This window comes from Neodiprion pinetum, chromosome 6, assembly GCF_021155775.2.
Source record: "Neodiprion pinetum isolate iyNeoPine1 chromosome 6, iyNeoPine1.2, whole genome shotgun sequence".
NCBI lineage: Eukaryota > Metazoa > Arthropoda > Insecta > Hymenoptera > Diprionidae > Neodiprion > Neodiprion pinetum.
Window position 1 is genome coordinate 1,140,627 of NC_060237.1, and position 879,637 is coordinate 2,020,263.

The following is an 879,637-nucleotide window of genomic DNA, read 5'->3' on the forward strand; positions in this document are numbered from 1 at the left end:
TCCCGATACGCTGCGATCAACGCATCAAAAGTTACAGCCAAAAAACGAGAACCTGTTTTTAAGACATTTTTCAGCAGGTGCTTTTTCGTTCGTAACTTCTCTCCTGTTGATCCCACGCTCCTTTCGCTGCGTTTTCTGAGTTCCTGGGGGTCCAGTTAGTCAGAAAAGGGTCATTTGAATCGAATCTGAGACCAAAAATTTTTCGGCCAAAAAATGAAGAAAAAGTAAGGCTAACCCCTTTGCATTTTTGTCGAAAATTTTCGCGATTTTGAAAAGTGCTGGAATAAATTCTTTCTGGCACTATTCCGACGTAATTTTGCGAGAGAAATCGATTGGGCGCAGTCCCGATACGCTGCAATCAACGCATCAAAAGTTACAGCCAAAAAACGAGAACCTGTTTTTAGGACATTTTTCAGCAGGTGCTTTTTCGTTCGTAACTTCTCTCCTGTTGATCCCACGCTCCTTTCGCTGCGTTTTCTGAGTTCCTGGGGGTCCAGTTAGTCAGAAAAGGGTCATTTGAATCGAATCTGAGACCAAAAATTTTTCGGCGAAAAAATGAAGAAAAAGTAAGGCTAACCCCTTTGCATTTTCGTCGAAAATTTTCGCGATTTTGAAAAGTGCTGGAATAAATTCTTTCTGGCACTATTCCGACGTAATTTTGCGAGAGAAATCGATTGGGCGCAGTCCCGATACGCTGCGATCAACGCATCAAAAGTTACGGCCAAAAAACGAGAACCTGTTTTTAAGACATTTTTCAGCAGGTGCTTTTTTGTTCGTAACTTCTCTCCTGTTGATCCCACGCTCCTTTCGCTGCGTTTTCTGAGTTCCTGGGGGTCCAGTTAGTCAGGAAAGGGTCGTTTAAATCGAATCTGAGACCAAAAATTTTTCGGCCCAAAAATTAAGAAAAAGTAAGGCTAACCCCTTTGCATTTTTGTCGAAAATTTTCGCGATTTTGAAAAGTGCTGGAATAAATTCTTTCTGGCACTATTCCGACGTAATTTTGCGAGAGAAATCGATTGGGCGCAGTCCCGATACGCTGCGATCAACGCATCAAAAGTTACAGCCAAAAAACGAGAACCTGTTTTTAAGACATTTTTCAGCAGGTGCTTTTTCGTTCGTAACTTCTCTCCTGTTGATCCCACGCTCCTTTCGCTGCGTTTTCTGAGTTCCTGGGGGTCCAGTTAGTCAGGAAAGGGTCATTTGAATCGAATCTGAGACCAAAAATTTTTCGGCCAAAAAATGAAGAAAAAGTAAGGCTAACCCCTTTGCATTTTTGTCGAAAATTTTCGCGATTTTGAAAAGTGCTGGAATAAATTCTTTCTGGCACTATTCCGACGTAATTTTGCGAGAGAAATCGATTGGGCGCAGTCCCGATACGCTGCGATCAACGCATCAAAAGTTACAGCCAAAAAACGAGAACCTGTTTTTAAGACATTTTTCAGCAGGTGCTTTTTCGTTCGTAACTTCTCTCCTGTTGATCCCACGCTCCTTTCGCTGCGTTTTCTGAGTTCCTGGGGGTCCAGTTAGTCAGGAAAGGGTCATTTAAATCGAATCTGAGACCAAAAATTTTTCGGCCAAAAAATGAAGAAAAAGTAAGGCTAACCCCTTTGCATTTTTGTCGAGAATTTTCGCGATTTTGAAAAGTGCTGGAATAAATTCTTTCTGGCACTATTCCGACGTAATTTTGCGAGAGAAATCGATTGGGCGCAGTCCCGATACGCTGCGATCAACGCATCAAAAGTTACAGCCAAAAAACGAGAACCTGTTTTTAAGACATTTTTCAGCAGGTGCTTTTTGGGTCGTAACTTCTCTCCTGTTGATCCCACGCTCCTTTCGCTGCGTTTTCTGAGTTCCTGGGGGTCCAGTTAGTCAGGAAAGGGTCATTTAAATCGAATCTGAGACCAAAAATTTTTCGGCCAAAAAATGAAGAAAAAGTAAGGCTAACCCCTTTGCATTTTTGTCGAAAATTTTCGCGATTTTGAAAAGTGCTGGAATAAATTCTTTCTGGCACTATTCCGACGTAATTTTGCGAGAGAAATCGATTGGGCGCAGTCCCGATACGCTGCAATCAACGCATCAAAAGTTACAGCCAAAAAACGAGAACCTGTTTTTGAGACATTTTTCAGCAGGTGCTTTTTGGTTCGTAACTTCTCTCCTGTTGATCCCACGCTCCTTTCGCTGCGTTGTCTGAGTTCCTGGGGGTCCAGTTAGTCAGGAAAGGGTCATTTAAATCGAATCTGAGACCAAAAATTTTTCGGCCAAAAAATGAAGAAAAAGTAAGGCTAACCCCTTTGCATTTTTGTCGAAAATTTTCGCGATTTTGAAAAGTGCTGGAATGAATTCTTTCTGGCACTATTCCGACGTAATTTTGCGAGAGAAATCGATTGGGCGCAGTCCCGATACGCTGCGATCAACGCATCAAAAGTTACAGCCAAAAAACGAGAACCTGTTTTTAAGACATTTTTCAGCAGGTGCTTTTCGTTCGTAACTTCTCTCCTGTTGATCCCACGCTCCTTTCGCTGCGTTTTCTGAAATCCTGAGGGTCCAGTTAGTCAGGAAAGGGTCGTTTGAATCGAATCTGAGACCACAAATTTTTCGGCCAAAAAATTAAGAAAAAATAAGGCTAACCCCTTTGCATTTTTGTCGAAAATTTTCGCGATTTTGAAAAGTGCTGGAATGAATTCTTTCTGGCACTATTCCGACGTAATTTTGCGAGAGAAATCGATTGGGCGCAGTCCCGATACGCTGCAATCAACGCATCAAAAGTTACAGCCAAAAAACGAGAACCTGTTTTTGAGACATTTTTCAGCAGGTGCTTTTTGGTTCGTAACTTCTCTCCTGTTGATCCCACGCTCCTTTCGCTGCGTTTTCTGAGTTCCTGGGGGTCCAGTTAGTCAGGAAAGGGTCATTTAAATCGAATCTGAGACCAAAAATTTTTCGGCCAAAAAATGAAGAAAAAGTAAGGCTAACCCCTTTGCATTTTTGTCGAAAATTTTCGCGATTTTGAAAAGTGCTGGAATAAATTCTTTCTGGCACTATTCCGACGTAATTTTGCGAGAGAAATCGATTGGGCGCAGTCCCGATACGCTGCGATCAACGCATCAAAAGTTACAGCCAAAAAACGAGAACCTGTTTTTAAGACATTTTTCAGCAGGTGCTTTTTCGTTCGTAACTTCTCTCCTGTTGATCCCACGCTCCTTTCGCTGCGTTTTCTGAGTTCCTGGGGGTCCAGTTAGTCAGGAAAGGGTCATTTGAATCGAATCTGAGACCAAAAATTTTTCGGCCAAAAAATGAAGAAAAAGTAAGGCTAACCCCTTTGCATTTTTGTCGAAAATTTTCGCGATTTTGAAAAGTGCTGGAATAAATTCTTTCTGGCACTATTCCGACGTAATTTTGCGAGAGAAATCGATTGGGCGCAGTCCCGATACGCTGCGATCAACGCATCAAAAGTTACAGCCAAAAAACGAGAACCTGTTTTTAAGACATTTTTCAGCAGGTGCTTTTTCGTTCGTAACTTCTCTCCTGTTGATCCCACGCTCCTTTCGCTGCGTTTTCTGAGTTCCTGGGGGTCCAGTTAGTCAGGAAAGGGTCATTTAAATCGAATCTGAGACCAAAAATTTTTCGGCCAAAAAATGAAGAAAAAGTAAGGCTAACCCCTTTGCATTTTTGTCGAGAATTTTCGCGATTTTGAAAAGTGCTGGAATAAATTCTTTCTGGCACTATTCCGACGTAATTTTGCGAGAGAAATCGATTGGGCGCAGTCCCGATACGCTGCGATCAACGCATCAAAAGTTACAGCCAAAAAACGAGAACCTGTTTTTAAGACATTTTTCAGCAGGTGCTTTTCGTTCGTAACTTCTCTCCTGTTGATCCCACGCTCCTTTCGCTGCGTTTTCTGAAATCCTGAGGGTCCAGTTAGTCAGGAAAGGGTCGTTTGAATCGAATCTGAGACCACAAATTTTTCGGCCAAAAAATTAAGAAAAAATAAGGCTAACCCCTTTGCATTTTTGTCGAAAATTTTCGCGATTTTGAAAAGTGCTGGAATAAATTCTTTCTGGCACTATTCCGACGTAATTTTGCGAGAGAAATCGATTGGGCGCAGTCCCGATACGCTGCAATCAACGCATCAAAAGTTACAGCCAAAAAACGAGAACCTGTTTTTAAGACATTTTTCAGCAGGTGCTTTTTGGTTCGTAACTTCTCTCCTGTTGATCCCACGCTCCTTTCGCTGCGTTTTCTGAGTTCCTGGGGGTCCAGTTAGTCAGGAAAGGGTCATTTAAATCGAATCTGAGACCAAAAATTTTTCGGCCAAAAAATGAAGAAAAAGTAAGGCTAACCCCTTTGCATTTTTGTCGAAAATTTTCGCGATTTTGAAAAGTGCTGGAATAAATTCTTTCTGGCACTATTCCGACGTAATTTTGCGAGAGAAATCGATTGGGCGCAGTCCCGATACGCTGCGATCAACGCATCAAAAGTTACAGCCAAAAAACGAGAACCTGTTTTTAAGACATTTTTCAGCAGGTGCTTTTTGGGTCGTAACTTCTCTCCTGTTGATCCCACGCTCCTTTCGCTGCGTTTTCTGAGTTCCTGGGGGTCCAGTTAGTCAGGAAAGGGTCATTTAAATCGAATCTGAGACCAAAAATTTTTCGGCCAAAAAATGAAGAAAAAGTAAGGCTAACCCCTTTGCATTTTTGTCGAAAATTTTCGCGATTTTGAAAAGTGCTGGAATAAATTCTTTCTGGCACTATTCCGACGTAATTTTGCGAGAGAAATCGATTGGGCGCAGTCCCGATACGCTGCAATCAACGCATCAAAAGTTACAGCCAAAAAACGGGAACCTGTTTTTAGGACATTTTTCAGCAGGTGCTTTTTGGTTCGTAACTTCTCTCCTGTTGATCCCACGCTCCTTTCGCTGCGTTGTCTGAGTTCCTGGGGGTCCAGTTAGTCAGGAAAGGGTCATTTAAATCGAATCTGAGACCAAAAATTTTTCGGCCAAAAAATGAAGAAAAAGTAAGGCTAACCCCTTTGCATTTTTGTCGAAAATTTTCGCGATTTTGAAAAGTGCTGGAATGAATTCTTTCCGGCACTATTCCGACGTAATTTTGCGAGAGAAATCGATTGGGCGCAGTCCCGATACGCTGCGATCAACGCATCAAAAGTTACAGCCAAAAAACGAGAACCTGTTTTTAAGACATTTTTCAGCAGGTGCTTTTCGTTCGTAACTTCTCTCCTGTTGATCCCACGCTCCTTTCGCTGCGTTTTCTGAAATCCTGAGGGTCCAGTTAGTCAGGAAAGGGTCGTTTGAATCGAATCTGAGACCACAAATTTTTCGGCCAAAAAATTAAGAAAAAATAAGGCTAACCCCTTTGCATTTTTGTCGAAAATTTTCGCGATTTTGAAAAGTGCTGGAATAAATTCTTTCTGGCACTATTCCGACGTAATTTTGCGAGAGAAATCGATTGGGCGCAGTCCCGATACGCTGCAATCAACGCATCAAAAGTTACAGCCAAAAAACGAGAACCTGTTTTTAAGACATTTTTCAGCAGGTGCTTTTTGGTTCGTAACTTCTCTCCTGTTGATCCCACGCTCCTTTCGCTGCGTTTTCTGAGTTCCTGGGGGTCCAGTTAGTCAGGAAAGGGTCATTTAAATCGAATCTGAGACCAAAAATTTTTCGGCCTAAAAATGAAGAAAAAGTAAGGCTAACCCCTTTGCATTTTTGTCGAAAATTTTCGCGATTTTGAAAAGTGCTGGAATAAATTCTTTCTGGCACTATTCCGACGTAATTTTGCGAGAGAAATCGATTGGGCGCAGTCCCGATACGCTGCGATCAACGCATCAAAAGTTACAGCCAAAAAACGAGAACCTGTTTTTAAGACATTTTTCAGCAGGTGCTTTTTCGTTCGTAACTTCTCTCCTGTTGATCCCACGCTCCTTTCGCTGCGTTTTCTGAGTTCCTGGGGGTCCAGTTAGTCAGGAAAGGGTCATTTGAATCGAATCTGAGACCAAAAATTTTTCGGCCAAAAAATGAAGAAAAAGTAAGGCTAACCCCTTTGCATTTTTGTCGAAAATTTTCGCGATTTTGAAAAGTGCTGGAATAAATTCTTTCTGGCACTATTCCGACGTAATTTTGCGAGAGAAATCGATTGGGCGCAGTCACGATACGCTGCGATCAACGCATCAAAAGTTACAGCCAAAAAACGAGAACCTGTTTTTAAGACATTTTTCAGCAGGTGCTTTTTCGTTCGTAACTTCTCTCCTGTTGATCCCACGCTCCTTTCGCTGCGTTTTCTGAGTTCCTGGGGGTCCAGTTAGTCAGGAAAGGGTCATTTAAATCGAATCTGAGACCAAAAATTTTTCGGCCAAAAAATGAAGAAAAAGTAAGGCTAACCCCTTTGCATTTTTGTCGAGAATTTTCGCGATTTTGAAAAGTGCTGGAATAAATTCTTTCTGGCACTATTCCGACGTAATTTTGCGAGAGAAATCGATTGGGCGCAGTCCCGATACGCTGCGATCAACGCATCAAAAGTTACAGCCAAAAAACGAGAACCTGTTTTTAAGACATTTTTCAGCAGGTGCTTTTCGTTCGTAACTTCTCTCCTGTTGATCCCACGCTCCTTTCGCTGCGTTTTCTGAAATCCTGAGGGTACAGTTAGTCAGGAAAGGGTCGTTTGAATCGAATCTGAGACCACAAATTTTTCGGCCAAAAAATTAAGAAAAAATAAGGCTAACCCCTTTGCATTTTTGTCGAAAATTTTCGCGATTTTGAAAAGTGCTGGAATAAATTCTTTCTGGCACTATTCCGACGTAATTTTGCGAGAGAAATCGATTGGGCGCAGTCCCGATACGCTGCGATCAACGCATCAAAAGTTACAGCCAAAAAACGAGAACCTGTTTTTAAGACATTTTTCAGCAGGTGCTTTTTCGTTCGTAACTTCTCTCCTGTTGATCCCACGCTCCTTTCGCTGCGTTTTCTGAGTTCCTGGGGGTCCAGTTAGTCAGGAAAGGGTCATTTAAATCGAATCTGAGACCAAAAATTTTTCGGCCAAAAAATGAAGAAAAAGTAAGGCTAACCCCTTTGCATTTTTGTCGAAAATTTTCGCGATTTTGAAAAGTGCTGGAATAAATTCTTTCTGGCACTATTCCGACGTAATTTTGCGAGAGAAATCGATTGGGCGCAGTCCCGATACGCTGCGATCAACGCATCAAAAGTTACAGCCAAAAAACGAGAACCTGTTTTTAAGACATTTTTCAGCAGGTGCTTTTCGTTCGTAACTTCTCTCCTGTTGATCCCACGCTCCTTTCGCTGCGTTTTCTGAAATCCTGAGGGTCCAGTTAGTCAGGAAAGGGTCGTTTGAATCGAATCTGAGACCACAAATTTTTCGGCCAAAAAATTAAGAAAAAATAAGGCTAACCCCTTTGCATTTTTGTCGAAAATTTTCGCGATTTTGAAGAGTGCTGGAATAAATTCTTTCTGGCACTATTCCGACGTAATTTTGCGAGAGAAATCGATTGGGCGCAGTCCCGATACGCTGCAATCAACGCATCAAAAGTTACAGCCAAAAAACGAGAACCTGTTTTTAAGACATTTTTCAGCAGGTGCTTTTTGGTTCGTAACTTCTCTCCTGTTGATCCCACGCTCCTTTCGCTGCGTTTTCTGAGTTCCTGGGGGTCCAGTTAGTCAGGAAAGGGTCATTTAAATCGAATCTGAGACCAAAAATTTTTCAGCCAAAAAATGAAGAAAAAGTAAGGCTAACCCCTTTGCATTTTTGTCGAAAATTTTCGCGATTTTGAAAAGTGCTGGAATAAATTCTTTCTGGCACTATTCCGACGTAATTTTGCGAGAGAAATCGATTGGGCGCAGTCCCGATACGCTGCGATCAACGCATCAAAAGTTACAGCCAAAAAACGAGAACCTGTTTTTAAGACATTTTTCAGCAGGTGCTTTTTCGTTCGTAACTTCTCTCCTGTTGATCCCACGCTCCTTTCGCTGCGTTTTCTGAGTTCCTGGGGGTCCAGTTAGTCAGGAAAGGGTCATTTAAATCGAATCTGAGACCAAAAATTTCTCGGCCAAAAAATGAAGAAAAAGTAAGGCTAACCCCTTTGCATTTTTGTCGAAAATTTTCGCGATTTTGAAAAGTGCTGGAATAAATTCTTTCTGGCACTATTCCGACGTAATTTTGCGAGAGAAATCGATTGGGCGCAGTCCCGATACGCTGCAATCAACGCATCAAAAGTTACAGCCAAAAAACGGGAACCTGTTTTTAGGACATTTTTCAGCAGGTGCTTTTTCGTTCGTAACTTCTCTCCTGTTGATCCCACGCTCCTTTCGCTGCGTTTTCTGAGTTCCTGGGGGTCCAGTTAGTCAGAAAAGGGTCATTTGAATCGAATCTAAGACCAAAAATTTTTCGGCGAAAAAATGAAGAAAAAGTAAGGCTAACCCCTTTGCATTTTCGTCAAAAATTTTCGCGATTTTGACAAGTGCTGGAATAAATTCTTTCTGGCACTATTCCGACGTAATTTTGCGAGAGAAATCGATTGGGCGCAGTCCCGATACGCTGCGATCAACGCATCAAAAGTTACAGCCAAAAAACGAGAACCTGTTTTTAAGACATTTTTCAGCAGGTGCTTTTTTGTTCGTAACTTCTCTCCTGTTGATCCCACGCTCCTTTCGCTGCGTTTTCTGAGTTCCTGGGGGTCCAGTTAGTCAGGAAAGGGTCGTTTAAATCGAATCTGGGACCAAAAATTTTTCGGCCCAAAAATTAAGAAAAAGTAAGGCTAACCCCTTTGCATTTTTGTCGAAAATTTTCGCGATTTTGAAAAGTGCTGGAATAAATTCTTTCTGGCACTATTCCGACGTAATTTTGCGAGAGAAATCGATTGGGCGCAGTCCCGATACGCTGCAATCAACGCATCAAAAGTTACAGCCAAAAAAAGAGAACCTGTTTTTAAGACATTTTTCAGCAGGTGCTTTTTGGTTCGTAACTTCTCTCCTGTTGATCCCACGCTCCTTTCGCTGCGTTGTCTGAGTTCCTGGGGGTCCAGTTAGTCAGGAAAGTGTCATTTAAATCGAATCTGAGACCAAAAATTTTTCAGCCAAAAAATGAAGAAAAAGTAAGGCTAACCCCTTTGCATTTTTGTCGAAAATTTTCGCGATTTTGAAAAGTGCTGGAATAAATTCTTTCTGGCACTATTCCGACGTAATTTTGCGAGAGAAATCGATTGGGCGCAGTCCCGATACGCTGCGATCAACGCATCAAAAGTTACAGCCAAAAAACGAGAACCTGTTTTTAAGACATTTTTCAGCAGGTGCTTTTTCGTTCGTAACTTCTCTCCTGTTGATCCCACGCTCCTTTCGCTGCGTTTTCTGAGTTCCTGGGGGTCCAGTTAGTCAGGAAAGGGTCATTTAAATCGAATCTGAGACCAAAAATTTCTCGGCCAAAAAATGAAGAAAAAGTAAGGCTAACCCCTTTGCATTTTTGTCGAAAATTTTCGCGATTTTGAAAAGTGCTGGAATAAATTCTTTCTGGCACTATTCCGACGTAATTTTGCGAGAGAAATCGATTGGGCGCAGTCCCGATACGCTGCAATCAACGCATCAAAAGTTACAGCCAAAAAACGGGAACCTGTTTTTAGGACATTTTTCAGCAGGTGCTTTTTCGTTCGTAACTTCTCTCCTGTTGATCCCACGCTCCTTTCGCTGCGTTTTCTGAGTTCCTGGGGGTCCAGTTAGTCAGAAAAGGGTCATTTGAATCGAATCTAAGACCAAAAATTTTTCGGCGAAAAAATTAAGAAAAAGTAAGGCTAACCCCTTTGCATTTTTGTCGAAAATTTTCGCGATTTTGAAAAGTGCTGGAATAAATTCTTTCTGGCACTATTCCGACGTAATTTTGCGAGAGAAATCGATTGGGCGCAGTCCCGATACGCTGCAATCAACGCATCAAAAGTTACAGCCAAAAAAAGAGAACCTGTTTTTAAGACATTTTTCAGCAGGTGCTTTTTGGTTCGTAACTTCTCTCCTGTTGATCCCACGCTCCTTTCGCTGCGTTGTCTGAGTTCCTGGGGGTCCAGTTAGTCAGGAAAGTGTCATTTAAATCGAATCTGAGACCAAAAATTTTTCGGCCAAAAAATGAAGAAAAAGTAAGGCTAACCCCTTTGCATTTTTGTCGAAAATTTTCGCGATTTTGAAAAGTGCTGAAATAAATTCTTTCTGGCACTATTCCGACGTAATTTTGCGAGAGAAATCGATTGGGCGCAGTCCCGATACGCTGCGATCAACGCATCAAAAGTTACAGCCAAAAAACGAGAACCTGTTTTTAAGACATTTTTCAGCAGGTGCTTTTTCGTTCGTAACTTCTCTCCTGTTGATCCCACGCTCCTTTCGCTGCGTTTTCTGAGTTCCTAGGGGTCCAGTTAGTCAGGAAAGGGTCATTTAAATCGAATCTGAGACCAAAAATTTTTCGGCCAAAAAATGAAGAAAAAGTAAGGCTAACCCCTTCGCATTTTTGTCGAAAATTTTCGCGATTTTGAAAAGTGCTGGAATAAATTCTTCCTGGCACTATTCCGACGTAATTATGCGAGAGAAATCGATTGGGTGCAGTCCCGATACGCTGCGATCAACGCATCAAAAGTTACAGCCAAAAAACAAGAACCTGTTTTTAAGACATTTTTCAGCAGGTGCTTTTTCGTTCGTAACTTCTCTCCTGTTGATCCCACGCTCCTTTCGCTGCGTTTTCTGAGTTCCTGGGGGTCCAGTTAGTCAGGAAAGGGTCATTTAAATCGAATCTGAGACCAAAAATTTTTCGGCCAAAAAATGAAGAAAAAGTAAGGCTAACCCCTTTGCATTTTTGAAACTCACAAGAATGGAAAAGCTTATCTTGTAGTATTTTTTCCGACAAATCCTGACATTCTCCGAAAAACGCTGGAAAAAATTTGACCTCTATTTTAGAGTCAATATGCGAGAGAAAATGATAGTTTAATCACCCAGAGCACAGGATCGCACTATATTGCAGAAAATGACAGTCTTATGGAATCTTTGCAACTGTCGATTTTACAAAGCTGTGTTTGTCTTTCTGGAATTTCCATGGGTTAAAAATCACAGCCAGAAATCTCGTACAATTTTTTCCACACATGATTCTAGCAAGTTCCAAGTGTTTTTTTTCCGAGGTCACCAAGGCGCTAGTATTATTGGTTCAAGGAATAAATTTCACAAATTCAAAATATATCTCCTTCTCAGAATCGCAAATATTTTGTCACATCAATTAGTGTCCGACGATTCTCGAAGTCAATTTACTGTTGTTGTATGATAGTATTTTCGTTGTACGTAATTGATCACATCTTTAAGCTGATGATGCAATCAAATATACATGTATCTTGAGATGCTATTATTATGTAATGAAGGGGAAATGAAAGTAACCTCTTCGACATATGTATATTTTCGTAATCATTTATTGATTTTACAAGATACATTCTTGTCACATTTTTAAGAAGGTTCTTTACCAGCAAGGAAAATCTTCATAATCAATATTGTCCAACTCATAACCTTTCTTTTCAAAATCATGTACATTTCCATGGTGTATCTTTTCATAATAAAGCAGAACAGTATAAATTTCATTACCGACGCACTTGAATAATCACTTCCCACATATCTTATGCACCTCGCAATCCTTCCGAGGGCTGGATGCACTCTGTTTCTTGGACTCGTCACATCAGAACGCATTCGTCCCGAAACATCTGTAACATAAATTATCGGTTGAAATTACGTATTCAGGTATTTATCACAATTCATCGCAATTGTGTTTGTTCAGGTATGACGCAAGGGTTGCTGGAAAGGTGAATTTGATTTTAGGACACCAGCCGTGGTTCACAAATCCTAATTTTTTCGATGAACCGGATGTGCTCGGTACCACACCGGAATAAGCTGAACGCAAATAATGCAGGCAGGCGGAGATAGGCTCCATGCACACCCACAATGATACACGCGACGTGCCTCTGCGCGCGAGGTGTTCGACTAGATTAATTCTGTGGACTGGTGGATTGCTGCTTGGTCAGCGCGTACCGGCAAGGATAGGCGCTCCGTTTTTACTCAAACATAAAAATACGTATCTGTTATAAATCGCAAACCCAACACTCGAACTATAAAATTTGCCTAAAATGTACAAATCTGAAGGTGCAGAGCACCGCCATTGATCCAGCTAAGTTTTACTGACACCGTACAATATTCTGTGACTTGCAAAGTAATTCGAGTTTTCAGTGCAGCATTGGTCAAAATAATTCGTAAATTACCTGGCCAGTAACGGGATGATACGGTGTGCTATGCTTTGTACTGAGAAATCATAGTGCGTAAAGATCCTCAGTTATATCGTACAATTCAAGCCCACTAATTAAGTAATCTGTGATTCGGGGATCTTGGCCAACAACCGTGGTGCCTAGTGCTAACAGGCTCGACTAATCTCACCTTCGAGCTGCTAAAGAAATGGGACGCGTAAACCTTTGATTACACACAATTTAGACAGGAAACTATCGAAACATTACAACCAGTTACACGCACTCAAAGAATTGCCCAACAGTGTAGACACTCACCGACAATACCTGACGCACACCCTGCAACACCTCAGTTCCGAGACTCAACAGGTACGACCAAATTCCAGAGTGTTACACCATTCGAAGCACGTATAAATTCAAATTCCCCCTTCGTTCGATCACGTTGGCCAGTCCTTCAAACAGAAAATAACAAAAACGGTAGGTAAACCCCAATAATCACCGAAGGTGCGCCATGGGAAGTGAAACTAAGCCAGCCCTTTCACCCGCGGCCTGCACTGGGCCATTGGACCGCGCATTATTCGTCATCGACGGCCCATCGAGTGTATGCGTACCACGCCTGCCGGCACTCGGCCGCACGTGTGTATAACCTGTGTACGAGCGTAATTACCGAGTCCCTTGATCGCAGCCCGTGCCGCAAACCTGGATGAACGCCGATCCCCTCCGAGCCCCACTACTTCCTTCCTGTATCCGGTATGTCGCGCTCCAGGGATCGCGCACCCGCGGACTCCCCGGCCCGACTTGCCTCGGTTTCAGTTCAACACCGGCGTTTCCTACGTACTCAAGTTCGCAGTGGTCGTGGTGCTCGTACACGAGTACGAAACCAGTGGGTTTTAGCCGATTTCTGTCGTTTTGGGGGCCATTTCGCAACGATCAAGCACACATTTGAAGGTCTATTATCGACTTAAGAAGAAGGTACACGGGACACGGTTAACCGGCAATTATGGCTTCCAATCACCTGGTACTTCATCGCTTTGTTACTGTTTGGATTTACAGCGTACAATTGTATGCAGATTTGTGGAAATGAAAACACCGAGCGTAATGGGTACCATGGATGAGGACTTGCTTCAGCAGTTGGCCACGCGGTAAAAATAACGATCGAATCATGACCATTGCCAGGATTTGATTGAAAACCTGACGCTAAGCCAAAATGACGGGTAAAGGCTTGACTGCTTCCAAAGCGTTCTTGTGCTGCTCTAACATCGTATTTCTGGTGAGTTGTACCAGTTAAAATTAAAGCGCATCCGAAACCATAGTTCATATACTGACCCTGCACCATTTTCCTGAGGGTGCCTTATCAGTTAAAAATCTATAATGGGTCTGCAGTGTATTCCGAGCTGGCCAATTTTTATCCGAGACGTGAAATGTTAACGATCCTTTCACCGTGATTAAAAATACCTTCCGAAGGGTTGGTCAGCTTTTAAAAGCACGAACACGAAGTTGCGATGAGCAGCATTCACATGCCTTATACGAATGCGTGTGCTCTGATGCGTATACCATGGGAGGTATTTACTACATACGAGTATCGTACACAGACCGGAGTTAACGGCAAAACTCTCTGGTCTGGTGATGAAAATCACCGCTGATTGCAATTCAGACTCAGAGGTATTCGAGCATTGATAATAAAAAAAAGTTTGCTACGCCCGCAGGGAAGATATATTCCGGGATTTTAGTGGCGAGTTAAAGGATCGTACCTCTAGTGTGGCTGGTGGCGGAGATAATTTATTATTAGTAACGGTATGAGAACATCTGTTGAAACGAAGCCGCCGCGCACGTACACCTATATATGCGTAATACGTTTGTATATATCTAGACCTCTTTGTATACAGCAATACCAGTTGCTTTGCTATGTACGCCAGTCCGATCCTCCCGGACACACACCATACCGGCACCAAGCTATCTGCGGTACAGGATTAAAGCTACATCGAATGAATGCAACTCGTCCGATGTAGACACCGAATGAAAATGTATGCAGGTACATGTTATCTGTCGCATGTAGAACCCGAGAGGCTAGCCGGCCACTAGAAATGTACATAAAATACGACGAGAATGAAAAATAAGTAATACTCTCAACATTCATGCAAGTGCCGGTATACGGTACGTGCATTCTGTAATTATCCAGGGACTGCTTTGTCGACCGTTTCACCTGTGCCGTTCCTACTTTCTTTTATCGACTCAATACGCACCAGGCAACAAATGTGCCGTTTTGCGTTGTCACAGGGACCCCGTCGATCCGGAGTAAAAAAAAATTCACTTACCCATCCAATTTCAGATCTCAGGATTCATCCTGATCTCTCTAGGGACACTTCTCCTGGCTGACAACGAGCGAATCCTGCTGTCGCGTCTATTGGGCCCAGGCGATGCAACCCCTGAACAGCCTCTGTTTTACTATTTGGCGTTCGCTATTGTGGCATTGGGATTCCTGATGGCTGCTACCGGACTTCTTGGTTGCTGGGCCTCGTGTCTCTATAACCGTTGCGTAACCGTAACCGTGAGTTTATTTGGAGTTGTTACAATAATAATTATGGATACATTCCTCCGGTTATTACTAGCTTTGCACGGAGCATGGTTCCTCCCACTGGATCCGAAATCGTATATTTTCACGCTTGATTCCGAGTTGTATAGTGAATTACAACTGGTTACTGGGTTAGGTAGAGAAAACTAGAATATTACAAAGGCTCCCATGTATACATATATAAGTATATTGTTTATAGTTACTTTGAAAATGTAACGAAAAAACTCATGCGGTTATACTTGGGTGCCCGGACATTCATATCTGTAAACCGTATCGCGAAATGTGCTGATTAGCGTTTCGAAGTAGGTACACACAGTAACCACAAAACGGTAATTTCATCACGCAAGATTGGGAATTTTAATTGGTTTGCGGTTACTCATTTGACACAAAAAATAATTAATCAACTATTGATCTACACAACTGCTTGACTTGTAAATATTTTTCTCCGCAGTACGTAGCCCTGATAATTATTCTACTCCTCGGAGAATGCACTGTTTGCGTATTGGCTGTGTTTTGGCCTCATCTACTCGGTGTAGACGTCAGGACCGCACGTCTCGTTCGGGCTCTACAACGCAGCTACGCGGTGGCTGGGCGAGATCAATTCACCGCTGCTCTTGATCTGGCTCAAACCGCGGTTAGTATGTGAAAGACATCCACCTCTAGAGTCTGGGAGGTGTTCACGTCCGTTAGGAATGTATATATGTGGAATATACGATAACGAGAGGTTTGCTCTATTCCTGCAGTTCTCCTGCTGCGGTATAAACGGAAGCAGTAATTACGGGACATCTTGGTGGCGCCTCCAAGAAATTGGTCGTCGTGATCTGGTTGTCCCGCTGACTTGTTGCATGCTGAACAACACGCTCCAGTCCGAGGCGTTCCTGAACCCAGAACCGACGAATTTAACTTTGTGCGAAACCCTGAATCCCGCCGAGCATCAGAAAGCTCGACACACTCAGGTATGAGCACATTGCGACACCGGGATTTTCGACATCGAACAAGCAAATATTGATATCCTGTGACAGCGTCCCGACGTCTACTGATAAATATGCAGAAGCTTTTCGGCGCGCCGAAGTATAGATTGCACTTCGCTGTTCAAGCAGTGACGCGGTTACAATAACGTGATGCAATTAGTAGAGTAGATAACGAGAATGCAGGCGTCGGAAATATCAATAATACACTCTGAGCGGGTGAAAGCCAAGCTTTAACTGTGTTACACTGAATATCGATTTCTCTGTAAAGTTTGACAAAGGAGAATGACAGGGTGGTAGCTTTCTTCATCTTTGTTTGAAAATCTTTTTCTCATGTGATTCAGGGATGTATAGGACCGTTGGAAAAATGGACTCAGGATCAGGCGCTCATTTTGCTTGGAGTAGGACTGGCGGTTGTTCTAGTTGAACTCTGCGCGTTACTCAGCACCTTTTTCGCCTGCTCTAAGCTCCGGAAGGGCGATAAGCCACGACCCTCAACCTTCACGTCGACGCGTACTCTTGGAACATTCAACGAAGCAGATCACGACTACGGTGAGATATTGAGGTTGCGTCACTCGACGTTGAGTCTAGTGGAATTCTGTACTACGTTCGTTTTCTCTCCAGGGATAGAGAACAGAATGCACATGGCAGGGACGACCTTCGGTGCCAAGTCATGAAGGCGGCTGGGGGACAGCGAGATCGAGGGGGCAACAAGGACGGAAGGGGTGCAGACGGAGCCGAGAGAGTTGGAACCGTGGACAAAAAATCGGCTGAGCATTATTGAGAATTGGCAAAATCCCACGAACGGGTCTAATTACGCGATAAAGGGTGATCAACTCTACGAGGAACGCGCCATCGACGTAAGGGTGGTGAACGCACCTCCGGATCTCATTCAGAGAAGAGATCCTGCGGGGAAGCAGGAAGAAAACAATCGCGGAACTATGATAAAAATCAGGAAACCTCAAGGAGGTGGCACAGTCAGAAATATTCCTATCAAGGACTACCAGGCGTCCATAGCAGCGAACTTTGGCACCTTGAGAAAATCGGTCCTACCCCAACAGCAGTTCGAATCCTTAGTTACCGAGTCGGAGAAGGAGCCTAGACTATCGAGTAAGACGAAAGAACGAGTCAATCTTCTTCCTCGTATCTCAAAAGGCAATCTTAAGATTGCCAAACGGTCTGATGATGGCTTTAGTCTGACGATGAGTCCGGATTTGTCCCTTTTTCGTTCAACGGTAGCGGGCGAATACCGGAACAACGACTTGCCCAACAAGGATCACCGACGTCGTGCGTCTGTCGGTCAAAATCTCCGCGACAGAAGAGGCCATCTTGAAAGAGACTCCGTGGATCTGCAACGGGGTCACGTGGTCCAAAAGATTTCCGTATACGAGGGAAACAGTCGGGACCCGATCCGGCGTTCCGTCGATACCGGAAGAAAACGTCAGCTCGGAGTGCCGCTCGTTGGTATGCACAACGCCTGTGGACTGCCGGTAATCGCACCGTGGCCCACTCAGCTTAACGTTGACCCTGTGCAACCCTCGAGGAGAATCCCGGTCACCATCCGTCCCTCGCAAAAAGCACCCCTCGCTGTCCCCGCCGGCAGGAGCCGGACCCATCCGAAGAGAAGAGCGCCGCAGCATCCGAGCGAAGAACTGGCGCCTCGCGAACCCAGGAAGTTTGTTTCGAGATCGCGGCAGGCTTTCATTGGCAGAAATACCGCCGTTGCGGACATCGGAAGAACATCGACGAAACAAGGCAAGGGCCAGCGGCGTCCTTCCTTCAAGGTTAACCGGACGGACGCGTTTTCTACGAGACTGTCCCGCGACTCCTCCCTGAAGCGATCGCCCCGGACCACTGTCAGATCTCGTAAGGGTGAAGTTAAGATGAGGTCGCCTCTGTTAGGGACTTTCAGGAGGAGGTCCTTGAGGGGAGGAAGTGCCAAGAGGAAGACGCTCTACGCTAAGGACGATGGCGACGAGGCTGCCAAAGTGTTGTCCACTCTTTGCTTGAACCCGTTGGCTCGAGGCAAAGAAGCTATGAACATGATTTGGTGACTTGGCTTCTGTGATGTGGTTGCGAGTTGATTGTAATAGTTGACCCTCGGTTACGAATAACGGAAGATTATGAACTGTTGACCTTACGATTATTATTATAACTTATTCCTAGTGAATAGATTTATTCTAAGTAAAACTCGCTCTGTGGAAAATGCATAAATTTTAAGAAAACTGTTTATTTCTAGGTATGAGTAGAAATAAGTCATAGGTTCACAACGTGCTATCATAACCACTAAATTGTAATTTTGTATCGTACGATCATTGTATTTACTAATTGAATATCTTCAAATAAATATGATTTTGCTTGAATCAATCTTGTTTCTCTTATCTACCTTTTAATATTCCATTTGAAATTGGCGATAAATTAAAAAATTTTGTGAGTAATTATGATCGTAATTCGAACGAAATTCAAACCAGAGACCCTGACCGACCGGTGCTGCCACCACGATACTCTCCGGGTAATAAGAAAACTGTCGAAACTGATCTAGGCTGTAACGTCACCAGCCTGAATTACCATTGCTAGGTCGACCTTCTTCCACACCATTTTCGGGGTTTCGAAGTTGAGAATGCCGCCGAGAAAATTGCAAACTCCAGTACAATAGCTTATTTGAACCCGATGAAGAAAATGCAATTTTCGTGCAACATCGTTATCTATGAATATCGCAAATATAGTGCTCGCGATGAGAGAGTGAAGGAATTTTCCTTAAAAAAAAATAGGGGACTTATTGCAGAGTCCAAGTGAAATTCAAGGTTTATTTATTTATTTTTTTTTTGTTTCGTGGGAGCTCTGATTGAGCATTCAAAACGGAAAAACTCTAAATATATTCTTTACCTTTTTCACATATGTATATTCCTTTTCTCTCTCACTCACTCTGAGTAGAAGCATTCTCGACTGACGGTTTAGGCAGGCATCGGGTCCTGCATGAGGGGCTGTCGGGGGCAGTCGATACATTCTTATTTCCATACAAAGCCTTTCAATTTCCCCCCGTGTGCCTTTGATATTTTGCAGGACGAGGGTCCTTCCCATGCGGCGCAAGTCCTCCCGAGAGTTTCAATGTCTTTCTATACGCGGGCGTGCGAGAAATTATGTAAACTTTCACAATCTGCCAGGGACCGGTACGGGATGGGACGGGACTCTAGAGGAGTTTGAGTATCCGCTACCTGTACTGTCAGAATTGTATCGAATCATTTCCACCTACGGACAGATCAAAAGGAGACGCTGCAGTCCTGGAACCCGGCCAGGATAAACCCCTGGGAAAAAGGGATCGAATTTCTCCAAGTTATTTTATGTTAAGCGAATTAAATTACGAAATATAGTCACTGCCTAAGATCCTTAGCTGCGACGATGCCTTGCCTTTCTTGAACTCTGTTCATACATCTGCAAAACAGAAACTGCAAATCTGTAACCTCAGACAACCCAGTCATTTGACGCTAAACACGTTTCAGACCTGGGAACAAGACAATGGAAATTAAAGAGTAGAACAAAACGCTATGAGGCTGCAGTGTAAAGGACGCACAATTGTGTAAGGAGAGGATTCTGTTAAATGGGTAGGAAAATGTTGTCTTGAACCTTTTTCGAGACTACGACGGTGACGCGAAAGAATATCGAACGTGTATAGTGGCCGAGGACCTTGGCTAAAGGATACAAAAAATTACACGCGATGTGTTACATGTGCCACACGATTGTTCGACCAGAAACTAAGCGCGGCAAAGTAACTTCACATAGACTCAAAGAACATCCAAGTATAGAGACACGCGCGTGCTTCTGAAAACATGTGAGAATTAGCGACTGTATACTAAAAGTTTCATTGGCAAAAGAGATCGTGATTGCCAGAAATAAAAAATCCAGAGAGTGCCAATGTGGTCCGGAGAGTAATAGTCCATTCTCGCGACAACTCACTACGTTACCAATGCTAGTCCAAAGAAACATCTTTGTCCGTTCGTCGGCCGAGATCAAAAAGGATTGCTCGTTTCCACGGAACGAATTAACTAACGCGTAACCAAGGCAGCCTTTTCAGTCCTCAACACCGATTATAACAAAGAGTCGGCAGTGCCTAGGGTTGTTGCATTACTGAAAACTGCAACACTTTTGCTCTATATTTTAAAGTAGCTGGCACGATTCAATTCTTTTAGTGCAAAAAACGTTTAACGAAAAAATTGCCAAGGCGACGCACAGGTGAACATGGAAGCCTAAATATTTGGAGGCACAATAAGCTAAGGTAGTACTTAACATTGATCATCTCGAGATCATGCACAATGCCAAGAAACAGATGTCACATCGTGAATGAGGGATGCATATTCGCAGTCCTCGAAAACGCCGTAGGAGATCTACTGTACGAAGGGAGTAACATTGTGCGGTGGAGAAAGTCGGGCTCAAGTCAGTTCGCTTCTCTATGTGGTGGAGATAAATGTGACAGTGTCCAGTCCCTAGGCGAAGGCATGGCATAGGGTCCAGGAGACAGTTTTCTACGAGTCATAAATTTTCACCGATTCTCTCACATCGGAGCTCGTCAATACGTTTTCACGGGTATCCACCGCGTTAAAGAACACGACAAAGCCACCGGCCTGGACCATGAATTATCTACGTGCACAGGATGAAGTGACCCTTTTACAACTTCGGACTGTAATTATCGATCTTCACGGTCGCGCCCGGCTCCGATTATATTCACGACGAAGACATCAGCTTAGAACCGGAAAAAATTTTGAAGGGTGAACACGGACGCATACGGCCGTAAAACGAAGATTGAACGACATCGGCAAAACCATTTTGCGAATAAGAGTTCGAGATTATGAGATTTGAGTCAGTCCTTCGATCCAGCATCGACCTTTTTAGATAAATCTACGCATGTATGAGGTGACGCGAGAATTTGGTTATTTTTCAACTCCAAGCGTCAACTCCTGGGTTCTGGAAAACTGAACCAGCGCAGCACGCTAAGTTCGCTTAGAAATCAGAGATCATTAGTATACTAGGCAGGAGATCAATGGTTGGCTTAGACCCGAAAGCATCGATTCTCGTAACTGCCTGGTTGACCCAATCTTAGGATCCCGCCGAGGGGGGCCAAAGGGACAAAATTCTTTGCAGATTCTGCTACGCCTTGAACATAAATCTAACACTCAAGAGTCAGATGGACTGCCTTTGAAACCCCCGTTCATATCCGACGGAGAATGGCGCATTTTTTAACCACCGGGAATACAATTAGGTAGGTCGAATATTGACGTCGGTTTCACAAGTATCGCTGATGTGATGTAACGAAATCTTGCAACTCTTACGAAGGGGTTTTAAGTACCCCTTCAAAAGTTCGCCAATTAAATACAAATTTTATTTATATTCTAGTCTTACCCGCCCGCCTTATGGCGCCGAGCCTGCAGGCGGCGGTAAAAAATGTCTGGCCAATTCATTGATAGTTCGCCAAGGGTCCTTGGGGATAGGTAGACGTTGCCTTAAAACTCTACCCTATAATTACGGCGGGGGAAGTCTTTCCGCGTTTCACATTTATAACGGTCTAGTTTATTGGCACGCGGTGTTTTTTCGTCTTCTTCTTCTTCTTCCCTTTCTTTCTTTACGATTATCGATTCCGCTCTCCTTTTGATCGCAAATTTACTTGTAGTTATAGCTTTTAAGCCATCAAATTTGCGACTTCTTTCAATGAGATTTAACAAAATGAAAGGAAAAACCATTATTAAACCTTTATTTCCTTTGCATTGGTACATAAATATTTTTACCTGTTATCGATGTAGATACTTTTTAACACGTTCAAAATATTTATTCCATCACAGTTCGGATTTGTAACGGTATCATAGTCTTGGACAGCAGATTGATCTCTGTTAACAGATTTACAAGCAAGGCACGTCGTGGCAAATAATAGCGGGACATGAAGAAAATGTAAAGAAAAAAAAAAAAAAAAAACACCCGAGTATTTTAAAAGTCGTACTATTATTTTTTTATAGTCCTTTCCTTAGAATCGTTCAAAATACGCCGACCCGTTGTCGGTGCACGTGCCGCGGGTGTACCGCAGGAATCATCATTTTATGACGCGGTGGTATTTTTTAGCCCGCAGCTATAGCCATGGCTTACAATATTTTGACAAGATATGAAAAGGCTTAGGAAGACAAACCAATCGTTCCGTTTATTGTACTCTTCGAGTGGATTGTATATTTTCCTTGCCGTCCTCCGCTATTTACCTTCTCTCTTTCCTTACGCCGGCGAGTCGTCCGACGAACCATTCGGTGTCTTTCAAGACCCGGATTGCAAATTTTGCACATTGATATTCGACTTAATTTTTGTGCATTTCAGAGTTTGATCTTGTTGCATAAAATTTTTCCAACCCACCTGTATGTAGTAACTTGTTCTGTGATCGATCGTACTCAATATCGAGCTACTTTTACTCTCTATATTCACCGAAAAAGTATATTGCAAAAGCGCAGTTCAAAGATCGAAGACGTGTAGCTGCCAGCCTTTCGTCTTACCTGCAGCATCTAGACGGCATACAAGCGAAGAGCAAGGAGTAAGTGAAGACTCGAAATATCCTTCCAGTTTGAGGATGGATCCTCGCGTATTGTGAAGAGTCAGTCGGCATGTAAGCTCGGTGTAAATACGGGACATTTGCAAATATCCGTTTTTCAATCCCGTTGATGTCACCGCCAATGGATTACAGTAATTTCATTTGTACCATCACTACGATTTGACCAAAAGTTTGGAGTAGTGGGTAGGTTCCCTCCGGTTGGAAGTACCGAATGAAAAAGCAACAAAAATTAAATCAGCTCGCTTCGTTGGGCACGAGTCCCAACTTTGGAATCATAATGCCTGTGTTTGGACACTAACTTGAAGAATTTTTCACTTTCAAGGAGAAAGGCAAAGGCTTAAAACGTTTTTCTCCTCCTTTTTGGCAGGGGATAAATAATCATTGATACATCTCTTTTCTTCTCGGTATTCCAAAGATCTGTGCTTTGGGAAAGCACTCGTGCGAATGGTGATTTTTCATTGGTTTGCTTTAAATGGATTTTAAGCACGATCGGTCATAATGCTAGCCGTTGAGTTACGACAGATAATTTTCCGTGCAGTTTCATTATACGTAGGTATAACAAAGGCTTCTGCAGCGTTGACGCGTCCTGAACGTAACAAAAAAGCAGCGTAGTTTTGATTATTATTTCCAATCTTGAAAGCGAATCAGTTGCCTTGTGGGTGAATTTTGGGGATAAAAGTTTGGATGAGAAGGTCACCCAGGGTTTTGTCTTCTTTCTAGAGAAAGTGTATTTAATTACTATTCTAGCAGCGAGTCCGACAGTCGGTAGCAGTTTCAAACAATCCGTGAGATATCCTTTTACGACCTCTAAATAATTTTTTTTCGCCACCGAAACTTTCTAGTCGTTTACTATGGACGTTAGGTCGGTCGTAAAAATCTTGAAATCACCGCATAGCGTAGGATGATTCTTGAGAACATTTTTTCCCTACCATCACCGCCATTTTTCGACTTTTACAAACCCGGCGAAGCGCCGCTTTATACACCCACGTCACGAGCACCGATAGTCGTATCTGCGTCGTTAAAAAAGAGGTGGTGAAAGGCTGACGAAATAATTTTCAAAATAATCGTTCGACGACGCGATGCGACGCATCGGCTGAGGTTAGGAAAGAAAACTGGCAATACGAGTCCCGTTTTTCAACCTCAAAGATCTCATCGTCGTCGGCCTCGTCGCAGCTTCTATATTTTTAATTTTCCTTCCCTTCGGGCCCGACCAAAAAATGGAAAGTGGCGACCTTTTCGCCGAAGGCAACAAAAAGAATGAAAGAAAGACCAAGGAGTCCTCGGAAAGGAAACGCCTTTTGTATAAGTCGAGTTGGAAACTAGCTTAAACTAGAGCAGGTCTCGCTTTATTCTTCCCGAACAACGAATGTTCCGTAAGTATCCTCAGCAGGGAAATTTCCTCGTGAAATTAAACATTTTTCAGGACTTTTCGTGCCTACAAAGGTCCAATTCCATAAACACGAAATATATGCTTGAATATTTGTATCGTCTGACTAATTTGTTCTCTCCTCACTGTATAATTCTATTTTAATTCCGCTGTTTCGTTCTTCGTGTTCGTATTAATTACTTTGCCTATTTTTGCACGGATAGCCTTTAAACGAACACGTTCATTCCACAGCTTGGATATTCAGTTCGATATCGCAAGAATCGGCTTCTCGCTCAGCCACAACTCATCCGTACATCAGCCCTAGTCAATTTTTGCCACACGCAGCCGAGTCATAGCCGACATTCATCGCGTCCGGAGTCGAGCTGTGTGTATCGCGCGCGCCATATGCCGGCGATGACTCAGGATCTCCGGTAATTTGCGAAACCACCTCTCGTAATGATCCGGCAGGCCCCATTTTAGGGCCTAAACTCGTCTAGGCTTGCTTGAGGGCCGCAGCGAGGGCCGGACGCTCCGCAGTCTCGTCGAAGCATCAATCTTGTTGAAAATAATAGGAACTCATTGTCAGTTGTTCACGCGGCAAGGTGAGATAAAAGATGGACCGCGGGGGGCGAGTCTTGGCACGTTTTACGATTACGTTGGAAGATTTTGCGAGGCGTGGTGATTGTCGGCGGTCGGAAGAATTAAGACGCGGCTTCGCGATTCTGCCCGGTAACGTCAGTTCGAAAGGAAATCTTTTGCCGACACCTTGCCCAATTTCCACGGACCGCGGTCATCGCGAAATCGCTCTGCGGAAACACCGCCGCGACACGTAAAGTTTTCACGCCGTCGTCGCGTCGCAGCTGTGCTGGTCGGATTTATTCAGTTTTTGTTATATTCTTACGAACGGTTATTTTCCCATGGGAAATATTGCACATCTCGCATTGTTAACGCGTAATATCTGCAGCCGCTTGCTGGCTGGTGCCGCAACGATACATAATTAGGCGGCATGTTCCAACAAATGTAGGGGGTCGAAGAGCCGAAGGTCCACTAATGGTCAAGCGAGACAACGGCCTTCGCGAACAACATCTGTGACTTTTGAAACCGGTGTACCGTTTGCAAGCTTTTTCACACATTTCTCTCTTAAGCTGTTTCTTTTTCTTTTCCTTCGTTCGGGAGTATCGAACGACGAAAAAACACGACGTTGGTATGTGTATCGACACGATTGCGTAACAAGATTTGAAATCGTGTGAAGCTATTGAAAGTGTGATGGAAAAAACGTCAACAATGAATATATTGACGATTCTAGTTTTACGCAACGAGAATGCGAGACGGATATGGAAAAAAAAAAAATATTGGAAGGCTGTCAGGCGCAATCAATTCCGAATCGCGTGTGTATGAATTTTTTTTTCAGGTACATAAGAAATTTTGTAAATTCCTGCATCGAAATACATAACGGGGGAGAAAAACTAGGTACCGTTCCGATTGAAATTGGTCTTTGCGTTCTCGTTCTCATTGTGGTTTCGATGCGGTAACGCAATACGTTCGCCCTGGTGTCGAGTTACTGCTAAGCGAATTGTAGGGTTACGTAATATAGAGCTCGGGATTTTTTGCACGTGTCAATCACTCTCGGTATAAGAATTTTTCAGCATGTTTACGACCGAAGTGAAAATTTTCATCTATACCGCAGCTGACTACGTGGTGATAAAAAAAAAAACAAAAAAAAAAAAACTCACGCGGCACAAAATGTTCCATTCCTACATCCAGTTTCCGTAATACATGTCGGAATGCGTTATGCATAGTCTACGACTCAAACTGCGTTACAGCGCTTCAGCAACAGATGTTTTGCGCGGTTGGGATCCTTCAGAAGAATCATTACCGGAGATCTTGAAACTTGCGTAAACGGGTACGCAAGGAACGCTGGACGATCTCTGCCGGCCTGCCGAAAGATTTTCGCAAGAAATCGAACACGCATAGGTACCGATACACAAAGGGCGGTCAATTTTCGAAATCCTTTTGTGTCTTAGGTTCTGTCCGAAGTGAAGCTGCGCAGACCCGTTTCGTCTTACTTCTAGAATCACCAAAGTTTTTTCTTCTTCTTATTTCTTTTTTTTTCCCCTCCCTTGAATGGACTTGCAGAAACTCGAGACCTGTGACGTAACAATGCTATGAACTGCTCCTTTGCCGGGGGAGGAAGAAAATCCTTCCTCCACCCACAATGGGCGCTGGCTCTTATCTCGTCCTACGATCATCCCGATCTCGCTGCAAGACTCTCTTCTGGTTACGTCAAAGCTCGCGCAGACTGGGACGAAAATTTGAATGCCAATGAATCTCGATCGGTCGGTTTTCATCTCGGAATGCGCAGTGGAAGGTGTAGGATGAAAGAAGGGTCGGTGGAGAGGGCGACGACGCGTCCGAGATCACGTTTTCCTCGTGAAAACTGGGAATAATAGTTGTGCACACAAGCGCGGCGTGGTTATACGCGTTGTGTAAATAACGAAACGTTCGGGAGGGCGGAAAATTAAATGTCCTTTTTCCCCGACAAACACTCGACCCGGTCGAAGGAACGAGAGCTACGGCTTTATATGCCCATACTTTTAATCAAACGACGACAACCTTTCTGACCATTGATTAAGAGCCGGACGACCGGAAGCAGTAATTCCGCAGTTTTACGGCTTGTCGGAACACACCGACTACGCAACGAGCGCCCTCCAGATACCTACTCTGGTATTGTCGGCCACCGCACCCCCGCATCGCGCCACTTCCTCGGCTGTTGCGTGCTCGGCGTAATTATCAATGAGTCCAGTTCGCCGGCCGACAACAACAACGAGGAAGATGCGACCCTCCCCTATGTGCTGTCAGAGTACACGCCTTCCGCGGTGACTCACGGAGACGGGGTGGAAGGATGAGACCTCGCGGTGTTTCCTCACCAAGGCCTTCTTCTTCTTTTCGGCTCTTCTTTGTCGGGTTCTTTGGACTCGCGGATCGAAAAGGAGCGCCTAGGCGCCGGATGGTAATCCCATTTTCCACTCCAGTATGGCGGCGACCAAGCTGCGGGACCACCGCAAATTACACCGTTCTTACTACTCCGGTTTTATGGAAGCGTTGCGGTGGGCGGCTAAGCCCAGCTGGTATTAAGCTCGAGACGATGAAGACGATGATCTTCATCGCGTACTGGAGCGTACGCCACGAGGACAGTATGAGAGGAAAGCCCCCAGTGGCGACAAACCTTTCTTGCAAATCCCTGTTTTCGACAAACACTCAGTTTTTCATACAGCCGCACAGGCCCTCCGCATTGTTCTTCCATTATTAGCGACCACCCAGGCGTATATTTCTTACACCTAATCCTATAATCTTCGGGGTATGGATCCTTAGTTGTTTGCTGCGAACATCGCTGGGTATAAGAAGCTGCTCGGGTGGCAGGTACCTGTTTCCGCAAAACCGATCCGGTCTTTACCCTTCAGTTCTCGCAAACCACACAGAGGTGTTCCGCCTGCGATGAGAATAACAATTGTCAAAATGGGAATACATACACGGAATATCGAGATAAGGGGAGAAATCCGATCGCGAATTCCGACGTGAAGGAATATGCGTAGGTTCGGCCGAGTGCAGGTGCGCCCAAGTCCTCCTGCGGCTGTGACAATTCGAGTTATGGGATCGCCCAACTCACCCGGGAACGTCGGACCTCGGACTTCCTGGGGGAGCCCGGCGGCGGAGTCGATGACGAGGACGTGAAGCGAGTCGCGGACGTCGGGATCTTTCCGACATTCCGGCCGATCGCCTTCCTGCGCTACTTATTGGCTTTGAGCCCGAAATTCCTTGAATATTTTGCCCAAATTACAAAACGGACGGAAGGAAAAAGGGCGCAAAAAAGGAAGGGCCGTGTGTCTCGGATCACGGTCAACGACAAGCTTGGCGAAAAACTTGAGTTAGATAGAAAATTGTGCCAGGAAAAAGATGCTAGCTATTGACATAATGCACCGACCGTTACTTGAATTAACGCATGAAACTAACATCTCGCTAGATATTGCGACGGTATCGAGATTGAACCATAAAGTCCAGGATAATGGCGATGCTCGACGCCCGACGTCTCTGTTATACCCGATCGAATAGAGCCGCCAAGTATTATGCTTTGTGGCCTAGGCACATTCTCCTACACCCAGGCACTGATGTAACACGACCAGGTCTCACTGCTGGAAAAACTAGAAATTTGTCACCACGTTCTGACCTGGGTCGGACGTCCGGTGCTCGACGCTAGGTCGCCCCGTGGGCGTGGGCCCAAAAAAAATGCACCGGTCAACGTGGGAGGGTGGGCCCCACACTCTGCCTCAGGATCAAACACTGGTTTATTGGTCCCACATGCGGAATAGGGAAAGATGTGGTTGAAGCCAAACTCGAGTCTCGGACGATTAGGCGTGAAACGATTTACGAGAGATTTAAAAGAACTGAATAATCTCGGGGTAATTCTAAACTCGGCGTGAATTGTCGATGACGTATTTACTTTGTGAAGAACGTAGCTGCGATAGTGATTCCGGATGCGAGTTATTCACGTTAGTGGGAAACTCAATTGAATCCCCGTTTTCGTCAATTTTTCATGAGACAGAGCCGCGCTCATTCCTGCCCTCGTAATTCCTCCCTTCAATAAACATCGGCGTAGACCGGGTCTTATCTTAATGGCGGTGGAATGGAAAAATATCGCGTGAGAATGGACGTTGGAGGCTTTGGACTGCCCCGAAAGCCATGCTCGCATGGGTTCCCAAATGAGCATGAGATTTGCGTGAGAACTTTGCAAGGAGATTACACCCGTAGGTTGCAATACCGTGGCAGCATTGCAGCGGCGTTTTATGGTAGGCCATAGAGATACCGGAGGTCATTCGAGGCTTTGATAATTAACGTCGCACGCCCTTATTGCGGGGTCCGCTGCACGCGCCAAACTCACTGAGTGAAAATCGTACCGCAAGTCGTTTGCAAAGGTTGGTTCAACCCGGGCCTCCGAGTGACACGTGCACGGTATCCGTGATCCTCCGAGGAGGAGAAAGTTCACCGCACCATGATCCGTGTCAATTAGTAATAATTATTTCCCACTTCCTTTTCGGAAGAAAACCTCCTCGGCTGCGTTCTTCTCCGTCGGCTGAGCCTCGCGTTATACTCTTTGCGATCCTTATGCCGTTGAAATTTCACTTCAAGTTTCACCCTCGACTCGAGGAGAAGCCGCCCGCCGCACCATCGTCTTCCCCGCGCCGAGAGTTGACCTCTTGATCTCTCGCCTCAGAAGAGGTAAGAAAAAATTTCCCTCTTCTCCTACTCGCGAGATCTCGGGAGCGACAAAGTGTCGCGGTGAAATACAGGCGGCGGCTGCCTGCCTGCCTGCCTGCCTGCCTGCTTGCTTGCTTGCCTGCACCCGCCGACATCATTGTCTCCCTCGGCACTCACGCAGCATCAATCCACCACCACCCTGCAGGGCGAGTTGCCACTGGCGAAGGAGAAAAGCGCCCTTCTCGCCGACTGGATCCCCGCCCTTCCAAAAACCGCACTTTACATATTTTTAACCGTGTTTTTTCTCATCTGCATATTTGCTTAGCTAGCTTGTGCGCCTTCTTCGGGGCAACGTGGAAAATGCTCCCGTAGGGTAGCTATATTTTTGGCGGCAAAAACACGGGATTCTTCACCCGGCTTACGGGAGCACGCGGCAAAAAGAGACAACTCTCTAACAAATTTGTGCACCCACTTATACTATCGACCGCGAGATTTTGTCGCGAGAAAGTGACCAAAGCCCCGCACTCGTCGACCAATTTCTCTGGCGCTAAATCCGGGCGTGGTGCGGTAGCACCATCTGTGTAAAAATGGCGCCGACGTCCATTACGCGGGGATAATAACTGACGTCACGTTTTCCCGATCCGATCAGGCGTCATGGGGAGGAGCGGGGAAATCCGGGGACCGGTAGGAAGGCGGTGGGCCGGGACCTTGACCAGGGGTTAGAGCGCAGCTGGTGAACCCTTGACCTCTCGGCGCGTTGCATTTCGCATAATGTGGGATTTCGTGGGTAGGAACCGGTGCAGAGATCCGAGCCTTTTGCTCAGGGGTTGAGAAGAAAGGTGTAGCTGGTTTACTCCGCAACGCGTTTTCAAAGTTAGTGTGTCAGTGGCGCTGGCTGACCAACCGGATGCATGCCCGAGGCCCTGAAATATACCCGAAAGCGATTAGGGAAGGCTTTGGAAATGGGGCATACGCATAGAGCATCGGGGAGTTCCGGAATCAGGGAAAACCTGGCCAGATGTACTTTTCAACGCTTCGTCCATTCCGGGTCCGTAACCTCTGACCTTCGTGTGATTTTTTTTCCCAGCTCGGTCAGACTCGACGAATGCGAGCGGCAGATGATCGCGAGAGAATTCAACAGTCGTGTGACGCGTGTATTATTACGGATTGGCGATACTCGGGACGTACGGGTAACGCGCAGGTGCCCACCCTTCCTCTGTTGCATAGGGCTGATCGTGAGATTGCTAATTGTGAGGAACGGCCTCGTCACGGCGGTTGAATAAGCATTTCGATGAGTTTTAATATCGAGATTCGTATTTTATTTCGATTTTTATTTGTCACCAGACATTCCCCGGCTCAGAGTCAGGTAACTCCGGTCGCCCCCTAATTTAACGGAATCTCGAATCGCGCGCGTATACATTAAAAAACTTTCATCCAGAAAAAGTAATTAAAAGTCTTCATTAAGATAACGTGGTATAAATTAAAAATAAATTAAAAGCGTTTTTTTCTTTCCACCTATTCCCCCAACATTGCTCGTTTTCCTCTCTTCGTTGCTTTTTTTCTTTGCTTTTCGCAAAAAGGCCTCCTCGAGGCCAACTGAAATAAAATGTTTTATCAACGAGACACCGGCTGACTGGGGGGTGGTAGGGGGGATAAGTTTAATAGTAATTTAATGAAAAAACAACAGGAATAATTACAGCTCCCTCGATGAAAGCAAACAGAGCCGCATCTCCCGCTCTGTTTCGCCCTCTCTCTCTCTCTCTCTCTCTCTGTCCCTCTCTCAATTTATTCTCTGTCTTGAAACTCACTCGACAAAAATCCCCGACGAAAATCTCTCTCATCGTAAGCCAGCTCTCTTCCCATAATCTTCCCTCCATCATATCCTGCGCCCGACCCACATTGTACATTCACATAATACATGCAACCTTATAACAACACCCAGTACCTACGATACGTCTCTGCCTCCTCGACTTTATACCTTCTTCAATTTTACCCATCTTTTCCTACTTTGCCGCCTCTCCCCCATACCTTTTCTCTAGATCATAAGTACTCGAGCGTGTAGAACACAGTGACGGAAACAAACGAGCATCTGGCACTGTGTGATATCAGGAGTACGCCACAGACAACCGGCATTCTCACTCTTCGCGCTCGTTTCAATGTTCAAACCGCAACTGAACTATTCTTGCTCTTACATTATTTGACACCCAACAGCTCACAATGCACGATAAGATGTGGAAATGATTGGACGACTGTCAAAGACGGTCATGTTCATTTTAATTCATCTTCAATCCGAACACGTCGTAAACAGCTTTTCTCTTTAATCATAACTTTTTGATCAGAAATGCCCGAAATAGGATTTCTTTGGTTCATGCCTCGGAATCCATTTCTCGAGCATCTCAATCAACCTGGTTTGATTTATTCGCGACAACGGGCACGACTCCACGTCTCTATAATAACCCGAAAACGTGTGTACAATACGTGCTCATACAGGGCGTTTCCGTATTAAAGTATAGTTCGGCCAACATAAAAGATCTATCGCTTTCCAATTACTCGACTCTAGGTAAAAGGATCAGCGGGACTTCATCGTGGCACAATGGCCGATGGCGTGTAAGTAACTTACTACACGGGCAGAAGCCCGAACCCTTCCAACACCGCGCATCGCACCGTGCCGTGCACACGTTGGATATATAGACGCAGAGTTTCGGTTCGGGATCATAGATGCCCACCTATATGCGACCAGAGGGGGATCGCCGGGCCCTAATAGATTACACAACGTATTAATTTATCGCCTGGTGGCCCAGGTAGGCACGGGGTCCTATAAACCGTAGAAAAAAAAGGTAAGAGGAGTAAAAAAAACCCGAATGCGCACGCGCCCAGGTATAACGGTGGAGTGAGAACACGAATGGCGCTAAGCATGGGGCAATAAGAAGTTCGGATGATTTCTGCTGATTGGCAAGCGACGATTTCTTCCATTATCACTCATCGCGCGCTGTTAACGAATGTCGTTAGTGCAGATAAATACGTCAAGGTGTAGCTCGCATACCTATTGCACAGTTATTTATAAGTCGGAGCAGAACGTCGTAAAGGCGGCGATCCAATTAGGGAATAATTCCTCTTCTCCGAGTCGCTGCTCTGGATTTTCACGCCTGGTCGTCGTCTTGGCTCGCCAACGACTCGCCTATTGCTAGGTATTTCTTCTTTCTCCTCGCCGAACGAACCCCCGAATCCGTAGTAAAGAGCCGAGTTTTTCATACGCTCGGTGTCCGGTTAGTCAGAGGTGTCCTGCTCAGGCTAACTCCGAGTTTCGTAACTCGCGATGCGAGGCTTGGACGGAGGGTTTCAGAGTCCTCGGCGCTGTCACATCGGGATACCATAAACGGAGCGCACAACTGGGTCAACGGCTTCGCTCATTCGATTTGGGAAACTGAAACCCTCCGAGAGGAACACAAAGCGTGTAACGCGGGTTACAGTGAAACGTAGTACACTCAATTCGTGTCTCGCGTTGCTGTACTAATCCGAAAATTTTCATCCAAACACGTCCCGCGCTTCCCGACCTCTCGCCCTTCTCCACTTGCACGGCTTCCAGCGAGCGGACAGTGCTGTCGCGAGTTTCGTTTTTTTTTTTTTCTTTGCCACGTGACGAAGGAGGAACCGGTAATGAGTGGTAATGAGAAAAGACGAGGATCACGGTGAACACGGAAAATTAGCGGGGAACGCGAGTGAGGGAGGAAAAACGAAGATTGAACGGCTCTCCTCGCTTGGTTTCTGATAACGTTGGGCGCGTCAGGATCTGAAATGAAGAAAGAAAGAAATAAGTTGAAAAGAGACGAACAAGAAAACGAAATACCAGAAACGGGGGAGAGAAACACCGCTCGACGTACGGAGGGGGCGGAAAAAAGAGGGGGAAAAAAAAAGAGGAAAATACGAAAACAGGAAAACACAGGTGAAAACAAAATGCGGACTGAGAGAGCGAGTGATCGATTCCCGTTTTGCCCGGGGATCGACTCCATTCTGGGAAGTAATGCACTCCGGAGATACGAAGTTCCTCATCCTCATCCTCTTCTCCCCCCTCACACCCTCCTCGCCCTCCTCCGCCACCGTTCCCCGATCCCTACCCTTTACCCAGGGCTTCCCGTGCCACGCGACCCGCCCGCGCCCTTTCCAGAGAAGTTTATCAAAGAAAGTTTGCGGTCCCGTCTTTGAACTTTCGTCGAATCCTGCTACTGGTCGGGGAACGAAGCCTTTTCGGTAGTTACGAACGGCCGGCCGCCGTTGATTTCAAGGTTGGTGAAAATTTCTTCGATGACCACAAACTGCTATAAGGTGATCGAGTCTTTTCGCGTTTCGTTTTCATCTTCCCCGGGAAAAATTTCATCGCACGGGTTTCGTTCGTCTGCAGGGTGAATAATGGGCGGCTTATTTCGACAGAACTTAATAAAACATACCGCGATGCAGGGAGTTCCGAATCCTTAAATCGATACAACTACGCTCTTTGTGATAATACAATCATCGTGTTAGACGGGAAATAGGAGTGTTAGTCAGTGAACAAGCGAATAAACAACCAACGAAACACGGAAGTGAGGCCACAGAGTCCGTCTCCAGGGCAACCGGACCCTCCGAAAATTCTCCTCGAGTCTCCTCGAGGCGCGTCCGGAATTCCTGGAACCCCGTGAAACTCTGGATGGATGCCTCCTCTGGTTCAAGGAACAAACTTTGACGCAAGAAAACAACGTTTAATACCCAGAGGCTAGGGCGTTGTCCGTATATACTTATACGAAAAAACAAAAACCAGAGTCTACAGCTGCGTTCAGGGATGTAGGGAAATTACATATTTCGCCGTAGTGATCCTCGAATCCTTTCAGAAATTAGGAGAAAAAAGAGAGATAACAGTATACTAGGCACAGTTCCGGAAACACAGTTTCTTCCAAATCTTCAATACTTCAAGTTGTGAAAAACTGTGCCAAGTCACAGTAAACTGTCACTGCGCGTATTGGACAAATATCGTTGGATGACAGAACGAGAAATACAGAGCGAGAAAAAAGAGAAAATGATTATGACGATGATGATGCGTCACGAATGAGAATAACGGACACCTACGCGACCGATTTCATTCAACGCTGAATGCAGAGTCAATTCAAAGCAGTAGGGACCGTTTTTCAATAGTATCAAAATTAATGGAGAAAAAGATATTTCTCCTCCTTCGATTATTCTTGGGAGAATTTGTAGACATTTTGGCGACGTAATGCTTCCGCAATTTTTGAAATCCAAAGGTTCCCTCCGTTTCTGTTCGACGTGGCTAACAATGCCCGATCGTCACGTGGACATTGAAAGTAGTTCTACGTAGGAAGAGAGAACCCATTATAAGAATTTCTACTTCTTGGAACGAAAAACTTCAGTGCCGGCAGCGCATCAGAAAATTTTTCAATCGTTTAAGAAATAATAGCTAAATGAAGTTCTATCAGCGATTATATTAATTTTGCTTCCTTTTTTCCGCGTGAATTTTGATTGAACCGTAACAAGGGTTCGATTAATCCTTAGTGGGCGAAATTGATGCTTTTTCGATGGGTAGGTAATGGCGGATTTTTTTTTCTTTTCACCATTCTATCTAGGGAAACGAGCTGCGGAGACAACACTTCGAAGCTCTGAAACGCCGGGTAGGTTTATCATTGAAAACAATTGTTTCCCGTTGACGGAACTGTTTTTCAATGGTTTCTTATCTCATCTCAAGTCTTTTCTAAAGTGAGTTCTCAGCGGGAAGACCGAGTTGAGAGGGGATCGGGTCGGCGCGGGAAAAACCAAAACAAAAACAGGTCCGAAGCTGGAAGAAAACAACAAAATGATGGACGCGATCGCATCGATCAATAGCAGCGGAGGCGGGATATTTTCCCACCGAGATTTTTGGATTCAAACATTCGGCGATACTGCAGCTCGCCGGCAAACAAGGCGACTCATCCATCAACCAACTCCAAATGAGAGTTTGGCCTCGGTTTGGTAGGTACTAGAACAATTTATTGATCAGGACAGCTCGCTCGCTCGCTCAGTCCCTAGCCAATGAGCTTTCACTCTTGGTCAGTTGCAGCAACCCCATTCTCCGCGTCAACCGAGGGGGTTGGAGAGGGTTGCTGCAGCCCCACGCCGGGATCAGGGAAGCTTATCTCATTTTCTGAAATTATGGTGGAACGAACGCTCGAGGGGTGGCCTAGCCGGCGTTGCCATACCCCGTGACGTGTGCCATGCCGGGGCGAGGACAACCATTGCATTCCCACTCGATTGACCGAACGCCTTTCCTCCATCCTCCAGCCTCGATCGTTTCTTCCAAAAAAACGAACGCTCACTGAGTGCCGACAGCAGGAATTCCGTTAATCTGCTACTTTGATAAGAATAATTCTCTCGCTCTCTCTTACTTCAGTCGAGGTCTCCGAGGGATCTTTCGACCCTTATACCCTTTCTGTCCGCGAGTAGAGGCAAGCCGAAACATGGGATATTAGATCGAATGCGTATAGACGCAGGATATAATGGAGTATCGGTTCTATCTCTGTCGCAGTCTCGTTTGTCTTGAGTCGCGCAATTTTTCTACTTGTATTTCTCCTTCGTCTCCTTCGAGTTAATCTTTTTTCGCCTTCTCCGTAGAATCGTTGCGTGTGTGTGTGTGTGTCTGTGTGTGTGTGCGTGTGTTTTTTTCTCTTTGTTATGTTTGTTCACTTTTCTTCTCTATGGCGTTCTTTCTTACTCCGCGGAGAGAAAGCTGAGTCTTATCTTTGGGTCATTGTTCCCGATTCTTCGCGATTCTTTCCAGCGCAAATTTTCCTTTGTCACATTGTCACCTGCCATTGTGCCCGGATCGCTCGAGCTGGAACTCGTATGTATAACGCGGACGACACCGGTCTCATATTATGTACTCGTACCGAAAGCAGGCACCGTCGTGTTGAATTAATCGGCAGTACATTTTGCCGGGATAATTGCCCTTCGCAGACTGGCAATTAAGAATCGCCGAATCAGCCCGCCTCGCCGCCTCGGGCTCATGCTCATTGGAAGGGCCTAATTCGCTCGCCCTGTCTGTATGACTAAGGATTTCCTATTCTCTTCATTTGAATCGGCCTCTCTTATTCCCGAGACATGTAAACCGGTATGGGTGCAGACATTAGCGCCCACCGTTTTATAATACGCGCAACGGTGAATTCCGCCTTTTTTAAATTATATTAATTATCCCCGCCTTATCTGAGGCCTACCAGTCTGCTGACTCCTTAGAAAATGATCGAGTTTAGTCAAAAGGGTCGTCATCCACGTCGTCAGCTAAATTTATCACCGTCCGCTGCTGCTGTTGCCGCTGCTGCAGGGAATGAGAAGGAGTCGAGAATAAGTATTATAATAAGGAGTTTATAGCTGTCCTTTTGAGTCCTTTGCCGACGCCGGATTTGATAAGACTTTGAAAATTTCTTGATGAGATGAAAAACGAACGCGGTGCCTCCGTCTTTCGTGATCCTCGTATATAATGCAATCGCTGTCTGTTATTATACGTTCATCGGTTTTCCCAAAATTCAATTTTTTTTTTTCACCTCAAAAACTATAAATGCCCAAGCGCTGATGTATTATGTAACACGCGTCTCTGAAATCGGATATTAATTAAATTTTGAAATCCGTCGAGCTTCTGGTGAGTGGTGGCCGCCGCCCGAAGAGTGTACAAAGTGGAATATTATATGTTGTAGGGCGAGGAGAAAGTAAAATGGCGGCTGGGCGTAAACTTAGTTAGCCATAATATTTTTTTCGTCGGCAGCACTTGCGTATCATCCGAAAGTATGCTTTTAGGGTATAAACCATGAGCGTACCCGGAATTAATTATTCAGGGGCACAAAACGCCTTTTCAGCGATGCAAACGAACCTTCCCTCCTGGCCCTCCTCGCCCTCCTCGCCCTTCCCCAACCCATCACCTCCACGACTTTCCACCCCGTATTCCCCGCAGCCGCGCAGTTTCCGCGGCTCGTCATCCGCGCCGTCTCAACCTAACCTCACCTCAGTTCGCCTCACCTAAGGGCCTCCGATATAATTACGGAGGCCGCATCAAGTATTCATGCTTTCATTACTTGCCAGGCCAAGCGCCAAGATGAGAGATGCGCGGTCTGATTAGCTTAAGACTTTGTTCGGTGACGATGCAGCCTTCTGATACGTCTGAAAATGGTGTTACCTTCTTTTTCGTCTTTTGTTTTCTTTTTTCCTCCTTTCTCCCTCTGTGCGCTGATGTATACCTTTTCCCTTTAATCCGTCGCCAAACTGGTTATCAAGTTAGGAAAACGGGAAGCAAAAAACGGCGAATTGAATGAAAACTAAGTAACGAGCATTTCAGGACCAAGATTAACGCTGCGAAGGTTAATGGCGCCCCGAAGGCAATTAGCTCTCCGCAGCGCGGCCATTGCTGTTTCACATACACATATACACACGTCGTATAGTCATACATTTAGCCGACCCTGAGGAGGATGGAAGGGTTGCGAGGCAGAAGCTGGGAGGGTTGGAGATTGGATATGGAAGGGTTGCGAAATCAGTGGCGGTTCGTGATTGGTCGAGGACTGGCCCGAGGGAGTAGTAGCACCGGGATATCCCAAGGGGTGAAAAGGGTTAACCCAAACAGATCGAACCTGGCGGCCATTTGCAAGGGTGTTACGAGAGTGATGAACACGCGACAGGCTGAGCGCAAGGGTTGTTACCTACTTTTTATCACCATTCTTATTTTCTCCATCGATTTTCCCTGATCCAAACGCGCGTGAGGAACGTTCACGGGACACAATGGAAGTGCTCAAAGTCGTTCACCGAAGCGTGCGGCGTGGCATCTGGCTGTTTTTTAGTGCGAAAAGCGCGTGCGCGGAAAAAAAAACTCCAGGGGAAGTGAAAAAAATTTTGGCTAAGTCGATTTAAATTTTCTATACCCGGAAGATTTGCACCCTGCATTTTATACCCTGTAACATTGGTGCTAGTTTTTTTCTCCTACCGACACACGCGCCGAACCACTGTCGCGGTCATTCTCACCTCATGGCGTGTCACTTCTGCAGGATTACTTTTTCGAATTTTTTCTTCGCCGCACTTCTTGGACCGAAACTCGCTGCTGCGGCTTTTATAAAAACTAGGAAAAGGTCAGCTGTATCGTAAAGGTGCGCAACTTATCTTGATCGACAGACAAACTATCGATGTACACCTTGTACCAGCATCATTGTTGAGCCGACATAGGTTAATAGTGATAGTCTTCGTGATATGATTCTGGCCCGAAAGGATGCCTCCTTATCATCGGTTCAATTTTTGCTCTTGTCTCTGTCACGTTTAACATGAAACGGTGAAGAAATTGTACGTAAAAGGTAATGCAGATAACCTAATAAAGGGGTCTAGTGAAAAAATTGAGCAGACTGCCGTGGGGGATCATTTGTTCGGATTATAATGCTCATAAATAATCCCATCGACGTCTTAAGTAAAGAACACCGCCGGATTCTTTTAGTCCCATGGGAATGAGCAACGTCCCGTCCAGGAGCTTCAAATAACACGGATAATACTCATTGATAAAATAAAAAGAAAACAATAAACCCGGAAAAGAGCACAAGATATCACCAAGAATCTTTCGCCGACACTTGCCCGTGAATACCAGAAGTTTGCTGAATGTGAATGAGGAAGAGGACATAGAGGATACGAAGCCTGTTGCTGGTTTCGCGTGATTATCCCGAGTGTGGGATTCTCGTCGACCGTTGGGTGAAAAAAGAAAAAAAAAGAAGTATCGTAGCACGGTGAAAGCAAAAGCCAAAAAGAGAGAAGCACGGAGAGAAGGGAAAATCGTGTTTACGATGAACAGTTCCGATCCTCGCCGCGTCGGCAGTTTGTCACACGTGGCTTCCTCCGGTAAAGTATGTGGTGAGATAGAGAGAGGAAGGAAGATCCGTCGCGGCAAGCTCTCCGTCCTCTCCATCCTCTTCCTCCTCTTCTTTCCCTCCTCTCCTGGATAAGTATATTTATAGTACATCCTCGCGCGAGAACTGCTCTATCAGGGAGGCGTAACAGGTAGACAAAGACGCGTCGATTGAACCCCGGTTCTTTCCTTGAACTTCCCGCAAGCTGGCTAGGGACGCGATGCCACGCCGACGCTTATAAATCCCGGGTTTGATCGCGGGGTTCGCCGGATAAGGAGAGTGAAATTAAAACGTCAGCTATGCCGGCAGCACGAGTCCTGGCATTACGGGGTCCTTGTTACCGCTGCAGCGCGCACGGTGATCCTAAAATTGGTGAACGACGCGAGGTTCATCCTTCGGGCGTTTACATCCATCATGGAAAATTGAGCCGTTATTTGCTCAGGAATCAACGGTACTCCGTACTCGGCCTCGTGCCCACCGAACGTGTAATTACGTTAAAGACCCTGGCATGAACGGAGGATGATAAATGATAGCCGAAAATGATCGAGACGCATGGCGGAACCGGCCTGCAACCGAAAGTGATACACCTGCTTACCGCGTTGAATCTCGTCCCGATACGGTAACTTTGTCCTTATTGCCAATCGATGGATCATGGAGAAGATATTTTCTCATCGTTACAACACCCCAGATTTGGTAAATATTATACAAATCTGACCAGTCAATCACGGATTACAACGTGTTGGTACAGTGATTTCATTTTCTCATATCCAGATGTGCGCGATGATGGACTGATGAACGAAACGGAAAGAGATAGAGAGTAAATGGTGGCCGGGTTTCATCTTGGTGAGAATAGAAGGACTTCTATCCATCGGGACTTTGTCATTATCCATCACTCTCTCTTGGCATATTTTTATTACTTGCGGTGTTTCCGGGGAGTCTATACCTGCGCCTACTACTACCCTTATACGTACATCTCGTCAACAAGACTTGCGTGCGTATGGCTCGCGTGCATGCGCACGTCCATACCATTAAACGAAATGAGAACGAAGTGTAAGTAAGTAAGTATAAAGTTCGCGCGGAGAACGTGCGGCGAGGAAACAGTGAGAAAATAGCAGCCCACGTTGAGACAGACTCCGATTCGCTTCTAACCGCACGTTCCGATTCACACATGGGAACGCATCTGTCTTCCCCCCCCCCCCCCTTCCAGCCCTCTCCCCCTCCTTGTCCCAAGACCCGTGTGTATTTTCTCGCCATAGTCTCCATCTTCGATCATCCGTCGTATTTACTTCAGCCAAATGCGTACGCTCTCCGCCTCCTCTTCTTCCCGATCCTTTTTCCTCTCCTTCGTCTTCTACTCTCGACCCTGCAAACGGGTAGCGGAGAAGTGGCTGAACCAGTGACGCGGCTATCGTTAAGTCGAATAAACAGAATCATAATCAGCCTCAGATTCTGAGAGTAAACCGCACGGCTCTAAGATGCAGGAGTGTGAAATGAAATTTGAAAACGACGAGTCTAGCATTCATCAACATCGCTTCCAACGGTGAAGCCTACGCTCGTCGCTCAATAGCGCGGAAAGACCCGTTCGACGTTCGTATACCTCCGCAGTCGATCGGGGTGGAGTTTGGGCCAGTAAGTTACCCCAGCGCTATTTTCCCGAGGTCCCACAATGAAACCTCTCTGCATAACGCGGCGGAGTAACGAAAATCCGGCGATTGGAAGGCATATGTGTGACCGGTGCCTGCCCTCCCGAAAAAATCGAAAATCCGGAAACCGGTAGCGCTTTGCTAACGGGTGGCCCCTTCTTCTTCACCCCTCTTCGTGCAAAGCGCGGGGAATGAACGAATACGAATTTCAAATATCCGAGAGAACAATTCAAGCGGTTGAAACACGAATTTCACTGCGTATGGATATCTCAAACTGGATTGAATATTTTCACGCGACGTTGTGAAAAGAAAAATCAGGCTGACCGATCGCTAATTCCCGAGGCGTACGAGGCCGTTTAAAAAGTAATACTTCAACGGTTGAAAGGGTTTGAACAGAACTGAATAGAGTGGGCGGCGAGGACCGAAGGGTTCCAACTCGTTCACTATTGACACGTAATTCAGGCAGGACCAATAAATCGCCGAGATTTAGAGGTATACGTGTGTGCGTATGTGTACACGTATAGAGACGTGGGGAAAATTCAGCAAACGGAATCCTTTCAGAGAGGTTAAATTCCGCTACACGAGACCCATCGGACCCTGCCGGACTCGAGTCCGACCGGATGCGCGAAAAAGCCTCCGGAAGAGGAGTGGCGGGCGAGCATTGTGACCATGAGGCTTCAACAAAATCCCTAATCGCTTACATGGTCCGAGGTGGTGGCACTGATCGGTCATTTTTTGGAATGCCGATTCAAGTTGTGGAGTTATTGAATCCATGTTATTCGTTTTATTCATTTTATCGATACGAACACAACGGAGGATAAATTGGCAATTTCGATATGTTTATTAAATTGCTCAGAGCCAATCACGAAAGATTTTCTTCACCCAAATAGATGCCTAGTTGGGTACAATTCTTGAAAAACAAAACAAAGGATACGATCAATGGTGTAAATTAAAAACGGTATAAGACAAAGTCGGTAGAATAGCGCTATACAAAGAAATGTATACGTACAAGATAACCATAGCAGCGAAACAATACCGAATAGTGAGTGCAAATATCATTATTGGTCTTAACAATACGGACAATAATAGACTTAGCGTTAGAGGTTTACAGCCTCTAGTGATTATCGACGTTGGATTTTAAATGTAAGGGGAAAGAATTTTGTTGATTCATAATTTATGAGACGGCTTTAGCTAATTCTTATCTTGTATTCACCTGTTACAATGACTTACCCCTTTCGGGCCAATAATATTATTTTACAACCACTCATTCAATGAAGATTATCGATATTAAATGGATTAGAAGTATAATTTGACTTATAATAGGCTTATCCGGCTGTACAGCCGTCTGGTCAAGCCCTGCCGTAGAGACAATGCAGGGTTTTCCCGTGGGGTTACCCGGAATTATGAAGAGGAAATATGTGACCAGTAATTGATATATGGTCATTTCCCAAGTTAAGGGATCATTCGATCAGCTTCAAAGTATTGCGCGTGTAATCCAAAAGGGTTAACAAAAGTGAACGAATGATTTATGTCCCATTTTGGAATAGGTACCGAATTCCGCGGCATGGTATCACCCGATATCTTGCATACTTTAATATGATCGAAGAACGAAATAGGGGTGAGTGCAAATCGGTTAGCGAGGTAGGAAAAGGGCGAAGAGAGTTTCTTGGTGCTGCAGGACGACGCGGGGAAACGGTTTGCATAATTTTTTTTTTCATTTCCCTCCCTTCCCCGTTCCATTCGACAGTTTTTTCTTTTTTTTTCTTTTTTTCGCTCTTTCCCTCTCTCTCTCTCTCTGTCTACCTCCTTCTACTCGGGACTAAGAAATATTCGAAATCGCAACACTCTTGCCCAACCTGCGAACGCACCCTTGTCCCACAAAGGCTCAGCCGGTGAAATTGAAAGGCTTTGTATGGAAATAAGAATGCCCCCTGCAACCACCCGGCGACCCACGCGCAGGGCTACCAACACTCGGACGGAAATAAATTTCGGATACTCACTTCAAAAGAAGGGAACCGGGGAAGTAGGTGAGTGAAGTGAGGACGGAAAGCGTAGGCGCGGCGAGGCGAGGCGAGGGCGAGCAGAGGTAAAGTAAAGTACGAGAAATGGAAAGGAACGGAGAGGAGAAAGAGAATCGGGAGAGCCGAGACGGAAAGAGAGGGCGAGAGAGAAAAAACCACCGTGCAATACTTTGAGCAGAGTGAGAGAAACGAGCGTGGGGACATTGCCAAGATATTTTTTCGTGCGGAAGTGAGGAAATAATATGCGTCGTTTTCTGCATATACGCGTCATACACCCAAGTCTTACGTACGCGTGTAATACTTACAATACCGAAATAAAAGACACGCTCGGATTTCCTTGTCGTTGAACTAATTGTAAAAGACTTTAAGTTAGGTCGAATACAGCAGTAAAGTACTACGTTAATCCTCGATGCATTATTTATCCCCGAGTCGATTCCAGTCGAAGGAAGGACTGATCACCTCGTTTTTCGAATTGGAACGTTTTCTTTTTTCGAGGTAACCGAATCACCCCGATGCGATGACTCGAACTGGGATCGTCCTTCCGGCTGCAGCCGTTTTGATTCCCGTGGCGAACGGAACGACGCGATGAGAGGAGGCTATTTCTTTCCATTTGTACGATATAATTTCGTTAACCTTTTACGGAAAAGATACAAGCGCTCGGCAGCAACCCTTTCGTTTCCATGGCTACGGGAAACCCCGTTCGACGACCCTTTTCGCCGTCCAACTAATTCCCCATGGCAGTTATAGCCTGCGACAACGTCGCGAGGATGATGTAAGGGAAATCGTTTCGCAGGGCGAAAGAGTTTCGCGAAGAATCCTTCGACGATGCGTTATTGCGGAGAGGATGAAGGAGTAAGAGGAGTAGGAGGAGGAGGAGGAGGAAAGCGCGAAGGAAAATTGCATTGGGAGCGGGTTTATTACAGTGGCTACAACCTCCTTCATTCGGGATCCAGCGAGCGAAAAGGAGAGAAAGAGAGAGAGAGAAACGGCTGTAGGGGGGTGAGAAATAGCGGGTGAACCGAATGAGAGAGTAAATAAAGATGGCTTCTAAAGTTAAAACAACCCGAAACACATTTTGCATCGGGCGCGGAAGTTTAATAAAAGGTGGCATTACTTTTGGCCCTTCCGTTTTCAACCGACCTCCTCCTTCTCCTCGAGCCCTGCACCCTCGCGCTTTTCCCCCGCACGGCAGTAAACCATCTCGCAGGGAACGTGGCCTGGTTGCTAATTTACCTTGGTCGCGGCAAAGACACAAGCGGCTCGCTAAGATTTCCAGGAACGATCTTTGGCTTTGTTGCCACGCGGATATTGCACCGATGAAATTTCGCCGTGATTGATCCCTCCCGTTTACGCCTTTACGCCATCCCGGAAGCTGCGGGCCTCGAATCATCTGTCTAATCGAGCCGCAGATATCTATCTAGCTGCAGTGCGGGAAAGGTATATCGGGGCCTCGGAATCGCCCGACGCTTTTCAACCCTCGTAACTGGACACCGAACGCATAAATTGGCGTCGAACTCTTTTCTTTGTGAAAAATAGGGAGTAAGAAAAACAGCTAGTAGCAATAAGGGAAAGAGCCGGAAGAGGCTCGTTTGTTCGTTAAATTCTCACGGATCAGGTGAATGTCGCCTGTACCTCGGGGATCGACTAGCCTGCGAGAATATAATAGACCCACCGTTGTTAGAGTATCGAAAATATTAAGATAAATAATTTTCATCTGATACACAGGACGACAAAGGATCGCTGTCACAACACCGGGGGAGAAACCCTTTCAAGGATCACTACGCCGGGTCAATACGTACTCGAGGGATTTCGAAATACATTTAAGTGGATCTACCGGCGATGTTTTCCTCCGATAAGAGGCGTTTAGGAGCAACGCGGTGTTCGCAGATTTGGACGATTATAAACGCCTCGCTCGCTGGCTTCAAAAGGGTTTCTCCTCCACCTCGAGGGGGTTGATACTCCTAAAAGGGACCATTTTTTTTTCACTCTCTCTCTCTCTCCTCCTTCCTTCTCATTCTTTGAACAACTTACAGGCCGTCTCGAGGGAGCTTTCTAATGACGCACTTTAACACGCTGGGCGAAGAAGATGGGCTTTTGAACCAAAATAATTATGGAAAGGTCCAGAGCACCGTCGCCTAACTTCTATTCAGATGCGATCAAAGTGTTCCCATATACAACCTTTAAAATTTCAATGACATTCAAGCGTGCAATAATTTGTTTCATCCCGACCAGAAGTGACTAGAAAAATCCCCAGCGAGTGGTCGAAGTTTAACCGGAACTGGGGAAGAGAGGCGAGAGCATGAGTCGTATGCTAGGAGATCGGGTACACTTGTTGCTCCATGTTCAGGGGGACTATCCGCGAGCGTAGGTGTAGGTTGAACGTCTTTTCACACGTGTTCCTTGTCCTTGCCTTATCCGTTCACCGCGCGGGGATGACAACGTGGGTGAATTTCCGCGCGCATATTGTCTGAGCATTCGAGGAGGGCGACTTAAAGTTTATCTCGACGGTTAGAACGAGGTTGTGAAATGAGTAAGAGGAAGGGGGTTGGGGGGCTAAGGAGATAACGAGTCGTGATTTTCCCTTGAAAAATTAGCGTCTTTCAAATTTGCGACGAGCGAAGATGCAAAGAAAGAAAGATGAAGTGAAAAAAGAGAGAAAAAAAAAGAAGAAAAAACGGTAGAGAGGGAAGAAAATTAGGGAAATGCTCGGCTCTTTGCAGATGTAATTGTTGTTTGCTCTCGCAACCCTCAAGAGTCTGCAATTTTATCAGCGCGCTGCGATTCAATTCTTATATACATAGAGCATAACATTCCTTTCTTAAACATTGCGCAGTGTAAATTCGAGTGAAATTCACGGCGTTCCGACGATGTGATAATAATTATAATGATTTGTGCGAAAGTCGAAGTATTTTTGTGTAACATTTTTCTCTCGGCAGAGATGAGCGCGCATAATCTCATGCCGAAAATATTGCCTCGGCGCGACTAGCCGAGTCGCCAGAGGCCAAGTGTCAGGATTTTGGACCACCGTGTTGGATAGATACACTCTTAACGACATCCGCGATTCTCTTCCACCTTCCGCTTGGCTACTTCGGAGGCCTCTTCTCTCTCTCTCTTTCTTTCCTTCTCCTCTCCTGCAACGTCACCGCTAATCCACCACTTACTTTAATGTAATCGTTTCTCCAGACGTCGACCTGTCTCACGGGGCGGTGTAGCGGTTCTTTCGCAGACTTTGTCTCGAATTCACTCTCCGTGCACACACCCACACACACGCGCGAGAATACACTTATGTATACCTTCTCTTACATGGCTTCGTACATTCTGAAGGATTTTTCAACCCTTGATCCCCGACAGACAGTCAGTCAGTCAGTCAGTCAGTTGTTCTAAGATCAAATAAAAGTGGTCCACTTTATCCGCCGTTTCAATGTTATCGGTATATGCGTACGTATACGTATATACATATGTATATACACCAAAGAGAAAATGCTTGACAAGATCAAAGACGTCGCTTTGGTCGTTTTTTTTTCTTACTCCCGTTTTCGCAAATGTCCCGTGCAATTTACTTTTTTTTTCTCTTCGATACAACCATTATCTTGTTTTGATATATGTACCAAATTCCCTGATCGTCAGAATAGGTGAAAAGGTCATTTGCAGAGTTGAAAGTAGAAAAAAAAAAATTCCATCTATACTTTTCTCAGAAAATGTGAATATTTTGAACGATTAAATATGCAAGGTTACTATTGAAAACGAGGCAAAACCTCGTTGATTGAGAAATAAGAAACCGAAATATTCGAAGTAAGGAAGATACTGAAATGCGTTTCTCCGAAGAGAAGAAAGTAGAATAAAAAGTGAAGAATAAGAATAATAATAATAAGAAGAAGAAGAACTAGAAGACGAAGTAAAGAAAGAAGGATGAAAAAAATACAGAGCGACACAAAAGCCAATTAAAATCCTGTGGAAGTCGTTGGTATTCAAAGGCGAATGGTATAAAAAATAGAGGCACCCCTCGGAATAGTCGCGGGAAAGTCTCCTCGGCGGTCTGAGTTTCAGATGGTGGGAAGGAGGGCTGGATGGAGGAAGGGAGGGAGGAAAGGAGGGAGGCCCTTAAATACGCCGAGGTCCGGGCCCGGGTCTGGGATGATGAATATAAAGGTACCGCGAACAGTTAGGGTGAATTCAACCCTCTCCCGCGCGAGCACTCCACGAGGAGCCAAGGAGCCCTCAGATCAATACTTTTTACGCCAGATTCGCGAGAGCTGGCTCTGCACCCCCGTCTCCTTGCGCTCTCCCCTCGCCGTCCTTCAACCCTGCGGAGTCGGTCTCGCTCCGCTCCGCTGTTACACTTCTCTCTTCGTGAATACTCACACACACACACACACACAGGCACGCAATCGCAAATACAGTAAGGGTGCAGGTACACTGTGTGTGTGTCTGTGTGTGTGTGCGCGCGCGCGCGCGAATAAGTATGCGGACGTTGAAGCAACGTCAGTGCCTCGCTGTAATCAGGAATATCATTAAACTCACGGCTTCTTCGCGCGAGTCCGCACGAGCGTCGCCTCCTTCGGCCCTCTTCTCCTCGCCACCCTCGCCGCTTCGCCACCCCGAAAGCTTCCCCGCTCCGCTTTCTCCTTACCGCGTTTCGCCATCCAAGATATTCTCGCTCTTTTTCTTGATTCTTTTCTTTTCGTTTTGTTTTTTTCTACTCTCTTTCTTTTTATCCTTCGTCTTCGTCTACTTCTTCGTCTCCTTCTTCTTCTTAATTTTTTTCTTCTTGTAAAACCACCCGGCCAGCCTCCTTCACTCGTCGAAAGAAGGAGTGAAGGGCGAGATGACGGGGGTAAAGAGGAGGTGGGAGGACCTCGTTACTTTACAGATACTGTGCATAAAATAAAAATACGAAAGAAATTTTAACGATTCTCGTATACCAGGCGTTTCTTTCCATTCCGAACCACCGGGGCGAAACGGCATCGCTAAGGTCGATAGCTTTTGATCGTCGCAAGAATTATATGTATATATGTATAGGTATCCGTGTAATATCAATCGCTCAACCAACCAGCGTGCGGATTATCAGGGAGGCAGCCATACCTGCCAGAGAATTTAAATGCAATACGATATTTACTTTGGAAAATTCATAGCGCAGGTTTTGACGATTTTGACTTCCTTGAGGCGGCGGGACACTAAACGTAACCTGTAATAAATCCCCCAACGGAATATCTTCGTCTTATCTGGCCTTAGGCAAAACTAGAGCATAGTTCTTCTGCGTCCCAAATTGCCCTCGCCCCCCCGCCCCCTCCCCCCACTTTTTCCATCGCCCTTCCCCCCTTTCCTACTTGGGAGATTTACAACGCTGCGTAAGAAATTTGTGTAGTGTGTACGTATGCGCGGGTGTATATGTATAGTGCCGTATACAAGTTTGTACGAAATTGCACGATCTACCACGGCAAAAACCCATAGCTCCAGTGTTTGTTCGACTGATAAATCAGGCTGTAAATTATACAATGTTGGGCAAAACTGGAGCAGTTTCGGTTCATCCGTGTATAACAAAACCAGGTATCTACAGCGTGTCATTCTCGGTTCGTCGTTTGAACCCGATGGGTTTATGGAGGGTTTCTGCGAGACCTTCGAGAACCCTGACTGTACGCGTATAGAGACGGCATTTCCAACCCTGACTTTCTCCCTCCAGACGCAAGACCATTCGCTCTTAACGTTTGTCTCAGCACGCGCCTGTGGCGCGAAAAAAAAAACCAGGATTCTTGTTAGACCAAAAACAGAGCGACTCTGGGTATGTTTGCTATTCATTTTGAACGCCGCATCGTTGTTGTTCATCATTTTTAGTTACAAAGCAAACATCCGTACATTTTTCGCCTGGAAGATTTTTATGGAAAAAAAGTATAGCCGGGAAAAAAAAATATACGGTCCTGGTATTTTGCTGACCTTCACTTTGCGCGCATGAATATAATATCTGCACGGCAAAATTTCGAGCAAGATCAAGGGTTCTTTTTTGCTCGACCATTTTTTCCTAATTCCCTTTTATCATTATTCCATGCCAAGGCGAATAGGAGAGCGGGCGAACGGCTGTCGGAGTTTCGACCGGAGCGCAGGTAGAGTAGTCGGCGAGGGGGGTGAAGCCACCCCCGTGCATTGAAAACACACCTTCGGAATTCTGCAATATGTTATTGTTCAGGTTGAGCGAGCATCTTCGAGTAGCTCGAAGCCTGCACATGCAGCAGCTCTCCCTTTTGGCATTGTCAAGGACCCATGCGATATTAGCAATCCCGAGTAAAAATTGGCGGGATATCCCATGCTCGTTGTATTGTACCTATGTATAAGAGAGATCGACGTCGACGATCGGCCCTCGACGCATCTGCCGTTGAAATACCTGCTGCATAATCACAAAGTTTCGCATTATACGTATCAAATACCGGAAAGATTTTTCCGTTCGACCGCTTCGGACGATCGCATACGTGTACGTAGTATGTAAGGAACGGAATCGCGACGCCTCAAGTTTCTTATCGCTGTAAATATCCGCGATTGCCCGTTAACAACAAGATTTTACACTCGTCGGTTGTCCGGCTTAACTGGAAAAAGGAAGAGAGAGCGCGAATGGCGGCTCTTCGCGCCTCGAGATGTCGCGTAAACCGCGTTTCCTCATTCGGTGGAAAATATACATACAATATGCAACATACATATATCCGAGAACCGCAGGGCGCGGGTGGATATTGAATAAGGAATCTTATAGCCGATTGCTTCTGCAGCGGGTTGGGGCAGCGGGGCGGCGGGGAGAGTCCAGCGGGGTTGTGTATTATGTCCGCTCGAGTCGCCCTCCATTCCAACAAATGGATTCTGAAAGATGCGGAAACCCAGAAAAAGGTTTCGGCCGGGCGGAGAGGAAGAACAGCAAAAGGAGAAAAAGTGAAAAAATGAGGGTGGCACAGGTAGGCGGATGCCCCCCCCGCCACACACATAACATAATACAAAGCGCACATACAGGCGAATAAAACAAGTTGCGCGTGATTCGGGGGAGAAATAGCGAAGCCGAAATATACGAGTTGACGCTTCTGCAAAAATCGTTTCTTTTTTTCCTCGGGAGATGAGATTCGGCCTGTTTTCCTGTTTCGCCTGTTTTCGCCTATGTTCGGCACGAATACCAATTAACCGAGTCTTCGGCAGTGACTTCGACGGATTCCTTGGACGGGGCAAAACGTTCAGGTAGCTCAAAGACCTGAAGCCAATCTGAGGATTAACGAGAAGCCAGCCACTCCATCCGGACCAGCGAACGGACGGATCTTTGCTCCGCCACAAAGTAATCACTCTTCGGTCCATCATTACTTTATCCCTTCTGGTTTTCTCCCATCGTTCCATTGTCTTCCATTTCCCGGAGATTTTGGCACGGTGGGATTCCGCCGACGTTTTTCCCTTTGTCGTTATTTTCTTCCCATAGTAGCCGAACAAAGTGCGGCGCTCTGTTCCAGCGTTTCGTAAACAACCGGCATTCCCGCGCATTCATTTTGCAATAACATGCGTGAAATTTCCCTTTCCTCCCTTTTTCTCCCGACCTCGGTAAGGGTTGCCTTTTACACTCATCAGTAAATCCCATTGTTCGTGCTAAGTTGTAAACGCAGTTGATTTTACCGCTTCCCCGAGCCATTTCGAAAACTCCTACTGCAACCCTTCCAATTTATAGATTACGATCGTCAATTTGTAAGAAGTAAATTTAGCCTAAAAAGGATTCAAAACTCGATCTGCCACGTTCTACTCATACACGAAAATTGATTCACTTTTCGCTTTTCTATGCTCACAAATTTCAACTCAGCATATATTATATACAAAAGGACGCAGGGTTGTTTTTCTTGCCAATAAATCTCGATCGGTTTGATCTGGGCTTAGATCGGTCACGAGGAGGCGGCCAATGACGGCGTGAATAAACGTCAAGGGGAAGATTTTTCACGGGATCTCAAAGAATCTAAGATTAAAAGTACCTACCAAAATCAAACCAACAACGACCGACCGGAGGTCACACAATGCTCGACGTAAGTTTGAGATTTCACGGATGAGATCGAGCAGAAGAAGCGAGAAGAAGGAAAGGAAAAAAAACGTCGGCACACGCACGTCTTATGTTTATTTCTAGCTGTCAGAAACGTCGCTCTGCACCCTCGCGCGCGGCACACACATGAAAATTGTTGCACCGTGCGGTGGGTGACAAAGACAAATTTTTCGCCGTACAGCTGCAACTGTGACCATTATCGATGGTTCGGATGTTTCAACTTCAAAAACGGGGAAAATAAAAATGACAATGATTTTTAAAGAAATCGAAAAAGCGGGATCTTGAGTTTTCATCGATCGATACGATTAATGGTATTAAACACCGGCGAGGTTGGGAAAAAGGGGAAAGTAAATTCACCGGAAGACTGGATGAGGAAAAGACTATGACGTGTTTCCCCGTTTTTATCGCACACCCCCATCCCTCCTTACCCCCCTCTCCCCTGCCCCACCTTTGGTTAACGATGCGTTTTACGGGGATGTAAAAGCTCCTTTACATGGACACGGACACTGCAACAGTGATCTCGAGGTTCTCATCTCCTCTCTCTCCTCTCGCGGCATGGCGAGGTCGCCCGGGCAACGTGTACAACGCGGGAGTAAAGCTCCGAGAGTTTCGAGCTGGGAGTTGGAAGCTGGGAGGAACCGGAGGAGTAGGTATAATGATCTCGGCAAGATTTACAACGAGCATTCTTCCCACTCCTCGGTCCTTGCGTGAAAACAGCACAGACGCCGCTGACTATTATTCAACTTTCTAATCCTCAATTTACAGCATTTATAATTTCCCTCCCCTTTCGTCGAATCGGAGTTTTTTTCAAGAAAGAATTAGGAGAAAAAAAAAAAAGCGAATGAAAATGGAACTGAATCATCGAGCGCGATCACCGAGCAAACAAATACGAGGTAAATAAGTCGGAGAAGTTGCAGGTGAGTTTGTCCCGGCAGGATTGGCGACAATGCGGCGGTCCTTCGATCCTTTGCAAGGGCGTACAATATATAAAGGGATGTGCCGGGTGTTGCGTCAAGCCGTTCCAGGAAGGCAGAAAACTCGTAATATATCAAGTGCAGTTTTTCCCGCTGTAGGATAATGGCCGGGTAGGAAAGAGGATCGGTGCCTTGGGGGTGGCTGACGGACAATGAGGATCTTTGACGCGCATCAATATCCCCATTCCGGATACCACATATTTTCACCGATACAAACGACACTCCTCGGAGACCCTGCGCGCCGTTCCTCACATTCGAGCCGATACCTGATGCAACGGCCGATACCCGTCGCTTGACTCAACCGATTTTTATTCAACGTCTCAAAGGCAAACGTTATACCGGGGCTCGAACCTCCCCGCATTCGTTCACGGGTCTCTGAAATGCGAAGCGAGAACCACGAGCTTGATAAATTTTGTTGTTCCCGAAATTGAAACGAAAGAAGTAAATCCGCGGTGCGCTGAGAAAGTTTTTCCAGCAAACGATTTCCGAAATTTAGTATCTTACGTACTAGGGCTTGCTTGTCGCATGCGCAGTGACGTCATTGGTCTGAATTCGGCCGAAAGTTTGCGCGTTTAGATTAGGTTTCACGAAGCCGAGTCTGTGCCACAGGACCTTTTGATTGCCCTTGGTCTACTTCTTTTGAACTATTTTATTACGTTCGTGTGCTTCTCAAATCAAACTATCCTTCGCAGTTGTTGGTAAAAATAGCGTGTGTCACAAGTGCGAATGGGCGATTTGTCTAGGCTTGTGTTGCAAACTTCACTCTCGTCCGAAATCTGCCTCTTTCCGCACTTGTAACACAACACACCTACTACCGTTTCCCCGAGAAGTGCACCGGTGCAGGGGCGAAAAACGAGTCGTTTACGAAACGGCAAGAATCCAATCCGAAGGATCTCGGGATTTGGGTCGTAAAAGTGTTACGGTTATAGCTGTCAGGATCATTATAATTGAAGATTAATCGGCAAAGAGGTGTCGCATAGCGAGGCAAGGCAGAGTAGGGCAGCATTGGGATCGCTAAAGTAAAAAATATTGAATGGGATCTCGTTGGCAGGTTGGGCAGGTCCCAGAACTTGCTTTATTCTCCCATTGTGGCGGGACAATTACTCACAGATTAGAGCGAGAATTTGCGAGGAGAACGCAAAGGGGACAATCTGGCTCACTTGATCTTTACATTTACGACGGTGCCTCTATCCTACGCTCCGCCGTTCCATTCACCCAGTTCGTGAAATATTACCTACCAGCCTTAACGCGAAAATCGTAAGCTGACGCCCCAGAGGCTTCAGGTCTTCGCAGGGATGAGGCGGAGCCGCGACCAGATTTCCAGAGATCTTCCAGCTTCCCCCCGGACCTGCACATTCTCGACAACTTTTATTCACCCTGCGCCGAGATTATTGCTTCAAGATTGGCAAAGTAGCCAAAACAGGGCATTAATGGCTTCGCTCGAAAATGTTTGCGGGTCATCGAATGGCGGGTGTTCTTGTAGACGTCATTTTTGTCGAGAGTCTCAGGTAGTCAGCAAAATTGATTTTCACTTGTTGTAGTAACTTTTCTACTTCCGCCGTATCGGCCAATCTCTACTTCCGAATATTAGAAAGGAGAAAAAACACTATACATCCGTCGAGTAGTTCGATGTTATCGCCGACCGCGATTAGAGAGATGAGCAACCGCGTGCTCGCAATTGTCGTACAAGGTCCGAACGCCTGTCTCGGAAAGCAGGTCTCTTATGCATTTCTGTCGCACACCTAGATCGGATGGATTCCGATAGGGTGAGGATAAGAAGGGACACGGCTTAATGCAGGAAAAGCGAGGAAGGAAAGTAGTTTCCGTAAATGGTAAAGACCGTTTCAGGTCAAACGGCAATTTTGCTAGTTTGGCGCGGGGCACGCTAGACGGTAACTAGTCACGCTTCCGTGAGCAGCGTGATTTGACGTTTTGAACCTTGAAGAGCCGAAGGTATATAATCTTGCATATTTACCCGGCTTTCGAAGAGGGTAAGCAGAACTATTCCTTACCAAGTCTAGCCAGGGCTTGCTAATTTTAGGCTTACTAATTAAGCAAAAACCCGAAGGAAGATCGCATTTCCCTGATTCCTTCGCCGATCCAATCCACCGAGGTGGATACCTGAACCGTGACTCGGATACGTTGACCGCATGCCTTGTACATCTGAGGATATTGAAACCCAGAAGAACGACGTTATCTGCGAGGAGCGCGTCTCTACCTACACGGTGCGCACGATCGAATGGTCGGAAATGAGGGGTACCTGCATTGGAAAATATAGGGACGGGAGAAAAGTTACGCTGCTCTTCGAGTTTGAAAAATTTTTTGGACAGACGTGTGTTTTTTCTGTGGTAAAAATATTTGGATGCGAGAGGGTGAGAAGAAGAGATGAGAAAATAAAACGGAGAAACTAGGGCGAGGGTTGCAAATCGTCTCCCTGTCGAGAGACAAGAGTCTCCCGGTGAACCGGATGCTGTTGGTCACATACACACGCTGCGCAGTTGTGCTACTTGAAATACGAGACCGGTCTAATTTCTCGGCGGGCACGGCGAAGATGTACGAAAACGCAGGGCGGGAAAGTGTAGGATGAAAAAGAGAAGAAGAAGAAGAAGAAGAAAAAGCAGAAAAAACACTGCGGACATGGTGAGTTAAGAACGTCGAGGATCCAGGCTTGACCAAAAGGGCAGGAAATAGAGGCAAGCCTCGTTTACCATTCATAGAATGATGAAAACCACACTTGATGACCGGCTGCGTTCGCGTATCCCGTTCCTCCGTGCTACCGAATAAGAGGGATGTCTGAAATGAAAAACACTTGTGGCAGAGCAATACAGCCGTTGCGTAATAGAAAATCCCCCAAGAATTCCATGGTGTGGAATTTTGATTAAAGGTGCGTTACCCGCTGGATAAAAAGGTGTCGAGTTTGGTTTGGTGCCTTAGCTTTATCGCCGACTTGCCTCCTCCCACTTTTAACTTCCTGCACGAATAAATCCATTTAAATCCCCTCACGTTACAGACGAAAACTTTGTCCCCCTTTTCCGCGCTCGGTCGGCTCGATCTGCACCGTGACCGAGATTTTAAAATCGGATATATCCCGCACATTTTCCGAAAATTTTCGCTAACCAAAAGTCAACCCACCTCCTAACGAAATTAGCAAATCCCGACCGAAGGCATCAGGTCGAATCAGACGCTCCCTTTTCGGCTCTGCAGTGTCCGATCGTGACTCTAGAAATTTCGCATGCTTTCCTTGAAATCCATTTACGCGCACTCTGATCGGCGAAAACTTTTTTCCTGAGAGGTACGATAAGAGGAATAGGAGGAGGAATTTCGCGTATGAAATTCAATATCGGAGATGCGAGGTGCACCCTGGATGTAAGGGGAGGAGGAAGGGAGATCGCGTCGCGACACGCGGCTACGGGTGGATAACAATGGACAAGAGACACCGTCACGATGGGAGAGTGAAGGGAAAAATAATGGTTTATCCTCGACGGCGAAGTGGCGATTCTCCTCCGGGTGGCCGACGCCGCTCACTCGCTATTGTGGTACACATATCACGATTCTTCTCCTCGCACAAAAACAAGCCTTTACCCTGACCACCGTCCATTATGATCTCGAATGACACCATTAGACGTGCTTCAGAGAATCGTCCCTCCCTCATCGCCTTCTCCTTTTTCCTCCTTCACCCTCTCCTCCTCCTGTTTAGCGGAAAGAAGACTTCTCCCCGGCGGTCGTTGCAGGGCAAGCCGAAAATTTTATTTATGTTTCTATTTTATTTTATTACTTTTTTTCTTTTCTGCTCATTGCTCCGTATCTCATAAATTTGTTTCGCAATCGCGTTGCAGGTAACCTCTCATATTTGCCTTCGTTTCATTATTATACCTACAAGTTCGCCGCCCTCTGAGCGATCGGACGATAAATAGAGACCGCGGGATCGGCGACGGTGATGGATAATCGAACGAGCCTGCTCCGTTCGAACGTTGACATCGATGGATCAATAGGCACCCCGGATACGGCGGTATAACTAGTATTTGGTTTCCAGTGTCACCGCGTCGCCACGTCAATCGGCCAGATTCCATTCCGGCGACGTAATTGCTGGTGGCATCGACAGATGGTATTCAAACAAGAACACACATTGCATCTCGACGTACGGTAGGTAGGTAGGTAGGTATACGTATAATGCGCGTTGGGAGACAGAGAGAAAGACAAAGCGAAATAGGAACGGATAAGGGTTGTAAGTCGATTAAAATTAGAGGGAAGCCGATTCTATCGCCGCTGCCTATACAAGCCATGCCGCGCTACTTGAGCAGATCGAGTTTATGGCTCAAATCGATCCGATCGTTGCGAACTGACGCGACACCCTCGTTTGGGTAGTTTGAAAATCCGTGGGCGTTTCCTCTCCGTTTTTGCTTGCTTGCGAAGAAGAAGCATCAAAGTTTCGAGGACCGTCGGACATTCGGCAGCGCTTATCAAACAATCCATTGACAAAGTCGAAGATTCACGTACAGTAAGACGCGTATGACGGTTTTGCCGTCACGGAACAGCAATGAAAACGGATTTTCCCCACGTTTTTTTGATCCCGAGAACCGGGTCCTAAAAAAATAGAATCTCTCAAGGAGCGGCGAGGACTATGGGGCACGTTTCAAAGGTTTGACCGTGGCAGCCAGGCATCGGACACGAGCGGTTGCGCAAGTGTGGGTAAGCAAGTAGGTTCCGTCTGTCCGTCCTATCCGTCGGTGGCCGGTACCGTGGCAGATGTTGCGATGCTGGCCGAAAAACCACCGAGGTGATCCCTCGGCGCTCTACGACCGATGCGCCAGGAACACTCTCCGCTATATTTCACGTCCACGCGTCTGTCCGGTCCTCCGTATGTTCGCGGCAGTCGGTGGCAGTCGGCCCTCCCCGAATGAATTTTCGTCAGACCGTATAGACATAGTTGCACAACAGCCCTAAAACGTATACCTTTTTGAGTATTCCCCAGACTTTGCCGGACCGGCGTTGTGCTGTGAAACCGTGAAAGCTGGATTGAGCTTTCGACAATTCGTATCACTTCATATCAACCGGTACCATGAGCCATTGTTTTTTCAATTACACATACTGCACGTGGACGCATGCGTAGTCAAGGGTTACAGCGACAGGTTTCGTCCTTACCGATCGGAACGGATACCACCCCGCGTTCAGGAGAAAAAGAATAGATAAAGAAAATTGTGCGACGTGCAACGCGAGTATGTTGATATACGAAGAATCTTTTGTTCGCGAATGTAACGAAAGAAAGAAATATGTAGAGACAAGAATTGGGAGAAATAACTGCAGAGAAGAAGGGAAAAAGGGAAAAGAATCATTGCTTTTCTCACAACGTGTGCGCGAAAAACGGAGGAAGGTGAGGTGAAACGGCAAGACAAACTCCGCTTATTACCGGGATGAAAAGTGCTCAGGGACAACAGAACGGCTGAATGGTTCTCGTTATTGGTGCGGTAGTCGCCTTTGCGCACACGCGTAACAGCGTCACGTTCTTCTCTCTCTCTTTCTCTCTCTTTCTTTCGAAGTCCGGCAGCCAGTTGGGCCAGTGGCAAGGTTCGCTAAGTTAGGATAGGTTGAGTAAGGGTTGCGAGCCATTCTCTCGTCCAGTCGTCCGGCTGTCCGGTTGTCTGATGTCGCATGTTCCTTCGACCGTTGACCAATAAATCAGCCTTGCGTAGGTCAGGGCCGCGTCCCGTATCCTCCAGACTGTGTCCTGCATCCTGTTCCACAAACCTCGCGGGTCGTCTGACCGTCTGACGCAAATTACAATATGCATTTTTAGACGAGCGCAGCCAGTAATTAATTCATTATTACGCGGCGTTACGGAGACCCCTCGATTTTTTCCACACTTTCTTCTTCTTCTTCTTTTTCTTCGTTTTCTTATTTTTCCTCGTTTGCTTTTTCACTCGGCCGAGGGAGGGAAGCGATTCATCAATTTTGAGAAACACACGCGGCTAGCCACAAGTAAGGCTGATATACACGCGTAAGTTACGTGAGGAAACCTTGCGGGAAGCTGGAGTATCCTCCGAAGCTGGTCCTCTCTCACACGTGGTCTGAACATGCCAAATCCCACTGGAATTCATCACCCGTATCCGCAATTTACGGAAGGGACAACAAACAGCCGATACGTCAATTATGAGTTATGGATATGGGCATAATAACGGCACACCGCATATGCGGCCGGATTCCGTGCGAGGAACTCAATCTGGCGAACGTTCGCGTGCTTTTCAATCGTCAGGACTGGCGATAGACAAAGAAACGGAACGAAACTCGGCGAAACACTGGAGAAAAAATTAAACTAATCACGACGAATACGTAAACCTACGTCGTGTTGCGAAAGTAATATTGTTCCAGCCGTTTTGCGACACCGCACCAACTTTGTTCCGGAAGCAACCGAAGTGCATGGGTCGTGATTATTAGCAAATCCCATTAGCGCTACAAACTGTTGGAGTGGATTCGTACGGCGATGTAAATTAAACCTTAGGTCGAGTAGGTGCTTGAGAATATTTTTCCCCGGGTCATAGCAGGATCCGGACGACCGGTGAATTGGGCGTAAAATTCAAGAAGCAGTCCATATGTCAAACGGCGCGCGTATTTCCTGTTTTCAAATTCCGAAGCAGACGCGGGCGGAGTCGGCGCTTCTGATCTGCGGCAGCCGAGGGTCCGTGGACGGTGGAATGTCAAAACTTGCGTCATTTGCTGGTCCAGCTAAGGATCACTCTAGCCGGAACACGGGTGAAAAAAAAAAAAGTGGGAAATAATCGATCAGAGAAATTTGGACCATTGGTGGTAAAATGGGTAGGTAGACATTTATTTTCGATAATCAGACTGAGTGCGGGTCTAGTGGGATGAAATTCCGCGTCGTGCGCGTAAAGTAGCGGTTGCGCCAAACTGCCAATGATAAAATGAAGCCTCTGGATTCATCGCGGACGCCCGTTAAGACGTGGCAGGTACCCACATACACGAGTGCCTGTATTCCCCTACGCACATCTCCAAATTCCCTCGACGTATACCTATATACACAACGTGCGATGAAAGGGGCTATAAAATTACTAACGAACGGGTTTACACCGATTTTACGATCCCCGTCCGCCGCAGGGTCGTCCGGCTCTATGGAGGTGAGTTTTTACGTTCTAGGATAGACTTCGCCCACGGGTTCGTCTCAATCCGGCAAACCGCAAAGCGGACGAGCCATTGATTGGCGGAACATCATATTTTTTCCACTAAAATGTATCGTACGATAACCATACCTTCCAAATATGAATCAATTACACATGTAAGTACACCACTTGAGAGAATCGGTGTGTATACGCTGGAGATCAGTGAAAAATTAGTGAAAAGTTTGAGTCGAAGATAATTGTGAATTTTCACCGATTCAAAATTAAAGAGCACATTGAATTATATACCCGCGATGAAAAAGTACGTGCGCTTGTGATCATAACTTTATCGTATGCAGAATACAATGCGAAGATTTTCGCCTATACTTGTTACCTCTCACCTTTTCCTCATACCTACTTCGTTTTTTGGGATGCCGCAGCCTCTCGGGATTCGAGCCGAATAACGTATTATGTGCGATACGCGAGTCGTATATGAACGGCATCAAATATTTCAGAAAATTTTACACCGCAGTTCTGAAACCAGGTCTTGACCCTTCGTTACGGGCGTGTTATAAAGTATTTATGCCTATATAACCATTGATCGTGATACGTATCATTACCAGGGATCATTCGAACGTTCGATTTTGAAAACCGTCCGACAGCGAACAAGGGGTGTAAAAATAAATTCTGAAAATTTATCACCTCGTATAAATATTCACAATTCATATTTATTCCCCGTCCCCTCGCTCCGTGCGGCGGGACAACTGAACAAAAATTTCTCAACTCACTCCGTGCATCTTATTCCAATTTTATACAACGTTAAATCCTGTCTCTGCCTGAGTGTGCGTGCGTGCTGCAGAAATATGGTACACGTAATATTCGACATGACGTCGCTTTACGTTCCGAGACTTTGAGACGTGTACCTGGGCACGGAAAATTGTAACGTCGAAGCGGCACAACATGGGCAACGAATTTCAGTATATAATACGTAAATTAGGGTGGGATCGTCGTATGCGGCATTACGCCATTGTGGGTACGGGATCCTCTCTTGCTTTACGGGGTTTTATATAACGGCTTATGAGGGAGTTTCACTGTCGACAACTCTATTGTCATCCGTAAGAAAGGCTTACCTTACAAGGAGGTTCTATAACCGGTCATTTTTTTTTGAATAGAAGAAAACGAACGTACCTGCGGTACACGCGTGTAATAAATGATCAGTCGAGTTAAAATTTCAAGGGTCTAACATCTCGAGTTCCACTCGATTTACTACGCTAGTAAATGATTAGCCTAATAAGAATGCCGATTGCGTATTTTAAATTCGATAGAATTTGAGATCTGAATCTATCTGAATAATAGATTGAAGCTGCTACGACCCACAATTAGCGAAAAAGGTATACCCCACGTATATAATCGACACTGGCGGCTAGGTGTTCGTTCGCAATGCATTGCACAGCTGCATTGAACCGAGGCGGCCACGGTTGAAGCGTAAAAATATTTTCCTAGCTTTGGAGGGGTGAATCTCGCGGTTTTGAAAAGTTTTCATTCGAAATAGAGAAAAGAAAGAGCGTCCGTATTTCTGCTTGGCAGGATGACAACGTTGGTCCGTGATTTCGTCCAGTGTGCGTCCTGACCGACGCCTACGCCCGGTAGGCGGATTATGGGATGGTATGGGGTTTGCGGGGTAGGCGAGGGTGTAACAGAAGGAGAAAATCCTGATCGCATTTCACGAGCTGCCACCTTTGAATGTCGAGCCGGGGTTCCATTAGCGCTGCCTACGGAGCATCATCAAAGAATGTTTTGGCCAACATTATCGTCGCAAGCCAAAACAGAGTTTTTCTACCGTTTTCTCAACCACACCCAGATCAAAGGGGTCGCACCACAGGCAGAGAGAGAGAAAGAGAAGCGGCCCCGCTGCCCAATGCGATTACGTCATAAAGGATCGACCCGACTCACTTGCGAACGGAAATTCTTACAGCGAGCTATACATACATACATATTATGGAGACGGACAGGCGCGCCTTTGCGAAATAAGTATAACAGAAAACGACGGAAGCCGAGAAAGCGAACATGAAAGAGTCTGCGTAGATTCGTGTCTTTTTTAGTTCCATACATTTTTGGGACCGAGTATCGGACAATGGTGAGCGTTTGCGTGTTATGAAAGTGGACCGGACAGCGCTTCGCGAGATTATTCATCAGCGATGGGTATCGACGAAAGTTGAAACAATTCCAGGATCGGTGCAGTTTAGGAAATCCGAACGCTTGGCCGAATGGCGGGACTTCGAAGAAGGTTACTCCCGGAGGCTGGACGCCGTCTGCCTGCAGCGACCCTTATTTCCTTCGGTCATGGATCTGGTGCGCGGTAGTTTTTCACCGTGGCACGGAATCAGCTGCAACCCATAAATTTCTCAGCCCTTTCAGACCGGACCACACTGACCATAGATTGCGCTGAAATATTAGAGCCCTGGTGTCAACCAAACTCTTTACAGAATAGTCCTTCCCTCCCCGTTACATCACGCCGGCCAAAACGGCTCCCGAAGCCTTCTGAAAGACCAGAGAAGTTTCTCGTCTTCAATACCGAGTTACGGATACCGACTGACGCGAGACTTTCCCGCTTTGGCAAAACCAGATCGATGGATTGATAAACCGTCAAAAACGGGAGAGGATGATTTCTCTTTATGCAAAAATTTGAATCGAAAATCGTGGAGAAGAAAAAAAAGGGACTGTGTTTTACTTCTGCTATTATTTCCGCTGGAGAGAGACACGCACGTGTAACGTTTACCAAAAATATGCATAAAGGTATATACACAGCGCTTTGCATCCGGCGAACTGATAATATTGATTCTGAGAAAGAGGACAAACAAAAATTTTTCTGAGAGCATGGTGCCGGCTAGCCATTCTGAAGCGAGAGATCTTGGGGAGAGGGGGGCTTCACGCATTCCAAGCTTATCTGGTAAACAGAATTGTTTGCATGGATAAGTTGGGATCGAAATGGGAGCGGAGGGAGTACGCGTACTTCTGACGATATTTGAAGGAATTTCACCTACCTCACGGTTCTCTTAATCCTATCATAAACCAGTTATTCTTGCAGCCTCGGGCCCCGATACAAGGTGTCGCGTCGATCACCCTCGTATCTCGTGACGTAGCTGCCTCTCCGAACCACCGACGCGAACCTCGTCAAGAACTTCAGGTGCAGGTGAGTAAAGTTTTCGTATCGAAATCCGGATTGGCAACAGGTTAGTCACGCGTTGTGTGTTATCTACAAGGTGGAATTTGGAACGATGGCGTATCTTGACGCGTGAAGAAAATGGAAAGAAGAAAAAATTATCAGCGACTGCCGTCATCCGGAAATGGGTTCGCGGTGTAGAGATTAGTGGAAATGTGAATCGGCCTAAACGTAACGATCGACGGAAGAGGCGACTGGCCGTTTCAAGGTGAAAGTGCCTTTTTTTTCAAGGGTAAAGGTCGCGATGCCTATCTCGGAACGTAAAAGGAATTCATCGGTTCCGAGTTATGCGTTCAAGAGAGCAGGTAATAGTCGTTTACACTTACACACACGCTACCGGGATTAGCTTGCTGGGACGATTGTCTACGAAAAATGTCTAAAAAAGAGAAAACAAAAAATTTTCAGAGAACGAAGAAGGGTCTGTGCAATATTACTAGATTGGTAAAAAAGATAACTCGACCCTCCGATTACGACAGAGAATATGGTATAATATTCACTCTTCCCCATCACGCTACAGGGCTTATTATTTGCAACAAAATTGCACAAGCGCTCAAGTTTTTGCTAAAGTAAAGAAAAAACAATTTTCAAATACACCGGAAGAATTTCACAAGGTGGTGATGCAAGATCAATAGTCACGACTTCGTGCCGCGGTCAGTCTAGATTCGGAGTTTCCGCGTTACATCGCGAAAGCTGGTGAGGAAAAATAGGAGGGTAAGAAACGCTACTTAGGCCTCGTATCACACGATCGAACGAACCCAAGCGCTCCAAGGGAGTCGGTCGATTCCCTGCGGAGGTTGTTCGGAGGAGCAAAGGATTGACGGGTGTGCAAAGGAGGCTGAGAGTTCAGCAGACCGTGGCGGGATTCGCCCCAAGGATTCAAGGCTCCGTTCCGCGCTAAATGATCGGCGAATGTATTACTTCGACACTTGGCAAGTCCGTTGCAGGATAAGCCTTTTGATTTTTGAAAATAAAGAGAAGGAGAGAGAGAGAGAGAGAGAGCCACGTGGATGTGGTTCGCGTCTCAACTAAGGTACGGAGCTGTTCCTGTCATAAATATTCCGTATAACAGTGGAAATGATGTTTCGGTTGATAAAAGCGACAAATTCATTCCGGGTATGGTTCACCCTGACAAATTTCAACCCTAATAAATCTTGCCGCCCTTGAATTACGTCTACGACTCGTCCGATATCTGGTCGTCGAAATTTAATTGGTTTCCAGTAATTAAACGAACCATGGAGTTATGCGGTGTGTGTATAATATATGTATACACGTTTCTTTTTTTCCTCTAGCAGCTGCCGCTTGTGGGATCGCGTCCATTGTTTTAGCTTCGTTGATGCGCACACAGGGACGCCTTGCCATATCCAACGGGGATGGTTTTCCCGTCACTGTGATCAGCCGCAGCTAATTAGAGAAGAATAGTATCCTCGGGTAGGCGAAGGCGGCGCCTGTCGTGTAAAGATAAACAAACCGGTGTGCGCGTTCAACTCAGCTGAGGCGTGACATTTATTACACACATTTTCCAAGTCATCCTGACGCGAAGATAACAAAAATGTCCCCAGTTTTATCGTCAGGAGGAAATTTTCACGTACCTATCCACTTTACATCCTACTCCGAAGTCGAAAAAGAAGCGGAAAAGAACAGGCTTGCCCAAAAGCCGACTGCTAGCTCCGGGCTACAGAAGCGGAATAAAAGTGTCCACCGGGCGATGATTATCCAAGCGAGACAATATTATTCGGATCGAGAACATGCCGCCGAGATCGGTCTAATGCGGGGTTACGCCGTTAAACGTTCCGATCGGTGCCTAAGATTAGAATATAATATACATACAGGATAGTTGTACAGTTTTCTGGGAAACGGTGCGTGAGGAACAGGTCGATTCAACGAATAATCCCTTTCAACAAACGACTCCACGCCGCCTCCCGGCCAATCGGTCCACGCGGCTCTCCCGCGGGAAGAAGAAGCGACTGACAAAGTCAGCTCGACTCACGTGGCACCGGGAACCGGGGGAGAGGATCGGGGCTGTTTTAGGTAGACCGAGGGTGACCGGCAGGTGAGGGTGAACCAGCTGCCGCCTTCCTCTCTATAAACCCTCGTAATTACCTCCCGATATCCTCAGATCCCGGTCGACGGTCGCGGTCGGATCCACGCCGTCTTCGCCCCGCGTACGACGAGATCCCCGAAAGACGCTGCGGCGCGTGCCACGCGCCGCTCCTTGAACCGTCCCGGAATTGTTCGAGGACGATGAAATTTTCGTCGTGAAATCGAGACCAGTTTCCGTCATTCGATCGCTTCGAAGTTCTCTTCTGTTTTCCTTATACTTTTTTTTCAATTTTTTAACTTTTTTCGAATTCTGAAACTGTGAGTCAATACACGGCCATATCCGAACAACCCTTTGGTACCCCGTGGCGTGTTGATATTCTCCCAACGACGAGGGAATAGCACGCCTATGGTGCAACGAAGCCGTTCTCTTCTTCTGCGTGTTTTTCTTCTTATTCTTATTTTCTTGTTTTTTTTTTTTTTTTGATCGAGACGTAATTTGATAAATTATATAGACCAGGGCAGGAACGATATAGCTGACCGTTAGGTTAATTAATCGATTATGAGGAATGGCCCGAGAAGGGTTACGGGCTACGGTTCTTCTTCTACTTTTTCTCCTTTTTCGCCTTATACGCGCGAGGAAGGTTGCCCCACCTTTTCTTCGTTCCATAGCCGGGTTCACAATTTACCTCAATTAACCGGCCAGCTAGATACGGTATTATTTATTCCCCCAGGGCAACGCGATGGGCGCGGATCAGCGTGAAAAATCCCGATACGAGGATTCAAGTGGGCGTTGAAATATCGGGAGCATATACGAGCCGAAAATTGTCGTCGAGGAGTTGCGATGTGCCCATTGTAGAGGTATACGTGCGTGCGGTGTTTATTTTCCCAGAATGGGAAGTAAGGGCTCGGAAAAAGTTGTCTGGGAACCCCGTGCAAGGATGCGGGACAGGAGAGTAAATCTCGATGGTTCACCGTGAATTTCGTAGGCGCGGCTGCGGGACGTTTTGACCGCACGCAGGGCGACCGGGGTTTAAATTGTAACTCAATACCGGAGCGCCGGACTCTGCAGCTGAGCTATTAAAAAGTTGCGTAAATTGACGTCCGATCGTTGATTCGATAAAACCGCGTCCGGAACGTTCGACATCTCCATATTTATAAACAAAAGCGCTATTAGCCTTAACGTCGACGTGGGCAGCGGATCGATTAAATCGGCCTTCCGGGACGTCCGGGGCACGCCGGGATATTTAGGCACACACTCGCCGACGCACCTGCCCGAGCTTCGAACCATAATGTGTTTAATATGCGCAAGGAAGGCGCGGCGAGATAGCGACGGCGACCCGAGCGGACAATTAAAATAGCCACCCTTTGCCATACGAGCCGGCATCTCCACTTCGGGGCCCGCCAAGGGATGGAGAATAATTAAGTCTTTCGAAGAAGATTAAGTGCCGATTGCCGCCGATGCCGCCCTTTTCCACCTGTCGATTTATCCAAATCATTCGAAAATCCACATAATATTCACTTTCTTCGTGCCACATAATCTCACCGTGCAGTTTATTTCTGTCGTCGTCGTTGCCGAGTACAATTTGATGGAATCTCAAGAATTGTCCTAATATCACCGTCCCTAATTGTATCCGTTTCGCGTTTGCCGTCAAAAATCAGATTGTGTGAATACAGGGAAAAACTTCAATATTCATCGTTGTCAACGATTTTAACAGTGAAAACATTAAACCAGCGTTCCATGTTCGTGCGGAAAAGTGCACTGATAATTTTCCCTGCCTTTTCCCGATAGTGGAACTCGCACGACATATTTGACGCTTTGAGATTCCGCGACACATTTCCCTCCGACCACTTTAGATATTTGTTAACGTATTTTCCTGGGAGTGATTACCCGTGCCTGAATCACCGCTAAAACAATTTGGAAAAAAAGTGTTTTCCGTTCCCCGTAACTTTCTCATTTCGATTCTGTTCTTTCTGGTAAAGCCTAACTGACCGGTAAGTCCGACTTCCTGAATTTTTATCAGCGTAGAAATACCATTCGAAGAGTCGTAAACATAACGCAATTAGGCAAAGTGCCCATTTAAATCACGGAAGACAAGAACAGAGCCACGCGGTGAGTAAGTATGACTAACGCGTCGGGCCGCATTTCGTTTTACCCGGACGTACACGTGTATGAGCTATCTGGTACTTGCACACACCCGTTTCAGAGTTTACGAGGTACAGGCATCCGGACTTTCTGAGTACACGCGTTAGGACAGGGAAGGAGGGATCTAAGCGCGGATGGAAAACAAGGGAAGGGGAATTTCAACCGACGGGAAAAAAACACACATGTCTCGTTCACGTCGACGAGAACCCCGCGGAGTCATCAAGGGTGGTGATAAGGCTGCCCCCCCCCCTCCCCCCGTCGTATCTCGGGCCTAGGCTCGAGTCGAGAGAGAAAATGTCTGCCTACTTACGCCCCGAGTACACCGAAGACGCGCGGACAACTTTCCGAAGTGGGTGCTCATTTTTTTCCCTTTTCAAAGATAGAGTGGAACATTGTTGGGAGACAGAAGGGTAACGTGAAAACAATGTCGTTAAATACGAAACCGATTGTCTCGACGGCCGCAACACACTGCCTTGGACCAAAGTCAAAGCTTTTTTCACTTCGTGATCGCGGCCGTTCAAGGATCTGGTTTTAACGAGAAGAACGCGGAAAAAAATTTTTCTACAATAATTATTTCACATCCTTGCGCAAGGAGCCGGCAATCACGCCGTGAGAGTGAAGTTAACGAGCAGCGTCTCAAGATCCCTGTCGTTAACCGCAACAGGAATCGTCCTCTCTTTCGCTCCTGGATCCGAGGTGAGGATATTTCCTATATAGCCACGATCCTAAACGGTCTCCTCTTCATCGTATCAACGCCGTTCCGGTTTTCAGATATTAAAAACCGGTGATTATTACTTATAAGGATCAGGCGTAGCGTGTGCGCCGGCCGAGCAGCAGACAGTAATCGTCGATTGATCTATCCTCTAACTCTTTACCACCTGAAAACGATGTTCCTGTCAGTTTTATTAAGCAGAGCAGCCCGTTAGCCTTCATGCGCTGCAGGTAGAGGCATACCATTTCCGAACGCGCTATACATATACATACATATACATACGTGCCCCGCATGCTTACAGGTGCGGCTGCCGTTCACAGAGAAAGTGGGATAAGCTTAATTATACATTTTAGTAGGGTAAGAAAAAACTAGAAGGGTTACTTTTTCTCACCGATCGCACCGCGGAGAGACGGGAGCCAGGCTTATTAATTGCTTGTAAGTTAAGTGGCTGCGGTCAGTCCTCGTCATCTTTACTTTCACTTTCGAAGGGCCAGCGCGATATATACATCAACAAGCCTCTCCTCGACGCGCTTGATTCTTTCATTGTCGAACTGTATCTTTGAAGAATTCGCAAAAAGTCGCATCGAGATCTTCGAGCATTGTATTACGAAAAATAATTATCTTGTATCCCGAATTTGAAAGTCCAACGCCAACTTGTCGGTGATATCCCATCAGGCACCGTTCAAACACTCCTCGCCTGACTCACACCTTCGTTTTTCCTATAAGTTGGCACGTGCGCGGGATAGTTGGTTGTCGAAGGTCGCGGAAAATTCGCCCCATCTTCTACCTCATCCTCGTTCTCATCCACTTCCAACCCCCAACAATTTCCCGCCCCTGACGTCACACGCGCGTAACACACGGTCTCGCGCAGAAGGCACCCCGTCCTCAACTCCCACCAGCAACAAGCCAGCCAGCCAGCCTCCACTTCCGTCAACAAACTATAGATATGCAGTATTCTACGCGTATCACTTCAGAGAACCCGTCGTACGTTCCAATTTCACCTAGAGTTGCAACGCATGGCATGGCTTGAGGAGTTGAAAAACACTTAAAAAAAAAAAAATGTTTTCATAGAAAAATTAGCAATTTTTATGTAGGGAAAAGAATTCTTTTCAAATATCAGCTGCGGAGAAGTAATCACATAAACAGATTAAGATCGGTGAGATTGTTTCTGATGAATATGGTAAAAGGACAGTTTCGGATCACCGTTGGCGGTGAGCGACGCTGAAGTATTAATCACGCCCTCTGAGCTCGTAATAATTATCATACGGTCTCGGATACGGAGTGCCAGAGTGTGACCGTGCCGTAGATGCGTACCTATATGCGAGCGTGATGGATGATCCTTGAAAAGCAGGGACGATCAAGACACGAGCAGAAGATGGAAGTGGCCGAGCCGAGGAGCGCGCAAGGTGGCCAGTGCCCCGATAATAACCTGATGAACGGTAAACCACGCCGTGGCACACGCGTTCAAAATTACAGAGCCACTGGATGGATGCATGCGCCGAATAAAGGACGCGTCATCCTGAACTGCAGCGGCGGGAGGAGGACCGCCTTTGCTTCTACCTTGGGTCTGGGCCTCGTGCCCGTAATGAAGAGTTATTGAGAACCGTTCGAAATTTCTATAAGGGCGGCACGCCGGAAAAAATAGAGGAGAGGAAGGGTGGGATAGGGTAGGATAGCGGGAAGACATATGCCGCGGCACATGCCTGACAAGGAAATTGCAAACTCCTTTCTAATGGAATACCTACACGCACGCACACAACGGACACCGGGAGGTCAGGACCGCCTGTCCTATCAATAAAGAACACGGAGGTATCAATTTGTGGCTCAGAAACGGCAGGTGGATTCCGGTCTAGATCGTCTCCCTCTTTACGTGGTTCTAGTCCGAAACACGACTAGGCGACAGACCTCTGGAGTTATTCTTCGACTTCTCCAAGACGGCAATCACACCCGACAGAATCTTATCAACGTTTTTCGACTCGGAATTAGTGAACGAGAACTTAGTTATGAAAATCAAGAAGACTTTTGAAGTGATGAAATTCTGAAATATCAACCCACTGCATCTTGCCAAGAAACTCTTCTAACACGCAAGTAAAAAAGAAAAAAAAAAGAAAAAAAAAAAACGTAAGAGAACCAGACCTTGGCCCAAGAGTTTGTGGAGAGGAGTGATTTTTTCCTCCTCATTGGATTTCCATGTTACAGGGTCGAGGAGAGGACTAATTTTCGAACTTTGAGGTTGTGCAGCGGTTTCTGACTGGTTTTCGCTCGCCTTGGCTCGTTCCATTCGACCCGTTTCACGTCGACCGAATAATTAGCAGACCACCATCCCTCACAAGGCTTTATCTCTCGTATCTTCCGGCCAATAACCGAGTCTCCGAACCCTTTTCTGCCCCTCGTCGTGCCGACGTCTGAGTGCCATCGTCAACAAATATCTCAAAGTTCTGAAATGGCTGAAGTGTGCGGAGATTAGGGCTCACTTGGTCTAGCCGGATGATCGTCTCTTACTGAGGGTTTTGCAGGCCATAACAGTGACGATCATCCCTATCGCTGCAGGCGAGTTGCACGAAAAACGAGCAATCACAAACGCGGAGTGAGAATCGAGGTCGTTGCGCGAAATCAATCATCGCTGAGACTCGGTTTCTTCAATGACCGCTACTCGAGTTCCTACTTGCACTGTAACCCGATCCTTATATATCCGGTTGTAAGGGATTTGCAGCAGGGTCCTTGAGGCAAGGAGCCAAAAATTTTAAAAACCATTCTCGGCGCCCCCGCATCAGGACAGAAGTGGAGAGCCGGACGTCCGCCCGGAAGGTAGGTCCCGTAGTTTACACGGGTGAGGATAAAATCTACAATCCGGTTACATTAGGTTGCGTAAGGCCCCAAACACTTGCGGCAGGGAGGTTATTTGTTTAGGTAAAACGGCTGGCCGCCCTTGTACCTTGGCTCGTTCCTTCGACGTATAGAATTGATTTTTGTCGCGCCATTTTTTGGTTCTGTTATCTCCACCCATCGATCTGGCCCGCGATACGCCAACCATTCGTTTATCAGCGAAAACCGTCCGGTAGATGGCTTACGATGACGTCATTATTACGATATTCGACCGCGACGGACAGCTGCTGTCGCACGCGCGGTTATCTCTCAAATAAATATTCTAAAACTGGTCGTAAATTCGACGAAGAGAGAATTATTATACTTACTTTTAGTTTTATTTCTGGTTCCGTGTGCCGAATTTGGACGCCATATGCGATAATAACGAGCCCCGAACGACTCCCTTTCGTGTTCAATAATCTCGGGGGAGGATTTTGTGGGCATCCCTTTCCTGAGAAAACCGGCGTTTGCACACGTTCAGGAACACCAAATGACCGGATAGACGGATCGGCCGGTGCAGGACGGATGGACGAGGGTGGAAACAGGTCCAGGTCCAGATCCTCTGCCACATGACACCGCGTGTGAAACTGCGGCATATGAAATGCTTCATGCTTTTCCGACGTTCACCGACCACGGCCAGCTTCCGAGCGATTCGAACTATTTTCTTTCAATTTTTTTCCCTCCTCGTTCGAGCCTTTCGGGAAAACACTTCTCACGCAACGCATGGGATCAACTCGTAACATCCACAGACGTAATAAGATACTTCCGAAGTTGTTGTACATAATTATATAGAAGAGCCGGACAACAATATGAACCAAATTGTTTGACATCGTTGCGTGAAAATCTCAGCATCTTGACCCGGCACTTTCACAGCGAACGTAGGAGCTCGAAAGTTTCAGAGCGTGAATCGCGACGTTGAATAAATTCCGCCGACACGCATTAAAGTAGTTCTCCGCTTGTACGGAGTGTTGGTGAAATTTTTTTTCCGTCTCACTCGGCTCGAACGGTTGTATAAGCGCACCTTGATACATCTTCACACATATGCATAATGTAGGTACGATTTAGAGATTTAGAGGGTGCTACGGGGCGGGCGTAATCGGCGCTAACAATCGCTCCATTATTCAAAGACGAATGGAAGATGGGGAGTGCAGACGAAGAAAGAAGAGAAGAGGAAGAGAGAAGAAAAAGAAGAAGAAGAGCCAGTCAGACTTGTTGTCCTTGTCCGCCGCTCTGCTTTGGCATCTTTGAAACATTGATGCGAGATCTGAAGATAAATCCACCTGCCTCTGCATTCTGCATGAGATTCCTACTTCTGCTGGGGATACTGAGAAGTATCATGCCTGGCCCTTCTGTCTCTTAGCGCAATTCCTCCAGCAAACTAGTTCTCAACCCAGCGCGTCATTCCGCATTTCGTTCATTAGAATCGCCCGAGGTTCCGGGGGTGAAAGGCGAGAGCAAGTACGAACGAATCGGATCGACACGTTGGTACCGCTGTGTAATATTTATCCCTGTATCCGGGCGGTGTTTCAATTGTCCGGTTACGGGAAGGGAAAAAAATCACTTTCGTCGGAAGGTAATCCAGTTCCGTTTTCGAGAGCGATGGAACGAAATGGAAAACGAAGGGAGAGCCCCTGCAATCCAATCCCGCGATAACACCTGTCACACAATATATAAATATGCAAGAATTCGGACCACGCGTATTATTGTAAAACCATTTTCGTATCCCTCTGCGAGGTCCTGCCGCTTTCTCCTCCATCGCTCTTCCCGAAAACCCCCTCAAGATCCCGTCAACCACATCCGACATCCACCCTCGCGGAAACATATCGAAAAATATTGAATCCATCCCGCAGGGCATCCACTCGTGTTCTCCTTTCGTCCTCTGAACCTTTTCTGTCCCGGATTCAGACCGAGAATCGCGTTGTGCGATTTAAATGTTTGATCTGCCCCTTTCTGTAACACGTTATACACGTACGAGTATCTACATTCTACATGTATATACAATGTTGCGCCGACTTTATCTGTCACATTTTGCTCCACCGTGAACGCGCGGTCCCGGTGACGTTATACTTGATTCGAAAGGGCGGAGCGGACCTTTTCTTTTTCAAAAAGGCACCTGCGAAACCCGCGTATTCAAATCGTTGCTCGTACATCCGAGGATGCAACAGGGGAATTCCCACAGAACGATGCGAAGTGCAACTAGCTCAGGTCCGCACAGCACCGCGCGTCTGAAGGAAACGCGTATCAAAAATTGCGTTTTGTGTTTCTCCCGCAACTCCCACGGTCGATCCTATTCAAATCACCTAAACAAATTCTTCGATACATGCGGTAAAGGAGAGAAATCTCCCAACGTCAAAAGCAGCCGGACAAAAGGGTCCGTTGCACGTCGTTCCGAAATTGCAAAATCTCTCACGGTCAATATTCAAAAATTTTGTCCTCGTAAACATCAAATAATCAATTTGATCTTTTTCTCCCTTCCTCGTCACATTCTGAAATTGCGTTTTCTGAAAGGATTTTCCCAAAGGTTCCCAGGCATTCAGGTATACGTATAGATATACGTACGTGTATTATAAACGCGCTGTATATAATATTTGAATAAGGGTTTACATAAGGGGGTCGAAAGGGAAGCTGCGGGTTCTTCGGCGTCCAGGATCCAACTTTATTGTGTAAGAAATTCCGTGACTTTCTACCTGTCCCAAAGGCTGTTGGGGGCTGAAGGGTTGCACCGGCTAAATCGAACGGGAAACGTTCGCGATACTTTTCAGGGCGCTGCGTAGCGGCTGCACAGGTATTTTACCCAAACTAAAAACCGTCCACGTCTTTTTTGATACCCCTTATTTTCACCGTACGAGTCCCGCAGGTAAACCGCGAACCCTTTGCAAATTTCAATTGCTGTGCTCTCGGCGGCAGGTACAACGTGTGAAATTATCTCTGAAACAGAGGTGCTTCTCTCCTCGAGAGAGGGGAGAAAAAAAAAGAAGATATAAAAGGTATGAGGTAAAAAACTTGGACAATTATCGAAACCTTCGTAAGTTCCTTGTCCGCCGTGAATGCTAAGCTGTCTAATTCATCCCGGCCAAAACGCGGCCAGATAATTTTTCATCTTTGGCAAATCCCGGAAAAAGAACAGAGCGGACCATAACAGGTAGAAATAGGGGTGAGAGACCGAGTCCTGACCGGGGATAAAACTGCTTCCCACGGTCCGCCTGCGGGGTCCAGGGTTGCAAAACATCCAGTGGCCGTAAGTGATCGGTGATGCCATGGTTGCGTTTGGTAACGTTGGCCACCGGTTTCCAGGGATCGATTATATTATTTTCGGGTAAAATTTCAAGGCGCCCATCCGGTCAGCGACCTGTTGAAAACATTTCCCTTTTCTCCTCTTCCACTTCTCTCCTTTTCAAAAATATAATCTGTGGAGCGTTTCAATTGCAGGGAGTAAAGGTTGCAGAAGTGGAAAAAGATCGGGTGAGACAGGTGAATAATATTCGGAAAAATTTCAACGCATCCAGCGCGCCCGATGTTCGAAGAATGAAAATCATTTCTTGCAAGCGCAGCGTCGAGGAATCGCCGCGGAAAAAAAAATAACGAAATCGAACTATCGAAGTTCCAGGGAAACTGAGGAATGAGGCTGCAGGTTATTAAGCTTATAATGGAACAGACGCGAAATTTGACGCTGAAAAGAGCCGAAAAAAGAAAAGAATGAGGAACTGGATAATAACAGGAAAGAAATAAAGGAAAGAAAAATGATTAAATCTGAGAATGAAAGAAATTTGAAATGAATATTCGAGGAAAAGATCATTTGCGAAAGCAATGTATAAAAACGTTTTAAAGTTTCATCTCAATATTTCCCAGAATTTCGTATCCGCTTTTTGTTTTTTGTGATTCTTCTTCTTCTTGTTTTTTTTTTTGGTTCCTATTTTGTTTTTTTGCTTTTCGAGTCCAGCGCGGGATCCGGTTACCATTCGGTAGCCCCAGCCTATTTTCCGTTCTGCTCTACCCTCTTCTTTTTTCTTCCCTTCCCTCCCCCCTCCGCCCCCGCCCGCTCTTCTATACCGACATAATACCTTGGGAAAAAATGGCCTGGCGGTAATTTAATTTTGCACTACGCTTCCGCCCTCGCTTTTTGCGCTCTTAGGGAAGAAACCATTGGGACTCATTCCAGCCCTTGAGATAGACAAAAATACCGTATTTATGAATTTTTCCACCTTCCCGTGTTCTCCAAATTTTCGAACCACGATTCTCGTGTCCTGATCTATCAAAAAAAAGTAGAAAATAAAATCAAAACAAAAATAATAAAAAAAAAAAAAAAAAGAACGCAACACAACAATTATCTCGAAAAAATCAACACCCTCGGCATCTGTCGTCGGCACGCCTCATGCCTAGAAATTTCACTTCGGTTCGCATCAGGCCGTCATCGAATGTGACACTATCCTCGCCGGGATCTGGAGGATCCGCCAATAGCTGGAGACCGAGGACCGCAGCTTCCCACGGAGGACAGGTAAGAACGGGAGGTCCGCGGGGTTAAACTGACCCCGGGATATAGTGTTTCACAATTAACAAACGTGGGTAAGCGCGGAGCCGAAGGAAACCCCGGCCTTTGTCGAGACCTCGCCGGTTGACCGCGGGGTGGGGGTGGTGCGGGTGGCGCAGGGTGCATTGCATAAACGAGAGAAATCTGAAAAAGCTTTTTTCTCAACCACCCCTGTTTTTCTCCTTCCGGGTAGCCGGCGGCGAAGTAGACCGATGGGGTAAAAAACCGATCCTCCCGGCGTAAGGGATTCGAGTCTTCGCTCGGCCGTAAACGACCCCCGCCCCACCCCTCGAAAATTTGCACGAGAAATGTACAAAAATTACGCCGAGGCTGCAGTGTTCAAGGCTCAACAACCGGAATCACGGCTAAGCCTCGTCCCGACACTAAGACGCGTCAAAGGAATCCCTATCCTTCGTCTATTGGAGCATGATTGGTAAAGGTCGGCGGCAGCCTGGCCCCTCACGGCCGTTTGAAAAACACAGGGGAATCATCGTGGTGTCATCATCCTGACCCTGTGCAGCTAGACGAGGAAAATCTAATCTCGGCCGGCAGATTTGAGCCGTTTCGTAAGCTGCACCGATTCTCATTACGCTCCGTAAACGACCCAGCAACGAAGCCTTTAATCCAACGAATTATCCCGGGCAGAAAACACCCGGACATATCGGCACGAACAGCATAATATAAGAGCATTAAACTAACCCAGTTTGGCGAGATTTGTAAACTGAGATATTATTTTTGTCCTTAAAGCCCGTCGGCTTCGACTGTACTGAAGATTTCTGCGCAAAGGGTTCGTTTTTGCAAGCTTGGAAGAAAGGCCCGAAGTTACCAGTGAATCTGTGTAAATTCGAGCTGTTTCAAGTTTTTCTTCCTTTTTTTTTTTCTTTCATCAAGTAACAATTTGATGCGTTGGAAATATTAAACGATACACGGTTCACAATGTTTACGGAAATACTAAGAAAAAAGTTTTCCAATTGACACATCAATTTTTGAATGACCAAATTTCTTGTATTCTCCTGATTTTTTTTTTTTTTTTTTTGTTACCATTTTGAGAATACCAAGCGGAAACAAAAAGAAAAAACCATACAGATTTCAACGAATGTTTTTATGAAATGCTTTGATGATGAATTGAAAATTGAAGCTCTCAACCCGGAGGTGAAATCGTTTTCGGTTTTAAAAGCACCCTCGTTAAAACTGTAGAAGAAAATTCGAGGACGAGTTATGCGGTGAATTTTGAACGGTCGGAAACCCGTAGTCAGCCGCAATGATCAGAGATCTTTACCGCACACCGTGCTTGCCGGGTTTTCAGCATAGTCCCAAAATCTTCCTGTTCAATTCTACCCCGTTCGAGTTGCCGAGGATCGCAAAGCGACTAGTCGAGAGGCGAGTTTGCCGGCTACCTGACGAAGCTCAGGGACGTAAGCGCAACAATAGTCTAATCAAATTACCCGCCCGTTCCGGTTTATTAGTTGGAATTGTAAAACAGCACTGGTCGTCTTCGAAGCTCGTCCCATTTCTTTTTTTTTTACGTTCTAATTAAATTATATTACTTTACGAGGTTCAATTCGCACTCGGCTGCCTCGAGCCGGCTCGACCAATGCCGAGGCGTAACTGTCATCCTGTGAAACTATTCTAATGGACTTAGTCACGTCCGTTAATTGGATTCGCCAGAATTCTGCTATCTAAAATACGGCCGCCGCTGTTCGTGTAAATCAAGACTCGGCTGGTTTTTGGCAGTGCGAAAGAAGTGACAGGCGATCGTAAAGTAGCGACCAACCTTACGGCCGACAATTGGAACTAAACTCGAAAAAAATACCGACGATTCCGTAATACGGTGGGATTAATTTTCGTCAAAGAAATCGTTTTTTCCCCGACGAAAAAGAGTAATTCCCCACCTCGGTAATACGTCAATATGAAACGTCAAAACATTTTAGCATTCCATTAGGCGGGTTCCAGGGATGAACGGGATACTCGAAAGAGAAATATTTCTCGAGTAACGATTGCCGTTTAGCGATCCCTTTGACAGATAGCCCTTTTCCGAAGATTCCTTTTTTGGGCGCCCAGATAATCCTTTGACGTTTTCCAAGTCATGTCGCTCGGCTTTGTTCACCCTACAGCGGCTTGCCCTCTATAGAATCCACAGCGCTGGCTGCATGAAGCGGCCTGTTCTTTCACGAAAAATTCAAACGGATCGTAGATTATTTATATTTATTTTCATTCTCGCGTGAAACGTGAGGTATATTTTTAAAGCCAATACTCGTAGCAGTTGCCGTGTTCCAAGTCTGTGTACAGACCGTGCACCGAGCGGTGAATTGGTGCAACACAGATAACATACAAACTGGGTCGGGAAATTACCAGGTCGATAATTTTATGAGGGTGAAGCTCCTCACACTTTATGAATTTTCCTCCGAAAACAAGCCAAGTTTTATTTTATTTCTTTATAGTCCGTAAAGGTAGCGAGGTAGCGGGAAGTTTAACCCAGTCGTTAAATAACGAGCGCGCTTCGATGAAGGAATAGGTGCCGATACTAATGCAGTGCGCCGATTTTGAGGAAAAGAGTTGCCCGTTTTTCAGGGTGCCACTAGGTCAAGGCTTAGTTTGCTTACACTCATTAATTTACTAACGACCCACTCAGGACAGATGAACAACTATGCGACCACCGCGTACGGGGATACCTACCGAACGGAGGCTTGAGGATTAAGTTCCGAGATCCCCAAAATGTGGGTCAACCTATTTTGCACATTTTCGGGAGGGGGGGGGGGGGGGAGTTGGAATTTGAAGCAACGTCTGTAACGTTGGTCTCGAAAGCGTTGGAATACTGCCTGCGCATACCTGCACGGAGATTTGGAACAGACACCACGGCTGTGTACCATCCGCAATTTGGTTATGTACGGACATGCGGAGGTCAAATTTTTGGAAACGTCAATGACGATGATGACGTTGTATTCATATTTCACTCACACCGGCACTGCAGAACCGGTCGGTAAATATCGGCTGCGTTTTAGTGAGACCAATAAAAAAAAATACCTTCAGTCCGGTACGTTAGGTATAATAGAACTGCAGTGGATTAGGGTAAAAACCGCTCCATTTTTAGTTTTCACAGGAGTTGACTTTTCGCCCCCCTCGTATAAAACATGCCGCATATCCTTCACTTCTCCCATTTATGACGGGTGCATTTTCGTTTCCTGGAACCTTTTGGGACAGTCCGGAATAGGGAAATCAAATGAATGTATCCGCCGGTCAGTCGAGCTCGAACCCTCGCCTCGTTTTCAAATCGCATTAATAAGACATTGAAAATTGACGAGAAATTAGTTCATAAAAAGTCGCAAGCGATTTCGATCATTCGGCGTTGCCGGAGCGGAATTTCGTCCGAAAAAATTTCACCCCTGAAAGCAAATAGAAAAATATTTTCAACCAGGTATTGAAAAACATTGGAAAGCGCTCGACGCGAAGGTGCGAAAAACGCGTGACGAATAGGAGAGAGAAGAGAGAGAGTAGAGGAGAGCCTGTGCGAACGCAAAACAGCTTAAGGTGTTTGCAGATCCTCGAGTAAAATCTTGTGCTTAACGCCAGGCGGTGGCAGCAAGCATTCCCATTTTTCCCTCCCTCTTCGCCCGTGGCAAACCGTCTTAGGCAAAGGCCAGCGAATCTCTCCGCGTACCCGCCGGGAGAGTGACGAGAATAAATATACAAATATTATCCCGCTTTGTCGCAATATTATCATTTCTTGGGCACACGCACAGGGGTAGGAAAAAAATGGGGAGGGGGGATTTTCGGACCCAAAGTTTTCCTCCGGAGCCGGCGAGAAGACAGGGTTGGGGCCTCGAAACGACCTTCCAAACAGATAACGCCCGGCTCTGAGTGGTTTATCCGTTCGTCCTGTTTGCGGTAAGGATCACGCCCGAAGATATCCCCCGCATGCCCTTGGAAAAATATCCCGCTTACAGAGGATCATAAACGGAACGTGTTGCGATGTTTCGGGGCGATTCCGCGGAGCCTCCCTGGGCGTGCAGCCGGGCTTCTGATGTATGCGAAAGGAAAGCGTTTTATGCAAAATGCGAATTCACGGATTGAGAGAAATGAAAATATACCGAGTCTCACCCCGACGCCCCGTGTGCAGACTGGATCTTCGCGGCTCAGCCATGCCTACTACTCCCCTTTTCCCCACATTCGCCAATCTACCACGTTCTCGAGATTTTTAACCTCAACATACGTACGAGGTGCGGGCTGGTCGACGGAATCGAGAATACCAGCGTTCGTCGAAGAACTAGAAAGAATTCGATCCTCAACGAATGTTCGTGCGAATAAAGAAAAATTATACTCATATCCATACAATCCTGATTCGATAACGAAAGCTTCTAATCAATATCCCAAAAGATGAAATTTATACCACGAAACAATTCGGAATTCCGTGAGCTTTCGTGATTCCTAAAAAACAGAAACGGGATTGTCGACTCGGCGACGGTTGAATCTCCGAGGACCTCCGCAGGAGGTGGGAAATGATCTCGACAGCGCAGTGGAAGGTCATCCTTTGTGAAACTGCTCCAGAAAAGTTAAACCGTACAACAATTGAGTAAACGTTTGTCGCAACGGGTCCGCGTTACGGCCACCCGGCGTTTGGTATTCCGTAAATTTTTCCCTAAATCGCGTGAAAATCTGGAGCAGTACCGTTCCTCGGTTCTTTCTTTCCTCCGGCCATCCTGAAGCGCAGTGATTTGTGACGTCCTCGACGCGAGAAGGTTACGGCAACGTGTGGAGCATATTTGCATCCCGACTTACAGCGCTGCCTCGTCCCCATTTACCATGTCCTCAAGGTCCGTGCCCGCGACCCGAGGATCGAGATGACAGATTAGATTGTTTCGAAGATCAGTTTAGGAATAGAGCGAAGACCGTCCGTGCGTCCCAGCCACGAGGGAAGCAAAGAGAAACATGAGAATGAAAATAAAAATAAAAACAAGGTGGGGATAAAATGGAGAACAAGACAAGAGAACACGCGGAGAGGAGAGTCGAGGAGTTTCAATTTGCCACGGAGAAGAAGAAGAGCCTCCGCGGTACCGGAAACAATTTTCCATATTGCCCCCCACCGCGGCGCCGCCCGAAAACCCCCTGAATATCAGACACCGCTCGAACTCATTCGCACAACGAACTGCGAGTATGAGGAGCCAAAAAAAATAAGTAAATGAAGGAACGCTCGCGGATCGCGCATAATATGGGTGCATAAATACGGCACAAAGCCGCGAGGACGCCGGCATTGTTGCGTCGGTGTCACTGGCGGCGTTATTTTCTTATACATATATATATTCGTCAAAAAAACATCGGTCCGCTTCTCTCTCTCTCTCTCTCTCTCTCTCTCTCAGCTCTCTTCTCTCGTTTCACCCCTCGGAGTGAGTCCTCGCGTTTATATCTGCGTAAGATCCAAAGGTAAACTCTGCGGAAGGTGCATGCGCGGCGCGGAGGTGGGAGAGGTGTGGACATATTAAAAGGTTTCTTTACGAGGCCGTTCAGGGCCTGTCACTGTGGCTGTGCCGATAGGGCACACGGACGAGACACACGCCTTTGACGGTGGAGTGTTTTGCGACGCTGTAATCATAAACCGCGTGGCCGTTACAGGCGAAAAAGCCCAGTCCGCGTTATTTCACATATCCCCTCATCCCACGCACTCCTTCGTCTCCTTGTTTCTCGCGGCCCTCTTCCGCCCTTCCACCCCTGATCGTAAACCATTTTTCGATACACGAAGTGCCTCTCAAAGGGAAAACGCTGTCACGTCTCTCCCCCCCTCTCTTGGTTTATTGTACACCGTGCCTACGCTGTGTACGATGTTTTTTTTCCCACTATTATCGCGTTTCGTTAAAAGAAAACACAAATTATTGGCAACTTATTAATCTCTGAAAATTTCTTGCGTATCCCGCGGTATCGGTGTGTGTTTAAGATATTATAGAAATTCACCTAACATTCGTTCACGACTGCCGAGTCATTTTTCAATTTTTAACGTGCTATCGCACCGATAACGATTTTTTGACTGTATCAAATATAGCAGAAGACGTGATAATTCTTCCGATATCGATAAAAACGTTCAACTCGACAGAAGACTGGTTGGAACAAAAAATTTTCAAACGAGAAAGAAGGTGACGAATGAGAGCGAGTCTCTGAGCAAAGGTGTAAAAAAAGTGGGTGAAATTTTCGACGACGAGTACAGAAAGGCATCCGTCTTGCATAAATATCGGGGAAAGGAAACCGTCCAGGTTTTTGCAAACAGTTCTTAGGTTATGCCTTTTATACAACCCGCCATATTTTTAACTGCTCGCCAGTCCCGCGGTGTTAAAAGTTGACCGTTTTGCAGAGCGAGCGAGCAAAAGAGGGCAACGCAGCAAAGATGTGTAAGGCTGCAATGGCCTCGAGGTGGTGACTGTGATGGTGGTGGCGGTAAAGGAGATCGCAGGGCGCTATTTACGGTCTGAATTATATATTTTCCGAGAACGGTTTCGCCGGGCTCGTTCCCCGAGAAATTTGCATGCTCTCTCTCGAAGGCCCTTCGTCGACACTAACAGGGACACCCGAGACTTGCAAAAATGCTAAAATACGGTTTATGACTTTATGCCACACTATTTTAGCGATATCTGGAACAATGAGACCGACGTCCTCGGGCCAACCTAACTGTAGCAGCAACCGTCCGAGTCGTGACAATGCCTCGGAGAAAATGCAAGAATCCGGAGTGGACTCAGCCTCGAGCGAGAGTCTTGACTTTCGAAGTTCAAACACAATGGACTCGTTGCCGGCGAAGATCAAGCATCGAAATATCGCGGTTATAATTATTACCACCACGAGAACAATCGCCGGGCGTTGTGCGCGATGACGTCTCACTCGATCCGAAATAACAATTTCGGCGACACGTCGAAGCCCGTCGGCGAAAGCCGGACGAAATTGCATGAGTTAAATCCGGAGGCCAAACAGCGAGTGCACGATTCGGCAAAGATATAATTCCCATCGCTCGAGGAGGAGCTTCGAGTCGTCTCGTTTCGTCTCGTCTCGTCAAATAATATTTGTCTAGCTGTTAGAGCGCGGTTCTTTTGTCGCCCTAAACTCTTCTCCACCCCCTCAAATATCACGGTTATGACCGAACCGGGTGACATGATTGTCATGTTTTGTCAACTCCTTTGTGCCCCACAAAAGGGTGCTCCGCAGGATTCAGCAAGGACTCGGCCAGGCCAGTCACGGACGGAGCATCAGCGCACAACAAACGGTGTCCGCATTTGTGGTCCGGAGGTGCCTGAGCCGAGAGAAGTTTTAACCGGATGTTTGATCTTTGCCCAAAGATTCGATGCGTCAGAAACTGCGAACATCCAATAAAGTTGAGGCACAGCGTTTTCGTGCTGCACCGTTATCCGGATTTTCCGACGATTCATCCGACCGGACGGAAGGTGCACAACGATTTCCCTGGCCGAAAATTTCGCGATTGCAACGGAGGGCCGAGAGTTGCAGTCGGTGATTAAACCAATTTTACAGACCGTTTAATCGCACGGTCAACTTGCCGCGAACAAAGAGCGCGCAGAGTACCAAAATTGCACGGGGGCCGAAAGACGCGACTTATACCAAAGTGCAGCAAATCGAGAGAAGGAAAAATTGACAGCGGTTAATCGAAGGTGCAAGCCTTTGTGGAAAAAAAGAGGAAATATTCAAGTCCTTTATAATTCGACGAACGTGATCGAACAGAAGAGAAAATTTTTCAAAAGAGACGGAAATAAGGAGCGATGATTTGCAGTCCCGATTTCGTCCGCGGCCACGCATCGCCCACGTCATTTGCCATTGGGTACCAAAGAATCATGCGAATCATCGTTACTTCCCTGTATCATACCAGGCAAAGGCTAGGATATTATATTCACCGCAATTTGGCAATTATATGCGACGACGCGACGTGTCGTGAGACCGAGTTGGCTGCAGGCTGTGACCGTGATAAATGCGCCGCGGTGGCGGTCGAGAATTTATTACCGCACCCCTGCCTGCGCCGAGCGTAATCCGCTGGCCCAACGGGCGATACGCAGCGTTATGCATTTGTGGTATCGGAGAGCCAATCGCTTCCCTGGACCGCCAATAAAAATAAGAAAAATCGAGGCGCACCGCCATCTTTTACGACCGCATATGCAGCCCGGCGATCATTTATTTTCCCGTATGGGGTAAAAGACCCGTGACGAACCGACGCAAATGTTGTAACGCCCTGACAACGGAGTCCATTTTCGAATTACGCGGTCGCACATTTTGCAAAGAGTTTCTAGTCCTTGCGATTTTCATACTCTAGGTTCCGGCACTGCGCGCCGCAGCAATCCCGTGCAACTTATTACAAGTCTGAACAACGAACACGTGATATTTCCCGTCCCCCGTTTCACGTCCTGAAGGATGTAATCGAGGCAGGGCCCCCCCCCCCCGTTGCCGAGAACAGCTCGCAGTCCTCGCGCCTGTCTTCGCGCGTGCCGAACACGAGCGCTAACTTTTTTCAACGTGTTCTGTTCCACACCGATTCTCAGAAATCCCACCACCCTCCTTAAGGCCGCGGAGTCTTCATCCCCTCAACCTCACCACGCGCTACCCTGTTAGTATCGCCTTTATCGCCTGCTTTTTTTTTCATCCTCCTCTTTCCTCTACAGCCGGCAAACTCGAGATTGTACAAACCGCCCGACAGGTTTTCGGCGGCCCAGCCTGCGTCCCAGGTAACCGATTTCAGCCCTTGAAGATAAGAAATATACCCGATGCAGCTGATCATGCACGTGTCGCTTTTAGGGGAACCGTTTGCGGGACGGTAATATCTACGTAATCACGTTATAAAATTCTTACGATCTACCCTCGCTACAACGATTATAATTTTACTCACTGATTTTATTCAACAAATCAGCGGTGTTCGGTATTGTGAAGCAGAGGAATTGAAACTAAAATTATTTCTTACCTTGTCACGTACCGTGTGGTTGCAGCTCGCAGTTACCTCCCAATTGGATATCCATAACATCGTTTTGCACTGTAACAGATCGCACACACTGATTATATATCACTTGGCACCCGACATTGGAAACACTGCAATGATAACTTGATTGAAACGATCTAAAGGTAAACATCGGATCGGACGCGAGTTTGAGGCCACGCGTAGGTACGGTAACAACTTTATCATCATTTCGACACCGTTGCAAAGTTAACTTGAAACGAATATACGTATCTACTACCACTTACAACCCCCTGCTGTACTCTACTCTTACTACCTTGTATTGCAAACGTAATTGCGATTAATAAAGAATTATTATTATTATTATTATTATTATTATTATTATTATTATTATTATTATTATTATTATTATTATTATCATCAAGCATCGATTTCGAAAAATTTTAGCCACGCTTTCAACGCCGTTATTAGTTATCCACTCCATTCACACACCTTCACCGTGAACTCCTTGTCGCTACGATAGCTCGACGTGCACTGAAAGGGTTTACCGATTCGTCCGGTCTATTTCAATGGATTGTAAACGTACGCGCTGTGTACAAACGGCCGAAGTATACACGACGCGCTAGAGGACGAACAACAACATCTGAAACAAGTGAGTATCTACTGTAAGATGGTTTTATTTCGGGTAGGTACTGAATTTCAGATCACCTCGCGTATTTGTGTGTAGCTACTTTTGATATTGAAATTTTAACTCAGGTCAGATGAAATGAATATTCTGTTCAAAATTGAAATTAAACTGAAAAAAATTTCTGCGTGACTTTTGAGTAGTATAGAAAAAAATGCATATCCGTAAAAATGGTTTAAAAAATTTGTTGATCTTATTATGCGAGTTTAAGAGAAAACAACGCGCCAATTTAAGATGGGATTAATTTGCTTGAGTATGTTTACGCCTCGCTGTAGAGTGTAGATACATCCTCGAGACAAATGTAGAATACTTCCTAAAGCATCCGGGCGATCCTGCCGAAGATCCTAAATCGATGGGTGTAGCGAGATCGGGGCTATGCGGAGAATCCCGTAAGCCTAACCCATAAACACGCGCGTGGCGCGTTCCTCGCGGCCTCTGGACGAAAAGTTTGGGGGCTTGGAGGCGGGATTCGGGTTTAATACACGGGGCGCATTCGGCGCTGGGCGATTACGGTGTCGGCCGATTTAGGCTCTCGTTCCTTATGAATGAGTAACCCAACACCGGTTCCGGGTAGCTCTGCTTATGCCAGTAGAAGACAATAACACCCGCACCCGTTATGCCTGCGTGCGCGTGACACACGCACCGCGTAACGGAGAAGAGTGTACAAAGAGAAGGAGGGAGGAAAGTGGCGCCGTTCGCTGCAGGGGCAGATGCTTCGGGATACGGCGAGCGTTTGGAAAAAGAATAGTGAAAATAAAAGGGAAAATGGATAAAAGAGGAAAAAGAGACCGCGCGTGCCCGACGGCAAACAACTAAAAATACACCCCCGCCCCAGAAGGACCGCGGCTCACACGCCACGCCCGCTATAAAGTCCGCAAGCCAGTCGGTCTTTCCCGTAGGATACACTTAGGATCACGTCATACCTACGTGTATAACTCTACACCGCAAGGGATGCAGACGCACCCGTCGCGCCGCCCCCTCGATCTCATCACCGTCACTCGGACCCCTTGTAAATGAGCGACCGCTAATTTACGTAATTAGTGCCTACCTGGCCGGGTTATACGTACAACGCATGCGTAGGTATACCTGTTTGCTCGGCAGCTGTTGATTAGGAAAAACCTCCGAGCATGCCTGGCAGCGGTAGAACACCCTTAGAAAACGAAAGTGAAAATCAAAACGTATAGGAGGTGATTTTGTGCGCATGTGTGCGACTGTTCGGGTGTTTTAAGGAAACGGTCTTGCAGGACTTATCTGGTTTCTTTACTTTTTTTCTCTTTGAAATCTAGGTGCCACGGTGGTTTTTCAGCGGCACGTTTGTCGCCTTTAATTAAAACTAATTACTCGTCGCGTCCCACCGCGTTGCTAGTCGGAGGGCGGAATTCGCCCTCTATTATAAGACACGAGGCTACACGGTCCTCCGCATCTACGTGACACATTGTTCATCCCCCCCGGTGCAGCAAGCAGAAGATCCACGTGGCATCAATCCTCGGCAGAAGCTCGCGCGCCAAGAACAGTTTACATATTTTTAACCGCTTTTTTTGTCATCGGTTTTGTTCCCCGTTTCAGGCAGGAGGATTTCCATATACGCTTATAGAGCAGCTTCGCCCCGTCTGTTGGCGTCGCGCGATTCCCCCAAAAAGTGGATATTTTCGTCGGCAAAAAACTGAGATTCGTTACAGAGAGAGGATAGAGTAGCTGACTGCAGCCGAGCCGTGTGCATGCAGGGGTCGCCGATGGCGCGCGCCGCTCTCGTGCAGCTAGATGGAAAACCGCGCGACGCGTAGCGCAGAATAACCTCGAAGCACACACGCGTCAAGGACCCGGGGAGGATGCGCGGGGAGAGAGGCGTACGAGTGTGAAAAAAACTAAATGAAAAAAGACGAACCCCGAACAAACGCATCTGCGTATGTACCTATAATACGCGTGCTTTTCGAAGTTAGGAAAGGAACGTGAAGGAAAAAACTGTCGTCGTTCGATCGAAGAGTCAAAAATCCGTTCGCCGCGTTTCGATGATTGCCGAGAAGAGGGTAAAAAGATGTAACAAGAAGAAGAATGAAAAAAGGAAATATACGTGATTCACGCCGACACGCTGCAATCTCAAGACGGTAATCCACTGCACTCACGTACATTCGGTGAGAAGTAGATGTGCGCGTCTTTCAGCCGGGATCGGGAATGCCGAAAATAATCCAGTGATCCCACTAAAATACCCTAGACACACGTCGTTAACAGGGCGGTCCGCACTTGATCCGCGGGCCCCATTGTCGTAAGGCGTCGCCCGCGATTATTCCGATAGCCAATCAACCATCCGAATACTCGGTTAGAGGGAGTTTATGCCCCATAAAATGGGAATCGCTGCAGCCGGACCCGTTTAATCTGCCCTTGCCGCCCTGATATCGCCTCGTCGGCGTTCGCCGGCTGCGCGAACCTCCTTCGAAACCGTTGATTATTCATTCGAATCGAACTCCCTTTGGGGAAAATTAAGCGGGGAATTCGCCAGAGTCGCGGGGTCGGAGTTTGAGACGCTTCGGAGGCTCAACTCCCAGCAGCGTCTCGTTACATCATTGCTTTCATATTTTTCAGTACGACGGAAGAGAAGTCTTCAATTTTTGAAACCATATTTGTAACTCTGAAAAATTTTTGACGAATAGTTGAAATTTTGTATGATTAAAAATCCACGTTTGTTTTATGAGATTCTCTTAGTGGTCAATAGTGCAAGCAATCGTAAGTTTCACGCTTTCACCTCAACCCAAAGAATTTATAGTTGGATACGATACGATAACAATTATTATTTCTCGGGGTGTCAAAATCGACACACCAGGGGAAGAATTCCGAATTGATGTACGATTCCGCGAAAGATGTGTGACATTGCAAATTAGAAGACCAGTTTCCAAGATGCGTCCAAATTTCGCGTCACATACCGCGTAGGTTCGGAATGGCCGTCGTCCGATCTTCGAAGGTGGACAAAGGGATCGAATCGGCCATTGATTGCGTACAATGAGTGACGTCGGGGGGGCCCTAGGGTGTAATAATGGGACCAGTGGTGACCCTGGGCGAGCCGGTCACCGCCCTGCGTTCCAAAGGGTCGCAAGGGCGCCTCTCGGACGGGAGGAAAAGAGAGAAGGGCGTTTGTCCGATTGCACAACGACGTGCAACCGTCCAGCGGCAGCTGGCCAACCCTTGACCTCCGCAGGACACACGAGGCTGAATTTCGGGGGGAGTTTCATTGCTCGGCAAAGCTCCGCATGCCCCGAATGGACAAAAGGTGTTGTCGGAGGTCCGTTACGCGCGGAAACGACGAGTGACCGACCCGCCGAATCTCCTCGCCCCGTTTCCTGTACATCGACGAAGGGAAGGAGAGAGGATCGATCAAGATCTCGTTCCTCGAGATATAATATTTACCCCATTGTCAGTTAGGATCGGGCCAAATCTGGTAGAATCCATCGTGATCTGACCATCCGAGAAATCTTATACGCCGCGTGATCGTTTTTTTTTTTTTTTTTTTTCCATACGTATACGAGAGTTGTTTGCTTCTTGGGATGCATGCATTGTGTGTATGTTTTGTAAAAAGTTGAGGAACGAAAGAGAGAGAAAAAAAAAACGAATCCTTAAATCCGCTTAGAAGAATGTGCCGCAGCTGATTTCCGTTAGGTACTGTAGTCGTTACTCTGCGAAGGAACACCGTCATCTTGATCTTGATTAATCACGCCTTGTCTGTCTGAAGTAAATCTCAAATTCATAGGAATCATTCTATTTGTTCATTCGAGAAAACCGCTCTTCTTTAATTCACCGGCGAATCGACACCGACGTGTAGCAGAAAATGAGCTTGAAACCACGCAGGAAACGAAAACGCACTGCAAAAAACGTTGGAATATTTTGAAAAGCGACGCCGTCTACTCCTGTATTCAAAACAGGCGCGTGCAGTTCCTGTCCGGGACGGTGATGGAAGATTCATTAGGCAATAGGTTCGCACCTTTTGAAAGATCCTCGTACCTCCAACGACGGTATGCGCGGCAGGACGCGTGAGCGGGAGGCAAAAAGTTGGAGAATTTATGTCCCGGCGTTGGAGATCAGGCAGTTTAGATTTTTGGACGGCAGGAAGTTGGCTTACGAGTCTCGGAGGCGCATTCTCGTCGCAAAATATATCGGCCCTGCAGGTCCGCCGACGGTGTGCGGCGTTCGCGATCACGGCTCTTACGGCCCTCTCGGATATCCATCGATCCTCCCGCCCCCGCATCTCGTTTGCGCCCCTGCCGCCCCCGGAGGAAACAGGAAGAGGACGAAAATGCGGAGGGAATATTAAATTGACAAAGTTCCCCTCCCTCCCCACCCGGCAATTAGGAATTCAAATTCTTTGTAAATAAGTAAAGATTTCACGAGGACACGACAACGAGTCGAACTTCAACTTTACCGCCGCAGCTCGGTACGCTTCGGTAATTGCCGGAGTGTTAAAATTGAATAAACGAGGTCCTTGATTATTTTAACACTGGCATCAACTCGAACCGAACTCGAACGGATCCTCGAGGCTGTTAATTGGTATCTACTCCCGTGCTTATTTCGTATAATCGGACACCCTCTGCGCAGGCGTCGTAAATTAGAAACTCGAGGGCGAAACGGGAAACAAAAAGAAGTAGAAGAGGGGAAAAAAATGTTAAACCGGTTGATGCCGAGAATATTTCCTTGCCGAGGGAAACCCTTTCCTTCTTATAAACGGAGCGTAAGCACGTCACGTGAAGAGAGAGAGAGAGAGAAAGAGAGAGAAAGAAGTTGTAGAAAAACTTCCGAAAGACGCGTGAAAGCAGAACAAAACGATAAACAAATAAAAATGATTAATCGCGGGTCGGAAAAAAGGACCTTTTTCACGTGGCACGCAGCTGGCGCCATTTTGTAATTGACACCGCCATATTTCTTCCCTCTTTACGGGCGCAACCCTATAGCCATATACCCCTTTGATTCACCCTTTACTCACCGCCGAAAGAGGGTTAATTCCTGCTCGCTCCTGTCACAACAAACCCATTCGCGCGTCAATCCCCGCGAGCAAACTTTCATTGGCCCGTGTGTCTCGAGAATGCTTGAACCGATTTGACGAAGGGTTTAGAACAACGATAACAGGAGCTAATTGGACCTCGAGGGGACGCGACAATAAAATTTCACCCCTGTTTATTCCAAGGAGTGTTGTCGGTTCACCGCGGGTGTAAGATTGGCACAGTTTTGAAATGAAAATATTTACCCTGCAACTCCGGTGCGCGGAGCGAAGATGGGGTTGAAATTGGTTGAGAAAAGGAACGCTCGTTGCATAGATACGTATGAATAACGAGTAGAGTCGGCGGGCAATCAGCGTTCCTCGAGCGTCCGGGTGAAGAAAAAAATATTTACACAAAGGGGGATGATGGAATCGGCGGTGAATGCGATGTACAAATTTGACCGGCGTGCCGGCGCGCGTGTTCTTTGATAGTCGGGGGTAACGAATTCGAACCATCGACCGAGAGATCGAGATATTAACACCCGAGTGACCGTCAAGAAAGCTCGGAAAAGGTGCTCGCAGGTTCATCAAGGTGCGCAGCCCGGTGCCTCGCTTCTCGAAACTCACACATGCGTGCTCAAGAGTCCTTCGAAGGATACTTACGGTTACTGTCGGATGCTCGACTAATTCCAAAATATTAATACCCACCCCGACGGCGCGCGCCACGCCGCCTCGTGTCATCCGGATAAGCAGTGAGAAAAAGAAAAGTAGACGTATACAAGGTGGAGGAGAAAAAATCGAGCAGAGAAATAAAGGGTGCTGCGGTGCGAGTGGGAAGGCCTCTACGCGTACCGGCGTATAACGGAAAACTGGGACCGCTGGATGAAATCAAGACTGAACGTTGGGGAAAAAAAGAAGGCGAGGATAAGATCTCGGATCGTCTTACCACCCCTCGGATCAACCTCGGAACACCCTTCCATTAGGATTAAAGAAAACCGCCACGTGGCCCTGATCAAAATATCATCCTCCGGCTTTCGAACCTGCTCGATTTCTTCAGGATTATCAACTTCTGTCCCGACTAATAGCCTCTGCCGCTTATTTTTAGATAATAAATTTACATTTCACCTTGCACGACGGAAAGGTAAAAATTTTCAATGGACTTGCACGCATGAATTAATTGCTGCTCAGGTTTCACCTTGCGCTTGTGCATTCGTTTTGACCTGGTTATATACGTCCGAGTTTCTCTTAACCAAAAAATTTTGGAATTCAAATAATCCGAGCGTAAGAATATCCCGTTTTCCAACAACTCAATTCCAACGACCGGAGGGTAGAGGGTAGGTGCAGCTATGCACATAATGCAACCCTATCCCTGGCTCTCGGGCCTTGATGACACACGTATCCAGGGTTTGCCCACCCCTTTGTGCTTAGCGCGCGAGGTGAACCTGCAAACGGATCTCGCAGGTACGCCACGCGACCTGCCGCAAGAGAGGGTTTCTCCCGTTGCCTCACCCCGGGTGAAAGAATGCGCAGGGAAACATCTCATCTCGGGCTGTTTCAGGGCGTAATCTATTACGCGACGTATTAATTCATCTCCTATATAGGAGCGATCCAGGTAGCGACTGCGGTTATTTCGGATGAACAAAAAAGAGAGGGGAAGAACGAGGCGAGGAGAGGTGTGAGGAGGACGGAAAGACACAGGAGCACGCCACGCACGCGCTCAGGTAGAATCGGGAAGGGTTCGAAGAGCTGGTAATAAAGGGGGGAAAAAACTAAGGTTAAAAAAAAATGGAGAGAAGAATAAAATAATAAATAGAGAGGATCGTGCCGACGAGAGAACTAAAAGGCTGTGTAACCTGTTATTTCTGTTACCCCGTATCAGATGCTCGAACCTTTCGATTCCATGTATTTATCCATGTAAGTGCCTGCGAGACACGCGGTCGATGTGCAAAGAAAAAAAAAATAAAAGAAAATAAAAAACGAATATCAATTCAACTCGTTTCTCTGCATGCGTTGCGGAAACGTGAGGAAATTTATCGTCGAGGGTTGTACACGTAAGTCAAATAAGGTAGAATATCTGCCAAGTAATAATTTTTGAATCAGGTGTTTGGTCTGTTGAAAAGAAACCAGGAATCATTTTGTGCAAATTGTAGTTACACTGGAAAAAAGCACTCTGAATTTGTTTGAAATAAAAATATTTGTTTGGAATATGAATTGACTCAATAATTTACTTGCCACTTTTTTTCACTTTACTACTTTTCTCCAAGTAAAAAAGTGGGAAAAATTTAATACAACTTTGTTCCAACCAAATTATTAAACCTACATTTTCATTTCAAACGAGTTGTTTTTCCGATTGGTTTGTATCGTATGTATAATAATACCAATAATTTTCACGCCCTTCGACACGTTTTTCATTACTCAGCCGCCTGCTGTTTCACCGGTTCTCGGAATCGGAAAATGAGCAATTATACGTACGATACGTTGTTCAGCGCATCATGGGATAAATCATGCAAATACCATGCGTACAACACTTCAATGCCGACCTGAGGACGAGCGGTGTAATTGAGGGTCTCGAGGTACGAAGGGAGTATTTCCTAAGGTTCGTAAGCACCCTGGATGTAAAAAGGTCGGTCGCGCACCGTACAACAGACCGCAACGGTAATGCATCGAATTATCATTTAATGGGTATAAAATGAGAGGACCGACCCTCCATTCACCCCTTTAACACCGACATTTGGTGGCGGTGGATGGTATGGTTGATGCGGAAAAGGGTGTCACGGGGTGGAAAAACTCCCACGAACTACGCTCGTCGCAGGTCAGGTTCACCTGTGAAAAGGGTCGCGCGGAGCAACCCTTCTGTTGCGTTAACCCTGTCCCGCACCTGTCACCGATGCACTATTTACCCGGGTGCATGTGCACGCACGTGAGATACATATGTACACGTGTATATGTACACAGAGACCTTGGGTGAACCTTGCGGGACTCCTGCGCATGGCCGCACACCGCAGGAGATAGAAAGAGAGGGTTGAACCGGGCCCGAATTCTATCTATTTGCCGAACCCTTTTTGTGGGCCCCGCACCACGGACCCAGGTATAATATGCGTCGGACCGATACCTGGCAAACAACCCTTTCATAGCCCACATTGTGTCACTAAACGCCGTCCCCCTCCTACCGCTTTCGACAAAAAAAGATATAATCGTAACGGAGGTGATGGAAAAAAGAGGAAAGTAAAGGGCCGAGAAACAGGTTGCGGGCAAAACCCTTTCGGCTAGTTTTTTCATCCCTTTTTTTGGTACAGTTAAACCGCGCCGACCGCCGAACGCAATTACCCGCGAAATTCCAACAGCTGAAAGGGTGCCGAGAGGATAGAATATAGATGCCGTTAATTCCGTTGATCTCGGATTAATTGATCGAGAGGAAAGAAATGGAGTAACCGTGAATCGATCGGTGATTTTCTAAAACGTTGCCGGTGTGGTACCTTGACGTCGAAGTTCGTTGTGCCGCGTCGTGGGGGGTGAGGGATTAATGGGGTTGACGTGAAATAAGCTAGACAACAGACGTTTGAAATTCGGTAAAAGCGAGCATATAATGAGGGTGTTACCGCACCGGGTTGATTTCTTTGACGATGAAGCGGAAGTAGGTGGCGCCCCTTGCGTCGGGGATGAAAGGCGGCCGTATCGGGTCCGCAACTCCGAGTCGTTCAAGGTGGATCGCGTTGGCTTTGGAATTAGCCAAGTCGACGATTACCACGGGGTAATAAGAGGCCGCTCGCTTCTCGCCTTTGGGTCTCTCGGTCAAACTGTAGAAAGGACGAAGGAAGGAAGAAACGAACGAAGCCCCGAGTCTGTCGAGCGGCTGCCGCCTGCGGAGCCGGGAGTTTCAGCCCCTGGGATCGAGAGAGAGAGAGAGAGAGAGAGAGAGAGAGAGAGAGAGAGAGAGAGAGAGAGAGAGAGAGAGAGAGAGAGAGAAGAGAGAGGAAACTGAGGGGAGAAGCGGTGCGCCGAAAGAAACGGTTCTCGGAACGCATTTTTCAAGAATCCGACTGCAATCACGGTGGTCCCGAAATTGATCCGGCAACAAGCCTTTATTCCGCACCAATGACTTGATTGAAAACAAACCCGGGTAGCGGGGGTTGTTGGCTCAGGAATCGAGGTTGATTCGACCACGGAAGTGGCTGATCAATGAGTAAGGTGATCGAGTGCCAATTGACGAGCGCCCCGAGAGCGAGGCCGGGCCGGAACAAGGAGGGTCGAAGCACCGAGGCTTGATATTTCGCCTCGCAATTACCGCGACATTTTCGAAATCATCCCCGGGGCCTCGAGACTTGGCATTTTCGCCGCGCGGATAATTAGCGCCAAAGGTTGCACGCGGACTTGCCGCATCGACGATACCTCTACATTCGAGGGAGCGGAAGGAACGCGTGTGGGTGCATCGTCTGTATTAATACGGGAGAATCAAGCCGCAGAGCGCAAGTTGCGGGCACCGCGATAACATTTCGAGCGGTTGGGAGCCGTGGGCCAACGTTTTCTGCCCCGTCACGGGTCGCCGAGATCAAACCTTAGAAGCGTAGAAAAGCTCTTCCCCCGTTACACCAACTCTCGGCTTAATCTTGTTTCCGAAGCTTTCCAAGTCCGAAGTCCTACGGAATCCTGCGACCTGCCTTTGCCTGCATGGTTTGGAGCGGTCGCCATTTTGCGTCACACAGTCGTACCCGGATTGATTCCGAGACCCCGATAATAAGGCGACGCCGATTCTAACGCTGCTCGCGGATAATTTTTCCGCGTCCAACCTCAGGAGAGAGACGAAAGCTTCTAGCCAACGGAGAATGACTGGTCGGTACGGTTTCGGTTTAACACACTACCGTTCGGCGATAATTAATCTTACGTTTCTCGGAATAGCGATAGCCGCTAGAACGCTGGCGTAAAATTAGCCAACACCACGATGGACCGACCGGGGTGAAAGGATGGAGTGACGTGGCAAGAACAGTGCAGCAAAAGAAGATCAGAAGTATCGCGGCTGGACGCCGGTTTCACGCATAATTTTCCCGTCCCTCCTTTGTTAAAACCAAGTTGTTTCTTTTTGTTTTCCTTTTGTGTTTTTGTTTTTTTCTTTCTTTTTTCTTCTCCTCAACTACGCGCGGAGTCATTCGACCGCGACCTGAAACACCGGCTCGATTTGCCTGCAGCGAGTTTCGGCTGCGAGGATAGGAGGCGAGAGGTGTCGTATCTACGGATCCGGAAGTCCCAGATCCCAGTGCAAGCCCGTCGCGAGGAAGAAATATAAAAACGAAAGTTCGCGGAGCTATCAAGCGACGGGTCAAACCGCGGGGGTGGAGGAGGGAATCCGGGGAATAATGCACCGCTGAGATACGGTCTTGATCCAGTGAGGAAGGGAATTCGGAAAGAGGGAGCATCACCTTATACATATATACCCTATCCGGCGACAAACTTTTATCACGGAAAAGTTTGTCCCTCTCGCTTTTTTCCTACTTTCTTTCTTTCTTTCTTTCTTTCTTTCTTTATTCCCTCTGTTTTTGGTCCCACGTTCTATCTTTGAACTTTCTCTCGGCCAGCTCTCCACGTGGGGCGAGAGATCAGATGCGAGGGACCGCGGGGAGAGCCGAGAGTTTCGGTATAAACATATCAAATATTCCATGAATTTCGAGGTGCGTCAAATTCCGAGTAGGTAATTCTTCTCCCTTCCGAGTCACTTGCGGACCTGTTCCACACCTTGTTTCCGGGGAAAAACGTATCTTCGTCCCTTCAAAATATACACCCCGCCTCTTCCCCACACCTCACGCCGCAACGCCTACGTTTTCGTCAAAATACCACGCGATGACGAAAGAGGTCCGATTGATCAACTCTCTCAGCTCGGCTCAAACCTCTCACGTTATATACCTTCGAGATTTCGCGTCACCGAATTCGCTGAAAGTTCATCCGCGAATTGAGGCTCCCTCAAGCGTAGGTGTCGCGATATTTTCTCACCGCGAACTCTCACCCTGCACCCGGCATTACGATACATAGTTCACCTCTTGGTTCAATCCTCGAAATGTCGACAGTCTTTGATCGTTATCAATATATTACATCGTCAGAAGGAAACCCAATTCAGAATCGAATTCATACGTATCGGCGTACGACTAAGTACTCTTTCTAACCGGAGCAGTCGCTTGCTTGGCGTGAGATTTCTAACTAAGCCGTTAAAAATTCCGTCTCTATCAACTACGCCTGCTAAGCTTACTCTCGGTACGCGATATCCGAAAACGTCACGCGGACGCCATGAGAACCGAGGACCAACGAGCACGCCACCATAATTTCCGAAAATGAGAAAAAGCCCCTCGCGTTGTATCTCGGCCGGTCCCCCGCGCATTCGACTCGACTAACCCCTCGGACACGGAACCCCCGGAGCCTCGCGCATCCCCTTCGCGTGGGTGAGAGTCACCCCCGAGTCTACGAGGACCGAGGAACGAGCTAACCCTGCACGGTTCAACCCCGTCGCCGGTCACATGTTGTATATGTATATACATATTATATGTATAGGTGCGTGTATCGCGCGGTGTGTGCGAACTGCAACTGACCAATAAGTCCACGCCATTCTTGAACCCCTCTCGTTGTTCCGGGGATCGATAAATATACGCGTCGTATACCGCAGTTATAAGCGAGCAGCTTGGACAGTCGATCTGCAGTTCTCGCCATATTGTCTTCCCGCCTCATTTTCCGTGATTCGCGAAACGCGAGGGATAAAGGGAACCGAAATTAGGAGGCATTTTTTAATTATCGCCGGTATCGCGAATTCTTTCCGTCTTTGGGCAAAGCGATGGCCCGTTCTCGGCGAGAGCTGTAGGGTCGAGTAGCGAGCCTTTTGCCTCCTCGACCTTATATTATATATATGTATATGTATACGTATAGGTACAATACGCGAGGCGGAGGCGGATGGGTGGGCAGTTTGGCGTACCTGCCGTACCAAAGAAAGAGAAAAAGTTTTTAATTTAAATTTCTCGCGTTCCTCCGCAGCTCTGCCGGGGAGCGGAGAAGGAAGGGGAAGAGAAAGAGAGAGAGAGAGAGAGAGTCAGGTGGGACGGAGCGGGGCGGGGGTGCGAGTGGCGTCATAGGTCGAGTTGGTGCGCCCGAAGATAAACCGCCTCCAGGTAATTAATATCGAGGCCGTAAAAGGAAATAATGGCTACCGAGCATAAAAAAGAAAAGCACTTCGGAAAAGGGAACTCGGCTGGAAGCCCAAAGGCTGAAGAGAGAATAAAAAGGAGGAGAATGAGTAAAGAACACCGAGCCAAAAAGGAGGAAGGTAAGAAAAAAATGTGAAAAAAAGATGGTAGGTAGGGAAAAAAGAAAATCGGAGCAGAGTCGGAGGGTAGGAGGAGGAGGAAAAATCTCTCCTTAATCAAAGGGCAACTCGCGGCTCGAATCGGGGATTTTAAACAGGCGACCTCCGCGCCAATTATCTTCCCAAGATATATTGACCCCCCCCCCCCCCCCTCCTCCCCAACCTTCCGCCCCCGCATCCGCCCCTCGACGCGTCCGCAACACCGCCAAGCACCTCCGCGCTCCGATTAATCCCAAGATGTCCGCTCCTTGCGCCTTGTCTTATAGCTAGCCGAGGACAATGCCGGGCGAGATTTTCGTTACAAAGGGAGCTCGTGACAAAGGGTGCCAACAAAGGGCAGATAACGGCCCGTACAAAAACAGTGGAGGAAAGGAACCGGCAAAGGTCTTCCTCTTCCGTAGTCCTGCACCCTCCCTGCATCCCCCCTCTATGACTATACGGCGGGATGTCTTAGCCTGCAGGACGTTACCGACTCGCTTATATTCCTATTCCGCGGATCAAGAATAATCCGCAGGCGTTCATTTTTCATCCAACGTAGATCGTTGATCTTCCCCTATTTCGTAGATTTCGACTGTCGTCGCTATCGTTGCGTCAACGATTCAATTCCAACGAGTCTTCACGATGCGAATGTAATACGATACATGGTGTGTAGTGTTGTAGGCACGTCGTATTCTTTTTTGTAACATTCGATACCTATACGAAAATCCTTTCACTTTGAAAACACATCTATTCCTTCAAATTTACAATGAACAGAGTGAATATTATTCCAAATGAAATGATTGGCGAAACAGGCGGTATTGGAAGAAATAAGCTCGAATACATTCGGCATTTTTCGAAAAGGAAAAAAAGATGAGGAAGAAAAATAAGCACCGATGCATGGTTATATTACAAATAATGGAAATGAAATTAAAAACAATTAATGACAATGAGAAAGAAATGTTATCCTCGAGGTATAATCTGCAAGTATAATTCAATAAAGATGATTTGCATTCGTAATGTCAGCTGCGAAAACCGCGACGCGACGCGACGTGCGATACCGGCACAGCAAGCCCAACGATATCGATTCGGTTAATCAAGCGTCGCTCCACACTTTCGTTCCTTCTTTCCCTCTCCCTCTCTCCCTCTCTCTCTCTCTCTCTCTCTCGCTCCCTTTGAGCTTTCCTCGTCTCTCCGCTCTCTCCAATTTCTCCTCGCCGCTCTCGCTCTCGCAAATGCCGGAGTAAGGCTGCAGGCGGCGTAATGAAAACATGAATACTTGATGCTGGCCCCCGTAATTATATCTTCGCCCTGGGGTTAGACGGGGCGAGTTTTCGGTGGGAGTAGAACGAACGGAGCGCCGCCGCGCCGGCAAGGCTGGGAGATTGGCGGGGGTTGGGTGGGATCCGAGCCCGACCTAAGAAGCAAAGGGGGATGGCGGGGGGTGCCATTTCTCTCCCTAAATAATTAATTCCGGCAGCGCCGCCGGCTTAAGCGCGAAAGAAGACGGGCGAGTCTTCGAGGCGAATCCCGGGGGTCGCGAGGGTGAAAAACGGGGCGGCTATCAGGGCGACGATGACGCAGCGACGACCTCTAGTTGCGACCGAGGTGGAACGGCTAGTGCACGCACACCCATAGAAATTGCCCGAGAATCGAGTGGGGTAGGGTATCGCTCTCCGCCAGAGCCTCTGGATGCCGAAACGATCTGGTCGATGCGGTTGACGGCCGATTGATCGGATCGTCGATCGTGAATTTTTGACGAGCAAAGGAGGGCTTGAAGGGTTGATCGGAAGTTGCGACTTCGGGAGGAGAGCAACGAGTCTTCCGTCCTTGTGCCTGTGCGGGAGTTGCCGGAAAACTGTGTTTGCCAAGTTTCGTCGCCGTCGTAGGCATGATAAGAATGAGAGGGGGAGGGGAATCGGGCGTGTGTATGATGTGTATAGGTGCAGCAGCTAGGCGTACGGAAGAACGAGGCGCCGAGAATGGAGAGTGGAGAATTAATGGTCGGGGCATTAGGGTGTAATTTTATGGGGATTATTTTAAAGGCCTTCTTGAATCCAGTGGCTCCGCTGCGATTATTTAGACGTCATTAATCATGACCGCCGTATTAAACTTTGCCCGGTAAGACTTGCAACTTTTAAACTACCGTTTAGCCGTTCGAATGAGAAATAATAGAAGAAAAAACATTAAAAAAAAAAAAAAAAAATGTAAAACACATTCCAGAAAAAATTCGAGGAAAAAAATCACAGGCGATTTAATCGCTGTGAAAATTTGCTCGCTCGACGCGATCATCCCGAAGTAGCACCGCATCGTTAATTTCTAATCTACGATGTAGCCGCCATCTTGCCTCAGACGCAACCCTTTGCACGCAACACAGACGCAGGATCAAAGCGTTGCGAAGAGACAGCGCAGCTTTCAAAGGGTTGATGAATAGTCGGCGGGAAAGGGTGACAATGGGCACGCCCCCGTCGCCTAATGACCAATCACGGGCCGAGGGCCTGCCTCGAATTCCTAATTACGTAACGAAAGAGTTTCGGTGACAGGTGGGCGAGCACCGAGCGCCGGGCGCCGGGCGGTTAAATCGGGCGGGGAACTCGCGACGCGGGGGGACGAAAGGGTTAAGTAAATCAGTATGCAGGGCCCTCGGCTTTCATTGGCCCTGCGCGCATACGCGGTGCGGCGCCGACGAGATTAGAACGAAACGGTGAAGGGTTAGGAGCGGGAAGCGAGGGAGGGGAACGGGGGAGAGAAAGGCGAGCGAGCGCCATCTTGCATAATTCAACCCTTTTATCTTCTCCTCTTTGCCCTTGAATCCATTAGCTCTTTTGCATATTGCGATCGTCGGACGAGTAACGGAGTTTTAAATTCACGGAGAGGAGACTCGAAAAGTAGGTAGGTACGCAAAAAGCGAGGAGGAGGAGAGAAATGAAAAAATAACCCCTGCACGTCAACGACTATCGAACCTAATAAAGGACCCTTAAAATCACGGGGATTCCGAATGAGAATGAAAATGAAAAAAAAAAATGTATATCAAAGCCAGCACGAGCGTTGCATAAACACGATTAAGTTTAGTCGATGAAGCGTGCGCAGCCTGCATCTGCTCTTAAGAGTATAGGAGAAAAAAAAGGAACGTAAATAAAAAAAGAAATTTCGAGTTTTGTACACATACGTATACGCACCGCATACCCGTACATCTTTTATGCGTACCTCGACCTATCGGCCGATATAAATTCGGCTCTAGGTTTTTCGAATTCATCGTGGAGGATAGGGAGGAATCGTGCACGCGTGGTCCCACACGGACAAGAAAAAAAATTCTTTTTATAGAAACGACCCTGCGCCGGACCTCGGACCGCGTGTTCTCGAAACCATTTTCACTTTTGTATAAAATTATATACATGTACACGTATACGTATACCTATGTGTTATAACTGCATTTACAACGCGCGTATAACGTATAATACGGACGAAACGTGGCGGAGGATCTATTTTCGAGAAGGATAGATCGAAAGACGGAGAGAAAGAGAGAAGGAGAGGGAAAAAAGACGCGGGATGGTGCAAAGGTGGTATAGGGGAAAAACCACGCGGCTCTTTAAGTCCTCGTACCTAAGAGCGATATAATAGAATAGAGCCGGAAATAAATCAGGGTTGACAGTTTGAATCGTCGACATGTGTCGCGGCGGCGGAGGATTTTCACGAAGGAGCGCGTTAATTTGATAATAATCTGTTAATCTGCGGGCGGGATCTTTGCTTTATTGCGTAAATTTATTCCGATCTTAATAGCCGATGCGGGGACACGCGGCCGAGGAATTATAACGCAACGAAACGCGGCGCTTCGGGTAATATAACGTCTGCATCACGCGCACACGTGTTGCTGAGGCGCGTGGGTGATTCGGCCACAAAGCGAACCATTCTTGCCAGCCACCTGCCGAGGTGCGAACCGCGTCGCAAACATTCAACGTTTCTATCAAGGCTGGAACCTGGGCCGCATCGAGAACTCGGGAAATTTCTGTTTGATCTGCAGGGAACGGTAGCGAACGCGGCCGTACTTTGCCGGTTCAAACTCACGATAAAAATTAATAAAAGAAACGGGCGCAAAGCTGTGTTTGCGTCACCTGCACGAAACATTGTTTCCCTTGCCAAATTAAACCGACCTGCACCTGGATCCAGGCGCTTTTTCATTCCTCGAATTTGTGAGATAAGAAGTTTTACAGCCATCGGAATTGAACTCGCGATGCTCGACTAGTTGTATACCAAATTCACACGCCTGTTCAACGGACCAAGTTCTTTTTTTTTTTTTTTAACTCTTTCCAATCTTCGACCGGTTATCCTAAAGCGATGGATATTTACTTGAAAATCGAGGGAACGCGATCCTCCAGAGAAAACCGTACAAGACTTCGGTGTCGAAATTTAATTTTCTCTTCGTTGCTTCTGAAATGGCGGCTTTTCTGTTCACCGATTATCAAGCTATTCCGAAAATGAAACGGTTGCGAACCGTGGGTGCAGATGGAAGAGAAACACGTTTTTAAGCACTCGTGAAAGTGTTTCTCTAATTTCCTCTTGCCGACTGTGCGTATGAGATAAGGAAGGGTAAGAAGTGGGCTAATTTTTGTCGTTCAAGAGCCACCGACAAGTACCATACGCGCTTCGAGACGATCCCGCTGCTTCTGGAGTGGCGGCGGTATTCCGGCCTTTGAAGAATTTTAGCGAGGGCCAAAAAATCTGGCTGCTGCGGTTCCAGGCGCGCCGGGCTGACCTTACGGAAGATTCAACGCGACACTTCGCAGACGCTTCGGGTTACGAAATCACGGCGGCACGTCGACTCGAGGGCGGGAACGACGAAGAGTCAAAGAACTTACGAAGGAAGCCGCTTCGCGGCTTTCGAACCTCGGAAAGTTTCCTCGCGTGCAAAAGCGCCAGTTCCGCGTTTGCGGCGATTCTCCGCAAGCTTTGCAGCAGAATCAGCGCCAGCTACGTAATTTCCAGGGTGCGGTAAAACGGACGCGAGGTTCACCGCGCGATCGCTGAAGGAACGACAGATAAAAAATAAACAAGGAGGAAATCGTCGAGTAAGAAAACAGGAAGGTGTAGAGGGGGAGGGTGGAGGAAGAGGAAGGAGCAAAAGAGCAGCCTGTTGCTGGCGCGGCAAGTGTGCTCGTGTGTGCTCGCGTGCCACCGAGAAGGAGGGCCAGATGAGGGACGGAAAGAGGAGAGATGTAAGCCCGGGAGGGAAGGAGGAGCGTCTAAAGCCCGTTGGCGCTCAGCCGTCTGTTATCGATGCCCCGTGTAGCCTGCGGAGCGAGCTGTGGTTCAACCTGAAATCCATGCCTATACCTACGCGAATCGTGTCTGGAGTTGGGAAGCTGAAGAGAATTAGAGGATGATCTACAAGTCAGGGAAAAGCGCGAATTCATCGATTATTTATTTTTTTTTTCATTCCGTCAACGACCAAATGCCAATTTTTCAGAAAAATCATGAGTTCCAAGTTTTTACTCAATGTCAAGTCGATTGTTCGCCTACAGTTTCGACCGGTGTGATTTTCAAATTTTCAAAAATACCTGTCTTATATTTCGCAAGAATACATGTGTAATACAGAAAAAAAATTCTATATGAAATAAATTATATGGCAAAGTTTTTGTAAAAATGTGGAAAAGAAAAAATTGCGCTCTCTTACGCGTAACTAATGAGAGGAAGAAAAAAATCGTCATCGAGATTTTGTCTCCCTTAAATATCGGCTTCTTTCCGCAGAATTAGAATCTCCGGAAGTTAAATCGCGCCGACTTGTCAACTAATCGCAGAACTTTGCAAAAAACAAGGAATACCTAGTAGGTTATTACGTATCACGTACCATACATTATACCTGAGTATTTTCGTTAACAATACGTGCAGTCGTATTTATTATATTCGTTGATATCGCTGATTTTTGCCAATTGTTTCAAACAGGAAAAACGATTTTGCACGTCGTTCGGAGAATCGATAAAATCATTGAAATCCCAGGCATCCCAAATTTTTTTTCTCCGTACGACGATTGATCAAACAGCTTGTGTAATACACACCGCGGTGATCCCGATAGATTTTTGCAAATCCAGAGACATTTCTCGGAAGGGCTCCATAAGCACAACAACGAGGTATACAAGGTGGAGGTAATTCTCTCGTCGACGAATGTCGTAGGTGGAGCGAGGTTCGTTCCTCCAAAGTGATTCGAGGGCTCGACGTAGGTGGGCGAGCAATTGAAGATCGTTCGCGCGTACGCTGGGAGTTATTTCTTCATCCCTGATGGTCGAAACGGCGCTGCCGATCCATTGTGGTTGCCACTTGGCTTTCCTCTCGAAGTTTACGCGGTTGGACACACCTGAAGAGTTTCGCCCGAGTCCCGGCATGAGCGATATACACCCGCCCGAACGTTGGCGACTTTCATCGTTCGCCAGAACGAACCCGGAGATGACACGGCGCAGCTGTACAATTGGAAAATAATCCTCAGCCAGGGTTCATTTAACTCGGCAAATACACAACTCTTTAACATTGTCAACGGCTAAACGACTTTCAACTCTAACGGACACTGACAAATGGGCCGTCTCTTGGCCGTCGATTATCTGGCTGCAAATACCTGCAGCCCGTTCCTCCGCCCGAGCTTATTCATGCCGATCGGCGTGACAATAACACTCGGTGGTCCGAAAGTGCAGGAGATGGAACTCGGGCTGACTTTGTGAATTAGCTGCTTACCCGTATCATGTTTCGTACGGGATTGCAAGAGGCGTGCATCGGAGACGAAGAAGTAACGGGCGGTCGAAGATCGTGGGCGGGGTTCAAGTTCCAGATTTAAAAAGTTTACGAAGCGCCAAATTTACAATTTTTCGGTGGCGAAACTTACAGTGAACAAATCAAACTTTGAGGAAACATCAAAGTTTCGAATTGGCCGAAACCCGACCCTCAAAGTTCCGAAAGTGCAAGATTCCGGAAGGACAAAATGCCGAAAGGGCAAAACTCCGACGGGTCAAAGTTCCGAAAATGCCAAAATAAGAAAATTTAAATATCCTAAACATCGAAGTTCCGGATGATCGAAGATGTTCGGTTCCGTGAATTTCTGGCTTGACCTTTCTTTGTTTTGGATTTTCCATATTTTTACGTTCGAAATCCTGGTCATTCCGATATTCGGTTTTTCTAATTTTCCATTTTACACCCACTCGTTGAGTAAACTACACTGTGCGAGTATATTTTAATTGTCAGAATTTTACTCTATCGAGACTCGAATGTTCGGAATCTTGCATTTCGGAACTTTGAGCTGTCGTCGACTTTCCGACCATTCGGAACGTGGTTGATTCGTAAAAGTTTGATATCTTCGCTTCAAGTTCCGCCACCAAATTAAATTCGGAACAAAGTCTTCACGCCGCAGCCCGCTGCTCTGCACGTTCGTACGTGACGATCGATAAGAAACTGGTATTTCGAGGACAGCGCGACTAGTATTTTCTCCGCGATACGGAGTCTTGAGTGAAAACAACATTTCGGAACGTGAAAAGCAAAGCCGTGTAGACGCAACGTAAAATAACGGATAACGCAGAGCGTAAGCCCGAAATCACATCGGCGCAACGATTAACTTCCAGTAAACGATAATCGTCCGCGCGTTAACTTAAGCGACGATCCATCCAGTTCTCTCGGATTTCGAAGTATTCGATTCGAAGCTGAGAAACCTGCGGTAGCTGCGTTCGCGATCAAGGCTATATACCGAAACCCGGTTGAGAAAAGTCATCGCCTGCTCGCGATAACCATGGAATTTGAGGAAAGAGAAACGCGCACACACATGCACAGACTCGTACCTCGTACCTTTTATTTTCAAAGCTGCAATTGTCGCGTCTCGATCACGTGATCGAAAAATTGGATTTTAACGCGACCGTAGTGCCTGCTTCCAAATATAGCGCGATGCGCGCAGACCTTTGGTATCCAGACTTCAAGAATCGCCCGATCATCATCAGCCCACTGCTCGTTAATAAACGAGATTTTAATGCGACGGCTCGTTTGCGACGCTGTAGTTATATTATCGTAAATGAACGGCGACGAACGCTGCAATCGGTACCCGAAACTCATCCGCTGTACACACGTGTAACATGATCGTGAATTTTCCAACTCGGTTGTATTTTCGTGCACGCAGCTTGTATAATACAAGTAAGTAGGTACTCGCAGAAACTAGAAATACTCGCTGGTCCGTCGCAAGGAAAGACGTCAGCCGCGCTCCTCTTCGGGGCCAGAAGAGGAAGATGCCGCAGTGATCGAGCCTCCGGCACGACATCGATCACCCCCGGGATTAAGACGTCGGTAAACCGCGCGCATTGCGCATCGCGAGTCACGGGTCAGGAATTAAAACCGCCCAGCTCGTCCGGCGATGAACGCGAGACGGTCGCAACGTGTTATTATTAATGCCATTAGGGCCGGGCTCGACTCGGCCGAGGCGAGGCAAGACTGGGCAAGGTGCACCTGTCTATGCTAATGCGGAAATAAATCGAACCGCGCGCGTACGCCGATCAAGGATCGTCCCGTCCGTTTCGGCGCGTATAATTGCCGGCGCGGAGTGCAGTCCATTTGGTAATCGGTTATGCCCAGCTCTCGGACCGATTTATTGCGTAATGCTAGTCAATTAGAAAAGGGTTGGCCGCGAGGGGTGTACGCCGCTCTAATTTAATTAGACCTACGGATGATACGGGTGCGCGTCATGCGTATACTCTTAATTCGGGACCGATCGGCCCTAAGTATTATAATTTTGGTAAACATAGGTATGTTTAACGGGGATGTTTAGGCGCCTCGTATCGCCACGGAAATCTTCCCGCCCTTCGTCATTCGCTCTTTCTCTATTTCTATTTCTATTTCTATTTCTTGTTGCACGATCTCTTTCATCGTTTTCCACACGCGCGACTGTATTCGGGCCGCAGGTCGGTTCAAAATCAAATCTCTTCCTAGCTGGCCCTGCGATCGTTGACAAGTAACGGTTTATCCGTTGTACGATGGGAAAGTAAGGAGAAATTCCGCACCTCGGTTACGGTGCAGTCAATTTTATTCGATTAGCCTGTCGACGTCCTCCCCTCCTTGTCATCGAGTCGTCACTTACGGAAGAGTGACCATCGTTGAGAGAGCGATGGATGGTTGTAGCTCCACGTTTGGTCAATACGGCGTCGATTCTTTCGGGGAAACTGATTTTCTCACCATTTTCACACCCTTATACGTTGCCTTATAACTATAGGTTTATATAAGACGGACAGCGACGGATTGACGGGCGAGAATTATGAGCTGATCTGAACGAAGAATGGGTCGAAGAATTGACCACATGATAGAAAATAGAGAGCGGAAAGAAAAATAGTAAAAAAATATTTCACCCAGTTTTACGATGAAAATATTTCTACAGGGCAATATTTTTTGCCTCGCGCCTCATTGCGTTTCGGGGTTCATCGTTTCTTCTTGACTTCTGGTACATGCAGTCAAGAAAATCATACCGGGAAGTAAATTTTCAACCGTGCAAAAAAAAATTACATTTCCGTTACAGAAGCTTTTCTCGTTATAGATTTTAGCCGCTATTGACGAACAGCGACGCGCTGGACAATGGTGAATAATTTCTACTCGCGGGTTTATTGTCGAAGATCAGCGAGGCGCGATCAGGTGGGAAATATATAAAAGTAGAAAAAAAATATGGCTTCGGGCAAAGTTGCAGCTCGGTTGAATTGAAAATTCATCTTGGTTTCGAGGGCTTGATGAATGTACCGATATGTACTATGTATCAGCAAGAGAGAGAGAGAGAGAGACAAGAAGAGAGACAAATTACGCGATTCAGGCGGCATTAATCAGGAACAAAAAGCTCCTCACGGATGCAGAAAAAAAAACAATTTTATATTCGTCCGCCATTCATTGTCTGCCTCCGAAAAGATACGGTATAATCGTTTGAACGGTGTCTTTAAACTCGGCCAACATTCCTCTCAGATGTTTATGTATGCATATACGTAACACGATACATAGTTGCGCACCGTTCATGATTCTCCTCTCATTCTTCAAGTACACAATACCAAGTCCAGCCGGCTGGCGTCATTGCGGCAAGTCGAACATGAATCGGCGATTCCTAAGAATTGTTATCAGACGAAGATGACGGGACCTGTAGAATCGAACGATACGATTGCGGAAAGAAAATTAAACCAATGCGATGTGAACGTGCGGAGGTCGAATACATATACGTACATGCACGTGATGTACGTGCAGGGAGAGGGTGAATCTAGTCGCAGTTTTCGCTGGAACAACGAACTGCACGAGTGCGTTACAGCGAGCGAGGCGGAAGCCGCCATCGCAAAATACGAAGGGCGAAGGGCTGCGAGGCTGGAAATTAGTTTTGTGCAGCGAGAGGAAAGCGAGAATCAACCCCTGCTGCAGTAGCTGGTCAAATCACCCCTGCAACGCGGCGGCCACGGGGGGGTGGCCGATCTCTCTGCGCCCGGCTTACGCATTGCAGGGCTGCACGTGTAAATACGCGTCTGCAGGGTCTCGAATTACTCACCACCCTTCCGCCCTCCCTCCTGCATCGTCCTTCCCCTTCCCGCCCGCCGGAGGCCGGCACCCTTCCCTTCCCTTACCTTCCCTTACCTTCCCTTTCCCCCTTCGACGGATTCGCTTCGATTCGTTTTACCCGAAAATCCAAAAACGAGAGGGGTCCGAATCGTTGCGTCGACGCAGGCGGAAAGACGAGAGCCGCTCGTGGGGCGACGGATTGTTCGAGGGCTTCGTCCTACGCACTGCCTAAAACTTGAGTAGGTATACGAGGTTTGATATGCGATTGATAAATTCTGGGGATCGGGTTCCAGTCACGTTGGAATTGATTTCGTAAATGCGAAATTTTTCAATTTTCCACCGAACAGAAAATCAGTAACGCGAATTGACCGAGGTTCGTCTTTCTGAAAGCTGTTTCAATTCTGTACCAATTTCAAATTTTTTTCTCAAAGATCGTTACATCTTTAAATCGAACGATCAATTCTTTTCGAAAAGTTGAATCGATTATTTATAATTCCAACTATTCGTTTCAAATGTCCGAAAGGAGTGGTGTTCATAAAAAAATTCTCGCAAAGTGTAAAATTATTCAGTTTGAAACGTGAATATAATTGCGAAATTGGTGCTGTTTTTAAAAAATGGTTGCATTTCGGGAAAAAATCTATCTCTGTATAAAATATTTTTTACCCATTTCCGAACACTATTCACCTCTACGATCGTTAAGGAGCTTTGAAGAATCGCTCGTTTCGAATTTTCGATACAGTTGAAACGATTCGGTCATTCAATATACATATAATATATATATATATATATATTTGTTATTCCGTACTTGAGTAATGCGGGAAAGAATAATTTGGTCATGCGTTTTCTTTTTCCAATGAAGAAAAATCGAAGCAGACCAAACGAGTTGAAAAAATTTGCTGTGTATGACGTCACCCGTTCTGAAGTATACATATTATATCTATACGTGTACGTCGTTTTTGATCAGACTTAAAAAATACGAACTAATTACATTAAAATATTCTATAACTAAAATTAATTTAAACGCGCACGAGAAGCAGAAACTTTATTCCGCGTTCATTGAAACCTTCGTATTTCGACAAAAATCCGAGATGTTTCATTTTACCGAAAAATATATATTTACCTCGGTACCGGCAAGCAAATATGTACATTTCTATATTCCACACAATCCATTCTCTCTCTTTCCGCGGCGTTCAAAAACTGCGATAAGCGGCCGCCCGTGAAACCTATGGGTTTTATATTGGTAGAAGCGATGGGTAACAAGCGCCTAACAGAGCTGTCAAAGCCTCGATAAATTCAATAGCGGGCCAAAAAGCACCCCAAATTTCCTGCCCCGCGCACGGCTCTCGCTGCTGCGGAATCGCCACCCCGTCACCTCGCGTCTGATCGGGAAATCGAACGTTCCTCTGATTTAGGCAACAAAAACGTATCCCTGCTTCTGACGTCCGTCCACAGCCCCTCCTTTGCGCTTCGCGCATGCATTAAAAGGAAAACTGACCGGTCACTCAGGATCACCGCCCAAGCTAGTCGTTCGGAGGTCTTGCGATTTTTCCCCATTTCTTACCTTGCCTCAAAATGTGTATTTTTTTTTTACTTTCTCTCCTTCAGTTTTTCCGGTAGCATTATTTCAGCTCGTTCAAATCCAACGTATCCGCTGCGTATACGGTTCGTTATAGATGTACAAAGTCGAAGGACAAAAAACAGTAGAGTATAATAAGCCAGAAACTGAGCGATCAAAATCTTCAGCAGGAAGGAAAACTCAAAGTCCAAAGAGATTAGAGGGTGATCGATATGTGAACGAACGCTATAATGGGTTTCAGGTTCGATTATATCGTTACGTACCTACGGTTGAGAAGAAATAGAAAAAATAGAAGAAAGAAAACTACAGTGAAAAAGAAACTTCGTTTGTGAGGAAAAACCCGAAAACCAACTGACCGCCATTCGCTGTATTCGTACTGCAGTACAATTCCCATACTTGTACACGAGAAATCGGCTTGTTGTGTCCGCAGAGGTTAAGCGACGCGTATTTCTGGTCACATACGTATAAGGTACAATGCGAACCGGCAACATATTGGCTAAGCGGATCAAACCCCCGGATCATCAGCCCTCCTTGTACATTATTTATATATCTCACTTTCTCGGTTCGATCTCTATTCGTTTTCTTTTTTTTTTTTTTTTTTTTCTTCGTCTTCTCGTATTCTTCTACTCGTATATGGTTCTAATTTTTTCCACTTCTCCTCACGACCAGCCCTCACCGACGCGTATATAAACCGTGCCGAGAGGCGCACGCGTCGCGTTGAGAAAATCCCTACTCGATAGAATCGGGATGATCGGGGAGAGCAGAGGGGGGCTGAGGTATTAGAAAAAAAATCTAGCGGGGAAGAAAAAAATCGGTTGACCATAAAGTGCGTCTGCACCTGGTCAAGCGATCTTCGGCATGCATCGGCAACGGTTTCATCCCCCCTGGAACATCCTTGAGGTTCCTCCTCGCAAAAGAACCCGACTTAACGGTCAACCGTGCGCCGCGGTTATCCCATTGAAGATAATAAATAGACCGTCCGAAGAAACGGGAATTGCAGTGTGCAGAAATGATGATAATCGATGTTTGAAACGGGCGTGATTCGAGCGACGATGCGTGAATCGAAAAAGATTTTACGTATAACACGGCGTACAGCTTGCGCGATTCATGCGGAGAATTATCGTACGACGTAAGGAGGCTGCGATTAACGCAGGGATCGGGTACACGTGGATCGTGATCGATCCCTATCTCGAAGCCGACCGACGTACCGGAAGACGCCCGAGGTATACGAGGAAGAAGTACACACGTGTAATCCAGGGTCGATTATGTAGTGCCGAGAAAGAATGAGCCGCTGCTTAGCGTCCAAACGGCGATGCGTCACTGTCCCATTAAGTCGTCGGTGTTTATACGTGGAGATTATTCACACCGTAAATATTGTTTTCCGAATAGCTTGCTGGATCAGACCGTGACGATCACGAGTCGTACTAGTTTCGCGGGGCAAAAACCGCCGGTGTAACAAGACCCAAATCACAGCCTCGAGGATTGTTCACCCGGGTGCAACAGCGTGCGGAGGTCAAAAACGAAGGGTTGGGCCCGAGTCGTTTCCCGAGTCGTCCGCGCTCTTAACTCTTATCGAAAGAACCAATTTCGGCCAATTGCGACGACGAGGTTCGCGGAATCGAGTCCGGTCGGCAAACGGCCGTATAATTCCGCCTTATACCTACATGAAAAATATTCTAACAAGACCAAAACGGCGTCTCGGCTCTTCCTTTCTTCCTAGACGCCCAGATGGAACGGCGAGGCCTGTCTATTCGCACGCCATATGCTCGCCGATCCAGGATCGAGTCTGCTACCTTTAAAAACGACCCGAATAGAAGTCGCGGGGCGCAAGATTTTATCCGTACTTCTTATTTTCGATTTCGGTTTATAGCCATGAGCGATGGCGCGTCGATGACGGGTGATTAGAGTCCTCGTCGTCATCGTGGCGTCGCGACGCGTCGACTCGAATGGGATCAAGTCAGCCTCCTCCGTCTCTTCGTTCCCGACGCCTGACCGGGACGGTCACGAAGTCCGAACTATCGCAGAGTGGCAAACAGACAAACAAACTCATTATCAAGTAGCCTGCGGACGACTCCGAGCCTCGGCTCGCAGACAAATATTCTTCGAATTGCCTCGACTATCTCTATAGACAAGAGCCAAACAGAACGGAAAATGAAATAAACCGACCCCTTCTCCTCCGCCTCGAATTGCGTCGCGAACGTAATTAAACACCGTGCTTGACTAATCGCTTACCGTTTCTGGAGCGACCACTTAACGCATTCGGTATTCGACACACTCGCCGCACGGTTTTTACGATCCTCTTTTCATTCCGGAGAATTATTTTGGGAGAAGAGGAAAAAAAAATTCCAGCGACACTTTTTATACCTCAAATGTAACTTCCTCGGCAGCGGGAACCGACGAAACGAGACATTTTTTTCAACCGCAGACGCGTACCTTTCGAATCACAATCTAATCTGTTCGCCGAGTTTGCTGTAAGTTAAAAGGTCTGCAAAAATTGGGGCACAAATGGACGAAAGAAATATAGCTGATCTCCTCGATGCTTCCCGGGAGATTATTGCAGCGATTTCCTGATCCTGTTTGCGTGATTAAATTGGTTTGCATACCGTGCGACGAGTGGCGGTTGGGTTTTTTGGTCTGCAAGAAGACCGTTGGGAGACATTTTGGAGAAAGACCGTCCACTCGAGATTGAGATATCGGCGACTGATCGCCGCATTGATTCGTTTCGTTGCTTATAGGCCAAAAAAAGGCGGCCGATGCGCAATGTATCGAAATCGACCGTTGGTCAAATTCGTTAGATCAGATTTTGAGATGAGATATGAGAGAGAGAGAGAGTGTGCGCAGCGCCGAGGCAGGCTCAAATCGTTTGTCGTAGAAACCGAGACGATACAAGTATATCCCGTGGGAATTTCACGGCTATCGAGACGCCTCGCGTTATTATATTCGTCGCATTTTTCGACTTCCATTTTTATCCATGGCGCCGTTTTACTTTAAGCAGACAGACTTTGTCGATCTGGTTAATCGGTACTCGATAACAACGCGAAGCAAACGAACGTAAGTAACGTCGAGAAAACGCGATACCGCGCAGTTTTCTCTTTTCCAAAGGCATCGATACCGTGCAGCAGAGCCACGTGGCTTAAGGCCCGACGTCCTCGTTGATCCCTTCGTAAACGTCGCTACGTGTTCCCGAGTTTCTTTCCAAAAATATCACCACCCGTAAAAAGGAGTAAACAACCGGGCAACAATAATCTCGATAATCCCGAGGGCCTTGGCAAAAGTGGCGCGCGCCTTGCGCCGAGAGTCTGACGATCCCTCGCTTTAGCTTTCGTTTCTTCACGCCGTTTCTAGCCGTATCGTTCGTTAAATACCCTCCTCGAAGAAAGCGAAGACGAAAGACATATTTCAACTGTTTCGCAGAAAAGCTGATCACTCGCTTCTCTCTGAAGTTGTCGAGCACGCGTGACGCGTTTAACGAGCTTGGTTACCGATTGCATTAATTGTTTTTCCGTTATTATTATTTACCAACGGTACAATATAACCTGAAGAAACTTTCTGCAGGCAATACGCGTCGGATCGACTCGGGGAGATTGATTGCACGCATCCGATCAACGTGAGTATACGTACACAATACACATATTGACCGATTGATGTTGAAGCGCAAGTTTGGAAAATCGGAGATGAGTCGAATAGACGTAATCGACGATATATAGGCGCTGATGTTTGAGTTTAGAGGTTGTATCAACTGCGGAATTTTTGAGTCGGCGAGCCAATGTGCGGCATATTATTCCTCTTTCGAGTACATGAACAGGCGCCTGACTTTAATTAAATATTTACCCCAAGTTTAAAGATCCACGACATAAACTAAACTTTGCACCTCGCGGCACTAAACTGATCGTGCCGATACCACAAAGACCGATCGTGGACATTGTATTATTTGTGCGGGGACCGGAGTGTCTAAAGGAATGCGAAAAAAAGGAATAATATGAGAGATGGAATTAAGCGGGAGAATGTAAGGATTAAATAGTAATACATACTAGCGATAAAATGATGTTTCATCCCTCTTCTTCAACCGGTTTGTATCAAAATAAAAACAAAGAAAAAAAGAGACAAAGAAAAGCACGAAAATTTCTCATCTCCGATGACAGGTTTACGACTCGTGTGCGTTCAACGATTAGGTCATTAAACACCGGTCAGACCTACTAATCGCCGTGCTCAAATAGACGATTACCGACTATCGGCTCGATGGTTAAGCTGGGTAGAAATCCGTGAACAATGGAATTCACGACGATGATAAGCGACGATAAACAGGCATTTACGTCCTTGTTGTATGCATGTGGATGTGATTGTGAACTCTCGGACGAATTTGTGTATGAACGCGTGATTAGAAATCCGGAATACTCGTGAAAATATACTATAATTTATAATAATCGAAAGCGGTAAAGCCCCGCTGGCAAATAATTTGGTCGGAGATTGTTTGTACTATCCAACGAGCCCCAACTTTGAAGAGAACCAATTCATAAGGGCTTGAAATTTTTATTTGGGTCAATTTGTCGGGTAAATTTTTGTGTAGTTATATCGTGATTCTTGAAGTTTTACTCGCGTTTGAAAATTGTTCCGGCAACACAAACATTGAGCGTATGGTGCAGTAAACGAAGAAAGTCAGGTTAGTGTGTTTTCGTTTATTACACCACGCACCCGGAAATATTTTATGTGCCACAGTTAAAACTCGGTACACTTTACAACAGCCAGTACGGCAGAACATTGTTACGAGAAAGCGGAACCGTCATCCCTGAGGCTCGTCCGGTGTCCTGGCGTACTTTGCTCCAGATCTGTACAAAGGGTAATAAACGACGGCCTCAATTGCACCCCCCGTCGTAGAGAATCTTCCTGCGCAATTGCAGGTATACCCAAATATAAGGAGCGAGCTTTCGAATCGTCCAAGATCTCGCCATTGGGGATGTCGCACTGCGACGGCATGTGGTAAAGAGCATCGCATTCGCGGGCCGAAATCGCCACCTCTGCGTCGCATTATGTGTAAATACCCGGGGCTAATGGCCGGACGAAAGGGTTAAGAGCCCGGGGGGCCTCGGGCACAAAAGAGCAGGTAGCAGACATAATAATGTAAGTCTAAATACTACAAAGAGAATGGAAAAGTGTTTTCGAGCCACGCTAACGCGCCCGTCCGGTGGTCATTGTAAATTCGTAATTACCATCGTTAAGTACTGCAGCTTATCCCCCGCTGTGCAGTTACTTCGTGCCGTCCCGCATTTCTTGAACTTACAGGTACGCCTGGGCTTTCCGCTGCCCGGTTGTCGTAAATGAAATTCAGAAATTGCGTAACGATTGTTCGTCGTTTCTTTCGCCCTACGACGTTGTCTTGTCCGATCCTCGAAAAAGGTTGTTATCGGGGTGACGTTTCATGGAACGGTCCTTCGGTGCGTTTTCAAATCCGACGGTCCTCTGTAGTAGAGCATATATGCTACTGTAAAGGCTTTTTTGCCCCATTCGCGGTGACGGGTTTATAGGGCCTGAAGCGGGGATATTATATCGCAATTTACAGAGGGCGGAACGTTTTACCTGAACAGTGTTCAAAATATTTTGTCAAGATTGTTTGTGGAAAGTCTTTCATCCCCACTAAGCCCACTTTCCGTTTCTCGTTCCCGGTTTTCACTTATTTATTTCTGTTTTTCACGTTTCTCCGATTTTCTCTTAGTTGGATTTTTTTATATTTTTTCGTTGTCTTGGTTGTTTTCTTCTGGCATTTTCTTTCTCTTAAATTTTCACGCTTTTTGAATACTTTTCTCCCCCCTCCCCCTTCCTCTCCCTCTCTCACTCTCACTCACTTCATCTCTCTCTCTCTCTCTTTCTCTCTCGGCGCGGCGTTATTTGCTTCGTTATATTTTTCACTTTAAACTCTCGTTCCATCCGCTGCCAAACTCAACTCGGTCCAAGGCTCGCTGTCCCTCGTACTTTTCTCAGCCTTGACCCCCTCTCTTCTGCACCTCATTCGCAAGTCTTTCTTTATTAGATTTTCAACGTAATTAAAGACATTTTCATTTACGAACGGTTAATTGACAATTTCTCCGCTCGTTAACGGGACCGAAGAGCGAAGGAAATAAGATCCTGTTCCAAAGAGGGTGAAATGAAAAACAAAATAATAAAGAGAGAAGAAAATGAAGAAGAAAAAAAAAAAAAAAAACACGAGCAAAGAATAAAGAAAAAATAAGATCCCTGCGTGACTGTGAGGCCAAGTGGAATCGACGTTTGCAATTACTCGCTTTATGAGCAAGCGAATTCTGAAAAGCGTTGCGAAAATTAAGCCAAATATTGTAAACGAAAGACCGTTGAAAATTAACGCAACATCTTCACCAATATTTGTCTGGATACTACCGTTATACATTACATGTATAACATGACCGACATACCGCAGGCTTTATCTTTTCCTCGAAGCTATTTGCAAAAAGTTACTTTCGGGGGTAAAAAGAGGTATGTGTAGTGGAAAAAAAAAAAAAATTGTCGTAGTCTCTTCTAATTCAATTGAAAGTAGCCGTATAACGTAAGGGAGTTTGCAAAGCGTAGGCACGAGCTCAACAAGTAAACATCGTGCTGGGAGAGGAGGAAAAAAGGCCGAGAGGAGGCAAAACAGCATAATAAGGAGAATAGGAGTAAAAGATTGAATGAAAGAAAGAAAAAATGAAGTGTTTCGCATTAGAGGACGTATCGTCAAACAAGCGAAATCGAATGGAACTATTGTCGATGTCTAATACTCTCGGTACTTGAGATTTCGGTTTACGATTCACTTTAGAATTGGGTTTTTATTCTGTTTGCGGTGGCGACAGCCGACCGACGGGGTGCGTGTCGTTCTACTCCGCACACACACGCACGTCTTTCCTCCCTCTCTCTCTCTCTCTCTCTCTCCTGGTTTTTTCCGCCTTTTTTTGTTCTCTATATCCAAGTTTCGTGAGTTTTTTGACGTTGGGCACGAGTAGCGCACGCCCGCGGGCAGGTGAGCGACCAGAGGGAGAGAAAAAGCGAGAGAGAAGGAGAGGAAGGGAGGGAGGGAGAGAGAGAGAGGCTGTTTTACCCCAAAACCTGGTTGCAGGGACGACGAAGGGGTGGCGAAATAGCAGGGGAAGGGCGAAACAGGAGCAACGGCGAACAGCTAGCCGCCGCCTCCTTGTAAACGGAACAGTGGGAGTTCTGTTCCAGGCGCATTGTGCTGCTCGTATCACGTTTATTCGAAATAGCTTACGGAGTGAATTTTTTCGCGAATAATATACGGAGATGCCTTAGGTACTCACCAACGAAATCTGCGTCCGCGATCGGCAGAATTAGCTGGGCATCCTGCAGCTCGCAGAGGCGAAGCGTTCTGTTTAAACAAAAAGAGGATAATGTCTGTTTAATGCGACAGCCGATGCGATCGAGTTAAATGCATGCACGGGTTAAGAATAGATCGCGAGGCCAAGTTTTTCTTTTGAATTCAAATTGCCTGCCTTGACAATCGCGCTTCAGCTCATCGGCATGCATTGAATTCGTACAAAGTGCAAAATTATCCATATGTATCGGGTAGGTCGCGATTTCGGAATGAACATGTAACGCTCCTTATCACAATTTACAATGTACACCGGATGTGTTTATCTATTCAATGCCTCGTTACCTTACCTCGCTTGTGTTTAACCTCTCTCCTCGCTTCAAATATACAGAGTTCGAACATCGAACCTTATGTCAAATCAAGGATATCGAATAATCACATATTGTAATCACAGCGCACGCCGCGATAATCGACTTGGGGTGAGAATTTTTTTTTTTTTTTTTCTCTCATTCAAATTTCGTCGCCGGTTCGTTGCTTTCGGTACAACACCCTTGCCTCGTCTTCAAATTCACGGAAGCTTTGCGAAGATAACGGAAAGAAAACGCACACACACGCAAAACTATATTATTCAGGTTATTTTAATTTATTATAATTTTAATCGAAATTTTCGGCTCCCCGAAAATCTGTTAATAATTTTAAAAAAACTTTTCCAAAATCCGTGCAGTAGGTACAAGATAGGAAAACAATTTGCATTGGTTGGATATAAAATTTAAGGCAGATACGCGACACGTAGGGAAATAAACTCGCTGTCCACGGTTCACCGATTTCGTTTCCATATTTCATGAGGTTTCACAAACGTCGATTCCTAGCTCCCGTACTTTTTCACGAGCCTCAGCGGTCGACGCGTGCATGGATCTCGGCTGAGCGTGATGAAAAATGAATATAACAATGCATGAAAGTTTGAGAAAAGTGCACCTCGATCGCACGTGAGGTTGCAGGTTCGACGCACTCCGCGGCTTCGCCTACAACCGCGGACGATGAATGTGCGATCCATTGTGTCGTGCGTTGTTGCGGAGTGATAGACCGCGGCACGTGGAAGAAGCGAGTTGGTTTTTACGGAGGGCGGGTATCGGGAAATAATGAGGGTAATTGCTACTAGAGAATGCAGTAGCCGTACAACGTACAGAGTTCAGCCTCCCCGGCTCGGAAATCATGCATGCATGCGGTAATAGCGGACGGTGGAGCTTCTTCTTATTCCACAGGTGCGGAGTCCCGAGTACGAAGGCGGAGAGCTCGCCGGTTTTCCGAGCCCGAAGCGATTCTCCTTCTGCACCGGGTTCGAAAAATCTGTCGCTTTATTTCAATTTCAGAACATTACGAGAACCACGGGCTCGTGTCAAAGGCAATTACGTAATTAATTTTACGGGCCTAATTTGAAGCGCTCAAGAGTTTCGAACAACACACGCGTGTCCGTCCCGCGCTTCGCCATTATACGTACCTGCCTGCCTGCGTACCTCGCCTCAGAGTTTATCTCATATACTTACGCGCACACGAGCAAGCGGCTGATCGGTGTTGGACTGGCTAAGTACATCGCCGTCGGAAATAAGCGCGTATTATGTACTCCGGGAACGACATCGTCATTAGCTCGCGGGTATGCGTTTATTAAATCCAAAGTGAAATTTTCAACGCACGGTCCGAATCCGAGTTTTCGGCCTCAACCGATTCCCGCGGCGTCGTTTGAATAATAATTCTATTTTTCATAAGTACTCTAATCACGCTCTACACGCACCGTTTATACGACGTGGCACGTCGTTACCGCAGCGTTATAATTTCATAACCGTCGTTATAATTTCATAATAAAACCCTCTCGGGTTGATCAATTTTTTATTGGGAATATACCCGTAGACGTGAATACGACGAAATAAGAGAACACCGTCGGCCGTAAGTACCCAGTCTATGCGTCTGTGCGAATCGTAATTATTTTACACAGTGTAGAATTGTCGGTATAATCTACGAAGCAACCTGCTGTCAACAATCACGATCCATCGCGTTATCTCAAACGTTGCATATTTCAGCAACAAATGCACGCGAATCGTCCTACATTGTGCCTACAATATTGCAACATTCCTACAAGTATTTAGGTTACGCTTTTGTAATGACAGAGGTAGGCAAATAAAATCCGAATGACACTTTTTTCTTATATTACGCACAAGAGCTTCGGAATCCTTCCAGCGATTACGGGGGTAAAAAACGTCCCTGCGTGATTTTGAGATATCATAAATCACTCTGCGATAAATTCCCTACAAATTTAACACGGTTCATTTATCCGATCAACCGTACAAAGGTACAAATTGCGAGTCCTAGAAATGTTCTCTCCTTGTTTCAAGAACCGCGGATCCGATCGATCCTAAACGGATTCGCATCGCGTCCTGCGGGTCCAGTAAAAACCTCATAAGTCGATCCTTCTTCTAAAAGAGCCTGGTTACTCGTCGAAGCGACCGCCGCGAAAGAAACGCGCGCATCGTGAAACGCGGCGGAAGAATCGGAAGAATCAGAAGCGTCGGCAACAGCAGCAGCAGCAGCGCCCTTCGTGCGGGGATGTTGTTTGCCCATGAGGGATGAATTCGTCGGAGGGGTGGAAAACCGGAGGAGGAAGAGGAGGATGCGCGGAAAACAGAGAAGGGCGGCGAAGGACGAAGGGCAGCGGAGGGGGAGGCCGTCGGTGGAGGTGGTGGGGGTCGCGCCGAGGGTTGGGGTGGGGGCTGTTTGACTACAGCGAGCGCGAGGCGACTGTCAGTTAGTATTGGGTTAGGTCAGCCCGAGGGAACATCGTCGTCCGTAGAGTAGTTGTTGTTCGTGACTCGACTTCTCGAGACGCATTCGTGTACACGATGAAAATATTTGGGGAAAATCGGACAAGGGAATAAAAAAATTTTCCGAGTATATCAATAACAATAACGGATATCGATAAAGGCGAAACAAAATTCAAATTAATTTATAACCATGTAAACTAAACTAAAAAAAAAGAAAAAATAAACGAAGTACGGACGTTCAATATTTACGGATAAATAAAATGTGCTAAACCAATCTAATACTGAAACAAAAAAATACACACATGTTTTTTTTTTTTTTGTCATGTTAACGATAATATACTATACGCGAGGAACACGAGAAGCAAAAGAGGAAATTCGACGAATTTCAATTGGGCGATTTTGATGAGAAGAGCGACCGAAGATGGTCGGGAATTTTAAAGATTGATAAAAATAAATACATAAATAAAAGAGACGAATCGTCGGACCTGATGCAACGTTACCAAAACTGACCAGTCACACTACCTCAGACATACATTAACCATTTGTTGTAGACTGATTATTAATTATTGATACTTTGACGGTAATTAGTTCGTTTCACTTAAAAAAGTTATCGCGAGCACGTTGAAACCCGATGAGGAATAATGTAACAACGAAGTACGGTGGGAGCGTTACGTGTACAGAGTGCAACAACAACGAGAACCGATAACTGTTTCAATTTAACGAGAAAAACGTCGGTGTAACAAGCCCGAGTACACACGTACATTATATCACGACACATTGTGCATAGGACAATGTACAAACTATATCCGCAACTCGACAGTTCCTTGAAAACGCTGATTATTTGAGACTTACGTGTTTTCGTTTCCTACGTACGATAAATAATATATTATATAAATATTTATAAATATAGAATATATATATATATATATATACAGATACCAGACACACCCCCACACACACACACACACGCCCACATACACGTAATACCTCGTTGGATGATAAACCGTGTAAAGGAAGAACAAGAAGGAATAAGCGAAAATAAAACCAGGGACCGGTGAAGTGCAACAAATCGTATTATTATTCTGTGTGATACCCGAGGCTCGCACTTGGGCTACTCGAGTGGATGGAGTGGAAAAGTGAGAAGGAGACAACACGTCGTCACGTCGCGTAGAATGGCATTATCTTATCTTCAGGAGGCACAGATCAACGCAGGTAGGAGCAAGGACTCTTGGAAATTATCTATCCATTTCCCGCGATTCCTCCCGCTGTTTCAGAATACTTCGCATGGATTCCTCTGTTTTCCCCGCCCCCAAGATTCCCATTTTCCTTCCCTCCCCTACCGCTTTTTTTCCTGCGGTTGCCGTCGGCCAAACTCACGATCCGTTGCGAATTGCCGGCGCACGAATTTCCGGGTATCTTTTTTTCTTACACGGGGTTAGGAGGAAATTTTTCACGATCCTTACTCCCGAGCGATACACGTTGCTAATTATTTTTCATCGAGCCAAGCGATCGTATCAACGTTTGAAAACTGCCTGCGCAATTAAAAAGAAGAGAGATTTCGATATTTGTGTGCAGAAGTAACGATCCACGCGGGGCTGCGGAATCAATTGATGAAATTAAGCGGAAAGAACCGTCGTCGGGAGATCGAGACGTTATAAAATCACCAAGAATGAAATCGGTACAGGTGTTTGATTATAACAGCTTACATAATGTGATAAATTGTTCTACATCTTGCTGAATTCTGCGTCAATTCTACAAGTAAAAGATCAAAAAGAAAGAAAGAAAAGTATCCATCCTTCCCGGAATCAAGGGTGAGGTATAATTAAAAGATGGCAGGTTTCGTTGTTGCAGGTAAAAAAGGCAAAGGAAATGGAACAAAATTCTGAAAGAAATACTTGAGTCCTGGAAAGAAAGAGTGATAGAGGAGAGAGAGAGAGAGAGAGAGAGAGAGGGAGAGGAAAACGAAGCATGGAAAGGTAAAAAAAAAAAAATTGCACAAGACCAATTAGGGAAAGGATGCACTGCAGGACGCGAGACAGAGGGTTTAACCGTGGGGTAAAATCCGTACTTATACATCCAGACGTGGGAGGGAAAATGTGAGGGTGAACGAGAGGGCGGGTCGAAACTCGTGTTGCCGGGAAACGCCGTTTGTAAGCTTCAGGAGTCGCGCGTTCTCGCGGGCAAAAGCACCCAGCGAGGTGGGTGGGAGGGGTCTTCGCCCTCTCCCCCTCCTCATCCCCCCATCGCCCTATCGCTCTCCGCTCTTCACCCTTATTGATTCAACGAGCCTCATTACGCGGCCCTAAGCACCACATTAATTAACGCTCGCCAGGGCAAACATGGCTGCCCGCCTAATTCACGATCCAAACAGTCGCACGCTTTGCAAGCGGTGTCGAAGTGTCTTTTTGCGCGCGATTTGAAAATTGATGCCTCGCGTCAATCGATCGATCAATCGATGAATCGTCAACCGCATTCCTGCTTCGCCGGCTACCTACGAGGATACATTTCATCGGTTTCTCTTCGTTCTTTCCGTCCTGCCTCTTCTTTCTTCCGACGGCATATTGTGGATCTGTCTCGCGAATCGAGATGAAATATCCTCGGTGCCGCGTAGCGATCGGGGTTGGTTAGAGGTTCCAAGGCGCGACGTCACCCCCGGCGAATTTCCACCCTCAAGACACCGAACGATATCGGGCGAAACGTTCGCCGAACGAGAGACGACGCCGACGAAGAGGCGAATAATTACTCGTATACGTATCACCGGAAAATATCTGCGGCTTTTTCGAGAATCGTGTTTCTGAGATAACGAAGGGTGACTGCTTCCTCGGGACTGATCTAATTCCGCATGCCTTACTCAACATTTGACGAGTATAAATAAACCATCCGTCTCTATCTGAAATATTCGCGGGCAGGATAGTGGGAATTGGCCGCACGTACGTGCGCGAGTAGCCGAGTCGGTGGCCTCGAATAGAGGCGGCGCGTCGCGACGCGCTGGTGTGAATAGTTGCGTCGGATGAATGAACGTAGGGCGCACACACGCGACTGGGTGAATGGGAGTTCTACTACTCCTCCCGTACTCTCGCGGTTCCCTCCCCCACCTCCATCTCCTCCTCCTCCTCCTCCTCCTCCTCCTCTTGCTCCTCAGCCCTGTGCAGACCACGTGTGAGTGACGTGTGTGTTGTGACGCGGCGCGCCGCGACGCCGTTCCCTCTCCCTCCCCTCCGTGCGTCGAGACGCGGCAACAAGGTTCGACCTCCTCCCGCGTCGTCCTCTCCGACGCTTTGCGATGTATCGGGATGATCGTGCAACACGCGCCTTTCTGACCTCCGCTACTTTTTCTTACTCCTTTCCAGGACTCCTGACCGGCCAGCACCTCGACATGAAACAGGACTCGGATAAGCAGCCGATGTCTCCGCCGTTAAACAACAACAACACAAACAACAACAACAACAACACGACATCCTCGATGTTCCCGGGGATGGGAGCGGCGGCGGCGGCGGCCAGTCTTTCCATGCTTACGCCGCAGCAGCTTTTGGCCGCGAGTCAAACCGCGGCTCTTATGGCCGCCGGCATTCCGGTTTCGCTGCACGCGACCCTGGCCGCGAGTCCCTCTCTCTATCGTCACCACCAGACGCTTTTCGGTGGCTGGGCACCTCCCGCGGCTTCCTCGCCTCCCTCGCCCCTCCACCACCCCCAGGGGCCCGTTTCGCCGGCCCTAAGCGCCAAGTCCGCGGCCCGCCGGACGGCCAACAACAACAACAACAACGTCGTCAGCAGCAGCGCGGACCGCGTAACGAAGAAAGGCCAGCCGGCGAAGAGGCGGGCCGCCAGAAGCAAGCCGGAGGCGGCCGCTCTTTCCGTCGACGGCTCGGCGCCTCTCAGTCCTCCGACGTCGATAAGTCCCGAGGCCAGCAAGGACACCAGGGACAAGGTCTTCACCTGCGGCGTATGCTCGAGGTCCTTCGGCTACAAGCACGTCCTGCAGAACCACGAGCGAACTCACACGGGGGAGAAACCATTCGAGTGTCTCGAGTGCCATAAGAGGTGAGTTACGCTTCGTTTCGTTGCCTCGGTTTCGAGTTCGATAATCGAAAACGACCACTCGTCGCACACTCGGCGATGCACTCGGGCTTTGACGGTAGGCGCAACAACGAGCGACAGTTTATTATACTCGTTCTCCGTGATAACGATCGACCGTCTCGGTTTCTCTGACCAGCTCGTTCCTTACCTGTTACAGATTCACGAGGGACCACCACCTCAAGACCCACATGCGTCTGCACACGGGTGAAAAACCGTACCACTGCAGCCACTGCGACCGTCAATTCGTTCAGGTCGCGAACCTGCGTCGGCACCTCCGAGTGCACACGGGAGAGCGTCCGTACGCCTGCGAGCTCTGCGCCTCCAAGTTCAGCGACTCGAATCAGCTGAAGGCCCATCTCCTTGTTCACAAGGGTGAGAAGCCGTTCCTCTGCGAGCACTGCCAGATGAGATTCAGACGGAGGCATCACCTCATGCACCACAAGTGCGTAAGCGGCGTTGTAAGGTCCCAGCCTCCGTCGCTCGCCAGCGACGACCTCGACGAGGAGATCGACATCGACATAGACGTTGAGATCGAGGAACCGGAAGCTACGCCGCAGCGGAAATCGGCCGCGACTCCGGCCCGCCGGCCCGCCCTCCACCACCAACAACTACCGACCCCGGTGGTGGACACGTCGGTTCCGATGCCGTTGAACCTCTCGGGGGTACAGATTGGGATACCGGAGCAGACGGAGCCGGAGGATCTCTCGATGTCGACGGGCCTCCACCGGCCCCATTCCCACTCTCACAGCAGCGGTGACTCGCCCCTGAGTCGGAGCCCCAGCAGCGACACTCCCCACGACGACGACGAGGAGGAACTAGACGTCTCCGAGGCGAGTCCCAGCACCCTGTTCCTTCGTCAGAACCGGCAGTTCAGAGATCACCATCACCTCCCCGGTTCTATGGCTAGTTCCGGTGCCGGCGTCGGAAAAGGTTCCTAGTGCCGATCCAATTACTAAACGACCAAACGGGGGTACGTAGTTTCACCTACGTCGCTACGCGATTCGCTTATTATACCGTTACGGGGTCATTCGAATATCACACGTCGAGCTCTAAGGCGGTGACGCTTCGCGTTCTTTTTTTGTTTATTTATTTATTTTTCTTTCTTTTTATCCATATTTATTTGTTTTTTGATCGTACAGTCAAATTGTCCGTCGTATTATTAACAGATTTTGAATCGTATTATATAAGGAGGTGCGAGAACGAAGTAGACCGCGTCGCTTCGAGAGGGGAAGTAAAATAACTGCGGGACGATGTGTTATGCGGGGGAGGGGGGCTTAAATGGCGGACAACGGCGTCACGTAATGTTTGGATGGCCCCTGTAAAACAATTGTGTCAAAATTCGCCTCTGCGATCTACGAACGCTGTGCACTTTCTTTTACACTTTCAACGATTAAAGTTGTACACTTTATAACATTAAAAGTAAAAAAAAAAAAAAAATTCCCCTCGGTTATGTTTTGTTTAAATCATTTCATTGTTTCACTTGTAATATGCGTATCATATTAACGAGTTTACCGCGTTGATTGAATTTCCATTTCTTTTCTATCTCTCTTTCTTTCTCACTCTCTAACTCTATTTACTTTCATTTTCTTATCCTTTGATGCGTTTTTTATCTTTCCTTGCCGTCGATCCTAAGTCTACGACTTAATACCATAAACTACAATGCGCAATACCTGAAATATTATGTATCGAATACAAATAGCCACACACTCCTTACACCGGTTCACAGTCACTATAATAATAATAATAATAACTGTTAAGAGGTTTCATATTATATCTATTTTTATTATCACCCTATTATCATCATCATCATTATTATTATTATTATTATTATTATTATTATTATTATTATTATTATTATTATTATTATCGTCATAATTATTATTATTATTACTATCAACAACATTATTACCGATACTATACTGGTACCACCATCTCGCGAGTAACTGACAAAAACTATACAAGTGTAACGCTATACATATTCTATATGTTAGCCGATTTAATAATGTGTATGAATTATATACGTAATTTCGTATAACTGAACTACCAATCCCTAATTCAGGGACAGACGTTCCGTATATATTAGAATATTACGAGTATATATATATGTACACATTATACATACGTAGTAGAGGCGCGTAACTCGCGTGCAAAGTATGTGACTTTATTCTGAACGGCTATATATTATTGGAGTACGTGTAGTTAGTTGGCCAGAGCCTGATGTACATAGGTATGTATATACGAGACGCGTGTATATTTATATATATATAAACATATATAAATATATATATATATACATATGTACACATACACACCCACACCCACGTAGTTGTTGTATAGCTAGTTGGCTGAGTGTTTGATCTCGTTTCGATGTTAAATATGTGCGTGTCTGCTTGTGTGCGTGGGAAGAGAGAAATGAGCGAATTCAGAGAGAGAGGAAGAGAGAGAGAGAGAGAGTGAGTGAGAGAGATAGTGATAGCGCGGAAAACGGTTGGAGAATGTCTAACGGGATAGTATAATAATGAGGGAAGTGGAATGACGATAGGTATGGGAAAAAAATATTTAGAAGGGGGAGACCGAGATGAATAAGTATATAGGAAAGAAGGAATGAATGTTCTGGTATACAAGTTCCTCTGACAGTAAAAGTAGCGAGGGACGAAGGACGGCTGATCGACGTTCCTCCGTTCTTATCGAACAAGAAACAAAACAAAGAAATGATTCAAAATTAACTTGAACAAAAAATCCAAAAAAATCCAAAAAAAAAAAATTAAATCAAAAATTTCGACAAAACGAAAAAAAAAACAAAAAAAACGACAAAACAATCGAAACGATCCTCGTCGGCGTTTTAGCGATTTATGATATTATAATATATATATGTATATATATACATATGGTAGTTGCCACAATTTGGGATTTGTATTGACTGATAAGAATTTTTTTTGTCTGTGTCGTCCGACTGTCGCTGCTTTGTGTTACACTATATCATTACTACTATTGTCATTATTATTATTATTATATTATATATAAATGTATAGTATTAATATCTTTATTTATAATTATTTTATTTTATATTATTATTATTATTATTATTATTATTTGCCTGGCTAGCGTGCCGTGTTGTTATATGTACGATTCCTAACATTGTATGTGTATAAAAGAATAACGTGAATAGAAAAACAAGAACCTGTTGAAATACATGTACATATATTTGAAATCGACCATTATTATTTTATTTTTTTACTACACATCGCACTGTTCGTCATGTACATATATGCATACGCGTATAATATTTTATTCGATGTAAGAAAATTCAGTCCGAAATCAGATTTTGACACGTGATTTTCGATCGTTTGTTTCTCTCGGTTCTACGTGGCGAAATGGAAACTCATTCGTATTTTGATTCTCGTTCATCTACGCGTCGATTCCGCACCGTTTTGCATATATAAATATATACAATGCGAAAATCTCGTCGAATTATCGAGTCCCCGGGCGTTTGAAAATGCAAACGAACGTTCGTTCGGTTTCTACTGCGAGGCTATATCCCACCGACCATACGGATCATTTCGATTCAAGGTCAAACGCGGGTCATTGTGTTGCGCAAACAGGTAGATTTCTAACGTTTCTTACACCGTACGCGTCTCGCCCCCACCGGTTTTAGAACTACCGACTCGACCGTCGGTTGCACTCCGGTGATTTATGCATACCGAGGCACCCGGGACATGCAAATTTCCGTCAAAGCCAAACTGCCAACTACGAGGTCACGCCGCGCCGCTCTCATTTTTCCCGTCGTTCCTGTTGATCCTCGGCAGATCCTTCGCCCGGGCGCCGCACAAAGGACGTTTCGGTTAGTGCGAGTATCGCGTTTGGAATGCTCAGGAGCAGTACCCGTTTGCCCACCTCAGCCATAATGTTCTTTCATTTTCGAGCTCCCGCGTATCGCGATGCGCCGCAGGTAGAAAAAGTATACTTTCCCGCGAAACGCCGAATCCGGGGATTCAAATTCGCACTCCGCAACATTCAGAGGGAAAAAATCTCCCCCGCCTCGATGCACCTTTTCAACCACCCTCGAGGACCTTCGCGTTATATACCCCTGAAACGAAACACAATAACGCGTGTGTCTCGCTCGCGCCTGCGCCCAAAAACTCGTACCTATTTCGACTCGGTTCATCGGTCGCGATCAAGATCCTCATCCCTTTACGCCAGGATAATCCTTGCTCGAGTCGCAGCGATTGTAAAAAAATTTCTTCTCCTTTCTTTCCTCTTTTTCATCTCTTTCCGCTCCGCACACTCGATTCGCAGCTCTCCGGTAGACGAAGAACCGAAGGCACTCGCCGCACCTCGGCTGATCTCATTTTCCGCAAACCGTTTCTGTATTCCGAAACTTTCACTCCATGCATGCTGCGCCGGAAAACCTCGCAGCATCTCCGCAGGGCGCCAAGATTTCACTCATTTTTCACGACTCTGACGTCGGCAGAGAAACGGAAAGCTGCCGCCTCTCGTCTCGGGTCTTTCGTATTCCCCGTTTTCTCAGCTTCGGTTCTCGTCCAGCCTCGACGGCTCTCGCACATGTTGCGGTGTTTGAAAAAAATTTCTATTTCCCTCCGACCGGGCGACTCGACTTTCCGAATGAAATGAGAGATCGGCAAACGCGTTTCAAAACTTTTGGGAACCGATACATTTTTCAATCGAATAAATCGTCAAAACGTCAACCGCGTCAAAATTTCGTTTACTTTTTCTTTTCGTATCGCACACAACGCACGTACAGATACATCGCACAGGCACACGCAAGTTAGCCGGTAATTAATTTGCCAGCGAGGCGAGATGGGTCGACAGCAGTCACAGGCCTGCACGGAAAAAAAATTTAACGTACATGGATTATTCATCTGTTGTTCGGTGAATATATGGACAGGTTTTTTTTCAAATAAAATCTCCGTTAATTGTGGTACATCTACCTAAAGATATTGAAACTCTTATTATCGGTTTTCTAACTCTTGTTTTCTCGGATTTGTAGATCTTGACGCGTTTGCTTTAACTCGAAAAAAGCTACAAAGAAATTGCTGTCCACGTATTCGTCACAGATGTAAAATCTAACATATTTTTTGTTCGGTGTGACCATGGGGATGAGAAGCATCGCGACCCCGTGCGATCGTAATATTTCTAGGGTTGTAGCCCGGCACCCTGCGGGTATTAATTCGAACTGCGGACCCTTCACGGTCGTATGAAATGAATTTATCACGTGATAGGCCTATGCAGGGTATACCTTGCATTATATAACCCGACGTTGCGTATAATATGCATAACAATTATTTCGAGTAACAGGAGTATAATAGCGACGGCGGCATCGCTTTTTCGGTACATGTAACAACTAACGAATTACTTGTTAGTCCAAAGTTTTCTCAGGAATTGGGTGAAACCGGTTTTTCGTCATCTGTTTGTTTCTTTCTTTGTATTTGTTGTTTTGTTCGTTTCGTTGGTGTTTCTTTTTTGTTTCTCTTTTTTTCTTCGTTTTTTTTTTTTTTTTATTTTTTTTATTTTTCTCGTTACGTACCGAAAACGAAACGGTTGCACATGGTGATTGTGTGTTTGGATTCGATTTTGTGTGGTACATGTGGTGTAGGTTGAATTGCAAATTACAGTGATAAGTTTCCCATGTTATACTATAGCTATATAACATAAGTATAATGGTATAATAGCGTATGCGCGCAGAATAGAGTATCGACTAAACTGGTAGGGGAAATAGCAAGAGGCCAAGAAATTGATAGAGAAAAAAGGGGGAAACAATGCCAAACAATAGTATTACCAAAAATCGCATTGTTATACGTAGGTATAATAATAATAATATGTTAGTTGAACGACTAGTCTAGACTCTATTCTATACGTCGAATGTTATATTTATTTCTCACCTTATTATTAATATTATTATTATTATCATCGTCATCATTATTACATATAAGTCATTATGCAGGTATACACGTAATTATTGAAGCTGCGTTGTGAAAAAGACTTGAATGTTTTACGGACTCGGTTTTATATTCGCACGGTATAACGTAACGACTGATTTTAAAATTTGCCTCAACGAGAGATACACTTATGATTATATTATAACTGACTACCTATACACGCGTTACATTACGTTACATTATGTATGCGCGTAAGAAGCTTGAGAAGAAGAAGAAGAAGAAGAAACAAGCAAAGAATCGCAAATTTCCTATAACGCAAAGTTGATTTCCTCGAGTCACGCGATAACTGATGTACGTATAACTACTGAAACTATAATATTATACCTATAACGTAACTGATAAACAATGATTCCTATTTTTTAATACGCAGTTATTATTATCACAACTTGTCGTACCGTATCGTCGGATTCGTTATTCGTACAGTTTTCACGGACGGGTTACAAGACATTAAACCGCATGTATCATATTATTGTATAATCAAGTTCAAAGTTGAAATGAAAAAAGAAAACGAGAAGAATGAATAGCCAAATGATGTTAATATTATTACTTTTATTATTATTATTATTATTATTACTATTACTACTACTACTATTATTATTATCGGTATTGTTTTTATTGCTGTTGGCTTCTGATCTTAAATACCATGTGTATATATATAATATATATATATATATATGTATTTGTGTCAAATAGCTGGTAGGTCGATAATTATAAGTAGATTATTATTATTATTATCATTATAATTACCATGCTGGGATAAAAATACTGCATCGCTGAAATTTCAAAATTTTTGTCATAATCTGTCATTTAGAAATCATACGAACCGCCGTATGTTTTGATTAGGTGCAACGAAAGAAATACAAAAAAAAAACGAAGAAACAAACGACAGCGATGAAATTCTTGATGGTTAAATTAGATTCTTGTATAGGTCTGATTAAATTTAGATTAAATCATGCATTCGGGAACTAGGTCCCGCAACGATCTCGGTGACGCATATACTTCATTGCATAATCTACGTATGGTATATATAAAGTGGTATATAACTAGGCGTTAGGGTAAATAGTCTTAGCAATTTTGTACAGATATCTCGAGATATATCCTGTATAGAGTATTATATCTATATGTACGTACAGTAATGTCAATTAATAGGTTCCCAGTGGCTCAGTTTTTTTTTTTTTTAATACATCTAGAAAAAAACTGAAACGAGTTTCTTTACTAAGTAAATTTCATGTGCCAATGACTCGCGACCCAAATGACAGGACAGAGAAACGATGCGTTTGATCATAGAAACGTAAAATTTTCATTGAAAATAAGCTTGTTTCAGTTTTGATTCCACAAAAATAGCGAGCCAGTGAAAACCCATTGCTGTACATTATTGTACATAATCGTTCGTATGTATAAATGTTATAGATGATTAATCGCCCGAATTTGAACACGTACGAAACGCTGACTATTTTACACGGAAAACCGATAAGTTAAACGCGTTGTGTGTACAATGCATACGATGTCGTAGCCTCATTAATCATCGAACAATATGTTAACTATTGATTTCAATAACGCAATCCTCAGTTCCTAAATCGAAGGTGAAGAATTGATAGTTTTCTCAGCTGGACTTGGCAATTTTTTCATTTATTGCCAGTAAAACTAAAAGGGCAACGATCAGTCGACGCTACAGTTGTTGAATATCGATTCATACTAATTGTCATTTGATATTTTGAACTGTCATTTTTTCGCATCGGAATTTAGTAGAGTCAGTCATTATTTCTCGGTCGTCTTCCCAATAAATGAAGAAACAATAACTAAATGCAAATGAATAATTAACGCTTCTCGAATCTGTTCAAATTCTCGCAAGCAACGAGACACGGTACAAAATCAGACCTTATGATAAATAACAAACTAAATTAACGATAATATGTTTCTATAAAATAATAATGAATAATAATATCTGCAACCTACTACTACTACTACTACTACTACTACTACTACTACTACTACTACTACTACTACTACTAATACTACAAATCCTATGATACATATACATATACTTTATAGCAAAAGTTACCACCGGTCAAAATATTTCCTCTCACCGTTGTTGAAAAGAGAAGTGAAAAACAAACGTCATGATCGAGTTTTAAAAGGTTGCAACAGAGAAATCAAAATCACAGGCATTGAGAGCGATTTATTGGACTCGCGTGGTTACTGACGGTGTATACTACTAATGAACATGACGCTACCTCACATGAAAAAAAAAAAACACACCTAAGATATCTCAACCACAAGACTGATTTTAATTAGTATTCCTATAGGTGATAGAATGCAAAGTAATAATAAATAATAGAAATAAATGAAACTATAGTATAAAAATTTTATTCATATAATAATAAAAATAATAGTAATAATAATAATCATAATCGTAACAAATAATAATAACAATAATAGCGAAGTAAAGAAGGGGAAAGAGAAAGAAAAATTGAAGAAAAAATTTGACCGGAAAAAAATGAAAACAGAATAATTAAATAAATATATATACATATACGATAGAGACCATTTTATATAAGTAATATTTAATAATCGTTGTGTAACAAACTTTAAACTCTGAGATAAGGAAGCCGTATATATGTATATATATAATAAATAGATATATGTAATGGTAAATATGCATTAATATATTATTACGACGGTGTAAAATCATATACCTATACTATATATTATTATTATTATTATTATTATTATATACGAAAAACGAGGTAAAACTTATTACTGTAACATACGTTTTGCAATGCATACATATATGTATATGTATATATAATATTATGTTACATATACATGTACACATACACACACATATATATATATATATATATTATGCTCCCAGTCTTTGCAACTTCGTGTAAAACATTAACAGTTATTGAATGTTTCATCGATTCATATATAATTGACCTGTCAAACTATTTTTATTATTAAAATTAACTGTTTAATCGTTGATATGTCGTTCAATGCATGTACAAATCCCTTTCATCCCATAAATACTTGGCCTCCTTACCCGGTGCAGAATTATCGCTGTGTACGATATGCAAAAGGTGCGGATACGCACGCCATGTATTGAAAATCGAGAGAATGTAGACGAAACGGGACGGTTTGAGCGTCGAGGTAAGAGCAAAAAAAAAATGTCAAACTTTGCGCAGCTCGTGAAAAGTTCGGAAAAATTCCCCCGAACAAAGGTGGCACAAATTTTCACCGATCATCCCACGTTGCGTCTTGTTCCCCGAAACGCAACTCGCAACTCCATGCAACAGCAGCAACAGCAGCGGCAGCATCGGCGTCAGAGAACTACACACTCGAACGAACGGACAGACGAATTTTCGTCGAGCAGCCACCCCCCATATCCCCCCCTGCGACCTGCATTCAGCTGCCCCCATTGAATAGAATTTTTCCAAAATCTAGGATTCCACACATCCGTAAGAGCCGGTTGAATCACGGGGGGCAGGGGAGGAGAGAGGGAGAAAGAGCGCGGAGGGAGATCTGGCACAGTGACACATTATCCCGTAATGTGGGGGCTTCGCGGCAGATGCAAGGAGTCAGGAACGGGACTTTGTCGAGGAAGAGGTGAAGTGGAATTCGGAAATTTTTCCCGAATCCTAGCTCGCCTCTCACCTCCAATTTCAGCAGAGTTTCCAAACTGTGGCTGCGACTCCTTAATCATCGATAGGTATTGCCGTGCTGAAAAAAGGGGGCTAGAGCCGTTTTCTTCGGATTTTTATCCCGACCTTTCGGCTGTGTGCCAACATGTCGAGAAACTTCTTCAAGCTCGAGAAGATAAAGAATCGCTTCGGAGGTAAGGCGAAGGGAGGAGGGCTTGGGCTCTATCTCTCTATCTCTTTCTCTCGCTCACCTTGGCGAAGCGGTCGAACGGTTTTTCGGGGGTTGTGGTGGAATCTTGCAAACTGGGTACAAACCAGCCTCTCCAAATCTCTCGGATCCTGTGCGTCACGAGTGTTTTCCTACCTGGACCACCGTTACCAGCGAGAAGATGAAAAGGAGAAGAAAGAAAAAAAAAAAAAAAAAAACAAAACTTCCAGGGAGGAATCTCGAAGTCCCCGTTTGCGCAACGATGAGAAAACACTTTCCAGATATAGGTGGTGCACCTACCTCCCCCTTCGCACGGTCAGACGTCCGAGCGGTACGTTCATCGATGCTCGATGGATCGATCCAAGATCGTAAATCCGCGGTGAAAACTTCACAACTATTTACGACTCTGACCAAAACCACATCAATTTCTCGATAACAATTTGTGACAACAGCAATCTGCGACATCGGAGCTCGACTTTTACTCGAAACTTCTCAAACAACGTCGAAGCGAGTTGTATAATTTCTGGTTTCCGGACTACTGATCCAAACTCCAAACACCCTCGAATGTCAACCCATGCACTGTGGCGCGGGATGGGTACAACGGATTCTGCAGGGCGAGGGGCCGGAGTGGTTCTCCGAACGGGCCCAGATTTCACGTAATTCTGGGTCTCGGGGTAAATAGTATCACATTTCTTGGCTGCATTCTGCCGCGCGATGCGTGCAGGAGCTGCAGTGCTGCAGTGCTGCACCGATGCATTGTCGTGGGTAAGGAAGGGGCACCCAGGGAGAAGCGGGGCCCGGCACGCGCTGCATCGCTATAAAGAAGTTTTTTTACCCGAAAGATAAAAAACACGGAGGAACCGAGGGGGCCGGGAAGACGCGTGGCGCGCACACGACGCCATTCATCCCGAATATACCCACCTCTTTTTATTGTGCCGGCTACACACACGCTTTTCTCCATCCTCGAAGCGTTCTTCCGAGACAAATTCCAAACCCCAAGGATACAGGGATCAAAATAAATATCAAGAAATATCACCCGGAGGTTTGTCCTTCGGAAATTAGTGGTTCATCTAAACAACGAGCGGTATAATTCCTCGCAAAATGATCATTCGATTAGAGTATAAAATTCTCTTTGGATTTGAAGTTGCAATAATCTTTGAACTAGCCAATTTTTTAGTTGGAAGTTTTGCGATGTTTATTATCCATACCGGGACAAGTGCATCAAACTGAAATGAAATAATTTTCTCTTCACGTATTACGACCTGCATGATACCATCGCAATTTTTTTCCGTTTTCTAACCAATTTTCTTGTTTTTACAAATACTATACACAGCAGAGACGAGAATCGTTTCTACGAAATCGCGGTATACAATTTCGGAAACCCAAGAGTTCTAAATTCCAAACGTTTTTTATTCTCGGTTAAGATCTGATTAATCTCAACCCCGTGGTAAATATTTGTTTTCTTGGTGGTTGAGCGTCGGGCTCTGGTACAGGAATCGAGTTACAGATGCAGTTGCGTTTGGTTTAGAAAAGACGCCGTAACGCGCGCGCCTTTGTTTTTCTACGTCTGTTGAGTGCCCCAAAACAGCCCTAAAACAGCCCTAAGACCGCCCATATTTAAATGAGTTTCCCGTTTTACGGAAGCGGCCAATTTCCAACAGATGGCGAAAGAGAGGAAAAATTTTTTTAACCCCACCCCCGCCCTAATTCCGGTTTCTATATGCTGTACCGCTATTCTATCCGCTACAAAAGTAAGTATGTATATAATACACACCTAGAAGAAAAAAAAACAAACCTATCCACTACGATGTTTACAAACTTGCGACATTTTCAGGGTTGACTTAAAATTTTCGAGTGAACCGTAATTATTTGCTAATTGCAAGTCGAGCGATCTACTTATTCGCTGTATTTTTCACTACACTGGTTGTAATCATCGAATTCAAAATGCGAAATTACGGGTAAGGAAAGGGTCAGGTATGAACTCGGAAAATAAAAGCATGCACACACGGACACGAGTACTTGAGAAAATTCCGTTAATGAAATTCACTGTAATATAATACATTTGTAGATACTAAAATTTATTTTTATTTTCGCTCTCCTACGCCGGCGTCTTTTTCCCCGTATTATTCTCGGACAAAAAGGCTATAAAACCGACAGAATAGAGGAGCCGAGCCTAATTATACAGCACACGCCAAATAAATGGGCCCGCTTCCCCGAACGACCGCCGCGCCAACTCTGTTATACGGGACCGCGGCGAACCATATGGCGAATCCTTACGGAACTTTCGGGGGCCGTAAGGACGCGCGTGCGGGTCCTAAGAACCGGCATCCTGCCCCCGCGAAATGTGCGAGAGCGCAGTTGAATCGCCGACTGATTTCAACCGCGAATTCGTAAGCCGAATATTGTAAAAAGCTCGTCGCCGGGTCACTTGTCCGATTTACATCGTAGGTATACCAAGCCTTGAAACGAACCCTTGTGGTAGGTATATGTATGCAAAGGTGCAGCGTGTCTAATGAAAGGTGAAGAGAAATGCTGCGGACATAAGTTACACGCGGGGGATTATGGAAGAAGCCTGTAAGGTAGGCGGCAGGCAGGGCTGTTTTTCACCTGCTTTTCTCTCAACCTTTTATGATTATAAGCTGTATTTATCTACCGACATCTCACGGGGTGCAGGGTCTTAATGCGCGGAAGAGGTCCTGCATGCGCGTCCTGCAGCCCGAAGGGACAGGTGCCCAGGGCTAGTTAGTCCCGAGCGGGAAAAACTCGTCCTTCCGAATCCTTACCCCCGAGAGGTCCGAGGGAGCCGCGGCTCGAGAGAAGTAGGAGGACGCCTCGGAGCCGAGCATTAAATTGATTTACTCCCGAGATGTGTAATTATCAACGAGATGAATGATTCACCTGGGCACGCGCGCTCCTAGGAGTATCAGGTATGCAGACGCGTATCCTTGTTCGTTGTCTTCGGTTCCTGCGATTACCGCCCAACACGCCTTCGGTACCGTTAATGAGATCAACTTCAAGAATGACTTATTAATCCTCGATCGCCTCGTGGGTACATCTTCCAACTTCGATCTCGTTATTATATCTTAACGAGCTACTTCTTTAACCAAAAACCCCCGACCCTCGTGCAGGGCGAACTCTCGAGAGCTTGAGGAATTCTCGAGACCTCTCGGGACGTCCAGAGTGAAACTGAGCTACGTGTTACAGATTTATTTCAACCAATCAACGGTGGGTGAGAGTACCTATTAAATTTGGCCAATCTTCAATTCGACTCCGAGTAGGCACCGCAATAACATTTTCATCCGATCGCAAAATACTCGGCCCGATAATTTGGAACGTGATTAAAAATTCCGGGGATCCGACTCACTAGACACGTACGAAATGTGGGGTTAAAGTGACAAGTGCGAGAACATCCGACCTGATAAAACGTTTAACAACCCTGTAGTAGAAAGTAGAGTAAAGTTGGAACGAGGAAGGAGCAATATCGTAAAATTTTGGCGTTCATAGACGGCATTGGAGAAGCTTGGAAGTCGGGTTCGAGCGAGGTGTGGGGGGTATTTTACACGGTCTACCCCGCGCGTCGGTCTACGCATACCTACAATAGAGTGAAAAAAGCGCGATACCGAGAGGAAAGAAAAGTGTATGAAAAGTGTGGCGTAGAAGAGCGACTGCCGGAGCGTCGCGGAAAGTCAGCTCCGGCGTAAAAGTAAGCCCCGCCGACTATAAAACCCCGGCAGAGAAACGGGGAACACGGAAACTGAACGGCGGGAGCGTCGCGTCGCCGCGGTGAAGACGGGGGAGGCGACCCCAGATCAGTGCCAAGGGGTTGGTAGGACTTTCTGGTTGGTATATAGGTGACTCCGCTACCCGATCTAAAGGGGTTATTCACCCCGCGTAACACCGACTGCCTCCGACACGACTGAGAGGCTGCGAAGCTGCGAAGCGTCAACGGATTTTTCGTAGAACTGCCGGGAAAGAATTCGAAGAAAAAAATTAATCTGGAATCGGAAAGGATCGCGGGAAGAACCTAGAATCCATACAAGGTCCGAGCGAATCTTCATGTGTTGAAACTTTCCGTCGAAGCACCGGGATTCTGATGGGGGGGGGGGGGGGGGGGGGGGGGATATGATAAAAATTAAACAAATTCCAGCGCACGATCGTGGTAAAAGGGTGTTATTAGACCGGGGATATCGGGCCGAGATGCTGTGGAGATGAGAAGAAATGGAGGAAAGTCGAGAGACGCTGGCGGAGGGTTGAAAAGGAAAACGGGAGGAGGGGGGTGGAAAAAAAAAATTCCCCGAAAGCGTATTCCGGAACAAAGCGCGTGGCCTGGCTTTTGAAATATGCATCAACTTACAGTTTTTAGGAGATGCTCTCCTTCTTCCGCTGTATTCCATCCTCCCCTATTCCCGTCGTCTTACTCACCCAATGTACAACGCGCGGAAGAAGCTGACTGGGGTTCATATTTCCTGATTTGGGGTGAATTTAACCCCTACGCTGCTGCACCGGTATTCATCTCTTACAGAGTCTCGGTATCCAGTTCGTTACGCTGTACAAGATTTCGAGAGTTCGGTTATCATGCCGGAAATAAGTAATGGAAATTAGAGAAGTCTGAATTTGAAGCGTGACAAATTTGACGGACCACAGGAGCATCGTGAATCTTTCGATCTTCTCTATCTTTACCTGGCTACAACAATTTTCAAACTCATGCGTGAATTAATTTATAAGGCTATATGTACGTTATAATTCAGGTATTATACCTGATGTATATGTTCTACAAGAGCGCAGGATGCCAGATTGTCATCTTGATCATAGTTTACGAAGGAGGCAGGCGCAGGGACGTATAATATTTCTATCATCTACTCGCGGAGGATTAGTTTTTTTCGATTCTGTGGGTAGGTATATGTATAATGTTTTAAAGATTAGTCAATTAAAATTAAGTTCTAGCCGTTGGTTTTAAAAAGGCTGCGGCCAATGAATCACGTAACCTGCGATACGAGTTATACTTTCGATTGTTCGATCGCGTGAGGGATCGTTGAACAGAAAATATAACGCTGAAAATAAACTTCGATCTGTCAAAAATTTTTAACTAATTGAAGAAAGTTGGATTTTATTTAAATTGGAAACACTACGAGCGATAATCCTGACGAGTCAACTCTTTCACTAATACGGATTGATGGTAATTGTGAAATTGTTGCAAACATCAAAGGGCCGAATCGAATATCCAAAGGCCTGATAATACAGTCTTATCTGGAAAGATGATATTGCTGAAAAAAAAAAAAAAAAAAAATACTGGACAACCGGTGAAGAAAAATATAACGTTCTTCTCCTGGGACGTAAGGGAAAAAGAGTTGGCAAGATGCAACGCAAGGCAGTCGTCGATTCCGGGGGGTCAACGGACAGAGGGACCGACGGACGGACGAAAGGACGTACGGACAGGGTAGAGAGTTGCTATAGAAACACTAATTCCGTCTCACTCGCTCGCGCTGGCTCAGTCGACGGCCCTTGCCATGCACCGTCGTCGGGGGAGAGAAAAAATAGCGAGGGTAAAAAACGTGGGGGTGACTCAAATAAAAAAACGGATCAATATTAACTCTTTTTTCACAGGGGTGGAAGTAGAAGTGGAAGTGGATGGCCCGGCCGAGTGAGGGGATGAGGGAGGCCTCGGGGCGAGGTTCGTATTCGGCTCCCGCGGACGAATACTGAATTAGCCGGCCGTCTTCCAGTCTTTTTCTTCTTTTAATTTGTTTTTTTTTTTCTTTTTTACCTCCCTTTTTATTTTTTTGTGTTTTTGTTTTTGTTTACTCAATTTACAAACCGGTAAAAAGGCGTTTGTTCGAATTTTACTCGTTACTTTTTAACGATTACCTAACGTTATCGTAATTGGTGTTACTTATTCTTGAGAAAGAGGAGGAAAAATTAAAAATAAAAAAAAAAAAACACCCACCTCCAACTTCAAAACCGAACTAAATCTTTCCAAGTGAAAAACTATAAATCGCACATAAACCTCGACGGTCTAGGAGCTTCAACTTGAGCATGGATTATAATAAGTGAATATTGACATTGAGCAAAAAAACGCGACTTTCGTACGCATTGGTTTTTCATTCTTCAACGAATTACGATCAATTACAGAGATTTTCTTTTTTTCTAAGCATGACATGACTGAATGACAATATATACACATGTAAGTGCATATCTTCGATTTAACGTAAAATTTTTTACGAACCCATATATGTATAGTGCACTGGAAAACAGTTTTTCGGTATTTAGTCGAACGTGAAGGTATTTACGGTGATAAATTATACACCGACGATGCGGCTGGAGTATATAATAAAGGTATATAAATCTATAATAACGGAGAAGCAAAAAAATATAAAATAAATAGTGAAAGAAAAAACAGCGAAAAAAACAACAAGGACGTACGGGTTCCGCAGCGCGGGCACCGCGCGCTCCACTAATTATATGTTTAACCGAAAGTGACAGGCGACAGGATGCGCGGCGCAGAACACAGACACCGGGTGCACGATAGACGGAACCCGCCATAACTGACCACCGAGTGCACCGGGTAATAAATTAATTTGATCATCTCGCGATAACGAGTGCAGCCCGCGTCATATACGCGTTTTAGGTGCTGCATCGACGCCGAAACGGGGTGCAGCCTTGTGGGGTGAGTGAAAACCGAAACGAAAGTACCTACGTTATATGTGAGTAAAAATGTAATCCGGAAGGGAAGGGGAAAGAACGGGCACTGCAAGAGTTCGGCATTTCATCCCTTGTGAGAACGAGCTTACTTTCTTCTTCTTTTCGGCAACAGAAATGCAAGATCGGCTCCGTTAGACGTACCGAAATCGTACCAATCCCATTGACCGAAGTGGGAGTTGAAGAGAATCTGACCAATTTTTAATACAACGCAGGCAGTGTCGGTTACCGCGATGTTGGTGGTGGTAGACCAAGGCTTGGAGTAGTCGGCACGGTTCTCATTGGTATTCCACCCCTCGTCATCGCGGTGTGTAATCGTGATGGGTGGTAGTGTCTTTGTGTGCGAGTAGTACACGATAAAGTGCAGTCTCTCTGTAGGGTATACGTTTCGCGTGCATGTATGTAACTGGGAATGCGGAGTTGTGCACCCCGCACACCTGCGTTACCGTAATATACCGTACTGTAGTCTTGTTTAGAATAGTCACGTGGCCTGCAGGATGTTTTGACGGACACGTTAATGACGCAGCGGTCGAACAGTTACGTCTTGGCGGAGCAAAGCGTCGTCTGCAAGGATCCCCGTCGTCCCCCTGCCTCTTGGTATTGTAGTTATTATTATTCTTTTATCGTGTAGCGCACACTTGTACAATGTTTGAAAAGAGGCTGAACAAGATGAAGATGAAGAAGAAGAAGACGCGCGGGGAGAAGATGACGAAGAAGTAAAACCGAGAAATATATAAGAGTTGAAGTGGGAAACTCGTTGAACCGAGCAGCCCCTGCGGGTAAAAACAATCGGGAGTATCGATTTGATTTGACAGGCCCGCATGTGATAATGGAACAAAGCTCTCGGCCGTTGTAACGCTCCGCGTGACGTTTGGAGAATTTTTTGGCTGCATCGAGGTGGTCGAGGTACAGGAGGAGAGAAGATGGAGGGAAATTCTGTTTTTTTACAAAATATGAAACGTCTGCAGGCTGCGGAGAACGAGATACTTGATCCCCGTGATACGTAAGGATGGTGATAAGGTGAAAAGATGAGGATGCGACGTTTCAAGCTGACTCGCCGCAGCGTATCATCCGCGTTAAGCTTTCACGACTTTGGAAAAGAGTAAAAATCCACGTATATATATGTATATATACATACAACGTTCGTACCTCTACCCCTTTTTATTTGATTTTTTTTTAACTTCAGCTTCTTCTTCTCGCCCTTTTTTTGTTCTTCTTACGGGTAGGTACCAACGTATCAATCAATACCGCGGAGATATCCCCATAAAAAACGAATGAACAGCACCCCCTATAAAAATTTCCCCTTTTCCCCCTATCTCCTTCCCCCACGCCCACCTTTCCTACCCTCGGGAGATAGATCAAAAATCCGACCATGAATTTACTGCATATTGGCTTGTTTCAGTCCGATCCGCGGACAACGTCAGACGTTCAAGTTCACCCCCCGTAACGTAGGGTGTGCGGTATAATTTCCTAGTTTTCGTAAGGATTTCGGGCTAGTCGGGACACCACGACGCGCATTCGCCAACCCCGAGTTTACTAGCTAGCCGGAGGTGTACAAGCCGTGCGGGCGCTTGTCACGGTAGCCATGGAAATATACCGCATTGTTTGGATCATAGACAACGAACAGTTGTGAACCTGCAGTGGACGGAAGGGTTAAATCGATATGCAGAGAGACGCTAGGAATATCTCCGATTACGATAGAAATCCAGACAATCGTCGAGCCGATCCCTGGAAATACTTCGATTCCGCATTATCTGCGCGCTGCACAATTCGCCCTGTTATCATGTCAAACGAATTTCCGAGTGGAGAGGGGACGGTGAAATTGCGACGCTCGGTGTAACGGGACAAAAGAAAAAATCGGTCGAACTCGACCGAAATTTGTAGAGAGCCACCCTTTTTTCTCATTCACACACACACACACACATATATGTATATATATATTTTTTTTTCTTTCGGGTGTGGGGCGGGGGGCACGACAGGGGGGACAGGGACAAATTCAATCTATATCTTCGGTACGAGAATATGTTGTATTCCCGCCCATATACACAAGCCCTTGAATTAAGCCGCGGCGGCGGCGGAGGTCCTACCCTTGACGAAAAAATCAATGATATCGATTCTATCGGACGCCCGGTGAATGGCTGGCTCATAGAGCATGAATAGAGAATTTCGACAAAGTTCAAGGCCGCCAATGCGTTCCCGTTTCCTCTATTTTGTCTGGTCTGGTCCGGAGATCGAATTTTCTAATTCCATGTACGAAAACGAATCTTTACATAATTCTGGTAACGAAAAAATATTTTGTTCTAATTCTTACACCACTGGCAATGAGTACTTTTTTCTACAGTCTACTTTCGTTCTTTACGCATGGTAGCTGTAACGTACGACAAGAGAGGATATTTGTTTACTTATATGTGTATAGACGAGGTATCGATCGAAGCCCCTTCGCCTATGAAATCCTAGTTGACACCTTCTCGTTATAGCTAGTAAAAACTTGAGAGGTTTCGTTTGTTCCGCCGGTGTGCAGGCACCGAGTGTCCCTGTATCGTTGACATTCGGTTCGTAGGTAAAACGATCGGAGTTGGTACCCGGAACTGGGGAACCGAGCGTTTAGAGTCTGTTATAAACGGTCAGAATAGGGTCCCGGCTTCCAGGGGTTTATATAATAGATATTTTATCGGATATTATACCATTCCGTCTAATTTACATCTATAATAGTGGCCGACAGAGCCGGAGCCCCTGCACGTCTCTTATACGTCTGTCTGACTCGCAATCGCGGGAACTTGTACAACACGGCCTGGAATCACGATTTACATATATACATCGAGAAACAATAATCGACGTGGTTCACGATTTCACTACCCCTTCTTCCATCATTATTCTTTCTTTCTTCCTCCCTTCACCCTCTCTTGTCTATCTGACTTTCTAGCAGTAAGGATTTTAACCTCTTATGCGCGGTAAAACGATGAACGATATTTCGACCGTTGAAAAAAAAAAATAAAAATAAATAAATCAAATAAATAAAAATATGCTGAATTTTGTTTACCGGAATTTTCGTTCCTTTCAAAAGTTTGATTACCGATCAAATCGAACCTGCAGACCAAGCCTCAGTCTGACTGGGTTTCGCAGATTCGAAATTAGGCAAAGCCCAGCGAAGCGAGGTGGGATTGGATTAATTCTGGAAGTCTGCAGAGGAGTCGGCCGATCATTATTCTCGCGTAATTAATCGGATGCAAACAGGCTTAAGCGAATGAAGCTAATGTGAATCACTCTCGAGGGCAAAAGTGGCGAGCAGATGTACTTGATTCGATGGGTTTACGCCGGGGCTTAATCATTTGCAAATTAATTCTTGGGCAGCCGTGGATCGGCGGCAGCACGCCGCGTCGTCGTGACTTTGCGAATATTTTCGCATTTCATACCCTCGCGCAGCCATTGTGCATCCATACGTATTTAATAATACATCCAAGGAGTCCGTAAGACGCGGGGCTGCGAGCTTAATTGCTCGGCAATTACGTCACGCCTCGTCGTCATTATCGTTTCGGCCTGCACGGGAAATAAATCGGAAAAAGAAGAAAAAAACCTTGCGAAATTAGAAAAAGGCGAATCAATCAGGCAGCAATTAAGATCCCAATCGTGCACTCCGCGGGCGAGTGACGTTTCGTGCAAGGAGGATGACCGCTGGGCTGTATGCAAAATAGGATAAGCGTTTTTGTTAAACAAACTTTCGAGGGTGGTTCACGCCCCTACAGCGCGTCGATGGTTGGCGATCAGAGCCTTGCGACGCGGCGTCGTGCGAGTCGTCGCGGCGCCGTGAACCAGGCATATCATTACCCTCCACCTCCACCTCCGCCTCCACCCCCGAGTTCCCCCACCCGACGTGGGCCCCCTCTCCGCGAGCCTCAACCCTCCGCGAGCTTCGATTCGCGTCGCGGCAAGGAGGGGGGCAATATGGCCGCCAGACTGGATACATTACGCTGCGTTGCTTAATTACGCAAGGTACTTTGCCGTGCCCGCGGTGAGCCGATGGAGGGGGCGCAGCCCTCTTAAAACGTTACCCCGTAACGCGCGCACAGAAATACACCGACAGGCGCACTGTAGGTGAAGTATAGGGAGAGATAAGATGTAGGCGGTCGGAGAATGACGAGGGGTGGATGTTGGTGTAAGTCTCAAGGAAGAACCGAGAAGGGGTGGAAGAAAAGGGAGGACGAAGGCGGAGGAGGAGGGCGGGAGGAGATCGGAGAAACGAGGCCGAGAGGGGGGGAGCCGCTAAATTAATTTGCCAGGGCTAAACAATGCGAAGGCAAAAGAAGTTTCGACGGGAACCCGCGGAGCTGCAGTGAACCAAAGGCAGAAAGTAGCGACCGGAAGGGCGAAAAAAGAATCGAACGAAATAAAAAGAGACGGGAAAAAAAACGTTTACACTTTTTCGTCGATTGCGCCCCCTCTTCGTGCAACCCCCTAAAATCGAGAACTCGCCCAAATTCATTCCTTTTCTTTCTCTTCTTCTTCTTCTTCTTTTCCCTTCAAGCTTCTGCCCCTATCTCTTACCTCTCCCGCCTACCTCTTACCTGTGTATTCAAAACGTGATCTGGAAAATGGATGTACACATATCCAGTGTGTCGCTTTACGTAGATTATCAAAGTTATCCTACCTACATGCAAAGAATTCTTAAGAAAAGGAAAACAATAATCAAGCGATAGAAGTCAAAACGTCGGTAATTCACACCACTGCATTCGTCAGCATACAACATCTAGTGTTAATAATCCGCGAGAAATACAGCAATCTATAGAGAAACAAAAAATTGGGCGGACAGAAAAAAAGATTTGAAAAAAAAAAAAAAACAGACGGAGCATAAATTTCAAACGGAGAAAAAAAAATGAACGACTTAAAAAATTACGGACTTAATGTATTCGAATACTTTTTACGACCTTATACCCCGACAATGCCGCGAGGGTAGCGGACGTCTGGGTGCCAGGATGTGCCTCGGGTATGAGGCGATTAATCAACCCTTTAACTAGCCCGCGACTCCACCCCGGGTAGACTGCAGGGTGGTTTATACCATCCCCGAGGTTACGCCGAGGTTATCCAACGTGTACGTCGCAAACTATGCAGCAGTGGGTATATAATGTATAGAATCAGGAGTGGAGCGAGCTTTTCGGGGCTTTTGGGCCGGGCGCAGGCGCGCGGAGCGCTAATCAGTATACGTATATAAGGTTCGTTACGCGGGCGTGGAAAGAGCTGGAAGAGAGGTAAAATGCCGAGAGAAATCCATAGCTCATAAACTATTTAAGCGAATGTCGCCCGTTCGGCCCCACGCAACTTCCGGGCAACAGCTCGACGACGAGTGGCGAAGCGAAGCGAGAGGGTGGTGGAGGGGGGGGGGGGGGGGGGAGGAATTAAAAATTGAAACGACAATTTCTCCCTAAGCGTGTCCCCGGCGGCGGGCGAAGAGCGAGAGAGAGAGAGAAAGAGAGAGAAAAAGATAAAGACAGACAAACGGAGTGCCTGGTTCACAGTGTAAGAAACGCTGGGTGTAGTGAAAGGGAGTTTTCCAACGGCGGCGACGGCGGTTTTCGCTCGAGAAAGCAAAACGGGACGGAAGCATATACGTATAGGTATAACTATAGATATGTATACGAGACCGGAGAATTAAGGAGAAGAAGCATCGCCGAGGCGAGACGGCGAAGGGAGTAGAAAGAAAATTAGGGAACGAACGGGTAGGACAAGTGCGCAAGAACGTGGAGGGAGGGCGAGCTGAGAATAAGAAGGAACGAAAGAGGGTGGAGGGAAAAAAGGGAAAATCGCGAGAGCGCGGCCTCGGGGAGGGAAAGAGGAAAGGGTGGGGAAGGGCAGGGAAGGGAAGAGGGAGGTAACCGCATGAATAATAAAGACTGCCGCGCGCGGAGCAATATAAGAAGAATAAGGAGGAGAAATAAGGTTCCATTAGCTGCGCTGCGCGATGGCTTACAGTCCTATAAGCAAAGTATAAGGAGCAAGGTGTATCCCGATTACTCAAAAGCACTTCCGTCCCGCCCTCTACCTCCGTGCGCAACCCTTGAAAGAAACCCTAAAAGAAAAGACACGTTCTTCATGCACGGACGTGCGGTTCCGCGTCCGCAAAGGTCGCGAACGAATTCTTCTCGTCCCCGGCCACCGATCGAAGGACGTACACGTCGCCCGTGGTTCATCTCCCACGTGTCCCTCTTCCCGACCGGCGTCGCAGCTTCTCCTCGGTCCGAGTGCAGGGCGAATCGAGTTACGGTGAGTTTCGGGTAAGCGAGTCCGTTTGAGACCAAGTCCCGATGTCCGAGTGCCAGGAAGCGGGCGGAGGGTGGCGGCTCTTCCGCTAGACACCCAGCGAAAATTGGACCTTCGGTTCCCATTTAGAACCATCGTATGCACGGTGCAGGATCGCTTCGGCAGGCCTTGGCGCGGAAGTTTTTCTTCTCCGCTCTTGCAGGTGTCACGCGTGAGGCGAAATTTTCTTTTTTTCTTCTCTCTCTATTCGAGGAAACGCGGAATTTCGCAGGGAGGAAGAAAAACGCCGCCTCAACGTTCGCAGCCACCGAGCCGGACTAGCATTCGAAATGAGGTCGTCGAACCCCCCGGGCGAAACAGGCACCAAGATACAAGGCGAAAGAGAGAAAGGATTCATCCCTTTGCGCGGCCCAGGACCTGGAACGGAGGGGTTGAAAAAAATGGGCTGGGCGCCCGCTCGGGGTGAGTCACTACTGCCGGCTACGGGGGTGCCGCATGTGTGGGGTGCCGAGTTTTTATCTACAGGGATTTGCACCGAACCCAGTCAGTCCGCTGCGCCAGGGTGCAGCTCCGGTTCTTCTTCCCTTTTTATTTCTCTTCCTAGCACTCTTAGCAACCCTGCGGGCAGACTCGGCAATCCCAAAGAGAAAAGGAGGCGAAAAAAATTATTCATGAGACGCCACCGCGACCGCTTTACTGCAGATCGCTTTGTACAAGAGCAAAGTTCATTTACTTCGATCCCGAGTCGTTCGACAAGCGCGCGTTATACACGCGGCTTGAAATTTCACATTAAAAGTCATCTTCGATATTCCGTCCCGGGATTCTGCTCGGCGTAGAAAAAAAAAACCATTACCGACGGGTGCCGGATCAAATTTGGAAAAATTTCTCAACGTCGGACTGGGAGGAGAAAACATGTTACGCATCCTTGCGACCCGATTACCCGAAGAAAATTTATTCGAGATGAATAACGAGGATGCATGCGGTGCGATTCAACATTTTGTAATCAGAGACAGGCGATGCTCCGCGTCTCGCCTTTTCCTCATCGTCGGTCCCTGCTACGCTGCAGGGTACTGAGCGGGCGGTTTCTCCCCCTCCCCCGGAATAAAAAAAGAACAGAAAGTAAGAGAGAGAGAAGGAAGGGAAGCGAGACGGCCGAGGGGGGAATAAAAAATCCACCCCTGTCCCTCGGACCCGGAACGCGAGGCAGCAGCGCCTCGCAAGTAATTTCGCTTAAAAACGTAATTAGTGTGCGTCGACGATGGGGTTGAGAAAAAAATCGTTAGGGGTAGCAAAGTTTTTTCATACCGTGGGGTGCGCCGTGCTCGGCAAGGGCGCCCGGGGTGCTCGAGGTGGGGCGAATACACCCTCGCTCTTCGTTCACTCGGGTATCTTTTTTCTGATCAAATCTTGGGGGGTGCCGCTGCTGTGCACGGCGGACCTCAGGAGTTGAAAAAGTATTGCACCCCCAGCGAGCATTAGGGGTGGACTGCACCCGAAGCGTCTTCCTATTTACAATCACGCGTAAGTGCATCTCCGTAACACCGTATTCCGCACGATTGGGTTCTTCGAAACATTGACAAAAATTACTTTCAACTTTCATCGTTTACATTACACGTATTACAAATAATAAACGATGCTTGCTTCGAATTATTGTATAAGATTTTCGCTAAGATAGAGAAAAATATACCTAACTGCAGTGACCGCGTTTCGCAAATTCTTTTCTTATGTTACCTACCTACACAGCTGTTATATGTAGGTATGTACAGTCGTGGGTGGGTGACTTGAGTTCGCAATCAATTCGAAGCACAAGCGACGTTTTCAAATGAGCCTGAATAAAACCTCGAGATGAAAAAAGCAGCTAATTATTTGCACACCGAAGAATACAATTAGGCGGACGCATATATTTATGCAGAGTATCGCGCTGTATCGATCAGCAAGAACTCGGGTATAATCTTCAGCTCTCGAGTGCGGTATCCGAGAGCTGGCTTATTGGGACGAACCGCCGGAGTGTTTCCGATAAGCATCGCCGATTTTCTGATCAGCCAGAAGTACAGAGAAATTCTTAGAAAACCATACAATTATTCTGGTCAGCGCGACACTGCAAGCTACAAATTGACTCAAAGAGCGACGCTTTCTTGAGTCTTGACTCGTATCTCTGAGAATGAATTGAAAAAAATAAATACACTGGAACGGAAATCAAGGACCGCTAATTCTGTAAGGATATTCGACATTGAATAGCCGTAGTAAGGGTGATAATAACAATAATAATAATAATATTAATAATAATAATACGTGCAGTTCGTCAAGGGGCTGGCGAGTTAACGCGTCAACGAAGTGTCAATGTTGACCCCGCAATTAAGGAGCTTAGAGGTTAGACTGTCGGGCGTTGATCGGCTCAAAGGAACCGAATACATTATCGACGTATAAGAGCCGCGGTCCTCCCTCCTTCTTCAAATTTCATTTTTTATTCTTCCTCCTTCTTATCCTCCACCTTGAGGATCAAGGCGAGGTTTCGACGCCCCGTGCACTAACTAGCACCGGGCGTCTCTCCACTTTCTTTGAATTAAACATCGAGGTACCCCCTCGAGTAGCCGGTTTTCCCATCCCTCGACCTGTACACCCCCATGAAACTCGGCTCTTTCCTCCTTTTTCACATACTTCTTACTCTTCACCCCCGCGAATCTCGTTCGATGATAGATCATCCTCGCCTATAGTTCACTTCCGTTTGGCTGTAAATTTTTAATCCACCCTACGGCCATCCCCGTCCCCGAGAGTACCTACTGACCCCTACTGGCCTGTGATTGTTGCATCCGTGACAGGACGCAGCCTTTCTTTCGCGCGAGCGTTAGCGTCGAGTTTTCACCTCGTCCCGGGGTGAACGCTGGTCGTTAACGCTATCTTGGCACGCCGTTTCATAATGTATAAACGGAAAAACAAGGAAGCGAAATTCGCGGGACGCGGCTCTGGTGAATATTTAAATTATTGCCACGTCGCGGCAGCCTCAGGTGCACCTAACTTCCGAGTGTTTACGTACGAGCTCTCCGCTATACGGCACTTTGCTTTTACCGGAATTTATTATTTCACCACGTCGCGTCGTTGCACAGCTCGAGCTCTGCTGAAAGAGCTCGGAGGCGAAGGGCCGGCTGGCCAGCCCTCCTCGATTCGCCGTGGGCAAAAATACGGAGGAAAAACTAAGAACGCACATATCCGCAATACACTCGTCTGCAGAATTCGCGTCCATTTTGCCAGCCGAGACCGATGCATCGCGCATCGAGCCGAAATGTTAACGGAATTAACAGCACCGCGCATGCGACGGGAGAAGAGAAAGGGTTGAGCCGCCCTGTGAGAATCGAGGAAGGGTGGCCTCTCGAAGCTAGGCTTCTTTCCCCGGGCGAGAGAAGAGATACCTATATATAATACGGTAAATTAGCAAGCACCCACCCTGCAGCGTTACTTTGGCAACATGGAAGACATCGAGGTTCCCGGGTCGCGGGGAGAGAAGGGGGAAGAGGGAAGAGAGCTGGCAGGAAGCTCTGACGGTCCGGAGATTGAAAAAATTTCTTGGCCAACAATTAATTACGTTCCGCTACCATGGAAAAGAGAAGAAGGAGAGAGAGAGAAAGCGAGAGAAGGAAAAGATGATGAGACCTCGCTGTCACTGGCAAGATGACAACTCGCTTTTCGGGGCAAGATTACAACAACAAAGTTAGTCAATTTCCTTATAAGTACAAAACCACACAACATTTGATTAATTAATCATTCGTCTGCAAAGCATTGAGCGGAATGGTACTTGAGGAAATGCCCTGGTCGATTTCGACGTCGTCGTATGTATCGCCAGTTGTCGAAGTTTGCGTATCTCGAACGTGAAAAAGGGCTTAACAGACCCATTTTATACGCAATTCGGAACAAAAACACTTCGATACATTTAAATTTAATGCAGAAACGATGAAATGCCATGGATTCGACGAAATTGCAATAGTAAATTCGTAAAATTCATGCCGTTTCTTCATTTTTTCGTCAAATGATAATACATTGAAGTATCGCATTTTCCTTCAGAATTGTGTATAAAATTGGGCTGTCAGGTTTTTTTTCGTGTTTGAGACACGTGAACTCCGATATTCGTAGATATGCACGACAACGTCGAAATCAACTAGGGCACCCCGTTAATCGGATTGATATACGCACATTTATACCAGTAAACCTACATAGCGGTAAGTCAGTGTCGTTTGATTATATGCAGCATACAAACTAATCTGAAATTGAGATTTGATAAGCTTTAAAACGGATGAGCAAAAAGCTGAAAAATAAATTTGACAAGATGCGAAAAATATTCCGTAATCGTTGAGCGTATCCGATTTTTTGCTCATTCCGTGGAGGGAAGGAAAAAAATTGCTGTAACGATAACGAGATTTTTAATTACCAATCTCTGATTAAACTCTCTCGCCCAAGCAAGCAAGTAAGCAAGCCAAGGCTTGAATTTTCGCAGTCCGTAAAAGAGGGGGTCCCGACTGTATTTGACGTCGGGGACAGAATCGGCGGGAGGAGGGGAGGGATCAATTACCGTTCCCGGATCAGAAACCGTCGCGTGTCTGAAAGGAAAGAAATAATCGCTCCGAAGGTCTTAAATAGCGAGGGATACGGATGTTGAAGGTTCGGCGTTGCATGGCTGGCGGGTTTTCAAATTTACGAGGGTCGTTCCCGCGCGGGTATTCCGCAACGGCAGATTTTATATCCCCATACCCGAATCTATATCCTCGATTGCGCAACCCTTTCATCCCCCGCGCCCCAAGGCATGGCAGGTAGTATACGTAGTCGGAGACGGGGAGAAGAATACAGGCGATATATCAAGCGCACGGAAATAGGGCGAAATCGTGCCCGCGAAACGTACGCATGGCAAAGACGAAGCCTGTGCGCTGCGCGCACATTTCCAGGGTGAAAACGGGGTGGCTGGGCGTCGATTTGTAACCGCGAATCTGGCTTATTTTTCATCCGCCCTTTCTCGCCCGTTCCGCCGGATGAAAAAAAAGAGAGTAAAAAAAAGGGTAATCGCGAAAGAAAAAAAAAACACCAACGCGAAGGTGCGCGCGTGTGTGTGTTTTGTTTCCCGCGGATATAAAAACAAGCCTTGGCGAAAGGGTTGTATGAGAGCGACGAAAAAAAAAGGCGGAAAAAAGGAAGGGAAACGGGGGAGAAGAAAAAAGTGTCACGGGTGTACCGCCACCGCCTCGGAAACAAAAGATAAACGCAGCTGGTTAAACACGGAAGGGTTGCGGATTAGCATAAACGAGCCGATTACACGCGTAAGAAGTTTAGGTTTATCGTTAGCTCCGATGTTTGGGGGCCTCACCGTATAATGTAAAGGTGTACGATTATGTGCCTACGCTACACCTTTGTTCCGCCGCGGAAATACACGTAGGATACCTAAATATTGCGCGGGGATGCAGAGCCATGATACGCCGTTGCGTTATACTTACACGTATACCTGGCGCGTTATTTTGTCGCGTGGCCTTCGGCCCTTTCTGATTGGCCCGTCTGTCTCTACGCAGCGGGAAAACACACGCTGGTAGATAAAAGGCTTCGACTTCAAGGGGGAGGGAGGGAAGGAGGTAGAAGAGGAAGAGAGAGCGAGAGAAAGAGAGAGGGACGGAGGAAGGCACGCGCCTCTAACGGATTTGGAAGAGTCCGCGTATAACACACGTGTATAATACATTAGGGGGAGGTTCTCGCCTTTTACATGTGAGGAAAAAAATCCCTTCCTTCCTTCCTTCCTTCCTTCCTTCAGTCCTTGCTCGAAAAACTTGACGCGCCCGTTACCTCAAATCGTATCGCGTATTTTTATACCACTAATACCCAATATCAATATTTACTCTATTTTCATCTGCACCTCTTTTTTTTAAACCCGTTTCTTCTCGCCATTTCAGCCCTCGTATAAAGTTTCCGGGATCTATTCGTAATCGTGTTTTTACAGGTATCTTTCGCTTCAGAACCGTGTCGAAAAATTCAACGATAAGTCGTGACGTTAGCACGTGCTAATTAGGTAAGTGTTATTTTGAATTATATTTACTTCGTCGATTTTCAACCGTGTGAACGGTCCGCTGTTTCGACATCGTGCAAGCAGAGCGATACTTGTGCTCAGAAAAATTAAATTTTTTCTCCTCGTCTCATTAAAATTTCTCGTCACATTAGATCCTCTCGTAAAATTTTATTTTTGCCAAACTTGTACAGACAAAGATTCCGGAATTCAATAATTTTCCAAAATCTCACGAGTCTCTTTGTTCGAATTCACCCCTTTATCTTCAGATACCTCGCCCTCCAAATTTGTACACAAAGATCAAGCTGCAAGGTAGAATAATTGCGGAGACTGCACAATTGATCGTCTGCAGCGATGAGTAAAACCGGGTAAAATATAATGATCTGTCCGAGCTGCCGCGGGGTCGGTCTCTCTTTCGCCGGCAGCGCACCCATAAATCAAGAGGCGACGAAAAAAGGGGGAAAATAGAGGAATAGAAGAGGAAAGGGGGAGAATAAAAGAGAAAAGGAGGGAAAAAAAGGTCAGCGCACAATACACAGCGGTAAGCGCGCTAAAGCAGTTAGTGGCAAACCAAAAAGTACGGATAGAGTTATAAAAGTGGGCACGGTGTCGGCCAAGCGCCCGGCCCCCCCTCCTCGAAGGCCGGAGAGATGCGCCCCCAAATACTGAACGCGAACAATGATAAATTATTTATTTGGCTCTTCTTGTTCCGCTCGATGCTCGAAGGTTTCACTTGAGGGGGGAGGGGTTACAGCTTGAGCGATTTAAAATCGTACCTATTTTTAGGAGTTTTTTTTTTTATTTTTAAGTGAAAATACTTGGAGCAATTTGAGTTTGAGGGCTTTATTATTCATATTTTGACGAACACGTTAAAATATTTTCTTTGAAACTAATAACAAAATGGCGGCATGGCGTGTATAAGTAGCGAACGATCGCGTTTCCAATCCGGTGGCGAAGATTTTTCGGTCAAATTTTATCCGATCTACTTGAAATTTAGACGCAATCTTTAAAACTTGTTTATCGATTCGAACTCGTGGCTAGATTTTTGAATTTCAATCACAAAATTTGATCAACAATTTCTTGGTCGAAAAATGAAATTATATATATTTGAACTATACTGAAATATATTTGAAGTTTTTTTTTTTTACATTTGGGTTATGAGCTCGAACCCGAGAAGGTGTTTTTAACTCGAAAAAATTTCTCTATCTGTTACAGATTGGACAGTGATGTCGGGAGATGCGCCACCGCAAAAGCTCTCGATATCGGAGTCGTCCACTACTTGTGTGCACCGTGCCGCAATTTTTTTATTAATTTCAATGAAGAAATTCCAAAATGTTCTTGAAACTATGTATAATAAATCCTTCAAAATCGAATTTCTCTCTGTGTTTTTATTTAAGCAAAAAATAAAAACTGCTAAAAATAGGCATGATTTTATATCGTCCAAGCTGTAGACCTCTCCCCTTAAGTACGGAGTTTGCATCCAGCTTGCACGAAACAAGATTCTTGTCGATCGAGTCACGTATTGTCAGAGTTTTCGTATTTCGTACCTACGGTACAAGTTCCAACGATTTGCTAATTTTTTTAAAAGCCTACAAGAAGTGGAAAATAATTACTAACCATTTTGTTACAATTTTATTTCCAATGACCCTCTGGGTGTAAGAATAAAACGAATTCCGCAGCCAACGGAAAACCGATCGGCGGCTGCGGTCGAACGAGATCGTGGTAAAAAGTTTTTTTCCTCGACTTCAGTTTCCATAGAAAATGTGGGTAAGCCACATACCTACCAACACTTGAAATTCACTGCTCGTTGGTTGATTTCCTAAAATTATATACCCGCTACCACTGTTCATATTCAAATGTTAACGGTTTCGAATCTCGGTTTCACCGCACATGCGGCATTTATTCGTATATACAAAGTAAATTCCGTGTGACTATATAGTTACGTATACGTGAAACGTGCGGGGAGTTTTTTTGCATTTCGAAAAAATCAAAAAATTGCTTGTTACGCGACGGGGTGAGAGGTGAAAATGGAATCAAGAGAGTAAAAGCGAGCGAAGAAAGAGAAAAGAGCAAAAGAAAAAAATTGGAAAAAAAAGAAAGGCGTACGAAAAAAATGTCCGGGCGTTGGCAAAAAACGCTCTTGGCATCGGTAACACGAGTTGTGACCGAGGAGAGAAACGCTCGTTAAATTACAACAGCTACTGACTGCAGCCGCGACTCTCGGTGCTCCGCAGCGCCAAAGCTAAACCACCGCTGCCCCCCACACACGAATGGATGCTGGGACTATGGGGTGGCAGCCGGTGCAGCAGAGGGTGCAGGCGCCTCATATATGCATGCCTCCTCGCGCTCCGCGTCCTCGAGTCGCATTGAAACGTCAATCAAATTCTTGCCTTTCGACAGTTCGCGTCAACCGAGGCGCGAACCGCTCGCTCGGAGGCGCGATGAAAAAAATCTTCTCGTACAAAATCTGTTTGCTTTTTCAAACGTTCGACTTCATATTCGAGTGCATCGGAGCTTTTTCCCTTCTCTCTTATTTCCACTCGCCATTGAGCCAACCGTCATACATTGTTAACTTCTCGCTGGAACTCGAATACGCGATATTCGTGGACCCGGAAATATCCCGCCTGAATTTCCGCCGCTGCAGCGGAACGATGCGGTTTCGCATGGAAACCGGCGACCTTCCTCCCAACCGATCCTTCGATCCCAACGTACATTTCTGCGAATATTGTTCAAAGTTTACGTCAATGTCGGTATAATAATTAGGTACTGCAAAGAACACATGCGCGGGTCGAGTCAAAGTGAAAAAAATAAAACAACCGAGTGCTAATTCCGAGTAAGGGAAAAAATTCCTTTGACTCGAGTAAAAAGCGCGAGACGTTCTGCGTAAGGTGGTTCCTTGAAATTCTCCTCCTTGAGATGTCTTTTCTCTCCCTGTGGCAGAGATCAAGGCACAGGGTCAGGCCTCCGAGGACTCGGGGTGCTCTTGCAGGAATTACGTCACCTGTCATCAGGGTAACTTCATTTGCGGCTACACCGCGGGTTTTTTCACGAGAGGACTTTTTCCTCTCCTTCGCGGTTTCCCTTTGGAAAGAAAATTTTACCGGAAATGATGGCCGCGCGTCGAGTGGCTGCTGCAACCTCTCCTCGTTCTCAAAGGTGAGTTCGACGAATTCGCGAGTTTTTCTTTTTCTTTTTTTCAACGAAGAATAGAACGGACGCGTAAAGTTGGAGGAAAGGGACTGTCTAGGATGCGGCAACACGTGGCCAAGCACGCGAGGATCCTGGAAGGAGAATTTCGAAGCGAAGGATAAGCGAGCGGAGAAAATACGACAAAAAAACTGTGCAGATCGAACGTTCCTCGGATTCCTTTGGACACAGAGAGAAGCTTGATTCGCGCTTTTGAATATATTACGCAACTCTAGCTCTCTTCTCTCCTCTCCGCTCTTCTCCTCGACTCGCCAGGACTCAGCAGCTCCTATCTCCTCCGTTCACCCCGAGGACTACAAAAGGAATCACAATTCTTCCGCGCGCTCAAAGACTTTTTAATTAAATTCTAAATTGAAGAACGCCAGTCGCCCCGGTGATATTTTACCACCCGTTCAATTATCGTCATCCCCTCGCCCTCCATCCTCCCTCCTCCTCCTCCTCCTTCTCCTCCTTCTCCTCTTCATCCTCCTCGTCCGCCACCCCGGTCCTCAACCCCCGACAACGATGAGATACAATTGTTAATTGGGAGCCATTTATCTCCCGATCTGTATCTGGAGCGATGCTTCTTTTACCCCGAGAGGCTAACGAGGACCGCATTATACGTGACTGGTACCTACACGTCAAACACGCCCACCTGGTGGCACTTGTTTCACCCGTCTCGCAGGAGGAGAACAGGAGGCGAAGGAGGACTTGGTATAACGTGTACATGCATACCTACAGGTATCACTCGTGTGTTGGTGCCCACTTTGTGCGTGGGATAAGATAACCGCGCTGCCTCGAGTAAGTCGATTTGTCACGACTCGCCAGACTGCGGCGCTTGCGCGGCTCGAAGGAGGCCAATTTTTCTTTTAATTAGATCGGACTCGATTTCAGTGCACATCAACGAGATAACGAGAGTCTGATCTCCCCCCCCCCCCCCCCGTCAAAAAAACCAGCCCTCGCTTCGGGGCCAAGTGAGCTTCGTCCTCGTCGATTCGATTGTTTGTTCGTTCTAATTAGGTGTAATTAGCGATTGCGATTCCGCGGCAAACGACGCGGTATATTCGAGAATGAGAATCGCGTGTCTCGCACGTGGCTGCAGATTTAAAGTATTGTGCGCATGTGTCGCATGCATCGCCGTAATAGGCCCCCAGTTTTATTTCACTTCATTCGGCGTCATTCAGGGATATTCGGGGTTCGCACAAGCAATTCCTTCGCGGCCCCGACCCTCAACCGATTCTTTCGTGGTTTGAGCAACTTGTTGTTTTTTTCGTTTCACTCTTTTTTCCGTCATCCCCCCCCCCCCCCCCCATCACCCTTCCCCCACCATTTTATTATTATACGCAGACAGGACAACAATGCCGGCTATTGAGTGTGGATGAGCAGAAGGGGGGAAAGAGGCGCGAACCGGGACGGCTATACGTAACAGTCGACGACCCCCCTGCAGGCCTTCCTATCGCTTCCATTGATCTGCAGTATTTCCCGTTTTTCGGGGCAATACGTAACGAAAATACTACCCAAACAACCAGAAACTTTACAGGGCAACGATGCGGTGGATAGTAATATTTTAAAAACCGGAGACACCGTGCATCGATTTAGAGTATTTTAGAGTAATTCCGGGTGAGATGGCCAGACGTAAGAGATGGTCCACAGTAGAGTTACTCGTGTACTTTGCTGTATTGGACTATAATGTGGTGGTCCACCTCTTACCTACGATCTGCATCTCACCCGGAATTACCCTACGTCAAATTTTTCGTTCAGTTACGCTCGGACGTATGCTCGAGTTTCCAAAATTTTGCACATTCGCAAGGATTCGCATATTCCCTGCGGAATTATTAATTCAACGGGCAGCCGCAGGAGCTTCACCCCACGGACGGCTGCTGTGACGGAACTGACCGGAAACGTGTGAGATAGATTCGCGATAAAAGAATGCGGAGACCCGCATGCGGTGGGAAGTGGAGCGAATATTTGTTTCGTGCTGTGGATATACAATGCGGGAATGTTTCGCACCCCACGTTTCTCAAGCGGCGTCCATTAACCGCTTCGAACGCTGGTGTAGATTCCTGTATTCCGATTATTCGAGACGGTTTACAATTTGAGCATATTATCGCGAGCGGACGAGCAGAGTAGAGTTTCATTCAAAAAGTTACTGTATGGACTCTTTGTGCGCGGGTGACGTTTCCTCCGTTGATGGTTAGGCGATCGTGAAGGGAACTGATATCTACACCCTGTCCAATCCGGTCCTTGGCTTCGTCGCTATAAGTCACTTTTACGTTTATAAAGCCGTCAGTTTCGACCCGTCGTTCAAACTACCGTGAAAAACCAGGCGCCGGCTATTGTTGTCGTTTTCATACTGATAATAGAGAGTTTCGCACGATCAGATTTATGCCCGGATTATTACGCACCGAAGAACTTGCACGCTGATCGATCAAATTAGTTTCAAATAAACGACACAGACTTGTGGAAAAAATTTCATCGATTAATTTTCACAGCGATATCAATAAAGATTGTTCAACGTCGACATATTTAATCAATGTGCAACAGGGAGGCCGTCAATTTTTCACCTGATCTCCTCTTTCGGGATGATACAGATGGGTGATTCATAAATTTCAACGATCGAATCATCACGCCTAGGGTCAATTAATTTTTGCTCGGGTAAAACAATGAAACAATTTGAATCTTTCAGTAGCGCGCCTTAGTTTATGCAATTCGTTGGTCCAACTTTACTGCATCGGATGTTTGCAAAATGGCATCGACAGTGGATGTTGACTAAAAATGTACTAAACCAACGAGGTTCGTAATGTCACATCATTGGTCAGAGTCACCGTGACAGGCACCGTAAATTTTATACGCTGGATAATCATTGCATGTCACCACAGGTGTAATAATTAGTGGTAGTGGTGGTTTGAGTGGTATCTGAAAATATAGCGCCTGATTGCCGGCAATTTGATAACATGCCAACTTACCGCCGCGTGTTAGATTTAGCCTGTCTCTTGAGTATAAAACTACGTACTATATTAAATTTTTCTAAAATATATAAGCTGCACCGTTTGTCAACCGTTATAAATTAATTCAGTCGTAGTCTACCGATAGCCACACTTTCGAGGAAATCGCAGGCGGTAAAGATCATGGAAATAAAACTTAAGCTAAACTCCATGTCATCAATCTAACGTAGATAAGGTTCATATCCAGACGTTCCTTATCACTGAATTCTGTATATTTGTATGGTACGAATTTGTGAGAGGGTACTTACCATTGGTAAGATAGGCAGGAGCAGAACACGATCGATTCAGCACTGTAGGTAAGTTGGGTCCTTGCTTGGTTGCTTGGAACGGGGACTCGGGGTTCCTGCCAGTCGATGCAACCGCTTCTACTGTGGATGAATACAGATAATGGTTCACAAGGATTCCGAAAAACGGCGCTACAAAATTAGTATGGCAGTGGCGCCCCTTGGGAGCAGTTTTACAATGTACTTCAAGCGGGAAGGAACATGGGTACAGATGCCGAAATGAACCCGAGTATCGTGACAAGGTGCGTAGTCTCGACGGTTCGGCCGCTAAAATGGCACCTTGCCATGATAAAGTGCTTTACATTATCGACTGAGCTTGCAACGCTGGCCCGCTGGAATACAGTTCATTACCCGACCTGTATTTACCGTCCACATACGTCCAAAAATTCGTTTCAAAAACCTATGTCGCGCCAGCGAACGGTACTAAATGGACCGACTGAGATGTTACTTATTTTGAAATTTATAAAAGCCTACGCAAAGCTGATAATTATCAATGCGGCTTTCAGCGCACTTCTACATAATACAATGCCGAACAACAATATCCAAAAGCCTTTTTGTTCTATGCGAGAATAATGCTGGCAAATTTATTCCTGCAATAGGTGGTAATTCAATTTCAGGAATACAGTACCTCGCATTATTGATGCATAAGAAAAAGTTTATTTTGGATATTTGTACATATTCGAAATTGCGAATAGAATTGCGCTGTTTGCGGCATATTGACGTCGGTGACGCGTAAGCTTTGATAGCAAAATAAAAAGGATGGCTTAATGGCTCACAGTTCTACGGGACGCGGTAGCATTCTTGGTATCAACGTGGCGCTTTGCCGACAATTGTAAGGGGCACAGTTCAGTGGGTCAAGGTTCAATGGGACACGTAAATAAAGGACTGGGGACATTTCGGCCTGACCGAGATATAGGGCACAAATATTACGATGTAGTGGAGTAAGATGTCACCACGAATAAGGATAACTGATAACGGAGTAAAAAGGCTTGCCACCCCTCGGCCCTCCCCCCCTCCACCACCGCCGTCAACAGGCAGAATGTATAAACTTTTACCCTTCACGCTACAAACTTGGTAAACACAAGTTTTTCGAATATTTTACCGTTATTGCCGATTCTAATTACACCGATTGAGATTGACCAGTTGTTGTTTCCGTGATACAAGATGATAAAAATGTACCTAAATTTCACAGGTATTTACGAAATGACTGTTTAAAATGTCAACATTTATTTTTCAATAATGAGGCACAGTTTCGGTGTTCTAAGCACATTGCACATTTTTAAAACAATCTTTTTGAAATGTGCATTACAATAAGAACAACTTCAACTTGTAACTTTAGCGATCGAATTGGGCGTTTAGAAAATATAGTCAGTTAAAAATATTTTTCGCAGCGGAAATCGTCGAAGTTTGCTTCTGAGTTTACCGAAACCAGATATAGAAACGAGTTCAACCCTGTTTGCGACCATTGCCAATTTTGTCACACCGTGAGCACAAATAGAGAGATAAAAACGATGAAGAGAGCTACCATTTTTAGTGATTTCTTGCACGCAAAGAGAAGTAAAAGTTGAAGTAAGGAAAAAGTCTAAAAATAATAAATTATGAACGCTCAACTAACTTGTGAGAAAAGAGAAATTCAGAACGCCTGCATGATAATTTGAAAGTCGTTAACATAGGCTAAAACATCAGTGACAAAAGGTTTGGGATAATTGTGAAAAAATTTTCAAACCAAACGGCAAGAAACTTATTGACTGAACCGTATTAACCAAAGTTCCGGTTCACAGCCAATTATACGACTACGGGAATCCGAACGAGCAGAACAGATAATAATCACTTCGTCAATTAGTGTCAAATTTAAATACTTTTTTATTTACCTGGTTCACGGAATTTACCTGTTGTTAATTCCGTGAATAAAGCTCAACCGTTGCAATCAGAATTGACAATAAATGTCAAATATTAACAAAACTTGTGCTTGCCGTGTTCGTAGGCTCACGGGTAAATATTTTGCATTCTGCCTGATTACGGCAGGGGGGAGGGAGGGAGAAAGAATCGCTCTCCCTCCCTTCCTTATTTTGTTACCAATAATTTTTATTCACGGTAACTTCTTACCTTACTGCGTCTCAATTTGTGTATTCCATATTTTCTTCTTCGAAATATCTCCGATCGTTTATCTGTGTTTTCTATGGAATCGTGTACTTTGGCATACCGTAGGCCAGATAAGATGCTCTCTACAAAATAAGACTACCAGCGGCATCTTCGATTGAACGCGAATGTTGCCTCCTTCAGGTTCCTTTCTGTCGTAAAAACAGGTCTGTAATCGATAGCATGATTGATAATCAATTGATCAAGTCGTGAGAAGTACTAACAAATCCTCTTCCACAATAAAACTTCCCGATTTCGAGTCGCCTGATTGCTCTGTCTTTTGTTTTCTCGGGTCAGGTCGAAACAAATTTGTGTGAAAGTCGCCACGCATCCTGGTGGATACGGGAAATTACGGGAAGTCAGAAATTCACATATCGCTTCGCATTTTACGTATTGTTATGTATGTATTTCGATTAACTCACTGCATCGGTTTCTTTCTCACGTTGTTGACGATGCAAAAAAACAAAATACATCGATGCGATCCGGGTTGTGGCGCCATAGGTGAGAGTATTAAGAACCCTAGCGTAAGAAAATGCCTTACCTTAAAATCTTGCGAGTAAATCTGTTCATTCGAATTCGCAGATGTGAAACGAATCCTATTCGCCAACTAAGGGGGCGGTTACTCCCGAATCATTCTCAGTTTCATTCGGTTAAAGGTCGCAACCGCTTTTCCAAAACATCCTCGCCATCCACGCTCGCCACGACAGCTTTCTTCCCGAGCGTCGACGAGGCAGTTAGTCGGCAGCCTGAATTCAAGATGGCGCGAGGGTCACGTGTCCCACCGAGAAAGGCACTGGCGCGGCAGTTCGGCGTTTCGGATCCAGGCGTCGCTGTTTGCGATGTTGTAATTACGGTTTGCCGTTTCAACGATATATGCTCCCGTACCCACGCGCAGTTGTGGTAATGGCCCCGCGCGTTATACAGGGGTAAAACGAGACGGCCGTTTGGGGGAATTGAATGTGTTGTCATCGCGGGGTCGCGCGCGTCGTGATTAACGTAAACTGACCGTGCGGTAGAATCTGTGACCCGACGAAGAGTGGATAGTGACAGTTGAAAAGTGAGGTTAGGGTTAGACTTACGGGACGAGGACGAGGAGAAGGAAGATACGGTGTGAAGTGTTATCATTGTGCGTACGAGAACCTCGGTGTTACTCATCCCCCCTCTCTGTCGATAAAGCAAAACAAACAACATGTGACAAACGCCGCGCGTTCGAAACAACATGTAACTCTCACCACCGTTCAAAGTGCAACGATCACGGGAAAGAAGTAAATGCGAACGGGGTTCACGATCGAAACCTTCGTCAGTCGTCGTTCGGCGTTTAGCCCGAATCGCAGAAGTCCGCTCCTCTTCTGTCTTGACGTTTTATCGAGTACAACATTGGGCCCTCCTTCTCTCCCGCAAACAGAGAGAGAGAGAGAGAGAGAGAGCGAGAGAGAGAGAGAGAGAACGAGAGAAAATAGAGGGAGGCGGCGGATAAACCCGGCGTGTCCGTCTCTCCTGCGGTTGGCTTCAGGCTGCAGCTACGGCAGTTGTGCGTCCCTCGGACTCTCTAGCAGCGGTACACCGGTTCGTCTCTCTCCCCCCTCCCCTCTCTCTCTCGCTCTTCACGTCGCTTACCCCCGTCCGTTGGATGTCGCACTCCGCCCCCCCCCCCTCGTGCCGAACGACCTACGACCGTCTCTTTCTAGTCGGCTGAAACACGCCGCGCTCACTCTCAACTACCTGTTGTGACGTCGAGCCGCGCGTTATTCGACGTCGCCTTCTGCCGCTGCGAACGACGATCGGCTGGTAGGAGAGCACTCGAGGAGACGTACGTATAACTACGAGTAAGTAGGCGAGACTACTCGCGATCGGTGCACGCGATACCCGTCGTGCGTCGAACAAGTCGAGGATCGGGAAAGGTGGCGCGGTTCGCCGGGACGGATTGTTTACAGTTATTCTTGTTGACGTTGTTTTACACCCTTCGGCGCGAGAGGCGAGAAAGGGCTGCCGCTGATATTCGTACGTAGTGCACACACACGCGCGGCGAACAAAGAAAGTGCAATAGTTGGGTAAGAGTGCGCGGAGTTGACAGTAGTGACAATTAGGTGGAAGTACAACACGTCGAATCCCTACAATGTTTACGGTCGTAACGAAGACGCCGCCGAATGTCATCGGGTTCTTGTTTACATCACGTGGAAGAGGACCGCTACCACCGCTATAGGGCATTGCCGTCGTCGCCGTTCGCAGTGTGTTTCTTCACCCTCCTCGTCACGGAGTTGAACCTGCGCCTGCGCCTGCGCGAGCGCGGCACGCGTGATTCTCGATACGATAAGAAGCGGCAGCGAAGCGACAAAAGCGAGAGGAGAGCGTATAGCGCTCGCCGAGTGATAATAACGTAAAATTCCTTGTTGCAAGGAGGCGGGGGCGAAGGGGAGGTGACGAAAAATAGGAACAATCGCGCGTCGTACGCCGATGTACGAGGTTGCGGAGGAGGGAGAAGCGAGTGACAATCTGCGAGTCAAGTCCAACGGGGGCACCCTCTCGAGGAAGAGAGAAGAAAAAGAAGAGGAAGAGGAAGAGGCAGAGGCAGAGGTAGACGTAGACGCAGACGTGGAAACAGTCGTCGTAGAAGTAGAGGTAGAAGTAAAAGTCGGAGCGGCGGCTGTCCGCCCGTGGAAGGACGGCTCGCGGTGCAAGGGGAGGATGCGAGGGGGGATTATCGCGGTGGCGGAGGAGACACCCCGTCGCGGCGCCAGGGCGACGAGAAGCAGAGGCTCTCATTGAGCTGGCGTACCCTGCGCTGGACTTAGGGGGCTGTATGGAGGCAGGGGGGCTCCTGCCCCGGCAGCCCCCGCAAGGCCCCCCCTCAGGGCCAGCCTCGGCCTGCGTGGGCGCGTCTCAGCAGAGCGTGCAGCACCAGAATAACAACAACAACAATAACAACAACCTCAACAACAACAACAACAACAACGGCATCATCGTGCAGCCGGGTGGCTTGAACGCGAACCAATTGATCGCCCAGAATCAGATACAACAATTACAAATGGGACAGGCGCCGGGGATGGAGGATGCCTTAACCCCAAAGAGGCAGGCCGTATTCGACAGGCTAAGGAGGAGGATCGAAAGCTACAGGAGGCGGCAGACCGACTGCATACCCAGGTTCGATCAGAGCTTCAACGGACTCGTTGAACAAAATAGCCAGGACACTCAGGTGCTCAAGCAACGATTTCTCGAGAGCAAGGCCAAACGGCAGGCCAAGAAGACCGACAAGAAGCAAAACGACCCCGTCGGACTCGCCAGCGTTCACGTGGTGAGTTTACCTCTGTTATTCCCGTTTGTTTCTTTATTATCCGAAACCTTTCCCTGTACGTATTGTGATAAAAGCCCTTCTCTCTCTCTCCCTCCCTCCCTCTCTCTCTTTCCAAGTACCTAAAACGGTCATAAACATTCCGGCTGTCCCGTTTCTTACAAGTCAAACGTATTGTCTCGAATTCCCTAATCCTCTTCGAGGTGATACCGTTGTAAGGAAGAAAAGAAAGAGAGAAAGAGAGAGAGATAGAGGGATAGAGAGTTAGTTGAGCCGCACGTACGGAAAGTCGTTAGTACAACAACGGTATGTAACGGGCGAGCGACGGTGAGGACGAGGAGGACGACGGTGACTACGGGCGTCTTGCTTGCCCGACCCAACCAACCAGCCAGTGCAGTAATCCGAGCTTAGACCGGAGCAACCCGACATTCCAATTCGATTCCCGCGTTTAACTCTCTCCATGATTCATGCATCTATGTGCATACATACGCACGCGTCTTTGGTGTACGTTTATACCCTAGACGACGACGACGACGACTCCGCGAGAGAGATGCGATCTCGCCGTTTCTGTTCGCCGCCGGCTCCCCCTCCGGCCGTCCAGTTATCGCGTCTAATTATATTATTATATGCACGCAGCCCGAAGCCTTCGCTCGGCTCGACCATCCATTCGATCCAGCTTGTGTGGGTGTGCGTGTCCGTCCGTCCGTCCGTACATGGTGCATGACTGTAATGCACCTGTACGGACGATCTTGGACACGGATTCATGCATGCTCACGCATCCCGGACAGGTTATGCTGTAGTAGGCAGGCAGGCTGCGGCGGCAAACTTGCAGAGAGCAAAGAGGAAATCCGGAAAAGCTGGAATTCCGAACAGTTGCAATGCCCTGCGGCCACTGGTGGACGTTCCCTGAATTTTAATTACTCAGTAGATATCCGGAATCGACTTTAAGCAGTTTTCTCGTTATTGACGGGGGCCATGAAGCTGCGTCCCGAGTAACGCTTCCGTAACGCGGTTGATATCTTTTTTCGTCGTCCCTCTTTTCGGAGTACCAGACACGACGGTTTTACGCATTTTGCGTATCGAAGGCTTAACGTTGGTAAAAAACACACCAGATTAAAGCTAGTAACGTTAATGTAACGGAATATCGAAACTAATATCATTGTTTTGAAAGTTGAGAATGACTTTAGAGGAGTTTAAGTTCTTAAAATCCAAATACACTTTGATTGTTAAAAGTAGATTACTCAATTTCAGACGATCCTACATTTGCGAAACAATGATTTTTCCCAAAAACGAATCGTTACATTAACGTTACGAACTTCACTCTCTTAAACGCTCGAGGGTATTCACCCCAACCCCTCGTGGCGATTCGGCTTCGACCTGCACAGTGTGTTTGGGTCATCTGGTGTGTACGCACTACTATTAATAATACTCTTCGGGCAATCGATATGATCACGCCTGGTCCTCAAGTGCCAAATATAGTTTTCCTCGGGCCGAGGTGGGTACGTATGCGCCTACGTGTACCGCAGGGTGAGGCACTGAACGTTAGGAATTTATCTTGTTTATTGTGGGTAGACTTTGACCATGAAAAGTCTCGTCTACCTGCACGTTCAAATCCCTAACAATTTTACAACGAGCAATTAAAACGTGATTCACCACAATTTTCTAGGGGGTCGGAGGTCTTCTTCTTCTTCACATCCAAAATATGCTCGTATTTTGCAAAACCAATTCCTCGAAAGTCATTATTATAAAATTATATGAAATAATGATTTTTCCGTTACTAACGTTTTAATTTATGAATCAACGTTGCTAACTTCATCCTCACGATCTGTCTAACTTCTACCCGCAGCAGTGCAGCAGCCAGCAGGCAACAGGTCGCGTCAAAATTCAGTTGGCTTTTGCAAATTCGTTTCGGGCGTTTGTGAATTTCTAATCTCAAATGCGATACGTCCAGGCACCCATGTACAAACGTACCTGTATATCACGCATTTCAACACGTTAACAGGTATTTACGGATGTACCGCCTTTGGCAACCTCGACGACGAACGCAACCATCCGCCATTAGTCGACGAAATTTGTTCGCGTGGTTGTGGGTATATAAAATAGAGAAGGAGTGAACATGCTCGCCTGACGCCGCCGTCGTCGCCTTAGCGTCGTTCAACCGTGGAACAATCGCTCCGCAGCGAAAGGTGAAAGTTCGCATTAGCCGTTCTCGGGAATTTTGGTTTACCGTGAACATAATCAAGGTACAGGACCAAATTCTGCAAGGTATGAGACCGATTTTCGTACCGGTGCGTGAATCAAATCGAAAGAGATATTGCACAACACGTAGATATATAATAATAGATATCGAAACGCAGGTCGGGAAATCGCCGATCGATCATCTCGATGTCTTTTATTATACAAAATCGAATCGGCCGCTTAGTTCGAAATCAACTTACAGCGCTGCTGCACTGAACTAGGAGATGTATATAGATATGTATTAGGGTATAACACAAACAACCGGCACATGCTTGATTACGCCAAACTTTCACTACTCCGATCCACCGGTCGACCAAAATATGATCGGTAATTAGCTGCAAGCAGTGTATAAGTTTCGTCCACATGCTATACTGTTTTAATTGCTTTGCTCCCACGTGTACGTATCATACTAGTGTTAAAATTGAACGAGGCTGAAGTTAGTAACGTCAACGTAACGAAACATAGGGGGGGAAAATTACTATTTTCCATTTTTATAGTGACTTTGAAGTAGCCAAGTTTGCCAAATATGTACATATATTTTCCCTTATTGTAATTTACTGCATCTCAGACATTCCTGAAACTGGTAAATAACGATTTTATCCGAAACAACTTCAGCTTCATAAAATTGACATTTTAAATTTCGTTATCACTTATACGTATAATCACGTGAGTTTTGTGCTGTCAAACGATGTGTAAAATTGATTTACAGATTGAACAATGTCGGGTAAATTTTTATTAAAATGAAAAACCTGTACAGCGCTACATATTCTTTTTCGCCAAAAATTATATCGCGAATCCGCATTTTTACTCGAACTTTGTGTTTTCGTTATTAGGAAAAATTCATTCACCTCCTATACGTAGGTGGATGGCGAAAATACGAGGGAGGCTTTCGATGTAGTCTAGAAATGAGAACGAGTCGTGGTCGTGGGCGTTGCATTGCGTCACTTATACCAACATTATAAATCCGTGGGCTGAAACTTGAAATAACGCTTTTCTACCCCCACGAAAGTGGCGCAGCCACTGTATTATACGGTGTAATTTTGTATCAATTGTTTTTCACCGAATAATCGTTGAGCTGTAATTCAAAAATTCATTCAGTTCCGAGCGGTGAGCCACGGCTCTAAGGGTTCGTGAAATGAGCTTTATGCAAGCTCTGCGAACCTCCGCCGGAATAAGCTGATCGTAAAAAATTCCCCGTACAGCCATGTGAGTCGAAACAACGAATCAATACTGTCCACTGTTCTCCTGATTCAAATGCGGCTGGATGCATTGGTGGTGAAAAGTTCTTAACCGTGTAATCATTCTACTCGCACCCCCTACGATTTATGTTACATTTATATCACCGCGCTTGATTTTATATTTCTTTCTCGTCGAGACGGGTAAAGAAATAATTGAAAAGTGTGTTTCGTTTTTCGGGCCGTAACCCGTGGGTCATGCTGCACGATAACGCCGCGCAGATTGATCGTTTGTTATACAGTATATTATACCCCGACGAAATGTGGCAGGAATATGAAAAAATAGTGATTCGTAAAAAGATTTAACAAAGAATGAAAAAAAAAGCAGATTCAGGACTTGGGTTTTCATGGATATTGTATAACAACAATTTCATCTTTTTTCTATGAGATTTGTACAAAAGTTATTGAAAATTATTGTGAAATGAACCACTTCTTTTATGTATATATGTGTGTGCGTATATAATTTTTTCTGAATCTGGTTGATCGGGGCTTTTGCAAAGAATTTGAATTTCATTCGAGACGAAAATTGAAGGAGACTAATTGTGTGTGCTCTGTAATATAACTGCATGTTTTACCGGACTCAATGCGACGCCTCCTCCTGTTATGACAAGGACAACACTTTGGGTCGATCCTCCTCTTTCTCTGATCGTTTGAAAGAAACCGTTAGCCTTACCCTGGAACTACTGATATCCGTATAACGGGCAGAGAGTCGCACGGTCCAAATCTTGAACTTCGAACAGTAGCGGCGTGCAGCAACGGCAACTAGGCAGCTAGATATACACGATATAACTATGATTTGAACTACGACGTGACGCGTGGTTTCCATTCCTACGTTGACAATGAGATCGAAGAAATTGATAACCGATGTTTACGGCTGTTATACCTTGTGTCTTCGTAAATGCGTGAAAAACATTATATCCAGATGTACACGGAGAGAAAAATCTGAGAAAAATTACCCTGCTGTTATTATAATCGTGATGTAAAAGACACCTGACGCAGTTTTTACCGTGCTGCATCAGAAAAATGCGTCGTCACATTTTAAATTTTGTGCTGCCGAAATACGTAGTTTCTAAGCATTGTAGCATTTTTTTTCATAAAAACTCATAATTTTTGTAACACGCATCAATAAAAACTGCATTCGGTCTCCTTTACATCACGATTAGTAACAGCAGGGTAATTTTTCTCAGATTTTTCTCCCCGTGTAGAACCCACCGTGGCATCTTGATTTAAATCAGATTTACGACAGCAGTAATCGTGAAGTTATATTTACACGCGTTCTAAAATGTACAGAACACGATATTCGGACGTATTACCGCGGTAATATTCATTATCAGTGAAGGAATGCGTCACGTTTTCATGCGCATAGTCCGTATTTTGAACTGCTGCACGGTGTTCGTGCAACTGCCAAAGTGCAACAATTCTAGGCGAGTTGGTATTACGTACAATCGTACTTGATACTCATTCGTAATACGTGACGTAGTCTGCACGATGGGGTGAGCTAGTTTTCGGGTGTTTTAGGGTGAGTAATTTGTTATCCGATGTCGAACGCGTGCAGCGTGAATGCGAGACTTTTCAGACGAGAATTACGACGAACTCGTCCTCTCGCTGGACGGATGGTGTGAACGTAGCTTAACAGGCCGCGACGGCGATAAGAGAGGAGGAGGAGGAGGAGGAGGAGGAGAAATGAGAAGAGGAGTAGGCATAAGCAGCCTCAATCGGTCGGTCGACGCGTGGGTCATTCAGAGTCCAACCGGAGCGCGTAAAAAGGACGGATGCGCTCTCCGAGTTGCGGGTGCGTGTGGGAAACCGAACGAGATGAAGGGGGAGGACGGTGAATAAGAAGGCGATGTTGGCGAGGGAAGGGGGGGGGGGGGGGGGGGGGGGGGACAATGCTGCAGCGTTGCCACGCGAGTCGCGCGCGACTCGTCAATTGCAAATGCGAACGAGAACCAACGTACCGGTGTAACGTGCTATATGGGGTCCAGTTATATGCTGCCTGCCCACCATGTCGGTACGAGGCACATGTTGCACGTGTGACTTACACCTGGCGCTTGCCATTATTCGCCTTATTCGCCTCTCTTCATCCCTTTATACGAATCACAGGGTATTTATACTGCATGGTCAGGGAATTCTGGAATGTCTGGAAATGTCATGGGATAATGAAATTTTTGAATATTCAGGGAAATATTTTCAGGGGTTTTTGCGGAAAGTCAGGGAATTTTTTACTATATTTTTTTTTCATTTTTTTTCTACCATCTCCGAAACTTTTAATATTTCTAAATATGACCTTACAAACGATTGTGCGCTTCGGTTTGATGAATTTGCTGTAAACAATTTATCCGAATTGGGCATGGAAAAATTGAAAGATTGTTGTATAGAAAACCTGAAGAAGTAAGGGAACTTCGTGATGGAGTTTTACTGGCCGCCCTCGAATCAGGTTCCTCTTTTCTTTCTTTCATCTTATCGATAATAAACGTTATTAATACGCGACGTCAAGTATATATATATATATATATATATATATATATATATATATATATATATATATGTGTGTATTATATATATAAAGTTATAACTACAATCTATGGGAGAAAAGAAAGTCTTGCAGGGTTCGATCGGTTTGATCAATAATATGCGTACTATACCGAATCGTGTCAATCCAGATTCGAAAGGTCGGTCTATGACCAATTTAAATTAGAACGATACCACTCTATTCGTGCAGATGTAAAAAGTTCTATCGATTATATTGAGCAGAAATCTGTTCGAACAAACCGATGCGGCAGTTCGATATTCAGCCGAAATGTAACGCAAACTTACCGCGGCAAGATTGACTGCTGATTTATTTTTTTGATGATCCATCTTTCTCGACAAGTTGAGAGCTTTTTTTTAACACGATCTCGATTTACCGTTTCTACTACGGTGATTCGGTACCCTCCAAATCGGTGGATCACCGGCCATGCTGAGCTACGTACGTGGTGATGATTCACGCTGCCGCACTGCTGTGGCAAAATTAACGTAGGCAAAGAGAAATGGAAAGCAAAGGTGTAGCGTACACGCGTTGTACATCGTAAGAAAGGCGAGGTCTCTTGCTTCATTCGCTGAGCGAAAGTCATGGGAACTTTTGGTCACAGCTTCCTTTGGGAAAGAGTGCAGCGGCTCCTCCTCCTCCTTCTGCCTACCGATGAACCAGATTCGAGAATTCTTTGTCTCGTGACTTCCGATCTCGGGATCGTCGATCACGTCGTCAAAGCCCGAACGATTCAAGCCGACCCGGCTTCGGGATATCCCGGTGACTTGTTCCGGTGCTCGATGTTGACCCGTGATAATTGGGAGGAAAACAATTTCTCGGTTTTTGACCGTTACAATACGTCGAGTTGAAGAATGATTCTTTCATTACGGAGAGATGGAGGTAACGCTAGAAGCTAGGTAAATATTGTTAAATATTTTTGAAATGGAAAAATTTCAAGCGTTCAAAGTGTTTCGCAAAGTTTCGATTCTCGGACTTCGTTATCTTGTTCGAATGAACATTGGAACGTTTGGCTGCTAATTCTGACTGCCAGCTTCAGCCTCGTTCCGGAGAGTAAATTTAACGGCGGTTTGGTTATAAAATATTCGAGAAGTGAAGTGTGGAGTGTGGAACGGAGAATGATATCCAAAGATCGAGATCGAGATCGGTATCGGTATCTGGAGTTAGAGATAGAGGAGAGAGAGAGTGCTTTCACTCGACTGGAGAAACAACAACCTCCGTGGAAGGTGAAAACTGAGAGGACGAGGGGACACGTCGAGGACGACTGCGCGTCACCGGCAAAAACGAGCCTCGGTTTGTGCAGCAGAGGCCACAACGCGTCTACGTCGGGAGAATATCGTTCGTTGGCTGACCGTATCCGCAGCTCGGGAGAGAAAAGAGCCCGACTATGGACGGGCGGACAGACGACTCGAGCAACGCCTCCAGCATCCGAGAGCCCGAAGCACCTCTTCGTCTCGTTTCTTACCGAATAGGTCTGTTCACCTTGTGCCGGACGGGCGAGGCGAGGCGAGGGAGAGGAAGAAGAAGAAGAAGACGAAGGAGGAGATTGACGAGTGGGACGAGGATGAGGAGGATAGAGGGGAGGTCGGCACGTATATTCCACGTGTGTACAGGATATATTTGCATCGCAGGCGACGGCGAACGGATAGACAGACGTCACCTCGCGCGTATCAGTGCGAAACACTGCGAATGGATGGATGGATGGATGGATCGATCAGGGATTCTCAACCTCGGGTGATCAGAATCCCCGGTGCCGCAATCGACAAGACATATGCTCACGCTCTCTCGTCATGTGGACGCTGGACAAATACGCTAACCATCCCAGAGAAAGAATCATCTCAAGGTCACGCAAAAACCAGCCGCCGGCGATATCGCACCGCCAAAAGCGAGCGGACAGTCTGACGATGATAGAGTAGGTACGTTGCGGGCCGTAACGCAAAGCGAGAAAAAGAATTGGGAATATCACGTTCAACGCTCTGGGTTCTAATCTCGCCAATTTGCACGGCGCTGTAGGTACACCGCGTTGTAACGAATAATATGTTTGAATCGATGAAAGGGGAAAGTGGACTGCGGGATCGACTCATTTCAGCCTTTTGTTAGATTTCAGATCGGACCAGACGTTCTCTTTTCGTTCCCGCCCATCACGTTGCGAAAACGTAAACCTACCTAGAAGATTTTTGAACGATTGACGATTGTTGTTCAGCTTGAACGTCGGCTTAAGAAGCAACAAAGTTTTCGTTCGCAAGAGTTCCGTTGAGTTTTACAGTTTCACAATCAGAACGACCACGCGTCGTTTCTATCGTTCATCTCAAAACTGCATGTGATATAGCCGTTTAACCTCTTTTCCATGAATTCATTCATCCCCTCGGAATCACAGTCCTGGCATAACAAATTACACCCTTACAAGACGGTAAACCAAATGAGCGAAACGGCCTCATGCGTACGCATAATGATACCGAGCTCGCCGAGTTTCACGCTCGATTCCGAATAATTATCATACCGTATGCAGCTTAAGCGTCAGCGGACGAGAATGCGAGACGATTTCTTCCCCGCGCTTCGTCGCGGCGCGGCGACGGGGACGCGGTGTCGTAAAAACATGCATACTAGTAACGAATCGACAAAGGCATCCGATGCAGTCGCCACCGCGCGAAACGGCCGTCGAGAGTCCAAAGTCTCGCCGCTTGATCTGCTTCTGCAGAGGCCTGAAAGTGTCGAGATGCAGGTTTGAAAGCCGTTAAGTAATTGTCGTCGTCGTCGTCGTTGTTCTCGGGTGGCCACTAACCACCGACCACTCACCAACAGCGATGAATTTCCCAGTCCGCAGTCGTTGATCCGCTTTTTGCGGACCCCGTTCCGTTCCCCAAATTCCCCGCACGTCTCGATGCGGGCGCGTGCCGCCGTTACTGACGTCACTGTCTCGACACACACCGGCTGCCAGTGATTCGCCATCATCCTTAAACCGTTTCCTTACTTCCGCAGTAAGTGAGCCAGGATGGAAATCCACCCGAGGACTGTTACGTACCATATTCGATTCTTTACGCCGCTCCGGTCGACTCGCGTTTTCGACTCGCCGCGACGGGGGGAATCGAATCCGCATCTTGTCGCTGAATCGCAAACAATGTGCCAAAGGTCCGAGCTAATGATCCGGCTTTTTGGATCACCGCAGCAGGTCCCTACCTGCCGAAGTCTTGGTCCTCGTCGTCCTGGCTCTCGTCCTCGTCCCGCTTCTCTCTGTTTCCACCCGTGAACCAGAGAACGAATTCTTTTCTTTGCAATCCCTTTTCCACCGAGCCGCGGCACCGCTGCTGCTGACCACCCAGACGGTATTCCAGCCTCCTCCTCCCCCCCCCTTCTCTCCTCCTCGTCCTCCTCCTCCCCAAGGCTCAAAACTCTAAAACTCCGGACGTTCCAGACGCGAGCCGAACCGCTGTCCCTCTCTTTTTCTCTCACTGCCGGCGCTCGCTCTCTCCCGAAATGGACAATACTTCACTCATGTGAATACAACGACTCCCTATACCACTATAATACGCAACACGTTACACTTCTCGGTCGAGAAATCTTTCGGAGACTTAATTTCGTCTCTCGCGTGGAGATTCAGAGCTCGGTCGTAAATATCCCAACTGGATTAGGCATACGCGGAAGAAGCAGAAGGGACTCACTGTTGTTCCGTACTCGCGGCATCTCGTTGCTGTTCCCGGTGCATCATCGCGGTCTAAGGATATTCAGGATCTCGGTGAAAAGACTTGATCCACTCAATACCACCACGCCGAGAAAGAACGGATCTCGGCCGGTCTCTCTCGCCTCCATCATCTTCGGATCCAATTTCCTCCCTGGTTCTTTTTGTTGTTCGTCGTCGTCCTCCTCGGTTTTCCTCCTGCTTACACGCTCCGCGGCTACGGAGACTAGTCGGCTGGCTTACAATCAGTATCCTCATTGTCCAGGATGACACCTGTCAACCTGGCGGCGGAGAAACTCTCCAAGATTTACCGTGCTACGTTTTGATGGATGCACGCGATGCAACTGCGCCAATGCCGAGTCAAACTCATAACCGACTACTAATACACTGTCCTCCTTTCGAACTAACCAAACCCAACGAATCTAAATCGCCGCTCGGGCACCGGGTGAGACTCGAATCTGCAGGTCCCGACGTCTTCCGAGAAGCCAGTTTTGCTCGTGTTACATACCCGTGTCGTTGCATAGGTATTCATTCTTTCTCAGGTCGATAATAGCCGGTTGTCCGAGCACAACCTGCATCATTCCGGTTGCTGGAAAGCATCCGACTTGTCTCGTTCGTTCAGCGAGATCAGTCCGGCACCTTCTCTCCTCTTTAAAATATTAGCAGGCCTTTTTCGCGACGCGAACGGCCCCCGGAAGAGAAATAAAAGAAATGGGGAAAAAACTCGAGTTTCGACACCTAGATGCGGCGGCGAACGGAATCTGGGACAAAGCTTTCCTCGTCGGGGGTTTTCCCGGTAGGTTAGACTCCGAATGCCACAGCGATAAGACTCTCTCTCTCTCTCTTTCTCTTTCTCTGCAACAGACGCGGGCGTTCGTTCGGTATTCGAGATAGATAAGACTTCGTCGTCTCTTGTAGCCTGCGCTCAACTGGATTGCTTGCTTATTCCTACAGAATTGTTTCATGCGTTACACTTGACGGAAAAGTTATTGTCTGCTGTGCAATAATATTTTATCATTTGGAAAAAATGCGTTTGCTGCTTGCGCTTTTACACTCCGCGTTACATCCGAGTCGATGCATTAACCTCACCTCTGCGTCGATGGAAATGACACGAAAAGATGAAGTTTTCTTTTTACGTGTTTCGATATTTTCGTTCTGACAATTTGTGGCAACTCAGCTTCTATGGAATACTTGTAGGAATTGAAAAGCATAGTTTTACTCTTCTTGTGTAATGATAAGCGTGTGGCCAATTCGAGTTCAGAGTTATGAATAGAAAATTCATTCTGAATAAAATCGGAACGTACAATCTCGACGACGCGGTTCTTCGTGCTGCAGGTAGAGAGGAGGTATGATGTGTGGTACTGTGTGTGTGTGTGTGTGTGTGTGTGTGTGTTTCTGAATCGTTGCTGTGTCTCGATTGCAAGAGAAAGTCTCGCTGCCTCTTACGTTACTTTATAAACCGTTGAAAGAATACGCCCACGCTGTCTTACGTGTACATCGGATATCTATACCTGCGGTAATAAAGAAGAAGGCAAATTCGGGGGAGGAAACGAATTCAGGAACAGAAACTGAGGAGATCGGCTGCTTGAACAGATCTAAGGCAAGTGTACCAGTTACTGACCCTGTACCAATTATTGACCACTTTTGCTCGTATCTGTTTCATCCTTGGTTCTAAAATTACCAAAAAATAAATTTGTAGTGTCTAACCTTCTAGCAATTGGTTTTAGTTATCGGGAAATTCACAATTTGTGCCGTCAATTTGTAATTTTAGAAAATACAAGGGTCAGTAATTGGGTCTAAACGTGTCAATAACTAGTACACTTATCTTATCTACCAGTATACAAATCTTGAAATATTGACTATTGTTTTCTTCTTCAAGTCGAATTCCTTGCACGTACGATAAGCCGATAGCCTAAATTCGAAACAAAGAAGAGAAACTAAAGGAAAATTCGCGCGTCTATCTTCACGAAAGTAGTGTCCTTCTTCGAGAAGAGTGCTTTATTATAGACTCTAATACATGTATAGAACGATTTGAACCGAATGCCTAGAGACTCGTACCTAAAATAGTCACAATGAGACGTGGGTTTTCAGTCTGGGACTATATCTACCTGGTGATAGGTTGGAATGCGAGAAAAATGTCTCCGTCGGTTGTCGACCAGTTATTTGAGCGTGAAAGTGGCTCCAGTGTGTTGTTCTGATTCATTCTTTTATCTCTCCTGTTGCAACTGCTCACGAAGCGTTGTCACAATGTCGTTAGTTTCGTGGATTTGATTTTTTTTTCTACCAATATTTCTAATTTGCTCTTTGAGCCTGGTTAGAAGATCGTTTTAATACTTCTGGGTTGTAGCGTCAGACTAGTATGTGGTATGCAATCAAAAAGTGACTGAGTTACGCCGAATGAGAGATGGATGACAAAGTTGATTTCTTCTCAACGTGATTCGAATTGATGTTTCAATCACTCTGTGAAGATGGGGTTCGGCGTTCGAACAACTTTACTCGTCGTTCGCTCTACGCACTCGAATGACTCGATGCCCGTGTACAAGATGGGTAATACAAGGCGTTAAACTATGTATTTGAAAAATTGTCCATGGATATGGCTATAATATCTCCCGTATCCGTGTACATTGCACCGCTGAATTATTACTCGGAATTTTTATCATTCTTCGCCACCTCTCATTTTCTCCTTGATTAGTCATTCGTCTAGATGCGAGATTCAAATCTTGGGCGATTGAATAATCGAGACAAATTGGTTATTTATTCGGTTCTTGACGATGTTACATGGCACACCGACGAACATCGTTTAACGGCTTGACAAATGCCCGTCATAAATGTAAATTATCACGTTCAATCCATACACGCATTCTTCTTGCGTTATATACCTTCGACAAATACCTCATTCATCTCCGTTTCCATTCCTATCGCGCCTATCCTCCCTTATATGATACGTAAACGTATATTATAACGCGCAGAAATTTATCAACCGTGACTTAAACCAGCAGACAATAAAAAAAAAAAGAGAGAGAGAAACTGATTTAGGAAACATCGGAATTCGACAGAGATTATTCAAAGCTACGTTTGCTTTCTTACGTTCTTCGCCTCGCAGAAGATCGGTTATTGCAAAATTCATGTCAATTCAAAACGTCAAGGGGGATGGAAAGTGTTCGGTTTAAAAATTTGGACATCACGCACCGCCGCTTCGTCATAGATCCTTCCTCTACGACACAGTGACTACGGGCAAAAAACGAGACACCGATTTCAGAGTCTAGACCGGAGAACCTGCACACGTTTTCCTTGAAACTCATTCGTCAGCCGAGCGCACGTGTCGGTGGCGTTTACTAGATGCATAAACTTCATGCAAGGCGCGAAGAAGCGCTGCAGAAATGCCTCGAGTCTGCAGTCGATTTCGCTCACTCTCCGTACGCGTTGATTATACGTATGACACGGCAGTCAGTCGGCATGCCTACACGCGTGCAGATACGTGTGAGCACCTATACAACCGATGTTGTATTACCGGGAGGCAGCCGCCAAGAGATGGATGCACGCGTTCGTTGATCGGCGCTGCGTTGTTGCCGCATCCTCGCCTTTTGGCCATTCTCCTCCTCCTCCTCCTCCTCCTCCTCTCATCATCATCATCATCATGATCATCCTCATCCTCTTTCTTCTTCTCCTTCGTCTCTTGCAAGTTGCTCCCATCAACTATAACGTCCAGCTGACAGTGAGAATAGAGGATCGCACCCAAAGTGTCTCTCAACCTCGCACTTTTTGCCTCATTATACTTGTCAAACATAATATTTGGTAAACTTCAATTTTTGGGAATACGGATCGAATATTTCGCCTCTCAATGATCCAATTCCGATATTATTCAACATCCGACAATTGCCCGCGTATCGGGAATAATTGTCGAATTTATTTTATTACCTTGCTATAAAAAATTTTTATTTACGTTTTACCGATTTTTCTGCTTATCTCAAGCAGGCGGATTTCTGTCACTCGATAATGTTGTTCGAGTCGAGCAGCTTTACGCGCCGGGATCCAGATGACAAACCGCGATACTTGGAGCCCAGCCCTAATCCGTCGACCTAATTGTTTGCTTTAACCAAACGGCTTCCGGTCACCAACTAGGATGACGAATATTATATACGTGTGTGTGCATCGGTTCGTTGATTCTCCTGCGACAACCGAAGAGTCGAGATGCGTATGTGCATCGTATGCATACGTATACGACGAGAAATTATTATGTCAGTATTACGCATTGCGTACGTACACACGTATGTATGTGTATAATACGCAGCGTTATGCACGAATAACGTAGAAGTGGCAAATTTAAATTTAAACAAGTGTGAGTAGCGCGAATCCCGTCGAGTTTCTCGGTACAGTAAACCTATGACATCACCGACGGGGGGGTCCTTCGGGAAAGGAAGTTTATTTGATAACGTTTGGGTGTATAATAACGATCGGAGGGAGAAAGAGCGATAGAGGGACAGACGGGATTGCCTCTCTTACCTACGCATTCCCATCGTACGATCTTTGGATGAATATATTTGACAGGTTCAAGATCAACGATCACTCCGTTTATTTCGAATTTTTTGAGACGAGTGATGACGGCTCCTGGCTCGTTCTCGTTTTTATTTTCAGATTCGTTTTATCGATCCTGTACAATTAACTCATCGAATATCAAGATTTTTAATACAGCAAATTTTGTATATATAAGATATCTTGCCGACAGAACAAGAATTAAGATCAAGAAGAAGAAGGCGAGAGTTGAAAGCTTAATTATACTCACAGAGTTGCGGTAAAAATAATGAAAGGCACTTGTATAAGAGAGACTGCACGACTCTAGTCCGAAATTGAGATATTCGCGAAGAAATCTTGCAAAAGGAAAAACTAACGACGAATGATCGATCGAACGATTTGTATTGTTGTTTCTTCGAGTCCCTCTATTCTTTGCCTCCTCGGGGGACTGCTTTGTAATATTGGATTCCCTCAATCCGTGATATGTAGTTATAATCGTCCGATTCGAAGGGTTCAGATTACGAGAAAGCGGTTGTCCTGTGGTGAAATGAAAATGCCGAAAACAGTATGAACGAATGAATGAATGAAGTATTTTATATGAAAGAGAGAGAGATGGACCGATAAACTGACAACTGAGTTGTCCCATTTCTGGACGGTCTGTCCGTTGTACGAATTCAGGCATCTATTGCACAGACAATATGTCGCTGGCTGGGCTACGTATACTTATTATATACCTGACTAGTACTGTTATACCGGTGACCAAGGGTTCGTTTTACGTGACCTGCAGTGACACTCAACCGCGTGATCGAAATTTATGGATTGTTAGAAAGAGTGAAATCACCGATTTTTCCCCCCTTTGTAATGATCTAGTAGTCATCATAGATAAAAAAACTCACAAGAGCTCGCATATGGTGTAAAATGGATGGGGATGCCGGGTCAGAGAACATTATTGTAAAAACAGTCCTGTTTCAGATTTTAAACTGAAAACACGTATCGCTATTGAAAGAATTCTTCCTATCTTTTAATTTTGCCTGCCTTGGCCACTTTTTTATCTCTCAGCAAACCCATATTTAATTTTCGCAACACCCAAAAGTATTACAGTATGCTGAAATTTTTATTCGTGAACTGTACGTAGATACATACATATATATACATATGTTTAACTTATCGTAGATGAAATTTGAGGAGACAATCGTCGATGACGAATTGCTGCAGAGCTTTATCAATGCAGGACTGGTCGGTTTCAACGAGAGGCTCGATAAAAAAATCGTTGCGCAACGTTATTATACGACTTCGGAACCCATTGCCGTTTTCACTTGACTAATAAGAAAAAAAAGAAGGAAAATCCAGAGGGGGTAAAAGGGAGAGAAAGCTTGAAAAGGGAAAACTGTCAATTACAGAAACACGCTCTTGGGTATAGTATACGCATAAAAGTTGAGCGGAAAGTATATAATACGTATTGTCTTACGTGTGTAAGATTGGCCAATGATTCGTTAGCCGCGTATTGAAAGGTATTGTTAAACGCCCAGTCCTAGCTCATGCACATTCCTATTGTCATCATGCGTTATACAGGCATTATATATTCACTCTGCGAAGACTTGAGTAAACTCGTGGTTTTTCCAATAGAATTTTACTAAAGTAATCGTTGGTTTTACGCATTACGGTGCGACGACAGCTTCGTTATCGACAATACAGCGCGGTTGAAAAATGAGTAAAGTAATTTGCAAGGGAGAAAAAAAAAAAATAAATAAACAAATAAATCGCTCGCGAAACTTCTTCTTGTACAATATAATTATACCGTTGCAGCAGGTCATATTATCCGTACGTCATTGAAAAAATCACTAAATAATTCATCGTATACGTATATGCTCGGTAATAAGTGTTCATTTATATGTAAATACATCGGCACGATATTATACCCATCAACACAGTGTCCAATTAATGTAACTATTGTCATGTGTGCGTCTGCCTTAAGCATACAAGGCACGCAAATTATTGCCAAATCGCACCTGGGTGCCGATCGTCATTGACGTCAATGGAGTTTAGAAATGGGAAGGAGAAACAAGAACTGTAAAAAAACACCCAAAAAATTAAACAAAAACTAGCGAATCCGTATACATATATATATATACACGCCCGAATGAATTCAATTAAGTTTACAATTAAATATATTCGTTAGCAATAGATGAATAAATAAATACATACGGTACTTGATTCATTTCGAACTGTGCTGCGCCCGCTGATGCAGTATAATAATGTACTTCGAACCATTTCGAAGTTTGAAATACGTACATATATAGCATATATGGGGCATTCCAGGTCAAATTTGCCACCTATATACCTCTTCGATTTTGATAATTTTTTAGTATGACGTTGCAACCGAGCTGAAGGGGTCTCGGAATTTTTTTCAAATTTTATTACCCACCAGCGAAATTTATGGAAAATCGAAAAACTAATTACGAAATCGCCATTTTTAAAAATCTGAAAAGATCCACACTCGTTTTATGGTTTAAAATATAATTTTTAAGTACGATACGATAATGGGACCTCAATATTAAAAGTGTGAATTTTGAAAAACAAAAAATATCCGAACAACACTCCAAGACCCTTTTGACACTTTTCGGGTGCAAGATCATACTAAAAAATTATTAAAATCGAAGGGGGTGAGGTACATGGGTTGCAAGTTTGACGTGAAATGCCCCATATATATAAATAAATATACGTATATTTATGTACGTATGCACGCGCATTGTACGTGAATCTACTCTTTCGTGGCGGTTGAAACCAGGTGCTTGCCTACATACCTACGTAAATGTCAGTATGTATATATATATATATATACATACGCACGCACGCACGTACATATATGCGTGTATATATGTATAATGTTTGTACGCGTAGGGTCAGGTCGTCCCAGGTCGGCTCAGGTCGGTATTTATTGATTCGACGGTAGCCGAGGCAGGCAGGCAGGCAGGCAGGCAGGCACTCTCCGGCGTGGTTATAGTCGGTGCGTTGTAATCCTAGAACAGAGAGTGCTCCGAGACGCCACAGCGTACATTAAGGGTCGGGGGTTATGGAGTTACGGGGCGCACACCCCGAAACCCGCCGCCATTGATCCACGTGACGGTCGGCGTCGCGACGCCCCTGACGAACCGGCGCCATGCGAATCGGGCATTCTTTAGATCGGCGAAATTCGGTGCGGGGGGTGAAAGCCGGGAAGTCAAAGGATAAAAGCTTCTTTAGTGAAAAAGATACATTCTTAAAACAATTTTTTTTTCATCAACTCCGCTCCGTGATCGTAGAATTTAATAACGTTGCTACTTTTCTATTTTACAATCTTTCCACATTATTTACAAACTAGGGCTGTGCGTTTAATAAATTAATCGTAGACTTTGATCCCTCGATGTTCGTTCGATCGATCGATCAATCGGCCCGTTTCCCCGATCTGTCGCATACCACCTTTCCAGTCTTTCCAACTTCAAGTTTAACAAAGGATTTCGCGCTTGGTTTTTTGGAACCGGTAGCTCTATCGGCGATGCTGCATCCTTTCCTTTCTTCGGGTTGCAGCAGTTATCCTCGGATGCCAAATCTCAGTAATTATACGAGTATGGCTATATTCGAACCCCCTAAACATCGTCGCGCGGACCCTTTCACAGCCATGAATCACCGCCGGAACTGAACCTGTAATTTCGATTTACACGAGGAGAGAATTGGAATGAAAAATGACCGAGAAAAAAACACGTGTAGATGTATATAGTAACGCAGCGTGCATCAAGTTGGGAGAAAAAATTATCCGACTAGAAGACGAAGAAATATGTTCTCATGAATATATGACCGTACGACTTATTGCTTACAGGTTGAAATATTAATACTTGTTCATATCGACCGATTTTTCAAGGCTTGGCTGTTATTGCCGTTTCATATCCTATATATTCTCAGTTACAACATAGAGAGGCCTTGGATAAGGAATCATATTACGATTCACTAACCTATTGTAATCTCCCACTTGCCAGACTAGCTGTGATTATGACTCGTTGTCGGGGCGAAAACAAAATTCCTTATTCCCGGCAATCGCTTATTTTGAATTCATCCAAAAACTTGCAGGATCTTAGTCTGTGATCATTCGGCGATGATAAGCAGCGTGGCCACACGTCTGGAGAAGCTGGAAATGTTAGGGGATTTTTTATTTGATCGTGGAGAAAACCGAAAATATCAGTTTTCTATCACGGGAATTAGAAATCATTTTTTGAGGTATCAAGTTTACTTTTTCTCGTCGAGAAAACCAATTGGCTTAAACTGATGTTTTTTCTTTCTTACGCATCATATTTTCCTTCAATTCAAATTGAATTTTAACCGAATACAGAGTTACCAAGTTGAGCTATTTAGGTTTTAGGTCCCGGCAAACCTGGAAACGTCATGGAATTTATTCACCCAAAAAATTGTAGCCAACCTGATAAGCCTGCGTTGTTTCATATCGTTCGTGTAAAAAGTAATTCATTAACACCTGTTCTCTAATTGATTAGGCAGACCGATGAAAAATACACGTAATGAGCTGCTACTCGCGTTGATTGAACAAATCGATGAACGATTGTAAATCGTGTAATCGAATGTAACGTGAAAAAATCTCATCAGGGGCATTATATAGGCCTATTTATGTGCATTGCATACGTATAGGTTTAATATGTTTGATCTTCGCGGAGAAAACCGGCTACCGGTATTACAGAGCTACAGAGGATCGATAGGCCGATGATATATTATATGTTACAAGAGACGGTAAATAACCAATTTTGAATTATGGTATCAAACCGCGCCCGCGGTGTTTTGCTTTTTTATTATTCGTGATATCTTTCAATACCTGCACGCAACTTACGACGATGGAGTTAGTAACGTTTAGAAAAAATATCATAATATTATTATTATTTCGCGATTTTGGAATTAATAAAAATAAAAAATCGTTCATTCGCACCTTTAGAACTGTCTGAAATCAAGTAAACTCCGATAGACGAAACATTGTCATATTTTGAAGAGCCAATTTTTTTGAAAATCATTCTAAAATTGCACAACAATAATTTTTTTCCTCATGTTCTCGTTACGACGTTAACATACAACTTCAGTCTCGTCGTACGTAGCGAACAAAAAAAAATGTACGATTTCATCGCATCCTGTAATCCTGAAGCTGTCGATTCCTATATCTATTTATATTCGTACCTACGGGCGATACCAAAGTATTTGTCGATACTACATCCTATTAACAGGTCTGCTATCATGGTGTTTCCGATAGGCTCTAGCCCCCCCCCCCCCCCCCCCTACATCTTTACCTCATCGTCATTGTGCCAGCGTGTGCGTAATACACACTTGCGTACGAGTATGCAAATTGAAAGAAAAAATCATTCACTATCTTTCGAGTGCAAACATATTCCAAATAACCTAACCTGATCTAAGATAATATCACCTTTTATTATACGTAACAGATAGATACGTAGGCAGGTATGCACGCATGATTTAGATAACAATCTGATGTATATATGCATACATATTATACATATATCGGCGTGCTAATAATACACTAAAAGTTTCCCGCAAGGAGTTATAAAAATATTCAGCGTATCATTCGTCGCGCAATCACTTTCGTCTCGTATCAAACGGTGACGAAAAAAATCTATTTCTAGAAATTATTGTTTACTTTACGCTTGACGAAAGAGGAAATTTTCATAGGAAGTATTCGTTTCGATCTTGCGTTGTAATAATGTAACAAAATTCAATAGGCATGAGAACACGAAAAAAAAGGAAAAAAAAAAGAAACAACATCTCGCTACTTGAAAGTTTCTCGTAATGTACTCTCAATTTTTCAATGGTAACTTTTTTTTAAAGTATGTCTTCTTTGTCCATTTTTTTTTTTTTTTTTTTAACCAGTCACGTTGCCCTCAACATCACAGAATTTTTCTTCCAACGCGAATGATTCACAAAGGTGGCAATAAGGCTTAGCCGGGGCAGAGATGGGGGTACACCGTGGTGTTCCGTATACCTACAGTATCAACCTATTATGGGCACCTAAACGCTGAAAAGAGAGGATGGATCGGGGGTTACGAGAGCGAGTCAATTATCGTGATTGGAAAGTGCCGGCATTGCACGGTAGTCAATGCCTGAGCTGGTGCCGGCGAATAAAAAGAGGGATAAATTGATCTAGCTATACGATTTATTTAAATTGCCTTTCTTCGATGTGTTGGCGTAGCGCATCTCGTCATTCGTCTTCTTCCTCGTAGCCTCTTTCTTTATAAACGAACCTTCTCGTCGTAAAATCGGAAAAGAAATATAAAGAGAGAGAGAGAGAGAGAGAGAGAGAGAGAGACGCAGATAATTACGTCATTATCTTTCATCATTGCGTTGTAATTTACACTCTCAATGAAGATAATCGATCATTATTTCAAGGTTTTCGACTTTAAATTATACTTTACGATGGAATCATTTACTTGAATTCCAAACGATCAAAATTGAGCGTTTATACTGGTGTTGTGAATCCGCATTTTATAATCATTTTGATCGCTAGAAACATTTTAAACATTTCAATTTTTGTGTGATCGACTTGGTGATTTATTATTTTTTGTTTTGCTGTTTCAGGTAAGTTCTCAATCTTTGAATCAGCTGTCTGCTCAGTTCCAACCTCGAGTGAGTATGAAACTCCTGTATATATATCTCACATTGGACAATTGTAAAGAGGAAAAAAATTGTGTGCGGCGATGAAAAATCTCGCGAATTTTCATGTTTCGGACATTGATTCGACGTGATTATTTTTCACGGCAAACCGTTCAAACGGTTGCTGCAGCAATATAATAACGACGACGTCGAATAGACGGAGCGTCACTGTTGGCATGAAAGGGCAGCTGCATGGGGAAAGAAAAAGATCCGAAGGGCTGGATGGATGAGCGAGAGCTCGTTGGCCCCCGATCAGCCTACGATCTCGGAGACGCGACGTACCGTCTTTCGAATCCTTCTCGAATCTTGCTCCCCGGGGATGTATCCCGTCATCCTCTGGGGCTCGGACTTCCGTAGCTATCGTAAGGTAAGCGTACCGGTTACTGACACCTTTACATCGAATTATTGATCCTTTTACTTGTCAAAATTATAAATTTACGACACAGAAATTTATTTTTTGGTAATTTGAGAACTGAGGATCGAACAGATACAACCGAACAAGGTCAATAATTGGGACAGGGTCAGTAACTGGTACACTTACTGCTCCTCCTTCTCTGGGTCTAGTGTAGAAACAATCGTCTATTGGCGACATCGGCTTGACTCCCGCCATTTTTTTCTTCACACAGAAACCCAGAGACGTTAGAGACGAGATCATTTTTTGTACAAATTTTTATCGAACCGATTACTTATCGGCAAGCCGGAGGGTAATTTGCGCACGAATTTGAATTGCGAAAAATTCAAATCTAAACACGTAGACTCGAAGCAGGTATGCGCGTAGGTTCCGACTTGCGAGTACACTGACGGAACGAAACTGTTTGCGTACCTTGATATTATATATAAATTGAAGAAGAAGAGTGCAGCAGCGCGATATCAGGCTATTATACAAGCCCAGTTTGAGTTGGCTCGTTACACCATGCATGGTGTTTTACGGTTCGTTGACCCTCTTCGCGGTCTAGCCATGTGCCCACTTGACGCTTCCTGCACCTCCGAGAAGCAAATAGGAGAAGAGAGGGAATAAAAAACGGATGATCCTGGAATCAGATGAACCTCTTTTATTGTAAATCGATCTCTTTCTGGTCCGACAGAGGAGACGATGCTCGTTGGTTGCATCCGGTCGTAGGGAAGGAGACGCGCGAAAGTTGGGTGCGTGGATCGGACTTCGACAGAGAAAAGGAGAAAGAGAGCGAGAGCTGCGGATAACCGTAGTGGGGATGATGAACAAACAGTTTCGAAGAGAGAGAAAGAGAGAGGAGAGATAAAGACGTTGAAGAGGAGGACAATTCGAGTCCCCATGCAGGGATAACCTTGCACGCGCCGTAGAGCCGCTGCAGCGCTGACTAGAAAGTGACTAGATCTACAAATTGCGTAATTCCTGTCTGTAACTCTATACCCGCTTGCTTGGCTCTGCAGCCTTACTTTACAGGTACTGTTTCTGTACGTGTGCTCGAGCTGCAGCTTGTAGATCTGCGCCGTTGTTAGGTTTAGATACATATATATCATATCCATGAATTTCTATTCCCGCACCCACCCTTACACTCGTCGTTCGTATCGTGCCTTTCTTTCGCAACTGATCTTTCCCTGCATCGACAGACGGTCTGCAAAACGATATTTTATCACCGTGTATGAAAAGTTTTTCTGAATATTTTATGAATCCTGAGGTAAAAATTGCGGTATATATACGAGGAGAAAAATGCGGTTCGCTCTTTGAACGTTACTGTATAAAGTTTTATTAGAAAATATGTACATAGGTATTTAAAATAGATGTAGTGCAAATTTTTCGCTATATTTACGGTAAAATTTGTACCCTTCTTTTATATAAAAATCACGTAACTCGAAGTCGAAGCAAATTATCTTAGAATGTTATATAAGTATAAAAGAACTGGGAGAATCGTCGTTAAACTTTTCTTTCACCGTGAATAATCTATCTTTGCACGATAGCCGATCTCCAGGTACAAATTACAAGAGAAACGTTAACGTTTTGAAACGATATCAAATTCGCGATTTAATGATGTTTCGGTATTAAAAAAGACGAGTAAAATTGCCGCGTATGTCTCTTCTCTGGTAATAAACGTGTAAAATGGATATTTACAACGCTTTGTGTGCGGCCGCCGCAGTACCCTTTATATACTATTTTCCGCGCAACTATACTCGGCGTACTTGCCACGCCCGCCCTCTTTTTCTCTTTCTCTCTCTCTCTCTCTCTCTCTTTCTCTCTGAAGTCGGATGGAGTCCGTGAATCTATGGCGTTCGTTAAACACAGGTACCTACACACGAACGCACATACACACACATACACACACACACACATCCATATACAGATGAGAGAAGGTGATATACGGTGTGGGAATCGGATTACATCGTTGCAATTTACAATTACATAGATCCTCGCTCAGCGCGCCTCGATTCGTTCCTTTCGCGAACGACTTGCGAAGGTGCAAATTAAGCAGCATATCGGAGTATTTTTTTTACTTTGCTTTTTTATTATTCTTACACTTCTTTCTTGTTTCGTTCCAAGCGAGAATTAAGGGCCGAGGAAATAAATACAAAGTGCCACAAATTATACAGTCCTGGATCACGCTTTGAAAATTTACGTCTTATTATTATTCTATACGCGTGATACGCAACTACGCACGGTTACATATTCACATATTATGTATCATTTTGCGATCATCGTGTAGATCCTTTTTTTTTTTTGCTCTTCATAGCGTTGCGCACAGAATCAATGGTCGAATATTATGTGTTTCTGCGCATGTAGGACCAAATTTCCTAATTAACCCCTGACAGGCAATGAGGGTAAATTATCCCCCTTCTCAAAAAAATCTTGTACTCTTAATCCTACGTTCGTTTTTATTTGCTTAGTCGAACTCGATTACTTTCATAATACAAACATTTTATGCGGAATTGTTTCAACTTTTAATTTAAACAAAAAAATATCGCTACCTTTATTAGAAGCTGAGATTTTTGATATTAATTTCCACTGGGTATTTCCACGAGGTGGGTCAAGTTCGGCGTTTTGTTAAAATAAAGACAAATAACAATAACAACAATACTCAAGCGCGGTCGTCGAAAATAATTATACATTGTGCTCCGAATGTACGTGCATACGTTTATACGTATACTTGACATAGTATACAATACCAATAGGTATATACAGGTACTAATACCAATAGGTATATACAGGTACTAATTCCACACTTATTGTTAGGAGAGATGCGCGCAACGTTAGCCGCCTCTAGAAACCTGATTTGCAATGTATGTATAGAATGTTACAGGTGTGCGTGTCCAGCGTTGCACCGTAAATCTTAATCCTATATCCATAAGCGATTATGAAATTCCTTCTTGTAGGCAATTCTTTCACATCTCTATACACACGTAATGTATTCGCAATATCCATAATGTTATAGACGAAAAACGCAAAATTTTTCATCGCTTGTATTCCGATCCGTGCAATTGAGGGGAAACGTCTTTCGAACCTCGCGCCGGGGGATCTTCGACTCTGCGACGGGGCCGATAGGCGGTATGCCAAATGTACGAATACCTTGAATGGCTAAAAATATACCGTCGGTTGTAACGGCGTGTGCGCGCGAGTGTGCGAGTGCCGAGCCACGCCGCGTTAATTAGTGAATGGAACCGGCGAAGACAACTGGCCGGCAAGGCCGTCCCTCGACATCGACGTCGACATCACAGCTTTATTATCCGTACCTAGAAGAACCTATCCATCGGCATCGTCGCGGTCGCTCTCCGTTAATCGCTCGTAACTCTCGCGTCTGATGCGTTGCATCGCTGATGATGACGGGGATGACGACGACGACGACGATGCTGCTGCTGTTGCCGGTGTGGAAGGAACCCCCGTTTGATACGCCAGCTCGACAACTGACGCTGTAATATACCTGTAAACGTGTACGTAGCACGACTACTTGTAACACGACTACTTGTACTAATCGCACCGCAAACATCGTACACCTTTTGCCGTACATAATCGTGTTTGAAATAATATCTCGAACGTTGGATCTGTACGAGCCATTCGAATATACAGAATTCAAAATGAACGTTGTTTCGCGCCTTTTTTTCTTCTCTTGTTTTTTATTCGCGTCAAAACGACAACGTCAAGTATCGTCGAGCACACACGCAGATTCCAATTTAGATTATGCTATGTTATATTGTATCGTGTTACATTACATTACGTTACATTATACACGCATTCACGCAGAAGTACTCCATTTATAATACATCTCGTAATGCTGCTACACGCATAGTAGCTGCAGCTCCTGCATCGTTCCAAGAGAGAGCGAGCGAATGGATACGGGCTCTGGAAGCACGCGATATACTTTTGCTAATAACCGTAAACCGATAATCAGCGGAAAAATATCCCTCCATAAAACACACGCGAACCTTTTCCCCTCTTCTTTTTTCCTCACACAGTTTCCACGCACCGCGTAGCCGCGCTGCACGCACCCCTTTTCGTCAACGCTCGCCCCGATGCTCCCAAAGCAACCCCCGACTTTCTCGCTCATCGTCGGCAGGTACGGCCTTAGTCCTCCTCGGCGCCCTTCTCTTACTTTTCAACAACGCAGACGCACGCGTATCTAATCGCGATTCGAGTAACTTTTTTCCTTTCTCTTCTAATATTCAATTTTTATTTATTTTTATCATTGGACTGTACCTAACGAAACTCTCATTTTTACCGATAATAATTAGATGTGAAATTTTACTACCGCTGCCGGTTTCTTCGAAGAAGGGAAAAATGAGAAGAGATAAGATAGATGATCTACTTTTCTTCTTTATACACTCTCTGCGTATTTGGGATTGAAATCTCGAGAGCGCGGCACAGCAGCTACCTCAAATTTCTACGCCACCGTAACGTAAGGTACGACGTACGCACGAGTAGGTAGAGCGAGGTTCGTTGTATCCCGGTTTCCCGCCACTTCCGGTCCTTCCGTAGAGCCAGACCACATGGCCAATAGGAACGAAGGGGAGCGAGTTTCACCTCGAAGAGAGGCCAAGTGGGAAGGGAAAGAGAGGCTCGCGCGCTATCCGGACGTACGCTACAGGCATACACGCGCATACTGTTATATCAATGTGACGCTGCTTGTGTGTGTGTAAATATATATTATACGCAAGGCTGCAGCAGACGCGTGTCTGCATCGCGGGGTGAGTTCCGGTGTTTCGGGTCGGGTAGTGTGTTTTTCTTTTCTTCTTCTTTACTTTTTACTTTTTCCTCCTCCTCCTCCTCCCCCCCCCCCCCCCCTCTCTCTCTCTCTTATCCTCTTCGTCACCCTTTGGAGGGAGGGAGGGGGGATTTTTAAGAGGGTGATTTTTGGCCCCCTGTTTTTCTCTCTACATGCGTACGGTATACACGCCGAGGATGCGACCGCAGGGGATGAATCTACCGGCTAGACTCAATCTATGCACACTCATTCCGTCTGCGCACGATTCTGGTCGACTCACTCGCGCTTCGAGAGAGACGGAGATACACGCGGCCAGCTGTGCCCCTCGGATCCATCCTGAAGCTAGTCAAAATCTCGTCGGTAGGCACGCGACAGTGGCTCTTATTTCGAGGAACCTGAACCTTTTGCTCCCATTTTTATATTGTTTTCTTTTTTTTTTTCCTAGTTTACTCACTCTTCGATCGGCGTATATCAAGGGTTTCGAAATTGTATATTCTTATATTTTCTATAACAACGCATGTTTTCGCCTGCCTGCAGTCACGGGATTTATTGGTTATTGATAAATGGTATGACCGTTCGATATTTCGCACGGATATTAACAATTTATTGTCGGATTCTTTTTTCGATACCGCAGATCGAACACATTTGCATGCAATTTTATAATAACATATATAACTACCCATGTACCTGTAATAATGGTGCGTGTGCAACTGCACGTGAACGCTTAAAAATGCAAGGAAATACGCGGCGAAGAGTCGGATGTGTGTAATATGCGTATTGTATAGAGATATACCTACGCCATTTGCGCTCAGTAGTTCTCAACCTCGCCGTCTGACATTCGACCTCTGGTATGCCTCCGAATATTTTATTACAGTAGATAATGTTTACGAACGAATCATGAACGTTAATCATCTTTCTTCTCCCGCGCTGAATTATGCCAAGAAGTTAAACGACCAACAATAAGAGAAAGAAGAGACGCGCCGCGAGGTCATTCCTTGAATAAACCATCAATCTGATCGCGTTTGCCTATCTTTTTTCCTTACACGTCCTATTATACACGTTAAACTTTACCTTACGTTTTCTCTTTTATATATACACATATATATATATATGTATATATACGGTTGACGCATAATAATTTTGTTTGTTCACCTGAAATATATAATTCACGGTTTTGGAACTCTCATTCTTTCGCTGCTCGTTCTATTATACATGAGACTCTTCACGCAAATTGGGCAAACGATCGACCGTCCCAGTTTTTAATTTCATCGAAGACTCAACTGCATCGTTAAACGCTAGGATAAAGTAGCCAATTTTAGCGCGCGGTCATTCCGCTGTACGCGGCATGGAAACAAAGGGGTGATTTAGTCGCGTAATTGAATGCCCGAGGGTTTGAGGGGGGGTAATAACGTGTCTCCGTTGCGGGGCTGCAAGACACGAAGCTAGCGCAACGCGTACCTGCTTGAGAGGAAACTTTGTTTCCACCTTTACATCCATGTTTCTGCTGCAGGTTGTATCCCGTATTGCACTTACCCACGCCATATATTTTTCTTCTTTGAAATCTGCAGTGCGTTGCGTGACGAAAGACGGTCCCAAGTCGTCGTTGTCGTCGAGGACGTCAAGGACAGCTTTCGCTTTGCGAACCTTCAACTTGATCAAGTCAAAGACACGTTGTTTACACTGTTGGAAAAATTTAACAAAACGTAATGTCCCAGCGGGTCCGCTTTATATTTGTGTTATTTGTTACATTTCTGTTAGCGAATACGGTACAAGGACTTTGTAATTTTAATATTTAAATTTTCGTATCAATATTTAATATCTACTTTTTACTTTTTTTTTTTTTTTTTTGTTTATCGTTCACTCGGTAATACGGTAAAAAATGGTTGTATCGACCCAAAGATTTTAACGAACCTGCTGCGACATTATTCTTTTAACCGTGTAGTTTTATTCATTGCAGAATACGAACGGCAGTTTCAGATTTTCTTCATATTTACAATAGAAACGCACGATTCGATGATCAGATTTTTTCACTCCGGGTCTTACATGCGTTATATAATTTACACAATTACAGCTGTCGAGTACCTACGTACTCGTGGATTTGAGGGTCGGGTATATTTTCCTCTTTAATACTCGTGCAATTTATTTTAACTTTATAGAAATTAATACAGCGCTAAGAAATTCGTTACAATATACAGCGTATAACAGACTCGAACGAACTATGATCTTACAATCGTGAATAATCTTCGGATAATTCCAAGTCCAACAACAATGTAGAACATCAAAGTATCCCTCTAACGGAGTTGTAAGACGATGAAAACCATAAGCTGCAGTTCTCGGGTCGAAACTCGGTATCGTCACTCTTGCTACAGTGGAATAATTGTGGTTATTGTTAAATCGAATCTCGGCTGAGTCAGCACTTGGAAGCATGCGTCTAGAAAAGCACCGTGTCTTCTGGTATTATACGGGCCGGTCGGTTCCTCGTTGCAACCGTTATGCAGACAACGGGCAGCTTGGCACGCCTAGACCGCCACACCGCCGGACTCTGTCGTCAGGTTGTTGATCCTGCGGTTGGCAGCCTCCTGCGGCCCCCGCTTTTCCACCGACGGGATTATTGCAACCGGTGGATTGCCGGGATATGCGAACTCCGTCACGCGGTGGTTCTCTGCGTCTTGTGCCTTACACTCGCCCCTTGACCCCCGGGAATCCGCGAATTTCCCTTTTCTTCTTCCCTACCCGCAAGCGCTGACTGAATATTGAATGGGTTTTTCATAAAATTACATGTACAGTAAAATAAAAAAAAAATAAAAATCTCCAATTAGATTTATATTTTTAAAGATCTATCACGTTCGGAGAAGATTCGTTTCTTTATGGTCGTCGTGGAGATCTGCCGACGCGTCGTTATTCCGGTTCCGCCAAAAATGTGTAATTCGAGTAAATCGCTTCTCGTATTGTATGGTTTATAATGTAGTACAGATTCGTACATCGTGTGTAATTACGTGGTTCGACTATGTATCGAGGGCATTCTCTTTGTTACACGGAGATATAATTAGAATTCTACCCTGATTATAATGTGTGCACACCTATACAGAGACTTTTTATCACTCGATGTTATAATTAAAACCATCGGAGGGAACGAGGATACTATGCTATACACACACGGTCGACACAATGAGTTTTCAACTGATACTTATTGTGACGAGAGCTCATTGCTCTCGGATACGGCCATGTTCGAGATAAGTTTACAAAAGCTTGCGTGTGTCGCTCACTTCACAAAATACTAATTATAAGTATGTAACTATACCCTAAACTCATGTCTAGTTTCAAGTGTGATAATCAGTCGGTACAAAGTAAAAATTATTACTCCCGATGCTGTCTCGCAGTTTACGAAAAATGGATTTAAAAAAAAAAATGGTTTGCACGCTGCGAAGAAAAGAAAAATACATGCATCCATCTCGTTTATAATTTCTCGCCTCTGGAAAATATGTTACGATCATACACCTACACGTATGAAATGATTTAAGTTTCTCGAGCCGCTATAATATGCGGCGAAGGAGATTTAAACTCGGCAGAACTTTAGAAGAAGAAGAAAAGGAAGAGAAAAACTTTCCGAAGAACGCCCTTACGGCCAGTTTAATTTTTAACCGCCGGACAAACGGACGGCCATAATCGTTTCGGGTAATGATATCGGCGGTTAGCCCATTGAAAACCAGTCGATAAATACCCTCACCTTTGCGACGTAAATCTGTAACTTTGTTCCCCTGAGAGGAAACGTACCCAGACGCGCGATTTGAGTTATCTTACGACGATATTGTCCACGTTTTAACCGCTCCCGCACAGCCTGCAGCTTCTTATTACCACCGTCGTGTCCTCGTTCCTACTTACGAATCCATATCTCTCATATTCATAATACGCCTATTTACGATGTGCTTCGCTGTAATTCCTTTTTACTTAAATTACCTTCAATATTTATCCGCAGTGTCAAAAGTGCGCGAAGAAGAAGTTTATACTCGTATATTTTCGGATCCATTTTCCAGCAAAGATATACCTTGATTGATAAGTGAGATAAGTGTGCGACAGACATTCTCTGAAAAAGCTGGGGAGCTCGAAGATAGCTGACAATGGTTTTCGTCGGTTTCGTTGCTATTTCCAAGTTCATTTAATTACTCGTTCCTTCAATTTTCTCCGCGCAGACGTATATTCCAGAGTTCATTTCTACAGTCGCCGCCGACACCGTCGTCGTATCAATTTTGAGACAGGCATATTATCTTTACCTTCTAGTCGTACGTACACTTGTGGAACTTGCGGCGGATGGAATAGAAAAAAATTCCTGGGAATAACCCGAGTTCGTATATTTGTGGCGGAGATAGGCGTTGATCTTATCGCTTAAAGGATTCGTCGAAACTGTCGTAGGTACGTTTCTAGCGTGTATCGCGGAGCAAGAAAAAAAAAACTTATAAAAATATTTCGTTGAAGTATATAATGACGATCGTTAAGTAAACGAAACGCAGCATTCAGGGAATATCAATTGTAGTTACGTATGAGTAAGAAAAGAATTCGAAGGTGAATCTTGAGCGATGAAATATTGTTTCCTTCGTTTTCGTTTATGTATACGAAATCATGAATAATGCGTCATTTCTGCAATTCATTCCCATTTGTCAAAATTAATTAACGTACGTAATAATTGTTGCGAATTCCCAAGTTATTTTTGTACGATACGTAACGATATTATACATTGTACCTGAACGGAATTTCTTGGTACATCTTCGTGCTTTCCCCCAAAGTGTATTTGTTCATTATATAAACGGAACAACCCGAAGAGAACGTCGCAATTGAACCGAGTATAAAACGTTGGAACCAACCGCACACCGTAAATTGTATACCCCGTTATTCGAAAACACCAAAGACGAAAGCCAGAGAACCGGCCTGGAATCCCGACAATTCAGCTATCGCTGCATTGCGAAGAAGCGGGAAGTAAGATGACGATCGTGCAATCGCCTCAATTCCCAACTCCTCCAGGATTCAGTCATTATTTACTCCACTTATCTCATTTCGATTGATATCCTCCCTACGATTCAACTATAATTAACCAGATACGTGAGAAGAGGTCTACCGGATGATTGAATCAATTTTTTATTTAATTTTAACGGTCAATTTTTTCCACACGGTTCGTAATCGCATGTTGTTTATTGTATCGTAGCGATTCGTATAACGCTTTGGAACATTTCTCTGTACAAAAATCGAAGTGTTGATACAAGATAAGATTGTCTGGATTGGGTCGCCGTCTAATGTTTGGACAAGAGCGTCGCGACGGAGGTCGTCGAGACTCGTGGGTGTAAATCGGTGCTTACACGTATAGGCATACACGCGCGTATAGTCCGTCTCATAATCTCTCCGCTTGAGAAGCGTGCGTGATTCATTGCGTCGTTCATAGGAATCTTTCCTCGTTCCCTTTCTCTGCCCCGCGGTAAATTCCAGGACTCTCTTATACGTGTGGCTGACCTAACGATAAGTGCGTAGACGAACAGAACGGACGTATCGTAAAATCCTTGTTTTGACTTTTCAGTGCCGTGCCTGCGACGTCACGAGCGAGTTTCGTTTTCTCGATATTACGTCAAACGCGGTGAATAATCGATTTTATTGTTAGGTATGTATTTTGCCACGCAGAGAGCGCTCGTCACACGTAAGGCTAGAATTTTCCTCCCATCCGATCAGCAGTCGAAAGCGTGATATCCGGCATCGGGAATTCATTTGAATCGGACTTAGAATATATGCAAATTTTGCATTGGCACATTGTGAGTATAAAATATTCCAACTACAAGTAGCACGCGTTCGGATACACGGACGGACACATTGCGCCGAAACGATTGGTGGAAATGATTGTAAATTGTAATGATCGGCCATTTGTCGAACCGGGGATTACGTAAAACTCGGTGTTACGTCAGTCTCTGCATCGGCTGCAAGGCGTTGAACCTTCTTCGTTGCGAAGCGACTGCGTTTTTTAATTCAATTCACGAGAATCTTTGTTGAAAAGTTTTTATGTCGCGGCATCGAAGACGTTCGTTACATTCGTCGTTTAGCCAATACATCGTTTATGGACAGGTGTCTTTGTGCTTCCGGCACGGTTATGTACAAGAAACATGATACTGTTCGAAGGCTCAACACTTGGATCTTCGTCTTCTCGTAAATTAGTCATAACGTAATGCAAGACTATCAAAGTCTTCGTTCACTGCTCGGTTCATCCTCTGTTCCTTATTGCAGAGAATAAGCTGGACGAAGGTTGAAATGTTTAATCCGAAATGTCTACTATTTGGAAGCAACCTAAAGAACACTTGCGGTTCTCAGTGAGTATTTTCAACGAGTGTATTTTATTTCGAAAAACGAACGAAAGTAATGAAAAACAGAGGAAAAGAAACTTTTCCACAAATTTTTCTACCCTCGTGCGAAAAACCCGCGAAACCGTGCTCCGTCAATATTGCGAAAAACGTGTTATAATGGGAATCGAAATCCGCGACCTCGGCGAAACGGGCGACGCGCGTCTCGGTGACCGTGGCATCATCTCCATCGCTGTGCTATGCATCGCTCGAGAGCAGCGAGTAGCTTGATGCCTCGCGTGCGAGTCAACCTGTTTTGCCTCTCCCACCCCCGTTCCGTTCCTGCGAGCGTTCCCCTCCGCCCCAAAGACGACGACGTCGAAGAACCAGAATAATAGAGGAGGAACAAGAAGAAGGAGATGAAGAAGAAGAAGATGAAGCAGTCTAGAGGGAGAAAGAAGAGAGAGCACCGACTCTATGAGGAACCGCGCGGCCTCCGACCTGCACACCCTGCGCTAGGTGGAGCCTGTCTGATACTGTGCCGTCAGTGGTTCTCACCTCTTCGAAACTTGGGCGAAAAGTAGGTACGGCAAAATTCGGGCACGTTTCCAGCACTTGTCGGATCGAGGTCTTCCCGGTTTATCAGACGCTGCGTACACTCGCGTTATCTCCTTGTTGCTGGTTCGCTGGTAAGGTGTGGACCACCTCAATCTCTGTATCACGTGATTTATGCCGCAGTACCGGTGCGCGTGGATCGAGGCTCCGGCAAAGCCCCTTGACGCCAAACTCTAATTACACGGCGCCTAAATAACTAATTATCCTTAATTACAGGCTCGGATTCGCTTCGGGGTTCTCGACTCAACCATCAATTTCGAACGGCTGGGATCACCCAGTTTCATATTTTCTTTTTCCGTTTCTTTTCAATCGTCATTTCACCGCCTCACCTCTTTCTGTACTGTCAGCAAGAGAATAGCTATTTCGAAAAGAGGTCAAAGACAATGCCAGTTAAAAGGTGCCGTCGTTTTACTGGTTCATAGATTTTTCAGATTTTCATCATTTTCGTGGTTTGCTGATGCGGTGAAATTGAGACGAGGAATCAATTACGAGATTAACGTCACGCGTGAGTAAGAACTTCCCATCGCGGTGCAAACATTTTCGCAGATATGAATCTGTTAGTGACGGTTCATCGATCGATCCAAACGATTCAATTCCATCGATATTCCAGCTTCCGAATGCCAAACTTCATCTTTCATCGCGTTTAATGGCATATTTATTAATTCGCGTCGCGACATCGGGACCTTTCTCCCCAAGTTGACAACATCGTTGGGAGATTTCCGAGCTCTCATTGTCGGTAAAACCGAACGAAGCAAGGGAAAGTTGAGCACCGCTCCGGGTGTGACCGTGAAGGAAGAAGGAAGGCACGAAAGCAAGACAGCGTTATGGAGCAGTGTCCCTCTGTTCACTCCCACTTGGTCGACGGTGTGGACACTCGCTCTTATACTCAAACGGTTGAGAGTACGCGCGCAACGGCAACGGCAACGGCAGCGTCGCGGCGCCGCAACCGCAGCGCCGGTGCGTCGCTCGGAAGTGTTCCAGACCCTGCGGATAGTCGCGCTAGTGGACAAGCTGGCGGGGCTGCGTGCTACGACCAGCTCGAGGTACGTAAACAGGAGCCGATCGAGAGAGGCTAGAGAGGATAGAGAGAGGACTGGAGGAGGAAAGAGGTCTCAGGTCGCTCCCGGGTTCGCCGAGAGATGACACCACCGCACCGCACCCACGCCGACGCTGCGCCGTGCTGCAGGTCTCTTTCCCTCTCTCCTTCTCGCTCTCACACTCCAGTCATCGACGACTCGGGAGTCAGCTCGCACAAAACGGTTTTCGGTTCGATCGAAGCAGTGCCCTCGGGTGAGGAAACCCTGAAATTTCTCCGTTGACAACCGTACGATATGGGTTACTGAAATTGGGGAGCACGATGAGAACCGGCATTTCTGAAACGGTTTGAACGGGTAATCAATCCGGTCTTGATAACGGGGATCACCGGATGAACGGCGAAGTCGACGACGACTAATTTCTATGCTAATGCGAGCTAGTCGACGCTGTTGTAATGTACCTCGTGTACGTACCGTAAGATTTTCATCGAGTCTTGACTGACGGGCGCTGTCAAACAAAGGCTAAAACTGTTCTCTTCTCGTGCCATGCGGACCGATCGACGAGCGGCGAACGTGGAAGGACCTCCAGTCTGGTCCCCAGCTGTGGAATGGTATAAACAAGCAATTAGCGGGGTGCTGGGGTGTCGTCGGCGATAATGCGCGGAGCGCTTTCCTATAATTCCATATCGCCCGCGGGGGCGAGACGGCGATACGCCTCAACCCTCCCATCCACCGTCATCCGTCCTCTGAGGGTGGGCGAAACTGGATTCCAAGAGGGATGAGGTGGCATTGTTCGGTGACTCGAGCAGGAGCTGAACGCGAACATTGGAGGGTGGCCGACGGTTATGGCAGCAGTGACGTGACGTTTATTCAGCGCGCTGCACACCCGACACCCTCGCACGCTGTCGCGTTATTAACAAACAACGTTAAGTGGCTGATATCGATGTTCATCCGAGAGAAAACATAGCTCGCTTCGACAACACGTAGCATTCCAGCGCGGCCCCGAAACACACCTCTTCGACCCTCGAGTGTTTGGAGACAAACATCCTTCTCCTCTCTACTTATAGATCACAGACGGACCTGCGGGATGTTACAATCCCATGTTGCGACTTGTTCTCGGCTGTCTCATAATCTTCTTCTAGCTTGTTGCGAACTCTTCGTTATTGCTGATTTGGAAATTATCCATTTTCTCTCTTGACTCTGGTAATACCAACCATTCCACTATTACTGCACACAAAAATCTGTCCACAAACAGAAGAACCATCAAATTGATGTTAAATATCAATATTAAGCGGTACTTTTTCGATAATCTTATTAGTGACGCAGCTGCGATGCGACTGTAAGATGTTTCGCTGGTTGGTAATACTTGCGATAGTTCTAGCTCTGCATACCGAAGTAAGTTTTCAACCAGAAGCGCGTTGTAGGTACAGCGGAGACAATTTCCATTTTTTCTATCGAGTGACCTGGATAATGCACTTGAGACTCGTTTAACCGGTTACTGAAGCAATTATTATTTATGTAAGGGGATATACGTATACATATACTCGCCGATCATTCGGATTATACACACAGACTTGTGCGAGAAGTCGCGTTAGCGTTAGGAATTGTCTGTACCAGATCGTTAACTGACTTCGCGACGCCATTGTCACATGGAGTGATCAGAAAAAGCCAAACGTTTGCCTAGTTTTGACCTTTGCATTGTCTACAGCTACGCGAATTCCGTGCTTAATGATTCACGCTCTGAAATCATTACAGCGATTCGCACTGGCTGCTCCTGCCACTATAAATATATAAATTGGAGCATCTATTATCGCCATGCTTGGTACTCCGGTGCGCAAATACGTTCAAGGATGGAGCCTGCCTCACTGCGGTATATATATGTGAACGAACGGAAGCCGCTCGGCGTTATATCGAGAGAAATATCTCTCTTTCTCTCTCCCTCTCTCCGTGCAGAATGCCTCCGTATTTCGCGGTGCATAATGCATCCTCGGGCCAAGATTTGGTCCTCGAGGGTTCGCCCTTCACCCCTTCGACGGCACTCCTCTCTGGCAGGTCCATTGCACCGCATACCAAGAACGAGCCTTGATATCGCGTGGGCGACGATCAAATATTGTCAAGTGGAGCAGCTACCGGGGAACGCGGTTCCGGCCAATAGAAGCCCGACCCGCGACTCTATGAACTATTGACACGGTTAGATCGGGCAAATATTGACCCCGTTCAAACAGGAAACTGCCTCGGTCAGGGGTCAATAAATTTCCGGTCCATTTCACCCGCGCTCCGTTCTGCGCCGCACGATGTAGGCCGTATAATTATTGCGTAATTAGCGAATTTGAGCACCGCAACGGATCGATGATCGTAAATTATTGGGAATGGCCTCCCGCTCTCTCTTTCTCTCTCTCTCTCTATACCTCCACCTCCATCCATCCCATCCCTCCGTGATGCATTGCTCAGGGCATTATGCTGCCGTTGTGCCGCACCGTACTTCGGTTTCGCCTGCCGATGCGTCACTACGCCGCGCACATGTTCTAGGTATGTTACTTTACTGATGTCCATTCGTCCTGCATATTCCGCAATGGCATTCACAGTCCAGACAACCGGAGTATCGGCCAATACGGGGCGACGCCCCTCAGGTTATTTACGAAGCAAAATTTTACATCACGGGTAAAGAGGCTACTTCAGCAAATCGGGTACGTTTCAAACCTTGGAAGTCGAAGAAAACGCAGGCTTGCTTGTAGAGATTTTTTATTAATGAAATTTTTACCACGGACACTAGTCCAGATTCAAGTATTCATCGATTCTATCGCTGTCCTCATTTCCACACGTTTGTGGACATATATTATTGGGATCACTGCATCCTCGGTCTGGAGAATTTTGTAAGTTTTCATCCCTTGGACGAAATGGTTATACGCTAATGTTCGATAAAGTTTGGATTCTTCGTTGCGTACAAATATTCATGGCCGAGAGAATGAATCACCCGATTGAAGGCATTCTGGACTTTACGTTACGCGCCGAAAGAATTACGTACTTACTTGGAGAGGAAATCGCGTTCCTGGGTTTATACACACATGTATCTTACACGCGGAACCTGGTATGTGAATCAATTTACGAAAACGAGGTTTGACGTATGAACGCGGTCCTCCTCCTAAACCAGACGTTATCACTCCATGCGAAATCGGAATGGGACGACGAAGCGGAACCTTGATTTCCAAATAATAATTACTCTCGTAATTTCCTCTGAGGTTTTCCCATCAAGGGTTAAATAACAAATCGCCCTGCAAGTTGACGCTGCTATAACCGTAGAATTGATTCCATAACGTTTTCGGAGGGTTGCCAGCCGCCACGTCGATTGCTTCCGAAACTCAATGCTATGCGACGTTTTGACGGTAAATGACGATTCTTACCTAGAATCACAGGCGAAAATCTAAACTTGCAAAAATTGGAACCCCCGAGGTTCAACAAATAACGCGGATATCCGTTATAACACACGAAGAGACGACTCGTAGTAACAGAGTCACCGTCGTCGTGTCCGCACTTCCTACTTTTGGCGTATAGTCCTGGTGTTTGTATATGCTAACGCCCTACAAGCCCTAATATCAACCTTTAGCCGGGGTTGAACGGTGATGATAGTCAATTCGAGCGACCCGATACCCTCCGGTCCCCGTCAGGTTATTGGAAACCGTGTCCCACCTTCGCTTCGTGTTTGGCCAACCCTGCGCCGTGATCCATACGGAACGCGGTCTTTCCAAAAGGTTTTACAGTGCTCGCCGAAGCGGTTTCGTTCATCCCTCGGAATTTTGCTTATAACTATTGCACGTTCCTTCGTACCTATCTATGATTTTGTTCAGTAAAGGTACAAAAGTTGTCGGATCTATGAAGCTGAAACTACCAGCCAAATGTGCTGACCTTTGTGGAAATATGAAAATCCAGTTTAGTTTTATCATCATAATTCTGTAAAAGCTTAGTAAAAGTATAAGTTGGGAATTGAATGCGTTTGAAGAAATTTTGATCTTCGGTCTTCACTACCTGCTGGGCCCATAACCTGATATAGGTTGTGGAAGTAAAATGAAAAATGTACACAGGATATTTTATGGGCCCAGCAGGTAGTGAAGACCGAAGATCAAAATTTCTTCAAACGCATTGAATTCCCAACTTATACTTTTACTAAGCTTTTAATAAACAGAATATACTAACTTTTACTACCTTTTAATAAACAGAATATATATATATATATACAACTAATATCGACGTTCAATTTATATTTCAACACTACTTTATTCGAATGAACGTTCGAACGTTTCCCTGCTGATTCAGGCTGCTTATGTCTTCAGCCTCGTGGCGGATCTTGGATGTCAGGAATTGATTTTCGGAGCTGTCAAGCCTGCCTTAACTCGTGACACTAAATCTCCCTTCAACACCACGCAGCACTTTAATTTACACTAACTTTTCCCAGTTTTTCCAACCGTTTTTTCCCTCTACTCCGCGTATCGCCTGGGCTACTTTGAATACAATGGAGGTTCCGTTTAGCAGCGACGCGATGCCCCGCAAGCCTGCAGTCACTCGCGAGTCACGACCCAGAATTCTCACGTTTCCACATGTCTATCTCACCTCTCTATAAGCGTTTCATGCATAAATAAAACAGGTACGCAAGATTTACCTTCAGGCCACGTGTCTCATGTAGTCCAACTTTTGCATCGACTTTACGCTTAATGTATCGATAAATTGATACGAACTTTAAGCTCAGTATGGTATACTTTTTATATAACGTTTGAATATTCATACGCGTGTGGTATTATAGTCGTGAATTTAAAGACGTACCCTCCGGCCCCCTTCACTCCTTTTTCTCTGTGTTGCAGGGTTACACATCATTGTGCATTGTGCGTTTCAGCCGCCGCAATAACCACACTCGCGTTATTATTTCAATACCCCATTGCTTTCTAACGTCGTCTATATGTATACATATATAATACCATGACTGCACAATCTCGCCGAGTGCGTTCACACCTCGGGCTGTATGCGCTACTTCGGTGCAGATTACATGATTACAACAATCTCTACCTCGTGCCACGCGTCGCTATAGGTATAATACCTCGATTCACTTAAATGTGGGGAGGATCGTTTCTTCTTGAAGAAGAACTGATTACAGGGTAATATGGCTGCTACTCTTCGCGGTAAAAGACACTCAATTAAAGATTGTAAAAAAAAAGTTAAAATCACGATTTGGATTATCATGCCATTATTACAACAAGTCTGCAAACGTGCAAATTTGGAAAGGAATGGTTTGTTTCGAGGTCGTCGTCGTATTTTCGGTTATTTCATGTTCCGACGCTTCATGTCTGTACAACTCGGTGCTTTTCTGCGATCTCAAAATTGTAGATGTAACACCAGGTCTTCATAAATTGCTCGGTCGACAAAGAGAGAGAGAGAAATCGTAGAGCTAGAAGAGGTGAAGTAACAGGACTGCAACAAGTGACCGACCGACCGACCGCCGCGCCCTTCCATTGTCTCTCTCTCTCTCTCTCTCTCTCTCTCTCTCTCTCTCTCTCTCTCTCTCTCTCTCTCTCTCTCTCTCTCTCTCTCTCTCTCTCTCTCTCTCTCTCTCTCTCTCTCTCTCTCTCTCTCTCTCGTGATCTTCTTCGCCATCATCGTCTTCTAGCTCGCCTACCGTCGGATGAACGCTCGTCAAAGAATGGCAGTGAAGTTATTATTATCAGTTATTATTACGAATAACCGCGACGGTTTGCCACTCCCAAACTTCCAAGGCTTGAATTTGGAAGTATAAGTTCTCTTATTCTCCGAATCGCTTCCAAACATGTCAGAATTTGGATGTCAGGCGTAAAAGTTCCCTTCCCCCCTCATCCGATTCCGAGAGGAATTTATATATCACGGTGAGATTCGGATCGATACCTTCGTCCTCTCCCCCCTTCGTTCTACTTGCGGTACCTACCAACAACTACTTTCCGCACGGTATTATAACGCCCGAACGGTCGCGTCGCGGCGTGCATGCCGGGTCGGCCTTTCCATTTCCGTAATTTTCACCAACTTCCTGTGTGGCGAACCTCGTCGAGGCGAACGGCAAACGGTGCCGATGATTGCGAGAATGCCTCTCGGGCTGTCGGATGACGAGAGGCCGGGATCAGTCGACGTCCGACTAACCTGTCCGCCACCGAGAAGCTGCACCACCCATACCCACTTAGCATGGCGCCCAGATGCAGCCACTTCCCCGTCTTGGTCCGACAATATACAATCTAGACTATGGACTCTGGACTCTGGACTCTGGAGTCTACGCACAAGGGGCATGATCGACGCTTCGGGTCAGGTCGCAGGTACAACGAGGACGGAAAGAGGGCGTGTACATCTCTCGCAGGGCTCGTAGAGCTTCTGCCTGAACGGGACATTGACTGAACTAACCGTTGCTAGCGGTGGCTTCTCCATGATTCCACGAGGCGTAACGCACGCACTCCTGCGTGCTGCGTGAGTTGTCAATTCTCATTCAACGGTCATGGCGAACGCAGGATTGTACGTACCAGTAACAGACGAAACTATCCACTCGAGAAGAGGACCGTATCACCGATCATCGGTTAGGAAATTTATTAACAACCGTAGTTACAACGTGGTTGATTTTTTAATTCTTTTTTTTTTTTTTTCTTTTCTTTGCCGAATCTTGAAGTAGCCTGTACTATATCAGGATGACGTCAGAACGTGGCGACACTTCGCGACGGTATTTGTATGTATATTTGTTTTTTATTTATTTATTTATTTTTTTTTTCGTGCAACTTATACCCGGGATCTTCCCTGTAATGGAATTCGTTCTACACGCACCGCGTCGAGCCGAGTCTGATTAAAATTTTAGTCACGTGAGGCTGGTAGCTGCTGAACGTATATTGTTCAAGGTGCGCGCGCTGTAACCAGGTAGGTAGGTATTTTATTATAATTAATCGAGTAAAGCCGAGCGAGTGGAACGTCGCATATCCTGTGGAGTGCTACGATGTAGAGGCGGAATCAAGTCCGTCCGTCTCAACGTGACGACGCTGTATTTTAATCAGTGGTGACGTATGATTAATAATTGATCGATCGTTGACGTCGAGCACGAGGCTGCGCGATACCTGTGAAATGTAGACGATAATGACGACGATGATGATGAAGATGATGTCGACGACGACGACGACGACGACCATATTGTATAGCAATACCACCGCATATTTGACTATATTCCTATCATCCTTGGGCGGTATTTCATGGATCCTTGATAATAACCTCTCACGGTTTCAGTTGTTGTTGTTGTTATTATTATACACAGGACGCGTCACGCGAAACTCAGCATTAGGAACACCGCCTTGCGATGATCGAAGGATCTCGGCAGGCAGTCTTATCCCGGCGTCATGCACTCCATGTACGCACAATGCGCTGCAGTCGCGATCCGTGGCGCTAGTGAAACCTGCATTTAAGCTAATAACAGTATTCCGTCAAAACCTGCATGCAGGGAGAATTAGCACCGGTCCGTCTCGACTTGGACAACGGTTGCGTACCTGAGTATGTACATATATATATATATACATGTATATATTCACGCCCGCGAATAAATATATATATATATAGTACAACGCCTGTGTCCGCATGCTGGAAGGGAGAGAAACAATGCGCCGTGTCAGGATTCTTCGCGTAATACAGAAAATTTCGTTATATTAACGAATGAGAGAAGGAAAATAAAAAAACCTGATCATTTATATTTTACGACGATGTGTCAGGTGTCAGTTGTCACATTATGTATACATATATTTTTCGGCTCTTTTTTTACCAATCGATTCTATTTGCTAATTTTCTTACGCTCCTCCGCAGAAATCGCGTGCCGTTCTGCGGCTTCGAGTAACTTCGAACAGTTTATATATGTATATATATATATATATGCGTGTGTGTGTGTGTATGTACATCATATTGTATACGCCTTTGCAAGGTTACGCGAGAGAACGTTATGCAACGTCAACTTTACAGTATCTGGGTCACGACATGTATCGCTGAAATATTACACACACACACACACACACACACACACACACACACACACACACACACACACATACACACATCTTTTAGACATAATACGTGACAAATTTCCTCATCCAAGTTCTAATAAAATGCCTCGATTCGAACTTTGGAACGTTTAATCGTATTGTACAATATATGGATCTAGGTAAATCGATTGAAAAAATGAATAAAAAATCGACAAATTTGTACATAAATTTGGTGAAAATTCTGCACATAGAATATGGCGAGACATGTATGTACATAGGCCGTAAAATATTCTTCTTTACCCTCTTTTCCGCTCGGCGGCGCTACGCCGCGTTTATAAATGCGAAATCGCGACGCTTAAACCCGTGACGGATTCTCTTCGGCACACGTGTCCTTATTAAACGCATACAAGCGTACATTGTTACACACACAGTTGTGGTGTGTATGTACATCACGGTTTTGCGCAAGACTTAATTTCACCAACGATGTAGAAGGAATTACGCGGTTGGTTGCTTGGTACGGGTACACTTGCATTCGCGAATCGTAAGTCAAAAAGCAAAAGAAAAGTCAGGATTGTTTCACTACGAGGAGAAGAGATCTAGGAGGAGGCGGACAGTCGTAAGTCGTGATTCGCTCGGCATATACCATAGGTGGATAAATTGAAGCCTCGTTCACCGCGAGCAGCGCGTGTCTCTGGGGTGTGACGGATCTGGTAACGGGACCTCATTCACAACTGTACAACAACGTGTATATACCCATTAAACTTGCGTAACATAGACAGAGAGTCAACACAAATTTACGTACCTACGTGTAACGCGTTGTAGAAGAAGAATTGCAGGACAATGTCGAGACCGGAAGTAACCGCGTCTACCTATCCGCAACAAGCCTGCCTGCGTGCATCCACGCATGCTCCGGTGTTTTAGGTTACACCGAGAAACTCATACGGTTTCGCAAATGCGTTCACGATGCGTAAAGTTTATTTTTACATTTTCTTTTTGTTTAATAATCGTGCGGCATAATATTGTATATGGTAAATTTTTTTAATTCTCGTTTTTTTTTCTCTTTGATATTATTATACACGAAATGTACACGTACTTGCGAAATATTTCCGCTCCAAGTCGTTGTTCAAACTTACGGAATCGGCATATGTGCAGTGTATAATATCGTCAAGCCTACAGCATATATTTATATATAAGGTATAATACCTCACCTGACGACAGTATCACGTCCTCCTCCTCCTCCTCCTTCAACTCGTGCAACAACAACCGGGTTTCTGCTGCTGCTGTTGCTGCGTATTTTGCACCATATATGTACACACACACACACACACACTATTTGTATAGCCGAGATATTGCGCGCTGTATTTTATGCGCATACTTCCGTGGGATGCGTTGGTGTAGGTATACGTGTACGGTCTGCGCATGCATAACGTAGCAACAACCGCCTCTCGCGCAATCCCGTCGACGTATATGGCAGAAAAATATATCGCCTATGGTATACTTGTACATAAATTCATATAGATGAATGTATGTTACTTATTTATACCTTCATTTATCCGTAGTATGAGACTGACGTCATATACTCAATTTTTTTCGTCGCGTCATCTCGACTCGCTGCCTTTTATTGTACCGTACGTAACTGCAGGCTGAATTATTTTCTCTCGTCGGATGAACCGCTCCACAGAGAAATGAACAATCGAATTTGTATTCGAATTCTGTTGAGCGCAAGAAAAAAAAAATAGCCGAAATCGAGCTAAACTTTGCAATGAACATAATAATATATATTGAAGGATTTTTTTAACTTCTGCGAAGAATCATATGTAATACTTGAAAATAAAAATATATAAATAAATAAAAAAACACTAAATAATAACGCTAATAACGAATACTTTGAGAAAATGTTTACGCAACTGTATTTCTTATTTTCTTATTTGACATCTTAAAGTCTGACGTGTGTGGACAGTGCAGCAGGACGACTATACGCAGAGGATTGTGCCGCAGCTGCAGCGGCGTGCGAAATAATCTGCGATATGTTACGTATGTATACATACACATACCTCGCGTGCGCAGGTGCAAACACCTGACGTTATCAGCGTCGTCGTCGCGCCACCGTAAAGGCATAACATAAAGCGTTTTATATTCGCGAACAAGACGTCGACGCATGTATGCATAGTGATTATTTTCATAATTTTCAAAGCCTTTTAATGCCACACGAGCATACGAGTCGAGCTTACGCGCGTAAGTAGCGCCTATAAAATACTCACGTAGGTATACCAGATGTATCCTGTAACGGCGTGCGCATATTTGTGCGAAGACCGATTGACGATAAGAGGGAAGCTCTTTGACCAGGGTTTTATCGCATTGCTGAAACGAGGAAGGAAACGCCTGCTGCCGCGAATTAAGAGAAACCGGAATTTAAGGGTGCCTGTTTCGTTCGGTCCGGTGGAAAAATTAGTCGGTTAAAAAAGAAATCTAGGTGACAGCAAGTTAAACGACATGAATTTATGTTACATTGCATGAATATTTAAAATTGTTTTCAATACTTGAGTTTCTTTATTCGCATTTACGGTTTTCAATTCTCTTGTACCCAACATAATACTACATTGAGAAGATATTGCTGCAAAGAAATGCAAGTTGACTAACTCGAGTTTCACCTTGTAAACCTCGTATTCTCTTTCATCCATCGTATTTTTCCCACTGTGCCGTACTCTTCGACCCTGCAGGCATCTTCGAAGAACACGAGCTTGATATCACGATTTTTTTAAATACGTTTAAACATCAGACCTAGCCGAGGATAAAAGGAGAATAGAGGTGGACTGCAGGGGAGTGAAGAAGATATCGTGCAGCTAATAGCCGCCGCCGCCCCGCGTTCGAGAAATGGCGGACGGTACTCCGAAGACTGCGGTAAGGAAAGGAACGACGAGCAGGTGAAGAGGTGCCAGGATCTCGTCGGCGCGGCGCAGGACGCGACCGACGGCAGACAGGACTGCCAGGATAATTGCGACGATCAGGAGCGCGGCGCATCGCCGAGGCACACTCGATCACTCCTCGATCCATTCGGGGCTGCCCCCTGTCCTCTCCTCTCCTCTTCACTCCTGGACGAGTCCTGCCTTCGTGGATCGACCGACTTGTCCGTATAACGTATATATCTGTGTGTAGCTAACGCGGATTCCAGAGCGATCGGACGAACCGTCGACCATCACCCGCAATTAGACGATCCCTGTAGGAGACCGTCGAGATGCCCGTTTGCCCGGGAATACCGCGTTGTTTCCCCCGCTTGATACCGGCAATTTAACTTTGCCGGGCTAATTATGTTCGCCTGTATAATTAGTCGACGAATCGACGAATCGATCGATTCCGAAAGGAGAACTATGTTGGAATTTGTTGGGTAGGTAATTGGATTTACCTTGTTTATTAAGGGTGTTTCGTTGTTAATATTTTACGTCATTCTTCTTCTTTTTTATTTTTTTCTTATTGCTTCTCTCACGTATCCGATGGCGTTACAAATTTATACCTATACGTCACGTGATGCGTGAAAAGTAACGTGTGCTCTTCCTGTACATACATCCTCTTCCCCTGCGGCAGCACAGAGTCTTCTCGTGTAAGGTACATCTACCGTAGAGTGTAATTCGCGTGACATTGATTGGGAAGCGAATTAACGTCGGCAAACTTCAACCAGGCTTGCTTTTGATGTGGGCAAAAAGATGGGACGAGTCTTTCGCGTTTTATAGCTGTCTGGAGAAAGAGCCACGGCGGATGAGTAAAGATAGGGTGAGGACGACGAGGAGAAGGGTTAGTTCCCGCGATATTAGAAATGAGATAATTAACAAATAAAATGAGTGGAAACGAAGGATGCCGCGCTAAATATTTTTCCATTACCGTGAATCAAATTATGTTTTACGTTTCTTAGTCGGCGAGCTTTTCCTTCGCTGTCGTTGCGGTCACCGGCCACTGTGCGTTACTGACGGATAAATCTTGCTCTGTATTTTGTTGTTGTATTTTAGTTACGTACGATAAAATGAAAATAAAAATAAAAAAGTGAACGAACCATGCGGGGAAAAAATACAGTGACGTGCGCATATTTATGTGCGTACTACAGCAGCCGTATATTTCATTCCTGAAAATGAACCATGAACCATGGATGCCGGTGCAGAGTGCAGCTGGTCTGATATTTTATCGTTGTAAATTGCTTTAAAATTATCGCTGAAGTGGACTGTGAATGACATAGGCTTCAAGGAAATACCTACGTTTTGGCAGACGAGCCATTTGTCTCCCAGTGATGGATGAAAATAGAGAGAAAAAAAAAAAATATATATATATAAAACGAAATTGGTTCGTATTTTTATTAGCGACGCAGCATTAAGCTCGCCAATTAACTATTTTTTACCGGCTCGATACTCTGTAGGTACACCTTTTATACATCCAATAGTTTTTCCAATGTAGTAAAACTTGATCAATTGTTTCATTCGTAAATTTTATTTTTACACAGCCGACAGAGAAGGATAGTGTGGATAAATGGTAACCGAATACACCGATAGAGGTATAAGCGACCGATTTGCACGAGGAAGAAATCGCGATGGCGTGATCTCGGGGGGCACGTATAGAAGAAGATAATCGGGCGTGCATGAGCGAACGAATGTGCAACCTATGTGGTAAATAAAATTAATGAAATTAGCTTATCTCGCGTCGTCTAGCGCCCCGGTCGTTAACCAGCCAGCCGCCTCGCTCTTGGACGAATTTGCATAATTCACCCATCTCGTTCATTCTCTCTCTCTCTCTCTCTCTCTCTCTCTCTCTCTCTCTCTCGGCGAGGATTCTAATCGACCTCAAGATCCCACGCTATCGGCTAGGGAAATCGATGCAGCCGTTCGCTCGCTTCAATCGCCAATAAGACAATTCGCCGCTGCGCCCTCCATCTCTTCCTCGATCACTTCTCGTTGTTAATCTTGCACTATAATCTGCCTGCATACCTGCACCTACCTTCGAACTTTTACCTTATACAACCAACTGCCTATTTGTACAGTCGAACGATCACTCGGTAGCTGCACCTGCAGACCAGGAATACGATATTCACAAAATGAGGAAACGGAAGATTTAGAAAAGAGAAGTTTTACGGAGGTTTAATTCTTTTCGGCAATGTATCGAAAATCGGTTGGGGAAATGTATCAAAAAATTTAAAAAAAAAAAAACAGTATTCCAGAATCAATTTATCATTGGAAATATGAACCATTCTTCGATTCTGTTTACGAATTGGATAGAAACGAAGAAGCTATACCATCTTTGAGGAAATTCATACTCGATCAAGTCGGCCTATTGTCAACACTCACCGAGTCACGACGAATCTCCAAAGGGAAGAAGAATCGAGAAAGAGTCAATTGTATGGAGTGTAGAGGAAACGACAACGGGTAGAACAATGGTCTAGAAATTTCCTGGTTGTCGGTGTCGAATTGGAAAGCCGAAAGTAGACATGATCGGCACAAGAGCGAACAGCGGCGGCCGTAATATAACGCCTCGTCGTCATTCAAGCAGCGTTTCCGCGGAAAGTAATAGCTGTGCGTGGTAGCGACAATGAGGCGGCGACCCGCTAAAAAGAGGCTTACGAAAATGCAGATCGAGGTGTGTGTGTCTGTGCCTGCATGTAACGTTGGATGGACGGTAAATGGGAACGTTAGCTGTGCAGCGATAGGAACGTTGGGAATTCGAGAGCGGAAGAGAGGAGAGGAGAGGAGAGGAGAGGAGAGGAGCCTCTCTCTTTTGCGGAGCGCACTTGCGGCTTGGGGTGAGGCAAACCCGGAAGTGTCGATGCGGAGTGACGCGAGTTCGACGCTCGGTGCCTCGGAGAAATTTCAATCTCACGTGCAGACCGCGTCTGGAAACGCGCCCAGCCTCCCTTTCATCTTATGCGTTCTCCTTTCCACCCGCGGATCTTAAATTCCTATATATTATATATATGTACGTATAACAGGGTGGCCCTTGTGTGAGATCAGAAAATCGAAAAAAGAAAAAAATTCATGACTAAGCCTGTCAGATCCGTTCCAAACGGTGGAAAAAAAAATTGCTTAATTTTTCAGATTTTTATTTCATTCTCCCAGTCTCCCTGTTTAAGCGGGAAATTTCAAATTATTCAAAAATGTCCTCACTAGCTCTATTTTGTACTGAATTTTATTTCAAGATTATTCGTAGGCAAAAAGATTCAGATTCTCGAATATACAGTGCCGACTAAATAAATACTAATGTTTCGATTAAAAATTTTTATTTTTTTTTTTCTTCAGATTATGTCCGATTGACGAGGCGAGTTTTTTTTCTCACTGAATATTTGAGAGTATCGATTTTTTTGCATACGAATAATGTTGAAATAAAATTTAGTATAAAATATAGTGTATGAGGATATTTTTGAATAATTTAAAACTTCTTGCTTAAACAGGGAAACTGGGAGAATTATATAAAAATTGGAAAAAATTGAGGGAAGTTTTTTTTCACCATTCGGAATTGATTTGACAGGCTTCATCGTGATTTTTTCTTCCTTGACCCTCTGTAAGGTCTACCCTTATGTATAACCTACCGCAAGTTTTCAGATACTCGGCAAGGCAAAGGTGGTCATTGTGGCGAGCCCACCTGCGCTGACAATGCGTCTCGAGAAAGCCGCCATACAAGCGGCACAACACAGCGGACGAAACAATTCTCCCTGATTAGAACCGCGCCACGACGTAACCGCGACGTCCGTAACTGCGGTTATTATACGACAGGTTGAACCTACATTATGTTTTAGAGAAGTCATTCCTCGCCCCCGTCATGGATCGAGGAGGACTTCTCGTGCTGCTGGTGCATTTTCACTGAGCGGTTTGTTGCTTGTCATCGGGAAGATTGGAACCAGAGAATAATTGGCAAATTTCACTTTACGATTGTCATGTAAAATTCAACAGCTTGCCACTGAAAAAGCATCGCTTGAGAAAAAGGCTCGCGAGTTTTAGCCTCACGTTTAAGATCCAAATTCAGAGAAGAAAGGATGCTGTCATAATCATTCTGAAAGTGAAAAGTTCAGTTTTCAACAGCCAGTTCAAATCGGCCTTCTTGTCGAAAGTTGTTTCTGAATTAGTTGCGAAAATGTAAATTGTTTTGGCCCGCTAACAACTCGAGAATCGACGAATCGATTCAGACAAAACTTAGTCCATCGGTTCGGCTTCATTTAACTTAGAACTGGGGAGATTTTAAGCAAGAATCCCGAGTTCTTTTCCAAAATAGCGGAAAGTTCCGGGACTGGTCCTTTTGGTAGGCCATTCGATTTTTCTCAATGTCCCAACCATCGATCGACGAGATGAAGGATATATCTGTCGAATCACAAGCGTACAGGGTGACACCGGGTTGTCCTTCAATGGCTGACGATCCGGGTTCGCAATCAAGTTGCAACCAACAATTAGCCACAGCCATTAAGGCGCTTATGACGCCGCGCCCCGGGTTCGGTTCCTCCTGCTCCAAGGCGACGTGGAGAAAGTTGAATCGCGCAATCCCCTAAGGAGCAGGTGCGCTAACGTATATATCCTACCGGCAGCACGAGTATCTGCCTATTACCTGGCGTCGACAATGGAAACTTTGTTACCCAGCTGCGGAGTGCACAGTTTATTTGACAAGGAAGTGCTGCCGCTGCGGAGAGAAGAAATACGCCGATACGATTTTTTGGTCGTCTTACCTCTGCAAGGTACAAGGTACTTTTATACCAGAGCATGGTGAAAGGCGCCCGCCTCTTAAGACGGTTATTAGAGACGGTCTATTTCTATTTTTAAACAACCATTATACAATACAGGACGCAGTGAAATTAGTTCGAGTACCCTGCATAAGAGGACATAGATATTTCAATATTATGTTACAGGTAGGTTTCCCGGTCTTGGGGGATTTTTGTCGACGTTTACGTAAGGTTGCCGTAAAAAAATAAGACGAAACCACGCGATTGAGGAATAACGCTTCTCATTCTGTTTCACTCGGCGCTGCAATTCCGCGATATCGATTCAACGCGCGAATACCGTACACACCGTTATGGACATGGATGTGTCGACGCACTGTGGCTGTGGCCTCTTCAATCTCCGGATGTGACGCTTGTGCATTAACGATTCGAACGATGCAACTCCTGATTCGGCTTGCGTCGGTTATACGCAAGTGCGAATCACAGTCGAACGATGCCGGCGATTTTTGACCCCGAATCGCGGCCTCGTGCTACCGAAAATCTAAAATTGACTCTGACGATCAGTCGTTTGGACACCGTGTGATGTATGGAAAATCGAAGACGAAAGTATTAACGTCTTTTGGAAGCGATATTTCAAGTCGGGAGTCGTTTTTGCTTGATTTTTTTGATTTTTTTTCTACAGGAAGAAAAAAGTTGAGGTATTTATTTCAGATCTGAGTCTTGTTCTTCGGATGCTGCTTGATAAAATTGTCGATTTATTTGTTAGCTGTAAAACTTTACAGACATGGACCCCGATTCGGGTGGTAATGGAGAGCGAGTTCAGCGAGTTGTTGACAAGCTCTTGTGACACGACCGTTTCCATTCTATTGTATGCTAATGCCGGTGGGTATGTTATTACAGAGAATCTCTGTAAGCGATAGCCAACCTTGCTTACAGCCTACTTACGATAATCAAAAGGACAACGAAAAAAAAATTGATGCAATAAAAACGGCTCAGAGTGCAAGCGAATAAGCTCAGAGTTTAATCGACTCGCGGTATTTGAAAAAATTTTATGATTGCGCGCAAGCCTCGTCTCAAGATTACCTTTATTCCCGGCTCGGAGTATCGGTATTACAACTTTGCCGATTACGTAACTCGTTACCTTTGACACCGGATCCGATTTTCCGCTCAGAAAGATCGTCAATGGACCGATAACTGCACGGCTTAACTGGGAAATGGTGAAAACGACAGACAACCGTACTCCTCACGCGGTTAACGCAACACGTAGCTAGTTTCAGAGCGAAGATCCAGCCGCAGTTGGAGACGGAAAATCCATCGAATCAACATATTACGAGGCTCTTACGCCCCCTGGTATAACGTCAGGGTGCCGACGTCGCGACGCCTTCGGTAAAAATCCCTCTCGCAAGTCGATCCTCGATACGTAGTAAATCGCTTTTCTTCCGATCGGCGACATTGCGGCAGCCAGCAACGGTTAAATCGGTTCATATATAGCTATACTGTATAACAGCACGTACCATCTGCAATGGAGTGAAAATTACCTCGGGATAATTTGAAAGCGTAACGGAAAAATTTATGGGCTAGTTTTTACTACTCTCATGTTCTACGACAAGAAACGTCCTCGGTCGATTTCCCCTCTTAAACGGTTTTCCTTCCTCATTATCCGAACTGGTCAAAGTTCGCTGTAAAACTGCCGGCCGGACGGCAAAAGTCGATATTATTACACCTACCTTTACGGTGTAGCCTCGAATATGATCCTACTTGGACAAGTTGACGGTGCAATTAGCCTCTCGCCAACCCCCCCGCAGTGGCGGCGGCGACTCAACTTTTCAACGACGCCCGTCGTACAAATTCAATGGTTGCCGTTCGTTCGATCAACAAGTGGCACGCTGCAGTTGCGGCATCCCGGTTCAAATGACGCTTATACGCGAAGGCGGCTTCTTCGGGCGGGGGCGTGCAACGCTCTGCACTCGTTGATGAATTAATTGCGTCACTTCCACCCCGGCGCATCCTGAACTCTTGCGTCAAACGTCCCCGCTTACGTCACGGCTCCACCACCAGAGGCTAGCGAATCCTTAATTTTCTTCTTTGACGTCACGTTCTGCGTATATACGTAGGTAACGTGGAGGGACGGAGAGTTTTAAACCATTTTAAGGGCTCCTTTTTTCTTCAATTGTTTACACTCTGGTATCGATAAATATTGTATTATACGTGCACGCCGTATGCCGTATGCCGTACTCCTCTTTATTCGTCGCGATCTTCTCTGCTGGTCAACGTAATTATTATTTCCTTCATTTTGTTTTTGTGCTGCGCTATCTTTACTCCGCGACGTTGATCGTTCGGTCAATTGTTGTTCGAAGTCACGATCGAGACTCGGGCGAACGGCTACCAATTACTAATTGACGATTATCTCTAAGGAATCTCTTCGTTATAGCTTCCGTTACATTCTCTTTAACCGCCATGCTATGCTGCAGATATTGTTACAGCTTTACTCGTTTCCGTTCACCGTAATGTACAGGTAGTTAAGAGACTCCAGGATGAAGAAATAAAAATGTAAAATTACTATCGAAATCCCTCTTAAAAATTGACCGTTCATTAAAATTCGTCTTCTTTATTTCCGTTCCAGGTAAGTCGTCATCAGAAAGTTGGCATGTTTGTTCACGATGCAGGAAAACAACGCGAAGAATGGAATTGTTCACAGGTAAGTTTAGCCGTCTCTCGTTAAGCGTCGGAATCAAATTTCCTGCTCTCTTCATTTCGAGCAGAAGACACGAAAAGCACACAAAAGCTCGGTTGGCTGGGCTTCTTCACTCCCGGAGCAGAAACTCGTAGCGAGTACCGGTATAAATTGCAGAGGTCACGTTTTAGACAAGACCGAAGACGGACATTGCCGCGGGGGGAGGGGAAACGGGAATAAATTCCCGCGACCGATCTTCCCGGGTTACCGTAGTAAATCCCGCATGCGGTATGATATTTTTCCCTACCGCGGGTTGTCCCATCCATACAGCGGCTCGTTATAAACGCGTAATTGGACAACGCCGACGACACGCACGCTGCCTCTACAGTGTACATGCCCTGCACCACCATGACTGGCCATGGCGTCGCGTCGTTTTGTTGTGTAGGCGATACGAGCACCGTGTGTGTACAACCTACCGCCTGTAGCAGCCTCTGTCCATATTCCGTACCTTATACCTACCAGTCGTGTCGTACGCGTCGAGGTTCGCGCGTTCAACTAGCTCCCGATGGTGGTAATAGGTAGGTACGTTGGCGTATTCCCCGGTAATATACAACTCCCGTGTATAACACACAACCCACGGTGGTGGACGACGCGTGATTTATTTACACCGACGGTTGAGTTGTGTCGGTGATACTGCCACAGATGCTGCTACCACGGTCTCTTTCCAACATCAGCAACAACAGCAACACTAGCAATGATCCATGCGCGGCGAAAAATTTCCGCTTTGTTCCGCGGTCTCGCTGCCGCCGTGAAATCATTCTCGACAATTGGGATAATCCGTCGTTGAAAGTTTTGGGACGATCTTGCGGAGCGCAATGAGACGGGACGTGTGTACCCTGCGGAACAATGCTCAAGACGCTTTAGTTGTCGGGAGAAACGATCGTCCCTTTTGATATCATCGCGGGGACGACGAGGTCGAGGTTTGCAATTTAGTAAAAGCTGCAAGATAACGCGTAGCCGGAGACTTAGCCGTATGGCAATCAGAGATCAAAGCAAGCAGCGTCATCTGGTCCGGGATAAGAGCGATCCATGCAGGGACCTCGAATCTTCAAGGTTTATCCTCGACTCAACGGTATTATGCCGCTGGAGCCAGCGAGGATTAGAGATTTTGCGCAAAAATTGGCAGTTTTGCAGTAATCTTACAATGGAGGGGGAGGGAGCCCGCGAGCTTTTAACGAAAAGCTTTCCTTGTACGGGTAACAACGACGAGGAGGACGAGGCGCGAAGGGTGTGATACGTTCAAGTATCGACGTGGGCACGGTTCGCATCGATTTGACGGTTCGTGGCTCCCGCGCCTTCTCTCTGTTTGTACTTTCAATTCTCTTAGTCAGCTTGCGACATCGAGTCACGCGATTCCCGACGGACGGTCACACTGCATATGGGGTTCGAGTTGGAACAAGTGTCACGTTTCCGACTGCCTGTAGGTAAATGTCTACCGGTTTTACGCAACTTTTACGTACCTACCAAACTCCCGGCCCGTCGGTGGCCTCGGTGTGGGTATAAAGAGGCCTGTTCGGTAACTGGGTGGGTCGAGACCCCGGACTAACATAATCATCCTCCAAACCGACTCCCACATCCCTCGACCCTTCTTCGACGTAGCTTTCTCTCCGCAAACTTCTACCTTCTGACAATTTATAGGCGTACAGACAAACGCGTGCAGTGCACCTTGAAAGGCGAACTTGTACGAGCGGTTGGAGGTTGATAATATAAACCAACCGTCACCTCTTGGAGAGGATGCGTTGATTCCATCTTCGGTCGTAGGTCTCGCGCTCGTCGTCATCGTTCAAACTGAACCGTACGGAATCACAAAGTTTTCATTCGATAACGTAACGATTCTTTTTACGAATCCGTGGATGATCAATGTTTCCGATAACGTGAAACAAACTGACAAAGTTCGCCAAACTGAACTCACGCTGGTCCCCTCAAATTGGATTTGCGCGTTTGAAAATGGGAAAAGGCATCGCGTCGCGAGAGCTTCTGCTTTCGATTACTCCATCACTTGCCGTTGGCAATTCCTGTTACAGGGTGCCGGAATTGGGTTATAAATTGATTTACGGAGAGGAAACAGACCGTTAGCCCTGCATAATTATAATCAGGATCAGGGTGGATGGTTCGTCGATACACACCTACCTATATACATCGTCAAACCTAGGAAGCTGCAGGGCGGAATTGGCTGACGGAATAGGCGATGTCAGGGGTGCCCTCGTCGCTCGACGAATCTTTCGTCACCCCGTTTTTCACGCGAATCCACCCTCATCCACACCCGAGGAACGAACGAACGAAGCCTCGGCATGCTCTTCAGACAACCCCGGTCGAGGGGTTCGGAGGAGGTTACTTCCGAATAGAGTATTGATTCGGTATAAAAGCTTATGTAAACCGGGACTGCAGCTTTACCCGAAATGTCCCGCGCACACGCGACACGCTACGTCTCACCCAACGTCCGACGCTTATTGTCCGTCCGTCCGCCCTTCGTTCCCCTTCATTTTCCCCGCAAGCTCGTGCCGTCACGCACGTGGCTCGGACCTCGAGAGCTTTGAAGCGACGCCGTAAGGACCGTGCAAAGACGTTCCGTGATCGCGAGGCGAAGAGAAGACGGAGGGACGCTTACCGCTCGAAATCCTGACTTTAAAAAAATATCAGAAGCGCTCCGGGTCTTTGCTTATACAATCCTTACTACCCCGGGTCGAGCACTCCGAGGCACTTTGGGGTCCAAACGCGATTACCAACTTTCCGATACTCTTTTCTGGCCAAGGGTCGTCGGGGTGGAGAAGAGGAGAGCACCGGGGGTGCGGGACGGCCGATTGGAGTGGATGGCGAGCGAATATCGCTGCCTTATGTCCGACGCACATGCCCGACCCGAGGAAAAGGTCAACGGTGAAAACACACGAATATCTCCGCTCCGTCAGCTCGACGACCCTCGGCGATGTTTCAAAGTCTAATTTTTTCCTGCACTTAATTTTCCGATTCCTTTTTTTTTCCTGCCCGTCCGGTCCAATCACGTGACACATCGATTCGCACCCTGCGTCTCGTGCAGACCGACGTAACGAACGTCGCCTCGGTGGAAAAGGGTCCTCGACTCTGCACGGCATTCTAACGTTTTGCCGCAGACCTCGCAGGCGTCGGAATACGGAAGGAATATCCCGGGTTAGAAAGAGGATATCCCAGGCTCGGTGGGGAGAAGCAGGCAATCTGTCCGCTAAGCCGCTCCTTATTACCTCGCCGCCATTGCCACCTTTGCCGGGGTCTACGCCATCCCCGAAAGCCCCGCGAAAATATCTTACCTCTGTATCTCCCAGGATATCCCTGAGAATATCCTCTTAACGCGGTTCCTACCCCGGTTCCTCGGTGTAAATATATGTATATCTATGTATGTAGATATATATGTATATGTACGTACATGCGTGTAGGTACATATATATTCAAACCCCGAGCTCCAACGCCTTAGCGATATGGTGTGGAACGCAAATGTGGATGTATAACATCTTTCTTCGTTTTCTTTTTTCTCGACGGTATGGGAGCTTTTTTTCTTGCTACACTTGGTCAACTTTTCCATTATCTTTTTTGAGCGAAAGTACGAGCGAGGAGGAGACGCAGAGGGAGAGAGAGAGAGTAAAGTGAAACATAGGAAAGAGCTGTTTCGATGTTTCAAACATATCAATATTCTTGACGGAATGAAACCGGACAAAATATGCCATTCAGTTGGGTTCGCGTTGACTCGGTAATCGGAGTATCCTTCCTGACTTCATCGTCGTTTCTTGAACGGAAAGACAGTATCATTACAGTCTTGAAAATCAGGAAAAGTTAAGGGGTCAGCCTGAAAAATTATAGACAAGTAGTACTCCTTTCAATCAGTGTACCTGCACTGGGTATTTTTTTTTTTCTTAATAAATGCAAAAGTACTCTTGAATAAAAACAAAGAGCAGGTATATTCTAAAGAGTCTTTGGCACCGTTTTCAACAATCGACACATACGCGCACGCATCATGTTCGCTGATCAGTTCTTGAGTTTCGCGTAAAAAAAAAATAAAAATTGAGTAAACGAGGACAAATGCCGAAAATCTGTAACACTGTGAGAGAAGAAAATTCGAAAAAATGGAAACGAACGAGTTAGAAAAGAAACTAACTCCGTAATGATTACGAAACGCTTTGATCGTTGTCGCAGCTAGAATGAGCTGAGCCAAAACTGCACAGTGCATCCACAACGGGCGAGGTTTAATCCGTGTTTGAGATTATAAAACGGACCCGGGACTCTGGTGAAAGATTGGGCGGGCGATAAAGCGTGCTCGACACGGCGTAAAACACGTGTTACTCTCGCCTTTCCTTGTCCGATACGGTGCAGGACCTGCAGGCAGGTTGGCTCGGCTGCAGGCGCTCGGAGATGCCGGTGCATGGAGGAGGACTCCTTATACTTCGAGGCGCAGCGCCGCTGTCCGCCTCTTTTATTAACCACTCGTTGAACACCGGATGATCCCTACTACTGCTGCTCCTCCTCGTCGTCGTCGTCGTCGTCGTCGTCGTCGTCGTCTATCTAGGTAATGCATAAGTACACCGTTCTCTTGTATCGTTATGCACATAGCTCACGTTGGGATCTCGTTGCCTCGGTATCCGCATCGCGTTGTATCGTGCACAGGGTGTGCAAAAACATCGTGCGAGGATTAACCGGCGACAATTGTAGATGCTAATTGCGGCTAGTCTCGAGGATCAGTTAAGGATGTGTCGTAGAATGCACCGGCCACTGGAGAAACACAGATTTCGAAGCTATGCGAACAGAAGTCAGGCGTCGTAAGTTTTGTAGCAAGAGAAACCTGGATAACAATTAATGGCCGAGCCGCCATGTCGTAGGTTGAAGACCAGAATCTTGTACTCTTCAGGTGGTAATTCGGTGCCTTAATGGAAATTATTGATTGCACGATTATCGATTGTTATCTGAAAACCCGGATGGGAGTGAAAATTTAGTGAGAATAGAAAACAGAAGGGGTGCAGTATCTGATTTTCAGAAATGCGAAATACGGTTCATAGAGTTTCAAAATCAGAAGGTTAAAGTATACAGGGCCGAAATATAGAATCGACTGAATTTTTGGCTTCGTATATTCTTGCTCGTTCAACATCTCGAACCCATGCAGCTGTTCTATCATTTTCGGAGTTTGAAACTCTCGCAGAAGAGCGAGTTAAGTGAAAAATTTGCGCTCCTTTAATTTTGAAAAGTTGGAAAAAGCGGCAAATTTTAATCGCTTTCAGAAGATGTGCGTTTGTGGGCAAGGATTCTTACAGTGCGTAAATACGGCACTCGCAGTGAAAGAGATCTTCGTTAGCGCGGGTTTTTTTCATTAATTTATTACGAGAATGGCGTACGAGAGACTCGTTTTTTCCCTCTAAAGATATTTTGCGAGTAGCTAAACACCTTGCAATTTACCGCCGGAGTCTTTTTTTCAATCAGAAATCGCCAGTTCAGAACCGTCGCTTCTGCAGCGAGTCGTCGATTTTGGAGATCGTCCTTCGGCCGAATTTCCATCGGATATTTCTCTTCTATTTTTCCCTCTCGCGATTTTTTGCTCAAATTTTTCGAACTTGACGGAGTCCTCGTATCAATTCTTGCCCACTTCTGCAGTCCGGAAGCTTGTCGACTCTGAAACTAGCCTCCTCGGCTTCGATGACAAATACTCGCGCGCTTCTTCGCCGCTTGGGTTGTGCTTTTTTTTCTTTATCTTCATTCTTCCCCTGTCAGCGATAAGAATGCTTGGGATTGCAGTGATTTACTTTTTTCACTTCGCGAACTACTTGCAGCCTCACAATCAGTCTTAAGATATAACTTACCAATCAGTCGCAAGGATGACTTTTGGAGGATGGAAAAAATAAAGAAATGGATTAATAAAGAAATAGCATCGGAAAAGGATTTCAAAAAGGTGACGCATCCGGTTTGAATTTTTCAAAGACTCTAACCGAAATATCTCGAAAACTGTACAAGTTAGGAAGCTGTTCTTGGTTTCATTGTATAGATAGTCAAATGGTCCCTAGCAAATATCGTGACTACTTTCGTGACATTATTTGCATCAGCTTAGAACACGGGTGAGATTTGGTTAAAGTTTTTGAAAAATTCAAACCGGATGCGGCATCCTTTAGAATTTTGCTACCAGTTCCGGTTTCACCAGGCTTCGTTTGAGGCTAGGACCTAACTTTTCGAAGGGTACGTAAGAAAAAAAAAGGTGGAAATAAAACCTCACTACGATTGTTTTCATCAGCGGGCAGGATTGAACAGTTTGAATGGTCGAGAATGAAATTGCACATCGCAGGTAGGTAAAGTTGCACGTATAAAGAATTCGGAATTATACGTCTGCCCGATAACGGAATGTTACGTTCGTGGATATTAATTCCCGTGACTTGGCATTACACATTCGCGTGTAAACGAATAATTCGTGCACGCGAAGGTGAATCCCGTCACACCGGCGATGCGCCGACGGCTTTCAGCCCAGATCGCGCATCTCGGCGCTTGCGCCGTTTTCGACGCTCGATCCTCGCCATTGAAATCCCGCCAGCCATAATATTCCGGTGGAGCGAAAGCAACGCAGGAGGGCGCGGGCTGGTCGGAGGTCGGAAATCGAGCCCCGAATCCGAAAGTCAAGAGACCGAGTGCCTGCCGTTCGATCTGCAGGCGATTCGACTTGGCGCGGCGCTCCGCCGACGCTGGAAGAAGACACCTGAGGGCGGGTGGCGGCACTCGAGTCGAGTCGCTTCCTCATCTAGGGGGAAGTCTTCCGGCCGACTATAGAGATTCGGGTGTTACGTAGTCGGCCGATCGATATCCCGGGAGGGCAAATAGTAAACAGCCGGTTGGTCAGGACGCCACTGCAGGAGGATCCGGGGAAGGGGATGACGACGCTCCGGGGGACTCGACGACGGCCACGACGGACGACGGCTGCGTCGGGAAACCCGCATGCGGATCCTCTCGAGCGCCTATTCGTTGGGTGAACCTGCGAGAGGCAGTGGAACCCCGATCCAACACCGCGGGACTTTATTTACGCCGATGATTATTGCAGAGTTGAAAAGGTAACGCGAGCGCCGCGGAAGTCGCTGGTGTTTAACTTCTCTTCCAACACACTGCAACGCCCTAAAGTATTTTAATAATTGATTAATCACGGCACGTGCTCGCGGAGAGGTTTGTTTTTCGATCGAATACTTGAAGGGGAATTGACTTTTCTGCCTGTCAACTGCGGCGATGAGATTGATCTTTGGGAAATAAGTTTGTAAGATTTGAGGAAGAGGATTAAGAACACTTGGCGGATCGATTCGTTTGTTGTTAGAGATTGAAATTTTTTACCCTTTCGATCGGGTTCACCTTCGTAACGTTTCCTGTTTGACACGATCGTTTCGGATTTGAAAATTTTTACAAATGTGAATTGGGAACAAAGTCTGGCGAGCGTCAGCGACGAAAATCCCCCGTCGAGGAGGCGGAAAAATTGGCCGTAGACTTGTGTCGCTATTCGTGATTATAGAACAAAGCGAGAGCGGATCTATACGGCGGCGTGAATGAAGAAGCGGGAGAGTCGTGTTGGTGGTCGAGAAACGAGGCCCTGGGGCGGGGGCGAGGGGCGGGGGTGGCCCTGTGAAATATATTCCCGTCATCCTCCCGGTGTAAGAGGGCATCCCCCGCCTACCCCGGTGCCGCGGTGTTCCTCGCAGAAGCGGCCACCGCGTCGATCACCGAGGTTGAAGAAGGATGGAAGAAAGAAGGGAGGAGGAGGAATCGGCAAGGGAAGAGAGGATAATCTTGGCGCATTTGCGGACGGAGAGTGTACGTCGCGCCGAGGGCTAGAAAATCAGCCGGAGGAGAAAAAGAGAGAGAGAGAGAGAGAGAGAGAGAGAGAGAGAGAGAGAGAGAGAGAGAGAGAGAGAGAGAGAGAGAGTATGGGTTTGTGTAGGTGAGGCCATAAACTCGCGCCTACACATGCGGAGGCGACTCTCGCAGCTGGGAGAGACAGAGAGAAGGACGAAAAGCGAGAAAACAGGGAAACCTGGCGGAGGAATGGTGGGGGGGGTGGAATGTCGAGCCGCGATGGGGAAGCGAGGAGAGGCTTAACAGCAAGCCCGATACCCGCGCTCGACGGAGAGGGCGGGAGAGAGAGAGAGGAGAAAGGAGAGAGGGAAAGGGGGAGAGGGAAGGAGGAGCGCGCTTGCCAGCCGACGAAGACGTTCCCACCGGGTGATCCACCGGACGGCGGGGCGACGCGCGCGACCCTGGATGCTGGAGCGGCACCATGAAATAAGTCAGGTCAAGCCGGCGGCCGCATGGCAGCATTCCCTTGCCCTCCCTCTCTCTCTCTATCTCCCTCTTCATCTTCTCCGACTTTTATCCTCTTTTATTTTTCCCGGTTGCGTTCAACTCGCGCGTTGGAAAAAAGCCCGATATCTCAAATCCCGCACCCCTCGAACACTGTACCGCTCCGCGCGCCTTACACCAGCTGTATACCATAACCCGCAGCTCGGGAACGACGTTCGGGGTTAACCACCGAAGAAGTGGTGAATTTTAAACGGAATGCGCGGGTCCTCCTACCAACTTCTTCATCTTGAACCTCGTCCTCATCCTCATCCCAATTCTATGCTTCTTCTTCTTCACTCTTTACTTTGTTCAAAGATTAAACAAAGGAACTTGAAGGGCTTCTGGAGCCGCGAAGATGTTCTCTCCCCTCGTTCGGATATCGCGCCTTTTCCTTCCGCGAGCCAGTCTCAGTATGCGGCGGTGATCTCAGCTCGGCTCTCTCGTTTTACCTCAAGAGTAAACAGAGACTCACTCCTACGCCAATGCGAGTTGCAGGATGAAGCGGAGGGAATGCGAGACGCGACGTGTCCAGCGGTTCTCATTCTCGGTCGTTGTTGCGCCTCGTAGCCGAGGGCGCGAAGAAGAAAACTCGGCGTCGCGACGCTCGTTCACCCTCGCGCGATGTTACGTGTATACAAACGCTCCGCACACGAGTGTTTCCGCCCCCAACCCCAGTTTCTCGTCCTACTCCGCTTGGCCTGCTAGTCACTTCCAGTTAATATCTGCGCCCCCGTCGCGGACTCTTACTCCTCGTTTCCTTCTTACCGCGAGCTTTTCTCTCCCTCCCCAACGCCAACCTCACCCCCGCCCCCCTCTACTCTCCCTTACCCCTCGCCCTGCCGTCCCTGCCGGTCTATATCTCGCCTATCGCCGCACCTCCGCTTAATAATACACGCCAGACGGCCTCCAACCAGGATCAGCATCGGTTCAAGCAGCCGCCGCAGCGGCAAGAAGAACCGCCATCAGCAACGGCAGAGGCAGCACCGGGATACCGTACCAGTTTATTGATCTTCTTTCTCCACCTCGACGTGTTTCAACCCGAATTTTCCACCATTTTATACTACGGCCCACCCGTTGAGCCACTCTGGAACAACGTGCGACATCCCTTCTCGATCTATACGGCTCTCTCTCTCTCTCTCTCTCTCCTCTGTCATGTGTACAAACAACCTCAATCGGACGGCCTATTAATTTTCTGCTCCCGTAGGATCGCGCGGTATTACACTGATCGTGCACCCTCGCGAACTCGCTTCGCGCTATAATGAATATAATAGGCTTCTTTTTTCGCACATTATCTGCCTGCCTTACACGACGTGCGTTGCTGCTGTTGTTCTTTTCGCATTGGAAAAGTTTCTATTCCTCAGTTTGCAAAGCTTCTCAAATTTTGGATTGTTGTACAGGGCATGACGATCACCCGAATCGATACCTTTGACTCCTATTCTCAACGTTACGTGTTTGACAAAATTTTAAAGACATCACGTGGTTGTAGGTCCCGTTGCGATAATGTACTCATATCATAGCCTGATGTATGCACTGTGATATACGGTATTGTTTCGACAGTTTATTTGTTTTTTTTTTTTCTTACGAAAAATCTTATCACCTACGATAACTAATGTATACCGAGGTTAGTTTCCTATCCGGCGTTAAATTTGCTTCTCGTTGTTATACCAAGTACTTACATATGTGCACACGCATTACGACCTATGAATATGTACAATGTATAATATTGTTTCAGGAATGTTTAAACGTTCTTTGAAACTACGATATGACATTATATTATACCGAAAGCGATTTCAACCGAAATGTACGGCTGCGATTGAAAACAGTTTTCTTCTTCCTCCTCGATTCGTCAGCATTGAGACGTCGAAAAGAATCACAAAGAAATTATCGCCTATCCATTCCGTGAACGTATAATGATATTCAAAAGCAGGAAGACCGACAACTTCACACAGTGTATAAACTTTTCAACTTACGATTATACATCGCGTAGGTCTCTTCCGCAGCATCTACAAACCTGTATAAAGGTAAAGATGAAGAAATACTCTGTGCATAAATTACTCGAATAAGGTAAATCACGCATTTATCGTGTACGCACATTCGATACTTGAGTAACCTACCGTTCATCCTAAACGTGCATCCTACATGTTTTTCGCTAACAGCGTCGTCGTTGCCCGCTTGTGCGAATAAGCCGGGAAACTAGAAGTGTACGTGGTCGAAGCTCGGCACTGCAGAGGTGAGGTCGAAGGCGGACATGGATAAGGGCAGAGGTGGCTGCCAGTGACGTAGATAGTTCGTTAAAAGCGTAGGTGCTATCCGGGATAATCCAGCTGCTCTTCTAATTAAAACCCGCACTGCACTTGCGTATTTTCCGACAGTCAACAGGCACGACAATAATTATATGCATATAAATTTTAAACTCTACCGACGTAACATTTTTCCATTTTTTCGTTGCCAGTAATCTGCACGTTTTTCATTTTACGTACCGTGTCAGCGTCTTTGCGTCGGCTTTCTTTGAAATCACGATTGTGCTCGCACCTTTTCCGAATGAAATAGGTATTTAAAAATTGACGAGGAAAGTCCAACGTCTCCTCGGCCTCCACCGTACGGCTGACCACACCGGCACCTTGACTACTCGAGATTCCTAAAGATATGTGACGTAGAGCACGGCGGCACGATACCGAGATCCCAAGATTCGTTACGTCACGTTTACGAGATATATTTCGCTCGGGTAATTAAACGTCTCGTATCTCGTTACGTCACGTGGTTCTCCGCCTAACCAAATCGGCGTCTAAACGTCGCTTGGCCGCGTTCTCACACTCATTTCCAGGCTATATTTTTCCTCTTACGTTAGCTTCTTCCATCGTCTTTCTTAATTGAGTTCAGCTCGGATTGGATGTAATTCGACCTTTCGATTTCGACCTTCACACACGCACACACACATATACGTATAACACTACTATACACGCACTTATCAGGTGGGAAAATTGTCAGCCAAATACAATGCTGATCTCTCGAGTTACTTTATCTAGTTTTGATAGTAGCTTTCAATTCGACCGACGGATCTTCTGTTTGCGCAGATGTCGCGACGCGATGTCGGTATAACGACAACTATCATGCTTTATAATAGTAGGTAAGAAAACGGTACATGCATAGAGAAAAAGGTAGCGACAACGAATGAATCTGTTTTTGTAGCCATTTAAGAAGCTAATAGGGTGGACGCGTCTTACGGAACGTTATTTTGGCGGTTTGGCTGGCACGGCTGATCGGCTTGTGCCAAGAGTAGCCTGTTAAGCTCGGTCTCGGTCGAGTAGAGCAACATATTTAACAGGCAGCGTTGTAAAAAGTAGACGCGATGTCCGTAAATAACCACCGTGGCTCTGTCATCGCCTCGGCAGCGCGCACGCACACATGTGAATCCCAAAGTTGGGCGCGTTTTAGCTTTCCGTCGGTTGCTATTGGCATGTAGTAGGTACTTGCGTGTCGTTCCGAACGAGTTTGTAACTCATTTCTCATCATTTCGACCAGATAATTATCTCCATCGGGATCGTCATTATAATAATATTATCTGCGTTCGGAAATTGGCGGAACTATGCGCAATGTATTGTAATTATATAAGGTAATTAATATAGAGGATGAATATTGTGTGAAAGTTTTATAATTATGAACGATTCGTCTTATCGTCGCATAGAAAATTCCGTGAGAATATAAATAGAGCGTAACTGAAACGATCGATGTAAAGTTAACAAACGAATTATACAATGCAATCGGTTATAGAGAAATTAATTAATTTGAAAATTTTTGAAAAAAGTTACACAGATCGCGGACATCGCTTTGCGGGGATAATAACATATCTTGTGGTATTATCGGTATAATATGTTTGCCAGTGAAGACACGCGTCGTTGGTTATTGTACCGAAGGATCAGGCACGTACGGAATGCCTGGCGGCCATTGACAGATGTCAAAATTCCATAATCTTGCGTGCGTACCGGTTTCCGTCGTGCAGCGTGTAGTTCGAAACCGGAAACCTAAAGCTCCCGCAGCACGCTGCAGCTAGGGATGGTGTTGGTGCGGGAATGGGACAGGCACACAATGCCGATGGAGGCGCGCGTCTCGATGACGAGGGGGACGTGGAGGCGTAACGGCCCTCCGCGATGCGCATGCCCGCGATAAAGTGGCAAGCGCAAATGACCGAGTGTGCGGGTTATTTTCTAACCGCGCGTAAAACTCGCTGGGCCGTCGACGCGAGGGGGCGAAGAGAGCGAGGGAGACCACGCGGATGAAGATGAAAGAAGGGGAAGGGGCGAGGGGAGGGGAGAAGGGAGGAGAGGAGAGGAGAGGAGAGGAGAGGAGAGGAGAGGAGAGGAGAGGAGAGGAGAGGAGAGGAGAGAAGAGGAGAGGAGAGGAGATTGCCGTCGCACATCAGTCGTCGGTCCAACGTAACGGGCACGGTGTCTGCAGCGTTCCGCTGCTTCTGCTGGTACTTGGGTCGTCGGCTGTGGTTGGAATGTAACGCAAAATGTTGGACGGATTCCCCAGCGTGGCCGACGGATGGCGAAGGGAGGATCAGCCGTCGGGTGTCGGGGGTGGAGGCGGCGGCGGCGGCTGGCGGCTGGCGCGCGCCTCTGGCCCTCGCTCGATGAGATCGATCAGACGGTCGTTGTGACGTACCGTGCAGACGCCGTCGACGCTGCTTGAGAACCAGCAGCACCGGCAGCGACGCTCGCTTCGTACAACGTATTAAACTGCGAGAGTGCGCAGAGGACTGGAAATATTTCAACGGCTAATAGCCGGCTGGGATAACCGTGAAATGTTCATTACCAACCCTGCCATCCTTCCTGTTATTTATCTCTTTCTATCTTTATTCCTTTTCCGTTTCGTTTTTACTTCTTCTTTCCGTTCTAAGGTTTCACGGTACCTGTTTCTCTGCAAAACTTTCACCCTGCTGCTTTGCTTCAGACACGGAGGGATCGATTTTCTTTGCTGTGTACTATTATTATACCCATTTGACGAGTGTGATCGGTACCGCCTCGCTTGATTATTCCTTCAGTTCTTTTTAATTGGATGATTCTTATACCGGCTCCACTGAAGCTTACAATTAGTCGTGGTGGATTTGAATAAATTTTTAACAGCCCGGTGTTCATTCCAGATTACACGAGTCTTCGGAATCTTAGTAGTGCTGCTTGAATATCGAAATAATTTCAATTATGTGTCACAAATGCCCCGCGAAAGGTATGAAAAACCGTACATAAGAACAAGTTTCATTGAGTCTCGAGCTTCGGATATCGATCAAGAATCGAGCGCAGACTTGTGCCGTGATTTCCATCCCCTTCGATATTTATCTCGGATCAGGATTGTTTCCCAGTGAGAACCACTGACGGATTTGTAGTCTCGTCGTGGTCGTCGGTTGTTCGATGCACCGGAGGAACAAGACCGGCAGAGAGCAGGAGCAGCGCAGCGGCGGCGGGACAGATGCGTGGCTGCAGGAGGAACAAGTCCAAGTAGAAGAAGGGTATATACTCGCGATAGAGGCCGTGAAACGGCGATGACGCAACGTCGCAGCGCAGCGTGTCGGTGGCGTCGGGCCGACCCTCGTCGACCGGATCGCGCGTTGCGCCAGCCGGTGCGCCGACCGATGATGCGATGTGCGGGCGTCGCAGGGCGCGGTTAAGACTCGGTCCGCCGCGCGCCTCTGTTTTACAGGCCGAGAGAATTCCTCGAGGTTATTACACCACCGACCGCTTTCGTCCGTTGCAATCGTGTGCGTAACAGTATCCACACACGCGACCCAGAGACGGAAAAGAACGTCCGTAGAATTCCCACTCCCCCCCCATGTGTAATAATCTGCGGCTAACTCGACCAGACTTACGATTAACTTAACTCAACTCCTATGGCATCACGGTACACACGTATAACAACGCGGTGCCGAACCGGGGCGCAGCTATGCCGAGGAGATATGGGTTCACGACGGGGTCGACAGAGAGAGGGGGAGAGTGAGAGAGAGAGGGGAACGCACGGCGCTGACCCAGAGCTACCGGACTCTGTAACGGAGACTCCGAGGAGTTGCACTCGGCCGCGTGCGGACAATCGTACGAGTCGGTCCTCTTCGTTCCTCACCTCTCCTCTCCTCTCCTCTCCTCTCCTCTGCTCTCCTCTCCTCCTTTCGCCACGCAAGAGAAACTCACACCCCCTTGCGACGCCACTTGGACATGTAACCCGTCGGAGCATCCCTCCGACGGCGATGCGAGCGCGGTAGCAAACAGCGCCGTGGCGCAGGGCGATTGCGCGCTTGTGCGCGTCGAGGAGAGGCTTTCTAGGTACGCGCGTTCGTGTCGTAAGTATAGGTAAATTTCTGTGCGTCCCGCTGCACCGCGTGTAACGTATAACGTGCGATAGCCGGGCCGACGGCGGAACGACGAAGGCGGTTCGTTTCGCTCCGCGACGACGGGCGGTGGGGGAGAAAGGCGCTCGTCGGGTGCCACCGCCGGAGAGTCGTCGAGACTCGATCAGAGCCAGTGGCTGGCGGCCCTTCGCTGCGTTTGGATCGAGGAGCTGACGGCGTTTGGCGTCTCGGTACGTCGCGAGCCACGTGCGACGCCTGACAGCTGATTTTGATACACGCCGCCTCGAGCGAGAAACCCGACCGTCGTCGTCGTCGTATCGCGCGGAACTTCGCTCCCTGCCGTGTGTACATTCGCGTGTACGTATGTGTACCATACCTTCTACCCTCCGTATGCGTGCGTAACGTGTACACGCGGTATTAACGCGCCTCGCAACAAGGGAATTATTTATTCCTTTCTCTTTTGTCGCTTAGTGTTATTTTCATTTTCGATTTTCTTGTTTGTTTCGTTTTACTTGCATCATCTCGCGCACAGACGCGCGGTGTATGATCGATTTCTCGGAGAAACATTCGTTGTCTCCTACCTCCACCGTACGATCTTGTAATTTTCATTTTCCGTTGGTGGATAATTACACGTTGATCGACGACCGCAACCGACTAACAATAAATTGATACTCGAACGGGTGGTCGTGTATGGAGAAAGCCATTTTATCTTCAGAAATATTTTTGTAACAAAGATTAGATAGCGGGTGAAGAGGCGAAGGCGCGACGATGAAATTGCCAAGGTACGAACGGAAGACGTCTGGATACCGATTGACAAAGCGTCGGAAATATCGTCGGGAGGAAAGAGTTCTTCATCAGGCGAGGACGTAGTAAACTCGACGTGAAATATGATCTTTTAAACGAAACGAAGGAAAGGTAGAGAAAGAGAGAGAAAGAGAAAAACAACAACTCGACCTCGTTGTATACGCAAGTCGAATCTTGGCGAGTCATCGTCCCGAGTACATAAACATATACAGACAAGGAAACTTGGTTTGTAAACGATGCGAGGGGGTGGATGCCCGCTTCCCGTCAACGAGGAGGAAGGGAAAATTGACTGGCGTGAATCGCGGAATGAAAAAGAGGCATCGTCATCCCCGTATCGTCAAATCCGTACATTCCATTGAATTTGTATGCAACGCGGTATTTGCACAGTTTGTCACCGTGCGAGACGAAGAAGAAGAAGAAAGAGAGGAAGAGGAGGCTGAAAGAGTGAAAAGTGAAAGGAAGAAGAAGAAGAAGAAGAAGAAGAAGAAGAAGAAGAAGAAGAAGAAGAAGAAGAAGAAGAAGCAGCAGCAGCAGCAGCAGCAGCCCCCCGCACCGGATCCACGGGGTCCCGCTATATACCGCAGGAGGGAAGATTTCTTCCGGGCACGCGCACTTCACCTGCCGCCTCGCCGTGGCACGCGCCACCCTCCCCTCCATCCGCGTTCCTTCTCCCCGCCGCCGGCGTCGATCCCTCTTCTCTCTGCCCCCCGCCCGCCCCTCTGGTCCGCCTCACCCCCGCACGCGTGCCGCTGGCCGCGAGAGCCCGCCGTTCGAGTCAATCGCTCGCGGACTTCGACAGGGCGAGCATCGCGCTGCTTGGGCGCTGTGCTGCTTGTCTCTCACGTCAGTCTGTCTGTCTGTCTGTCTGTCTGTCCGTCTCTCCGACTCACTGACTCACTGACTTACTTACCGAGTGACCGACGAAGGTTGCCCTTCGTATCGCATCGGACGGTAAGATCGTCGGAGGATCTCTCGTCGCATCGAAGGACATATCCGACGCTATATGTATATATATTTTTATATATATATATATACATATGTATATTATAGAACGATCGATGCACCACAATGTTACTGGTTGTCAACTGTAAGGCGTTATATAATATACTGAATAAACACTGCAGGGGTATAGAAATTGATTCCGAAGGAAATTGATTCGAGTTTGTTGTCGACTCTGTGTCGGAAAGAGATCGAGAGAGAGAGAGAGAGAGAGAGAAATTAAAAAGTGCAAAATACTTAGAAATACCACAACGGCACCTAGGTATTAACGGCGAAACGGCGGATCTTGATTGAGGAGTATTGTAAACAAAGGGGCACCGCATCGCAACGAGAGACGTCTAAATACGTTCTCCACCTCCTCCTCCTCCTCCTCCTCCTCCGTCGCTTCCTCCTCCTCCACTACCACCACCACCGCCACCAGCCTTCTGCACCTCCTCCACCTCGACATCGTCTTCGTCTTCTTCTTCTTCGACAGAAATAGTTGACTCGGAGGAGAACCGCGGGACTCGGCTGCTTCCTCGACGCAGATCTGACACCCTCTACGCTTACAGTAATAACAGTTATTTTACCCGCGCAGTGTTCCGATATACCTACCAGATACACCCGAATTCCTTGCGTTCTCAGTTATCCTTCTACGTTACAATCCATCACGCCGATTCGTCAATTTTCCTCTCTTCGTTTCTGGTCCCCACCTTGTCGACGATTATTGACATGAGCAACGAACAAACGTGTCGTCGACGGAGAGGACAAAGTACGGCGAAACTATCGTTCGAGAAGTTGAGGATATAAGAAGAAGAACGAAAAATAAATAAGAAAAACGAAATACAAAGTTGAATCGATATAGGAAACGAACCAGTTGTAAACGGCCAACGAGCCGATATCACCCACCTGTTGACGTTTCGAACATCGCATCATCGAGCACGGTGTATGATAATTATTCGTATATATTGTCGTATTACAAGATGTTCGAATCCGCACGCATTGAAATGCGCGATTGTAACGTCTGGCCGACGCGAAGAGAGTGAATGAAAGAAGAAGAAAAAAAGAAAGCACCGAAAGCGGAAAATTATCGAGGAACTTTTCAAGCGTATACGCATATCTAATGATGTTTAATTGAGCCAGCGATTAAACCGCATCGCCAACTGGCTGAAGGCATTCATTCCCGAGTAAACAAAAAGCAACAACAAGTTGGTGCGTAAACAAGATTCATTACAAGTGTATGTGAAACGAGAACGATACAACATATGTAATATTCATCGTAGTGACATGTACGGGAAAAGTTTTGTACGTTACACCGTATATATACATACGTAGATATCTCTTCGCGAGAGGTGATTATCGTCGACGACGTCGTGCGCCTTCTTCTTACTCTTGAACGCGAGAAAAGTACAATACGAGTAAAGAGTGAGAGTGAGAGTGAGAGTGAGAGAGAGACTGAAACTGCTCTTTGGTTATCAGTGCGTATTGCATGCGGGACTCGCCTCCTGTCCTCTCGTTATCGCTCGGTCGCATCGTTAGTTCGTCGTTGAGGGAAAAAACTTTTAAAGTTGTGAGTGCGGAGAGTGAAAAGTGGGAATCGGGGGGGCGGTGGGTGGGTCAAAAGTCACCAGAGTGCAACATCGCTGCGGTGTTCAGACTGCCTTACGTGACGTGCACACGATTATTTCGACGGACTCGAGTTGAAATAAATAAATAAACGAACAAACGAATGAAGACAAGAAAAGTAATTGGAGCAGGAATAGAACCGAGACAAAAATGCGCGTTTAAAATCCCGCGCTAATATACGAACGATACGATTATACCGATCTAGGCATTCGCAATTATTGTAGTACGTACGGTTGCGTGTACGTGTATTCATATACACGTATACGTGAGAGAGGCGAAACGGTGAAAGTGACAGCTCTGCGCGTATAATGCACACCGCGGTACGGAGAAATTGGCAACGTCGCTGAAATTATTTTCATACACCGTGCGATTCGGGTGACTTTAAACGCGGTGCGAAGTGAGTGAATGAGTGTAAGAGAGTACCAAAGTAGCAGAGACATTTCTTTTCGACATCTTTGCTTCTTCTATCCGCGTTTGACGAAAGAATTTTTTTTTTATTCGCGATTAGCGTGAAAACGAACGGTCGAAGATGAGACGAGTGAGGGAAACATGAAGGAGAAATAACACTCGCTCTCTCTGTCGCTCGTCGGCGCGTACGTTTGTTTGCATTATACGTAATACGTATCAAATACCGACAATCTACGTTACAAGTCCGCCGCTGCTGCAGCTGCATCGGAGTTCTTCGATTCGTTCGGCGCGCGGATGCGTAACACGTGCATAGAATTACATGAGAGATAGAGACGCGGAGAAACGCGCGCGAGTTTGAACCACGCCGAGCTGCGGTATACGTACGTAGAGTGAAGACAAGTGGGACGGACGATCGCGACACGTCGTCGTCGTCAAGAGTTTTGTATATCATCGGACACCGTGAAGTGAACTGCTGTGTTACTACCGGGCAGCCGGCACGCGAGGATCCCGTTTAGCTCCGCTTTGTTGCCGTCTACGAACGTCGGGAAGTCGCGTCGCGCGCGATTTTCAAAAATTTATACCACATGCGGTGAAGCGAAGAGGAGAAACGAAACGCGAAAAGCGGTCGAGGAGACGGAAAGTTGCGCACATTTTCAATGCTGTTATTGGTGCACTGTTACGGTTAGCGTTACCGTGCGAAAGTGCGGAAGTGCGAAAGTGCGGTTACATTCGCCTGAGAAATAAAGCAAAAAAACTAAGAAACGCGTAGTTTCGGGCTTTGAATGAGAGAAATAAACGTTGAGATAAAAACGGTATCGTATAATTATCGAAAAGGATCTTCCGCTAGAGAGAGAAAGATAGAAGAGTGTGTGTGTGTGTGTGTACAAGGATTCGAAGGGACAAGAAAATCAAAAGCGCGAATACTTTGGCGCGTTTTTTTGAAGGCGCGTTCGCGCGGCTAGGCATTTCTCAATATCAGAGATTTCCTGTATCGGTGACGCGGGGCCGCCTCTTCTTCCTAGCACCCTCCCTTTTCTGGCACAATGACCTTTAAATTTCGTTGAAAATAAGACAAAACGTAAACAGGACTGCGGGAGTGTGAATTGTTCATATATAATAATAACAGTAACAATAACAATAATAATATGTATGCATATCTACGTACGTGCGACGCCGATTCCGCGATATTTAAACCGCGGTGACAATTGATTTCAATCGCGCGAAATAAGTGGTGCACCGATCGGCGAGTTTGGCAAGTTTGTCAAGAAAGGAGCAGCGACGAGTGGACGGTGAGGGGGATGGTGGCCCCCCCTCAGCCAGGGCCTCCGACCCGGGCGCCCCTTCTGTGAGGAGAAAGCCTCTGTCTACCTCACCGCACGTCAAAAATTAACAACGACACGTGACCGTTTGAAGAGAGAGAGACAGAGAGAAAGATACGCCGTGACATCACCTGGAATGATGGTACGTCGGCTGATTCAACTTGTGCAAAATAAATAATCTCATTGTATAAATTTATTTATTTATTTTACTTACTCACTCACTGGGCTTAAACAATTTGCGCAAGCGCGCCACGCACTTCTGTGGAAATTCTTTCTTGTTATACCTGCGTTACGTCTGTGCAGCGGAAAGGTCTGTGTGATTTTCAAACAATTTATAAACATTGGATTCTCGTGCGGTGTGTACGAATCGAAGGAGTAGGCGGGATATCGGATTCTTTTTTTAGAATTCCGCACGCCGCCCGTTCGCCCTCCACTGCGACGAACGACGCTCACTTGGTGGAGACAAAGTTTCTTGCCGATCTTGCGGACACTTGTTATCCACTCTGACACGATACGCGGTTGATAATTCGAAATTGTTTTTATTTGGTTCTTGTTTTTTTCCTTCTTTTCCTTCTTTTTATCTAGCTATTATCGACTTTTATGTACGCAATCTACAGTTTCCATATATATTTACATTCTCCGATGATATAGACCGAACACAAACTTGACAAGCTAGGGATTTATTTATTCAGCTTTGAAGAGTTTGCTACAATTTTCACACACATCGTGAAATTTGCCTTGCGGTAGGACGCTTACCATCGCGATATACTCTATTACGCATTTGTGTCGGTAATTATACCTCCATGATTACGAATACGCGGTTATTTGCAGTCTTCGTACCGAATGATGCAGTTTCTGCAAACAAGAAAACACACGCACGCAAACATCGTCGTCCACTGTGAAATAACATTTCTTTTCACGATTGGACTGATTCCTATTCCAAGTAAAATTGAAATTGTAAGAATTATCAATCTTGAGTGTTTGTTAACGTTTCTATTTTCTTTGATATTATTTTTCATACCAAATTTCTAAACGTTTTTGCTGTCAATCGCGACTACGAATTTCGTTAAAAAATGAAGGTTAGACTTCCCGTATCTGATAAAAGTTGAAGAAAACAAAAAACTGGCAAATTTTGATAATAACAAAGCTTGCCACGAGCTTGAGAAATTTGCATGTAAAATGATCGACGATGAGCACCCCTGAGTCAATGATTTTACCGAGTGTGTAATAACGTATAAACGAGACTGCGATATTTTTGGGGCTCATGTATGTACATAGGCGTCTGATCGTATAGATAGCTTGGGCTTCAATCCCATTCTGTGACGGGCGACGACGGCAGAAGAGGGAGAGAGAGAGAGAGAGACGGAGGGAGGGATTCCGTCTCTGCCGTTAACGTTGCGGCGGATTCGCAATCCGGGCATAGAGTCAGTCGGTTATAATCGTGGTGGAAGGACTGACGAGGAGAGACGGGTGGGGTGTAATAATACGGGAAAACGCGAGGCTTTCACTCGCGTTACCACCGTCGCGTTGCTCCGTCGTCGTCGTCGACGCCCGTAACACCGTAACGCGTTATAAGTACAACACGCGAGTGGAGATAGAGAGATAGAGTCCCGAAACGACGAAATTATTTATACCATTTGATTATACCGGGCGTTATTCCACCCCGAGTGCCGACGGAAGTATACGAATATCGACGAACGTTCGCAAAATTGGAAACTTAGCAAAAAGCTTGAAAAATTTCGAAGGAAGAAAAAAATATTAACATCTCTGAATTGTATTTTAAATATCGGCAAGTCGCGTGAAATCCACGTATATATATATTATGTAACGTATATATCAGGGTAGTTTTTTTTTTCGCAACTTTTTTTTTCCTTAAGGCGCTACTCGAAATATTTGTAATAAATGCTGGAAAAAAACTGTCGTAAAACGTGGAGGAGGTAGGAAAATATTTAGAGGTCCCTACCAATTATTGTTATATTCTTTTTATTTTTATTTTTATTTTATGCTTACACCTTCCGGACTTATTATTAGTTTATTTTTTTCGTATTGCAGTAAAATTAATCGGTCACCAATCAACAGCAAATCGCGCCCAACAATTTCGCAGTTGGCCTTTCTCGTCTTTTATCCGAAAGATTAATCGTCTCGAAGAAATTTGGATAACAGTTTTTCTTACTGGAAATAAGAGTATCGCGTTACCTTAACGTCCATATTTTGTTTTTGGTAGCGATTTTTATGAACAATGATTAATTGGACCACGATATGGAAATAATAAACTGATATGAACAAGTTCGTAAGGTGTACACATAAAAATGAATAATAATCGTTAAAATAATTGGTTACGACCTCTAAATATTTTCTTACTTCCGGCAGGTTTTACGACAATTTCTTTTCCAGTACTTGTGACAAATTTTTCGAGTAGCACCTTGAAAAAGAAACGAGTTAAAAAATAAAACACCCTAGCATTTGCACACGGATAGCTTTCACGATGCAGCCTTTAGCGCAATTGAAATTTCTGTCTGGTCTCTTTCTTCCGTTGCCGTTGCCGCCCGCCTCCTGTCCCGGGTTTATTATCCCGAGGGAAGTAAACCTTTTCTCCTCTATCTCGGCTTCTCGCCTCTCGCCTCTCGCCTTTCTCTCCCTCATCCCACCCTTCGATCCTCCCTTCATCCCTCTTCGTCGCGCCATCGACCAGCACGCTGATGGTAGTAAAGTAAGTAGAAAAGTAACGGACGGTCGATCGCGTCTTACCCTATCTACCTCTTTTCTGATATCCACTCCGCTTCGTCCATGCATTCGTATAACCTGACCCAACCCAACATGGTCCATCCTTGATCCTGCATTCAGCCGAGGACGTTATCGTCGTGACGGAAAATAACAGTTTGCCCTGATTAAACGGATACACGCATATCGATTTCTTTGTAATGCGATCGAAAGCGAGAATCGAAAAAATTAATCCAAATCCGCGCGTCGATTCCCACAGAGCGGCGATAAATGAACGTAAAATGAACGTTCGAAATGAACAGAGGATATTGGGAACTTGAAAGAACGCGTCCCCTGCACCTGCCGCTTTTACGATTGATCCCTCTTACCCTCCCTTCATCCCCCTCGTGCAGGCTCGCCTCGGGGAAGGCAGCGGGATGCGATCCGCGCGCGAATTCAACGAGCCGGACGAAATTTCGCGGTGCGCAAATATCCTGGAAATACGATATTGCGAAGGAATTGCGAGGAAAGGGTGTATTTTACAGATTATATAATCACACCGTATTCGTGAATAATGTTTGTAACGTTTCTTTAGATTACACGGAGAGAATAAAAGAGCAGGAATTCATCAGTTTTTTTTTTTCTTTTTTTCATTTATATGCCAAAATATAATTCGTATAATGCAGAATTTACTCTAGAACCAGTAAAAATCACTGTGTGCAAAGTAAACCCTCCTATTATATTTATAGTGAAAATTTATAATTGACATGGGTATATTTTACTGAAAATTTTGACGCGTCCCTCTTCACCCGCAGTTTTGAGTAAATTCTGCTTATTTTCTTCCCACCGTTTGCGATCCTGGAAGTGAAATTTTATTACACACGCATTATATTCTTAGTAGAGAAAATAAAGTTTTTTCCGTAGGTAAGAGAAATAATAATACATCACTCGATAAGAATCGATGGTGTCGAAGATAGAACGATTAACAAACCGCGAAAGACGCGCGGTGATGTAATAATCGTCGTAAAATGTCCGCACGTTTACACGCGGTCTCCGGAAATACTTAATCTGTGCCACTCTACCTTATTTTTTATCCGGGGAAAGTAATAGTCACGAATAAGCTTAGGACCACTATTTTTCTTCTTCATCTTCTTCTTCTTCTCGCGATTATTTTATCCAACCGCGTATCTTCCGCTCGACGATGTTGGCTGATTGGTGTGTAGTAGTATTTTCCCGCCAGCCGGAAACTCCTCCGCAACTCTATACGGACGGTCGCGTTTTCTTCTTCGGTACTCGGGCATAAAAGCGAGGTCGGAATCCCACGTGGCGACGTAAAACCGGGACCTTATACGACGGTGGTTTCGGCGTGAGGAGTCGTAAAAACGTATTATCGGTCCCTCCCTCTCTTCCTCCCTTCTCTTAAGCCTCGAAACGCTGCGACGTTGCGGAGGATCGCCTTCTCCAGATTCTTCCTCCGCAGACGAGGAGAAGGAGGAGGAGGAGAAGAGAGGCAAAGCGACCCTGGCGGTTGCGGAACACCCGGTTAAGGGCTCTGATGTCCGCCTGCCTTTTTCGCAGGATCTCTCCGCAGCGGCGGCGCCTCCGTTTCCCGGGGAGTTGACTGCGGGAGCGGAAAGGGGTGCGAAACCTCTTCTTCCCCGTCGCGTGCAGATCGATAGGAAGGTCACGGAGGTGCGTCGTGCCGCTGGTTAGAGCTTAGTCCCTCCCCCTCTTCCTTCATCCCTACCGCCGCCTCCCTCCTCCTCCTCCTCCTCCTCCTGTTGACTCCCTTCGCTCTCCACCCGGAAGGCTGATCGAGGTTTCGCTTCCAGTTTATCACCGACACCGATACGCTTTACGCCAATGAACGAGGCTCGGCGGCCCGCTGGGCTCGGGTTAACGGCTCTTGTTCGCCACTACTCCAAATACCCTTTAATCTTCTGACCCTGCAGCTCAAAGATATTCTCGACGTTATAGACGTATACATACGTATACATATATATATATATTATATATTTGGCAATTTTATATCACGCATATTCATCATACTTTAATTAGGGAGGTTTGCGGAAATTCCGGAAAGAACATCTTTTATAAACATTTTTGTTCTCTTTCTTTTTAAAAAACACAAGATGGAATCCGTGGCGTTGTAGCTACGATAAATGTACGGAAGATACTGCAACGCCGGTGAAGTTTTTGCGACATTCAATCGTAACTGCAATATATTTGTATACATTATGTAAGAATTGTTTTTCAAAATTGAGAATATTTTACGCATTTTTTTCCGTAGATTTATGAATTCATAAGAATTTTTATGCTTCGGATGTAAAACCGCTTATGAAAAAAACAAAGAATGTGTTTTGAAAAATATCACTTCCGCGGGACGATGTTCCGAGGATTCTGGAACACCCCGTTCATAAACCGCAGAAGCATATAGCTGCCGCCGCCGCCGCCGCCGAGGGCGGTGAAGTTGGAGGAATCCACTTGATTTCCACGATTAAGCGAAGAGCCGCGTCGAGGGCCGGTTGTCGAGTTGTTGTCCTGCAGGATGCGGAGGGACACCCACCGGCTTTCCGAGGATCCTTTGCCTCGCCCGTCGCTTTAGTATCGCAGGTTTTTGTTTGGTCCTGGCGGGGCGGGTGTTTTAAAACTTTCTTACCCCGACGTCGTGCCGTCAACAGCCCTTGTCCGGGGTGAAGAGCCGTCGGCTTTTCTTCCCCTTTGCTGATGTCGGGTATCAGGCGACGGGCAAACGATGCTGAGGCAGAAATCGAGTTGGGAGGCTAATTAGAATTGATTATTGAACAAACCCGAGGAACCCTCCGACTATTACGAAACACCTCTTGCCTGCGCGGATGTGTGCGTGCACTTATCGCGTGCTCCCCTGTCACGTATGTATCGATCTTTCGAGCTTTCGAGGAATTCCTGTCAGGTATACCTAATACGTATCAACGAAGGAGGAGGACCCTCTCCTGCAAGCTCGCGCGTGTGTCTATCCATCTATCCGCTAGGTTATCTGCGCGTAACGAGCGAGTGCCTTGTAGGTATGCATCAGCTGCCGCGCGCCGCGGCGTTGCGCTGCACCACCAACGTAACTGTGTCATAAGTGAAATAATGATGAAATTTCAAGTGGGTCGTCGTGTAATTCGCCTTTATGTTTTCTCACGGTATATATGTGTGCGTATGTGCCGCGTGTGTGTAAGAGAGGCTAAGAATATCTGCGAGAAGAACGTTGAATGAGAAAATTGGATATTTACTGTAGCACTGTTCGTTTCTTTGTTCCGTGGTATCGCAATTTCAAAGCGATTCGTCGTGAGGGGTAACTCGATTATAATGAAAATCGATCGAACTTTTTCAAAAAATCGAAAATAAAAGATAAATATATGTACGAAAGAAGTTGAGAGACTCTCTGAAATCGTGAAAACTCGACGAGGTTCAAAATAACGACGGAATTTTATACGAAACACTTTTTAACAAATTCCTCGCTAAAATTTCCATTCCCTTCCTCTTTTAAGGTACGCGCAATGTTCTACGCGTCTCGACCACCTCGGGAATAATAATTATCCCAGGGTTTTTGATTGCAGTACAAAGTTATACGCTGCAACACATCAACGCAACTCGATTTATACGTACGCGATCGAAACGGAGTACAGCGGTGGCGGCAACAGATATTCGTTGTTGCGTAATCCGGCACGACTGCTCGTGTAAACATCGAAACAAGGTCTTTCGATAGCGCCGAGTTACACGCCCGGCCACGCGAGAAACTGACGGCCGACTCCGCGAGTCTCTCCTCTCCTCTCCTCTCTCCTTCGTTGTTAGCTCCGTTGTTGCTGAAAATCATGCTGCACGTCTTTCGAACCAAGTCTCACGGATTATGCAATTGGCATTACAAGTACCAATGGCGTCGGATAGACGATCGGTGATCCATCCTCGCGCTGCAGTTGGATTGCGATCGGACAGATATGTCGAAAAATCGCAGTACGAACGGGATGTAATACGAAAAAGTGAGAAAAAGTACGAGCGAGAAAATAAACAAGTAAACGAGCTAATCGACCGACTCTATCATCCGTTTTCCCCTTAGCGACAAACCTCAACATGTTATCGAGTTGCAGCGCTGGACCGTATAATGCGACGACGGAAACTTTGAAGGACGCGGTGCAAATCGATATATGTACATACCTTTTATATCTATCGGGCACGAGGCGGTTGCTTTACTTACCTCGATAGGTTCGAATGCTCGGTTTTGTCTGCCCGCGCGGGATGGAAAATGGCAAATTTTTTGTCGAAACAAGGTTATTAAATATATATAATTATTCAGTATATTAATAAGTATGCAGCTCGCAGACGTGTAGAAATCGTCATCCCTTCGTTGGAATCGATGATTTTTCACAATCCTTAACATTTTTATCGTCTGTTATCATTTTCTCTTCATTTTTTTTTCGCCATTGTTCCTATAAGACATGTAAGTTCGCCTTGTGATACCGTCTCCTCTCCACGATTAAGACGCCTAGTGAATGCATGCAATTCTCATGCTCACATATCATTACAAGTCTATAACTTTCACTCTTCTCTTTCTTTTTGTTTTTTGTTTTTTTTTATTGCAACAATTTTCACATTCCATAACACAGTCCGCCCTCTCAATAGTGCGGAATAATTTTCCGAGAAAAGCAAACTATCGGCAGAGCGCACTGTACGTATATCATTTTCACAATAATCTTTCGTTCGGTGTTTGCCGTGAGAAAGATGATTGTAAAAATCGGTTTAACGAACTCCGAGCGACATTACGAATCGCGGGTGAGTCGAGCTTCGGGAAACGAACAAACGGCGCGGCGATAGGAATTTCCCTGGCCCAGTTTTACTCTCTATCTGTACAACGGACGAAGCTTACACCGAGTTTCCGGTTCGTTCGTTACTCATATATTTGCACGTCACTATCTTGGATTAACATAATTTTCCCTATTCAACGAGAACAAACTCTTTTCAACCGAGAAAAAAGAATTTCTCTAAAAAACCCGTGTACAAAATTTAACGCGTATTTCCTTCCTCGATTTCCGCCGTTTCTTCTTCGCGTACAACAGTTACACAATTCACGCCTATGCGACGCAAGATACGAATGTAAAAAGCACACGCGTGTACACGCAGCACGGAATCAGGCGCAAACTGCAAATCTTCTCGCTGACAACGAGACAGACGATCAAGCGCTCGATCATTACGCAAATGTTAGTTTCGACAGGTAAAGTCGCACAAGCAACACGCAAGGCGAAGACGTTACTTGTAACATTTATTTACAACGGAATTACCGACGAACAACGAAGAAAACTAATACGAGGATGCGACAAACCGGCGTACATACATATATGTATACACACACGATGGCGTTGGGCTGTGACAGGGATTCGTTGCACTCATCAGAGACCTTCGAAGAGTCGTGAGTTAGGTTCGGTTTCGCCGTGTAGCGGTTCGCCTTAGCAGTTCCCTGCGTCTCGTTTCCTGAGACAATGGAGTCGGCTCGAGTAACCGGGCACCTACTCCTCGTTCCTCGCCCTTCGTCCTTCGCGATCCGTTTTCCCTCGCCCTCGGTTGCAGGTTCAACAATCCGCGTTGCGTCGTTGACTTTGCGCCGTTGCGACAGAGGCGCGAAGGCCCGTCGATGCGATGCCGTTACAGCAGGCTAAACACGGAGCCTGGATATATTACAAAGAGAACGATCGACGTGGAATTTTTGGATTTATTTGCGGCCAGGAATAAGAACGCTAACGTCAGGTTCGTGGCGTCCGTTCGAAGACAATGATAATGCGAGATACTCCGGAATTTGACTTCTGTTTAGAATCGAAATACCGATATAGAGTCTCACTCAGTTTGTCACCGACGGTCTTGAATAATTCTGCATGTGAATGCGTGAGAATGCCAGCCTGTATATTTATAACTTGCTGATTATCGTTCTAATTGTCTGCCATCCTTGCTTCTTCCCAACTTATACACGAGGTATAAAAGCTTGAATTTTACCGATTCATCGCAAGTAATGTGTAGAAAATTTCTAAGAACAGGTATAACAGAACCTCGAATCGACACAGTCCTCGACGTATTGACTTTTTAAACCAACTTCCAACTGTTGCGAAAATTGATGATTCAAAGAAATCATTCAAGATCGCAATGATTCGCAGTGAATCGATTAGAACACTGGGGAAGAACTCCATCGCCAGGAATCGTTGGAATTTCGAGGGCATATCATCGGTGATAATTACCGATCTTTTTTTTTTACCTTACGACGCAAGGAAGGAATTTCCGCATATCACGGCATACGCCATGCAACGTACTGTGTATATACGTACATAAGAAGCGGACGAAACAGTAACTGCTTCTTAAGATCGATTTAAAACGCGAATCTGTGGGATGCAGCGGTTCAATTATAATGGTTAACGATGAAACGCTCCGTGGATTCAGCTATACGTCCAACACAACACGCACACACGCGTGTCTATGATGCACGCAATTCACTCGTTGCTAACTAATCATGGTCCGCAGATATATTCACTCGCAACACTCGGTGCTGCAGGTGTCGAATCGTGCGTCAGGCGTGTACGGCGATGAATTAATGACAAACTGCATGAAATCGTCTCGTATCAACTCGCCGGTTCATTCGATACCTCGCGAGTTTATTACACCTATACATACTAATATACACGCGCCGATTCAAATTGACCGTAGCTTATATTTTATTCTACCTTCACTCTCGTCTTTGTTTTCCTTCGTCGTCGATCGCATGAGTATAAAAGTCTACTTATTGCGAGAGAAGCACTTATAATGAGGAATGAGGAAAAAAAAAAAAAACATATCCAAGAGTACAATTTGAAATAATGAATATTTCTCTCGAGCTGCTCGAATCGATTATTATATCTTACCTTGATCTAAGATGCAATTAACAAAAATCAGATTAATTTACAGGTGTGTTTGATTTTCTTGTTTCAGGTACGTACGTGCGCCGATGTGGGTTCCTACTTGACGAACGGCCGTCTGGGTAACGTACGTTAAGATCAATCAGACTATAATTATTAATTAACATTTACAAGCGTCACGGGCTCTAGAAGGCAAAGCAAATCTTTTTCACATTCCCTACTGTTTCGCTTTCCTTATTTCCTAAATATAATATCTACACTGAATTCCGCAAGACGATCTGATCTGTTGTATGTATATCAAAAATCGCGATAAAGTGCACTCTCCCAATAGGGCTGCAACAGTACAAGTCGCAAACTCTCTCATAATAGTTGTTTGCATCGGTTAGACTTCAATTTTATTTTATTTTAATCTGGAAAAATACTTGTGTGTCAATATATATGTATACTTACATAATTATTCATGTAACGTTTTACACGAAAGATTGTGCGTTCAGATGTGAATAAGTTTGCTTACGTGGTAATAGAAATGACAGAAACGTTGTATTTGCTGCAGTGCGGCTCTATTGAGAGAGCGCATCGTACCTTGTAACGGCGAATCCTCGTTCATGATTGAAAGAGCAGAAAAAAAAAAAAACAAACCGATACGAAATTTTTAGAATCGCGTCATCGTCCGATAGTTTTCGCCTCACGTGGCTCCCACGGATCTATGAAGGAAAGATTATACACGACGTGCGAGGAAAAGATTTGCCTCTTTCCATACACACCGACCCCTGTGCGAGGCGCGTATCGCTTGGCAGGAAATCGTATTTCTGAACACTGGTTAAATATATAATCCCGACGTTTCTCTTTAAAACATTATCTCTTCCGATGATTTTTCATCACGCATCTGAAATAACCACCACCCCATCCCATTATCCAATTGCGAAACATTCTCGGTTGTAAAGTAAACTCTTCCTGCAGCTCGCTCTGGTAGACGTAGATGTATTGTATACGTAGATGCATAAATGGCGGGTTCAGAGCCGAGAGAATTGCGCATCCAATTTGGAAGAAAATTTTTTTCAAGTTGGCGATACGTGGATCGTACAAGTTCGGATTTCTTTGACATTTTTTCAATTATCTTACGGCAGATCAGGACACCTGCCTAGCTTGTATCGATCGATCGATCGATCGATTTATCGCTCCCTTTCAACAAGACCCATTTACCATTGGCTTGACTCTGCCGGAGATTAATCGAGATTTATAACAAAGCTGTATGAATAATAAATTCGGAAATAACCGCGGTGCCAAAACCGTGGGACAAAGTTTACCTTGACTTTGTTAACCGGCGTTGTTTTCATTGTAGTAACACTTTATACAAACTTCTTTCCTTCCTGCAGTATTTAAACCGATCCACGTGAAAATATCGAGAATGATGAAAAGTGAACAACATTAAAGAAAAAATGTACGCGACACAAAGACACACCTATAAAGTATTGCTAGGAAAAATTGGAACGCTCGAAAATCTCGTATGTCAAAGGTTACATGTATGTATATTATACGGGCTAACCAAGAAAAAAAAAAAATTACGGCGAGAGGCGGGAGGAACAATGAGCGTGTTTTAGTCCTTGCGCGTGAGGCGAAAATCGACGACGTATATAACAAGAGCTGCGAGAGTCAAAAGGTGGGCTCGGTTTGCGCTCGTGGATCAGACGCATACGATTAACCTCGGACTCCTCACTCGCCGAGGAGGAGATACGCCGGTCGCGTCATCGACGACGACGTCGAGTTGCCCCAACCTTGTTTCGAGCTGTTTGCCCCCCTCCCCCGCCCCCCAAATGAGCTTCTCGAAAAAAGAAAAGAAAAGAAAAAATAAATAAATAAATAAATGAATAAAATAACTCCCACCATTCGCGGTGATTTTCGGTTGTTGCCGTTTTATTTTTAACTTTTTTTTTTTTTATTTTTCTCAAATTTTTATTTATCGTCACAGACGCGATGCAGCGACCCTGCGATAATTATTCCTTCTTCGCAGCTTGCAACGCCTATATTATTATATTCCACTCTCGACTTCGCGCATGGATTATCTCCCAACTATGTGTGTACCTACCGCTTCTCGCCTAGAATCTTCTTCCCGCTAGTTGAAAGTTTCTCGGTCGATAGTTGTACGCCAGAGTCTAACAGCGTCGAGGTAATTAATTCTCAGAACAAACAGGGTCTAGAATCCGGGCTTGCGATGGTATAGCTATGATATGTCCCCGTAGCTTCTGACTGATGAAAATTCTTCGTTCTCGTGTCACCCGTTGTTATTTTCCTATCACTGCAAATAACGAATTGTTTAAAATTCTAGTCAAGATCCGTTGTGCGTGTACGCGAGGTTAGGTATATTGTATTATTCACCAAGGATTGTAAGGGTAAATACGTTCGTATAATATCATGTATTTTTATATAATATATAAAAAAAAAAAAATAAAAAAATACTTGCGGTAATTTTTGGGGTAAAAATAATTCTTCGTTCTATTCGCCATGATTTTATTTGTTGAAATATATATGTTTGGAAAGAAAAATTTTTCCCTTCCCACGATTGTCTAAGCGGTGATATCAGAGCATGCGAATAGGCATGGTCGACGCTTGACCAATTCGAAAGATGCGAATTTATTTCGCGGAATTGTATAATATCCCGCGAAGGGGAAAAATTGGTTTCTTCGAAGTGTTTAGTGCACGCTGGCATATACGTGTAACACCGTAGTACAACGTAGGCGTGTGGGTGGGCCTATCCATCGCGTTATCAGGCGCGGCTATCATCGCCTACGTCTTCCAGCAGCCTACTATGTTTCAATTTTATCTCCCGCGGATGGTCCAGCTCGCTTTAGGATTGTTCAGGTCGGGTCGGACCATTTTTCTCCTAAATTTAGGTCGACGCGAAACCTCGCCGAGCCCTCGTTTATCCCGAGAGGAATTATGCCTACTCCTCCTCGACGCGGGTCCCTGCAGATAACGATGATCGTCCTCGAATAAAAAAAAGGAGCGAGGGGGGGGGGGGGGGAGCCATCTCGCGTTAAAATCTCCCGCTTATTGCACGTATTAAGAGTGTGCCGAAAAACGGTATTGATTTATTCTCCGACCATGCTGTTGTTGTGGAAAAACCGAGCGACCCCCATGTCGGTCGGTCGGGATAGGAACAGCGGCAAAATGTACAAACTTCTCAGCCACCGCCGCGGGTAGTTATCTGATTTCAAACTAAATTAGCTTTCAGCCGGCCTCCGCCATCGTCTGTAACTCGAACCGCCTTGAGCCGTTGACGTTATACGTATCCTTCGGAGCTTGACTATTAAATCCGAGTCAAGAGTCAGGAGTCAAGAGGCGCCAGGCACCGAAACCGTGAAACGCTTCTACAAACAAGGATCTCTTACGCTCCTGTATAACACAATACCATTGGATAATTCGTTATCCTGTATTTAATACTGCAGTATGTGCAAAGCATCTCCAGCGGACAGCGTCAGCATTAAAATGCACTCACAATTTTTTTTTTTACCATTGCGCTCCTGAAAAATTACCTGCAGATAATATGCGCAGAGAAGTACGATGTACGCTAAAAAGAAGATGCATTACCTGTATCTTCCTTGGGCAGGAAGTTGTGACATGCATACGTAACATCCGGTGGCCCAACTTCCGGTTCACTTTGGGCAGTTCGACCTCGTTGAGGATCCGATCGGCTTATCGCCACCTCGGGAAGAAAAATGTCGCCGAGAGGTACACGTGTACCTAGATGTTTGTCGAACGACAATAAAAAAAAAAAATGCAACATTCCTTGCCGAAATAATCTGTGGATCCTGTTTCTTTTACGCCACGCTCAGCCACTCTCCTCTCTAACGCGGTGGTTTTTTTTACTACACCTTGGCTGCGACCTGGCCGGGAGTGCGGGCAACTCGGAGGCAATATTGACGCGCGGCGCCGTGGAAGCCCGCCGTTATCAGCCGCCCCCGACACCCCTTTATCCACCCCCTCGCTCCTGGCCATCCGCGACCTCCCGACAAACCCGAGGACGAAACTACCCCGCGAAATTGCCTTCCCGCAGTGCCGAGCCGGCCGGCCCCGAGACCGCTTTTCTCTTTCTCTTTCTCTTTCTCTTCCTCTTTCTTTTTCTCTTCCTCGTCGTCTTTACCCGCGTTCTTCTCGTTCACTCCGCCCTGTCACAGGGAAACTCTTCACTCCTGGCTTCTGCCTTGGCCCGAACCAACCCCCTGCAGCGAAACGAAGAAAGAGGGAGAGGGCGGCAGAGACTTTTTCCGCAGGCTCCAATCCCAGTTGTAAATACAGACAGCCGGGATGAGTGAGTCTGACTCTGCGGGTATTCGACATTAGCCCCACTTTCTGGAACGATTTTATTTTACTAACCACTCTACTTTTCTATATGCTGCTTCTGCGGTAACCCGGGGCTTAATCACTCGGCAGAACGTGAAGTTCAGTGTGCACGATACTATACTTATCTCAATTCTTCGCTTCATCGAACTCTGACTCGTACTTGTTGCTGTTCGAAGTTATTTAGTTCGATTTATTTGAGACAGAGAGAGTAAGTGGGTGAGCGGTTATTTATTGTGCCCTAGGAATTTTATGGGGCATAATAGGATAGAGATACAGAGTTGGTATAAGTACTACATAACGAAATTAAGAGAAAAACTATAAATATAATAACACGTAGCATGACGGATGAAAGAAAAATTAGAAAAGTAACCGAGTAAAATACTAAAAATGTATAGAAAAAGTGAAACAAAGGAAAAAGTCACGATCAACCTCCGTATGAGAAAAAAAGGCAGAGTGAAAGAGCTTTTTTTGCATGATTTTTGAAATTCTTTTTGCCACTCTTGTGCTTGGTTGGTAAAATACTAGGCATAGTATCGAAAATTACAGTATGTTTGAAATAAAATTTCAAGGTTTTAGAAACTGAAAAAATTACCACGAAACCCGCTGTAACATATATCCGTTGGATTGTTAATGTGGAAAACTCTAAGAAATCGCCTAAGTATAAAGTGTCTAGACTAACGATGAGAAACCGCAACTAAAGAATACAGCAAGCATCGCGTGTCTAGTCTGTTCATGCGGGTATTTACATTACCTACAGTAATTGATAACGGAAAATGAACGAGCAGCAGAAGAAGTAAAAACCTCTCCCATTGTCGGTTTATAAATTTACAATTGCGTACTCCATGCGATCCACTTTCGCCGCTGACAAGCTTGTGATCCTTGTACCGACAATCATGTACACCACGTTGATCGAGTGAGGTCGGCACGGCAAAAAAAAAAAAATTATTATCATAATTGGAATAGCATTTGAATGGAAGAGAAAAAAAGAAAACATGGAAAATACGTCGCGACTTACGCCGTTTGTTTAAAACCGTAGCACTGCATATTGAGATTGTGGTTCAAAGTCTCATGACGAATTCTGTCGCATGTAGGCAGCTTCCTTCTCCTCCTCCTTCTCCTCTTCCTTTTTCAGTCGAAAGATATTTCTCGGTGATAAAGAACAGTTACGTTGACTGTTGGCCGCCCGTGTATGTATATATATATATATATATGTTTGTGCCTACCTTATACCTACCAGATTTTTCGTTATCTCCTTCTAGCTCCCTCGTCTACGTTGTTGTTCGAAGTTTAGATCCCAACGGATTGTAATCCGGTTGAAAATCACCTCGAAGCATCGCGAATCTATTAACATAGATTTACCGAGTTTTACTCGATAGTTGAACACACACACACGCTTCTCAGCCGAGCCATTGTCGCTCGTTCCACGAAAGTGACACCTTGGAACGTTTGAAAACTACCGATTATGCATAAACACTTCCTGCACGAATGGTGGAGAAAGCAAACCTCTTTCAAAACTGTCCGCGTTTGCGAGTTTCAAAATTGTAAACGAAAGAACGCGAGAGGATGTTCGGACGACGATTTAGATTAGTGACGAACCGACATCCACAGCCTTATTACTATTCTCAATATCACGACCCTCGTCTTACGTAATTCGACTTCTTTAAAATTTCGGTCATCGCGCACTTGTTGCGTAAATTTTTCCTACACCGCGACGCCGCAGGGAAGTAGCTACGCGTATTTCGCAAAATCGCAAACTCCTCGCTGCGTCTCCATCGATGCCAAGACTCCCCTCCTCTTTCTATCCCTCTCACTTTTTTTCTTCCTCCGTTTCCCTCTCTCAGGGGGACTTGTCTTAGGGCAAATAAGCCCTTCTTAACCAGGAAAAACAAAGTGACAAAGTATGATTTCAAAAAGTATTTCGCTGTATGTCGATGACGGTCGTGAAAAATTCTTATACGTTTGAAATCGCCTGGTCGGTATATGAAACTATAAAAAGAGAAGAAAAAAAAAACATTGCCCCTTTTAACAAATATGTATAATAATTGACGCGAAATTTTAAAGTGTGATCAACCGAATGCCGAATTCGTAATTCGAAATAGCCGTCTTGCCACTGTGTAATTGTAAATTGTTCGAACGAAGCTACGGTAAGAGTATTCTCTTATTCTTCAACCATTTTGAGAAAAACAGAAAGTTTTTTTTCACGTCGACATTTGTGCACAAAAATTCAACGTCGTTACAACAATGTTCATTCGCAGGACATATTCGTATGTCCAGTCCCTGAACTACCCCCCGTGTATCCTCGTAACACGACAACTCTTCCGTATTACCGTGTGAAAAAGAAAACCCCCAGGATTATTTCGACAGTATTTAGACAGCGTTGATCGTTTGTTTCAGCAGCAGAAATTCCTGAAACGGACCGCGGAGGAGTTGGAGCCACCGGGTGGGGGCAGCGGGGACGGCGGCTTTGGGGAACCCCCGTCGAAACTGCAATGCACCCAGGCACAGCATCAGCAGCAGGCCCCCGGGAGCGGGGGCGGGGGTGGCGGGGGTGGTGGGAGTGGTCCGCACCACGGTCACGGGGCGAATGCCTCGGGCCCCCAGCAACAACAGCAGCAGCAGCAGCAACAACAGCAACAGCAACAGCAGCAACAGGGTGGAAACGAGGGTCTGACCAAGTTCTCTGTGGAGATAGTTCAGCAACTGGAGTTCACAACTTCGGCGGCAAACTCCCAGCCCCAGCAGATATCCACGAACGTAACCGTAAAGGCGCTGACGAACGCCTCCGTGAAGAGCGATCACGTAAACTCGACCGCCTCGCCGAAATCGGGGCCCGATCCACCCGCGGCTGGGGGACCGCGGGTCCCGACGGGGGGCGGAATCGGTTGCGTCGACCTGGGGAACCTGGTCGAGTGCAAGCAGGAGCCGGACAACGAGTTCGTGGATCTCGAACAGTGCGCGGCGGCATTGGAAAAGGACGCGGCTGCGAACGGCGCCGGATTCCCCGGCTTCTCGGACTTTATCGGCGACGATACCGGCGACGAGATCATAACCTCGGACGCGTTCAAGGACCTCATATCGGAGATATCCGACTTTCATCCGGAGTTCATGAAGGACTTTGACTTCGAGGACAAGTGCGTCGACAACCTCGCCAGCAACGCTCTACCCAACAACGTTACCAACAACGGTCAGATAAAGGTAGAGGACGACAAGGACGCCGTTCACCAGCACAACAACAACAACAACAGTAACAACAACAACAACAACAACAACGGCACGACCCTTCCGACGAACTCGAGCCCCGGGGCCTTAGGATCGGCCCAATACTCGCCGGCCCGACTCGCCTACTCCGGTCTCGACTTCAAGTCCGAGATGAGTCCGGCCGCTCAGACCCTGAAGCAGATGGCCGAGCAGCATCAGCACAAGAATCAGCACCTCGGTCTCGGCGGTTTTAATCCCGCGGCAGCCGCGGCGAGGGGACCGGCTGCCAGGTCGCCCTACGCCGAGTTTCCTCAGTTTGCCGGGGCCTCCGATTACCTCGGTAGTCCCGGCAGCAACGGACCACCCGGAAGTCAGGCCCAGACCGCGCAGACGGCGGGGGCCTATCACAAGACGAACAGTTCGGGAAATTTCCAGGGACAATCGACTGCCGATATTTTTACCGCCCAGTCGCAATTCTCGACACTCGGTGACATCAAGCGGGCCCAAAACTCCGGCGGCAAACCGTCGATGATGGGACCCGCCGCCGGGTACAAGCAACAGTATTCGCCCTACGGTAGCCCCGGGTCTATGCCCAATCACGGCAGCCCCGGGTATCCTTTACCCCCTAGAGGATCTCAGGCCGGTGGTGGGCCCAACCAGTCCGGATCTCAAGGACCCTTCACCAGCTCAACTCCTCCAAGGCCTCCTTCGGGACCTGGCACTTCCACGCTACAGATCAACCAGGCACAGCAGCTACACATCAGCAACCCTGGACACCAGATACAGGTCAGTCACGATTTTGATGTTTGGCCGTTTCACCATTTGCCGTTCGAGGTATATTTGCCGAAGGATAAGCGTGCTGCGGAAAATTACCTTTCGCAGTCTCAACGTATAGTGAATACTGTACACGCGATACCCCTTGTGGGGAAAATGGAAAGGGAATATGTTTGCTCAAGTCCGAGCGACGGGCATTTTCTTTGGGTTTAATTCGGTAGTTTGCGCGAAGTCGATAAAACCATGGGATTTTTTTCATCCCCATTGTAACTTCTTACAAATTGTCGTCAGACGTTCGAATTTGCGTTCGGATTCGAAGAAACGAGGAACCGACGACCCGCGGCCCGAAGAAGCGGATAATTTTTATCGCGTCCAAATATGCAAGCTATGTTACGTGACGATAAAAACAAACAAAGAAACAAGCAAAGAATTCTTTTCATTAGGTACGCAGCTCTACCGCCGAGCGTTGTTATCACAATTCGCGATACGTGCATGCCTTGTACCGCAATACCAATGAAAACACAACGCGTGTACCTCGAGAGGTTCAATGCGATAATAATACTTATTGCTAGACGCGCGGCTACAGCTGCGTAAAATGCAAGGATAAATTACACGCGAAGGGATGAGAAGTAATGGTAGTCGGAAGCTTTGCGTTCTATGGTCAGCGACGCGTATCATATTCGCGTTTGCGAAGAATTTGCCGAAGTGCGTTATCGTTCGCCAATCGCCCGTATCTCTACGTCATTCGTCTATGTGCCGAACCGCCGATGTAAAATTGCCTTAACCGAGTCAGGTTCGGATAACAAGCGCAAGTCCAATCTATCACTCTCCGGTAAAATACCTTACGAAAAGGTGGATGCGTCAACGCACGTGGTTCTTGGAAAATATATACCAATGACGATATTTTTCTCAACGCTGCGACGAACTTCGATCCAGACTAACGATCCAACGAAGCATGCATTCGCGCATCCTTGCGAATGATTCGGAAGAGGCGCGTCCTGTATCAGTTTTAATTAATTGCCGGCTCGGATGAGCCAGGACATCTGCATTAATACAGACGCGTCGATGAATCGGGTATACGTTTCAACTGTGATACAAACCGGCGATCATATCTGTTGCGTCGCGACACGCGCGGTGGCGTATCTATTTTTGTACCCGATGTCTGGGGGGCGACGGGACGGAGACGTTCGGGGCGTCGCGACGCGCAACAAGTAGTTTACCCCTCTCTTTTCCTCGCTCTGCCATCCCCCCTCCCCCTCCTCTCACTCACTTTATGAATTTTCTCGTTACACAGCACACGCACCACTCTCCTCAGTTTCGACGTTCCTTCTTCGTCGTCGCAAATTTATTTCATCGTGGTACTTTATATGTATAATAATGCATGTAAAAACGACCAGCCCTGCAGCTTTGAGCTTTTACGTAACGGGTTCTAAGCCTGAACTCTAAACGTGGACCCCCCCGATCGAGGTCTTGCTTTTTTTTTCTTATCTTTCGATTCTTCTCCTCCATCCCTCTCTCTCTCTCTGTCTTTTTCTCTTTCGTCGTGCTTCTCCGTCCTCTGATTTGACATTTTTTATTTTGTTTATTTATTTTTTTTTTTACTTTCCTCAACTTCAACGCGCATCTCGTTCGGTTATCTGCGTTCGAGATGCTTCCCGTAGTCCTAACCGAGCCGCTAGACTCACGTCTGACTGTCATAAATCACGGGATGCATTTCCATTCGACTATATGCACCGTGACTGTCACGCTATCTCCTCTCCCTCTATGAGCCACTGTGACACGTCCCGCCGCTCGCACGATGCTCCGTTAATTTCTGGACAATACAATCTTGATACCAGATCCAGAAACGAATCGATGACGATCTTGATTCTACGCGACCACCGCGCGTGATGCAGGCAAGCATACGACGCGTATACCTTTATACTTGGCATCATTTTCGAGAAGATTAATCACGCTGAAATCTACCCTCGACGAAGAGCGCGTTGATTCTCTTCTCCGCCAACGATCTTTGACCTTCGCAATTGTTCTGCATGTAATTTTGAGGAGCTTGAGAATTTGTACGCGAGTAAAAGGTTGCGCGGTCGGGAAGCAGCAAGCCTCGTTGATAACGTAAAATACACGTTGAATAGCGAATCGGTAGTTTTCGACGATTTTATCCGAGCGGAAGTCGTGGAAATAACGGGCAGGGGAATCCGCGACGGACGGCATGATCGCAAAGTGGAACGGTAAGGTTGTAACGACAAGGCGTTGTCCGGGTCGAGTTGGGTGTCAGGCAGTCAGGCCTCGTAAAATCATATCGCCTCGGATGCGAATGCCCTGATTACCAGGCGAACGACTCGTGCCTCGTTGACGAGGTTATGCAAATCCGCTTCCCCGCTTTATAACGCTGCCGTTGCTGCCGCTGCTGCCTCGTCATCCACCGGATGCCCTTCACTACGAAACGGGCCCCGTCTGCATATGTATAGTATCAGAAGGTTCAAAGGGCCAACCAGCCACCAACCCACAGGTCGGCCATACGCGTGCAGCCTGTGCCCCGATCCTCGTTACAATTTACCTTCCTCTGTACGGTCAGAAGCGACGCGAGGCCGGCGCTCGCTTCCGCCCCGTGTCTCGCCTGTTTTATAAGCTAATCGTATGTCCGGTCTCGATCTCGTACTCTGTTGGTGTTTTTTTTTTTATTTTTATTTTTTTATTTTTTTATTCATTTTTTTTTGCTCTCGACTCCTCGACCCGTGATAGTCGGTGTCAAGATCCTGTAGATCGTTCGATCTCGATCGAGGTGTATCGGTCGGCTGCACGATGTTCGGGTATCTTGAAGGTTGTGCATGTACGAAACCAATTTATAGAAAACTTCGGATTCGATGTTCTCAAGTTATTGTGGATAACTCTTTGAACGCGGAGAGAAATTGGTCCGTATTTTGTACGCGACCTCTTTGCGTCTGTTCTTGCGATCAGTATTTCAAGACAGACGTGACAACTTGTAGCTCTGGGTTTGTATCGTCGGTTATCCGGACATGAAGCAGAGCAAACTCGCGTCACGGTGTGAAAGTAACGATCGAGTCATTAATTCGTATATTATGCGGAGAAGCGGACGTATGTACGTTATACGGTCGAAACCTCGCGTGTCGATTTTGGGAATAACAGAGGAAAAATACAGGCGACCTGTGAAACGATGCTCCAGGGATGCGCCGCTGCACGCGTGCGCGTTTGTACGTATACCTTTAATGTAATACGCCGAGCGGGAACGCGGAGATCACGATTAGTGTCGTCGTCGTCGGGTCTTATCTTGGACGAGGATCAATTTCGCCCGGTCACCGAATGGGAAAAGGCTGCGGTGCGGCACGCACGTGAGTTTCGAGTCGAGACCCACTAAGCGGCCATGCGTATTGGATAGGAATGGCTTGTGGATGCGCGCATGCTGCAGCAACCATAGAATCTATATAAACCCGTAGTCACCTATAACCTATGCAAAGTAACCTAATTGACTAAATATTCAAATGTCTATCCGCATGCCGGCGTTCGAGGGCATGAAAAGAAGACCGAAGGATAGAATATAATAATAACAATAGTAGTGGCGGTAGTTGTAGTAGTAATGATAATAATAATAGTAATAATAATAATTAAATTGGACGGTAAGGAGGAAAAATAGAAGAACTAATGTACAAAAACAACGAAAAGGAAAGAGATAAATGTTCAAGCATGGGTAAGTAAATTTGAATAATTCTTATCAGTCGCATCGGAGTCCATTGGACTCGGCAATTGAGGTAAATAAATCAACCGAAGATGTCCAACTAAGGTTCGGAAGAAAACAAACAAAGATAAAAAAAAATTGACAGAAAAGAAAAAGGGAGAATCATGGCCCTGAGATCTGATCGAAAAACTGTCCCCATGCCCGTCTCGAATACGATTTAGTTTTCTAATTTTCGGTTAGTAATTTCTCTGCCTAAAGAGAAAAAAAAACGAACTATATAGGCGTGGAAAAAAAAGCGAAGTCGTTTGAAAGATAGCCGTGAACGAAAACGGCGTCAAGATTGCTCATTCATATATGTATATATGTGTGTATGTACCTAACAAGACGACAATGTCACGAAATAGTTTCAAAAAACTCTTAATCGACGCTATACATATGAGGCATTCCATGCCAATTGTACCGACGTTGGTCCCACACCATTTTTCATTCTTGATCTGAAAAAATTCGCGAAAATCCGGCGTTACATACGAAAATGTTTTAGCAACCGACCACAGTAAAATGATTCTTCCTTATTTTTTTTTTTCTTTCAATTCCTTTTCTCTAAAAACCTCCATAAAGAGTAGAAGCAGTCGTCGCTGATCCACTTTGGATCCAAGCTTAAAAATTTTGACGCATAACGAGAAATTTTCAAGAATTTTTTCAAGTTTCGAAACTACGGCGTAAGACATGTCGGCTTTCCTAAAACTCACAAGTAATACAAGATTACTCGAAAAATCAGACAAATTTCAGAGTACTGTTTTGGAAGTGGGACAATCGCCTAAAATTTGTTGAATACAATCAAAAATGGTGAGGCTCCAACGTTGGTACGGTTAGCTCGGAATGCCCCGTATGCAGTCTATGAAGAAGATGAGTATCTGACGACCTATCTGACAGCACTTTTAAAAATGATTCATTAGTGAAATCACATTTTGCCAACGGGTGACGTAAATTCCCCCGAGTCTTGTCGTTGTTTGTTTATCAAAACTACACATTGCACGTTAGGTACGTACGGTTTTGCTATTGTCATAGAGTATCTCTATACATACATACATACATAGGCATGTACAGGCGTCTATTTCCTTTTTAGATGCGTATGTCATACGAGATGACGTCACATATCGATAACATCCGGTGTCTACATTTCTCGATAGGCAAAGTTAGTTTACCGAGATTGTAATTGTTAGTAAGTTGGCATAATGCTTGCAAGGTGTGAGAAGGAGGAAACAATAAAACTTTAAACTCTTATTAAATGTTTCTCGCCTGGTCGGGTTGCTGTTTTTTTTTTAATTTTTTTATTTCGTTTATATTTCTTTCAAAATCTGTTCCCGTCTTTTTCCTCCTCTAATTTTGCCGCTCGATTTAATGTATTCCTGAGTTCTTAAATTACACAGTGTAATAATATGTATATGTACTCGCACGATAAACGCGACACGTATCTTCTCCCTCTCTCACTCTGCCCATTATACCCGACGTTATTTTATTTTGCGTAACATGTGCCTGCGTTTATATCTACCGTTTAATACGTGAGCAGTTAACAAACGACTGATAAATACATGTGTTCTCTCTCTCTCTCTCTCCCTTGTCGCTTCGAAGTCAGGACCGCAGCAGAGTCTTCGGACACAATAATTATTTTCGAACAACAACCGTAGGTCATCAATTAATTTATTAATCTACCTATTATACGTGCTACATATTTCCACATATTTAAAATACGACGTGCTATACAAGTTGCGCACATCTTGGTAAAATAACTTGCCTCAAAGTTATCATCGGGCTTTCTTGTTAAACTCTCTGACCGCGCTGCAGCAGCGATGCAGTTTATGTTGCAGTTATCGCGCAGGGCAAGCGTGCCGAGTGTTTTTGCAACGATCTTTTATACACACACGCGACAAGTCGGACACCCACCCATACGCACTCGCATACGTACCTACAGGTATATACTCGTAGGGTGTGCGAAGGGTGGGCTGCGAAATACGTGCGTGTAAATCCGCAAACGAATCGTAGTGCCGTGGTATGCGTATACGTATTATGAAGCACATTCCTGATGTAGCACTGCGGAGTTGCGCCTCCCGAATGTCACAAGTATACGTATCGAACGAACGCGTAACACACATGCTCGTGAAATCAATATCCATGACACTGTTTTGTACATGTATAACCCACCTTGCAATGCCGCGCGGCTTGTCCGCCTTCTGCCGCTGCCGCCGTAGCAATGAACATTCGTACAGTCGCGATAAAAAGTATATTTCATTATAGTTGCGGAATGGTTTTTATTCCATCGTGTGGAAATTCCGTCGGGCAATTCGTGCGGCGACTTGCGCATGATTTTTATATTCAATAATAATTGGTCTATCCTCACGTCACCTTGTCAGCGAAATTTATGTCAATTTAACACTTTGAGGGGGAAATTTTTATACTGAAGAAATTTTGAAAATCGTGGGAGATGATATGGGTTTTCGGAATCGCTGGTTACGATTCTGATGTCGGAATTACGAAAGTTAAAATGGCGGAGCCGATATGGCCACTGTGTTGGGCTAAGTTTGCGGTTTTTTGAGTAATGTACAAAAAACAAAATTCATTTGTCGAAATTTGCAAAATTTTTTTTGGAGAAAACCAGCTTACGGAAAAATCTGAAAAAATATACACTATAAATTTCAGCACCTCAGCTGTCTACGTTACAAAAAAAAAAATAGATTTTCAAACATTTCTTTAAATTTAAAACAAGGAGTATTTTCACGCGAATTGTTGATAAAAAACGTACGAATAATTAAATTATTCCAATTTTGCATTAAATTTTAATGCCTCTGGCACCCCGGAGTCTAAAACGTCTTGACGGTCATATAAAAAGTGCAAAAATATAATAGGACATGAAAAAAAAAAAAAAAAACAGAGATTAACCCTCGACGAATCAATCACCACCAAAGGGTTGGAAATATTGCGAATTCTTTTAGTCCCCGTAAGGTTATTTGTCGCCAATCTGTCGTTAGCCTTAACTACAGCCGTACGATCGAGCTCAGGCCCAGACTAGACTCGGTATCGTACAACTTCAGGTTGATTGACGCCTCGGGACACGAGTCGAATACCTGGTTCTCGATTTGCCGATCAGTAATCGTTGGCTGCTAATATTAGCGCGACCGTGACACAAAGTGCACGACCATATTTTCGAACGGGAGCGCCGCGCGTGCCTTGTTCATTAACGACGACGGTGCACGAGCGCTTCGATGCGACAGGTATTTGTACTTTTCATTTCGGATTTTCAATTTCCAAAGCTCAAGCCGCCGCTGATGCTTCTGCTGCTGTTGTAAAAGCGGATAAGATTTTTACACGTATATATTTAGTCGCGTATTATACAGCGTACGCGCCTTCGTCGTCGTCGACTCGCGATACCATCTAGGAAAAAGTGCCTCCTCAATTGCGAGGCGAGCCACTTTTTTAAATTTAGAACGTGATCGAACGTCAAGGGCTCCGAGAACGCCGGCCCGGTTTTATAAGAAGGATTTTTTGACTAACCGAATTTCGCCCAACTTGGGATAACACGCTCTCTCTGCACCTTTGATTTTTCCCTCTGTTCGTCCCTCTTTCTTTCGGATTCTCGACTTTACTCCGCAAATTGCGCACTCCGGTGCTAATCACTTATACCAGGTGATGTACGTCGTGGAGGAGTGCTTCGTCTTTTCGCGTATCTTCCTCTCCTCTTTCGTACCTGCAACAGAGCAAGCTTTTAATTTACTGCAGAGTAACTCGCTCTTCGATATTCCAAATCGCTAAGGGCCTTTGAATAATTTTCAACATCCGATTCTTCGTCTCTTGAATATAATTCTTTCTTTGTAAAGAAAGATTTTACGCATAACAGGTGATTTAATTACACGCATATTATTAATACTAAATTCGAGTACAATATTTGAATATCGCAAAGATCGCAAGCTGAGGCAAGCTTTCGACAAACGGTAATCTTTTCACACTTTCTCCGTTCTGCATTCGGGGCTTGCCGGCAAGGGGGTTCGAAATCTCTTCCAACTGCGAGGTCTCGTTGTTTCAGGTACCGCGAGTATAATTCGCGCAACTCCGGGCAAATGATCGAGACCTCTTTCAAGGAACTATCCCGCCGTTGCTCTGCCTTCTGGAACTCATAACTATATAATCCAGGCCAGATAAACACCGCTCAAAAATAGTCCCGCCTTACGGCGCTCGCCGCGCGGTCCTCGCATCGTGAACACGGGTGCCAAACTCTTTGAGGCACGAAATAGACGGAGTAGCTCAACTCCCGAGGAATCGTTCTTGTTCCTCGTCTTCGTTTTACCCGAATTTCCGCCACCGTATCGCAAACCGTACGGTTGAGTTTCGACCAGCTATTAAACAGGGTTTGAGATGTGGTCGGAATTCAAGAAGACGACGCCAAGTCCGTACCGCACGAGATGATCCAAACAAGTGCCTCGCTACCTTACGACGGTTGGCAAAGCCGGGTCCCGATAAACAACTCGTTAAAGTTGAAAATAGTTTGTCCGTTGGCGAGGTTAAAGGCTCGAGAGTATTAATTCTCTTATCAACTATTTTATCCTCTCCGGGTCTCGTCGTCGGTCACGCGACGATGATCAAAATAAGATAGAACGCGTGCCTAGGGTGAGAAAAAATTTGTTGGAAATTTTCATCGAGAGAAAGCTTGGATCTCGATCGGGCTTCTTTGTCTCTCGTCTCAGAGAGGCAGGATGTGCTCATTTACGCCCGGAGTTTTGTAGAGGGAGATGACGGGCCGCCGGAGAGGAACGAAGAAAGAGGAAACCGTAGCTGCCTCGTCGCCGAGAGTCCAGCATCCGAAGCCTCAACGTTGCTCTTCGGCATGGTGAACAAATATGAATGAACCAATGACTGGGTGAACAAAAGTGGTTGGGATGCACGGATCACAGAGTTCTCCGGCCGATCGGTCCGAGGTGTGCGTATGTCCCTTGTTGCATACGGACGTATATGGGCATATACACCCAGAGATGCTCGTTCGCTGCGTAATATGGCCTACGTGCCTTCGATGGTGCCGCTGCTGCCGCCGCCTCTGGAGAGGAGAGAGAGAAAGAGAGCGGCCGGTGTCGGTGTGCCTCTGAAAGCGGTGTGTGCGTGGGCGTTGAAACGGCGTCGCGTCTATGGCGTGGTTCGTCGTTTCTCCCGACTACGACGATAACTAGGTGTTGCCGGCGTAGCGCGATGCTCCCGATGATAGCGGGCGCCTTACGCCTGGTCTTATAACCCGTCACCGGTCGGCGAACGTGGCACGATAATGAAATTGCCCACCGTGTCTCGCCCTCTTGCGAAAACAAATCTCCCCGCATCGCGCGGCGGGAGGGAAGTGACATAAAATTCCGTTGAATTCTTCGGGACGTATGCGCGATTATACTCTTATAGCTGGGATGTCGTTGCGTTCTCTCAACGGTGCGGATCATTGCTTGCGTGTATATTGCTTTAAAGCTGTTCAAGTCGGAGTTTCGGCCAAGTCGTAGGGTCAAGTGACCGAAACACTGACTGATTCAACCTGACCTAAACGAATCAAATACCCTGCCCACGGGTGTTCGGCTCGTTTGCGATTGCAAACGATCTAGAGACAAATTCGATCGAACTTCTAACGCGAGATGTTATTGGGCCAAGCCGTTCGATTAGGTCGGCGGTGTTGTCGCTTTACCGATGCTTCTTCTTGCGTTTTATTTTAGAGATAGGTAACGACGAGCTATGGGGAGGAAGATCTGCCTGCAGGTTGAACGGTGCCAAGTTAATCCGAGGATATTTTCAAGTGGGATATACGGAGAGATCGGCGTTTTGTTTTCGCGAGCATAACGCTGCAGCGCCGTTTTCCGCCACGGAAAGATCAACTCGCCGAGTTAAGGAACGGATTAAATCCTTACAAAGTTCTCACTCCTTCTCTCGGCAGACTAGAGCTAGCTATGGTTTCGTCTGGAGAAACTTTCAAACGACGTTACTCGATGATACTTCGATACTCTGATTCGAAAATTGAAAAGAAAACGACTAGTTGAAAAAACCAGAATTGTACTTTTCTTTTTCCATCTTGCCCTACGGCCGGTTGGAAGTATTTTTTTCTCTTTCGTCTCGGTTCGTTTTTTCCAACTCGCGTGCAATATCTCGACCATTTTAGCTGCATTATACTTGAAAAGTTTGTCACGGTTGAACATGGTGGCTTTTACACCGTGATATATGCGATATTACGTGTCACACACGAATAAAGAAACGTTGCCAATTTTTTACTCCCACCATCCGCGCCGTTTCTCTTCGTTTTGCGGAACCAACCGTCTCTGCTTCTACTCAAAGCGGTGAAAAATAATATTTGCAGCACCGACAAGGTAGCGGGGAACGATTCGAAGTAAGCCTCGTGGTTATGAAATCATCGTCGGATGATCGAGATGTTCCTCGTTATTATTCCGTGAATAAAAAATCCTCTTATATCTTGTTTCACTGGAATCGGAGAGGGAAAGTGATTATTTTATCTCTGATTGTTCCTGCTAAATTTACATCTACAAACGGCGCGTTTCGACGAAAACAACGCTCCGAAAATCAAACATAACAAATCAATATTCTTCGTTAATGCTTGATGATCCTGCAGACAATAACGGTTTAACGATGAATTCACTTCGATATTCAAAACGTTTTTATTCCGCCTCACCTTCCCTGCCTTTCGCCAAAGGCATGAACTGTTTTCAAATTACTATAAAAAAACAAAAAAAAAAAAAAGCGCGCGTGATGAGAATAACAAGAAAATGTGGCATACCTGGCTGTTTTCATATCATGTACTCATTCTGGTTCTATTTTTTTCATTTCATAGTTCTGAGCAATTTTTCGACTGTTAGGTTCTCACAAAAGTATCATATTATTTGCAAAACCCTTTCCCGAGCGTACTTATTATTAACGCATTAAACCATATAATAAGCGTTTCTTCCCGTTTGGGAAGACAACACATCGCTTTCCTAAGTGTCAGACGAAGAGTCAGTGGAATTTATTACACCCACGGTAACGTGTGAAACAACCCTTTCAACGTTTGCAATTTTTTCTACCGTGCTGCTGCGAGAAAGTTTCTTAAACGCGTATTTGCCTACGTTGGGTTTCAAATTCACGTGGCATACGGTAGGTACGATACATGTATAAATAAACGCACGCCTATGGCTTGGAAAATTTATATTCGCATACGCCGTCGGTGCAATAATCAACGAAATGTGCGGAGACGGACAGTAGAAACCTCTGGTGGTCGATGGCAAGCGGTGGTTATAATTTATTTACATCTTCGTTACTGTAAACAAAGCTCTCTGCGCCTGATCCCAGTCGGTCCTCCTCCCTTTCTCTCTCTCACTCCCTTTCCCTTTCCCCGTATCGCCGTCTCGTTCTCATTCTCTTTGTCGTACCTCTTGGTGTGGCCTCGGTTACCCTTGCCGCGTTCCTACCTCCTCTCGGTCTCATCCCCGGAAGTGCCATTTCCCCAGACGTACTTTGTAACCGGGAGGCAAAGCCCACCGCCAATGCCGCCGCATTGCCGGAAATTCACTGCTCACTTCCTTATGAATTTTACCTCTCGACTACAGCCGCTGCTGGTTCTGCCGTCATACTTTATACCTTTGAAAGGGTCAAATTTACACGTTTAATCACGTGCTCTGCGTTGGTGTAACTAAAGGAAGATTTTACGGAAATCTCTAAACTCCGACTACACGGTTGCGATTTCAAACGCTTAATTAATTTTTCGCAAAAATCGAAGCTTTCATTCTCCGCATTCGCATGCCGGACAGGTGGAAGAGGCTAAGGTGTGGTGGATATACCGTATGGATTTAGACACCCGTACAGCTCGAGCTTCCGCAAGGAGAGAGAGAGAGAAAAAGAGAGAAGGCCGAATAACGTTTTCAATTAAAAGACTGACATACACGTACAGCCGCATTGCAGCAATCCCCGTCGTCGCATGTGTAAACCGGCCATCCCTGCCTACAGTGTAAGTGTATAACGTAATTCTCCACACGCTGGTGTACGAGTGTGGATCGTACAGCTCTCTCCTCTTTCCCTGCACCACCACCCACTCCTTGACAACGCGAACGTCGATGTAAATACATTTTACAGATGCACGTATGTATATATGTATATCCGTAGATATAACCTATCTATCGGCATACGAGTTTGCATTATACGTGTACAGACATGTAAACTTGTGAATCAGCGCCACCGAGTCGTCGTTGCCGAGATAGTGGATTAAATTGAATCGAAAATTGTTAATGGGGGATTTGAAGAAAATTTTCCGTTACTTCTTTTCTCATTATAATTCGTATTCTTTGTGTATACCTGCGATGTCTGACATTATTCTTGGCTAGAATGTCGCCCGATATAATGTATTTGTCACCGAGAATGAGGAGATGCGGAGAGAGGGAAGATTGGAACGATAAAGTGGCTGACGCCACGTCTAATCTCGGTCCTCATTCGGACACCTCGAGGATAGCCGCGCTCGTAGTCGTCGTCTCTCGGGAGTTTTGCAGACCTCCTGGAAAATAACCGCTGAGTTTGGTACCGCGAGACATCCACATATTACACGTTGACTCGCACACGCCTAACCTTTTGTCTAAAACGAGAGAGCGGGAGAGAAAGAGAGAGAGAGAGCTGGTCTCGTACGCGGGACGAGAAGACGAGACGAAACGATGCGACACTCCCTTTATTCCGCTTCCGACTTATGTCCGGCTTCCCGGTGTGCGTTGGTAGGTAACTCGGATGGAGGGGTGGAAACAAATTACTTGGAACGCGCGTATATATCTTGTCGCGTTGGGTGGAAATTGATTTTCTAATCAACTGATTCTCTCCCTCCTTCCTTCGAGTGAGCAGAGTAGAGGGTGTAACAAACAGCCTGCTGTACATATAACTGCGGGCGAGTGGGTGATAAAAGATGAAGGACTACGAGACGGAACGGTTTTCGGTCGTTGTGGTCGTCGTAGTTTGCTGATTGATACACGAAATATCGGATAATTATTGTAATTCACCGACGAGACACAACGCGTATACATGTTTCAAGTCCGAACAGCCGCTTAAGAGGAACAGCTAAGTTTTGCGCCACTGAAAGCGTATTAGCATATCACACGCGTTTGCGATCCAGCTGCAAGAATAGCATCGGCGAGCCTCGAGCGAAAATACCAGACGACTGTGTACGGCGCGCGTGTGCGTGTGTGTGTGTGCATGAACACGGAGAGCGATAGAGAGAGGGAAAGAGAGTGAGAGAGAGAGAGAGAGAGAGAGATAGAGAGAGAGAGACCTCGCGCAGCTCGCGGCTGCGAAGATTGTGAAGGACTGTGAAATAGCAGTCGGGAGGAGGAGGAGGAGGAGGGAGAGGAGGAAGAGGAGGAGGCGGCGTGTACCGCCGACTTATGTACTATATGCGGAGGCCGCCATTCACAGCCTACCGAAATACAACCTGCACAGTGGCAACCAGACGCGTATTTTCAAGGATTTAATTAAGATTTCTTACGACCTATTTAATCCGAATAACCGCTCGGCGACAGCGGAATTAAACTTGCCCTATCTCGGCTGTGGCACACAGGTTTTTTTTCCGGAATTTCGACGTTGATTAAAAGGGAACCAGTCACCCGGTACTGGAATTGGAAATCATCACGGTGTGTCATTTCGGACTATGGGATTAGGAAAGAGTGGATTAATCAAGGAATTCGCTAGCCGATAGTTTCGTATAACCTGGACGTTTATTTGTTTATGCCTCTATTATGCACTTACCCCTTGTACCTAAATCAATTCATGGAGTATCACCACTCCCGAACAATAAACCCTCGAGACAAAAGATGTCGGAGGCGTGTTAATTACTAATCAATTATGTACGGTATAAAATTATCGAGAGTCACCGCCGATTGAACCACGCGGTTTCGCCACGTGAGCCGATCAGTCACGAGTCCCGATTCTATGAGAAAATCGTCAAACGGCTAATAGACAAATAGCAGTATGAAGTATAACGTTACGCTACCTATGCAAACAATAATTCGCATACGTCGAAACGAGATTATGGTTTTAGGATCGGCCCTGCAGTTAATAAAATATGTTAGCTACCCTACGTAAGGAGACAGGAAAACGTCAGTCAATTTCAATCCCGTTTATTCGATCTAGGTGACATTTGACAAGCATTGCGTGCCGCGTATGAAAAGTCGGTGAAGTACATGGTGTAAGGGATGAAAAACAGAAGCCGCTCTTCAGCCGGTTGGTTAATGCAGCGCGCTTCCTTCTTCTCCTCCTCCTCCTCCTCCTCCTCGCTTCCTTATACTATTATATACACGTCGCGTTTTCCCCCCATCGTGAAAACCCCTTAAGGCGGCTGAGGCCCGGGAACCCGTAACCGTTAACAGGTTCTCCCGAAAGCACCGCGACCCATCGACCACCTTGACGACGACGACGTCGACGTCGACGATGAGACGACCGGCTAAGCAACGCCACAGCGTCGAGCCGCCATCCAGTCGACGTAGCCTGCCGCGTTCACGGCTGTTCCATAAACCACCCGGTGACTTGACACTCCGGGCACGTAGTATAATTCCTTACCCCTCCTCACCCTCCTCACCCTCCTCGCTCCACCCCGACGGCTCTCGCTTTACTCGGTTCCGCAACCCGCCCCGTTAGCCCTCCATGCCTCCCCCGATAATATAACCAGCCACCGCCACCTTCGACCCTCCGCGACATCCGCGCGGAGGCAACCAACAACCTTCCTGGCCATCTCTCCTCTCGGAAGGGTGTCAGCCTAGGATGTACAGACTAAACACTCCGAGGAAGACGGGATTTGGAATTAATATTTTTGACGGTGGAGGCGCGGTTTTATCGCCGACGGGGATGTATTTTTACGCTATTCGATCCACGTACCCCGTTATACACCCCATATTTTATAACCTTCGTACAACGTACAACCCACGCTCGAGGAAATTTTCTCCCCCCTCTTTAGCCTTTAGCTTCGTATTACTGTAACCCTGTACGGTAAACTTGACGGCGTGGGATTCACCGGCGCGAAATAATTTTCAACCATAATCGGGTAACGTCATATCGTGTTGTATATTTACGGATACCTCTCCGACAAGTTATTACAACAGTGAAACATATCCGAACTTGAGAATGGCAATTGTTTCTCACTTATCTGTTTCAGTTAAGAATTCGATGCCGACTGATCGTTGAGAAAAACTTGACGCGGTTTGAAACCTTGTTCACGTGCGAATAACTAACTGTATGCGCATCGGTGAGGATTATACGAGATTCAAAGTCTCTCGCGTAGTATCCAAAGTAGATACCTCGCGAATCTCTCGCTCCATTGCAAATTTCTACGGACGAGAGAAATCGACTCTGATAAGTTTTTGCCCCCCGATTCGGGTCAGCGGTGGCCAAGGCGAGAACCGTGAATCCCGGGGCTGGGTAAATCTGCCGTCCGGGGTTGGCTTGCCGGCACCCTAGCGTACTGGCTCCTCTCACGCCGCACCGCCCCAGGGTTGGTTGGTTGGTTGGTTGGTTGGCTGGTTGGGCAGGGTAGGCGCTCTCGGTTCCCCGAGAGATCTCATCATCGCGCCACCCGACCGTCTCGCACCGCACCGCACTCTCTTCGTGGAAAAGTCAATACTAACACGAGCCACTGCGGCCGATCGGCACTTTCTTACACACTTGTTTTTTTTACCACCCTTCTTACGTCCGTCGCGATTTTTGGTACCGCCACGCACGGTACGTCGCGCGTGGTATTGGAAACTTTTGTCATCGTCAAGGATCTTTCCCGATCATTTGTAATATCTGCTTGGATGGATTTCAACTAGAAATTAAGGGACTGTTGATTTACGCAGTGATAATCGACATGTGGAGGGAAATGTAGATTCTAGAGGCAAAGAGCGGGGAGGATATAGATGTGTGGTAAATGGAAGAAACGAGAGCGGTGGGCGAGTCCATCGGGAGATCCGCGGAGTCCTTCGGACGAGAAATAAGGCCGACAGGGGTGGGAGGAAGCCCCGAGGACGTTGGGCGTCTCGACACCTCGCTAATGCAACGTGACGCTCTGAGCCACCGTTCGCCAACCGGGCGCGGACTTATGGCCACCTACCTAACCCTCGCGAAACGTGAGACTGCGATTCTGCCCGAAATATGCGAATTTTTTCGCCAACTCGATACCCCGACGAGACCCCTAATTCCAATTTGCCACGCGAGATTCTACTACCCTCGAAATTCATGGTGTTCACCCCCTCAGGGATCGGTTGAGGAGAAAAAATGGTGATAAAAAATAACGAAACGGATTTGTATTCTTCCTTTTTTTCTTTTTTATATACTCCATCTGTTACAATGAATGTACGAGGGTGAAACAAGAGAACGAGAGCTAACGCGCACATAGATTACTTTTGAAAGATCGAAAAGTCTAAGAAAATGCTCTAGATTTTTCGGTATCTTTTTTTTTTCTCCCTCACCTTTCAACGGTAAACCACGCAGCCGAAGAGGAGCGTGTAAATTTATTCCTCGCCACAACGCCAGAGATCCGTTCACTTTTCCTCGGGAATTTGCTCTTCTTTCCCTTCTTTGCAATACTTCACTCGGTATAATCGTGGGGGGCGTCCTGGCGAGGCGTGGGGAAAGCGAAAAAGCAAGCACGAGTATCGGGGAAAGAGAGAGAGAGAGAGAGTGATCGTTACCCAACGGGGGTCGAGCAGGAAGTATTTTCCCATTTTTGTTCCAGCGACAAACATCGCCCGCACTCTGCAGTATAAGCTGCAACGAAAGAGCATTTTGTACAACGGCTGCTGCCACGCGCGTCTGAAAAACAAGCATGAAATAACAGGCGAAAGAAAAATCCATTCCCACGTTTTCAAGCCTCCGCGGTAAGGCGCCCCGACAAACAACCTTACCAAAATTTCGAACAAGGAACAACAACACGGAAGGCTCTTTTATCCGAAGTTGCGAATTCATACACGGTTTCCGATAATTTCTATGAACCATCTGCGAAAGAGTAAAAGGCGAGTTTCTTTCTCTCGGCAAAAAATACAACATAACGAAACTTCGCGTTTATCGTCGTTTGGGGCTAGTTGCCGTTTCAAATTTGAACTTTCGGACGGTGTCTGGTATACGTATAAGGTAATTAGGCACACGGAGTAATTTTGGTGAGTTGCTAAATTCACGCGGAGCTGGAAGGCTGAAGACTGAAAACTGAAAACTGAAGACTGACGACTGACGGCTGAAAAGGTGGGGAACGGGATCTGGACGCGGGATCGTCAGAGCTGTCAAACTAGCTCGAAGCCGGGGTAGGAGGTCGGCAGGGAAAATAAAGCGGTTGTTTAGCGGCCGAGCTGTAAATACGCTACGTAACCCAACGCGGCTGATCAATGTCTCGGTGCTAATTAATTAACATTCCCGCTCGGCAGCTTCGCTCGTAGCGTCAGTGACTTTCGGCTACCCGCTCCCGATCGTTAGCCCTCCGGCGTCTCCTTAACTCGCCCTCGAAACGCCCTTGCAAAACCCCCGGTCCCGGGACCTTTTTTCCTCGTCTTACTCACACTCGCTCACTCACTCACACACTCACTCATCCTTCCTAGACGCACACATATGTCTACACGCGTGTCAAACTCCAGTAATGAAAGGGAGACAAAGCAGAAACAAGAACAACAACAGCAGCGACAAAAAAATGTTATATAATCGAAAAGTTGAAAAATCCATGGCTAAAAAGAAGGGGAAAAAGTAGCGGAGTATTCGACGACCCGGACGTTTGAGCGTGTCAAACGTGGCGCATGAAGCTGACAGGAACACGGCGCATTTTTATAATTCAGAGACTTCGCCGTGCAGCCGCACGTTGCTGCCTCCGGGTTGCAGCCCGGTTGTTATACACCTCCGGTTATACGCTGCGGTTGGCACCAACGAGTGTGAGTGCACCATCCGCGGCGACGGTGACGTCGAGGCTCCGCAGATTCTCCACCAATCCTCCGGGTTTAACGAGCCTCGAATATGGCCGCGGCGAGCTGTCACGCCTGCGTAAAACAAACGTGCACCAGGAAATACGCGTTTTCGTTATAGAAATGATATCCGGCAGCCGTCTCTGACAGGTTTTCACGCACGCCGGATGAAACGGATTAGATAATAACGATGGCGATGTTTTGCTGGATGCTAAGATCCTGAATTTTTGTTCAAAAGAAGCGTACTTCCTGGACATTTTTGGGAAAGGACAAGACAAGACGAGAATCACGAGGCAGCTTATCGAGGAATCTTTATAACAGGTCTTTTCGTACTTTAACGAGGATTGTGGGGTTCTTCGGATTTCATCTGAAATTTGACCGATACCCTACCTCCTTGTTTCTTCTCCTCGAAGGGGCGAAGAGAAATTGCAAGGTCTCGAATCGTGGCTCGACTCGGGAGGTATATCCGCCAACTACCGGAAGTGAACGGCCCCGGCACCCTTGGCCCAGGTTGACTCGTGTCACCCGAAAGTTTGCCGCATGGCGTGGGTGGATGAACACCACCGCATAAACAAAGACCCTCATTGACAATAATTAATGCGACAACGCTACCGCGTCCGCGACGTTTCAGCCGTTCCACCGGTATAATCGTCACCCCCTAACGCCTCCCGTTCTACGCCCGTTTCTTATCCCGTTGCCTCGTCCCACGCGTGCGACGATTCACTCGTATAAATTTGGAAAATCAAAGATCGGCGAGAAGAATTGAAAGGACATGAAAAATTAAATAACAGCACTTCGTTATCATCCGCGACACCGGGTAGCTCGAATGAAATGCGGCGGAGGTATGGATGTGCGAACCAGCGAGCTCCCCATGTGCACATCTATAACCTGCACATCCGTATCCATTACTTGTACACATATGTGAACGTCACCTATATGGATACATACCGATGGGATATAGCCGATGAGGAAGGAGAGATGGGATCCGGGGGTATAGGGTATATAGGGAATGCTAAATGCCACCATCGGAAATCGATGGCTGCACGATGGGGGTCCGCGTTCCCCGGTTGCGTTACTCTTCTGCAGGGTGAACGGCTCCAACCCCGAATGTTTCCCAAAACGAAATCCGTACTCATCGAGTCAAGTTTTAAGGATGAAATTTGGGTTTCGGTCGTCTTGAGCCAGCGGGAACGTTCGACATTTATATCCTCGTCGTAGGTACCCTTGACAGTCTTCTCGTGAGTTAACAAAATTTCTGCTGTTCTTCTATTGCGCACCGGCTATCATATCCCTCTCAGCTCGACCCGTTTTCACAAATCATATACCGCGGACGAAACTTAGTCGGCTGTAATTCTAAGCGAATATAATTAATTAATTTTAACAAGCTTTAGCTCGGCGGTAGCTGAGTAAGTTGGTATAACAGCACCAGTACCGGTGTCACGGTGCTCGCCTAAAACAGAGGTGCGTCCGTGACCTGGTGCAAACGAGGTCGACGTTACACTCGGCGAATAGACTGGTACGGTCAGAGCAAGTGCGAAGCAAAGTAGGAGAGGTGTGGAAGAAAAAAATATCGTCCACAAGACGGTCTGCCAAGGAACGTCTATTCGTCGTTGTTTTTTATTCTTTAATCGAATCACCGACGACTGCGCAAAGAAGAAAAATAAAAATGCTGAAGGTGTAAATCGACGTGAGTGAAATGATACAGAAAAAAAAAACAAATCCACAAGAGGCAATGGAAGTGAAAAATGAACGACTATCTGCAGAATAAAAACAAAGAAAATGAATAAATAACAAGTGGAAAGTTATCGACTCTCTTATCCGCAGTGCGGTACGTTCGCGACTCGTCGTCGTATACCTAAGTTGCTGGTTGAGAAAAAGTTTGATTAGCATTGCGCTCTTTTCGAGAACGTTGCGTGCTCTGTAAAATATATTTAAAAATATCGTCGGTTTTATCTTCCTTCCGTCACGCTATACGTAGACACTTTGAAACGAGACTCCCAGGATAATTACGGTCTGGCCGTATCATCGTCCCGCTGAATAGGTAGTAAATTGTTGATACATGGCTCATAGAATTACCGTACAGATGATCAACTTGCCCATTTTGCTTAGTAGTTTGTCGTCCCCGACGACTCGGTGGCGGCGGGAGCCGGGATTAAGCGTAATTTCCGTGCAAATGTATTCAGCATCGAGGCGGAACTAATAAAAGTGTAAACAGGGCGCGTATGCCCGACTTGACACCGTCCGATAGCGTGACTTGATAATCGCCGGCCCCATGCAGTTACTTACAGTTGCCAGGGGTCGGCTTCGGATTGACTTGGTGTGATGAATAAAATAAAACTCAGTGATTCCCATTGACTTTTTCACCAATGGCTGTAACTTCCATACACACGGGACATATTTACCCTCCAAGGAACGACGAAATATTCTAAATGGATTCAAACCTACAGTTTGAGACACATGTCGCTGTGCACATGTGCATAGAGACAAACGAATGTGTGTGTGTGTATGTGTGTGTGTAGAGCGCGAAGAAGAAGAGACAGAAAGGAAAAGAATGAGGAGCTGATTTCCTTTGCTGAATTACGAGACTCCTCCGCCTAGTTCAGCTACCCCCACCCCTTGAAACACTCCTTTCCTTTTTGTCCCAGTTTCTTCAATCAACAAACCAGCAATTTTCATCGTCGCTATAAATTATCATCCGTAAATCTATCGAGGCCTGAGAAAACTGTTCGTTGGTATGCGTACTGCAGGGGGCAGGTGCCCCATCGGCAATCGTCATACGGATTTGAGTAACACACATGAACACACACATACACACACACACACACGGAATTCTCTAAAACGATTCGTTGCAGCAGTTAATCGGGAAAGTTTTGGTACGATCATTTTTACCGGTCCTCTTTTCCCGTTCACGCACCGACACAGATGTGCGTATAATTATATAGACGTATTAGGTAGGCACACTTCGGTTACTAACCAGCCAGAAATACTAACCAGTTAACTATATTGATCAACAGCGGTGCAACCGCCTATCCACCCTCACCCCCGTAAACATTGACGTTGGGGTGAGTGGAATTTCGAGGGGTTTGGCGATGAGGCTGCTGGCCGAGTGCGGAGGGGTTGCCACTCTCACCCTCCTGGCTACCGGAACACGGTGGAGGCAGCTTCGCCCAACAGCTACACCAAATGTAATGGAATATAAGCGCTCGCCTCGGTGTTGGTCTAGTATATTCGGCACATGTGTGTACACAGAGGGGCGAGTAACACCCGGACCAACGCCCGGACTCGTATAATAGTCCTCGTCCTCGTCCTCGTCCTCCCTGCCCCTCTCGCCTATCCCCTAACTTCGACTCGAACGCTTTCGACCCTCTCCGCACCGTGTTGTACTTGAACTCATCACCCACTGCCTGTGTTATGGTTATAAATACATGTTGATACGCTCGCTTTATCGACGCTCTGATTACCCACGGCTTTTCGAATTCCCGTAAAACGATAATCCCCGGAAATTATCACCATATATACGTGTAAAAATAATTAATCTCTTTACTTATCGACGGGATGCTCGGAAGCGTGGATGGTGCTTGGTTGTAATTTTGTGAGAAAACAAATCAAAGGTCACACCTTGGAGTGTGGTGCTGAGTCTGACGCCGCTTTAATTCCACAGTAGTACGTAAACGGTCCGGTTTTAATTGATGGATCATTTCTTAAGCTACTGCAATTTTACACTTGGACGATGTTAATTAAATCACGACACCAGACGGAAAGGATCACACACCGTATAGAATTTTGGCATAGTGCTGGATTATTTCTTCCGATGATTCGTTCGCAAATGGGACATTCCTTAACATCGTACCTACGTGTAGTCAAAGAACTTTTAGTACAACATTCCACCCGATGTGCTTTTCCTTACTTTTCACCCTGCCAAGTCATTTATACATTTTTTCAAGCACGCCTGTACACAGTGTACAGAAAAACAGCTTAACAGCGTTCGTCAAACGAATATTTACAAGCGATGTAGCTTCGCCGTACGGCAGCTAGAGCTGTTAATCGTTGGAGCAGGCAAGCCGGGGGTACATATCAACCCTGCACTCGGCACTATATCTCGTGGCGGCGGGGTGGCGTTGTGCATTGCACGACGAAATTATCGACCGGGATGCGCATGTGCCAAGACCCCTTGAAAGCACCCTCACCTTGCCTCACCTCCCCCCCCCCCCCCCCCCCACCCTTTCTCTCTCATTCCAATCCCATCCCCGTCTCTCTTCTCTTCTCTTCTCTTTACTCGGCATGCCACGGAGCTCGTCATTCGAACGCTGCGGCTGCCGCGTTCCACGGTTTCATTTCGCGCGGAGGGCTTTTTCGCATAAATTTTATACCTTGGATAGAACGGGATGGTGGAAGTATAACCATCAACCTCTAGGAAAACGGGGACCGTGAATGCTAGAAACTCGGCTTTGACCGCTCCTTCGGATTGAAGATCCGTTTTACTCCATGTGGAATTTTCGAATGATAATTTCGATCTCGAGTATATACAATCCTTGACTCGTTGTCAGAGGTACTGTCGGATTAACTAAATCGTAACGTTGAGCACCACTGCGAGCCGGCCGATAAAGAAGCCGCGCCCGGCTAGAAGAACGCACGCCGCGATTATTACACACTCACGGAATTTCCGATCTCGAGTGTACACGATCCTCGACTCAGAGGCACTCTCGGATTAACCGCAGCCAACGCTTCTCTCGCCCCGGGGAACTTGCTAAGAACTGCACAGGTATATACACAAGAGCCGGCGTAAGGTGGGATCGATATTCGATAACTAAACGCGCAAACGGACCAAGAGTTTACCAAGGAGAGAAGAACGAATCTGAGTAAGGCTCTGATTGTCGACTTAAGTCGCGCGCCGCTTCGTCTCCTTCGCATAGCATCCGTATCCAAGTCATCCTCATGTCCGCATTAGTTCGTCCAATGCGCATGGTCGATGTCGTGTATCTAATCGTCACCCTGCACCGCACTCCAACTTCTTAATCTCTCATAATACTGAGACGGATAAGTTGTAGAAGTGAACCATAGACTGGCGCTTTGAAGAAGTTTAATTGTAGAACGCGCAGATCGTAGTCCGCGATTCTTATCCTCAGTGAATCGTTATATTCGCGATATTCGCCAACTGGAGTCGAGTCACAGACGAAACCCTGGTTTCACGCCACAGAATTCTGGAGGTCCCGAAGGAAGCGAAATATAACCGAAGGAAAATCGGTTTTCCAAATGTATATCATGCACGGAGGACGAGGACCCGCCTTGAGGCTTCTGGGTGAGGAACTTGATTTTGAGCCTCAACTCTTAACGCAGGTCTCCTTGCTCTTTTATATCCCCGCCTCGCAGCGGTTCGTCAGTTAGGCGAACTCGTTTTTGCAGGTGTATTAGAGATGAGAGATGAGAGAGAAGGAATGTCGAGGAACCGTTTGTTTCCCCGCTCACTTTGCAATCCATTTGCTCGAAAGATCGAAATATCTTTCCTGGAACAAGTTTTGACGGGACTGAGACTCTTCGACCCAATCTTCGTCTCAACTGAAATACGAACAGAAACGGGTGTATCTTTTTGACGATGCTAACAATTTTGAGTACGTTGTGCATATCGCGGAGCAAGGCGTACGACGGGAGAACCGTAGTAGCGTAAGATTGAGGACGTCGTCGAGTAGCGTCGGTGCAGCCTGCAGCATGGGTTCATGGTTGGAATATAGCGCGACGGAACCAGTAAGCTGAAAGCTTTCGCGCGAGATTACTGCTGCCGCTGCTACTGCCGCCGTCTACTCTATGCATAGGAAGGCGAGTGCAGTGCAGGGATGACATCTAATACCGCCGCTCACTTTACTAACTTTTAAACCGGCTTAGCCACTCGCAAGGTTTAATTTCCGTCCAGTGCCTACCTAGAGAACGAGAGCCACACACAGAGAGAACGAAAGAGAGGGAGAACAGTCCCGAGAATCCGTCACGAGGTCAACGGTCGCGTTCCAGACCTTTCCGCACAAAGTACTTGCTTGATTATTTTTACTGCAAGGTTCATACACGAGATCTCCAAAACCCTCGTCTGAGGCTGTAGATCCAATTAACGAAGCGCGGTCAGAACGATATGAAATTTGAAATCCGGTAAGCCGAACGGAGCCCACCTTACTCGCGGCACCGCTACCGTATTTTTGTCTCTGATCTGCCGCCTTTGTTCGCGGTGGTGAACCGCCTCTTAAGGACGGACAGAGTTAAGGCGGGAGACGACGCCGCGTGGAATCCACTCGAAGGAACGAACCGCGGACCCTCGCGGTGAGTGATCGAGGCGGAGAAGTTATACCCCGAGGGACGACGGAGGAAGAAGGTATCGAAAGGCATCGAAAGGCATGAGGAGGCATGAGGAGGTAGCCCGAACCGCACGCAACGGCCCCAGAGCACGAACCGCGGAGTCGCGATCGCCGCCGGGTTGGCGGACACTTGCTCCCGGTCGTCGGGCGTTCCTCTGGATCTGCACCGACCGCCGTGCCGCGGGGGTGGGGGGCAGGTCAGCGTCCGGAGAGGCTCCCCGCTCGACGATGCCCTGCTGCAGTATTCCGAGGCCCTGCAGAAACGCTGCACCGATACCTACGCGCCTCGCGTTTCAACTTTACCGCCGACGATGACGCGCGTCCGGAACAAGGCCGCGAATCTCTCCTTCCATCGCCCTCTTTCTCACCCTCTATCTATCTGCCCGGGACGACGTAGCTTTTCAAAGAACGTCTTTATGCCTATTTACTAATCGTAACCTAACCTAGCTGTATGTATAATAAAAATCTCGGCTGGACGTATTGATTGGCATATTTGTTACTTATGTCCGTTCTTATATATATGCTTCATGCTATGCGTGCTATGGTTTGACTCTGCACCGCTCGACGGGTGGATCGAGTAGCTTGTTTCTGTGGTTCGAGGACTCAACGATCACGCAGTTTCATCAATATGCTGACGGTATTGCTGTCGAAGAATTTATTGTTGTTATCAATATTATTATTATTTAACAATTTAACTTGCTATCTGTCTTTTAACTTCATTATTATTATCTGTCTATACTTGTATGCATCTTTTTTTCTTTTTCACTTTTATTTATGATAGATACATTTGGATCTATTTATTTATCTTTATTTATTCTCTTACGAATTTCTGTTATTGCACGCTATGAACGCGTGAATGCATTTTTACTGTTTTGCTGCTTGCGTACTGCGCATGGTAAATGCCGTTTTCTGTCTCTCTCTCTCTCTTTCTCTCTCTCTCTTTCTCTCTCTCTGTCGCTCTCTTTCTAGCGCGCGCGCGGAGAGCGATTATTACTGAGAAGATTTCACCAAAATTCAATTATCCCCTCGTGCTTTACGCCCTGTGCATCAACAGAATTACCAATATCTTTTAAGAGCCTGAAACACTTGGAGAGTGCGGAAATCATTGTGGTATAGTCGGGTCATAATCACCGTTGAGATGGTCAGCTTAAACTTGTGGATTCCACTGGAGTTGGCTAACTTGTTCCGTGGCCAATTACCACGTTCGCATTCTTCGGAGTCTATAAGAGAACGAGAGAGAGCATCAGTTGTACCGTTCCATTCGAGAGAATGTAATTTAAACTTCGATTGTCGAAGGATCTTTCTTCAAAATATTACACAAGCCGGTAGGGCCCGGTAATTATTCAACGACGAATCCATTCAGCGAGATTCCCTTTTCGTTCCTTCTTTGGTTAGGATATCTGCTCGCTTGAATTTTTCAACGTCGAATTAACAGCTGGTACCATCGACCCAGCACTGTGTCTTACGACTGCTTTCAACAAGGATGTTTGCGAAATAAGCAAATTCGTGAATTAGCATTTGCGCTCGATTATTCGAGAATTAAGAATACAAAAGTGATTCTCAAACTGTCCGGTGTCTGCAGTTTCCAATAACCATAGTAATCTTCTCTCCTGTTTTTCTTCTCTTTGACTTCGCTTGTCGCATTCGGCCGCTGTAGTCACTCTTAGCGTTCGTCATTAAGCAGATTGCACGATCAATGACCGGGTCCGCTGGCGATCTTTGGTATGATTTCGGAATCGGGCTAAGCAGATGGGACCCACTGCCGACCTCTGTTCACTCAAAGGCGGATCGTTCCGGAATAATATACACGTTTGATTCGGACTAATTGTCGTCTCCGTGCTGGTATCAGCCGGCGTAAAGTAGACGGCTGTGCTATCGCGATATGGAATTTGCGATGGTCTGCACTGGCTTTCATTCAACGCGGCCATCAAGTGAGGCCAGAATTTGCGCAAGTCTTTCCGGTATGTCAGAACGGTTAATCGAAATGTTGACAGTGAACCGCGTGAGTCTTGCACCACGTCGTGCGCACTTTGTCATTATACGATACATAGTATACTCATCGGGCGCATGATTTTATTATTCAAGGATAAAATTACAATCGCTTTCAGACTTAAAATTGTTTACGTCAACTGTTTTTGCAGTTTGATCTCCGGCTGCACTTCGGTCGACACAACAAGCCAGCAAGCCTAAAGCGATCGAGCATCTCTGCCGCCGCGATTTGGTGTATAGTCCTACGTAGCGGTGACCGTTTTGTCGCTATGCGTCGTCGCTCGTTTGCTTGCTTCAAACTGACACGCACGTACTACGAATTCGGCCTGCAGCCAGCCATGCGGTACCGGAACATGCATAGGTATATGTGTAACACTCGATAAACCAGACTTCTGCGCAGCAGTCTGATCCCAGCGAGTCCAAGGCTGGACAAAAATTAACTACATTGAGGACGACCCGCGATCTTTCCTCGACGTCATATCTATCCTCCGAATTATCGCGTCCGTGAAGCGATACGGGATCAGCGATATTAACGTACTCAATTTTTTGCAATCGGTGCGATTCCGTCACGGCGTCGAACGATCGAGTAAAGAATCGTGATCCGCTCTCACATTCCGTCTGAAAAGACAGCGGGGTAACTCGAGAACATCGCCGACACAAAGACGGGGTCGGACATCTAGCCTTGTCAGGATTATTAGAAATTATAAGAATGATGTCAGGACGACGTCATTGCCTCCATATAAGTCGGGTCTGTTCGCCACCTGAGCTCTGGAGCGTGTCAAATATGTGGAACAGTTGCTATTGCCATGGGTGATGACTTTGCTTCTCGACCGTTGCCCATCATTGGAGGCTTACCTCATCCCTGGGCGCAGCAACGTTTCTAGACGGGCGACGCCCGAGCCTTCAATCCCGATCCACTTATCCTTATTGTCTGCCAAAGACGCATGATCGCAATTGTAATGACTCGGCACCCGATCGCGTAACGCTTGGATCGAAAACGAAGGATATCGTATGTCGATATTCGATCGGGGTAATAATGTCTTTGTACCAAGGTACTTTTCTCATTCTCCTTGAACTAACGTGATCCTTTCGACTTTTCAGGTTTCCGCAGGCCAACACATGCAGCTCACCGGCGACCTGAAACCCGGTGTGTCCGTAGCGGCACAGCAGGGAATGTACTTCAACCAACAACAGGCCCAGAATCAATCCGGACCCGCCGGTTCCCAAAGCGATACCTACTGCTCGGTATCTCAGTCGCAGACCATCAATTTCACCCAGCAAAGTCTCAGGCAAAGGGCTGCCGCTACCGGGGGAGTTTCACAACCTGGAGGTGCCGCTGGGGCGAGAGGTCATCCTCAGCAGGTACCACCCGGTCAGGTTGATCATCAACACGCGAAACTCCTTCAACAGCAGCAAATGCTGCGCGCACAGCAGGTGAGTCGGATTCATCGAAGTTCGACAATGTTTTTTTTCGAGTCTTTGTTGTCGTTGTTCTGGATACCGATTTGAATCACGTGAAGATATCGAGCGAGTTCTCGCTGCTTGATGATGTCGTTGCGACGTTTTGTCGCGGTGAGACCTTAAGGTGAATAATAATTTGGTCAACGCACCGGAACGCATATAAGCGTTGAAACGAGCTGCATCCATCCGGAACCTTGAGTTATCCGGGCAGGAGCCAGCGCAGCAACAGGTATCCGTGATTCTTTGCAAGTTTTCTCTATCACGGTGAAAGCACCTTGAGAAAGAGCAGAAAATTCTTTGAGGAGGAACGGAGCAACAAAGAAACAAGGAGAAAGCGGGAAGAGCAATGAAAGAAATTGGAATAAAAAAGTTGTATTCTTCTTCGTCTGCTTCTTCTTCTTCTTCTTCTTCTTCTTCTCGGCTTTGCTTTCTTCCGTTAGATCTATGCCAGACTTGCCGCCAGCTCGTTCCCTCCTCCCGAAAAAAGACAGTATTATTATTGTTACGGATACTTGACCACCTAATGCTGCATCAGCACCCGTTTAATCGTCGGGCTTGTCACGTTTCTTACGAATGTTTACCCAATCCCGCGGTCTCCTCGTCGCTTTCCTACAGCCAAGACTCATCGCCGTCAACGCTTGCGAAACGATGACTCACGCGCTGTTTTGCCTACATTATCTCCGCAATGAAAAGCTCCGCGTACACGTACACGTACGTCGCACTGTCGCTATGTTGCTCCAATTACTAATTGGACGTTTCACGCTATTCGGAATTGGTTAGTCATCTTCGTGCCAGATCCTCTCGTAATCGCTGCATTCGACGAAGCTGCTCAATTCATCATCAACTCCAATCTACAACACGCCCGCCCGTATCCCGAGGATCGTTTGAACACCGAGCTCATCATCATGCGATGGCTGGCTGTACAACTCAGTCTGGAGTTGGCGAAATTCTCATCCGTTTTGAGAGCCGTTTTCCAAGTTTTGAACGTGCCAACAACACATTCGGCAAAGATCGCTACGGTACTACCGGCTTAAACCATACCCTGCGGCTTAAGGCGGTAGGTGTTACCTTCCTACTTGCGACATGCCGCAATCTCGGGGCGTTCCGGGCTTAACCGCGGCTTGATTCCCCTCCTGTCGGGTTCAACCGTTAGACCGGCTACGAGAATTAGTTTTCTTCTCGCGGTGAACGAATTTGCAACACTGGGAAGTCATGGTATCTCGCAACAGCGCCGAGAGGATGCCTTGAAAACGGTTTGCGACGTCAATCTTCACGCCCCGCCACCTACAATGGGACTACTACTGACAACCGTTACTGACTCTACAAAAACAAGCTCGAGACGTCGGAAACTCACTGACAATCTCACAACCCCTGCGTCAATCCACAGTCTATCCGTAATTCACTATTATGTATGTTTCAGGTGATGCAACAGCAGCACATGGCCGGTGGAATGGGCGGCGTTAGGCCTCCACCCCCGGAGTACAAGGCAGCTCAGGCCCAGATGATGCACGCCGGCATCGGGATGGGTGGTCAGGCGAGGTTTCCCACTGCAGGACCTATGCGAAGAGTAGCTCAGCAGCCAATGCCTCCATCGGGTAAGCATAGAGATTCGTTTTGAACCGATTACTAGCTTCCAGCGATGAGAAACAAGACGCTATATTCCGGTCGGTCAGGGCTTGTTACATCACAGTTAGAATAGCGAAAACTATAAGTGGTTTCGTATGTAATCGAATTCGAAAGGCCGTGATTTTCGACTGGCAAAGACAACTGGCCACTCCTTTGGTACGAGACAAAACTCGAAATGTTGAAATTTATCCAGAGTAAGAGTTTTCGGTAAGTTCTTTTCGGTAGAACAAGCTCGCGAATCACTAGAATATCAGGCCTGGGCCATCTCGTCCCGCACACAGCGTGTTCAGAGAGTCGATCATTCGTTCTTTAAATATAGAGCTTGAGGCTTGAGGGAAGCCACTTGGAAGCGCGTGTCAGACTCCGAGAGTCTCGAGTGGTATTGTCCTTTTTGTCATTCGTGAGTACTGAATTTAACTTTTCTCGTTGGTAGCCCGTAAAAGCCGGTAAAAACTTTTGGCTCGGTTGTAATTCCGGTCCGGTGACCAAAGGGAGCTCGTCGCGACGCCCGGCGTCCGTGCGCCAACCTACACTGAAATTTTTAATCCTGCCGGTACGGTGCGGAGCTCCTCCACTCTGCCGTGTATCCAGAGCAATGTGGCCACCGCCGGGCTTTCGACGCACTCAAAATAATGAGAACCCGGCAGCCGCGGTACGTAGGTAGGTAGGTAGGTAGGTAGGTAGGTAGGGTATGGATTTTTCGATCACCACCGCCACCACCGAGTCCGGCCATAATTTAAACCCCTCGGCCACTTGCCGTTGATCAATCGGCGGAGAGCAGCCTGGGAGGACCCAACGCCTCCAGCGATAGACCATGGGGTTGATGCGAATTTCGCGGAGAATATTCCAAGCACTCTGAACAACTTGGAACGAAGCACGTCGACCGTTTATATCCGACAAAGTGCCTCTAGGTACACCACCTACCCACCGGATGTGGGAGTCGGCGTCAACGTCACTGGTTTGCGAACTAACCCTGCGGCACCGGGCAGTCCCGGTAGCCACCGTCTTATCGATCGGATAGCGAGCCTATATCGTGACCTCTCGCCATCGCTGGTCTCGGACGAATTGATGCTGCCCATGGCCGCATGGGTATGGCTCCTCCTCCACCTCCTCCTCCTCCTCCTCCTCCTCCTCGTCCTTCTCCTTCTCCTCCTCTACAAGACGAAGTACTACTCCGGTTCTTTTTTGCATCATGTGTCAGCAGGCCCGATGATGAGGCCGCAAATGGCTCAACAGCAACAGCAGCAGGCTCTCCACGCCGCCGGAGGAAACATGTACATGGGCGGCGGAGGCATGGCCTCCATAAGCAGCATGCACCAGATGCACCAACGGCTCGGTTACCCCAGGACGAACAATCAGCGGCCGCCGAACGTAAGCGTCGGTCCTTCCGACGGTCTCGGGAACAGCATCGCTGGTCGCGGAGCGCAGCCAGAATGGCGACACATCCTGCAGATGCACCAGCAGCAGGGTTTCCAGGCACAAATGCGACCCCAATTCAATCAGCAGGGTCACCAAGGTGGGAACTCACTTTCCCGATCAAACTCGCGTCAAGCGCATACCGAGGCTTATATTCATGGCTTTACGTATCTTTTTCTATCTCATTTTTCAGCCGGCTTCGGAATGGGCGGTGCTGGTGGAATGCAGATGAGTGCTGCTCAGATGCAGCATCAGCAGCTAATCAGGTCGCAGAGCGGAGGTATGGCCGGTGGTGGCATGCCAAACAGCACTCAGATGCAACAAATACTGTCTCAGCAGCACCAGCAGCAGAGTCTCGCGATGCAGCAAAGCAACAACCAAATGTCCGTACAGATGCAGATGTCCCAGTCGACCTCTGTGAATTCCGTCAGCAGTGCCGGCACAGGTACGGTTTTTCAATTTAATTCGATAACAATTCATCGATTCACCACATTTTTCACATGCCATTTTACCGAAATGGTTAGCGGCAGGATGCAAGAAACTGCGGCTTGACGGTTTGTACGGAATGGTCGTGAATTGTATTTTTCAGGCTCTCCTCTGCACCCGCATCAACAGTACGGTTCTGGTAGTCCGGGAGTGCGGAGCTTGCCTCAGCAGCAGCAGCAACAGCAGCAACCACCGCAACAGCAACAGCAATCCCAGCCTCCTCCGGCGCCTCAGGACTCATCCGTTGCAACGGATTTCAGTCTCGAATTCCTTGAGAATCTTCCCACGGGAGACACATCCAATTTTAGTGCCCAAGAACTCCTCAATTCTCTAGATTCCACGGCCGGGTTTCAAGGTTTCAACCTTGATATTTTGTAAGGACACCGGCGGCATTGTCGCTCTTTTTTTGAGTCCTGCTGAAAAGTATTAATTTAAATTGCGAAACTCGAACCTTAAATGGCCGATCGTCGCCCTCTCGTCGTCGGTAAGAGCGTCCCTCCTTGAGGCCGCGGAAATGGCTTTTACGTGGCAGACGTTTATCCTGCTGAGACGGCGCGACGCGGGCAGCGAAAATTGCCTGAAAAATAGTCAGAAGCGGAAAGGTAATCAGGTCTGGAATCTCTATGCCGGATCGATCGATCTCTGGGGAGGAATGGAAGAAGACAGCCGCGGGTGATTCTTTACCTCGAAATCCGTTTGTTGCCAATCTTTATCTCGACCTCCGTTCTCCCATTTTCACTCTTTATATCTTTAAGAATGTATTATTATTATTATTTTTATTTTTATACCGAGCCATTCGAAAAATTGAACGAAATCGGACGAATAATGAAAATCCGTCGGACGTTGTAATCTCTGTAGAAAAATATGTAGTTTGTCGTTATACATATTAGATAATATTGTTACGAATCTCAAACCGCGAGGACTGGGAACAGTTCGTTTTCGCACGTTATAGTAGCGCCGAACTCCGATTTCTCGGAATCCCTTTATTAGTCTTATTTAATTCTTTTCCATTCGAATCCTAGTTATCTTAGATTCGAAAATCGCTAGGTGTGACGATGGAGTTGAAACGATAATAAAACTAATGAATACATATTTATGTGTGTATACACACACGCTCACGCATACAAGTCGTTTCTAGGTTTTAAAAACTTATTCGCCGAAACGTCGTTTCAGTCTCGAACACCGCGTCGCCTACGTCCATGTTATTGATTTTGGTTTCACCTGCCATTTACCCCATTGGCAAGTACAGTTTTGCATATATTTTTGCAACTTCTCTGTTTAACTCGCACCGACCCTCGCGCAATCGGTTGCGTAATTGTTGATAACAGTGGACAATGGTTTGATATAAATTCATCTCGATTCGATGACATCCGGGATGCGAGGACACGGAACGGAAGTCCAAAGTATTCGTAATAAACCAGCGTCAATGGTTTACATTTGCCTTCTTTAATTTATTAGATTTTTGTTTTTATCCCATGTTTACCTAGGTTTGTCCCATCGTACATATTAACCATCGTATTTTAGTCTAATTGAAGATCTCTAGCGAGATAATAATAACAATAATAATAACAATAATAATAATAATAATAATATTAATAATAACAATAATAATAATAATATTAATAATAACAATAATAATAACAATAATACTAATAATAATACTAATAATACTAATAATGATAATAACAACAACAATAATGGAATAAGGACGGAATTTGTAGACTGTGCAGAAGATAGACAACGAGGTGCGCGAATATATACATACGTTTCTTACACTTCCTTTTCTATAATAAGTTATTATTTCAGTGTAAATATATGTTTCTTAGTTTATCACAACATACGGTTTATACTATAGATATTTCTACCTTAATGTTATTACTTACTATTATTATTATATTATTATTTTTATTTTTGTTTCCCCAACAATACTTTTCCTTTTTTACGTCGCGCTGTGAATCTATCAATCGAAGTTTCGTGCACGTTACGTTAGACGTACGTGATACCAGGTTAGGTGGTTGGTTTAAGGCAAGCACACGCATGCTTATACATTCGAATATTGATGAGAGTGCACAAAATGAAGAAAGCAAAATATTAATCCTATTACTCGTATTTTTACTCTCTTATTTAAGTACTCGAAATACCCGTATTTAATTTCCCTACTTTAGTTATGTTTTTCGCAACCAGAAGCTTACATATCCGTAATTTTACCTGAAACCTTGGCATCAAAATGCCATATTTATTGCGTCACTTCGCAAACGTTTCATCTACTACACAGTCTACCCACAAATATTGAATAATAGTTATAATGATAATAATAATAATATCCATAATAATCATAACCATAATAATATTAATAATATTAATAGTAGCGGTAGTAACAACAACAATAATAATAATTATTATCATAAATAAACAAATCGTCATATATACAACATGTGTTACTTAACCAAATCAATTTTACTACTAAGTAAAACAAAGTACTCCGATTCATCTTGTCCGACGGTATTCGATAAGCTTTCAAATGCAATTCCGATGGCAAAACAGAGTTAACTGATAAACCATGTTTATTACGAGTGAAAGGTTTGAAGAGGAAAAAACTTCACTAGTTCATTTGGGAGGATCGAGGGCGAGATGTAGTTACAGAAGATTGGGGTAAGCAACAACCTGGTGTATAAATAATATTCGATGTGTTGATAGCGTAAATTCCCGAACGAAGTGAAAGCAAGTTAACAATTAAAAGAAAGTCAATTATAACTATTCTTGGGAAGAAAAAAAAACATTAACAACAACAAATCTGGTGATTTTTGGCTAGAATTATATCAGCCAATTATTATCGACATTAAATTGTAGGCTGCTTCTATGACATAAGTAACCCCCTCCTAAAAACGTGAAAAAAAATATTACTAGGTGAATAAGATATGAAAACTTTCATTGTACATACACATAGATATATTATATACTTTAGTGAAATTTGAGAAAAAAAAAAAAAAAAAGTGGTAAAAACTCAAGATAAAATTTATAATAATAAGATAAATTAATAACTAAGGATCGTACGTTATAGATTCAACTATTATTACTATTATTTTACTCTTATTACTATTATTGTCATTATTATCATTGATATGTATTATAAAGTGACGCGTGTAGTGCATGTCTCGGCGATAAAGTGCATTTGACGATTGATGTTTTTATTAAGTTTAGATCGAATGCACTATGTCGCTAGACAAAATGGCACACAGCTGTTCGCAATTAAAATAGACTCCTGATGAACTCAATGGAATTAAACGGTCAGCTATATACGCATGTAGCTAATTTTTCGTCTTCGAGATTCAATATTTTAATTTAATTCAGCTTATGATTTCTTTATTCTTTCTTGATTCATCAGACTTCTTTATGATTGCATGTTTAAGTTGCAAACTGAACATATTTTAAAATCATTTATAGACACGTTTTCGAATTGAATAATTTACCTCGAAGGTGATTGCCTGAGTTTACTCTTCTTCCGTGGTTAAATAATAGCTGCACTGTTGACTAAAGTTGAGTGAGACGATCTGCGAGTGGTTATAATCTTCCAAATAGTGATACATTCCATAGTTGAAAGGATCTAAAGAACCCATTGAGACTCGATTAACGAAGAAAAAAAAATTTACGTCTTTTAAAAAAGTATCAGTGCAGAAAACCCATACTTTTCAAAATTGTACGCGAAAAATGAGAGAACAAAATAAATTTATCAGCCGTTCACGCCGACTAATATAACAGGCCTATTTGGAAAATTTATTAATTGAAATTGCGTTTTCTATTGCCAAATACTGAATCCAGAAACTTATTTTCAAAAAATAAACGAACAATGTATGGAAAAAAAATGTACATTGAAAAATGAAAAATGGCCAGAAAAATTGATCATGATCATGTTTCATTTTCAATGTTTTTCTTTGGTTTTTTTTTTTTCTTTTCTTCTTTTTTTTATCTAAGAATATCTTATTATAATTATCACTATTGTTATTATCATTATTATTATTATTACCATATCTATCATCATTATTAAAATTATTATTATTTCGTTTTCTTCAACGTCTCATTTGACAAAACTAGTAAATTTTGTCTATGTAGAATATTGGGGCCATAAAACATAATCTAAAAGGAGACAGGTGCTCTGATTCTCACGTCAATAATATAATATGTATAAATCAAAATATGTCGTCACATACATATATAGGTAAATATCGGTTTGATTATATATTTTTTCTGTTTCTTTTTTTTTTTTTACATTCGGTCTCGTTGGATTGTTTCTCGAACATTGCATATAAAACAACGTTAACAAAATATATATATATATAAACGAAACACTCCAGGGACCAACGCAAGGAAGGGCACGTGTTTGCGAATCGCTGCTGATAAATGTCATCGTATATTGTTAACTCGTTATTTCACATATATAAAAAAGAAAAGAAGAATAGAACAAAATCAATTCAGATCTGATTGTTGACGGGATCATTCGATAGTAGAAAATATAAACGTTGAAAATGAAGAATTACGACCGCGATCGGACGTGTTTGTAATTATTTATAATATTTATAATTTTATATAATCTACTTCATACTGGGCATTTGAATATAGAATAGAGAATGTGTTGAACCTTGGATTTGTTATAAATAAATGCGTCGAGTTCCTCCCGCACATAATTTCATTTCATTTAAAGAAAAAAAGGTAACAAATTTTTGCCCTTTTTGTTTTTGCCACCAATTTTTCTTCATTTTCATCTTTACCACGCAGTAACTTAATAACATGTCTTCACCAATATACGTACACGAAAGTTGAGTTAATATTGTCTCGCGTTTCTCATCGAACTTTTCGCAAATCATTCATGATAGTCGCAAAGGAAACCAAGTCTACCAAAAATCATTGCAAGATAATGTCAAATGCAAGTCGCGGAAAAAAAAAAAACTTAGTCGCGACTGAACGTAATCTTGATAATGATATATTCGCTGGTTTTGCCGAGTATAAAGCGACGGGTGTGCAAAATCGCGGATGTCGTTGATTCGCAGGGTAGCGAGTGGGTTTCGGGGCTGGCTTGCGTGGAAGGTTGAAAATAAATGGGTGAAGATTGCGGCATTGCGGCGACTGTGCCGAGTTCAGATGGTTCCCGGAAGTCTGCGTCGAGATAGTGACTACGGCTACTTTATGCGGAGGTCGACGCACCCGAAAACGTCGCGTTTCGGTTCAATACATCCGGTCTCGTTGCTTACGCGTTGAGAAACGTTTTCGGCACGGAATTGCTTTCGGTCTGGCTGCTAGCCGTGACTTCGTTCCTCGATTGCCAATTTTTCGTTACCAATTTAGTAACAATCTGATCGAATTCGCGTATTATTTGAAAATTTTCAACGATCGTAGCGTCTTCGGGGAGCGGAATTGAGTCGAAAACCAGTTTCTTCTTGCCGCTGGTTTCGTGCCTAGGCTCGTCACACGGATCGCGGCAGCTACCGGCGGTTCTGGTCCGTGGGGTTGAGGGTGGGATCAATATCACGTCGAGGGAGAAACTGACCTGAAAATAGGAGGGGGGAGGGCGTCGCGTGGCTGCCGGGGGCAGAAGGCGAGCGAATTGAAGCCACCGCGCGGGATTAAGCGTCGCGGAGTCCGCAAAATGTCAGAACCAGTCCCTTTGTCTGCAGGGACTGTCCCCGAGCTTGCGCCATTTCAATTCTCGGCTCTTGGTCAAGCGACGTTCGTACACCTGCAAATTCGCAATGCGGTTGACGGGCGCGTCGCGTCGCGGCGTCGGTCAGATTTACCTGAAAGAAAAAAAAAAAAAAAAAAAAAAAAAAAAAAATAGGAAACAACAGTCATTTTTCGTATCACGTACATACATTCTGGTGGTTGGAACTGCCGCAGGTTTAAGAATTTTATTTCTCAAGCAGCAATTATTCACAAAGGTAATCGCAACGTGACTGCAGGAATCTGCATACTTTTGCCATCTCTCAATGTTCACGGATACTTACCGCTCACTTTTCGTTTGCTCGTGTAATCGGATCACGCTCGTTGATTCCTGCTTGCGGGCGAAAAGCATAATTCATAAACCGCACCGCGATTTTCGTATTTGTACCGTGAAGTCAATTACTCTTCGTCCGGTTAATAGCATCATGATACATTATTCAACATTCCTTTGATACTTGGTTACTTTTTTCCTAACAATAATGCCCAAATGATTATACCTCGGCTTACTAAGCGCGACTCGCGTGAGACGCTTTTACCTTTTACCGTCAGTATCGTTGCGGTTCGTTACGGACACACCGCAACTTTTTACAACGTTTTTATTTTAATTCATGCTCGTATAAACTCGCAGCCTAATGCGGTAATAACGCCTTATAACGCGATGAAAAATTTGCCCCGAATCTCAGATTCGAAAGTAATTGAAAAAAATGATCGCTCATCGATTTATCCCTTTTTTTCTGCATTGGTGATCCTGTTGTTATATTATACCGACTAAAAATGCCACGCATGATGCGTCTGTTTGTTCATTCATTGAAATTAAATAAAAGCCTCTCCACCGTTGTTGACTGTTTTATATTCGTATGCCATTCGATTACTGAAAGTAAATAAAAAAAAAAAGAAATAAAATTGTGTTTCACCTCTTCTGATATAAATGATATGATATCTCTTTAAAAAAAAATGGTTGAATAAAGATGGGCAAACGTCCCCTTAGCGTTACCAAGGAAGACCAAGAAGTTAGTTTCATAAAAATTGCTGTCTTACTATTAATATTTTGTTTATTAATTTTATTCCTATTCCTACTTCAAACGGTCGCTTCGATAGTTTGTAATTTGAAACGAAACAAAACAACAAGAAAGAAAAGGAAAGACCTTTCTTATACATATATACATACTTAAATAAATCAATCAATTGCTACGAAGAATTTATGGGATCAGTATTTCTATGTGACGAAGTTTTTGATATTCATTGAAATACTATAATAGTAAAAATAACTCGGTCTCTCGTCTTAGGTGATAAAAAACATTTAGTAATAAATAACAAATATGCCGCTGGAGAAATTGGGCTGAAAGTGGTCGCATTTTTTAGTCGACGTTACAAAATTGCATAGCATATGTACGTTGCATATCCTAACTCGAAGAAAAAAATATCACGATAAAACTTGTTGCGAGGTGAACCCTAGCTGTTAAGTCTGGAGTTTACGAGAAATCAGTGTCGAATTCCACGTTAATTGAAACGTAAAATCACAAATGGAACGTACGGCAATGATATTTATTCCTCGCATGTATTAACCGTAAGTTTCAATGGCATAATCTAATAAGGAAAATTATCCATCGCACTCATCCAGAAACTCGTTTTTTACACGATCATCAAAGTGTAGTACCTTAGGTATTGTGAAATTTGCGACCACTGAATGAGATACGTAAGTTAACGAAGGTAGCAATAACATGTACGTCGTTGGGATTGAGGGGAAAATCTGTATATAACAGCGTTTTCGTTGTATAATTTATGTTGGTATCGATAATAGTAATAAATTACTGTAATAATTCATAATTTAATGATAAATCATGAAACACAGAACATGTACATAAATGTATACACTGTAAACTGATAATATCCCAGACGGTAATGGATAGTTTCGAATAGTTATTTTCATTACTATTATTATCACATCGTAATAATAACGATCATTTTTATTGTTATAATTACGATTATTATTAATAATTATTGTTATCCTATGGTGGATGATCTCAAAATTACGTTCAGAAAACAAATATAAGGTACATAATACGTATAAAATTTTAATATTTCACTGCTGGTTCTTGACGCATGTTTATCGCAACATATATGTGTGCAAAATATGAAATGATAATTTTTTTTTCTGAGTTTGTTTATTATCTATTTATCGTCGAAAATATTTTTTTACCATCGATAAATAATATATTTGCTGAATTAATGTTGGAATCTCGAAAAAAAATAAGTTACAGGATCTTACCAACATCTATAATTATTATTCAACTACCACAGATCACAAAATCAAAATTTCTGTCTAAAATTGATTATTTGCGTAAATTAATCCACCCGAAATCATATGAGATGCACGCATACGTAGACATAAATGTGATATACACACACACACACACACACACACGCACGCACGCACACACACACACACACACACACACACACACATATATATATATCGCGTTGAATTCCGTTCACATGATGAAAATATAGGGCACAATGTTTTAATTAAAATAAAAATGTTGAACTGAATTATGCACTTGACGATTATTAGACGGGCAGCAATATAACGAAACCTGATCAAAATCCTACCAGAAATCACTGCGCATCTGCTGATTTTTATAACACTATTGACAAACGATCGATATCGAAAGAATGTAACAAGAACAGAACAAGCAAAAAATAAATGAATCAAATATATTATATATTATTCAATAACAGGCTCTTCCATGATATAATTAACTGATCTACCATATCTAAAAACGATTAGGTATTATACTATACGTTGTCGACGTACACGAAAAACTGCTATAAAAATTGTATACTGTGTAATGATGAAGAAATTGTTTATTTGAAGAAAAAATTAAGTGAAAAAAATTTCGGGAAAATTTCGTAACAGTTAATTCGTTCCGCATTAAATACCTATAACTAACTTCTAACTGTGACCCTGCACTCTTCACTTCCAAGTTCGCAAAAGCATTCTATCTTACCATCTTACATTAACGAGTAAATAAATAAATAAATATAGTAAACTATTCGTAACGGATAACTAGCATAATTATAAAATAGTGGTACAGGCCGCAGGTACCAAATATACCGCAAAGAAAAAGAACCTACATAATTATTAATTGAATTTAAATTACAATTGGTTAAGGTAATGATTATGATGATTATGACGATGGTGGCGTGGATGGCGATGATGATGATGATGCTGATGATGATTATGTAAACGATGATAAATTATTCATGAACACATTTTATTTTATGAGAGTCGAGACATTTTTTCATGTCTTTGTATATTTTTATGCAATGTTGTAGTATGATATTGTTTCAAAATATATTATACAGATAATAATAAACAAATTTATATGCCATACAAGTTGTTCTTATGGTTCTATCCGTGCTAGTTTATGTTTCAGATTTTTACGTCTCAGGCATTGTAGAATGATATGAGAAAAAGGGAAATAAACGAGAATTGCGCCGAAGGCTGGTATGTTTTGCGTTTTGAATTTTGATCATCCATACGCTGCAGCTATCATATCATATCGAACAACGATATCGCGACGTATCGGAGTCAATTTCGAGCGATCGGCGTGCCTTTAGCCTTTGCCTTTAGCCTTTAGCCTTGAGCCTTGAGCCTTGAGCCTTCAGCGTAAAAATGGCGGCCGCCTTGCGTGCTCGTTGCGGAGTTAGAAGCGCGATTAAATTCGGAAGATTTCTGACGAGGTCGTCGAATTTGAAGTCGAGAAATTTCTTCGAGCTAACCAGATGCAGGGAGCGTTCACGTAAGTTGGAATTTTGGGTTGTCATTGATCTGTACAGTGGATGTAACCCTGAAACTCGAACTCTAAATTGAGGTTAGGAACCTCACGCCGGTTTTGGTTGAGTCTCGATCGTTTGAATGCCCGGTGGAAACTAGCTGGGCCTTATACTTCACCTCACTCCTTGTCTTGTCTAATTTTATTTCTTTATTTTTTGCAGTATCGCAAAATGCCCACGTACGATATCTCTCGTCGCAGGCTGCAGCCGAGCCCAGCAGCTCATCCGATTCCGACCATCACAGTATAATCAAAGACACAGAAAAAGCCACAGGTAATCGAAGCTTGAAAGTGCGTATTTGTAGCCGAGAGCATCTACTAAAGTCTATCTTTGTTTTCAGGACAGAGCGAGCGGCATGAATTTCAAACAGAGACTCGTCAGTTGCTCGATATTGTTGCCAAATCACTGTACTCAGAGAAGGAGGTGATTATCGCTACTCTTCTTAATGCTAAATTTCAATTCTTAATACTTTCATAAGTGACTGGTAATTGCATTGATTACTACACGTAACGTTAATACATCTAATTAACTTTCATATTTGCTTACTTCGTAGGTTTTCATTCGTGAATTGATCTCCAATGCCAGTGATGCCCTGGAAAAACTGCGTTATCTGAGCTTGAGCAGTACAGAAAACGATGCAGCCGCTGCAAGTCAGCCTCTCGAAATTCACATCGCTACTGATAAACAGAACCGCATACTCACCATCCAGGACACCGGAGTTGGTATGACTCGGGAAGAACTCACCTCCAATCTCGGTACCATTGCCAGATCTGGGTCAAAGGTATGTGTCTCTTATCATTTTTGCGTCGAAGCTATAGTTTGGTTTTTCATCCATCATGTGGTACATTTTTTCTAGTATTTATATTATCTTCTATGACTATTTTTCTCAAAGAAGAATGCTAAAATAAAGTTATAGTACTTTTCATTAGATTGAATGAAAAATGTGTTTGCTGATATCCAGAATTTGGTTGTTTTTTTTCTAGTCAATTTTAGATTACAGAATTGTCAATTTGTGAAATCCTTCTCTGTTATACCCTGAATATTGTAGGAATTTCAGACGGTGAAACAAAATTTTTTCGGCCGAGAAAATTGAACCAATCGCGACTTCTCGATATCGTATTTTAAGATTTTGCAAAATGATTAAATTCTGGCTGTAATTTTTCATCCGACAAAGAATCGTATAAGAAAACGCAATTTCCGATCGTGCAGATCGTCGTTAAAAGTCCGGAATAGCAAACGACGCCCGTTTTCGCGTAGGTATAGATGGATGCAATTATTGAGGCAAGCACTCGTCTAAACGAATATATGCAGGATCGCCGCCGCGTTCTGAGAAGATTAGAGATGCCGCGGGTATAAGGGTGAATGCAGGGTGAGTGTCAGTCTGATTAAATCCGGGACGGTGGGTCGCAGTTGTGGGTGGATGGGTGGGTGGGATAGTTGCTGTTACTCGTTAGATTCACCCCAAGAGAGAACCAGATCGATCCCTACCTTACACTCCCATCCCCTGCTGTCCAACTAAATTTACCGCCTACTTCGGGGAACCTGGTAGCCCATGTGTCTTCTTACGATCCACTCGCACACGCGTTTACTGCTATCTGATAGGTATACTCTATACATACATATCTCATGAGGTGTATGCAATGTCGGGGTGAACGTCTAGCGGATGGGAAAGAATTGTTATTTTCACATGCTGCAAATCCCATTTTCTTTGCTACCTCTTGACAAAAACGAGAATATTGTGTAGTTTTTACAAGCATTCGTAAAAACTGTAAAGCAGTCGAGTTGTTGACGGAGGTATCGCAAAAAAAATTCTTTCCCGCTCACCACGCCCAAATTTACGCATTGCTGCGAACTGTCGCGATCCGAATTTTACTCGTATCGTTTCAAATAAATTAAGTAATCAAGCAAACCCTGATTAGGATTATTGCGGGATGCTTCCCTCTCTCTCTGTTTCGCTCTTTTTCTCGATCAAATTGCCATAGGATTTCTACTACGTACAGTTGAGAAATTTCGCCGCATATGTTTATTTCGAACGCGGAAGTTGGTGGGATGTGATATACCGGGAAACAATAAATAGGAGGAACTAATCAGTGGGGATTGGCACGCTCTTATAGATTGGATCATTTATCACAATACGTTGCAGTCGCTTATCTCTGTCCACCTTAGCTATTATTTTCGACGTCTACGATAAGTTCCGCAGTCGCAAAAGTCTTTCATCGTTAGTTTTTCCCTGTGAATTTCGGGCTCACGCGTGGTGCGAGGTTTTTTCTTTCCCTCTTGCTGATATATTCTTACTAAAGTCGTCGACTCATAGATTACGTGTCTTTTCGCAGGCGTTTTTGGAGCAGATAAAGGGTAAAGAAGCATCTTCCGGTGACCCCTCCGCGATCATAGGACAGTTTGGGGTGGGATTCTACAGCGCGTTTATGGTCGCTGACAAGGTTGAGGTCTTCACAAAGTCCTATGAAAAGGATGCTGAAGGTCTGCATTGGCAGTCTGATGGGTACGACTATTTGATAAACACGAACTACGTTGCGATTCGTTTAAAAAAAATTAGAATACCATCCGAGAGTGATAAATTTTTATTTTCACACGCTACAGGTCCGGAACCTACGAGATTTCTACTGCCGAAGGCGTTCAGCCAGGAACCAAGATCGTTCTTCATCTGCGCGTCGATTGCCGAGAATTTAGCGACGACGCAACTATAAATAGTAATACTCCCTTCTTTCGTGAAAATTAAAATCACAATTTTCGTGGGTTCGACAATAAATGAATAATTTCATCAATTTCCAGACGTCATCAAAAAGTACAGCAACTTCGTTGGCAGCCCCATTTTTGTTAATGGAAAAAGATCTAACGTGATCCAGGTGAGGTATCCAGTATTCTTCTCATATTCCCTAGCTGGAATTCATTTATGATTATGTTGTAAAATTCTTCTTTTTTTTTCTAGCCTCTGTGGATGTTGGAACCGAAAGACGTTAAACCTGAAGAACACGCGCAGTTCTTCAGATTTATTGCCAACAGTTGTGATACGCCAAGATTTACTCTACACTATTCAACGGACGTACCGTTGAGCATTAGAGCTCTTTTATATTTTCCTGAGGGAAAACCAGGTCTCTTTGAAATGAGCCGCGATACTGACATCGGTGTCTCTCTCTACAGCCGTAAGATTCTCATCAAAAGTCGCGCGGAAAATATTCTCCCGAAATGGCTGAGGTTCGTCAAAGGTGTCGTTGATTCCGAAGATATTCCACTGAACCTGAGTCGCGAACTTTTACAGAACAGCGCATTGATTGGGTGAGAAAAAATGTTTAAAATATGCAAAAGCTTATACTTTGTGCTAATTTTCGGTCTAACCTTTTTGGTTAATCAATTGTAGAAAACTACGAAATGTTCTCACGTCCCGCATTCTGAGATTCTTATACGAACGGTCGACCAAACAACCCGAGGAGTACGAAAAATTTTATAAAGATTACGGGCTTTTCTTGAAGGAGGGCGTAGTTTCAAGTTACGATCAACAAGAGAAGGTAAGACACCTTCGTAACGATATTCAACTAAATTTAACCGTAGATAATTATTATTTGTCTTTTTCCGACAATTTCAGGAGGAAATTTCCAAACTATTGAGGTTTGAGTCGTCTACTTCGAAACCAGGAGAGTTGGTTAGTATTCCACAGTATTGCTCTCGCCTGGCTGCAGGGCAGAAAGATGTATATTATTTAGCAGCTCCTAGGTGAGTAATAATATTTACCTACCTATCTAATTGTAAAATTAACTCTCGGTACCGTTTGATTGAAAATTCTACCCCGGCAGTCGAGTCTTAGCCGAACAGTCCCCGTACTACGAGGCTCTCAAAAAACGGAATCTCGAGGTACTATTTTGCTACGAGCCATACGACGAACTCGTCCTAATGCAACTCAGAGAGTACAACTCTCATCCCATGACATCAGTTGAAAAAGAAATGCGACATAACAAGGAGGATGACAGTTCACTCGAATTCGGTAAAAGTTTAACGTTTGTTTTCTGACGGACAGAAAAAATGTCGGCAAATCGGTACATTTTTTAAACTAATGATTTTATTGCGTCGAAGGTGGTTTGGACAAATCCGAGGCAGACAAGCTTGTTGGTTACTTGAGTAATGTTCTGAAGGGCAAAGCTTTTAATGTGAAAATTACAAGCCGGCTAGAATCGCATCCATGCGTCGTTACTGTCGAAGATATGGCCGCTGCTAGACACTTTCTTCGTACTCAGAGTCACCAGCTCGATAACGATGCCAAATTTTCTTTACTCCAACCTCGGCTAGAAATCAATCCTAAGCATCCGATCATAAAGAAACTCTCACAGTTGGCCACATCGGATCCGAAATTGGCGGAACTGGTCACGCAGCAGGTATTTTAGCGATATTTTCCGACTACCAAATCTGTCGATGAATTTTATTTTCAATTGATATTATTCACCATTTTCTCTTAGTTATTCGCTAATGCGATGGTCGGAGCTGGTTTAATGGACGACCCACGTTCCTTGTTAACTTCTATGAACGAGCTCTTGACTCTAGCTTTGGAAAAACACTAGGAAAACAGACTACCCATCGATTTTCGTACACTACAGACAACCAGCTCCAGTGGAACGATGTGAAAGTTTGGTGAATATCTTCCTAAACTATTATTCTGCTTCCAATACCCTTAGATCATATAATATTGTATATACCATAATTCGTTTACGTTTATTTTTTATTTTATCCAAACAAATAACACGTGGAATGATAGATTGACCTAATATTCGCTCACCGTCTCTCTTTCTTTGCCGACGTGCACAAGGGGTTAGAAAACTAAAGATAAACTGTACCGTGATTTTAAATATGAATTATTCGTTTCATAAAATATTTCGATTCATTATAATAAATGTTATCTAATATACCTGTGCTACCTCAAATAGTGAACCTGTTACAACCACGATATCGCCATTTTACACGTCTACTGTACTCGTCCAAGTTGATCCGGCCGGTTCATCTCCGCTTATGGCAGCTGAATATCATCTGTCGACAGTAGAGGTATGTGTTGGAATAAATTTCAATAAAGATAATAACCATAAATATTGATCTTTATTTTGTGGCGGTCGTTTTCGATTGCGTTGTCCAAACGTTAATTTAATAAATCTGCAAAACTGTAAACCTTTAAATATTAGGCGTGTGTGTACCGTGATATTATGCGAAAGCGATTCACACCGCCGCCCGATTGTAGGCAACTCAATTGATACGCTTAAAAACATATAACGGCTATCTTTTGGGTTGCCTATTGGTAGGCGAGTGGTGTGATTAGTTTCTAGCGCAATTTCCCTGTATTATCCGCGGCCTTCGATATCGTAAATACGGGTCGGTTACTGACACGGGCTTACCGTCGATAATTAGTTCCGACACTTCACACCGTGTCGGCGGGCGCTGCTCTTCGATGCGTCGTCCGAGTTCGATAGTTGCTCGAAGGTGGCAGAAGCGTCGACAAAAATTTGAGGTGTCGCCTGGCGGCGAACAGATAAACGAAAACTCTGAAGGCGAAGCGAGAGAAACGTTGGATCAGCTGTGTTATGAGGTTGCATTTGTTGCGTCAGGTGGTTTATTCGAGTTTAGGCTCGGGTAATAGTAAGTTATTAAAGCTAATACGGAACAGCTAGTTCGCCGAACGAGCGCCGAACTGAACTGGGTGATATTAAATCGACTCCCAGTTCGCGAAACACCTATATTTTGACGTCAAGTGGGGCATGACGGGAACAGGTGACAATAGACTTTCGCCATGTTAGATTTCATGAGATTGTGCTGCAAGTGCTAGTCGAAGGATATTTCGGTTTTACTGACTTCCACGCCGGTGATCTAACCAATAATCATCCAAGCTGGATAGGTTACCCGAATATCTCCGCGATACCGTGGACTGGTTTATGGGGTGAGTTTTCAAAACCTTACATTTCATCCCTCCAATTAGGATCGCGGTCCTCCGGTGGTAGAGGTTACCTACCACCGCTCTCTGCTCCCCCTCACGTTCCTGCTTTTTCACCGATATATCTGTCAATTCGAACCCGCTGATTCACCCGAATCACCGCGAAAACGCATCGTTTTAACCGCGTCCTTGATCCGACGTAAATATCGCGTATCAACAGCCGAGAACGAATCGGTAGAAAAATGCGTTATCACCGATGCATATTATTTGAAATCTCTCTCATCCCCCGGTCATCACCGATGACGTTGTTTCGCAGTATGATAATTACCAATTCTCTAATTAGGGTCAATTCCTCCGTAAACTGACTCACGATTAATTCGCTTACTCGTTGCGGTAAGTTGTGTATTATTTACCATTCTATGCTGCATAGATCGTACCGTACAAACGGTTCACGTTTAAACTTTGGTCAGCGACTCGAACTACACGGGTCCGTCCATTTGACGAGGTAATTTTAGTAATCGGGATAGGGTCGATGGTTATTTATTTAATATTACGCCTGTTTACAGCGTGCGCGTTGATTAACAGGCCCTGAGGCTGTCGTTGTTGTTTATCACGATCTCCGCACAGGTATCTTGAACCGTATCGAAACGCCTCTCACGTACAGACGTGTGTGCGAATATTATCCCGCAGATCGTTAACATACGTAATTAATGAAAATGATACCTAAGCTGCGGCGGCGCGGCGAAGTGAGAGAGTATAATGAGAGCCGCTTTGTGCTCTAATTCCAAACGCTTGTTTAGCTAATTTTCAGCGAAAACCCAGAGGGTGCTTCGCCGGCCTGAACAATTTCGAACAACGATCGAAAAAACCTTTGTGTTTATTCAGCTACACGCCGAGCCTTGTACCCAACTTGCCGAGTTTATTTCGCTCTTTCTTCTTTTATTTTTCCTTATAACCACTGTGTTTTTACACGTGCCGTAAATTCTGCGCAAAAATACGTAATATACACACACGTCCCCCTCGACGATGTGTTAGTTGTGTCACACGACTACGCCGATCTATAATCGTTTATGCTCAGCCTTCGGATCGTGTTATATAAATAAAGTACATTATACCTACCGATGGATGAAGAAAAACGATTTACCCTGCGCACCGGCGTCTCTTTGCAATATCCATATACCCGCCTACTTCTATCAAACATGCATATAGATGTATATTTTTTCTTTGGTCACACCTCGCTAGTTTATACGGTAATACATCATGCGTATAAATAGTAAATATCTGTAACCCCGCTAGTTCGTGAACACTGTATCACTCCATAAATTGAAGTGTAATATCTGTAATATACGTACGTAATTTAACACTATCACGACGACGGCGATGGTGATGATAACGATGATGAAAATTTACGGAAGGCTAAACAGAACGGAAGAAATATAACGTTATAATACTCGCGGGGTGTACGCAAATTGCTCGTTAAATTTACCACTCCCTTTACCCCGCTACACCTGAATCTTATTATTGTTTTCCTAAATTATTAGCCGCCTGTTTTCAGCATCACCAGTCAAGTTTCCTCTGTCATTTCAGCCGATTAGGGTAAAATATGAAAACCCCTCCCCCTCCATCGCCGTGCAGGGCTTATCCCTCTCTTCTTATCTCCGCGGCGATAATTATCTTCAACACAGATCCTCTCTTATACTCTCGTTATCGGAATACAGTGTAAAAAGGTATAACAAGGCGGGTTGCTTACCTTTTAGACGATAAAGGAACAAGCCTGCAGACCGAGAGTAAATATTTGCATGCTCGCGTGTAATAAAGAGCTGCTTTTACCGCATCAATGCAGCCTTTCTTTGATTAATCATTCTTGGAGAATTTTTCAAAAATTTTCTACCATAACGCAAGGTGCGGATGGAGAATTGCGATATTAACATGAAAAAAACAACAATATCACAAACGCGATAAATTACGCGCTATTCTTTTCACACGGAAAAACGAGAAGCGTGACTCACCTCGTGGTAGAGCAAAGCGGTATATGCCTTAGGTATGCGTGCGTATGCATGTAACAAAACGACTGGAACTATGGGTAAGCATTGCCACGCTCGCCGTTGTGAATCACGCCTAACCGCCACGCAACATCGAAGTATGTATACGCGTTGTACAGATATCGAAGGAAAATTTCGGAGATATTCTTGCGTTTTTTTTTTTTAATTTTTTTTAAACCAAGATAAAAAATTTGCCAGTCAAGAAATAGCACGTATATTCATTCTTGCGTTTATTTGCTCGCTAGTGATGATAGTTTATGTTTTTTTGTTTTTATTTTTAATTTTTTTATCCGCTGTGCGTATACGCGCGACGTTACGCGTTACGTAGCCCGCTGCTATGTAAATATCACGTGGCGTGATTTGGTCGCAACACGTACGAAAATCCGTGTCTATAATTTATATACCCATTATATAAACTCACGCGACGACGACGGACGCTGCCTAGAAAAATCTGGATTACGCGAGTATGGTAAGCGGTTTTAACCTGCAATAAGAACGATGTTAACACCAGTGTTGTTACGGAACGATGGCGCAGTGCCTCGTTTCGTAAATCGTGATAAAACGGTAAATCGTCTTCTTCAGACCCCGTTATTATTTATTAAGAGGAGGAACATCTTGGCCGCGTTGTGGGCGGATTCGGCTCGACCATTGCGCGTATACGTGTATAGGAGCTAAGAATCACCGGAGCACGTGGCGATCTATAAAAAAGGGGCCTGAAGAAAGGGAGAAAACGGCGGAAACGAGATCAGGAAATTTTATTCGACGGGGATAAAATCAGTCAGCGATTTTTCGCGCCGCGCCAACGTTGGCAAATCTTTTTACTTATTACAAGCTCAGACGAGAGAAGTGAACTAAATCCGGTTGGACGGTTGAAACTCGTTTTCGAGGGACATTGTTATTCTACGCAAAATGCCACCCGGGTTATCAAATTGTAGAACAAATTTTTGGGAATCTTTTAATCGCCTAATGTTTTCAACTCGTATTAACGTATCTCTACTTTTAGACGCAGCTTTGCACACGATTACGCCTACCCTACATGGTATACGGCATATAAGGTGTGAGATGTTTGTTTTCACCCGGTTATTTTTAACGCGAACGTTATAGCTGTAGAGAGGTTCTTCGTCGTGGTGTTACAGGGTCGACTGGAAGGAAGGAAAATCTTTATCGAGACGCGATGAGGGGGATGAAAGGATTTGCGGATAGGAGTTCGTATTTTTCTCTCGCTCTAGGCTGTTATTATATATATATGTGTGTGTGTGTGTGTGTATTTACATGCGGCGGCTTTTCTTTCTCTCTGCAATCTGATCAGTTCTTGCTATGACGATGCTCGAGTATATGATGTATAATTATACTCGATGCATAAAGTGATGAAAATATTATCATTTTGGATAATATTTGCATAAATTAATTTCTATTTTATTTTCGATTTCATTGCCGTAAAATTTTCCGTAACACGATTTTCATGCTTTTAGCTTTTTATTCACGGAGATGCTTCGCTCCGCTGGTTTTCTGCCAAGTTACAATACAGAAGAAAACGTTGAATAAAAATTATCTAGAGTGCGAATTTTTTACTCAGGCGAACGATCGCGTTCTTGCTATTATGTTACATACAGTCAAGATTGTAGAGTTTGAGTTATACAATCTCTTCATCGCGAATTTCAGTTAAAACGTATGAAAAGCATAAGCAAAATGAAAGCAAGACTCCAAGTTTACTCTCTCGAAAGAAATGAAGGATAAAATAGAGAAAAAAAAAATATCTCGCCCTCCCTTTTCCTCGTTTTATTATTAAGATTTCACTCGAGATAAATATTGCGGGTTCCCTAAATTTTTCACAAAATCGTATCTTCTCGTTCATATCTTTTCGAGAGAATCTCTCGATGAGATTTCTTGTTTATACAAGAAACAAACAAGCAAACAAACACAAATAGTAGGCAGGTATGTATGTACGTATCTCGAGTCTTATCGTCTACTCGCACCGGAGAAGAAGAAAATAAAGAGAGAAACAAAAATCCGAGCGTCTCTCCTTCCGTACTCAAAGACCAAAGTTGAAGAGAAGGAAAGATATCACGTAGCTTTTATACCACCAACATTTTACAAGCCTCTTGCCTGGTTTTGCGTTCCGAGTGAGCTTGTGAATTTTTTCCACTACAGTGTCCGATTCTGATTTCGTTTTTCGCTCCGTATTTACCTTGTCAAACAAAAATGAAATCGGCGAGATAGAACAAAGATGCACGAATTGTTGTATCTAAAGTTGAAAATAAATTAAACGCGAGTAAAGGTAAACCGTAAAAATCGATATATGTGGCAAAGGAATAAAAATAAATCAGGTGACGTGGATGCAGGTGTGTAAGAGCCTAGCGCGAGATATCAAGTCTTGTTTTACACTTATAGATATGCGAGAGATCTACAAATTGGTCAATGTGACTCACGCACTGCAGATAAAGATGGGTAGAATGAGAGAGAAGGAAGAGTGAGAGAGAGAGAGAGAGAGAGAGAGAGATCAGCTGCGGCGCGCAATTAGACGTGACTCTGTGTTGCGTGTAGGTTTCTATAATTATCCAACTTGGGGAATCTGCGAAGATGCTACATAAGATCGTATATCTGACGCATGTCATAAAGTTGTTTACGGCCGGAACGAGATAAAGAAAAAAAAAAAAAAAAATTCGCTCTCAAAAGTTACGTACTTTGCAATTATACATTGAAATTATGCCTCCCACGTAGATACGAGATTTTTTTTCCGCCGAGCTCACCGATACACTTATACCCGGGTACTTTCTTTGAAAAACAATTCTTAGAAGAACTTGTCAACGATAAAAAATACGAGCTGTAAACAAACTCGTTCGCCCACTCCCGCACTGTATACATGCTATAATTACGTATAATGACAAGTTGTTGTTTTCCATCGTTAATAATTCCGCGATATTATCACTGACAACGGCCATTGCTACACCAACAAATTACGCAATATCCGACTTCTTTTGTGCCGGCGGTATGGTTGAAACGAAATTTTGCGAATTTCACGCAATCCCCTCCGGATTTTGAAGGCAATCCTGACAAACTATCCGCTAGTCTTGCGGTGTCGTTAGATTCGTCATTAGGTACCCATCACCGCTGTGCAATAGAATCGAACAAAAAATAAATCCGAATTACGAACAAGTGTGTACTAAGGTCATGTAAGGTCATGCCGAGCGTTAAAATTTGAACCCTTTCCGTTCGTTTGTTTATTTAATATTGGAAGAAAAATGGTGAGTTTGCTCGGTCGGCAAGGGTAGGTGTACTGCACGACCTTAATGCGGAATAATGATACAACGTTACACGCTACGATGTCATTCAAGTGACGTACGTGGCGAGGCGGAGACGCTTTGATCGTGAATCCGTGCGAATAACGTGCTCGGCCTATGCGTGTTCATCCTATTATATATGCGTAATGGCATTCACAGTCGTTCGTTCAGGTGGCCTCGTCATTTTTATTTTCGCGTAATGTCACGTCCGGCGTCTTGTTAATATATGTATACGCATGCATATTATATGTCGTATATATACTATTTAAACCGGGAACATTTGGCCTGTTTATATATACATGTACTCTTTTTTTCGTGCAAATATCACGGCTATATACGTGTATATATGTAACAGAGACGTTCATTTTTCTCGACGATGACATTATATACGTATACCGAAGGTTCCCGCAAATGCGATGTGTATATTATGCGTATATACCTGCCTGCCTACCCAGTTTTGAAGTTTTATCGAAAGCCTTGTAAGAATAGACTCCTCCTCGCGGTGCTGGTGTAAGATTACGGGGACCTGGATGGGTATCTTATTCTACCCTCTACTCCTTGGAAGAAGAATAAAATACAACTGCCGCTACACGGCGGTGTGCGGGGCATCCTCGTCGATTACATTGTTTCCAAGAAACTAAACTTTCAGCCATGGGGGCGGAAACGGAGGAGAGCGAATGAAGAAGTTAAGGGTGCCTGGGCATAAAGTCCTTTAGGCTATTTCTCCTATACTTCGCCACCCCTTCCCCCATTTTATTTTTATATCATCTCAGGTGCACAGAGATACCTCGTGACGTGTACAGTGTGTGTATATATACGTATTACAGTCTAGTTTTCTTTTACGCATACAGACGTCTTTATTCCCGCGTGTACGTGTATTAGACGTCTGTACACTACCGCTTTCTTATCTTTCTTCCTTAAGGTATACGTTTTCCCTCTGAGATTTCTCGATTTATTATACATACACACACACACAGAATCCTGCAACACCCTTCGGGATTTATATCGCACATATATACCTAAACCGAAATTTCTACCGTCTAGTCGAGTTTCGCCATTCTCCCTCTTACACGTTATCCACACGTGAATCTTTAAGAACACTCGTATATATGTTACATTCTTTTCTATCCTTCCTTCCTTCCTTCCTTCCCTCCTTCCTTTTTCCGATTGGATAGCACTTTGTGCGCAACTCCCTCTCACATACCCACTCTTTTTAAACAACGCGACCGCGACTAAGTCGAATTAATTTGACGAAATTTTTCAAAGCCCTTCACGTCGACCGTTGCAGGCTATTACACACCTGTGACGTTGGCTAATTCCCCCCGCGTATTACCGAAGCAAATAATATCCATGCAAGCACCCGCATATGTACGACGGGTATGTACCTATTATATTGCAGGTATATGTTTCGTCGTCTCACAAGAGTATAAACGTTAAGACAAAGCGGAGAATTGTGAGATGAGGGCATTAATACAATATTGTGTACAGAAAATGAGGGGACAACGAAAACAGCAAGTATCCGTCTGCCTGTAATACAGGCACACTTTGACAACAAGTTACGTGTGGCGGTGTATAAATTAGGTACACTTCCACGTAACTATTGGTTATCTATATATATAAATATATATATATATATATATACACACAGATACGGGTACGACGTATACGTAATAACGTCGAGGAGAGACTTGTTCGGCTTCTTCGTCGCGCATGTGCGCAGTGTTATTTCGTCTTTATTTTAATTTTTGTCCGTCCTTTTCCTCTCACGTTTCCCGACGTATAATTGCATTTGGTGATACACGTATATACGCCAGGCGCGTATAATCTGTCCGTTTGCGTATACACACACAGGCATGTGACAATGCAAGTTTGCCAGCTTGTTACATCTCCTCGTCGGTTGAATAAGAAGCCCCTAGCTCTCGGTTTTACTCGTGCCGCATCGGCGAAGAGAGAGCGAGTAAGTGCGAGTATGGCGAGTGAGTTGAACGCTGGATAGACGAGGCGGTGGTCCCAAGACCCACAGTATCCGTAGCGGGTCCTAAGTCCCAAGTTACAACCTGCCAGCGTCGGTCCCAGCCGACCGTATAACCTACAAAATTCTACTCCACCAGCAGCGGTTCTCCCTCGTTCGTACATCCTCGCGATAAATTATCTTATTATCGTCGATCGAGTTGTATTATGCGAGCCTGCACCGGCCGGGAACGAGAGAAACTCAATTATACCGACTCGTCTGCGTTGTGACGTTACAGTCCGGGGTCCGGCATCGTTTTCTTTATTCTTCGTCACGTTTTTCAATCGGTATACACGATATACAGCTGGCTCGCTATGTTTGGTATCGGGAGCAGAAAAGTGTTGAAATATTCCGCCATTGACACTTCCTTAGCACTGGACGTCGAGGACACCGTCACTTGCTTCTGCAGGTTAGTTTCATCGTCGAGTTACGAGACGATCTTCTACCACCTATAATCCTCGCCTTTTACACCGATGCGTATAATTTGAAACTTGCAGTGCTACACAGTGGCTGAAACCGCGAAAATCTCTCTCTCTCTCTCTCTCTCTCTTTCGAATTACGACCTTTACGCGTGTGCATGTACATGTATCGTATATTCTCTGTGCAACGTAGGTGCGTGAAGTTGCGAATGTGAAAAACCGAAGAGCAGGTAGAACGAATTTTACTAAGTTTGCATGTACAGTGCTAAACGGGATGCTCGACTCGTGACGTCAGCTCTCACTTTATAAACTTACATGTGCATATGCGTACGTTGCTGTATACGTATACACGGATGTATGACGTTATTGTAAGCAAACAACCGAGATCGAGTAGAAAGTTTTACCAACTATAATGGGATTATCACGCGGTCCGTGTCGCCTCCTTTGTACGTACGAATCACTGCAAACCTGTATTTATAAACGTTGTGCGTACCAGATATAGTGCCGGGAATTATCGAAATTAACCGAGATTACAACACAAATACAACAAGAAAAAAAAAAACGTCGTTTCTTTACACTCGCGTGTAAAGAACAGGTTCGTCGTATGAACTTATATTCGTTATAATACACGTGCAGTGCCATGGTGAAGCTTGTCTGCCCGATGGAAGAAAGATTTCGACACCTGCAACAGACTTTCACCGTCCCCAGGGGATCCTCCTTATCTACGTTCCATCTATCTGTTTGTCTGTCGAGTGACTGACTGATTCGGACAATTTTAAATATGGTGTCGAGACACGCACTCGTATCGTTGTCAGTCGTCGCGCATTTTTCAACGCTGATGATAGAGAAAATTAAAAATAAAAGGTTAACAATTTTACATTCTTACATTGTATACACGTCGATAGAGTTAATTAACGAAGGATACCAATCTATGAGAACAACTAGGCGCAGAAATTACGTGTGTGAATCTATTTCGCGTTCACGCGATTCACCTACAGACTTGCAGTAAGTACAATGAGAAATTGGAGGAGAGTTTGCTTGCCGATTGCTACGTAAATACCTCAGGATAGCTCTGTACAAGGTATCGTATATCTTTCGTTGAAAGGTGGTTTCGATTCAGCCGTTGAATTAGACTTGGTTCAGTAATCACGAACCGTGAACATCAAAGACGGTACTGTAATTGTGTGTACAAAAGATGGACGCGTGTATACGTTCACGTTCGAATATTTAGACGTATCTGCAATTGATATTATAAACGAGTGACGAACGGTTTACGATCGAGATTTTCGTTCGTTGGTAAAAATGATTCAATTTTTTTTTCTCTCTCTTTGTTTTCGTGCAAGACGCGTCAATCTCTAACTACGCAGAATCGTCGATATGATTAATTTTCACCAATTTCGGTACAATAACGATGTATAAAATTTTTTCCCGACTGTACACATGTACACGCGTTCGAATTTGGATTAATTTTTCATTTTTTCACATTTTTCATCGCGCTAACGAAAAGCAAAAATACAAGCGTGCAAAATTTAATTTGAACACTTTTTTACACGCCCCAGCGGCTGTTTGCCATATTATTATGTATATAGATGTATCGTCGCAATTCTGAAACTATTACTTGATATTTATATATACATGTGTGTGTGTATACATACATACGTATTATAGGTAGCAGCTGTTGTATGGTACGGAAAAGTTTTTATTCAAAATATATGCTTTAGTTTGTGTAATTATATCTATTCATTTGATATCGTGCAATTAATACTCTTGCGAGTATCATTCGTGATCATACGTCGGAGCGTGCTTCTCTTGTACGTGTAAAAAACAGACACGTCATCAAGCGTTGTATACGTATACGTATCCAATTCAAGCGGCTAACCCGCGTGACGTCAAAGAGTATTGATTCGATTCTTTATATCGCTATACATTATATGTGAGAGGGAGAGAGAGAGAGAGAGAGAGTGCAGAAAATTGGCCAGATACGCAAAATGAACATTCTGCAGGTATACACACACACACACACACAAGTTATACTGGCACATACTGCATAACGTACACGTTGAATAATAATAATAACAACAACAACAACGATCTTCCTGTGTACGTTACGTTCCGTTGTGTATTTTCTCGTTGCTTCAATGTTACCCTCTCGGTATAAAAAACTTTGCTGGTAATCGTGTAGAGGTAACGGGTTGTACATAAAGCTATGCGTACAGGTGTGCGTCTACCTGCAACCCATTTACGTCAGAATAGTTAATCTTTGATCGTGATTAATTGGCTGATCGATACAGAGTATATCCTGGGATGTATACGAACCTTCTCTCTCGAGCAATTTGAGCAATTGACGAGGCAAAGCTAGGCGACGATAGCTATCGGATCCGAGGTACGGTACATAGGTAGAACGTTTCCGTGTATATTATGGTGGAGTATCGAAACGAGTCTTCCTCATTCTCGGATGAGTATAAAAATGATGCGAAGGTCGCTCGTAGATTGGCCGGGAGCTGGGAGTATGATTCATCGATAATTCGAGTGGATCGTCTTATAACAAGGAATGATCATCATCGTTCCTTAAAGAATATTAGGACGGACGGATTGATGGATGGATAAACAAGCTCGGCGGACAGACGACTCGGTGTATGATGATATACGGTATACGTGTAACGCGTATATAACGTCCGTCTATTTTTACTCCCACTTTATTAAAGTGCCAACTCCAAATATAAACCCTGTCAATGCGCTGCGAACACGTTCGTAAAGGTTATATCATTTTTCTTAATTACCGTTCACTCAAGACCGCGATATAATTGTTATTATCATCATCGTCATTGAAAAAAAAGACCTCCTACGATTAAAGATTCTACAATTAGTCGTTTAAATACGAAAATACTTGTCGAGACGTCTCATTAATTATAGACGTGAAAGTATAAAGACGTGTCCTTAGCCTTCAACCTCAGCTTCGGATGTATTCTCGATAGGTGTGTAGGCATGTCGATAATAAAGATCGTACGTACAAATGTAACTATGGAAAGGTTACGGAAGCTAGAAAAATGGAACTAGATAATCTTGGATTTTTAGGGTCGCTGAGAACGAATCCGACGTCAAAATTTCATACTTCAAAACAGTGGATCCAAGATGGCGGACTAAGAGTATAAAAATTAATTCTATCCGCTCGTATCAAATTCCCGATTGTAAATTTTGCGAATCAGCAACTTCGAGAACCCTCGACTGCAAGGAAAAATGTATGCTTAACTGGTATAAAGTATGCTTCCACAGCTCCGCATTTCCACGACAATAAACCGCGAATTCGTTTTCGTTCGGTATGTATCCGAGTTTCGTACAAGTGTCAAATTAGTACGCTACGGGGATCGAGGAAATTCCCGCAGCGTGTTGCACCGCGTGCCGATGGGATGCGGGGAATCGGAGCGAAGAGGTGTTTATAAAATGCCGAAGGGGGCGGCGATAGGGCGTCGAATTACTGCCCCTCGCGATCGTCGCGGCGTCGCGTCTCGTCTCGTCTCGTCTCGTCGACCGGACCGGGATGCTGCAGGGGATGACGATCCTCGCCCGGTGTAAACAAACGCAAACAACGCGCCGGGGGTGCTGCTCCAGTCTCGTCGGTCCACCTAGGAGTCGCGTCGCCTAGGCGCCGCCGGTCCATCGATCGCAAACCCTCGGCAATCCTCTGCAGCGAAACGAACCGGCGCCAGCAGCCTTCCTTCCACTCTCTTCTCGACTTCCATTCTCCTCTGCCTTGTTATACGCGCGGCTTTCCTTTCCTTTCCCCTCTCTCTCTCCCTCTCTCTCGCTCTTCACTTTCTCCACCACCCCTTTACCGTGTTTTCTCTGCCCCTCTCGCTATCTTTTTTCTCTTTCTCTCCAGCTACGACGATCTTTAGTCGAAACATCCCCACCACAAGACCACGACGCACACGCCAACCTAATTTGTCTAGTCCTTCTCTTTGTTTTCGTCCCGTATTATCATAGCTGCTGTGTAACGTATGTTTTTTTTTTTTTCAATATCTTTTTCGCACGGAAAAGGTTACGAGAGTCTTCGAAGGTATATTATATTCATAATTTTGCAAATGTACAATTGGAGCGATTAATCTTCAGTCCGTGAAACGAGATCGTTCCAGCGGCATTTCTTATCGCATTTGCGATTGTATCGTACGATGGTTAAGGTTGTAGTTGTTGAGCGATTAATTTTAGTCGCGATGTGGTTAGCGGAAATCACGCTGCGTGGACTGCAAGCAATACGCATAATTATACGTTGGCGTACATTTTTTTATTTTATTTTTAAGATAAAAAAAAAAAATAATATTAGCGTTAATTATATTTCAGGTGGTAAATGAATGCCGCATATCCCTGCGGCTGCTCTGCGCCAATTTTTAGTTTGTCGAAAACTGTTGATAATATTGCTATCTGAAATGACGATGATAAAATAGTTGTACGTGAACTAATCAGTTTGATTTTCTATAAAATTCGATATCTCTCTTAGCTCTAAAATATTTCACAAATGTTTTTTTCTCTTACGAAAATCGAGCCGCTGATATTATGTAATTGAAAATTGTATGATACGCTCGTTTCTCATGCAGTTGCGATTACGTAATGCAAGGATCATTGCGCGTGTGTCAGAGATCGAAGAACAGATGCGCGAAACCGTCTTTCCCGCTACAATGATATATATATATATATATATATAATAAATATTAATATGCAGAATAAACTGCACAAGAATATGGATACAATGAGTGCAGATGCACTTCGAGGATGCAATTTTATCTTTAACAATCTCTTACCGTAGAATCGTCTTCACGATGTCGAGTTTTTATAACGTCGACGGACAGTCTAGTCGGTTGTATAATTACGCAAACATAATATTGTAACGAGGAGAGACTCGAGGCGTAGCCTATTCACAGAAAGCTTAATTTATTTTCTAAGGTACTGCAGAATTCGCGACAGATTTTGCATACGACAATGAGCGAGCCGTATAAAAGCTGATACCGTTTCTGAACTAAGAATAAAGAATTATTCTATACCCGTACGTGTATCGTTAATTGTTTTTAAATGGACTCTTCGTTACTCGCTAAACGCCGTTTTTCGTTATATAGCGGTAAATCGGAAGTATCACGTATCGCCTCGGCTCGTCGAGGGTTCGATATACCTTTAATTTGTATATTTACGCGTCGATCCGTGTGCAACGTGCGTTACGAATCATTTAATTTCGCACTGTACAGGGTGTATAGATATATATATTATAAACTGTAACAACGTTCCTAGTGCTGCAATACTATTTATCGAATTCCACGAGTATCGGACAAAGCGAAAATTCCTGCATTATTTCTCACGATATTATCTTCGTCGGTATATTATTGTTCTGATAATGACAATAACTCGTTGATTTTCTTTCTTCAAATTTTGCAACAACACAAACGGCAACGATGATATACTGAAAATTTGAAATTTCAGTGGAATTCACCTTCTCGCGTTGAATGTCAATTAACACGTTGCGTGGCGTACATCGGGAATCGGTGTATTACAGCGACCCACCACCCCTTGCAGAATTGAAAAAAAGTCCCCAATTGCAAGCATCGCCCGATACGCGTAAAACATGCGTAGGTGTGTCAGTGGGGCTGCTCCGTCATGTATGTACGATGTATGCATGCACGTATATACGTGTATACGTATACCTATACAGTGGCGGGTGATATCGATTGTCGCAGAGGAGCGGAGATGGAGGAGAAGGAGGATAAGAAGGGGTCGGTTAGGGGCAGGGAAGGGGGGCGTGGGAGGAGCTTTGGGGGGAGAAACTGGAGTGACCCAGTCAGCTGACTCGTGGCTCCGACGCCAACAGCTGATCCGGCGTCCCGCGCCGTGGCGAGAGCATCGCGACGCAACTGACGCCGCATTGCCGCCGCGACGCCCAACCCCTGATGCACGATTATGCGAGTTCGCGACGTTAAAAAAATACAAACACGCACACGCACGCACGCTGCGCCGAGTATCGTTGCGGAACGAAGATAGGACCTCGATCGTTCGTTTAAACGATAAACTATCCATTTTTGTACGCTGTGATGTAATAAATTATATGCAAGTGCGGGAAACGCGTCAAGTTTCAACAGTGTTTGTCGTACTTGGTGTATTGTACGTACAAGAGGAATAAGAAGAATAAGAAGAAGAGGAGGAGGAGAAGATGAAAACAAAGAATATTAATAATAATAATCCACGTGAATTTAACCAGAGCGGTAACACAATCCGAGAGAAAGATCGATTTTACTCGGTTATTTCATCTTCGTTTCCGGGTTTTTTTCTTTACTTCTTTTTGTTTCACTTAAACATATACTCCGAGGTGTCTGTGCGTCGTTTTTGCATTCCTATACCGCAACAATATGCGTGTCGTTTACCGAGCAGTCTCCTTTGTCATAACGTAGAAAGGAGTCGATCAATCAACCCGTCAATCAATCACCGGAAAAGGAAAAGTTGGACAATTATAACTTGATTTCAATTTTCAGTTTTCGGAAATATCGGTTATTTTTCATTATTTGAATTGTTTGTTGGTTTGTTTTTGTTTTTTTTTTTTTTTTTTTCTCAAGTCTTCAAGTTTTGTACAATCAATCTGAGCTACAGTTTATTATTGCGCTCCTTCTCTCTGCGGCGTTTTTTTTTTTTTTTTTATAAGATAAGAAAATCCGTAGGTATATATGTAAATAACCGCATACCTTTTATATATGAAGTTGCATACACGAGAATTCGCGGGATTTTCTTCTCCTATTGCCTGCAGATGTACATATTCAAATATATGTACGTATAATGATACAGTATATAACCTGTATGTGTGTATATATTTCACTGATATTACATTCTCTTTCTAAATATGTATATTAATTAATATTGCACCGCATCGCCGCAAACGCTTGCCACTTGACGAATGTACAGGGCGTCAAAACCTTGCATTTGATACTAATTTAATTTTTTTTTTTTCCACATATTGTAATATCAACTATATTTTGCGAATAACCGAACGAGAAGTAAAGTCTTACATTATTTATTGAATAATTTCTTACAATGTTTTGTGTACGCACAAACTTCGTCGCTATCGTATGTTACTAATTATAATTATATATCCGCTCGGATTTATTTTAACGAACTAGTGACCGCAGTTCGAAATTAACGCGTCAAGGCAGACCGGATGTGACTATAAAAAAAAATATGCCTTACGATGAAACATATAAATCTCATAGTAATATGCAAAAGTGATAGGAAAACTTAATCAAACTTTGAAACGTATATAATATAAACGTATTTTACAGGTATACGCGGTAAAGCGACCTGCTATGATTTTCGGCTATTTGTCTCTGCTAGTTTGAAAAATTTCGAATATGTATAGATAGATGTACATATAGTGCTTTGATTCCCGACTTCGAGACAACGAGTGAGACACATTTGTTAGTCGAACACATTTAGAAGGCGCACAATCAGATTCGACCGTGGCTGCTAAAACACATGACAATGCGGTGCATGCATGTGCGGTGGTGCGTCATTGACCGCGATATCGTTAGTATGCATGCAGTCGTGTTGCACGACGTATGTGTGTACGTGTAACAGTACAAGTATATAATGAAACAAAGGTTGGAGGGATCGGTGCGATTCGGTATTTCAGCTTATCGATAGCAGCATGATCGATTAATGATTTCACACGGGCAGGAAAGTTAGAAAGCGACAAATTATGTATGTGATGAAATTACTCGTTGTTCGAATAACGATTTTTATTTTTGTTTATTGAAATTGTAATTCTTTGAAACCGGGACGCCCGATTTGTTATTCCAAGCGAAGAGAATCCAGATTTATTGTATGTTATACCGTAATAATATCATGAGCCAAGAAAGAAAACGATGAGATTATAGTACGTACGTGTAGGAAAAACCCCAAGTGGCAAGCGGATGTGACGTCACGAGACAAACAATTCGCAGATATGTGAAAAAGAAAACGAATTAAATAAAAAAAAAAAAAAAATACCAGAATACCGAGAATAACAATGAAATTCACAGATGTAAATTTATCATCAAATACGATCACGTAATGTTATTGAAGCCGAAAGGTTCGGCGCAGCAGTTATAGATAAATGGAAGAAATAAAAAGTCAAGATGAAAGTAGAAAGGAAAAAAGAAATGTAAAACAAATTGAATTTTGTGTGCATGTAGTACGCGAGAGAAATTTAGCGGAATCAGCGATAATCACTTGGAGTCATCGTCGTCGTCGTCGGTATCAGCATCGGGAACACATACGCCGATAATGATGCGGTCGCCGGCACGGGGGGCTGTCGCCCTTACGGAGACGACGACGTCCTCGGCCTCGGCGCCCGTCACCCCCGTGCACAACTCCTCCTCGTCCTCGTCCTCGGCAACCGGAGGAACAAACGTCTCCTCGCGGCTCTCCCTATTTGACACCTGCCACAGGAAGATACGACTCTTCGGTGAATTAGTCGCGTGAGTCCCCCACCCCCTGCAGCACTTGGAAAAACAAAGCGAAACGGGAATATTAAACGAAAGTCGAATTACCAGATTCATGGTGGAAATCTTATCTACGAATGACAACGCGGACGAGTGGAAACTGTAATTCACGCTCGGGATTTTTTTCCCTTATCAAACCAACGGTGAAAATGATCGATACGATCTTTCATCGTGTATGCGTTTCAATCCAGGGATGGATTTTGGCCGATCACGTATTTAGTTCCGCGATATTGAGAAAGTTCAAAATGTTGAACCTGATGTATACGAAGTTCAAAATTTTATCGACTTACGAATGTAAGAGAGTGACGATTTTTTTCTTCTTCTTTTTTTGTGTTGTGAAAAAGAAGAAAAAAAATTGTAGCACGTTTATACGTGCATCTCATCGTCCAATGCAAAAATCTAATTAACCTATTTCGGAGATCGTTTTTGCTTGTTTTCCATTCTTGTACGTGTATAAGGGTTATTATTGGATTCGATCGGTTTTAGCTTGTTTTTCCTAGTTGCAATACCTAACGCATACATTATACCTATATATATAAATATATATGTTACGGATATTCTTATATTTATAAATATTTTGACGGATCAGTTATTCATCGAATTCAAACAGTTATACACACGTGTACAACCAGCCAGTGATGCGGCGGCGAATCTCTCTTTGTGCATGCGTCACGCTGCAGGAAGGAAGATGTATCCATAAACGTGTAATATATCTGGGCGTATGGGTGTGTGCGGAGAGTGTGTGACGTGCATCGATGTACCACGAATCTCGATGTATTTTATACACACACACACACACACACTCACGCAACATGTATCGTACGTATGCTTACGGGATGACGATTAGACGGGTGTGTATGTAGGTCGCGCAGGGCGGTACGAAAGGACGAACGAACGTGCCTTTTCGTTTCTAGACGGTAGGGAAACCTTTCTATTCCTGGTCGATAATGCAAAGTTATTCGGAACGCGGGCTAAACAGTGGTCGTAGGTAGGTATAATAGGCCGCGAGGCCAATTTACCGGGCATTGCTTGGAGAACCGCTTTATCAAACCCATCGCGACGAATATTGAAAATGTGGTGGGTGAAAAAAATCTGCTTACCCTCGCAAACGCGTCGAGTTTTATTTACCACCATTTAGTTATAAATGATGGAAGAAACAACCGTGTGTTTGCCGATTTGAATTTAAGGTATTAACTTGGAACGGATACAGGTAAGAGAAACGTAACAATTCGTAATTAGGTTTTGGAGCTCGATGCAAGAAGAGCCAGAGATGACTTTGAAACTTGAGATTGTACACCCGCGGTAGTTACTCAAGAATCCCGAACGTCTCGACTCGGAGATTGCGCGGCGTCTTGACTTGAGTAAAGTTTGGACGAGGAAAGATCTTCAATTTTGAGGCTGCCTGCTGACTCAAAGTGTAACTACTGCGGTATATTCACCCGGCACTGTGTCACGCTCGAGTTTTAGTTCTGTTTGTACGTTTCAGCGGAGAGTTTAAATAAATAAAAATAAATAAAGTAAATTTCGTCTCGACAGTCGTAGAAAAGGTAGCAATGGCTGGATTTCGAAATTCCACTTCATTAAAATTAACTCGGTAACGCTCGGCCAACCGCTGTTTATATTCAGAAACGATGTTCGGTACCTTGTGCTTGAATCGCGGTACTCGCGAAAATCAGGATCATCCCTGATCTTGTCGTTACTGTACTTAGGTATGAGTTTGCGTGTAACGTATACAAGTTTGCGGCTGCTCTCTGGACCAAAACTCTTGTCCTCGATTCGCTTTTGCGGCTAAATCAGGGTTACCGGACTTGAGGTGTCGCCGACCCGAGTCATGGCACGACGCGATCACAACGGAGGTCAGCGATTGCAATAAGAAACTAAGAACACCGGCTGCACGATGACTCACGGATCGTCCGCCTCCGATCTCGAACCGGAATCTCTCCCATCCATGTAACTCCGTGGAGTCAATGAAATTTTTATTACAACAATGCTCATTTTCACATATAATTGACATCACTTCTCAGATTATATCCTTAGCGTCAGGATAAGAAAATTTTGCGGACAAATAGAAAATGCGGAATGGTTTAGCGCCGTTGATAAAGCAATGTATAAAAATGGGAATTTCCAGAAGTGGGTACCTAACCCAAGAAGACCTCTCCTCGAACCTGCTCGACGCCGGTTTTATCGTGAAATTTTCTCCTTCCTTTTACCTTTTATATATACATATCCATTTACGCCTTATCAGACTTCAAAGGGGTATCATAAATCAATTTTTTACTTCTCCAAGGATAGGCTGGGTTTCGTTTTAAATCGCGAATACACTCGAGGATCACGACTCCCTCTCGTCCCAAACACCTATAAGGTTTTACCCTATCGTCGATAGGTTATTGAGTTCGACCCTTGCTCGTCCGGATACCCCGTCACTTACGCAGGCCAGATTATGTACGGCAAACTCGAGCTTTTTTTTTTTTTTCTCTTTTCACCCTCACCGAACACTCCTCGTCGAGGACCAAACAACATCTCCAGATTTTGAGTGAAAAAACTGCTATTATCAAATCGTCGTACGTAACACGCAAAGGAGCGAAGCAACAACGACGATGTTGCCGCAGGGTTACAGTTTAAAATAGTTGACACCGAGACGTGAATCAGCTTTATATAACCAGAGATGACACACGAAGTGAACAGTCTTGACCAAGTTTAGAGGATGTTTTTACCGCAGCGCGGCCCTTGTCCCGATTTTTCACCTGTCACGTTTAAACCATCATTAAAGTCTTCTCAAAATATAATTGTGTTCAGGGAAACAATTCTCTTACATCTGTATGGATGATGATTTACTTTATATGTATGATAGAAGTGCCAGCGATGATTTACTTGTCTTAAATGCGAACGAGCTGCGTCTACGATTCCGACGGCGATCAGGCGATTGATAAATAATTTCACGTGATTGAAACAGAGCGGCAACGGAAACGTATGTAACAATATCGAATGATATTATTTATTCGCCGTTGTTAAGGTGGTGGTTATAGGTACAATCGCTGTAGTGTCTTCTCGCGGTTAAGAAAGTCACGCTTTTTTACGATACAATTATAACTAATTTATGTTTGCTCGTAACTTAAAGTACACGGAACATGCTTATATTATTACACTGTGTGCAGCGGGGTTCAAGTAACCAGAATTATGGCTCGTACCAGTTCTCGTCGGTTGCATCGTTGCCCCCTGAAGCAGTATTTGTGTGTTAAATTATAATATATTACACCGTGCGGATCGTGATTATTACAAATTGTTGACTGCTATTTTTATAATTATTTACAGAAAAGCCCGACGGAAGGAGAAAGATGCCGGAGCCACGGAAGATCCCAAATTGTACCTGGAGGAAGCCGCTTTGGAACGACAGCTTCCGGAACTTGACCTGAGGATGCTTGTCGACCTACCGGCTGGTCTCGATTACAACGAATGGCTAGCCTCCCACACTCTCGCACTTTTTGACCACATCAATCTCTTCTACGGAACGATATCCGAGTTTTGTACGATGACGGGATGCCCCGACATGACGGGTCCTGGTTTGAGGTATTTGCGACAAAAATTATCAATTACATGGACGCGAAGACGAACGATGTAGATTCTTGAGACCTCGTCAAAATTCACTAACATTGTGCCGCCTGGTCGTAGCGAAAATTATGGAGATCGTTGGCTCTTTCAATTTCCGATCCGAGGACTGGCTGAAGAACTCCACTGCCTTTCGTAAGGATATCTAGTTATCAACGGTGCCTGTGTAAATAAATACCGACGTAAATATAACATATCTCTAACCGAGCCCCTCGCCGTCCAGTAAACTGTTTAGATTCGACGAATTTTATGACCGGTTTATATTTACAGAAGCGTAAAAAGATACGCGCACCCGTACTATATTTCTCGATAAAAACTATCAATATATGCCAGCATACTCTTGACCGTACTTGGTCGCTCAAATAATCACAACGACAGCACGAACGCTGCGGTGAAAATAAAAAAATAAAGAAATCGCATCGAATTACACACCCGTATTGTTTCTTTCGTATGAAATGTACGCTTATCGCAGGAAGTCATTCATTTAATTCTAGTGAATTAATTAACAATCTAATGTCTATTGGAATACACGTTGCATAATCAATACACCATTGCTATTTATCGTGTGATAGATGTGCATTCAATTTTTGAAATATTTCTCTCTTTCACTTTCAGGACGTATTTATGGTTTGACGAAAAAGGAAAAAAGACTAGAGTGGCTGCTCCACAATACATAGACTACGTCATGACATTTACACAGCGTACTGTTAGTGATGAAACAATATTCCCTACTAAATATGGTGAGTAGTGGGAAAAAATCTTTCCTTTCTAGTTTTATTCAGTATCGTTTATTTCCAAGTAAAATATAAATAGAAACTTCCGTCTCTCGGAGGAATATGTCTGGTCATTATCAGCTATCGATAAAAAAAAACAATATTAACAGCAACTTTTCGCGAACCAGTGATTGCAAAAAGTTGATCACTTTCCTCGAACATTCCTGTTCTACGTCACTTGATATTTATTTTTGTGCCTGTTTTTAGCCAACGAGTTTCCAAGCTCGTTTGAATCGATAGTGCGTAAGATCCTGCGATTGCTGTACCATGTTGTTGCGCACATATATCACTGTCACTTTAGGGAAGTTGCACTATTGGGATTGCATGCGCATCTCAATTGTGTATTCGCCCATCTTACACTTCTTAATCAACGCTTCAACCTTATCGACCCAAAGGAGACTGAGATCCTTGGGGACTTAGAAGCTGCTCTTTTAGGTAAGAATACTCTATAGTAGAGAAGATATCATGTATCAAGCTTTGTGATTTGTGAGGTGAATTCGACATAATTGAATTACACGCGTAACTGTGTTGAGGTATCGGATCGATAGCAAAGATATTTTTCATTTCAGGTGATTCTACGCCTGCTTCTTCACAACCCCCAGCCATCCAGGAAACTCCAACCACAACTACCTAGGTAGATCCTGTTGAATGAAGCTAGAGGTTGCAGTTCCTGAGATCAGATAACGCTAGACGTTAACTGTTGACTATAGAGTTATGAGAGTTTTGGAGTTTCCATACAGAATATAGGCAAGTCGATGAAAAGCGCAGTTCTGTAAAAACCAGTAGTACCTGTACATAGAGAAGTGTGGAAAACAACTACAAGATGTAATTAGGGTTCCTCTGTTTGTTGTTTGTGAGTATTGTACATAATTTATTAAATGGTAAGATATATTGAAGGAAAATGAAAAACAAACAAAACGAAACCGACAAAAAACAACAAAGATTATTGAATATTATTGACAAAGCTATAGTTGCTGTAAGAAATAATTTGTTCTGTATAAAAAAAAATAAATAAAACAATATTGTAAAGTTAAAATAAAACCAAATATATACCTGGTGTTGAAATATTTGTGTCGGGATATCTATTTATAATACGTATATCTGTATATTTTGTTTTATCAATTATCACACAAATGAGTCAATCACGTTTCACATCCATCTATAATACACGATGAGTATACAGTTAATGCCCGGTGCCCTTATGGGTTTATATATAATTAAACTTCAAGTAATTCTGAATATTAAAAAATGTTGCATCGCATGAATTTGCCTGCATCTGTTGTAATAAATCTTGTTCCGTTTTAGCGACATGGGATCCAGATTAGACGAAACGAATAAACTACCCCTTTGCAAAATACGTGTACTCCCGCAACTGGATTTCTACTAGCTGAAACAATCGCACACAAAGAAGTATCCAACATTCACAGTCGTACTATCAATACTTGAGAATAATGTAACAAAATGTTCTACAGTGACTTCTCTTCCGTTCATTGATACATTATTCATTTCCTTATTGTGATACAATCGACCTTTAGACTCATGGAATAATGACGTTACCTATATTTTTATACTAGTTACAAGCGGCATGCATAATTAATTATAATAATTCTACCAGTTATTACTAGTTATATGACTTAATGAGTAGCCTCTAGTCACGTACAACTGTTGTTGGTGCAATTGTTCACTTCGACAATCCTAAACGCCCTGAATACCTGAGCTATCTCTCTTAGAAAGAAACCAAGTCCCTCAGCTATTGGTTCACAGAGGTCTCGAAAAGATGTAGCTATATTGTACAACAGTATGAGTACCGGTTGTATCGTCGCATTGAATAATATTGACAATGATGGCTTCAGAAAGTAATCCGCAATCAATTGTACGACTCCCACTGTAAGTGGCCTTACTATGCTGAAGAGCAAAAATCTTATCAGCTGCAGTATAAAGGCTGTGACAAAGGCTATTCCTATGTGAATTGTACCGAATATTTCCGCCCAGAAACGGGTCGCGATGTAATCCGTTCGTTCCGCGCATTTCTCTGTAGCCAGTATCGGCGGAGCATCAGTTGTTCGATAGTACCTGTCGATGCACAGTGTCGATCGTTTTACTTAACCGTTACAGTTACTTTTGTCTGTCTATTATTAAAAAAATGTTGAGAAATTTTAGGAAAACGTACGCCGAATTGCCGTGATCAAAGTAGTAGATGTCTATCTTCTCCGACGTGTCATCAATGCCGTTTCCCGGAGTTCTTGGTTTTTCAAAATCCCGTTTCTTCTTTTTGGGAATGCCTTCTGATAGTTCACAGCATACGTAGCTCTAAATTAAACTCACTTACTATAAAACAGTGATTAATGATTGAACATTGAATCTGTACCTTTGGATAATTCTGATAAAGGTCCTTCTTAACTTTTACTTGATACGTCTTATCTGACATCTTTGGAGATTGCCTTCTGGGCCATTTAAAGTTCCATTTCTCACGGATGGGTCGGACTGCTTTCAAAGAGCCTAAAATACATCTTCCTTGTATCTTTTCTTTCTTTCTCTTTTCCTTTGCAATCAATCGCGCAGGGTTTTAATCAAGATTCTCACCTTGATCACGTTTCGGTATATTAGAAATACTCCTGTTGGGCAAGCGTAATTTCGAGAAATCGTTAACAGTATCACCTAGAAAATTTACCGCCTTCCTACTTTCAATGTAGTTTTAATGTAAAATCATTATTCCATGAGTTATGCATCAGAGAAGTCCTCACGTTTTGTACGCATACGGGCAGTGGCATGCCACTGGCGTTTTTCCATTTTGAATAATAGGTTGACACACCAGCCCTTGATTTGCAAGACAGCTTTGTATCGGCGCTGTGGGTTCAAGCTGATACCTCTGAGGTGAGACTTGACGAACTGGTCTTGAGAGTGTATCATCTGGCGGTGGACATTGGACAGATCGACATAAACACTCTTCTGAGGAGGAAACAGGTCTTTGAATGACCGATGGCGCTTAGGGTGTGAATTAGTTGACAGCAGAGGGCTGAAAACGTTAAATAATAATTTATAGAGATATATCCTACTTTCGATAAGTGTAACACCATTTTTATTCAGTTCAGAGTAGTTCATAATTGAACTCATATCTGTGTGTAACGAAGTTATGTTGGATGGCTCTGACGAATCTGAGCAATGGCATTCATTCTCAACTGCCATAATTGTCGTGAGTAATAAATTAGAACTTTCTTGAACGATATAAAATAATCAAACCTGAAATGAAAATAACGTCAACATTGAAGTGGTATTTAAAAGAAACTGTCAGAGAAACAAATGAATCTTGAACGCAAGTTTGTTTTCATATGTTGCTCACTGTAATCCGATACACTGTGAACTGTATACTCGCTGAGTTCTCATAGATCACATATCTGCAGTATGTTAAAAAATACGGGATAAATGATTATGGATGAAATAATTATAATTTTTAGGTGAATTCTTTATTTCAGTGTTTCTTTTAAGTCAACTTATTGTACAATTAAGTATTTCGGAAATCTCTTCATTGAGATCGGTTTACAGAGAAGGGAGGCGTTCTTTAAGAACCCTAGACCTTCAACTGGCAAGTCCATTCATTTCTATTACATTGGGTCATTAACTTTTGCTTGCTCTTTTACAGTATCATTATTATCATTATTCATAATATTTTATAACAGGAGGTGCATAGAGAGCTTAGGCGTGGGGCTATGGGTAGGATACATTGTTTCTCGGAAACTTTTTACAAATTGTCCTTACATAGGTATTTCTTATTATTGCAATACATTTTTTGCCATTGTTTTTGATACCTTGCACGTGACTTGTTAGGGACAGTATGACAAATGCTGAGTCTTTCCTTAATCATATATGAGTTTGTCTAATATCAAATTGAAATTAGTGATTATTGTGCGATGTTTTTTGTAAATTGCAATCACTCTTCATAAGTAGTATTTTAATAACAACAGTTCTGCGTTATAAAATCATGTAAATAATACATGTATACATATATTGCTTGCCAACTTCATATGAGGCCTGATCGTTTGATATGAAAAACAGTTTGTTTTTTAAAATGAAAATTAAACCATAATAACTACAAATTAATTAATGTATTCATTAGCTTGGTGAAAACGTTGTTTGTTAGTATGTTAATTTCATAGTAGTTGATCGATAATTGACTTCTCTGCAAAAAAATATTATGTATGTACAAATACATACGCATTTGAATGCGCATGTAAAGATCCTAAAATGGAATTTCCTTATTCATATAACCATTATTTTTAGTATGAAATGAATTGATACTTTTCTACACTCGTTTATGGTCTTACACCAAAACTCTCAATTCATACGTAGCACTAGAATACTCATAATATGTATAATCATTCCATATAGTAACATTCATGAAACAATTGATGAAGTATATTGGAACCCATGATACAAGCGTCTTGGCAAAATTGGCTGGACTAGAAGTTTCACAGAAGCGTAAATTAATATTCTACATGCAAGTAATACATAATTTTTCGATACACTGGTCAGATCTTGACACTTGAGACAAATGACTTGATTGTCAATAGGTCTCTATTTTTAATGTGCTTTACATTTAAAGTTTTCATTTTTTTGATCAATTATTTTTTATTTATACACCCACAAGAAATATTATAGTACACAGTTTCGCATGCTTTTAATGACTAAATATGTGTTGTGCGATGATAACTACGCTTTTCAGCCATCAAGACACATGTATGTGTTGATACTTATGATATCAATTGTGACAAGGACGAACTAATCGTTGTGTCATAAACAATTTACACACTACGTATTTAGAGAGACATTGTAAAAACATAAAGTACACACAGGATCAATGTACTTCTTACAGAATAACTAACGTGAGCCAAAGGTGTATGAAGTAATTTACAGCTATTATGTGATTGGAAATATCAGTGCACAGTATAACGATCCAATAATATTCGAGAAATGATCGATTAACGGACATAAAGCTTACCATTCTTCAAAACATGGATGTAAGAGTTGAAAATATGAAACCGATGTCCGTAACACAGACCAGCCAATCAAACACAAACTAACAGTAATACATACCGATAATGTGAAAAGGACTGCAACAGCGATGTTATTAAGTTCTAAAACGCCTCCTAGAGCCTAGTTACAACACTGTTGCGGAAATTTGCACAATGCAAGTACGCAGCTGTGACTTTGTGTTTAGTGGTGAATAACATTTATTGAACAATAATGAAGTGCAGCCATAAGTTCTGTTAAAACCTGTGTTAGCAAGACAACAAGCAACTATCTGAAACAGTAAGATTTTCAATTATTACAATTATTATTACCAATTTTTTTTTCTTAAATTGCTTGCAAAGCGTATTTTAAAACTGGGTTCATATATGAAGCCCACACAATGTTTGCCTTAATCTATAATATGCCACAATTAATCTAATATTAACGCTGTTTTGTTTATATCAGAAGATTACATCACGCATCTCACATGCTAGATTTCAACGAAGTAAATAAATTTGAATGCCAAATTCATAGCGTATCAAAATCAAATTTTTTCTTTTGGTGTAAAGAACTTAGTCAGTTTGTGGTCTTTAATTATCATCATTATTTCAGTACCAACCTTTATCACAATTCACCTCATTACTTACTTCGGTAAACAAAGGAAAATATTAAATGACACAAGATATATACAAATTAATACAGCAAAATATATTAAAAATGAAAAGTCATTGTAGACTACTTTATGCAGTAAAAAAAAAAAAAAAAAAAACCGCCCTATTATCATCTTTTTTGAGCAATTCTATGAATTGTGAGATACCACAATGTACTCGCGAAAAGCATAAAAACTGTCAGCTTTTTCTCTAGAAGTCTTTTATCGCATAAAGGGGCCTGTTTTATATTTGCTTTTGGTATGTGATACAATTATTTATACAGGTCGAGCGATACAAAATGATACAGTTATGTTGACGGGATACAATTTGGTTAACGTTAATTATTTGCAAAAATATCGAAGTTATTTACATACACTGCCAATCAATATCAATACATTGGCCGGCAGTGTACATAGCTATATTTTAATGTTGGTAAAGCCGTGTATCTTCAGCTTTCGTGCAATGCTGTATATAGCCTCATCCTGTATATATAATCATAAAATGTTTCGCAAGTAATGGCACAAGGCGAGCAAATAGCGCTTCAAGAACAATAAGCAATGTATCGCCAATCAAGATACTTTATGAATTTTCTTATTGAAATGCGTACTAATAATAAGGCATCTCTGCACAAATCAGACCATGACTCGGAATTTCGATTAGTTTACAATAATGGTAGAATTAAGTGGGCAAATTGTTTAGAACTGGTTTGGAATCACCAACAAATGTTACAAAATAATATAAAAATTAAACCGGCAACAACAGTAGTTGTGATACAACTTGTAAGAAGATTCAATACAATTACTAGTCATATAGATATAAGGAGAAATGTAGCTGCATCTAGTGCCGAGCTGAGACTCGTTTTATCATATTCAACTTGTATCGCGGCTTATTTAGAGTCAAAATTCAAACACGACACTAGTAAGTAAACGCTAATTGCAAAGGCTATTAACTGAAAGAATTTGTTACACAGCAAGTATAGAGATCAATTGATCATCAAGAAAAAACTGTAGTACTTTTTTTTCGTCCCAGTCTACATTAGCGATTTTAAATGGAATTTGAAAACTCTCTTTGTTTTAATTCAAGTTCTAGGAATGTGTTTAGATACACAATTTGCTCCTTGCTTACCATCCAATCTTATCAAGTCACTTAATCATTATTATTTCAACATAGTAACTCTCTTTGGTACTACAGATTAACTATAAAAACAAGTGAAACGGCGTATCAAAATCTGATAACTCCAATAGTGATAACGTAATAACAATGCCAATAATCTTCACACGAGATATACCGTATTAGCTATCCAATATCCTTATACATATTGATAATTGTCTTTTGCCGCAAGCAAAGGTAATTTTTCTATGCTCTGCTTGAGATCAAAGCTGTGCAACCAGTCTGAGCTCGGCTTTGCTTTAACACCACAGAAGCTTAACCCACAAAAATCAGCAGCGTTCTGTATTGCCCCTCTGTGAAAGGGATTACCTTGCTTGAAGTGTTTGTAACGACCTGCGTTCATACGTTCATTGGTCGTCATACCCAGGACCATGATCTAAGGATAAAAATTAACTCATTCAACATTTCCTTTACGAAATCCAAGTACACAATACAAGTATGGTTCAAAAAATTAATGGAAAAAACCTTAAGAAATGGAATTATTTACCTGGTAGCACTGACAAGCCAACAACGTTCCTACCCAAAAAGAATGAAGTGCTGTATTTGCAGATACCCAAGCTACCCACGCGTCGCAAGTAGCTGCTGATACCAAGTAATTATCTGGACTATGGCCATTTGTGAGATTACTCCAACACTCAAACTGCCAGTATTGTACGCTTGCTGACAAAACCACAATACACAAGGCTAGTAGAGATGCCAAGAATCCAAGGAAATATTTATGATTGTTTGCTCCTAAGGATGAAATTTTTTAATGGAAACAACGTGTAATATGAAGAATTTTGAAACTTAGGTAAACTCCATCGTACACGTACCAATGCAGTTATTCACCCAAGGACAGTGGTGGTCGAATCGAGCAACACAGCGATCACAAGAAGAACAATGCTTTGAGCGCATCGGTCTTCTAACCAAGCAACTACTGCAAAACCATTGCGGTTCAAAACCACCAGATTCTGCCAACGCAATAATTGTCTGAAATATGTATAACTTACAACTTAGGCTTGTAGAAAAAAAGTACTTTTTATATTAATGACATGGAAGTTCGTTTGAAAAAATTCTTCTAGCCTGATAAAATGAACTAGCTATTCATATGTTGAGTATAAGTTTTCAAGTGAATTTCGCACGTGCAAACATCAAACATATTCAGTACACACATTTAATTTGTCTTCATGCGTTGCTGTAATCACTCCTGGATTTCCCCTCCATGATTTTAAAAAGCATGTCCACAAAGGTACGGATCCAACAACTAACATGAACCACAGATACCAGGCTGCATGTACTCCCAGCCAAAATATCCATGTTATATATATCCACATCTGTAATTTGTCAGAAATATCTCTGAACTTACATTCTTTAAATAGTCGACTGGTCAAAGACTTGTATTCTAATTTATATATTTGATGACTTTTTGATTATTATATAAATATTCACCTTTGTAGCCAGGTATATTGACATGGGCAAAATGTGAAAAAGACGTTCGTCAAACAGAAAGTGATTCGCCAAGTAGACGGCTATGTAGATGGTGAGGAAGGCACCTAATTTTGCTAAATAATCAAATCCACTTTGGAGGACTAATCCGATGATGTAAAACACGAAGAACGGAGTGCTGACCATACAATACCATCTCACTCTCTGAAAATCATGATAAAATAATAATTTTAGGCATTATAAGGTTTTTAATAATATGAAACTAATGTACCTCGTTCCATATAAATTATTAATTTACAATTATTATTGTAATTTACTAAGCACTGAGGAAAAAATTTCATAACTGTCATCAAGTTGTCATAATACATCGAGAATTACTAGGCAACGGTTTTTATCAATGATACTTCAAGGATTATTAGACTGGTATAAAAAGAATGGTTCAAAATTGTAATCGAGTTTCATGCAATGTAGGTGTCATTCAACAAGAGCATATTACAATACAATCGATATCGATCACTTAGAGTTCATCAATTTTCCCTGTGTTCCTCTCCTACAAATAAAATCATTCACATGACAATAATTCACTGTAATTGAAAGAGGGAAACAAATTTAGTCTAATTGAGAGTATAATATTACTACGATATATCACATATAGTTATAGCTCACGATGCTTATTCCAACAATTATTCACTGTGCTACGTATATCAATAACCACCCAACTATTGATTAAAGCTTGTTTAGGTTCTATGTTACCATAAAGTGGCTTGTACAAATAAAATATCTTTGACTGTTTCATTGGCCGTACTTTTCCACGTGGTGCGAATGGATTATCAAATTGTTATACCTTGTCTCTGCACCATGCTCTTGTGCGTCCTTGTTTCTCCTTAATTTCTTGACTTATCTTATGACCCAGCCACACTGCTCCTATATGTGGACTCAACAAGCTTTGAGGTGTTTCATTTTGAAAGTTGGGAACATCTAACGATGCCCCACTGTGAACTAACGTTGATATGGCAGTGTTGTTCTTTGCTATAATGGCCCAATGCAAGGCTGTATTACCATGGAGGTTGTCTGTGAGTGAATTTGATGCACCCAGGGTTAATAACAATCGGGTTGGATCTAGACTGTAAGATATAATTATTGAATGATCATCCTGTCGTTATATACAGGATGTTGTAAAGCATTTTGAGTGTGTACCTTGTAAATGTACATTTTATTATCAATAAGAAATCTACAATCTTCAGATTTACATACCTATTCACTTTATATGCACTCCACATTAACGGAGTCATGGCGCTTCTATCAGGCATATTTGGATTAACTCCTTTTGCGACTAGATATGCAACGATAGCTGTATGACCGAACTGAGCTGCCAAATGAATGCATGAAAATCCTTCCGAGTCTCTCAAAGAAGGATCAGCACCTGCTCTTAGCAATAATACGACCGTTGGTAGGTGCCCTTGCCTAAAAATTTTGATATAGTATTGAGTGAAAACTATTAAATGAATGAGATTACTTTCTACTTTTCAGAATGTTGTTGATCAAAAACCAACCTTGTGGCCCAATGAAGCGGAGTCGAGGCTAATTCTCCACCGATTGCATCGACGATAGCGCCTTTGGCAATAAGATATTTGACAATTTCCTTCCGATTGTTGATCGATGCCCAATGCAAGAGAGTAACAGTCTCCGAATCTGGTTGATTCACATTTGCCCCAGCTTCAACTAATTCAGTAACTCGCTCCAAGGCGCCATACTGTGTTGAATGTTATTATAATAGTCAGATATATTGATAAACATTCTCAAGTGGTTTAATATTTTATCAAGTATATAAGTATATATTATATTCTTGGCTATCGAAATAAACAGAACATCTGACTGAATTTTGATAATCTCTCTAATGATTGACTAACAATGCACATTTTTATACGTCAGTTATACAAGTGACGGTTTACCTGTGTAGCTCTGACAATGTCGTACGCGCTACAATCCTGAGTAGCAGGACGCGTTGGCTCCTGTTGTATACTACTTGGATCTTCCGGTTCACCACTGCCTTCGCCCTGACAGGCAGTTTGCATTTGTAGGGCATACATGCTGAATTTTTTGTATAATACTCAGAACGAAATACACGTGATTAGTTACGTAGTTGAACGAAACCTCAAGTCACAATCACTGCACATTCTTGAATTGAAATATCTACAAAAGCACCACTGTATAAGACAAATCACAGGTTATGTGGCTCACTCGGCGGTGTTAAAATGACGGTAACGAATTGATTTTTCTGACATACAATCAATACAGTGGATGGATTCGAGTTAGAGAGTTCTCACTTTACGAGTCAAGAGATCTCCGTCGAAGATCGTCCATAGTCAGTAATCCCGATTTGCAATGTTAGATACAAAACCAAGTTCACGACAACACTTGACTGCCGAAGGGTGGGGCGCCGGTATGTGGCACGCCAACTTCGCGTCCCGATGACAGGATTGATACTCGGCCGATTTTCTCGTCGACCAAAGCCCGGGTTTGCTGTTTGCAGTAGATTCACTACTCGGACTTTCGGAGCGGTCGCGAGATAACGCTTATTGAGTAATCGTTAATACAACATTACAACAGGGTGCTGACTAATTTTACTTTGGTGATAATGATAATCGAAACCGTCACGTGCATTGGACTCTTGAATTTATCATGTTATTAAATGACGTAGAAAACCGAGTATGAAACTTACGCACCGCGGCCGGTCTACTTTATATCAGATGCAACTAAAAGTAGTCCTCCGACTGTTGGAGATACCAAGCGTTGATATATATTGCCCTCCGGCTTGAACTCGAGGCAGTCTCACTAGATTGACAGAAAATATATGTCTTCGCCAGACACTCTCTGTAGATCTCTGGTTTTCAACGCCCATTCGGGACACTTCGGAATTCTTATGGGAATGAGCTGAAAATATATTGCATCGCGCGGTTACTTAGAGTATCTCATCAGTTAACGTCAACGGTCAACGTGGTAGCCGACATATCGTAACCGATAGACGACTGACGTACCGACGCTTAAAAATTTCCGTCGGAGAAAAATAACGTTTTCTCCGTTAGCCTCGTGGAAGTAATTTTAGTGAATACGGCGAGCATTGAAACGAATATCCTTTCTGTCTAACTCGCAGACGTTGGAAAAACCCGATAGACTATGCGCAATCGAATGCCTTCGAAGGATGACGTCCATATAGCGCCTCAACAGATTTGTTCTGGCATTTTGCAAAATCGTCAAAAAAGAGACCAAAAAACTGCAGAGGCCTGATTTTTGTCTTCCATTTTGGGGCGAAAAGATTTTCAGCTCGAGATCGATTACGACGCAGCTGTCTAGACCAATTGGAACCCCAAAAACTCAGGAAACGCAGCGAAAGGTCCGTAGGACGAGCAGCGGAAAAAGTAGGCAGTAAGTCTTCGGTTTTTCGGCTGTTACTCTTATTCCGTTGATCGCAACGTATTAGGATTACGCCCAACCTTCCTTTTTTTTTCGCCAAAAAATTTTTCGTCTCCGAATTGATTCGTATGACTCTTTCCCGATCAATTGGACCCCAAGGAACTCAGAAAACGCAGCGAAAAGAGCGTGGGATCAACAGGAGAGAAGTTACGAAGGAAAAAGCACCTGCTGAAAAATGTCGAAAACACAGGTTCTCGTTCTTTGGCTGTAACTTTTGATGCGTTGATCGCAGCGTATTGTGACTGCGCCCAATCGATTTCTCTCGCAAAATTACGTCGGAATAGTGCCAGGAAGACTTGATTCCAGCACTTTTTAAAATCGCGAAAATTTTCGCCAAAAATACAAAGGGGTTAACCTTCCTTTTTTTTTCACCAAAAAATTTTTCGTCTCAGAATTGATTCGTATGACTCTTTCCCGATCAATTGGACCCCTAGGAACTCAGGAAACGCAGCGAAAAGAGCGTGGGATCAACAGGAGAGAAGTTACGAAGGAAAAAGCACCCGCTGAAAAATGTCGAAAATTCAGGTTTTCGTTTTTTGGCTGTAACTTTTGATGCGTCGATCGCAGCGTATTGGGACTGCGCCCAATCGATTTCTCTCGCAAAATTACGTCGGAATAGAGCCAGGAAGACTTGATTCCAGCACTTTTTAAAATCGCGAAAATTTTCGCCAAAAATACAAAGGGGTTAACCTTCCTTTTTTTTTCACCAAAAAATTTTTCGTCTCAGAATTGATTCGTATGACTCTTTCCCGATCAATTGGACCCCTAGGAACTCAGAAAACGCAGCGAAAAGAGCGTGGGATCAACAGGAGAGAAGTTACGAAGGAAAAAGCACCCGCTGAAAAATGTCGAAAATTCAGGTTTTCGTTTTTTGGCTGTAACTTTTGATGCGTCGATCGCAGCGTATTGGGACTGCGCCCAATCGATTTCTCTCGCAAAATTACGTCGGAATAGAGCCAGGAAGACTTGATTCCAGCACTTTTTAAAATCGCGAAAATTTTCGCCAAAAATACAAAGGGGTAAACCTTCCTTTTTTTTTCACCAAAAAATTTTTCGTCTCAGAATTGATTCGTATGACTCTTTCCCGATCAATTGGACCCCTAGGAACTCAGAAAATGCAGCGAAAAGAGCGTGGGATCAACAGGAGAGAAGTTACGAAGGAAAAAGCACCTGCTGAAAAATGTCGAAAATTCAGGTTTTCGTTTTTTGGCTGTAACTTTCGATGCGTTGACCGCAGCGTATTGGGACTGCGCCCAATCGATTTCTCTCGCAAAATTACGTCGGAATAGTGCCAGGAAGACTTGATTCCAGCACTTTTTGAAATCGCGAAAATTTTCGCCAAAAATACAAAGGGGTTAACCTTCCTTTTTTTTTCACCAAAAAATTTTTCGTCTCAGAATTGATTCGTATGACTCTTTCCCGATCAATTGGACCCCTAGGAACTCAGAAAACGCAGCGAAAAGAGCGTGGGATCAACAGGAGAGAAGTTACGAAGGAAAAAGCACCTGCTGAAAAATGTCGAAAATTCAGGTTTTGGTTTTTTGGCTGTAACTTTCGATGCGTTGACCGCAGCGTATTGGGACTGCGCCCAATCGATTTCTCTCGCAAAATTACGTCGGAATAGAGCCAGGAAGACTTGATTCCAGCACTTTTTAAAATCGCGAAAATTTTCGCCAAAAATACAAAGGGGTTAACCTTCCTTTTTTTTTCACCAAAAAATTTTTCGTCTCAGAATTGATTCGTATGACTCTTTCCCGATCAATTGCACCCCAAGGAACTCAGAAAACGCAGCGAAAAGAGCGTGGGATCAACAGGAGAGAAGTTACGAAGGAAAAAGCACCTGCTGAAAAATGTCGAAAATTCAGGTTTTTGTTTTTTGGCTGTAACTTTTGATGCGTTGATCGCAGCGTATTGGGACTGCGCCCAATCGATTTCTCTCGCAAAATTACGTCGGAATAGAGCCAGGAAGACTTGATTCCAGCACTTTTTAAAATCGCGAAAATTTTCGCCAAAAATACAAAGGGGTTAACCTTCCTTTTTTTTTCACCAAAAAATTTTTTGTCTCAGAATTGATTCGTATGACTCTTTCCCGATCAATTGCACCCCAAGGAACTCAGAAAACGCAGCGAAAAGAGCGTGGGATCAACAGGAGAGAAGTTACGAAGGAAAAAGCACCTGCTGAAAAATGTCGAAAATTCAGGTTTTTGTTTTTTGGCTGTAACTTTTGATGCGTTGATCGCAGCGTATTGGGACTGCGCCCAATCGATTTCTCTCGCAAAATTACGTCGGAATAGTGCCAGAAAGACTTTATTCCAGCACTTTTTAAAATCGCGAAAATTTTCGCCAAAAATACAAACCTTCCTTTTTTTTCACCAAAAAATTTTTCGTCTCAGAATTGATTCGTATGACTCTTTCCCGATCAATTGCACCCCAAGGGACTCTGAAAACGCAGCGAAAAGAGCGTGGGATCAACAGAAGAGAAGTTACGAAGGAAAAAGCACCTGCTGAAAAATGTCGAAAATTCAGGTTTTGGTTTTTTGGCTGTAACTTTCGATGCGTTGACCGCAGCGATTTGGGACTGCGCCCAATCAATTTCCCTCGCAAAATTACGTCGGAATAGTGCCAGGAAGACTTGATTCCAGCACTTTTTAAAATCGCGAAAATTTTCGCCAAAAATACAAAGGGGTTGACCTTCCTTTTTTTTTCACCAAAAAATTTTTCGTCTCAGAATTGATTCGTATGACTCTTGCCCGATCAATTGCAACCCAAGGAACTCAGAAAACGCAGCGAAAAGAGCGTGGGATTAACAGGAGAGAAGTTACGAAGGAAGAAGCACCTGCTAAAAAATGTCGAAAATTCAGGTTTTCGTTTTTTGGCTGTTACTTTCGATGCGTTGACCGCAGCGTATTGGGACTGCGCCCAATCGATTTCTCTCGCAAAATTACGTCGGAATAGTGCCAGGAAGACTTGATTCCAGCACTTTTTAAAATCGCGAAAATTTTCGCCAAAAATACAAAGGGGTTAACCTTCCTTTTTTTTTCACCAAAAAATTTTTCGTCTCAGAATTGATTCGTATGACTCTTTACCGGTCAATTGCACCCCAAGGAACTCAGAAAACGCAGCGAAAAGAGCGTGGGATCAACAGGAGAGAAGTTACGAAGGAAAAAGCACCTGCTGAAAAATGTCGAAAATTCAGGTTTTGGTTTTTTGGCTGTAACTTTCGATGCGTTGACCGCAGCGTATTGGGACTGCGCCCAATCGATTTCTCTCGCAAAATTACGTCGGAATAGTGCCAGGAAGACTTGATTCCAGCACTTTTCAAAATCGCGAAAATTTTCGCCAAAAATACAAAGGGGTTAACCTTCCTTTTTTTTTCACCAAAAAATTTTTCGTCTCAGAATTGATTCGTATGACTCTTTCCCGATCAATTGCACCCCAAGGAACTCAGAAAACGCAGCGAAAAGAGCGTGGGAACAACAGGAGAGAAGTTACGAAGGAAAAAGCACCTGCTAAAAAATGTCGAAAATTCAGGTTTTCGTTTTTTGGCTGTAACTTTCGATGCGTTGACCGCAGCGTATTGGGACTGCGCCCAATCGATTTCTCTCGCAAAATTACGTTGGAATAGTGCCAGGAAGACTTGATTCCAGCACTTTTCAAAATCGCGAAAATTTTCGCCAAAAATACAAAGGGGTTAACCTACCTTTTTTTTTCACCAAAAAATTTTTCGTCTCAGAATTGATTCGTATGACTCTTTCCCGATCAATTGGACCCCTAGGAACTCAGAAAACGCAGCGAAAAGAGCGTGGGATCAACAGGAGAGAAGTTACGAAGGAAAAAGCACCCGCTGAAAAATGTCGAAAATTCAGGTTTTCGTTTATTGGCTGTAACTTTTGATGCGTCGATCGCAGCGTATTGAGACTGCGCCCAATCGATTTCTCTCGCAAAATTACGTCGGAATAGTGCCAGAAAGACTTGATTCCAGCACTTTTTAAAATCGCGAAAATTTTCGCCAAAAATACAAAGGGGTTAACCTTCCTTTTTTTTTCGCCAAAAAATTTTTCGTTTCAGAATTGATTCGTATGACTGTTTCCCGATCAATTGGACCCCTAGGAACTCAGAAAACGCAGCGAAAAGAGCGTGGGATCAACAGGAGAGAAGTTACGAAGGAAAAAGCACCCGCTGAAAAATGTCGAAAATTCAGGTTTTCGTTTTTTGGCTGTAACTTTTGATGCGTCGATCGCAGCGTATTGAGACTGCGCCCAATCGATTTCTCTCGCAAAATTACGTCGGAATAGTGCCAGAAAGACTTGATTCCAGCACTTTTTAAAATCGCGAAAATTTTCGCCAAAAATACAAAGGGGTTAACCTTCCTTTTTTTTTCACCAAAAAATTTTTCGTCTCAGAATTGATTCGTATGACTCTTTCCCGATCAATTGGACCCCTAGGAACTCAGAAAACGCAGCGAGAAGAGCGTGGGATCAACAGGAGAGAAGTTACGAAGGAAAAAGCACCTGCTGAAAAATGTCGAAAATTCAGGTTTTTGTTTTTTGGCTGTAACTTTTGATGCGTTGACCGCAGCGTATTGGGACTGCGCCCTATCGATTTCTCTTGCAAAATTACGTCGGAATAGTGCCAGGAAGACTTGATTCCAGCACCTTTTAAAATCGCGAAAATTTTCGCCAAAAATACAAAGGGGTTGACCTTCCTTTTTTTTTCACCAAAAAATTTTTCGTCTCAGAATTGATTCGTATGACTCTTTCCCGATCAATTGGACCCCTAGGAACTCAGAAAACGCAGCGAAAAGACCGTGGGATCAACAGGAGAGAAGTTACGAAGGAAAAAGCACCCGCTGAAAAATGTCGAAAATTCAGGTTTTCGTTTTTTGGCTGTAACTTTTGATGCGTCGATCGCAGCGTATTGGGACTGCGCCCAATCGATTTCTCTCGCAAAATTACGTCGGAATAGTGCCAGGAAGACTTGATTCCAGCACTTTTTAAAATCGCGAAAATTTTCGCCAAAAATACAAAGGGGTTAACCTTCCTTTTTTTTTTGCCAAAAAATTTTTCGTCTCAGAATTGATTCGTATGACTCTTTCCCGATCAATTGCACCCCAAGGAACTCAGAAAACGCAGCGAAAAGAGCGTGGGTTCAACAGGAGAGAAGTTACGAAGGAAAAAGCACCTGCTGAAAAATGTCGAAAATTCAGGTTTTGGTTTTTTGGCTGTAACTTTTGATGCGTTGACCGCAGCGTATTGGGACTGCGCCCAATCGATTTCTCTCGCAAAATTACGTCGGAATAGTGCCAGGAAGACTTGATTCCAGCACTTTTCAAAATCGCGAAAATTTTCGCCAAAAATACAAAGGGGTTAACCTTCCTTTTTTTTTCACCAAAAAATTTTTCGTCTCAGAATTGATTCGTATGACTCTTTCCCGATCAATTGCACCCCAAGGAACTCAGAAAACGCAGCGAAAAGAGCGTGGGATCAACAGGAGAGAAGTTACGAAGGAAAAAGCACCCGCTGAAAAATGTCGAAAATTCAGGTTTTCGTTTATTGGCTGTAACTTTTGATGCGTCGATCGCAGCGTATTGAGACTGCGCCCAATCGATTTCTCTCGCAAAATTACGTCGGAATAGTGCCAGAAAGACTTGATTCCAGCACTTTTTAAAATCGCGAAAATTTTCGCCAAAAATACAAAGGGGTTAACCTTCCTTTTTTTTTCACCAAAAAATTTTTCGTCTCAGAATTGATTCGTATGACTCTTTCCCGATCAATTGGACCCCTAGGAACTCAGAAAACGCAGCGAAAAGAGCGTGGGATCAACAGGAGAGAAGTTACGAAGGAAAAAGCACCTGCTGAAAAATGTCGAAAATTCAGGTTTTGGTTTTTTGGCTGTAACTTTCGATGCGTTGACCGCAGCGTATTGGGACTGCGCCCAATCGATTTCTCTCGCAAAATTACGTCGGAATAGAGCCAGGAAGACTTGATTACAGCACTTTTTAAAATCGCGAAAATTTTCGCCAAAAATACAAAGGGGTTAACCTTCCTTTTTTTTTCACCAAAAAATTTTTCGTCTCAGAATTGATTCGTATGACTCTTTCCCGATCAATTGCACCCCAAGGAACTCAGAAAACGCAGCGAAAAGAGCGTGGGATCAACAGGAGAGAAGTTACGAAGGAAAAAGCACCTGCTGAAAAATGTCGAAAATTCAGGTTTTTGTTTTTTGGCTGTAACTTTTGATGCGTTGATCGCAGCGTATTGGGACTGCGCCCAATCGATTTCTCTCGCAAAATTACGTCGGAATAGTGCCAGAAAGACATGATTCCAGCACTTTTTAAAATCGCGAAAATTTTCGCCAAAAATACAAACCTTCCTTTTTTTTCACCAAAAAATTTTTCGTCTCAGAATTGATTCGTATGACTCTTTCCCGATCAATTGCACCCCAAGGGACTCTGAAAACGCAGCGAAAAGAGCGTGGGATCAACAGAAGAGAAGTTACGAAGGAAAAAGCACCTGCTGAAAAATGTCGAAAATTCAGGTTTTCGTTTTTTGGCTGTAACTTTTGATGCGATGACCGCAGCGTATTGGGACTGCGCCCAATCGATTTCTCTCGCAAAATTACGTCGGAATAGTGCCAGGAAGACTTGATTCCAGCACTTTTTAAAATCGCGAAAATTTTCGCCAAAAATACAAAGGGGTTAACCTTCCTTTTTTTTTTGCAAAAAAGTTTTTCGTCTCAGAATTGATTCGTATGACTCTTTCCCGATCAATTGCACCCCAAGGAACTCAGAAAACGCAGCGAAAAGAGCGTGGGATCAACAGGAGAGAAGTTACGAAGGAAAAAGCACCTGCTGAAAAATGTCGAAAATTCAGCCTCTCGTTTTTTGGCTGTAACTTTTGATGCGTTGATCGCAGCGTATTGGGACTGCGCCCAATCGATTTCTCTTGCAAAATTACGTCGGAATAGTGCCAGGAAGACTTGATTCCAGCACTTTTTAGAATCGCGAAAATTTTCGCCAAAAATACAAAGGGGTTATCCTTCCTTTTTTTTTCACCAAAAAATTTTTCGTCCCAGAATTGATTCGTATGACTCTTTCCCGATCAATTGCACCCCAAGGAACTCAGAAAACGCAGCGAAAAGAGCGTGGGATCAACAGGAGAGAAGTTACGAAGGAGAAAGCACCTGCTGAAAAATGTCGAAAATTCAGGTTTTCGTTTTTTGGCTGTAACTTTCGATGCGTTGACCGCAGCGTATTGGGACTGCGCCCAATCGATTTCTCTCGCAAAATTACGTCGGAATAGTGCCAGGAAGACTTGATTCCAGCACTTTTCAAAATCGCGAAAATTTTCGCCAAAAATACAAAGGGGTTGCCCTTCCTTTTTTTTTCGCCAAAAAATTTTTCGTCTCAGAATTGATTCGTATGACTCTTTCCCGATCAATTGGACCCCTAGGAACTCAGAAAACGCAGCGAAAAGAGCGTGGGATCAACAGGAGAGAAGTTACGAAGGAAAAAGCACCTGCTGAAAAATGTCGAAAATTCAGCCTATCGTTTTTTGGCTGTAACTTTTGATGCGTTGATCGCAGCGTATGAGGACTGCGCCCAATCGATTTCTCTTGCAAAATTACGTCGGAATAGCGCCAGAAAGACTTGATTCCAGCACTTTTTAAAATCGCGAAAAATTTCGCCAAAAATACAAAGGGGTTAACCTACCTTTTTTTTTCACCAAAAAATTTTTCGTCTCAGAATTGATTCGTATGACTCTTTCCCGATCAATTGCACCCCAAGGAACTCAGAAAACGCAGCGAAAAGAGCGTGGGATCAACAGGAGAGAAGTTACGAAGGAAAAAGCACCTGCTGAAAAATGTCGAAAATTCAGCCTCTCGTTTTTTGGCTGTAACTTTTGATGCGTTGATCGCAGCGTATTGGGACTGCGCCCAATCGATTTCTCTTGCAAAATTACGTCGGAATAGTGCCAGGAAGACTTGATTCCAGCACTTTTTAGAATCGCGAAAATTTTCGCCAAAAATACAAAGGGGTTATCCTTCCTTTTTTTTTCACCAAAAAATTTTTCGTCCCAGAATTGATTCGTATGACTCTTTCCCGATCAATTGCACCCCAAGGAACTCAGAAAACGCAGCGAAAAGAGCGTGGGATCAACAGGAGAGAAGTTACGAAGGAGAAAGCACCTGCTGAAAAATGTCGAAAATTCAGGTTTTCGTTTTTTGGCTGTAACTTTCGATGCGTTGACCGCAGCGTATTGGGACTGCGCCCAATCGATTTCTCTCGCAAAATTACGTCGGAATAGTGCCAGGAAGACTTGATTCCAGCACTTTTCAAAATCGCGAAAATTTTCGCCAAAAATACAAAGGGGTTGCCCTTCCTTTTTTTTTCGCCAAAAAATTTTTCGTCTCAGAATTGATTCGTATGACTCTTTCCCGATCAATTGGACCCCTAGGAACTCAGAAAACGCAGCGAAAAGAGCGTGGGATCAACAGGAGAGAAGTTACGAAGGAAAAAGCACCTGCTGAAAAATGTCGAAAATTCAGCCTATCGTTTTTTGGCTGTAACTTTTGATGCGTTGATCGCAGCGTATGAGGACTGCGCCCAATCGATTTCTCTTGCAAAATTACGTCGGAATAGTGCCAGAAAGACTTGATTCCAGCACTTTTCAAAATCGCGAAAATTTTCGCCAAAAATACAAAGGGGTTAACCTACCTTTTTTTTTCACCAAAAAATTTTTCGTCTCAGAATTGATTCGTATGACTCTTTCCCGATCAATTGCACCCCAAGGAACTCAGAAAACGCAGCGAAAAGAGCGTGGGATCAACAGGAGAGAAGTTACGAAGGAAAAAGCACCTGCTGAAAAATGTCGAAAATTCAGCCTCTCGTTTTTTGGCTGTAACTTTTGATGCGTTGATCGCAGCGTATTGGGACTGCGCCCAATCGATTTCTCTTGCAAAATTACGTCGGAATAGTGCCAGAAAGACTTGATTCCAGCACTTTTTAAAATCGCGAAAATTTTCGCCAAAAATACAAAGGGGTTAACCTTCCTTTTTTTTTTGCCAAAAAATTTTTCGTCTCAGAATTGATTCGTATGACTCTTTCCCGATCAATTGCACCCCAAGGAACTCAGAAAACGCAGCGAAAAGAGCGTGGGATCAACAGGAGAGAAGTTACGAAGGAAAAAGCACCTGCTGAAAAATGTCGAAAATTCAGGTTTTGGTCTTTTGGCTGTAACTTTCGATGCGTTGACCGCAGCGATTTGGGACTGCGCCCAATCAATTTCCCTCGCAAAATTACGTCGGAATAGTGCCAGGAAGACTTGATTCCAGCACTTTTTAAAATCGCGAAAATTTTCGCCAAAAATACAAAGGGGTTAACCTTCCTTTTTTTTTCACCAAAAAATTTATCGTCTCGGAATTGATTCGTATGACTCTTTACCGATCAATCGGACCCCAAGGAATTCAAAAAACGCAGCGAAAAGAGCGTGGGATCAACAGGAGAGAAGTTACGAAGGAAAAAGCACCTGCTGAAAAATGTCGAAAATTCAGGTTTTCGTTTTGTGGCTGTAACTTTTGATGCGTTGACCGCAGCGTATTGGGACTGCGCCCAATCGATTTCTCTCGCAAAATTACGTCGGAATAGTGCCAGAAAGACTTGATTCCAGCACTTTTTAAAATCGCGAAAATTTTCGCCAAAAATACAAAGGGGTTAACCTTCCTTTTTTTTTCACCAAAAAATTTTTCGTCTTAGAATTGATTCGTACGACTCTTTACCGATCAATTGGACCCCAAGGAACTCAGAAAACGCAGCGAAAAGAGCGTGGGATCAACAGGAGAGAAGTTACGAAGGAAAAAGCACCTGCTGAAAAATGTCGAAAACACAGGTTCTCGTTTTTTGGCTGTAACTTCTGATGCGTTGATCGCAGCGTTTAGGGACTGCGCCCAATCGATTTCTCTCGCAAGAGTTTGTTTATTCACGGTCAGAATAGATCAAACCCAGCACGCTTCCAAATCGCTAAATAATGGATCGAAATCATATGGAACATAGATTGATTTGTTACTTATGTTCTGTGTTTCAGGACATGAAAGTGACCAGTTTCGTTGACTAGGGAACGAAATCATCGTTGCACCAATAGCTGCGGAAATAGGCAGAAGATACGATTAAGTCGAATTGTTCGTTTATTCTAATTCAGGACACATACAACGGTAACAATATGATACATAGTGTATTGCATTCTGCATAGTGCGTTGCACGTGCATTCAGGCCGGAATCTCAATCATACTGACAAATAACAATAATAATTGTCTTGTATAATATTACACATATCTCGATTCAGATAATTCACATTGCACTCTTTCTTGTACATACAATAGTTAGAATTACTATGGAATGCTCTTCATTAAATCATATTTTTGCATCTCTTTTTACCTTTATCTTTCTCACTAGTCGGCAACTTGTAATGTACTTATACACACCGACACTCGAACACTTGTACTAGAATTAAGGCATGTTGAATAAATTGTCTATTAACTGAAACTGATCCTTCATCGTTATGAAATTATGATTTTTTCCCCCACCCATTTAAAAGCCCACTGCAAACTTCACATCTTCCGGCCGTATCTTTCGACAGGTCGCTCGCAACGAGTCGAGAACGTGCGCAGTGGATTTCTCTCGTGAATTTACATTGATGTAGGGTCTCAATAAATAGATTCCAGCAGTTTTCAAAATCTGGAAAAAATGCAATCCAATTAGTTTTACTTCTCTTTTTATTCTCGAAGCAAAAAATTTTCGAGCCCCGTATCGACATAAACGACCCTATTCAGACTAATCGCACTCTCAGGAATGCGACGAGGATATGATATCCCGAATTATGCTCAATCTGGTAACAGCTCGATGTTCCGCAACAGTTTCCTTCCGCTGCTTTCCGAGTACTCATGCAGCATTGAGTCAACGCTACCGTGAATACCACATAAGCTTAGTCGGTAAGAGCGTGAATGATCGTAATTCTTCTTCAACCGTTAGCGTAGCGACGAAGTGAGTTCTATTCACGAGTAACTCTAACAGATGGAACCCTGACTTGAGCCGATCCGTCCTTCCCTCTGTGCCAATTCCTGGTACTCTCTGGGAGAATTTTGTTTCACTCTATTGACAACAAACAATCCACATGTTATTTCCACACTGTGACGGCGATCCGTTTAGACCGCGGAGATTAAATTTTTTTAAATTGCTCATAATTGAGTACCGGCTGTAAATCGTCTCGCGGGCACTTCTGCCATTAATTCGTATTCAATCTGGTTTTCGTCATGCCTGCGTGCATCATATGTGTCGGCAGAAACCTCGATATGTTTTTCTGCAAGCTTTTACTTCTAATACGATAAAATATCGATGAACGTTTCAATTATTACACACAACATCAGTTCAGTTAACTAGTTCAGAATCACACTTTGCACAATAATATATTCATTGTGTTTTTGTTTAACAAGCGTATAGGTGAATGTGTTCATTTCTTACATTCTGTGCATTCTCAATGTTTATAATATTCTTTCTGATAATTATACACATGATACATGCATCGTCTCTGCAACTACAAATTATATTCTGATATGCAGTTTGTCACAAGTCATCCGTGCAATCCTTGAGGTAAGCTCAATCTATTCGTAGCTTTATATTTTCTTATTCTTACTTAACCTCGACAATATCAAGCTCGTGTATCCATCGTCATCGTCGATGTTGTTCAATTGATTTCACCTTGCTCTCCCATTTAAAACCAAAGTCACGAATCAGTCAACTCATACGACACGGCAGAATGTAGATGAAATTGTCTCGTATACTATGAATCCCTGTAACATTTTATTTAGCTCTTAGCTCGAGTCTTGGCTGCTTCTCATTCTAGTTTATTCTCAGTTGGTAAATGTGTTAAAAAAGTAGAACATTTTTCAGGTTTAGTGTTCAGCGTTTCTTTCAGGCTCGAAGCATGCCCAATAGATTGGAATGGCTCGACCATGGATAAGGTGTTTCATTGGAGCCATTGCGATATCGACGATGTTTTACTTCTACTTGTTCTCGAACGGTGAGTATGTATCTGCCGATATGATCAGGAATCTGGGCATCGTACCGATTAATATTGGCCGAATTAAAACAACATCCTAAGCAAATTATTTGATCGACGGTTTTGACATTTTCTCAGTTGCAGAAAGTGACAAATCCAAAAAAGCACTTCAGGCTGATCTCAAATTTAGAAAAGTATATACTAGCATAAACGAACCACATAATCTCACTGGCTACCGAATGCCTGACGAGCAGCCTCAGCCTCGAAGGAATGTGGAGGTAACATCGTTTCACTTGTCCAGCTCGCCTGTGGGTGATTCTAGAATATAGCATAGTCCGTTACTCTGTAAATGCAGCTGGATTTCAATAATGATATCCTAAAATTAACAGACCGAGTGCAGCATCATCCACGTAGCGATGGTATGCGCAGGATACAACTCGACATTTACTACCGTAATTGTGGTCAAGTCCATTTTATTCTATCGAAGGAATCCTCTTCACTTTCACTTCATCGTAGACGAGATTGCCAACACAACTCTTTTTACGTTATTTGAATCATGGAATCTACCGAATGGTCAGTACATCTATACTTGCTGTTAAACAAAGTATTCGCTAGTTATAATTCTGTGAAATCTTGATTTCAAAATGACATTTCCATTTTATAAGTACAATAGTTTTGAATAATCTTCTAACAGAACATTCTTCCTCAATTTCAGTTCAACTGAGTTATTATAAGTCCGCAGAATTAGTACCGCGAGTAGCTTGGATACCGAACAAGCATTACTCCGGAGTTTACGGTCTGCTAAAACTGATTCTTCCTGAGGTACTAAGTGTTGATAAAGTGATAGTACTTGATACTGATGTTACCATTCTAACGGATATACTAAGGCTATGGAAATTGTTCGACAACTTTGAGTCTCAGCACCTCATAGGATTAGTAGAAAACCAAAGTGACTGGTATTCAAAACCGTCAGCAAGAAACCCGTTTCCCTGGCCTGCATTGGGTCGAGGTTTCAACACGGGGGTCATTTTGATGCACTTGAAGCGACTTAGGAGTATGGAATTTCTGAAAATATGGGAAAAAACGTCGCGAGGTACCCTAGAAGAGATTTCCGAAACTCATCTCGCCGACCAAGATATAATAAATGCTGTGATAAAGAAGTACCCCAGTATATTGTACAGGCTTGATTGTACGTGGAACGTTCAGTTGAGTGTTCAAACATTGAGTGAAAATTGTTATACTAACACGAACGAAATAAATGTAGGCTACTTTCTATTCACTGTTAAGTCATCGTCTCATTTATCAATAATTTACGAACATACAGAAATTATTATGCTCAGATTATTCACTGGAATTCACCAAAAAAACAAGACGTGACCAACAAGCATATTGACGACTTTCGAAAGGCGTATCAAATATTTTTAGAGCTGGACGGAAATCTGCTGCGAAGGCAGCTTTTCCCATGCCAAAAAGCAGACGAGCGAGTTTTTTCCCAAAACTCGGTAAGTTCGATTGTAAGAATTTTTGGTATATCACGTTCTAGAGAAAGTCACCTGTATATAATTCTTTAGTTCAGTGATAATCTCTATAAATGCTGTATTCTGCCTTGTTTCTTGAACCTTGAACCGGGCATATTTTTCAGGAAACTGGTCACGGCACGTGTCAGAAATTCGAGGAAAGTTCGCGAATTAACTATCGTACGTATTTGTTCCTCCTCGAGTACGAAAACAACTTTCGGTACATCCCAGACGTGACTCTGATCACGCAGTGTAGTGGAGACCGGTTAACGCTTTTGGAAGATTTGTGCAAACGTTGGAGAGGCGCGATATCCGTGGCCCTGTATTTTACGGACGCAGACACTTATAATTTCATTAAATTTGTACGGGGTTCGGAGGAGCTGAGCAAACGAAGAAACATCGCCTACCACGTCGTCTACAAGGAAGGGGTAAACGTGTTTTCTGCACTATCATTGCACGAATTGTAATCGGCGGTCACACCTAAACGTAAAATAACAATCTTCATTCGCAGGACTTTTACCCGGTAAATTATTTACGCAACGTAGGAATGTCGCACGTGACTACATCCTACGTATTTCAATTAGACGTTGACTTTTTACCCTCCAATGGTTTATACGATACACTGATGAGCAGTATTGTCTCCCTGCGATTGACCCAAGATAGACAAGTTGCGTTGATAGTACCTGCCTTCGAAACCGAAAGATACAGGTATCAAGATTTCACGTGCGGTAATCCGCAATCCTTAAATAATGCATAAATATATTGCCCACTTATGGAAGAAACCCTTATTATGCTCAGGTTCAATTTTCCCGAGAGCAAAGAAGCCCTCGTTAGGTCTCTGAACCGTGGTATGTTTTACACATTCCGATATCACATCTGGTCCCAGGGACATGCGGCAACGAACTACACTCACTGGTGCAAGGCTTCTGAGCCATACGAGGTAAATTATACAAGTACGATGTGAGTACTAATATTTAGAAGTTTTTTACCTCAACGCGATTGCCAATTAATCTTTTTCTATGCATCAGAGTCGTTATTTTTCTTACAGGTTGATTGGGAGCCAGACTTCGAACCGTATGTCGTGGTTCCGAGTTCGGCTCCTAGCTACGATACCAGATTCGTTGGTTTCGGTTGGAACAAAGTCTCGCACATAGCTCATCTGGCGGCGATGGGATACAGGTTTGGAAATTTTTATAACCTGGTGAAAAATATATTATCAGGCCGTCAAAATTTTCTAGAATTTATACTTTCGGATACAAAAATGGGCTGTGATGTTATTAAAAGTATCCTGAAATTTGAAAAAAATCAAGTTCAATATACGGCCTGGAGGTTTATCATGTTTTACGTCGAGGTAAAAATTACAGGCAATGACTTTACAGGTTCGTCGTTCTACCTGACGCGTTTGTTATCCATCGTCCTCACGCACCGAGTTTCGATATCGTTAAATTTCGACAGGACTCGTTATACAGAAGGTACCGAAGTTACTTTTGAGGAAAACGCGTTTCCTACAAGGATGCATAACTTCATACCGCTTGGATTGTTTTCATGTTGACTTTCTTTTATATTTCTTGACTTTTATTTCAGATGCCTGAAAAAATTGAAAGACACTTTTGTCGACGAGTTGTTAAGGAAGTACGAGGCTAGTGCTGTTTCCAATTTGAAGAAGCGATCCCGTTCATCCGGGACAAAAGTACGAGATGAAAAGGAGCAAAATGCTTGATTCGCCGTCTCTACACTCTGGAAATCACCTCGCCAAGTAATATTAATCTGGTATTTAGACAAGGAACGCATGATTCGCATACTACCTACACTCAGCTCTCCAGAGAAAATTGCGTTCACTTTTACTGTACCAAATGCGAAGTTTGACACGAACGTGCAGCAAACCGCCAAGACGTTTAAAAAAAAATTTAATAAATAAATAAATTAATATCCGCGCGCGACAATTTTGAGAATGACGTAAATTCTTGAGTTGCGATTACCGCTTCTTGCTCTCTCTCTCTCTCTCTCTCTCTCTCTCTCTCTCTCTCTCTCTCTCTCTCTCTCTCTCTCTCTCTCTCTCTCTCTCTCTACTCTCTCTCTCTCTCTCTCTCTCTCTCTCTCTCTCTCTCTCTCTCTCTCTCTCGTCTCCTCTCTCTCTCTCTCTCTCTCTCTCTCTCTCTCTCTCTCTCTCTCTCTCTGCTCCTCTCTCTCTCTCTCTCTCTCTCACACTCTCTCTCTTACTCCTATTGTAGCCAGAGATTCTAAATTTTTCCCATTAGTTCCCGTCTACGGGAGAAACTTAGTCCTCTTCTGAGGCATAAGCCGATTAATTACTTATCACTCGCCCCAGGTTTCCCAACTTTTCCCATCCCAGAACTGCGCGAGCTCCATTCTCTTATTGTTTTATTGTGTCGAGGCCTGATGCTACTTTTGAACCGCAATGAAATCTGTAAAGAAATTGCTTTTCGTGTTGCCTGGAAACCTGGTACTAGTCGAGAAATTTTAAATTCACAAACTTTTGGCTATCTAGAATATTTCAGCGGGATTGATTAGTTTACAGCGCAATGCACACAGCTTGCGTTGGGAAGAATTTATTCCACTCCGAAGACACTGAAAGTTTAGCGCCTTCGAAATTTATACCTTGAATGCAAAGCGCTGCTAATAAACACCTCGCGATCAGACATGCGAATTTACTTCCGAAATGAGGTTCTAAGCCATTAAGCGCGATGGGAAGCACTCAAAATGCTTTGGCGGACTGGCAGGTATTAGATTAAGTCAGTGTCTTGATTTAAAGGTCCCAAGAAGGCGATTTCCAGTGATTGGGTGTTTTTTTTTTTTTTTGAAAGGGAGAAGAACAACGAAGGTTCTTAAAGTTTCGAATGTTTTTTAAACGCAAATTTGAAAAGTACCAGAAAAATTTGTTGTCAAATTGTGTGTTGAAATACATTTAAAATTTGAAGAAGCTTCGTTGTTTCTCTGCATATCAAAAAAAGGAAAATAATCCCCGTAAATCACCATTTTTAGGCCTCTAAACCAGGACACCGCCTTAATTCCAAATCGATCCCGGTGTAATATCATATAATATTTCTGAATACACCTAATTACAGTACCATTACATAACTGAAAAGTGCAAAAAATGCGTGTAGATTCGTAGAGAAAGAAAAAAAGCGAACGAAACAGTAATGTTCAATTTAAGAATTCTCTCAGCGGCGATGAAAGAGTAAACAGGCTAGGGGGTCGGATTTTGTCGGGCGAAAATCCTGTGCCATGGATAAAATATTACTCATCTCCGAAGACGTGGAAGTCCCGAAGGCTTCACAGGGCGTAACTCGTGGTCGGCCAGAGAATTGAAGAATAACTGGTAGCTTCGAAGTGATAGAATGAAAACAGGAATGATGCGAAATGATAAAAAGTCAGCCAGGCGCATTTCAAATCGAGTACAACGCGTACATTGAATACATAACTGTCGATAACGTGGAAACAGGAATAAATCGCGATCGGTTGAATAAATCGGCCTGATCGATTTTCCCGATTCAGCTCCAAACGCGGGTTTGTACTCGACATTTTCGCGCTGCATCGTATTTCGAACGGAAATGCGCTACTCGCATCTCCCAATGCAATTTAGTTGCCGCAATTCGCAATAAACTATACCAAAAACTAAAAAGACTGATGTTCAAACACGCTGCTTAGTCAAATGGATTTGACGGACTTTCAGTTGGGCGTAATTAAACTTTATTTGGCAAATAACTGAGGTTTATAATAACGAGAAACTCCGGGCTTTACTAACTCGTGATTTCAGCAGTACCGAGTACTAATTATTCTAATGCAATACCTCTGTTATTTATTCGCGTGGTTTTAGCCTGATTAGCCCGCGTAGTGGAATTCCAATATTGAATCATCCGCGTATTAACTCGCAGGGACTCGGCGTATAACGCGATCGATCGATCATTACAGATCTTTCAGAGTACGTGAACGAGTAATTATTTCATTCATAGATCTCGGCGCTGAACACTCGATATGATCAATCCAGCCGCGCCAAAATTTCGTCTGATTATCCCGTACGCTGTTCACTCTCCGAGTTTGTTGAATTATTTTCACACAGTGCCTTGTACTCTGGTACCCTGTAGATATTATACAAATATGTTTATCAACTCAAAACCAGCTCCGATCACTCGCAGTATTAATTCGAAATATTATTATAACTACGTTTCGCTGCCCGCAGTCACGGAGATTTGGAATTACGCTTAGTAGGCGATACGACTACCGTTAATTTTAATCATTCGATAATCCAACTAATTGTCTGCGGATAAAACATCTTTGCTAAGAGTTTCTGCATAGTTTTTACAAGCGAATGGCTCGTTGCGCCTTCTTTGAATTCCTTCGAATAATTCTATACATTTTTCTGTTGTTTTTTATTAATGCATATAACTGGTTGTTCAAAGGGATTTTCAAAGAAATAATTCACTGTACCGATAGATAGATAGATAGATAGGTAGACAATTGTACGCGTACGAGTAGAATAAGAGGAGAACGGTTTTACGTACCGTCTTCGTTTCCTCGTTCGGCGGAGTAGCTTGTGAACCAAAATTTTAAGGACCAAAGTTAGAATTATACACAAAAGGTTAATTTTTAATATCGAGTAAATTTTATAATAAAAGTTAATCGTATATAAAACACCTAGGTATAGATTATAGTCAAAGTATACAACGAGGATATAGAAGATAAGAACGAAACAAATAAACAAATACCTTTGTAAAGTTATATCGATCGTGTGACACTTGAAAATTTATATCATATGTTATATACGTATATCTATGCGTAGGATTGATTCGGGGAATATTTATTAAAATTTTATGATCCACCATGAAGTGTACAGAGCGGTTATTTAATTTGAATGCTTCTTTTTTAAATATTATACAATCACCACTATATTATAGGTAGATATTAATCGTTTATAAAATATTTATGTAATATTTACACACCCCAACACCAGATTCATTTTTATGTAATACGACACGTCCCAGAAATTATTTTCTATACAAATTATTATTATTATTATTATTATTATTATTATTATTATTATAACGAAGCACTCGATGAAAACATTTATATTATTGAGGCAAGCTTCGATCCTACGTGCTAGTTATTAGTTAGATTATACAAGTATTGTACCGTATTGTTTTCTCTCTATTATGCATCTACGTATTATAATTTTTATTTTAACGACATAATGAACAGGCATATGTAATGTTAATCTCTCAATTACGTTGACATTTTCAGGTATTACATCTTCCTAGTTACACGGGCGACCCGTTAATTTTTATTCTCGTCAATAATTATTATTACTGTAATTCAAGCAAGAAAATTAAAAACAGAAACTTATTCCTCGATACAACTATTCGTATATCCATTTTAATCGTCGACTTTGTGCCCTCCCATCGTCTACGATTTACCCATACACTTATACCTATAATCATTTATGTATTTACATTAAATCGCTTATCGTTTATACACCAAATCCAACGCCGATTCGTTATTTTACATATTCATTTACATATGTATAATACCGTCTCTCTTTTCAATAACAGCAATATAGGATTATGACGTAGAGAAAAATCGTACAGTATTGTTTTTCTATTTACAACAAACAATTTAAAGTTTCAAGTGATCTTGATGATAGTTTACAGCAAATGGATGAATCGTATCGCATAAATAAGCGCGAAAAGATATCGCGTGGAAAAATTCCGGCCGCGTAGCTTCTTCCTTTCGTAGGTATCCGAAGTTGACGGAAGTACATTTTGCGAGGGTAACGCGCATGTATGTATCCATCCGAGTGCCGGTGTTACAGGAGTAAAGAGGATTACGGGGATAAGGGATAGAAGCGGCAACGTGCCCTGCGAGTTAGCTCGGCAGAGTACCGGTTACGTTTGAAGCGTTAATCGAGTTTCTTCGGAACCGCCCCGTTTCAAGAAATAACGAGAGGGAGGGAGGGAGAGCGACCTTTGCTCTTGTCGCTTCGCTTTCGCAGCTCCTCCGGCTCTTCGCGAATTAGTTTATGAAGTTGAGAGGCGGTTTTTCTTCTATTTCTTTCATTTCTCCCCCTCGGTGTACGGGTAATTTAAATTTCTCACCGAGATCGAGACGCGCCTGTCTGACGACTAGTGTATATTACAGGTACAACGTGTAATATCTGAAACGACGCTGCGAGACCTACATAAAAGTTAACCGTCGCAAGGAAGCCTCGGTATGAAGGCTGTATGAATTTGATTCAGGCCAGGACGGGGTCTTGATTACGAGGATTTTCGGAAGGCCGGTTCAATTTTCGTAAGGAGAGAGAGAGAGAGAGAGAGGGAGAGACGAGTGTCGAGATGAAGCTGTGAAGCGGTAGCCGAGCAGCAGTTGGGGAGCTTGGTAAATAATTACTTGTTTTTCTGCGGTCCTTGCAACGAGAATAATTTAAGTAGCTGTAACAATGGACTGAGATCCGACTGCTAAAGTAGTCCACTTGTCATTGCGGTGGGCGCGTATAAGTATATATACGTACAGTCGAGTCTCCTGAATTAATTATCAACTCGCCTTTGTTACTCTCGAGGAAATTACTGCCGCGTAGGATCCTTGCAGATTCAGATAAGGCGCAGTTCTCTGTCTCTCTTTCTCCTTGAGCTCTTCCGACACCGAAAAACGGTGGAAAACAGGTCCATTCGAAATACAAATGGGGCACGGTCTTTGCTCGTTAACTCAACTTGGGCTGTGCGCAATTTCGCATCTCTGGCGTCAAGTTTCACCGATATATACATATATATGCATACGAAATTACTTATTATAATTTTTCCTACAATCCGACTACGCGAACATTCAATTCCGTATCGCGAAAAAGACGACGTTTTGCCACAATCGTAATAGATACATATCATTTTCATTTCATCACATTTATCGTCTTTTTTTCAACCCTCCGTACCCCCGTACGAAATTCCCCTGCAGCACAATTATCGCCGTTACACGGCGTTCAGTCAAAAAGTGCTTATCTGAAATGCTAATGGACTCTGCAACGACTCGGTTGCCGGCGGGCCATAAAGCAGCTGCAGCGAGGGGAATCGGTAAAACACGCTATCGGACAAATAAAGCCCTTCACGTTGAGCGTAAAAAGTGGATGCTTCGCCCTTCTTCCTTCGCCCTTCGAAAAGTGCTTGGGCGCAGATGTGCGAAACGGCCCAATCAGCGGTGACAAAAAAAAAAAAAAAAAAAAAAAAAACCCGACCAAAATGTAGATTTTGACACACGGGTCTCCATTCTCAATCCGAAACTCGACGACCCCGTCAATTATAAATTCCCAGGTCACGCGGACGGATAAAGTTTTTGCTGAAACGGGACGTGCACGAGGGCACTGTACTAAATAACTAACAATAAGTTTCGCAAGTCCTCTGTATGAAACTGTGAGGCAGGTACCTACGTGCGTGGAATTCTGATTGTGCAAAATTCTCTCTCTCTCTCTCTCTCTCTCTCTCTCTCTCTCTCACTCTCTCTGCTCAGCGTATCTCGGGACGAGCAACACCCCTGCACACTTTGTCTATTGTTTTTGCCCGGAATTGCCACCCTTTTTCCACTTTGCAGCCACACTGTTCCCTTTTATCTACACACAGCGTCGGCTAAGTGAATTCGCAATGAACGTTCGCGGATTTTATCTTATCAGATTTTCAACTCTTTTAAATTTATTTACCAGTATTTCTCGTACATGTTAAGGGCAAAAAGTTTGTAGGAAGAAAAACGAAATTTCCGTTACCGAATGTTTTAAAATTGCTCTTCCTGGGTCGAAATTATGCTTTGGATATCACGATCGTTCCCGCAAATGATCAAAGATGGAAATGGAGCGTGGATAAAGTAAAAGATGAGCGATGCGGACGATTGTGTGAATAAAAGATGAAATGGAAACAAAAGAAAATGGATGTAATGTTTGAACTTTTATTGATCCCAATGGATCCATACACTAACAATCTACTATATGTAATAATACCTATCTATATCATTTAACTATAAAAATTATACGAAATTGTTAATGAGAATAATATAAATTCATTGTGTGTACATATTGACGTGGGAATATTTTTTTCTGTTAATTATACCCTTGGTATAACTGCATGATCACTTTTCTTTGACATTATTATTATTATTACTATTATTGATGATGAAAAATCGTCTAGTGTAATCTCTCTACATATTAGCAAAAGAAGTCGATATAAAACTGATGATGTAAATTTGACATAAATCGTTTAAATTGATTGATCAGTTAATTATTGTACGAATAAATGTTTATAATCTAAATGCTTCAGCGCGTACAATAGTTTGAAACTTATAATTTAACATGGGTCCCATACGTTTAATTATACAATAATAGACGATAAATAACCAAATATAGTGTATAATATAATATAATGAACGTGATATAACTAATTAATACCGAGTAGAAGAAATTGACGCAATAAAAATCATACGCATACATATTGTGCGAGATTAAGCACCCGTTAAATGCGATCATTGTTCTTCTCTTTCTTTTCTGCTCGTCAAACTATAATTTAGTTTAATTTTTTTAAATCTTTAAATTGTATCCTAACAGACTTTTAGTTTCCCTAATGGCGGGTCAACGTTACACTTATATTGTCAATTAAAAACGATCAGGGTTCACTTGTAAATACAACAAGGAATGCGCGTGCGTATTACAGCTGCAGCTAGCCACGAGTACCGTTGAAGAAAAATCTCTGTGTTTCAACTTGATCGTTGGACTTGAAATTAATTAATACAGATCGATTTTTAAATTCAAGTTAATTATACCGCCGTTTTGCAACGCAGTTTTAATCGATTTCTGCACAATAATATCTGATCTTTGGACGAATGATTGCCGTTGTGATCACGTTAAACATAATAAAACGACATCAGCTCGGTGAAAAGATTTCCCTCCGTGTGTGTATTGTTATTTGTTGTTTCCGTCGTTATACGCGACAGCTGCACGGAGCTGCAGCAGCTGATCCCTGTGTAACATGTTATATTAATAACAGTAATTATAACTACTTGGAAAAAATTCACATTATTCATTATTATCGTTACATACTTATATAATAATTATTTTTATATATTTATATTAATATTTAAATATACCTATATACATATGTATACGCGTTAATGCTAATATATTAGAGTCATTTATTGTAATTATTATTACGTAGACCATAGTTATAGAATTTGAATTAGTAATTAGGAATTAGGTGTCCTGAAACAATAACTGTTAGTTTCGCGTAACGAGAAAGCGCGAATTGTTATTGAGCCAGTCAATGTTACACATGTATATATATATCTCATCGATCTGTGTTACAATATAGTAAACGACGTTATATCAGTTACAATATTTAATCCGCGTGCTGCGAAAAAGTGACAAGTATTTTAACAATCACGAGAAGCGATGTAACTATATATTATACAAATCCCTTTCGATCGTTAATCCGTTGTTCATCCGCCTTGATTTCCCTCTTTCTGTTTCATGAATTTTGTCCTTCAGTTATTACAATCCTAAATTTAAAAAATATATGATGTGTGTGTATATATAATAATAATAATAATAATAGTATTAACAATAATTATTATTACGTATTACGCTAAAAGGAATATGTGTGTATATGTGTATCGTATAGATATCGGCTCGCCTATATATGCATAATGCATGGATCGTAGAACGTTGCAAACGGGGTGGGAAGTGGCGAATATTACATGATTCAAAATACAAAATTACAAAAATATATTCGTGGACGTCATCCCAGCCTAACGAAAGTCGCACGTATCAATCGTGTCGCATATATAGTAATAATGTATAATTCGCTATCAAATCTTTTTTCCCGAGCTAATATGCATAAATTAGTGTATTTACATTGGACGACTTCCAACTGGGATGAGCGAACCGCGACTCTTCTAGGCCGCTTAAAATATTCACGACATCGAAGCCTGCTGCTGCTGCGCATCATGCGTCGCGGATAGATGCGCGAAATTTTTGCGCCCCCTTTTTTTTAAAAAAAAAAAAATACGAGCTTAGGAGGGTGGATAATAAGCGCGAAATTTAATTTCTTTTTTTTTCTCCAATCAACACCGGAAGGAAGGTGGCCAAAAAAAAGGAAAGAAAAAAAAAAAAAAAAAGAAACCTCGGGCGGTAATGTATGCAGGGCACAAATTGCAAGATATCTGGGGTACGTTGGTGTGTACTTACGTATACGTGTCGTTTTTACGCCGCCACTTCCTCCCCGCGCCGTATAATATGTACACACATAACGTGTATATACCTACATATATGTAACTTAATTCTGTCATACATTCTGCGTAATACTGAACAGTTATCGTATTGTGTATAATATGTGTACAATATAATTCAATATTGAAACGGATAATCTGAATCCGGGGTTTTTCACCTTGTTGTTATCATTTCTTACTTCTTTTATTCTGTTTTATTCGCATACATGTTATTATATTATAAAATTGTCGTTCGTGTCTGTCTGTGATTGATTTTCCCTGTGACACGGGTGAAATTCATCGCGAAATTACGGAAAAACTTATTTGGCATAAGTAGCATGAAAACGAACGACTTTGGTATATCTGTAGCAGGGAAAATCGAGGGGGCGAGAGATAAAAATGAAGGAAACCCCCGTTATGAACGAATGGTTTGAGCGTGTGTTATAATTGATTTTTCGCCGCTGCAGCGAACCTTGTACGTACGCGTATTATTAATAACAAGTAATCCATCAATTTGAAGTTGGCTCTCGACATTGTGGAAAACAGAAATGAAACACACAAAACCAAAAAAAAAAAAATGTAAAAAAGAGATTGAACAAAAAAACATTACATTTTCGCAAAGAAGTATAAGGAGGCTGTTGTTGCCGTATGAAAAATGATTGAGTGCCTAACCGAGCTGAATAATAAAAACAGCGAGAGTTAAAATAACGCGTTCAAACACCATCAGATAAAATGTCGCATTTCACGACGAAAGGCATAAATTATTATTGTATTATTATGATTTTTATTATTTTATCACCTTTCGTATATCGTGTGTACAATATTCAACGATCACTGAATTCAACCGCCGAATTCGTAATATGTCTATTTATTGAGGAGAAACATTATTCCTTTGATTTCAAAGCTGTCACTCAAGTTCATACGTGCGTTTCTTTTGTGTTTGATTTAATTTATTTTTTTTTAAGAAAGAAAGAAAAATAAAATCGACCGACTACAGTCGAGACTTTTGCGCGAAGTTTTCTGCAGCTTCAAAGTTATATATCAAAGACCTTTGCTGCTTCGTTGTATGTTTTATATATATTATGTACCTATACCACGCTCATCAACGGAGTTCTCTTGCAATTTATGATAATTAACTCGTGCAAGATGATACTCGCGATTATTTTCCTCTCTAGGATCTTGTTACTTTTCCGAAGAAATATCACGGAGCAATTAAGATTTTTTTAGCGGTGCATTAATTATCGTCACAATTATAATCAACGCGAATGGGTCAACGAAATTGCCAGTGGTGAATAATATAAGTCTGCAATTGATGATTTCTTACATCTTAAACGTCAATTTTACTGAATTTTGAAAATTACAATCGTGCGTAAATGGGAAAAAGTTTTTCTTCAATTCAAAACAATTTTCAATTTTCAAATGCTTAATATTATGATTGTAAATCCTCCATAATCACTACTGCATTATTTCGTGGCGCAAGGATCCCCCGAATTTCAGACAATCCATCCATTTGACGTATGTTGTTATTTGTATTACTAGTATTATGTCAGTAGTATAGTACAGTATAATAATACCGGTAATACCAACAAGTGACGCAACGATCCCCCGATTTTCAGAAAATCCATCGAGTTGATGTATATTATTATTGGTATTACTGGTATTATTATAATTATTATTACTTTTATCGCCAGACATTTCAATTGCGTTATAAAATAGTAGGGGAAATCGTTGAATGACATCGTTTTTTACAAATGAATATCACCCTAACAACAATGATAACGGTAATTATGATAGTAATAAATTTTCGACAGTCAATTCGAAAATAAGAATGATTCAAAAAATAATAATAACGACAACGATGTTATGAAAGTATTCTCTATACGTCGCATATCTTATCTACTAATTTATGATACAATATATCGTTATACATACATACCATATGAATATGCGAACAATATTCATCGTGTAATTGGTTGATTCGTACAATTATTGATCATTTATGTATGATATATACGATGTTCAATTATACAATAATCGTATATAACATACATAATTGCTGTACAACTAACACGTAATACTAAATTGTTTAGGTTTCTCAACGTTTGTGCGTCGAGAGTTTCTTTTTTTTTCGATCTTTTGAAATGGTAACTATACCATTCACTTTCTATACAACTTACAAACAGTGTAGTAGGATATAGTATATGTATAGACAGTTGAATATACACTTGGCAGCACACCGTTGGACAATGACAATTGAAGAGTCAACGAATGAACGGAAATTAAGAGGAAAAAAAAAGAAAAAAGAAAAGAAAAGCCAACAACGATAACAAGTAAAAGAAATACGGAAAGAAAGCGCAGTTGATTGGACCAATTGTCGTTACGTCAATTGTCACAACTGTCGATTCTTTCGTTACGCGGCGTAAGCGACGTTGATTGGTACAAGGCGCTGATTGGAGAAAAGGTTAAATAAAAATAGAAGTAGAAAATAAAAATGAAGAATTACATTAACAGTACCGGAGAGAAAAGTTGTAACGTTCTTACTATACTCGTTTTCACTAGCTTCTCGCTTTGAATAACGTAAAGACGTATCATCATCCGGTATCCGGAATCCCGCACGTTTCATAAATTCCCCAGTGAACGCAGGGAAAACGGAAAACGGAAAACGGAAATAAAAAAAGAGAAAAGAGACAGATATCGTCGAGGTAATTCGCGAAACACCCTTGTCCCGTACACACGTCGCGGCCTAGCCGCCCCTTCAGACGGCCAAGATATCCCGAGCTTTTGTCGTCTGAGGCGTCCGACATCGCCCGGGATTCCGGGGTTCGCCTCGCCTCGGATATTTCCTGGCTCGGGTACAAGAGCCTTTGGGTGTCCCGACGACGGGAATACCGGCGTCTGTCTCTCACGCCCCCGGAGTTCTTCCCGTTTCCATTCCTCCCACCCTTTTCCTCTCTCTCTCTCTCTCTCTCTCTCTCTCTCTCTCTCTCTCGCTCGTTCGGGGCGTCGCGACGGCGGCGACGGCGGCGGCACTCCTGCCAATTGGATGCCGACGGTCTGCTCTTTACTCGCGAGGACGCGGGGAGAAGAATGACGGGGGGGTAAAAAGGGAGAAGAAGAGAAATATTGTATTTCCCGCCAAAGTATCTTACCCTCGACGATGTGTGCGCGACGAGATAAACGATACGTGTACGTGACAGTAACCGATGAAAATCTAGCTCGGTGTGAGTTTCCTCTTCGTCCGCGTGCCTCTGATTTCCGGCGGAAATTCAACTCGAGGTGCAGCTACGCAATAAACGGGTATAACCGATTCGGCGTTGCTGTATATACTCTTTATCTGCTTCTCTTAATGTCAAAAATTTCCTTCGTTTGGCGGAAATCAAAGGCCTCGAACGAGTCTCGAGACGAGTTAAACGTAATCCGATATCCGTTACTGGGTGTGTTCGAATATTCTTGCTTTAAGGCGGTGGTGGCAGCAGGTGAAGAGAAAAAATACAAATATTTGGGGGTCTGAATTTATAAACGTCTGAGAATTTGCGGTAGCCACATAATAATATTCTGACCACTTTACGAACGACGCGTTGATGTATAGGAGAATTTCGTTGACCGGAGAAATGCAAATGTTAACGCGTCTCGCATGCATGTATAAAGTTGTGACAGGAAGGTGGGAGGCTGGTGGGATTTCGCACACGCTTTGTAGAAGCCTCACGTTTCGCTTATGTGCGAATAACGGCCTCATCTCAACATCGAGAAAGGGAGGGAGAGAGAAAAAGAGAGAGAGTGTTAGAGAGAGGCCACCTTAACATCGTTTCCATTCAACGTCCAGATCTACAATTAGGCGTATACGTCGAAGAACTTGATCCCATTTTTGAAATCCGGAAATCAGCAGGGTTGCTCCAAAATTAAATTTTTCCTCTTCCTGATGGAAACTTCGCCAATTGTGAAATAAAAATTTCTGAACAAGCACGTCAATGATTTGGAGTATTATTTACAAGAATTAAATTTTCCAACAACCCTGCAAAGATGTAATACAGGTATATTGTAAAACTATAAACTAAGAGTTGTTTTAATACATATGAGATAAAAAAAAAAAGAGGAAAAAGAAAAAAATATCACTGAAAAATGATTCTATACAATAACCTTCGATCTGCACCGCGGATGGGTGAAACAGTTTCTGTTCGAGTTTTGCTGTTTTGTTTTTTTTTTTTTTTTTTTTTTTCACATTCTCTGCGGGAAGCCCTTACATGCCGACGACTATACGAAACAAGAACAGAGTGTACATCGTAGTCCAGTAAATCGCACGTATCCGTCTTAGCACATGATAGTAGTAATAGTAATAATATTGTAATAAAGTACAGCGATTAAACGACGAATAACAATCGCGCACACACTCGCACACACATCGTTTACATTACAAGTTTGCGTAAAGGCACTACCGGTTAGAAGGATTGACGGTACGAGACGATCCTGAGGGTCCTGAGGGCGCGTGGCGTTGGCCGCGATTCGTCGCGGCTCCACCCTCATACCTCGGTTCCGTCCTCGCCCTCGTCCTCGTAGAGCGGCCCGTTCGCGGATTTCTTCTTGGGCTTCGGGGGCGGCCGCGGTGGAACCTTGCGTCCGAGGGTGCCGCCGCCAGCTAGGAAGGGCACTTCCGTCTCGTCGGTAAGCTTGGAGGGCCACTCCGGGGCACCCTCGGGTGCGGCCCTGTCGTTGGGACTGGCGGCGAGGATGTTCGGCGTGCTTCGCTGTATCGCGGGATGAAAGTGCGCCGTCGGGGTGCCGGGAAGAGGCCGCCCCCGCATTCCCGAAGGTTCGGGACTCTTGTTCAGGGAGAGGACGGAGCTGCCGTCGGCGGTCGTGCGTATGCCCAGGTTGTCGTATACGGGTTCAAGGCCGTCGGGCGATGTGGGCGGGGCGCTGCTCCAGCTGGGAGCGCGGGGCCGCCTCGGTATCGTGACGTATCCGTGCCGCGGAAGCACGGGAGGCCCCGAACTGTACGGAGCGGCGCTGCGGTTGTGCGGCAGCGTCTTGAACCCCGGCGGAAAGGAGGCGATGGTTCCGGTCGGACTGAAGCTACCGGGCTGCGAGGGTAGCCGCGAGCTGTCGGGGGCGGTGGAGGCCTGGCTGGTCGGGGAGGCCCCGCGGCCACCCGAGAAGGCGAGGAGATCCGGAGGGTACTGCCGGTAGGTGGCGCCCCTCGGCAAGGTCGATCCCTGATCGAGTTCCGGCGTCGACCGCTCCCTGTCGTCGTCTCCGACACCTCCGGCTGCACGGCGCGCGGTGAAGAAGCGTCGTCGCAGTCCCGTAGGAGTGAAAATAAAACAGAAAGAAAGGGGATGAAAATTAATGTAAAGATCGAGGAAGGTAGCGAGGCCGGATTACTTGGCCGGGCATTGACGCGTGATAAGCGAGGCGTACTGACCGAATACTGATTCGTTGTCCAGAAGGGTTCGGTTCAGCTCCGTCGTCTCTGTTCCGTGGGAGGTCACGGACGGCGCGGCTTCGTACCTCCGGGGCGGTTTCACCACGGGGTTGATCGCGGTTATCAGGGACTTCTCCTGATCCCCGAGGCCGTGGTGTTCGATGGCGTTCGCCTCGGTGCTCTTCTCGTTAGGCCGGGAACGCTTCCGACAACAGTAGCACGCGCAGAGCACGAGGGTCAGGAGGACCAGGACCAGGAGGGCGGTCAGCCCGAGGCCCAGGGCGAGGGCCAGGCTGACCCCGGACTCCGTGTTGCCCACGACGTCGCCCAGGACGGTCAGCGTCACGTTTTTCTTCTCCGAGCCGCCCGGACTGACGGCGCGACACTCGTACTCTCCCTTGTCGGCGGACGTCGCTTTCGGGATCGTCAGGTTTAGCCAGCTTCCGGCCTTCGACAGGACGTAGCTCTTCGTCTCGAGAGGGTAGCGTCGACTCGAATTGCTCAGCTCTCGCTGGCGTAGCCACCACGTAACCTCCGGCAACGGGGTGCCAAAGACCTTGCAGACCAGGGTGACGTCGCCGGGTCCGATTTCGACGAGGGGGGCAGGACCGACGTAGACGATCTTGGGCCGGCAGGCGAACTCCTCGCTCTTTATCCCGCGCCAAATCCTCCCGGCGAGGTTCGGAGGTTGGGCGCAGGTCGTTTGATCTGTATAGAAAGTGGTGTTCATCAGCCAGTCGCGGAACTCCTTGAGATGACAGTCGCACTTCCACGGATTTTCGTGCACCTCGAGGCTCCCGAGTTTCGGAAGGTTTTCAAATATCTGTTTCCTCAGGTGGGTCAGGTTGTTACGGTTGAGGGCGATCGCATGGAGCCCGGGTAGGTTGACGAACGGGTGTTGTCCGATGCGCTCGAGCCGGTTGTTCGACATGTCGATCCTCTGGAGGAAGGTATTGTTTACGAAGACACCGCTCTCGAGTTGCTGGATCAAGTTCGTGTTGAGATACAGGATCCTGAGCTTGTCGGTATCCCCGAAGGTCCCGGGGCGCAGGACCTTGATTTTGTTGTGAGACAGGTCGATCTCGATAACGATTTTCAGACCGTTGAACGCGCCGGCGTGAATCGTCTCTATCCCGCAATCGCGGAGCGTCAGTTTCTGAAGATTGTCGAGTTTCACCTCGAGGAAGGCGTCGCGGCGCAGATTAACCAGCGCGTTCCCCGTCAAGTCGAGGCTCTGGATCACCGAGGACAGCCAGTTCGGAACGGTGGTAAGATTCTGCTGGATGCACTCGGCCGACTTCCTTCCCGAGATCCACTTGCACTTGCAGGGTGCTTCGCAGTCCCAGTCTTCCTGCCCGCCGCAGATTCTCGCGGTCGCCAGCAGGAAGCCGACGAGAAAAATTAGCGTCGAATCCATGGTTGCTTGTCGCCCGGCTGTAATCAGAAAAGAGAACGAAACGTCAGGTAAGATTTCGGCTACAGCAGTGCCGTGTTTCTCCATTCGCATCCCGAGGGCGATGACGGAATATCCTCACCCCCTCCAGGCCTGTCACTGACGCTAGCACAATGCGCGAAGCCCGCCACCCCAGAGCAAGAAAGAGGAACACAGATCCTCCCGATTGCTGTTGCTGAAGGCTCAAGGAAATTTTCAAACCTGAGAGGCTTAAGCTTCGGATATTAACCGAAATGGCTTCGAAAAACGGGAAGGCGTTCCTCCCAGGTCTGGGTGCGAAATATGACGGAGGAACGAAGGGAGGGATCGAGTCGAGAGAGAGAGAGAGAGAGAAAGAGAGAGAGAGACTTGTACGCCACAGTAAATAACAAACGATATTATACCGCCGCAAAGCGCTCTTCCTCTTTCCGATTTTACCCTTTACCCTTCACCCTCTCCCACGACGTTTCCACGAAGATAGTTATTATCCAATTACGTCGAACGTGCTCTACTAGACGGTCTTCAAACTGCAACGTGCTATAGGTCATCCAAGTCTCATTATAACCGAGTTCCGTCAAAGAATAGGAGAAAAATTTCAACTTATCGTTAGACATATTGAGAATATCATTGTAGTTGTTAACTTTGCTGTTTTTGCGGATTAGGTACGCAATTACCTGTAACACAGTTGCGTTCGTTACCAATTGCACTGTGAAGCTTGCCGAGTCAAAATCCTAATTAAGTTTCCAGCTAATTATATACGCGGACAGAATAGCGGGTGTGTCTTGTTTCGGATTGCAATGGACACTCGACCTTCTCCGATTACTAATTAATCAAAGACAGGCGCGTTTGCAACGTTAGCGTCAAAGGAAGAATGGGGTGAAACAAGAACTCGCACAAAGCAGGCGGCGGGGAACAATAAATGAAATGTGGGATAATGGAGACAGAATACAGGCCGAGCCTCTTCCAAGGGAAGGCGAGCCTCAAATGCTCGGCTGTGAGGCGGGACGAAATCACCGAAAGTCAAATTACCGTCGGTTAGAAATGTAGAAAGACCATAAATACGGAAAGATGACCTGCAGAAATATAAAAAAATTTATAAATAAATTTATACCGATATTCTTTTTTTCAGAACGGCCAAAATTACGAAGGGCAAAATGTTGAATTGCGAAAATATCGAAGAGTCGAAAAGTCGACTGTTCAAATGTCAGCCTCGTTCCTTCGTCGAAAATTTACGAATCCGAGTTTATGAATAACGACTGGCCAAACTTACTCGAAAGATTGGAATCCCGAAAAACCCGCTAAAGACAGAATGGCCAAAATGGCGAAAGGTCGGATGCCGTCAGAAACCCGTGTATTCTTTGCAACGCCACGCATATCCGATGGCCGGTGTTTAGTGCCATCTGGGATAAGTCTGCGTAACTATGATAACCGTATTGCGGTCTTTTGGCTTTCTGGCCTTTTTGCATTTTATGGATCGTAATTTTGCTCCTTCTCGACTTTGATCGTTGACAACTAATTTTTTGGGTATTGCGGCTATTCGAAATACTACCCGCTCTCAATTATTAATTTCGAAACTTTCAATTTTCAATACCTCGACATTCTGTGCTTCGGTCATTCGGAATATGCCGACTGTTCTGAAAATACTTTTTCGGATAAGAGAGCATTCGGTTAAATGAACCTTCGGGAAAACAGTTATTCTACTCGGTGATTTATCGAAAATCCCAACTTCGGTACGCTGATCATTCGTTGTTTTAAAATTCGTATCTCGAAAATATCGGGTTTTCGACAAGTCCACTTTTGAATCTTTCAGGATTTTCACCCCCATCCTGAGTATGTTAGCTCGTCGTGGCAATCGTAAAATTAAATAAAAACCCCCGTATAAATTACGGTTTTCGTCGTAGGCACGGATCGACGGATCGAGTTGTTCAGAGGAAAACAACGATTCGCGACGAGTGTGAGTGAAAGGGTTCCCGTACGTAGTTTTTAGATCCTCGCGCTTTCCTCGCTGGATTTTAATTCCCGTCTACTCACTCCGCAGGTCGGGCAATTACGAGGTGATGCACGGCCGATCGAGCGGTTCTTGGATTTGTTGAACGCAACTCGGAACAGCCGTCAAGACTCGAAAGGCAGACGCAACGACCCCGGGGCACGCGACAACGTTTTAATTAAAGTTGACCGACGAAAACGGTTCCAGGGTGCAGGGGCGAGTCGCTGCTGGTGCCGGTGCGCAAAGTTTACCCAAGACAAAGAAGGAGGAAAAACCAACTCACCGGTTGCTTATGCACCCACAGTTATACACGTCCCGGTAACGTCCGGAATATTAATTACTCGCCCCGGGTCCATTAATTAGTCAAATTACGGCTTGACTTTGATACCTTAAATTTGACCCGCGACAAAATTGTGTAAGCGGTGATGAACGACGGTAATATGAAATAAGTATAGGAACTCGGTGTTTGGACAAGAAAAGTGCTGTTGGCCTAACTCCGTAATTCATGTAATATTATATACCTAGGTATATATTGTACATTAATGTGAATACACGGAACTCGGCAGTTGGTTAATTGTATTTAATTCTGTCAACAATTGGCACGAACGGTATAATCAACGGCTTGTGTGCCATGCAGGCTGTAGGCAGTGGCTCTCGAGAAGTGAAGCATTACTGTATTCATCATCGCGGGTTACATAGACCGGGTGAATGAGTGTAGAGCGAATGAGTTACGAGGGTAGAAAATTTACCAAGTGGGTATTGTGCGGATTGTTGAAATAATTTTATATACCTGCGGCGAGGGATTTGGCAACACTGGTGGGTGCTATTTTTTTTACATCCCCGGATCGCGTCACCGGTGTCAGTGTGTGTTTGCGTCACGCGTAATTAATGGTCTCCTATGTAAAGCTGGGACTAATTACACCTGAGTGAGTAAAAATTCAATATGTAAATGAAAACATTTCTGCACATGGCATCGTATCGCCTCCTTCTCTCCGCCCAACCGGTTTTCCCTATGACCGTGTCGTTCGTTAGCACGCGTGCATGGAATGGAAACAAGGAACATGATACAGCGAAGGGGACGTCGGCTCGACAACCCGGGGATGCCCGGGTAAAATTTGACGGTTCAACGGCGACGAAGAGCGTTAACACTCGGCGATAAAAATGATCGAGTTATGGTGCAGGTGGGGTGAACAACGGGACGGGAGTGGGGGTCAATCAACGCAGTTTAATGGCGAAAAAAACGCACGTGACGGCAGAGAAAAAAAAAAAAGAAAATCATTTATCCCGAATTTTTGCACGTCAAAGGTGATGAGCGTTTCGATGAAAAGAACGGCTCGCCCCGGTCACGGTTCCATTACGCAACAACGCGCGAGACGCCATTTTTTTCTTTCACCGATGAAAGTGAACGCGATTTTCGGCGACAGGAGATCCGAGGAGAATGTGAAAAATCGTAATATGTCGAGCGGGGTTATCCTGCACAGATGTATACTGTACGAAATAGCCGAAAAGCTGAAGATGAGTTTATTTTATTTTCATACATTTTGAACGAGGGTAAAAATACTAGGGAGCTACGGTGGGATCAAATAAAGAATAATAAAAAATAAGATAAAAGCGTTATTACGGGTGCATGGAACGAGGTAAATCCCGGAGACTCAGCGGGAAGTGGCGGCCATCGGAAGAAGTAGAGGAGGGAGAATTAGATCCCCGAATCCCGGGCCAGTTGCTTGCTTGGGGGTTCGGGGGGTTGGGGGGTGGTCTCTATACCACGGCGAGTGTAACGACGACATTAAATCCGAAGCACTTTCTCTCGGAAATAAAGGGTTTCACGGGAGACGGGGGTGGGGGTGGAGGAGCAAAGCGTGCCTTGCTCTCTTACGCACAGCGTTTCGTAATCTCAAAATATGGGAAGCGACATTGCCGCTTTAAGGTGCAGGTGTGTGTATGCGCGTGAACTTACAACGTCCCCCGCCCCCTCCGTCCTCTGGGAATTTTGACCCAAGGTGCCGCCGAAGTTAAATTAATAACATCTCGCCCTAACCGCGCCCTCGTTCTCCTTTTATTATTGCATTAAACTCCGCGGTTATAAACCACCGTGCCGGGGAATAAATTAATAATTGAGGGTACACCACGGCCTCGGCATCGCGTCGGCGAAACATCGCCTCGTATTTGTCATAGACGTATCTACGCAACAAGTGTCCTTCTCGCTAGTCCCGTCGATGACGGTATCAAGGAGTACAACTTATTATCGGCGAGCGACAAAGGGTGGGTGGTGGGGGTGCGGAAAATAAAATTGGCAAAAAATAAAGTACAAATAACGGGAATGAAGTATTTACATCGTGTGCAGGTACTGCACTCAGATCCTAATCGTAATAAACAGCTACACAAGGGTGAGGGTGAAGGTCTATAACCACCCTGCAGGCGGGCGTTGTTTCAGAGTTCCGCTTCACGCAAGAGCTTGCTAGATTAATAACGACCTGCACGCGGGACAGGATGTGGCAGAGGTAGCTAGCTACTCGTGGCACAAGATTGCGTTCGTTCATGTGAGCCGTGCACGATGCCGGGTACCTTACTTTATATTCACTGCAATAATGGAAAAACGATGTAGGAATTAGCCAAATATTTTCATTCAATTGACCTACGTTTGGATAACTGGGGATAGTGATCACAGCTGCACTGCTCGTTACAACAACGAGGTATTTGAAATTAAAATACATGACGCAGTGTTGCTGAAAGATGCATTGTCGCGATGAAATGACACTAAATCGGTCAGCAGTTCGTCATTTTCCACATGAAAATTTAACGCTCGTTATCGAGTGAACAAAGTGAACGACCGAGGCTGCGAGTCTAGACCCCAATACGCCTCTATACTTCCTCCCGGAGTCAATATACACAAGGTATCTGGGTCGTTCCCTTACGTAAAGGGCATCGAAGGTAACCGGAATCATCTGTTACGAGGCAAATTGACATCGGAGCTTATAAGGGGGGTGGAAAAATGGCCGGAGCTGCTTTTGATTGAGGCTGCCGGTTCCTTGAATTTCCTTCACCCGCAGCAGCACGAAGAATCGTGTAACACGTAACGTCATCCGCAAACGAATTGCACGACTTATAAAACGTTCTTTGACTTCCGGACAAACGCAGCGCGACATGATATCGACAAGAACGAACGAACTGACGCGTGACACGCTACCATATTTTTGTTACGTTACGCATATCTGGAGGGGTGTGTGCGGTTCGAACCCCCAGATTTTTACCGGGACACCCCGCGACTTGTACAGATTTTACGATGCTTCATCGACTCTCCCATACTTCGGGCTAACTTTTCCCCAGCTATACAGCGTGAAACGGGGTCGAGTTGAAAACGGATTGGCTCCCGGACGAGACAGATTGACGTTTTAAATTGCCCCCCCCTTTGTTTCAGGGTAATTGATTGCGTCCAGGGAAAATATTTCACGTCCGTTCGTCAACTCAATTCCACGGCATTTAATTTCTCGAAAAAATGATAATCCAGAGGAAACACCGCGATCTCGCTCGATCGAATCGCGTTGTCATCGTCACTTTGTAACACAGTGCTTCCCAGGGTCTGTTACGCTCTGTTTGAATTACACCACCGCATACACGCCCGTTCTCAAACACTCGCTACGCATACAATTGTGCCGCGGAATTGATGCGACTTGAGGGTTTCCGCCCGCGTGTATTATCCATAAATATACATGTACATTTCGCTCCTGGAAGAGCAAATACTCCGTAGGGCGCGTGACCTTTGTCACAAACGATCGGAGGCAGGTATGGTTGTTGATTCAAGGAAGGTAGGTGCATCAAAGCAGCCGCGATGTGGATCGTGTTTTAATAATTACAATCGGAGTAGGTACCTACTCTGCGTTCCTCCTGTTTCCGTTGCAAAAGTGGCACACTAATTTTAATCGGTATTTACACGAGGGCTCGACTCTTCTGCCCGCGTTTGATGACGAAATGGATACTGTTAAATTAGAATTAAGCGTTTCCTTTGGCTGGATAAACGTGCAGCGGTTCGTTTCCACCCAAGAACTTTAATCACAGTCATCGATATACGGGTTCGGCGAAACGATCGTTCACGCAAAATTTTACCCCGTGACGAACTTAATGCCAGTGAGGTATTGGCCGTATTTTTCTTGCGTTACCTTCATCCGATCAGTTTTCTCTTTCTCTCTTTGACCGGTGAAAATGTATTAGACGATTACCCGAACGTGAATAAAGATAAAAGGAAGATGTACCGTCATCTGTTAACGTAGAGAATAAAAAATTTTCGTCTTTCTTGAAAAAAGATGTGAATAAAATGGAAAATAAGAAGCAAGGGGTGGAAAAAGATTGACGCACGTCTGGAACCTCGGCGAAAAGCTTCTTTCTTAGGATTGATATTTATGAACGCACTTCATTTCGGACTATTAATAACAGACGCATAAAATCAATGTAGCTAAGAGGTGAATAAGAATGATTGCGATAAAAAAAAAAAAAAAAAAAACAGCATAAAAACAACGTTTAATTTTACCCTTATCCATAATTCAGTTGAACATTTTCCACGCTACATTTTCCGCCTCTGTACCCCGAAGTTAATGAGGCAGGGTTGACCGGAGGAAATTGGAAAAGCGTTGCCGTAAGAACGAGCAAACAAATAATTACATCAGACTTTCGTCTCATGCTAGGGGGGTTGCTTCGTAGGTAGGCAAAACACCAACATCGACACCGACGTCAACGGTGAGATGCGAATGTCGCGTGTCGTTTATCGTCACCTCACCCGCCATGGCACAGAGCTTTTTGAGAGAGGTTCAAGCCTGAGGCCATCTTACTCTCCTCGGTATTCACGAGGGTACAAACGGACGGTTCTTCCTTGAGCTCATCCTGCTCTTAAATTTGTACGGGTTTTATTCATCCCCTTCCCGACGTTCCTCTCATACCATCTTAATCGCACCTTTTCCACAAGAGAAAAGGTAAGAAAAGGCAGAGAAGCGCAACTCAATTGGTTCGTTACTTTGTACAATTTAAATAAAAAGGGGAGTTTACCGTTTCGTATATTACAGGTGTACGATACGCGTGGTCGTCTAATGAGAATTCGAATTCATTCTTCCTTTCTTTCTTTTTACTCTCGATGGTTTTGCATATCCTCTCTCCCTCTCTCTCTTGCTTTTTTACCTCGCTCTTATACCACGCCAATCCCCGCCCCGAGTTTGAAGTAATTAAATATACGCGATATGTTAATTACCGGGGAATACATTACGCGCAAGAGGGGCTCGCGGTGCTTCGGCTTCAACCACGGTGTGCGGCTCTCGTGACTACCGAAGGTGGGAGCGGCTGCCCCCCGTTCTCCAGGTGGGCGGCGGTTGCGGTGGTGGCCTACCTGCCGCATCGACCGCAGAAACTCTACAATGCCCCTCGTGCCGCATCCAGCATTAGGAGAAGCCTGAACTTAGTCGATCGCCCGAGAGCGAGTTGGCAAACTTGGCCGTGGCCGTACCATTCCTCATATTATCGACTAGCGAGTCGTTGGTCTACGGCCCCGTTATATGCACCGTGTAAATCGTCATCCCGTGTATCTCTCGACCACCGTAGGGCTCGCCCGGCGACCAACTTCGTCCATCACCAAAGATCCCGGAACTCGGAGATCTACCGACGTCGGGACTCGGGGCAGGAAACCTTATCGAGTGCGGTGAAACCGAGGAGAACCGGGAACTCCGTCCTGACCCCGGGAACTGTAGCCAACACGCATCGTTCTAGCGGATCAGTGTAAACCCGGAAATACGTCCTCGATGAATCGAGACTGAAAACTCGAAGCAGGGAACTTGGAATGTAGGGGACAAAGGGGACGCGATACTTTTATTCGTCGAACAGACACGTCAAATAAGCCTTGCTCTTTTTTCACCCCCCTTCCTCCACCCCATCCCCCTGAAAGTGAAGACAGGTTTGCGGAACAAGCGTTGAGGCGCGATTCTCGGTGGACAAGAGCTGGCTTTAGGCTCGATTATCCAGAGGTTCAGGAATCGAGGAATCAGTGTAAGGGATTCGGAAGCTACAACGCCCGGTCCCCATTAGGGGATAAGTCAGGGTGCTGGCGGGACGTTGCGGGCGAAGCGGAGGCGGGAGGTAGAGAGATTGGTGGCTGGGATGGGCATCTCAGTTTCGGGCTTCTAGTTTTGTTGTTCTTGAGAAGGTCATTCCGGAAATCCGAGGAAATAGCCCCAAGTTCCCAAGGATGTATATCCTCGGTGTAAAACGGCGTGGAGATAGATAGAGAAATGGAGAGAGCGGAAAACAACTCCGGTGTATAATTTGTCACGGCGGTGAGAGACGGAGACAGAGAGAAAGAGAGAGAGAGAGAGAGAGAGAGAGAGAGAGAGAAGCGTTAAGAGAGACGGAGTAGTTAACGCTCGGTATAACCGGTATTTACCTTACTTCCTTGCACGGGGTTGAAATCGGGCGACAAAGCGATTGTACGTACACCTAGACCATCGTAGATACATCACCATGCGAACGCGAACACGGACGTACGATATTTATGCATATAGACGAACGAGTGCAGGGTACTCAAGTTTTTGCGATCGTTAAAGGAATGTTCAAGTTTTCCAGTTCTACGCGGCACCAAACGAAGATTGTAAACCGTTCCGGCAACGACCCGCGGAGTCGTTAGGGGTGCCACACTGATGACGGTGTAAAAAAAGCAGCCGATGGGGTAGGAACAGAGTTGAAATATACAAATTCGTAGAGGGTAGAAGAGTGTTGGAGCGCCGTGTGGAAAATGTTTGCGCGCATAAATCGGGAGTGTCGGCGTATCGCGGCCGTTTGATCAGGGGTAATTTTGTCGGATCATATGATTTATATCTTTCTATAACTTGGTGCCGCGAAGAGCGACCTGACGAAACGCCGTTCGAATATTTTCTTTCCCCGCGAACGCGATGGTCCTATTGATTCGTTTCCCTCAAAGGAGTCTCGTGGCTTCCAAGGCAGGGGAGGAGGCGAGGTCAATAATATCAGTTCGATCGGGCGACGAGCAGGCACGACAAAAAAGTTAATGGTGCCAAGTCCTGATCGAAGGCTAAACCGTACACGGTACAGAACCGACAATATCACCGATGCCCACCTACCACGGAGAAAGCGGCTCTGGTGGAGAAGAAAGTTCTTTCGAGCTCAATACTTCAATTCAAATTGACCATTCTACTGCCGACATAAAGGCAAGCCTTTTATTCGATCGAGCTCAAGCGATGGCTGCCGGCTGGCTATAGCTGGGACATCGAGATTTGATATCACTCGCCGACCGAACGACGTCGCTCGACGAACCAAAGTCCGTCAAAATCTCGGCACTCGCGACGTAACGACGAAGGTGCGATTCATTGGTGAACAAGAACGAAACCCTTGGTTCCCTCGTCGAAACCTGAACTCCTCTGGATGTTCAGGCAAAGGTTACAGACCGCAGCTACTCCTGCAATTTGGAACAATAACTCGTAAAAGTGGCAGGCACGTCATCCTGCGCTGGATAGACACGTAGCCGAACGTGTTGGTGCGGCGCACTTTGCACTTTCGCAACCCCGATATGCCAAAGTAGTCTTATTTCCGCACTTTATCGGCGGAGTGCAAACGCGGCCGGGGGCCAGGCGGCGTCACTTATTCGCCGCACACTCTTTCGGGACTCGGGGTGTGTTCGACCTGCAACGCCGTAGGCGCAAGATAAGCGACGACATCGACCCCCGCGGAAAAGGGAAAGGGTCCCAGTTTTCGTCCAGTCGGAACGACGAAAAGATTCCGAGATGCGCAGAGTTTATTTCAGCGAAACGCCGTGCGGGAAATGGAACGACTGTTTTCTGCATCGTGGCGTATGCAGTTGCTCGAATATCCCTCCCTATAACTCGAGGCCTGCAGACAGTCGCCGCTGCCAGGTCAGGTCGCAATCTCGCGGTTCGGCACCTGCGCATTACCATTTCATTCCGCCGAACGTCATCCCGTCGAATCCCGGTCGACTGGATTTGTGCAACGAGCTTTTTGGAAGTCGAATTCCGATTACAGCCTGCACTGCAAGTCGTTTACAGTGGACTCGAAATAACTTGCCCATTTGTTTTCCACGTACCTACCTATAACGCAAACCCGGTTGCGAATCGAATTATATGTATACGCTATATCCATCAGTCAATTGCAAACGGAAGCGGGTTAAATTGTGAACTCAAATTATCGACTGATGGAAGTTCGGTTTAGGGTTGAGCCTCGCGAAGTTTCTGAACCCCATGAGCCCAACTCCTCCGTCGCGTTTCATTGTCGAGTATACATGTAGGTATGGTTTCTCTTTCTCTCTCTGTCAATGATGCTGAGCTTGCCTCTTTTTCTTTATTCCTTTTCCTTTCTCCCCACTTTCACCTCCATCCCTTCATCCTCTTTTTTTTTTTTACGAACGTGTGTAGACTCGGGCCTAAGCACACTCCGTTAATGTTTTACGCGCGGCACATTTGCGGAGCTGATTACCCCCTTGCCAAATGAATTCCACGCCAGGGAATATAAACATTAGCGATCCCTACCCCGGCGAGAACGGACGCCACGGTTTTTTTTCCCGTCCATTTCTCTCTATTTGTTTTATTTTTCCCATTTTTCTTTTCTTTTTTATCCTCGCCAGAAAACACTGGTTTTATAGGATTTTCGTTATTTTATGACTCTGACACATGTCAGATTTTACACGAACGACGACGATGCCGCCGCTCTTTCCTCCGATCGCAGTCACACTGTGTCAAATAATGCAGGAACTGCGGAAGATGGGCATTACAGACTCACAATCAGCCGTATTACGGATAAGACGGAAGGATATTTTAGCAAAACTTTACCTTTAATTGATACTAAAGGAGCGACGGATACATGGCAGTTGGGTAGGGTAGGGTAGGGTAGGGTAGGGTAGAGTAATAGTAGCCCGGATATAATACAGAAATTATTGGAAAAGTTAAAAGTATAAGTTAGTTGGCAAGTTATGAATGGTTAAATATGATAATGGCCAAGTATACAATGGCCGTACCAACCAACTCGCCTACCCCCAACTCCTTTTTCTTCTTCCTCTTCTTCTTCTTCTTCTTTTTCTTCTTGTTCATTTTTTCCTCTCGGGGTATTGGAATTGAAAAATCTTTAACGTTATCGAAGAAAGTAACTAAGTGCATCTATATAGAAAATTGGTAAACGATCAAACAGCCCGGTCAGGTAATATTGGATGCTCATTTTCCTGCAGGGTCTAGACCAAAGAACCGCCCACTCACAAGCCGAACTCAACCCCTTGCGAGTTAGCTCGAGACTATAGAATTCATTAAACCTTTCGCATGTCTTACGAAATAACGTATACAACATACATTATAACCCCCGCACGTGCGAATAGGTAAAGGTATGGATATAATAATGTATCTACTTATCGAAAGAGCCCCCCCCCCCCGATGTGTGTGTCTAAATTAAATTCGTCCGCTCGTTCCGACTGATGCAGGTATGTTATACGGGGCGTAAAATTCACACGCGTATCACTCCCTCGAACTTTTATTTACCCACGGGAAATTACCATTTTAAGTATCCGCCACCCCGTGCCGCGGTGGGGCTGTGAATCGGTGACCCTGCAAGCACTAGCTTCCCCTCGCTCTGAAATGGCCGATAATTGCAGTTATGAACGACAAATGATCCGATACGATTAGTGGAATCCATCAAACGAATATACGTCACTTTGGAGCATTGATTTTGGTAATTACGGACGGTCATTTTTCTTATTTTTAATTTTTATTCTTTTTCATTGTTGTTTCATGGAGCCATTTTTTTCGGTAATGGACATACGTATATCGACGTGACGCACGTGTTTAGCAAGTTCCAATATTCTCGTCACGTAGTTGAACAGAGTCAGAGATACTTCCGATTACTTTTTCAACTATTCTCCCGAAACTATTTAAGAATTCCAGAAGCGGCGAGTCCACCGTAGAAGGACTAAGAGGGTGAGGAGAAGGAGGAAGGAGAGGAGAAGGGGTCGGTGCACAAAGGCGTAGTGTAATCTTTGCATCTTCTCTGAACGTTATTTAGCCGGAGGGAATTGCAATTGCTAACAAAGGCCGAGCAGTTTTACCCCGTTGCTGTAGTAATAACAGCACAAACACACAAACGCGCACATGCCCGGAGAAAAAACGTGGATTTATCTTCGCATAGAAAAAAGGATTCCACGGCTGGTACTCCGCAGGCAAAAACCGGTAGAAAAATACATTCTCTTATCGCATCCTCGCGTCCTCGCGGCAGTGAACGGGGCGCCTCTTCTGAACCCGGTCATTGATCGAAGGTCATTTAATCATGAAAGGAATGATCCATCCCTCGGTGACTGTACGTCTTGTTGTTCGTGCACTGAGCGCGGTCGCAAACGACTTTCGAGATTAGTCGTCCACTGCTCACGGAGCACTGATCGTCAGAGAGCAAACAGCGGGCCGCGAGGATTTAGCGTCCGTTCGAGGTTGACGGTGGCTCTTTGGCGCCGAAGCTCGACTGGACGGAGAAAGGATTCGAGCTTATAATATCCAGCTCGGCCATTAGAGCTGCCCGCAACCAGCGCCGCGTCGGCGGTTCATTGTTATCATTCATCATCATTATCGGCGTTCTTATAAATAGACACCGGCTCGCGGCTAACAATCTCCCTCCTCCTCCTCCTTCTTCTCGCGGCACATCGTTGCACCACCTCCAGACTTCACTTATCTTCGGCTAGGGTCAGACCGTGAATTAAACGCATGACCGCACGATTTCACCGCCAGTCATGAGTCGACCAGCGAAATATCATATCCGTCCAGGAATCATCAATCATGCCCGGTTTATACAATCGGTCGGGTGAAATAGTTGGACGTCCTCTCCTTGTCACGCGTCGTTAGCTCGTCGGGAAAATTCAACTCGCCCCTAACACCCTTTTCCCAATTCGGAAAGGTAAGCTATTTGCTCACAACGGAAAGCCAACCTTCGTTCCGACTTGTCGAGTACCGATCGTACGTTTCGTGCCGTGGACACGAACTGGAACGGCAATTATACCATTCAACGCCAATTCTATCCACAATTGTCGAGATGTCAACGGCAGTCATTCGTGGAAAAATCAGTAGGTTAACCGGACGTTTTCAGCAATATAGTATCGATGGCACTGGTAAGAGGTTATACAGGTAACTGTACGAAAGAACATTTGCCAAGGAAACATTTCACCATATTTTGAAACAGCTGTATACGTTCAGAAATAATGCAAACGCGTGAAGTTAATTGGATTTATAATTCTTGGTTTACACTGCAGAATATTGGCGTGCAAAAACTGGATAATCCGGGCGAACACATTGGTTCTGGGATTACGCACGAACAACGCATCAACCTACCGGTAGGTACAATGTGAACAAGTCCCGACCGAAGGTATCGTTATCGTAGTTAAAAAACAACGAGGTGAGAGGTAATTTCATAATAATTGCGTGCATATATATACACATGTAAGCTATTGCGTGATTCGCGTGACCGTAGCGCATTGTCTGGATTAAAATAAATGTGATAATAAAAGGGCACCACCACGGCCACCAGTAGGTATCAGAAACAGCAGGTGTGCACAAGGGATTTCAAAGGTCTGGGAGTAGAGTAGAGATTATATAACGGGAGAACTCTACTGAAAAGCAAACAATTGAATATCGCGCGGTGCCCCGATCGACAAATTCTATTCAAACGCCGCCCCCTTCTTCTCCCCCGTTTTCATCCCTTCAGAGGTTGTAAGTTTTCTTCGAGCCAAACTTTCGTCATAAATAAAGATGGGAGGTATCCATGGAATCTAGGGGCTACGCGGCGCTGCAGAATCTCGGAGCGTGCAAACAAATTATACAGTTTGCTCACCGCTAACGAGATTGCTCCCCCTCCCCCCCCCCGTCCTTCTCCTTCTCCTTCTCCTCCTCCGCCTTAACCTTCACCAAATTGCTCAACTTGATCAGCTCTCATACGAACATAGGTACATGTATTATACGCGTCCGGACCGATGATACCCCCTTTTCTCTCTCTTCATTTCAATGATGCTCAACGTGATGAAATATTTACCCAATCTTCAATAATCTTATATACGTTATATCGAGAATTTTCCTAACAGTTTGTTCAAGTACGTACGATTCACTGCCACGTTAGCCGATCATTTCGCACTTAAATAGATCCACGTACCTGTTTTACGTTCAACCGATACTTTGGCACACTTGAACGACCAATTTGATCGCCCTCTAAAGCGTAGTCAAACTGCACCATCGACCTGACCGTCTGACAGGATCAATTGTTAGAACATGAACTCAGCTGTAAGTGATGCAAAATTGACTTATTCCAGGATTGCTCGTTCTTCAAAGACTACAGGTTTGATGTTCACGATCCCAACGATATAAACGTTACGAATGATCATTTTCTCTGTCACTGCAAAGTCAGTTTTTCCCTCGTGAGACGGTCGTGAAAGTGACGTCGGTACGTTACAGAAAAAATAGATAAAAAGAAAAAAGGAAAGTATGAAAGATGCGTATCCTCGATAATTCAAGAGCGAATTGGGACTCGCCTTTCCTTCCAATCCTCGCCTCGCTACCAGGCGAACGGGAGCCTTAACGGTGTATATTACAGGCAACTGACACCTCGGGCGATAACCACGTTAACTCTGCACTGCCACACGCAGGAAGATGAGGTAGAAGGCTGAGGGTAGAGCGGGCAATGGCTGGCTCGACACCGCACAGGTGCCCCTGGGGGACTCGTATTTGGCTATTAATATGGATACCATGTCGATACACACCTGCTGGCTTCCCCGAGCGAGAGAGCCTTACTTACGATTAGACACGCGGGTTACGCTTGTACCTGTGTGTGGTTCAGGAGGATCGGGAGGAACGCGAAGGAAATTTGTGAACGTCACAATTTCATACTGAAACGAGACTCGATGTCTCGAGTTGTCTGAGATATTGGCCAAGATATTGAGGAGGGAATCCCGACACCGAGGTCATAATTGCCGGTCGATACGACATTGAAAAGGCGAGATTCGATTGGCTGACACGAAGCCGCACCGCAACGTCGTCCAAATGTATCGATGCAAGAAGGTATAAATGGAAGCTACGGCGAGTGTTCAATAAAGCCTGTCTACCGTCTGGTGGATGTTTACAACTTTTCGAGATCCCTCAACGATGTAGTACGTAAGTAATCCGTGATGGCGCACGTCGAAAGGATTGCATATAAACTTTTCAAATAAGACCGTCTACAATAAATCAGAAACGCCTTGAGCTGCTCAGCTTCCTCTCTCCTTTGCTCCGGTATATTCCTAGAAGTCTGATATTGTGAAGAGTATATTACGCACGCGAGGAGTCCGCCGAACTTCGGCGACTTGGTACACAAGACGTTACACACAACTTTTGCGAAACCACCCGCTTCGTCCTCCACCAATACTGTCTACAGTTATAAGCCGCCGAACACGAACGCGACTTTCGTTATGTAAATATTACTCGCGCGTGAGTCTATGATACGTAGAACTTACGCTTGCACCACGAAAACTGGGGGAAAGAAAGGGGAAGCACGAAGAATTAAGGGTTACGAATTATCCCGCTACCTCCGAACCGACTCGCGAAATTTTTGAAAAATTTTTATCCGTCACTCGCGGTTTCAGTTCCCACGCATTCGTACACACACCGACACTGAGAAAATAAATTTTAACCCACCGCCCTTCGACCGAATCGCTCGAGAATTCCGCGACATAACAAAGTTGATGTATCGAAAAAAATTTATCGTGGAGGATTTGGCAGAGAAGGAAAGAACGTACAGGGGTGGAGGGGGTTGAAAAAGGAAACAAAAAATCACGCCTACGAAAAAACGACTAAAATGGTTCACGCGAATCGCGGTGCGGTAGCCCTGCTATAAACCGCGGCGTAACGTACCTTCTAATTTAGCCCCGTTGCCTCAACCCATTGAACAACAATTCTGCACCCGCCCGGCGTTCTTCTCCTCTTTTTCCTAACCACGACGACTAAGTTATAAGTGAGCGAAATAACAATAAAAATGAAAATGAAACGCGGTGTTTCACCGAACCGTGTTGTATACACTTTATACACCGCGTTAAAGCAGGAACTAAATTTTCCTCCTTTTATTTATAGAAGCGGACGCAATGGCGGAAGTTCCTACCACCCCCGTGTAAATACTTCACGGTATTCGACAAATTGTTTGTCGCCCTCCCCGGACGCTCTTCTTTCTTCTTCTTTTCGCGTTAAAAACACCGCTGAGCCGAAGAAAGAGACAATTATAACGGATAATTAGAGCTCCGTCGAATTTCGCGGATGCCTTACACGTCACGGGACGATCGACGATCCTATCTTTGGGTCTCGACCGATCATAGACAAAGGGTCCGTATTATATTCTCATTTAGCGGCATACCCGAAGCGATGGATCACCTGTATGAAAGTGCTTTGTTACGAGGCCCCTTCGGCTGGTTAAATTTCACCGGGAGAAAGATCGGTCCGGGACGAAGATCAGTGGCGGTCGAACCTCGAGACGTATCATATGTCTTCGGAACGACCTCAAGTTAGCCCCGAAGCTCGGACTCTTCTTCTCGGTCCGACGTAGAGTCTCAAAAAAAAAAGAAAGAAAAAGAACCGTCGCCGTCCTCTTCGCCATTTCGAGATTATTTTCACACTTTTTCCAATGTTTTCTTTTCGTTCCTTTACCCCCCTTTTCTTTTTACCTTGCCAAAGTTTGAATCCGACCTCGCTTTTATTCGCCCGCGAAATTAGATGCTGGAAGCGTGCGAAACTGACCTCCTCGTTTCACCCCCGTGTTTCTTATCGCTAATTTTCTCCTTCTTTCTCCCGCCGTTTATTTCAGCGAAATGGTCGAACGCCCGGTTGCAACGGGGAATTTTCTAGCCCTGTTATTCCCGACCCTACCATCGCATCCCAAAACCGACCGACCGACCGACCGACCGAACCACCCACCCCCTGCACAGCCCTGGTGTGCTACCTTAGCCTTGCTTCCGTCTTGTGCCCCGGAAAACCCCCGAAAGATTTACGACGGGCTCTCAATAGCTTCGAACAGCCGTTGGAATGGTGTCAAGCCCCGGGTAAATTGTAGATATTTTTTTTCGGTCCAACACCCGTATAAGCTGCTAGATGTTAAAACGAATCGTGCGAATCCTGGGTTTTGTTTCGATGAGATGAGAGACGAGCTGAACCGACGTTGCAAAATATCTAAACTAGAAAAGGATACGCTCGGTCATAATTCCCCCTCGTCTAACCTCGAGAGGTGAAACTGCGAGCAAAGCTAAACACACCGAGGGGGCCACCGGTATCCGGATGTAAGCTTGGGCGAAAGGAAGAAAAAGTCGACGGTCACGAGTCGATTGTGCAAACAGCGGGGACGATAACAAAAGACAAACTTTGACGCTCGCGGTTTTCACCCACCGCCACTCTCCACTCACCTTTTATTTCCTGCAGACACAGCTATGGCCCACTAACTCGGTCAGGTCTGGCTCTCTCGTGGTTGATCCTGCAATAATAAACCTCGGGGTAAATAAAATAAAAGCCATAATGCGAAAGGGAAAAGAAGGAGGTGAGAAAGAAAAAAGAAGAATGGTGAAACAAACCGAAAGAAATACAGAAGCACGGGCCAAAGTTCGTAACCGAATCACAAGACCCGAAAAAGCGATGACTGACTCCGAAGTAATCAAACTCGAGTCGCCAATCAGACGATGCCTCAAACACATCGCGCGTCACGTCTCCGACGAATTCGCCCGTTCCGAAGAATCGTCCGGATCACAGTCGATTCCCGGACAGGAGTTTGAAACGTGATGATACCCGCGTTGTTGTATTGTTGTAATTAATAAACACCGGCACTTGACACTCGCAGAGTGCTCCGAACGTCGAACAGCAAATACGAGAGAAACACAACAGTCTGGAAATATTTACCGAGACCAAATCGAGGTACCTTGTATCGGGGAATAACAGTAAAAGCGGCAATGGCTGAAAGGATTGCGTTGGGTTCCGCAGACCAGAGTAAAAGTGGATCGAACACTCGTTTGATTAGAGCGCTCATTCCGAGTTCGAAGGAATTGAAACGGTCTGCTCGACGCCATCGTCGTTCGGGTCGGTTTGATATCGGATTGTTCGAACGACGTAATCAGGCCGCCTAACCGGAGCTGGTGGACGACTCGAAGAAACGCAGTAACAGGGCCCAGGGCACGCGTTTAAAGGTCTTCCGCCCCTAATTTGTTCGGGAATAAACGATGGCAGTCCATTCGCGACGGGAGGACCGTCAAAGAGTCGGACAAAGAAACCTCCTCGGGGAACGAAGAGCTCGGACCGCGGACACCGAGTGCTAGATTTCCGTTTCAAGATATGCAAAAACAAGGTAATAGTATTCCGGGATAACGAAGGGCGCATCAATCACGCCGTGAAATCCAAGGTTAATTGCCACGGCCGGGAAGTCGTATCTGGGAATATACGTGGAAATTCGCGTTAGTTGCTCGAGGCATCTGCAGTACCCTCCCCTATAAATTCAGGCCCGCGTTAAGGGGCGAAAATTTTTGCTCAAAATAGGCCTGCGCCCGGGTATTTTGCGCATACCAACGGTGCCTGGGGGTCTAGGTCCCTCGGTTCATCAGCCGGCGCATCCGTCTACCGGGGCTGAGACAAATTAAATGTCCGGAATAGAAGCGAGGGTTGATGTCGGGGCAAGCTCAGCGGGCGGTTTGACTCCGGCCGGGGTTAAAAAGGGTAGTTCGCGGATTATGCATGTAGGAATGGGAGAAACGACGTGGGATGCGAGGCGCGCGGCTACGAGGCTGGGAAAATTCTGGCCAAGGCTTACAAGACACTTTCAGAGAAACCCCTTAATGTTTCTTCTTTGACGCCTTTCTTTGGGCCGCCTGCTGAAACCCTGCGGAGTAGTAACCCACGCGAATATTACACCCTCGCAATCGTTCCTCTCTGCGAATTACACGACACACGGATCTCGCCGTGCGAGATGCGAAGACTTTGATCAGGATAAACGAGCAACGTCGATTCATTCGAGCCAACATCGGAGGGGAACCAGTGCGGGATGATCTTCAAGGTGTTATTTGTCGATTGGACGGTCAAAGTGATCCGGCGATAATGTTCGATCTCTGAATTCACACAGAAGCTCGAACTTGCGACCGCTCGACGTGGACAATTCGAAAATTTGTCGAGCTTCCGCGGGGTCTGAGCGCGAAACGAGTGACCGTGACGAGATTCGAGATTGAACTTGTTACGCTGTTTCAATACGCCTTGACACGAGTTACGTAAGACCGAGATCCGTAACGCTGTCACCAAAGTTTGGCTACGGTCGGGTGGATATTCCCGAGTTTCCCCGCAGGGTTTCCGCCCTCGTCCTGCGTGTCAGGGATCGTCCTACCGTCCTCGCGTTTCTCGAACAGATGCTCACTCCTCGGAACCACTTGATCCGCTTCACGGAAAAGACAGATAGCACCAAGCAGACAAGTGAACATTTATAATGCACGCTGCTCTTGGCTGCAAATTTATTTAGATGTAAGCCTTCTTATATGCCATCCTCGGGACGAAGATCCGCGGTAAGCCAGCCGAGCGGCTTACCTCTGATTTATCCGAAATTCATGGATTTCGAGTTAAAAGTTCACTCCGGGGTTCCAAGCCTCTCGTTCCTCTCTCGCTGCAGCCGGTAACGGGCGCTGAATTTTCCCAACAACGACGCGCTGGCTAACCGAGCTGAGTTCGTTCCCTCGCACTTCGCAACTACTGTACTCTAAGCGTGTGGCGTACGCGGGGATAAACGCTCTCTAGCGGAAATGGCCGATCGCAGCTAAAAGCAGATTTGGATCACTACACGCTCTTCGAACTTCAAACTCGAAGCTCAACGCTTTCAGCTTACCATCGACATTTTCGACTTTCATTTATTTCGTAAGGTTGATACGAAGCAAACGAAAAAAAAAAAAAAAAAAGATAAAGAAAAACCTCGAACGTGAATTTTGCCAGTCCTCTATATTCCAGTTGGGGAAGTAAGGCTTGCGTAACTTATTTACCGATCGTTTCAAAACGGAAGAATGAGTAGCGAGCTCCGCAGTGAGATTGTCTGACGAAAAGCAAAAAAAAATCGAATACACCGAGTTGCCGGTGAGTCTGTATCGCTCCTTAATCAGACGCGGAAAATTGCTTTTGCAATCAAGGGGGCGTAAGGAGACGTTAGGCGGTAGAGGGTGAAAACCGCGTTGCGAGAGAACCTCGAGGAGGGAACGTGCCTCGATTCGTGTACCGGGTACGGTATACGGTATACGGTATATATACGCGGATGAACATTTGCGAAACGTTTGTAGAGGAGAAGCGGCGAGACGAGATCTGGTATTCCTTTTCAAAGGCAAACTTCATCCACTCCATTGCTCTCTCAGGCGGCTGATCCAATCTGGTCTAACTTAGCAGAGACGGGCGTTAGACGTAACAATTTTTAATTAATTAAGGAGACGGCGGTGCCACGTGCGGTAGGAAATTCCCGTTAATGAGTTCGCTCCTTGCAGGGATCTTGGGTCAGATCCTTCCAGGGGCCGAGTTCGGGCAGCGCGAGGCGAGAAGGCGGGGGTGAATAATTGTATTCCGAAAGAGATCTCGAAGGCGAGGGTGCGGAGAATAAAGGCGTCAGGATCCGTGGGGAAAAATACACACGGCGCGGTGGCGCAGAAACGCGTACGTCCCATTGTTTTGAGAAACCCGGACACGATTATTCCAAGATGGCTGAAATCCAGAGCCCTCCTCGCCTCCGGCAGATGATAACCGCAGGCACTCGATCCCTCGGCGAGAAAGCACGCGTCGCCCCAACGGCGCGCTCCGCGAAGCGACATGAATAAATCTGTCGTGATTCAATCACATTTTGAAAACGGTGCACCCGTGACCGGAATCGGAAAGCCAGGCGGCACCCGATCGGTCGGGTCGAGAGGCAGCCGCCGTGTAAGTGACCCGCCCTTTGCCCCGGGGATTTGGCGCGCTAATTCGAGCCGGAAGCCGAGGCCAACCCTTCCGTCGGTCCCTGGGCGTCGGACGCTGGCAGGCGGGCATCTTCGCGTTGGAAGTGTCCGGCGGCCGGGTGATCCGTGAGTGCAAATCCGTGAAAAAACTCCTCGCAACACAGCCTGCAGCCGGTATACGCGGTCCCTCGAGTTCTCGGAGAACGCGACGCCCCCTCGAATTTGCATAATTAGGGCTGCAAAGGTCCACGTCTCGCTTCCGGATCTCAGACACAGCCGGCACTCACTCGCGTGCTCCGCTGTATTTCATTACCACCTTTTCCGTGACCCGCGGCACGAGAGACCCATTTCTTTTTCCCGACGACCCGGTCAATGCCCGTTAAATCGGGACTCGGACTCGGGAAACGTTCGTACCTTCTCTCGATACACTCGATTGCCGCTGTCTCTGTGGACGGGCTGCTTTTCGCGGATTTCGAGAGGTTCCTCAAGACTCGACGATCGTTGCACGCGTTCCGGAAGCCCGTTTCCTTCACAGGGTGTTGATTCTTCCAAATCATCTCAAGTATCGGTGATCCTCTTTCGCGCGAAATCTCTCGCGTAATAACCGCAACGATAATTCGTCTTCGAGCCGAACGAATTCTCACGCTTGACGCGCGTATATTCGGGAACGATTTAGTCCTCGCTTGAGTCTGAGGATTAAGTTTGTTTGCTCGGGGCTTTTTTGCTCGAGTGAGTATGTGGGTGCAAGGATCGGCGCGTTGGTAAGGGAGAATCCACAGCTTGAAAGCACTTTTTGTACACAGGCATCCGCGGCGGTACGTGAGAGTGAAGGCGCGGTGCCGTGCGTTATAATAACGTACGAGATCGTAAGCCCTTGCCTCTTCGCACAAAGATTTGCAACTCCGATGTAGACGGGCAAGTACCGAGGTGTTTAAAATTGGTCCTCTACGCACGCGTTATTTTCGTCTCGCGCATAGAGGCTTTTTCGTCACTCGGTCTTATTTTGGCTTATCTTGAATTTTTCCCCGTCTTTTACGCAGCTTTTTTTTTCTTTTATTTTTGCTTGCCAAGCTTGTTCTCCGACTATTTCACGATTTCAGCCCTCGTTTCTTCTCCACAAAGCTCGAGAGAGACGACCCGCGGAAGAACTAGAAATTCAATTTTTCAACAATGTCGGATGTTTTTTGTTTCAAAATACCGGCAATTTTTTCGCGCGAATATTCTGTCCTATCAAAATTACATGTGCAGCTGGTATAATTTCAGGGCAGAGTCGTGAGGTGGTGACCCATTAAAAAGGCGATACATTCTCGGTTGCAGTCGCGCTAATGTGTAGGGGGGGAGGCGGGCCGATAAGGCTTCGGGCGAAACGCTGGGTGATTTTCTTTTTTCAGCACTTTTGGACTATTAGTAATATTTATAACCGGCCATTTCGTGCGTCCTCCCCGCCCACCCACCACAACTGCGAGCCACGCTAATTGCACCTGTTCCTGAAAATAATTATTATATTACATACATTCTCAGACCGGGTTGCAGCGGCAACGCGACGTGGTGAAAATTTGAGGTAGTGAAATTGTAAAAAATTACCCAAAATTAACATCCGCGTTGCAGGGATTAATGCGAAGCATGTAGCACTGTTCGGTTGGGAAATTTTTTGTTGAATCGGAGAACGACGAAAGAGAAGAAAAGCGGGTCGATCCTCGATCGGGCTGAAAAAATCTGCGGGCAATATCCGCAGCCCGTTGCCAAACGCCGTCGTGGAAACTAATCTGATTAAAGGGAAGGACTGCGAAGGTATTCCCATAACTTCCCTGATTATCGCTGCCGCGAAGTCTATTTAATTGCAGATACGACGACGACGATGACGACGACGACGACGACGACAGCTCCTGTCCCCACATGTCGTTGACGTCGACGTCGGTGCCGCCCGGCGTTACGACTTTCCCAAGTCCGTACGGACGGTGGTTCGTCGTTCCTTGGAGCAAGACTTCATGCCACCGGTCGGGAGTTTAACGGCAGAGCTGCACGGCACCGTGAAAATTACATTCCAAATATAATGATACCCGCCGCCCGTTTATATTGCTCGGAGGACGAGGACGAGGACGAGGACGAGGACGAGGACGAGGACGAGGACGAGGAGTGTTACGCGAAAGTAAAATCTGACCGGAGGGGTATAATACGTCTAGGCGTGAAAGAGCTTTTCACAATTCGTCAAGCGGTATCTTTCCGCGTCGATTCATGGAGACAAAGTTTATTACGCAGACGACGAGGAGGGGTTTTTGTCGCCGATGAAAATTCGGTGTGAGATATTAAATTATTACACCCTACACCTTGAGCTTAGCATCAATTCCGACCCTCTCGTGTAGAAGTTACATTATACGTATTGCAAAAGCACGAAGCATAAACGGCGCCAGATGGGTTTACATCGGAGTGAATAAACGCCGAGTTTTCACCCCGCATTCTCCGGCAAGTAGGTGTCGTTAAATCGGTGCTCCGACAAAAACCCTCTTCCTTTCTCTGAAAATGAATGTCTATAATCCACCGCTAAACTTTCAACCGAGGCGAGGTTAATCCGAGTGCAGAATTTTCCATACGAAGGAGGAAGACCAAACTTGGGATACCTACTCGACGGTCGAGGGGGGCGATTTGAGAGATTTTATTAATCGTTCGGTTCTCTCTCGACGAGAGGTAGTAGTAAAACATTTTTTCTTTCTTTTTTTTTTTGCAAATCCCTGCAAGCTTAGTGCGGCAAACGGGAAAAGTTCGAAACGGATATGCTGGGAGGGTGGGTAGGCAGGAAAGAGAAGAGAATAAATTGATTTCCAGCTAAGGAAAATCTTGCGCGGGGAGGCACGAGAGGTCAAGAAAAGACAAAAAGAAATAGAATGGCAAATAAGGCCCTGGAGAAAAACAAACCATTATTTCAGGTCACCCGAACTTTAACTGCCTTCCGATTCGCGTCAAGCTCCGTCGTTTCGCCGTAGAAGCGGCCGGCGGAATTGGCGAGATTTGATTTTCCTCGAGCTGTCCGAAAAAAAATTCCTCCACGCGATCAACGACGAGCGAGATTTCACGGGGTTAGATACCGTCGTCTTGGCTTCCGCTTGAAAAACGGGATACTCGCCGCGGGTCCCAGGACGACGGGCAGTCGGAAATGAGAATTCCCGAAGGACTTGTGTTACCACCGGTAAGCAAGGGACGGCACGGCGTCACTGAAATTAGGATAAAAATTTCCCTCCGCTCGAGGCAGTAGCGACAGGGTCGAGTTAGCATCGATGATCCAGGCTGACGATGAGCCGAGGGCTTGGTTAACGCCGATAGAATCGATTTCATTCGGAGAAGAAGGAAGCACGCAGCCGGATGGGTGTTTATTCAGGAACCTAGGCTACGGTCTCGAGAAGATGGTGGTTGAGATTGAAACCGAACTGTTTTCAATCAAAGTACCTACCTACCTAACCACTTTCCACGCCCTCTTTGAGAGGACCCGAAGCTCTGATTGAAGGGATATACATGCGCATTATATACCGGTCGCCGACTATCTACTTCTAGGTTCGGCTTACCGCAGCTACTCTTTTCCATTATCAGCTGCAAGATACTCGATATTGAAGACCCCGTCTCGGAGGAGCTTATATACCAGACCGATCCCCGCCCCTCCCGCCTTATACTGCTACTTAACTTTTGAACGCGGGGCAAAATTGCATTTGCGTTTACTCTTCGAACCTCGTGACTTCCTCCTCCGCAGACCGCCTTTCTCTCCACCTATTATTGCCTCTTTATCTTTGACATTTCGAGTCTGTCGTCGGAAATTAGTCAGAGAAAATTGCCTCGAGCCGTGCCGAGTGACGGTGAATGAATTTTCCGCAAGTCCGCCTGTATATTCTTTAGAATCAAATTATCCCAAGTAATGGTCGATGTTCACGATTGTAAAATTAGCAAATTGTTTCGCATCCCGCGGAAGATGAAAAGGGACAATAAAACGTCTAGGATTATTTGCCGTTCGAACGAAACGGTCCTATAGTCCCGAAACCTTCACCCGCATTGAGCCACCAGCCCCTGGTGGCAATACCGTTGAGCTTTTGTCAGGGCGAGGTGATTTGCGGGAAATGGCCGGCCGAACGACTTGCGTAACTTATGTACATACGCGTGTATACGTGCACACGGATTTACAACACCGGTGTAGGTCAGATTTAAGAGGTGTTGTGTGCGCATTGTGGAAAAGGGGACGCAAGGACCTAACTAAAATGTATACCGTGTTTCGCCGGTGAGAAATGCCAGCCGATTTCAGTTTATTAGATTCGCGTATCTCAATGAAAGCGGGGCAATCAATTTCGGCCCGCTCTCCGGGTCCCTAACAAGAATGCCATAATGGAAACGGCGAAGCACATGTCTTACCCGAGGCGTGAAACCATTTGTATTCCCCCGCGCGTCTTCTACATTATATAATAATATAAACAGGCTCAAGGGAGATGCTCCGGAAAAATCAAATCGTCCAAAAACGCTGCACGTATCCGCTCGAGGTTTCTCCTCTCTCACTTGCAGCTGATGGCGCGTCATTTTTATTCCCCGGTTAACCGGATTATCATTTTACACGATACGGGAAAACACGGCAACGCGTAACCGATATTATTTATAGGCAGGGACTTGCGATGTACGCGCGGAAATACGTTGGAAATTAGTACTCGAGGTGTATAATTGACAAGAAATGATAACAACAACGATAAAAAAAATAATATTAACAATAAAACCACAGGGACTAATCAAGCGGGGCAAAGCAGCGAAGCAAATAAACATTTTCATCGCCTTCGATTCGGCTTTTGGGACGTGCTTTCGAGGATTTTCGAAGCTAGCTGGGGCTTAGCGTAAGCCCCCAGGGTAAATTGCTAGCAAAGGAGGAAGAGGAGGGCCCTCGGCAAGCAGTTCCGAGACTCATGGGTGGCGTGAGCCAATTTATGGTGTAACAAATGCGTTAATTTTCAACTGCAGGGCGAGGAGGGCGATATGAATTGCTTCGTTCAGGAACACAAATGGAATCTGCACTTTAAACATTCGCCTTATAGGCGAGGGCACATATTACATTTTCCGAGCCAGGAATGATGATACGGAATTCAATATTACCAGAGACGGAGAAGAAAAGAAAAGAAGATGAAAGAAGAAAAAAGAAGAAGAAGAATGAAAAAAAAAAAAAAAAACCGCTCCTCTCCAAGGGCAACCGATTACCCACTCAAGAACATCTCGTCCCGGGCAGTCAACCACCGTTCCCGACAGCCGGGACTTTCAAGCGTCTCTTCGAATAGGACAAATTTACACAAACAAGGGAAAGTTAATTGCCTCCGACGCGAGAAACAAAGTGCCGTCAGACGCGTGACGAAAATACCCGTACTCATCACCGTCGCCTAGGATCGGCTCATAGTTTACTAGCGTCTCGTGGTTCCGCCCGTAGAAATTACGCAACACGCGTGCCGCGCGGCTCGAAAGATTTTGATTCGTTGTTGGGATGTCGATGTTCCAACAGTCGGAGTCAGACGATTGTCCCCAAAAACTTGTTTTTCTTTTAAACTTTTTTTCCGAATTTCCTCTCCTCACGCGACGAACGTTCTTTTCACGAAAAGTGAGCGACCCCAAAGAGCACATCGACTTTTTCCTCTCCAATGTCTCAGTGGCGCATCTCTCGAGCCTCGACGCAAACAGGAAGAAGGGTAGGTGAAGAGCGTCGCTATCCAACGTTCCTTATACCTGTGTACTATACGTATACAGTCATACGGGGGAGCATAGATTCGTGGGGCTGATTTTTCCTCCTCCTCCTCCTCCTCCTCCTCCTCCTCCGCCCCCGGACGTCTCGCCTCTCCTTTGGCTTGTCGTGTTTGCCTTTGAATCCTTTCATGCTTCATGAACAAGTTTGAATTGCGAGAACGGGGCACGGAGAAGGACGGCATTGTGCAGATGAGGAAAGGAGAGACTCGAAGATGAGGAAATGGCAGGGCGGCGTCTTTCTATCCTCGCTTGTCTATCTCACGGTAGACTTGTGTGTATTCCTCGAAGCGTCTCGTGCATTGATTTTTACAATTGCCGGCGCACACACGGGCGCGATCATGCGCGTGTTACACAACCTGGACGTAGGTTTGCACGTATACGGAGAGGCGAATAAGATGGAAAAACGCGAGGGCAAAGCGCGACGTGCGCGTTCGTCAGGCATGGAAGTAAGGCAGGGTGAAACAAAGTGATGAATTCCTCGGTAAAAAATTCATGAGAAAAGTACTAGCAGCCGCACGACGGAGAGAAAAATCCTCCTCGAGCACTCGCAATGATAAAAGTTTTAAAGTATGTAATCTCATCCTTGTCGAATGAATGGACGCGGAAGACGGGCTTATACCTGCAGTTTCCTGGTTATTATTCTTCCTCAACTTTCGAAATACGGTTCACAAAAATTTCCCCGGTACCGAGATTTACGACTGCTCCGTTCACGTGGGACCCGAATGATTGCGGAAAAAACTGACAGGGAGCGAAGGGCGGGAGGGGGGGAGGGGGAGGAGGAGAAGTCGAGAATTTTCGTAATTAAAAACGTCCCGGACAAAGAGAGAGAAAGATATGGAATGAAGGGGATCGATGAAGCGAAAGGAAGCGATACCAGGAGGATGCCGACAAGGCTACGTTTTTTCGTCTCTTCCTACGTTCGTTCGGTTTTTCTTTTTTTTTCTTTTCCCTACTTTCATTTTCTTTTTTGCACGCAGGAAAACGTACGGTCGATTTATTCATGGAACCGTCGAGGAAAGCAATTCAGGTTCGAACTATAAATTTATTACAAACTCGGCCAAGGGCTAGTGAAGCAGAATCCGCGTCGAATACTGCAGGCGCTTGTATGTATATATATATATAGGTAGCTACGGGAGTATAAATAAAAAAAGAAATGAAAAAAACGTCGAATCGAGCTAAGAAAGAAAGAGGAAAATATCCGCGCGGACGTTATATGTACATACATATATATGCGAATCTCTCTATGCGCACGCGAACGGTTTCGAACCAGTTTCGCGTAGGTCGGGGTCGCTTCCACTTCGTCCTGAATAGCGGCCGCTGCTGCAGACCGGAAACAGAAGTCCTAATCAATGCAACCGGGTCATGGTGTACTAGCTATAGGAAATTCCTCAAGTTATAATAACGCCCAAGTTCCAGAATAGAGATTGGAAGGCAAATACAGACTGTGTAACAGCTTGGCCACCACCCCCCACCCCCTGCCGTTGCCGAGGAGACCCCGCAGCGTCGCGACGTGGTCCGTAAAATTGACCAGCTGCCTATAGAGGGAACAATTTTCCACTTCAAACTTTACCCGGGAGCATATCTTCTCTCGGAAACTGAGAGAATATAAGACGTGGAGAAGGAGGGAACGAGAATGGAACCGATATCGACGCTGCTTCGCTATAAAATAGATACGCAAGAAAAAAACGATTCTTTATTCAAATATTAAGGATCGATTTCATTCGTTTATTTTTGATTTATCCAACCCGTGATTTCGATCAATTTCATCTCTGCAGAGATAAGATGAACCGACTACATCGTCGCTATTTAATTCAAATAAAACTCCAAAACGACGTTCCCTCCTCCACCTAATTATTTTCACCCGACCACGTGACTAGTTGTAAAGGAGCAATAATAAAAAGTAGTACTCGGGTATCAAATTATTATTTGTAGATTTTTTTTTTATCATTCCGTTAATATCTATCGTAAATATTTGTCACAGGAATTTTTCCAGATATTGAGAATTCGACGATTCACTACCGATCTTTTTAGATTTTGCAAACAAAAATATCCGAGTACCGTCGACTTCGGGCGCGGTATGAGAATAAATGAACGGGAAAAGCGCTGACCGATCGAGTATCGGAGTCGAGTAGATTTGCTTAAGAAGGTTTAAGGATCGGGAATTCTTTGAGGGTGGTTTATCCGACGAGGAGGCGGGCGGGCGGAATTATCCTGGGGCTCAACGGCTGCAGTTCCTCGAGTCTTATACGTAGGGTGGAAATGAGCAGTCGTAAATAAATTTAAGTGTAATTGGACAAGGGATCCTACGCGTTAGCTCCGCAGGTTAGCGGTACCTTCGCGTAGGGGGGTGGAAGGGCCGAAGGAAAATAGGCAGCGGAAGAGGCAGGGGAGGGGGGAGGGGGAGGGAGAAGGGGCCGAGAGAAAAGGCACCTGCGGTAGGTGCAAGAGAGGGCGAACATTTTCGAGCGGGATTCAATCCTAATACGAGACATCAAATCGTTGTTAAACCGTGATGGATAAAACGGGGCGAACCAAGGGCACGGATTCCGCGCACCTACGGCAAAAATGACACGAGATGCCGAGTTGGGGTGAAAGAAGGAAAGTCGAAGTGGAGCGGAGGGTAAAAAAACCAGACAAAAGAGCGTAAGATGCTCCCGCGTTAAAGTCCACTTAATCCTAGCAAAGAGGTCGGCGAAAATCCTGATCTACCGCCGCATTCTCGAGGAGCAGCAGAAGCAGCAGCCCGCCTCCTCGTTTTGTTGCAGAAGAAATACGTGAAAAAGAGGAAAACAGAATAGAGAAGGAATTAAAAAAGGAAAGCAGAAGAGACAAAGAAAGGAGAACGGACGCTGCAATCGGATTCTCAAGCTGAACTAACATCTACCGATTATGGAAATCATGGAATGTAAGATCAGCCGTGATCGCTTCGTCCGCTTCGGTATACAGCTTGCAAGGTACGCTGGATAAGGTGATAGGGAAATGATTTCCTAAGTGAAGTCTCAACTACGACTGCAGTCGCCTTGCAGGGAAACCGTCTTTCGCAAAACTACACCGAGAGGTCGGTATTCACCTTCAAAGCACAAGTCTCTGTACCAAAGACGCGGAACCATTTCAACGTGATTAACGACACCGGAGGTGTACAAGAAGACGCCGGAATCCAGTTCGCTTGGGAATAAACTTATCGTCAAACGGTGTGAATTAACCATTCGCTTTGGAAATTGAATCTGAAAAGTTTTCTCGACAACACTGTTGAGGATTTCAGGGGGATGAGGAGCTTCTTATACGTATCTAGTCGATTTTCAAAAATTACTACGAATGAATACAAGCTCGTCGATATGTGCGTCAACGTGTAGAATATCTACCGCACTCTACGTACCAAAACGAAAAAAATTAATCCGTATGGAATTGAAAAAATGTACAAAGAAACATTGAAAAGTCAAATTTTTCTATACTTCGATATATTTCGATTGTTTGCATTCCGAGTCGAAATTTAGCGTGCACTTTAAACCCTACGTAAGACCTCCTAGGTAGGGTTTCGAGATAGTAAAATAGGTTTTATTTCAATACAATGTCAGACCCTGTTCTGACGCTAAAAATGTCCGAAACTTCTCGATTTATCAAGTTTCGGCTCAAAGTAGGGTCTGTTTAGAACCTACACAAAAACTACGACTAAAACGTATGAAATCAAATTAAAATCCCAATAGGAATTGGTTCATGCGTGCGTTCAATCGTATCTTCGACCTACAGAAATGGTCGTGTAAATGATTATTAATAAAATTATTAATAAAAAAAAAAAAAAAAAAAAAAGAAACAGAAGAACAAGAACAACAATAACCAGAGTTTTCGCCAAATTTCCTCGAGTCGTCACCCAACTGATCATTCTACATTCCGACCCGAATTCCGGCAGTTTCGTTTGACCTACAGCCCGAGAAGCAGAACCCGTTAATTAGCGGGTTCCAGATCCAGCCAGTCGGGCAATTAAAGTAAAATTATTCCGACGAATCGAGGTTGGGTCATATGGAGAGTCGCGTGGGTGGAGATCCTAACCTGGGCCAACGGAGGCCTGATTAAGATACGCTGGAACGGGACGACGGCACGAGCAGCAAGCGGACATCTGTCACGCACATATTAGTATATCGTCGAGGGGCGGGGGTGGAGGAAGAGGAGTCGGTACTGGGCGTAGGTCACTCACAGCTGTCCTACGCGGGCGGCGACGAACACGGGGCATTAATCATATCGAGGTTTCCCACCCCTGCAGCAGGCACTCCTCGCCAATAACTGCCGACCCGAAACCCCCGACCGGCGTCCAGGGTGTTGGTTCGCGATGCACGCACCCTGCGGACTCCCGATCCGCACGTCTCTCCGTCCAGACTCGCGCGTGCTGCCTGCATCCCGCATCCTGTGATACTGGTTGCAATTTCTCCTGCCACTGCCGCTCCGCACATCTACGTCAATCACACGCACGGCTTCCCGGCTGTGCCCGATACTCCGTCGCTTAATCGCACCTCGGCACTTTGCGATCTGCGACCGGCACCGCGTGTCTACTGCTCTTCTCCAATTACCTCCACTTACATTCGCTGTTCGCCGTGTTCATTGGAAAAGAACCAGACCGTGTCAATTTTCGCATCTTAGGCATATGTGGAATATGTCCACTGTTTAAAAACTCGTAATAATATTGTTATTTTAAATTTACCCAAGATTATTCGAACAGAGGTTTCCGGAACTTCTGCGCTAAATTGTACGATCGCAGGAGTATGACGTGACGAGAATGGAGACGCGCGAAGAAGGTGAGCAGATATTCAGAGACGAGTATATCAGCTGGCGTCCTTTCGACGCAATTTGAATTTTTCGCAGAATCCGCTGAAGGGGGGTGTTTCGTCGTTACAAAAGGCATCGCGATAAAATTTCACGATATTATTTTCACCCCGCCCGACACTTGGGAAATATCCGTTATAAAATACATATTTCAAGCTGAATTTCAAATAAAAGGGGGTTTGGATTTTATATCGGCATCGAGTGAGTCACGATTCCGCGTTACACCCGCATAGATATTTTTTTTTTTCATTTTTTGTCCCCATGTTTCTTTTTTGTTCTATTCCGTTCCAATCGCGATCGATTTCGAATTGTTCCTCCAGTATTCAACGGGTGAATAAAAAAAAAAAAAAAAAAAAACACGCCACAGAGAACAGAATCAGCGAAATAAGGACCGTGCAACGGAAGTGAAAAGGACGAGGTTCAATTATGTAGTTGTCACGTGTTTGCAGCACAATTCCGCTTGTTCGTTAAAGCCCGTTGAAAATTACACAGCGACACCCTGGGAACGGCAAAAATTACCGTCAGGAATTATCCGCACAATTGAAAAGCCCGGGGATAATATCGCGTGACTCTTAACGAAATTTGTAATTCCCGGGCACGCGGTGACCCCCGAGTCGAAAGACGGCGGCGGTTCTTTGAAACGGTGACACGTGCTCTTCCTCCGCTCGTCCTTATAGTGGTCTAATATCTGCGTCACGCTCTTCTTATCGCGCCGCACGTAGGAAGACTAACGGGTAAAATACGTAAATGGCACCGGCGGGAGGTTAGCGACTTCCGACCGCGATCTCCGTTTCCTTCGCAAGGCGTACGTACTTGCCGCACTGCCGGGTGCTCGACTCGCAAAGATGCTGATGCTAATTTGCTCGTTAATTTTCAACGCAGGGTCGGCTCGACCGTGTGGAATCGGCTCAAGATGCGAATGACAGAACTGAACCGAAACCATTATTTCGCAGGAGGACCGCGGTTATAATTGTCGCCGAGTTGTCTTCGCCCATCGGATCCTCGTCAAGGAGAAGAGGAAGTCTTCTCTGCGACAACAACGAATAGTTTCATCGTCTCAATAAGTTTTCATTATCGTCATCACCCACTCGCTTCGCAGTTTATACGTATACGTATATACTCGTATACTCCATGAATCGTCTCCTCCTCGAGGAAAACGAGACGCGACGACGGTAACACCACCAAGGGTGAAGGAAATATAATTACTCCGAGATTATTTACGCCGCTTAGCACTTCTCCTCTTCCTCCTTACACTCGGCGAAGGGAGAAACTTCCTTCAGGCGCCCCGCTGACGGAGTTTCTTCTCCTTGCCGGAGTCCGGGTTTTGCCGCCAACTCTTGCACCTCGGGACTTCTCGAATAATTAAAAGAACGTTGATCACTTTTGTTTACTCGCATTTCCGGGACGCGGACACGATCAACGCCTCGGGAAGCCGAGGGTCGAAAGAGAAAGAGAGAAAGAGATAGCGGAAGGTCGCCAAGGATGAACTGGAAAGTCGTCGAGCGTTTGCATCACGGGGAAAACACAAAGCGCAAGCGACCCTCCGGCGCTGGACGGAGGCAAACGGAGTGAGTCTAAAATTGGTTGGAAGCTTTAGGCAGTTGGTGTAAACCTACACATGGTAAACCTGACATGAGGTGCCTCCGACCGTGAAACGGGCAAGTCAAACAAATCAGTTAGGCGTTTAATTTCGCCGAGGATATATCTTTGATGTTTCAAATTTTCGGAAGCGAAACGTTTGTCGATCCCGACACTGTGCGTCGATTCGATTTCACGGGTTCGGTATGTACCTTGTTCACGTTCGGCGGCGTGCTTCCACGGTTCTCTTTGGATTAATTGGTATCAAACTGAATTTGAATTTCAACCATAATACGTCAACTATTATACGTGCGTACACATACATATGTACAAACCGGCGATCAAGAACCTCACCGGCTGTGGTAAAACAGTGAACTAAATCTGGTCGAGAAAAATCTTTCCACGAATGTGAACATGCGGGAGTTTGCCTATATTTCAGTACCGTTTTTGCTTTGGCCAATTTTATGTACCACTTCATGCGTGCAGCGAAACGCTGAGGAAAAAAAAAAAAAAAAAAAACGTAACACCGATTTTGCGAAGGTCTGTTTTTCCGATACTTCAAAATACTCGCGACTGATGAAATTCCTGAAAACTTCAGTGTCTGCAATAAAGTTACAGTTTCCTCGTCACGAGGAATGCGGCGGCCGTCGAATCGCGTTTTGTTCGCCCTTAGGAGGTCGCACCGTTTCACCAATTAAAGAAAACGTCGGCGTGTTATCGATGAATTATTATAAACATCGGTGTCGAGGTTATCGTCAAAAAAACAGAAAAAAAAAAAAATAAAAAAATACCCCAGAATTCTTCCACCCGGTGAATTTTCTTCTCGGAATATAATGAGCTCGTCGTCTCCTTTCCGCGGTTTAGCTACATAATCGGCAAAGCGAGTGTATATAATAACAATATTTCTCTGCAAGGGTGAGGACGGGATGGAGGAGAGTGGAGGGCACCTCGAAACGGGGCGCGGGAAGAAGGGTAGCGAGATAAGGGAGGAGAGAAAGGAGGAAGATAGATAGATAGCCGAGGCAGGCGCCCGTCTTTTGTCCGTAGGATGCAGCGGCTGCGATGCAGATTTCGATGGAAATGCACAAAGGGCGAATCGTATCTGGGTCTGTGCACCAACCCCGCGTATAATAACACTACCAACTATACGGGGCATGGTAACTATACGTTGCAGGGTCTTCCGCCCCGACGCACCTCTTTGCAACAGCAGCAGCACCAGCAGCACCAGCAATGGATCTCGTTCGCATTTAAACAGAACGCGAACGTCGTAACTTCGTCTACAAATAACGTCGACGGGATGGAACGAGCGAGATACCGCCACCTCGCCCAGCCGAGTTCTCCACGAGCCTCTGGAGTAGTACTAACTCGAGTTATAATGAGCAGTTACATTTGCGAGCTGCAGGTTAGGAATAAGCGTTGACATTTTTTAGGGGTGGTGGTGGTGGTGGTACGTATATCGATTTATACTACCGTACGAATTCTAGGCGCACGACGTGAATTTTTCGTAATACTTTCGGTTTTTGAGGTAGAAAATTATTTTTATCACTCAGTTTTGGAATTCTAAAAATGAGTGAGAACGATAAGGCCAGCGATTTTCGCGTCAATATAACGCTCGCCTTTCTTCAGGGTTCGTGAACGGAGATTGACGTTCGTAGGACGAGAAGCTTCGGTAGAAAGATTTAACGCCGAAGTTTCGATCAAAATCGGTAATGAATATTAAAGAATTAGAAAGGGGAAAAATCGCGTTAACGTCAATCTAATTTCGTTCGATTCGCCCCTTTTTTCTCTTCGAACTTCCTCACCTTCGTCACTCGATATTCACTCAACTTCCCAACGAATGAGACGGCATTTTATTATAGATTACGAAGAGAATGGAAAGGGGATGTGGGGGGATGAGGGCGCAGCATTGTTCCACAGTTCAATATTAATACACGAGTTATAAACAACAAAGGAAGAAGGAGGAAATAACGGCGTTCGGCAAACTTGATGTTTCTGTATCAAGTCGGCAGCTCGTTTAATGATTCTTATTGTCGTCGATTGTCTGAAGCCGCATGATTAATATCTTAGAATTAGAGCATCGGGGTGAGTTGGTGCATATATAAGGTGTTAAAGGTAGGCACGTCAAGCTTGGTTTAATAATTCACAATCAACCGGAGTGTCGAGTTTACTGCGAGGGATTATTTCCGACGTTTATTACAGAGTACACACAACGAATAGAGGGCGTTAATAAATTGAACTAATTTCATTACAGAAAATTTACACTTGTCTCATCATCCGTTTCATCGCCTTCCCTCCAACGTTCAAAGTGTCTAACGAACTTGTAATAAGTAATAATTAACATGCTATTGTGTTTAGAAACTGTCGTTCCTAACACGTGACCTCCCCCAAGTTCCCCCTTTCTAAAACCCTTGTCAAATTCTCCCATCGATACTCACTTGTGTAAATATCTAAAAATCCTGCAAACCTGCGGATGAATTTCGTCACCTGAGAACGCGAGGGCTTCGTTACATTTTGTACTATAATTAGATTTCCATCTAATTTTTTCTTCACCACTTGCAATTCTTTCCTCTTCCCCCTCCCTCCCTCCCACCCTCCCTTCCTCATCCACCTTTTCGGAAGTGCCGCAGCCCAGCGCTCAAAGTCGCTTCGGTTTTACGTCTAGAAACGCGTAGCTGTGCGGAAGAACGCAGAGCAGAACAGAAGAGAGGGTGGTTCACCACGTTAGGTATACAGCCTGCCTGCCTGCCAGCCTAAAGTGTAATTTAATCTTTGTGATGAAAGAAAGAGAGAAAGAAGAGTTCCAGAGGGGAAGAGGAATGAAAAGGGAATTGAGAAGGAGAAGAAGCAGCGGCGGTGAAAGGCCTTGGAAACTTGAATGAAAGTAAGAAGTGGGGGGGGGTCGGAAAACGTCCAGGGATCTGGTCAATCCAATTCACCGCAAGTATTTTTTAAGCCACCTCTCAAGTTTCTACCTACCTACCAACCTCTTGCGCTTTGCTTCATTCCGCGGCTCGTCTTTCACTCTTGATTCTACCGGACTGTTCGCACAGGCGTTGAACCCGCGGCTCCGACGGGATGGTAGAGCTGGTATTTTTTTTTTTTTTTTCAACCTTTTTTTTTCTTTTTCGGGTAAGGAAGTTAAAATCAACTCTCCTACAGCCCGCGGCATGAATGCTGATGGATTATTGCATGTCCCGGTACCGTTACGATATTCCACTCAGTCGCGACAAGGGAGGACCGCCCTTACATTTTACCACGCGTTTTTAATTCGGCCGGGTAATAAAATAGGAATGCTGTTGCGCCGCGGCCCCTCGGCAGCGATACCCAAGGAATAAAGCCGCCAGCTGCGACTCGAACCTGGATGGAGGATCAGATCACAGATTTACGATCCAGGATATCTGATGTACATGCTTCTTCCTCTTTATTGGACATACGCGATATATCGACGCACCGGCCATTTCGGAATGCCGATCGTTTCGGGGAAACACTATCGCTCCTGATTAGCCGGGGCGCGCGTGACGGTTACGCGATCGATATCACGGACAATAATATTCGGGAAATGTCTTTTCCGCGAAAGGCGAATAATCCTCACTCCCAATCATCCTGAGAGGTTGAATTATCAATCGTATATGCACATCGGCGTCGAAATGACGCGAACGAATCCATTGAAAGGAAGGAAATAACGGAGGACGAAACGTAGGGAATTATTTTTCGACACACGTCGCGATCCGCTCAAGTATCGGTTAAATAGTAATACCTACAACCGTTGGAAAGGGGTGTGTAGATTCGAGTGCAATCTCGTAATGGCGGTGAACCAACCTATTACCAGGCGACTAATATAACGGCGCCCATTCGACCTGCGGAATAATAAACGCGATGGATGTACATATGTATACATATACGTACGTATGCAGAAGTCCGAAAGTCGACATGTTGGAAGTCACGAGTTAAAGTGAGACGTATAAAGGCGATGAGACTTTACTTCCAACAAGTTTTAAAATTGTGCCACGAATGAAACTGATTATTTGACGGTTAAGAATGAAACATTTTTCCGAAGCTGTCGAAGTCACGAACATACAGACAGGCAGACATATCGTTCCAGATTTCCAGCAACGATTCTCATTCAAAATATTCCCTCGTCGTCCTCCTAATCCACGTCTCGATCACGATGTTCGGGCGTCAGAGATCGAGAGCCTCGACCAGGTCCGGTTGAAAAATCACTCGGCATCAGTTGTCGTCGGTCGGGAATCCGCAGAGATAGCAGCTCGGTGGTTTTAGATGGACGAACGGATAGCGGTGACCAGCACGAAGCCGGCTGACTAGCCTCGAGGAACAAAGGAGGCCTGATACTTAATTTACCGGCTCACGAGGTGGAACAAGACTCCCCGAAGAGCCTGTCCGTCCTTCTGTCAGTCGTATAAATATTTAACGGACTTACCAACAAGTCAAATCAGCCGCGTCCACCTCCCTCGAGTCGTCCTTCAGGCCCGAACCTTAAACCCCAACGTCTGCGTGTGTTCCGCCAGTGATCGATTCGTGATTCGCCATTTCAAACTGCGAAACTTCCGACTCCTCGTTCGCCGATCACTCGCAAGTTCGAAGCCGAAGTATCGACGATTCATCCGGTGATGAAATCAAATCGTCGCGTCCCCCAGAAATGCTCCTCCGTCGACGAGCGTTTCAAAATCGACGCAATTAGCCGAAACATGGCTGCCACTTTGCCCCCTCGGCCCTTCTTCGTGCCAATCAGCCAACAGCACGGGCACAATTCCCAACGACGTAAATCCCGCGCGATTCCGGCTCATTAACAGGCCCACCAATGGTCCGTGCGACACTCCCGATCCACTGTGAGTACCAACGTCGAATATTGAATTTGATTGAAGTTTGTTCGCGGTGTACTGTCGAATACCCATTCATTTTTCCCCGCGATGCTCGCTGTCCTCGAATCGAGTTTCAGAAGTACGATTAGGTATACAGCCTGCAGAGTTTCACCAGCATTTTTTAGGAATATGCTTAAGAGGCGAAACGAAAATCGACAGATTCGATACGAAGGTCTTTGGCAATTTGCGAGCAATGAATTTCTAGCGCGATAAGTAACGTGAAGAGAATTTCTATAACACGCTTTGCAAACTCGGCGTAGCATCAGAGTTTCGTACAAGGTTCGAGACTCCCTACGTCGAGACGCAAATTTATCATCAGCCAAACGGCGATTCGGTAGAAGCGATTTTGGGATAACTGGATGATCGTTGTGACGAAGAAATGAATCGAAGGGGGAAATAATTCTTGAATTATTACGACTCGTCGTTTTCAAACAAATCAATTACATCCCTTGTGCCAAAAAGTGAAAATGAAATACGAAAGTACGTCGGCGACGCGGATCGATTGAGGTTGGAAAAATTTAATATCCACAAGTTGACTGATTTTTCTCAGGGTTATTTTCACTTCACTTGTTAGTGGTATCGATTCGATTCTATTCGGTTGCCGCGCCTGCGGGTTTCGAAGAACGAGGCTTTAGGATTGCCACTTGATTCTTATCGCAAGTTTAGCTCGCCTCAAGTACTGCTTACTTATTTGGTTGTCGGCTCCCGGAAAGTGCGTCTTGAAAATTGTAATTTCCTTTATGAACGGGCGGCCGAAATCCCAGCCTGTCAGAGCGGAGAATATATCCGATTGTGAACCGCTTCTCGTTTCCACTCGAGTATTCAAGATTTTATTAAGCTGGTCCTCGTCGCGTTTTCACTCCAGTTGTGTCGCCTAAAATGTCGATTCGTTTTCCGCGCCACGCCGCGTATAAAGGCAAAGAATTTAATACCCCGCAAGGAGATTGCAAACGTTACGAAAACTCCTGCTTTTTTCTGAACTCGTAGTTCTTTTGTAGACTGTTTTTTTCAATATTTCCCACCAATTTTTCTTTTTTACTTGGAGCAATTAAAAGATTTCAGCCGATAATTGCATACCGTGTCAGGTTACGAGAAGGGCGTTTCGTTCGTGGTCGAGTATTCGTAACTGCGATGCAGGGTTGCAATTTTATTGGAGAAAAAAAAAAAATAACAAAAACAGATGGAGCACGAGGGGAAATGTTTGTTGCCTGTTGACAACCGGAAAGATTGTAATAAAAATAGACACCGATGCCGGTTAGAAATTGCCGCATCAATGCTAGGAGAAGAATGACAAATGATTATGTTTTAAATTAAGGGTGTAGGTATCCGTGGGTTCAGGCATGGAACGAGAGAGAGAGAGAGAGAGAGAGAGAGAGAGAAAGATTCATAGTCGGAAATTATTAATCATCTCAATATGTGATGATAATAATAAAAATACGAAAATACCTAGCTCGCAGTTTTCCGAGGTTCTAACTCATTTCACGTCTGGAACTTGCGTCCCCGGTTCTCTTACTTCTTCTTGTTCTTTCTTCTTCATCATCTTCTTGCAGGACCTTCGGACAATATTCCATCCGTCAACAATACAGATGACAATGCTGCCCGGGAGTTTCGCATCGTTTCGAGAAAAGCTCTATTCCGCGAACTCGGGGAAAGGAGTAAAAGCGCGCTTGCGTTATTTTCACGCGATCGTCAGGCGAATTCAATCCTCCGGAGTTCGCCAGCAGCGTGACTATTTGGCTCGGACTCAAGGGCCCGAAACTCGGTAACACACGACGACGATCACACCGTGTAGAACACCTACGGTACTCTCATTTATGTTCTGCAACTTTCCCGCAACTACGGGACACAGCTAGTACAATAAGGCAATAGGCGCGACGTAATGTCCTGCAATTTCCAGGCGCAACGGAAGGCCGGAATGTCCGTAGGATATGCAACCGCCATGAAGTCAGCCGCGCTTCTCCGTCCCTCGGCGAAGGTAATTCTTTCGCTTGGTGAAACTGGGAGATTTATATTTGATTCGGTCGGCTAAATTTATTCCTTACTTTTTCATTGCAAAGCTGAGCTTTACAACGGTGTATCTGATACGCTGCGCGTATATCCGATGTCTTTCCGTACAAAAGAAATAGATACGACAGCGGCGAACCATCAAATATTCAGGACCTCGTGTTCGTCCGCTTTCTAGCCGCGCTGACGTAACCTCGTCTCGCGGAATAACACCGAAAGTGGATTAATTGCGTGAACGGTGTAAGAAACGCCTCGGAACTTTCCGTGGCTCCAACTCATACGCGTCAAAATGAGATCCGTATCTCCTCGTGTGTGTCTCTATGCTTGTTTTTCATCTGGAGTTTCTGCGTTCGAATATTCGTGTGTCTACAATTCCCGGAGTGGATATATCCGCGATAGAACGAACGAAGAAATCCTATCCGTCAGCAATTTCCTTCGGAGAATTATTCTCGATATATACGATTTGATTGGTCATAATATTGTTTCGATAAAACACACCGTTACCCAATGTTTGAGGACCAATTTCATCCAGATTGGTTTTTCCGGGCTTCGCCGGCATGAATTTAGTTGTATGAGGAAGTCCTTGGATACCGTACGTAAGAAGGACGAACTGTATCGAATTTCGGTTCAATATTTATACGATTTCTTCTCAATCTATTAATCGCAAAGCATCGATGACGCATTACTTTCACAGTACTCTGTACGTTCGGACCCACTGACGCCTCTTGGAGGGCCCGAGGGCCTCATCAGGTTTCGACGTCTGGGTTTCAAAGGCAACGTGTGACTTGAGAAAGAGCAGAGAACCATGTATCGTCGATTTACGATGTTTAGATAAAGAAAACCCCGCGGTCCTCGCTGAGCCAGCTAAAAAATTCCAAGAAAAAAAATTAAGAACTCTTCATGGGAACGAGAAAAGTGTCTCTCCCCTAGAAAAAGGCGAACCAATAAAGCTCGGGGGAAAAAAAAAAAAAAAAACTACCCTTTCTACGTAAGCAGGACCTGCATGTCACTTGATTGAAAAAAATCTAGTTTTTTAGTTGTAATCAAACCAGAATCCAGTCAACATCAATTATCCACAACAAACACATCACCAATTCCATACATTGTACGTTTTCCTTCCAATATCTAAAAGATTTCGCGAGTAAAAACAAGACGTATCGGAGTTTACGGATTACAAAATTGCGTCTATTTAAAACCGAGTTCCGTTCGTCCCCTGACGTGGATTCCGTCGACTAGCCAAGGATGCATTATCCTCGAAGATCAGAGCGGGGTTCGCGTCGTCCTTCCTTCTTCCCACGTTCGGTGTATACATTATTATACCCCGAACAGCAGGTTGGAGGTAGCGTTAAAGGGACCAGCTTTCTATTTACCCGGTGACTATAACGCAGGAACTTTGTCAGGTTCAGAGGCAGGCAGCGGTTGGCTTACTTACACAAGACTTTAGATAGAGGCTGCGGTTAGTCGGTGATTAATTGCGAATCAAGGGTTGAAGTTTGACGTTTCTCAGCTCGTCGCCGGCGAATACTGCATGGAAATCACTCTCCGACGACTCGGTTCAGCCGCTGCTAATTTTAGTTCTCCAGCAGTCGCCGCGTATCTCTCTCTCTCTCTCTCTCTCTCGCTCTCTGTTTAACATATAATAATCCGTCGGCATGCACTCGGTAAGTGCACGGAATACCGATAACCGCACAGCTTTCGTCGTTCTCCAACCCTCTCCGTGTTTCTGTAACTTCTCTGTATCTCTGAACGCGCAATTAACCCGTTTCGTTAGCTTCTCGAACGATCCAAAGAGCCGTCGTACGTACGTGATGCAATGTAATTGAGCGTTTAATCCACTCTGACGATTTCATTTACCTTCAGGTAACGGGCCACGGTTTCAACGTCTGTATATCTTCGTGTATAATAAACTGCACGTGTGATGAAACAAATAAAATATATAAACCCAGCGGGTTTAGGCACGGTAATTATCAAGGATTGTTTCATCGAGGCGGCTGAGGTGTCAACGTCATTCGAAATCATTTCGTGATCTCCGAAATCATACTGAAATCGGTAATGTTGAAACAAAATTCTGCATTAGTAATCATCGAAATAATCATTGTTATTTATGAGAAATCATTTAAGATTGTAGAAATCTGTTTCCCATTTCAAGAAATCATATGAAATCACGCAATCAAGGTATGATTCATCTGTCAAGTAATATCTCGCAATAGCTCTGTAAGAATAAAATGTAAGCAATCACGAAATACGTAATCATGGCGTCAATTATTGGCCCTGCAAAACAGTACGTGATGATTATTCATTCGAATGCCGGTTAATATAGCTTTCTTGGTACGGGAGTGAAGTTCAACGATCCATTATTCGAATTCTGATTATCCACTGCTTGCATAATAATTTCGCTGTAACGAGTCAAGAGTTTTTTTCCGGATTGCCTATAATTATATCTTCTTAACGGATGTTAACACGATGCGATGTCGAGGTAAAAAGCTTCTCGGCGATATTCCATTTCAGCCATTCTTTTTTATTTATTTATTTTTTTTTGTTATAATTAGTAATAGAAAAGAAGAAGAAGAAAAGTATAACGAGCGACCAAATAAAAGCGTAGGAATGCTTTTAAATCTCGCGGCTATGCTTCACTTTTTAACAATTATCTCAATTTACCGAAAAAGTCAAGAGAACAGACAAAGAGAAAAAAGACCAAAAAAAAAAAAAATTAATGAAAGCTCAGCGAAAGATACACAAAATGGTGAGCCAGAAGCAGAGCGAAAGGGGAGAAAAAGTACAGCCACAAACCCGCCTCATGAAGAAAATAAAAAGCACCACTCCATTCAGTATTCACAGACACCAATGCTAGTCTTGGATTTATAACCGAGCTGCTACGTAGCGAATCAAAAACGTGCAAAGTTGCGTCTGAAATATTCCTTAACAATACACTTTTTTGTTCCCCAGTGTAATTCCGCGTCCTCGAGGTTTATGGCGTACCTTTATACATAAACGTGTAACGCGAGTACTTTCTTTTTTTTTTTTTTTTTTTTTTCTCCCCACTCATTGAGTCGCGTTTACGCCGCTTTTCCTATTCGCCCCCCGCCCCTTCCCTGCAAGTTCACCTGCAGCACGGTGAAAAAAGTGGGTGGGCAAAGGTAGGTAAGTTATACTTTCTCGCAGGTTCAGGTCGTCGTCACCGTCGTTAGAGGCGGCGGCTTAGCCGAGGTTCGACCGAGGCGTTGAAGTACCCGCAGATTTTATTTGGCACGGATTCAAGATCGTAAATTGATCGCAAAAAACAGCGTAACACGAGTCCCGCGTATGATCCATATATCATCGGGATTAGGTAACTCGCACATGGATGAATTTACACGTATGTACGCCGGTAGGTTAAACACATACAAGTACAGTTTGGCTTATTACGGTAAGTAGAGCCTTCAGACCGCCGCTACTCCAAGTTCTCCGATATTTTTCAAGCCGACGTTTTACCATTTTACCATCCGCGTACATCCGTACGCGCGAATTCCCAGAGCGCGAGAGTTTGAGTAATTTGTCTGATACGTTGGATCTTACGAATTCGCATTAATCTTTATAAAAGGAATCAAAAAATACATTATATGTCTATACATGTATAAAAAACGAAATAGCAAACATTGGATAAACGTGAATGAAAACGAGAAATGGAATGGAATTAATTCTGGAGATACCTGTAACCCCCAAAGCAGAAAATATCGCAAATCCGCGATACTGCAGACGTTATTCGTCACTATTTCAGGCATATCCCGATTCCCGGGGATCGTTTAATCATCGTTAGCAATCAGAGGCCGTACCCCGAAATCTATGAGCGAAGCGGAAAGATGAGAATAACCACAAACCGAGAGAGACAAGATGGATGCAGAAAAATTTCTCCACCTTAGGGTGTTTCAGTCACGTACAAGTTGATTCATTGGCCCGGCTTATCGTCTCGTTGCGTACCATACTTATTTATATTTCAAGACCGCGTGTCTATATACGTTGTACGGCTGTATATATTTATAATGTAAACCTTGATATCTGAAAATTTGCGACCTGCGATCCTGAGACATTGACGGAAATTACTTTTTGCCGCCATTGTCAGGTGTCAGATTGTATAAAATGAAAAGAAAACAAGGCATGATAGAAAAAAAGAAAAACTACAAAAACGCAGTTTGCAGAAACGAAAAATTCTTCTCGAAAATTATTAATGACTTAATAGTGGCTGCACGCAAGCACGTATAATATATATTTCAAGGTGTGAATAAGCCGCAACGGCAGCGCGTAAAGTTTCGTTCGCTTTTCTCTCTCTCTCTCTTTCTTGAAAATTGGCGTTGGTGTGAAGAAGAAAAACGTGCGTTAATCGATCAAACTTTGCAGAGCTCAACCTGCAGCAGCGAGTCTGCAGAGTATTTCCGAACACCGTTACAAGCAGGTTAATCTTGACGAGCGAATGAATAAATTGAGTTACGTAAGAAAAGCAGGATTTACTAACCGTTGAAAGAAATTATTTTTCGAACAAACCGCGATGTCTTGATTTTCGAGATCCGTGCCGAGAAGTTCACAGGAAAATTAAACCCGAGAAATTGAATTCAGACTCTTTCCAGTCGTTATTTTATTTTTTTTTTTCTTCTTCTTTTCCTTCCTTTATTTCTCTTCCTTTCTTATAAGCACAACCTTGCAGTTCGGAATTTTCAACCGTAAGCTGAGGGTCTGTCGTGCCACCACCAACATGGGGTGAATATAAAATGCAAAACATCACGTCGATTGAATTTCGCACGATATCGTAGCGCGATTGGCACGGATCTCCGACGTACCTACGAGTTGCGCGTTATATCAAATGATATTGATATATTCGAGAACGAATCGAAGGATTCGCGGTTGAAAATCAGTCAAAATTACATGCGGATCGTGCGATTTTGCAATATTTTTTTCAGTACGGTATTCGCGAAGAAATTTCTTCCGCAAGTTCGACGCAGCTAGGCGAGTCGAAATTCTTTTTCCCGTTCATCTTAATCTGCTCTGATGTTCAACAGCGCGGTACGAAAAACGAACAACGATCTTACGGCGAACAATCGACAGCCAAAGTCGTAATTATCGGATTCGTTACCACTATCGGAACATTATTTTGCAGACGAGTTTTGTGTTATCAGGAAAAATTTCTACCCCGAAAGAAAATCCCGGATAAATTTCTACCGAATCGATCATACGTATACGGTATATTCCGTACGGAATCAACGTCGCTGAATTTCAGTTTCAGCGACTCGAAATTGGCGAATTGGCTCCCGGCATTCTTGGATACTTGCGGGGATGAGGCCGGAACACACAACTTAGATTGGAGATGGAATCGTGCCATTTCCGGTTACCAAACTCCACCCTCCTCGCTCCCAGTTGTTACTAACGAAGCGGTGCCTCCATACATTTGCCTTTCACCCTCGTCGGCGGCTCCACGCGGCTATGTTGCAAAACCCGTCCGGGAATTTCCTCGGAGTTAAAGCGCCAAAGATGGTATAATATCTGCTGTGAAGGGAAATTCGGCTCGCCGGATAAAAACCATTACGAAATTTCTTTTCTTCTCTAATTTTCTTCCCTTTTTTTCGTCTTCATCCGTACCTTTCTTCGTTTTATTCCTCTTCTACGTACACACACACACACACACATATATATATTTTTGTTATATTTGCTGCAGGTATAAAACGTTTTGCAAAAAAATCCGAGAGACTTGCAGTCTGGACAAACTGTTTAAAAATAATTAAATTCAGATATGCTCGGTAAGCGTCGACGCTGCGGTAAAAATGAGTCAAAAATAATAATAATCGCGGCGATGAGAGGAAATCAGATAATATCGCCGCGTAGTCGTCAATGAAACAGCGGGAGGGGGTGGGGGGTTTGTTATCGTTATCGGTATGTTATTTGAACAATTTGTTTTTATTTTCATTTATTTTTTTCCAACTACTAATTGAAAATTGACGATCCATTAAGCATCCCGTATATCATAAATCCTTGTTATAGATACGGTCTATATTTATATGTATATATATATACATATATGTAATACAAACGATGAAAAATACGCGATCCCTGAAGAGATCCGTTTGCAAGTAAATATGTGAGAAAGTGTGTGTGTGTAGATGTATATATATATAGGCAAAGGTAAATATAAAAATGAGGCATAAAGCAGGGTCGCGTATTCTGTTGAAAGCCTATTTGCTTTAAATAAACGATACTTTATATTTCCAGTCGATACAACAACGCGGGGGGAACGTTTCCACCCCTTGCAACTCGGTGTAATCGATGCCGTAAAGGCTTTTCTCAAGGCACACGGGCCTCGCCGCAATCTCCTTTCAATTTCCACCATATTTTTTTCATCGCTGTTCCCGTATTCCTTTAAAGGTAATATATATATATATATGTATTATCCGCTCCGGAAAAATACGTGGTATAATACGAATCAATTATGCACGCTTCATGAATTAACGATTACATCACATCAGTTTTCTGAAAATTTTTCTCAAAGAAAGACAATGATACCCTTTCGCAAGTACGTTACAAAGTGAAATGCGGAACAAGGCGAAGGCGGAAATTAGGAGCGAGGCAAAAAAAGAAATGAAAAGAAAAGAAAAGAAACGAAAAAGAGAAGAAGAATAAAACCGCCTCGAGCCCGAGAAACGTAGTAGGAAAAACGCGAAAAGTGAAGCGCAGCAGCGTCGTAGGCTTCTGGAACATACTCGCGGGAATATCGGGTCAAGTTGGCCTGAGGAATAAAGCGGCGCAAAAAGCTAGCGGGTTGACTACTTACGTAGTAGCTTCACCCTCCTCCCCCTCGCCCCTGAACACGAGTTCACGTTGAAGTTCGCCTCGGTTCAGGTGCTTAGGCCTCAGCTCGAGCTCCGTTCTACGGGTGGGTATAAAAAATAAGGCCACGCGCGCAAGAATTGCTCGGTGCAAAAAAGCTCCGCGCTGCAGCGAATGTCGAGATCCGGAAAACACTCTGCCACCTTTTCTACCGCGTTTAGATCCGGACTGCGAGATTACCCAACGTTTTCTCGCTATTGTGCCGTTTGATCGATCGTTCGCAATTCAGGATATTCTCTGTTCTACTTCAAATTTACTGCAACAATTATTTCATAATACAATATGCATACGATATACATATACGTAGATACGTATAAATATATTTCTCCAGGTGTCTCGGAATCAGGAGGTTCTGATAATAATCTGAATGTTGGGAGAAAAACAGAAAAGAATATGTTTCGGTACGAATGGACGGAATAAAAGAGCGCCTAAGGTAGGTGTTGCAGTTATCGACCATTTTTCGTTGCATCTGTTTGATCCCTGGTTCCAAAATTACCAAGAAATAAATTTGTAGTGTTCAACCCTCTAGCGATTGATTTCAGTAATCGAGAAATTCACAATTTGTGCCGTCAATTTATAATTTTGCAAAATAAAATGTTCAACAATCGGGTCTAAGCGTGTCAATAACCGATACGCACTTACCTCAAGTCCAAAACCGAAACTTTTATCAAGCGAGAAGAAAAAGAAGAATCGGCACACGATTCACCCTTCCAAAGCGATACGTCGAGTCTGATTTGATTCTTGATTTGCGAATAGGATAATAATTCAGCAGTCCGCACCGTCCGACGACTGTACATTTTCGTTATTCAAAACGTGTTTTTCAACGCTGCAGCAGCGGGCAGGCTGCGCGTGAATTTGGAACGGAAGGAGTTCGCCGGAAGTTGGGTCAGTTCCGGGGTGGTAGAAAAATTTTTGCAAACGAAGCTACGACAGGGCGAAGCGGTCCGGGGGGTCAAAGGGGTGGCTCATAATCGGGGTAATGGGAAAACAAAGCATGCTACACGTGTGCTGCGCCTGGAGCGAAACAGCCATCGCGGTGCGATGTGACGGGCATGCGTTATACGCGACGCTTTCCATCCCCCTGCGGTTCGAGGGTTGGGAGCAGCTAGGAAACGGGGCACGTCTCCCCTTATTTCGGGGGCGCGAACGCACGCACACACGGCTGTTCGAAGTCAACGGCCTTGTTTGGCACCGGAGCCGCACGCTAAGTACTCTGAAACGTTAAACTGACAATGAGACTCATTGTCAGTCGTGGTGACGGCGGTGGTGTCGGAACGCCGCGGAGGGAGTTGCGAATAGGGGGTGCGAGAAACCCGGTCGAGGGAAAATGACGGCGGAAACCCGTAGCGAAAGGAAAACTCGGTGAAACTCGGCGTGATTCTTGTAATGCCGGGGTACCTCTGACGATAAGTCGAAATTACCTGGGATTCTGTGTCTCATTCATAGGTATACCCGGCAAAAAACGATTTAATTTTCGCAAACGATGAGACGACGAGACGATGTCTTCCTTCCTCTATTTTCTCATCGCCTTTGGCTGTATTACCGAACAACGATTCGAAGAGGCCGTACCTGGTGTACAGTTGCGCGATCCGAGGCTGCAGGATGGTTCTCACTGGGATGAATTAAACCTCGATCGTTAATACTTACTATCTACCATATATTATACACACCTATAATCTACTAGGCAGGTATGAACGATAATCTGCTGGGCAATCTGATTAGTTTTCATTCGGCGGAATCTGCGAGACGAAAACCGGGCTCTGAGGCGTGAAAAGTCAGGCGTGACTTCGACTTTCGAGTCCCCCGTTCATTCCCTTGGACCTCCCCCCAGTTCGCAGATAACCAAGAGACGATTTCGCGAAGCGTGGAAATCGCTACGGGACCTCTGCCAATCAGTCGGTCGGCAAGAATTGGCAATTTCCGTCTTCGAGGAGTGTGGAGACAATGAAATTAATCCGAAGCTTAACGGTTGAGGCGCAGGGAAGCGGAAGGACAGGATAGGGAGCCGGGAATGCACCGAGAATTTCAACCCTCGGCGAATTACGCATCGAGACGGGTTTATCTCCCCGTTGCGAAACGGCAGCCCGGTAACGGTGCTGCAATGCATCTGCAATGACACGTCGACTAATGCGTTATCGTACCCTGGTCCGAGGACACGCAGGTCCTTCTAATGGACTCCGGGTGGTTCCAGTAAGACCCTTTCGGTCACGGAATTAATTTTTTTTTTTTTTTTGGGGACGGAAGTGCAATTTTACATTTTCTATGTACTTTTTAACGCTGTTAATGAAACCAAAAACAACCCCTAAAATGGGGTGAAACCGAGGTGAATTATTAACATTGTTTTAGACAGCGTTCCGAATATTTATTTTAAGACGGGACGATTTAAGGCCGAGAATAGATGCAAGGAGGAAAAAAATTATCCCTGTGGATTGGATTTTCTAAATCTAATGACCATTCCAAGATCTTTGTTTGTCAACCAATAAATTCCAAGTCTTTTTGGTATACGTTTTATATTATATATTAATTTACAACGACGATAAACTATTATTATGGATTCGCGAAAAATCCCGTTCCGTTCCAAAGTTTGAGTAATATTTCAACCCAGAGATGCAAAAAAATTCAGGATTATGCACGGAGTATAAGAAAAATGACAGAAAGAGTCAAGGTATAAATAACGAGAGGTACAAGGTAACGGCGATCAAATAACACCCCACACTTTCTTCCCTTTAACCGATCCTCGTCTCTCTCTCTCTCGCTCTCTCTCTTTTTCTCTGCTCGTCTTCGACGTCAAGGATATCTTGAATGCCCCCGAAATACAAAGCTAGCCATGCACACTGCGTCGTGCGTTTCTCGTCACCCCCATTCATCCAATCCTCGTCTATTATACCTCAGCCGCGTGTTGCGCGGTTCTACCCCCGCGTACACGGTGGAAAGTATGATACGGCCGGCATCCGTCGGCGCCATACTTCACTCACCCAAGTATTCATGGGGTTTGCCTCGGTTCGTCTCGGCCCCGACATACGCGGCTCTACCGGCACGTAGGTATAGAGTCGGGCTTCCGGCTCGACCACAATGAGGCTGCGAGGGTCACAATAGGCCTCGACTCGCCCTCCCGAATCACCCCCTAGAATTTCCCGCATGCAGCTTTTAGCGTCCCTTCCTACCCCGTTTTCACTCCTTCGCCATTTTTCATACCCCATGATACTTGATTGTCGTTGTAGGTTCTTCCGCCGCTGAAGACAATGAAATACACCCGTTGCACCGGGGTTGCTTTTCCAACCCTCCGGTGTGATGAAAGACGGTGCGAAACATCTCAAAGGAAGCTGCAGGCTTTTAACCTCTTTCCAGGGTTTAGAGTTTTAAAAGCCGGGGAGAGGATTCTTTTTCCTTTTTACGGTGAGACGGGGCAACAAGTTATCCCGAAAATCAGTATCCGTTCGACGTAAGACGGCTTGATATCGCTCCCCGTCTTTTCATTCTCTTCTTTTCGCACGGTTTGTTTTTGTATAATTAAATTAGCGAGGGCTACGCGGTGACGTTTGCGACACGGCTTTACTGCAGTGTCAGGCGGTTCCTTGGCGGGGAAATTATTGACCCCAAGACGGTATAAACGTCGCGAAAGGGGTGAAGACCCGAGGCCTGGTTCGGCGCAAAAAAGAAGATATCTCAGCTTCTATCTACTCAATTTTCTAATTTAAAACTCCCAAGGCAACTTTATCTCCTGTTTCTTCTAAATTAACTTCCCTTTTTTCATCCTTTTTTTTTCTGCCCCCGTGACTCCTTTATTCAGCTGATACTTTTTTTCCCTTGTCCGTCATTCCGTTAATCCGTTTCCCATCACTCTTAAGAGTTTTTAGATTGCGTAATAACCTTTCTGAGTGACAAGTCTCTACGCGACCAGGGAGAATATCGTAGATATCTACTCACGGAATATATATATATTATACATACATATACATATGTATTATTAAACAGGTATATTATACAATAAAATTCCAATAGTATAATTTTTATGCAAAATCTTCTTCCAAGAATACAGTCAATCTTACTATCAGTTCATGTGAATAAGAAGAATACTGTATAAGACAGAATTTGTGTAAGATAACGAAAAAGATTGAGACTGCATAACGAAGGTTTGTACAACAAACGAAAAGAAGGAGTTTGTCTAATATCACTTTATAAGTTATAAGAAAAAAAAGTGAAAAGAAAAATGGTGTTGATACACCTTTAATGAGGTCAGCTGACGTGCGATGAATTTTCTTTCAGAACTTTTACGACGATCTTTTATTTTTCCAATAATTGATCCTACTTTTCAACCGTAAAATCTAATATTCGAAAAGAGTTTCTTTCTTTTATCGCAATGAGATCAGAAATTCGAAAAAAATTGTTCGAAGACGGTGAGATTGGTAAAAAAAAATTCCATATCACGCAATCGATCGTAATAAACCAGATTCACGCTGTAAAGACTGCAGAAGATACGACTGTTTAAATTACCATCAACGTACCAACGCCTTGTGAAAATATATCCGTTCTCTTCTTCATTCTCTCATTCCCTCAATTCTTTCGTACTAACTTTTTTTTTTTACGCTCTCTTAAAAATATTACCGGATTTCAAATTCGACGAAATATCGATGTGCCCAAATACTGAAGAAAACGGAATGCAGGGCGTTCAAATAGATTGTAACACGAAACCGGCAATGATTCTAATAATATTAAAAAAAAAAAAGAAATTAAGCGCCCACCCGAATAGTCTACAAATGGCCTCTTTAAAATTACAACTCTCCGCGGCGCTGCAAATAAAGTTCCTTTCAAAATATTCCGTGCTTTATTTTCCTCGCGATATTCCCAGAGCGAATATTCTTCACCAGCAATCGCGTAAATATTCGCAAGATAAACGACAGAAGCCCGGGACGCGACGTCGAACTGTCGCTAGTGCATGTTTATGTAATCTCCAAAGTTACTTTGGAAAAGTTGGAAGAGCTAGAACCGTCCTTGCGGAAACTAGATAGGTAGGAACTCGGCCGAATATGCGAAAACTATACCTAAGAACCAGGCGCCTAGATCCCCGAATTTCGCAGGGTCCGCCCTTCAACGAGTGACGGGATCAACGATCAGCCGTCGTTTTCGCGCGGCGCTATTTTCCCGCATTTTTAGTGCGGAAGGTGGCTGAACGGGTTTCGGCGTTGCCTACTTTTATGCCGGAGGGTTGCGCGTGCAAAGATCGCTTTGAGAAAAGTGTAACGGGCGAAGGGTTCGGACGACGTTAGGAGACGAGGGCCAGCCGGCATCGGTGAAAATATTTTCACCCTCGATCCTGGTCTTAGAAACAGCATCGGCAGCTCTCATTCAACTCGTTCTCCCTCGGTCACTCTCTCTCTCTCTCTCTCTCAAAAAATACACGGTCCACCCCGAGGTAAAATTTTGATTGGAGGGGGGTGGCGAGTTTGTTGATTTATTACCGGGATTCATAATTATTATACCCGGGATGAAAAAATCTGACGGCAATCCGCCCGGAGCTTCCGCGTCTGTCGGACGGACAGCATATTATACTCTCGTTCCGACACAACGCAACGATAGTCACCCTCTTTCCAAAAGCCTGCTGATGCTGGAGGTAACGAAAAACGATAATTCCGAGTAAAATGAGTCGCGTTATTTATTTTTCATTTTTTTCCTCGAATTTACATCATTTCGTTATCATTACTCTCTTTACACGTGTCATCCTCACGTCCGAATGAAAGTGACAAAAAAAAAAAAAAAAATTGTCTCGCTCAAATTGAAAACCAACTCCACTCTCGTCACCTTTTCAATTTTATTTCTCTTTACACTGTTTGCTTATTACACATGCGAAAATAATTTTTCCCCCGCCCCCCTAAATCGGAAATGTTCCCTGTCAATATTTACAAACTTCCGTGCCTACCACAAGCTGTTTATCACAGAATAACGTTCGCCGTGTAAACTGTTAAAAATCCGACGAAATTTGCACGATTTCATCTGAAACCTTGCCATTTCTTGATCTCCGACTTCTTCCATCGCTTCCTCTTCTTCTATGCCATTGGAATCGTACCTCTACCGTTGTTACATCGACCGACTAATCCGTGCGTACGACGTATGGAACGGTAAAAAACCACAGTCCGTTGGAGAGTAACGGAATGACGCGATAGGTGAAAAAGTAAAATAGTAGAAAGACGTTGGGAGGTTTCACCGCGTGGAGGCAGATGGTGGTTTTATGGGGTGGTATGCGCTCACAGCATCCGGTTGGGGGAGGACGATAGCGGGAAGGGAGGGACGGAGAGTGTATAGCGTTTATGAAAAAGCAATCATTTATTCCTGACAACGTCATGTTTACGTGTAACTGGATATACACACGTATACATGTATATCTATATATACATGTGTATACGCAGGCAGATGGAATGTATTTACCGTAGTTCATATATACAACCTAATGTGTGCATACCTATACGCATACGATACGTGTATAAAGTAAAACCCGTCACCCGGTCTGCCCCTGCAGTCGTTTATAACGCTTTTCCGCGCAACATACAAACACTTTTCATTCTCGGCACGCATTAAAATCGCAATTCATAAAGCTTGAAATACTCGTGGCATTTGACGTCCAGCGAATATAGCCGCCGTTTCTCCCGATTCTCCCGGTTTTCCATGGTTTTCACCGTTTCTCCCGCAACCCGAACGAACACCGACGTAACTGCCGACCGGGACGAAATAAAGATAAACTATTGCTCTCGCCGCCTTCCATAAACACCCTACACCGAGCGAAACGCTCCGACGCTCCCAGGTCCAAACGGAAAAGCGTAAATAATGATTACAATAATAACAATGATAATAATAATATTAAAAACAACAACAGAAACAACAATAATAACGAAGGACTGGAATTAAAATTTATCACGGGTAAAAGGGTATAATGTATAATGGTGAAACCGTGCAGTGACAAACGAAAGGAATTTTTTCACGAACAAAGGCTCAAGTTTACGGTGAAAGAGATCCGGGCTAATTGCGAAAAAATCTGTCTACCTTGTCGCGGTGATATTTTCATTTCTGAAAAATAAATTTAACATTTTAGTTTGACGATTGTCAAGTTTTCGCTTTCTTTCATTCTTTACCACGCCCCTAGGTTTGAACCCGCGATCAAAATTTACGTCCGCCTCTTTTATCCTGTAACATATGTGTAGGGATGTATGAATAATCAGGTAAACGACACAGCGTAACGATAATTCCCTAGAAGAAAGAAAAAAGATCGGAGGGCCACTCTCGCATTTCTTATTACAGCTGAATTACCATCATTATCATACAAACAGGATTTCTTGGATCCTTTCGCTTATCGTTAGTGTACAGCATATATATATACACACACACACACACACACACACACATACATACACTCTCCTCATTATTTTCCTCCGAACGTTATCATTATTGATCTCATTATCGTTGTTTTTTGATGTAATTATTATTATTATTATTGTTATTGTTATCGTTATCGTCATCATCATCGTCGTCGTCGTCAGCATTACGATTATTGTTGTTACTAGTATTGTCAATCACCGCCGTGCGCGTTTTCATCAACGAACGGACTATCGATCGGGGTGCAACGGCACGATTCACGGCTGGCTATACGCAATTACTAAGCAACACAACTGGCGATAGATAGAGAAGATAGAGAGGATAGAATAGAAGAGAGAGAGAAGGAGAGAGGGTGGGGAGGGGGCGATACTGTTCTCTAATAAAGTCACGTTCACCGGCCATTCCGTTTATTGTGGGGATGAAAAGTGGCGGGGGTTGGGGCAGGTTCAGGCTCAGGTGTGAGAGGCCGAATCCTGGAGACCGGTTCGTCTCCTGTTCCGCAGCAATTAGAGTGACAATGGACCAGGACTGTCCGTCGTTGATCAATATTGAAGTTAATAGTAACGTTATCGTAATGATTCGCGCTGAGGAAAATCCGTTATTTTGCAATCTTCGAATTGTCCGAAATACGGTAAACCGTGTAATAAAAACGAAACACGCTAATACATCGAAATCTCAATTCCTTAACAATCGTTCCAGGATTACGAAAAAAGTGATTTTTTCCCCCAATATCTCGTCTTCGCGATAACGTTACACCAACTTGAAATAAGTAAAAAATTACATTAAATTACACAAAAATTAATAATAAAAAAGTACACACCGTCCGTGACGTGACCATAACGACACATGGAACATGCGCATCCATATACACGAGTGCACGGGAAATTATAGACAATTGCAATACAGCGCGAAGCGGTAACCGGTGAAAATTCATTGAACCTCCAGGTATTGCAGAACAGTGCGTGTTCCTTGTCCAATTGTTTAATTCCCTAGCGGTTAGGTTGTTGCGATGCAGGTTACATAGGTCATGCGGTCTACGTACGTAAAACAGAGATAGCGACGTAGTCTGATGCACCGTTTCCTACAAATTGGCAATATATTTCATTGGTATCAGCTCGGTTGTCCCCGGGGCGAGATTCGCTCCCGATAAGACCGAACGCAAGACCAGACGACGCGGTTTCTCCTCCGCGCATTGCATTCTGAGCGTATGTATAACGTACGGTTTCTCGCATACATCGTGCACGGTACGATAAAGCGCTGAAAAGGATTTCGAAGAGGCGAAGCTCGTGGAAGCTTTTCGCGATGAAAGCGAGTATACGCGGTGCATTAAAACAAGTATGTATGTACATACGTGTAGGTGCCGAGGCGTTGTGGTCCTAAGTAGAAGATGGGCAAGGACTCGACGGCTATACGGCGCTTCCAAGAGAGGGTCCGCAGCGAGCCCTTGACGTCGCCCGGAGCAAACGCCAACACCGTTTCACCCCCTCGAGAGTGTGAGTGAGAGAGAGAGAGAGAGAGAGAGAGAGATGGTAGAATGGGTATTAATTGCCGGCAGAACACAGGGCTTCGAGTGCGGCTCCCTTTACCACTTCGGTTCGTTAAGGACCAGCCTGGATGCGTCAAGGATCCGCCTGCGCTACGCGCGGTGCTTATAAGTGCCCTTCGGTATCGGTGACTGCTGAAGCGTCACTTCTATATGCGGCAGCTCCACGTGCGCATTCGCGATTGGCGAGCTTCCAACCGGCGAGGGGGAGGGAAAGCATGCGGTCCTAGTCCCAATTCCAAGTCAGATGTGAGATGAACGTACTTTTTGAACAGAGACAAAGAAAGGAAACGAACTTAAAAAAACGATGTTCGACGAGAAAGAGAGAGAGAGAGAGAGAGAGAGAGAGAGAGAGAGAGAGAGAGAGAGAGAGAGAGAGAGAGAGAGAGAGAGAGAGAGAGAGAGAGAGAGAATGAGGCTGCACAGGCTTCGGGGACAAACGAGCGGCTATACAGTATCACAGCCGGGTTATTTGTCCGGTGTAATTAAGCGGGGCGCAATTAGACAGAATAAACGGTGAAAGGTTGTCTGGCTTCGTGCGTATCATCCGTCCCGGGGCTTAAGGATGAGAGAAGCCTTAGACCTGCTGCCGACGCGACCTCCCTTGGACTTTCCCTTCTCGCTCCCGCTCGGCGTCTTTGGCATCGTCTTCGACGGGTTCCCCGATCCGCATCCCTATCCCCTCCCCCCCCTTTCACACTGACAGCAGCTTATCGCGACCTGTCAGCGCCCTCGTTAAATTTAATACGACGCCTGATCGATCCTTTACGTATAATTTATTTCTAAACGAATGATATCAGCTGGTAGGAAAAACTGCATCGCCCAGAAATTTTCAACAAACTGCAGCAATCTGTACGCATGCATATATACAGATTGTATAGAAGTCGCGTATTTCAACATTATCGAGAAAATATTAATGAAGAAAGCCAAGGGCGTGAAAGTTCCTAATAAGACCCAGGGTGTGCGGTGTATAACAGCATTGTGGGCGTAATTTTACCAGCCTGTTATCAAAGAATGCCGAAGGAGTCTGGAACGAGTGTGAAACTTCAGAGAGGTTGATGTGACGGGGCTGGTCGAGAGGGAAAGGGAGGGGAGGGCAGCAGCATTGTCATCGTGGAGCGGGAAAAAAACGACGAGGGAGAGGGAGAGGGAGAGGGAGAGGGTGAAGATGCGGCACGCCCGACGATTTGTGGCTTTCGCGTGGTCGGCGATAACGCCGTAGGAGCTTGTACTTTACAAGTGATAATAAATATGCATAATTAGTAGAGTAGGAGAGGAGAGGAGAGGAGAGGAGAGGCGTTTGTTAAGGCCGCGGGCTTGCGATGGTTCTTTAAAAGTGTCGGCCTTACCGCCGCCGCCGGCGCGAGGAGAGTAAATAAGAGTTCTTCTCCCTCTCGGCGGGACTTTTCCAAGGAACAATATCGTCCCCATGTAATTAGAGAACCCCCGTCAACCCCCCTTTCATCCCGCCGCGCGATATCTATACCCTTGCAAGAAGACGAAGGAGAAGAGTCGGCGGCTTCGTCCTGTAACCGACGTCGCCGTAATTTCCAACTTCGGTAAAAAAAAAAAAAAAAAATGTCGATGGTATCAACGTATTAAATCATGAGGTTCAAGTTGGTAACTTTCGGGAAAATAATTACTCCGCGCCTTTAGGATTGTCCGATACATGTTTAGTTAGCCATGGTAAACAAAACGTACTCACATTTCGAAAATTCAATTCCTAGAAAGTCGTTCTGAAATTTCAAGAATGACGATTTTCTTCCCGATGTTCCGTTACCGTAATGTTACTAACTTCAGCCTCTGTTATTGAATAAATGTCCGATGTCCGATCATAGCTAAGTCAAAAAACTCACCAAACGCTGGTATTCACCACTGGAGCTTGAATGAGGGAAACCAGTCTCAAAAATTGGATGAAAATTTCTCACAGCCTTAGCGGGTTCGGATTTCCGTCTGTAAAGTAAAAAGCAAACGAAAAAAAAATTAACGCGTTGATCTTTCGTTGGTAGGAGGAAAAATTTCCATGCCCGTGGAATTTTCGGAGGTTATTTTTTAGGCGGGAGGAAAAAAAAAGGGTGAGCGAGAGACAGTCACTCCTCGACTTTGAGGGATGGAGCTGGAGTTATTTTTTATTTCGGAAAAGCTGCTTACACGGGCTTAGGTCGGAACATAAATCATAAAATATTACAATAAGCTCAAGTCGCGGCCCCGCAAATCTCCGGGAATATCCCCCCCTTCCTTTTACCCGGCGCGGGCGGTGAACGCCAGTCTGGACCGCGTCGTATCGGCCAAATAGCCGGGCAATTTGTGGTTCAAGGAAGGCTGTAACAGGAATAAATTATGGCCTGAGTGTGCGGTCGCGTTATACGTGGGTGGAGATGTTTCCTTGGTGGTTCGCTTTCGCCTGATTTCGTAAGCCTGTTTTCCAGGAACACCCGAGACTATCGTCAAATAATCCTGAATTCGTATCTTCGTGGAAGGCTGTTCGAACCCCTATACAAAATTATTATTATAGACGTATTTTAGCGCGATGCAATGATTGCCAAAGGCAAATATGACCGCAGGTCAGTCAGGCGCGGGTTTACCTTGGATCGGATTAATGGAACGGACGGATTAATTTGAAACGTTTGATACGCCCCCGCGTGTATTTGCCCAAACGCGAAACTCATTAGAGAATCAAAATTTGAGTATAACAATTCGCGGGATATCGTGATTTCGTCCTTCCGAAATCACTGCCCGCATCTCCCTTTCGGAAAATTATGGAAACGCGAGGTAAATTTCGCACGTGGAATTGTCTCATTCAGATAATTGTTACGCAACTAACGTTGAAATTGTAAAAGTCTGGTACAATATTTTCATCCTCGTTCTTGCCGCGCTGTTTTCTCTTTAGCCGATGTTACACTTACGCGTGCTAATTGCATGCAGGTGATGCGGAATTTAATTAAGATAGATGTTGCCATCGTCGAGTATCGCAGCGCTCGGAACAACGTCTGCCGCAATTAAGGGCATACGCGTTGCACCTCTCAAGTATACGAAGAATCGAACTTTTTTCGAACGTTATACCCACATGACACACCTATTCTAGGCCAACGGCGAGAAGAGAACACGGAGAAAAGAAGTTGCTCGTTAAAAGAAAACATTAGAAGCGATAGCGAAAATCATGCGAAAAAAAATTGGAACAGATATAGGTACATCACGGATGTACAACGTGTACACTGTAAGTACAGTTTTCGAAATCTGAGGGACTTTGACATGACGAATACTGGTTCAAGTTGATAATTCACAAGAGATCGAGGTCGAGACGCTCGTTCGAGAGAATTGGTAGTATTTCAGTGGTCCTACAAATCACGTAGGTCGAGAGAGAATAGAATAAGAAAGGGAGTGCGAGGGAGTGTGTGTGTGAAAGAGAGAGAGAGAGAGAGAGAGAGAGAGCAGAGTGTTCGTTTCAAAGCTGTTAATTTCACAAAGCGCCAATCGATTTGTTGAACGTCTGCTTTCCGCGAGTGCGGGTATCGGTTCTTCTACTGCTTAGATTAAAGTTCTTAGACTGTGATCGGGGAGAGGGAATCTCTTTTTCTCTCTCTCTCTTCGTTCCACAAAGTTTCAAAGCCCGCAAAGGAGGGAATAATCGTAATGTTGGAAAAGGAATCTGTCGACGCCTTAGCAGCTGTTAAGATCGTTAAGATTTGCAAATAGTGTCTTAGGTGATAATCTTAGGCTTCCGAGTATACAAAGTCCGAAAGAACCGCAGGTGTTTATAGATATGAAAATTGATTATGGTAAGGTAATTTTGGTACAGAGGGAACTTTGAAATTTTGAAAAATCGCGAGACGCGGAAATTCGAGAGTACCGGTTACGCGTGCGGAGAAAAGAATAGCTGCGGACACATCGTCGACGTAAAAGCTGTAGGTTCGCGGGTGTGTACATCTGCTACGCCGTCACTTGGTCCTAAATCAAGCGTGAAATCGCGGATATCTTTGCGACTCAACGCGCCGATTTTCCTCGATGGAATTTTTCCGAGATTTCTTTCCTTTTCTTTTTTTCTTTTGTCGAGGTTTTCTTCGACGCTTGCGAACGCAAACGGATGAACAGATATTTTGAAATTCATTTCAAAACGGTGTAGCAAGCAGCGACGCATGACTCGACGACTTCTCCATCTTTCGTTCCGGGAGACTTGACACATCATCTCCGTTTCAAAATATTCCTCCACCTCGCCTTCGCGTCGCCGTATATCTGTAATATATTAGGGAAAATACTGTACGCACATCTGTAGAAGAGAACCGCGAAATATTCAAAGGGAAATGAAGAGTACGAAGGACAGGGATAAATAAAGAAAAGAAAAGAGATCTGCGAAATTGGGTTTAACCCGCGGAATATTCCCGCTCTTGTCACAATCTTTGACACGTACACCTCTCTCTGCAGTTTGCCGCGGTGGATCTTCTTTTCCTCTTGGCAAAGCTCGCGTGTCAGAGTACAAGGAGAAGAAATGGCAGAGCGAGATGGAGTAAAGAAATGCCCGCGTTAAATCCGCGAGTATTACGCGTGCGGGACGTTATCTGACTACGGTGTATAAAAGCGGAGTTTGATTGATCGCCATGCACCCGGTACAACGTATAAGAGCGTAGCGCCGCTGCTGATTAGAGGAGAATTCCAACTTTCCGCACCTCGCTTCGTGCAAGTAATTGTTAATAATACACCAGCTCCGCATCGAGTAATACGCGAAAGTATACTTTTAACAATGTAATCGATAAGATAATCGAAACGCGAATCCAACGATTTTCACACAAAAATTTGAAGAAAACTTATTGCCAAACCGCGACCAATTTCAACGGACCAAAATTTGCACTTCATTTTCTCTCCTACTAGTTTCCGAGTAATTATACGTCCCTGAGAATAATTACTGTTGTACGAATAGCGCATTCTCAGAAAGTTATATTCTGCTTTGATAAAGGCCGCATTGTACGTATGCGATTGTCGACACGACCGCAGCGACCGCAGTTATATTCTGCGGTTTTACTCGCGTTGCAGAAACGTTCGGAATTCTTGTACCGGTGTGCTCATAGAACTCTGAAGATATTCCGCCACGCCTGTTGCTAAGTCGCAGAGCGGGAAACGCGTTCAAGAATAACTTTTGCAATCCCGTTTACGGTTATTCCGTGAATGTCTTGCCTCGTTATTTCTTTGCAATTTTTTTATAACAATCGCGTAACGTGTGTGTCTTGTTTTGATAAACTTGGATAAATTTGTAAATTCGCGCATACGTAAATAACGTACTACGTCGTGTTACATACAATTTCATTCAACGAGTTTAGACAATTTGACAAACATTCATTCTCGCTTAGGCGTGACGGCTGAAACTTCAACGTCCCTTTGTTTTGAATTCCTCGACATTAACAGCTTTCACCATCATCTCCGTCGAAACACCGAGAGACCGAGCCATTGCCATAATTGTTACTTATTCGCTCGAATATCTTGACGTTCCCTAGAATCTGTCTGAGCACTGAAATTCCCCCGACATTTCTAGACTTTCCAAAATTCCACGTTTTTCACAGCAGGTCGCAAACGAACTCAAGCGTATAAATAAAATATCAAACCATAAAAATTTGTCTTTCATCTTTTACCCGAAGCTTCGCCTCTCGTAATACTCCATACGTAATTCAAAAATATCTTTCAAGGGTACAAGAGACGATCTTAATTTCTATCTCGGCGGTAGGTGAATCACGTCTAAAAAAATCGCGCGCATTGTTCGTCAATGTCAACGACTCGTCCGCAGAGTTTATCCCGCAGGGCGTCGAAGTGGATCGAGCTTGCGGATTCTCCCTGCTGCCACATTTCTCATTACACCGTGTTATTAGCCGGTGCGCGGGTTTTAAGGGCGCGGGTAAAAGGGGGAGGGGGGGGGGGGGTCGGGGACGAACTCGTCGAGGAATGAGAGGGACGTACGGTTCGCCGGTTGTTAAGGAGTTGAGTTAAGGACCCACAGCGCCTTCCGAGCACCCTCGGCAAAAGCCATTTCCGCACGGGGAGAGCTAAATTTCAAACAAGGTTTCTTCCCGTTTCACCCCTTTCTTTTCGCCACGTGTGACGCAGTGAAACATCTGTGAATTCGATCAGCCCTATAGCCGTACGCGTGGGTTCTATAACTCTCTATTAAGCTAGAGACGGTGACAATCCGGCCCAGTTTTCTTCCTCGTCTTCAGGTTTTTTGTTTATTTTTATTTTTTTTTTTTCCCCCGTCCTCACTTTCTCCCCGATTCTTTCATTCTCCGCGCGATAGTAGAGAAGGAAATATCTTTTTCCTGAAAGGATCTTTTCCCGAAAATAAATCGGCCGAAAATAGAGACACCCGGCCACCTTCGGATCCAGAAGCTCCAGCAGCTTCGGCACCCTCGACGCCACCGCGAGATCCTATCTGAAATTCACCCTCGCGCCATGCGGCACGTGCCGAAATCCAATTCGCAATTATTATTATACTTCTTCTCTCCCCCCCCCCCCCCCCCCCCACCCTGCCCCTCCTCCACGCAGCCAGTAACACCCGAATAATTGACCTGAACAGAACGCTACCCACTCTGATATTAAATCGGGTATTTTTGACAAAGATTTTTATTACTCTTTTACTTTTTCAACCAGTCGCACGTAGTTATACGCTAAGGTGTATTGCGAACGGAATGATTGTTCGTTTGTAAAACCGTTCTCACGCGCGTACAGAAAAATGGCAAGTAAAATTCAATTTTCAACACTCGCAGCTATTGTGGCTTTATTTTCGTTCAGTCATTTGAATTGTACCTAAACATTTTACAGTGATTCAAATTCAGGACAATTACATATATTCAATATAACAAATTACTCCGCGTTCGGGACAGATGAAAATCATTCAACGAATCACCTCGTTGTTAATAAAATTGACTCGAATAATTTTATCCGCTCATCGATGAAAATTGCGGTCGTTTTTTCCAAGCAAAAAAACATCACGGAACGTAAAAGCCATATCTCCTACCGCGGCGGTAACACACAAGGCATATTAGTAGACACAGTTGACCGCATAATCGGTGAAAATAATTATTTTCAATCACACGATTGCCAGAAATAAAATTGATTGGCGCGAGGATCGGAAAAAAAAAAGAGAGGGGGACAAAGTCGGGGGTTGATAGGCGTTATATACGAGCATACATACACAGGGGTATATACGTATATAGACATATATATCGAGCTACTTGGCTATGCCACATCGCATTTTCAACTTGGGAATTATTCATGTCACGTTTCCCATATTTTATGCCGGATTGGCACCAGCCGCCGATTACGAGTGAGGAAAGAAGAGAAGACGGAGAAGGAAAAAATGAGGGAGGAGAAACGGAAAAAGAAAAAAAAAAAAAAAAAAAGAATTGACGTAGAAAATGGTTAGCTCTAGCTCTGTGTGCGAGTGTGTGTTTGTGTATGTATATCGCACGTTGTACACAGTTGCCTGCATCGGTCACCCCGACTGATTATCACCAAAATGCAATTCATAGTCGCGCCCGCACTCGGGAAAGTAATTTCATTCGCCCTCTACTCCGATTATATTACATTACAACAGTTGCACAAATAGAGTCTTTCAACCCCCCTTTTTTTTTATATCGTCAAATAATCAGCATTTTTTCTCGCCTTCGCGCTTTTACACACTTGCTCGCCGAACAAAGAATTTCATTATCAAATACTTTCGAAGGATTTTCTGTGAAATTGTTTTCTTTTTTTTTTATTTTCTTTTCTCCACCGCAATTGACGTATCTTTACACGAATCCGCACCCCGCGGTGTAAGAATATACGCGGCCGTTGTACGTATAACTCTCGGTTCAACTTTCAACCCTAATAGAATGGGTGTATCCCGACGTAAAACCGTGCGCGGGAATAGTGGAGGATTTGGATATTGGATAAAGGAAAGCTCGGCGATGCGCGGAGTGACTGATTTCTGTTATTTCCTTCGCCGCGAGGAGCTTTTGCACTACCTACAGTACGTTATACACGCGGGGGATCGATCGATTCCGCGCGCACAATTTTTGCATCCAGCCGTAAAAGTGAAAATAAAAAGAATCGATAAAGGTACGCTGCACTAGTCATTTCCATTGCGAATATCCGTAAGCGTGTTAGCAGCTTTGCGCTGCTACAATGCGGTATTGCAATTGCTTCTCAGTCGGCAAAGCGGGGCGGTGAGAAACATGCAGGACATCCCGATTGTGTAACCCGCGGGATCCGCGTTATATACACGTTATATGTGTACATGGAAATCGTGCGACGTATAACAGGAGGTGGAGAATTTGCCAATTTTACGGTGGTCGCTTGCCAAATTGAAAATTAGCGAAGCGTCCTCTTCAAGCAATATATCCGCTGCCGTCACGTCGTTCGGGTTTCGTCAATTAATTGTCATTGATAAATTCCTCGCGAGAATACATCGAGGCCCGAAATTCACCCGCAGTAAAGATGCGAGCCTCGAATTTCCGTTGGAAAAAAACAAAAAAAAAAAAAAAAAAAAATTAGCACAAATGGAAAAAAATCGCAGCTTCTTTCGATTATGCGCAATTTGTTGTGATAAAAATTGTGATAGATCGAACATAGACGAATATCCTCACTCCGTGGCTTCGATATCCAAGGATCCGAATAAAAAAATACCGCCCTTATCCTACACACAATCCCCCGAATCGAAATTGTCGTTTGCAGCATAAAATTGCACGTATGAATCTTGGAAGCGGGCAACTCGGGGTGTTGTTATACGCATATCACCGCATCGTATCCTGTGTTATGTATATCGCCGAAAGGTATTTTAGTTTTGCAATTTTCGCGTTATTACGCGTCTGCTGTATTATACATGTCCGTGATGCTCGGGACTTTGCCCACCGTGCGATTTTAACGCAAGCGATATTGCACGCCATTTCGCGATTCTGCACTGCGAGAATAATGGAAATCGAGCGTCGCGCGCTGCACCTGATTTATATAATCGTGACAAATCGCCGATCGACAACGTGTAGTGTAATAATAATAACAACAATAACAATAATAATAATAATAATCGTTGCTGAATCGTCGCGATTCGCACCAACTGATTTGTACCAGCAAACTAATTGGTGTTGGAAATGGTAGATTTTTACAAAACTCAAAAACTGAAAACTACGGGAGGGGGGTTGAAGAAATTTAAAGAATTATTAATAGGTATAATTATAGTCGTTGGATTGAATTAAAGTGCAAAAATAGGAAGTGGGAGTTTCATCAAAGAGAATGGAAATAAAAAATAGAGAATCAAAAGAAAACAAGAAGAATTGAGCAAAGAATAATTAATTTCACAATTTATATCCGACGACTCAAAGGTAAAGGACGCATCCAATTATGCATCAAGAACGAATTCTTTTTATCCTTTTCTTTTTTTTTTTTCTTGGTCTGCCTTTCGCTCCGAACAAAACCAAGCTGCTGCTACACGTTCAGCTTTGCGAAAGACGTGGATTACAAAGAAGGTTAAAACGGCAAGAAAATAAACAAACATAAAAAAAAAAAAAAAAAAAAAAAAAATAAGACGAAAGCACAAAGAAATGAAGGAATGAAAGAAAAAGCACCATCACTTTGAGAAACGTGACCCACACTTGGTGGAAAAAATTACATTTTAACGTACATCGTTGCATCCTGGTATTATTTAAATGCAAGCCGAGAATAATCGAGCACATAGAACGAGAATAAGGAGCCCAAAAAATTCACTTTGAGAAATATTTTCGATATGAAATAAATATTATTCCGGGTGTGATATAAAATTGCAACGGTCGGTTGAAAATTGGAAAAAAAAAAAAACTGCAACGTGACACATTAGTCACAAGTCGAAGACGTTGTTTTTCATCTCTTCTGCATGCTGCACATCCCGTAGACGCTAAGCTCAGGAGTTTCGTCAGATTGCGTCTGGCGCTTCCCTATTTTTCTCCTTTTTCTCAAGATTCTCGATTTCTTGGCATTCGATGAGCAACCCTCATACACAACGTACGCGCAAAGTTACGGCACGGCGGCTACGCGTCCCGTATTTCAACGAGACGAGGACCCAGCCGGCCCTGGGGGCCCCGAAACCCCGGGGCGCCGAATTCCCGATCCACAAAAGGTACGGGAGAAAAAAGCGTGCCGCATAATTCCTCGCGGATAAAGGGATAAAAAATAAATAAAAAAAAGGAAAAAAAAAGGAAAAAAAAAAAACAAACAACAAACGACAAAGGAAAAAATACAAAGAAATACGAACGGAGTTGAATTTGAGGAATCACGAGATTCGTGTACCGAAATTTTTCCTTCAGTGCACTGCCTGAATTGAAATTATTCATTGATACGGCGACGTTGTAAACGCCGCAGTGTATAATTGAGGGTAAATACCGAACATATTAGGTACAATTCGTTTTTTAGAATATACAATTAATTGAAATATCGATTTTCACAACGCGTGACCTGGTCGTTTCCGTTAAAATATAACAGCGGTACACCTGCGGGATATGTAGAAATAGGTAGCGGTATGTGTACGCTATGGCCGCACGCGAGAATTTCGTATAGTCCTATCGGCTCATGTCTTATACGTGGATTATTTCATACATATAACATATATATATATACATATACATGTATATGTATATTGCAGTATGCTAATAATCATACCGCCCGCGCTATTAGAATAATGATTTGAAAGGCAAATTCTAGGCCGTAAGATACGTATAAATGTACGTGTAGATATATTATATTTATACATGTGTATGTGTGTATATATATACATATGTATACACATATACAGGGCACAAAGCAGCGTAACACGGTGTAATGCAAATTATCATACTTACAAGATAAGAACACCGGTGTACATATAACGTACGCTATCTTAACCATAAAGTACTTGTCACCTTTCGCAGCGTCCGGAGGGGGGAATTGGTGGGAAAATGTATGGTAAATTTCCCGCTTCTTACCACTTTTCTTTCTCGTCTGCTAGATCGTTAGGTTTTGACGAGAAATTCACACGAATCGAATGATTGTAGGTACTACTGACAGAAATTGTCGCGCGCGATCAGTTGTGCACTAGGATAATTATCTACCTTTCGCTTTCTAATTTTAACAACAAAGAAGAAACTTGCCGCGAGTATTGAAACAAAAGAAGCGTAACGAAGGATTTCATTAAAAGCGTTGAATTTTCATCCCCTGCGAATTTGGTAAAAAGAACCGAATTCACGGGGGTGAAACTCGTTTCCGACCCCACGCCGCGTGTCGCCCGCTACCGATGGTTTGGTAATTTTGATCCTGGTTCGATTCACATTGCAGGCAGACCCCGCCTCTTCTGCGTCCTGAGCGTTCTTTGACACCCCGGATTTCGGTAACGTGACGGCAGCTTCGATATCTGCACAAGATTAACAAAATATACCGTTGCACTTATCGGTGAAAGTGAGCCGGATTCAGAGTCGGAGAAAAGAAGGAGGAAAAATGAGGGGGAAACTGTTGAAGGACAATGTACAATCTTTGTACTTGGAAATTCGTGGTTTTTTTTCCGCCTCATTCTGTAAAAAGTTGTAAGAGAGAAGCAGAGAGAGAGAGAGAGAGAGAGAGAGAGAGAGAGAGAGAGAAAGAAAGCGGCAAGAAAACAAGCAGGAGCTTAACTTAATATTTGGTATTTCCAGTATATTTCCGATCTATTTACCGTGGAAGCACGATGGAAAAATTTATCTGCAAACTTGGTGGAAATTGTACGAGACGAAAGTAAAACGAAGAAATAACGACGGACGGGATACTGCGGTGGTATAACGAACCTCGAACAAAAAGAATAATGTATATGTATATTGTGTATATACACGTAAGGAAATCTCTCTGCTGCAGAGAAAAAATTAGTTGAAAACTTGAGGGATTTCATCGAGTACTCCATACTGCGCCGCGCCATAGTATTAAAAGCTGTATAGGTACGAAAGGTATACGTACATGCATACGTAGACGTGTACGTACTACGCTGTATTAATCGAAAGCCATAGAGGTAAAAAGACGGCGGAAGAGGGATCTTCGATTGAAAGGAAACCTTTAAAATAAACAGAGATAACAAGATCGATGGGAAATTACGATTCCGATATTACATTTTCATTGAAATTTATCTGACCAATCGAATCTTGCGTAAAAAAGGCTGACGAACAGTCTTGCGGAACAACAAGATCTGTACAAGAGAAAAACAAAAATTAATGACAAGCAAAAAGAAAGTAAATAAATGGCATGGAAAAAAAGAGGAATAAATAAATAAAAAAAAAAAAAACACAGAAACGAATCAAAAGCTGAGGGGCAACGAAAATCCGAAACAAACCGTGAAATTAATGAACGAGTAAAATTTATAACCCGCCACACATTTGTCGTCCAATTAATTATTCAAAGCGAGCCAGTACGCTCCGGCAGGACAGCGAGCCGCTGTTCGGGTGGTCGAGTATTCCCGTTTGCAAGATAGATGACTCCATGTACATGCACACATGCATACGTGCGTACGTATATACACGCACGTTTCAATTGTCACGTATAAGTCGTACGTAGCGCGTGTGCGATGTAGATAGTATGCATAGGCAGGCCGCATGCCCCGATCACGTGTACGTCACTCGTGGTTGTCTATAAGCGTGGGGCAAGAGTGCGGTTCAACACTTAAATGTTTAACCTATAATCAACTCGAAAGGATCGTGAGGGGGGAAAAAAAGAGAGAGAGAGAGAGAGAAAGTTGAAAATAAAATTTAAAAAAAGGAAAAAGATCTCAGATTCGGGAAGAAGCGGAGAGAAACACACACCCGTAAGAGTCAAAGTTTAAACTGCGCTGCTCGAGATCTGATCGGTAGCGGGACTTTGGACTCGAAAACTTTTCAATTTCCCCATTCTTATTTCTTTCTCATTTCCCACCTTGGCTACTCTTTTTTCGCCAATTTTTCTCACGACCAGATCACAGGGGTGAGAAAACGTATCGCACCGTCGCGTCGTTTTATATAAATATGTGCCTAAAGCGAGATAGAATTGAAGAGGGTTGGAAAATATTCACGGTATATACTTCCAATCTCTTCTTTCTTCGTCTTGAATATGTTTTTCTACCCTCGTCGCTGCAAAATTCATAAGTACAGTTTTACTCGGATTGAGAATTCGTCCCTTGACTCTCCGTTCGTAAGCTCGACCGACGATGCTCTTCCAGAGGAGACAAAATTCCAGGAGGAATTGCAGTCGGCGTGAATCGAGGCGCAGCAGGAACAAACTCCCGGTATACCGAAAATCCTGGCGTTGATCCTTTCAGCGGTGTACACGCAGTTTCCCGCATAAATCATGTGTTATTATATTCCTTCAACCGGATGCTTTTAGTTTCATTCCTTTCCTTTCTCTGTTCTCTGGATCTTAATGGATCTGACCTTCTCGATTTTTCCCCAACGCGTGGTATCGATGCCCCGCTGATCGGTCGCATCTCTCCTCCTTTTCCTACACTCTCGACAACCCCAAGCGCTTGTCCTGCTGCACTACGCTCCGAAACCTACGAAGCTTTTGGGTCTTCGAACAGCATCGAACTGCAGGATCATGGCGAAGCCGAGGGTCGCGCTTCGTCTTTGCTGCAGATCAACGGCGGGTCTCGAGAGTCGATATCGCCGCTCGTAAGGGGGGTCGAGAAGGAATGTTGATGTCGAATGAGCTGAATTAATGGATCTACGTCAGGCGCAATAACAGAGTCATCACCCGCCGGACTCGTACTGGCTCTGCCAGGTTCGCCTGACTGGCTGTTTGCCCGCTGCTTGGCTGCTTGCCTGGCGTTTCTCACTTCCCGACTTTCATCCCCCACCCTGCCAGGTTTGCAGGGTGTTTTGCAGTTTGGTGCGCTCCCCGAAGCCTTCTTGGTTAATTGCCACCGTCACTCCGCCTTCGAAATGAACAACCCGCTCGGCCGGCTTATATGCAATCCGGAATCACCGACCACCGCTAATTTTCGCATGTATTCACACACCGCCCCGGGAACCGAGTTCACTTGTTATGCATCCGATCGGCCAAATTTCATTACAATTATGAAGAACGGCTCGTTTGGTGTCCACGATTATCGCGTCACCTTGTTATCATTTTCGGTTTTCGGTAACATGTTTGATGAACGTGTCTGTCTATACGACGAAGTCTAGACTCCTCGGATCCCACAGGACTCTAAAATACCTTGTCGATTCAACATTGTTCAACGATGAAATAACTTTCATCGCTAATTATTCAATTAGTCTCCACACAAATCGCGATCAGAAAGACTTGAATCCGAGTTTCTGAACTACTCCGTTGATCAGTGCACGCGGTATAAAAACCTTTAACCTTCCAACTTTTCCGCCCGACGTCGAAAAATGCTAAATCTGAGGAAAGTGTGCAGAGAAATAGAGACGCACACGCAGCCTAGGTTATAACCAGCATCCTCCACTTATCCATTTTATACCAGCACGTTTCACCGACGACGGTGATAATTTATTCAAACCGTGTCAAGTGTCGGTCATGATATCTCGAACGTCGCTGCATCCATAATGCAGGCGGTTGTTCCTACTCCCTCTCTCCTTTCGTCCGACATTTTACTCGGAGGTTGCAGAAAACTGGGTACTGTCGTGAAAAAAATCACAAAATACAAATAAAAAAAAAAAAAAAAAAAAATAAAAAACCCAACAAAACACAAAGTACAGGCTGAAAACGTGAAAAAAGAAAGAGTCTATACGCGGATAATCTGTCGCGGCACGCGAGCTTAGCGTCGCACGGTTACAAGGTAGGGTAGCCTCGATACACCTCGAGGGAAATGAAATAGAGCGGTGGTACGAATTAAAAGAGAAGCTAAATATACACGACTAATAACCGTGATGCGGTAAACGTTACGTGATGCTCACTCGTCTGGCGCTCGTTAATCCCCCATCACGTCTCCATATAATTTTCGGATGAGCTCGAACCGACGCGACGCGACGCCTAATAATCCATATGAACCGGGGCACCGCTGCAAACATATCGGCGGCCCTCTGTTCTCCAAAATTCGAAGGCCGAGCGAGGGTGGACGGCGATCGGAATGTAGCGACGGCCTGCAAGGCTGCCAGGAAAGCGGCAGCCGGCCTCAGTTAAGGGCGTATATCACTCGTTTGGTTACCCCGTGGGATTTTCCCGTGTTAGCTCTTCCATCTATCCGTTACTATGTATATATGCAGACGTGTTTCACACTCGGTCACGTCGCTGGCGGTCGGGGGTCGTCCCACCGCTGCCACCAACGGTGCCGTCGTATCGACGTTACAAGCTTAAGCCGCTTCCAAACCACTCCTCTCAAATTTGAATAAGTGTTTTTCATCGACGAGGTGGTGGAAGGAAGAATTCAGGTGGCAAAACGAGACGAACGGTTTCAGGCTTGATCAATTCTTCTTTGCGTTACGGGACGTTTTTTTTTTATTTTTTTTTTTTTTTATTCTATTTTAGTTCGCCGAAAAGTTTTCGTTCTTTAACCGGATGGAATAAAATCTCACTCTCGCAGCACTTTGAGACGCTGAATCGTGACTCGCGCAAGCTTACCAAAGTTCGCGCCACTTGGAACACTCGCTCTCGTTACTCTGTGCAGAAATTCGTACCAACCAACCAACCAACCAACTTCGGGGTTTAACACACTGCTCAAAGCGCGCACAGAACTGCAACTAGTCTGCAGCATCGCGCCTCGTTTCACGTAACAAAGTAAAATATACACATCGCACCGCAGCACCAGCAGCAGCAGCAAGCTGCAGGGTTCTCTTGGTCGGAGGAACTGCATTCGCCGCGGGCTGTTCGTCCCGCCGTACTGCTCCAAGACTAGCCGAAACTAAATCAAACTTGATTACAGGGTATTCCATACGAACCTGAACCATGCAGCTGATTAATTTGCAATTTTTCATCGACATATCCGAAATGCGAGATCAACTTATGCGGAGGAGTTGAAGGACAAGGAAGAGGGAAAGTAAGCCGAAGTAAGCTCAAGTCCTCTTTTCGTTTCAATCAGCCGTCTTACCACCGAGTACCTGGTAAGGACGACGACGCGACAAAGACGAGACTCATCGTCGGTGTGAAAAGCTCATTTGGTATTCTACAAGGATAATTTTATTCGAATCCATTAGACATGGCGTCAAGCGTCGCGCCGCCGTCGCGACCGTTCCTCAAGTCGCGGTAAACGCAGACGCTAATATCTCATCTTGGCTTTCTTTCTCTCTCTCTCTCTCTCTCTCTCTCTCTCTCTCTTTCTCTTTCTCTTTCTGCTTTCTCTCGCCCTCCTTATCCAATCCTTTTCTCTTTCCCGAAACAGGCCTCCGGCGCATCCGAGGACGCGGAGCACGTCTCAGTAGCGCAATTAGGCATCCGTAGCGTCGTCACCGATCGGTTCACGGCGAGCGCGTGCCATTGAAATCATTACTGGCGCTTTGTGTCTCTGCACGCGTGAATCGTTACGACGCGAGGAACGACGAAATGTGAGGGGACGAAGACTCTTTTCATGTGGAAAAATCTCACACGTTATACATGTACAAGTAGGTAGGTACGTACGCCTGTAACAAGCAGCTCGGTGTCAACGCCGAGTGGTATTTTTTACCCGATCCCCGATAAGCCGCGCATGCCGCGGCAGGCGGGAAGCTCCTCTCGACCCAAATTTAAAGTTGTCTACTTAAAAGTTTTCATTACCTCCACCCTCCTCCTCGACCCGCCGGGGTGTTATGCCGAGCTTGATCGAAGATATAACTCCTCGGCGAAGCGAGGAGTCGACTGTATTTATACGTATGCTGCCTCGTCGAGAATCAAATAATCCAGCTTACAGTCGCACGTAGGTATTATTATATTCTATACGTACCAAAGTCCAATTAAAATATCCTTCGCAAATTGTAAATTTCACCTTATCTGGACTCCGGCATCATCGGGGGTGAGAATTCGCGAGTTCGGGTTCGTCGACTTCGCACGATGAAATCGCTCGGCGGCAAAGATTGGAGTGAATAAAAATTAAAAACGTCGCCTAAACAAGACATTCTGTTTCAGATAACGCGGCTCGAGTCGACCGATATTCGTAACGCGTATTGTTACGATCGTTTCGACAGTTGCAGTAGTAAATTTAAATTTCGCCTTACTTCGCGTCAACTCGCGATTGGGAATATAATCGCGTACGGATACGTATGTGACGCCTCGGTTTAAATGTTGGGAGGAAAAAGTCTAGTATACCGTAATGTGCGCATGTGATACACAATTGAATATAGAAAAAATACAGGCGGATTTCGTTTTTCGACCGTTCAATGGAAAAACGGCGAGATCGGGAAGCATTATTTTATCCTCCCCGGCGCTCATCCTCTCTCTCTTTCTCTCTGTCTATCTCCGTCTACCTCTTCGCCATTTCAACCTTAGTCCCAGGGGGCTATTCGTGAAGCAGTTATTTATTCAAATTGATGAACCCGAATAGCAGGGGCAGAGGAACGTTGAACGTTGAACGTTGAGCGTAGGATTACCGGTTCTACGTTAGAGACTGCTACAGGTATGCTATAACGTGAATACCGATTCTTCGTTGCCAAAGTGTAGAAAAGAGGGGAAAATGCAGGGTCTGCTCGAATCGATTATTCGCAAAGTGGGTTAATAAATTATCAATTAATCGTGGCTTCAGCTATCTCTCCGCCCGAGTCGTACCGCATAAATTAATAATAAATCGACAAAGAGCTGCAATTTATAATAATTATGCATGAGGGCAAAGGAAGAGAAAATAAAAGAAAAAAGAAATAAAAGAAGAAGAAGAATTTCGCCCGAGCTCAGAGACCCCGCCAGAAATTGACCGCGTGGTCAGAATTGTTCGATCTTGTCTGCACCGCGGTCGTGGTGGAATTTTCACACCGTGTGGTAACATTCCTCGACGACAACGTACCATTCCAGTTTCTCCAGCTCCCGCGTGTCAACAGAAAGTAAAAATTTTCAAATTCCTCGTCTCTGGGTCGGGTCGACTGACCCAAAGAAAAAACGTTTAACAAAAGACGGTAAACCCCCGCATATGACACGAATACCCCGTATGGAAAGTGTAGTGAATGTTTGATTACAAAAAGAGACGAAGTGAAAATTCCCAGTAATTTTCAAAGCTTAGGCAATATACATTATACATACGTACATAATATGTATAAATTAATTTCCCTTTTATTTACTTTCACATATTCTTGCAGCCCTCCACTCAGGTTCCTCTGTTTTGCGTAAAATTGCAACAGCACGTGATCATAAAAGAATTTACGATAGGGGTTTATTTGCAATTCCAGTTCCCCGAGAGCTTCCAGCAGGGGGAGGATGGAGATGGGGTTTGGGGTCAGATCGTGAGCGCAAAGAGCCCTTGGCCAACCAAGGTCCTCGAGCGGTTCGCCCCGGTCGAGTGTCGTGGAGGGTGGTTTGGATTTTATTAATTCCAGAACGACCGCACAACGCTTTTCGAGGAGGGACGGAAAGGAAGCTGTTGCGCCCGGTGTAGCGCCTTTAAGACGACGATGAGTACGGCAAGCGTCGAGGCGTGTTCCATTATTCATTCAAAGGGCGAAGAATAAGGGAGGGGCTGAGAATAACTCGCGGAATAAAGAGCGCGACGTCATTAAATTATTTAAATTCTCATTCCATCCCTTGCGCGCAATCAAATTACATTGAACCGAAGGCGCTCTTCGTTTCGTTTCACTTCGGCCCTGGGATTGGTGCAGCCGTGCAACCGATGCACAATTTTGCAGACAAATGGGAGGACGGAGAGAAGTCAAGGTCACGCGGAGAGGGCGAAAAGGAGGAAAGCTGGGCTCAGTTTTCACTGAAACGAAGCTGAGGGTGGAAACGGGGGAACAAACACGCATCGTTGCCACCCCCCAAAGTTTACAGGCACGGAGAGAACGGGGAGGTTTGCGTCACGCGGTTGCGTGCGAGGCCTTCCTTTGTCGATCCGGCTGTCCGAACCTAGAGGTAGGTAGGTAGGTAGGTAGGTAGGTAGGTACGTGAAAGGAGAAATGCGAAATGAGAAAACTAGAAACAAGGAGCGAGAGGTATACCAACTCGTCGGACGAAACTCCTGCCTCCGCGGCTTGGCACGAATTTCCCAAACCAAGACGAATTTCCTCGGTCTCGCTCTCTCCCGCTCTCTTCTCGGCCAAATTCCGCTACGCACCTGGGGCGTTTTCAATATCCGCTATTGCACGAAGGGCAACCGCCACCCACATACCCCAAAACACAATCAATACTCGGGAACCGACAAATTATCTCTGGCTCTGCTTATCCTCCCGATGATCCTTCAAGACGCACTAGAGCCTACAAATATGACGTTTCATATTTAAGAGCACCGGAGTCCGAACTGACTTTGATAAATGGTCCATCCGATTCCAGGTGTTATTTGCTGCATAGCGAAACTTGACTCATCTTCGAAACGACGAAATTAAACAACGGTATTCTTTTCGAACTATTTACCCGTTCCGTGTACTACCTCTTATACTCGGAAGTAGGAACCAGCTAGCGATATTCATGGTTTCCGAGAGCTCAAGATTCTATCGCAGAGCTTCGCTTCGCAAAAATTGAGATACCAGTGGCCTCTTACCTCGCGAGCGAAACTCGACCCCGAGAATCGTGGCCGGCTAACGGAAGTTCCTAGGTACCTTGAACTAATAACAAGCTGGACTAGCTTGTTTTGGAACGGTGCACAGCTGGACGGTTCGCAATATCCGCCACTGAATCCACTCGTATCAGTTTCGGAGCTACAGTCGACCCTTGCGAAATTTATGCTTGGGAAATTTCGCGTAGGACTGTCGACAATCCGTTATTTTCATCGCGCCACATTAGGACTTCCGCGGCATTTTCGAGACTCGGCGTAGCACGCGTGATACAATTCGAAAAAAATAAGTATTACGCGAGATATTCGGTCAGCTTTGAAAGCCGGACCCATTAGCCTGCAGCCCCGAACCAGCAGTTAATTGACTACTTTCCTTCATCGTGCTATTTCTGCTGTTAGAATTTATCGCTGCCCTGAATCTGGCGTTATTCAACGCTGAGAGAGTATGTTGGTGTTGGTTGCCAATCAAGAAACACGGCATAAATCATCTTGCTCCGCCTAGTGCGCCGCCGTTGATGCATTTTACGAGTATGAATATTTGTGTGCAGCCACTTTTGAAACGAGGGTAAGTAGGTACGGGACTTTGATCGAGGCGCCTGCACACCGGCGAAGAGTTTGACTCGGGAATATTATCGAAACGAAATCTTGATCGACGGATCGGTGCATGATCTAATTTCATTAGGAAAAAGAGAAAGAGAGTTATGTTAACTGGCTTCTTCATGTGCGTGCGATAATTAAGGAGGCCAGTTATCGTGAATCACTCTTTTATCTCGAGATACATATCCGAGTTTGGCTACGTGTTCGCCTGGCTGATAAAAGCGCCGGGTATACATTACAGCGCCTTTTGTCAACTATCAACTCGTACTGTAGTCCGATGTTTCGTATTATCGCCCACTACGTGAAGTGCCTATACACGAAAAACGTGAAAGGCTGAAATTTCAAGGAAAGTGCTACACTCGTATTTCCTACTCGCCCACCCACCCCTTTGCTTCTATCCCGAAAACGAAAAGTGGGTAAAAGAAAATTCAATTCACCCAACGTGGTACGGCAGCAGCAGCAGACGTGGTGGGATCTGATGTCACGTGAAATGGACGGGGGTGTTGTTTTCTCCGGTACCGTGTAGTCTCTAACCGTACAGGCATATCCGGCGGTTCGGTGCAATTGATGTTTTTGAGTGAACAACCGGGTGTTGTACGTTTGGCTGGGCAGATCCTCTCCTGCACCCTCCCATCTCATCTGTTGCCCAAGGACGAAGTTATATTTCTACAGGATTCGCTATACGTGTCAGGGACATCAGCTTATCATGTTTGTCTGGCAAGTCCGAAAAACATTTCCCTAAAGGCTCGACTAGTCAATCGCCTCGACGCGCGACGTTACGAAGGCCTGTATGAATAAATTATTGACAAGTGAGAAATAAGGATTTTTCGCGTTTAATAAATAATTACCGTGCTGCGACACCCGCCTTTGACACCGATCGAACCCGTTTCATGCGAAATATATCTTGGCCGGAGGAACGTTATTCTTCGAATCCCTTGTCGCGGCGGGTCGACAGTGCGATATGGGAATGAGGTAAATATGGACGTGTGCCGTAGGAGGGAGAAGAAAAAATGGCGTGCTTCGTCGCACGGAAATCGCGTGTCGGGGAAGCACGCCGTTCGGATCTGTTTCATGTAACGACGTTACAACCGTCGGTCAATTGAAGATTTGAAACGCCTTCGAAATCGGGACGAATTTCCGTGTATATTTTAGGATCGGAGATTCGAGAGGTAAAACTTTCCCGCCACTCGACCCACCCTGACCTAATGAAATTGGAAAGGAAATGAGGTTAGGGACGCCACAACGCCCAAGGCTAGGCAAAAGGTCTAACTCGTGCTTAAAGCAGTTCCGAAATTTTCAACGATCCTTCCTTTCCAAATACACGCTCTCCACCCGATCCTCGTTTCCGTTTCTGAATCGACGTGATCGCATTCGGTATATAGAGATAGATAGATAGATAGATAGACAAACGGATAGATAGACGGAGTATTTATTGAGGATCAAGACCCCCCAAGAACCGGTGAATAGTAGAGTTGAGGATGGCATAGCACGGTAGGAAGATGACGGACAATGAACTGGAATCGCATCCACAAAGTCACTGAACACCTCGTGTCGATTACCAACATTCTTCTCGTATTCCAAAGTCGTTCATAATCCATGGATAAGAATGAATAAACAGCGTGAAACGAAGAACCAAAATAAACTACTGTGCGAACGAGCCGCGGCTGTTTTATGGATTTTCGCAAACTTCCTCCTCGGTAAAGAGGGCAAAGAGAAGTAGGGAGCGATGTGGCCCTGTAGGGTTTTAAGGTGGGTCAAAACAAAGCTCTCTCTCTCTCTCTCTCTCTCTCTCTCCTCCTGGCAGCAACTCATATTCCATCCGAGGTGAATATACACAACGCGTGCTTGTCTCTCCGTATCGCTTTTCCCAAACTACCCGCCGCGTCATCCGGACAACGTACCCCAGCAACACAAAGACAAATTCCCCATGTAGTATGCGAACGAAGCCTGCGGGCAAGCTCGTACAAGGTGTTCGAAACGCTACGAGTTCCGCACATACATTACGCTTCCGCATATAGTAGACGTGGCGACGCGACGAGGCCATGAACCGGAGTACCTGGCAACGTCATTGGTAGTGCAGGGTATGCAGTCACGTAATTATGAACCCGTTCCGTTCCGGACAGATTTCAGACCGACCGTAACATTATCGTCCCGGGTCTGAGTCCAGGCCGCGATGCGGTTGTATGATTAGGCGCGAGGATTTCCTCGTGAATAGTTTAAGCCTCTAGTCGAGAGAAATTTCTCGGGATAATCCTCGAGGCTTACGGAATGACAAACGGGCCGACCCAAAAACGCATCGGTATTTCCACAGAGTGATGAGGATATTTCTCGCCGAAACTGAGAGGCCTATACATGTGTATATCCACGCACACTCTCAACTCTCCAGCGACGAGCTGCAGACAGTGTGAACTGAAAATCAACCCACTTTGGCCGGTTTAACACCCGCGATAACTGAGCCCCGGTTAAACGCTGCCCAGCAGCGTTTACAACGTTATTCAACGAAATTGAGGAGCCGCCGGAATCCTCCCGAGTCCTGGTCTATAACCTACCCGGTTTCGAGCGGGTATTTCCGCGATAATTTATGAACTAAGGTATCTGCGTCAACGCTTTTGCTTCGACCATTTCCTGACGACTTTGCTTGACCTCTAGTTTCAGCGGCGACGGATCAAATAAGAATCTGGAAACACCGCGAGTGGCAACATTTTTCTTTCGCACCTTCTATTCTTCGCTGACTGAAAGCGTAGATTGTATACTTGCATTATTTCTACGCATTTGTTATCGCCAGCGAAGAACGGGTAGTTAGGGTAGATTGGGATCGTTGAATAAATTGCTCGATTCTTGGGGAGCGGTGCGACTAGGTAAACACGAGGTGAAAGTTTCAAGAAGGTCGAACATCTTGTTACACGCTCAACAAAGAGGGTTGAACAAGGTCTCGCTGAGAGTGCATATCCACCACACGAACCAACCGCCAAACGTGTTACAATGTCATAAATAAATCGTAAAGCTGTGTTAAGAAAATTTCTGCACAACTATCGGCGATACTCGTCGGGCACTATAGAACTATAACCTCGATGCCAACAAAACTTCGATCTAACAATTATGACATTGTAGCATTTGATACGTCAAGTTTACACAGGTTACTTGACACACCGCAGGAAAAATGCTGACGTCGAATTGTCAAATTGGCAGTGATGAAGGCTCGACGAGAAGCGTGTCTTGTCTTCGATCTGTGTATCCTCTTCCTCTTCTTCTTCTTCTCCCTCTCATCTCTCCTCTCTCTTTTTATCTCTTTCTCTCTCCCCCCTCAAGCCGAGCCGCATAAAAATACCTACACCAGTATCACGGAGTGGTCCGTGCACCGATGGCGGAGATTTTTCTCGTCTATCAGCGACCGGAAACTGGGTTCCGGTATCAGCGCTGTCTTTTAGATCAACAGAGAAATCCGCAAGTTCCGACCGGCGCGTGAAACTCTTTTTTTTCTCACCGAAATGGGCACCAGTAAGCGGAAGAGGGGATTCACTTTTTCCGGCTCAAAACTCGCCCTTCTATCTCACCTGTGTGTAATGTGTACGCGTGTGTGTGTTTACACGTGTGCGCGGGATATTCGCAGGAACGTAAAAATTTACACGGTTTGTTGTCCCGCAGTGCGTATATTATACATGTATAAGATGTATATGAGGGAGGGATCAAGAGACGGGAAATTGAACGTGAAATGCGAGACAAAAATCTGTACAAACATTTGTATACATATAACCCAGTGCATACATCGGAGCGAGTTACTTCCGTTTTGTTTTCTCTTCTTTTCCTTACCTTTTTCTTTTATTATTTTTTTTTCTTTTTTTTTTTTTACCACTTATCGTCTTTGTCCCCTTTGTGCGAACGAATTTGTTTGTTCAGCTGTCAAAATTTTTCCTACTCCGAATACGAGAATAAATTCTTTCAGATTTTCATCAATGAATATTACTTAAATTCTTTTACAACGCGTTGCTGCTTCTGTCGGTGTTTCCCCTCTGAATTTCTGTCATACGATTAGATTTTAATCCTTGCGTTATTCATGAGAGTAGGGAAAAAAAAATCACTATACACAAGGACAAAACTCGCAAGTTTAATATTATCGGTACTCGCAGTGAGTAAATATTTCGGTGATTGCTCGAAAGATGTGTAAAATGCCAAGTGCAGCAAAAAGTAATGTACTATACACGATACACGCGGAAAGTTCAAAGAGTACGAGTAAGCGACGAGCGTATATAATTCAAGAAAAAGTATATAAATGCAGAGTCAAAAATTCCCGGTCCATGATCTCGGCCAGAGCCAAAACCTCCTGCGAAGTTGGCAAGAGTCTGAAAACACCCGGGTCGCTTTGTTTTCGAACGAAACTATAACGAAACTGCACGACAAAGTTAAAGTTAACCCCGGCTCCGTTATACACCGACACAGGTACATGCATGTGAAACGTAAAGTAAATAAGGATGTATAAACGGTAGTCGCATAGGGTTGCTGCACAGAGTACCAATGGAGTACAATAAGATTTGATAAAAATGAAAACGCTCCATTTCTGCAAGCGGAAAATTGTTCCGAGCATTTTCGGTATAAATTTTTCATACGCTCAGCCTTGAAAAAAGAGAACCACCACCCCATTAAAAAAATACCAAGGGGAGTACGTGGTTGTTTTTTTTTTTCGTTTTTTTGGTCATGTTACATTATTAAAAAGAATTTACCGCTGAGTGTCTCGACCGCTTCATGGCAAATTAAAGCTCTGCACGTTTGCAAGGGGAAATGGGGAAGTGTTGTACGTGTGTGCCACGCGTGTAATCAGCGGTAAGGATTTAAAAGGCGATTAGACCTGAAACGCTCCGAAAAACATGAGGCCGCGACGACGCTTACGTGTCGTAAGCTTTGACATTGCGCGCATTTGAGAATTCCCGGGGAACAGGATATTCCGTAAATAATTTCTACTTCGGCGTTAATTTAAATGACAAACGTGGCTTCTTTACCCCCGTTGCTGCCGGCGATGGCGCTGTGCTGCAATATATAAACGTCTACTGGGATAAACGTTGCTTATGCAGTAAGCAATTTATGATAAACCATCTGGAAGAGAGATTTAGCCACGGTCACCGCACCCGCCCATCAACGAACAAAATTAATAAACGGGTGACTTTGGAATAACTCAACTAAACAATGAACGATATTTCGTAAAAAATGAAAATATATAGAGAGGAAAAAACCAATATTAAACCGAATATACGTATACACCTACACCTTGTATATAAAAGGTACGTACGTATGTATCTTTTGATCGAAGAACAGGAAAATCAGTCACCCGGATGTTGATGTACAAATTTGAATAAATAATTAATTGATGAAGCTGCGTGAGGTGTTGAAAGTTAAATTTTTTCAACGCTAATTACCACTTCTCACAAATTGCCTAACATCAACGTCGATCAAGCCGATTTGGGGGTAAAACGACGATAACGAATGTCATTGAATAGTTGTAAAATCAGCTGAGGCCTACATTGCAAAATATAATTTATTTATTAAATCAGTTCGCGTGCTCTCGAGGAGTTAAGTCAGCGTCGAGTATATTAGAGATGTTCGGAGGTTGGTGTTCCGGGGCACGGAAGACGAATCAACCTCCTCCTAACTTATTCCTTACTCCTCGTCTTCCTCCTTCGTTCCATTCGAGCGGGTATCTTCCTAATTTTGAATTTTATTTATTTTTTACGGTCAAGGCACTTTCCACGGTTCTGCGGTAGGATGGCACAAGGGTTCCCTGTCCTCGAGTCTGATCGTCGTAGTCGTCGGAGTGGTTGTTCGCTCTCGCAAACTTTTAACCGTTAACCTCGCGCCCCGTTAGCAGAAATATAGCTACTTTTTCGCCGTGCGGTCGAATGGAGAGAGGTTTGAAAAGAGGCAAAAAATGGAAAAATAGTGGGTTGGATACCGGCTGGCTTCGTACGACCAATCCACGATTAAACGGTTTCACGTATTACCCACGGATCACCCTTCAGAGGTATGGAGGACGAACGACGTCCGTCGATAATCAAACCGGAAGTTAGATATCCCCTTGGCGGAATGGATTTATATCCAACTGTATATATATATATATATATATATGTATATTTTTTTTTATCCTTCCTCCCTCTCTCCCTCCCTCTCGCTCTTTCCCGCGTAATTGAAAAGGGATTAGGTCGTCTATCGACGATTGATTCCCACAGGGTGAGCATGAAGAATCGTCCTGGCACATATATTCCCAAGCCTCCACTTCCTTCCTTCCTTCCTTCCTTCCTCGGCGTGTGTATAACCGGCTGCCGCAACCAGGCTGATACTCAAATACTCACCCCAAGAGTTCGATACCTCGCCTCGCCTCGCCTGACTTTCCGATCTTTCATTCGCCGCAGGGTAATGGGAAAATGAGGGCGTGGCTCGTGCCGAGGTAGGGGAGGAAAAATGCGACTAAGATCGAGGGAGGAAAACCCGTGTCCAAGTTTACGCCTCCTTTTCTATCTATCTATCTATCTATCTATCTCTCTCTCTCTCTCTCTCTCTCTCTCTCTCTCTCTCTCTCACACTCTCTCGCTTTTTATCACTACGAATGGATAGAGATTCGTCATCATTCTTCATTCTCGCGAACTTCGGTATCAAACGATCAAGAGTTCCGCACGAGATCGTCCGCTCGCTCTCTCGAGATCACGAACGTGGACGTGGAAAGAGCCGAATAAGACCAGTAGACTGCAAACCCCCCACCCCGAAAACTGAAAATAAATCCAAGCACACGTGTAGGTATACGTCAGTCGTCCGCGGACAGAAGCGTCCCTTTCAAGCCCAGGGAGAGCATTTGTCTGTGGAGGAAGAAAAGTGATCCGAAATGTCCGGCTAGCTACCCTCCTCAAGGTCGGAGGGTCTCAGCGTCTAACAAATACCTCATACGTCCTCCGGACCATCGAGCGACGGACAAATGACGTCGAAATTCGTTTCACCCAAGCAGGGCAGCCAGCTCCAGCCGGCATGTAATGCCGGCAATCATCGGAACCCACTTTTTCATTCCAGGTTACATGCATATTCATGCCCCTTGACCCCGACTCTTATAATATACGAGGGATAGAAATCGAGAGAAATTTTTACCGTCATCCCGCCGCGTTTTTTCATCCTCCGCGAGGACAAAAAGAAGAGAAGAAGAAGAAGTATAAGAAAAAAGAAAAAGAAAAAAAAAAAACAAACAGGCTAATTTTACTTCCAGCTTCGGATGATTAACGCGAATTACCCCCGAACTGCTCTTTCAATCGGATCGTTGGTTTGCCCATTATTGCCGCGTTCGTTGCCTTGGGTGTGTTATCCTCGCAGCGTTGTACAGAACGACGGTTATCCTATAAATTTATCGACTTCTGTGACGCAGCATTTTCCAATGGTATTAGAGGAGGTGAAATATGTCTGCATCGTGATCTCCGATGGATAGATTATTAACGTTCACCGGGCACTCGCCTCCGAGGTACAGGGGGTCCATACCACTCACGATACTGCAATATACCTTTCAGAAAGCTTCGCAGTTTCCTGATACTGCTGCGGTTTTATGTCCTGCTCTTCGACCTCCGGCGCCGTTCCTCGGGCAAAGAGAGAGAGAGAGAGATAGATAGAGAGATCGGCGGGAAACAGCATGTAGTACAGATAGAGACGGTGGGGGAGGGGGAGAGAGAGGAGAAAAGGGGCGAATCATCTCATCTCTCTTTCTCCTTCTCCTTCTCCACCTCGTCCCTAGTGGCATAATTATAGTCACGTCGATGTCTGACGCCGTCGTCGCCGACCTCGTTGCTCCGACGGTTCATTAATCCCTCCTCCCCCACGCCGCCAAATCAACGTCAGACATCATTCCGCACCGTCGAAATTCCGGACTAATTGGTCGCATACCAAACTGTCGCTGGATGTCCGCTAAAATCAATCCTGAATAGATTTGAAGCACCGGTTTTCAGCCGCGGCGTTACTCCCTTTTCATCCCTTCCTGCGTATCCGCGACCTCGTCGCTGCAGGTAGGTACGTTATGGCGAACGCTGCATTTTCCCCGAGTTTCCGCACTTGTTCGAAACTCTCCTCGTCTACACCTGTCAGAGCGGTGGAAAAGGAATGTGGAGAATTGACAAACTTCAGGAATTACGTTCGTCGTCGTCGTCTGAAAATCTGCACCGCGAAAAGTTCGATGGATATTTAATTTTTTCTCCCTTTTTTTTTTTTTTTTTCATTCACCACCGGTGAATAATTCCAACAATTTATAGATTACGTCGACAAATAAGCTTTCTATGAATTGAAAAATTATCTACCTATTATACGTATACCTGTCAAATTCGCAAATTTCGAAAATAAACGGTATACATCGTTTGTATCCCGGGAGGAAAAGTGAGATTGTTCCTAACCACCGTCTGTCTGATATGGTACCAATCTCGTATGATAAATTATGAAAACGCAAATCATAAGAAAGATGATTGATGAATCCGTCCAAGGAAACAAATTGAGGATAACTCACGCGCGGGTTTCTTTCGTTATACGTATACCTAAACCGCATTGTTCAGAGGCAGAGCTTTGTGCCGGTGTCCCGATCACGGCAAAGAAGGGAAATAATAATAGCCCTAATTACGATAATGACAACAACGACAATGGTAACGAGGAGGATCGGAGGAGGTACTTTTGTACTTTTCGTAGGTTTTTTTAGGCTTACGTGCGGAGGAGGAGCTGGACGAACGACGTGCCCCGTATCAAGTTAAACAAGAACTCTAATTAGATGCCACGACTTGTTTGTGTGTTCTTATCCTTTATTTCCTAGTATTTTTCTACCCCCGTACTTTCTTTCTATGCTTCTTTTTTCTTCAATGAAGAATAACAATTAGATTGAAATACGAGGCTTCTGAATTACCAACCTGTACCGAGGAGTAGCGGAACTTTGCACCAACTCGAGAGTTATAATTATGGGGAAGCAAGTGCACGGTTGCACGGATCGATATCTTCGTGCATATCGAAAATCCTTTTTTCTTTTTTTTGTCTTCTCTTTTCTGCACTTTATACGACAATTCGAAAATAAGATAAGGGAAGAACTAACATTGCTCAATATTAGTACATATCAACTTGTTTGCTTAACCGTTATGTCTAATGTTCGAAAGTAAGATTCGTCTGGTGTCGCATTATTTGCGCATGTATGCTCTTTTGATGAGTCGATGCAGCATTTCAGCTGTACTACCCCTGTCGCTAACATTTCGTCAAACTATATCCGTATTTGGTGTGTTTGACATAAACAAGAAGCAGATCTATCGGTGTTTGACCGGTTGCAAGTTTGATCGGACAACAGAAATGGTAATCGGCTCTTTTCCTAACAAGTACGCGTTATCTGTTCCAAACCGCGTTTACGTCAAATAACAACTTCCGACGCGACATGCTACTGGAATGCTTGAGTTCATCGTTATGTCGGCACAAAGTAGCCATGAGCCGGAAATAACAAACGCAATTCACGGTATAAAGTCCATTAAAATTAGTCATATAACATGGTAAAAACCGTCCAAGTTGTTCGTTCGTGAAAATGACAGCTATTTCTTTCTTTTTTTTTTTTTTTCAAGACAATAATTGGAGTCGACTCATCAATAATTATCTTTTCGTATACAGAATTTCAAATTCAATCCGCGTTTTTTCCTTAATTTTTTTTTTGATTTTTTTATTTCCTTTCTACACTTCAATTTTTCACAGGCGTGTAATTATCTAATACAATAGCGGAATAATAATTCAGGCAACTCGCGTTAGCGAATTGAAAACGGGACGTAGTTTGTACCTGGTATAATACCCGAGGTCGTGGTTCCCGAGGGCGAACGGGTTCCGGTTCGGCGTTTTAATTTCGCAAGCTCGTAAGTCCTGCGTAATCCGCGATTCGTAGTCAGCCGGTCGGTGTTGCAGGTATTGGTGAGCGTTGGTTTAGCGAGCCGAAGAAAAGGCGGGCAAAAAAAAAGCTCTGCAACGTTTCATCGCGAGGGAAAAAGGGCCAGCTATAAGTATAGGTACGTATACCTTATACCCGTAAGTACAGAGAGCTTTCCGTCGGATGGATTATCCGTCTAGAAAAGAAACCCGGTGAAAAAACGTTGTCGTAAAGTTTTCGGCGGTGAACGAGCCGGGAAACCGCAACTTCGACCCAAGTCGAAAAGCGCAAATATTTACCAACGACGAGAAAATCTCTTCGTTAGGATATTCGCCGAGTTACCAAATGTATATATGTATATATATATATATACACACTTCTCTACGAACGCGCGATGAAGTTGACAGCGCTTATTGCGAGGCCCTTTGCAACGTCGATCAACCAAGTTTCTCGAGGTTGCAACGTTCACAATAAGTTCAAAACCGAGGATACAAGCAGGGATCAGTTTTTGCTGCTGGGTGGAAAAGGATATCCATTCGTACTTTTGATGTCAGACCCACCCCCCCCCCCTCCCTGCCTCTTCCCTTTCTCCTCACCAAAATTTCACAGACATTTGGACGATTCGAGAAAATATGACGATACCGTGAAAAATTATCAAGGTACAGATTCACCTCGTGCTGATTATCGTAATTTTTCTAAACTCAACGAGTTTGACTAAACTCTGAGATTCTCCGAAATATCGATTCAAATTATACACGTCGACGAAGAGATTCGAGTTAAACTGCCAAGTGTGAAGATGTCTACACCGTGAATCTGAGAATAATTGGCGTTTCATGAATGTCAATCGTCAAACTCACATCCGTGCACGTCACGAAATTTTCGAGCAATCTGCACCATTTTCAAGATATTCGAAACGCGTGCTTCGCGGTCAATACTTATACCAACGAATTCCGAGAGTTTATATCTGAAATTACAACGAGTATGTATATACCGTTAAAATATTTAACATTTCTCGGAGGTTTCGTCGACGGCGCCAGCGGGAGATGAGAGTGAGCGACTGACTACAAGGTATGTATGTGTATAAACGCTTGAGATAGGAACGTGGCTAGTTACACGTTGTATCTTTATACTTGCTTGTTACAGAAATGACTCGACAAAATTCCACGCGCCTCGGAAACCTTCCCTCGCTGTTATTTTCTCCTTTTTTTTTTTTATTATTATTATTTTTTTCCACCCAGCCCCCCCCCCCCAAAGCGTAACCGGCAAAGCGAAATTACCCCAATCCAAGCGAAGAGCTCAACTCTTCACCTCCGCGATATTTGGACGAGCTACTCACACGTCAATGCATTACAATTATACCAAAATACCTATGAATTGCTCATGTGTATACGTAGTCCTATTCGATGATGGCGGAAGGGCACGGAGGGAGGAAAGGGCCGTGAGAAAAGTACAGGTGATACCATTGTCCATACCTGCCGGGGTATTTAGATATGGAATAATAATTCCAGGCACGTATACAGGATTGAATCTGACTATCGCCGGTGGAGATTAGCCCGTTTCGCGTGTCGCCGAGTTCTCCGCTTGTTTGAAATCGCGCGGGGATGAATGAAAGTGCGATCCGCAAGAAGTTCCCAACCCCCGACTGCAACCGGTGTTTTACCCCTTTTCCTCGCCATCGTTTTGCCGGATTTACGGGCAAAAACCTCGCGAAACGTGCCCCGTCACCTCTGAATAAGAGATACCGAGCTGCAAAACTTTCCCCCGTCTGCCTGACTGCCTGCCTCCACCTTAGGCGTTGTTTGCCAAGTTAAAGACGTCGCGTGTGTCTGAGATGAATACGCGAAAACAGCAGAAGCCACTCAGTGCCCCGATTAAACGCCTACGTTATGTTATTTTATACGGATTTAGGAGTGTAAATATCTCTATATTATCCCCTGTGTCAGACTATAAGAATTGACAAAAAGATGTGTAAAAATGTGAAATGAATATATACCTTACAGTTTGTGTGTTTTTTTTTACACATACGTATACCTATATATAAGGTGTGCAGCGACGTTCCTCGCTGCAAGTCGCGCTAGTATTTTCCCCGTAGGTATAATTAGGTAATCGTGAATAATTAAACGCTGCCGCATTTTTTTATTTTTTATTTTCTGTTACGTTAATGTTTTTTGTTTCATTTTCACTCTAATATCCAGACGCGCACAACGCAAACCGTACGAAACGGAGTGGAAAAAATATACATACAATTTACCCGTATTTGCTACCCGGTATAATATACCTGCAGTTTGCAATTGTTGCGATATTATCAAGGTAACGTGAGAGGAATTAATACCGTACCGGGACGGGGTCTAATTAGTGATGGAAAGGAAAAACCATTCGGTACACCGACGACATTGCAACCCGATAACGCGTCGAGTTGCTAACCGGATTATATATTTGCACCTTGGATTATTACTCAAGAGTCGTAAATCGATACCGCGAATTGATATTTTGCAAATAAAAAATAAACGATTCTCGCATCGATGTGTAATTTTTTTTTTTTTTTTTCTTTCTCTTTAAATGACACAATTTACAATTTTTCCATTCCATTCGATCGGAGTAAGCTTCGTATTTCGTACGATAACCAACTGTGGAAGAATTTTTAATATTTCCTACAACTTGGAACTTCTCGGTCAATATTGTGAAAATTTTTAGCGTATTTCACTCTGGTTGAGAATATATCGCTTTACGACGACAACTCAATAAAAGTTTCGTACTCGCGCTAATAAACCCAGTGAGACGATGTACGTGTACTATATGCATTAAGCCCACAACAAAGAATGAGCGCAATAAAATTCCACTGAAAATTCCAATTCCTCGATATCACGCATCGCAAGTTATTCACCGTCATATTTTCAATAATTATAACAATCGGCATATCGCTATCTGCTACGCGGAGTTGTTGCCGCGAAAAGAATAACAATTTTTCCGTGAAAAATTGTGCAGAGAAATTGAAAAGTATAAGAATAACAGAAGATATTTTCATCGCCTAACCGGAAATTAATTACTTTATATTCATCTGGAAGCGTAACGTAAGTACATATGTAATACTTATATGTATATACGTATCTATATACAATGTCGAAAATGAAGGAGAGGGAGCGAGAGGTACGGGTGCAAGAAAACAAGAACGTTTCCTCGCGAATATCCCTACACCCGGACACGGTTTCCCCTTTCACACCCCCACACCCCCACCGCCAAGAATACGAAGATACCAATTTCAAAAAGGGGTATTAATTCTCGGGGCTGTTAGCGCAGAGCCAAGATATCTACGTGACTCTAATTATTTCTCAAGATCTACACCCTTTCCTCCATCTTCTCTCCTACCGCGGTGATATCGTCGAACACGTTTCTTCGGGAACGACGTTGAATTTCCCATCCCCGTCATCGACTAGAACCGTTTTCTCCTCGGCTCGTTCGGCATACGCCCGGTATATACTATATATATAATAATACCATTCTAGCTCGTATGTTTGGCTGACAAAATGACGAGGCCATCTTGGAAAAGCTGAGCCGAAGCTACACGGCGTAAATATACGTATATACATAATATATACGCACACATACGTATATATGTATATAAAACACCAACACCACACGCCCCAGCATATACAAAGAGAATTTATTTATGTATATTGGGGTGAAGTCTGGGCGCGACTCGGTGTGATTTCTCAGGCGTAAACGCATACACGTCTATACGAAAAGTTTTGTCTACCCGGTGTCTCGTTTTAAACAAAATCATCCGGTATCTTCACACCCTTGAGGTCCAAGGCAACGAAGAGCACGATTTTGTTTCATCTGTCGTCTACGGTGTTCACCAAACTTCTCCCCGTTTTTTATAATCCTGAACGACCCGAAGCGAGCGATGTAAAAGTCCAACAAGAGCAATCCCTCGAGGTGAAGATGATCGTCATGAAAATCGGCACTGGACACCGGCCAATCAATCACGTGATATTTTTAATATAATTTTTATTTTCGAGAGTATGTATCACGAGTCTTCTTCGCACTTTTCTTTTCCCTCACGCCGTTTCCGGGATATTTGCGGATCCTGTTTTGGAAATGGGACACCCCGTGCACACCAGTCGGATCGGAGAGAACTGAGCGCGTAAATTGTGACGTCGAGGGTGATGGTGGTGGTGGTGGTGTACGTTGTTAGTGTTTGCGGACCGAGGAAGATATTTCGTGTATATTTGTCGTTTCATTTTTTTTTTTTATAATCCTCCCTATTTGTCATTCACGAAAGGCGCGGAGATTTCCAGAGCTATGTAACACCAACGCTCGCACCCACATCCACCGTCTGAACCTAATACGCGAGAAGGAAGAAGAAAGAAAAAGGAGATTGTGTGTATAACATAAAACCAGAAGCCCCGTTTTCCTATCTCCAAAAGTGACGATCCGATACGATGCGGATTGTATCTTGAAAATTACCCTTGTTTTTCCACCATCCACTCTTGACTCGAAAAATCATAGCTTCAAAGTCAATCAATCGGTAGTTTAAAAACAACGATCGAGAAAATCAAATGACCAAATGTAGAAAATCACTCAATTATTTTTATTGCGAAATTTGTATTGCATAGTTTCACCGACACAGACGTAACAATTACGACTTAAACAATCGAGCGTGACAGACCTGTGACACTTTGCTCGGAGAGTAAACGTTGTCACAATGAATGCCGAGGCATGCCTGCACGAAATCGTTGCGTACAAGGTACGATTGAAACCAATCGTTTCAATTGAACGTGTTAAACCGGAGCAATCCCTTCGTTTCTTCTCCCCTTCACGAAATTAAAGTAGTTAGGTACACGGGAGTAGCAATGCAGCGCTGGATTTCGTGCCGAGCATTCGGTGCCCATAAAACAGCCGAACGTAAGCAAGCATAAGGCGGCTATTACGCGCGTACCTTCCCACACACAAACACAAGCGCAGCAATTCCACATGCCGACATGAAATTCGATCCTTGGTCGAGACTCGGTAGGTAGACTTTTAGTCATTGTTACGACCACGCGCTCACATAATTAGTATGTTTCCGTAACAATTAAGCGGTCGGGCATAACGGAAACTCGCCGCGTATATTTGACGGTCGAAAACTTTTTAGGCAACAACAATCGGAAAGTAGACGACGGAGTGAAGGAAGGGTGAAGGAAAACTCGGGGAAAAAAACAAAGCTCGAGAGTTTAAGTTTATGTCTACCCTACGCCCAAAATTTACGACCACGGTATTTTCGGGCAGCACTAGCTAATTGTGAGCATTAGCGATAAGGGATGGAGAGAAAAATAGAGAAATCTAGATGCAGGGTTGTATTGTAAACAGGAATGTATACATATAAGTTGTACACCTGTATCAGCCGTCCGACAGCCGATAAATAATTGTTCATTATCACGTACCTTGTATCACGCGTGCAGAGCTGGACAATGGCGTATCACCTGTAACAAAAAGTAATAACAACGTTATCAAACAATTTTTCACAATCAAATTTCCGCCGACCATTGTTTTCAACTTTTCTATTTTCTCCCTAGGCCTTCCGTTTGATTTACGTCAACGTCGTAAATCTACATATACTCTGCGTTCATGTCGGCTGGTTTTTATTTTTATTTTGTTTATTTTTTGTGTTCCCTTTCCTTTCCATCACGGACAAGCATCGGGATTCGAATTTTAATTAATTTATATCATGCCGAAAAATATGCTAAACCCGATTGCAAAGACTCTTCTTTAACTTTAGCCTTCGATTCGATGTTTCATTTTTTTTTTTTTTTTTTTTTTTTTTTTTACGAAATCTTTCTCTCTGCGCGGAATTTTTACAATTAGTCTTCTTCTAATTTAAGCCCGTTGCATTGCAGAGGCGGCTCTGTTAATCCGTGCAATTACCTCGCTAAACCTCGGTTATACGCTCACCTCGTACAAGGATGTAATAATACCCGGTGTTAATACCATAGTTAATAATCACACCGTCTCTCTCTCAGAATGTATTTGCTGCTTCCGTCTACATCTAAACATTAAACACAAGTAAAATATACACACACATGTATACGTGTATAAATTTCTATTCTTAGCAAAAGTTTGTGAATTTTGTCAATGATTTCTCGTGGCTTATACTCCCCTGAATGTTCAAACAACAACATTATTCCTTTAAATCACTACTACATATTATATAGCCTGCGGAATTGTAATTCTTTTTCTTCTACGCTATTCGTAGACAATTCATACGTACGTAATGTATTACACGTAACAGTCATAAAATTGACGGAACACGTACAGACAGAGATATATCGTAGAGAAAGGATATCTAATGTCTTTCGACAGACGAGAAATGGAGTAAATTTCGTTGAGCTATATCTATTTGAACAGACACGAGAGATAATATCTTCGGGCAAGTAACACCGATGCACCCTGTATATAAATATTCTTGAACACGTGTACGTGAAAAGCTATTACATAACATTTCTTGTAATACAGGTTGTTTCGGAAGCTTGAAATAGGCTCCGGGATTAAGAGCAGGGGTCGCATTATACGATCGAACATTCAAGAGCTGCGTTCCTACAAATTAGGTTTGGGGTTCGAGGAAACCGACGGCGGTCTAAGGTAAAAAAGAAGAAGAAAAAAAAAAAAAACCCTCAGAAAGAGAGACGAAAATTAATATTAATTATACAACGTCACGAGCGTACGCTGATTTGTGACATCAACGCACGCTTTCAGGATTCACTCGATGATCCTGGGGGATGATTCTCTTCTCCCTGCTTTCAAATTCCCTCAAGCCTCGATAAACAGGACAAATTGATTTCAGGAAAAACCATCAGCTTTTTCTCACCCTTCAAAGACAATCGAGACACCTATCGTTTCCAGAGACAGTTAAGATCAGCGATTTGAAATCTCGTGTCTCTCGTTTTTTTTTCAGATTTTTTGGACAGTTTTATAATCGTCGAAAAAAATGTTATTCATTTTTCCTAAATTTCATCAACAAAAAGGAAATACAGAAATGCATTGAAATCACAAACGTAGAGGGAAACGATGCATTGTGACTACATGCACGTGAAAAATAATATATTCACATTAATATCGAGAATCAATTCGACGGAAGATACGTTTCCATGTTTTTTCGCTTTCTGTATTTCGTTTTCTCCTTCATTCAAATGCATTATTCAGTCTCTCACGGACGCGTCGGACTTTCGGTATACTCACGATGAAGCTATAAATCGAGCTAAAATTAGGTTCGATTTGTTTAGCTCGCGGGTGACAGCTTTCGGATCATATTCCGATATCAGCACATTTGTTATTTGTCTTCCCTTATTTTCTTTTCACATGTTAACCGCGTAAACAATCACGTGTATCGCAATTCTACATGTTCACAACACATCATTGTGATTACGTTATTACCTTCATGATGCTGAAAAGAAAAAAAGAAAAAACAAAAAAAAAAAAAAAAAGAAAAAAAAAGGAAAAACGAGTACGAAAAATATTCTCGATACGCTTTACCGCATGAATTATTGTTACCATTCACGTTTATAAATGTACGTAACGTGGTTGCGTGCGGTGGATAAATTAGGAAATTATCAAGGTAAACAAGCGTGATTAATACGTGTGAAATGTCTATAAACGTAATGGAAAGCACGTAAAGTGTTTACAAATGAAGGTGTGTACCTAACCATAGAAACAATTCATAGAATGTATTTGAAAGAAGGCAGAAGGATGCTAGTTAACATGGAAAATTCTATTCCTGCAATTTCACTGTTCAAATTTGAATCTCCGAGTCTGCGTTGAACGAATTTTAACAACGGTGTCTTTTCCAGGCCATGTAATGTAAGTAGATACGCAGTGCCGATTCTGATTACAGATTGCGTTTACCAACACTTTACCTACAATTAGCCAAGACGCAAACCTTTTTCTAGAATGTTTTTACCAAGTGTCGATAACGAAATCCGTAATCACAACCGACACTGCCTATCTACTAACGTACTTCATGAACTTAGCGGATCGTCGCGGAGCGTTTTGCGGAATAGTTGCGGATGTCCATTGTACTCTCGGGCAACGTTTCAACGATTCCAAATAGCCGAAAATGCTCGTTCGAATTATTTAAAAATTGCAAACAGCACAGCAGAGCGAAGGTCTATCACTTCGTAGACTCCCTCGGCTTTTTATCACCGAGCAACGTCAGCGGATATAGTAGTATAGATATTCCGGTTCTTTTTCCCGTGTAATCGGTACGGACGGATTGACAGGGCGGCAGAATTTGACGACGGTCTCTCCGTACGTCTCGAGAAGTATCATTTTTCCTCTCGATAAGACGTCGCGAAGCGTTTCGCAGATCTACTTTACCGCTCCGCTGCAGAGAATACCTTTCCTCTTGATCGCCACCTCCAGGCCGGATTTTCCAAGTCGAGCCTGAACGGCATCATCCCTGATCGCGAACCTTGTTCCACTCTCATTGCAGCGAACAACGAAAAACAATATTATATCCACCGCCTGAGGGAAGAACGACGATAAATACCAATTCGCATTTCCCGTTCCTTGCCGCACTTTTTTATCGATTTTTTACATCCTTCACCGTGAAATTTCTCACCTGACCCAGAGCCAATAAATCACTTTTGTTTATTCATCGCTTCGCTACGGCACGGCAATGCTGGTACATTGCGTATCCGTTTAACCTCCAGTTTAGGGAAAAACGGTGCGAGAGAAGAGGGCTGGTGAAAATTTAATGATTTTAAAGAACCGGCGGATCGACGAGGAGGGTTGAAAACAATTCTTACGTAATCGATCAGATTCCAATTAATCGGCATGCGTACATAGGTATAATAAAACTACGCGTAACGCTTAAAGTAAAATCAATTTATATCTCCGTATTCAGGTATATTCGGAGAGTGCACTGTATTATTGTATTACAGTAATATAGAGCCGCGTAAAAGCCATGGGCTTCACCGATCGTTGTAAAATGATTTTGCACAGTTGCTTTGTGATATTTTTTCAACCCCTATTTCAGAAAGCGGTTAGCCGAAAGTATATGAGACAAAGAAAAAAGAAACCGGAAAAAATGTTCGGTGTATAGCTTGAGAAGTGAACTCAACGCGAAGTAAAGAAATTATAAGTTGGCATATATTTTTTTTTCTTCTTTGTTTGTTCAACAACTATCCAAGTGAACGTCTAGTAAACGTGTCGGCAGAGAGCATGCACGAATACATAAAATAACGTACCGTTGCCGGTAATTGCGAGCGAAATTGAGGGAAACAAATTTCATCAAGGGAGGGAGTCGGGACCGCAACAAGAATTATTCGACGTTTGAAATTAATTACTTTTCCGACGATTTTTCGAAGCGAAGAGGGTTTAATTTGCCGAACGGAAAACAACACAGCGTAACTCTCGCCAAGTGGGCGAACGAGAGGAAGAAAGAAACATCGGAGGAGAAAAGAAGAGGTTCATTATTTCCGTCGGTTGGAAAATTTTCTTTCTTCGCTTTCCGCACTGTTGTTACGCTGAAGCTATATATGTATATAAGAAAGCGAGATAGATGATGCCGACAAACGAAAATCATACGGCTTGTTTTGCAACTTGAAGAATATTCAACGCCGTCGTCGAACAATGCCGTACAACTTATTGTACGAGGAGAATATGATAAAGTTGAAAGCTCCAGACCTCGTTAAATTTCGATTTGAACTTTCGAGTTTGAAAAATTGTCGATAATTTATAAAAATATTTCTTACGTAGCTCCCAGAGTACAACCGGTGTCTATCTATCGCGTCGAACTATTAGGCCCGCCACGATTAGTTAAGTGATACGATTTAAAAAATTTAAACACAATCATCTGCAAAAAGTTAGCAGACCTTTTTTTAATTTACTTTTTTGCAGAATGTTTCACGAAGTAAGGAACTCGGTTGCATGCGAAAAGAAGACCCTTTTGTATTTGATCTTGTAAAAAATAGAAATGCAAAGTTCACTAAAATGTACGAAGGTTTAATATACCTCGATACAAAAGAATGAAGAAATAAAGACACGCGTTACTTGGAACTTTACGACGAAAAAGGCAGGCTCGCGCGATTTTCCAAATTACCGACCGACCCGTTTTCCAGGGGTCGCGGAAATTGAACGGGGCATTCAATTTTCTAACGCGAATTACAATCAAAACGGAATGCACGACTGGACGAGACGGGCGAAGCACGGATTAATCGACTTTGTTTCTCAATTAACTCTCTCTTTCTCTTTCTCTATCTCTCTTCGCTGTTCCTCCGTAAAAACAGGGCAAATCCTGATCTGCAGGTTGGTTCCCGAGGTTCTGACAGGTTTTCCAATACCGCCTATGGGCCAAGCGGGCGAACAAACCCGATGCGCACGCCAATTCCGGCTGATATCTCGCGTCAATTTCCAAAAGTATCGACATCCCCGATATAATTTTAAACATGTCGATAATTTCTTTGAATCAAACCGTTGTCCAAGCAAAACGGTATAAAAACCATCGGCACCAACGATACGGAAATTGTTAAAAACTGTTCTGTTCAATCATCCAGTAATCGGCTCGACGCGAACAAATACTGCGCAGCTGTACCGAAATCCTCTTTCCACACTTTGTGCCCAACAATTTTATTTCAGCTCATTTTCAGGAGCTAACAATAGTCCGGGAATATATGTACGCGTGTAATGGAACTGCCGAGTACCAGCTCGATGGTCTCGTTTTGGCAAGGAATAAACGTCACGAGTTACATGATTTGTAGCACGCTTCGCTTTTTACAGCACGGACAGTGACAACCGAAACACCTTGAGCCGTCTTATTCCGTTCGATTTCTCCGTCGTATCGATCTCAAATTCTTTTCCACCTTACTTCTTCTCTGCCATGTCTGGCTCCCTTTGTTACGGTTTTTCCTCTGCTCTTTAAGGCCTGCGTCCGTTGGCCCCCGACGAGATTTGGTTAGAGCTCACGTAGCAGTTGAGAAAACGTGCGGAGAAGATCAAGTTGATATCTGTGTATGGAGAAACGATAATACCTGCGAGAGGTAGAAACAATGTCTGACGAAAACCTTGATAATCATCTCGAGGACAAAATGCATGTGTATCTTAAATATGTTATCGCATTATTCAAAGTTCAAAATTCGAAAAACCAAATCATTTGCAGAAAATTACACGGAGAGAAGAAAAAGAACAGATTTTACTCAAAACTGCAGGAAGAGAGGGACACGTCAAGGTTTTTGGTTTAAAAAAAAAAAAAAAGAAAAAAATATCCATGTCAACTATATTTTTTTAATACAAATGTAGCAGTCTTTACTCTTTGTACAATGGTTTTCACTCTTTCTAGAGTAAATTCTGCATTTTACGAAGTATATTTTACCAATAAACCTGACGTGACCTCACCTCTCTTCTTACAATTTTGCCTAAAATCTGATTTTTTATTTTCTCCGTGTGCCCAGGCTTGTTTTTCTTAGCATTACCGCGAACTGAAAACACCGATTTTTCCATCGAACGGCCAAGAAATTCGAACCAAAATTCGCAATGTTTTCCTTCCGCCGCATCTTAAGGCGACATACCTCAACTGGCGAACTTGTACCGCATAGTCGTTGCGCAAGTACATTGGCTTAGTGCAGCAGCACTTGGCCTAGGCTGACCTGAAACTTTTCCGTTAACGTACATACACCGAGTAATTCGCGCTATACGTGTACACGCGGTGTTACAAGCTGCGAGCAAGCTCCGGAACGAGGTAGCGGGAACTTGGCTTTGCGAAGCAGGAAGAAGATGGCGGGATCACGATCGTGAATGAAAAATTCAAGAATCGTTGAAAAAAACGTCATCGTCCCAAGTTCGCCGAGTAAAGTGAAATATGCAATTCTTGTTCCAGCGATGAAAGGCTTATTTTAAATCGGCGAAATGTTTTATCCGTTTGTTCGCAATTGTCGAATGACAATTGGATGAAAGAAAAGCGTCTCGTCTTTCGTCACAGCTCAGAGACGTCATCGACGTTTTGGGTAGGAAATCGTTATACTCGTCTCGACATAACGCCGGTGTCGAAGGTTGCCGAGTAGGTGGATTGGCTGGCGTCTCGGTTGCCACCTCGTGAATAACATAACTAGATCGATCGGGTGTTTGGGATCGTTTAATGAGCCATAAACACGAAAGCCGATAGTCTCCGAAGGGGAAAATCGTCCCGCACGCGTCGCTTCTTGAAATTTTCAGGTGAAGCTTGCGCCATAGAAATTCGGAAAACCAGAGAGAAAATAATGTAAAACGGAAAGTATAACGGTGACGATTCTTCCAAGTTTTTCACCGCCGCGGTTTCGTCGACATTTTCCCCGACTCGAAAAGCAGAAACCTGAGCTGATCGACGATAAGAAAGAACTTCCCTGGATCTCGTTAACCGCGCGTTACGTATTTTCCTCATGCGGTTGTACATATATACAGTACATAGATGCAACACAATACGTAGAAACCGGAGCTGAATTTTTCCTAGAAAAATCTGTGAGGGTTCTTATCGGCTCGTCGCGGTATACGCTCCTATTACGTCCGACCTGCGGGGCTTCTTTATTTGCGTCCACAACGGAAGCTGCATCCGAACCGAGATAAGAAGCAAGAGTATAACGAACTTAACGCGGCCCCTTGTAGCATAAAATTTCACTTACGCGTCAGCCGTCGTAATGTCATCCATACCATACCACTCGTCGAGTTCATTACGATCGCTAGCTCGCGTCTTTTAAATCGTAACTCGTTATTTTTCTCCAGTTTCAACTCGTACCTTGCGTTTGTTTTCAGTGACCGGAATTCTCTAGTGCATCACAATTGCACACTATTTGCCTAATTACGAGATGAAACGCGCTTCGTTCATGACTCGTTTAGGCGTATCGTCATCGCTGGCTATACGTTCGCAACGTACGTATAACAAGTTTATACACGTGATTCGCGTGGGAAACTTCTCTCTGCCGGCAAACTCGTTTCAATTCCCATTTCCGTTTTACCAAATGCGATCCGTCTTATTGTCAGTTTTCTCTATTTTCACCATTTTCTCTTCGGGAACGGAACGGAAGAAAGTAGGAAAGACAAAAATAGAATAATAAAAAATACCGCGCGAACAGCGGACTTTTTCAAATCAATTCAAGCGCCGAAGGAGGAAGAAAAAAAAAAAATTTCTTCCGCAACTTCTTTGTATTTATTGGACATTTTCATCATTCTCGCCATTATTTTATTTATTCTTTCGCAGATAAAGAAGGGATCAAGCCGCAACCTGAATACGTGGTAATTGGCAGAACTACGAGTATACAAGCAATGAATGACAGCGATCTAGTCGAGCCTGATACCCTCCTTGTCTTGTCGTCGTGCCCTCGAGTTTGTGTAACGTGGCAAGAGATGCTCGGAGAGTAAGCCTCGTCCAATTTCCGACTACTAATTTAAACCCTGACCGCGATTGTCATCATCTCAAGACGTAGGCGGCAGGATAGACAGGCAGGCAGGTAGGTAGAGAAGATAGAGTTACGTAGGAGATAATCTCGCACAATCTTACCAGACCCAACTTCCCGTACCATGCACCGGATTTGCGGGTCTGATTTTCGCGTTTACAACCTCTACGTTATTCTACACACACGTGCGCAGTTAAACATCGACGACGTGCGATATATTATTCAATAGTCCGTTTCAGGAGCGGAAAAAGATCGGTGTAAAGCCAACGAAGGCGAAGACTAAATCGTAGAGATAAGGAGTTTCGTACAATTTTTCTACCACCATTACCGAAATTTTCATTTATTTATTTATTTATTTATTTATTTAATCATTCATTCGCAGCTGTTCAAGTTAATTTACAAAGATCATAGACGATATTACGTACAACGTGTGTATTATATACGCCAAGATAAAACGAAGACGGGCGGGGTAAAAATTGTTTCGTAATAATGGCAAATCCAGTGTTGCAAATCACACGTGATACCTAATCACGTCGATATATCTTTTTTTCTCCTTGGCTGGCCGACGGAGCTTGACTTCTTTTTTATACCTACGGCAATCTCATGGGCTATATCTTTCGCTCCCCTTGTTCGTGCCTGGCTTTTTACTTAACGGTGCTGTTTCCCCGCATACTGTATCATATGCCCGCGGTACATAAGATCTACGCATATAGGGGTATAAAGGTATATAGGTATGTATATATGTACATGCGAAAAGTTGTCCACTTATCGACGACGATCGGCCGAAAACTTTTACCAACCCCCTTAACCTGCCGTTTATAAACTCCCAGCCGATATATTACATGAAAGAGGAAGAGAGAGAGAATTCGCTGTCAAGTCTTCTCTACCCCCCCCTCACCCCACCCACCCACACTCTCGACCATAAATTATGATCTTCAACGGATTCAACTCAATTATTTCGCTCGATTATCGCTGTTCACCAGTTCCTATACACGTCGTGATACTCTATTGTAAGAAACACTTGAATTACACCGGCATGCGAATTTTCCAATTTCCTGTTATTCGTATAGTGAAATATTGATAAGGAGAATAATGGAGAGTGGAAAAATCCGACTCAATTTGCGTGTATTGTATATTATATGTATTATGCACTTTATACCTCTCAGTATACTTGTTAGCTTTAATTACAGTTCTAAATTCATGGTCGTCGTCCAAACTTTTACTTTCTAAATTTCCAAACTTTTCCATACACTATACTGTACACGTAATCGTTTACACCTGTACCACATCCCCGGGTAATCAAACATTTTCACACGCGAAACGCGTACGTCACACATATTTCGTCTATACCTAAATAAAACTCGAAATAAAACGTATAATTACGTCGATGACTGAGAGAAAGAAAGTGGAAGAAAGAAAAAACAAAAGAAAAACGGAAATAAATGATTACACTACTTTAAAAAGTAAACGAATTCTAAAATTATTCAATCTAAATTCAAAATTTTCGTGTGTCAGTTTTTTTTTTTTCTTTTGTTCTCTTCGTTCTTTCTCTTTTCCTCTTTCGCTCTCTCCCCATCTCCATTTGACAAAATTTCACCATACTTTTCCACACGGTTTTTCCCTTGCTGCAGCGACTCCCACCGTGTAAAATGAAAACTCTTCGAAGACTGTGCGAAAGAAGATAGGCCCGGCATATACATTTACATTATAATATACTTTCCGTATAATTTCTGCAAACATTGAGTCCATACACGCGAAAAATTCCCGTCGGGCACTTCTCATTCTTTGCAAGATTATTGTCTCCTCCTTTATTCACTACCATGTTATTTTTATTATTCACATTTACTTATTTATTTATTTTCTTCGCGTTGTTGAAGCTGTGCGTGAGCTTTTGTAATGCTTTTATTCGTACATCCCCACCCTCGTATCTATATATGTACTCACCTTACAGAGAGTTACCGGAATATGGAAACAGGCACTAAAGATGAAAAGGAGAAATAAAAAAAAGGAAAAAAAAAAAGAGATGAGAAATACACGATGGCAATGAACGTGTTTCGTAGTACGTACATAACGCAATTAAGGGCGGGGGGGGGGGCTTTTAGTTTGCTTGGCGCTTGTCAAAGACGTTGGGTTATAGGTGTGCCTAAAGAGAAATATTCAGGAGGCTCGTGTTTTCCTTCTCTCAAACCACCGTCACGTTTCAAAAAAAAATAAAAAAAAAAATAAAAAACCGCGACTCGTATTCACCTCGCTCGCCCTTAACCACCGTCTTCTCGTGATCTCTACTACACTCAGTTACACGCGCTTGCATGTATACTGTAAATCTAAAGAAGAGAAAAGACTAAACCATTGTATATTGCACACGGCGATTGAGTCCATTTTTTTTTTTTCTCTCTGCTTCTCAGCAATCCCTTCATATTATATTCATTTCGCAAGACGAAGATAAATCAACTTGGTATATTATAGCTGCGCAGGTGTAACAGCTAGCGGATTCGCGTGAGGTGATTGAGAAATACGGACGTCTGAATATAGAATTAAAGACACCGTCTCTTGGGGGGGGGGGGGATATCCAAAATGTGATTAATTTACGTTTGAAGAAGAAGATGAAAAAGAAGAAGATAAAGAAGAGGAGAAGGTGTATACTCACTTACACGTATATATACCTATATATATCTACATCAGAAATACATACCTGTATTGAATGGTATGAAAATCAAGACCGACGAAAACGAAAGGGATGATGAACGACCCTTGAGCAAGTGTGTATAATACACATTCTGTATAATATATGCAACCTCATCAATTGCTGCAGGCAATTTTATCCCGCGTATTCTCAACCACTGAAAATATATTCGAAGAATAAACTCTCACAGACCGCGTATAATGTGACAAGTTCCTTGGATCGAATTCAATCTCGAACTTGTCAAAGAGTCATTGAACGAAAAAGAAACGCGAAAAGAAAGAAAGAGAGAAGGATAGAGAGGGAGAGATGGACAGAGATCGAGAGAAAGAAGAAATCACGCCGGGATTCAAAGTAAATAATCCTTTTTCCCCCGATGCTGCAATAACGACACTTTGAACGGAGCGTCCGAGCTGTCCGCGGGACATTAGGTGAAAAGAGGATAACGAGAGGATAAGAAAGTGCAGGATAGTAGATTACAGTGTTGGATCCGGCCGTAGGATCGGAGGGTCCCGAATGGGTCAGGTTGAACGCTCGGCGGTTCGCCGAGCTATATCGGTATAGCGATAGCGATAAGAGTCCGGCGGAAGGCCGCGGCCAGCAGCTTGCAGGGTCGCGGGTCGATCCGTCATCCGTGATACGCCAGTAGCTTCCTTGGGGAGGGCCGAACTCGACTCCGAGAGAGACAGAGAGAGAGGGAGAGAGAGAGAGAGAGAGAAAGGGCGAGGGGTTGGGTTGCCGGAGGGGTCATTTATCAAGCAGCGATGAAGTTGTTGCCGAGGGTGCTAGCCACCCTGTTCTAGCATACGTAAAACTTTCCCACTATCGCCCGAGCGGATCACGACGTAGGTACCCACGTAGGCCTTCTTGTTAGGGCCACCTCGACCGGAAATGCACCAAGAGCTCTTCCTCCACCTCCACCTACCCCCAAAGCGAAGCGCGCGCGCGCGTCCTCGGCCTGTTTTTGTAACCCGCAAAGCGGAAGGGGATTCCTGGAAAACGACGAAGGGTCGTCACCGCGAATCGGTTCAAACTTGCTCGTCGAGAGTAACGTCAGCAGACGTCGTCGTCGTTGACGCGGCCTCTGAATAAGGCCAAGGAACCCCGCGCCTCGAGCCCAAGTTTCACGTTAAATTTTCATTCACTCTAGGGCTAATAAACGCCAAGCCGACGGCGGCTGACGGTATTGATGATAACGTTCCGAACCGTCACGCGACAGCGGCAACTTGGACTCGTCAATTGACGACACGAAACGCGTTTAGACTGAATTCGCGACGCCTGATTACACGATGCTGTGATCGCTTAAAGCTCGGCCACTGTGCTTGGATTCAATTATACGTTGAAAGGACGCTAAGAGAGAAGAAAAAAATTGAAAGAAAAAGGAAAAAAGGAACAAGTTGTACTTGTTTGCGGTTCAAACATATAACGGGTACTTTTTAACAGCTCAACATATATCTCGGTTTATACAATACACCGCAGGAAGCGTGCAGTTTCAAACATCCCGTACACAATGGGCTTGCGCTCGTCAAACGTTGGGAAGTTATTACCCGGTGTGTATAACTAGCAGGTATATAACAACCGCCTAACGTTAAAGTTGGAATACCCTGCAAACTAACGAAAACGATCGATGGATCGGCACTTCGGAGCAGTGGTGTAAAGGGTTTGGTCGCCGCTACCGATCGCCAGACTTTCCGACTAACATTAGGTACAAGTTACACATGACCGAGGAACAAACCATGACTTGTTCAGTAATGCGTAATTCATAGCTCGTCCGGGTGAATCCCCCCCCGCCCATGGCCCCACAGCAGTTATAAGTCTAGTTAATCCGGGAGGAATCTGCAGAGTACTTGGTGTTTGACAACTGCGAATTTCCGACACTATATGAAAGGACTACTGTCTACATAATTCCACGTAGGTACGACGATTTGCACACACATACGCTTCCATTATAATCATCGCTAGTCAACTTAGCTCTCAGGACGAGGTATCATCCTCGGGACTAAGCTTGACGTCGCTTCACATTGAAATTAAGCGAGAGAGAGAGAGAGCGAAAGAGAGCAACCCGGAGTAAGGAAACACCCACGGGACTCTCCTCGACGAGGTGGTAGAACGAGCTATTTTTTCCACATTTTTTCGCTGCCTTCGTTAGCTTTTTTTTCGCTGCTCCAATTTCGCCGATCGTTCAGCTTTTCGTTTCCTATTTCTACTACTTTGTCTCGTTTTGATATTTGTGTTGGGATATTTTTGAATAAGTATTTATAACGCTTTCTTTACTTTTATTATTCTCTCCGTTTAAGATATGAGTACGTTGGTATTTTCTTACAGCTTACTCGGATGCTGTGAAAATAAAACACTTGGATCGTCGAAGCGAAAAACACCGTATACGTGCTGATTAAATAATCAACCAACTTTTTTCCCCGGTCGTCTACGTATACGCGTATCAAATACAACTTCGGGTTATATTCGAACATAGAGGCCAAAAAATCAAATTTCAGGTACATATCTCAGATATATATATACGATCCTTAGACACGCGTATACCAATCAAGGGATGGCAGATAAAAGGGAAAGTATTTTTTCCAAATTGTCCAATTTGCGCAATTTTCACACGGATGATTTTGTCAGCGAATTTGCATAACTTTTAACAATTTTCCCTTTGTTCTAGATTTTTCTTCAACCTCCGAGAATTTTTATTAACCCCCCAACCATCGCAATCAACGATCTTAAATTCAACAGAATCAAATTTCAATTTGCAATCCTCACTCCAGTAGTGAGTAACAAATATCTTCAACAATTCGTCGCGACGAGTCCTTTTTGCAGCATCCGTTATACATGCGAAAGTACGTACATATAAGCCCGATCATCCCGCACTACAGGCGATATCAAGGAAAGTTTAGCGGTGTAGAAAGTCAAGAAAGAAGAGGTGAAAACGGGCGGATCGCCGCAAAGGGCAAAAGCGGTTGGAAGGCGTGGACGCGCGACCCTTTCGGGTAGCGATTATATGAAAGAGACTCTCCTGAAGAAATCCGGAGACCAACCAAACAAGCCGAGGACAGGGAAATTGACCTATTCCAATTCTGGCCACGAATTTCGTCGCCTCCCCTTTTCCCCCTGACTCCAATTTTCCACTCGCGAATGCCGCGAATATATAAAGCGTCAAATTACACGAGGATAATAAAAGATACTAAACGCTTGCTTTCGGATTATAGAATTGATAGTCGACCAGGGTGAAAATGCGCAGATTGCTTCAAACACAAAATAGTACACGCCAAATGACGAACAGAGAATAGCAACGAGGAACAGGAAACTAACCCTTATGTTCCACGGTGTTTGTTTGATGTCGGAACAGAACCGCATTGCAGAGGCAAGCGAGAATTTCGCACTTGAATTAGCTGCGGTTTGCCCGGGCATTAGTAAAGACGACACCCCGGAGCGTCTTTGGGATCTCTGAGCTAAGGTGGCGTCATGATCAGACTTGATCAAAGAGTTGGAACGCGCTGTGATGGAGGTGGTTGATATTAATGAACATTGCGGGAAATCAGTCACGACGCTTCGGATCGGAGACGTAAAAATCCGCCCACCCTGACGAGATTCGTATATCCTTAGATATGGGCTATTCCGCGTCAACCGGATCAGTCATCTCTCAGATATTTTTTTAATTTGGCATGTGGATTGTGTAAGGGGAGTTAGATTTTTGTGCCAAAGCGCGAATCTCATAATGCAAAATTCGATTTTTTATTAACAATAACAAATTAGACTCCCATTTTTTTCAAAAATTCATAACTTCGGCAACAAATTAGATACAATTTTTTTTTTTTTTTCAAATTACGCGGAAAGCTCCATAGAATTTAAAAAAAAATACGAAATGGTAAAAAAAAGTTGTTATCAATTGTTTATTTAACAATTAATTTTTCAAAGATTTTTAAAACAGTGACCGACACGATCAAAAAATTTTTTTAAAATTCTGACATGTTCCTTGAACTGTACTACAACCTGTGAATTAATTCCAGAGGGGTGTTTTTCTTCGTTTTCGAGTAAAAAATCATTAAAGGTGTCGATGCGCATGAAATTGCGGCGCGTCGAGTCTCTACGTAATGGCGGGCGGCCGGTTGCCGTCCACCGCTACCCCGCGGCGGCGTCGCGGCGTTATTTTAGAGTCATTTTCACGATGTAGGACATGATTGAAAAATCTGAAAAAAATACTGTACCTTCACAAGGCCTGCTCAAAGCGATAAGTGAAGTTTCAAGAATGTGTTTTTCACCGTTTTTTTATTACAGAGATTCGAAATTTGTTATGACGCATTATGATTCAAACATGAATTACGAACACAGGTCAAGTGTTGTTCCAGGATATGGAATACCTGCACCTGTGCATGCGTCACCTAAATCCTTCACTATCCAGGTAGTCCAGGTAGGGTCACCACCTCGATTCCGCGAAGGGGTCATTTGGCTAAAGTCAGGTACATTGAATTGCACCTGCATTATGTTAGCCCCATTGGTGGAATTCAAGCAATTAGAAGAGTCGTTGGGTGGGTGAAGCACTATATTCCAGGATATGGAATACGTCCACCTGTGCATGCGTCACCTAAATCCTTCATTATCCAGGTAGTCCGGGTCACCACCTCGATTCCGCGAAGGGGTCATTTGGCTAAAGTCAGGTACATTGAAATGCACCTTCATTATGTTAGCCCCATTGGTGGAATTCAACCAATCAGAAGAGTTGTTGGGTGGGTGAAGCACTATTCTGAACGAGTATAAATTTCGAGCATTTCAAAATGCATAACATTCAATCGAATACCAGTGTAGCGATCAGTGCAATACATCGTCTCATTCTTCACACAAGTAATTCATTTCTGAAAGCAATGTCTACAACAGATGTGAAACGGTGCTGTAATCCTTTCCAAAGAGTTGGCCATAATTGGGTGCGAAATTTGGTAAAGCCAGTGACACCAGCATTACGGAAAAAGTTTCCGGACCTAGGAGAATATGTGTGCATGGATTGTCGAATAAAATTGTACAAATGCAACACAATTACTCCATCTGATAAAAACGAGGTAAGTGATATGAATCATAATTATGCGAGTGGTGACGATCTTGTTTCACCTTCACCAATTAGTGAACAGAGCAGTGTGGAAATGTTTCTTGAGAATGATATCGGGCAAGAATTGTTGTGTGATGTGAAAGAATTGTTTATCAACGCGAAGTGTGTCGCGGACAAAATTAAATATCTCACAATGACTCCTCGTAGTTGGTCCATCAGAGAATTGGAGTTACAATTTGATTGTTCATATAGAATGGCTCGTAAAGCTAAAATATTGCAAAGTGAGCGTGGATTTGGATCCTCCCCAGATCCAAGACCATCTCGCACTCTTTGTGATGATGTTGTCTCTCATGTAGTGGAATTTTACTGTTCTGATGAAATAAGTCGGATCATGCCTGGTCAGAAAGATTTTGTCACTCTTCGCGATGTGGATGGTTCAAAACATCAAGTCCAAAAACGACTTGTTTTGTGTGATCTGAAGGAAGCTTACGCCGCGTTCAAGCAACAGCATCCGAATGATAAGATTGGATTTACAAAATTCGCGGAACTCCGCCCAAAGCAGTGTATTTTAGCTGGACCAACAGGAACACATACAGTTTGTGTTTGCAAAATTCACCAGAATGTGAAACTTATGTTGGTGGCGGTTAGCTCAATTTGTCAGACATTCAAAAGAACGTACCACGATTTGATAAAACAGATATCGTGTGACTCTCCAAATCCTTTGTGCTATCTCGGTGATTGTAGTAGTTGTCCAAGTTTTGATATGGTTACACACGAAATGGAAAGTTTATTCGACGATAATTTCGTAGAAAGTATTAGCTACAAACGGTGGACTCATACGGATCGATCTGTTTTAGAAACGATCACGCAAGAAACGGAAACGTTCCTCGAGACGCTAAAGGAACAGACGATAGCCCTCAAGAAACATGATTTCATTGCTAAACAGCAAAGTGCATATTTGAAAGACAGAAAACATCGTCTACAACCAGGGGAGTTCTTAGTTTTGGGTGACTTTGCTGAAAACTATGCATTTGTTGTTCAAGATGAAATTCAAAGCTTCCACTGGAATAACAATCAAGCTACCATCCATCCTTTTGTTGTGTATTATGTTGAAAATGAGGACTTAAAGCATAAAAGCTTCGTTATCATATCAGAAAATCTACAACATAATACAGTCGCGGTCCATCTGTTTCAGAAGAAACTAATCGGTAAGCTTTTTGAGTTCTTCGGTAGTGAAGTTATCAAGAAAATGATTTATTTTACTGACGGTGCTAGTGCACAATATAAAAATAAAAGCAACTTCATTAATTTGACTCATCATTTTGACGACTTCAATGTCGAGGCTGAATGGCATTTCTTTGCAACGTCACATGGAAAAAGTCCATGTGATGGCATTGGTGGAACTGTGAAAAGATTTGCTGCACGTGCAAGCCTACAGCGGCCCAATGAAAATCTTATTTTGACTCCAAGGCAATTATTCGAATGGAGTGTGAGTGCATTAAAAAATATCGCATTTGACTTCTGCAGCAACAGCGAACACGAAGAACATGAAAAATTATTGAAGCCGCGATTGAACCAAGCAATAACGGTTGAAGGCACTCGACGATTCCATTCATTTTTACCTCTATCTATAAAAACTGTAGAATGTAGGGTTTACTCTTCCTCTGATGAGTCATTTACCCGTAAATCTATGCGCTAAGATAGCCATGTAAGTTATGACGAAAACCTTTGCTCACATTTCTAAGTTTAATGCCCAGTTTGATCAAAGATTAATAGATTGTATCCATAGAATAAGCGATTTATTTGTATGAAATATATAATTGTAAGTGCGTTCATTTCGCAGCTTCCACATATCTTCGGGGGTGATTATAAGTACTAAAATAAGTAGCAAGTTATGTAATTATTATCATTTATGTGCACTCTCATGGTGCGTAACTGTTATTTTGAATCTCTGTAATAAAAAAACGGTGAAAAACACATTCTTGAAACTTCACTTATCGCTTTGAGCAGGCCTTGTGAAGGTACAGTATTTTTTTCAGATTTTTCAATCATGTCCTACATCGTGAAAATGACTCTAAAATAACGCCGCGACGCCGCCGCGGGGTAGCGGTGGACGGCAACCGGCCGCCCGCCATTACGTAAAGACTCGACGCGCCGCAATTTCATGCGCATCGACACCTTTAATGATTTTTTACTCGAAAACGAAGAAAAACACCCCTCTGGAATTAATTCACAGGTTGTAGTACAGTTCAAGGAACATGTCAGAATTTTAAAAAAATTTTTTGATCGTGTCGGTCACTGTTTTAAAAATCTTTGAAAAATTAATTGTTAAATAAACAATTGATAACAACTTTTTTTTACCATTTCGTATTTTTTTTTAAATTCTATGGAGCTTTCCGCGTAATTTGAAAAAAAAAAAAAAATTGTATCTAATTTGTTGCCGAAGTTATGAATTTTTGAAAAAAATGGGAGTCTAATTTGTTATTGTTAATAAAAAATCGAATTTTGCATTATGAGATTCGCGCTTTGGCACAAAAATCTAACTCCCCTTACACAATCCACATGCCAAATTAAAAAAATATCTGAGAGATGACTGATCCGGTTGACGCGGAATAGCCCATATACGTACGTATACATAGTTTAGTGACGTGGATAGACAAGAATTTCTCAAATTCTGATTACCGAAGAAGTGATATTATTTTCGCGATAATGAACTGCTGAAAACAGGGTTGTACGGATGGAGGATGCAAATTACGAGACGGACGGACGGACACGAGGAAAACAGCAGCGGAACATACAAACGCTGATTGCTGCTAGTTACGGATTCAACGAGAAGAATGAAACCAACATTTTGTTTTTACGAATGGTTTCTGCGGGATAATCGATTCGTCCGTCCGGCCGCCGCGCATCGAAGCGATCTAAAAGCTTCAATCCAGTCAGCATATCACGCTGCTGCCGCCTGAGCGCGGACCAGTAGGGCAAGTCAATCATTGCGGAAACAAATAATATACAGAGGTTGAGAAAAATTTGACTTCCTGATCGTTGAGGCCTCGTTTTTTTTTTTGTTTTTACAATTTTTCTTTCTTACTTTTATGCCAGCTGAATTGAAAACGTGTACCTACCTACACTGATATGCCAGGAAAAGAAAAGAAGAAGAGCAAAAAATGCGATCCAACGATATTTTAGTCCGCGTCTCGTTTCGTCGTAGGGAAAAAAGTGAAATGAAAAAATTAAAAAAGCAATGGCGTCAGGCTCTAGTTTCCTTCTCCATTATGACGTAGCGGGTTCGTTATATCAACATGGGTTATTCAGCATTAGCCCGAGGTCGTCGTTTCTTCGGAAGTTAATAAACGCGCGTAAAGAGAGGGGTATAAAAAAATAAAAAAATATTACTGAACCGCGGCACAGCGACGGCGGGACGTCTGTTATTATTCAATAATGTAATTATAATTCAATCAAGGGCGGACCGGGACGAGAGTTGAAACGGTGGTAATGTTCTGTTTCTTCAACACGTTTCCCAACCCTCCCCATCCCCCCCCCCCCCCCCCGTCCAAACCATAAAACGCGCACGCGCGCGCGTTCATGATGGAAATGTAATTTTACTCGGTGCCAGGCGTCGCGACGCCCTCCGAATTATACCGCTTTGCTGCCTAACCGGCCCACCTCTTTCCCTCGATAGTGATAAACCGTTATTTATACGTCAAAAACAAAGTCAATAATAGAAGCGCACCCGCACCGATTGTTGGGATACATTGAATAAAATAAATCCTGAATCGCGAGCGTATAAATTGATCTGTTTGAAAATTATTTTCAATTAATATCCTGACGGGTCATCGCTGTACAGTTATAATAATGAATAATAATTAAAAAAAAAAGAATGTTTAAAAACCATTAGATATGTTATACTCAATGGATGAACACGATATCCCTGGTTTTGCACTGCTGTTTGATTTCACTTGATTTGAAATTGACCAAAACGAACGAGAGATACCAGCCGATAACCGCGTCACGTTGTCGATTACTAATCGCGTTATTAACATGGACAGGCACAGAGCGTACAGCAGTGAAGTAGGTAGGTATGTCAATGCGATAATTGAATTGAAAATGTCCGATGACGAAGGGGCAACGTCGACGATAATGCGTGTACGTTGTATACCTGTACAATGCGTAAGCGGGACAGAAGCAAAAACGGTCGAGTACGCGTATAATCGTAAAACGGGATGCACGATGGTGGAGATTTCTCATCGTTGCTACGTACCGGTATGGTGCGATAATAATGATTTCCATAAAATTTGAATGCATTTATATGCGTTGTCGATACGCGTTACGTTGGTAGATAGGTGCTATGATGCATTACGCTCCGATACGTATTATAATATCGTATAGAATGAGAAAACAACCCCCGGAGACCGAGGATCATAGTTCAGGAATAAATAAACAAGCTCGGTAAACAAAATAATGATATGCGTATCATATCATTAGCATCCGATTAAATTCTAAAACTCTTCAAACTCTGTGTATAAAACTTTAACACAAAATCAGATGTAATGTAATCAGGGGGAGATGATATTTTGCATTATACAGATACGGAAAACAAGTCCTGATTATATTACGGAGTATCAAAGAAGTATATGTATATATGTACGTGTACAAGTTGGTCGTACACACCTATGTATGTATACTGTATACACAATACGCCGAAATCGTGCTGTCAGACATACGATATATACGTATGTATGCGTATATAAACTGCGTTCCTGAATTAATTAAAGAATAAAAACGAGCAAAAACAAAAAACAAGTATACTTTTCGTCGTATGATATGATATGATATGATATAAAGCTTCCAATCCTCGTGTGTTTGTTACCCTCGCATCGTTGTACACATAATTTCCGAAATGGTTGAAATTATCTCTCAAAATGCATGACTCGTGCATAATTTTTATACCACGAGAAGCGTTGCGTGCAGGGAACGCGAAAAAAAGGAGAATAATAATAACAACAACAATGGTAACAACAGTAAAAATAATAATCATAATAGCGATAAAGAAAGCAGTACATTAAGCAGAAAGTACATTTGGTCGAACAGTCACTAGGTACGATACGTGAAATTTACAAGATGCGAATGATACGAAGCGAAAGATCATAATGCCCGTAGTAAATGAAAGATATTAATATTAATATTAATATTAAACGAACCTTCCCTTCTCCTCTCTGCGATGCTGGGTGGTAAGCCGCGTACGTGTTACTGTACTGCCAGAATTCTCTTTGATCACCCAACTCGCGTTTTATTTCCGTATCATTACCCAGCGGCGTTGTGGCTCGTACCTGTAAACATATAAAAGCAAAAGTTGCGGATGTAGAACTGTGTTTGTATATATATATATACATATCAGGGAATAAAAAATTAAGATAAAATGGAGAAGATCGTGAAATAGCGCGGTGAAGGGGATGAGAAATGAAAGTCGGAGTTCGTGCGTTAATCCCTTTTTATTTCACTCTTTCGCCGGTTCGTTACTCGCTTCAGAAATTTTGCCGCAAAGGTGACGGGAAGAATTTAAAAAAAAAAAAAAAAAAAAATTGAAATAAAAGCTCTTGGGATTGATTGGGAAGTACAAGTGGGAAAGGCGGACCTGCAAAATACACACGCGCGGAAACAAAAGAGTAAAATAAAATAAAATCGGTCAGGATTGAATGGATTAACTTCCGCACTCCGTTGGCTACAGGGATGATAATTCCGCCATTGCAACAAACTGCAGACCGATCAACGTGCGTATATCGACGGATCGAACAATTTGCCAATACTGCAACCGACGGCCTTCGTAGCGCTGCTGACTGCAGGCAAACATACTTATTGTTAGGTGTATGCAGCGTGTATGTAACACAGGTCAACTCTGAAAATCGAAATAATAGTAAAATCGCCGATCGTTCAGGTAAAACAGAAACGAACACCGCATCGCCATGAAGCCTTAAATTTCCTACCTCTGGTAATCGGTGCCTTGTGCTTCAGAATTTTATAAAATCGCATATGCGTGTATAATAAGTAAAATTGTGCAGCCGTTTCGCGCGACGTGATGAAATAGACGACGATTAAACGAAAAACGTTGCCGATTTTCAATACGTGTAGCCACGAGTATTGATTAAAAATTTTTTAAATCTTTTTTCGACCATTCGCCTGACGGTGCACGCGTGTTTCGGAAATATAACCATGAGAACGAAGATAGAATCTTCGCAGCATGAGCGACTTGATGTGTTCCGATGCAAAAAAAAAAAAAAAAATTAGGGGGGAGGAGGTGAAAACTGGCCGGCATTCGGGGTTCCAAGACCACCGAAGGAATACCGAGGGTTGGATTTCTCTCGTACAACGTTTAGCCGTTGAATCCCCTCATGAAACACCCATACAATCCCATTCCGTTACCTCTCCGCCCCTGGATAACCGCGGGGTGCCGGGATGGCGGAATACGCGGTCGGGATATCGAGTAAGAACAGGGTATAATTCGATGTTGCAAGATGAATGGGTAGAACCGAGTGACGGTAGGTACTATACAACCTACTCGGTCTGATAAAAGCATTACGTTTAATTCGTTAATTGAGAATCACGTCTGGTTTTAGTATGCGATTCGCGAATTCGTTTCGGGGGGGGGGGGGGGCGAAATTTAAGGGGGTCCGTAAGACATTGGATAACGATTTTGCAACATAGCCGTATCGCCCTCGCGTTCAAACTGCCACGCGGGTCAGAGTCGGTTGAATAATTAGCAACCAACTTCGAGGCCGCACACGCGTACATGTATCGAAGTGTTCAAGTATCGTCCGTACCGTCCTCCGTCCAACCAGCAGCAGCTCCTGCTACAAACCGTCACTCGAAGTTACTGCTAATTATAACAACCGGGATATGTCAATTAACGATAACTATCCACAGAACTGTTCCGCGGATCGGGCCACGGCCAAATACCGGATAATCAACGGTCTGTCACTGCTCTTATTCCCTAATCGAATCTGACCGCGCCTGTAATCATCAACGATGTCAAAACGAATTGTTACTTTTCTTTTTTGTGCCAATTCCCACTGGCTGGATAAATTGTTATTATTATCATTACTATTGTTATTATTATTACTATCATTATCATCGTAATCATCCCGTTCTGGAGTCAATTAATTATTCATAAAATGAAGAATTTGCATCGCGACATTTGACTGCATTCAGGACGTGCATGAATAAATAGTTCGATGGAGCGGACGAACGAGAGACTCGAGCGACCGTTCTTCCGTGCAAAAATTCAATTTATATTTATTCAGTGTAAACCTATACATACATATATGTATAGGTATATACCTATACGTATGCACAGGACGACTTGTAGGTACATAGGTCAAAACGATATTTCGTTTTCGACAAACATGAAAACGTCGAGTATCGTGTACGCATGTGTCAGAGGTTTGTGTAGAATGGAGGAATTTTTGACACGCGAGTCTGCATGAATATTATGAGCGGTGCAATAAACGGCTGAGTCGATATTTGATCTGGAGTTGCCTTCGTCGTGTAGAAAAATTTTCGATTCAAAACCCGTTCGCGTATCGTCAAAGAACCTCGGGATGCGGGTATAATAATTTGTGAATATTCTCGCGAGGCAATTGTGACGCGTGTCGAGAACGATGAGGTTAATAAACGAATGAAACAATATTATAACCAAAGCCAGCGATGTTTTGATAGAGGGAATATTATATCCCCACTACCAGGGAAACTATTATAACTGGTTGTCTACTCCAACTGAGGATGAATACGAACCTGCAGGCGTCTGATAGTTGGTAATACAGATCCCGAAGCGAATGGGGCTCGGGTGCAGGGAAATTTTCGCCTTGGAAAGGTATTAATGCGAAGGTGAAGTTTAGAGATGCCGAAGGCGAATGGCATCGTTTCGCAGAATGCGAGGAAAGGAAAGGAAGAAAAGAGACGCGACGCGTGGCGAAGCGAAGGAAAGCGAGATGGCGGAAGTCCGATGAAACTTTGTTAAAACCCCCGTCCGCATTGTAACATCATCTCATTTAGGGATGCAAATGGGTAAATGCAGGCGAACGGCGAATGTCATTATTGGAACGGCGAATGGAACAACCCTCTGCGTACGTAGGTACTCCTCACCTAGGTGCCGGAGAAACTTGGTTGCGCCTCGACGGTGAGCTTCGAATAAGAACCCAACCCCGTTCCGCTGATGGGTACCTAGGTACATTATATACCTAGCAGATAATATCATCCCGACATTCCAGTCTGCGTCCTTCGACGTCTGATTCTCGATCTTGAGGAGCTACCAATTGCTAATTACAGCCAGCCACTATCATCACCCGCGATTGTTCGTCTGGAGTGAAAACGGTCCCAAAAGCAGACTCCTGATTGTTCCTGCAGACTTTCGACTCTTGTCACTCGCTTTCGGATAGACACGTCGAGTCACGACTGCTTGAATTCTGGTAGAAAGTAGACGGGAGGAGGGAATATGTGTGACGCCACGTGTCCGGTGTGCACACGGGACAATCGATGCAGGTCGAATCCTTTTTCCCTTGTTCTTTTTAGCTCTTTTCCTCTCGCTCTCATCCCTTTTTTCTTTTTTTTTTTTTTTCTTTCTTTTTTCCAGTGAGAGGGATGAGGACACGTACGTTTTACGAACAAAACATACGACTGCACGTACTCGTTTATCGTAGCTAAAACCAATTCGCGTGAACGTGACAATTTTTTTAAACGCATAAACCACGCTGCTTCGTCCTCGTCCTCGTCTTCGTCCGGCATCTGGCCCCCCGTACGCGTTTTTTTTTTTTTTTTTTATCCAATTTTTCAATCCACTTATTTTCCCGTTTGCCACCCGGGAAATCTCTCCTCTCTACCTAATGCCATATAAACCTTACATGAACTTCCGTGTCGTCTATACTTTTCGACTTTGTTGTTACGTGTCGGTTTTCTCTGATACGCTGCACGTCCGCGATTTGTTACAGATCAATTTACATCCGCTACGGTAATAACAAGATGTGATTAGCTAAAAACTCTGTGAATCGTTTGGCGAATGTTGGAGAAATCGAGAAAAAAAAAAAAAAAAACCAAAAAACTGCGCGATATCCAGCCCAACGAATGGTTGAGGAGTTGCATCGGATACCGTAGCTAAGTAAGGTGAAAAATATAGCGGTTTGCATTAGTTAAATGTTATACAACCCACGCGCGCGGAAGTGTCTAATTAATTATATACCCACCTACAGCGCGCATTCATAATAAGTACATGGTTTACATTATATTAGTAAACGTGTATATATATATATAAATATAGAATCAGCGTTCATTGTTTGCGCGTAAACACGTGACACACTTCCCAGGGTTCGCGTTTGCCAACCGAGCGAATAACACCACCCGCACCACCGAGTGCACGGTGCATCTGCTGCATAACCGCATGTTAAATACTTTCCTTCGGGGCATTCCGCTGCATATTATACGCGGGTAGAAATACAGCGAGGAATATTAATTCGGTTATCGGGAGTTAATCATTAATTCAAAAATCGTACGATTATTTTTTTTTTTTTTTCAATTTCTTCTTTTTTTTTCCAGAGAAGATAAAACTACATTCAGTGCAGACCTTTCGCGAATTTCAAAAACTAACAATGTTAAAATCACCCGCAACGTATGTACGGCTAGTTTGATTTTTTATTTTTTTTTTTCCATGTACATAGAAATAGGGATCTACGCCTGTATAATTTTTCATACGCGCCAAACGGTAAGAAACAACCGATCGAAGAAAATCGAACCTGTAAAAATTCATTCCCATAATATATTCATGATGCGAAATTCCGTACAATTGTTGTAAAAATTCAAATCAATTCGTTGTAGCCGAGCAAATAACAAGGGTATCTCGACGACAGGCAGAGGAGAGAAGGAAAAACTGTAAAGTATGAAGAAAGAGAAATCGTTATAAATACATATTACCAACTTATTTTCCTCCTTCGTCCGAAGGGTCTCTTCGTCCGCCGGTGCGTGCAACTTCAGCGACACGTGAGCGAGGAAAGAAGGAACAGAAAGCAATAAGGGATCCGCGTGTACCGCGAGACCGAACTTCCACCGTTTGTCTTCCGTGTATTTTTCCTCCGATATTTCTCGTATAATACGTAGGTTAGGGTGTATCTCGATCGCGATGAAGGGGGGATCGAAAGTTGGAGAGACTTTCCACGCGTCCACGTCCGTGACTTGTGTGTTTACACCCGTCGCGGTTGTCGTAGGTAACCCCGAATATGTAACGAGGACACGCGTGGCTCAGGTAGGTAGGTAGGTACGTACCTAAAGTTTCGAAGAACGAGGGTTACAAGTTACACGACAAAGTGATTAACAATAAATGTATCGCGAACGCACGGCATGAAATCGATTATATCCGTCCGGTGGTTAGATTCGTCGTGTCGCCGGGGAATGGACTAAAGCTGAAATCGTTACAGTCGTTGGGGTATAAAATTTTGAAAAAGGCTCGAGTATTTGACCGGGCAATAATCTATGAGAATTCGTTAAATGAGTTGGGTGAAAAAATGAGGAAAAATGGAGTGAACGAATTGTTTGTTTCAGCCAATCGAAACGTTTAACGGAACGAATATGTCTCTGGTAATAACTGGTCGATATTTGAAAAGCCGAGATGAAACAAGGCCGTCGGGGTTCGCGATTAAGTAGATTATACAAATAAAATTTCCCACTTGGATGCAAGAGGTTTAGGTATGAAAAAAAAAAGAGAAAAGAGTTAAAGGCTCGAGTTAACGTTTGGCAAAAACAAACTTGATCCGAGCGAAGGCAGCCGCCCTCGGCACAACATCCCGCCGCCGCATACGTAAAGACTTCCGCTTCACCTGACCGCGGAATGAAAGCTTTTCATAATTCATAGTTGGCAGACTGGCGGGCAGGCATGCCTGCATGCAGAGGAGTATATCGACGAGTTACTCGTGCAGGGTGAGCCTTCTTCCACCATCCACCCTCGGTCGGTTGGTATATCGCAGCGAGACCCTTTACGTCCCCCTTTAATTTAGCCTCCTTGAGCCTTGCAGGACCGTCTTTGTTTCATCTTTCGCCCCGGCGCGTACGTCGGTATGATTGTGCTCTGCGTTAAGGTAGGTATATGATAACATACGTTGTACAACTGGGCAGCAGAGGTATGTACACAACTTGCGAGTTGCAAGGCTGCGTTGCTGAAAAGCCTCTCGGTGCTACCGCTGCGGAGTGTAATTCGCAGAGAGGAGGAAGCAAAAGCTTGCATATTACATACACCTGTATCCTGCGATAGAGCGAAGCGGAGGAATGCAAAGCAATCCCCGTCTAAGGCCGGCGTTTCGTTGTAACGAGTGGTTCACCACCAGGGTTGCGTGGCCGGACGAAAAGGCGCGACGTACCGACGTAAAATAATTCCTTCCAACAACAATTTCGCCTATGTAGAATACCTGCTCTCGTTCGTTCTCAAAAATAATAAGAATAAAGTTACAATCTACCTTTTTATTTTTCATTTTCCGCCGACCGGGCACCGGCGCATGAATCAAGTTAATTTTCAAAGGCGAGGATGTGTTGCCGCTGTTCTCTCTCTCTCTCTCTCTCTCTCTCTCTCTCTCTCTCTCTCTCTCTCTCTCTCTCTTTCTCTCTTTTCGCCTTTCGGTCCTGAGGAGAAAACCATTTTTCAACCCCAACCTGCAGCTCGCCCAACGGAGAAACATCGAGTAGTAGGTACCTAATTGAACGAAGAGTGATGAGATGAAATTTTAAATAAATTTCACCTCGCCCTTTTTCCCCTCTCCGCCTCCGCCGTTTTTTCATACACCGCTGCAGGTATAAACGTTCTCTCTACATACCCTTATACAGCTACTGCCTACAGAGCTGTCTCATTTCCGAAATTCACATCCGTTTACTTTGTTTACTTCCGTAAAATGAATCTCGCAAATTGAAAAAATTGGAATATACCGGTGAAACATTAGCCATTCTTTTTTCACTTATAATAACAATTTGAAATGGCGAAAAAGTAAACTTACGATGGATCTTTTTACCTCATCAACGAGACAAGCATCGACGTATTCCACCGGTGTGTAACCTACGTAACGTAAAATCGAAACTAGAAAACCCGTCCGGCGGCACGCGGGAGGTTAAATTTTTGTAACCCAGTAACGAAAGAGGCTTCTCTTCCCAACGAAGCCGATGTAGTCGGTATTGTTTACCAAACCCTAACGAACCGCGGTACGAAAAGAGCGATAAGATATCGATATTCCCTTCTACTCGTTACGTCTGGAGTTGAGTTCGCGTATGAGAAACTAGTCGACGTCGTCGTAACGTCAACGAAGCTCGAGGATGAGTCGAGGAAATTGTATACCGTATACACGGTGTAAATAATACCCTGCACCTTGGCAGTGATCGTTCGATATGCATGCAGGTACGATTACGCCGTTGCAGGCAGACCACCATCCACTACACCTCGTCTCATCTCTTCTCTTCTCTTCTCTTATTTTATTTTCTCGTCTTTTCTCCTCTCCTCTCCTCTCCTCTCCTCTCCTCTCCTCTCCTCTCCTCTCCTCTCCTCTCCTCTCCTCTCCTCTCCTCTCCTCTCCTCTCCTCTCTCACGCGATGTATAAGGTCACCGCCGATGCGGTGTAGCGTGACACGGCGTGACGTATAAATATCGTCAATAATAAATATAGAAACTATGAACGAATTCGCCCACATGCGTGTTAAAGGCACGCTGAGCACTAAAACCACCGACTCGTCGGTACAACCGGGTGAAGGAAGTTCGCTCCCTCCCTTGGGTTGGATATTAAATAATTCAAAGAGCAAACAGCACTCCGCTCGGATTGTTTCCCCGGTTTCATGAAGGACGACGACGACGAGACGAAGACGAGCGGAGTGAAAAATAGAGAGAGATAGAGAGAGAGAGAGAGAGAGAGAGAGAGGGCGAGAAGGGAGCGAAGGTTAAAGAGTGCTTGATTAAACCATCGTGCGTATACCTTAACCTAAGATTTATTTAACCTCGGCCATCCGATTCATGTCGGCGGGTTTTTCCTCACAAAGCCCGAAAGAATTGAACTGAAGTGTCGAGTTGACGAGCGATTCACCTTTCCAGATTACATATCCTGCCAGCTTTTGATACTTGGGTAGAAAAGCCCATTTTTCGTATATCAAGGTGGCGGTGGCAGCCGCAGCATCAGCAAGAACGGGAACGACGAGAAAGACTCGTGAAAAGAACAATATAAGGGGTTTTTTTTTTAAACGTGAAGCCTTTGCAGCGTTGCCGGGAACTTCGGGGTTATATGGACATGTATAAATTTGAGCAAGAACTCGAGAGCTGTGTGGGGAGCTTTTCGGAGTGTGAATAATAAAATTTAAAGATAATCTCGAAGCTTGGCGCAAGTTGTACGTGCCAGCGGTTACACGCAGCGTTACTGTTTCTAGTTTTCTTATTCACCTCATACGTCTTCGAATTTTTCATCCTCTCTGTCTCTCTCTCTCTCTCTCTTCCTTTCTCTTTTTACCTAGCATGACGCATAATTTTCCTCTCCCCGTGTCTTTCTGGGGACAGAAAAACGCATTCAAGATTTACGATTAGCACCGGTGCATTATAAAAAGTAAGAGAGAGATGCGTACATGGGTTGTCTATACTAGGTATTATGTAAAAAGGAATGCGAGGTACCATAAAGCTATACTATAAAGGGCGGCGTGTGTATACCAGCCTGCAATGAAAGTAGATGCCGATACAAGGGACATATCGAGATACGAAGAACTTGTGACGAGATTCCAATAATCTAAAGTTTGAGCAACGCAATAAATCATTCCTGTACATAGTTACGTCGGTATATAACCCATATACATTATCTATATATACCATCGGTACGGAAAGCGTTCGGAGGTTTTATGCCTTTCTTCGATTCACCTCTATATACCACCATTAATACAAAACGAAGAGAAGAGGATGAAACAGAAAAAGTTTCACGACGCCCGAAACAAAAATAAATATATATATATAAATATATATATATATATATCAGGAAAGAGAGGTTTTTATTTACTTCGAGCAAATGACAAAATATACCCACTCACGCTAGACTGAGGATAAGAATTGGAAAATTTTGAACCTAAAGATCCCACATAGCCTATAAATCGCGTCTAAAACAGGATTAAGAATCAGTAATGATTTAGGATAAAGCCATTGCTAAAATAAATAAATTCAACAATTCCAAATGTTGCTGGAGGAGAGAATGGGTGTTTTACGCTCGCTATTATACACGCGTAGCATACGGCGGGACAAGAAGTCTGGAAGAGGAGTAAGAGGGAGGGGTAAGTAGGCTTGTCCCAACCTGCAGTGAAAATCCTGAAGAAGGAACAGGGTGAGTGTAACACGGCGGGTAGAAGGGTACACGAAAATCCCATAGAGTTATATTAATACGGCTAGCCAACCCGGCCGAGCATGAGGAAAGTTCTGAAGGGCTGACTGGCTGGCGATGGGCGATGCGGGAGACGAGGGAACGAGGGTAGGAGGGTAGTGCTAGTTCTGCAATTTGCACTCGACAGTGTCAACGCGGAGTCTACATTAAGCTTTATTAAACTCGTATAAACTGTTTAATTTAGAGTAACACGCCGCCGGCGGAGTGGAGGTGGAGGAGACGAAGAAGAAGAAGAAGAAGAAGGATTACCTGCGTTTCCACTCACCGCCATCCAGCCGTCCGCGCCGTCGACCTTCGAAGAAGGTAAAGGTAGCGGACGACCCCCGCTGGTGGAAGAAAGGAGGGGGGAAAAAAACCATTGCCGATATTGCTCAGCCTCGGAATAGACTATACACCATACATCTTTTTACCGATACGAAGTCGGTGATGCCGGAGAAAGATATGGGAAAGAAAGAGGATAGGCGAGAGATTTGAGATACATGCCTTACAGTTTTCTACCAGACCAACGCGTGACAAACGTTTCGTTTTGCTGAGACGACGTAATTCGTCGTTACTGATGTAACCGGATAACGCCGGTCGCTAATGAGAAAAAATTAATACGATTATTTTCATAAAATACTCAACCCTAAACCCCCCCCCCTCCTGTCCGTAATACTGTAGTTTGTTTATTTCTGCTTCGGTCCGAGGAACGAAGAGTATTTCCAGAAAATAATAACCGTGTTTCTATCCCATGGATCAAAGTAATTGTACCCCATTCCGCGGCGCTCTTTATCATTTTCAAGCTACAAGGTATACGTATACATGTACGTACGCATTATACATTTGTACATATACGTATAAAAGTCGAGAATACAACTGGATGAGAAGCGAGTAATGGAAGAAGGCCAGAGTGTATTTTATTCCCCATCCCGGGTCTCGCGCTACTTCAACTCCATTCGTCTATTCTTCTATATCCTTATTCCGCACCGAACCGTGCCAACTTTTCCGGACCGTTTTACCAGACGACTAAGCGTCGCGGATTCAAGGGGGTGGCCATGTTGGTGTCCCGCAGGCGCGAGTCCTCTGCCGGTGCAGGGTTGAAAAGAGGCGTCCCAGAGAATGAGGAGAAGGAGCGTTCTCGCTTAGCCAAGAGCAGGAGGAGGAGGAGGAGGAGGAGGGAGTCCGCGATACAAAGGCATTTAACCAACAATGGAGCTTGTTCTGGGATATAAATTAAGTCAAGTTTCGCACACTGCAGCCGCCACCAAATGGAGCGGTCGCCCGGTAGATAGACGGGGGAAGGATGGAAGTAAGGAAGGCTGTGCACGGCCCAGCGAAATGCAACAGGACTCTCTGCTCGGCGGGCCGACATCTGCATTTAACCTCAAACCTTTCCTCTACTCGTGTTCTACTACACGCCCCCTTTACGGGATGATAGGCGGCGGCATTATGCCATGCATGCGCTGCACCAAGTCCACGGAAAACTATTATCCTCCGTTCTAAAGCGAGCAATCCGGTAATATCCGCACAGACGGTGCAACGGTGGTGGTGGTGGTGGTACTGCTGCTGCACCGGAGGAACAATTTGAACCCATGCCCTACGACTGTAACCCGTGCATCGAGGATGATTGCCGTTCGGGATTTTCATTGTTCCACGGATAAACGGGATAAGCGGACAATTCGCGTGACGTCTCGTGGAACGTACGAGTTGAGAGTGCCGGCAATCAGTCGTCTAAAAATACGAGGCCGCTTCCCTCCCACATCAAGGGAGGAAACTAACCGAAAGGCCGATTCGACCCGCCTCGACATCTCAATCAATGACTATACGCGTGGCAATATTGGCATCGGAATCCGATTACCATCTTATCTCATGAGACTGTAAATCGAGTCTTGCGAGACAGTACGAAAGTCCTTATTATACGACGGTTGAGAAGGGGAGGAGAGATTATGCGTGTCCTCTCGTATAACGTTAAGTTACTCGTATCAAGGAGGGCAAGTTGAGTAAATATGATGATCGGAGGAGGTGGAGGAGGAGGAGGAGGAGCTCGCGGAAAGTCATGTAGGCGGTTTCTTTTCGAACGAATTCACGTTCCAGGCTTCGGTAAAAGACTTTGCGTTTATTTTATCGACCTATAACCTCCGTACCTTATGTACCCCTATATGTGTGCCGCACTATAGCCAGGCCAGCGGCGAAATTACTTTGCATAAATTCAACCCCTTTAGAGGTAGGTAAGGAAAGTTGGCAAATTGAAATCGATTGTTGTGCTCCTCCAGCAGCAGCAGCAGCAGCAGCAGCCAGGGAGAATTTCGGACTGGTGTAGTATTAGCAAACAGCCAGAAGACGGCTTAACGAGAATATTTTCATTCAAATTTCAAACTCCGTGGTCGACCGAGTTTCTTCCATTATTATCAGTCCGATTGCTTTTCATCTCGTTATTCTGGATTTATACACTTGTGCCCTAAATCATTATCATCCCAATCTGTCTTTGAATTTGCGAGTCAAGTTCGGCAAGGCCGGTATGAAATAAGAGGAAGGGAGGCGAGGGATTAGTAGAAGAAAAGTTGCCATTTTTCTCTCTCGGGATAAACCCGGTGGATTTCCTCTTCCCCTCCCCCGAGTTCAAATTTCGTAGCTTTCTTTTCCTCCCTTTCCATTCTTCCAGTATATTTTCGCCTCTGCGCTTCAACGCTCGTTTTATTCCGCTCATTCCGTACACTTTACACCCTCGCACCTACACAAATACATCGTACCTACCCTAGCCAGTAGTACACTTTAACACCGTAAACTAAATTGTACGAGGTTGGGTATGCACGCGAAATTGTAACCGCACATCCGACGTACGTGCGGGGAAAAAAAAAGAAGAAAAAAATTGCAGAGAGGGGAACCGGAGCTGTATAAATAAGCTGCGTGCAAAATCTCAGGGAGTATCCTGTGAACTTGTGTTACATGTTTGTGTATATATATATATAATATGTGTACAATGTGCATACACAGAAGAAGGACTTTCAACACAACTTTACTCGGGGTATAAAACATGGACACTGTGCGCAGCTACCAAAGAAAGCACGTGACTAGAGTACAGCTAGGCAGTGTCGTGTTTTCGCCACGAAACGAAATGAAATATAAAATAAAATTAGAAGAAGAATAATAATGAAGGAAATGCAAAATAAAAAACAAAAACCTAGCAAATTACCAGACTGCGGGTCTCGGGCAATAATCGTTTCTGCGCAGAGCCAACAATTACGTGACCGGATTAAAGTGCAGGCGTAAAGTCCTGCACAGTCTTTGCCAAATGTACTATTGCACTTTCGTTTCTCTGTACGTATGTATAAACGTGTAATAATTCGTCGCACGGAGAAACGGCAACTGTGCCGCACAATTTTTTTTTTCTGTAAAATCACGCGACAAATCCGCCAAATAAAAAACAAATCGGGAATGTAAAGTAAGAAGAATTAATTTAAAAAATTACTTTGACGAAAACATACGATTGTTGGTGTGTAGGGAGGAAACAACGCAGTTAATGAGAACCATATATTTGTGGGTAACGGCAAGCAGTCATGTTACCAGAGCTATTGTATACATAAGCCCATACATATACTAATGTCTGACGCGGTTGGTAAATGGTGGATAAAAGTTTTCTCCCAACAACCGAACAATTTCTTGAGTTCCGACGACTTAAACGTTCTTTCGAAAAGTTTCAACGCAGCCAAGGTGGGTGCCCACCGCCAAACTTACTTACCTAACCCAACATAATAGAACACAGCTTGACTCGACTCCACTACACTCCTCTTCTCTAATTCGACCCGATGAAACGACCAGCGCCGGCAATCAAGTGCCTTGTTTATTGCTATACCTTTGAAGGAAGAAAGGCAGCAGTCGAAGCTACTGTGAATTTGAAGCACATTTATATACGGTGAAACTCCGACGAACCTACGTAGCTATACGTATACACGTATACATACACAAAGGTTCATGTTACCATGGGTCTGCAGATATTGCCCTGCAGCTCCTCCCCCTATTCGGCAGGCTTTGCAAACGCTCGAGGGCATGAGATTCAAAAACAATTCAACGAACCCGAAGAATCAGAGACGAAAGTTACGAAGCGAATATACCGTGACGGCAGATCCAATCAATTTTTATCCAAAGCAAACAATCAGAAGAACAGAATATTGCTGATAGAGATTCCGCCGACGGTTGATCATCGATACTCCGTGACTTACGTACTCTTCTACGTATTATCTATTTTTAAACGTAAAGAACTGAAACTAAAGAGAGATAAAAATCAAACAAAACTAAGCGACCGAATGCATAATTTATAACGAATAATTAATAAATCTTACTCCCCCCCACCCTTCTTGCGGCAAAAGTCAGCCTAGTCTTCGAAGTTTCTAGTTCAAGCGGCTGTATAATTTACCGCGCAAAAGAGAAACTTGAGGGTATCTTTTTATCTTCAAAAATACGTAACGTGGTATAATAACCTGTTAGTTACAAATACAGGTATATTTAATATTTAAACGAAGAAACGTTTGAGCTCTCCCTCATTACGATAAAAGACGAGACCCGTTTCACCCGGGTCAATCGTTCCGAGTCCTGCAAAGAGCCCAGGAGCAGTGACGATTCGCTAACTGTAGTTAGGTACCTACAAGGACCAACTAAACACAGTTATTCAAATATTAATAACGACCGTGGCACGCGTCCGTGGTACTCCAGTCAACAACCGAGCGGTCGTAGTAATTTTGACGAAATGAGTTTGCGATACTCCTCCGCACCTCGACAAATTTGCCCAAGTTATCCGTCCCCCAACGGTGATATTTTCATGCCAAATTTTCGCCGCTGATATCCTCCTTGTCTCTCGATGCAGGCTTGATAATCGTTGCACGAGTGCCTAGAGGAATCAGCAATGGCTGTGGAGCTCGAAAACTGAAGTGGACATTTGATTGGCACTTTGTACCGAATGGAACATTGGCCGATCGGAATGGCAGTGCAAACATTGAAACACGGCGTATGTACGCCTGTATACACACGGCGCTAAGCAATACCTGCAGAGGCAGCAGCCACGTGGTCATATATGTATAGTGCGTTCCACTACATGGGCGTCCAGGACGGCGCGGTGGATTTTAACCACAGAATCGGCTTCGACCCCCGTCGTGTAAATCGATTCGGCATCGCGGGTAAAATTTCAACACTTGGCGATTACAGGACTGTGACATCATCTGGAGTGTTTCACATGCGAATGGTTGGGCATAGCCGTGTTATACGCGTCGGTAAACGTCCCCGATGCTCGACACTCTATATAATTACACCAGTGATGGGCCTAACCTGAATATTACATTCTCAACGACTGTTCGCAGCTCAGGTATGAAAATTCTGAGTGGATTTCTTTCCCCTTATTTCCTAAAACGTAAGGGCGGGAGGCCAAGCAGCCTTGTCCGACGAAATAACATTATTCGTCCGTTTGATCTTGGGGAACTTTTATGAACACGAACAGACCTCCTCCTTGTTTCGCTCCTCATTTTTAATTTCTTTTCCTTTTTTTTTCTGATTCTCTTTCTCTTTCTCCCCGTATTTGAAAACAATCTTATTCATTCAATTTCCACCTTTTTCGAAGACGAAAGTTAGACAGCAACTTGGTAAGAAAAGTTACGTATTGACGTCGGGATATAAATTAATTCTTCGACATTACCAAGAGGCGAGGTCCGGTCATAAATGATTCAACAACTGACTGTATAAGTACTCCTGCCAGCAGCTTGTAATTACATTCGGAGGGAATAATTATGATGATTTCAACCTCTCGTTCTTGGAAACGAGATCTTTTGTTTTTTTTTTCTTACCTGATAGCTGCTGCTGAGAAAATGGTGTGAAAAAGAACTGAGCATAAATCAGCTCTGTTCAAACCTCTGATAATTTTTACAGAGATTATATTTCTATTATCTTAAATTCCCTCCCAAGAACCAATAATTATATATCATATTGAAGTCGGTAACGTTATCGTAACGATTTATGCTGAGGAAAAAACCGTCATTTCGCCGTTTTGGAATTGTCTGAAATTCCTTAAACCGTAATAAAGCAAAATACACTCATATTTCGAAATTTTAGTTCCTCAAATATCGATGTAATATTACGAAAATAGCGATTTTCTCCTCCAATGATTCGTCGTTGCGAAAAATTTACTAACTTGAACCTTGTAATAATATCGTAATCGACTCGAGGCACCGAAATAGGGAATTATAATTAATGATCGTACATCCACAAAGTTGACGGTGGCTTGTTATTTATGTTATTACTAAAGTATTCAATGAATCCGTATCTCGTTCTTTTGTCCTCGATTCCTCTTTCGGCAACTGAAACGAACGAGGGAAAACCGTTGTTGCGTAAAATACAATACGAAATAAAAAAAAACATCCGCAAGAATATAAATTTGTCGGAACCATCCGCCCTCGTTTTCAGAATAATTTAAACTCCAACGACAGGTCCGAGCCTCGAGTAAATATGTGCAACAAGATCGTATGCGGCAGCCGTGTAGGAAAAAGTGAAAAAGTCAAACAGTCGGCAAAGAGATTAGGGAAAAAGAGAAAAAAAAAACGAAAAAATGCAAATAAGAAGGAAAGAAAAAAGAAATCGTCCGGCCGAGACTTCGAACTCCGGCTCTAATAATAGGGCGTAGAAAGAAGCTTTTTTTCATTACGATGGGGGTGATAGAAAAAAAGGATGAGAAGGGGGCGAGAAACGAAACGAAGGGCACGGAACGAGAAGAGAACGGAAGAAAAAACAAAAAGAAAATGAAAGAAAAGAAAAAAAAGGAAAAAGAAAGGAAAGTGGCAAGAGTCGCTGTACGGTAGAATCGCTGGACCCTTCGGAGTAGAAGAAATTCATCCGGTGTCGTTGAAAAATGCAGAGAAACGAGACATCTGGCAGGCTGTGCGAGAGATCTTCGAAGAGAGCCCTGCAGCATCCTCCAGCCTTAGTTTCCTCATCTCGTTTTCGCCGTCGGGAGGAAGGGAGGTACGTCACGGCAAAGCGACAACATGCCGCTTGCCCGATCCTCCGTCCTCCATCTATATTCCTACGTGTTTCTACGGACCTTTGGCTGATATATTGCACTTAACTCGATCCTGCTATAAGCTAAGCCTGCAACACAACCGCTGCGCGCCGTCCTTCCAAAACTGAGAAACTGAAACATCCAGCCGTGCGCTCGAATTTGAAAATAGAGCCAGATCATGCAAGGTTTAGTGTACCAGTTATCGACAGGTTTAGAGCCTTTTATTTTTGAAAAATTATAAATTGAATAAAACCAATTGCTAGCTGGTTAGACACTAAAAATTTATTCTTTGATGATTTTAGAATCGAGGATCAAACTCAAACAGCGAAAAAAAAGAAAGGTTAATAACCGGTACACTTACCTAAGACGTAATAATGGATATTTCAAAGACACAGTTTTGATTATCCGTAATTACCGGCATCCTCGCCTCTCAAATTCCAAACCCCATCGACTAAATATAACTCACAACCCTAACAGTCGATACGCCCATGACGGTATCCAGAACGGAAAATTCCACGACGTGATAAAGCCAAGAATCATGGAGCGTAAAACTGTCATCACGGAGTAGCTGCAGGGAGGAGCCCGTAATTTTTTCACTGCATATGCAGCAGCAACGCTGATTCAACGGTCCCGGAATTAGGGGTTCCATTCTACGTCTAAGCGGCCGCTCCTTTTCCCTACAAGCTAGCCGTGCACGCATGACCGAGTCCATCGCGATACAACTTGACACCGTTTTCATTAGTCGCTTTTTTTCTTCTCTCCTCCTGTCGTCGTTAGCAAAGTTTCACCTTAAATCGCCCGAGCCACGTTCGCCGTTTCACAATAATTAAACGACGATATTACAGTCATTAGTTTCGAATGCCTGTAAGGTCGACATTGTGCAAGGGGGAAAGGGACTCGCGCTAAGCCGTACAAAATTTACGTCGATACTCGATAGTCGACCATAAATCTGTATTAGGTGCATGCCTGCAGCTTACAGATACATATACCATAATTGTATTAACCTGTACGGGTACGAGGATCTAGACTACCGGTTAACTGAGATCTGCGAATTTGCACAACCGTATATGTGCTAGGTAAATTTCACCCCGTGGCACGGTTTTAATTTATTTTCTTTCCCCTACAAATTTTTTCACCAATCGTAAGCGCCTGAAACACAATACACTGTTGTAACGACAATAATATTCTATCAACGACTCTTCTGAAATATCCACGTCGGTAAAATTTATAAATCGCTAAATCGTTGTTACATTACAATAAGGCGTAAATAATAACTTACGTAAATTATTCACATACGGAAATACATTGGTAAAAAAAAAAAAATTGTTTATAGTTATTGCGGAATTGTGCATAGTTTTTTATTTTGATTCGATAACCACTCTATAGATTTCTCAGTAAGATAATTTCAGCTCGATTTTGCGAGAAGAATTCAAAGATTGGAGAAATCTTCGGAATACTTGGTGAAAATAATCTCATCCTATAACCGTATAACGTGACAATGTTCTATACGTTCAGAGTACCGTAATAAGATATAAATACACTTTAATTGAATGGTACAAAGAATTATTTCCGTTCTTTACCACTTTGTGCAATCTTTCGAGCACGTGATGAAAAAAGAAATTCCCAATTGCACGTAAAGGCAAAGTCGATGCGGTAAATGCAAGCATAAATTATATACAAGTATTACCCATCGTTGAAACAGGAAATGACGAAAGTTTAGCGACCGCGAGTAAGGCCGATGAACGGAGTAATCGCACGTATGAGAAAACGGTAGCAGACAAATACGTTGTTGGGTATATTTGAACCGACACCAAAACGCGATGTAAACTGTCCAACGGTGGAAAAAGAAACAGACTCGTTGCTATTTCCCAAATTTTGTTTCGTCAAAGACTTTCAAATATCCGATCATCAACGCAATTCAGCAATTCGGTTAAATTACATCGTCTCATTTAATGCAATATTCAATTATTGTAAATAATATTATTTTTCATTTGGTTCATAATATCATTTCGTAGCGCGAAGTCGTATTTTATAGGTGAAACCTCGGCCGCGGTTGCGAGTCGGTTTGAAATAACCGTCGGGTACACCTTGAATAATGTATGACCGTGTACCCACGGGTAATATTGTAATATTCGTCGGTGTTGGCGGTGATGCAGGTTACAAGCCGCCGTAGCTGAAAAGCATAATTTGGCAGGATGGAACTCCGCTGGGTGTGCGGAAAGTGCAGGCGATGGTGACCTGTGGTCAAGCCGCCGGGCAAAACACGGAATTTCGCGAAAGCGGAATCCCGAATGGCTAAATTTTTCCCAAGGAAGAAAAAGAAACGCAAGAGTTTGCTGCAGGTCGTTTCGGTGCTTGTCAAAAACTTTCAACCCCCGGAAAAGAAGAGAGGAAAAATGCCTCCACGACTTCCGGCTTGAGGATTTCCCGCGTCCAAGTTTCGTTCTATACGTTTTTACAGGAAAGAAGAAGAAGAATACGAAGGCCACACTCAAACCGTGCCGTCAGCTACTCTCGCATTCAAAGTACCGCGATAAAAAGGCATAAAGTACTGTTTTCCAGTTCTTCTAGTTTTTTTCTTTTCCTTTAAATTTTTTTTTTTTTTTTCCCCCTTTTCTTTCTCACTTCTGTTTTTCTTCCCGCCCTTTAACCGCAATGGTTCTTAACTTTTACTTAACGGAAGCATCGTGAAGCGACCGAGTGAATCTTATTATTCAGTAAAAAAAAAAATCCCATAGGTGAGAGAGAATATGACGTTAAAGAAAACAATTTCAACGATGAAGTGTTTGTTTAAAGAAAAATCCAAGAGACGCTTGTGCAAAAATCAAAAAAAAAAAAGAAAAAAGAAAAGAAAACAAAGAAAAAGCATGGGAAAAATCATCGGCGCTGTCACCGAACAAGGGATCGGATTATTAGTACGCGGGTGCTGCTTTTATGAACGGTCGTAATTGAGCCGCAAGCTCGTGAACAACTTTGCGTAATCGTGCAAATTGGATTAGCACACTGGATGCCTGTGTGCAGGGCTCGCTGTATAAATGCGATGTGGTTAAAGTTGCATATATAATGACAGAGCCCGGTGTAATCCTCCCTTTCACAGTGAAATTCGTTCCTTCCATCTGTAACAAACTTTACTGCACCCCTGGTAGTGTTATTGCAGAGTTAACGAGCAACACGCAACACCTTTTACACAAATTGCAATGATAAAACAGAAGAATAAGAATAAACTATAATTGAATCGTATGCATTTTAACTGGTGCATATATACGTATAAATTTCAAACGAAATGCCAGCGTTCACTTTTCGGCAAGTTTATCGCTTGTTCGTGTTCGTTATACAATATGCTAATTTATACCCAAACTCGGAAACAATCCGGTTCGCTCACCCTTGAAGAAAAACAACGGGCAGAATCACCCCGCTGAAAAACGAATATATACGTATGTATACCGAAACTTTTCGGCAAACGCGACATTATGCAGCAGGAGGACGATATTTAGTCCTTCTACCTTTCGAAACCCTAACCCAAACAACCCTGCAGAATGGCGTTCGGAGACCATTGTTGGCGGCAGCTCTATCTCTCTGTCCGATACCGAGCCTAATTCAACAAATTCCACAACATCATTCTCCGAAAGCCGAAAGCACGTCGAGGCTTAACGACAAGTCAAGATCACGAACGATGAAACACTCATCGAACATATTACCTTGCGTGAAACACAAAGTTGTCCATTTCATGGGTACGTTTCACCCGCGAGAAAGGAACAAACGATACGCGGAAGCTAAACAGTGCGAGAAATCGATCCGAGAAAAGAAGCTTGCGGCAAGAGGGAAAAGAACGACTCGATAGGATATTACCTTATATGAAGAAGAATCGAGAAACTGTGAAAGAAGTGTGCTAAGAACCACCAAATACCGGACCTTCCTCTCCATCGGGAAAGGCATCGTCGACCTGTATATACATATATATATGTGTGTGTGTATGTATATACACTTTATTTCCCGACTTTGCTTCCATCCAATGTTCCCGCAGCTCGGACTCGCGTTGTATATATATAATAGAATCCAGGCAGGCAGGCCGCCACCATCGATGGCGGAATGAGAAACTATCGGTCTATTCGATAATTACCAGGGTTGCCCTGCATTCTTGTTAGTTCGTTCGTTCGATTCCCTCTCTCGGAGCACCGTCGTGATTAGTTTTCCGAGATCCTCTGCGAGGTTAATTGTCCGCGCGTCAGCGGGACCTACGCCTCCAATCGGAACACCCGATGACGGGACGCAAGGCTTGGCTCTCGTTAGTACGTTCGTTGGTTCGTGGGTTCGGTGGGTCGATTCGAAAGCAAATGCACAATGCTGCGATGCACAACAGTGTCGAGTGTGCAGCGGATTGCTGAAACCTCTATTGGAAAAATTACCGGGAAATGACCGGTGAAATTTCACTCTACAAAAGCGTTCCTTTATGGCGCGTGTATATATATACACACATACATGGATATGCAGATATGCACGCGTGCGGTAGTCTCGCTGTGTTCAAACACCAATAAACTAGTTCGCATCCCCCTTTTAGAGACATGTACGCTGTACCAATACCACACCACTACGTCAATTTAATTTCTGTCACGATCCGCAACTCTTGTTACACGTGCGAGATTAAAATCCCATGGATGTCACGATTGTCTCATCCCCCCGTCACACTGTCGCACTGTCCTCGTCACAAAAGGTGTACGCGGGAAAAAAGAACTAAAAAACAAACAAAAATAAATAACCTGACTCGATATTGCATTTTCCATATAGTAGCACGATTCGATCGTTGATCGCTTCATCGAGTAATTAAAAACACACACATACGCAACTCTACAAAGAAACAAGAAGAATTCAATTAGCTTAGTGCACACAGTCCAAAGACCAAATCTTTTAATCTTTTTTCAACAAAATGAAATACCTACCGCTTCTCATTTCGTTTCTTGTTTTTTTTTATTTTTTATTTTTTTTTGTCGATTCAATATCGGACACGATGGAATGCATTTCGTACGTTTGCCGATCACGGTGAGCGTACAGGGTTTTGTTCCACAAAGAAACCACGCACATGTAGAAAAGGTAGGTAGACAGAAGATTTGACGAGATGCTTTTCAGGCGTCTGAATGTAAGCCGGTATAACGAGTGGAAAGAGGCCAAGAGAGTCTAGCCAGAGTCTGTCTCCCTCTATTCCGAGGTTTCACTTCTCCGTCTGAACGAGCGACTTGCCCCTCTTGAAGTTTGAGGGTGTCTTACGAGAGCCGATGGGGGGGGGTCCTTATCCCTCAGGAACGAAGGAGAAGGCGGTCAGAATATGCCGGGAAGAGAGACCACGGAATCTCTTGTGAAATATTTGTCAAGTTTGCTCAAAGATGCGCGAGGGTTAAGGAAACGAGGAAGAGACGAGGGGGGAGGAGGAGGGAACTCGAGAGGGCACGCCAAGTTACGCCGGGGATTTTGCTGCCCCAAAAAACTCGGGTTGGCCGAGATAAGTGTTAATTAAAATGTCCTCTCTCGTGCCGCCAACGAAAAAGGGAGAGTACCATTCCCGCGTGCATGGATGAGAGCGCGAAGAAGCTAAAGACGTGGAAGAGACGTGGGGGAGAAAGAGAGAGAGAGAGAGAGAGATTATTAATTATTTATCTCCTGTGTTACATAACGCAGTTCCTTCTTTCTTATGCAGTTTTTATTTTTAATCTGCAACAACCGGAGGACGTTGCTCTCTGATCTGTCGTTTCGCTAGCTAAAAACAGCCAGCGACACGGTCGAAATCTACGTCACGTGTGTACGGCACTGATAATCCCGTGCAACAAGTACGGCAGGGAAAAAATATTGTGGGAATTAAAAATTTCAACAGCAATATTCGGGAGAGAAAAAAGGGAAACAGATCGTTTAACTTTTACGGTCAGGTTTTCCATAAAGTGAAATTCGCCTTTTATCCGCATCCGATTGGAACTTTGTTTAATTCTCATTGCGATTCCTCGACTTTTTCGTAACAATGGCCTTGAACTTTCATATAAGTGTGTAATATTACCAGCGAATTAGACAGGTAAACCCGTATCACACACCGACCGCAATTCGTACGTCATATGCGTGAAATGTAATATGCATGTAGGTGGGTAAATATCACGGGTGTGTAATTCCTGGCTACAGATAAACCAGCGGTGCTTTTGTGCCAAGTTTTTCGAGCGCTGCCTGAGGGGGGAAAAAGGTCAAAGGAGGGCGCAGAGTGCAGAGTGCGGGCCGCGTAAGGTAGTTTGATTTGAATTCATTCGGTCATCAAACACTTTGAAAGTATCCCTTTGAGGTTGAAGCAATTTCTTTTTTTTCTTTTCTTCTCCCGTTCTTTTACACTTTTTAATTTTTACACCCCAGAAAACTTCCGAGAGCGCCGAACGTTGTGTGAAGTTTTTTTTTTTCTTCGACGAATATGGATATATGTATATACTTTTTTATTTCATTTTTTTTTTTTTTTTTTTTCTGCAAGCGAAGAAAATGAAAGAGAGTGTTTGAGGGACGAGAGAGAAGGAGAGAAGTTGATGGGGAGGGAGAGGGGGAGAGAGAGAGGAGAAGAAAGAATATGAACAAAACAAAAATTGAGAGTTGAAGAAGGGAGGGAAAGAAAAAAAAAGGACACAATCAAAAAGAAATTAAGAGGAAAAAAGCAACAAAATTGAGGAGAACGAAAAAGTTTATCGTTTGAAAATTTCTGCCAAGGCAAACCCCGGCGCGACGGGGAGATTTTTCCTTTCTTCAGCACCGGTACACAAAGAGCAACTGGAGGTGTCAATTATGAAATCAGATTCTCACGTAACGATTCTTCTCGCGAATCTTTCGCTTTAAATTATCAACTTATTACTCTTCAGCTTTTCGACACTCTGACAGTCGGCCAGTCGTACGAAAGAGATGGAAAAAAATGAGAAAAAAAAAAAAAAAAAACAGAACGACTCAGAGTCCGCAAATTATCACATTCGAGTGTCAAATTAGTGCGGAAACGAAGTGCATAATTTCATTAACGTATTTAATTTCGTTCGGCTGTCGACGACCTCGATAAATTCATTGTATGTACTGGAAACCGGTGGAAAATTAAATTCGTCGAATATTTGGAAATGGATAGATGAAATCCGGGTGTAAATTTATCATGTATATATCTTTTTCGCCAGCGTAACCCGCGCGAAAATTTTCAGCGTGTACCAACATTATATACCCAGATCAAAATCTTGTGACAGTTTCGTTTTCTCATTCACAGCCATATATCCGGATCCCTCCCCCCTGTTATTATTCTCAGACACCGTTCGATACTTTTGAATTCTTAAAGAAGAAACCGGCTAAAGGATGAGAAAATAGAGAAAAAGAAAATGGAAAAAAAAATTGAATCTGTCCAAGGCAGTACAACAATACGAGAGATTTATTACGGGTCGAGGCTTATATTCGCTGGCTGCAGAACGCGCTACTTGGTATCGTAAGACACACGCGTTGCGAGGAAGAGGGAAAAATAAAAATAAAAATGAAAAAATGTGACAAACAAAGTGCTGCCTGAAATATATGGACTGTAATTCAACCGATTCCGAATATAAATCAAATTTACGCTTCATCCACGGTTTTATACGCTCATTCAATTGGCATATTTCAATCCCTAGGATTTCACCGTTGAACCGCGATTGCAAGATCGATAGTTTTTAAATCTTCCCGAAGCAGACCAGCCAGTATTTAGACGTTATCCCATGAGGGAATAGCGCGCGGTTCAATCCAGCGAATCTGAGGTTAAAGCACAACTTTCGCCCGGAGTTTCTCACCACCACCGGCGACTCTCGACGGTCAAATCCAATTTTCGCAGACGTCTTGGACGGTAGTTGGCAGTCGCGATTGCGGGTCTCCGGAACCCGGGATACGGTCGACATTCGCGTTTGCCAACGTCACGATCTGCGAAAGTTTGGACGTTGGGAGAGGAAAAGCTTTCGGGTTTCCTGTAGAAGCTGGTGAAGTAAAAAGAGGAGGAAAAAAAAAAAAGGAAACTTATTCAAAACAGGATTGACTAGAAGCAAGCACCGAGAGAGACGCCGCGTCGCGTGAAACTTGAGGAAATCTGAAAAGCATACCGACGTGCTCCAGGAACACGAGTCTATCACGTCACGAGCTTAGATATTGGCTGAATGACTGACGAGGTGAAGACCACGAAGTGCAAGGATGTCTTCTTTGAAACTCGGGAGCGAGCGAACTGCTGCAAGGGGAACTTTAACGGGGGATGGTTAAGCTTGGCCGATGAATGGGATGGTCGGATTCTTTCTTTCGGCGAGCATGCAACCTTACGAGAAAACCGTGGGAGAGGATACAAGAAAGAAAAGAAAAGAGTAAAAAATAAAAAATGGTCGGGAGTAGTGGATGTTCCTTAACGGCCGGGCCAAAGCACATTCCATCAACGCGGACTCTGCCGCGTCTTTCCCTCCTCCCAAGATATAAAACCCTCTAACGATACGACGCATCAGCGTATCTCGAGGCTTGCCTCCTGCGCTCACAAAACCGGTAGACGGGGGGTGGTGGCTTCGGTCGGGAGAGTGAAAGGGATACCTAAAGTTTCGATGTCACTTACGCGGAGGACAAATGCAGTTTTTACCCAACCGAAAATCGCGATGACGACTTCTGCGAATTTGTTATATCTCTGATTATCGAATGGAGGAAAAGCCCGATTCGAGAGAGATGGGCGGACAGTTTCATTCTCGTCCTCCTGACCGCGGTTTCCAGTTTAAGTGGCTCCTTGATAAATGGATTTACATTTGGAATGATATCGACGGACATCGATTGGCGAGCCAAGTCCGACCGTCGTTCGTCCCTCGGGTACATTTTCCGCGTAACACCCTGACGCCGACGACGAGGACGACGAGGGTGAACGAGTAGATGGGATCCGATGCAGTGTTACTCGGGCTTCGACCACCCGGCATCAGGTTCGCCTCGTAGGCGTAATCGCCGCATTTCTGTTTTTTTTACTCGACTCGCCCCCTCATTGACATTAAATATTTTATTCGGAAGATTGGATACGCACATACGTACCTACCGATGCGATTAAACTTTACTTTTTCACGTTTTCTTTCCTCCAATTATTCCTATCGATTAAACATCGCGAAGTTAGGTATATTAAAAACATTTCGTGCGTTTTCAGTTGCAGAATAAACATGGCGGTAGTAGAGAAGCAAAAACGTGACTGGACGTTGAAAAATGCAGACGATGACAAATGTGGAACGTAGCAGTAGTTAAAGTAGCCAAGTACCGAAATACACCCAGACACCACACCCGTAATAAGCGTATGCTGCATACGGTCGGCCTTATGCCCGCGTTTACAGTCGCAGTCGACTAACGACTAGGAGATGGCTATCGCAGGGTTCGTTTATGGGTCGACACGGGTCGCGCCCTTAACTGTACAAACTAAAAGACAAATAGTCGGTCCCCATTTATACTTACGCCCCTACGTACCCACCGCCGTTGTAACGACGCAAATACATAGGCAGGTTAAGGTGTATATATGCAAAGGCATAGGTATAAGCTCCGTACATGTGTAAGCCGGCATAGATAGGCACTAATTACAGGGGGTTAGACAAAACCGAGTCGAGCCCGTGCAGCAACTATTGTTTTCGGTTAATTTAATCGGCCGGTTCTTCTTCCTCGCTTCGAAACCCTTCGCGTCATACGCGCCGCTGGACGATTATTACGGCGCTTCGTGCGCGTGTTACACGTTACGTACGTTACGATACCTCACACATGCATGTGCAGAGAATTTGCAAATCTGTAACGTATATCCAGATTTAATCATTATTAATTACCCCTATTATACGTATTCCCGACTTTCCCACACTTCTAATCGTTCCTCGTTATTAATTGTCAATTGCACTGGGGTGTAAAATATGCGTAGGTGTGTACAAATAAATATCTACAGTATTTGCGCGTGTTATGACCAGACCTGACCGACCGTATTTGGGAGAAGGATGGATGTTACATACTTTATTTTTCATCTTTGAATTTCGCTTCGTTCAGGCATTCCATCGCACCCTGCGGTATAAATAGTGCGGAGTTGGTTTGCGGCGGATGCTGCTGCACCGTTTCCCGACGACGAAGTTGTCATTCTCGTCGTCGAAAACTCACTCTCTCTCTTTCTCTCCCTCCGCGACAACGATAATCGATAACCCGCCCCGATAAACTGCGCCGCCGGGCGTCCAACACAGGAGGAATGGTGCTAGGTTACAGTATAATATCCCAGCAGACGACCGATACATTAACGACGTCGTTTTATTTAATGAACCTGAAAATATAACAATAACGAGATCCGAGCGAACAGCGAGGAAACAAGAAGAAGAAGAAGAAAATCAAGAATGAAAAAACAAGAATAACGCCCCAGCTTTCCTGTCATCTCAAGATCTCACGACCACAGTCGAAATTCCTGACATAATCTTCATCTTTTCCCTCGTCTGTACGCATGTATTTATACAAAAGCTGTTTTTATCAGCATCGGCGAAGCGTGAAGCTCAAGAACATCTCGTAAACGCGCGTGGAAAAAAGTAACTGTGAAAATTTTGGACCGCTTGTGGCTTGACCGATGCGGAAGAGGACGTAAACGTTCGTATAACTTATTGACCCGAAACTGAGATGCGATACGTCAGTGGCATTCGCCGTTCGTTGAAAACGAGAGTAATCGTATCCTCGGACCCGTATCAAGCATAACGCGATTATCTGAGAAAACACTCGGCAGTTTATCCGTTTATCCGTTTATATCTGTTTATCTCCGTATCCGGCGAAGTGCCCTACAGATCTATTTTACCCGTCGTCGAGCCATTCAAGCCTAGCGGGCAGCAACTTCGGGATGAGAATCGCCCTCCTTTCCTTTCCTTTCCTTTCGTTTCCTTTTTTCATCCTCTTCCTTCCCACATCCAGGGGATGTTTCTCCCTCAGAGCTGCGGGAACGGAGGCAAAGCCGCGTTATATGCATGAGGGAAAATTGTGAGCAGCCGTCGTCCCGTCTCGGCGGCGACGGCACGCTATCAGCAACAAAAGCCAAAAGCCAAATGCCAATTTGGCCAACGACGCCGCTGGGTTATGCCCGCCACGGCTGTGTCCCCGATTCGAAGGGACGCGCGCCTTTTCCGCATAGAAAACCTTCCTTCCCCCGCAGTGTGACCAACAGGATTTCCTCACGGCCATTGTCCGGCAAAGACCTGCCCGAGCAATCAACAAGCTCGTTTGACATTTGACTCGGAAGGGTGAAGGGATTAAGGCGGCTTGTTTCCACAGGAGAAAGCCACGCGTGCAGCACGACGTTTACACTTCACCGCCACCCGACCCGACCCGACCCGAGCTAATATATGCACGTGACTGCGTTATACTCGGGGAAATTTTGCGTGCAGAAATTGATAGAGAACCGAGAGAATTACGGACGGACACTGAAGGAGGAAGAGGAGAGGTGAGAGCCGAGCAAAGTTAACAAACTTATTGGCCCGAACTAACCGCACGGAGATTATTGGCACCGAGAGTCTTGTTTCCGTAGTTGGTCCCGTGTTCTTCGTTCTGCGTTATCCTGGACCAGTCAGCGCAACCCGAAATTCACCCGTTTTTTTTTTTCTTTCATTACACCCCGTCGCAGAAGCGGCAAGCCGCTTATCGTTAGTCAAAGTACGACACTTTGTAATACAGTAGTGAGAAAAAAATGGGAGCGACGCGACGCGAGTCGAGTGGTAAAAACTCGTAGAAGGAGGAAAAAAACCTGGATTCGAATAAGAGAGCAAAAATGAAAGAAAAGAAAAACAAAAGAAAAAAAAGAAAACACTCTTGAAGTAATCTCACCGAACCTCGGTGTAACACGTGGCCTGTACGTTCGTGCAATTACGCGGGTACAAAGGCCGGAACCATTGAGAAAAGGGAGCGAAGGCAAAATGAAGGGGATAAAAATGACGACGAATAATAATGAGGAAAAAGGAAAGAAAAAGAGAAAGAGGGAAAAAGTTCTACTCCAACATTGTGAATTCGACCCGAGCGATAATTGATTTTCAATTCAAACTCTCTTCGGTTTTCGCAATCATGTCATTTTAACGTTAGCCTAGCCGTCCCTTTTCACCCCCAATTATTCGAATTTACATTCAGCTTCAATGTTAATGAATTGTTTTATCCTGCATCGTTTCATCCGTTTTTCTCATTTCCTTTGCCTCACTGCCACGTATGTATATATACACTGGGTCTAAATTATCCCGTGATTCTATTTAGCTTGTCAAATTTTATTTTCTTCCTCCTTTCGTAGTCCAATTCTATTCATCCAAGCTTGCAGAGCTTTCTCGTAAGATCCAACCAACCGCCTAATAGAATCAGTGAACTTCGGCAAAAAAATAAAAAAATTCTCGTATCGAAAAATATACCCAATGCTCGACTGAAAAATGTAAAGTTTTTCACGTAAATTTTTAAACCGAGTTTCCAAGCATTTTTCCCCGAAACGGAACGTGAAATGGAAATAAAAATCCATGAAAATTGAAAAGACAATATGGAAGAAACGATGGTAATTAAAAGGAAACATTATCCATTGGTAAGCTGACAAGAATTTGAAAAAAAAAATAAATAAAAATAAATAAACGAAAATGAAGACGAGCAAAATGACATTTAAAAAAAAAAAAAAAAAAAAGAAGAAGAAGAACTTATCGTAGTGTGCAATACAATATAGGCACAGCTTGAAATACATAATACTGTGGTATACGTAATCGATTTTCGGAGAAACTTCCTGCAGCCGGTTATCTTAATAGCGTCGATAACGATAGATTTGAGTCTTACGCATACACGTCTGCCTGTAAATTATATACATATACCAATATCGACGCGACGTCGAGATATGACGTTGGTTACACAGCCGAACGCCGAACTGCGAGAAGGGAGAAGGGAGAAAGGGAGAGATAGACGGATGAGAGAGAAGAAGAAGGGAAGTAAAAGCAGAGAAGATGAGGAGGAGAGTTTGGAACGTCACGGCAAATGAAATGCAATTCTTATCATTCGGAGCCCCGTTACGATGACACGAAACTCGTAGGTAGCCAACTTACCCAACTTCAACATACACAATATATATTCGAGAGACTTTTGTCGCACCTTACAGAAACCTGGAAACTAGCATTCGATACCCGTATCTTTCCACGAAGTGCGATCGAAATATATGTATGCACCCAACAACAATCGAACACGTAATGAGATTTACGTCATACTTTTATACCTGCTCAATATCGCTTCTCGGTACGTGTATACGATAGGTGTATAGATAAGTACCTTATCTGGAACACCATTAGACGTATTCCCAAAGCAAAGAAACTTCGTATACATTTGACGATAATGATTTTCATACGTATAAAATTCGATATTATACCTGCATCTGCATGTGTATTAATAATAACTTCTGACAAATAATGAAAAACCAGACTTCGTTTTATTGAATCCTGGCGGTATAATAACTCGGTAAAAAATGACTAAAAAGAATTAAAAATAAACACGACGTGTCTGCATAACTTCTATATCGCGATGAGGATTTATCTGAACCGGAAGTGACGAATGTCAAGAGGTATCGACGAGCAAACAACGAGCGTGCATCGTGCAGCGTTGGCTTTTAGGCACGTATAACGGAGGGTGGAATTTTTGACAAATGTTGTTACGCCATCTCGTAACGTATAGCTTTATCAGCGTGTTATCACTCGGTGCGATAACATTCGAGCTCTCTTCGTCACTCGCGGAACAGCAGCGACTTTAACAAGTATTATATATATATATATATATATTATATATCGACTAAATTAAAGGCGATACAGCGATCGCATGCCGCGTTGTAGGAAATGCAACGGGTATAACCTGGCGTGAGTAAACACTGCGCGTGGGCATTCAATGTTCCGATCGTATTATACAACTTGCACACACGCCACGAAAAGAGAAATAAAAGAAACGGGAGAATTTTGGACCGGAATAGAGGAAACCTCAACACACCCTCCTTCTCTCATCCGCTGGGGTTGATAGCTATAAGGCGCTTCCGCTGTTTCGTCGATTCGAAACGTCCCTAAAGTACCTCCACCCCTCCTCTTCCCTAGACGGAGTCAAGCACCTACTGAATCACCCTGATTTATCGCCCAGTAATAATTCGGCGTGTGTGCGTCTGTAAATTTGCACACGTGTGTACGTAAAATAATATATGCATGTGTATACCATATACATGTATGCATAATACATATGCATGCGGAAATAGGTGTGTGTGTGTGTGTGGGGGGGGGGGGGGGGTTTTCATTGGACTCGAGGGAAATATTTGTGGCCGTTTGACTAAATTTGCAGTCCTATACTATACGCGTGCAAACCATCTTTCTTCGGTGTGTTGAATGCGTTCGTTCTTTCGGGAAAAAAAAAAACGACAACTTTTCTATAACCTGATCGGACTTGCACTATTGGGGCAAAATATAGTAAGTGATTGAAAGAATATCGAGATCCAACCAGTTTTCACAACGATGGTAAATTTTCGATAACAACAGGGAGTGTTTGGAACTTCGTTTCGCTCGGTTGGAATACCGCTTGCGCGAATAGGTACGGAGTATGTGTTCCGTGCAGTATACCTCAAGGTGTACGCGATAATGAGCAATAAACTATTCTTGCAGATAGATCCAAGGCGAAATTCGATCATCGATAGCTCGTTCGACGCAGTGCTTGGATGTGTATGTACGTGTGTATAGCTATATAGAGACGCGAGGAAAATGCCCCGACAGTTGAAACTTTACTAAATTGCTCGTTCAACCTACGACGACGACGACGACGACGATGCGGCAGCGCGAGTTGTTGCATTAACCGCGGTAATGAACCTACCACCAGCGGCAACCTAATCTTGACCCAGAAACCAGATCTGTCGAAACAGATATTTGAATCTTATCCTTAGTTCAACTCCCGCTTATACGGTCTACGCGTTACGCGTTCACGCGAATTTTCATTTCGTCTGCACTTTTCTCGATTCAAAATCAGACCCGTTAATCATGCCTATGTTACAGTTTGCCTACTAAAGAAAAATATAACCATCAATCTCCTGTGAAAACCCGAGTAAGGATTTTAAACTTCCTCCCCCCCCCCCAAGGAATCCTTGAGCTAGATTCTATGATCAATTTTTCGATCTCGAAAACTACTCGGCAAAAGTATACGGCGAAATTTATTACACTGTTATATAGGCTCCTTCCTCGGTATAAGATGTAATACGTCTCTGCGATTTTATAGCTTTGCGAAAAGGCTGTGATGTACAGGGTGGTCGTAAGGTACGTCGCTGATCTCTCATTCGTGATCTAATCGAGACTTTTTTTTTTCATTAAAACAATTTAAAAACGTCTCCACTTTTCCGATAAATGTACATAACATACTTTTCAACACTGACGGAGGTGCAAAAAACAAGTTTGCCAAATTCGAAACTATCGTTTCCTGCGTTATGTTCCGTCGCTGGTGCTTTCACCCTCCGAATAACAGTCGGTTACCTCGGGCTTTCCGCAGAGAATACCGAAAGAGAACGTACGACTTGGGATCGAGTCTGAAATTCTTTAAAGCCGGTGACAAAGGTTGTACATACCAACAACTCAGGGTGAGGATATCCCACCCCGTACGCGAAGCCGGCTTTTCCGCATCGAAAACTTTCCAAATTTCCATTTCTACTTTGAAATTTGACGCCGTAAAAAGAAATCCGACTCTCGTCGCCGAGTAGTATAACCATACCATATCGTACCGGCTGAAACTGCACACTCGGAAATTTTTTCACCCCTCAATTTCGTATCCACTCCACAGGCACGCATGTCTATAATATATGGATTTTAACTTAAGCCTGTAACTCCGGGTAAGAGTAAGGAAAATTACGAGTGAGAATAAAATTGTGTAAAAACAGAGCGAGTGGCGTAATTATGTACCCGTAAAGAAGTTTACACAAGACGGAAGTAACTGCCGTCTGACGTCGGCAGCGAGGAGCTGCACGAATATGCTCCTCGGTCGTATATCTCGAGCGCGATAGTTCGCCTGATTTAAGATCAACACGCTTCATTACAGGCTTTTCCTGTACTTCGTTTGTTTGTTTGTTTGATTTTTTCCATTCCATTCGTTTCCCTTCATCATTCTCCTTGCCCCTAGCTGCAGACTCGTAAACTCTATCTCTCCCTCTCTGCCTCTCCGCGGTTTTTAAATATTTATAAGCGACAATTTACGACACTTTACTTTATTTATTTACTTCATTATTATTCCTTCGTATTACTTTCTTCGCCTCGATGCGGGAGTACTTAAAGTTCGAATCCATCGATCATCAAAAACTTGTATCCACGAAAACTCGTTTAAAAAAAAAGAAAGGTTTCAACTACAAGGAAAAATTGTACGCACATATTTTTCGTTTTACCGTGCTTGCATACGTTTCATATTTCCAAGGGTAGGTACACACGTAACGTTACCGCGACCACCGTTACACTTTAGGAAATAAGACGATACAGAAAAACCGACGAGGATTTCAGTGTACGATACAAGCAAGCAAGCAGCAGCAGCGACGGCATATGCGATATGACCACATCGAGTATGCAGAGTGTACGGTTATATGCAGATGCATAAAACGTACGTATATACCGATACAGCACCAAGGGCTGAACTCTTGGCTGAACGTACCGCATATACATATAGGAATATCCTCGAATATACAAGGATACGAACATTTTTCCTACTACAGCGGTGCGTACTTACCGTTTGAGGGATATTCAAATGTTATTCGGTAGCTAGAGGCGGAGGTCAAAGTGGAGGAAGAGATGAACGGGAACATAGAAACTATGAGAAGGATGGCACTGCGGAGGCTGATCTCAATATGTATAAATGATCTAAAATATTGCCTCATACGCGTCTCTGTAAAGGCACGAGCAAAGTTTATACGTCGTCAAGATAGGCGGTTTATACTTTACGTATATACTCGTACACATGTGCACACTAGAATGCAAGTTAAAGTCGAACTTCTGCGTATGCATGATCGTTACGTCATACGTGCAGTGTAACTTGGAAATGGGTACAAAATTATTCATGTCTTTTCTACGATATCGCTATAGAGGTGGGTAGGTACCGGGTTACACAGTAAACTCCACTCCGTAACTTCTGCAGGGTTTGATCCGTATTAATATTACAAACGGCGCCGCCTGCAGAGTACAAGAACTCGCGGAATTATGTACAATTTGCAAATTTATTACAAACGACGTGCATCGTAATTGTGAGAATGTGAGGCAAAGTGACGAAGATGTAGAAAACATTAGCTGCACAAGTAGTGTAAGAAAATTTGTTCCTAACTCGTGAGAATAAGCGCAGGGTTATACGCGCGGATCATAAACCGTACGAAAGACGAATGGATCAGTGAAAAGCCATAATTTGCAGTAGTACTGAATGTTAAAAGAACCCACAAAAAACACGTGCGAGCGATAACGTAGGAAGAGAGAAACTTTTCGTCTAGTAGCGAGAGAGAAAAGTCGTAAAGAAAGAAATATGAGCTCTTGATTCAAATGTCGTATATTACAGAGTGGATCCTCGTGCATGCGTCATGCATATATATATATACATGCATATACATATAGGTAGGTATAACCGACCAGCCAGAACCTCGAGAGAAAAGTACGAGGAACGAAAACTATGTATGACAAATATTTTATCGTATAGTTTCTTCCTCCTCCTCAGGCTCGTCGCACCGGTGTTGAGAAATAGAAAATCCGGACGAGATGAAGAGAGAGAGAGAGAAAGCGAGAGGGAGAGAGGCGAATAAAAGAGATGAGAGAAGAGGATAAAAGAGCCGGGGCGCAATATCTAGTGCCTAGTCGCATACCTTTTGTGCCTTTAGACAAGCCCTCATCCATCCCATGCTGCGGCTGACCTTATATATGAGCGTTTGAAGAAACATGCGCATGTAGGTACCTACCATACACCTACCTACGTACCGTCGCACAGCAGCCATGCACGTTTTTTCGTCTCACGTGGCATTGTCTCGTTACTGCGACGTGCTCTTCAACCGGGTTCAACTTCGGGTGACCCTTCGCCGAGTAGGACGAGCAGCCTTGGAATAGAGAAGAGAGAATCGAGGGTGGTTAGCTACGTAGCGAGAAGAAGAGAAACAAGTCAGCGTCGTTTCGGGACCGACCGTTACTCGAAGGAGCCGAGGAAGGTCGAGAGCCTCTTTGCAGGACCTCCGTGCCCAAGTAGGGGTTGAGGGTCCTTGTCCGCGTTACCGCAGACCTCGTCGTCGCGTAATGCCGTCACGGGTACCATTCAATTACGGAGATTAATCGTCCGCCGCATTTCGTACGGAAAAATTAAACGATCACAACGACGATGAATCATCTTTCCTCGGCAATGAGAAATTCAACATTACGAAAATCCGAGGCCAAGTTTCATGGATTTCAATAACTCGTTCTCCATCCAATCGAATTATACGTATGCTCGTTGCAATCTCGTCGACGACCGAGTCGAATCGAATTTGAGTTTCGACCAAAGATTAGAAGTGGAAGGCGACTGCATTGACGATTCTGACAGCTGTACCTGCCTGTTTGATACTCCTGCGGGGCTTGGTTCGAGCATGATAATCCCGTAGGTACGTGTTTAGCTTTGTCAGCGGTCCGTAGGGGGAGAAATCCGAGCGAAATGGATCATCATCGACGATTAGCGAGGGCGCACAGACGCCGACCCATGCCCACGATTCAATTTCATCCGGAAGCGTCCTTCTATATACGGCGTTGGCCACACGTCATTCCTAATGTTCGGCGTTACCGAAGCACAGAGCCGTATCACGAGTACAGGGTAGGATTATAGACTTGATTATAAGCCAACTGACGGCCGTAATTAACGCCGTTTTATCTGTGCGCAGGTGCCGCGTAGATAACTGCACCAGAGTTCGATTTCAACTGCATAGGCATCGAGTTATCAGGAATTTATGACTTTAGGGATGGCTCAACTGTTTCGGAGATAGAAATACGAGTCCGGGTTTACGGAACAATTGAATAACGTTCATTCGTACGTTCATTCATTCATCCGGTGTACTGTAATAAGCGAAGAAGAATTTAATTTGTGGTTCCATCCACAGAAATGCGCGTAAATGAATGTTACGTACAACTGACGATACGATCTCGAGGATCAGCGCTGTATGGAAAGCCGCACTGGAAATTTAACAATGCGTCTCGTGCAGAGGAGGGTTGAAATTTAGCAGCAGTGAATCGTTTATTCCGCGAGCGTATCGCGAGTCAGGTTTTCTGCACTGTAGGATATACACACTCTGCAGGTTATGGCGTACAGGCATACACGTCCTCATTCGCGGTTTTACTATCCTTCGGGGTATATATTTCCCAAGATGCAACGTAGAGAGCTTTCCCGATTGTTATTACGTGCCGTGAGTGTTACAGTTTGAAAGATTGGAATCAACCGCGCGCAGCGTAAAATTGGAATGCGACTATTTAAAAGCGGCATAAATTTTTTCCGATAAAAACAACCTGCAGGGATCATCCACAAAATACGAGTGCGGTTACATCGATCACCGAAGCATATAAATATCGCCATATCGAAGCGCGTAACTTGCAGCACGGGCAAGATGGCAGGTAAATGCCTCTGAACTCTCGAGTGGAGCTGCGGAAGATTGGATAATATTCGTTTGTTGGTATCTCGACACGCGGACGGTCGAGACTCGAGTGATGAAAAAAGAGGGGAAAGATCGGCGCAATGAACTTACGAGTCGGGCGGTGCGATTAAGCAGATGGACCAGACGGTGCATCTTGATTCTTGATTCTTGATTCTTGGAGCGAGCGACGGAGGTCAGGGTTCATTCAGCGACAGCGTTCCTTCGACTTGAATGCCGGTTGCGTAAGCAATGAGAGAGAAAAAGAGAGAGAGAGAGAGAGAGAGAGAGAGAGAGAGATGACGACGTTATGATGATGGAGAGATGCAATGAGAAGAGGGAGCGAGCCGAATGAAAAAGGATGTAACGTCGGAGAAAAGAAGATGAAAGGTGAGTCGGAGAGAGAGAGAAAGAGAGAGAGCCACACTCTGACGTGATCTTTAAAGTGGTGACGGAGGCGAACGATGTCGCGGCAATCCGAGCGAGCACATCAACTGATTAAAGTGCGCTGAACGAGTATGGTAAACGTCTGTAAACGTACACCTACGTCACAGAATAAATTGAAGAATATAACTGTGAATACTGGATGGAAATTTTTCCATCATCCTTGGAAAAGCGATTCTTGTCTCAATAGCAGAATATACATTAGCTTCGATGCTTACTTTCGGATCACAAGGTACAGGAATGATTAAACATTCATTAAAGGTGATCGGCGTTTCTTATATACCAAGCTTTGGTCTTCATTGTTGTATGTTTAACGTGAAGAATTTTTTTCCACATCGAGTGCTATGAGCTCGGATAATACGTAAATCACGGAGGTCCGAATTAACGCAATCGCAAGGTTTCAGTGATCGGATTATCAGGCTAGAGTATCGTGGCACGATTATTCGGAGCAAAGCCGACGTCGTTGCCATTTCTTGTAATTTCGGTCCCTCCGCCGATGATAACAACCCTTAGGGCGCGTATATCTCGTCACCAAATTGCTGTTCTTAGCTCGGCGACACCGGCGTCGAATCGCTGAGGTAAAATCGATTATGTTCAAAGGTCAAGACGCGTTTTCCGACCCTTTGTACAAAGAACACGTACCCCAAGTCTGCGAAGTGAAAGAACAGCCGTTGTGTTAAATTTGACCTTTGACCGAGGAAGAATAAAAAATTACTCCTCTAGCTTGAGTCTCGATGCTTCTTGTCTTTAGTGTCCAGTTTTCACGTACCTTATTTTTCTGTTGAATATTTCACGAAAAAAATTCATAATATATTGCCGTACAATGAGTTTGAGCGCACATATAAGATGCAGCGGCAATTCCCACCCCGGCAGCTATCCTAGAATCGACTATAGAGAAGAAAGCAGAAAGGAGAAAGGAGAAATGAGAGATGAGGGAAAGAGAAAGACGGAATGAAATTAGCCAGAATTCAGTGCACTGGTGGGCTACAGAGCCATTTCCCAAATTGGTTGCTTGCGTTAATCCAAGTTAATGGGTGAAACGTTTCACAATAAGCAAGAAGTGAGAGGAAGGCTTGCGGAGCACCGCGTCTCCGTGCTGCTGCTTCTGCTACTGCTACTCCAAGATTGACGATCTGTCTTTCCTCTCTCTGTCCCTTACCCCGACCTCCTCCTTTCCGACCTCTATTTTTTGGCGACACGTTCACGACCACTCCCAAAACCCACGACGCTTCTTACCCTGTCCTTTTCCCTCGTAAATGAAGGAGAAAAAAAAAAAACGTAATCATAATTGCAAAATAAACAACGTGGCAACATTAATTACACAATCGTTTCTCGACTGTCGCTTCTCCCATCTGTAGAACAAGCGAGAGCATTCGGAGGTTGGAAGGGAGTGTAAATTTGTGGGTTTAGTTGTTTAATTGATTAATCCGTTTGAAACAAATAGACCAAAAAATAAATAAAAATAATGGATTACCGACAACGAACCACGTCGCGGTTGGCTTGGTGGCCGTTTGTGTCATAGCCCGCGACCCGCTGCAGAGATAGGCGAACACGTTTTGCACGACGCAATACTGCTGCATCGACCGGTGTAACGGAGTAAACAGAATAGCGTACAGCCATCGTCCATACGTAATACAAGCTTTCAATCGGGGTCTGACCCTGTGGTGCTGGGAAAATTGTTATCCCACAGGAGACAGGAAAATGCCGCATGAACGTTGCACGCAACAGTTACGCTAACTACCACTGCTACTACAACATAAAGCTGACGATGAGAGGAAATTCAAAGCTTTACATGACAACGATATTAACATACGTGCAGCGGTACGTACACAGATTTTATACCGCGGTGTGTATAAATTTTAAATGCTCCAGCTGTTGGTTTGCATACCTAAATAACAGTAGAGCACGCTCTACACACGGATTACACACCGCATAACTGCTGTGGCTACACCAACCTGCAACTTCCCATGGCTGCGGGTGGTTAATAAACGAGTTAAAACCGGAAAGAAATTTTTAGATTTTTTTTTTCAAGTTTCTAATCAGTAGTTATCTGCATATACAATTTTCCATTGAAATCTGGAGGTCTCTTATAACAGCGACGAGACGCGATTTCAATTTGTTGCTGCTTGCGGGAGATCATTCTTTCTCTATAGATACGTTACGTATCAAGACTGTCAATAAGCCATACGACAAAAGCAAGTACGGAGTGCATACGGTTGGTTGAATATCGTACTAAATTAATTTTGAGAGCACGAAGCAGGAAGAAGATGAGCGACAAAGGGACGTGACGATGGTGCGACTGCAGTATAAGGTATGCAACAAACTGCAATACTAATGACGACGACGAGGAGTATGGTGCAACTTTATTACACTTCACAACGCGTCGTTGTGAACCCATTCACACAGAGGGAAATTCTGCACAGTTTCGTGTCACATGCAGAGTACACATACACATATGTATACCGTGATACCGTACTCTACGTAATGTACCATGAAACTCGAGTGTTTCTATAAACAATCAACGTCGTATTTGTACAACATCTCGGATGATAATATATTCAAATCTTGTACAAGCCTGTATTATTTTTTAACAAATATTTCATCATAAAATGACTATAATCAAACGCAGGCAGGAGAAAAAAATCGCTTGGAAAATTACTAAACATCGTAAGATTAATTTATATCGACATTAAAAAAAAAAAAAAGAAAGATGATTAATTTCCATATTCTTTTTTCTTTTTACAACGCGTTTCACTTAAATAAAGAAATTGCAACGATGTTTCTGTACGAATACGCGCGTGTGTGTGAAGCCAGGTAGGCGCGCGATTGTTGGAGGTAATTAGTAGGTCGGTTTCGACATGAAAATGGAGGCGGGTGGTTTTTAAGGATCAATGTCAGGTAACAATGGGTCGTACGTTACGTTAGGCGGGGCCCTCTCATCTTCACCCACACGGAAATTACACGGCAAAGGTGAGCTACTATATCCAACAACGTATACCTACGCATAACACACAAAGGGTGAGTTTTATCTACTGTCCGCCCACCCTCCACCCCATCCCACAAGTCCTCTTTCCTCGACGTTAGTCGTGCCAACCGCGTCTACCCATAAATTCAATACAACATTGATGCACCCACACCCAGTGTTATTATTGTTACCTAGAGGGGGCGTAAAGTGCGGTTTCTTCCGGATCGTTTATGCACAACCGCTGTTTGACGGACATAATTCACGGTCGTGTGCTTGATCACCTAATCCGGACGAAAATGATCGTCGAGAGTAAGAAAATACGAGATTGAAGTTCGTAACGTTAACGTACAGCGATTCATTTGTCAGGAAAAATCATTATTTTTTATAATATACATATATTTTTTTCAGAACTAAGGCGTATATTCAGATTGTTTCGAAACCGAACTCCTTCACGGTCGTTCTAAATTTTCAAAACAGCGATATTCTTTTCAATATCTCGTTACGTTTAACGCGACTAACTTCAATCTGGTAAGAAGATTCAGGGTATCCAATCGAGTTACTGCAATAGTCGGTCTCTGCTCGTTTAAGCCGCATAATTCGTATACAAATATAATGTAACGTGAATAAATACCGAACGTTATTACGAAGCGTGGATGAAAAATATCGACAAAGATCGAATCGCTTATTTGATTTGTAACGACACCTTCGAACCGCCGCATTGTAGATTTTCAAACCAAATATAGCGTGACGGATGACGTTTGTGAATGTAATGCAAACGATCGATAGCAATGATGCCGGTGACTGCTGCGGAGAGTCTCCGTGTATAATATCGAGTTATAGCCTCGTTATGCCGAGGAGGATGAAGAGGAATCATGCACGCCGTTGAATTCTGTACGCCACGCATTGATTGAGTCATCTCCTCTCCGCGTACGAACCCCTCTCTCGCTTTGTTTGTACAGTTACAACACGGTACAATGACATCGAATGTGATTAAGATGATATGGACGAAGGGCAGAGAGGGACCCTCAACGCGCGCAAACGGACGATTTTCAGGGAGAGAAGAGAAGAGAGAAGATAGAAGAGCAACGGAGCGAGCATTCGATGATTTCGCGCTCTAAATGTAAACGTCGATAATTTTTTATACGACTCGACGAACAACGGTTGACCGATTTTCATTTTTATCGAGTCTCCCGATCGGTTCGCTCGTTTTCTTTTCTATATTTTTTCTTCTTCTTTTTCATCTCTTTTACTCGTTTCCATTTACCCCACATATCTCTGGCGCATGTTGCTCTCTAAACGTCCAAGCTGCGCCAAGTCTGTATACCATCGCCTGAACCATTCAAGTCTGCGACCTAGCCACTTGATATCGCTGAGCGCTTATCGACTGTACAATCCGTATTCTTTTTCCCCCCATTGTCAATTTAAAAGCCCCAACCGAACGTATAGCGTGTCGCGAGCTCGGTCGTTGATTGGCTAACACGTTTATGTGTAAGGTGCAATAATGATTATCTAGACGTACGTACGTAGACGTGTGCTATATACAATAAACGGGCTACACACCGTTTCACTTTACGCACGCGAAGCGGTATAATTAGAGCTAATTACTACCGTCCTTTGTTTTACCCTTTTCTCTGTTTCTCTCTCTAGATCTCATTTCACGGAAACGGGACGGAGAATTTATTTCCCCGTAATATTGGTAGGTTGCAGTTTGCGTAACAATGTTTGAAAGTAACTGCAAACTAATAATTTTGCAGCGGATGCACAGCTTCCCCCTCTCAAGCAATTCCTATCTCAATTCCGATGAAAATACACTGACTCATAAATCGTCAATTGAGTGGCCAAACAGTACATAAAAGAAAAAATAAAAAAAATCATATGAAATACTGCTAATACGTCTGAAAATTATACTGCATTCTTAAAGGGCGAAAAACCTTTTCGATAACACGTTTCATTTCGCTCTTTAATCTCGATATTATATATCCAAAAAAATGAATTTTCCAACATCAATCACTGTAGTATACTTTACACCGTATAATAAGATGATCAAACTTCTTCCCCTCGAAATACTGTATTCTTCGGTGAGTCAAGGCATATATATATATGTATAAGAGACAATCACGCGTTCTTCGAGTATGGTCTTTAAATTTCATTCTTCAGTCTGACATGCTGAGAATGCGCAGAGTAGTTTAAGCTTTGTAAAATTCCGAATCCCGGGTGCTGCTGATCCGGGCTCCAAATCGAGGAAGAAGGGTTCATAAATTTGGCAGGCGAGTAGATGTGTGTATATATAAAACGCCTGGCTGCATATAGCGAACGTGGAAGCAGGGGTTAGAATCTCGGAAGATAAATCCGGCGTTCCTGGGCGTAAAATACACGGTCGTGAGGAGGATGGCTCCCTCTAAGGTCGGCCCTCCTCATTGCGACTGCATGTGCAAAGGCACCTTGGCATGTATACTCACTCACCTACTATATAACCTTCTTCCGCGATCCCTGCAGGATCTGCCCTGGTAGAGATCCATGTGCCACTCGCTAGCTTCCAGGATAAGGTTGAAAAGCTCTTTTCAGTACTAGCTTTCTCTCTCTCTCCCTCTCTCTCGCTCTGTCTCTGAAAGCTTCTCACATACGGTTCGCGGAATGCAATGCACCCTGCAGTTTTAATAATCATTTGCATAATTGACGTGCTCGGTATACACGCCGTTGGTGCAGTGCTTCGCCGATGACTCGAGCTCGTGCCGAGAGTCTTGAGAGGAAGAAAGAAAGAAAGAAAGAAAGAGAGAGAAAGAGAAAAGTTTATTGATCACAGACTACGGACATTTCCAGGGCAGAGGTCCATTATAGACCAAACAGTTTAGAATATCTAGTACAAATTACAGCTTGGCCAAGATCGTAAGATGTCCGTCATCTCATGTACAAAGAATATAAAAAAAGAAAAAAAAAACGAAACCAAAGACATGTCAGTGAGCACAGAAGTAAAATTGAAGAAGAAAAAAGACAATAATAATCAGAAAACGCAGAGTTAGAGAGTGAGAGAGAGAAAGAGAGAAAGTGAGAAAGCCTGGCTGCTGGTGACTGGGACGCGAATCACTTACACTCGTCGGTCAACGACGAGTTATTTGTGCCGCTTATCTCGCTCGGCGGTTATTAACGAGCCATTGTCCCCATGTCAGTCGGTAGTGGGAATCTGGTCCGATTTTTTTTCCCGTACGAAACGCACTGTGAAAATCTTTGAACACGTCGATGATATCGACAGAAAAAGAAAAAAAAACACAAACTCCTCTTTCTTCTTTGGCAAAAGTTAGATACGTACGTCATGGATCCCGATGAAGAAACACCACGGGAGAGTGAAAAAGGAGAAATGAATAGAGAAGAAAGATAGGAGCAAAAGGTGGAAAAAAAAAAAAAAAAAAATGTCTAGCAAAAGTACGATCCCGAAGAAAGATTATCAGACGGCGGGAAATATATACTATGGAAGAAAGATTAAGCCGAAGTTTTGCCAATCCCTGCAGTTTTTGCAACGCCTATCGATGTCTGGCCCACCTTACAACCTTCACGTATATTCCTTACGTACGGAAAGTAATAGAAGGAGATTAACCTGGTGATAAAAAGAATGGAATAAGACGAGTATACGGTAGTGAAGGATGTAAAAATTTTCCGTCGACGTTGCAGCGCGGTGAGAATTTCAATTCGCCGCGAATGTGAGATGTCGCGTTTTAATACTACGTAGTTGGAGTGAGTGAGCGAGTGAGTGTAAACATTGGTCTCGGTGCCACGTGCCTCCGCAATACCTTGTTCGATTTTGCAGTAAGAAAACCGAGCTAGTGCGGTTCAGCAGCATCGTCATGAAGTACTTGCAGAAGTCGCGGCGGCGGTCTCGGAGCTTTTATGCATGCGGTGGAGGAGGATTTTGCAACGTTTGCAAACCGCAATTTGCTACCGTATACAATGCCGTGTCTATGGCATGGAATACAGATTACTGATATGCCCTAATGGTAATGATATGTAATATAACGACCGATTCCGAAGGTGACAGCCAGTCGCCGACTTTATACACAACCTATTATATTTCGATCCAGCCGAAGAGATCCGTTATGCGCATAATATGTTATATACAATATTGTATACACGTGTGTTTAACGATGTTTATACGCACGTTAACCGTACCACCGTATCGATCGTATCTCGATAATTGACCGGAAAACTTTATCCACGATTTACACCACGGCACACGAGTTGTAAAAGCAACGATCGTAAACAATCCCGTTTATTGAAAATCGAAGGAAAATTTACGCCGCTACTTATGAAAAGATAAATATTCAATATAGGGTTAATAACGTGGGACACGATGGAATTTTTGATCCTACATATTGATAGAGAATCAAAGATTTGTTCAATACGTGTAAAATTGAAGGATGCAGTGATAAATAAATAAGAATTATTTTTTGGACGGGGTCCGTTCGAAATAGATCAAAACAACTCGCTTATTGCACATATCACGCATGGTCGTAAAAATTTCAAGTAAATGGAAAATTTTTACAATCCCAAATAAATCGATTACCTATTCATTCGATTGTTATGTTTATTCGGAGTACATTGCACATGTAATAATAGAATATCTAAATCGATTCTAACCAGTTAGGATCAGAAAATTCACTCTAATCAAGCGATGTTTTACTTCCGTCTTTCGATTTTAATCAACGTGACTCGTGACACGTGATGTACTATACCCCTGCACTGAAATTGTAAAAAAAAAAAAAAAAAACACTCGGTCCTCTCCACCTCGCTTTTACAACATCCCCGTATTACGTGCACGTGAAAAAAGGTCGAAGGGTCCGCTGTTGCCTATATACCTAATGAAACCCCAAAGCCACATATGTACAACCAACCCCTGTTCGTGATTTCCTGTTTGTATTACCCTGAATCGAAGTGTGCAGGTTAATCGATATTACACGTGAGATCTTATCGGTATTTAACACCAAAAGCTATAACGTGATCGGAAAAGTATAATACCATAATTTCATTACAGGCAAGATAATACAATCGCGAAAGTTTGTCGTCGCGAGTGCTTGAGCAGTGATTAGAAGAAAATGGAAATAGAAACAAACGGGGGGGGGGAGTCAATGGAAACACAACAATGTACGTATGCGAGAAGTCGAAATGAAAAGTGATAAATGATAAAGAAACTGCACAGCTGTTACGAAGAAAATTTACTTTTTTGCCCCTCACTCGCAATACAATATGGCATACATATAATATACATGTGTGTGTGTTTTTTTTTATATTTACTTATACACACACACGCACACGCGCACGTCTACCTATAATACCGCAAAGTTGCCGAAAAAAAAACCCCCGTTTCTCACCGGCAAATATATTTCATACAATGTAGGTATAATACGTTCATACACGAGACGACCATTTGTCAGCGGGCAAAGAATAAGGAAGGAAAAGTCAACGTCAGTTGCATGAAGAGATATTGTGTACCGCGAGGATGGATTTCGCGAAGCTTGGGGGCCTTTCGAGCAAGCCGAGGTGACTTCGTGACTCTGGCAAAGCGCCGTGAGTTCGTATCTTCACGGTATATTGGAGACTGCAGCCTCCCTCCCCCGTGATCCCGGGTCATATTTGCTTATGAACGAGATGAAAGGGAGGGAGATGGAGAGAGACGAGAGGCAGAAGCAGCATGGAGATATCAAGTAGCATGTGCAGCCTGACGGATCAGAGGTTCACGCACACGCACACAAATGTATCTCGCATCCGTACTTCCTAGCCGTCTCCTTCGTCGTTTGCGAGGGATGAGGAAGAGAGAGATAGAAGTCGACGTATGCACTATTAATGGTTCAAGCTTCCAGCACTAATTTAGTCGATTAACGTTTATTACGGTAATCAGCTCGAACGTGCAATTAAAGCATGTGTGGTGTATCGTAAACAAGACACACGAGACCAGGCTGCAGGGCCTGCGGATCAACGAGTCGCGTCGCAACGAATAAAACACTTTTATCGTCACCCTCCGCATCTATACGTTTATAAATATTGTAGATAATGTATATACGTAGCTACATTTAGTTGAGTGTATACCGAGTACACATATGCCGGCATCACTCAACCCTGTCATGCATTTCGATAAGAAATGTTTAATTATTATTTCACTGCGGCAGACCGCCTCGGAGATTGGCAATCAATCGTCGGGCTTGTAATACGGAATAAATTGAATTTAAACGTCAAGGAGAAAACAATCGTAAGGGGAAAAGAAAAAAAAAAATGTGCACTGTGAAGATAAAGCTGTATAATAATCGTTCGCATTCGCAAATCCGATAAACTACTCGACGTCGATTGTCCTCTGCAAAATGTTGTTAGGGTTAAAAATATTTCGAAGGACAATTACAGAGGTAGATAATCGAAAAGAATGAAAAATAATATCCAATTTCCTACGGCAATTTTTATTACATCAAAAATCACCGTCGTCTCCTTTTGTTCGTTACCGGAAGGCATGAAGGAAAGAATAAGCTTATATACATATAATACCGTAATAAGGATTAAGGGCATACTAATACAGAGACGAGAAAATAGCACCTTAATTAAACTCGTTCTTTTTTCCACCGGAAACTAGCCGCCGTAAATCATTCGAGCTGGGTTGGTTCTTCTAGCTCGGTACAGGAACACACAAGGTGGGTAATCACCTATCTCCCCACCCACGTGGGCAGAAACCTCGACCTCCTCTCAGAGCCTGCTGCAGAGTAGCCGAGAAGCAGGCGAGAGGAGGACGAACTTTATTGTTAGAAAGGAGCGGGGCAACAATGGGGTTAGGGAAGATTCACAACGGTGAATGATGACTCAGCTTTATTCCTTCCTTTTCCTCCTCCTCGTCGAACAATCCAAATACTTTTATGATGGACTTGTACGAGTGCGCTGGGCATTTACGAAAAGTGATCGGATGTGTAGTAGATCTTTAACCTCCGGTGAAAAATTATGAGGGTGAAGTTAGTAACGATGCATGTGGTCGCAACTTTAAGACTTTCCGAAATTTAGTGAACTATAATGTTATAAACGGAATAAACATAAACTGTTACTGAAAAGCCGACTCTTTGCTAGTCGTCCTAGAATCGCCCGGTAATAATTTTAACGTTACCAGCTTGACCTTTGTGAAAAATTGATCAGGCACACGTTCATTGCTGCAAATTAGCCTCGCAAACGACGCACAGCAAAAAGATAGTTGTTTGCGGTATATCGGAGTCGCGGCGTGCTCATGTGCACGTCCCTTAAGGTTGGTTGGTTAGGTCTCGCGTGCTGATGCAATGCCGCGGCGGTGGCGAAGGACCTGATCACCGAAGGAAGGGAGGGAGGGACCGGGAGCCAATGTCTGCCACCACCCTCTGGGGAAATACTTCAGATTGGTATTCTACAAAGTATAGTGGAAGAATGGGGGAAAAGGAAGAAAAAGAAGAAGAAAAAGAAGAAGAAGAAGAAGAAGAAGAAGAAGGTAGAGGAGGAGCGACAGCACGGAGTGGACGAGGAGAAAGGAAGCACCCTTTCCCGCAGATACGACAAACTAATGCCAAAGCTTAATGGCTTCTGCCCCTCGCGAGGTTTCGCCAGCAAAATATACTACACCCAATAAGAATTATCAGTATCTATCGACGAACGGAGGAAAGGAGGGCAGAAGGGGCACGGTTAACCACAGAAGTGAGAAAGACATATTGAAGAAAGAAAAAAAAACTTCTCACGATTTGTACATTCCATTAGAATGATTCGTCGTCCGCAATATTCCGCAATAATCCCGATATTCGCAAACCTTTGTACGTACAGTGTACCAAAGTATTCCAGACTTCACGAACAGAGGAGATGACAAGGACTCAAGTGAGGAAAGAATGAAAAAAGAAAAGAAATGACAAAGAGAGGAGAAGAACTTGATATTCCGGGGGTAAAGACGCGGGGTTGTTATTACCTCGAGTGAGGCTTTTTCTCCCCTTTTCTTCGCCCTCGTCGCCAAAATGGAGTTGAAGGAATTAATTAAAGACTTGTCTCTCTTCGATTACCACCGGTGGCTACGCCAATGTACGTATATAATAATATATGTATATACATACATACAGTGTATACGCGTATATACCGCGAAGAAGACCGTGTACCATGGATATTACCACCACTGTGCGATGCCGGGCTCGAGTGAAAGCCAGCGAAAAGGGTGAAACAAGTAAAGTCGCGGCGAGAAGAGGAGAGGAGAGGAGAGCAGAATATTCGCGAAAGGTAATCCTCGCGTTTTCTCCCGGCGCAAGAAGAAAACCGAATAAGGTTAGGCCCGTGCTAATTATAAGAAAGAGAACTGCTAATCCCCAATTTAATCTCGCCGGGTTATCAGAACGCGACGCAGCGCGTCCGCACCGCGAAGACGGTTTTCGAGGTAAGGAAAGAAGTGGCTAAAAGGATATAAGACACCTCTTCTCAGCAGGAATACGACGTCGCTAGTTTTGGTCCTTGAAAGAAGAGGAATAGAAAGGCAACTTAGCTTGACAAGTGCAGAAAGAAGAAGAGGAACTTTTTCAAAGTCGAATCAAACTCTCGTCCGGCAAACTTCTCTCAACTCCTCTCAACCAGCATCAGAACACCCTTCCAACTATAACTCTCCACCACGATTACGGATTAACAATGCATATGATACATAAAATTCGGGGAAACGATCGTTTCCATGCGGTTTCCTCTTCGTGTAAAACGAAACCACCCTACGCGGCGTTCGTAATTATACACAACACAGGATTTCCAGGATCGCAGCAGCGCCCGAAGGACACTGTATGCGTGTATCGGCAGCGGCACGAGACGGAGTTAATTTTGGTCTCTGTGTCCACCTCGGCGCTCGTCGTTGGACACGCACAGGTGTGCTTTGGGCTGTCCCCTGAAATCCTGCTCAGCCCATTCGGGTATCCTTGTCCTCGTACCGTGCCGGCGCATTATCACATCGAGTGTGCGTGTGCGTGCGTGAGGACGATACGGTACCGAGTAATGATAAAGGTACACGCGCGGCATGCGTACACGGTACACACGTGTATCGTTATTCCTTGGCAAATAATTTTAGGCCGATTATTAAATTCCCTACCGCTCGCTTGGCATTATCCCTTTTGCAAAATGGGACATTAATCCTTCTTCCCGTCATTCCCGCAAGCAGGAGTTTGCAAACTTAATCAAACGCTCGGCGTCCCTCCACCTCCCCCGGCATTGCCGGCTCGTGCGACCACCACCGCGACCAAAAGGTTTTACAAATTAGTTGGGTACCTGCGCCATCGCCATCCTCATCCTCATCCTCATCCTCATCCTCATCCCCGTTCCCATTCTCCCACACAAAAGCGGCCGCTGGCATGCGCCGAAACGATTTGCTAATACGGAATTTTAACTTTAATCATTTAATAATCGAAACCGGAAATTTAGAGATAATGAAAGGAAGCTTCTCATCCTCTGCAGTCGCGTTAATTAATACATTATATATTGGATATCGTACCGTCGGCAGAAATCTTTTCTTAACAGCGTCACGGAAAAAAAACAAACCATCCCGACGGAGGTCACAGAGTTCGACATATTATGATTTCTTCTTTCCGAAATATTTCCTCATCACGGTTATTTTCCATCTCGTTATATCGCTTGAAAAAGACGTAATCTTCTACATTATTTTTATCACGGTTCGATACAATTTGACATTCGGCGAAAGCACGATATTTGACATATCGAGAGTGTGTGAAAAGAGAGATTTGTCGTCAAAGCTTGAATACGGCTACCCGGGAGATAACTCGATAAGGACCGCGTGCGGAAGGAACAACACTTGGTCTCGTATCATGTAGTGCAGCTGTACGTGCAGGAGGCGCACGTGGTTGAGGTACGAACGTGACTTCGTGCATCCGCGAGAGAGGAAGATACGTATGCGCAGGGAAGTGAGTAACCGAGGAAGAGGGAGGCCGCAAAAGCAAGAAGCGTGCCTCGATCCGAGTCACGTTCGACATTTTCAGAGGCTGCGGGCTGCAACCACGACTCGACATATTTCTACCGGCCGACACGATATACATGGGGCATGTACTGGAGCACCATGGAAAAACAACAAGAGTACGAAGAAGAAGAAGAAGAAGAAGAAGAAGAAGAAAAAGAAGAAGAGGAAGAAGTCAGTTATGACTAAGAGGTGAATAATTTTAACGCGGTCGCTGCACGTCACGAGCCCAGCATCTATCTCCGCGTCTTCTTTCCATGCAACGGAGAAATTGTATACATACAACGACGATGTGCACGACGACTAGAGAGCTTTCACGTCCAAATAACCTTATACCTATTTCCGTACATACGGCACGTGTGTGTGGGAAGGTATGCGTGTAAACGACGATGCGCATCTTGGCTCCATCCACCCCCACCGACCCTTTTTCAAAACGACGCCTGCTGCACGCGACGTCGTTGATCCGACTAGTCGAAGGCGTCCCGGACGTGGTGCACGGCAGTGCATTCGCTTCACGTGTTTGTAATTAATGTAAACAGCGTTTCCTTACTTTTCTCCTTCCATCTTCTTGATCGGTGTACGTAAAAATTTTGTGTATTATGCGAGTGTCTCTGTATATACGATCAATTGGGATCGACGCGTCCTTTTTATCCACGTATTAAGAATAATTAATTGTTTCATAGGATCATCAGAGAATGAATTCTGAATTTTATCACAGTATTTTCTGCAAAAATTGATTTTCTCTCTCTCTTCTTTTTGGTTTTTTGTTTATCTTCTTTTGTTAATTTTCCACATTGTGTATTTGTCAGTCATCAGTTCTTAGGGGATCGTAGTGTCCCAGGACTTTTAATAAACCCGTTTCTCTCTCTCTCTCTCTTGCTGTTACATAATTGACTCGCGATTAGCTTCCCGATTCACAAAGATTATACGGCCGGGTCGTATAGTTACGTACCTTATACGGCGCGTGCAATTCAACCCCGATTGGAAGGACTAAGTGTTAAATCCTCGAAGACGTCGGCGACGACAAAGACGGCAACTGGATGATTTCGAGGTTCATTCACGAGCGGCCGTGAATCTTTGATGCTCGGAGGACATCACACGAAAGGATTTCTCATCCCACCGCGATTCCGACCCGTAGAAATTTCTGTTTCAATCATCATTTCCTTTGGAGAAGCAGGTCCGGAAAGACGACGACGGACGAAGTAGCGAGAGGGAAAGAGAAAGATAAAGAAGAGAGAGAGAGAGAGAGTGAGAGTAGGAAGAGGGACGAGGAGAGTAGCGGGCGGGACCCGTTTGATTTCGTTAATTCTATAGCCCAGGGCTCGCTGCTTTCGCAATCGACTTGTAGTAGCATAATCAGACTGAAGATTCTGCACTTTGTAAGACAAACTGTTACTCGTGCATACACGCCACCAAGATAGAAGAAAGACACGCAGCAGCAGCAGCAGCAGCTGACTTTCGTTCCCTCGTCTCTTTTACTCGTTATTTTCTAATTCTTTCTTTCACATATACACGTAGACTGCATTAAAAAAAAATCTACTATTTTTTTGTTCAAAATTCAAGTCGAAAATATCGTTCCAAATGACGAAAAAAAGATGCTTTCCAAGTTTCAGCTCTTCGTGTTAATATTTATAATTTTTATAACCTGCCAACGCATCCGTGTACCGATCGAGCCATTTTGGTAGGGAATTTAACGCTCCGCAACGAAGGTCTCCCGTCATTTTATGGCAAATCTACTGTTTCAAGTTATTTAAAATCGAAAGGTATTTAAGAACCTTGAACAACTTTTGAAAGAGTAAATTTGCCATGAAATGACAAGAGATCTTCTTTAAAGAGCATCTAGTTCCCTACAAAAATACTTATTGGTCTTATCAGTACACTAACGCGTTGACAAGTTATAAAATTCCAAAGTAAAAAAAAAAATGTCCATGTTATTTAAATGGAACATAGAAAAATCGCGATGAGGCGGCTCTAAATATGAATATTAAGATATGAAACTAGGACAGTATTTATTTTTTTTTTTCGTCATTTCGAACAATATTTTAGACTTGAATTTTGAAAAAAAAAAATTGTCGATTTTTTTATACAGTCTACTAAATATATATATATATATGTTCTACAGTGTTATCCGTATATCAGCACATCTGTATCTTCTTCTTCTCTTCTATCTCCTTTTCCTCGACACCCTACAACAGAGGACGACGATCAGGCGGAAAAGCCCGCGGCGTACAAGCGACACGTGCTGTTGAAATGAATTTCTGCAGCCGCAATCAGGGCCGCGAGCTTGTGCTTCTGACATGCGGGATGAGCAGGAGGAGTTGAAGAGTTAGAAAAGCGTGAGAGAAAGAGGAAGGAAGAGAGGCGGGTCTACTCCGGGGCATCAGGGACTTCGACACAGGGAACTGCATGGATATTCGAAAGGTGTAACATATTACAAAAGCAACCGCAGTTCATTCCTCGTTGAGACCATCGCACGATCTACGTTCTCTTCCTACGTTTCCACATCCGTACGTTCCGCATCACGTACCCTCCGCATATGTATATATATACACGTTCACTCTGTGTGAACGTCTCGCACTATCCATCTCTATCCCCCCCCCCCCTCTCACTCTTCACCTCTTTGTTACCCACGGGATAACGATCCATTCCCGTACGTTATACGATCGTCGTTGCAAGCGTGACTAATGCTGCTTTATGTTGCACATGGATATCGTGTGATTCAAACAACAAACTAGATACCGACCATATCGTCGCGCGGTTCAAAACGGGACACTGCGCGTGTCTGTAGAACGCAATGCCCACGAAGCAGCATACGGAGATACCTGATCTCGAACAATTTTTTCGTTCGATCCATTTTCAACAGGTAATACGTCCAACGCGTGCTTAATCGACGAACCATTATCACGAAATGATGGAATTACACATCTTGTAAACGATTGACTGTGAAAAAGAGAAGATTCTTTTATTTTCTCTTTCTTTGTCTCTGTGCACCGTTGAATAACGGGTGGACTAACATTTTTTTTTCGAATATCAAGCGATTCGATACATACGATGAACTGAGCATTGTTTCATCGGTACAACGAATACCCCTACGGTACACTGCGTTCACGATCAGATCTCTATGGTCCCTCCCCATCATATTTCATTATTAGTTTCTGTGCACAGGCTTTAGGTGTGCTTTTGTATCTTCTATTCCTCCTTTTTTCCAATTTTCGTTGCGTTTCACCCCGGGTAGAGCACAGAAGCAACTTTTTCATAAAAAAAAAAATACGCGAAACCATTCCAACGAGTGATGGAATACGCACGTACACTCTATACTAACAAGGCCTCGTTTCAACCGACATTGGAGATGCAACATATACATATATAACGCGTTGCAGCTACTGTTTCATTGTACAGATCACCGCTGGCTTTTCGATAATCTCATTGTGCCGGAACATCGATATTTCTGAAATCCGGTATATTACACACACACGTGAGTTGGGTGAAAAAAAAAATTAGTTTTATGACACGTACCAAATACAAAGTAACCGTCGTCTCTACCGAGAAAAATTCACCATTATTATCGAAAGCGATAATCAGGATAAGAAAAAGAGATAAAATAACCGCTCTATCCAATACATTGATTAAACTTACATGAAAATGTAGAGCGATACACGATTGCAGGTATGGTACAAAGAATTACAAGCCCCGCCATGACGAATATAGTGACCCACCCTATATATACGCGGTCCTTTCACGCTTTTTCTACTTTTACGTTCCGTTTTTTTTTTACCGCATCAACGTTTTGCTTTTGTTAATTCCAGGTAAGCACAAAGGTGTGTTACACAGCGGTACGTATACGTACGTATAAGTCATGTGTACGGACCGCGGACTCCTCGCACACAAGTTTATAGATACGTGTGTGCACACAGCAGAACACCCCGGGATTTCAGAAGATGAGGGGAACGAGAGGAGAGAGAGAGAGAGAGAGAGAGAATGAGTGAGAGAAAAGGGAAAAGGAGAAGGAGAAGGGCAGGCAGAGCCCTGCAGCAGCAGGCAAAGTTGCTGCAGGAACGAAACGGACAAGGCAAAGGAAGGCGGACAACACAGCTGGAGTGAAAGAGTGAAAGAGTGACTGAGGGAGAGGGAGAGGGAGAGGGAGAGGGAGAGAGGGAGGCGGAGAAGAAAGAGAGAATAACGTGACCCAAGGCAGTGATACTCAAACTTTACGTTCGCTGACACAATGAGCATGAGGATGGACGCGTGTGTAAAAGTCGCGCGAAAGAGAAATGGCGCAAGGAAATTTATTATTTCGTTGTTTCCAAAGCTTTCGTGGTTCCTGTAAAGGATCTCACTTGTTTCTTTTTTTTATTTTTTATTTTTTTTTTTAAACCAACATCGCACATCGAAACAGTATCAGGTTGAAGCTTGTAGCGTTATTGTAATGATGGATTTTTGGAAAAAAAGTCGTTATTTTGCAACTTTAAGGAGTAGTTGAGATTTAGTAAACTGTTAATACAGCGTCAACAAACTGAGAATATGTAAATTCAATTTCTTCATACATTGCAAAGGTGAAAAATATTAATTTTTATTTCAACGATACATTAACGTTACTAACTTCAGTCTCGTGAAAAGAAATTTATTCACCTACAACACGTGAGACGAAAACAGATCTAGCAGACGAAAACGACCACGACGACGACAGAGAAAATTGAATACATTTCTTATTCGTCTTTACAGCTTCTTTTCCAAGACAATTTTCCGTTTCTCACGTAGGTGTGCAGGTATCATACATCCCTCCGCGTATCTCTGCAGGTAATGGATACCAGTTCAATCTAACCTACTTTACACCTATATATATATATTATATATTATATATATATACACACATCTGTGGATTTGAACGTGGAATCTTGTTGTCGGAGAAAAGAAGCTGCTACAGGCTTTTCAAAGTTTGATACAAAATTCCCACAATTTTTTTCAGCCAGCCTTGTCCCAAGCCCAGAAATAACAGTTTTCGATACTGGTACCTGAGAAAGACATTAGTGCTGAAATAAATCTCGAAAATAAGTTTTCAAATATTCATAGCTTCTTGTTAATTACCTATTCATTTGTTTATTCTTGTCCTTTTTAATAATTTCCGATCGAATTAAATGAAATCACAACGATTGGGTTAATATTTGAAAATATATACAGATAATGTGTACAATTGCATAGCTTGAAAACAATTAAGTAGATTATGATTCGTTGTCCAGAGCACCAACTGCCTTTTTCCTTCCAACACGTTCTATATGTTAGAATAATGCAAGCGCGGTGTAACAATAATTGTCAAACTGTGTTGTAAGAGTCCGCAAGGAAAGTGCGAATACAGCCGTCGTCGGTGACGTCAACAATGTATTTCAATATATTTAGGTATACATACATACCTAACACGTATTGTACATAATATCAGCATAGGTACGAGTACTAGTCAATCAACGAGAGAGTCACCGGCAGCGATTGTAATCTATCGACTTGAATGAAACCTTCATTTCGCGTAAAAAAACGAAAATACTTAAATGCCGATGTACTATGTATTCAGTATAATGCTATGCACAAAAGGTTCACGAAGAGACGGCGACGTGACGAATTCAGCAATATTCGCAATCGAACGAACGCTTTCGAATACTAAAAGCAAAATATATGCTTCTATTGTTCGTAACGATTTTTGTTCCCGTTACAAAGTTACAAAGTGCGTGAATACAATAACAATAATATATGACAAAAAATATAACAAAAAATCATGTTTATGATTATAGACAAGAATATGACTTCTAGTATGCCTGACGTATATGTTTAACAATTTGCAACGGAAGTATCCGTCTGTCCGGATCGAACTGATATAAATGCGGAAAACAATATCCTGTGCAAAGAAGTGTCATTAAACGAGAAGCTTGATGAAAACCCGTACGACCCACGACGACGAAGACGACGGCTAAAAGCTTCCTCTTGTACAACATGACGGGAATTACATCCACACGCACACATATGTGCGAAAACACCCGGTAGTATCTAAAATACGCTTCACACGTAACACAATGGCCACACCCGGGTGGTGGTGTTAATGCGTATTGAATTATTTTCGCGTCGTGTCTCATTCTCGCGTATATTGCGGATTTCCGACGGTGACACGACGATGCATGCTGCCGGTAGCTGTATAGATACGATTAAAGCGAGCTAGATTAGACGCGGAAAAAGTGCCGCGTAAAGACTTCGTCTAAATACCTTATATACCTTCTCGATTCTCGATTCGCGTATACGCATACGTATGCGTGTATGTCGTCCAAATAATTCACTCGTACGTACATACCTGCAGCAGCGCAAACGCCGCACTTGTATGAAACTGCATCATCAACGACCCACCGACGACCCAGATTCCTCAATTCCAATTTATGCTACGTGGGCAGAATGGATCCGGCACATATTCATATACCAATTATGTTGCAATTTCTAAACGGCGCGACGATCATTAGATGGATACTCAACGAACGCATAAATATCTCCAATAATCAACCGTACTCAACAAAGGTGTGTGTAAAAACATACGAGGGTGAAGATGGTGAAAATAGTGAATCCGAAATCTCTTCCTACGATTCTTCCACTCCATTATTCCAGCTTCACGTATGATACCTAACAATTATATCCTGAAAGGTATACCAGAAGCAGCAGCGGATACGCAACGTACCGTTACGTTACAGGTATATGTTTAATATGTAATAAGAGAGAGAGAGAGAGAGAGAAGATCGTCGAGCGTCGCGGAGCGTCGGTGCCGTTAAAGCCGTCGTCGTCGTCGTCGTCGTCGTCTGCCAAAGATAAGCGTAAAGATTAAACATAAGCGAGAGATATCGAAGCGCGGTTATTTGAGTAGCTGGTGTAGTACCTCCGAGATAAGAGAGGAGAAGACGTGGGATATACGCACAGGAACGACGAAACGGAAACGCGTGCATGTGTATAACGGAAAGATTACGCACGCGTATATTATATACACTATGGGTGACCGATGATGCACACCTTCTTATACGCTTATACGCGCCACGTGATACCTAACGGAGAGAAGTTGTAGAGAGAAGAGCAGGCACGGAGGCAGGGATGCATTCCGACGATGATTGCAACCAAGGCAGCTGCAGCGCCGCGACGCTGGGAAACGCATTAGGTGTAAATGAAACGACGAAGAGCCGCAGCCGCAGCCGGCATTGTGTGAAAAAGAACGGTGAACGCAAGCATATCGAGATGCTGCGAGAGTAGTTTGAAAATATTATACCGACTCCAGTGAGATTAATTAATTTATTAATTTATTAACGAACTCGTGCACGGTTCAGTTGTAATACGCGGGTCAAGTTCGGGTCGTCGCGAAGCTCTGCAGATAAGGACAGAGCTGAAAAAATACTGTACACACTGGCATGAATAATATATTTTCACACATGCGTATGGAACTCAACGTCTAGACGTCTTCTGTCTCTCCGTATGTTCGCTAATAACAGTATCGACGGTAGTAACGTTGACGTAACGAAGCGTCGAAACAAAACTCGTTGATTTAATATTTTGGAAAGATTTTTAGAAAGTTTAGTGTTCGCTATGTATGAGTACGTTTTGCTTAAATTACGAATTACCGAATTTTAAGCAACCCTGAAACTGCTGCGAAGTAGGTAGCGTTTTTTCTTGAATATGCATAGTTATATTAATTAACGTTACTAACTTCAAACTCGTTGCTAATAACTCCAGAACTACCGAACCGATTTCGTTTCTTTTTTGTTTTTTCTATGGACAGCTACATCGGCTGGCCAGGTTTTAGGCCAAGTTTCTTAACAACCAGATCGATGGTTTCAGAGATGAAACGCTTATTCGATCGCTGACAGAACTCTTACAGGTACAGTAAAGTTACGCTCAAGAGTTTTTCGGTGCTACAAAAAAGTCCATGGAAGCATATATGGCTATATCTAATAATTTCGGCTGAATAAGAATTCAACAATATTAGCTAATGTACGATGTAAACGTACGCGATAACGAATTGCGAAAGACTTCCTTCTCCTTCGTCGTCCCGACTCTTTTGTACATTATTTTACCCGTAATCCGTCTATTATAGCACACGGGACTTTGTTTTCAGAGAGAGAAATAGAGAATCTCTCGAAGCTGACGACAGTCGTGTCAAAACTGTGGTCCTCTACCGAAGCGCGCGGCTAAAACTAGTCGGTCTTTTTACTCTTTATATCTCCAAGACTTTGTTCTCAGAGAACGCTGCTTCGAACTTCTTTCAGGTGATACGGATGTTACACAACTTTATCTCCTCTCGTCAATACCTTTCGTTTGACATCTCGCACGACCACCTCGCCCGCTGCGATGTGTCACACTAGCTGTTTGATTACCGACACATATATAACACGTATCGTGCAGGCAGTGTGTAATATTAATCACGTAGTAAGAACGGAGCTCACTCATAATTATTCTTAGTATTAGCATGGATGTATTTTCTTTTCAGTTTACAGCTTGTGAGGTGTATTCAATCAATACATTCGGCGCGAATGATTCATTTTCTGATTTTTCTGTATAATTTTTTTTCTTTTTCTTTTGGCACATCCCAACATACGCACATACGAATTATTCTTAATTCCGTATTCTGTTTGTCTTTCTTTTTTACTTTATCATCGTACGATAACTTTTCTTTGAGATTCGTATTCGAATTACGTTTATAAATAAATGTTTTAGAAAAAAAATTTAATAAATACGGTCGTTATTTTGTATGCAGATTGAGAGGATGAGAATAAATATTTTACTTGAAAAGATAGCGAAGAACTAAGAAAATAAGAATATTTCGTCGTATTTTCAGAAATTATCATTTTTAAAATTCTGTACCGGGAAAAGCATAATTTCGATAGAAAATAAATATCGATATACGGATGAAATTGTACCAATAGCGACTCGAGTTTTATTTTCTCTACAAAAACCGTCATCGTTTAAAATTGTAAAATAATCCATCCAAAAATTAGTTATTCTGATTAAAAAAAATTCCGCAACCCGGATACCTGTCGGAAGAATTTCAGCCATTCCAAACTATTTAAGACAAGGAATAGCGGCATTGTTTAAATTTAGAACGTTAGAAAATAAAGGCGACGCGATTACGCGGGCAACGATCAGCAAAACAATTCCTCCTCTTCCTCCTTCCCCCGACCGACACGTTTCACCAAAATTCCTGGAACGCCATGAATAATCGATCGATTTTCAACGCCTCGGTGTAATGTGACGTAGCATTTTGCGGCGAGGTTGAGTGCCTCTGATCCGAGGGGACCTCGGCAGGCAGGCAGGCAAGCAACGATGGCCGTGAGTCGCGACCTGCAACTTCGTGCAGCCTCCTCTTCGAGGTGCGTCATGGTCGCGGTGTTGTTGGTTCGACGAGGAGAATGAAACGAAAACGAGAAGAACGAAGCGGGACGAAAGAGGACGGAAACCGAGGAAATGCTACGCGGTAAGATCGGAAATATCCAACCGAAGCTGAACGGCTGTTGTTGTTCTTTACCGGGGACATTTTTTTTATTAATGTTTTATTATTGTTTCGTAACACTGTTTTTAACGCGATGTTGTCGTTAAATATTTATTGTTGTTCGATCGAATCGCGACGACAAAAGAATGATCGATTCGTTTGGTCTGTCTCAAGAATCTGTACAAAATTCTGTAACCGTTACGTCGAGTTTGTCCGCCGGTCGACAGAAATGGTAGAAGAAAAATAATTAGATGAAATTTAGAACGCAGAAAAAGTAGACGGAGGAGCGACGAGCCTGCGGCGGAGTGGCGAACTTTCCAAGTGACGGCGCAGCGGCTGTATTGAAAATTGATACCCTTCTTTATTCTTTCCTTGTTCTTTCGTTCTTTATTTTATCATTTCTTTCTCGCAACGTCAAGCAGCTCGTTCAACGAATAAGTTACGAAACGCCGGCCAACTTTCCGAAGTGGATACGCACGCAGTGATGGGTTGGTTCTTTCTAAGCACCTCTCCTGTCTCTCTACCACCAACTTTAGAGAAATTTCATCTATGGAGAGTCAATAGAGTATGAAAAACGATCGTTCCTCATCTCCAGGACCGCCCGCCCGATGCTGAGAATTCAATACGAGACGAGACAGTCGAGAGATCGAGGAGGAACAGCGAAGAGTTTGACGCAACACTGTGGTACGTAAGAGGGAAACAAAGAGTCGCGGTAACTACTGGAAAACCTGATATAAAATGTATGCGAAAGAGCTTTGTAACGTTGAAAAAATAAATCGCAAAGTTGACCGCAAAAATGCGTAGGTTTAAGAATCGCTGCGAAAACGATACGAAGAACAAGCAGTTATATGATACGCCGATCATTGGGTAAATACAGTATAGACATGTGCTACAAGGAAAATGCTACTTAAACGCTAATTAGACAAATTTCTCCGTCAAGTGATGTGAATTTTGATATCGGACGGAAGGCGACCTGGCAATTTAATTAAATTAACTTGTTAACCGGGGTCCGTCCGGAAGTTTCGACACCGAAAGATATGAAGCTTGATTACACTGTCGAGGAGTTGAAAACGGCTCGAAATAATGAGATTTCAACGCGTGAGGTATTTCGCGAAGCTGAAGCCAGCAGCCAGAATTCACCGGTTAAACGTTTTGAACGTTTTGAAAATACAAAAATGCGGTTCTGTTTTATCCTCACAATTCTATAAAGGTATTCGGACCTCGCCATCTTGTTCGAACGAACATTGGAACGTTTTGCTGCTTGTCTTCAGCCTCGTGGGTACTTCGCAGGCAAGTTATGCTCAAAAGGGATGGGAAAAAATTATAAGTTTCTCACTTCTTGGATAGTATTTGAATAAAAGCGATTATACACCTGTCTTCGCACCAATCCATATTGTCATTAATTGTGCGATGTACGGAAATAGATCAACCGTGTATGGGTACGTAAGAGGAACGTTAACCAACTCGTTCTACTCACGATATCCCCGTTCGCATCTCATGCGTGACGCATATCGGGAATGACGTCGCTTTCCTGCTGACTTATACTTGGAACAGCGTACACGCGGAGCGGATAGGTATCGGGTTGTATTTTTCATCAGCATGGGTCGCGTATAATGCACGCGTTAGGAAGAAGGTGAGCTGTCGCAAGACCGTGACTAACTAATTTCCAACAAACAGCGAATAGAATCAAACATTCCGGACGACAACCTGCACGATCGGCAAGTATCGCAGGCACATGACTCGACTCTCTGCTGTTGAGTTGTACGTGGAGTATATTAACCGACAACTGTGACGAGGACACGAATCCAATTCTCTCCCCCCTCCACTATCTCACTCCCGTCCTCTCTCTTTCTCTCTTCGACATTCAGCCGCAGCTGCAGCATTCTCAATAATGACAGTGACCTTGGACTCTCGGAACCAAGAAGCGAACAAGAGATTGGAAGCCCGCTGCTGCTACCGCCGCTGCATTGCGTGCAGGTTCCTCAACCTGAATCCAAAGGTAGAAAACGGCTGTCGATGTTGTTCAAGCCAGGATGGTAAAAATCTTTGACAATCGTTCAAGAGATCGATTTCAAATCGTTGCGATTGGTTGAATCATAATCGATGTTCGAAATCGTTTAGTATCTCTGAAAAATTTATCAATATCGTTTCAAAGTATCGAAGATAAAAACTTTGATAAGACACAGTTTGATATTCTTCGGGAACATTTCAGAATCGTTCGAATTGGTTGGAAATCATATCTCACGAGTAGGTATTTTCGCATTGTTCATAAACTGTGCAGGTGACGCGTGAACGAGCAGAATAATGTAGCGCAGCTGCACCAATGCAATGCTAACATAGATGAGGCTGAAGTTAGTAACGTTAACGTAACGAAACATCAGGGGAAAAAAATCATTATTACTCAATTTTAGAATGACTTTCAAGAAGTTGGCTTTTCAAAATAAAGACATATTTCGTTTATCAGGGTTTACACTTAATTTCGGACATTTATTCCTAAACATGCATCGTTACAATAACGCTACCAACTTCATCCTCGTTAAAGTTGAAAGATCGGTAAATTATCAAATACAAAATGTGATCCGTTAAAACGGGAAACTTTAGAGGGAATCGCGGTTATCCGATCCTGTTGGACGAGATGAGCTTCTCCGGCAGAATGGAAGCAAAAGCCGGAGAAGAAGAAGAAGAAGAAGAGCCGGTTGAGGCATTCCAGCGGTTGGGAATGATGGCGGAAGGGGGGGGGGGGGGGGGGGGCAGGTAAGCAGAGGACGAACAGGTAGGATGAAAAGAAGGCTAAAAACAAAAGAAGTAAAGCAACAAGATGATCTACCTTACCGCCATATAAGGTGTCCGATCGGCGCTGCTTGTTGGGGTCCAGCCTATTTCTTTCCCCTTGTACTTGTATCGTCCTCCGGGTTTATTTCGCGCACAACACTGCTTTCAAATACACACAGTCGTCACAGAGAAAACACAAAGATAGAGAGAAAAAGAGAGAGAGAGAGAGAGAGAGAGAGAGAGAAAATTAAAGATAGAAAGAGAAAAAGAGAGAAAGATGTATCAATTATATATTACGATAATATTGAACTTGCACCACAAGACGCCGCGCGACGACCTTTGTTTTACGTATCGATATATATATATATATATATATATATATATGTGTATACTTATTCTTGACACTGTCGCCGTATTCACTTGTGTCAACGATCAGGATCGATCTTGTTTAATCACTGAAATAAACTTTAAACTATACTCAACTGTAACGTCAGATCACTAGCACGCAGTTTAACCTGCACTGCATATGATACACATCGGATAGAAAAAGCACAAAAGTAACTCGCGAGGCACTCGTTTTGTCATCGGTTATTGATGTAAATTCTTCGTCAAGGTCACTGAACGATATAACAACAACAACCCCGCAGGACAATCGGCGATATCGTCATCATCCTCCCAGACACCGTTTTCCCGAAAATCACCTCGATAAAACCATACATCGACAATTGTATAATCTTACCGTGAAAAATACTCAAGGTATACGGAATAATCACATTGCGGCCGGCGGCGGGTTCCTCTCAACAACAACATCAACAACAACATCGTCGTAGTCGTTTAGTCGTGCATAAACACCTTATTACTCGCAGGATCAACAAGCGGTGTGAACGTTGACGCGGAACGATCGAACAACTCGTCACGTGACCGACGCGCACTTCTTTTTTTTTCCCCAGGCCAAACTCTCCGACGAGCTCCGAAGAAGAATAACGAGAAGTACGAGGAGGCGAAGAAGCCGTTTTTCTCTACTTCCGTACCACGCGGGCGTCAAACTCGGCGACCGAAACACGACCGTTGACTCTCGACTTTCTCACACGCAGCGCATGCTGGACTACGGCCGACTGAAAAGCGCCCGCAAATACGGAACGAAGCGTCGTCGACGCTGCTGCCCTCGTGCGGCCGGCCCTCGAAACTAATCTCAGAGACGCAAGCTACGTTCGACAGTCTACTAGTTAACTTACTACGGCATTCTAGTCTAATTTGCGACCGCCCCCCGCTGCCGACGCACCTTTTATTCCGAGGACGAGTTATGTAAGCGGTAAGTAAACCGTCGTCCTTCCCTCAATCTTATCGTCGGATTTTTAATCGACCGTGTAATACGCGGCACGTTGTCTCTATGTTTGCTCATCCCACACCTCGTGCGTAAATAGCCTGTCCCCTTGAAGGGGGTTGCCCTGGTCGATTTTGACGTTGACTTATGCGTCTCCCAGATATCAAAATCCACGAGATAAGAGGCTTGACAGCCCCATTCGACTCCAACGCATTTTCATTTTAGGTAGAAATGAAGATGTGGCACGGATTATACGAAATCGCGACAGTAAATTCTTTTCGTTTCTTTGCTTCTGCGTCAAATGAAAATATATTCGAGTGCTTTTGTTCGGAATTGCCTGTGTACGCGAACTTTTTACAAAATTCACTTAGCAATTGCAGTTTTTAGTCGAATAAGAAAATTTTCTACTAACAATTTCGACCAGCATTCGCTTCGGCCGCCATATTGAATTTATAGCTTACGGTGGCAAACATCGATCGTAGTGAAAACATTGTTGTGACCAAAGTTCAAGTTTAGATATCGACCGGACCTGTGGAAAGAGACGTAAACATTTCGTCGGGCGATCGGAAGATGTGTGTAGAGCGTTGTTTGCAAGTAGTCGTACCGTGGCGTCTTTCGAGATTATACGTCCGTAATTCTAGCAGCCAGCCGAGATACCTCTCTCTCTCTCCAGGACCCGTCCATATTACGACTTCTAGTAAAAAGTTGAAAATCAGCGAATTACCCACTAAAATAAATTGCCCTATGAATTCAATATGGCGATGAAAAAAAAGGTATGTTCTTTTAAAAATTCGTTTTCTACTATAATTCTAAAATAAAAATAAAACAAAACTCCGAGTTTTCGTCTTGCAGACTATTTCTAAAGGATGGAAATCAATTTTCCTGAATTGCAGCTGAACGAATATGAACATTACGGTAAAAGAATGTTTTCAATCAAACTAGAATCGAGATTTGAATCGTGAAAACTGTTGGGTAATTCTCATAAAATATCATGTTTTCGACGTGAAATACAATAAATGGTCGGATATTTTTTACAAAATTGAGAATATTCTGCGAAAAAATCACGTTCCGAGTAAATTCTGAAAACAATTTTTATCTGCAAGCTTAGCTCGCCACTTATCGTTAGTTGCCACGAGAAATCCGGCGGCCACTCGGGACTGATTAAAATGCTAATCTGACGAACTCGTGTATTCATCCATCTGTATTTTACCTACCTATTTATATACACGCATGACCGCAACATGCGTTTGTCAAAATGTGATATAACTCTTGTCCGGCGGATAAAATATGTTCCAACACCTCTTTGCACCATTGAAATTGACAAATGATTTGCAAAATTGCAGTTATTCGCGCTGCTGGACTACCTATAAGGGCGATTCTGGGAAACTGCCTGCAGAGCTGTACGCATTATTCGCGGCTATGCATGAACGGATCGGAGGGCTTCCACTTTCCACCCTGCAGCCTGCATCCCATAACCAGATGCATCGGATTCTCAGATATGCGGTAAGGATGTCCTTCTATCTTTCGATATTGAAAACGCGGAATAAGGGAAAGAGAACTTTAGCCTGCGGTACGACTTTATTCTATACGTATATATAGAGGTTATTAAGTTGCGGGAATTTTTTATTTTCAATCTTTGAAAAGAGAATGAGAATATTCAAGTTTTTTGCTCGTTTGATTTGGTCCACCTTGTGCACGTCGGAGGATTCCAACAAAATCGTACCTATTCAAACAAGTGATAGCAGATATAAAAAATCACTCGCTCGTAAATAAAGGGTATAAAATTGAAAATTGCCTACATGTAGGCATGTGCGTGCGTTGTGTAACACGCTAAGCGCACGAATACAGGTGTGCAAATAAATAGGACTCGGTGATACACGTGATATTGCGTTTCTCAAATAGCGAATGAATTTTCGCGCCTGTGCGAAACGTTTTCACCTCGTCGCTCGGTTTTGTGCCATACATTACACATGTATCAGTACACAACGAGCGATAATGTACGAGACGCGAGGAGCCGAGGTCGAATACCACATGTCAACGAGAAACGCTTGTTTGCGAAGACGAAGTACAGAAACACACACACACGCGCGGAAGGAGGAATAAACAAAACTTATTGCAAAATCGCACGAATAAGTAAACGACCACGATTTCGATTTTTCATTTATTCTTAGTTCTCTTTACACGTTTAACGTCGCACCGAGAGAAGGGATAAAAATTATATGACACCTTAGGGTGTGCCAAAATAAAATAACTTTTTTTTTAAAACGTGTATCAAAATTTTGGTCCGCGTTTCAAAAAACAAAAATGTTTTTATTTTTTTGTTACACCCTATTATACTGACAGTTATACGCGAACTGTAAATTGCAGAAAAAAAACGCACGAACTTCGTTCGTTCGCGGTACCTATACCTAAGGGGGAAAATGGACGGCGAGCTATTTTCCGCGAATGATACACTCCGGCGATTGGAAATTTTTGGAAATTCCAACCCTCGGTCCGGGGCTACGGGACCCCGTTTCGAGCCTGAACAAACACCGGGATTTCCGGAGGGGCTGCACCGCCCCTGCAGCGTACCCGTACAACGTTGCAGACGATATAACAGAAACCACGGGGTTTTATTGCGGAGGGGATGAGCGACACCTGGTTCAAATGAGCGCCATAATACCCGGGGGAAATAATTCGGTTTGCCGGTGAAAATCCCGCACCTTTGACCGATAAATTTTACAACCAATTATTGACTCGACGGCAAATTGACGCAAGCATGGTAAGGGAAGTTTTGCCTTACGTTAGACCTGCAGGTACTAATTCTAAGTAAGGCCTTGCTAAACCCTATTTGGCTCTTAAATCCTGTTCAGTACCGACAATTGCTATTTTGTACACTCGAACCCGTTTAAACGACCGTAAGAGTATTTATTTTTTTAAAGTCACTCGTTCTATTCTTGCACTAATCCCCTCGTTTGAGTTAATTAGTATTACTTTTGGTAAACTAAACGCATGCTAATAAATCTTTCAGACAGTTATTGCGACGATTGACGATTATTACAAGAATTTATTACTCTCAATTCAGAGGTAAAGCTTAGATTTGCAAAAAAATAAATGAAATATGTATTAGTAGGTAACGTTAATCTCAACTACTGGATATTATAATTGATATTTGAATTCGATATCACTACTTACTTCGATCGATCTTATAAGTATTGAAATCAAATTCAATCATTATCGAGATTCTCGTGGCCAAGAATTTTGTGGATTCTCCCGACCTGCAGTACATTCAATAGTGGAGGATACAAAGGATCAGTAGAGGTCCTAATTACCTCCTACTTTAGACCTAAACGTGGAAGAAATGGAAACATCTGCCACTTTTAGGTCCAAAGTAAAATCTCTCTTCGGTGCAAAATGTGTCTTCCATAAGCCCAATTACGTCCTACCGAAAAATTTCGACTCGGGTTCACGAGAGGCTTGAAATTTGGAAAAAGTAGATCGTTCGAAACAAGAGAACGTAGCAAACTTGCCGGTGAAGGTTTTTTCCCGGTGCAGCAGCAGCAGCTCGACACGGATGGGCATCCATTAGAGCCGCGAAAGCACGTCGTCAGCGGGATTTTCCAAACCACTTGATCCGCGGTTCGAACAGCTCGACCCTTCGAGTTCTCGAAGAGATTCGCCCGGCGATCGAAGTTGGTTACACACTGGGACCGAAAATGGGACTCGAGGAGCCGGGTCAACTTGGTTGTGAAATTCAGCGGCACTCCAGAGCCGGAGGTCACATGTGCACACGTGTCTACGCGGCGCGGATCCTTCTCCGCATCCGGTTCCGGAGATCTCGCTCGAATTCACACTCGGATTTCCATCTGGTCGAATTCTCATTTCTCTACGGGAATCTGGCCGGAGACGAAGCTGCAGTTTATTTAAAAAAAATTGTTTTTTTCCCCTTTTACCCTGTTTCGCATACCCGCTCTCGTATAGTTCGACGATTTCGCATTACTCTACCCAGCGATAAATCGTCGTCCCGTTTCGCCAATTGAACGTACACTAGCTGCTAGTGTGTCGGCAAATTTTGCCCCCGTCGCGGAGCAATAATTAATAGGTTTACGCCCCGTTATTATGCCCCGTTTGTAATTAAATCCCACAATGCAGGTCCGTTCACGGGTTTCAGGGCGCGCGGTCAACCGAGTGTCGAAAAAAAAAAAAAAACAAAAAAACTTCGCGACAGTTTGAACCGCGGATTCGGTGCTACGAATTATCGAATATCCGCAGACGTCGCTGAATCGCCTGAGAAAGTGATTTAAACGTAAACGATCTTGAGCAGCTTTCGTTCGCAATCGCGTTGCGTAAATAGCTGCTACAGTGCCACTCCACGACACCGTGATATTTTTTACTTGTCTCCCTCTCCCTGCATTCGGGGCATAAAGGTTCCGCTCTCCCGGCGGGCTTTAAAATCGCATTACTCTTCAGTTGAACATTCATACTTCTCGCGCACGCCGCGATATCTGCCTCTATGCTCCGAGAAGCTCTTTAAAGGTCGTCGTCTCCCGGCCTCGAAGCCAAAAGCGCATACGCCACAGGTCTGAAAAGCTTTTGCCATTGCAGGATGGTATATATATATACATAGGTATGGTATATATATATATATATATACATACATACATATATACACTTATGTACCGGGGTGAATTTGTTGCACTGAATATTACCTGGAACGCATAAAGGCGGCGTACGGCCTCGTAACCGTGAATAGAGATATCGCCCTGAATCGACCCTTCGTCGATGTAGGTATTTACCTTATAATATACCCTCGCTATACGTGCTCCGGGCGAAATGTATTCTTATCTCGGAGAATGACTTCTGCAGCTGTTTTCCGCGGAAGGATTGAAAAAGTGATTTTTACGCTCGCCCGCGATACCTACACGCGAAGGTAGCGAAAAAGTACGCGTTTGCCGGATGTCATAAGGAAGACGAACTCTCTCTTATCGAGATCAGGCCCACACCTCAACCTGTACCCGTACACTCGAGTCTCCGAGGGAGCTTTTACATGACTCCGATTCGACGGAGTTCGGGGCAATAATTCCCGAGTTTGGCCCATCGGAACGTGACTGCGATTCCACAGCAGCCACGTTGTGGAACATGGTGAAAACTCGGGTGCGGAGCTTTGACGTCGACGCGCCCCGAGGATGCCGGGTTTACGGGGTCCCTACAGCGGGGGAGATACGACCTACGGGCGGAATAACGCCGCCTGGGAACGCGGCCTCTGATCCAATCATGCCCCTTTTATTTGCCGTAAGTAGTGGGTACCAATAAATAGTATTTATTAACGTCAATTGAGTTAAATTACGTTTTATTCATCGCGTCGAGCGCATTGTGCGAGCACCCAACGACCGCTCCGAGTCCTGCTTTGATTCGTCAATCAGTCCGTACTTCACCGCCTCTCACGCAAACTACGGAGGTATCACGAAATTACGCTTATGGTTTCTTACGTATGCACACACCTACGTACGTATGATTAATTCAAACCTCATACCTACGTACACGTAAGTGTATCATCCTGCGATAAAAATTATCCCAATTATAATAATCGAGAGGTCCTTGGTTGTCAGACAAAAACGACGCCCATTGCTACGTATATATATATATATATTCGTCTCGTCAATTGAGTTTCCGACCAATTCCCGAAGGCTTTCGCGAACCTTTTCTCGGTCGAGGTGTTGGGTTGAATTTTCTTTTTCTCTATTTCGATTTCGCAAAGTGTAATACGGTCCTCCCGTATTTTCCTGCACCTATTCGAAGAAAGGATCGGGGGACGGGGGCTTCTTTTTTTACAATACATAAATTATTTCACGGCTATATCGCGTATTCGGACATTGTAACCAGGCACAATAGGGGTCACTGGGTATGCATGGCGGCACTGAGCCCTGCGGAGTTGTTCCTCCTCCTCCTTCTCGAGCAAAAACTACATTCGTACATAGATTCGTACGTGGGTAAGGTGGGTATACCCTGCAGCTCGGAAAATAATTCACTTTTTCTTCGCTACGCGTATATCTATACGTACTCGACAGTCTTGCCGATGCTCGCGCCGGCCCTTCCTACCTTTTTTTAAGGGCTCATTGTATGCCCCAGGCTCTCCTTTACTCCGCAGTTGTCAACCCTTCTTTGGCTATCCTCGAAAGGAAAGGTAAAACCAACGACGAAACGGAGAACGCGAAATAAATTCCAATTTTTTTGTAAATAGGAGTATACCTGTTCGTCCCTCTGTCTTCCGGCTAAAGGATAAAGTTACAAATTTACAGCAACAATTAACATGCGTTGAATCCCATACGGTATTTTTTAAATGCCGAATCCTGCATGACTCTTAGCACTAATAATTTGCTGTAAATACATATCATTTTAACTATATGCCTTCAACTTTTGTTAGTGTAAAAATGTTTTGCAAAACAGAGCGAACCGGCTGCGAATATAATTTTTTTTCATGTGCAATTTTTTTACGAGGCTTTTCATAATAATTGTTTCGTAAAAAAGTCGGTTATAAGATTTGCGTAGGTTGGTTATGACTAATTAGTGAACATGCCTTCGCGACCCGCCGCAATGGCAAGACGTAAACACAATTCGCGGTCGATTTACGGAAAATTGTCACAATTCTCTAATTGGATTACGTCTAACGAAGGTCGCGTCACCCTCGTACAGATTGAGTTATCGCCCAGCAGCCTTCTCCTACAAGGTCGAAACGGAAGCCGTTTCGTCGACGGAATTTTATCCCACGTTAATTGTGAGCAAAATCTTATTCATCAGCGGTACGCTGTTGAATAAATTTTGTATCAAATTTACGATTTCGAATACTTGTCAAAAAGTCGACATATTGAATTTCGAGAATCGGAATTCGTCTGTGATTTTAAGCAATAAAATAAACGAATTATCCTGTAGAAAGTTCAAGTATAGAAAATTGGAAATATAGAAACGTCAAAATCTATAATCTGTATACGATGTATTCTATATTATGACAATATATATTCTGACCTGTACATTTTCCTGTTTCTCCATGCTTCAATTTTCTACATTTTTTAAATAGGATAAATTGAATTTCCGCTTCTTTCAAACTTCTACACTGTGGCCTTTCCATTTTTTCATCCTTCTATATTTTCACCCACGCCAAAATTCTCCTGCCGGAGGATCAAACAACGCACGCGAAGATGTACGATGGCATGGTGCTAAGAATTTGCGGGGTTGGGCCTAATTTCGGGGCAGACAATAGACGGATATTTGTCTCGAGAGGGCGAAGGGATCCGACAGCGAACTCTAAACTCTGAAGTAATATAAAGGGTAATGGGAACTGACGAAATATCTCCGCTCGATGGGCTTTCCGGGGGTCTGAATAAGTGTCCTTGAATATTCAATCCCGGATTTCCAACGACTGTGAGAAGATGTCGAAATGCATTTTCGGGGGAGAGTTTCAAAATTGAGTTTTTTCCACTCAAGAATCAGTCGTGTAATTCAGCCTCGTACAGCTCCGATGCAGACATCAGTTTTTACTCTCGTTTCAATGATCATAAACGCGGGGTCGGGATACCGACAATGAGTGTGTTTCTATCGTTGGAGGGAAAATAACCACTAATATCTTCAGAGTTAATGGCGCCCTCTCTCTTCTCTACCAGGTTCAACGGGGGAAACTGATAGCATGACGAGTACAAATCCACAAGCGAATTTCCCCCTCCCCCCCTCCCCTCCCGCAACAATAAAGACAAAAGCTCTTTCAAACTCCGAATCTTCTTTCCTGTTCATTAATTCAAAGAACATTTCGCGTTAATTGACGAGCCCTCTTCACAACGGCTCATCGATCCCGTACTTATACGTATTATATGCCCTGTATATACCAATTGACAACAATGGGAAAAGCCCCGGTAGACAGAGACTCATTCCATTAGCCAATTTCCCCCTCGTCGTATCCACGGAACACTTCTACACTCGTATTAATACATCAGTGTTATGCATTATGCCGACGACGTTCCGCTCGGCTAATTCACCCTTCGGTCTTATCAATTTTTCGCGGCTGCTTCTTTCACCATCTTTTATCGGGAAAGAGGCGGCTTTGTCCACTTCCGAAACCGTTTCATTTTCCACGATATACATAAGAGCGGGATAAAATGAAGATCCGAGGCGCAAAAACAACCGCAGAAAATGGCGACGTAATGGCTTCTGTCAAAAGGAGACAAATGAGAGGCGAAAGGTTCGATATCGGCGAAGCTACTTCCCGATTCGATGCGCCTGTACACCGGAAGTCCGATGCCAATTTCAAGCACGTCGAAGCCGCCCGCAAAGCGCGAGAGACGAGCTATTGACAAAATTTGTCCGGTACGCGGTAGATAAATAAATTACCAGGCAGTTTCTTAATGAAACCCTTGGCCTCGCTTCGCTTGCTTTCTGGCTGGCTGAAGTGAGAGGATCGAGCCTTCTCCGAGGCTATTTTTCAACCCTGCAGCCGGCGTCTCCTTCTCGTCGCCTCAAGAGCCGCAAGGAAGAAGAACCGTGTGCACACCGAGGCCGAGAATTGCCTTTGAAACATTGATATTGCGGTTGTAAAATGTCTCGATAGATACACACCTTGATATATTCATTTACCGACTCTCCATTACTCTTGCCCACATTCATGCATTACGAAGCTGAGAGAGAAAGAGAATGGCCAGCGAGCATCGATCGAAGACTGCCTATGTATCTCCGCGCACATCCTCAGGCCAAGGAAACTGTGGTGCCAACGTTGTAGACGTTGCCGAGGAAAAGGAATAGATGGAAGAAAAGAGATGAGCTGCAGCCCTGACACACCGCGAGTTGATTACCCGTAAAGTCAAGTGCCCAACGCTCTTTAAACTACCATGAATCCCCGGAAGTGTCTAACGGAGGCTTTGAAATTCGAGGAAATTCAGTGAAATTTCATCAAGTGGGTACTGAAGCTGAAATATCGCGAAATTCGTTATGAAGTCTGCAGGTTAATGCGCCGAATCAGCTGAAATTTGAGGAAGTAAGAGAAGCGAGGTCACGCTGGAAGCTCTCCATAAAATTAGAAGGATGCGAACCGAATCCTCCGAGTCGTTCTCACCGGACGTAATATATCCTTGAAAAATCGTGGCTGATCAATCCAGGTCCTACACGTCATCCTATCCGATGAAATTCTGAAAAGTTGTCGAAAGCTACGAATCCATCCCTGAAAGCAATTGGAACGACCAGAGAGTACATACCTACATGCTACGGAGAGTGGAGGTAAGGAGAAGTATCTCATGTGAGTTTCCAACTGAAAAAGTACCCACTAAAAAGCGAGGAATAGTGGTTCAACAAGTCGCTAGAATGGCGCCCATAAGTAACGAGGGTTAAAATTTGATTGGCGCTTTCAGTAGTAATACAAGAAGAGTTCTGCGTACAGATCACGATACCGATATCTTACGTCAGACACAAACCTTTTTTCCGATGATCGGTGAAGTCAACCAGAGTGGGGATAACCCCACACAAAAAAAAAACAAGGGTTTGTGTCTGAGCAAAATGTCGGTATCGGGATTTGTACGCAGAACTCTCCTCTACTACTGCTTTCTGGAACTTTTGTTACAGCAACGTTATCTTAATTTTCCTTTACTTTACGGACACTTTCTATACATGGAGATGATCCTCAATACCGCGTACCTACATAACTGCAGATGAGATCTTAAAGTTGAAAGGAAATCGTCAAACGCCCAGAAAGTTCGGGGTTGGCATTTTCTTAGAGGTGATTGCTGCCTGGCGTGTGAGTGAAACGTGCAAAGATCCAGAGAGTGAAATAACAGGGTCTACACGCAAGAGCGGGGGAAGAGGTGGAAGTTGGCAATCAGTGATCGATCAGTGTTTTTTTGACGTTCCGGCATCGGGCACTCTCCGCGACTGTTCTTGACGCGGAAACAAAGCGGTACAAAGCCGACGCCTTCCTCGATGGGGATGGGCTCTCGGATATCTCGAGAGGCTCTCGTCGCCTCGCCCCTTGTACCTTACAGGGCGAGTAAATCAGTCGGCGGATCGTCCTGCAGGCGGCAAGGTATTTCCCGCGGCTTTTGTGTCTCTGCGAATCGAATCGCTACTTAACTCATTTAGCGCAGCTGCTCGGTCAGTGGCATTCTAGACCTTCAATTAGGTTCTATGTACCAACGTGGGGTGGATTCCTCTTGGAGTCCCTGACCGGACACTGTGCATGGGACAAGCGTAATTCGGATCCCGTTGTCCATCTCGATCTTCACCCAGAGGGGAATTACGATTCCCCGAGAGGCGCTTGTACCGCAATCACGTACAGGGTGTATGAAAAATTTCTCGCTTCGATAATTCCGTTTGGCTGATCGAAGCGAGACTCAAACGACTATCAGAAGCGGCCGAGCAACGCGGTGCTCGGATTTATTTACAATTCCAACGAACTTGGATTGCTTCTTGTATGCTTTTTAAACCACACCCCACACACACGTTTTCACTTAGTTTATTTTACGAACGCGCAACGGTCAGGAGAATGTCTCATCAAGCCCAGAATGCGAATCGTCTGCTCTGGCGTTGCACCGCATATCTTGCTTATGTGTTACCACGTTGCGGGTACCTTGAAGAGTTCCGGCCATTCTGGAAGTCCTTTTAACTCGCGAGCATATCTCGTTGAAATACTCGCGTTTTGCAAATAACGCGGAGGAGATTAAAAAGGAGAAAGAGAACCCGGACGAGTACCGGACCCGTTTTTCACACTCCGAGAGTCACACTCTTCCTCTCTTTTCAAACCGCGCGGTGTCTTTCCATCCACGTATGGACGAAAGCCGACCGCTTCCTCCCGAGATCATCCCTTCTTAACCTGTTCCAATCCGGCCTCCGATGAGGAAGAAGTGAGCCGCACAGAAAATACAGGGTTCACCTCAATTTCCGCCGATACGCGGTCAGCTCTGCGTTTGAGGTATGTTCCTTTCCAAATTGTGCGTATGTGGGACATATTATACGCATAATCGGATGAGACGGGAGCCCGGCGAAAAGCCCGGAGCTTTTATAAGTGCGAGAGAAGAAGAAGAAGAAGAAAGCCACGCGGAAAGAAGAGCACTGGTATTCCAACAGTTGTGTAACTTCGAGCTGCGTTTGCTACCTTGATGATAAAATTCCGGTATTTCAAGAATTTCTAATTTCTCGCAGGCGGTACCACTAATTTTCCCCTCCCCCTCCTCCGTCCCATCTTCCTGCCTACCTCCTTTCGTTCGCTGATCCGGGACGGCGGTTTTTCGACGGGTCCAAGGCTAAGAAAAGACCCGATATGCTCCGGTCTTCCACCCAAACGGCAGACGGGAGTCGTTTTTCACCCAGTCCTTGAAAGGCATCACCTTCCGTTCAGGCATCTGCCGACGTGTGTTTCAAATTTTTAATCACCCGCCCTCGTCGCGCATGGGGAAAATCACCGGCGCGGCGTCGAGTGCCAATTAGGGAGAGTTTATACCCGTGACTTCTTATCGTTAACCCGGGTTTTTAATTACCAACAAAAAAGAAGAAAAAAATTTTTTAAATAAAGAAGAAAAAAATACAGAGTGTGCGGGGTAAATTTCCATGCGTTCGTCAGCCGCTCTTATTTCACGGTAATTTCGCCTAATTTATTGGCTCGTTTCGAATTCCAGCGTTTATTACGCACGTGCGTGAGTACGTATATATTCTTGTAGCGAGGCGTAATCGTTTGCCTCGTGTGACGTCGACCTCAGGATTTGTAACACGCCAAAAACGGCTCGGAATACAATTTGTCAAATAATGGGTGAATACGGAGTATTTCGAGTTTAAATTATTATTTTTTCGGAGAAACTCATTTCGGTTTGAGTACGAGCATCGTACGTAGGCGAAAATCAAGTTGTTCTCAACTTGTGTTTTTTCCCCATTTTGTAAAAAATCGTTCTGCATATAAGCTGTTTGATGCCCGTTACCGAAATTTCCACGTTTGTTGACCCATGCAAATGAAACATTTGCCATTTTCCGTCAGTTACCTCGCGTGTGCTTTGAAAATCGAATCAACGAGAGCGAATGATTATTCATATTACCGGTTCACGGTTACATATGCTGGTTTCAATTGCTCGTACCGCTTTGCCATTAGTTCCACCATTTAGTCGCAAATTGTCTTCCACGCATCGACGTTATTCCGCCGTTTAATAACCAACTCTCGTTGGATAAAAAAAAAAAAAAATGACATCAAATTTTGTCATGCAGTTGGCGTGATTCGGGAATTCTCATCGATTATCAAAAATAAAATAAATCAAAGTAACGTTTCTCGGTTATTCTTGCATTAAATTCTGCTGTAGCAAAATTTAATAACGAGCCTGAGAATTTTTCGCAAAACTGATGAGATAATTTTCATTAAAACTCGCATTCGTCTCTAACATAATTAACTATAAAATCCTTTTGAAAGTTTTAGTGAAATACTGTTCGGCTAGCTGATACCGCGTTTTATTCGAAAGTGATGAATAACGAAAACCTTGAACAACGATTAAACATTCCAGCTTCACAATTGCGGACCGACTTCACTCTGCCAATTTAAAGAAATGAATTCATGCACATTCGTAACGTGAAATACAGTCTCTTTCGAGCGCTCAATTCATCTCCGAACGAACGAAGGCGTTGGGTGAGATTTTGCAGCAGACTCGTTAAGAGTATTTCGTGTCAAAGTTGCGGGGTAATTCGGTGCCAGTTCACGGACGCTTTTGGAGTTAGAATTCCAATTTGGAGGCTCGTTCGTTATTAACTTGGCGGATAATAAACGGCAAATGATCTCCAGCGTAATATCCTTTGAACCCCTCGATCCTTCCATCCCTGATTCACCGGACCGGCGAGCGGGCAACTTTGAGGAAACAGTTTTGCTCGCCGAAAATGGTTGCTAAAACGTTGCGTCCGCGGGCGCAATTTCGCACGCCACGACTACGTGGGTATGATACGTACACGCGGCCAGAACGGTGGATTTCGGATGCATTTTAATGCGGATTTCCCTCTTCGTCCCATTTTTGCCGTCAACTAAACGCGGTCGAAACGAAAGCGATTGTTTCAGGCAACTCCGCGAATCGCGTCTGCCTTTCCATAATTATCGGCAGTCACTACAGAGTTCAACGTGACATCTGGTATCACATGGAATGAGCACGTGACGTAAATTTCCAGAACGGTACGCGTAACCTTTTACAAGGTTCATGAAGCCATGCCATGTCGTAAGGTACGATCTCTAATAAAGTGTGAGCTACGCTCGGTTTCGCCATTTAATTATTTTCTGGGGTCAAAGTTGCCAATATTTTATTTTCTAGCAATTGCAACGTGCAATTAGTTTAATTGATTTTACTTTTTTTTTCACTTAAATAAAGTCTTAGCACCAGTTCATTGTTGCACCAACAGCAAATTATCCCAGATCGATATCTCCGATTTGATTTCTTTTGCAATATGTTATAATAGGCTGAAAATTAAGCGGCATGAATTTTTTTTTTATCTCCTATTAAACGTTTTTAAGGGGGTAAAACCATCCTCCAAAGTAAGGGAGGTCAAGGGGTGATTTGGCAGTTTTTCTTTCTTTTTAATTGACAAAATTACATTTTTCACTTCTCGTTATGAGAAAACTTTTCCAGTTGGATTGGTTAAAAAATATTACGTTCTCGAGAGTGAAACTGTCAAAATCACCCCTTGACATGCCTTACTTTAAGCGTTTAATGGTAGATAAAAAAAAAAAAAATACGTGTCGCTTAGTTTTCAGTCTACTATAACACATTAAATAAGAAATGAAATCAACCTTCCATGTTAGTAACACTGACCATGATCAAAAATAAAAGTAACAGATCTATATTATATTCTCTACTTACAGCGACAAAACTAGATTTAATTTTTTACCCAGACCTCTATTTTCGGGTTCGGTAAAAAACGAAAATAGCTACTGTAGTAACTGTAACTTAAAATTTCTCTCAGTGTATAATCCCGCTGCGATGATTTAATTAAATTTCGAGCTCCAAAAGCTTGTCAACTTTGGTATCAGATTGATTTTCATCCTGTCGCAAGATGCTCAATGTATATCACGTCCAACCGACGCGACGTAACCTAAATTGGTTGTCAGAAGTGGATCGTCGCTCATATTTCCTCGGTTATGTATTCATTTTTAAGCTCCCGGAGTCTTTTCGAACTGTCATATTCACGTCAGCTCGGCGGTCCTCTGTGGCAGTCAATTCTGACCAGGCTGTTCCCTTCGAAATAAACCCCAGTATATCCACTTGTCACAATTTGTTCACGCTATGAACTTTCTCTACTTCCGGAAGGATTTCCCCTTGTCCGTACGTGAGAATTCTTGTTTTGAATGACTAGAAATTCGTCGTTTTGCTTTCCTACACTCGGGGAAAGCTGATACATGCTATTCTAAAATTCAGACGAAAATTCGAATCAGTTACTTTGTGGTATAAAAAAAATTTTCTGTTAACCCAGCAAGTAATCTTTGTAAACGTAACTCCCTCCCGCCCATGCCTCTCTCTCTCTCTCTCTCTCTCTCTCTCTCTCTCACTTTCTCTCTTTCTCTCTCCTTTTCAACTAGCAATCGACCTGATTCCATTCCGCCCCGGCTCCCATTGTGTAACCCATTGTCGAACTTCGCCTTGGTCCAAAACTCCGCAACCCCTTCATTGCGGGGGAAAAAGGAGTCTCCCCCCGCATTTTATGGACCCATTGTAAACCCTAACGTATCACCCCGGGAACCTAAAAAATCCCCTCCAAGTCGGCCTGCCTCATTCTAGGATCCTTAGAGCTCCTTGCCGTCCTGGCGCAACGCGTGTCATCGTTAAAATTAAACCCGAGCTTTCGTTTTCATTGCGTCCCACTTCTTCTTCTCCTCCTAATTTTATACACGTTCAACGATACAGAAATTTTCATTTCAATTACGCGCAAGTTTCCAGAAAATCCAAACCGATAGTTATGTTTAGAACGAAGGAAAAGTATATCCTTGTTCAAACTTGAAATTATAAAATTTTCCAATTCGGTGCCGACGACTTCCATAATCAGGATTTATCTTGAATATTTACCTTAGGCAAGAGGTTTCAGGAACGGGGAAATATTTCCAGGAACGATTGCCTGAGATTGGTCGTAGACTCGTACGGATCGCGAAGGGCTCTTCGAGTGGCATTCACGCCGTATTGTCTCCAAATTCGCCAACTTTCGAATTCCATCTCTTACATAGCATGCGTGTCCTGACATAACCGAAGATCCTTTCGAGGCGCGTATCGTCTGCCTGCCTCTCTTATTTCTCACCGATTCCTCCCTCCGTTCATCCTCTTATATTCTATATTTCACCTCACGCGTACCGCGTGGTCTCGTTCACGGTTCGGCTCTGATTGGTTGGGCCGAGTTTATTACCCGTCGTTACGGGCAAACCGTATATCTATAAATCCGCGGCGCCCACGCCGGCATCCTTTCCCCGCACCCGCCGCCTGCTTCTTTCCTTCCCCTTTTGATACCTCGGTTGGAGGCGTTTGATTACGACTCCCAGGCCTCCGGCGCGATGTTTAATTTCTTTGTACCATTCCGCAGCTGCACCGCATCCACATGCTCTTGGTGCACCTTTGCGTACGCCTCGAATAGTAACCAGTACCTACCTACGTAGGCCGTATTCTCTTTGTTTATTTCTAGATATTCCACCGGAGTGCACCGAAATAAGAATGAAAAAACTCAGAGTCCCAATGAAACAGCAACGATCACAAAACACAAGGTGAGGTTTTGTGAACCATGTATTTATAAAATTAAACAACACTCAAAAATTTCTAGGGTAAAATCTCACTGTGCGGATGGATCTGAGTTTCCGAACTGCGTTCCAAATTCGAGTCATTTCGCGGGGTTTATAAAGCGGTGGTTAAATGGGCGGCCGAAATGGCGTTGCTGGGGTGCATCGGCAATAAAGGTGTATGAAATAGGCAGCTCGCTAGGCGATGGGCCGTATCCCGGAATTACGATTCAAATAAATTCTGCAACCTGAAGCCGCGTGCTTCGCAGGGTTGATGTGAGGCCGCGTTGGCATGCGGCCGTTGCATCTGGGATCCATTGCACCGCGTTCGAGCCGCAGGCGGTGCAGACGCGGAGGAACGGATCGGTGCTAAGAATTCCAAGACGACCGTGCGGCTTTAGTGGGAGGTACTCGAGTGCGTTCGAACGCATAAATGACGGATGCGCGTTCCTCGGAGATGTTCGTCCTGGACTCCCAGAGACGACTTGCACCCGCAGCGATGTAAAAGATGACCCGAAGTTGGCGTTCTTGATCATCGGGACAATTCGGAAGTAACGGAGCAACGAATGTCGATGCAAAGTGATGCGAAACCCTCCGAGTGAACACAAACCGAGGATGAAGACTCGGCGAGTCTGTTTCGTGTTGTGTAAACGGACCCCGACTGCACATCGGAACTCTGCTTATTGGGATGCAAAGTTATTCGGTCCGTATGCCGTTCGAGAGGAATATATCGGAACGGGAAACTGGATCATGATCCGTCGGAGAATAAGACGCCCGTCAGAATTGAATTCACCTCTCAAATCTTCGAGTGAACCTCCGGTAGTTTCAGGATTTATGAACGAACGCGCGAAGGAAGGCTGATTGATTAAATACTCGGGGTGGTTTCCTTCTTCGCGGCTTTTGGTTCATCGGTTTTATTGATTACGCTTTGGTTTATCAACTGCGAGATCTCTATGTGACTCCAAATTGCCTCAAACTCGATGCGTTCTTCCTTTGTATTTCACCCTCCTGATCTGATTCATGCCGAGTTTATCCTAAGTTGTTATCGTTAGTCGTACACTCGGACGACTCGTCTTTCATCGCCTCTCTTTCTTCCTAGATACATTTGCAGTATAGCACAATTAAGCTTTTCAAAGCTTTGTCAGAATAATTATTGATAACTCCAATTCATCGACGGATGCAGATGTGCGACTAAAGAAGATGCGAAAGTTCGATTACACTCGAGAGTTTATCGCACCTCGAAAAGCGATTTTTCTTTCGTTCCTCCTCGAAGATAAAAGAATTATTGACGCGAGGTCAGCTGCCTGAATCATTGAACGTTGATGTTGGCTCTTTGTTTCCAAGTCTAGACGTCATCTCTTATGCTTACACGCACGCCAGAAATTCACGATAAGAATTATCCCAACGTAGGTATACAATGTATATATATATATATATATATATACATATGTTCAACTAAAGTAATATTAGAAATGGACGAAATCGTTCGTGGCAGACGTTCCCGATGCGTATATCTACACGTACGTACTTTTCTTATACTTTTCGGAAAGCAGCGTTCAATTGCCAGATACGAATATCGTACTAAATCCGTAAAAAGGTGATGGAAGATTCGCAATTGCGTTAATATAGCTGGACTCGCTTTGTTCACCAAATAGAAAAAAGCCAGGGAACGATGCTACGCGTGTAGCTTTCATCGATGTCGACCATTTTCACACGTTTTTATCTCTTCATTCTTTCACGTCATGGGTTTTCATTAATTTTCTCCTTTCGCCCAGTGTTAAATTTCTAACCATTTTACCATTATTCGAGCATAATTTACGAGCAAAAACGCCACGTGAAAACATGTAAAGGCAGCGATGAACACGCGTCATTATACCCACGTTAAATTCGTCTATTTCTGGACCGACGGAATTTCAATTTAAGGAGTTATGGATCGTTTCGGATGGAGTTTGAAAGAGGAGATTCTCCGAAGCGACCCAAAGTCGCGTATAACTTTCCATGTAATTCATAAATTGCTACTTCTATACGTTTGACTTTTATTGTATTTTGTCAAGCTAAACGCGTTTGTTTTCTCTTCTCGGAAAAAGCTTGCAGCTATTTGTGCTCGACATTTATTCGACTGCGATAATGTATGCCAGGTCGTCCATAAACTAGATCACTGGTTTTAACCTTTTTTTTTTTTGCCCCCTTCGCCCCCTAAAACATTGTTGCTTTTTCGAAAAAAATTTTATTTTCAAATTCAAATAATACAGACAATAAAACAAGATCGCATAGATAAACATAGCGCATTTTTTAAAAGTAACGTTACTTCAGTGCATTTCACTCCCCCCCTGCCGTTACCAACCTTAGGGGTTTTGATTTTAACCCTCACCCCCCAAACCAGTAACGTAGTTTACGGACAATTCCTTAGCCATGTCGCAGATTTTTAAGTACCTACATAGGTGTATCAAAATTCGGTAAATCAATCCAAAACGAATTGATAATGATGAAAAATACACATTTCTTTGCTGCTGATTCTTCTTACAAATCGATTGAATCGCACTTGACTGCTGATTCTTCGGTATAAATACACGATCCGTAACCAATTTTCACCACCGTTTACACATACGATCGCTACCATTATAATTCGATGATAAACGATGATCGGCTTACTTTCACCCCTGCAGGAAACCGTCGGTGTGTAAAAAGGGGTGTTTGGATAAAAAAAAGGGCGGGGGGGGGGGGAGGGAGGAAAAAAAGTAAAATACAATTCGTTGATGAGAATCCTGCGGGTAGAGAAGCTCAATTAATGATTATTAAGGATATCAACAGCTGTCTGGGACGGAATTAAAAACAGGTCGATATCACGATATCAAGCATCACGTACACGTAAAACACGTGGTCCCAGAATAGACCGGATGTAAGTGGAGCGCGGCAGCTGATGAAGGCTTTTTAAATCGCCCCTGATGCAGCGAAGGTGCAGCATCGCCGAGATGAAGATTAGCCATGGCGGTTTTCACCGTGTGTTAAAAGTCAAGGGTCGTGCTGCAATCGAGACGGTGAAAAAAAATAAAATAAAGTAAAGTAAAGAAAAACGAAACTACAGCCTGCGGTAGAAAATGAATGATTTAAATGTTGTTTAGCTGCAGTCCAGGTTTTATCGCCTGCGTGGAACCAGCAGCAACGGCCGGAGACAGAAAGAATAGGTTCGCCGGTTTTTCCATCTCAGTCGCAGATTATTGCGCGCCTCGGGGCGCCGAGATATCCTCCGGAAGATGTGTGATGTCTATATGCCTGCACCTGCATGCGAGGGATAATAACGGAAACGTGTGGACGCGGGATTGCATTGTACAGCAAACTGCATAAGCAATTCATATTTACCGGGGACGATGCTGCTCGTCTGTCCATCCACTCTACGTATACGTCGGCGTATCTTGCGTCGGTGCATATTTATTTAACGCGGGCTATGTGCCGGCTCGCATGGTACGATAAAAATTCATAAGCCGAGCTGCGACGCCATGCAGCCTGCAACCTAACGTGTGTGGGAAAAAGTGATGTCGCAGGGTCCACGTGTCTGCATTTTCTATGCATGCATGCTGATACCCTATTTTTCCCACTAATATTTTATGACGTTCAACGGAATTACTGTTTTCTTGACAAACTTGAAGAAATTTTTATACTTTTCGTACAACGTGTTTGGTTTGTCTAGTTTCAAATTTTTTTTTTTTTTTTTTTTTGATTTCGTATTTCCAATTTATTGTAAAATATTTTCATTTATTCTTCATCTCAAGTTTACATACAAATTGAAACATTTTAGTTTTTACGTTGATCGAAAAGAGAATCGTTTGGAAATATCGCTGGAGAATTGAGACTGATTGATTTTTGAGTCGTACGTCGAACGAGTGCTTCAACAAATTTGTGTTTACTAAGGTACGCGAGGTTTTTTTTTTACAGTGAAATTTTTATCAGACGTTGATTCAACAATTTCTGATCTGGCAGAGGTATGTGGATAACGGGAGAGCCAGTTTCGTTAGTGAACGTCGGTAACGAACCGAATCTCTGATATCCGATGTTGATAAACCGATAAATGTTATTCCTACGAGGTGATCGGAACCGATAAATAGCGCTCAGAGTACGCGATCTTTATTTTTGAACACTGTCTTTCAACTTGGGAGAAATTTTTCCGGCCACACTTGACGCGAACGTAATTTATCAGCGGCAGTTGACGTGTGTCGTTGTTTAAGTGTACTTTCTATCCGGACGTTGGGGAGGCAGACTCCGTTTTACTTGCCGTGCGTCGATATAAAGTTCAGCAGCTTAAGCCGTGGGTAAAAACTTGAAAGCTCGCGTAAAATCTTAAATCCTCGCATGGAAATCGGTGTAGCTAAAACCCTGTGAAATGACAATTAAAAATGTCCGAAAGTTTGAAAGGTATGTGAATTCCCTTAAAACAACGCATTCTTTGAATCTGGAATGTACTGTACGCACAGCACGTGCATTAGATTTCGTCTGAAATATATTTTCATGAGAATCTTTTTATTCGCTCTAATGATGGAACTATCGTTATTTTTGCTCCATCGATATAGTTTGGTATCATTAGAATTCAAATAAAAAATTTTATGCGGCTTAGATTTGATGTGTAGAAAAAATAGCGACAATATCGTATACAATAATGTATAATGGATAATTGATAAGCTGGAATGCTGCGCAGTTTGCAACGTAAAATGAAACTCCTCTTAAATCTTCACCCCTGACTTCGCCTCGAAAAAAGTATATGCTAAGTTTAGTTTGTTCGTTCTGTTGAACCGTTGAAATTCAATTGTTGCTCGTGCACCGACAGCGTGAACGGAACGAATGCGAAACTTTCATGCGATGGCAAAGTGAAACGCGCCTAGCTTTTCGGTCGATAAAAAAGGTCGCTGTATATAATTTTCCCCGCATAATGCCATCGAGAAGTCTTATTAGTCTACAATTGTATACCTAAAACGACTGTCACGCGAAAAGTGCTGAAAAATAACGTACTGCGCATAGGTTGAGACAGCGATCAGTGTTTGCACATTTTATTCATAATAATATCATTTATACATTATACAATATCCATTTACCGTAAAACTCTGCGTATAAATAGTATCGGCATATAATATAACATATTTGCAATATTTCTTCAGGTCAATTATAATCTGGCCTTACAGTTTTTCCATAAGGGAAACTTACGCTGATTTATTGCCTACGCTTACACGTAATATTCTTGCTTTGATTTTTTAATTTTTTTTCTATGCTTTGTCCAAATTATCGTTACTGTTAAATTTAGTTAAATTATATTACTTGCGGTATCATTGTTCATCCGTCATTAATTATTTTCCAATGTCAACTCAATCGCTGGATATTTATCATTACATAACACCGTAACGATGTCGTTATGAATTATTATTATTTTTATTGTTATTATTATTATTATTATTATTATTATTACTATTATTATTATTATTGTTATTGTTATTGTTGTATTAGCGACACGGTATACCTAATAATAGTATATAATGTGTATACATACATACGACGGTGTGAGTCTATGATAGTATAATTTAGCGTGGTGCATTAGTTGAGAATTATCCTTGCATAATATAGTATGACATACATATCCTATGTATATACATGTAGTACAGATATACGCGTAACAACCCTTGGTACTGTACGATCTTGATAGCTATACAAATATTGCGTAGGTGTATACATGTAGGTATGTATAATATCGGGGGCAGGTCGATTTCTACGTGCCGTTGCAAATGCCCAACTCTTCCAGGGCCGCGTTTACGTGATCGTCAAGGGGGGCGTCATCCTCGACATCCCCGTGTTTATAGCCGTTCAAGAAGTGACACGTACCCGGTAAACTGGCCGGTATTTCTTTCGGTAGATTGTCTTTGGTCCTTGGTTCCAGGATGAAACCGGCTCTCTCCGTCAGGCATCTGCGGCAAAAGGAGGGGAGATTTTACAGGGTGGAAAAAGCTTGAAATCCAGACTTGTTTCGATTTACGTATCATGTAAGTCGGTTTGTTTCTCAAATTTGAATCTTTAATCCGAACACACTCACGGATAGGTCGTCGGACTGACGTTGATTCTCAGAGGCTCGCTGGTTGACTCGAATTTGTTCGCCAGCGTGACGTTGTGCCCGAAAAGACAGTAGCGTGGCATCTTTTTACCAACGACACCCGCGAGCACCGTCCCCGTGTGAATGCCGATTCTCATCTGAAATAACGTCGCGACACATTTGGTTGGGAATTCACTACGATCGATAGGTAACGTAGGTACGCGAAAGGATGAGAGAAGGACAAGATTTGTGTTATATTGGAAGCTGGACATTTGTCGTGTACTGCGGTAAAAGTATAATAAATGATGTGAAATAAAGGCGAAACCACTTTGAGATAAACGGCCGACTGCCAATAGACAATGAGAAAAAATATGTGAAAGCGTTTTATTCTCAACGCTCTCCAGACGAGACGATTATCGTTCCGTTATCATTCCGGTATTATGGAGCAATTCTCCGGTTCGACGATGCTTCTTTTTCTCGATCACCCGACGACGGAACCTTTTTTCGCCCATCGATCAATACTCGATCAATTTTTTCACGGCTTCGTTATTTTCGAAAAATATATATATTTTTATATACGAAGGTCGAAACTGCTGGTTCGCAATTTTCTTAGGCCTGAGTTACGAATTTGCGAAAAATATTTCTCTCCGTTTTCCACGAGCTTATATCACGGACGACAATAAATAGGAAGAAAACAACTTCACGAAACTTTCATAAACCCGATGTATTGTCGGCAGGAGAGCGCAGTCCAGAATCGAATTTTGCTACAGCGTACAGTGAAGAAGGCTTCCGCATGGTACGGGAGAAATCGATCCGATTGGCAGCGATAAGACCAAAAATAACCGATTTCCGATTAATCCTGTATAATCGATTATTTTTCCTCGTAATCGGTCTTTGTTTTTTACTCTTACCGTATCAATTATCGTCATTGTCTTACTTACCCTGTACTTATTTCATATAATAAGTGAAAGTTGAATGAATATTTTTGCCTGAAATCGAAAAATCTCTTCAATGAAACTATAAATTGCCAGAAAACGTTTTCGTTTTCAAGACCGCATACCGAAATATACGAAATTTTGTTTCAACACGCACCGTTTTAAAAATAATAGGAAACAATCGATTCATCATTTAATCGATTAATTTTTACCGATTCAATCGAGTCGCGTTTGATCATCATTCGGCCTCGATTATCATTCTTAGCTCAGTGGGCATCGCTGGACGCAGCGAGCTTCGGGCGGCTGACGATTCGCGTGGCGTAATAACCCGACCCACAATCGTTGACCCCGCGGCGTGTTGGCCCAGCTAATTTCGGAAATACAATCGGCCTCCGTTACACCGCAACTCTCCGATGAACTCTGAGTAATCGTGTTCCCGGCAGCAGTTAGCTAGAAATTCAGTACAGGTACCGCGGAATGGAATCCCGATAGTCGAAGGCACGCGTTCCTCATAAGTTACCGGCATGCCGGTCGCGATTAGGGCTCCCTGCACCGATCTGCTCGTCGAGCTTTCGAGGAGCCGCAGAATTCGTCCTTCGTCAGGGGCGATTTCGACCCACCTTCGCAAAACGATAAATAAATAAGGCGGCACGGCGGAATGCGCGAGGCGTGCAGGAATAAGGGATGGATGGGATGGATGGAATGGATGAGCGATCAATGGTTGGCAGCGGCATCGGTAATTAGTCCGTGACCTCTTCCCTCTCACCTTTATTGGTCGGCCGTCGTGCGTCAGGTGCCGAGAGCACGTCTCGATCATCTTTAAGGCCATCCAGGCGATCTGCTGAGCGTGCGTTTTCGTGTTCCTGTGGAGTCCGCAGGCGACGCAATAGGCGTCACCGATCGTCTCGACCTGGTGCGAACAAAACATCCGACAGGGTGCAGGCTATGGGTATTATGCCCGAGAACCGGGTTATTATTCACTCCGCCCGCCCCGCTTCGGAAAGCTCATTTCGACTACCGATCGATCGGCCATTTCGCCTCGACGACGACGACACCGAAACCGTTCGTTGCAGCCATTTATTGATTTCTTCGCGAAACGGAATCCCCCGTTGTCGACGAATAATCTACCTACCCCTGTGTACTTATGCCGCCGTGCGGTTTCGCTTCGGCGCGCGTGCAATAATAATAATAACTACGACAGCAATAATGATGATAAAAGTCGTGAAAAAATTTATGCGCCTCGAAACTTTTTTCCCGATTAAGGCAATTGTCGAATTAGTACGATATATACGCTTTTATTACATCCCATCCTTCGCTCTTCAAGTGCCGAGGGCCCGTGCAGTAACATCGAGTTTTATTCGTTTTCAAAGTTATTTTTCATCCACCCCTTAGAAACGAGCGCGTTTCAACCCCCGGGGTATCGGCAGCCGCTTCTGTACAGGGTATCTCTAATCGCGAACTTTTTTCCCCATCAGACTTTAAGGCACGCTTGATCCAGTCCTCGGTCCGTGGTATTGTCAGAGAAAACAGAGGCCCGTCCGAACGTTGGGACCGAAAAATGGGAACACGCGGGGCGCCCGATAAAACGTTGAATAGTCCGCTCTTTGGTGACTGTGAAAATATTTTTACACTTTGGCGAAAAACTCACCAAATATCGTTTATAAAGAACGCGCTCATCCCTCGAGTTACGGAGCGAGTATACGTACGTATAAATGGGTTATTCCCGCACACTTTGAGCTTTCAATATGCGAGCACATAAATTATACGGGGAATTTTACGAGTCTTCGATTTCGAATTCGAGGCTGAAATTTACCGAATTCCATCTACGAACGGTAAACCGAACGCCTATATGCTTCGAACGGGTAGAAAAACCAGCCACCCTTCGTCGCTGCAGGCGCAAAGAATCCTAATTTCACAGTATCGCGCCCGTCTGAGTACGGACATGCATATATGCATGACGCTGTGACACAGCATCGTTTCGCCTCGTTCGTTTTACTAAAAAAATCCCATTTCCCCGCGCCGGCTAACGAGGAAGAACAACAACGTTCGCGTTGTTCCGTCGTCTCGTATTAATTCGCGTCGGTCAAAGAAAAAATAGAATCCGTTTCAACCGCCCCGTGAAAAGTACATATACCAAGCCTGCGATACTTCAACAATAGGCCGAACCATATGTATAAATGTACCTTGTAGACGTCCAGCTGGCCGCAGTATATGTCGAATTTCTCGTATATATTCTGAAGCATGTTGATGACCATCATCGGGGTGGCGGTTGAGCAAATGGCAGTGAAGCCGACGATGTCGCTGAATAGCATCGTGACGTCGGCGTAGGTCTTAGCTTCGATCGGCTCCCCTGATGTATAGAGGGTAAGTATATGTATAAAACGGGGCGGGGTCTCGCGATTAATACATCTGCTTACACCACGACGGTGTAACGTATACGTGTTAGAGGGTTTTCCGCGGTTCGGTCAGGGTGGCGTACTACGGCCTCCGGGTAACGCTCGGCCCGTCGTCGTCTGGTTCAATTCGGAAAACGAGAATCCACTCGCTCGCGGGGTTATCGGTTATTCCCTTTGCCCCCCCCCCCCCCCCTCCCCCCCAAACACCATCCTCGAATCATCTCTCGTAAAGAAGAGATACAAGTGTGATTCTCTCGCCCTTTTCTCGGTCAATAAGTCGGGCGACCACGAGCTTCGCGTTACTTACACCACCCATCGAACCGCCTTCGTCGCTGCGAGTGTCTATGTGTGTACCTACGTACGTGTAATACATGCACGTCCCGAAAACTCACCCAGCCAAAGACGCTTCGCTATGTCTGGCGGGAAGATAAGGTGGAGCAGACTGACGTTCTTCTCCCTCTCGGCGTCTACGGCACGGTTCGCTTCCTCGATGGAACTTTTCAATTTATCCATGCGTCGTCTCAGGCCGTCCTGTATGCAACAAACAAACACACAAACACACACACACGTACACTTACTTGCGAGTGGGGAAACACGGGAGGAAACTGGGTGAAAATTCGGTCTTGTTTATTAACCCTTTTACGATCTCTGTTGCTGCTGGATACTATTTTCTATCTACGTTTTGAAACTCGATATAGTACATCTAATATCGTAGATTCGCAGCAAAGCAGCGAGCTAAATTAACGGGAACGATTGCCGATCGTCAGAGACAGACGATTCTTCTATCTTACATCGTCCGTCAAATTGCCCGTAACAAACGTGATCCTTCAAGCATGCGTAATGATCGCTCGTTTTGTTCGAGAGAATGAAAGCTCTCGACTCGACGGTGCACGGTGAAGATTTTCTTCTCCTCCCCCGCGAGAGATTACTCGAAATCGTGATCAGCCAGCGATAAAAACGACCCGGTCACGTATCCACTAGGATAGTAAACGATTGTAGGCCGAATTTTTACGGTGCATCACGTACGGAAGAACAATAACGATTTTTCAAAAACGTGCTTATCGCGTTATCTCGCACGCGCGATGCGTCAGTGCAAACCTTACAGGTACTACAAAAGACTGGGAAATTAAATGTCAAAGGTATGTGTATACGTGTATTATAGGGGGTAGAGAGAGGGAAAGAGAGAGCTAGATAGATGGATGGATAAGATTTATCAAGCCCATGGAAATGTTGGACAAGAATCAGAAACACAAATAAAGCAGTAAGAAGAAAGAAAATTAAAGAGGTAAAACCAAATGAAGTAGAAGTACGAAGGTATACGGGAAATAGAATGATAATACAGTGGGAAATGACAAGCACGTATGAAATAAAGTAAAACTGAAGCGTAATAAAAAATAAAATAATACAGAGAGAGAGAGAGAGACATAAAAGGTTTTATTATTAACGAAGGAGGGACGAAGCGAAAGAGCGTCGAGTGTTATACGTCGAAAGAGGCGTTATTTTAGCGCGATTTTTTTCGGAGGGTTAACCGCTGGTGAAATTGGGTCGATGGGAAGAATAATATCTCGATTTTGATCTCGCGAGTTTGACGAAAAATGACCGCCCCGTGTTCGGCTTTCGGCGGAGAATTAAAGTCCCGAAACTCCCTAATTCCGCGATACGAAGCTTTGCTCTACGCGTCGGGTGGAATAAAGGAATCGCCTCGTCCCGCCCTTTTCGAGCGCGATATAAAAAGAAAGGGCTTACCTGCGCTCTGGCCTGCTCGCCGACCAGAATCACGTCCCTGGTAGCGTCGTGGAGCGGAATATCCGAGATGAAGAGGCCGCGGCCAGTCAGGCCCTCGAGGCCGTTCAGGAACGGCGAGCTGACGAACAGGATGGAATCCGATTCCGGGCAGTGCACCATCTGACCTTTCAGCTCCAGACCCTGCGAAAACATCCGATTAGCCACCCCCAGAAACTGCTCCTCCGAGAGGACCGCCGGCGACCCCCGTGAAAGCGAAAGAGCCTTGCCCACCCTAAGTGGTAATAACTGCCCGTGTATACACTGCTCGTGTATTTTCCGGCTGCGGACGCCTCGGTGGATAGCGGAATAGGAACGGCTTTGATCGCGGGAGTGAAGCTTAACAAGTTCGTTTCAGTCTCGGAGATCGTCTCGATCTAATCTCGGTCTATCGAGTGCCTATCGAATGACCCAAGTTTTTCAACCCCGAGCCCCGCGCGACCGTGGAAGAGAGCTTTTAGAGACTTTTTGCGAGGAAAGTTTCACAGCCTAGATTCAAGACCGAGAAGTTCCTTCGGAATGAACTAACAAAGTGAAATAACTCCTCGATTCGGTCGGTTTATGGGTATAGTTATTAGGGCGTGCAATGGAAAGGGTACGATTTCAGTCTCCTTGATTTTTACGCTCGTATGAGAAGCGCGACCTTCTGCATACCTGCTCGAAGGGAAGGGATTATTCGAGTCAAGTGATATTCGTTTGATTCAACGAAGCGCGACGAACACGGTATACTTACTTAATTCGACGAGATACTTTTGTTGAATCAACTAAACATTTTGTTGAACCGATAGATCTTGAATTCGGATAAATAAATATTTACTTCGCTGCCCGTGACCGCACATTTAGTTGATTCAGTGACTTTTTTTCTCCAAGTGTACCTTCTTTTGCTTTTTGCACGCTCTGTAAAGGATCGGTGTACGAAATTCTCGGAACATCTCGGATTTTCGGCACATTCGTGGAGTTGCGAAACTCGTTGACTTGAAATTCATCGTTATGAATCAACAAATTCGTTGGATACCCTGCATCAAAGATATTCAAACAGTTCTCCACCCTGCCGCTCAGTTTTCGTTTCCTCAGTCCCGAACTCGAATTGTTTGATATAACCGGGATGCAAATAGAGCGAGGCAGGCAATTTCCCGAGGTATACGATATTAACAGAAAGTTATACCATCCCGGTGGTAATCGTTTTTGATCGTTTTCACCTTGATGAATAATTTTGCATCGGTGTAGAGCCGGTTTAGAGGCTCAAGCGGGCTCCACAGCCGAAGGGGTGTAAGAGGAATAAGGGGTTGAAAGGTGAACCGCGAGTTTAACGCGATAATTAAGCAGGCATAGTGGGTCATTAATTACAAGCAATTATTGTATCGGAACAATTGGAACCATCAAGGCAACGAAAGTTGAAAATGTTAAAAGCCGAGCTCCGCGCCAAGTTTTCGCCTCGCAAGGAAAAGTTTGGCGACACGGGCCGCTAAAGAGGGAATATCCTCGGCGAAATTCGGCGCTCTATAGGCATGTACACCCTACGTCCGGAATTAAACGGATCCCGGCCCTTCGGCCTTTCCGTCGGTCCTCGTCGCGGCCTCTCTTCTTCTTATAATTAAATTTCTCAAACCTCGGCCGCGAATTTTTCAACCCCCGGCGGCTTCCGAAGCGTCAGAACGAACGGCGTGTTGGCGCGCTTCAGGATCTCGTGAAAGCTGATCGTCACGCCCCTCGGACGGCTGAAGACGAAGTAGGTCGATATGTCCATTCCGAGCCTGTTGAAGAGGTGCCCGAATATCCGCATGAAACCGGCGCCCAGCTGGACAAGCTCGAGGCGTCGGTCGACGACGAAGTGCCAGGGAAAAGCCTTGCAGAAACTCGTCACGCCGACCATCAGGTCCGACGCGTGCTTTGACAAAGGTTCGAAGCCGCCCGATACGACGTCTCGATCGTCCTCCTCCTGCTCGTCCTCATCCTCCTCCTCTTCTTCTTCGTCATCCGGCTCGTTCCCCGCCGTCTTTTCGTATCTTTCCGGTGTTATTCGATATCTGAGGGCATCAAGATCGGGGCATCGCCTTATCTCGCTTGTCAATAACCGTGCTCAGTCCCGAGAGAGGGTAGCGGGAGAGAAAGTGGGAGAGAAGAAAAAGAAAAAAAAAAACACCGTGATAAAAATTTGACAACGGAAGGAAAAGAGCGAAGCACGAGCCCCCGGTGCGTGCTTTGAATTTCACGTCGAAATGGGTTTGGCAAACCGGGGATTCGACCCGAGCTCTTCCCACAACTCGAGGGTTGTAATTATAATAACACGTGCATGCGGAAATTTTCTGCAGTCTCGTATCGCCGCAGTGTTTTTACGTACACGCACATGCGCGTGTGTGCATATCGCGTATGCTTACCTGAAGAATTTGGAATTGTAAGCGTCGGGTAGAACGCGGACGTCGGCTTTGTCGTTGTAGAACTGCCTCGCGATACCCTTCAGGCTGCCGACCAAAAGGTAAGCAACCGGCGGGTGTTCGGTGGTGAAGTGCAGCTCGAGGGCTCCTCGGTTATCCGTGCAGACGAACTCGGCCTCGTTTTCCGAGCCCGACTGATGCTGAACGACGTCGTTCACCCCGTCGAGGGTCGTTAGAAAGGTGGACAAATCATCACCCAGGCACCGAAAGGCTCGCTCCAGGATTCCGACGCACGCCGTCGCTATTAATTCCTGGCCCAATTCGTCCAGGAAGGTATTTACATCCGTGTCTGAAATCACGCGTTTCTACGGTAAAAGGAGTATCGTATCGCCTTGAGATTCGCAAGTTTGAAGGAAGGATTGGGGCGGGGTAATGAAATTCCGAATTTTAAAAGTTTCAGAAGCGCCGAATTCAGAAGTTTTTGCTGGCGAAACTTGAAGCAGGGAAATCAAATTTTGAAGAAACATCAAAGTTTCGGATGGTCCGGAAGCCGACGTGGAAAGTTCCGAATGTGCGAAAATGAGAAAATTTAAAAATCTGAAACAGCGAAGTTTCGAATAATCGAAGATTTTCAGTTCCGTGAATTTCCTGCTCGGTGAAATTTCACCACTTTGATCATTCTTTGTTTTCGATATTCTTACGTTCGGAATCCTGGTCATTCTGATTTTCGATTTTTTTTTTTCACCCATTCGTTGAGCAAACTACTTGGAATTTTTCTCCATCATAACTTGAATTTTCGAAACATTGAGCCGTCGAGTTTCCGACCGTTCGAAATTTTGTCATTTTTCTAATATTTGATTTCTTTACTTCAAGTTTCGCCGCCAAATAATCCGGAATAAGGCGCTTTCGGAACTTTTCAAATTTGGAACTTCAACCCCGTCCCGAAGGATTCCGCTTTGAATAAGGTTGTTTGAAAAATCGACACCTGAAATCTTCCCAGGGGATGCATTCAAGAGTGAAATATCGAGCGGCTGCAGGGGCCGATTCATCTCCATGAATCGCAGTCGAATACGCCTGTTCACTCGGCTTTTGCGCAAAACAAATCGTCAAGAAAAATCGCGGGTTTCGGAAATGCTAAGATACCGAACGAGGAGTCCCCGTAAACACAGTCACGTGACGCGACTTGATCCAACAACAAAGCGTTGCTCCAAATTAGCGTGAATCTGTACTCCTGGCGAAACTTTGAGCCCTTTATCGCGCCTCCTTCTTCCGGAGTAACTGGCAATGTTTCAGGGATCGTTACCAAAACGATGTTTATCCCCGGGTATATTAAGGTACTCAGAAATCCTGGGGGACGGGAGTCGTGTATACAGAGAGATTAAACGGGCACGGGGAGCGAACTAAACGATCCGTGACACTCGGAAACTGAGTTAGGTACGAACCCCTTGTGTGCGAGGCTCCGGAGGGGTGGGGGATAAAAAGCTGGGAATCAAGGAGGCACGGTGCAATTTCAGCTCGAGGCTGATGAGTGTTTGCGAGGGTGCAAGCAGGGCGGCGTTTCCGCATCCGTATGCGGAGCGGAGCGAAGGTCGGACAGCTTTCGTCTGGAGAAAGCTCGCGCCGCGATATCAAGTCTGTCGGAAAATTTCATCTCCTCGCAAATTGAGTGCACCTGGAAACCCAGTTTTTCTTTTTCCGCATCTCACCGTCCCCCTCGCCATCGCCACCCTCCCTGGCCGTCTTGTCGGTTTTTAAACAGCCGCCGGTTCCAGCTCCATTAATCATTCGGCACGCGAACGCGGTAACCGCCAACCTCACGCCTACTGCAATTAATTTCTGCTCCGTTTGTTCCCCGACGAGTTTTCCACCCCTTCAACCCCCGCTAACGATCATCGCCTCGACAACGAAACTCGTCATCGCGACACGTGGCGTACGTGGAGGTACGCGAAACACGATCAGTCGCTGCAGGGTCTGAAGGCGAACTTCCAAACTTGGCAACTTTGAAACTTTGAAACTTTGAAATTTGACAATCGAATTCATCTCAAACGTCTCCAACTTTTTCCTCTTCAGTTTCAAATGTTTACACCCTCACCCTGAGTCAAATTGAACGAGGTATTTTCACTTCGATCTCCGGCTACTTGTACCCGTGAAAAATACACAACTTCAAAGCTGCACGACTTCCAAGCTCTACCCAGCAGCTTTTTGACGCTGGATTTCAGACACTTTTCACAAACGTAAAACAATCAATGTCACAGATCGCAGAAACGATCTCGAGTCGAACGAGAAAGACGCAAGCGAATGATCGACCGATCCGCAAGTTTTACCTCGATATAAACGATGATATTTCCAAGTATGTGCGAATTATGAACTATAAGTTTCGCGAGATCGGACCGTAAAATCCCGTTTTTCTCTTGCCCCGCATCATTTTCATCGCTCTCTCTCTCTCCCCCCCTCTCTCTCTCTCTCTCTCTCTCTGTCCCGCTCTCTCAATTTCTGCTTCCTTTTTCTTCGCTTTTATTTTCTCCACCTCTATCAGGCTCGACGCGCGCGAGGTAAGGAAAGATTGATGAAATTCGATAGCACGTGGCCGTCGAGCCGTGCAGCGCAAAAACGTCCAGGTCGGCGGCTGGGCGGGTTATGGATATAGGAACACTTTTGTCCCGGCGGGTTTCGCGGTTCTCATCGCGAGAAACGTCCCCCGTCCCTCATTCCGGACCGAAAAAGGTTTCATCTCATTCCCTCCTCCCGCACAGACTGGCAGCTTTTGCGGCATCCTGTTTTCCTTTTATGAGCATCGCGCTCTCCCAATTCCTTCTTCGTTTTTTCGTTTCACGCGTTTCCGACCGCGCACACGTCGGAAGCGCGATAAGTAAAACGTGTAAAACGAATGGAATATCGCATAAGGATGTAAGAGAAATGCGGGAAATGTATAAGAAGGAGCCCGACAATCCTCGGGCATTTATTTCGAGAATGACGCGGCGCAAAGTATAGGCCAAACAAAGCGACGCTACAGGAGCTCTTGTTTGTTCGTACAAAAGTCCGATCCACCTGTCGTTTATTTTCCTCCTTCAACCGCTTTCCCAGTTTACGTCCGCCCCTCGAGCCCCGGGACGAAAAGTCCTTTTCCACCCTTCGGCTTTCACGAGAGACGCTTTTCCCCCGCGGGGTGACGCGTACCTGCGGGGTATAAGACGTCTCCTGGGTTACGAGCATCCGTATGCCTTCCATTTACCGTGCAGCCCGGGCTTACGGACCGTACGGGCTATTTTGCATCGCAGAAACGGTGCTGCCGGCGACTAGCGAGGCTTCCGATCCTAAACGAATCACTGAATAACGTCGTTCGCAGTCGGTATGGAAAATGGATGGGACGGGGCGACGGATGGAAGCGCAGTAAAATTCTTCCCGATCGCTTCTACGCTCGCCAATTATCTATTCGGCGTGTATAATCGCCTAGAGAATCGAAGATTTGAGCAGGTAAACGAAAATGCGACGGCAAATGTGGATTGGAAAAGGAAGTTTCTCCAAAATTGAAGAAAAAAAAGAAACGATATTAGGCAGGATTATTCGTGTTAGCTTTATTTTTGAAAAATCTTTACCCTGATAGGACCGAACCGTGTGTATTATTTTCCCCAGAAACTCATCGCTTACGTCGGAAATAATTTCAGGCCTAAGATTCGAAGCAAAATGTCTTCTTTTTTCTTGTACTTCCAATTGCTCCCGGTGATCGATCGAGGGGTCAAATTATTCATCCGCTCTGTCAAGTTCGCGAAGAATGAATCGCCATGCAGCGTATATAAACCGTAACGTCGTTGTTTGTCGTAAACGTTCCTTCGGCGTAGTTGACAGGTTTTACAGCTTGACTCAGCTCGAGCTATTAATTCGTAAAAGTTACACAAGGTGTATTTCCGGAGAGTTGGCGGATGCACGAGCGCAGCTAGGCAGGTGATGTAAAATACACAAGCGACCCGACGCGACGGGCCAAAGATCGTAAATCAGTTGGCGTACACGCGTGTTATGGGTGTACGTATGTACTCACGCGTGTAATATATCAGGCGAGGAAAGAAGAATGAAATTGCTCCATTTCACCGATATTATTATACGCGCGGGGAACGTGGGTATAACACGAAAGCCATGAGCGATAAATCAGCGGGTGCAGGGCGATAAAAAAAAGGTAATAAATAAATGAATAAATAAAGTGGAAAAAGAAAAAACGGCATACGGTATAATTGCGATATTTATCGCGACGATGAAAACGAACAAGCGAGAGAGTGAGAGAGAGATAGATAGATAGAGAGAGAGAGAGAGAGTTGGGAAAGTAGAAAGAGCTCTACTCCCGTCGAAACGAATATAAGCTCCAGCTTTTCCATATCCGTGTCGCGGATTTCCCGCTACTATAACGGCCGGTGAAAATCCTGAACCCGCCTCTCCACTTTTATAAGTCGTAGTGAAATATAAGACTTTGTTACACAGTGTATGAATTGTGCATGCGACTGACACTCGACTATCTACCTTATACACGCGTACGTAAATACATAGATGAAAAGAAAAAGCGGGCAGAGAGAGGAATTCTCGAGCACGAAAGTGTCGGATAAATTCTCATCCATGCACGCGGTGGGCAGGCTTTGAATCTGCGTGTAATTGTGTAGCAAGTACCAGGTTGATTTGTTTGCTGAGCACACACGAGGGTTGGCTGGGGTGTAAAAGCCAAGCTGCTCGACGATTAGCTCGGGAGGTTCGTTGGATCGTCGTGTAAAAAGTGGCCGGATTGTTTGTCGGAGGAGGCGTGCAAGGCACTCGGTCCAAACCGCTCGTGACAGAAGCTGGAAGAGAATTATATACCGGAGGTATCGGAGCGTCGAGGGGCTGAATCCGCAAATGGAAAAGCTACCGTTAAATATTTATCGGGGGTGTAGGCGGCGGCATTTATTCCTCTCTTTCCGTTTGTCTGCTCGTCTCGCGTGTTATCTCGATTGCCGATACATCTCTCGGTTCCGCTCCCCCGTCAATTTTCAAAAATCGGACGTACGCGGCGCGAATCACTCCTTGCACGGGAGCCGTACGCAAGCCGAATTCTTATCGACCCTCGCAGTAAGACGCGGCTCGCAATCTGCGACGACGACTTAACTTTTACAATCTAACTTTCTTCAAACGCCCCGCGCTGCATCCGCCTAGAGCGTTAAAATCCGACGCGACGCTCGTTTCGCGACCATCAAACGAGGATTTCACCGCTTCGAGCTCTGCTTGGTAGTCGGGCACGTTTTGTTATTCCCTCCTCGGGCCGAATTTAGGATTCGAGAAACAGCTCGGCTCTTTAGAACGACGAATACAAGCGTATCTGTCTCTGACAGAGGATATTTGCCGTATCGGTGCGAATTGCCCGCTCTACGTTTTTACACATATTTCCGTGCAACCTCGAATTTTCATCGTTATTCATTATCGGGATACCCCGGTGATCGAGGTAGTAATACTCAGCCGTTCCCTTATAGCCAGAACTGTCAACGAGTGAAACAATTAGTGTAACAACGGCAAAGCTTGAACTTTGGTTTGGGTCACTGATTCCAATTTCTTCGGTGTAGTTTCTGTAATTGATTTTTTGTTTTTACCTTTTTCCAAAAATAATTACGACGTGACCCGAGGGTCTGCATTTTCTCCATTTGTCAAAGTTAATTCGTACCGGTATTCTGATTAATTATTCTTGCGTCGTCGCGAAGACGGTGGAGCAAAATGAGGAGTTGGAGTTGGAAGGAAAACATGGCACCGGAGTTCCTTTTATTTTCGCTGAGTGTTTTCGCATCATCTTTTTTTCTCCTTATTCTTCCTTTCGCCCTAAGCGTCTTCTACGAAAATAGCAATTCAATCATTTTTCCACGAGTATTATCTGCGATTTTCGGTTATGCTCAGAACAGAATAAACGAGCTGAAAAAATTTTCCTTATTAATCGGAGAACGAAACCGTCAATCAGGGTGAAAGAGACTCGCGTATAAAACTTTTACCGCGAAAGTTTACAATACAGTCGAAATAATAAAGAACTGCAGAAGTGGATGAATAAAAAGTGATTCGGATTTTACGGACACGGGTTGTAAAATTAGATCGAATTTTTGTTTAACTCGGCAAATTCTCGGCACGCCGAGAAGGAGAAATAACAAAATGAAATTAATCCACGGTTCGTGAAATCGCGCGATTACTCGTCTGCAAATGAAGTTTATGTACCCATCGAGTTTGCTTTGAATGGGGCGGAAAAGAGGCGCGGGGTAGTTTGGCAGTAGGCATCCACGTCCGTAAACTCACCGCGTCGCGCTTTCATCTTTACTTTGAATTTAGCCCCGGGGTCGCTGGAAGGATGCCGACGCCAGCCGCCTATAACTGTCCGTGGAAGTTTCGAACTTCCTTTTCAGGCCCATCATGCCTATCCGTCTCTGAAACAAGACGATAATCAACCCACTTGGGCCGCACTATAACCGTTAAACAAAAGCCCTTCTCCTACCCGAAGCTCGGTGTGAGGGGGCCGAAAAGCTTCCTCGAGTTGAGCGAAAATGAAAATGAAAATGAAAATGAAAATGAAAACAGCGGGACGCCTCGAAACGCCGCCGAGTCTAGACGCCGCGGTTTCTTGTTAAACCCATAACCTGAGATGTAAACTGACTCGGCAAATAGTCCAATTCGACAATCTCCTGTCTAAAAAGTTGCCCCCTGTCAAACCGGGAGGGAATCCTGGAGCGCTATGAGCGGGAAATTTCGCGCTCCGAAACAAACTTCTCGAACCGAAAAGGCCTCCGACTGCAGGAAGGAATTACTTCGATTCGTCAATTTATCTCGAGGTGAAGTTTACCTCGCAGCGTGGCGGAACGAGGGAGAAAAAACGCCGGTTTTTATCCCTCGTCGACAAGTTTACAAGCCATATACGACCGCATCCCGCACTCTCGGCGAGACGGTAACAACCCGTGATAATACGCATAATACGCCCGATACAGCTCTTGGCTGTTGACACCCCGATGCCATTATATATTGACATAATAGTAAATTCGTTACGTTCCGCCGGCTCGCCGCTCCCTTTGATCGTCACTCGTCAGGATCATTATTGTTTCGGTTTATACGGCTAGAGCAGTAAACCCCGACTCCCGTAAAATTGTTTGCTCGCGCTTTCGGTCATAATTTACCTCGTTAAGGTACAAGTTGTCCGCATCCCTGTCCCGTTATAATTGCAGTGTATAGCCCGTGCAGAGTGCGCGCGCGAAAATTGAAAATGGCACAATGTACGTCGATGAAGCGAGAAAATAACCGACTCTGTAAAGAGAGAGAGAGAGAGAGAGAGAAAAAAAGAACAGAAACAAACAAAACGAACGACAGCGAGATAAGAGGGGAACATATTTTCTTCGTTATGTTTTGTTATTACTTTTTGTTTTATTTATAATTCTCATAATTCTCACTCGGTCGAAGGGATCGCGCGATAACGAAAAGAGGAGAAATACTGGGGCCTCTTCGTCTTCTTTCCCCCGAGTCTTCTTTACTTTGTACTTTTGCATAACGAAATTATTAATGCGCGAGGGACGCGATGAAAATAATTCAAGTTTAACTGCGCGAGGAGAGGCGGAAGGAAGGGAGGGAGGGAGGATACGGCCGACGGGAGAAGGGGAGGCACGGAATTACGCTGAGAAATGGATCGGAATGGAACTATTTAAACCGGGCGAAATTTAAAAGTGGCTCTCTCCATCCTCCGGCTCCTTCTTCGGCTTTCAATGTCAACGGAGAGCTTTTTTTCTTATCCTTCGAGATCGTTCGACGCGTTGAAACGCAAGTCGCGCGCTAATTGAGGGGATGTCGAAAGAAAAATGTAGCGAATTAGAAAATAGATATATATATGTACGCCGGATAGCCGGGATAATATAATTACCATCGACGATTCGATCGATGAAAAATTTCTATACCGAAGAATTTTAACCCTCGCTTTGAGGGGGCTCTGAGGGTTGTTAGGGGAATTCAAGGGGGTTGGCTAACCCTTGATGAGTTACCAGTCAATTAGTGCCACTGCATTTTTTACAGCCTCGTAGCCAAATGGTATCGACTTTTAGGCATATACAGTGAATTATTCAGAAGCTCTAACGACGAACTGATTATACCGAGATGAGGGCAGCGAGGAATTCATGATTCTAGAGTTTTTTACCGAATACCTGCAGAGGAACTTGAACTTCTTACGACCAGCTTCAATCTTTCCAACTTTCCAAAGTAGGTATCTACTACATTGAATTATATTCCACGGAACCGCAGGTCTGTTCCACTTTAACCAACAACGATTCGACCAGGCAGATGTAATGTATTTTCATTGAACGAAAGAAATCGAATTTGCTTGACTCGAGGAGTTGCGTCAAGAATAATACAAAAGTTAACGATCGTCTCACCGCAACTGCAATTCAGGGTTTCGTAGATGTCCTGAAGAAGGCTGTAGTTAACATCGGTATCGGGGTTGTCGAGTAATTTGTTCCTGAAAAAAAGAGAAAGGCTCGTGAAAGTATCGCAGCAACACAGGTATACAAGCCAGGCGTCGAACGGAGGGTGTATCCATTAGAGAGATACGGAAAAGAGGGCGGCTAATTCGATTATAAACTGAGCAGCCGGGCCGCGCTTTCAAGGCAGGTTCGAACGTTTGTCGCTACCGAGAAGAAAGCTCGGGGGTTATCGTCTATTAGGATCACGTTTTCGGGAGCCAAGTGTCGGCGTCGTAGCTCCTTCCTCGTCCTCCTTTGTCGCCCTGCGAAGACAGAAGTCGGGGGTCGGATTTGGGGCGAGAAAAGAAACGCGCGCGCCATTTCCGCTGCGGTACGGCCGCGCGGTAAAGCCCGAGGAAACGCGACGCGTCACGGTTCTTACCGCGGTAAGATTTTCATCCCGCCCCAAGCAAAATACGAAAATACGATCTTCTTCGAATTTATTGCCCGGAAACTTGTCCTTCAGTATCGTACGGACGAGCGTTGGGCTCAAACGAGGCGAGACGAGGACGAGGATTTCCGGTCTCCTGGCCTCCCCCCCACCCGCATGACGTCCGCGTTTCATCCCTTTTATCGAATCGCTGCCTCGTCCGACCCTTCGCCACTTGTGCGAGCCGTTAAGATTCGGACGCGGGTTGATAATTATTAATTATATTTATCGACGATTATTGTACTTACAAGGCGGTCGACGTCGATTGCGGCAGCTTTTCCTTTCTCACCACCGTGCCAAGAGCCGTCGCGATAGCCTCGTTCTGAAAAGGGAAGAGAATATGCGAGTCATTGGGGCGAAATTGAAAACGTCGCGTATAAGCGGAGGTGTTACGCCGCGGCGAGAGTCGGGGGATCATTGATTAAGATTCGGAGAGAAAAGGCGGAGGTGAAAAGGGGAAGAGAAAGAAACGTCAAGCACCGCGGGGCGAAAGGGGTGCAGCAAAACTTTTCAACCCCAATCACCGTGAATCCGAGTTCTTGCAGACGCTTCTCGTATAACCCAAGGGGTGATGAAGGAATTTCAAGAAGGAAAAATAAAAAAGAAGATGAAACGAATGTAATGAGAAATATTAGCGCCGTAGAGCAGAATGACTTTGCCTTTTTTAATTCTCTCTTCTCCTTTCATTCATCATCCTCTTTGCTCTCTTCTGCATTTTATGGAATACTCGATATGACTATTAATTCGAGTTTCACGGAGCTTCGAAAAGTTCTCAACTCCAATTTCAGCTTTTTCCTCTTCGACGATATGTATACATATATAGATACGTATATATATATATACATATATAATATATCAGCACTTGTATAACTTGGCTCGTGTATTTACTAAGTTTTCTCCTGATTTCTCCGCAACAATTTTCTCCCCCTAAGAACCGTTTTATACCCGAAGTACCCGCGTTCTCGGTCTCAAAACACTCCGGGGGATGATGTATATCCGTTTTTCGATAATAATTCTTTGCCTTGGAAATTACAATCTTACGGTATATTTTGCCCTTTGGAATATATTGTTTATTTAGTATACAGGCCGCGGTTTCAGCCGGATTTGCGCAACGTTTCCTTCGCCCTAAAATTCTTGCATAATTCCTTGAAAAATTATACCGACTTCAATTTTCGCCGTGACCGAAATCTTTGTATTGAAAAATTTCAAGTTTTACAATTCTATTCAATCAGCGCGTCAATTACGATGGATAAATGTGCAGATGGAACTTGGCGTTCGTCAGTCATTTGTTACGAGTCTGAAAAGTTCTTCTTTTCAGAAAATAAGCTGTCACATGACTCGATCTGCATTTTGTTGGTTCGCCAGAGATTTCGAAGCTTTCGATCTTAACGTGTATGGAAATATTTGAAAAGTCAGAAGCTTTGCTCCAAATAATTCAACGTATTGGAATAATCTTTTTCGACGTAAATTCGAGTTATAAATTCTTGGGTAGCGACTCACAGCCGCGAGTATCTACTTTCCTTTCACCCCGGCAGGCGGGGGAATTTCGGCCGGTCCGCGATGATGGATCCGGCAAGTTTTACATACGGCTGCCGTTCGGGTTAGATTGATTTGATTTACGAGGATCGAGCGAGTCGACGCGAGTTCCCTGTTAGCGCGCAAATCTACCGACAGGCGAGGGCCACGCACACGTCTCGCGATGTTCATCATTCACCCTCAGTCTGGGAAAAGCTCCTCGCCGCGTCGAGATGCATAATCTGAAAGACTGTCAGTTCGCAGTCATGTTAGCGTCCCGGATCCGAAAATCCACCGGCTGCAGCCGGCAATGTCATCCATCTGGCGAACGCCTCGATGGCCTCCGGTTTCTTCGACGCGTCTCATTACGCGTGGGAGGTGACTTCGCCCGGCAGAAAGGATAACGGAAAGTTATCGGATCGTGACTGCGCGGCGAAAGAATCGCGGCGAATCTTCCCCGGGACTTACCCATTCCGATAACCGGATTGTCGGTGAGGAGGAACCGGGAAGAAAAACAGCGGACACGAGGATCGCGGCGGAATTGTGGGGGTAATTGAATCAGTTAACCGAGAATCACGCGCCTTCGACGGAAAAACAAGGTGCTCGATCAGCGAGGCGAGGGTCCTTTTGTCAGGTGAGGTCAGGCGAATAAAGGACGAGGACCTCTCGAGAGGCAGAGAAAGTCCGGCTTAAGCGGCTCGGCTGGAGACCCTAGAACGAACGGAACCGCCTAGCGGAACGAGAAGCGGCTCTGACAATGGGGCTGAAACTGGCTAAAGGAGTGCGGGAAAATCGTGGGTGAATTTCAAGTGCAAGGCATGTATACTACCGAGGGATTGGTAAGAACGAGGACCGCCGCTCTTAGGTGCTTCAGGTTCAGGGTCTGCGTGTTTTCTTGGTCGTCGACATCGTCGCCGACGAAGGACGTGATTTGCACGGACGATTGTCTCGTCGGTCTTGTTCGATGATTGTGATCTCCGGGTCGCCGTTCCTCCTGATCGCCGCAACCGGTCGCCGGCACGTGTCGCCGAGAGAACGGACAGGCCATTTTTCCTCGTATTCTTCGAGCCTCGCTGAAACTGCTTCGCGTACTGTCCCGCGGCTTCTTCACCCCGTATGCACCATCAGCTGTGTCGACGAAGCGCAGAGACCATGTTCATGGAATACGATCACAGCCGCTGAGTAAGCGAGTGACTTACTGATGTGCCATTATAAATTCCGCGCGGTTAACGAGCCGCGAATCTGGGCAGGTGACTCCAGCGGCCCTAATCCCGGGTTCTTGAAAACCGTCCGCAGCTGGTGGATTATTCCTGAAACTGTCCTCCGGCGGCCCCGCGTCTCCATGACGCGGTCATTAAACTCACGGCGTTTAATCCGGACGCGGTTGGAACTATTCGATTCGCGTTGCGGGTTCAAAAGTGAGAAGAAATAGACGCACTGGTGTACACATGGGTGTAATTCGACCCGTTACGCTGGCTTGCACCCTTCTATTAGGTGCCGATTTCGAAGTGGCCCAGGAGGTACCGTTTGCGACGATGCCGCGGTATTATGGCAACATGCCGCAGCGCCGGTCGTGACGAGGCGCGTAGCGCCATACTGGATGAAAATTGACCGAGGGAGTTCTGCCAGCTCCGCGACCACCACCACCGTCGTCACCACCACTAGCGCGAGCAGCCACCCTTCGCGAGTTCGGGGGCTAACGCTGCGCGAACCCACCCTGAGACGGGCGGAGAGGGAAGGAGAGGAGAGGAGAGAGAGAGAGAGAGAGAGCGAGAGGAGGAGGAGAGGAGGAGAGGGGTGCGCGTGCGTAACACGCCCTGGCCGCCTCGACTTCGCCAACGACGACGACGACGACGACGACGTGCCTTGATCTTCATCCGTCCCAATTTCCACCCCCGTGAAGGCGGCGTGGTTGCCTCTCGTGTTACCGATGTTGTTACCCGCGTTTAGAAGCACTTAGCTGCCGTGCAGCAGGCCACTTCGATCTCTCGACCGTCACCGTGTAAAATAAACGCTTTTATTTCTCACAACCCCCGAATTATGTTTCACCACGCGAACCGGCGCCGATTGGATCGCTTTTAACAGAAATATTATATAAGTATAAGCCACGATTAGCTCGGTGAAAGTCATTTGGTACCGCGATTTGTTTCTTTTCTTTTCTCTTTCTTTTTGCAACCCTCGTACCATAGTACTGATTTACCACCCCCGGTAACCTCCTCCTCTTACTCGGTACCGCGGAGTGTGACTAATAGACTAATCGAGTTTGGCAGGCTGTCGATATTCTCAGGGAAAAATGATCCGCCCGACGGGCGTGCACAGCTTATGGCAACCCTCCGCATACCCGTTTAATAAGACTTTGGTGATACCGAGGCATTTCTCAATTCTGGTTAAACGACGCCGCGCCACCGACGCACCGACGGGTTGCATATAAATTTTAACCGTGACTACAAATTACTTTATTATTCCGTAATTCTCTCGTCTGCTCCTCTCTCTCTCTCTCTCTCTCTCTGCCGTCACTCCCTTTCCCGTTCCGCGGGTAAATTGAACCCGGGTTAATCCCACGTGTGACTCCCCGGCACCTTGGTCCTTTGCCAGATTTCTTGAATATGCATAAAATAAATTAATGCGTAAGTATAAGCAAATTAATTGGGTAACGCGGAATTTCCCAACGCGGCGATAATTTCAGGAGAATCGGACTGCCGGAAAAAAAATGGTAAATTCGCGGGCAGATTAGATTTCCATCGCGGATCGAGTAGCCCGCGGTATCCATTCCATCTAAGTCGACGGTGGAACGTACTTGGCAGCTACTAACCCTCCGGAAATTCATTTCTGCCGTTGGGTTGAATAAAAATCAATAATGGGAGCAGGATCATCTGTAATACATATAAATATCGTATACGTGCATGGAGACGCGTGGGTGGGGTAGCTACACAAAATTTGTGGACAGCTATACGTGCGACTATCCATCCGTGTGGGTATCCGGACTCGGAATATTCAGCGTCTGATATCCATAAAAAAAAGGGGGAAAAAGCGAAGTAAGGAAAGGTAGAAATAAATAAATGTAGGCAGGGAATTTTCTCGGGGCTGCAGGTGGCCGGTCAGAATTTTACCCCCTGTCACCTTAGCCGCGCGGGCGGACGCGGGGTGAAAATTTATACGAAAACGTGCGCCCCGGAACTCGCAGGGGCTGCAGGCTATCAAACTCGCCCCAGGCTCTCCCTTTCAAAATTTCAATCCCGCGAATTCACACCGGTCAACATTTACCCTTGAACAAACACCCCCGGCTTCGACGAACCCGCCTCGCATTCTATATTGACACCTTCGGATTCGAATCTGTTTTCACCGCGTTTGATACAGCGTGGAGTACGAATCGATATAAATATATCTATGGATATATTAGAGTGGTCCTTGTTTAGGGTGTTGACGAATTTTCTCCGCCCCGCCGTTCAAAGAAACTTCAAATAATTGAAAAACAATCGGCTAATTTTTTCAGATTTTTATCGCTTATTTGAAGTTAATTCGGGGGTCGGTACGGAAAAAATTTGCAACACCCTGAACAACGACAAACGTAATGTATCCAAACTGACAGAGTTCGGAGGGAGGAATTAATAACGGATTACCGAAAATGGCACGTTGGATAAAAATATATGTGTTTGTGTGGTACAAGAGGATGAGGAAAGGGATATTATGGGGGAAAACTAGGATGAGATGAGGAGACAAACAATGGGCAAAGTCGCTAGCTTACCAATCGAGCTTTTCCGAGGCGATAAATAAATCCGAGCTCGGAGGATTTATCGCTCGACGTCACGATATCAACGAGAAATCCATCGTAACGAGCTTATGCCTCGTGTGCGTGTGTCTATGTAACTACAGTTTCTGTGTCCGATCGTTATAAAAATCTTGTTATTTTTACGATCATCCGCAGTACAAACCCCGTGATTGCAAATCGATTTATACGACGTAAAGGCAACGCGAAAGTTCCCCACTCCCCGCACCGTTCATTCCCGTTTCACCTCGCCTCAAATTTTCATCCCCTTTTCCCCTCCCGTACATTTTTCCGCTACTCGTACGCGAACCTTCCAAGTCTTTGCGAGTCCCGTGTATCGATGTTCGTTACCATATCGATCGGTCGGCAAAGTCGGATATGCCGGACAACCTATCCCTCGGGAAAGGCGCGGGACAATTCCTAGGGAGTGTACCGATTCCCCGGTAACGTTTAACAATTCAAAAAGCGGGATGCGAGGCGGCCCGAGGCGCGTGTCGTGAAACAATAAACGAAGCGGGGGCGGATCGGAAATTCGGCCAAAACTCACCCTTGCTGGAGGACAGAGTAAATCCACGGCCCCCGCGGTTACCGAGAGTAAATATGCGAGGGAGCCGGACGGTAATGTAACCGTGTCACGGGGCCGTCAAAAACCAAACCCCTCGAGCTTTTTTCTCCGTAACGTAAAGAGCAAAGTTCTCGGGACGCCCGCGGCGGCGGGACAGCTCGAGAAAACTCGCAAAGGGGTTTTTTCCCCTCCCTACCCCTTCAGACCTGCAATCTGCGGGCTTATGCATTAATTAATCTCTATGCATTACTCCAGCCGCGCCGCTTCCTCGGCTCCGAACCCACCCCCGACTCGGAAATTGTTGCCTCATACGTTACGCGTTCGCCTTTCTCTACGCGAGCCTTGGCTAGGCGAGCTATTCCCCATTACTCATCGATATCCTCCTTGGTCGTATATCAACGCTTCAAACCTTCCGCGCATGCTGTAAACACTTTCCCTCCGGCTAGATTTGTCCGTCTGCACACCGCCCCGTGAAAACCAACTCTAGGAAATTTGTTTGCCCAACATTCGCTCGTCTGTGCTTCGTTTTTTATAATTCCTGTAGACGGGAATTTACGACCATTCGTAGGACGAGTGTGACGTTTATTATACCTACGGTCATTCGTGAAATTCGGAATATTTTAATAATTATGATTCTTGACTTCGAGAGCTTCTAACAATCCCGACATCAGTCAGTTCGATCTGTTGGCGAAATTAATACCAACTATCGAAAAAATCGTCGCCTCAGAAGGACGGAAGTAAGAGAAACCTTGAGAGCGTCTTTCAAGTTGGCGGGCGGGGTGGAAATTCACCGTTTCCTAGGATAATTTCCAACGAAGAACTCGACGCCTCTCGGTCAACGTGATAATTCGCGTCGGTTCGTCTTTTGCAGGGCTTCGAGGTGAGCTGCCGGCGACTCGAATTGCGCAATATTCAGGAAGCAAATCGAGCCCCCGGCCAACCAGGGATGCGTGTAAACTCCCGAAGGAGGGGCAAGGCAGGCCGAGTCGCGACGAATGAACCGGAGATAACGCTTTATAAACCCAGTGACCGATTCTCGAGGGTTCGCCGGAATGTCGGATCAGATCCCTTTCCGCCTCTCGGCTCCGCCTAGACGGAGCGTCATTTCCGCGCGGGCAGGACAAACTTTAATCGACAAGTTTCCGATAAAAATCCGGCTCGAGATTGAAACCAGGTCGTCGAAATAATTCAAGTCGGTAGGTACATAGGTACGTATATAGGTCTGCTCGGAGAATCGGGGAACAAACAAACGGCAAATCCTCAAATAATTTACCCCGCGGGGCTTGCAGACCGGTTCTCAACGCATTTAATCCCATTATCGCAAACAAGTCCGTGTCTATCGATCAGCGTGGCGGAGGAGCCGAAGGCGAGCCGGGGAGAAACCTACGAGCAAAAATCACGAACGGTCGTTTCGTATCGTTCGCGGGTTTGTCAGCTTACGCGATCAGTCTGCGCGCGACACGAATAACGAGCGACTTTTCATCCCCCGAGTATTTTGTTCGCCCACCAAGCCGGCAGCACCTCCATTCGGTTATAATTAACGCCCAGGCGCGAGGAATCTTCGCCATCCTCCCCCTGCATTCGCAGGGTGTGTTTTACCATAGCCTGGCCGCCTTGCCGAACCTTCGCGTCTAGTCTAACCACCCTCGGGCTCTGATCGTATATCTTTACATATTGTCGGAGGAGCGGCGTAGCTTCACTCGAGTAAGTTAAGCGGATTGAAGTTTTCGCGTCGGGTGAAAGAGGGAGCGAGAACGTGGTCGTGGTGGTGGGGGGTGGGGGCGAGAGAAAAGCTTTCATTGAGGGGCGGGAGAGCTGGAGGGGGAGAGAGTCGGCTATCTAGGTGGCGCAGCTGGAGTCGAAAATCGATACCTATCTTCTCCGGCGGCTGGTTTGCAGTCACTGCCTCGTGTGCACGAGGCGAGCACCATTCCATGGTTGGCTGCGACGCGAAATGGAATGATATTGGCAGCGAGCACATCGGGGGGCACCACGTTCTCGTACATTGTACATAAATTGTAAACAAGTATGGTACGTCCGGCGGAGAGGGTGGAACCACTTCCTCGCCAATTCGAATAATATCGACGTTCTGTCGCAATTTGTTATTTTTTATTTTATTTTATTTTCTTTTTTTTTTTCAAAATAACCGCACTTATTTGAAAATTTATCCACCTTTCATTTCGTTCGGTTATTCTTCGCCAGTTTGTTGTTACTTTCTCCCGTTATTCGGAGACACCCCGTGGTCGATCATGCGTTTAGTCGATATGACAAAAGAGTTTCACGTTTCGATTGTACCGATTTTTATTCACGCAATGGTTCGCTTTTAACAAACTTGTCTCGTTTGTTGTGCAGTATGGTTTTGTGAACTACGCCCTGGAATTGCTGGTAGTGAAGACATTCGACACCGAAACATGGGAGATTATAAAGTACGTAATTACCGTCATGCACTTGCCAAATTTCAAACCCTTGATCAATTTTTCACACTCTGTGTGCGATACTGTTTTTATACAATTCCATCCCTCCCTGCACGCGATGCACGAAGCCAGAAAAGAAATCGGTCACTGTTGAATTTCCATGATGTCGCCTACAAAGGAAAAAAATTAGACGTTTTGTGCTTGTTTTTATGCAATTCGATTTTCGTCAAAGTCTTCGTTAGATCTGATTAAGAAATTATAGGGGTGCAAGATGGAAGACGAGAACACGCGACGGCACCGATTCGCAAATTCCTCGATCCTTCGAAAAATGCAGTATTTATTAAAACCTGTGCGATATTCATCCGGAAATTTTATCGTTATTATCATTATTATTACTATTTTATTGTAGAATATTTCACGCCTCGTATTCAACGGCAATCGGTAACGAATTAACGTCAATTAAAGTCTGACGCGTTGCGGAGGAGTAACCAGGTTCGCTTTGGTAGATGTGACAAAAAAAGACAGGAGAAAAATTTGAAACGGCTTAAAAATTGGTTTATCGATATCGAAACTACAGATATCAGCCTGCCTGTTGACTGCTCTGCGTTGTTAAAGCGGCCCAGCCTCGTTTCCACCTCTAATTCAGTACAGATTGAAAACGGAAATTGGCTTAAATTTAATAAAGATCGAAAGATGTCACTTGGACTAGGAGATGAACATTTTTTCCGTCACAGAACCCGCAAATAAATAACGAATATCCCACGGTGACAGTTCAATAACGATGATAATTGATCGATGGACGAGAAATAATGAAGACGCGGATGAAAATGAAATGAAAAAAGAACGGGCGTAAGTGTGATTAAATTCTCCATGAATATTTCAAGATTAATGTTTAAAGAAGCTCGTTTGAAGTTTGTCTGATGAAAAAAGTTTAAGAAAATACTTCTTTTCCATCGTCGGGCAACGCTGATTCGAATACCGAATTCGATTTACTCTCTAAGGAGCTTTCAAACTTGTTGGCAAAATCGTTTTTCCTCGATATCGTCGCTTTTTCTCTCCATCTCGTCGCGCCCAGATCGGCTATCCTGCGGCGTGTAACCAAAGATTCTGCAGCGGGGCTGATCTACGCACGGATTACGTTCGTAGGTGTAATATATACACGCAAAATGGGTTAAAGGGGTTGCGTCGACTAGGCGGCCCTAAGTACGACCGACGCATAACGTATGTGTGCAACCCTACGAGAAGGGGTAGCTCGGTACAACCGACAGTATCGGCGAAAGTTCGACTTGCGTGATGGATGAGCTTTAGGTAAGGGATAACTGCAATGATAATAACAATAAGAAAACCGTCATATTGCTGGGAAATATTTTGCCTCCCGAAACGATTTGTCATTTGAATATTTTACAATTTTAAACCCGTTTTGTCGACACCTAAAACGAGAATGATTGTTATCGTTGTTGAAGAAATACGACGCCGCTGAAGCGTGGATTGTTCTCCCTTAATCCTGTCGCGGAGTTCTTATCTTTTTACGCGTCTGTAGGTCGGGAGGGAAAGCTGGCTTGCACGCAAGTGAAACAACCGCTGAACAAAAGCTCGTTTGATAGAAAATTTTGTGACTGGTTAGAGAAGAACTTTTTTCCCCGTGCAAGAGCGCGAGATTAAATTCGATACACGGACCTGTTTGTTTGCTTAATTCATTTTCATCACTACAGGAAGGACGCCGCCGTCAATATGGAGGGCCAGTTTTTGGTACGGCAGATTTACGACGACGAGATTACGTACAATCTGATAGCAGCCGCGGTCAACCGCCTCAGTAGGTATCATCGATACACCATTGATATTTCATTGATAACCCTCGGTCCGATAAACGCCCGGCTCCCATCCAAATTCTCCCCGGGGGCTCTTTTCTTCCCCTTTCTAATTATACCCGTGACGGTGGAGGAAGAAAAGTGGATGAAATCGAAGTAGGATCAAGGAATCGCGAAGTGCTGTTTGACTTGGGGATCTTTATTATTTCGTATATATGTATATATATATATGTAAAGGAATAAAAGAAGCTGCAAACAGTCTTCGCAATTTGTTAAAAAAGGTAGTGAGTTTGGTTTTTTTTTTCTTCTTTTTATCTCGCAAGCAACACAATACAGACCCGCATAGAGACAGTCAGATTATGCAAAATGTGATTTTTCCATTCCTCTCTGCCTCCCCAATTTGCACACGATTCATATCTCTGCATTTCGCTTGTGCAGAATGAAAGTTTAGGGAAGAGTTTTAGCGGGGATTCCGAGTTATTTCCGGGGAATTTACTTCCCGACGTTTCCATTTCTTTATTTTCTTTGCATTACCGTTATCGTTATTATACATTATTTCTTCCCTCTCTTTTGTCCCATTCTTGACTGCAACGAACCTTGAGCGCAAAGCGAAAATCCCTCGCCATTTAGCCGAGCATCGAGGCGTGCGCATGGAAGAATTATAGTGCCGGATTAAATTATTACATTAATGAAATTGCCGTGTAATTTATTGCAGACATCCCGGCTAACGAAATACTCGAACTATTCGGTAAAATGTTCTTCGAATTCTGCCAGGATTCCGGGTACGACAAAATTCTACAAGTACTTGGCGCTACGCCGAGGGATTTTTTACAGGTAAATATTTCACCCTCCCTTGTACAAAAGCGAAGACGAAAAGTCCCATCTTACACGATGAATTTCTCGCAACGCCGCGACGCCAGAGATCGTCAAACCGGATCAACGGCACTTATTCGAATCCTACGTTTTTCCGTACGCGTTTCATGCCGATTGCGTTTGCCCGTCGCTCTATATATGTATATATATGTGGGTACGCCACAAAAAATTATTTTTTTTCAAACATCCGACAAAATTTCGGTAGAACATCTCAAATAGAACATCTCATCCAAATATTCGCGCTTAATATTCGTATTTAGAAATGCGTATTTCGTTTCTTCCATTTTCCACTTAAATAACACGTAAAGAAAGTCGGGAAGTTTTTCTTTTCGTATATGGCTTGACGTATAAATTATCTAAATGCAAAGTCTTGTAAGAAATTTCATGCTCTGTAAAAAAGTACCGAGATAAAATATTCCCAACTCCAACCGATTAAGAGATATTTGCATGTAAACATTGGATCATATGCGAATATCTTTTAATCGGTTAGAGTGAAGAAAATTTTATCTCGGTACTTTTTTACAGAGCATGAAATTTCCTACAAGACTTTGCATTAAGATAATTTATAAGTCAAGCCGTTTACGAAACAAAAATTAATTCTGTAATTTTTCTATTTTCTTTACGTAATATTTAAATGAAAAATGGAAAAAACAAAATAGGTACCGCTAATATAAGTATCAATAGTAAGAGCTCGTACTTGGATGAGATGTACTATTTGAGATGCTTTGCCAAATTTTGAGGCGCGTTTGAAAAAAAAAATTTTAAATATATAACACGTAAATTTACAATTGAAATACATTTTTAATCCAATTTCCATATATACGGAATTCTCTCATATACGTGAACGAAATCCGCCATTTCTACGTCGCGCCACGTCGGATTTAGAGAGGGAATTTTCACCACCTGCAGCCGCTCGTTTCGCCAGTAAAATATTCTACGCGTATTGTTTTTTTTCTCTCTCTTTTATTAATTAATTTTTGTCTATTTTCCATTTATCCCTTGCGCAATTTCGCCTCTCTTTTTTTCGCCGAATTCAATATTTCTCCGAGCACCGATACGCCGTCAAGCCGTTCATATTATTCAATTTTGCATACGACAATGTGTATTATTACGTTGATCGAATTTGATTAAAATACAACAAACAGAAAGAGAAAGAGATGGAAAAGAGAGGGTGAAAAAAAAAAAAAATGTCAAAACTGCTTGGGATTTAGTCGCGAGGCATAAAGCGACAATCCGTCAAAACTCGGGGAGCTTTCAAGGCGAGTTATAACCGGGTCGCGAATTTCCACCCACAAAGGGCCGGGGCACGTCTCGTCTGGACGGGTGTAGTTAGTTGCGCGCGGGAAAAGGCGACGAGAGGCGTGCCTTTGAGCGGTGGGAAATACGGTTTATTACGATGAAAAGAACGAAAAGCGAGGGAAGAAGGGGGGGGGGGGGGGAGGGGGGACTAGAATGAGGCAAAAGAAGGGAGGAGGGATGAAAATAACATGCAATCCAAGAATTTGGACGCCCTCCACGACCACTTGGGCACGTTGTACCCCGGAATGAGGGCGCCTTCTTTCCGCTGCACGGAGAGGCCTGAGGACGGGGCTCTTATCCTGCACTACTACTCGGACAGGCCTGGACTCGAGCACATCGTCATCGGTATAGTCAAGGTGAGCTTCGTTACTTAGCAGAAGGGGTGAGTTACAGCGGTGACATTTTTAGAACCAAAATATAACACGACCAGGGCTTGGCAAGCTAGAAGCTCCGCTCAATTCAGCTGAATTTTATCACGACATGACTGTTTCGTGTCTAATTTGTGGGAAAAATATGGAAAACTTGGTATTGTCTTGGAATTTGTTTACTCTCGGAGAAACAATTTCAAAGCTTCTTGTTAATAAGATACTCTTGAAGTATGTCTCAACGAAGAAAATAAAAGCTTTTTTTTATTATACTTTTTACTAAAAATGCACATAATTTTGAGCTACTCTGCATCAGGATGACTATAAAATTCTCCAAGATAAGCAAAATTCTAAAAGTGTCTGGTGATCGTTTGACGAAAAATGTGTCTCTAACGCGTCTGAAGAAGTGTTTAAATTTTTCTGAACAATCTGTAATTCACACTGTTTTGAGTTGACAGCCTGTAGGAGAATCACTTGCCATTTTTTTTTTCTTTTTTTTACACGGAGATTGATTTCAGACAATTTATTTCTGTATTCTCTGAAATTCCTTTTCATTTTCGGTATAAATTTTTTCACCGTTCTCCAACGCGTGGCTAAATTTATCAGCAATATTTTTGTTACTTTGGCGAAGTGTTCCGCAAAATTTGATGAAACTTTCGTTAGACCTGGCAGTGCGACATTTTTTCGTCAAACCGAAAACCTGTCGTGGTAATCTGGCGCAGTACGTGGTGTTCCACACTCCGCGGCCTGCAGATACACACTCGTTGGTTAATTTCCCATCAATTTGCATGAGGGGAAATTGACGTTGAATAAGGAATACCGGCTCGGAAGCTTCGCAGGGATGAAGTTGGGCGGTAACCGGCCGGTCTTCTTCCTTCTCTCAAGTCTCCCGGCCCTCGTCCGTGTTCAAAATTTTCGCCAATATCAAGATTTACTCCTTTAAAGGATTGAACCCTTACAATATATCGGATGTAAACTTTGCTCAGACCGTGGCGAAGAAGCTGCACGGAACGGACGTCGACATGCGGATACTGAAGACGAAGAACGAGTGCGATCACGTCCAGTTTCTTATAACGGATTCCTCGACCCCGGGTGTCGTCTCGAAGCCGATGATCGCCGAACTGCAAACTTTGTCCCGCGGTAAGTGGAGATCTGCTCCTGGACGAATTCCGCCGTCCTTTGTCAAGTTGTTTTTCATCGGTTTCTTCCTGTCTACTTTCTGCTCTTTTGCATTATACTGCACCGTCTGCACAATTTTATTCAGCAGGAAACTTTCCCGGCGAGCAATTGTTTAAAATATCCTGTTTACTCGGGGAGTTTTTGCCGCGAGCCTGCGGGCTTCGGATAATAAAAAACTTGGCACGGCGGAACTTCTAGTCGCTCTTTTCAAAAGTTAAAAATAGGAGGGAAAATTCTGGGCGAACTGTGTGATATCCTTGCGCTTCGTTTCGCCGACTTCTCGTTTGTTTTCCCGTCGCTTTTCAAAGGCTGACGAGACGGAGACGCTGCCCCCAAAAGACGCCAGATAAGCGCCGACGCTTCGGTGTTACGATTTGAAACAATACCCACGACCGCAATTTCTGGGTAATTAGCTCCGGCGCTTAGCGATGATATCTCAATTCTTGGCTTTCGCAAATTTTACTTCAATTGTAAGGCAAGACAAGCCAAAAGCACTCTCAAGCGTCGGCTGCAGAGCCGTCGGTCGAATCTTATTATCCGAGTAATCTTGTGTGCATTCAGCGAATCGTTCATAAGTGGAATAAGAGAGAGGGAATTGAGGCTTCGGGCTTTATTGTTACATTGACGCAATAGCGGGGGTAATGATAATAATAACAACAACGAGAACCTTCCACGATTTCGACATACGCCCGACCCTCTCGCTCTTCTCCGAAACGTGAAAAACAAAGGGGACGAGAGAAATGTTTTGTTTTTCATTTCAAAGCTTCGCAACCCCGGCTGACCTGCCGCACGCCAAAATTGAGGGTAAGATAATATCAACAAACCGAGGCACCGGGCAGTTTTCTCCCCCATTTTTAAAATTAAAACGGTTTTGCATGTACGACCGACTTTACATTTTGCGATGAAGCCTTTTCCCTCCCTCTGTATTTTTTTTTTTTTTTTTTTCATTTTTAAATTCCTTTTGTTACACGAAATATCATTGCCGCCGGCGTAAACGCGCTGAATATGGATCGGGGAAATTTTATCGCCGCACGTTTAAACTTCCGTCCATTGAAATATTCGACAGTATATCGAACGGATACCGACTTGGCTCTGCAGGGTGATAAAATTTTTATTATACCTCACTACAGTGACCGTAAAGGTTCCTTTTGTTGAGCCGGCGTCACTCTTCTGCAGATCTGCACTTCATCGACCCTCGATATTGTCCCTTAATGTTGCAGAGCCCAGGGTTAGTCCGGCTACTTTTTGCCGGGTATTTCCCTTTCATCTAATGTTCAACAGACAACTGACGATCGTGCAGACCGGCAGCACGATCACCCGGGTCATCCCCCAGGTTTCGACCGGTAATTGCAAGCTGAACGACATCCTGCTCACCGTAAGTCACACGCAAGTCCAACGAGTCGAATCGCTCGCTCGTTTATTCTCGTATTTGTTTTCCAATCTCGTTTTCCCTGTTTTCTTTTTATCCACCTCGGATATTCGGGAGTGGATATTTCCGATATCTGTCAAGTCAACCGACACTCCATTACTCATCGATTCGAGTTTCTCTGGATTGACCCAAGCCCGTTCGGTCCGGGTGACGTAACGTCGCGTTTTGCTTTGTCGACGTTCTTTCGCAGGTTTAAGAAGTTGATCCAAAACCCGTGGAATCTATTGGGATCAGGTACTCGAGGGGTCTGAAATATTAGAAATCTGATGACGCGACGGGGATGAATGTCCGGGATTGAAAGAAATCACGGGAACCAATGAAACTTTTTGATTATACTCCAATTCTCCCGCATTTTTTTCCCCCTCACATTCACTCTCCTCCCTTAGTCGATTCATTTTTCCAGGTCCGGCCCCACCTCGAGCTGACTTTTGAAAATATATTATCGCACATCAACACGGTGTACGTCTTGCGAACGAAAACTGGCGTGATGAAGGTCGAGGCTGCCGAGGAATTCTCGAACATGCGTCTTAAAGTGAGACTAAAACACGTTATGCTAACAGTGATTCGAGTGTTTGCACGGGGGAAACCGTTTCAGTGGAGATTGAGCGTTATAGGATTTCGGCGAATCAGTGCGAGAAACAGTCGGGAGTTCTCGCGGGTAACGAAGAGATAAAAGAGAATCGAATTCACCGCCTTGCGGCGGTCGTTTCAGGGTATATAGAAAAATTACTGAAACGGTAACGCCGAGTCGAATGCTAAATAATAAAGTCGAGTAATCGGAGTAATCGGCATTCGCTTTCGCTCGCAGGGCCAGATGCTTTACATCCCGGAAGCGGATCTGGTAACTTTCTTGTGCTACCCGAGCGTGATGAATCTCGACGATTTGACCAGGTAACAGTAATATTTATTTATCTTAGGTCATTTCTCGAGACGGCGTATGAATAAATTGTGTGTGTAGAATTACGTCACCTTGTACCATACACGCGATTTGTCTCTTGCATGGCTCGTATAAAATTCCCCCAAACTTCTTCCTCCGCACGGCTTATAAGATTCTCTTCCCTTATTTTATCTTCGCGCACGCACATTTTTTTTTTTTTTTTCTTCTATCATTCTTTTTCCCTCATATCTTTCACACCCGGCTCGTTCCCTCGCAGGCTTTAAATCGCCAATAAATCGCTGCGTTGCACCGAATCCGGAAGGTATAACCTTCTCCGAAACGTCCAATAAATTTTCCCGGATATCACCACATCCCGTTACGTTCATCTCTCGATTAAACACGCATCAATTAAACCCTCCTTAGTCTGATTTCACCTGGCCCTTGTTCCTCACGTAAGCCAAATCACGCAAAGCCTTGAAATAGGCAAACGTCTGTTCATTCGAGTTACAGTCCGTTGAACCAGTCGCTGGTCTGTAATACGCTCAACTTGAAACTATATTACCTTTGCTCAATTTTCTCCAGTCTTCTCGGCAATTGAGGAATCTAGTCTTGCCCGTCAGTCGAGGTAGAAAAATTTTTTCGCCCCTTTAAATTGGTTTCACAAAAAAAATTTTATTTTTACCACCGTATAAAATCCCTCGCGCAGCAGTAAATATATCCCGAGTGAAATTTTTTTACCATCAGTTTTGCTGGTACAAGTTGTCTGAAAATCCCTTCCACCGTCCATTTTTTTCCACTTTCTTTTTATTCCTTCACTTTTTACGTTTCTTCTTCTGCTTATATTTCGCATGAATTTCAGCTTACGAATTTGAGCGATATAAAAATGAAGGGGGCTGCCGAGAGAAAAAGGGAGGGCGAATTTGTCACGTAATATCAGGAGGGGTGGAAGTCTACGTGACGGAGTGCGATACGGTAGTGAGTGGGGCGAAAGGGGGTTGAAAATGGGAGAAAACAGCTTGACGAACCTTTTTATTGGTTTCTGGAATCTCGTCATCGCTCCCTCAAACTTTCTGCCTTTCGCGAATATCCATTTTCTCCTATATTTCTTACTTTTCGAACGAGAGATTGGCCCGCGAAGCCTCACGCGCTTATTTTACGTCTCAGCAGTCGTGAACGTAACTGTGAAGGTATTTACCTCGAGCCCCTCACGACGCATAACTCACTCTGAGATATGTCGTTTAATTCCATTGTTTCTACGGGGTGAAGTGCCCCTCTGTCGACTCGCGAGAGCTTGTAACTCCCCTTACCTACCCCTCTTTTCCACCCTTCCTCTCTCTCTCTCTCTTATTCTCGTCTTCTCCTTCTCTATCGATCCCTCCTTGCAGTGCAAGAAACGCCTTTGTTTCACTCGTTTCTTTCCAGGGGGCGACTTTTAGTGCAGAAGGAAACGAGCCCCGTATCAGCCTTCGGGCTACAGCGAGAAATACTTGCCTCTGACACGCGATGTTCAGCCGATTTTCACCGCGGCGGCTGTTTCAGGGCAGGAATTTCGCCCCGAGCCGAACCGTGAATTTTCATCCCTTCGATGCCCGGCAAAAATCTGTCGAGGACAAATCGGGCGGTTCCGACAACTTGCCCCTTTTCTTCCACCCCGTATCTTCAAATCGATTGTTTGCGGCTGCACTTTCCTACAGGAACGTTTCGGCAAGCTTCTCGAACATTCTCACCCCTGATAAAGTCTCTTATCTCCCTCGGCGACCCGCGAGAAATGAAATATGCTTCGCCGGCCATGACCGGGTTTTAAGGCAAATCTCTACCCTCGAGATAGTTTTCCCTCCACTTTGTGCACCCGTTTACACTGTACAGGTTATGCACACATATACGCTTCTTTTTTTCTTTTTCTTCCTCGCCTTTTGTCCCTACCGAGTAATTTCTCCGGCACTGGTAGTTTTCTCTGGAGGGATTTGTAATTAGTGTCTCGGTACGCAATTATTATCAAATTACCTCGCAGGTCTCGTCAAACAGACGCAATTGTTCTCATCTCATTAATCTGTGTTATGCCTTAGTTTGCATGTGTTTTCTGCATTATTCAGGTCTCTCTGAATAATTCGCGAGTCGGGGATGACTCGAGTTTCCTCAACGCCTCCTACCATCCACAAAAAGAAAAAAAAAAATCACCGCTTCTAAGGAAGATCATTTTTTCCAAACGACTCTGCGAACAAAAAAAGCCAGGGAACCGAACTTCGTCTTGAGACAAATTCTATATAACCACGAAGTTGAATTATCTTATTTGTTCGTCTGTTTTCATCCCAGAGCACATTGCAGTGACGCAGATCTGATTTCGTAGTAAAAGTTTCTTTTTTTGCTCCATGTTTTTTCCATCTCTCAAGTCTCTCTCCACTACGAAATGGGTCAAAGAATCGAGCGAAAAACAACGCCGTAGTCGTACCGTGAAGAATTTTTTCGTCCTCCCCCTCCATATATACCTACGTATATCAATCCTTTATGGATATTCGATGACGATTTTATCGTACCTCGACGGGACAGACAGACGCCGGTTTCACCCTAACCGTCGAACTTCACCCCTACCAAAGCGAACATTATCTCTTCACGTCTCGCGATAGTAGCTGTAGACGGTTTTTTTCGATGGGTCACCCGTGCAAGTGATTTGCTCGAGAACTCGCCTTGTTCCTTTAGGCGCGGACTCTATCTCAGCGACATTCCCCTTCACGATGCGACCCGGGATCTCGTCCTGATGTCCGAGCAGTTCGAGGCCGACTACAAGCTCACCAGGAACCTCGAACTACTGACGGACAAGCTTCAGCAGACCTACCGCGAGCTGGACGGCGAGAAGCAGAAGACCGACAGGTGAGAAGTTCTCAAGGATTCGAATCGTTACATGGTTTCTCATTGCTTTCGCCCCCTTTGCGACAGGCTCCTCTACTCCGTACTTCCGATATCGGTGGCGAGCGAATTGCGCCACTCGCGACCAGTTCCGGCGAAAAAATACGACTGCGTGACGCTACTGTTCTCAGGAATCGTTGGGTTCGGTGCCTACTGCGCTGCCCACACGGATTCCAGCGGCGCGATGAAGATCGTAAACATGCTGAACCAACTCTACATCGCCTTCGACGTGCTCACGGACCCGAAGAAAAACCCAAACGTCTACAAGGTGCGATTACCACTTGTGAAAAATGCCGGCTTTATTACGGTACGGTAACTTGTTAAAATTATTGTTGCCGCGGAAACTTTACAGCGTCCGCGATTAAAGGCAACGTGCTCTAATTGATGCATTTAACTACATACTCTGAGGAACGGATGCCGAGACCGATGTGCCGAACCAGTCGCGTTGATGCGAGACCGGCAAATTAACCACTTACTGCCAGCAACGTAACACGCGGCTGTTTCTGCCACTTGGTATTGAGGCGACCGTACCTGCGTCGATATAACTCCACTCGTCAATGGTGCTCGTGGTACTCATTCGCTGATTGGGTACAGTAATCGAAGCATGTCTCGGTTACCAATCGTCACGCGGTTGAATCGAAGGGTTCGATAGAGAAGCGGGGGGAATTATTATAAAAGGCTTCCATTCTACCGGGGTTTCATTGACATGGCAAAATTCCACGGTACTTCTCAGCGCTGTTTTCTCATTCATCCCAATCGACCTTGCACCGAAATGTGTAATAACGAAAGCTGCGACGCTCATTCCCAACCTGTTCAATGCCTCCGTCAGGTGGAGACTGTCGGTGACAAGTATATGGCAGTCAGTGGTTTGCCAGAGCCATGTCGAAGCCACGCTCGCTGCATCGCCAGGCTGGCCCTGGACATGATGGATCTGGCAGCGGACGAAGTTCAAATCGACGGGGAGCCGGTGGTGAGCATTTTCTGTTTTTATTATCATCGTTTCCAAAGCGCGGGCGGCAACCCGTTGAAATATTCATTTGGCTGTCGCTCGAAGAAGAGCCACCTCGACGATCAGATCGTTCTAAGATACGGATTTCATTTCCGTATATTTTCTTACCGCCGTCAAAGTTTCTCCTCTGGCTCCTATTTATTTGCATTACAGAAGTCTCGCCCATCGAGTTTCTGTGAATTCCGATAGATCGGAACTTGATGTATGATCGCAAGTTCCTTCGTAACCTTTACACTCAATTCATAAGGTTTTGTGCTCGATTATGATTAACGGTTATGATTTGAGGGTAGTTAAAGTTGGCTCACTGCAATAGTCGCGTCTTTCGTAGAGTTATCGACTTTTCACTTTCCTTGTCAACGTGTTTCTCAAGTTTCGCACAAAAATTCCTGTTCGCCAAAGAGAACAGGTGTTTTTTTATCTTCAAAAACCAATCAATTATTTCGTAGATCAGGGTTTATTGATCGGTTGACATAAAAATATAAAGGAAAAACAGTGAAAACAGTTAAATCATGAATCGGAAAGCTTTTTTGTAATTATTGTAGCGAAACTCTCAAGTCCAGAACGAAAGATTGCGAATGAGTTTTCGAGGTAAATGAAGTGTATTTTCAGAAGCCTAAAAGTCCGACGAGGGGAAAAAGGCTTTGATCAAGCAATTAAAATCTTGAATACATAACGGACGATAAGTCGGGCATCCTGCCGAGTTTAAAAGTCCGCTTGTTATTAGCAGCCCCCGCGGTAGTATAGCTGTAGCGGTAGGAGAAAAGAGCCGAATGAAAAACGATTGTTCAATTTGCAGAAAATTACAATTGGGATTCACAGCGGGGAAGTCGTCACCGGTGTAATTGGGCATCGAATGCCGAGGTACTGTCTCTTCGGTAATACCGTTAACCTGACCAGTCGGACCGAGACTACTGGGGAACCGGGAAAAATCAACGTGTCGGAGGATGCATACAGGTATGTACGACGAACATCGAATTCACTCAGTGACACTCACACCCGCTAATTGGCAGGCTTTTCCAAATCAATGAATCCAGGGCGCGGATTGTTCCGCGTGATGAATAACCACGGGTGATAATTTATTATCAAATCCCACGGTACACACGGCTCGGCGGAGTACAATAATTTATTCATAAAACTAGAGTGTTCCCGACACGATCCGCGCCTCATCTCCGCCAAACAATGCTGATCCCTCGATCAGGAATTCCAACTGTCAGTCGGCGAGCAGGTCCAGGTACTCCCGGAGGGACTGGGGTATCCTAAGTTCCTTAATCCCGTGGGGGAGGGCCCAGTTGTCGAAGAGCGACTGTCGCACCCGGCATCTGCAAAGGTGTTTCAGCTCGGGTGGAGAGACGCCGCTTCGTTCGGGGGGCACCAGATTACTCTCGACGAATTTCGGGTATTGATCGTAGAGCGGAACCGTCTCCACCCCGCTCCGATCGGCGATGTGACTCGGGGTGTTGACCCTGACCAGAGGTACCGTCCGCAGAAGCACCCTCAGACAGGCGACCAACTGAGGCGGATATTGACCGGGCTCCACTTCCAGCTCCGAGAATTTGTTCAGGACCATTTCCAGCGGGGACGGTGATAATCCGTCGGCGAAACTCGACGCTCCGTACCTGAGGAGAAGCAGCAAAATGTCCGGACTTCCGAGCTGGATGACCACCCGGATGGGGATAGCCTGCCCGTAGGACTCCATTGGGACGTCGACGAAACGGCACTTGCCGGTGGAAGCTGGGCTCGAGTAGAGGAGCCGGCCGGAGTTGGCGTGATCCATGAAATAGATCAAGGCCCTGATGTTCTCTTCGCGGTCCTCGAAGTCGCTCTTCCACCCCGACAGGAAGTGCGTCACTCTGGTGCCGAATATCGCCCCGACGAATATCCTCTCGAAGGTCTTTTCGCAGTAGAATATGTCGTTCAGCAACCGCGAGACTATCTCGTTGTTACGTAGCTCCCAGTCGAAGCACAGCTTCATCGCTACGTACAAGACGTTGTGGAACTTCCCAAGAAGACAGATCGACCCGTTTTCCACCAGCGTCAGGTTGTGGTAACGCAACGCCGCCAGCACCGCCCTCTCGCACACTTCCGTGTTCTCCAGCTCCTCACCTGGAGCAATACGGGTTCTTTGAAGCGGGTTTGGAGAAACCGAGAGTGAGCGCGTTTTTATTTTTCGGTGGGTTGAGAGGAACACGACGGCTAATGCGGGGGATTCTTACTTTGCGTATTTCTTTTTTCGTTTCTTTTACTTACCTTTGGCACAGCCTTGGATAATTGCAGTGAAGTAATTGACTAAGGCACGTCTTTTGTACCGGGATAAAAGGCTGCTGCGTTCCATTTCGGAGAATATTTGATCAAAGTAACAGTCGATCACCACCTCCATTATATTTTGCCCGGGGTCTGAACGTCGGAATGAGATAAAAATCAGCGAATTGTAAATCAACGGTGTCGGATCGGCAAGTAGTTATGAAAAAAAAACGCGGTTGACACGACGGAGGCCAGCGTGATTTTGCCGAGGGAACGTCTGTCCGTGGAAGAGTGAAAAGCTGCGTAAATTCGATTATACTTAGGGGTGAATTTAGCTGGCTTCACGGCTGCAGTTCTCGCTCGCTCATCGTATTAGGTACGAGACTCGATATCACGTGACTCTCGCTTTCCGCGTATCCCCGTTGAGAATGTATACGTACCATTCTGTTTACCGTTTCTCATTTATTTCAGTCGAGTGTTTTACGAAAAGTAAAATTATATTTTCACATTTAATTTTCATCCGAGTAGTAAAACGAATGTTTAGCTACTGAGCGTGAAAGAAACGTTGAAAAAAAAGAGGAACAACATTGATACGGTTACGGCGTAAAACGTTGTGGAAAATATTTTTTCCCGAACTAATTATAGGAGGCTTTGATCTCGTTGTAATTAACCAGCTCACCGAGCGAGGGCCGTTAATTAAATACCTGCTGGCAATTTTGCATCGCTCAAGAGTTTGAGAAACGTTAAACGATGGAGTTGGGCTACCACATTACCTGCAATAACGAGTAACAAGCTGTACAGATCGAAACTGCGTCTGTGCAGTGGATGGATATAGCACGCATCGTCAGGTGCAGGCGATGAAGATATTTTTTACGTGCCAAATGAGTATGAACATATCGAAGCCGGGAGTCGATGATATCACGGACGGTGAAGATTTACAGCATTAACGGACAAACCTCGAAATGTCATAAGAATAACGACTATACTAATGATTTTATTGCCAACGTTCCAGACTCGTTCTAGATTATCATCATTGCTATGAAGTTTATCAGAGCGAGTCGCGTTATGAATATGTATCGATGATTTCTGACAAAAGATACGTATCATCTCTCTGGTCACATGTAACGTCTAGATTAGATCCGTCGAATCAATCCCGTTGAAGTGCTTGGAGTGCCTACTTGTGATCCGCGTAATGGACAGTCAGACTCGGCGATAATCAAGCGGCTCGCGACGTCACGCAAGAGCACCTTGGAGTCACAATTACTGTCTGACGAGCCCGTGCCAGGAGAGATGAATACGGTTCGTTAAGGTTTGGGAATCGGCTGCGCCGGAAATTGGTCGAGCCTCTGGCGTTTCGTTTCATAAATTGACCAGCAGCAGCTGTACTCTGCATGGTGTGCGCTGCGTCAGATTTAAGTTTCGGAAAGAGGTGCAGGTACCTGTATGGAGGTAGCGAGTATTTCGAACTTTGGATCGTGGTCGAAGCGGTGGCTTTCTTATCGGCTTACTTTGTTCCAGATACCTTTGCATGCCGGAGAACCAGGACCCGCAATTTCTTTTGGAATACCGTGGGCCAGTCACCATGAAGGGGAAGTCGGAGCCAATGAACGTCTGGTTTCTCACCAGAGAAAGGGAGCTCGCTGCGTAACTTATGTCTTCAAGGAAAAACGTGTATACCTGTACTCGCTCACGTCATTATTTATTCATTACCGAAAAATTCTCTCAATAGCAATAACGACACGAGTTAACGACCTACATATACATACACATATAAATATAAATTATACAAATACACTTATACAAGATAACTGATGGGTAGGCCTGATAGTAAAATGTAATGATAATGTATACAAATAAATATCGCTGTTAACTATAGTTGCAATAACCGCGTTGGCGCTAAATTGAAAAATTTCAACCAAAGATCGTCGTAATGTCAAATTTAGGCCGCGCCGATACGCGCCGACATGCGGCAGCTAAATGCCTGTAAGTTGAAAATTTTCAACGTCTCAATTAAGATCACTCTGTCTCTTGCGAGCAAGAATCTAAGCGTACCTACTCGGTAATCTCTATTCTTAATGCAAATCAGGAAAGCCTTGTAATACTATTGTTGTTATCGTATTATTATCATCGTCGTTATATTCAAGCGGCGATTAGTAGCTCGCAAATTGCTGTTGCTGTTGCCGCTGTGCTGAAATCACTATACTCACCGTCAGCGACAATTGAAACTACTAAGAAGTCGAGAGAAACGATGACTACGACAACGAGGGGGAGGAGAGGTTCGCACAGCTTTCTTTCTTTCCACGACCGGATTCTGATGAGCCAGCGAAAATTAACGATTCGTCGTGAGTCTTCGATTCGTTTCTCGCTGCTGCTGCATGCAAGACTGAAGTATATACACTACGAAAATTCATCACACGGATCAATGGTTGCCTTTGATCAATTCTTGGATGGACAAGGTTTTAAGAATATCGCATCACTGCACTGAACTCCAAACGTTTTGAAATTCTTTGGCTTGTCGGCCGAACGTGAATCGACATACATGAAATCAAGGAAAGGAGGAGCGACTAAGTCAGTCAGAAAGTAACTAACAATTAAGTAAGTTTAAGAGCCAAGGGTCAAGTCTGGTCTGGCCCATGAATAAAAAGTTGCAAACATCGTACAGACGACGGTGCAAAATAACCCACGAAAAGAGTGCAGCTCAGGAAATTGAACGATGTGTACCGAGCATACGTAGCTGCACAGTTGAAAAGGATATCAAGAATGCAGAGTCAGAGAGAGAGAGAAAGAGAGAAGGCTGACTGCAGCTTGTGCCCCGCAAGAGAGGAAAAAATAATGATGATTCAAAAAGAGCCGAGGCATGGTGAAAAGGAGAGAAAAAAAGGAGGAACAAACACGACGTACCCACTCGATGCAGGAATGCGGAGAGCTGAGGGAGTGTAACGGAACCTGTTCTAGTCGTATTCTTCCTCTTCCGTGTCTCCGTCCGTGGGCAAGGTCAACATAACGAACCCGCTCTACGATTTCATACGATCGGACCACAGGTGTCTGCGCTCGACGTGCTCGATGACTTGGAAGGCGCTGCGTCTCCGTTGAGTGGGAGTTAAGGACGAATGCTGATGCGAAAGGACGAGGTCCGCCTACCTGAGCGCCGATTTCGGCAGGTATACAGGTAACGCGGATATCGGCGTCCCGTCCATGGAGGTTCATTTAAACGACAAACCGGGGGAGACTGTGCTCGGCGAGTCGTCAGAGGACGCCACGGCCTTCTTACCGGACCGAGAACCCGCTTCGAAACCAGCCAAGGCAAAGGCGAAGGAAGGAGAACCACGGGCCACAGTCACGAGGATCGAATCGACTCGACTCGACTCGACTGGGTTCCCCACCCGAGAAATAAGGCTATTGGAGAAGGAGTGAATCGCGGGCCGACCGCACTCTCCGGTAACAGTTTACGGACAACCGCTAGAGCCGAGCGTTCTCTCAGTGTCTTGGGTTCTACCTTGCTTTTTGCGACGCGTCAATATATACACACACATATATATATATACATAGATTTTTTTTCTCACGGCCGATCGGAGTATCGCGAACGGGAGTAAATCCTCGAGGATTATCTAGATTGCGTCGAAGTCAAAGTGCCGTTTCCACTTAGTGATCGTTATCTCGCCTTGAACGAGTAGCCGATATCATCGAATGGATCCGGCGAGTCGGTACAGCGGTATATCGGCGCAGGTAATAACGATGTGAAGATAAGAAACAGAGCGACAGAGAGAGAGAGAGAGAGATAGCAGGTGATACGCAATCCGTGGACCGGGTCGTGGAGCCCAAGAGCGACAGACCTTTTCGCTACTCGGGTATTAAATGGACGAGGTGAACGGAATGACCGTCTCTCCGGCACTGCCACCCAAGGAACGGAGCTGCAAGGTAACCGGGCAAGATGCGCGCCAGACGACAATCTCGATCCAGACTATCCAGAGCCTCTCCCTCCCCGTGGTGCCGGTCGGCGGCGGTCCGACTTCCGAGGCCGGAGCAACGGTATTTGTCGGTGGCACAGTGCCACCAACCTCGGCATCGTCGGCCTGGCGAGTACCGGTGGTGCAGAAGTCGAACGGTTATCAGTCGCTCCAGCAACACTCCTCGCAGCACCATCAGCAGTCCTCCCAGCCAGCCCACGTTGTCAAGATCCGTATAAACCCGGACGACTCGGCTGGCAAGGTCGTCTCTACGGTGCGGGTCACTCTGGACGACGAGAAGGTGTACGAAAACGGTAGCGGAAGCGGTAACAAGAACAACAACAACAACAACAACAACAACAACAACAACAACAACGAAAAGCACAACAACCACAAAAACAACAACAACAACAACAACGAAGGGGAGGAGGAGGAGGAGGCGGAAGGGAAGGACAGCGACAAGAGTAAAAACAACAAGAATACAAACAATACGATACACAACGCGGACGGCGCGAAGGTGCAGAGTGCGGGTGGCGTGGTGAACGGTATCGCGAGTGACCGTGGTTGTGTCCGAATAAGTGTCGGTAGCAACGAGGCGGACATTAATCGGGAGGACATGATAGTACAGCGCGAAGTTCCTGGCGCGTTGAGCTCATCGGCCGGGAACAGATCCAGTTCCTGTTTCTACTACAGCACGTTTCAGGGCTCGATTGGGACGATGGTGATGTCGAGCGGACAGTGCTCGCCGAGCGATACCTTGGACAGCGGGACCTGCAGCGATCTTGACGGAACGCCGCCGCCCTTGCCGAAGAAGAAGAACGCGAGCACCGTTATCCTGGGAAGCGGGCAGCACAACAGGACCGGGAGCCTGACCAGCAGCGGGGCCGAGATCGACAGCGATGACAACGAGAGCAACGTCAGCTGCGATTCGCTGAACAGCAGCGAGCTGAACGCGGGCGCCGACGAGCTCGGTAGCAAACCGAAGGAGCCCGACGAAGCTCGCAATCTCGCCGTCAAGGCGGCACCGATATCCGTCAAACCGCCGGAGCCCGCGTCGCCCGATAACGACGCTGCTCTCAGTCAAAAATCGAGCCTCGACCGCGCTCCGTCACCCGCGACATCATCGATCGGGACCGGCTCCGTCTCCTCGAAGACGTCGAGCACCCCTCGCGTACGGAGCCCCGACGGCCAAGAGCCGATCCGGCGCTCACCGCCGGTGGTCAAGGAGTGCGCCTACGAGGACAAGAAGATGGAACGCATGCGAATGCAGGACGAGACTGCCGCGGCCGAGTTCTACGCCAACTTCAACCGCGGGAACGGGACCAAGTACCTCTATGACGACGACAGGTTCTACAAGTTCCACGTAAGCGAGAACCTCGAGGAGGCCAGGGACGTCGCCGCGGCCGCTGCCGCTGCCCTCGCCGACCCCGGGAGCGACGAGTTCTTCGCCGGGTACAAGATGCTCGACCGCGAGGCCATCCGCAGCGCGCGAGGCACCGTTCGGGGCGTTAAGAACAGGGTGCGAGCCGGCATCGCGACCTTCCTCCAGCAGCCAGCTACCAAGGTGTGTATGCGTCGTCCTTGCCCCGGGTTTCGACCATCTTTTCGCGAGTCTCCGCAGCTCCGCGGCCGGGTAACGGTAGTCCGGTAACGCGTTGCGAGTCGTCCTTGTCCTGCGGCTGTCCGAGCTCGTTGGTCCTGGACGTGGCGCTTCTTCCTCGGTAAATTTCGCCCCGGGCCACCGAGTTCGTTGATCGGTCGCGAGGCGAGCCGTCGACGAGTCACCTTTCTCCAAACTGATTGCAAACGGGCTGAGAGCCACTGTTCGGTACCTGTTTCGGGACCGGCTCATCGTCTTACCGATTTTTTTTATTCCTCGTTCTTTCTGCTTCTCCTTCTTCTTCCTCTTTTTCGTTTTTCTCGAAAATTTTATTTTTGCACACGCGCGAATACCGCCTTACGTATCGAAGCTGACGACTCATCGGCACCGGGCCTTCGCTACGTGGTCTTGAAATTATTATCGTCATCATCACCGTCGTCTTTTCGTTGTTTTAATCCCTCTCTTCTTTCATTCGGTTTTTCTCACTCGCGAATACAAAGCCTTTCTCCCCCACCGTTCGCCGTTGACGGACGCATTCTTACAGTACCGTCTCTTCGGCGAGTTTTAGCTTCGAGGTTTTATTTCTGTACGGTGTTCGTCAACCCTTGCAGAAAAGTTTTGGTCCATTCACGTCGAAACTTTTCTCGAAAATCCGCATTCCTGAAGACGAACTAGGACGTATTATTACATCGCGATTCACAGGCAACCGAAACCTCGCTAGCCTCCGGCGATCGTAGGTAAACCCAGGGTACATGACTAATCTCATATCCTCTCCGTCGCCTCGGGGGCGGAGAGGCGGGTACCAATAACAACGCGGTTGACAGCTGGCCACGTCACGTATTGAACGCGCGTACATAGGAGCGTGTCAATTTCGTACACGGGAAATAAAAACACTCCACGTAATATATAAACAAGAATATGCCATTTTGCAGGCAACGAATCGACGAACGGATCGAACCGTGCAACTCGAGGCGCGGAGCGGAGGAATTTCGCTTTGTGCGGACAACGTGTCGACGTAAACCGTAACTACATAACGGTGTAATTAATTGATAGAAAGTGCATGCGCCGATGGTATAAGACCGCGAAGCGTGCCAGATAGTCGACGCGGTACCGGTGCACGGGCCGATAAGATAACCGGGAACCGGGGTAACAGCGATTTCGATCAGGTATCAGACACGATGCGAGTGTGTGAAACCGTTGCGGAGGAACGGCGCAAGCCAGTGCGCGTCTACGGAAATCGTTTTGCAAGTGCGACACGTTCGCCTGCTATAATAGCAGAGGCGCTCTTCGCTGTTCGACACTTTTCTAATAGCCTCGCCTAGCGTTACCGTTCCGTGGCACGATTCAGTCAATCAGGAAGGACCCACCGTCGACGGAAACGGCGAGCCCCGAATTCCCCAAGTTATCGGAGTCGACGGCCGTTAGTCGGTCGGAATGGACGAGGCGATAGCCCGCGACATTCCACTTGAGAGAAACTTTCGCCCAAGTTACGCGTACCTACCTGAAACTTTTTACTCGGCCTAACGTGATCTGCTGCTGCTGCTGCTGCTGCTGCTGCTGCACTGCCGTAAAAGTATGCGAGTTCACAGACGGGATTTTATCTTGTTGAAAATGTCGCGAAGCAAACTTCGGAAAAAATAAACAGTCGGATTCAATACGGTGGCGTATTTTCGTCCATTGTTCTCGACGAAGGATAGACCGAACCGAGGACTCGGATATTTTTTACGAATTCCACGGGTGTCTCGAAGGATTTTCCCCACCTTATACCATCTTTTCTTTCCAAGTTCTATCACGTCGCAGAGCTCGGGGTCTCTACAGGTTCTTCGAGACATCGCAGAGGCGAAGTAAAAGCTGTTTTATGCGGAATCTGATTAACCGTTGCCCAGAAAGTTGCGGCTTTGCAGTGCGAGATCTCTTATGTAGTTTCTAATTGATCGGAAGATCTTACGCCTCCGAAAAAGACTGAGAAAGAAAATAAAAAAAAAGTCATTTTTAATAAGCTTGTCCACTTTCATTTGACAACGAGATTAACAATAAATTGATAAACGATGCACCACTTTACCGCAGGCTGGAAAAATTCTTCTAATCGAATGAATTGGTTTGGTCGGGATTTTTAATGAAAAAAAAAACCACAAAAAATACGGAATGTTCTCACGATGCGCATTAAATTACTTATTGTTAATGGTATAAGTTGCGCCCGCTGCGGCCCCATTAAATACCTATCACGGGATGAAACTACGGCGCATCGCGTAAAAAGTCCACCCGATATTCTCCGCCTGATTTCAGTTTGATCAAGAGAGGCTCAAACATTCCACTCGCAGTCTCTTATAGTCGGTCTCTTCAGAGTCACGTTATAGGCATTATCGATGTTTTCGCTGGATGGCGCAACCTATTCAGACCCAGCCAATGCTATTCCAACAACAATCCTGAATCCCCGAGCCTGGACCGTCTTCCGGGTTCTCCGGCCGCAAGGTTGTCGCGGACTTTACAATCTGAACGGTCGATCTTCCCGCCTGACGATTCCAAAGAAGGAGTCGTCGTGCAAGCGCCGTTCGTTACTCGCCGTACCCACGAATGGTAAATTTATTCACGTGTTTATTCAATTAAACCTCTCCGAATAACTTCTGATTAATTATCCCGAGTTGCGACGAGTAACGCGCGATGTCGGTCACAATTAAAACGGAGGCTGGCTGGACCGGCGTACGATTCGACGTTTCAAAAAAATTTCACAATTTTCGCCTCTCATCTGGCCGATAAATTTTGGGCAAGGTCGGGCGGCCGGGTGCGCGTTTATTTAAATATTCTCTTTGCAATTTCGCGGCTGAATTATATTGCCCAATGCCAAAGTCCCGATCTCGGGACTTTTTTTAAATTTCTTTATTTTTCTTTTTCTTTATACTTCTCTGGCGAATTTGTCGGAGAGAATCAGGAGTGGGAGAAGACTTCGTGATGTTGAACCGCGTGACTGGGCGTTCATCTCATTCGAGGAATTCATCAAGGATCTCATAGTCGTAGTGTGTTGAACAAAGCGTGCCGGATGTCGGCAACCGGATATCGCTCGCTTCTCGCTCTGGCATCTCGATTTCCTTCGTCGAGAAAAGAAAAGCTGGCGAGAAAAATACAGGGACAAAATATCGCCGTCGACTACTCGGGCATTACATGCCAGAGGCTGGATATTCGATAACCCATGAAAGAAAGTTTTTACAACAGCAAAGTAGCCGTGAGGAATCCGCGAATGTTGACAAAAGTTTCACTAAATTCTCATAAATCTTTGCCGGCCCCTGCAACGCGACGTAATATCTGAATATGTGTGCGCTCGCGATATTTGTCAAGATGTTATACACATATTTGACGTTCCCAACGCTGGGCCGCCAAGGCTTGAAGAGCGAAATTTTGTAACCGCGTGAGAGATGACGTTACGCACGTTTTTGTAGCCAGCTCCTAGGCGTCGAAGTACACACAAATCTCTTATGAAATTTTGAAATCCCGAGAGATGAAATAATCGATGAAAGGGATTGCCAATAAAACCGCTGCGCAATACTTGTCGCGATATTTGCATTTAGAAGTGTTTCACTCCTACTCTGAAGTATATAAATAATTATGGATATACGTGTATCTACATACCTATATATGTATATACATACATGTATGTGTATACGCGTACCGCGCATAAAGGAGGTAGAAAAATATTTGGACCAAACGAAACTCGGACAGAAATTAATCGACGTCGTTCGTGTTTAATTTCGTTTGCCGGACGATTAATTATCGTTTTATGAAAAATAGGAGCCACGGCGTCGGGAGGCTTGTTATTCACCAACGTAAATAAGATTAATCCAACTTTTGTCAAACGTAGAGTTGTTGGGGGAGCAGGATGTAGACTTTTTACCCACAGAGGGTGACGTGAGTAATCGGCTTGTACGAATAGTTGTAATAAATCGGACGGAATATCATACTGGAACAAAACAATCAGTTGAAACGTACGTTCAGGAAAACATTGCTGAATTTCGAAAGTCGAAGAATGGATCCGCTTGTTAAATTTAATTGCCGTAAACGGTTTCTTTGAAAACTCGGTCTTTAGTCTAAGGAAAAAAGTAAGTGATGGGAATGAAGATCTAGACTTGTCGAAACTCATTTCGGTCTATCGATCTCCGCGGCAGTCAATCGACACGGTTATGTAAAACTCGAGAAATTACAATTTTTTAACGATATGAATCGGCTCTCTTGAGCTTCCAGATTAATGGGTAATCCAATCGCAGTTCAAAGCCTTATAAATTTTTCACAAAAGAATTACAAAACACGTACGTGCACGCTGCACACGAACAGCGATGGTTCGGTCACAATTTTTCTCTACACGCTTCATAATCCCGAAAGCATCGTCGACCTTTTTTATCCCACTCTAAAAATGGTGTCTGATCAAATATTCTCGACAAGAGCGACGGTAGTTTTCATTTTTCCAATTCGTCGAGGTTCACTCGCGGTGTGGACGTAGCCGTTTAGCAAAGATGCGAATAGGACGGGAAGGAGAACCTTGACACTTGTTCTGAAAACGGAAACCCGCCCGTCTCAAGAACTTTCTACGATGAGGTTAACAGGTTCCTCGTTTGATAGGCGCGTGATACAAAGTTTCTTGACCTCGTAACGCTGCGTGTCGAGTCGCATTTAAGGCTCCCGATCATCGGGGGCGAGAAACCGGGTAGGAATTTGACTTCCGCGCCACGATGGGCGAGGACGACCCTAACCGGTCAGTTTGAAACAGCCATCGTCGACCCGGTGAATTTTCCACTGGAAGAAAACTCGGCTGCGGTACTGTCCGAATCAGCCGGAGGACACAGATCGAGGGGGAAAGAGAAAGCAGGTCAAAGAGCCGACGAGCGGCGACAGCAGCGGAGGCAGCAGCAGCAGCAAATCCAGCAGACTTCTCTCTCCGATCCTTACCTGCCGATTCCATCCGCACCTACTTCTTCTTCTCCTTGCAGATGCGAAACGCGACATTCAGTCACATTCGGCCAGAGAGGAGGAGTCAGTCTTCCACAGGATCGTTTTTGCAGACCGATATAGTGCAAAGTCTCGTCTGGAATAAGAAAAACGAAGAAACAAAGCCGCGATTTTATCCTAATTTTTTCCACCATCATCAGTGGCGGAAAATCGGCTCGTTATCCCCGAAGATTAGGGTCTGCAAAAAGTATTCAACAAAGTAGAAATCCCTCGGGTAATTCACGCTCGCGTTGATCACGCACATCTCGCGGATAGTGTATACATAATGTAAGATGGAGACGGTGTATAATGTAATGACTCCTCTCACACGCGCTTACAAATCGGCGCTACCATGATGAAGAACAAGACCCTGCGGAGCGAGGCGCTTGTTTCAGCGACTACGCACGATCCTTCTCCTTTTTTACACTCGTCGGTTAATGAAAGAGTTTCAAGTGCCGCGGCTCGTGCTCTATCCGCGAGCTTAGTTAGTGAGTATATTACACGAAACACGGGCCACACAAACTCCTGCGCAAGTACGTTGTTTGTAATTATAAAAAGGTTGCTCAATTTTCGATTGCGTCAGTCCAAGTGGGTCGCGCAACGGGCAGCTCGTATCTCCTTCGGAATTTTGCCTTTTTTCTCTCTCTCTCTCTCTCTCTCTCCTCCTCCGTTTTGCTTCAATTTTATTGCTGCTTGTTAATAAACCTATTTAATCGAGTCCTCTATTTCTCTCAGCTGATTTTCGAAGGAGTCCAAGATGATACTCGATTCCTATTATCATCTTTCTTCCCATTTGTAATCGGTTCACCATCATCCAGGAACGTTCGATCTCAAATTAAATAAAAATATCCCTGCAGAAAGTGAAGCCTACTACAACACAGTCGTGATCACGTAGGTAGCACGTTCTATATATGTTATATACATATGTGTAGAAGCGAGTTTATGAGTTTTTGCGAGGAATTCAATCTGAAAGTTTTGGAACTTGGTACGTATATAATACATAGGTATACATACGTGCTCACACGCAAAGGCACACGCGCGCATTTATCCGTGACTGGAATATCGCGTCGTCGGTGCGGAGGCTTTGTTATTTTTTCTATCTTTTTTCACTTTTCGGTTTGTTTGCTCCATTTCATTCCAGCAGTTTTTCTAAGTCGCGACGCCTCTAGCCATGACCAGTTAGACCCAGCGTATTTTACATACGGCTCGGCGTAATGATCCACGCGCGTGTGCGTGACTTTATACGCGTTACAGGCACGAGAAACGGATTATAGGCATAGACATATAGGCATTTGGACGAACGGTGTGCCGCACAGGTGAGAGTCGGGGACCTTAATAATTCCGGGTCTACCCCACCCGAATTTTGACATGTAACGAAATTGGGTCTAATTGGCAGATATTTGAGCGGGTCGTTAGAGTTTCTCTCGACGGGTCGCGTACGTATAGCCGAGTTTCAGATTTCTGTGCAGCGTTCAAGCCGCGCGGTGAAAAGGCGCATATCTCTTGCATGTGTACAGACAGAAATTGAACCTTGGCCTCGTTGATCGGTTTAGTATGCAGGGTGAATGAGTAGGATCGTTGGTTTGTTCACTTTGCGCTTATCTTTTTTTTTTCATTTTTTTCCTCCTCAATGCACCCTAATTGACCGCGTTCGAGTTTCGATCGATCGTGTAAAATTTTCCCAATCGCTCTCTCGATTTCGATACCCGGCACCCATGATACAGCTGATTAATGTTACGATTTCTACTTCCGCAGAATATATCGACGGCATGGATTCGGCGCCGGTTCGAACGCGTGATATCGTAAGATCGTCGTGCAATCGAGGCCGCGGCCGTGTCTCGTTGTGAAATATTCAAACCGCAATATCGTATATGAGGTATTATAATCCCGGGTATATATGAAATCCGCGGAATCGCCGATGCATGTTGCCCGACTCTTAAGTCGAGCCCGCTCCGGGCTGCAAGCCGGGTAAAGAGGAAAGTCATATGATCCGTGAAATTAACTCCCGACGATCGTGGTTCTTTTTCTACTTTTCTACTTCGCACACCGATCATAACTTTTAATACGAATTTAAATATCAGCTCAGCAGCTGCGTTTAATTGGAATGATCTGTCGCTCGTGAACGTTATTATAATGAGGTGTAAAAGCAGAGCAAGAGGCGGTAAAGTACGTACCCAGCTAATCTAACAACTCTCGATAAAGGTGCCAATTTAAACGGTGTTACCAGGAAGAGTGATCGCATGTTGTAGGGATTTTCAGAACGAACGACCAGAATCGTGTCCTTTTCTCCCCTTTCGCGATCCTTATTCTGATAAAATATCACCTGCCCCAGTACGCGGTAGCTTGTTACAGTGCGACGCGTACCTTGTAAATGAAGTGGAGCTTTTGTGGGATCGGGAACGCGTGCGGAAATATGCGACGTTCGCAAAAGACCCGGCAGATGGAGAGTACAACGGAGGCTGTGGCGGAAGGGAATGACATGGAACGGAGACGTCGTTTCCGGAGCTTGCGGAACAGAGATTGGGTAAAAGGGTCGCGAAAGAAGCTTTGTTTCAAATCTGCTTCGTGTCTCTCTCATAACTCTCCGAGTGCAATTAGCGAATACCCTTTCATCCCTCCTCTCGCACAGTTGGACCAGATGTCGCGGTCGCCACGGGCGCAATCGATACCTACGAAGCTTGGCTGGTATTATGCCAACCGACACGTTCCCGGCTACGTGGACGCACCACCGCATTGATTCGCGAAGGGTGCAGGACACGAGGGGAGGAATTCTGCATGGCTATCCGGCAAGCGTAACCTTCGCGTGACGTCACGAATTACGCGCAGCGTCTCGACGCATTGATTAGTCTCATTGTCACAGCCGGGTTACGCGTACGTTATAATGCAGGAAGAAGGAAAAAGAAGAAGCGTTAGAAATGAAAGCATTGCGAAAGCGCCTGATCGTCAAACGGTGTTGCGTGTATCAGTTTTACCATTTCGTTGTGCGGCACCGTCGGGATAAGCTCCTCAACTTTATCGAAAGGTCAACGCTGTGCGTAACTTTGCTATTCGCGGCCAGGGAAATGCAAGTGCCACGTGATCTGCAGAGATTTCAAAGTCGTGGTGGTTCCAATAACGTGCAGACAATCAACAGATGTCAATCTCACCGTTTCCAAAATTGTACCGCATCGGCGAACCTTCTGATATTCCAGACCACATTTCGTTTCTTACTTTTACATATAATTTCCATACTTCTTAGCTTCTGAATTCTCTTCTGAATTCTAGTGCCTCGATTAGTTCACCAAATGTTTAAGCTCTTCCAGTTTTGTGCACTTGTATTGCCAATCAATCAATCTTACGGAAAAAGTGATCCTGAATTTTGGAGAGAGGAGAACGAAGAGGTCGAGAAACAAGAAAAGGAAAGTGGGGATTTCTCTCCTGGAACTCGACTAAACTTCTAAAATATCTTAGGGTTTTCACCAGTTGCGCCGTGGGTGAGATTCTTGCAGGGCATAACAGCTCGGCAGCGGGTGAGATTGTCGTAGATGATGACGTCTCATATTCGACGACCTTATAATTACACGAGAATTGCATCACGTCGTTACGATACTCCTTTTACTTAATTACACGGCACCGACCCACAATGGGTATTATGAAAAAGACAATTCATGCCATATTGCGCACATCGCGGGTCCTGACAGCCGCATCGCACTATACCACACCTCTCGTAGGAAGCGAAGGCCAGCCGTCCGCGATGAACACTGATCAACTCCGAAACGATCGGTGATCGCAATTTGATGGGACGAGGTGGGATCGAGGCGGATACATCGGGTCGAAAGATGCGATTCGAAGCCGATCCAGAAGCGCAAGGTCAAGATATCGATGTTCCATCCGATTCTCGAAAACAGAGCCGCCGCTTTTTTGAGTCGGTTAAAAAGATTGTCACGACCAGTACCCACTTCTCTGGTGGTAATTACCCGTCTCACCAGGGAATCGCGGACCGCCAGTTCCAGCTGCGAGGCCAAAAGGCGATTTAGGTAGTCGCGGAAAACTCCCGATGATTATTGTTCGACTGAGAACCTCCAAGAGGCGGTGGAATCAATCATAATTCCGAATAATTGAAGGGGGTTCCGTGCCTGGTTTAGCGGGCAGCAACCGGGCTGAATCGGACTCATTACAAAAGGGTGTGAAACGCTAACGGCAGACGATGGTGGACACATTGTGGCGTACCGCTAAGTAGCAGCGTTGAATTCCGGTCAGTGGGCAACCTGATCTGCCGTAGCATTACCCCAGTTGGTTGCGACGGAGAAATCGACTCCTGCAGTCGACGCGCAGCGATGCTCGATCTCGGTTTGTTGGCGTCGTTTAACGAATTCGATTTGTTGCTCGGATCACTCGAGAGCAGTTAGTAACCACGGGCCGTCTCGATGCTTACCCTAAGAATTTTCCAAGTGATTCGTCAGAAACCCGCGGAGGTGACCGACAGCTTCGTAACGTTCCCACGTATCGTCGGGCAGATTGTCATCCGGTAAACGTGACGACTCGCTATTACTCAGCAGCTTTATTTGATAACGCACTCGCATGACTAAGAAGTGCACGATCAGCCTCCAAGCGGTGTGGATTACGGCGTTATCACGAGGAAAACGGATTGTTTTTGTTCCAATGATAGCTCCGTGGTTTGAATTCGACGATGAGGCTGCCGGCCACTTGTTGTCTCTTATCTCTGCACTCGGGATTTTTCCGTTATCGTCACCGCGTTTCCGATTTTCACTGCAAATTACGAGTGATCAAGTTTTAGGTAGTCGCGTAGAAAGTCGTAGACTCATCTGGCCTCAAGCCGGTAGACTATTTACCGGAACTGCCTGCCTTTCCCGTAACCATTTTACGGTTAAGGGGGCGGCCAACGTGTCTCAGGATAACCACCATAAACGGAGGATCGTCGGCGATGAGCGTTTTCGAAAGCTCGCCGGGCTATCCGTTTGTAATTAGTTCCAGTTATAATGCACCGTCGCGGGAAGATGGAGGGGGGTGGGAATAAAGGGCGTTGCACAATTATCGGTGTACGTCACGTTAATAAAAGTGTGTAATTTTCGGGCACTTCCTACGATTAGGCGGGCAAGTCGCCGGTCATTGTGCAGCCAACCGTCTACTTCGATTCGCGTCATTTTTAAACGATCATTCATCAGTCAGCCTATTACGTTGTACCTCAATCCGAATTTCAAATTCTGAGGTAAAATTGCGTGCGGCGCTAGGTTTTCCTGAGTTTTCAAGAATCTCGGTTCGTTCTCCATAAATTTACGATGCTCTTTGTCCGGTAATTTTCCGGTGTACACGTTGTACGTATAACCTACCTACCTACTCGTCGAACGGTAATTCGAGAAGTCTCCAATTTTCGAAACAAATGCCGTATCCAATTTTCCACTCGCATTTTCTCTCGTTCTCTTTCCACTTGAATCTCTCACCTCGTTAAACCTTATACACCGTGATATAGGTATACGGTTACGGAAAATTTAACGGCCTGTAATTCTAAACCATTGGAAAGCTCCGCCGAGAATTTCGAGAAGCTCTTCGCTTATTCGATCCCGTTACGGTTTGAACCCCCCTGAATTTCAAGAAAATCATCGTACTTGCGTAGAGTTTTGTTAATCCGCTTCCTTTCCCAGAATTCCGTCCTGCTGTAAAAACCATTTCCAAGAAAACCCTGGACAAAGGATCCAGCAGCGACGATACTCCAACTTCTTCATGTTTCACGAATCGCTGCCGATGATCAATGCGATAAGAATCAACCAGCGAATATCCTCACCCTCTCGATAAATTGACTGCACAAGTTTTTTCTTTCTTGTATCACTTCATCCTATCTTATTCACGCATTACGGCATATTTGACCGTAAAGCCTGCGGACCAGAGGCCCAGTTTGCGAAGAGACTTCAAGAATAGCCTTGCGGTGCCCGAAGGTCTACCGTAGATATGAATCAATCCGCGTTCTGAGAAACCGTTATCGCGCACCGAGTACCCACTGTGTCAGTCGTAATCGAGCGTATAGACAGGCACACGAGGAACGAGAGACAGTTATGAAAATCGCTCTGCGGTTGTAAGCCGAGCAAATTCCTTCGGCCTGGTTCAGCTGAGGGCGATATCCGCCAGAGCAGCAGGTGAACGATACGAGTCTATAATGCTCGCATGTATGTAGATCCGGTGTCCGTGGTACAAACAGTCTCTCGTATCGCCGCTCCGTTATACCAATAGCTGACTGGGCAGGTAGGTACCTACACCCCGGTGAAAGTTAATTTAACAAAATCATGATCTCTCTGTGGGACCAGGTTACGTAAAACGGACAAGAAAATATTAGAAGCTTGCCGTCGTCGTCGTCGTCGTCGCGAGGCCAGTGGCAATTCTTTCCTTTGCGTAACGTTGCTTTATAAACACCAGCTTGGATACCCGCTGCCTTATGCTCCGTATGTTAGTCCGCGGTCTGCCATGGCTGCGAGGAAGGCACCGAGAACCGGCCGATTAGTACAACGAGCGTCTCACAAAGTGCCAGCCGTGCAGCCGATGTCGATGATTTCTTATCACACGTCCTCCTCGCTGTCCTTTCCGAGGTGACAAATCGTTCCCATGACTGTCTTGCAGGATGGATGAAACCCAGAGGTCGAGGACGCCGTCGCGCTGTACGCTGATTCCACGCAGCCGGCGGTGGACGCCTCGAGGAAATGGGATCCGGCAGGGCTTACATTTGCCAGCCGCGTACTGGATTATCATTAAAACTTTAGGCACGTGCCGTTTTCCCCCGAGTTATGCTTATACTCACCGGACCGCACCTCGAGACTTCGAGTACTTCTTCAGGCCGCTGAACCGCGAGTTAGCTAATATCGGACGGTGTAAGTGAGAGTTGGAACGATTTTTCGAGCACCGTTGATCACGCCGATGCGTTTTATGCATCGGAAGAAAGTGTAACATAACGATCAGATCTTCAACAAAGCTGTAAGGAATTTCGACCACCGTCCTTCGTTCAACCGTTTTTGCCGAACACGAATTCGGTCGGAAGCATAATTGGCGCCGTGTAATCCTGACCGCAAACAAAACCGCTCGTTCTCGGAAAAGCAGCGATGCTCTAATCGCGCTCGTCTCCCGATAAAACCGGGTGGCCAGTATTCGCTAATAATCGTTATTGTACCGACCTACACGGAATCGTTATCTCGTCGGTAAATTTTGCGTTTTAAAAATCCGACCATCCGATTGTCCGTATTACACCGTATGAACTGTGGTGGCAAATGAGTTTCGAAAGGCTGAAAAGGTGGGTGCGGAGACCCGGAAGCTGAGCAATTTCATTACCATCCACCTTCGGTTTCGGTTTCCTGGCACCCGCACCTCTCCCTCCGTCTCGCTCACCTTTCAACTGGACTTTTTTGTTTCAGAATTACAAATTGAAGGACGCCGGGAAGGTTGTCGTCTACACGACGACAATGGGGATCGTAAGAGAGACCTACTACGCTTGTACAAAGGTTAAACAGATACTCAGGACACACATGGTTAAGTACGAGGATCGTGACATGTTCATGAGCACCGAGTACCAGAAGGAACTTCGCGACCGGATCCAGTCCACGACCATTCAGGTCCCCCAGCTATTCATAGACGGGCAGTATATCGGGGTGAGTGCAACAGAAAGCGTATCACGATGCATTCAGCGTCCGGAAAAGCCGTCTGACGTATGGAAATAAAAGTCACTCGAATCAACTAAATCGCGAGAGTTAGTTTCAAAGCAGAGCTGAATTCGACGGTGCGACGAGCTAATGGACAGAAGCGTAATCGACACTTGTTCGCAAATTATAGAAACTCTCTAAACGTCGTTCCACTTTTGTCGACGGACCCAAGCTTTCGGCGTTAGATCGGTTCAAGAGCTCGTGCGAAACGTGGCACACTATTCCTCTATACATATTCATCCCATTCAATCACACGACGCCCACGAATGTCCGAGAATCTATGGTCCCGTGGGCGAAGCGCGCCAAAGCTGGCCTAATTATTCCGTTTGTGCCGTGTCTCTGCAAGCTCCCGGCTAAAGTTCCGCCTACTTTTCTTCCTACCGTTTTAACATTTTACCCGAGACGTTGACGCAGCCTTGCATCTGCATCGCACGTGGTGGGCGAATACGTGGGACTCTCACGCGGCCTCATCGACGGTTCATATCGTGTGAGCATCTGCGTTTGACGACGTCAGCACTGATCGCTGTTAATCGATGAAAAGAAATGGACACGTTCGACCTTGGTAATGGGTGAATTCCTCTTTTGTCCTCTCGTGATGCTCCACGTGGAGAATATGCCACGTGATGAGCCCCCCCCCCCCCCCCCACAGGGGTTCATTTTGATATTCATTGAATAAACTGAATATAGCATCATTACGTAGCTGGTATATACGTCAACAACTTGTCCAGAAGCTCTTCGGTGTACGTTCGAAGATATTTAAGCGAGCTGCCAAAATTATATACAATGCGCGCCTGTAGCTTCGTTGTCAGGATCTCTCCTCAAATTTGGATGCTCATGTCGGCGAATATATAACGAGTATTGATTAATTGATGCGTATCCAGGTGTGCCGTAGATGTAGGCTGTATTCAAGTCGTGCCGATCAATTACCGTACAGCGTTGAGAAGAGACAAATAATCAAGGGAAAAAGGAAGGAAAAAAGAAACGGCACCGATACGTGAATACGTATTTTCTCATAGAATGATCGTGAGAACTTGCAGCGTGCGATGGAGAGATGTTGGTCGCAGGGATTAGTTAGACATCGGTTAAACCACCGGCGTCTCGTCTTGGTCCGATAAAATTTAGTATAATGTACAGCCTCCTGGAATGTTTGGTTGTCAGTTATCGCCGCGACGGGATTAAGGGGAAAAAGATTTTTGAAACACTCGAGACTTCAAAACACGACGCGCTTGAGCTGGCTTAACGAAATGCCCTCCTTCCAGATTTAATGGAAAGGATCCTGCCTTAGCTCATCCTTGGTAACGGTCGTCGATAATCTAGAAGGAGAGGCTCTTGATGATCGAAGGATGTTGCGAAAGTCGCAAGAACTTTGGGACCAGCTTGACCGAGACGTGAAATACTCTCGCACGGTTAAAGGTCAAGCTAGTCGAAAATCAGTGTTTGCCAGGCATCGCGTCGGGCGAAAAAAAAAAACAATCTCGTCATCCGGCAGAGGTGTACGTAATATCATCTGTTTGCATACCGTAAGACGACTGGCGTGTATGCTTCTAAACGAAACGTTGCGTAAGACCCAGATGGACATGCGTGTGCTCCACGGCTACTCGAGCTTGAAAAAAATGAATGGTACCGTGTGGGGATTAACTGATCAGTATGTGAACATTTTTACGATGACGATTAATTATCGCCGGTGAAGTGTGTCTGCGGTTCCTCGTGACAACAATCCAATCTCACAGTGCTCGTCGTTGATCTTGATAAATCTGGGAAATCAAGAGTCGTAAGAGTGACTGGAAGAATTAAAAAGTGACAACAGATCCGTGCCTTATTTACATTCCGAGAATTCCGTCTCGGAAACTTGACCCGCCAGACGAGATTTTCTTGAAAACGAGATCGGATATTTAGTCTAGCTCCAGTTGGAGGGAATGTGGCAACCAAACTTCAGTTTCAATTCCATTAATCGATACATGCGTTGCACTAGTCTGACAATGAGTCCTCGTCTCCTCTGTTCACTGACCGTTAATATCGATACGCCGAATTAAAACTGTGAAAATTAGTCTTCATGTCAGTGGCAAAGCCCAGAAGTAACCTTTGGTGTTGACATGTCAGGCACCGCCGAACAAAAGATCGATGAAATTCGAAAACGCTGGCAGCACGAGAGAGAAATAAGGAAGGTTAACCGAACCATTCGAACGGATTCCAACTTTCGTCTTAAGTGTAAAATTATACCCATTCGTGGAAGAAACCAAAGAAGCGTCTAGGTGCCAGGTGGGATCCGAAGTGATTGTGATTACTGACGTTCCAACGCAGTGATATGGGTATTTAAAAATCTCTCGGCACTTCGATTGCCGCAGAGGTTTAAAGCTCCTTTCGAATCCAGTATCACGGCACGTTTTTCCCAAACTTCTTAACGTCGACTACGCTCAAAGAGTGTCAATCTTTTCGCAAATTGTTTCCAACGCTTCGTCGCTGTGGCAGAGATCTTCGCGATGGCTTGAACGTGAGAATTCAAGAAACGTCAAAGTCCCTCCGGTCTTCTCGACTCGAGGAGTTGCCAATAAGCGTAAAATACACCGCGAGGAGTTCCAAGCAGGTTGGATACAGCCGGATGGATAGAAACGTGCCTACGCCGTGTCGCGCTCATATGTATTATATTCGAACGAATATGTGTACACATACGCAAGTGAAATGTCAAGCCATTTGATCCAAGGCCGTTGGCGAGAGGTGAGGCCAAGCCTCGCCACCTAGAACCACTTCTTCATTTATACACACATTCTCACCTGGACAAGTCTCATGTGCCACAAACCACGTGCGTACAAGTCACTCACACAGATCACTGTAAAAGGCTGCATTCCAATTCTCCTGCGTCACATTATTATTTTACACACTCAGCGAATTCGAAAAGTCGAATATAAGTGCGCTCTTCGCAATAATGACGATTAACGATTGCGGGCGATCGTAACGATCATCGGGAACGCTTGTATTCGATTAAATTTTCATTTTCGAGCCGCATTAACCTGCCCGCTTTTAAATTTTTAGTTACCAGCTTATTTATTTCCTTGAACGCGGCAGAATTTTATATCCCTTCTTTTTTTCCCTCTTCGTCTGATTTTTTCTTACTTCAATTTAACGTCAAAAATGCGGTTACGAGAACCGTTAGCATCGCGTCCTGCATACATTATAAAAGTTCGGGGCCGGTGTCGCGCGGCAAAAATCTCCAATCTTATCCGATCTTAATTTTGGCCCTGAGGAGTTGGGTATTGAAATTTTATCAGCTATTCAGTATCCAGCTGCCATCGCCACTTTCCTCGTCGTGCCGGCAGATTCTTTAACTTCATTTCTTCGTCCAACATCCCCGGGGCGGTCGAAATTTAATTTTTATTCATTTATTTTTCCTCCTTTTATTTTCAACTAGACGTAAGATAAACAACATGTGAACAAAAAATTCGCACTCAAAGTACCTACAAACAAGCGTTTTTCACGTGTCTCGTCAAATTATTCTTAGTACACAGTACGTCAGACGAGGAGAGGAGCAATAAATAAATTATCATCCCGCCGAGTGCGGAATAGCAATAAGTTGAAAAAAGGAAACGATAAAACTGGCATAATCAACGTATACCGCAAACTGATTATATCATCGATCAGTACAGCTTCTCAGTACGTGCGAGAACAACTCGCTTGATAAACATTCGGAAAAAGCATCTAGGTGTTTGTGCACGTGTGTATATAAACATTGTGCACCGAGCTGCTTTGTTTTTTTATTATTTTTTTTTTTTTCTTTTTCTTTGCAGCCTTTTACCACAGTCGACAAAGCTAATTCCCCGCATCAAAAGAACCGCTTTCTCGAATATATATACCTTGTATTACAGATATATACCAGCAAGAAATATTTAAAGTCAAAAATTCTAGAAACTTCGATTCAGTAACGATTTACAGATACGCTGGTGTAAGCTTGGATAGAGGAGTAAAAAAAAATTTTTTAAATCGTAGCCGATTATCTCAGAAAAAAACGCGTCATGTAACATCAATTAATTTGAATTCGTTCGGCGGATAATCTGCACACTTAATAATACAATACCACGAGGAAGTGACACAGTAGCCGACAGTAGCAATTTTCTTGGTTACTTATAAAAGCTGTCGGCTGAGAACCGAGACGTGACGAGGCAACATCATTTTTCTTCCTTTTATCTTCCTTCTTCCTGTTCTTCCTGCCTTTGCGCGGTTGTAATCAGTGTCAACGATACTCGAACGTCCAGCCACGTAATTTCAGTACCTACCTCGTCATCGACGAGAGTGACAATTAGCGACGGCTATCCGATTATCTGTGTTCAATAAAAATTCGTAACTCTCGTTTGCGTTTATTGATGATTTTCTTTAACGCTTGTTCTTTCTCTTCTTGCCGCAGGATGCTGAAGTGGTTGAGAGGCTGAACGAGTCCGGAGAATTGCGACGCATGCTGAAGCCGTACAAGGTATGCATCGTCCTGCAACGTCGTCTGGTATAAGTCAACGTCACGCGCCCTTTGAAGTTTTTCATTTAATTTTCCTTCATATCGTCTGTTTTGGATTTGAATAGGGAATTTTTCAATTTCATCGGATCGGTGACCCCTGAGACGCGTTATTTTAATATATTCACGTCGATGTCGAATATTTTAACGATGTGTTCGCGTGCAATGCTGACAAATTTTACGAGCCAATTACCGTTCCGTGAGGACGTTATTTTATTTACATAAAATCTATTTCTACCGTTCAACGACGCTCTGCGCGATTATGCTACTACTTTCCAAACTGATTATTCTTACTTTTACATCAATCGTGCGTTTTTACCAGGGAATTACTTGTGAACAGAGTTCGCATTCATCGTCGAAATATAATACAACTAGTAATTACTTCCGTGATGGTGAAATTCGCACCTTGTTCTCTGTCGTTCAATATGGGCTTCGAGAGTAGAATAAACAAATATGAAACACAAGTAAAGGAACCGGTAAAACAATATTACCGTTTTATCGTTGAACGGAAAACGTGCAGAGTGAAGGAACAAAAAAATAAATAAATAAATCGCGTCGATGACGTTTCTGCGAGGTGAGAATCCGCAGTTCCCTGGATTTCTTTTATCTGTGATAACTCGGGAAGACTCTTGTATACGCGCTTTTACGCATTCCTTTTATTTCCAGCGCTCTGCGCGGCGAGGCTTGTAAAATTTGCATACCCCTGAATATTTACACGCTGCGTGTATAAAAGCCGGGAACATCGGGATACGAATAACTAAATGAATGAGTCATTTATTCTTCGATTTTCATTTATGTTATTTGATGCGGACAATTTTTGCAAATTTTTCAACCAATCGCGGACGTGCGCGTAACTTCCGTTTATGACGTAATAAGTATAGCAATTTGCATCCCGTTTTTGCGACGCGCCTTACGCAATAAATCACTGCTCAATACTTTGAGAGGCTATTATTCAGCTCGCGAAGCTACCCTGAGTTTACAGGAACAGAGTGTTCCGTTTGCCGAATAGTAAAATGAAGAAACCGGCGTGTAAAAAAAGATGGGAAATAAACGTTCAATCCTTATACACTCGGCTGATAAATCTCTTTCCCATATGAATACGTTATTCCTACGTGCAGGCATATGTTCGTACAATGAGTATATTCACACGTGTATACATACATGTAGGTATATCTATAATATGACAACGAGCAGAGCGCTGTAACAATACAACCCGCCGTAATTACCTCTAATTATCATTTCAATCTCACGCGCGTCATTCGATCAGAATAATTTAACTTCCAGTGTTTTGAAACCTGCAGCCGGTGGGGCAAAAATGGTAAAAATCGTATGAAACAAAAACTTTTCACTTCGAAATCGTTATTCTTTCGAAGTAAGAATTTCGCCCGATCGTTCAAGTTTCGACAAATCTCCAGTTCCTGGCATATTTAACGAAGGGGATTTTCGGTCAGCAGAAAATTTCTCCAAGATGCAACTCGATACCGCGTACGAAATTGAAACGAGTGTAATATCAAAAAGATAAGTGGCAAAATGTTGCGCAAGTATATCCAAAGGCAGCACCGTTCGAGACTCCGAGGAATCCGCAGAAACAGACGACGACGCTTTTGCTGTACCTATCTATCCGACAATCGGCTTATAAGCCGAGCTCGGCTTAGCTCAGATCTCGATTTGGGTTAGGCTAGGTTGTGGCGAACACAAGGTTGTACAAATCCTTTCACTTTTATCTGCCGCTATCTTACAACCCCCTACCACTTTTCCTGATACCTCGCAGAGCCACAGCCTCGCTGGAACACCGCGTTCTTACCGCCGTTCCCGTATTGCATCGTTCGCAATTTTTGGTGTCATGCAATAATGCGCGTCAGATTTTGCGTGCGATAACTCGGAACTCGATTTTTATTATACAGTGTGGGACATCCCGTGTCAACTTTAAATCAGAGTAGACGTACCGAAATTTTTATTATCCGAGCTTTCGCGTATATGCTTGTGAATTTCGAATAAGTAACGGGTTTTCAAAAATTCCTGCAAGAGAACGTGCCGAGTGCGTTTCAACGTTAACATAATCTGATCGTGCAAACTTGAGAGGAGAAGAGAAAGAAGACTGTTGATCAAATCGCAGAACGCTGGGGTTCAACGCCACGATGGTCGAGTGAGCATGGAATGCCCCATATACCAAGTCCGGTAATGCTTAGCTGCAGCAGCAAAGGTCGTTACACCGGAACGGCGGCGACCCGCCTCCCAAAAATTCTAGCATCGACCAGTTGTTCTAGTTTTACTACCCGGCTTATAAGCCGCGGTAACGCTCTGGTAACGTTCTGGTCGCCGCTTACAACGATTGCGGGACCGTTGCACTTGCCTGATGGTCGGTTATCCTCTTTGGTAAATCCTCTCGTTCTCAGACGCTGGCACGAACGGTTTGTGGAGATCTTACAATTCGTAGTAGCGAGTGAGAAAATTTGCCGAATGAAATTACAACTCGTTTTTATAAACAATGAACATGAAGTGAAACCGGTGTAGAGCTGGAATTCGAGAATAAATACCGGAGATTTACGAATTCTCAAATTTTTCTTTGAAACAATAATTAAGCGTCAAACTCGCCAAGATAAGCCTAATTTTTTACTCGTGGGGAAAAAAGGAAAGGCGTAAAACCGAACACGGCGAATGAGTCGTTTAAAAAAAAAATCTTTTCATCGATACTTGTCCAATTCTTTTATTTGTGTTTGAAATTGAAACGTAATCTCGGGGGTCAAGTGAGGATTTAAGAAAAGTTCAGAGAAAGCCGTATTATGATCGAGAGAGGGAATTCGTTGAAGTTGGGCGTTAATTATCAGTTGCTGAAAAAAAAAAATGAATAAATTTTCTCGCAATTATTATTCCCACGTGGATTGAAGAATTTCTATCGCTTAATATACGCGAGTGAATAATGCCCGGCAGTACAAAGTCTCTAACAATGTGTGAAATAGGAAATATATGATATCCGCGAAAGCGTTTGAGTGGCTTATACCGGATTGTATACATATATCTACCTAAATTTACTTTCGTTTCTGACGTTGTATCTCACGTACACCTGTTAAATAGTCGTATCACGCTTTGCGTACGCCACAGCGCCGGTGCGAATACAACGCAAGCGGTGCGGAGATTGTAGGAAAGCAAATAATGGCCAAAAGTTATCCATTCAATTGGGCAAATTTCTATATCAATGATTCATAAGAAAAAGAAAGAAAAACTCTAAAAATTTGCTGTGCATTCCCGCAGTACGAGTTTCCGAATGATATTGTTATCGAAACCGGTTGCAAAATTGAAGTGGAAAATTTCCTCAGGATAGCAAAAATAGTTTCAAACAAATACCGACCGTATCGCATAATTAGACTTTCGTAAATTGGCTAAATTTTGTTTTATTTCTTGGTTGTCGCCGTTTGAGATTGAGAATATCGTCTCGACGTAAGATGCGAATATGTTTTCTAAATTCCAGAGTCCGGACGCGTGCACAACTTGCCAGATCTGCGGCGGGTATCGTTTGCTTCCCTGCTCGGTCTGCAACGGCAGCAAAAAGTCGGTGCACCGCAACGACTTCACGACGGAGTTCGTCGCGCTGAAATGCATGAACTGCGACGAAGTTGGCCTCGTACGGTGCCAGCATTGCTGACCATATGGATAACGTACCTATGATCCTGCTCAACTCGAATCAACTCAACGCTACCTTACAACTCACCTTCGCCCTAACGATTACAAATTGCAGGGACGTTAACTTATACATAGAGAGACACGCGTCGCACGCACATTATATACATGTATATATATATATATATAGATACATATGTATATGTGTGTATATGTATGTAAAAATGTTGTACGCAGCGATCAAGCTGTAGACGTTACGGTATTTATAAGATTATGCATGTATGTAGGTATACAAATATACATATATTATATATAAATATAAACATAAATATAAATATAAATATGTGAAAGTGCTATACGTGTAAGAGCTATATAAAGTTATATTATAATAACGACAGAGTAATTTCTATTATTTTTTTCTTCTTCTTTTTCGTTCTAATTGAAGAAAAAACACTTGTAGGTGAATTAAATATCGTAACTAACGCATATCGTACTCGGAAAATAGTGACTAATTAACGGTAGGGACGAGGTCCGCGCCAGTCGTTAATTAGCTGATATATGTATGACTTACCTATGATCGATAATCAATTGCGTGAACATGCTCGTGCCGTGGTGCGTTTGAAAATAAGATAAACTAAACTAAAATACACTGTATAAATATATTATATTATATATATATACACACACATATATATATGTATAATTTAATTATATGCGTATAATCGATGTATCAATAAAATATTAAATTTTCTTTTTTATAATTAAAACAAGAAAAACGGGGGAACCAAACAAAGTCTATGTATGTAACGTGTACGTAGGTATGCTATATTTACATTCAGGTTAATATTGCCCCCGAGTGAAAGGTGGATCCTGCTTCATTTTTCCTCGGCTATTAATTTTTTGAAAGGGAATTTTCGACCCCACCAATCCCCCGGACGTTGCGACAGCGGCAACGGCATTAGGGTGGAAAAATATTGTTCTTTCTATCCGGTGAGAGGGAGGGGAGCCTCTTTCAGCCCTGAACCCCAATTTTAAAGTCAACCCGAGACCGAGGAGCCTCGAGAGGTAAGAAAACAGAGATTCGCGTTTCGAATGGCCCTGTGTATTCGCGGGTAAGCTGGGCGGGTTGACGTCTTCTTCATTTTTCCAGAGATAGAATAAAACGGACTGAAACGGAACAGAGAGAGGAGGAGAAAAATTTTCAAAGTACCACCCGCAGCTTGTGTCCGATTTCTCCAGCGGTTCGATTATAACCGCGATTAACGCGGCATCGCGACGAGGATACTCCGGATTATTATTTAGCCTTCTCGTTACACCGGCAGCCCGCAAATCGAAAGGATGCGCGAGCATCACGGATCGAAGAAGCGACCTGATATACAGTTCCGCCACGCCAGGCTAAGGCGACCCAGAGGAAATGACTTTATTGGGAATGTAGCTGCCTGCGAGCGCGTGCTAGACGCGATAAAATGCCGCGCAATTACCCGGATCCATTTTTAGTACCCTTCGATATTCAAGGTGATGCTCGATACAAACTCAAGATCCTTCGTAAGAACGACCGCGTCTTTGTAGTATTCTCGAAAGACATAACGTATAAGTTACAGGAAATGTTGCTGCGCGGATCCGCGCTGTAAAAATTTTTCACGCGACAATTCGCATGAATAATTCTTACTCCGTTTCAGGTTTCCTAAAGAAATATTCTTATCCACGTCACACGCCAGGATAATCAATCCTGTAGATTATAGATCAATTCCCAGGCGATCGATCGCACGGCTTTCGGGGAAGCTCTTCGTTCAAGACGTTCTCTCACATTCCGCGTACAACGGTGAAGATGTAAAGCTGCAGCCGCTTTCGGTGATCGATTATGATGTATCACCCTCGATTCTTCCTCAGCCGATGTGCCTACACCCCTTGGTGTGTACCTATATATACATTTATACATTTATACATTTATACATTTATACATTTATACATTTATATATATATACTCGGCGCATTTGTGTTCTCTGGTTCTTACAGCACCGTTTCTGACCTACTTTTGCACAGATGTCTTCACCTTTGTCGATCTCGTTACGTTCGCGCTTCGCTGTACGGTTATTTTAAATTTTGTAAAAATATCTTACTCGTTATACGGTTGAAAAATTGGCGGTATCATTTCATCCTGCAAAATGTTTCCTCTTTCAAGATCTGGTATTAAAGAAAAAAGTATACGAACACCCGGTGGAAAGACGCCTGGGAAATCGAGTGAATTTAATTCATTGGGATACAAGGGCGACTTGGGCGAGTTGCGAATGATCGGGATGCTCGTCACGGTTGCAGAAGCGGTACTCGATGATCGAGTTTGGCAAATCAGTTCATTTTCGCTCGCGTCGGTATAACGGGCACGTTTCCCCGTCTGGCATAACGACGCGAGGTGAAATTACCTCGACGATTGCGAGAGTGTCGAATCGGAGAAGGGTGAGAATAATCTGTGGATCGCATTGAAGTTCGGTGAGAAAAAAATGCATCTGTCTCATTCGGTGATAAAACAGGCCTGATTGTTGAAATTCCGCAATTGTCCGAGGGGCCGGATTGTGGATGTTTTTGTACGCCGGCGGGCGAAATTCCTTGCGATATTATGACAGCGCGATTTTTTCGGAATGTTGAAAATTTATACGAGAACAGATGTTTTTGTTATTTTTGCTAGGAGGCTCTATCGATACGATATTGGCGATCGGTTTTCGATACCATTGAATCGCGCAGGAATGAATATACCCGTACAGGTATCTCCTTGGATGTACACAGAATGCATTGTACGTACACACCGTCCCAGACGCATTATGTGTACTGTTGTGTGTACGCTGTATAACGTGTTGTAACGTTTCAGATTTTTTTTTTTTCTTTCTTATTTTCGATTCTTTTCACTCTTTCACCGTCATCGAGCAATCTATCAACGTCCTATTACAGTATTATTCGGAGTATAATACACACGGTGTACGTATATTATATACGCCCCGAATTCTTTCCGCGAATACTGACTCTCGAGATAAAAGAGTCGCTTGTCTTTGAATTATATTCGCAATGTTCTTTTGTTTGATCGATAAAATATTGACGGTTCGACAAAATATCGACGAAAATATATGATAATTTATGCTCGCCACTTGTACATTCGCCCCGAGAGGAAAATAGTGGATAACTAAAAAGGAAAGCCGTCTTTCGAACAACGTCGAAATTATTGTTTGTCACGCCTTTTCGAGCAGGACACAATAAACCGAATGAATATACAAATGCATGCGACATTTGCATGTTTTTCTTGCAACTGCTGCAGTATCGATTGAACTCGCAGATCAACGTCACGCTATCGGGACTCGAGACATTTCGGAATGCACTCTTCTTCTCAAACAAATATATCTATTGAACGGTTTTGTTTGGGAGATTGCACTTGTCGACTTGGCGGTGAAATATTTCGGAGAATACCGATAAGATATCTTTGAAATATTGTTCCGATTCGTAGTCCGCAGGCTTTGCTCGACGCGTACGGCAAGCCTCGATTACAGCAATCTGTCCCACATCTGCGCCATCGCGAAATAGTTTCTCGAATTGGATAGATTTGCATCAGAGTTACCCAACGCCGTCAAATTTGCAACATTAATTGAATATTCGGGAGAAAACGTGATGGGACCTCGACATCGGTAATCGGAACCATCACCGTGGTGATTAAATTACCCGTTTGGATTACTCCTCTTCCCGGAATCGGGAGAAGAATAATAGAGGAAACAAAAATTACGCAAATTTCGAATAAAGCAAATTTTCCGTCCAGAATTCGAGAGCCAATTCGCGACTAAAATGTTGCAGGTACAAAAATTGGAAAAGATAAGGGTGGGAGGTAGGGAGGAGGGAGTGGGGGGCGGGGGGGGAGGGGGGGGGGGGAGGGGGCGGTAGAATTCTCGGGAGTGCTTTACAAGCCTTACCCCGGCAGAGAGAGAGAGAGAGAGCTTTGTTTACGTATGCAACAAGTTGAATCGATATTCTCCCTTCGGCGGCCTTGACAGCGCAGAAACGGAGGGTGAGAGTCGGTGCAGGTCGCGAACAGCGGGCTAAAAATGAACCTGCAGCGGTTGTCCGCGCGTCAGGAATCGAGGGTAGTTTGGCAATAATTTTGTGATGAGACACCCCGGCTGATAATCCCTTTTACGCAGTCCGCTGTCCTTGTTTTTGGGCTGTTTTTTTGGCTCCTCGTTTACAGTATCGACACTCATGGGCGGGCACCCCGATGTTTTCGGGGGCGCGTTTACTCGGCACCCTCGATTATCGGCTTGTCCTGCACCCCTGCCTCGCCGCCCGTCATTATCTGTACTCAGAGGGTGGAAACGTGACAGCTACTCATTAAGAAGGCTTCCGCTTGTGGGCGGAAAATTAATGCTTTCAGTTACCCCCGACGTATCATTGTCTCTTACGCTTTCTGTTGATCAAATTTCTGCTAGTGATTCGCCACGGTTTAATTCGGTCCGCTGCTCGTATTCTCTGATATCCTAGTAATTTTGAGACATTAGACCGCGGGAGTGCCATTAACAGTTTGCATTGTACTGTGAAGGTGGGCGCGATCCAAAAAGTGAGAACCACGTGAGAGGGAATAATTATTTTCATCCCTCGGAAACGCAGGAGATAGATTCGAATGGTGGCTCTATTTGCCAAGATGAAAATTGGAGGACGTTGTTGACAGTTTTTTTTTGAGGTATTAAAAACAATTATTTTACCCTAGTGGATACAACTCAGAAGCGTATCATTTTTTAGTCTACTGTTCGTTTGCCGAGGGAAAAAAATTCGTCAAACACACCGAGTACGGGGACAGAAGTACTTTGTCAACTAAATTAAGTGAGCAGGTATACAAATTTTCGTACGTATCACTTTTCTCTCATATCAAATGCTGTTTGTTTTAGCCAGAAAACCACTCTCTTCGCCATATTTGATCGGCGTATTCCTCAAGGCAAACAAATCCTTTTTCTGCGTGTCGATACAATTTCCCCCTGTCATTGATATTCTACATTCCGTACGCGGCGATTCGGCGCTCTTATCGGCATTGCCCAAAAACGTACACGAAACATATCGATTCACGTTGGTTCAGACGTATCGCGTACGCGTCTCTCGAAATACACCTTCAAATCCCACGCGCGTCTGCGAGCTTTTACGGTATACACACGGGGTTAAGGCCACCGGAGTAGGACGTATCTTATCAATTGAAAGATGACGGTCCCTGAGTTTTTCGCCAAAAAAAATGGTAGGGAGTAAATTGAAACGCATTTCAATAACGCTGGCTACTCGCAAGCTTTGTTGAGCCATGTCGGAACGAAATTTAAAACCTCTTTCCTCTCTTTTTTCAATTTCACGGTACTGCAAGGTACACAATATGTGGATGAAAAAAACGGGGTAAACAAAATGAGTGGAAAAAAGCAACCTACCGAGAACTAATTAAAGCTAGCGTAAGAAGAACAACGTTTTTCTCAGAATTTACTCGTTTCGAAATTGACATAACGTATTGTTATCATTGTTATTATCATTATTGCTCTTGTTTTACCTTTGTTCTTACCGCTCTCTAATTTTTTCATTTTTCATCTACCTTTCCTTTCGTTTTCGTTTCTTGCAACGAATTCTCGAATTCACGCTTTTTAAATTTGGAACAGACAGGTAAGTTTCACCACTTTCAACAATTTTTCTCAACTACCCATTAATCCGCGCTTGAACGGGCGAACGTTTGGTTAGATCTGAGGTTGAAGGTGGTGGTCGGGGGCTGGGGGGTGGCAAAAGCGCGATCAAACCGTGCCTCGGAAGTCTGGGAGAGAGGAAGACGGCAACAAGTACCCGCTGTACGGAGAACGGTAGTCGTTGCATAGATAATAATGTGTAGAAGAAGGGAGGCCGGGGGCAGGAGCGGGTCTCGTCCCCAGGAGTCGCCGCGCGTGGCGGCCGCGTCCTCGGCTCCTCGTCCCCGTCGATCCTGGCCCGCGGCTGGTTTCCCGCGGGATGCAGGGGGAGCGGAGGGGCCGCGACCTTCACCGAGACCCAGTTGCCGGCCCCACGCGTCGACGTTGGTCCCCCAGCATCCCTTGCGGCGCCCAGCCGCTACTCGCCTCCTATCATCCCCTGCCGGCAGGCCGGCCAGGTGAATACGCGCACATGCATCTCCAGAATCGCCACCGCGGCCTCGAATTCTCCCGCAGGTTCACCCGGCTCCCTGGCTTCGTGCACGATGCGTGGGGCTGGGAGCAGCGCGTGACGTCAGCGCTCGGCGCCGGCGCGAATCGCGGACGCGAAGCACACCGCGAGGGAGAGAGAAAAACGACGCCGAGCGGCGTCGGGACGCGTCGGTGCGACTCGCGACACGACAGGTAGCCGACCTGGCTCGACTCACTGAGTTCTCGTCATGGGAGTGGTGAAGACGGCGTCCGAGAGCATCCTCGAGGAAACCGTTATTCCCAGCGAGGAGGCGAACCACTCTCTTCAGGGGCATGCCGGTGAGTCTTCTTATACGCACTGACGGACACTCGATCACGACCAGCACCCTTTCGCAGTGCCCTGTTGCTTTTGTCCGATCCCCGATTCGCAGTCTCGGTACTTGAACTAGACGAACCAGACGACGCGGCGATGACCACGCACTGGGACGTCATCGCGGAATGGGTGTCGTTACAGTCACGCTTGAATAATTACTGGTATACGTTGCGATACGCGAGTAACTGTAATTTAACGAGATCCTGGTCGTCGATACAACACGTCGTCTGGAGATCTCAAAGCTGGCTTGTCTTAATATTTCTTAATTTACGAACATTTTGTCAAATTACCATCGCAATCTTTGTAACAATAACCAGACTTTTTTCGCGTAAAGCTGAAAAGTTCGTCTTCTCTAGTCGAAACGTCGAGTTAAATTTTTTTTCCGTGCAGTGCTTCCTCGTAATTGTTCTCACCGTCTCCTCTTGCCATCCTCGCTCCAAATTTCGTCAAAATCGCGGCCCTCTCTTTTCCTCTCTCACGCGGAGGGGATGCAACACGGTCGACCTTGAGTGCGACTAACAGGTGTTTGCAGATACAGATATAGATCTGTCCGTGCCGTCGACGGACGAGGTATACGGTTCCTCGTATACGCTAAGTACAGGCTTCGACCACTCATCTGAGCACACGACCACGTCCCGTTCTCTTGGTTCGTGTTTCAGCACATGCCAAGTACGTACACACTTATCGCGATCACTCGACAGTAAAGCTTGCGGAAACGGGTCGAGCTTTTCTCTATTTACAATTTCAGATATACCTCCTCGCACTTTTTCACCCCATTTATTTCTGTATACATATAATGCTCGTAACACCTTGAACAGAATTTATTATTTCCCATCAATTTCGCGTGCGTAACGAACGATATTAACTTACGTTCTACGATTAACTTACCGTTAGCTTAACTAGGTTCAATTTTCGACGAATCCATTTTTCAAGTGCCCGCGTACCTGCAATAGAAAATTTTTCTAAACTCGCGCTCTCGAACGTGCTTCGATAAATTCACCAGAGTGTCTCGCAGTCTATGCGTATATTCTCCGAGTGATCGCTGCCAAGACCCGAGCACTTTAATATTCTCCGTATAATCGGAAACCGAGTTTTCGCGTCATGAAATGTTTGCCGAAGGCTAGCTACGTGTAAGTTTCAGTTAGCGAGTTAATTAAGTGTGCGGAACGGAGGAGATGGGTATTAAATTCCTATACCACGTCGACGAACGCTGAAGGCATGCATGTCAGAGGGCCCAGGGGGGTGCATTGTACGGGTAGCCATACTCACTCCGGGAAACTCGCCGCGTCGCTGTAGAATACGCGCAGCGGATACAGAATGCCGATAATTTTTCATTCCCGCTTCTCGGTCGGGCGATACTTTCCGCAGGCGTGAGTAAAGTGTACAAGAGCCGATCATCGAGATGGCCAGGAACCGATATGCCGTTTGTGCTAATTGATCGCAATTCGCCGCAGTCGTAATTCAGCCAATCCTGTACCTAACTCCTCTACAACGGTTTAGTTCCTTCTATACGGAGCGTTTTTTATATTCCGCGAGCACCGTATTCGTATCGGTAATTAAAAATCCTACGGGCTTACTCGGGTTTCGATTTGTTTGCAACAAAAGTGCTACACGGCTACTTTTTACTATCGATCAGCACTCGGCGCCGCATAAATTCGCGCTTTACGACCCTGTCCAGGGGGTGCAGGGCGCGATGAAACTTTTTTATACAACTTGGAGCTCGCCGACGCTGCGTAACGTCTGTTTTATAGTGAACGCAGTGTCGCTTTTGTGAGCACTTCGTTGAAATTCCCATCTTTTGATAAGCCCGTTCCTCTTATCGCCCTCGTAGAATTCAATTAAAATTTTGTACAGTCGTTAAACAACGATACAGGATGAAATGATTTGGAAAAAAAAAACAGGGCAGATAATTGCTCGCATACCGCGCTACACCAGCCGTCAACTAACGCGTGTACGCGGGTAACGATCGGCTCTACCGAAGCGCTAATAACGTCGGCAAAAATCAATCATCATCCGGTCGCGGCTCGTTCAATCCATCACGCGAGCTGCCAACCTGTAGATAACCGATCTACTTCGGTCCCAAAAGTCCGACGCGTCCTTCTCGTCTTTGCGACGTGTAGTAACCGGAATCAATCGGTCGCGCGGTGAATCGGCGGATTTTTACTTTGCCTCAATTTTTTATCTTCCATTGTTTCTCCCTCATCGCAACTCGAGCCTCGACGGATTATGTCGCGGAAAAAGAAAGGAAAATTGTGTAAGGTGAAGTCATCAAGCAAAGTCTGAGGGTTCACTGGTTCGGAAAAGAGAGTTACGTATTTTTAAAATATCGATTCCCCGACGGAAGAGGGGATCGAGAAAGCTTCTCGCCACGACGCGAGCTAGTCTTCTTCTACTGCTCAGCCTCGTCGGCCGAGCTCCGTGCTCCCCTAGGATCCTCGAGGATTTCGGTGTCCGCGGACTTTGCGCGGGTTCGGTAGAAGGCACAGTCGACCGTCGTTTCCTCGTCGTCCTGGTTCGTCGTCGAGGGTCCTTCCGTCCTTCCAAGGTACCGCTCCGCGCCGCTGTCCACCTCGTCCCGAGGCAGCAGGTCCTTTTGGAGGTCCTCGATCGCCGCGAGCAGCACGCTCATAGTCTCGGTGTAATCAGGCTCGAACATTTTTCCCTCGGGATTTTCCCTGAACAAGTATTCGGCCTGCAATTCGTGCAGAATGAGCGTCGATTTCGCGGGTTCGTTCGATCGATCGGACAGTGCAGAGCACGTGCTGCTCACCAGGTAGTCGACCGGGTCATCGGGCCGCAGCTCGGCCACCTTTACGAGTCCCTGGGTCAGGGTCGGGAATATGTACTTGACGAGGTAGTGGCGCAGGGGCTCGCCCATGATGCAGAGACGGCTCTCCTCCTCTTCTTTCAACTTCTCGAGGAGATTGGTCTGCGGGATCGTGCCGGCGAGAACCGGAAGTCAAATTAGAGCCGAGCACCCGATGCGTGCACTCAGGGTTTTATTACACGCGACGAGGTAAGGCGCGGTGAAATTAGAACCGCGCATCGATTCTCTTATCTTCGTTGGATCGCGAGTGCTCGGCTTCCCTTCGCGTTTTCGTACGATAAATTCGACCTTAATTAACAGGTGGCCGCATCGGGCGGCAGGAAGCCGAGGGTTCTTCGTCCCTGCAGGGTTCAAGTGCGCCCGCCGCCTCTTTGGGCTCGAGTTTAAACCAGGCAATTATAAACCCCCGGGAAGCAACGTAACTAAATGAAATACTCTTTTTGCTCTCAGCATCTCTCGGGGTGATGGTAAATTTGACCCTAGGTTACGGAACATCCGCTTGTTGCTTGAAATAACGACGTTGATTGAAACGGAGTCCTCTACTGATCCTGAAGCTTGATTTATTCCGCGAGAAGAAAATTTAAACACGATACTAACAATCGCGATTCTGTAGTGGATCGACCGACTCTTGTTCCAAAAATCATCTCGAGAACGGTAAAAGTTATTTACTCATTGTCAGACGAGTGCGGTTCCCAGTGAGACGTATCGTTAACGCCGGGTTGAGTCTTATTGAACGTACCGTGATCACGTAAACTGCCCTAATTGCAAGGTGAGCGAAAAGAAGTCCAACAAGGAGAGCTGACAGGTTAAAGTTTTTTACCCTCGTTACCGAAAGCGCGAAAACCCAGTGAGGAGGTGGAGACAGCAGCCGGCTATACTATTCGGCGAAGAGTGGAAAGTGAAAAAGTGACGGTGAACGTGATTGCGCGTGCGAACTTCGGACGAGAACGCGGGTAAAAAGTTGCAAGGTATCGGTGGAGAAGAGACTGGATAAAAGTGGTTGGAGGCTGATCTACTCGTGCAGCCGGAGAAGTTGGAATGAAGTTTGGACATTAGCACTTTCAAGTCGGCACTGTGCCGTTCAAGCACACTCTGTATATTGCGCGTTAGATGAGCATTACAGACGCCCTTGAATGCCCCGGTGTGTTTTTAAAGGAGCCTGCAATTTCTCATCCGGACGATATTCCAGCCGACTCCCTCTCATCCCTCATCCCAGACACCTTTTTATTTCTGCTCCCCTCACATCGCCGTTTAATACCCCGATTCGCCTAATTCTCCCTCGCGGCTTTTCAGTCGTATTTTTCGAGTACATATTTTTCTGGTTTTCCTCCGGTCCTATTCTCTGCAAACGAGATTTAGAATCGAGCCACGGAGCATCTTCCATATCGCAAGGCCGGGTTGATGAAAGTATATGTAAACGCGAACTCGAGTTATTTAATAATAATTGCTTTGCTTCTGACCGAAAAAAAAATATATAATAATGAAAAGTTGAGAAAAAAGTGAGGGGTAAAGGTACAATCTCGTAACACTCTCTTTTTATTCCCAGTATATGCACATGCCGCGTTCTTTACGGCTTTGAAGACAAAAGCGTATACAAATATAGCAGCGGTGTATATTTTTTTCTTATTATTATTATAACTATTTTTGTACTGAAACGAATAATGTAATTCACAGTTTGTTCTAAGCCCCAGTCTCCTGTTTTTGTTCGTTTCAAGTTTTCCTTCGTTTTTCCCCCTTTTCGATTAAACGGTAAAAGCTGCTACTACAGGGGTATAAAATTTCTCAACCCCACGAAGAATCCCGACCCTTGATCTTGTTCCCCGAAGTCACGCTCGCTTGCATTCCGTGATTTTTCCATTTAGTTTTCAACGAATCTTTTGAAAAAATAAGGCGCGAAATAGCTCCACCATAGAAATACGGGCATACGAGCTTTGGCAGCGACGCACGGCGAGGACAAAGACTTTCATCGAGCAACTTTTCCACCCCAGAGTCGACGGCACGCCTCAGAAACCCCGAAGGTCAGACTGCGAAACGCACTGCCTGTATTTTAGAGTGTAGACGATCCAGGGGTTGCAGGGGGTTCGTGGCTCGGGGCTTGACGCCCTTCGCTATCCCGACGGTTCACGACCCGCGCTCGACTTGAACGCCGTTTGACCCCGAGCTGCAGAATTTTACATACCCCGATGCCCGTGGTACAGAGACGTGCAGCAGCGCGGTCGCTGAATCTTAGGTCATAAGCCGGGTCGTTTCAAGGTCGTGAAATTCGAGACTGACTTCACCTCAACGACCGTGACGGCAAAGAACCGACTCAACGGGCACGTTATTACCGGGATATTATACAGACACGTGCTTTATGGCGGGGTAATACGAGAGGTTTGGAACTAAGACACTTTCTTGGAATAATAAAAGTTCGAAAGCTCCCGAACGCGACGTCTTTTTTTCGTCTCAGTGACGGATCAACGTTGCATAATGCTCAGTTCTCACAATCAGAATTAGTCACTTCAGATTCGGAAACAGTTTCATCCTCGTTCATTCGGTTCCAGTGGTTAGTACGAAACGTAATTGGACCTTTCCTTTGTCGTTGCTTCGATTTGCTTCGATCGATCGACACTCTCCGCTCCAAAATCCCCCTCCTCGTGTGAGTGATTAAAATTTTGCCTTCTTAATCGGTCGATTCTCTGTAACAGGGTATCCCTATACGAACGTGTGCAGACAGAAAGGGAACCTCCTACACCGACACTATTGTTTGTGAAACGTAATTAAACCGGAACTTTATCGGCTGACACATGTTTCTTGGCGGCTATGACTTAACTGGCTCTTTCAAGTTGTCCCTAACACACTTCAAGACTGCCGGGAGACTTTGTTAATTAAAATCGATTGAATAACCGTGGAATGGTGGTTTTTGAAAGCCCTCTTGCCATACGAGAATTTCAATTTGCCTACAGTATAACCACGAGTCGATGCTTGCGCGCGTTAAACCCTCGCGCTGTGATCTCGTACCAATGCGGGTCTTTCATTTTACTTTATTATTATAATGTCATTTGGAATCTCTGTCTATCCATTCGGTTCGCGTGAAATTGTCAAGGATGTGCACATTCGGACATTATTTCCCGACACTGCACCTTACCTCGATAACTAAATAAACCAGACGGCGTCTTTACGCTTCTCTTACTAATCCGATTTCACCTCGATAATTCCCTTACCCATTCCATCATCTTCTCCTCCCGCTTAGCCTTCCGGTTCAATTCTTCGGCCACTTGTCTCTCCGTCTCGGCTATTACAGCAGCCTTCGCTTCGGCCGCCATTCGCTTCTGAAGATCGGCTAGTTCCTCGGCCTCTAATCCTAATAACAAGCAGATAAAGACTTAACGACAGTATTAATGCAGTTTTCGTTCAAATTAGCTGAAATCCGTTACCGTAATTCCTCGGCCTTCCAATCTTCTTCAGGCAGAGGTTGAAGCTAGAGAACATATTGGGACACGGATCATCCTCGACCCAAATGAAAAGCGGATGTACCTCCATCTCATCAAAGAATTGGAGTGGAGTGTTGTCGTCAGTATTCCGTTCCCTGTGGCGTGAATGCGAAAAGTTAGTCAGGAACTCGCGAGTGAACATCTTCGTCAAGACGAACCTATATTCGCGAAATCGTCGGATCAAATGCTCCTCCGTGTAGTGGGTGCCCTGGATTTCATCTTCGGAAAGAATTAGCAGTCTCTCGGTGAGGAATTCGTCGGTTGCATCTAGAACGACGACTAGCTCTGGCATGATTTCCGCGTTGAAGCCCTTCGGCGCCGATTCTTCTTCCTCCCCATCGCCAACGTCATCCTGGTTCTCCGCATCCTCGACCGTCCCGAAGAGCTCTTTCGCCTGGCGGAGGGTTTTTGGATATCCGTCGAGGACGTATCCCTGATTTTGGCACTCCTTCGAGGCCAGTTTCTTCGCGAATATTCTGTGAATGAGCATTCGACGGTTCAACGTACGGATCCTGTGAGACGGCCTCACCCCAGGAATCTCTGCAATTTTTTCTTCGACCCGTTTACGGCTCGATAAGAATGCGAACACATGTTCATACCCAGCGTATCCGCGAACCGTGTTTATTGGTTGAAAACGTTTTGCCCGACTACACACGCATGTGATCAAAATAATTAGCTCATCTATCAAACGCGACACCCTTTCTACTCTCCCGCTTAGGTTGGTAATTATAGAACAAAGGATTCACTGTGTTCGCTTTGAATATCATGAAAGCATCACTTAATGACGAGGTAATTCGATACCCGAAACAGTGGGCGCGTCCTTCCGCGCGAGATGAGGGATTTGTTCACCGTATGAAAAAAACAAAGTTTGCCAAAATTATTTCGCAACAAGGTGTAACGGAGCGTCAAGAATGTCCAACTAACTTGTTTAAGATCGCGTCATCCAACCGTCCCCGATTCTCCGATAAATTCCGCCTAATTTCGTCCAGTTCCGCCTGCCAACTCTCGACGACGTCAGTATCTTCCTCATCGATTTCATACTCTGCATAGTCGTCGTCATCGTCGTCGTCGGTCTCGTCGCCGGCTTCTCCTAAATCCTCCTCCCCTGCCGCCGGACTCTTGGCCTTGCTCGCTGCCTCGATGTCGTTAGTCTGTAATGCCAGGGAAAGAAATGGGATCAGCGACTGCACCGGAAGCACCCAACGACACTACTGAGAGAAGATCTCAACGACAGCTCACGAGCTTGTTGATCCTATCCCTGATCAACGATTCAACGTGAACGTAATGGACCCTGTAATGTTCTGCCAACATCTTGGCGAGGCGAGTCTTTCCCGAGGCTGGCGGTCCCAGGACGACGATTTTAACGGGGTGCAAATTCCTCGCCGTTTTGTACTCTCTCGCGATATCCGCGATGTTCATGCTGAACGGCAGATCCGTGTACCACTCCAAATTGGCATCTTCGAGGTAGGCGGGTTCGATGTTTAGGTCCAGGGTTACCATGTCGTAATTTTGCTGAGTCACACCGTTTAGCAAAAATGCCTCCTCTCTGGCGATTTTTCGCACCTTACCGCTCGCCATGGCTCTGCTGATCTTCTGCCCTCGCAAATGACAGACAGTATTATTCTCGATGACGATGAACGATTCGTTCTAAACCCAACATTTCGCGTGACTTTCACTGAATTTGAACCCCTTGCCAAGTGCGAAGCTTGCTATAGCCCAGATTTTGAGCAGGGTCAATCCCTTCGCTCCGGATGACCCTCGTCGGCTGTTCGCTCGACTGAGGTACATGTTTCGAAACGGCCAAAGCGTACGTACACAACTAACCGGAGATTTGGGGCTGCTTCGTACCGTAAATCGCGCTTTCTGAAGACGGTACTCTGAGCATCAAAATGGATCGAGGTATGTTCAGAAACTCTGGGTCTATTGTCTAATTCCGATAATGGATAGTAGCGGGCGCATGGAAGGGGGTGAAATAAATTAACACCTCGGGTAACCCCGACCCTGCCAGGTGCCTGTGATTAATGAAGAGAAAAAATATTTCAAGGCTGAAAATTTTATCGCTTTGTGACCCGTCGCGCAGATATAATCGCTCTGCTCGAAACGTCTGCTCGCACCTGTGGATAGCGTGACCCCTGCGTTATTCGCTCATCAGTTAAACGCAATCAAGCTCAATTAGCTTTCATTCGAACCGGCAAAATCTGCGGACCTTTGATACTGACGGCAGATTTATACTACATACGGGCCAGTTCTGGGCGAGGAGTTGTAACGTATCTGCAGCACGACCTCGTAGTTCTGTCATTTACGGAAAACAATGAGATCCATTTCCTCGATAGAGCGAGGCTGTTATTGGAGCTCGGACTGTCCGTTAATTGAAATAGTGATAACACCCCGTCCATCGCTCACCCTGAGGTTATAATTGAACCTTCAACCTGGTTCACCGTCACCTGACCATTCCGAAGCCGTTAATTCTTCAACGCAAGCAATGACCGTCGTACACGCACCTTAACGATTGTCTTCTGTGACATGCGCACGTGCTCAACGGCGACGACGTATCGTAACTTTGGCCAATCTCTAACAAACATCAAGACGATCCTGCAATAAGAATTTAAAGCCGCACATAAAATCGCGGGTATTCAAATCGCGGTTGAAGCTTGTAACTCACGTGGGTAGATTGCGAACGTGCAGAACTGGAATCCTGTTGGTACCATCGCCAAAAATAGGTAGCTCGGTCGCGTTGTGCCAAGCCATTTTGAAAAGGTAGTGAAACGGACCCTCCTCGTCGCCGTAAGTTATGCCGCAGCAGAGAACGATCGTCTTTAGCTTGCCTTTCAGTTCGGGGTACTTTTTCATAATTACAACGTCCTTCTCGCACTGAGTGTGCTTCTTGAAATTCGCGTGCGGTCTTCGCTTTCTGTAATCCGCCTCCGTAAAAGGCAGCTCCGGATCTTCGACGTAAATGGGTTTCGATAGTGCCCAAGTCATCACGGTGGAGATTAAAATGAAGTGGCGAACCTCTTGGCTCCGCTTAAAAGCCTTCGGTTTCTCGGCAGACATTTTCAGAAGCTCGCTCGCGATCGCTGCTCACAATTACATGTAAGGAGGTACGTGGTCGCGACATTATTCTCAAATCCCCTCTCTTCAGGGTATTACTAGGCACGGAAGCAAATTCTACCTTACCTTCGAGAGCCCACTGGGCTTCGGCTACTTGAGAGGGATCTTGAGTGATATCGTACACGATTACTCCGCATCTCATCAACTCCGCCAGAAACGCGTCTTCGTGCCCCTGAGCGCGGTTTATTATCATCAGCACATCATCCGGCGGAGAGTACTGCGAAGATTACAGAACACGGTAAGATCTCGAATTCTTTTTATCGATCTCCCCGTCGCGTTGTAAGAAAGCTGATATGCAATTTAACACCGCTCCCAGTCTACAATTGTTCACATGCAAATGTTCTTCATGCTGGATTCAATATCGTTCGATATTCATCGACAGAAAATAATATTGACAGTGAGTAAGAAATCATGTCTCTTCAATTAATTCCGTTTTTGCTTCAAATATTTTCGGTATATGTGAATCAGCACCGAACACTGCTGAATTCAACGCGAAAAAATGCGAGTCACTGCTAAATTCTGACAGGGTTAGATGAACATCAGCAGTTTTTTTACAGCGAGAAGCAATGTATACGTGACAACCTGACCTTACTGTCCATCACGGTGCCAACCACCTCGTACTTCCTGGCTAATTTGGTAGGAGCGTCGGCTTCCTTTATCTCTTTCGTTTCTTCTTGTTCCTCCTCCTCTTCATCCTCGACATCCTTTCCTCCCTCTCTGGTTTCTTCCTCTTCTTGCTCTATTTTGGCTGAATTCGCGTCCTCGTCGTACGTATTTGCGATGTAAATTTGCTCAGGGAAATACTAAGTGAAGTGGGAATTCATTATATATGCGTCTTGACAGAAGTGATAACGTAAAAATTATCCGCCTTTTGCGGTCAAAGTTTTCAAGGTCGGTTCTGCGTCACTGAGCAACTTCTATTATTAACACCCTCCAGGATTACATAACTTATTCGGGGTACGCTAACGGTACTGAATGCCTTTAGTTGCAGCGAGAGAAGTGGATATCAGTCAGTGAATACCTAATGTATAGGACTTATATGCGTAAACATTGTACAAAATTCAATTAATATCTTGTTGTGTTTTGTTGTGTAATGTTCTTGGCTGTGCTTTGCGCCAGAGATTCGCCCAGTTTTCGAGGGTCAAGGCTAAACGCTAATTTTAACATCAAGCAGCTCAGCTCTGATGAAATTACACTCGTCGCCGCAGCCAGGCACCCTCTTAAAAAGGGACTGAAATCTCAAGTTCTTTAAGAGAGAAAATTTCGCCGACGGCGAAGCGTCGCGCCGCCGCGCCACCCCGTTTCATCCCTGAATTATGCTATGCCTCACGCTAACCGAGATCCCGCGGTAATTATTTCGATAACAAGACAACTTCGCGTGACTTACGTCGGCCAACTTCTTCCCGTGGTAACTGTCTATCTGATTGACAAAAATCCGCCATGGTACAAAGTCCCGGACTCCGTCGACCTCCATCGTTCTTCCAGCACTGTTCTGCTGACCGTTCTCCGGTTCCTGGATCTTCTGCTGCTCTGTCGACATCGCGTTATCTTAATATCCTGCGGCAGTAGACTGGCAGGCGTTGAAGCGAAGTCGGAAGAAGGACAAACGAAAATCGCGAAGTCGACAATCTCACATCCGCCAGCCATGCTGCCGGAGATTTTGTGTCAATATACCTAAATTTGTGCGGTTATAATTTCGGGCTGGAAAATGTCGCGCAAACCCCCGGCAATGGTGCTTTTTCCTTCGAGGAACGACGAGGACGCACCGGGTCCGTCTCGAAGGCCGAAGAAGAAACGTTATACCACCAAACCGCAATCCATTGTGGAGCGTTTCGACAAGATGGCGAATGCTCACCTCGACGAACATGACGGGGGTTGTTCGTCGACCGACGAAGATGACAAGCTGCTTTCGGGTCCAGTGGAGAATCGTCGACCGGTGAAAAGCGTGTCCAGGAACCTGGCGGGCAGCATAACAGGCTTCGACATCGCCGAGAGCGTCGGGGTTCAGCACGACAACGAACTCGCCGAAGCTGTCGAGAAGCTCATCAAGGCCGAGGAAACCACCAGGTTCACCGAACTCGTCGTCGCCGCCGAAGCCGCCGTCGCTGCCGCCCCTCCGGATCTCGCCGAGGAAGCCGCGCTCGCCGTTGCCCACGAGTACCAAACCCAGAACCTCAGCATGATACAGGAGGAGATTCCCGGAGAAACCATCATCGAGGTTATCGGTTACGTCGGCATTCGACGTCGCAAGGACAACGCTGACAAACGCAGCTGCGTTTGCTGACGAGGCGTAGTACGTCGCACATGAATTGGCTTGTCTTAATCGTCTGTCTCTCCGTCCGTAGATTCATCAATTTTGTATCGTCAAATACAATGTGAAGCATTTTTAGATTGATTGATTATGTTTCTCTGTTGAAGATTTATGTTTATCGAGTGTGTTAGTCACTGGTGTATGATGAAGAAAAATGCCGACGGAATTCTGTGCATCGGGAAAAAGTTTTGCTCGCCATTAATTCAGGGATGTAAAACGCGTCGATCTCTCGAAAATCTCGTTCCATCTAACTGAACTCACATCTTTTCGATCCCCTTCTCTTCGAGTCTGCAAAAATAGGGGAAAAGAAAGGCGAGGGGAAAAAAATAAAATGAATAAGTTTTTAGATACCATGAATGCAAATGGGTTTAATCGAGAATCGTGCTCCGGACTGGAGACGTTGCGAGAATTTTAATTGAGCGAACGATTTGCGGCAATATATGCGTCCTTGGCTTTTCACACCTCGAGTTTTAGTCACCCTCGCTTATTACCTTCGTTTTATTATAACGTCGACGGAAATTGAGCGTCTAAAATGCACTCGTCTAAAATTTATCGTTATATCTCATAAAGGAAATTTCTTTATCCTCCTCCAATTGTGTTATCGCGTCATTTTTCATAATGAAAATCCGGCTCCGGGAAGAACGATCCCCGTAATTCGAAGGTCAGGTCATGTCACCCTCTCTTTACGTAAATATTAGCCATTGAACGAAGTTGAGTATCGGTCTCAGGAAATTGGATGAAAGGAACAAAAAGTAATAATGATAATAAGGTAATGAGGTATTCGAGCTACCCGCAAACGAACTTGAATTATTCTTATTTACTCAGAGAAGCTTTTTTCGGTTTATTACGTAACCATGCAACCAAATCTTTCATAGTCTGAAGATCTTACTTACCAGCATGTTCAGTTATTAACTACCTATCGAGCAATAATTCTCCTCTATTAAACACGCATGGATTTCGTATTGCGGTTTTGCGATGATTGCGCAATTGCAATGTTCGACATTTCTTATGCACAAAGGAAGGCACCTCCCGCGATCCCTCTCCATGACGAGTGAAAACACGAAGAGACTCACTTCCGTAATTGATGTCAATTTGCGATCATTACGGGAGAGCGTTTCGCCTTCCCCTTTGAAGCACGCCGCAAAGCTCTGCACTTCGGTGAATCGATAACCATGCCGAGTTTTCTCTAACAAACGCGCTCATCGTCGGACTGTCTGGACATCCATAAAAATCACCGAAATGTTTCTGAGCAGCTAACTTCATACAGATATTAAAATTAGCCCTTAGCTCTGTTGGACACGGTTAGGCGGATGATTGCAGGAGGTATCAAATCAATTAGCGGCCATCAGTCATCCTCTCAAAAAAACAAGCATAAAAAAAAAAAAAAAAAGACTTCAATCCACGTATTCCGGAGAAAAATCATCCACTGAATTGCCTCGTGAATGATGATTGCAGAGGAGTGGACTGGCAGCTTCCCTTACCAGTTATTGATAGGTGTTGGGGTTGGACTGATGGCACTGGTTCTCCTCGCTGCGGCAAGTTTTCAGTGTTCAGCTACCTGGCGTTGGCTGATGGGTGTCTCAGGTCAGAACAACGATGAAGACGCCGACGGCGACATCGGGCACCAGAATGCCATCCGGATCAGCCATTCGCTGCCGGATCTTCAGTCCGAGCCAATCACTCACGAATACGTTCAAGAGCAGAAGGAAAACAAAAAGGTTACAGCGTAGAAATACGTGAATTATTAGGCAGTATGTATCATCCGGAAGGCTGCGCAGTGTAATAGGTGAAATTTTTCTGGTTCCAGGTCCTGCGGCAAACGACCCTGCCGATCGTTCCCATGCGCCATCAAACCTTCCAGCGGCAGTTATCCCATCGGCTGGATTTACCCAACATCAAGTTCAGCATTTGTAGTCTCGAAAACCGCAGCGACTCCAGTCTCGGATTGCTCAAGGCAAGTGAAATTTAGCTCTAGATGAGGAATACCTTGTTTCCGGTATATCTCCGCGAAAGAGACGAATCAGTAATTCAAGTTTTCGACGAAAATTTCAGCCCGAGTTGTACAAAAAGGATCTAACGCGGCAGGCGAGCACCGAAAGTTCGAGTACCGTTGAAATGGAGTACTCTGGTAAACTTCACTTCGCGTTGCGATACGACAAGGAGTTTGAAGGCCTCGTTGTTAAGGTGAGTTTGAAAGGACGCCTCGGGGCGAATAACACGAATAGGAATTCCGAATTGATCATAATAGCCGTGGCTGTACACTTGGGTAGGAGTGCGAAAATAGCTCGGACCAAGCGGCTCGTGCATGTTTAATTACCGTGCTGAACCGGCGTTAACCAGAACCTAATACGCAACACGCAGTAGGAACTTCCCCGTGCCGGAGTCACGAGCTACATTTTGTCATTCCCTTGTACTTCCTGGCATAAAATTCCCCGAGAAATTTAATTAAACTGCGAACGGTGCGACGCACGTACCAGACATTGCAAAAAGCAAGCGGCTTAATGCGTTTTATTGTCAATATGATACGGCCGACAATGGGAAAGGTCGACATTCGCGTTAACGGACCGCGCTGCGGACGGTAAGAGACGCTGGCCAACATTCCTGTCCCAGTTCGCTATCCTTGAGACTTTTAACATACTGATTTATAACTATTATATACCCATTGCATCATTTGCCGAGCTCCTCGTACCGCAATGAAGCAGTGAGATATGCCGTTTCGCCATTTCGGACCGATCGTAGCGGGCCCATGGAAATGGAATAATCATCGGTTATTTTTGCCTAAGAAAAACTAGTTTCGGTTCAAGGTGTTTGAAAAAAATATTAACGAGTCCTGTAACCCCAACTCCCCGTAGAAATTACAGAACCGTGCATCACGCGTGAAAAAATACGTAAATTTATCCGTGAAAATTTAAACCGTTCAAACTCTTACCTGGAAGTTTGATTTCTTTGTATTAACTTAGCGACTCCTGCAACTTTCCTACTCAGGTTCTGGAGGCTCGGGAATTGCCAATTAAGGATGTTACTGGGAGCAGCGACCCTTACGTCAAAGTCTACCTCTTGCCGGATAGAAAGAAGAAATTCCAGACGAAAGTTCATCGTAAAAATTTAAATCCCATCTTCAACGAAACCTTCATTTTCAGGTTGGTAAATAGCTCCATGGGTTCATAGCCCGATGTCTTACAATCGATTCTCATCAAGCTTTGAAACTTTTGCACATTTTTTAGCGTACCTTACGACGATCTTCGCGAGCGTTATCTCCAATTCTCGGTATACGATTTCGACAGATTCTCGAAGCACGATCTAATCGGCCAAGTCGTTCTCAGGGATCTTCTCGACTGCACCGACCTCGAACACGAAATCGAATACACGATGGACATTTTTTGTGCTCTTCAGGTATATGGCTTACATGTATATTTATTCCCTGAAATATTCCTTTACATTTACAGCGGGATCAAAAATTAGTTTTCGGCGCTATGATACCGCGACTACATTTTTCCCTCGATCATTTTTCCCGTATTTTTATACATCGCGAACACAACTTCGTACATTTGATAACTTTCATTATTTGGTATTGTTACAAATATTCATTAAACCGAATTGCTTCTCATAAACGATTACATACTTTCAAACTGCCGCAGCTCACAGCTTTCGACTGTGTTTTATTCATTTTTACTTTCATCCAAACCGTATATAATTGCAGATAACTGCAAAATGAATAAAAACACAGAGTTCTTACGATTATATTATAATAATATCACGACGTATCGAATACACAGGTAACAATTTTCGGAACAACTTTCTATAAAGAAATAATGAAATAAAACCGAAAACCATTCCTTCGCCCCTCGGTAATTCCCCGAAGTTCTAACTCTCCGAGTAATAACGGTTCCAATAAAACAAATGCTCCCCTTTGGTTATTCGCGCAGGAAAAGGTCGACCGAGGTGAACTGATGCTGTCTCTTTGCTACCTACCGACGGCTGGACGATTGACTCTGACAGTGATAAAAGGCCGGAACCTGAAAGCAATGGACATCACAGGTTCCTCGGGTAACGTAATATTTTATTACATGTTTACCCAGTAATTATGTACACGTACGATTCGCAAATACTCGATAAATTCCCTAGTCCTTGACCCTTAGCGAATGATGCCGCGCTGTTCCAGATCCTTACGTGAAGGTCTATCTTCTGTGTCAGGGGAAGAGGATAAAGAAGAAAAAAACTACGGTTAAGAAAAAAACTCTCTGCCCGGTGTACAACGAGGCCCTCGTCTTCGATGTGCCGTCAGAAAACGTTGAGGAGGTCAGCCTCGTCGTGAAAGTTCTCGATTACGACAGGTACGATATATGTACACGGCAATACCTCCTTCCAGCTTCCATTCGCCAAATTTTAAAACAACCTTTGAGTTTTTCATACCGAAGAGATTGAAGTAAATATCTTATTTACATACCGTGACACTGAAATCAAGTAAGACGTTCTAAGGTCCTTCCTTGGATCGTTATTTCGTGTTTTTCGGGCAATAAAATCATCCCCCGGTTTTACGTTGCAACATTTGGTGCGATTGTCACGGGCCTCGTAATTCATAAATCGATCGGGTCATTATCCAGTTTATTGAGCATTTTTACGACTGCGGTCGGCTTGTCGAACGAACTGAGGAGCATCTGTGGAACAGCCATCATTGACGAGTGAATAATATAATCTGGTCGGTGAAACACTCGATTCGTTCGTGTCGTCGATTTCGACGGACGATCTTAGTGCCCGTTGTCTCAATAGGTAGTTGCTCTGTTAATTCGCATTAATTACCCCAACGACTCGACGACGAGCATAATTCCCCGAGGCGGTTGGGGCTTGATCCGAGACTCGCGGCACGAACGACTTTGCCCGGACATTTTATCGCCGATCATGTATATCGCTTTTTCACCCCGCTTCAGAATTGGCCCCAACGAGCTGATGGGCTGTACCGCAATTGGCGCCAGCTTCATAGGCATCGGTCGTGATCACTGGCTCGAGATGCTCGATAATCCCAGGAAACCTGTGGCTCAGTGGTACCCGCTGCACGAGACAGTCGCTGGACACATACCAGCAGTCACCTCGGAACCGCTTCCCGTCAGTCTAAGCTGCCTAAACAGCAGGTAACGACAGCGTCAGGTTTTAGAGGAATCTTTTTGCCAGTGGCGATAAAGGTGTTTTTTTTTTGCTTGTAATAACGAGTCAAAATTCTCTGCGACTTTTAGATGAAGAAAGAATGATTAACGTCAGCGTGGTGGTTGAAAAATTCTCATCGTACCTACTGGGCGTCAGCTGGCTTGAGAGATCATCCCTTTCTGTCCCTACTCGTATTATAATGCACGACGTCCTTTGACTGGCTTATACGCGAATGACGAACGAGTTAAATCTGGCTTTCCAAGTCAGAATGTTGAAAGTTTAACGTCGAAAACTTCTATGCAGGGCACCAATGGAACGCACTGAGCCTGTTGTCCGATAACCAGAGTTCAGAGTTGATGATGAAACGTTGTAAACTATGTATTTTTGACCTTAATTTTCCTCTCTTTGTAAAATAACGATGTTGCATCATACATATATATAATGAATTTATATATAATGCATGGTAAAATTCTTATACATATATATATATATATATATATATATAAGGATTTTACAAAGCGATCAAAACTAAATGAAAACAATTATCATGTACAATGTATAACTGTGTTACTCGGACCTCTAAAATGATTAACGACCGATACCGGTTGAGTATCTATTGGAGGTTCACAATTAATGTTGTTATACACATAGCTGTGTAAACGGAGATGGCCGGCTGGAAAGAGGATCAAAGTCGCGGCTATAATAAATACTTCCTATAACAGAAATCTGTCAATGTGATATAATCATACATAAATATATCATACATCCATATATATATATATATATATATATATATATATATATATATATGCTATATATATATGTAACATATAGTATTGTAAACTATACATATTATACAGAAAATTTCACTACTACACACCTGATATACTAACGAATGCATGATCCGCACACTCGTGAACATGATATCCGCCGTATAGACGTAGATGAAGTAAAATTCAGTGTTCAGGTGATGAAACGACATGCGTTATTGACTGATGTGTAGGAAAACAGAGTTTGTCGAGATCGAGCAAGTGTAATAAGTGGGTAAATATCAATCTGATATACGCACACTACGCGCTATCCGTTCGACATGCAAAACGTCAGTGTTACAGTTCAAGCAAGGATATAAGTATGTATTAATATTTTATCCATCAATTCAGCTTCGTTGAAGCAATCCGTGCGGCTCGTGTTGCGCTCGGGCATGAAGTCGTTCAAAGACAAACGTCTAATTGTTAGGAAAATAATAATATAGTGAATGTACAATTGGCATGGGAGAAGGTTACAGTATACACCCTTTTACACCGTTCGATAATTATATGATGATGATGATGAAAATGCTGGTGATGATGATGACGATGTTGACAGATTGTAGAAAGTACTGCGTGAGTAATTAATTTACGAACGTTGACAATATATAATGAAGCTGATGAAATGACGATTTGAGGTATGAACTGAAATTCTGAATTACGTAACAATAACTGAAATGCTTATATCATATTTTACGACTTGTATGTACACAGCTGTTGATGAAATTGGTGTAATGATGTTATGTAAGTGCAGGTCTTTAACTCATAAGTGACGTTATATATTAACATAGAACAAGATTCTATTTATTATATTATACACATATATATACAAATCTGTTCAATGATATTCAAAGCAAAGTTCGATACATTCGTGGATTTGTGTTGTACGTTTACATATCTTTGATTGACTATGTCCTATAAATAAATTTAATTCTAATGTACATCATACACACATAATGATAGGCTACTGTGGACGTGATTACGATAATTTAAGCAAATATCAGTCAGTGTGTATAATAAAGAAACTGCAGTTGCATAGTCAGTATTCCTAATACTTCGAAACTAACCCTGTCATGGATCAAGTTCATAAAACATATTTCCGATCAATGATAATAATATCGGTTTGTCGCGACGACCGTCACAGGAAACTCGTATATTTTATTTATCCAATTTTGATATATTTGACGGATTGATAGGATCATTTGATTCGAACGCTGAAACGACGTGTATTTGTCAGTAATGACCGGAAACAAGTAGAAGTTTATCGTATTTTCTCTGCTGTTGGTGAGACGTAAAGCTGACGAAGGCATGTTTCCGTGATTCTCAGATCACAATGACAAGTACAATGAAAACTTGAGATTCAATATCAGATTTGGAGTGTGAAACTTCGTAGCGTTTTTTGCGAATGTGGACAAAGATGAAATAAATTCAATGAGACGCGATGTCAACGTAATTTTGCGAAAGATATCGATTGGACGCAGTCCCAATACGCTGCGATCAACGCATCAAAAGTTACAGCCAAAAAACGAAAAGCTGAATTTTCGACATTTTTCAGCAGGTGCTTTTTCCTTCGTAACTTCTCTCCTGTTGATCCCACGCTCTTTTCGCTGCGTTTTCTGAGTTCCTTGGGGTCCAATTGATCGGGAAAGAGTCATACGAATCAATTCTGAGACGAAAAATTTGTTGGTGAAAAAAAAGGAAGGTTAACCCCTTTGTATTTTTGGCGAAAATTTTCGCGATTTTAAAAAGTGCTGGAATCAAGTCTTTCTGGCACTATTCCGACGTAATTTTGCGAGAGAAATCGATTGGGCGCAGTCCCAATACGCTGCGATCAACGCATCAAAAGTTACAGCCAAAAAACCAGAACCTGAATTTTCGACATTTTTCAGCAGGTGCTTCTTCGCTCGCCATTTCTCTCCTGTTGGTCCTACGCTCTTTTCGCTGCGATTTCTGAGTTCCTGAGGGTCCAATTGGTCGGATAAGGATCGTGTAAATCGAATCTGAGACCGAAAGTTTTTTGGTGCAAAAAAAAGGAAGGTTAACCCCTTTGTATTTTTGGCGAAAATTTTCGCGATTTTAAAAAGTGCTGGAATCAATTAATTGTAGCACTAATCGGACGTAATTTTGCGAGAGAAATCGATTGGGCGCGGTCCCAATACGCTGCGATCAACGCATCAAAAGTTACAGCCAAAAAACCAGAACCTGAATTTTCGACATTTTTCAGCAGGTGCTTTTTCGCTCGCCATTTCTCTCCTGTTGGTCCTACGCTCTTTTCGCTGCGATTTCTGAGTTCCTGAGGGTCCAATTGGTCGGATAAGGATCGTTTAAATCGAATCTGAGACCAAAAGTTTTTTGCCAAAAAAAAAAGTAAGGCTAACCTCTTTCCATTTTTGGCGAAAATTTTCGCGATTTTGAAAAGTGCTGGAATCAATTAATTGTAGCACTAATCGGACGTAATTTTGGGAGAGAAATCGATTGGGCACAGTCCCAATACGCTGCGATCAACGCATCAAAAGTTACAGCCAAAAAACCGGAACCTGAATTTTCGACATTTTTCAGCAGGTGCTTTTTCGCTCGCCATTTCTCTCCTGTTGGTCCTACGCTCTTTTCGCTGCGATTTCTGAGTTCCTGAGGGTCCAATTGGTCGGATAAGGATCGTTTAAATCAAATCTGAGACCAAAAGTTTTTTGCCGAAAAAAAAAGTAAGGCTACCCCCTTTCCATTTTTGGCGAAAATTTTCGCGATTTTGAAAAGTGCTGGAATCATTTAATTGTAGCACCGATCGGACGTAATTTCGCGGGAGAAATCGATTGGGCGCAGTCCCAATACGCTGCGATCAACGCATCAAAAGTTACAGCCAAAAAACCAGAACCTGAATTTTCGACATTTTTCAGCAGGTGCTTCTTCGCTCGCCATTTCTCTCCTGTTGGTCCTACGCTCTTTTCGCTGCGATTTCTGAGTTCCTGAGGGTCCAATGAGTCGGATAAATATCGTTTGAATCGAATCTGAGACCAAAAGTTTTTTGCCAAAAAAAAAAGTAAGGCTAACCCCTTTCCATTTTTGGCGAAAATTTTCGCGATTTTAAAAAGTGCTGGAATCAATTAATTGTAGCACTGATCGGACGTAATTTTGCGAGAGAAATCGATTAAGAGCAGTCCCAATACGCTGCGATCAACGCATCAAAAGTTACAGCCAAAAAACCAGAACCTGAATTTTCGACATTTTTCAGCAGGTGCTTTTTCGCTCGCCATTTCTCTCCTGTTGGTCCTACGCTCTTTTCGCTGCGATTTCTGAGTTCCTGAGGGTCCAATTGGTCGGATGAAAATCGTTTGAATCGTATCTGAGACCAAAAGTTTTTTGCCAAAAAAAAAAGTGAGGCTAACCCCTTTCCATTTTTGGCGAAAATTTTCGCGATTTTAAAAAGTGCTGGAATCAATTAATTGTAGCACTGATCGGACGTAATTTTGCGAGAGAAATCGATTAAGAGCAGTCCCAATACGCTGCGATCAACGCATCAAAAGTTACAGCCAAAAAACCGGAACCTGAATTTTCGACATTTTTTAGCAGGTGCTTTTTCGCTCGCCATTTCTCTCCTGTTGGTCCTACGCTCTTTTCGCTGCGATTCCTGAGTTCCTGAGGGTCCAATTGGTCGGATAAGGATCGTTTAAATCGAATCTGAGACCAAAAGTTTTTTGCCAAAAAAAAAAGTAAGGCTAACCCCTTTCCATTTTTAGCGAAAATTTTCGCGATTTTGAAAAGTGCTGGAATCAATTAATTGTAGCACTAATCAGACGTAATTTTGCGGGAGAAATCGATTGGGCGCAGTCCCAACACGCTGCGATCAACGCATCAAAAGTTACAGCCAAAAAACCAGAAACTGAATTTTCGACATTTTTCAGCAGGTGCTTTTTCGCTCGCCATTTCTCTCCTGTTGGTCCTACGCTCTTTTCGCTGCGATTTCTGAGTTCCTGAGGGTCCAATTGGTCGGATAAGGATCGTTTAAATCGAATCTGAGACCAAAAGTTTTTTGCCAAAAAAAAAAGTAAGGCTAACCCCTTTCCATTTTTGGCGAAAATTTTCGCGATTTTGAAAAGTGCTGGAATCATTTAATTGTAGCACCGATCGGACGTAATTTCGCGAGAGAAATCGATTGGGCGCAGTCCCAATACGCTGCGATCAACGCATCAAAAGTTACAGCCAAAAAACCAGAACCTGAATTTTCGACATTTTTCAGCAGGTGCTTCTTCGCTCGCCATTTCTCTCCTGTTGGTCCTACGCTCTTTTCGCTGCGATTTCTGAGTTCCTGAGGGTCCAATGTGTCGGATAAATATCGTTTGAATCGAATCTGAGACCAAAAGTTTTTTGCCAAAATAAAAAGTAAGGCTAACCCCTTTCCATTTTTGGCGAAAATTTTCGCGATTTTAAAAAGTGCTGGAATCAATTAATTGTAGCACTGATCGGACGTAATTTTGCGAGAGAAATCGATCAAGAGCAGTCCCAATACGCTGCGATCAACGCATCAAAAGTTACAGCCAAAAAACCAGAACCTGAATTTTCGACATTTTTCAGCAGGTGCTTTTTCGCTCGCCATTTCTCTCCTGTTGGTCCTACGCTCTTTTCGCTGCGATTTCTGAGTTCCTGAGGGTCCAATTGGTCGGATAAGGATCGTTTAAATCGAATCTGAGACCAAAAGTTTTTTGCCAAAAAAAAAAGTAAGGCTAACCCCTTTCCATTTTTGGCGAAAATTTTCGCGATTTTGAAAAGTGCTGGAATCAATTAATTGTAGCACTAATCGGACGTAATTTTGCGAGAGAAATCGATTGGGCGCAGTCCCAATACGCTGCGATCAACGCATCAAAAGTTACGGCCAAAAAACCAGAACCTGAATTTTCGACATTTTTCAGCAGGTGCTTTTTCGCTCGCCATTTCTCTCCTGTTGATCCTACGCTTTTTTCGCTGCGATTTCTGAGTTCCTGAGGGTCCGATTGGTCGGATAAGAATCGTTGAAATCGAATCTGAGACCAAAAGTTTTTTGCCGAAAAAAAAGTAAGGCTAACCCCTTTCCATTTTTGGCGAAAATTTTCGCGATTTTGAAAAGTGCTGCGATCATTTAATTGTAGCACCGATCGGACGTAGTTTCGCGAGAGAAATCGATTGGGCGCAGTCTCAATACGCTGCGATCAACGCATCAAAAGTTACAGCCAAAAAACCAGAACCTGAATTTTCGACATTTTTCAGCAGGTGCTTCTTCGCTCGCCATTTCTCTCCTGTTGGTCCTACGCTCTTTTCGCTGCGATTTCTGAGTTCCTGAGGGTCCAATTGGTCGGATGAAAATCGTTTAAATCGAATCTGAGACCAAAAGTTTTTTGCCAAAAAAAAAAGTAAGGCTAACCCTTTTCCATTTTTGGCGAAAATTTTCGCGATTTTGAAAAGTGCTGGAATCAATTAATTGTAGCACTGATCGGACGTAATTTTGCGAGAGAAATCGATTAAGAGCAGTCACAATACGCTGCGATCAACGCATCAAAAGTTACAGCCAAAAAACCAGAACCTGAATTTTCGACATTTTTCAGCAGGTGCTTTTTCGCTCGCCATTTCTCTCCTGTTGGTCCTACGCTCTTTTCGCTGCGATTTCTGAGTTCCTGAGGGTCCAATTGGTCGGATAAGAATCGTTTAAATCGAATCTGAGACCAAAAGTTTTTTGCCAAAAAAAAAAGTAAGGCTAACCCCTTTCCATTTTTGGCGAAAATTTTCGCGATTTTGAAAAGTGCTGCAATCATTTAATTGTAGCACCGATCGGACGTAATTTCGCGAGAGAAATCGATTGGGCGCAGTCCCAATACGCTGCGATCAACGCATCAAAAGTTACAGCCAAAAAACCAGAACCTGAATTTTCGACATTTTTCAGCAGGTGCTTTTTCGCTCGCTATTTCTCTCCTGTTGGTCCTACGCTCTTTTCGCTGCGATTTCTGAGTTCCTGAGGGTCTAATTGGTCGGATAAGGATTGTTTAAATCGAATCTGAGACCAAAAGTTTTTTGCCGAAAAAAAAAGTAAGGCTAACCCCTTTCCATTTTTGGCGAAAATTTTCGCGATTTTGAAAAGTGCTGGAATCATTTAATTGTAGCACTGATCGGACGTAATTTTGCGAGAGAAATCGATTGGGCGCAGTCCCAATACGCTGCGATCAACGCATCAAAAGTTACAGCCAAAAAACCAGAACCTGAATTTTCGACATTTTTCAGCAGGTGCTTCTTCGCTCGCCATTTCTCTCCTGTTGGTCCTACGCTCTTTTCGCTGCGATTTCTGAGTTCCTGAGGGTCCAATTGGTCGGATAAAAATCGTTTAAATCGAATCTGAGACCAAAAGTTTTTTGCCAAAAAAAAAAGTAAGGCTAACCCCTTTCCATTTTTGGCGAAAATTTTCGCGATTTTGAAAAGTGCTGGAATCAATTAATTGTAGCACCGATCGGACGTAATTTCGCGAGAGAAATTGATTGGGCGCAGTCCCAATACGCTGCGATCAACGCATCAACAGTTACAGCCAAAAAACCAGAACCTGAATTTTCGACATTTTTCAGCAGGTGCTTTTTCGCTCGCTATTTCTCTCCTGTTGGTCCTACGCTCTTTTCGCTGCGATTTCTGAGTTCCTGAGGGTCCAATTGGTCGGATAAGGATCGTTTAAATCGAATCTGAGACCAAAAGTTTTTTGCCAAAAAAAAAAGTAAGGCTAACCCCTTTCCATTTTTGGCGAAAATTTTCGCGATTTTAAAAAGTGCTGGAATCAATTAATTGTCGCACTGATCGGACGTAATTTTGCGAGAGAAATCGATTAAGAGCAGTCCCAATACGCTGCGATCAACGCATCAAAAGTTACAGCCAAAAAACCAGAACCTGAATTTTCGACATTTTTCAGCAGGTGCTTTTTCGCTCGCCATTTCTCTCCTGTTGGTCCTACGCTCTTTTCGCTGCGATTTCTGAGTTCCTGAGGGTCCAATTGGTCGGATAAGGATCGTTTAAATCGAATCTGAGACCAAAAGTTTTTTGCCAAAAAAAAAAGTAAGGCTAACCCCTTTCCATTTTTGGCGAAAATTTTCGCGATTTTGAAAAGTGCTGGAATCAATCAATTGTAGCACTAATCGGACGTAATTTTGCGAGAGAAATCGATTGGGCGCAGTCCCAATACGCTGCGATCAACGCATCAAAAGTTACAGCCAAAAAACCAGAACCTGAATTTTCGACATTTTTCAGCAGGTGCTTCTTCGCTCGCCATTTCTCTCCTGTTGGTCCTACGCTCTTTTCGCTGCGATTTCTGAGTTCCTGAGGGTCCAATTGGTCGGATAAGGATCGTTTAAATCGAATCTGAGACCAAAAGTTTTTTGCCAAAAAAAAAAGTAAGGCTAACCCCTTTCCATTTTTGGCGAAAATTTTCGCGATTTTGAAAAGTGCTGGAATCATTTAATTGTAGCACTGATCGGACGTAATTTCGCGAGAGAAATCGATTGGGCGCAGTCCCAATACGCTGCGATCAACGCATCAACAGTTACAGCCAAAAAACCAGAACCTGAATTTTCGACATTTTTCAGCAGGTGCTTTTTCGCTCGCTATTTCTCTCCTGTTGGTCCTACGCTCTTTTCGCTGCGATTTCTGAGTTCCTGAGGGTCCAATTGGTCGGATAAGGATCGTTTAAATCGAATCTGAGACCAAAAGTTTTTTGCCAAAAAAAAAAGTAAGGCTAACCCCTTTCCATTTTTGGCGAAAATTTTCGCGATTTTGAAAAGTGCTGGAATCAATTAATTGTAGCACTAATCGGACGTAATTTTGCGAGAGAAATCGATTGGGCACAGTTCCAATACGCTGCGATCAACGCATCAAAAGTTACAGCCAAAAAACCAGAACCTGAATTTTCGACATTTTTCAGCAGGTGCTCTTTCGCTCGCCATTTCTCTCCTGTTGGTCCTACGCTCTTTTCGCTGCGATTTCTGAGTTCCTGAGGGTCCAATTGGTCGGATAAGGATCGTTTAAATCGAATCTGAGACCAAAAGTTTTTTGCCAAAAAAAAAAGTAAGGCTAACCCCTTTCCATTTTTGGCGAAAATTTTCGCGATTTTGAAAAGTGCTGGAATCAATTAATTGTAGCACCAATCGGACGTAATTTCGCGAGAGAAATCGATTGGGCGCAGTCCCAATACGCTGCGATCAACGCATCAAAAGTTACAGCCAAAAAACCAGAACCTGAATTTTCGACATTTTTCAGCAGGTGCTTTTTCGCTCGCCATTTCTCTCCTGTTGGTCCTACGCTCTTTCCGCTGTGTTCCTTGAGTTCTTGGAGTCCGAACAGCGTAGATGGGGTCGTCCTGTTCGATCTCCAGCTGAAAACCTGACCACCCTAAAAATTAGATTTTCTATAAAAATTTGATATTCTCCGAACATTTTTCGATCATATCGAAAAAACGCGACAATGTTTACAGTGAGGTCACATGTCGACGTAATCGCGCGCAATTCAACAATAAGCCCGCTTCATACAGCTAATTAAAAGTCACGTCTGAAAAATAGATCATCATCTTTCATCTTTTCTGGATCCTCCCAGCTGCTCATTTCGTGCTGACTAAAATGAACACCCCATAAATCTGGATAGTCCAACCCAGTCGATTTGAAAACAAGTTGCCGGCCGCAAAGCACGGAAGAAGAACGATTTTGTCCGTTGGCTCATTTTTGTAATAAAGTCTGTTAATAATGGTGTACGTGGTGAGGTGTCGAAGTAACAAAACCCAAGAATGAATTAGGCAGAGTAATAAATGTACCATGAATCTATTTCACTAATTTTCACAATATAATCTACCTTAAGCTAGATTACAACTTGTTTAGTAGGTTACTTTTTTTTTACATGACATTGTTATTCTAAGTATAAAATAAGCCTGAAAGCTCATGCGTTATATGTTTATAATCTAATAATTCAAGGTTAGCGACGACTCAATTATTTCTACATTCAATACTTCTAAAGCCTGCCAAAATCAATTGTGGCGATGATGCCGCAAAAAAGAGTTTGATGATTGTTTCGAATACACATTCACTCCGGCATGACCAGATCATCCATCAAGTACTTGTATTGTTCAAAGCAATTTTGTACGTCGACCAATACTTACTTCTGAATCGTTTTCCCCTTTATGTCGTTTTATTTATTCATACTGAATTTTCTACAGTGAAATACGTGTACGTCGTATATCGTGCTGACTACAGCGTTTTGTACCGCTAGCTATAGTTTTTGATTTCGTATAGACCTACACAGACATTTCTTGTCGATTTTGAGAGAAGTTCAGGAGGTCGGACATTGATTCAATATCCGTTATCGTTTTCACTTTGCAACGGTATTTTGCAACGAAACCGACACATGGATCAAATACTTTTCGGATAGCAACTTTTGTCATTAATAAATAAGTGTTTTAACTTCAAACATCATCTTCGGATTATTTGTAGTGATTATTATTTTTATTTTTTTGTCAATTTTCTAATGTATGATTTTTGTCCTCCCTTCAATTTTCTTCGAAGTGAGGCTTTTTCAAAACAATCTAACAATCAAATGCCTGAATGCGCATCGTCACTCAATCCATTCATTATTATAACTTCTTTTTCTTTATTATTCATCATTTTTCTGTTCACCTTTTCATCAGGAATGAGCTCTTCATTTTTGTAAATGTTCTGTAAACGTAGTACATATCAGTAATAATTACTCGTAACATTATGGATATTATATCATGTATGATCTATTTCAACGGCAGGCTTACACATTATAACAGACCAGATAAAACTTTGTTACACGATTTTACTTCTATACCTTAATTATATTCTATTCGTAATAATAGTAATAATAATTATGTAAGCTAGTAAACTTTTTCAAAGATTCCACGCATGAACATTGAATATGTACCTAATCGTAGAATGTACAAATGTATACTTTATGCTTCATCAAGAATCAATATTCAATGGTAATAATGACAAAATGATAAAAAGAAACAACAATAAAGATAATAATAGTATAGGCAAACTCTTATTAATTATTTACCTATATAGCATTGTACTTAGCGTTACTTATAATATTTTACAGGTATACGCATGTGTATATCATCATGAATTATATGCATACTGACGAGTTACATAAGTTCGGACAGAAGTTGATTTGACTTACTCTTTTTTTTCCACATTATTCTCGCCATTTTAATATATATATATATATATATATTTTTTTTTGGTTTTTTTATTTTTATTTATTAATTTTTTTTATTCTATTTTTCTTCAATTTTAGCAAAATGGAGGGATTTCACTAACAACTTGCTTGAAAAATGCGCTGCACCATTCACACCTATAAACAAATATAAAAACCTCTGCGGACACATTCATCATCCCAATAATACGCTGCATTTTTGAACTTTCTTCTAATTATGTATATGTATGCATGTGTGTAATTTATATCGAATAATATGAATATTTATTCGTTAACGTTATCATTATTATACATAGCTGCGCATGGCAATTAAATATAAGTGAGATGTATGTAACATCCGAGGATGTCTATTGTTTGCAGGTCGGACATTCATTAGCATAGCTTTTCGTTACACCGCGACATTCTGAACTTTCAATGCAATCTACAAAAACGAACAAGATGATGCATACATATAGGGCAAAAAAACTACATACACTTTTTCTACAATACAATACTGCATTACTTAAGTAACGTACACACGATATTTTATAACATATAATCTATATGCGCATAAATTTATGTCGAATACTATTTGAGTTTTACAATCACGTAAGCGGGATTTCTTTCATTCGGTTATTTTTTACGTTCCTTCTTTTCTGCATAGTCCTTAAATATAGATAAAACTGTGCAACAAACACCTTGCAGTTAAATCGGCACAACTATGGATCATATCGTCCGATTAGCCCTTAATATAATGTGTCTTCGAAGCATCTATTTACTATTGATTAGCGGATTATTTATCTGGTGCATTTGATAAAAGTAGACTCTGTTAAAATCGATAATAGTAATAATAATGACGATGACGATGACGATGATAATATTAATTAAATGTGTGTAAGTGATGTATTTGCAACACAGAATTAATGTGTGCCTTTATATTTATATCAATGCGTAGATTAGAATACTATTTATAATTGTACAATACTCGTAAGAGCACAATAAATTATTTTTGATTGCTGAATATTATGGTTTTTCAAATATTTTTTCGCTTCCTATTACTATTATCTGCAATTTTTAATTATGTGGCACCTACATTTGATGCATTTTTCTATCTCTTCTGTTCCGATTCGATTTTTTCCATTTGGTATTTGTGAATTAATTGAAAGTTGAATTTGTTGTTTATTCCTTTCCATTTTTCAGAGCTTCTCGTATTGTAACTTTTACCCACCGTACATGTGTAAAGTAAGTGAAGCTTACTTGGTTTACTAACTGCGCCCTTATACATACTAAATGTTTTTCTTTAATTTGAAAAAATGATAAGAGTTCCGATTCGGCAGACCAATTAATATCTACGTCGTTTTTATTCATGTTCTATTGATTATTATTAATATTATTATTATTATTATTATTATTGTTATCATTATTATCATTATTATTATTACCATAATTATTATGTTTTGCATGCGAAAATATTATCATAAGAAATATCCTCCACAGAGTTAAGCTGGACGGCGTTGATGAAATTATAGGATCTTTGTTAATTAAAGCACAAGGATGAGTTATACATATAGGTATGTATATGGTTGGGGCAGTAGGGAGATCAAAGTGATGGTTCATCGATATTTATACACTCTGGATAAAAACTTCAGACAGTATCGCGAAAGAATTATCTACGTAATTCGAATTGGCGATCTTCGCTACAACGGAATTATACATTTATGTACCTGTGTCAAGTATGTATACATATGTATAGTTTGTGACAGTGACTATAAAAACTCTTTCTCTGAAAATCCTCCATCCACAGGGAACAGAATTATGATCCGATATTGCATATATTGTACATATGTAAGATAGACATATGTATATAGCGTATAGGTAAGTATGCAGGATATTATTAATATGTATTATGTACAACGGGTACCACGGTATAATTTATTGAGACAAATATTGGCGCCAAACTTACGTTCAAAGATGCATAAAAATAATTTACGCACAGTTTGGCATCTCATGAAATGTTAATTTTTAAACGTTTTATTTTACTTTATTTTTTTTTTTTTCGTCGTCGTAAGCTTTCGAAAGATTGCAACGTAGACAGTTATATAATAGATCAAAGTCTCCGTAATTGACTAGCGTTAATGTTAATAACAAATCTTTTAGTTACTTATTATATACACATAATTATGTATGTATATAAAGAACCAAGCTTTTATACGTTATGCAGTAAACAATTCGAAAACTATCATATACTCGACACAATCATCATAATTATTAAATATCTCGGCTGATTCAGTTGTGAATTGTTTGATTTATATGTATTATCATTGTTAATTTTCTCTCAATTTTTTGCCTCAAACGAATTTCTGTGCAGCATTAAGAACTGTAGTTGTATTAAGGTCGAATAATGTTGTTTATACGAAAAATACCGAGATACATATATACATATGTACCCTATTATTTAATACATAATCAGAAAGTACTTTCTTAACAACACTATCATATATATAAAACACCTAGGCGTAAGTACATACTGTGCCTAACGATCACGCGGCAAATCGGCGATCGATCTGATACGTTAAAAATTATAATAATCATGATAAACACCGATTGCACATAGACGACTGTTCGTATAATTTAGAGATTACACGGTATAAATATTTGAAACATATTTTTTCTTGTTTGACGTCGCGAATTAATGAATAAATTATATATTATAAATTTATATCCGCGGTCATTTTTAATAATGTAACATATAGTTCGAACAAGATTAGTATATAATACTACATAGTATTCGTTGTTGAAAATTATCTTCTCATTCTTTCCTTTGATTCTTATTTTCGCATTTCTTTATAGGGGTGAAAAAACAATTTAACAAAGAGAACAACTAATGATGATAGTAATGATTAACAAACAATACTTACAAAGTAGATTTCGCAATCATGCTAGAATCATATTACGTAAACATAAACGTAATTGCTCCAAAATAAAATCTAATCGAAATCCTGTTTCGATTGTACATATCTCTATCCTCCTTCTTTCCTTTTACCAAATAAATAACATTGTTTAAAACAGAATCAAAAGTTACAATTATAATTATAATCATAACGGAACCCACTCCTAAGTCTATTTTTTTAAGGGAAATAAATGAATTTTGAACGCAGATCTGATAAAGAGTTGAAAATCCAGTTAAAATATGTCTTAAAAAAATATCCTCTTAATGGAGGTGGACATAAAGTAAATTTAATTGCTGAGAAATGGAGCGAAAAGTTTGTCAGCGTTATTCAAGCAATTTTCTAGACTTATAATATAAGTGTATCAAGTTCCAATTATTACTATTCTTTTCTATTCTTTTTTTTTGCCATTTTTTTGTGTTTCGTTTTATCAATTTGCGTCTGTTCCAGAGTACAAAAATGCGTATCATCACAGCGATAATGGAATGACGGATTTCTTCTTCACTCTCGATTATCTCGCTCGAACGCTTTATCCCGCCGCTCAGAAGAATTCAGTAGCGTTGCTGAAACTCGTGATGCCATCTGTTAAAATCTATGTGGAAGATGACCATTGAGCCGTTTGCCAATCCGGCTAGAAGGAATCTGTAATAAAAGAGTGAAACAGAAAGGAATGAAGTATAGAAGAACGGAGGGGATCTGACGTATCGCCGACGGTAGGCACCGTGGCGGCACCTAGGTCAGGTCTACACTTTCTCTTGGCGTCAAGACGCCAGGGTGGTACGTACTTTTGGTCGTGCGATAGCGCCAGCGATCTGACGCTGCTTTCGCAGGCCGGGAATGCGTAGAGCAGCGCGAGATTGAAGGTTCGCCAGACTTCAACGATCCCCTTGTCTCCTCCAGTCATCAGGTACTCGCCGTCGCGGCTCAGGAGCAGGCACTGAACAAGGAATAATGGGAGTTTTTAAAAATTGCAGACATATTATCACCATTTCAGATTCCGCAAATGCATGCTGCAGTAAGAATACTTCCAATGAACTTCTCTAATTATTATGAGAGTAGCGAAGTTCCATTTCGATCCTCATCGCCAACCTTACCTGAAGATTATCGTTGTGAGACTCGTGACGAAGTCGTTTTCCATTTATCGTAAAAGCCGCGACGTGTCCCCGCTCGTAATTGACCACTATGACACCTTCCCGGGACATGGCGATGTTCTCAGGCGAAGAGTAACCCGACGGAGCATCGAGGGACCGGAGAAGATCACCGAAGGTCGTGTGAACGAGGACGGGGCCATCTTCAACATAATTTGAGGGTGAAAATGGACGATTCGAAAGTTTGAAAATCGTCGGGGCTTTCGGGGACTTACAATGCGATCCTGAAACCACCAGGCCAAGCTCGGCAGAGATGACGACGGCTGTCACCGGCTGCTCGTGACCCGTCAACGTCGCCCGGGGAGCGGGAGCCTCGCCTTCGCCGACTATTGTCTGGGTACGCGCGTTCCAGTGCCAGAGAAGGACCGTGCAATCTGCGCTTCCCGACGCTATGTAGCAGTCGGATGTGATGTTGCACTCGCTTCGGGAGAGGCAGGTCACAACTCCGTAGTGCCCGAAGACTATCTGGACTATTTTAGCTGCGGGAGAAGATAACTTGTGATGAAGAAACGGAGCTGGGAATTTATTTCTTTCGAGATTTTGATACGCGTGCGGATTGTTTCATCGTACGGGGTTTTTAGGGCACTTCGAGAGCGATTAGAGTGCCCCTACGATTTCTGCCGTAAATCTACCGTTTGTAGACTACACTCAAACCTTTTGAATTCTAAAAGTTGTCCAAATTGACATGTTGCTTTTGTCTGTTTCAACTAAATCTAAACGTGATGCGTGAAGCGAGAAAAGCTTCTTCACACCATCAGACGGAGTATTTAGATCAAGTCATTAGACAGCTGAAACTTCCCATTTTAATATGAATTCTTCGAGTTGTTTCATAAGGTAGGCTAAACGTCGTTAAGTTGGACCTAATTTTTTTCCATTTCGTTTTTGATTTCTATAAAATTGAATGGTTCTACCTGTCTCGGTAGAAAATACGCGGAAACTGTTGTCCCAGAATCCGCAAGCAACGAGAAATCTGCTGTCAACTGTTGTGACGAAGCAGTTGCTCCGAATCTTCAGCTTCTGGCTGAAATTATCACCCAAGTGTCGTCGGAGCGCCGGATTTGAGCTGTTTGACGTTTGAGCTGAAACGCGAAGGGTAGAAGGAAACAAACATTGCGGCGATAATGTGAAAACTGAACAGCGATAGAAATGCTTTTTTTGTTCAACTCACAAAGAACCGGATCCATCGACAAGGGCTGATTGACCGCCTGCGTTTGCGGAGTGTCAGCGTAGCTCGGAGACTGGACCGATGCTGAAACGGTCAATACATGGGAATATTGAGCTTGAGATATGGAATCAGCAAACAACGTGAATTATCTTCCAGATAATCTTACCAGCGTAGGTTGTGTTCCACCGATTAACAGCAAACTGTTGTCCCGTGGTTACCGTCACGACGGAGGGCAACGGAAGCTGGGGATAAGTGTTGGCCGATATGTGGCAAATCGGCGAGTTGGACGGGAACTTGATCGTCATGCATACGTCGTCCGGAATGCTCGAGAACATCATTGGGGACTGCGGAGAGAGGAGGAGGGGGGAATTTTATTTCATCATTTAACGTTGTATAATAAATTTCGCGTCATTAGACTTGCAAAATCCTCACGGACTTGGGTCAGAATTTCTTCCTCCCACTTACCAGGTGCATCGCCGAGCTTCTGGGAGGATGCGGTTCCATCAGCAGCTGAGACGGGGTCTGTCCAAAGTTACGGATCTGGTTCTCGATAGCCTCCTTCATTACCGGGTCTCCGATAGAGTCTAGTTCCACGCTGCCCTCGTAGGTCAGGTAGTAAAATACGTTCGTGGCCCTGACGGCTTCCGGACCTGCGGAAAATAAAGTGTTTTTGCCTTCCGAACAACACGTAGAAGACACCGAACGTGTCGCGAGATCGTAATAACGCGAATGAAAAATACGACCTCCACCTAGAACGCATTAATTCCTTTCTGAATAAAAAGTAACAGATACGAGAAGCCCGGTTGTCATTTTGTTATTATTTTCTTTTCCCGTTGGGATACGTGTCGCATCACGCAAACGCCCGGATGGAGAGGACAAGGAAACGTGTTGCGTATTACAGGGTGAGGCCGAAAACACGTGGCTAATTGGCGAGGAGTTGCTTTTTCTCTCGTTCTCTCCGGATTCGTAGGAAAGGCGATCGAGCCGAACTTAAACCTGCACGGCTGAAGAAAACTTGCGAGTAAAAGCCGTCGAGAGAATGAGAAACGGATCGGGGACCGGGTGCAAACTAAAAACTAATTCCTTCCATACGGTCTCGCCTCCTACGCGAAGGGAGGGTAAAACTGTCTCCCGCATCAGAAACAGGGCTCGGGGACATCTTCGGGGAAGCGCCGGATATAGAGGCGTCTCAAACAATTAGCATCAGCCAAAAATTTAATTTAAAACGATCCCTGTGTACCGACACTCCGGCAGAAGGCGGCGCCGTCGTGACGCGACTCGTGGAGGATTTTAAGTCGTTCCTAGGATCTCCTTTTTTTTTTTTTTTTGTTTTTGATTAGAAATTACTCACCTTTCTGCTTGTACCCGAATATCAGGTCGATCCACTGATGCAGCTGGCAGGAGACAAACTCGGACTCGAGTGCCTGCGGCGCAAAAATAAATGGCGTCATTTAATTGCAGTTTCATTTTCTAAGCATAAGATTGAAAATTTGCTCACCATTCGATTGATGCGAATAAATTCTTCCGGCGAAGATGCCCACGGTGGTAAATCGACGTCGCCGACAGCGCTTCCGTCCTCCTGTCTGCCCAATCGGTAGCGATTACTGTTGACAAGCATCTCGGGCAGGAAGAAGAATTCCGGAATTAATTCCTGGATGCAAGAAAAATGGAAGAGAATAAAAACGTTGGCATGAAAATAGAACGCGGGGCTATTTCGTGTACGAACCTTGACATCCGACGTGTCTCTCTGGCAATTCTTCCAGGATAGTGCTATAGACGAGAACAGTCTGTTGGGATGGTCAAACTTGCCCCCCTGGAGTGCTAGGAACATTGTTGTCATCGGTTCCTGAATCCAGAAGGTGCACGTTGAGTTTGAATAAATGGTAACGGGTAAAAAAGCAAGAATCTCATTTTTCACGGCAGATATTTTTGGCACGAATCAAAACGGTACGAGTTCGATCCTTATTCTCGTCTGAATCCTGTTCTTGTTCAACTGAATTTCTGTTTTACGTTCCGTAGAATTGGATTTAATTCAAGGTTCTATTCAAAAGACCGTATCTATACATTCGGGCTGGTTATGAAAATACAAGGTGAAAAATAAAACGAGGTTTTCGGACGGCAGACGCGGTGTCGGAGCAAACGAGGCCTGATAAACACTCGGGTCATTTAGATGCGAGTTTAATTCCGAATAAGTGATTATTCTGAAAGCGCCTAGTCACGCGTGTTTTCGTGTAAACGAGAGAGCCCTTGGCCTCGTCGTACGTGCGAGTACGGCTCAATTATTTCCACCACCAGGTGAATATTGAACCTGCTCCAGGAAGTCGCATGGTTTTTACACGTCCCGGAGGAAGTAAGGAGGCAGCCGAAAAATCCGGGGCAAGGAGCGCCGCGCCAAGGCAGCGTTGTTTACCATTTCGGTGAGGAAGAAAAAAAAAAAAAAAAAAGGAATGGAAAGAAAAAAAATAGGAAAAAAATACACTCGTCTATGCTCCGTAACACCAGGCGGTGCCGAGTCCGTCTTCAAGACCTAAAAGCCGCCACTTAGCGACACTCAATTCTCAACGGGGCCCTCAACGCGCTTCCTGACATCCTCGAGGCGCCTCGACGCCTTGACGAATGTTACCCAAGTGTCCCGCACTTTGACTGGAAACCAGAGGACTCGTCAAAGGCTCTCCTTCATTCTCTGTCTGTCCCTCTCGCTCTCTCTCTCGCTCTCTATGCTTTGCGAAAAAAAAAGTAAGCGAAAAACGACGTTTCGCGAGATTTTTAAAGAGAGAAGAGAAGAGTAGAGTAGTTTTGTTGCTATATGTTGGGCAAAAAAAAAAAACTACAATATTGTCACAAAATTACAATCGTCATGTTCTTACACACAGCACAAGTCGGTGTTTGATGGATTTTTTTTTTCATTCTCGATCAAATGTTTCGTTAAACTATTAGAAAAATAGGAATAAGGTCGGTTAAGAGTAGCAGGAGAATTAGAATAAAAAATTGTCAAATTTAACGACTGCACAGTAAAGCTACTCCGAATCGGGGTTTCAAAAAGCGGGACGCTAAAGCTGCAGGGTGTCTGCTTAATTTACGATCTGTAAATGAGTTGACTACTCAACAAAAGATAGTCGGAAGCTCTACTCTGCGCACAGCCGCAGCCATCGTTGTTCCATATCTCATCCGGCTTCGGGATGAAACAGCGACTGCTACAAACTACTTAACGAACGACTGACCTTCTCCCATAAGTTACACTCCTTAACACCCGTAAGGCTAGATGTAAGCCGGTGATAACGAGTCAAGAAGACTTTGGGCAAAAAAATATTTCTCGAAAAAATTTTCTGTGCCCCAAACTTTAGATGTATCACCGCGAAAAGCATCTTCTTGGACTCAGGAACAGGCATCGTCGCTTGTTCATGCATGAAAAAATTGTTTATCGCTACGAAACTCTTTTTACACCTCATCTCACGTCGAGTGTTTGTTTTTCACTCTAAAATCGCATTGTCCAAGGAGCGCAAAAAGACGAAATCCAACGTCACTCACCACGCGAATGAGCCAGTTGAGAACGAAGGCAGCGGTTGAGTAGTGAGTGCCGTAGTGAAAAGGTGGAATACTATCATGTTCCCAGCTCTGGTAACGTTCCTCAAAGTAGGCGCGACGACTCGGGTTCAACGCGCCGATGGGCTGGAAACAGGGTGAAAACAGAGTGTTCAACACCGGTGTTAACAAGAGCGAACCAAGTTCACTGCACAGGCGAGCGAAGTACCTTCGACTTGTATGTTGCGTAACGCACCTTAGATAGGTCCCGATAGTTGCTCGGGAGGCTCAGGTCCAGTTCCTTGGTCTCGTAGTTGGTCAGGACCCAAGGAAAAACGGGGTACTGGTTGAGGTCGTTGTAGGTTCGCCCTGGAATCAGAAACGAGAATGGATGAGGAAAAAGAGATGCGCCACAAAGCAAAGAGACGATCTCACCGCCATCCTGAGGCAACGAATACTGCGAGCCTCAGGCAACTTTCGAACGGATCAACTCGAGTGTCTCGATATGACGAATGATACGCGGTTTTGGCTTGGCCTCGGTGCCAACTCGGGGTTCCGATAGGATCGAAGCGATCCGTCACCGACGGTCGTAGGTGGACGTGCAGTCTCCAGTTCTTATCGCGAAGTTTCGCCAGAACTAAGTCTGGCTACACGCGAAGTACAGGCGGTATTACATATTACACGAGGATCATGCAATGCCCGGGACAAGGATTGACTTAATAAATCGGAGGATGTGAAGTCTGTTTGCATTAGCATAAGGAGCGTGTAACGTAATTATGTACGGACGCACGTGTACCGGAAACGGTTATCCTTTTCCACGACGAGAGCAACTCGCGTGTACAAGCTCACGGTCGTCGCGGGTTCGGACCGCAGTTCGAATCGCACCGCCAGGATTTACTCGCCGCATGTGCCTTATACCCGGAGGCCTCCCACCGCACGGACGATGCGCCGAGTTAGTCAGCTCATTAATAACACTCCGGGGATGGTTTTCAATTAAGAAAGTAAAATACTGGCTTTGCAATTACTCATCACGTGCCGAGCACGTGAGGAACGGCGGGATGCTTTTTCGATACCGAAATTGTCGGTGTAACGTCAACTCTGCATCGCTATCGGTTTCGTATCAAACGAAATTGGAGTATCATTTGGCCCAGTGATTTCTTAGGAGGCCGTAATTTGACTGTTACGATTTGAAATTTTCGAGTTCGAGTTTTACAAGTTATATGATCGCATCTACGTACCCGTGATCAATTTTTTACGATCATTAATAGTCCGATATCATTGACATTATCGACTTCGTTTACCGATTTGAAGAACAACTGAAAAAGAAGCGAAACTTATGGGTACAAAAAAAGAAAAAAAAAAAGAAAAAAAAGGAAGAGATAATACAAAAACCCTTGAGGTAAAGTCAAACTCATTTACGTCCAACCTCCGAGCGGGACAAGAGAGTTCAGGTATAAAAATGAACAAGCGTGATAATTAAGGCAGGTTGATTCCTCGGTTCAGACGTCGAGTATCATTGACGGGCGTGAATGCACGCGTGCCCTGAGGGGTGAATTTCAAGGATTGCGTTAGTCGAGGACCACCCACGCGATGTGCGGGTTGTGTTTTTCAGCAAGTTGCAGCGAGGTATGTAATACCGAGCTTTGGTAAACGATGACTGACTGTCACCCACGTAACGAAGACGACCAGAAATTCTTTCGGACATATTTTTTGTCGAAGGGTTTAAAGTTACACTCGTGGCGCGTATCGATGCCGGAGACTTTCCCCTTATGATAAATGCGAATGAAACGTGATCCTCTGAGCACGGAGTCGCGGCGATATTGCTATTCGTTGGTATACCAAGCCTCGAGATCCGAGCTAAGCTTATCGTTAATAATTAATGCTTCTTTTATAATGCCGCAAAGTTATGCCGCCCGCCTCGTTACTACAACCGATCTGGTCGCTAACGTCGTTCAACGTGTTTTTTTTTTTTTTTTATAAAGGCCGATAGAGCGGCTAACCACGTTCTTAGAGCGACGAGTGCACACCTTGGTTAGAATGCTCTTCAACTCACCGTCGCTCAAGGGTCATCCGAAGTTTCTCGAAACGAAGCCGCGAATTAACGCAAAGTCGTGGAAAGATGAGGAATTTATTTTCGGAGTGAAATTCAACAAGAAACGTACAATTTGAATTACGAAGAGACCCTCCCGACTACGGAGTCTCATCTTCTCCCCCAAGGCTCTTGGGTTTCTTCCATTTTTACACGCGGCAGCGGAATGGATACACCAGTGTGCGATACATGCTCACACTTGCGCATCTCGGGGCGTCGGTCGTTCTATTTCGAAGCAAACCGAAGTCGGGCTCAATGGGGCGCGGTAGCCCGTTTAGGATGAGCATAACTCAGAGCCTCTCGCCTAATCGCTTCTGAAATTGTCACTCAGGTCGTCCGGCCCCCCCTCTTCAGCATCCCTATCTATTTTCCTCTCACCCACAAGAATGAACAAGAATTAGTAACGGCAGCCAGCCAGCCAAACGAAAACGGACCGCTCGTCATTTCACCACCAACCGTAGGCATACGAACGCTAATTAAAACGTGTCACCGCCCCGACAAGAGGCGCCCGCTTAAGTATACCGGTAAAAATTGAAACGGGTGATAATACGAGGAAGCGAGAGAGAGCGAGACAAGTATCGAAACAAAAGGATTAGGTAAGGCGATTTGAAGAAAATTACTCTCGCGTGCGGGATAAATGACGACGCCGTTCGTTCTGCGTGTACGAAAGTCACGGAGGAAATTGAGGATAACAATTCAATTCCAGGAATTATAAGATTACACATGACGATGGTGATCATGATGATGATGATGATGATAATAAATACGCAAGGGATGCGAGGGGATAATTTTGGATAAATCATTAGCGGAGAAGAGTGGCGGCGGCGCGGGCGGTGGAATAAAGCTTGAGGAGAGCGTTATGCGTCAAAGTGATAATAAATGAGGGCGTCCACGTGAGTGAGGGTCTGGGGATGTCGTCGCGACACGGGAATGCGGGGGACGGATATCCAGAGACCGAGAATTCTGGTTAGAGGGATAACGCTCGGTGTCTCACTACTCCTATTCACATCCTTAGGCTTCTTCGGGTACGCGAAGCCCAACCCGATGAGGCGTCTCTGCGCGGGAGGATGGCCGTCCACTTTTACACACGCACGTCCAGCCTCGTAATAATAACCACAAACAAACGCCTCGCAAGAAGAAGAATGAGAGGTAGAAGAGACGAGGAGACACAGCGTTCTCCGTTCTCGGTTTTTAATCGCGTCGACGACCAGTGCGAGGCTTGCCGCTTAAGGTAGATATAATTCCGATAGCGCCGAGAATGAGAAGCCGGCTAGATGTAGGTAGATCAGTTTTTTCAAATCTTGATTGATGCTGCGGCGGAAAGCGCAGGCTAAATTATATCAACTTCTATCCTTCTATCGGTCAATCACTGACATTTTTCTAAATCAAACGTGCATTCGCTCGAAATTCATCGGCGAGTTTGCCACGTAAGATACGATGAGACTGCGATAAGGAGAAAAAGGATGTAACAGTTTTCGACCAGATGATTTATACAGTTTTATTTATTTTTATTTTTTCTTTCACATACCGAGAAGTAGATATATCAGCGCGGTGCTTGTTACGTGGCTTTCTTCGCACGATATACGCCTCGTACAAGTTTTGTGATCATTATACTATTAACCGCCCACTTATAAAGCCCGTTCTCGTACAATAACATGTTACATCGCAATGAATCCTATCTCATTCCATTTCAAGAGGCGAAACTTGCGAACACGAGAAGCACCGAAACTGCTCAATTAATTATTTGGAAAAAGTAGTTGGAACGAGAATACGAAGGCGATCTGGAGGGGCGATTCAGAGTTCAATTCGGAGCGAAAATTTTTATTTTTATTTTTTTATTTTTATTCACGAATGCCGCCGCTCGATTCGCGGTACGAAAATTAATCCAAGTATGTGTATAATAATTACGTACGGATATCGCGCAAAGCGGGTGTATCAAGGATGCAGAATTCCTGCAGGGGAAAGGATCCACGCGATGTTTGCGGGTAGATATCTTACCGATAAATCATTCGCCTCCGAACAATAATTCACCGGGATGCCGGGTTGTGTGCGGAGCGAGAAGGAGAGGCCTCGAATCGAGCGAATGAGAGACTGCGGCAGCCCGGCGGAAGATCGAGAAAGATCGAGATAGTTGGATGCATGTATACGCGGAGGCCTGCAGATAGGATCGAAGAGGCGAAAGCAGAGACCTGTTGGCAGCTGGTTTGGTATAGTTTCGTGTCGGACACGGCCGTGAGGGATGGCCGGCCGGAGTGACGGGGATGAGGCGATTCCAGCGGGATCGGCGGCGAGGCAAAAGCCTCTTGCTGCACGCGTTACGGGCCGCGGAACCGCGGGGCCCGCATCGTATTTACGCCGGATTGACTACCATCAATTTTTGGCAAACGAATACGGAGTACGAACGAACGAACAGACGCCCTCGAAGCGCGGGAGCCCCGGCAGGACACCGAAGACCGGTTCCCGGTTCCCCGGGTTCGCGTGTTTCATACCCCCCGCATATTTATTTATCCGCACAATTAATATATGCGCCTCGTAAATACCGGGAGAAACTTGGACTGCTATCCGGTTTAACTGGTGGACTCTGATTGCGCGCCTGACGCGATTCTGCTCTTTATCGGACTTCGTGTACCGTCGACATTCTATTACAGGGGTTGAAATGCTCCGAAACTTGAACGAGAGTCGAGCGAAGCGAATTTTGGGCCCTTGCGTTTACGGTTCAAGATTTCTTGCCCGGATTTTCGTACGAGCAGAATCTGTAACCCCGACAGTTACGGCTTATTTCGAAATCGTTACGCCCGATTTAAGAACACCTCGCAAAAAAATATACCACGAAGAAATCTGCAGAACCTGTTCAACTCAATTATTCGCTGAAATTGACGCTGGAGGGAACGAGAAATAAATGGTATATCAACAAACAATAAAATCATTGACCGAAATAATTTAGTTTTATCAAGGCGTCAAAGAAAAATTTCGGATAATATTACCGACTATACTTTGTAGAATCTTCGAGTCAAACGAGGCTTTTTTTTTGTTGCACAATTTTAAGCGATATTATTTTCAGCAAATAATAAAAAGGGGTATTTTTTGACCGATTCTTTGTGCAAAACAAAGTTGATACTTCGCAGAGGCGGTGGCGGGGATTAAGCCACGCGGAACGCGAAGAAGACAGACAGACAGACGTGGAGCGTCGAAATTCCCCGAGGGGGTAACTCGGGTGCCGGTTTTCCTGAGGGAGAGAGAGGATTACCGGCGGCGGTGCGCCGTGATGGGACGAGGATTACACCCGGGTCTGGGGTGAGTGCGGAACAAGAGACTGATTGAGAACGCCCCTAACGTGAAACGACAGACTCCATCCGCCCGTGCAGCCCTAAAAAGACCGCCTTGCCCCGTCTAGTTTACAACGTGCGCAAGTACGAGTACCTATACGCCCTGGAATTACGAGGAGCACACAACGTGTAGTTTGAGGGCGCGGTTTTTACCCGCTTCCGGACGAGCGATGATTGGTCATTTTTCCTGATTCTGAGCAACGGCGTTGCTGGCCTTTGCCATTATCTATCACCGCAGATGCGCGCCTCGGGAACGTTACAGAATATGGGGTGACTAGTTTTTACTTACCAGCAATCGTGTTGAGAAACATCAAATATTCGAAATTCGATATCTCTCTGCGTTGCCATTTTTGGGTCATGTTTGAACTCCGCATGAGTTGACGGGGCGACATCATCGAAGCTCTTCTGTAAATGGAAAATCGAAATTGTACACGTCGTTTTAACGGTGATGTAGCTACTTTTGGAACAAAAAAAAAAATTAAAAATTTACGATCCTCGTGCACGCGAGCAGAGAAGAAGACCGGCGGAGAAACGATCACGGGATGTTTATTTATAAAGCAATATCCATATCCCAGCGGAGGGTTGAATGTCTAGTAGGATAAATGGATCTGCCGCATCACTTTGATATACGTAATTACGTTCGCACTTGTTTTCGATTTGCAGTAAAAAAGCGTTATGCATTAAGATGCGCGCGATGAGCTCGGCGGCACGAAACTCGTAAATTAAATCCTGACTTTACAATCTTTGATTCAAGTCTCAAGTGTTTATGTACCCCGGAGTACGAGGTTTAATGACATTTGAAAGGTGAAAGCTCGCGGTCTTCATAGCCGTGCAAAATATTACTGTTCATTATTATTATGAAAACTATTATCTATACCTTACCCAAGTATGACGAAATGCTGACAGGCAAGTATTGACAAAGCTAAAGAAATAACCGGTTTCCCCGGAATTATGTAAATGGTTTTAGAATTTGTGTTCGAAATTAATTAACTCGCTCGTTTCACCGCGATTCCAATCGAACCACCGTCCGTAGTAAGATAATTGAATAATAAAAGATGAACGTTGCTTTTGATAAATCGGCCAATTAACACCGTGCGTGATGAGTGGACAAGCCGTACGTCGGGATCGATCCTGATCGGTTAGCCGCGCGAATTAAATTCGCATCTTAGACAGCTCGCTAACGAAGTGACAATCCAACCGTGTGGTTGCAGCGTGCACCAGCAGCATCGGCATATGCTGCAGGCTTCAGGATCAGCAGAGAGATCGCGAGAGGAACGGCCCGAATGATATTTATATTGTACCATTAAAGTTTTGCGCTGAAAATAATTTTCATTGCCGATGAAAGAGAAGCGAATGAGAGAAAGAGAGAGAGAGAATGGGAGAGCGAGATGGAGAGAGGCGGTAAGGGAGGGAATCAGCTTTCTCAGATCGGTCCACCAACTTGGTTTATTTATGGACGTCGTATCTTTGCCGGGCCTCAGAGGAACGTTTAATGGATGACCGGCTCGGCGGTCTCGACGCGGACCTGTGTTCTTCGCCGCTGTTGTACAGGGGAGGGGTGAAGAGAGAGAGAGAGAGAGAGAGAGAGGGGGGAGGGGGAGAGGGAGAGAGTCGAGGTACACCTCGCAGGGTCGCGGAGAAGGGGTGGCCGAAAGGACAAAGAGACGCAAGAATGCATCGCCCGTGTTTCGCTTCAACGACCGGCGAAGACTAAGTGGGCCGGTAACCGCGACAGTCGGACAGCTCGTGGCTCCTCAGGAACAACGCAGGACGATCAGAGGGGAAACTTACCTAGTCTGCGGAATCCCATATTTGATTCCAACGCCGACCCGCGGCAGCGCCTTGATCACCTTTTTCACCGTTGCCTGGTCGGGGAATGCGAAGAGGATCGAAGCTGTTGACAAAAAGGCGTTAACCCTGCCGTACGTCCATCTCCTCGACGTAGGTGTGTCGACGTCATTCTTAATGCCCGGTTCCACTCGAGCAGCACCCCGGTTTCGTACCAACCGCGATAACTCCTCATCCCCCGGATTTTTTTTTTTTAACCCCCCTCTTCGACAATCACGCCAACGGAAACGATATTCGCGTACTTTTATAGCCGAAATTGATTGGACGTTTCTTCGCGTGAGGAATAACGAGTGGCGATGTGTAATTGCTCCAGGGACAAACGCTGATGGTGACGCTTTGATTAATCGACGGTATAACGCGAGAAGGAAGATAGGATCTTATTACGGATGAGGTAATATGGAAATTTTCAACTCACGAATAATTCAAGTTAACGCTGATGATTTTTTATGTTGTCAAAGCACGTGGCGATGGTGACGGTGAAAATTTTTAATTGCATTATGCTGCATCGAAAATCCCGTTGTAACGGAATATATTTAAATGATTTTACTCGCGTTGACGTACGTAATGGTTAATTTGAATTAAAGTCCTCGGTGTTTGAATTTCGATGATTTCTTTTATCAAGTTTACCGAGTTTTCGTAAAATTTCCTCCAGTTGTTCAAAAGCTGTACCGGTGCAGAGAGAAGAGAAAGTATAATCGATTGTGTCTCGGTTATTCGAGATTCCGATATTGAACGAAGGGAAGAAGCAAGAGTTCGAGGACTCCGAGCAGATGTTGCGAAAGGATCAGAGCGAAGGGATTCGAGAGCGTATAACCGCATATGGAAACGCGACTAGTCGAGGAACGCTGATCGGACTTAGACGAGTCGAATGACCGGGAAAAAGTTGCACGGACGACGAGCAGGTGCGTTTAATTCGTCCCCCAACCGCCCGAGATGAAATAATAAATTTGAAGACTGTAAGAAACCGTGCAATCCGCGGGTGATATTTATTAGGTAAAAACGTCGGCGATGGCACACCTCTGAGCGAGCTCTACATTCCGATCCGCGGATCTCGGCTCGGAGGCTGATAAAACGGGGGCAAGAAATCGGTCGCAGAATGTTGGAAGGTTAATTTAAAGAGGGTAAAGAAGGTGCGGCGGATACTCACTTCTGCTCGCGAGGAATATTTCTATCGCAACATTCTGGAGCAGGTAGCGACGCGAGAATATCGCACGCACCTCCGAGAAGTACCATTTTCCATGAAGGTGATCGCAGTACTTGAGGACCTGTAACAGAAGGAAAAGAAAGCGGTCGGTTAATCATCAATGACGGCTGGGGGTAGGAAAAACGGAGCTTTTTCAAAATTTACCGATCGGCTAAAATCTCGGTTGAAAAACCGTCAGCTCCGTCTTCGATTGGTCGAGCATCGAGAGCTGAGGACCCCGGGCACTCACACACGTGAATATAGGCACGAGCCGAGGTGTGATGTGATATAGTGAACCCTCCGAGAGTCCAAGATGGCCGAGCCGCGGTGGGAGGAGCCTTGCCGAGTCACGGGAATCGATCCCAGGACTCGACGTGGACCTGCGCCGAGCGAAGCGAGGTCTCCTTTCTCAGGAGGGGCGAGGGCGACCCGGAGCCGAGGGGCTTTCAATTTTGGTGGCTAATGAGAGCGCGACCTATCGGCGAGACCCGATTAAGATCCGCAAGGAATGAAATTATCAAATTATACCGAAGACTATCAAAGGCGGATGTCCCGCGTTGCGGTAGGAATAGGAACGAGGTAAAAAAAAAAAAAAAAACCGCGACGACTCAACGATGCCCGGGACTTCTTGTCGTCCCGGAAAGGACGCTGCCAGCTCGGATAACCGCCGCGGTGCGTCGCGTCGTCCTGCGCAAAAAGAGGACCGTTTGCCTTATCAGGTTATTCTATCTCTCCGGCGATTGACAGCCCTTCGCGATCACTCGATCAGTGACAGAAAATCCGGATCGGACCGAACGGCCCGGCATCGCCATGTTGGGAGGTAAAAAGCACCGGTGATGAAAAAAATGCCAACGATTCTATAAGACGCGGGATTATCATCACCGAGCAGGGACACGTGCTCGAACCCAATTAACTCCCGTCGAAGCTGCTTTAGGTTCAATCTCTTGGGGCTCTAAAACTGGCATGTGAGTTTGCAGCGCGGTTTCGACGCCCCGGGACAAAGCCCTCGACTATTCCCCGATGGGAAAACAGTCCGATGAACGACGGTAGAATTACTGTTCCATCGATGCGGTAAAGGAGTGTCGCATTTGTGTGGGTGGATTGGTAGTCCTTGATCAAGCGGTGAGTGGTAAGAGAAATTCCACGTTCCTGGCAATTCGATCGCAGCCATTGTGGCTGGTGCCTGGCACAACACGAGGGGCGTCGCGTGAGAATTACCTCACGAAAGAAGATTAAACGAGATTCAGTTGAATGCACGATCCGCGGGACAAACGGGATGAAAAACAAAGGATAACGGAGTGCAGGGGAGTGGTGGGCTCCTGAGGCCTGCAGCGCGCCCTTCTCCTCCTTCACAAATACTGCAGCGGGTTGATAAGACCCTGCGAATCATGCCGCAGAATCCATTATTCGATTCAGTCTCGAGGCGGGTAGAAGATAGGTCACGTAAGGTTGGAAATTCGAGAGGAATTAATCCGCGGCCGCATCAAGAGGGCCAATGATTTTCATCGAGCCTGGGAATCGCCACGGCGTAAAACGGACTCTGTGCTTCCGTCGTGTCTCGTTGAGTATTCGAGTCGTCGTCCTTCTCTCGATCCGTGACAAATAGGGACGAGAATGAAAATATACTACTCACGCCTTCCCGGGCGCCGCGGCGCAACTCCGCCGTGTCATTTAAATAATTCATTGTTTTCGAGAAAGTTTTCCCTTCCGAAACTTACGGGCGGTGTTCCGCACCTCCTGATCCTTGGGTGGCGGTTGCTCGGATAATGGATCTCTGCTTCCTGCTTCACCGTCGGATATATCACGGAGCCAGGACTTTTTCACGATCCGAACCAATTCCGCGTTCGATTTGTTTTGCAATAATTATCTACACTCGGCAGTGAAATACGCGAACAGAACTGTTGACGGTTCGTTCAGCGGCGAACAAAGGCAAAAGAGCATCGCCTCCCGGACACGTCCATGTCACTGAGTGTCAAGTGGCGGATGATTAGTGCACCCCGGAACGTAGCCGGGCTTCGGAGCAGCATGTGATGTAACAACACGTGTCTCGTTCACAGCCCCCCATAACGTACCGCACAAAACGCAGCGTCCCGCTGCTCTAGCCCTGCAACACTCGTCGCTCCTCCTCGCTCGACAGAATGGAGAACCACTTAGCAGCCCAGAGAGTCCCGCTGAATTGTGTACAACAAACAGATTAAGTGCCCCCAGAATGCCCACCCGCCCCTGTCTCGCATCAGCCTTGTCTGCGTGTGCTCGAGTATGCAGTGCGGCACTCATCCGACACCTTTGAGCGTCCCCCGGGACCTGCGGTGTTTTTTTGGCAAGGCTCTCTGTGACGGGGTGGGCAGAATCGATGGACTAGCCGCAATTGCCGGGAACTCGGGATTCCGGTCGAAGGTTGACGATCGGGTACACGAGTTGGGGGGTTCGGTTTACCTGAAGCCGGCAGTTAATCGTCGGGGCGAATAGTTAATCGATGGGAGAAACGGCCAGGAACACGATTTCACTTCACGGCGGTACATGGAAGTATGGATCGATGAGGGCGCTGTCCGCAGTATGCGTCTAGGCCGTTCCATCCTTCGTCCGATCGTTCGTTTGTTACGCTGTAACCATATGTACCCACCGTCACGATTTCCCCCCTCGGTTACCCTCCCCGAGACCCGGCAATGAGTTATGTGCCTCACGTGCGTGTTCTCATACCTTTATTGCCGCATCTCACACGAGATAACGGCAGTGCGGCCGGTAACGCACAAAGGGACCACCGCGGATGGAATCACTCATCCCGAGGACGCGGATCACGGCGTGTGCTGCTCGCCTTGTGAAAGACAAATAACCGCTGCAACCCATTTCGTGACTCGCACGATGCAAGGATTCGAGAATTAAGCTCCGGAGCACCTTGTAACGCAGGGGAATCGGCAAGTGTTCGTTGTATACCTACCTCCAATTACGCGATAAAGTAGAAAGTAGGAAAAACGTGCCTGCGGTTCGTTACAAAATATCATTGAACAACTCCGTTTCCATCTTTGCATATAATTATTCTCTGATTCACGCGGGGGCAGCTATATAAACGCGTGTCATAAATATTATCGGGGAAGGAATTTATAGGAGGGGTTTAATTAACTCGTACCCAATAACAAACCAACAAACAACTTAACCGTTTCCCATTTACCATAAAGTAAAAAATAAGACTGCAGCGGCTTCCGGCACCAGATGCTCCCGGCCTGGTGTCACTGCGACGTTAATTGCACTCGGTAACTACCGTCTGAATGGGGGACGACGACAGTCGTACAAACCTGACGATTAGACGTTACGAACGCCTGGAATCGCGTCTCCGTCTAACGGTAAGCGACATCAGAATTACCCGTGTCCTTTGCTTTTCGCCTAGCGTTCCGGCTCGGTCGGTTCGACGATTTTGATTTTCTCTACGGGACAAGGACGAGCCGCGTAAAACTCTCCCTGCGATTTTGAAAATAGACGGTGCAGGAGGCTGCGGAGATCAGATCACCGGCTGGCAAGGCTCAACTCTCCCGAGCTCGGGATTACTCGGGATTAGCCAAACGACGACGTTGGGTCGTTGTGATTTACAAGGGCCTGTTACCCACGAGCATCTTGGCCATCCCGGAGATCGTGCAGCGGCCGCACAATGCGCGAGTTCTCTCCGCAGGCGAAAACGAGGCGAAGAATAGAAAATAGTGGAATAATGAAAGGAGTTCGAGTCTCGAGATCAGCGCTCGCGTATCCCCCTACAAAAGACGTGTTTGCGAAACATCGAGCAGCGCGCGCTGCTCTTTTTCCAGCCCCATGGTGAAAAGACGTTGCGCGATCCATCGTCGTAATCCGAAGACTATAACATGTCACTCGACAAACTAGGCAAAGGTACGAAGCCTGCGAGACCCTCTGCACTTACCGTCAAAAGGGAGCCGCGCTTGGTGTGCTCGAAGCACTTTGTAAAAGGCAGGCAAGCGAAGACGCTGCATGCGCACGTACCGTTTAAGCGGCGTAAAACGCGCGTCAAATTACGACCCGAGTTCGACTTGTCGACCGTAACAGCTGAATCTATGATCAATCGGTGTACGTGTCTCCGTGACGGAATTGAGGAACGGTAATGGCGTCGGAATGTTTAGCCTCTCGAGTCATATGGTTCCGTCTAGTGTCGAGAATCGAGGGTTAACGACACTCCCTTAACCCTATTCCCTTCCGTCAGCTCGGACGCGGCACGCGGAGTGTGTAAATAATTCAGGGTATAAACGAATCACGCGTCCGGATGGGATGATGAAAGGCACATTTGGAGCTGGTACCCTGGCGCTGATGCAGAGCCCGGATGACGGTGTCGGAGACTGCTCCGTGGCGCAGAGTGTTTGACCCCCGAATTGTACCGCGGGGGGCGGCTGGGCGCCAGGCTCGTGAATCAAGTCATATTAGCGAAGCGCGGGGATGCGCACCCTCGGTTGTTCCTAGTGGATTGGATTTCGGTGTGCAAATTCGATTACGTTCCGCCCGTTCCCGGCGATGCAGATATTCCCGAAGCGCGAATGCACGTTTGAAATTTTTCCTGCTATCCTCCGATCGCCGGGACGCTGCTTTAACATATTCAAATACATACCGGGCAGGTACGTTTACCCGATAAATTTAACGAAGGGCGACGTACCCGGCCTCTTAATGAATAAAAATTTTAATTTCGCACCGCTCGTAAAACCCGCGAAATTTACTGCTCACGGTACTGGAATCGTGACGAAAATTTGAACGCAATTAAACCGCACTGTCGCGTCTACATTTATTTATACAAATGATATTCCGAGGTCAGCCTTGACAATTGGATCGAAATCGAATTGCCGTCACGGCATCGCTGCGCCTAATTTACAGCGTCTGAGCATGAGTAATGAATCAACATTGACAAATCACGACAATATAGATAAGGTCGCATTAAAATTGTGTCACGAATAATATTGTTCGTTGGATCAACGAACACTGACGCAAGCGAATGTTCGAAACATTCTGATACCAGTGCGCCAATCAGGCGTCCCGAGAAAGTTAGAAGCTAGCGAAATTCTGGATTGCCAATACAATGTCGGAATATACCTTCCGGGTTCTCAAGGGTCTTTGAAATAATATACTTTCAGGTATTTCGGGACCTTCCGGACCATTGTCTTTTCGAAACTTATGACGAGTTGTACAGATCAAAATGTATTCGAAGGTGATTCAGGCTACTCGAAGTCTACGAGAAGTCCGATGGAGCGGTTCTTGCCAAATTCAGGAGTACGCAAAACATGGTTGTGACGCCTACCTGCGTACAATGTCGACGTTGAGTTCTCATCGCCGCAGATCGTAGTCTGCTTCTCATGCCGATGTCGAATATTCAAATGATCCTTCTTTCAGCGGAGTTATCGGACGAGGTGCGTGCACCGCATGCTCGATGATCGCGGTGGCATTTCGCGATTACAATACCCAGAGGTGTACGTCTGCCGTTCGGAACTCCGAGAAGGTGTGCATTCGTCCACGTACCGCCTACGCACATCGTTCGTCACATGGATAAGCCAGAGGCGCAAGGAGGGTACGTGATACGCGGGCTTTTATGCCGATGCCCGATCTGCACATCTTTAAATAGCGATCACGTCATATACCCCGGACAACAACGAGACGAGCAGGTTTATTTACGAGAATACAACTTCCTAATCTGCAGGGGATCAAGTGCCCGGTAAAGCTGTTGCAGACGCCACCGGTTGACCCTGGACGAATTTGAAAGCTCCGGAATCGGAATTCGTTACAGAAACGCTTTTCCATCGACTGTTACGAATTTTGGAAGTAAGCGAGAGCAATTCGGTCGGCCTTTGACGAGGTCAACGGTATGTAGATTTTAGAGATGGTAGGTATCGGACGGTACGCGCGTATATGAATATGGATTTGACGTATCGTTGGAAGTGAAAGAAGACCGTTGTGAATCGTTTGTTGTAAATTCGGGAAAACGGAAAGAGAAGATATAGCTTCAAATTTCTTGCCCGTCTATAATGCAGCGTGGAGAGGAGTTTCCAAGAAATAAGGACCGTGTGCGCTATGCAGCAGTGCATTCTTGGGTACAGATATAATCGTCAACGTTCGTTCGTTCCTCGTTCGGTCCGGACTCGTGGGTAGGTATACGAGATACTTTACATGTCGTAATTTTATATAAATGAAATCCGAGAGGCTCTGCTCTTTTTACATGTATATATAAAAGAAGCTGTAGTAGAAGAGAGTGAAAAAAGAAAGGAAAATGATGCGCGGTTGAACGATGCCGTGCTCCGAGATCGTCTCCTGTGTTCAGCGCAGTGCACGTAAAAATTTAAAAGGATAATTTCACGCTTCGCTAGGCAGCGGAACCTTTGAGGAAGATCCGTTTCGAAAATTTCGTTGCTCGATTTTCGTTGGTTCGGGATCACTTAGCGTTACCACCGCGGTAGTCCGATACTTCTTGATCCGCGTAGATATTATCATATTTGGAGAAAAAACCACTAGCGGGTACAGTGTCCGCGGAAGAAGAGTATTGAAAGTAGAATGAGTTGAAATAAATCTTTAAACAAGTACCTGAGGACAAAAGTCTTGTGTACTCGCTTACCGATACAATTCACATGCGGCGCATGAAGTCCTGCAATAAAACGATAACGTGAACGTCTCGCATCCATTTGCATGTAAACTTACGGACACAGGTAGCGATAATACGGCACGCGATCTTCCTCGTAAAGATGCAAAATTATTCGCAGCTCGAATGATGCAGTCTTCGACGATGGTCTGAAAATTTCGCGATTGCATTATAACCGAAGTGAAATTACACGACTGTTAAAAATCCCGCTGAATGAGAAAAACGCATCGCGAAACCTGGCAGCGCGACTGTGAGTAAAAGGGTCCGAAATTTGTGGAAGGACATCAATACCTGTACCTGAGGGTTGTCGGGAGATCGGAACAAGTGACAGATGCTGGTATTTCGGTGCTGGCGCTCTGTGGCATGTAATTCCGGGAGAGCATCCGGGGGCGTGGCGTTCCACGCGCACACTCGCGACGCTCGGCGTCGGGAGGCGGTGCCGACGCGTCAAAAGTTTGCCCCCACGTCGGCGCGTTGAAATCGTAGCGCGGGGCGAACGCTCCGTGCCGGCGACAGCGCACCTGCCAAAGAGACTCAGTGGTCCTCCGGTCGCTGGCGTCGCTATCCAGGTCGCAAACTCGACCCGCACGCGTCTTCCTCGGATTTGCGTTACACGGTCGTCATGACGGCGACGAGCGTCTCCAGCCTGTGGCTGACCTGAGGCGAACCCTGACGGGGATTCCGGCTGCAGGCGAGGTGATCAGATGAAGGAGAGGAAGAAGAAGGAGAGAGAAGAAGAAGAAGAAGAAGAAGGTCCTCCACGGAATCGCGAGACCCGAAGAGATGTTGGTACCGCAGGACATGATGGCGGCCCAGTCAAAGATGCTCTACCAGATAAACAAGTACTACGGTGAACGGGTGCAGGCGCGAATGGTCCAGATCCAAAAGACCATTCGAGAGGTGTGCAAGGTGGTGCAGGACGTGCTGAAGGAGGTCGAGGTCCAGGAGCCACGGTTCATCTCCTCCTTGACGGAGTGCAACGGGCGGTACGAAGGGCTGGAGGTTGTCTCGCCGGGGGAGTTCGAGGTCGTTCTGTACCTGAATCAGATGGGGGTCTTCAACTTCGTCGACGACGGTACTTTGCCGGGGTGCGCGGTCCTGAAGCTCAGCGACGGCCGAAAGCGTTCGATGTCGCTCTGGGTCGAGTTCATCACGGCCTCCGGCTATCTGTCCGCCCGAAAAATTCGCTCGCGATTTCAGACCCTCGTAGCTCAGGCCTGCGACAAGTGCGCCTACAGGGACTCGGTGAAGATGATCGCCGACACGACCGAGGTCAAGCTCAGGATCCGGGAACGATACGTCGTGCAGATCACGCCGGCCTTCAAGTGCTCCGGCGTCTGGCCGCGGTCGGCGTCGCACTGGCCGATTCCCCACATTCCCTGGCCTCATCCCAGCCACGTGGCCGAGGTCAAGACCGAGGGCTTCGACCTGCTGTCGAAGGAGAGCGTCGCCATGCAGGGAAAGCAGTCCGCGATGGAAGGCGACGCCTGGGTGTTGTCCTTCACCGAGGCGGAGACGCGGCTGTTGCAAGGCGGTTGCCGTCGGCGGTGCCTGAGCATCCTCAAGACCCTCCGCGACCGACACCTAGACCTGCCGGGCAACCCGGTGACCAGCTATCACACGAAGACGCTGCTGTTGTACGAGTGTGAAAAACACCCCCTCGAAGCCGAGTGGGACGAGGCCTGCCTCGGCGACAGGATAAACGGCATTTTCTTGCAGCTGATATCCTGCCTGCAGTGTCGGAGATGTCCGCACTACTTCCTTCCGAACCTCGATCTATTCAAGGGCAAGTCGCCCAGCGGACTGGAGAACGCTGCTAAGCAAGTGTGGCGACTTACTCGCGAACTTCTGACCAATAGTCGGGCTCTCGAGCACCTCTAGTAGCGTCAACGAGTACAATAATTTATATGTATATAAACGTCAGTTCAACGTCAATACCGCATAGATTTCTGAGATTACGCGTTCGTGCTTTCGGACGTGTAACGAAATCGCTTCGTTAAAATTTGCGCTTTGTGACGTGGGGCGTTCTTTACTAATTTTAATTTATTCCGCCCGACGAGGAACTTCATTCCCTGCGATCTGGTTTACAAGTGCCAGTTTTTAATACCGTACTGTAACTATTCTGCGTCATCGTGTAGACACACCCTGCAAAAGCTATGCTACAACTTGTTCGTGAATCTTCGTACTATACAATAAAGCGTAATGTGATTTGTTATCGATTACTACCACTATACCATTTATCCTTACTATAACGTCATTACATGTATTATTAACAGTTGATCACGCATTTCTATGCCCATTAACATGCGGCCCTTATAAATCCTCAAAGAGATTCTACGCTACCGCGTATATATTGTTGACTGTAAATAGTTTTTTTTCTATATTACTAAATTTTATATTTGAAAGAAAAAGAAAATTATTTATTTGTTAAAATTAAACCTTTATATTTGCAAACAATAAAATTGTATATACGTACCGAGCAATTAAGTAACGCATTTACTTGAAAAACAATTTCCCATAAACCATTTACAGCTCACTAATTAAGTATTATTATACCGATGTAGAATGAATTTTATTACTATGTTTCTCGCACGATTGGCAATGATTGGTTTGAAAAAAAAAAATTGTTTCCTATCGACGAATCGTCCATAAAACACAGACCTTATCTCCCGCGTAACGCAATTTATTTCACCATAAATAAGGAGCGGCGATCGGTTTCATCGGAAGACGTGAATAAAAAATTCTTTCCGTATAGTCGTATGGCATTCGACAAACACCTGTTGGAAAAGAAACAAGAAATTTACATGCAGCGCGTTGGCGGGCTGTATTTGAAAATATAATGACGGAATAGAGATAGGTAACTCTTTTCTCTTTTTGTTTCCCCAGGTCTGTGTGAAAAGTTGAAAGTCGATGCATGTCGAAACTCAACCTTTCTAAAAAATGATCTCTAGCACAGCGATGAATTGCAAGAATTTCGATAATTTTTCTACAGTTTTCATTGTCGCGTATTAAATAATAATGCGGTGAATGATGCCAAGTTTCACTCTCAGAGCGGGGGAAGAGAGCAAAGCTTCAATTAGGAGTCTTGGATGTTTAATCTTGGCGACGTTTCTTTTTCTTTCCCATATTTTTTTGTACCTCGCGGTCAATTATAATAATTTACTGAAACGACGCGACGTTAGCGAAGATACGTGACATTTGGATTTCCACCATGGGAGATGTAGGCATTCTTGTAAACGACGACGTGAAGTAGTTGGCTTCTGTGTTTAACTGGAGGTCGCTACCAGTTATTACCTGGTTTTCGTTCCCTCCCAAAGTCTTAATGAGTGCTGATAATTATCCCGCTGTATGGAGACGGTTACGTACAACGAGTGTCGACTAAGACTGAATTAAAGATTTTTATCAGAACCCAGGCTCAAGACATTATACGTTCCGTTTTACCTCTGTATTTCTATATTCCAACCATCCGAGAACCCCAGGAAGAAGAGGAACTGTTTCATTCGTTAATTTATCGGATACCCGATGCCCAGCCTGGCGCCCACCATTAAAACGACCTGTTCGTTGGTTCTCGTTGTTTCAGGAATTCTTTCCTCGTCATTAAAATTACCTTATTAGCGTCGAACTCACTTCCCCGTGCGAAGAGAAGCACGGGCACAAAGAACCTACGAGAATCGGGTCCCTTTTTTTCTGATCTGTCTGTAGATACGCGGGCAGTCAGTTATTTTTTGTAGTAAAGGCGATCTTGAATCTGAGTGAAGGATGAAATCTCGATATCTCTAGGTGAATCACATTCCTTGACTCAAATTATTAAAACCTGCAAGAAACACGCTACATAAAATACTCAGAATTTGAAGCATCGTGTAAAATTTTATTTCAGAGACCGCACCGTGCGATTTCGGAAATTCCATACCCTGAATATTTACCAGAGTTGTTTCAAACGCGCGTGGTTAACAGACACGTCGAACTGGCTCGTACCTCCCGCGTTAACATGGACAGACACTTTTATGACTGCAATAAACACGTGGATGAAGACAAGAGTCGAACGTTAGTCAGCACTATAAACCAACGATCAGTTCGAGATTGTCTTTAACAAATTACGGGCCACATAGCCAGAGCAGTCGAGAAAACAAAGAGAGACTTTCAGGTTTACCACCCCAACGAATGACCGAAGGACGAGACCTTCTTCCACATCCATGACCCGTCGGATTGTTATATTAGGAGAGATTGCTGACGGCTTTGTTCCTTCATCGTTGATCATGGCCACAGAAAAGTGAATACATCACGTGATTAAATCTTGACTTCGAAATAACTTCGATACTTTCACTCTGCGAAATGTACCGATCTTGCACATCGGACCATCTCTCTGTGTCGACCAGTTGAAAATCCTATAAATTGTCGTGCTCGCTGATCCATAGTAGCCGAAGGATCGTAGGGGCAGCATGCTTTTACTTTTCCTCAAACTACCAGAAGTGAGCAATAACAATTCTCTGACTAGAACAATTTTTGAGCATCAAAGTTAGATTATTCTTCCATGAGATTTTACCTTGAACGGTGCTTTCCAAGCTGGAGTCAGACGAGGAGCTGATCTATAGAGTTTCAGGCAAAGGACTACAACTTATCTTGACCAATTCTAGCGTACTGCAATAAGATTTCCGAGATTTTCACAATTTTCGTTCTGGTTTCCAGTTAACGCCTCGACGGAGATCATCTACAATTTCTATAAACTCGACGATCATTGAGTTCAGCACTTTTGAATAACTTGCAAGAGCTGCTCGTGAGGTGAAAACAAAAATCACACAGGCGTAGGTATTGCTCGGAATGAAAGCCGAGTCCAACAAGAGTATTTCGGAACGGTGTTAGGGTAAAGTCGAAGATCCGGTAAATAATTCGTTGCAGAAATAAGAGACACGCATCGTGCCCTCACGCGTGGCGGGCAGTATAGTGTGCGTAATATCGTAAGGGGGAGGACGACTAGACGTTCAGGTCTCCGGATCGATCGCGGTAGGCGGTTCCGAGGGGGCGTCGGACGCCGAACGGCGTTCGAGGATTGGCGGTTCGCCGGCGTCGAGTAGGGACGTCGGGTTCGGTCTCACCTGCCTCTCGTCCCTCGGTAGAGGAGGCAGAGGTAGAGTCGGCGAGAGGTGGCAGCCGCAGTCCTCATTCCGCTCCAGCGTCGAAGACGTGTCCGTAGCCGGCGATCCACCGATTTCAAGAGCTCGCGCGTCGTCGTCCGTCGCGACGTGGCCGTTCGGCTCGCCGCCGAGGGTAGCAGGATTTATTGGATAAGTTCGTTCGTCGAAGCGTCGGTGCCCGGGCGCAGGATGCGGTGACTGTCAGTGGCGACGGAGAGATCAGCGGTTCGAGCCCTTGAAGCGAAGAGCGACCGATCCAGGATGCTGGTTCCGCCTGACATGCTGGCGGCCCAGTCGAAGATGGTGTACCAGATAAACAAGTACTTCGGCGAGCGGGTCATGACGCGGAAGAGCCAGGTGACCAAAACCATCCAGGAGGTATGCCGGGTCGTCCAGGACGTGCTGAAGGAGGTCGAGGTCCAGGAGCCGCGGTTCATCTCCTCCTTGACGGACTACAACGGCCGCTTCGACGGCCTCGACGTCATATCGCCGACGGAGTTCGAGATCGTTATATATCTGAATCAGATGGGCGTCCTAAACTTCGTCGACGACGGTACTTTGCCGGGGTGCGCGGTCCTGAAGCTCAGCGACGGCCGAAAGCGTTCGATGTCGCTCTGGGTCGAGTTCATCACGGCCTCCGGCTATCTGTCCGCCCGAAAAATTCGCTCGCGATTTCAGACCCTCGTAGCTCAGGCCTGCGACAAGTGCGCCTACAGGGACTCGGTGAAGATGATCGCCGACACGACCGAGGTCAAGCTCAGGATCCGGGAACGATACGTCGTGCAGATCACGCCGGCCTTCAAGTGCGCCGGACTCTGGCCGCGGTCGGCGTCGCACTGGCCGATTCCCCACATTCCCTGGCCTCATCCCAACATCGTCGCCGAGGTGAAGGCCGAGGGCTTCGACATGTTGTCGAAGGAGTGCATCGGACTGCAGGGAAAGCAATCGGCGATGGAAGGCGACGCCTGGGCTCTGTCCTTCATCGACGCGGAGAATCGGCTGCTGCAGGGCGCGAGTCGCAGACGGTGTCTGAGCATCCTCAAAACCCTCCGCGACCGACACCTAGACCTGCCAGGCAACCCGGTGACCAGCTATCACATGAAGACGCTGCTGTTGTACGAGTGCGAAAAGCATCCTCACGAGGCCGAGTGGGACGAGGCTTGCCTCGGCGACAGGATAAACGGGATATTCCTCCAGCTGATATCGTGTCTTCAGTGCCGACGGTGTCCCCACTATTTCCTACCCAACCTGGACCTCTTCAAGGGCAAATCGCCCAGTGGACTTGAAAACGCTGCTAAACAAGTGTGGAGACTTACGAGAGAGTTGCTAACAAACAGCCGTGCCCTAGAAAAGTTGTAGTAGAATTAAACGAAAGGAAACGGGAAACGAAATGGAAGTTTATCCGAACAGTGTCGCCGCTTAGTTCTCGTCCTTCTCGTCCTTCTCGTCCTTCTCGTCGTTCGTCTTCGCGTATGCGTTATATATTATTATTACATAATAATAGGGATCCCGGCAATATTAGGTATATGTGATTCAACTGTGTTTCCGTGTCTAACATTATCGTGCCATATAATAATATAACGAGTCGTGCAAATGACGCTCTAGTTTTCCTCTTCCATTTTCGTTCATGTTCAAGTTGATATAATGTACACTTACATGTTCGCACAGACTGCAGGGTGAAAAATAATTGAAACACGCCTTGTCTAAGTGAGTGTCACCGGCAAAAACTCTTGTGTGTTTTATGAATTGTGCAGAGATGAAGAGAAACGTTCGTTCCTCGCGCCAAGTATATAGATATACCTATAAACAAAACAGGAAAGAAAGAAACACGAAAAGCGTATATATACATGTTAGTATATATAAGTGTGTACGTAAAAGTCTGCCATCAATCGCGTATCGCTTTGTACATAGTTTAACATTACACATTAGATATTATAGAGATATTTATTGATCTGTAACAAAAAATAATAACTGCAAAATATATAGTAATATTTATATGAAAAATCATAATACCTGAGTGCAACGCGTTATAGAAAAATTATTTCACCGCCACAACCTATATCGTATCGTTAACACTCTCGTTTCCCTATTTTCTGTTACTTTTCTTCACGTCATAACGGCTCAGAAAATCAATTCGACAGAAGTCAAGCACGGGAACGACGACCATTCGTATAAGATAGTAGGAATATATATCTTTTTTTCTCTTCTTTTTGCAAAACGATTAATGTGCGGTCAGACGTAAGAAGCCAGGTCGAAATACGTTCAGAACTCGTTCAAAATTCGAACATACAATAATTTAGCGAGCCTACGAGACATTCAAGTACGAGAAGATATTTATCTGCATATTCAAATTTGAGGTGTACCGGTGTAGAGTAAAGATCTGACTTAATCCGTGCGAACGGAACTAACGACCAGCCGCTGAGATAACGCGAACGACTTTTGGACGAGTCGTAAACTTGTCGGACATTCGGAATTTCCGACTAAACTGCGACTGCCTCGCGATCCTACAAGATTTTCGCCAATGACTAGCTCCGAAATCATTGCAGCCTGATATAATCATCGCGAATGATTTGCAGATTGAAGGTACGCGATATGAACACCGTTTTCTTTGTCTACCTGAGAGTGACGACCGTAATTTCACAGTTTGATTTGCCCAATTACATGGATACCATTGCCTTACGGGTACCTAATCTTGATCTGCACCGATATGGTAAAAAGTCGCAAAAACCGAGGAGATATTACCATTCGATGTGAACGCTAGTTATTACATTTTTCCGTCATTACGGAAACGGCTAGGCTATGTTGAATCGCGCGGTGGCCACGACGAGGCGCGTTTTGTTTTACTCAGGACACTTGCCGTCGGTGATTTCAATTGCACGGCCCAGGCTGGCTGGCCTACAACGAGCTTCCCATAACTTATTACAAAAAAACTAAAAACAAAACAAAAAAAAAAAAAACAACCACCCATAGTCCGAATATTCAAATTTAACATATTTTCGCAAGCTTTAGCTCTAGGCGATTGAGCAATCCACCTTAGTCAGTCAATTTTAAATATTTACGAGTTTTTTTCTTTGATGTAAATCTCTGCAGGTTATAATGGAATATTTTTTTAAAACACTGAAGAATTCTAAGAGAATGTTCATTTGGTGTGAACGAATGCAATGAGTTAGGAACTGTTCTTTTTTTTTTGAACGTCTTCTTTTCTATCTCTTGTTCAGATTTCCTGACACAGTCAAGCTGTCAATACAGAATTCGAGCTCTGCGTCTCATCGTCAGTCTAGTTCTATTGTTCTCAATAATATCGTTACAAAGACTTGGAGGAGGTTATTACCCACGAGTTTACGTTTGACGGGGGGAGGGATTAAATTCCAGGGGTTGGTTAATGTTTGACGAAACACGCGAGACAATATTGATCTATCGCAACAACCAGCGTTTTCCAAGCCGTGCCAAGAGAGTTGCCGGCTTCACTCTGCCACACATCGTAAAGAAAATCTCGAAAAGTTTTAATCTAATTTTCCTCTATAAATTACGGAATATTATACAGCGGGGGTAAATTTTTGTTCTTTTAATTGCGAAACACCCGATTCAAGATCTGTGCAGCTGCAATTCTAGCCTCTGGCAGTGCCACGCCTAAAGTCACAGTTTCTTCGTACAAGCAAGCGGGTAACCAGCCGATTTAAGCATGCTCACGATCTGACATATTGCGCAAGTTTAACACGTGCCCACGACGTTACGTGTTTTAGGAATATCAAATGAGAAAGTACGGAACGTGACTCGATCCGAGTTCACGTGGACCCCGCGCGATAAAGATTCAGGCCCTTCAGGCCCAAAATCTTGCCTCGAAGTAATTAATTCTGCGTTCGCCAGAGTCAACCGCTGCAAAGGCGACTCGTAATCAGTCACTTGCGTGCAAACATGTAACAGAAGATTGATGTTTCAGGAATGCGAACATAGTTGTAAATTTCCCGGCGCAGGGTGAAGTCGGTTTCCATCAAAACTAATTGGTACTGTGGCCGCGTGATTTTTACGAGGACCGGTGTAATTTGCGGTGAAAAAAAGGAGAAGAAAAAAAAAAAAGAAAGGAAAATCAGGAATAAAAGTACACGTTTATTTTCTAATTCGAATTCCTCAACTCGTTTATATTATACCGTGTAATGTGTGAAATTTGAATAAATTGAGACATGTATACACACGGCACCTGTCCTAATCACGACGTCACACAAATTTTAACTCATAGAAAAATCAGGCTATATTTCAATCCTGTTTACGTGATTACTTGTTTTTTTTTTTTTTCTGCGGTGCACGATTCTCATTCGAACGTCTGGAAGACATTTTTTTCTCATTACCGCACAAACAGCACCAGCTCGGCAAGAGGTGGTCATCAAGATGAGTACGAAGAAAAGAGAATAAAAAAAAATAAAAACCGTAAGTAGATATCAAGTTACACGGGAGGTCGCGGAATTTTTAATGGCCGCTCGACGTACGTGCAACGGACGACGGATAAGCCAAGTCGGGTTAATCTCGGGTTTGAAAAACAAAGGGAAAGGTGGAGAAGGCCCGAGACCAGGGCCTTAATGAGACGCTCGGGCAGCGATAAGACCCGGCAAAATTCCTGTCCCTGGCCCCGTGCAGGGACCACCGCTCAGTCTTATTGCCCCGAAGAAGGTTGGACCCGACTCGGCATAAACTTGGCGGCTTTATCTGCCGTTTTATAGCGTCGCGTCCTGTCGGAGTCGCGGGGAAGAGGGGAGAACGGATCGGGCCCTCCCTCCCCCCCCCCCCCCCTCCTCACCCCGCGCCAATTACAATGTTTGTTTTCGCGGATTCCTCGCACTCTTTGTTTCGTTACCGCTCCCTCTGCCCGTGTGTGCCCCTACAGACAAGCATGGACACCGTCGAACACGCGAGATAATCTATGGCGCCGCCAAACTCGAAAGGACCCTGATATCCCGAAGGGTCCGCCCTGATCTGCGGATAGAGGAATCTTATAGCCCATAAGGTTTCAGCTGTATAGAAGGAACTGGTCCCATCATTTACATACACCCTTATATACACCGACGCTGCGGCGTCTCGACTCTTCTTTCTGTCCTTTCAATTCTTCTCGTCCTTCCGATCTCCGGGAGACTTTGGCTGTTTGCAAATTTCTGCGAAATAATCACCGAGTCGTTTCTCCGGGGACTTGTTTCACGGATAATTATATCATTATCATAATCGTCGTCGTCTTCGTCATCGCCGTGGTCTCCGTCTTCATCCGCGTCGGTTTTCTCGATTCGCGAATCGCGCCGCGAGTTTCTAACGCACGAATCCGTGGCTCAGAGCCCCGAAGTACGGAGAGACCGGCGTGCCTACCTATGCTCGTTATTCTAATTGATCCTGTGAGCTCTTATTACCGAGACTCCCTTCAGGCCCCACGGCCAAGTCGACGACTAAGACTCACGATCAAACGGGTCCGCGTAATTGGTAGTTGCTCCTCGCGTCTTCCCTCACCAGCGGGCATACAACCGTTCCAACGATTTTCGCAAACATGTCAAGAGCCTGCGATGCACGCAGCAGCTCCTCGTTATGCAAACGGGCTCGAGGAATCGGGCCGGAATTTTCACCCGGAGCGCGGTTACAAAGATTGGCGGGAATGGCCCATTAGCTGTTCTTCATTATTCAACGTTCGTCTTTCGTTTTCTTCAATTTTTTATCTCGCTCTCGCTCTCTCGCTTTTCCTCCTCGCATTCCGCACCGCAGGCAGGAATCCCATGTGCGCCAGGGTCCCTTTAGCGCTACTTGATCGCACTTCCTTGCACCATCACCGCCACTTGTGTAACACCACCGGAGTCAAGGGTGCCTAGGGTCCTCGGGTGTTTCCAAGTGGGCGCGATCGTGGCGTGGTACTACCGCCAAACATTACAGACACAGGTTTATGGCCAAAACCACTCAAGAATATATCGCTCCGTGGGTAATGCCTGGTGTTCACTGTTTAAATATTCACACTTCGAGGCGACCGCCCGGCTCGAAAACTCACCCTGGATAATACAAGGAGTGGAAAAACTTCTCGAGATTCTTTTCGGAGCGAGGAGTTTTGCAATGACAAATTTATTTAGGATCTCGATCGTGTTTTCCGGTTAAAATGTTTTCAGAGAGTATCTTATTACCAACCTCCGGGTGTTTTGTCGATCTTGATTTTGTCACATGGTAATAACGGGCAGATTTCGAGCCGAGTAAGTATCAGCACGGTTCCAAACCTCTCTTCGGGATGAAATTTCGTTGAGTAACGTCTAGGCCGATTCTTAATCTCAAAGACGGAGCTCCGAGGGTCCGCACTTCTAGAGCAATTAGGCGCATGGTCTGTCGTTATCTTCTTCCTCGGGCAATTAATGGCGATTAGACGCGTTTGTCGGCCCGGGAAATTGCCGCACGCGGTATAAAACGCGGATAAGAGCGATAAGGAGGGAGGGTGACGACAGTCTGCGGTTCAACGATGAGAAAGCGAGGGAGAATCGGGTGTCACGGCTGCAGGGGCATCCGGTGATCTGGTTTCTGTCCTCCCTGGGCGCTGCAGTTTTTCGGTGCACACCGAAACCGCTCTCTCGTGAGTTGCGACACGCATAACCGGAGGAGAGGCGCAGGCGAAGACGTATTCGACCAAATGCGTTGAAACCTGCTTCACTAAATTACACCCGGTGCAGCTCCGACGCTTTTACAAAAAATCATCACGGTCTCGAAGACTTTGTGACCGGTCTTTTACCTCACAAAACGATCAATCCTACCGGGAGGAATTTTTTTCTCTCGATATTTGACGCGGACCAGATTCAATCTGAAGTAGAATTTTATCAACGGGGCGCACGGGTTTGTTTTATACTTTTGTAGAAATAATTAACAATATTATTTTTTCTAACGATCTTCGTTTCTCGTTTCATGACGCTTGTGGAAAATTTCTCCTCTAGGTCTGTTCTGTTGTCGGGAGTTACTTCGGTGGAACTTATACAAGTATCGTGCACAATGAAATTGATTCTATAAGCAGCTTCGGAGATCTATTTCAGAACAAGTTTACCGTCCGCTTAGAACAGTACTCCTAGTTAGATCGATACTGAGGCCATGTTTCTCTGTGCTACGTGACGCAGTATCGCACCGTGGGGATAAAACAAACAAACCGTTGTACACGGGTAATAACGGTTATTACGCAATCGAAATTGGCTTCGAAATTCATGATTTTTAAGCTAACAGCCAGAGTTGGCTAGTTTTAAACCTCGTTGAAAATTCGAGACAATTTTTCACGGATTCCCAGTGATGATCTGTCGAGACTGACAGAGCCTCGAGTATTTTTTTTTTTGTTTTTTTTTTTGTCACGCCTTCAAGCAGTTATAGACGAAAGAAAGATAGACGCGCTTCGGAATAAATGAATAAACATCTAATATGCGTATACATCTATTGAATTACGTGGCTTATGATATTCACTTACCTGGACAGGTGCTGACAACTGACAAGTTGGTATAAATTTTTTCCCTCCGTCGCTTATAACAAGAATCCCTAATTACATAAATTGTTGCACGTTTTGCCGGCGTCATTATATATTGCATGCGCTGCATCGCGGGAGAAAAGAAACGCGAGGGTTGGGACCCCGGTATAGGTCGCTCTGAATTGATATAAATGGTTGAAACTTCTCCTCAGAGACCCTCGATTCGACGTATCCGATGTCCGCTAGGTGGGTAGGCCCGAGAAGAATTGTATGGCGTGCGGAAGATGGATAAAGTTGTAGCGTCAAGAAACAAGGGGGAGAAAAAGAGCTCGCACAAAGTGGGTACACGATATCGAAATTCATCGAGGATCGAAGCCGCTCATAGAAGGCTTCTTGGAAAACGGAAAAAATATGTTAAGAAAATGAGACACTTGAGAAATGAAACGAGAGAAGAACATCTCGCTTGACAAGACCGCCGAGTGCTTTTCCGAGGCAAAGGGCTGACGAAAATTTATGGTATAATTAAAAGAGCGATCACGCTATCAATAATAAATTTTCTACGAGGCTGCAGCGAAACCCTTTCGACCTTGCGACGCAGCGAGTGACTGCGGGATGAAAATTGAACTCGAGGGAGCTTCGCGCCCTTCGGTTGTAACCAAATCGCGTTTTAGATAACGGGTTAAGCGTCGGGGATCAAATTTCATAACAGTGACGAATATTAAGAAGACTCCGACGACGGATTTTCCTGCTCCTTCCCCGCACTCGAAGCGACGTTATGGAGACGCAGTCAAGTGCTTTCCGCTGCACTCGGAATTACTCTGATCGAGCAAAGAAGAGTTGATTCGAGAATCCAAGAGGACGAATTCTTGGCAGCAGTACGGAGCAATTCACTACGTGATGAATTCAGACTCGGGGGGTGGGGGGGATACGGAATGGTGGATTTCGCGTCTTGGAAGATAACTCCGGTGCACGTGCAGCGGAGCGTAAAATATTCGGTGTTGTATACCCGATAGTGATACAAGCTACGTACGTGTCCTTCTCCTCGAGTGGGAAGATTAATTTCGGTTGTAAATGAAATAAGCTATACGGACCGGATCGGACTTGGAGATAAAGTGCGAACTTCGCCACCGGTGAGAGATGAGCCTCTGCACGCAGAGACCGCAAACCAGCGGCGGAAGTGAAACTGAGAAACGCGCCTACCGCGACTCTACATCACTCCAAATCCGTCGCAGCGTCATTGCCGAGGTAAGGTTAAGGTGATTTTATCCGTCATACGAATACCGAGTTTTCCCACCAATTCCCGTATTTTCCCAAGTCTACGAGGTCGCGTTACTTTCGGTCCAAGTATTTCCGGGCTTCCCGTCGAGAGAAGCGTGACTGGTATAACTGGATGTGGACCGAGTGGTTCGCGATTCGGTTTTAATCCGAATCGAAATTTGATTAGTTCCGGGATGATCGCGGGCCCCTCACTCGGCCTGCACCCACCCCGACGTTACCCGGAGATTTATGGGGCGGTCTTTTCGCTGGAGTACGAAGCCGAAGCTGGAGGAAGAGAGGAAGTGCTGCTCGATCCCGAGGGACGCGGAGCTCCGAGAACCGTCTCGTAAGAAGGAGGAAGACGAGTGTGCTGAGAAAGATGAGGAGAGCGGCAAACATCGGTCTATTTCTGGGGCGCTTTCGGGTCTTTCGAGTCCCTGGTTCCAGGCGCAGGGAGGGAGAGAGGATGGATGCATCCTTTCGCTTGAATTATCACCGCCTCCAATACACGAGATTCTCCCGCGTCCCTCGCCCGCTCCGCAGAGACGAGATAGAGGCTACATTTTTTGCCCACCAAAAAATCCCTTCTCTCTGTCTCCGTGCCTTTTTTTTTGTTTTTTTTTTCTTCCCTATCTCGAGTGTATCACTCGCGCTCTTAACTTTGGAAACTCGCTGAGCACATATCGGCTGTTTACACTCGTAACTTCAAAGACAACAGCCGCGGGGCTTCGATTTTTTTTCTTTCTTTTTTTCAGATTTGCTCGCTGCTTTTTTTTTCGTCATTCGAAAATTCGTCGCCAGTCGGATCACGATCCTCGCTTTCGAACTCGCACAATAATAGCTTACGTACTCACCGAGTAGCCGCTGGTGGCGATCGTGAGTTCCGTAAATGTATTTGGCATTACTCACCTAGAACAGAAATAAGACACGAGAAAGTTGAGTAAGTTGTTCAAGTTTTCAGTGATTGAAAGATTGTACATACAGTTACAATTTCAAACGTTTTCGGGGTGGAATTGACCAAAGATTTGACCATCGAGTAGTAGGTACTGTACCCACGTACACTGAGAAAAATTTCATTTGTATAGTAACTAGGAAATTTCAGTAAAACAGATATCGTTAAAAAAGCTGTTACAATATTGTTGGAATTAGGAAAAACGAGGTACGCGTAACCATTTTGCGCTATCGTCGATCCTCTTTTGGAAAACAACGCAAAAATCAGTTTGTGCGGTTTACTCTACTTTTTTAGTTAAACATGGCTTTAACGTCAATTTATTCTTGCACAAGCATTGAATTTTCGCACCAGTTACCAGAAAATATAGCAACAGCGATCGTAATGAGAAAGAATAGTAACGGATACTAGACTTTCCGGTAACAGCTACGAAACTAATTTTCATTTTCTACCTAGAACAATATTTTTCGATTGTGGTAAAAAATGAAAATAGTCAAGGACTGAGCGGTAACAGGAACTAAAAATTTCTCTCAGTGTACTGTGATTTCTTCGGGAATCCAGCATCCCGAAGGAACGAGGAGCAAGGGGCGAGTCTGGGCTATTCCAGGAAAGGATTTTTAGGCTCGTACATATCTCGCCGCATCAACATGGTGCCAACAATTAATCCGGAGGAACATAACCGAATAACCGAAGGGGGGTAACCCTATACCCGAAGCAAAGGAAGCCCCTGGCATCCAGTCGCCGCGATCCTCCCGGTCCCAATCTCTCGTATCATATTTCGTGTTATTCAAATGCGAACAATGCCATTAAAGGATTTCTACGGTAATCCTTTCCCGTTGCCGCCTTGAATGTACACCAGCCTGGCAACCAGGCAGTCGGCGGACAATAACTCCCGAGTTTACGGCACAGCGTACAAAACGCACCGGGTACAAACAACTCGGTACAATGCGCCGAGTTCCTATCTGCAAGCTTTGTTCTTACTGATCGCGGCCCGGCTCGAGTCACCCCTTATTTCCTATTGCTCGTGAAAACAGGAGCTTTTCATTTCCTGTTTGTCGTTCGAACACACTTTGTCGAAGGGTCTCTTCACGTTATTGGCCTTCTTTTGAAAAAAAGCACACACACACACACGCGAGCGCGCGCGGATCTCTTCATCTCCGTCATTAGAGGTAGCGAATCTCTGCAGCTACGCGGAACTCGTTCTTCCCACATCGCGGTGACATTTGCTTTTCGATTTGGTCGATTGCCCTGACGATACGAGAGCGAAACACGGCGATGGTGAATCTGCACGAACGAGTCGGGGGATGAAGTCATCACCGGCGGAGTAAGACCGGCAAAGCCCCCTGCCGTCCTTCCACCCTGCAGCTGCTCGCTCGGAAACAATCACATTATATTTTGTACATCAACCCACCCACCCTCCTCGAAAGCAAGCCCAGCCTGACCCGACCATGCCGCGCATTTCCCCCGTTGGCGTCAGGGACGCCAGACTAATGTAATGTAATGATTCCTTATTTATTTAACAGCGGGAGATCTTCTGGTTAATTCAAGAATCGGATTATGTCCTAATTAAGTCGGTTTTAAGACACCTTCTCTGGACGAGCCGAGGTATTACCAATTCGCTTCGTTACGAAAAATTCACGTACGGTGAAACGTCTCGCCTCGCTCAATCGATAATAATTGATGCGTTGCAGAAACTCTCGGTAACTTGAGATCTTTGTCTGACTTGGGGCGACAGTAGTGGGACCAAAGTTTTGACTCACTTGTTCAATTTGTAATAACATGTGACTACGAATGGTGAGAGGGGGTCGGTCAGGGGTCATTGGGATTCATATTATAAATGCATTAAATACTCTGGACTGACTTTGCCGCGTAGAGGGAGGAAGATGAGTCAGGGTTCTGGGATCATTGGGGTGGCAGGTGGCGCTAATTTCACGGACCGACGGCTGTGACGGATGCAGGGCGTCGCGACGTACCGAGTACCACCAAACCATTCCTTCCGCGCGAGCACTCGTCACACGTGATCGCTTCGCCGAGCACCGATGTCACGGCATGTTTTATGGGAAGCTGTGCGGTGGGTGTAGGAACGAGGATCGTGAAAGAGGCTGACGGAGAGTGAGGCGCATATTCGTCAACACGCGATTTGCCCGACGACGACGATGACGAAGATGAGATTCGCTATTCGGCAAAACGGACCCGGCAAAGAGTTTTTGACGGTTCTCACGGACTAGTAAATAATTATCGCGTGGGTGCTGGACGCGATGGCTACACCGTATCTTTATGTGTCTCTTATACCTATATATGAACTTCGGGGCTCGCGCGCGCGCGTGTGTCTCATTAGTGCTAATGAGTAATGAGCCGATGATTAGAGAAGGCGGGGCAGGGGCGTGGCGGGACCCTTGATCCTGCCGACAGAGTAAAAGCGAGGACGAAACTTCCGCGGTTTCGGACTACACTCTGCTGCAATTCTCGCTGGAATGGAAAGGGAAAGTAGGCCGTCCTTTTTGTCTCAACTTTTAGTTACACTGATTACTTACAAAGCAAGTACCTGCCATTTGCCAAATTACACCGTACGGATATCTTGTTAACGATGAAGTTTATGAAAGATCAATCGGAATGAAGCTTGGAGCTCGTACGAACACACCTTTGAAAAAGCATCCACCTACCAAAGTGTTTCTTCGTCACTTTTTCCCAGATGCTGGTAGTAAATAGTTTCAATTTTCAATGCGCCAACCAAAGACAAGCAGTTCAGATGCTCTTCCCGGCCTCACTTACACTGTGCCAAGTGAAGAGATGGTCAGAGGATACGAGGTGAAGGTCCGTGACGGATTCGGTAAAGATAAAAGAGGGATCGTTTGCTTAGCCGTGAATTCATTTTGAGCCCGAGGCGTCGGTTGGTGTCAGACAGCGGTCTCTCCAAAGAGTTTGGTGCTTTGATTAGGTCGTTAAATCTGCTAATGCACCAGCATAAAACCACTGATTTAACGAAGGACGTTGATTCGGACGCGGGCCTTTTCTAGACCGGATCTAGCCGTTGCCCGAACAACGCTCGAAAAAATCCTCTCGATACGAGGCTGACGAAATCGACGATCGAATTCCAGACGCTCAATCGAGGATCGGACGTCCTTATTCGATGAACGCTGCACACAAAGACGCATCGCTTCTTTCCCCGATATTCAACGACCGTAATTGATTTTGATCGATACTTAGAGTCCGGTGTCACGCGGCGTCTTGTTTAGGATGGCTCACGGGCTGTTTGGTGGTAAAAAGTTCATCCGATCGCAATCATCGATCACGAGGTGGCTTCGGCGATGGTCGATTACTTTTTGCCCAGTTCCTCTTACGCGCGGCATTTGACGGAGCTTCACCTGGCGTCGGTGGATCTCGGTCCATGGCCGCGTTAACGGCGAATGTTCGATGGTAAAAAAGCGCGCAACGCAAGATGGACGGTTGCGTGCGACTGCGGGAGCATCTCAGGATACGAACGAATGAAAAATCTATATTAATTGAAACAACCAAAAATGTATGCCCCAATTACACGCGGTTGTAAATACCGGAAAAATTCGGGGGAAATTTGGGACTCGATACAGTAACGACATAATAACGGATGAAAAGGTTGTTTGAAAGTTTTTGGTAAAGCTGAAAAGAAGAAGGCGGGCGTCCCGCGGTTAGTGTCAACGTTTGACTTTACGAGTTACGAGAGAGAACTGCCAACGAGGAGAATGGAAGAAAGGCCCATGAACGCGGGGGTCCGTGGGGCACAATGCCCACCCGTCGCGGGGCCCGGTCCTCAGACTCCCGGGCGGGAGGCGAAGATCCGTTCACGAAGTTCGTCAGCCAACTTTTTCCTCCCTATATTAAACGGTTCACTCCTATTCCAGCGGGTCGGATCGAGACTCGCGGAGAGGAAGAAGGACCGTTCAGCACCACGGATGCTCGTTCCTTCGAAGCGTTTGCAAGTTGTCGAGCACTCCGAAATGCCGGGGGAAAATTGAAACGGTGAACAAGGTCAGTTCCGAAAGGACCGATTCCGGAGCTCCGTCTTACGGGTTGTTCAAGCTCAAAGAAGAAGGTCCCTTCGAGGGACAAACGAATGCTGATGCTGCCCACTCCTTTTACTCCTTTGCCAGGAGTCTATGCACAGCTTCTTCGCGTCTGCAGCGAAGTTGCCGAGGATCATTGTGTCTTTGAAGAAGACCGACCACTGGGAATCGGGTAAGAGGAATCCGAGGCCTTGCCGGTTCGGATGGATAGTTGCAGGCTGTTGCTGGTCGGGTAACTTGATCGCGTTGTTCGCGCGACGGAGCACCTGATCCGTAGGGTGGAGGGACCGCAAACCGGCGACGAGGAGAGGATTCGTTCCATCGGGTCCCGGGTTGGGCTGCGGCGCGGCTGTTTTCCCGGAGGTATAATAAGCGTGAAGAAGATAGGGGAAGGAGATAAGCATAAAATGGTCTGGTTGCAGGTAGACCCGATCGCCGTACTACCACGCCGGCGAAGATGAGGAAGCCCTGGAACCAGGACGCCAGGTGACGGCGGCGCCTCGGCGCACATCCATCTTCGTGCCCTGCCTTCGAGTGCGCCGACTCGGCCTCCTGTCTCCGGGTCGGATGATGCGGTCCGGTCTTCGCCGGGCGAAGAGCCCACCGGAGGATAGCCCCGACTGGTTCCCGCGTTATTTATTGGTAGTCTTCGTTAGGCGCAGGCCGATCTCACTCCGGCAAGTCGCACCAGCCCGCCGCCTGGTTCGACCGGGTCTAGGAAAGGTTAGGGATGACCTGTCACGCGTCCCGACCGGCCCGTTATCTCACTCCACGCATTGTTTTAATCTACGTGGCGCTGTCTCGCCACTCCCGACCCACGTCCTTCGTCCTTCTCGCTCCACGTCGCGCGACGTCGTCTCCGTATCTTTCCACGCCAGATACCATCAAGGGTCACCTTCGTGCGGAGGAGGTATAGACCGAGAACCAAGGCGAGAGGAAATTCTCTAACACAGAGATCGAGAAAGTTGACGTTTTACCCACATTCTCGTCGCCTTTCGTCGATCCCCGTGGCGACAATGTGGCAAACCAATCCCAATCATGACGAATACCATTAGCCTCTGGTTAACTATGGTTACCGCCAGTTTAACGGTTCTTGGGTCCAAGTTACTCGAAACGATCATCAACGAAATTTTTCAATCTATGCCTGGGGATAAGTCCGAAAACAAATACTCGGAGGCACAAAAGTTGAGCGGGTGAGTATAGGCGTGTCCGTAATTAGGAACGGCGGCGCAGGTGCGGGTTCGAGAGTACGGACGGTGTATAGTGCACGAGCTATTAACGCAGTGGGTAAAGTGAGAGAGAAGTGGGAATAGGTAACAGCTGCGGGAACCGGACGATAAAGGCGACATTGCTGGCGCTCCCCTGATCTTGGGGATTGAACCGCGACCGTATGGGCAAGATGGCTGTTTCGAGTGTGCGGCTCGGTGTCTTGATATTCCACGTGTATAATATTGCCGCACGCGCTTTTTCACACGGAGAGCGGGATACAATTACATTACAGGTGTCTTCGCGGCATAGAACCGAAAGAGAAACCGAGAAAGTAGAAAAGGACAAAGACGAGGGACGGATCATCGGGTTGGTGGTTTTTGAGACCCCGCGTCGCCTAAATCATCCTTGCTTCAAGAAGAGTTTTTAATCACTCGACACTTTTACACACCTCCTATAAAACAATGAATATGCTAGCGATAAAGAGATTTGTTTAATTTATGTTTTTCGTTGTTCTTTTTTGTTTTGTTTTTTTTTTGTACTCTTTTCTTGTGTTTTTGTGTGTTCTTTTGTAGCCAGAGATATGCAGATAAAGAGAGCTGCCGTCCTGCAGCCGGGGTCGTATATCAATTTTACTGCGACGCGACGTTGTCCTGCGGTGTTCCCGCGAGCTTCTTTGGTACGGTCTTCAGCGTCAGGCCCAGGACTCGACCACCGCGCCTCGACGCATCTCCGATCCCGCGTTCTCCAAGAAACACTCTCCGCATTCGTTTTGACTGGTAGTTTAATTAGATCAGCGTCAGACTCGGCCCGGTCAAAAGAGCGTCAACGCCGACAAGAAGCGGGCCTGAGCTTCACCGGGGCCACGACCTCCTGGTACAGAGGCGCCAGTGATAGCCGGGAAGATAGCTAGACTCGGCCGCTCCTAAAGCACGAGGATTCGAGATATATATATATATATACATATGCATACACGTGCATACGTAGGAAGGCGGTGTCTGAGGCCGCAGGGGGCGCCGGCGCCGGCACGTAAAATCTCTGCGTTATGGGGCCTACTCGGGGTCCGTCGGGCCCCAGCCCCCCACCACGACTCGAGCAAACCCTCCTCAAAACCTCGGATGGTCTTTGTTTTAACTTAAAGGCACGCCAACGATCTGTCCAATGATAAATGGAGGAACCAGCTCCCCCCGCGAGTCCAGAAACGGGAATCGGGCCCGATCGCCGGACGCGAACAACGTTCCATCGGCGAAGCCCGGGAAATTTAAAGGACGGGTTTGCTTCCAGCGTTTCCGCGATTCCAACGGAATAACGCTGATAAATCCCAGCAACCCGCGGATGGAAAACGATCCTACGATTTTTTTCTGAACCTGCACAGTTTTCAACGGAGCTATGTTTATAGCCGGCGTAGGTGAGCCACACGGAGACCGTCGGTCGGGCTGTGTTGGTGGGCATAATTGAATGTTTTGTATAATTAACCTGCGCCATAACTCAGCGGCCGTTGCGCCTCTAGCCGCGGGGCCAAGCCCGCTTCCCTGCATGTTCCTTTATTTTGCCTCCCTCGCCGAGCCTTTCGACCGACTGGCGTGTCCGTATGTTCCGCACACTTCCACTCGCACGGTTGTGTCTGTAGTTTATGCCCATTACGGCGGACACGTAGAGTACGGAGCCTGAGCCACGTAATTAGGCAAAATGCGGGTCAATCGACGCGCTATTCAGTGCCGGAGTGCTGGACGGGTTGCGGAATTTCAATGGCGAAACGTGATTTCTCGTTATTTTCTTCGTCCTCCGGATATCCGAGATGAGGGGAGACATTTACACCGGGAAACGGGTAGACAGAAAAATAATATCCCTCCTTGGTGCTGTTCTTCGTTGTTAATTAAAATACAGGATAGCGGCGATATTCACAATTACAGAAAGCGTTACGGAGAACATTGTTAAACGATAATAAACGTATGATAAAATACTCGTACGAGGTCAAGTCGATCGTAAATCTCACTCCGGAATTGGGAAATACCTGGTCGCTGTTAATGAGCTTCGAGCAAGTGAAGGCACTGGGCCCCAGTTTTAGTACGGAGGGACAATTTGGGCCTCAGAGGTGATCCCGAGCTCGTTGCTGGTTGAAAATCGGATCCGAGCCTCTAATTCAAAGGGGTTTTAACAAGCGGTTAATCATTCCCACGAGACTTCGGTCAAAGCAAGAAGCTCGCGTCAGTTGAGCCCCTCTCATTCGAACCCTTCTAGGACCCAAAGAAGGCCCTAGAGTCAAACTGGGCCTGACCTCATCCCACCCACAAACCGGCACCCTGAATGGTCATCCTAAACGATTTTCTACGGGACACTGTAGTCGCTCGGCTACCGTAATTCATCCTCATATTGTATCTATTATAGGCTTGTTGGTATAATAATACTTGGTAGCTGCCCGACGGATTATCATGCCCACTTTATTAGGTTCGAGGTTCCTCAATTCGAACCCTCTCCTTAAAACCGCTGAACACCTTGTCGTTGTTCACACTTATCCTGGGAAACTGAAAACTGTTCAGTATATATAGCTCGATTTTGTCAAGCGACATAAAACGATTGGCGGTAGTTGATGGATAGAAATTCGTCACAATGGACAAACGCCAATCGTAGATCTACTATTACTCACACTCACAGTTAAAATGCGTTTAATCATTGCTGAATTTCATTACCAATACCATTTTATCCAAATTCGGATATGTATTTTGTTCATCAGTGTTTCACGCATCAAGTCTGACAATTCTAAGGAGATAAAGTATGTATTTATTACGGATCCTTTAATCGGTCATTTAAATAGATATATTTTAGCGAAGAATAGCCGGGAAGACCAGTAACCTGTTGGAAAATCATACCCTTGTCGAAATAATCACTAAATTATAGGATACCGGTACGAGGTATAGTTTTAACTAGGACCCGGTAGAAATTTAGCGCCTACGTTTGACCCTGCCAAGGTTTATGTAAATCCTCTTTGAAGGAAACTGAACCTAGAAATCTTGAGCCAACCCTCCAACATTTAAAAATTTCAGAACAAACCCTACGTTGAATCTCCAACTCCTAAAAATTAAAGTACCAAACCCTAATTTGACACTCTCTGTAGACGATGCGAGAACTTACTTTACTGTCATTAATCCCTACGTAAGGTTTAAATTAGGCGCTAAATTTCGACTCGAGGAGCCTCTCCGCAACATGCGGTCTCCCATTTTTTTTACTCCTATCTCTCGGACTCATCGACACTTTTCTTTTCGACATACCTGCTTTCCAACTCTCGTCTGCGTCAGTTAGATCCATCAAACCGTAGCCATGATCCTTACTAAAAGTCACGTCTTTTAAATTTACGTCCAAAGTGTTTAGAGTAAAATTCAGTGCCATTTTCGCCATTAGTTCGCAATCAGTTGTACTTTGCAAGCCAGTACAACGAAAAAAAAAAAAAACAGCTTTTGCATCGACTAAGAATCGAATGACGAATTTTTGCCGTTAAATTTTCTTTTTTTCTGTTCGCCCTCAAGTAAATATCGCGTGGCACTCACCGCGCGAAACGATAGCATCGTTTTACTCGCTGCGGTTGTTTTTTTTTATTCTTTTTTTTTTTTTTTTATAAATGGTAGAGCACGCGAACGGCCAAACGAGAGCTTGTATACCCGGTGAAAAAAACATGTAGAACGTTATTCAAATGTGCAACGCGCGATGCGAGCTGGACTTTTGTTGCCTGCGTAGCCCCGAGCCCCGAGTCTTGACTTCTGACTCCTGACTCCTGCGAGATCTTCGGCCTAATAACTTACAGAGAGTGGATACTTTAATTATAGGCTAGACCCATACGTTTACCGAGTCGAGAGTCAGGGAGAGGAATGAACGAGAGCCTTCAGTCCGCGGTGAGGGCTCTTCTGACCAGAACCGTACGTGATGAGGACTACCGTCGACTTCGGGAACGAAAGACGCCATCGGATCACCGTTTCGAATTTTTCGGATCTTTTTACCTTCGCTGGTTTGACGCGCGTGCGCTCGAGAAAGAGTTAGAACAGATGTAATATACATGAGAATCTTTTATGGGGAAAGCTTTACGCTGTTCAACATTGTTGCTCTTATCGATCATCCGAGGAATTTTCTCTGCATAATTTGACTTGTTCGTGAGTGAATGTATTACTTTTCTTTTTCTTATTTACAACGAATTTACATTAGGAGGTAAATGACACGTTATACAACACCGTGTCGAAACCAACAAGACGGGGAGTATATTTGGACTCAAAATTTTTTCAGTGATCCGAAATCATGAATCACATTTCATGGGGAATGTCTCGATAAGTTCCATCATTCTTATTCACACCGGCAGTTAATTCTATTTTATAAAAATGTAAAATTGCGAGATTGGGATTCTTAGTTAAATTTTCAATGAAAAAAGGAAAAGGTTTTCATAAATCATTGCAAATTTTAGTCCCTGACTCGCAACCCGGAGAGTTTCATCTCGAAATTCCGTCTCGTTAAATATATATAAACCGTAAACCTGACGCACTGATATTTTTCAATCGACTTCAAAACTTGACGAATATCCTTTCGAATCTGTAAACGGTACAACGTGACTGAATCATTGAAAAATTAGTGTCGATTAAACGGTAAAAATTTCACGCGCCAATTATCGAGCTCCATACGCGCCAGTGTATCTAATAACAACGACTGGATCCGGTAAAAAACACGGACGTTCAACAATTCCGAGAGTCTACACGCGAAACCGAGGTGTAGAAAAGCATGACGAAAATCGCGATGCACGAACCTCGGGTATCGAATCCCGCTGCCCTGCTTGTTAGGCAGGATGTTTCGTGTATCTGGAAGGTGAGGTTTATCCCTAATAAATTGTTTTTTAAAATTTTTTCCGGCTGTATCCTCCGGGCCAATAAATATCGCATCCGTGGCTGAGAGGACGTAGGAGAAAAGAAGCGGGATCCGGCGCAGGGGAGGGGCGCTACTTATGCCGTCAGCGGTAATGACGGGGTGTGTTTGGGTTGTTTGCTTAGGGAACAGATTAGTGAATGAATCCACAGGTGGGCGCCATCCGTCACGCGGAGGATCGCCTGCTCGCCGGTCGTCGGGCCGACCGATCGTCGACCGGTCGGATACCCGCCTCTCGTCTCCTCTCCTCTCCGCGTTTCAACGTCGTTCCACACTCGAGACCGGCGCGCCAGGTCGCGCGCCTTGGAGTGTGGGCCTTCCCCTGGGTGCCAAATGGCCAAGTTAATAACGGGCGCCCGGCGGACATCGGCCCCTCGATGTCCGAGGACTCCAACGGCCAAGAGCCATCTTCGGCAGCTGCTGACAGCCACGACTACTCGATGCCGGACAGTTGCCTACCACTAGCGTATCTATCATCGCCTCTTTCACGGGGCCTAATTGCTGGATACAGTTAATAATCGTCGGCTCATACCGAACGGCCACTGCTCGCGCGAAAAGGGAAAATAATCTACCAATTACGAGGCTACAGCCACCCGAACTGAGAGTTCGTTAATCGGTCTGCACCTTTCGCTGCTCGCAGCATTACATTTTCCAGCATTTTGGTGCGGTCGAAGATTTTCTAGAGGTTTATGTATAAGAAGAAACCTCCGAAAGCGATGAAACGAATTGAGCCTACAAATTCGGGAAAAAGCGTAAACCCCAAGTTTTATAATTGGTGAAAAAAAACCTACATCCAATTTTTTTCCCAGCCTCGGCGGTAATGAGAGGATCTCACCGACGTTACCCTAAAAACATATACCAAGAAAAAAAAAAAAAAAAAGGAGCGTTTGGCACGAACCGGAACGGACCCGAGCGTCGCTTTATGACCGTTCCTAGATAGGAAGGGTGTGGACGGTAGATGAAGACTGAGGTCCGAAGGAACTCTTCCCGGTTATCAAAAACAAGTGTAAGAAAATAAGACCATTTGGCAAAATAGTTTTTTGCAGGTAGATGGCGGTTAGTAGCACCTCTTGAAGTCCTCGGATGAGGGGAGGAGGGCAGGCCGAGGTACGGATATGATGAAGTACCCCGAAGATTGGCGGACCACCGGAGCGATGCCTGGGCTAATAGCAGTGATCAGCGTTGTTGGTCCAGCCTGGTTCTGCCTCGTCCTGCTCCTCCTTTCCTCCCACGGAACGGTGAGACCTGCATCGTCTTCGCCAGCGCCCGGATTGATGGATGTTTACCGGACTAACCGCCTAGTCGGTGCCTCCTCCGCCCGCAGGATCTCGTGCCCGAAGGGTTAAGACCCCGGCATTGTTTGGTCCCCGTGTTATTGAGCCGCTTTCGCACGTCGGTGGATAAATCCGAGCGTTTAATCCGGTACTCGAGGTTTTCGGTCCGGCTGACTCATTCCTCTTCGTCGTTAAATCCGTTTATGCCGTTTCACCGAATTTTCAAGCGGACATCGAAACCAGAGAAATCTTGGAAGAAAAACAACGAGACTTGACGGTGTGTCCTTTGAAATTTATTTACGATATGCTCGACGAGTTTTAGGATATAACCGCACGCGGATCTCGTGAACGCCGGGGAGAAGTCTGCGCAATAAAACGATCAGCCCCGGGTACATAACTGCGGCAGCATTTAAAATTCCCGTGTGTTTAAACCGTAGGCATGTATGATCCTTCTTCGCGTATTATTATATTCAGCAGCGATGGTTGTATGCGGGGGGGGGAACCAGCGTATGTGTGATGGGTGCAAGGATTGGCTCTGCCGCAGACTTTCAGACAGAGTAATTATAGTTGCATTATTATAACGTCACTGGCAATACATCATCCACGGTATCATACATATATTCATGCCTGCGCATAAGTATACATGACCGTGATAAGAGGAAGGGCGACTTTAATTATACGCACGTATTTATATTATACATACGTATACTATGCGTGCACTTATTCGCTCAAAATTTATACGATTAGTATATTATTTATTAGAATGTTTGAAAACAATATTATAATACGATGATAATTTTTCCGTTACAGGATCCCGTTCCCTGTAATATTATTCATATATATTCGAAAGAAAAATCTTTCAATTAAATATTCTATCCACACGAAACTAATAATTTACGTTCACTTTCGTAACGTCGATTGAAAAATTCTGCTGTCGATGCTGCCCTTTTTTTTTTTTTTTTCATTGTTGCAACGAATATTTTTACTGCCCGCAGAACATCGTTAATGGTAATTAATAAAAATAATTAATCCGAATATTTTCAACGAGTTAGTTTACACGATTATCGAGTAAAATTGTGTACAACAATTTAATACAAGAAATACAGTGAAAGGTCGACTTGGCGTAGGTATATTACGAATATGAATCTGTAATCGAATATGGCGAAGAGATGTAGGAAAGAATGTTTATTTCAATATTCAGCGGGGGTTCATGGCCCGGACCAAGGAGTGTTTCTCAGTCTCCGATACACGCGAGCATGCCTATATACACGCATGTACCGGAACGTTGTGTTTGGTATGGTTCGGTATGGTTTAGGCGCCAACAGGTTTCGGAGGCAAATGCGGGTGGGCTGGTATGCCGGTTGCCGATCTGCCTCTCTCTTACCCGATCCCCAGGGAATCCGGCTTCCCCGGTCATCGGATTTAATTAATCAATCGAGTCGCGTAAGAATTTCATAACTTTCGTCAACGAATTCGACGAAGTTTTATACATTATCGACCGATAAGCCAAAGATCGAGTCCAGGTGTTTGAAGATTTGAAAAATTTTCAATTCGGCTCGACCTATTCCGTCTTCTTCGCATGCTGCATAGTGCCATGCACGAGATCAATTAATAATTCAAGCACGCTGTTAGATCGTCGGTCTATCGAGCGGCGCTGATCGTGAGGACGTGCGGTATACGTATAGTATGTATACACCGAGGAAGAAGTAAAGAGAGGAGAGGATATATCGTGTAAACGATAAATCACGATAAATACGTTTACCCAAGCCATTATATGTATAAAAGCCGGGGTAAGCCGAGAGAGAGAGGCACCGGTCAAACCTCAGCGGGGTGACCGCCGCCAGACGCCGATCGCGCTTCTTCTAGTCGACTTACAATCACTTAAGCAAACCTTTAACTACTACCTTCTTCCCGCGGCCCTCTGGCTTCTTCGAATTGATTTATGCCTCGCGATTTGTTATTATATACATCCACATTATGGCGGTGCGACGCGAATTATAAACTTTTTCCACCTCCTCTCATCTCTTTCCCGTACTCACTGAGGGCAAAAACCCGTCTCTCTTTCCGCAGACGCTTGTAATATGATTTCACGGAATTAAATATTGTTCTTAAGTGCTCATTGAATTCTAATCGCGTTTTTAATGGACGCGAACGATACCGATTCTTGTTGGTTTATTCTTATTTCTTAATATTTATTATTATTATTTTATTTTTTTTAATTTTAATCGTTTATATTTTTTATCCGGTTCGATAACACTGTAAGAATAATCGGCCCATTACGTCACCGTTCATTGATTGGCCTCCGATGTTTCTCTGTAGCTTCAATACTGGTTCCAATACATCACTCTCTTGACTCGAGTGCCGATGTAATAGAAAGTCTTAAAACAACCCACGATCATTTGTATCGCGGTTGATTTCTAATGAGGAATTATTATGCCGACGGAATTATTTAACAGGCGGCATTTGTTTTCAGCTGCTTATAATACAGGCACCTATACGCATCTTCCGTCTTCCTCGCTCGAATTGTTTTTTTTTTTTTTTTCTTTTATCTTTACCTCATCAATATTCCCCCGAGGAGATTCACCGATCAAAGGAAGCGACCGCAATGAAATAAACAATTACAACAAATATCGCGCGCAAGTATAATCCCCATGGATCCATAAATTGAAATTCAAGGCACGTCTTAGTTGTAGAAGATAGACATAAAAAAAGAAACATTGCGCATATTCCGAAGATTTCACACGCAGGAAAAGGATTTGATTCGCAATAAAGCGGTGCATTCCAGAGAATATCGCACAGCCGGAACCAAGAGAGAGGAGGAGAGAGAGAGAAAGAGAGAGAGAGAGAGGCGCGGGTAGTCGTCTCTGAGAAAAAGTTTGAAAAAACCCGGAGGAAGAGAGAAGGCAGGAGTAGATAGATATCGGGCCCCACGGGGGGCTCATAATTGCCGACCCTGAAGAGCAGCAGCCCCATGGGGCCCACCTCTGTTTGTTTTATTCCGTAGTTAAACAAACCCGAGAGATCTACGGGCAATATATGATAATCGTCCGTCCCCACCAGAACTACGATCTTGGGACCCCGCTTTGCCCGCTGCCACCGCAGCGTCTCCCTTCCTATAAGAAGAAGATGAAGAAGAAGAAGCCTTTCTTCTCCCATTACAGATATTGATAGACAAGAACGCGGCGCCTGTTCAACTCACGAGCGAGCGGAGTCGGTGCTGCAGGAAGCTTTTGCCACGTCTCATCACTTATGGATCGCATTTATTCAAATTCCGTTCCCCGTTCCTCTGTGATTAATATTCCTCGTTATACGAAATCGGCTACCATATGCACCGAACGTGGCGGAGACTCGTTGCTGCGCAGTTATGAACCTGGTAGAATTTTCAAACTCAGTGTAGATAACCGGATACTGTATCTTTGCAAAAATTAGTCTGCCAAGTTTTTCTACCATCCCTTTTTCTAGGTGTATCTATAGAAATTATTCATCTTTGGAAGAATTTCGCTATGTAGCGGGTGGAAGTAGCATGAGATTGTTTGGAAGGCTCGACAATCAATCTTGAAGGAGGTCATTCGGTTTGAGGTTTCTGACCGATGAAGAAGTCGGGCTACCGAATCGTGGGATATTGGGCGGTTCAAAACCCGTGTAGAAAAGAATCGCAAGTCATTCCATGGGTCTTGACGATTCTTTTAACGTAGTGGCGGCTCCAACAGCAATCGGACGGATCGCTCGAACGAAGACGTGGATCTAGGTTTAAGTGTACACAAGCCTCAGACTTGGAGGAAAAAACATTAATAGGCAGACACTGACCCGGGTCAACGGTCGTCAAGCTAATTGGGCCACATTTCACGGTAATTACGTATCGTATACACATTTTTTTTCCTTTCGAATTTTTTGTACCTTTTCTCGGACTTCTCACATGTGCCTGAAACTCTGCGTCTAATTCATCGATGGTAAACAGTGAGCGCGATTTCACTCCACTAGTTAACGAATTTAGATGCTCAATATTGTCCATTTGTTCGTTCATTTTACGTGTTTACGAATATAGTGAGAACTTAAACCGTCGATTTGACTCCGGAGTGTAAGTGCGCGGTGAGTATCGAAGCTCAGAAAACGACTTTATCGCGCTAGGCGAGAAGCGCGACCGTATTTCAACTAGATAAGTTAACTCGAGGCAACAGGTCGTTCCAAATGCATCTCTAATAGGCGCTATCTAAATGAGCTGAAAACGAGGTGAGTAATTAATTATCTAGATTACTCGAGGTGGATACATGTATAGCAGTCGGGCTGGACGGTTCCTGGAACGACCGAATGCGCCCGTTTGCCGCAGGTGAGCCGCAATTGCGCGATAACGTTCCAGCCGGTTGACGAAAATCTATCAACGCGACGTTGAAACTCGAGACTTCGCCCCTTGCCAACAAATTCAATTGCTCTAACGGCTATTCGCTGTATGTATCCATATATATTATGTAAAAAAAAAACTCACCTCAGTGTCGATCTTCTTTATTTCGGGGTCGTCCTCGTCCACCTCGAAGTATAATTCCGTAGATGTGACAGAGATGATACCCGGCGCCACAATTCCTGGTGCTATCAGTTTGCCCTTCGTGCTAATGTTCACTGGGCCTGTGAATGACGTTGAAATATTTATAAAGTTTGTACCGAATAGCGTTGGTGAATATTTTCACTAAAAAATTTGATTACGATATAAAACTTGCACCGTTATGCAAAATACACAACTAATTGGAATAAATTCAATTATAACTGAACCGTCAGTCTGTTTCACTGAAGTCAACTTACCCGTAAGATCATTGTCAAGGTCCCTGTCGTCCGAGAGTAATTCACTGTCGTCCATGAGGTCTGCAGATTGTATTTGCTGCTGATGAGCTCGTGAAGCAGCGAGATGAGCATGGAATTCTTCTCGAGCTTGAAGAATCGCGTCTTCAGGTGCACCGTGTTCGAGGGCTGCCTTGAGAGTGGCTTCAGGATGACTAGAGCCTAGCGGATTGTGCACGAAACGTTTTCGCCTCCGTGCATCATCCTCCCAAGCATCTAGTTTCCAGAATTCTGCCATCCTGATGACGATGAGCGAATAAATAAGGTTAGGGATTCTCTAGCGTGAGAGGAAAGAGAAAGAGATTACTAAGTCTAACCTTGCTGCCATCGGGTCCATGTATCCCCAGGCACCATGTTTGTTGGACAGTATATTGCGAACTTTTTCTAAAACTCGACTTGCGATCACGTTGTCTCTTCTTCGAGCTGCCGTTATTAGGTGATCACACATTCGCTCCTCTTCTCGACGGTCCAAAAGAGTTTGAGCACACTGCGACTGAAATACGAGTTACCTTTGATTAGCGAAGTACTTGTGTTTAGTAGAAAATGTGAGAAGTGTGAAATAATAGTATATTTCATATGAAGATGTCTCTTGGTGGCTTGCCACAAGGAAAAATTAAACCTAAACTACTTTATATGAGTTTAGTCAAAGGCTCGAATTGGTGAGGCATAATTCACTGTCAACGGAAGTTGTAAAATTGATTGATTAGGCAATTTCTAAGCTTGACTCACAACAATATAATTTAGAACACATAAAGTTCGAGACTACTCACTTCGAAGTCGGCGTGTTTAAGTACGTCATCGGCTCGCATCCTGTTCAGGATGAATTCTGCCTCATTTGCTACCCGAACTATGTGATCCTTCATGGCGTGAGATAGCAGCCTATAAAAATAAGTGACATTTTCAGATTCAGTTCACGTCATATGAGTAAAATAAGCGGAGGTATGTTGTCGGTGATGAAATTGAGCCGTGACTGTTGACTTACCTTCCTTCATTAATCAGTTCAATGAAAGCAAGACCCGCGTGTTTCTGCAAAGAATTTTGCCACTCCTGCGAACACAACAGCATGACAAGTTCCACAACGGAATTGCTGTTCTTGAAGGTGGTCAATCCTAATGAGGACAGGAAAAAAATGTAAAATTAATGCATCTCGCCGACTAGACACGATTTTATAGGCCTCTCTCAGTTCAATGTTCGGACAAGGGTGCATTTTAATGTACTTTTACTGTCATTCGTTTCACGACTTGAATTTTAATTTCTCATGTCCAGACATCCATCCTACATTAAATGCATACCAATAAGGTTGCCGCTGACGTTACACAAGAAGACCTTGAGACAATAAACTGAGAGTGTTATAAGTTTAAGTTATAGCCATAAAAATGTAACGCTAATACATTAAGCAGTGTTTAGTAGACGGAAAAATGTTGTAACATGATTTCTCGAGTAAAGTAATCAACGCGCATTCGTGCTGAAACGTTAGTTGCAATCGTGGAAAAGATTCGCGAAAAGAAACTCGCAGGTTTTATCAATTTATTTTAAACTTTACACGAACCTTTGCCCTCCATAAGCAATTCTTGTCCGTGTGAGCCAACAAGGGTTTTTGACAAGAATGGTGCAAAATCCACCATAATTTCTCTGAGTAGTGGGCATACAGAGCCCAAGGCCATTTCGAGCTTTTGTGTGAGCGAAGCTTCTCGCGATGGTGTTGGTATAGGAAGATGATCAACCAGTCCTTTAATTGGCAGATCGTCAGGCCGCGGCGATGTCGCTGTCATCATCAATCTATCTGGCACTCGTACAACCGATATTTCAGCTGTTGGTTTTTCACCACGTTCAGTATTAGCCAACATTTCCTGGTCCAAGCCATTGCCTTCATTGTCGGGAATATCGCCTGAAAAGAACGAAAAAGAACAATACATAAAACTGGGGGATCGAACAAGATGATTAACTAATAACAAGCTGAAACGTGTGTTGAAATTATTTTTCTCACCCCGCGAGTGAGCAATATTATGAATATTCCGTGGATCCTCTCTTGGATTTGTAGCAGAAATGGAATCTCCATCTTCATTGAGATTGACATCGGTCCAAGCATCTTCGGAGGAATTAAGCTTGTTTTCGTTATCAGTAGTCGCTTCCGAAGGACTGGGATCCGCGGTCATATTACTCTGGTGTATTGTTTCTTCGCTTGAGTCGTTACTCTAATAAAGAATGAACAAGATAGGATTTAAATTTAACTCTTGATAGTTGATTAAATTTCCAACTTCGGTGAAATCATGAAAAATCTGTTTGCTTTGATCTTTCTTTGTGCAATCGATCTGTACGTAAGTGATTGTGCAAACAAGCGGAAAATTGCATGGTGTAACATCCTAAGATTTTACAATGAACAAAAATAAAATTCAGTAGACGTTCCATCAGTTCAACGCGAATATGTGGACCTTTTTACTCCTATCTTATACAACAGTTTGATGAATTGAGAAAGATAATCGCAACTGGCATCTGCAAAGTAAACTTTGTATACCGTACTTCGACGTTATTCCAGGCAAAAGCATGTAATTGTATTACTGTAACTAAGAAATCTTCTAAAGTTCTCAAATTTCTTATACAAGACATTCAACTAAATTAATTATTGTATCAAACTTCTATAATATGGCAATCAATTAGTTTCACTCTGAAATTACTGTATAAACCTATGAATTGTAAACGAATATCCATGCGATTAGTAATACACATCTCACACAAAAACCGTTAATCAAATACAAGTAGAATAAATAAAGCACTTCATCGCTATGTAAGCCTGAAAAATAAAAAAACTTACTTTCGATGCAAGTATAAATCTGTGTATGTGTGATATTTATTTACACCAATGAAGAAACTGGTAACTTCGTGCAAAATTTAATGGTAATTAACCGAAAAATAACACTTTTAATTGAAATCCGAAAATTTGTTATGATTGTTTAGGTAGACTTTGAAGCAGCTGTAGCAAAGTTGTGAAAAATTCTCGCCATCTTTTTTAGGAACGTAGAATCCAACCAAATTTTTTATACCTGAATATTTCTTGGGAGTGGCTCAGGTCTTGGAGCATAACCAAGCGTAGAGTCAGGTAAGGCGTAATTGTCCTCCAGGATAGTCCGTGACCGAGGTACGCCACTATGACCTCCCTTCAGAACCGGTAGTTAGTACGCATAGCAATGCAAGCAAAGGAAGTTATCAGATAAGTCAAGGAAAAATGCCATACCTGCTTCAGTAAATAAACCGGACTTGTGGACCAATTTAAACGTTGTTCTTCGACAGATAGTTCTTTTCAAAACCAAATAATTTTTTTCTTACTCCCTTTCCCAGTGTAAGTATAAAAATTAATTACACATTCACGTCGTACTATTCTACACATAAGATGCTTGTTATGCTGCGTTAATTACTGAATTTAGACAACGATTTTCAAACTAAGTATTGATAAGGTTTTAGTTACAACTGGAATACTTCAATTTCTGATCTAATATGTTCGATTAACTATATCACAGAATATTATAGGAACATAGAGTAAAGTTTGTCAAATAGTTTCTAATCTAGTTAATTGAATCTGCTTCTAATGCACTAGTATTATTAGTACAAACATTATTACTTCTTATTAATCCGGTAAAACTACGTTTTAGAACTATAATAGAAAGTTTATAGGGATACAATAGCTTGATTTTTGTTAAATATCTCTGTCGTAAGCATGGCAAATTGAATTGTGTGGAAGTTGAGTTTTGATACACAATATACGTAAAATTTTAATAAAGAAACTTCGTAAAACTGCGCACGGTTTGCAGACAGTTGCATATGTATATCTGTTTCTTTGGAATCATGTAAGGACTCATGCAGCTGCCATGATTATTTAATTTGTGCACAATATATAATAAACATATAAATATGTGAGACACATTTAATAACTTGAAGAATGGAGGAGGTTGTGTGCGCACATAAAGTAAATATCGTGGTGGCGCTAAATGTTAATCCGATTATTCGATTACATGAATTACCTTGATAGATGCGGGGCCACTCGAGGAAACTTCATGGTCAGCCAATATGGAAGAATTATTTTCACCGACAATGATAACTTCATATTCGCCATCATCTTGGGAACCAGACTGACTCATGACACCGCCGCTTCCTATAATATGTATAATGCGTGGGTAAGATGACTGATGAAAAATCGATTATTTGTACATCAATCTCAGGGAAATTACAGGGACGTTTGTCATGCTGTAAATTTCACATATACGCCATTTGGTTACACAAATAAATAATTCGAGGACAACAATCAGAAATTTTCATATTGATCATGTTCAATCAGGGATATTTTGTTCCAGGCTGGAGGATGTAAGAATTCTATGAAAAAAAAACTGAAAGTACATGGGATTAACTGAACTTGCAAAGCTAGCTCATTTATACAGATCTGTGGCTCAATCTAAGTAATTGCTATCATTACCGGACTGAAACACCATCAATACGGTGGAAAGTAAACTCACATGCAACTTGGCGCTAAAATAATTGACCGAAGCAAGTAATTACAACAAGTAAAACAACATGCTCATGCACTTACATAACGGAACAAAATTCAACTTACATTGATTTAGAAAAGTGAAATATTCTACAGGAACAACGATACATGGTAGTACATTTTTCACTCATCCTGCTGTATAGATGTATGTACTTGACGTTGCAAATGAAAATCAGAATCGTGGTATGATACTATCGCGGAACGGACCAGGTTTAGTTGATTCAAGATATACTAAAATAATGCAAACGTTGGAGAAAAATTGTCTTATTCATTACTCAACTGTATTTTCGTGTTAGTAGAATCAATCGATATTGATATTGACTAGAATTATATGATTGGTACAATACTTGACGATTCATTTTTTGCTTGAAATCAGATTGGAAGTGACAACATGGCGTACGAATTCATAATTGCCGTATAGTATTCCAGTATACTACAGAAACACCGCCTGACTTCGAAAATGTGTAAAACTTTATACTGCAGGTCTTCAAACTAAGAATGTAATATTGACTCTAATCATTTACCTTAGATGAGCGAGTTTATTGTAAGATTTCAAAGTCCTACTCGGAACGTTCACCACTGATATATTTATATTCGAGTCTGAATAAACTATTTTCAGTATAATTCATAATACCAACAAGCTAAAGGCGTGTTTTTTTTTTATTACAGCAAAAAGGGGAATAGGATAGGATTACCAAAACTACAGTATTACATTATTTAAAACAAGCCAAAATAATAATAACGACCATAATAACGAGATGTAGGAGTAATAAGTACAGTAATAATAAAAATAATAACAACAATAATACGAAACGAAAATTCATTCTGTACTCAGAGGGAGCGAAGACGAGCAGTTCAAGGAATATGTACGAGCAATTACCTTGCAGACCGACACCAGAATTTCTATGATAGAGATTTCGGGGCTGATCGATATGCTTTTGAAGCGTATGATGGTGATTGTTGTTATTATGGTGATGATAATGATGATGGTGATGGAAGTTATAGTTATTCGAGTGATGGTTCGAGGAATGGTTATTGTGGTTATTCGGGAGATAATAACTGGATGGGGGCTGGCGACTAGTGTGCCTGGCAGCCGGTGGTAGTGGGTGCTGGTGGTGGTGCTGGCTGGTGTGGTGGTTCGCATTGGCGTTGGGGTGAGACCCCGGGAGGAACTGAGGGTACACATGGTGAGACCACTGCGGAAACAGTGGTCGCCCTCCTCCACCACCACTCCCATCTGCTGCGGAACCACATTATCCACCTTTACTTTCGTCCTTCTTTCATTTTCAAGCTACGTGCTAGTTCTCGCATTCTACTACGCCAGATACAGAGTCTAGTCCTATTCAGCTCCACTTCACAATATTGAACCAAAAGGGAAGAATAGTCGCGACAACTAAGCGATTACGATTTTCTCAATGTTTGTCAATCTTTTCCATACCAATGTAGAATTAACAGTGACGGTATTTGTCGAATGAAATTTTTTTTACAATCATTAGAAAGCTAATTCATCCAAATGTTTTGCACTTCTGACTCTATGCGAATGATAAAAATTGAAAGAAAACAATAAATGACGTTGAACTGTGATGTAAGAAATAATACTGAAAAGATACCAGAAAAGAACATTCGTTTGAGAAGTCTAAGAATTTTGCTGTCATCAAAAGTAATTCATTTTAAATGGAGACCCTCAAGTCGAATTCTTAAGATAAGAATTTTGCATGGCAAAGTGGGAAAAACATGGAGACTATAGGGGTAAAGGGCGATGATTGAAAAGACGATGTGCTATTTTGATCACTCTTACAAGAGAACTTTTATCCTAAGATTTTTTCACTTTCTATATAGATCCAACAGACGGTCAAATACCCCAAATTCACGGATGCTTGATTTTTCAAAATAAAGAAGCTCCAACTTCGAGCTTCAAGCTGTTTCGGAACCGAATTGTGACGATGAAATAAAATCGGTTACACAGTTCATGATGTACGTGATGTTATGAACTGATGAAGAGTAATATTAAAAATATATTGGTAAATGAGTGCAGACACATTCGACAAACATCAAAACTCTCACTGTCAGATACAGATAAGAAGATAATATTTATATCTACACCAGTGCAACCACGCATGCTTTTCTACCATTTGGAGCAAAGTGTTAAGATGTAATGTTTATTTATCGCTAGTGCAATTGTGATTTTCTATAACTACCTAATATAATGTTTTTCTAAAAGAATATCAGATTCTTTCATTTTAATAATCAGTAGAATGATGAGTTTTTCTTCAAGGACATGGTAAAATAATGTTTACGCTCCTTTGCGATTTTTATCGTACGAATTGATAGAAGAGAAAATGTTTTGATGGGTGTGGTACATTCAGCACATCAATTGGGTATGTATGCAATATTTAAAAAAGTTTTATACCAACGTTAGTTCACACGAAGTGTTAGAGTTATACTAGTTTTTGTATGAATTCAAAATCAGCAAGGACAAAAGGTGAAAACCATTTCAGTCTACAAACATGAATAATATCTGAACTACTGGTTCGTTGCTCTGCTGGTGCTTGCATTGGTGAAACACTTTGTTACATGCGGTTACAGAAATTGTAATACATGCCGTATGTTTAAGTGATGGCAGGAATCAAATTAAACAAACCTGATTACACTATGAAAAGTATCGGTTTTGACAATATCTCAAACTAAATGGAAAATTTATTTATCTGACACGTAAGAGTTTTGACTAATTGTAAGAAGAAACAAGACAATCTTCTTGTACCAGTACTTCTTCACGTCACTTTGAAAAAAACGATTCGTACGTCATGGGCATGTTTTAATCATTATGACAAAAAAAAAAAAAAATTACTAGATTCAAAAACGTAACAGAGCAAAAAACTGATAAAAGTGACCCAGAGAATAGATGGTTCGAAATAGAAAAATAATACTTTCACCTACACGAGTCAATCAAACGAGGAACGTGTCTATTATTAATAACATAGCATCGAGTGATTAATTAATGTTCGTAAATTAAGTGATAAATTATGAAATCGATTTAAGCCACAGAATTACGTCGATATCGTGGGTTGAAATTTTACTTCGTAGTTTCATTGACTGAGTCAACTATTCAGTATGTTTGAAACGTTAAATCAAATCTTCTTATTCATCATAGCAGATTAGTAAACGATTTTATACAGGAATAATAAGAGAGAAACTAACCTGACGGACTTCCGGGCCTAATGTTAGTTCCATTTGTTTGTACATTTTGAACTGGGCTCGGCGGTCGTTGAGGAATTGGTGGTTCCAGTATGTCGCGATATTTGGACACCATTAGTACAGAGATGAAGTAAACTATAGCCAGGGACAGAAACTGAGCCTGCTTGGTTTCTTCCTGTAACGAGATATGAAATATTAAACAAGTTTTGTAAACAAAAAAAACCTATGTTTCAAGATGAAGTACGTACGTAAGAAAGAAACTTACAACATCTCTGTAAATAACAGCTCTTAGGCGATTAACATCCATATCCTGCAACAACTTTTCAGGATCTTTGACCGGGCTTAGCTGCTGAGTTGCCAGCTTGTCCAAAACAATCTGAAAATGGACCGAATTTTAAATAAGTTCAACCCATGTCTGACTAATATGTGCATAGTACGTGATATGTGCATAATAAATGTAATTAATTATTTCAATTTTAGACGAGAAAGATTTGTGTAAAGATAACGTACCGTAGGCGAGGTCTGAGCTCCTCTTATGAGCGACTGTATGTGCTGTGATTTATTACTAGAACCGATCTGCCGACCTAACATGCTGTAAGGTCTGCCACGTTCTTTACACTCTAAGCAGTTTCTAACAGCACATGTACAGACCTAAACAAGCAATATGTTATATAATTACACATAAAAACGTATATAAAACTCGACGAAGGCTACTGATTAATTTGATTGTCATATCTACCTATTCTAGGTAATATTTACTGGTCGATTTTGAAGCCCTAAGTAAATCTAAGTGCATTACCTCGTTTAGAGTTTTATTCATATACAATTCTAAACTAGATACAGATTTATTATACTCAAAAATGCACAATAATACAAACGATTAGAGAAATCTGAAGTACACCGCTGCACACGATGTGATACTTAGATAAAGGGAATAAATTCTGATTTCAATATTCACCATGTAAAATTGCTTTCAAAAACGACTATTACATAATGCTACAGGTCAGGATGAAGAAATTGCGATCGAAGTCAGCCGTTTTCAATATTTAGTAGAAATACTGCGGCTATATTGTACAAATAAAAATTTTAAGAAATTAACAGATTTTGGAATAAGGATTTCAAATATGTACAGAACTATTCGAGTATTTCGGAATTTTTATTTTTTGTTTCTGATAAGAAAATAATTTGAAAAACATAAATAAATACAAACCAATCGTAGACATTGCCGTAGGATCCCACCGCTGGACATATTTTTCTCTGCCTCTAGTTCTCCAAAATTTAATGAACTAGCGAAAATGAGTACGTCGGCCATATTGACTAGTCTTTGCAGAAAGGAAACAGCTACCTCAATTGGCATACCCTGAGTCGGCTCTATTACATCCAGTTCGCTCTAACAGAATTATTTGTTTATTAATGATTAAAAATGAACAAATATACACTCTTACGGCTTTTCGTGTTTCAAACATGTGTTTCGGTTCAGAAATTTTTTTTTTTCACAATCTATTCGTCGCGCAAATCATTACATTTGTAAACACTCCAATGCAAAACGGGTAATGGCTATGCGACTACTATAGAATACATAAATGTATTGCTCAAGTGTTAAAAATGCAAGATACAGGTAATCTAAATTAGGTTTTCAGAGAGAAAATAAACTGCTGTTATGATGTAATATTTAATTATATATTGAAATGAAACATTAATTCATGTATACTCACGTTGGGCGAAGTCGCAGATGCAAGTAACGGAAGGAGACCACCGCAGGCTATTATAAGATTGTCGGCAAGCTGAGATATCAAATGAACAGTATTCACTACGAATATAGCATTCTCGCTGCTGTTTACAAAGTCTAATACAGACTTCGTTGAATGGCTGCAAGAGGGGACATAAAAATCAGTTAATACAGATTATATCTAATTCGAAGTCTTCTTTACACTACGTACCTTCTCCAGACTTGAATGTCAGTTTCCAGCGAAAACAGAACGTCGGAAAGTAATCTCTGATGTATGTACGACCATTTGAACTCGGGTATCCTAAATGGAGGTCGTGTAGGGCCTGGACTGAACATCGGTCTTGTGGAAGGGTTTCCTTGCTTTGCTCGTTTTGACTCTGAAGATAAAAATAATGTTTTACGTTGATTTGTGAGTTATGAAATTGGTAGATGGTGTCTCTTAACGAATAGATTCACGCACCAAAGTGATTAGGGTCTACTTGTGTCGATGTTGAGGCACTCCTTGGTCGCTTTTGGGGTGACGACATCTTACGCAACGGAATGGGCAGAGAAGGTGCGTCATCCATACTTCCATCGGTGATAGTCTCAGAGGGAACAATTGGCAGGCTGGATCTGCGATGAGCGTCTATGTGATCTGTAGTTAAGTTATTCAACAACTGATCGTCAGTCGTAATAGTTTTAGAACTAACAATTTTAGGCACACCGTCGGGTAAATTTTTTGTTGCATCACAGACCGTCGATATTGTTGGAATATGCTGTTTAGGATTTGGCACTTGAGTCACATTACCTACAGAACTTTGAACGTCACTAATATTAGAAACACTATCTTCTATTTTTATCGTTTCAGTCCTCACAGGAATGTCTGTTTTATTATCACTTATGCTAATAGAAACATTGGACGGTTCTCCTGAACGTTCATCATTTACCTCCTCTTTGTCTTTTTCTTCATTGCCATTATCATTACCATTAACAACAGCACTTTTATCCTCTATTACAGTCTCGACCGTGCTATTATCTTCGTTACTTCTTAACTCACTATCTGCTACCGATCCCAAATCATTACCCTCCACATCTATTTTCTCTTTACACGCTTCAGAGGTTTCTATTACACTAGTTGAGCAAATTAGACTTTTTACATTTTCTGCGTTTTCATCTTTCTTTTCTTCGTCAGTCTTGACGCCAACGCTTCCATCATCACCTTCGGGTATTTTTTCATTGCTAACATTCTCCTCCTCAACCGGCGGAGTTTTTACAACGTCCTTAATGACTTTGTTCAAATCATCCTGATTCAAACTGACTTTGACCTCTTCGTTTTCTATAACATCTTGATGATCGTCCGCTGAAGGTTTCTCGACGTCTGTACTAACTTTTGATTCATTTTCATCAACAACCGGATTTTCAGATTCCAATTCTACATTGGTGTCAGTTTTTTCAACCGAAGACGTGGTTACCAAGTCTTTGGCAGATTCAACAGATTCTTTATGCTCATCAAGAACAACCTTTTCCACTGCGTTTTTGTCAATACTACTTTCATCGCTAGCATTATCTTCGGGTTTTTTATGTTCTTCGAACTTCTCATCACTCTCATTTTCTGCCATTGGCTCAGCTTGAGCCTCTGTTGTTGCTTCGGTTTTAGTTTCACCCACTATTTTTGATTCATCAGTTTCATCTTCTGCGTCTCCTTGAGAAACTTTCGACTCCACTTCTTCCTCGATTTTGGACTCAGCATCTTTTGCCAAGGTTTCATCACTATCTTCTTCATCAATCGGCGTTATTGCTGGACTGTTATCTTCTCTTACAATCAATGGAGAACCTGCATCACTCTGTGACTCTTGAGTGTTGGTAATAGTTTCTTTCCTTGTTTCTTGCATCATTGAATCTGGACTGGAGCTTTCTATTTTATGAACGTCACTGTACAAATCGCTAGAGCTTTCAATAGATATAATCTCGCTAGTTTCATGCGTTGTTGGCAACGAAATTGGTTCACTGTTCGCCTCCTCAAGAATAGTCGGTGTGTCGGAATTATTCTCCCGAGCTGTCGTCGGTGTTTCAGGTTTGTCACTTAGCCGAGAATCTAACGACACTGCCTCACTAGATTGCAATGTATCCAACGTTTCACTACGAGATTTTATTAAGGCTGGACTTCCGTCACTTTCCGTATTGTCTATTGAATTGAGATCGCAGCTGCATGATTCGTCCAAGCGATCAGCCGCGTCTGGATTGTCAAATTCCTGAAAACCGCAAAATTTTGGCGATGTTAACATGAATGTGCTGAAAGTAACAGTTTCTACAGTAACAAGTGAAATAAATAATAACCTTGTAATGTTCTTCCGAATTCGGCAGAGTAGGCTGCTGAGCATTGGTCCAAGGTATCGGTCTAGTGTAACCATTATTACCAGAGTGTTGTTGATCCCATCCTGATATTGTGCTGATTGGCCTCTGTTGGCGCAGTTCCGGATCCGTTATGTTGTCCGACCTCTGACGCTCGTAATGTTCGTACATTTGAGCAAATTGTAATTTAAACTCTTCGTATGACACCTAAAATATTCAATCGACAGATTGTCAAATTTCGCTAAATTCCGTCGTAAATATTGTACACTTACTTTCGAATGAACGATGGCCAATGTATCGACCCAGACTCGCCATCCTCCATACTCGTGTTTAATAGCATGATGAAGAAGCATACGGAACAACGAGTAAACCATATCCGAAATCTTTTGTTCCTCTGCATTTTTTGGGTGTATGTAGGCCATTGCGATCAACCATTCTTGCCATACGGACATTTGCAAAACGGTCCGTCGGTTTTCACGATTGTTGTTACAGAGCAAAGTCATGTCTGAGAGAAACAGTTTCTTCACTTCTAGCAACTGTTCCGTTTGCTTTGACTGTCTCACCAAAGTTGCAACGACTTTTAATATCACTAAAAAAGGGCAAAAAATATTATAAATGAACTAATTCTAGTCCAGAAAATAAAATCTTCTGAGATCCGAATCATCTGAAATTGGATAAGACTTGTAATTTACTTGGATTTTCCAATCGGTAGAGCGATTCAGGCTCAGGATGTCGAGTGTACAGGATTTGTTGACTTATATGTTCAGTCATGATCTGTAACAAATTATGTTGAAAATTAATTTTGAAGGGAGTTTTCTCGACCGTGTAAGATATCTGGGCATTTTCTTGGTATCCTCGGTTGTCAAATTAAAAATATAAAAACGACGTTTCGGCCCTTGGGGGGGCTCCTCAGACCATAATTTATTAAAAGAAAGAAAAAAACTTTGTACGTTGTTTTTACGTTTTTAATTTGATGACCAACGACACCGAAAAAATACCCACGTCAAACATTGATCTTGGTATCCGCACCTCGTAAAGAACGTTGTATGTTGGCAGGGACAGAGTCTCTTCGTTCAGCAACAGTCTTTCAGCCAACAGTGTATAGAGATTATGCGGACTCATGACATCGTACTTTCTCCTGGATCAAAAATTTCCTTAGTATTTTGAATATCGTGATATGAAAATTCATGACGTTTGATATTAATCCTTACTTATGCGTACTGCGACTCAAGAAAAATCCGAGCAGCTTAAGAGCTTGAAGACGTATTAATTGACTCTCCGCAGCCAAGAGCTTGAAAATTGTTCGCACTCCTTGTTTAGCGTCAAACGCAGGCACCATAGATGACGGATGTTCTGACATCAGAGATATCAGCATTTGCAGAACGTCGTGCAAATTGTCATCCTGAATGTGATGGGGACCAAATCAGTGGTTGCAATAAAAGAAATTAGTGAACTATGGCGGATAAAAACAAAAAAAAAATGTATATAAAAATGCTCACCTCATGCATCGTTGTTAAATAATTGAGAATGCTTTGCAGCTCATCGTCCTTCACGCCGTTTCCTATCATTATCAATTGCTTTAAAAATAACAGGATGTACGAACGTATCGTCAAAATGTCCTTCTGCTGCGGACGGGGTCCGTCTAAAAATTGATTAATCAAAATAATTAATAACTACGCCAAGATAATTTATACTTTTTTCCTCCCCAAAGCCCTTGAACATCAGCCTGTAAAATTGACGGCATTAAGGTGAAATAACTGAGATGCATAGTGAAATAGTAGACCACATACCCAGTCCCTTGGGTGTAATGCCGCTCTTTGCTCTTGGATTAGCTACCCAGTAGTAATACTTTAGAGTGTGTACGGTTTGCAGCACTGTTGATACTCTTCTGACGTTTGAATATATTTGGGTATCGCTGAGGAATTCGGTTGCCAGGTATGAGTACAGGCGAGATTGTACTGGTGCCGGAGTGTAAATCCATAAGGCAGGATTAAAGAGGACATGGTCCAGCAGCTGCCATGTCAGGAATGAAAAGTAAAACAACTACATCACCATGGATCTGCCTGTCCTTAGGACACACCAATCTAGCCGACTTTTCATTTTTTTTTTCCCATCAAATTCATTAAATATTTATGTCAATGCAGTAAAGAAAAAAAGACTGTATTTTTATGTCAATCTCTTAATGCCAGTTTGCAAGTGACTAATTTTGGTTTCGATGGTCAAGATTATTCGCCGTTTACATTTTTCACGAGAATTCATTGACACAGATTGGATAATTGTACACAAAACGACATATTGTATCAATATGAATTACAGGACTTAAGCCACAACGGATAGAAGAGTTTACAAGTGGTAGACATTCAACATTCAACATGTTTGACATAATGGCTACTGTAATTGGTGACGAATCGTTAACATGAGGACAAAATGAAGGATGATGAAAGAACATGATTGAATCTAATTTTTAACTGCAAAATGCGCGTCGAGAAAAGTCAAATTTAGATGCACAAAAGAGACTCGGTTAGCAGATCAGCAAAACGTTGTAGAAAAATAAATTTTACAAGCAGTCGCAGAGTAATGATTGAAATAAAAAAGTAGAGAATAATCAAAGCTTCGGAAACTTTCCAAGTGCAACAAAGAGAACTGCAGTACGTTTGCTTCAGGAGGAAGTCTTTCAATGGAAATGAATCATTGTAATTCATGACCGATTCGAATACGCCGCGTACACGCCGTCGTTCAATTATTTTAAATCGAATACAGAAATGGAAAAACTTATCTTTTCGAGCTCATTTGTTAAGTGTGAAAATGTAATGAGATTTTTTGCGAATACTTCAAGAAATTCGAATGGAAATATAATTTTTAGACAGTTCTATTGGCAATAAAAATAAAATATTGCAGAGGCATTAGAAAAGAAACAAATTTGAAAGTCGGTAGATTGCATGCTAGTCCATTGATTGAGAAACTTAGAAGTAGCTTAGTAAATAATTCAGCCATGCTGAAGGGATCTTGAGTACGAATCATGTCAAGCAAGGGGTTCTATGACTAATCAATAGGTGTACTGCAAATTAGAGCTGTACAAAAGTAACGACAATCAAAAAGACTGTCTAATACAGAATGCTAATTGTTGGGATAATACTTTCAGCTAGTCGTTACTACGTTTGGGAAGAATGTACTCGGAGAGATTATAAAACTTAGCTAAAATCGGTATCCCGAGATGCAAGGTAGAAATTATATTCAAATAAACATAATGGAATCAGGCAACTAATAGTCGTTCTCTATGGAGGAAAGTTTTCATATACAGGTAATACGCTGTTCATGCGACGTACATAAAGTTAACGTAAAGAAAAAATAACTCGATCATGTCAGACACTCTTAACATAGACAGATTTTGAATTCACGTCTGTAAAAATTATTTTCCTGGGAAGTGTTAAATGCCTATTTATTTTGGAGTCTGATTTAAACGAGCATTCAAACCTAATGCCTAATTTGGCATCATCATATCTCTATGAATAATGAATATGAATCGTATTTCTAACCAAACGATTCTAACGATACATGTATATACCAGTGTCACCACCAATTTGATTTTCCGTGTAATCGAACGATTTATTCTGTATTCATTGTTGTAGATAATCGTGCACGCAGTTCCTGGGGCTGATGTATGAATACGAAATTTTCGTACAAATCACTCGTTATTACATGTACACCCTAACGTGATTTTTCGTCTATCGAATGATAACTAGTATCGTACAACGGTGTACTGTACGTAATTTAGTGTGTTATACCTGTTTCAGTAAAAGGTCGCTGTTGGCACTCAGGCATGTGACGAGGTGCTTCGTAAGCTCCAAAAACGAAGCCAACACCTCTGTAGTCAGGTGGTCCCGGCTTGCCCGTTGAAGCATGTAGCTGATCACTAAAAATCCTCGATTCTGAACCATATGCTGTTGTACCGTTTGCGAACTCTCTACCAAATCGCAGATGAAGCCCAACAGCTTCGAACTGGAACATGATGTTTCTCGTGAAATGACCAACAACTCAGCAGAACATGTATGAGTACTGATTCGGTACCGAGACCCGAAACGAATTACTCTCGTGTCGTGAAACGATAACAAATCTTATCAAGATTTTCTTATAATCACCATAAGGTCGGATCCCTTTTGATATCATTAGCAGTGACGCAATCGTACGACATGTCTAGCTGGGAGAACAACGGGAACAGAACTTGTATTCCGCCGATGGAATTCAAGGTACTGTGGATAGAGTGAGTGATGACAGCTTTTACTTCCTGTAATGATGAAGAGAAATCGGTGTATACGTTGTAGAGTTCGAGTGCAACGGAGATAGATTGGAGGAAGTTTGCAAGGTGTGTTCCGAACCTGCAGCATGAGAGCGTGGGGCGTGTGGACAAAATAAGACATGTTGCCTTTTGGAGCGCTCTGCAAGCATAGCTGCGAGTCCGTCGCAACGGGGTTGTACATAAAGACTATAGCGTTCGATAACTTTCCATCGTAGAGTACCTGCAATCAAATTTAATGTACAGTTTATTTTATGGGAAGATATGAAAAATATCGCGCCATTACCTACACTAGTGGTACATCATATCAATAAACTCATTTCATTAGCCTTTGTCTGTACCTACTAAACTTTACGTTCGTCAGACAATAACAGCGTTACTAGTTTCGCAGATACGTATCTACAATGAACCACGGATTGTACAGGTACCGAATGCGCATGACATCGTGATGATTTCGCAATTCTCACGGTACCAAGTATCGGTATAATCTATTTTTTCTTTCGTATGAAATCGTAATTACGTTTGGTCGGAAGATTAATTGTATCGCGATTGGATTTTTACCTTCAATTTCTTGTCAAAGTTGAATCGAATACCGGTCTCGATATTCTGACGATCGTACAGGTATAAAAAAAAAAAAACTACTAAATATTCATATGCCAGAAAAAAATACTGACAACTCGAAAGTCAAGCATGCGACAAAATTGTTTCGTAACAAAATTTGCTTGTCAAAGAAAAAACTGAAATACAACCACAAGAAATTAACAGTGTTCTCGACTCTATTATCTACGACAAAGTAACGACACTCAATTACCTGGATAGTTGTTATTCAAACAAAAATAAATGATTTTTTTTTTGCAACTGAAATGATATGTAAAATCTACAAATTTACCAAGAAAGAAGCTCTCAACTACCTACGTTAAATTCATGCGAAAATTATGTCGACGCATGACCAAATTGATTTATCCACAACGTAAAATACAATATGCAAGCGATCTGATTCTGTGTTATCAGACTCTGAAACGATTACCTTGGATGAACTCTATTTATTTTTATGCACTGTCTTTTCTGCTTTTCACAAACTATAACAATAAGCGGTAATCCGAGGAGGGTAAATTTAATAATTACAACTTAAATGATAAATCAAAACGCAAAATGCTTACAGGCTGTATACTTTGGTCCAACATGCTAACGGGCTCCTGCTCGTCACTCACCCTTTTGTGATTGTCAGGTAGATTGAGGTAACATTCGTTATCAAACCGGAACTGGCTCTGAAATTGAATTTGCGAATAAATTGCTACACTATACGAAATAGAATATAATTTACTGTATTCCGTCAATTAGTGGATAATTAGTTCGACCGCGGACACCGAATTATCTGTCTGACTGCGCCGTGCGACAGCATGTCTCCTCCTACATCGGCGGTGTGAAATAAAACTGTGCAGGTACCTTGTATCCAGGGCCCAGTCTGTGCATCGCGCATATTTGATGCGTGGTAAGTGCTTCGCTGAATAAGTATATCGCGCTCATTTGCCCGCAAAACACACGTTCCTCGTCCAATTCCGGCGTGGCACCGATGTAGCATTTATCGAATGGCTGGAACGGCATAAGGTCACGTTTAAGGTAATCGCCGGCTAATCTGGCCGCACCTTTTTCCAACAAACGATTAAAAACCGAGTACTCACGTCGTTGGTCGAAACGAACCATGCCATTTCCGTACTCGAGGCTAGCTGCCCGTTCACCAGACACTTTATTTCGCTCTTCGTCCATCTGTTATATATGTACACTATCGCGATCATGTACCACTGAGGAATGAAAACGGTAAGGATTAGCGAACGGTCAATTTTCACGTCCGAGAAAAATGGGAGAAACTGAAATTAGACGGTCGATGAAACTCACCTTTCGTGGTTGAAACTCGTATTTGACACAATGCTGGAAGCCCTTCCCTTTGACCTTCATAGAAGTGAGCACCAAGCAATTTCCTACAAAGTGTGCCGAGTACCCGACCCCTTTGCTTGTTTTGAAACTGTACGCAGGGTGGAAAATAGACGTCGATTAACAGAACTTGTCGAGATCAAATTCAACAGCAATAATTCGGTCTCGTTGAGGCGAAACGCGATAGCGGGTTACTCACCAGTACAAGTAAGGCTTCTCGCGTTCAATGTTTACTGAGTTTATAGGGTCAAGTCTAAACCAGGTCGTAAATGTGAATCCATTCTCGTACGGCCATTTCGCAAGAGGTGGTAAGACCACGGCCTGAAATTCGTTAAAACAATTTTTGCGTCGTCGGGTGTTCAATGAATTACGAAAATGAGGAGAACGGAAGAATTAAGGAGCCACAAGTAAATTAGAGGAAGAAGGAATCTCAAAGGATTTCAAATAAACTGTTGAACAGAGTTTAAAAGCGTTTCGTCAGTTCACCTTCGACGCGAATACTTTATTATTTGCTCGATAATTGGGTTTCGCAAAGCGGTCTGTTCGGTTTGCGACATTTTAAGCCAGTGACCAAAGGCTTTGAAGTCTGTTCATAGTCTACGCGCTATGGACTAAGGATAATTGATAAGCCGCGTTCGGCAACTTTGGCGAGGAACTCGCCCTTCGAGTTTCCAGTGTCACAGCGTCACACTGACGAAGCTCGTATACCTACACGTAATTTGTAGCGTAGTCTATATTCCGCCTGTTCGAAGTTTATCAACGTTGCCAACACCTAGACCTGGCCTATCGCCGGTGTTTAACCGAGTAAATTAACTGCAGAAAAGAAGTCCGTGATGAACATCGAACTCGCCAAAATTCACCCTCCGTATGAGGTGTAATTCAACCGTATACGAACGACAGGCGTTGCGAATGCGAGTAAATACTCTTACTATACACCAGCCAGCACCGAGTGAATTCGGGCGCCAGAGAATGCGAAAAACGAATACGTGATTCGCATCTTTGATCATTCCTTATTTTTTTTTTCTTTCATTTCATTTCAGTGATATTCAGGATTTTGAAATTTCAATAATTTCTGCGATTCGTAAGCAGAGCTGCTGCGGAGGGTCGGAATATTCCGCGATTCCCGAACAAAGGTGGACGTAGGGTCTTGTTTATTTTTCGTTTCTGTCTTTTTATTTTTTCCTCTTTTTTTTTCTCTACGCTTTAGATAAGCCGAATAGGTACATATATTGTATAAAACGTATCTCGATACGGGTAACTACTGTATACACACAGACGATGTATCGCCGAGGTGTGTTTTTTGATACGACGACGCGACAGTCAGGGTATGTATGTACGTACCTGACAAGGAGAGGAGAATGTATGCGCTTAATCTAATGTATACACATATGTACAATGGATGCGTGTGTGCGTGCGTACGTGTGTTTATCTACGCGCGATATCCGATACACGAAATAGCAACGTTCAGTTTCGCAGTGAGCGGAGAGAAAGGGAGAAGGAGAAAAGAAAAACTCAACGAGATACGGGAGCAAATATAGGTGTAAGGTGGGGGAAAATATTGACTCACCGAACCCTTTCTTCCAGGAAAACTGAAAAATACATCCGGCCCGTTCCTTTGTGGCATTTGGCGAAGAACGTTCAACAGCTTGGCCGAGTGTCTTGGCTGCGAAAACCACCTTATTGTCAATAATTGCAAAGAAATTTTCTCCTTTCGGATTTTACACAGCTTCAAAGCAGTCCGATACTTTGGTGAAGTTTGTTTTTTAGTTTTACAACCAGCTGGAAACGATCGAAAGAGAGAGACAGAGAGAGAGAGAATGAAATACAGCACATTGTGAAGAGCTGGCCGGTCTTCCGGACTTTTTACGGCAGTTGATCTCCGTTTCCCTGTTCCTGTTTTTCTAGTTTCGGTTCATCGGCGTGATACATGAGACAATTTCACGCCCAAGATATTACGATAAATCACCTGTAGTAAATCGGAACTTTTTTTTAAAAATTTATCTACTCATTTTTATTTTTTTTTTAACAACATTCAAAGTTATCGTACAATATACGAATTACGAACTTGTTGTTCAAGATGCAGGGTGAGCATAACGTATCGATTAACAATAGCGTCTAGTAAACAGCGGTATAGTTTGTATTTTATACGTACCCATTTCCCTTTCACCGCTTTCATCGCGCCGAACAAGAGCTTCAACTCTTTCACCGTGATGCTGTAGCTCGCCAACACTCCAAGCATGTCGATAAGCAAGTCTTGAAAGAACAATGTATACGTACACCTTTTAGAGAAATTGGAGAACGACTTAAAATCGTTGAACGAATTCTCGCTCTCCATCTACATGCATCCCGAACGGATGAGATTCGAACACGTTTCGGGAAAACAAATACGCCGACTTCACCCGTCTCTCAACAAGCGGTACATCAAGATGAGAATTAAAATAAAAACGCAAATAAATAAATAAATAAATAAATAAAGTTGAGCCCCGACAAGGTCGACTCCGTGTAGATCTGATAATTGAGTAATTAAACGCGAGCGCACGATGTGCACAGCGTAGATGTCCAGGAGTTATTGATCTGGCAGCAGTGAGCCGAAGGCAAATATATATCCGAGGTAAATAGGAAGCGAAGTCATGAATACCTGCGACGACAGTTTCAGCCCGGGTTAGCCGGTGAAGCACGTGCTCGATCAGACCGACGTCGGTACAAGCCTGGAGATTGCGAACGCTCTTCCTGAGTATGGCTATGAAGACGCTCCATATTTCCGCCTGGAATAATACAAGGTGAAAAGTATATATCAGGATTAATTCAATACCAGCTCCCCCATCGAGTGGGGCGTAGATTATACATCTGGGGAATACGACGAGAGGAAGGGCGGATAAGAGGCGCACAGAGGATGATACGGCTCGTAAAGAATTCATCGCAGTTGAATCCGCGCCGTACACGTGCGAGGCCGCTTCGCGGATTCGAAAAATCGCCGTCCATATTTCCGGGTGCACTCGGTGCTCGGTGCGGCGGTATGGCGGCCTCTTCACCGGTCTCGTATAATAATATTGAAAATCCTGGGATTGATATCCGGAGACCTGCCCCTGGCCGATAAACAAGACCGTCGAAATTCCGAAGCTCGTTCCTATTCAATCGCGAGCGTATTAACCCTCTGCGATTCGGTCCGACCAGCAATCGCACAGCTCTCGAAGACCCCTTGTGTATGGAAGGCCGGGCGTGCGTGTCTACCTCTACACGCAAACGTCACGGGGGATCCGGACCGGAAACAGGACCAGAGGCTGGTACACGGAGCGTGAGGAGGAGTGCGGTCTGTTTGAGAGACGAGTTCGAAATGTTTGCGGATAGTTACCAGCTACGGATGGGCATACCGCCGGAAGACGGGAGGATTTCGACCCCGAGGATGATGGGACAGGGTCAATCCTCCGACCGCAGTCCTCGCCGCGCTATGCGACGTCCTCCTTCGCGACTGCTGGCTGTTTCTGCGAGGTCCGGGATCGCGGAATCGCGGAGGTATCGTAGAAGCTTTTTGCGGTGGGCCAAAAATTAAAGGGACGCTGCCTAGCCCGCTTTATGGATCAAAACTCGGGGCGTGGGTAAGCCCGGCGTAATCCGAGTCTTGAAGCAGTTCTTTTCAACGAGGCCCGCGCCATTGTCGCGGTGTGACTGAAGGTTTTTTACTGTCGCGTGTAAGTACCACGGGGTTGCGAAAAGTGTGCCGGGAATAATGGACAAGGTTGTAATGTGACGTTGAATCTCGGTGTCAAACGTCGAATCGTCGCTTCGATCAATTTTCATCCCATGGCTTGGGATGAGGAGGAAGAAGCAGAGGGTCGGAGGATCGAGCCGGCGGAATAACGATGAGGTTTTTGCACGACGGGACCGCGCCTCCCGCCGGCGTATAAGCTTTTTGTATCGAATCTCCTCGACTGTGTGATAATATACGGGATTAATAACTGGCAATGAACGCGTTCGTCTTTTTTCATCCCGTTTTTTCCGCCTCGTTCTCGCTGTAAACAATTACCCTGGCGAGGATGATGGATTTCAGAAGTCCGGGAATCCGCGATTCTCCGACTACCTTCGTCGGGGAGACGGTTTATTGAAATATCGTCGAATCAACCGTATACATATACGCAGGTGTACCTTTGGATACGGTGTACGTGTGTTTCGCGATCCTGAATCAATTTATCGCAGTTATAAACCCGCGCGCATATACAGCATATAGCTGTAAACCGTAAACTGTCAACCCTAAACCCCATCGCGATCGGATGAATCGTAATAAAGCGTTTCGCGCCCGGAATCGCCTCTCCTCTTCACGCGTTATGGAAAGTTATTGCATCCTGCACGAGCGTCGGGCATATTATCTCGATTCGAGTAAATAGCCGAGAACAACGTTAATTATCAAACAGCCAGCAAATTCTAATACAATAAACATAGAAATTTCATAGAAATATCCGAGTAACATACCGGACCTTTGTTATTCGCGCGCAGACGATTGGGAAAAATTCCGATGATAATTAATCAATTATCCGCTGAGCCGTGAGCTAGTTTTTTTGTTGCGCATCGACGGACCGGCGTAATCGTGGAAAATAAAAACACGGGCAATATTGGTTCGCGGGAAAAGCACGATGAAGCACGTAGAATCAATAAGTACCAACCCGGCCAACCGTCCTGAGGGTATTTGCCTAGAATTAGGACCTGCCGCACGACGTCTATTTTCCAACGTTATACCAACGCGATCGCAGACGAAGCGGGAATTGGAGGCGGCTAGGTGATTACACTCGCTTATACATACACCGCACGATACCCCGAAGCGTTGCGAGCAAATTAGCGTAAAGTAACAGAAAAGCAATCGCATCAAATTCGCCGATTCGGTTATAAAAAGTTAATTTGCAATTTTCCTTTCTTCTCTTTCGCACTTTGTTCCTCTTCCCCTCGGCTCGTTCCGATCACAAGTCCGCGATTCCGCACGGGCGAAGAGAATGCAAAGTCTGATTTTCCGATTCGACATAAAAGCGTTAATTGGCGTAAGCCCCTTTCGTCAACAACATTGATCCCGCCGGCGCTGCCCAGAGCTCTAATTCTGTTTCGACACTGGGAGTGATCGGTCGCCTGGAACTCCCGACATCGCGACTAGTACAGGGGATTACACTCGACCCTTGCTCTGCGATCGGCGAGCTGTCCGAATAATATTTCCATCGACATGTCTGCTTATTTTCGCACACGTCGCGCGTTCCGTTTATCCGCGGTAACGTCGTCGAAAAAACAAACCTTTACCAATGGCCGATAGACGCTTTACGACGACTGAATGATTCAATGGAAAAGCGGACAGGTAATCAGCTGCCTTCTTTGTCCTACTTCTTCGTTTCTACATCCCTCCCCATTTTCCCGGCAGGTGCCAGTCTCGCCTGAGTCTTTGATCTCTGCCGGCGGCAGCCTCTTTTCACCGATATCATCCGTCTGAAGGGTATGAAAATTTTCACTTGATCCGCATCCTCGTTTGATGGAATTGGAAAATTGTGCGGTGACACGTTGTTATTGGACGCAGGCTCGAGTGAGAAAAGGAAGAGAAAGAAGAAGATGAAGAAACAGACTTGTCATGAAAAATCGATCGTGATATGGAAGTATTTCGTACCGCTGTACTCCTCACAGAGACTAAAGACTTTCCTCTCGAACTATGGAGCACCGATTCCCGAGAAGCATATATGTGTCTACGTATAAGATGCAGGGACACAACGAAGCAACAGGCCCTGCGAACAGCTGTCAATGTAACGAAGCTCGAGACGTGTTTCGAAAAATGAACCCCCAAGTTAAAATTTAGATTCAGTAGGCCGAATTGCGTCGTTTCGATGTATATAAACGACAGATCATCTCGACTTATCAGTCTCTTTCTCGAACCGTCACTTTCCTTCCGGATTCCCACCGACCCGGCATAGCTGAAAAGCGATGCGAATCCGTTTTTGTAAACCGGATGAATGTTCCTCACTCGGCATCGGAGACACAGGGTGACCATAACTGATCAATGATTATTTTTCCTTACTTTTCTTCAATGATTCTTTACAGGAGCACTGCGTCGATATTATTCGCAGGAGGAGACGGGCAGCATGCAACGGAATGTGAGGGAGATCGGAAACTCTGATTAATTTCTCCACGTAGTTGAAACAAGTTTTTTCGGACAAATTCTCGTAGAGTTTACAATTTAATTTGTCATGCATTGCTGAATAAAAGTACCTGCCCCAGTTTGACGGTATCTACGCTTTGAGCTTTGATAAAATGATAGCAAACGTAGTTGGGCGACTCAATTAGAGAGGTTGTAATTTTTTATCTTTGTTACTTTTTCTTTTTTTTTTTGCTGAATGAAAATCGCCCGAACTCTGCGTGGTAGCAGACAAAGAATTGTCCTATTTAATTACGCTTTGGAGTTTTTTTTATTTTCCATTCCTTTTCTCTCGCGTCAAACCACGAATGCACAGAACAATCTGAATATGACACATTTTAAAATAATTTATTCTTTTCGTACAAAGTATAATCAAGGTCTGTGAAATAAATTTCTTTGAGGATCAAACGCCGCCGAGCCGTGCTGCCATGGCCTGCGGTTCCCTCTTTCGTTCATCAAAAACTAAATCAGAACAATTAGCCGAACATTTTCCACTGCGCGGAAATTGTACAATACCCCGTGAACGAAAAGCAAAACTTAGAAATTGCAATAATTATTGAGGGATTCGCTGTGTTCGTTGATTTTAAAGAATTGGAAAGGAACAGGCAGCAGAGATTTGGTCGAAAATTCATGCTTAAAAAAAAATTGTAACGACATTTTCGACGTTTCGATTAATGGATGGAAACGTGACTCTCGGAAGTCCCGAATAATTGTTTACGTAATGATTTTGAAGTTAGCAAACAAACGCGTGCAACTTTTTGAAAATACAAAAACGGCGTCCAGTTTTATCTTCACAATTCTATAAAAGTATTGCGAGTTCAAGGTATATACCAAAATAGTTATTATCGGACTTTGCCGCCTGATTCGAATGAACATTAGAACGTTTGGCCGCTAATCCTGGCCGCTAGTTTGAGCCTCGTACTTCGGACCGGTCTCCTCAACCTGAAACGGAGAGTCAAGGTACGCGTGTACGTGTACCATGGTTAAATCCCACCTCGAGTTACCGGCATGAAGGGGATATTTCGCGGAGTCCTGCAGAGGCCGAAGTCGAGAACGATAGGGAGAGGTTAAAGCTTTGGGAAACTCGTATAATCCTCGGGCTGATATACAGTCGGGTTCGCAGGGCCGAGCGCTTTGAGAGATAACAAACGAGTACTAGTCGCAGGACCTCGAGGGAGGAAGGCGGAAAGCCACGGGGTGACGGGTCGAAAGTTTGTTCGGCAACCATGAGAAGGAATCGAGAGACAAGAAGATAAGTAACGCCGGCGCGCGAGGTGCCGAGGATCCGACTTACCATGCAAATCGCCGCCGAGCCATCGCACTGCTTTATTACGTCTGTACGTCTCTTACCCTGTTCCAAGGAATTCTTAAACAGATTTCGACAACTCTCATCTCGCTTTACAACTGCCGACGAAACGAGCACCGAACCTTTTGCCTTATCAACGTTCCGAAGTGTGCCTACCGACCCGGCAGGTTGGCCTACGTCGCAATAATCGTGGTAGGTACAAGAGAGAAGAGGGTGCGAACTCGACTTACGTCATTAGATGCTCTCAGGTTAAGGAGAGCCCTTTAATCTCTTCCTCGAGCACCCTATACTTCGTTCTTTATAGCTTCGCACGCCTAACGCACACACCTTGTTACCGGCCACTTCTGAGTTGGCCTGGAAAGATCTTTACCTGAAGCGTCTGGCGTTTACCGTATCGACTTTCTTCTCAGGTAGGTACAATAGACAGCAGAAGGTGGCAAATTATTTCCCCGCTCCCGAGAGTACAAACTCCGGGATAATTGTTCGTTTATTGTATTTTTCCAATCAGTCTTCGCAGCAGGTATATACATATACGGCATGTATACCGGTAGCGACCGATCTACTAATGTATCAACTTATACTAAACCTTCCCCCAATTAAATTATAATTACCCCTGCATCGCGTAACCGGTAAGCTTTTGAAATTGTTTTTGAAACGAGTTTAAAAATAAGGTGACTTAATTATAAGCTATTTCCCCGGACCCCGGTTTGCCGACACAGACGCTCGGTATTCACCGACGTATTTCCTAATTTCCCGAAGTAATAACAATTTCTTCCTTACATTTTCGAGTTCAATGACGAATCTCTGCGCTATGCTTCTGAACGAATTCGCATTCGCTGTATCAGTCGTGCGGAATATTTCCTCAAAATTCCGAATTTTGAGGCCGAAGCGATGGTACAAATTCTCGTCCCTTCTCCTTAATTACAAAACCATGATAAGTAAAGTTGGATAAGCTATTAGCAAGTTGAGCGCGATAAAAACGTAGCGAAAAAAGGGCCCAAATCTAGAATTCGGGAAATACTACTAATTACACCTACGGATCCGAAGAGCTTTGACCTAAAGTAAAAAGTGAGGTTAAACGCGATGTTTCTTATTCGTGTGCTTTCCGACATCTTGATTTTTCTTTTTTTCTTCTTCATCCAAAGTTTCTCGGCTTCGTTCACATCGGATCGTAGGGTAAGGTACGGGCAAAAAATCCCAATAGGGTAGAATTCTCGTGAGATAAGTCGTTGGCCTGCCGGTGAAAACGTTTACGATCCACTGAGCCGTCTTTGATCGTATACATATAGACTTTTTCTAAACTGGGAATTGGGTCAAGGAGACGAAGAAGGATCTCTGCCACGACGCGGCGTCAAAGTTCAGGTCTACTTTTGACTCACCCTCTCGACTCCTCGAGATGAGAGATAATAAGTTTATCATCGACGTTACTCACTCGACAAACTCTGCGGTCGCAAAGAAAAATAAAATATTTAGACAGGTGCAGAAGATGAACGCGATTGATGTAGATTCTTAAACTTTTCCATACCCGAGTACTCTTAAGCCAATTAAGTTTGCGGGAAGATGAAAATCGCCAAACTCGGCTCGCGCCGTGTTTCAGTTTTTCTCAAGCTTGATCGAACGAGATTGTTTATATAAACATTTCATCGGCGTGGGTGTTATAGGTACACAATACATAAACTTCGTCCCTGACACGACTCGTGGGCGTCGGTATAAAATCAATTCGTTTAAGGAAATTAAATACACCTACGGTGAAAACGAGGATAAATATGCGTAATATCGACACACGTTGCAGGGGTTAAACAAGCCTCACGTCGCGGCTCGTATCCAGATGAACAGTTTCACCAGATTACTTCACGTCTGACGTCCCAAGGCATCGATACCGAATAATATGCCGGCAGGTTGAAGAATTGCAATTTGAAATTGATTCAAAAAGGGATATTATTAAACTCACAAGGGGGATATTGAAGGGAGGAGCGAAAGAAACACGCTCATATATACCCGCGCCTACCCGCTCATATTTCCTGAGGGATTTTAAGTCTGTAATTAATGATAGCGGTAGCATTACCGTACCAGTCAGCACTTTTCACCAGCGGTGATAACTTTTACCCAACGGGTAGCTGAGAGAGAGAGAGAGAAGAGTGATTGATAGACCTCGGCGACAAAGTCCTCGTCAGCGCGCAACTTGACAGTACGGCGTTAATACCCGCAGCCTCCCCCTCCCCCTCCTCACCCACGCACCCTTCTTCAAGTAATCATTTTATTCTTTCATTTAATTGCTTTGTAGCAGAGCTCCAATGCCTTTCCAAACGGGCATCGGAGCAGCGAGCTTTCCACCGGAAGAAAGATTGAGTACCTACCTCGCAATTGATCAACTCGAAAGAAAGAGCGAAAGAGAGAGAGAGAGAGATAGGAAAGTCATGGCGTAGGTATTCTCCTTTTTATTTTTCTTTGGTCTTTGGTTTCTCTCTCTCTCTCTCTCTCTCTCTTTCTCTCTCTCTATCTTTTACCCTCCTTTACACGATCGATTCTCATATTATTCTCCGTTTTCGCGTGGACATAGATCAGGAATAAACTAGTGAGCACTGAGTCTGAGTAGATTGATATACTAACTACCCTCTTTCGAAGTGGCGAAGCACTTTAGGTCCACGCTGTTCGGTAAACAAATCCCGGCGCAATTTTTTTTTTTTACTCTCTTTCAAGGTCGAAGGTAAAACACGAACGTCCCGGAAGAATTGCGGCAGCAATTCGTCCTGGGGCAATTTAACCGTCACACCGAGGTAGAGACGTGGACCAAAGCCCAGTTTCGAAACATTTGTGAGCGTTAATATTTAAATGATGACCCCCGACCCCCGAACCGTCTTGTTTAAACCCTGTTTGAAAGTGCCCTCGGGATAGGGCGGCTCGCCGATATCGCCTGCTGGACCGTTCCTTCCGAAGCAAAAGCTGGGGGCCCTCCGCGATTTGGTATAAAACGAATCGGGGGAAGCGTGGTTAGGAAGGAGATTAATCGATCGCGAGAAGGTCGCTGAACCGCGGACGAGAGATTCGGAGACAAACGGGGATATTTTGCATGGTGCAAAAGTGGAAAAGGATCGGATAAATGACCCGGAGTTTGTCCTCGGTGATGCTTGGAATACCGTGTACCGTTCTAATGTACTATATTTATAATATCTCCGAGCGTCCGACAGTCGACTCGGGGCAAATGAGGATGTAAATGCATGATTACTTAGTCCATTTTCCGCGACCCTTCGGCGATGTCAACTTCGTAAATGCTTTTTGTTCGAGACAGTCGACTGCGACGCTACCCTTGTCAACTCGGACCGTCATTCCGGAGTTTTAGTCATTTCTTCGTACACTCAGCTTTGGGTCGTTAAAGACAAAATATTTCCGATTTAATATAAACTTTATGGAACTGCTTCGAGATGGGATGATCGCGGGTTGCTGCAAAAATCGGAATACTGAATTAGGACGAACACCGAGACGAATCAATTACTGGGAAAGGACGTCGCCTCTTGAGAGCAGCAGGCATTCGAACGGTATAACGCGTGGTTCTGACTATTCAGCAGAGTGATTTCGAGCTCAGGATCGCGTTGAACGTTGTTAATCAAGGGTGCAGCTATTACCTCCGGGTTTACAGCTTGTCGCCCAATTTAGTATGGCCGCGAATTTCAACAATACAGGTACGGAGACAGCTGCCTTGGAACAGATAGCGCGTAAACGTCAGAGTGCACCGTACTTGCGGTGAGAACCTGGAAGGATCCATGGACGCAGAAACTGCAGTGACGTCGCCGTCAGACTAGCCAGCCGAGGTATCCGGTTGGCGCAGTTCGAGCGAAGAGAGCCAACGGATCTTTCACACCTCGAGTGATAAACGGCTTACCACACCATTAAAGCTCAGAGTTACCAGCGCCCGATGGCTGATGACCCTTTGCAGCATCTTCACTAGTCTGGCGAATACCGCGTGGAAATACCGGGGGAATCTGGGCCGGCTTAGTCAGTTCGAAAAGACGACTTAAGGAGGTATCCAACGTTGAACTTCCCGAGTGTATTAACGCTCTTTCAGGTATCGTTAGCTTCTTTGAGTCCATTGATCATCGGCAATTCATGGCGACTGTATAGAAAACGGTTTTCACAGGGTTACCGTTCGAAGATTCGCTCGGCTTTCAAACGACTTTGGAAGAAATTCATCCTCACTTTTATACATTAATTATAACAACGCGACGACGAAATATTTCGCGACGATTTATCCAACGACGCGTTTTCAACTGCATTATTATTATTCGAGAGTCATTCCACTGACGTGAATATCAGAAAAATGTCTAGCTCGCACAGCTGCAGCTGACTCGGAGGTCTTTGGGAAAAATACACTTCTTCACCGAGCTAGAGAAATTCCATTTTCCCGTTGATAATAATATAACCGGTGTCACACAAATTCCTCTCTCCCTGGCGAGATCGGGCCGTCTCCGAATGCTCGCATTCAACTGTCACGTAAACTTGATGGCCAGACTCAACTGGCTCAAACTGTTCCCAAGTTATGGGGCTAAAATGTAACCGAAACGTGACAGACACGTCGCCTCAAGCTCAAATGTTATATTTTACACCGAAAGGCGGGCCACCGGGGCAGTTTCTTCTTGTCACCCCATTCCAGATGGTTGACAGAAGAAAAGGGAGTGAAATTATACATCTTGTTATTCTTGCAAAATGTGAAAAATAAAAAAAAAATCCTTCTGTTTTTTCTACAGCCACGCTAGGGAGCGTGGAGAATCGGATACCGGGACGGGTGGCTGCAGAGAGGAAATACAGAGTTCAACTTCTCGAGAGCAATAAGAGAAAATAAAGGCTTTTGCTAGGGGGGGCGGGAGAGGGGGTGAAACGGGACTGGAGAAACGGTTATACTCCGGCGGGGGATGAGGGTGCCAAGTACGAGGGTAAATAAAGAGATGAAGAGAGAACCAGCTCATTTAGAGAAATGAACAAACAGCCCTCCACCTCTAGTTTGCCGACTGCGTAGGTTCTGCACAAGCTCGTACCATCGAGAACCAATGGGGACGTATACGAAGGCACCGCGTGCCGCTATCGCCAACTTTTTCTCACCGATATGCCCTTCGATTCGCCGAATAGTATTTTTCCAACCTCCCGGAAGAGTGAAGAAGCGATATGTCGCGGATAGAATTCGCCGCTTGATCTTCAACGGCTCATTGTTTTTTGTCTTTATTTCTTTTCATCTCGTTTATTCCCTCCCTCCCTTCAACCCCCCACCTCGGCTTTGATTGTTGGAGACGAACTTTAGTAGACGGAAACTAGGAGGGAAGGAACGGGGATAAAATGAAAAAACAAATGTATAAATAAAACAAAGAAATATAAATGTCAAGGCACATAAATTTGATCCTTCAGATTTTCCTCCTTGCCCTCTCCCTACCCCCTGTGTCCCGTAGCTTTTTCCCCGGGTGTAACGAAGTTTGACTCTTGACTTCTCAAACTTTCTATACCTACCTTATATCTACCCTCTGCTATAACGCTCAACGATATTTCAGACCTATAGTACGAGGGTGTAATTGGGTCAAAATAACATCACCTGTGGATATACATCTCTCGCTCCCTCTCTCTCTTTTCCCTGTTTTTTATTTTATCCTACTATCTTAGTTCAGTGCTAATTTTAATTTGTTACTTCGTTACTATTTAGCTTACAAATTATTAATTGTTTTTTTTTTTCTGTTTCGTCTATGTACTGTTCATACTTCCGTCCAAGAAGACTTGTCACACGGCGAATTAACGCTTAACTATCTCTCTCTCTCTCTCGTTCTCTCGCCTCTTTGCAAAACTTCAAAGTATCTCCTCATTTGAAATATGATTGTTTTTTTTTTTTTTTTTTCTCCAGATTGTTGGTCACGGCAATTCCCTTTCTCTGGCCGCAGTATCTCTTTCTTTTTCGGGTCTGGTTGTGAGCGGAATAACATCGCGTTTCTCGCCCACCTACGTGTTCAAAGTTCTTTATAGAATTAAAATATGCTAATAGGGTGTCTGAGGGAACGGCGGTATGGTCATGGAAGAGAAATGTGTAGAAAAAAAACTCGTTTTGTAAACAACAAACAACGAAAACGAGTTTGAAGCTCGGGTCCGTGCATGTGCCTCGAAATTCCAAACGCGGAGGGGCGAGAGGTTCAGGGGTCGATCGACGAATGCATTAAACATTATTCGCGAAAACTTTTAGGCTAAAAGCTGGCTCGCCTATATATATATATATACTTATATATCTATACTCCTGGTCCGCAGAGCGTTTCGCGTTGAAAACTTTCAAATTAAAACACTCCGGCGGGACTTTGAACGATTCCGAGTAATTAATACGTAAAAAAAAAGAAAGAAAAAAAATTATACCAAAACTTGGCGCCCGAACGCTTTTTCCGCCACGCGTACCATATTCCGACAAACAACCCGCAGCCGGTTCCACAGATTTATATAACATACATCAGGTGTGTATGTCGCGCATATTTGCAAATGGACGGTGCTGCTGCAGGTTGTTAATTAGCTAATGCTGTTTAGTCGCCCTCCGTAAAGTGTATTTAGCGTGATTGGTGCTCGCGTAAATATAAACACGTGTAAATATGAAGGAATTAAAAATTGGGATGTCATAATTGAGTTGTAAAAAAATAGCTTCGCGGCAGAAACGGCAACTCGTCTCTTCACCGAATCGGGTCGGACAAACTCGTCTCGTGCGCGTCGTCCAATCTTTCCGAGTGCACGAGGAGTGTATATTTATGTAAGAAAGCAAGTGCGTGCGTACCGGGAGGAATATCTCCTCCGCGAAGTACAGCTTACCTTCTCGTTTCAGTTCCCTCAGTTTGTCTTTTGCCGCGATGTCGTATATACCCTGTACACATGTATAGGCACGTAACAGGGTAAGGTAGAGTTTACGCAATCAGGCGCGCGCCGCGACGAAGATACGAGAAGACGAAGTAAGCAATCCGAAATAAGAGGAACGAAAGAAGAACTTTGCTATTGAATTTCATCGGGCTTCTCCGCCGCACGTCGATACGTACGTGTGCGCTGGCTACTCGAAAAGCATACGGAAGAAACAGGGAGTCGGAGAAACGCGGATTCGCCGAAGCCAGAAGCCTCTTCAAGAATTTAGGACTCGGTCCCGGCACTTCCGACGTCCGTATAACCAAACCCGATCCCCCTGATACGATCTTTCTTCTCCCTCTCTCCCTCTCTCTCGCCCGACGGATGATCGGCCAAAGTCGTAAATAAGAAAGGTTCGACTACATTCAATGGTACGTATACATCTCAAGGAGGCTGCCGTCGCTTTGTACCTTTTGAATCCTGCATCCGCGAGGACCGCCATACACACCTATATGCGCGGAATTAGATCCTCCCTTCCAAGTTTTATCGGGACGTTGAAGATTAATGACCCTCACTGTCAGTCCGCGGGGTTCGACGCTGCAGAAACGCCATTGATTGCCGATGCCGGTACGTTTCTTAGAGATCCCCGACGCCGGGCACAATGCGTCTCCGTCGGTTACTCTCCTCGCCGTCCCCCAGCGCCGATAATTATTAATAACGTTCGACCGCATTGAAACGACTCGGTCGCTTCGAAAAACAGAAAGGGAAAAGAGAGGGGACGAGTCCAAGGGTGTGCAGGTCTAGGCGGGGCGAGGGAGGAATGGCCCACCCTCCGAAGGAGAAGACCGAGATTCATAGCAGATTGTGAGCGCGCACCCTGCACCCTTGATAATCGATACCGAAGGGGGGAAACTGGCATTTATTATTATCGAGATTTCCACACTCGGGTTGCCCGATGCGGAGTTTTCGTTATAGGGGCACGGAAGCTTGTACGTTTCCACTTTTTATTTTTATTTACGGAATACGAATGCGAACTTTTTCGAACCTGCAGCGGCGCCAGAACCAGATTACAGAGACTATCGGGTCCCAAAACTGGTCCTGTTCTTATTCGATCAAACGTTTCAACGATGACGCAAACTCAGCGTGAGAGAAAAAGCGAGAGAGAGTTGGCGTAAAATGGTAAAATCTCTCGAACGAATGCTCGCGCCACCCCCAAGAGCCCCGATATCAAATGCTAAAGCTCCCGGTTCCGATCGTTGTACGCGGAAATATCTCCCCGGAATTTAGGCGTCCCGGAGACAAAGAGGCTGAGGCGAGGCGCAAGCGTATCGAAATATTTCAAAAGGAATTTAATTTGAACCGCGACATTTGGCTGCGGTATTTCCGAATTGAAATGTTGCAATTATGGCTGCCCGTCCGAGTCCCCGCAACGGACCGACCGACCGACCCGATTCTCACAACGCAGGCATTCAATCACTCGGAGTAAATTATTTCACAGTAAGCCAAGGGGGTGACGCACCTGAAGGGTGGGTCGGTCGGGAATTCCCTGAAGCGTGGAGAAATTCGGGGAATACATGGGTTCGATTAAGGGTATCTCGCGGACTGAGCTTTGGGTACGTAACGTCGACGTTGACAAAGAGATCCGTAGGTATTTGTTGATTGTTCCGTAATTACATCCCGCGAGACGCTCAATATCCCCACTGGATGCGGGGGAGGAGGGAGAGCTCGTGCCCTCCTCGAATATAAGAGCGCACAGTGGCGTTTCGCCGAATCAACGTCGCCATTCTCATTTCTTCCTCATTGTCCGTCTCCACCTTTTACCCCGGTTAATAACTCCGGTCCTTTCAATACCGCGCGGACCAATTTGTGCGCTGGACCCTGCCAGCTGCTGTATAACTGCCTGTTCAATCGGCCCGGCATTCGCTCGTAACATCGCCCAACCCGGCCGCGAGGCAAATATTTGACCGTGCGTAAACCCTGCAGTAACCGCCAAATATTCATCAAGGCGTAAGTTGCTTAATAAGGTTAATTAAAGAGGCCCATCGCCCGACCATCGCTGATTCCGTCAATCCAGAGGACCCGGATTTGCATAGGTAACAAGCCTTCTTGAGTAATACAACCTTCTCCATAGACTATTCGAAGGGTGTTCATCGGTCGAGCAGAAGTGTAAAGCCACCCTCGACTGGCTAACGACGGTGGTACAATTCCAGGCTTATTAGCAGCTCGAGGAGAAGAGAAGCTTCCGCACAATGAGTATGCAGAGAGTCCTGCACAGGCGTATACAAAAGAGTGGAACAATTATGTCCTACCGAACGAAGGAAACGAGCGGCGGGCAATTAAAGTTACACAGTTAGTTCATAAACCGGAGAGTTGGCTGGCTCTCTCTCTCTCTCTCCCTATCCCTATCAGAGTTTAAACGCTGTGCATTATAAGGAGGCTACCTCTTATCCTCGGTAGGTATTATAGTTTCACTCTCCATGGCGGTAGTGCTTGGCTGTTTGGAGATTCGGCGAGTGTGACAGAGGAGAAGAGAGAGAGAGAGAGAGAGAGAGGGGGAGACAAATTGAGGCGTAACCGTGGTCGTAGACGGGTGAACGTGCTTTTTGATTAATAGCAGCACTTAACTCGTGATCCTGGACTGCCGATCAGTCGGCGAACACGTCTACCTTCACGTTACTCTAACCCACTCTGCAGCGGCAGCAGGAATCTACCATAGCCCACGACCCCATAAAAGTCCTTTTAATTCAGTTTCCAAAACCTCAGCGCGCCATGGAGCGATCAACCTCTCCGAATGTTCTTCACCCATGACAATAGGTTCAACGCCCTTCTTGGTCTTCTCCCTCGGTACCGAGGTAAAGCAAATTTAATTTCGAAATTGCTACTATGCGCCAATTGTGCAAAGTGGATTCAAACTTTGTGAATTGTGGATATCAGGCTAGCTACGAATGACGTTTGCGAAAGAACTTTGCCCGAAAGTTGATAGGACGAAATGATATTTTTTCTTCCATTCGCAGTCCAGGGTACGATTCGTAACGAATTCTGAGTGCAATATGTGAGAAGCTGATAAACGTAAGGATTTCAGTACGGTAACGCGATGAAAGATACTCACGAATCAGCAGACATTGAAAGCGCAATTATCGGAACTAATCTGACAGCGATAATTGTTTCACATCGAGGAACATACCGACTGCGAGCAGAACCGATGAATACCGGTTAGTTAAATAGAGGATGATGAAAACCACAGCGGGAAACTGTAATACGCGCGCCACGTCGGTCCGAAGGCAAATGCGTTTTACGCTCGGACAGCTAATATCCGGTCGATGGCAGTCGCCAGTCCAGCCCGGCGAACTAACCGTCGCACAGATTCAACAGTGGGGGAGTTTGATGTAATAAACAGAATCTGGGTATCCCGAGCAGATTGCAGGATCAATTCAGCAACGGGTTTTGATTTGTCGACTACTGCAGAACCCGCGAATCAACCCAATAAAGACCAATGATCCATGCGTGTAAGGCTGACCTTCCGGATTGCGCGCAAACACGTGATGCAACGCCACAGCGAAACGACGGTATAATCCATTGGCCCCCGTGTTTGTCAGGGGGTTTCGCGTCCCGACGCCTCTTACCCCGCCAAATCATATCGCTGATCATCCGATACTCACCGACGTATCAATAAAGTCTCTCGGCTTCTTTCCGGAACGAGTTTTCCCACCCGCGATAACGCGACGATAGCTCCACTTCCGGTATTGGACACGGACGTGGAGGAGGAGGAGGAGATCGATCGTGCAGCATCTCACACGGCTGCAGGAGTTTCAATTTGCAAAAGGCAGAGGAAGGCAAAAACCGCACGATTCAAGCTTTCGTTTAAACTCCTCACAACCGATGCGTAATTCTTGTATTTTTACAGAAAAAAAGACGACGACTGGGACCAAGCTCTGCTACGAAGTACGAAAGCGGCGCACCCTGTCAACGCAATTTAGGTTACTGGGATAGGAGGGTGGGAGAGGGGCGCGGGGACTCGGGGTGTGCATGCCTAACAACTCGTTAGGGAGGTTTGGGGAGCACGCGCATCATTTTAGTCCCGCGAGTCCCTCTTCGCAGTCTGCGAGCGACGAGAAAAGTATTCGCCGGGAAACGACGAGCGGAGTTGTATCGATCCGAGTATTTTTTAATTGCTTGGATTAAATATTCCCCCCCCCCCCTTTCTTTTTTTTTTTTTTTTTTTATTCGCCATTTTTACTTCCCTTCGAGTCTCTTTTCCTAACCCGTGAAATTGTTCATTTTCAAACCGGTAGTCCTCCATTTCCCAGTCTTCAACCCCCCCCCCCCCCCCGGTGAATTAATGAAATAACCGCAAATCGCCATTAATCTAGATTAAATCATTCAGGAAATATATATACGCGAGGATATGGACCGGTCACATTTATTTCCTTTTTTTCTCTCCCACTCTCCCTATCTCCTTCCCTCTTTTTCCCTCGGGATAAGTATAAAACACTCGGATTTTATTATTTTTCGAAGCACGCTCGTGCATATTTCGATTTTATACAGATATCGCGTTTATAGCGGCACGGAGCGCGTGAAGGTATAAAACCGGAATGATTAATACCGTTCGAAGATCCATGAAATTCTTCTTAATCCGCTCTGAATTTATCACGCGATTTCGACCTAGCGTATATCCTATACGCCGCGTACAATGTAGGCAGGTAGGTGGCCACCTAACTATACCGCGTAAATCAAACTTTCCCGCCCCGGCATTCGCACCGCGAGGTTCGAACGGCTCGTAAATTTAGTTTAACTGCCACCATCGAATATGCGATGATCATAACACGTGTATACGGAAGTTGATAGACATTTAACAGGCGGTAGTTGGCGTAAGCGATGATATACGTCGATTTTCGAGGGAGTAAACTCTCGCCAATTTTTCCCGCTTCGCCTTCACTAATTCTCACTGTAGAAGCAAAAATTAGTGGAAATCATTTGAGACTCGGAAAGGGATTGAGGCGAATTGCAGAAGCTGTTACTGACAATGAGATTTGCCGAAAGATCGAAACCTGCGAATCGTGAGATAATTTAACGAGATTGACGCTTACGTCGGATTTCCCGATAGTTGGAAAAAGGACCGTTAAAAATGCGGGTGCTACGAACGCCGAAGGCGTGAAAATTTTCATCAAAACGAAGACAAATATGTTGTACACTTTCGATCTGATGGTGTAACCGAACGGCAGAAAAGTAATCTAACGTACCTATGTAAGAAAGTGTAATGCAGAATATTCGGTGTCCCAGAAGAAGATCGCGGATGGGAATCCGTTGAGCTGTAGAAAAATGAGGTATTCGTTATTCAGTTACGCCTAGCTGAGCTTAAAGGTTATTTTGAATTTAATAGGAAATTGAGTGAAAAATGTTCGAAATATATAATTCGCGATGCATTTGCTGCGGATAATTGGTGTTAATCTGATTGTGGATTTTTTTTTTTTTTAATAATTAACATATACAAATAGACAGAATAGGGGGTGATTTTGAATCCTACGTGACGCTACCTAATTGTCTTTTTTTTTACAGGAAGAGTCTTCGGTTTTCAACTCATCGTTCGCGGTACCGTCTTATCGTTACAGTCAGCTTAGCTAGGAGATCCGAGTTTCCTTTCTCTAAGCATCGTAAACTGACGATACACGGTTTCCTACTCTTTCTCAAGTCACTCGGTGCCTTTCCCACTCGCAGCGTCGAAACCCGAAAAGCCCTTGATCCCTCCAAGGCGTCAGTGGGTCCGAACAAAGGTTGTTCCTCAAGTTTCTGCCCGCGATCTTGAGAAGTTGCTACTTATCGTGAGGGGCGAGGGAATCGGAAGGACAAAAGTGAGTCGATTCCTCAGTTGAAGGTAGAACAACCGCAACAATACATCCGTCCAACCGAAGGAGCCGAGATCCCGCATTATTTTTCTTGAGGACTCGGCAGAGAGTCGAGAGGGTGACTTTGAGGCGGGGAATCGAAGAGGATCGGAGAAAGGCGACTTTGAGGCTCGCGAACAACATTACGGATAGAGTCGAGGCTCCGGCTGTATTGGTAACGAAATCACATTATGCGATGCAAAACAACGCGAGTCCCAAAGGACTCGACGAGGAGGAAAGGGAGGAAAAACCCGCAAGACTCTGCAAAGGTACGCACCTGTTCTGTTTAGTTTTCAATATGCTTGAAATCGTGCCGAAGACGCGACGTCCCAAGAGTGTAGGAAAATTGACGTGCTAAAAAGATGATGAGATGGTACGGGGGAAAGACAGCGACAAACGCGAACCTATCGGCGAGCTGAGAAGAAAGGATTTTAATCGAACGGGAACACGGGAGAACTTAAGGACCTCCTGCTACCTCGGCAAGGATCAGGATCTGCACGCGTGGATATGGGTAAATTTACAGAGGGTGAATTCTCGTCGTATATACACGTGAATACCCACCCCAACCGAGGATCGGCGAATCCGTCCGGAATGCTGAATAATAATATCGGCGAAGTAAAATAATCCCTCCATTAGAGAACACAGGAGGGTGACCAATGTTCGAAAGCTTTTGCCTGGGCATCGCTCGATCAATGTCAGAGCTGCAGAGCGTTCTGAACGAGGATCAGGACTCGATACGAAGACAGAGAGAGAAAGAGAAATAAAGAGAGAGAGGGAGAGGGAGAGAGAGAGAGATTCGAGTCTCTTATGTATTATGGAGCCTGAGTCTGATGATCCATTCGTCTTTTCAGTATTGACATACGTGTATTTTCAAAACTTTCCGCCACTCGAGAAAATTTTTATGGATCGACGGTATAACGAGGGTCTGTGTGTCCTTTACCTACCTCCCTCCCTCTCTCTCTCTCTCTTCTCTATCTCAAGTAAAGGCGACGTGACGTGTCTGCCTGTCGCGTCTGTTTCAATTTCCAAACTTGTTTTGATATACCCATCTGCCTACACGTCGCACCTAGTTTATACGTGATCAATGAAAGGAGCTGGGAATAAACCGCGAGAGATTAGACACTCGTGTACAGGGATTTCACCGTTCGTGTGTATAATGACGTGACGTCGATCCTGTCATATCCGCCTTTCCCGAAGTTTACCGCAAACAGGAGTTTCGCGTTACGCGAGCAAAATGGCCGCCATTATCCTGACGTCTGTCGAATCGAATATTGCACTTCGTCCATATCTCTCTCTCTCTCTCTCTCTCTCTCTTTCTCTCTCTGCAATAAAAGTTCACAAGTGGTTGACTATTCTTTTCAAGACCGTTCGACAAACTTCAATGTCAGCTTCGAAAAGCATGTCACAATTTCGAAATGATCCGCGGAATGTCCGACTGACAATGTGTCGTCCGTCTTGAAGTTGAAGCGCGGAGAGATAATCCGGGAAAGTAATTTGGCCATAGCGGAGGCTTACCTTGGCCTCGAGACTTTCCCTTGATTTGAGATAAGAGAAAAGAAAAAAAAAAAAACTGACAACGAAGAAAATCGATGCGTTTCGTAATTCTGATAATTGGATTTCGATTCGAGGGAGAGTTAATTTCAGCGTCAATTAGTCCGTCGTTTAAACGGCTGCTCAGGGTAGGCGGGCGTTAAATTATTATCGAGGACGTAAGCATTTTCGAAATCTTACGAAATGACGTCGGGTGACGTAACTTGTGTATTAAACTCGGCTGAGAAAGTTTTACCGTTACGCAATCAGTCACGACAAGTACGAGGCATCTTTGTAGGGCGTCGCTGTACGTATATTTCTAAGGCTTCTGCTGCAAATAAAACGCAACACAGTCGGCTAGGAGGAGGAGATATTATTATTGCTATTATTATTGTTATTTAACATATATAGAACGGCAAGGAAGAAAACTCGGTTATTGATTCAGCCAAAGATATACTTTTTGTTAGATTCTTATTGGAAATTACACCGCTCTGTGAAAAGTAGTGTAATAGAATTTTCCTAACTCTAACCGATTAGAGTTAGGAAAATTCTATTACACTACTTTTCACAGAGCGGTGTAATTTCCAATAAGAATCTACATTTGGATAATTTATAAGTCAGGCCGTCGACGATAAAAAGAAAAAAATCATTCAAAAATTTGTCCATGTTTTTAGGTGTTAATTGAATGGAAAATGGAAAGAATGAAATGGACATCTCTGAAAGAAAAAAAATTAATAATAGACTCTTTGAACACCGACTAGGAAATTGAAATTGTATTGTAATTGTACATATATATTCCGAACTGAAAAAAAAAATCTCATTTTTTCAAAGCTTATCGTTTTCAGAGAACTTTTGTACTGTTGTCTTCGGATGTTGTGAATAAAACGTCGAGTACTCAGTGATCACATCTGATTCATTGCGCTACGAAGAAGCGCGCGCGGTACCAAATCCATCAAAATCCTCCTGAGCCGTTAGGATGAGTTTCCGATTATGGGCATCTTACCTCAAAATGCTTGCCTTGGCAGCCCATACAGACCCTAAAAGTTTGCCCCGAGTTAACATTAACACCCTGTATATACATATACATTGCACATATACATATAAGATAGGAAACAAAGGAAGGTGAAAATTTCTGATTACATAAAAATTGGCCTGCCTCCCCCCCTTTTAACTTTATTGAAGTTGTAATCACTCGGCGAAAAGTGCGTACATAATAAGCTAATGTAAAAAAAAAACCAAAAAAATTGCAGCGTATTTGAATTTCACAAGAGATTAAAACATCTGAAGGTCCGTCAGTCGGAGGTTCATCGTGGAGATTTGAAATAATTCGAACTCATTCTTCAACGTTATTATTTGAGCAGGGAATGAAAGAAAAACGGAATATATTTTCCCCTTTTTCATTCGCTTTTTTTTTTGTGATTATAATTCGTTGGATAAACTCGTCTTCGAAGTTAATCCCTTTTTTCACTCTTCTTCTTCTTCTTTTTTTTGCACAAATTATTATCATCATTGCCTACAGGCACATCCGATGGTCCAACGAATGAACTTGATAAGCAATTAGTTGAATAAACGACGTACTCGGGAGTAAGTAATGAAGCGGCTTAGACTGAGATAAATCGAAAAACAGAATCGTTGAAATACAATTCCGCAGGTCAAAGTAATGTTACAATATATAGGTATAAAATAGATGGACAGAGTGAAAGAGAGGGAGTGAAATCCGTCGTTGGTCGAAGGCTCGCACTTTTTCCCCCTTTCTCAAATTTCAGTCATTCGGCATCGTAGGCGAAGCACGGTTTATGTTATATACATGTATCGAATGTAATTCCGCAGAGTGGTTCGAGCCCAGAAGTCATTTATGAAATCGAAAAAATCGTTCCTCTGCCGTTTCGGCGTTTTAATATACCTCATACCATTGTCGCAAAAGACGCTGAAAAAACGCACAAGGGGCGCGGGAGGTGTAAAGAATTGAAGCACTCGGTGAAGTTTTGCTTGTTCTGACTTTGGAGTCCCGTAATATTTTACACACCGCGGGGTTAGATAACCAAGGTCATTAGGTTGCAGGGTAGATATCAATTAACTGGTGTATTCACTTTCAATCGGCGGATATGCAAATTGACAATTAAACTCGGTCTCAAGCACCTTGTGCCCGGCATCGTTTCGTCCCACGGAGAGTAAAATTGGAGCGCAAAGGTGGGAGGATCAGTCAAGATGCGGGAGGTGGGAGGGAATACAGGCACCCCAAGAGGGCGGATGATAAAATGGATGAAACGTTCGGCTCGTCGATTCGTTTGTTTCTCGACGATAAAGCCGCTCTGAGCTGCTCGTGGGTATTTGATGGGGCGTATTTTTTTTAGCTGGACGCATATAAAGCAACGCGTCGCAGAGAGAAGAAATCCCCCGACTCCGAAAGCATCACTCTGCATAAATTTTTAAGGTTCGAAAAGTGCTAATTAGAATCTCAAAGCGGAGTAGCAAAAAAACAGGGTTGTTTTTGTTTTCCGTTTTGTTTTTCACGCGTCTGGTATAAAAAATGAGAAATACGGCAAGGAGGTGAATTTGAAATGTAAATGCGACGGCCGACAGTCGATTGTGTCGTGAAACCGTTGTCGCTACGTCGAGTTGCTAAACAGCCTAATGTTTATGCTCGTTACATTATCCGTTTAGGTGACGTTGATGCTCTTGTAAAAGGAGCTAGGATGTCGCATTAGCATATATTATGTACGAAAGGATACCGCTGCATAACAGAATGCAAAAAAAAAAAAGAAAAAAACACCGTCCGCCACGTATATACAGCGTTATTTCGCAGATGAAAATGGAAATGGAAATGAAGCGCCGGGGGCGCTTCGAGCGTTGCAGATTTGCCGTTTTACTCGCGAATCGCTCCGCCGCCCGTTTAGTGCACATCACGCTCAGCCAGCTCCGCTACGCAAAGTGTTAAAGTGTTAATGCACGCGCCGAGCGAGAGCCGAGCTGTATCCACGTATGTATCCGCATCCAAATCCGCAAAATGCGTCGGCATTACCGTATGTGCCGCCTTCCGGTATGGGAATGGCGTATCGAATAAATCCGGGATTCAGGGTAAAACGAGGGCAACACCGCACGGACGACCAAGTTTTCAAAGAAAGCTCGTTTCCCGCAAACGAACGTTAGAATTATGTAAAAAATTTATAAACTTCCACGCCTTTTCTCGCGACAATAATTATTTCATTCAAACGCGGATCTTTTCACAACTATTTCTGTAACCTACGTTTGCATGGCAGTTAGCGATGCAGCGGATGCTGAGCTTTTTCTCTCCCCTCGTAGAAATTCTACATTCCAATCTCGCCGCTCATTGTCGAGTGTAGAATCTCTGTACAGGTGGCCTGATCAAAAAGAGTGCGAGGAAATTATATTCAACCCGGAATAAATTACGAGCCACGTTACAACTCGTGCGTTCGAGTTACACAGGACGGTGATGTCGGAATTTGCGTAAAGAAATTCCTTTGAACCGTTTGTACATATTTCAGCTCTCTCACTCTTTCTCTCTCCCCTCCCGTTTCGCAATTATTTGCGACACGTGTACGTGTCGAGGAAAGCTGAATAGCCGACAACATCAAACTTCGAATTTCCTTCCTTTTCTTATTAACTGATCTGACCACTGAATGATAATCTTATCTAGAATATTACGAATATTATATAAATTCTTGTTGAAACCTATGAAACAATAAGAGATCTAGATATGCGATTTCCGCGTAACACTCAAGCCGGAAATTCGATACTCGAAGTAGAAATGAGCTTCGGTTTGGCTTAATCCATTGACATGCCTGTGATTTCCCACCGACTGATTCGCACGTCGTATCTTTGCCTCGAATTCGCGACGAGTGATTGTGAGAGTAAAACTGGACACCGATAGAGCGGAATTCGGTTGGATTGAAAAATATGATGTAAACAATAGAAGTTGAGAGGATCGGATAGGAGGAATTGGAAAACAAAATACAAATCTCCGCCCCCGAAAAGGGGCCGGTAGCAATTTCAAGTTGTTTGCATTGCAGGGCCGGGTTTTTTTTTTGACCAAACGAAAATGTATATCAGTCCGCCTGTATACCAGACGCAAGAGAGCCGCGATTTTCCGTTATCAAAGCGAAACGCTAACGGCACGAGAGCCAGGCACCGTGCAAATAAACCTCGCCAGTTTTCAACCGGCGGTCACATATTTACGTATAAACTTCGACGCCGTCGTCGACAGTTTCCCCAAGGCAAACCCTTCGAGCATTGATTTCTTCTTTGCCGAAATTTAACGGTTCTGTTTGCTCGTCGAATCGAGAAAAACTACTAGCCCGCGAGATTATAGAAAACCTCGCTTCAAAACGCCGACTCTCTTATTTTTTTCTTTGCTTTATCAAGGGATAATTGGTTCGGCGATATGAGAATTTATGGCAAAAAAATGAATAAAAGATTGCCGATAAAATTTGCGCCCTATAGTGATAATATTTCCGCGCGATATTTTCATCGGTCTTTTACGTAATTTCGTTGGTTAGCAAAGAGACTTGCGGAAAAACCACCGATCGACTTCAGAATACCAAAATAGCTCTGTGCCCTCCCCTCTTGACTCAACCGCGCCGATCAAGCTGGGAAAATTTAATTCCTGCAACGAATTTAGCGATCCTCTGTATCGGCCACGAGATTCAAAATAGAGTTTGAAGTCTGCTGCAGCTTCGAGGACGATCTCATGGTATATCTGTTGACCAAACTTTCCCTACCTAAATAAGAGGCGAGGAAGAGCGAAAACATGGTTCAATCTCGGTCTCCGCGAACCCGCAGCGTGAATTTCATTAACTTTTCGAAGAATTTACAAAACGAGCTTTCGGACAAAAAATAAAAAAGATCCTTATCTAATTTGACCGAGCAATGTTGGTAAATGATTAAAACGTACTCGGTTCGTCTGCGGATCGCGATTGCCGTCAGTTTCAAAAAGAATAATCCCCAAGTTTTCTGCTCGGTAGGTAGACTGACAAAGGAATAAGACGAGAGAGAAGGAATCGCGTACGCGTACTTCAGCCACCCTATTATTCAGTATTCAGCGTGCTTTTTGTTAAGCACCGAGCCGAACGATGTTATCGAAGTTGACGCGAAACAAGCCGCACGTTTTATTATTGCGGATGACGTGTAACTTGGTCGAAATTCAGAGAGTCAAAGGTACGTCAGCTTGTACCCACTATCGTTTGATTCGAGTTATCCTTCTCTTTGTCTGTTAAAAATACAGTGAATATACCTGTAACAAGAGTGGAGATACGAAAGAGAGAGAGAGAGAGACTGACACAGAGGTTCGTAGTCAAAGTGACAAAGCTATTTGGTATTCCATGAATAATAACCTTTGGGAAGCCGCATTCGGTCTAGCTGGGAATATACACAAAGACGTGTTCGGCGGTGAACTATGCCAGAGGAAACTTGTGATGAACTTTAGACGTATTGTTAGATTTTGTTTCAAAGTAGTTATTCACGAAACGAACAGGATCCAAAGGTAGGTGAATCCAATAGTGTTTCCTTCGTTCTTCGATTAATTGCCCTCTCTGTGATAGATAGATTCGAATAGATCAACCGAGTCGAAGCGCTTTCGCTACGACGATAAAGGTAATAATGTACGAAGAGTGAACCGAAAGTAGAAACTCCTGGGAAATCGGTGAAATGTCAAATATATTTGAATCGACGACTTTGTACACGTTTCAAATGCCACAAGAAAGTTTACCCTGGTCATTAGTCTCGCAGCGAGGAAGAAAAGGGTCTTGGCGAACCCCGAATTCCATTCTGAAGAAGTACCCGCCTTTCTTACCGCAACGTAATAATAATAATACGCAAAAAACGGAAACAGAAAAAAAAAAAAAAAAAAACGTACAAAGCCAACAGCAAGAGGGAAAAACGTGAAAAAGCTTGGCGGTAGGCGGGGTTAAGTACATTTATTATAGATTCTTGCACGTGTGAAAGAGAGATCGTGGAGAGCGAGACTTGTTTCGCGGAAAAAAGTGTCCAAGGGAACAATGCGAGGAAAAAAGGACGCGAGGGTTTCGCTTGACACGCGCTGTGATGTCAAAAAAGGCATTAAACTTGATGCTGGAAAAACGGGACCAGCAAGAAAAACAAGGAATCGCCCCTCAGCCGGTTTCTTGGCATTGGTATACCGCTCCGTCTCTCTCTCTCTCTCCCTTTAGACCCACGTTTTGGGTGAAAAATATTCCAACTTACCGCAACGCCTATCAGCCGTTTTTCTACGCTGCAAAAAGCACGAGTTCAAAAAGAAGAGGGGTGGAAAAAAAGAAGACAAAAGTGCACAAAAAGCATATATACAAGTTTCACATTTTAGCAGATTTATTAAGCAAAATTTCGGGTGACGTGAAGCGAGGTTTAGTTTTGCGCAGTTTTTTTTTTTTTTTAGTTTTTGTGAATCGTACTCAGACATCGAACGAACATGCGACGATAAAAGCGTCCAACAAAAAAATAAAAATATCTTTTCGTTATGACGAAAGCAGGTGTAACTTTATTCGCAAGGATAGATTTTCCATCGCGTCTCTAATTTCTTTCACCTGAAGTTTAAGCAAGCGGTTTGTTGCGCGGGGTGAGATTGATTAAAAGTAGCATAGATTCACTTTCCGCGACGATAGTTGTAAGAGTTATCGAGTGTTTGGGGATTAAACCCCGTTAACCAAGCACTTTGTGTACTTAAGTAAGTGTCGTAGGCTAGAAATTGCGTTCCACCCTTTGTTTCGGGCCGCTCGCTCTTTCCTGTCGTTTTATACCACGCGCCGAGTCGACGAGAGATTCGTCTCGAGGTTCGTCCCCAGGTATGTATATAATATACCTATACCTACAACCTGTAACAGCCGAGCCGACTGATGCGAGTTTAAATGTTGAAGAGGGAAGAATGAAAGAGGAGTGACGGAATACAAACGCAATCTTGAGTGACACAGGCCGGATTAGTCATCGTTGAGGTAATACACCCGTAGGAATAATTGAAGCGGATTGTCGAGAGAGCCTTTCTCCCCCCGGCATGGTTTGCTGAAATTTAATAACTCCAGGAGAATAATGGTCGACGTTTATCAAACGGCTGAATAATCATCTAACGTCAGTTGAACTCTGAAGTTGAATAATGCGAGCACACATGTGACGATGTGACATGCACACACTCATTGTATATATATATATATATATATATATATGTATGTATACAACGAAGCGCGTCATTTCCCGCAATAAATTCTATACATGACATATTCCGCTGTCAAATGTAACAAGCGAAAAAAGAAGTCGGCGCAATTTGGGAATTAGTCGGAATTCGTTGAGGCCCGGAGGTGAAAATTGAATTGGATAGCGAGACGAGAAAAGTGTCGGACGGGTGGGAATAAGGTCAAAAAACCGGATCAGGGTGCGTGAAGGCAAAAGAAACGGCTTCTGTCGGGGTTGATTTCGCCGTCGAGCAGATGACGGCGGCGGCGCGTATCCGCGAGGGGAAAAGAAATTAATATTCCGCGAGGATACGGCGGCGGCGGAATATAAAGCGGTGCATGAAATTCGCGTCCATGTACCGCGGCGAGGTGGCCCGGAATTCGAGGGATGACGTTGCGTGTTACGTTTCTCCTTTCCTCCCCCCAACGAGGGAGGGGGGATTTTCGCCACCGACTTAGCTGTTTGAAACCGAATCGCGGGGCTGGATCGAAGGGTGGGTATATTGGAAAGTATGGGTACAAAGGGGAGAAGGTTGAGATAAATTCCATCAAATCGAATCGTATTTGGACTCTCGTCGAGAGGCGAGCAAGCAAAGAATAAAAGAAAGGAGAGGAGAGGAGAGGAAAGGAAAGCAAGAAAAATAGCGACCGAGAAGAAAGCAAACGCGGGAACGGAGCAGGAGGAGGATGAGGATGAGGAGGAGGTCCCACGTGGGGAACGGCGAACACTGAGCGTAAAGGGAATATTAAACACCATTGGGATGAGGTCGGCAATCCCTCACGTAGATGGACGGGTCATCCCCCGCCACACCTCGTCTCTGCTCTACTGGTCCCACTCAGCCTTCCACCCTTGAAGAACGACGCGCCATCTCCCCGCCAAAATGTCTTGTCAAAATTGTGGACTATCCTCTTAAAGTGAAAGCAAAACGCGATCTACGATAGATCGACGGTGTGATAATTGGAGATTTCCTAACGGTTGCATTATACGTATAACAAGTTTAGGCGAAATGTGGTTTTCCGTACCTCGAGTGTTTCAATTTCTCAATTTTACAGGCGTGATTTCATATGATTCGAGTCTGGGATGAATTACGATGGAGTAGCTCGCGTCGCCGAGGGTTTCCCAAGTCGCTACGACCAACGAATTTATAATTTTCGCAATTTAATTTAATATTAAACCCTTGGATAAAACTTGCAACATTATATATATACACTGCCTAGAGGAGGAATAAAAAGGTAGGCGGGGGAAAGCGAATTAACCGAGTAAAAAAAGCGTCGTGTGCTTTGAACGAAGACCTCGTTCGTTAACGATTAATACACGTATGACCTGTATTCTTTTACGATCTTATTTCCGGATGCATTCGTCCGCATCCCTGATTGCGGAAAGACGTGGCACTTGAGCGCCGTTCAACATTTTTATCAAAGAAAAACCAGTTAGGCGGGAAGTGTCTTCACCGTGAGTTGGACACACGAGAGTTGTTTTATCTGTCCTCTCGTCGTAACGAGTGTGAAAATTGACGGGTGTTAAAATATATGTTTGCGAATTTCAACGCGGCAAGCATCAATTCCACAAGTGACCATCGCGTATCCGTTCTCCAGCTATAACACACACATCGTACTTGTGTAAGGTAGGGCTGAGCCACGAGTCACGGCCTTGCAACGTAGTTTGTGAAATTTCTCTAACGAGCTCTATTCAACGCGCGATGATTGAGGTCCATATTACGTGCCTGACCTACGCAGGATGTCCACCCGGGGGTGACAGAGGCGGCCGCCTGCGATGTCGCAACTCGACGTTTTCATCCCTCAAAAAGTCTGGAGGCTCACTTTTTGCTCATCAATGCGGAAGAGCGACCAGCAAAAAGGTCAGTTTTCAGAGTTCCGATTCAATTCGCTTGAGGAAATACCGCGCGAGTCTGGCGGATCACTGTCAGAGCAGACAAATTGAATCAGATGGAGTATTTTGCCCGAGTCAAGATTCCGGAAGGTGGACGGTTCGCGGATTTTTTTCGCGAATCTGAACCGCTGGTGGCACCGGCAACGCGCATGCAAACAGACCGAGAGAAGGAGAGAGAGTGAGAGAGAGAGAAACGTGAACCGCGATCGAAATTGCACACCACTAGAGACGGGAGGACGATAAGATTCGACCGAACGAGAGTATAGGTGGCTCTCTTATTCCGCGGATATCTTCTTTCCCGTCAACCTCGGTATACCGGGATTTCGATAATTCAATGTCGGCATGAGATTGGGCGCCGGTATCTGGAGCGAAGAGTAATTGACGGAGGCGGGTGATATAGGCAAAATCGAATCGCAGGAAGATCCTCCGTAGGATGATGTCGTCGATACCCTCGTTAGAGACGCGAGAAATAACAACCAACTAGTTACAAGGATAGGTTTCCCGGTCTCTTGTTTTTTTTATTCTCACCGTCAACAACCCGAGGTGAGTAATTGATCATTTGCGTTGGTATTATCCCGCGACGTTAGCCGCAGGCTGAAGAGGCGTTCGATACAAATCCGTAGAACCATAAATGTCGAGCGAAGAGGTTCCTCGGGTGAAAAGCAGGCTGATATTTGCGTGAAATTGTCCTCTAAGTATCGTTTGGTAAACTTATGTTGTTCGCGTTGTGTGTCGAAAGAGCGGTAAGGCCATTTGTAAGTAAAATAGTCCGAAAGACATCTTGCATTCTTGAAATATACGAGATCTAGGTCGTTCGAAATTGTGGCGAGGTTTCTTCCACCGCGCATCGAACGTCGCGAATCCTTTATAGATCCACCGCTGGTAAACAGATGGTAAAATCGAACGGGAATGACGAATATAACTCCGCCTAGTCTGGCCTCTCTGCATAAACTGCACTTCTTCCGCTATCCAGGCGGCTGGAATCATTGGCTCAAGAATCCGATAACCGCGAGACGTACCCCGGTTCGAGAAAGATCGGACGAAGCTTTCCCTCTCTCGCTTCATCTCCGGCCTTCGAGTCCGACAACCTGCCCCTTCGATAATTCTCTCCGGCGATATATCCCGACCAGCCAATGCGAGATCAGCACTCCGGATTCGGGAAAGCTCTTGAGATAACAACGTTATCAGAGACACCGCAAATGTTATTTCTCCACTACGCGTCGAGGTCCGAGTGTATCCGGAACCGAGTTCACCCGGAAATTGGTGATATTCCAGCTGCACCTGTGCGTTTCCTTCGGCCTAGGGTTCAGCTTTTTGTCGGGGTGTGTACCTGCGCTTTTCGTTATACGACCGTGGGATTGGACTCTCGGTAACCCGGGTCGATTTTGTGGAGCATAATTGGTTGGAATCTCGTGTGAGCCGAGTATGTAAATACCCGAGAAGAAGCAGGCGGTGGGCTGCTGCTTTATATATGGGATCCATCTCGTCTCGGGGAAGCATGGCGAAACTGCCTTCTGGCGTAGTTAGCATAAAACCTGACTTTTTATCCCCTAGAGTCGATCTCTTCGTCATGGAAATTTCAAGACACGGGCAGGGCCTCGCCTTTTCCTTACCTTTTTCACTTTTCTTCTATATTTCTTTTTTTGCCTTTATTTTTTGCGCCATTAAAGGACAAACGACGCGACCCGATTTAACCGTCAACTTTTAAGAGAACAAAAATCTGGCCGACGTTGCAACAAGTTTTTCAGTTAATGCCCCCCTATTCCGGCCTTCAAACTGCGTCATATTCTAGAATTTTATGACTTGTTGGTACAGCAAAGTGGGAGAACGGAAAGAGCTCGGCAATTCTGCTGAATCTATTTCAAAACCTTTATCTCTCTGTGATATTTCATCCCGTAACAGCCGGAAACTGGAGTGAGATTTTTCTCCGCGTAATCCTATATTATATATTCTCGCGATTCTCCCCAATATCGACGACGCTGATCTCCCACTGGCTTTTGATGTATCGACTCGAGATTATAATCATCAATTATAACTTTGACGGTTCATTGTTCAGAGGAAGTTTAGCTCAGCGAAGAGAGTGTCCAACTGAGACTCATTGCTATTTCCGAGATAAGTGTATACGTGGGAGAGGACCGAGAATAAAGAAGAGTCGATACAAATCCCCGGGAGTAAAAGATTAAAAGGTTTACTTTGCGCGCGTGTCTTTGTACTATCGAAAGGAGCCCACTTTGAGCCACCTTAATTAACGGGGTGCCGGAGAGAGAGAGAGAGAGAGAAAACGGATATCGGTTTCTAAGAATACAACGAAGAGAAGGAGGACCAGTAGCACCGTCTCAGCTTTCCCGTCTCCAGCAGCGTTTGACGTTCCTTTTACCCGGATCCTGTTCCACATTCCGCTCTTTCTTTCTGTTTTGTTCTATTTTCGTGGAAACGAACGCTCGGAGTTATGGAGTTTGAAGAATTTTGGAAACAACGTATTCAACCGAAGAATCTGCTCGCGGCAGCAAAGCCATATATTATCTGTCTGTGAAGCAAATAACGAGCTTTCGATCAATCAGAGCTTTGCAGACGAGCCTGACGGGTAACACAGCCACGTCTGGATACTGCTGAAGAATTTCTGCGCACGAATCGTCATTCGCCGTTGCAATAACTGCTACCATCCGAGCCCGGAGTAGAGTGACGTCAAGAGGCGAAGCTAAAAGCGTGGCTTTTGGGTGGCAGGAATGACGGAACGGCTTCTTACGTGAAGTCCTTTCGCCGGAAGTATCCCGGGAGACGAAGAGGAGGATGGGGAGGAGGTCGGACAACGTAATTTGTCGCTGTCCCGGAATGCCGGCGCGGCCAGGTGATCGTGACGTTTCATCTTCCTTAACGTTAAGGCGTCGCGAGACCGTCACACCGATTTAGGAGGCCGTTATTCTTCCGTTATCGTCATACCCCGATAAAGGTTACAACGCTGCACGCTTTGCCGAACGTACGTCCATTCTTTCATCCCTCGAAGCTGTCGCCAATCCCTACAATATTATCGTCGCCTCCGCGAACTGTCCTCCATTTATTCACGACTCAGGGTGCATCAGGTTTTTATTCAATTTTCTTGGCACCCACGTGGTCGCTCTCTTTCTCTCTTTCTCTCGGTTTTTCCTGGTTCTACATGGGTGGCTGCTCAAGCCCATAGCCGAGGGCCTCGCAGTATTTTATTTCACGACGTGTGTCAACGCTTTGTCTCGCTCCTTTGGTTCCCGTCATTTATATTTTATATCCCATTCCTCACCCGCCACAAACGATTCCAGAGAATTTCCTAATTTTCACCCGACGCACGTAGCGTCTCCACCCCTGAAATATAGCATCCAACCTCTCAGTCTCACCTTGAATTCCCAACGTGAAATAAGAAACCTGAGGTACTTAATTCCAGCTGATCATTCGTCGATTCAATTGCGAGTAACAGTTTCTCTTTCCATGTTCCAACGTGCAGACCGGATGACGAGGATTGCAGCAGAGACTCATCGAGGCGGATGCAGGACGCGTTCGAGTGGTATGAAAGCGGAGTGGTGAATCGGTTGGAAGTCGATTCATCGAATATGACTACTCCGATAGCGTTTCAGTCCCCTAGAAGGCTCTCCAGCCGCGTTGAAGCAGGGAAACCCCTGCGGTGGAATAATTTTCCAGTTCGCGGGTGAACGCTAGGCGCAAAGCATCAGGCTCCGGGGATGAAGCTAAGCAAACCGGAACGACACACACGCACGCACACGTACCAGCCACGGGGAGTAAGAGGAGCGAAGTAGAAACAGAACAGAATGTGGCAGGCAGGCAGGAAGGAAGGAAGGAAGGAAGGAAGGAAGGACGGCGCACACTCAGCCATGTCGACAAGGCTTGCTACCGTGCAGTATGGCGCCGTTGTCGCTTCGTGCAGCAGCGAACGACGTCGTGACGTCGACGCAAATTCTCTCATCGGTATGTCACGGGTGCACCAGGTAGAAGCCAGCCACTCACCGCCGCGTTGGATACACAGATTAGAAAACTTGTGTGAATGCGGCGAGCTCGAAGACGTCGTCGAGACAGTTGACGCTAAAGACGAAGAAGTCGTCGGTCGTCGCGTCGGATTGGACTCCGTGGCTTCGAGATCGGAAATACTTGGTTAGAGTTCCGTAAAACTTCACGTAGCCTCCCCTCGCAAGTTTATTCCGGCAGCAGCATCACGATGCAAAGGTACTACAATGAGACGCGATTGGGTATTCATAGGGGTCCTTCGAGGCTCGATTAAACATAGTTGAAAGTTCCTCCCTGGCTAGAATCCTGGAACGAACAAAGTTTCTCCAGGCGGTAACGGTACGTGCCTCGTGCAGGTTTAACCCGTTTTCGGTCGACTCGACTCGACGCTCGCGAGCTTGCTGCACGGCTCAATTCCCTTGTCTTTTCCCTTAAAGAGTTTGAGGATCCTTTCCTCGTTGCTTTTTACGACCATCCCAAGTTTCACGCTCTCGTCCAGACTGATGGAGCCCTTGATTTTTCTCCGGCCTTAGCGCCGCCGCTCATTTCCACCCCTCGGTTACAGGCGACACCCTCCTGCGCGACGGGCACAGACACACACACACCCAAAACAGTTGGTTGAACGACCCCGTTCCGAGTTTCACTGAGCATTACGCATTGTTTGCGCACCAAGCGTCATCTTCGAAGACTTTCCACCCTCCGTTAGCAGCCGTTGTAACTTTAGGCGGAGCCCGAAACCCCCACAAATCTCAGAAACGACGGTACCGTTCTGCAGATTTCTTCGAGTCGAAGCCAGAGCTCGAATTCAAGTTCCTCACCTTGCATGCAAATACGTGATCCAGCAGTCATGCACAAACCAGGACAAAGTGTCGTTCATTAATTTTCTCCAAGCTCCGAGTAGGAGGGCGAGAGGCCATAATTCACCGCGATGCGCGCGTCTGAATTTATTCGGGGTCTTCATCCTCCGTCTCATATTTGTCGCCTCCGTGTCGTTGAAGAAACGCCGTCGCTAGTTGACGGAAGAGACACGGACGCGGATTAGAGAGTAATGGAGAAAGATCGCGAGGGCAGAGTAAGATGGATATAATTTATCCCGCAGGACTCGTGCGGGTCGAGTCGATTCCTAAGACAGCTCGGCTCCTCTTCCAACCGTATGTCCAGCAGTTTCGAGGCGTGTGTCGGGCGTTTAAGCGAAAACCGGGGATCGAACGAAAGCCATTAGTCGGTAACACGGGTCGCATACTAATGTCCTCCGCAAGTAGCAACGGCACGGTTGCCACCGAGTCCGAAGAGTAGAGTGAAAAATGGGAAATCGAAGACAGCCTGCATGCAGCTTGTACGATAAGACAGAGAGATTCGATGCTGCGGCCTCTAATCAAATCCAGGGTAAAACTCAGCCTCGCTCGGCATTATTGGAATGATCGGTTAAAATTTCGACCCACATCCCAGGATGTCGACGATACGTTGCCTTGTTCGAGAAATTCATCAACCACCCGTCGTCGATGATCAACGCCGTTACAACTATCGACGTTTCCGAAAGTACGGCTTCAAAGTTTCAGCTGCACAGTTGCACCCACCCCAAAAGGACTCCACTTCTGTGTTTCGCGCCTCTCGATTGACAGTGCAGAACTGAATCTTTCGCGCTCGGTTCAAGTCGGGAGGCGCCGATTGTAATCACGGCAATCAGTTCGTCGGAGACATTGTCAACCATGAAACAATTTCCGTTTCATCTTCCGCGAGCATCCCGAATGCGCAGAAGGCATTAAGGGGGTTTCAAGGACTTTCGAAGTGGATATTCGATTGTTTTTCATTTCCGGGACGCCACTCGATGGAAGGAAACTGGAATGGAGACGTACAGCGATCCGGAGAAGCCAGGCGCGAGGAATTCCCGTCGGTCATCGGAGCGTCATCCGGAGGATAGCCGTTGGCTCCGACGGCAAGCCAGACGAGGAGCCCTTCCCAGAGAGCTTGCGACGAGCCGGTTGGCCGGTCGGCTGCTGACGGTGATAAATCAATATATTCTACTCACGCAGTGGCGTAACCTAGGCGAAATGGCTGCTTTTGTCGACTAAACCAGGGTAATTCGCTCTACCGAGCAGGCAGGCCGGCCGTCGAGAGTGTTTCTTTCCTCTCGCGCCCCGGTCCATTCAGGCGGGTGCAAAAATGGGCGGTCCGCTATCTGTCTGACCCACGCGCGTCGTTTCCACTGCGATATCTTTTAAGACAGCGTAAATAATACGTCTTGGTCCAGGGCTAATAGAACCAACCAAAAACCGGGCGACCTCGAGGCGTCGTCGACGTAGCCGTCACTTCGAGAAAAACACCACCACCTTCGTCAAGAATCAGAATTGTATAAAGGTTTCGCGGATATTAAACAGCTGACAAGACCGAAATGTTCTGTTCGGAACACGGTAATAAAGGGAAATGAAAATGTTTTTTTGGAGGCTTTGGAAATCGTGGAACGAGGATGGAAAAATATGGGCGAGCCTCTGGATGCGAATTTTTAGATGCTGGGTAGCCCAAGATACCATCTCGCTCGTGACGGGGTGGAGGGAGGATGAAAAAACTGCCCATTCACCGAGTAAGTCAACGTTCGCTACTCGGCGGAGAAGAGTATATTAAATTTTTTTTTTCTACGTCAGATTTCAACGAAGAGTAGCCGAGCTGATATAATTACCAAAAGTGACAGGGAGGAGGCTGAAGCGGGGGCAGGGTCGCTGATTTTTTTATATTCCAACGTAGCGAGGAGAATCGAGGGTCTCAGTGACTGTGAGACGGGACAAACTTTTAGCCTGCGTACTTTGTGAAAGTACGGCTAATGTTAGAATGCTTAAAAACGCCTTCAGGTTAATGGAAAGTGTTAAATATGGATCAAAGGAAAATAAGAGCTTTGCGAAGAGCGGAACGAGCGGGAAGGCGCTTCACAAAGAAACGGGAATTTTCACGAGGCGTTGTCGTACGTGGAGAAATATCACTATACCGCGGCGTGATCGAGATGAAGAGGATCTCTAACGGATCGACGGGGCACTGCGGCACACACATGTGGTGAGTAAAATTCGCCTCCTATAGCCGTTCTCTTTTACCTGTACGAAAAAAAAAATAAACAACTTTGACGAACAGAGCAGTCGATTGAATGAATTCCAGAGAGCTTTTTACGCAGGCATATCCATATCGAAGCTAATTTAATTATCCGAATTATCAGTAAGGGAAACATGTTTGTTTTTGGTTTACAAATTTAATTTGCATGTTTAATTTTTGCAGGCTGCTATAAATATATGAACCGTATTGTATGATTAGGTACACAGAGTGATGACAGGCAGTTGCGTCGGTTCGTTACGTGGACCGAAAATCGAGGGGCCGGCGAATCACTCGAGCAATTATATATATATATATATTCATTTATTTTTCGTTCCCCCGTTCCTTACTTTGTCCGGCAATGTTTTCCTCACTCGTGTTTGCAAAAAAAAAAAAAGGGTGAAGCGTTGACTAGTAAATTAAAAATCGTCAAACACATATATAATGTGTAATGCGTCAAAGTTCACCTCGTTAACAAAATATCGAACGAAGCGTAAGTAATACTTTTGCCATACAAGCGGGGTTCGACGGTGGTTCACTCTTCTCTTGGTATGCGTTACATTAAAAAAAAAAAAAAATTTAGTAAAGCAAGAGAGGAAAATCAAAGCAAAGTTATTAGCAGCGCGCTGAGTGCACGCAGAAACTTCAAATAACGAACATTTTACTTCACGCTACATGCGCGGTTGGGCGATATTACTTTAACTGAGAATTTTTAATATAGAAAAGTACATTTTTCTTCTTTTTTTTTTTTTTTTTTTTTTTGAATAAAAATTTTCGCCCGTTCATCGTTTACATTTACTTTCTCTACCTCTTCTCTCTTTCGCTCTCTCTCAAATACGTCACAGGCGGCTAATTGGAGCTAAAACGGATAAAAAGTAAGACGTGGATAGATATTATAATATCTCAAGAAGAATGCAGAAAATTTCCAAGAGAAATGAAATGAACTGGATATAAGATGTACTTTACGTAGCAGCTGAGTAGTTTAAATGAGTACAAAAGCTGATGAAAAATACCGTCGAGAGTCTCCCCCGTTTCATTCCTTCTGGCAAAAGAATTTTCCCAGTTCTCGCATGGTTTACCGTGGTAAAATTTTTCCTGCAAAATTCTGACTAACGTAGGTACATATATAAAGAAAAAATTACAAGAGGTAGAAAAAAAGAAAAATATGAACAAAAAAAGAAAAAAATCTTCGCGGAAAAATATCCTTTGAGCAAGTTTTTAGAATAAAACAATCATTCCGTTCCTACATCCCACGTTGAATACGACATATCGTTATATTTCAATTACGGAATGGAGGCAATCGGGATGAAACGCGTGCAATCAAGCTTAAAATCGCGTTGGTTAAGGCAGATACGCGATACATCTTAAACACTCAGAGAAATGATTTCCACCAAGTTTGTAGACGACAAAGATCGAGCGTCGAGCGCCACGAAACTGCGACCCGTAGTGGATGGCGGTGGGTAATAATTGAACCTTGGCGTTTCGCCAGGATCCGTGTTAGTGCCAATTAAGGATTACCCGTCACGCAAAGGTTGGCTCTTTAGGTGTCCTGGCCCATCTTAGCCAGGACAACGCAGTGAACGAGTGACTGCGAGACGGCGGCAGATATATCCGTTGACATATGCCCGGAAGGTCCTTCTTTCCACTATTTGCCCGACTATTAGCCCCCGGCGAACCCTGAAGCCGGGTTCGGGCGACGCGTACGCGTAAGTATCACGAAGGCCTTTCCCGAGGACTTTACGCCGGCTGAATTAATAAGAACACCCAGCAAACGCTCTCGCTTTTCGCGCCGAACCGGTGAAACCAATCGCAATTGCTTACAATCACGAATTCGGAGCTTTCCTTTCTCGTCTCGTTGTTTAAAATCAGTATGAAACGGGTTTCCACCAGATGTCGTCTTATATATTTTTTCGGCTGAGGTGTGAGATATTTGACAGGCCACAGACGGGAAAACGGACAGGGGATGAAGGCGAACGGCCGGGGGATGAATATATATGAAAAATCGCACTTCGCAACCGTTACCCTTCACTTTTCCATTATTTTCCACTTTTCAAACGACAATGAAGATCAAAATACTAAAAAGATTCAAATTGCGTTGTTACATTCGATCCCGGTGGGTGAAAAAAAATTGCGCTGGACGGGGGTCGGGTTCGCGTTAGCGATCGAATCCCCGCTTTGATCAACGTTACCGTAAATTTGATGCTTCGGTCAAAAAAACAGAGACAAACCCACGAATAAAAAGGGAACGGCAGAACGAAGAATGATACGTGAACAAATAAATTCCAAACTTTCATTTCGCGCAAACCGATGACGAATATTTAGGTACCGACACCCGAGTAGAAGACGATCAAGTTCCAACGATAAGTCCTCGATGCAGGATAACTAACAGAGGTTGCTGAATACTTCTTGGAAAACGGAAACACCGAAGACAATCGACGATCGACAATCAATCGGTAAAGAGGGTTTGGAACCCGATATTCTTCAACCGAAGAAGAAGATGCGCTCGCTCAGTCAGTCGATCGATTGTCTCCGTTTACTCGTCCTTTCTTGAAAGTCGGTCCTTTGCCAAGTGAAACCAACGCCGACTTCAGACGACTGTAGCGGAATCGAGAAGATTCAAGATGCGGTCTTCTTCCGAGAAATGTTTACTCCTTATCTCTCGTACTTCGTAACGAGTCTCTTTGTAATTCACAACCCTTATACATATAAGAGCCCGAAGAAACCTGATAGAGCATCCGACCTTACTCCTCGAAGAGCGCGATGCATGCTGTGGACTGTTACGCACAAGGGTGTTATATTACACGAATTTGCGGGTGTGTGATAAAAAGGAAACTGTGTTCCTGTGCTCCTTACAGGGATGAGTTCTCCTCGTTACGTTGCTTCCGAGACTGTTGTATGAATTTCCAACACGCGAGACGTTCGACAAGCGTTACAATTTTCAGAAGGATCTTTGCTTGAGAAACCGTGGCACAATTAGTGTACACGTACCTACTTACTTGTTTCAACGACAAAAGGATTCGATGGAAATTGATGAAACATCTGCGTACACTCGCAGCTAAGGTTTGACGATACCGAGTTTCAACAGTTTGAACAAGTTTCAGTAGACCACGGATAAACTCAGGGAACTTGGATATTGCGTGCGAAATTATTGATCTACTCGATGATCAACTTTTAAAGTGAAACATGGTTTTCGGTACACGTAAAATGAAATACGGGCTCTTTGCGTTTTGCCTTTATTTTGACCATTTCGAGCTCTCCGAAAAGGCAAGTACTTTGAGGCTTCTAGTTGAAGCTCCGATAGTTTGTTTCACTTAATCATTTATTTGGGAAAATGCGGCACGCGCTTTCTTATTCACAAGATATACACATAACGATAATTTATAAATCGGAGCAACGCTTCAACTTATTGCTAATTGTAGAGCAGATAATATAGCCTAAAGTAATTATAAACTTTTAAAAATCTGTACAAATTTTAAAGATTTCCAATCGAGTCGTATCGTTTATTATTTTATTTGTCGTTATTCGGTTTGAAGTATCAAACCGATCAATGCTCCGATTCGCGACACACGCGCACAATATCACGTTATGAATTTTTTCCCAAAAATATTTTTTACTTGCTTTAACGTGGATGAAAAATAAATTTAAAAAAAAAATGAAAAAATGCGGTATTTTTGCGAAAGGATGACGTAGCGGTATTTATTATTGATGTTACTGCCACCGCATAGCGTTCATTTAAATTCCCAGCGGGTATATTCGACTGTATTCGAGCCTGCAGGGATGGTTGTGGTGGTGCAGGCGCAGCACGAACAGCAATTTTTAAGCTCACCATTTTTCCCTCCCACGTTTTTTCCATTCCTTTTTACTCTGCTTCCTCCTTTATTCATATCGCCAGCATTTTCGCGTACTGCAGTTAATATCGGTTTACTTCTTATACGGGTTCGTTATTATCGGTTTCGATACTGCAGCCGGTGTATCCGGCCATGCGAATGCAGTCTGTGTATATTGTGATCGATAATAAATTTCATTCTTTATTCATATTCGTTACGTTTAATTTAGTCTGGCTGAAAATTTTCACATATTTTAATAATACCGAGAAGTCAATTATTAAACGATATTATATAGGAATACAGGTACGTCGATCGAGATTAAACAATGTGGACGATATTCATTAAATTCTGTATTATACATAACCAGTATGCCCTCGAGCGGCGTAAGCGTTACAAGTTGCAATACAAAATTCCTCAAATTAAATTTCTAATTAAAATTTCATGCCTCATACCGAGGGAAAAATTAAACCCCCCTATGCGGTTATATTATATTGTTAAATTCCCGTGCAACATGTGCGTCGTCAATTTTTCTACATTATTATAAATTTCGCGAATTAATTATGCTTCATTCATCTATAGTGCGTTATTCGGGTATGATTAATCGAACTCGCGCCAATATATTCGTTACATATTAACGCGATCATCGCGGCGTGGCGAGTGATTAATCATCACGACGGGAATATATATTATATTTTCACTTTTAGACAGCTCTGAGGCTAAATATTCCCCTATCTCTCTCTATCTCTCCGGTTTAAAATTATCGCAAATACGAATACGTGTATATTTTATTTTCTGTAAATTATTGTTATTTATTTATTTATCTATTTTTACTTTTTGTATTTTTAAATTTAGACTTATGGTATAAGAACAATTGTATTTTTTCAACGTCAATTCCAACAAAAAAATTAAAAACAAAGTTACAACCACAAAAAGAAGAATTATCCAATTAGTTGAGTAAAATGATTTCATACAGCATTCACTAGAGAGAACCGTCGAGTTAAACGTGTGTGACGCTTTTTTCTTCATATACGCAATAAAAAATTACAAATTAAACGTTAAAAATTCTAAAAATTTGAACAAATATTACAATTATATAAAGTGAACCTGCCGGGACATTATATTTGGTTAAATTTTTCCAACAGTGACAATACGACTCACCTGTAAATTTGGCGGGCAGTGATCCAGCAGCTCGAGCATGTGCCTGATGTTCTGCGCGTCCTGAATAACGAAGTTCAGTTCCATGTCAAATTCGCCCCCGACGAGCTGTAAGAGAGAAAAAGGAAAAGAAAATGAGTAATTATACAGAAATAATATTACATTAGCATAGCGCGCTCATCGTTACAACGGGATGAAAGTCTGTAGGCTTGAACGACGATGTGCGAAGCCACCTTAGCCTCTTATTTTAATAGTATAGTGTTTATATACGCATAAGTATTCATGAGACTTGACTCATAATTGACGGGATTACGAGGTTCGTACAATTAACAAACCGTTCCGTGGAAATATCAGCCTTCTGGGCTCTCGGCCTACCCGCGTCATAGAGTTACCAATTCCCATGGGAAATTCACAGAGCGATCCTACGAGGTGGGGCGTTGGATATAATACTCGTAATTCGCGATGGGAAGGTCGAATTTTTCATTTATTTATTGAGTTATTCCACCCCGTCGAGATCTATCCACACCGTTATAAATTTAATTTTGAAAACAGCCGCGGCGTGTCAAGTTGTTTTCACGCGGTGCAAAATCGGTGAGATCATAAGTGGGTATCAGACCGGATGAAAGAAGTTATACATATTCCGAAGAGTATGGGAACGAGTAAGAACGAAAATATGGAATAAGGCGAATAAGTTCGGGGGATTTATGCCGGCGGCGGGATGAGAAGAAAATGCAGAGAGAGAGAGAGAGAGAGAGAGAAAACGGAACACGGTACGAAGGAAGGAGAGAAGCCTCGCGGCACCGTTTATATCAGCAGACCGGAAACGCTGCTTCTGCGGAGAGCGCAATTTCCGGCCAAGTATCTCGCTCTGCTTACAACCCCATTCCCGCGAACGTCTTACATCCAGGACGAAGGCGGCAGGACGACGTAGTCGATATGCCTACCCTTGTGATGAATTCACACCGACACTTGTGTAGGTGTGTAACGGTACGAAAACCCATCGAACCCTAGCCAAACATGCTCGTATTTATCGTATCGGCGCAATTTGTCGTCGATCATCGCGTTGATCCGAAGTGTCGGATACGCGCAAGGTAATAAGAATATTCATCTCGCAGAGGAGACGTACAAAATTTAACGAGAAAGGTTATACGCCGGAATTGAGTTACGCCTTTGGCAAAGGGTGAAGAAAGCTTTCTCGGAGATTCGTTCATCTGAAAATAAGAAAGAAAAAAGAAAAAAAGAAAAGAACAAGAAAACTGACAAATATTCGAGGAAAAAAAAAAAAAAAAACACAAAAGCAGGCTACAAAGAAGGAAGAGGAAATTATACTCTGGTTAATTTAACACCCCCCCCCCCCGTTTCTTATTCTTCCATTTCAGCTCCAGACTCTGGCTACAACACAACTACGTTTGCTGAGAAAAAGAACGATAAGCTTTTCGATACCTGTACCTTTGATTCAGAGGAAGATGAATCGAACGAAGGTGAACAAAAAAAGAAGCTTTTCCCTCTCACCGGTGAGAAAAATTTCGCCGCCTTGTACGTGACTCGAGTACTTCTTTTGCAATACTTTCTCATATTCAGAGAAATATTTTCCCACCCCATCCATCATCCTGAACTTTATTGATATTATATAAGTGAGATTCTTATTATTCATTCCACTCGAAGGATGATTTTATAAACCGTGTAGGTACATTATTACGATTCGTAGAAAGGAGAATTATTATTTTTACAATAAAACAGCCCCGTAGCTTCAACACGTATAGTATACCATCAGAAGAATATATTCCAACGGCAAAATATTATTATTCTCGTTATAATAATAAGAACGCATAACCAAGCGTTTCACCGTGTAACATAAATACAGCTGAACAAGGTTCGCGTACCTACAGGATTTTCTACTAACATTTTGTAAATAATTGTAACCCGTTCGAAGCTTATTAAATTTCAATTCGTTTCATCAGCGTGGGTACATTGGTGGTTGAGTAGCCGAATAAACAATTAGTAAGTAAACCTGAAAGGTGCGTATGATGACTAATGGAAATTACGGTCGTTCCTTGATTCGTTTAATTATATTACACATATATACGAGCACCCTTTGCGGAAAAACGCTGCGGTTAATTCCACGATTTGCGAACTAACGTACGGTATATGCGTACATGCGTGCAAACGGCAAATGCAGATCAGGGGTGACCCTTTTTTGCGCTAAATTCGCTAATAATTGAAGGTGAATAAACGGAGACCAAGGAGCGGTGTTAATTGGCGTTCACGAGAACTTACGAGCGGCGTACATGCGCGGTTGCAGAGATTTTCCTCTTCGTAGAAATTTCATGTTAATAAACTTTCGTCGATGGTAATTGTGAGAAGCTACGTCCGCACCTTGAAACGCGTACGTTTGGGATGTTTTTGCTCACGCCTAAAAGCTGGACGGCCATTCAATTTTCAATGATTATTTTATGTCAAACTGACTTCAAAGTACCGTGTACAAATTTGAGCACCTACATTGCCAATCAACTGATCGACATAGTCAAACGCTTTAACTCGACTAACGTATATTAGTATTTAACTGAAAGCATTCCATTATATGGGTATACCTGTACGGAAACGCAACTGCGAATCTTCAATTTTTTTTTTTTTTTGTTTTAGTTTGTCTTTGAATCCAGTGAATATTCATGTGTACAAGTTGAATGAAAATTCAACGAAATGAGTCGAAAATTAATTGCTCGAAGAGTGGTTAGAGAAATCAATTCCACTGTAACGTGTGTCACGAATTGGAGTACCTTATTTATTCAATTCCCTGTTGAAAGACTGATTTTTCTTCTCTTTCCCTCGGAAAACAACAATTACAACACCGGTGTTGTACAGGAATGAGGAGAGTGTAAAAAGTACAATGGATATTATTGCAACAGAAAGGCCGCAGGGTGATTTGGAGAAGCCCCAAACCTGCCTCGAGTAAAAGGAGTTAGTTATCTTATTCATTAAAACAACTGGTCCGTGTAATAAAATGACTAAAAGTTGAGGTCGCGCGTTACCGCGGGGTAACTTATATAATTACACGTATAAACTCTACGCCGAACTGGATGGGAAGAAGTAGAAGAAGAAGAAGAAGAAGAAGAAGAAGAAGAAGAAGAAGAAGAAGAAGAAGAAGAAGAAGAAGAAGAAGAAGAAGAAGAGGAAGAAGAAGAAGAAGAAGAAGAAGAAGAAGAAGAAGACGAAGGAAAAGTGGGAGGCAAATCGGGATTTGCAAATTGCTGGCGGGCGTGTGAAGTAACGGCGAGGCTGCACGCTTGCTTGCCGGGCGAAAAGTTATTTCCATCTTAATTAAATCCAACCTTCGCCTCGCGCACTTTTCTTACTCTCCTGGAAGTATCACGCTTCGAACAAAAATATAACGAAAGTTGCACGTAGACATACCCGGAGTGCGAGCGTTTGTCGGTTTCTTGCCCGAATTTCGCAAGAATGATTCAACGCGTCGCATTCCACTCATTCTCTCCGACCCAACTCACGCATTTTGCACGCCCGTCCGTCAAAGAGGAAAGGGCTTTACCGAAACGAAAACCGACATCGAATTGACAGGACTTCCATTTCCTGACAAATCAACTTCCGATATCTCATTCCTAATGCTGAATATGTCTTGGGGGGAAAACGAAAAAGTGTCGTGGAAACTTTTCCGGTTTCACGTATTATTAAAATAGACAAAATAGACAAAAAAGATAAAAAGGAAAGCAAAGAGTGAAAGCCGCCTGTGGATACTGGGTTCTCATCGTGTCTCGAGCTTCCTAACTTGGAATGATTAGCGAGCCTCGAGGTACGCAGGTGTGATGCGCGAGGTTAAGAGCCGGTGCAGCTCCTAATTGGAAATCTCTCCGACCGGATCGTCTATGTACGCGCTCCTCTTGAAATTAGACGGTCAAGTTATACCGGGCTGGCTGGCTCAGCATACTCATTCAGCACTGCAAACACGTCGAGATATCCAGCCACGGTAATAAGTATGCTCATTCTATAAGAATTTCCAGAGAATGAATAGGCACAGAGATTAATTTGAGGTTTTTGTAAAATGAAGATCATCACGAAGATTGATCGATAATAATGAGTATATAACCGAGTTAACCAATTTTTACCAAATGATTCGAACACGGGTGAAAAAAAAAATATGTAGCTATGAACGACGACATGAGAATGGGAATAACGTGATACCTACCCTTTCGTCTGTAGAAAAATGTTAATCCAACCGGGAAAATGAAAACGTGATGAAGGCAAAATCGTCAACAAGAGGAAACCACGGCTGTTGAAGTTAATGGATGAAATTTATCGTGGAAGACAAGAAATTTTCTCCTCCTCTCGTGTCAATATATAATATCGTCAATATTCAGTAAAAGAGACGAAGAGGAAATGGAACAAGAAAAATAAAAAATTGAAAATGGTAATACCGAAAGGAAGAATCGCTCGTACATATTTGCAATTCAAAGAATTACGAATTGAATATATAAATATTTCCTTAACGAAGCAGCGAGAGCAAAGGAAGGAGAGATTATCATTAGCAACAATTAGGATACATCGGATAAAATTAGCGTATTGTCGTGAGAAGTGAAGTAAAATTGAATAAAACGATCATCTTCTCGACACGAGCCATCAGGTATGTAAAACAGATAATTCAGCCCCACCTTGCACTGGTGCAGAAAGATGAACTTTTATACTGTCCTTTTCCCTACCGTTTTTCTCCATTTTTGATGAAACAGTTTAACTCGATACGCGTTTAACGCTGCATCTGGTGCGGAATGGCGAAGTGAAGCGTGGTTCGAGCTCCGGCTCGAAGATCATATAAAGGCCGAAGATACTCACTCAGGTCACGTTCCCCAGACGGTTTTACAGTGAAGACATTCGTTTGATGTCCTATTTTATCGTGAAATACTCTCGCGTAGTATAGATACGCGTCGATATGTCGGCTATACCGGTGGCGGAAAGTCCTGGGTCCCGAGGCCCGATCAAATATTTAGAAGATAATAAAATCAAGGCGGGAGAAAACTTGGATATTGACTTACACGTCGCATCGAAAATACCTCAGCGAAAAACGCTGCTCGAAGCATCAGCTTAATTGGATCCTTTCAGAGTCAGCCATTCGGAGAGCGGGATTTGATAAAAACGAGAAAATCACAAAAGGAACGCGAATTTACGAAGTGCCAGAAAAATGGGACAGCGAGTAATTTGGTTCGGAAATAAATCCGAATAAACACATGGAAAAACAAAGGGAAAAATTTGGATAAAACGAGCAAGGCTTGCAGGGTGAATTTACATCCATATACACATCTCTGATTTTCACACCCTCTTGCGCAGGGATGATTTCCCTTCGCTGGTTTTCCGCAGTGAAAACACGGGCGATGGTGAAACAATAAGTTCCCTGGCGCGCTGAACAACAGCTAGGCAGTATAGAAAGTTACATTCAACGCTTGCGGCGGCAAGTGGACGTCATTTTGCAGAATATATCCACGTATAACAATGGCTGTATAAAGTCCGCGAAACGCAGCGGGAGAGAGAAAGAGAGAGAGAAAGAGAGCGAGAGAGAAAACGAGGAAACCATCGGGCAGCATTGTCGTATATGAAAACGTTCTGATATCGATTCTTCAACTCTGCAGTATTGCACTAATAGCGCTTCAAGTTTAAAATTTTGTCAATCAACAATGTCTTAGGTCAGATATTTACGATGTTTTTCGTTAACATTTTACTTACAACACCTTTAAGTCGAACCTTCACCAGTGGTAAAATTATTTCTTCAAGCATCGCTAAGCAGAGGTACGATCGAATAAAGGGTTCGACCGGAGTTCTTCGCGATGCATAACGCGTTGAAATATCGATCCTCAGAGAGGGTAGAAACTTCCGGTATAATGCAAATTGTCATTGGCGAATGGGGTCGGGGTTAACAAGCGCGGTGTGTGCCGGTGCAGTGGCGGGAATAAGGTGAATAAATTATGGATAGTATACCGTTGCAGTCGTAGGCGGCAGATGGTCGCAGAGACTCGCGTGTTGACTACAATTCAGCAGCCCGCGATCTGTGCACAATATACGGATGCAGCATGCAGCGTTGAAACGCATACCTCGGTTAAGGTTAATTCAAAGGAAGCGTCGGCGATGGCGCAGCAACGGGTATGCATGTTTTCCCATCGTAGGCTTTTTTGCCCTGAGTCAAAGTTCTCGCTCCTCCTTCGTAGTCAGTCGTTCATATTTAACCAGTAGCTGCGTTCCTCGCAATTAGGTGCAGCCATCTTACACGCCCGTTGCTCCGGATCTGTCTGCCGCATTGTTCCTCGGTGGTAGCTGGTCGAGCTGGCTTTTCAATGCATTCGGAGCTGGAAGGTTGGATTTCTCGCATTTCCCCCTTTGTGCATTACACAGGGAACACCGCCCCCCTCGCTTCTGAATCGCGAGAGGAACGAGAAAAGAGAGTGGAAAACCGCGGCGACGCTCGGCTCGGTCGGGAAAATCTTTAGATTACTCCAGGTTCGACGTCACGCTACGCTTCGGGGAATATAGAGCGTGTCCTCCTCCAACTTTTCTCCTCTTTTCTCCTCTTTTCTCGTCACCAAGTTCCTCTCGATCCCCTCGGAGGATGGCATCCGGGAAAACGCTGACGGATCGACGAACGGAGATCGCCTTTCCGCCACATCGTTTCACGGAAAGAACTGACTTGCACCGGATTAGTTTATCCCGGACTCTGGTTGACGACAAGTCCGTGGTTGTAGAATGTCCGTCGTCTTAGCCAGCGCGATTCAGCTATCCACTTCTCACCAGTGGTTAAAAACATTGAGGCTGCATGCGAGAGCGACGGTTCAGGATCCTGCAAGATATCCTCCCAAGGACGCCGGGAGAACCGCCAACTTTGACGAGGGTGAGGTTGGATCGCTTGTGGCGCTACCCTTTTCACAGTGCGAGAGCACACGTTCGTCAACGTCGCTTTGGTAATCCAGCAGCTTTTACTTTACTAACCAGGTGACTTCTCGCACGCAAAGCTCGAAACGTAACGCGGGCTTGTTCGAGTCACATCGGATCCCTCCGAGCTTTCAAATTTACCAAGGTTCGACACCGCCGTTAACTTAACAACACACGGATGCCAACGACGATTTCTCCATTCCTTGGATAACGATCGCGTCAATATCCTTTTTTCATACGACTTACGTTAATTCTTTTCAACATACGCACAATTCTTAATCGAGTCAAGCGCGTACCGATGGTTGAATTTAGGTGAAAAATCAGTAGACTCGTGAGCCACGTTTTGGAGTACAGTTGACGGTCTACAACGAAGCAACCTCCAACCAGTCTAGGTACACCTACAGGTTTAGAAAAGTTTTTGAAAGCTAGGCTCGTAAAAGTTATATCGGAGGGTTTTAGCGAACGGGACCGGCGACGACAACGATACGTGTGGGGCTCAGCTCCTTCGATGTGCCCATTTAGGAGGTATACGACGTCGGCTAGACGGTTATATCGACGTGAAGAAAGATTCGTTGGTGGTAGTAGAAAGCATTTCAACACATGCGATATGACGAACGCGTTCGATCGCAAAATATTGCCTCTTCTGCAAGGCACAGCCGAAAGTGGAAAAGTTTCAAGTGAATGGGTACCTACATGCCAATTTCGAAGCCTCGGCTTTCTTCTGAACCACGCGCGTCTTTCTTCCCCATATCTGTTGCAAGAGAAAATTATTCTAGAAGGGAAGAAAATAATAAAAATAATATTCAACCGTAAGCAATTTACAATTACGAACTGTGGTTCGAAGGACAAGCTCGGGCACGATACAAAGGTACATGGCATAATTTCAACTTACGAATCGCACTGACGTGTTGCATTAATTTGATGAATGAAATGCAGATTTAGAGGTGGATATGCGATGAGACCTGACCGAGTTTAATTACTCCGGCGGATGCGGCCGGCGTCTATTTGTACTTTATATAGCTTAATACGTCCAGCTACTGCTTTCCTCGGTTAACCCGTTTTAATTTCATGCCCGAGGAACCCCGCAGTGACCGCTACTTTGGGTTGCCCGGTGGGGGTTTAACTCGTCACTTGACCAATGCGGCGCCACGAACTTCCGTGCGTCATAAAGGTACGTACAACGTTACTCGTGGATGAGTAGTACAGGTGTAGTCAAACGAATTGGACACACCCGCAAACTGTCAGAGTCCTTGTCACGTCGCCACGCAGTTAATTACGCGATTAATCCACATGGAAATGACGGAATTCATTCGACTCGAGGAAGCCGAGCCGCGAATTACCGGTTCCATTTTGATCTCCCCTTGTGGCCTGCGCGATTGGACACCTCGGTGATCACGCACATCGACGCGGTTGGTCAATAAAAGTAATTGGGAGATAATAAATGTTTCATCTTGCTTCTTCACGCTGGAGTGTAAATTTTAAATCAGTTTGCATTCGGTGAGATTACAGGGGAAATGCTGGGAAAGATTTGAGCTTGGAAAGTGGAAATAAAACGAAAAGAGCTCGCCTACGAATACCCGCCAATATTTACCCCAGGAATCCTGGGTGTGGGTGAATACGTGAATACACGGAGGACGAAGGGAACGACTTCCACGGTTGGACTGGGCCAGCCCTCAGGCGACGGGGGAGATTCGCTTAAAGGCGTAAAGGCTCAATGGGTTTTTCGCGCGCCCCCTTTACGAGGCACCCTAAAGAACCTATACCATAGCCTGCGCCTGGTTGCCTATAAGTATTTCGGCTGATTCGATCCCGGGGGATAGTCGGCGTCGATGCATCCGGAGACACGTGGCGTTTCGACGGATAAGTAAACGCGAGATGAAAATGAGGGGAAACAATTCGGCAGCCACTCTTCTAGTTGAAGAATATATGCAAGACCGGACGGACAGTAGAGAGAGGACGTAATTAGAGACCGCTGAAATATTAATGGCAGTTGCTGCTCTGCTTCGGTGGAAAAGATTCTATCCTCTACGGTTTCCTGTTTCCTCTCCATAAACGCGTCAACTGATCCGCAAAAAGGAGATAAATGAGAAAGATGAAAAGGAGTCGGTTTCAACCGCCAAAGTAAACGATTCAGCTAATTCTTCTGTCGTTAATCTGCTTGTCTGTTATGGTGAAAAAGCCGAGCAAATTCTTCAGAATTGTACGGGTTTTCCAGGGGAATAGAGATTACGATGATCAAGCGATAATTTTCGTGAATACACATCGTCATTTCCGTTTCCGAGTGAATTTCGATTGAAAGAAATTCATTTGTAATTCCGTATAATCTTAGAAAATGTTTTATTTCTTCACTAAAAAAAAATGTTAAAACGCGACAAAGCTCTTTGGTATTGATTTACCAACGTCCCTAGCGAAAAGCGGTTTTCGAGGCCGAGAATTCGATCTTTTAAGATTCACAAAATGTAGTACATGTATGCAGAACCTCTTCAACACAGTTCATTGTAATAACTCAAGGATCATCAAGGCTTGTTTTGTTTCAGGCTTAATTAAGCCTCTTTTCCGAGGACGTCACACAGGTTTCTCCGTACAGTCGAGAGTAGATATTAAAATTAAACTGAAATTCCGAGGATTGCGTTGAGCTCATCACCCGAAGTATCATCTCTTCGAAGAAGATGAATGAGAATGAAAATGAGAAGATGAAGAAGAGGCAGGAGATTGAAATTTGATGAAAATAAAATGGGATGTAAATTTGTAAAGGATAAGGAAACAAACAAACAAACAAAAACAGAGGTGAAACGAAACTCGTTTGTAATGCTCGACCACGTACATTGAATGCAACCCCTGCCTGCCTATCTCACCCCGTGATCCTCTTTACTCTCTTATTCGCACTTATTTTCTACTCTCGCTCCCTCGCTCTGAAGTGAGAAAATTTTCAAAGTTATTCACGGACACGGACCACGACTTCCGGCGCATGACAGGTAATAACGAAGCGGTTCACGGGTGTAATTGAGCCAAGTACTCCCCCGTGATTGAACAACCCTGGGAGTGCAAATTGCGGCTCAAGCTGATACGGGATATGGAATATCTATACGTGCCCAGGTAAAAGAAAATATATTCATATTGGGGTGTTTCGGAAAAAAATAATTTGCGATTTTCCAACCGTGGTACCTCCGATAAAGTTTGTTTAGGTTAGAAGACAAATTTACGTATTTTATATATATAATATAATCAAATTTTGTATAAAAAAAAATTCGAGCCTATATATATATATTTATATATATATAGTTATACAAAATTTGATTATCTACAAAATCAAATCAAAAACAGCTTTCCAACTGGTACAGTTTTCGAGATATTTCTGTTGGAGTGTTTAAAAAATTCATACTGGATGAGGCTTCATTTATATATATATATAAAAAACCACGACGCTTACGTGCGTCAGGATTTCGGTCACATCATTGTCGAGGACAAGGAGAATTGTTCTTGAAACAATTGCAACTTTTGTAGCGGGCAGTGGGTAACAAGTTTCATTTTTAATTTGACGCCGTTCGCGCGCAAGCCACTCAAAGAAAAATTCTTATTATAGTTGAAGTCTCAACGTTTCCTCGTGGTTTGTGAAGAGAGGGCACGATGTAGGTGGTTCCATCGTCACACCGAGGTCAAGAAGAAACGCTTCCGGGGACCGAAGAGCTCAGCTCAGCTCAGCTCAGCTCAGCTCAGCTCGGCTCGGCTCAGCTCGGTCGGCTTAATTGCGAGGATCGTAATTTCGCGTCGCGACGCTCGTCTCGCCTTGGCGCCACCACTTTCTATCCAGCTGAGAAACAGAGGAGAACTTCGTCGCGGGTTTACCACCAGGTACAACCAGATGGATCCCTGCGGAAAAAGTGGCTCTCGCTGTTTCCAGTATCGATTTGAACGAGTTTACTGGATTGTCAAGCATCCCGCCGATACTCGAGACAAATATGATTCAGGTAACGATGAGAAAACGAAGCCATCGGATTGTATCGCCACCGCCCGTCCCACAGCTGACACCGATATCGTACGTGTTACGGTTATTTTCACGTCGTCATGTTTTGGAAACGACGTCAAAGGCAGATACATGCTTCACTCGGTGTTGCGATTACAGTTCAGCTTACAACACTCGATACCGTTTGCAAGTCCTCACGAACGATCGGAGGATCCGATATCAAGCCGTTTCGGTATAGTTTAGCAACGCGAGTCGGGTCCTGAACACAACCTCTGGGACCTCAAACCAGTCAACCCTCGCGTTTCGGAATATACCTCGTATTCACGGTGCATCTCTTGCATAACTCTGGAGGCAGTCGGTGCACCAGCCACTATCAACCGCATCCCTATGTCGCGACCACGCGGCGAGGTGATGCCAATGACAGGATCTAAAGGTGATGACTCGAAGGACGCGAAGAATTTAATGTGCTTCGTAAGAGATCTAGAAAATCGATGTAACGTTGGGCGCAGCGTTACCGAGTTCTCTGAAAGCACCCGCTACGTATAAACCGGAGAAAAGAAGGAAACTCACCGTTTTCAACTATAAGGTAGCGGGTGCTGCGGATGGTGCAGATGCAATATCTCACCACTCTGTAACACGACCGAAAGTACGGAGGCAGGATAAATCGTCTGCTGCAGGGTATCGCGGTACGATAAATGTTGCGATGGCGCAGAATTGGTCTCTACAAGGCGACAGCACATGAAATGGTGTTCTAAAAAAATTGTATATATGGGTGCTGCCTACATACGCAGACGAGCTGAAGATACCATTACACCAAATTGCTTTCATCGGCTAAAAGGACAAGGCGTTCCCAGATGGCCTGTCGCTGTTACCAGTAACGGAAACATATGTGTACATAAGAAGGCAGCTTCCGACATCACTGACATAATAGTATTGTGTCGACTGATTCTCGGGATTTCTGGAATAAATGTCCCCTTTTATTTTTTGAACCGTACAGACGCTAGTCCCAAATTTCGATCTTTTAATTGGACACTCTCCAATCTTTACCACACTGGAAGCCATAAATCACGGTCAAGAATTTTGCTAAGATCGAATTTTCTCTTTTCTCGCTCGGGGTACAATGAAAGGAGGATGAACCTTCGTTGTTAAATACAATGGGATAAAATTTCTGCGAGTAATCGAGTTTTGGCGAAGCCCGTTTTCAACACCAGCGAATAACTGGGAACGGTGAATTTTCCGGCGACGTATCATCACGCGGTAAGAAAGTGTCGTCAATTCAGGCGTCAGGACGGAGCGGCCGGCGGTCGGAACCAACAATGCGGTACAATGGGTGGCGTACATTGTGAGAAGGGAGCAGGAAAGAGGCGGAACTCACCCCGTCTCCGGCTAGACGGCAGACAATAGTAGGACAAGATAATTAACTTCGTCAAAGGGTAAGCGGATTCAGTGGCCCGTAGGTAGATATTACGTGAGCATGCAGGCCGTGCCGTTAACACGCGCACGCATACATACGTATAAGCTGTAATACAATACGTCTAAGAACGCATGGCGAATAGCAAACGTGAAGACGAAAGCCGATTTTCCTTGTTAAATGTAATACCGTCGGAGGATTACTTATTGTCTGTTACTGAATCAGGGGTGTGTTGTTTCTCAGATCCGGGTGAACTCTTCGGAAAGTCAAAACATTTTGCCGCAATAGTCTTTAGAAGTGAAAGTTCAAATACCGCACGTTAACAGTAACGGTCCCAACTTCGCTACTCTTGCAGGATGGAAGCGAGGTTGCACACGGAGGAAAAATGTCGCCGGAAGAAAGGAATACAGGAAGAGGAATAAAACGAGACGATAGAAATGAGGAAAGAAATGAGAAGGCGAATGAGAGCGCGAGACTCAAGATCTTATACGAGTATATAAGAGACGAAAGGAATTTCTGGTTCAAAGGACGGAAGGTTGAAAACTCCTGGAGCTTTGTGCTTTTGCAGTGTTCCTTCCCGAGCTCTCCCTGTGCCCGCTTCCTCCAAGTTTTCCGTACAAAACACGCCTGCCGAACTTTCGCCCGTACGATATTATTTGATTGAAATTTTTCCAGCAACCGTTACGATGACGGCTATACATACAGTAACCCAACTAGTATAGCACGTTGATACACGGTAGTACGTATCGCTGTTGGAATTTAGCTTTATGAGATTGAGCGCTTGTTTTTCTCTCTCAGAGGAACAACTCCCATGATAATATTGTTCAAAGTGATCGGTTTTGCGGTAGGATGATGCCAAGAATTTCTGGCTGCACTGGGATCGACACGAAGTTTGGTGCGCGGTAACTTAATCCGAAAGCAATTGAAGCGGGTTCTGTCAGGGTGTTGGAGAGAGTGGCGCAACACCAAACAGCAACTGTTAGGTTGACGGTGAGGGTGGGGCCCGATTGACTTTGTTCGACATAGTTTCGATTCCCGAACTCCCGCCATGCAGCTACGTGCAGTATGCGGTACGTTACGTTCGTACGTGAGCCCCGGGAGAATGGTGCAGTGGCACTTGTCCCGAGGATAACGTCGGCAAGAGAGAGGAGCGCACAAAACAGACGTGTACGTGAGCGTATTTTCTCGGTACATATAGTACATGCCTGTATATCCACCCAATGAACTGGGTATACACCGCGGGGTTAGTTCTATTGTTCCCTTTGTTGCCTCTCAAGCTTCTGCGTATGTCAGTGGTGTCTTGTCACGTTGTCTCTGACGTACGCGGGGCGAAGCAAATAATTACAGATGGCCTGCGTTGAAGTGGCAGTCGACTTCGAAATCGAAACACCTTCCTCAATAGGAGTAACGATGGCGACAGATGAATATTGTGACGATGGGATGTACGACGTTGCGATATCCGGTTACTCTTGAAAACAGCTGACGATGAGTATTAAATTTTTTGGCTAACGTATCTACGATGGTGTTCGAACCGTGAGGAAAGTTTGAAATTGCGTTAGCGTCAGCGATTGATAGCAGAGAGTGTGCGGTAGTGAAGGAATTGGATGTCGTTGGACTGATTTTCTGAGTTGACTACATCGTTTTAAGTTCGGAATGGTGTTCGTACTTTGAGGAACGAAACGTTTTTTTCTCGATAAGAAAAAATAAATAAAATAAAAGAGGAGCAGATGTTGGGAAAAAAAAAAATGAAGAAAGTTTCGATTCCGGCACGAGTAATTTCCTTCCTTTGCGTTGTCGTCGTACAGTAAAAATTCTCGAGTGGCAGAAACTCGCCCACTCACAATGGTGACGACGGATTCGAACCAATTTCGTTTATTGTAAAGGCGAGTGGAACGCTGCCCGTAGCCAATTCACATTTTCGGTCGAGGTAGTCCGAACGTTTTTGAGATGGTCGATGTGTGTGCGAAATTGAAGCCGTAGTTTCCAACCGCCGCAACACCTGGGATTACGCGCACTGAACGCAAAAGATATTCGGAAAAAGAAAAAAAAGAAAATAGTTACGCTTTATTACGTCCAAAATTTCTTCTAACTTTCTTCCATTTCATCGTAAGTTTTACCCGAGCTTTTTCCCAAACATTCGTCCAATTCCATTCCCAAAAGTAACGTATTCCTCACGGTCATGGTAATAGACACTGGCTTTAGGGAGGAAAGATATTCCGGGGGACGTTAATAACAGACTTATTAGACAGGGAAGTGACAGGTGCCAAGGGTGGAAAATTTTCCGAGGATAAGTGTGGCAGAATTCCGTCTCACTTTGACGCTCGGGTATCCTTCCTACCTTCGAGGCTGTCTTATAGTATCCAGTGAGGTGGAGGAAGCTCTTATTGGTTGAGCCCACAACCGGGCTCTGGAAGGCGACCAGAGCTGTTTCATTGCCGCAAGTGGTTTAGTTAATACGCGCCAATTACGAAGCCGCCACAACCCAATTTATATTAACCCACGTAGGAATATACCCACCTACCTAACCGTACGCGAGACGAGCAGCACAACTGAGGATAGGAGAGAGAACCCGACGTTTCATCCGCATCATCCCGTTCATCTTCCGCCAACACCAAAGGCCTCGCCTCTGGAAGATTACGGAAACGCTCCGGATCTCGGTGTGTATATATATGTATATAGGTACACATATACATGTACGCATACACATACCACATAGATACACACACACACACAAACCTTCGCCCTTGATAAAGTTATTCCAGAGAGTTTAGCCGGGAGGAATATCTTGAATAAACCGTTCAGTTATCCCTGAAGCACCCCCAACGCCCCTGTTTGTTAGTCGTCGCCTTTTCCGCGAGAGATTGGAGATTCCGCCCGACGAGTAGATCCGCCTCTAATCAATCGCGCTGGGTGGGTATTCATCGGGATACGACTAGGGCTTTCATGTACGAACCTGCAGTACGGGATGAGGGGATACCCAGCTACGGTAAACAGGGAGAAGAACCGATTAACCATACACGTGTTGCACGTCCTTTCCGTTTATTTACTTTTCGTTTTCATTAATTTCTGCAGTATCAGCCCGTCAACATATCAGGATAACTTTGTCCCTCATTTTTCGTAAGCTTCTTTCGCCGTTTACGTTAATAACAATAACAATAACAATAATAATAATAATAATAATACTTCCGAAGTAATTTTCATTGAGCTGTAGTGGAGAGGTGAAACTTTGAAAGAATGTTGTCAAAACGACCATCCCCGTCTGGCCGCAGGCTTTCAAGTCCCTGCAGGACCAGTCTCATAAATATCATCGGATTGATCAATGAAACTGAACAACGTATCGACGGATAAATTAACCAACTGATATTCTCAATACCTCGTTATCGAGGGGGAACAAACGCAAAAACAGAACGGGATATAGACGAACTAATTTCATAATGGGAGTTCTTGTGTCACGTTCAGGAGATGTTTGTTTTATATTCCTCTTCGTCATTACGACTATCATAGCTGCTGTTGTCGTCGTTTTTGTTACGTTTTTGTTGACATATCGGTTCGCTGCTAAGATCCTTTTTTTCAGTTTTTGCCTCTCTATTGGCGTTTACGAAAGAGAAACCGCGCGAACCCAAAGTGTTAATCGATACACTTTTGTTATCTCTGAAGAATCGCGCGTCGAGGGCGAGAACGAAGAGCGGTTTAATTGGATAAGTTATAAATTATTGTCGAGATACAGAATTACGTATAACCTATCCACAGGCGATTGTAGGTTGGAGCGATCAGGTGGATACAGCCAGCAATATAATAGGCAGTATAGATTAGGACTAAACGACGTCCCTGGGTGACTTGTCAAGATGCTTAATACACCTTTATGTCGTCATTAACGTCCTAGAGATCGCGTATAACCGTTAAGATTCGACGGTAGAACTATTGCCTCTAGCATCACCGTTATCTACTTCACTCGCTCTCTCTCTCTCTCTCTCGTTGCTAGAGTACCCATCAACCCTTGGGATAACACGGTGCTGTAGTATTAAATTCATCCAGGGTAAGACGCAGAAAGAAAGTGTAGATTTTCGAGGCGAATGTACACTGAGTTCTGTACCTACGACCTTGATTTTTTTACCCGTGATCCTTTTTGCGCAACAACCAATTCCGAACAATACAAATTTGTTCAAGGTTTACAACGACACACTTTTCAGGTCCAAGTTCTGATAACGTGACTTTGAGTTCGCCGAAGGCAGACATGTTCCTCCTTGCAGATTGGATTCCACAAATCGTGGAAAGATCCTAGAATATACCTTGAAATGAAAAATTAATTTTAAACAACCAGAATCGATTGAATTATTCTCTTCTTTCATTTCAGGACGCGACGTCATCGTCAAGGTCTCCTGGATTTCGAATTTCGAATATTCGTCTAGCGCAGGCTAACGATCTAATCTTTCCTGGAGGTTGAATAAGGTGGATATCTTACAACTAGCTACCCGCCGATCCGCTCTAGGACAAGATGGGATCGTGGATTAGAGCTAGGCTTAACTCAATAAGCTTGTGCCTCTACTAGTGGTGGTGCTGCTGCTGGTTCAAGGAGAGAAGCTTCCATACGTTACGCGGTACGAAAACGTTCGTTCGTTGGGGCCGCTAACAGATTGGGTTATCGGTAGTCTGCTGCACTGTACGACGTCATTAATTTCCAGAATAACATCCAACGGAGGAAGTTTGGCCAACGGACAACCTCCGATCCTGAGTTAAACACTTAGTCAGGCTTTAATCGTCCCCATTTAGTTAACACCAAAACCCAGACCAATATTCTGGACGCTTCGTCACTCGCGTCAGCCGTCAAGCACGATCTTTATCTTCGCAGCTCTATAAATTTGCGTTAAAAAAAAAAAAGGACAAGTTTTGGTATATGATTTGACTTCAGTCAACTGTATCTTGTTTCTACTGAAATTGAAACTTTGACAAGCTTTGTCATACGTGAAAAATATTATTTCTAATATTTTGAAAAATAGAAAAAGAGAGAGTAAGACAGAGTTGAGGAATGGAAAGAACGACACCGTCTGTGAATGAAGGCTGAAGTCTACTACCGTCGCTGAAGCTGAACCACGCCAATTGTACTTATTTCACTTCCCATCGATGGAGCGAGTGACGTATATGAATTGCTCGTATTCAAAGTTCCGTATCTGCAGAGAACGTTTCGAACATACATAGTCGCGACGGTGGGAAAAAGATACGTGTAAAAAAAAAGAAAGAAAAAATGTTCACGAGATTCTATGGTTGAAAAATCGAAGGTTTTCTGAAGAAGTGAACGGCGAGGGTGAGGAGGGTTGGAAAACGGTTAACAAATTGCGTATCCCGAGCAGGAGAAATGTTTGTACGTGTATGAGGTATAACACATTTTGCTCGGGAACTGAGCTCCAACCCTTATGTAGGTAGGTACACTGGGTTTACCAAGGCCGACGTATAGATCGGCAAAACAGAGAAACGGCGTGAAGTAGTCTGCGTCTAAGATCGAGGAGGAGAATCGGAGACATATCGAGGTCCCGTTGTAACGTTTAAAACCATTTTCTATACCGCGAGAAAAGCCTAAAAGGAAATTCGGAGATTCGTGGAATCGGATATTCGGCGATATCCCTTCTCCATCAGTATCGCCGAAAGTTCGTCGTGAGAATTGAACGCTCAAGCCGTCACTGTACACTTACTTCAGACGACACCGCAGCAGCCGAGCACAAGCGCGAGGAAAACTTTACCGATTGTTCTGGAGAAACGTTTGGCGGATCGATCTCTCGGCGTCAGGCGTATTAAATAGAATAAAGAAGGTAAGACGGAGACAGAGCGAGTTCGCTTCTGCAAGAAAATGGGGGAGAAACCTCGAATGGGAATTCTGATCAGCCGTATCTTTGTTATACAGGAGCTCCTTAATTTCCAAATCTGCACAATCTCACCGAATTATACGCCCCTGCCTCTGACTTCCGACCTCCGTTCCCCAGAGCGTATTTTTATTCCTCGTGACTTTAGAATAAGACAATGAAAAATTCATCCCTCTGCCAAAGGCCGATGCCTTAAGAATTCCCGCATAGCTGCTGCCAGATGGGATATGGGATTCGGAATTACGAGATTACGGGATTGAAGACTACGGATTTTCCGCCGCGTCGCGGCCGAGGCCGAGGATCCACGTACCCGCCCCTAACAACCGAATACTCTCCTCGTGGGTCCGATGCCGGAAAAGGTCAACCGTCAAGGTGAAGTCCCAATTTTTTCTTACCGAATCGCTCGGATGCAGTCAGCTCCAGATATCGAGTTTGGCGTTTCGTTCATTCCCAGGTTACCTTGAAGCAATCGACTAATTTCGTAGAAGGTTTCGTAGATACCCGCGTACTCCTATCAAAAGGATGAAGAGACAGAGTCCAACCAGCATCGCATCGATATTCGAGGATAGCGGTAAGAACGAATGACAGCTATGGGCTGTGAGTCAAGTTCCGAATCTGGTAGTACTAGATCGTAAAGACTAAACCCAAAAGAAGAGAAAAAGAAAAAAAATATATGGAAAAACGCTCGGGAACTTTTTCTGGATATTTCCGGTTACCTCGGAGGGTCTCAGGGGTCTCAAGGAAAAGCCGAGAAGTATAAGAGAGAAACCAACTAAGCGGGAGAGGAAGTCGAAATCGCAGTAGACGAAGAAGACGGATAAGTAGAAGAAGAAGAAGAAGAAGAAGAAGAAGAAGAAGAAGAAGAAGAAGAAGTAACAGCAGCGGAAAAAAAGTTGTTCCCTGAGCGATGTAAGCCCCCACTTTAAGGGCGGTTCAGACATCTCGCTATTTTATCCGGCGCACCCACGCGCACTCACCATGAACAAATAATACACCGCACTCGAAACTGCAGAACACATCGAACTTTGCCAGATACCGTGAATTTATTCGCTTTGTATTGGCAGCTCCGGATAAATCACCCCATTGGCTATCGGTGAACGGGGGTTGAACGGCGAGCCGAGCCACGTCACGTCGTGTCGATTTTCCTCGGCAAGAGGGACGACCCATCGTGTACGGCTACACCTGGGCACCCATCGGCATGTGCGCATGGTGTATAAGGCTCGTTTTACACGTGCGCAAGTTGATATGTCTCTTGGTAAAACGTAGCACAGTGTCACCCAGTTCGCACTGTACAGGCAAGCGAATTTATTCACAGTCCGACGTAAATCCTGGACCGAAACTAACTTTTCGATTATGCTAAGTGCAGAGTTTAAAGTTTAAATTCATTGCCAGAGCGAACCAGGACAACGATTCACCAAACAAATCTACGGAAATACCATCGATGCAATGCTTCGTTACTCGACTTATTCATCTAACGGCAAACGGCCAGATTAACAATTCGGAGTTGTCTGAGAATATCAATTTCTAAAATCAACGATTTTTACAAGGTTGACATCGGTTCCGATAACGTAACGGAACATTGGGGAAAAGAAGGGATATCGTAATTTTGCCATTGTAGAATTACTTTCACGCGGAGTTGAGGTTTCAAAATATGAGTATCTTTCGTTTTATTACGGTTTACCGAATTTCGTACAATAATAATTTTGCCGACTAACGTTTTTTTTTTTTTTTAACATGCATCGTCGCAACAACGCCACTAACTTCAAACTCGTCAATTTTTCGACTGAACACTTTTCCTGTCACATAAAAACTCACAAAATTGCTCCAGGTTTTCAGGTCGCTGCATTATCGTTTTTTATTATCGAATTACTCATTTCATTTATACAAACTAAAACTGTAATTCGTGTCGAAATCGCAAGTTTCAAACTTCGAATATTTCTGTCCGAAATAGTAAGTATAAAAGATAACACAATTTGGAAGATTAAAAATTAACATTGCGTTACATCAAAACATCATGCAAAAAAAAAAAAAACATAACTTTTTACCACATGTCCGTTGACAGTATTGCATTCTACAAATCTAAATTTTCCAATTCGTCATTTCAAAAATGACAACAATGTCGGAAGACTTAAGAGGTGCAGTTTGAATGAATATGGATTAAGGTGCCGGAATTTAATTTTCATAAATAATTCGATCCTCAGAACGACGAGTTTCTGTTGAAAATATCCGATACTTGAACGTGACACAGCTCTGGTTCGTTTCACATTCTAATTCAATTATACTTCAGTTACCAACCTACGCCAGTTTTAATTCATCAGGGCCCGCAAGGTCTCCGAGGTTATACATCTGGATTCCGGGTTATATGTAGCTGCACCGTTCTTCTCCCGCGGTCTTTTTATGAACCACCGCACATTTTTCTCTGCATGCCTATACCTATAGGTGACAAAGTGCAAAAATTCCAGGAATCGTGACCGGAAGAAATTTCCACCCATTAAACGTCACGACTCAGGTTCTGACACACGTGTCTAATTGCACAACTGGATATACTACTTGGCGAGTAGTAAAAGTGATGCATTACAAGGAAAATCGCGAAGCGATGTTTAACAGAAGTCGTGGAAAATTAATGAAAGGAATTAAGTCAAGATAGGATTGAAGCATAAGATGAGTGGTTTTGGGAGTACATTTTGTACGGAATACAATATCCCCTCATTACTGTACGAATAAGATTTACGAGAAACAAAACGTAAGGTTGGTCATACGTTCTGTTTTCGTCTCATCTTTACAGTAGAAATTTCATTTAAACTTTGTGAAGAAAACGAGTGCCCCAAGGCATCCTATTCTCTCTTTCTTTCTTTTCTTGAAAACTCACCACTTATTCTACTCTTGTAGCAGTAAGCGTCTTTCCGAGCAAAGCTACGCACGCCCCTGGCTTGTTTGCAAACTTAAATCTTACTCGGTTCTTTGCCGATTGACTTTCCAAATTGAATTACGCCACCCTGTGCACCGAGTTCGCTACTCAGATTAAAAGCAACGAAAATTAAAACTTCGAAAGATTCTTACGCTAGCGCGATGCGGCAAATTTGATCTGTCAGTATCACGTTTTGATATCATGTCAAAATACTCGTACGTTTTCCAATTTTATAATTTACCTAGCGAGTTTCCTCGATATGAGAAAAAAAACGAAATGTCGATACGAAATTCTTCACTACCATACCTTCACTCCTCGTCGTAAATCGAGTTTTCATCTTTTTATTTTGCCTACAGGCAGAATCGCTATCAATTCGACTTGCCCGAATAACTGGGTCGGCAAAAGGAGGCAGTGATAGATTGGTGAAAAGAAACAAAAACAAACGGTAGAAGACACGCGGTAAACGCCCAAGAAAGACTCAGGGAGGGAATGACGTGAGTACAGGATGACAAGTCTGGGAAGAAGCAGAGGATGAATGATTTTACGGGACCGAAATCGGCCAGGACGATAATTTCCAGAAAGTTTCGTCTTCTCCATCGGCAACACAGCAGTTGAATCGCAAGGGAGAATCCCGGGATATGCGTGACCTGGCTGTACAGAGCGTACAAGGATTGTATTATTGGGTAAAACGAGACCTTTGAGGACTGACTACTCAGGGGCAGCTTTCTCTCGCGGGGTTGTAGAGCTGTATTATTTACATACCAGTATAGAGGTATAGGCACGTAGGTGTACGCATGACCACGACAACGGGACCGAGAATTATTAAGCATTACGATTCCTCCGGGATTCATTCGCTCCACGCGCAAAGTTACACAGACTCTCGAAACTAGGTCACGAACGAACGGGAAGTTAATACCGGTATGAAAAAGCAAAAAGCGTCGCATAGAGAAAAATAGAAAGCTAGAACACCGAGATAACCACGTATAATTTCATTCTTATTTCAAAATACACCTACCAACTGAAATAACCAGCCGCTGCATGGCTAGTCGGGATGTGATTTGGAGTGGTGGTGAGGTACAGGACTATTCATCACTCGACGAAGGGCTAAAGCTCTGCTCGTGATGACAAACACTTTCGGTAAGGGAGAATCACCAGGTGTCGGTGAAGATTGCCTGACGCGTCTCTGATTTAACCTGAGATTTCCCTGATCCCTGACCAGTCATATTTCACAATTCCACAATACCTCTTTGCCCAGCTTATCTATAACGAATTTAAAATACATTCAGCGCCTTTCCCGATATCAGTGCTGGCCAATTCTAGGTTCCCTGACATCCTCTTCATTTTCCCATCGTTTTTGATCAATGCTAACTCCTCTGACAGGATTTCCCTACATGTTCAAACTAGTCCAAGATCCAGTTTCCAAATTTCCACGATCTTCAGCATTTTTCCTGGGGAAATACTTGGGATTCGAATTACGAGTAAGTATAAAAATTGGAGCAAGAGTGGATGTAAGGAGAGCAGCTGTATGCGTTAGGAGCAAGTGAGACCAGATGGAGAGTGTGCGCAAGGTGTGAGAGAAGTGAGCGGAAGTCGCGGCAGAAATCCCGTTGAATATTGTGTGGAATTGAGATTGGTTTTGGTTAGGAGAAAGCGAGGCTTTAACGTCGTCGTCGTCGTCGCTGAGAATAGGGGCGAGCATCATCCCAAGTCTGGAGGAACGAGGTGGGCGCTGCCCTACGTTTGGTTTGCCGGACACCCTCGTAGCGCATTGCATTCACGTCACGCTCCTCCAGCTTTATATCTATAGGCAATCCCTTGCCGCGGATAACCTGTTTGCCGTTTCTTTACCAATAAAAATCCCCGAGTAAATCAAGGATTTCTCTCTTCTTCTCGTCCCTGCGTCCTCCCTTCGCTCCACCGCTATGAATCCTGCTATATATCAGGTGTGCGTGTGTGTGCGCAAGTGTATATGTGTGTGGGCGTGGACGCCTACGCGTGTGTGAGTCGTACGTATATACATAGACGAGTTAGCAATATCCCGATGGCTTGGCAAAACGCTGAATCAGCCTTGCCGTAACTATAGGTGCGGTTGTTATGAGAGAAAACTGTGTAACGGGGGAAGGGGGGGGGGGGGGGGGGGGGGGGGGGGGAGAAAAAGAAAATATAGAGAAAAACCACAGACACGTGTATCCGAGGAATAAGTTTCTATGCCTGAAGGGTTGTCAAATGGTTATACGTTCCAGGATCGTCCTTCTCCTCGTCGTCGTCTTCGTCACGTGACACGGGGAAAGAATGGCACGGCATCTTTTCATTGCGGGGGTATGTAAAGAGGGTATAGGTAGGTACGCTTCGCTTCACTTCACGAAAGAAGACAACTGGTGCTGTACATGTAGGCTCCTATAGCTCTCTTTCCATCAACCCCGTAGCGGGTACGACGAGGCGAAGAACGACGCAGGTTTTTCACCATTTCCAACGTTTCTTTTTCTCCCTCCCTTCCGCTTTGCCACATTGTTTTCTTCATTTTCTTTGCTTCAATTACTACGGAGAACAGGAAATTCCTCGAGCCCCGGACTCCCGGAACAGAGAGACTACTGCGGAACCACGGTCATTTCATCGTCGTGGTTTTACCTTTACTTATTCCATTTCTTTCATTTTGTTTGCGTTCTCCCCTTTGTTCACTTCCTTTTCTCATTTGCACCAAGCCCACTAAGCTGGGTGGTATAACATGCAACGTCCCGGGTAAGTAACTGTTATATATTTACGCCGTGGAATCAGCAGCGGAAAACATCGTGACGCGAGTTAATGCCACGGTGGAGAAAAAGGCATTCCGGGATGGTGGCACAGTAGATATATGATACATTAGTGGTGGATGTTTCCGTCTATCAATTAACGGGGTGGTTAGGTGCTTGCGTGTACCTGTAATGATACCAACCAACCAGCCAACCAAGTATTCTCTACAAGTAAGTGAGATTACTCTTTCCTTCTGCTCTTTTCCCTCGTGCTCTACTTTTTCAATTCCAAAGGTAGGTGGTGTAAAAATTTCTTCTCGATAACTGCAGCACGCGAACTATACATTCCTCTTTCTGATTTTTCGATTTCTATAGCCGCGGGGCAAACGAGCGAGCGTATTTTCACGATGAAGGTAACTGAGAAGATAAAAAGTTGCTGAGAATGAGAAAAAACGAAAAATAGGTTACTGCGAATAGACAAACACGCCGTATATAACCAGCAGGTAGGAATCGTACGGAATGTGACATTAGGTGTACAGGTATAAGGTCACTTATTCTCACGAGCTAAGCATAAAAACTTGAGACTCTCTTCTTTTCTCCGTCTATCAAATCGAACGCGCAAGTTAAACGGTTCAACTCTGCATAAAAACACAGTGTTTCTTGCAGCGAAGTAAGAGGGGTCGGTAATAATTGGCCTCCCTCTTTGGCCTGAGTGAAATTTTTAACCACAGGTCTCTGTTTTTTTTAAAATTATTATTCAACTCCTGGGATCTGGATGCGAGCTTCCGTCGAAAGAGGAACTCCACGGTTCGCGCGAGTCGGGCGAAGCGTCCTCCACGTCACACGCACGTGCCTCTCATCCCTGCGGATGATGGGGTAGCCGCATCAAAACCCGGGTTCTGAATGGCCCTCCTCGGTATACGTGGTGATACGTGTGAGGGATACTCGGGTTTGTATTCTACGTGGATTTGGGCATGTGTGTACTTTTACTGCAGCCTCGGTGCAGGTTCTTTTCGATATAAATCACAACTTCGGATTCGCGCTTTTCAGTTTTTCAACCCTCGTCCCAAGTTCGACCAAAGAGCCCGTTGAGCCCTGTCCAAGCCTCGCGATGTGACATTAATCCGTGAAGCGTTTCGACTTCGTTTTTCAGAGAAAGAAGATGAAAAAAACGGTCTTCAGATTTCTCGGAAAAATTGCGTTCCACCAAGATTAAACCCATCACTTAAGTTGCATAATACATGAGACTGCGCTGTCTTTGTGCGTACAAATAAGAGTTTGAATGCCGGAGGCTTGCTCGTCCGGTACGGATCAACAAAAGGAACAAATATAAGCAGGATCGACCATCGGGCACGTGAAAAGCTCAGCTCGTCGCGGCTTCGCGGAAAACCATTGACGAGCATTCAATGGAAGACACGAATCGAAAACATCCCTAACAATAAAATTCCAGGAATGGAAATGCCGCCGGAATCAACAATCGGCTGTAGACGATCTCGTCATCAGGATTCGTTTGTACCGCGTATATTTTTGCCCTTCGTTTTGTTCAATTTTAGAAAATGAAGACATTTGCATCTTTCTTTTTTTACCCGGCGATGAACCGTACGAGAGAAAAACAGCGTTGTTGCCGGTTCGATAGGAAAACAAACGGTGTTTCCGTCTTGGAACTCTAAGATAAAACTTGGCCTACTTTTGCTTATCAGCTATTGCCTTGTAAACTCTTTCCAAGTGTCATATTGTGCCGCACCATGCGATATGGTGCCCATACCTACAGGCCGCTTTTATCTTATCGCGAACAATCGACAATCACGTATGTCCTTTAATCAACTTCCTCAAGAATTCAAGAAGAAATAACATTTCTGACACCGTGTGAATTGAATTTTCTCCTATACTCTCTCTGTTTCCTTTTCTTTCGTCTTCTCGCATAAAGTTCCATCTTTATTCTCCTCACTCCCACGATAAGAAGTTGGAATTATAATTTGGTACGAATTTTTTTACATTTTCATTATTTTTATACATTGTTCCGTTGTTATTATCGTCAATATATTATTGTTGTTATATTCAATTCAGAAAACTTGGAGAGTCCCGTCTGCCTAAGCTCTCCTTGCCAATTTTCTTTTTTCTTTCTTCCTTTTCTTCGTTTTTCACGACGCGAGGTGAAAATGAAAAGAAAGGGGCGGAAAAATGCGGGCCATTCTCTGCGGTGAAACACGTCGTTAGAAAATATTCTCTCTGTCCCGTTGTCTCTCTCTCCGCATTTCTCCTCATCCGCATTGCACGAACGCAGAGAGTTTTCAACGTCATCCTTCAGAGAGACTCTTCCGCACCAACGAAAGGCCAAGGACTCGCAATTTTTTCACTATCTTTCTATCTTTCTTTATTTAGGTACTCCAGCGTTTCTCATTCCAAATTTATCTTCTCTGTACGACACGACGCGGATGCTGGGTACCAACGACATCCATAATTCCCAAGCCTCGCCCAGTTTTTCGTCTTATCTCACATCGCATTTAACGTGTGCAAATTTACCATATTTCTTTTTTCGCGTATACCTAAAAGGCTAGAAAATCATTAACTAACAGGTGAGATTGACAACGAGCCAGAAGCTGCATAAGATACGAGTATGCATAGGCAATAAGGCTTCGTTATTCAATTATTTATAACGCACATCGAGATGGAAATTCGTATTAGCACAGAGGCTTGAGCAGCGTTCATAATCCCTTATACATATATATATATACTCGATATATGTATATATATATGTATAGGACGAGGGAGAGAGGGAGAGTTTGGAATTCAATATAATTACTTAATTTCTCGCGTGAGAGGTACTTGACACCCTTCGATAGTTTCATCTCCTTCAGCCCTCAGGGTTCGACTATCTACCTGTACAGACGGCCCAATTAAGAGGTATCGATCCGCCTCTCGTAATTAGCTATATATATATATATATATATATATACATAGGCTATAAGGCGCGAGACGGAAACTGATTGTGAGGGAGGCGAAAATTTCACGGAAATAATTTTTCGATTTCGAAAAATTAAAAAAAATAGTGATTTTCGACTCCAATGTTTCGTCGTTACGATAACGTTACTTACTTCGACCTCGTTTGCAAATAAAATCAATTTCGCCTTACCGTCCGTAATATGCCCCCATGTATTAAAAATCTGCGAACCCATAACGACGCCTACATCTGGCTACTTTCGTCCGAAATCTGTGGGGCTGAGTTATGCGCGAAGGTACAAGGTCTGGGTGTTGGCTGTTCGTTACCGAGTCCGCGGGTATAAAAACAAGCAAGGCGGGGCAAAACTTGCTTTTCCTCTCTCCGTACGTAAACGCCGCGTTTCGTTATATTGACTCCATAAATCCTTATCAGGTTGTCGCAAACCCGTCATCGGCATTCATTAGCCTTCTACTGCTCGTATAAATTTCGTCTGGTGCAATTGCCGAGTTTCCGCCGCGGTTTTCGTTCGCAGGAAACGCGTAAAATGGGGGAGGCGAAAATTAAAACACTCCGTTTGCCGGGATTTTATTCTGCGAGATTACGAAAGGAGGGCACGAAACGACGAACATATTATATACACTCAATTTGGATTCTACGGAAGGCGACCGTAAAATTCTGCAGGATCGGTAGCTGCGATCTACAAGGTACAATCATGACACTGCGCTGGGCGAAAACCCGATATCATTATCGGATTATACCCTTCAGGGGTTTTTTGACCTGAAAGAAGAGTGAAAAGGAAGAAAAGAGAGGAGAGAAAAATGGAGAAGAACAAAACCAACGGCGTGAGTGACGAGTCGTCGGGCTTTGTTTACGACGCTGGAATTCGGCTGTGAACATCACGCAGAAATGCGAGTTCGAATGTCGGACGCGCGGTAACTCGATCCGTTGAATTTGCGAGGTTTCGCCAGGGATGAGAAAAACCCGATGCGAGCTTGTAGCTATAGAAATTAAATTATGATTAATTATCAAGTGAAAAATATGTGGAAATATCCCAGGTGAACAATCGCAGAGTTCGCCGTAATAGTATTGCAGAAACGGATTTCGTTTTTTTCGCGTAACAAACTAACAATAATATGTTAACATATTTGGTCGAACCTCTCCTCGATATGTTATTCGAAAGAATCGCGTTTGAATTATTTAACCTCTGTATCAATTAAGCATTTTATCAGATTGACTTCAACATTTTTTCATTATTAATTTCCCCTCTTTAGACTGAAATAAGAAAAGATTAATTTTCACCGGTGCACAGGTTGACAAATGGAGAAACCTTCCTCGGTGTTTTGTATACTTTTACCGATCGAAGAGAAGAAGAATCCCGCGGTCCCCGTTGCCCTGAATTTTTTAGATTTTATCTCCGGTAACGCCGCAGCACCCGTAGGGATTCTAATTCACCGCAAGATCTTTCTTTTTCTTCTCGATCTTCTTCATCTTTCCATTCTATTTTTGCTTCTTCCTCAAGTATGAGGCAAACAGGACCAGGACGGGGGACGGCCAGAGCTTTCTCGAGTAGTAAGGAAACTCCTGATTTCCATGCGGGAAATGTAAATATCCCTTCGCCCAATCTCGCGCACTTGCCTGATCCTCCTTTCCCCCCGTCCAACCCCCAATCGTTCGAACCGTATATGTATAATACAGGTTTTGCAAGCGAGGTAAAAGCGTCGCGACGCCCATTCGTATATGTGCTCCGTCTGTGAAGGAGTCCCCCCTTCGCCTCCCCTACCCCCACAGAGATCGAATATCTCTTCCCGCTAATATTCCCAGTGCGAAAAGCGGTGGACGAATTAGTTGCGTGGCAATATTTCATCTAAGCCGTGTGGTTAAATGTATTTTGACAATATTTAAATTCGTTTTACGTTATGATGAAAACAAAAAAGAAAGGTTGAAGAAGTATAAACAGCGAAACAAAAATTCAATCGAAGTCTAACAACGGATCTCGTTGAAACTTATGCTTTCATCCACCGAATTCCGAAAACTTGGTACAATACCTTATATATGCATTGAAAAAAATTTATTTACTTTCTTCGGTGTAAGGTTGACAATTTTTTTTTTTTTTTTTTCGTAATAATAATTGTTAAAGAGAAAATAGGGTGTCTCGCCGCCTCTAAAAATTCTTCCGAGGTTGAATAAAATCGTTGTCAAATTAGCGTACCCTGTAATTTCATTAATTTAATCTTCCTTCTCTGAATACCAACAGTAATTCTCCCCAATCCTAAAGGCTCGCTCAATTACCTAGGCTTGAGATAATCAGAGATCTCCCTCCTCTACATCCGTATATATATATATATAATACGTATTACGTATATACCTATACATAATATTCATCACCGCGACGGAGTATTCAATAAATAATTTGCGTTTATTATGTACTATAATACCGTAATTCTCTCTATGCATAATTAGGATGTTTGAAGAAAAAAATTATTTACGATTTTCCTTCATGACACCCCTTAAAAAGTTTGTACCGACTGAAAGAAAGATTCTGTGAAAATATTAGCGTTCTACGTTATTTTAATGATCGCATTCATTTGATTATTCGCATTTTTTTTTTTTGCATTTATGATGAAACACGTTGTCAGACATGAATTATTATTTCTTTCGTGACATTTTCTATTCAACCCAAAGATCACGATCCGTAAAACAACAACATATCAACCGAGAATCTTATTCTCCTAAATTAAAAGTTTTAATTAACTTACAACTATTTCATTAAATTGAATTAATAACGATAAAAAAGTCGTCGGATAGGCTTCTCAAACATCAACTAGAGTCTTCATATTTCAAGTATGGATCTTCTTTGTGACGTAAATTGATATTATAATTAATGTAAGCTACTAAAAAACAATTTAACAAAGATACTTTGTAAATTGAAAACGAAAAAAAAAATGTAGAAAAGTGAAAACTCAATTTGATAGAATCTTTCCTTTAACCTATACAAACTTTTAAGAGGGTGCCATAATGGAAAAACTGAAATAATTTTTTTCTTCCGCACCATGGCGCGATGAATAAAAATAAAATAAAAATGTGCGACAATTATTTACAAATCACTTACGAAATAACGAAGAGCCTCAGGTTTGCTAGGTGCAATATTCGCTCGTCAACGTGGCGTATATACGATACGAACGTGAAAATACACAGGCGTTCAGGAGTTAAAAAATCGCTCAAACGTCAGGGGTTAACTTTTGGCGAGGCGGGCACGTCACGTTGGTACGTCACGTCAGGTCACGTCACGTCATGCGTCAGCGAGAATGGGGAAGCCGAATTGCGGTGTAAAAAATCATTCCGCCAACCCTCCTTTCAACCTGCAAGCCGCGATCGCGGTCTCGGGCAGGTTTATCCTCTGATTTATTTTTCATGCCTGCGGTACGCCGGCGTTGGCGCTGCGGCACGCCTTGCGGAAAAACGCAATTCAATTTATACCATTTCATGGAGCGCTCTTGCTGCGCCGTGGTGGGGATGGAAAGCTAGGGTATACCCAAACCAAGGGCTGGTTACCCAAGGCGCTGGATAGCTGCTGCGTCTGGTCTGCTCGAAAGTCGAGGAAAACCACCGAAGAGAAAAGTCCAAGGCTTCGGGATTACAGAAACCTCGCTGCCGGGGAGAAACGCGAAGATTCGACGCGGATACACAGAAACCTACTTTCAACTTTCTGCGCAGACGGACCGACGTCGAAATCGGAAAAACACTCGGCTACCTAACAATTTTTTTTTTTTTTTCTCATTTCTCTCTCCATTTCATCTTTCAACTTGAGGGACAAGTCCAACCTCAACCCTGCGACGATTGTCACTGGATAAAAAGGCTTTCGAGTGATCGCAAGTTTGAAAATTACCACCGCACGGTGAGGGTTTGAATAAATTCTCATAGATCGATCGAGCAGTGTTAATTTTATGCCATTTTATTGAAAGGACGAAAAATCATCAGGACACGTATGAGAATGAAAACAAAAAAATTCTTGGGTATATGGTGAAATTTCTTTCGGACAAGAATTTTTCTGCGATAAAATTTAAACAGCAATGTAAAGCTGCCGCCACTGCGTGGACAATCGATTGCAGTCCGACACTCGATGTGTACTTTTACTTCAACTCCCAGTTTCTTAAACTTACCGTTACGACTCTTCTTCCTTCTTTCTATCACCTCTCATCTCTCTCTCTCTCTCTCTATATCTCTATCTCCGTTTCCACCGATTACGGAAATCACAGTCCGCTCGAATGCCACGCCGTTATCTTCATCTGTTTCTAACGAGACGACGCATATTATCCATAGTGAAGACGTCTGCTGAAGGCTTGGCAGTAATCGAAACGACGTACGCGAGTATTCTAACAATCGGAAATAACATAATGTGAGATGTAATAATAACCCAGAGCCTGCTGTGCGTTATAACAGACGGCGGAAGAAGAAGTCCCTGATAATTTGAAAGCCGTGCTTTTAATTACCGAATACAGGGGAGGATGGAAGGGTTGACCAACTGGCGCCTTCTTCTTCATCTTCAACGCGGAATCGACTCCGTCTGACCATGTTATCATCGATGTGGGCATATTCTTTTTTGTCCGTCTCTTCGGCTCAACTAAAGATGCTCGCGGCATTGATCGATGCTCTATTCTAACCCGTTTGGCTGATTTTAACCGTAGCAATAAAGCGTAGAGATGTGACACAGTGACGGTGAAATGTAATACAGAGTCTGCGTAATAGCCGCGTAAAGTGCAATTAAAATCTTTTATAAGATAAGATTATACAGCTTCATGGATAGCGGACGACCATTCGGCGCCGTAGTCATCGTTTCCTTCTATACCCATTTGCAATTATACGCTAAAGGAGATAAAGGAATGAAATGGCGGCGACGGCCCAAACCCACCCGACACTTAGAGAGCTCAGAATTGAGAGGATCGATAGTCGTATCAAATTCAGATTCAAATGCCAATTTCAAAAGTAGTCTGACGAACCGTGAACATTTTCATCAATTTCTTTGTTTTATCAACGCGTCAAGAATCCCGGAAGATTATCAAAAATCGCGTATATTTTGCACAGTTTATAGCGACCAACTGGTAACGAGAAAAATCGAAAAATTTTATGTAACATGCATAGCGAAATGAGTCGTTTTTTTTTTTTTTTAAAAATTTTTATCCGCTTTATATTTTATAGAATGACGCGATGTTGCCAAGCGTAGAGGTGAAATTAATTTGCAAACCGTATTGAGTAGCGGCGGCAACTCCGACGGTTTCCGAGGGAGACGGGGGAACAAGACATTCGGGAGGAATTGAGTCTTTGTTGTGAATTTGCGAGGAGGAACTGGATCGAGGAGGGTGGTACTAAAATTTGTAAATCGGTCGCGGGAGACAAAGGTTAAAAGTTTATTTACAGACTCGCTCAACCCCTAACGAATGACTTTTGACTGCAAGGGTTCCCTCGAGGTACCGAGACTCCCTTTTCTAACTTTGAACCTTCAAAGACACCGCGAATTTAAACCCACAGGAATCTCGGAAACAGAGATCTGATCGTAGCGAAAATCGGCTTACGCGTAAGACGATGCTAAAACGATCCGCGAGTAGTAAGTTCAAAATGGGTAGAAAATGAGGAGAGCTGGTGGAAAGAGAGTAAAATCGTTCTCAACTCAGCTGAGAGATCAGAATCCCATCCCTGGTAATGAGTGTGAGTTACGAGGTACAAATGTTGGCAATTAAGTAACACCTAACTCCCGTTATTAAGGAGCACTTTTATCCTCATAAATTGAGTTGCGCAGGTTATATAGAAGAGAATAATAAATTTCACGGCTAACGTTGTTTGCCCGTTGATGAAAAGACACGATGAAGAAAAGCAGAGCGGATGTGAAGAGGTGGGGAGAAGAAGAGAGACGATATAAAAAAAAAATAAAAAAACGAAAAACAGAGAGGAAGAGAAAACAAGAGAGCCGAAGAATGAAAGGCGAACCCGACCAAGAAATTGACGAGAATGAAGAAGAGGAATATGGGAGACGAATAAAAGAAGTTGCTCAAGTAACTGGCCCACTCACAGAAGGCGCGTCGTGGGACTAACCTAAGAGCATGTTATATATATAAAATAATAAACCGTATATCGGTAAAAGAAGACTGGCTGCTCTCTGGCGGTAAAAACACAAGCAAATATTATTTATGAAAGTATCAAGTGAAAGGGGGAGAATGGGAGTGAAGTGGACGGGGACTTTCGGAGACCTCCTTAAAAGCTCTGCTTCTCCTTCCCGCACTCCTCACCCTCAAATTGCCTTCTCCTTCGCTCATCGCCGAGTCATTAATCATAGTATGCTCGTCACGATCTTCGCGCGACAGTCGAACAAGACCCTGCACAGCGAAAACTGTATCCCACACTTTCATTCGAGAATTAAAACAGCAGTACCTACTACATAATGTACGGGGCGGTTTCCGCCAACTCGATTACTTTTTTTTCATCCTCTCGGATTGTTCCATAATTGGTTATGTAGTAGTACTACTTAAAGGTACTCTCTGAGAATTTTTTCAGATTTTTTAACTTACTCGCTGAGGATAAAGTTTTTTTGTTTCAAACCTATACATGTATGGAAAAGAGGAACTCCCATGTACCTTAATTGAAAAATAATTTCCATTTTTTTTTTCTGATGCCATCAGAAATATAACATGTATTGCATTGAATGGTTCATTTGAAATCAAAACTTTTTTGTATTAAAGTTTTTTTCTTCCTATTTCAATCTTACAGGATATACGATTTAAAAAAAAAAAACATTTGCGAAAGGAGTGAATTAAAAAATGTGAAAAAATTTACAGAAAGTACCTTCGAGTATTACTACTATTCAACCAATTATGGGACAGATCCGAGAGGATAGAGGAAAAAAAGGTGGCTGATTTTAGCGGAGACCGCCACATACATCGAAAGTGTTTCGAGGTAGGTATACTGCAAACAAGTCTCAGAGGATTTATTTTTCATGCGGCTATAAGTATGAAATTGTCGGAAGCTCAAGAGCCGAGGGCTCCTTCTCTTGGGGATGGAAATAATATCAAAACAAGCGTCTATAAGAGAACGCTGCGGGCGGTCCATGATCCTCGGGAGATAAACCGTGAAAAGAATAAGTCTCTAATCGATAGTTGTGGCGAGAAAAATAAATGCGCCTGCCAGATGTAGATACGCTCTCTCTCTTTCTCTCTCTCTCTCCCTTCAACCCTTGTGCCTAATTTTACTTTATTACCCCTTTAATCGAGCCTAGACAGTCTATCCAGGGCAAACACGCCGGCGGTTAAGCACCGATGTCATATTTAGCGTCAAACAACCGGATGCCAGACTACACGAAAGAGCGAAACGATTATTTCTGGATGATTTCACAATTTTTTCAAGCTTTGAAATAAGTCGAGGTAACGGGGGAGCAGGACAAACAAGCAACTTTCGGAGCGCCGAAATTGTGGAACTCGGGTTCGAGATCGGATTCGCGGGTTTCGGGCGTGGTCGTTCGCATTCGATTATGCTGCTTGAACCAAACACCGCTACGCTGCGTCGGGGGATCAAAGCTAAACGGGTCAGGGTGTACGTGGCGCCGGTGGCGTTACCGATCCTCCCGAAAAACCTTGGTGAGCAATGTCGTATGTATAACTGGAGAACCGGGCAGTATGGTATGACGCGGTTTACAATATGGTGTCAGATAACACCTGGGTATATTCTGGCCCGGGGTGACTCGAGAGCATGAAGAGGGTCCGGATAGAAAGAGAGGTGAAGATAGTAATAGAAGAGGGTCGTGAGAGGGTCGTGAGAGGGTCGAGACGGTCGACGGTGTCACCGGAGTGCACTCAGTGTAGGCTCACCGCAACGAATCACCACACCCCGTTCAATTGATTCCCATGAGAAGCGTTGGGGGAGGGAGGGGAGGGAAGGATTGGCGTCTCTAATTTACCTCCGGACCTCGATAGATCACTCGCAATACGAACACGCGAACCCTCTCATCCCCGCCAGCCATTGGCCGTGACTGTGAGGCGAGGCGAAATCCCTGTGGAACCGGTGTGAGGTGTGACAATCTACTAATTCGGAAGCCGAAAAAAAGTCCCAAGTTATTTATCGCGCCATTGCGACACCCGGGAAAGGGTCAACAACGCGCGACTGATTCCTTGCGCGTAATTAAACGTTCTTACTCCGATTTTCACGTGATTCGCTTCTCCTTCACCTACAGAGGAGATCGTCAACGCTTAAATGGAGATGAGTTGATGAAGCCGCGAGGTTTTTTCAAAGTACCTGGCCTTGAGCTGAGAGTGGATTACTATGAAGAGCTTGGATATGGGAGGATTGGCTGTCGAGTGTAACTTATTAATAGAATCTGGTAAACCAAGCGTGTGATGTGAATTTATAGGAGGCGATTAACAGATATTCCTCCGCAGGCTCATTTTGCACCGTCTCAAAACAGATCGCGGATTCGACGTTTCAAACGCCCGTCAGACCGTTAGATTTATTGAAACTCTTCAAGTCTAGTTGACGATCTGGGTACGCATTTGGAGTGCAGTCGTTGAAGCGCCTTTTAATCCAACGTTAACAGACTCGTCGTTTTGACCATGAATGGCATTGCTGGCAGTCGTTTATATCACTTCACAGCTCACTCTCTATTCCTCCTTTATTGAGTCTCGAGAAAATCGTTCGTCAGAGAAAAAGGTAGCCCCGTGTGGTGACTATTGAATATGTGGTGGCACATTTCTGTGGGACTTCAATCTTCTTCCATTTGACAGTGGAGAAAGTAACATTCATGATTAAACTAGATTCAGAATTTTTCCAAGTCGCAAATCACTGCATTACCTCGAGTGGCGATGAACGAGTATTTCACGGAGGTGTCGGTCAGACGAGGAAGGTTCGAACGCCTTCTCAAAGCCTTATGAAGAAATTATTTCAGACTGTCAACGATTCGAACTAGTTGATAACCGTCAACGTCAAAATGTTATACGTTATATCCAACTGACGCCATTGACGGTCTCTTGCTACTCTCGGAAAATGATTAGAGGAGCTAGCGCAGAAGGTGCCTCAGCTTGTCTAAGGCGTTGAGATTAACGCGGGAGAATGGAAGGCCGCGTTGAACTGTGAATGTTCTACTGGAAATCCGTCAATCCCGCCGACTTAGGTGTGCGAGGTGTTCAGCGATCTTGTTGACAAGTTCAATCATATCAACTTCACGTTGCGATGATCGTTAGCAATCCCTCCAAGATTTGGATGGAAACCGCGGGGTGCCTAAGGTAGCAGGACGGGTAGGAACTGGTGAAAACACGTCGTTCACTCAAGAAATCGATTTCACTGCGCGACGAAAAATGTTTACAAGGACGAAAATTCATCTCGCTCTGTTCCAGCTTGCGCGAGCTATAGCTACAGACGAGTGAGTAAGTCAAGTCAAGGATTTTCGGTTCCATAGTCTCGAGTAAGTTTAATCGGATATCGCCAAGTTTAATTAGGAGAGCTGGAGCTTAACCCGTTTGTTTTGTTCCTGAAATAAAGACGTCCTTCGAGTCTAAGCTCCTTCCTCGAAGAAGACTTTACAGAGACGAAGAGCGAACCTCTTTCCCGAAACGGCTATAAACAAGAACCTTTCCACGGTCAGATCTGTCTTTTACAAAAGTACCATAGTTCAAACCCAAGCTTACGACCAACGGAATCATAGTTACATTTAACAAGTCTCGCAATGCCCGAAGAATCAAATAACCACAGTTTTGAACTTCCTGATAAAAAGAAAGACGTCAACTACACTCAATTTGCAACCATACACCGAAGTTTGTGACTCCCGCTATGGAGGTGGATATCGATGGTGAAGCTATCAACATTAACGGATGGCACTTAGATACCAGATCTCAGCGATAAGCTGAATCCTGAGAAGAACCCCTGTCTCGCCAGCTTCCCAAGAGTGCAAAATCTATTGGAACATATTTCCACTAGTTGTATTATTAGCAGGAGATTCGTGGTACGAATTAATATTCACCTAATACACCATAGAGCTGGGGTATTAATTCACGGCTTCCCTCCCTATCTGCGAACAGGGTTATCAGCCAGGGACAAACGGAGACTTAGGCGCTAATTAACGAGAAATACGTGTATACACCCTGGTTCCGTTTCTACATGGAACCACGCCGGGTAGACAAAGCCCGCTTGGGGTCGACGAGAGGTAATTTTATATCATCAGCCAGCCATCGCTCGTTTACGTTGTATGTAGAGCCAGGACTTTATCAACGCCTTTCAATTTCCACAAGGATAATATGGGACCGCGATAATCCAACCAACCTAGCATTACCCTTTGCTCTTTAGGTCCGCCGCTCGAGTAGCCGATTCAAAGCCCGCAACGTACTCGTATCAGCTGGGTCAATCCTCACCGGCTTCGAAACCCCAAGAAAATGAGTGATGGACAGTACTGAGGAACAAATACCGCTACTGGCGCTCTATTCAAGTTTCGCTGTTATTAGTGGCAAAACGTTGTTGATACAGCCGCGATACTGTTTGACTAAGGACTTCATATGTTCAGGATTCTATATGAAGGACGAGAGACGAGTCAGAGTGCTGTTGCTAGGATGGTGTACATGCTGGCGTGTGTACGTTTGTTTGCCATGTACGTATAGACAAGAATCCGATGCAGTTGGATTCTACGATATTTTGCGGTCTCGGGAGACAACGATAATAACAACGAGGCTGACAAACAAATTTGTAAAATTAAACTGTAATTTCAAACGATTCGAAACTCGGAATCGTATTTACATAGGTGCGGTGACTGAAAATCCGTGACTCTGCATGTACCCAGTTTGCAAACGGACCGATGTGGGTATATATAAATATATATAATATATATAAACTTGTAGACCGCCGCGTATCTGCTACGCATAGGTAGAATCGTTTCAATTTAATTAGCAAAGTTTCCCAATTTCTGCCGACAGCAGGTACAGCATTTCGATGTATTCCATCGGGTTGATCTGGTTCGCCTGCAGCCGAAATTCGTCGACAGGAAACGCGTTGCCAGTAGCCTGGCCAAACAAAGAGTGCGTCGAACAAGAAGCTTCCGGTTCCGCGGGGCAGCAGGCGCGGAGCCTCCGTAAATTGGGAGACTCGTAGAACCAACAAAGAGACTGGGCACGATTCCGGTGGGTCCGACCGAGCAAATCCCACTCGCTTTCGGTAAAGGCGTAATAAAATTAAATAAAAGCCAGGAGCCTCACGGTTGAAGTCGAGCACAAGTTCAACGAAAGCTGAAGTCCCTCCCGCCCCCTTTCCTCTCGCTCTTTCTCTCTTTTTCTCTCCGGCTTTCAGTCTTCTTTGCGCACACCCTCAACAACCACGAAGACAGATAAATACCTAGGTCAACCAATTCAGGTTCACTCGTATCTCAAGAGTAACAGACGGAGACGGGGAAAGCCGGAGAGGTTGAAAGATGCATTTCCTCGCAGCGGAAAAAGCTTCCGTACGGAAAAGTTTCAACTAACGCGCAAGCGAATAAATAAGTCACGGCAGCACTAAGAGTAAAACATACAACGTTAGGTATACATACATAGGTACAATACACATCTATGAGAGTGGATACTAAAAAGATTTGAAAAAGTTTATCAAAAGAGACCGAGAAATAGAAGAAAATATGTTCAAATCTGAGCTTTATCTGGCAGCCCGCAACACCCATCCATCAAGGTATATGTGGGCATCGACTTATTCAAAGCTCACTGAGGTGAGCTTCTCGCTGAGCTAAGATTACAACACAACAGGTGTGCGACGACCTGCGTAAGTCGCTGAATGTACACGGGGATCTATTACAAAGGTAGGCTGGCTGTACACGCGTGTAGGGCTCGGATGTAACGTATTACTGACTGCAAGGGGATGACGTGTTTCAAGAAACTCATTCGTCGGAGAGGATCTTCGTATTTAATCTGACGGATTAGTGGAAAGCGCGCCTTGTTGTAATCAGAACCCAAAGGTGCGGGTCGTGCGAAAACAATGGCTTAAGAGCAAGTCGTTCGTCCCCCTAAAGAGAGAATAACGAGGGGTGAAAAAAATTAACCAAGGTACATTTTGAGCAATGTACTTCTCTTTTTTCCGCTTGTCTTGTACCTTTTTCTTTCTTCTGTTGTTTTTTTTTTCTCTCTCTCTTCTTTCTTCTCTTCGTCAATCATACTTATACAAAATCGAGAATAACTGGCTTTTGAAAATCATTCGATCATTAATTTTAACGAGATTCCTTCTACCAAACAACTCTTGAATTTAAACAGCGTGAAATAAATTCCGGTCGTCTGAATATGAAAGAAACCACCGAGTAACAAGAGCATTCAATATTTATCCACCAAAGACGTCAAAGTCGGCACTTCAAGAGTCTCGTGAATTTCACCGCAACGCGACCGAGAGAGTGAGAGCGGTGAAAAATTAATTCAATCGAACCAAACCCGATGGTGTATATACAAGCTTATGTACAAAGTACACACGTACAAATTGCGTAATAACATTTTGCCCGAAATACGATCCCGCACAAGAAACCCCTTGCAGGCAATATAGCCCGAAAATTTTGATTAAGGTGAATATTAACGTCACGAGTTCTTAGCCATCCCTAAGCCCCGTGGCAAAGTAGGAGACGAGGTCCGACACGTCAGGGTGAGAATCACTGTAGGGTACATACAGTATGCACGAGACCGCACCACCGTCCTACGCCTTAAATCGTAACCTACTTAGGTCTGTATATCACCTGCCTCTGCAAAGCGATGCAGCGACATGTAAAACCTTACCGAGAATGCTTTGAGGAACACGAGACACTGTATTATTCCCTCCATAGTGTCGCCGGTCAGGCAGAAGGTCCCTGTCAAATGGCGTCCCTTTCGGCCAAAGGCCGAGCAGAGGCTGGCCTGAACAAACGCGTTCTGGGATCGGGAGGCTGCGGCCAGAGCGGTGGGCAGTGGACCGGCACTCATCAAGCGTTCAAGGGAGTCCATCGCTTCGCTTCACGGATTACGAGAGGAGGTCCGTCCTCGCCTTGGCTCAGGGGTCCGGGTCTCGCTGCGCCGGGGACGCCGAGTCCTCGACGAGTGGTGGCGGAGTTCGCGACCCGGGTCACGTCGACGACGGGGGTCCACCTGAGCCCCGACCCCGAGTCCCACGTGCGGCCGGATGTCGCGTCATAAATCCTTTCCACCAAGGGGAAAAGAGGGATGGGATGAGGTGGATGATCCAGGCAAAGCTTCAGCGAGACGCTGTGAAAGGGCGATGTGTTTTTCGGGACTATTCCTCCTCGATTACGGTGACGGTGATCCGTGTTTATTCGTCAACCGTTGCACGAGCCTCTCTGCGGGGGGTTTGCGGCACGGCGCCAGAACTCGAGGCATGGCGGTATCCGGTGAGTATGAGTCCTTGGGTTTGAACGAGAGCCAGCGACGACGTGAGTTCACTTCCTCCCTTCCTCTCTACCGGTACAACGAGAGTTTCCCCGGAGGCGGGAGAACAGCCAGTCTATTCGCAGCAGAAGTTCGGCGGGCTCTGGAGATTCTGGGAAATTGTATAGACCCCGGGCGATCGGGGCGTCGGTTGCGATGCCGAGGAAGACGGGGAGGCGTTGGACATTTGGCTCTGGGGTTCCGGCACTGGGGGTGTCGCGTACCGTATTATCAGATCGCACATTCCGTAGCAAAAGAAACAAATACCCAGTATCATGAGCGTATCCATGTCTCGATGGCGTCGGTCGAAGGAAACGAGACGGATAAAAAAGAAGAAGGAGAATTATCGTAGATAGTGAGAAGGAGAATAAACTTGTTCAAGGTCCTGCAGGATACGTACGCGACAGGAATTGCGCAGATGGATAGAGAAACAGAGCGAAAACGGGAGATGAAACAACGTATCCTCAAATTTCGAAGTCAGCGTTGCTTGTTCCACCGTGCCGCCGTCAACAAAAATCAACACTGCACTGATTATGAGTCATATTATTTATACCGATGTTGAGAAACGATCGAAGGTACGCTTCTCGCCTTGTATTCGCCCGGCAAAACTATGTTTCCGAAGAAGATGATGATGATGACGATGATGACGATGATGACGACGATGAGGGGGATAATTTACAGCTTAACACAAAACAAAAGTAGGTAGTGCAGGCTATCCGTCACACCGAACTCTATGTACCATAAAGTACACAAAATCGGAACTACAATCCGATCCACTGAACAAATTGTATTGGACAGAGCAGTACGCTGCTTCTCACTAACATTCACTCAACATTTCAACAGACACAACAACGCGTTACATCGCGACATGAGCCTCCCTCAATAGCGAACGTGAAAAGAAACCACGTGAGGAGGAGACGAATCGGTAGTCCAGGGTTGACGAAAGTAATAAAAACAAACAATAAACCCCGTCCTACTCTTTAACGACGAGGATAAAATCTCGCGGTGAACCACGGCCAAGTGTACCAGAGTACGCGTTACAGCCTCTGTCTGATAATTTTCACAACTGGGTTAAAATATCATCGACTAATGAATATTCATCCGTATAAACGGTGTCTGTCCTGAGACCAGGAGACAAACCGTGCGGTGACAGATGTGATATTGAGAATCGCGAAACTGTCTCGTCCCTTGTTCGGTACGACGCTCAGCGTATGACTACACCATCGACGCTCGACGGCTGCAGGGTGCGCGATTTGGGGCGGGAGGATTCAGGCAAGCTGGGCGACGGCGCGGCCCGCGGCGCCGCCACCCCCGCCCTCCTCCTCCTCCCACCCTCACCCTCACCCTCGCCCCCAACGACGCCCCGCAAACCTCGTCCTTCTGCTCCTCGATACCACTGGAATAGTCCGATATGCCACCAAGGAATGTACGGAGCCGATATTTTCCCCGAATTTTCCGTGCCAGGATCGCCGATAGGAGTGTGAAAAATACCAGCATAATCGATTTGTTCGTTCTTAGCGAGGCTGAAGTTGGTAACGTTGAAAAATCATTATTGGCCAGTTTTGGGATGAATTTCTCAGAGTTTGCTCCTCAGAATCACTGTATATTTACTTTATCATCGTTTACGAAGTTTCGGATAAAGCCCAAAATCGCGAATTAGCCATTTTTCCTAAACGTACATCGTTAGAATAACGTAACTGACTTCATCCTTATAGTTCTTTTTGTAAATACTCAACCTAGAAGCTTTCCGAAAGCTCTGACTAATTTGAACGGTACTGTCGTTTCACAATAGAATTGACTCGAAGCTCGTGGCAAGACTGTATTATTGCGCTCGCACGATTATGTGATATATTAACAGTAAAATACTGAAGGTAGCCACAATTCCTGATAACTTGACGTTGAATTCATCAATTCTCGATGAAACTTGGTCGTCGTGTCGTTCTCTCGTAATCGGAAGCGGATAGAAGAAGATTCCGCAGAGAGTTGAAGAACGAATGTAAGAGAATGGAATTAAAAAGGTTTTAAAAAAAAATATACGAAAGTTGTACTACGAAGATGAAAAGAAATACACGACGAGTCTCTTCTCGAGTTTCGAACGTAAAAGTTTGATTAGACTTTTTCAGTATTAAAACTTCAACTTCGGCATTAACTTCGCTGCAGTTACGGGTAAGAACCTCAGACAATTTTACTTGCCGTTGCTCTGTCCACGTTTTTCTCTTCGTTTTCTTCTTGATTTCCCACAATTACTAGACCGATCGTGCTTTAATAATGTATACTGTCGATTTAATTCGAAAGTTAAAAAGAAAAGAGTTCTTATGTTTCTTTCAGTCTGATGATATAAATGAAGATGGTATTGCGATAAAGAAATTGGCCGTGAATACAATTCTCGACTGATTCAGTCCAATGTATTTTTTTTTTTTTTTATTTTTTTTTTTTTTTATTTTTATTTTATTTTTTTCATCGATTATAGAAAATAAACTATGGGCTACTCCAATTGCATGTGATTTTGTACTCGAAATACCCAGTATGAAAACGAAATCTAGTGAAATAGAAAAATATCGACAGAAAAAAAAAACCAAATTAAAAAAGTCCTTGTCGATCGGTACCTGCGCCGATAAAAACACGGTAATTGAAGAGTGCTTTGTGACGGATTGAATAATAGAAATAATTTCATCAGGACCAGCGTCAACGGAACGAGCCGAGTGCTCTTCATACATTGGTTATAATTTGTCGAACAATACAAATTAGAACTCAACGAGGCGGCTAGCAATATGCCGAAGTCATTGTTCGCATCTAATGACGTCAAGGCCAGCCATTTAGAAGATGTTGAAAATTTTCTGGAGCGTGAAGCGAGTATTCGAGAAATTTTACAGGTACCATGAACTAGATCAATACTGAGGTGGTGGGAGATGAAAAATAAAAAAAAAAGAAAAAAGAAAAAAGAAAAGAAAGGAGAACTGGAAGGACAGGGTCAAAAGATAAAGAGAACGAGAGAACAACATCAATTACATCATAATAAAAGTTGTCCGACAAAATCAAAGAGGTCCGAATATAGGTAATGTATAAAACATGCGCGCACGTATATTCGAAAAGTTGGTAAAAATGTATTAATACAAAATATCGGCAAGCAGAAATTCATGGTTAGCGAACGGAACACCGCCCGGTTCATGCAATAATCATCCCATGATTCTTACAACTACCCTCCGCAGTACGAACGAATTATTCTCTCTCTCTTCCCACCTTTCGAAATACGCTTTCACCGCAAACGTCTCGATAGATATTCATACATCCGCCTTCGTGATCTTATATAGATATCCAACGTCTCCCTCCCGGGAAGTGACGCAAATAACAAAATTGCACGAGGTAGTATCTGGGTATAATAACTCCTGCCGATTTCCTCCCGCCTGTGTGTATGTGCGGTATTTATACATACACATAGGTACGAACATCCCTCAGTAACCACGGAAACGATTTCTGGATGCGCACGAGGGAGAAGATCATTCGCCCATAATTGGCCGTATTACGGTGAAAATAGGGGATCGAAATAGTTGGAAATAATTTTCGATATTTCCAATGACGGTCTCTAAGCTTAGAAGACTGGAAAACTGGACGTGTCATTTTCCTTGCAAGGGAATTAAAAGTCACCGATGAAAAAGCAAATAAGAAGGAAGAAAAAAAATACAGAACGAGTCAATGGTGGTGGAGAGTTTGCCTGTGGACTGGATAACCTGCGGAATAAAACCCTCGAACACTGACGATGCCGAAAGTTATATTAGAATAGTAAGTAATTCAATTTTGGACGACCGCACGCTCGAACCCAGAGGTGAATTCTAATTCATAAAACAAGATCAGGGAGTCTCTTACCAATCAGTTTTACCCGACGATCGTATAACTCGGGGATGGATGATTACCTGAGTTGGAAATGGTGGTACGCGACGGTGTGACGGTAACGTTTACCGAGATCCACCGAACCGCAGAAGCGGCAGCAGAAGCAGCAACGCCTAGCAGCTAGGCAGGCTCGAATATTTAGTGCTATAGCTCTTTCCAACTATTGATATATTCTGACGTTTACGACTTCGGCACAAGTTAGTTGTAATCTACGGGCATACTTGGATTGTAAATTCAACCGTGACTAAATCTACGCCAGCCGTCTTCTCTTTATATTCCAAAAAACTGAGCAAGTATAGATAGCTCCGTGTTTTTAAAATTTACGAATTCCAACGTGCAGGTAACAGAATTTTCATCAACCCAACGAGACTCCATTCTCCTTTCCTCTTTCTTATTTCTTAATTATTTCCGCGTTTTTTAATTTCACCTGGTGTGGATCAGCGGCCTGCGCGACGATAAAGTAGAAGAAAAACCATAAGAAAGCCTCGTCGGGTGTACCTGATGGATCTTTTCGAGCCTGATTTTGGTTCCAGGGTTGTTGCCGTTGCCTGAATTGCATAGAAAATGGGGCCTTATCGTCGAGACCCGTAAACACGACCGCGTGACAAGGGTAAGAGAAATTCCTACTACCATGGAGAAGGACGCTGCAGGCGTTTTGCTTCAAGCTTCATGTGTAGCGGAGGTGAGGGTAGCATAGGTACTGCAGTTCAACACCTAGGGTCAAACTTGCGGAACGTTGCTGCGGCGTTATGGAATTCCGATTTGGTAATTTAAGTTTGTAGCTGTAGAGGCTGGATGGATAGCGGGTGGCATGTGGATGAGGATCTAGTCAACTATACAATATATGTATACATATAGTACGAATTCCTGTGAACCAGACTCTCGTTCGCTAACACGATGATATGTTCACTCCGACAACTTTTTACGAGCACGTATAACTTCCGTCCATATATATATATATATATACTATATATATACTATTTCTATACAGACAGGAGTGTATATGTATGTTTGATTTAAAATTCTGTGTATACATAACGTATGTACACAATATAAGTACGCATCACGCGGAATTGGGCGTTGTTGATGAAGGAAAAAAAAAAAAAAAAAAATGGTCAAACGAAAATGGAGCGGAATATGCGAAAGGGTGAATGGAGAGAAGGTGAGAAAAATATGAAGAATTTAATGAAATTTTTTTTAACCCATGCAAAGCCTCTCTCATGATCTAATGCTGATTACAGGCGCGCGGAAAATTATCTTCTTCAACGACGTCATGTCTGGTTCGTTGCGAGTATTTACCGTGTCGCGATGGCCTGGACAAATGTGGAATAGGGATGTTGAGTTTTTTGTAATCGACGATGAGTATACACCGAGATTGCAAAGAGCGTATGACAACACTGTGGCGGGTACTCGTAACCCGAGAGTAATTAACTGACGTACGATCAATTGATTCCGAAAACAAACGCTTTGATTCAATTTAAACGAATTAAAATCTGCGGGTGAAAATTCCTGCTTCTCTCACGGGTATGCTCTAGATAAAACCGATACTATATACCATATGATTTCAAAGCAATTTCGGGACATAATTGTTAAATGTTTAATTGGAGCATGTATTCGACAGTATTAAATTTGTCAGACTGCTGATATTGGATCATCGCGTATTAATTACAGACGTCAAAGACAATCCGTCGGCTAAACTGCGAGTGCAGTTTATACTTTATTATACTTTATTTATACTTGGTGCACGTAGAAACGCATTTGCGGAGTTAACAGTGCTCAGCTTTTTCCACCGGTCAATATAACGCAGATCGTTAATAGTTCCAGACTGTTTCGGATATACAACGTCAGCCGGCGTGGTTTGCGGTCCCTTCTGTAGCACAGGGTTAGGATATAACGTCCAAAGTTTCATTTCCGTCTGACGTGGTACTCGGCAGATGTGTCAAGTTCTAACAGAGCCGTATGTACATCCCGCTAACCGAATCTTGGCTCACTTACCTGACCCTCCAAGTTACAAGGACGTTGGATAAATTAGCAATGTTTATACAGTTTCAATTCGTTGAGCTAATCACGCGGTCTGATTGATATTACAGCGACTTGAGTAATTGTGAAAAAAAGGTGGCTTGATATAGTTATTTTACATCATAATTAACGAATACCGTAACCTTATATAAAAGAATATCTTTGATTTTCAAATAAAATTTAATCAGAATAAAGTGATAACTGTACGAATCCCTTGCGGATACCGTAGTGTATGCAAGTTTATTATTTATCGCATTATGGTCGAGAAGTTATAAGCCCGCGGATTGAATGTGCAGCAATAAGGGATAAGAGAGTTCAGAAATTCTCCAACCAGTAACCCGAAAAGCCTTTCGTCCGTAGATCTTATAAAGTTAATATAATTCAATAATTTATCAGTTACTTCAGTGCAAGCTTTGGGAGCTTTCCGCGACGACTCTGACTTTCAACCACCGCGATAACCGAAGATTACCGCAAATGGAAACGCGGCGCAGCATCTACCCTTCGAAGTTGGTGGAAGTGAACTTCCCAAAGAGACGTTTAAGAACCGGAATCGCTGAATCTCTACTTGCATTATCCGCGAGTGTTTTATACGCCAACACAGCGATACGAACCGAAGCGTACATTTTCTCTCTTTGCGTTGAATCGCGAGATTTACCGTACACACACACACACAAATATATATATATATATATAATTGTATGTATAACATACCCTTAGAAATGTATAAACACTCTCACACCCTTACCTTATCTCTGCGGTTTATATTCTTTCCCGCTGCATGATATATTATAATAACTTTCGCAACAACTAACTTTCTGTTATATATACGTAATTTATAAGTCTGACGTCACAGCAGGAGCGTCGCGGCGCGTGATGACGATGCAAAGAGTGCATCCCTTATGTATCTCCTACGGAATTATGTATTTCCGCACGGACTGCGAGCGTATTTGCATCGCTCTCTCCCCCCACGATTTTCCGGGAGATACTGCAACCCGAGCTAGCGCCTCGTAGAAATACGATAATTTCGATTTAATAATAACATAAAAATGCAACGGTAAAAAACGAGAAGAAAACGGAGAAAGAGAATCGTAAGATTAAAAGAACTTGACGGGAATTACAGTGTTCCTATCCATCCTCCAGCTCCGTTCCTCCTCTCGCTGATGATTTTTGATCAAATTTTAATTTCCGTTTCATGCGGCTAATTAGCGTGTAGAAATATATGTAGGTATAAATATTCGTCGCGTATACCCGTTATAATATCAAATTATCTATGTAATTGGGAAAATATTTCTGTACCGCGGGAGATAGATAAAAGTAGATGCCTTCAAGAACGCGTGGAGCAACTCGATTCTTTTTACCCTCGTGCCCGTGCTGTCTCCCGTTATTTCCGTTCTACTTCTTCCTTCTTTTTCAATCTCTTTAACGGGTAATTAATTCGAATCACGGCCTTACGACCGGCGGTCCCAATTAGTTAGGACAAATATCAGGTTGGGTCGCGTGCCACGAGCGTGTCTCTAACTGCAGCCAACAACCAGCAGGTTCACCCTAATCAACTATTTCTGCTTCCGGTGTTTCTTCGGCTGATTAGTCACCTCGATCGGTCGGTGTATTTCGATGAATTTGCGGTTAACGAACGTCAATATTTACCCAAAATAAAGTCAACTTGGGCTGCGACGATTTCGTGAATTCATGAAACGATTACTTCTTACGTTACACTGACAGAAGAAGTCAAGAACAGGATGAAAAACAGTTATGGATAGCGATAGCATGCGTACGAACGTTATATTACGTATACGCGTCGTTGTCGTCTAGCTCTATAAATGTCAGACGCATTTCATTCGTCGCATCACTGTACAATTCTAATCTAAATATATACCGTCGTAATTAAAAATATACTTACAACGCTGTGAAAAGAACTTCCTAGGTCAGCGGTTACGAGAGGATTGCGTCATTAAGAAAACAAAGTGAAAAAAATCTCTGGAGTAATTGCAGCGGAGAGATGTAGCATACATACCTGTAACAGAATTAAAAGAAAACATTACGTGAGAAGCGAACGTGGAGTACAACCTACTATCTACAGGTATGACGCAGAAACGAGAGGAAAAAAAAATACAATGTTAACGTTTGGGCGATGCCTGAATTCGACGATGAACGCAGTCTTATCGATAAAAGTTGAATAAAAGTTAATGCACTGAGAAACTCATAAAGCACTGCACAAAAGGTCGAATCCTTTTAATCTTATTTGATAGCCTCGCGCGCTGCAACTTTTACACAGGCTACACGTTTGCTTCGCTAGCCAACTTTTAATCTCTTCTCTCGCCCTGTTTCCGACCTTATCACTGCCCGCCTTGACTCCGTTCCTTCTACGCGCAACGTGATCGAATTTTACCAAATTTACACCTACGAGCAAAGAAGAAAAAATGGTATAAAGGTATCCATATAAACGCCGGTGATGCGCACTTTGTAACACCCTGATAAAATTGGCGCCAAGTGATGTAGAGACTGAAGCACGGTCGAATATAAATTATACATGTAACACTATACCGGTGCGTAATAAAAGGGTGATGTGCAGCAAAGTCGAGGTCCGAGCTGTTTGTTCAAAGCTGTCCGGGAGAGAGCAGAATTTACCAAGTTTTTTTGTGTTTCCCTCGCATTTTTTCTTCCATCACGGTTTTTTTTTTTCTGCATCTTTTCACTCAAATTAAAATGCAAATTTTTGTATCAGCATACAGCAGTAAAATATGTAAACTAAAATGAATAAAAATGAAACATTTTCCACGTAAGCTAGTTATATATGTATATGTATGGAAAGAAAATTCTGATCTTATACGCGTGTATCTCTTGACTCTCCGACTCATCAGTCTGGACGACAATAAAAAATTAATAAGGCTGAAGCGAAGAAGAATCAAAATGATGGAGAAAAAAATATGAATGAAAAAAGAATACGATGAGTTTAAGGAGATTCCTGAGAACAACGTGTATTAGTATAATACAACGCTTACGATTAGCCAAATCCGTTTGATGTAACAACGACGTTAGCGTGTGTTACGGAGTCGTTTAAGTTTCTTTTCTCCCTCTCCGTTTCTTCGCGTATCATCGCGTTGCCCCTCCACAGCTGTAATCTTCCCGACGAAAAACCAAGCTCGGTCTTGAAGTACCAACTTGGTTAACTTGAGCGATTCGGTATAAGGGTAGCCATGATACGGTGACACGAAAACCGCGTTGAAAACGAAAAATTAAAAGAAAAAAATGGGACTAATCAGAAACACGAATAAGTAATTCAAAATGTGAATAGATAATCGAACGAAATACGAATAGAACAAAAGCGAGTGAGAAAGGTAGAGGGAGAAAGAGAGAGAGAGGGAGAGAGAGAGAGAATAAATTTAAATGGAAAGACTCTGCCGACAGAAAAACAAAAAAATCCCTCCTCGTCATAAAAGAAAAGTTAAATTGAAATATCATGTCTGTCATCCGAAGGCTCACCCCGAAAGTACTTTCGCTTCGCCATCTTTACGACAGAAATAAAATAAAACTAAGAAAACGGAAAAGGATGTACTAAAAAAAAAAAAAAATTTATTGTAAAAAAGAGAATCGGAAAATCGTTATAACCGGTAATTTTACAAACAAATTTTTTTTTAATCTTTACTCTGTATACCATGGAGGTGAATACATTCTATATTATAATTGATCAAGCGAAACGGTGAAGAATCGTAAAAAAGTCAAAAATGAGCCGTGCCCGTATTACAGCACTGAAAGAGATCCATTAAATTCCGATTCATCAGAGCGAGATTAATATTCACCCGCGAGAGATGAGAGAGAGAGAGAGAGAGAGAGAGAGAGAGAGAGAGAGAGAGATACCGAGAGAGCAAACGTTCATAAATTCTACTGTGGTTGGTCGCGTATGAAATCGCGTGCATCGCCACCGCCCATTATTATTTTGTACCCCAGTTTAAACAAGGCTATTTATCTTTTCATTCTTCGTCCCCAGCTCCGCCACGCCCCCTCCTCTTCATCTCCCGCAGCACGGACCTGACCAGCGCATGTGCTCGTGAAAAGTGCCAAAATGAATTACTCCGCGTGTATTCCCTTTACATGCATATTCATATCTCCGTGCATACACATTTTTTACAGTTTATTTAAAAACAACGAAGCACGCTCGTGATCTCGGTTCAAGATTCCTCCGACACGTTCGAACTAATGCCAAACCAATCCTTACCCGCCGTGAAACACTGTCTCACAGTGCAATGCGCGTGATTTTTGTAGAAGTAAAATGCAAAAATCGGCTTTACATTTCGCTGCATTACCCTCGATGCAGCTGAAAAAGCAAATTTTCCGGCGTTTTCGTTTATACGCAAAAATTACCTTACACCAGTGTAGATTTCCGCAAGCTGAGAAAGCGCACATCGTCTCCTATCGCCCAAGTAGATACATATACGTAACGCATATACACGTATGTAATACATACCCCGTGCATACGAATACACGTAGTAGGAGGAATGAATAAGCAGGGATGTAACACGGCTCCCGAACTGACAAAGTATAAGAAAGGCTGGTAGAGAAGGAAAATAGCGGGTGGAACGTTGATGCATAAATTTCCAATGAATGGAACTGTCTTGGATTGTTCCGAATTTCGAATAACGCTTCCCAGATGCCACTCTGTTTCGCTCTTCTTCCAGCGACCATACGTATACGTATACAATGTATGTACGACTTGTGTCACGGTCCGCTTTCTTTTAACGTTACGAATTTCGTCCACGGCCTCATTTTATACGCATATCATATGCATCGGTGACTATTTCTCAGAGCTAGGCAAGCTTTACTCCTCCGAGTGTTGTACAGAGATGAATAAATAACCAACTGGTTCAATTCTCAGCTGAGAACAGATTTTTCTATCTCTTCGTATATTCAGCTAACAGAGGTATCTCTTCCATACTTGAATATGCTTGAAATCTTTTTCACTATAATCCATCTTTGTGAGAAGAACTCTGCGAGAAGCTTTAGTCGGATGTTGGTATTACCGGGATCGCAGTACCGCGCACCAGGCAACCTGTGTTACTCGGAATATTTATTCCGAAAGGCGACCACCACCGAGGCCGCAGCACAGCACCGGGGGGGTCGGCTCTGGTCGTCGTAACAAGACCGCCATTTAAGCAGCCTCGCATCCAGAGGGATCTCGCACTAGTACTACCAATGCTTACGAGTGTTGCATGTAGGACCGCACACACGCTTGTTTACGTAAATGGAGAAAATTACCATGGGAAGTAGACGTGCCCGTCTGCACGCTTTTAGTCCTGCACCGTAGGGTTCGTCCCGTTGCGCCGTACCCTGCGGTATCTCTCTGTAAATAGGGTATAGGCATCACGGGATTTTCCGCGTACGAAGGAATACGGAAGAAGCGTAAGAGGGTGAATGGAAGGAGGCGAAGATGGGCTCCGATTGGTCGTTGGTACCGGGCGGTAAGCGTGAAAGCCAACCGTTAAACCCTTTCTCGGTCATAGTGAGAAGAGTAAAATGATTTGGAACCCGGAGTGGGTGGTTAGGGGGGAGGGGGAGAGGAGGCGTTACGAACGTAATGGTCGGTCGTTAAATCGCGTTTTAAAATCAGCAAGTCTATTTGCGCGGTTAACGACATTCGTCTCTCTGATTCCTACGCCAACCTCCCCCTGTACCTCGCCGCTTTCCTCGTTCGTTTATACAGCTTCTGAAGTGAAATCATTTTGTATTCAAACTTCGATCGCTCATTATAATCGTCAACTAGTCGAACGAGAGCGAGTCAATACGTGGGAAGATAGATAGAGGGAGGGGGGAATAAAAATTAAGCGACAATGAAACTGTTCCACTTTTAAAATTCATTTCACCATCCGGTCGAAGGCTTTGTTTTCCTGCATCAAGGAAATCAGCTCCCCTGGCAAATAGCGAAACGTAATATTGACGACACGGTTATAATACTCGGTCGTGGAGAGAGATGCAGGGTTTAAGCTTATTCAACAACAACTATGAGAAGAAACCAACCCTTAGGCAGCTGCGAGTGCGAATTAATGTCTCAGCTGAGATATTCGAGCCCTCGGAATATGCCGTTTCCCTGAACTTCCATATCTATAACAACATGTGTGTATAATACGTGATTCGCCGAATACGCGCAGATTCGCAATTCCGGTGAAGGTACTGTGTGATTTGACAAAGCTGAGGGTGACACGGGATTTATCCGGTTTGCCAGAAACGACCTCGTAGGGTTGGTTTTACTTCCATTTTATACCTCGCTAAGAGTAGTTGTACCCATCTACGTTCATACGTGCCTCACCTACGCCCTCTTAACGTTGTTACCTGCTTCAAAGCACATCTAAAAGGGCTCCGACGTAACATCCACAAAGTATGATACGCACCCTACCAGCTACTTCCACGTTAATTACAGTCATCCTGTCGGAATGTACAAGTCAGTCGTAATGCAACCGGTCGGTCGAAGTACCTCGTAAAATTACAGTCACATACTGAGAAATACGAGCGGGAACATATGTGATGTGTATGTGTGTTCCGGGAAGTTGAACAAGACTGAAATCCTCCTTATTCACCGGTAAAGATGAGCCTCTTCGCAGTAACAAATCTTGCGCAAAATCCGTTCCACTTTGCGACAGTACCTACCCTATCACGAGGAAGGAAATCAAAGCGAAACGAAGAAGTTCCGCGACAGCAAAGTACACAGGTCTTGTGAAAGCGGAGTGCAAGAAAGAAAAGTTTAAGTTCGATCGACGATTGAACAATTTTGTGGAACGTTTTACCGGGATAGGAAAGCTCCGGAGGAACGAGCGTGAGGTCATCCTGCTTATAGCCGGGTTCGGAGTTTGAACGTTGCCCAGTCCACTGACCGTAACGGCGATCTCTTTTCTCGTCTCTTCTCTCCTCGTTTTCTATGCCTCGTCGTTCCCCTTGTTCCTTGAACAGGGAGCTTTTTCGAGCAATGTCTATACATACCTGCCCGCCTACTCTCTCGTTCAGACGTCAGTGACACCAACTTATTTAAAACTCGGAGGACGTGCCTTTAATTGAAAAAGTTCACGCCTTTTATTGCTTCCCCCTCTTCCCTCGCCTCAACGTCTGCGTTAGTAATTTCTAATTGGAAATTACGCGACAGACCGGACGAACGCAAATGCTCTTCTCAACCCGGGTGTTATCATCCGCCTTTGCTCGCCTCTCTCCTGTATTCTTTGACAACCGCGAAACTCGTCTACTTTCCATTCCCAACCTACAGAGGGAGTATAACAACCGGGACGGTGATGCAGGCGGAACACATGGGATGGTCAATCTCCATAATCGAATACATCGTCCGTCCCAACCCAGCGCGCAAGCCGTAGTGAAGAGTAGTCGTTGTCCGCAGTTCTCTGCCCAGTGAGCATGAAAAAGATTGAAATCATATTTTACGAAGTAGGTGCATTCGCGTGACGCAACTCCTGTAAAATTTTTGAGATGCAGTAACGGGCGCTGCTGATACGGCAGCTGCACCGGTAGAGTATGGATTTTCACCACCAGCGTGCAAAGTTGTAATTCCGAATTCCCGGCCTCGTTAGATGACAAGCATCGAAGTCGAGGGTAAATTTGAATTTGAATTTCACAACGTGATTCAGCAAATCTGGCTACGGTATCCTGAGACTCGATTCTTTCGCTAAAGGCGTAGAACAAACCCGGACAACCTCATCTTGAAAAAAGGGACAAAGAGATAGTATTAAACCGAAGTATCGATAGGGTGAAAGTAGACACTCAAGAGCGTAAAACAGTGTTGTCTAACCGGGTGGCGAAAGGGGCCGATCGTGAGTAAGTATATAAACCAAGTAGAAGCATTCCAGGGCGTCCCTCTCGTGCGAGAAGGCACGAACGGAGGCTAGTTTGCGAGATAAAGTGGTTCACGAGACCATTTCTATTGGCCTGGGAGTAGAAGACGACTTGGACTTGTCCGCCATACCGTGCGGTGGTAAAAGACGGTACGAACGGCTGGCGAACCCGGAACCCGGTAAGTCAGGAACGAAGATATGCCAAGAGAAGAAGAGGGCTCGCTCATATTAGGTTACGACGAGTTGGACGCTCCAGAAAAGTCAGGGAAGGCACGCGGCTCTCTTGGCGCGTGACCCGGGAAGAGGGAAGAAAGAAACGGGGTCAAACTGACGTGAGCCAAGACATGCGTTGAAAAAGTTTTCTAGATCAGGAAGTCCAACTTGGCCGAAATGTTTGCACAGTTGTTGATCGACTCAATTTTCTTCATACTTCACATTTCTTCATATATGTATATGTATATGTATACTTCAGCTAGTCACCGTTTTGAAAAAAAAAAATTCTCAAATCTCGAAATAAATACATAGGTATAACACTAACGCGAAATCTGAAAAAACAAACGACAAATATTCAAGCATAAAACGAGCCCGGTTATCATAAAGTGTTTTGAGCAACGTCGATGGTCTCTTTATATTCCTTGACTCTCTACGGAGCAATAACAACCGGGTTTTTTGCCGAAAGAAGAGTGCCAGTGAAGCGAAATGAGAAGAGAATCGAATGGAGCACCTTCCCGACACCAGATCCGTCAGATACAGATATAGTGATGAGGATGAATTACAGTCTTAAGGATCGTCGAGAGGATCAGTCTGGCGGCGTGGTGGTGGGGAGGTGGAAGAAGCGAGAGGGGCAGTCTGAAGCCGGTGACGGAGAAAGATGAAGAATACATATACCTATGTATATATTGCGTGTTTTTTCTACTTCTCGGAGTGGGTAAAACAAATACCAGTGATGAGATAAGGCGAACGACGGTTAAGAGATAAAGAAAAGGAAAAAAGACTAGACGAAACGAATGGAGGGGAACGAAAGCTCCTTCCCTCCTCACCACCCGCACACAAGTACATATTTCGTTCGTGTCTCAAGTTCCTCGAGGGTAAAGAGAAAATGCTTCGGATAGTGATGGAGGATCAGTACGAGAGGCCGCGCAAAGGACGAAGGTTATCGTCGGTGCGGTATGCTGGAGCTTCATCCTTTCCGCGAGGACACCACCAACACTGACGACTTGAAACGGAACTGGACTGGACTGGACTGAACTAGACACACGGTCGCAATCACACGGCCCAGCGATCCCTCGTCCCAAATAAGGGGATATCGTCAAGGGGTTAGGAGCTCCTCTCAAAAGTGGTCAGATCAAAGGAACCGCTCCCTGACCTCAGAATCCTCACAGCCGTACTCCGACTAATAAATAAAACAATATTCCTCGTTATAAGCCTCGCCTCCTTGCTTCAGATTAATATGTAATCACTGCTAGCAACGGGGGCCAAAAATGAAAATTAAAGTCGAAAAAAAAAAACGAAGGGAGATCCGCGAATATCGGGAAAAACGAACAAGAAGTCATTGAATATCAACGGGGGGGGGGGATTTATTTCCCGCGGGAGACTCGCAAGTTGACTGACTGACTTCAAATCCGAACGCACACGCGCACACAGACAGAGTAGTTATTATACTTCGCATCAATAAAAATTTATAGGACAGACGTGAAAAATTCCATTTCCAGCTTGATTTTATAACGCTGCTGATTCATACATGTATACCGGTTTCAAATATCTTACGTTGAAAATGGATGTTCATTTTCTTTCTTTTTTTTTATGGTTTGACATTTGATTTAAAAATGAAAAATTCGATTAAAAAAGTATGAGAAAACGATTGCATCGGTTAGAAGCTCGTCACACTTTGATGGTAATTTTACTCGCAGACTTCATTCACAGCGGATGTGTTATTTTTTCGTTCGAAATCGCGAATGGTGAATAAAATTTTTGACTTGTACCTATACAGACGGTGGTGGAAGCGCGAACTGAAAGAGAATTCCCTCTGGTGAATATCGAACAATTATCTTGGCACGCGGGCGAGCTGGATTACCTGGCTTGCCTGCAGAGCATTGATTTGATTTTCGTGAACGTAAAGCCCTGGATAACCGTTGTCAATCGGTAGAAGCATCAGCGAAAGCCCTGGTATGTCTACAGAGAGCCTTCCGCCAGATCTAATTCGGCTTTATTTCATTAATTAGAAGTTGCTTAGGTTGGGTTAGATTACGTGTCTCTCTCTCTCCCTCTCTCTCTCGGTACTCGGTAAAACCTCGCCAAGAGACGAGAGAGCTTTCCCATTCAAAGGCTATGCCCGCCAATTCCCGCCCTCCGAGTGATATCATAAATTTACCAAATCTACAACCCTGCTCACCCGTTTATCTTTAGCCATACAGCCTGCAGATAGCTGCCCGTGTCTTTCACCTGAAAGCAGTACTTGCACCCTGCTACAAATTGCGAACGTTTCGAGAACATTTTACATCGCAATCCGAAGAAACTTTATGCCTCGTTCATTTTACGCAGCACTTTATTCATTCGTTCGCCTCCTTCCTCCATCTCTTTTGTATACTCCTCTCAGTCTCACTCTCTCTTTCTCTTTTCACAGTACCCCTAGTAGTTTGCTCGCTTTCGAATATTTCCGACTTGTTCTATCTCTATAAATTTATTATCATTATTATCGCTCCTGGTAGTATCCTTCGTCAACCGAGTTTTACGCCCCTTTGTCAATCCAGCGTACCCACAATCCACATACATCCGATGCGAGTAACTCGTATCAACCGTGTAATAAGAATTCCGAATAAATTAAAAACGAGATATAAAAAAAAAACACGCTATTTTTTTCCAGAGCTAAAAACAGAAAACGCTGAATACCTTAGTAATCTTAATGCCGAATCTAATTTGATTTTTCATTCAGAGAGGATTAAGCAGAGAGGAAGGAATTCGCTGCAGAATTGTCGTAGTCGCTTGGTATAAAAATCTGGCACGGAATAATGTTCACGATCACAGTAACGCCGTTACACAAGCCCGAAACGAGGGGGAAAAAAAATCAGGAATTACCTTGAGGTGGTAAAATTAGAGCTTTAGAGTTTGGAATGAATATCTTTTTGATTTATGCATGAATTTTTTACCCTTTCTTTTTTTTTAACCCTTTTCAAAACATTTTTTTGATTCCTCAGTGATTTCTTCCGAAAGAAGCGAGTAAAAAAAAAGAATAATAATTCTCTTCAAGAGTTGTCTATATACACTATGAATCGCTTCGAGTTCCCCGGTAGGGACAATAAGCTTCATTAGCGTTCAGAACGATTTCAACGAGAGCTTTTCCCACCCTCCTCCCTTTCGCCGTTCCACATTCCGCCTCATCTCTGCCCTCCATCTGTCGCTGTCGTCGTTCGTTCATTGATTGCGATAACGGAAGTGGCTGAAGACGGGAGAAACTCATCGACGGTTTTGATCAAGTTGCATCGACGAATCGAATGCCTGCATATCATTACGCACGTCGAGTGTCGAACGCGTATGTGTGACAAGCGAATCAAAATTACACTTCCGACCAAATGAAGTGATAAACGACAAACTGCATTCAATTCAACTGCACACGACAACAAACCGCACGTATGCCAAACACGCCTGTATATCCTATTATTGCAAAATACTCCGCTTCGTTAATCCTCACTGAACGAGTTTGCGAATGCCTCGCGGTTTCAAATTTTTTTTAAAGCGATCTCATGATTAAACAAAGCAGCGAAAATGAAGATGTACAATTTTGTCAAATGATTAAAATAATCTCTCTTATTCTAATTCCGCGTGTTACGTTGGTGGATACTTTACAGTCATCCATCACTTCGGCTGATTCGAAATAAGGCCCCGCGATTTCTTCGTTCGAGTATTTCAATGATGCATCAGAATAATCCAGGAAAAGCCTTCGCTGAGGAGAACCGGATCTCCGCTCGGATTACGAAGCGAATATAGCTGTTGAGAAAAGCGTCATCGCTTTAGGGTTGCTATACGGCACACACGCACGGTTGTCTCATTGAATACGTTTCGATGGTGGATACATTTCGGGATTGAGCTTTATCGGGTTACGTTGCATAACCGAGTTTGGACGTGAAGACCCGGCTTCTGCGTGCAGGAATAACAAAAAGGTATATTTCGTAGTTTCGCATCATCGGCGTACAAAAATTCTCACCCATGTGACATCCGTCGTAAGAAGTTTAACATAACACCGTCATTCGTGAGTGGCATTTTGATTTACAAACAAATCATCGAGTATATATTATGTACGTAGAGCTATACTTTGTTACAAAGAATTTGCGAATAACCGGAGGTGAAGAAAAAAGGTCAATCAATTACGAAAGTGCAGATACAAATCATCGGGACTTGAATAATTAGTTTCCACTCCAATATCCAATTATCCCAATTCGCGCACAGAGATGAATTATAACCGAATGATGGGATTCAGTGCTGAACCAAGCAGTTTTCATTCCAGATATCAATTCGTATATAATAATAATCATGACGTAGGTAATCGAGGAGAAAAAAAGTTAAAAATCGAGTAGAGATTTTTAGCGAGGAAAAGATAAAGACAACAAAGAGGATAAAGATAGAAAGAAAAAATCATAGAAAGGATAATAACAGTGATGAAATTTTACAAAATCTACATTTCTCCCTGAACTGCTGTACGTACAATACCGACCTTGTGTATTGGGTGATGAAAGTACCAGTCGATAAAAATTTAACTCCCCTCGTTCTGGTGGTCACGATTTCGTAGTGCCACCTTTACCCCTCTCGTTATTTCTCTCTCTCTCTCTCTCTCTCGAGCATTTATGTTTCTACCTCTCTCTTTCATTTCGCGTCTCTGTGCGCAAAGAAACCTTTGATGAAACCCGACGCTACGATACGTAGCAGTGAGAAAGAGTAGAAAAAAAGAAAATAGCCAGAATAAATTCCAACGTTTCAAAAGTCTGGATCTTCCGAACCGATCAAGCTCTAAATTGAAATAGCGAGACCGTGAAATCAGGACCGTATGAATCGATGATAAATTGAAATAAAAGGAGTAAGAGTCAACAGATAGATGCAAATATGAATAAAAGCAAGGCAGTGTAAAAAAAATTCAATCATTTCCAATTAACAAACCGAAAAAGCAATCATTGTATGTAAATACGCAAATGAATAAATATAAGGAAAGGCAAATAAAGTCCACGTCGGGCACCTACATATTATACGTTTCGTGTGTTGGACTTTGACTTTGAATGCTTCTGAAATGAAAATTACTGAAATACGTAAATACGGTGAGAAACCAACACTGAAATCCATTAGGCATAAATACTTACAGCGTTGCGCATGTGCGTGACATACATACACGTATAGATGTTCAACTACTGCAGGAGGAAACGTTGCCAACTGAGAAGAAAAGTTTCGACTTATAGTAGAAGCTGCACGATATGTGTAGGAATATTCATGCACTTATATATATATATATATATATATATATATATATATATAATATATACACACCAATGCATGTAATCCACTACATACACGTGTGGGATCATTACGTAATGGCAAAGTTTACGGGCTACTGGGTGGAGGAATTTAATAATTGCTACTGCTAGGTTAGTGCGGGTTCGGAAGTCGAGTGGCTCGGAACTATTTCCACCTCATTACATTAATTGTTAATATAGTAAACGCCACCTGCCGACCTATGCTGCGAGAACCACGACTCTGTAATACATACGATAAGAAACTAGTTCAATTATACATCGCAACAGCATGTGGAGCAGATGTTTCTTCGCTCAGCCTCAGCCTCAACTTCGGCGTTCTGCCCCTGCGTTCGTTTTGCAGATATATTATGTACCATCATTCAGGTGCTGTTTTTCTGATGAGGTATCAATCGATTAATACAACTTCGAACAATCTGTGTTATATTTGTACTCTGTTGTTTGTTCGAACAGACGATACAACGGATGATTTATTTAATTTCTCTGAAGACTATTGAAAAAAAAAGGGATTTTATACCGAGCTACCGTAAAATTTCACAGTTTCACCAGATCCCTATAAAAGACGCGATGGAGGGTTTTACGGGAGAGAGAAAAATCCATGAGAATCATGTCACAGTAACTTAAAGACAAACGTGTTTAGGTATACGTAGAAACTGATATTTCAATGTAGCAAACAAAAGGGAAACAACTTCGGCCTTACAGGAAAGAGAACTCGAAGGGTAGCGTTATATCGACTTATTACGTAGCTTCTTCGGCAGGCGGGTATCTTCTCGAGTAACCGAAACTTCGTCGAGATTCCGTAACCTTGGAATTCGATTAAATATTGTAATGGAATGGCCGAAGACTCGGGGAAGGTTGTAGAACCGTTCTGTTGCTATTCCATATTTGCCGAAAAATTCAAGACATTCGATAAAACTTTCAAGTTATTTATGAATGTGTCAATAATGGTTGTACGAGAGACCGACGTACAGCCTACATAGGCATAAGAACCACTATTTACTCCCCCGCCAAAATCTCATAACTCTCTGGATGTTGTAACATTTATGTACAACGAAACAAAGCTTCGCGAGGATGATTATTATCATTATGAACTTGAATAAAGAGTCCACTAGGTGAGTTATTTGCAGAAAAATCTTCCCCTTTGAGTACTCGTGAAAAACACTTGAGACGATAAGCAGCTTACGGTACACAAAGTCAGAGAAACCCAACGTCGCTGTTTATAAAAGGCAATTAAATCGAGAACGTGAACTTTTTTTATCGACCAATAATACCGCAGCCCGGCGGATCCGTACAAGTTTGTTGAAATTCGAGCTCTCGAAGTCCGAAGGGATTAACCGGATGTTTCGATTGAGGTATTACGAAAGGTCCCGGAGCTCGAAGGTATGACTGATTAGTTTCTCTTACTTTGATCAGAGACGAGGATCCGCGAGATTGTTGAAGATACCAGAGAGCGCAATACCTCTGGCAAAGGCCAGGGGTATGTATTCGGTGCTTCGATTGACCCCGACGGAGAGCGGAGAGATGAAATTACGTGTGCCGCTCTCCCAAGTTTCGGAAAATCGTCGACCCGACGAGCCAAATCGACCGATCCCGACCGTTAATCGTTGCGAGTGCCTGCTAAAGGCGAGTTTCGCGTCGTTATGCTCAATTAGAAAGGACGCGACAGAGAAATGTTCCAAGGTTACAATCGAAACCCCGATATAATCGCCACTCGTCGTTTGCACCGTTGAACGGGAATCAAAGCTGAGTACCTAAGCCACGTTCGGGGTGACTGAAATCGAAGTTCGAGTTTACGAGTGGCGTAAGGTACGTTTTTTCGGTTCATTTCCCCCGAAGCAGCAACTGCATAATCGCTGTGCGATTGTCGACTGAATATCGGATCATCAACGGCGATCGGCGTCGAAGGTAATCGAAGGACGACAAACGTGCGAATCGTTCGTCGGTAACATGCTGGCCACTATCACGCTTCTCGTTACAGCAAGGTCAACAACACTACGGACGCCGGGTTACACCGAGTTTAACGGAGCATGCGGGCAATTGCCGTTGGCGTCGAAGCATATCCGACGAAGTATTCTCCTGACCTGATATCCCTCAACAGCCAGAACCCAACAACCGCCGATATGTACACAGGACTTGCCCTGGCTCCCGACCCAACACGGCTGATTGCAACGCACACTGCACGCACGTACCCAAAACCGTCACCCTGGCGACGCGTCGTTCGAAGTCGGTGCGAGACGGCGAGCCAACTTATACCTCAAGGATATCAGACTAGATATGCAGCAGCAGCAGCAGCAGCAGTGGGAGCCAACTTGCCGGCAGCAGCTCCTTTCGCGTACAGCTATGCTAATTGGATAAGTTTCCTCATTATCAGACTCACGGGGTCGGAGTGGAAAGGAGGAGGAGGAAAAGTAGGAGGACACGGAGTAGGACGAGGAAGGGAAAAGTCTAGTTTCCTAATTACGCACGCACTGATGGAAACAACTTTTGAGGGCTCAGCTGCGTGCGCCGTTATTAGTTCAACTGACCCGCTGCTGGTGTCGCGAGGATCGTAGAGACATCGGCTTTGGAGTCTCCTTTTTTACCTATCCATCATTCGACTTGACATTGAATTAATCGATACGCTGAACCACCGTGAACGACCATGAAAAATTCGAAATCACGGTGACTTCATGAAGGTGACCCACTCGCACTTCCGTTGCATGTTTACAGCGATTTGAAAATTGAAATATGGGTACGGGAAGGGTTCGAATCCGTCGAATGAATAATGCTGGTGAATATTGGCTGTGCTAAATCCATATCAGACATTTGGAGCCCCCGAAGCTGGCAGCATGCAGTGCGGTTTCCGATAATCCTCCAAAACAATGGAACCAATTGCCTGTCGCAAATCTTCACTTTGCTCTCAGTGCCGACCGTCAATGCAGGTATGTATTACCTCGCGACCAACCGCTGGATTATCAACTCAACTAATTTTCTCACCTATAATTGCAGGGGATAGTATTCACCCGGCATTGTTCCAGCCACCGTAGACCATCGAACCGATTAGTGGCGTTTTGTTAACCCGCTCAAGTCTTCTACCCTTCGTTTGACCTTTTTTCTGTTTTAGGAAAGGTACACAAGATCCCAAGTTATTTTCTACCCGCACTCCCCCATTATCTCTGGACCAGAAAGACCAACTTATTCTCCTAATCTCATTGTTGCGGATCCACCCTCGACCTCTTCGGTACCTTTTATACCCTGGCACTGTTACACAGTATACTGTATATTCCGAAAGCTTCATGCGCGCCCGGCGAGCCAACCTAATCCAACTATCCCGTCCGTGTATACGAAAGAAGGGAACGTCTCGACTTAGCAGTTACGCAAAATTGGTGCAAGAGATAAAACGTAAGCGTGTAGAGGAGAAGAAAATGAGGGACTGGCAGAAGCCTCCTGCGACTCGCCCAGACACGCCGGGGAACGGAAGAAGAATTAGGAGGATAAAAAACGATTTTCAAGGTTCGGATTTTCCTAAATAAAACGTTACACGCGAGGCGAATGACTCGACACATCCATCCGAAGCCCTGACCCGAATCGAGGGAGAGGAAAATCGCTACATTGAACGACTTACGGAACACGACAATTTTCTCATTCGCTGCTCGACTCGTCAATTTAACGCACAGTGAAGTTAAATTTCTTAACAATTATTACACGTACCTAAAGACGTCCGCGATCGACCAAAATTGTTGTTCCTTCGTTAAAAGTTTCCACTCCACTAAGTATACCACAAGTACTTGTACTATTACTTAGCTTAGAGGAAGGTGTAACGGCGACACCTACAGGTCGTGAGATAGAGCGAAACTCTTGGGTAAAATTGAGCTAATTACTCATAATTAGAGAAGGTAGCATTAGTTAAATTAATCCGGCAACGCACTGAGATTACGGATGGTTATCATCTGACTCGAGGATTTCTGAGAATTGGTAAAAATTTCTGTACATTTCTCCGTGATCTCTCTCTCTCTCTGTCTCTCTCCCTCTTTCTTTCTCTCTCACTGTACTTTCTCATCGTCCCGTGACCTACGAAACAAGGAGACTAGCGATTCCGTAAGACTTGATAGCGCAGCGATTCCGAGATGAGAAAAGGACGACGCCCTCTCTGCAGAACCTCCCTCACCGGTGCCAGAATCCGGAGGCTGTCAGCAACCGCCGTAATCCAAGTTTAATGGGTGTCGTTCCTCGCATGTCTCCCGACGCTGACTTCAGGGTGAAATGGTGGCGGGTGTGGGGCATGGACGGTGAATGGCACAGGTATCGCGTGTAGATAGTTGTGTGTGTATACATGTATATATATATAAAAGAGACCAAGAGAACAAGAGAAGAAGAGAAGCTAAAGAAGAATAACCGCCATAAAGAAAAGCAGGAATAAAAAACCACCGTCTCCTCGAGCCCCGACGGCTTATAGATATGTGATATTCTCCTCGTCGCCCTATCTCGTCAGCGTCTGACCCACAACCGGTTTTACTACTGACAGATAACTATCTACCGCCCGCGCTACGCCGCTTCCCAACACGCGGGCTTTCAGCAGCCCTGCCAAGCTTCGGGCACTATTTTTTCTTTCTCTTCTCGGAATGGAGGTACACCACAACCAACCGAGGCTCAGCTTTCTTCCTCACGGACCACGAGACCAAAGAAAGAGATCATCAGCAGTTTCGGAAACTTTTTTCTCTTCTTTTTTTTTTTCCCCCGCTTTTCTTCTTTCACTTCCATCAATGAGAGCACGTGTAAATGTGTTGTCCAGATGGCAAAGACAAAAAAAAAAAAGAAAAGAAAAAAACACACCTCGTACCCCATACTCCGTTCAATTGGGCTTTCCAGCACAAGGGACATGAATTAATTCGTCTCGCTAAATTCGCAATTCGCAATAACGTGATATATAATCCCCCACGATATCCGAATATCCCCAAATCCTGGATAACGCCTCGCGGAAGCCAAACGATGGACAGAACCTAGACAGGATGTAGGGTAAGCAAACTTCCGCGATCTATTCCCCGCTGCAGCCAGAGCTGGTGAAAAGCGCAAAGCCACCGACGCTGCGAATTCTGGCTGCCAAGCTCTCAGAGTTTCCTAATTCACTTCTCGATAGGACGGAAGCTGACCGTTACGGCATTCGCAATGAAGTTTAATATTCTCCTCTTTCTCCCTTTTTCCACTTCTTCTTCTTCTTCTTCTTATTCTTCTTCATTAGCTGCACCGTATCGTCTACCGACCGAGCGTTAAAAGTTGCGCATAATTGGGAAAGAACGAAATGAGTCCAATTTAACTTTACTATTAAATTCATCGAAGGCAAATTAAGTGGAAAGTCAAATGGGAGGAATGTCTGATCGTTATCAACCACCACTGCAGACGAAAATCGCTGCAATCGCAATTGTAGGGAGGCAAATTAAATCGAAGTAATTGCCCGTTAGTCTGCGGTGCAACGAGTGGAATAATTGTTTGGTGTTAGCAAAGTAGCTGGCATGTAAAGTTGAAGCTATATCTACATCTAACACACACACATACATATACGTACATACGCAAGTCTGCCGGAATGCTGCAACTTCAAGTCTCTCGCTAGGTAGACGTACGCTGTATACTGAACCTGTTATACGGGACTAAATTTTACCATAGCAGCCGCTGCTGCTGCTATTGCGCCTCTATAACGGATTCGAGCTTCCTCTTCCGGTATCGTTATTAAAATCAGCTCTCTCACTCGATAAATAAATAAATAAAATACCTCCCCTATGCCCGGTTTCAGAGTTCAATAAAGCCTGTAGGCATGTATACGTATTTTTTATACAAAATACATGTGCACATATTTCACAGTGTACAGGATATACAAGGATTATCGCAAGGACGAAACTTTTCACGAGTTAAATTCTAAGGATACTAGACAAGAAAATTCGAACAACATGTGACCAGCTGTCAATGGGAAAAAGAATGGAGCTTTGACTCTGAATTTTCATAATAAATACTAAGTAATACCCGTACATACGAATATTTTTAAATAATATGAATAATAATATTTGAAAAAAAAAGGATAATAGAAAAACTTCTAAACGTATAAGGTGCAGGTTACGTACAAATATTACAAGATTGCATAAGAACATATTGTGCATGAAAAAAAAATCGATTATAAGAAGGAGAAGAGAGTTTGTACGAGAGCAAGAAAAAGATGGCAAGGAAGAGCCAAACAAGACCCGGTTTGTTGCTTCCTAGAGCAATTTTCCACGTCTCTACGAAAAGGTCCCGGGGAAAGCGAGATTTTTTTTTATGCTTCATTTATGTCGTGGTACACGTGCGGGTACCTACGTCACTCCCTTTTCCTAGCCCCCATCCCCCTACGGAGGGCTACAGATGTCCTAGTGCAGAATCAATCTGGAAATCCGATTGGCACGCCTTCAAAGGCGGACTCCGCTCGTCATCTCCAGGAAAAAGCTCTACCCCCCCCCCCCCCCCCCCCCCGCCCTCCCTTCACCCCCTCGCCCAAACATCCCGCTTTTTCGAGAGAGAAGAAGAAGGAAAAAAAGAAGGCACGACGAAACCGTTCCGCGAATTTTCCATTTCTTCGGGACCCTCGAGTTTTCGCACTCGTTTCATCATCGTAAAACTTGTTGTCTTTCGTTAAAGTTAAACCGCAATTAGAATTATTCAAAGATCCGATTTGTAATTCGGGATGTGGAAAAAAAAAACTTTTCTCCGTATACTTGCGTAAGGTAGACGTTTGCGCGTTGTTATAACAACAGCGTGGATATCACGCAGGTGAAATCTTTTCCAAGTTTCTAATGCGGAACAGAGAATAGCGATAAATTTAAACCCCAGTGCAGAGCTTCCCAGCCAACGCCTTTGTGAAGCGTGTTGAAGGGAAACCGGGAGGAGAGGGAGGAGGTACGGGCCTCGTAAATAATTCCGGTAGCGTTATATACGCACCTTGTGTGTTCTCATTGTGCGTACATTCCTAGGCACAATGCATGTAACCCCTAAGAAGCTGGATTGAAATATAGATGATTATACGCCTCGCACATGTATGCATAATCCATGTACCTATGTTTAATAAAGCTCATTGAAATCGAGCTCGTGAGTTGTGGGTTGCAGGTTGAGAGCGATCTTTCAAAATCGTTGGAAATCATATTCGATACAAATGTGATACAAATGTGAAACAAACGAAACAAATTGCGATAAGCCGAAAATTTATTCAAAAGGACGAACGCTGTTGCGAATCCATCATGAATGTCACTCATTCCTGATTCACGCGCGCTTCCTCCTATATTTTCACCAAATTCCACGTGATACTCGAGCCACGAATATTTCGCATTCCGTGTAGTTATATACGTTATGTATAAAAATTGAAATGCAAACTGACAGGGATGGATGCAAATTGTAGACTCGGAGAAACTTTTCCTCCCTTCGTAACAAAATCAATACAATAAAATCACTCTTATAGGGTCAAATTCTTATGCTTGACGGAAATTTTTATTAAATTTACAATTAAAAAATAAATGGCAATCGTCATGTTTAAAAAAATATGTCAGAAAAAGTAATTGCGTAAAGTTTGCGATTGAACAGGGAATCCTGCGGAATGTTTGAAATCGGTATTCCTGCACGTAGATACGAGCATATTTACATAATATACATATAGTACCTACAGATAGACGACGAATATCACAATGTTCGGAACATAGTTATAAATGCAGAGAAATGTGCACGCCAGAAATTCCTGTTCAGCAACAGCATCAGCATCAGCGTAGCGACCAATCGTTAGCGGTATTAAACGCGTATAATAAGTGAGATTATGAAACAATGGATCGTCGTCGCGGATAATGTGGGAGGGGATGCAAAGTTGGGAAACTACGGCCTCGCTGAACGTCGGATAATTTCTGGATAATATACGCGTCCGTTTAAATAGGTGCGAGGCGCGGCATCGCCGATGAGAAATGGGACGAGGATCAGGACGAGGAAATGAAATGGGAATGGAGGATGGAGGATGGAGAAGGGAGGAGGGAGGAGGGAGCGAAGGAGAACAAGGCAGATCCGCGAGCTGCGGCGATAGCGGAGGATCGTCGAATAGACAGACGGACAGACGGAGGGACGAACGGACGGACGGATGAGGGAGGGAGAGAAAAAGAGGATAAGAGAGAAGAGCCGGCCAGCGAAAACCCGGCAATATTGGAAACGTGAAATTGAGCGTGCATAAAAGTTCTAGATAACGATCCTCTCGACCGACGACTCCTCACTTCGTTTTGTATCAGGTTCGATTTATCCTAATCATCGACGTTTTCGAGCTTGATTTCCACTGGGACACACCCGCCGCCGTCCTCCGCCTATCGCTTCTGGAATCCCGAATAAAAGCTATAAAAGACAAAAGAGCATGCCGGATTTTCCTTCTCTCTCTCTCTCTTCGAAACCCACTCGCTCGATTCTCGTTTCCCTCATTTCGTTGCCTCCTTCTTTCCCTCCTCGTCCCCCGTTTGTCACGCCAACTCGCGGCATCATTGCAGCCTCTTCGTCCTTCGTCACCAAATTTTAAATCGCCGTTTCGGACTTACCTACCTCCTTATTGTATACCAAATGTAAGGGAATTGACAACTGTGTAAAATGGTTTGGAAGATGGAAAACTACTGTATTGCGAATTAAACGGTCAGATTATCGTTCGTATATTTTTAAGTTGTACGCAACAACCAAAGATGAATAAAATTGATAAAAGCTCCAAATTTTTTCCAAAAAATAATTAAAAGTTATCGAATTTCCTTGGCTATGATAAATTGGTATCAAGTAGACTGTTAAAAATAATTGTGAATTTACTACACATTTACTGTACAAACAGTCCATTCACGGATTCAGGTTGCAAATTTACAAATTCGGTGCAGCGACGTAAATTATTGCGTATTTGTCTCAAATTTACAATGAAAATTTTTGATTTTACTAATTTTATAAGGCGAAAACAAAAAAAAAAAAAAAAGTAATTTGAATTCACTAAATCGTATAATAAATTTAACGTATACTTGAATTCACTTACAGAAATTTTTAACAGTGTATTTCATTGTTAAAAATCAGAAGCTCATTCCTAAAAAAAAAAAATTAGATACACCTGAGCTAACAAAATCAAATCTCTGAATTTCATTCAGCGTTCTTAAGCGAGCATTGAGCAAAAGAAGGGGGGATAAAAATGAGGAGAATCAGGTACGTCAACAAAAGCGTTAAATATTTAATTTACAAGACAAATTATATTATTCGATACCTATATACATGCATGTATGTATGTGTATATGTATAATACGTCACACATACACACACATCTGCGCATCGATTTTCAGCGTACGCTGGATTTGCCTGCCAAGGCGTGCAGAATCCTAAATTCGAAGTGACAAAGACATCATCGTGGCTTTTGTTGGTGTGTATTAAATTTAGCGTTCGAATCGAATCACGCCTGTTCGACAGTGTGCACGCCGTCCGATGCGAATATGTACTCCTATTCACAATCAGACAGGGCTGAAGAATTTGTATTGAAAAAGGTGGCTCTCTCCCCCTCCCGCCGCCCCTGATTCACGAGAGAGGAGAGAGAGAGAATCGGCAGACACGCGGGCGAATCCTCATCATTTTTCGTTTCACCCACGGGTCCACAATTTCTATCACAGTTTTTGTCGAATAAAAAAAAAAAAGAAAAAGGAAAACACAAAAACGCGTCAAAACCATAGAGGTGAAAAGCAAAATTTGAATAAAAATAAAAATTTCGATAACCGTACAGAACACGGTCTTTGTTTCCTCCTATTTTTCCCTCTGTTTTGCATTCCAAGTTTGTAGTTCGCGATTGCGCTATATTTTCATCTTCGCCGTGCGTTATCGACAAAAGTTCAACGTAAAAAGTTAAAATAGCTCGGTACTTGACTATTTCGCTCGCCCTGTGACGTTGCAAAGTCCCAACATTGATTGCTGCGCTAATCCCAAGGATACCTACATTACCGACCGACACAAATATTTCCAATTTTTACATCCTATTCGCGAGTAAAACAAAAACTCCACTGTATTATAAATGCTGATAAGATTGTAAATCAATAACAATATGTTAACATATCGGTTTCAATTATCATAACTATTGTATACCTGATCAAAACAGATTACATATTTTTTTTTTGTAATTTTTTTTACTTCATAACTATCCCTACAGGAAACACGAGACACAAATTTGTTGTGTATAATAATTACACCTGCATACATGTATACATATACACTCAACGTGACGTGTACGTTACATCTGTGTATATGTACGTATACTCGTATATATATAAGTGTATGAAATTTATTTTGCCGAGATGATAAATCATTGAAACCACATCCCCGATTTTCCCAGCCCCGTTAAGGGGGCGGAGTAGCCACCGTGGCTCGATTATTTCTATTCCATAATTACCCTTGTGCCGGACACGGTAAAATACGAGCGCCCGCAGGTTTACAATACCCTAATTACCCTACGAACCCTGCCTTTCACCCTCCCTTTAGGTTTCGCCTAACTTTTGCCCACCGACACCTTGGAAAATTCGCTGCTGCAGCTTAGAAAAATATAGAACGACCTGGTGCGGGAACGTGACAAGAAGGTATTTAAAAAGTTTATCGCTGACGCGGTACCGTTAACTAGTGATGAAACGAAAAATCACACCTCAAGAGATAGAATATAAGCTTCTATTTTCACTGTCTAGTTCCTGCAACTTTGGTTATAAATCTGCAAATGTGAAAACAAAAAAATGTTTTACGATAAAATATAATTGTCATGTACCGGTTTTTAATTCCGATTGTCAACATAATGAAACAAAAATCAGAATTTATAAAATTTGACGAAATTTAACATCTACACTATTTTTTCCACCGTACGTTATACAAACGAACGATGATTTCTGTACGACGAATATCGTACGGCTGAAATATCTGCGAAATTCTAGTAGACATTCGCATAATGATTCGCGATGTCGTTCGAGTAACAATAAATTTTGACAGCTGCCAGTGGCGGTTACGCTCAACTTCGATCATTCCCCGATAAGCAATTTTTACAAATAAATACATTTGCAATATGTTTTTGGTGGCAAAAATTCACCGACAGTCACCGACAGCTGTCAAATTTTTTTTTAGATTCCATACATCGCGGCGACCTGTAACCTCCACTTAAAACAGTTGATTATCCTAACAAGTGAACTGCTTTTACTCAAGAATCTTAGCGCATGCGCGTTACTCTACTCGACCGTTGGCTACTCAATCTCTATATGAAGCGGATGGCAGTCCGACATTTGCAAAATACATGTATGATAAACCCCCCCCCCCCTTTAACACCGATACCTAAGGGTAGAGATGTTCTCTCCTGGAGGATGCAAGTCAAACCAAAGCAAACCAAATTCAATCTAATCTGACCCAAGACCCGCACCGTACACGAGTCTGTACATACATATATAGTATATAATATGTATACATTATACATGTATATATATTATAACGAAGGTACCTTCTCACCCTGTATATTTAAACAAGGGAATCTTAGCCCTCTAAGATGAAAGCACGTTACGAATAGACGAATTACTTGGTTGCTGCGCGAACCGGCATTATTGTAAAAACAGTCTTTCAGCGGTACTGACCACGCATTTTCTTGAATGTACGATTTTGCTCCGTTACCATCCGTTTTGCTGCATTTGCTTTATTATCGGAGAAGCCCGTTGACGAATCTTTCCACCCCACCCCCAAAATCGACTTTAAATAATTCACAAACAATCACTTGATTTATTTAATATTTCCTCTCTCTCTCGGTGTGTATTTTATCGTAAGAGTAATAATGTTCCGAAGAATCTGATAACTGTCAGGTCATACAATTAGTGGGAATTAGTGCTACTGTTTAAAAATAACACGCATCATCGTGCCATGCGATCAATCCGGACGAATTTCAGTTCCATACATACGTAGAATGTTGTATTACATAATAATATTGCCGAACCGCCGTGATGCGCAATCTCTGTATAAATCTCCAGATGTAATCATCGGATAGGCGCAAACGCGTAACGAACGGTGTCAGGAACGTGATTACGCTTAGCCGAAATGAGGTGGAACTGCGGTGAACAGAGAACCGGACGAATTGCGACCCCGTCTCGTCGTGTTGACGGGTGTATTGCGAAATTAGCGTATATGTACCGCGGAACAATGGACTCTATCTGTGTTCGCTGTGACTATTCCCTGTACTCCGTACCTCCTCCCTCCCCCTCCCTCCCCCTCCCTCTCTTTCCCTCTCGACGTCAAATCCGCAATGTCAATTCTCCGCATAGTCGCAATAGGACTGCTCGGCAGCTTCCGCGTCATACGAAACTCGCTGCAGACCAAACATTGAACGTCCTGTTCGAAAATATGTATCAAGGGTGCCCGTACACGTACACATTTATACCTATGTCGTATACCGCTGTTCTGTAGTTGAAAGAAAAAAAAAAAAAAACAGCCAACTATTCCGCTGCGATCCTCCAGTCAGTATGCAGGATTTACTCCGCGTAACGCAAAGAATAGTCACATAAAATGAAATGGGAAATAAAATGGGAAATGAAGGTATCCTACGCGTTTCCAACGTATATTCGCAATATCTGTGAGAGTATGTTAATAATACCTGTGTCATGTAGGTGCTGCTGCTGCACAGTTTCGAAACCGTCGATGATATTGTACGTTAATAGTCCTTGCGGCAAAAGATTTAGAGTTGAATAAAAAAATTTTCTCAATTTTTTGAGAACTTTTGGAACTTTGAGAGGTCGTGCGTTGTTTGTTCGAAATGTTTGAAGTGCTGGGAAAAATATGAGAAAAAATCGCCCCGTCAAGGAACGGGTGTCAAAATGATCGGGATGAAAAATAAAAGATGTTCGAGATTTTTAATAAATGACAATTTTAAGTATAGATTTGAATAATCGTAAGAAATTAACGGTTGTGAGAAAAAATCTGACTAATTAAACAGTGCTTTTTTGTGACCGTATGAATAATCGTCGGTCGAGTTGACATGGAATGCCCCATGTACAGTACACATACATCCAAATTAGAGAAAATGTACTGGCAGATTGTACACTTTAGGATTATCTCGGCACATATATACATATAATACATATTTACATTAGAATCCTCTAATTTCGATCTCGCGAACTTCGTAATCCGTGCACACAGCAGAAAATACATACACCGTGTACATAACTTCACGTACCGTATATGGTATAGGTACATACATAGGCGATGCATGTAAGTAGACATACTTGAATCTCGAGAGTAATTAAGGTGTTTTCAACTCAGTGAGTTATAATAAAATCCGCCGGAAAATTTCAATAATGTAATGTTCATATATTATTCGTATTCGTTTATTCAATGATTTGATATTTTTTTCTACTTTATACCGAATAACGAATTTAAATCTTGTTGAGAATGAAAAGGACAGTACCAAGCGTTCGCTCGTTACGTGAAAATATTAAATCAAATAATTATATCGTCACGGTGAGTGGATATATCGCTAAATTTAATAGGTAGATAGATAGGCGCGGTAATATAATGCCTAAAACGTATAAAACCGAAAAGCACGAAAAGAGGAAGTGGCGACGGGGCCGCGGAAGGAAAAGTGCGAGGATGATTGGGGGGAAGAACGGGAAGAAGGTGCGCTTCGCTACTCTCGGTAATTGAATTAGAGGCGTTCATCCGGCGCCCCTCCTATAACCACCCCTGGCCAACTTATCGAGGTGGGGACAAATAATTGTTTATATTTCCATAAAATTAATGCCAGGTATTTGGGACAAAGTCTAATACTAACAATAATCGGAACAGTGCCAAAGGCTTCCCATCACCGACCCGCCCTTAAGCAACGATCCTACGCCGCGTGACGTGTTGAACGTACGTATACATCATTACTTCCTAGCGTATCGAGAATTACGAAGGTAAGGAGATAAAGCGAAAAATTAGGATTGGCTGGAATTTGAAAGTTAGACGGTAAGACAGCGAATGAAAAGATGGGTGAGGTTGCAAACAAGGTGAGAAAAAATTCTTAGTAAAACGGAAGCAATAGTAAATCACGATATTAAAATCGTCAAAATTTACTCTCCAGAATTCAATAAACCCTGATAAAGTAAATGCAACACGATCAAAATCAGTCCAAAGGAATCAAAAGCAATGTTTCGTTACCTTGTACGTGTCTTTACCCTAAATTGAATGTAAAATTCATCTCGGATTAAGTGGCGAGGGTGTCACGGGAGGATCGATCGTCTGTCGGTGTTGATTCGTCGGGGGATTCCCGCTGTATCGATTCGACGTTGTATCCCCGGTTTTTGAACGTCGACGAATAGCGCCACCTGCCGTAATCCGGGCGAATCCGTTCCGCCGGCAAGTGGGGGATGAAAAGCTCGAGATGGGGTCGTCGAATTCGACATTGAGCATCCCCCTGACCAAGGTGGCAGCGCCGCGAACAGCAGCAGCAGTAAAGTCAGCGCGCGCTGTCTGCCGTACCGCCATTCGATACCGAGTTACCCGCAGCAGCATCGCGGGTGCCGCAGAGATAACTGCGATTCGCGTACAAAAGGGGGCAGCAACGATCTTGTCACGGAAACGTAACACGGGTTTGCAAAAAAAAAAAAAATATTTTACTTCAGCTGGACCGGATGTTTTCGGTAAATTACATCATGTTTTCGAGTGTGCTGAATCCGAAAATGACGTCAAACTAATATAAATACAAGGAACTTGCATTAAAAAACAGCATGCGATGACAAGAACTAAACAATATTTCTTGTAAAATTAAACAAACACTTTTTCTTCGTGAAATTTACTCAAAATTCAGTGTTTATTCTTTTTGCCAGTAATGAATACCTTTTCTTCTTCTCTTTGATACTTCTTCGAACACGCTTCCGCTTTTCATTTTCGTCTTTCCCTCTTTGTATTTATTCTTGAATCTCACTTTAATACGTATTTCACACTAAATGAAACTACGAACACGAGTTCAAGAAAAAGCCTGACGTAATGGAATTTTTGGAGTATTTTTTCCGGTTTTAGTAAGTGAAGATTTTCTACGAAGCAGTGTAAAAAAAAAAAAAAAACCCGAGCAGTTTTTTGATCGCAGACTTGTGTAATTGGTGAATTCAATTTCATTCTTTTCCTCCTTTGTGCTTGTTAAAAATTTTACGGATAAGAAAAGAAAATTTACATCTTTGTACGTAAAAATTGAGTGAAAAGTGTGCGATAAAAATTATTCACCAAGTGATAAATAACACTTAACCCAATATATTCAACAAGAAAATACATCGTTCGAGATGTCGGTGAAAATGGGTGGTTTGAAATTCCCGCCGCGCAACGCGAGCTGCAATCACAACGTCCAACAGTCACCGATAAAAGTCCCTATGCGGTACGGGGATTCAAAGAGTGCGGTGGTGAATCATCGCTGTTGTACGTGAATTTCGAGCTTAACCTTTAAAGTGCATCGTTGTTTCGCGGATCATTAAGTGCATCGTGGGTGTCCGACACCCGCGAGACTTTGAACGTTAATTACTCAGCCGCTATCGAATATTTTGTTACAAAAATTTAATCCGATATAGTTTAACATATATATTTTATTATATAGTAGGTATTTTAATTATTTATTTATTTTAATAACACAAAAAAAATTGCTGAAAGAAAAAAAATGGAAAAATGGATTTTTTTACTTAAAAAATTGCATCTCGCGTAATTTTAAATATTTTTAGCTAAAAATTTAGGATGGTACTCTTCAAATACTATACTTTTAGAAAAAAAATACTATAATACGGATGTTTTCAAAAAAGATATTTATTTGCACATTTGAAGTGCCAATTTTTCGGGTAAAATAACACATCAATTCTTAGCTATTTTCATGTTTTTATTTAATAAAAAAGGGATCGAAATAATGAAATAATACAAAATATTGAAGGATCACATAAAAAAGGATCGTATAAAAAAGTATTATTTATAAAAAAATCAAGTATTAATCTTCTTGTACACATGCACACTCCTTGCATATACCCACGCGGTGCAAATTGCACATTGGACGCTCGCAAGAGCCACAACGAGACTTGGTTTTTCTGTCATTTTCTGTCAAAAAATTTGCTCCAAAAACACTTTATCACCCACTACGTGCACAGTGGGTGTCGGACACCCGCGGATTTTAGAACGTCTACTTTGCGCAGCATCTGTTCGTATACTGACGCTTACCAAAATATACTAACCTACTTTACTTACAGTTAGTGATCTCAATTGCAGGTGGATGGCGACATATACCCACTTTTTTCAAATTAAGTAATGTTTTTGGGACCTTAAACATTTCTGCGGGTGTCAAACACCCGTGATGCACTTTAAAGGTTAAAAAAGCATGTCAGGGGGAATCTTAGCTTCGGACGGAATTTGTTTTCTTATTTCACTGTTACTTGCGTACATGCGATAAAAAAAAATACAGAAAAAAAAGACACACGCACGCACAACCATTGACGTACAGGAAACGGGATAAACGTTCTTGTACAACTTCCTTGCGAATCGTGACGATTCTTAGAAATCGACTTATTTATGAAACACGTGAAATTGCATTCGAGCGGTTGTTTACACTTACACATATTTCATCAAATTGGGTATAACTTTTTATGATACTTTGGCTAATGCAGTACCTGCATGTATGCAGAGCCGACGTGTACCTTTCGTACGTGCATAGCGTACGCAAATCGATGAAAAGCGGATCGATTATTTTACAATGCCTACACATACTTGAGTGTCGCGTGATTCTGGCGTACCTACAGTTCTCTATATAAAACAGCCTAAGGATCGTCATAGCAGAACTAAATATTTCATACGGTTTATTCAGACACACACACACGCACACACGCGTAATACGAAGAACGTAAAAACGACGACCGAAAGTTCGACCAAAGCTTCACATCATAATGTTCGCATTTTAAAGATAAAATCCAAGCTCCCATTACACCGTCAAATTTGAAAATCCAATTTATTTGGCTTTAAAAAAAAAAAAAAATTTATTCGCATAAAATCGACTCTCAAATTTCTTATCTGTATGAAATCTCGTCTTCTGTAATTGATGGTTTTTGATATACGATAATATCTCCAGCATCTATATTTAAATACAACGTATACAAAGTATACAGGCCAATTAAACCCAGTGGGTACTTTACTAGCGGGATTAGTATCGTGCGGTATACGATGTACGTACATAGGAATGTATACACGGACACACACACACACAGATACACCGTCATTGCATATTCAAAAAGAAACTCGTCGATGACGAAGTTGCCGCGTTATGTGTATAAAGTACAAAGCGTCGAGACTGTGCTACAGTACTTGCGGATCATAAATGTCAAGAGTGCAATTAAGCGAACGCCTTTGAGAAGAGAGAGTATCAAAAGCTTTTGCCGCGACACCTGCGGCATACCAACGTCCCGTAACGTCCTTCTCGATATCCTGAAGATCGCACGATTCCACAATCAGCGTGTTAATAATCTTTTCTCGTTGCAAAATTCATTCCAGTATCGATCGTTCGTTCGATAGGTATACGTTACATTTTAACAGCAGTAAAACGAGAATATTACGTTGTATCTAATATTACGTATTAAACGGAATTCGAAATTAGAAAATTGTTTCAAGTTGGAGCCAAAATTAATTACGTTTCTCGAAACTTTCTACCGAAGAAAACCAGATTTCAATTTTTTTATTAATATTACCGTTATGTACTCGGCGAAGAACGGTTTCGAAAAGTTACAGTGATTAAAAATCTTACGTAAAAATTATTAATTACAGCAAGCCAGCGCCTGCTGATCGTTCATTTGATACCCGAAGAAAAGAACAAAAATTAAACAATAAGCAGAAGAGCGAGGAGAAAAAGAAAAATAAGAAGTAGAAGAAGAAGAAGGTAATCACGAGGGTGAAAATTGATTACAAGACTTTCTCCCTTCTCCTTCTCTATATCTCTTTTCCTTTTGTCACCGTCTTCCAGCCGATTTCTATTATTGCGAGTAAGTTTCACGGAAGAACCATAACGGTGTTAATAAAGCTGAAAACACGTACGCGGCGTGCTTCTTCATCAAAGGTAAAAGGTGTATGATAAAGCGCTGTGCCGTTGTTGTAGGAGGAGGATTCTGGGGCAGTAGGGTTATATCGATTTTTAATTACTTACAGCTGCCCCGTTCATGTACTGTATATTATACGTGTACACAAAATACGTGCAGGCATAAGTGGACGCGTAGAATACTCCTCGATGTTTCCTCCACTTTGCTTTAAAAATATCGTCGTACCCGGAATGCAAGCGGCGGCTGCTGCACGCTTTTATTGTCGCCCACTATCGTATATTGCAAGCACAATACCGTATGTATATACAGTTGTAATAATCATGAGAATAAAATCGTTTTTTTTTTTTTAATTTATACGGCCTTTCGTACGTTTAATGTCTTTTTTCAACATTCTTCTTACACCTTTTGCTCAGATCGTCAATTCGTTGAGGTGAAAAGAAAATGGAAAGAAGAAGAAGGAAAAAAAAAACAGTTTTCACGCAAGGAAAAGAAAAAACGACAATTATAAATTTTACAAGAAATTCGCGAGAGAGAAGATAAAAAATATACAGGGGGAATGTTGGACGAATTTAATTCATAAGCACAACAAGTCGACAGGGATTATATTATCACAATCACCTCAAAACTGAGAGAATTTATCTGATTTTAAAGAGACTCTAAGGAGTATAATCAGTCAAATACAGAGCGTTGGGATAGCGGAAGTTTTACTCTGTAATAAAATTAATCTACCCTGAATTAATTCTCGGTGGAAAAGAAAAAAAAAATAAAAAAAAAAACACAAAAAAACAGGCAAACAAACAAAAAAAAAAACAACACCTCGCTTCGTAGAGTTTCAATTTCACGCAATATATTTGTGAGTGCTACTCGGAGGACATTAGTCGGAGGAGACAAAAGTACAAAGCAAGTCTGACGCTTGCATTGCAAATCGTATAGTAACAAAGTTTCGTACAATATTCATGAACGGATATACTTTGAAGTGGAACAAAAGTAGATATCCCCCAGTATATCGACTGTGTCTGCATATCCTCAAGTCGAATATACATATATCCGCGGATCATTTCGTTGCTGTTTCTTTTCACTTCCCGTTACATTTCACCCCGTATCCCCACCGACGAAGATGCAAGAGGTAAATATATATTACAGAAAAAGGGTTTGGCCAGCGCGTAACCAGCCTACAACGATCTCCCTCCTTCCCCCCTCCCCCCCTCCCCACCCTCCACCCTTCCCTTACCCGCGGTAAAACGGGTTTCTAATTTGTACAGAAGCCATCAAATTGAGTCTCTCTCGCATCCATTAACTAATTAAATCCGCTCCTCCTTCTTCTACGCCCATTATTACAAACATATACTATACTTAACACGGACGTATTAAATGTAAATAGGTACGCCGACTCGAGTCGTAAGAAAAGCTACAATTGTACGGGTATAATAACGACGGTCGATAATAATTAACGAATACAAAAAAAAAAAAACGAGCGTAATCGCGGCACGCGGATATTACCTAAAAGTCTCTGAAGCAGTCAGGGATAAAGCGAGGGGATGATTTTTCTGATACCTGAACGCAAGCGGGACGATTCGGGGACTTGTTAAAACTACGATCTGCCGCTACTGGTTAACACGTGAATTATGATCGCTAATTCGATACATTGATGACGGGGTCCATTAGCGGAGATAATTGGAGCTTATACACACGACGCGGTACGTGATGCAAGCGTGCAGCTGCGTCAGGCTAAATCCCATCATTCCGCCACAAATATAGATGCATGTACGTACATATAGATATTTCACGTGTGCATTATCTATACTCGTTAAACGTCATCTGCAACTGTAATTACACCCCCGCCAAAAATCTCCAATTTCATGGGAAATAATTCTCCGCCAGTCGGAATCAAATATGTGTTACGTATGAGGTCGAAACCATCTCCACGTCATTAATTTGGATTATCAATTTGATCATCAAAACACAAGGAAAAGAATAAAAACCAACGTTTCGTTTTGCAGAATCGGAAGGAATGATAAAATAAAATAATTGTAGCAAGCAAATATAGGCCTCTCGTGTTTGCTCGACAATATTCGGGTAGAAGAGTAAATTTCACACGCGATCCCGAAAAGCGAATCGATTCGAAAAAGTTTCTACGAAATTCTAAAACTGACATTACAGTATTTATTTCTTATTTCTTAGACTACTCAGGAGCGTATCTAATCATGTAAATACGGCTGCCAAATAAAATTGATTGAAAAAAATCAAAACGTCTTTTTCTTTTTTATCAAATCGCTATATTATTTGCAATTTTGCAATTTTCTTTGATTTTGCTATCTGATTCGACGGAGTGTGAGATACTACGTATTCTAAAATAAGAATTTTGAGAAAAGCTCGAAAATGACAGAATTGGCGTTCGTTTTTCGGATATTAAACGTTAAACATCAGAAAAATTGCATATTTACCTTATGATCTTTTAAAAAATCGGTACAACGTGTGAAAAATTTATTTGGATAACACGTGGTAATAAAATATACGTGTCCGCTTATTTTTACCAAGGACCGAACATAGTTCAGTAACGAGCGATTCTGAAATATAACCTCCGCTGGCTTGCACAATTTGAGATAGATTAAGCCATATAATATATCTAACTATTATTCCTAAAAATTCGTCAAATCAAATGTTTGCTAATTTTCAACTCGAGGACGATTTTTTTTCTCATCCGATCTAATACTATTTCCGCACGGATTGTTCACGTGATTCGAAATAATGTTCAGATGTAAAAATTTCCGATCATCGTCAGAATTTCTTTGATAAATGTACACGAACGCGTATCCATATCTTTATACTCGAACGATACAACTTCCCCTGCAACGAATAGAATAAACGTAACCCTCGATCCCCATGGCGATAGGGACAATGCGGTAGATAGCCGAAGTGAATCGGGACGCGTTGCCAGTCGGAAATTCAATAACTGAAACTGCCGTGATTTATCGAAAGACTGATCGGGGATCGATCGATCATCCGTTGACGCATACCGGTTGGGTGGAGCAAACGAGACTTCCACCTTATCCTGAACATCGCGCGTTCTGGTTGTTATCTCACTTACCTGAGACAAAAGAGGCCAGAGATCATCTCCGTAGGATATGAAAAGAAGCAGAGAACTTACCTGAAACAAATAATAAAAATGTATCTTTAGTCTTTTTCATTTTCTTCTTACGGTCGTTTGTTTTTATACATTACATATTACACGAATGCATCGATAATTCCCTGAATAGGTTACAAGTTTTTTCTTATCTTGTTTTACAAACTGCACCTCGTCAACTTCCGTAATCCGAGTACGAATTTTCCTCAAATTCTTCCTACTGATTTGAGTAATTCATAAAAACTTCCGTCAGCGGTTTGAAGCTTTCAGATTTACCAAGAGCAAAGGTTAACGAGCTCGCGCGCAATCGGCATTATTATAATACAGAGGTAAAAATTCCGAGGGACCAAAGAATACCTTATACCTGAACCGCGTGCAAGAAGCTGCATACAATTACTACGGTCAGCGGCACGAGGTAAGTTTTCATGCAAAAGTAATGAGACGGAGGCTAATTAAAAGGACGGCGAATAGCTTGCGAGTGTATAAAAATAGAAGGCTTTTCACCTAGGTCGAGACCCAGAGGAATAGAGTACAATATATATATATATAATATATGAAGGTTTCTTTCCTGAGTAAGTCGATAATTAAACACGCGGTTCTCCCCAGCATCACCAACTGTAAAATTGAGTACATGCATACCTACATATACCGTATAACATGATATACGGCATGTAGGTATCTACGTTTCTAATACAGCACACACAACATGCGAGTATAATAGGTTTCGGTTTTATACGTGTACGTGTACAGGGAAAGTCTCTCCCTTAACCCTCCGAGATGCTGGAGGCAAACCCCTCAATCTAAGTCCGGCATAACAAATGCTCGTAATTTGTACTAATCCGAAGATTCGTCAGTCGGGAGAGATGAGGAGAGGAGAGGAGAGGAGAGGGAAAGAGAGGACGCGGGGTTGGTTGAACTGCCGCGCCGAGAGTGACAGAAGCTATAGCTACAAGGGGTTGAGGGACTTCTACGACCTCGGGAATCGCCTTCCAACTCCCTCCCTCTCTCTCTCTCTCTCTCTCTCTCGACATTAACCATAGCGTCGAAATTCGCCTCCTTATCCTAAGTACCTGCTCAAACTTTGCCGGGTCCTCGTCGTCAACGGTGTGTATGGAGTGCATGTAGAGGGTATACGCAAAGGTGGGTATACGTATATTTTACAGGCATGCGCGCACTGTGGACACACACATAGTTCAGACAGGACATGCTGCAGGGTGTAGTATTTTGCAGCGTCGAACGCAGGCAGCGAGCCAGACACTTTGAGGTATAGAAAACCGAACTCCTCTTCTCTTTCTCGTTTCCGTCCCTCTTGACATCCCAAACTTACTTTCGACAATCTCTAAGGCGTTTTATCCTGATAAAACGCGAGATGCGTTGCACCTAGGAGGAGAAGGACGACGGTATTTCGGATAACTGCCGGTCCTTGGCACGTATCTCGTCAAGAAGTTTAACCTTTTATACATTATACAACTGTCCTACCTTCTACACGTGTCGAGGTACCCAACGATCAAGAAGAATTTGCTTTCTAAACGATACGGTTGAAATTATTGACACCTTGAATAATGTTTGTCGTTCAAGTATCGAGAGATTTGTTAACGGAAAAAATCTCGCCGAGCAGTCGACGTTAAAAGATACAAATATTCAACACGTCGAATTTCAAATTCCCTGCCGCCACGGAGGATAAAACTCAGAAACCGCGTACTTCTGATTATGTAAATGATGGAAAATCGAGGCGAGGGAACCGAGTGCATTAAGGTTCGCCGATTTCGTTCCTGTTCGTGATAATATTCACCCTTCGTAGGGATCGGCGGTTGAGAGAAGAGAGGAAAAAACGACGAATCCTTTGGAGCAAAACGTGCGGGCAACTCCGATTTCCATGTCCTGCAGGCCGGTAGGTACAAGAAAGCCCAAAAGAAAAAGGGTCGCTTGATGAATGAATCAAGTGAAGTGAGATGAAGAAAAATGATATGAAATGAAAAAGGTAAATATACCTCGTGTGAAAAATCCTCTGTTCTGTCCTAAAAATGTATCGATAACTGAACAAATTTTTTCGCAAATTCGTTGGTACTTGTTGTTTTTCCATATTAAGAGGACAACCTGTTTTCCCACCTAAATTTATGTAACTTCAGCTTTGCTTGTTCAGTCTTTAAATTTGGTAACTTTTCTTCGTTCGTAAATTGATCTCACTGGACTGTACCGGGCTTGATAAATCCTCGAGAATAACCGCATATCGATACAATATCGAAGAATCATCAAAGTTGAAAATTCGATTTTCATTATATCTCGTTGATCCCTAAATTTCGTACAAGAAAATCTCCACCGACGCTGATCAAGTGTGGTAGAAAATCAATAAGAGGCGTGTGCTGACCGAAAACTTGTTCAGAAAGAATAGAAACTCGACCGGTCGACGTTGGCAGGGCAAACCCCAAGAGGGGTTTAGATCGAGGGTTCAATTATCTTAAAACCTATTGATGTATGGGTTACCCGGCCGAGAGAAAGAAGACGGAGAGAGAGAGGAGAATCCGAGAAAGTTTCCCATCTGCGAGTTCTCCGGGTGTTAAATGCTTTCCTCGAGACGATAATAATAGAGAGACACGCGCGGCGGAACGAACCTTACACTACAATATACGTGCACGTAGGCTTAGCCGAGAAAAGTTAGGTAAACGGAAAACAAACGGCCTCTGTAAACTTGATCCCTCATTTTCCGAAAATCAAATGTTTTTTTTTTTTTTTTTTTGGAGTTCTAGCTTTCGTTCGAATAGTTCCAGAGTTCTTTGCAAGTTTCAAAAATACTTCTGTCGATTTTCGTAGTGAATATCGAATTTAACACTCGGGGAGCCAACTTCACGAGAGGAAACTTTTTTCAATTAGATAGGATCGGAAAATTTCGCGAGTATATTCGTTACAACTTTGGTAGAGCTGCCTAGAACTCTCGGAAGCAAGGCGCGTGGATATTTTGTTCAATATCTTGGTAGCAAAATGGAACGAAACAAAAAAAAAAAAAAAAAATAATAATCCGCTAAGCAGGAACTCTGGAACTCTTCGAAATTTTCTTAGATCTCGAAAATAATTCGGGGGGTGCTGGCATTTTTTTATTTTTTTTTTATTTTTCATTTTCTCAGTCATAAACAATCAAGACTATTTCTGCAATGGGCATACAACTGTAGACTTGTTCCAGTACTATACAGTATTTTTTTAATCCCTATTGACCGAAACTATTGATGAAAATTATCAGGAACAGTAAAACTCTTTGAGAAGATTCCACTACGTTAGTTATATCGACGATCCTGATGAAAAAGTTCGCTCTCCAATCGAGATTGAAAAAGTTACGCGAGTTTTTCAAAGCTCAACCGACAATTCTGGAAATACTTATTAGTCAAGTCGAGTTCCGGCAGTTCTGACGGGAGTTCTGCAGACGATTTTAACGAAATTTCGTAATCCGATCAAAGTTGACTAAGTTGGGTGTAGCATCCGGGTTCTCGGATATTTTTTTTCACTTTCTCGAATTTTCAAAATTTTACCAGAGTTCTGGGTAGGCTTAAAAGATTTCTAGCGAAAAAAGACGCGTGGGTTTTTAGGATTCCGTTTTGTGAAGTTGGCCCTCCCGAGTGTTAAACCCAATTTTCAATACCAAAATCGACGGAACTATGTTTAAAACTTACAAAGAACTCTATCAGTATTCGAATGCTAAGAAGCTAGAACTCCAAGAAAAAAATTCGATTTTCGGAAAATGAGAAGCCAAGTACACAGAGGTGAAGAAACGAATCGATCCGACGATCGGCAAGAATTTATGAGGATGTAGTTAGTAACGTTACTCCAACGGTGCAAGTTTAGAAGAAGTCGTTACTTCGTACTTTTAAGATCATCTGAAATACGGATAAATCATGATAAAATAAAAAAAAAACCATACTCATACTTTTAAAAGTCAACTCCTCGAAAGTTGTTCAGAAATTGTACAGTAATAACTTTTTCCCCGACGTTTCGTTACGTTAACGTTACTCAAACTTCAGCCTCGCAAGAACTTACACGATTGGGAAACGTCGTATTCGCGCACCTGTGAGTGAATTACGCGGCCTGAATTTTGGCCGTCCTAATTATCGGCTAGCCAACAATTAATTAAGTGACAAACGTCGGTTCGGTTGCCCAGTGCGAAGCGATTATAAGATTAGCACAAAGCTCGTTCGGCCTCCCCGAGAATCTTCCGGCTTGTATTAATTAACGCCTGGTTAATTCCAAACTGTTACAGTTGGCAAGGTCGTCGGAGCTGATTCTGAACAAGCGAACTGTCGTCGAAAAGGGCTTTCCGTGGATATGAAAACGCGTTATTGAATGCCGATGTTTAAACTGCGAGCCGATTACCAAAAACAACGGGACGAATCGGCCTCTGCAGGTTTCGAGCTGAGCTTTAACAGCAGCGGCAACTTATCGGGACAAATTATTCATGACGCGAGGACGATGGGCGCGGAGACCAATTAGCAAAGCTCTTCTCGATTCGATGGATCATCCGCTCGACTCGGGGATTCAAATCCCGCATAACGTGCACCGTGCGCGCTGAATCCGCGGTATAATAAATCTCAAGAGAGAGAGAGAGAGAGAGAGAGAGAGAGAGAGAGAGAGAGAGGCCCTCGATTCCAGCTTTTGTGAATATCGGATTCATCCGCGCATGCTGCCGCGGGTACACTTGAGAAACTTATCAAATTGAACCCTGCAGGTTCAGCCTCGATATGCGGTTATATTACGAGTTTTTCCCCAGCGGCTGGCAACCAACTTTCACTCACGTTATTACACGTACCAACCTACCTATAGGAAAAGCACCGATTTCCATGGGTATTAGCTTATGATAACTTTGAGTTCCGACTCCCCGTACCGAGTTTCAGGTACACCTAATTCAGCATCCTCCACCGTTTCAGAGTTTAATTTTTTCTTTTATACACGTAGCTTCGTCGATATTCCGGAGAGTTTTTCACTCTTCGAGTTTACACATTCGGCTGAAAGTTATCGACATTTCCAGACTGATTCTCTCGTCTGTAATTAATAACTTCGAAGCGTTATAAATTTTTTTTCCGCGATATAAAAAAACGACAAAAAATATATTCATCAGTTCGCAACCTACTTCGTATTCCATATAAACGTAGCCTTGGAACGCCATAAAACATAGACGTCATAAAAATTTCGAATAACGACAAGAGAAAAAGAAAAGCAGCGTATAAATTGTACGAATGCAGATTTACGGGGAATAAAAACAATACCATTGACCCTGCAGCATATTCATTTTCCATCCAGAGCACCCTGAACAATTTTCCGAGTCCACTCGGTCCGTTCTAAAGCCCGGGACCGACTAACGGACCGTTTTAACACCTGGGTCGCAAGGAGAACAAGCTACCTAAGCCAGTAATTAACACCGAGCTAATAACAAGGGACGGGGAAAGTTATGCAACTGTCCGGAACACCGGCATCTATAGAGGGTTGTACGTTGAAACTATTATATTATATTTGACATTTATACCTATAGATGCTCACATTGAATAAGTCGGGTTAATTCCAAGCGCGCATATTTCACCCCCCCCCCCCCCCCCCCTCTCTCTCTCTCTCGCTTCGCCCGGACTTCGACTCTCCATTTTCCGGTAATCTCAACCCTCTCCCTGACCCCAGGCCACGCCACGATGGTGCAGCAAGAAAGCAAATTATCCGACGCCATGGCTATCGTGTTGCCTAATGCCGCTGGATTCAGGTTCAAAATTTATGACCCGGCTTTCTCTGGCACAGCATCGAGTGGTCAATTTGCTTTTGGATCTGCTGCGGCAGCATTCGCGAATATTGCAACACGGTATCAGAAGTATCAAGAGATTCAACGTGCGGATAAATTATGCTATATATTTGCAATCGCTGCGTTTGAATTTCCTTTAATTCTTAGTATTTTTTTTTTTTTCCGGGGAGGCGGGGGTAGATGTAAATCGAGCTTTCGAAACCGCGGAATCAATATTTGCGATATCGAGCGTAAATTATTGACTAGCATATCGGAAACTTACGTAGCTGACTCCCCGGAATATCTGCATATTCGATAAAGTTCTGTACCTAACTCATAACCTAACTCAGGACCGTATCTCCCGCGTGAGTAAAGTAAGTGTGTAACAGTTATTGACACGATTAGACCCAATTATTGACCCTTTTATTTTTCATAATTATAAATTGACGGCATAAATTGTGAACTTGATTAAATCGAATTGCTAGAGGGTTAGACGCTACAAATTTATTTCTTGATAACTTTAGAACTAAGGATCAAACGGACGCAATCAAAATAGGTCGATAATTGGAACAGGGTCGGTGTAACGGTACGCTTGCCTCAGAGGTGTAAAACTTACGTTGTCTTACCGAAGATTGACAAAGGTTTACCTCCTTCGAAATTGGATTAAAAACCTGGACGTTGACGTAATGAACGAGACACGTTCGAAATTGACGCGAAGTAGCGAGAAGCAAATTGGAGGAATGATTGCTCGCGGAAAATGAAAACCGCAAGCGTTTTTCGCCGTTCTTTTCTCTCTCAGCTAGCAATTAAATTGCGTAAAGTGATGGAAAAACATTGTTTTCCACGAAGAACTACGGAGAAAAATTGTAAATTTCTGTGTACCTATCTATTGAAAATACAATACCAAGATGACGGTATAGTCCAAATGCAAGTGTACGCTACTACGTGCCTACTGTAACACCGCAGTATATAACGGATAATAATATTCACAAGCTTTTACGGGACTTTGAGCCATTGTTTTATCAGCTTTCCATACCATTTGGCTGATTAGATATATTCTGAAAAGCTATAACAGCGTTACAACTCTAACGCGGTTTCCGTCAGTCTCTTTTTCCGTTGGTTTCCACCTTTTTCGTTTTCCTCGTGCCTTTTTCCCTCAACCCGCCTCTCCGCTTTCCGCCTTTCTGCTCGAGGGCAGTTATCGCGATTTCACCCCCTCCCTTCGCCCTTCTTCCACTTAATTAACCCAACGCGTATATATACGTATATATACGCACACACACACACACACACACGTGTATAATGTTATACAACAGTAAACGCCTAGCTGGAACTGTATTTATGTAGACTGTATAATACCGCGAATCCTACGATGAAAATATACTAGACTCCGAATTAACCGCAGGACTCTCGCTTTGAGAGCCCGTTATTACAAGCGTATAATATCACCCGACAACCAATGGAAATCCGTAATGCTAATTATTACACGGTGCCGAATGGCTGAAGCATGTCGCAGTTAACGGTGAGTGTGACTCGATTTGTCGAATAATAATAAGAAACATTACAGCCCTGTAACGCGAGGTTTCTCTTATCCTCTTTCTCCCTCCCTCAGCCCGCGATAACGGAAACAATCAAAATCACTCGTCTGATAAATCGTCTCTCTTCTCTCTCACCCCAGAGTATTATATTATCGTCAAATTCATTGTCCTCCGTGTCGTTATTAATGCCGTTATATTCCATTGTTTTATTAGCTACTGTTTATAATGATAAGAACCTGCGGAAGGATAATATTATTTCTCGAGTAGAAATACCGTTTAAAATACAGAACCGTGTACTTGAGTAAAATTAACGATAACAATAACGGCCGTGATAATTGGGCACCGCAAATTTCTATTATGGATAAAGAAAAAAGATCCCTGCAGCGGAGTTTCCTCGCTCCTTCGTTTCGTTATATTTTCATATTCCATACCTCCACACGCATAATGATAACCAGAGGTTATCAACTCAACGTTGTGAAATTCACTCGAACCGAATTTTGCCTGGGGTCGTTGATATTTTACTCTGAAAGAATTAAAGGGCGCGGGAGGAATATTCATCGTTTTGAACATTTCGTACGAATATTGAAAGACGAAACTGAAGGGGGAGAAATGCGTTTTATAATTTTCATTCTTATTCCCGACTCAATTTTATTGTTATACCTGCCGATGTGCGGTAATTGAAGTGAAAAAACAAACACAAAATAACAAGGACAGCGTTTTTGTTTTTTCTTAAATTTTTATATTCCGTGCATCAAAGGTGTACACATAATACAGTATAAATAAATTCGCGATCACATTGTTGCAATATTATAGACAGAATCGTCAAGTATCATATGCATATAGTTACAGTGGACATGCATAAATGAATGGTAGGACGAAGCACGGTGCTGAATTCTCATGCGTGTTTCATGGGGAGAAAAAAGAGAGAGAGAGAGAGAAAGAGATAATGAGGGGTGAAAAGAGTTGGAAGAAAAAAGGCGAGCGGCGTTCGCTCAGCGAGATAAATCTCTCCGTGAAAAGGGAGCCAGTTACATCTCGAACCCGAAACGGCTAATCGGTTTTTCGTAACTTTTGCGGCAATCCAAAGCTCACCGGTTCCATTCTCCTCTTTTTATTTCCCCTCGTTGCCGCGTCCCTTTCAACCTTTTAAACCACTGACGTTCGTTTTTGTTCGTTACGCTGCTGCTGCTGATGCCGCGTATTAGATATGCATTCGTAAGTGAAAAGAAAATATTCAAATTAACATAAAACGACTAAAGGTGGCGACAGTTTTACACAAATAAAATTCCCTTGCTTCTCCCTGACTTTTCCCGCGTCAAAATATTCACAATTCCCTGACGTTTTCTTACGAAATTTAGATAAAGTTGGGCAGTTTTTATAACGAAAAACACGTAGCGTTGCTCAGTTTCACGCAAATAATTAGAAATTGAACAATACGATTTCCAAAATATAGCTTAACTGAATTTACGAAGCATAGCTGAAGGTTGAAAACGATTTATAAGGAAAAAAAAAACGTTTCACCCCGTGGTTCGTAATAATTCCCTGACTTTTCCCGACAGACGAAATGCCCTGATTATATCCAGTTTTCCTGGTCTGTCAGCCCCCTGGAATTTTGTAAAAATCCATCCGAAACGCGGCGAGCGGTGAATTGAAAATCGGTAAAAATAAGGAAAAAGAAACGCAGGCTTAAAAGTATAAACATCGAAATGATCCGGCGTTTGTAAAAGAGAAAAAATATGAGCGAAAAGGAAGAACTGACAACGAACCCTGCCTTTAAACGAAATCCAACATTGCGGAATGAATGCTTCGCTTCATTTTACCGTCAGTTACTCCGTTCATCCGTACGGGAATGTAAAAATAGGCGCAGAGTTTACCGCGATCCGTCTGCGTGATACCTACTGAATGAAAAGCGAGTAAAACCGAATCCGATTCTGGCAGCCGTGCGCTTTGCACATACTGCATACATGCGATATATGCAGAAAGTCTACCGCACGCATGTAACGCAGGTATTTTTACTTATGCACAGCTTTTTCAGAGTGTCCGATCAGCCAGACATGCATGACATGAATAAAAAATGTAATGTAAATTTTGCATCTCTTGTGTATAATGTATGTGATAGATCTACCTAAGACTATCGTAACTACTATACTATTGGTTTTCTAACTTTCATTATCGCATTTGTAAATCTAGCTACAATTGCTGTAGATTTAAGTTGAAAAAATTGCTGTCCATACGTTCAGCAGAGGATATGTAGAATCTACGATACTTTTTTTTTTTTTTTCCGTGTACACATTGTATCACACTGCGTTATGAAACATACGCTTCCGTTTCCGGTCGGTGAACGAAACTTTCTAATTACGTCTACAAAGTTGCGTGGGTATATACAAAATGTATAATCTACCTGCTACTTCGTTATATAATTAAATACGAATTTGAGGAATATGTCGTAAATCGGGCAGCCGTTTAAAAATCCGAGAAAATTCACCGGTAAGGTGAAAGTGGAATGAAAATAAAAAAAAAAATGTGATGAAACGGTAGGATAAAGAAATATTTTTTCTTCATTAGAGTTGAGAATTTTCGCGAGTGGGTTATCATGCGACGGAAAAAAAAAATGGGTCAACTCTCTAACGAAGCTCAGGCTATTCTCAAGCACACGAGTTAATATACAGGGTATCCCATTTCGAAAAATACGCTCAAAAATGCGATACGAAATATACGATAAAATAACCACGAGTAAAACTCACTTGCTTTTCAATGAGAAATAAGAAAATGCAATAAAAAAAATAAAAGGTTCGATTTGAAAAACGATAATTGGGCCTCATTGAGACCAGCAGAGGCCCCGGACAAAAAAATTGGGACGCACATCCAAGTGTTCCCTTTCATATATGTACAACAACTTTTGTCCGAAACATTTTTCAATTCAATGTTTAGTTTTCTATATATTTGAGCATATATTTCAAAGTGGCACACCCTGTATATATGTGTGCGCGTGTGTGTACAGTTGATAGTGAGCAGGGGAAAAAGTGCAGCAAAAAAAAATGGAGCTTTCTGCCGAGCGCGGAAAAATCTTCGTCTCCCATTTGTGACATTATACGTTGCGGAGATTTTTTTCGTCGCGGGAAAGTCGTTTTTTCGTAACATTTTTTTTCCCACGCATACTCGGACAAGTTTTGCGATATTTATGGTAGTCCAGTACGTTATATTATTATATGTATACTGCAACATGTCCGTAAAAAATTATAGACACACGTGAAGAGAATGTTAGGTATGCGATATTGTACGATGTTGAAACTACAAACATGAACCTGACGAAACGATGATTCAAAAAATCTCCAATTTGCAGCTTCAAAATAAGTGAAAGAGTTGAATTTACGAAATCTGAGTTTGGTAATTTTGTCACAAATTTTGTTGAATTTTAGGTAATTTCAGGGTGCCGAAATGACGAGTTTTTCTAAAAATACATCATGACAATAAAACGTTACAAACATGGATCTGATGATATTGTCGCATCGATACGAAGAATAAATACAACTGCATGCGTTGTTGCACATCATCTACACACCGCGTAAAACGTTGTAACTTGTAGAAAAATATCCAACTACCAATACCGTAGATATATATATATATATTGTATATATATTACGAAAGATGAGAAAGGAGATAAAAGAACCAGATCGTAAAGTATAGAACAAAGAAAACAGAGGCGGATATTGGAGTACGAAAGGTTATTTATAAAATAGAAAAAGAGAAGAAGCTGAAAACGGGTAACAATATTGTCTTGATACTCGGTAGATATAAACTGATCAACGCCGTAAGGTTGCGTCGTCCAGACGTTGGCTTTTCCTTTCTTTTTTCCTTCCTTTTCTTTTTTTTTTCGTTTTCCTCTACAGAGAAGAAACGCGATCCTCGCGCACCTTGTTGTTGCCTTCCCCTACACATTTTATATATATGTATATATATTATATTGATAACTCGCACCCGCGGGAGTGTCTTATCCCTTAGCCGGTGGTATTAACGGGCAGCTTCAGGCTCGTACACCCCGCCGGTCATCGTAGCAAACCCACATCAGCCCCATAAACTTATATACTCCTATAGCCCGCGGGGCTGTTAATTTTTGCTAATCAATTTTTCCGTCGATTATTACACGTCGTTGTGCTGTGCTGCATATGTTACGCATAAATACCGATACCTGCATCCGCGTTGTACGCAATCAGTCCGTTGAACAGAAGATTGAAAAAACAAAAAATACGGAATGCAGTGAAATTAATTTTTCTATAGTTGCGAAAAAATGTATACAGAGTGAAAGTGAGCGATGAAAATATTTCTAAAAATATACCGTATTACGTACAAGTATGAAGATACGTGGGAGTGAATAAAATATCCTGCACACCGCGTCTAGAACTGAAAGAATCTCTCTGTGTACCTTTCCTTTTCCATTTTCCACCACCATTTGCGACACGCAGCGCGTGGGTGGACGATATTGGTTCCCGCTGTTGTACACATCGCGTCACAGTGTTATATACGTACACGTTCCGTCAAAAGGGTGAAACTGTAGTACAGTATAAACAAGGGGTGCAGCGGCAAATCGGCGTAATCGTAATGTGGACGAACGAGGCGGGGATCGAAGGGAGGGGCGGGGGGACAGGTATAATAAAGGCGTCGAGACGGACAATTAGCATCGCAACTAATTACCCACGCAGCCCGGACTAGTGTTGTTATACATGCGGTGAGAGATTAACCCGTCAAACGTGGCAAGGTGACATGGACGTGTAACTTTTAGTCAGCCTACGCCCGTCGGTTAAATTAACGTAGACTAAAAATGTCCCTGTAGAACCGCGTCGAAAATTCTATAGGAAATTTACTCCCGACTCAACCGTAATGTTTACTTTTTTAACCTGAAAAGCGGAACGAAAATGGAATATTATTTCCTCTAAACTTTTTTCCCTCATCCCGCATTTGCGGTAAATATGAGATATCGTATTATGCCCGCTTAACTCGGGCAGTAAACTTTCCAGCGGGAATAATCGTCGAATTTATTCCCTTGTTACATAATGTAATATTTCAGGGTATATAATGAAACATAAGAAATTTGGAAAATCATAAAAAAAATATATAAATATTATACTCGATCATAATTGTTAACGTTGTGTCAAGTCTTGCGCAAAAAAAAAAACACACGCGACTTTTTCGTGTTTTATGGGCTGGATCGATCAAGCCATAGTAAGACTATGGATTCCAGATTACCGACTCGATTTTACTCCCTCAACCTGGTCGTATAACAGACGCGACGGTAAAGTTCTCGGGGAAAGCTTAAAGCGAGGGTGCCTGAGATTGACAAATTCAAATTCTCGGGGAAGCTTTCCCCGGTCGACGGAAACCCCTTTGCCAGATCGAGGTGAACACCGCGAGGATGGAAATATAGTGAAACAAGATTTTCCACCGGGAGATCCGCGGGGCGCAAGTTGCAGGAAAGACGGAAATCGACGCGGTCCTCGATCAGGGTGCGGTTAGGCCGGGACGACTCGGCTATTAGATTTTAGGCGACGACGGTTCGAGAACTCGAGGACGAAATACGAGGCGAGTCAAGAGCCGATCGTTCCTTCGGGATCTCTTATGGGACGTACAGTCCTTACCAAAAACGCAAAAGAGTCTCGGTAGAATTAATCTGTATAGTTACTAGTTAATTGAGAAATTATGACATTCTATTACCACAACAACAACGAAAATAAATGTTGAAAAGGAAGTTGACTGGTAAGAGTGATAGCATTGATTATAATAATAACAAACAATGGAATTTTTTCGCTTCTTTATTTCGAGAGTGCGCTGCGATAAAATTGTGTTAACAACAAACGTGGGTAAAAACTCAAAATTTATACTAACTAACCTTCGGTTACTGCATCACCGAATTGGATTCAGGTATTGATGTTATGCAATAAGTTATTTCGAATAACGGTCCTACACAAAAAAATTGCGTGTCACATCGCTGGTTACGTTTGACTGAAAAAAATCATTGTTACGAAGACAAATTTTTTACAAACACTGAATTTCAACCACAATAAACACATTACGTGAACAAAATCGGAGAGATCGCATGACTTGACAATTTTTTTGAAAAACTGAAATTCAATGTCTCGAAACTTTGTGCAGTTATCGTATTATATTTATTGTATTATTCTGAGCTTCGACTCGACTTTTTAAACGTTTATTCTATCACTTCATAGCTAGGAGAAATTTTTTGCCCCGACTGTCCGTCCCGTGTTTCTTTAAAAGTTCACCTCCTCCGTTCCTCCCTTGTTTTCCCCGAGATGTGGTAACCCGGAAAACGTGTTCTTAATTCTCCGCAAAAAAAGAAACTTGTATAAAGAAGCGAGAAAAAGTGTAGATAAAACTGCAAAACAATTGGTTGGAAAAATGATTTAGCCGCCGGGTGTCTGACCTATTTTAATTCACCAGAATCCTCTTTCACAGATTTTTACTCTTTCACCGGAAAAAAAAAATAGATTAATTTTCTCTTCCACGATCAATATCGAGGGCTGATAAAGAATTAGCGAGGAGATCAATGAAGGACCAGGAGTGATTAAATTTCGCCCGGAAGTTGGCTGCGCGTAATCCCGTTTCCCAAAATCGAGGCTGCTTTTCCCGCGATCCTTTCCGAGCCACAAATAGCATGACAGGATGTAAAACGGAATGCGGAGCGTTGAAATCCCGCCACCGATCCGAGGTATGCGTGATGTTTAATGTTCGTTGCGTTCCAAAGTGCCTATATGGATACTTTGCAGCCCCCGCAGACTGCTGGAATTTGCCTAATTAGTTTCTCAAATCAGCGGTATCATACGATGATGCTGCTGTAACCACGTGTACGTACAACGCACGTTGGGGTGACCCTCGTTTAGGGTGTGAAAGATTTTTTTTCACCCCACCCCGTCCCCCCTCCCCCCAAATCAATGTCAAATAATTAAAAAACAATTGCCTAATTTCTTCAGATTTTTACCTCACCTCTAAAGATAGTTCCCATAGTGATCGATGTTTCTTATGGAAATAACATGAGAAAAACTTTTTTTTCTGAGTGGGTACATATTTTCTTGTCAGAGTATTAATGTTCGAAAAAATCCGTAACTACGACGTCTTAATTTTTACTTAGTTATTACTTCTACAATAAAATACATACGGAAAAAAAAAATGTTCCCACGTTATATCCGTAAGAAATTTCGATCACAAATCGGACTATCTATCTCAGAGTTGAGATAAAAATCTGAAAAAATTAAGCAATTGTTTTTAAATTATTTGAAGTTAATTCGGGGGGGGGGGGGGGGGGGGGGTAGGGTGGAAAAAATTCGACCACACCCTAAACAAGAACCACTCTAATACGTACATTGTACGTCCATATACGTAAACATGGTATAAGAAGAAGGTCAATGCCGCGTCGATATGAAAACCGATAAGTGACATATGGCGATCTGTCTCATATTATTCCATTCGAAAAAAGTGATAGGTCGTGCAGAAAATATCGCCTTCCCTTCGACGGAGTGAAAGGATGATATATAACACACTTGAGTAAAAGAGAGAATTCGTCTCTTTCAAGAACTTTCATCATCTATATATAATACGGCAATCTCCTTCTTTATTTCTTTCCCTTCACATTCCGAGTGTAAGCAGTTTCAATACGACGGGCTAATTTTCCGTTTGCAATATGCGGTGAAAGGTGCGTAAAGCAAATTTCAAACAGTAGCACTAATGCCAACTAAAATATCGCAGTTACACATTTTTCAACAAACCTTATATACATATATATATATACGTACAACGTATTGAACGCGGTGTTAAAATTTTTCTCAGTCAGGAAACGTTTTCTGCACAATCGCCATTGTTACACATGAGTACACATTTGGGTTATACTCTACCCTTGTTGTACGATTTTCGCGGATTGGTCCTGAAGTAGACGTGCCAAACTGATTGTTAGGCAGGTTTCCTCTCACCCGTTACTGGACCAAACCTAATTACGTATTGAATGGTCTGAGAACCGCAGATTACGTAGGTACGATAAAAGCCACCCCCTTACAATCGGATCTTCTCCTCTAAAGTATCAGATAGCGGCTGTCGGCATTATCCGACAATGAGTTGGCGAAATTAACCGTTTCTCGCATTATCCAACGAGGGCTGTCGGGGCGATTGAGGAAAGCGACTCTTCGACTTTTGGACCGTTTATAACGAACGTCTGCCCAGCCGTACACAAGATCCTTATTACGCGAAAACTCATTTCCGGATCTAAACTTCCCCGTTTTAGGTTTATCTTGAATTCTATCTTTCGCCTACTGTCCTCCGCTTCTGGTCCCTCTTCTCCTCTCCGCCGCATCGTCGTCGTCACCCTTGCGGGAAGTGACACAGCGGCTTTTCTGACGCGATCACACGGCTCATTATAATAATGCACCGCGAGCTTTACGCAAGCTTTCCTTACACAAACGTATCTCTGGAAGGCTTTATGCCCGCGACACACAATGCCGCACACTTTGAGAATAAGAAAAAGATGAATAAGTGAGAGAAGTGCTTTTGTATTAGATTTCCCGAGTGAGGTAGTCCAAACTCTAAGCCACGGGATAAAGTTTAAAGCTCGCCTCACATAGTCCCGGGCACCAAAACTTTGACAAAATATCAAAATAACTTTCTTTCCTTCGTTCGTCTTCCATTACAAACCCCGCGTCTACGTCTCAAAAATTAGATTCAAGACTGTAATTAGGTATACGTTAACGGCTAGGAGAGATTATCCCCCGGAGTATATAAATAATGACAAGATATATTGTACGTATAAATAAATGCTGGAAACAAATTAAAACGCTGTTAAATTAGGACAAATTAACGCTCGCGAGATAAATATAAGGCTGCTGCTACCGCTTCTCGGTAGGGTGAGAAAAGTTTTATACGACAACGGAAGTAATCAAAGTTTGAAGGAGAGAACGAGGAGAAGAGCAGGCAACGACCGAGGCGATGCGAGAGAAACGCGAATGCGACAACTACCTACAGATCGAAGACAAAGGGAAACATTTTCCTTAACGAATACTCTGAAAATACCTTAAAACGATTCGAGTATTTTATTCTAGTCTACCAATGCGGAACCTCTAACCTAATATCATGGCATATATATATATATATACAGGGTGGGCCAAGAAAAAAAAACGGCACCGATTTGAAACGTGAATAAAATCCGAACGTGTTCATCAATTGTCGAAAACTTTCTCTTGCTTCAAAGTAGAAGAACGAATCTTTCACTTCGCGTTTCAAAATCTGAGAAATTTTTATTCGTTGCTGAGATACACGCTCTTGAAAATCGGATTTTATTCACGTTTCAAATCGGACTCATTTGTTTCTTATTGCCCATCCTGTATATTGTAGCTTTTCCAAAGCAATCGAAAGTTTTGGTGAATAACCGGAGTTGCAGAATGTCGGTTTATTCTTAGAGCAAAAATTCACACGCTGCAGGCGAATTTCTTACGTGATATTTCCAAAGAATATCTTCCATTTTTCATATTTTTCTTCTGTCTGTTTCTTCCTTTCTTGATTTCTCCATTAGAATTAGGTTCGACTATCCGTATATTGCAACTTTTGCCTTCGGTTTTCAATTTATCTCGATACCGTAAGTAAAAAAAAAAGTTCGGAGAAAAGTTTACGGACAAGTTTAATTTATTTTCATCTCTTTTTCTTTTTTGCTATCCAATTCCACTGTAAATCAAACTTTATATACACCACAACGAATCTGTCCGAACGACACGAGAGAGGTGAGGAGAAGTTTTATTCTTGGTATATAGCTGTAGCTGTTCATACCTACACGTATTGACTGTGAATGTGTATATGTATATCACACCGACGCTGAAATTCGGGTGAGGAAGGGACGCCTTTACACGGATAGATTTGTTGAGAACCTGCATGTAACGTGATGTATTTTTTTTCGCCAAGCCCGCGAGGGGTGAATAAAGAAAGAAAAGCAGACCGAATCGTGAAATCCTTATATTAAATATACTGAAAATCAGTAAATAATGTCTACTTTTCTTCAACTCCAAGATATTACCCTGTTATTTGCAAAAGAAAAAAAGATGCTGGAAAAAAAACAAAGGAAAAGAGAAACGAAAGCGAAAGAAGAAAAAATGGAACGCGGTAAAATCGGAATTTATTCGCAGTGCAGCACATGCGTGGTTCGTTTATTAAAAGAGACATTTAATAACAGTTTTAACATTTCCTGCTACATATTCTATGACTATATATATACATATATATATAATATATATATGCAAGTACGTACAAACAAGCGAGTGAAAGAGAAAAATCAGAGAAGACGAAGCGTGGCAGCTAAAATCTGTCGAGAAAGCTAAGGGGGAAATTTTTTCATACATATATTATATATTACATATATACTGTAAAATAAACCTCTGTTTCTTTTTTTATACATTCTCTTCAGTCAACTTTTGCCAAGAATTTCCTTGCGTGTCTCGGGGATCCTGCTAAGCTTTAACTCCGCACCACGCAGCTTATGCTATTCAAGCCGCTTTAAAAAGTCTTACAGAATTTGAAGAATAAATTTTTACCCAATTCAAACGAAAGTGTACATATATTAAAACCAAATACTCTAACCAGCCGAATATATCTCGACACTTTTTTCTCCAAGAAGCCGATAAAGGTGTTAAGCAATTTTCAAATCGTTCTTTCAACTTTCCTCATCGTCACTGTATGCATTTATTTGCATAACCAGTGCTATCCCATTCGCTATTTTGTACACCATGGCGTATCATCGTTTTCGTTTTTTACAATTTTCTCGAAATCTACCGCGCATTAAATAATTGTCAGGTATATGAAATAGGGGTAAGATTTTCCGACCAATCGATTGACGTTATTTATTTTATAGAATTATTCTCATATTGCGAGAAATATTCAAATTTTGAAGAGGGAAGAAAAAACAATTTCTGAAACATCGTCAAAATCGTTCAAAGAGTGTTTACTTTACTCAAATGAAGGCATTTCGAGTCAATTATTTCCTTTTAAAGTAAGCGGTTTAATGTCGTACCAGAAGAAGAAAAGGAAAAAGAAAATTTCCCATCATTTCCTCGCCACTGTATCCCAAATCAATAACAATAATCGTCCGCCTCCTTCCTTCATTGTCTGATCGTCCCTCAATTTTCTTTTCATTACATACGACGTACATCAATATTCGCATTTCCTAATATAATCTCCCCCACTTTCTTCTTCCATACCTCGTTTCTGCTCTTGAATCGTCTTGTTGCCCCTCGGCGAATAAAAATGAAGCTGCTATGCATCTCTCGTTAAAGTAACCTCTCCCCCCCTCCCCCGCCCTTACTTCGGTTGATTTATTCTCTTTGGTAGATTCACGCTCAAGTTGTATACGCATACGTATATAATACATCCGCAAGGAGGTACAAGATAACAGACACAGATGTGCAAGCGTGCTGAGAGAACGGCGGCAGGTACATTAAATTTCCCAAGACCACCTTATACCCCAATCCCAAAGGGAATTACCCAGTTACAGGGTGATGATATCAACATCATTTATACAACGTAACCTTCTCGCGCCGAATTGGCTTCGTAAATTCTTCAGAGAGCGTAAAACGCACCCCTTCCCCCCAGAATTCCCTCGAATTAAGCCTAATTGCCTCGAGAGAGCGATTTGTTAGTTTATTCGTTAATTCCTCGTTTCATTCGACAGGATGACGATGACGCGATACAACGCGTGCGGTAGCATGTCTACACGGCGTAGACTATCAAAGAGCCAGGCTATAAAGCCCGTGGCACTTTAAATTATGGTTAAACTTGCGCAGACCGCGAGAGTTTCATGCACAAACTGCGCAATTTCGCGGTGCAGTTGGGTTGGAATAACGTAGCCCCGCGGCTAAAGTTACGGACAACAAACGATCCATCCGTCGTCGTTGACGATCAATTATTCCTAAGCACGAAGGAAAGCTCGATCAGCTTATGCAGCATCGACAAAGAGCCCCAAGAAGCCCGATAACGTGGTACCTCCTGCCTGCTCTTCTTCGTTCCGAGAAGCACCGGGTATAAGTCAAGTCCTGTCGCGATATCATATATATACATAGTATATACAGCATCAAAGTACATATCCGAGCAGATAGGTATAAACTATGTACATTATACACGCATACCGTACATACACCACGGTGGCAATGTAATTCCCGATCGTTATAAACGTCTTTGCTAGCTTATTATACGTAATATTCGATGAGCGATGTACAACCATTGACGACGACACCGACGCGAATCGGCAACTAATTCTCTCCAAGGTTCCCAGGTTTCCTGGATTACAGCCGTGATATATTGATCTCGATAAAACGCTTTGTTCTTTTGAGAAACTGTGCGATGATATATTTAATCGAAATTGCGTTTTTTGGAAGAATACCGTGGATACGTTATAACTGACAATGATCCGCTGCACACAGCTCTCAAGTAATTAAACGAATTCTAAACTTTCACCGTATCACTCGCAGTCTGTGTAACCAACGCAAGAAGAAAAGTTTTGTCAGAAAGTTCTTTTGACGAAAAAATCTGAGAACGAAACTTTCTTTCAGCTGGTACATACATATATACGTATACATATAACTATACGAGCATGAAAGATTTACGATTGAATTTTTCGTCCGAGTGAGTATATTATTTAAAACATTTAGGGGAGGGTACGGAAAGCGTTAACGGAGTTTGGGAGTCCATTAATAAGATACCTATCCGTACCACGAATGGGCTTGCAAATGAAGGTAAAAATAAGTAATGATCCGTCAAAAGTTCCCTTTTTCCCCCGAATCGCTGAGAGCATCATCAAAAGGGTCTACACTGTATAGAACAAAACGGATCGGTCTCTTTCAAGTGGAGTAAAAATAGACGGAATGAAAAGCCACTCGCTCACTCATTCGCTCACTCGCTCACCCGGCGATCCGGAAGCACCGCAGAGGGCGGTGCACGCGATTAATTAGCAAATTGAATTGTTGTATAAAATCGGTTTGACGTTGGTGGTACATTCGTAGCTGAACATCACCACATCCGTAACAATATAATTCACACCTCACGTCTCGCGACTTCAAGAGTCGCGTTATCACGAGCCGTCCCATCCTCTCTTTCATTCAATGGAGTACATTATTACGTAAGAGGGTGAAAAGCGTTACGTGTACAGTGCCGTTAACATCTCTCGGTGAGTTGACTCTCGGTATAATTTGTAGATCCGATTGAATTCGCGTACAAGGTATAGAATTGCACGCACAGGGTGCCTGCATTGATCTATGTATGATGTAAGTATGTATGTACGTGTATATAAAAGGTAGAGCCGCGATAGAATCTCCCTCGGGTGAATTCGCTGCTATTTACCGAGCGAAGTAGCTTCCACTTTTTCACTTCTCCTTGCCGCAAAAGCTCTCTCTTTTCTCGTCTCTTCTCCTCGCTCGCGGTTTTGCTGCGCATGCAGCACCGCCAGTGGAATGCACGTGCCAGCAGCCACCGATGGTCTGAGTCTAGCAGACACAAACAATGCTGCCTCGTATCCACTGTGCTTGCAGGGTGGTTGAATCGTCGAGGGAATGGCTCGTGCACGGATCCAACCAGCAACGAACCGGCGCTGCCAGTGGATAGGTAAGGATAGAAAGGTACTGCCAACCTCGCTTGGCCACTGTATTTGCACCGCGGTATTTCGACCTTACCTCCCGTTCCATCCTCTCCTGAGGAACAAGCGGTCCAAGTCCAGGATTTATGAAGCTCGTCCTGCAGCACCCACTATCCGGACACTGACAATGCGACATGTATAATACAGTGAAACAATTTGGATTGAGAGGGGAATTCCCAGAGGCTGATGAAATTTGGAAAAGGCCTCGAGAGAGAGAAAGACGCCCAATTTTCGAAGCATTCAATTCACACACCGTTCGTTCCGTTCCCTCTAAAGGTCCGGGTGAAAAATTTTCAGTCTCCTCTTTCGATCGTGAACCGTGAAGCGAGAAGCGGTGAGTATAATAATAAAAGGGGACGATCTCCGTTGGAGGAATGCTGAGAGAAAGAGAAAGAGAAGGAGGAAGAGGAAGAAGAAGAAGAAGAAGAAGAGAAGGAGGAGGAGGAGGAGGAGGAGGAGGAGGAGGAGGAGGAGGAGGAGGAGGAGGAGGAGGAGGAGGAGGAGGAGGAGGAGGAGGAGGAGGAGGAGGAGGAGGAGGAGGAGGAGGAGGAGGAGGAGGAGGAAGGAAAAGAGCCGGGTTGGTTGGTGGTTGTGATTTGGGAAGTGGCTCTTGGTCCCTCGATGCGCACGGCCGGAACTCGTATATAATTTTTCGGACAGAATGCGTGCTCAGGCTTCGCTGTACCTACTTGGCGGGCATATTTCAAGCGTTTTCAAAAAGTAGGTGTAGCAGTCAAGTGGCGTGCTACAAGGGACGCCGGAACGCCGGCTTCGGCGTCCGGATGGGTTTTATGGAAAGCAAAGGCGTGAAAGGTGGCTGTGAATAAACAACCCGGAAGCCCACTTTACTCCGCAAGAGAAGAGAGAAGAGAGAAGAGAGAAGAGAGAACGAGCCGCTGTGAACGAGCATGCCGGCTCGAAGCAAAACCATATCCAAGATACTCGACGAAGGATGATGGCCTGCCACGGGAAAACCCTAAAGGAGGTAAGAGAGAAGAAAAGAGAACCGAACATCCACCGCCGACGAAAACTTACAGGTACTTCGGACTCGGAAGAGTGACCAACGACCTCGAAGTTCAAGATCGGAAGCATTGAAGAGAAAGAAAGTCGAATCGAACTATGGAGTAAAGCCGAAAGGTCGGTGAAATCGGTTCAAAGAGTTCATGAAATTTACCTTCAAACTAATCTTTCGACAACGGATCAAACAAACTTATTTCAACCAAGGTTATCGATTCGACAATTCAATCCGACATCTGCACTTTGTACGAAGTATCCAGACTTCCGACGACTTCAAGAAAATACGCTTGAACCATACACATTGTAAAAAATCCCTCGAGAGTAAGAAAACCCCATCCTGATCCCTACGATCACTAACAATCGCACCCCGCGGCAAGCCTGAAAATCGCCATGTCACGATGGATATGAACCAGTCTCTCGTATCCGTAATGTGTCTGGCGGCGTGTTGCTCCTCAATTATTAGTGTGACGAAGGGGTTCGCTGTAGCTACGTAGGCTGGATGCGGAGGATGGGGGGTTGGTTTCGGGATCGTGGAGAAGGGACGACGCGACGCCGCTGGCAGAGCGTTAGGCACATCGGGGCGGCGTGGGAGAGAAGCAGAGTCTGTATCGACCGGTGGATACACATACACCCCCCAAGAGTATACCTACGTATAAGCCGCGCGATGTCTACACTCTACACTCTTCCCTCCGGCCCGCGATCCTCGTAGTTTTCTGAGCGAGTCCGGAAACCAGAGGCAGTATCAGGAAAACTCGACCGTCGACGTGGCCGTTTCCGCAAACCTGTCAACGTCTATTAAATGCTCCAGGCACCGAAACTGCACGCACACAACGCGTTGCTTGCTGTCCTTTGCCACGCGTTAAGCTCTTCCGAGACGATGATCACCCCGCCACGGTACAGATATGCGGCAACGTTACTACGAGTAATACATGCATCGGTTATAGAGGTCTGCATACACGTATGCTATATGCACACTCGATCGGTCAGAAAGGGAGGAAGGAAGGAAACGCGAAAGAAAGAAGACGGATGGTGGCCAATGAACCGAAAGCTTTCATCCGTGCAGCTCAGCTCCCGTCTTTTGCCGCTTTCTACCCCGTGTGTTCTCTCTTATAACGTGGTATGTAGGCATTCACTGCGGTGCTGCAACACATAGGCATGACGTATCGAATCGACAAACGGCGGCGGAAGAAGTGATACGATGAAAAAAGAAACGGAAAATATTCCCACACATGCACATTCACTGAGAATTTTGTATTTTTTTCGACGATTTCATTTTACGAGGTTGAAGTTTTGAAGTTTGTAACGTTACTGCAACGATGCGTGTTTGGAAAGAAATCGTTACTTCGAAACTTTAGGATCGTCTGAAATTTAGTGAACCATGAAAAACAAAACACTATCACGTTTTGTTAAGCCAAGCCCTTAATATCTGACTTAAAATTGGACGATGATACATATTTCCCATACATGTTTCGTTACGTTAACGTTACTAACTTCAGCCTCGTTCCATTTTGCCTCCATTCTTCTCGGTCACCGTAGTCGTAAAAAATCGTCTTGAACTTCCTTTCAGTTTTTGGTTCTTTAAATTAAGAAATACTCTCTTTCGTCTGAATCAAAAATTAAGAAATCGTTGCGTTTTTTCGACCTACACAGGATGACCAATACAGTAAACTGTCGACTTATTCCCCTCTACTTTTGACCAACTTACCGAGACACATCCACGGTTCAATTTCTTCTCAACTCCTGCACCCCCACAAAATGAGAGGGTAATTTCCGGAATTATATTATTACAGCGCGAGAGGCTGCACAACATGCTGCGAGATGTAGGGAGGGAGGTCACGACCGACGCATTTACACAAGATAATAAAAAGAACATAGGGTAACCAGGTCAGAGGGATGAAAAGAAAAAGGTCTCGCCGAGAAATGGTATAGCACAGAATTAGAAAGAATTAGTAATATATATATGCGTGTACGTATATGGTAGATACAAGTGCAAAAGTAATTTTGGTTTCACGAAGCAAGAGGTTATACCGAGGCAAGATGGCGGCTTGGGCGTACGATAGCAATAAAAACTTATTACGAGTTGTATAATGTCTTGAGATGAGTAAGAAACAAAAAAAGCATGTATATAGGTATACATATATTTTTTTCCGACGCTACGAAAGATCAAAAAAATACGAGCACGAGACGAATGGAAGACTTGTCACGTCGACGCATCGTAAAGAGAAAAAAAAAAAAAAAAAACAACGACGCGATCGAAAGTGAGAAAGGTATGAAATAGATAGGCAGGTAGGTACAATGAGAAAAATTCTCAGGTAGTATTGATCTTTCTTTTAACGGTCCAGCGACCTCGGACGAGAGCGAAATGACGTAACCACTACACGAAGAGCAGCCTGCGGTGAAGTTGAATTGAAAAATAAACGAATGAAATTAATTTGTTCTCAGCGAGGCGTACGCGTGATGAAACAAAACGTTATTATATGCAGGAACAAGTTAGAAACCGTTTCGAGCCATCTGCAGGAATTATGATCCTGATTTCATACAGGGTTGAAATCTCTCTCGGAGCACTCGGAGAAAAGTGGAGGGTATTTTTGGGCTCGTCGTCGCCCGTCGTCGTCGTCGTCGTTAGAGTAGAGATTATTCATGTATATATAAGCAGTAAGCCGAAGCATTATGTACGAA

At 44.4% G+C, this 879,637-nt stretch overlaps 17 protein-coding genes and 2 long non-coding RNA genes across 46 annotated transcripts; 10 read left to right on the forward strand and 9 right to left on the reverse strand.

The window, feature by feature from the left end:
• Positions 1–11,467: 11,467 nt before the first annotated feature.
• Positions 11,468–161,060, reverse strand: LOC124221949 (uncharacterized). 2 transcript variants are annotated; one of them, XR_011177355.1, is made up of 8 exons: positions 160,306–161,060; positions 157,590–157,709; positions 115,465–115,532; positions 83,110–83,178; positions 32,041–32,787; positions 14,577–14,784; positions 12,580–12,713; positions 11,468–11,730 (listed from the first exon to the last, which is right to left on the reverse strand). It is a non-coding gene; the product is annotated as an uncharacterized lncRNA (long non-coding RNA). The 2 variants fall into 2 exon arrangements; XR_006883893.2 differs by lacking the exons at positions 12,580–12,713; positions 14,577–14,784; positions 32,041–32,787.
• On the forward strand, positions 13,065–16,565 carry LOC124221948 (CD151 antigen). Of its 2 annotated transcripts, none has more exons than XM_046632421.2 (7): positions 13,065–13,233; positions 13,315–13,531; positions 14,591–14,809; positions 15,285–15,467; positions 15,577–15,789; positions 16,146–16,353; positions 16,426–16,565. In XM_046632421.2, the coding sequence occupies exons 2-7, from the start codon at positions 13,469–13,471 to the stop codon at positions 16,476–16,478; spliced, it is 939 nt and encodes a 312-aa protein (XP_046488377.1). In that variant the 5' UTR covers positions 13,065–13,233; positions 13,315–13,468; the 3' UTR covers positions 16,479–16,565. The 2 variants fall into 2 exon arrangements, with proteins under 2 accessions (XP_046488377.1, XP_046488378.1); XM_046632422.2 differs by having other exon boundaries at positions 13,332–13,531.
• Kr (krueppel) lies at positions 118,302–130,613 on the forward strand. Its single transcript, XM_046632420.2, has 3 exons — positions 118,302–119,500; positions 121,639–122,329; positions 122,523–130,613. The coding sequence occupies exons 1-3, from the start codon at positions 119,461–119,463 to the stop codon at positions 123,301–123,303; spliced, it is 1,512 nt and encodes a 503-aa protein (XP_046488376.1). The 5' UTR covers positions 118,302–119,460; the 3' UTR covers positions 123,304–130,613.
• A 136-nt stretch (positions 161,061–161,196) lies between the features above and the next one.
• On the forward strand, positions 161,197–292,554 carry mam (mastermind). 12 transcript variants are annotated; one of them, XM_046632407.2, is made up of 9 exons: positions 161,197–163,056; positions 215,370–215,444; positions 244,935–244,988; positions 251,597–253,186; positions 280,237–280,569; positions 282,017–282,191; positions 283,427–283,738; positions 283,832–284,083; positions 284,228–292,554. In XM_046632407.2, exons 1-9 carry the CDS (start codon positions 162,565–162,567, stop codon positions 284,500–284,502), a joined length of 3,558 nt encoding a protein of 1,185 aa, XP_046488363.1. In that variant the 5' UTR covers positions 161,197–162,564; the 3' UTR covers positions 284,503–292,554. The 12 variants fall into 12 exon arrangements, with proteins under 12 accessions (XP_046488363.1, XP_046488364.1, XP_046488365.1 ...); XM_046632408.2 differs by having other exon boundaries at positions 251,600–253,186; XM_046632409.2 differs by lacking the exon at positions 244,935–244,988.
• Positions 292,555–293,492: 938 nt separating this feature from the next.
• Positions 293,493–298,588, forward strand: Trap1 (TNF receptor associated protein 1). Its single transcript, XM_046632424.2, has 13 exons — positions 293,493–293,639; positions 293,836–293,946; positions 294,014–294,096; positions 294,227–294,454; positions 296,007–296,176; positions 296,275–296,384; positions 296,467–296,540; positions 296,624–296,970; positions 297,053–297,200; positions 297,278–297,405; positions 297,486–297,673; positions 297,763–298,061; positions 298,143–298,588. The coding sequence occupies exons 1-13, from the start codon at positions 293,513–293,515 to the stop codon at positions 298,242–298,244; spliced, it is 2,115 nt and encodes a 704-aa protein (XP_046488380.1). The 5' UTR covers positions 293,493–293,512; the 3' UTR covers positions 298,245–298,588.
• LOC124221953 (uncharacterized) lies at positions 297,947–299,212 on the reverse strand. The gene is made up of 2 exons (XR_006883896.2): positions 299,067–299,212; positions 297,947–298,707 (listed from the first exon to the last, which is right to left on the reverse strand). It is a non-coding gene; the product is annotated as an uncharacterized lncRNA (long non-coding RNA).
• Positions 299,213–299,244: 32 nt separating this feature from the next.
• Positions 299,245–324,410, forward strand: Mob2 (MOB kinase activator 2). 4 transcript variants are annotated; one of them, XR_006883895.2, is made up of 7 exons: positions 314,084–314,150; positions 315,551–315,835; positions 319,172–319,426; positions 320,081–320,205; positions 320,446–320,673; positions 320,808–321,091; positions 321,544–324,410. XR_006883895.2 is itself a non-coding variant. In XM_046632429.2 (6 exons), the coding sequence occupies exons 1-6, from the start codon at positions 299,601–299,603 to the stop codon at positions 320,870–320,872; spliced, it is 963 nt and encodes a 320-aa protein (XP_046488385.1). In that variant the 5' UTR covers positions 299,245–299,600; the 3' UTR covers positions 320,873–321,307. The 4 variants fall into 4 exon arrangements, 3 of the variants coding, with proteins under 3 accessions (XP_046488385.1, XP_046488382.1, XP_046488383.1); XM_046632429.2 differs by lacking the exons at positions 314,084–314,150; positions 321,544–324,410 and adding an exon at positions 299,245–299,605 and having other exon boundaries at positions 320,808–321,307; XM_046632426.2 differs by lacking the exons at positions 314,084–314,150; positions 321,544–324,410 and adding an exon at positions 306,889–307,342 and having other exon boundaries at positions 320,808–321,307.
• Positions 321,891–322,666, reverse strand: LOC124221584 (uncharacterized). Its single transcript, XM_046631761.1, has 3 exons — positions 322,607–322,666; positions 322,409–322,548; positions 321,891–322,311 (listed from the first exon to the last, which is right to left on the reverse strand). The coding sequence occupies exons 1-3, from the start codon at positions 322,664–322,666 to the stop codon at positions 321,891–321,893; spliced, it is 621 nt and encodes a 206-aa protein (XP_046487717.1).
• A 353-nt stretch (positions 324,411–324,763) lies between the features above and the next one.
• Positions 324,764–331,304, reverse strand: Hip14 (palmitoyltransferase Hip14). Its single transcript, XM_046632425.2, has 9 exons — positions 330,443–331,304; positions 330,044–330,243; positions 329,745–329,954; positions 329,335–329,614; positions 328,494–328,694; positions 328,217–328,378; positions 327,878–328,034; positions 327,553–327,797; positions 324,764–327,441 (listed from the first exon to the last, which is right to left on the reverse strand). Exons 1-9 carry the CDS (start codon positions 330,578–330,580, stop codon positions 327,205–327,207), a joined length of 1,830 nt encoding a protein of 609 aa, XP_046488381.1. The 5' UTR covers positions 330,581–331,304; the 3' UTR covers positions 324,764–327,204.
• Positions 331,305–343,106: 11,802 nt separating this feature from the next.
• Positions 343,107–347,543, forward strand: LOC124221705 (xylosyl- and glucuronyltransferase LARGE2s). 5 transcript variants are annotated; one of them, XM_046631941.2, is made up of 12 exons: positions 343,107–343,608; positions 343,909–344,038; positions 344,156–344,325; positions 344,407–344,590; positions 344,733–345,277; positions 345,358–345,519; positions 345,660–345,962; positions 346,046–346,242; positions 346,333–346,474; positions 346,583–346,713; positions 346,914–347,006; positions 347,119–347,543. In XM_046631941.2, exons 2-12 carry the CDS (start codon positions 343,960–343,962, stop codon positions 347,252–347,254), a joined length of 2,142 nt encoding a protein of 713 aa, XP_046487897.1. In that variant the 5' UTR covers positions 343,107–343,608; positions 343,909–343,959; the 3' UTR covers positions 347,255–347,543. The 5 variants fall into 5 exon arrangements, with proteins under 5 accessions (XP_046487897.1, XP_046487900.1, XP_046487899.1 ...); XM_046631944.2 differs by having other exon boundaries at positions 344,156–344,295; XM_046631943.2 differs by having other exon boundaries at positions 344,162–344,325.
• Positions 347,544–359,932: 12,389 nt separating this feature from the next.
• Positions 359,933–537,357, reverse strand: kek5 (kekkon 5). 4 transcript variants are annotated; one of them, XM_046632984.2, is made up of 9 exons: positions 536,968–537,357; positions 536,621–536,683; positions 536,289–536,387; positions 474,727–474,855; positions 453,834–453,872; positions 420,217–420,313; positions 380,051–380,118; positions 361,199–362,632; positions 359,933–361,042 (listed from the first exon to the last, which is right to left on the reverse strand). In XM_046632984.2, exons 8-9 carry the CDS (start codon positions 362,613–362,615, stop codon positions 360,297–360,299), a joined length of 2,163 nt encoding a protein of 720 aa, XP_046488940.1. In that variant the 5' UTR covers positions 362,616–362,632; positions 380,051–380,118; positions 420,217–420,313; positions 453,834–453,872; positions 474,727–474,855; positions 536,289–536,387; positions 536,621–536,683; positions 536,968–537,357; the 3' UTR covers positions 359,933–360,296. The 4 variants fall into 4 exon arrangements, with proteins under 4 accessions (XP_046488940.1, XP_046488939.1, XP_046488941.1 ...); XM_046632983.2 differs by having other exon boundaries at positions 536,284–536,387; positions 536,621–537,357; XM_046632985.2 differs by lacking the exon at positions 420,217–420,313 and having other exon boundaries at positions 536,621–537,357.
• Positions 537,358–537,453: 96 nt separating this feature from the next.
• Gycbeta100B (guanylate cyclase soluble subunit beta-1-like) lies at positions 537,454–625,051 on the forward strand. Its single transcript, XM_069137091.1, has 19 exons — positions 537,454–537,540; positions 538,896–539,055; positions 583,940–584,013; positions 585,714–585,814; positions 586,525–586,643; positions 588,182–588,337; positions 589,333–589,486; positions 590,746–590,900; positions 591,358–591,486; positions 591,763–591,845; positions 594,529–594,699; positions 594,766–595,003; positions 595,565–595,705; positions 596,541–596,698; positions 599,504–599,630; positions 601,841–603,496; positions 615,901–616,134; positions 620,582–620,647; positions 624,153–625,051. Exons 2-19 carry the CDS (start codon positions 538,972–538,974, stop codon positions 624,324–624,326), a joined length of 4,020 nt encoding a protein of 1,339 aa, XP_068993192.1. The 5' UTR covers positions 537,454–537,540; positions 538,896–538,971; the 3' UTR covers positions 624,327–625,051.
• Positions 558,297–578,929, reverse strand: Gycalpha99B (guanylate cyclase 1 soluble subunit alpha 2). Of its 2 annotated transcripts, XM_046632988.2 has the most exons (11): positions 578,086–578,927; positions 575,990–576,063; positions 575,225–575,307; positions 566,832–567,177; positions 566,063–566,480; positions 564,418–564,597; positions 563,064–563,202; positions 562,459–562,625; positions 561,042–561,185; positions 559,344–559,498; positions 558,297–559,218 (listed from the first exon to the last, which is right to left on the reverse strand). In XM_046632988.2, exons 1-11 carry the CDS (start codon positions 578,302–578,304, stop codon positions 559,023–559,025), a joined length of 2,121 nt encoding a protein of 706 aa, XP_046488944.1. In that variant the 5' UTR covers positions 578,305–578,927; the 3' UTR covers positions 558,297–559,022. The 2 variants fall into 2 exon arrangements, with proteins under 2 accessions (XP_046488944.1, XP_046488945.1); XM_046632989.1 differs by lacking the exon at positions 561,042–561,185 and having other exon boundaries at positions 578,086–578,929.
• On the reverse strand, positions 596,785–598,261 carry stops (SOCS domain-containing protein stops). The gene is made up of 2 exons (XM_046632990.2): positions 597,992–598,261; positions 596,785–597,847 (listed from the first exon to the last, which is right to left on the reverse strand). The coding sequence occupies exons 1-2, from the start codon at positions 598,119–598,121 to the stop codon at positions 596,955–596,957; spliced, it is 1,023 nt and encodes a 340-aa protein (XP_046488946.1). The 5' UTR covers positions 598,122–598,261; the 3' UTR covers positions 596,785–596,954.
• A 5,587-nt stretch (positions 625,052–630,638) lies between the features above and the next one.
• LOC124221581 (synaptotagmin-10) lies at positions 630,639–649,531 on the forward strand. Of its 4 annotated transcripts, none has more exons than XM_046631753.1 (10): positions 630,639–630,789; positions 644,001–644,263; positions 644,353–644,499; positions 644,598–644,729; positions 645,531–645,685; positions 645,770–645,938; positions 646,472–646,592; positions 646,708–646,879; positions 647,474–647,674; positions 647,777–649,531. In XM_046631753.1, the coding sequence occupies exons 1-10, from the start codon at positions 630,699–630,701 to the stop codon at positions 647,778–647,780; spliced, it is 1,455 nt and encodes a 484-aa protein (XP_046487709.1). In that variant the 5' UTR covers positions 630,639–630,698; the 3' UTR covers positions 647,781–649,531. The 4 variants fall into 4 exon arrangements, with proteins under 4 accessions (XP_046487709.1, XP_046487712.1, XP_068993265.1 ...); XM_046631756.1 differs by lacking the exon at positions 630,639–630,789 and adding an exon at positions 631,454–631,492; XM_069137164.1 differs by lacking the exon at positions 630,639–630,789 and adding an exon at positions 633,346–633,368.
• On the reverse strand, positions 633,213–641,774 carry LOC138191204 (adenylate kinase 7). The gene is made up of 12 exons (XM_069137528.1): positions 641,622–641,774; positions 640,822–641,037; positions 640,301–640,451; positions 639,786–640,200; positions 639,625–639,715; positions 638,363–638,770; positions 638,048–638,274; positions 637,282–637,599; positions 637,067–637,218; positions 636,854–636,993; positions 633,594–633,752; positions 633,213–633,515 (listed from the first exon to the last, which is right to left on the reverse strand). Exons 1-12 carry the CDS (start codon positions 641,772–641,774, stop codon positions 633,213–633,215), a joined length of 2,733 nt encoding a protein of 910 aa, XP_068993629.1.
• An 8,697-nt stretch (positions 649,532–658,228) lies between the features above and the next one.
• On the reverse strand, positions 658,229–815,753 carry rg (A kinase anchor protein rugose). Its single transcript, XM_046633230.2, has 53 exons — positions 813,924–815,753; positions 774,437–774,541; positions 734,223–734,349; positions 733,737–733,837; positions 733,152–733,247; positions 731,784–731,905; positions 731,549–731,675; positions 731,335–731,454; positions 731,099–731,245; positions 730,813–730,920; positions 729,735–729,875; positions 729,498–729,643; positions 729,144–729,357; positions 727,149–727,401; positions 726,858–727,000; positions 726,570–726,760; positions 726,388–726,496; positions 726,051–726,132; positions 725,631–725,947; positions 725,344–725,565; positions 723,488–725,258; positions 723,239–723,404; positions 723,014–723,167; positions 722,509–722,688; positions 721,809–721,949; positions 721,564–721,674; positions 721,302–721,473; positions 718,984–719,343; positions 717,583–717,713; positions 716,608–716,721; positions 715,554–715,761; positions 715,116–715,454; positions 714,549–714,675; positions 714,337–714,445; positions 713,884–714,059; positions 713,531–713,805; positions 713,220–713,356; positions 675,884–676,001; positions 674,680–674,782; positions 673,178–673,293; positions 667,730–667,842; positions 667,480–667,620; positions 665,678–665,797; positions 665,450–665,602; positions 665,303–665,375; positions 664,417–664,601; positions 664,118–664,295; positions 663,955–664,035; positions 663,698–663,865; positions 663,002–663,265; positions 662,733–662,929; positions 662,424–662,575; positions 658,229–662,280 (listed from the first exon to the last, which is right to left on the reverse strand). Exons 1-53 carry the CDS (start codon positions 814,125–814,127, stop codon positions 662,190–662,192), a joined length of 9,999 nt encoding a protein of 3,332 aa, XP_046489186.1. The 5' UTR covers positions 814,128–815,753; the 3' UTR covers positions 658,229–662,189.
• On the forward strand, positions 683,080–685,007 carry LOC124222374 (protein mab-21). The gene has a single exon (XM_046633243.2). The coding sequence runs from the start codon at positions 683,316–683,318 to the stop codon at positions 684,411–684,413; it is 1,098 nt and encodes a 365-aa protein (XP_046489199.1). The 5' UTR covers positions 683,080–683,315; the 3' UTR covers positions 684,414–685,007.
• LOC124222373 (protein mab-21) lies at positions 687,672–689,656 on the forward strand. The gene has a single exon (XM_046633242.2). The coding sequence runs from the start codon at positions 687,926–687,928 to the stop codon at positions 689,021–689,023; it is 1,098 nt and encodes a 365-aa protein (XP_046489198.1). The 5' UTR covers positions 687,672–687,925; the 3' UTR covers positions 689,024–689,656.
• Positions 815,754–879,637: the final 63,884 nt, after the last annotated feature.

Excerpts from the sequence above, each read along its gene's own strand:
- Gycalpha99B (XM_046632988.2), bottom strand. The coding sequence starts at position 578,304 with ATGGCCTGTCCGTTCTCTCGGCGACACGTGCCGGCGACCGGTTGCGGC. Across the intron at positions 563,203-564,417 it reads GCGAGCAGGCCAGAGCGCAG|GACGGCCTGAGACGACGCAT; the intron begins GTAAGCCCTTTC and ends TGTTGCATACAG. Across the intron at positions 561,186-562,458 it reads GCCAGCTGGACGTCTACAAG|GTCGAGACGATCGGTGACGC; the intron begins GTACATTTATAC and ends TGTTCGCACCAG.
- LOC138191204 (XM_069137528.1), bottom strand. The coding sequence starts at position 641,774 with ATGTCGACAGAGCAGCAGAAGATCCAGGAACCGGAGAACGGTCAGCAG. Across the intron at positions 640,452-640,821 it reads GCACCGTGATGGACAGTAAG|TACTCTCCGCCGGATGATGT; the intron begins GTCAGGTTGTCA and ends TAATCTTCGCAG. Across the intron at positions 640,201-640,300 it reads AGCCCAGTGGGCTCTCGAAG|CGATCGCGAGCGAGCTTCTG; the intron begins GTAAGGTAGAAT and ends AATTGTGAGCAG.
- Mob2 (XM_046632426.2), top strand. The coding sequence starts at position 307,248 with ATGTTTGGTATCGGGAGCAGAAAAGTGTTGAAATATTCCGCCATTGAC. Across the intron at positions 315,836-319,171 it reads CTCTTCGGTGAATTAGTCGC|AAAAGCCCGACGGAAGGAGA; the intron begins GTGAGTCCCCCA and ends AATTATTTACAG. Across the intron at positions 319,427-320,080 it reads ATGACGGGTCCTGGTTTGAG|GACGTATTTATGGTTTGACG; the intron begins GTATTTGCGACA and ends TTTCACTTTCAG.
- stops (XM_046632990.2), bottom strand. The coding sequence starts at position 598,121 with ATGGAGGTGGTGATCGACTGTTACTTTGATCAAATATTCTCCGAAATG. Across the intron at positions 597,848-597,991 it reads TATCCAAGGCTGTGCCAAAG|GTGAGGAGCTGGAGAACACG; the intron begins GTAAGTAAAAGA and ends GTATTGCTCCAG.
- LOC124221705 (XM_046631941.2), top strand. The coding sequence starts at position 343,960 with ATGGCTCGACCATGGATAAGGTGTTTCATTGGAGCCATTGCGATATCG. Across the intron at positions 344,591-344,732 it reads ATCATGGAATCTACCGAATG|TTCAACTGAGTTATTATAAG; the intron begins GTCAGTACATCT and ends CCTCAATTTCAG. Across the intron at positions 345,278-345,357 it reads CTAACACGAACGAAATAAAT|ATTATTCACTGGAATTCACC; the intron begins GTAGGCTACTTT and ends TATTATGCTCAG.
- LOC124221584 (XM_046631761.1), bottom strand. The coding sequence starts at position 322,666 with ATGTCAGATAAGACGTATCAAGTAAAAGTTAAGAAGGACCTTTATCAG. Across the intron at positions 322,549-322,606 it reads TTTATCAGAATTATCCAAAG|AGCTACGTATGCTGTGAACT; the intron begins GTACAGATTCAA and ends AGTTTAATTTAG. Across the intron at positions 322,312-322,408 it reads TTTGATCACGGCAATTCGGC|GTACTATCGAACAACTGATG; the intron begins GTACGTTTTCCT and ends GTGCATCGACAG.
- LOC124222374 (XM_046633243.2), top strand. The coding sequence starts at position 683,316 with ATGTTGGTACCGCAGGACATGATGGCGGCCCAGTCAAAGATGCTCTAC.
- Gycbeta100B (XM_069137091.1), top strand. The coding sequence starts at position 538,972 with ATGCATGAACGGATCGGAGGGCTTCCACTTTCCACCCTGCAGCCTGCA. Across the intron at positions 588,338-589,332 it reads TCGTCATCGGTATAGTCAAG|ACCGTGGCGAAGAAGCTGCA; the intron begins GTGAGCTTCGTT and ends AACTTTGCTCAG. Across the intron at positions 591,846-594,528 it reads AATCTCGACGATTTGACCAG|GCGCGGACTCTATCTCAGCG; the intron begins GTAACAGTAATA and ends TTGTTCCTTTAG.
- kek5 (XM_046632984.2), bottom strand. The coding sequence starts at position 362,615 with ATGGATTCGACGCTAATTTTTCTCGTCGGCTTCCTGCTGGCGACCGCG. Across the intron at positions 361,043-361,198 it reads GGACAACGAATCAGTATTCG|CCGGAGGTGTCGGAGACGAC; the intron begins GTCAGTACGCCT and ends CGCGCCGTGCAG.
- LOC124221581 (XM_046631753.1), top strand. The coding sequence starts at position 630,699 with ATGGGAGTGGTGAAGACGGCGTCCGAGAGCATCCTCGAGGAAACCGTT. Across the intron at positions 630,790-644,000 it reads CTCTCTTCAGGGGCATGCCG|AGGAGTGGACTGGCAGCTTC; the intron begins GTGAGTCTTCTT and ends TGATGATTGCAG. Across the intron at positions 644,730-645,530 it reads TTGAAGGCCTCGTTGTTAAG|GTTCTGGAGGCTCGGGAATT; the intron begins GTGAGTTTGAAA and ends TTTCCTACTCAG.
- mam (XM_046632407.2), top strand. The coding sequence starts at position 162,565 with ATGGAGGCAGGGGGGCTCCTGCCCCGGCAGCCCCCGCAAGGCCCCCCC. Across the intron at positions 280,570-282,016 it reads AAATGCTGCGCGCACAGCAG|GTGATGCAACAGCAGCACAT; the intron begins GTGAGTCGGATT and ends TGTATGTTTCAG. Across the intron at positions 282,192-283,426 it reads GCAGCCAATGCCTCCATCGG|GCCCGATGATGAGGCCGCAA; the intron begins GTAAGCATAGAG and ends ATGTGTCAGCAG.
- rg (XM_046633230.2), bottom strand. The coding sequence starts at position 814,127 with ATGGACTCCCTTGAACGCTTGATGAGTGCCGGTCCACTGCCCACCGCT. Across the intron at positions 729,644-729,734 it reads CCCACGCTCTCATGCTGCAG|GAAGTAAAAGCTGTCATCAC; the intron begins GTTCGGAACACA and ends TCATCATTACAG. Across the intron at positions 721,675-721,808 it reads GAGCTCAGACCTCGCCTACG|ATTGTTTTGGACAAGCTGGC; the intron begins GTACGTTATCTT and ends GTCCATTTTCAG.
- Trap1 (XM_046632424.2), top strand. The coding sequence starts at position 293,513 with ATGGCGGCCGCCTTGCGTGCTCGTTGCGGAGTTAGAAGCGCGATTAAA. Across the intron at positions 293,640-293,835 it reads CAGATGCAGGGAGCGTTCAC|TATCGCAAAATGCCCACGTA; the intron begins GTAAGTTGGAAT and ends TATTTTTTGCAG. Across the intron at positions 293,947-294,013 it reads AGACACAGAAAAAGCCACAG|GACAGAGCGAGCGGCATGAA; the intron begins GTAATCGAAGCT and ends CTTTGTTTTCAG.
- LOC124221948 (XM_046632421.2), top strand. The coding sequence starts at position 13,469 with ATGACGGGTAAAGGCTTGACTGCTTCCAAAGCGTTCTTGTGCTGCTCT. Across the intron at positions 14,810-15,284 it reads ACCGTTGCGTAACCGTAACC|TACGTAGCCCTGATAATTAT; the intron begins GTGAGTTTATTT and ends TTTTCTCCGCAG. Across the intron at positions 15,790-16,145 it reads AGAAAGCTCGACACACTCAG|GGATGTATAGGACCGTTGGA; the intron begins GTATGAGCACAT and ends CATGTGATTCAG.
- Hip14 (XM_046632425.2), bottom strand. The coding sequence starts at position 330,580 with ATGTATGCCCTACAAATGCAAACTGCCTGTCAGGGCGAAGGCAGTGGT. Across the intron at positions 328,379-328,493 it reads CAATATACCTGGCTACAAAG|ATGTGGATATATATAACATG; the intron begins GTGAATATTTAT and ends GACAAATTACAG. Across the intron at positions 328,035-328,216 it reads CGCATGAAGACAAATTAAAT|ACAATTATTGCGTTGGCAGA; the intron begins GTGTGTACTGAA and ends TACATATTTCAG.
- LOC124222373 (XM_046633242.2), top strand. The coding sequence starts at position 687,926 with ATGCTGGTTCCGCCTGACATGCTGGCGGCCCAGTCGAAGATGGTGTAC.
- Kr (XM_046632420.2), top strand. The coding sequence starts at position 119,461 with ATGGCATTATCTTATCTTCAGGAGGCACAGATCAACGCAG. Across the intron at positions 119,501-121,638 it reads GGAGGCACAGATCAACGCAG|GACTCCTGACCGGCCAGCAC; the intron begins GTAGGAGCAAGG and ends ACTCCTTTCCAG. Across the intron at positions 122,330-122,522 it reads TGTCTCGAGTGCCATAAGAG|ATTCACGAGGGACCACCACC; the intron begins GTGAGTTACGCT and ends TACCTGTTACAG.